General features: G+C 42.5%; 3 protein-coding genes and 1 pseudogene across 9 annotated transcripts; 2 read left to right on the plus strand and 2 right to left on the minus strand.

The window, feature by feature from the left end:
• Nucleotides 1-22,086: 22,086 nt before the first annotated feature.
• ATP8A1 (ATPase phospholipid transporting 8A1) lies at nt 22,087-581,489 on the plus strand. 4 transcript variants are annotated; one of them, XM_029588616.1, is made up of 37 exons: nt 22,087-22,420; nt 55,763-55,877; nt 90,473-90,572; nt 110,295-110,393; nt 114,696-114,741; nt 119,179-119,219; nt 131,995-132,068; nt 137,101-137,170; nt 141,608-141,735; nt 161,780-161,891; nt 175,638-175,803; nt 183,735-183,862; nt 191,512-191,589; nt 203,438-203,526; nt 223,812-223,856; nt 255,290-255,362; nt 270,282-270,387; nt 272,875-272,957; nt 278,804-278,853; nt 301,694-301,763; nt 308,945-309,029; nt 324,980-325,119; nt 347,584-347,722; nt 361,356-361,420; nt 396,410-396,582; nt 442,808-442,991; nt 450,115-450,225; nt 455,813-455,887; nt 455,983-456,105; nt 459,276-459,354; nt 493,332-493,393; nt 508,325-508,381; nt 510,281-510,388; nt 566,206-566,294; nt 566,708-566,800; nt 576,581-576,672; nt 578,040-581,489. In XM_029588616.1, exons 1-37 carry the CDS (start codon nt 22,372-22,374, stop codon nt 578,135-578,137), a joined length of 3,495 nt encoding a protein of 1,164 aa, XP_029444476.1. In that variant the 5' UTR covers nt 22,087-22,371; the 3' UTR covers nt 578,138-581,489. The 4 variants fall into 4 exon arrangements, with proteins under 4 accessions (XP_029444476.1, XP_029444465.1, XP_029444486.1 ...); XM_029588605.1 differs by lacking the exon at nt 22,087-22,420 and adding an exon at nt 31,513-31,853; XM_029588626.1 differs by lacking the exons at nt 22,087-22,420; nt 131,995-132,068 and adding exons at nt 31,513-31,853; nt 135,421-135,494.
• Nucleotides 581,490-582,958: 1,469 nt separating this feature from the next.
• On the minus strand, nt 582,959-618,792 carry SHISA3 (shisa family member 3). Of its 3 annotated transcripts, none has more exons than XR_003854487.1 (3): nt 617,375-618,792; nt 586,180-586,886; nt 582,959-583,096 (listed from the first exon to the last, which is right to left on the minus strand). XR_003854487.1 is itself a non-coding variant. In XM_029588644.1 (2 exons), exons 1-2 carry the CDS (start codon nt 617,640-617,642, stop codon nt 586,435-586,437), a joined length of 720 nt encoding a protein of 239 aa, XP_029444504.1. In that variant the 5' UTR covers nt 617,643-618,792; the 3' UTR covers nt 585,594-586,434. The 3 variants fall into 3 exon arrangements, 1 of the variants encoding a protein (XP_029444504.1); XR_003854486.1 differs by having other exon boundaries at nt 582,960-583,096; nt 585,748-586,886; XM_029588644.1 differs by lacking the exon at nt 582,959-583,096 and having other exon boundaries at nt 585,594-586,886.
• Nucleotides 618,793-745,490: 126,698 nt separating this feature from the next.
• On the minus strand, nt 745,491-746,230 carry LOC115093396 (annotated as a pseudogene).
• Nucleotides 746,231-803,693: 57,463 nt separating this feature from the next.
• On the plus strand, nt 803,694-911,645 carry BEND4 (BEN domain containing 4). Of its 2 annotated transcripts, none has more exons than XM_029588666.1 (5): nt 803,694-804,114; nt 810,575-811,141; nt 820,957-821,048; nt 874,567-874,807; nt 910,923-911,645. In XM_029588666.1, exons 1-5 carry the CDS (start codon nt 803,778-803,780, stop codon nt 911,135-911,137), a joined length of 1,452 nt encoding a protein of 483 aa, XP_029444526.1. In that variant the 5' UTR covers nt 803,694-803,777; the 3' UTR covers nt 911,138-911,645. The 2 variants fall into 2 exon arrangements, with proteins under 2 accessions (XP_029444526.1, XP_029444534.1); XM_029588674.1 differs by having other exon boundaries at nt 803,695-804,114; nt 874,567-874,736; nt 910,923-911,061.
• The last annotated feature ends 87,880 nt before the right edge of the window (nt 911,646-999,525 follow it).

A 999,525-nucleotide genomic window follows, 5' to 3' on the forward strand; every position in this document is an offset into this window, starting at 1 on the left:
ACTTGTAATGCCACCCTACCTCTTTCTATAATCTGTCCATTTGCCAGTGATGCCACACAAACCTTTGAAGAATAGGTATTAAAACATGCTTGACCCATAGCCCCCCAAAGCGTCTTTGCTTTCTGATATTTTAAAGGTAATATGCCAATTTATTGAACTTTCTTCCAGCTTTTCTGGGAGTAACATAGCCCAATGGCTATAACAATGATCAGAATAGGACCTGCTTGGGTGGTTATAATCCTTATGTATAGCCAAAAAACTAAAATGTTCTCCTAGTCTTCCTAGCAGCCGTTCCATAAACTGATGGCTTTACTCCATCAGCATACTGAGATCCTCATGGTTCACCCCTTTGCCTCAGTAACCAGCAATAAGACAACTGGAAATGTCATCACAAGAATATTTTTCTGTAAAATGCAATGATTTAAAACATGCCCATGCCATTTCTCAGAGTAGGTGTAGTGCCATGTTGGAATGTGGGGAAGGGAATATTTGTACCTTTTGTCTCTCTCACAGTCACAATTAAAATGCAGCTTACTGTTGTGTACAGTGGTAAAAAGGGTCTCAGCTCAGCTATTGGAGAAATTGCTTACCTGAATTTCATTTTCCTTAGTGTAGACAGATGGACTCAAGACCATTGGTTTATGCTCCCCTTCCAGCAGATGGAGACTGAGCAAGCTGATGTGACAGTATATATACTCCTGCAGTGACCCCAGCCTGCCAGAATTCTCTTCAAAAGCAACTATGGATAGACTAGCAAAAAACTTGATTAAAAACAGGCAACCATAACTGTACTCAACCAATAAGAAAACAGTGAACTCACATAAGAATCTAGGTACCCCAATCTAGGGACTGGATGAACACTTACCACTTACCAGAAATCCCTTGGGATCCAGAGCCCCACAGGAGCAGCAGCTGAGGACAACTGACCCGAGCAGCCTGAGTCCAACTGTCTACACTAAGGAAAATAAAATTATCGGGTAAGTAATTTCCCCATTTCCTAGCGTGTAGACAGATGGACTCAGGACGAGTGAGATGTAACAAAGCTACTTCCCAACAGAATGGGAGGCTGCCAACGGTCCAGTCAACATCGCATGTAGTCTTAAATGTGCTATTTTTCCCAAGCCTGCACATCCAGATGATAAAACCTGGAAAAAGTGTGTAAGGAAGACCACATCACAGCTTGGCACATATCAACAGACTAACCTCCGCCCATGACACTGCCCAAGCCCTGGTGGAATGAGCCCGAACCTAAGTAGGCAACAGGTTTCCAGCATCCACATCCGCAGCTGTGACTACTTTAAGTGAGCGAGCTATGGTAGCCCACGAAGCTGGAGCACCCTTCTTACTCCTGCCACGGAGAACAGGCTTTCAAAAAGACTTAGAGACCTCCAGATACCGCACAACATCTAAGGAGTGCAAAAGGTGAAACTCCTTTGCATCACACCTTCTCCAGGTTCTACCGCCTGGATGTTCAGGCTCGGGAGGACACAGCATTCGCAAGGGCAGTACTAAGTGGGCCATGGGCAGCCTTGTACATTTTGTTGATGCGTGGGCACCGGCGTTATGGCCTTTAAGTTGAGCAATTTGGTCAGTGTGGTTTCCACTGCCGTCCTCTTGGAAGGGTCGGGGCAGGGAGATTTCACAAATTTGTCCGGAGGAATGTTGTGGCAGTCCAGATAATATCCCTTTTGAATGATGGTTAGGACCCACTTGTCCGGCGTTCTCGACCCATCTTTGGTAGAATAGGGCAAGTCTGCCCCCTGTGGCTTCTTCCTGTGGATGGGTCGGCTGATCTTCATTGCGGGGTGTGGCTGGGGCCTAGATCCACGCCGGTTCCCCTTTTGCTGTGTTTGTTCTGAAGGGACTGGCCCCTGCTTGCGGGGCAATTTGCTTCATATGTACTTTTGTACGGTTTGAAGCGCTGTGATCCCCTGCCCTTAGATATTTAGGGGGAGGGGCACTGGCTTCTCTTGTTCTTGTCCTCCTATAGCCACAGTACTGGGGATTCATTCCAGTTCGCTTACAAACAGGAGGGTTCCCTTAAAAGCCATTCTCGTGAGTCTAGTCTTGGATGTTACATCGGCTGACCAGCTTCGGAGCCAGAGTTACCTACTGGCTGCCACAACTGACGAAACGCCTCTGGCTGCGGTGCGCACCAGGTCAGAGGTTGCATCTGTGAGGAATGATACTGCTGGTTCTAGTGCTTCGGGTGTGGTGGTGTTCCTGGTCTTAGATAAGCAGGCGCGTGTCACCATGACACAGCAGGCCGTGATCTGTAGTGACATAGCTGATACGTTGAATGACTGTTTGAGGATGGATTCTAGACATCTGTCCTGGGCATCCTTGAGTGCCGCTCCTCCCTCAACTGGGATGGTAGTGTGCTTTGAGACCGCAGAGACCATGGCAACCACTTTGGGGAATGCCAGAAGATCTTTGGCAGTGGGGTCCAGGGGGTATAGGGCTGCCAGGATCCATCCCCCCTTGAACGTGGCCTCCCATTCCAGGTCAATCAGCTGTTGAATGGCTTGCAGCAAAGGGAAATGGCAGGAGGCCTGACGGAGTCCCTCGAGGAGGGGGTTAGTCTTCGGTTCCTCTGTGGCACTCATGCCTGGGATAGCGAGCTCTTTCAAGCTGTGAGCCACGAGGTCTCATAGTTCATCTTTGGCGAAGAACCGCCTCATGGTTCGGTAAGGTTCCGTTCCTGGAGGATTTCCCCTTCCTCCAGGGAGTCTTGATCCTTGTCCGAGGTATCTGTGTCCCCTATGTTGGGGCTTTGAGGTGGGAGGGGCACTTCTCTGGGTTTAGAGGGTCCCGGGATGTTAGGGTCCTCTGGGGGAGGCTGTGGTTGTGTCATCGGGGGCGCCGATTGCATGTGGACAAAGGTATGTAGGCATTTGAAGAATTCTACCCAGGAGAAAGATGCTGGGTCTAAATTGAGAGGCGCTGCGTCCTCGGGGAGCCCCGTTTGAGGGAGGCTCCCGCTGGGGGTAGCCAGATCCAGTGTACTGTCGGTGGTTCCGGATCCCAGTGCCGGCTGGAGACGACCTTGGCCTGGTTCACCCAGAACCTCCTCGCACTGTAGACACAGGGCTGTGGCCTCTTCATGTTGCACAGCTCTAATGTGGCAAGCTGGGCAGAGGCCCTGAGCCTTGAGCTTCTTCTCCGGTGGTGCCATGGTTTGGGCGCGTAGGCTTGCAGAAAACTCTGGTTTGTGTGTTCAAGCGTATGCTGGGAGGCTGAGTTATGCGCTCCGGGTGCGCTGAAGTTGTGTATGTAGGTCGGATGCGCGCGCCGCTGTGCACCCAGGGTTTACTTATGCGCCCGGCACCGTTGAGCGTGTGGCTGTGCGACTGGCAAACATCGCTGTGAGCATGGCACTTATGCACGCACAAGTGATTTTGTGCGCATGGCTTGCCTCTGTGCGCATGGCTCGAATCTGTGGACAGGGCGGCGATCAAGTGGAAATGGTGATGGCGACCATCTCGGAGGGTCTCCACGTGGGAGGACCCTCTTATCAGACCGGAGTCTAGCCCGGATAGGGCTGATCAACCTGGTAGCACTGACGCCTGCTGGCAATCTGTGTGGCTATTTGAGCCTCGGAGACTTTTAAGAAGTTTTCTACCTTATCTTGTCTTGGTGTTTCCCGGGTTCGTTCCGGGCAGTCTCCGGCTGCGGGGGGAGAGGGAAAAGTACCTTCACTGCTGCGCTTGAAGTTGTACCCACTGCCTCTCAGCTGCACCCATTGCCAGGGGCTAAGTCCACGCCGGGAACTGGCTGCCAGACCGAGGCCTACCTCTGAGGGATTGCGTAAATCACCTCAGGAATTCTCAACTGGGGGAGGGACCCGTAGGTATCACCGCAGGAGAGCGGTGCTCTTCTATAGAGGTAAGATTTCTTCTTTTCGATTTAACGCTGTGCAAGCGTGGATAGAGTCCCGAACTGCTATGGAGATGGAGAAATACTGAAGAGCAGAGCTTCCTGCAGGGGTTTATGTACTAGGGCTGACGTTAGATTGAAATCTGACTCAGTCTCCAACTGCTATCAGAACCACACTAAACCATTGGTCCTGAGTCCATCTGCTACACGCTAGGAAAATATATAATAAGTGATCTTGGCTTTCTCTAACAAAGAGAGGGCTACAGCTTTCATAATATATGAGAATACACATATCTTCTAAAGAAGTATGTTCTGTCCAATTGAACTGATTTAGGAGAACCAGAGAGTCTGTCACAGGAGAAAGTCTAGTTTACTGTAGGGGTGTGCTGCAGTGAGAGACAGATTGGCTATATGAAACTGTAAGCTTGCTTATAGCAAAGTTTATAACAGAACCAACTGAGAAATTTATAAAAAAAGAGGGGTGACAAACAGAACTGCTTCTAAAGTGAGAGGAACTTTTTTTTTTTTTTTTTTTTTAATTTATCTTAGGTGGAAACAGTCTGCCACTATGAGTCTTTACTTTGCACCAGGGTGAGAATATAGGCAGAGTACACAGAAGTACAGATAATAATGCTAATGGTAGCTTCTCAAATTACATATATATACAGCCACTGGTGGTGACTCCCTATTGATGAGCACCTGAACCTTTACTCAGTGCACTGTGGAAATATGTGAGAGGAGAGTGAAAAAGTATGAAAATAATCCTCACCATACATTAACGAGCATCTGACTTTAATTCCTTTGTACTAGGCAGAATAAGGATATTTAATTATCTTTTGTTTTCCATAGTCAGATAGCCCAATTCCTGTTAATTGCCTCGAATAAACGACGAGGGAACACTCCGGAAAATAAACATGGTTTGTGTAGTGGAAGAACAGGCTATTTTGTTTAAAGAGTATAGCTAGGTTTCTGACTGCTTCAGAGACAACGTACCCAATACAGCAGGAGGATCACAGTTGGAGAGCGACATCTGGGATCCTCTGGCACTCAAGCCATGCCCACAAGCAGCGTTTCAGCAAACCACGCCCCCTGTCAGCAGCAGAGTGTACAAGAAAGCTAAGTGTATACTTGCCACAAAATCTAGCAAGACTGAAACCTTTTTTTCCCCCCTCCCCACATCCAGAGTACAGAATCACTGCAGCAGCTGTCACAAGTAATTGTGCTAGAGACACATACGTGAACACGCAGTACAAAAGCCTCAAAATTCACAGGGACTGGGGAGTTCACTGTAAAGATACAGAGAAAGAAAGGTTAAATAGACAAACAGTCAAACACAAAACACTCGTTTACTTACCTGCAATTAGAGTGATTGTTGCCTTGCTGCACCTGCAAGACAGAATTGGGACACAAAGATTCACTTTCTTCATAGTAGCATTAATTACTAAATTCTTGATATAGAAAGTATAGAAGTTAATACTCAAACCATACTTATCTGATTGTTTTATGGTTCTTTTCATTTAAAATACTTGTCAACTAGGAACTGAAAGAAAACCAAGTTGTGTTAATTGTTGAAAACTTACAATACGTTTATAATATTTTCATTACTTGTTTCTCACTGTTTAAACTTGTGATAATAAATCTGAGTCATAGCTCAGAATTTGTAAAACTTATCTGCTTGCATTCAAGGTTTTGTTTTTTTTTTTCTAGTTGGGTTCTGCCTTCTCTCTCCTCCCTTGGGAGACTCGCTGGGTGGGTTCCAGACCCCTATTCCTAATATTGGGAGACCCGGTAAGAAGGAGAATTCCTTTTCTAGCTGTTTCCCCCTCTGGGCAATTAAAATTGGTGACTTCTCTGATACCTCCTGAAACCCCATTGCTGTGCCAACGCTGTCTCTGCCCTCGCAGCAGGAGGGTCACTATGACTACACCCCAGAGAGGTGGGAGGGAGGGTTAGAGAAGGTATGCTACACATGTGCTGAGTTTTTGTTTTGTTCTTTTTCCCCAGGTTTTGTAATTTACAATGCGCCTGGTGGTAAGGGAGTTAGCAGCAGAATCAGAATATCTTTTGTATATAGCGAGTTGTATTTGAAATAGCCAAGCTCTGCTCTGCATCCATTGTTTGGGGATGGGGTGTGGGGGCAGAGGCAGGCTCCTGTGGATGCAGAGTATGTGTTTACAATTTAGTCCCGTGATGGTCAAGTGTTCAGTGTCATGCCTGTAAGCATTATCTGCCAAGTTTGACCCAACAGAAAAAAAGGTTGAGAACCACTGGTATGGAGTAAATGCTTGTAATGTCCACTAGCTGCAATTCTTCCAGTAATCTTGTGAGGGTTCCTTACTCATGGAGGAAAAGCTCTGTTCACCAACTGGGGAATCCACCTCTTTAAATCTGCCTGGGCTCTAGATCTGCAAAGTCTTCTACTGTTTAACTTTTATATTCTGAATGTGCCCCAATTCTTTGCCTGAATAATGATTAGCAATCCAGAGAATTTGGATCCTCAAAGTAGCTGATCACAATGGACTGATCTCCCCCAAAAGCTTTAAAAGGTATAGATATTTATCTTGCGATATCCTTGCAAATGCCTCGTTAGACATCTAAATGTAAACTATGTATTTTTTTTTTTTTTTTAACCTTCAACTCCGGGTGTTCCTAGATTTGCATGCCTAGAAGTCACTCTCTTGTAGGATCGGCCATTTAGGAATAAGTCTTATTCTTTTCCTCCTATTTTCATGGTACTTAATCACTCTTTTTCTTGATCTCCCCCTTTTTCCTTTATACAGTTAAATGTTTAGATGTTTCTAATTTACTTTTTACATCAGTGTTATATTTGTTTGCACACCTCACAGTTCTTATGTTTATGTGAAAATGCATGAAAGAAAATTAAAGGTATAGATATTTGAGCTAGATAGGTCAGGGATGTGCCAACAAGAGAAAGTTATGGAGTTTATCCATTTAATGGGTGTGGGTCAGAAAGTGGTGTCTGCAGTCAGCTGATGAACAAAAAGCAATTAACAGCTACTTGTGAGATGAAACAGCTGGAGCCATCAGGCCCAAATTCTAGCAAACAATCCATTCACAGTGTCCTAATGAATTTTGGAAACAAAGGAGCAGATAATATGTGCAGCCAGGACTTATGGCTCCTCTCCCTGGGCTCCTTACAATAACACTGTCACCAAAATAATGTTCAGACACAGCAAATTGGAAGTCAAAGAAGGCCACAGCTTTATTAAACATACAATCACCAGAGTCAACAAAATCAACACAAATACCCACCCCAATGAATCATCCGCCTCGCCCCAAGATGATCCCTTCACAGGCCACCAAACCTGTATAACCAGCGGCATCCCGCCGCTGACAGGGACCCCCACCACAGCCCAGCAAGGGGTCCCAACCATGTGCTGAACCCAGTTACATGGAACTCAAACCAGAACCAAGAAAACCCGCCACCTAGCAGATTCCTTGCTCTCAGCCCCACCCCAAAAGCACCATGGCTCTGGTAACTCCGCCAAAGGGAGGGGGCCGGATGGCCAAAATCCACTCTGCCCACTAACACCCCCACAAAGATGTGGCCTAAGCAAGATGAAAGACATATTGCAAGGCCTCCTGAATAACATTGATGAATAAATCGTTACCCACACCAGAAAGGTGAACCCCGTCCCTGCCGTAAAGACCGGAACAGGCATCCCAAGACCAATTATGTGTAACATGAACCCCACCATGCGCAATCAACCAGGAACCTATCTGCTTATTTAATTTGGCTCTACTATGACCCCAAATCCTCAAATCTAAGCAGACAGGCCTCGGAAGAATGACCAAAGCAAGGTTGTTTCAGGCAGCCATGACGATAACACGGCCAGATCCTTCCACACAGCATCCAATAGTTGGCGACCGGACCAATCAGCCAAGTCGTTGGTGCCCAGGTGAACCAGCAGAACCTCTGGAGGGGCCCATTTGGATAACGAGGACTGCATGAGAGGGAGTAACTGGTTCCATTGCATCCCGCGAAACCCAATCCATGTCATGTGCACACCATGCCAAACCAAGATGAGGGTCATTTTGCTGCCCATCGATGGCCATTCTTATGTGGTTTGGGCTCAATCAGCCACACTCTTCGCTCGCATGGTTGTGAATCTGGAAAACAGAAAAAAAATGAATGCAGCAAGCATGCCGAATAGCATGTAAGCTACTCTGTCAGACCGCATATACGTGGCGATCGCCCTGGAATTCCAACGGCCAATACAGTGAATAATGCCACTGGGCAAGCCAGAATCGGCCACTGAAGTAGCTGCACCAATGCAGAAAGAATGAGTACCATAACGTCCACCGCCCAAACCTAGAGCCATCAAAACTTTATGCAAAACCATGCCAAACTGGTAACGGGGAGCAATCAGCATGAACGAAGAAGGGGATGCTACCTGTCTGTGTGTCCTACAAGTATGCACGTGGGAAAGGTTGCTAGCCCAAAAATGCCAGACAGGACCATCCAGGCACCAGTCCCAGACTGATCTATCTTGAAGAGGTGGATTTTTAAACGCAGTCCATCACCCTCCAAGAAAACAATTGCCACGCTCAAACCAGTATGATCGCTACAGGACCCAGAATGATCGACCAGTTCACCCACCCGTAATGCCCCAAAAAAGGTTAACACAAAAGCAGTCCGGAACAAGCAAAGCTCGAGAGGGGAAAAACAAATATCTGGGAGGCACTCCCACATCTGCAATAAAATGTCATGTGTAAGGGGTATCCTACCATCAATGGACTGTGGCAAACCACGTAACCACCCCGTCAACAAACATCTGACCAAACAGCTATCAGAAGGACTTCCCCCAACCATGAGCCTTAAAGGAAAATTCTGTAACGTGAGTGGCAACAGAAGACTTTGACAAACCCACCTCTTTAGAGGTCGTAATGTAGTCTGAGAACAGCTCATCCAAAACCAGGCCCCAGGACCAACCATGAGCAGTCAAGAATCTCAAAACCTTAACACCCACTCAGATATGAAGTCCATGTTGACGCTGCCACAGATTACCTCAACATATTCCACGCTCTGGGACTCCATAACTCCAGAGGAAATCTGGGACGACAGCACATTCCAAGTCTGAGCTCGGTGCCAGCCTCCAAAACTGCTCCCACTTAAAAACAAGAGAGAGTGTCAGGAACATGCCATGCAGAAGCCATTGCATTCAACTGTAAGCAAAGACAACCACTAGAACACACTTGGCTGACAAATTGTTGATAACCTGGACTACTCCCAAGTTATCGCACCAAAATACCACTTTCTTGTCTCGTAACCAATCACCCCAAATGACAAGAGCAACCACAATGGGAAAGAGCTCCAAAAAAGTAATATTCCTTGTTGAACCCACTAAAACCCAAGCATCCAGCCATGCAGCAGCACACCATGCCCCTTGTCAGATGCCAAAACCGTTGCTGCCCGCCACATTCGAGAGCAAATCAGACTGCCAAATGGAAACACTGTTAAAACCACCCAAAAAGGCATCCCAAACCTTAAGATCTTCGCGAATTCACCATGTAATCTGAATACGGTGGTGACGGCAAGCGAAATTTAAACTGCCCACTAGGGATTGCATCTAAAGAAGTGTGATTTTCTTAGCCCAGAGCGCATCGGCCACAAGAGCTCTAAACTGCTGCACTTTAACAATAAGTAAGCGAGATACTATAGCCACAGAATCTAATTCAATGCCTAAAAACACCAAACAAGTGGTAGGGCCCTCAGTCTTATTCAAGGCAATCAGGATTCCAAAATGACTGGCTATTGTGAAAAAGGTATCCATAAGGTGAGCACAGACAATGGAGGCAGCCAGACCCACAAAAAGAAAATCTTCCAAATAGTGAACAATGCTGCCCACGCCTGCAGACTGCTCAGTAACCCAATGCACAAAGGAACTAAAACAACTCAAAGTAAGTAGTCCCCACTGTAGGCGGCGCATATGTAGTCTTGTGTAGGGAACCACATGGATAGCTGCCGCCATATGACCCAGTAGCTGGAGGATTTGACGTGCCGAGGTATGTGATCGGTTGCACAGACGTCGAGCTAGTGAGGATAGAGTTTGAATTCTGTCCTGTGGGAGGTATGCTCTCTGTGTTGAATCGAGGAGCGCTCCAATGAACTGTAGCGTTTGGGTCGGTTGCAGGTTGGACTCTTCGTAATTGATCATGAAGCCCAATGTCTGCAGACAGTTGATTGTTTGTTTGGAACATGTGAGTGCGTAGAGTAGGCCGATCCGAGGCTACTAAAAGCCAATCGTCCAGATAGGGAAAAATCTGGATCGACAGTTGTCTGAAGTGAGCCACCACCACTGCTAAACATTTTGTGAACACTCTTGGGGCTGAGGACAGGCCAAAGGGTAGAACCTTGTATTGATAGTGATTGCTCTGAGCTTGAAAGCAAAGGTATTGTCAGGAAGAAGGGTGCATGGGAGTATGCATCCTTCAAGTCTATGGAACATAGCCAGTTGTTGGGTTGTAGGAGAGAGAGAATAGTCTTGAGAGACGTCATCTTGAATTTTTCTTTTTGAATGAGTTTTTTTGAGATTGGTTGAGGATCTCCGGACTTTTTTTGGAATGAGAAAATAATGTGAGTAGAACCCCCTGATTTTCCTGTGCCTTTGTAATTCTTTGAATGGATTTCTGGCTTTGTAGATTTTGTAACTGTTCTTGAAGGTACAGTGAGTGGGTTGATGTATTTTTGGGAACGGGAATATGAGGGAGACCCAAGAGTGTAACAAAATTTGTTCGATAGCCCTCCCTTATGATGTTCAGCACCCAAACATCCAAAGTAATCGCCTCCCAATTGGTATAAAAAAAGGTGAAGGCGACTTCCTATGTAAGGTGGTGGAGGTGGCTCAGGATAGCTCAAAAAGATGAAGCCTGTTTTTGAGGAGGTGCTGGTGTTTGCTTTTGTGGCCTTTGACGATGAGCCTGAGGTTGGTATCTTTGGTGGGAATAATTCTGTGATCGATAGTTATTGTATGGTTTGAAGGGTACCCTTGAGTAGGGCTTCTTCCTGAAATGGGGGTCCGTTGGAAATGTGAGTGATAGCACAGCAGTACTGTCTGTTGGTTCCCGATGCCCTCTCTCCGCCCTCTTTACCTCTTTGGCACCTCCCTCTTTGGCTGCCGCGGCGTTCTTCTGTCTAAGTCCTCCGGCGTCCCCAGACCGGCTGGACGCTGTAAACCGCCATGTTTCTTGGAGGCCTAGGGGTGGGCGCGCGGCACGGCCCCAACTGAAGTACCGGCGATGGCGCGAACATCGGGGGCGTCCCCTGAAGATGATGTCACCAGCGACGGATATATAAGATCTTAGAATTTGCTAACACGGCGAGTTAGCAAGGGATAGGGCTACTCTGCCTCCTTGGACTTACCAGGTGTACCCGTTCCTTGATGGCCTCTCTCTCTCTCCTTTGTTTTTCAGGTGACAGTCTGGAACTAGTACTCGCTCCTCAAGGGCCCTCGTTTCCAGACTTACTCGGTACTCTCTTCTGCCTGGAAGTCATCACTGCCAACTATATCAGTGAGTTACCATTGCTCTCTCAGAGCTTTCCCTGGAACCAGGTACTCGCTCCTCGAGGGCCTATACATTCCAGCTTCTGGGCTTCTATGAGACATTGTGTGAGTGTTACCATCTGGTTCAGTACATGAACTCTGCATACCCTGCCTACTCACTATATTTCAGTTTCTCTACAGCTCAGCCTCCAGGGATTGCTGTTCCAGTATCTGAGGGACTACAGCCCAGCCGGGCATTCCAGCTCACTACTGCCACCTCTGGTGGTTCAGTATACTGTCCAATAAAAGAACTAGTGTGTGTCTGTCTCCATACTCTGAGCCTGACCAGTGGTCCCTCTCGGGATCTTCCCCCGGGGGCGTAGTCATCTGCTACAGGTCCAAGGATCCACCCACAACTCTCCTAAACAACACACTGTTCTTTATGAAGAGTAACGTTTTCCCCAAATTTTTCACCAAAAAGATTGTCACCCAGGCACGGTATGTCCTCTCTAATTGCACTTGCTCTCAACCATGCCATCCGTCTTGCCGCTATAGCCATAGCCGAGGATCTTGCGGAAGACTCAAAGGACTCATAGACAGACTGAATTTGATGGCAAAACCCTTCTTCCATCAGTAAAAGGTTGTGGTAGAGTATTTTCAGAGGTTAAACATGAGGGACGTAACCTCTGAAGACATTCAAATAAATACTGGATTACGTAAAACTGATGAATTTTTGTTGCTAACATGGAAGAATGGTATATCTTACGGCCAAAGTCGTCCATAGACTTATGGTCTTTCCCTGGTGGTGAATTTGAATGTAGTGTTGACCTTTTTGCCTTTGATAGAGCAGATTCCATTACTATTGAATTGTGTGGTAGCTGTGTGGAATCATAAACTGTGGAATTACGCATAGGGTACTTTAAGTCCGTTTTCCTTGAGGCTGCGGTAGTAAAGGGTTTGTCCCACATTTCACAAAGCACTGTATGTAGTGGTAGAGCTGTTGGTTCTGGAGGCATTTCAAATATTTTCAGTATTCTAACACCTCTGACCTAGGATCAGGGATCTTTCTCATCTTGATATTTAATAGAGAGCCCACTTTCTCGATGAACTTTGCATAGGAGGGGAACAAGGTTACGGAAGACCTTCTAGAGGATCAGATGGGAACCCTGTAGATGAACCAGGCGACTATGTCCATGGTGAGTCTGGAGTATCTGGTCGATCTGGAATTGGAGATGGTTCCGACAGCTGAGATGGAAGTAATGGAGTTGAAGGTTGAGAAGGCACAAGCGGAGGCTGAGGATGTGCCATGTTTAGATCTTGGAAAAAAGTATTCAATGCCTGCGAAATTTGCAACATCGCCTTAGATGCGATAGGTTGTGAAGGTCCTGGAAATTGACCTGTTCCTGAAGGCATTGCTAATATGAGCTCGTCTTGAGGAGGCAGGCCTGAGTTATGGAGAAGCTGAGGGGATTGTGGTCTACTAAAAAGATCCATCAGAATCAAAACCTTGCTAGATATGGCAGTGTCATGGACGGAGACTAGTTCCACCTGTTGGTCAGAATCTGTCTCACAAGGTTTTGAAGATGTTACATGCTTAGTTTTTTGTGACTTTTTAAGATGTTCCTGACTTAGTAGTGAAGACTGCATTGAGTGGTGTCAAATGCGTCGGACTTCGAGGTTGAATCGATAGTTTCATCCGTTTTGAGTCGTGTTGCTTCGATGCGTCATGTGGTATCGGCACTGTGCGCTTAGATGCGCCTTTGTGCGCCAACCCGTGCGCAGATGTTTTGTGTGTGTCGTTGCGTGCACCGTTGTGCGCCGATGTGATGTGCGCACCATTGTGCGCCGATGCGTCATCTGAGCTGTGTGCTGATGTTTTGTGCGCGTAGCTGTGCGCCGAGGCCTCGGGCGCCGATCTGTGCGCTGATGCTCCGAACGCACATCTCTGCTCCAATGCACCGTTCTGCTTCGGCCGATTTAATTTTTTGGTTCCCGACTTTTTTGGTGTTGAGGAGCGAGAGCGAATGGGTTTAGTAAACTGAAACCAGAGTGACTCATGAGGGGATTTTTGTGAAAGAGGAGTTGCGGCCTCAACTCCCTTCAATGGCTCTGATGGTATAACCGACCTGGCTGAGGTACCCTCTAGCGAAGCAGGCCTTTTAGACAGCATCTTTTTTGGTCCCGGCGAAGACTATGTGGAGGATGTCGTTAGCCGGGCAATTTTTTCTGCGCGCTTCCTCTGGGCTCGGGGGGACATACGACCACAGTCCCGGCATGAGACTTGGTCATGTTCCGGTCCCAAACATATGTAGCAGTAATTATGTCCATCTGTAATGGACATAATTTTACCGCATTGGCAGTACTTAAATCCAGATGGCTTAGGAGCCATCACTGCCCAGAAGAAATGAAGAAAAAACAATTTTAAGAAAAAATCTCTTCAGAGACTAGGAGAAAAACCCCACGTGCAGACTGCTTGTGGAAAAAAAGAGACTGAGGAAACAAGGCAATCGGGCAGGAAGCTCACCGTGCAGCCGTACAGAGTTCAAAACTCTGTACTAACTGAGAACTCCGCCTACTGACCAGTCGCGAGACACTCCCAGACAGCATGGCTAATTCAGCCCTGCTATCGACGGGAAAAGGGGGTTCCAGAAAAGGTTCAACAATCCTGCCTAAGGCAATCTCTTCCAACAACTTCTGAAAGACCACTGACTCTAACCTACTGACCGAAACTGAATTGAAACTCGTACCTTCAATTTTATACCAACATTAAGGAATATGAAAACTGAAAGTAAAGCTGTCACGGACGCTTAGGATATGCATCTAGCCAAGGAACCATACCAGCAACTAAAATAAGGGTGGGAGCCTTATCCAAAGCAAAATTACTTGGGAGCAGCAGAAGGACTAGAACCTGCTTTCCAGGGGCATTTTACGGCAGGGTGATTGGAGGCGCAGATAGAACAGAGGTGTTTAAATTTACAGTCTGGGAAAAAGGCATCCTGATCTGTTAAAGTGCCAACAGACATCAGACAACCCAATTGGAGGCTTCCCTTGACCAGCACCGTCACCTTGCCCACGAAAGGGCCGGCTCTGCTGTAAGGGAACCCCAGACGCAGAACGTCCACGTGGCCCCAAAGTAGGAAGGCCAGAGGGGTGTGCTTTATTAGTCATCTGCTTTAGCCAGAAACTAACATCCTGGGTACCCCAACAAATAGACCTATTACCCACCATCCTATCATGGAAGCGCTCATCGTAGTTGAGCCAAACCCAACCTTCATAATCCTTGTGAGCTCCGATGATGGTGTCGGCATAAGTTAACAAGGCACCGTACTGTGATGGGTCATAATGACCCACTACACTAGCCAGTCTAAGGAAACACCGAATCCAATTAAGAATAGTCCTAGGGACCTTGACCTCGACGCCAGGGAAGCAATCCGATTTTATTCCTCTTTTTACTAGGACGCTTACCCCGTCTATCCTCTAACAAACGGAAGATATCAATATATTTGCATTTCTTAATTTTTCCTGTGTGAAACCTCCTCCCAAAGCTCAGTAAGAGCCACTAGTGCCAGAGCCCCCTTGTCCCCCACATGGGCAGACTGACTAACAGAACCCCCTCGATACCAGGCAAGGAGGAGGAAGAGAAACTGGAGTCGGATGAACTAGACTTTGCGTTTCTTCTTGCCACCTCCTACCTTGACCTCAACCTTGTCACCAGCCTGAATGGACTCCTTAGTGCCACTGCCTCCCGCTAAGCTAGATGCACTAGTAACCACCTCACCAGAACCCACCACCCCACCCAACTCAGCAAGGGCCGGGCCACAAAGCCCCCCAGAAACAATACCCTGACCATCACCACCTACCACTAACCCAGAGAACAAAGGCACATTAGAAGGCTGGGACACGTCAGTAACTGGAAGGGTATTAAGAGAAAATGGAACAGCACCAGCTGAGAGACAGGATCACGCACTACCAAAAACTCACCAGGAGCAACGGTGCCATGCGGAACTTGAGGCTCAGCAGGACATGCAGGAACAGCAGGGCCCAAAGCAGAGACCAGCGACTGAAGACATCAGACCTTGATCCTCTCAAGGTGGAAGGACTGGGATAATCGGAGACTCCCTGCACTCCAGGCTGAAAAGCAGAATCAGAACAACCCAAGAGACCCCACAATATGCCCTGCTGGGAGCACCACAACCTGGGCCTAATTGGCTCCAGTACCTCCAAATGAACCAAAAACCGGAGTAACAGAAGCAGCACTCCACTCCCCAGAGGGAATGGGCAAAACACTCATTCCCAAAGGTAGAACTGGAGCAGATGAAGCAACACGAGCTTCAGAATCCCCAGCATTCAGCAAAGGATTTGGGGTTAACAAAGGAATGAGACCCCAAGGAAATGTCACTTGATAAAACCCCACTATGCACAGGAGGAGAGAAACCAGCGAATGGTTGTGGGGCAGAGCTCATAGAAATTGTGACATTAGGAAGAACCTGCGGAACACGCAGCAACTCAGACATTGGTAAGGACCGCCCTGGAAGGACCCCAGCCTGGCTGACTAGGCTAAATCTGTGGCCAGCAATGGAACCTAAGTGTGGAGAGAAAAGAATCCTGCTTGCTGCGGTAGACTGCACACTAGTGCAGGGAAGGAAAGAAGGAACCCCGGGTCCCACACCAGCACTAAAACTAGCTTGAGACAAAAAGGATCATGTGGCTTGCCTTGCACGTGACTGTCTATCAATGTGTCGACAAGCAGGAGAGACCCTGGAGTGCGAGGAATCGCCGACAAGGGAAGGAACACCTGCTCTGTGGAAGCTGAATCACCCCCTTCTGCAGAAGCGGAAACTCTGACCACCGCGCTTACAGACTCACCCCCCGACCGGCTCACTGCCCCTCGAGAAGAAAATGAGTCATGTACTGCCGCAGGAGCCTGCGCCGCAGCTCCTGGGCACATCCTACTGCGAGCAGGCATGCCTAGGCCCAACACCAAAGGATCAAGAGACTGAGCAAGACGGCCGCTCTAGGAAAAAAAGGAGGTGACATGAAGGTAATGTCCCCATTTATACCACCCCCCCTCGCCGTTCAAGGGAATTGATGCACACGGGTTGATCAACCAGGACCCGACAGGATCCTGCGAGGTCGCCCTAGTATATCAATTCAAATTTAAATCTCCTAATCCCCCCACCACCACCACCACCCGAACTGACTACCCAGCCTGCGAGGAGCCAGCCTGGCACCCATAGTATCATGGGCTTACCGAGACTGGGCTCCTTCAGCCCTTCCATAAGGTACAATGATAAAAGATGGGAAACGATTTCTCATGCATTAGGAAATCTAGTCAGCTTGTGATGCAAAGCAACAGGTGATATCTTTACACTGTTGTTGATTTCTGACTTGCATTCATGGACATGCAATTTTCAAGCCAGTTTAGCAAAAATTAGTAAAAGGTCTGCATGTACTACCCTGCTTCATTACTCTGGCATGACTATTGTATGACAGAATGATTTCCAATCTCATGTGTTTACTCCCAACATTCCTGCATCATACAAAACTAAGAAATGCTTAATCGCAACCTTTTATTTTTACAAGTGCTGACTTCCTGCCTATCCAGTGTTAGCAGTGGCTATCTCTGTAAATGAAACGCCCTACTTCTAATCTATAATTCTTAGAAGTGCAGGATACCAGCCTTGAATTAAGATATTAACTCCGGGAAAGACTATAAATTAAATCAATCTCCTCCAGAAACTTTAGAACTCTGTGTTTTCTTACATTCGCTTTTAAATCATAATTTAACATAAAAGCAACTTTCTCTGTAAGTTTTTAGCAAACTTTAATTGCATTATTTTCTTGTACCTCTATGATCTTGCTATTAAAGTTAACTTATGGGGAATTCCCTTAAAATGGCTGAAGCTGGCCCAAGATGGTGGCGTGAATAGATTTCCTCCAACGATGCGTCATAGAAACATAGAAGTGACGGCAGAATAAGACCAAACGGCCCATCCAGTCTGCCCAGCAAGCTTTCACACCTATTTGTTTTCATACTCTGTTACTCTGACTGCCGAGGTCAGGGCCCTTATTGGTAACTTTTTGGTTCCAATTCCCTTCCACCCCCACCATCGATGCAGACAGCAGTGCTGGAGCTGCATCTAAGTGAAGTATCTAGCTAATTGGTTTGGGGTAGTAACCGCCGTAATAAGCAAGCTACTCCCATTTGTTTACCCTGCATGTGCAATTCAGCCACTGTTGGTTGTCTGAATAAAAATCCTCTTTACTTAATTCCCTCTGATGCTGAAGCAGTGAGCTGCGATGGATACTTATTCCAAGTCAAATATCATGCTTAATTGATTCGGGGTAGTAGCCACCGTAACAAGCAAGCTACACCCATGCTTATTTGTTTACCCAGACTATGTAATTCATTCCTTGTTGGTTGATGCTGATATAAATCATCTTTTCTTCATTCTCTCTGCCACTGAAGCAGAGAGCTATGCTGGATGTGCATTGCAAGTGAAGTATCAGGCTTATTTGATTTGGGGTAGTAACCGCCGTAACAAGCAAGCTACTCCCCTGCTTTTTTCTGGATGCAAATCCTGTTTTTCCACATTTCCTCTTGCCGTTGAGGCATAGAGCAATATTGGAGTCGCATTAACTGTGTGTATGTTTATTGAATAAGGATATTAATCTCCAGGTAGTAGCCGTCATTCCCGCAAGCAAGCCACCCCTTGCCTCTTCTCTTCATTCACATCCTCTAGACTTTATGGCTCCACAGTGTTTATCCCATGCCCCTTTAAAATCCTCCTAAGGGAAAGGTTTGTGCTTTTCCCCCAGAGCCAACCCTACTTACTGGGCAGAGATAGATAACTTCCTTTGCGGCACATGGGGTGAAATTGTCTCTGCTTCAGCACTTGTAGAGGGAGCTCCGGCGCTGTATGGGGAACCCACCCTGAGTCCCCGATTGTCTGCTTCCACCGCTACCAGCGTCACTACTACTGACACAAGGAGCAGCGCAGAAAGATGACATCATCTCCGCGGCAGGTGGGGGAAACCGAAGCGGAGGAACCACAGCTCTGCTCAAGTATGCTGGCTGCAGCAACGCTGAAGGAGCCTGAAACACCAATATCACCGGTGGACCTTATAGATGAAGAAAGATAGATCTTGGCCGTGCAAGCGATGGACTCTTCTGAAGTAGCTGCAGTCGGAATAGGGGGTGAGTTTTACCAGCTTCCCCCAAAACCGGCTGTGGTAACTCTAGAAGCGCTCTGGGATCTGGCGGCTAGCCTTGGTGGGCTAGTAAAGGACGGCCAATATAAAAATGCTAATTTGGTTAAAGATATACAAGCCCTAAACTTGAATTTGGGAGGCCAGATTAAGGATTTGAATAAGAGTTGATTTGGTGGAGAAAACAACATTTCAAGCTCAGGTTTGCAATATCAAGCTGATAAAGGATTATGGAATCCAGTCTAGAAGACTGGAATACCTGGAAAATCATGTCAGGCATTTAAACCTGAGGTTTTTACGTTTTCCTTGTGTGTTGGGAAAGGACACCTACAGTACTCTTAAATTCTTTTTGGAAAATTTAAAATTTGTGGTTGAAAAAATCCCAATGGTGAATAAAGCGTATTTCGTATCTAGAGCTATTTCGTATCTAGTGCTAAAGATAAATCAGTTAGCTTACTAATCTGATTCAATTCTTGGAAAACTCAACAGCAGAGATCATTAATCGTGGAATGTTACTTGTGTCCTTTGTCGTAGAAAATGTGAGTGAAGTAATGAAAAGGTACTTCCAAAATATTTCCCTTACTTTCTATGATCAAGCTGTTAGAATATTTCCTGATTTTTCTAGGACAACCCAAATAAAGAGGGGGGAATTTCTTATCATGAGACCACAAGTATTACTGTTGGGTTATACGTTTATATTAAAATACCTTGTAGATGTGTGGTTTGAGGGAAAGAAGAATGTTTTGTTTTTACCCTGCCGGAACAGTTGAAATAATTAAATGCCAGGAGTTTGAATATCAACCCGGGGGTAACAGATCCCTAAGACAATCATGTAATTTAAATACCCACTGTACCCGTTAAGCCTGTTTTCTGGTTTTTGTTTTTTTTTCAATTCTCTCCCTTTGTATTACTGGGCCTTCAGTGTTTTTATTTTTTCCTCTTGGAAAAAAAGTGATGTAACTTTCAGTGTTTTCTTGTGAATGGGAAACTATATTAATGAGTTTGTTAGTGATATTACATCTCTTTTGCATTTTTTCTGTATGGAGTAAGATGTATGCTTTATGAAAAATTAATAAAATGTGAATTATAAAAGTAGTAATAAAGTTAACATATGGAAGCATACAAGATATAGGCAAGCTTAGTAAAAAGTTAATTAAGCATATGTCTCATCCTAGTTATATCAATTCAGTTTCCAGCACATTAGATATCTGCCTATACCCACATCCATACACCAACAACCTCTCTCCCTCCTCACCATCCCCCTAACTATCAACACCAGTGTGCTTAGTGTTAGATTCTTTCAACATTCCCTGACTGGTGACTCTTTTACAAAAAGGTGCAGTTTGTGATTACTGGTGAGGCTATCAGCCTGCCCTCATATGTAAAACAGCTTCTTATACAATGCACTATTACCAATAGCAAATTTAATATTAAGAACATGCCATACTGGGTCAGACCAAGGGTCCATCAAGCCCAGCATCCTGTTTCCAACAGTGGCCAATCCAGGCCATAAGAACCTGGCAAGTACCCCAAAACTATCCCATGCTACTGATGCTAGTAATAGCAATTTTTTTTGCATTGTTAATATATGCTTGTCCAAATGACTCTCTTATACTTTGTTACTTAACTAGTACCCCAGGCTTCTCATATAACTAAGTCTCTTTTTTTGGCCCCTTAGTTTTGTGTTTAACGACAACCTCCAGCATTTTCATCTTATGGATTCATATTGCAATGCTAAAGGTCAGCAGCTTCTCTGACAAATTCCTAAACATTTTCTTTGCTCATGTACACCTTACCTAGCTCCTGCAGATTTGAATTGTCTGCTCTGTTGCTACTGGCTAGTTGCAACTGTCCATTCCAAGCTGCAGTTCACTACCAATATCTCCATCTCCTTGTTTATACCTTAAACAAATTAATACAAATTATAAAACTTAGCTGTTAACATTCTACAGCATTATTTTTGAAGAGATGTGAATCATTTTAGAAATATCCTTCTCTTCCTCCCAGGGTATGTGTGCATGTGGACTATACTGATATTGCTGTTCCTGCCTCTGCACAGCACTCTCTGGTCCCCCCTGTTCTGTGCTACCTGCATCTCTAGACCCAAATCGTTCCAATCTGTCTGCATTTCTCTCAGGTCCCTTGCCCTTCATCTGTCTGCATCTTTTTGGTCCATCACAGTTTTGCATCTGTGTGAAACTTCTATAGGGTCCCTCATTGTCCTCTTCTGTCTTAATCTCTATCTGGTCCTATTTCATTTCTGATCTCTCTCTTCCTCTGGTCCCTTACTGTCTTCAGACTCTTGACTTTTATCTGTTTCTTCTTTATTTCATTGCAGATTTTACCATTCTACTGGCTCTATTGCCAGGTGCCAAAATTGTAAGTTCATGCGGTAACTGAAAAACATACTCTGTCCAGTCTATACAGCGCTTCTCTAGTTCCGTACATGCACGTGCCACATATAAAAATGTAACTTCGTACAGGTCATGTTAGAAAGTTTCTTAATGAGGAGGCTTACCTGATATCCAGCTGCTGCGCTACGGACCAGTCTCCGCGTTTGTTTCCTTTTTTCCAGGACCAGCTTGAACCCTGTCCTTTGGATCTCTTTGGTATTGGGATGGGAATCCTACATTCCTTGTTTTGTTCCTTAAAAACAATGCCTGGCTTTGCCATTATTCTAAATGAAACAACCAGTTGTATCTCTGGCAAATGTAAAACCTCTATTGCTTCTTTAAGCTATCCTATGCCCAAATGGTTCTGCCCCCCCCCCGCCCCCCTTTTCTTTTTTCCTGGCTTTATCTGTCTCCAAGGTTCCTCTGTTGTTTATTAGAGGATTGACCAGTTCAGACTTCCACAATGGCCAGGATACTTGCTAGCCCTGACAGTCTCCTGCCTCCCTCCTCCACCTCTCTCGGCTCATTTCTGGCCATGTCTGCACTCCCAGACAGCAGCCCTGGTTACGAGGCCTATATCCCTTACGAAGGCCGGATCTTCTACAGTGCAAATGTATCGGGGCTGGTACAGCTGGACTCTTTCATCCGCAACAGGTCTGACTTCCTGTTCGGCAAATATCTCACGTGAGAGGCATGAGACCCTCTGCCTAAGCCTACCAACCACCCCATGTACATGTATTAAACAACCCTCTGATCTCCCTGCCACCCGGCTGGCAAAGCGCCCGACAACTGCCGGTCCCAGTCAACTAGGAAACACTGAGGGGTGGAAGGGGGTGAGGGTAGAGCCGCAGGAATAAAAATGAGATTTCAATTTTAAAGAAGACGTTCTTTTTTGCCCCCCATCTCAGTCCAATTTATGTCAGTCGTCACCTAGTGGAAGACTGTGACTGGGTGAGGGTAATTTTTTTTTAAACTAGCAGTGTGCGTTCGGATTGCCCCTCTCCTCTGGCTAAAATGGTAGGTTCCAGTTGCTGGGGGCGGAGCATCTCTGCGAGCTGCTGCTGTGGTTTGAATCTTGTGCTGGATGAGCTCGGGTAGTGAGTGGCCGGGCTTGCACTTTGTCGCCTCCTATATGCTTTCGTTTGGTTGGCGGCGGAGGAGCCAGCCGTAGCGTTTTATTTTCTGGTAGAGCTGGGGGAGGGGGCGCTGAACTCGTCGGTACCTAATCGTGCATACTCATCCTCCGGGGCCCGTTAATGGAGCAGGCTGGCCGTGCCAGGACTGCAGAGGCGCCACTCGCCTGCAGCTCTTAAAGGCGGATCGCACCTCCTCTGCCGCCTCTCCCTATCCCGGCCCCGGCTTATCCACCTGCTGCAGTCTCTGCTGCCATGCCGACTGTCCGGAGGACAGTGTCTGACCTGCGCTCCCGGGCTGGTGGTGAGTACAGAGCTCAGCACACAGTCAGAGACGGTCTCTGGGGTTAAAGGAAAATGCTTGAGTATTAACAATAGGATATGGCCAACAGGGGAGCAGGGCTTTGATGCCCCGGGAGCTGGGCATGTGATTGTGTGTTTTTTTTTGTTGTTTTTTTTACCGCTGCAGGATACTGTTGTTTGGGAGGGGGCTCCGGTGCAGTCACACTGCAAAACCCGGGCTACCAAGTGGATCTCTGGTGGAAAAGCAACACATGTGATACGCGGTGGTTCTGAGAGAGGAGCGAGTGCACAATGTGGACAGTTGAAATGCTTCGACCCTTACACCCTCCCTCCCAGCCCCCCTCCCCACCAACCCCCCTCCCTTACCTGATTACAAAGGATCACTCAGCTTAACATTCGATAAGTTTATTGGTTGGAATGAATAATGGCCGCAGCCCTTTAAATACAATAACAGCATATAATATATATATAATATATCAACAAGCTAACATAGCCTAAATAATGCAACTTGTATAACTTTCCATAACTTAAATATTGAATTGCCTCTTGGTGACCAGCGCTACCCCTTGCAAGGAAGTGTTAAGCTTGGAACCGGGCAGCTACCTCAGACACCTGGCCGTCGAAGCCACAGTGTCATGTGCCTAAGACCCGACCGTAAAAGTCAGCTGCTCGTTCTAAATGCCTCGGTTCCCTCCTCCTCTAGGCCGTCAAAGCGTCGAGGATCTGTGCGAGACCTGTTGGGCCGCTGGCCCCAGCCAGGGCCGCCTGCTTCAGCCCTCCAGGTGCCGCAGGCCCCCGGGCTGTGCCCTACTGAACCTTATGTGGGGGTGTGACTAGGCTGGTCACCGCGCCAAGGATCCCGGTAGCGGTACCGCTTACCGGGAGACCCCCAAGCCACGCACTAGGCTGCTGCGGCCAAAAAGTGGTAGGATAGCCTCAATCGCATCTTGGATATCAGAATTGAAAATATCCCACCCAATATCAGAGAGGTGTGTGCCATCTGGCCTGAATAAACCCGGGCTCTCGTCTAAGAGCTCGTGTTTAATACAGAAAGCATTGATAGTAGGTAAGAATTTAATGATCCATTTATTAATTTTTCGTCTAGCTCTATCAACAGCCAGATGCGATTGCTCACCCCTCCAAAACCTTCGGGGGGTAATAAGGGACCACAGAAGGACAGAGTGTGGGAGGAAAGAGCGAAGAGTTACTAAATCACTTTGCATTTTTCGCGTTAGCTCAACACTCTTAGAGATGGTAATGTCATTACCCCCGAGTTGTATGATGAGAGCATCTGGGGGGGGGATAAACCTTTAGCAGCTCTGCAACCATCGGCAACAACTGGACCCACCGCATCCCTGGTATACTTTTCCATAGCAGCGATACCCGCCGAGTAGCAAAGCCCAGGTGCTCTCCTTGTGGGCGCTGGAGGGCCCTCTTATGCGCCCAATGCACAAAAGAGTGGCCTACAATCCAGATGACACACATGCGTGAACTGTGATCTGTCGACAGAGGAAAAAGGAGTGTGTTATGAAATACAGTTAGAATACGTGAGCGGCCGAACATAGCGAGAAAACCGTCCTGATCGCCATCTGCCTATGGCCATGATCTCCCTGTCAGACAAACCCAAGCTAGCTGCCGTGGTTGCGGCCCCTATCCGAAAGGAGTGGGAAGAATAGCCCCGTACAGAGACTCCTGCAGACTGCAGAGCCTTGTGAAGGACGCGAGTGAATTGGTAACGGGTTAGTGGCTCCCGCCCAGCGTGTATCAGCAGTTGGCCGGCACCCAAAGGGCGCAGACGCAAGTATAAGCTGGTACAGAGCACTGGACAAGTAGCTTCGCCCGGCCATACATTGAGTGTAATGTCAGAACCGGTACCAAGTTGATCTGTCTTCGACCAACGGATACAGATGTGAAGTTGTTTTCCGTCGAGCGTGGTGTGTTCTCTCAGCAAGCAAGCGGGGGAAGGCCTATGTGCCGAATGGGCCGTAAGCTCATTGACACGTAAAGCCGCATAAAAGGAGAGGGAAAAGGCACATCTAAATAAATTGGCTTCAAAGGTATCAGCACAAACGACATCTAATGATTTGAATATCTGCCTCAGGATGTCTAATGATATGGGCCTACTAATGTCTTTTGTTATAGCCTCCCCCCTCCGCCAACCCAGCATAGCTCTTTTGATTTGGAATAGCGAGGCGCAGCTGGGAAAACCCAATATTTTTGAAAAGAAGGAAAGGCCTGCTAGTCTGCTAGCTACTGCTGCTCTGGATTTACCCTCCCTCTTGCAATGTAATATGTAATGCAATAGGGAGGACACCGATATAGGCCACATGTCACTGTTAACAGATTCAATGTCCATGAAGCTGCAGAAGTGTAACAAGGCATTTCTATAAGTCCGACGCGTGTTCTCAGATAATGATCCCAAGATTAAGTTCCAAAATTCGGGGGGCCAAGATGCCACACCTCCTCGGGTACGGGGGTAGGTAGGAGATCTGCTGTCGGGGCGTGGCATCGGAAAGCTGTCAGCTGTAAACGGGAGAGAGAATCAGCAATATGATTATGTACGCCGGGAATGTGCTTAGCATGGCAGGTAATATTAAAGCGCAAGCAGATGAGAACAAGCCGCCTTACGAGGGCATTGGACTCAAAGGTGCGAGCAGACAAGGCATTAATAATTTGTACCACAGCTAAATTGTCAGATCTGAAAACAATGTGCGATCTACTTAGTGAAGGACCCCAAATTACGAGAGCCACAATGATTGGGAACAATTCAAGAAAGGTAAGATCTTTAGCAATCTTGTGTTGTAACCAATGATGGGGCCAGCGTTCAGCGCACCATGCTCCCTGGAAATAAATGCCGAATCCCACACCTCCTGCCGCATCGGTGAATAGCTGAAGGTCATCGTTAAGCCTGGGGGGGTCCTGCCAAAATGAGACACCATTAAAATCACTCAGGAATGTTTCCCAAATGAGTAAGTCCTGCTTAATTGCACTGGTGACTCGTATACGGTGGTGTTTTTTGCGTACATCGGAGGTTGCCAAGGAGAGCCTACGTAGGAAGGCCCTGCCCATTGGAATGACTCTGGATGCAAAACAGAGTAGACCTATCAGGGATTGAAATTGATGTAAGGTTGCTTTCTTTACGCTGCGCATTTCACTAATAGCATCGCGGAGTCTGGCAATTTTATCCGCTGGGAGACGAGAAAACTGAGTATCAGCATCTAACTGTATACCTAGGAAGGTAATTGCCCTGGCTGGGCCTTCGGTTTTTTCTCCTGCTAATGGGACACCAAATTGAGAAGCGACCGCTTTAGTTGACAAAAGCAAGTTTTCACAACTGCGCCCAATCAGCAGGAAATCATCTAAGTAGTGAACAATCAGCTGGGATCCCGATTGCTGCTCAATAACCCAGTGCAAAAATGAACTAAATAGTTCGAAGAAAGCACAGGAAATGGAGCAGCCCATGGGAATGCATCTGACATAAAAGAATTGCCCTTTGAAATGGAAACCTAGTAGATGGAAGGAGTCTGGGTGCACCGGTAGCAGGCGAAAGGCAGATTCTATGTCAACTTTTGCCATATGCCCAAGGGGACCCGCATTCCTGATGAGGCGGATGGCAGAGTCCACCGAGGTGTAAGACACAGAGCATAGATGTGGATCAATGTGATCATTGACTGAATTGCCAGGGGGGAATGAAAGGTTATGGATGAGGCGGTAGCGACCTGTCTCTTTTTTGGGGACCATGCCAAGAGGGGAAACCACCATATTGGAAAAGGGTGGGTAGAGGAATGGACCTGCAATTCTACCTAAAAGTAATTCCGAGCGGATTTTCTTGGTCGCCTCCTCTTCGTGCTTAGCTAGAGAATGTGAGTTACTAGGAGGGGCTTGGGAGTTGGGGGCACCAAAATGACAAGGTATTCTAAAGCCGTACGAGAAGCCATTAGATATCTCCTCGGCTTTGTCATGGAAAGGATATATTTGAAGCCAGGGGCGCATTGCATCAACGCTGACTGGAGTTGGGGCTAGTGAATTCAGCTGGTCGGTTGTTGGAAGGCATATGGGGTGGACGGCGATCCTTTGAGCTCCGGCATTGGGCCGTGGGGTGAGACCCGAGGCCACAGGAGGAGCACGGGTGCTTGAACTTGCAGTGTGCCCATGTGCAGAGGCCAGCGTTAAACTGCCTGCACACTTCACGTCTGCCGGTGCCGTGGAAGGAATACCTGTTGCGGGGAGAGGCAGGAAAGGGTTTTTCCTGCCAGGTGGACTTATGTAACGTCATCTCGTCCAGCCATAAGTCCAACAACCTGTGTTTCCAGGTAAGAGAGCGGTTATAAGCCATAGCCTTCCTGAACCGGATATCATAGTTTAACCAAGCCCAGCCGCCTCTCCGCTGGGCTTTCATGATGGTGTCCAAATACCTGATTAGGAACGGGGATTGCTCAGGCTCCCGCTCAACAATGACACTGATAAGGATGTGGAATGCTTTAACCCAATTGTGTATAGTTTTTGCAATTTTTGGGCGTCTATCTTTTACAAAAGTCGGACCCTCTTTGTCAGGCTCAGTGTCCAAATCCGTGATCAGCAAAGAAAAAATGTCAATGAATTCCCTGTTCCATATCTTGTTTTTTGTCGTGAGAGGGACGCTGTGAGCTAGAGAGGTCACTCCGCACAATACCTCTTCCGTCAGCTCAGAGGCCTGGGGTCCCTGAGGGACCGAATTCGGTGGTGTAGTAGGTGAAGGGGACGCAATTGGATTGGAGATGGGGGGAATCGTGAGGACTGATGGAACATCAACATGGGGGACTGGGACCACCGTTGGAAGACTGAGTAAGGAAGCCGGGCTGGACGGTGCAGCGTCGCTGTTAGGGACCACGTCCCAGACCAAAGCGGGTGAGCCAGAACTTTTACGTCCAGCTGACCGTTTTCTTTTAAAGGATTTAAAAACATTGCAAATAGCTCTAGCTAGAGCTGTGTCGTCGTCGCTGCAGTCAGATGAAGAAACAACGTCCAAATGAGCATTGGGCTTACCTCTAATCCTAGTAGGAAAGGAGTCAGCGGTAGGTAATGCATGTTCGAGGCAAGATGCCGCCGGTTGAGCTGCCGGCAGCGACCTGGCAGGGCCACGCCGGGCGCTTGTTGACTCCCGGGTGCTTGTTGACTGTCTGCGGCTTGAAGCGGATGCAGAGTCTGGACCTGGAGAGCTTCGACGTTCCGAGATGGGTCTAGGTCGTGCTGGACGCACATGGCGTGACGTCTTCTTTGCGGTTTTGGGCGGGCTAGGTGGTTGCATCACCGGGATGGGAACTTGAATAGCAGGAATAGGTGCTGGAGCCGCTGGAATTGGATTTTTTGCCGCAGCGGCCATGCACTCCTTGACCCATTCAGTCCCATGGGCAGTTGCCTGTTCTCGAATCTCCGCTAACAGCAGATCCATATCTGTCAAGCCCCCTGTTCCTGGCAGCGATCCCTGGGCTTGAGGTTGTATGACTTGAGGTCGTATGGATGTCGGAGCAGAATTCTTCTGGCTCGGTTGAGCTCCCGGTCGTTTAGACTTCTGGGTTCTGGACCTTTTGAGAGCCCTAGAGTGAGGTAATGTGACATCTGATGCAGGCTCCGGTAGCGAGGCATCAGCAGGTGTACAAGATGTTGTATGTGCCTGATCTTGCATGATGGAAGCCATGTGTAGAGAGCTGGAAAAGTAATAATAAATGACAGCAGGAAGGCAAGCAAAGCGAAGCACAAGGAGTAAACAGCAAATAATTTTGTAAATTTACTAGCAATGTACAATGTGCCCCTAAACATGGCTGTCTGCCATGTGCTCTGGGCCCCCCCAAACATGGCCGCCTGCCATGTGCTCTGGGGCCCCCCCAAACATGGCCGCCTGCCATGTCCTCTGGGCCCCCCCCCAAACATGGCCGCCTGCCATGTGCTCTGGGCCCCCCCCCCAGACATGGCCGCCTGCCATGTGCTCTGGGCCCCCCCCAAACATGGCCGCCTGCCATGTGCTCTGGGCCCCCCCCCCAGACATGGCCGCCTGCCATGTGCTCTGGGCCCCCCCCCCAGACATGGCCGCCTGCCATGTGCTCTGGGCCCCCCCCCCAGACATGGCCGCCTGCCATGTGCTCTGGGCCCCCCCCCCAGACATGGCCGCCTGCCATGTGCTCTGGGCCCCCCCCCCAGACATGGCCGCCTGCCATGTGCTCTGGGCCCCCCCCCCCAGACATGGCCGCCTGCCATGTGCTCTGGGCCCTCCCCCCCAGACATGGCCGCCTGCCATGTGCTCTGGGCCCCCCCCCCCCAGACATGGCCGCCTGCCATGTGCTCTGGGCCCCCCCCCCAGACATGGCCGCCTGCCATGTGCTCTGGGCCCCCCCCCCAGACATGGCCGCCTGCCATGTGCTCTGGGCCCCCCCCCAGACATGGCCACCTGCCATGTGCTCTGGGCCCCCCCCCCCCAGACATGGCCGCCTGCCATGTGCTCTGGGCCCCCCCCCCCAGACATGGCCGCCTGCCATGTGCTCTGGGCCCCCCCCCCAGACATGGCCGCCTGCCATGTGCTCTGGGCCCCCCCCCCCAGACATGGCCGCCTGCCATGTGCTCTGGGCCCCCCCCCCCCCAGACATGGCCGCCTGCCATGTGCTCTGGGCCCCCCCCCCCCCAGACATGGCCGCCTGCCATGTGCTCTGGGCCCCCCCCCCAGACCTGGCCGCCTGCCATTTGCTCTGGGCCCCCCCCCCCAGACATGGCCGCCTGCCATGTGCTCTGGGCCCCCCCCCCCCAGACATGGCCGCCTGCCATGTGCTCTGGGCCCCCCCCCAGACATGGCCGCCTGCCATGTGCTCTGGGCCCCCCCCCCCAGACATGGCCGCCTGCCATGTGCTCTAGCCCTGCTATGTGCTCTTTTCGCCCCTCACCCCATAATTTTATTTTATTATTATTATTATTATTTTTTTTTTTTTTTAATCCCAGGGCAGCCGTTAGAACCATAACCTGCCAGAACGGGAGAGAAATTGTTGGCTGCTGGCTTTTATAATACAGCGATATTGTAAGTGCAGTAACGTACTGTAAATGCACTTTCTGCTATAAAAACAGTTTTAGTGAGAGCAAAGGCTAAAACCCATCAGAAAACAGGAATGGCACCAGAAGCATTCAAAACATTTACAAATGAGTAAATACAACCACGGTGCACAGTAGAATGGAAATAATAAAATCAGAGAAAATGTGAAACTTTACAATCTATAGCATATTATATTGAGGCGTGGGCCACTGGCCCTGAAAGGAAAAGCTGTACTGCTGTTCTTAAATGCAATATATGAGATTAAATAAACCAAAAGCGAAGGACTGCTGTCCCTACTCCGGGTGCCGTAGAAGGTACGCAAAGGACTGCTGCCCCAAGTATATGAACAATGTATAGGAGTGCTGTGCGCAGGCAGGTATGAGGAAAAGGACCGCTGTCCCAGCAAAAGTATAGGAGTGCTGTGTGCAGGGAGGCATGAGGAAAAAAGGGGACCGCTGTCCACAGATCCTTATAAGGGGTCACTGGCCCTTTAAAACAAAGTGAAAGCAAGTAAGGCACGGCACAGTTAATGGGATTGCTTTTCCCTGTAGCAGCTTATGAAGTAAAGCAAGCATAGGTAAAAGCAAGCATAGCTAACGGCTGGGAAGGTTCCAAGACCATGGGGGAAGGGTAGGAATCTGTAATAAAACAGGGTTGGGTTTGTTTTTGGTTTTTTTTTACAATACCTTGTGATGAATTGAGGAGTTGATCAGTTCAGCCTCAGCGACACCCTTTCCCTGCAGCAACGAGGTCTCTGGAACCAGCGGGGGAGGAAAGCAAGGAAGCAGTGCAGAGCAGCGTGTGGGGCTCACTGAAACGATTGAGCCAGCAACAAAAAGCAGCCTGGGAATCCCCGCAGGAGATTCACAGAAATCAGCAGCTCACAAGGTAAAGCTAGCAGCGTTTTGGGGCTCGATGAAAAGATTGAGCCAGTAAGGAAAGGCAATCAGGGAATCCCCGCAGGAGATTCACAGCATCAGCAGCACACAAGGCAGAGCCAGTGCCGGCCGTTCCTCAGGCGAAAAGGGGGTCGCCCAAGCCGTGTGCCCCCTTTTCAACCCGGGAAACGCCTTCCCCACCCACATTGTGCTCGCTTCCCCAAAGAGTCGCGAGTTCTTTATTGTTGGGTCGGATTTCATTATGTATTTTTATTCTCCTGGCAAGGGTGATGGACCGAACAAGTCTGTCTTCTTCCTCCTTTCTACCTATTTATTTTGTTCAGAGTGTTTGTCTGCTAATCTAACTTGTAGGTTCCTATTGGATTACAAAACAAAAACAATTAAAATATCAAGATTACAATAGTAGCAAAAGACTAACTCGGACAAACCATGATACTTTTGTAGTACAGCTTGATCACAACCATCCACCTGCATAAAGCAGCATCACTGGATTGACCAGTTCAGACTTCCACAATGGCCAGGATACTTGCTAGCCCTGACAGTCTCCTGCCTCCCTCCTCCACCTCTCTCGGCTCATTTCTGGCCATGTCTGCACTCCCAGACAGCAGCCCTGGTTACGAGGCCTATATCCCTTACGAAGGCCGGATCTTCTACAGTGCAAATGTATCGGCGCTGGTACAGCTGGACTCTTTCATCCGCAACAGGTCTGACTTCCTGTTCGGCAAATATCTCAGGTGAGAGGCAAGTGACCCTCTGCCTAAGCCTACCAACCACCCCATGTACATGTATTAAACAACCCTCTGATCTCCCTGCCACCCGGCTGGCAAAGCGCCCGACAACTGCCGGTCCCAGTCAACTAGGACACTGAGGGGTGGAAGGGGGTGAGGGTAGAGCCACAGGAATAAAAATGAGATTTCAATTTTAAAGAAGACGTGCTTTTCTGCCCCCCATCTCGGTCCAATTTATGTCAGTCGTCACCTAGTGGAAGACTGTGACTGGGTGAGGGTATTTTTTTTTTTTAAACTAGCAGTGTGCGTTCGGATTGCCCCTCTCCTCTGGCTAAAATGGTAGGTTCCAGTTGCTGGGGGCGGAGCATCTCTGCGAGCTGCTGCTGTGGTTTGAATCTTGTGCTGGATGAGCTCGGGTAGTGAGTGGCCGGGCTTGCACTTTGTCGCCTCCTATATGCTTTCGTTTGGTTGGCGGCGGAGGAGCCAGCCGTAGCGCTTTATTTTCTGGTAGAGCTGGGGGAGGGGGCGCTGAACTTGTCGGTACCTAATCGTGCATACTCATCCTCCGGGGCCCGTTAATGGAGCAGGCTGGCCGTGCCAGGACTGCAGAGGCACCACTCGCCTGCAGCTTTTGAAGGCGGATCGCACCTCCTCTGCCGCCTCTCCCTGCCCCGGCTTATCCACCTGCTGCAGTCTCTGCTGCCATGCCGACTGTCCGGAAGACAGTGTCTGACCTGCGCTCCCGGGCTGGTGGTGAGTACAGAGCTCGGCACACAGTCGGAGACCGTCTCTGGGGTTAAAGGAAAATGCTTGAGTGTTAACAATAGGATATGGCCAACGGGGGAGCAGGGCTTTGATGCCCCGGGAGCTGGGCATGTGATTGTGTGGGTTTTTTTTTGTTTTGTTTTTTACCGCTGCAGGATACTGCTGTTTGGGAGGGGGCTCCGGTGCAGTCACACTGCAAAACCCGGGCTACCAAGTGGATCTCTGGTGGAAAAGCAACGCATGTGATACGCGGTGGTTCTGAGAGAGGAGCGAGTGCATTATTGTTGGGTCGGATTTCATTATGTATTTTTATTCTCCTGGCAAGGGTGATGGACCGAACAAGTCTAGTCTTCTTTCTACCTATTTATTTTGTTCAGAGTATTTATTGTCTGCTAATCTAACTTGTAGGTTCCTATTGGATTACAAAACAAAAACAATTAAAATATCAAGATTACAATAGTAGCAAAAGACTAACTCGGACAAACCATGATACTTTTGTAGTATAGCTTGATCACAACCATCCACTGGCATAAAGCAGCATCATTATATGACTGAAGTCTTTTGTTAGTTGTGATAGTATGCGTTCGCTCAAACATACAGGGCTTGTATTTATTCAAATAAAGCATGCTGGGAATCAACCAGTTTATTGTAAAAATTTTTCAATGTAGCAGACTATGCCGCCGAGAGCAATGTATAAGAATTAGTTTAGGTTACAGGCTTTTTGATTTGTTCCACAAAGAATTGTTAGGCAGGGATTTGTTATATAGGGATACCACTATCTCAGCTCTCAATGTTTATGGCAAAAGTGAAACGTACAGAGTATAGATTGATTTTCCTTGAGTCATGCCTTTCATTTAGATGGACTTTTTTTTTTTTTTTAATGCATCTGACAGAGCCTGATAAAAAGAAATCACTTTTGATAAGTGTTATCCTTGGTATATAACTTGAGATCTTTTGTTCAGTGAGTAGGCAATTTCTGAGATGGACCATTTTCTTTCTCAGCTCAATGCCAAAATTGTTATACCTAGGCTATTTGTTCATAGTAGTTGTCAACTCTAAGCAACAGGCAAGAACGGCTTCCCTTCCTTCCAAGAAAAGGTTGGGCGTTGCTCTGTTGCATGACTTTAGTGGCCTGCCTGCCTGCCAGGGAGAATGTTCTGTATTTCTTATCAATTAATCTGAGTTATGGGAAATATTCATTATAGTAAAATGGAAAAACAAAGCATAAATTAGTTTGTTAAAAAACATTTTTAGCCAGTCTACCATTAAAGAAGAAAATAAATACTTCCATTTCTCTAGTCTGTGCTGGCTTGTAACAATCAATTTGTAACCTCCAATTGCAAGATAGACAAATAGTCAAACATACAAGAACAAGGCAATATTACATATAGAATAAAAGGTGCTATCATTTAGCCCCAGACTGAAACATATCTTCCCCTTTCTTCTTTACCAGTGTGCATTAATCTCAGGAGAGCTATTGGATTGAATGGTGAAGTTTTTAGCCTTCACTGCTGAAGAGCGAACTACTTGGATTTTATTGGGTTAATTTTGCTATTGGTGAGGGGGGAACAGCTATTTTATGTAGTCCAGCTATGTGTTGTGCTGACATAGTAACATTTTGATGTTATGTGACTCTGATATCAGAACTTGACCAAAGGTAAATGAGGAGGTGTTATGTTTGCTGTTGAAAGCAGGAAGTAAATTATGCAGATAGTTTAGGAAATAATATTGAATTGATATTTGAAACTAGTTATGTGCACAGCTTCTGGGCTGTGATCATATTTCATTGCCAACAGCAAATAGCCTGAAGTTTGACATGCAAGTAAAATTGGAAGAAGGTATTTGTGAAAAAGCAGTGAATTCCTTTGTTTTGAGCACACATCACATTTTCAGTTGCACAAAGGAAATTTAGTAATCTTGTTACAGTGCAGGTTGCAGTTGGCTCATAGGAAGTTCATTAGCTGCTATAAAAATGACATGTGATGTGATGAGCATTGTAATTTTATTTTTAAATATGAGGTCAAATATGTAATTTTATGATTTTCTGACCTATTAAGAATGTATATCTGAGCTTTCAATTAATAGCTCACTTATAAGAAAAATTATAAAAATTAGTTATCTCAAGATGGCTATGTTTTCAAAATGTTTATTTAAATTACAGCATAAATCATACAAGTCAATCAGAATATTATCAAATACATTAATCAAGCAACATGTTTCAGTGAGATCCATAATAGTTCAAAAACTCATGGCCATTTATACAGAGTAGGTATTGTTTCTAGGTAGTTATGCACAGGATAATATTTTTTCCCTTTTCTCCCCTAAATTACAGCACAATGACCTATTCTCCTGCCCACCTTCCCCACCTTTCAAGTTTTCCTCCATCCACACTTCCCAAACACAGATCATTCATACCCATTTGCTTTGGGTTACAGTGTTAATTGGGGAGGTGTTTTAGATGTAGATGAGTTACCAGCTGAGGTCTAAATGGAACATGCAAGGTCTCTGTCTTTACATAAATAGGGTGATAAATGTGAAGACCAGACAAGGATCTATAGCTTTGCTTATCCTGTTATTACTATTACCTTAGAAGTTCCTTGGCAGAAGAATGAGTGTGGAAGGACGGACTGGAAAGTATTCTTGGGAGTTATTTTACCATTACTGTGCTTTCATCATCGTTTAACCAACTTTAGCCTCTTTGTATGTGAAATGAAAGTAAAAATCTTTACTCTGAAGTCACATTTTTCCAACTAGATAATACTACTGGCCTTATGTACATATTTTAGCCAGTGTGAAGAAGTGCTATCATGCAATTCTGTTTTCTTCTTTACTTGAATTGATCTTCTACTTACTTTAGTATCAGTCTAACAGATGTGCAGATTGTCATGCCAGTAGCCATTTTTGATTTGAGTTGTACAGCCTGCAGTCTCAGCTGCCATGTGGAGGAGGGAATGTATTCAGATTAGGCTTTCATCTTTATGCCAAAGTATCATTTCCATTAATTAGATGTTCTGGTTTAGTCAGCTTGAATCAGGAAAACTTTGAGCAGCTTGCTGCTTCAACGGCAGGGGGATGAAGAAAAGAGGATTTATATTAAGACAAACAAGAAGGACTAAATTCTGCATTGTTTAATCTCTCCCCTCTTCCAGTTCCAAGTTAATTTTCCCTGTTTTATTGTAACTTTCTCACACCCTTTAATTGTTTCACTGTATTTAAAGTTCACAGTTTTATTGGGAATATTTATTACGTTACGCTATACTTTACACACATGGTTATTTGTAAACCCGGTTTAATGTGATGCCTGTCATGAAACTCGGTGAACAAAAATAATAAATAAATAAATAAATAAATTGCACAGGCTGGGAAAACAAATAAGCGTGGGAGTAGCTTGCTTATTGCAGCGGTTACTACCCCTAACCAATTAGGCTTGATACTTCACTTTTATGCAGCTCCAGCACTGCTCTCTGCATCAATGGCAGGGGTGGAAGAAAATTAGAACCAAAAAGTTACCAATAAGGGCCCTGACCTCAGCGGTCAGAGTAACAGATAAGTATGAGAAAAATAACTGTGAAAGCTTGCTGGACAGACTGGATGGACTGTTTGGTCTTCTTCTGCTGTCATTTCTATGTTTCTGTAAGTGAGTTAATTTTCTATTACAGGATTCTGATAATGTCCAATGTCTCGGGGTATCTGGCTTGTTGGCAGGATGCAACTAATTTTACCACTATAGCAGTTGCTATGCTTTTGTCCCATGCAAGACAGGGTTTGTTTGTGGGTTTTTTTGTACATTCTTAAGAAGGAAGTGTTTTCTCTGTCAGCTTTAAGAAGCATGTATCTGTTATCTTTCTATTTTTCCCAATAAAAGACAAAATAAGTCGATTTCTCTAGTGTCACAATATGTGGAGTCAGTTTCTTGAGGTTTCCATTTACATTTTTCTGCATGTTTCCATTTCTAGTCAGCTAAACTGTAAGTTGTGAAATTCTGTCTTGCATGTGAAAAAGGTTGGGGCATTGAGCAAGAGTAGTTGAAATCTATATCAAGCTGTCCCATCATTCTGTAACACCACAAAAATTGCTATACATCAGGATTAATTGTAATATGTTTTCGTTGAACCAGTTGTATTTTTCAAGGGTGTCAATACAGTCAGGTGATAAAAAGACAATGTATAGAATCTAAAAATTCTCTGTTTCCAGGCTAACATCTTTAACCTGTTTTTTTAGTTCCTCGTTTTTATGTCTTGTCTTGTGTTCCCTTATGGGGTTTTACATCATTCTTTGCTCAATAATAATCATTTTTCCCAATGCTGCTCAAGGTAGCTTATGGCATTATTAGATTTTAGGTACAGTAAGCTTTTTTTTTTCTCTCCCAAAGAGCTTATAATCTAAGCGGGTACCTGAGACGATGAGAGAAATTGAGTTGCCCAAGGTCACAAGGAGTGTGGAAAGTGGGACATGAATGCTGGCTACCTTGGCAACTATCTCAGCCCCATTGCTTTAACCATTGGGCCACTCTTTTATATATTGACCTCATGCTTAAAGTGCAGAAATTGTATAATCAAATTGTACAGCAGTCATTCTTTTGAAGATGACAGTGGACTAAAAGCTTTATTATCAAGCTTGTATGGAAATGCTATAGATAGTTAAGAATGCATACATCCAAACAAACAAACAATCTTTGTCTAAGTACTAGATTCAAAATAAAATACTTTATCCACCATGCATTCTGTGACACACACAAAATTGCTTCCCAGCGAAGCTAGTGATGGTCAAAACAGTCAAAATTCAAGAAAGCATGAAACAAGCAGAGAGGATCCTAGATTCAAGTTTGTGAGAATAAAGCCTAAGGCTATGCAGACTTAATAAAGCCTTAGGCCATGGCCAAGGAACAGACAAATTGGCTGGCCCTTGCAGTTCTTCTTCCCTGCTGTCTGTTTCTAGGTTTATCAATAAATAGATCAACAAGATTACTGCGCATAATTACAATCTTGAAGAGATGTGTAAGTACTAGCATGATACAAGTGTAACTTACAAATACCATTTTCACCTCATCTCCATGGCACCACTTACGGTACGTTTCTATATGAGATGGAAACAAAGCTTGTTAAATAGTACTGCTGATTAATAAACTAATACCATATTTCAGATTTACAACTATATTTAATTCATAAACTCCATTAACTAGAAATTTTGACTTTTCTTTTCTTCCTGCTAGACTAGTCCTTACTCATGAGAATTTCCTGTCCTCAGCTGTTGGAGACAGGAAACGCCTTCTTTTCTTTTCCATTGTGACCTTGTGTCCAGCTATAAAGAGGGTGTGGCCTTAGGCAGCTGTCAGTATTCGCTATCTCTAGCAGTTGCAGATTAGTGAAGACAGCCTCTCAATCTGTTCACAGGGGCCTGGTAGAGCCTACTGGCTCTCCTAGGGCAATGGTCCTTAGGGACTACTTCTCACAGTTGAAATCTGTTCCCAGATTTCCTTTTTGGTTGAGCCTCCTTTAGGCTTTGCTCCCTGTCAGGCCGATTCAGTAAAGTCTGCGGGAGAGTGGACGAACGCCTGCTCTCCCGGCTCGCGCACAGGCGAGTGGCCTGTGCACGCGCTTCTCTATTTAAATGAGGCCCGGCGGTAGAAACGGGCAAAAGGAGGCGGCTGTCAGCGGGTTTGACAGCCGACGCTCAATTTTGCCGGCGTCGGTTCTTGAGCCCGCTGACAGCCACAGGCTCGGAAACCAAATGCCGGCAAAATTGAGCGTCTGGTTTTCGACCCAACAGCCGCCGGCCCATTTTAAATTTTTAGGCGCTAATTTCTGAAAGTATCCCGCGCGCATACCTAATAGGGCCATCAACATGTATTTACATGTTGAGGGCGCTGTTAGATTCCACGGGTTGGACGCGCGTTTTCCACCCCTTACTGAATAAGGGGTAAGGGAAAACACGCCTGTATCGGCCTGTGTATCGTTAGAGGTCTAACGGAGCCTTCCTTAGGCTTGCCCTTACTACTCTCAGGGGTCTGGTTAAGCAGCCCTGGTAACTGTTTCCATCCCTTGGGGGGGGGGGGGGGAAAGAAGGGGTAAGTCAGGAGTTGGAATCCTCTCCCATCCCCTCACTTTGCCTCTCCCTCTTTGCTCTTTACCATAAAACTGCCAAAAAAAAAGGAAGGGTGGAGGAGTAAGAGAAAAAGAGAGGCCTTGCATTGTCTGGGGGTAAGCACAAATAGTCTGGCTTCCTGGCGTTGGTGAGTACTGTTTCTTTTATTCCAAGCAGAGTACATTTAAGGGAGCAGACTGTGCTGGGGTTTTCTGTAATTGCGGCATCAGCTGTGGTAGCAGTTAGAAAGGCGTGGCCAGCAGGTCCCACTCTGTGGTGTATTGTATGAAAAAAGGAGGGAGGAGGGGGGCAAACAAAGGAAACCATCCCAGCTATAAATAGAGGCTGGGATGCTCAGCTTGAGGCATCCAAGTAACGGGCTTGTTGTGCCCCGTGTGTGATCGGGATGTGCAGCCAGGATTGCAGGAAGTGTCTGCTACTGATTCTTCCTCACTCCTTGGAGGAACAAGGGGATTTTATTCAATGTCTTATATTCTGTAACTTCCAATCAAAACATGACCAGTGAGGTGTACAAAAAACATCCACAATAGTAACACAAACCACCATCAATAAACATAAAACAAAACAGCCCTTGGATGCTTCCCTAAATAAAACTGCCTTTAGCCATTTCCTAAACTCCTTTACATCAGGTTGTGCTCAAAACTGACCTGGAATAAAGTTCTGCATTTGTTGCTGAAACATAGGAAAAAGCTCTGGATCTGGTTTTTTGTTTGTTTTTTTTTTGCAATTGATAATTACGAAGCCCTGGAACCCGCAACATCATTTTATCTACTGATCTTAACTGTCTGCTTGGTTTATACAATTCAGGTTTTTTCTGCACTAAGCAAATAGAATTTGTGTGGAGAAGTTTATGAATAATAGTAATTGGCTTAAATTTAGGAAGGCCGACCCTGGCAGCAATTTCAGATGCAGGCTTAGGAGTAGCCCCAGGATCAGATGTGGCTACACAAGAAAAACCTTTCATTCCGTGGGGGCTTATCCCCTCAGCCCCTTCCTTGTGATTGGCAGGGAAGCAGGGCCCCCTTTGGATTTGATGATGTCATTTTCTCCAGAATTTGTTCTCATGCATCAGGCCTTTTTTATTTATTTATTAATTTTTATATACCGGTGTTCAATTTTACATATCACATCGGTTTACATTTAAACAAAATTTGCAGGAACTCATGCGTTACCTTTGTTGAATACATTAAACATTTAAATATGGGGATTATTAACAGGGGATATAAAAGAACATGGGTAATGGCTAACACTGTGGGATGCACAAAGGGGAGTACCCTTTGTGGCGCCCCTTCAGCGAGCGACGCCTGGTGTTCTGGTGCCGTTTAACGTCCGTCACATTCCTCAGTGATGTCAGAGGGGGCGGGTCTCCCAATCGAGAATCACACACCGCCCCTCCCCTCTCAGTTCCAGATGGATTCTTTTGTGCGATGCAAAGGGTCTGGTTGGAGCTACCCGCCCCCATCCTGGGTCTTCTCCTGCTGCTGACTGTGGAGTGAAGAAACAGCAAGGTTCTAGATGGCCTTTTTAGCCAACACTATGTATGATCTTATCAGGATAGCATCCCATGCAGCGCTAGGAGGCTCCAGTGGCTCGTTAAGTGGGTGACGGATGCCGTATCCAAAGCCAGTCTTTGCAAGCTGTCCTTCAAAGGGTGGGCCTACCTTTTGGGAAGGAATTGGAAAACACAGTTTAAGTATTGAGGGGAAACCAAACCCTCAGAGGCTTCAGGAAGATAAGCCACAATTTAGGTGCACAGGGTCTGAGATGTCGGGGCTTCAGAGTACTGAAATTTAAAATCGTCAGATACCCATCCCAGCAGGCTAGTGAATCTAAGACCCATTCCTTTTCGGGCACAAAAAAAATCAAAGGGCAACTCCTCCACAGCCGTAGGCTCTGCTCATTCACACCAGTGATAGTGAGTCTGCAGGTCCATCCTGTAATAGTTCTAGTAGGCAGATGCCTTCAGCTATTTTACATTGAATGGACCCACATTACTTCAGAAGAGTGGATATTAGATACCGTTCAAAGAGGGTACCCAATAGAATTGGCCCTGGTCCCACAAGCCTTTATGGCCTCTGTAATGTATTCGGACTGGCTGCAGTCACAAGAACAGTTTCAGAAATACCACAAGATTTGACTAACTAATTTTGGGTGCAATTATTTATTTACAGTGCCTCACAAGTGCATAAATCAAAATAGCTCACTTTGCATCAGGCACACATATTAGGTAGGCATGCAGCATACGGTTATGTGAGGTCCTACCACTTCCTCCTGAGGCCGCCTCTAGCTCTCTAGGCCTGGGTTCTTTATGGTAGGGGGAAGGGAACATCCCTTCACCCAGAATCCCTTGTGGTGGAAGACTGGGTTAGATACCTGAACCGGGCTCCTTAAGGTAGAATCAGGGAGTTGTTGGCATACTCCGTCACATGCCCTCTCCCTCAGCTCAGCCTTGTCAGGTAGAGCGTCCAGATGCGCCTGGGGTACACCCTGGCTCGGCTTCCAGTACTGTCCCCACTATCCATGAGTTGTCTCCATACGGTTGCAAAATGGGGATAATCTTGACCCAGGATTACTGAGTTCGGGGAGGACATCCGCTTCTAGGACAGCTTGTTCTGTGGACATGGGAGGTTGAACACTTCTATTCATCTTCATGTATACATGTTAATGTCTCTTTCCTCTTATAGCTGATGGGTACTTGACACAGCAAGTCCTGGTGAATGAGTGTTTTTGCTACAGCTGGGATCCACCAAGGCCTGGGTAGAAGTTCCCTCCATTTCTACCTGGATTATAAAATCTTTAAGTCATGCATGCAGGACATCCACAAAATTGTAGCTTTGGAGTTTTGACAACATGATCCGAAGCGTGTTTCCACGTGTATTTATCATTCTGGGGCTCTGTTCCCATTCTTTGCTTTTTCTTGTGTTGCTCTGCTAACTTGCGATCACACTCCAGATCATCAAGCCAAGGACATTCTTCTTTTGCATGACCTTCTGTTTTACAGAAGCACACTCCAGTAGGGCCGATCTGTTTTCTGCTCTATCAGGTTCATTTGAAGTCTCTTCGGTTTCTGGCTGCCTATATGGACAATGGTCGTCTTGCCCCTTCTCCGCACAAAAGGCTACAAACCCCCATTTGTTCCCTTCTCTCTGGATTCCCCTTTTTCTTTCAGGTTGCAGGTCGCTGCTTCATAGCATTATTTTTAAGTATGCGTACTCCTTCTTCTGGCACTGGCTGTGTCACCAGGCGAATATCGATTTGGTTTGCTTTGGCCATATCGATATGGCCCTTGCCATAAAAAAATAGGACAAAATGGTGACAACACCAGAATGGGGCTCACAGGAGGCCTTTGCTGTCCTCATCAGGGTACGGTGAGGCTGCATAGAGCTGAAATCGTAACAAACTCCATGCAAACTTCCAAAAAAGCAAAGTACAAGTTGAATAGTAAAGGAGAGAGAATAGATCCTTGGAGTACCCAAAATGGCAAATTGGAAAAGTCATTTTTCCAAAGATTAATACATTGAAATTCCCAGGGAAAAAACCAAGCAAACTGAAAACAAAGGTCCCAACCAATAAGTCAAAGATCCTATATACTCTTAAGGATGTGACTTGTAGTCAGAAATGTCTGCTCTATGGTGTTTATAACTAAAATATTTGTCTTTTGGTTAAGTATATTACTCCATTAAATTTACATGGTCACTTTTGTGATGGCTTTTTTTTTTTTTTAATTTCTTTTGCATTTGAGTGGCTTGAGCAACTCCTTACTTCTGTAGCCTACCCAGCTTATTGCCTTTCTCTGGGACTGAAGTAATAAGCTGAGCATTAAAACTACGTTCTGAAATTCAGCACACAATTTCTTAATGCATACGCTAATTTTTTTTTTTAACTCCTTATACAGTAATGGCATGCTAATGCATTTAGATATAAAAAGAAAATGCACACAAACCGGAAAATGTTTGAAGAAAATGCTTAGCGCATATAAAACCATGATTTGTGCACATAGATCATGTTTTCTGTGCAGAAAATCCTGACTACATATCCCGGCACTGGAACTCTAGCTCCTGCCCAGAGACTGAGTTAAGTTTACAGTGTTAAACACGAGGTAAGTTAGCACACCTCTCTGCATTGGGGGTAATAGCTAATGCCATCATTATCATGGGATTGGTGTGAGAGGGCTCCAACCTGTACGCATATTGAGGATAACTCGAAGTGCACGCTGCCTCATATGCATGCATATATGGTACGGGCGGCCAACCTGTGGCTCTGGAGGGACATGTGTCTCTTTCGTGTGCAAAATGTGGCTCTAGCCCTCCTGGCCACATGGCAACTGAGCAGCATTGCAGAGGACAGGAGGGGAGGGATGTAGCAGGAAGCACACACAATAGAATAAAGCAGAAAAGAGCCATACTGTTCCTGCCCCCTTACCTGTCCTGATCTCTAAATGCTGTTTGTTGCAGAGACAGAAGAGAGGAGCTGCAGCAAGGATCGGAAGGTTCTCTTGGCTTATCCTGCTCTACTCCTCGCCTCTCGCTATCAGCATACCTGGGAACTTCTGAGTTCTGCTCACCCAAAGATGGGTGGGGGTTAGGCGGGCTGTACAGACTCTCTTCCTCCACCCAATCTTCCCTCTCCCTCCCCCAAACTACTTTCTTCTTAATTTGTTCTCTATCAGATGATCATACCTGGGAACTGAGATTGCTGTTGATTAGCAGAGGGTGGGGGTGGGGGTGGGGGGGGGTGAGGGAGGGGGAAGGAATGGAATAATGTTTCAGCTTTGTCTTCCACCCATCACCCTCAGCACACCCTTTGCTCCCACACCCTGTAATTCACTGCTCCTTAATTTATGCATTCTGAACCTACTCTTAGCTGATTGATTCCCAAATCCTGGAATCACAGCTGCAGACCGAGGGACAGATACAAAAAAACCCAAAACAAAATGTGTCGAAAGCAGGTGCTGAGTGTTCCCTGGGGCACCATGCAATATGTAAATTAGGGGTTGCGTTTTCAAGGAGGCGCTAGGGTCAATTGCACGCTCCTAGTGCCTCCTTGACAGCTGTCTGCTGTTAAGAAAACGGATGCTGAATTTATCGGCATCCGTTTTTCCTAATCGGGCACAGCCATGGGTTCGGGAAATGGACGCTTGTTAACTGAGTGTCCATTTCCCGAAACTGTCGGCCGCCACTATATTTTAAACTTTTTTTTTTTAACTTTTTTTAACTTTCGGGACCTCCGACTTAATATCGCCATGATATTAAGTTGTAGGGTGCACAGAAAAGCAGTTTTTACTGCTTTTCTGTGCACTTTCTCAGGCGCTAATTTCTGACATTAAAATGTGCAGCCTGGCTGCACATTTTACTTTCTGAATCGCACGGGAATAACTAATAGGGCTATCAACATGCATTTGCATGTTGCGGGCGCTATTAGTTTCGGGGGGGGGGGGGGTTGGACGCGCGTTTTCGATGTGATAGCTTTACCCCTTACTGAATATTGGTCTGATATTTAGGTAAGGGTCAATCTGTTTTGCCTGTATGTGACTGAGGTGCAGTATTTTTGCTAGTGTATAGTTTCTCTGTAGAAATTTTAGCTATTTGGCGCTTGTGCTGTCTGGCTTGTTCTGTTTTCGATGTGCTATTACCCCTTACTGACAGGCCGATACAGTACAGTGTGCTCCGAAGGAAAACGCGCATCCAACCCGCGGCAACTAATAGCGCCCTCAACATGCAAATGCATGTTGATGGCCTTATTAGGTATTCCCCGTTATACAGAAAGTAAAATGTGCAGCCAAGCCGCACATTTTACTTTCAGAAATTAGCGCCGACCCGAAGGTTGGCGCTAATTTCTTCCGGCACTGGGAAAGTGCACAGAAAAGCAGAAAAAACTGGTTTTCTGTGCACCCTCCGACTTAAAATCATGGCGATAGTAAGTCGGTGGTCCTGAAGAGTAAAAAAAAAAAAGTAATAAATAAATTTGAATTCGGCCCGCTGCTGTCGGGCCAAAAACCGGACGCTCAATTTTGCCGGCGTCCGGTTTCCGAGCCTGTAGCTATCAGCGGGCTCGAGAACAGGCGTCTGCTGTCAAACCCGCTGACAGCCACCGCTCCTTTTCCCCGTTTCTACCGCGCCACCTAATTTGCATACAGCATCGCACGCACCGGCAAGGGGCCGGTGTGCGCGCTGGGAGAGCGGGCGTTCGTCCGCTCTCCCGCGGACTTTACTGTATCGGCCCGTGAATAAGGGGTAAAGCTAGTGCATCGAAAACGCATGTCCAAACGCGGGTTAACAGTGCGCTCTGCCGGAGCGCACTGTACTGTATCGGCCTGTATAGAAATAAAGGACTACAAATTAGAAACAGGAACATGCAGAGAAAACTATAATAAAAAGATTGAGAAACCAGATACTGAACAGTGGAATACTAAGAGCAAATTACAAAAATATAAGAAATGCACATTCCCAAAGATGGCATATTCCAATTGCTAAATTCTCAATATATATATATATTTTTTACCTTTGTCTTATCTCTGTATTTTTCTAATCAGTTGGGCCTGGTCTCTTTTTTTCCCCAGTTTTCCCTTGTCAGTCATTTCCTAATTTCTTTTAAGGGTCTCTTCTCGTTCTGTTTTCTTCTCCTTCCGTCTTCTTCCCATCCTCCCTCACACACACAGAGGCTCATGCTTTCTCACATACTCCCTTACTTACACAAGCTCTCATTCTCATATGCTCTCCCCCGCCTCAAGCGCGTGCGAACACACATGCTCAATCTCACACCCCCTCCCAGTCTTCCATTCTCACACACACACACACACACACACACATATTGAGGCTCCTGTTCTCACCCCCCCCCTACACACACGCACACACATTGAGGCTCCTGTTCTCACCCCCCCCACACACACACACACACACAGGGCCTTTTCATTAAGCACAGCCAAACTTCTACTTTCGCCACCATGGGGTTGGGATCCCGCAATGGCCTTGCTTCTGAGGCCCTCCTCTTCGCCGTCATGGGGATGAGATCCCGCGATGGCATTACTCCAACAGGCAGCCCTGACAGAGCGATTCAGGTCTTGAGGAAATTTCCCTTTTGCTACTTTTGAGATGCCTGGAGCAATCATCTAGGAAGTAGATGTCTTTTTTTCCAGACCAAGCTAAGGTGGATATATAGCAGTAACAAAAATAGTTGTAAATTAATCCATGCTTGCTGGAGGAGGAAAGGAAATTGGAACTGTAATGCAAATGATGACATTTTGTAGTTCTACAATAAAGTTGTAACTTAGAATTTGCAACCAATACGTTCCTGAGGAAATCATTCAAGCCAGGATGGTTGTCTGAGAGAGAATGTACTGTTCTGCTCTGGAGCCAGTGAAGTTGTATGGAGATTACAGACTATTGTGTATTTGAAGCCCTATGGGAGAATAGCCAATTCTGGTTTATTTAAAGTAGGATCATTTGGATTAGTATATCCAAAAGATCTTGTCCTTTGTCTGGATTAGACTGAAAGCTCTACTGAGCAGGTACTACCTTGTGTTTTTTCTGCAGCGCCGTGTATATTGAGTTGTGCTATACAAGTGATTAGTAATTCCAGCAATTTTCTATCACTAATAGAATTATTCCAAAAGTAGAGTTTCAGCAGTATATATCTCGCTTATCAAGTTTCTTCCCGGCCTCACACTGTTCTAAACTGCTGCCTAAGAAACTAGCTTGCTCTTTGCAGTTTCCAGTCTGTCAGTCTTGTGATTTTTAGGTAAGGCAAGATGTTTCACAGAAGAGAGAGCCAAGCTCATAATTATTAGACTATTATCTTCAATGTTTCCCCCTAAGAATTCCAGTTTTGCATCTAATTTCTCCCTTCTAACCCTTTTCAGTGGGTGCATTCTCAGCAACCTCTTATTGTGATTATGGAAGCAGTTCTCTTCAGTCTGGTTCCCAGCTGCCACTGCATCATTAATGGGTTGTTCCACCCATCTTATGCCCTTTACAAGATGTGTGAGCACTGAACACCTTGTCTTGTCAAAAGCTTGAGCCAAGGATTCCTCTCCATTTGCTTCTTTCCTTCACAAAAGTGTGCATGATTTATTCAAGCAGCAGTAACTAGGTTACGATAATGATTAAATGACTAAGCCTATTTTTGTCAGTGTTTTGCAAAATGTGCATTAAGAGAGCCACTGCTAACTCTTTTTTTTGGTGACATGGATATATAACTGTATAGCATAAATAAAGCTATTTCAAGGTAATGTAGACTCACTAATCATTAAATAAAACCTGTGTTTTTCCTCTGGGGGAGGCAAGTTTCCCAAATGAAATAAAAGAAGAGTGAAGTCGAGCTAAAGGAGAGATGCGATAGAGATCAAACTGATTTTATCAATGAGCAATGACATGCCTCACAGCACTTGCAGACCATTAGGAAGATCACTTTCTGTTTAAAAACAATCGTGACTTAGAGTGATTTTGCATTTTAGTTGTGATCAAAATACAGGCCTGAGCTGTTTAAATTGTAGCATTGTGCTTTGCTATACTGTAGTTGGTATGCAGTATGCAATCAAGCACGAAAACCCGGCACACTGTTCAAGGAAGAAAAAGCAAGGTTGAGACAGGTCAAAGTAATTTGTGGCTTTTATGCTTTAGAATTGCAACAACAGTTCACCCAATGCATGATCACTAAACCCAAAAAAAAACCCCTTTTATGTAATGAGTGATATTTATTCTCTTAATTTTTGGTTCACATTCATTTAGTTATAGTAAATGCATGGCAAAAATCTCTGCTCTCTGAATTCTCAGCACCTTATCTTTCATAGTCCTTCAACAAATAAGAGTAGTTCATGCTTAGTGTACTTAAAATCCTTTGTTTTCAGGCGTTTTTCAAAACAAGTGCAACCACTTACATGGGCTCATTAATTAATAATAGATGAAAACCCCCGTAATTTTACTGCAGTATTATAGAGCCTAGACAGGAAATCACCCGATCAAATTCATGGTTTAATGATTTCCCGTAAGGTGAAAGCACCGCCTGAATGAAAAATAGCCTGTACACCCAAGTGAGTCTTGAGCTAGCTTAGTTCGAAGAGGACTCCTTGCTTCTGCTGGGAGCTTCCATTTTTTTGGCAGGAAGTAGTGCAGCAGTCTGCGATATTAGCATATTGTAGACTTGTTTATATGCAGCTTTGCTGATGGAAAAATAAGATGGGTGCTACTTACAGGATCTACCTCTGCATTCTCTGATAGATAAAGAGCTACTTGAGTATATAATCTGTTGCTTAGATGAGAGTGAAAACAAACAGGAGGTATACATGTTAGCCTTAGTGGCTTATGAGTTGAAAACTGCATAAATCATAGTATCAAATATTGCTTAGTTTCTATAACTTTTTTTTTTTTTCAAGGCTTCCAAACACCTTGCGGCCGATGTAATAACATTCGCTCAGGCTAGCGCACAGGTTAGCCCGTGATTGGACGCGCTAGGCTAACACCCGATGCAAAAAGGATTAGAGCGTCCAAAACGTGCATCCAAATCACTCGTAGCTAATAGGGCTCATCACATGTAAATGCCGGGTGCAGAAAAAGTCACTATGCGCCGTATACGCACATTTTTACACTCAAGAGTTAGTGCTGGCCCAGAGCTGGCGTTAAGTCTTGATGTGCGTCAAGGGCTCAAAAAAAAAAAGAGAAATTACTGCTTTTCTGTGGTTCCTCTTACTTAGTATCCATTTTCCTAACCTGTGGCTGTGCATCGGTTAGGAAAATTGATGCTCGTTAATTGAGCGTCCGTTTTCCTAATCCACGCACAGTCGCATCTCCTGGGCGCCCGATGCCATGGACAAGCTAAGGATGCACAATTTATCTCTAGCACGTCCTTTTTAATGCGGCAGCTCATTTGCCTGTTGCATCGAGTGCCCAGGAGAGGGGGATGGGCGTGCACTGAAAAAACTTGCGCCCAGTTTGGATGCACGTTTTTTCACGCTTGATATTGTATCGGCCCCACTTGACTGGTATAATTTAACTTTGGTTATAGTATTACCTTGTAAATAACACACATTTGAGTTATTGAATAAACAGGCACCTGTTGAAGAAAAAATTCCCGACGCGGTCCTGTGAAGGTGAAGTGATTAAGTCCCCACAGGCTTGATTAAACAGAAAAGCAGAGATTAAAAAAAACCTCTTTGCTGTTAACTTACATTTGTGCCTTACTTCTGTGTTAGCTTTTCTGCCAGCAAAGACAATTATACTGTTTGTTAGGGCATGTTTAGAATTTATCAGCATCCTATAATTTCAAATTTCATTTGCTACTCTAAATGGGATGCTTCTTCTTTAGTAAGGATGTGCAGAGGGGAAAAATTCAGTTTGGGTTATTAGTTTGTTTGGGGTGCACCTCAGTTTCTCAGTTTAAAAGCCACAAAAATTGTTCATTCATTACTTTTGCTTTTGTTTTACAATGAAATCAATGGGGGAAGGCCTTATTGACGTCACTGAAAAAGAAAAATTGGGCTGAGACCTTTCCCCTCTATAATCTAAGCAGGAAATACTAATCCAGCAAACTGAAAACAATGTAAAAATATATTTTTTGTCAAAATTAAGTTACAGTACTTTAATCAATAGCCAGAAAACATATCTCTGTTTGTAGTTGAGTCCCTGCTACAAGAATGGCAGAGGATTCTTGACTTGGCTGAGTTATAAACAGCATTTAGGCCTGATCCCTAGAAAATATAGTTAACTGTAACACAGCTACTGAGCTGCTTTAAATGGTTAAACTTCAAACCATCTTTCCCATTGAGCTTCTAAAGCTAAAAGGGCAGAACCCTCCGCCCACAAAGGATATCTCTCAACAGCAGCGCACCCTTTTACCTTTATACACTGAGCAGTTAATACTAACCCAGCAAACTAAAACGCAATGTAAAAAAAATCCCTTTTTCAAAAACAACTGAAAAGCAAAAACAGAAGACACCAAGATTGTCCCACCTCTGGAACGTAAGCAAGGATTTTATTCTTGGTACTCCTAATACTGAAGTTAGGAGGATTAAGGTCTATCCTGGATGTATGAAATCTGAACAGATTGTTGGGCTAACAGAGGTTTTAAGATGAACTCCTTCCAGATGATCCTACTTTTCATTCAGCCAAGGGGTTGGATGGGCACTCTGGATCTTAAAGACAATTCCCTTTCTCTCTGCCCATCAAAAGATTGTCTCTCCTGTTGGATGATATCACAGATGTGTTATAGCTGTTTGATCTACCGGTAGCTGTCTATGGTGAATCCTATTTATTGTTTCTCTAACTATACCAACGCTCTTACATATATGGTAAATTAAAACGCTGACTCTCTAATACTATTGCATTCATCGCGGTATAACCATCATACTAGGCATCATCGTATGAGCTTACGCTTTTCTTAGACTCAGCCTTATGCATAATCATAGGTTATTTGATGGAAAGTCCCACAACAGTCTTTTTTTTTTTTTTTTTTTTTTTTTTTTAAGCAAACTTTTCTTATGCTATCAAATCTCCAAGTGATAAAGTACTTAGCTTGATTATAACAATCTTTCAGTCAATTCATGACGGTCCTTCATCTCCTGACAGAACTAATGACTAAAAATGACACATCTTTTAGGCAAAGGATACCATTTTTAGTCACTGGATTACGAAAGATGCCAGAAGGCCTGCTTCTGGGCCTAGGCAACGGGCCCAGGCCTAGGTGTGGGCCTCTGTGATAGGACCTAGTTTTGGGCCTGGGTCTTGATGGGCTCGGGCCTAGGCCTCAGTGAATGGGATCTGCACATGGGTCAAGCCCCAGCATTGCACCTTAGCATGGGGTCTCAACTTTGCTGGGCACCAGTGTCAGGTATACTTCTAGGGCTTGGCAACTGGGAACTAGTGTCAGGACCTGGCCATGGCAACCAGGCCTCTGTGTTGAGCCTAGATTTCAATGACGACTGGGACCTGGCCAAAGCCCAGGCTTTGTCCTCAACAGCAGGACATGGCTTTGGCTGTGCCCTGGCATTTGACCTGGGCCTAGGCTTGGGCTTTGGCTTCTGGACTCTGCCTCAGCTGAGAGCTAATGGTAAGGTCTGGGCCTAGGTCTCGATGACTGGGACCTCATTTCAGGACCTGACCTTGGCTGGGCCCTGGCATTGGACCCAGTCTTGGCTTTGGGCCTATGCCTAAGTGACCAGGATCTGATATCAGGACTGGGCCTTGGCCCCTGGCGCTGGGCCTTCGCGCCTCAGACTGGGCCTTAGTGGTGGGCCTAGGCCCAGGCTTGTGCTTCAGTGATGGGACACTGTATTGACCTGGGCCTCAGCAATCTAGATTTGGCCTCTGGTGAGGGCTAGGACTAAACCAAGGCCTGGTGCTGCCAGAGACCTTATGCTTTTTGTTTGTTTTTTGTTTTAAATACAAATATACACTAAAATTTTGTTTATTCATCTGGGATTATTTTTGGTTCGTATTATTCGTACAAATCAAAAATTCCTCCTGCTACATTTCTGAAATTAATTCAAAACGAATGCATATCGGTATTTAGTTTTGGGTGTCATGAGCAGTTATTCTTATGAGCAACTTTCATTTCATCCTCTGATTCTTGATGCATTCTGAAAAATCTGTTACTGCATCCCTATTTACACCTCACCTATAGTCAGCTTTCCCTGCAATCAAGGTATTTCACTTTAAAAAAAATAAATAATCATTATGGTAAAATGCTTGCAACTTTTCACACTTAGTTCCTGTATGAAAAGAATGTAAACAAGTTGAAATTTAGTGATACATTTTAGTTTTGCAGATAGAAGGTAAAATACCCATTTTCAGACCCTGAAACTAATCCTTTCAGAAGTGATCTGTGTAACAAAATGGATATCGGTAATCCAGAAGCAGTTTCACCATTTTCTAGAAAAATGAAAACTAAGGATGGCTTTTGTATTGATACAGCCAGAGATTCTAGATTCAGTATCTGTCATTTGTGCTGCATCCAGCTATTCGGGGAATCTTGCATAGCTTCAACACCCCAATTCAATCAGAAAGTTATGATATGCCAACTTTTTATTTCACTTCCATCCCGTAGAGCCCTGTATTGAACTCGCTGAAAAACTGACTGCTTATTCCCACTGGCCCTGGCGTCTCTTCCTCAGTTTATAGTGTGAATAAACAAGACAAAGAAAGAGAGGATCAAATCAATATATGCAGCTTCTGACTTCTCAATTCAAAATTATAGCAGGCCAAGCAAACACTTGAAGCTTCTAAATTCTCAATTCAAAGTTACAGCAGGTCAAACAAACACTTTGTAGCATTTTACCTTCTTTATCTCCTGAACCACATTTCATTACTGGCGACTTTGATCTGCTTCCTTCTGCCCTCTGTGGCTTTCACTTTTTAATATCTTCATCTGCAAAGGTGAGGATGGACCTTCTGCCCTCCCACTCGCCTACCTCCATAACCCCATTCACTTTCATGCTCTCTTCAGATCCTGGGATTTGTAGTCCCTTTCAACCTCCGTTTTATCTTGTCTGGGGGTTTTTTGTTCTTCATACTTGGCTTTACAATTTTTCATGGACAAGCAAGACGACAACAGCCCCACAGCTGAAGTGATGTCATCTGACGGAAGGAAATATATCTGAGCCTGTGCGTGAATTCCCGTGCATCGGCCCTGCGTAAGTCTCCTTGATCTTCTTTTCTTCCACTGCCACAGCAAGATGGGCTTTCATGCTCTTCGCACTGGCCCAAGTTTTTATGCTTCAGTCGGTTAGTTCATTTTGCTCAGCGTTTTAATTATTTTTCACCATCTAGTCTCCTAAAAAAATAAAATAAAATTGTTTTAGACAGACATGTCAGGGAAAGCACAGTTTTTAAATTATGTAAAAAGAAATGTTGACACAAAATGCTTCTGAGCTACACATCTGAGATGGCTAGGATTGTCACATAAAACATAGTTGTGAAGCATGTGCCAAAATGTCACCAGTATTGGTAATTCAAGATATTTTCTGAGGCTTGCTCCCCAGAAGGGGTTAAACTTTCAACCCAAGGGACAAGTGCCTAAAATAAAAAAGAAGGCCCGAGTCACTTAGACTAAAGGAAATGTTCTTCCACTTCCTTTTACTCCCATAGGGGAAAAAGGAAGTCTTCATTGACTCATCAGTCTGATCGTAAGAGACACACTGCATCACATGCTATGTCAGCACAGGAAAAGATGCCAGTCTCATTGGTGTTGAAGGCTACACCATCGGTATCTCCGGTTCTGGTACCTGAATTAGACAACTCTACATAGACATTTCCACCTAATAAGGACAGCGTAGCATTTGTGCAAAAGATGTGGCATGACTTTATTAAACATTATATCAAGGAAATGCCTTCTCCTTCTGAAGAATACTCTCCAGTTTTAGAAAAACTGTCAAAACTACTACAGACTCCACCCTGAATTGAATCTTTTCAAAGATCTGATGAGGTCTAGACTTCAGTCTTCCTCTTTCTCCAATTCACATAAAGGATTCGTATTCAGAATCTTATGAATCAATATCTGTGCAATCCCTGAAGATCCATACCTAGAAACGGAGAAGAGCAATACTCCTCTGAAGGATATTTCTTATCTAGCATTTATTCATACAGAGGATGGCACTGAGCATTTGGAAGAATACTCAGAAATTCTAAAATGTATAAATCCTCCAAAACAACCCTCAGTGGTGCCAGTACACAAGGCTGTAAGGAATTTATAATTAGAATATTCCAGTTTTTTTTATCCATTCCTCCAGAAGCCAGAAGAATATAAGGGCAAGAAATGAGATAGTAACTCAATAATATACCTGGACTTGACCAACATTACTCAAATAATGATTTTATTTATGAAATTGTAACCGAACTTTGTTGGCACCTGTTAGAATGTAAGATATCCTACATTTACTTACCTTAGTCTATGTGCCTATTTGTAAACCGTTGCGATGGTATATAACTTAGCGACGGTATATTAAAGTTTTTAAATAAATACATCTTGGCCCGATGACAGAGCTTGGTTTCTAGGCTCTTGGTGTCTAGCTTCTCATACTATCGGCACCTCCAGTAAGTGCTGACCTCATCTGACCCTCCCCCCCCCCCCCGCCCCCATGGCCTTGTCCATTCTGTTTTCTTAGCTTTTCCCATGCATTCTTTTCTGTAAATGAGGTTGTATTTACCCCATTTCCATCCATGGTCTTTGAGAAATGAATCCTATGTTAATTTTACATTTCTGGTGCACTATATATGGGGGGGGGGGTTCTTTTTTTCGGTTGGTGCACATCAATATCCTTGCACCCCCCACCCCACCTCGGTGTGTACTGCTCCCTCGCCTTTTTGGACTAGCTTTTGTGAGATCACCTACAACTTGTTGGCCTTTTATTTCTACATATCCAGGTGGAATAAAATACGGCAACCACAATACCAAACTGTACGCTAACCCTGTTGAAAACCTGATTTAGCATTGCTGAATGTCTGTTGAACTTCATCTTCAAGCTAACAAACGATAATATCTGTAATGCTATGTCAGCATTTTTTGGAACTGAAGACTACATGCCAATGAAGTGAACATGCTTATTAGTATCAAATACTACACAGGGCTTCCAGTTAGGCATTTATAATTCTAATCCTTCCACCATCCAAAAAATGACCACCAAAATAGGAGCAGAACAAACAAACAAAAATAATTGTAGTGTTTGTGCTTTATTTCTTTCTTGTCTTCTGTCTCCTTTGGGGAGCACAAGTAGTTTCTAGTTATAGAGGTGCTGTGCTATAGGCAGCTTTGACTGGTCAAAGGATGCATCCCAGCTGTGCTGCTCCTAATGAAAACTGTTGGCTAAATCAGTTTTTGTGGTTGCTCTAGTCTTGAAAATTGAGGCAATGGATTTCTGCCACATTTCTACACCACTTTCTTATTTATTGAATGTTTTCAAAGTATGGTTTGATTTTTTTTTTTTTTCCCCTCCCTCCAGTGGCCTTGCTTAAGTGTCTGTCTGATCTTGGTTTTTATTTTTAATCTTCTTCAAAGATTAAAGCCATCTTGGTTAGCACTATGCACATCTACTGATTGAATTTGACAGCTGAAAATGTTTCCTGTAAACATTGACTGCTGATTGAAAGGGGAGGTTTTACACAAACAGGGATACACATTCTGTATTCCTAAACCCTGAATTGCCCTTCGGGGGCTAAGCAAAGGTTGTTTCTGTGCTTATTCGGCTCGTGGAGGGACCAAGGGACTTAGTTGGTGCTGGTTTAAAGAGGAAAGCTTGCATATTTTGTCCATTTTTCATATATTGGTAATATCTTAAAAAAAAAAATAAAAATTATATTTTCTTTACAGCTGAATCCCACATTTAATTTCATGCGCGCATGATTTTATATTGATGCGCGCAAATGCCGTTTTGAGCGTGTAACTGGGGGCAATTTTAGTAGGTGCGTGCGGCGACCCAATAGGCCTATTTCCCAGTTCGCCCCAGTAAAGGCGAGGACTTCCTAAACCCCCTAGCTAACTTGCCTCCCTTTCACCTATTAACCCCCCTAACTAGCATATTTTGTTTTGTTACGTGACTTATACGCCCTCCTTAGAGATAGTTACGCGGCAGGGGGCACCGGTGCACGCTTGTGTACGTAAATACTTGCGCGCGGGATTCATGCTATAGAGCCGTCCCACCCAGATCACGACCGCAAACCTCCTCTTTTGGTGAGATACATTTTTATGCGCTTACCTGTGCTGGTTTTAAAATCTGTGCGATGCGCGCGCCGCGTGGAGTCACGCACTTATCTCCCAGCTTTGGCACGTGTAGGGCTTTTAAAATCGACCAGTTAGTGTGTAAGGGCAGGCAGTAAGCCTTTTTTTTATCAGGCAGCACATACAGGAAACTTATACTGTGTCAGTTTTGAAGCTTTATTCCTTTCTCAGCAGACACAATTTCAACTTTTTCTATCTCAATTACTGGACCAGAATAATTCAAGCCCTTTAAAACAAAACAAAACAAAAAAAAAAAAACCCAACTAATTTTTTGTGGTAGCTTTTCTGCAGTGGGCACATTTTAGAAAATGCCAAACAAGGATAAAATGTACATGGTAGTTATAAGGCGAATATGAAAAAGATGCTTTTAGGCAGCAGGCAAGGTTCCCACCGTCTAATCTGAAGAATATTTTGAAAACTGTGCTAGTACTGGAAGGCAACTAGTATATGATTGTAAAAATAAAGCAAACTAACACACCAGCGTTAAGTCTCGCTGCCTTACTTTATAGGGCTTTTTGCAGAGGAATACCGGTCTATTTAACCAATCTGTTAATACCTTACAGACCTGTCAGAAGCTTTAGATGGTCCCAGCTGGCATTACTGAAATTACCTTCACTGCCTGAAATTAGATTGGAAAATACTAGACTCGCTACTTTTTCAGTACCAGGCCCCATTTCTGTGTAACTCTTCCTTTGGCTTTAAAGATTGGAAAAGAACTACTTCAGATTCAGGAAAATGACTAAAGCCTGGCTCTTTGCTCACGTTTTGTCCTGAATATTTTATTGATGCTAATTAATTTATTGCTTCAAGGCTATATATATATATTTTTTTTTATAATTCCATTAATTAAAGTAGAGATTTTTAGTTGTATTGTTTTTAGGATATATGCTGTGTTTTGTAAGACTTCTATTTGATTTGTGTTTTTTGTACACCATTTTGATTATGCAGAAAATCGGCATATTAAATATATTTAAATTTCCAGGGAGAATGAGAATATCTGATAGTTTGTACAAATGGTTAAACTACCCAGTTTTCTATTGACCTGAGTTCACCCCAGTGTCAAACTGGTGATTTTGTGTTCCTTTTTAAAGGGTATGAAAAAACAGAAGATGTTTCAGAGAAAACCTCATTAGCAGATCAGGAAGAAGTGAGAACTATATTCATCTGCCAGCCCCAGTTTACAAAATTCTGCAACAATCATGTCAGGTAGAGTATTGATATTTAAGGTTAACTGCGTTCTTTGATGAAACATGATAGATATATTTGTTTTCTGGTTTCATGTTCGAGAAAACACAAAACCCAATCTCAATGCAAATGTTTCAGGGTCTGTAAATTTTCTCTGTCACATGGAAGCATTTAAAGAATTATCAGGGAGAGGGTGTTTGAAAGGTTTTGTTCTTTTTTTAGTATAGTTTTGTTTTGTTTAGTTGAAAAGCTTCCATCTTTTCCATTTGTGCAAAATAAAAATAAAAAAACACAGTCCCTCTAGCGAGCTGTCAATAAATTTGCCACTTTTTTTTTTTTTGTTCTGATGCAGGGTTTATTTTTCCTTTTAGACTTATTGACTCGAGCCAGCTCAAAAGCTTTGCATTGCCTTTTGGCCCATAGCAGCGTATTCATCTTGATTCGCGTCTATTCATTTGGCAGGTGGATAGCCTAATTCATACTCCACTGCCCTTGCTTTCCTGCAGGGCAGTGCAGTCTTGCGCTCTGCAATTTTCTTTCTAGCACTTTTCTCATAAAGTTTACTCCGTGAATGCCACAGTCTGCAAAATCATATAGAAGCTGTGCACCATTGCTTTTTCTTATTATTAGAATTATACATTACAGTGCAGATTGCTAAACAGCTGCATAAATCGGTGAGGATCTGCACACATCTGCATGTAAAACGGTGATATTGCCCATAGGAGTCAATTTTAATTGTTTAACCTTGCAATAACTTATTGACAAACAAATATGTGCTTGGAACTTGTGGGTTGTTGCCTGACACCTAATATTCAAGATAGGAGGTATGTGGGTTGTTTTTTTTTTAATGTCAACTTAGCTTTCTGGAACAAAATGAGTAAGTCCATAAATCACAGCTAAAATCTTTTCTTTGCAAAGTGTTTTTCTATTTTATGCACTGGAGGCTATATAGCTACTACTTGTACTCTGAATCAGAGTAGCATAAAGCTTCTCTCCTTTTTTTTTTTTTTCCTGCCAAAGGGATGCCGTGAAACTGGAGAATAAGGTTTTCTTTGGGTATGGGAGGAGCTTATTATACTAAAGGGCTTCTTTTCCTTCATAGTAATCTCCTTGATACTGTAGTGCACATTTAAAGCAAAATAGTAGTCTGTATGCCGCCTTATGTTTTGGTGTATATAACAATTTTCTGGAGCTATTTGGGCTTCGTTCATTGACATTCAAGCCAGAGGGTTCGCCTAATGTGAAGACTATAAAGGTTTTCTTTGTGTAGGAAAACAAGATGACTATAACCAAATTTGGACCCATTCATTATTGCTGCCTTAAGATTTTTAAATCTGTTTGGAATAAAATACACAAACGGCCTTAATTATAGGCTGCAGGTGCAACATGGGACAAAACCATTACTGAGTGGTGTAACTTCCACCATTGGTTATTGACAGCCTTTTACTATGCTGTCTGTGTATACGTGTGACATGGTGTGCCGCAGGCTTCTGTTCTCTTTAACTTGAATTTGGCAGCATTAGCTATCGTAGTACAGAAACAAGGGTTTAGTTGCCATATGTTTGCCAAAGATTTCCAGTTTATAGCTTTTGTTGCCCTTGTAGGTTAGACTGACTTGAATTGTTGTCTAGCTCTTATTGCTAAATAGCCAGATGATTATAAATTAAAACTTAATCTGTTACGCACTGAAGCGTTATGGTTGGGCAGAACATTGAACAGATTTCCCACTTTATTAGGAATTGTAACTTACCCTGAAAATGTTATCACTGTCTTAGAGATGAAGCTTGATTCTAGTCTGGACATGAGTGACCAGGTGTCAGTAGTTCCGTGCACTGTTCACGATTCCTGCATCAAATAAAAGCTTTGTTACATAGGAAACATTTAGAATTATTGATACGTGCCTCAATCCGTTCGCGACTTGATTACTGTAATGCTCTATATCAGGGCAGTACTGTGAAACTTTTGGAACACCTGCAGTTGGTTCACAATGAGGCTGCTAAGTTATTTGAGGCTAAGAAATATTGAGTTATGCCACTATTCTGGCTGCCTGTTATTGTAAGGAGTACTTTTAAGATTTTTACTTTAATGTATAAGATCTTGGGTAGAGGTGTGCCTTAATATTTGGCCAATCTTTTAATTCATTAAAACAGCTTGAACCCTTCTTTCCTCTGAGTTGTACGTTCAGGTTTGAGCAGACATGAAAATAGCTATTAGCTTTATTGCTCCTTCTCTCTGCAATAATCCCTCACAATATATTAAGACAGAAAATTGCTATTTAAAATTTTGTAAGAATCTTAACTTGTTGGGGTATCTTACTTTTTCTTTTTTCTTAGGCTTAGAGTGGATAACATTTTTGATATGTTTATTTCTGACCTTTATTTTTTGTTTTTCTTTGCGTTTTACTGGCATTTTATTTTTATTAGCTCTTATTTTATTTGAAGAAAAGATTATGTATTGCTTTATTATGTTTATGCAAAATATAATTTTCACTTTTGTGTGCACGGATACATACGTAAAAAAATGGTGGTCAGGGGTGTTCCAGGGCTGACTATTTTAAGACACACTCATCGAGTTGCCCACTTATATAATTTTACACTTGCTAATTATCTGGTGTAAGTGATATTAAATGTGTTTATTATGTACTGTTGGCCAGGTGGGAAGTCTGGGTAAACTGAAGGGAGTTCAGGCAAAAGAACCAAAAGAGTCTCAATGACTTGGAGAAGGACTAGGTGAACTAACTAGTAAAACTGGTAATTTCGTTAATGCACGCATGTTTTAAAATATACAGACTTGCGTGTGTAAATCATGATATATGCGAGTAAGTCCAGCTTTATTTTTGTGCAAAGGGGACGATAATTTTGAAATGGGCGTGCAAGCACACATACATGTGAGCATCAGCATTCACCCATAGACACGTGCATATGTTATAAACTTGCCTAGGCACAAATATGTGTGCACCCAGTTTTGCAAGTGGGCTCTCCCAGCCGCGTAAAGTCAAGTTTGAGCTACGCAAGTGGGGGAAAATATAACAGGTGCACGTCCATGCCATGACCAGTTTCACCAGTTCTTCCACCAGGTCGCCCAGTCTAAGGCCTTCCAAACCCGCTGGTTCTTTAGCCTGCACTCCCCCCAGTTACCTCAGACCTTTGTGCTTTTTTTTTTTTTATTTAAACTTTCACGTCCTACATAGCAGAAGTAAAGTTATGTGGCACTGGACCTGGGCTCATGCACATTTCGTGACCATGCCCCACCTACACCACGCCCCTTTTTTCTCTGATGTGAGATGTCCACACATCGGCACATGCGAGCATCCGCCCGCTATATAGAAACAGGTGGAACGCACATATATATATGTAGGTGTGTGTGTGTGTGTGTATATATAATATATATATATGTATATATAATATATATATATATATATATATATTTAAAATAGGGAAAGTTATGCATTGCATGTATTTGCATGTAAGCCTACATACATGCATATGTTGTGGGGTGGAAATGCATATTTTATAAAAAGTGCATATATCATAAGCGCAGGTTATAAAATACTAGCATAGCGGGAGGAGTCAAGATGGCGGCATGAGTGGTAACCTCTCGGTTTTTTGCCTCTGCCATTTTTTTGGGTTTCTTTTTACCTGCCATCTGTTTCAATGCCATTTAAACGGAGCGGTCGAGTTCAGGTCTCCCCTTGAGGCAATTACCAATCATGGAATGTGTTCCTCCCAGCTCTGATGCTGTGCGGGCATTTGCCCCTGTTGCTGAGGCAGGAGCAGGATATCCTTCCTTAGCCAGGGAAAGAGGCATCGCTGAGCCCGCTGGATTGTTGTCAGAGCGCGTTCGTGGCAGCACGGATGTCTCAGACACGCTAGATGATGACATCGGGAGCGACTCTGTGGAGGGAGCTATCGGTGCTCGAAGTTTTGCCGGGACTGGAGAGAGCTGCAAAGGGGAAGCTCAGGCTTAGAGTTCATTGGAGCAAGCAGTCTCCCATTTTAATCTTCCTCCGGGGTGAATCGTTTTGACACCGAGACTGTAGCTGGAGTTCCTGCGGTTGTTGGTGAGTCAGCTCAGGGAAAGAGGTTTTCCCTATCACCTAAGCTAGCTGTTGTGACTCTGGAAGAGCTGTGGGACTTAATTGCCAGTCTTATTTCATTTTCCTCTGAATGTTACGTCAAGGTGGACTCCCTATCTCAGGAATTGAGGTTTCTTGCGCAGGTTCAACAGAGAACGGCGTCTGAACATTCAGAGAAAATGTGTGTGTATTGGAAGGCGCTGTTTCTAAAATGGAGTCAGTGAAGGCCATCATGATTCAAGAATGCAGGGTTTTAACTCGTAGAATGGAATTGTTTGAAAATCGCTTGCGATCTCCTAATCTGCAGTTAACTAACTTTCCCGGGGTAATGGGTGAATTACCCCAAACGACTCTTAGGAAGTTCTTTCTGGACAATTTACATCTCCCTGTAGAGTCTATCCCCGTTATTAATAAAATGTATTTCCTTCCTTTTAAGAAAAAAGCTAGCCAGTGTGACACCCCACAGGTTTCTTTGGACTTGCTAATTTAACCCAGTTTCTTGAGTCTACTTCTATTGAAATAATTGAGCATGATGTTTCGTTTATCATGAAAAGTTACTTTAAAAACGTTCAATTTCCTAGGCCACCTGGTCGGGGTATACCCTGACCTGGCTAGGGTAACTCAAGAAAGGCGCAGGAATTGTTTTTGGCCCTGCGTTCAGAAGTTTATGGTTTGGGGTCGTCTTTTTTTTTTTTTTTAAACTCAGATACCCCTGTAAGTGTGTAATAAAATTTGGGAGAGAGTATTATATATTTTATGCTCCAGAACAGCTTAACTCCTTTATTGATGGTAAGAAGATGGCTGTTTCCCCAGTGTATCCCTGATATAAATTGTGACTCTCCTATGTATAAAATAGGGTTGGGTTCATGCTAAGTTAATTTCCACTGTTTTTTTATTTCCTTTCATTTTTGTATTTCCTGTGTTTCTCTCCTCCCCCCCCCCCCTTCTCATAGTTGGAAGGCCTAAATTAAGAGATCCTTGCTGGATAATGTTGTATGATGCATTTCTTTATGTAATTTTTCTTTTTTTGCTAACTTTCTAAGTTTCTGTGCAAAGCATTGTTTTTTGTCATTTTTGAAAATTATAAATAAACAAAACCTAGCATAGCTCTGCTTGCTATATATGCTGCTGCTTGCATTTGTTTGAAAGTACACAAAAGCTTTTAGGAGCTCCTGGTTAAATTGTTTTAGTGAATCACTGAGGGGTTAATTTTCAAAAGGATTTACTGGCATAAAACTGGGTTTAATCACAAATACAGAAGCAAACACCTCTCAAATAATCACTCTGATCAAAGCGAACTTAGAGAGGGAAATAATATCTAAACTATTGCCACAAATACTACTAAAAGACTAGAGACAATATCATCAGCACATGCTCAAAGAAAATTTAATCTGCTGTCTCTCACCCGCAATGGGCCGCAGGCAGTTTTCAGCCTTATGAGCAATATTTATTTAATCATGTATTGTCTCATGTCTCATCATATACCCAATACCCAACATCCACTTAACTCATTATTTATTAAACCACTAAAGTTTCTATTATTCAAGCATCTATTAAGCCACTGTGTATCAGCCTAATGTCAAACATTAGCAAAACGAATACTTGGCCAAATTGAAGATCACTCAACACCCAAACCTGACATGGGCCAAGTTTCGACTGTAAAAATCTTCTTCAGGGAGAACAAGTCTTTATCCTTTTCTTAGTAATGGCAAAATATTCATAGATCCGGGACAAGATCAAATGTCTCTCAAGATCTCGACATCGTGTGCATGTTTGCTGGCTCGTGCCCAGGGACACAGCTATTTTATAACATATGCTTTTTTATGTGGGCATGTTATAAAATAGGCTGAATGAGTACACATGTATGCACAATTTTAAGTGGATGTGCACCTATGCGCAATAATGCCACTTCTGCATAAGGGGGTGGGGGGGGAGGTATTTTAATAGATGTGCGCCTAAGCAATTACCAGTTTTCCCAGTTTGGTCCCAGTTCACCAAGGCAAGGGATAGGACTTTAAATTCCCTAGTTTATTATTATTATTTTTATTTTGCAATTTTTGAGAATACATTTCAAGAAAAACATACATACTTGAAGTTGCAATCATGTGAAAAACAAAATAGTATTCATAGGAAAATAATACAACAATTATAAGAAATGATTGAAATTCTCACAATTCTCAGTCCTCTATATAGTGAGGTTCCAATACATATCTTTAGGTATTATCCCTTTTCAAGAGCTACTAAGGTAACTAGCATAGAAGACTACTACTATTTGAACGACCAACTCAGACTAATGCGCCCTAACTAGGCATAGGAGATGAGGAGGAAACAGAGGTAACTTTACTTATAAAGGCGGTCAGTTGGGAAGGTTGAAAGAAAATATAGGACACGTTCAAGAATTTGATTATACATTTTACATGGGAACTTTAAGATAAATAAAGCCCCCATTTCTAACACCTTAGGCCTTAATAATAAGAATTGCTGTCTCCTCTTCTGCGCCTGCTGTGCTAGATCAGGATAGGCATAAACTTTAAGTTTAAGGAAAAGTTCTGTTCTATGGCGGAAAAGTAACCTCAGAATCTAATCTCTGTCGCAGTCCAGAAGAAATGAAATGATCAAAGTACATGGTTTTACTAAGTCCTTCTGGGAAGCTTCCAATACAGCTGATAAATCTAAAGATAACTTCTCAACCGGTGAGAGAGTTTGCAACCCTTCTTTATCTGCTTTAACCTTCCTGAAAGATGGAATATAATATACCTTAGATATTAATAGAAAGGTTTGTTCAGGAAGTTTCAGGATCTTAGACAAATATTGTTTCCCCATTTCTTTTGGTGCCATAAGTGGGTCTTTAGGAAAGTTAATAGAACGTAAATTTCTCCCCCTCACTTGGTTTTCCGTATATTCTAGCCTTGCTGGAAGCCATCTATTCTCTTTGACATTATGCTGCATATCAACATTTGTATCAAAATCTTTCCTCAGGGATTCAAAACTCTTTTTATTTGGTGAAATCTGTTTCCAATATTCTTATTAGACCATCTAGGTCAGCCATATAACTGAAAACAGGTTTTATCTGTTTAGAAATGTTAATATTCAAAGTTGTATCGCGTCCCATATAGCTTCCAAGGTAAATTCAGCTGGTCTTACCAGCTGCAGCGTACAGGCCTCAGGGAACCAAACTTTCTCCGCTCCCCCCATGTCTTACAGCGGCGCCGTCCTCAAAGCTCCCGACATCCAACAGAGGCTAGATGTAATGTTCCTAGCATCCCTTCAGGGGCTCCAACGTTCCCCGCCTCCAACATCGATGTTTCGGTCCGAGCTAGTTTCAGTGCTTGAGTCTCCGCTGGGTTAACGGGAGAAAGTTGTTCCTCGGGGGATAATGAGATCGAAAGCTCAGGGAGGGGGCTGGGTACTACCTCTTCCCGGCCTTCCTCCATCGAGTGTAGTCCCGAAATCGAGCCTCCTCGATGAACATGAGTGTCCATTGGGAGAAAAGTTATATTAGCTGGAAGGGCAGAGTTGCTCACGTTCTCTAGCCCTTCTCTTCCTACCTGAATGAGGCATAACAAAATTTAAGGAAAACTCCCACGGAGCAGCTTCAGGCACATCTTGCTAGGTCGGCCATCTTGGAACTGCCCTAAATTCCCCTAGTTTAATAGCTTCCCATTTCCCCTGTCAGTCCTGACATTTAAAAGCCCACTGATCTGTTTGTTTTTGTTTTATGACTTACATACCATACATGGCAGAAGACCCCAGTGGGCGCATGTAAGTATTTGTGTACTGCTTTCAATGTGAAATCAAGGAATGCCTCTTTTTTTTTTTTTTTTTTATTTGACAAAATATTTTTGTGTGCGTAGTGGGAGATATGCACGTACATGGGTACCTTTTTAAAATTTGCTCGGTATGCACACCGGGCTTTTAAAATTCACCTGTAAGTGAACAGAAGCTGACCCAACTTCTCTACATGAATCTGTTGCCTGGAGTGTTTGACTGCATCTTGATTAAAGAGCCACTGTCTTCCCATATTCTGTATGGTCTTTCTCATGTGGCTCTGACTGAGCCTCCTTGACACAACTACATGGCAAGCCATGTTAGAGGAAACAAGATTAGGTTGTAGTTGATTAAGTAGAAAGCGTAGACAGTAACTTTCATAATGGCATGCGGGCACACACGTGCGCACGTTCATCAGCCTGCGCCCAGGGATATGGCCATTTTATAACGTACACGTGTATATGTGTGCAAGTTATAAAATAGCCTGCCTGTGCAATTTTAAGTGCATGCATGCCTGTGCGTGCAAACTTTATGCCTACTGCATAAGTGGGGGGGATGTTAAAAGGGACACAGTTATTCAAATTTGTTACATCATAAGAGGATTGTGAAATTGCAAGAGGACATTACAAAACTGGGAGACTAGGAATGCAAATGACAAACGAAATTTAATGTGTACAAGTGCAAAGTGATGCACTTAGGGAAGAGTAACCCAAATTAAAGCTACATAATGCAAGATTTCATATTAGGAGTCATCACTCAAGAAAATGATCTAGGTGTCATCACTGAAAACACGTTGAAACCTTTTATTCAGTGTGCAGCAGCAGCCAAGGAAGCAAATAGAATGCTAGGGATTATTAGGAAAGGAATGGAGAATAAAACTGAGAATATCATAATGCGTCTGTATCGCTTCATGGTGTGACCTCATCTTGAGTAATGATGTGGTTCTGGTCATTGCATCTGGAAAAAAGATAAAGCAGAATTAGAAAAGGTTCAGAGAAGGGGGGGGGGACGACAAAAATGAGAGAGGGGATGGGAACGATTCCTGTATGAAAGGCTAAAGAGGTTAGGACTCTTCAGCTTGGAGAAGAGATGGCTGAGGGGTTCACTTTCCCTGTTAACATGTATTTTCAAGCCTTTTGTTCAAATGTAAACCGGTATGATGTCCCCACTAATACCGGTATATAAAAGTTTCTAAATAAATAAATATAATAGAGGTCTATAAGATGATGATTGGAGTGGAACAAATAAATGTTAGTTGTTTACTTTTTCAAAGAGTACAAAGTCCAAGGGCTCACAATGAAGTTACTGGGTAATACATTTTAAACTAATAAGAGAAAATGTTTTTATTCAATCCATAATTAAGCTCTGGAATTTGTTGCCAGAGGATGTGGTGAAAGCTGTTAGTGTAGCTGTGTTTAAAAAAGGTTTGGACAAGTTCCTGGAGAAAAAATCCATTAACCATTATTAAGGTACAGTTGAAGAAATCCACTGCTGATTTTTCAGATAAGCAGCTTGGAATCTATTTATGCATAGGATCCTGTCAGGTACTTGTGACATGGCTTGGCCACTGTTGGAAACAGGATACTGGGCTTGATGGACCTTTGGTCTGACCCAGTATAGCAAGTCTTACATTCTTATGACACGTGCCAACACCATTGTCACAAAAAAAAGTTTGTTCCCAGTTCACTCAGTTAAGGGATAGGACATTAGAACAAAAAATGTCATACTGGGTCAGACCAAGGGTCCATCAAGCCCAGTATTCTGTGGCCAACTAAGTCACAGGTTCCTGGCAAGGACCCAAATATTAAATGAATAGATCCCAAGCTACTAATCCTTGTTGATTAATAGCATTTTATGGACTTCTGCTCTAGGAACTTATGCAAACCTTTTTTAAACCCAGCTACACTAACTGCCATATCCACATCCTCTGGCAATGAATTCCAGGGTTTAATTATGTGATGAGTGAAAGAATTTTCTCTGACTTGTTTTAAATGAGCTACTTGTTAACTTGATGGCGTGCCCCCCACCCCCCTAGTCCTTGTATTATCCATAAGAGTAAATAACTGATTCACATTTATCCATTCCAGTCTTTTCAAGATTTTGTAGACCTCTATCTCAGCTGTCGCTTCTTCAAGCTGAGCAGCCCTAACCTCTTTAATCTTTCGTCATAGGGGAGCCATTCCATCCCCTTTATCATTTTGGTCGCCCTTCTCTGTATTTTCTCCAGTGCAATTATATCTTTTTGGGGAAGCAGCGACCAGAACTGCACACAGTATTCAATGTACGGTCTCACCATGGAGCGATTATAGAGGCATTATGTCATCCATTGTCTTATTTGCAATTGCCTTCCTAATAATTCCTAACATTCTGTTTTGCTTTTTTGACCACCACAACACACTGAGCCGACGAGCTCTTTCCTGTGTGGTAACTCCTAAGGTGGAACCTAACCTTGTGTAACAGCAAGGGTTATTTTTCCCTATATGCATTACCTTGCACTTGTCCACATTAAGTTTCATCTGCCATTTGGATGCCCAATCTTCCAGTCTCGCAAGGTCTAACAAGATTTAACTACTCTGCATAATTTTTGTATCATCCGCAAATTTAAGCACCTCACTCGTCATGCCCCTTGCTTAGAACATTTATAAATATATTAAAAAGCACTGTTCCTAGTACAGATCCCTGAGGTATTCCACTGTTTACCTTTTTCCACTTTGAAAACAGACCATTTAATCCTACTCTGTTTTCTGTCTATTAACCAATTTGCAGTCCACAAAAGGATATCGCCTCCTATCCCATGACTTTTTAGTTTTCTTAGAAGCCTCTCATGAGGGACTTTGTCAAACGTCTTCTGAAAATCCAAATACCCCACATCTACTGGTTCATCTTTGTCCACTTGGTTGTTTACCCCTTCATAAAAATATAGGAGGTTTGTGAGGCAAAACCTCCCTTGGGTAAATCCATGCTGGCTGTGTCCCATTAAACCATGTCTATATCTAAATGTTCTGTGAAACAGTTTCCATGATTTTTTCCAGCACTGAAATCATGCTCACCGGTCTATAGTTTCCTGGATCTCTCCTGGAGCCCTTTTTAAATATCAGGGTTACATTGGCCACCCTCTAATCTTCAGGTACAATGGACGATTTTAATGATATGTTAGAAATTTTTACTAATAGGTCTGAAAGTTTATTTATTTAGCTCTTTCAGAACCCTGGGGTGTATAACCATCCTATCCAGGTGATTTACTACTCTTCAGTTTCTCAGTCTGGCCTACTAAATCTTCCAGGTTTACCATAATTTGGTTCAGTTCATCTGAACCAGTCTCCAGAATGGGTATCTCCTCAACATTATTTCCAGTAAACAGCAAAGCAAAGAATTTGTTTAGTCTTTCCGCAATGGCCGTATCTTTCCTAAGTGCCCCTTTAACCTCTCGATCATCTAACGGTCCAACTGAATCCCTCACAAGCTTTCTGGTTCAGATGTATTTAAAAAAGTTTTTATGAGCTTTTGCCTCTACGGCCAACTTCTTTACAAATTCTCTCTTAGCCTGTCTCATCAATGTCTTACATTTAACTTGCTAATGCTTATGTTTTATACTATTTTCCTCTTACGGATCCTTCTTCCAATTTTTGAATGAAGTTCTTTTGGCTAAAATAGCCTCTTTCACCTCACTTTTTAACCATGCCAGCAATCGTTTGGCCTTCTTTCCACCTTTCTTAATGCGTGAAATACATCTGGATTGCACTTCTAAGATTGTTTAAAAAAAATCTATGTCCGTGCCTGTTGCACACTCTTTATCTTGTTCGCTGCAGCTTTTAGTTAGTTTTTTTTTTTTAAACTATTCCTCATTTTGTCAAAGTTTCCCTTTTTGAAAGTTTAGTGCTAGAGCCATGGATTTACTTACTGTCCCCCTTCCTGTCATTAATTCAAATTTGATCATGTTATGATCACTATTGCCAAGTGGCCCTACCACTGTTAACTCTCTCGGCAGGTCTGGTCTCCCCTGAGAATTAGATCTAAACTTGTTCCATCTCTCGTCGGTTCCTGAACCAATTGCTCCATAAAACTGTCATTATTCCATCCAGGAGCTTTCTCTCTAGCATGTTCTGATATTTATTTAAAAGTATTTTTATACCGTCTTTACAAACAGTGTTTAGTCAAAACGGTTTACATATATCAAAAATAATAAAATGCAAAATAAAAACAAATTAAAATTAAAGTAAAAGTTAAAAGTAAGAATAGTAATGATTGAAAGTGGGTTGACATATAAAAATATAAATTACAAAAATTTATATACAATAAATTACAAAAATTATATAAATTACAAAAATTACAAATTACATTTACCCAGTCAATATTGGGATAATTGAAATTTCCCATTATTAATGCACTACCGATTTGGTTAGCTTCCTTACTTCTGTTAGCATTTCACTGTCCGTTTCATCATTTGAGCCAGGTGGACAGTAGAATACTCCTATTGCTATACTCTTCCCCAACACACAAGAAATTTCTATCCATAAAGATTTGATTGTGCATTTAAAGGTAGATTTTTCATATCTTCGCGTGGGCATCCATGTTTGGGTAAATGGGGGGGGGGGGGGGAGGATTTGTTAGATGTGCACGGTGACGGAATAGGCCTTTTCTTTTCTTTTATTGGAGTGGACTGGGAGGGACCTTCCTAAATCTTTTACCTAAGCTGCCTCCCTTTTTCCCTACTAACTCTGACCCCTAAAATCCCACTAACTACCCTAGATTTTGTTTTTGTTTTTGTACTTACCCGCAGTGCGGAGCAGCAGCAACTTGCGTGGTCCAGTCAGCTCCCAGCACATGGTTCAGCAGAACAGTGCCTAATAGCGCTGTCCAGGCCTGCCCCTTTTTCAGAAACCCTTTCTTCTGTGTGTACTGGGAGATACGCGCGTGGCTGTGAGAGTTTGAAAATCCGCATGGTGCGCGTCCTGGACACATGTGTATCTCCCAGTGTAGGCGCGCGTAGGCCTTTGAAAATTCGGCCTTAAGTTTCTTGTAGGATCTTTATCCTGTCGGACTCCTGGACATAAAGCACCACCCTGCCAACAAGCTGCTCCTTTCTATCATTGCGATATAATTTGGACCCTGGTATAGCACTATCCCATTGGTTACCCTCCTTCCACCATGTCTCTGAGATGCCAATTAAGTCTGTCATCATTCACTGCTATACATTCTAACTCTCCCATCTTCTTAGACTTCTGGCATTAGCATGCAAACATTTTAAAATGTGTTTTTTGTTTGTGTTAACATTCTGCTTTTCAGTGATAATTTGGAATCTTTTAGCTCAGGTTGTTCTTTACTTATTGGTACATGGACTACTTTTTTCTTCTTATTGGAACCTCACTGTCGGGATGCCCTAACTCTAATGCTTCATTAGTATCCTTTGCAGATAACTCCCTTCAAACCTTACGCTGCTGAGCGACTGTCGACTTTCCCCTTTGTTCTAGTTTAAAAGCTACTCTACCTCCTTTTTAAAGGTTAGCGCCAGCAGCCTGGTTCCACCCTGGCTAAGGTGGAGCCCATCCCTTTGGAAAAGACTCTCCCTTCCCCAAAAGTTCCTTACAAAACTGAATCCCGTTTCCTTGCACCATCGTTTCATCCACGCATTGAGACTCCAGAGCTCTGCCTGCCTCTGGGGACCCGTGTGTGGTACAAGGAGCATTTCAGAGAATGCTACCCTGGAGGTTCTGATTTTCAACTTTCTAACTAAGAGACTAAATTTGGCTTCCAGAACCTCCCTCCTGCACCAGGGCTGCCAGACTGGAGTTGGGACTTGGCTATTATGTCCCTGAAGGTCTCATCTGTATACCTCTCTATCTACCATTCTAGCCTCCAGAAATTGGACTCATTCTCTGAGAGACAGGAGCTCTTTGCATCGCATGCACATGTACAACCTCTCACCAGCGGGTAAAAAATCATACATGTGACACTCGATGCAAAAGACTGGAAGGCCCCTCTCTCTTGCTGCTGGACTGCTGCCTTCATCTTAATTTTGTTCAGTTCCTACTTAGTTTAGGTTGCTATGAGAGTAGGGATGGGTACAATTTGAGTCCTTTAAATTTATTAGTATATTCACTATGTATCTGGGAATGATTAAATTCTTGATAAGGCCTGGGGCAATCCTGTGTTTAAGTTAAAAGGCTGATCAATTAATTAAATAATGTTTATTTATATGAAAGTGTCTCCTACCTATAAATCAAAGGATGAGCTAGGGGTGGGTGGGATGGAGAGAAATCAAAACACCCAAATTCCTGGCTTCTGCCTGCCTTCTGACTAACTATTTAATACAGGCATTTAGACACTAAATAATATGCCCCAATAGTTTACTTCTCCCCAAAACGTTTTAAGTTCTAAAATTTCCCAAAGCAGTACTTTCCAGTTTTTTTTCAGCCACCACTAAGGTGATCCTCTCTTCTCATTGTTCCAACAAGATCTAATATAATGCTACCAAATAGCTTACAAGAAGTGAATTTAAATTGTTCTATTTCCAGAAAATATAAAATGAGCTAATTCAATTGCTTTCACTCCTTTTTCTGGTACCAACCAATATTTTTCTCTTATCCTGAAAATTAATTACCTGATATATCTACTGTGGTATTACTAATTAATCTCCTCCTGAAACTTTACTTGATTCCACAGCAATTAAATTTATCTAAATTACTTCCTTGTGCTACTCTGCCTACCACTGTCCACCCCCCCCCTAACTAGTGGATTAGTCTATAAAGTTAGAAGTGAAGGTAAGGGTGGGAGGGAAGGTGCTACTTCCCTTCTACCTTTCTAAAACTAAGAAGAAAGAATGCCTAAGAAACAAAAAAAAAAAGCAATGCAAAAAATCCCTTTTTCAAAAATTAAAAACAAAAAGTTGTTGTTAAAATTTTTCCCCCTTCAAAATAAGGTCTCTGCAGTTGAATTTAGCCAGAAAAACGTACCTGTTGTAGTTTTAGCTCCTCCAATAGAGGTCTTCCAAACCCCCCTTGTTTAATGGCTTTCCCTTCCCCGTGTTAGCCCCAACCTTTAAAACCCTGCTGATCTTCCTAAATTTTTTTTTATTACTTACATATCATCCATAGCAGAAGTAAAGTTTTATGCGGCAGGGGACCCTAGTGTGCACCAGTATGCGTAAATTTCAGGTTAAAATCCTGGAAGTCCGATGCTCTGCCCACAGCATGCTCATACCTCACCCCTTTTTGAAATCTTTTCATTGTGCACGTAGCGACACGTACGTGCATATCCAGGTGGCTTTTATGTTTCAAAACTTTTTATTGAATTTTTACAAAAACAATTTACATTCAGAGATAGATGTAAGGGGGGGGGGGCGGTTACTCTGCACACCCTCACTCACAGACAGAACAAACAAACAAACCATAATACAGAACAACCCCAATGGCACAAATTATCCCCCCCTCCCACAACCCAAGCACAGGTATAATTGTGGTTGCTAGTCATAAGAGGGAGTTAAAGTATAAGCTGTACACATGGGCAGAATAAATTATCCATCATGAAAGAGTTCAGATAGAAGCTGCGAGTTCTATGAGGCAACGTTTGTAGATATGACTGCCATACTACAAGAAATGATTTGCGCTTAAATCGTCTGGTCTACTTTTTCAATATAAAATTCCATAGTTGAGAAGAGTGATTTCCAATTGTTTAAGGGTGGGAGCTTCCGGCAAAAGCCAGTGCTGCAGAATGGCTTTTTAAACTAAAAGCAGAGCTTTGCGTACCCATAATCAAAGGTGTGGATTGGGAAACCGGACACTCCTCAGATCATCAAAAAGCATAGTCCTTACTTCTAAGGAGAGATGGACTTTTGTGATGTCCTGTATATTTTGTTGAACAAGGCTCAAGAGCTTTTGATTACTTGGACAAGTACAAAATAGGTGCCCCAAGGTTCCTCTAGGATCATTACATTTGAGACATTGGTCTGTATTCGAAATTTTCATTTTAGCAGCTTGCTCTGGGGAGATATAGGCGCGCATGAGAAACTTATATTGGATCTCAGGAAGGCCTATATTGGTAGTGATCGAGCGAATCCTGAAAATAAATTTAGTATCAAGATCAGTGGCAAAGGTAACTCCCAGCTCCTGAAACCAACCTGTCAGATTGTTTTCCAAGCTTATAGGCGGGGATTTCAGTAGTATTTTCTGATTTTAAAAAAAGAAAACAAGAAACAGAATGCCTACTGGGGTCATCCCACTCAAAGATCTCAGCTACCTCAGAGTGAAATATTCATGTTAATTCCTGTGAGTCTAAAGATTTCATGTAGTGTCTGGCCTGAAGATATGCATAAAAACATTTGTGGTCTATCTCATGGAAGTCTCGTAATTGTTGAAAGGATAGAATCATACCTTCATCACTAAATAGGTGCGCAAGGATCTGGATTCCCTTTCTAGCCTAAGACCTATAAATTGGGTTTTGGATCCCTGGGGTAAATGCCTTATTTCCCAGTAAGGGAAGATAAGGTGTGATCTTCCAGTTAAGCCCAAATCTGGAACAAAACCATTTCCACGTCTGCCAAATTGGCACAATGATCACACTTTCTTTTGTTTGTGGGGGAAAGAAGCCTTTGGTAACATGCAGTATATATATCCAAGGTCATAGGGGGTTACCAATTACTTTTCAATATTGAAAGGGATATAGAAAGACCAGGGGCAGACTGGCCTATCGGGGGATCAGGCATCCCCCGGTGGGCCTGTCGCTCTGGTCGCATGATCTGCCGAGCTTGGCCGCCACAGAGCCACGCTCAGCAGATCACGGGATATTTCCTGGGCCGGCCAATCCCCGGGCCGATCTTTACCCGGAATCCGTCTCCTGAGAAAGACGTCCCCATCACCCAATCTCCCATATTGTTATAACAATGATTGGCGAGACCAAGACCTTCCTGTTTCCCCTTCCTTATCAATTTAGTCAAGGCAATTCTTGGCTTTTTCCCTCGCCAGATGAATAAGCTTATCAATCTTTCTACTTTGACAATGTCTTGTTTAGTGAGATAAATAGGTAAGGTTTGAAAAAGGTAAAGCCACTTAGGCATTAATATAATTTGGAAGAGCACATTTCTACTGGATAGAGAAAGTGGAAAATCCTTCCATTTCTGCAGACTACGCCTAGTATGCTGAAGAAGCAGTCTATAACTGATAAAGTTCAATTTAGTCGGGTCTCGGTGTAATTGGATCCCCAAATATTTGAATGAATCTCCTGCCCAGTGCATTGGAAAATGGGTCCGCATTTCTGGATCTCAGATCCTGCATGGGCAGGGCGTCTGACTTGTCCAGATTTAGTTTTAAACCTACTAATAAGCCATAGTCTGCAAACTCTCGAAGAAGTGAGGGTAGGGAAGACTCTAGTTCACTAATATGCACGAGTATGTCATCAGCAAAAGCGACCACCTTAAATACCAGGTCTTTTGTGATGCTGGAAGGGATCCATGGAAAGATGTATTACTTCTTATCTTTTGCAGCAATGGCTCCAGGGAAATTAAAAGAGGAAGGGGTGATCCAGGTGGCTTTTAAAATGCGCTCGATGTGTTAGGTCCCTACATATTCACACATCCCCCCCCCCCCCCAACTGATGCGTGTGTCGGGCTTTTAAATTTCACCTGATAATGTCATGATACATCTGGGAAAGTGAATGAGGATTGCACAATACAAAATGGACCTACTGCATGCATAGAGCTCCTGTTCACAAACATTTTTTTGAAAGTATTAATTGATGAACACATGAAACATTTGTTTTTTGTTCCATTATCACAACCTTTTCCAACTAAACATAATTGCTTTTTGAAGCCCTATGATTATAACTGTTCCCTGGTTGTTATGAAGATTGAATGAATGCACCTTTTTCACTTGAGATTAGTGATTTTGCTATTTTGACTTATATTTTATAAATGGATAAATAGGGAGCCACTAAAAAGACCATTACCAGTGCACTCCCCCGCCCCTTTTTTTTTTTTTTTTTGCTAGATTTTTCAAGTATGGTGAAACAGGATTTTTTTCTTTTCTTAGAAAGTTAAGCATGATATCTTTCTGCAATGTTTAGTGCAGAATAACTATTTATTTGCTGATTTTTAACAGATTGTTTTATTATTTTCAATGTATGTGGCTTGTGCAGAAGTTTGGACAGCCTTGCATTTGATTCATTTCTACGTATTATAAAAAAAAAAAAAAAAAAGTTAATAGGGCCCAAAACATTGACTCGTTAGGCCTTGTCTTTGACAGATGAAGATAAGTTCCATGGTTGAACAAATGTTCTGACCCTTCTGACTTCTTAGGTTGTGATTGATTGTTCTGTCTAATTTCACGACTCATGCGTTTGAGCATTGGAAAAATGAAGATAATTCACTTTTTTACAAAACAAGGGAAAACTTTAAAAAAAAAATAAAAAATCAGTTAATGCATTCACATGCTTATGCACCCTTAAACTCACACTTTGTGCAGGTAAACATCACTTCTGATGCTGGATGGGGTTTTACCTGCAGAAAATGTGCATTTAAAAGTGTGCACTCAGCTTCGTGCCCTCACATGGAAATTCCGTGAAAATGAGGGCATTAAGCATTCCCTCGCAATGCAGAGAAGCGTGTTGACTGATCGCACATTTTCTTTACACTAAAAACTTTACTCTTGGTCAGAGGTGAAGTTTCTAACGTTGGATCCGCCACTGGGACTCCCTCCCCCCCCCCCCCCCCCCAACCACAAGGACAAGCTGCAGAGAGGCTCAACAGTTCGTTTATTTTTTTAAGTCTAACTATGGTGAGATAGCAGACTAGGAGCACAACAAATGTTATCCTCCTAATTTAGCAGTACAGCAAAAGATATATGCCTATACGTTCTCTCCTGTAATTCAGCACACAGGTTATTGCATCCGCCTCTCTACTAGCAATTTTAGCTGTAAGAAATGAACATTGAATGAAATGAGATCAAAGCAAAATGTGGAAGACCAAGAAAATCTAGGTAACCTCTCCCAAACAGATCATTTCTGGGTATGCAGCACTGGACTGTGGACCCGTAGACTACTACATCAGTGTCAGCGAAACTTTTCAGGTCATTGGCAGTGATCTGTCTGTTCTTTTCTGGAGATCTGACCAGTTTTCAATCAGCTCTATTACCTAGATTTTTCTTGTTCTGCAGAGCTGTGACATGAGGTTCTCTGCATATGTTCATGGCTCGTTATTGCTTGGACAAGGATGGTCAGCATGACAGTAGCTTCAACCAATCCATCCTTCGCAACCTCTTCCAGACTTAAACCCAACTCTGCTACTTAAGACCCATTGGTGGGGATCAGGCTATCTCCTGGTCTAGCCAACAGCACTGCAGTTATTGTTGTGCCCGTTGGCACCTGGTTTGGAGATTGTTGGACATGGGTGTTACTGGGAGAAGCCTGTAGTTTGGTATTCACCCACAGTTGCTTACCTGTAATTGGCGTTCTCCTAGGACAGCAGGATGTTAGTCCTCAGGAAACCCGCCCACCACCCTGAATTCTGTGTTACGAGACTGAAAGGGAACCCCATGTGGACACATGGATAGTGGCATGCTGGGCATGCGCAGTGTGCTAGTCATAGTTCTAGAAATAAAAGTTTTGGTTTGCATACTTTGAATAACATGTGATGAGGTCCTGGGGGATTTCTGTGCTATTGCGGAGCGCAGAATTTGCACAGAATTCCCCCCTGTGCAGAATTGCTAAATTCTGTGCAGAAAATAGCAAAGGAGACCCCAGCAATCCACGAACAGAGCACGCAAAGATGAAGGCCTGTGTGTGCCATGGGACGTGCACCGCTCATGGCGAAGATGAAGGCCCCAGTATGCTGTTTGCGGCGAAGATGGAAGGCACCTGTGTGCCGTGAACGGAGTGTGCTCTGCTCGGGGCGAAGATGAAGACCCAATGAGAGAGAGCAAGAGAGTGTGTGTGTGTGGTGTAGGGGTAAAAGAGCAGGGGGCTGAGAGGGGGAGAATATGGAGTGTGGGTGCCAGAGATAGGGAGTCTATATGAGGAGATTGTGAAGGAGTGTGTATGTGTGTAAGAGATTGGGAGCTCGTGTGTATGAAAAAGGGATCGTGTGTGTATGTGAGGGTGCTAGTCTGTGTGAAGGGCTTGTGTATGTGTGAGTCAGCCTGTATGAAGGGCTGCATGAGAGAGAGTCATAGGTATGCTGTGAGAGGATGTATGTATGTGGGTACTTGCCAGGTTCTTATGGCCTGGATTGGCCACTTGGAAACAGGATGCTGGGCTTGATGGACCCTTGGTCTGACCCAGTATGGCATGTTCTTATGGAGCTTGTGTGGGTATGTATGCAAGAGAGACCCTGAATGAGGGGATGTGTGTGTAAGAGTGAGGGAGCCTGTATGAGGGTGTGTGTATGTGTGTGAGAGAGGGAGGGACAAAGGGAGCCTGTGTGAGGGGCAGTACTGGGAACGGGGTCAAACTCTGGGACTGGCAATAGAGTGGAAGGGGTTGAGCCTAGAGCTGGAGGGGAGAGATACTGGCAGGTGGAGTAGTTGGAGCCTGAGAGGGTAAAGTGTCCATGGGAGTAGGGAGAGTGAGTGGAAGGGACACTCTTACAATGAATTTCTAGGGAAATTCTGCTCAAAATATTTAAAATTCTGCATCTCTAACTTTCTGTATTTAAAATGTAGTTACTTAAAGACTGTCATGCAAATTGTGTAATTTTGACCAATATAAAGTTTGCAGAATTTTAAGGTTTTTTTTGTGCAGACTTTTAAAATTTTTTGCGCAGAATTCCCCCAGGAATAGAGGTTGTACAAAAGGTTTTCCTACAGACAGTTCTCCCAATACAGATCATTGCTGGGTAAGCAACACTATTCTGTGGACTCATGCACTACAACACCAGTGTTGGCAAACTTGTCAGGTCATTGGCAGTGGTCTGTGCGTTTTTCTGCAGATCTGACTGGTTTTCAATCAGCTCTGTTATCCAAAGAATGCAAACCAAAACCTTGCTAAGCCTGAAATGTTTTGGAACAAAGTGCATTGGACTGATGCAATGAAAGTTGAACAGTTCTGCCGCAACCACACAAGATAAGGTAGTAACTTTCATTTCTAAGTGTTTCTAAAAGTTGAAATTGCCATCTAGTAGCATTTAGAGATTTCTTTTATATCCTTCCCCCTTCTTTGTAAGAGTGAATTATATTCATTTCCAAATGCTCAGACTGCTACTTTTCAGGAGCCCATGGTTCTTGAAAGCAGTCAGAACGAAAATCACAACATGAGGTTCAAAGATTCAGGGTATTCAGCCGGGGAACTGATTCAGAGTATTCAGCTGTGGAATTTTAGTCACCTGACTAACTGAAGGCATAATAATATGGGCATCCGGGACCACACTCACTCGCCACCATCCTTTCACATAACAATAATAACAGTAAACATTAATTGGATGAAATAAGGCCGCAGCTTTATTGACATACAGGCCCGAGCCCAGAATTAAACAATACAAACACCGTTTCAGCTTCCAACCCCCAACCATCCGCCGCTCCCCGGCAGGATAGTCAATGCCAGCCATCCGGCTCGATGTTCCAGCCTCTCACACCGGGTTCAGACTCCCGCCACCTGCCTGCAAGGAGCCAACCCGGGTGGACTCCCGCCGCCAACCTGCAAGGAGTCTGGCCCAGAGTCTCCTGCCGCTTTCCAGCAAGGAGCCCCCATCGCTGACAACAGCCCCAGTTGTCAACCTCCGTCCACTTCCAGCTGAAACCCCCTTTTAATCTAACAATAACATTACGGCTCGGGCCATCCGCCCTCAACCGCTGCGACAGCCCATGACATTGCACAACCATATTAACAGAAAGGGAGGGTGGGAGAGAACGAAAAAACCCGCCGCTCGCCGCTGCACTGACCGCGCGAATCCCCCTGGCTGGCACGCACGTTCCAGGATCAAGACCCCTGGTCCACACGTGCCAGCCCTAAACCAATCAGGGCCGACCGTTGCATTAGCAACGCGCCCCAGCAACCAATTGCCTGCCCTAAACCAGCGTCCGCTCCTTCCTCTCCCCTCCCTTCGCCCGCTGTCCGCGCGCTGACCTCCCTAACTGCTCCCCTTCCTCCCCCCCCCCCCCCCCCCCGCGATCTGGCCCTAACTCGCGGTGGGCCCGGGCCCACATTATACTGCCCGACCGGATATGGGATCTGGTCGAGCTTCCCTGAGCCAATCTTTTCGGGTCTTAACAATTTTAATTAAAAAAAAAAAGGTTGAAATGAATCAGCTGGAAGTGTGTCCAAACGTTTGCACATGTTCATATTCACTGTTTTATTACTTTTGATGTATTAAAATCAGCAAATAATAATTTTGCATTAAAAATTGTAGAAAGATATTGTGTCTAACTTTGTACCATGTAGCGGTTGTGTCAGCTTCTTTTGCTCACTTAAAGGTGAATTTTAAAAGCCTGGTGCATGCCAAAAACTGGAAGATACGTAAATATGTTGGGCCAGCACTCGCGGAGTGGATTTGAAAAGGTGCCGAAGTTCATGCGTATCTCCCGCTACACGCACCAATAAGTTCTGGAAAAGGGTGGGGAATGGGCATGGTCTGGGGGGAGCATGGGTATTCCTGGATTTCAACTTCTAATTTGTGTGTATATACAATGCTGGGGACCCTTGCTGTGTAACTTTACTTCTGCTGTGGAGGACATGTATGTAATAAAATTAAAGAAAGTAAAGAAAAAAAAAAAAAGACCCCTACCTTTAAAACCCCACCAAGCTAATAGGGGAAATGGGAGGCTATTAAATTAGAGGGGTTTAGAAGTCCTATCCCTTCCCTGGGCAAACTGGGAATGAACTTGGGAAAATGGGCAATGGCGTCAGTGCGTATTTCTATTAAAGTCCCCCCACTTAAGCGATAGAAACGGCATTTGCGCACACAGGCGTGCACCCACTTGAAATTGTGGGCACATGTTCACGCGGCCAGTCATTTATAACATGCATGTTATAAAATGGCCGCATCCCTGGACGAGGCTGATGAACACACGCACGTGTACCTGTGCACCTGTTTAAAAGTTACCGTCTTAGAGACTCATTGGAACATACAATTTGACCACTGGTGCCGAAACATTTGATTACGTGTGTGTGTGTGGATAAAAGAAACAATATACATATAATATGCGAGGTACAAAGTTGAAAAACTAGGATAGTAATATTGAGGGTTTTTGTTGCAATTTTACAGGGTCATTTATCATTTTGCGTTAGTGGCCGAAAAGGTTTTTATTGCACATGCTGTGAGAGACTCTGTAGAGACCAATATGTAAGTTTACTATCGATACCAGTGTAAGAGGGGGCACTTTTAACTCAGGGTGGGGTTTGGGGGGGTGGGGCAGCTTTCAGAGGAACAGCAAAGTTGACATCAGTGAAGATTTTCTGTCATTTGAAGCGATGAAGGGTAAAAGAGGAGTTGATTTGTACAATGCACGCTCTACCTAGCTTCAATCGCACTAGGTAGAGAGTGCATCAAGCTAGGTAGAGAGTACATTGTACAAAACAACTCCTCTTTATAACTTTCATCGCTTCAAATGACAGAAAATCTTCAGTGATGTCAATTTTGCTGTTCGTACCTCTGACTGTGTATGTAAAGGTGCCCCTTCTTACAGTGGTATAAATAGTAAAGTTACGTATTGGTCTCTCCCTCTCCCTCTCTTCCCCCCCCCCCCCCTTCCCGAATGGCGTATGCAATAAAATCCTTTTAGTAACGCACATGCAGTAGATTAATCAGCATGCAATGTGAAAATTAGTACTAGTGCGATAAATTTATTGCAGCTTGCGGAAATTACCTATGCGATGCAGGAGCAGAGAAATTAACCTAAACGCCCCCTGTTTTTATTGTGAGCGCTATTTCCACTATAATTATAGCATTTTGATAAATCTAGGCCTTAGGTGGTATTATGAGTGTGAGTTTTTATTTGTATTGTGTGTTATGTATGAAGTATGAGTGAGTTATATAGTATGGATAGTAACATATGGGGGGTGGGCACCAATGAGATAAATTCTAAAATACTTTCTAGTATCTGTGTGAGCATAAAAATAAATATATAAAGAGTTTTGCATTAAGATTGTTTTAATATGTAAAATGTTGGGTGTCTGTTTTGATTTATTTATTTAGACTTTTTTTATATACCGAAGTATAGCAGTCAGCCTTCACTCCGGTTTACATTTCAACAACTTAATACATATAACACATTGGTATAACATATATTAAACTGAGTGCAAACAACTAGTTACATTTAGGCATGGAGCGATAGTGTGTAAATGTGTACGAAGGAGTACGACCTGAATCGGCTTTATGATGTGTGAAACATAAAGCTAAGCATATAAAGACATAATTTAAATGTAACATCGCGCAGGTGGTGTGTTAATGAGGGTATTTCAAAGGTGAGGTGAGGAAGAGGGAAGGAAGGGTTCTCGAGACGCAGGGGGGGACGGGACAAAATAAAATAGGACACAGTTAAAGTAAGAGGGTTAATGAGAAAAGAAAAAGGGGTGGAAAGATGTTAGTTAATGCAGGGCCTGGAGGGATTTCACAATTTGTATATGACCCAACTCTAGGATAGTGCCAAAAATGTGTTTTGTGCTGGATATATACATATATACGCACATCTTTTTATTCCTACTGGATTGAAGGCATTTAGAAATAAAACATGATTTTTTTTAAAGTTCTTTTCTTACTGCTACACAATAACTGAATTGTATTAAATATCCTAATCTAATTTATTCCTTTCTCTGTGACTTACTGTCTCACAAATAAATGGTATCAGCTTGGTTATCGTGAAACTAGATACTAGCCCTGAAGCATAGATAATCTGTTTTATTTATGTCAGTTACTTATCTTGTAAAATGAGATGTTATTGTCAAAACACTATTTGTTGTGTGCCAGATGGATTACTTGGAAGGTACTGTATTTTCTCTGACAAGCCACTACAATGAGCTAGACTGTCATGTGACCTGCATTGCTTGTAGAGTTTGAGGACTTTTCTAGGCCATTCCTAGAAAGCTGTGCGATTGAGGGGAAGATGCTCTTGGTTGCTTTCCCATGTGCTGCCAGACTTGCTACTTTTCCATTCTTCTGATCCTTTAGAGGGTGCAGAATGTTCTGCTGCAGCACTGCCACTTAAATTTTATACCTTCGACTGGTTTTGTTTTATTCTGCCTTTTCAGCACGCTGTTGATTTTTTTTTTTTTCATTCTGCAATTTCTTCTTTTTTCTAATTATTGTATCACTAATTAAGTGTTGGAAATTTGTTTCACATTTTTCTTTTTTTTTTTTTTGCTGTCTCCACTTCAGCTCGATACCTGACTTTGGCTGAAGCTCTGCTGAACCAGTTTCTGTCCTTGTGACAGGGTTACATTTTTTTTTCCCCTTTGCATGTTTTTTATCCCTCCACTGAACCCTTGAAAAATTGTCCTTTAGTTTTGCTTCCTTATCTTTCCCCAGATCAGTCCAGATGATTGGGTTTTTCTTCCCTGTTAGCAGATGCAGACAGAGAAGAAAAACTTTACTGCATTGCTGATACTTAAAGTTCCATGCCACCTGCAATCAATCAATATTACTCTGTCTCCAGCAGATAGCAGAGGTACAAAACCTGCAGTTAGACTTGGAGACCAAATTGCTCCCAAGGGTTTTAGGTCCTGGGTTGAGGGATTTGTGGAACTTATTTTAGTTGGTGCCCTCTCCTGGAGAGGGTTGACAGCAAATTGTTCTGGCTTTCTTGTCCTTAGCCTTCCCTTCTTTCATTTCCCCACTGGCTGACTCAGGGAAGTGGGTAGGGGTCTTTGTTTTTGGGCTACCATCCCTTTAAGATTTAAAAAATTAAAAAGGCAAGACAAAGGACCCGAGACACCATCAGAGGAAGTGGGCAGGAGTCTTCTGAGCCTGCATCGAAGGGGTGGTTGACTGAGGGTTCTATCTGCGCTGCGGACGGGCGGAGAAATGTGGTGAACTGCCAAAGGGACAAGACTGAAAGCTTGCTGATGTTAGTGGACTTTTGCTGCAATTTACTGCAGGGAAAATGGCTGTTCCCACTGAGCACAGGAAACTTACTGAGACAACGGGGACCGCAGATCTAGGTTGCATGCATCAGGGCTGAGTTCCATCTGCATGGGTGGTGGGGAAGGCTGCTGAGAAGCCCCTAGTACTATTGTGAAGTAAAATTGGCAAGCAGGAAGCAGCAGCCCCAGAGTTCTGACGCGGTCTATACTGAGGATCATGGCCATGTGGGCAACCATATTCATGGGGGGAGGATCTGCTGATTCCCCACAGTTATTGTCTATGGTGGAAGCTTCACATTCTACCTGAGGCAATTCTGGGAAGCTTCTGGAAGTTCATGATGTGGACACAGACTTGGAGGCTCAGAAGAGGAAGCAAGAGCCCATACTAGATCTGGATTTTGATTTCGGTGCGTCAGGGGGGGGTATGGAGGAAATTCCTTTAGATGACCTCCCTGGAGATGAGGATGGGGAAATCCTAATGGCAGAAGGGGTTGACCTGAAGTGTTCTGTCTCTTTTTAGAAGAAAGGAGTTTCAAGTATGATTTCCCAAGTCCTAACAGTTCTTGGGATAAAGGAGTCTGTGGGAGAAATGGACCATGAGGGTGAGGATCCCATTATGTAGGGGCTTAGGTGTCCCACTAAGGCTTTTCCCTTCCATTGGACAGTTAAGGCCTTGGTTTTTAAAGGGTGGGATTCTCTAAAAGCCAGTCTGCAGGTGGGCAGGGCCATGGCTAAACTATTTCTGCTGCTGGAGGATGCTTTGGAGCTTTTAAAGCTACCCAATGTGGATGCTTTAATATGGCTGTTACTAAGAAGACTACTATCCCGGTAGATGGTTGTGCAGCCCTGAGGGATTCTCAGGACTGGAAGATGGAACTTTACCTCAAGAAAATGTTTGTTTCAGCATTGGAGAACCGGGCAGCAGTTTTATAGTAGTTTCATGTCCCATGCATACTTATGTTGGGTTCAACAGATTCTGGTTGGGAATTCTGAAGAGACATTGTCAGAGAAGGAGGCTGAGTACTGGAGTCTGGGTTGGCCTTGATAGCAGATGCCTGTAGGAATATTTCGGGTGGATATCTTACATTTGATTATCAGATTTAATCAATAACCTTATGATACAAATTCATTAGCTTTAGGGAGTAAATACAGAGATTTTTTATGAGGTGGTAATTTATTAGCAGCATAAAGTAAAATAAGAGTAATATGGTACAATTCTTTTTCTTTGGTTTTGTTAGTTTCATTTTTAGTTTTACAGTGCACGTACTATCATATAAGATAAGCAGAACTTATAAGTGTTATCTAAGCTCAACTACATATTTAGAAATCACGCAATTGCCAAAATAGATTAGCCCAGCTGTAAGGTAATTTTAGCCAGTGTCTCATCCTCTGCAGTTTTGCATCAGTCCAGGGATCTGCATTGACACCAAAGGGATAATCCACACAAAATCCCTTTTAGTGGATGATAGGTAAAACCCCAAAAATCTCAGACATCTCCATGAGAACCATTGAGATAGGTGTCTCTGAAGGACCTCTTCCTGAAGATCGTCTTTTTGGTAGCTGTTTGCTCACTGAGGTAGAGCTAGAGGGTTTATCATGAGGGATCCCTTCCTTTGATTTTTGGAGGTCGGAGTTTCCATTAGAATAGAAACATTTTTTTTGTGCTTTCTTCATTCCAATTGAATCAATCCATGGAATTGCCTGCTTTTGGGAAGTTGAACACTTCTTCTCATGACAGAGAGCTTCATGTTTTGGATATGCACAGGGCTCTCCTGAAATATTTAAAGGTAACAAATGGTTCTCGCAAGTCAAATCATCTGTTTGTTCAACCACTGAATAACAAAACACAACGGGGAGAAGGCATTGAAGGCAACTATTTCCAGATGGATTAGGGAGGCAATAGCTTATTTCTACATTTACAAGGTGCTACAGGTTCCAATAGGAATTAGGGGACAAGCTGTGTCTTGAGCTAAATGTCAATGGGTGTTGCCGCAGGAGATCTGCAAGGTGACAACTTGGTCTTTTGCACACTTTTACCAAGCATTATAGGCTTGATGTGCATGCTCCCGACACAGCAGTGTTTGAAAGTGTGCTGTGAGTGGGTCTTTCAGATTCCTGCCCAATTTAGGGAAGCGTTGGTACATCCAAATCATTTGAACTAATCTCAGGGACGATAAGGAAGGAAAAATTGGTTCTTACCTGCTGATTTTCTTTTTTTAAATGTATCTTTGTCCCACAGAAAAGTCCAGAATCCTGCCTTGAATGTTTTGAAGACCACTCTTGTCTGTGTATATATAGGGCAGATTATTTTGTTTTGGTGTTCAAATTTTTCTTGCTAGAGGGGGGCCATACAGTTGGAATTGAATTTACCAATAGTTTTAGGGAGATAATTTGTTTGTTCTTAGCTTTTTTATAATGTTATACTGAGTGACTGCAGGTGGTACAGTAACTTAAGTGCCAGCAGTACAGTAAAGAGTTTCTTCTCTGTCTCCATCTGCTGGTAGGGGAGAAAAACCCAATCATTTGGACTGATATGTAGATCTTGAGGAAAGAAATATTAGCAGGTAAGAACCAATTTTTGCTTTCATTGTCTTCTGGACCATGGCTGAGAAACAAGCCATCAGTTTTAAGAAGTCACCAAAGAGCTCCCAGACTTCCCCTAACGACTGTCATGAAACATGCTGGAAGTGAAGGCTATGTTATGACTTCTTCAGAAAAAATGCCACCTTAAGCTTTTCTTAAGCTTGGCTGGAAAGGCTCAAAGACTGAATGTCACAAAGCTGACCTCAAAGTTTGCAAAAAACAAAACAAAACTCAAGGAGCCAACTGCAGTCATGGTGGGGGATGCCTTAAGGAAATTATCCACAGCTGTTTTGATCCAAGGATTTGCCTTTTGCTTAAATCAGAGGATCAAAGAACTTTACTTGTGAATCAGAGCAGGCAAATCCTTGAGTAGGCGCTTCAGCATTTCAATATTCCTTGTCCTCACAGCTCCATGGCTCATTTGTGATTGAGATGGCCCATGCTCCAAAGAGGCTGCTTCTTAGAGGGCCAATCTATGCTTGTTTTTCTATTGCCATTTCCCTTTCAAGGATTTCCTTTTCTTTACTTTATAGTCTTATGTTCTCTTATGAGGCCTATCTCTATATTGCCACTTCAGACATATATATCTGAATTGAACAAATTAGTCAGACATGTAAATGAAAGATACAAGACACTTGTGATGGGCACCTCAATATCTGGTGGCCTCAACTGGCATTGACTCCTCCTTTGATCCATTTCCTGGCATAGGCAGCATCTTTCCTAAATACTGAGCAAGTTTATTAAACCTAAACAAGGTTCCTCTTTGATGCCAGTGTTCTCGCTCCCTATCAGAATTGTCCTTTACAGGTTGATGAGGATGAAGAATTCATGATCTCTATTGGTTCTGAAGAGGATTTATTCTCTGAACTTCCCCTGTGAAGCCTCTCTGCAACCTTTGAGAAATTGTTGCCTACACCTTAGCTACCTTCATAAAAACTAAGTCATATAGAAGGTCACAGGCAAGCAGTGCACTTGTTTTCCTTCTAAGAAGCTGGATGCATCCATGACTGAGACACTAAGATTTATTTTTTGATAAACTATTGGCCCTATATCACCTCAAACAGTGCGGTCATCTGGATTGTAACCAGTGGGACAGACTAAGACCTAGAAGGTGAATAAATTAGCTTTGTTTTTAAATTTTAGGTGTTTTTCAGTGACACCACAATTGAAAATACCAAGTCTCATTTAATTACCACAAATGGTTTCGGCCTTTGCACTTGAGAAACTAGAGGAGTCTTAACTATACCTTTACTTGAATGGATTTTCCCATAATGAGTTAACTTGCATAACATTTAGTATACCAGTCAAATGTATACTTCTGGTTCCAGCAAATTTTTTCTGGATGACACACAGGTCAGGGTGTGTTCAAAATTCACACTAACTCCAGTTTTGTTAGGCAGTGCTTAGAAGCAAAGTGCATTTTTGTAGGAAACAAATTTTGCTTTTCTACCTCTAATCAGCTGCTGCTACTACTACTACTACTACTACTAATTGCATTTGAATCCTGTGTCACTTCTGCTTTCAGAAACTTTTATAATCACCTCTCATTAAGTGTTTGAACATCTTGAACCAAATGCTCATTATGAACTTCCTAATTCCAGGAAGCCAAGTCATCACCTCTTTGACCTTTAAAAACAAAAGGTCATGTGTATTCTTTCCTTTTGCATGTAAATATCAACTTTGCCCCATTAGTACATGCAAGGAAGGATAAGAAAGAAAGAAAAAGGAATATAAGAAACAGGACTGATTTTAGACACAATGGACTCTGCTTCAACATTAACAGGTCGATACAGAAAAAGTAGCGGGAGAGCGCACAGGCCACTCTCCTGGGCGTGCAATTCAGGAGGGTGGCCTATGCAAATTAAGGCCTGCGGTAAAAAGAGACACTAGGGACACTAGCACGTCCCTAGCGCCTCTTTTTGGACAGGTGGCTGTCAGCGGATTTGACAGCAGATGCTGAATTTTGCCGGCATCGGTTCTCAAACCCGCTGACAGCCACGGGTTAGGAAACCGGGCGCCGGCAAAATTGAGCGTCTGGTTTTCAAGCCGCGGGCCCATTTTACATTTTTTATTTTTTTGACTTTTTAACTTTTGCCGGTGCCGGCAGAAATTAGCGCCTACCTTTGGGCAGATTGGCTGCACATTTTACTTTCTGTATCGCGTGGGGAATGACTAATAGGGCCATCAACATGCATTTGCATGTTGTGGGCGCTATTAGTCTCGGGGGGGGGGGGGGGTTTGGATGCGCGTTCTCGACGCGCTATTACCCCTTACTGAATAAGGGATAAAGCTAGCGCGTCAAACATGCGTCCAAATGCGGAGCGCACTGTACTGTATCGGCCTGTAAGTACCAGTATATCTGATTACTTCTCTGCCTAGGGTTGAAGGGAATAATGTTGCAGTCTGTTCCTGCTTGCCCTTTCCAGGGGTGGATGAGAATCCTTCCCTGTTGATGGCTTTGCAAAGCTGTGCCATACCTGGAGTTTTTCTTTTTTTGAGGTGGGTGGGAAAAGGGTGCTGGACAATGGTTCAAAATCCTTACAGTCGGATAATGTCTTTTTTTTTCTTTTTTGATTTTACTGCATTATTGGATCAGGTAGCTGCACTGAAGACGGTTAAACTAAAATTGAAATATTTTGCCCCTTGATTCTGTCATGATCTTAAATTGCTGAAGAAAGAATAAAGGAAGCCTTAACGTTGCAACGCCCACTGGCTCCTTCTACCCTCGTCCCGGCATTTACCGCTCAACCTCAGAATTTCTCGTTACCCGCGGTCCTCCCATTATTAACTCAGTCTGACGCATTCTTTGGTAGATAAATGGCCACAGCTTTATTTTAAACATACAAAATAATTCTCCTGGTTAACCCGGGCCGGTGGCTTGTAAATCTCGCTGCCCGCCTCCGTAACCTAGCAAGGCAGCCTGTCTCAGTCCGCCCCCCGCCGTGCTCCTAGCAAGGGGGCCATCATTTTACGCCTTCTGGCGCCACCGTTTACGTGCCCTTACGTGGTGACACCAGCACCCTTTTCCGATTCTTGCCCAACCGGCCCGGGTACCCGCCTCGCCCAAAGCTGTGACAAACATGTTATTATTGAACAACAATTCAACACTCTAACAACGTACTCTGACTGATATGCATTTTTTTTTTTGAGTGACTATTGCTTGTACCCTTGCCTGTACCACTCTAGGGTGGGTGGGTGGGTCTCGGTCGGGTGAGCGATCGAAAAGGCCGCGAGCCCGGCGTCGTGTCCCTTTAAAGTGAGACTGACGTCACGGGTGCGCCGCCGTCGCTCCTGTTGACGTCTCACCTTCGGCCTCCAGGCCGTGCTCCTGTGCGGCGCCCCGTGTGGGGGCAGCAAGGTAAGTGGGGGCTGGATGGGGCAGTGCTGGTTCCCTGCCCTGGGCTGTGTGGGCGCCCTGTCACCCCTTATTTTCCGGGACTGCGTCCCGAGCCGCCGGGGGTGCTGCCGTTAAGGGTGGGCAACGGGCATCCGCGCCGGGCCCGCCTATGAACATAAGTGGAGGAAAGCTAAACGAGCTGATAACAGAGGCTTACTAAAACATGCTAAGGAAATGCTGGCATGGTATCTCCCAATGTTTAAAAAAAAAAAAAAAAAAGCTTTCTTATCCATCCCTGAATCAGTGGAGTAGCCAGAACTGATTTTTTGGGTGGGCTGTAGGCATGCAGGTCTGAGACCTACTAGATGTATTCTTATTGATAAATAGCATATACTGCACCCTACAGTAGCTTTGAGTAACTTGCAACAGCTATTGTGCATCATGTGTGAAACTAACATTTAACCTAAATTATTTCAAGCACTTGCCAGAATTAAAAATTCCTTATTCATCTGTATTACATTTATTTTATATTTATTGCAGTTTGCCTTTTACATGATATACTTGTGCATTTACAAAGAAAACAAACAGATCCAGTCAATCATGAAATAAAACAAAAACTTATCTTTTGATTTTTTTCATGAATTCTCTTTGCAGAAAGCTGGATATCTTCATAACTACAATAAAATAAGCCTTAATCATCAGAACAGGAGCAGAGCTAGGACAATACAAGCTACAACCAACATGAAAAAAAAATCAAATTCTGGTGTTTCCTCAGCAAAAACATATCTCTCCACTGCTATTTTTTGAATTAACACAAACTGCTGCAAAGAAAGTGGCATCTAGAACCTTGCTATACCATAGTCAAGCACCGACTCTCAGGACTCAAACAGCAGCAACCTTATGAAAAAGCAGTAATGTAAATACTACACCAGGCCTTAGAATATTAATACATCACCTTCTGGAGTAACAGAACAAGCTGGTCTGCTACAGAGAAACTACACGCTAGCAGAAATACTACACTTCAGGTAAAACAGAGACCAGCTACAAATTAGAAACAGAAACACGCAGACAAAACTGAAATAGACTGAGAAACTAGACTCTGAACAGTGGAATACTGAAGAAAGAGAGCAAAATACAAATATATAAGAAATGCACATTCTCAAAAATCACATGTTCAAAGTGCTAAAATCTCAAAATTCTTTTTAACCTATGATTAGAAAAATGCAAAGATAAGTTGGTCCTGGTCTTATTTTTCTCCACTTTTCCCTTTTCAGTCATTTCTTAAATAATTTTCAGGATCTCTCTGTCTTCTTATCTCTCTTGCTCTCTCTCACACTCACGTATTCACACACTTTCTCGCTCGTGTTCTCAAACTCCCACACACACTCTCACTCATGCTCTCACACTCACCCACCCTCACACACACACTTTCGCGCTCTCATATGCTTTCCCCCCTTCACACAAGCTCATATTCTTTACACACACAGAAGCACACTCAGGCTCCCATTATCACCCACACCGGCTCCCATTCTCACTCACATGCACACTCACCCAGGCTCCTATTTTCATCCACATTCAAGCTCCCATTCTCACCTATACACATGCAGGGCCTTTCCACTAAGCACAAACTCCTGCTTTCGCTGCTGCAGGGATGGGAATCCCATGACTGCATTGACGTTCCGGCCCTCCTCTTTGTCATCGCAGGGAGGGATCCCGTGACAGCATTATCCCAACAGGCCTGGTTGGGTGGGTCTGAGTCCTCTGCCCTGAATAAACCTCAAGAATTATTTTTCATTGGGAATAAGCTTCTCCAGGGCCATGGAAATAGTCCATTTTCTCCATCTCTTGATTGCAATATTATGGATAATTTCTTTGAGGATAAATTCTTAGATGTTACTCAAGCCTTAGATATAATTTCTGTAGTTACCAATAATGAACTTTTCACTTGAAATCGATGAGCTAGAACCAATAAAAGGGATAGCTACTTTAGATCTAGTTCTTAGTGGTATGCATGACCTGGTGTGGTGGGACTGGAGGTATTTCAGATTTGTGGTTGGGGCATAGAACTTCTAGTACCTTGTCTTGCCTTTTGGTATGGAATATACACGTTCATATTTACAAAGTGCCTAGCAATAATTGTAGCATATCTGTGCAGGCTGGCAGTGCATTTGTTCTCTTAATAGAATAATTGGTTTATCTAAGAGCAGGAGGAGGAAAGTCATTACAGACCACCATTCAGATGCAAAAATCACTAGGATTTGTGAAAAACTTCCCCAAATGACATCGCTGCCTGTTACCCCAATTATAAATTAATTGTAGCCTTACTAGAAATGACTAAAGGCATGGTCCCAAACAGAAAACCCATGACATGGCCTGAGGAAGAGAGAATTCAGTCTGTGGACATCAGCTTGGTCCATATTGATAATGCTAGTGCACACTCAAGCTTTAAAGAATACGTTTTAGATGAAATATCACATTTTGTTTTTATTTTGTTAATTTGAATGACAGGCTAGAATAATATATTTGATCTTTTTAAAAACTAACACGTGGATTATTAATGTGCAAAGTAATTTTCTTACTTAAATGTAGCCACGCCAACTAGCCCAAAAGCTAACACATTTCTGTCTGCTCTGGTGCTTTGCATCCATTGATAGGAGAGAATGATAGAGACTGCCCCATAGTACTTCCTTTCATTTTTTATCAGGATGAAGATGTGCTTTTCAGCTGAGGCAAAGTATTCTATGAAAAGTAAAATGTCATTGTAGCCTTCAGAGATTTGAGAAATAAGAGACTGGCTTGTTATAAAAGAAATTGTCATTTGAAGTACATAGTAATATTATTCTGCTTGTTTTCTAGCACTGCAAAATATAATGTTATCACGTTCCTGCCAAGGTTCCTCTATTCCCAGTTCAGAAGAGCAGCTAATGCATTTTTTCTCTTTATTACATTACTTCAGGTAAGCATGGTTAATATAGCTTAAAAACAATACAATCAATTCTAAAAAAGCATAATAGAAACAAATATACATTTATTGAATGCTTTATATATTTTGGGTACTCTGTTTACTTTATAGATTGGAACATCTTGTAATTTATAAGAAATAATTGCATTTTGTTGTATTAGTATATTTTGTTTGGCGAACATACATGATGCATGAAGAGGTTATATAAAAGCTGAAGATTCCCTACTGATATCAAATGATTTAGCATGTAACCACAGGGATAGACATGAAAATATCAACTGTCTGTGTTGTAGGAGATAATTTGCAGTGAGACTCTGAATGCTATGTAAGGGAAATACATTCTTTTGGGGATTCTTTTTTCTCTTTTTTTTTTTTTTTTCCTGTTCTGTTTATTTGCCTAATGGACTGTGGCAGGCTTGTCCATCAAGTAAGCTTTCTTTTTGGAGCACCCTACTCTCTTAAAGTAGGGCATATCGCTTGATAAGAACCCTACCGCTTTTGGCTTTTGTTTAAACTTAGCAGACATGAACTTCTTGGAAAGAACAGACTCTAGCTTGTCTCTGTGCACTCTGTGGATGACACAATATGAGGAATATGAAATATTTCTTGAGTTGGACTCATTAAGCCTGTAGTCAACATGTTTCTTAGACTGACTTCATATTCTAGTTGGTTCTAATCTTCTGGTAGTTGGTGTTAAATCATGCTTTTCTTTGAGATTGATACAGATAATGCTTCTTAGGATTATAGTTGACTACAGTCCCTTCTCAGGGACAATGTAAACTGCAGGCCCCTTCCAGACTGGCTAACGACCAACTCCACTCTAAATGCCTGGATGCCATGCACCTGACACGAGTGTCATTTTGCAGATATCTGAGAAGCATGATGTTCAGTGAAAGTCCACTTATCCATGCTACCTCTAAGTAGGTAAGGTCTGTGTGCTCTGCTTTCACCTATCAGGGCTGTGAAGTCCTGTGCTCTTGCCTTTTAGGACTGCCAGTGCCACCTCAAGGGCATAATACAGTGGCTTTGCCTCCCCTGGACCCTACAATGAGCACAATTCCTCAGTGGGGCTGCACTGACTCCCCTTGAAGCTACATGTAAAGGTCTTGCCAGGAGACTATACATAGCAACATAGTAATGATGACATCAGGAAAAGGATCAAATGGTCCCTCCAGTCTGCCCATCAATTTTCTCATGGTAGCATCATGTCCCTGGAAGCTGTGCAGTGGCTGCTACACCTCTTGAAGCCACACCATGATTGTGTGCCTCAGTTGTCCCAGAGCTTCTGTGCCTTTCATTTACAACATTGCTATTCTCTTAAAATAATATTTTGACTATAATTAACTTTGGAGCTACACCGTATTGTCATGCCCATGAAGTCCTCTTAGGCACTTTATGCCTTGGGACCGAAAGTTGCATCATGGCTACTATGCCCATCCAGCCTTCAGCTGCCATTCTTTGCATGCCAGGGGCTAAAACACCTTTACCCATTTAATCTGTCACCATGGACTTTGTGCATCCTTGTCTGATTTCCCTGGAGCTTGACAACCAATCCATGTGAGTGGCAGCCATATCACTTAGCCACTTTATATAGACCAGACATTTTCAACTACATTTTGGTAGCTTTAATCCTATCAGATAGCTCATAGCAAATGTACCCTTGTGGTGTTTCATAACTTGAGACATCTTGGAACAGCATATTTATGATTTCATGTTGCACTGTAACTGTATCCTAAAGGACAAGCATGCTTTGTGCCTTTTAGGCCTTTATTTCAGGACAAGATCATAAATCTGTCATACTTAACCATGTTATGATGACTTCTTGAGAGGCTTTATCATCAGAGCATTGGTGTTAATAAATTTTCTCCTTCTGGGATCAAGTGATTATAAGCTACACCTCTAGTGGTAACTTCTTAGAGAACACTCTCCTTCTGGACTGTCCATGGTTCCCATGCTTTAGACATATATCATGGATACTGCGCGCCTTCAATTCTGAAGCATTGTCAGAGAGGCCATACAATCCTGATAGCAAAATTCCTAACATATCTGCGATGAGTTTTCAGACTAGAGATATCAATTTTCCTTGGGACTTCAGAGTTGTCAGAGCCAGATACTTTGGAGTCAAACTTCCTTGCTGTTACATACTCAGAGACTTAACTTAAGTGATAATATGACTCATTCAGTGAACATAGCCCTTTTCTGCCACCTGGCAAAGAGCTTCAGTGACTGTGGTGGATCCCAGTCCAAACTGCAGAATAAATAGTCAGATCTTAGGTTACTTTGGATACCAAAGTTTTTTCTACAGATGTGCACAGAAAGATTTGATATCCACACGTGTAGAGACTGGGACGCTGAATAGCTGAGTAGGTAGAAACTGCAAGGATTATCTAATATGTTTTATATATGCAGAATTAAGTGAGAGGTTATGCTTGGGAACCTCTGCATTATTACATTTTCTTCTAGATACTTTTGAAGGGCCTAGCAAATAGTGCCTGAGATGTAGTCTAGGAAGCATTGACAGAACTTCTACTAGTGACTATCTCTGGAATTCATCCATTTGGGCCTACCCAGTAGTTACATTGGAGTCTATCTTGACCCTGTCTGAGTTCAGTGGTGAAACATTTCTGATAGGTTCTGAATCTCACATTCCTCCTGATACTGTTCTTGCTTCTGAATTGCTTTCTTGTCTGACATCTGGATTCTGTTGCCCTGCTTTTCCAGTTTTGCAGACCCTGTTGCAGTGCTTTTCCAGTTTAGCTGCTATGCAATATATTTTTTAGTGTTCCGTACTGACTACGTACTTTTGTTTCAGAAATGTATTAGCAATTTTTTTCTTGGTATGTCCTAAGTCCTAGAGAATGCTTGTGACTGACTCTTAAACATTCAGAGTGTTTACATTTCAATGTTTATACACTTTGTGATTTCTTTGTCTTGAACAAAGATTTTCTAGAACTCCCTTTTAATTAATACTTCTAATGGTTCACTGTATTTGGATCTAAACATCTAGACAACATATTTATTGTGGTGTTTTGTTTTTTTTGTTTTTTTTTACCTGACAGTTTTTTCATGCACCTTTGTATTTATACCTCAAGTTCAGGTCAGGACTGGGATCTGACATAAAGAGCCTTCAATCGCTAATACCTGGGGATTTCCCCCCCCCCCCTCCCATTTTATATCTCCTTCCAACTAATATTTAGTCCAGTCATTGTAGGGATGATCCTGGGCTGGGGCCATTCACCAGGCTTCACCTTTGAACCCTGCAATCATGGACTCTAAATCTGGCCATCAGATGTCACCCTTATTCAATAATCATGACTCCGTCCCCCTGGGGCTGTGAACACTCCCTCTACAGTATTCCTAGCTCCAGAACAGTATTTTTTTAAGCCTTACTTCTACGCTGAACTCAGTCTGGCATGTGTTATTACAGACTTCTTAAACCTGCCCTGGAGAGCCCACAGCCAGTCAAATTTTCAGGATATCCACAATGAATATACATGAGATAAATTTGCATATCATGGAGACTCAGTATATGTAAATTTACCTCATGCAAATTCATTGTGGATATCCAGAAAACATGACTGACTATGGGGTCCCCAGTACAGGTTTGGGTTATTAGGTTAGCAGATGCTTTCTGTGGAGGAATACCCTTATAACAGCACTATAACTTTGTAAATATTCCTAAACCTTAGTTTTGCTTAAAAAAAAATACACAAAATAAAAAAGTGTCTTCTAATTCATGTTTGTTTTTCATTATGAATATCCTGGAAACTAGACTGGTTAGCCATGTATCCCAGATAAGACTAAGAACCACTGCTGTCATCTGTTTTACTGAATGAATGACTCCTTCCCATTCTTTATCATGGAATGCTCTTTGGAAAGGGAAATTATGAAAAAGAGAAAAATAGTTAGAAACTAAAAGAAGCAGTTAAGTCTGCAAGAGACATCGAGTCTGTTTAAGAATACCATATTAGAAGCCCAGATAAAATATATTCCACAGGTTAAAGGTGAAAAAAGTGTCTGCCAGCATGATGATTTTGTGAAAGACACTATTAAAGCCACAATATAAAAATAGGACCTAATGAGGAAAATAGGAAGGTGTATAAGCAATGCCAAAGTAGATGTACATCACTAATAAAGCAGCTAAGAAAATTTGTGGAGATGCTTGCGAAAAAGACACCAGCTAACAATAACAGCTTTTTCAAGTTCATTAAAAACAAGAAACCTGCAAGGGAATGGGTTGGATCATTAGACGACTAGGGGATACAAGGTGAGCAAGGGAAGATGAGGCCATAGCAGGAAAGCTAAATGAATTCTTTGTGTCTATATTTACTGAGGGAGGATATTGGGGGTATCACCACACCTGAACCACTCTTCATAGGCAATCATTCAGAGGAACTGAAACAAATGAATGTGGCTCTTGAACTGGTGCTAGAGGAAATTGATAAACTAAATAGGAACAAATCACTGGTACCTGATGATATTCACTTCAAGGTTCTAAAGAGTCTGAAATATGAAATTGTAGACCTGCCCCTGCTAATCTGTAGTAAGAAATGAGAAAATAGACTTACCAAAGTTCCTACCTTTTCCTCAGATGGTTTCCTTTCTGTAAAATTTAGCAACTATTCATTGATTCCCTTAAGGGAGCCCTGTTTGCTTGCTCTCGTGTAATTCTGGAGTAATGTATCTTAACTTTTAAGAATATAATTTCCTAGTGTGTAGTCAGATGGACTCAGGACCAATGGGTTATGTGTTCACATGCTAGCAGTTAGAGACGGAGTCAAGTTTCAAAGCTGTCGTTACTTTAGATATACCCCTGCAGTGACCTCAGCCATTCAGTATCTCTGTCTCCTAGCAGATGTGGATGTGCTACCCCCAGGATGTTTTATCCCCACACCAGCATTGGTGTTTAGTGGGATTGCAGTACTAGTTCAAAGAAGAAAATTTTACTTTTACCTTTTAATTGGAGAAAGATCGATCCCCGCTCTCCTGCGGTGATACCTAAAGGTCCCTCCCTAAGTTGAACATTCCTGAGGTGATTTCTGAGATCCCTCAGAGGTGTGCCTTGGTCTGGTAGCCGGATCCCGGTGTGGACTTTGCTGCTGAAGCAGCTGAAAGGTGGTGGTGACAGCCTAAGCCCTCTCCCCCTGCAGCCGGATACTGTCTCTCTCAGCCGGTAAGCGCTGAACCCAGGTAAGTAAAGAAGAACTCTCCGATTCAGTGACATGGAAGGGCTTTGATAAGTCTTTCCTCTGGTCTCCTTGCTCAGCGTGCCGTACCGACGAAATTCCCGAACCCGTTAGGGCAAGGGAATCAGTTGGGTTGAGTGGCCCTCCAATGGACCAACCCTGCTTCAGATTTGGTGGGCTCTCCACGGGGCGCTATCTTGCGCACAGTTTGTGGCATTTTCCCCCGTTGACCCATCAGTATGCACAGTGCAGGCCGGCCTTGTTGTGCGCCTAGCATGTTCACAGGAGTGCACGCATAAGTACACGTATACATTCATGCACAACCAGACGCTTATACTTATGCATGTCCAGGCGGATTTGTGCACGCTCAACTCCAAGTGCTAGCCGGCTGAACATACAAGCTACAGTGAACTATGGCTCCAGCAACAAAGAAGCACAAACGACACTCTTTGTGATGCCTCCCATATTAGGGCTACACAGTCTGACCTAGATTCCTTCCTGTGTCAGCACTGTGAGGAAGCCCAGGGAGGGCTGGACTCTCAGAACCTCTCCAAGCCTGGCCCCTTCCAGTCAGAGGACTGGTCAGCCACGACCTTATCTGGTAGCACCCTGGATTTGAGCAATCCCGTGGCTGCAACCTCCTAGGCTAGGTAAGGACCCAGCGACCTTTTTCTTGGGTGGAATTCTTTCAGGGCCTTCGAGCCTTTGTCAAGGCGAAGTCAGCTGCTGCTCCTGCCCGGTCTGAGCCCCATTTGGGAAGGCCTTGTCCACTATGCCTCCCCCCTTCATGAGAACCCAACTCTGTTTTGTCTCACAGTCTGGCCCTTGAGAGGGCTCGCCTGACGAAGCGGGGATGTTCGGTGGCAGTAATTGCCACCTTGCTCTGCGTGCAGAAGTTCTTGACTTTTCTTAGTGTACATGCGGATCTGGAGAATATTTGAGGCCTGGTGCGAGGAATGTGGGCTGCCTCTTGGACATCCAAGATCCCCATGATCCTGGAAATTTTACAGGCCGGCCTGAACAAAGGGTTGTCCCTCAACTCTTTGAAGATCCAGGTGGTGGTGCTCTCCAGTTTCAGGGGTGAGGTGAACGGAGCCTGCCTCTCTACGCATCCAACTTGGCCCATTTCCTAAAAGGGCCAAGCTAAATACCTCCGACCACCCTTAAAGTGGCTGGTCCCCCTATAGAACATCAATCTAGTATTGGACTTTTTAGCAGGGCCTTCCTTTCGGCCGCTGCGCAGTCTGTCTCTATGCCTGTTAATGCTGAAGACTGTATTGTTGGTGGCGATATACTCAGTTTGTCGCGTTCTGAACTACAGGTGCTGTCGTGGCAGGAGCCGTTCCTCCGGTTTACGGCAGGAACGTTACAGCTTCCATACCATTCCTTCTTACCAAAGGTAGTCTCTGAGTTTCACCTGAACCAGTCCATTTCCTTATTGTCCCTAGATAGGCGCAAGGACACGGAAGGCTACCACCTCCTACGCACCTTAAATGTCAGTAGGCTTTTAGTACGGTATCTTGAACGTTCAGAACCAGTGCGTAAGACGGACCGCTTGTTTGTTCTTCACAGTGGAAGGAAACAAGGCGAAGCAGCTTTGCGAGTTACCATAGCTTGCTGGATCAAGGAAGTGATCACGGGAGCTTATGTAGAGGCAGGGAAGCCTTTACCCCTTCAGGTTAAAGCTCATTCAACTAGGGGCCCAGGCAGTATCCTGGGCAGAAGCTAAGCTACTATCTCCCGTTGACATCTGCCGAGCAGCAACTTGGTCCTCTTTGCATACCTTCTATCGCCTAGATGTCCAGGCCCGAGAGGATGCAGCCTTTGCGAGGGCGGTGCTAACCGGACCACGGGCAGTGTCCTGTTAGGAAGTAGGTTTTGTGCATCACATTGTTCCTGAGTCCATCTGGCTACACTCTAGGAAATGGAGAAATTACTTACCTGATAATTTCATTTTCCTTAGTGTAGACAGATGGACTCAGCATCTCACCCATGGCTGCCCATGAATGGTACCAAGGAATCACCCATGAGATGAATCTCGATTCCAGGAGGTCACAGGTAAGCCATTGCCCCATCCCTAGATCAGCGCATCTATAATTTTGCTGGGATTCAGTGCTTATATTTGGTTGAGTACAGCTACAGTAAGGTTTTGTTTTTTTAATTTTTTTTTTATTGAATTTTAAATGTATACACACAAAACAGAAGGAAAACAAGTATTTCAGTATAAGAAACCAAGAAGTCATAATTATACAAAGGAAAAAGCATACACTGAATACTTAAAGACAATGAGAATTGGACGATCAGAAGAAGCCCTTTATTTCAATGCCCGACTCTGGCCGAGTTTCGCTCATAGAGCTGCCTCAGGGGCAATTCAATTAGCAGGACTTAAAATATGCCTGCAGGGCTGCTGTCACACTGTCACAATATCATTAGTGTCTGCAAAACACTCTGACACTGCTACTAGCAGAAGGAATGTCAGAGTGTTTTGCAGACACTAATGATATTGTGACAGTGTGACAGCAGCCCTGCAGGCATATTTTAAGTCCTGCTAATTGAATTGCCCCTGAGGCAGCTCTATGAGCGAAACTCGGCCAGAGTCGGGCATTGAAATAAAGGGCTTCTTCTGATCGTCCAATTCTCATTGTATTTACTGTATCACAGCCAACTGGATCGGCTTCCGATTTGTTTTTTGGGTACACTGAATACTTGACACAATCTTTGGGGAGAAAGGAAAATCATGTTTATACACACACAAATTAAATCTTTTAATATATGCATGCAAACATATTACTTAGGGGCAACTAATAAACTAGGAGAGAGGAGCTGAATCAAAATTCACTTGGTCTTAATTCTTAAAGAACTAAACCAGAGTCACATTTATATTGGTCTTATCCATTAAAAATGTCTCCAAGTGTAATGGGTTAGAAAATATAAATTTCTTAGCCTGAAAAGTAAGAAAACAATGGCAAGGAACTTTTAGGAAAAAGGTGGCTCCAATAGCCAAAGTTTTACTCTTCAGGGATGGTCATCAGTTTTTAATCAAGTTAAGTTTTATCCATATTTTATTCAAGTTTTCCTGTAGTATGTCCACAATGGCTTTTGAAGAGAATACTGAATGGCTGAGGTCACTGCAGGGGTATATCTAAGGTGCCATCAGCTTTGAAACCTGACTCAGTCTCCATCTGCTAGCAGAGGAGCACATAACTCATTGGTCCTGAGTCCATCTGTCTACACTAAGGAAAACAAAATTATCAGGTAAGTAATTTCTCTATTTTGCTTTTTTTTTTTTGTATTTCTGTGTATTCTATATAAAGAGTATTGTTGCCTTGGATACAAATGTCAGACAAACCTATATTGGATGGATCTAATATAATAATTAAGATCCCCCCGAGTCTGTCTCTGTCTTCACATATGACTATCAAATTAAATTACCGTATTTTTTGCTCCATAAGACGCACCTAGGATTCAGAGGGGGAAAATTAAAAAAAAAAAAAATTGTGCTAAACCGGCTCTGCGTCTGGGCGTCTTATGGAGCAAATTAGGGGAGTACATAGCTTTTTTTTTTTTCTCCCCATTTTGTTTTCGGGTCTGGGGAGGGCCATTTCGGTCCACTCCCCAGATCAGAAAACTTTTCTTTCTCTGGGAACCCCATCCCAACCCTTTAACAACCCCCACCCTCCTGACCCACCTCCAAGACCTGCTGACTTAATTTACTACAACCCCCCACCTTCCTGACCCCCCAAGACCTGCCAAACGTCCCTGGTGGTCCAGCGGGGGTCCAGGAGCGGTCTCCTGGGCTTGGGCCGTCGGCTGCCAGTAATCAAAATGGCACAGACGGCCCTTTGCCCTCACTATGTCACTGGGGTCAACCAATGGCAGCGGTAGTCCCTGTGACATAGTAAGGGCAAAGGGCCGTCGGCTGCCAGTAATCAAAATGGTGCCGATGGCCCTTTGCCCTCACTATGTCACTGGGACCGACCGCTGCTCTTGGTCGGTCTCAGTGACATGGAGAGGGCAAAGGGCCGTCGGCGCCATTTTGTTTACTGGCAGCCGACGGCCGAAGCCGAGGAGATCGCTCCCGGACGGCTCCTGGACCACCAGGGACTTTTGGCAGGTCTTAGGGGAGTGTGGGGGGGGGGTGCGTTTGTTAGATTTTTAGTTTTTTTTTTATATTCGCTCCATAAGACACACATACATTTCCCCCTCACTTTTGGGGGAAAAAAAGTGCGTCTTATGGAGCGAAAAATACATTACTTCCTTATGTTTTTTTCTTACAACCAATGTCAAGTTATTGGGTGTAATCCTACCCCCTGATTTGTGATTATGGTAAGAATGGAAGGTAGGGTGGAGTGGGAAGGAGGGACCTAAGCAGGGATACAAATTCTTCTAACACAAAACCCCTTTCCTCTAAAATTCCTCATAATGGAAATAAAAGTATCATTTAAAAAAAAAAAAATCCCTTTTTCAAAATTAAATGCACTGGAATCAAAAGCTTTTAGTAATTGAGCTCCTACAGGAATGACAAATCTTTCCTGGCTTGGCTGACTTTATAAACAGTACACAGACCCTGGATCCCAGGAAATACAATTAACAGAACCAACCTAGCTTACAAGCTCCTTTCAACTACAAAGAGTTGAAGCAACTTTTCCCTTTGAACTTGTAATCCTAAAGTTAGAAGAACAATTTGTTATCTGCTTGCTTTCTCTTGGTTTTTGCCTTGACTCACTATTTTCAGGTTTCCTCAAACGAGAAAACATTCCTTCACTTTCTCTAACTATTGGGGTGTTGTACTTTGCTCTCTTCCATTTTCCCTATGTATCTAGGGCCTCTATTCGTTAGATGTTTATAGATTGTAAATTTAGTTGTTTGTTTTTCAACTGACTATGGATTCTTTGGGAGTACAAAAGATCAGTGTTTATCGGTATTTTGATGGTGCAGATATTACTGGGTACCTTTTTTTTTAATTGAATTAAACATACATTTGTGCACCTGAGATGTTGGCAGCATAGAGAAGGCACATAAACAGAGAGGAGGACCAAGATAGGCAAAGAGAAGGGTAAGAGAGAGTACTTGAGGAAAACGATACTTTTCTGGTATTTATCCAATAAAACATCTATTTTAATTTTTGCATTGAGGGTATTTTATCAGTGTTTAGATTTTAATTAATAAACTCATAAGCCCTATGTATATTCTATCTAGACTACAGTCATCTCATAATTTGGTTTTTGAGAATTCTCTGTATGTCATTCCCCCTTATCTTTTTAATCTGTGTTTGATCAAGGCTCTCTTTCTGCAGTTCCATCTTGGATCTCTAGTTAGCTGAAAACCAGTATGTTCATTGAGTCATGAGCATGTGTCTGAGTTTCCTTATTGGAAGAAAATGGTATAGGCACAACAAAATGAATCATTTTAAAATAAGTTTAATCAAACAAAATGTTATTGCAAATCAGTAGTTTTTGGATCTATATCCCAACTAAATCTAAAATAATGTGCTGGATGCCATAGAAAATGGTGCATTAATTAGGACTTTATACTGTTGAAGCTTTATATTATAACATTTTACAAATAACACTTGTCAACCTTTTTATTATTAGTCACTTTTTTCATCCACATATTTTCAGCAAAGAATTGTCTTGAAAACCCTGCTTGTTGTACTCTCCAGTTTCACACTAGTATTAAAGCTGCTATCATGATTTCTCCCCAGTATAGCCCCACTGTTTTTGAATGTGGTGCCTCCCAAAGCATGTTGTGCTCCTTATCTTCTAGTTTTTAAAACCAAACTCAAAGCTTACCGCTTTGACCTATTCCCCATTTTTTTTTGTTCATTCTCTTCCAGTTTTATCAAATGTCTTCTTACAGATTTTGGTTAGTAGTTAGGCTTCATTATTTGCCTTTCGGATTCAGCATTGTGTATTTGATCTTATTTCATGTTAGATGCTTTGAAGAAAAGTATTCTGAGAAATATAGCATGAACAACTAGAAAGCGGGGTCTGGGCAGGAGATTTTTTAAAGCACTGAGAATACAAAAGTACTTAACTTTTATTCAACGTACACCAGTAAGGTAAGAAATGTAGTTTGACAATAGAAAGGAAACCTGGAGATCAGAACAAAAGATAAAGCCACGATACATACAAGTAAGCTGATAGTTGGAGCATCCTGGCTAGATCTATTGGTTTAATAGTGTCTAATACCTTTACTACGTGGATTTGGACAAGGAATTCTTCCATCTCCGGTCTTTAAATCATCAGTAACAAGGTAACACAGAAAAGAATATGATGGCAGATAAGATCTCTAATGTTCCTCTAGTCTGCCCAGCTCCCTCCACCCCCCCCCCCCCCCCCCCCAAATGCCTTGAACCTTAGTGGATCTCCAGACTCTGTTCACTTTTTTGCAGCTGACTCTTCTGTATTTACCTCTGCTTTGTTAAATTCTCTTATTGTTTTGCACTCTTGCCACCATAACCGGAAGGCAGTTCCACACATCTACCACTCTTTCTGAGAAGAACTATTTTGAAATGTTGCTGCTGAGTCTGCCACCTTTAAGCATTATATTGTGACCTCTTTTCTACAACTTCCTTTTCATTGAAAGATTTCTTCTGCATGATTTATACCAGGGGTGGCCAACTCCGGGCCACAAACAGGCCTGGTTTTCAGGATATCCACAATGAATATGCATGACAAGGATTTGCATACAGTGGAGGCAATGCATGCAAATCTATTTCATGCATATTCATTGTGGATATCCTGAAAAACAGGCCTGTTTGTGGCCTGGAGTTGGCCATCCCTGATTTATACCTTTTGAGGTATTTTAATTTCTCACAGGACAAGCAGGATGGTAGTCCTCACAAATGGGTGACATCGAGGATGGAGCCCACCACGGAAAACTTCTGTCAAAGTTTAAACAGAACTTTGACTGGCCCCTACTGGGCATGCCCAGCAAGGCACTGACCCTGCAGCCAGCAGGGGTCTCCCTTCAGTCTTCTTTTTTCCGCGCAGCAGTTGCCACGCGGTGAAAGGAGCTCTCTAACCACGTTCCTGACAGGAATTTGGAAATTAGTTTCCTAAGAAAATTTGCCCCTCAGGGGTCTCCCTTCGACAAATTTTTAGACATTTTACGGAACCCGGTAAGTTTTTTGCCTTTTTTCCATCGACTACCGTCGATTTTGGCCCTTGAGGCCTGTTGGCACTTACCGATCCCCAGCCTAAATTTTGGCTTCAAGCCATGGCAACGGGGTTCCGCCGTTGTCCGGATTGTACCCGGACTATGTCTATCACAGACCCCCACAGGGTTTGTGTAATGTGTTTGGGTAGTGAGCATGATGTCCTGACTTGCACCAAATGTGCCCTAATGACACCCAAGGGTCGCAAAGCCAGGATGGAGAAGATGGGGCTCCTCTTCCATGCACCCACCCCAACGCCATCGATAGCATCGACGTCATCGGAACCGGCACCGTCGAAGTTGTACCATCATCGTCAACCCTCCGGTGACCGTCCGCCATCGATCGCTTCTCGGCCGTCGACTCCCGTTCCTTCCCCGGATGGGCGAGGGGACCGGACAGAAAAGCATCGCCATCGACGGCACAAGTCTCGGCCTGTCGAGGATCCACAGCCATCGACCTCTGTTCAAGCCGAGCCACCGACAAAGAAGCCGCGAACAGACCGGACATCCTCCACGTCTCGTTCGCTGGCATCGAGGAAACCCTCACCCTCCCGGGGTGAGGGGGCCGTGATCCCACCGGTTACGGTGGTCCCTCCGGCCCTGCCTCAGCCTCCCTCTCCCGTCGAGCCGGGTATGATTACCCCTGGTCTCCGGGCAGAACTGGACCGCCTGGTCCAGGAGGCCATCGAGAAAGCGATGAAGAAACTGCAACCTCCATCGGCACCGTCTCCGGCACCGGTTCCAATGCCGCCCCCGGCACCAACACCGGCACCAGCTTCGCCACAGAGGAGAGAACCGGCCACCGAGCCGTTGATACAAGCGCTAGCACCGCTACTGAGCCGCATGGAGGCGCTCATGACGGCCCTTCCATCGGTGATTCCAGTGCCATCGACACCACCGTCTCCGACTGGATTCTCATCGGCAGGAGAAACACCGTTCCGGATTCCCCCTTCCGGGGTGGTTCCATCGGTGCCTTCTGGTATATCTCCACCGATATATCCTTCGATTCCATCCATTCCACGCCAGGCACCGATTCCATCGGCAGCACCGAAGCCATCGATGCCATTTCTGGTTCCACCTACGGCACCGATTCCACCTCGGTTTCCATCGATGCCTTCAGAGCCTCAGCCAGGTCCATCAGGGCTACAAGCCCCACTTGATCCCTACGATACCTGGGGTGATGATGATGATACATCTTCTGACACAGATTTGCCTTCGCCACCATCTCCTACAGAGAGTAGAAAGAGATCTCCTCCAGAGGATTTATCTTTCATTAATTTTGTGAAAGAGATGTCAGAAGTTGTACCTTTTCAACTACAATCTGAAGCTGATGACAGACACCAGATGATGGAACTCCTTCAATTTCTGGATGCTCCAAAGATCATCGCTTCCATCCCTATACACCAGGTGTTTGTGGATCTGCTCAAGAAAAACTGGGAATCTCCTTCATCAGTTTCACCAGTTAACAAAAAAGCTGACTCCACCTACCTTGTCCAGTCAGCGCCAGGTTTCCAAAAACCTCAACTGGATCATCGCTCTGTTGTGGTTGAGTCCGCGCAGAAGAAGGCCAAGCGTCTTAAGCCACACTCTTCTACCCCACCTACCAGGGACAACAAGTTCCTAGATAGTGTTGGACGGAAAGTCTATCATGGAGCTATGTTGATTTCACGCATAGCTTCATATCAACTTTACATGACTCAGTACAACAGAGCCATCCTTAAGCAGATGCAAGACTATGCTGACACGTTGCCGGACCAATACCAACCGCAGCTTCAAGCCCTTCTTCACAAGGGATTTGAGGCAGGGAAGCACGAGATCAGGACTGCCTACGACATATTCGATGCTTCCACAAAAGTTTCAGCCACAGCCATTTCAGCCAGACGTTGGGCTTGGTTAAAGTCATCCAACCTTCGCCCAGAGGTCCAAGATCGTCTTGCTGATTTACCCTGCTTAGGCGACAATTTGTTTGGAGAGCAAATTCAGCAGATCGTGGCAGAGTTAAAAGACCACCATGAGACGTTGAAACAACTCTCGTCTGTCCCACCTGAGCTGACTTCCAAGCAACCGCAAAAGAAGGACTCTAAGAAGTCATTCTTTCGACCGCGCCGTTACTACCCTCCATCGGCCAGGCCTCGTCCAGCTCGATCCTCTACTAGGCCTCAGCCGCGTCAGCCTAGGAAACAAAGGCCTACTGTAGCCCCTCCTCCTGGGCCTGCGGCGGGCCTTTGACTCCCCTGTAGGGAACACATGCCAAACCCCTCTTCCGGACATCCCTGTAGGAGGTCGACTGTACCATTTTCTACAACCTTGGTTGCAGATCACCTCAGATCAGTGGGTGCTAACAATTATCGCACAGGGTTACCACCTCAACTTCATAACTCTTCCGGCAGACTCCCCGCCTCTTCAAGCGTGGAGTCTATCCACCCATTTGGCTCAATTACAACAGGAAGTATCTCTTCTTCTGCAATCAAATGCTATAGAACCCGTTCCTCCCTCTCAACGAGGCAAGGGATTCTATTCCAGATACTTCCTCATACCAAAGAAATCAGGGGGACTACGTCCCATTTTGGACCTTCGAGCCCTCAACAAATACCTTCAAAAAGAGAAGTTCAAAATGGTAACCCTAGGCGCGCTGCTCCCTCTGTTACAAAGAGGGGATTGGCTGTGCTCTCTCGACCTCAAGGACGCTTATACCCACATTGCGATCACACAATCCCATCGCAAATATCTGCGGTTTCTAGTAGGCCACGACCATTATCAATACCGTGTCCTACCTTTCGGTCTAGCTTCTGCCCCACGAGTCTTTACCAAATGTCTCGTAGTGGTAGCAGCATTCCTAAGGAAGGAAGGTGTCCACGTCTACCCCTACCTGGACGATTGGCTAATCAGGGCCTCCACCCATCAAATAGCTCAATCCTCCCTAAAATTGACTATTCAAACACTCCTTTCCTTAGGGTTTCTTGTCAATTACGAGAAATCTTGCTTGGTCCCGTCTCAGACCTTATCCTTCATTGGGGCAGACTTGGACACCTTACAGGCAAAGGCTTACCTTCCTTTTCCGAGGGTCCACACCCTAATGTCCCTGGCTCACCAGCTCCAGTCTCAAAACACTGCCACGGCTCGCCAGTTCCTCATTCTCCTAGGACACATGGCATCCTCGGTTCAAGTCACTCCCATGACCCAACTAGCCATGAGAGTAACACAATGGACTCTACGACACCAATGGATTCAAGCTTTTCAGCCTCTGTCCTCCATAGTCACAGTCACACAAGCGCTGCGCCTATCCTTAACCTGGTGGACGACTCAGGTCAACCTCCTTCAGGGCTTACCTTTTCTTCCACCGCATCCACAAATAATCCTAACCACCGACGCTTCTCACATCGGTTGGGGAGCCCATGTGGACGACTTTCAAACCCAAGGGTTATGGTCCAAAGAGGAAGCCGAACACCAGATCAATTTCCTGGAACTTCGAGCAATCCGCTATGCGCTCCGAACTTTCAAAAATCATCTCTCTCATCAGATAATCTTAATCCAGACGGACAACCAAGTGTCCATGTGGTACATAAACAAGCAGGGAGGCACAGGCTCCTTCCTTCTGTGTCAGGAAGCTGCGCAGATCTGGACGGAAGCCCTCTCCCACTCCATGTACCTCAGGGCCACTTACCTGCCGGGAGTGGACAATGTATTGGCAGACCGGCTGAGCCGTGTCTTCCGACCGCACGAGTGGTCACTCGATCCTCTGATAGCGGCCTCTCTGTTTCACAAGTGGGGTTCTCCCCGCATAGACCTCTTTGCGTCCCCTCAGAACCACAAAGTGGACGATTACTGCTCTCTCATTTGGAGCCAGCACTCTCGGCCGAGGGATGCATTCTCCCTCAAGTGGACAACCGGTCTGCTCTATGCATTCCCTCCACTCCCTCTTGTGTCAAAGACTCTCGTGAAGCTACGCCAGGACGGAGGAACCATGATCCTGATAGCACCTTACTGGCCACGCCAGGTATGGTTTCCAATACTCCAGGATCTCTCCATCCGCAGGCACATTCCTCTGGGAAAGGACCCGCAACTGCTCACTCAAAACGACGGATGCCTCCTCCATCCCAACCTCCAAGCCTTGTCCCTGACGGCATGGATGTTGAAAGGTTAGTCCTTCAACCTTTCAACCTTTCAGATTCCGTTTCTCGGGTCCTGATAGCTTCACGAAAGCCTTCCACAAGAAAGTCTTACTCATACAAATGGAAAAGGTACACATCATGGTGCACTTCTCAGTCCCTTGATCCCCTTTCCTGTCCAATCTCCAAATTCTTGGACTATTTATGGCATCTCTCTGAATCAGGTCTTAAAACCTCTTCTATCAGGATGCATGTCAGTGCGGTAGCCGCCTTCCATAAGGGTATTGGGGGTACTCCTATTTCAGTACAACCCCTAGTAACACGCTTCCTTAAGGGCTTGCTCCATCTAAAGCCGCCCTTGCGTCCTCCGGCCCCATCCTGGGACCTTAACCTGGTTCTTGGTCGTCTTATGAAACCTCCTTTCGAACCTCTGCACTCCTGTGACTTAAGGTATCTCACATGGAAAGTGTTATTCCTTTTGGCTATCACTTCAGCTCGCAGGGTTAGTGAATTGCAGGCCCTAGTTACCTATCCGCCTTACACTAAGCTCCTGCAGGACCGGGCGGTACTCCGCACTCACCCTAAATTTTTGCCTAAGGTAGTTTCTGAGTTTCATATCAATCAATCCATCATACTACCTATCTTTTTTCCCAGGCCCCACTCCAACCCTGGAGAGCAGACCCTGCATACCCTAGACTGTAAACGGGCTCTAGCTTTTTACCTAGACCGTACAGTTTCCCACAGGAGGAGCACTCAATTATTCGTCTCTTTCCATCCTAATAGGTTGGGACAACCTGTGGGTAAGCAGGCTCTTTCTTCCTGGTTGGCGGACTGCATTTCTTTTTGCTATGAGCAAGCTGGCATTCCTTTTCAAGACCGTGTTAAAGCACACTCTGTGAGGGCCATGGCGACGTCAGTGGCACACCTTCGATCGGTGCCGCTTCCTGACATCTGCAAAGCTGCAACCTGGAGTTCTCTCCATACCTTTGCAGCCCATTATTGTTTGGACAAGGCTGGAAGACAGGACTCCATCTTCGGCCAGTCTGTCTTCCGTAACCTTTTTTCAACCTGATGTACCAACACCCTTCCACCTACCCGGTACGGTGCGGATGCCCTTTCCCAAATTTCTCCTCACTTGTTGTGCCTCCTGCACACCGTTGGGTACATTTGGTGCAAGTCGGGACATCCTCAGCTCGGTACTCACCCATTTGTGAGGACTACCATCCTGCTTGTCCTGTGAGAAAGCAAATGTTGCTTACCTGATGTAACAGGTGTTCTCACAGGACAGCAGGATGTTAGTCCTCACGAAACCCGCCCGCCTCCCCGCGGTGTTGGGTTCGTTTTATTTCTACTTTCTAGGCACTGCCTGTAGCTTTGAAAATCAGACTGAAGGGAGACCCCTGCTGGCTGCAGGGTCAGTGCCTTGCTGGGCATGCCCAGTAGGGGCCAGTCAAAGTTCTGTTTAAACTTTGACAGAAGTTTTCCGTGGTGGGCTCCATCCTCGATGTCACCCATTTGTGAGGACTAACATCCTGCTGTCCTGTGAGAACACCTGTTACATCAGGTAAGCAACATTTGCTATCTCTATCCTACCCCCATCCTCTTCTCCTACGGTAAACATATTTAGGTCTTTGTCTTGTCTAATAAGGCAATGATTCCCAAACTCTTAGCCAGTGTGACTCCATTTTAGTGTTTGAAAAGTCACACATCTTCCGAGGAACAACAAAATAAATTAGCAGAGGTGTGGTCCCCCCTCCAGCAGTCACTCTACTCCCACCCTCCCTGCGCTCGAACTGATCCCTTGTCTCGGCTTCCACCATCTCCTGTCTGTCCTTTTCTCATATCCTCCACCTTCGCAAGTAGATTCCCCCCTCCCCATCTCCTGCTCCCTCCAGCTGATGCCACATTATATCACCCATCCCATCTGTTAGCCTTCTCCAGCCCTTTCTGCATCCCTGTAGCTGATTTTCTCTTACCTTCAAGCCTTTTTGTCCCCTCAGCCTTTCCTTCTCACCCATTCCCCATCCTCACTGCCTCCCCTCCAGTCCTTCTTCTCTCACATTCCCCCACCAGCTAATCCCTTCTCATTCTCAACTCCTCTCTTATATCTGAGTCAATTTCTGTCATTTCGCTTCTCACCCTCCACAGCGAATCCCTCTCCAACTGATCCATCCTTCAAAACCCTCCTACATCTGATCCTTCCCTTCAAACAGCTCCTCCTTCAAACATCCCTCCTGGCCAGTGTCATCAGCAACATATTTTTCAGTTCTGGGCTACAGGCGGATGATGACTGGTGGGGAGAGAGCAGGCTGATGACAGGCACAACATTTTTCTCTTGGGTGGGTTCAATGGTGGGTGAAGAGAGAGGAGAAGTGACAGTCTTCATCACTCTTAGCCCTCCCCTCTCTTTATAGTTAGTCTCAAGCCCGACAGTGATCTGCAAGTGGCAGCAGCATCAGTAATGGCAGTCAGAATGGGACCTGGCCCCGATCCCTCCTCATGCAGGGATTCTTGTTACCATAGGAACTCTTGCAAGGGCAGTACCACTGCAGGGCCTATGAGTGTGTGCTGGCTCACAGGCTGACGTCTACTACTACAATACTAACGCTGCTGCTGGTGCCTGAAGAGCACTGCCATGTGAGGCACTTGTGACCCTCAGCTGATTTGGGATCCTGACCTACAGTTTGGGAAGCCCTGTCCTAGGGATTTTGGTCAGGGAGACTACACCATTTTGGTAGCTCTTTTCTGGGCTGCCTTTTTTCTGTGTGTATCCTTTAGGAGGTACAGCCTCCAGAAATGAACGGCTTGCAGCTATAATCATGATTTCCAGGCCTTAAAGAAATGTCTTGTTACCATTTGACTGTTCTTCACACTGTGTAAGAATCATTTTCCAGAAGCTATACCTGAAATCCCTTAGCAGAAAGTTGAAACAGAACTTTATACTTACATTTTTTTCACTCAACTCTTTTTGAGCCAAAGATTTTTTTTTAATAGTTACTATTTTGCTTGATACCAGAGGGTGGTGGTAAGGGCAAGGAAGGAAGAGTTTTTTGGGGTAAAGAAATGGAATTGACCTCTATCTTGGTTTATATTTCTTCATTTATTGTCCCTCTTTGCATATTTTGGGGAGTCTTACTGTTTTCCTTTTTTAATGAGAGCCTGTAGTGTGCAGTTCGCTGCAGTCGGTGAATACTTTTGTGGTATAAGGTTGCATTGTCTGCTACATATATAAAACAATGTCATGCTTTTTTGTTTTTATACAGCAAATTCCAGATGTGTCGCCCACAGGTCGTTATACAACATTGGTTCCGCTTTTATTTATTTTAACAGTAGCAGCCATTAAGGAAATCATAGAAGATCTTGTGAGTATTATGCATGTTTACTAGAACAGTTTCAGGGATATTTCAGGTGCCTTTGGATATATACAAATCTGTATTGTGCTGCCAATCTCCCATCTAGAAACTTTTATCAGCTGTACCTGGTGAGACTTTGTTTTCAGAAAATAATGTAATTTAGGGGCTCTTGGGAGCCACCTTTATCACTTTGCTGCTATAAATGAAGTTGGTTTAAGTTTTTTTTTTGCCATCACCACTTCCTTTTAATTTTGTTGCACTGCAAGCCGTCTGTTAGAAGCTTTTTCAATATCCGCAGTATGAAAAGTGCAAAAACTCTGCACTGCAATGTTGAGCATTTTATTCTCTTCTGGCAGCGGTATCTCAGTCTAATTATAGAAACTATAGCTTGGAAAAATAAGGGAGTGATTTTTCTTTCAATAATAAACCTGCAACCTTTTTGAGAGGTTTAGTGGTGAGAACTTCTTTTAATGACCCCTGATTAGTCATGAAGGCAACTTGTAAATTAAAATCATTCATGAGGGAACCCCCCCCCCATATATTTATTTATGTATTTAGAATTCTTATATACCGACATGCTCTGTAAAATTAACAAATCATATCGGATTTACAATATAACAGAACAATAGCGGCCAAGGCGTTACATTAAAACAAAGCTTCTAATAGAGGATATAGAACAAACATAACAATAGCAGCTAAGGCGAATGAATATTTGGTCAGTTTATTGAGCTCTGATGCATGTTGTACTTGTAGTGGTACTCATGGCTTTAAATTTGCAGGCAGTCAGGCACTGCTGCTCATTGCCTACATAAGATGGCACTATGACAGGAGGGAGCAGGGCCAGCTCTGCCCGATCACCCCCCATTTAACAAGTTGGCTTTCCGAGCAAAATAATGGAACGCATACTACAAAGAGAGGCAGTACAGTATCTTTAAAGCATCCAGAAACCGCACTGTCTTATGTTATTCCAATGGAATATGATGAAGTAAAAACAAACCAAAATGGCTTGGCCTGGCTGCCTTGATTTGTTTCTTATGGGAGGAAAAGAAAATACCATTTTTTTCCCCTCCCTTAAGAGATCAAAGGAGCTACCCTGCAGCAAAAAGGGATGCCCAAAAAAGTTACTTCTGCCTTTGTTGCAATACATTTATTTAGAATATTGGATTTTTGGGAGGTGAATAAATACATTAGTGTATATATATATATAATTATTTCTTGAAAGGATGGGTTGGGGAGCAAAGGGCATTAGCGAACAGTTTATGGTGAATCCCTGCATACTTTAAATTTATTTGTTTTTCTTTGTTTTCCCATTTCAAATATTTTTTTTTTTTTTGTCCACCATGAATTTTCCCGGAATGAAATTTTTATTTTTTTTTTACAGTTTTGTGGCAAAACCCAATATTGCTGATTGGAGACCTAAGTATCCCGAAGTGAATTGAACCCGTTGTTTAAACTGAGGCACAAGGAAATAATGGACTTTCTTAATGTCATACAAAGTTACCTGTAGAGGCTGACTTGAACTCATATTCTGAGATGTTTCCCTGACAAAGTTCAGTATTTTCATCACTAGGCTACATCTTTTTATCTTGGGGCCCAATTTGCTAAGCTTTCCCACCATAGATATAGCACGAGAGAAGAGCCTTAGTAAATCAAACCTTACGTTTCCATGCTCCCTTTGTTGGCTGCGGATATCCTATCATCTATGCTTTATGTAGTACTTTTCTGTTTATTTCAATATTCCCATCTACTATTTTGACTGAATTTTTTTTTTTTTCTAAACCTTCTTGTCCCCTCTTGGCATATCTTATTTGTTTGTCTAATCTGTCTTCTTGGCCTTTAAAAACAGACTGCCCATAATGATGTACAAAACAGTCAGAAAATACAAAACATCAAATGCATAGCTAAACTCAACAGACACAGACCAGAAACAAAAAACATAGGAAATGTTTGCCAATAACTTGGCTCTTAATTGCAACTTGCCCTGCATTATTGTTTATAATGCCTTTCTTTAAAAGGAAAACACTGTACAAAAATTTTTGCAAATACAGTAGTAATTAGTGTCTCTTGTATGTCTAAATATTTCTGGGGCAGAGTTTTCAAACCAAATGTCTTATGTTGTAAAGCTAATGTGGTGTTTTAAAGGAGTTGCATAAGCAGACTACAAAGTGTGATACATTGATTGTATTGCTGCATATGCTGCAATACATCTGAACAGGATCAGAAGAATTTGTCTCTTTAAGGAGTTGAGTCCTTCCAATTCGGCCAAAATCCAGACCGTTTCTTGTTCCCAGGGATGGATTAGTGGACATTAACCCCAGTGCTCTCATATAATACAGAAGGGCCTGTCTCAGCTTACTACTTGTACCTTAAGTTTCATCTTAGCCAAAAAGACTGAAATGTGATTTATTTGTCTATAGATTGCAGTAGAAGCAGCAGCTGCTTAGATGGATTCATCTCCCCCCTCCCCCTCTTTTTTTTTTTTTTTTTAAAGACTTATTGCTTTAAAAGGCCTGAAGCACAAATTCCTAAAGTCATAATTGATAGAGATTTTGTTTTCTGGTTTTTTTTTTCAACAGGTTCACCTTACACCCAAGATTTATTAATAGAGTTCATAACATCCTTATCCTAACATTCTGATTCAGTATGTGCAAGGCTACCTTTACCACTGATGTTCCCACATCTTTAATTATTATCCAGAAGAGATGCTCCATTATTTGGTCTAGGGCAGTGGTGCTCAGTCTGGTTCTTGGTCCCCCTCTTAGCCCTCTCCATTGGGTTTTCAGGGCATCCCTAATGAATGTGGAGTGGAGGAGTAGCCTAGTGGTTAGAGCAGTGAGCTATGAACTAGGAGACCAGGGTTCGAGTCCTGCTGTCACTCCTTGCGACCTTGGGCAAGTCACTTTACCATGACTTGCCCAAGTGACCGTGACCTTAGATTGTAAGTTCTCTGGGGATAGGGAAATTCCTACAGTACCTGAATGTAATCCACTTTGAAGCGCTGAAAAAGTGCAAAAAGTGGAATCAAAATAAATGTGTGTGGTATATGCAGACTACATGCCGTTATTTTATGCCTGTTCAGTGGGGATATCTTGAAAACCTGACTGGGTTAGGTGGGGGTGGATGCTTGAGGACCAGTTTGAGCACCACTGGTCTAGAGATGCAAAATATATAAACTAGTTTTTTTCTTACCTGTTTAAAGTGACCTCTGGATTCACTGAAAGTCATTATCTAAACTGTCTTTGGTAGCTTTTTTGAATGAGTTGTGGTCTCTGCCTGAATTCCTTTCTTTACCTTTAAAGGTGATCTAGGTCTGTGGTTTTTGAAACCTTTCCTTGGCAGACACCCAGCCAGTCGGATTTTCAGGATATCCTCAATGAATATGCATGAGATTGAACCCCTGTTCTAGCCAGAGCAGGCTTGAGACTCCCTGGCATGACAATGAGGGAGAACTTGTAGTATCTACCTGTGCTATGCTTGCTATATAGATACATGGAGGCATTTGGTTTCCAGTAGGGGCAATTTAATACCTTTTGCAAGTACTAAATTCATTAAGTTATTTAGAGTAAAGGCATCAGTAGCCCAAAATTTACCTATGTGATTTATAGCAAGCCTGACCAAGATATCTGATCTCTGTTGGAAACCTGCTGTGGTACTTTCAGGTTGAATTTCATGTTATGCCTAAGTATACCTCCTTTTTTTTTATCGCTCTGGGTGGAAAATTCAGAAAGGGTCTGGCAAGTACCATTTTACATGAATTTGGAGGGCCAAGCACAAAATAAATAGAAGAAGAAATGAGAATCCAGTTAATATAAAAATAAAATAGGGATCTATTTGAGGGTGCCAAATGCATATTTTTTTTTAACTTTGCTCTTATGGTTTAAGCTATCACCTGAAAATGTTCAAGTTTTGTATATGTTGGTTGATAAATATACAAATAATTTTAGAGAAGATAATAGGCAGAATATATTCTCTCTCCTTTGGTCAGGAAGGATTAACTTTATTCTTTGAGATCTTTCTATATCAAATTCACTTTTATCATATTGGCTGAGAGAGCATTTTGGTATATTTATTTAAAGCATAAGACAGAGTGATATATATGCTATTTATCCATAAGGAAAATGTTTATCCTTTTTGCAAAAAGAGTGAAATCTAAATATAAAGTTTGTACTTTCATCGAGCAGTTGCCGCATTTTCAATAAATTTGCTGTCACTCAGTACGGTAAAAAATGTTATGCTTTCAAGAAGATATTTGTTGTGATAGATGAACAGAGAAATGAATGGACAGTAACAATTTTGTATTTTTTACTTTAGAAAAGGCATAAAGCTGACAGTGTAGTGAACAAGAAACAGACACAAGGTAGGAGCCACTTTTTTTCGTTTTAAAAACAATTTGTCTAACTTGATTATATCGCATTTCAAAGTGTATTGTGCTCTGCATATTACTGCTGTATGTTCCACATTGCTACCTGGTACTGAATTTCAGTGCGTTTGACACGACATCTATTATCAGCCCTCGTAGTAAAAACTGACAGCAAATTTATGCCCGTGCAGTATTGTAAATTCAGAAATTTGTTGCAGTCACGTGGGAGAGATCAGTTTGTGACTGATGTAAATGAATGGAGATGTCTTGTATGATTGCTGTGAGCAAGAGTGCATTGAACGTACTGAGTACAGTAGTGTGGATGCTGTGGTGGTCCACCTGGGTACATAGAAATAAGGGTACACTGACATGTTATCGGTAATAAGCTGGACCAGAAAAAAAGTATTCCTTACAGTCTTTTTCAGTTGTCCTTTATTTTTGTGGTTTAAGTTGGAATCTTTGTATGGACCATTTAAAAAAGATGTCATGGTGGCTGAGGCGGATGTGCTGGAATGAGCGCGGAGTTCAAACATTTTTTATTTTATTTTGCGGCATCTGTTGGTGTGCTTTTTTTTTTATTGTATATTTAGTTATTGCTTTTCTTTCTGTTCTTTCCCCAAATGTTGCTTTCTGTGACTGGGGGATGTGTCTGAATCTGGGCAGTTCAAAGCTGGTCCCCATGGCAAAGGAAGCTCTATGCTGAAGCTGTTAGCTGTACAGATTGCAGGAGCCTAGAGAAAACCATGGAGTTGTTTGAAAAACTGTTATACTCCCGATGGCAGAAAGTTCAACATTGGGGTAGATTTTAAAAGGAGCACGCGCGGCAGACATGTGCGCGTGCATATCTACGCCCGATTTTATAACTTGCGCGAGCGGAGCGCAAGTTATAAAATCAGGGGTCGGCGCGGGCAAGGGGGGGTGCACAATTGTGCACCAAGCTGCGCTGCCTTCCCCCGTTTCCTCCCAGGTCGCTCCGAAATCAGAGCGGCCTAGAAGGGAGCTTCCCTTCCCCCCTAACCTGATCTCTTCCCCCCCCCCCCAAAAAAAAAAAATTTGTTCTTACCTTTTGCGTCTGCCTCCGGGCAGGTACAAGTTGTGCGCGATCCTTCAACACAGTGTCAGAGGCCTCTGGCCCTGCCCCAGCCCCGCCCCATTAGTAAGGCCCCAGGACTTACACGCGTCCCGGGGCTTTACGCGCATCGCCGGGCCTTTTTAAAATAGGCCCGGCGCGTGTAACCCTCCCTACGCGCGTAAGGCTTTTAAAATCCGGCCCATTGAGTTTAGTGGTAGAAGGCAACCTGCCCAGCTAAAGTTTGGGGGAGAGTGTGCTTGAGCCCGGTGTTTTTGAAGTAGAGAGTCCTCAGGGAGCTGATAATTTCTGTAGTGAGGGTAAGGGTGTATATAGTACATCTATGAGAAATCATGTGGTGAGAACAAGTAAGTCCAGTACACAGGGAGGATAACTTTCAAACTTCTGTACGCTGCAGCATATATGTGTATATGTGGCCGTGTGTAATTTTATCACGATATTTTATAACAAGGGTGTCTTACATAGGCTCATATTATAAAATGTACCTGTAGGCCAACATACGAAGACATACAATGCATTTAAACCACGCATTGAACCTGAATACTTTACACACCTAGTTTAAAAATATATACTGTGTATATTATGTGTGAAAATAAATTAGGGCTTGCTTGCGTAAGTCCCAATTTACACGAGTTAAATCGGCCAATTTTAAAATATGCGCACATCAAGGAAAGTCACCAGTGAACCATTTAGTTCAGCAGTTCACCCAGTCCTTCTGCAGTTTATCAAGACCTTCCTGGTTCTTTAGCCTGAACTCCCCTTCCCCCCGCCCCCCCCCCCCAGTTCAGCTAAACCTCCCACCCAGTTAATACTATATTTTAAACATGTTAAATATAAATTTCCTAGCGAGTAGACAGATGGACTCAGAACCAGTGGGTTATGCTTCCCTACCAGCAGATGGAGACGGAGCAAAGTGACATCACAGTATATATACTCCTGCAGTTACCCTAGCCTTGCCTGTATTCTCCAGCAGATGGTGGATGTTTATCTCCCTATGGGGATTGCTGTGATTTTTGAAAGGAGAATTTTATATTGAGAAACGAAATTCCTACTCTCCTGTGGTGATACCTAAAGGTCCCTCCCCCAGTTGAGAATTCCTGCAGTGATTTCTGTGGTTCCTCAGAGGTGTGCCTTGGTTTGGTAGCCAGTTCCCGGCATGGAATTAGCTGCTTGTACAGCTGAAAGGCAGTGGGTGGAAAAGGCTGAGCCTGGCTCAGTCTCCATCTGCTGGTAGGGGAGCATAACCCACTGGTCTTGAGTTCATCTGTCTACACTAAGGGGTAGATTTTTAAAAACGGCGCGTTCACGTACTTTTGTTCACACTCCAGGCGCAAACAAAAGTACGCTGGATTTTAGTAGATACGCGCGTAGCCGCTAAAATCCAGGATTGGCGCGCGCAAGGCTGCCGATTTGGGGCAGCTGGCGCGCGCCGAGCAGCGCAGCCTGCCTCCATTCCCTCCGAGGCCGCTCCGAAATCGGAGCGGCCTCGGAGGGAACTCTCTTTCGCCCTCCCCTCACCTTCCCCTCCCTTCCTCTACCTAACCCACCCCCCCTACCTTTGTCCGGGGATTTACGCCTCCCGGAGGGAGAAGTAAATCCCCGCGGGCCGCTGGCGCGCCGAGACGCAACCCGGGGGCGGTTCCGGAGGGCGTGGCCACGCCCCCGGACCGCCCCGGGCCGAAACTACGCCCCCGGGCCTGCCCCCGAAACGCCGCGTCCCGCCCCCAAAACGCCGTGTTGATCGGCCCCGCCCCCGACACGCCCCAACAAAAACCCCGGGACTTACGCGAGTCCCGGGGCTCTGCGCGCGCCGGCAGGCCTATGGAAAATAGGTGCGCCGGCGCGCAAGGCCCTGCTCGCGTAAATCCGGGCGGATTTACGCGAGCAGGGCTTTTAAAATCCACCCCACTGGAAAACAAAATTATCAGATAAGTAATTTCTCCATTATACCAGATAATTGGCAAGTGCAAAAATATGCGAGGAAGTTGGAAAATGTACATGTGTCTTTTAAAATAGCAACTTATGTGTTTGTGTTGGCCCCGCCCTGGCATGTTCCTAGACCACCCTTTATTTGCACGTGTATATATACATGTGAAAGTGAAAATACACTCGTATTTTCAACGTTTATAAAGTATGGGATTCATGAGTAGAAGCTACTTATGTGCATATATGCTAATTTTTACACATGTAACATTTTGAAAATTCACCTTTTATATAAGAGATTATAGTTGGTTTTTTTTGTTTTTTTTTTTAGTTTTTACTGCTCCTATCAGACACCCCCTTGTTTTGACTTTCAAAAGGCCTAACAATTATAATTCTCCTTTTTTTTTTTCCTTTGGTTATCTTCAGCAAAGGAAAACATTTTTTATTATTTTATGGTGTTGATTTTTATGGCAAGAGGAAAAGGCTAGTGACTTTTGGCTTTGCCAAGCCTGTGGGTAGAAGATGTCCATTACTGATCCTCATAGGACCTGTTATAAGCGTCATGTGTCCCACTGCAGCATCTGCGCCTCAAAATCCACAAATTAAGGCTATTTACTTAAAGATGAATTTTAAAACCGGCACACAGGCACAAATATGCATGCATGTGTGGCCCATGCCCAGGGATGTGGCCATTTTTTTTAACATGTGCATGAATGTTATAAAATAGGCTGGCCACCCGCACGCATGCTCCCAGTTTTAAGTGGGTGCGCGCCTGTGCGCTCAAATGCTGCTTCTATCACATAAGTAGGGAGACTTTAAAAGGGTTGTACGCAGACGCCATTGCAACTAAATCCAGTTCGTTCCCAGTTCGTCCAGTTAGGAGAGAGGTCTCCCAAACCTCCCTAGTTTAATAGCCTTCTTAATGCTGGGATCTTTAAATGTTTTTCCTAAATTTTATTTCTTATTTTCTTTTGAGGAATCTTGACTTTTCTGTAAGCAAGTATCTCTTGTGGAATTATTTTGAAATTGAATAAATATAAAGTTCAGTAATAAAAAAAAAAAAAAAAAAAAAAAGCGTGAACAAAATTTGATTTTGTTTTTATAGTAGTGCGTTCAAATAGATAAATCAAGATCATGCATTTATGTTTGTAATGAGATTGTCTAATAGGAGAATAGCTTGCTTAACTGATAATGTCCCTTAGTCCCCTGAAGTCTTACTTCCTGAATCTTTTGCAGTTACTCTCTTCTTTCTCAGTCTTATACTCTCATATGAAATGAAACTTGTTCTCAGTTTTAAACCCAAATAACCCAATGTTGGAAGTCTTGCTCAGCCTGAGACCATGTGACTGTTTGGATTAAGTAATAGTTGTATTCGCTGTCTCAAATGTATACTGAATTTGCTTGTGTTAAATTTCTTTCAGTGCTGAGGAATAGAGCTTGGGAGATTGTTCACTGGGAAAAGGTAAATTGTTTGGTTTTCTTTCTAAAGACTATTAGGCATAGGAGTAGATAATCAAACTGCCCTCATTTCTGGGGAAAACCCCATGGGTAGTTTTATATATGGGGTTTAGCAAAGTTTATAAAAAAAAACAAAACAAAAACAAAACAAAAAAATACATGGGTAGTTTTGCTTTAATTATTTCCCTGCAGAAAGTTGTGATTGCTGTTTATACAGGTACTTTTTAAAGGCAAACTTTCACGTGTGCTTTTGATTATCTAAACTACCTGGGTCTCTCTTCCCTGGTCAAACCCTGTGCTAGGATCACCTCTGAAGATATGCCGGTTAAAGGAGCCATGTTGGTACCATCCATGGATACTTTCTACCTCTGTTTAGGGTGGGCAATAATGGAAAATCTTTTTGCGTGTGTCACACCACCTTTTTTACTTAAGGAAATGAATTTGATTATTGCCCTCCTAGCTTGCTAGGTTGCCTCCGTGAACTTGTTCTTTGGATCGAGACAGTCTATATGTACTGATAAGATGCAGGCACTCGGAAGAGGAGTTCTTGATCAGTACTTCTCCAGTAGATCAAAAGTTGTTACATTTCTCAACAAAATACACCCTAAAAGACGGCTAAACATGGAAAATAGAATAAAGTAGAAAGAATGAGCTTTATTATTTCATATTACTTTTACGGCACCCAAACACGATGATCAACAAAACTGTTGAAGGAATGCAAACTACAAAATGTTTTGGGGGCCTTTGTCATCTTTAATCTGTCTGACATGTGACCCTGTAGTTTAAACTAAGCTAGTTAGAATTACGTAAAATAAGTATTTCCCTTGATTAGCAATCCTCTTTAATGATTGCATCATCATGGAGTTTAATATGCATATGGAAATTGAGATCCAATATTTGGATTGTGAACCATGATAAATCTACTTCGTGATGTGTTTTGAGAAAGTACAGTATTTTTGAATTACCTTTTTTGTGAATTTTGCATTGTTATGAAATGCGAAGATTTAGATTTTCTTTATGAAATACAAGCTTAGAAACTTATTTTAGTTTTCAACATGCATACTTTGTGTTGTATTAAATATCCTAATACAAAAATATTTGGTAAACACTGTGCAAGCTATAGGTGCAAACTTAAACAATTGGTGGTAAATGCTTCAAATATATCTCGAGTTGAACAGTGATTGTTCTGTTTTAGGTAGTATGATCATGTGGAGCCTGATGTTGAAATGCTACTTAGCTGGATAAGTCCGACTTATACGGCTAAATGGTGGTCACTGAATATCTGGCTATGATTAGTGGTCACCACTTAGCCGGATAAGTCACTTATTCAGCTAAATGGCGGCTGCTAATCCTAGCTAAATAGAAAGCTGGATAAGTTAAAGGCAGGCAGTGAGCAGATTGGAGCAGTACTACTTATCCAGTTAACTTACCTCTTGATTCATCAAAATGCTGTAAATAGAGCAGAAATGGTGCCCGCAAAAAAAAAAAAAAAAGGCAAGGTTAGGCAAATTGTAGCGTTAACGTGTCATATTTGTTTTTAATGCACACTGTATATTATCCTTGGTCATAACGGGGGGGGAGGGGGAGAGACTATGTATAGTGTCAATGAAATGCTATATATATAATACACACCACTGTAAGGGGAACGCTTTCAACTCTGGGTGGGTTTGGGGGGTTGGTTTTACATACACAGTCAGAGGAATTAACTTCAGGTTTGATATGACTAATGAATTTCTATCCTTTGGATCAATGAAAGGTACCAACAAGGGGAGATGATTACTACAGAGCAGTAGACTACATACACAGACTGCTTTGTAGTAATCAGCTCCTCTTGTAGGTACTTTTCATTGATGTATTTCTATCATTTGAATCAGTCGTATCAAATTTGCAGTTAATCCCTCTGGCTGTGTAAAACTACCCTCAAACCCACCCCACATGTCTTATCGCAGGAGGGTATTGCCGTGATAGTGGGGTCCATTTCCCAGAAAAGCATCGAGGCTGTATGGCATGTTTGGTTTCACGGGCAAACGCCCTGGGACAAAAGAATGCTGCATGCGGTCCTTTAACGCAATGGGGGTCCCAACCTCACGGGTCCACCATCGCCTTAAAGGGCCGCTGGCCCAAACAAAAAAAAAGTTGCGGCTAACAGGGAGGTGGAATGGAGGGGTCAGTGCTAGACCCCTGTCTCAACCCGGGGCTGCCAGTCGAGGCAACTCCAGCACCCCCAACATTTAAAATAATTAAACATGCAGGTGTGCGGTGATGGCTCCCCCACCCCCACAAAGTGTAAACATGAAAAATAGGGTCTGGGCTCCTTCTCATCCCCTCCCCCCTCAAATCAACAATAGGGATCTAGCCCCTCCCCACCTCCAAGTCAACAATAGGGTCCCGATTCCCCTTTTCATCCCTTCAAGTCAAAAGATAGTGTCGTGGCACCTCCTGTCCATACTCAACCCTCTCCCTCTCCCTGGAAGCCAGAAAAAAAAAAAAAATTAAGATTCAGGCCTTTACCCCCTCACCCTCACCCATGAGACTCGGGTGAGGACCAGAAATTGGACCTTGTACGCATGGCCTGGGTCTGATCCCTAGACCTTACCCCAGTCACATGACTGGTGCAAGATCAGGTTGATGCTATTTTGGAAAACAGCACAGACCAGGCTAGGTGCAAGAGTGCACCCGAACCCCAATGCAGGATACAATTGAAGGTTTGGAGATGTGGGAGGAGGGTCTTGGGGGTGAGGGGATGGAGTTGGGGGCCTGCACACTAATGTTTGTATTTTCTTGCTTCCCGGGAGAGGGGGTGGGTGTGGGCAGGTAGGGCCGGGACGCTATCTTTTTGACTTGGAGGGTGGGAAGGGGTGCTGGTGCCCTTTTGTTGACTTTGGGTGGGATGTGGTAAGGGGGGAGGGCAGGACCCTATTGACTTGGAGGAGTGGGGTACAGAAGGAGCCAAGATCCTATTTTTTAATATTTTAAGCTTTGGGGACTTAGGGGCCGGAGTCATGATAGTCTTTGGGGGAGAAAGGGTGGCAGGCAATTGCCGCGCACATATATATTTAATTTTTTACATTCTGGGGATGTCTGGGCCACCTCGACGGATGGCCCTGGGTTGAGATGGGTAAGCACAGACTCCCGTTCAACCCCCCCCCCCCCAATTTGACCATACAACATTTTATTTTTTAACTGGCTCTTTAAATGAGCTAACGCAGGTCTTTAAATGAGCTAACGCAGGTCTTTAAATGACGCTAGCTCTTTAAATGACCTAACGCAGGTCTTGAGGTGGAAGCCTCAAGACCTGCGTTAGGGTCCTGGGCCTCCTGCCTCACATTTACTGCTTTTTAAAAAAAAGCTGTAGGTCTTTGTAATAGGGGAGAGAACTTTGGGCGGGAGATGCAAAATATTACGTATATCGAGCAAGAGCCCTACCGCGGCTTGATGCATCTCTCTGTTAGCCGGATATAACTTGTCTGGCTAAGTAGTGCCAAATATGGGTATAAGTTAGCCAGATTAGTCAGTATCCTTTGAATACTGAGGACATTATTTTAAAGAAAAATTGGCATCCCTCATCCAGATGGTTGGGGAAAGCTGTTAGCCGGAAAGGAATGACAGTGGCAGTCTCTGAGCATGAGGCCTGTGCGCGGCATGTGCTCATAGGCCCTGTACTGGTTCCCTTTTTAACAGGGAGTTCACACTTGGAACTTGCAGACCATGCACTCTTAGATTGCCTCTGTTATATGAAGGGCAATTGCTTCCCCCATTTCTTTGACAAAAGGTGAGAGTGGGGTGGGGGGGGGGGGGGGGGGTAGCGGTTCATACTTCTTGACTATCATTTCTGTTGCTGTTCGAAGACTTTTTTAGTTTCTCACTTAACTAGTCAGGATGCTGGGGCGTTGTCCAATACTTGGGACTGTCCTGACCAAACTGGGATATGTAGCCAATGTAAATGCTCAACTGTTTGTTTAATCCCAAAATCTTGCATCTTTAAATATTTATTAATCCAGTTGAGCAGAGTTTCACTTTTTATAATGTGGCTGTCCAACATTGTACTTTCTATTTAAAAAGAGATTTAATTAGATGAGTCAACATGGAGATGAAAATCTTATAGTATTATAATTTTATTGAAATGTTTTATACTATATAATTTTGTTTTATGCTGTCTTCTATTGTTTTAAGGTTTTATTCTTAATTGCTATTTGTTTTAACTTATTTTAAGATGTGTTTGATTTATTTTTTGTACATTGCTTTGATTTACATCTATAAAATATTGATTAAGCCAATAAATTATAAAAATGAAATTTAATTACTTATGTAAACAGTAAATTTAGTTGTTATATTACTTTTTGAATTAGGATAGTAGATTGTTTTGCGATGTATAATAATATGAAGATAACTATCAAACAACCCAATGCAGCAGGATATATGCATTTCCCTGTACGTACCAGGATCAGTCCAGACGGTGTTTTGTTCCCCGTCCAGCAGATGGGAGTCCGACAAGAACTTTAGAGGGTGCTGCCACATAAGCCAGCACAACCAGTCTCCCTCTTCAGTATCTTTCTGACTCCAGCAGATAGCTGGGGAACGCTTGTTCCTCACTACATTGTATTGGTTGTACTTTTACTTAATTTCTTGTCACTTTGCTAATAGAGCTGTGAGGGATCAAGCTTCTTCATTGTTAATTGGGGAAAAAAAAAGTATCGCTGCAACCTGTTAGTCTTGCAAGCAGACCTGCTTCTACCAGACGGTGGAACTCCCTTCCTTTTCATCCACCGACCCTAGGATCCTTCGTATGCTTGATGTCAAGCGAGTGCTTATGCGTTACCTAGAGGTTACTAACTAGTTTCATTTGTCGAACCATCTTTTCGTGCTTTGGTCCGGTCCCAAGAAGGGGTCCAGGGCGTCGAAGACTACAATTGTTCGCTGGCTGAAGGAAGCTATTGCGGCGGCGTATATAGGCACGGGGAAGCAACCTCCGTTGAATGTCCGGGCCCACTCCGTTGAATGTCCGGGCCCACTCCCTTCGTTCCCAGGCGGCTTCTTGGGTGGAGAGTCAGTCCGTCTCTCCCCAAGAGATCTGCGGAGCGGCCACCTGGAAGTCTTTGCATACTTTTGCCAGGCATTATCGCCTGGATATCCATGATCGGATCGTTCGGCGACAGGGTAATTCGAGCAGGGTCATCTAGGGTACATCCCACAGTCTGGACTGATCCTGGTAGTACCATGGATCAGTCCAGACACCCTCCCTCAGATTTTTTGGACATTGGGGTTGTTTGCTGGGATTTGCTGCTCAATTTCCCTCCTTGTATCTCTGGATCTCTAGACCAGTCTGTTCTGTGTCTGTGACTTCAATTTTCACTGTTCTCTTTGCAAGATTGCAGTTGAGTAAGTTTCGGTTCTGGTTATAGTTCAAGGTTGTCATTTATCATACTTAGCTTGATCCCTCCTTCTCCTTCTCTCTTTCTATGGCTTTGATAGTCTAGTTACTGAAGAGGGAGACTGGTTGTGTTGGCTTATGTGGCAGCACCCTCTAAAGTTCTTGTCTGACTCCATCTGCTGGACGGGGGACATAACCCATCGTCTGGACTGATCCATGGTACTACAGGAACGAAAATTAGCAGGTAAGGAATAATTTTCTTATATATGGCAGCATGGAGATTTATGATATATGTGCAAATTTATGATATATGTGCAAATTATAAAATACACATATCTCAATCCTGCAACATATATGTGTGTGTATGCATACATGTGAATACATACAATGCATTGAAATACTTTCAATGCATTGAACACACACTTTTCCTACCAGTTTTAAAAATATACATGCATCTATTTTACATGTGAAAATAAAGTAGGAAATGCCTGCGGAAACCAGATTTATATGCTGAGTTGGTATATTTTAAATCATGTGTGCATAATTGAAATTACTGGTTTATTAGGTACTCCACCATTTCACCAGTTCTTCTCCAGGTCATTGAAACCCTCCTGGTTCCTGGACTTGATCTGCCCACAGTTCACTTGAGCCTCCCACACACAATAAGTCTGTTATCAATTACACAAGCTAATTAGATGTAAAATTACGCAAGTGCCAAATGTATATTTGTGTCTTTAAAATAGCAACATGCATGCATAACGTTTGGCGCCATCCATGATCGACCCTAGGCAGCCTTTTTTTTTATGCATGTATTTGTGTGTATGAAACACATGCTGGTACTTTTGATGTGTTTTGTATTTAATAACTTCTATTGAACTTTTTGTAGTAATACATTAACTCAGAACTGATATGTAACAAACATAAAAAGAACTAAATTGCTGAACAAGCTGTAAAAAGCATAAAAACGTATACTAAAATAAACTAAATCAAATATTTTAATATTTTAAAGATTAGCAATAATACAAATAAACCACAACCCCTTAATATAACAGTAGCATATGCAGAAGGAAAAATAAACAAGAGGTAAAGAAAATGTCAGACCAACCTTCATAGTAAACTAAACCCACCCATAAAACCACTAGCAACATTCAATCCAAAAACAATAAGCGTGGAACAAATGAGCAGAGTCTGAACAAACATCTGCCAGCAAAATAATGAGCTGAACAGCAGTAAAAAAAAATTCATATTTTCCCTCTGTATGTATTCAAATCTCCTGTATATGCAAAATCTAAAAATGGTCTCCAAATGTTCAAGACATCGGGGTAGAAATCTCTAAGCTGATGAGTCATTAGTTCCATAGAGAAAATATGCCAGAGATTTTGAAACCACAAAGAGATGAGGCTTGGAGGAGGAATTCTAATGTAAAACAAGATACCTTATGTCACCAATATAAACAATTGGGGGTAGATTTTAAAAGGTTGCGAGCGGGCGTACATGTGTGCGCGCTACCCGGCACACACACATGTACACCCGATTTTATAACTTGCACGCACAAGTTATAAAATTAGGGGTCGGTGTGCACAAGGGGGTGCACAATTGTGCACCTTGCACGCGCCGAACCGCGCTGCCTTCCCCCTAACCTGACCTCCCCCCTCCCCAGCCCTATTCTAACTCCCCTCAAAAATTGTTTTACCTTTTGCGCCAGCCGACTGCTGGCTGGCAATCCCTGGCACAGCGGCAAATATATCCACTGTTCCGGGAGCCTGACCCCGCCCCCTCCCTGCCCTGGGACTTACACGCGTCCTGGGGCTTTCCGCGTGCTGCCGAGCTTTTTTAAAATAGGCCCGGTGCGCGTAAGGCCGGTTACTTGTGTAAATCCTTTCAAAATCCGGCCCTTAGTGTAAGGTGTCTAATACAGTCAGAGCAATGAGCTTATAAATTATGTCCAAGGTGTACAGTTTCAGGATCCTGAGGGAGTCTCACCTTGGTAATATAATCCATCCACAAAATTACTTCTGACCAAAATATTGGGGTGATGGGACTGAAAAAAGTGCCTCTACCCCCTCACCAGTAAGAGGGGAACCTTTATAAAACCCATTTTATGTAACTTCATGGGGTAAAATACCAGTGGTAGGAAATTTTATATCCAGACTCCTGAATAGAAGTACTAATAGTTTCCTTTATCAAACCTGAGGAAATCTCCCATGCCTTATCTCGGCTAATCGCAAAATCCTTTCCCCTCCCCCCATCAAGAGCCTAGACAGTGATAGAGCCCAGTGCCATTAATAATTTACAGGTAATAGAGATTAAACCTCTATTTTTAAGAGTTTAAAATTAGCTTTTCAAAAGCAGTTAATCCGCTCTCACAATTCAATTTTATAGGAGCCTGGAGGGCCTACCCTTTAAGTTGTAAAAATTGAATTACCAAGGCATTAGGGAGGTGATGTTTTTCACCCAGCAAAGAACTTTCACAACAAATTTGCTGCTCAAGGACCACAATGAGAAATTGGACTTAAAAAAAAAAAAAGGAAAATCCAGGTTGTTCCATAGAGAGGAGAAAATTTAATAGAATACCACACATTGAGAACCGAAGAAATAGGATGAGATGTATGGAAAAGTTTCCTCAGTTTGCAAGAGATCCAAAGAGGCATATCAAATGACTTGTGTGGGCAATTTCCCTTTCCATCAGAGTCTAGTGTTTCACTGTTTATGTGAAGTCATTCATCTAAAACGTGGCACTCTGCAAAACCATGGCCCGATATTAGAACCTGAAATCAAGAAATGAGGCCACCCATCATCCTATGGAGCCCAGCATGGAAAACTTTTTTTATATCAAAGTTTCTAGAACTATGATTTAGCCTCTCTGAGCATGCCATGAGGGGTCCCCTCAGTCTCTTCTTTTCCACAGAGCCTCGTGTCTCACTTTTGGTCTATTACTCTCTATTCTTCTTGTTAAAGTTCTTGATTGTGTGCTTTTGCACATTTTTTTCTTGTGTTCACCACGGGGAATCCTCTCTGTCGTCTCCTGTCATCTTAAGATAGGTTTTTCAGCGGTTTGGGTAAATTTTCTTTTCATATTCTGCTCCCCAGGGTGGCAGTGCACTCTGCCTGCCGGCCATCGACAGCCACTGCCATTGATTTTGGTTTGGCCTCCCTTTTTTTTTGTGACGCCATGTCATTGATGGGTTATAAGCCATGTCCAAGTGTTCAAGGACCAGAATGATATGGGGCATGGAATGGCTGTCCTATGAGGAAAGGCTAAAGAAGTTAGGGCTGTTCAGTTCTGAGAAGAGACTGAGGGGGGGATATGATAGAAGACTACAAAATCATGAAAGGACTTTAACAAGTTAATGTAAATCAGTTATTTACTCTCAGACAATAGAAGGACAAGTGGGCACTCCAGGAAGTTAGCAAGTAGCTTATTTAAAACAAATCATAGAAAATTCTTTTTCATCAGCACATAGTTAAACTCTGGAATTCATTGTCAGGGGATGTGGTTTCAGCACTTAGTGTTACTGGGTTTAAAAAAAAAGGTTTGGATAAGTTCCTGGAAGTTAAATCCATAAACTATGACGGTAATTAATAAGCAATAGTAGCTTGTGATCTGTCTAATGTTTGGGTACTTGCCAGATACATGTGCCTTAGTTTGGCCACTGTTGGAAACAGGATACTGGGCTTGATGGACACTTGGTCTGACCCAGTTTGACATTTCTTATGTTCTTATGGTAGATGTATCCTCTGCCTGGTGGCATCGCATAATGTCCTGGATTGCTGCAGGTTTACCCAGCTGACCCCCCGCAAGGATGTCATGCCTGACTTGAGAAGATGACGTGACTCTTCATGTCAGGCAAGTTGGAGCCATCTGCATCGGGAGCATCAACATCGAAGGACATTGGAGCCACACAGATGGCCACCAAGCCCTCAGCATTGATGGGGCCAATGGTTCCATAGGCGTGGAACACTGATAGGAGTTCCGGAGACAGGCACTCGCCAGCCTCCTCCAGGTCGAAAACATCAGATTCATTGTTAATGGCCTCTGCACTGGAGAGAGACTGAGCCAAGTATTGATGCACGGTGCTAGGAGCTGTGATGCCCTGAAGCAATCCCATGGGAATGATGGCCAATACAATGCCCAGGTATATGGCTCAGCCTCCACCAGTTCAGATGTTAGCCACCGATCCTCCTCTTAATTCCAGAGGATGTGGTAATTCCTCTTGGTTCCCATTTGGTCTTGGCATTGGCAATCTTCGCAAAGGAGCTCGAAAAGCATGTGCAAGTGGCTGTGGAATGGGCGGTGCAAGACTCAGTGTCTGGTTACCAATGACACTTGGACTGGCACAGACCTTCCTGAAGCTGTTGCTTAAATCTCTGCATGTACTCATTGTGGTGCTATTGACACAGCCTGTGTCGGTACCTGGTGCTGCGTTGATGCCCAGTGGGGCATCAAAGGCTCTACTGGCCTGTCATGACAGTGATGACGAAGCCCTTGTCATCCCCCAAGGGATCATAACTTGGATGCTTCAGACATAAATGCATCAGATAGTCTCCCTGTGGACCCATCTCCTCCAACCAATAGAAGGAAGTCCATCCTGCCAACATTCTTTCCTAGGCCCCATTCACACCAAGGCAAACAAGTTCTGCACAGTTTGGACTGCAAGAGATCATTGGCCCTTTGTCTAGAGCAGACAGAAGCCCATAGACAGTCCACCCTGTTTTTTGTTTCTTTTGGTCAGAAAAAGCTGGAGCTCGCTGTTGCAAGCAGACACTTTCTATTTAGCTAGAGGACTGCATCTCCTGTTATGCCCAGGCGTGATTGCTTCTTGGGGGTCATGCCAAGACTCACTCTGTCTGAGCCATGGCAGCACTGGTGGCCCATTTGCACAAGCCCCCATGGAGGAGATCTGTAGAACTACAAAGTGGAGTTCTTGCTACACATCACATTGCATTACTGTCTGGATAAGGATGGTTGAGGTGACAGTAGGTTTGGCCAGTCTGACCTTTGGAACTTGTTTGAGGTTTACAACCCAGCACTGTTCCTGCCTAGGGCCCATTGTTTTTGTTCAGGCTGGCTCCTCTCTGTTACCAACAACATCCATTTTTATTTTGTGCCCCTTGGCACTTGGTTGTTGGTCCCCTTATTTTGTTGGGGGGGGTCATCTGTAGCTAGGGAGTCATCCATGTGTGAGAACTTCCATCCTGCTTGTCCTCGGAGAAAGCAGAGTTGCTTACCTGTAACAGGTGTTCTCTGAGGACAGCAGGATACCATTTTTTATGAAACACGCCCACTTCCCGTGGAATTGGGTTTCCACTAAATGGGTATTTTCTTGAATTCTATTATGAGACTGCTTGGATGCGTGGTATAATGGCATGCTGTGCAAGTTCAGAGAGGCTAAAAGAAAGTTCTAGAAGCTCTGACATAAGTTTTCTGTGCCGGGCTCCATTGGATGATGTCAACCATGTATGAGGACTGCCATTATGCTGTCCTTGGAGAACACCTGCCACAGGTAAGCAACTCTACTTTCTTTTGTCATGGTATGTGAGCCATGTCAGTTTATGAAATCAAAATGCCAAGGAATATTTAGAAGAGGAATTAATATATATTACACAAATACGAAAATAATGATTTCAAATTGTTGGAGAGTAAACAAAAGTATTGGTTTAAAGACAGAAACAATGATTTTTGGGCACACAAATGGGAGCAAAAATGTTGGGAGACTATTTTGACCTAGTGCTGTTATGAAAATAAGTAGATACTGAGCAAAATATCCCATATCTTTATGTAGATCAACTTTTTTTTTTTTTTTTAATTACTCCCTTCTGCGCCCTGCCTCTCCACTTTCTACCCATGTGCAAACTCAGTGACTCGTACCCCTTCCAGGACACACGCACACAAAAAGAAAACCAATTCGTAAACAGCAAAGATGAAATTTGGTGTAAATGTCTCCCCTACTCCTTACCTCACATAAGAACATAAGACTTGCCAAGTCAAACATTTTATTTGGGTACTTGCCAGGTACATATGGCCTGGATTGGCCACTGTTGGAATCAGGATACTGGGCTTGATGGACCCTTGGTCTGATCCAGTATGGTAAGTTTTACATTCTTATGTGTTTATGCTGTTTACGAATTGGTTTTCTCTTTTGTGTGTGTCCTGGAAGGGGTTTTCTGGGTCTGGAGTGAGCGTACGAGTCATTGAGATTGAACATGGGTAGAAGTGGGGGATACGGGAGGGAGTAATTTAAAAAATAAAATAAAAAAACTTAAACAGGGAAGATGGGAGGGGGGGACCCCAGAAATATATATTTTACATCTTTGCTGGGGACTTGGGGGTGGGAATGCTCAGCCTGGTGGGGCAAATTATAACTTACTTGGGGTGAGTGTGAGAATTTAGATTGCAGGGCCCACTAAGCACTTTAAAAAAAATTAATTTTGTTATGAAGTGCAATTTAACCAGATATCTAAAGCAGGTCTAAAGTTATCTGGCTAAGTTACTGGTGAGAGCTGAAAATTGGCAAACTTTTTTGGATAACCTTACACTTCCAGAACGCCTGTTTTATCTGGCTAGATTTTAGCCATATAGTGATGTATCTGGTTAAAATCAGGCCGACTATTTGGTTTAGTATTGAAATATTTGCCATTTAGCCGGATAACTTCTGACAGCTTTGAACGTGACCCCTTTGTGCCTCAGTGTGGTAACCTGAGGCTTGCATAAGAAAGTCTGTATGAGTTGATTTTATCTCAGATCAAGATTCAGTGGGCGCAGATACTAAGGGCTAAAATTTAAGAATTGAGCAAAGCTAGAGCAAAAGTGCAAATAGTCTGCAAGACAGTTTGCTTTTCATAACTTTAAAACATTGGATCTTTTGCCCAAGGCTTTTGCTTTTGCTGCAGCATCTGAATTGACAGCATTTCCCTCCCAAACATCCTACCAGCCAAAACATGTGCAAAAATAGCTATTAAATTGGAGAATAATTATAAACCTTGCTAGTGGGACAAAATTCCTATTTGCACGTTTTGCATTAAGCTATTTTTTGCTCTGTTTTGTCTGTGGAATTTTTCTTCTTTCATAAGCTGTGGGCAAAAGATGTACAATTTCAAAATTGTGCAGGCTGGCCAATTTGCAAAGCTTTGGGTACTTTCCTCTACTTTTACCCAGTCCCCAAGAGCCTGCCATAGATGGAAGACAACCAGAAGAGATAGACTTTGAGGAACTCAAAAATGTTGTCTAGAGAGAAAAAAAACCCCCCAAACCTCAAGTGTACAAAAAGCTTAGCTGTAGGATTTTTCTAGTCTTTGGACTACATAATGGTATAGTGTGCTATAGTATGATATCGCATGTAAAAAACTGTACTGAATATTTAGAAACTGTTTTATTTAGAGCAGTAACCAATGCTTAGTTTTCTTTCAGGTAGAGGTTGGCGATATAATTAAAATAAATGGCAAAGACTATGTACCCGCCGACACTGTACTTCTCTCATCAAGGTAGAGACGCCTACTGAGGCAGATGGCTTAGAGGCGGGATTCTCTACCCTTCGCAGAGTTTGTTTGCTCCAAGGAAATAAGGATTAAGTAACAGGACTGGTTGCCTCTACCTTATTGATAAAATCATGTCTGTGCTTGAAAAATCCTTTTGGGCCATGGGTCCTGACAAAACTAGATATTTAAGGGGGTGACTTTTTTTTTTTTAAATATCCTGCACACAAGTCCACTTTGTAAATTATCCTACCAGATCTTCCGCACATATTCACATCTGCAAGCCTAAACTCTACTGCCGACCCCAAGAATGTTTCTACTCTGTTCAATGCACAGAAATGGCATACACGTGTATGTTAATCAAACCCTGTTTTACCCACAGAAGTCTCTTTGAAAATTAGCTGTTAAATGTATTGTGACTATATGGTCCCTGTCCCCTATAGAAGGGGAAGAATTGTCAAATAATTATTGGACTGATTCATCATAATTATATGACTGCGTTTGAGCCACGTTCTCAGTGAAATCGCAGAAGTACAAACTGAGAAAATTGATGGCCAAGTCTGTTCTCCTGAGTTTCATATGAGAAATTCATGAACCATCCTATTGAAACCCTCTTTAGCTCAGTAGAGCATGTCTTGATGTTGAATGAATATTGTTTCAAAGCTGTTGATTCTTATTTCCTTGGAAATGTACTATGTAAAATACACATATAGGAGACTTATCATTTATCAAAACTCGTTTTATCATCAGGTCTACAATATTTATATTGCTTGGATCTGTGGTTTGTCTCTTGCAATCATCAATTATAGTCTATTAATTATATAGGCAGACTTTTAGGTAAGAGCACTTTTGTGTAATCAGAATAAAAACATGACATTTGTTTACCATGGTTTGCATGCTAAATGTTTTGATAATTTCATAGCTTTTTGTTATATTTGGTCAATTTTAATACCTCAAATGTTGACTTTTTTTTGCTGAATTTCACATCTATGCCACTGATCCAGTATTTGAGTGAAATGTCTGCAAATGAATTAGAGCAACAAATTAAGCAGACAAATTTATTTTAAGCTAATAGAACAATTAGAAAGCAACAACGGAAGCCACTCACCATAGATCAAAATCTTAAAAATATTGAGGGCATTTAACACCTAATATCACATCAATCAAAATTGCCTGAGGTTCACTGAAAATGGCCTCATAAGTGTTGCTAGTCAAAGAGCTGTAAAATTTGCAGGGTGTCACAAACCAAATAACAGGCACTGGTTTTAATCGTATACCAATTAATAATGTCTTTTTTTATATTGTATAGAAACAGCTTGGTCTCCACCAGAAAGTCTTAGGTCCCTTTCTTAATTAACAGAGAGGAGGAACATACCATTCCCTAAGATACCTCCTCTTTGAGGATTGCCTAGGTAATAGATTCCTTTTCTGGTAAGGGAGAGTGAGCCTAGGAGTATTGAGGGCAGTGTTTTTTTATTTCAACGAGAGAGAAAGTGTTTCTGTGTACTTTCTGAGTTAGGCCCCAACCTAGCACAGCAAGTGAGAGACACAGCTCTGCCAGTGCTTTATGCTAAAGACTGGCGGGAAGAAGGACCTGAAGAGGTTTTTTTTTTTTTTTTTTTTTGTCTGTTTTTCCTACTTTTGTGATATTTTGGGGATTGACCAGACCTGCTCCTTCTAGGAGGCAGAAATTCCCCTTTCTAGGAGTGCAGGAGGGATCTGTCTGTCTCTGCCATGCAGCTAAGAGGGGTTTGCAGAGACCACCACAAGAGGCCTGTTTTGATGTAACTTCTACCATCTTTGGGAGGGGGGGGGAAGTGTTTTCCCTGCCCCCTTCCTTGCCCAGGACTGTTAGTTAAGATCTGCTTCCAGAATTGATCTTTCCCCCATGATTGAATTTGGGAGAAGAAAGAGGAACATCTGGAGACCCCCAGTTGGAGTCCCCACCCTGGGATGCAGGACCACAGACAGGTTCGACTTCGGGACATGTGACATGGGCCTCAGGGACCCTATACTCAGCTAGGGTAACCAGTCCTCGTTGGGCTATTTGCTTTTCTCCAATGGAGGAAACAAATATCTCTATTTCCCACAATGAAGGACTTTTACACAAGAGAAGACCTGTAAACATCCTGTACTCTAAAGTTTACACCAAACCTGGATGTAAATGGACTTTGATGTTTCTATTCATCTTGATTGCATTATTACAATTCCCAAGACAATATTATTTAAAAACTCAGCCTGTGAGTTGCAATTTGTCTGGTAACATACATGTTACCCTTGCTCTTTGGCAAGGGTAACATGTATGTTACCCTTGCCAAAGAGCAAGGGTAACATACATGCATACAAGGTATCCTTTGCCAGGGCAAGAAGGTTAGCCTCTACCCCCACAGAAAAGACCCACTCCTTGGGAGGAGAAGAGCTGGGGAAAAAAGCAGAGCAGTTAGCTGTGTTGTATGAATTCTTTTATGTGCCCTGGGAACTAGACATTCCTGGAAAAAGGGTTACATTTGCATTTAAAAACACCAGTCCAAGTCTATAGAAGAACAAATGTGGCCTAATGAGCATCAAATGTAAAGGCATTTAGCTAAGGAGAGCAAATTCTTAGCCCTTGTAATCCAGGCACAGAAAGGACACCTATCGGTGCTGTGAGACACAATGTAATGCATCATATACCAGTCCTGCTTCAGGGGCCACACAAAAGTAATAGTATAACGGGCTAAGGTTTCAGAACTGTCCTGCAAGTTTTACAGTTCTTTGACTAGCAGCACTTTTTTATGATGCCATTCTCGGTGGATATTGGGCCAGTTTGATTGTAGTAACATGTCAGATATTAAATGCCCTCGCTCTTCTGTTGGATACATTTTAAGTACATTCATTTTGCTTGCAAAGTAATGTAAAATATTAACAGAAATGTTCTTGATGTTTAAGGCTAAAAGCCTCCCATGATTTTACTTCACCATCAATGCCTCTTTTTTTTTTCTCTTGTTTTCAAATTAAAACTTGTTTAATAGTCCTGGCTTCATTATAACCTTAACATTTGAACAATTTGTACGGCAGCCACAAATTCTGAGAATGGTATGTTTGAAGACGCAATATCTTACAGTTTGCATTTTAATCGTTGCTACCAAATTTTACTGATGGCTAGACCTGGAAGCATTTTTTTTTTTAAAATCTGGAAGCAGCTAAACATGTCTATTATGCCATATTGTCTGACCTGAATAAAATGAGTTTTGAAAATGTGGCATTAATAATTTATATTAACATGTTTTGTACAATTATTTAAAACTGTCTTATCTGTTTTTCTTTTTCTCTCTGTTACTTGTGTTCTCTGTTTGATCATTTTCATATTGGGTATGTGTAGGTGGCTATAGGGGAAATAGTGAAAGTGACCAATGGGGAACATCTCCCAGCTGATCTGATCAGTCTCTCAACAAGGTTAGGATAAAATGGTTCTGTGGGAAATGTGTATGTGGGTCCTCAGACGCTAAATCACAGTGATCTGCTTACGTTTCTGGGAACACAGCAAATGAATTCTCCACTTGCTGGCATGTTTGTTCAATACATTAAGACAAAGGGCATTTCATATTTGAATTGAAAGGTACAATATATTTGGGGGAGGGGAGCAGATATGCAGTTGTCCCAGCTATTGAAGCTTTTCTTGCTTTGTTTAATAAGGCATGAACGAATAATAGTGGAACACTTTTAAATATGTAACTCTTAAAAATGAATAGCATCTCTCTGAAACTATTAGAATCTGGTGGTTTGTGAAAGATACGCTGAGGACCCCCCCACACTGAGTTGGATGTGGCACACACTTTTGCATGTTGTGGAGCTGATCTAGTCACACTGTGTTGCAAATGGCAACCATGTACTGTACTTCTTGCACTTTGAAGCTTTTTAACAGTGTTTGTGGTGTTGACTAAACTTTTCTTTCTGCTTACTAATCAGAAAGCTATCCTTAATCTGCATTTTCAATGTTATTACAACTTGTAGGTCTGTTTGTAAAATTGCATGTTATGCCATCTGCAAGGTCGTTGCATCTTGAAAAGCTTTTAGGATGGGCTTGCTAAAACTGAAATTCTTGTTTGTGCCCATTTTTTATTTTTTTTTAAGAATGGTTGAGTTTAACTTCTATTGTGTATCTTTACTTTCGTTGAGTTTGCAGTAGTTTTACAAATGTAAGAAATATCCTTATTAAGTGACTCTTGGGCCCAGTGCATCCCTTAAGGTATTTTATAATTTGAATGTACTATGTATACATCAGAGTATTTTGTGATGTCTACCATTCCTAAATATTATCTTATACAAATCTCCTTCATTCTTGGTTAGATCCTTATTTTTAAAAGCTGCAGAATGATGCATCACACAGTTACTGACATGTGTGAGATGTATGTTGGTGGCTTTTCTTCCAAATATGACTGCCACCAAAAGCATGAGGACATGGTAAAAAAGCAAATTAGCATCTGCATTTTAAATTGAGACAAAGCATTGCTGCTTACCATGTTTACTTCTGACATATATAGCAGTGTACGGTGGTATAATGCTTTGTAAGATTGATAGTCTGCTATTACACGTGCACTAATTTTATTTATTATATTTGTGTTCCACTTTTGCAGAAAATTCAAATCAGATAAATTAAAACATACACCAATTAAAGACATAAACATAACTTGATACCCAACAAACTCAAAACAGCACTAATAAAACAACTGAATGTAAAAAGAAATACTGATCAATCTTCAAGTTTCTTGTGACAGAAAATTATGGATGTTATAAGAGCTGCACAGGGTCTCTTTTGAGTCTCAAAAAGCAACATCTCAACTAGTTGCACACTTTATCCATTTGTGTTTTGAATTGGCTTTCCAAAATCTGAATAACCTTACTCTTTGGAAAAAAAAATATACTGCTTATTAAAAAACAAAATAAGAGTTTCAGTTTTACCTTTTATAATGGTTTAGTAGCCAGAGGCCGTTCAGAGCTCATAGAAGTGATCCGTGCATTTGGTTGTTCCTTTTAATAAATCTTTGACTTCTTGTAATAGTGAGCCACAATCCATGTGCTACATCGAAACATCAAATTTAGACGGTGAAACAAACCTTAAAATCCGTCAGGTAAGCCAATTTGTTCCTTGCATTGCTGCAGCTGTCAAAATCACAAACGTGTATTATCTTTAACCTTATTGTATTGGTGTTCTGCTGCTGATCACTGCAGAAAAACTAAAAATGTTTAAAGGAGGAGGTCAGAACATTTCTGCAAGAGATTATAAATCTATTGGTGCCATTACTGAACTGTTTAGAGGGCAATTGTGCTATTTTGCTTTCCTAGAGTTTCTGCAGCAGGGTAAAAACTGGCATGACTGCAGCATCAGAGCAAGTGTATATCTTACCCCCCAGATTGCACACACAAAGGTGCTAGAGAGGACCTCAATTTTATATTGCTAGCACAGTAGCAATTTTAGAACAGATATCTCCATTGTGTATTATCAGCCTTGGCTTTCCTTCAGGGACATTTGAAAGAGATTATAAATCTATTGGTGCTATTACTGGACTGTTTAGAGGGCAATTGTGCTATTTTGCTTTCCTAGAAGAGATCCAGAGGGTGAACTCAGATAAAATGAAAGAAAATTTGTTTCTCAAATATATAATTTAAAATTTAAAGAATAATCAAAGGAGGTTTAACCTGAGATTTAGAAATGTTCCCAAAAGCGGAGCAATTTTTCCTAAAGAGATGTTTAAGAAGTAGCCCGAAATCTTGGAATACTCTCCAGAAGCCCTGCCACCTATGGAAAAGATTTTTTATTTGCCATAGAAGATCAAAAAGAGAAGAAGGGGAACAGCCTGAATCAATAACAGTTTGTAAGTGGGATTCTGCAAACACCATTAGAGTTCAAAGTAGTTCCAGCAACATTTTTGTCTTACAGCTTGAAACCTTTGAAGTTGAAATGATCAGACACTTTGAAACTGACAAAAGAGGACATAGGTTTCTTAATTTATTATGAGCCATAATATTCTACTACGGGTCACCTTCTGATCATCCATCAACTCCCTTCTCCTTTATACTATCTATCATTAGAATACTTTTTATGACATAATTTCCAGCAATGTCATCTTTTGCTTATTTTGTTTTGACCTGAGAAAGGGAGTACTAGCTCTTGAGAAGTCAAGAAATGTATTAATCTAATAAAAAGATATAACCTTGTGTGGTGGGTATTTTTTTTTTAACCTTTAATTTTGGGATATTTTTTCAAAACATATTACATGCAAAAATCCTGGGCTTACATGTGCCTGGCCAATTTTCTAAGGCACAGCCACATTCTTAAATCCCTGGGACGTGTGTAAGTCCCGGGGCTAGAGGTGGCCGGCACAGCGGCCATTTGCCGCTGTGCCGGGGAATTGCGTGCTGGCGCCCGCAACTTGTGCCTACTTGAAGCAGGCACAAAAGGTAAGGCAAAGATTTGGGTGGGGGTGTTAGAATAGGGCTAGGGTGTGGGAAGGTTAGGGGAAGGGTTAGGAAGGTTTAGTAAAGGGGTAGGGAAGTTCCCTCCCAGGCTGTTCCTAAATTGGAGCGGACTGGGAGGAACTGCGGAAGGCAGCGGGCATCTGCGCACACAGGTTGCACAAACGTGCACCCCCTTTGCGCGCCAACCCCCGATTTTATAACATGCGCGCACATGTTGTAAAATCGCATGTCCATGTGTGCGTAAGTTTTGAAAATCTACCCATTTGTGTATCTTGAAACTAGATAGAGAATACCTTAAAACTGATTTTTCATTATGAAGAAAAGTATTTTTATGGTTCTCAAGACACGACTCTGACGACTGTACAGCAGAATTGTAAACCATTTATTTTGCACTGACAGGAAGCTTTGGCTATAGGTGTGCATTTTTAATTTTGGATGCACTTGCAAATGCCTTAAGTTTTAAGCTATAAAATGCATGTTCTTTTTTTTTTTTTTAACCAGTTTATTGGAGATTATTTTTACAAGATGAAACCTTAATGGTAACTACTGGCATTTCTTTTCCTTCATTTTATTTTGTTTGCAATCTGTGGATTGATATTAGCCACATTGTAAGTTGTATTGGTGCTTCCTATACCGTTACTTGTTTTAGAGGAATATACTGTTTATTCTTTTTCTTAGAAATGTTCTGCTATTCTTCTGTACTTAGAGGGCTACAAGAAAGATTAACAAGACATTATACTCCATTGAGGAAACAAATTACTCATTGCATTTAGTCCACAAAATGGAGAGAGAACCAATACACCATTGTCCACAAAAGGCAAAGAGAAAAATTCCATGTTAGCATAGGTTCGTTCTTCCTTTGATCTGCCCGACTACAACCCTAAAATGTATCTTTGCTTCTCTTTTCCCAAAACCTACAGACTCCACTCCCACCGCTGTGAAACATCTTTATCCCCAATGATTCAGATCTTCTCCAAACCCAGCATCGCAATGATCTTCACGAAGATTGTTCCTCTTCAGCATGATCCCTTTTCCCTTTAGCCACTGCCAGCAGGATGAGGGTGGCACATGTGTGCTGCTGGGGCTGGAGGTAGCCTTTCCATCCTTCCTGCACTAGGCCTTAGCAAAACAAAAAGTGAGACATGAAGCTTTGACCTAAGCAGTGGCTTCCCCTTGTGCCAAGGGATAAGGTCACGGAGAACTGAACCTGGGCAACACCTCTTGGCTCCTGCCATCAGGAGGCGTTCTAAGGCATTTTCCCACTGCTTGGGGGAGAGCAGAAGTTGAATACAGCAGGTCCTTCTGCTTGCATCGGCTTCTGGAAACTGTTAAACACTGCATACATAGCTATTTAAATCACTAAAATTTAGGACGAAAATTGATTTAAACAAATTTTCATCCTTGGGAAAAATCTGGGAATTTTGGGTTGAAAATCAGTGTGTGCTGAAAAATGAAGGATCCTAGGTATCTTGAAGACTCCAGCAGCAGTGTCTCACTAGTCTGAAACAATCTTGGATCTCTTTCTGAAATTTTGATGCTAATATTTTTTTTGTTTTGTTTTCCCTGTGAGAAAGGATGTTTCCTATGAAATATGCTGGATCATAGCATTTCCTTTAATGCGTTTTTGATTGTATATTTGAAATTTTCATAAATATAAAATAATTGTATTTAGCTGCCCCTGCTAACTTGAGTGTTGAAAAGCATGTTGGGATATTACTGTCTTGGATCTGCATAAAATAGAAGTTGTCCCAGCTCCTTTGTTTCAGCAGTCTGTTGGGTAAGACATGATGATTATATCTTCCTTAGTACTCTCTGCTCTAGTTCAAGGCATGTACATTTTTACCCTGCTGGCCTTTATGCTAACAAACTAAATTTAATGTGTTGAAATTGCTGTAAATGTTTTGACTTTAATACCATTACTGCTCATTTTCCCCTGTCCCCCATTCTAGCCATTCGCTATTTCTCTTCTTGCATAGATCCTAATGGTAGGGAATTGCAATGAAGAGGTCTCTGGTTTTGAAAAGAGGACCATCTAACCTTTCAGGGAGAGGGAAGCTTCAATAACTGAGAGGAACTTGGTGTTCTACTTGATTTATAGGGAGCTATTAAATTCTTCAAATACAACGGTTGTCTTTGGTTTAATGCCCTATACATCAAACAAAGGAGTTTAAAAATGATCCAGGCTTATGCTAAGAATCAGTGAAGTTCTTTGAGTAGTAGTATAATATGCTCCATATTTCTATGCCCCAAAAATAACTCGAGCTGCAGTATGTTTTTAAATAATTGCAGTTTCCTCAGATTAACCTCCATAATTCCCATATACAGGGAATTGTAATAATCCAGGAAAAGATTAAAGCGCAAGAAATAGTTGTAAGTTCTGGTTTTCCTAAAACATTTTTTAATATACAAATCATATGTATGGCAAAAAAGAAATGCTGACAAACTCAAGATCTGATTTGACATAAAGAAAAACCTAGTGCTGTACCTAGAACTTTGGTAACCCCCACTAGTGTGCAAGCCATGTGTGAGATGCACATTGCAAAATGCAAGCAAAGTTTTAAAATATGCTAACAGAGCAAAAATATCAAAACATCTGAAATTGATAAGGCACACGTTGAAAGAAAAAAATTGAAGGAGAGAAGCCTTGAAAGGATGTCCAATAACAAAATAGTATAAATAAAACAAATGCCTCCTGAATAAATAATAAACTGTTGGTTTCCCTTGGCTTTAGACAATAAATCTTCCTGTTTTTTCATTTCAAGACACAAAATGCATACGTTTCCCAATGATACAGTGTGAAAGATTAATTTGAATGATTGATGACATTGTTTTTTTTAAAGGTAATGCTTTCTAATAGCTATATCAAACATTGTAGATGATTATAGCATTACATTACAAGAGCTGCAATACCAAATTAAAGTATTGAGGCCTGTTCATCTGGAACATTGAATAAATTACAGGTTGTGGTAAACAGTTTAGAAATAATTTAGAGAAGTGTTAACCTGCTTTATAAATGTTACACTGGATAATAAATTCTGACTAGATGTTTATTGAATAAGTAGTTAGCATTTCAAACAATGTGTTGACAGGGTTTACCACTGACCTCGGATATGAAGGACATTGATAGTCTGATGAGATTGTCGGGTAAAATTGAATGTGAAAGCCCTAACAGACATCTTTATGATTTTGTTGGGAACATCAGACTTGATGGACATGGGTAAGTAAAGGTCTTTTTAACTAAGATATTCAATAGTTTGATGAAAACTACAATTTGTCATAGCTTAAAGAGATTTCTAGTGAATACAGTTTTGGCTTGCTGCATGTATTTAGTAGTGATTTATTTTTCTAAACAACAAAACCTACAATTAGTAATTATTGGGCCTTATTTTAAATTATATATCTTCTTCTTGAGTGAGTGTTATGCTTAAGAAGTAATACTCTTTCAACCCAGGGGAAAGAATCAGCCAAGTGTTTTGCTTACATTTGGTGATTAGCTGAAAAGAAACACTGGTGTAACCTGGGATGTCACTTTTGCACTTGGTTATGTATTGGAAGGGAAGTGAGAGAAAACTAGGGAGATATTGACAGTCATCCTGCCCCCCCCCCCCCATACACACATCAACCCCCATGACTCTTCAAATTTTACTGCTTTCTTCATGTCATTTAGCTGGTATGGGCTTACCCTGGGATGCTTGCCTTCAGCTGGTGGTGTGCAGACGCAATGAGAGAATCAGCATGGGCCCTGTGAGCCAGCATATGCTCACACCCTCTTCTTGTATGGACGTCCTTTTACCAAGGAAAACCTATGTAAATGATAGGGTTGCTGCAGGACCCCTTGGTGATGCTATTATTCCAGTTTCAAATTCCTGTTCAGCAAATTGTTCTGATTACAGATGCAGCCAACCTGGGCTGGAGGGTTTCACCTACATACCCAGTGCCAGTTGTCTCCGGAACAAAAAGTTCACATCAACCTGCTAATGCTTTGGACAGTTCTAAATGCTCTAAGGGCTTTCAGAAATCAGATGGCCAACAAAATTGTCCTTGTACTAAGAACTAGGCAGTAATGTTCTACCTGTATAATCAGGAAGAAACGAGTGCCATCTTCCCATACCAGGAAATAGTTAACTTGTTGAACTCAGCTCCCTCTCACAAGACTAACTTAAGAGCCATGTCCGTAGCAGGAAAAAAAGAACATTATGGTAGACAGTCATCACCAGGACCCCTACAAATGTTCCTTGGGTCAGGATGTAGCAAACAGAATCTTTGTTTAATGTGGTGCAAATAAGAGATTTGTTTTGCAACAACCCAATACAGGAAGGTGTGAGTTTTCTGCTCCAATAGGACATTAGATGACAGGTTAGGGGCAGACACTCTCTTCATTCATTGGGAGCAAGTCTTCTGTATGCATTTTTTTCTGATAACTTTGGCAATAACCATAAAACACTTCAGAAGAGACAGGTCCCTTTTGGCCAAGACAAATCTGTTTTCTGTTCTTGTGGGACCTGTCCCAGAAGAATCCAATCAAATTGTGAATGCAAACAATCCTGATCATGCAGGACAAGGAAACACTGCTCCACCCCAATATCCATGTTGAGGGAGCTATAGTAAGATCCCTTGGCTTGTCTGAACAGGTATCTGAAATCAGGCTTTCTTCTAGAAAGAAATCCTCCAGAAGGTCTTATGATTTTAAATGAAAGGCCTTACGTCACTTTTCCATAACAAAAATGGCTTGAATACCTTTTATCTTTCAGAGTCTGGCCTTAAAGCCATCTCTGTCAGAGTACACTTTGATGTAATGGTTGTGTATCACCAGCATATAGAAGGAAATTCCATCACTGTATAACCTTTGCCAGGACTTGCCTCATAACGCCTCCCACAGTATAATGGAACATGAACATAGTTGATATTGAAAGCTCTCTTTGAGCCTCTGGATAATTGTGGGCTTTAAGTATCTGCCCCAGATGATTGCACGTTTAGTGGCAGTCACGCCTGCAGAATCTGTGAGGTTCAGACCTTTATCCACCTTGTGCCAGATTTCATCATAATGTGGTGCTCTGTGTACATTACATACCAAATTCTTACCTAGGGTTTTGTCAGACTTCATCTTAAATCACTCAGTCATCCTTCCAACATTTTTCTCTAGACCACATTTTTACAAAAGTAAAAGGGCCCTTCATTCTCTGGATATGCAGAGAACTGTTACCTTTCACCTAGAGTGGACTAAAGGTAATTGAAAGTATATTGAACTTTTTAATTCTTTTTACCCTAATACGTCTGGAAATAAGGTGACAAATTGTACCATTTTTAATTGGATAGCAACTAGCATCTACTTTTATTATGCCCAGTAGGCTATAAAGGACCATAATATTAGGGTTTTGGTGATTTTGATTACACACCAAACATTTACCTTCATTGAGAAAATTTGCAAGGCTGTAATTTAGTTCATGACCTCTCATGAGGGGTAGAGCCCTACTCCATCACCCATATTATTTTGGGCTGGCTTTCATTTTTGGAAAAAAAAAATAAAAATCTTTGCAAAAAACAAAACAAAGCATATATTTTCCTAATAAAAACATGTCTCCTATGTGTTGTGAATCAAGCAAATAAAGTCCAACATGACCCATCCAGTCTGCCCAGTTGAAATTCATCTTCTTTTAGTAGGTTAGCCCCCCCCCCCCCCCCCGGTTTGGACTATGAATAACCTCCGTGCTTGGGGTGAGGAGTACCACATGAGAAACTTCTTTACTAATATTTATTTATTTATCTAAACATTTTATATACCGTTGTTCCATGTAAAGATCACAATGTGTGTGTGTGTGTGTGGGGGGGGGGGGGAATCAAGAAAATGAAGAAGGCCCTCTTGATGGTGGAGCTGGCTAGATAACAAACCAAATAGATGAGCACTGCAGTGTCTCCCGGAGAGCTTCCCCAAATGGTTTACTTGATACTGAATAGATAGCTGGCCTGATTTCAGTCTCTTACAGAAAGACCATGGTTCACCAGTTTCTCTTTCCCAGCCAGGGTTTATGCTTGACTTTGGCTGAAAGGTTGAAGCATTTAAGATGAGATACTGAATTTGTGACAAAAGGCAAGGAAATAAACCTTCTCCCTTCTCTGCTAAAATACTCTGTGCTTAACTCAGTCTCTTAGGAGGGCAATCTGACCATGTGTTTTTGGGCCTGGATATCTCTGGAAAGAAAGTCTCAGTATCTTTGCTCCTGGTTCCTCTGACCCTTGTTGGGATTTTACATATAGCTTGTCTGAAGAACAGCTGTTTCTCTTTTTCCTCAGATGCAGACTTCTGTCTCTCCCTCAATAATTAGCACTTTAGGAGAAGAACTGATTGTAGGGCTGCCAGATGCATTTCTCACTTCCTGGCTTCTGGCTCCTATATTTGGCTGTCCCCACCCTGCTACACACAGTCAGATCTGTCCAAATTGTGCCTTTTCTACTTTAAATGGTCTCCCAGCATTCTCTTGGCTTCTTCCTTTGCTGGCTATGTAGTGCTGTTCTTTGGGTAGGCTAAACAGTACAGCTCTTTTCCCAAATCGCTAACACTGTGAGTGCTGGATGCTGGTTGTTGCATAATATTTATCATTCACAGGAGTTCATACAGGAGTTTAGAAGTATTTTTATATTCCTTCACCTTGGCTGTGGTGGCTTGCAGTATCTTCTTTTTTAAATGTTAGCGCCAGCAGCCTGGTTAGGGTGGAGCCCATCCTGTCTGAATAACCTCACACTTCCCCAGAATATTCCCCAATTCCTAACAAATCTAAAATCCTCTTCCCTATACCATCATTTCATCCACACTTTCAGGCTGATACAGTAAGGACGCGGTAGAAAAAGTGCGGCGTTTGCCGCGCGCACAGTTCGGATCACATACCGCTCGATACAGTATTTAAATGGCATGCAAATGCAAGCCGCGTCCATGAAGCGCAACCCATTTTACTGTATAGAGCGCTATACAGCGCCTATACAGTATCCTGGGTGCGCTGGTACCTGTCGTTTCAAATGACATTTGAAACGACAGGTACCAGGAAGTGGATCCCAACTTTAAGCAAAAGAAAAGGATCAGAGAAGTATCAGCTGGCCTTTAACAGCAAGGGTCATGATTTAGCAAGACAATTCCCCTAGGGGAAAAAAATACAACCAAATCAGACCAAAAGAAAAACGTATTAGGAAGGACCTGTTTCCAAGCATAACTTAAACTCTTGCCTGCCCAACCTAAAATCCAACGCACCGGGAAAGCCACTCTTCAGATCGTGACTAATCCCATCACTGGAAGGACGAAAGATTTTTTTAAGCGTCCCAGTTCCTCTCTCCACTATATCAATGTATTCTTCTTTCCACTGCAATGTGAACAGTATTCTGAAAAATAACTTTCAAACCCAGGGTGGTGGAGCATTGTTGTGCTTGATAAAACCTGTACTCAACAGGATCGGGCAAACTTCCCCCAGCCCCCGCTCACCTGCCCTGGCCGCGTCCATGGGTGCCGGTCTCCGGAGCAGCCCCAGTCCTCTCTCCCCTCCTCCCGGGGGCAGCCGGCAGCGAGAGCGGCTTCAGCAGCCCGGGGCGGATCGGGCACTCCCCATGCGAGGCGGCTTCCAGCAGCCCCACCGGCGAGGGTGCATGAACGCACGCCGTGACCTGAGCGCCCGGCTGGATGTCAGAGGTCACGGTGTGCGCTCATGGCAGCGAAGGTGCATGAATGCACGCCGTGACCTGAGCGCCTGTAGAAGGGAGTTCACTATAGCGTCATGGTCAATCGCTGGAGACCCATCACTGTGATGGATGCAAGCATCCTATGCCCTAGAACTCTATCACCCTAAGTGCTGTATTGTGACCTTTGGGGAGGCCTGCAATGGCTGTGTAAGATGTGGTGCCTATGCGGAAAGTGTTCTTTAGCATTCACTCTGTAAACTCATTGCCCCAGTGACCTCTTAAAAATCTGCCACAAACTGGTAAAGACTTAGCGGTGATGTGTCCTGCTATAACAGCCAACCAGCCAGCCTTCCGGCCACTCTAGTGCGTATAAGCAAATAATCCATCTCTTTTGACTGGGCATGTTACCAATAATCTGACCCATGCAGCTTGGTCTGTTTTGGACTGCCTGATACCCAACACTAACTTGTCTGCTGTCACTTTACATCAGAGCCTAGTAGGCCTCTTAATCTCTCCTTGTATGCCTACCATTGAAATAGTGTAGTATCCCCATGCTGACGTGGATGCTATCCTCACTAGAAAGTGATATAACCTCCCTAATGAACAACATGCCTGGCTGACGGACTATCGCATTATAAACATCTACCAGCCATTAACCCAAGTCCAACATGGAAAGAAATCCATCAAACATAAAACAAAGGAATGGAAGGGGGCAGACACACAATAACTCATCATAATGGACCCTCTGTCTACTAATGCAGGAGAGGTGTGTGTGTGTGTGTGGGGGGGGGGGGGGGGAGTCATTGTGGTGCAGGCAACTGGTTCAATTAGTAACCGTAACTGGTGCAGATGTTTGTCACTGCTTCTCCATTGTTGCCCAAAACCCAGCTCGCTGCAACCTGGGGTCTGTGCACCCAGATACTGTCGCACTCCGCTTGGGGATAAGACATTTGCTGAAAGGGATAAAGTCATAAATGTACTCAGGAGTGATGTACTGCACAATGCAGGGCCTAGATATCTGTTCCCTGCAAGCAGCCCATTAATTACTACTCTAGGATCATGCTGTAGTTAGGAAAAGAGGCATTCGATAGTTATACCTGTTCTCAGTAAGGAGATCCTATGCATTTAAGGGGCACACTGGTGGCTCTTGTAGCATTGCGGTATCGATGGGAAAAACTGTACTGGCCTGGATATGCATATCTATCTATCTAAATACAATGTAGGCAACTGAGCATGCAGATTCAAAAAGGGCCTCGCTACATCCAGGCCTTAGTTGCAGCATGGCTGCCTCTCTACTATTTTGCATGTCCGCCAGATGCCAGCCATTCTGCACCTCCCTTGGTGGTGAGAATCCACTTGACCCTCCAACATACTACCCATTCTACACCCTTGCCTGCCCCCAGTCACTGGTAGAACCAGAAGGGGTCCTCTGCTCCACGACTGGGCAGGAATCGCCACCGGGCTGCCCTGATTCTGATGCGCTGGCGCCCTTCCAGGAGGAAGCTGGAGGCAAAGATAAGGAAACATCCCTGTCACCATTGCTCATGGACACACCGCATGGGGCCACAAGCAGCTGCTCTCAAGGTGCCCCAGATTGTTGGAGTCTGCCGTGGAAGAGGTGATGATGGGCCCTACTGTGGAGATGGGGGCAGCCATAATGTGCTTGAGCCATCACGCTGGACCAAGAGCCCTCACACGATCCTGACATAACCTCCTCATCTCCTTATTTTTTGTTTTAATAATAATGCATGACCACAATGGAGAAGCTGAGCAGGAGTGCCACCCAAAATGTCCCATATGTGCCACTGGCCAGATGCCATCTGCCCCACCTCTAAGACTAAAGGGCCATAGGAAGCTGTGCCAGCAAGATGCCAACAGCAAGACCAGGCGACAGCAGGGCAGCTTGAATCAGGAGGCCCCTACTCAGCATTCCCTGCATGGATGCCATACCAAAGCTGCTCCACAAAATGAACACTAATGTAAAAGCAGCTCAGCGATTTTCCTCCCTCCCCCCCCCCCCCCCCTCCAAAGACCCAACTCCTGGCTAACCTCTGCTGGTACGACTGGCATAGCCAAGCATGTCCGCTACCTGGGGAAAGAAGGGGAGCACAAAGAGGATATCTGTAATAAAATGCCACGGAGCCATGGTGGAGAACTGCCAAAAAGAGAGAGGCAAATGCCAGCAGGACTTTAAATCTCCCACCAGTGACACCCCCTGAGACTGTGCCATCATGCCCTTCCCCCCTAGCCAGTCAATGCGGCACTGGTGTTTTGGGCCAATAATCTCGGCATGCCTGGCACTGAGCCAGTCTTGGCAAGGGGTGGCTGCTCAGTCGGGTGCCCATTATTCGCACTGGGAGGCCGCCCATAAAGTAAAATTAGTAGCAGATAGTTTAGTGGGAATGAGAGCACACTTCCATGCATGCTGAAATTCTTTAATAAAAAAAAAAATGCTGGATGATTCTTTCACTGTGTCAGTGAACACAGTACAGTCAGATGATATATATATATATATATTATTCCATTGTACTGATATTTGAGAACAAAAAGTGCAGGAAAATAAAATCGTTTTATTGTATTTGGCTTGTAAAACTATAGACAGTTTTTATTCTGCTGTATTGCTTGGATTTTTTTTTTTTTTACATTTGGTATTTCAAAACTACACAGGGATGGAAGAAAATATCTTTATTAAAGATTTAGTATATGGAATATTTTATGTTTTACTTCTAGGAAATGGTAATATATTTTTCATACTGTACCAAATGTAATAGATGTGCTTTTTCCCTTTACCAATATTGAAAAAGAGTGTATCAAAATCCCTAACCATATTGTTGAAAATGTATTCTTTATGACTTGGAATGCCTCTAGTTTCTTTTATTTAACATATTATATTTTGCTTTAATAATACTTTGACAAAAAATATTGTTGCATATATACTACTATAGTCTTATTTTCTGTAGCCTTAAAGTAATTCAGCTTAGTTGTGTTGTCAAAATAGAGATAGACCACTGCTTGATTAGAAAGGTTCTGTACTTCAGTAAGAAACATTATTTCTGAAACAGATTACATCTCCTTTTTGTTATGCCCAAGTAGGCTTGACCAGAAACTAGAGGAAATGACGACAAGTTTTATGCAAATTGAGGCCTGCCTCCTGATTTAGCTACAGTATATGTTGACTTTTATTATATTGTAGTAGTCAGAGTATAGATCAGGGGCCCCCAAACTTTCTACACAGGGGGCCAGTTCACTGTCCCTCAGACTGTTGGAGGGCCGGACTATAAAAAAAAACTATGAACAAATCCCTATGCACACTGCAAATATCTTATTTTAAAGTAAAAAAAACAAAACGGGAACAAATACAATATTTAAAATAAAGAACAAGTACATTTAAATCAACAAACTGACCAGTATTTCAATGGGAACTATGGGCCTGCTTTTGGCTAATGAGATGGTCAGTGTCCGGTTTCATATTTGTCACTGCTAGCCGTAACAAGTGATGCAAGTGTGCATCAGTTAGTCATAGATCTGGTTGGAGATTTCAGATGTTTCATTCTGGAAAAAGTCTGTTCACAGACATAAGTGCTGCCAAAGATGGTTGCCATTTTGAGTGCATGGTTCCTGAGATTAGGCTATGTCTCAGAGGGGCGAGATGCATAGAAATTAGGCAAGCTGCTTGACTTGAATGCATCTTTTAGAGAGTCACAATTCTGCAGTTCAGCCAGTTCCATTTGGTAAATTGTATCCACATTTTCACTGTCAATAGAAAATGGGTTACGGAAAAGCTGTATGGTCCTGTTCATGGAGATGAAGCTCTTTAAATCTGAATTGGAACTCCTTTTGCAACTTTTCCAGTGAACCCACACATGTTTCTTTTGGGAATGCAATCAAGGGTTTTTCCGCTAACAGATTTTGAGTTAAGGGGAGATGGCAGAAATGTTCCTCCTTCACTTGTTTGATAAGGAGGCCTAATTTTACTTCAAATGCTTTCACATGTGATTGCAAATCACAGATGAGCTTCCCTTTTCCTTGCAGTTGCACATTGAATCTGTTGAGTAGCTCTGTTACATCTGTCAGAACGGTGAGGTGCCATTTCCATTCTGCATCATTGAGCTCTGGTACTTTGTTTTTTTGAAAGCATAAAAGCTGTAATCTGTGGAAGTAAGTCATAGAAATGTCTCAAAACTCTCCCTCGACTCAGCCAACGGACTTCTGTGTGGTACAGAACATCTTCATAGGCAACATTTAGCTCAGACAGAAATTCCTGAAATTGTCTGTTTAGTGCATTAGTTCTAATGAAGTTAACACAAGATACCACAATTTTTTCATAAGAGTCCCACTTCAGTGATTTACTACATAGCGCTTGTTGGTGGATGAGGCAGTGTATGGCTATTGGATGAGAATGGTTACGTTTGTCCATCTCTTGGTTAATGCGAGCAATTACTCCTTTCTTGGACCCCACCATGCTAGGAGCACCAACAGTTGTCACACTGGCTAGTTTAGCCCAGTCCAGCTCCAAATCCTTCATAGTTTGGGAAACCTTTTCATAGATATCCTCTCCTGTAGTTGTTCCTTTGATGCTTTGCAGTGCAGCAAGCTCTTCTGTGACTTCGAAATTGTCATTCGTCCCACGAATAAAAATTAGAAGTTGTGCAGAATCACGAACATCATTGCTCTCGTCGAGTGCCAAGGAAAAATAGGAAAGTTTCTTGCGGAGTTTTGCAAATGCTGATGCAAATTGTCTCCCATTTCTTCAATCCTTTGTGTAATTGTAGATCCTGAAAGACTAACTGTACTAAAGTCTGCCTTTTCTGGACACATCTTTGGCAACAGAAAGAAGGCACTCTTTAACAAATTCTCCCTCCACGAATGGTCTGCCAGTGCACGCTATTAGCTTGGCAACTTGAAAACTTGCTCGCAGTGATGAAATATTTAGCTGCTTCTGCTTCACAAAAGTATTTTGCTGAGTTGTCAATGTATTTTTCAGTTTTAATATTTTATCTTTTCTCACATCTCCGACCAAACAATCATATTTATCTTTATGTTGAGTTTGATAGTGTCGACGCAAATTGTATTCTTTGAACTCAGACACTATATTCTGGCATATCAAACACACAGCTCTTTCCTTGTACTGCATGAAAAAGTAATCATAAGTCCACTGTTCTTTGAATATCCTACATTCCGAGTCAATTTTTCTCTTTCTTGACGTCATTGTTTCCTAGGGATTCAAAATTGCTATTAGTAAAATACCAATAGATATATATATACAGCCCTACAAAAACAATATACCAACAATAATTTTGCCCACACAGAGGCATACAGACTGCACTGCCCATCAATGCAGTCTGATCTGTGTCCATCAATGCAGCCTTCCCAGTCCACATCATTTCAGCCTCACCAGTGGCCATATTGGTGGAACTCCACTTTTACTTCAGGCTCACACTGGTGCGGTGATGTGGGGCGCCGCAGTCGCAGACCGGATGTGCGTCATGACGCGCTTCCGGAGCCGTGATGCGTGCGTCCTGCATCACTGAAAGTAGTACTGTACGTGAGCGATGCCACGCTTTGCGGCGCCGCCACATACAGTACTCCAGGAGCACAGGATGCATCTCCTCACTGACCACCAATGAAAGAGGTGCCCCTTCCGGAAGTGTGATGGGGGCCGGATAAATGGCCTCAGGGGGCCGCAGTTTGGGGACCCCTGGTATAGATATTTAAATTTGATGACTCCCATACATTGCTTTATTTTCTTAAGTCAAGCCTATTATAGGCACATAAATGCTCTTTTCTGGTATTGTGTACATCAGTGGCGTTTAAAAAAAAAAAAAAAAAAAAAAAAAAAAAAAAGGTTAAAATGTGTGTACATCTATATAAATAAAAATGTAAATGTTCGTTTGTTCAAAATCTTAAATCTCCGAAAGTTCTTCACCGATGGCTTTGAAATTTTGACACAAGTTTGCATTTGAATACGCGCATGTTTTTATATACCTGTATTATATAGATGTCACACCTGTGACAGGTAAAACATGCTTTTTGGAAAAACAGCGCCATCTGTTGGACGTACAAGCAACACACGCTATCTACAATATAAATGGGCTCTGACCCACGGCCCGCAAATGCACAGTAGAGAGCAGCTCTACCGCGTTGGGATGGCTGGAGCAGAGCAAATGCAGTAGAAAGCAGCTGTGAAGAGATCACAAGCAGCTGCAGCCTGCAGCAGCCAAAGTGCAAAGAGCTGAACAGAGAACAGCTCGCCCTCCTCCCCCGCCCCCTGAGTCCCGCAGATAAGGAGAAGCCAAGTAAAATTCCCGCAACTGCGGGGGGAGGGGGAAGGCAGTGCTGTCAGCCCGCCTGTGGGTCTCAGCCGCCACGGGAAGAGTTTACATGGGCATTGCTCCACCTCCACTCCCAGCAAAGCACCATGACGAAAGTGAAAGCCAGAGCCCTGCTCCCTCCTCCCTCTCAAGCCCCCGATCAGATTTCTTAAAGGCACAGGTCTGCCAGAAAGAGCAAAGTAAGCTAGGCAACGTGTCCCAAATCTGTTGCAGTGCCTGCCACCTGCCCTTTGCAAGGGGGGGGGGGACGGGACGGAGTGTTTTCCTCTCTCTCCCAGACACAACTGGTATGGGAACTTTGCAAGCTCTTGTGAGTGCAGAGCAAAGACTTAGGTGGGGAGGGGTCAAAAATCCTGCCCGTTTTAACTGTGTGAGAGAGAAGTGTGGTAATGTGCGCTGAAGGCGCAGAGAGAGGGAGACTACATGAGGGATTGTGTATGTGTGTGAGAGGGATTGGGCATGCGTGTATGAGGGACAGAGGGAGAGTGTATGTGCAAGAGAGAGAGCGAAAGGAAGCCTATGTAGGGGGATGTATGAGAGAGAGATTCTCAAACCCCCCCCCCCCCCCAGCTCTCCACTTATAGGTTACAGTGGAAGGGGTTCAGAGTAGAGGGGAATGGGAGAACAAAGGAGTTGGGGCCTGTAAGGATAGAGTGAAAGGGGTCTGAGCCTGTCCCTCCACCACCAGGGAAGGGAGTTGGGATGGCAGGACCATTACGCCTCGTGAGATCCCCCTCGGCCACCATGGCAGCTACCTACCGCCGCCTCTGGCCCTTCATGGTGCTTGGGGGGGGGGGGGGGGGAGCGAAGCAGAGCAAAGACTTAGGAGGAGAGGGGAAAAATCTCCCCCGTTTTAACAGGCTTAACGGCTTGGACTAAATATTTTACGATTCCATTTCAGTGTTTCCGATTGCATTGTTAAATTGAATTTTCATAGATTTAGATTTATTTTCATTTTGATTTAATTATTTCGTGTGACATTGCGTTGGAATTGAGCTGTGTCGTTTACCATACTGTTCATTTAGTGAGTATAGTTTGTTTTTTCTTTTTTCATTCTTTTTAATTTCTAGAATTATGTGGTTTACATCTAGACATGGATTGCTTCTCACATGGACAATTATATGTTGCGTGTTCTAGAGTCTGCAAACCAGACAATCTCTATATCTGCACAGACAATGGAACAACAAAAAATATTGTATACCCACAAGCATTGTGAAATTAACCATATTCAAAACATGCACTTTCTCTTTTCTTTCTTTTCCATTTAACCAGACTGAGCCCCAGCAACGCGTGGCCGGGTACAGCTAGTATATATATAGAGATATGTCTTGTGTTGGTCAGTCTGTCTGTTGTCTGTCTGAAACTGAAAAAGTATAGAAACAAACATGAAAAATGAATGTGACACAAATTCTGTATTGCTCCATAGTGAGACTGCGCCTTGTGTTCTGTGTTTAATTCTGGTTTTCATATCTCAAAAAAGATACGGTTGCTCTGGAGAAATTACAGAAAAGGGTGACCAAAATGATGAAAGGGATGGAACAGTTTGCCTATGAGGAAAGGCTAAAGAGGTTAGGATTGTTCAGCTTGGAGAAAAAATGGCTGAGAGGGGAAATGATGAAGGTGTACAAAATCAAGAGCGGACTAGAAGGGGTAAATGTGAATTGGTTGTTTACTCTTTCAGATAATAGGACGATTAGGGGGCACTCTATGAAGTGAGCAAGTACCACATTTAAAACAAATCAGAGAAAATTATTTTTCACTCAACACACAATTAAGCTCTGGAATTCATTGCCAGAGGATGTGGTTAAGACAGTTAATTAGATGGGTTTAAAAAAGGTTTGGACAAATTCCTGGATGGGAAGTCCATAAACTGCTATTAGTCAAGTTGACTTAGGGAATAGCCACTGCTTTAGTAGCATGGGATCTGTTTAATGTTTGGGTACTTGCCAAGTACTTGTGTCTTGGATTGGCCACTGTTGGAAACAGGTCGCTGAGCTTGATAGACCCTCACTCTGACCCAGGATGTCGCTTTAGCTGTGCATAAGCTTGATATTGAGACATAATAAATAACTCTATATGAAAATTTGGAACAAATCAGATTGTTCAGCTTGTATAGCTGAACAATTGTTCAGGTGTATAGCTGCTCCCAATAAGAGAATACTTCTCTTATTGGGAGCAGCTATACACCTGACCCTGCAGTAGAAACTTAGAAACATGTTGGTAAGATAGGCCACATGGTCTTTTTATCTAACTACAACTACTGATCATCTATACAATCCTTTCCACTCCCTCAGAGATCTCGTCTGTGTATCACATGCTTTCTAGACTTAAGATAATGTTCTTGTCTTTATCACATCTACTGAGAGGTTATTCCATGCATCCACAATCCTTTCTGTAAATAAATATTTCCTTAGAAGTTTTCCTGAGTCTACCCCCTTTCATATTGATCCCATAGCCTCTCAATTCTAGAACCTCCTATTTGTTGGAAGAGGCCCACCTCTTGTGCATTAATATCTTGGAGCTATTTAAGGTCTTTCATATTGCTCCTGTTCTTCATTTCCTCTAGGTTAGATCTTTGTCTGTTACCATATGTTTTATAATAAAGACCATTTTAATAGTCACCGTCTAGACTGAGACTATCCGGTTTATATCCTTTTGAAGATGTGGTCTCCAGAACCATACACAGTTTTCCAAATGAGATCTCAGCAGGAATTTATACAAGGACAATATCACCTTTTTTTCTGCTGACAATTCACTCCCTATCAAGAATCTTTTTGGCTTTTGCTGTTTCTATGTAATACTATGTTTCTATGTAATAATATACATACTATGTTTCTATGTAATAATAATAAGGCACCGTTGCCCATGAGTTAATCTGTAAACCGATGCTGGTATATAAAAAAACAAATAAATCACCTTAACCACCTGTTTGGTCACCTTTAAGATTCAGATTTGATCACATCCAGATCCCACTTTTGTTATGCTTAGAAGAATTTCACTGTCTCTTCTGTACTGCTTCCTTGAGTTTTGTAGCCCGAATTATGACTCTGCATTTTTTAATCTTAGCTGCCAGACTCTGGACCATTCCTCAAGCTTTACTATATCCTTCATGTTTCCCCTATCTTTCTGGCTGTCTACCCTGTTGCAAAGTTTGGTATTAGCCACAAAAAGATGAACCTTTCCCAATTTTTCTTCTGCAATGTCTCTTTCAAAATTTCTGTGAAGAACCGGTGCAAGGACTGATCCCTGTGGCACACTAATAGTAACACTCTTCTCAAAGTGAACTCCATTTTACCATTACCCTTTGTCTCCTGCGCAATTCCTTTCTAACAGTTATTTTAGGCCCATACTAAAAGTGTTCAATTTACAAGTCGCCTATGTAGAACTGTGTCAAAGGCTTTAAAGAAATCCAGGTTCACATATTTATTCGAAAAATTTGTAGCTCACCTATCTTAAATTCTAACAGGTGAAGTTTCAAAAGTTACCCAAGTAAATACAGTATACTATCATAGCAATTTTCAAAAGCCATTTATGTTCATAAAGTACACTTACACAGGTAAATCCTGTGGAATACTCAATGGCATATATTGTAGCAATTTTCATAAGCTCACTTACACGGGTAGCGTGCATTTATACCTGAAAAACCCACTTTTACACGTGTAAATGCTTTTGAAAATCAGGTTCTTTGTGGATAACTACATGCATAGTATAATATATAAAACTCCATCAGGGATAGGCAATTCAGTCCTAGAGTGACACAAACAGGTCTGGTTTTCAGTATATTCACAATAAATATGCAAGAGGTACCATATATTTGCATACACTGCCTCCATTGTATACAAATATATATCATGAGATGTCTAGAACGGGTAAATGTGAATCTGTTATTTACTCTGTCGGATAATAGGCTAGGGGGCACTCCATGAAGTTAGCATGTGGCACATTTAAAACTAATCGTAGAAAGTTCTTTTTCACTCAACGCACAATTAAACTCTGGAATTTGTTGCCAGAGGATGTGGTTAGTGCAGTTAGTGTAGCTGTGTTTAAAAAAAAAAAAGGATTGGATAAGTTCTTGGAGGAGAAGTCCATTACCTGCTATTAATTAAGTTGACTTAAAAAATAGCCACTGCTATTACTAACAGTAACATGGAATAGTCTTAGTTTTTGGGTACTTGCCAGGTTCTTGTGGTCTGGATTAGCCACTGTTGGAAACAGGATGCTGGGCTTGATGGACCCTTGGTCTGACCCAGTATGGCATTTCTTATGTTCTTATGCACTATCTTCTGTTTTAACAGTACTTCCTTTTATTCACCACTGAGGTCTGACTAGATGGCCTGTGGTTACCCGCCACCTCTTTACTTCCATTTTTATGAAGTGGAACCACATCTGCCTGGCTCCAGTTCTCCAGAGCTACTTCTGTCTCTAAAGAAGCATTGAATAAGTCAGCCAGTGGATCTGCCAGAACTTCTCTAAGTTCCCTTAATACCCATCGCTTTACCTGCCTGAGGTAGGTAGCTCAACTAAAAGGAGATAGAGAACACAGTCAATTCCAATATAGCTTCCACCACCTTTTCTCTTAAGCCCCTACAAGCATCGTTGTCTTCCTCCTTGGTTCTTAAAGTTCTCATTCTTATTCTTATGCCCACACCCCCCTTCCATGTTCTGGAACCAAGTGTTGTAATAATCCAAACAGCTACCAAAATTAATGTCTCTTGCACAAACATCCCAGCAGCTTTGTGATTATTTGAGAAGGCTATAACCATGACTGAGCATACTGTTAGCTTTTCTAGATGCTTTATCACATCGATTTGGCTACCTTAAGATCTGAGATGATTACTCTCTAGAGCTCTTTCATGTTTGACAGCTTGCAGTTCGTGTCATTTTATTGGATATGTGGCTAATGATTCTTGCATCCCAAATGCATAGTTTTACATTTCTTAGCACTGAAGCTCATTTTCCAAACCATTGAGTATTCTTCCAGTTTTTTCATGTCCCATTTCATTTTTAACACCTTCCTGTATGTCTACTCAGAGATTTTTGTATAAGCTGCAAGTTATCATATTCTGCCTCAAAATCCTCAGGAAAATTAATAAAGATAGAAAAAAGAATCTGTCCTAGTACCAAGCCCTATTTACTATACTGGTAACTTTACCTTCACTGGCTTTGACTCCATTCATCACCATTCTCAGAATCCTACTTCTCAACCAGTTTCTTACCCAGTTTAAATTTTCTGTCCTAATCCCATTACTGTTCAGTTTGCTTACCAGTCTTCTGGGTGCAACAGTATCCAAAGCCTTAGTGATGTTCATGTAGATATTGTCTACTGCACTTGCCCACATATGTCACCACACAGCCTCATTTGAATCTCTTTAAAAGAAGTGAGAATAAAATCCTTTACTTATAAGCACTGAGTGATTTTTCTCTTTGTGTGTATGTGTGTGTGTATATAAAAACCATGCTTCTTTAGAAACTTTAATCTGCTGAATTCAAGGTTGTTGTGACCATCGGCTTCGGGCTGTCGCAACCGACCCAACTCACGTCATGTATTGCCCTGCTCTCCTCTGGGTGAATTTGCGGCTGTGGCTAGCCGCTACCACCGCGTACCTCTGGGCTCTCGAAACTCCTCATGGCAGCTGGGACGCCGCTGACCCACACGCTGACTCTGGGCCTTCCTAGGCTCGCATGCGCACGCTACCGGGCCTCCCTTTAAAGGCCCAATGGTGGGAACCTCGGGGGCATCCCCAACTGATGACATCATAAGTTTGGGATTTATAAGCACCTCCCTTGGCCTACGCTAACCAACTTGGCAATGAGTTCCTGTTGCGACTGTCGGTGCTAGACAGCTTTGCCCCGTTTGCCTCGCCTTATTCACGGCTCCTCCTGCTTACCTAGGAAAGATGGCTACCGCCACTTCTACAAGCCGACCTCTCCGGCGTCCCCGGAATGGCTATGGTGCAGCCTCCCGCCATGCTCCTCCCAGGTACCTACTAGGATGTGCGCCACCCATGTCTTTATTCCAACTTTGGCGCAAACCTCGGGGGCGTTCCCCCTTGCTGACGTCATGCTATCCGGGTATATACTATTCTAATTTGCTAGCTCATTGAGTTAGCAAGGACTCTAATCTGTTCCTGTCTACGCTACTCTGCTGCTTCCGTGCTGCCGCTGGAAGCTCTCTCTCTGCCCTTCGGGGAACTGCTAACCTGGATACCCGCTCCTCGGGGGCCTTCTGCTTTATTTCAGGTGTCTTACAGGGAACAGGTACTCGCTCCTTGAGGGCCTGCTCTCCCTGCCTTGGTGCCTGCACCTCCTCCTACAACCTGATGGAATCGCATATCTACAGCAAACACCTAGTGTGTACAATAACTGTGTCTATCTCATCCACAGTACTTCCTTGCTGGGAAACCTGCTTCGGAACCTCCTAAGACCAACGGCGTGAGAAGGGCTCCCTCTGCCGAGGCCCCTGAGACTGCAACTACCAGACTACCTCACTACTGCCACCTCTGGTGGTACTCTTCAAGCTGTATAATAAAGAACTAACTGTGTTTGTGTGTTTTGAGTCTAGTCTAGTACTGTGGCTCCTCACGGGGTTCCTCCCTGTGGGCGTGGTCATCTGCCACAGTATACAAGGATCCACCCAAACACCACTCAACCATAACAGTTCCTTCGCCTCACTAGTGCTTGTTCCTGTTTCTCCGGATCCATGGTTCCTGCCTTGGATCTCCATCTGCTGATCTGGACTCTGGCTCTGGTACCCGCTCCTCAGGGGCCTGCTTGTGCTTTCTATGAGAGACCTGGTCTCCAGGCTTCCCCGCTCCTCAGGGTAGCTCCTGCACTCCTCACCAGAGGTCCTGCCTGCTCGCTTCTCCGCTCCTCGGGGTTGCCTCAAGCACTGCCTATCAGAGATACCATCTCTACGCTTTCCCGCTCCTTGGAGCAGAGTCTACGTTACCACACCGGAGACTTTGACTCTATGCTTCCCTGCTCTTCGGGGCAGCCCCTATGTCATCACACCAGAGACTCTTGCTATGCTGTCCCACCCCTCGGGACAGTCTCTACATCACTCCTCCAGAAAATCATGTCTTCGCAGCTCCTCTGGGCCTGCCTAGCGCTCCTCTGACTTGGAGGTTCCTGCTTTAGTACACTGTCTCTTCACTCCTGGCTAAGTACTGTGACTCCTCTGAGCTGTGCCCTTCGCCCCGCTCCTCGGGATGCCTCACAGTATATCTCCGTGCAGGTACCTGCTATGACGTGGCCGTGATGCAGGATGTTCTCACTCTGCTGAACTACAGTCATGTCCCCTGCTGCAGCTGACCTCGCCTCCTGACAGTGAGGACCTGTGGAGCTCCACCCCTCAGGTAGTATCAACCTCCACCTCAGGCCAAGGGTCCACGAATCCTAACAAAGGTAATTCTATGAATGTAACACACACACACAATATCTTTTAGTTCTATGTTTGATGCTTCAAAATACTGGTTTTTGGAATGCAGACCATTAGTGAAGCACATCATTGGATCCACTCACAGGATACAAATTAAAAAGGTCCTAATGACTCCGTTGACCATTTTGTTCATTCTTTGAAGATTGTAGTTGTTCCAGAGGAGATTGGAGGTGTGCAGATGTCCCACTTCACAAAAGTGGATGTACAGAGGAGGCTGGAAGCCCTAGTTCAGTTAGTGTGAGCTTGGTGGTGCATATATTCGTGGAAATGCTACTAAAGAAAAGAATAGTGGAATACCTTGAATTTAGCTGATTAAGGGATCTAAAGAAGCATGGTTTTGCAAGGAGATGTATGACATTTATCAATGGAGAGAACTGGTAATGCTGTACTTAAGTTTCACTAATGCCTTTGAAACATTTTGACACAGAATGTTCATAAAGAAACTCAGCAGCTTAGGGGTGGGTCCTAAATTGGTAAACTGGGTTAGAATCTGGTTTTGATAAGAGGTACCACTAATACTAGAGAGAGGAAATTATAATAACCTCTGTACAGGTATCTGGTGAGACTCTACCTTGAATACTTTATACAATCCTGGAGATCACATCAACAGAAAACTTTGATAAGCTGGAGGTAAGTTAATCAAAATGATGCACGGCCTGCATGGTAAACCATACATAGAGGTACTGAAGGAACTATAGATTACTCTATAGAAAAAACAAACATTCAAATATCTAACAGGCTTCACTAATGTACCAGAAGATAGCATTTTCCATAGAAAGAATCTCCATGATAAAGGGTCATTGTATGAAGGATAGGAAGCTCAAAAGGAATACAGGAAAGTACTTATTTACTGAGTTGTAGGCAGTGTTTCCTGCACACACAGGGAAACAGCACGCCTGAGAAAAGGAAAATAGAATGGTATTTCAAAGAACACTGTGCACACATTTATTCCCTGCTTCTAAAATGTTGCACACAAGAACTCTTTTGCACATATAGCCCACAGAAAAGTAGATGGAACATTGGTGGTTGGAGTTAGTACAGTGGAAGAATTGAAACATACTTTGTACAGAGTGCCTTCATGATGGGGAGTAAGGGAAAAGCCCACAGATCAAGCTGGACTTGTGACCACATATTAGGCAGACACAAGTGGACAGACTGGATGGGATGGACCAAGTAATCCTTGGCTGCTGGCATCTGTTTTTAACACTTCTATTTCCTCCTCCTCTTCCCCAAATAACCAGAACTGAGTTTTTGTTTTTAAATCAAGAATTATATATGTTTATCCTTGAAATAAAACTGCATTGTCCAGCACCAGTCTAGTAACAGAATGCACTCATGTAGCAGATGACTTGTCTCTTCGTATTTTGTATTTTTAAATGGTCAAACTGATGTCATTTACCTCTATGTAGGTATTTTGGCATGGAGTTTCCCCACTTCATTTTTATTATCTTTCTGGGGTAGTTCAGAAGAAATTTTATGTCTTATATTGTCTGGTCTGTAATATGGTTATACTTAGAATTATCATGTTGATTATGGCAGAATATACAAAAATTAAAAAAAAAGATAAAATATTTTTCAACTATATGGGTGTGTGTAGAAAACACATAATTGGATATAAAGTATGGTGGCCCTCTTAGAAAGTATAATTCATGGAAAGCAAGCCATGCTTCCCTTAACTTTAACTTATGTCCCCTGTTTCCACCTTTCCAAATTTCTTTATGCCTAAACTTATCTCAACTTATAACTGCAGGAGTGTCTATGTAAGATGTTTTGTATATGCGTTTGTAGCTTTTTATATGGTTCTCTAACATACTATTGCTTTATTCCAGTACTGTTCCCCTAGGCCCCGATCAAATTCTTCTACGAGGAGCACAGCTGAGAAATACACAGTGGGTTCATGGAATTGTTGTCTACACAGGTCATGATACAAAACTCATGCAGGTAAAGTATATCTTTATTTTAAGTGAATATTCTAGCTCTGTGCTGTAGATTAGCTAATAGCGTTGTAGTTAGATTTTTTAAAATTCTGTTGAGGAATATTGAAATATATATTACAGTACAAATGTGAAAAATTAAGATACCAAAATTACCAGTATTCATAGTAAAGATTGCAAAGGCAGATAAAGACAAAAATGGTCCATCAAGTCTGCCTACCAAGATGTTTAGGGCTGTAACTGCTGCTCTGTGCAGTCAGGTGGCTCCATCCAAGCCGTAAAAGCAGGTGATGGCCAGACCTTCTCCTCCTCTCAACTTATTCGTTGTTTCTTGTGGTGCACAGAATGCCTGCCTAATCATTGAAGCACAAGAGATGACTGTCCCTGTCCTATCATCATCATGAGTGAATTTGATCAAACTTTGGTGCAGTAAGGTAAACAGCCAAATAGCTAAACCATACGTAAACTGTAAGATATGCCCAGATGGATCCTTTGAATGCACCATTGACTGGTTGTAGCTGCTGTTCCATGCAGAAATGTTACTGCAGGTTACCATGCTTTTTCATTTCCATCTTCTAGTCACTGAAGCTATTGTAAGTAGTAACAAGGATGCCACAGCATAAGTCTATATTCAAATTACAGCTCATGATTCCAAGCCACTGTTATACGTGTGACGGTACCTAATTTAAATCTCTTAGCCAATTCACCATGATACATGGAGGAAATTGTTTTTGTTTGAAATAGAGGATGATACAAGACTGGCTTTGTCTGGTCTTTATAGAGACCATTCCAGTATAGTCTGCTGTTCTAGAGAATATTTTAATAGAGTTTAATATAATACAATAAGTATTAAGGAAACACATTAGTTATAACTTGTAAGGAAATGAAATAAGTAAACAAGGTGAAAAAAAACAAGAAGCAGAAAAAAAAAGGGAGAGAATTAACAGCCAAACATTCTTTCATTCCACTCAACCCCTCATAAAAAGGGAAAAAGAATATATAATAAAGTTATATTCCTAATGCCTCTTATCTCACAAAAAAGGGTGAAAATCCATATAACAAGGAGAAAGAAGGAAATTAAAACAAATAACTAAATAGGCCAACGCTGTAGCAGCATACCACCATATTGAACGATTGCAGGTTATTACAACAATCCCATTTTAAGATTCCAAGGGAAGACCTGCAGGAGACCTAACATATTTCTCAGAAATAATTTCAAATGAGAGGGATCACAAATGATGAATCAAATACCTTGAGACATTTGCTGTACAGGAATATCTAAGTATAAATTACATTTCAAGAATCAAAACATGTTGGCATAGCTGCAGAAATTGTTTGATATCTGGCAAGATCCAAATTTTATTGTCCTATAAAGTGTTTTCTTTGATGAAAATACCTCTTCTGGTTGCAGTATGAAAGAGACCAGCAATGTGGCCAAAGAAATATTTGCTTCAGTAGGTGTCTCTAATAATTTACTCACATCCAGGTTTTCTTCAGTTATTTGTCCCAAGTGAATCCTTCCTCCTGTCATATCCTTTTTAGGCTTCCTCTATGAAATGTACTGTATCTTTTAAGTTGGCAAAAATAACTCCATCCAGCCATAAATTGAGACTCAGAGTAAAATTCTTAAAGTAAAATTCTTAAGGCAAAATGGTAATAAATCAGATGAATTTGCAGCTTGTAGGTCAGGAGCCCAAGATTCCTGAGCAGATTTTATTGCTTCTTAATCTCAGACAAATATATCCTAAGAGGATGATTTTATTTATAAATCTGTAATAGACCCAGAGATATCCACTAAACATTTATAATACAGTTTCATCGAACAAAATGAAGTCCTTAAAGTTATTGTGTGTGGTGTTAACCAGGAACTGCTCTGAGTCACTTGTGGAGTTAGTATAGCAGGGAAGAATCATCTTAACTTGCTGCTTACCAACAATCTTATTCTGGGGCTCTCTGCTTGTCATTCCAGCTACCTGCTCCATGATGCCTGAACACATAGTATTTTTCTGTTTTTCATCCATTTGTTCCAGCAAGTCCTCCTCACCACTGGCTAATGCTAGGCCCTTCTTGGGGACTACATCTGGAGCCAATTCACTCCCACCTGTCTGCTTTTCACAACCGATCATACGTCATCCAACAGGGCTACTGTACTAGAGGAGTTAATGCTGTATCCCAGACGGCACAGGATGGAAGCTGCTCCCTGAAGCTTGACATTGACAGCAGGGATGAATTGGTTGGAAAGGAGCCCAGAGAATGAGTCCTCAATCTCCCTTTTCTTTTACCCATATTCAATCAAGAAACCGATTGACCAGGCTGGAATAAAAACCCACCAGTCCAAACTGGTATTTAGCTGCCTCCACCATTTTGGAATCCTTCTTGTAGAGATTATCTATAATTATTCTCTAAAGATGGTATTACAATGAGTCATTGGATTCATCTGCCTCCCCCTTTTTGAGTTGTTTTTACTTCAGTTGAACCATTCAGTTATAAAGTAAAGCATGGTTTATCCAAAGAGCAATTAGACTCTCATAGCATTCTACCTGTCCTGTCTAGCTTAGCAGATTAATTTCAAGATAATGGCAATGGTATATAAAGTTCTTAGATAGGATGCCCAACATTATCTGGCTGTTTTACTACAATCTTATGTTCTGTCTCGAATGTTTCGTTCAGCAGATAAACATTTGCTGATGCTTCTCTCCCACGAAAATGCTCACCTGCAAGAAACATGTACTCAAGCATTTTCTGTGATAGGTCCTACTCTGTGAATTTCTCTTCCTTTAGAAGTTCAGGAAGAAGTGAATTGCAAATTCATCAGAGAGAAGCTGGAGTTCTTCTTTTCTCAGGCCTATCCTACTTGTTCAAAAGTCTTTTTTCCTATCCCTTTTCTTTGTTCATAAACATGTACGTTTTTTAAATATTTGATTTGTCTTCTGGTATTGTATATTTTTCTACTGCTTGTAACATTTTTTATTCTGTCGCATATCTTTTCAGTTATATGTCTTATTTTTGTGGTCCTCAGGCTGTAATCTTTTATATAGGAATAAGCTTAATTCTCTGGAATTTCCATGCTGAGCAAATGTCATAAGCCATTGCATCCATGGCAGAACAACAACACATTATGTCTCCTTTCCTGATACCAGCATTTCTGGCAGTGGTGAAACCAGCAGAAAAGGAGCCAAACAAGCCTTACTCTCTGAGTTTGGAAAGTGACATATCAGTCCAGGAAGCAGTATGTGCCATTTGTTCAGCAAAAAAATGGAGCTGCTCATAAAACTGGATCATGGGGCAAGCATTGATAAATTCCAGCTAGAATGTGATGTTGGGCAAATGGCAATCTATTATTTAAGAGCAGAGTAAGCATCCTGAAGTTTTGATGAATGAATGAAAAGCAGCTACTCGCAAAACATTCCAAAGACCTTACAATTTAGGTTTGGACCGCATTGCTATATGAGTAGATTCTTCCAGCATCACAATGAAGGTGTTAATGGGGAAGGCCAAGTTTCCCCATACACAAGGAAGATTCAGAATGAAAGGTGTTAATGGGGATTCAGAATGAAGGTGTTAATGGGGAAAGCCAAGTTTCCCCATACACAAGGAAGATTCAGAATGAAAGGAAGATTCAGAATGAAAATGACTATACCATTAGTTCATCAACTGTATGCCCTTTCTTTGGCCAGTGGATCAAGGAATAAAGACGCAAATGCTGCCTTTTCTTATGCACTCTACTTTCTCTCTTCACCCAGTGGATCAAAGAGCAAGGATTCAAGCTCTGCCATCTTCAGTAGGGGCTCACAGAATGGCTAACTTGATGTGCTGCAACACAGCTGCTATGGTTTAGAGGCTGTGACCTGCGTACTTCTCTGGAAAGTACACTGCTTCGTGCTCCTGAAGAAGGCTTACTGCCTTTCAAATCGCTTCATCCGCCTTCTCTAACTGTATGCCGGATGCCTTGAAGTCCTCACACATACACTAGTCTTTAGTTTCAGATAAATATAAACATTTAGGAGCAGCAGATTTTTTTAAAAACTATTTTATTAGGATATACTTTTTGAGCTTTCTCTTTTTTTTAAAAAAAAACCAAACAAACATATGGTGTTCTTATGTTTTAGCAAGTGCAACCAGTCTGGTAGAGATCATCCTAGCTTAGAGACCCAGTGGGAGCTTGATGGGTGTGAAATCAATACAGTCATAACTGCTAAATTGGAGACTTGAGAAGAGCCTGAGGAGAGTAGTGTCACACTGATAGAAGGCATTTTAGCTTGAACATGATAGACACACAGTAGTTAAAGGAGCCAGTCTAGCATTGTTTGACTATACGAAGATAAGTAAAATATCTGTATTAGTTTTTTGTTTTTGTAAAATTTTTCTCCTTCTCCAGAACAGTTTGGTTATCTTCCTTAACATTGGCAGCTTGCACATACACCAGGTTTTGGGTGAAAATCAGGCCGCAGCTTTTATTAATTATTAACATAAAACATGACGTCATTGCACATCGACGCACCGATCCGGATGACGTCGCCTCGTCAGGTCGGGCCGCCCCGGAGATCCCCGGACCCCTCCCGAGATAAGGCGAAGCCGGGGAAGGGGGTACTCGCTCCGGCAAGAGCCTGTTAAGGGGGACCTCCCTGCAGGCGCTTGTCGGTCTTTTATAATTGTACTCTCTCTCAGGCAAATAAGCAAAACCATTTCTCACTTAATTCACACCCCTCTCTTCCCATGTCTAATCACATAACTTCAAAACTGTTCTGGATAAGGAGAGAGATTTTACAAGTGGTCAGTCATTTATTTTATTAATTTTAAATTACTTTTAACCCACACCCTCCAAGGTTCAGGGTGGGTTACTTAAGAACATACATAATGGGGACGACAGGACGAGACATCATGTAACATACAATTGTATACAATTACAGATAGCAGTTAAAAATGTCTTTTAAAATGCAAGCAGTAAAAAATTGAACATAGGAACAATGAGTTTCCTTGCATATCTCAAGGATGACACTCTTGTTCAAAAAGATCTTTAAATGCAAGCTTAAACAAGAAGGCCTTGAGAGATTTTTTTTAAATATTCCTTATCTACAGTACTACATGCTCTGTGACTGACAGCTAAGAGATATTCTTGCAGTGTGGTTAGGCTAGAGGAGCCATTGGTCTTTTTCTGCTAACATATACTATGTTCATATGTTGCTTCTACACCTGATTGGTTCTTTGACTTTGGATGAAGTGCACTGTGTGGCTTCACATTTTGCCTATCAAGCACTTCATATAATATATTTCCTTTTGGGCAGATTAGATAAGTGATACGGTCTTTTTCTGCTGTCATGGTTCTGTATTTTGAGAACCACAGTTGTGTTCAATGTCTCATTTGACTTATTAGCTGGAGTTACCTTTTGTCAGTAGAGGATCTTGGAGATCAACTTCTACCCCTCCTACATAGACACATGACTCCCCGTATCTTTTGTTTTGTAGTAAGTGGAACTGGGGTTACAGATATATCTCTGCATATCTGCAAGATTTCCATAAAGAACTGGATCACTGCTAAGTAGTCTCTGTATGCCCATTCATTTCATAGGAAATATCCAGAAGATTTTTCACATTGCATAAAGCATAAAAACACTGCAGGACTTAATTTGATTTATATGGTGAATTATTTTACATAATCAAATTTCACAGTAATAAATCTCCCTATAGAGCTAGAAACTCTCAAACTATACAAACTTTAAATGAATCAGCTCAGATTAATTATTTGGAAGTATCTCAGGCATTTACTCTGGTTATAAAAACTGTGCAAATAAAAATAAAAATAAATCAGCACTGCTTCACCCTGTTTGTTGCTTTCTTTTGCACATATACGGCCAAATTTTAAATGCCCGGCGTGCGTAAATATCGGTACTTACGCGTGTACCTGGGCCCTGCGCGCACCGCACGCATTTTCAAAAGGGCCCGGTCACGCGCACAAGTGCCGGGCCTTGAAAAGGGCGGGATGGGGGCGTGGTCTGGGTGGAACGGAGGTCGGCCAGGACAGTGGCCATTAGCCACTGTCCCGGGGAAATGCGTGCCTGCAGCCGGCCAGCACGCAAAAATTACTTCTGCTCTTGAGGAGCAGTAAGTAATAAAATGAAAAAATGTAGGAAAAGTAGGTTAGGTTTTGGGGGCTGGGGAAGAGAGGGGAAGGGGAAGGAAAGTTAGGCAGGTTAGGTGCCGGCACACGCATGTTATAAAATTGATGTGTTCATGTGCGCTCGCGCATCTTTTAAAACCTACCCCATACTGTACATCCCCAAATTACTGTTTTCTCAAAAACAATCAATATAACCTTGTGATTCTTCAAGATCCTCAGATGTTTGAGTCTTGTTATAGTGGCTTTCATCCTCACTGGATATAGCAATATTTTGCTTTCAATTTTCTTATTTGCTCTAGCATTGCTGGAACTCCTTTTTCTGTGTTGGGACTTTAGATCCTCAAGAATCAAAATTTGTTGTCCTCACAATACTTTTTTTGTATTTATTTACATTATTTTGTACCCCAACATATCCAATTTAATTGAGTGCAGGTCAAAGCAATATAATCCTAAAATCAAACACAAGCATAATATATAATGCACATTAAAATATCTCAAGATGTAAATCACCAGTTGTCTTGGCATTTTTCATTGTTATGGGAACCTATTCCTTGTACTCTTTAATCTTAAAATCCTTCATAAACTGAATTTTCAGTGTTGGCAAACATATATCTCTATATATTTCACTAGATCATCAACTTTGCTCTAGCATTGCTGAATGGTACTTCCAAAAGATCATCAACTTCCAGAACCTCTGGACTCTGCAATATTATCACATTGTTTCTCTTACTGACATTTGCCTCTTTTGAAGGCCCATTTCATTTTAACAATGATTTTGAATTTGTCCTGTGAGTGTCATGGTGTCTTCCAGCAAGAAAGTCCTTTCCTCCATCCTGTCTTTTGTGCTGCTGTTGGGGGAAACTAAATTCCAATTTAAATGTCTGAAGGAAGAAATTGCCCCTTTTTATCACAATTAGTGAATTTTTCCCTAAATGAATGAAACATCCCTGCCATCCTAAAAATGGCATATGTTAAGCCAATTCTAAAGAAACTTTTAACAACTATAGACCCATCTCAAATCGACCTTTTATAACTAAGGCCCTTGAAAATATTGTCTTAAAACAACTGTTAGATTTTTTAGATTTACACGTGTGTTTAGATTCTCAACAGTTTGGCTTCAGAGTAGGCTATAGCACAGAAACATTATTGTCATAGTTCAATGTCTTCAGATGTGGATTTTACTCAGGTAGTGAATTTTTTCTAGTCCTCCTTGATTTATCAGCAGCATTTGACACAATTGATCATATAATTATGCTACAGCATTTAAGAAAAATTGGAGTAGGTGATGTAGTTTTAAAATGGTTTATATCTTGTCTTGAAGATCATGGCTATAGGGTGGTATCTTCAGGTGAAATCTCTAGTTCCTTCAAATTGAAATCAGGTGTTCCTCGAGGATCCTCTCTATCGGCAATTTTATTTAATAATCTATTTTGCCCCTATTGGTCACGCCCTCGCTGATCTGGAGGTTGGATATTGAATTTTCACTGACATACAGTTCTTTTTTACCCATGAGTGGGACCAAAGATGAAGTCCTGCAGAAAATATCTGTTTGCTTAAAGTATTTGAATCAGTGGTTGACAAAGAACAGACTTGTCTTGAATTTGTCAAAAACAGAAATTTTGTAACTTGCAAGGTATCCCACATGGGGTTTTCCAAGGAATTTAGACATTGATTGGGGCATCAATTACTATAAGTGATAAAGTGAAAAATCTGGGTTTTATAATGGATATGAAGGGTTAGATTTTATAATGTGCATGCATGCTTCCTGGCGAGCGCACTTGGATGTGCCGATTTTATAACATGTGCGCGCATGTTATAAAATCGGGTGGTTGCTCGCACATGCATGCCGCATGTGCCTGGGGGGGGACGACGACTTTCGCAGTTTCCGCACGGCAAAGCAATCGGGCCTTCCCCAATTCCCCACCCCACGTACCTAAACTCCCTGCCTCTTCCCCTCTCCTCTCCTCCCCACACCCTAAACCCTACCAATCTACCCTTGTTTTTTGTTTTCATACTTCAAGGCCCAACCTGAAGCAAGTTGCGGGCGCTGGCCGGCTGCCAGGGCGTGAGTCTTTGGGACAGCATTCACCCACGTGCCTTTACTAAATGAACCAGCCGAAATGATGGTACTTCCAAAAGATAACAAAATGTAAAGCAAAGGAAGGAACAGACTGATCATACCAGGTTATCCTTTTGATGGTCAATTGGAAGGCTTCAGGCTGCCTTAGGGAAAACTGGTGCAGAGCAGGCTTGGCGTGGGAGAGCGAGTTAACCTGAAGGCATATCTCCTTTGGAATGTGAGCTCCTGCAGCTCTGAATTGAAAAGCTGCACGGATGCATTGGATTTTTCACTTGATGCTTAGCATTTGCTAACATTCAGAGACACACTAAGCATACATTTCACAGCCCCACTCTCCATGCCACCTTTTGTCAGTCACAATCTGTGGGCTGTATATCACACGTCTGCCTCAATTCCTGTATCATTACTGTCCTAGCATAATTGATTCTGAGGAGAAAAATATGCCCATAATGTAATTTCCAAGTAGAACCTCCATTCTGTTTCTCAGTCTTCAGTTTCATTGTACAGTTCGAGATGTAGCAACCAGAATAACCCCAGATCTTTCAAATCAAGCTTTATTTTAAACCTATCATGGAAAGAAATATTTATGAGCCAGGACATTCTGTACGTCTAATAGCATTATTAGTGCTGTGGGGAAGAAGGTAGATTAGTACTGTTGTCCCTGGTGGAAATGTGAACGAGGAATAAAATAATTCCCAGAAGAATATATTAACTTGAGTCCTGGTTAATTATTGCTTCTGAAAAGCTGTTTCCATCCAATTAGGATGCTCCTTTGATAATGGATGAATCATAAAAAATACTCCACAATATGTAATGCTCTATATGAGGGGGAAATATATCTTTTGAAAATATCCTGATATCCTGTGTGCATAATACTTGCTTGGGTTTAAATAAAATCTTAAATATGCAGTTTTGGTGCTTGCATTCATATTACTCTCCTTTGGGAAGCCAGCCATTTGAATAAGCCTCTGTGTGTGCTGAGCTGCATAAAATTCGTTGATATGCTTGTAAAATGCTGCGTAAAATCTTCAGTATTATTTTGTTATCCACCTTGGGCCTTCCTTTTGAAAAAGGCAGAATATCAAATACTTATAGATGTCTGAATGTAGAATTACTGCTAATAAAAACAATGAAAGATGGTGGTTTAATTTCTTCTTTCAAAAATATCTTCCTTTAAGGCAGATACAAAGTGAGTGTAAAATTGAAGTGTTTTAATATAAATGTTATATACCTGAAATGTGTTTGTTTTTTGCATTCAAAAATGGATTTATTGTGATTGCACTCTAACGGATTAGATTAGTAAACCTGCTCTGCTTTAAAAGCATGCGGATTGTGAACAGGGGAACGTTTATGTATTGTTAGAAATAGGTACTGGTATTTAATATATCAGTAACTGGTCAATTTTCCAGTTTTTTGTTCCTGACTCTTTTCTGAAAGCCAGCAAACTTGTCTGTGGCAATATCAGGTAGTGATAATATTTTTAGGTTTTAAAAATAAAAAAAGCAGTGTCCATAAACAATTTGTTTCAGCTTGTTACTTCCTGGTCCATTGCTTCCGTGACTGTCACCTAGCCTGCAGTTGCAGGGAAAATGCAGGGCAATAACGAGTGGTGGTGGTGGAGGGGACATGCTGCTGTGTGGTTGGTTTCTGCGTGCAGGTTAGCGAGCAGTCACAAAATGCATCATAAGGCATAGAAAGCATTATTTGTTTCAGTAATTATCTTCAATGTTAAAGCTCTGTGGGCCTAATTTTAGACCACTTTTTCCATTTTAAATTGAAAAAAAAATACAAATGTAAGGAACTATGCACGTTCATGACTTTTACTGTATTTCTTTCCATTTTAATCAATTACTTCATGCGTTTTAATTTTTTATTTTTTTCCTGTATTCTTCCCATACTTATATATTGCATTGCCTTCCCTTAACATTCATAACTTTCTACAGTTTCAAATCTTACTTGTTCTAGCATGTTATCATGATATATTGTCTTACTAAATTGCACTGATTGTAATATGTTCCTTACTTTCCTTTCAGTATTATATTCACAACCATAGAATACAGTAGCTTTCTGCTTCAGTACTGCCGACACTACTTCATATTTGACTTTTGCTATCAATTCCCACAGCTTAGGTTACGTATTTATCCCCTGCTTTCTTGAATTACTTTACCTTTTTTTGCACCAATAGTTCATTGAGAATCTGTTTTTTATGAAATGACCCTTTGTGCTACTTCTGAATCTATCCTTTTTTTTTCGGTCTCATATCATTAGCCATTGATCTTCTAGGACAGTGGTTCTCAACCCTGTCCTGGGGACCCCCCAGCCAGTCGGGTTTTCATGATATCCACAATGAATATGCATTAGAGAAAATGTGCATGCACTGCCTCCATAACATGCATATTTTCTCTCATGCATATTCATTGTGGATATCATGAAAACCCGACTGGCTGGGGGGTCCCCAGGACAGGGTTGAGAACCTCTGTTCTAGAACTTCCTTTCAGCCAAAATATGTCTTGCCTCACAGGGCTTTTGGTTAAGACTTTGCACCTTTTTGGTTAGACCTCCTCTGGGTTGCCCTTACCTACTAAATCATTTTGGAGATATGGACTCCAGATTGGAACATAATATTGCATATTGCAAATGAGATCCCACTAGTAGCTGTATAAATGTATTTTACTTTTATTTTTATTTTCTGCTGGTGAGACCTCTTGATATATACTTAGCATTCTGTTAACTGTTCACTGACTTGCTACACTGTTAGTGTTTAGGATATTTGATCTTATCACCCCTTTTCTCCTCCTCTGTTTGAGGGTCATCATTACTTCATCTCCCAATCTTCATGCTATGCTTCCTTAAGTTTTTGCACTCAGGAAAAAATTTAAAAACAAACATGGCTCTTTAAGTGTGCGTATACAGACATAACTAATAAATTATTTCTTTTAATTTTTAGTTTTTTTAGAAACTTTTATCCAGAAGGATTATTTTCTCTTTTAGTATTTGTGACTTATAATGTAAATCCCATTGTTCTTTTGTCTTTTATGATGTTAACCTTGCATTACCTTTTATGAAAGTTTAAAAAAAAAAATAAAAAAAAAATTTTTTGAAATAGGCTCGCGGGTCGAAAACTGGACACTCAATTTTGCCGGCGTCCGGTTTCCAAACCTGTGGCTGTCAGCGGACTCGAGAACAGACGCCAGCAAAATTGAGCGTCGGCTGTCAAACCCGCTAACAGCCGCCGTTCCTATCCGAAAAGAGGCGCTAAGGACGCGTTAGTGTCCCTAGCGCCTCTTTTTACTGCCGGCCTTAATTTTAATAAATTAAAATACTGTATCGTGCTCACAGGAGAGTGGCCTGTGCGCGCGCCGGGAGAGCAGGCGCTCGCCCACTCTCCCGTGATTTTACTGTATCGACCCCATAGCGGGGGTTGAAAAAATGGTTGACAAGTTCTTCAAGGAAAAGTCCATAAACATTTATTTGCCTTGTAGTCTGAAAAAGCTAGCGCTTATCCCTGGGAGTGAGATACAAGAAATAGATAACTCTTGGGGGTCTGCTGGGTACTTGTAACCAGAACTGGCCACTGTCTGAGATAGGATGCTGGGCTCGATGGATTTTGATCTGACCCAGCATGGCACTTCTTATGTTATGTTAAACCTAGTCTCTGTGTGTGGTGGCTGTAGGTGAGAGGCATATCATCACATGTTATCTTTGAATTTAGATGTGTGGGGTCTTTTTCCATGCTCATAGTATTTCAGTCTCTTGTGGGTTGAGTTTTGCTGATGCCAGGTAGAGATTATTATTATGTTGATTGTTTGTTGGGGTCTGGACAGAGTAAGACTACTAGTTGAATGTCATTTGCATAGTGGATGATCCAGTGGACTCTGAGTTTGCCATTTATTTATACCAGTGGCCCCCTAAGCAGAGTGTCATATATAAATAAAGCAAGGGATACCGAAAATATTCGAACATTCTTTATATGGGTGTTAGAATATTTTCGGCATCCTTGGCTTAGTGGGAGCCATATAGATATTGACAAGAGTAAGTAATAGCATGGATCCTTGTTGTGGTACTCCATAAGAGAGAGGGTGGGAACACAGTAGTTCAGATCCAAGATAAAGAGAGATTCTGAGAGCATTTTGGAAGTTAGTGCTAGGCCTGCTAATCCTAGGCCCTCAGGTGAGAAATTAAGACTTCATAGTCTCCAGATCAAAAGCCACTGAGAGGTTAAAGAGTACCAGTAGTTCATTTTGTTCACAATCCAAAGAGTTGTAGTTCATCCACTAGGTTTATTGGTATAATTTATTTGCTGTGGTGGGGTCTGAAGCCAGATTGGCATGTCTATGACATTCCAGTCAATTATACCAACTAGATCCACAAATCCACTAAAGTATAATGGCACATGAAACATAGATTGCCAAAAATAGAACATTAACTATATGACCATCATAATAGGCTTCATCGTGTAGTGAACCACTTTAAGACTCTGCCTTATATTTAATCATTGGTCAGACAAGCTCTGCCTCTTTTTTTTTTTTTTTTAATTTCTTTGAAAACTATAGTGAGTAACTTCAGTGCACATTTAAATTTTACTTTTTTTTCTTAAAACCAATGGAACCACTTATCTTCTATTATGAACTCATGAAATGTTGCAAAGTTCCATCTTGTTTTTTCCGAAACCTGCGATGGTGACTCAAACAATGTTTATAAGTCTTATCCGATACCCGACACGGGACCGTGTTTCGGACTGCTATCCTTTTTCAAGGGTTTCTCAATATTAGTGACTCTCTTCCATAATCGCGGTACGGCATTTTTTTGTGACACACATGCGACATTATACTTTAGTGGATTTGTGGATCTAGTTGGTATAATTGACTGGGCTTTGATAATCCAACGATCCTGACACATTTTGAGTTCACCTGTCGACTAATTTTCAGTGAATGAGTCTATGACAGAGGTCTGTAGGAACTCAGCTGTAGGAAGACAGCTTTTTCAATGATTTTGCATTGAAATGGAATGTTGGAGACTGGTAGTAATAACTTAGGTCAGCAGAGTCTAGAATGGGTTTCTTTAGGATTAGTCTGCATTTTTCTGTATTTGGAGGAGCTTGGTGCTGCAGTGAATGGTGTATTACATTTTCTGGTGAATCCTTGTTTATAAAATGTCACCTGCATTGAACATGATTTTCCTTAAATCCTTTATTCTACATATTTTAGTATTTCTACGCATCAGCTTCATATTAAAATCATTGGTTGCCATGTGCCGGTAGATCAATTGGTCGGAGTTTGTTTTTGCCCTGAGTTGAGAGGTTTATAGTTCCGACGCAGGGTTTTCAAATCTGCAGTGTTTACTGAACTGCCTTAGAGACCAACCTTGTTTTGTCAGTCATTTTGGGGAACTGTCTCAAAGTTACAGTAAACTGCAGAACATTCTCTTGTACCTCCTTTTTAATTTTTGAAGAAAAAAAAAAACAGAGAACCTTCCATTCATGTTTATACTGCAGACCTACATATTTAAAGATTTCTTTACGTTCTAAATTTATATCATTTTACTTTCTCTTGCAGAACTCAACAAGACCTCCCCTCAAACTATCAAATGTGGAGCACATTACGAACATTCAGATTTTGATCTTGTTCTGCATTCTGCTTGCTGTTTCCCTGGTCTGTTCTATTGGTTCATTTATATGGAATAAAAAGCATGAGCAAGGAGACTGGTATCTCAGCTTGAACTGTAAGAACTATTGTCATGATCAAATGTGCTAATTAATTTGCTCAGATGATCTAACATTTTTACACCATTAAATGTGTCCTTATTTACTATATTTGTTGACTTTTGAGAGGCTACACTTAGGGGAACGTATTTTACAGAAATGAGGATGTTGAAAATATGCTACCAGAATGTGGAACTTTGGAAGTAGTTCTATAACTTATTTTATATTTTAATAGTTTAGTCATAGTTGATGCATATGACTGAGCTAATTTTTTGTTGCTGCTAATAAACTATATCATATTTCCTTTCCAAACCTATTTTGCTCATTATAAGCCATTTCTATACCATATTTTCTAAATCTGGTAGTACTTTGCTTTTACTATTTTCATTCTGCAAGAGTTTGAAAATTCTCTTTCCGTGGAAAATATTGATGACTCACATTGTTCTGTTCTTTAAGGGGAAAAATCTTACATTTTTAATAAATGCAGTAGTAAAAAGCAAAGGTAATTGAAATGGAAGAATGATTATTTATTTTTTATTTATTTAACAGCTTTTTTTATACCGACATTAAAATACACATCATATCGGTTTACATCATAATGAAAGGTTGAAATTACATTGAACGGGGAGGGGGGAAACATGAGAACAATAAACAGAATAGGGGCTATGAGGAGGAGCCAGAAATCAAGCGAGGAAAAAAAAAAGGGGGGGGGGAGGAGAGGGATATGAACATATTTACAAAAATTGAAAATGATAATACATAACATTTACAAAAATTCAGGGTGGGTATGAGAATGAACATATTAACATCGAAGAAGGGGGGGGGGGGTCGGGGTGAATAGTGGGGGGGAGAGGGGGGGCTAGTCCGGGAAGTCCTGGTGGAAAAGCCATGTTTTGAGCATTTTTTATTACTCTAAGATAAGATCAAACTTGGTTTTCTAGATATATTTGGAAGTTTTTTCAAATTTTAGTCCTCGTTTAACAGGCAGGACTGAACTAGATATGACTCATGGGTGATGTCATCTGTTGGAATCAAATGGACTTGTCTCTCATAGCACAGTAAAATCTTTACTGAGAATGTGTTGTGGTTCCCATGCACTCGCTGCCTTGTGAAACCCTCAGTCTTTTTTTTTTTTTTTTTACCTTCTCTATCTTTTATATTTAAATGTTTGTCTACTTTTTCTGCCTCTTTGCAGACTCTGGCTTTTTACCACTGCCTTGGGAGCCCCTCAACAGCACTTTTAAGTGATATTAAAAAAAAAATATATATATATTTTTTTTTAATAGGATAATGAAGTAAAAATAGAAGTCCAAAAAGCATTTCATTAAGCAGCTTCAAGATAGTCATTTGTGGCACTGGATGTCCATCACCAGTGCCCATGAGGTTACAAATTCTGGGCCTGGATCATGATATGGAGAACAGTTACAATTGTGGCTACATGTCTCCCAGAGCACAGAAATCCTGGGCTTGGAAGACATGTGACCTTAAAAAGATGTTGAAGGGTAAGCACTGACATGAATCCAGGCATTCTCCCAGAGTGATATTTCAGGCTCACAGCATATGGAGCTGAGTTGGGGTTTCTCACCTTGTATTTCCTGCTCAGTCAGGAGATTCATCCCACCCTGGTGTGGTGGTGGTTCCCAGATCCATCTGGCCAGATGGATCTGGCCAGATGGAGCAAAACTAAAAGGCCTATGGTTCTGGAAGAGGTGCAGAGCAAGGCACCTTAATGAGGCCCATCCCTGGGGAAGCCCTCGTTAGAACTGAAGAGGCATAAGTTGGCGCCCAGGCAGGTCCCAGAGCTGGACTGGTTGTCTTTGGACAGTTGCAGTCAATCACCACAGTGATTCTGGTTCACAAATGGTTTCAGGATCTTCAGACAAGGATGTGGCAGTTTCCAAGCTTGTCTACTGGTGGCCTGTATGCTTGACCTGAAGTATAGGGTAAAATATGCCCATTGCTTTGGAATAGTCCAGCTTCCTCATCACTTAGTGGTGGTAGATTCGGCTCTCACATGATACAAGAAAACTCAAAAGTACTGTGATTCATCTTCCAGGGAAGGACCAAAACCTTTGAATACTTTTGGCAAGAAGGTGTTCCAAATTTCATCTCCAGGTCCACCTAATTGTAAGAAGTAAATAGCCTTGAGTTCTATGTTAAGCTCTCATATTGCCAGTTATATATGGTTCAATATCTGCATGGAATTTTTAAGATGCTAAAACCCTTGGAGTCATCAGTCCTAGAGCAGGCTGATATTTGTAGGTCAGCAGAGGACACGGAAGAGTATAAGAAACTCCTGTTTTACTCAGTTTATGAAGTGTTTTACACAGCGGCCAGAACTTTGACTTCAGCCATTGGGGTGCAAAGAATGGCATGGTTATGTGCTAGTGGTCTACATGAAGATGTTAATGTTCACCTGGCAGATGCTTTCTGTACTGGTGATAATATTTGGGAACAAACTCATAGTGGCCCAAATTAAGGAGCATCAAGTCATGATACAGTCGCTATCTTATGGAGGAGGAGATCAGCCACATCTACCCTGACATCTTTATTTTTAAGTGTTCTTTCTTTCAGAGATGATTGTGCCACTTACCAATGTCATTTGGCCCTTCCTGCTCTGCAGCAACTTCCTGCTAGGGGGGTATCAGCAGGAAAGGCATTATGCGAAGTCTCTGCAGCAGGTGCAGTTTAAACCAGGTCCACATTTTTTACAAAACTGAAATTTCACTCCCGACTTCTACTAGTGGGGGTGAGGAACCAGCCTTCCTGATGGAGTTGTGGAAGATTACCAAAAACTGGTGGGTTTTAAGTATTGTGGAGTATGGCTACTGCTTACAATTTTTCTTGTGTACCCCTCAACCCAGCATTTTTTGGTCTTCAATTCACATTCATCTCAGTGTGCCTAGGTATACCTGGGAGTTCAGTTGCTCCTTTGTCAGGAGGCAGTTGAGCTGGTGCTTTTTCAGGAGTGTGTTCAGGAATTCTACTCCAGATATTTCCTCATTCCCAATATGAGAATATTGAGATCTATTCCGGATTTACAAAGCTGAACAAGAGAAATTCAAACAAACTCTCTTCACACAATCCTCACCTTAATTCAACTAAGAGATTAGATGTGTGCCCAGGATCTGAAGTCTGCATATGTGCACATTCTCATTCATCCATTTTACAAGAAGTGCCTCTGATTTGTGGTCTAGGATTGCATTAGCAGTACAATGTGCTTCTTTGGCCTTTTTGTGGCTCAAAGGTGTTCGCAAAATGCTTAATGGTGGTTGCGGCAAAGCTTCAATGACTGGGTATCTACATATTTCCTTATCTAGATGATGGGCTAGTGATGTGCCCAACCCCAATGGGAGTTTGAGTCCCTTGGAAAGTCCATATGGCTTTTCCAGACCTTGGGGATGCTGATCATCTTCACCAAGTCAAGCTTTTCTCCAGTTCAGAAGATTCAATTCATAGGTGCTTGGATAGACTCTATACAGGAGCAAGCGCTTCTCCCAAAGGAGAGATCCCCAGTACTAAATGGTGTGGTGAAGACCAAACTCCAGCAAGAGCAGTCTTGATCCTCCTTGCTAGCTGAAGATTCTTCAATAAGGGAGCAAATAATTATACTTTGGAACCCCCAAAATCATCCTGGCCATGTGATTTTGTAAGAGTTGTAAATATCTGACCAAGGTCAAGGTTATCCCTACATATAAAACTATTTTATTGATGTTTTATTTTATTGTTTTTTATATTTGTTGTAAATCACTTTGGGTTGAACTTTGTTTAAAGAAGGCGGTATATAAATGTAACATAGCATGTAGTTCCCATAACTCAATTAAACATGAGGCAACTTTGGTGAATGCTTCAAATCTGTGGGACCAACTGGGTCATGCATTGTTCCATCTGATATCCATAACTGCCAGAATGAATATAAGAATATAAGAAATTGCCATACTGGGTCAGACCAAGGGTCCATCAAGCCCAGTATCCTGTTTCCAACAGTGGCCGAACACCAAGTGGAACCCATGCTACTGATGCCAGTAATAGCAGAGGCTATTTCCTAAAGGCCTGATTTTTAATCCTCTGCGCGGGAAAAACGCTCTTACAGTGGTAGTTGAGACAACAGTCCTGAGTGTGGATCTCTCTGTGGATTCTGACTTGAGATGATTCTGTCTTCCGATGCCTCCACTAGGAGGTGGAAGGATCATATCAGTGTGGCATAGACACAACGAGTTGAGGTACTTGTTGATGTACCTTCAGATCAAATTATTAGGGCTGCTTGCCATTCACTGCCTCTTGGAAGCTTTTCCCAACCTACTGTTTGGAAAGATAATCTTAATCCAGACAGTCAATTTATACAAACAAGGCCCACCTGCAGGAGATCTGTCTTTCAGGAATTCAGAACATACTAGTAGACCATCGCAGTGGAGTTTTTCTACTGCATGAATGGTCCTTGGATCAAGGAGTGGCAACCAGTGATCAACCTATTTGCTTCAGAAATCATCAGCAAGGTGAAAGTGTTCTGCTCCGTAGTTCCAAGCAGGTACACTTCAACTCAGGATGCGTTTCTGCTAGGTTGGAATGTCAACCTATGGTATGCTTATCCTCTGATTCCATTAATTGCAAAGATAGTCCAAGACCTGGACATGGATAATCCTCATTGCCATGGTTTGGCCATGACAGATGTGGAGTCCAAGTTTTGTCCGATTGTCAGTTCAGTCTATGATTCTTCTGGGACCTTTGTCGACTGTCATCAAGAAGATGCAGGGCAGGCTTTGCCACCCAAATGTATCCTTCCTGGTCCTCACAGCATGGATGTTGAGCATGCAGTAGTCTCTTATTTGCTCCTGCCAAAAAAGGTGGAAGGTATACTAGTATCAGCCATAAAGCCTTCAAGTAGAAAATCCTGCAATTTCAAGTGGAAGAGGTGGTTCTCCTGGTGTCAGTCCAACTTTCTAGTCTTTTTCCTATAGCCCAAGTGATTTGCTCCAGTACTGGCTCATCCTGCCTTAAGTTCATAGCGCCGAATTGAACTTTCACTGAAGAGGTACTGTCGCAGTGTATCACCAACAGGTGGAAAGAGTTCTAATCCATCCATCCTTTGGTCTCCAAGTTTATGAAAAGACACTGGTAATCAAAGTCTCCAGTCAGTAAACCTCCAGTGCCTTGGAACTTTAATGTAGTACTAGCACAACTCATGAAGTCTTCTTTTGGATCTCTGGAGTCAGTGAGTTTGAAGTTTCTCATTTAGAAAGTCTTATTCATCATAGCAGTTACCTCTACCCAAACAGTAAGTGAATTACAAGTACTGGTCTTATATTTACTATGCCTTCAATTCTTCCACAACAGGGTAGTTCTCATACTCAACTTATATTTCTGCCAAAAGTGCTGTCAACTTTTCACATTAAACATGCTATTGTGCTGCCAATGTTCTTTCCGAGACCACTTGCACATAGAAGAGGAAAAAGCTCTTCATTCATTGGATTGCAAGAGTTCTTGAATCATTGTCAAGTTTCTCAGTTACTTGTGTCCTTTTGATCCCAACAGACTAGGAGCAGCAGTAGCCGAAAGAACTTTATCCAGTTGATCTGCGGATCATATTGTGCACTGGTTTGTGCTAGCTGGCATACAGATTACAGAATCTGTCAAGACTCATCAAGTGAGAAGCATAGGGGCTTCACTGGCTCACCTCAGAGCCGCTTCCATTGAAGACATCTGTGTATACGTTCACATTCCACTGCTGTCTGGATACCATATCAAGAAATGACAGTAGTTTGGGCAAGCAGTTTACACAGCCTTTTCACTTCATTGGTGGGGTCCAGATTGGTTTTTTTTTTCAGTAAATACTCGGCTGTGTAACCCTTAGCTCATGACTCCCCTTGAGTCATGGCTACTCCAGCCCTGCTTGTCGATGGAAAAAGCAAGTTTGCATACTTGTAAATAGGGATTTCTGTAGACAGGATGAATTAGCCATACATATTACCCATCTGCCTCCCTGGAGAGTCATCTACCTTGCTAAAGCTTAAGTTCTGTAAACAATGGGATGGGTTCACAAGGCAGTACGTGTGCAGGAACCACCTTGCAAGCTCAGTAACATTTTTACTGAACTGTGAGAGAGGGGTCCATTCGGTGTTGAACAGATCCATCACCCATGAGTCCTGGTTTATTCATCCTGCTGTCTATAGGTGAGCAAACAATTGAGCAAAATATCAGATAACTAACATGACTTGTCTGTATCTTGACTAGATAGTCCTTTCTTCAGGAAGCTTACAGTCTTTTGTATCTGTTCAGCACTGCATATATCTAGTAGTGTGTTAGAAATGAGTGATAGTAGTAATTCTGTCTGTCAATGGGACAATTTAATTTAATTATGGCTAGAAAGACTAGAAAATGTATGACAAGATATAGATACTATTGTAAATGGTTAAACAGAGCAATAACATTCAAGCTTGCATTATATAAAGTAGTTATAGTTATTTAAAATGTTTTGAAAATGCAGCATTTTAAAGATTACAGGAACAAAATGTAAAAATATTACAATAAAGATGAATCTTACTATGTGGGAGAGGGGTATGTATGACAGCATGCAAGTAAATCACAAGGGAGTCTATATTCAATTGCTATCCGGCTAAGTAAGTTAGCTGAATAGATTTATCCAGCAAATTTGGTCGTTATATTTGGCAGTGCAGTCGTGCCACTGAAGATACTCAGATTGAAAAGTTGTGTTGATAAGTTGCAGGAAGTTCTGCATAGCAAAGTGTAGGGGCATGCTTTAAGATTGATCCTTATTGTGTAATTTCCTCTTAATTGTGTGGTCATGCTTTTTTAATATAATATTTATTTTCTTTCATGGATATTGTATTTACTTTATAGCTTATAAACTTTTGTTATCTGCAATGTAGATAATGCAGTATGTAAAAACTTTTCAGTATTTTCTAATCTCCAGCATTCATTCCATTCATTTGTGGGGAGAACTTTTCACTTATTTGACATTTTGCTTAATGGAGGTATTCTACTTTATGTGAAGGGAGAAAATAGAAGAGGCAAGCACAAGAGCAGCGAAGGAAAAAAAACTCCTTATTCACAGTGCTAGGAGTTAATGTTAAGATACAATTCATTCCTGTTTTCTAACTGATTAGTATTTCTAGCCTTGAACTGGTATCTGCTTCCTCATATATATGTCTAGAAAATTGATTTTGACCTTTAACTATTTAGATTAGTCAATTTTTCTTTTTGAATCTCTGCACTGTTTGTTGTAGCCTTTGGCAAAAATGGTGACTCTCATAGGTGTTGTGTTATCCATTTCTTCCCGTGAAGGATATTTTTCAGACTTTCCTAATAAAAATAGTAAAGCCAAATTTAGCAACAGTAATCCATGGGACAGTTCCTATAAACAGCTGGAATGTCGGCTGTCCTAGGTTATAATGTTAGTAAATACATGGAGCTCTCATTCTCTGCAAAGAGTTCTTTTGTTGCTCACAGCCTTTTCATTCTAGAATAAAGAGCAACCATTTCATGCAGAAATGCTTAGTCCTCTTCCGCACTGTGAATTGAGGACCTCGGCTTCTTTTTCTGGACATGCTGGAGTTAGGACTGCTGCTAAAGTAGGACTTGTAGCCCTTGAGAGGGGGAGAGCAAATATTTATTTTAATAGCTTTTAAGCAGTCAGCCAAAGAAGAACATTCAGTCCTCTCACATGACGACATTGCAGTAGTGCTTGGCCCATAGGCCAAAACTGGGAAATAACTACAAAGTCAAGCACAATGGCTTCCTGATAAGAACTGGATGAGAATAGTTCAGTGAATCACCATATAAACTTGAATAAAGTAAACCTAATCAACAACTAAAGCAAGCCAGCATCTACTGAAATATTAGTATTCCTGCATTTTATAAGGAAAATATGTATTGAAAAAATATATTGATTTGTCTTATTTCTATATTTACAATTGACTTTTTTTTTTAATAGATGCTGGAGCGAATAACTTTGGACTTAATTTTTTGACATTCATCATTCTCTTCAACAACCTCATTCCCATTAGCTTATTGGTTACTCTAGAGGTTATTAAATTTATCCAGGCATATTTCATCAATTGGGTAAGTATTAAAGATTACTGGAATTAGTCTCATCTTCTTTAAGAAAGAAGGTATAACATATACTATATAAACATTACATACTGGTATTTTCCTTGACCTTTTTTTTTTTTTGTGTAGAGTGGGGTTTGGAATCCGCACTCAGCTGGATTCAAATATATAAAATAGTATTTAAAGCCTATTATTTCCCATAGATAATACAGAGAAAGACATATCCATCTTCCTTGAAATACTTTAGGTATTAATAGCCGACCCTGTAGCAAGGAAGGTAAAACAGCATCAGAAAAGAATGCTATTATATATAATATGATGGCAGATATTCACCTGCCTTGGGTGAATGTTGTATTCAAAAAGGCGTGTAATAAATCCAAATAAATCCATAAATAAATTATCATTAAGATCTTTTAGTTTGCTTCATTTGCTGCCTTTTGCAGTGTTTTAGATTCCAGCTGAATATGCTGACTTTCTCTTCACTTCTTGGCAGATAGGGTCCTCTTTGCTTATTCCATGCCTTCTTGAATTCTGTAGCTGTTCTGGCATCCACCACCTTCCTTGTGAAGCCATGCCATACATCAATCTTTCTATAAAGAAACATTTTCTAATGTTAATTCTGAATCTACCATTTTTTTTGAGCCTCATATCAATAACCCTTTGTTTCAGAATTTACTTTTCACAGAGAATGATAACTTTTAATAGTGATTGCTACACCTTGTCTGCAAACCTTGTCACTATTCATTTGGCACGAGAAGGATTTTGCAGTCAGTAATTTGTTTAGTTTAATTTGTCGCTAGTCATTTTGCAATATGAGTTTATAGTTTGAAGTAGTAGCAAAGATTATAAATTGGAGGGAGCAAGGGCAGCCTAGTAAAAATGGGAGGATTGGTACAATTCCTTGGAAGGAACAGGTAAGGAACTAGAGAGGTAGAAAAACAACTTGGATAGTCATGTGCTCATAGTCTATCCAACAAACTCATTGACCTAAAAAAAAAAAAGCCACCGGAATGGAAGAGGACACAGTTGTGGTTCAAGTAACAAGTCAGTGATCAGATCGGTGAAGTGAATATACCATGGTAAACTCTTTTCAGAATTGACAGATTAGGGAATGAGATGTTCCACCCAGAACCAAAGGAGCCTACTTTTTTTCAGTTCAATATTGATTTTTAGAAACAAAGAAATTGTACTTAAAACATAAGGAAAAAATATTACAATTAAATAATCATAATAGCCAAGATTCGGTATACATACTCCCAAATTCACCATAGACAAGCAGGATTACATCGGTCATAACCAAAGGGTGACAACATCTGATGGTGATGACATGGACCTTAGCTGTCAGACAGAGATTACAATGTTTTTGAGCATGTACAAGAGTTCTCTTGCACAACCACTGCCTCATAAGCCCCTCAGTCTTTCCTCATTCATATTACCACATGGATGGATTCCTTCTTTCTCTCATTGCTGAAGATGTTGTTTTTCTATTTTTTGAACTCACAATTCTTTTTTCTTGCCGCTACCTCAGCAGCCCCTCCAACAATGTGCTGCTGAAGTAGTGGCAATGAGTTTGGAAGAATATAAAAAGACTAAATAAATAATTTTTTAAGTCCTACTTTCATCTCACCGGGAGTCAGCCTCTTCCTCATCCTACAGGTCTGTTGAGAAATCTCCCTTCATGTTGGTACATCTCACGGATCCTCTACAGATAAGGTTTCAAGCTTAGTGTGAAAATCTAAGGTGCATAAGAGGCACCAAGAAGAGCACCTAAATGGTGTGAGGGATCCACTCCAGGGTTGTCTTCCTTTGTGCCAAAAATGACATCATCTTCGGTACAGGGCTGAGAAGAGTGCTTTTTTTTTATGGTGTTCTCCATAACACAGAGGTTCCATTATGCCAGGTGGTTCTTTCTAGATATTTCAGACTCTTCGCTGTCTGGGCAACTTCAGTTGCTTCCAATTGGAGTATGCTTGCCAAGGTACAGTCAGCTTCCTTGCATGGAATGCAAGGTTTGGCCAGTTTCAGCCAGCGGAGAATATTGTTGCAGCCATCACAGAGCACATTGGCACCTAGTGTGTCACCCAGCCCAAATGCCCATCCACTGAGTTCCTCTTCAGTACCCCTAAATACTGTGGATCTGAGTGAAGATAAGCCCATCTCAGAGTCAGAAAAGGATGTTTCCTTGCCTACTCCAGCTCAGAGGGCCTCTCCACAAATGGCAGCTGAGCTATCCAATATGGTGAGGAACTTCTTTGCCTCATTACTTCCCAAGGATCAGAAAAGAAGGATGGAACTTCTCCTCTCCAAGGAGTATTTCCAAAAAAGCCGGGTTCCTGGGAGTCACGGAGATATCTAAGTGTCTCCTTGAAGTGTTTCACCAGCCAGTGTATATCCATTCAACATTATGGCTAATTTTACCCCCTCCACGGCATCCTTCCCTAGTGATTCAGATGAAGAGGGATGGGACAAATGGATTCAATTAGACTTCCTGTAGATTCTCTTTCCGTTAGAACATCAGAGATTCTCTCCTTGACTGCCTTCCTCTTTGAATCACGGATCAGTATCTTATAATAGTCAGATGATGAAGGGTCCATAAGAATGCTTTCCAACGTTTCTTCAACTTTATCAAGGCATACTTCATCAAGGACCTGAATTACACTCTGGGGTAGATTTTCAAAGGGTTATGCGCGTAACCCCCAAAAACCTACCTCTGCGTGCGCCGAGCCTATTTTGCATAGACTCGGCGGCACGAGCAAGCCCCGGGACACGCGTTTGTCCCGGGGCTTTCCAAAATGGGTGGTGCAGGGGCGGGGCTAGGGGCGTGGTTGTGGTCCGGGGGCGGTCCCGAGTGCTCCGGCAGCCAGCCGGCGCGCACAAGTTACGCCTGCCTTGGGCAGGCATAACTCCTGAAAAAAAGGTAGGGGGGATTTAGTTAGGGCTGGGAGGTGGGTTAGATAGGGGAAGGGAGGGAAAGGTGGGGGGATTGAAAAAAAAGTTCCCTCCAAGGCCGCTTCTATTTCGGAGTGGCCTTGGATGGAACGGGAAAAGCCATCGGGGCTCCCCTTGAGCTCGGCGCGCGCAAGGGGCACAAGTGTGCACCCTCTTGCGCGCGCCGACCCCGGATTTTATAACATGCGTGCGGCTGCGCACGCATGTTATAAAATCGGGCGTAGATTTGTTTGCGCCGGGTTGCGCGAACAAATCTATGCCCGTGCGCAGGTTTTAAGATCTGCCCCTCTGTTTCTGGTGAAGATGGCAAGCATGTTGTCCATTGATCTTAAGAAGGAAATAGGATCCAAGAGCTGGTGTTTTATCAGGCTGCTGCAGGTCTTCCAGTGTCAGACGGAATCTGCTTCTATCCCAGTCCATGGCCTTTTAAGGGATATCCAGCTGAGGATGTGGCAGACCTACCTGTCTTGCATACCCATGATGCACAAAATTAACTTGAAGTACAGTGTCTAAGTCTGTCCTGGTTTTGGAGTAGTTCAGCTTCTACAGTACTCCAGCATAATAGTTTTAAAATATGCAAAATGCTCCAGGGTGCACTCTAACATGTCTCCTGGGAAGGCCCAGAAATTCCTGGATTCATTTTAGTAAAAGGTTTTCAAGGGACAGAGCTCTGCGTGAGTATTGTGAACCACCAAGTTTTCATCATACAGTACCCACACAAGTGTGTGCAGAAACTTAAACCTCTGGTGAACACAAAGTGAGTTCCAGTATACTATGGCAGATACAGAGGAATGCAATAAAAACCTAATCTGATCCACTTATGAGGCCTTTGACACTGTGACCAGAAGTTCAGCAGTATCTTTTGGAGCCTGGATGCTCACCTGGCTTCGGGCGAGCGGGCTCTGGGAGGACATCCACAATTACCTGGCTAATCAAGGAATATAAATCCAATCTGCAGTCACTGCCAATTATGTGTGAACAGCCTTTTACCAAAGGAGACCCTTCCACCATTTCCAGTGGCAACATATCCCACCTTCTTATATGCAGCATCTCCCTGCTCGAAGCCCAAGCCTGGAAGCAAACTTTTTATGCCCCTAATACCCACTTTCCAGCTTCCTCCAGTGGGGGAAAGAGTCCTATCTTTCTTGCCAAAATGGGGTGCTTCATAAATGACAAGTGGGTCCTCAGAATTGTAGATATGGCTACTGTTTGCAATTCTCATGCCCTTCCCATAACCAACAGGCATTGGGCTCCCGTTATGATCCTACATAATCAGCTCAGCTACTGCTAGAGGTGACATCCTTTCTACATCAGAAGACCATAGTATCTGTCCCTCATCACGAGTGAGACATAGGTTCTACTTTTGGTAGAATTCCCCCCACCCCCCCAAAAAAAGGTATGGATTAAGGCATATCTGGGATTTGTGGAACATGAACAAATTATTAGTTCGGGAAGAATTCAAGATAAATTTGTTACAGATGATTTTGCAGTTCATTCAGTCAAATTGGCAGTGCTCTGGACCTGAAAGATGCAAATGCTTGCATTCCCATTCATCCTATCCTTTGACGATTCCTTAGGTTTGTGGTGGAGGGCATGCAGTATCAGTACAAGTTGCTCCAGCTTGGCCTCTTGGATGTCTCAAGTGTGTTCATGACGTGCTTGGTGTTGTAGTGGAATAGCTTTGAAAACAGGAGTCTGTGTCCCCATACCTGGATGATTGATTCATGACAGGTTCCTTCTGAGGAGATGTTCTTGAGTCCCTTTGCACAATAATTCAGCTTCTTCAGTCACTAATTTAGCCTTCCAAAGTCCAACTTGATAATACCATATCAGAGGATCCAGTTCATAGGGACATGTATCGAATCACTTCAGAAGAAAGCCTTCCTGTTGACAGGGTGATGACTATGATGGGCCTTGCGAGGTATATGCTACGAAGGGACAATAATTTAGCAAGGGGTCGCCCTTACTGTCAAGCATCTCTGCTTACAAGCTCTGTCAAGTCATGGTGACCTCAGTGGTCCATTCATAGTGCCACTTCTATTGAACACATTTGCAAAGCTGCTACTTTCTTGTCTATTCATGCCTTCACATCCCGCTGTTGTTTGCACAACAGTATATCTCGAGGAGAGAGTACCTTTGGACAAGCAATGTTGTGCTACCTATTCATTCAGTTGCCCACTCTCCATAGGGTAATGTTTAGGTTGTCAGTTAATTGCTCAACAAGATGACCCTCAGTTTGAGACTCCCCTCTGGTTATGACTGATTTAATTCTGCTTGTCTGAGAGAGGAAGTATGGATGTAAATAAAAAGGAGTATTGATATGTTAAATCATTGTCTGATATGTTAGCAATGGGAGGAGAATGAAGACACCGCTATAATTCAGTAAAAAAAAAAAAGAGCGAGCAGAAGGGACAGGATATACTCTAAAAGAATGAAGGGAATGGGGAAGTATGATACAAACATTCACTTATGTAGCAGGTTTTGATAAAAGTTCCAGAAGGAAGCATTTTTCTTAGAATGAAAAGTTGAAGGACAAAGGGCCATCATATGAAATTGAAAGAAAGGAAACATAAAGATAATGTGAGAGAAGACTTTTTCACTGAGAGGATGACGGACACCCAGATCAGACCTCCAATGACCAAAGCAATGGCAGTATTCATGGCATGGATGTGAAGGGATCTTAGGGAGAAAAATAACTGATCAAATAAGATCTGTAACAGCACAGTAGGCAGGCACAAAGGGCAGATTGGTCCTGACATCTGTTTATTTTAAAGACAGATTGTTTTCTTGGACATAGGTTCATAGCATATATAAGGATCATTTATTTTACCAATGCAAATTACAGAAAAGTGACAAAGTAAACAGAAAAATTAAAATGTGGATAAAGTATGAAGAAAGAAGTGAAGTTTTAAAAGAAAATGAAATTATGCATTTGCCATTTTCATCACCCCTTTGTTGTATTAACTTTCTTACAACTGTGCAGGTGTGAAATCTCATTGTTTCCCTTATTTACATAATTAGCATGTGCTTCATTTGGTTTTGAGTTACAGGTTTTCTGGCAAGAGCTTGTAGATGAGAAAGAGTCTTAAGTGTCACATAGGAGTCCATAAAACTGAGTATGGGAGAATGGTGGTGCCGTATACTGTCGTGTGAAGGGGAGAGGGAAGCTGAGCAGCTCATTTGTCATTTTTATACCTTTTTGTGTTCGAGATGACTGAGGGGAAAGTTCTAAAGAAAAAGCAATACAATTTGTCTTAAAAGCAGAACAGGCAGATAGAGAGCCATCAAAAAAGATATAATTGCGATGGAGAAGGTACAGAGAAGGGCTACCAAAATGATAAGGGGAATGGAACAACTCTCCTATGAGGAAAGACTAAAGAGGTTAGGACTTTCAGCTTGGAGAAGAGACGACTGAGGGGGGATATGATAGAGGTGTTTAAAATCATGAGAGGTCTAGAACAGGTAGATGTGAATCGGTTATTTACTCTTTCGGATAGTAGAAAGACTAGGGGGCACTCCATGAAGTTAGCATGGGGCACATTTAAAACTAATCGGAGAAAGTTCTTTTTTACTCAACGCACAATTAGACTCTGGAATTTGTTGCCGGAGGATGTGGTTAGTGCAGTTAATATAGCTGTGTTTAAAAAAGGATTGGATAAGTTCTTGGAGGAGAAGTCCATTACCTGCTATTAAGTTCACTTAGAGAATAGCCACTGCCATTAGCAATGGTTACATGGAATAGACTTAGTGTTTGGGTACTTGCCAGGTAAATGTAGCCTGGATTGGCCACTGTTGGAAACAGGATGCTGGGCTTGATGGACCCTTGGTCTGACCCAGTATGGCATTTTCTTATGTTCTTATGTTAACTTTCTGAAGAAAGAGCATATCTCTTTATACGTCTGTCATGTTACAAGCTCATAAAAGCTGAGGGATCGGGTTTTGATAGCATGCATGACTAAGAGTTGCACACATTTTAAGTGTGCACAGAACCTGCCTGATTTCAAACATACATGCACAAGATCAGGTTGCTGTGTGACTAATTATACATGCAGAGCCACCCAGATATGTCACGTATGTACGTAACAGTTTGAAAATGTAGGCTGTTTGCGTAAACCTTTAAAATACCCCTCTTCTTCTCTTGTAATGCTCCCTATATGTGTGGATAATTTTGTAATTCAATGATGCACATATTTTTAGGCTGCTCAAAATTTACACGGACTCAAGCTGTTTGTTTAACTCCTTATTTTTTGTGCCTAAGCTCTGGCTAAGCTTTTGAAGACTTTACCCCTGAGAGACTTGGCACGTTGATCTGGTGATTCAGTGGGTGATGAAGGCTGAGGACAAATGACCTTAAGCTTCTAGATGATAATTAGCATAAATTCTCTATTCTTAGCAAAAACATTTCTCATAAAACTGATGCTAACCCTTACTTTAATTCAGTACCTAATTGACTAGATCCTTTATTTTTCCCTATTGACTGTTATCCTATTTTACTTTGATAAATAAAAATTTTGATATGACTTAAGTATTGATGTGTTTCATGTTTTTCCTCACAAGCAAAATACCCTGTGTCAGTGTCATGTTAAAGTCTTTAACTGAAGAATTAAGTTGGGTTCAATATTTATATAAATTGAACATTTATCACAAATATATAAACTTGAATTGACAGTTTCTTTCAGTGTCAAAAGTTAAGGAAGCTTTCTTTTCTTTAGGACACAGACATGCACTATGAACAAACGGATACATCTGCCATGGCTCGAACATCAAATCTTAATGAAGAACTTGGTCAGGTAGATAACCTTTCTTGTTTCTATTAATAGTGAAAGAAAGGTAAGCAGTATAGTGTTAGTACTGGCATTGACATTAGCTTTATCAGAACAAAAGAGATGTAAAATTGTTTAGTTTTAAGGGCTCCCCTCCCCAACATTCATACAGGGTAATTCTGAAAAGAAAATGTAAATGTAACATACTGGCACAATTTCAAAAGCCCATTTATCCATATTAAGTGCACTTAATGGTAAAATAAATAGTACGTATTGTAGTTATGTTACATACATATCTTTTTCCTGCTGACCATTCCTCTCCCTGTGCATTTGATCATCTTTCTGACTCTTGCCATCACCTTATCCATCTATTTGACCTCCTCGAGAACATCAGATATGGTCACCCCCAGATCCCACTCTGGATTGGCTCCATCTGGTTTATATCTACTTAAAAGTGTGGTTTCTTGAATATATAAATTTCATCCCCAAATATACTGTACCACTCCCTTGTAATTTTGTAGTCCAAATGCCTGAACCCAAAATATTTTAGCATTAAATCTGAAATGACAGAACGTACACTGTTCCTCAAGCTTTGCTAGATCTCTCCTCATGTTTTCCACATCTTCCTGGATTTCTTCCCTGTTACAAGTTTTGATATCGACAAACTTTTCCTGATGGGCCTTCTGTAATATCACTTACCAAAATATTGAAAGAATTAGTCTGAGGACTGATTCCTATGGCATACTACTAGTAACACCCCTCTCATCAGAATGACTGCCATTTACCATTATCCTTTGCTGCCTCCCAGTCAACCAATTTCTAACCCAGATAGTCAATCTAGGATCCATACCAAGGGCACTCAGTTTAAGTATAAATCACTTATGTGGATCCCATGTCAAAGGCCTCACTGAAATCCAAATACATTACATCTAACAGTCTCCTCTGATCCAACTTTGTGGTTACCTGGTTGAAGAAATTGATCAGATTCATCTGATAAGACCTACCTCTGGTAAAACCATTCTGCCTTGGATCTTGTAATCCATTGGATTCCAGAAGCTGCACTATTTGTTTTTTCAGTGATTCCATGGATTTCCCTGCCACTGAGGTCAGACTAACTGGCCTGTATTTCCCAGCCTCCTCTTTACTTCCATGTTTGTGCAGAGGAACCAAAATCACCCAACTGCAGTCCTCCAGAACTACTCCTGATTCTAAAGTAACACTTTATCTACTTCTAATTTAGCTAGCATTTCATGAACACAGTCTTCTGAAAATTGTTTGCCACATTTGTAATCTGAACTCAGACTACGCTGGCAAGGGTATCCCTTACAATCCCTGCCCTCCCTGTCAAGAACTTTCCTACAATCTAAGATGATACATTTTAAATGGGTGCGCATGTGCACACATTCGTCAGCCCGCACCCAAGGATGCAGCCGTTTTATAAAATAGCCTGACCACGTGCACATGTGCACATGTGCATGCAATTTTAAGTGGACGAGTGCCTATGCATGCAAATGCTGCTTCTACCACATAAGTGGGGGGATTTTAATAGATATGTGCACAGACATCATTATCAGTTTTCCCAGTTCGTTACCAGTTAGCCCAGGTAAGGGATAGGACTTCCAAACCCCCCCCCCCCCCCCCCCCCGAGTTTAATAGCCTCCCATCTACCCTGTTAGCCCTGACCTTTATAATCCCGCGGATTTATCTAGAGGTTTTTTTTTTGGTTTTTTTTTTACAACTTACATATCATCCATAGCAGAAGTAAAGTTACGTGGCAGGGGACGCTGGCGTGCGCCCGTGCGCGGAAGTACTTACATACTGATCTCAATGTGAAATCCTGGAATGCCCATGTCCTACCCAGACCATACCCACGCCCCAACCCTTTTTCTGGTACTTTTCATTTGTGCACATAGCGGCTGTACTCGGGTGGCTTTTAAAATGCACTCAACGCAAGCCAGCCCGACTTGCACCCAGTTTCGGTACTTTCCAGTCTTTTAAAATTCACTTTTAAGGATTCAATGTGAAGTTTTGGAGTTCACCTTGATCACATCTTACAATGGAATCTCCCATCACAAAAGTAGTATTGGTCTCCTTTACAGAATATATCTGCACCACATTCACCAGCATCTCAACTACTTTGCCAAATTCAATCTTGCCACCATGATCTCTGCACTAATAATTAGCGGCATAGAATATTGTAACCCCCTTTTCCACGTCATCTCACAATATAATCTCAAATGCTTCCAACTGTTACAAAGTACAGTTGCAAGAATTCTAATAGGGGCCAAAGCAACTGAACACATAACACTAATCCTAAGACAATTGCACAGGTTCCCTGGTGAATACTGGGTACACTTCAAAACTCTGTTTTGTCTTCAGATTTATAAACAACTCAGCCATGGATTATCTAACCCAACTTCTGCTATCATACATTGGGCCTGGAGCTAGAGCATGCTCAGGGTCACCCCTAGACACCAGGGATTCTTTCTTTAGGTAAGGGGGGAGTCTGGGCCCCCCCCCCCCAGACCATCGGTGTATATTTCCTATTAAGGGGGAGGAGGCACCACTAGATGCCAGGGATTATGTTGTATTTTTTTGGGTGAGGGGAGTTTGAATAAGAGAGGAGACTTTAGTTAGAGTGGGGGTAAATATGAACAAAAGGGGAGGTTTAGGAAGAGGGTGGGGTATTGTCATGTGACTCTAAAGTATGTTTAAAAAAAAAAAAAAGTTACCTATGGGCCACCTGGACAGGCTGTGGGGGGAGGGGATACCTAGGGTTTTGCAAGACTCTCAAGGGGATTTCAGAGCATTGCACGGTGGATTTTTAGGCCTTTGGACCCTTTATAACAAAGGTGTCCGTGTGCAAAATGGGCCATGTTCATTTTTCTCATGGGATTTCCTCAATAAAAAATAATGCATCTATAATGCTGTGATCATTTTTCCAGGGAGGGGCAAAATATTGCAGAAACACCCCTGCCATGATATTTCACCCCTCCCATGGTAAAATATGATAGCTTTAGAAATCTCCCTTTAAATTTGTTAAAATGGGGTAGTACCCCAAGGAGTCGTCAGCTGGATTGGAAAAACTAGTGACAGTAGAAGAGCAATGGGCAAAACTAAAAGCAGATATTGTAAAAGCGTGGGCCTGAATTGCACAAATGTAAAGGGCCCGTGGCAGGAAATCCCTCACAGTGCCCTCAGATAACATCAAAAGCCCTGGCCTTAAGGCTCGTTCTCCCTCCAATGCTGTAGGCAAGTTTAGGGGTGCAGGGATCTGTCTGCTACAGAACACTTTCCAGTTGCTCTCCCACCTTACTCCACAACCCTAAGTCAGGAAAAGACAGCATGTATTCTCCTCAGAAGCAAACTTTTATTTGTCAGATTTGGAATGGTTTAGCATTTACAAAATAACAATTCTTGTCTCTAACTTCCTGGCCACTAAGCACCAGTTTTCCCCCAAAGAAAGTTTGGTATCATAGGTGGTAACATGCCTGCTTAATATAATAATACTTGTGGCTAACTTACTTACCCCTGATCCCAACTTCAGGTGATATCTCTCTATTTTATCTCTGAAGGCAGACTCTGAAGGTCTGGAGAAGGTGAGCAGGAGAGAGGCTTGCTTCCTGGGCTTGGTACTGGCAGAGCAGATAGATAGTCCTGGAAAGAGACTTGATTCTGGCTCTGGTACTTGCTGGGCTGTCTGGGTTTGCTTTCGCCCCTCAGCGTCCCAGACTCCGTGTCACTCTCTGTACCTGAACAGGGTATCTCCTCTTTCTGGTCTCCTGCCCCGGTCTCTTGGCCACACCTAGTCTTCTCCCTCCTCGATAGCAGGACTGCTGGTATGCTTCAGGTTCTCCTTTCTTTCAGGGGTCCCTTCTCTGGTTTCAGGGTTTTTTTTCAGGATTCCCCGTCAGGGTTCGCTTCCCCAGGGGGTCATTCACTTTTTTGGGTCTCACTCCCTTCTTCTTTGCCCCTCTGCCTTATACTTTCCATCTGATAAATATGCATAAGCTCATGCATAATCACATGGTGGGTGAAGGGTCTTTTGCTGCATTGCAGGTCATTTTCCCCTTCCCTATTCCCTCAGGGGGTTCTGCCATGTTGCAGGTCTTTTTCCCTCTCCCCATTTCTTCGGGGGGAGAACTGCCACATCTGTATGCCAAGCTGTGTGTCAGAGTGTTTCCATCTGCCTCAGACTGCCCCCTCTCTTCCAAGGGTGGGGGTCTTTGTGACCTCTGGACTCTGCTTTGGCTCATCCATGACTCCTGCTTATGAGCTTAAGTTGTTGCATTGTTTCTGTCTTCTTTATATTTGCCCAGGAACTGACAAACAGGCACATCTTGATAAAGTATCTTTTAGTGTATTATGGCAAAGTCTCTTTTTCCACTGAGACAGTGCTGTTTTGCTAGGGGCATAGGTTCTTTCTCTTGCTGTAACAGTGACTGGAGCCTGTCAGCAACTGTCCTGTACATTTCTTGGCTATTATGATTCATATATGGTGATTCAGTGGTAAAATATGAGATATCTCCCTACAGTCCTCGCCTCGGCAACAGGTCTCCTACAGCCTTGTAGTGTGAGTTGGCTCAGCGTTCCCTGCCAGAATTCCCAAGTTCCTGTCTTCAGTTCCTGGTCATCATATTTATCTTCAGTTCCAGTGGTCTTTGTCTTCAGGTCCTTTTCTGTTCTTGTGGTCAGCCCTTCAGTGCTCCATGTCTCCTTGCCTGCCTGCCTGTGCTGCTCCATGTCTCCCTGCCCTGCCTATCCATTCTGCCTTTCCTCAGACGGATACTAGGTTCTGTTCTCGGCTCATCCTCTGGACACCCTTGAGTGCCACCTGCTACTGACCACTGCCTGTTACTGAACATCCTTGAACGCCTCCTTCCTTGACAGAGTCTGCTTTTGATTTCTCCTACATTTCTCAACCTCTATGGATCTTCTGTTTGTTGGCAGAGGTCCCCAACTAAGACCTGTTGACCCGGGCACCCAAGGGCTCAACCTAAGCGGAATGTCGGCTGATTTCAGCGAAGTTCCAGTTAGGCCTCTGCCTCATCCAACTCTGCCAGTTGACAATGGGGACCTGTAGGGCACCACCTTGCAGGTTCCGTCAACTCACCTTCTGTCCAAGGGTCCACGCCCACAACATGGGCTAAATTTAAAGTAGATAAAGCAATGGGGCTGGATAGGTACATCTAAGGGTTTTAAGGAAACTTGGAGAAGTTCTGGGAGCTCTGCTGGATGACTTTTTCAGTGCTTCTTTAGAGTCGAGAATAAGAATGGCAGGGACTCCGGCTCTTGGCTCCAGAGCTCAGAGCCAGCTCTAAAATCTAGAGCTGGAGTGGAGCTGAAATCAGACTGAGCAGGGCTCTGGATAAGTTGGAGCTGAGGTTCTGAAGCTTCTACACTCTGTGATACCTTAAAATAGTGAAAGTTTACTGAAAGTAGCAAATTGCAGAATATAATTCATTTCATAAGAATAAAAATGTCAAACCTCATTTCTACTATTTGGAAAAGAACATCTTTACTAACGTAATATTATAGTTTCCTTCTTTTTCTTGGTTCTAGAGTTGCTTATATAATCTCACTCTGAATCCCTAAGCATGTGTGGAGATTGGGAGGAAATTAGGTGATGAGTGACAAAAAAAAAAATGGAGGTGAATCTTTGTTTAGGAACTTTGTTTTAGTTGTTTTAGTGTGCAAGTAATGTCATTGAGATGTACTTTCTGTGCCAGTTAAATGTTTAAAAGATAAATATTTCACTTTCCCAACCCTATTCATTATGCCATAGTTGTTGACTTGTTATGCAAATAAAACAATTCAGTTTTAATAAACAGCTTTTAAGTATCTTTTTTTCACTCAAATGCATAATTGCCTTGGGATATTTATTATCCAGTAGCATCAGGTAAAAAAATGTTAAGTTTATTACAGTACCATAATTGTATTTATTTTTACATTTTTCACTGTCTCTCCAGAGCTGGAGCCTGGTAAAAAGCAATTAGTGCTGGTGTAGCAGTTTGGAGCTGGAGCAGGGGGTTGTAGAGCAGTCTGGAGCTGGAGCTTAGGGTCACTCTCGACTCAGCCTGGAGCTGGAGCTTAGACTGTTGGAGCCACTCTGGTGCTGGAGCTGGCAACCCTGGAGCATTGCCAGGAGTAGTTCCAGGAGACTGGAGACAGATAGATGTGCTTCCTTTTCACAAAAGTAGAAGTAAGGAGGAAGCTGGGACCTATAGGCTGGTTAGCCTTTGAAATGCTTCCATATAGGCGACTTATTAAAAAAAACAAAAACAAAAAAAAACTTGAGTGCCTGTGATGTGGGCCTTAAAGTGACTGACTGGATTAGATACTGATTAAGTGGAAAGTGACAGAGTAGTGTTCAATGGAGCTCCCTCCGAGGAAAGGGGTGTAACTAGTGGTGTGTCATAGGGATCAGTTCTTTTTAATATTTTCATAAGCCTTAATGTGGAAGCAAGGTCAGGTTAGGTTTGTCTTTTTGTGAATTATACCAAAATCTGCAACAGGGTAGATAGCCAAGAAGGTGGAAAACATGAGGAAGGATCTAATAAAGCTTGAGGAATGATCTAGATTCTGGCAGCTAAGATTTAATGCTAAAAAAAAAAAAAGCGTAGCCATGCATTTCAGCTTCAAACTTCCAAAGGAGTGGGGGCAAAGTTTTAATAAGCGTGAAACAAGAGCAAGATCTGAGCATGATTGTATCTGATAATCTCAAGGGCGCCAAACAGGCGATGGCCAAGGCCAGAAAGTTGCTTGGCTGCATACGGAGAGGATTGGTCAGCAGAAAAAAAGGAGGCTTTGTTGTCCTTGTATAAGTCCCTGATGAGATCTCATTTGGAATACTCTGCACAGTTCTGGAGACCGCATCATCAAAAGGATATAAACTGGATGAAGTTGGTTCAGAGGGTGGGTATTTAAATGAGCAGTGAGTTCCGCTTTTGAAAGATCTATACATATATACCCTAGATGAAAGTCAAGATAGGGGAGATATGATAGATACATGTAAATATCTCAGAGATATCCATGTAGGGGATTTTTTGAGTATTGGAGTGTTGAGCACTTTTTTTTTTTTTTAGGACCTATTTCTTTATAGAAAGGGTGGTGAATGCATGGAATAGCCTCCCAGTGGAGGTGTTAGAGATAAGGACCGTATTTGAATTCAAGAGATTATAGGGAACCATTGAGGGAGTGGTAGAAATTGTGGAACTGAACACTTGTGTAGATGGGCAGACTCTCTGGTTTTGTTTTGTTTTTTTGCCATCATATTTTTGTTTTTATGTAGCTGTTTATCTGTAGCCGCCAGGAAACTGAAAAATATGATGAAAGAGTTAGTGGATGGCATTAGATGAAGATATTGACATAACAGACAACTCAGAGATCTGGTAGAAAAAGGATAACTACTGGAACATGGTGATACCAGGGTATAAAATATATCTAATGACAGAGCAGATAGAAGCCGTGGTGGTGTGGCACTGTATATCAAGGATTCCATGGAAACTGCACTCGAGAATCTTTATTTATAGAAATGCCATGCATAATGGGGAGGAGAATAGTACTGGGATTTACTAACATGCACCCAACCAGAATGGTGAAGCAGTTTGTGAAATGTTAACAGATTAAACTACTAAGCATGAAAATGCAATAATAATGGGAGATTTCAGTTACCTCAATGTTGATGGGTGATTGACTCATCAGGACATGTTACGGAGTTTAAGTTTCTAAATACTATAAAAAAAAAAATGCTTCATGGAACAAGTGATCCCAGAACAAACAAAAGGAGGGACTATTTTATATCTAATTCTCACTGAAATGCAGAATCTACTACTACTACCACTACCACTTATTTTTAAAACACTGGCAGATATACATACGAAGTGCTATACAGATAAGATCTGGTGCAAGAGGTAACAGTGATAGAGCCACTTGGCAACAGTGATTATAGTGCTATCAAATTTGAGAGTCTATGGAGGAAAAATAAAATGTAACTAATGCACTAACATATAGCTTTAAAAAGGGAGACTATGATAAGATGAGGAAAATAGATAGAAGACTAAAAGAACCAGTTACAAGTCTGCATGGGAACTGTTTAAAAAACACCATTTTGGAATCCCAGATAAAATGTATTTCCACATATTAAGAAAGGTCAAACTAAGAATAAGCATCTGCCTGCATTGCTAAATGGTACTATGAAAGTGGTTGTCAAAGCCAAAAAGGCATCTTTTAAACAATGGAAAGCAGGGCCTAATGGAGAAAAATAGGAAGGCACATAAGCACTGCCAAATTAGATGTAAAATATTAATAAAGCAGGCCTAATGAGAATTTGAGGAGGTACTTGCCAAAGAGGCAGAAGTTAATAATAAAAATCTTTTTAAGTACGTTAAAAACAAGAAACCTGCAAGGGAGTCATTTCCATTAGATGATTGGGGAATGAAAGAAGCACTTAGAGAAGATAAGGCCTTAGCATAAAAACCAAATAGATTCTTCATTTCATTCTTTAATGTGGAGGCTATTGGGGAGATATCAGCAGAGATGTGATTCGGCCAAACCTTTCGGTTCAGCCTTCGTTATGTCCGCCGCGGGAAATTTAGTTTCCCGCGGTTCAGGCTGATTTTCTTTTTCAATTGTCCTGAACCGAAAACCCCACCCCCCCACCCCAACCCTTCAAATTTAATTAATTGCAACCCCCCACCCTAAAGAACCCCGCCCAAGATTTATCGAAAGTCCCTGGTGGCCCAGCGGGGTCCCGGGAGTGATCTCTCGGGCCGTCAGCTGCCAGTAAACAAAATGGCGTTGGTGACCCTTTGCCCTTACCATGTGACAGGGGCTATCGGTGCCATTGGCCAGCCTCTGTCACATGGTAGAATCAATGGTTGGCTGGCACCATCTTAAAAAAATGGCGTGGATGCAAAATGGCCCACATTTGGGCTATCCATTGCTCCTACCATGTGACAGAGGCTGGCCAATGGCACCGATAGCCCGTCACATGGTAAGGGCAAAGGGTCACGACACCATTTTGTTTACTGGCAGCCAACAGCCCGAGAGGGGGAGATAGCTCTCAAGACCCCGCTGAACCACCAGGGACTTTCGGTAAATCTTGGGGGGGGGGTTCAGGAGGGTGGGGGTTGCAATTAATTAAATTTGAAGGGTGGGTTTGGGGGGTTTTTTTCATGTGCGCTTTCTCCCCCCCAAAAAATAAGAAAACCACACAAAATTTTGTGGGTTTCCCTATCATTTCGGCCCTCGAAAACGCAACGAAATAGGAAATATCGTCTATAGTTCCTATTTCGTCGCAATCAAATGCACATCCCTAAATATCAGTGCCTGAACTGCTTTTTTTTGTTGATGACTCTAGGAACTAAATCAAATCGGTGTGAATCTAGAAGAGGTGCTAGAGCAAATTGACAAACTAAACAGTAGCAAATCACCAGCACGTGATAGTGTAGACCCCAGAGTTGTAAAAGAACTCAAATATGAAATTGCAGATCTGCTACTGATAATCTATAACTTATCATTCAAATCTGCCTCTGTACCTCAGGACTGGAGGGTAGCAAATGTATCACTAGTTTTCAAAATGGACTCTAGAAGGGGACTTGAATGATTACAGACCAGTGAGCCTGACATCTGCACTCGGTTAAATGGTGGAATCTACTAAGAGTACAATTGCTGGTCATATAGATAAAGATGGCTTAATGTGGAATGGCTAGCATGGATTAGCAGAGAATATCATAATGCTTCAGTATAGATGTATAGTGCAATTGCACCTTGAGTATTGTGAGCAGTTTTGGTCACCCCAGATCAAAAAAGACATAGCAGAATTAGAAAAGGTACAGAGAAGGGCAACAAAAAAAACCAAACAAAAACTGGATGGATCAGCTCCCTTATGCAGAAAGCCTCAATAAATTAGTGCTCTTCAGTTTGGAGAAGAGACAGTTGAGAGGTGATAGAGCATTATATAATTCTGAGCGGGATGCAACAGTTAAATAGGGAATAGTTATTTATCCCTTCAAATAGTACTTTAACCTAACAGCAGATTTAAATCAAATTTGAGAGAGTATTTTTTTTCACTCAACGCATAAACAAGCTGTGGAATTTGTTGCCTAAGGGTGCAGCATAATGGAGTTAAGTAAAGGTTAAATAAAGCCAGAGAGAAAGAGCAAAACCTTGGGGCTCAGGTGCGTCAGTGAAGTCAAAAAGATAAATCTGATCTTCTTTTTTTATCTCTTGTTTGTAAAGTTAGTTGTTTTAAAATTTTGTTTTATAACTTTTAATCTTTATTATAATTCATGATTGTATTTTTTCTATTTTTTTTTATTTTTGTTTATGAACATTGCACACAGTTTTGATCAATATTTTATTGTTAAACGGTATGCAAATAATTTTAAATAAATAAATAAAGAGTTGATTTGGACTTGAGTCCTTTTGCTGAGGTTTGAGGAGAACCAGGCGAACACAGAGCCAGTTCTACCAATGGAACACTGTCTCGAGAGTAGAATAGCATGATTAACAGTGTCAAATGCAGTGGAAGTTTACATACCCTTGGCAGAATTTTGTGAGTTGTGTAGTATTTTAAGCGAAATATGAGTGATCAGACAAAACGAGTATGTTATTTTTAATGTGTTTGTTTCAAAGTAAACGATTATCACAGAATAGCACAGTCATTAAACAAACCAAAGCAATAAGGCAAATAAAAATAAATAAATAAAGGGGCGCGCACCGACGCCTTTCCCAGTTAAGAGAGAGAGGGCCTCCAAACCCCCTTGGTTTGGTAGCCTTCACTCCTCCCCCCCCCCCCCCCCCTCCCAGTTAGCCCCTTAAAACTCTGCCAATCTGCCTAGTTTTCTTTACATTTTAACTTACATGGCATCCCTATCAGAATTAAAGTTATACGGCAGGGAGCCTCAGCACGAGCGGCTCATGTCAGCATTTACGCGCATATCTTAGGTGCATGGTCCTTTATGAAAACTTGCTGTGGCCTTTAAAATCCACTCATGCGCACGAGCCTGTCTTCACACATCCCCTAATTAATGTGCGTGTCAAGCTTTTAAAATTCTCCTCTGAAACCACTTCCAACTTTCTGCAATTTGACTTCAGTTTTAAAAGGAAAAATTTCTCCTGATCTTTTCAGTTAATAAAAACTTTTTTTCTTTACTACAAAATTGAAAGTTTGTTTTCAACTTGTATTTTTTTGCTACTTCATCAGCTTAGATATATGCATACGTACTTCAGAGTGCAGATTGTGACGCCATCTCTGAACAATCAATTAAAATAGTTATCTGTAAATGCATTTGTTTTATTCAAACAAGTTATAAATAATTGTTTGAGTAATTTGCAACTGAGTAAAATTAAGGCATTTATAGTTCTAAATTTCATAAATACACCAAATATTTTAATGTTTTGCTAAATAATGTATAATTTATTCTTACAGTAGAAAACTAAATAATAACCTGATAAGAAAAGAAATATTGCACATATGTCACTTTTTCCCCTAAGTACTTTCTGTAAAACATAGTTCGTATTGCTTCAACATTTCTGTAGGCTTTTTTTTTTTTACACTGTAGTTCCAGAAGCCACCTGCTTTCTGATCAGTTTAAAGTAAAACCTGAACTGTGAGCTTTACCTTCTAACTGACCTGAGCTTTTGCTTTGATCAATACTTTTCTGATTGGCTTTCCTACATTTCATTGAGCATACATTAGAGATAATATAGTCTAGGGATTTAAACTCTATTAACTTTATTAGCGTGACTGCAAACTTGGATAGCAATCTTTCTTAATGGAATCTGATGAGAATACCTATATATCACCTACTGTACATTCATATGATTTCTCTGCAAAATGTTAATGTAAACTTTAATATTGCTTCTGTAGGTCAAGTACATATTTTCTGACAAAACGGGTACCTTGACTTGCAATGTCATGCAGTTTAAGAAGTGTACAATAGCAGGAATTGCTTATGGGTAAGTAACTTCTTATGTTCAAAAACCCTGGTTTTGCAATTATTTACTGAAATTTGACTTATTTATTTTAAAAGATTTATAATCTCACGCTCTACAATATTCGAGGCAGGTTACAAAACCAGCATGTATAATATTTCGATGCACTTACCAAATATGAAGGAATGGTTGGAATATTTCTGCTCTTTATGAAGCATTAGTGCAAGTAGTTTAGTCACTTTTGTCCAGCCTGCACAGTGTTTGCTTGGCTTTCCTCTCTAGCCTTTCACATTATCTAAATTTTCATCATTCTGTACCAATTAAGAAAATATTTAATGAGAAGAATTTTTCATCAATGTGTGAAGGGATACAGCAGAGTTGATCAACATTTATTTATACATGGTCACTTCAGTAATTTTTGCTTGCACCAGAAGCTGTCATGTAGAGAGCCTATCAAGGAAGTCCAGGGAGATCTTGAAGCTCCGGTCGGAGGGCTGTCAGAGAGAACAAATAAAAAAAAAGAATACCTTCTTAAGCTAGCAAGTTGTGCATTACTTAAAAATATCTGGGACTCCTCACTTTTTATATTTTTTTTCTGTTTTAAGTAATTCTTGAGGTATTTTTTTAATGCAAATAAAAAATAACTAAAACCCATATCTTTTTTCTCCAGATTGCTGGATAAGCAACAGAATAAAGAAAAAACTGGTTTGCATAGGATAGCTGCAATTTTTTTTTATTTTTAAGAAACAAAACACCACTCTGCCTCACCCTTCACCACCACCCTCACTTCTGCTGCATCGGCAGCCATATGCTGTGGCTACCATTCCCTCCCCACCCCCCCCCCCCCCCCGGAACAGCTGATTTGACTGGAGGTGAATATCACCATCATTTTAGCCCAAAGAACTGATTTGGACTCAGGTGCTAGGGCCTTATATGTGACCCTGCTACACGAACTGGCTTGAAATCAGAGCCTATCCCCTTCCTGCTTATGCCAGCATGACTCACTGCTAAAAGCTGGTCCGGGCCTTCAAACAGATGCAAGAAATGGTCTTGGGCAGTGTTTGACAATGGCAACAGGATGAGATAGTGGAGAGCCCAGAGAAATGAGGGACACTGTATCTCTGTGGTTATCCTTGATGACATAATCAGAAAGGGCTTGAACGGTCTGCAGAGGTGCATGCAACCTCAAGTCGTTACTGATAACAGGGAGAACTACAGTTGTAGTGTTTCAGTATTGTGGAAAAATGGAATAAAAATGATTTAAATGTAATTTTGATTTAAATGTAATTTTGATGTGATTAAAACTCGTGTGTGGGAGATCTGGAGAAGCAAGGTGGGATCATAGCAGTTGTGTCATAGGTTTCCCAGGCCTTCATGGGGGTATCAAAGTTGGTCTCCAGCAGATCTTGTTGCCCTGCCTTCAAGGATGCAGTTGTGCTACCACATAGTTTTAACATGACCTAGTGTTTTTGCTTATGGGAGTTCTATTCTGGCATCTGACATAGGCAATGCTCCCTCATTTCAGATTGTATGCTACTGATGCGGCCTGTCTTCATCTGTTTTTCTTCAGTCTTTGAGTGCATTCAGTTTTGGCTAGAGTTTGCTTCGGGTCCTTGGGTGCAGTGTGTGCTATTCACGTGCAAGTAGATAGGTGCTTATTGGACCCCCTGTGGGTCAGGCAATTCAGAGTTACCATACTTCCCTCCAATTATTACTGCATGTGACCTTGACTGCATCACTCAAGCGAACAAGTACGGTTTCAGCAATACACAGTGGGGTACATATTCAGTGGGCAGCCAGCTAAGAAATTTAGGGCCTGATTAATCAAGGTATTTTCCCATAGACACAGAATGGGAGAAAAGCCTTAATGAATCAAGCAGTTAGCCAGATAACTCTTATCCGGCTAAGTTACAAGGATATTCGACAGCATGGCTATACCGCTGAATATCTGCACACAAAATGCTACTTAGCTGAATAAGTGTTATCTGACTAAGTCTAGACGTGCTCAATAGCAAGTCTAGACTTAGCTGGTTAAATTATCCGGCAAAGTATCAATATTGCTACTTAGCCGGAAATGTTATCTGGCTAAGTAGCACCACCTCCAATCCGTACATTGTCCACCCACTTTTTCTACAGCTAAAAGATAGCTGGATAAGTGACTTTTCCATCTAACTAGCAGCCGCTGAGATTACCCAGATATACAGCCATCTGGCAACCGCTGAATAAGTAGTACTTATCTGGCTATATGTCATTTCAATATTGGACTCAGTATGTCGATAGCCATGTACCACAGTTCTTGGCTGAGGCTAAATTACACTGAACACTCTTACCGGTTCCAATCTGTATTTGATTTTAAGCACCCAGCACATCCTTCAGATCACCTTGCTAAGACTGACCCCTTATTCTCCTCTCCTTTATTTACAGGAGCATCTTATATATAAGCAGCTAAGGAGATGGTGATGGTAGTCAGTTGATTTGACTTCCATATGTTTGTATTGCAGTGTGTCAGATATGGGCAGCTATGGGTGCAGAGAACCCCAGGAGGAGGGGCTTCGTTCTACTCTGTCTCTACATAAAGGAGTAAATGACATAAAATAATTTGAGGGGATGGTGGTGATAGTCATTTGATGTGGCCTCTGGGTTGGTGCATATTTATAGTTTGCATTTCAGTGTGTCAGATGGATATTGTTAAGTGTATTGTTATGAGATCACAAAAGGTCTCTGCTATACACATCACCACATTTCAAAACATGGCTGTAGCTAGGTTAGTGGAGAGACCTCAGCAAGCGAGGTTCACTGCCATGTGCTGTGGCAGGGTTGACTATGGCCATAGGCTCACAGCAAGTATGAATTATAAGGTAGTTAAAGAAGGAATACCAAAATAACCAACCTTTGTGTCTACATTTCTTGGGAGTGGGAGAGTTGTGATGAGTTGCCTTTTAGTCTTCGACTTTGATGGCCAGAACTGGCCTGCTCACTACCCTAAAGTATTATGTTCTATACTGTTAAGTGAAACCTGCTATTTTACAGACCAGTATATCATTGCAATGCAGACATTTACCCAATAGCCAACAAACCAATTGCAGGACAATGAGAGGAGCAAGGCTTTGATAGCCCTGCATCTCACTACTGCAAAATGCGTAGAGGAGTTGGCTTCTATGGCCAACCCTGCAGCGGCATGATGCTTTATGGAGGGCTTGTCATGATGCTTCTTGAGTATTTATGAACTGAGATGCAGTAGATGAGGGTGTGGTCGCTCTACAGGTATTTTGGGAAGTTAGAGTGTGTATATTGTTGTATCATAGTTGACTTATGCTGCGCCCATGTACATCCAATAAATAGCTTCTTCCTTGAGCAACAGGCCGATGAATTTCCTTTTGCAGGGGCAGTTTAAAAAGATGGGGTAAGGGGTGGGGAGTGGTAAATTGCCTCCTCCCCCCAAATAACAAGCAGCCTCAATGGATTCACACAAATAGGTCACATAATTCTGTTTCCCAAACTAATAGTTTGGAAACTTAAAAATTTGACAGCTTGCTGACCCACTAGGCAACCCTACTGCTAGCTCCCTGCTCGAATTCCCAACTTATTTTTCTTTTATAATTGCTAAAAGGAGCCTTCCTATTTCATGTTGTAAAATCATCTGATGTCTATAAAGAAGAGACAGTAAGGCAGAAAACATCTCAAGCATCCATGTGTTTTCAGATTTTGAATTTCATTTGTCCTAATTTTCAAATGTATCATCAGATATTTCCAAACTTCATGAAAAAGCTACACGGTCCCCCAACACGGACTGTGCTTCGTATAGAAAACTGCATTGGGAGCAACCCCAAATCACAGCTTTGCAAGGTATTAACTGCTTAGAAAAACAGTATGATTCTAGGTAACCTCATTGCTTTGATTGGATCCCTTAAGTATTTTTAAATTCCTTAATGCATCCATATTGCATATCTTGAATCCAATGTTCATGCAGTTACCTCTTTGAGCTCATGGTCAAAATCTGCACTGTTGCCCTTCAGCTACCAGAGCCAGCACGTGTCACCCCTTGAGTCCATACCCCAGAGGACACATGCACTTGCTCCTCTGTGCCCATGGTAAAGGCCCACCATCTTGTCCTCCAGAGGTCCCATGTTCTTGACCTATACATTCATCCCTTTCAGCCTGACCGATTTCAGTGCACTAAGCATCTTAAAACTGCTAGGAGACCCAAACTGATTTGTAATGTCAATGTGGGTATCATGTCCTTGAAACCATACCTTAGTTACAATCCTCTTTGAAAATGCATCAGAGTTCATGTGTCACTAAAAAAATAAAAAAAATAAAATAAAAAATCCGCTTTGGCCAGCATGCACTTTGAAGCCGCACAGTACATCCATGTTTGAAACCTGTCTTGGCATTCACAGCCCCGTGTATGTAACATGGCTTTGGACTTCACCTTCTAGACTCATTCTGGTACTTCTGTCTTCCAGGTACATTTCTGCACCTGTGGCCCTTGTTAGGTATTGTGATGGCTATAATACTGGCTGTAATACTTCAGTCGTATCTTGTCTCCATTGCTTTCAAGGTTTGTTATGGAATTTTTGGATATTGTGGTGCATTTAGACTATTATGATCCTTGATACATATTGTGGATTTTGGACTTTCGGTCACTTTGAGACCAGAGTTCATCATTTTCAGATGATTCCAAGCAATTTGATGATTTGCTTCCAGGCACTAAAATGTGACTAGGGATTTCTAGGCACATGTCTGAGTACTTTTGCTACCATAATGTGATATTCTGAGTTTCTTGGTGATAGAAATATTGGAACTATTTGCATGCATATCTCTGAAAATGAAATTCACTTCAGAGACCACAGTTTCTGAATTACCAGAGTTAAACACTTTAAATCTCAGTACTTTTATTTACTGAAGGACATCCTAATAATGTGTTTTTTCATTAGTAGAGGGTTTTTGTTATGATGGTTCTTATTAAGGAAATCCCTGGGTGGGCCCTTAGCTTGTGTGGCCTGTGTTCACAATGGACCTAGTTGCTCAGTGCTTTCACAACCAGTAGGTAGTTTTAATGCTGCAGCACCAAATGAAGTTGTTTGCATGCTCTGGTGCCCTGTATTCATTTATCAGAAGTAAGTCTTATCTTTACTCCAAGGGAAATATTTCTGACCTGAAAAGAGACTGAAAAGAGACTGATGATGATCTTCAAGACTTTTCAGTTGGCACAAGTCATTTTTGGGATCTATATTCATCTTATGCAGAGTAAATCTTCAGATACCAGGTCTGTTCCAGAACCAACATTCTTTACAAAGATCTGCATATACAACTTTGATGTACATATATGTAGCATTAGGATACTGAATGGGACTGAGGCCTTGTGATTTCCTTCTATCTGATTTGTTCCTAAAAACAAGGTTAGCAGAGGGGCCATTCCTAGAAAACTCTTCCAGTTTGGTAGTCTACTGCTTTTGTCATGGTACTGTACTCGTAGACCCCTGAGATTAGGGTGCAATCTATTGAGCATTGTCAAGTCTTCTACTATCGGTTGTTTATGGAATAGGGATGAATTTTAAAACCGCAAGGAATAAGGGAAATTTGTTTCATTCGGGAGGCCCCTAACCAAATTGGAGACCCCTGAATGAAATGAACCTTACTCATTGCATTTGTTTTGAAATTAATACATCTGGCCTAAGTCTAGGCCCAAAACTGGGGCTTCACCTAAGGGGTAGGCTGAGGCCCAAAGTAGGGGCCACAGCCTACACCCTGGTGAGACACCGGTGCCTTGGCCTAGGCCCGAGCGCAATGCCAGGGTCTCTTACCTGATCCATTGGGGGTATCCGAAAGCAAGGCTGGGCCTTGGGTCCCGAAGTCTGGGCGGCCGATTCCATTTTGATGTATGGCAATTGTATGGTAATGCCATATATCAAAATGGCGCTGTCCATTGGGCTGAATGAGCTGGAGTTAATTAACTCCAGTGCAAACCCAGCAGACGGCGTCAGAAAAAAGAAGAGGATGATGAGGGAGCAGTAGTGAGACCTGGGCTTCTTGACTTGGATGTGACTCGAGGCTGAGACCCAGGCATTATGACCCGGTCTCCAGGCCAGGCCCAGAGTTCGGCCTAGGTACGAGCCTAGGCCCTGACATCAGGACCTGGTCCTCCGGGCCAGATCAGGTGTTGGTACTAGGTCTGGGCTCTGGCTTAGGCTGAGACCCATATATCGGGATTGGGACCCTGCCTCTGGGCCAGGTCACAGTGTCTGGTCTGGATCAGAGCTTTGGCCCAGGCATTGGGACCTGGCCTCCAGGTCGGGTTGTGATATCTGGCCTGGATTCGGGTCGAGGCCCCATCTTCGGGACCCAAACTCCGGGCCAGGTTGCAGTATTTGGCCTGGATGGGTTCTGGCCTATGCTGAGGCCCAGGCATCTGCATCTAGCTTCTGGGCCTGGCCCTAGCATCGGGCCTGGGTTCAGCCAAGGCGTCGGCCTTGAGTAAGCTGAGAGTGTGCAAAGTCTTTAGACCTCAGCCTACACAAGGCCAAGGCCTCGCTGGTGAATCCCCTCCGGACTGGGTAAGTGGGGGACCAGGGAGGATCCTGGCCCTAACATTTTTTCTGTGCCGGCAGGAAAACCCAGGAGCCCCCGATTTCGATTTTTGGTCGTCCTTTTTTTCTCATGAATTAAACAAATCAATCCACAAACCGAAATTTGTAGGGAAAAAAATCTCCTGAAAATGAATTGAAAAAGAAAATGAATATTTTTCCCCTACACATCCTTATTATGGAATTCATGCATATGAGCAAATTCCCCCAGAACTTAGTTTTCCTCTGACCAGGGTTTCCCCAACATTTGTTATCAGAGTTCAAGGTTAAAACTTGCACTGGATCTCAATATTCACTTTTTTCTAAGACTGCCCATGCTTCTGAATCGCTTTATACTTGGATTAATTTTCCAGTGCTCTAGGCAAGGCACCTTTACCTTGGAGTTCTGTATGGACAAAATGCTTTGCATCAGAAATCTGACAATTTTTATATCAATATATCCAGAATTATGGTACCCTGATTTCAGTTTATTTTCAGTCCAAAAGATCCCTCTCTGCCGATTCTTGATGTTTCAAAGTGTTTGCCTATATTTCTAGACTCAGTGATTTTCTTTAATTCTCCTGGCATTAAGTAATAGGTTTTTACTTAAATCCCTTTTCACATAACCTTTCCAGTGGTCCTTTGTATTAGCATCTAAGGTGAGGACAGTGTAAGTTTTTAAATCCTAACTTAAACCCTAACTTCATAATCTGGCAAAGGTTACTCAGGTATCACAACTCTTCTGTAGGAAGGAATACCCTTTTCCTTTGATTAAAGAAAAGTCAGGTCCCCTAACCCTTAATTTAAAAAAGGAAGAAGAGAAAGATGGCAATTCATGTTTTATTCATGCTCTGCCTCTTGGGTACTTGTGCACTAAAACTATTCAGCTTTGTTGTGCCAGCATGGCCTTGGACCTGGGGCTTCTGGGAACAGTGGTCTACCCTGGACCCAGGAGACCTGGGTCCAGGATTCTTCCTACCTCCCCATCCCCACCCCTACCCAGGAGCTCCAGGTCTGGGTTCATGCTCACAGCTCCATTGACTAACACTAGCCCCAGAAAAGTGAGTTTAATTTTTCACCTCTGACCCAGGACTTACATTCCCGGCATTAAAAAGAAACCATGAGTTTAACGCTCCTCCCTGTGTTAATGAAGTAATTAGCTATTATTCCCTAACATGGGATTTACATGGAAATATGCTAATATGTGTACATTTTTATGCATATTTGTGTATGTTTGATCATCCATTGTACCTGAAGACTGGAGGATAGCAAATGTAACCACAATATTTAAAAAGGGCTCCAGGGGCGATCCGGGAAACTACAGACCGGTTAGCCTGACTTCAGTGCCAGGAAAAATAGTGGAAAGTATTCTAAACATCAAAATCACAGAACATATAGAAAGACATGGTTTAATGGAACAAAGTCAGCATGGCTTTACCCAGGGCAAGTCTTGCCTCACAAATCTGCTTCACTTTTTTGAAGGAGTTAATAAACATGTGGATAAAGGTGAACCGGTAGATATAGTATACTTGGATTTTCAGAAGGCATTTGACAAAGTTCCTCATGAGAGGCTTCTAGGAAAAGTAAAAAGTCATGGGATAGGTGGCGATGTCCTTTCGTGGATTGCAAACTGGCTAAAAGACAGGAAACAGAGAGTAGGATTAAATGGACAGTTTTCTCAGTGGAAGGGAGTGGACAGTGGAGTGCCTCAGGGATCTGTATTAGGACCCTTACTTTTCAATATATTTATAAATGATCTGGAAAGAAATACGATGAGTGAGATAATCAAATTTGCAGATGACACAAAATTGTTCAGAGTAGTTAAATCACAAGCAGATTGTGATAAATTGCAGGAAGACCTTGTGAGACTGGAAAATTGGGCATCCAAATGGCAGATGAAATTTAATGTGGATAAGTGAAGGTGATGCATATAGGGAAAAATAACCCATGCTATAGTTATACAATATTGGGTTCCATATTAGGTGCTACAACCCAAGAAAGAGATCTAGGTGTCATAGTGTATAACACATTGAAATCGTCTGTTCAGTGTGCTGCGGCAGTCAAAAAAGCAAACAGAATGTTGGGAATTATTAGAAAGGGAATGGTGAATAAAACGGAAAATGTCATAATACCTCTGTATCACTCCATGGTGAGACTGCACCTTGAATACTGTGTACAATTCTGGTCACCGCATCTCAAAAAATATATAATTGCGATGGAGAAGGTACAGAGAAGGGCGACCAAAATGATAAAGGGAATGGAACAGCTCCCCTATGAGGAAAGACTAAAGAGGTTAGGACTTTTCAGCTTGGAGAAGAGACGGCTGAGGGGGGATATGATAGAGATGTTTAAAATCATGAGAGGTCTAGAACGGGTAGATGTGGATCGGTTATTTACTCTTTCGGATAATAGAAAGACTAGGGGGCCCTCCATGTAGTTAGCATGGGGCACATTTAAAACTAATCGGAGAAAGTTCTTTTTCACTCAACGCACAATTAAACTCTGGAATTTGTTGCCAGAGAATGTGGTTAGTGCAGTTAGTATAGCTGTGTTTAAAAAAGGATTGGACAAGTTCTTGGAGAAGTCCATTACCTGCTATTAAGTTCACTTAGAGAATAGCCACCGCCATTAGTAATGATAACATGGAATAGACTTAGGTTTTGGGTACTTGCCAGGTTCTTATGGCCTGGATTGGCCACTGTTGGAAACAGGATGCTGGGCTTGATTGACCCTTGGTCTGACCCAGTATGGCATTTTCTTATGTTCTTATTGTGTGAGTGTTACCATCAGGTTCTGTCCATGAACTCTGCATGCCCTGCCTACTCACTATATTTCAGTTTCTCTACAGCTCAGCCCCCAGGGATCGCTGTTCCAGTATCTGAGGGACTACAGCCCAACCGAGCATTCCAGCTCACTACTGCCACCTCTGGTGGTTCAGTATACTGTCTAATAAAAGAACTAGTGTGTGTCTGTCTCCTAACTCTGAGCCTGACCGGTGGTCCCTCTCGGGGTCTTCCCCCGGGGGCGTGGTCATCTGCCACTGGCCCAAGGATCCATCCACAACTCTCCTAAATAATAACATTAACATTTCCTAAATAGTTGCATGCCGTTAAGAGACACGAATAATCAACTCTTTCACAGGCACATACCTAATCTGCTGCTCTATAGTTAGTACTAACTACTATAGCTGCTACAATTTATTACTTCTGTAGTGCTACTCAACATAGGTAGCACAGTACACAATTGCACAAGAGACAATCCCTGCTCTATAGAGCTTATAGTCTAATCAAGACAAATATTCAGAGCAAAACAAACATTTTGGGCAATGGTTACATTCACTTTAAATGGTAACAGTAATTAACAGATTTTAGATAACTAACACACTTTAACCAAGTTTTTATGAGTTCTACATCTTGCATTATTATCCTGACCCTGGTATCATTTTATGTTGGTCCAAGAAAACAAAGAGGTAGGCGATCTATGATAGCCGTCAGGAAAACAAAAACACAATAGATGCCTCAGTCTTATTTCAGTATTTATTAGAACAGAGATGTGCTCAATAATTGGGCAATTATTGAGCACATCTCTGTTCTAATAAATACTGAAATAAGACTGAGGCATCTATTGTGTTATCATTTTATGTTGTACAGTGCTGCAGAAATTAAGCAGACTTGTGCCTCTGCCATTGTGATTCCTCTAAGTATAAGAATTATGGTTGATGGAGCTTTGTGTAAATAGCCTATTATATAACACATACCAAGCTCCCTCTTTGCCACATTGACTCAGTTGAATTAATGAAGTATAGCTACCACAATCCTCTGAAATGCTGCATTTGTAAAGCTTATGTGAATTCTGATAGCTTAAGGAGGATTGATTGGACCCCTTAGAAAAACTTGCTTCCAAGAAATATCTTTTGTTTCTCTAATGGTTTTTAAAAATACAGGTAAAAAATATTCCCTATTTTTAGCTTTTGATAATTGAGTAGGGTAAGAAACGTCCTCAGTGTCCAGCTTATTTTCTAATAATGCAAACATCAAGTTCTCTGCTTGCTGGGTTATATAGTATGACTTTGGACATTGAGGCTTAAAAATGGTAGTTGGCTGAGGCTATTCTGTGATGCTAGACATGTAATGTGATTAAATTATGTATGCGACATCTCAAATTCTTTAAAGTAGAAAATAATGATCTTATTATAATAATATTAAAGCACTACGACTACTATTCCTTATCACTTCTGAAATGCTACTAGATGTACGCAGCGCTATAAAAAAAATCACTCTTCTCAGTAGAGCTTACCGTCTAATCAAGACAGACATATAGGGATACAGGGCAAAAGAGGTTTCGTGAATATCATGTATTAAGAAAATTATTGATATCAATAAGACTGTGGGATAATTAGAGATTAAGGTTTAAATGAAGCCTCAGAAAGGTGGGTTTTTAGACCGGGTTTCAATAAGACTAGAGGGGGAGCATGACGCACCAATTTAGGAAGTCTTTTCCAAGTGTTCGATGCAACCAGATGGAAAGCACGGAGTCAGAAACTGGCAGTGGAAGAAGGGAATAAATAAGAGAGACTTGACCAGTGAGCAGAGTTTAGAGGTGGGGTATATAGAGAGAGGAGAGTTAGTCAGGAGCTGCAGAGTGAAGGCTGTTATAGGTGAGTAAACAGAGCTTGAACTTTATCCAGAAATGGATAGGAAACCAATGTAGTGATTTGAGAAGAGGAGTTATATGAGTGTAGCAACTTTGTAGAAAGATAAGTCATGCAACTGAATTTTGGACAGATTGTATTGGAGATACATATTTCACTTCCAAGCCTGTGAGGGGCAAGTTGTAGTAGTCTAAATGGGAGGTAATGAGAGAAGATAACCTCTATGACAGAGCAGCAGTACTAAATCGGTTTGTAAAAATACATGTCCCTGCTTGGTGACTTCAGGTCAGATCCACTCTGATATCTTCATTTTCACTCTTAGTGAGAGTGAATGTGCAGTTCAAGCTTTGTTCTTGCTCAACTACAGGCAGATAATAGCTTACCGGTGTCATGATTACAGGAAACATAATCTGAAACCAGGCCAGGTAACTGAGAAGAGTAAAAACTGATCCTGTCTTGAAAACTGAGCATATCTAAACTTGAAATTATAGAGCAGGGGGTACATGCAAAACTCATGTTATCTTAATACTATAATACAACCCAAGCTATTACAAGAATTCTAGTATGCTCTTGTTTTATATTCTGCTTCACATTAATGTTTTGAAAGGCCCTGTGTGTTTTGTAAAAATCCTTTCAATCTTAGAGAATATAAAATGGTTTTTGTTTTTTTTAACAATTGTACTGGGTGTTTCATAACCTTAGCTTCCCTGATTGCAGCAGCAAACAGAAATCTGATAGAAACATGCAATATACCATTTTAATCAGCATTTGAAATGTAATTAAACAGCATATAATTAATGGTTGATATGCAAACAGTCAACTTGCAAATCGGCTTTAAACAAGCAGTGTATGAACACAACAAATTTTGAAATAAATTGATATCGTTTTTCAAATTTAAAAAGACCAATTCCAAATTTTGACACAGTTTTGGTGGAATAATGTCCCTGACCATTTTCCTTCAACATAAAACTCTTTACCTCATACATAAAAATGGCAACTATGTTTTTGGCAGTGTTCGAATCTGGAGAGTTCCCCAGCCAAACATCGTTACCCCAAAAATCAATGCCATTTTCTTTAAACAGCTGTTTTGAGGCATTAGCTCATATGCTTGGTGCCGCCTTATGGACAAAAGTAGCTTTGCCTACTATCAAAATGTTTTCTGGACCACTCAAAAATGGGATAACACTTTTGGCTAAAATTTTATTCCAAAAATAGGTGCCATCCCAAGATTCCCCATGTTCTTTGATTACCCACCTCATTTTCTTCACTGTGAACATGACAAAAAGACCCATGCAAGCAGGGTTTCTGACAATTTGCTGATATTGTAGCTCTTTGATAATTTAATTCAAAGTTTTTCTCCAAACTCAATCATTTTGAAAATTTGGTTTTTGAAGTGACCAAATGAAAAATTTGTCGGAAGGTGCTAAATGAAGAAAATCCTCTTCATCCCAATTTCATAACCAATTTGCCAGCCAGAACCTGTCTTGGATAAGGGTTTTGGGTTTCAATGGGTTCAAAATAACATAAAACCCCTGGATACCAGCCCTGACTTGATAACAATAACTGTTTATCAACTTTTTCCCTCCTCTCATCCAAAATCATTTGTGCCACTTTCAACAGCTTTTTTTCTGCTTGTCGCTGGAATTTTCAATGAATTTTGGCTTTCATGCGACAATTATAGTGGTCAACAGTCATCAAATTCTGTAAAACAATCATTGGCAGTCTTGGTTTATGTCCTCTGAACCCAGCTTTTTCCTTGCCCTAATTTTTCGGCAATCCAGTTTTTCATAATAAAGGTTGCTCTAGATCATGTGCCTCACAAAATACAATACACTTAATATGGCCAATCTGACACTGTTTTTTGCTATTGTACGTTCTGGCCATAAATAATTAATGCGAAAGATACTGTTAAATTCTAAATTGAATGATCTACAAAATGGTACAAAAATTATATTAGGATAATCCAGTGGGGTGTTATGGGGGAGGCAAAGGTTATGCAACACTCTATTGAAGGGGGGTGACTTTCAGTAATCTGCGCAAGTCAGCGCCTACAAGTTCAAGTTGGTGTGTCTAAAGCTGTATTTTGTAAACTGTGTGTTGCGAGCCACACTGTCTATAAAATAACACTTATTTCTGACCTGAGAGCTTGGGTCTGTGTTGGCTAAAATCGAATTATGTCACTCACCAATTGTGACCAATTCATCCTGCTCTCTGTGGAGAACCCTTTTTTCAGGTAAGAAAATTTGCTTTCTTGATATTGTTCTTGTCTTCCCCTCAAAGCCTCATACCATGACCTCGTATAATAGAGCAATGGTCCTCAACCCAGTCCTCTGGACACATCCAGTCAGTCTGTTTTTCAGGATAGCCACAACAAATATGCATGAGAAATTTGCATCCATTGCTTCAATGTTATGCAAATCTATTTCATTCATATTCATTGTGGATATCCTGAAAATTCAACTGGCCAGGTATGTCCCAAAAACTTGGTTGAGGACCTCTGTTCTAGAGCATTTTTTTTTCTCTGAAAAAGATTTGCTTCTTCTCAACTATTGATACCTTTCAGGTATTTGAATATCTCAATCATATCTTCCTTTCTCTTTCTTCTTGGGTATATATGTTGATCCTTGAGTCTCATTTCATAGGACTTCAGTGTGGACTCTGAAGGATTTTGGTAGGTTTTTCTCTGCCACACCTTCACTCTATTTGTAGCCATTTGGAGGTGCAGCCTCCAGAACGGGATGCAATATGCTAAGTGAGGTCTTACCATTAATCTGAACAGTCATTATCATCTCCCTCCTTTTGCTAGTTATGCCTTGCCCTATGTACCCTAGTATCCTTCTTGCTCTGACCAGCACCTTATCACATTGTTTCAGTACATAAAAACATAATTTCCATACTGGGTCAGACTGAGGGTCCATCAAGCCCAGTTTCTGTTTCCAACAGTAGCCAATCCAAATCACAAGTACCTGGGAAGATCCCAAACAGTAGACAGATCCCATGATGTGTTTTCAGACTGTCTATATGGCACTTGAAACCACTGTTAGACCCCTTGACGTCTGAACAGTCCTTCAATCTCTTCTTTTCTCTAGCCTCGACTATTATATATATATATATCTGGAAAGGAATACGACGAGTGAGATTATCAAATTTGCGGATGATACAAAATTATTCAGAGTAGTTAAATCACAAGCAGACTGTGATACATTACAGGAGGACCTGGCAAGGTTGGAAGATTGGGCATCCAAATGGCAGATGAAATTTAATGTGGACAAGTGCAAGGTGTTGCATATAGGGAAAAGTAAACCTTGCTGTAGTTAAACAATGTTAGATTCCATATTAGGAGCTACCACCCAGGAAAAAGATCTAGGCATCATAGTGGATAATACTTTAAAATCGTCAGCTCAGTGTGCTGCAGCAGTCAAAAAAGCAAACAATGTTAGGAATTATTAGGAAGGGAATGGTTAATAAAATGGAAAATGTCATAATGCATCTATATTGCTCCATGGTGAGACCACACCTTGAATACTGTGTACAATTCTGGTCGCCGCATTTCAAAAAAGATATAGTTGCAATGGAGAAGGTACAGAGAAGGGCAACCAAAATGATAAAGGGGATGGAACAACTCCCCTATGAGGAAAGGCTGAAGAGGTTAGGGCTGTTCAGCTTGGAGAAGAGACGGCTGAGGTGGGATATGATAGAGATCTTTAAGATCATGAGAGGTCTTGAATGAATAGATGTGACTCAGTTATTTACACTTTCGAATAATAGGACTAGGGGGCATTCCATGAAGTTAGCAAATAGCACATTTAAGACTATTCGGAGAAAATTCTTTTTCACTCAACGCACAATAAAGCTCTGGAATTTGTTGCCAGAGGATGTGGTTAGTGCAGTTAGTGTGGCTGGGTTCAAGGAAGGTTTGGATGAGTTCTTGGAGGAGAAGTCCATTAATGGTTGTTAGTCAGGTTTACTTGGGGAACAGCCACTGCTATTAATTGCATCAGTAGCATGAGATCTTCTTAGTGTTTGGATAATTGCCAGGTTCTTGTGGCCTGGTTTGGCCTCTGTTGGAAACAGGATGCTGGGCTTGATGGACCCTTGGTCTGACCCAGCATGGCAATTTCTTATGTTTTTATGTAATTCCTTTTTCACTGGTCTCCCTGCCTATACAATTTGTCCATTACAAATTATACAAAATTATTCAGCCTGTCTGTTAACTGGGACCAAGAGATGAGAAGGACCAGTGAACACCAGGAATTCTTTATTCTGCACAAACCATCATAAAAAGCCAGACTCAGGCCTAGTTTCACTCAATTGAGCTGCTTCAGGGGCTACTACTCAAACCACAATAGATGCCGGTAGTTGCCTGCATGCAGCAGTTCATATATTGTCCTTAAGCACAGGTTTCTTGAGTGTACACCACAAGTTAAACGCGTCGACGCGATCACTTCTTACCAACCGTCCTTCTCATCTCTTGGTCGCTACTTGCAATATTGAATCGGTTTCCAGTTTGTTTCTTTGTTAACTGGGACCTCCACGCATGAACATATGAAACTGTGTAAGGGCACACAGAGTTCATTCAAATCTCAATGCCTGCACTTCCTCCCTGCTAATTTTGTGCATTAGAAGAACAAGTTTTAAATGTGCTTACTGAGTACCAGTACTCAAGTTTCACAGTGGGTGGCAGCAGGTAAATGCACTTGTGTGAACTGAATATTGGAGAAAGTGAGGGATAGAGGAGCCAGATGCTAGGAAAAGGGAGGGGAAGGTAAAACCTAGATGCTGGGGAAGGGAGAGGAGAAGCCATATGCAAGGAAGGGGGAAGCAGGTTCCAGATACTGGGGAAGGGGAGGGGACTTAGGAGCCAGATGCTGGAGAATGGGGGAGGCAAGAACCAGATTTTGGGGAAGAGGGCATGCAGGAGCCAGATGGTAAACAAGGAGTGGGAGATTAAGAAGCTGGATGCTGGGGAGGGTTGAGTATAGAAGGTGGAAATGCAGGACTAAGAAATGATTGAAAGACAGAAAGATAACAGTAGTAAGGGGAGAATGGGAGGGCTGGAGAGGGGGTGAAAGTTAGAGCAGATAGGTGAAAAGTGGAGAATGAAGACTGGAGGGCATAAAGAGGAGAAGCAGGGGTGAAATCTAATAATGAGTAGCTGGAAAGGCAGAGTAGCAAGAAGATATGAAAGGGAAAGATCAGTGGTAATCAGAGATAGGGAAGAAAGGGATGGAAAGAGGAGAGAGAAGAAACGCAAAATGGACTGAGACCTTGGAAAAGAGGTTACGAGAAGACGAACAAGAGAAAAGCATAAAAGAGAGACTGGAACCAATATGATTTGAAAATTAAAATTTATAGACAACAAGGGAAGAAAAATATTTTATTTTCAATTTTATAGGAATATATCAGTTTTCAGAATGTGCACTTCTTATCTCTGTATTTTGCCTATTTTGAAATGGTCTATATCCATTCATTTTTCTCTTCATTTAAATTATTAGATTTTTACTTTAATTTTCCCCAAATAATTCTTTCACCATTATATGACCCTTGGTATCGGCTGAAAAAACACCTAGCTTTCTTTGGACTCTCTCTCCCCATTCATGGGCTCAGTGGAGGCCCCATAAATCCCTGCTGGGGGTCCAGTTATGGTCTATGGGAAAAGTTGGCAACCCTATGACCAGCATGCCAACGGTACTACAAAAATCATTTGAGTGCTGGCATTAGCAAGGAACAAGATAGGCAGTGGTTAAAGGAATAGAGAAAGGAGAAGATAATGAGAAGACAGATTAATAATGGGGGAGGTAAAATAGACTACAATAAACAAATAGGTATGGATGATTATCTTCTTTCAAGTGATTAGACATCTCAGCGTGACACAAGCTGATCCATACCCCTAATGCAGAATTGGCTTTCAAAACATGTGTGTCAGGACTTTGGATTAATATTAAGATAAGTAAATGAAACTAGTTTGAAACTTTTATTTGCAAAAAAAAAAGACAACCAATGATTAAATATAACTTAAAGAAGGTGTAAAACTGGTAGTGCTTATTATGATGGTCCACTTATGATTGATAACCTATTTGTTTATTGTAGTTAGCATTTCTTGTGGTATAACCCAATCTCTTGGAGGTAAGATAGAGATATGACATAAGAAGAAAAGGAAGGAAGAGAAATGAGAAACTGAACACTGAAGAAAGTGTTTTGGAGAAAACTACAGACTAACACAGTACTCCCCTTGAACAAAATTAAATAGTGAAGCAAAGGTTGGGAAAACATGGACTGCAATGTAATTGTACAGTATTAGTCTTCCTTTCTATATGTCCTTTTTATATTTGATTGCCTACCATTTGATCTCATTAGGACATTGTCATGAAATGTTTTCAGAGGGAAATTCTGTATTCTTGTGAGCTTGTGTTAAATTAAGATTCCAGAACGCTTGTCTTAGAGAAATATAAATTTTATTTGCATTGAATTACATTATACTGTAGCAACACAATTTTTCAGAGTTGTGAGAAGTTTGCATTTAACTTGTATTCCTACTTTTTACTTCAATGGTTGAATACTTTAAAGTGAAAATAATTTTTTTTTCTGGTCATTTGGATAGGAAGGCAAAAAATAGTGGCCTCCAGGATAAAATGATAGACCACATTAAAAAAAATCTGCTCTCATACCATAAATATATAGATGAATAACTTATCCAGCTTAAATTAGCTGGATAACTTATTCTAGATATTCAGTGGGATAAAAGTCAGAAAGGAGATAACAGTAGTAAGGGGTGAATGGGAGGGCTGGCGAGGGGGTGAAAGTTAGAGCAGATAGATGAAAAGTGGAGAATGAAGACTGGAGGGCATAAAGAGGAGAAGCAGGGGAGAAATCTAGTAATGAGTAGCTGGAAAGGCAGAGTAGCAAGAAAAGAAATGAAAGGGAAAGATCAATGGTAAACCGAGGTAGGGAAGAAAGGGATGGAAAGAGGAGAAAGAAGAAACGCAAAATGGACTGAGACCTTGGAAAAGAGCTTAAGGTGAACAAGAGAAAAGCAGAAAAGAGTTTGGAACCAATATGATTAGATGAATAACTGTAACTTTAACCGGCTATATTCAAAAGAATATAGCGTATTTTTTGCTCCATAAGACGCATTTTTCCCCCCAAAAGTGGGGGAAAAATGTCTGTGCGTCTTATGGAGCGAATGTAGCGTCTCTTCCTCTCGCGCGCCGTCCCCCCCCCCCCCCCCCCCACCTTCCTCCTTCCAACTCAGCCCAATGAGTATGGCGCAGGTCAAACATCAGCTGTTTGAACCACGTGCACTACGGAGGCCCCTCCAGTTCAAACAGCTCCCTGCCGGTCTGCTGTTCCCAGGGTGCCATGGGGTGTATCTTACTATGAAGGTCGGCAGTACCCCAGGAACAGCAGACCAGCTGGGAGCTGGTTGAACTGGAGGGGCCTCCGTAGCACATGTGGTTCAAACAGCTTATGATTGACCTCACTACGCTGAGCTACGCAGAAAGATGCACCCCGGGAACAATAGACCGGTAGGGAGCTCAAACTCTGCTGGCAGAAGACGATACATGGCATCAAAGTTAGTACAGGCCATTTCCTTCTCATTTGTTTAGATATATTAGATGTTTCATGCATTTGACCTGTGCCACCATACTGATTGGGCTGAGTGGGGAGGAGGTGGTGGAGGGGGGACAGCGCACGAGAGGGAGAGACGCTACATTCGCTCCAGGGGGAGCTCTGTTCAGAGCCCGTCATGGGGACAGAATTTCTTTTTTCTTATTTTCCTCCTCTAAATCCTAGGTGCGTCTTATGGTCAGGGGAGTCTTATGGAGTGCAAAGTACGGTAAATGGTTTAGTGCTGAGCTGACTTAAAAATATAAACCCCAAAACACTCAAGCGGGTCTTGCGGTCCAATTTCCCCCCATAGCTATATTATAAATATAGGGTCTGTGACCCGATCCTCTCTTCAGCCCCAAAATGACAAAAATAATCTTATAAGAACCTGATCAGCACAGCAATCCCCTCTCCCGGTTCTGCCATAGTTACCTCTGGTCTGCTCCTCTTTCCCCCCAGTAACTCAAGCCTAATGTTCCCACTTCACCTATCACCATCAAATGTCCTCAGTGTACCGGTGATCCTGGGCAGACTGAAAGTTTTCAGAGGTGCTGGGTGTGGTGAGAGGGTTGGGGGTGCTAGGTGGGAGAATGGAGAAGAGGAGTTGGCCAGAGGTAAGTATGACCAAACCTCGGGAGGGGGATCTGCAGTGATCAGATCCTTTTAAGAATATTTTTGTCGTGTTTGGGGGGGGGGAGAGAGGGAGGACCAGGTGAGCAGGCCCTGTGTTTACAAAACTTGGTTTGGGTGGGGAATTGGGTTGCTAGGCCTGCTTGAGTGGGTGTGGTTTCTTTATTTTTTTTACACGCAGCTCGGCACATAGCTAGCTATATTGTGAAGAATATAGCCAATTAAGGTTAAAGTTATCTGGCTACCTGTAGCCAGATAACTTTAAACCTGGTCTCAGCCATACCTTGTTAGCCAAATAAATTATTTAGCTAACTCCAGATATCGTATTTAACCAGATAAATTATTTGGCTAACTCAACCCCACCTGAAAACACTTATCCAGCTAAAATTTAGTCCCGTAGAAATTCAGAACTTGACATTTAGCTGGATAGTTTACATGTTATCTGGCTAAATGCCTCTGAATATTGGCCTCATATTTTTTTCAGACTATTAATATCCCTACTTGATCTACCATAGACCATTGCTTGCTCAGTTTTCATCTTAAATGAGGAAAAGCTCAAGAACATATCAGCAATCCATATATGCAAAACTAGTTGAATAACCATATTGCCTAAAGGAAAGCAAACCTGGATAAGTGTTTGTAATTTGAGTACATCTATGTGAGTAAAGTTCTTTGACATATTAGTACAGAACTAATAAAATGCAATAATGTAATTTTTTTACTTCTCTCTCACTTTTAATGTTATGAAGATTTCTGTTGAATTAATGGTCTTGTTTGAGTATCTTCTTTCTCACTTTGTCTTCTTTTTTCTGTGGTTATATCTCCCTTTTATTTCAAACTTTTTTCTTGTCCAGCCATTGCCCTGTGCCTGATGACTATAGCTATTCTGAAGATGATTGGTAAGCATTAATTGTCTTCTCTTAAATATTTCTCCTAACTCCTGATTTCATGTATGCTTTATTGTATTTGATAGAGTTTCAGGAATTGTGTACAACAGCCAAATATATTGTGAATTGCAGAATACTGTTAGTCATATACTGTATTTGGTAGGCTGTGATTTCAGTATTTCATTTAGTGATGACATGGTAAGCTGCTAGAATGGAACTTGGAAACTTTTTTAATCATTCATATTTATTGGTTTTTAAATTTAAATAGAATACATGAAAACTATAATACAAAAATGTAATTACTGCATGTGAGTAGGCATAGGCATACTGTAGCTGTCAAACTAGTCGTTTATCATTTCATGATAGGGCCTTAACGTGCGCGATAAATACCCCAACGCAATTACATGTGCAAATATACAATTGAGTATGCATGAGGGAAGAGTAAATGCAAAAGAGGGTCTTCTACTGCTTCACGTGGTCAATTCACAATAACGCAGGATTTAATGTCAGAAATAATTATACCTATTTTTTGGCGTTACGGGGGAAAAAAGGTTTTATCGCATGTGTTCGGCCAATACCGCGATTCGCAGCTATTACCGTGCGTGAAAATTTGGGGCCTTATTGCAAACACACCTACCAGGCCCTCCTGGGCCAATAAAAGCAGCTGTTCCCACCTGGCCTGCCTTCCTAAATCCATTATGTTTGTGGCAAGTGTACTTGTGAGGGGATACTGGATGCTTGAGGGGGATCGCCACAGACAACAAAAAGAGGAGGAAGAAGTCCCAGCACACAAGTATGAGCCACTGGCCCTGCAGAGAGAGCGTCAGGGCCCTCGACAGCGTTTTCCTTGCAGACGGCCGCAGCACAGGGGGTGCATATTCCTTCCACAAACTACTTTGCTGGGCATGCTAGCAGATTATGTGGTAAGCAGGTATCACCTCATCTCTTGGACTTTCATGGAATTATATGATGAAATTGGAGGAGATCTGGATCCAGTCACGGAATTATCTCATGCTATACCTGGCCTACCAAACTATTGGCCATCCTGCATTTCCTGGCATCTGGCTCCTTCTAAATGACAGTAGGAATAGTTGGGGGAATGTCCCAAAGCACTTTTTTCCTGCTGTCTGGGCTAGCTCATAACAGTTGTATCCGACTGCCTTGATCGCTGCATAGTATTCCCTTGGGACAGACAGCACTTGATGGATATCAAGAGAGCCTTTTATGCCATAGCACAATTTCCAAATGTTATAGGAGCTATTGACTGCACTCATATAGTCATCATCCCACCACGTAACAGGAGATCTACTGCAACAGAAAGCTCCTCCACTCCATCAACATGCAAGTGGTCTGTGATGCATGACTATATCCTTGATGTTGTGGCCAGGTACTCGGGATCTGCCCATGATTCCTTTGTACTTAGGCAATTGGGCCTCTTTGAAGATTTTGAGGATGGCCTCTATGGTAACGGTTGGCTTGTAGGTAAGACACATGCTTCTTTTGCTAATTACTGTCTGGCTCTATTTCCATCAGCCCATTAGGACAGAGGTTGGGGGGCTGTGGGGGAGGTAACAGCCTTGATTACCTGCCAAATGGCTTGTACTGTTAGGTGTAGATGCCAGAGTGCCAGGGTGTGCCTTTCTACATGCTGGAGATGCCTGCTAATGTATGGTCATACAATGTACTTTGCCACCAAACATGTGGGCAGCCACTACACACTTTCACAGGCTTCACTTAAAACATTTGTCCTTTCCAAGCTTCACATTTCCAGCAGTAGAAATGTTTGTTTACTCACATTCTTTTAGTATCCACACTACTGGTACCCCCAGATCCTGTGTGGCCGGTTAGTCATTGGTCAGCGAGGATCTCAGCCGCAGTTTGTCTTGAGTAAGACATATGTAAAATAAAAGTTGCGGCATGCGCATTATTTGGACTAGCAAACTCACTGTATCAGGTCAGAACAATGTGTATCTGGGGAGGACATACAGCAAGCATCCTGAGACTTGCATTATCATCCCAGGGGCCTGAAGCTTTGGACATATGTGACAGCTGTGAGGCACAGCTCCATGGTTTGACTGCTACAAAGTGGTACTGTTTGTTTCTTTATAAGTGACAGGTACACAGTTGGAAGGAAACCCACATGCAATTACCCATCGGGAAGAGCTGACACAGAAATCACAAGTCCCTATACTGTTCATATATTGTCAACAAATAAAGTAGCATGGACTTGGGGTAGGGAATCAGTATTTGAAAAGCCCAACTAACAGAGATAACCTTACACTGTCTTATGACATATTTTGGCTTGCCATTCATATGTCCAACTAAAGATGGTGTGAATGATATAGCCATTTTGTGTTTGCCGCAGGAAATTTGGGATATGGTTTCTGGACCTGGCTTCTCATCCCCATTGTTATTCCTAACATGCCGGCTGAGATGAGGTACAACGAGGCATTATGTTCAACACACCTTGTGATAGAACGTATTTTCAGTGTCCTCAAAAGTAGGTTTTGCTGTTTGGACAAAACAGGTGGAGCTTTAATGTATATGCCTCCCAGAGTAGCAGATAGAGTGCTGCTATGCTGTGTACGTCATAATGTCGCCCTATGTCATGGTCTACCAATAGAGATACTTCAGGACCTACCCCAGGACCACCGTATCCATCCACAGAAGGCCCAGGACACCACGCTGAGTGGCAGCCAGCTTTACCAAAACCTGATACATGCCACTTTGCCTATTATCAATCAACTACTCCTCCTCCTTCTATATAATAGAACCAAGCAGAATGTTTGCATCAGTTCTCCTCTTGACAATCTTTCTTTTACTCAAGCTTTCTCTGTCTGGCACAGTGTGTTAAGAAACCATGTTGGCCTAGTTGGGATTCATCTTGACAATGCTGAAATTGACTATGCCAAGTAAAGAGAACAACAGATGTGTCTGGCCAAAGGTTTTCAGAATGATTGTGACTGTAAAAGAGCCAGAACTATACATAGTGTTCATGTAGGCATGCCAACACAGTGTACATAGCTTGCCCTAGCTTACTGCGTTTGGCTGGCTGGGCCTAGTCTTTGGACACAGTCCTAGACCTCGCATGTTGTAGACATAGTTGCATAGGTATCAGTGCTAGTGCAAGGATGCTCAGCTGCCCTAGGTGGTGTCAGTCTACCACATGATCTCTCTCTCTCTCAATCTCGTGGGGAGAGAAAGATTGCACTGGTGCCATGCAATGCCCTCACATCAACTGTGGCGCCCTGCCCACTTCCGGTGCCCTAGGTGGCCACCTAGTTTGCCTAATACCTCCTACTGTCCCTGATAGCTATGCTCATCTATCAGGTGTGCAGTAACAGGCTTTCCTAAAGAGCATGTCAAGGATAGTGTTATTTCCACAATGCTCACAGGTGTTTGCAAGCCAGCATACCTGTGAGGGTTTGGGTGCAACCATACACATGCACTGGCCTCTAGCTACCTAGGCTAAATGTCAGCTATCATGTCCAGATGGTGAGGGCCTTGTCTGTTGAGATGTCATGTTGATAATGTTCACTTCTCAGAGAGCCTAGGCAAGGATGCTGTTCGAACCTGGTGAAGGCAGAACAGGGAATCAGAGGGTTGGCATGGTTATAAAGTCATGTCCCAATTGTCAAGGTCACAGTATGGTTTTGAAAGACTGTAATATCACTCACATGTCTACTTACCAAAGCTTCACCTAATTGAACCCATCGCAAAAGTGTGTTTGAAGCTATTTGCCTAGCATGAGAGGAGTCTGGAAGCCTTTGCCCACTAAAGAGATGTCTGTTCTGCAAGGCCCTAAGGCCATACAGCTGAGGGCTAGTCATCTTGTGCTGCTGTATGTATGTACCTATAATTAATGCCGACTTGTGTGTTAGTAGCGATAGCTATTATCTGTTATTCTTCTTTTGCTTTCTGTGGCTACCTTTAAAGCACATAGGCGTAAGATTCCTGGGATGAGCTGCATGCAGAAAGGTCAGAGGCGAGGGTGATGAAGGCACAATCAAGTGGTTTGGGGTTAGAGGCCCTTGCTGATCCACATGACAGCCCTGACTTGTGGCTCCCTTGGAGGAGTAGCTGTCCTATAGGCTATGTCTTATGTGGTGTTTGTCATTACAACTGTGCTGAGCAAGGCAGGTGTGCTGAGAGGCTGTCAATCATCGGCTCGGTGTATAGCATCCTGACTTAAAAAGGTGTCTGCTGAGGCCCCAGGAAACTGCAAGCTGCCTGTATGTTAAACCAGCCACAGTGTAGAACGTATAGGCCTACTGCTCCCAGAGGTCTCATGTGGTTGCCCTGTTGGCTTATGCATGTTCTGTGTTGGTCTCTTGCAAGACATACATTTAGTGCCACCTGAGGCCTTGAAGGGCTCATGTTAGTACCTGAGACAAAGTATATACCATATATGCCTCGGACAGATTTGTGTCTGGCGTGCCAGTGTAGTGTTATTGTTTGGGTGGACCCTTGGACACTGTGGCTGCTGACCACGCCCATGGGGGGAAGTCCCGTGAGGGGCCACAGGTAAGGCTCAGCTTTAGGGCACACAACACAGATCTTTTATTAACAGTATTGAGGAGCCACCAGAGGTGGCAGTAGTGAGCAGAGATGAAGCCCGGCTGGGCTTGTAGTCCCTCAGGGCTCTGGAACAGTGATCCCACAATGGCTGTGCTGTAGTGAAGAGAAACTGAGATAGTGAGTACAATGAAGTATATGCAGGGTTCTGGAATAGAGCCTTGTTGGTTGAGTACTCACACAGCGGTTTCTCTTGGTAGGAATCACAGGACCTGGAGTAGAGGCAGGCCCTCAAGGAGCAAGTACCTGGTTCCAGGGAACAGTTCTGAGAGAAGTAGATGGTAACTCACTGATGGTGTAGGCAGCGGTATCTTCCAGGCAGAAGTGAAGTCCAGGCAGTGAGTCTGGGAACATGGGCCCTTAAGGAGCAAGTACCAGTTCCAGACAGCGACCTGAAAGAGAAGAGAGAGGCCCCTGAGGAGCTGGTACCCCAAATAGAGTAAGTCCAATAATGGAGAGGCAGAGTAGCTAGGTACGGGGAGCGAATCCCATCCGTAATGAGTTCCTGAACGAATATCTTTGCTAACTCGATTAGCTAGCAGTATTGTAGGCTTTTGTATCTGGGATGCGTGATGTCATCACAGGGGAACGCCCCTGAGGTTCACGCCAAAGAAAGTAATTGAAGCAGGGCTGCATGTCGCGCGTGCCCTAAGGCAGCTGGACAGCATGGCAGGAGGCAGCACCCAAGCTGGATTGGGGACGCCGGAAAGGATGGCAGGCAGACGCCGTGGCAGCCAAACATCCATCAACCACGGGAGGAGTCGCCAGAGAGGTAAGGAGGGCGGAGTGGAGACGTCGGGCAACGACTGTCGTAACATGTAGATAAGGGTCTATGCCGAGTAATAGCTCTGACTATCTCATTAGCAGTTAGGGACCAGGCCTCCACAGACATCATAGATGCTTGATTACAAAGTGTTCAGGAACATACACATTGCTCATGTGTAGGTACATGAAATTGTGCTGGTAGTCAATACACCACAGATATGTATGAGGGTGTGTTTGCGGCTAAGTGATGTGCGGTATTAGCCTCTGTCAATATCTGTGTGGAGGGTGATTTAAGCCTGGTAATCACCTCCCTTACCTTTGCAGTGCATACCCCGCAGCAGGCAGTGTGTGTGTGCATTCATTTTGGACACTGTCCTAGGCCAGCAGTGATCCTGTGCTTCCACTCGTGACAAGGGTTTCCTCATTAATCTGATAGTATGGGCTGTTGTTAGAATGACCTCAAGCATTTGTACTCTGACCTGTAGGCCTATTACTGGTAAAGCTTTGTGTTGAGAGGGGGGGTGGGAAGGGGAGTGACAATTGGCGGCATCAGAACTCCATTATGCAGTCTAACAATTTGGTATGCCTTGATATCTGCCTGTATTGCACACCTTCTCCCCCCCCCCCCCCCCCCCACCAGGGAAAAATAATCTATGCAGTAGTTACACAATGTTAGGTTCCATATTAGGAGCTACCACCCAGGAAAAAGATCTAGGCATCATAGTAGACAATACATTGAAATCTGCTCAGTGTGCTGCATCAGTCAAAAAAGCAAACAATGATAAAAATTATTAGGAGGGGAATGGTTAATAAAACAGAAAATGTCATCATGCCTTTGTATCACTCCATGGTGAGACAGCACCTTGGGTACTGAATACAATTCTGGTCACTGCATCTCAAAAGGGATATAGTTGCGATGGAGAAGGTACAGAGAAGGGCAGCCAATATGATAAAGGTGATGGAACAGCTCCCTTATGAGGAAAGACTAAAGATGTTAGGACTGTTCAGCTTGGAGAAGAGATGGCAGAGGGGGAGATATGATAGAGAGGTCTAGAATGGGTAAATGTGAATTGGTTATTTACTCCTGCGGATAATAGAAGGACTAATAGGCACTCCGTGAAGTTAGCAAGTAGCACATTTAAAACCATCCAGGCGACCTCGTGGTGCTAAATAACACTATCCAGGCACCCTCACGATGCAAAGCCCACCATCGGGGCTTCCGGAGAGAAGAGGACCACCCACCGGGTGACCTCATCCAGAGGTGCCCGCACCAAGAAGAGGACAGCACCATCTAGGTGTTGCGCGCCAAAGGGGCATGCCCCTTTGTGCACCCCTTCATGCAAACCTGAGTGACACAATTCGCATGAAAGGAAGAATACCAACATGGCAGTCACCTCCTCAAGCTATACAAAATGACTGCAACATGGACAACTCTCAGATCGTATCAAGAAAAAAATCAATGAAGAAATGTGAATACAAACACACAAATATCATGCTCATTAATACTAAAACATACATTAGTCACTTAGCACTATCATTCCTTCTGTTTAATGCTCATTCTATAATAAAGAAACTATCCATTATCTCTGACCTACTCGACAACCACAAGCCTGACTTCATAGCCATCACTGAAACATGGTTAAAAAGAAACTGACCATGTTTTGATCAACCAAATTAACAACCCTAACTACAAAACATTTTCAGTCCCTAGACCAAAAAAGAAAGGTGGAGGTTTATTGCTAATCATCAAAAAAGAACTAAAGATGAAACTTCTTCCTACCAAAATCCTAACACCACTGGAAATTGCACTATTCGCCTCACCAAAACTACAAATCTGTCTCGTATACTGCCCCCCTAATTCACTGGATCGGAACTGTTTACCTCTTATAGAATTCTGCTTGACCAAACTATCACTCAACAAAACCCATCATCATACTAGGAGACTTCAATATTCATATTGACACCATCCCCCACTCTCACACATGCAAATTAATTACTGACGCTCTATCATCCCTTGGGCTCAACCAAATCTTCAATGGCTCAACCCACAAAGCAGGTCATACCCTAGACCTCATCTTCATCAATACCGACACTTGGACTACCCACCAAACAAAGATCACGAACATTCCATGGTCAGACCACTCGATAATTCACACCAATCTGACTTCTAACAGTAAATTTACTACAATAAATAACCCACCCAAAACTTTCTCCTACTGACCACCTTTTTGCAACGAGACACTCCAAGAAAATCTAAAAATAGCACTAACAAACATAGATCTATCTAATGTTGAAACCGCCACAGCTTCTTGGCTCAGCATCACAAAAACACTATCGGACATGATAAACCCCGTGGTAACGAAAACTATCAAAAATCCAAAACACCTAAACCATTGATATAATAGAAACAGAACAGCCAAACGCAAACTTAGAAAGATAGAAAAAACATGGAGAAACAACAAAACAATCTCACTAGTTAACACTTACCGCTCACACCTAGCGGAATACAAAAAACTTATATACAAAACAAAAAAAGACTACTACTCGAACAAAATAAACAAATACCAGCATAACCCAAGAATGCTCTTCATTATCGTCAAAAACCTAACAAAAGCTTCCAATGACCAAACACCACCACCATCCAAGATCACAAGCAACGATTTTGCCGATTTCTTCCACAAAAAAAAAAAATAACCTAAATAACCTAAAACAACAACCTCAATGACAACTCTCAAGACCCAAAAATGAAAAGCAAGACTCATCCTAGCTGGCCCAACTTGGACACAGCATCTTCAATGGAAATCCAAAATATCATAAAAAAAAATGAACCCAGCTAAACACCCTATTGATTGCATACCCATAACAACCATCAAGAATATCGAAACAACAATAACAAAAACAATAACTAAGATCATTAACCTATCCCTCTCAGAAGGAATCTATCCTGACTGCCTAAAATCAGCAATTGTCAAACCCATACTAAAAAAGAACAACCTTGATCCTGAAAACCCACTGAACTACCGACCCATTTCAAACCTACCCTTCATTGCTAAAATCATCGAGAAAATCGTACACTCCCAACTCAGTGACCACCTTGAAGATAACATTTACTCCTACCCAATTTGGCTTCAGGAAACACATGAACATGGAATCACTACTTATTTCATTAAACGGCACCGTACTCAAAGGCTTTGAAAATGGCAGCAGCTACCTTCTAGTCCTACTCGACCTCTCTGCCGCATTTGACACAGTAAACCACTCAATCTTGATCGACTGTCTTACAGAAATAGGAGCTAAAGAAAAAACACTAAAATGGTTCTCATCCTATCTTTCACAAAGAACATTCCAAGTGTCAATCAATGACACCCTATCCAAGAAATTAAACCTTGAAACAGGTGTTCCACAAGGTTCCGCTCTGTCCGCAACACTCTTCAACGGTGATTTGCTCCCAGTATGCCACCTCCTCGCAAACCTGAAATTAATCCCCTTTCTTTATGCGGATGATATACAAATATTAATCCCAATACACAACACTCTTGAAGACACATATGTAAAAACAGCCACATACCTAACCAAAATAAAGCAACTATTAAACAACTTGAAACTCATCTTAAACTTTGGGAAGAATGAAATAATTGTTCTGAACAGAAAAAACAACGCCCCCCCCAATTGCCACCTTTCAAACTAATGAACCAACAAACTATAATCTCCCCTGTCAAGCATGCCCGCAACCTAGGAGTCATAGACAATGAACTATCCTTCAAGGAGCACATTGCTTCAAAAATCAAAGAAGAATATCACAAGCTCCTAACACTTCGACATCTAAAACCATTCCTTTCCCCCAGCGACTTCAGAACGGTCCTTCAACTACTCATCTTCTCTAACCTGGACTATTGCAACTCTCTGATGTTCAACCTTCCTACTACCACCATAAGACCACTACAGATTCTCCAAAACGCAGCTGCAAGAATACTCACAGGATCCAGAAAACACGACCACATCACTCCCACTCTTATATCTCTATACTGGCTCCCAATAAAATCCAGGATAGAATACAAAATACTATCCATTATACACAAAATAATATATGAAAATCAAACACATTGGCTAAGAGCATCCATAAAACTACACTCACCAAAGAGAAACCTACGCTCAGCCAACCAAAGAGCTTTTAAAAACCCCACCTGTTCGATCCAAACAACTTACAGCAACTCGAAAGAGCCATAACCCTAGGTAGTCCCAAACTCTGGAATGAACTCCCAATTGAAATTAGAACACAGCTAAACTCAAATACATTCAAAAAAGAACTTAAAACCTTACTATTCACCAAGCATACCTTAATAATCTTTGATCTGGCAGACAAATCTACCCCTGACTGCAATTAAGTTGTATAGTGGACTTCCGATTCATGTTTATAAAACCATCCACAGACTGCAATTAAGATGGAATAGTTGGACTTCCGTTTCATGTTTAAAAAATCATCATCATACTGTTACTTAAAAGGCAATCCAGATAAACAACCACAGGAACCTTTTTGGAAATTTTGTTAAATATCATTCGATATTATCTAAACTAACTACAATGTATTAAAAAACCAAATATTATTACTTAAATTTACCTACGTTATGCCTTTAAGACTAAAGATCCGTTAGCAAATTTGTTACATCAAATCTTTGTAAACCGTTGTGATGGCGAAACCTAACGATGGTATATAAAACTCGATAAATAAATAATTGGAGAAAATTATTTTTCACTCAATGCACAATTAAGCTGTGGAGGATGTGGTTAGTGCAGTTAGTGTAGCTGGGTTTAAAAATGTTTTGGATAAGTTCTTGGAGAAGAAGTCCATTAACTGCTATTAATCAAGTTTTCTTAGGGAATTACCACTGCTATTACTGGCATCAGTAGCATGGGATAAATTTTAGTTTTTGGGAACTTGCCAGGTACTTGTAGCCTGGCTTGGTCACTGTTGGAAACAGGATGCTGGGCTTGATGGACCCTTGGTCTGACCCAGTATGGCAATTTCTTATATTCTTTTGACTCTTCCGCCTAGTACCAGGAGTGGTCCTCATAGTCCCATATATGGGGGTGTGCAGGGTTCTCAGACATTCTGCTGACAGGGAGGCCTAGCAGGTTTGGGAGGGGTATGGTGGTTAAGAAGCTGCCCCCTGAATGTGGGGATGCAGGGATAGCTGGAACGCAGAGTCGCAATTGCCCCCTCATGCAAGCAATGTTAGGCTTATCCAGAGAACTGGGCTGGTGGATGAGACCTGTGGATGTGGGATGGGGGTTTGCAGGTGCATGAGGTCTGCCAGCACTCAGATTTGAGGGTCTGTTTTTCCGGACAGTGGGCTCTTTAGCCTCCTCTCTGTAGATCATAACATGTACAGTCGACCTAGAGGATGCCACAGCATTTGACACATACTAACCATCTGTATATGCTGCCAGGGTATGCCTACCTGGAATCAGGCATATGTAGCTCAATATTTTTACTGTGCAGACATAGGTGGCATCTATCTGCTGTCTACTGTAAGGGACAGGTTTGCCTTTAAACCTTTGGCATTTAATTTGGCCAATAAGCAACCTTGGCATTATGCACCGTGGTTTTGTTGCAGAAACAACTGCTGGAACATGTTGTCATCTGCCATGTGACAACTGAGGAGGAGTGAAGGAGTTATGTCGTGTAGAGAATGGCCACAGGCCAAGAGCAGATGGTCTAGAGGGCTGTAGCTGCTGCTGTTTGGGACCAGGCAGACTGGCACAGGCCAGCTGCCATCCCTGTACTGGCCTGTCTTGTGGATCTGTCTAATCCCGGTTATCTCATCCTTAGCTATCAGGTATTGGATTCATAGGTGAGGGCAGTACAGGGGTGGCAGCTGTTAACAGTATGCTGGGTGAAGAAGGCAACAGGAGCCAAGAGTGAAGGTTTACAGTAAGGAACTTCAGGTTTAGCTCTTGCTGTCTTTCTTGGGAGCACACACTGAGCTTTCAGTTATATGGTCTAGGCCATATGGTATTCCCTGCCAGATAAGTGCCTAGTTGTAATGTGTAAGGGCACACTAGCATGCAAAGTCATGTGGAGGGCACACCTTTGACCACCTCAACCCTTAAGTCAAAAACACACACCAGAAAATATATATTTCTATCCTGTGACCAGTTTATTATTGAACAGATATAGTCAATAGAATCAAAGCAGTTCAACGTCTTTGATAATCACATTCTGCAAGGGCAAAATAGTAAATAGCACATGACATTGTAAATGAAGTGAGCAGCACATTGCGTGCAGACCTGTACATACATTGTTAAATATGGCATCAATATATATATATACAAGCTTTGCATCTTATTCTTTTTGCATAATCATGATTACAGCAAAGAACATAGAAAGCGGATGTGGCACCCCAATAGCTACAGTCCAGCTCTAATGTTAGAGCTAATAGCAGGCCCCAGACAGACCATGTTGAAAGAGTGCACTCAAGGGGACAGCCTAAGGAAGAAGGCAGCAGAGCACAGCATGGAGGCAGCAGGACCAGGACCAAAGAGAACAGCATGGAGGCAGACATCCAGGACCAAACAGCTCAGCATGGAGGCAGGGGTTCCAGGAGAAGACACAGCAGCATGGAGGTGGTAGCAGGCTGAGATGAGATGAGACACCAGCATCAGGAGCAGCAGATAAGATGATACAGCAGCTGAACCATGATTGGAGTCAGCCTCAAGGAGGCTGGAGTATGGGCAGAGGATAGAGGAGGGCATTAGAAGTAGACTGGAGACTACAGTGACATGCATTAGACCATTATCATCATCAAGTGGGTACAGGAACTCAAGTCAGGATGGGCCCAGCAGGCTTCTTCCATCTAGCTGGCACTGGAATTCTGCACAGAGACCTGTCTAGGCTTGTCCTACAAGTCTTGTTCTTTGGCCTTAGAGGCCAAGTGTCTTGGGGGGGGGGGGGGGCTTCACGGGCCTTTGCCACGCCATGGTTTGCCACTTGGGAATGTCCTTGGGGGGGCCTCCCTCTCAGTCATTTCTCAGAACGGGGTCTGCTGCAAGGCATTGAGTCCTGTGATGCTGGGGAAGGTACAGGTGCTGGCTCTGGCATTATTTGGAGAATCTGTGTCATGACAGAGGAGAGATTTATTGATGTTGCCACTGTAGTGAAACCCTGTGCCTACACTGCCATCTGGACACGCAGGGCCTGGGTTTGCATATTGACAGCCCTCCTCACGCGCAGTAGCTCTGCCCATATTTGGTGTAGCTGCATATGATGGCTCATTTCCAGCAAATTCAGCTGCTTCTGTATGGAGGCCAGTGTGGTGGACAGTGCTGTTGGGAGTGCTGGTGGCAGAGCTAGTGCTAAGTGTACAGCTGTTGCTGGGGACGAAGCTGATGCTGTGCTCATGTTGCGAGATGAGGTTTTGGCCTCCAGAAGGGGCATGAGGGGGCTGGTGATCTGGTCCGCCCTCAGTGCCTGCTGACTCATGCTGGCAATGTGGTGTGCTGGAACGAGGTTGCGCTGCTTGCACTGTGTCCCATTGCAAGCTGGGTTCATTCGTTAAGCTAGAGAGATTTAAACTGACATTTAGCAGGCTTGCTGAGCTCAGGACATCCAGGAGTGGGCTGTGACGCTGCTGCTGTTGCTCCTCCTCCTCTTCACTGGACTGGGTCTGTGTGTCCATAAGCAAGGGTGCAGTTAACAATACAGCTGTGCTGCTAGTCCCTGGAGCTTGACTGCTGGTCCCTGGGGCTTGATGGCTGGGACTGGCAGAGTTCTGGGTGGGATCTGTGGAAACAAAGGAGAAAACATAAAGTACCAAAGTTAAGAGGTACACACATGGAACACTTGGCATGACTTGTGCAATTAGCATCTCAAACAATGTGAGCATGTTATGCCAAATGATGTGCACAACTGTAGCTGCCTTGCCTTTAACAGTTGAGGTGAACTTACCAGCTCTGGCTCGCGTGGTATCTAGCCGCTCAGCCATGCCCTCGAACATATCTGTTCCCAGCCGCTGGATGAGGTGCTCCTCCATGTCCGTGAACACTATTGGGCACGGGGCTCCTCTGCTGGTCTGCTGGAAGCACTTGTTGCGGCTGCAGAACTTAATCTTTAATTGTGCGCTGGACACCGCTCCTCCTGGGTATTACCTGCATGCGCCAGATCTGGCCCTTCGATGCCTTGGAGGTCCTGGATGCGCGGTTTCCAAAAAGGAAGGGGTAATGCTCGAGGACACCAGCAATAATCATCTCATTGTCCTTGAAGCTGAACTTGAGAGCCCTTAGCCGAGGGTGCCCTGCTGCCTGGGTGCCAGAATGGGATGCCACTTCCCCTTCTGGAGAGGTGTCCTCCCTTTCCTCACTCTCATAGCCATTCCCTCTCACTGTTCCTGCCCTGCAAACTTCCTTCCCCCTGCCCTCTCTATCCCCAGCCTGCCGTCCTCTGTCCTTGCCTGCCTAACCCCTACCCCTCCTGCCGCCACCTATCCCTTCCATCCTGCCTATCTCTACTTCTGGCCCTGTCCTTACTCCTACTCCTCCTTCCCCCTAGCACTCCTGCCCTCATTCTCCCTCCTCCTTTCCTCCCTCCTCCCCTTCCTCTCCTCCCCTACCTCTCCTCTCTCCCCACACCTCTCATGTTCCATCCTGTCCGTAACTACCACTTTTCCACACTCTTCCATTCCTCCTCCATATGCCTCCTCATTCCTCCACAGAAAAAAGACCAACAAACAAACTACTTTCACACCACAAAATGACAAATTAGACCAAGGGAAAGGCAAACAGATTATAATACTAAACAGGACAACTTACTCAGTAATCGTGTGAAAAGCTCCAATTATCTGCAACAACTCCTGACCTCCTCTCTCCTACTCCCGACACACCCTCAACGACGCTGAGGGTGTGTCGGAAGTAGGAGAGAGGAGGTCAGGAGACGATGTCCAGATCGTGATTCCCCCTTAAAGAATCCATTACTAAAACACTTGAATTTTGGGAAAACTGCCTTCAAGAAATCAACTGCCTCCTTGCTAGCTTAAACCTAATATTAAATGCTTCTAAGAGTGAACTCCATCTCATTTCCCCGGAAAACAGTAACATCACCTCGAATCCACCAGCCAACCTACACATCTCCCAAGCAAGAGACCTAGGAGTTATAATTGATAATCATCTGAATCTAAAATCATTTATCAACCAAACAACTAAGGACTGTTTTCATAAACTACAGGTCCTGAAAAGAATAAAACCACTCCTTCACTTTCAAGATTACAGAACAGTTCTGCAAGCAATAATCTTCTCTAAGATAGACCACTGTAATTCCATCTTATTAGGTCTCCCCTCATCTCACACTAAACCTCTTCAGATGTTCCAAAACGCGGCAGCCAGAATACTGACAAACTCGAGGAGAAGAGACCACATATCTCCCATCCTTAAAGACCTACACTGGCTGCCAATACACTACAGAATTATTCATAAGTCCATTACCATTATCTATAAAGCCATCCATCACCATGCTCCACTCAACTTACAAATTCCGTTCAGAATACATACCTCGTCCAGACCCATTAGAGAAGCCTACAGAGGATCACTACATGCACCCCATACCAAAACCTCTCAACATATAACATTTAGAGACCGGGCCTTCTCTACAGCAGGACCATCGCTATGGAACACCATTCCTCCTGATCTTCGACAGGAACCTTGCCTTCTAACATTCAGAAAAAGGCTTAAGACTTGGTTGTTTAAACATGCCTTTCCAGACCCTAACTGAATCTCAATTCAACAATAACCATAGTCAGACATCCTTAGAACACTGTAAATAATTGCTCTTTATGTTAAATTCCTCTAGCCTTTTCCTTCTTCACCCAGTTTTGAACCTCCTTGTTTTATTGTAACTTCAGCGTTTCTCTTCACTTGTTTCAGTTTTAATTTTTCTTTACACCCCCTGTTAACTGTAAACCAGCATGATGTGATTTTTTTCTATACCGGCATTCATGATAACACTCTCTCTAAATAAATAAATAAATAAATATATATAAAACAAAATTGCATAATGTGCATAAAACATAAAACACAGCTAATGGCGTGCCCTATGGCTAATAACACGTGATGTGCTGATGCACTGTGGAATACGTTGACATAGCGCGTGACATGATAATGTTGCTTGTGACGCAAAAATTACCTACTCGATTCGGGAGCTAGGAAATTAGCTTAACCATGCCCCCTTTTTTATCACGGGCACTATTTCTGCTATAAATATAGCATTTTGATAAATCTAGGGGAAAGTTAGCATCATGTCTCAATAGTCTCCTTTTAATATTCTGTGAAATATCTGCACATACTTTGGACACATGGTAACAGACCCAAAAAGGGGTTCAGATGGCACAGCATTGAAACTTGTGAGCAGTAGTGGCAATAGTCACGAATTCAATCAAGAAATGGAAAGGTGCACATGTTCGCGCGGCCATTGGATTTTATAACATGCGTGCGCATCGGGAACCGCGAGCACATGGACTGCCGCATGCAGTCCATGTGCAAGCCTACAGAAACAACCTCCAAACCCATCCAATGAAATCAGCGTTAAGCAAAAGAGCATTCTCCACAGCTGGCCCCAAACTCTGGAATACTCTCCCACCTGAACTCAAATCAGTGCAATGCCCCATTGTCTTCAAAAAAAGACTTAAGACTTGGCTCTTCCACCAAGCTTTTCCATAATTTCAGCTGGCTGAATTCATCTCTGCCAAGGTCCCCTTTAGGTCTTTTTCAATCAATCTATAAGAGAACTACTTAAAAACTCAGGTTTTCAAACAACCGACAAGAGATCTATATAAGAAAGAAACAAGTTCAACTCTAAACATTCCTCGAACCCCAAAGAATACCCCAATGAACAACACAAATAATACCCCAAAGAACTCATCAATTCAATTCAAATCCTTGGCAGTCCTTGTGCCTATGTTTTTATGCCTTTGCCTACATTAGGCTATATATTGTATCTATGTTATTATCCCCATATATTTATTTCCAAGTTATTTCTTCCTGTTCATTGTAAGACAATTACTTGTCACTGTTAAAGTTTAAAATGTAAACCGAATTGATCAGTAATTCTGTTATTGGAAAGTCGGTATAGAAAAGCTATAAATAAATAAATAAATAAATGCTGCTTTTAAAATCGACCCCTTAATTCTCAGCCTACTATTTGCTACCTCTATTTTACTAATCTGGCTAGAGAAGACAAAGCTGGAATCTTCTTCCCCTGTTATTGCTGTGCATTTAAACACCAACACAAGGGCCATTCATAACATCGTGAGTAGTATGCCAATTATGTTGTCATAGTCAAACCTCAAAAAATCAGTCCTCCTTTGTTATCTTCAAGTTTTTCTTTAGTATATTTGCCAGTTCCTGCTTTACTAAGAACCAAAAAGCTGAGACCTTGGGCAACACCATAGTAAATTGATGGAAAGTACCTCTTGTGACTCTGGATTTACTGCTTTCCAGTTTCAAACAATCGTGAAGGTGTATAGTACAATCACTTTTATAACTTCTCAATGACAAAGTGCAATTGGATACCTGAGAAACTTTCAAGCACCCTCATATTTATAACCATCCAGTCACAAAGTTGCTACCATTGATGTTGTCATGTAAATAAAGTTAATATTGGAAGTATTTCCTGTCTCTTCCATGACTAAGAATAGCTACATGATAAGTTCATCTTTTTTTTTTTTTGTTTACCTTTTTCTGGGAATTTTATTGGCACAATTTGATTGTAATCTGATAAACTCAGTACGCAGGAAAATCTGCAAAAGTGTCTTGTTTTAAAATTGCAATCCTAGATTGCTGGGTTTTTTTGTTTTTTTTTCAGCTCATAACTAGTTTTCAGTATCATTCATAAGGACTTACGAAATGCCGTGTTCTTCATGTCTCTGGATCTACAAGTACTGAATGCTTTTGCAAGTGTCAGATTCCCATCAGGACTCTGAGCTACTAATATCACAGATTTCCTTCAGCTGCTGGTTGCTGTGGCAGCAGAGCATGGATTCTATTTGGAAATTGCTGTGCTGCCGAGGCTACCAGCAAACAAATGCTGTCTGCACTGTCGGCAACTCGGATCATAAATTACAAGTCATTACCATCGTGAAATAATAGCTCAAATTATATAATGTTACAAACAATTGTACAGTATGCTAAAAAAACATAAATTATAAAATTAATATAACATTTATGCCATACTTCTGCTTAATACTAAGGTAGCTCACAATAAATCTCTGGTGATTAAATCAGCAACATGTCAACTCTCCAATCTATTTTTCCAGTAATATTCCACGAGACAAATGTGAATGTTATTGATTTTGCATCGTATAATAGATCATTGAAAGTTATTCTAGTGGCCGTGTTTTTGTTATATCAGGGCAAGCTCTGAGATAGTCCTAGCCAATACTAATTTTAATTAAATCAGTTGTCAGTTAAAACAAAATATGAGCCTGCTTTTATTTTTCACTGATTTTTATTTTATTCCTGAGTAGGTATTAGTATTTAAAGTGTCCCTACATTTACGAACCTTAGTACTGTAATTTAGGGTGCTGCTAAGCTAACCCTATGAAAAACCCAGATAGACATCTTGATATATTTGAAGTTTTACTTTATAAGGATAACTTCCAAATATGTTGCGATGAAAAAGGGAGACCTATTACATTATTTAAATTGATTTTTTTATTTTAACATAAACCGTTAGAATCTGTTAATTGAAAGAAATGTTGACATAAAGGCTCATAAATCAAAACGGTCTATGGAGACGGGATGCAAAGTGGATAGGAATGAGGGAATGAAAACAAATATCGGCTACAGAACTATAAAATGTTTCTGCAAAGAAAAATGTAACTGCCTACGTAGCAGCTATAAAAATATTTCACATGGGAAACATGATAGGTTAAATTTAAGCTCTAATTTAATCGCTTAGTATAGCAGAGGAAATCATGGTTTATCACTTGATGATAACCCATTGGAAAGGGGCAAGAAGTATTGTGACTATTCATAATGTTTTGTGCTAGTATGGTGGACATCTAATATGATTAAGACTATTTTTGTCTATTTTTTTTTTTTTAAGTAAGTCACTGACATGTTATGTTTCTGGGTTTACTAAATAAATTAGTCATCTGCATATAAGGATGTTATATTGTACAAAGGCGACAGTGAGAATCCTATCTCCTTCACACTTAGTCCTCAGCTACACAGCAAAACGTTCATTTTGTTCCTGCATCCAAGAACTGAAATGAGGTATCCCTTACTATGAATTTTTTTAGGATTACCATACACAACAATATGACCGCTCCAAATACTGCAAAACTCTGCCGCAAGAATACTCACTGGCAAAAGAAAAAGGGATCACATTACTGAAACTCTAGCAGAACTACACTGGCTACCCATAGAACATAGAGCACAGTACAAAACACTTTGCACAGTACATAAATTAATTCATGACGAGAAAGGAGACTGGCTGAACACAGCACTACGTGTTCATGTCCCACATAGGAACCTGAGATCTGCTAACAAAGCCCTCCTAACCATCCCTTCTGTTAAAACAGCAAGACTGACCCAAGTTAGAGAACGGGCTCTGTCCTTAGCCGGACCAATACCATGGAAATTAGACTACAGAGAGATTTCAAACTTTTTAAAAAGAGTTTAAAAACCTGGCTTTTCAAACAAGCATTTTACAAAGAGAATGGAGAATAGTGGAATAATGAATTCTGGCAGCAGAATATCAGCACGCAGCACCTAACTCAATATGTGTGATTTTATCATGTTATTTCACCTTTAACATCTAATATACAATCCAATAGAGTTATACATTTAATTAATACTGTTAAATTCAGGAAAAGGACAAAATTTGCAACATTCAGCAAATAGTCTTTATTTTGAAACTGTTACCGGACTTTAATGGCACTTCCTATAGATAGTATTAACATATACAATTACCAAATTTCTATATGTGCCTTTCTGTGAACCATTGTGATGGTATATAACTTATCGACGGTATAGAAAAGATTTTAAATAAATAAAATAAATAAAAAGGACTGCTTTAGTGTGTCAATGATTTTTTCCTATGTCACTTGAGAAAATTCCCTTCATCAGCTATATATTCTGAACTGTAATATAGGACCTGAACAAGTCATTAAAGTGGCTTTTATTCAACTCAGTATAAAATGTGTTTTATCCAGATGTATCAGATCATTCATGCAAGCTTCCAGTCTAACATCCACATTAAGATATGCAATAGGTCTATAAGGATTTATTATCCATATTGGATTTTCCAGGCTTACAAAAATCCTGAAATAACTACCTGTAGCATTATGTCCAATGATGTTATAAAATTCTTGCTTTTGTTATTTTTAATAAGTCCTTTTTCTTTTAAAAACAGTGAAATTCATAAAATCCATGGCAAAAATTGAGCTGCACTCCTGGCAGGTCTTATTTTCTGGGTGTAGTGTTGCAGAATCCTGCTGGCAGATGTACTTTCTGCAGCTTATTATATAGCAAGGTATGCAGTTTGCCACCTTGCTCCTTGTGCTCTACTGTAATAACTACTTTTGCTTAATAGAACTGTTTTGCTTAATTCAGTGTTAAGTTGTTATAGAGAAAAGATGTATGGCTATTTGATTAACTTAATGAACTGGAATCCAGGAATTCTGGGTTCATCTTCTGCTTCTGTGATGCTGTGACTTTGGGCAAGTCGCTTTATCTTCCATTTACTTTAGGTACCTACAGGGAAGGCAACTTTCAAAGGGGTGCGTTGTTGACATTGATGCATGTGTCAGCTCACGCCCAGGGATGCAGTGCTTATCTAACATACGTGTTTGTTATAAAATAGCCTTGGTGGATGTTTTGTACACCTAATTTGGCAAGTAGGTGCGCCCAACTGCGCAAATCTGGTTTTGGCCGCATAAGTCAGGGAATTTTATAACTGATATGCATAGACACGAATTTTATCAGTTCATCCAGTATAGAGCTAGGTCCTCCAAACTCCCCTGATCTAGTAGCCTGCACGTCCCTCAGTTAGGGAATGGCTTTTAGTTTTGTTTTTTATGCTTACAGTTCCTCCATAGCAGAAGTAGTTATGCGGCACTAGACCCGAGTGCACATCCAGGCGTGTAAGGATTTGCACGCATATTTCTTCATCCTGCTCCGGAACGATCATACCCTGCCCCCTCCGTACACCTTTTTTATTCTAATTGGAGATGTGTGTGCAGTAGGAGATGGTGTGCATGTAGACGGCTTTTAAAATTCGGTGGGCGTGTGTAAGCCCTACATGTGCACTCATCTCCTGATTTTGGTGCATGCCGGGCTTTTAAAATTCATCGTTAAGATTGTAAGCTTTTTAGAGCAAGGACTCATTGTACTTGTATATAATTTCTTGTAAAGTGCCTTGGTTAAGAGTGCTATGTAAATCCTGAAATGTCAGTATTCTTTTTGAAAATGTTCTTTATTTTCATTGGCTACAGATGAATTTTTATTTTCTGTGTTTAATAAACGTGGGAAAATGTTTTCATTTTTGGGGGGCTTTTCCCCACTAATTTTGTTTTGTGTAATGTTTTTACTTTCTTTAGTTTAAAAAACCGAAATAAACATTGAACCTCCCCAAAAAAACTGAAAAAAACCCAAACAGGGCCGCGAGTGCCTTCCACCTATCCCTCCCACCTGGAAAAATGCTGGAACCAGGATCTTCCCCATCCCCCATTTACCTGGTCCACGGGGGCTTCATAGACAAGGCTTAGGCCTCAGCCTAATTAACTCCAGCGCACCCTGGCACCGTTTCCATATACAGCAGTGAATTCAACTGGCAATGAGCCTGGGTCTGGGCTGAGGCCCTGGCATTGGGACACAGCTTCCAGGCTGGGCTGTGGTATCAGACATGGGCTCGGGCCCTAGCTTAGGCTGAGACCCTAGTGTTGGGCCTACATCCAGCCCAAGGCCCCGGAGTCTAGACTTAGCCACCAAGCTGGGTCAAAGTGTCAACTCTGTGTCCGGGCTGAAGCCCCTGCTTCTGGACCTGGCCTTCATGCTGGGCCATGGTGAGGGCCTGTGTCTAGGCTGAGGCCCAGGTGTTGGGACCAAGCCAGGATGTGGGGTCAGATTTGTTAAATATTGGGGGGGGGGGGGGGGGTCTGGAAATTTCCTGGGTCAGCCTAAGTCCCAGCATTGGGCCCCAGCCTATAGCTAGGCGAGGCCCAGGCTTAGGACAAAGCAGAGGCCACCAGCATTGAGCTTGGGTGAAGGCCGGGATCCCTGCTTTGGGTCTCAGTCTACACCCTAGCCAAGGTCACACTTTCGGGCCTGGGCTAGGCCTGACCTGCGACTTTTTTAAAAATAGGTTTTCAAAACAAAACTAGATCCTGACAAAATGTAATCAGAATTTAACTTGTTCCATTTTGAAAATGATGTAAAACAAAATAGAAAATGTCATCTCATTTCCTATTTGTTTTTCCTGAATAACCAACCCTAGTGATTTAGAAATGTGCTGTGTGTGTGCATAGTTACCTACTGCATCCTCATTATAGGTTCAAAGAGATTAAAGAGAAATTACAAGAAAACCTTCTAACTCCAGTTCTAAAATTTTATTGGCAAATCATATCTTCATTTGTCATTAATTTTTATAAAGAACTTCAGATCCTAATTTAGAAATATTGGAAATGGTAGTGTATAAATCCAATAATTGCAATTATGCAATACAAAGGACCCTCTGAAATCAGTAGTGTGACAAATTCCTTATTGCTAATGCCCAAAGTATCAGTCCAGTAGGAAAAATTAGTCCTCTTTCTAACTGAACAGGGAAATTAACATTAGTATGTATTCAATCATATACATTTTTACAAGAGTAAAGGCAGAAAATTTTGATTAACTGGACAAAGATGTTGAACTATATATAATGTATAGGTCACCAATAAACTGGAAAAATATTATTATTATTATATACAGCTTTTTATGAATATTTTGCATAATATAACCTGCAAGAGGGGTGGAAAATAAAGTTAAGGAAAGTAAACATGTCCGCATTTGTATCTGGCACATATTAAATATTGAGAAATAAGGGTCAACAAACGTATTATAGCTGAGAACTTTTTTGTTGGATTGGCTTAATGCATCTTTGACTGACTTTTGAGAGAGGCAGCCATGTGATGGTGACTGCCTCTACCATTTGCCCTCTGCTGCCTCAACAGCTTCCCATCGATCTCTAAACTTTTTATTGTGTATTATATTTTTTGTAACCGCCTCCCCTCCACCCATCCCCAACCCGTTGGTGTGCTGAATGAAAGGTGAATAATCATCAAGTTTAAATAAAGAAAATAAATGAAATGAAACAGCTTGAAAGAGACTAGTGCCAGGACATAACTTAGTTGGAAATCCTTTGCTCAGTGTGCAGCAGCAGCCAAGAAAGCAAATAGAATGCTACAGATTTTTAGAAAAAGAATGGAGAATATCATAATGCATCTCTTGCTCCCTGGTGCAACCACACCTTGAGCATTGTGTGCAATTGTTGTCACTGCAAATATACAGTAGAAGGGGCCCAAGATAGCATCTTGTTAAGAATTGTTATTAGGGACTTTTCTTGCTAATTTTTGTTTCCTCTGGTATGATCAAACAGAAGGAAAGCTCTGGTGGGATCCCCCTACTCACCCGCAGTCTACCCCAATGTGGCAGAGGGTGATTCCGGTGTGCCTCCAACTTTCTCAGTCTTTTTCAAGGTGGTGGCTGTTCCCATCCATTACATTTTTAAGGATTTGGGAACACCCCACCTCAGAGCCTTCCATAAACCAGAAGGCAGATGCAGACTACTTAGTGCAACAGGCATTGTGTTCTGAGAGGCGTCAGTTCCCACATCAGTGATGATGGAATCTTCCCTCAAGAAGGCCAAGCAGTCCTGTACCTATGCTTCTGAGCCTCCAGGTATAGGATGCCTTAGGTAGGAAGGTGTAACAGGGCGCTATGCGATAGCCTGGATTGCTTCCTACCAGCTGTACATGACCCAATACACTCAAAACCTCTGGAAGGGCAGGTTCAGGAGTTGTCTGAGTGCCTCCCCCAACAGCAGCAGGAAGCCTTCTTGGCAGTCACCCAGCAAGCCTTGGAATGTGTCAAATGATGTGCATTCGAACTATGATGTATTTGAGAAAGCAGCTAGGATGGTGGTGGGCATTGGAGCCCGTAGAATGGCATGGCTCTGAGCCTTGGATCTCTGTCTGGAGGTCCAAGAGAAACTCACAGACCTGTCCTGTCCTGTACTGGTGAGAATCTGTTTGAAGATAAAGTGAGGGGATGCTGTATCTCAGTTGAAGGATCACCACGAGACCCTCCAGCATTTCTCAGCCAGTACGTCAGACCCACCATCTTCTGCCAGGAAATCCTTACTTCAGGGTACCAGGAGGTCTTTTTATCACCAAAGGAAATATAATCCTCTGGCCTTGCATGCCTGTATGCCATGAGTGGGTTCTAGGGGCTGCTCTAGGCAGCAGCGGACCCCCAGGCGTCAGCTAGCACCCCAGCAGAGCCCCACTATGAGGTTTTGACTGGCTGCGAGGGAGCATAAGCCCTGCGACCATAGCCTTGATGTCGGGGCCTCTGCTCATAGGTCGGCTACAGTCCTTTGTGGACTGCTGGCCACAGTTACTTCAGACCAGTGGGTCCTGCCATCATTCGTCGTGAGTACAGGTTGAACTTCCTAGGTATCCCCGCGGACTCTCCCCCCTGCTCGTTGTGGGGCTAGTCCCCACATCAGGAAATTCTCTGGATGGAGTTCTCCACCCTTGTAATGGCCAGAGCAGTAGAACCCATACTGCTACATCAGCAAGGGTGGGGGTTTCCTGATTCCAAAGAGAACAGGTGAGCTCCACACCATCTTCGATCTAAGGGCCTTGAAATTTATGCGAAGAGAAAAGTTCAAGATGGTCTCGCAGGGCACTCTGATTCCCTTCCTGCAAAGAAGGATCTGGCTATGCTCCCTCGACCTAAAAGACGCATACGCCCAAATTGAGATCTTCCCCAGTTACAGGATGTATCTGTGGTCCTCATAGGTGACAGCCACTTCCAGTGCAGGGTGTTGCCGTTCGGCCTTGCTTTGGCCCCACAGGTCTTCACCAACTGCCTGACTGTAGTGGGTGCGCACCTCCGCCTGCTGGGAGTGCACGTGTTCCCCTACTTAAACAATTGGCTGGTCAAGAGCGCCTCCCAGGAGGGAGCGCTTTGCTCCCTATGCTTGACCATTCGGGTGCTGGAATCCCTCAGGTTTGTCATCAACTACCTGAAGTCCTATTTCACCCCATCGCCTCAGTTGGACTTTATCAGTGCTGCCTGGACATGTCACAGGCCCGGGCTTTTATTCCTTGCGATCAGGCACTGGCTTTGGCATCTCTGGCGAGACTAGTCCACCAAAACCGACAGGTGTCAGCCCGGCTTCTGCTTCACTTGCTGGATTGCTGGATCACATGGCCGCGTCTCTCCATGTTACTCCCTGGGCTCGCCTGTTTATGCGGATAGCTCAGTGGATCCTGTGGTCTCAGGGGCAGCAGGCCACCCAGGACCTCTGTATACACATTCGCGTCACGCTGCCTCTTCAGAGCTCTTTATGTTGGTGGGAGAGTCTGCCCAATCTGGAGCAGGGGGTTCCCTTTCAACCCCTCCCCCCCAACCCAGGTTGTGCTTACCACAGATGCTTCCACCCTGGGTTTGGGCGCGCATGTGGATGGCCTCCTCATGTAAGGTCTTTGATCTGCCCAGGAAGCTCAATGCCAGATCAACTTCCTGGAGCTCTGAGTGAACAGGTACGCACTCTGGGTGTCCAGGATCACTTGTCCAGCCAGGCGGTCCTGGTACAGACAGACAACCAAGTGGCAATGTGGTACATCAACAAGCAGAGAGGTATGGGATCATTCCTCCTGTATCAGGAGGCCGTCCACATTTGGTCATGGGCTCAGTCTCAGGGCATGCTGCTCCATGCCATGTACTTGGTGGGACAGAGAATGAGGTGGTGGACTGGCTGAATCGAGCATTCGACCCCATGAGTGGTCCCTGGATCAAGCAATGGTGGATCACATCTTACACCTTTGGGGGATCCCGGACATGGACCTCTTTGCCTCCCCCTGTAACAACAAGGTGAGCCATTTCTGCTCCCTGTACAGGAAAGATGGAAGGCCAGCCTTGGACTCCTTTGCCCGCCATTGGGGCTAGGGCCTTCTGTATGCATATCCTCTGCTTCCTCTGGTGATGAAGACTCTCCTGAAACTCTGGCAAGACAGAGGGGCCATGATTCTCATGGCCCCTTATTGGCCAATCAGGTCTGGTTCCCACTCCTGCAGGATCTCTCTCTGAGAACCGATTGGTCTGGGGACTCCCCTGACCTGATCTCGCAGGATCAGGGCAGGCTGCACCATCCCAACCTCAGGGCATTGTCTCTAACGGCCTGGATTTTTAAAGGCTAGTTTTTCAGCCCCTTGACCTCTCTGACAGCGTGTCTCGGGTCCTGGTAGCTTCCAGGAAGCCTTCCATCAGTAAGTCTTATAAACTGAATTGGAAGAGATTTTCCATCTGGTATGAGAGTCACGGCTTGGATCCATTCTCTTGTCCCACTCCGAGGTTGCTTGTCTACTCGCTGCACCTTTTGGACACTGATCTGAAGACCAACTCAGTCAGAGTACACCTGAGTGCCATAGGGGCCTACCAGCAAGGTGTTGACTGTTCCCCTGTCTCCGTGCAGCCAATAGTGGGCTAGTTCATTTGGGGCCTACTTCAGCTGAAGCTTCCCTTGCGGTCTCCTGTTGTGTCCTGGGACCTCAACGGGGTGTTGGCTTGGCTTATGCAAGATCCTTTCGAGCCATTGCACTCCTGCGTCTGAAGTACCTGATCTGGTAGGTTGGTTGCGGTCAGTTGGGCATGTAGGGTCAGCGAGTTTCAGGCGTTGGTGACATATCTACCCTACACGAAGTTCTTTCATGATAGGGTGAGTACGGAGGACCACCCTAAGTTCCTGCCTGAAGTGGTGACTGATTTCCATTTTAACTAGTCAGTTGTTTTGCCCACCTTTTTTCCAAGTCCTAATTCACACCAGGTTGTACGGGCTCTGCAAAGCTTAGATTGCAAGAGAGCTTTGGCCTTCTACTTTGAGCGGACGGCAGGCCACAGGTAGTCCTAGCAGCTTTTCATCTTTTTTGACAAGAACAGATTGGGAGTTGCGGTTACCAAGCAAACACTGTCAAGCTGGCTGGCGAATTGTATTTCCTTCTGCTATGCGCAGGCAGGCCTTTAGCTTGGAGACCACGTCAAGGCTCACTCTGTCAGAGCTATGGAAGCTTTGGTGGCCCACTTGTAAGCGGTCCCTGTGGCCAAGATCTGCAAGGCTGTAATGTGGAGTTCTCTCCACACATTTGCTGCCCATTACTGTTTGGACAGGGATGGCCAACACGACAGCTATTTTGGCCAATCTGACCTTCAGAATCTTTTTCAGCTACAGAACCAAACTCTTTCGGGATAGGGCCCCTTTTTTGGGTTCAGGCTGTCTCCCTCTGTTCTCCACAGCACCACAGTTGTGTCCATTGGCACTAGATTAGGTACCTGTGGGTTTAGTAAAGTTCATGAGCATCCTGTAGCTACACATTCACCCCTGTACCTGAATCAATTAAGCCTGATACTTCACTTTCAATACATATCCAGAGAAGTTATCTGCTTCAATGACAGGGGGAATGAAGAAAAGTGGATTTATATTCATATAACAACCAACAAGAACTGAATTGCACAGGCTGGGTAAACAAATAAGCATGGGAGTAGCTTGCTTATTGCAGCGGTTACTACCCCTAACCAATTAAGCTATATACTTTGCTTAGAAGTAGTCAAGCACTGCTCTCTACATTGATGGCGGGGTGGAAGGGAAATAGAACCAAAAGGTTACATTAAGGGCGGGGGTGGAAGGGAAATAGAACCAAAAGGTTACATTAATGGTGGGGGTGGAAGGAAAATAGAACCAAAAGGTTACATTAATGGTGGGGGTGGAAGAGAAATAGAACCAAAAGGTTACATTAATGGTGGGGTGGAAGGGAAATAGAACCAAAAGGTTACTCAAGACCAAGAGTAACAGATAAGTATGAGAGAGGAAAAAAAAGTGTGGAAGCTTACTGGGCAGACTGGATGGGTCATTTGGTCGTCTTCTGCCGTCATTTCTATGTTTCTATGTGAGAGGACTACCATCCTGCTTGACCTAAGAGAATACCTGTAACTGATGTTCTCCTAGGACAACAGGATGTAAGTCCTCAAAAACCTGCCCACCACCCCACGGAATTAGGTTTATCTTGTGGTTATTTTATTTTTTCCTAATTCTATGTTACGAGATTGTGGGCAAGGATAGACATATGTGATAATTCCTGGACTATTGATTATCTGAGAATATCGTCTTTAGGAATACATTTCCTTTTTCTGTTTCCTTTTTTTTTTTTTTTTTAATTCCCTGGGGTCTGGGCCCTTTCAATTGATAGTGGTCTCTGTATTAGCAGTTATGTTATTTTACTACTTTGAATTTTTCTGTTATTTTCTTATTGATTGTTATTTCTTGGAGCATGATATGTTTGTATAATTACATTTAAGTTATTAATTAAAAAAATATAAATATGTATAGCAGAATTAGAAAAAGTATCGAAGAGCAACCAAAGTGATAAAGGGGATGGAACAATTCATCTATGAGGAAAGGCTAAAGAAGTTAGGGCTCTTCAGCTTGGAGAAAAGACTGCTGAGGGGAGATATGATAAAGGTCTATAAAATGAGTGGAGTGAAATGGGTAAGCGCGAATCATTTTTTATTCTTTCAAAAAGTACAAAGACTAAGGAGCACACACTGAAGTTACTAATTAATGGATTTAAGACAAATAGAAAATATTTCTTTCTGAATGCATAATTAACTCTGGAATTAATTGTCAGAGCTATTTGTGTACCTGCTTTTAAAAAAGGTTTGGACAAGTTCCTGGAAGAAAAGTCCATAAACCATTATTAGGGTAGACTTGGGGAAATCTGCTGTTTATCTCTGGGATAATCTGCATGGAATCTATCAATCTATGAGGATCCTGCCAGGTATTTGTGACCTGGATTGACCACTGTTGGAAACAGGAAACTAGGCTTCATTGATCTTTGGACTGACTCATTATAGCAAATTTTATGTTCTTAAATATATCAAGGATTTATAATACCCTGGCTTTAATCTTTATGTGGATGTGTCATCTTGTAGCATGGCATGTTATCTCAGGGTGACTGGGGCTGATTTTTGGAATTAGTGTGAGCAATTTCATGGGCTGGGTCTTAAGATTTTCAAGAGGTGGAGCACCCTCTACGCATAAGGGGGTTTTCTATGACACAAATCTCCCCTGCACATAAATCTTATACCTCTTACCATAAGGCAAAGAGAGTCCTTATCCCTAGCCTGTGGCGAATCTTGGGTGTGCTGAGTTTAATGTTAGTGTCAATCATTCTATGCAGAAGACTGGATTCTCATATTTTCTGCTTCGTTATGTCTTTGGCAACCATGAGGAATCCCCCTTTTAACTCCAAACAAAACCTGGAACTGGACTTTCATTTCCTCATGGCACTTCTGGCGATGTCCTACTTCTGTCTCCCAGAACCCTTTTGTACCATTCTAGCCCTTAGTAATGACTCCACAACAAGCCACAATTCAATTTCCAAAATTCTGTTTATTCAGTAGCAGCTAACACTCAAGCATAGCAGCAACAATTTGGAACCGGATTTTAGCAAGGCTTTTAAGCTTTCAAGCAGACACAAACATAAGGAGAAAAGTCCTGCTCATATTCCTACTACTCTTGGGCTGGCTCACACAGATTAAAAGGATTATTTGCCAGAGTTTCCAAGTGATTGACTAGTTTAGCTCTTATAGCCTAGAGTTCTAATTGATATAGTTTGCAGCACAAGTTACAGACAATTAATGGGAGTACCTTTCAAACTCAAATGTTCAGGGTTTCTACACACCACAGTTTCCCCACAAGCATACAGGAACAGAATTTATCAAGCACCACTCAGAATTGCTCAACTTTCACTACATAGCTTCAGCATTTCTGGCATTAGTGTTTCAGATCACACACATGTAAACTGCCCCAGCACCAATTAAGCTAACTTCAGCCTAATCTGCCTGGGTATATACAACTCAGCCTTTCTGCTGCCTCTAATATTGGGCTTATCTCTCTCTGTCTCTCAAACCAGGTTCTAGCCAATAGCCTTAAACTTTAAAAAAAAAAAAAAAAAAAGCTTCTCTCCCTGAAATTGGTCACCCATTTGCTTAGTGTTCCCTGGGGTTTGAAATAAGTTCCTTTCCTCTCCTTGTTTTTGTCATTTTATTTCTTTTAAACTCTCTCTCTCTCTAGGTTTCTCATGAGTTGTGCTCTAATAGGCCTAAACTTCTGCAGTAGTTTCTAATATATTACTTCAAAAGTTTAACCTTCTGTTGCTTTCAAAACATAGTCCTCCCCAAATCCCCATGGGAATGGCCACCATTTCCCTGCTATTTCTAGACAAAAAAATAGCTTAGAAATGGAAATGTCCATCTGGATCTGGGTCATTGTCATCATCCTCTTCCTCAGCACTGCCTTCCATTGTTTGCCAGGTGCCCTTTTCTCCACCTCCTTCAGTCCGCTCTGCCCTCCTATTCCCCTCCAGTTTCTTTTATGGGAACTAGCAGCCTATTGGAAAGCTGAGGGCACCTCCCTCTGACTCAGTCCCTTTTCTTGCACCATCTCTCTTTAACTAGGTGACTGGAATCCTGGGATTTGTAGTCCTGCTAGTGTAAACATTTATCACTCCAGCTTCAAGCTGTTGATGCCTTCTGCTTAAAGGCTATCCTTTGCACAGAGACCACTACACACACACCTAAGTCATCACACATCTCTTATTTGCACTAACGTTAGGAAATGGTGTCGGCTCAACTGAAAGTGTGACCTGAAAGCATCTATGCAAGGGCTAAATCACTGAGAGATATTAAGAGTGTGATAGGATTGACTACCTCACTTATTAGACCCTGTAGTGCTGCTATGAAATGAGAGCTAAACTGGTTATATAATGACAGGCCCTGGCATTAGAAAGCAGTTCAGTGTCAAAACTGGCCTGCCATTTCTCAGATTTTATTTAGAATACATTTCCTGTTGTGCAGTTATGGTCTTCTCCTGATTAAAAGTCTGCTAGAGTAGTACAGAGCTCCACAGATCATGTAGATCTAGTGCTAGGGTGGCTGTAAAAACAAGCTGTTGCATCATTGCAGATCCATCCTGTTTAATTGCAACTTTTGAAAAGAAAATGTATTTATTTAAAAAGTGGTGAAGACAGTAATAGCAGTGATGTGCAGAACTCACCATGAATCTTAAATTGTTGTGGGCTGTAAATAAATGCTTAACATGGGCTGCTGAAAGAAACAGATATTTACTGAGTTATCTCAGGAGAGTAGAATTATCAGCAAGGCAATTCAGGCGCAGTCTCAGAAACGTTAGTGATGCAGTAGGTTAGATAGGTCACTTCCTCTAATTTGCATACCAAGGTTAGCTACTTAGTTAATATTTTCCTAATTGGTTGGCATTATTTTATTTCATATATGCTAATGAGATTGAATTCTTGTAAATCATGTGATTTCTTGTAAATTGAGCTAGAAGGCAAAAACAAAACTCAGTGCTGATCCTTAACATACTTTTTGACCTTTTTCATACTTTTTAGCATTTCAGCAGTTCAGCTAATTTTTACAAGTCTGATCAGTGCGATCTCATTGCAGTAATTATTTTATTTTTTTACCACCACCAGACTAGTCTGACTTCATAGGGTAATCTTTTCAAAGTACCTTTTACAATAGGAGCTAATATTAGGCAGAGGAATTGATATTGACTAATCTCAGCTTTAGGAAATTTTGATCTAGTTTTTGGGGGAAGTAACTGAATGTGTAGAAACCTGACTTTTAAAACATTAGACTAAGCAAATATGACCTATAAATTGCAGGAGACTCATGAAGGCAATAAGTTCTCATTTTTATAAGATGACTTTTATTGCCAATGAATAAAGGCAAATATCAATAAATTAATTTTCCTGTTCTTTACTTTTTATTTTCAGGCATGGTTCACAGGCTGGAGAAGACCAGGCCTTTAATGATTCATCATTGCTGGAAAATCTTCAAAGCAATCATGTAAGTAATACTGTAATAATTTCTATATTATTTTCAAAAAAGGTAATACAAATTTTAGCATTTTTAATGTAAAAATTAGTACATTTTTCTATCTACTCAAATTTTAGATAACATAGAAAGCATCATTATGAGTCAGACCAATGGTCCATCAAGCCACCTACCCATCAAGTCTGACAGTGACCAATCAAAGTCATTTAGAACTTCATAGCTCATTCCTAGAAGTAAGGGGCGACAATCCCTAAACCTATATAGCAAATATTTTTCCTCCTGAAATTTGCCCAACCTTCTTTTGTTTTTGTGTTTTGTTTTTTTTTACCTACCTATACTATGAGCTTTGGTCATATTCTACTGTAGCAAATTCCTTAGCTTAATAGTGCATCGACTGAAAAATAATTCTTAAAATTTGTTTTAAATCTGCTACCAGCTGGTACTGGTATTAGGGGACACTCCATGAAACCACTTGAAATGGTAAATAAACATTAACTTGCACCATACCACTCATGATTTTATAAATCTCTTATCATATCTGTCGTCAGTCATTGCTTCTCTAAGCTGAAGAACCCATTACTTGTTAAGCCTTTGTTCATGAGGGAGCTTTTCAATACACATTATCACTTTTATTGTCTCTCTCTTTACCTTTTCAAGTCCAGCTATATCTTTTTTGAGATGGGGTGACCAGAATGGTGCCCAGTAGTCAAGGTGTGGTCATACCATGGATCCATATGGAGGCATTATGATAGTCATAATTTTGTTTCTATTACTTCCCAAATAATTTGACCAGAGCTAGGCATCTATACTGTGATACCTTGGAAACTCCAGCTTTAACCAACTACTAATCAACAATAATGTATTGCCTCTTATCCCATGAATTTGTAATTTCCTCAGGAGTCTCTTATGAAGTACTTTCAAATGCCTTCTGAAAATCCAGATATATCAGTTGATTGGCTCCCTCTTAGTCATATGCCTATTTACCCCTTCAAAGAATTCTAATTCATTAGTAAACATGACTTCCTTTTGATAAATCTATGCTGGCTCTTCCCTAGTAAGCCATGTATTTGTATGTTCAGCATTTTAGTTATTTTACTTATTTTCATCATTTATTTTCTGCTTATAATTGACCTGCCATATTTAGCAGCATAGAATAAAATAGTAACATAAAATAACACGCAAAAGCAATAAATAGCATGCTTAAGCATTAAAACTTATAACCATCATTCATTGCAAATCTATTGCAAATTTATACCTACGTAAATGCCTCCTGAAACAGGAAGCACGTAAGTCCCGGGGCTTTCTTGGGGTGGGCGTGTTGGAGGGCGTGACGCGGTTGGAGCATCATCCGGGGGTGTGTCGGGGGGCATGACGCGGTCGGCGTGTCATCTGGGGTGGTGCCGCGGGCGTGGTTTCGGCCCGGGGACATTCCGGGGGCGTGGCCGCAGCCTCTGGACCAGCCCCCGTACCGGAACATGGTGCGCGGCAGCCGGCCCGGCGCCAGAGGTGGGGGGGGGTTTAGATAGGGCCGGGGGGGTGAGTTAGGTAGGGGAAGGGAGGGGAAGGTGGGGGGGAGGCGGGAGGGAACAGGCAGCGCGCGCAAGTTGCACAAATGTGCACCCCCTTGCGCACGCCGACCCCGGATTTTATAAGATACGCACGGCTATGCACGTATCTTATAAAATCCGGCGTACTTTTGTTCGCGCGCGCTGTGTTTTAAAATGTACCCCTAAATAAAGATGCAGACAAGGCAGACCCTTGGGGCATTCCAGTTTCTACTTCAAAAAGAGCAGACTCAGCATTATTAATCACTACTTTCTGTTGGTGTCCTTTTAAAAAGGAAATAAACCAGCTAAGGACTATGTTGGCTATTCCCTTTTCTCTGAGGCTATAAAGCAAAATGTCGTCATCAACAGCATCAAATGCTGCTGTTAAATCAAGGAGCACCAGAAAGTATTCAGATCCATTGTCAAAGCCTTTACGAAATATATCAAAAAGGGAAAGTAGAAGGACTTCTGTGTTGTGGTCAGAATGGAAACTATATTGATGTAAATCAAGAACCTCTTGATTTTTAAGGAAAATCTGGAATTGTTTCAGTACTGTTGTTTCCAAATTTTTGTAAATAAATGCTAAATTGGAAATAGGTCTATAGTTATTCAAATCTGCAGCGTCAAGATTGGCTTTTGGAACATAACCTTGACATAGTGACAAATTCACTAACGCCCGGATTTTAAAAGGCATGCGCGTGTAAATCCCGGGGTTTACACGTGCGGCTGGGCCTTGCGCGTAAACACTGGTACGTGCACAGGGGCCGGGCGTCTTCAAAGGGGTGGGCCAAGGGGATGGGCAGGGCAGGACAGCGGCCATTAGCCACTAGCCACTGTCCTAGGGAAGCGCAAGCCGGCAGCTGGCCAGCGCGCTTAAATTACTTTTGCTTCCGAGGAGCAACAAGTAATAAAACAAAAAATTGAGACAAGGTAGGTTAGCTTTAGGGGGTGGGGAGGAGAGGGGGAAGGGGAAGGAAGGTTAGGCAGGGGGTTAGGGAACTTCCCTCCCAGTCAGGACCAATTGTATCTCCACCCGAACTTTGCATAAATTTGCGCCGTCCGCACATGCGTGTGTGGATTATAAAAATCCGGAGCGCATGTGTACACAGCCACCTGATTTTATAACATGCGAATGCCAGCGGGTGCATCCATGTGCGTGCATCGGGAACTGCGCGTGCGCATATTATAAAATCTACCCCTAATTTAGCAATAAAAATTGCATAATCATCCTTGATACATTTCAGAGCAGTGTTAGAACATCTTAACATTGGACAGAAATGAGTGTTAAGTTTAGCAATAATTTCCTTAATTTCATAACTTAAACTTCATCATATAACTCCCAATTAATGGGATGATCAATGAATGTATCAATGCTCGCTATATTAGAAAATTACAGATTTAATCTTTCAGTTTTATTGATGAAAAAATTCATTTTTGTTAGCATTAAAGCAAATATTAAAACATATTGAGATCTCAAGAAGTTAAGGATTTGACAGCGTGAAATAGTACTTTAGACCTATTCAAAGATGATTCAATTAGATTAGAATAATATCTTTTCTTCTCTATATCAACGCATGCTTTATATTCATCAAGTTTCATCATATATTGTTTATGATCTGAAGACGATTTAGATTTCCTCCATCGTAGCTCAGATTGTCTCATCAACCTCTTTTTTTTTTTTTTTTAACTAATTCAATATTATACCAAACAGCTCTAGAAGACTGGTTTTAAATTGACATAATGCATTAATTTGATCAAGTGCTTTTTGTAAGGTATTTTTCCAACCATCAATTACTTTATTGATACTTGAAACCTCGATATCATGTAGCATCGGAAGCCAGGAGTTGTTAGTAGGGATACGCAATCGTTTTTCCCGAATTAGGCAATGTCAACGAAGTTGCTTAATTCGGAATGGTTCAGGAGGACCGAAAAACGATTGTATTTTTTACGAAATTTTGGAAAAAATTCATTTTTGAGTTAGCGCACACTAACTCTGCCAGGTTAGTGCGCACTAACTCCCGATAATGCGCACTAACCCAAAAATTGGGGCCCCCGAAAAAAAATGCCCTGAACCACAGGAAAAATGAAATTCCGGGGGGTGGGGCCCCGAAACAAAGCCCGACACAAAATTTTTTCTCGAAGCACATCTCTAGTTGTTAGTGCTTCTACTTCAATAGGACATTGTCGACAGATTGAAATAGATTCAGTTTTTTTTCCCCTTTTCTCCAATCTGATATCACAGAAGCACTGAGTTTGATCAAAATGTGGTCAGACCATGGTACTATGGTAATTTCAGATTGGCAATCTTTGATTTTTGACATGGTTTTAAGAAAGACAAGGTCTAAGGCATGCCCCCCCACCGTGGGGGGACTCGGCAATTAGTTGTGACCATTCCCTCGCACTCCAGATTGAGGAGTGTAATCTTCAGACAGGCCAATTTACTTAGGTAAATGGCTTTGAAAATTGCCATCTTGTAGTTAATGGAAAGATAAGATGAGAACAAAAATTATAGAACTGCAAAGCATCTTGGAGAATCATTTATGCAAATATCCTAAGTCAATTATCAGAATCATAGAGCTAGAGGCCAATGTAGTAAAGGCAGATTTGGATTTGGTTGCAGTCATAGAAACATGATGGCAGGAAATGACCATATGGCCCATCCAGTCTGTCCATCTATCCAATTAATTTAGCATTATAATTCTCATCACTTCCTTAGAGATCCCCTCTATCCCATGCTTTCTTGAATTCAGATACTGTTTTTGTCTCAACCACCTCCACTGGGAGGCTGTTCCTTGCATCCATCACCATCTCTATAAATAAATATTTCTTAAGATTACTCCTGAATCCTACCCCCTTTCACCCTCATCTCATGGCCCCTTGTTCTAGAGCCTCCTTTCTATTGAAAAAGGCTCACCTCCTGTGCATGGAAACCTTGAGATATTTGACTCTCTCTTTCATATCTCCCCTATCTCACCTTTCCTCTGAGGTACATGTTTAAATCTTTGTCTGTCCCCATGTGCTTTACATTGAAGCCAACTGACCATTTTAGTAGCCACACTCTGGACCAATTCCATCCTGTTTATATCCTTTCGAAGGTGCAGTCTCCAGAATTTTCATAGTATTCTAAATGAGATCTCCTCATGGATCTATACAGGGGCAATATCACTAGGGATGTGCATCGTTTTTTATTGGCGGGTCTGGCTGTTGCTATTACTTCAGCTAGACAATTTCGGAATTACAAGCAACTTCCTGTAGAGATCCATTTTTAAAGATTAATTCAGATTCAGTCATAACAGTACCTTCCTTTTTACCAAAGGTTGCGTCTCCTTTCCATATAAATCAATTCATAAATCTTTTAGCCTTTATTTAAAAAAAGTGTTGGGGAAAAGGAAAATATTTAAATATTTCTATGTGCAGTGCACAGTATTAATATGTTTGGAAGTTATACATTCTTTTAGGAAAAAGATAAGTTATTCATGCTGATTAGAGGTCAGCACAAAGGGGTAGTAGCATCAAAGGCAATGGTAGCAAGATGGTTAGAAGAAGCAATATCTTCTGCACACCTGTTAAAGGGTAAGCCTGTTCCAGAATTAATTAAAGCCCATTCAGTAAGGGCACCTTCTCGTTCATGGGCAGAATTAAGTACAGTAAGCCTAGAAGAAATTTGTAAAGTGGCGAGATAGTCATCAGTTCATACCTTCACAAGTTATTACTGATTAGATGCTTTCACGAAAGAAAATGCTGCTTCTGGTGCTAGTGTCTTAAAAGCGGGCTTAATATCCACCCTTTCTGAATGACTGAGCTTTGGAGTGTCTCAATTATTTTAAACTGGTGTAGCAGAAAGACTAGGAGGAAAAGAATTAAACTTACCTGACAATTTTCTTTCTTTTGTCTCTGCTACACCAATCCAGAAACCAGCCCGAAAAAGAAAAGGGAAAGCTCTAGAAAATCTTTTTAAAGTAAAAAAAAAAAAAAAAATTGAATTTAGTAAGAAGAATTTTAGCAGTTGACTTTATCAGAAAGATATTGACCACTTAGGATTCCACTGGAAAGAAAATAGTAGAACTAGGGGGTCACAATATGAAATTCTAAAGGGGATGACTCAGAACCAATATTAGGAAATATTTCTTCATGGAGAATACCCTCCCAGAAGAGGTGGTGAAGCTGAGAACAGTTAATGAGTTCAAAAGGGCATGGGACAAACACTGTGTATCCCTAAAGGCTTGAGGTTGGAAATGACGAAAAGGGGTGATGTTACGTTTCTGCATGGGGGTAACCTGCACGGAATGGCAGTTACTACCCTTATCAGAAAGCATGGGGGTAACCTGTATGGAAGGGCAGTTACTACCCTTATCAGAATGCATGGGGGTAACTTGCGCGGAATGGCAGTTACTACCCTTATCAGAATGCATGGGGGTAACTTGCACGGAATGGCAGTTACTACCCTTATCAGAATGCATGGGGGTAACCTGTATGGAAGGGCAGTTACTTCCATACAGGTTACCCTGTATGGAAGTAACTGCCCTTCCATACAGGTTACCCTGTATGGAAGTAACTGCCCTTCCATACATAGTGTTATTGATGGCTTTCTTAAGAAAGCCATCAATAACACTACCAAGGACTGCTTTTATAAATTACAAGTCATGAAAAGGCTCAAACCCCTACTCCACTTCCAAGATTTCAGGACAGTGCTCCAAGTCACACTCTTTTCCAAAACAGATTACTGTAACTCTCTTCTACTCGGGCTCCCAACTTCATCCATCAAACCATTACAGATGCTCCAAAATGCTGCGGCAAGAATCCTGACTAATACCAACAGAGGAACACACATCACTCCCATACTACAGAACCTTCACTGGCTGCCAATCAAATATAGAATATTACACAAGGCTCTGACTATAATCCACAAAGTCATTCACAACCAACAACAACTAGACCTCCAGATTCCCCTCAAATTATACTCATCAGACAGACCGATTCGAGAAGCATACAAAGGCACCCTGCAACCCCCTACAACGAAATCCTCTCGCCTATCATCTACCAAAGAACGAACCTTCTCTACAGCTGGCCCAACCATCTGGAACAAGATGCCCACAGAACTCAGATTAGAACCATGCCCGTTTACCTTCCGCAAAAAACTTAAGACATGGCTCTTCATCCAGGCCTTCACTTAATCTACAGTTCCAGCAATTCCTTACTAATTCAGACAATGACTTTTACCTAAAACTCTCTGACAAGTGTAGCCTATACACTTATGCCTCTTCTCATCATATTATTGTATTATCTAATTTGTTCAGTTATTCTTTCTATCGCTCCGGCTATCCTAGCCCTCCAGGTTAATACCCCTTGTTATATGTAACTTTCATTTCTTGTTATATGGTTGACTTTGTTATTCCCCTCATGTTATCTGTAAACCGATCTGATATGAATTCTCTTTCATGAAGGTCGGTATATAAAAATGTTAAATAAATAAATAAATAAATAAATAAACAAATTGCTGGGGAGATGGATGGACCATTTGGTTTCTATCTGCTGTCGTGACTATGTTAGTAGTAAATAAATAAGTAGTGATGTCGCATATGAAAAAAAATAGATACTCTGCCTCCAACAGCTGAGGGATAGGGATGAATTCTAATCATTCTGGACTAGTTTAGTAGAAATAAAGGAAAGAAAATTATCAGGTAACTTTTTTCTTTGGTTTCCAGAGTGATGATCTGTAAAATAAATACCGGTAACTATCACGCCTGGGTTTATGAGCCATTAAATAAGGCACAGAAATTGCACATTTTACATGTTATTTCCTTGGTAACATTTTTAACATGCTGTAAATGCTATTTACTACACTTTAACGCATTAATGCAGCGGACAAATGGAAACCAGGAATCCACCGATCTGTAAACCTGTTTCTTTCCATTGGAAATACACAAATCTATGGGGCTGAGTGCATATTTTCCTTCTTTACTCTATCCCTTTTCCTCCGCTATGATTGCTTTATTTATCGCATTGTATTAAGCTGAAAAATGTTTCAAAAATGGCTAATGATTATGAACTCAAGAGTTTGATAATCTTTCTTATTTTTGCATGGGCCACATGTACCAAGCTTTTTTTCCCCATAGATACAAAATGGGGAAAAAAACCTATGAGATTCCCCCTAAATAGTTTCTGTTGATATGTTGTTTATTTCAAGCATTTGAAAATATTTTACCTCCGTTTATTGTATTTATTTTTATGCTTTTCACATTGGCCTTTCCTTTAGTATCTTGAAATAGAAACAGAGAAGATGCCAACAGAAAAGGACCACATGATCTATTCAATCTGCGCATTTGTATCTGCCTACTGTGGTATTGCAGGTCTTCCTAAATCTTCCTCCCTCCGCCGCTATGTTCCCTTTGTGTCTGTCCCAAGTGTGCTTGAATTTTGCCTCTGTTTTGACTCCTGTAACCTCTGATGGAAGTCTGTTCAGATGTCCACCACTCTTAGTGGACAAGTAATGTTTCATATTTCTTTTGAGCTTCCCTCTGATCAGATTCATATCATGGCTCCTGTTCATTGAACTGTGTATGCTATGAACAATGGTACATTCTGGTACTTTATTGAAATTTGTTATATATTTAGATGTTTGCATCCCTTTCTTTTTCTTCAGCTCCTTCAGTTATAGCTTATAATGCAGACCATGCAAAATTTTGGTGGTCTCTCTTTGAATTGCTTCTACCCTATCAAGAGCCTTTTGTAGATGTGGTATCCAGAACTAAACATAATTCTCAAGATGAGGTCTCTCCAGTGACCTGTAGAGATGTAATATTACTTTCCTTTTTCTATTAGTGATGATTCTCTTTATCCATCCAAGTATACTCTTAGCTTTCCCAGCTGCTTTGTCACACTGACTGGCTACACTGAAGTCATCATCATGGATCCAAAGCGCTCTCTTGTTTGGTGTTTGATAGTTCTTTATCTCCAAAAAGGTAGTTGGTCCTTGTATTTTTACATCCCACATTCATAATTGTACTATTTTTTGATGATGTCATTGGTGGGGGGGGCAGGGCCAGCTTTGTTCTTTTTCTTTCCTAATCTCATTTGTTTGACATCAATAACCTGATTCACTCAGCTTCTGACCATCACCCCCTTTCATCTAGTTGAAATTCCTATCAATATTTCATCTGAATTTTTAAAAAATCTATCTTGGTTCCCCTCTCAGATTGAAGTAGGCCATCTGTGTTTATTTATTTAGATTTATAGTCCACTTCTTATATAGTACAGTCTTTTTATTTGCCAAGTATGCCAATCACTACCATATCTCAAACGCCCTTCTTTTTAACCAGTTCTACAGCCATACTTTGAAGATTTTTGGTATTACCTAGCCTGTCTTTACCCTTATCCACGCCCCTTGCTTAAGATCCTCCTGTAATTCCTTGAGCGCCTTCCATACTGCACTGACTTGTTTTCTAGCCAGGTCTTTCATCTCAAAGTGTGCAGTGACATAAATCTTACCTTCACTTTTTCTATTCCAGCAGTACTAAGATCCAGCCAAGGATTTTGGTCATTTGAGCATCTTGCCCCTTCTAGTCATGCTCTTACTTCAGTTCCTCTTATCATTCAGTCTCCCAGCTGAAGGAATGTCATCCCCTTTTGAGGTCTTCTGACATTATACTAGAGGTTTTTTTTATGCCTGGACTCCTCCTTCAACACTGTCCATATCAGATATCTTTGTGGGACTATCTTCAGTTACCAATGTCGGGAAAGTTTTTTGTAGCAGTATCACATTGGGTAAATGTCTTTGACTTTCAGGTCTTATCTTGCCTGAACTCATCATAACCCATTTACTACTTTTCATTTTGATCCTTTTGTAGGAGTGAGGGCAGATTTTTAGGGCTGGGAATATGAAGGGGAGGCAACCTTAGTTTAGAAAATTAAACTTTTAAACTATAGCAAATTAGGTTTCAAATTTTGCATACTATTTTTACTATTCTTTCCAGGCCACAAACTGAAAAATGGTTTGCAGCTGTAAAGAACAAAGCAATAACTGACTCACTGCTCAGTCTGAGGAAGATGTTCATAAATTATGAAAGACCATGTTAACAGCTGTAAAACCAGGGCAAACAATTATAAAGCCTTCAGAGCAGCAGGTTTAATATTAAATTATAAATTTTAAAGCTCTCTAAGCAGCAGTTTGTGCAGAACCTTGTTACAGGAAAAATGTAGGCAACTAAACTGATCATTCAGGTCCCTGGGAGATGGTCTGAGTATCTGCTGTGGTTTAGGACCACAAAGAAGTTCTTTTCTTGTTAGTTTAACTATTCTTAAAATAGTAGCAGCAATACTAGCAACATCATTTTTAGATAACTTGGTTGTTAAATAGATATGAAGATCCCTTTTTTCTGTATTCTTAGGGATAAAATAGACCATATTTTTCGCTCTATAAGTCGCACTTTTTTTCCCCCAAAAGTGGGGGGAAAATGTCTGTGTGTCTTATGGAGCGAATGTAGCGTCTCTCCCTCTCGCACGCCGTCCCCCTCCTCCTCCTCCTCCCAACTCAGCCCAATCAGTATGGTGGCGCAGGTCAAATGCATGAAACTTTTATCATAATATATAGTATATTACCCTCATTATTTTCTAATATATCTAAACAAATGAGAACGAAATGGCCTGTACTAAACACAAACTTTGATGCCATGTATCGTCTTCTGCCGGCAGAGCTTGAGCTCCCTACCGGTCTGCTGTTCCCGGGGTGCATCTTACTGCGTAGCCCTGCGTGGCACAGGTCAAACATCAGCTGTTTGAACTGCGTGTGCTACGGAGGCCCCTCCAGTTCAAACAGCTCCCTGCTGGTCTGCTATTCCCGGGGTGCTGCCGACCTTCGCAGTAAGATGCACCCCGAGAATAGCAGACCAGCAGGGAGCTCAAGCTCTGCTGGCAGCAGAAGACGATACATGGCATCAAAGTTTATGGTTAGTACAAGCCATTTCCTTCTCATTTGTTTGGATATATTAGAAAATCATGAGGGTAATATACTGCCTGGGATAGAGAGCACATGATACAAACCTTTACTTTTTTAGTTCATGGTATAGTTCAGTGATTTATGATAAAATGTTTCTTGTATATGAAGCAATGTGGATTTTCAGAACTGATTAGCAGTTTTTGACAGCTGAAATTAATGAAAAGCAATTATAATTACTGCCTGTGCTGATTAAGTGGCTACCTGTTGAAATATTAGGAGCAAATTGCTCTCCTGATCAATGTAATATAGCCCTGACTATTTATTATTGAACTTTGGAGCAGTCATGAAAGTTTAAAATAACTGGTGTGAGAGAGCTGTGTGTATGAGGGAGAGAGTCTGAGTGTGTGATTGTCTGTGGGTATGTGTATATGTGAGGGAGAGAAAACCAGTGAGTGTGAGTAACTGTGTGGATGTTCTCTGCCTTACTATAAAAAACAAAACCGAAAAAATATCTCACGGATGTCCACCAGGGGGGAGCTCCGTGGGGACAGAATTTTTTTTCTTATTTTCCTCTAAATCCTAGGATCGTTTTATGGCCAGGTGCATCTTATAGTGCGAAAAATACGGTAATTGCTTATTGTCTAGAGTTTTGAGAGCTTCCCTTAATCAGCTACCCCCTCTGTTACGAATCTCAGTAAATCAAGATATTACTGTACTAATTATTTCAGAACCTCAGGCAGTACACAAGTAGGTTGAGTGAATTTAAGAAAGGAGATATTTGAAAATCAAAGGGTATAACTGTAATAAAAGATAAATAGTAACATAGTAAATGAAAAAAAGGTAAAGACCAAAATGGTCCATCCAATCTTCCCAGTAAGTTGCTTAGGGTGGTGACTGTCGCTCTGTACAGGTTACTCACACTCACTTCTGTTAAGAGTAGTAACTGCATGGGGTTAACCCCATGCAGAAATGCTATGCTGAATGTTAACACAAGTTAACCCCATTTCTTCATTTCCATTCTCTAGACTCTTGGGATCCAATACTCTTTTGAATTCCATTACCATTCTTCATATTTCTTCTGGGAGGGCATTGCATTCATCCATCACCCTTTTCATGAAGAAATATTTCCTGACATTGGTCCTGAGTAGTCCCCTTTGGAGTTTCATATTATGACCTCTACAGCTTCCTTTCTATCAAAAAATGTTTGATTTTTGTGTATCATTAATACCTTTTGGGTACTTAAGTCTGTAGAATATCCCTGCCCCTTCTCTGCTCCAGGTTATACATATTTAGGTCGCCAATCTCTTCTCATAGGTCTTCTGGTGCAGACCCCACACAATTATGGTTGCTTTTCTCTGGACTGCTTCCATGTGTTCCCAGAATGCAGGAAGTAAAACAGTGCAGCAGTTGCACAATAGGACCTTGTGCTCTATAGTATTGGGATAACACTCAGAGGTAGATCTTCAAAACATACTCGCGCGCGTACTTTTGTTTGTGCCACCGGCGCGAACAAAAGTACACCAGATTTTATAAGATACGCGCATCTTACAAATCTGGGGTCGGCGCGTGCAAGGCTGCGCAAAATCGGCAGCCTGCGCACACCGAGCCACACATCCTGCCTCCGTTCCCTCCGAGGCCGCTTCGAAATCGGAGCGGCCTCGGAGGGAACTTTCCTTCCACGTCCCCCCACCTTCCCCTCCCTTCCTTTATCTACCCCAGCCCCCCCAGTTCTACCTAAATCCCCCCCCCCCACCTTTGTTGGGCAAGTTTCGCCTGCTTAAAGCAGGCGTAACTTGCGCACGCCGCCCTGGCATCCCCCGGCACAGGCCGCAGTGCCGGGGGACTCGGGACCATGCCCTCGAACCCGCCCCCTCCCGCCCCTTTTTTCGAAGCCCCGGGACTCACGCGCGCCGGCGGCCTATGCAATATAGGTGCGCCGGCGCGCGTAAATCCAGGAGGATTTACGCGCGCAGGGGTTTTAAAATCTACTCAATGTGTATAACGTAGTGAGCAGTCTCATTTGTATCTGCCTCTCTGAACTGCATCTTGAGATCCCATAGCTCTGAATGTGTATGTGTTTTCAGACCCCTAGTTATATCTCAGGAACTAGGAGCTGCAGTCACAGTTATGCAGGAAGCTACTGAAGGAAGAGTATCTTATCAGATTATTTCTGCATCTGCCATGGAAGACTCCATTTAGTAAACACAATCCTAGACTGTGCTTGTTTAATGCCCCTCTAGAGGAAGATGCAGTACATCCTGCACCTCTTCCCAATCACATTAGGAGTCATCATCTGGTGATGGAGAGTAATTATCCTTTACAAACTAGTTACTGAGAGGAAGTCAGAACCCCTTCAATTGGAGTTTCTGGGGCATGTAATTAGACCTGCGGCAAAACAGGCACTAGTTATGAGCGTGGGTTTTGATCACCTCACGTGGCTGAAGCTGCCTCTTCTGCGGGATGTAAAAAAAAAAAATTATGCAAATGATTTGCGCACAGAAATCCGTGTACATACGGGAAAATGCTTGTACCTAAGCGCGTTAAGGCCCTATATAATAAGCGGCCGCATCCTCGCTCAAAACCCCCGCCGATAATCCACGCATAAAAGCGAGCGAGCGAATGGGTCTCCCTATTAAGTGAAAGTATGACCCTGGAAAGTATTTTTAATATTTCAAATAACTGTGCTGCAGAAAACATGGCAAATATTTTCATGGATGCTAATTCTCACTGGCATCACAGCAAGATAGGTGCTCAGTTGGGCACCAATCTGGATGCTTGGGTGCTGACATAGGCACTCAGCTGGGAGCGAATATGGACACTCTGGCGTCCAGAAAGGCACCTAGCAAATGTTGCCTCTCAGGCACTGAGCTAAGTGCTTAGTTGGTCATGAATCTATACGATCGGGCACCTAGAAAGGTGCCTAGCTAAACTGGCCACTCTGACGCCAAGATAGGCATTCAGCTAGGTGGTTTTCAGGATGCTCGGTCGCCGACATAGGCCCCCTGAGTGGGAGCTGACACTTAAATTGTGCCCTGACCATGGCGGTAAAAAACCTGCATTAAAAAACCCGCACTTAGCATTAGTGCGGCTCCCTGCATTCCCTATGATTAGGTTATCGCCTCCTTTGCATGCCGTTAGCATGCATTCGCGCAGGAAAGACCGTGGATCTGTAAGCACGTTCGTACGTGCTTTTTTTCCCGCGCACAAAACACTTATTACATCCCCGTGTAGGGCTTTGCACGGGAAAACGCGTGTACAAACCCGTGGCAGCTTCAGTGCACCTTATGACATCGACCCCTCTGTGCCTTTCTGGAGTTAATAAACTCTAATGCTACCAGAAAGGACTCTGAACAGCTAGAGATGCCTGTGAAGAGCTTGTGACTCTGCTTTTAAACTGGTTAAGCCCTATCCAGAAAGTGTGCCTCAAGGTTTGTAATTCATTTTGACTGTTAGAACTATGTACATTTAGAAGACTTAATGCATTTACTGTGAAGTTTTCCTGTGGATTGAATTGCAAATTTTGTTTTCCTCCCTAAATAAAGACAGGTCTGTTTTTGGAACCACAGCTGACGTTGTGCTTTACTGGTTTGGGCTTATTTCACAGGCAAGTGCTCATCAGTGGGCTTAAAGCAAGTGCTTTTCAGCTTTTGCAAGAAGTCTGTACTCTCAGAGTGAAAACCCCAACCGCAGAGAGGTCTGGTCAACCTTGAAGCAGTAAATTTTCACCCCCCAGGTCCACTACAAAACCTGATTGGCCCACTAGCTATCAGGAGGCATCCCATTGCCCTTGTGTGCTTGATATCCCAACATGAGGTTAGAATTGATTAAGGTAAAAAAGGAGTAGGACCTGAATAAAACAGAGAGAGGAAGCACAAGAGTCAATTAACAAGTTGACATTTTGAGGAATCTAGCTACTACCACTGGCTGTTGTTTAAGGGTCAGGCAAAAGTGTCATCCTGAAAGTCAGTTTGCTTGTAGTTTTGAGAGAACTCCTTTTGCCAAAGGCTTCAATTTCCTGCATCTTCTTAAAGGCATAACAATTCCCCAGGAAAAATGACTACAAGCAAAAAAGCATTGTTGAGGCTTGTGCCCGATCCTTAACGTTAGCCCTTACAGGCCGAAATTCTGCAGCGCTTTTTATAGAAGGTTATTTATACGTGCCCTACATTTTCTACAGACTATTTTTGGCTTGCAAAAGTTACAAGAAATAAGCTCCTTGGGCTAAATATGTATCTTTTCTGAACTGTAGAAGCCAACTGATTTTTACAAACTCTTTGGACATTAATTTTGCTCAGTCTTTAAATCTAATCTACTATTTTTAAACATAGCCAGAAGGAAAGAAATGGTCCTTTATTAGAAGCAAAGTGCCATTCTCTGCATGTGATGTATATTTTGTTCATGATATTTCTTTATTCATGAAAGCCCTACACTATTTGTTTGTTATTTCAGCCGACTGCTCCTGTAATTTGTGAATTTCTAACCATGATGGCAATCTGTCATACTGCCGTGCCAGAGCGTGATGGTGATAGGATCATTTATCAGGCTGCATCTCCAGGTGAGATGGACAGGAGTCTAAATCACATTCTTTTTATCTTTCTTTCTTTCTTTCTTTGCTTCCTTATTTATTTAACACATTTTTATTCCTCTGATCCTCAAATCTCAGTGGATTACAATAGAACATCATAAAATCAACACTCAAACAGAACCAACTAACAAACAATACACACCATCTTAATGCTTACATTATAAAAATATAAAATGACAGAATTCAAACACAGACCATAGGCAAGGCAAGGTCATTCAGGTAAGGCCAAAGTAAAGAGTATAAGAACACAAGAAGTTGCCATACTGGGTCAGACCGAGGGGCCATCAAGCCAGCATCCTGTTTCTAACAGTGGCCAATCCGGGTTGCAAATTCCTGGCAAGTACCCAAACATTCAATAGATCCCATGCTGCTAATGCCAGTAATCAGCAGTGGCTCTTCCCTAAGTCAACCTGATTAATAGCAGTTTATGGGAGGGTGGGGGAGGGTAACTCTGGAGGTCGCGAACTGGAAATTTTGGATTAATAAGGGAAAGTAGGAGCAGGGGAGGGGCCTGGGGACTCCCGGCACCAAAAATTTCAGTTTGTACATTAAACGGCCTGTTTTGGGCGGGTGAGGAGTTCGGCCCCGTAGAGCCTTGGCAACTCAGGTGGTGGGAGGGAGGCGAGGAACAGGCTGTGGTTTTGTTTTGTTTTTTTAAGGGAGCACAACATAACCGGATATATTCTTTTTTTTTTTTTTAATATATCCAGTTAAATCCAAAGTTATCCGGCCCCACGAAGCCAGATAACTTCCAGCAGGTCTAAAGTTATGCGGCTAACTTAGCCGGATGTATCCACTATTCAGCTACATTAGCCAGATAACAGGACCCCTCTCTGGAATGCCCCCAAAACGCCCCTTTTATATCCAGCTAAATTATAGCCGGGTAACAACATGTCTGGCCATAATTTTGCTGGATAAGAGGCTCAATATGCCCCATTTAGATGGATAACTTGTGAGTTATCCGTCTAAATGGCTTTTGAATATGTACCCCCTTATGTATAACTTGATAACGTGAGTATTCTCATGTCAATAAAATAATCTTGAATCTCAGTTCTAATTTTTTATTCAGCCACTTGGTGGAGCTCTTCCTTTGAGCAAAGGGTCTCTCTGTGGCTGAATACAAAACTTGCATGTGCTTCTTTTTGACACAAGGTAAATGACCACTTTTTGGACTCCTTTATATTCTAACAAATTCAAGCAGATAGGAACTGCATTTTGCATGTAATACAACTTCTCCCGTCTTAATAAATGTCTTTTGTACATCTAATGAACAGCAGGATTAAGGCCAGGTGGCCTCTATTTTACCTGCATTTCTCCTGTGATTTCATATATGAAGAAAGCTTTTTTTCTTTTCCTCTCATGGAATATCCTGGGCCAGTACATAGCCCTCAATTTCCTTTTACTCCATCTGAATCCGTAAGAATGGAATTATCAAAATAGTTTAGGAAAAAGCTGGGAAATAGCCCTGTTTCAGATGTGTTTATTAAAGAGACAGTGCCATGATTGCTGCAGCACATCCTGGCACTTGTCCTCTGATTCGTAGCTTTGTGGTCCTTCCATGGTGTGGTGTTGGCACTCTGACAATGCTCCGTCTGCCTGGCATCCCAGGACTCACTAGTGCACTATCCTCCCAGCCTTCATACATCAGTCTGGTCAATTGGCACTACTGCTCATAAGTTTGACTTGTGCTAATTCAACCCCTTTTTGTGTCTTTTACCATGTGTCCAAGAAGTGCATATTTTTCAGTGGAATACACCATCCTCACATTCACACTCATGCAACTGCACTGCACACAGACACACAGGATTTATATTCAGACAGCAACCAACAAGGACTAAATTGCACAGGCTGGGTAAACAAATAGGCGTGGGAGTAGCTTACTTATTGCGGCGGTTACTACCCCAACCATTTAGGCTTGATACTTCACATTGATGCAGCTCCAGCACTGTTCTCTGCATCAATAGCAAGTGTGGAAGGAAATTAGAACCAAAAAGTTACCAATAAGGGCCCTGACCTCAGCGGTCAGAGTAACAGATAAGTATGAGAAAAATAACTGTGAAAGCTTGCTGGGCAGACTGGATGGGCCGTATGGTCGTCTTCTGCCGTCATTTCTATGTTTCTATGTTATAAGCCAACATATCACTAAATCCATTTATTAATATGCATAAAACTCACAAGTAATCAAGATGAAACAATACTTTTTTTTTTTTTTTTTACAAAAATTTAACTTTTAGTATTTTTTTTAAATATCCTCTGCCTCCTTCCTCAGTGGTGAAGAGGTTTTCAGGTTCTCTCCTTGCCTCTGTGGGGCCGTCACCTCCTCACCACCATAACAGAAGGGAGTGCTGCTGTTTACTGTGGTCATGTGTTAATGCAGTGCAACATTTTTCATTGCTTCTGTACAATCTTCCTTGAAAATATTCTGTCTGATTGTCAATAGAGAATGGTTTATTACAGATGAAGGTGCTTTGGTAAGAGCAGCTAAGCAGTTACAATTTGTCTTCACTGGAAGAACACCAGACTCTGTAATCATAGAATCTGTAAGTACATTTCAAATATTTCATTTATTTCATTTTTTAGAGCAAATTCAATAACTTGTTGGTTTGACTTTAAATTATACAAATCAATATGAAATTGGCTTTGCCACTTATTCATACCCCTGAAGTTACTGATTACAGTGGGGAACAAAAGCGAGAGGAAAGAGTGCAGTCAGTGCCCTTAGACTCCCAGGATTCTGCAGCCATGGGTAACAAACTGCATAATTAGCCTGTTGCCACATCATTTACAACCTACTGCACAAGCAAGAAACCTGAAGCTCCCTCACTTCCTAATTCACGGGCTAATACAGTACAGTGCGCTCCAGTGGAGCGCACTGTTACCCCGCGTTTGGACGCGCGTTTTCGACACGCTAGCTCTACCCCTTATTCAGTAAGGGGTAATAGCGCGTTGAAAACATGCGTCCAACCCCCCCGAAACTAATAGTGCCCGCAACATGCAAATGCATGTTGATGGCGCGCGATACAGAAAGTAAAATGTGCACAGAAAAGCAGTAAAAACTGCTTTTCTGTGCACCCTCTGACTTAATATCATGGCGATATTAAGTCGGAGGTCCTAAAAGTTCAAAATAGTTTAAAAAAAAAAAATTTTAAATCGTCCCGCGGGTTGAAAACCGGACACTCAATATTGCCGGTGTCCGGTTTCCGAACCCATGGCTGTCAGCAGGTTTGAGAAACGACGCCAGCAAAATTGAGCGTCGGCTGTCAAAATCGCTGACAGCTCCCGCTTCCGTCAAAAAAGAGGTGCTAGGGACGCGCTAGGGTCCGTAGCGCCTCTTTTTACCGCGGGCCCTCATTTGCATAGGCCACCCTCCTGAATCATCGCGCACCCAGGAGAGTGGCCTGTGCGCGCGCCGGGAGAGGGGCGTTCGCCAGCTCTCCCGCGCGTTTTTCAGTGGTTCACAACCTTGTCCTCTGGACACACCTAGCCAAACAGGTTTTTAGGATATTTGCAATGAATATGCACGAGATAGATTGCCTCCAGTTGTTTGCAAATTTATTTCATACATATTTTTATTTTTTTTTTGTTATCCTAAATGTGTGACTGGCTGGGTGTCTTAAGGACCTGGATTGAGAACCCCTGTCCTAATTCAGTCATCTGAGAAAGCTACATAGTGCCTGCCTTCAATCTCAGTTCTATCTCTGCTTTCTGGTCCAGCCTTGCCCCTCATAAGCAGCCTGCATTGAACAGAGAGGGAGGGGGTGAGTCCAAGGCTGGAACAGACAGAGCAGAGGAAACAAAGAGCAGCTGCTCCCTAATCCAGTCCCTCTGATCCTCCTGTCCCTCCTTCTTTTGTCCTGAAGGGAATAGTAGGGGAGAGGTAAGTTTGGTTGGACAGAGAAAGCTGTCAGAATAATTGATGCCTCAAAAATGATTTTGATATTCCTATATGGGGTGACCTATTTCTTCTAAAGGGATATCTTTATACAAAGGCTCTTGCAGCTGCATATTTACCAACATGGGGAAGTCTACAACTGCTGGTGTTCCACAGCTTGTAGAAACGTTAATATCAAGTCACAGAAACCTTTGACGACTGGCACTACTCACAAGTTTCAAATTGTGCTAATTCAGCCCCTTTTTATGTCTGTGTCTATGTAGGCAATACATATATCTTTTTGTTTAATAATCATGACATGTATGCTAATACTCTCAGTATCAGCAGTCTAAGTTCTCATAATCAGACAAGGAATCTCTAGAGAAAATGTAAAAAGTATGGTTCACTGTATTTCAATTCAAAACAAAAGTGACATTTCACAGTTAAAAATTTGAAATGTATATGTCTACTTGATAAATAGTTGATTTTTGAGCTTGTTACATTTTATATTTCTATATAGTTTCACATAAACAATATTTGGGTTTTCAGTAAAAAGAAATGGAATTTTTCACATAGTAAGATATGGGAATCTTTATGCAAAATTATGCACATTTGACACAGAATTGCAGCAGAATTTTAAAAATTTGGAACAGAATTTGCTAGTTCTTGTTGCTGAATCTTGAAACCTCTTTCACAGGAAATGAGGGGCTATGGGTGCAACCCATCCTGGCGAATAGGCTTCTGTGTTAACATTGTGTTCTACAGGGAAATGTAAATAAGATTAAGAATAGACATTTTTCCTCAATAAACAAATATGTCATACCAAGAAAATAGCACTCTGCATGAAACAATGCTGCAGTAGGAAGTTTATCTGAATTGAGTACTAGGAATGTTTAGAATGAATAGATAAATACTTCACATCCTAGCATTGGAGTTGCAGCTGGATTGTATGGGGGTTCCCAACTCTGCTCTTTTATTGTTGCATAAAATGCATTGTCTTTTAAAAGTCTTCACACCTTTTGTATATTTTTCACATTTTGCTGTCCAAAAGAGAAAACTCAAAATGCATTAAAGTAGGAGTTTGCTTTCCTGATCTGCACATCATACTCTACACATGAAATAACAATTATAAAAATATTTCAAAAGAAATTACTATAAGTCTTGATTGCAAACACAAATTATCTCTGGTTCAAAAATTACCTTAACAAAGCCCATAAGTTAAATAGAGTCCAGTCACAGTAATTTAGCGGATTAAAATACTTGTGAATGAAGAATCAAGCTGTTCCTGTTGTATGAAGTGAGTTTGCAGCAAAAGTTAGAACATGTTGAATAAGGAGCTGGCAAAAGAACTTTGGGAGAACGTTGTGCAAAGGTAGAGATTACAGGAAGGCTATGAGAAAATTAGTATGTGTTTCAATATCTTGTGGAGCACTGTCATGACCATCATTGTAAAGTGTAAAAGGTTTGGCACCACCAAGACACTTTTGTGATCAGGGTATCCACAATGAATATGACCAGAAGTCAGTAGTTATAAGTTAAGGAAACTGCTGTGAAAAGTCACTGACGCTAATATTACTTTAAATGAACTACAGCGGTCTCAGGCTGAGACTGGGGAAACTGTTGATCAGCAATTTCAAGATTGCTTTACAAAAGTGGTTTGTGAGGGAAGGTGGCAAGAAGGAAGCACCTGCTGAAGAAAAGCCATGTCATGCATAGATTTGGAAATAAATATTTAGGGAGTACTGCACGCATATGGGAGAAAGCTTTGTAGTCTGAGACCAAAGTGGAATGTTCTGGTCTCCAATGGTAAGCAATATGTGTAATTATAAAATAAATACAGTAATAAGAACATAAGTTGCCATACCTGGTCAGACTAAGGGTCCATCAAGCCCAGCATCCTGTTTCCAACAGTGGCAATCTAGGATACAAGTACCTGGCAAGCACGCAAATATTAAATAGATCCCATGGTACTGATGCTGTTAATAAGCAGTGGCTATCTCCTAAGTCAACTTGACTAATAGCAATTTATGGATTTCTCCAGAAACTTGCCCAAATCTTTTTTTAAACCAGCTAAGCTAACTTTCTTAATCTCATCCTCTGGCAATGAATTCCAGAGTTTAATTGTGCATTGAGTGAAAAAGAATTCTCAGATTTGTTTTCAATGTGCTACTTGCTAACTTCATGGAGTGCCCCCTACTCTTTTTATCTGAAAGAGTAAACCGATTCACATTTAGTTATTTTAGTCCTCTCATGATTCTGTAAACCTTCATCGTATCCCCCGTCAGCCATCTCTTTTCCAAGCTGATCAGCCCTAACCTTTTTAGTTTTTCCTCATAGGGGATCCATTTCATACCCCTTTATCATTTTGGTTACCCAAATGTAGGGACCAGAACTGAACACAGTATGCAAGATGTGGTTTAACCATAGAACGATAAAGAGGCATAACTCTAACTATCTCTACAGTAAGGCATGGTGTTAGCAGCATTATGTAAAGGCCGGCTTGTGAAGATCGAGGGAAAGATGGATGGTGCAAAGTACAGCAGATCCTGGAGGAAAACTGTTCCCATCTGCCATCAATCTGGGACTGGGGAGAAGCTTCACCTTTCAGCAGGACAATGATCCTAAGCACAAAGCAATAGCAGCAATAGAGTAGCTCAATAAGAAAAAAAAAAAGTGAATATCCTAGAGTGACTTACTCAAAGCCCAGACCTGAACCCAACAGAAAATCTGTGGCAAGACTTGAACACTGCAGTACACAGACTATTTCCAACCAACTTGAAAGAGCATAAGCTCTTCTGCCGAGAAGAATGGACAAAGACTGCTCCATCCCACTGTGCAAAGTTGATAGATACTTATCCTAAATGATTCATGGCTGTTATTGCTGCAAACATTGCTTCCCCCAAGTACTGAGTCAAGAGGTTTGAGGACTTGTGAAATAAACCCTTTTCATTTTGTTATTCTTAATTACATTTGGAATCTTTGAAGTGTAGAGTACACTTTAATGCATTTTGATTTGTATTGTTTAGACAGCAGAATGTGAAAAATGTATAAGTATGTGAAGACTTAAGTAATTCGAGAACTTTGTGCTAAGTGTCATTTCCTCATCTAACATTTGTTTTACCTAGCCTTTTTGAACTTTTCTAAAGTTTTCATTGTTTCAATAATGGAAGAATCCGTGCTTACCAGTCACATTTTGTAATGTCATTATCTGACATTTTTTGAGCATCCGCCCTCCTCCAAAATTATATAGTTTCATAATCATTTAGAGTACAGTTTGGCAATAGCACTTGGGCCTACACCATGGGTCGGGCTGAAGCATTTTGGCGCAGGAGGTTCATGTTTGGATTCCCATCCAGGTGGACCTGAGCATGCTTGTGGGTATGTTGCTGTTATGCCTGGGGAGAGAGAGAGAGAAGGAAGAAAGTTGTCATTACTGTAACAATCCTTGAGCAGTACTAAAAATGTCCCTCAGAGTTGCTCCGTATGCAAACTTGAATGGTAGGGTTTGAAGATGGGGAGGAGGGGTAGAGAGAATTAAAATGGTGAAAAAGTAAAATAAGTAAATATGGGAGTGTGTTTTCTAGCACTCATATTATGAGATCTTTGCTTGCGCTGATAGATATCCTGTGCCAAAGCAGAGTCACTGAACAATTGAGTGAGGTTTTCATTGGATAACACCTGCTACCAAAGGCACTGTAGCAGTTATAAAATGGAATTCTAAAAAATAACTAAAAAAACCAACCCCCCGACTTTCTCAGCAACAAGATTCAGTGGACTTTTACAGACCTATGTACCAAAATTTAACATGCATGTTAAGTAGCTTGTCGAGGAAGGCCCTAGTGTGCATGCTGAACTGGTCTTGGAAGGCATTAGCTCATACGTGCTAAAATGAGCACATACGTGTATGTAAGTAAAGTAATTAGGATTTAGCTAGGCATGCTCTATTTAACACATGCTTGCTGAGACCTAACATTTAACACCCATCTTGGAGGAGGTATTAACTTTTTAGCTTACACACTATTTCAAAGACTCTGTTAACATCATGCATTGTGGATTGCTTATGGAGGAGATGGGACTGTTAGAGCAAAAAATGTGTAGAAGGTGTGGCATAGAGAGGGAGAGAATGTGCAATTTGGAGATCTTTGATTAGGATCACCAGTCGAATGAAATAAGAATATTCCTGCTCAGCTGATAAATATTGCATTTAGGGACTCTGGAATGCATGGAAGCATATTTTATTTGTAACCTTGTTTAGGCTTTGTAAATATTTTATGGTATAGGCTGTTTTAAAAATTAAGCAATATATTTTCTTACACATTATGCTTTTTTATAATTGCAGTAAAATGGTTCATGCCATATGCCGCTACTTTGTGTTTAGTGTGCTTAGATTTGTTTATATTCAGCACGAGACAGCTTGCTCTGTGCTTATTACTTGTAATTACAGTGTAGAAAAATGTTTGAGTTTACTGTCGCATTATTTTTAGATAGCAACAATCACTTTTTTTCTTTTTGCAGCTTGGGCAGGAAGAAAAGTATGAATTGCTAAATGTGCTTGAATTTACAAGGTAAACAGAAACATGAAAGTTGATGAGATTATGAATAATTTCACATTGCTGTTCATGACTTTCCCTTTACTATCCATATTAGTGTGCCTCTGAATAAGTCATTGTGCTCTTTGGATTTCCTGTGTATGACAGCTTGTAACTCCCAACTGCCCCTGTTTTACATACTGGGTTGCTTCGTAAAGTAAATGGAGTATGAAACTCAGAAGGTGTACTTGTAGCTGATGCTATCAAATGATAGGCAAGTCATTGCCTGGTGATATCATCAGATTGCTTTAGAATATCATTTACAGAAGGAATACATACCGGACTTTGTATTCTGTTTTTACCAGTGTGGGGAAAGAAAACAAAAAGGGGCAATTTCGCCACTCTTCTAAACAGCTAGAAGCTAAAAATTACATAGCAGTCTTTCATCCACATGAAAAGAACTTTTATTATGAAAAAGTAAGACTACAAAAAAAAGTTCAAGAATTACAGAATTCATAACACGTCCTGGAAGTTCATTTAATAGCTGCTCATATTAACAGGTAGATTTACTAAGCTGTGCTAAGGGTAAAATTTCCATAAAACAGTGTTTATAACACAACATTCATGCTATAGTCTGTTTTTTAAACTAAATATCCATCCCTATAGAAATTTGCTACTTTGCATGCATAGAATTGCCTAATACATGCAAAGCAGTTAATGCATAGGGAATACAATGCTTATAAAATAATGTGGCAGGCTTAAAAAAATCCATAGCACAAAGCCAGCACTCAAAGCCCTTGATATTGCTTCTTACATTCACCAGAACTCACAAAAATGCAGTACGGAAGACACTGATAACAGCCGTGCATAGGAAACTTTGAGTTTTACTTCCATGCAACTGTCACATGTTTGAGGAAGCAGTTTCCTAGCGTTTAACAGATTCAGGACCAGCGGGTTTATGCTCCCCTGCCAGCGGATGGAAACAGAGCAAGCTGACGTCACAGTATATATAGCCCAGCAGTGACCCCAGCTTGCCAGTATTCTCTGTCTCCAGTAGATGGTGGACATGCATCTCCCTATGGGGATTGCTTCAAGCTTTTTGAAAGGAGAAAATTTGAAATTCTAAACTTAGGACAAGAAAGCTCCGTTCTCCTGCGATGATACCTAAAGGTCCCTTCCCCAGTTGAGAATTCCTGAGGTGATTTCCATGGTCCCTCAGAAGTGTGCCTTGGTCTGGTAACTGGGTTTCCCAGTGTGGACTTAGCTGCTAGTTCAGCTGAAAGGCGGCGGGTGCAGGAGGCCGAGCACGACAATAACGGCAGATGCCCCCTTCCCTGCAGCCAGAAACAGTCTCTTTATTTAGCTGGTAGGAGAAACCGGCCAGTAAGTGGAACGAATCTCCGGTTCCTCTGTTGCTGGAGGATAAGAAGCAGTTATAGCGCCTCTTTGGTATAAGGGGTCGTCTCCGGGGGTTCCAGGTGGTTTCGTCCCTACAGAGGGGGTCGACCTTTTAGCAGACTCGGCCTTTTTGTCCTAAACAGCCCATGAGAGGAGCAGGCTCGGGTGCCGGACCTTCCCGAGCTTCTCTTCCAGAACAAGAGATAGGGGGACATCTTTCTCTTTTGTCGGTGGTGGGTTGAAATCACTTTGGACCAGTGGGTCCTGGAGCTGATATGAGAAGGATATGTGCTGGAATTTCGCAATATTCCTTGGCATGTGTTAATGGTGTCCCCTTGCCATTTCCCGCAGAAGAGGCAGGCAGTGAAGATCACACTTCAAAAGCTCCCCAGGCTGAGGGCTGTGGTTCCGGTGCCCACGTCTCAAAGTATGGGGTGCTATTCCATTTATTTTGTTGTGCCCAAGAGGGAAGGCTCCTTTTGTTCCATCCTGGATCTCAAGAAGGTCAACAGTCATTTGAAGGTGACTCATTTTCGCATGAAAACCTTACACTCTGTGATAATGGTGGTGCAGTCAGGGGTATTTTTGACCTCCTTGGATCTGTTAGAGGCTTACCTTCATATTCCCATCCGATTGGAACACAAGCACTTTCTACACTTTGCGGTGTAGGGGCGCCATTATCAATTTTGGACTCTGCCCTTTGGTCTCGCCACCACTCCCAGAACATTTTCTAAGGTTATGGAGGTAGCAGCGGCGGCCTTGCGAAAAGAAGGGATCCTGGTGCACCCATATTTGGACGACTAGCTGATTCGAGCCAAGTCTCAGGAAGAGAGCCATCTGGTGATCTCCTTATTGCAGGAGCTCAGTTGGGTGGTAAACCTGACCAAAAGAAATCTTCAGCCATCCCAGTCGTTGGCATAGCTGGGGGTCTGGTTCGACACAGAACAGGACAGAGTTTTCCTACCGGAAGTTTGGATCCAGAAATTGGTGTCTCAAGTGAGTCAGTTGGTGAACATAATATGCCTGACAGTGTGGTCCTACCTACAGGTGCTTGGATTGTTGGTGGTTACCTTAGAAGTGGTGCCGTGGGCAAGGGCGTAAATGCGTTCTCTTCAGCACTCTCTGCTATCTCGTTGGAACCCACAGTCTCAGGACTATGCAGTTCGGCTCTACTTGCCGATGGAAATCTGCTCCTGCTTCCAGTGGTAGTTGTTGGAGATCATCTGAGGAATGGAGTTCCCTTGTCCTTTCCGACCTGGTTGGAAATCTTGATGTGTATCTGGGTTGCTATCTTTCACTAGCAAATTATCAAAAAAAAATTTTTGAGTGTTTAAATTCTATACCGCATACCTTATGCCAAAAAGAGCTCAATTTGGAACATTCTATGAACATGTGGCAAAAATCCCCTCTAAGATGCAAACATTTTAGACATTTGTCAGATTCCCAAAGCCGCATATGCACCCCTTTATCTCCGATATGTGTGATGTAAAATTTTAAACTGTATTTCTTGGAGTTTGACTGGTACCATACATCTGTAAATCATTTCAAATGCTCTCCAAATATCAGACACCTCAAACTTGAGTCTCAAATCCTTACTCCATAGTTTGGCCAACAGAGCCATACGAGAGGAAGGCAGATATTCAGAGAGGAAACAAACCCAGATACCCACTTTATTAAAATGCAGAGTTGTTTCCAAAAATGTCTCCCCTGCTTCTGAAAAAGAAAGGAGTGCCACATTACCATTCGAAACCGTCAAAGCATAGTGGCAACTCTGCAAATAGGCAAAACGTTTTCCTTGGGAAGATCCCAGGACTACTGAAGCTGCTTAAATGATCATAGATTACACTCGTCAGAATCTTCTAAAAGTCCAAGGCAAAACGTACCCCTCCAAGCATAAAAACAGAGTGATCAAAACTGGCAGGGCAGGCTGAATTGCCGGAGAGAGGTACAAAGGGAATGACTCAGGTGGATTTATGTGCAAGAGACCTCCACCACTGCCACGCCTTGTGTAAAGTCCCCATCCAAAAAGTGTTAAGAATGAGACCCTGAAGGGAGCATTTTGGGATATGGAGCAAATACATCCCCTGATATGGGCTTGCCCATTCCGCCAATATCCCTTCCTCATCAAACTTATTATGACGCGAAGCCCAACCCTATGGTAGCAAGGTTATTTTCGGGGGCCATGTGGCCCATAGACACAGCCTCTGAAAAGAATGCCCACAAAGGTTCAAAGACCCTTACCCCTAAAAGTTTTAAAAATTTGGGGCTTAGACCATCGGGTCCTGGAGACTTACCCAAAGAGAGCTGTGCACTACCGCTCTGATTTCCCCCACAGAAATTGGCTCTTCCAGCTTATCCTCATGTGAGAGTTGAGGAAAAAGCCGACCTGAGAATAAGTGATGTCTATGAGAGAAATTCTGAGGTTCACTCTTATAAAGATCTTAAAAACTCTGAGCACTGCCTTGATACCCCCATGCTCCTGTTTGCCAAAATGAAGCCTAGGGACAAAAGTTTTGGGTGTTGAATGTTTGAGCAAGCGAGCTAGTAGCTTACCCGATTTGTTCCCCCATTGAAAAAGTTTGGATTTATAATACAAAAGATTCTGTCTTGCGTTGGACTCCAGCAGCATGTCTAATTCCTTGTGGGCCTCCCGTGACTGTTGTACATCAGATGACATGGAATTGAGATGCACACGCCTGAGCTGAGCCACCCACTTAAATCTTTTTGAGGAAATTGCTACCTCTTCCACTTGATAGGCCAAAATATACCCTCAAAGTATGGCCTTAGCGGCATTCCAAAAAGTAACAGCCGACACATCAGGCGAGGAATTAAGCTACATAATCATCCCTAGGGATGTGAATCGTTTTTTGACGATTTAAAACAATCGTCAGATATATTTTAAATCGTCAAAAATCGTTAGAGCCGCAATACAAAAACAATTCCCCTGATTTATCATCAAAAAATCGTAAATCGGGGGAGGGCGGGAAAACCGGCACCCTAAAACCCACCCCGACCCTTTAAAATAAATCCCCCACCCTCCTGAAGCCCCACAAAATGTTTTAAATTACCTGGGGTCCAGTGGGGGGGTCCCGGCGCGATCTCCTGCTCTCGGGCCACGGCTGCGTTAAAAGAAATGGCGCCGGTGGCCCTTTGCCCTTACCATATGACAGGGCAAAGGTAGCGCCGGCGCCATTTTGGTTCCTGTCACCCAATGTCACGAGTGCAGGAGATTGCTCCCGGACCACCGGCGCTACTTTTGCCTTCACTATGTCGACATAGTGAGGGCAAAAGTAGCGCCAGCGCCATTTTGAATATTGGCAATACGGCCCACGTGCAGGAGGTCGCTCCCGGACCCCCGCTGGACTTTTGGCAAGTCTTGTGGGGGTCAGGAGGCCCCCCCAAGCTGGCCAAAAGTCCCTGGGGGTCCAGCGGGGGTCCGGGAGCGATCTCCTGCACTCGTGACATCGGTTGACAGGAACCAAAATGGCGCCGGCGCTACCTTTGCCCTGTCATATGGTAAGGGCAAAGGGCCACCGGTGCCATTTCTTTTAACGCAGCCGTGGCCCGAGAGCGGGAGATCGCGCCGGGACCCCCCCACTGGACCCCAGGTAATTTAAAACATTTTGGGGGGCTTCGGGAGGGTGGGGGATTTATTTTAAAGGATCGGGGTGGGTTTTAGGGTGCCGGTTTTCCCGCCCTCCCCCGATTTACGATTTTTTACGATTTAAAAAAAAACAAAAACCATGACGATCAGATTTCCCTCCCCCCCAGCCAAAATCGATCGTTAAGACGATCGATCACCCGATTCACATCCCTAATCATCCCATTGCAATCCAACATATTGAAGAAACTCCTTGTCATAATAAAGCAAAGGAGACATTCTATACCTTGAAGTATGACTCCCTGTATCAACAAAAGCTAATTTACAAGCAATAAGAGAGTGATCAGAGAAAGGCACATCATACTTTTCACACAATTGTAACCGAGAAAAACAGGACTCTGATAATAGTATGTAATTGATTCTGGAATAGACTTGATCATGGGGAAAAAAAGAATACTGTCTATCCTGCAGGTGCTACATGCGCCAACTGTCTGACTCCCAGGTCTTGGCAAAGAAAGCCAATGCCAATATCTGCTTGTATCTGTTTTAGGAGGAGAGCAGTCCATAAAAGGATTGTTTGTCACATTAAAGTCACCACCTACCACATACAGTCTTCCCAGTGAAGAATTTTGGCAACCAGAGAAGAGAAGTGGTGGGAATATTTATTGGGAGCATAAACATTAACGAAGACCACTTTGGTACCATAGAACATCCCAGCTAAGAGAAGAAACTTGCCCTCAGGATCAGGGATCAGAGACCTGTTTTTCAAGGTTAAAAGGAAAATTTTACTGACAAGAATAGCTACCCTCCCCCCCCCCCCCCCCCCACTGCCTGGAGGAATAAGAGGAAGAGTAACATTGCCCAACCCAAGAAGCCTTTATGCTGTTGATGCTGGGAAACTGATAATTATAATGGTGGTTTGTATGGCCAATAGTTACTACCATAAGCTTGCTGGGCAGACTGGATGGACCATTTTTCTTCTCTGCCTAGGCCTTTTTTTGTTAGGCAGGTTATAAATCCAAGTAAATGTAAATTTGATCATTTTTGGCCATCATTTCTATGTTTCTATGTTCCCTGCGCAGTTAGGCATGCTCAAGATCATCCAGATGCTTTTTCAGGAGGAAAGCTATGGACGTTCTGTGCTTTTTAAGGTCATTTAGTATTTTTTTCTTTTGATCGGTGAATGGAGCCCATCAACATTGAGTGAACATATTAAGATATCAGACATTAGAGATAATCTCCAGATCCTAACACTGATCAGAGAAAACCCAGAGCTGAGCCCCGTAGCCTAGGCCCCCCTCTATCAAAATCAGGTGTAACAAAACCCCATTGCAGCAACTAAGAGGTATAGTATTCAAATGCCGAAAGAAGCAGAATTAGATGCACAACTCCAATCCAAACACACAAATTCCACAACCACACCCATGCATACACACAGCCATAACACACACACACTCTTCCAAGCAAACACAAAATGAAACAAACCCAAAAGAAACACAGACTCGTGTATCCAACCATTACCCTCTTAGAAATTCCCATATAACCTTGAGTCTGTAGCAAGAAAGTTGTCACGCAGTCCATCAATGCCGAGGTGACTCTTCTCTCCACATCGAATTTCAGCAGCCTTCCTGCAGGTCTCCCAGGATCGCCAAGATCTTGTCAGTGCGGCCAAAGCCTGACTGGATTTCCTCACCTACTCAAATGAGCTCACCTTGATCAGTACTAGGACAGGATAACATAATATGCAACGTAACTATAATAGCTCCACATAAGGAAGAGCTGGAGCCCCACAAAACTTGGTGCTCAAAGGGAATAAAAAACTAGCACAGCATCTCACATCCACGCCAGGGAGAGCGATAAGGGGGAAAACAGACAGCTGCCTCCATGGCCAGAAAAATGAAAAAGGGTCGAGCCAAAAATAAAGTCAAGGCACTGTAAATGCAACCAGAGTCTTGACATGACAGTCGCAATGCGGGGGGGGGAGGGCAAAGATAAAAATTATCCTCCAAAAAGATAGCTCTGGTAAAAGACAATAGGCTCAAATAACCCAAAAGCGGGCAAAGCAGAAAGGACCCCATCAGGCACAAAGACCTGGCTGTATGAACATGTGTGCTAAAATTTAAGTGGCTGCATGCCAGTGTGCCTAAATGCTGCTTTTACTGTATAAATCGAAGGATTTTAAAAGGGGTGAGCACCGACATTTTCAGTTTTATCAGTTCTCCCAGTTAAGCGAGAGGTCTTCCGAACCCCCCTTGGTTTAATAGCCTTCCCCTCAGTTATCCCTGACCCTTAAACACACACAGATCTGCCTATTTATCTTATTTTATAAGTTATATGGCAGCCATATCAGAAGTAAAGTTTCGCGGCGGTGGGCATCGGCAAGCAACATAGCACGTAAGTTTTTATGCGTACATCTCAGCTTCACACCCCGAAACGCCCATGCCCAGACCACGCCCATGCCATGCCCTTTTTTTGAAAACTTTTGAGATGTGCATGCTCCATTTTTAAAAATCCATTTGTCACACATGAGCTTGATGTATTCGCGCATCTCCTAATTAAGGCCTGATATTAAAAGGGCTGTGAGCATAAAACCAGGGGTTATTCGCGTGGCCGGGCCTTGCGCGCATTTTAGAACAAGCCCAGCCTCGCACGTAACCTGCGTTACGCGCAGAAGTGCCGTGCCCTCCAAAAGGAGCCGGGACGGGGGGGCCGTGGGCAGGGAGGGGAGGGGCAGAGCTGGGGGGCAGACTGGGAGGGAACTGGGAAAAAGGCCAATCGCTTCGTTGTGTGTAATTTGCAAAACTCTCCCCCCCCCCCCAACGCATGGATGTTAAAATCCGGCGCGCATGTGCGTGTACAGATACCATATTTTATAATATGCGCATGCCAACTATATAAAATAGACATGTTCATGTGCTTGCGCCAGGAACCGCGCACATGGACCTGTGGGTGCAAGTCTTAAAATTGACCCTTTAATGCACACTTCAGGATTTTAAAATTCACCTTTGTACTGGGAGCTGTCCAGATAGTGGTGCTGAACAGCAGTGAGACTCCCTGTTGAGTTCTGGATAGATATCCACATGCATGAATACTAGAGATGTGAATCATGTGATCGATCATCTTAACGATCGATTTCGGCTGGGAGGGGGAGGGAATCGGATCGTCGCAGTTTGGGTTTTTTAAATATCGTGTAAATCGTGTAAATCGAAAACCGGCACACTAAAACATCCCTAAAACCCACCCCGACCATTTAAAATAAATCCCCCCACCCTCCCGAACCCCCCCAAAATGCCTTAAATTACCTGGGGTCCAGTGGGGGGGGGAGGGCGGGAAAACCGGCACACTAAAACAACCCTAAAACCCACCCCGACCCTTTAAAATAAATCCCCCACCCTCCAGAACCCCCCCAAAATGCCTTAAATTACCTGGGGTCCAGAGGAAGGGTCCCGGTATGATCTTTTACTCTCGGACCTCGGACCTCCGTGCGTTGTAGAAACAAAATGGCGCCAGCGCTATGTTTGACCTGTCAACACGATTCGACTGCAGGAGGTCATTCCGGACCCCCGCTGGACTTTTGGCAAGTCTTGTGGGGGTCAGGAGGCCCCCCAAGCTGGCCAAAAGTCCCTGGGTGTCCAGCGGGGGTCCGGGAGCGATCTCCTACGCTCCTGACGTCGGGGGACAAAAAAACAAAATGGTGCCGGCCTGTCATATGACAGGTCAAAGGTAGCGCCGGCACCATTTTGTTTCTACAACGCACGGAGGTCCGAGGTCCGAGAGTAAAAGATCACACCGGGACCCTTCCTCTGGACCCCAGGTAATTTAAGGCATTTTGGGGGGTTCGGGAGGGTGGGGGATTTATTTTAAAGGGTCGGGGTGGGTTTTAGGGTTGTTTTAGTGTGCCAGTTTTCCCGCCCTCCCCCTTCCCCTCCCCCTTCCCCCGATTTACGATTTTTTGACGATAAATCGGGGGAATTGTTATTGTATCGCGGCTCTAACGATTTTTGACAATTTAAAATATATCGGACGATATTTTAAATCGTCAAAAAACGATTCACATCCCTAATGAATACAGGCATTTATTATAAAGAAAACCTTCCAAACATCTCTAACCACCTTTCACTGCCCAAGAAACACACTTTAATAAACTAATAGGTGTATTGGTCATGTTGCATTCAACATTTAAAGGTGAATTTTTAAACCGGCAGGTGGGCGTCCATGTGTGCGCGATTCCCGGCACGCACACATAGACACGCTGATTTTATATTGGTGCGCGCATGTGCACATGGGTACCGATTTGCACGCGCAAAGGGGGTGGGAATTTTCTAAGAAGCATACAGCGACACGATAGGGCCTTTCCCCAGTTCCCTCCCAGTCCGTTCCAATAAAGGAGCAAACTGGGAGGGAACTTCCTAAATCCCCTTTCTACCCTGCCTGCCTTTTCCCCTATCCTCCCCGATCCCTAAAACCCCCTAACTACCCTTTTTTTTTTTTTTCTAACTTACCTGCTCTCCAGAGCAGCAGTAAGTTGCGCAGGCCGGCCAGCCTAATGGCGCTATCCTGGCCCGCCCATGCCCCACCCCTGGCCCTCTCCCGGCCCGTCCCTTTTTTTAAAGCCAGTTCTTCCACGTGTACCAGGAGATATGCCCATGGTTGCGACACTTTGAAAATGTGTACATCTCCTGTTGTTGGTGCGCGCCAGCCTTTTAAAATTAGGCCGATAGTTTCACTAGAAATATATAGAATTTAATGGCAGTATGCTATGTTTAACAAATTTAATTACTGTATCCATTCATACCAATAAAACTGTCTAAAAGGTTTAAAATTCTACATGAATTAGAAAAATTAGATTTTCAGCCCCTCTTCCAGGAGAAATGTTTTTATTTGTATTTAGCTCACGTCTTGTGACTGATAGTCCAAAACGAGTTAAATTCAGATATTGTGGGCATTTCACTGTCCCCAGAGGGGTTTACTCTCTAGGGTCCTATTTACTAAGTATTTTTTCCATAGACACAAAGGCCCTGACTTACTAAGGCTTTTCTTCCACTCTGTGTCTATGGGAAAATTGCTTAGTGAATTGGGCCCAAATTGGAAGAAAACCTTTAGTAAATAGGCCCCTAAGTTTGTTCCTGGGGCAACAAAGGATGAAGTAATTTGCCCAAGATCACAAGGAGTGTCAGCGAGCCATGAACACAGTTTCTTAGCCTACTGCTCTAACCACTAGGCTAATACTCCTCTTGCTGCTTGCCACGAGTTATTTCTCAGCAGCAGTAAAGGGTATCCTTGGAATCTGCCATTTAATAAGTTAACCTGTTTCTCTCCAGTTAAATTCTCTAGTTGTTTTCTCCTTTTCTTTCCCTTGACTTCTAGTTTAATTGTAGTCCCCCTCCCCTTCCGTGTTCTATGTACTTTCTACCTGCAGTTTGATGTAAACCAATTTCATGTAACCACTAATATTGGTATAAAAAAGTATCTAAATAAATAATTATTGATCTCAGATACTGTCCATGAATAATTGTTGCACACACAGAGGGCATATTAATTGAAAGCTATGAGTTCGATTTTAAAAGCATTGCTCACCCAAAAATACTCACCAACGCTTGTCTGTGGGCCATGCATGAGCAATGTGGATTTTAAAAAGCCGCAAAGTATGTGCGTATATACCCGTGTACATGTCATAAATAAAAGGGTGAGAAAGGGGATTGGGCAGAGCATGGGTGTTCTGGGTGGGGCCAACAGTTACACGTGTAACTCCATATTTTAAAACTGGAGACTGCGGCGCACGTTGGATTATCCGTGTAACCTTACTGCTGCTCCAGATGAAGAACAAGTCTGTAGATCTCGGGTTTTAGGGCTTACAGGATAGGGTGAAGGGTCTGGGTCAGCTGGGAGGCAGCAGGATGAAGAACCAGAGAGATCTTAAGGATCTCGATATTAACTGGATAAACTGGTGGACTAATTGGAAAAACTGGGTTGTCTCTTGCCCAAGCATGTTTTGAAATCCCCCTACATAAGCACATAAATCCAGCAAAGTCCTAGGAAAAGATATGCGAAGTAAGTTTTCTTGAGCAATCTCTTAAGATTTGGCACACACTTATGCGCAGGAGGTGTATTTTAAAGCAAATGTGTGCAAGTGTACGCACAATTTAAATCGCAGCACATCGCCACTCATGCACTGATATGCACATGTATGAGTACATGTGCGCTCATTTTAAAATTAGCTCGTATAAGTCTAATTTCCTGCTTTATAAACTAGTCCCATGAAGGTGGTATTTCCAAGTGCCATTTGCTTCACTGAAAGATGAATTTTAAAAGCCCGGTGCACAACAAAATCGGGAGATGTGCACACAAGTCGGGCTGATGCGCGCTCACCAGATTTTAAAAGACACCCAGATGCATGCATGTTTCCTGCTGTGTGTATATCTCACTTGATTTAAAAAAGGGGCATGATCTGGGCAGGGTGTGCGTTTAAATACTTATGTGCCCTGGCACGTGCTCAGGTCCACTGTACGTAACTTTACTTCTGCTAAGGAGAGGTGTAACTTAACAAATAAAAACAATTTGCCATATCTGCTGGGTTAAAGGGTCTGGGGGAACTGGAAGAACTGGGAGAAGTGCAGGCTACCGAGCCAGGTTTGGGGGGGAGGGTTGGAGGATCTAGCTCTTAAGTGAGTGAACTGGTAGACAAACTTGTGAATCTGGGAATGGCATGGATGTGCACCCATTATAAAATAACCTGACTTACGCAGTAGAATCAGGATTTGTGTCCCCACATAAATTTGGGTGCACATGTGCGCGCAGCCAGCAATTTATTTAACTTGCACGCAAGTTATAAAATGGTCACGTATCTGGGCACATGCACCAAAGTGCGCCCATGCGCCGGTTTGAAAGTTACCATCCCTGTGTTTCTGTTTACCTGTAGTGTTACTTCCAGCAATTAAAAATCTAAGAAGCTTGTAGTACTAAGAAATAGGAAAATGCTATTGCACAGGTGAATGCAGTTACCATTTAACACATGGCGTATGTTATGGTTTTATTTTTTGTTGGACTGATGGGGCCCGTATGAAACAACCAAATATAATTTGTCTTAGGAAGCCTCATGGATGTACAGAGCATTTTTGTATTATTACTTTGACATCTAGGAGGAGATGTTAGTAACGTTGAGAACTAGGGTACATCTGAAATAGATTATATTAGCCCCTGTTTAGGACTAAAGTGATAGTATACATTCCTTTGGGGGGTACAGTATTCATTTTGCATGTTCTATTTATTAAATAAGTACCGTATATAGTTCTAAATTGTTTGAAATTTGACATCTCTGCTTTTGAAGCAAACCTCTGATGAATTTCCATTTAGAAGAGGCATGCTAGATATTCATCAGGTTTCACTCTGACCATATCATTGCATTTTGGTGACCAGGAATAGTGGATAGTATAGCAGGTTCACATCTAGTACAGGTCATTAGTTCTTATCTGTTGACAACGCTTTTTAGGACTTGCTTCAAAGCACTTCTGGAGCAGCCTGGTAACCTTCTATCAAATAGCACTGAAGAAAATGGAGTGATAATGTCCAGTATCTCCTGCAGCAAGATTGAAGGAGGAATTCACTTCAGAAGGAATTTTAATGTAGCAAATGACAGAACATAAAACATTGTACTAATGTTAATACTGTTTTATGCCAGCAGAGGCAGAGGTGTGGTTAAAGATTAGCGCACTGGAATATGATTCAGGAAAACATCTGTAACATAGGTTCAAGAATCTTCTGCATGAATTCTTTGGGCAAGTTCAGTGTACTCTCTAGGATCCAGTTAAAAACAAAGTATTTGTTTTAATCAACTTTCTGTTGGGAATCCCGGCCGCGGGTCGCTGCAGCCAGATCCCCCTACCTGTGTCGGCAGATACCGGCTTCAGCTTCTCTCCACAGTGCTCCAAGGCTGGTCTCGCTGGGGCCTTGCCACAGCATCCTCCCCACGAGGGAGACACCACCGACTTCCTTCTGGGATCCGCCCCCTTAGGTGCGAGCGCACGTGGCCAGGACAGACTTATAAAGGGGCCGCATTGGGAAACTTCAGCCCGGCCCCCAACGAGGACGTCATCAACTGGGGCTATTTAAGCCCACTCCTGGCACCCATTCCTTGCCTTGGCAACAGGTCAGCTCTTTGGAGAATCTAGTTGCTGCGTTCCTGCTTGCTCCAACTCCTGTCCTGTGTTCCTGCTTGTTCCAGCTCCTGTTCCTGTGTTCCTGTGTTCCTGCTGTTCCTGTTCTCATGTTTCTACTCCCATGGTACCGCTTCCTTCTCCTGGTTCCAATCCTCGGATTGTCTTCTCAGTTCTGACTTCGGCCTGTCTTCCTGATTCTTCTGTCTGCTGTTCGTTCTGACCTTTGGCATGTTCCCGGCTCCTGCTTGTCTTCTGCTTGCCCCGACTTCTGGCCTGGTTCCTCGTGCTGCACCGTCGCTGCCTGCCCTGACTCCTGGACCGTCTTCGTTCATCTGGACCTCCACCAGCCTCGAACCGGACCGTCTTCTCTGCTTCCCTCCGTGGATATCTCTCTGCTGCAAATTCTAACCCGCTACTACTAGTGATCTCGCGTGGACCGTGACATCCGGGCGTACATCAATTCTTATCCTACCCATGCCTGACAGAAGCCACTGCCTGGTCGCCCTTGGGGACTCCTACAGCCGCTTCCTATTCCTGAGGAACCTTGGACCCACATCTTCACGGATTTCGTGGTAGATTTACCAATGTCCGAAGGGAAGCAAGTCATCTGGGTAACCATTGATAGGTTCTTGAAGATGGCCCACTTCGTGGCACTTCCAAAATGTCCCACCGCACTGGAGCTCACCCAGTCGTTTACCCAACATATCTTCTGCCTGCACGGCCTACAGCGACATATAGCCTCTAACCATGGGTCTCAATTCACGGCCAAATATTGGCGGGCACTATGCAAGAAATTTGGGATCCAACTGGATTTCACATCCGCAAAGAAATGACCAGGCGGAGCGAACCAACCGTGCCTTAAAGCAGTGTTTCCCAACCCTCTCCTGGAGGCACACCTAACCAGTCGGGTTTTCAGGTTTGCCACAATGAATATGCATGATATAGATTTGCATATGTTGGAGACCCAGGGTATGCAAATCTATTTCATGCATATTCATTGTGGCAAACCTGAAAACCCGACTGGTTAGGTGTGCCTCCAGGAGAGGGTTGGGAAACACTGCCTTAAAGGGATTCCTTTGCTCTTTTGTTGGAGACAGACAGGATGACTGGGTAGCTCTATTGCCTTGGGCAGAATTCTCCCATAACCAGCATGTCCAATCCACGATGGGTGCATCTCCCTTCCAAATAGTCTTTGGGAAGCAATTGGCACCACTACTGCCTCTACCCTTGACTGTACCCTCGCCGGAGGCTCAGCTCACGGCCAACCCTTAAAACCCTAATGAATAGCCTTTTTTTTTTTTGTTTCATGACTTACATGCTGTCTAGAGCAGAAGTAAAGTTACGCGGATAGAGATCTTGGCATGTACTGATGTGCATAAATATGCGCAGGTTTAATTCATATTTCCTGGAACGCCCATGCCCCACCACTATTATGAAAAAATATTTACTCGCATACCGGGAGATACACGGGTACCCAGGTGCCTCTTAAAATCCATGTGGCGTGCACTGGGCTGATGTGTGTGCATATCTCCCGGCTTTGCCGCACGTAGGGCTTTTAAAATTCACTGGAAAGATTTTTAGAAACTCAGGTTATCCTGCATGCCAGTTATTTCTTACCATTGCAGGATTGTTGTTGAATATAAATTAGTTGTGAGGCAAACGATTACTAAGATATTGTAATATAAATGGCTAGGCACTATACAAAAGTACTTTATTATTTATTTTTAAATTTCTCTTAAACATTTGACTTTTCAAAGTGGCTGAGTGTTAAAAATTTCAATGATGAATTGTTTTGATTGACAATTGTTTTGACAATGATTTTTTTTCAGTGTGTGTATGTGTCTGTATCTCTTTATCTGTATCTTGCATACATACAGAAAAAGGAGAGCAATGGATCAGTTAGATCTAAAATGTATTGCTGCAAATAAATCAATGTTTTGTTAGGAAGCATGCTAGTTAAGTAGTAAAATAAAAAGAACTAAGTAAAGAAAAGTTGTTTTATTAATCTAGCATTCCTTGTCTTTATGTTGCACAGTCCAGAATGCTGGGTTTTGTCCCTTTCCCAACTGATGAATGCAGAGTTCCCTTTTTCTTCTTCTTTTTTTTTTTTTTTAAATAACATTACTACTACTACTATTACTACTACTACTACTACTACTACTACTACTACATCTATGTGCGGAACCTAGTGAACCAGTATTTTCTGCCTCTAGCTGATGAGAGGACTTTCCGATGGTATAACAGAAATTCTGATTAATATTGATAGATGTTTGATTTTAATAAAAAAATAAATAAAACCCCATGATCCAACCTAAGGGTTAGTGAAATAAGCCTTTCCCATTACTACTCCCTTCTTCATAGCAGAAGTTTCAGTACAGCAGCTACAAAAATATAATGCTGATCTTGCCATTACAGTATATGCTGTGTGTGCATACTTAACTCTCATCTGAATCTTGCCATTGCTTTGTCTGAAGACAGTTTAAAAAAAACAACAAAACTTAGCCTCATTGAAACCTCCAGTAAGCTAAGGAACCAAGAAACTTTTCTGTTGAGGTCAGTTTACACACGTACAGCAGTACAGAGCACTTAAAGCAGGAAGGAAGCAGACTGTTGGCAAACTGCAATGTCTGATAAGAATCATCGCTGTGGGGCTTGTGGCAGAAAACGTAAAGCGTCAGCAGCACAGTCTGATCCAGATATATGCAAGGTAAAATTAGGTTAAGTGAAAAGACCAACTTGTCACACAATTCAAAGAAAGGTGAGATGGAAGCACATTCTGCAACTAAAGAGCTTGTTAATATCTTTTTCAAGCCTGGAGGAAGGAATGAGTTTGGCACATGAAACACCCACGGCTGCAATTTTGAAATCCATCTATTTCAACCTCGCCACAGAGAAAATATATTTAAATTTAAAAACATTATCTTACACTTGCACTAACAGGTCCTAGTACTTATGTAGCAGCTTTCTCTGCATTTTAAAGGCATAGAGAATTGGAGGAAGATTCTTGTTTAAAGACACGTCAGTCTCAGCCCATGCCCTTCCTTTCAGCTATGCATACAAAAAAGGCAAGGTGTAGACCTGATTTACAAATTCCTTTTCATCCTGTAGATTCTCCATATGACTATGAATCCCTTGAGGAAGGGGAAGTGTTTTCTGATGGAGTTGAGGATTCTGTAATGTATCTGTTTCATAATTTCACAGGTCAGTTCAGAACATTAAATCAGAGGAAACTCCAGATTGGGACTCCATAATTAAAGGTGTAAGAAAGCAATGCTTGGATTTTCCCCTCCATTCAGAACTTGAGAAAATGGTAGTGGGAGACCCTGGATTTTGGCTTGAAGTGCATAAAATATTTCTCCAAGTTATATCCACTCCTATTAGATGTTCAAGGGCGTTTGTTTCAGATTCCAAGAGTGGACGCTATGGTTTTGGTAGTAACCAGAAGAACAACCATCCCAGTAGAAAGGGGGTGCTTCATTAAAGAATTCATAGGGCAAGAAAGTTGAGCATATTTTAAAACATTGTTTTATCGGTAATCTCCATTGTACAAGGGGCTGTGTGTTTAAGTTTTGTATCTAGAGCCCTTTGCTGGATACAGCTGCCGTCAGAAGGGGATGAGACTACAAGGCTGGAATCAGCCACAGCTTATCTAGCAGATGATCTGTATGATCTAATAAGGCTTTCATCAAGGTCTCTTACCTTATCACTAAGTGCAAGGAGACATCTCTGGCTCAGATATTAGGTAGTGGATTCGTGGTCCAAAATTCATCTTTGTAAGTTACCTTAGCAACAGACCCAAGAACCTTCACCAAGGTTAAGCTTATAGTGGCAGCTTACATAAGGAAAGAAGGAATTTTGGTTCATCCGTACCTGGATGATTGATTGATCAGAGCAAGCTCTCATCAGGTTGATATCAGGGTAATGGCCAGAGTGATGGAGGTATTAGAGAAACCAGGTTGGATAATTATACAAAGAGCAATCTTCAGCCATCTCAAATGGTAGAATTCTTAGGAGCACATTTCAGTACCTTAGAAGGAAAGGTGGACTTTACTGAGAAGGGAATATAAAAGTTATTGCTCAAGTGAAAAGTTCATAGATTTAAATGTCCCAAGTGTATGGAACTATCTGTAACCATTGGACACAATGGAAACAGCTATAGATTTGGCACCCTAAGAAAGGGCCCACATGAGATCTCTTCAAAGTGCTTTAGTAACATGTTGGAGGCCTCAGCAACAAGATTACAAATTTCAGCTTCCCCTTCCAGATTCAATTAGACAGAATCTCCATTGATGGTCTGACAAAATAAATCTTTTGAGGAGAAAAATCTTCAGAGGGATAGTCATGTTAGTCTGGTGTAGCAAAAAATGGCAGGAGTCTGATGGCACCTTATAGACTAACCAATTTATTGAAGGATGAGCTTTTGAGGGCAGTGTCTACTTCATCAGATGCATGAAGTGATGTACAGAAAGTGGGCAAAATATATGCAGAACAAAGAGAAGACATTGGATTGGGCAAGACATGGGGTGGAGAGAGTATCATTAGCATTATAGTATAGCCTACTAACAACTGAGGTAAGTGTGAAGAGACAGAATGATCAGATAACAGTTAAGTTCATAGATAGTTGTAGTGAGTCATGAAACCATTGTCTCTGTTCAGACCTAGAGTGATGGTGTTAAGTTTTTTCATAAATTCCAATTCAGCAGTTTGACGCTGGAGTGTTCCTTTGAAGTTCTTATGTAGGAGCATGGCAACCTTAAGTTCAGATAGAGAATGTCCTGGAAGGTTGAAATGTTCTCCTATTGGTTTCTGGATGTTGTTATTTCTAATGTCAGACTTCTGTCCATGTATTCTTTTCCTTAGAGATTGATTTGTTTGTCCTATGTAGACAGCAGAGGGACATTGCTGACAGGTTTTAATGTTTCAATGCTGAAATGGTTAGTGGCTCTTTTGCATAATTTTCTGTCCTAAGCTTTGAGTAATTCTAATTATGTTTAATTTATAATTGCTTCATACATTTTACAAATATTATATATTTAAATCTATATGATTTTGTATGTAGGTTATCTCCTTTTGTTAATTTTCCATTATTCATTATTTATGGCTTGCTGTAGATACTGCAGAGTTCTTTTGGCTAGATGTGGCTTCATATGTTCTGTCTTTGAGACTATGTATTATTAAGAGATTCTAATTTTATCTACTGTCTCTTTGATTGTTGTAGTTTCAATTGTCCCTACCGATGCTGCCTTCGGGCAAAACATGGACCGTGTCTGGGGACTGATTGCTATGTTTCATTACTGCTTGCATACTTGGAATAAAGGATTTGATATTTGCTAAAAACCTTCCAGTGTTTCTAAAGGAGTTTTTTGAGAAGTTAGTTTAAAGATAGACCTAAAAAGTATCTGCTGCACGCTTATTTGATTTTTGCATTTCCTTTATACCATTAGTTTTTACTTTTGGCACAGTCTTCATAGCGATGCCTCTCACATTTGATTTATAATGGCTTATGATTTTCTATTTATCAAACATAGTTACACTGGCCCATTTTTAGGTGTCCTAGTATGACGTATAGCAAAGAATGCCTTATGGGGAGTTCATTACTGTCGTCTGTCTTTGACCTAGTATAAACAGACAAAACCAGCAAATGGATTGAGGTAATATTTGAAATTAGGGACTTGGTTGAATCTAATAGTTTAAAACTTTTATAGAAAGGCTATTTACTCCTGTTTTGTTTCCTAATATTGTGGTCGGCTTTGGTGCGTACTGTGTTATGTGCTCTGAAAATTTAGGCTGTGTGTTAAAAGGAATTACCGTGCATTAATCCACTATAGCATGCACTAACAGATTTTCATATGCAATACAATGGTATATGTACACATTAAAACCTGTTAGTGTATGGAAAAGTGATTTAGTGTGTACTAACTCCAAAAAAGAAAAAGTCTGTACTCTAGATCAGATGCAATATATATAACCGCTATAAAAAAACAAACAAACCACTCTCACATCTGTGTACTGCCAGTGGGGGTACACAATTTTATTTTTTTTTAACTCTATCGCACTATGATTCACCTGGTACAGGCCCCTACGTTTTCAAAAGTTTGTCATCCTCAGTGGCAGAATATGAACCTCAGTGGCAGAATATGAACCATATCCGTGCTGGTTTTATTTGGGAAGTGCCCAATCTACATATGAATGAACATTCATAGATATTTGTTTTCTCTGGCCGTTTTCCTATCTCCCCCCCCCCCCCCCCGAACTAGATGCATCACTAAAACATGGCAGTGTTGGGATCTTTTAAAGTTTACTTATTTACTTAGCATTTTTTATTTTACAATTTATTTCTAGCATTCGTTTTACGGTGTTATACTCTGCTTAAGTAAAGATTGTTTATTGTTGCTTTTGCTACCTTTATTTGGCTCTTTATCCTTCTGTTCTGATTTGTTCTGGCTCTTTCCATTCTCTTTAGCATGCTTGTTATGCCATAGCCCTGGCTAATGTCTTTATCTGGGTAGGTAGTGTCCTATTTATTTGTTTGTGTGTGTTGCAACAAACAAAAACCTTTATATGAGCAGCCATTAAATAAATGTATTCTTGTCATGAAATATTATATGAAATGCTATTTTGTTTTGCATCTAGAATTTTAGGTGCTGTAGAATGAGAATCTAAAGGTGAAACCTGCGATTGATCAGTTAGATGTGTATTCCTTATCGTGGAGTCCACTGCCCTCTCAGTGGCTGTTGACTTCAGAGGCAAGCTAAGGGCGGCCAAATCAAAACCATTTGAAGCACATATGTTAACAATTCTTTGTGGCTAAATGTCCTACACGGCAGGTTTGCCATTACCAGGGCAACTTTCAGAATGGCTGCAAGTCTAGGGATACACATTGTACCCCGCGAGATTGCAAGCTAAGTTTTAAAGGTGATCGCTCTAAGATTTCCCTTCGAAAACTGGGCCTGCAATGCACAGCAGGCAGAACCTGCAGAGAAACTAGGTGTGCAGGGCTTTGAGATTGAAAACCCTGCATGTACTTTTCCTTCCCTTAACCTAACTGGGTTGGTTTTGTTTTTTTTGGGGGGGGGAGGTTGTCACAAGTGAAAGTGCCCATGCTTTGAACAGCACGGCTAGTTTTACCCATAGTGAGGGCAGGGGGGACAGCAATTTCCAGCGCCCTTTTTAAGGTCAATTTCTAACATCACACATTAGTTAGCCGACATATAGTATATGAGCGTAATTTAAATCTTTTTTTTTTTTTAAACAGATGTAACCCTTTGTTGGGGTGGATGCTGTTTCCCAAGGGCACACAAACTAATTTTCTATTTCTGGGGCTTCTCCGTCTAGCACTTCTCCCCTCTCTCTTGTCCCAAAGGGTGGGTCCTTTTTGAGGGGAAAAGCTTAAGCTTATGGCCCAGGTTGTGGTTTGTTTCTAGCTCCTTCTTCCTTAGTAACTGTAATGCTGTTCCTGGGACACACGGTACTGGGTGTTCAAAACAAAAGTTTACTGATTCTTTAAACTTAAATCATGGTCCAGTTGTATCCAAATGTATGGGATTACACCTGTCTGACTTACAGCTGTTAATCTTCCCCTGGATATGTGTCCTTTCTCTCAGGTTTGTGGGGTGAGTTTAGCACTTTTGCTTTAAGTGGATAAAGCTGTCCCAGGGGCCAGGGAAACCTTACTTGTGGGGGAATCCCAGAACCAGAAAAATCCTGCCTGAGTCCCATTGTTCAATCGCGGTCGCCCAGCCTGTGTCCTGGTCATGTGGGTGGAGATCCTGTGGAGGGTCTCCATGATCTTGGTCCTTCTTCCTGAATTTCAGTGGTCTGTGACTTCTCTGAAGGAATGGGAAACTGGCTGTCCCAGCCCTGTTTTTCCCAGTAAGGAGGGAGTGCATCAAAAAACCTCCCCACCAACAAAATGGGAATACCTTCTTACTTTTTCCAAAAATCTCTGTGACTGATGTTATGCTGTCACTGGTGCTTGCCTCTTCTAGGGAGTAGGAAAAAGCTCACAGGTTTCCAGCCCTTAACCTTTGGATCTAAGGCATTGCCTTCTCCAAAAGGATTCAAGGTTTAAATAACAGCCTCAATCTCAAAAACAGGATAAATTCTAGCCATCAAAAATCTCATGCTGAGTAGTGCTGTCACTGGTACTTGCCTCCCCTAGGGAGTAAAGGGATGGCTCACAGGTCTTCAGCCCTTGATCCCAGGATTGGGTGTGCCCCAAGGTTTTCCCCAGATTGAAGGTCCAAAAGGAATCTGGCAAAAATCTCTCTCATATCCAAAAAAGAGGCAGGACCTCTCAGGCAGGGAATGTACTGAGGGGGAACCTCCTCTTAAAAAAAAGAAAAATCCTTACATTAGACTAGGGGGCCCAACATAGCAGGGGAACAGAAAGGAGCTACTTGTCTCTCCAAGGGCTAAATGAAGATGACCACCCTAAACTTACTGATCACATCACTAAGTACCCTGAGACAACCAATCACATCCCTCCAGGTTGGGAAAGGCTAAAAAGGAATGGAAGTCTCACAGAGCTGTTATTTCTTGTAAAAGAATCAAGGGCCATCTGATGGCGGACCAGGGATCTGCCACAATGAGTTACATAAATCTGCTTTGAAAATCCCAACAAAGCTACGTGCACACAATTACACCTGATGTTTGGCACCTGTACTTTTGCCAAGAGAATCTACGTGCATATCTTTTTTTTTTTTGCATTTACATCCCAAGCCATCCAGACTCTGCTCTCTTGAAATGCCTCTCCTGTACGTGCCCATGCAATTTTAAGCAGTTTTTTAAAAGGCTGTTTCTGCGGGTAAAGCGCTGCTTTGCCTGCAGAAGTCTTTTGAAAATTACTTTCCCTGTGTAGGTGAATAGCTCTTTTCTCATGTAAAATAGGTTTGAGAATTACCCTGTAAATGTAGGGTTTATTCTCATCACTCAGTTGTGAGATGAGGGCTATGTCATTTCATGCTTGACTTCCCAAATTGTAAGTCACATAAATACCTCCCCTCACTCATAGTCAGCACAAATAAAACTTTCATCTAATAGGCCACTATAATGCATTCTCTCTATAAAGAAACTTAACATTTATTTTACTTATAGCACACAGGTGAATATTAGTTTACCCAGTAATGCTTGTTTCTTTCTGTGAATATCAAGTTGTCATAAGTGCAGTAGTAATAAGCCCACTCCTTTTCTTAATGAATACCCTTTGCAGCCTAGTTCCACATCTTCTAACCTATTTGGACTAAAGAATGATTAACTGGGAAAGTGATCAATCAGCAGAGCCATTTATATTCTGAAAACCTTCACCTTATTTTTCTGCTTTCATCCTTCCTCTTCAGTTTATCTAAGAATTTGCATATTTCCCACCTTTCATCAAAAACAGCATACAGGTCTGGAAAGTAGGGACAGTTTCTATTATTTTACAAACTTTACAGGTTAATACAAACATTTTTGTGCTACGCTACAGCTGATTATTCTCCTGCTACCTGACTGAAACTCGGTTTAAAAAAAATAATTTAATGTCTTTAAAAATTTGAAAAATTATATAAATTTTAAAATGCCTGCGTGTATTCATTCCTCGTTGTGAGCACTAGAACTTGAAAGATTTCATTAAATCATTGTAGAAACTTTGAAATTTGTATGTAAGTTATCTTTGAAAGAAGAGTCAGCCAGTATTGGCTGAATCTAAGCAAAATGCTGCATTTCTTTTTTTCTCTTTCAGCAATAGGAAAAGAATGTCTGTGATTGTCCGTGATGCTGCGGGAAAATTGAGATTGTACTGCAAAGGAGCTGTAAGCATTCTTCTTGTTACAAACTGTCTTGTTGGTCTATTAAAGATTTATTGTGCAAGTTCTCGCTCTCTGGCAAAAGGACTGCTGCTGCTCGTGGCTCACTCCTTACAACTGGTCTCAGCCAAAAGATGTTTCTAGCTTGCAAGAAACATTGCTAAATGAATTGCTGACTGTGGAGGTGCTGCTTGCCAGCCACAGACATTTCTACCTCTGAAGGATCCCTGATGAGAGATTCATATCATACAGGGGTGTTTAAACTAGATGAGCTGGTGGCAGATGGAAGCCAATTGAATCACGTTCTCCCTCCTCCATGATGCAACATCTCTAAATACCCCGGCACGTCCAATCCTCTCGTCCTCCCCCCCTCCCCTACCCCCCCTTTCCCTTTACTTTAAGTTTTTGCCGTTTAAATTACTTAGCTATTCTCACTGTTAGTTATTTATGTATTAGTTCATAATTATTAACTTGTTATATGTTCAACGTTACTTCTTCCCTTAGTTATCTATATACTAGTTCATAATTATTACTACCTTGTTCTATGTACAACGCTCTGACGTTTTGTTTTGTTTTCCTGTAAACCGACGCGATATCCTAGGATGAACGGCGGTATATAAAAACCAATAAATAAATAAATAAATAAATTACCACCCTGACAAACAAATGAACTTAGTGGAGAAAAAAAACAAACAAACTGAGGATTGGTTAAGACTATCTAAGCAGGTAAAACGAGACAAGAGGAAATATCTGAAAGGCCTTGCATACAAATACTTATAGTTTTGGTAATAAACTTCCACACTTGCCAGCCCTAGGGGTTAAAACAGACTTAGATATTGTTGCCATCATCGAGACAGGACTCTTCTGGCCTTATGACAGGGAGATAGGCATACCAGGCTATGATCTGTCCAGAAAGATTAGAAAAGACAGAAATTGGGAGAACTAGCACTTTAAAAGAGATTAGCGCTGTTAAAATGCTGAGGATATGGGGAAATGAGGCACTGTGGGCAAGTTATTTCATTTTTTTACACTTATTAAGCACCTTCATGCAATCTTTAAAACGATTGATAGAATAAAAAATCATCACATAAAACAAAAAAACATAATAAATTTAAAAAATATATAACATTATGATCCCATATAATTCCTCTCAATTCCCTGACCGTTATAACATAAATATTACATGCAGATCCCCTCCCTAGCCATTATAAGATTTACGAGTGTTCGCATGCACAGATCATGAAATAAGCACAGGGGAAAACTGCACACACATTTGTATACTACGTGTCTACACAGTCCACAAAAAATTAGAGGGAACATTGGCTGCAGGCCATCTTGTAAAGAGAGATGACACTTATATTTACATGGGTTTAATCTACAGCCCTCCAGCACAGATGGAAGAGCTGACACACATAAGACTGCAATGAAAGGAGAGATATTACTGCTGGAAAAATGAAATCTATTGTTTGGAACATTTCATTTGCAGAATAGGATGTAGAGAGATTTTGGACTCCCTTCAAGGGGCTAAATTTGGACAAATGATAATGGAAGACGGGGCAGTAATAGAGCTTGTACTTACAGTTGGGGAAAGTATTTGTTATCTCAGTAGGTAGTTATGTGCGTGCTAGTGTCCATTAGACAGTATGATTTAATATAGGAGCAAAGGCAGAGAAGGCCACACAAAGGTCAGTGTCTTGAATTTCAAGTGTATCGAATTTGTCAAACTGGAGGAGTAACTTAATGCGACATTGGCCTGGATTTTCCAATGTCGCACAGCTTAGTGAATCCCACGGTAACAAGGAGCGAAGAGGGGGCGGGCCTGCGAAAGCCAGCAGCGATCGCACCACTGCAGTGTTATCACTGCTGGCTTTCGCACCCAATAGCGCCACCGTAAAAGGTGGTGCTATTGGGCGCGCTACTGACGGCAATAACGGGTCTTACCTTATCGCCGCCAGCAAAGTTACTGCTGCGTCGCCTCCTCGCCGCCCCGACTCCTCCCCTTCTGGCCCTGATGCTGCCCAGACTCCTTCCCTTCCGGCCCTAACTCCGGCAACCTATCGCACGCAAAAAGGGACTTTTCGCGTGCGATAGACTCACAAAATAACCCCCATTGTCAAGGTGGGAACATTTTTGTGATGTAGAGGAACAATAGGTTATACCAAGGGCTAGAAATCTTTGTTTGGAAAAAGGAAAAGGAGGCCAGTATGGTTTTCAAAGGAGGTGGCTGGAAAAGTTAAGTGCAAACCAGATTAGTATTCAAAAGATACAAGGGATCTCAGCAAAAGAAGAGTAGAAAAAATATCCTGAATAGCCAAAAGAAGCAGGGAAGATAGGATGGCAAAGGCATGAGTGGGAAAAAAAGGTAACTAAGGTGTTAAAGCAAAGTTAGACTTTAAGGTATGTCCCTGAAAAGGGGACATGCAGAGCTTGGATTTGTAGGACTGAGAAAAGAAAAGAGGAATGTGTGGAGGGCAACAAGGGAAAAGCAGGAATGTTAAATAATTTTGGTCAGTGTTTGCTGAAGAAAAGGCTGGAGAAAGACCACAGATAATTGGAAATGGGTCCATATGATACATACGAGGTTGAAATACTGATGTGCACCAGTCCAGAGAGCAACCTTATTGAGCTCATGTCTGGTCATCTCAAGGAAGTGAAACTGTGATAAGTCACTGGCCAAAACTTAGAGGGATGCTAGGGTGCATGGAAAGAGGCATAACCAGTAGAAAAAGAAGGGAATAATGTCAATGTGTAGGTGGTTGGTGAAGCCTCACCTCAAATATTTATTTCCAGTTCTGGAGGACATATCTCCAAAAGGATATGGAAAGAGTGAAGGTGGTCCAGAAAGAGGCTACCAAAATGGTACTAGGTTTGCACAAAACCCATATGACAAACTGAAGAATGTATAGTATAGAGAAGAGGTAAGATGGTGGGGGAGGGGATATTCATAGATGCATTCAGAATCTTGAAAGATATTTATAAATAATGCACCAGAAGCAAGTAGCTGCAAGGAGGGTAAACTCAGGAGCAAAATCAGAAAATATTTCTTCACAGAAAGGATGGAATGGCCTTCCAGAAGTGGTGGCCATAATAAAAATATTAATGGAATTCAAGAAAGATTGAGATAAGCACAGTGGATCCCTAGGTACGAAGAAGTGAGAAGAAAGCCAGAAAACAGTGAGCATCTATGATATTGCACCAGGTATGAAATTAGGCAGACTAGATGGGCTTTATGATCCTTATCTGCCATCATATTTTATGTTTTATGTTTCTGTGTAAATGAACTTGGGGAGAATGTGCATAAGTGAAGAGGGAGGAAGAGGAATCTAGATATTTTTTTTCCAGACTCCAACTTCCTGGAAGCCATAGCATTTTTTAAAACACTTACTGTCCTGTGAACTAGAGTGAATAGGTTGAAATTAATTGCCTGTTCTTGTATAATAAAATAATTGTTTTCTGATTACAACGATCATTTCTGAGCATGTTTCTTGTTTTTTCCTGACCTTTTGGTCAGTAATTATACAGTTCTAACATAACATAGTAATATAGTAATGATGGCAGAAAAGAAACAAATGGTCCATCCAGACTGTGCAGCAAGCTTCTTATAGTAGTATCTGCCATGCAGGTTAACTCCATGTTTCTTTTAAGGGTAGCAACTGCTACTCCATGCAGTTATCCCTAGTTCTAATTCTCTTGTCACAGTCTTTAATCTCATATTAAGCCAAAAGAGATATGACACCCTGCCCTTTTAGATAGTCTTAGTTCAGTTCTATGTGATTAGTTGTTGGTGAGGTCTCCCCTAGAATTCTGTGTTCTTTTCTGGAGGCTATATCTCATAAAGGATATACAGTGGGCTGGAGGTAGTCCAGAGAGGCAACGAAAAGGGTGTATGGGGTCTGTATCAAAAGCATAACTTCAAACATCTAATAAACCAACCAGAAATCCATACCTCGCCACCTTACAGACCCCCTCGCCCAAACTATATAACCATGCATCCACCAAAGCACGAGTGTTTTCCTTTGCTGGCCCTTTGTTATGGAATACTATGCCCACTGAACTACGCCTTGAGTTGTCTCCCAAGATTTTCAAGCAAAAACTCAAGACATGGTTATTCACTTATGCTTATACATGATATTCATATGCGTTTCTACTCCCTATATATGCCCTTCCTTTATCTACCCAATACATCTTCGTTATGCACCAATTCTGTTTTGCTCCTTATAACTGCTTAATACATTCAATACCCTCTATTTAACCGCTCCTACATGGACTTGCCATCTCTCCCCCTATTTGCCATCTCTAACTTATAATTCCATTCTTTTTTATCCTTCCCGAAATTCATACCTAGTATTCCTAGGCTCCCTATATTATTCTTTAAACTATGTTTAACTCAGTTAAGTTGCATCTAATTGATATGTTTCGATTTACTTATTTTTACTTGTTTCATGTTTAAGAATTCATATATTAACCTATGTTAAATGTATAACGCTCTGGCGTATGTTCCTGTTCTCTGTACACCGACGCGATATCTCTGATGAGTGGCGGTATATAAAAAAACCCTTTAAATAAATAAATAAATAAATATGAAATGAGACTGAATGATCTAAATACTGTATGTATACCCTAGAGGAGAGACAGGGGATATGATAGAGATGTTTAAATACCTGAAAGGTATTAATAATGTACAAGAAGGAAACCTTTTTTCTTGTACATTGTACTGTCATAAAATATTTTTATAAGGAAAGGGCAGATGGCTGAAATACCCTCCTGGAGGAGGTGAAGGAGTCAAATATGGTAATGCAATTTTAAAAAAGTGTGGGATAAACAGAGAGGATCCCTAGTGAAGCACTGAAGTAACCAGCATAGAGCGGCAATTACAACTCATGGAGCAACAGTGATACGATTACATAAAACCTTCAAGAAAGCACTTGGGTAAGCCATCACTGTAACACATCCTAGGCATGTTTGGGATAGAATAATTGGAAGAAGGTTGCAAGGTTAGGTAGAAGATATGGACGAGGGTGAAGTTGGTATTGAGGTGCATTTGGAAATTTATATAGGCATCTACTCAAAAGTGGACGAATGTCAATCAGCAGACTAGATGAGCCAGTTTGGTCTTTATGATAATGAGTGACGCACTAAAAAAACCCACTTTTTTACTCTATGGGCCTGATTCACTAAGGCATTTTTTTCTCTTGTGTCTATGGGAAAATCCTTGACAAATCAGGCTCTAAATGTTATTATTCAATTATCTTGAATAATAACATTTAATAACAATAAATTAAACAAATAATAATAAATAATAACAATAAATTAAAAACCTGGTTATTTAAATGTGCTTTCCCAGAATAGTTCCTCCTCTCACAATGACCGCCCATACACTGCTACTGTATGATACTTCCCACCCATGTTAAGATTTCTCAAAGTTGTACTCTTGTTGTTTACCTCTCATTCTATGCTGCTCTTAAGTTATCTCCCCCCCAGTTCCTTTTCCCTGTTATTATGTAATTTCAGACCTTCTGTTCTTATGTAAGCCGGTATGATGTCCCTATGAATACCGGTATATAAAAACCGTTAAATAAATAAATCTTAAATCATAAAAAAACCAGCAAAAGCAAAAAAATCAAAGACACAATTTTAAGCTAATTCATATTACTCTTAGAACCGTGATGGGTGTAATATGCTGATATCAGAAGGCCTGTATACAGAAAGGCACAATAAGGTGATACAGCTCATCCATTGGAAACTGTGTAAATGCAATAACATCATTATATCAGAAAAGCACTGGGATCATGGCCCTGAAAGAATTGTAGAGAATGAAGAATTTTGATCACCTGGGATATTCTAATTCCAACTAATAAAAAGCTTGATGCAAGAAAACTAGACACTGTGGTACAGCACAAAAATGGCATTGCTGATAGAAGTATCAGTTACTATTCTGTGGATTGTATGAAGAGGCAGAAGATTCTCAAGACATACAAGAAAATATGGCAGAAAGATACAAAAATAGTCCCAATTGTATTGAGTATGAGTGGCCTGATTAAAAAGAACTTCCCAAGTGATATATTGCCTGTATATATTTCATCCTATGAGCTCCAGAAGGAGGCTTTCTTTGGCGAAATGCAAATATTTAAGATTGAGTTGTAGTCATGGCTTTTATTCAGAGGTTAGATTCAACATCGTTATAACTAATTGGATATGAAGGGTTAAGGACCACCAACTTAGAGACTGACTCAGTTAAGAAATTCCATGCTGGGTCAGACCAGTGTTTCATTGAACCTGACATCTGGTCTCTTGGCAGTACCCATTCTGGTTTGTTTGGAAGTACTCAACAGATCCCAATGTGGGATCCTTTCTATACTGTGTGCACTCAGCAACAAAATGTGGCAATCTCCAAGTCAACCTGTCTAATAAGTGATAAGGAACCTGCCCTCCAGAAAATTATTCATTTTTTTTTAAATCCAACTATACTAATAGCCTCAACTATATTCTCCAGTAACAAATTCCATAGTTTGTGTATTGACTGAAAAATAAATCTGCTGCCAGTTACGGTAGTTTCATAGCAGGCCCCATAATCCTAGTACTAAGGGTAAATAACCATTCCCTAATACCTTGTTTCTCACCACTCATGATTTTATAACCATCTGTTGTATCCCAGTTGCTGTTATATTATCAGGCAAGACGTATAGTCACTAGCATCATCGGAGACAGTTACTCTGTGCTTGCAAATAACTTATTTACATTGACTGTTTTGGTTGCTGTATACAATGTAAAGCACTTAAGCATATGGAGTAATGAAGTGGGTTAACAAAGAGGAGTGGCCATACAGTAAAATAAACTGCAATGAAATGTAAAGCTGTGAAATATTTTCAGGAATGGACCTGGTCAGACATAGAGAAATGCCATTGTCTAATGATATCTGCTTCTGAAATAATCATTCTGAACTGAGCATGTAAAATAGAAAAAGTGAACTTTAACTGGTATACCAAGTAGATTTGAGCTTTAAGTCAGAGTAGTCTCATATAGGCTTCATGAAAGTCTCATCACCAAGGGGTTTTATTAACGCTCATTCTGTCTTTGTAGCAAAAAGCTATGTAAATCAGAACCCCAAATGACTTGATTCACCAGAAACCCTTTTTGTGTCTAATTGCCTACTTAGACTATAATTTAATTTTACATTTCTGTTCTAGGACACAGTAATTTGTGAACGTCTAGCTGAAAGTTCGAAATATAAAGAAATTACTTTAAAACATCTAGAGCAGTTTGCCACTGAAGGTAAGTTTAAAATACATTGACATCAATATCTGATATACCAACAAAATGCTGAGATGTAAAAGCAAAAAATTAACCTCAGTGAGTTCTAGTACACAAATCACTTTAATTTTACCAGACCAGGGGCACTGGAGTAATTCAAATCCAGAAGAAACTAAAGATCAAAATTCATCTTAATTTAAAAGGAGCCTAAATGGTAAATGTGAATCCTTCAGATTATGATTTGCTCCAGCTTACATTTTGCCAGTGCTTCTTGAGGATATGCATGTCATGTAACTGCATACTGAACTTTCTCATGAATAATAAAAGCACACAATTGCAAGCCATTTTAGTTGTGCTAAATAGAAGTACTGGAAATTTATGGGGCTCTGTTATATGATATGAAATATATGGGGCTCTGTTATATGATATGATACTTCCCATGATTGTTTTAAATTTATATAGCAAGTAAGACCACATTTGAGTATTGACTGATTTTGGAGGCCATACTTCCAAAAGGTTATGGATACAGTAGAGATAATCCAGAGAAAAGGCTATCAAAATGGTGCAAAGTTCTTACCAAAGGTTCTATAAAATGAGAGTTAAAGACCTGAATTTGTAGATATAGAAACATAGTACAAGATGGCAGAAAAAAATATATTAGCCCATCTAGTCTGCCCAGTTGAGATTTTTCCACTTTAGGTAGATAAACATATACATTCCCATACTGAATCCAGCATTTTCTATCCCCACCCCATGTGTTTTACCTAAATTTTCAACCACTGCTCTCCATATCTGTCCCATCAAGCATGCCCAGAATCTCTGAAAGTACTGTCATCTACCACCTCCACTGTTAGGCCATTTCGGGCCTTGTCATCTTCTTAAGACCATAAGAACAGCCATGCTGAGTCAGACCAATGGTCCATCTAGTCCAGCATCCTGTCTCTGACAGTGGTCCCAGAGCCACCAGATGAAAAACAGCTTCTCCCTGTAGATCTGTATATGCCCTAGAAGGAAATATTTTCCTCTATGATTCTTTAAAGACCAACACTAAATCCATCACCTAGGTCCCCTCAGTGTCTTGTTAGCAAATTTTCTAATCAACACAGCTCCCAAAATTTGCATTGTCCACACCATGATTCTTTTTAAGTTTTGGTTTTAACTAGGGTCATGCCATACAGGTTTCTTCAGTGCCTTCTTGGAAATGCAATGTGCCCATACCAATGCTGTTAAGGTTGTAACCACCGCTTCATGTAGACTACTCCAGTGACTTCTCATCAGTTTTTCACTGCTGTTTTGGTCATAACTGCCGCTGTGTGCAGGTTACTCCAATGATTCTTGGAAACCCATTCCAATTATACAATACTGTTAGGGTCATAACTACCACGCCATGCAGTTTACCCCTTAGCTAATACTATGAACTGTTATGCCACTAGGTCATGCTTCTGCTATTTCGAATGTATTAATGTCAGTGTTTTATATATTTTTGGCTTGTCTGAATTGCCAGCCAATGTAGGGATATTAAGACAGGAGTTATATTATCATAAACTCAATGCCTGGTTAATAACTAAGCAGCAGAATTCTGATAGAATTAATAAAGAAAAAGGCAAATTAGAAAGTCCACATAATTATAGCAATTAAGCATGTCAAGAAAAGCTAAACATACAAATAAACCAGAGTTAGATGAACATAACATAAGGCTTGCCATACTGGATCAAATCAAGGATCCATGAAGTCTAGTATCCTGTTTCCAACAGTGGCTAAGCCATGTCACAAGTACCTGGCAGGATCCCAAGGAGCAGATAGATTCCAAGCTACTTATCCCAAGAATAAGAAGTGGATTTCTGCAACTCTGCCTGAATAATTGTTAATGGACTTTTCCTCTAGGAACTTATCCAAACTTTTTTTTTTAACTGCAGATATACTAATAGCTTTCACCTCATTCTTTGGCAACGAATTCCAGAGTGTAATTGTGTTGAGTTAAAAAAAAAAAAAAAAAAAGTATGTTCTCTTATTAGTTTTAAATGTATTACCAGTAACTTCAAGCCGCCTCTATTTTCACTAGTCACAGGACAGCAGAATGTTAGCCCTCACGAAACCCACCCGCCACTCCGTGGAGTTGGGTCTGTATACATTTTTACTTTTATTTTAGTTTCGCTTGTGCTTTTAGCTATAAAACGAGACTGAGGGAGACACCTGTGTCTCACAAGGATAATTGCAGGCTGAGCATGCTCAGTGCACTCAGTGTGCCAGTGTCAGTCAAAGCTTTGTAGAAACTTTCAGGCCGATACAGTAAAGCGCGGCCGCGGTTACCCTGCTTCTAACCCGCTTTGTACACCGTGACCTGAGCTCCCGGATGGACGTCCGAGGTCACGGCGTGCGCGCTTGCACTTTCGCTGCTTGAGCGCCCAAATTGGATGTGCGCTCATGCACCTTCGCCGGCGGGGCTGCTGGAAGCCACTTTTGCCGCCGGCTGCCCCCGGGAGGCAGGGGAGCCGTGGTGGGCGCCTACGGAGGAGGGGAGAGAGGACTGGGCTGCTGGAAGCATGCAGTAAGTTTACTTTTGTTAAAATTTCGATTTGCTTTAATAACATGTCGAGTCTATTTTCACCCTGAGCCTTGCTTCGGGAGGGGGGGAGAGAGGACTGGCAATCCCCGATGCCCGAGCGTAGGAGAACCATCCACTTCCTGGTACCTGTCATTTCAAATGACAGGTACCAGCGCACCAGGATACTGTATAGGTGCTGTATAGCGCTCTATACAGTAAAATGGATTGCGCTTCATGGACGCTTCTTGGACGCGCTTTGGACGCGGTTTGCATTTGCATGCCATTTAAATACTGTATCGAGCGGTATGTGATCCGAACTCTGCGTGCGGCAAACGAGCGGGTGCCCGGCACTGCCGCACTTTTTCTACCGCGTCCTTACTGTATCGGCCTGACAGACAGAAACGTTTTCTATACAGGGCTCCATCCTGTGATGTCACCCATATGTGAGGACTAACATCCTGCTGTTCTGTGAGAACACCTGTTACAGGTAAGCAACACTTGCTTTCTCTATAAAGGTGAATTTCTTGTCACACATGTACAAATGTTAGAAGTCAGATCTCTAATCTAATTTTAGTTGTTAACCAGTTTCTCTCACAACTTTGTGTGATATATATTAACTTCTTGTCCCTGAATTATTTGTGATTTAATATTTGGGGATGCACACTCAAATATAATATAAAAGAGATGCAAAATAGCTTGAGACAAGAAAGGAAAAATAAAACAGTATGAAGCAGGAAAGGGATTATTGTAAGAACAATATGAAGAACAGCTGCTTTAATGCTGGTTCTTGTTTGATTTCTTTCCCTGTTGTGGTATTAAGAGCATCTGTAGCTAGTTGTTAAATTCCTTTTATTGTTCCATGAATCTCTTATATGCTTTTAGTGCTGTATGTGAGCATATTTTGTTTTCCTTTGATATTATATACAAGAGACATTAAAAGGCACATTGATATTTTGCAAATGAAAAGTTAGAGAACAAAACCAAAAGATACCCTGTAATAAAAACAAAACTTCTTACGAAAAAGTTAGTGTTACTACTAAAACTCATGCATTTGTTCAATAATTGCTGTTTCTCGCAAACCTGATGCAAAACAATTTTGAAAAATATGTCAAATCCTCAACAATTGTCAGTGTAAGGGATAGACATCTGCACTTGGAGTGGTAAGATGGAGTCGGAGGGCCAGTCTGTATTCTGGGTAGCAGGTTTGATACTCTGGTTCCTATGGCTTTAAGAGCTTAGAGTGCTTCTAAGATTAGCATGCTTTTGGTTCTGCCTGATTCCCCCTAGAATAGGTATCATGGAAACTTGTGGACTGTGAGAGGTTAATGTTGGCCTGCAGTGAACTAGAGACCCCTTTGTGTCAGAAGGCAGGGTTCTGAAAGATAGACATACCTGAGGCTTTCCCCTGGGTCTGACCCTGGCTCATTTCTTTTCTTGCTTCCCCTCAGCCCTAGTATGTTTCACTGACTCACCACTTAGAGTTTAAACACTTTATTGCGCAACTGTAGACTGATTTCCAGGAACTTCAAAATTACCAATTTCCCAAAACATAAATCAAACCCCAGCCACCTTTGTACAATTCTATTTCATAACTTTTTCCTTGACCCCTAGCTGTTAACTAGCTCTTAGGACCAGCTTCAGTCTTACTTGCCAGCAGTGACATATTGACATTTAAATGCACAGGGCCGTATTTTAAGAATTACGCCCGATTTTATAACATGCACGAGCAGCCGGGTGCACCACCTTGTGCGCACCGAGCCCTAGGGGAGCCCCGAAGGCTTTCCCCCGTTCCCTCCGCACACCCCCCCACCTTCCCCTCCCTTCCCCTATCTAACCCACCCCCCAGCCCTACCTAAATCCCCCCCACCTTTATTTTTTTATTTACGCCTGCCTCCGGGCCGAGTGCCGGCACGCGATCCCCCAGCATGGCCGCTGTGCTGGAGGCCTCGGTCCCGCCCCGCCCCTTTTTTCAAGCCCCGGGACATACGTGCGTCCCGGGGCTTGCGCGCGTCGCCGGGCCTATGCAAAATAGGCTCAGCGCGCGCAGGAGCGGGTTTTCGGGGTTACGCGCGTAACCCTTTGAAAATCCGCCCCACGGTTTCTGTTTCTTATATGCACATCCTTAGTCCTAAGTATCTCTGCACAGGCCTCTAGGCTTTTAGTCAGTGATCTTCTCTAAATACAACGCTCTGGTTCTCACAGTACAAATTAAACACCACCATAGCATTTTTTTTTAAACTTAGCAGTTTTGGTTCTACATCAAACTTAATTGGGAATCAAACACTGGGATATGAAATGCCTAGCTTCCTCAGTAATACTGCTGCAGTTGCACAGCCCAGCTTGACCTTAATTAACAAGCACACTAGGTTTAAGGTATTCGGAGGGATAACCGTGTTCTTCTGGTGTAGCAAAAATGCGTATCCCCTGCAGAATGTGTCCCAAGACGTGGATCACAACAAAGAGGCTGGCTCCGGGCTGGGTTGCGCCCTTTAAGCGGGCGCTGACATAAAGAGTAGCCGGGCAGCTGGCCTGTCTTGACGATGTCGCCTACCGAGATGGCCGCGCAGCAGTACCCCATGGCTCGGCCCCAGGTCTCTTGTGGGCTCCAAGCATTCGGTGCAAGCTCATTCTTGTTTCTACAGTAGCACTGCTACATTTACACAGCTAAACTTAACCTTGATTATCAAACACACTGGGCTTAATTGTTTAGTTTTTACAGGAGCATTGCTGCATTTTCTTCTTACTGGAGTCTCCTTGTTTTGAGTCTTCTCTTTATGTATTTATTTATACTGATTTATGTTCCACGCTAGGCAGTTTACATTTTAAAACATACACAGTCTGTGATAGATGAATACACATTCTGCAAAAGACCAAATAAATAACAAATAGTCTAACTGAAGTAAAGTAAAATTTGCTATTAAAATAAACAACTTACTTTATAAATGCTTGTCTAAACAAAAATGTCTTAAGAAGCCTCTTCAAGATTTTTGTACAGCTTAGTCTCAATTCTTGAGTCAATAAATTCCAAAGAAGTGGTGCTGCGATTGAAAACGCCCGCTCTCACGACTCAGCAAGTATAGCCTGATAGATTGAAGGCATGTCCAGAATGCTCACTCTTGCTGGATTATATATCCTTAACATTGCGTTTATCCATGGGAAGGAGTCAATTGCCAGAAGTTTGTCAACTAAGGTGGAAACTTTATATTTTATCCGCCATTAAATAGGGAGCCAGTGCAGATCGTAGAGTACCGGGAAAATATGGTCTCTCTTCTTTTCTCAAGGAATCAACCAAGCCGCAGAATTTTGGAGCAATTGGAAGTGGCTTCAAAGATGAGGCAGGCAGACCCGGAAAGATGGAATTACAATAATCAAGTAATGTTAAAATAAAGATTTGAAAGACCCTCTGAAAGTCATTCAGCTATAACACTATTTTTTGTATGTGGAATGAATGATAAGTTGGTGTCAACAGTTACTCCCAGACTTCGAGCCTGTGCAAGGATGGGTAGATAGTGGAATGGGAATGGTTTAACTTTGAAGTACCAGGATTTCCGTCTTTCCTAAGTTTAATGTAAGTTTCTTATGCATTAGCAATCGTTTTATTGTATTTTAACAAAGGGCTATCATGGATGTAGTGTCAGCCCAAGATGATGCAAGAGCAGGGCCGGCGGAAGCACTAGGCGAACTAGGCGATCGCCTAGGGCGCTGAGCATTAGGGGGCGCCGAGCCGCTGATGGCCAATGGCCGCCGGTGGACGTCATCCCAATAGCGGCTGAGCGGTGAACTACTGCTATGCTGTGTGCCGAATACACACAGCAAGAAGATCGGCGGGGCCGTGGTGGAGCTCAAGTCACCACGGCCGGAAGAAAACAATCGCGTCTAAACATGCTGGTGCTCCAGCTCCTTCCTGCCCGCGCGGCTCCGGCAACATTTTTCTTCCGGGGCCGCGCGGGCAGGAAGGAGGAGAAGCTCCTGCATTGGCTGATGATCCTCCTCCTTCCTGCCCGCGCGGCCCCGGAAGAAAAATGTTGCCGGAGCCGCGCGGGCAGGAAAGAGGAGGAGCATCAGCCGCGTACAGAAGAGGAGCAGCGCGGCTCGAGAAGTCCGGGGCCGCTGCAGAGCCCATCCTGCAGCGGCCGTGAAGAGGAGGCCCAGAGGTGAGAGAGAGACTGAGGGTTTGTACAGTGTGTATGTGTGCGTGTATGAGATGAGTTGAGAGACTGTGTGTGGGAGTGAGGACCTGAATGTTTGCAGAGACAGCATGTGAGAGCCTCTGTGTGTGTGTGAGAGAGACAGCATGTGACAGTGAGAGCCTGTGCTTGAGCAAGACAGCATGTGGGAATGAAAGAGAGCCTGTGTGCCAGAGTCAGACAGCATGTGCCAGTGAGAGACTGTGTGTATGAATGATTGTATGAGAGAGAGCATGTGACAATGAGAGCCTGTGCTTGAGCAAGACAGCATGTGGGAGTGAGAGAGAGCCTGTGTGCCAGAGTCAGACAGCATGTGCAAGAGAGAGACGGTGTATACATGATTGTATGAGAGAGAGCATGTGAGAGTGAGTGCCTGTGTATGTGTGTGTGTGAGAGAGAGAGAAAGCATGTGAGAATGAGAACCTGACTGTGTGTTTGAGGGAAGAAGACAGATGGAGAGAAAAGAAATATGTTATAAAAGGAATTGGCAAAAAAATAAGAAAGGGAAGGTGGAAAAAAAAAAAGCCTCTGACCAACTGATTAGAAAACTAAGATCAGACAGCAAATGTAAAAAAAAATAAATTATTTTTTACTGATTGGAACATGTAATCTTTGGGAATGTGCAAGAGTAGCACTTTCTCTATGCAGATCTCACAATGTACCATGAGGCCTGCACAGAGGAGGCAGCAGAATGGGCTTCAGTGCCAATAGTGGCAATCAGCACCTCCGCAATAGCCATACAGCAACAGTGACAGTGGCAGCAGAGGAATGAGAGAGGCTCTGAGGTTGCTGGCAAAAGAAAGAGAGGGGGGTTTCTGCCTTTAGTGTGTGCATGTGTATGAATGGGAGTTTGCCTGGCGGTGTATGTGTGTGAATGCATGGGTGCCTGCCTGAGGGTGTGTCTGTGTATGAGAATGAATGGGTGTCTTCCTGGGGTTTGTATGTGTGAGAATAGATGCCTGCCTGTTTGTGCTGTATGTGTGTGTGTGTGTGTGAGAATAAATTGGTGCCTGCCTGGGGGTCTGGGTGTGAGAATGAATGTGTGCATGCCTGGGGGATGGGGAGGGAGTGGTGTGAAAATGAATGGGAGCCCGCCTGGGGGTCAGTGTGAGAATGACTGGGAGCTTGCCTGTGTGTGTGTGTGTGTGTGTTTGTGTGAGAACGATTGGAAGCTTGCCTGGGAGTGTGTGTTTGTGTGTATGTGAGGGAGCCAGTGAGAGCATGAGTGTGTATGAGAAAATCCAGGGGAGTAAGAGTTTGTGGGGGGGGGGGGGGGGTGTGGAGGGGGAGAGAGTGCCTTAGAGCCTGAGTGTGTCAGTGTCTGTGAGAGCGAGAGGTTATGGTTGGGTATAAGAGCATGAATGTGTATGTATGTGACAGTGTATGTGTGAGAGAGAATGGACATGTGAGTATGTGTGAGAGAGAGAGGATAACCTCAATCAAGAGCTCCCATGTATGGACAGCAGGGGCTTTTTAAAATCCTTATTAGTTTTAATTATTGTGTGTTATTTGATATATGTGCTGTTTTGAAATATTTTATTGGTTTTAGGAAATTGTAAAAAATGTATATGATTTTAATTAATAGAAATTCTATTTATCAGTAGTTTTAAAATATTATTTTATTAGTATGGTTTTGCTATTATAACTGATGCTTTATGTTTCTTGATTTTATTTGTTTTATGAAGAATGGTGGTTCTGTTTTTCCATTGTTAATACACAGAGTCTGGCTTCTTGGGGTTTCCATTTCAGTTTTTTCTAATTTGTGCTCCTTTATTTTGTATTCTGTATTTGGTGAGGGTCTGTCTCTGCTCTGTGTGTGTGACCATGATGAGAGATTCTGCTAGCATAGGGATCTATAGCAATCGGGTTTGTTTTGTTTCCTCAGTAGGTGATTGGTATTCTAGGACCCAGTGTAATATTTACCCTTGCTTATTCACAGGTAGGGTTATTGTTGTTTGAGTCCTTGGTGTTATTACTGTTATGTTATGATGGGATTGCAGTATAGATTTTGAGTGTCTTTTTTGTGGTGTTTTGTGTTAGTTCACAATGTGCCTGGCAGTGGAAGCTGTTTGTGCTGCTGTTACTGTGAAGTGACACCAGAATTTGAAAATATCTTTCAGTATGATGAGCTGTAAGGGAAACATCCAAGCTCCATTGTTTGGGGGAATTTCAGTGGATGCACAGAGTTACAGAACTGGAGGTACAGGATTTATATTGACATTCTGTTCCTTCCTATATATTCCTGACTTCACTCTCATAGCCACATAGAATCAGTTGACTGAGGCTATCAACATAATTTTATAGTGTGAAACTGGCCAGCTTTTTAAAATAACGCAGAGGACCCTTTGGACTTTTTTATTAACACTTTTTTTTAATAACCAATTTTAAAGCAGGATCCATAGAGGTGGGTGAGATGAAGAAATGTCATTTTGGCGCCCCCCCCCCCCCCCCCCCCCCCAATTCTTCTGTCTGGAGACACCACTGATTTTCTGTGACCTTAAGCATTAGTACAAGAAGGATTAAGGGGGGATGCTGGAGAGGCACACATGCATTGGCCCCCGGGCACCGGAGACCCTTGGTGCGTCACTGGGTGCGAGCCATATGGAGCCGCAAGTGGTGGCAAAGAGGAGTGGAGTTTGGCAGGCCGCAAGCAGTGCCCAACCTGCTTGCGACCCAGAAAACCCCAGTCAGCGGGCGTGATCGAGAATGAGGTAAGGGTCGGGACTGAGACCGGGGGGGGGGGGGCGCAAGGGAGAAGGCTCTCCTAGGGCGCCAAATCCCCTTGCACCGGCCCTGTGCAAGAGGAAAGTAAAACTGAATATCTTCTGCATAGAGATTAAAACCCTCGCAGATGGTAGTCAGTAATTTACAAATAGGTGCCACATAGATGTTAAACAATTGGGTTGATAAAGCAGATCCATGAAGCACCCCAGTGGACATTGAGAACCAGTCGGAATCAGATTGTACATTTCTGACCTGTTGTTTTCTTCCTTGGAGAGCATGGGAGGAGGACAGCATAGCCTGCCATGGAACAAGTCTTAGTAGTTTCTCCCTAATTTTAGGATGTATACTTTGTGTATTCAGACCTCCCTCTACTAATTGTGTCTTATAATGCTCTTATCTTTAAATGGGATCAGTTCAGTTTTACAATCCCTTTATTTCTTCCAGAACTTGTCTAAGCATTTAAACTCTACAGCCTGCTGAAATATAGACAGATTGCTTCTTAGCATCCTATCAGATGAATCCAAAACAGGTGGATTATGCACCTCTACCAGCAGATAGAGACGGAGCAAGGTGACATCAGCCCGCCAGTATTCTCTGTCTCCTGAAGATGGTGGATGTGCATCTCCCCACTGGGGATTTCTTCATTTTAAAGAACAGGAGAATTCAGGAAATAAATTTGCCCCACTCTTCTGGGGCGATACCAATTGGTCCTTCCCACAGTTGAGAATTCCTGAGGTGATTTCTGTGGTCCCTCAGATGAGTGCCTTGGTCCGGTGGCTGATATCAGTTGGTGTGGACTTGGCTGCTTGAGCAGCTGAAAGGCAGTGGGTGCAGGAAGCCAGGCATGGTGGTGACAGTACTTGCTCTCTCCCCTCACAGCTGGAGACCATCTCTGTACTCAGCCAGGTAGGGCTGAGCTCAGGTAAGTTTAAAAAAAAAAATTATACAGAGACAAGGATTTAAAAGGAAGGGCTTCCTCCTCCCCTGGTCTCCGTGCTCAGCATGCCGGTCTGACGTTCGTGCCGCTCCGAGGGTCATGGGCAGCCTGGCGGGTTGAGCAGCCTCCTTAGGCTTGGCCCCACTCTGAGGCTTTTTGCTGCGCATCATGTAGTAGGCTGCAATGGCTTTTTGCGCGCTTACTAAGGCTACCCTCTACAAGATTGTTGGTATGGCCTTTGAGAGGGCTCGCTTGTTGAAACATGGATACTCTGTGGCAGTTATTTACACCTTGCTAACATCTAGAAAGTTCTCCACTTCCTTGGCCTATGTGCAGGTTTGGAGAGTGTTTGAGGCCTGGTGTGAGGATCAAGGTACTCTCCCTTCCTTGGTCAAGATTCCGCTCATTTTGGAATTTTTGCAGGATGGCTTGAATAAAGGCTTGGCTCTTAATTCCTTAAAGGTACAGGTAACGGTTCTTGCCTGTTTCAGAGGTCAGATAAATGGTAGATCATTGTCAGCTCACCTGATGTGGCCCGTTTTCTGAAAGGAGTGAAACAGCTTCAACCTCCTTTGTGGTTTCTGGGTGCCCCTATGGAGTCTTCATTTGGTTTTGGAGTTTTGGGCAGGCCCTACGTTTAGACCACTACGTACTGTGTCCTTGCAGTTGCTGACCTTGAAAATGGTTTTCCTTGTGGCAATTTGTTCTGCACATAGGTTTTCCGAACTGCAGGCCTTGTCTTGCCGGGTGCCATTTCACCAGGTGACTCCAGGGGTGATACAGCTATGTACTGTTCCTTCCTTTTTACCGAAAGTGGTCACTGAGTTGCACTTGAATCAGACCATCTCCTTGCCATCTCTGGACAGAGAGAGAGATGCAGAGGTTTATTGTCTGTTGCGAGCCTTGGAGGTCAAGAGACATATCATCAGGTATCTAGAGGTTACTGAGCCCTTGCGGAAGTTGGATCATCTGTTTTTCCTTCACAGATGTACTAGACAGGGAGAGATAGCCTTGCGGGCTACGATAGCTCACTGGATTAAGGAGGTAGTCACAGATGCATATGTGGATTCTGGGAAGCCTTTAACTAGTCAGGTTAGGACTCATTCCACTCAGGCAGTGTCATGGACAGAAGTTAAATTGTTGTCTCCCGTCGACATTTGCCGAGCTGCGACATGGTTCTCCTTACACACCTTTTCCAGGGATTATCGTCTGGATGTGCAGGCCAGGGAGAGGACGTAGCCTTTGCACATGCGGTTTTGACTGGACCATGGACAGCCTCCTGCCCTATACGGGAGTAGCTTGGGTACATCCCACTTGTTCTGGATTCATCTGACTGGATGCTAAGAAATGAGAAATTACTATTTACCTGATAATTTCCTTTTCTTTAGGATAGTCAGATGAATCCAGCTTCCCTCCCTCGGCTGCTGGATGAATGTCCTGTGTGCTGACATTTTACAAGGCTTACTGGTAAGTGTTACACACCAGTCCCTAGCCCAGTGTTATTACTTTCTTATCTGAGCTCATTGTTGCCTGATGACTGAGTATTGGCATGGTTATCTGTTTTTAATCAAGTTTTTTGTTAGTGTGTCCATAGTTGCTTTTGAAGAGAATACTGGTAGGCTGATGTCACTGCAGGGGTATATGTACTGTGCATCAGCTTGCTCCGTCTCCATCTGCAGGTAGAGGTGCAAAACCCACTTGTTCTGGATTCATCTGACTGTCCTAAAGAAAAGGAAATTATCAGATAAGTAGTAATTTCTCATTCCTTTAGTAACTCCAGACATAAACTTAGCTTAACAGCCAAAGACTCCATCTGGCTCAGGCTTCTCATCCTCTAAGTTTTGCTCCATGCCGGGCTGTGTTGTTCTCCCTTGGCCCTCCTGTACTATTTCTTTGCTGTCCTTTTATGGAGCCTGGTAGCTGCAAGGAGTTGATTCCTACCTGATCAGCTTTTCTCTGGTGACATCATCCTGAAAGCTGATACTGGGAAAACTGGGAAATGTAGTTAACTGGAGTGGCCATCTTAAGTTCAGACTGACTTGCTCCAAAACAAATCCTGACTCAGTTTTAAATTCTCTCTTGCGCAGAGACTCATATAGGAATCACTACAGTCTCGCATCATAAAACACATTTATATTAACATCTGGAGACTATCTCTCTGTTTTACAGAAAAATAATTATTAACAGTACTTAATAAAACACAGGCCGGTTCTTTCATGACTGGTTATCTTAAAACAGAGAATCATGTCAATGCAAAAATGCCCCATTATTTTTTGTTGGTAATTTTGGTTTTTGAGAGCACATAGATTTTAGACTTTATTCAGAGGGAATACATTGTTACTATTACATGGTTACTTGGGTTCTTATGGCCTGGATTGACCACTGTTGGAAACAGGATGCTGGGCTTGATGGACCCTTGGTCTGATCCAGTATGGCATGTTCTTATGTTCTTAAGGCATTTTCCCCATTTTGTGTGTAGGGGAGAAATGCTCAGTGGATCTTGTTCTTAGATTTTAGATTGAATAAATGCATTTTTTCATGAGCATAAGATTTTTGGATTAGTGGGCTATACATTTTATAAATAAATAATCCATCTTGGTAAGCTTGAGTCTATTGTTTTGTGGTTTTAGTACGTACCTGTATCCAGTAGTGATCTTGACGTTGAATGCCGTCTTTATTTCTAATTACTGTGAGGTCTATAATGAGCAACACAATGTGCACCACATTATCTGGTGTATTAAGCAGGAGTTAACTGGTAAGTCTCTTACTGAGTATACTCCACTAAAGTTAGCCAGAAACGTTTACTCAGCTAACTTTAGGACTGTGTTTTATGCAGGCTGACATAGCTGGCTAAAGCTAGCAGGATCTTACCTTGCTAAGTTTAAGCTTCATTTCTGGAACACCTCCGCTCTCCCTCAAAGATTTCCATCTGTATTTTAACCGGGTATTGACTTATCCAGTTAAAATATTGCTGAAAGGCAGGCCTGAAATTAGAAAGCTCAGGGTTTGTGGGGGGACAAGATGGCTACCGCCTAATAGATCTGCGAAGACTGCGAGAGAAGAGGCTGATACTTTTTCGATTTCTTCTAGTTTAATTATGCCCCATACCAAAAGAAAGGGGAGACTGAGAGGGGTGAGTGATAACTTACCCTTGCAGGAGTCCTCCCAGCCTCGAATCGACTGTTTCTTCGTAGGAGCAACAGCTTCTACACCGGAGAGCCAGGTTGCTGGGAGAGAGACACTGGAGTGCACGTCCTCATCCCTGACCCTTGACATCTCTTTGAGCCCTGGGGAACCGAGACTGCCCACACCTCCAAGCAACATTGACGCTGTTTCAGGCAGTCCGGCAATGGTGGAGGCTCCTCAGACGATGTACCTGAGTGGAGCGGGGGCCACTGCCCGAGGGGAAGGCCCCAGTGGAATGCAAGAAGGAAATGCTCACCCGGGAAGAGCTTTGGAGGAGGTGAGCTCGGGTTCCCTGGAAGGGAAACATGGCATAGAAACATCTACCCTGCAAGGTACTGTGTTGTGCGGAAACGGTAATATGGAGGAGGGAGAAAACCGTTTAAGAGCCATGACTGCAGGAATTGGAATGCCAGTATCTAATACTTGTACTTTAGAAGGTATTTGGTCATCTCTGAAGTCAATAGAGCAATCCATTAAAACTCTATCTCAAATAACTCTAGAAACCAGAGAGCAAATGATAGCCAGTAATAATCTTGTATTATCATTTAATAAAAAAGTGAATGATCTTGAAAAAAGAACTGTTTCATCAGAGAAAATACAACAGAACTTAATAGTTTCTGAAAAAATTACCAGCAAAAGACTAGAAGGTGTTGAGAATGCATTGAGGGCTCACAATCTTAGAGTCCTCAATTTTCCTGTAGAGCAATTAACATCTCCTCTAGATATGTTTAAAATTTAAGATCCCAGAGACTGTGACTCCCGCTATTGTAAAAGCTTACTACCTGCAGCAGAAAGAACAAGCTACAGAGCAAGTCCCAGTAGGTCCTCAATCAATAAATTTGGATCTAACAAATTTCTTGGAAACATCAATGGACTCAGAGATTTCCCAAAGAAAACCTGTGCTTATTTCATTTGCATTTCTTTCCGAACGGAATCATATATTGAGATTATTCTTAAGAAATAGGCAGGTACCTTTCTTTGGGCATCTAATATGGATATATCCGGACGTAATAAAAGTAACTCAGATGAGACATAAGGAGTTCCTTACAATGAGATTTGAGGTCCTACAGCTAGGGGCTAGCCATGAATTAAAATATCCATGAAAATGCTGTATTAAATATCGAAATGTCCAATATGTCTATCAAGAACCAGACCAGCTCTCAGGGCTTTTTTACGGTCATGCTCCCAGGAAGCCCCTGTTACTCCCTCGGTAAATGTAATTGATATATAGCTGTAGCACTATAAGGCAGGCGCCCTTATTCTTATTATTTGTAGAATTTTGCCTATATTTTGCCTTCTATTTTTCTTATAATTTTGATGCTGGTAATCATTGAAAAAGAATGTAATGATGTTACCTAATTTTATTATTGTTTTGCTTTGATATCAGCACCTAATTTTCTGAACAAGTTGTACATCTTCGAAAAATTTCAAAAAATTTGAAAAGAGAGAATTAAAAAAAAAAAAAGCTCAGGGTTTATCCTGCTAAGTCCCAAACTTATCAGAACAAACCCCTTCGAACATTGACCTCCGTATAGACAATTTTACCATTTCATCTGATGAAAGACTGCACCAAAGCTTTATTTTATAACATTATAAAAAAAAGTTTCTCTTGCTTTTAGTATACATTTATCCTGTGCCCTCTTTCTACCAGTTTCATTCTGTCCTGAACAGCCCTTGACAGGAAATCTATTCATGATTTTCTCAGATAACTGTTGTTTTGGAATCATATCCCACATCAATATCAGGGTTGCTTCTGATATTTATGATTTACTCATTTATATAGTGTCCTAAAAATGAGGATGTTCATCCACAGATTACATACACAGAATTCCTTCTTTAAAGAGATTATAATGTTAAGTGGGTACATGAGACAATGTGAGATAAAATGGCTTGCATAATGTCACAACATGTCAATGGCAGAAGCAGGATTTGAACTCAGTCCCCTGATTCTCAGATCATTATTCTATTTCACTGTATCTTGAATCTGTGAAATTTTGCTTATTTCACCAAATCTGCCTCCAAATACTTCTTCAGTACTCTATTTCTCTGGTTGCAGCATTCCAGTCAAGCAACATGTGAGAAATCTCGGCATAATTATTGATACTAATTTATCCATGAAGAAACATATTCAGTCTGTGGTTACAATTTCTCCTTATTTGTTTAATATTTCATTCCACTTATAATTTTCTTTCTCTTTTAACTTATTTGATATTTTTCCTTCCACTATAGGGGACAGTAAAGCCCTACAAATCCTTACCAACATCATAATTATTTGTATAATCTCATTTTTCCCTTCTCCCAATCATCCTTTTAAGTTCCTCAAGATCTTTGATATTATGCTTATTTAAGAAACGGCCACTAAATATTTATTGCTCTGTATGTTGACTCGTAGGTTTAAGAACGCTGTGTTTTGCTGTTGCTGAAATTTCAGAAAACATATATCAAGACTGGCTGGATGTTTATCATCGAGCCTCAACCTCTGTCCAAAACAGAGCACTCAAACTTGAAGAGTGCTATGAATTAATAGAAAAGGTAAGTCAACTTTTCTGTTGATTGGAGCTGGTATGACTAACATCAACAAGAAATCTTATGGTTTCTGCTTTTTTTTAAATTGGAAATACTGATTTTTAATCCTCTGTCAGTTTGTGTTGTGAGGTGGATCTATCTCCTGTAATATGAAATATGCTTAGTCTAGCCATGGTGACCACTTTCTGAACGGGAAATCTGGAGAAAATGGTGCATCTTTTCTTTTGAACAAAATTAATCACACATGCACAATTTTGTAGAGACACAACAGGTTTCTGTGGGTGGATGAGGAAGATGTCAACTAGAAGAATGAAATAGCTGTGCCAGTCTTTGGCAAACTGCAGTAATTGCAATTAGTAAATCAAGAGTTAGATGAATTCCTTCTCAATGAGTCTGGGCTGATATTGGATCTTATGGTCCTGGCTTGTGGAGATTACGATACATAGTTATGTTTTGACTAAGATTAACTCTGCTGCTGGTCAAGAATAACATGGTATAACTAACACCATATGTAAAGCTAAGGGCCTGATTTTCAAAAGTATTTGCGTGCTTAAAATTGGGTTTTGTATGTATAAATGCACTTTACCCATTTGTGTGGGCTTTTGAAAATTGCTACAATATGTACCATTGAATTATCAATAGGTTTTACCCATGTTAAGTGCACTTAGGGGCAGGTTTTTAGTAGATACGCGCGGAGCCGCGCGTATCTGCTAAAAACCTGGATCGGCGCGCGCAAGGCTATGGATTTTGTATAGCCGGCGCGCGCCGAGCCGCGCAGCCTACCCCCGTTCCCTCCAAGGCCGCTCCGAAATCGGAGCGGCCTCGGAGGGAATCCTCTAACGCCCTCCCCTCACCTTCCCCTCCCTTCCTCTACCTAACCCACCCGCCCGGCCCTGTCTACACCCCCCCTTACCTTTGTTGGGGGATTTACGCCTCCCAGAGGGAGGCGTAAATCCCCGCGCGCCAGCGGGCCTCCTGCGTGCCGGGCCGCGACCTGGGGGCGGGTACGGAGGGCGCGGCCACGCCCCCGGACCGCCCCGGGCCATAGCCACGCCCCCGTACCCGCCCCCAAAACGCTGCCGACACGCCCCGAAAACGCCGCGATGACCGGGACCGCCCCCGACACGCCCCCCTCGGAGAACCCCGGGACTTACGCAAGTCCCGGGGCTCTGCGCACGCCGGTAGGCCTATGTAAAATAGGCTTCCCGGCGCGCAGGGCCCTGCACGCCTAAATCCGCCCGGTTTTGGGCGGATTTAGGCGAGCAGGGCTCTTAAAATCCGCCCCTTAATGCGGGTAAATTGCTTTTTAAAATTGCTACAATAGTATGACACATTTACATACCTGTTTTGAAAATTTACCTGAAAGCCTTTACAAGCTTAAATGTAAATGTTAAATAATAAATAGTCACACACAGAAATATTGGAGTAATAGGATCACACATGTAATCATAGAAGTCAGTAGGAGATGTGTGATAACAAGTAAAGCTGTTCAATGTTCCAAAAACTCTTTGAAGTCTCTTTAAATAGCCTTTATTTTGTCAGGCTTCAATTAAAGACAGTTTATAAACAGTACAGTCCTCCGACGTGGCCGTGTTTTGCCGGAGGGTCTGTGTCGGAAGGGACCCACAGGAAAAATCTTGCATCAGTTCAGAGATTTAAGATGTAACATGCAGTCACATACCAAAGCTGCGTCCAGTATAAAGGAACTTTTAAGATCAACATATTACATGCAGTCACCGAAAGTCTGCGTGTTGTAAAGTAGCTATGGAGTTTGCACCAATGTCAGCAGTTTTGATTAATGCCCCCTAAATTCTCCTAACAATTTAATTAGTGTACACTATAACTGCTGTTTGATTTTTTTTTTTTTTTTTGTACAGGCCTTTTAGAAGACATAGTCTTTTGGTGACTGCATGTAATATTTTGATCTTAAGTTCCTTTATACTGGACGCAGATTTGGTATGTAACTGCATGTTACATCTTAAATCTCTTTAAACTGATGTGCTCCCACTGATCGGGCTCCCACGCCGGCCACCAGCCAGTCTTCGACCCGATCGGACTTACCTCACGGTCCTGAGACCACGCTTCGCTCCGGCCTGCCTCCACCCGCGATCCGGCCTGCCTCACCCGCCGGGCCCCGAGCCCCCACCCCCACCGGACCCGCCGCGCCGAGATCCGCCCCGCTGGGCGCAGGGGTGACGTCATTGCCACGAGACGAGCAGGATTAAAGCCTCCTGCAGTCCCCGGCATCCTCCTCTTCTCATCGGGATCGGCGGTGAACTGGGCCCGCGCAGCCGGCGCTGAAAGCCCGTCGGGGTAAGGCCTCTTTGTTCCGCCTTCCCCAATCGGGCTCCCACGCCGGCCACCAGCCAGTCTTCGACCCGATCGGACTTACCTCACGGTCCTGAGACCACGCTTCGCTCCGGCCTGCCTCCACCCGCGATCCGGCCTGCCTCACCCGCCGGGCCCCGAGCCCCCACCCCCACCGGACCCGCCGCGCCGAGATCCGCCCCGCTGGGCGCAGGGGTGACGTCATCGCCACGAGACCAGCAGGATTAAAGCCTCCTGCACTCCCTGGCGTCGCGCGCCGAAGGAGCGCGACAAAGGGGCTTGCCCCTTTGTGCGCCCCTTCGGGCCGCACCTTAGTGCCGCGCCTAACCCACCGCCACCGACATCTCGGCATCCCCACACGCAGTGTCCTGAAGCATCTCTACCCTCTGCTTCATGTCTGCGGCTTCTCCTCTCCACCTCCTGCTGCGACACATAGCCTGGGGATGAACTAGACGGAGTGAGAGAGAGAAAGACACACAACCTGAGAGAGAACGCTAGAGTTGCTAACCGGGGGAATCTAAGAAACGCTATCCTGCTAATTTGCTCCCCTCAGCCACAAACAGAAACACATGCAACTGGACCTACATCCTCACAAGCTCCCTTCTGCGACCACTTCTTCCAGTACCACTCCACACGGACACTCGCCTGCGGTGAGCAACTTAAAGTGCTGTCTACTCTGTGCCTCTATCCTGTTTAACATTTTGTACCATGTTGTTACATTGTGTACCATATTGCTACTAACCGTAATCTGCTGATATTCACACAGCCGAAACTTGCTGACCTACTCTTCTACCAGGCCCCCCCCTTTTCCCCCTGTACCTCCCTTGCCACCTGACTTTTAAGGTACCTTTTAAGGTACCTACCATCCTCCTACGCCTACCACTCCTACCTGACTACCAAGGGCCCCTACCAAGGGCACCAACATGGCTGCTTACCCAATCCCTCGCATCCATTACCCTCACTCTAGACTACCTCCCCCTCCCCTCCTTCCCCGCCACCCAGCCTCCCGCCGAAAATCCCTTATCCCCATCCTCACCTCACCCCTGACTCAGCTCCTTGGTCTCACCACCGTCTCCATCATACTCATGAATGCCCAATCCATATCTAAAAAGACACTAATCCTCAATGACATGCTTACAGACTGCACCCCAGACATCTGTGCAGTTACAGAAACATGGCTCAAAGAATCAGATACCGTCCTCATAAACCAACTCCCATCCTCCCTCTATGACATCTTCCCCATCCACCGACCTAAAAAAAGAGGTGGAGGAATTCTCCTAGCAGCCAAGAAACATCTTAACCTTAAACTCATCAGTATAGCAGCCCCACCCAAACTTGAAATCGGCCTCTTTAAAGCAGATACCCTCCAATTATGTCTAGTTTATGCCCCCCCTACCATCCTCGAGTCCAATCCCTCCCCCCTAATTGAATTTTTTATAGAATGGATAAATACAGATACACCTTCCATCATTCTTGGAGATTTTAATCTCCACATTAACTCACACCCTCCTACTGCATCCTGCGAAAATTTCATTCAATCCCTCCTTGCCTTAGGCTTCCGACAAATTATAGCATCGCCAACTCATAAAGCTGGTCACACGTTGGACCTAATGTTTATTAACTCCAATTTCCAAACCGCCAACCCACCCACCTGCACCCCAGTGCCCTGGTCTGACCACTACCTCATTGAAAGCCGTCTCACTCTGAAGAAACCCCTCCCAACTAACCATTCTGCTCAAACCACCATCATTTCCAGAAAAACCTGCCCCTAGCGACGAACTAACCGATGCACTAGCCTCATCCCTACCAAGGCTTATCTGCTCAGACCCAGACACAGCCCTAGCATCCTGGCATAGCCTCACAGAAGACATTGCCAACAAGTTATGCCCAATCACCGAACGTATCATAAACACCGCAGCAAAACCCTCTAAGCCATGGTACACCCAGGAACTAAAAACCCTAAAAGCCAATCTCAGACAAAAAGAAAGAAAATGGCGTAAGGACCCAACCCCGCAACATTCCTCCATCTACAAAACAGCCTTACACACATATAGGCAGTCTACTCTCAAACACAAGCGAGACTTTTATGGTAAAAAAATTCATGACTATAATTTCAACCCCAAAGTTCTTTTCTCCTACGTCGCCAGCCTCACCACCCCTGTCCTCCCCACTATCCCAGATTCCGAGGCCGTGGCCAAATGTGAAGAACTGGCCAATTATTTCAAAAACAAAATCTCCAACCTTCTCTCCAGATTTTCCCCCACCAACCCATCCCCCCCCTACTAACCCACCCTTGATCCCCTCCCTGTCCCAACCTTCAATGGCCACAATGGATCTTACCTCCTCTAAAGAATTTACAGGCCTCCTCCGAAAACTTAAACCTGCCTCTCATCCCAACGACACCATTCCCACCAAAGCGCTAATAGCCATTCCCAACAGCATATCCAGCACCATAGCTGAGATTATCAACTGCTCCATCACCCACGGGATAGTCCCAGATTCCCTCAAACACGCTGTTGTCAAACCCCTCCTCAAGAAACCCTCTCTAGACCCCAAAGACCCTTCCAACTTCCGCCCCATTTCCAATCTCCCTTTTATCTCCAAACTTATGGAAAAGGTGGTAAATTCACAACTCATGGACTACCTAGAAAACCATGATATTCTCCATGTCTCCCAATTTGGATTCAGGAAGCACTTCAACACCGAATCCTTACTGCTCTCCCTCACTGACTATCTCCTCAGAGGTCTGGGACAAGGTCACAGTTACCTCCTCGCCCTTCTTGACATCTCAGCGGCCTTTGACACCATCAGCCACCACCACCTCCTGACACGGCTAGAAAGCATCGGCATCTCAGGAATAGCTCTTGCTTGGTTCAAATCCTATCTCTCTAACAGAAAGTTCTCTGTGAAAATTGGAAACAACCTATCTGCCTCATACCCCCTACAACAAGGAGTCCCGCAAGGCTCATCACTCTCATCTACCCTATTCAACATTTACCTCACTCCCCTCTGCCACCTCCTCACTGACCTTAAACTCAAATTCTACCTTTATGCTGATGATGTACAGATCATCATTCCCATTCACAACTCCATATCTGACGCCCTCGAGCACTGGGAAAAGTGCCTTGCAGCCATCAACGCCCTCCTCACCAACCTTCAGCTTGCTCTCAACACCAACAAAACGGAACTCCTTCACATCTCCTCGCACCCCCCTGACCTCCTACCTAACGACCCTAAACTTAACCTCCTCACAGCTCAACCCTCCGTTAGAGACCTCGGAGTCCTTCTTGATCCCAACCTAAGTATGAAACCTCACATCAACTCCATCCTCAAAACTGGCTTCTTCAAGCTAAATGTACTAAAGAAACTCAGACCCCTGCTCTACGCCCATGACCTCCGCACAGTGATCCAAGCTACCCTCACCTCCAAACTAGATTACTGTAATGCCCTCCTCTTAGGGCTCCCATTGTCTTCTATCAAACCCCTTCAACTTCTGCAAAATGCTACTGCAAGACTCATTACAAACACACGCAAACATGACCATATTACCCCCATCCTCAAGGATTTACATTGGCTCCCCATAATGTCCCGTATACACTACAAAACTCTGACCATAATTCACAAGTCCATTTACACCCACAACTCCAACTGGCTCGACCTCCCTTTCACTGCCCCCCTGTCCATCCGAGCCACCAGATCTACCAACAAAGGCACCCTACACGTTCAATCCTTGAAACAGGCACATCTCTCCTCCACCCGAGACCGTGCCATCTCTATTGCCGGGCCCGTTCTCTGGAATACACTACCTGTCCACATGCGACTTGAACCCTGTGCATTTAAATTCAAAAAGAAATTAAAAACTCTCCTGTTCAACCATGCTTACACAGAATAACTCCCTCCACTCCCCCTCGCAGTCCCCTTTCAGGTAACCTCCTTATTAAGGAGACTTTCATTGTAAATTGTTTTGGTTATTACCTTCTTGTTCTCCTATCCTTCCTACTGCCTTTCTGTTCTTCCCCCCGCCCAGTTACATTCCCCTGTTGCAATGTATTTTCCAATCTTTCAGTTACTATGTGAACCGGTATGATGTCCCCACAAATACCGGTATATAAAAGTTTCTAAATAAATAAATAAAATGTGAGATTTTTCCTGCGGATCCCTACCAACTCAGCCCCTCCAGCGAAACACGGCTGTGTTGAGGATCTGTACTGTTTATAAACTGTCTTTAATTGAAGCCTGATAAATTGACTATTTAAAGAGATTTCAAAGTGTTTTTGGAACATTTAACAAATAATAAATAGTTTTATTAACCATGTAATGAGTCTACAGCATGTCCAATTAGAATGCAGCTCTTAATGTGCATTGATACTAGTATAATACGTCTTAACAAGATAAAGAACTGCTGGAGTTTTTTTTTATATAAGAACATATTTCTGTAATCTAAAATTAAGTTGATCTTTCATTAATAGAAATATTTTAGTGAATGAAGCTGACTAGAGGTGTTAAAAGGCATTCCCTTCTTGGTTCTAGAGATTTTGGAGTCCTGTTCTTAAAAATATGATCAGAGTCAGCATGTTGCATCTCCAAGTATGCATCTCTTGACCAGTAGAGGGCGATAACACATTACATTTGATGGGTTAAAATCTTCACAAAGCAAGTCAGAGTATTTCATGCAATTTTCTTTCCAGATTTGATGTCTGATGTAGCGCACTACTCATGGCATTTAGATTTACTTGTAAAAATCCCATCAACTTGAACTAGTTGAGGCAAATTTTAAAAGCCCTGTACGTGCCAAAAGCGGAAGATACACGCACAAGTTGGGCTGATGCACACCGAACGGATTTTAAAGGCCGCCCGAGTATAAGTGTATCTCCTGCGATGCTCACAAGTCAGAAGTTTCAGAAAAGGGGCGGGGCATGGTTGGAGTGTGGATGTGTCGGGTGATGGCAAAGATGTGCATGTAAATACTTATGCGCGGAGGCGTGCCCCGGGGTCCCCTGCCACGTAATTTTACTACTGCTATGGATGGCATGTAAGTAATAAAAATAAAATATTCTAGGCCAGCCAGTGGGGTATTAAGGCTTGGGGCTAACAGAGTAAAAGGGAGGCTACTTAACTAGGGTTTTAGAAAGTCCTATCCCTTCCCTGTGTGATCTGGAAATGAACTGGGAAAACTGATAATTGCATCGGCGTGCATGTCTACTAAAATCCCCCACTCATGCAGTAGAAGCGGCATTTGCACATAGGAATGCACCTACTTAAAATTGCACACACGTGCATGCATTCAGCATATTTTATACCATGCACGCATATACGCGCGAATGTTATAACATGGCTACATTTCTTTGAGTGAGCCGGCAAATGTGCATATATGTGCACCCGCGCAGCTGTTTCAAAGTTACCATGTTTATGAGAACAATATTCAAAGCCCTTTTCACAGTTAAAAAAACCATTTAACTAATGGAAGTCGGGGTTTTTAATATTACCTAACTTGGTGGGTAAAAGAGTGCACAGTGTTCAACAATTGCATACTTTTACCAATGGAGTGAAGAGGCAGCCCAGGAGGAGGGGATGAAAGAAAAACTACGTGCATAGGTTTGATTATTCAAGCTTAACACACCTAATTTCCGACAGAAAATGTATACTCAAAGAAAGCAATTGTGATCTCTATGGGTAATTTTCCCAGAGGAAATAATGGAAGCTAAAACCTTTGGAAGTAATTTTCAAAATGAACAAATAAATAAGTGATTTATGTACTTAAATGTAGTATATCATAGCAATTTTCAAAAGCCCACTTATGCGTGTAAAATGAATTTACACATTTAAAACACAGTTTTAAGCACATAAATCCTTTTGAAAATTACTCCCTTAGTGGATTTTTGCTTTGATTATTGATACAAACTCCTATAGAGTTTGCACCAATATCAGCAGTTTTGATTAATGCTCCCTAAATTCTTGTAACAACTTAATTAGTATACGCTATAACTGCTGTTTGATTTTTTTTTTTGTACATGCCTTTAAGTTTAACAGATATAGTCATGGAAGAAGGGACCCAAAATTCAGATCTTGGTGTCTTTTTTTTGACTGGGTGAGATTAATTAGTTAGAATCTGTCTAAATTTTAGTAGAGCAGTTAATCTTTAAAGTAGTATGTGTTTTAATTGCTCTGAACTTATGTTTGTTTTTGTACATTTTTTGTTGTATTTGTTGCTGATTGAAATTATATTGTAATTCACTTCGAGATTACATGAATATTGAGAAAATAAATCCAGTTTGAATGAATAAAAAAATAACATTGCACTTGCACAATAAGTTTTTGTTCTGCTTAAAGAAAGCTATGTCCCCTGGAGAAGGTACAGAGAAGGGCGACCAAAATAAGGGGATTGGAACAGCTCTCCTATGAGGAAAGACTAAAGAGGTTAGGACTTTTCAGCTTGGAGAAGAGACGGCTGAGGGGGGGATATGATAGAGGTGTTTAAAATCATGAGAGGTCTAGAACGGGTAGATGTGAATCGGTTATTTACTCTTTCGGATAATAGAAAGACTAGGGGGCACTCCATGAAGTTAGCATGTGGCACATTTAAAACTAATCGGAGAAAGTTCTTTTGCACTCAACGCACAATTAAACTCTGGAATTTGTTGCCAGAGGTTGTGGTTAGTGCAGTTAGTATAGCTGTGTTTAAAAAAGGATTGGATAAGTTCTTGGAGGAGAAGTCCATTACCTGCTATTAATTAAGTTGACTTAGAAAATAGCCACTGCTATTACTAGCAACAGTAACATGAAATAGACTTAGTTTTTGGGTACTTGCCAGGTTCTTATGGCCTGGATTGGCTACTGTTAGAAACAGGATGCTGGGCTTGATGGACCCTTGGTCTGACCCAGTATGTTATGTTCTTATGTTCTATTGACACATTCCAGACGAGAACCATCTGTGAGAGGCCCTGAAAGAGATTCACTGTACTTATCTCCCTCCGTCTCAAGATCCTTATGTCCATCTTATCTCCTTGTAGAAGAGCTTTGCCTGGAGACCCCAGATCTGATATGTTCTTTGCCGCTGGTCCCCCTGCATCCACCAGTTTAGTTGACCCACCGGAGCTATTGGGAGCTTCCCCAAAAGATCAACCTATATTGTCTAAAAAGAGGATATCTCTCCACCAACTGTTAGAGGACAATACAGCCCATAGACCAGTTAATGGAGTTAGTGAAGACTTTCTTTGCCTTGCTGACAGCTGGTGATGGAGGAGGGAACCCTTCGGCCTCTCCTGTACAGAGTGTTGGATCTGTTCCCTGTAAGGGAGAGTTCCACCTCCTTGCTGTAGGAGCTTCCATCAGAAGACCCAGAGGTGGGATCTCATCCCCAGCCATCCCTCTCTGCAGAGGAATTTAGCGAGTCTGAGCAGATAGCTCATGGACCACCATCTGGAGCATACAGCAAGAATTCTCCTCTCTGAGACAACTGAGGTCCCAATCACCTTTATAATTGGGTTCTTAGGTTAGTGTTCCAGTAGCCAGGAAACTGAATCTCAAATATAGAGTTCAGCAAACCCCAGGATTTGGGTGTAGTCCAGCTACCACACCAGATAGTGGTAGTGGAATCTGTGCTGCAACAGGCAAAGACCAGAATTTCCTCCAACATTCCACCAGGCAAGGATGGTAGACTGTTGGATAATTTTGTAAAGAATGTTTTTCAGAGCTAAATGCTTAATGCCTGCATCACAACCCACCAATTCTGCATAATGAAATACTAACACAATTTCATTGTGAAGCTGAAACCCTTGTCAGAATTACTGGATGGAGACCTGGCAGACTATTAGTGGGTTCTTCTGGACAAAAAGGAGTGTGAATGTCATCATTTTCATTCTATGCATAATTCATTTGACGCCACAGCAAGATTTTCTGCAGCAGCCATCAGGACATGCTGGATGGCTTGGTTGAGAGGCAGCAATCTGTGGAGAAAATGTGAATAACAATTTGGCTGATGTACCCTGTTCTGGGGACAATATCTTCGTAGACCAATTCTGAGAAAGTGTCTCCAAAATTAAGGAACAGCATGCTGTCATCCAGCCTCTCTCAGCAGGATCTGAGCAATCATCTAAGCATCTTTCACTTTTAAGTGCTTCGTCATCTAGAGTTGCCCCTTCCACAAATTCCAGCAATATTGTGCACCACCTGTGCTTCCTCAATAACAGCTTCTCGCTGGCTGATTCATCTCAAGAGATGTCAGCCAAAGATGCCGTAACAAACCCAGCCCAAGTCTGAACCTGCAAGCCTTAACCCTTCTGGAAGTGGGGAGGGTTCTCCTTTACTTGGAGGAGTAGTAGAAGATCTCCAAGGACCATTAGGTCCTCAAAATTGTGGAGTCTAGTTACCGTTTGTTCTTCTCCCACCCTCCAATGCTGCACCATTGTTTGGCCTTCAATTTGGATCCGACTCACTCGACCCAGGGACTTCTCAAGATGGAGTAGCTTCTCAGCCAGCAGATGATAGAACCTCTCCCTCCCAATGACCATGGCAAGGGGTTCTACTCCTCCTATTTCCCCTGGATCTATAAAGTGTAAGCAAGAACCTGTTGCAGGAGAAATTCAAAATGAACCCCTTCCACACCATACTCACCTTCATCCAAGTGGATGTGTGCCCGAGATCTGAAAGATGCATTGCTCACATACCTATACATCACTCCCATTGGAAATACCTCCATTGTGTAGTTGATTCCTCTCACTGCCATTACAGGGTTCTTCCTTTTGGGACGTCCCTGGCCCCAAGGGTCTTCATGAAATGCCTAATGGTACTAGCAGACTACCTTCGTAGTCAGGGGATTTGTTTTTCCCTAGCTGGACGAATCATTAAGTGAGGAGCCTGGACTCACTGCAGAAGACATTCCAGATTCTTCAGTCACTGGGGTTTGTCAGCTTCGCCAAGTTTAACCATGTTTCTAACAAAAGAATCAAGTTCATCTGTCCATGAATAGACTTGAGAGAGCATTTCTGCCGTCAAAAAGCGTGTTCTGCCTTCAAACCTTGATCCTACTATAGTAAGATCAAATGTCAGCCAGGGAAATGATTATCTTGAGTCACATGGTGGAAGTGGCACATGTAGTCCCCATGATCCGCCTCAACACATTGGGGCGGATTTTCAGAGCCCTGCTCGCGTAAATCCGCCCAAAACCGGGCGGATTTACGCGAGCAGGGCCCTGCGCGCCGGGAAGCCTATTTTACATAGGCCTCCCGGCGCGCGCAGAGCCCCGGGACTCGCGTAAGTCCCGGGGTTCTCGGAGGGGGCGTGTCGGGGGCGTGTCGGGGGCAGGCCCGGTCGTCGCGGCGTTTCGGGGGCGTGTCGGCAGCGTTTTGGGGGCGGGTACGGGGGCGTGGCTACGGCCCGGGGGCGTGGCCGCGCCCTCCGTACCCGCCCCCAGGTCGCGGCCCGGCGCGCAGGAGGCCCGCTGGCGCGCGGGGATTTACGCCTCCCTCCGGGAGGCGTAAATCCCCCGACAAAGGTAAGGGGGGGGTTTAGACAGGGCCGGGCGGGTGGGTTAGGTAGGGGAAGGGAGGGGAAGGTGAGGGGAGGGCAAAGGAAAGTTCCCTCCGAGGCCGCTCTGATTTCGGAGCGGCCTTGGAGGGAACGGGGTAGGCTGCGCGGCTCGGCGCACGCCGGCTATACAAAATTCATAGCCTTGCGCGCGCCAATCCAGGATTTTAGTGGATACGCGCGGCTCTGCGCGTATCTACTAAAATCCAGCGTACTTTTGTTTGCGCCTGGAGCGCAAACAAAAGTAGGCTGTTCGCGCTCGTTTTAAAATCCGCCCCATAGATTCTAAAGTGGGACCTCTGCACTCAGTGGGACCAATTACTTCAGCTCTTATCTCTTGTGAGAATTACAACATAGATTGAAGAGTCCCTCCATTGTTAACTGGGCCGAGATGTCTTAGAGATGGGAGATCTCCTTCAGCCTCTAATTCGTCAAGTAATGCTGGCAACAGATGTATTCACCAAGGGAAGAGGCATGCACACAAGTCCATTCCTATTGCAGGGCATCTGGTTGTCAACAGAGTGTTTATTTCAGAGCTACAAGCAATGAGATATGCATTGAGCTACAAGCAATCAGATATGCATTGAGAGCTTTGACACATCTCCTTCAGAGTAAGAGAATTATAATACAAATCAATAATCAAGCAGCAGTGTTCTACATAAGCAAGAGGAAGTGCTGAGTCATGGACCTTCTGCCAGGAATCCCTAAGAATTTGCTAGTAGGTTTGCAGCCACAAAGCCTTTTTTCAAGCAACCTACCTTCCAGGGATATCCAACACATTGGCAGATTGCCTCAGCAAAGTATTTCATCCTCACGAGTGGTCTCTAGATCAAACATTCACTAACAGGTTGTTCAATGTCTGGAGTCACCCTTCAATCAATTTGCATTAGAGAACAACAGGAAAGTGGAAAGATTCTGCTTCATTCTTTGAAGTGTAACCCCATCCCAGGGTGCGGACTGCTACCCAATGAGGATATAAAAGTATTTGTTTTATTCTTCGGGGTTGGACCCTTCCCAGGCTAGCTTGAACACTGACACTTCTTTTTAGGGCTTGGATCCTTTGTCAAGCAGGGGGAAGATTACTCCCAAGGCCCCGAGTGTTAAGGGTCCTTGTCCTGATCCCTATGGAAAGGGGTACTTGTCTGTCCCAGTGGGTGCTGTAGGAGTCGGATAAAATCACTGGAGTCACTGTGTTAGTGTCCAAAATAAATCTTTACTGCTGAAAATATATGAAAGATGGAGCACACTGGCCACAGCACAACAAAACCTTTCCTTTTGCAGTCTCCTCCTCAGTCTGTGCAGGAAGGTCTAATGCTAGCGTCAGGGGAACTTCTACTCTCCAGGTCTTGGAAAAATAGAATCCCCAGGTGGGTAGGGTGTGCTTTGAACGGACAGGGCACCTCTTCCAACTGACCAAGATTACAAAGTTACCGTCTACACAAAGAGAAAATCTCTCTCCCCAGGGGTTTAGATGCACCAGGTGGGTGTCTTCAATGATATTAGGCTTTGTCTTTTCTCACAGTTAGTTAATTTTCTGATCTTTGTTTTGATGCAGTCCTTTTTCTGTTTGTGCTGTTATCACTGATGGGAAGGATTCCCTGAAGCAGGACTCTCTGTGCTTCAATCAGAAAGGAAGTGTATTCAGAACTTCCTCCTGGATCTTGGAAACCAAATCTTCCCAAAAACTGAAGATAACACCAGAGTATAGTATCCTTATAGCAGGTCACTGGCACTCCTTTCCTCATGGAGGTATGGACAGTAGGCCTTCCCTAACCTGCTCAACTTCAGACCCAGGATTCCCCATTCCCTGGGCTCAGAAAGTGAACAGGCTCCAGTAAGGCTCCTACCACTTAAAAGGTTAAATCCAGAAAATGTACCCAGAGGGAGTGGACTGGAAAGGAAAACCCCTCCCAACCCTGGTCAGGACCACCAAATATGGCTTGTATGGCTCCTCTGACTGGGCCTTTAAAACAACAAAAACCAAGCTCCTAACTACCTCCTATACTTGTGCAAACCAAAAGGCACTGCCTTCCAAGGTCTAGCCAGAGCACTATTATAAAGCATCTCCAAGGGGATGGCCATTCCAGACCATGCAGGAGGAGGAGGGGTTGTTTTGAATGGAACCTCCCCCCTACAGCCATCCTACATTAACTAGCTAATACTTAACACCCAGGACTTACTGGTAGCATAACCATAGGGTCCACTGCAGAAGCAAGTTCTAATCCGCTCTGGATGCTTTTCTACTTAAATGGGATGCAGATCTACTGTACACTTTTCCACCACTTTTGTTGGTATTTGGAATAGTGCAAAAAGCACTCTAAGGTTGAACATGCTTGATCCTCCTTGCTCCAACATGACCCAGGGATGTGTAGATCTCATACCTCATCCAGTTGTCCATAAATCCTTTGATCCATTTGTGATCCGATCTGAGTTTTACTCAAGAGGGTCACCTATGTATCAGTCAACTTGACAGCATGGATGTCGAGGGCTCGCTAATCTCATCGGGTCATTTTTCAAGGGAGTTGAGGATATTGTAATCTCCACCAGGAAGCTTTCAAACAGAAGAATTATATTTTAAATGGAAAAGAGTTTCATCTTGTTGTCAAGCATGTTCACTGGATCCATTTGCTTGTGAGCAAAAGGAATTGCTTGAATAATTATTCTCCCTCTGCTCCTTGGGTCTCAGTACATCATTGGTAAAAGTACATCTCAATGCCATTTTCAAGTGACTGGCAAACCAATATCCATAAATTCTTTCTTGTCAAAATTCCTGAAAGACGTATGGCATATGAGACCTCCAGTCGCCAAATCACAGGTGCCGTGGGATCTCAACGTATTAACACAACTCATGAAGCCACCTTACAAACAATTGGAGTCTGCTTCCTTGAAGTTCCTTACCTGGAAAGTTTTGATCCTAGTAGCAATTGCATCATCTAGAAGAGTCAGTGAATTTCAAGCATTGGTTCAGTACTCACCATATATGTAGTTTTTCCACAATAGAGTGGCACTCCACACTCATTCCAAGTTTCAACCAAATGTAGTTTTGGCTTTTCATCTAAATCAAGCCATCATGATGTACATGTTCTTACTAAGATGAAGTGCACATGAATGTATTATGAACGCGGCCGAGCACTCGAGAGCATGAGCCCCTGTGCCGCGATGCGACCGGCACAATCCTGGGGCTGGTCGTGGTCCATGCAACTGGCGGGTGAACACATTCTGCATGGGCTGGCTGAAACTGGAAACTCCGAAGACCAGGGACAAGACTAGGGAACTCTAATCTCACTCAGGAACTCAGACTAGGAACTTAGACTTTAAAACTAAGGAAGGACTTCCGAAGACTTGAACCAGTAATGAAGACTCTGAAGACTCTCGCAGGATGAAGGCTTAGATTCAGGAATGAAGCAAGGACTTGAGTTCAAGAACAAGGCAAGGACTTGGATTCAGGAACACAACGAAGAGACCACAAGAACCAGGAGACCAGGAACACGAAATAGGAAACATGGAGGACCTTGAAAGCACTAGCAGACCTTTGCAAAAGCCTCGAAGAACTAACTGAAGAGCCCTTTTTTTAGGTCTGAAGGAAGGAAGGATGTCATCAGGGGGTCCACGGGGCTTTTCCCACTGCGATCCCTTTACATTTTTTGCTAAGGCCCGCACATGAACTTAGAGAGACAGTGGCGGGCAGGATCGGAAACTGGCGGCAGTATAGCAGTGTTGGCGGCGTCTGCACCTCATGGAACAGATGGTGTCGAGACTGCACAGAAAGGCAGAGGAGGCGTTTCCAAGCCACGCAGTAGCGAAGCAACGTAGCAGAGTCGGCGCACAGGCTAAAAAAAAGATGGCAATGGAGGTGGCTCACAGCTGCATGGCAGACTGACAGCTTCTCTCCAGCCGCATGGCTCACAGAGGCAAGGGCTCACAGCAATGGTGTAGCCAGAACTGATTTTTTGGGTGGGCACAAGGTTAACAAGGGTGGGCTATAGGCATGCAGGTCTGAGACCTACTAGTTGTATTCTTACTGTTAAAAAAAAAAAAAAATGCCATATATTGCACCCTACAATGGCTTTCTAAGTAGTTTTTAACAGCCATTGTACATCATGCATGAAACTTTAAATCATTTCAAGCACTTACCAGCATTAAAAATTCCTTATTAATCTGTATTAATTTATTTTATATTTATTGCAGTTTATAAATGCACAAGTATATCATGTAAAAAGCAAAGAAAATAGATCCAATCAATCATGTAATAAAACAAGTCTATGTATTCTTTCATGAATCCTCTTTGCAGAAAGCCAGAAATAATCATAACTACAATAAAATAGCATTAATCATCAGAACAGGTGCAGAACAAAGCTAGGACAATTCACATTACAACCAACATGAAAAAAAATATTCAAATTCTGGTGTCACCTCAGCAAAATATAGCCCTCCACTGCTAAACATTTTGTGACTTAACTCAAACTCTTAAAAAAAAAAAAAAAAAAAGAGGCTCAGAACCAACCAACCAGAGCTGTCTGACCCGGAAAAGGGATGGAGTCCAAAGCAGCAAAGGCCGATGCGGGATCCCATACCCCTCAATGGTGAAAAGGAGGGATGGAGTAGGAAGTAGCCTAAAGTGGGTGAGCCATGGCCCACCCATGGCTACGCCACTGGTTCACAGGAGAACAGAACCAGCGGAGACCGGCATTGGTAAGTGAGGCTGCTCGTGGAACCTCCCGCAAGTGGTATCATAACAGAATGGGAGACAGTCCTATACGCATTGGACTGCAAAAAGCTCTTGGCTCCTTATCTTGAAAGAACCACATTATTGGGCTTCCCAATTTTTTGTCTCTTAACAATCCTAATAAACTGAGTATAGCAGTTGCCAAGCACACGTTATCAACTGGCTACATGGCTGACCTCCAGATCATAGAATCTGTCAAAGCTCATCATGTGAGAGCCATTTCTACCTCAGTGGTCATGCCCATTGAAGACATTTTCAAAGATGCAATTTAATCATCAATTCACATCTTCATGCCACATTACTGTCTAGGCAATCTCTAAAGAAGTGACAGTAACCCTGGGTAAGCAGTTCTGCACAATCTGTTCACCCCGTAGACCACTTCCCACATGGGGGTCCAGATTGCTTTTTCAGTAAGTGCTCTGCTGCAACCCTCAGTTTAAGATTCCCCATGTATCATGGCTAATTCAGCCCTTCTTGTCAACAGATTAAGCAAATTTGTTTACCATAAATTGGGTACTCTATAGGCAGCAGGATGAATTAGCCATGCTTTATACCCACCCACTTCCCTAAAGAATTGACTACCTACCTAAAGCTAAGCACTACAGTCAACTGAGGAACTCATGACGCAGTGCCCATGTGGGAACTCCTGGGCATGCTCAGTAGAGCAAAACATCTATGAGCTAGGAGAGAAGGGTTTGTTCAGTGCTGTTGGATGATGTCGCCGCTCCCCCCCCCCCCCCCCCCCCCACACACACACGTCATGGCTAATTAATCCTGCTATCTACCAAAAAACCCATTTACGGTAAACAAACTTGCTCTGCTTCCTTGATTAGTTTCCTTCTTGCTCAGTCATTCAGTTTGGAGGGTTGGCCTGGTCTAGTTAGGGTCTTCATGGTTTTATTTTTTAATTGCTTTGATTGTGCTCTGAGGGTATTCAAGAACTTTGCAATTCTTAAATATCCATCTCCAGATCTGTATCTATCCACAACTTTGTCCCAGAGTTCTTTTGACAGCACTTTGATGCTTGTTTTTTGGCCTTTGCTTTGAAATACACTACCCAGCAAAGAGAACCAAAAGGGATTATTGAAATTTTTTTTTAATTAATCTTATATTCCACCTCATCCAACAAAGTTGTTCTGGGCAGATTACAATCAATCATACACAGCATCATTTTACATACATACAGGGCCAGTGTAAGAGTATTTGGTAGTCCAGGCAAATCTTCGGTCTTGTACCCCCTCCCACTACTTACATATAGGCAGCAGCTCCAGCATAGTGCACCCTTCTACCAGCTCTGGTACAGCACCCCCCAGGGCCATGTAATGGCAGGATTTCATTGCCCCCCAAAATGTTGGCGCTCTAGGTGATCGCCTAGTTTGCCTATTGGAATCACCAGCCCCGCATACATATATTTAAAATAATAAAAGGACATAAAAGTAATCAAATGATCAACTTAAAAAGTCAAATAATAAGCTTCTTTAAAAAAACAAACAATGTTTTGAAACTCTTCCTAATATTATGGCATCAATGTATCTCATACCATTCCAAAGATATAGGACTGCCAAAGAAAAAGCTCTAGCTCGGGTTTGCTGTAGCAGTACTTGCAAGGGGTGCAAGAGGAAGGACTTGCTAACAAATGTGTACCCACTAAACAACCGAATCGAACCGGTTCATACCAGTGCAGTTTCTCTGCCACTGACCAAGAATGTTCTCCATGCAACAGCTTGGGGTAAGAATCATCAATTTAAACTTCGCTGTCCACTGGATTGGGAGCCAGGGTAGATTTTTCAACTCTGGAGTAACATGTTCCTTTAATTGGACCCCACTTAACTGTCTTGCAGTGGCATATTTATTTATTTATTTAGTGATTTTTTTTTTTATATACCGCGGCACGTTAATAACATCACCTCGGTTTACAATAAACAATAAATTAGCAACGAGCTTTACAGTCAATATGAACTAAGGTGGACATAATATATATCAATTAATAACAAATTAAGAACAAATACAATGAACCAATGATAAATACATTCCATAATTAGTTGCAAGTCTAATAATAAACGGGAGATCAGAGACCGATAAAGTCAATTTTAGCAGCGAGAGAAATCAAAATAGGCGAGTGGTAGAGGATCGTAGAAACAGGAACGATTAATCGGAATTTCAGAAGCAGAAATGGTCATTGTGTGTAAGCTTGTTCGAACAGCCAGGTTTTGAGGTTCTGCTTAAATTTCTTATGGCAGGGTTCTAGGCGCAGGTCTGTGGGCATTTTGTTCCAGATGTTAGTTCCAGCTATAGTGAATGAGCGTTCTCTAGTAGCCGCATGTTTGATGTGTTTAAGTGAAGGGGAAGTGAGTTTGGCTTGGTGCATTTTTCTTATTGGTCTCTTGGATGTGTGGAATGTAAAGTGGTCGGGGAACCATTGCATATCCTGGTTATAGATCGACTTATGAATGAGGGTAAGAACTTTGAATAATATCCTCGATGCTACAGGAAGCCAGTGAAGGAACATGAGAGCTGGTGTAATGTGTTCATGGCGGTGAGTGTTAGTGAGTAGGCGTGCAGCAGCATTTTGTAGCATCTGTAATGGTTGTAATGGTTTTTTAGGGAGACCTAGTAGAATGGCATTGCAGTAGTCCAGTTTTGACAGTATTGTAGCTTGTAGCACTGTCCAGAAGTCATGAGGATGTAGAAGAGGTTTAATTCTTTTTAGAGTATGTAGCTTGAAGAATCCGTTTTTAATTGTAGCCGTGATGAATTTCTTTAAGGAGAAATGATTGTCGATGATAACGCCAAGGCTGTGGACTTGCTGTAAATTGAGAGATTCCGATGGTGAATGTAGCATAGGGTTAAAGGAGATGTTATTGTGTGGTGTGATGATGAGGAGTTCTGTCTTGGTAGTGTTTATTGCTAGGAAGTTTTCAGTAAGGAGTTTTTTTATTTCTATCAGAGCCATATCCAAGTTTTTAGAGCATTAGATAATGAATCATTGATGGGGATGAGGATCTGTACATCATCTGCGTATATGAAATGTGCATATATGTGCATATTGGATGAGCTGTAAAATTCACATTAAATTGATAAACTTACCCACAAGCTGTTACAGTAATCGAGTTGCCCTAATACTAAGGATAGTAAAGCAGTTCAAAAAAGGTCAATAGGAAGTAAAAATTTGAGGAGGGCCTTAATTTTAATCTATAAAAAGACAATTTATCCACCTGCTGAATGTGTGGTTGCATCAACAGAGGAGAGTCTAGTAGTAATCCCAGAACTTTTCAATTCATGTTGCAATGGAAGTTCAATACCATCATAAAATATGGGAGACATATTCTGTACATAATCTTGCTTTCCAGTCCAAAGCTGTTTAGTTGTATGCACATTTAGCATCAAACCATAGTCATCAAATCAGTTTTTGTCCTTGCATCATACAAGTCAGAACAGTCTAACACAGATGGGGTTAATTCACTTCAAAGACTTACATGGTTAAAAATTAACAAATGCGTGCATAAGAAGCATCTACTCGCACACATGCTATTTTATAAACTTTAAACATAAGCATGTATTTTTGCTTTCATGCACAATACACATGTGTAAAAAGGAGGGCAGTCTAGGGGCATTCCGGGACAGGGCCAACATTTACATGCATAAATTGCTGTTTTAGAAGGCACGCATGTATTTTTGCCAACCTATTTGTGTAATTTTACACTTGCTAATTATCCTGCGTAAGTGCACTATTGACCAGGTGGGAGGTCTGAGTGAACTGTGTGTGGGGGGGGGGGGGGGGGGGGAGTTCAGGCTGAAGAACCAGGTGGGTCTCAATGACCTGGAGAAAGACTGGGCGAACTATTGAAGAATTGGTAAAACTGATAATTTCTCTTATGCATGCATGTTTTAAAATATACCGACTCGCACACATAAATCCTGGTTAATGCAAGTAAGTCTCACTTTATTTTCACGCATACATTTTAAAAATAGGTGTAAAAAAATACACACGCTCAGTGTTTTGAAACATTCACTTTCAATTCTTTGCATCTATTTGCACATAAGCATACATATGTACATATGCAGGGAAAAGATGTGAATATTTTATAATATGCATGTATGTGATACGCACGGGTTATAAAATACTGTTGCAAGTCTACGCACAGCCATAGATGTGATTATATACCACCGCACACAGTTGTTTGAAAGTTATCCCTCCTGTGTGTGCTTTTGAAGGTCCTTGATTGTACCAGAATTGCTTCAGAAGTACTTAGGGGGAGGACACTTACCCATCCAAGCTATTCCATGTGTTTATTTCTGCTTCATTTTTTAAGACATTCTGAAATATATCTTTCACATGGCAGTGGTGAGGTAGAATATGTGGAAACTTGGAACAAACACTGTTTCAGTACATTTTACTTCCAAGGTATAAGGCAACAAAAGGTGAACATTTTGTGAAAGGGGTCCTTAGGCTTTTTATAGCCGCTGTAGGTCAAGGCTGACATATATTGGCTGAGTTGTGTGAAGAGATCTGCAGCACATCACTTGCACTTATTTGAAGAAAATAATACTATGGAGCCTTCATTTACCTGAAGACTTAAAATAATGCTCAAGAAAAACAACTGCAGAAAAAACAGGTTATGTATGCCTCCACCACCATAGAAGTTGGAGGGTGCAGCAGTTATATGTTATAGTGCGATTAGTTTGCAAGCACGTGTGGTGTGTACTGATTTGGCAACACTACATACACAATTAAAAGAATGCAAGTTAGGCAAAATAGCACCAGTTAGGCTGACAGATATAGAAGAGATTAATATGTGTAATGAATATATAGACAGTTTGATACCTAATGTAAATAAATACTTTAAGTAACAAAGCATGTTATTTTTGTAAGCCTATAATGCATGTTTGAAATCTTCTTAAAATGAGCTGTTTGATAGGTAAGAGAAAGCTTTATGTCCAGGGTGTCTTTTAATGACCAACTGTAATCTAAAAATCTTACTTTGAGTCACTGGATTGTGTGTCTCATGTTTTCCCTTACCTTATAAAATACAAATTATTTTAAAACATAATAGTAAGTGTTTTCTTTTAATTATTCCAATTTTGCAAAATTTTACCCCTGATTTAATGAAAACCCCAAACTAATACTAATTGTTATGGTCGGCTAGCTCAATGGGATTTTATCAAGAGTCTCTAAAATGTACAAGTCCTTTTTATTTATGAACAGCCATCTATCTAAGGGCAGTACATAGAATAAAAATTGTCTGAAACAACAGCTAAAACTCCTTCTCCAATCGCATTTACAGCACTAAATTAAAAATCCTGTTTCTACTGGGGCACAGAAAACAATAGAACCTGGGCTGGTTTTCCTAACTCTGGAAAGAGAATGTAAAATTTGTATGTGAATAAGAAGCAGCAGCAGGAGGTGTGAAGACTGTCAGCAGTGCGTGTAAGCCTTGTACACCTGCAATCCAAAGGCAACATCACCCAGTCACTTCTTCTGCTCTTACTGTGCACAGTAAATATATCCAAGGTTATTCAGGGGCAGTGTTGTAGGAGCTAAAGTACTTTTTATATACTTTGTTAAAGCAGAAAATTATACAAGTTTGCATATGCCTTTGGTATAATAGAATTTAGCTCCTTATTTAGAGGGATTTGGTCTCTGGGGATTTTTATTTATAATCATTGCAACCTGGCAGAAGCTTCCTGCTGTTGGCAGTGCCGACTTCCTGCAGTTTTGGGGCGTTTCAGATGAAAATCTCTGACACTGCTGTGCTACTAACAGCAGTAGGAAGTTAGTGCTGCTGTCAGGTTACAAAGATCACAAAATAAAAATCCATGAAAATCAAAAAGCCCTACTTCTTTATGAAAATAATCTGTTCTAATAAAATCATTTAATATTCTTTTTCCAGAATCTCCAGCTACTTGGAGCAACCGCCATAGAAGATAAGCTGCAAGACAAAGTGCCTGAAACTATAGAAACTCTGATGAAGGCAGACATTAGAATTTGGATCCTAACTGGGGATAAACAGGAAACTGCTATAAATATTGGTATTGTAGTCAATTATCCTTTTTTTTTTTTCCCCCAAAATGTTACAGTTCACGGACATGCCATTTAAGAGAAGGTCATATATGGCTTATACTTTGTATACTTAAAAAAAAAAAAGTTGCAAACACATTTTAATTAATTAAGATTCAGAGATGAGAAAAGTTATTTCCAAAAAACACTTAAATATTTGTAATTTGGACTCTCATACCACCCCACGGATGCTGAATATGGTTTTTACCAAAGTGGACTCTTTACCAGAGTCTGGACTCTGGTAAAGGGGAAGTACCTCTATTTTATTCTTACTAAAAAATTTAAAAATTACCAAAATTTAAAAGAATTTATTGAACATGGACCGATGACTAAAGGAGACCCCGAGCAGTGAAAATACTGCGTAAAAATCATATGCAGCATCCATGGGGTGGTATGAGGGTCCAAATTACAAATATTTAAGTGTTTTTTGGAAATAACTCTTCTCATCTCTGAATTTTAATTAATTAAAATTTGTTTGCAATGTTTTTTTGAAGTATACAATTGGTCTCGTTGACAAGAAGACAATTTTTGATTATTACTAGTTTATACCTTTTCCAACTGTATGTTTATCTTTTGATTCTCCTATCTGCAGGTTATGTGCAGGAATGTTTAACTCTTCCCTTTGTTATATTAAATCCCTTTGAGCCCACTGTACTATTTGCCCCCTCTCTCCTATGTGGCTCCCCACTCACTCTTTGCATGTACAAGCACTGTATATACAGAGCAGGCAGCAGGGAGTCAGGTCTTTCTCACTCATGGCTGGTAGTCCCTTTTTGAACTGGGGTGTATAGAAGAGGTCTTGTTCTTGAGGGAGCTGCATGGTATTAAAAATGTGTATTGTGTGCATGCAATGATGCATAACACGCTATAGGGTGCTGAAGAAAATCACACTGCGTTCTATATTGTGCTTAATTAGAATTTCATTTGCTGTTCAGTTTCTGGCAGTGCATGCAGGAAAAATGAGTGATAGAGCTGCACTTGCTGGTAGATGAGTTCTTGTCAAAGTAATTTATGGCCCAAGGGATCAAATTATAACACAACAGGCTAACTTAGTGGCAGTGCTATCTGCTGCCATCGGAGAACCTGGGTTAGATTCCTCGGTCAGCTCTTCCGTCCCTCAGGCAGATCAAGGCTGGGGATGCTGTGCAAGCAATGCTGATAGTCCCTGTTGCTGTTGCCTGACAGATATTGGTTCTGGTTGAACTGGAAGCTTAAAAGAATGAGTGAAAACTGCTGGGCTAAAATCTGATGTCAATATTCATAAGCCATTTGGACAGATATCTGAACATGTATCCATCTAAATAGCAAAACCGGCATATTAAGAGACTCATCTGGCTAGAATTTAGCTGTATATAGTAAGAAGGGAGTGTTCTTGGGGACAGACAGGAAACAGAGTAGGATTAAATGATCAATTTTCTTAGTGGAAAAGGGTAAACCATGGAGTGCCTCAGTGATCTGTACTTGGACCAATGCTTTTTAATATATTTATAAATGATCTGGAAAGGAATACAACAAGTGAGGTAATCAAATTTGCAGATGATACAAAATTATTCAGAGAAGTTAAATCACAAGCAAATTGTGATAAATTGCAGGAAGACCTTGCGAGACTGGAAGATTGGGCATCCAGATGGCAGATGAAATTTAATGTGGATAAGTGCAAAGTCAAGCATATAGGGAAAATAACCCATGCTGTAGTTACACGATGTTAGGTTCCATATTAGGAGCTACCACCCAGGAAAAAGATGTAGGCATCATAGTTGATAATACATTGAAATCGTTGGCTCATTGTGCTGCGGCAGTCAAAAGGAAAATAGAATATTAGGAATTATTAGGAAGGAATGGTGAATAAAATAGAAAATGACTTAATGCCTCTGTATTGCTCCATGTTGAGACTGTACCTTGAGTGCTGTGTACAGTTCTGGTTGCCGCATCTCAAATAAGATATAGTTGCACTAGAGAAGGTACAGAGAAGGGCGACCAAAATGATAAAGGGGATTGAATGGCTCCCCTATGAAAAAAGGCTAAAGAGGTTAGGGCTATTAAGCTTGGAGAAGAGACTGCTGGGGGGGGGGAAATAAGATAGAGGTCTCTAAAATCATGAGACATCTAGAATGGATAAATGTGAATTGTTTATTTCCTCTTTCAGATAATAGAAGAATTAAGGGGCACTCCATGAAGTTAGCAAGTTTATTTATTTATTTAGATTTTTATATTTTGCTTTTTGCACTTCAAAGCAGATTACATTCAGGTATTTCCCTATCCCTGTACCTGAGGCAATGGAGGGTAAAGTGACTTGCCCTTAGTCATAAGGAATGACAGTGGGACTTGAATCCTGGCCTCCTGGTTTATAGCTCACTGCTCTAACCACTAGGCTACTCCTCCACTCCTAGCACATCTAAAACAATTGGAAAAAAATATTTTTCATTCAACACACAATTAAGCTCTGGAATTTGATGCCAGATGATATGGTTAGTGCAATTAGTGTAGATGGATTTAAAAAATGTTTGGATAAGGTCTTGGAGGAGAAGTCCATTGACTATTAATCAAGTTGACTTAGGGAATAGCCACTGCTATTACTGGCATTAAAATCATGGGATCTACTTAATGTTTTCGGTACTTGCCAGATACTTGTAACCTGGCTTAGCCACTGTTAGAAATAGCATGCTGGGCTTGATGGACCCTTGGTCTGTCCCAGTATGGCAACTTCTTATGTTATTATGTTCTTAATACCTGCACTGATTCAGTTTCTTGGCCTGTTGGCTGAGACTGCCAACAAGGATGCCAGTTAGTGACAATTATTGTAGATTTAGTAGCACAGGCATCTATCCACTAGGAAAAGGATCTAGATCACCAATGCTTCTTAAAGGTTGCTGAACAGCTTTTGTTAATTGTCCACTAGTCCAGATTTAAACTGGTGTTTTTTGGATAGCAACTGTTTATCCTATCTCATTGCCATGCTAGATATTTCCGCCGCCTTCGATACTGTAAATCATAACATCCTTATCAACACTCTCACCAGTATAGGAATCTCAGGTACTGCCCTCTCCTGGATAAAGTCCTTCCTCCAAAACCGCACCCACACAGTCCTCATTGATAATTTCACATCCCCCCCTGTTAATCTCGACTGTGGCGTCCCCCAAGGATCCTCCCTCTCTTCCACGCTATTCAACATTTACATGCTCCCCCTCACAAACCTCCTTTCTAACCTTGGTATTACACACTTCATCTATGCAGATGATGTGCAAATACTCATTCCTTTCACAGATACTGTACTCACTGCTCTACATAGATGGGACACCATTCTCACTTCCATTAACCAACTTCTCACCGACATGCACTTAGCCCTCAACCCTCAAAAAACTGAACTCCTCCTCATCTCCTCCAAACATGCACCCATACCCTGTCCCTCCACGCTTCAGACTCCTAACTTTATCTCCGACACAAGAAACTTGGGTGTTATACTTGACAACCAACTAACCTTCAAACCATATATCAAATCTATCGTTAGCAGTTGCTATTTCAAACTCCAAACCCTCAAAAACTCAAACCCCTCCTCTACTTCCATGACTTCCGCACAGTACTCCAATCACTAATTTTTTCAAAAATCGATTACTGTAACGCACTCTTACTTGGACTCCCTGCCACCCACCTCAGACCTCTCCAACTCCTTCAAAACGCTACTGCACGCATCCTCTCTAATGTCAAGAAGAAAGACCACATTACCCCCACCCTCATCAATCTCCATTGGCTGCCCATCCATTCACGCATCCTATACAAGACCCTTACCCTCATCCACAAAAGTATTACTAATGAACACTACAACTGGTTAAGCCCACCCTTCCTCCCTCGTACCTCCACAAGACCTACCCTACCCGCTCCTCCCTTCGTGGAACTCTTATCCCCCCATCTATAAATCCACAAGACTCATCTCCACCACCAATAGGGCCCTTTCCCTCGCAGGCCCTTCCCTGTGGAACTCCATGCCACTTGACCTTCGCACCGAAACCTCCACACCCACCTTTAAAAAGAAACTCAAAACCTGGCTCTTCCTCCAAGCATACCCCCAATCACCTTCACCACCTATAAACACCTTAACCCAACCTCTATCTAGTACTAGTACTGACACCCCCACCACAGGACCTACACCCATCCCCTCAAGACAACCACAAACCCCTCACTTATCATGCACACAATAATTTATCTCTTATTAGCACCGTACATATCTTCTTACCCCTTTCACTGTTGCCTTTGCGCATTTTCAAATATTGCACACAACCTATGTACATACCACTTGTTCATTGTTTCCCTGTACATATTTTCTCCTCACGTTTCCGTCTTCACCCCCCTGCCCCCCCCTTTGTCTCGACCACCCCCTCCCCTCCCTCCCCTATTTATTTAGTTATTGATCTGTTACTATGTTCTAGGTTACACAATGTTCCTTGTAAAGGCTTTGCCTATATATATCCTTGTTTTAAGTTATCTGTAAACCGGCACGATGTGCAAACGGTTGCCGGTATATAAAATTAAATAAATAAAAAATAAAAATAAATAAATCCCTGTACCAATTAACTGAACAATTAATCTATCTGAATAAAAAATGGGGAGTTGGGATACTGCTGGTGTCCCCTGAAGCAGAATATTCAAAACAGTCCATGTTGTGGAATAACACCAGCTATCCTCAGGTTAAGCTGTTAAGGATTTTATATGCATGGTAAAAACTAAAATTTAAAGTGTAATGTAAAAAAAAATTTAGGACGTGATTATAAGGGTAAACCAATTCCATGTATAGGTGATAGCTTCTAAAATATGATGTGTGTATATTTGATTTATATGTATGTGACAGGCTTATATCTGATAGAAAAAAAAGATAATTCAGGATGGGATTGCAAGACAGAGGAATAAGAAGAATATATGGAAGATTACTGGGAAAAAGTATATATTGAGCAAATACTTTTTGTGTAGTATTCACACACAAATTGATAGTAGGTAAATGTCAGGTGTACAAATGGAAGGGAGGGAAATGCCAGTCTATTTAAAGGGCAAGGTCTGAATAGTTGTAGCAAAACTGAAAGTAGAGAAGGCAATTGGGGCAAATATGTGTATCCTAGGTTACTAAGTGAACATGGAAATGTGTTGGCAGTAGTACTAACAATCTTGTTTCATCGCTCATTGGAGATGGGGATAGATTAGAGCAACTAAGGTGGTAAGGATTCAGCAGAGAGGTATTATGTCAAGTACATTTTATTAGTTTCTTTGAGTGACCAGGAAATTAAAAGAGGAACAGAACTGGATGTAGTCTCCTTAAATTTCAGTAACGCCTTTGAAATTGTTTCACACAGGCTGCTCATATGATAGAAACTGGTGAAACCATAGGCCCCAAAGGATGTCAAAGGAAGGGGGAAGGGAATTGGATTCAGACGACAGCCAGTGCTGGGCCCTGACTTTTATGGTCGGTGGTACTAATATGCAGACATTAGGGAAAAAGCACAGGACTGCTTCTACAGCCAAGTCCAAAAGCAAAGCATGTTCTACCAACATTGTCTGAATCATCAGGAAGGCTGCTCACCCTGTAAAAAGGTTGCTAGCAGTAACTTTGTATGGGTTTGACAGTCACTTGGTTTTGATTGTTTATATTACTACCCTTAACATAAGTCTTGGGGGTAACCTACAACAAGCAGCAGCAGTTACTACCCTAAGAAACTTGCTGGGTAGATTGGATGGATCAGATGCTCTTCTTCTGCCATCATTGCTATGTTACTATGTAATAAATGGAATTCACTAGAAGAGAGGAGGATTTCCAGTGGCATGCTACAGGTATAGGTCCTGAAGCTAATTATATTTATGTGAAAACAAGGCTTGGATAAAAGAACCACAAATTAGCGACACAGCAGAACACAAGGTAGCTGGTGGGAACCAGAAAGCTGCAACTTCCCAGAAAAGAACCAGGTCAGTGCCAGCATATTGGTGATGGCTAGGTTCCATCCAGCAAAGCCACAGAGACATAAGCAGCCAGATATTAGGGCAACAGCTTCATAAATTTTCATAACTTTTTAGATTAGGATAAGAGCGCCTGGGTATTAAGTATGGGAACACTTATGCTTACCTACCCAGAGCCCAAAAAGAAAGATGATAAAAATGGACTTGGGTAAAGGGTGATATAGTATATGCAGTTTCTATACCTGGTAGCTGGGATATATCCTTTGCAGTGTAGACCAGAGACATATTGGGCATACTGCATGTGCCACTTTGCCTTCATCTGTTGTCCTCTACTGTGTTATTGTTTATATGCAGTATAGTGGAGGGACTAGAAGAGAAGATACATGTTTTTGTACCTGATTTAAGGTCTGCAACTGGATTAACACTTTAGTAGGGGTGTAAAAGCGAGGAAAGAATTACATAACTTGATGTGGTTAAGAAAGTGGCAGCTAAGATTTACTAGAATAATCACAGCCATGCATTTGAGTGCAGAAATATGGAGGATCACTATTTGAAGGAAAAATTATACTGATGACCAAAACAATAGAGGAGGAATTGGAAGGTAATAATATTTAAAGACATTAAGGTTACCGACCTCTGTAATATGTTCAGTTGGGCAAGCTAGGAAAATTCTAGGCTGTATAGGAAGAGGTATAACCAGTAAGGACTCTATACATATTATTAGTAAGACAACATATGAAGTTTTATGTTCAGGTCTAGAGGCAACATCTCCAGAAGAATGTAGATAGAATAGATGTAAGTCATAGTAAGGTTACTAAAATGGTACATATTCTATATCCTAAATTCTGTGAGTACTTAAGTCTTTGTACTCTGAATGAGAGGAGAGATATAATTAAGAAATATAAATAATGAGGAGTAACAAATTATGATGGGGTTAGATAGGATCAGGACATTGAGCAGAGATATATTCTCCAAACAATATCATTACCCAATTCCATCATGTCATTGGCAGTGATGTTTAGTCCATCAGAAGCATCTGTGATAGAGAGATGAGGGTGGAGATGCACTGTAAAAAAAAAAAAAAAAGAAAAACGTACAAGAGAGACAGAGCATCCCAGAACAGAAGGCAGTTCTTATCATCACTGGAATACATTTAAGGGCAGGAATGGGGAGAGAGAAAATGAAATGCCTACCAGGATCCAGGACTAGCAGAGATACAAAGTACATATTTCGATTTGCTGAAGAAGAAAGAATGGAAGGAAAGCGAACATTTGTTTAGGTATGCAAGAGGTGGCTAGAAATGCTATATAAAAAGAACTGAGGAAATTAGGAAATGGTTTTAAGCACCTGTTGAAAACAACCTTTCTAAGGAGTTACTTTTGAGAGTGAAAGGGAGGAAGGTGTTGGTTGTCACACAAGGAACTTCAAAGTATAACTAAAGAGTTGGTCTAAGAAACAGGGTTTTGGAGAACTGAGGAGAGATAAGACTTGATAGTAGGTGATTCCCTGCATCTTTCTGAGAGGCAGAATCATGATCTTAAGTGAACAGATGGGATCAAAAGTTTAACTATATGAAGGGATAACGGATGTCAACTGGCTGTCACGCCCACAAACAAGGTAATTGGAGAACCATACAAAGGTGGGAATACTACAAAGCTGCTTTTAAAGTACAGGAAATTTAAGATAAGTAGGTATGAAGATATAAAGCGGGAAATATCTGGAATGCTATATGGCGCTAATGCTCAAAGTTGAGATAATAAAATCCCAGTCTACGGAGGCATAATTGCAGAAGCAGTTTTAAATATTATTGCTATCTCAGAGATGTGCTGATATCAGTCAGACTATAGTCTGTTCAGGAAAGAAGGGATAGATAGAAAAGTAAGAGGAGTACTATTTGTGGGTGGAAAAAATCATTAAAACAATTGAAATTCAGGCAATATGGGAAAGATAGGAGGGATTGTAAATTATTTTAGACAGGAAAACTAGTACTTCACTGGTGTGACCTACAGATCTCCAGTAGTTTTACTAAAATAAAATCTTGTCAGATTTAATCAATTTCCTTGACTTGGGGACCAAAGAATTAGATCAAGTATGAAAACTAGATGCGGGATACTTAAGGGTAGATTTTCAAATATGCGCGCGCACGTGGATGCCCGATTTTATAACATGTGCACGCATGTTATAAAATCGGGGGTCGGTCACGCAAGGGGGTGCACATTAGTGCAACTTGCGTGCACCGACGCCCACGGCCTTCCCCAGTTCTCTACCCCCTAGCCTGACCTTCTTTCCCCTTATCCTAACTCCCCCAAACCCTTCTCCTACCTTTTACACCTGCTGGCACCCTGCCAGCACGCAATCCCCTGGCACAGCGGCAGGTACAGCCACATGAGTTAGTGTTAGGAAAGAGAAGCTGATGGACCGTGGTCTTTCTATAAGAGACTGAAACCAGGCCAGCTTTCTGTTTAATACCAAGTAAATTATTTGGGGAAGCTCCCCAGGGGAGAGAGATCTTTCACATACTGCAGAGTGTATCTATTTGGTTTGTCATCTAGCCAGTTTGACCATCAAGAGGGACTTCAATTTCTTGATTGTTTTGTTTTTTTTTGTTTGTTTTTCACAAAATTTTGTGTTTGGGACAGGGTGCACCTTTTACAAACTGGTGACATTGTAGTCGATCTGTCCCTCCCCCCCCCCTTTTTTTTATTTCATGGTCTCCCCCCCCCCCCCCCCCAATCTTTCCTTATTAGCATTCCCTACCATTTTACTTTCCAAATGAGTATGTTGATTGCCCTGGTTAACAGGCCATATCCAGTGTTATTTTTATATTGCTTGATATAAAATAAGAAAACTGCAATTTTATATTACACTTCAGAACTGTACTTTTCCCATTTAATGTCTGGTTGGATTTACTATCTACTTACACAATACTAATTACTATTTTATTCTGGTGTGCTGATTTTATCTGGTCTATGGTGCAACAAGTGAGAGGTTGCATGGGAATGGCACAAAAGTGTGGTATTGGGGTGACCGGGACATTGTCTCATCCCCCACTAAGCTACGAACCTAAAGATAAAGGGGCGGATTTTAAAACGAGCGCGAATAGCCTACTTTTGTTTGCGCTCCAGGCGCAAACAAAAGTACGCTGGATTTTAGTAGATACGCGCGGAGCCGCGCGTATCCGCTAAAATCCTGGATCGGCGCGCGCAAGGCTATCGATTTCGTATAGCCGGCGCGCGCCGAGCCGCGCAGCCTACCCCCGTTCCCTCCAAGGCCGCTCCGAAATCGGAGCGGCCTCGGAGGGAACTTTCCTTTGCCCTCCCCTCACCTTCCCCTCCCTTCCCCTACCTAACCCACCCGCCCGGCCCTGTCTAAACCCCCCCTTACCTTTGTCGGGGGATTTACGCCTCCCAGAGGGAGGCGTAAATCCCCGCGCGTCAGCGGGCCTCCTGCGCGCCGGGACGCGACCTGGGGGCGGGTCCGGAGGGCGCGGCCACGCCCCCTGGCCGCCCCGGGCCATAGCCACGCCCCGGAACGCTCCCGACATGCCCCGAAAATGCTGCGCGGTTCGGGCCCGCCCCCCGACATGCCCCCTCCGAAAACCCCGGGACTTACGCGAGTCCCGGGGCTCTGCGCGCGCCGGTAGGCCTATGTAAAATAGGCTTCCCGGCGCGCAGGGCCCTGCTCGCGTAAATCCGCCCGGTTTTGGGCGGATTTACGCGAGCAGGGCTCTGAAAATCTGCCCCAAATCATATTAGTAAATATAATGCTGATGTGCACGGAGCAGGAGAGAGACCTTGGGGTGATAGTGTCTAATGATCTGAAGTCAGCGAAACAATGTGACAAGGTGATAGCTAAAGCCAGAAGAATGCTGGGCTGCATAGAGACAGGGATATCGAGTAAGAAAAGGGAAGTGATTATCCCCTTGTACAGGTCCTTGGTGAGGCCTCACCTGGAGTACTGTGTTCAGTTCTGGAGACCGTATCTCCGAAGAGACAGAGACAAGATGGAGGCGGTCCAGAGAAGGGCGACCAGAAAGGTGGAGGGTCTTCATCGAATGACTTATGAGGAGAGATTGAAGAATCTAAATATGTACACCCTGGAGGAAAGGAGGAGCAGAGGTGACATGATACAGACTTTCAGATACTTGAAAGGTTTTAATGATCCAAAGACAACGACAAACCTTTTCCATCAGAAAAAAATCAGCAGAACCAGGGGGTCACGATTTGAAGCTCCAGGGAGGAAGACTCAGAACCAATGTCAGGAAGTATTTCTTCACAGAGAGGGTGATGGATGCCTGGAATGCCCTTCCGGAAGAAGTGGTGAAGACCAGATCTGTGAAGGACTTCAAAGGGGCGTGGGATAAACACTGTGGATCCATAAGTCTAGAGGACGTGAATGAAGAGTGGGTGGCTCGTGGGAATGACGGCTACTGCCTGGAGATAATACCCTTATTCAATAAACATACACACGGTTAATGTGACTCCAACATTGCTCTAAGCTTCAACGGCAAGAGGAAACGTGGAAAAAGATTTGCATTCACAAAAAAAGCGGGGAGTAGCTTGCTTGTTACGGCGGTTACTACCCCAAACCAAATAAGCCTGGTACTTCACTTTCAATGCATATCCAGCATAGCTCTCTGCTTCTTCGGCAGGGGAGAAAGCCTCATAGTTAACTTTCAATGCATATCCAGCATAACTCTCTGCTTCTACGGCAGGGGAGAAAGACTGATACTTCACACATATCTAGCATAGCTCTCTGCTTCAATGGCAGGGGAGAAAGTCAGATACTTCACTTTCAATGCATATCCAGCATAACCCTCTGCTTCAACGGCAGGGGGAATGAAGAAAAGTAGATCTATATACATACAACAACCAACAAGGTCTGAATTATTTAGTCTGGGTAAACAAATAAGCATGGGTATAGCTTGCTTATTGCGGCAGTTACCACCCCTAACTAATTAAGCTAGATATTTCACTTAGAGGCAGTTCCAACACTGCTTTCTACATTAATGGTGGGGGTGGAAGGGAAGTAGAATCAAAAGGTTAATAAGAGCCAGGAGTAACAGATAAGTATGAGAAAAAAAAAAGTGCAAAACTTGCTGGGCAGACTGGATGGGCCGTTTGGTCTTCTTCTGCCGTCATTTCTATGTTTCTATAATTTCTCATGTGGTGCTCCCCACCCCAAGCATAGGGATAATTTATAGGGGGGGGGGAGGGGCCACAGACCTAAATATATATACCCTAAAACAGAGACAGCAGAGGGAGCAAATGATAAATATTCAAATACCCCTACAAGTATATTAATGCACTCGAAGCAAGTATTTTCTAGAGAAAATGAAGCTCTAGAACAAGAGGTCATGATTTGAGACTGAAAAGGGGTAGATTAAGGAGTTGCATACAGAATTACATGATATAATGTAGCTCAATAATAACGCAAGATCACTTTATGATTCTCCCAGTTTCACGTCTTATCCAGCTAAGTTGCATTGAATATCGCCTTTTAGCTGAATAAGTATGACTTATCCGGCTAAGTGGCACTGAATATCCCTAATTTCAAGGAGATAAGGTAAAGCCTGAAATTGTGTAGGCTCTGTGGTATTACATCAGGAATAGGTATATTAAATGGGCCTTGCAGTTCTTATATGCCCTTTTATTGTTTCCTTATTCATATATATGTGGTGTTAATTTTTCAGTAGAAAGGATGTTTTTAAATCCAAAATATCATATAAAAGTAAAGAGGTTGACTCCAAAGTAACATAGAACTATTTCTTTATAGAAGGGATAGAGAATGCATAGAACAGTCTCTCAATGGAGATGGCAGGGATTAAAATGATACCAGAATTTAAAAAAAAAAAAAAAAAAACCTTGGGACAAATGCAGATGCTCCTTAGCAGTGAGGAAAAAATGGTAACTGTGCAACTGTGCTCTTTAGCAGTGAGGAAAAAATGGTAACTGTGCAATTCCTTAGCAGTGAGGAAAAAATGGTAACTGTGCAACTGCACAGGGCAGCATACCCGGGGGGGGGGGGGGCAGAGAATAGCATCAGGAACAAGGAGAGGCCCATGCCATCACCGGTGGACCCAATCCTACCGGCGGTGGAAGAAGCAGGAGGCCCGTGGGACTGCCAGTGGACCCCATCCCACTGGCAGCAGAAGATTCAGAAAGCCCTTGTGGCCACCAGTGGGCTCCATTCCACTGGCACCGGAAGACGCCCATCCTGCAACTCCTCAAGTGCTGGCCCCACGGTAATTCAACACTTGCGGTGCTAGAGATGAGAATACAGGAAGTGCTAGCACCGCAAGTGTTGAATTACTGCAAGGCCAGCATGCAGGCAGAGGAGCAGAATGGCTGCTCTCCCCAACAGGCTGGTGGCAGCAGTAGCAGAAGAGGAATGACCCATGGACCCTGCCTGCCTGGTTTGCATGTGTGCATGAGTGAATGGGAGCTGCCTGAGATGGGTTTGTGTGTGAATGGGAGCTTACCTAGGATGTGTGGGTGTGAATGGGAGCTTTTCTGGGTTGTTTGTGAGAGAGAGAGAGAGAATGGGGCTGCAGGTGAATGCCAACCTGCTAGCAGCCGAAATAGAGGAAGGCCTGAGGCTGCTGGCAGATCCCAACCAAAGAAGAGCTGGAGATGCCTGTGGTTTTGTCTGAGAGGACGTGTGTGTGTGTATAAGAAAGTGTGGGCATCCCACTCACTAATCCACGACAATCTCAGAGTGACTAGCAATCAAAAGTTCCCAGGTATGGGAAGCTTGAATTTTTAAAAACTTTTTTTTTTCCAAGTGTTATTTAATGTATCTGCTGTTTTGAATATTTTATTGGTGTTTGGGAAATTTAAAAAAAAAATTATGTGAGTTCTTAAATATTCAATCTTTTATTTGTCATCTGTTTTTGGAATATTATTATTAGCATGTCTTTACTTTTATGATTATGTATTTATTTTATTTCTTGATTTTGTTGTTTGATGTTTGAGGAATGGTGCGATTCTGGTTTTTATTGTTCTACTGCATAGAGAGTCTGGCTTCTTGTGGCTTCCAGATCAGGTTTTGTCATGTTTATAGTTCCTCTTTATGGTTGCTCTATTCTGTATTTGGTGAGGGTCTATTTATGTTCTGCATGTGTGACTGAGGTGAGGCATTCTCCTGATAGGAAGTGTTTTAGGGCTTTTGGAGGGTTAAGTTCACACACAACACACGTTACAATAGGCCTAAGACCATATGGGTTCCAATTGTGTGTTTACAGGATTTCTGGTTAGCATCCCAGCAGTGCATGTAAATATGGTACTTTGATATTTTTCATGTAAATGTTATTATAAATGCATAACTCTTAACTGTGTGTGTGGAGAGAGCTGGGGGGGGGGGGCATTGTGCAAGGCTATAAGGTTCTCCCAGGGCTCCTAATACCCGGGGAGGGGAGAGGGGGTGCGGATGGTATCATTTTCAAAGTTTCTATCACTGAAGGGAGCTGGGATTTTTTTTGGTGGGTCCAGGACAATAAATGAATGGAGGGGGAGGGGGCAGCCCAGTAATTGTTCATACAGGGCAGCAATAAAGCTTGCATCAACCCTTGAAAGCAATCGCACTGTATAGGCCTTGACGTCTTTAGTTGCTATTGTAATTTAGTTATATGCGTTTCAATAAACGTTTTTAATGTTTTTCTTTTAATAGGACATTCCTGCAAACTCTTGACAAAGAACATGGGGTTGATAGTAATTAATGAAGGATCTCTAGATGTGAGTAAAATATAAATCTTTTATGGTAACTGAATAAATCAATTGTATTGCTAGAATTGTCTAATATATAAAAAAACAACTGAAGTAATCTAAGATTGAATTAATTCTGTTTTTCTGACAAGAAAGCATGAATTAGGTATAATGCATAGGGTGATATCACCCAGCTCTTTACTGAACATGCAGGTTATTACCCTGTGTGCATTGCCTCATTTACATTTATTAAAATTTCTTAAATCGCTTAACACTACAATAGGTCTAAGTGATGTACAATAAAACATACATAAAAGCAAACAAAAAATAACTATAAAATAAAATATATCTCCATTAAATAATTTGTAACTTAAAGAAAAATAAAATTAATACATACAAGTAAAAAAAAAAAATCAAGTGTATGCCAACTTAAATAGAAATGTTTTTAAAAGGCCTATGAATGTTTTTAAAGGCTCATATAATTGGAGCTCAATGGCAAGGGAGTTCCAAAGGGCGGGGCCTGCACCTGAAAAAGTACATTTAATAGTGATGTGAACTGAAGGCGTGCTACTTTTGGTGATGAGCCACCTCAGTTTTTCTTTATTTGAACTACTATATGGACATGTCCCAGTCACACACTCTCAGATTTTTTCAGCTTTTATGCCTGGTAAATGCCTTGTTGAAGCTCCTCGGACAGAACTCTTCAGTATTTAAAAAAAAAAAAAAAAAAGATGAGCATGATGAAGCCCAAGGGCAAGAAACCCACACTCAGTTGTTTCAGGCTCTGTATCTGAGGTCACCAGACGTACATTGTAGGTAAGCACGCTGTCTATCACTTCCTAGGCCCAGGGATCATTAGAACTTGCCACTGCCACAGTGCAAAGTTCTTCCACAGCTATAGAGACTGCCCTTAGTAATGATGAACTGGTCTGAGTTTTTGAAGAGAGTGTTTCTTCTCCAGTCAGCACAGAGGGTCTCCCAGCCTCTGTTAGAGCTAGTGAAGAATTTCTTTGCCTTCTTAAGCCCTAGAGACCAGAGAAGGAAAATGAACGACTCTTGTCCAAGATAGAGGAATTTTTCTCATATAATGGGACCACCTAAAGTTGTACACCAATGCGTGCCACTCCTCAAGAGCTTCTGAAGTTAGGAATAAGTCATCCATGAGGTAGTGGATTCTTCTAAACTAGAGAAGTCCTCTCCTGAGTCAGGAAAGGATGAAGCAGACTCTATCCACTCTTTCTTGCTAGATATTCTGCCCTCAGAAGAGTGGAAGTCCTCTCCTCTATTGACCTCATTTCCATCAGCATCATGGCTTAGTCTTTCTCCATGGTCAAGAGAGAGGTAAATTCTATGGGCACTACTTCAGATCCCCTACCTGACTTGCCTCTGCATACTTTTCTTTGGAAGGATCTCTGCTACTCCTAGTTCTTGGATAAGCTGGCAAAGATACTGTCCATCAGTGTCAGGAAAGAAAAGGAACCCAACAAGAGGTAACAGGGAATTCAACTCAGATAGCAACCAACAAGGGCCCTGAATTTGATGGTTTGGGAAATAAAGTAAGGAGGGTGACTTGGATGGCGCAGCAGATGCTACCATAAGCTTGCTGGGCAGACTGGATGGACCATTTGGTCCTTTTCTGCTGTCTTTTTCTGTTTGTTTCGTTTCCTTCATCTTCCAGTAGATTCTGCAGCTATCCCAGTTCACAAGCTTCTGCAAATGACCACATGAGAATGTGGTAACACCAGCAATATCATTTCTGGCAGTGGCTGTTAAGTTGGATTAAAACTAGAGTTCAAGCTTTCCCTGTTTTTAAGGTCATCCAACGTCCCCCACCAATTCATAGTGTTGGAGTTAGTGCTGAAATATGCTAAGCACACTTACAAGCATTCTATCATGCCTCCTGGAAAGAACCCAAAGGTGCTGGACAAGTTTTCAGAAAAAGATTTTCCAGGTTGTCTGTGTTGAGTGCGCAGATCGCAGCTCACCAGCTGTTGATGGTGCAGTATCTGCATGAATGAAACATAGAAATATGACGGCAATAAAAAATAATAAAGTGGCCCATCTAGTCTGCCCATCCATCCAACAAATGCATGCAAAAATGAAATCCTCTAACCCAGAGAATGCAGATTTCCACCAAGCAATGGTAGAATGTGAGGAAAACTTCATCCATTCTACTTACAAAGCTTCTGATAGTAAAGCCAGGACGTCGACTGCTTCTATAGGAACCCGACAAGCAAGCAAATGGTCTCGGAGAAGATGTACATGATCATTTTGCAGATGTGCCTTACACAGGGGACAGGTTATTGGGCAATAAAATTCAAGAGATGGTCGCTTCAATTAAAGAGCTTCAAGGTACCTTGCAATCACAGCTGTGGTAGGAGACCAACTGGCCATGGCTCAGCACCAATATTTTCTCTACAAGCATGCATTCTTCCAGTCAACTCTCTCTTGAGTTGACTGCCTTGCTAGAGCTTAAACCCTGAGAGGGTTTGAGGCAACATGCATGCACAAGAAATCCTGCGCAAACTCAGTAAAGGTTTACTGGGCTCTGAGAGCTAGGTCTGTTAGCACTGCTGGATGATGTCACCCATACATTATGGCTGTCTACAGAGAACCCTGTTTACAGGTAAGCAGACTTGCTTTTTGTGCCAGCCCAGTGGCTCAAGTGCTGTGCATTACCATGCAGAAGGTCCCTAGTTCAATCTCTGAGTCGGGTCTTCCACTCTCTGAGATGGCTAGGGAGGAGGTCCCGGTAGGAAAGAAGATATCATAGTAATTTTTTAAGTTCAAGACCTAGAAGTTAAATTCCGGGCCCATGATTGCAGGGTTCTGAAAGGAGCTCTAGTGCAAGGAGCTGTCATTGTAATGACCAGATTAGATATGAGGTGGGTGGAGGAGAGAGAGATAAATTAGGGGAAAAATCCCCAGGTTGCAAATGAACACCCATGGTGCCAGATTCCAGCCTTAGTTCTGGTCGAGCTAAAGGTAAAAGAAGAAAGAGAAGGCTTCTGTGTTCAAAAGAAACAATAATAACCCCCCTTTCACCTCCTCCCCCCCCCCCCAAAAAAAATCCTGTATTCAGTTTAATGTTAATCCTTGAATCGGGAAGTACCATCAACATAAAGTATAAAAATCCTTACTCTTTGTTTTAGGTCTCTTGGGTATTTCAGTTTCTTTTTGTATACCTCATTTTAAAGAGAAATAAAATGCTTTCAGGAGGGGGCCGTCACAGCTTTTAACAAATCAAACTCCAGTGATGTGTTGCAGGTAATGGCTTCACACTTAGACGCATACATACATGTCAGACAGAGGGAGTGAAAGCCCTGCTTGTACTAAATGTTTTGGTGTAGTAACTGAAGTACCAAAGTATGAAATCATGAAAATGGGCGACTCTACTGCCTACTGAAGAGGGAAATCATCTTCAAAACTGAGAAATATGGAGACATTTTTACAATGTTCTGCGCATGTTGGCAAATTCCACATCATGAGATGTTACTCCTGTCTAACTCCTATCACAGTGTAATCTATTGTTTTATATCCTACTGTATTCAAAATTCAGGAGGAGCCTCTGCAGCCTGAGGCAGCCCCTTGCTTGATCGGGAGAGAGGAAGGGGGGAAGAGGCTAAAGGGGGAAAGAGAAAAATGAGCAAAAAATACAAATAGACAAAATATAAAGCAAAACCTGACAAAAAGCAAGCAAAAGAAAAAAAAAAGTAAAAAATCAAAAGTAAAAAAGGAATAAGCAATACATACAGTAAATACATTTTGTCCTGAATTCTAAAAGATTTGTCTGGCGCTCAAGTTTTCTAAATAATTTTTCACCGCTGTTTGCAACTGATCTAACTAACTGGATGATCACTTGTTTGGTGTTATAATGAACCAATAGTTCATGAAAAGCCCCACCTTTACTCCTATAGTGAGATCTTCCAGCATTTGGACTTGGAGGACAGGCTGTCTCCTCTAGACCCAGTCAAAATCCCAGCCCCAGCTTTGACTGCGCTGTGAACTCTCTTGGTCAAGCAGATAAGCCATGAACCCATGATATGGGACAAGAGGTCCCTTGGGAAGTGACTCATGACAACAAAAGCTGCTTCCTCTGAAATTCACTCTAGATCTTATGGGGTGTGGAAGGCAGTTCAGAGGTGGAAATGAGAAGGTGTAGAGAGTGGTCATTTACTTAGTCATAATTTTTCAAATCTCCTTTAAGCTTTATGCACATGGGAGATTCTTGATCTCAACAGATTTAACTTCTTCCCACTCTGGCCTGACCCAAGCTGCTACTTTATATGTGGGCTACTAGTTGATTGCTCATAATATCCAATAATAATCTTGAAAATTTAGTTGACTTGTGCTTTTTTATATTTGGAAGTTTTAAAACTTCCAATATAATTCTGGCTACTATCCTGTACCATAAATATAATGTGATTGCTGAAGTTGATATGAGGATACTTAAGGAAATTATAAAGATACAAGAATCTAGGCAATGTATTAATTTTGATTACATTAGCTCTGTTTAATGAATTAGGTATGCCTGCCCACCTTTTCATGTCTATTTTAATTTTTTGGAGCAAAAGCTCAACATTTGCTTCACAAATTATTCTATTGCCAAGTTTATTTGAACTCTGAGATATTTTCACCCTATAAGGGTCCAATATAATGGAATGTTATGCTTAAAGTCTGATTAATTTTGTTCATTAGCATCACAGCTAACTTATTTTCATTCATTTTAAATCCCAAAAAGAATGTAATCCCCTCCAATACACTTGTGTCAGGATCTCTATTTCTGCTTTTCTAAAATAGATCAATCTTCTGCATATACTGAAATGGCATGTGGTATCCTGATGCTACCCTTTTAGGTTTCTCCATTTCTTGAATTGTAGGTATAAAGACTTGAAGATTGTTCTGTCCTTGAATTTTTATTTATTTATTATTTTTACTGATTCTGTGTGTGCGCTCCCCAAAGTAATTTACTTGCATGACAAAAACATCTGTGTCCCTCGCTGTGGTCAAATAAAGCATATTTGTATGAGCCATCATAACTAAAGTGGGTGAAATCTTTGCTGTTTTTGTAAACTAGCCAGAAGAAATTGCTGGATGATTTGCTTGATGCTGTCTGACAGTAAAGCCACATAATACAAATATTATGCTGCCTGTGAGCTGCTAAGTGAAAAGACCTAGTCAGTATTTATTTTTATCTAGAATATTTTAGACTTTACAGTGTGATATACAGTATATATATATATATATATATATATATATATATATATATATATCGTGTGTGTACATATAATAAATATATATACATATAGGCTTCTGAACAAAAATTTCAGTAAATATATTAGAGCTATCAGGATATGCTTTCATATTGTTTTACTATCAAAATGTCACCTGTCTTAACTTTTTGTTCAATGTTTCCTATGGTTGCTGAATATTAAAATATAATTCTAAATATATTTTCTGACTTAATGCAAGCACATTTTCTCCTTCCTCCCCAGGTCTGGCCTGTGTTTTATTTCTCTCCTCTCCTTCATCTCCATGTCTGTCCTCATTGCACGACTCTTCCTAGGTTCTCTCTGCTTCTTTCCCCTTGGCTCTCTTAACTCCTGATTTCCTTCCACTCTCCTTCCACTCTCTCATTCCCCTACCTCCGAATCTGCCCATCTCTTGCCTTATGTCCACATCTGTCTCGCTGTTCCTTGGCTTTTGATGTTCCAGGATAACTTGCTTAAAAAGCAATCAAAACTTGCTCTTTAAGGCCCCAGACATTGTTCATTATATAAAATGTGAAGCAGCTTATTGCTCTCTTAAAGAACATTTAAGAGAATATTCTGGAAAGATACTCATGTAGTTCATTTCATACAAATAGATAAATGTTTTGAAGATATTTATTAATATAGTAGGATTTCCCCGGTGGCTGTATTTTCTATTGAAAGATTAAGTGAGGATGCCTTTCTGCAAAAAAATAAATAAATAAATAATAATCTTTTGCCAGATTTCAGATTTTTCTAGGCAATTAATATTGAAATTGTAATACCTAGCCAACAAATGCAGGGATCTGAAGTGGAAGAATGCACAAGGGCCCAGTGAGTCAGCAGATTACCTCTGTAATCTGTTAAACTCTGTCCTGCTGTTTGGGTAGGGACTTTGTTCCATGGCGTTAAGTGGTGATTTACAAATCTCACTGTCTGGGGTCAGCCTCATGGCGGTAAACTCATTTCTTTCTCCGCAGGAGAGGAAACATTGGTTTACTTAGTTCCCTTTAGATCTTGTATCATGAAACTATGGCTGAAATTTCCAACAGCTGTTTGAGCAAGTACGTGCTTCAACTAAGATAAAGTGGTGTGGCCACCTTATATGTATATTTATGAAGTATATTTAATAACATAAATGTGACATTGATGGAGATACTCCTGTACACATTTATAACGATTTATTGAGTAGCCATATATTAGACATTAATTCAAAGCAAGGGTTCATATTATTATATATAAATAAATGGATATGTGTATGTATAGGCACTACAGGAAGAGCAAGAATAAGATCCTCTTACGTTGCATTCGTCCCCATGTGGGCAACTGTGGCGTTCTGTGATGTATGCTGGCATAGCTTGCAGCATGGTATATTGAAGACATTTGTCCCATTCTCTTACTGGTTTGTTTGTTTTTTACTTCACATTAAGTGGTTGCTGGAAATGTAGTACTATGAGAATAGGGAATATTTCTTCAAGCGATTCATCGTTTAGGAATAGTGGCTGTCGGTCTTTTATGATTTTTCTCATTTTTTCTTTCTCTGGGTTGTATGTTACTGCACTCTGTGGCTTTTCTTTCTTTGTGTTGCAGAAGATTTGCCCTAGATGTTTTAAGTGAAGGTGTAGTTTTCCTGGAGATGGTTTTAGGGATGTAGACTTGTTTGAAATATTCAGTTAGGACTTTGAGGTGTTTTGAGTCAGAGCATATCATGTGGCTTGACTCTGTATAATGGATTTTTTTGTATGCAAAGGCTAGATGCTGGAACAGTGAAGATACTGCATCTGTCAGCTGGCTTTCTATATACTGAAGTTGCAGATGGCCAGTTAGATAAAGCCTGCGTTGTTCAAAAAGTTAATTCTTTCCTGGGAGTAGTCTATTTTGAATCAGATTGGAAAGAATTGTAAAATTGTTTGGGTCTTTGTTAGACCAAATCATAAAAATATCATCAGTGTACTGGTAATATATGAAAACACTGGTCTGGCATCCATTCAAAAATGTTTCTTCTGTGTCTGCCATAAAACTGTTGCTATCCTGATACCCGTAGCAGTACCCATATTATTGCAGCTAAAGTACAGTAGTTGGTCAGGATGCATTTAATTTTGTAATAGCTTTTTGGTGTATACTGGTGGTCTATGATGGATTATCAAACACAAGGAGCTAAAACAAACCCACACTTACACTACAACAAAAGAAAAGGTAGGTATGTAACTATATCACTGAGCTAACAAATCAATTACAACTTGATTGCAATAAAGGCACCAAACATGGAGCTACACCATAAATTTCCACAGTGAAGATCTTCACACCTTGTCATCATCGGCCACATCAAAGTTCTAAAGTCTCTTTAATTTGCAAAAAATAAAAAATTTTTGTATGTGCTGCCAAATATGTCAGTCATATATCATATTCCATTTAAACACCAGAAATACTGAACTTCCTCAAAACTCAGTGTTTTCTCCAGGTTAGAATCATTATCATGAGTTTCACAAAATGAACAAAGTTATAACCCAAGCAGATCCTGATATCTATGTTTTGTGAATCCTCCTTCAGGAGATCTGCAAAAGGCTAATAATAAAGAATGCTCAGCCCAAACTTAAAGGTAGCGACAGCATGGTAAAAGTAATGTGATTATAGATCTTCCAGTGAAAAAAGACTTTTTTTTATTTAAAGAAACACTGACCAGTCTACATTATGTTATGATTCATGTCACAAAGAACAATATTAAGCCAGTATATCTACCTTTGTTCCAGTCGCAGTAGCAAAAGATCTAAATTGCACCTGCCCCCCCAACCCCAAATGGAAGGCGCAATCATGTCCAAAATACCTCAGCATGAAGAATCACTGGCATGATATTCTATACAATAGTACACCATGGGAGCTTCGTTTTATTGGTTGTTTACAAAACTGCTATGCTCTATCATTCTATGATGAAATATCCTCAATATTTTACCTATGTATAGAAGCAGGCAAGGGCAGTGTACAAAATAAATCACACTTTGAGTGACTGTGAAACTCATGATGTAAGTAAACAGACCATCAGTCTTTACAAAGTAAAACACAGCCAGTAACTGCACATTACATAGTGTTTCTCTCAGAGAATAAATCCCTCACCCGTCGGTAAATATTGTTCATAAATTCACCAAGAATAAATAGATCCAATAGTCAAACAAGATCGCACCAAATAATCGCTTACATTACTGGCCCTTTTCCCTTGCCAAATAACCAGAGAAAATTCTCTATCACTCGTAAATCTTTTTTTGAAAGCCATATTGGAGCCATTTGAAGCAAATAGAGCCATTTTGGAAGTTCTATCATTTTTAGAAGGTATATTCTACCAAATAAGGAGAGCAGGAGTTTCAACCATTTTTGAATATTTTTGCAGAGGGCTTGATATATTGGTTGAACATTAACCTGGTAAAAGTGAGAGATTTGTTGAGAAATGTGGATGCCTAAGTACTTCATACCAGAAGAAACTCATTTAAGAGGGAAAGGGTCTGGCCAAGATTGGCAGAGATGACCTGATACATCTAGAGCCTCAGATTTGTCCTGGTTTATTTTTAGTCCCGCAAACTTGCCAAATCAGGTTTGATGTATAGTATTTTCTGAAGAGAATGGATGGGGTTTATTAAGTAAATAAGGTCGTCATCCGCAAATGCGGCCACTTTAAGGAAGTATCCAGGTATCCATGAAAGTGTCGTCCGCAATCTTACAGACTAATGGATCAATGGACAGAAGGTAGAGAAGAGGAGAGAGTGGGCAACCTTGTCAAACATGTCGGCCGACCTGAAAGGGATCTGATCTAGCGTCATTGGCTATAATATAAGATTTGGGAGAGTGGTATAGAAGCGCTATATTTTTCACAAAATCACCCGAAAGTCCAAATCGTCTGAGAACAGAGAACATGTAAGGCCACGAGACATGGTCAAAAGCTTTTTCAGAGTCAAAGCTTACCACCATAACCTGTGTCCCTGACTTAATTGAGAATTGCATTGCTGTAAGAAGTTTGATAATATGGGAGCCTGCCGACCTGCCTTTGACGAAACCCACTTGATGGGAGGAAATAAGAGTTGGGAGAATAAGATTAAGCCTGTTTGCTAAAATTTTAGCAAATATTTTAACATCACAATTTAATAGTGAGATTGGTCTATAAGAGGATGGAAGAACGGGGTCTTTACCCAGTTTGGGCAAAACCGTTATATACGCATCAGTGGTATTCTCAGGAAATTTACCTAAAGTCAGGGCCTGGTGGTAAAAGGATTGGAGAGGGACTGTGACCTTATCCTTCAATATTTTATAGTAATCGAAGGAGAAACTGTCAGGTCCCGGGGCTTTGCTTAACTTGCTAGTGGAGATAGCAATCGAAATCTCTTGGGACTTAATTGGGCTATTTAGGAATTCAGATTGCTACATTGTGATACACGGAATGGTTAAATTATGAAAGAAAGATTCCTCCTCAACAGATGATCCAGTCCTATCAACAGTATATAAGCTTGTATAAAAATCTTTGAGAGTATTACAAATTGTTTGAGGGTTTGTGGCCCTTTGGTGAAGATATGTATTTAGGATGGTTAAAATAGTAAAATAGGCCAGTCATGTTTCTGAGGTTTCTAATCACCTTTAGCTTGGCCTCCTTCAGTTTGGCTTCCAGGTCTAGAATGGACTTATTCAATTTTGTATTTCGGGCCTTGACAAACGCTATGAATTCGCTTCTGATAACTGCTTTGCTGGCTGCCCAAAATAATGATGGGTTAGACCCATGTTCTTTATTGTGAAGTTCATACTCGGTCCACTTATCTGTCAAAAATGTTTGGAAAGGTTTATCCCTATAAAGAGAGGCAGGGAATCTCTAATGTTTGAAATGATTGGAGTTATCAGCTACATGGAGGTCCACCCAAATTAGTCCATGATCTGTAATAGCTGTTGGGCTGATTTCCGCCTTAATTTCGTGTGGGGAAAAAACACCTGGATCCTAAAATATAATCTATGCATGATAACGTACCGTGGGCCCAGGACATAAAGGTAAAATCCTGGGAGATGGGGTGAAGATTACTCCAATAGTCTAGAATCTGTAACTGTTCACATAAGTAAGGGATACTGGCAGAACTCTGAGAGTGTGATGACTTTTGTGCTGGTAGCCTATCCTGAGTCGGGTCTGCAACACAATTTAGATCCCTAACAGAAGCAACCAACCTTGCTGATGGGCAAACACAGTTTGAGTGAGGGACTGAAAAAAAAAATCATGAGAATAATTGTTTAGTCCATAGACATTGTAAAGTGTTTCCATTCAGCCCTTAATGGATCAAATTAGAATTATGAATCTTCCCAGCGGACCTATAATTTCTTTAATGAAAGTGAACGGAAGGAATTTATGCACTAAGATGGCTACTCCAGCCTTTTTGCCATGCGCATTAGAAAAGAAGCATGATCCCACCCACTCGCGTGTCAATTTTTTATGCTCCACCTCAGAGAGGTGTGTCTCTTGGAGACAAGCAATTTGTATCTTATACCTGTATATAAATTGTAAAATTTTCACCCTTTTTATAGGTAACCCCAATCCATTGAAAATTAGGGAAGCTACTCTTAGGGAGTCACCCATGGTCAAGGAACAATCTCAATGGACCAGTTTGAAAATCCAAACATTCCATTCCCCAAGTTCCCCAGCCTGAACTCAAGGAGAAGCATTGAATAGAATGAAAAGATAAACATGAGGCCTCTGGCCATTGAGACCGGCAAGTAGTGGGTAACCTTTTGTATAGATTAACCATGTGCAACAATACAAGAGCAAAACTAAGTACCAGGATTCCTGACCCTCTCATTCCCTTGTCCCAACCCCCCCCCAATTGTCAAAGCTCTCTCCATGGGTAACAAATAGCCCACAGAGAGTTGAGGTATGTTCCCAATATGGGAATCCTAGCACACCTGAAAATTGCAGGAAATCACCTTAACATTGAGATCTGGTTTGTTTGGGGTTTTTTTCATTCCTGTATCTCCCCCTATCAAACGGCAAGGTCAAGGCAAGGTGACCCTAGTATCCTGAACGAGCCTTAATAATGGACTTAGCTAAGCTCCATGCAAAGACCATGCCAGGAGTAAATGCTACAACTGGAAATGAGAATCAAGTCAATCACTTCATGCTATGTGGGAAACCTTACACAAAGTTGGTTATCCAAATCTTCAGAAGTAAGCTCGATTCTAGAGTTGCGATGAAGGTTTTTATCAACGTTTCCAATGTCCACCGATAACGATGCAGTTTTCCCCTGCTAAGTCTGCAGTAGCAGTTTTGGTGCCCGAGGACAGATCGACGCAGCTGTTGAATAATGTGGCCCTGCTCCCCAACATCTGATACGTCTTTGCATAGAGAGGTATCCCTGCAGGTCGAAGGAGCACATCTTCTTCCAAGCTGACATGCGTCATGTGAGGTACTTCACCCTTGACGTCCATAAACGAGCGGGGGATGCCGGATATCAAAGAAGGTTTGAAAAACTTTATTTACTCCTTCCAGGCACACACAAAACCGCAGTGCGAACGACCGAGGGGTTTAAATAAAAGTTCATATTTTAACAAGTTGGGGTAAGAACACATATTCCAATCCAGGGAAAGAACATACCTGATGCGCCTGAACAATCAAGCTTATTTCACCGCCGTTTCAGCACTTGTTTAGAGAATGTTGGCCAAGCAATCCTATCCCTGCCGACATAATTAATTTCATGCGTCAGCGTGGCCAACTAACATCGGGCAGAAGCTGAACTTTATTAAGGTCATGTCCAGGAACAATTAACAAAACTTACCGAACAAATTCTTGCAACGGAGTCCATAAACATTTTCTATTGAAGAACTTTTGGGAATTAATCATTTTTATTTTGTGTATGCTTCCAGTTTTGTCCGCTGATCATTTTGTTTGTTCCTTCATTTTAAGTTATCCAGGAAGGTTTTCGCTGTTGCCGGCTCCTCAAAAAAAGTAATTCTTATTTGCATGCCAAATTCTAAGCTTTGCTGGAAATTGCAGCGAGAATTTAATTTGTTTGGAAACCAATTCTGAGCAAATCAGGGAAAATAATTTGCGGCGCTGAGACAACGTGGCCAAGTAATCTTGAAAGATTCTCACTGCGTTCCCTTGAAAACAAAGTTTCCAGCGCTGGCGGTAAGCTTTAAAAACTTCTTGTTTTTGAGCCCCGTTTAAAAAAAAAACCAGGCGATTATGAGCCTAGGTCTGGTATCCTCTGATCGTCTTGTGCCTAACTGGTGGGTTCTTTCAATCTGGAGTGATGTGCTTAGCTCTCCCAGCTCTAAAGCCTCTGGTAGCCATTTCTCCAGCTCCGTAGCAAATTGGGCTTCAGATATTGCTTCAGGGATGCCTGGTTATTTCAGCGCGATCTGTTTTCTAAATCATCTAATTTTTCACTCTGTGCTTTTATTTGGGATTCAAGCACAGCTATCTGTCTCACCACTGTGTTCAAGTCATCCTCGAGGAGGGAGACCCCTTCCTTCTGTGGCTTCCATGCGGGGCTGAATTTCATCCAGCGAGTTCTGTAAGTTGGTTATTTGGGATGAAAGATTATCAAATTTTGTGTTTAATGCCGCCACTACAGCAGCTCTAACTTTTTCCGTGAGAGATTCCAAGGTTGCTGCAGGGGGGCCTACCTCACCTGGCTCGGCTGGCTCCAGCGCTGGTTTGTGTGGTGCAGGCCTCAATTTTTCTTTATCTTTTTACCACTTTTGAGGGCCATGGCCTTCGAAGATTTTTGCATATATTTGTCTATTGACATATGCAGAAGAGGATCTCAAAGAGAATGGAATTATAAAGACCAGGATGGTGTTTAAAAGTTAAGATTGGAGGTGCGAAGGGCTCAGAGCTGAAGAAAGCACGTCCTCTCAGCTCACCACATCACATGACACTTCCCCCCCCCCCCCCCCCCAGTTTTTATCCATTTTTTGAATATGCAGATTCTCAGCTTTCAGCTATGAAGCTGCCTTCACTGGCTTCCTTTGATCCAATTCAGTTGATTCTCTTCATTTTCTCCTTCTTTTGTCTTCTCCAGTATTTTTCTTTTCCTCTCTTATTCCAAGTAACTGTTGTTTCATGAATACAAACTGTTTCTCATTTGAGGCTACTGCTGTGTTTCTATGATGTAAAGATGATGGTGTGAATTTTCAAAATGTTATGAGTGTAAAAATTAACATATATGCGCTTAAGCAACATCTACTCACGTATTCCTTACTGTACAAAACTAAAAAATACACACACACTTTCATTTTTAATGCATCTATATGCGCATAAAAAAGCAGTGGTCTAGGGGATTCCAGGGTGGAGCCAACATGAGTGTAAGTTGCTATTTTAATAGACACACGTTCATTTGCCAATTTGTATATTTTTACACCTGCTAGTTATCTGGTGTAAGTGATATTAAATGTGTTCATTGCATAGTACTGACTGGGTAAGAATTCCGGGTGAACTGGGAGTAGTTCAGGCTGAAGATCTAGGAAAGTCTGGATGACCTGGGAAAGGACTGGGCGAACTGGTGGACTAATTGGTAAACTGGCTAATTTCATTTACCTTGGCATGTTTTGAAATTGGCCAACTTCCATGCGTAAATGGAGACTTACCCAAGTATGTCCTACTTTTCTTTCACATATAAAATATACGCATGTACATTTTTTTTAAATAGGTAGGAAAAGTATGCATGTTCAATGCATAGATATACATGGTTTCAGGGTATTGCATGTATTCACGTGTAAGCCTACATACACGTATATGCTGTGGGGTAGAAATAAATCAATAACACACATAGAGAAAATATTACTTTTACAAATGCAATATATATATTTATTCAAACCAAATGTACAAAAACATCTATCTAGACAATTAAAATCTAGCTAGCTCATCCATCTCTCACACATACTTCATTCATACCAATTAAAAAAACAGATAACAAATATCAATGCTTGTAAATATTGTTACTCCAAAACTTTTACATTCAATTTCTATAAAGCATTTATTGATTTATCCTCTTTCTTGCTGCTTGCTTCTCACGCTTTTATATTTTTCACATCTAATATTTCTAGTCCAACAAAGATGTATTCATTTCACCCTTTCACAAGGGCTTCCTCAGGGACTAACCCCAAAATATAATATCAATAATCTTTCTTCAACGCTTATCCTATAATTGAAATAATTTATTAAATTATTGAATTACTCTCAAAGTCCAAAAAACCTTTACTCTATTTTAGCAATTTCCCTTAAAAAAAACTTCCCAGGCTCACCTCAGATAGAAACCATGACCTTACAAACGTCAATCCTTCACTCCAAGATTCTCATATATGATTCTTAACTACAGCAATCCGCAAATTTTCAAAACATCCCATTCTTCAAGAATTAAATCCATTGCCTATGAACAAATGAAACTACTCCATCAGAAAACAGAGAAACTCTTACCTTCATCTCACGCCCGACCCATGCTATCATACTTCCTGCTCACTTTTATCGGAACTGACGTCTTCGTCGTCATTCACCAAATGTCACTGCGTCCAAGCTCTTACCCCCTCTTTATAAAGCCAACCTCTTTATAAAGCCAACCTCATCAAACGTCCTCCATTAATCACTTACATCTGAACCACATTATCTTAATTTAATGAAACATACCAATCTAATCCACATGCTATGCCCTATTAGCTCTTCTGATGATCCAGCACTCTGTTTATCCACCATCTTCATTAACCTCAGAAGAAAGCATTCCATTCAATAGGTCTGTTAAGGCCATTTGGTGCAACAGTACCCCAATTAAAAATAAAACATTGATCTGTTCTCCTTAACATAGCGGACAAATCCCCACCATTCTTAAGACACAATTTTTTAATAACAAAGAATTTTATATCATCCACAGTGGGCCGGATTTTAAAAGCCCTGCGTGCCGGCGAGCCTATTTTGCATAGGCCGCCGGTGCGCGCACAGCCCCGGGACGTGCGTAAGTCCCGGGCTTCGTAAAAGGGGCGGGGAGGGGGCGTGTCCGAGGTCAGGGGGTGGTTCGGGGCGGGACCGGGGGCGTGGTCGAGGCCTCAGGACCACGCCACCGCAGCCAATGACTTGGGAGCAGCCAAGAAGGACTGCAGCCATGTGGGACTCAAAAACAGAGTTCACACGGCGGCAAATTAAAAAAAAAAAATAATAATTTTTAATATATTAAAAAAAAAAGACCTGTGGAAAGACTAAAGAGGTTAGGACTTTTCAGCTTGGAGAAGAGACGACTGAGGGGGGATATGATAGAGGTGTTTAAAATCATGAGAGGTCTAGAACGGGTAGATGTGAATCTGTTATTTACTCTTTCGGATAGTAGAAAGACTAGGGGGCACTCCATGAAGTTAGCATGGGGCACATTTAAAACTAATCGGAGAAAGTTCTTTTTTACTCAACGCACAATTAAACTCTGGAATTTGTTGCCAGAGGATGTGGTTAGTGCAGTTAGTATAGCTGTGTTTAAAAAAGGAATTGATAAGTTCTTGGAGGAGAAGTCCATTACCTGCTATTAAGTTCACTTAGAGAATAGCCACTAACATTAGCAATGGTAACATGGAATAGACTTAGTTTTTGGGAACTTGCCAGGTTCTTATGGCCTGGATTGGCCACTGTTGGAAACAGGATGCTGGGCTTAATGGACCCTTGGTCTGACCCAGTATGGCATTTTCTTATGTTCTTATGTTCTTAAGACAGAGAAGAAAAGGAAGGCACCAGGGTGTAGGATAGCCTTCCGTGCCAGGCAGCCGCCCCCACCCAGGACCGAAGGGAAGAAGGCATCAAGCACAAGAGAACAAGATTAGCGGAATAGTGAGTACCAAATGGGAAAGGGACAGAGAACCCGCTACATGGGGTGGAGAGGCGCCTCTACTCAGGGCACGCAGAGCCAAAGGGTAATGAGGACAGCGGAGGGGAGAGGTCGTGGAATGACCCCCCGCAACACAGTACCAAGCGGACGTACAGGCGGAATGTGGATCGTGGCGCGATGAGGACACGAATTCCACAACGAAACAGGAGGCAGCATACGATGGCACCAAACCGCAAGAATAGCACTGCAGGCATGAACACAGGCACGGGGGACCAGACACAGACTATGGGTTTCCCTTATTTACCGAGGTTCCCTCCACCTTCGGCCTGTGGACCTTGGATGCCGCCAGCCAGCACCAATGGCAGTAGCAGCAGCCCAGGACCTAACACATGGTCGCAAACTGCTTACGCTGGAGGGATGCCATACCCAGTATATCCGTGGGGATATTGGTCAGGACAGCAGGGCATGCGGAACAACCCAGAAGCCCAAGGGGGAGACGATGAGAATTCACCGGCAGCAGGGCGCAGCAGACGTGCTGGACACACGGCAAGAAGAAGGAATAGTAGTAACACTGAGGGCAAGAGTCAGACCGAAGGAGAGACCCAACGCCCTGAGACAACCGGTGCAACGACCGATAACAACGGAGAGGACATGATACTACTGGAGGTGCATGCGGGGGATGCAGTCGCAGCAGAAACTGGGCTCAAGCAACAACAGCTGGGTGAGTTATCCAAACCTAATGTTTCAATTCCACAACCCCTCATCGACACGGCAGTAGCGCATGCGTCAAAAAAGAAAGGAAGCGGAAAGCGGAGGAGAAGGTACAGTTCAAGTTCCAGCAACAGTAGCTCATCTTCGAACTCCGATAGCGCAGACGAGGACAGCTTAACCCGGGCGCAGTTGGCACATGGAGAGGTGGCAGCAACCTCAACGCTGGCAAACAGCGTAGCCCCCCTATGGTTAAGCGTGCCGAGAAAGCTGCAAAAAAGGATTAAAAAGAGAAAATACATAGACATCTTCCGACTTATGGAAGGAAGGAGAAGCTCAAGAGACCAAAAAAAGAAAAAAGGCAGAGATGCACTGTCGGAGGACAGCAAGACTACACCGCGCAACATATGGCCCTGAACCAAAGCATATCTCAGACTGATGAGTGACATAATGAAATACAATCCATCGCAATGCAGACCAATGCTCAGGTACGCAGACACAATTTTGGAGGCGCAAAGAGCATATGACGGCTGGGCATGGATAAATTACGACTAGCACTTCCGGGACAAGATGGAGGACTCCGAAATGATGTCATGGGGGACCCACGATGTCGACTTATGGTTAAAACAAATGACAAACAAGGCCTCCGATGTGGGGGGATGCAGAAGAGCAGCGACAAGGACATCATACATGGGAGCAGCCTATGGCGGATCGGCAAACAATCAAAATAATGCGTGCTGGAGATTTATCAAATCTTGTACGTTCAAAGATTGCAGGTTCAAGCACGTTTGCTTGATTTGCGCGGCACCTCATCCAGCAAACAAGCAAACAAAGAAAATGGCTACGGGGAGTTCTTCCCCAAGAAAATGAAACGAGGCAATAGCAAAAGCAGCCTCGCCAATTCAACTGGACAGAATGTTAGAATGGTTTGAAAAATACCCAAAGAAAGAGGATGCTGGGAGGATTACCAGTGGTTTTAGTGAAGGATTCCGAATTCCTTACCAAGGAAAGATCAGGGAATTTACAGCCAATAATGCAGCATCAACGAGACATCCTGAAATAATACAAGCCAAGTTAAACATTGAGCTGTCGTTGGGCAGAATGGCAGGCCCTTTTGTGGCACCCCCATTCAAAAATATGGCATGATCTCCCCTGGCGGTAGTACCAAAGAAGGAGCCAGGCAAATACAGACTAATCCAAAACCTATTGTTCCCACCGGGGCTTTTGGTCAACAACCACTTGCCACAGGAAGAATGTTCCGTACAATATGCATTATTTGACAGTGCGATCACTCTTCGGAGGTGCGGAGAGTCTTCACTCATGGCAAAAACTGACATCGAATCTGCATTTCGGCTACTGCCAGTCCACCCATGTAGTCTTCCTTTGCTGGGCTTCATGTTTCGTGGGATGTTTTACTTGGACAAGTGCATGCTCATGGGTTGCTTCGTGTCCTGCGCCTATTTCGAGGCCTTCAGTTCATTTTTACACTGGGTGACGGCAAAAAGGGCCCAGTCAGGCAATATAATTCACTACTTAGACAACTTCCTGTTCGTCGGCCCGGCTGGAACAGAGAAGGTGGCTCGCCTGTTACGGACCTTTCAGGAGGTAGCGGAGGATTTTGGAGTTCCGCTTACACAAGAGAAGACAGAGGGGCCAACTACCACCATGTACCTCCTCGGTATTGAATTGGATTCTAAGAGGATGATATCCAGACTGCCAACGGACAAACTCCAAAAATTGCGTGACCTTCTGGACAGGGCATCCAAGGCAAAGAAAATGACACTCCGGGAGGTGCAGGCAATATTGGGAGCATTTAACTTCGCCTGCCGAGTAATTCCTATGAGCAGAGCCTTCCTGCGCAGACTAGCCGTGGCGACAGCAGGAGTGCGACATCCGCACCATTTCATCAGGATATCACAACCTATACGAGAGGACATGGCAATATGGGCCTTGTTCCTGAGCAGTTACAAAGGCATATCGGTCTGGCAGGAGCCCCTGGTCTCAAGCTGTGACTTGGACATTCATTCAGATGCTTCTGGGGGATGGGGATTTGGAGTGTACTGTCAGGGTGCGTGGGCCACCGCGCAGTGGTTGGCCGCATGGGTGAATGAAGTAATAACAGCAAATATAACATTCCTAGAGCTTTTCCCCATATAGGTGGTGTTGGTAATCTGGGGGGAGCGCTTGCAGAACAAACACATCATATTCTGGTGTGACAACCAAGCCGTGGTTTCAGTCATTAACAGTCAGCCAAATGTCCACGGGTGGCGGACCTGTTTCGGCAGGTAGTCCTAAGTAGTTTGCGCATTAATACCACTGTAATGGCGCGACATGTTCCAGGGGCTTGTAATGGTGTGGCGGATTCGTTATCTCATGCTAAATGCCCTTTGTTCTGCAAACAGGTACCTGACACCGACGAACTGGCAACTCCAGTATCAGAACATGTATGGGCAATTGGTCACCAACCACGTTAGAACTGTTGCGGCGATCTGTGGCTCCTACCACATGGGATGCTTATTGCAGGGGATACGGGAGAGTGTGCTCCTTCCTGAGACAACATATCGTTGGCCAAGGATGTGGGAGTGTCCAGGGGCATGGTAGTGAAGCAGTTAGCTGGTCTGGCATTTTTCATAGGAGCCCAAGGTTGGGGGACCCAACCAAAGGATTTCTGACTCGAAAAATGTTGAAGGGTTGGGGAAGGAGATTAGGGGCCTGGAGGGACGGGTGGCATCCCATAACCCACGATTTATTAATATTAATGTGGCATAGGTTGGGCGTCGTTTGCCATTCAACATTCGAGACACAGTTATTTAGATTAGCTTTTACACTAGCCTTCTTCAGCGCACTACGTGTTGGCGAGCTGGTGGCGACATTTAAGAAGGATGCCTGTCACACGGGAATGCTGGTGCGGAATGTCACAAAGCAGGGGGACATGATGAGGATGTTTATACCAAGATCAAAAACAGATCAATTGGGGAGGGGAGCTAACGTGACACTAAGACGATTGCACAATCAGTTCACTTGCCCATTGGCCTATTTAGAGAAATATCAAGCCTTGCGACCTATGAAAGGGGATCACTTACTTATACATGCAGACCGGGGCCCTCTTAACACGATACCAGTTTTCAGCGATACTCAAGTAAACCTTAAATGAGATAAGAGAGAATGCAGATTACTTTGGGACACACTCTTTCAGAATAGGAGCGGCCACTAGGGCGGCGTAGGCAGGGTTCACAATGGAGGCCATACAACAGATAGGGAGATGGTGCTCTGCTGCGGTAAATTCCTACGTCAGGCTGGATCGAGCCGGCGCATTACAACAGGTTGACTAATTTGCTTATTTCAGGTGTGAATCGTGGGGCACTCATTCGTGCATTGGGCGGAACAGAGGGCACACCAGTGCAAATATGGCCGCATCTGGGCTTGGCATGTCGGGGGGTGCGCATCACTTGGATGGGAAAACGTGGGATGCGCTGGGAACAGTTACTGCCCATACTACAGGTCAAGAGGGATTCGTTGGCCAGACCGGCCATCATAATAATACACCTGGGTGGTAACGAGTTAGGGGCAAATGTCATGAAGACAGTTGTTACAGCGGGTTAAGAGGGACCTAAGGGAAATACAATCAGTGTTCCCGGGAGTGCTTATTTGCTGATCAGACATAATATCACGCATTAAATTTGCAAAACAAAATTTATGGGGGAGAGCCCGGAAGAAGTTAAACAGACAGGTCGGAGGATGGTTAGTGCGCATGGGAGGCTGGGAGGCTGTCAGATATGGCACACATGGGCCGATGAACAATGCGATATAGGGTATGACCTTTTCAATAACGAAATACCGGAGGCACTTGAAAGGAACTACACATGGGTATAAAGGGGCCGCAGCTAAGGTTTGGTTTGGGGGAGGCACTAGGCAAGTGTAAACACTACCTGGTGCTAGTGGCGGGTACCCGGGCCAATAGAGAATTATTAGGCATAGGTCAGCCACGGGTCTGACAAAAGCCAGGTTATAAAAGGGGTGGGGACCACGCCCGGAGTCAGGGCCCCCTTGCTTGTAAATGCGGCAGGGGGGCGGAAGTGATGTCACCTTGCTAGAATCGTGGCAGGCGGCAAAAAGGGGAGCGTGGTCCCAGTAGTGGTGAGACCGTAAGATTGGCCTGGGTGGGGAACTGTTATAATGTTGAGTTCATATTAACTGTTATGTCAATAAAAGCTGCGGCCAATTCATACCAAGATTAATGTGTAACCTGCAATTATTTCGGGGATGGTAAGGGGGCAGGATGCCGAAAGGAGCCCGAGAGGCGTCACGGCTCCCAGAGTCAATTTATCCGACTCCTATGTTCAATAATACGCAACTGAATCATTCTAAGTGTCAGTCCACATAAATCAAGCCACGGAGGCTTATGATGGCATATATCACCCCACTTGTCTTACAAGTAAACAAACCTGGCAATCGATATAGTTTACCTAAATTTGGATGTTTAAACTCCTTGCTTTTCAAATCATGTTGGCACACAGAACAAGATCCACAAGAGATCTGTCCATGGTCCTGATTTTCATCAACAATCTCTCTGATGTTTTAACTTGTCCCTTAAGGACTGACATTTTTTAATGGCAAAAATAGGATTTTTTGAAAAGCCTTTTAATGAAGACAGAATGTTCCAGTATTTCAATACAAACTGTCACTTCTGCTACTTTTGAGGAATGGTACAAATCATCCTCGAAGGGGTTTCCCTCTGATTTTTTAACAAAAGATTATCTTTGTTGGCATATGCCCGCTTATAGGCTTTCTTGATAGAGGACTTAGTATATCCTCTGGCTCTAAATCTATTGCTCAATTGTTGAGCCTGGATTTTGAATTCAGTCGTAGAAGGGCACAAATGTCTATAATGTAAAAATTGGCCTATGGGTATGTTCTCCCTCGGTTGTCTAGGGTGAAAGCTCTGATAATGTAATAATGTGTTCCTATCCGTAGTTTTTCTGTACACAGTTGTAACCAACCTCTCGTTATGAATGTATACCCGAGTGTCCAGATATTTGTTTTTTAATTGGTATGAATGAAGTATATGTGAAAGATGTATGAGCTAGCTAGATTTTAATTGTCTAGATAGATATTTTTGTACATTTGGTTTGAATAAATATATATATTGCATTTGTAAAAGTAATATTTTCTTTGTGTGTTATTGATTAATAGATAGAGAAATTCTTGATTGAATCCCTTTGTTCTGTAATAGCTTGTGGGGTAGAAATAAGCATGTTTTCATAAAATGTGCATATCATACATGCGGGTTATAAAATATTCGCATGTTACATGCCCTTGAACAGATCATGACATTATGCCACTGCATGCATTTATTTGAACGTTATCTTTCCAGTTGTATTTGTGCTTCAAAATAAACAGAATTTCTTTGCATGAAATCCAGGATTGGACTGAATTTCAGCCTTTCTTCTGTCAGTTAGTGCACTATGATATTTAGTTTTGGGGTATTTCCTAGGTACTTGTAGCCTGGATTGGCCACAGTTGGAAACAGGATGCTGGGTCTGATGGACCCTTGGTCTGACCCAGTATGGCATGTTCTTATGTTCTTATGTTCTTACATTATTACTGATATTCATATGTACTCCAAATTGTAGTGATATTGTCATATTTGGACTGTTAGAAATGTGTCCACTTTACTCCATTTGATTCTACTTTAAATGTTGGATATTTTAGTAAGTTTCAGATGTGTAGTTTGACATAAAATTAGAGAAATAGAAAAAGAGAGGATTGTTACTTCTTTTTTCTAGAAGTGAATAAATAGCAAAAACTCCAGTTTCAGAGAGTAAATCCGCGGAAATGCCCCAGAAGGGGTTTTCAGCCTGCGTCCCAAAGGACAAGCACTTTAATCTCATCTAGAATGTCAAGATAGACTGAGTTCCCTGTATTTGTTGATTTTACTATATGATATGACAACAGAGTTTTACTACAAGTTCTCTCTGATTTTAAGTGCAGTTGGAATATTTAACTGAGCAGCACACTATAAGTTGTCTGATGCAGAAGGATGGTGATAGTCATTTTTAGGCTACTTATTTTAGTATACTTTTGTGGTTTCTGAAACTTCTCTATTTCTGTTCTTCTTGCAAACAACTTTCAGGTACATCTCATTAAGAGAGCACTATGGTTGTTCTGTGATCTAGAATCTGTTCCAGAAAAGTATAGAGCCCATATTGCACATCCTCTGTCCACCCTCTTTCTCACACATACTACATATGCTTTTTCTTTCTCAACATAGTAACAACAGTATATTAATTTTATAGTGTTGCAAAATAAAAGAAAACCATTTTTACCTAAATTTGGCATTTTATGCTTTTTTAATTCTATAACAAGGGTCTTCAGAAAATGCAGGATATCGAAGTTACATAGATAAAGGGTTAGACCTCATATGAACAGTTATTTGGTTGACCAAGAGTGTGTTGAATATAGGCCTTAGCAGAGTTCCCAGTCTGAATGATAAACAAAAATTCACCAAGTAGCCATGGACTCTTCATGAGTTTTAATATTTTGTTTGCAGTTGTGTGCCCTGACTTACAGACTCTCTCATTTTAGTGCTTTTTAACTCATGTAAAAAAAGGACTAGCTCAATCCACCCATCAGGAGGCACATTAACTTCCACAGAAATTTACTGACAGAGTCCAAACTTAGTGGTGGGGTTAGGGGCTGTAGGAAAAGAGGGAAGGTAGAGAATGAGCCTGGCACCTACCCTATTGAAAATACTCTCAATCTGATAAGGACATAGTTGAAAAGTGCTTTAATAAATAAATAAAAATCCATTCATAAGCGCATTTTTTGCTTCTTTTCTTGTGTCAATAATTATATTGGTTAATCATATAATTCCAGATCATCCAAGGACAGGCTGGCAACTCTTGGTTTTCAACCATTGCATATATATGGACTTATATTCCTATTTTACTTAAACCGAAGTATCTATTTATTTATTTATTTATTTATTTGTTGAGTTTTATATACCGTCGTTCGGTAAAGCCATCACAACAGTTTACAAGATTCAAAAGGTAGTATCTTAACATATGCGAGTTCCAGTCTATCTTCCTTCTGAAGTGCAGCCTCAGCTGCCTCTCTGGGTTGGAGGCTTGCACAGCAACTCATCCAGAACTCCTCCATCTTGCTCAGGGCAAAGATTGCGGGGTCAAAGTCAGCTGACTGCTCTACGTCGAAATAGAAGTGGCTTCGTTCCCTGGGTCCAGCCCTTCCTGCAGCAAAGATGCATAAGTGTTCATGCTGCGATGCACTGGTGCTAGCGCCTTTAGACTGTTTCCCTTCAGTGGCCAGCACAGCTAGTTTGAAGCACGGAGCACTGCACCCGATGCACTATGAAGCACGGTGCATCTGCACCCGATGCACAGCGCACCGATGTGCCCATCGGAAAAAGAGAAATTATTCAGACATGTAACAGGGTTGGGAAAACTGCTTCATTATATGCTAAAATATGCAAATTGTATGTTATTTTCATGAATATCTTTCTGAAAATTTCTCAGTGGTCTCCATGAGTGAGAACAATTGCAGTGTGGTCTTTTGGACAGAAAGGCTAGATAACCCAGAGCTAAATGGTTAAACTATGCTGCAATTTAGTTGGGGTTATAAGTAAATTATTACATATAATTACTACTAATGGATTCCTAGTTAAAGGTTATGCATTCTGCTTATGACTGCCTGGGAAGTTTCCAGCAAGTTTAGAATTTAGAATAATTTTGAACATATGGTAATTTCATAAAGGCCCATCTAAATTAAGCAGCAAATATATGCACAAATTACATCAACTTTCAAAGCAAATTTATCCGAACACAATTTCGCCTGCTATTATGTGTGACAATGCAAAAATATGTACATAAGTCTCAACTCCACTCGCAGGACTGCTTTTACTCAGTCCAGGTAAACGTAGACATGAGCAGGCAGTGCCCAAATAGGTTTACCTGCATATTGGGGAGGCAGTTTTGTAAAAGGCCACTTCTGTACGTAAAGCACTGTTTTATTCCTCAGAAATGCCTTTGAAAATTTCCCTCATTATTGCTAAATGGGCACTTAACCACATCACAGCACCCCCCCCAACAAACTGAATTCCATTTTTTCACAGTAGAGTTGGTAGAAATCACCTCAATAAGGCTCTTAAGTTGTCTCCTGTTTTTGTCTATTGAGGATTTCTGTCATCATAGTTGTTTATACATGTGTCTTTCCCAGGAGTCGGGTTTAATTTGAGTCTGTGTTTTGGTTCCCTTATCGTATTTTCATTCTTGGACACTTTATCCTCTTTACTGGGCCTCTGGGTCTGTGTGTGTTGAAATCCATCCAGTCATCCTTTGCTGCACCCCTCATCTCTTGTAGCTCACATATTTAGCTTCCGTATTGCCTCCTGCTATGCTGTGCATTGTAGCTAGCCTACAAGAACTGCGAACAAATCCCAAGATGTATTATTTTCTAAACATATCAGAAGATGGTTGTATACCTTTATAGTACTTGTCTAATATTGATACTCATATGCTATAGGCACAGAAATCTGATTTTCCTTTTTTCTTCATACCTTACTTTAGTCTTCTGCTGTATCTCCATGAATTTTCCACAGCCATTTTAGCCTTAATAGTAAAACAAAGCTTTATTTTTCATCTTCCTGTTTGCATGATCTATGAATTTTTTCATCTCTTGCCTTCCGTTCAGAACATACAGAGTTAAGAAGAATGAAACAGTATTTCATTCTTTACTCTGCACAAGTCCACTTTCTCTAATATAGGCTACTAGCTTTCAGCATGCCAGGTGACTTGTTGTTTTCTTGCCAATCTATTGCTAAACTCTTGATAAATGTTCTTTTTTTTTTCTTGTATTGATTGATACAACGTATAAATATGTAAATAAATAAATAAACATTTATTTGTTGGTAATCTGCATCCACCCCCTCCAGTTGATTCTTCTAGCCTTTTCAGCTCCATCCATATGATAGTTCTGTTCCTTTTGTCCATGTTCTATGAGTCTTCATATTTTCAAATTCAGATCAAAATCTTACTTCCTTATCCTGCTACACTAGCCCAGACAAGTTGGTTTATTCCCTGTACTAGCAGATAGAGACAGATGAATGCCTTTATCTGTGACATCACTGGTAGTTACCATGGTGCAGCTCCAGCTAAAAGCTAGTATTCTCTGTCTCCAGTGGAGGGCAGGATGTACTGGTTTGGTGCAATAGAATTTGGTTCTCCTAGGTCTTTCCCTTTCTTGGCCTGGTTAAGTTTTTGGTGTGGTTCCTCATTTTCTGTGGCAGCTTTAAAAAAAACCAAACATAAATAAATCCTGCCAGACTGCTGTTTCTGTTAGTAAGTGAGCCCTATCTCAAAATCTCCCAGCCCCTGAGGGAGCATGGTAGAGTTAGGGGGTGAAAGCCTCTGGGAGCTTTGAAGGAATCTGTAAGAGATTTGTCTCCTTTCTCTCATCTCCTCATTTCTTTAAAAAAGAAGAACATGAAAAAACTAAGGAGGGAGACCTCTTTGGGGATATCGGCACAGGTTGGGAACAAAGTCAGCATGGCTTTACCCAGGGCAAGTCTTGCCTTACAAATCTGCTTCACTTTTTTGAAGGAGTTAACAAACACATGGATAAAGGTGAACCGGTAGATGTATTATACTTGGATTTTCAGAAGGCGTTTGACAAAGTTCCTCATGAGAGGCTTCTAGGAAAATAAAAAGTCATGGGATAGGTGGCGATGTCCTTTTGTGGATTGCAAACTGGCTACAAGACAGGAAACAGAGAGTAGGATTAAATGGGCAATTTTCTCAGTGGAAGGGAGTGGACAGTGGAGTGCCTCAGGGATCTGTATTTGGGACCCTTACTTTTCAATATATTTATAAATGATCTGGAAAAAAATACGACGAGTGAGATAATCAAATTTGCAGATGACACAAAATTGTTCAGAGTAGTTAAATCACAAGCAGATTGTGATAAATTGCAGGAAGACCTTGTGAGACTGGAAAATTGGGCATCCAAATGGCAGATGAAATGTAATGTGGATAAGTGCAAGGTGATGCATATAGGGAAAAATAACCCATGCTATAATTACACAATGTTGGGTTCCATATTAGGTGCTACAACCCAAGAAAGAGATCTAGGCGTCATAGTGGATAACATATTGAAATCGTCGGTTCAGTGTGCTGCAGCAGTCAAAAAAGCAAACAGAATGTTGGGAATTATTAGAAAGGGAATGGTGAATAAAATGGAAAATGTCATAATGCCTCTGTATCGCTCCATGGTGAGACTGCACCTTGAATACTGTGTACAATTCTGGTCGCTGCATCTCAAAAAAGATATAATTGCGATGGAGAAGGTACAGAGAAGGGCTACCAAAATGATAAGGGGAATGGAACAACTCCCCTATGAGGAAAGACTAAAGAGGTTAGGACTTTTCAGCTTGGAGAAGAGACGGCTGAGGGGGGATATGATAGAGATGTTTAAAATTATGAGAGGTCTAGAACGGGTAGATGTGAATCGGTTATTTACTCTTTCGGATAGTAGAAAGGCTAGGGGGCACTCCATGAAGTTAGCATGGGGCACATTTAAAACTAATCGGAGAACGTTCTTTTTTACTCAACACACAATTAAACTCTGGAATTTGTTGCCACAGGATGTGGTTAGTGCAGTTAGTATAGCAGTGTTTAAAAAAGGATTGGATGAGTTCTTGGAGGAGAAGTCCATTACCTGCTATTAAGTTCACTTAGAGAATGAATGGCATGTTACCACTGCCATTAGCAATGGTAACATGGAATAGACTTAGTTTTTGGATACTTGCCAGGTTCTTATGGCCTGGATTGGCCACTGTTGGAAACAGGATGCTGGGCTTGATGGACCCTTGGTCTGACCCAGTATGGCATTTTCTTATGTTATATTCTTATGTTGATATTGAAGGCTCTGTAAGGTTGGAATGAGTAACCCAAGCTCAACATTACAGCTCCTTGCTGGTTGATCAGTGGCCCTCAGTAGCATGCAGGTCTTCAGTTTCTCTCCTATCCTGCTTACTTTGGGGCAAATTTTCAAAGCCCTACGCGCGCCAGGCATATTTTCAAATGGCCCGGCAGTGTGCGTAAAACCCCGGGATGCATGTAAGTCCCGGGGCTTGGAAAAAGGGGCGGGGTGGGGCGTGCTGGAGCCTCCAGGCACAGCAGCAATTTGCCGCTGTGTCCAGGATCACGGGCTGGCCGTCGGCCGGTGCGCACAACGTATGCCTGCCCAGAGGCAGGCGCAAATTATAAAATAAAGGTATGGAGGGTTTTTAGGTAGGGCTGGGGGCGGGTTAGGAAGGGGAAGGTTGGGGGGGACGGAAGGAAAGTTCCCTCCGAGGCCGCTCTAATTTCGGAGCATCCTTGAAGGAATGGGGAAAGCCAACAGGGCTCCTCAAGGGCTCGGCGCGCACAAGGTGCACCCCCTTGCGTGCGCAGACCCTGGATTTTATAACATGCGCACGGCTGTGCGCGCATGTTATAAAATCGAGCTTACCTTTGTGCACGCCGGGTTGCCCTGTGCAGATTGTGGGAGCTAGTGCTCCAATGGTGCTGTCAACTCTCGCTGTCCTGGTTACTTAAAGGCAGGTGAGCCTTTTGTGGGAGCTGATGAAGACCCCCAAATCCAAAGGAGCAATTGAGTTTCAGGAAGCCTTGAGCATGCCAGCAGAAAGTGAGTGCTTTCTCTGAGGCATTAATTTTACCGAGCATGGCAGACATGTTAAATCCTAACTGCATTGTTTCCTCAGCATTGCTTCCTCAGTCATGTAAAATTCTAACTCCGTTGCTTCCTGCAGCTCTCCCTGGTCAGTCTGGAGAGCCCCATGTGTGTTCCTTTTTGGAGGATTCTACATTTGATTCAGTGGCTTTTGAGGTAGAATACCTCAAGCTACTGGCTTTGAAGAAAACATGGAATTAGCTCCAAATGCTTAGAAGAGGGGAAGTTGTCTGCAGAAGGTGAGGATACTTTGATTATCTGCGTGTTTTATAATGATGAGATCACCTTGTAAATCAGGTAGTTGCTTCCCTCAAGATGTTAGATTCTGAGGTAGGGGAGTTCCCAGCCTAGGACCCTATTCTCCAAAGAGTCGACAGGACTTCAAAACCATTCCTCTATATTTGGAAGTGGAGGGTATATTTTTATCAGAATGGAAATATCCTGAAGCTAGATTTAAGGAGGTCAAAACTTTATGTAAACTGTATCTTTTACCACCTGAGACCACTCAGTGCCTCTTTCCAAATGCCATGAGGCAATATCCTGGTTTCTGCAGTTATGCTCAAAACAGATATCCCGGTAGAGAGAAGCACAGCCCTTAAAGATCCTCAGGATAGGAAAATTGAGGTACTATTGAAAATATTTTCATATCCTTGGCACCCACAGCTTAGATCACATTTGTGGCAGCTACGTAGCCTGAGCACTGTTGTGCTGGGTACAGCATCTCCTTGAAGGTCAGGAGGTGATTTGGTCAGTGTTAGGAGCTATTTTCATAGTAGATACATTGTATGACCTCATTAGGTTTTCTTCTAGATCAGTAGCCTCTTCAGTGGCTTCACAAAGACTTTTATATCTCCATCAGTGGGTTGTGGATGAATATTCCAAAACTACTAGAGAAACTCCCTTTCAGGGGGAAGTGGTTGTTTGGTGAGGATTTTGAAAAGTTGTTAAGACTTGGAGGAAGCAAAATCGCAAAAGCTCCCAGAAGATAAGGTTTGTTCTTACTATTGGACATACAGAGGCCAGGATCAATCCAGGGACTCCAGGAAGTATAGACTAGGGAAACAGTAGAAATCTGTTCTGAGCACAGTGCACAGTGGCATTCTGCTCGAGGGCTTTAACCTGGGGGCAAATTTTACTGGAGTATACACTGGGAATTACCTGGGAGGCTTGTCATCTCCATACACACGACTGCCTTGGGGACTTTCCCAATGTAAACACACACACAATTACTAGGATTATACCTAGGGGCTTGAACCCATGAGCTTATTCCACACACACACACACACACACACACACACACACACACACACTCACTCACTCACTCACTCACACACACACTCACACACTACTTTGGGTAGGTTTATTTGAGCAATTAGAGGATAGAACAGAGAATAAATAAAATCATATAATACAAAAGAATTATATAAAACTTACATTTTCAAGGGACCAGTCTGCTCTATCATGTCTGGAAGCAATCTCTCTCCTCTAGTTATTCAGTTCATTTCTTATACACTAAAACACTGGCAGTTTGCCGGGATAGAAGCAATGTGCCTTCCCTCTCTGTTTCTTATCAGTTCCAAGCATAGCTGTGTGGCCTTTACTCTCTCTCACTTTAGTATTAGTTAATTACTTACTTTCCTATTTGGGAACTGCTGGCTCTCTAGTTCTCAGATTCTTGCCTGTTTGTAAACATTTTTTAGCATTTCATAGTGCGAAACAGTAAATATGAATTCACTTAGAGGTTGGCCTGTGACCTTCAAACTAGTCTGTGTGTGAGGGCCTAACCACTAAATACATCCTTAGCCAGAGTAGTCACAAGTAATTCCATTACAACCTCACAATCATTCAGATTCAGAAGTAGAAATCAATTCTTTTGAGGCTCCAGAAAAACAAGAGAGAACTCAACTGGTCTTACTGGAACCACCCATTCTAACCAATGAAGGTCAGTGGGTCCTCTTCCTGGGAATGCCTGTAGGTCATTGCTTATAGGAATTTTACCAGCTATGGATCCACATAATTTCATGCCAGAAGGTTAAAAAGTAGTTCAAAACAGATACATTTTAGAGCTGTTGTTAAGATTTCCATTGCTTTTATGATCTCTCCATGCATGTCTCCTGCCAAGAAGAAGGTGGTTCATCTTACACACAAAAAAAGTCTTCTGCACTTATGAGCAGTGGTTCTTGTACTACCCGAAGAGCAGGAGCACAGTCAGTGTTCCATTTACTTTGTGGTTCCAAAGAAGTACTGCTCCAAAGACCTATTGTTTATCTGAAAATGTGAACAGCAGTCTTTGTATTTCTCATTTCTGTATGGAAACCCTTAGGTCTCTGTTAGTGGTTGCATAATAGGGAGAGTTGCTTTTGGCTCTAGATCTTTTGGCTACTTATTTCCATATCCCAATCACTTAGGAGAATCAAAATGTCTATGCTTCTGCATCTTGGGGGGGAGCACTTTTGGTTCAAAACACTGCTATTTTGTCATGGCCCCAAGGACTTTCACAAAGGTGATGGTGGTGATAGAGGCTTTCTTGCAAAAAAAAAAAAAATTATGGTTCAACTTTATTCAAGACTTGACTGTTATCAATCAATCTTCATCAGGATGGTTTCATGGTATCCAACGGGTTTGTGCAGGTCTTAGTATTCTTGGGCTGGGTGATCAACATTTTCAAGAGCAAGCCCTTTCTTTCCAGTCTCTGGAACACCTTTCTAATATAAAGGCTGGCAAGTTCTATCTGACTTGGGAAAGAGTTGTCAAAATTGTGAGTCAGCTTGAGAAGATTCTTGCTCAGGGGGCCTTTAGGGCTTAGGATTATTTACAGCTCTTGAAGTCAATGGCATCCACTTGAATCTAGTCTTAATCAGGGCCCACATGTGTCATCTGCAGACTTCCTTTCTCTCACAATGGTCCCCCAAAAACTCAAGATTACAAAGTTCTTATGCCACTTCTGAGATCAGTGAGGTGGACTTTTTTGTAGTGGTCATCACCACTGAACTTGCTAAAGGGAACAAGTCTGGAAACTTCTATATTGTTGCTCCTCACAACGGATGAAATCTTGAAGGGATGGGGAGATGACTGCCAGGGTCAGTTTGCTCAGGGACTCTGGGCACAGGAGGAGACCTCTCGAGCCACAGAGCCAACAGATTAGCATTGCTTAGTTGTCTTTCTTCCTTTTATAGAGGGAACAGCAGTTTGGGTCTTCTCTGACAATGCCATAGCAGTGGTATACATAAATTGACAAGGAGGCACCTGAAGGGAAGTATCCAGAGAGTGGGAATTTAGCTTAGAGGCCTTTATGAAAATATTGGATAGATGAAGACCACCTCACATGGATCTTATGGTGGCTCACAAGAATGTCAGGAACCTCCAGTTCTTCAACCAATACAAAGAATATGGCTCCAAAGGGAATATCACCCTAGTCCAGTCTTGGCCAAAGGAAAAACTGTTATATGCATTTTTTCCTTGGCCTCTAATAGGTAGAACTCTGAGGAGGATAGATAGGTATCCTTCACTAGTAATTCTACTAGTTCTGGATTGCCCAGCAAGACCATCGTATGTGGATCTTGTAAAGTTACAGGTCAATTCTCTGATCTAATTTCTTGGGGGTCAAGGACTTTTAAGTCAGGGTCCAAATTCATGGAAAAGCTGGGTCCATTTTTTTATTTTGGCTTGACCCTTGAGAGGTTATGGTTACACAGAAAAGGATATTCCTCCTCAGTAATATCTACTCTATTGAAGGCCTGTAAGAACTCCTCTTCTGTAGCTTATATTCACCTCTGGCATCTGTCTGAGGCATGCTGTGAGAAGTGGTCCTTATTGCCTTGGTGTTAGGATATTTCTAACATCCTGACCTTCCTCCAGAGAGGACTTGATAAAGGTCTGGCCTTAAACTATGTGAAGGTACAAGTAGCAGGTGCAGCTAATTCATGCTACGGGGCAGAGTCCATGGGGTTTCAGTTGCTTCCCTTCTAGAGGTGTCTTGTTTCATCCGAGAGGTAAAATGTATTCAGACTCTTTTTAGGCCTTTGGTTCCTCAGTGGGACCTTAATCTGGTTCTCAGAGCTTTAGTTGGTCCACCATTGAACCCCCTTTAAGAGTGGTTCTCTGAAAGGTCTGCATGGAAAACTATTTCTAGTATCCATTTGTTCAACCAGGCATATCTCTGAACTACAAGTTTTGTAGTGTAAGTATTCCTTTGTTTTTTTCCACTTTCTCTTCTTCTAGTCCCATCGCTTTTTACTTAAAAGCAGTCTCTACAGTCTACTTAAATCAGTCAATTTCTCTTCCAGATTTCTTGAGAGAAAGGCGTGCCAAGATAAGAGGTCTTCACGCAGATTATTAGATATACATTAGGTTTTTGTAAGGTATTTGAAAGTTACTTATCCATTCTGGAAGTCTGACAGGTTGTATATCCTTTTTGGAGAATCACATAAAAGTGAGGCAGCTTCCAAAGCTTTTTTGGAGAGATGAATTAAAGAAATTGTCTCAGTTTATATACTGAAAGGCTGTCAGGCTGCAGAAGTCCTCCATACCTACTCAACAAGAGCTCAAGTTTCTTCTTGGGCAGATACGTTAGCTCTTACCCCAGAGAATATTTGCAAAGTAGCCTCTTGATCTTCTTTGCATATGTTCACTAAGCATTACAGATTGGATGTTTGTACAAAGGAGGATACAGCCTTTGGGACTGACATTTTGAAGGTGGCCCTAACTACTTCCCTCCCACATTAATTAGGCTTGGATACTTCCCACGCATCTGGATTTGTATAGCAAGATGCTAAGGAAAGCAAAATTAAGTCTTAAGTGATTATTTCCTTTCCTCAAATCCTGCTACACTACTTCAGAAGCCTCTCGGGCCTGTGCTGTCTTTGAAACACTGTACCTCAGTTTACAGAGAATATTTTTGTCTTATAGGAAACAACCCACAGTTTACTTTTTTTTGCTTCCATTCATCAGTTTCTTCCTCATTAAACAAGAAAAGGTTGGTCAGAAAAATTTTTTGATGGATCTTTGTGTTTTGTTTTTTTTATTATTGTTTACTTGTTATCTAAGTGTTTGAATTAGTTGTTAGTTTAGTTTACACTTTCTGTGTAACCATGACCTCTCAAGGGTCAAGCCAAAATAAAAAAACGAACCCAGCTTTTCCATGAATTTGGACCCTGAATTAAAAGTCCTTGACCCCCAAGAAATTAGATCAGAGAATTGACCTGTAACTTTACATAAGAATACTGGCTTGTTGCTGGAGCTGTACTGTGGTTACTACCAGTGTTGATGTCACGGAAAAAGGCACATCCTCTGTCTCCATCTGCTAGTAGAGGGGGTAACTCCATGCATTTAGACTGGTATAACAAGCTTCAAGGAAAAGAAATTATCAGAAAAGACTTAGTTTCGTCTTTTGTATCGCTCTGCCTCTTTACCCATGGACTTAATATCTTCCATCTTTTACAACAACTTTTGGTACGTCTTTGATGTGATATTCCACCTTTCTCTTTATGAACCACAAAGCTGATTATCAGTGTTCTCTTCTGTTTTTTATTTTCTTGCTTTGCTTTCTTTGTTTTGTTTTTAATCAACTATCTGGTTTTCTCCTCTTCCTTATTTTTGAAAATATAAACTTTCTTCACAATTTCATTTTTCTGTCCCATAAATGATATATATAAAGTTTCCATACTTGTGCGTCACGTTTACTGAAAATTCTTTATAAATATTGAATGGAAATAATGTCTATTAATTACAAGTTGGGTGTTCCTATAAGTCAATTGGGATGGAGACTACAATCTTTAATATGCATATAGTTAGGTAATTTCTTAATTACTGAATATAGTACAGAAACATGATTCATAAGTCTTTTCATTCATGGTTCCCTTACATTAGCAAATAAAATGACTGGATGTGACATCAAAATCTTTTTTACAGCTTTGACTAAATCTGTGATACTATATAGCACTACTCATTTAAAAGGCTTTGAAATCATTTGTTTTGCAAGAGGTTGTTGCAATTTGTGCAAGCAGCCTACTGTGCTTTCAGAAGCTGTATGTTTTAAAGTAATTTTAAAAAGTGCTATCCTTTTATCCTCTTTTCTTCGTTTTTCCCTGGCTGAGTGACTACAGCTCTAATTGTATCTTTTCACTCACATGCTGGGCTTAAATTTTCAGAACTCCTGGTCTAGTATAAGTCATGGAGAAGACTAATTAGGCTTGTTTACATATAGAATTAGATTTTCTGAGAGTTGAGTAAAAAAAAAAAATCTACAAATTAGTTATGTCTTTTTAAAATATGTTTGCATTCTCTCCTTAATCTTTTGGCAAAACAATAAGGTACCTTTTCCAAGAAAAAGAAACAGTTTTTTCATGTATTCCTCATCTAGTAATTTTGAGGGTGTACTTGTAATGCAGCTGTTCCCTCCATACTCTGCATTTTATGGAGGGGAACAGCTTTCATTAAACAAAGAATATCTGTTGTCAACTAAAATATTTTTACATTTATTTTTACTTATTGTGTTTCAGACCACACGAGAGATCCTAAGTCATCACTGCACTACTCTTGGCGATGCTTTGAGGAAGGAAAATGACTTTGCTCTCATTATTGACGGTAAATCACTGAAGTATGCACTGACATTTGGGATTAGACAATATTTCTTGGACCTGGCTTTATCGTGTAAGGCAGTTATTTGTTGCAGGTAAGATTTACTGCTCTGATATTTCTCATCCAATGTAAGTTTGCTAGTTTTGTACATTCTCTGCTTGATAATGTTTGTTGGGGGTGTGGGGACACCAACTATGGCTGTATATGTACACAAAAGCTAATTCTAGTTCTAACACTCTTAGGGGTAGATTTTATAAAACAGCGCGAGCGCAAACAAAAGTACGCTGGATTTTAGTAGATACGCGCATATCTGCTAAAATCCTGGATCGGCGCACGCAAGGCTGCCGATTTTGGGCAGCCGGCGCGCGTCAAGCCGCGCAGCCTGTCTCCGTTCCCTCCGAGGCCGCTCCGAAATCGGAGCGGCCTCGGAGGGAACTCCCTTTCGCCCTCCCCTCACCTTCCCCTCCCTTCCTCTACCTAACCCACCCCCCTGGCCCTATCTAAATCCCCCCCCTACCTTTATCCCTGGATTTACGCCTCCCGGAGGGAGACGTAAATCCACGCTGGCGCGCGGAGACGCGATCCGAGGGCGGTTCCGGAGGGCGCGGCCACGCCCCTGGACCGCCCCGGCCCGAAACCATGCCCCCGGGCCCGCCCCCGAAACGCCACGTCCCGCCCCCGACACGCCCCCCCTCGAAAAACCCCGGGACTTACGCGAGTCCCGGGGCTCTGCACGCGCCGGCAGGCCTATGGAAAATAGGCCTGCCGGCGAGCAGGGCTTTTAAAATCCGCCCCTGTGGTTTTGAACAATTAAAAAGCAAATGTAAACATCAACAGTGTTTTCAAATATATTACTATCAACATATGGGTGGTTTCTAATTGTCCCATCAGTGCCAGAATTTTGCAGGCTTGCTATGTATATGAGAACTTATCAATGACCCATCATTGTAATGTAACGCTGTTTTTCATTATTTTCAAGATAGTATTTAATGGATTGCAATTTTTATGATCAAGGAAAAAAGGGGAGAAAGCAGTGAAACATTTTTCACTCAGTGGGAGGGGGAGAAAAGTATTGAGGAAAATTAAAAAGAAAAAAGTGAGAATAGGCACGTCATGAATACCTGTAAATAAAATTAAGCATTAAGGCATAGTGGGGTATATGTTGTTGCTTTATAATTATATAAAATTTCTTTGAAAGTGTGAATCAATCATACAATAGAATATTCTCAAAACAATAAAAGGGGTGAGTGTGAAAAACAATGTTCCCAATTTACGCAGCCAAAAACTGGTTATCCATATGTCAAAACATCTAAAGTCAATTGAGTGGTGTCATATAGAAGCATGCTAAAGCACTACTGTAACATAGCACCCACTTCCATATGATACAAAATCAACATTAGTTGACTATTGGAATGTAAATGTCAATGGAATTTCTATGGGTAAAACAGTAACCATGCCTTATGTACAAAAATGATCTTTTACAAAATTGTCCATCAGAATTGCGGGTAAACTTGTGCATGTATGTCATGTTCACATGTAAGTTTACCCAGACTAAATGGAGGCGTTCCATTGGGGCAGAGCTGGGGAAGGGTTTGCACTTATGCACATGCTTTTCTAAAGTATGAGCTCCATTTCATCAGGCAAACACGGGCATACAGAGCTCCAGATCACTGGGAACATCAAAGGAAATGCCTCACTCGTTGGTGGCTAGTACAAGCTAAGTAGCCTGAGCACATTATATTAGACAATCGGCTGAATTAACTTTCTCTCAGGAGTAAATTTTGTCCTACTGAGATAGTCTTTTACATGCAAAAAGAGATTTGCTATGGCAATTCGGAGTAAAGTCTGCATGTAAAAAGCACAGTTATAAAATTACCCTCCCTGTGTACACATTCATAGCAAACCAGTATATATAGCAAATACAAAGATTTTCATTTCATTTTCATTTAATGTTTATATACCGGACATACCAAACTTACAAAGCAGATCAAGGCAGTTCACAACAAATAAAAACATATAGTTTCAAAAGTAAAACTTTAAAACCCATAACTTTAACCCAGCCTAAAAATATATATGTATTTCCTCCCTCTCACTATTCCCGCTTACCCTTATATAGAAAATATAACTGACCAATTACTGACATACCTCTGCTGCCAGCCATCTTTCAACTACTTCCCACTGCTTTCCTACATTTCTAATCAACACCTAGAGACTAGTTACTGCCTGAAATCAAATCAACCCTTACCACCTGGGAGCTGACATCCGGAGTCGTCATCAGTTTTGAACAGCTTGCAAAGAGATTCTTCTGGGGAGCCTTGAAATCAATGATTTGGCTACCAAAATATGGGCTGGCACACATCACTTTGTATGAAAAATGGGAAACACCTATCTACAGAATCTGAATCTTGGTAGTTAGGCTCATTAAACATCAGAAAGGATCATGAAAGAGTTAAGAATTCTAGCATATGATATTAGATATTAGATATTTCTTTAGCATCATGTGCTGTAAAACCACTCCCATTTCAGTCCTGAAACAACTTGTGTTTTTTGTCAGCAAAGAAATGGAAGACCCTAAAATAGCTGTTCTCTGCTGCACTGGAATCGATGAAAGAGTTCTGAGTATAACTGCTTAAGTTATAGAAACTGTAACAGAATTAAATGCTAGATTTTGAAAAACCTGTTTTGGATCTGATGGAACAAGAAAGAACAGTGATGTTGCTGGATTGCTGAAAGATAAGACAAACTGATTGATTGCTAGTTAACTGTCATTGTTTGATTTTAGTAAGTGCACAAGCAGCCCATGTCTTTAAAATCTTGATAAAATTCTGTGATCTAGTTAGGATGGCTGTTTTTCGTTTTCCAAACCTTTTCTATTGGAATGGCCGCATGACAGGAAATTTCAAACCTTGTGAGCGAGTCCACAAATAAAACTAAAGAGGGCAAGCCTTATGACTCTGCTGTTCGATCACTGCACTGCAGCCTTATCAGTGTGGTAACCGCACTGGAGGAGAGAGAAGCTGTTGAGAGAGATGTCACAGCTGAATGCTTAAGTAAAGCCATTAGAACTTATGAGTTTGCTGCTAAGTGATATGTTGCCCATCTTGACAGCTCTCTCAAAACTGTGAATGGCAAAGTGGTGCAGATTTTAGTCATAGAATCTCCTTAAAGATATTAAGCAATCTATAACATCCCTCAAATCAAGCCCAAGGCCCTGCTTCAAGATCTGTCCGTGTTTTTAGCGATTGAGTGATCAGATCTTTGAATAAAAGTAAATGAAACGCTCACAACCTTTACATCAAATATACCAGTACTGTACTGGAAGCTCATTCAACAGCAAGATTTCCAGCTATGCCAATTCTGAACTCTTTTGAAACAGTCTTTAACCCCTTGATACCTGAGTGAAAGAAAACCAGATGATAACGAAACATCTTGTGACTCCAGCAGCATGGAGACTCTCTTGTTATTAATTATGAAACAACCATGGAAGAATGGTTTGCAGCCTTGAACATGCTAAAGGGGGAGTATTCTGTCATATGGCATTGAGGCGATGGTTGTTAAAATTAGCAACTGTAAATTAATTTCAAGAACAAGTCGCCAAAATCGCTAAACTATTGTTAGGCCAAAATGGTAGGTGGCTAGCCTTGAACCAGGATTTGCTTGGTCTGGGGGCTGGAGTCACAAAATGGCTCTGGGAAAACCAATTTCAGTCCAGAAATCCTGGTGTATAGCCCTACCCCTAAGGATCCATGTTGGTCCTCAGGGAGTTCAAAAGGAATGCCTCATCACCTGAAAGATATCCCCAGCATTTAGATGGCTAGGAGGCCAAGCGGCTGTTTGGGATCCCAGAGAAAGACCCAGGAGCCCTTCTCACAATGTATAATGTGGTGAGATGTGATCTTGAAACCCTGTATCAAAATCTGTAAGAAGAAGCCATGTCTCAAGAAATTATTGTGAACTGACCTGGACTGGATAAGTGGACTGGGCTTAAGCTTTACCCTAACTGTGAGTGTGATCTCTTTCATTTGTACCTGCAGTGCATCATAAGTCAGGGAATGTTATGTGGTTGCCTGAATTAATAAACTAGCATTGAGACAGCAGTCCCAGTATGACTGTGCTGCAGGCACTTCCAACCTGACAGTTATCTTCCATAGTGCTCATATATTCAGTACATGCAGCTAAGTGTGAAAGAGGTTTTTCATCTGTCAAAAGGATTAATGTATTTGCGGAATAGAATGAAACAAAGATTAACGAACACTCTTAGTAGATGAAAATAACAGGATTTTACAGTTCAACATGAGAGAAGATTCCACACTTTGTGAGTGGAGGAGTTGACTAGTGGTTAAGACAGCAGGCTAAGAACCAGGGAAGCCAGTGTTTTGAAGCCTGCTTCTCCCAATGAGGCTTCTTGTGATCCTGAGCAAGTTGCTTCACTCTCCATTGCCTCGCATGTAATCTTATGGGGTGATACATCAAGCTGCAGTAGTTCTCTAACATGTATACTCTACATGATATTTGCATCTCCCTACCCAGGTTCCCACCCCTACTACAATGACCACCTTTGCATGTGATTTGCATGCATGAATAATGCAAATGCACACAAAAGGTTATTACTAGTCAATTTGATGTAAATATTTTATCATTACCGACCGAGAAGGTGGCCAGCCACGATAAAAATAACTAAACCTGTTTGAAATGCGTTAAATGTGTGGCAGGGGGCCTGGGATCCTAGCACAGTTCCCAAGGCTCTCGCCACAAATTTAAAGCGGGACAGTAAAAAAATTGTGGCAAACCGAGAGATTGAGCAGTGGTCAGTGCTGACCCCCCCCCCCCCCCATCTCAACCTGGGGCTGCCAGTTCAGCCAGCCTGGACTCCCCCAAAATGTTAAAAATACAAAAAAGCCCTGTTCAGTGATGGCCCGGCCCCACTTCCCCCTCCCCAAAGCACAAACGTCAAATGTGGCCCTGGGCCCCAATCCCAGTCCCCCACTCTCCCAAGTGACATCCTGATCCCCACGCCCCAAGTGACAGCCCCTTCTCCCTCCCTCCATGTGACAGCAAAGGCACCCACCCTCAATTGGCAAGGATAGCCCCTCCCATACCTAAACACAGTTCCTGCATCAGGGCCAAGAGCACCCTTGCACTTGGCCCAGTCGGTGCCATTTTCCAAAATGTCACTGACCCTGACCTGGCCCCAGCCATGTGACTGGGGTAAGGTCCAGGAATCTTACCCCTGCTCAACCTCTCTATATAGCCATGACAGTAAAGGCCGCCAAGTGCATTCTTTTGTCCCGCGGTGTTTGGCTGTGAGACTAAAGAACGCAACATAGAGCCATGATACTTTTTCAGGGGAGGGGTCCCACTATCTCAGCTTGATGCATTTAGGGGTTAAATTGTAAGCCCTCTCGAGCAGGCGCCTACCCAACTATACCTGAATTTATAATTTACCTTGACCTCAAATTTGGAAAGACAATTAATTAAACCAAAAATCCAATGGCGCCTCTCCCTTTTCTCTCCATTTCTTTCTCTACCCCTTACATCAGCCTCTCATACCAGTTTTCTTTTGCCACCAGTCTTTCCCATCCCAGTATCTCCCGCTGTTCTCTCCCCTTAACGCTGGATGCACCAGGAGCCAGAGGCTAGTTCCGAGCTCCCAATTGTGATAAGGGGATTAGGGAAGATAGGGTAGGGCAGGGAGGATTAGAGTGGAGTTGATAGGTGGGGGGGGGGGGGGGGGGGGAAGGGGGACAGTGTCCTTATGCTGGACAATCTTCAATTTAATTGTGTTTTGACTTTTTGGGAGGAGGGGGGGGGAGGCTTTTTGGGCCTATAGGCCCACAACATTTGATACAGTTTGTGGGTTGGAGAATCAGTTGGCAGGCCCAACTTTGATTTCACAGTGATAGATGTGGGGGATTGGCTGGCAAGAGCTTTTTTTTTATTATTTAGGTGCCTCTTAATCACTATATTCTTTTGAGTTAGCCAGATAAATGTCTTTGAATATCGACTTTGAAAAGAGTTAATGTACTATTATGTAGCTATAAGCACCTCACATTTATTTATTTATTTGACACCTTCTTGAAAAAAATCTTTCACCCAAGGCAGTGTACAGTGAGATTAGTCATGGGTAGGCAAGATACATAGGTCCCCTCCTGCTTCTATAAGCTATTGGTGTATCTATATAGACATTCGCTTGATGACAAATGGATAATACATGGTATACTAGAAATAGATAACATCGAAACAGCTAAAATGCTCAGTTATACAGGATGAATAAGGAATGACATACAGGAAATAAATAATGCAGGTACAGCTAAAAGGAAATAGTTTATATGTGATGAAAAACACAAAGATATAAAGACATTGGCATTTGTAAATAGTAACAAAGTAAGGACAGCAGAAAAAGACCAAATGGTCCATCCATTCTGCCCAGCAACTTTTTTATGGTGATAACTGCTGCTTCTTGATATTATCTCCATGTTTGTGCAGGGTAGCTACTGCCACTCTGTGCAGGTTACCCCAAGCCTTATGTTAAGGGTAGTAATATTTACACTCAGAACACATAAAAAAAATTACTGCTAGCAAGATTTGTATGGAGTGAGCAGCCTTGAAAATCCAGACAATGCTGCTTGAACATACTTTGCTTTTAGATTTGGCCATAGAAGCAGTCCTTGCTTTTTCCCTAATGTTTACATATTAATACCCCAGACTGTAAAAGTCAGAGCCGATCTTTGACTGTCATCTGAATCCAATTCCCCTTTTTGCCCCTGCTGTTGAAGCGGAGGGTGATGTTGCAGTTGCGCCAAAAGCATCGAGGTTAATTGTTTAAGGGTAGTAATCCCCATGCCTTCTATTAAGAGTAGTAACAAGTTGCCTCCATGTACACTTTTCTCATTTCTATCCTCTAGTCTTTAGGGATATGCAGTGTATTGCCCTTTTGAGTTCATTTACTGTTTTCATTCTCACCACTTCTTCCGGCAGGGCTTTCCAAGCATTCACCAACTTTTCCATGAAGAAATATTTCCTGATGTTGGTTCTGAGTCATTCCCCCTGATGTTTCATTTTGTGACCCCTAGTTCTACAGTTTCTTTTCCAATGGAAAACGTTCAAAGTTCATGCATCATTAAAACCTTTCAGGTGTCTGAAAGTCTGTATCAAGTCTCCACTGCACTTCTTCTCTTCCAGGGTATACATATTTAGATCCTTCAGTCTCTCCTCATAACTATTCCAGTATAGATCCCACACCATTTTGGTCACCTTTCTCTGGATTATCTCCATCCTTTTTGAGATACAGTCTCTAGAACTGAACACAGTACTCCAGGTGAGACCTTACGAAGGACCTGTACAATGGCATTATCACCTCCTTTTTCTTACTGGTAGTCATCTCTTTATGCAGCTCAGCATTTTTCTGGCTTTAGCTATTACCTTGTCACATTGCTTTGCTGCCTTTAGATCACCAGATAATATTATCCCAAAGTCCCTCTCCCGATCCATGCAGATTGGTCTTTCACCCCCCCCCCCCCCCCCCAATCATATAAAACTTTTTTGGATTACCGCACCCCAGATGCATAACTCTGTACTTCTTAGCATTAAATCCCAGCTGCCATATCTTCAACCACTTTTCAAGCTTTCTTAAATCCATTTTTAATTCTCTCTACTCCTTCAGGCAGATCTTAATATCATCTGCAAACACACAAGCTTTACCTTCTATACCTTCCAGAATGTCACTCTCAAAGATATTAAACAAAATCAGTCCCAAACCCAGTCCTTGTGGCACTCCCCTTATTACTGTCCTCTTTTCAGAATAGGTTCCATTTACCATTACATACTGTCTCCTGGTAGTCAACCAGTTTGTAAACCACTCCACCACTTTGGTGCCCACTCCTGGCTTTTCTCATTTTATTCGTGAGCTTCCTATGCAGGACCGTATCAAAAGCTTTGCTGAAATCCAAGTAAATCACATTGAGCACTCTTCCTTGATCCAATTCTCTAGTCACCCTATCAAAAAAAATCAATCAGATTGAATGGATGTAAGGGAAGAAAATGTTTTTCTCAGTTATTGGTGGATCCATGTGATAGGGGAAAAGGCCAGTCAGCACCATTTTAGAATTTATCGCTTGTACTCAAATCTATTTCTTGTACATAAGTTAAAGAAGATTGTGTATATATATATATATATATGTTCTAAAGAAGAATATTGTATTTTATAACTTCCATCCCTAATTATAGCTTCCCCCCCCCCCCAGTTCACCCCTCGTAGTAGTTCCTTGTTAATGTTCTTCCCACTCCCCAGTTTCATAATCAGTTCTACTGTAAAGCCTCTGTGGCTGCATTTCTGTTTAATGGTAACCGATGTGATGTTATTAACGAATGTCGGTATATAAAAACATTGAATGAATAAATAAATAAAAATAAATAAATATGGTGTCAGTTGGCCCAAAGCTAGAGGCACTCCTGGCCTCCCTTATACCACAGAGTGTTCTTTTAGGTAAGGGGGTTCCAGAGACCACCCTAACCACCAGGGCTTTTTTTTTTTTTTTTTTTAGGTAAGTGGGAGAGGGCTTCCCTATACCACCAGGGCTGAATTTCTTAGGAAGGGGGATCCAGAAGGAAGGGTGGGGTTTGGGGGTCTACTACCAGAAGGGTCTTTAGTTGGGATGGGGCATCATCGCGTGTTGAAATCTGATTTTTCTTTACTTTTGGACTCTTCGCTGTCTCAGTAGGCAGCGGGGGTGGGGTGGGTGGGTGGGGGTCTCACAAGACATAATGTAAAATGGCTTTACATATAAGATTAGGAGGGGTGTATATATATGCAGTTTATATTAAAACACTTCAACCATGGACAACTTTCTTTATGGAGTGCAGCAGAGCCAATTCAGTCCCTGGGCTTATTAATAGTCTATTGATTTTTAGGCACTCCATAAGTGCACTATTTATTTAATTATTTTTATTTTACCAGTTTGTATTCAGTTTTGCTATGAGCAGCCCTTGCTTCTGTTTATTTTTAATCAAGGCGAACTCATGTTACTCAGAAAAATATATTATCTGGAATGGTATGTCTCTCAGCCATTCTAGATAAGTTGTGCTCTACTGTATTCATTATTCTACCTGTGTTAGTTGTTCAGAGCCAGCAATAGAAGCACATGATTCTGTTCAAGGCCAGCAAAGAAAGTGTTCTGAGAGGATCTAGCTTGCTAAATACATAATGCAAATAACTGGCTGGACCAATCAAACTGCTCTTCCAATCCCATTTTCTGACCTGCTTTATAATGGTATGTACTGACAAGTGATTTTTCTACTCAGATTTAATTTTATATTGTATCCCTGTGAAGGCATGAACGTGGGTTGTCCTTAATAGCCAAGTATATTGATGTATAGTCTTAAGTACCAGTTTCACTGTAATAAAACAGCTTAATTATGTATTTAGAAACTTTTATATACCACCTTATCGAAGATGAAAATTGCCCTGATAATCTTTCTTCTAGAGAACTACTTTCATGATTTGTTAATGCGGTATCATTTTCACTAGTTATTTGATTATGGCATTTCTATTACTGATCTAGAACATCAGTAGAATAACTGGGTTAAAAGAGAAGTACTATACTATCCTTGCATATTTTACATATTTTGCTCTTTATATTAGTATTTATTTATTTATTTATCGATTCTTATATACCGCGGTACATATAATCATACATCACCTCGGTTCACAGTGAAACAATAAATTAGCAATAGGCTTTACATATAACAGGTTAAACAGTAGAACATAAAACGGCTACAGGCTTTACAAATATAACGGGTTTCCAGTGTATGGCTGTGGTTTTTTTCTACTGAGCAGGCTAGAACATAAGAAATGCAATGATGAGTCAGACCAGTGATCCATTGAGCCCAACATCCTGTCTTCAACAGTGGCTATTCTGAGGAGCCTGGAAGTACCTGACAAATACCATTATGAAAGTCTATTTAATGTTGATCTCCCCAAGAATTAAGAGGTGGAGAAACCAAAGTCTTTCTGGCCTCCAAAAACTTGTCTAAACCTTTCATAAACTCAGTTATACCACTAGCATTAACCATAGTAACATAGTAATGACAGAAAAGGACCCAAGTGCCCATCCAGACTGCCCAACTAGTGTCTTAGGGTAGTATCTGCTGCTCTCTATGCAGGTTAACCCCATGCTTATCAGTTTCCCAGACCATAAAAGTCAGGGCCCTCATTGGTTGCTATTTGAATCCAATTCCCTGAGGAAGCAGAGAGCAATGTATCAGGCTTACTGGTTAAGGGTAGTGATCACCACATCAGCAAGTTACCCCCATACTTATTTGTTTCCCCAGACCGTAAAAGTCGGGGCCCTCGGTTGCTCTTTGAATTCAATTCCCCTTTTCCCCCTGCCATTGAAGCAGAGAGCCATGATGGAGTTGCATTAAGAGTATGAAGGCTTATTGGTTAAGGGTAGTAACAGCTGCACCAGCAAGTTACCCCTCTGCATTTTTCTTCATTTTCATCCTCTAGCCTTTAGGGATCTACAGTGTTTATTCCATGCCCCTTTGAATTCTTTCACCGTTTTCGTTTTTACCTTCTCCGGAAGGGCATTCTAGGCATCCACCACCTTCTCCGTGAAGAAATATTTCCTGATGTTGGTTCTGAGTCATCCTAACTGGAGTTTCATTTCGTGATCCCTAGTTCTACTCATTTCTTTCCAACAGAAAAGGTTTGTCTAATGTGCATCATTAAAACCTTTCAGGTATCACCCCGTTCCTCCTTTCTTCCAGGGTATACAGATCCTTCAGCCTCTCCTCATAGGTCTTCTCATACAGATCCCACACCATTTTGGTTGCTCTTCTCTGGACTGTCTTCATCCTTTCTCTGTCCCTCTTGAGATATGGATTCCAGAACTGAACACAGTACACCAGGTGAGGCCTCACCAAGGACCTGTACAAGGACATTATCATCTCTTTTTTCTTACTGGTTATTCCTCTCTCTCTGCAGCCCAGCATTCTTCTGGCTTTAGATATTGCCTTTTTGCATTGCTTTGCCATCTTCAGATCTCCAGACACTATTAAGCCAAGATCCCTCTCTTAGTCCATGTACATCAGTTTTTCACCTCATCACATACTGCTGTTTTGGATTGCCGCACTTCTTGGCATTGAATTCCACCTGCCAAATCTTCAACCACTCTTCCAGCTTTCTTAAATCCCTTTTCATTCTCTCTACTCCTTCAGGCATGTCCACTTTATTGCAAATCTTAGTACCATCCACAAATAAATACATTTTACCTTCAGTCCTTTCCACAATGTCTGGTGCAAAGATATTGAACAAAACCGGTCCCAAAACTGAACCTAGTAGCACTCCACTTAACACAGTTTTCTCTTCAGAATAGGTTCCATTTACCATTACACTCTGTCTCTTATCAGTCAACCAGTTTGCAATCAACACCACCACTTTGGCACTCGCTCCCAAGCTTCTCATTTTATTCACAAGCCTCCTATGCGGGACTGTATCAAAAGCTCTGCTGAAATCCAATTGATCGCTCTTCCTCAATTAAATTCTCTAGTTACCCAATCAAAAAGGTCAATCAGATTTGTCTGACAGGACCTTCCCCTGGTGAAGCCATGCCGCTTTCAATCCAGCAACCCACCATACTGTAGATAGTTCATTATCCTTTCCTTCCGCAGAGTCTCCATTAATTTTCCCACCAATGAGGTGAGGCTAACCAGTCTGTAGTTTCCGGCCTTCTCTCTTCTACCGCTCTTGTGAAGTGGGACCACCACCACCACCACCACTCTTCTTTAGTGAATACCAAACTGAAATATTTGTTTAATATTTCTGCCATTTCTTTGTCACTCTACACATTGCTCCTTGTCACCTTTCAGTTTCACTATACCACTTCTGACCTCCCTTCTATCACTGATATAGCTGAAAAATGTTTTCTCTTTAGTCATCCTTTCTTCCGCTTGACCTTTTGCTTTCCTTATTTCTTTCTTTGTCTCCCTCAGTTTTAAGAGATATTCTTCCCTGGGATCCTTTATACTTTTTGAATAGCAGAGATAAAGCAAATAATATTGGGAATATATACACAATAAAGTTAGATTAAATTAGATTTAGCCAAAGCAGGAAACCAGGAGGCAGTGTGGAACAGGTGAGCTGTCCAAGAATTTTATGTGTAACTGAACTTTAGAAGAGTTTGATTTAATTACCGCTCACTGTGCAACTGATTAAACCACACCCAGAACGTTCATTAGATTAATTGTGGGTTAGCAAATAAAACCTTTTTGTTTTAGGGAGTGCGTCTTAACCCTAGTACTATTTGCCCTCTTGACCTTTTTATAATCCTCTTTGAATTGTCTTATCCAGGCTGAAGAGCCTTACCCATTTAATCTTTCTTCATAAGGGAGCCAAGCCATCCCTATAACGGTTTTTTGTTGCGCTTCTCTGTACTTTCTGTTTCTGCTATAATTTGTTTGAGGTGCGGTGACCAGAATTACATACAATTTTCAAGATGTGGCTATACCATGGATCATTACAGAAGTATTATTATATTCCCAGTTTTTTATATTCCTTTCTGAGTAGTTCCTAACATTTTATTTTATTTTTTTTTTTTTTGGCTGTCACAGCACACTAAGCTAAAGATTTCAATGTGTTGTCCACAATGACTGCAAGGTCAATTTCCTGGGAGATAACTACTAATATGGAATCCAGCATTGTGTATACATAGTTAGGATTATTTTCCCTATATGTATCACTGGGAACTTGTCCACATTAAATTTAATCTGCCATTTAGATATCTAGTTTTGCAGCATCCTCCTGCAATTCATCACAATCACCTTGTGTTTTAACTACTTTGAATAATTTTGTAACATCTTCATATTTGATCACCTTGCTCATTGCTCTTTTTCTAGAATATTTATAAATATCTTAAACAATACTGGGCCCTGTACAGATTTCTGTGGCACTCCCGTCCATTGTGAAAATTGACCATTTAGACGTATGACCTGTTTCCTATTTTTTTAACCAGTTACCAATCCACAATAGGTCATTGTCTCCTATTCTATGACTTTGTAATTTTCTGAGGAGTCTGTCGTGATGCTTTATCAAACGCCTTCTGAAAATCCAAGTATGCTTTATCAACCTGCTCACCCATAAGGCCCGGCTACGAGTGTAAAGGTCAGGATGGGCTCAAGTGCCTGGCCTCTTAGCAGGGGCGGGCCGGAGGGTGTGTTTTGGGCAGGGCAGGGGGTCGGTCTGGAACAGCACCATAGTTAACCTTAATCATTCACAATTTATACCAGCAGGCCAATCTATTCTGCTTTTTTTCCATAAATCGAAGGGTTTTAGACAAAGACTCAAAATGAAATAAATCTTTACACTTTTTATTAGCGAGATGGGTCTATATGAACCCAGGTCCCTAGAATCCTTCCCCGGTTTGAGAAACCATGTAATAAGAGAATGATTAGCTCTTGATGGTAATTCACCCTACTGCAAACTATCAGGGTCATTTATCAAATCGCATTAGGACCCTAGTGCCCGTGGTAATGCCATAATGCCCATGATAACTCATCATGAGATGTGTATGCAAATTTTAAAACTTTCCTGAATGGGAGACGTTTGGGCAAAGTTAAGGCAGTGTAAATTAAAATGAGGGGTGCTTAGCATTGCATGCGATAGCGTAACGCATGTTATCGCGAGTTTAATGCTGGAAATAACTAAACCTTTTTTCCTGGCTTTATGCTGTGCAATATGTCTGAAACAGGATTTGTGCGAAAAATCGCAAATCCTGTATCAGGCAGAAGAGGGGGAGAGGGGAGAAGAACATAAGAACATGCCGTGCTGGGTCAGACCAAGGGTCCATCAAGCCCAGCATCCTGTTTCCAACAGTGGCCAATCCAGGCCATAAGAACCTGGCAAGTACCCAAAAACTAAATCTATTCCATGTTACCATTGCTAGTAAGAGCAGTGGCTATTTTCTAAGTCTACTTAATTAATAGCAGGTAATGGACTCCTCCAAGAACTTATCCAATCCTTTTTTAAACACAGCTATACTAACTGCACTAAGCACATCCTCTGGCAACAAATTCCAGAGTTTAATTGTGCGTTGAGTGAAAAAGAACTTTCTCAGATTAATTTTAAATGTGCCACATTCTAACTTCATGGAATGCCCCTTAGTCTTTCTATTATCTGAAAGAGTAAATAACCGATTCACATCTGCCCATTCTAGACCTCTCATGATTTTAAACACCTCTGTCATATCCCCCCTCAGCCGTCTCTTCTCCAAGCTGAAAAGTCCTAACCTCTTTAATCTTTTCTCACAGGGGAGCTGTTCCATTTCCTTATTGGTTGCCCTTCTCTGTACCTTCTCCATCGCAATTATATCTTTTTTGAGATGCGGCGACCAGAATTGTACATAGTATTCAAGGTGCGGTCTCACCATGGAGCGATACAGAGGCATTATGACATTTTCCATTTTATTCACCATTCCCTTTCTAATAATTCCCAACATTCTGTTTGCTTTTTTGACTGCCGCAGCACACTGAACCGATGATTTCAATGTGTTATCCACTATGACGCCTAGATCTCTTTCTTGGGTGGTAACACCTAATATGGAACCTAACATTGTGTAACTATAGAGAGCCTCTTGGGAGGCACACATATTAGTCAACTTTTTATACTACTTTAGGAGGGGCAACCAATAACTCGGGGTGAGTTTTTGGTGGTGGCCTAGGTTTTGGGGGGGGGGGCAGTTTTACATGCACAGTCAGAGGTATGAACAGCACAGTACATATCAGTGAAGATTTGATGTGATTTGAAGTGAAGAAATGTACACAAATATGAGAGGTTTATACAATGTACTCTCGACCTAGTTTGATACACTCTCTACCTAGCTGCTATCAAGCTAGGTCAATAGTACAAGGTACAAATCTCATCTTTGTGTACCTTTCATCACTCCAAATCACATCAAATCTTCACTGGTGTGTACTGTGCTGTTCATACCTTTGACTGTGCATATAAAACTGCCCCCCAAAACCTAAGCCACCACTAAAACCTCACCCCGAGTTACTAGTTTTCCCTCTTACAGTAGTATAAATAGTTTACTTATATGAGAGCCTTATAAAGAGTCTCACTCTTGCCAGCAACAGCCCAAAACCTGGAAAAGCTTGTCTGGGCACTTCTCAGATTGTGATGTGAAAATATCGCGGGTGCGATAAATTTAACATGTGATGCAGTAAAATAGCGTGCATTGTGATATCTCAAAAATTACCCTAACCACGCCTCTCTTTTTTTATCACAGGTGCTATTCTTGCAAAATTTATAGCAAAATGATAAATCTAGGTCTATGATTGTATATATATCCAATAGGGGATTTATCACTAAAGGGGATAAAATCTTAAAAATCTCAGATCCATACCAATCTAAACTGAATGCCTTTGTCAGCTTCAAGATTTTAATAGTAGATTCAACCTCCAAATATGTAAAGGGGCATTTAAAAATTGAGACTGCAGATTGGATATCTAAGTCCCTGAAAAAAATGCGAAGATATTTCCATAGCTTCGGGTTGAGCTGAATAGAGCTTAGAATAATAACCTATCAATACTTCTGTTAGTTGTTGTGCGTCAGATACAGTTTGCAGCAATTTATTCTTTAAAGTACAGATAAATTGCTGTGGCTTCATACCATGTATCAGCCTAGCTAATAATTTACCACGTTTGTTACCAGGCCTAAATAATTTACTCAGAAATCTATAATGGATTCTTATCGCTCGTTGGTGCAATAATTGTCAAACTGCAAGCATTCCCAGAGAGCTAAGAACTAACTGATATAACAACCCATAATTACCCTGATCCATTGGTTCTAATGTATTTTTTTTTTTCTCTGCACTACTTAGCTAAGACTAAATTGCCTTACCTATATGTTTAAAGTTTGAAACTAGTTAGTTGGTTTGCTTATTCTTCTCATATCAAGTTCTGATTTGTTCCAATGATTTGTTCCAATGAAAAAATTTGTTCCATGTAAACTGCCACACGGCAGTAGTTAGTACCGTTTAACTGTGAACCGGAGTGATATGTATTGTATACAGGAACTCCCGGTATATAAATCCATAAATAAAATTGTTTTAAAGTATTTCTGACATTCAACTGTGTGTCTGTCTCAGGAGTCATGTGCTTTATATGTAAAAATTTAAGTGAGACCAGTTGTTTAGTCAGACGTAAAACCTCTGCATCGTTATTTTGTATGTGGCCAGAGTTAATAAGGCTATCACCTTGTAAAACGGCTTTCCCAGCCTCCCAGACCTCTATAGTGGAAATAGAATCAGAAGTATTAAACTTTAAATATTCTTCCCATTTACTAATCAAAATTTCTTTAAAAGCATGGTCATAATATAAATGTGGATTAATACACCACTTGAATACTCAAGTTACAGGGGGCTCCAGTTGCAGTTGAAAGGATACAGGTGCATGATCTGAAATAGAGAATACTCCAATATCAGCACTCTGAACCCAGGGGAATAAACAATCCAAAATCAAAAAATAATCCAGACAAGAATAGCTCTCATGAGGAGTTGAATAAAAAGAAAAATCAAACTCCCCTGGGTGTAAGACCCTCAAAATATCCAATAATTGCAATTCTTTCAGTAGGAAAGGTATCCCCTTTGCAATTGAATTACCTTTAGATAACCTTGGAGGCTTAGCATCAAGCATTGTATCTGCAATGAAATTAAAATCACCATCCAAACCCACAAAATGTTCAGGAAATTGACTCAGCATGTATGTGCGTATATATTAGGGGCGTAAATATTACAAAAACAAAATTTCTGCTGAAATAATTCCCCACTAACAAGAATAAACCGCCCTTCTGCATCTGCTATCTGGCACTCCATATGAAAAGGAAGGTCCTTATGGAAAAAGAAGAAAAATAAACCTGTCCAACCAAAGTGGCTTTCAACATTTTGTGCTCTATTGCATTTAAGTGGGATTCTTGAAAATGAACAATTTGAGCTAGAAGTCTAGAAATATAGGTCAATAACCTTTTTTCTCTTAAGTGGTGAATGTATGCCATCTACATTCAAAGACAAAACTTTGAAATCAGCCATTGAAAAGAAATATAATGGAATCCCATGAACAATATCTTATAGACATGCTTAGGCATCCCCCAGCATGAATGCTCCAGCGAGGCTACTGAACTAGCCTGAAGACCATCAGATCAGTATTACAATGGAAATGTTATACCTACTACATCTGAAAACCTATCAATTTTCTTCACACCAGTCACATCACATGCACACCTCACCAACAGACAACACAAAAGAAACATTTCTTGTGCTCCAAAGAAACCACATCTTCTCTTCATTTCTTCTGCTATGGAAGATGCGTCCTGGAGGGCCCAAATGGGCTGGGCCATCCATTGCTCCTACCATGTGACAGGGGCCAACCAATGGCACCAGTAGACCCTGTCACATGGTAAGGGCAAAGGACCACCGGTTAGGGTCAGTACCAGGAGTCAGTCCAAGGAGAAGGCAGGAGCCATGGGGTAAGAAGGACTGATGAAGCAGGGAAGACTGGGCGAGACATGGCAAGCTGAGCCTGGAAAAAGACAGGGCATGGGTGGACCGGAGAAGTGAGAAAAGGCTGGAGAAATGAGGCAGACATCAGTCCTTCTTGCCCCGCGGCTCCTGCCTTCTCCTTGGACTGACTCCTGGTACAAGGTTGGGATGTGGCAAGGCTGGGACAAGGCAAGGCTGAAGAGATGATCAGGAATGCTGAGGCAACATTACTGCAATGACCCATTGTTGAGGCAAGATAGGGGAGTACAGCTGGGGCTTAAGTATCCAGCCATGTGATGTTATAGAGATGCACCAGCTAATCTGTTTCCCACTGCAGGGACTTGAAAAAGCACTGCGCACACGTACCTAGGAGGACCTGGATTCCGACATTATGGCGGCATCCTTACCATTGAAGGCAGGACCAGCGACATTTGAGCTGCTGAATGAGGCTGGTTGCGGTGCTAGTCTGCAGCTGGCCAAATGTAACACAGAGCCAGACTTGTCCACAAGATAGTCCATCTTTATGTTCTTCCTCTTGAACCTCAGTATGCTGTCTTGCTGATAGGGGGTATAGCCTCTGCTATGACCTTAAGAATCTCCAAAGATATTTTATATACACATTTGCAGCAGCTACATTTGCTGGCATGGGGAAACAAATGAAGCATAAATGAAACAATCAAGTCAGATTATCCAGCATTTCCAGTTTCCTTTGAACTATTCCTTTAGTCTGCACCAAAAGCTAAGTTGGAAGCATACAAAGTCTCACTTCGGTATTCCAGGTTAACTAGCCTATCTCTGAGTTTCCAAGGTTCCTTCTAAGTCATAGATTTTAGCATAAAAATTAGCTGATAATGCAAGAATTTCAGAGGAACATTTCAACCTCAGATGTTCCAGAGACAGTAAGACTGAACAGATAGGGTTGAAAGTTAGTCTGCAGGTCATGCTTCCAAATGGGCTTTCAAAGGAGAGAAAGGAGATGAAATTAGTGGGCTTACATGTGACTCTGGGGGGCATAATATCCAGTTGTACTGCAATTGATGGGCTCCACCTTTCCATTTTTGTCACTGGTTGGGCCAACAGGGGAGCTTACAGCTGACAAAAGTCATTTCCTCTTCCCCCTGTGCACAAGAGAACACAGGCAGTCCAACATGCCGTCAGCTATGTCCTGCATTGGTATGGAGGGGGGCTCAAAAACATTGGGTCTAAGATGTTTCTTGCTACAATCACATGGCAACAGAGGTTTCCAACTGTGAGCCTGCAGTCCAGTGCAAAAATGTAATTTTAATTTAATACAGAACTTATATTCCATGGTTGCACATCATAAGCCTGTTCAATGTGGATTACCCAACAGGGTTAAAATAACCTAGACTGCTTTACAGAAATGAAAATAGCACAGTAATAAAATGTGGACACACACACACACACACCCACATTTGTGGGAGCCATACTACAAATATATATATATATGTATACACACACACACACACACAATGTATGCCAAAGAAATCATAAAACTGGTTAATTCATTGGCATTATCTATTAAAAATAGAAATCTAGGTATTGCATCTTTTAATTATTTTAATGCAGTGATACAGAAAGAGACTGAAGATTGCAGAATATACAGAGCACTCTGTGTAAAGTAACAGACACTTCACTGTTTCAAATTGTGCAACTCTACACTACTTCATTTCCTGGTTTATTTTTCTGTTTTAAATCAGTTTTATGTTATGGTAAATGAAACTTGTCTGTGACAGAGTGACCCTGTTTCCCACTTTAAACTTGTGCAGGACGAGGCACGGGGTCTGGTCTACTTTAAATCCCACAGAGGGAGAGAGCTCTGTGGACGGGACCCTGCTGAGGCAGGGAGAATATTGAGAGTGGGACCAGCTGGGGAAGAATAAGAGTGTAAGCCCAGCTGGGTTCAGGAGGCCCCTGTGTCTCCAGGAGAGGCAGCTCCTGCAAAACTATCTTGACTAAACCAGAGGGAGTGAGTGTACATTGTCCAGAGGGAAGGTAGTCTACAACCCTGTATGTGTAATTGAATACTGCTGAGGTAAGGCGATCTGCATTCCGTTAATGTACTGTGTTGAAATACAGTGAAAACTGCATTAGAAAAGGTAGGGTTGTTTAGAGAGATTAGCATAAAATGTAGTTATTTGGGGTTAGAACAATAAATAAAAAAAATGTAGATGTAGTGGAGCGGAGCATGATGATTAGCCAAAGAACATCTTAAAAAATCATGGGTGATTCCTTTCTGTTTGATAAGCAACACACATTGCAGATTTCCATATCATGTTAATGATGCACTTTTGTTAGGAACACACAATTTAGACATCCGTGTGCCTGATGCAATACACTTGAATGCTAGAGATAACTCATTTCTCCTTAGTGTGCCCTTTTAGTAGCCTGCTCCACTTTCTTTCTCATTTAAATATTGCATCGGGTTCATAGAGGATGTATGTGGATGTGCGCACATTCAGAAAACAGGAGTTCAATACGAGGGCCCATTTTTTTGTGCATCTTTTTGCATCGGCCTGAGAGAGAGGGAGGTGGAGTCCAGAAATGAGGAGGTCTGTTCATGGCAAGGAACTGAACAGACAGGATAGACAGAAAAGGAGTCCTTATGTGGTGAGAGGCTTGAAGATAGGGGAAGAGCAGAGGGAGAAGGAGCATCTGCATGGTGAGGAGCTGGTGCAGGTGGATGATGTGCCATGTTGATGACTGAAAGAAAAGAGTGAAACAGAGCAGCAGAAGAAAAGAGATGGTTGCCTCCAAGGCAAGACTCCTCTTTGTATAATAGTGAGGATACAGTATACAAACATCCACATGTGCTTAAAGCTGGTGATATGGGAGAGCTGCCAGAGCCTCCTCCCATGACACAGGCAAGTTAATTTCAAGTTAATTTGGAAGAGAGACTGGTAGAGCTTTCAATGCCTCCCTAATTCTTCTTTTGGCCATGTGATCCCTCCCCATGTCTGCACTGCCTGCCTGCTTCACAGAAGCTGATGTAGCAGACAACATTTTTATTGATGTAGTTATGCCTTGGAGATTGAAAAAGCTGGAAAGTGCTATACTAGGGCACTAGGATCAAGTAGACCCTACCATGACACCTATTTCCGCCTTTCCAGATTTTAGCAAGGAGGTGCAGAAGCAACAAATGGGTCAAATGGGTGTTAATGAAGCAAAGCGGCTGCTGCGCTTGAAAAACAAAGTATGCAGGAGGGAAGAGTTATTCACAGTTCTGGGAGAAGTAATAAGGTTCGTTGAAACCAACATGAAATGTCTTTGTTTTTAAAGAAACCCCAGAAGCATTAAGAAGGAATGCCTGTGTTAGGGTGAGAGAAGTAGATCGCTTCCGCACCCCTCGTTCACCACCATCCTGCCTTTTCTTACAGTAATGTATCTGCATTGCTAAGTGCTTACATATTTTTTTTAATTTCTGAGGAGGAAAAAATGGTTTTGACTTGGTTTAATGCTTTTAGGTAAATATGATCATTTTGCATATAAGTGACCTCTACTTTTCCTCTAAACTCTAGAAGTTTGCAGTTTTGCTTTGTTTATTGTGACTCATCAGTAACCCATCATTGTAATTATAAAGCTGGGGAGGGGTAATTGTGAAGGGCGATCTTATGGTTTCTAGAAAACCTTGTGTTCTCAAAAGGGATTGATTAGTTTGTTGTGTTTGTCCTAAGTGTAGAGCAGAGCTAGTTGTTGTGCTGAGATTGTACAGAGAAAGGGTTGCCTAAAGCAATAAAGGAAAAAAGGATGCAGCATGCTGCTTTTATTGGATGGATCTGTAAAAGGGAAGGATATACAGTAAATAAAAATTATTATAAGCCTGATAGAAAATGGTGTTACTTAATTGACATTTTATGACATGGAACATTATGGGACTTAACTGTCATAGGGTAATATCTCCAAAGAGGTACTTTTGTACATATGACAGGAATGAATCTCACTCTTTAATCTAGGTATGTTGGGTACAGTCTCAATTTTTCTAATTTATTGCCAATAACGCTTTCATTATGCCAAACAGAGCTTTCCTCTGGAGCTCCTAAGATGTAATATATAGATAGATTGATACAGCATATCCAGTATACTAAGATGCAATTAGAAGTTTAGGCCTCTTAAAAGGAGAATTAAGAAAGTATTGACAAATTTAGGAAAGCTTAAGTTAGACATTGCTATATTGCAAGAATTCCATCTGCTTAATTCTGAGCTGCATAACGTCAAGAGAATGTTGGTAAGGGAATGTTTAGGGCATCATATGATTCATATGTTAGTACAGTTCTCTTTTCTCATCCATAAATCTGTGAATTTTCAATTACAAAATCTATATAAAGACCTTGACAGAGGATTAATAATTGTTTGGAAAAGTATTTTTCACTGCTGAATCTGTCACCATTGCTTGCCCAGTTTACTGTAATAGTCAAAGATTTTGACTATATACTAAACACAAAAAGAGTACTGTGATAAGATGCAAAAAGTAGTCCACTAAAGCAGCAATTCTCAACCGGTGTGTCGCCGAGCACAGGCAGGTGTGTCGGGGTTCCCAGAGTCCCACTGCCCCGGTGGAAGCTTCTGTCCAGTGGCATACTAAGGGAGAGCGAGGGGGATGGTCCGCCCCGGGTGACAACAGGGGGCGGGGTGCCATTGCCGCCAGCAGGAAGGTCCCATGGCAGCATGGAGAAGTGACGTGCTTATGGGGGTTCCCACTCCCCAGCAGCAAAAAAGAGGTCATGTGTAGGAAGAGGCCAGTGACAGATGAAGATGAAGCCCCGTAGTGCTGCCGGCGTTTCCCGGGAGCCAGCAGCAGAAGAGGCCCCTGCAGTGCCACCGACATTTCCTGGAGCCAGCAGCAGAAGACGAGGTCCTGCGGTGCTGCCGGCATTTCCCAGAACAGCTGACAGAAGAGGCCCTGCTGTGCAGCCAGCAGCCGAAGAAAAGCTCCAGAATGTACATCACAGAGCGAGAGACTGGCCCTGTGAGAGAAGGTGCCTGTGTGTGTATATGAGAGGCTGAGTGTATATAAGAGTGAGTGCGTGTGTGCCTGTACATATATGAGGGTGCCTGTGGGTGCATATGTGTGAGAAGGGTGCCTGTGGATGTGTAGGGAGGGTAAGAGAGAGGGAAGCGTGTGTGAGATAGGAATCATGTATGAGAGATACAGAGTAAGTGTCTGTGTGTGTGTGTGTGAGAGAGACAGAGGAAACATATGTTTCTGTCTCACACACACACTCAAGTTCCCTCTGTCTCTCACCAAGTGTCTGTGTATGTGAGAGACCACAGACTGGTCATAGAGGGGACTGGTGTGTGTGAGAGACGGGGACTGGTGTGTTTGTGTGTGTGAGAGAATGGACAGGGAGGTGACTGGTGTGTATGAGGAAGAGAGACTGGTTGTGGGGTCTAATTGGTGTGTATGTGTGTGAGTGGTTGTGGGCCCTAAGGAAGAGGACAGTGAGGACAGAGCTTCAGGAGCCACTACTGTTTCTGGTATGTGTTTTTGGCCTGCAAGTGAAAGGAGTAGAGAATTGCTGGAGAGGGTAAGTAAAGGTGACTTCATAAGTTAATTTTTCTTGATTTACTGCCATTTTAATTATTGGCTATTATATGATGTCTGCTGTTTTGAAATATTTTATTGGTATTTGGACAATTTTAATCATTTTTATGAGTTTTTAATTGTTGGATGTTCTGTTAATCAGCTGTTTTGTAACATTTATTCATATAATTTTACAATTATTTCTGTGTGGGGATCTATAGCAGCTTGGCCTATTCTGTTTTCCTAATAGGAGGTGTATTAGTGTTTAGGGCCTGGTTTAATATTTGTAGAACTGCCATTTTATAAGTTTGGATGTTATTGAGTGTGTGCCATAATACAGGTGTAGCTTTGTGCGGGTTAGTTTGTGTTCATTATTGCATCCTGGGACTTTGTTAGGTGCTATATTTCTCTTTCCATTTCTCCAGGTTTGCACTGCATGCAGAGTGCATTTTTTGGGGTTTTCATTCCAGTTTCTATCTCTATATTCATAATTTGTGGTCTTTCTGTACTTGGTAAAGGTCGGTTTTGTGTGTGTGACCGAGGTGAGGTATTTTACTAGCATGTAGGCATTTGTATCAATATTATTTGTTGTGTTTTCTCAATAGGACATGCATTAGTAGTAAATTACTGTCTCTTCATAAGAAGGGCTATTGCGCCTGGTAGTAGTAGGAGTTTGGCTTTTACTTTAATGTCATCAGAACCAGAATATAGTTATTCGAATGGTGAGTTGTGCGATAATGCCCTAGTTCTGCTCTGCACCCATTGTTAGGGATTGAGGGGGATGCAGAGTGCATGTTTACATTTAGCCCCATGATGGTCACATGTTCAGTGTGCCACGCATGTGAGAACCATCTGTCAGGTGTGTCCGGCCAAAAAAAGGTTGAGAACCACTGCCCTAAAGTCCTGGATCTCATGGTAAAAGAGCCAGGATTAGCTGAGATATAAAAGGTACAAAATAAACAATAGTCTGCTTACTAATTCTATTCAGATGTTCTTAAAACATATATCAGAGTAGACTATTTGTTCCCCAAGCAGTTTTTATGTATGATGGGTGAAGAGCTTATAAACAGATTATGATATTGAATCATGTAGTTAAACTAGAATCATTTCCAAAGATAGGAAAGACTGTGGGTACTTTATCTGGAGATTTTCCAGACAGTTTAAAAGCAAAAGTAAACATATAGGGGCAGATTTTAAAACTTATGCGCGGGCGTAGATTTGTTCGCGCAAACAAATCTATGCCCGATTTTATAACATGCGAGCGCTGCCGCACGCATGTTATAAAATCCGGGCTCGGCGCACGCAAGGGGGTGCACATATGTGCACCTTGCACGCGCCGAGCCCGAAGGGAGCCCCAATGGCTGTTCCCGTTCCCTCCAAGGCCGCTCCGAAATCGGAGCGGCCTTGGAGGGAACTTTTTTTCTGGCCCACCCCCCAGCCCTACCTAAATCCCCAGCCCTACCTTATTTTATTTCTTATGCCTGCCAGAGGCAGGCGTATCTTGCGTGCGCCAGCAGGCTGCCGGCATGCAAACCCCGGACACAGTCGGAACGGAGGAGGGCTCCGGACACACCCCTGGACCGCCCCCGGACCCGCCATCACGCCCCCGGACCCGCCTCCGGACCGCCCCCTTTTGAAAGCCCCGGGACTTACGCACATCGCCGAGCCTACACATAATAGGCTCAGCGCGCACAGGGGCATATTTTCTCAGTTTACACGCGTATGTTACACGCGTAGCCTTTGAAAATCTGCCCCATACTTTAGCTTTGAAAATTTTCAAAACGTGCATACAAACTCCCCAGCATAAAGTTTCACTATCTCCTGGCATGGCATAACTTATACATGTAGATTTTACACATAAAGGGGTGAATTTCAAAATATTTATGCATGTAAGTAGCTTGTACTTGCATACATGCCATTTTAAAAACTTCAAAAGTCCTCATGTATTTTCTGTCTCATGCATATATTTCCGCGCGAAAAAAGGGGCGATCTAGTGGTATTCGGTAGGGCTGCCTGCTACTCACGGAAGTTGCCATTTTATAAGAGACTTGTGTGCGTACATTTGTCAACTTACATATTTTTACACCTGCTAATTATCTTGCACAAATGATTTCAGACCCATCTGTTTAGTTTTGATTAGGTAGAAGGTCTGGGTGAACTGGGGGGAGATCAGAGTGAAGAACTAGGAGATTCTCAGTGACCTGGAGAAGGGCTGGCTGTACTGGTGGAGATTTTGGCAAATGGTGATTTCAATTATGCGTGCATGTTTTAAAATATACCATAAACATTTTTATGTGAGCAAGTCACAATTTTTATGCTTAAATATGCACATGATGTTTTTAAAATAGAAAATGTATGCGCTTTCAGTGAATTACAGGTATTCATGCGTAACCATACATACACGCTTATGTTTGGGGATAGACATATGTGTATTTTTATAATCTACTCATACCTCCTATGCACAGGTTATAAATTCTGTCGTGGATCACATAGCCATAAACGCACATATATGGGGCTGCATGGAGTTCTTTGAAAATTACTGGAAAAGTGTGCATATGATTCCAAACTCTGCCCCACCTGTCACCTACCTTGTCACTGTGATGGCTGGGCTGAGTAAGGGAAGGGATATGAAATAGGAGAGAAAAAAAATCCTCAAGTAGTTTTGAATGATTGCCCATGGTCTCATAGCCCACCAGGGTCTAGTTCTGATTCAGCTTAAAGCCCTAAGGAGCAGGAAGAAATTACCAGGCCAAAAAAAATAATGGTAAACCAAAGTGCAGAATAATACAGTTCTCCTAGCAGGATGGTAGTCCTCACATGAGGGTGACATCATCCGATGGAGCCCAGCACAGAAAACTTTTGTCAAAGTTTCTAGAAGCTTTGACCAGCAGACTGAGCATACCCAGCCTGCTACTATCTGTGCATCCAGACAGCAAATCAAACATTTTCTTTTACTCCAAACGAAGGATCAATAAACAATATAGGCCTGATTTTTCAAAAGCATTTACATGCTTAAAGTGTGTAAATGCACTTTACCCATGCAAGTGGGCTTTTGAAAATTGGTACAATATATTTCATTTAATTCTCCATAGGATATTTATGTTAAGTGCACTTTACACACATAAATGGCTTTTGAAAATTGCTACATTTATACGTGTAAAGCCTTTTGAAAATTACCTCCTCAGAGAACAACATGGCAAGCTATCATGGTAATTCTTGAGTGGACGTTTCATATAAGATCAGATGTAAATATTTTTCCTATAGGCACAAAATGGAAAAAAAAAAAATTCACTGTTTAGTAGATCTGGCAAGACCACAAAGGATTATGAGGTAGAAATTTAGTAATGAATCTGTTGCAATATGAGCATAGGATAACCAAGAATACATAACTGGAGGAACAGCTAAAACTAGCTAGAGATACTGTAGATTAAATTATTGTGACACCAAAAAATGTAGAAAAGATTCTAGCAAAGCCAAGGAGTAATTTGTATGAACAAGGGGATAAGAGTGGGAGTGTAATGTAATGGCTCATTTGACAAGGAGATTTGTCTACATGCATAGTGCAAGTAAAAGATGATAAAGGGTGATGTTTTCACTGTCCCTAATGATATTCTCGGTTTAGACATCTTTACAGCAAAATACAGACAAAACTGTTGGCTATTTCTCATATCAGTGAGAAGAATTACAAAATGATGGGCACATATGTAGCACAAGTTGAGATATTAGCAGCAATAAAAGATATTAATGGTTCTAAATATCCCAGTGAGAATTTCCTTCCAGGATTTTTTGGGGGGTATGTAAGTTTTTTGCTGAATAGTTATGATCCATTGCAAAGACTTTATAATATCGTGAAAAAGAAAATGACTGAGGGCTGCTATTAACATAATTATGAAACTGGAGAAGGACCCAGACAGCTGTACATCATATAGGCCTATTGTCAGAGAAACAGAAATGGGGAATATGATAAAATGTCTAGTCTGCCCAACTTGCTTCCAGTTGCAGTGCTGTTAGATCCTAGTTGATCTCAGACTTTCCTTCACTTGTTTATGGCTAGGGATCTCTTATGCTTATCTCATGTTTTCTTAAATTCTCTTTTTGCCACCTGCACTTCCACCGGAAGGCTCTTCGATACATCCACCACGCTCTCTGTGAAGTCATATTTTCTTAAGTGTACCCCATTTGGCCTCCATATCACGGTCTCTTGTTCTAGAGCATCCTTGTCAATCGAAAAGGTTTGCTTCTTGTGAGTTTATACATTTAGATATTGAATCTTCATGAATACTGTGACGGAGACCTGGGGTGTTAGGACACTGTCTGCTCTCTAGGAGGAGTTGTCCAGGATCTTGGCTGGTTTGGAGGACAATCCTAGGCTGGCACAAGTAAGTAATCAGAGCTGTCATAAGCATTGGCGTCTAGGCTTATCGTCGTCTTCCTTTCACTGAGCCTCTAGTATAGTATTTTATAATACCCTTTGCATTCCTACACGCAAGTTCTTTCCTTATGTAAGCACCCCCTAGTGTTTATACTTCCTTTCTGCCTACTCTCTGGGTGGGCTCCGTCTCCTGAACCTGAATTATCCTGCTTCCCGCAGTATCGTCCTTTAACAATTTCACCCTGGGTTTGTTCTATTTTTCTTTGCTTTAAAAAAAAAAACTTTAACATCACTTCAATCCATATACTTGTTAAATTATTTAGAATCTCTTATTCAACAACAAAATCTTCTCACCATTAGAATTCTCAACAGGATTTAAATAAACCATACAGTCTCAGGAGTTTTATCAATTCACATAACAGAGAAAGGGAGAAAAGGAAAAAGAAAAACAATTGCTACTTGCTTATAATAGTTCTCGTTCTTTGAAGCTTTCTTCAATCTCTTACTCCTAACTACCTCTTAGGCAGAAGTATGGTTTTCTACTGCTTATTACAATTCAGTATCCACTAGTGTAAGAAACAATCTCTTAAAGACAACTTTTGCTGTATTAGAGCTCAATGCAAAAACCATTCCATTTAAGTTGAACGTCTAGCAATGCTTCACTTAAGATAGGCTCATTTCTGTGGGTTCTCCCTACATAGTTGACAACCTCTAGTTTCAGCTAATTGACTTTCATTTTCCAGTGCAGCAGGAACACAGCTCTCATGCAGACCCCAGTGCTTTACTCTTTAACTACAAAATAAATGTCAGCACTAGGGATGTGAATCGTTTTTTGACGATTTAAAATATCGTCCGATATATTTTAAATCGTCAAAAAATCGTTAGGGCCACGATACAATACCAATTCCCCCGATTTATCGTTAAAAAATCGTAAATCGGGGGAAGGGGGAGGGCAGGAAAACCGGCACACTAAAACCCCCTAAAACCCACCCCCGACCCTTTAAATTAAATCCTCCACCCTCCCGAACCCCCCCCCCCCCAATGCTTTAAATTACCTGGGGATCCGGCGGTGGTCCAGAACGGCGGCGGTCCGGAACGGCCCCCTCAATAGAATCGTGTTGTCTTCAGCCGGCGCCATTTTTCAAAATGGCCGCCGCAAAATGGCGGCGGCCATAGACAAAAACGATTCGACGGAGGAGGTCGTTCCGGACCCCCGCTGGACTTTTGGCAAGTCTTGTGGGGGTCAGGAGGCCCCCCCAAGCTGGCCAAAAGTTTCCTGGGAGTCCAGCGGGGTTCCGGGAGCGATTTCTTGCCGCGAATCGTTTTCGTACGGAAAATGGCGCCGGCAGGAGATCGAGTGCAGGAGGTCGTTCAGCGGCGGTCCGGAACCCCCGCTGAACGACCTCCTGCAGTCGATCTCCTGCCGGCGCCATTTTCCGTACGAAAACGATTCGCGGCAAGAAATCGCTCCCGGAACCCCGCTGGACTCCCAAGAAACTTTTGGCCAGCTTGGGGGGGCCTCCTGACCCCCACAAGACTTGCCAAAAGTCCAGCGGGGGTCCGGAACGACCTCCTCCGTCGAATCGTTTTTGTCTATGGCCGCCGCCATTTTGCGGCGGCCATTTTGAAAAATGGCGCCGGCTGAAGACAACACGATTCTATTGAGGGGACCGTTCCGGACTGCCGCCGTTCTGGACCACCGCCGGATCCCCAGGTAATTTAAAGCATTTGGGGGGGGTTCGGGAGGGTGGGGGATTTAATTTAAAGGGTCGGGGTGGGTTTTAGGGGGGTTTAGTGTGCCGGCTCACGATTTTAACGATTTTTCACGATAGTTTACACACCCAAACGGCAACAATACGATTCCCTCCCCCTCCCAGCCGAAATCGATCGTTAAGGCGATCGAGGACACGATTCACATCTCTAGTCAGCACAGCTTAGTTAGAGGATTTTCCTTTACTTTTGCTTTCTTCAATTTCCTTTTTTCCCCACAGAATCTAATCCCCCAATTTATTCTTCCTTCCCATTCCCAATACTGCCTCAATTAGAGGAATATATTTCCTTCATGCTTTCCAAAATAAATTTAGCTTAAATGCTTATAATAATCCCAGTGTAGACTCTGGCTAAGGTATGGGTCCTTAAAAAGCTCCTCCATGATGTGTTTCAAGTAGCTCTGCACAGCTTGTTCTCCTCCTTCCTCTCTTCTGATTCTTAAGGCCATTACTTATTTAAAGCACCTGGCAGCCTATGGCTAGGAGACTGCATAGTCATCCTGACTCAGCTCCTGCTTGCTTATGCTCTCTGAGACTGGATGCAGGGGAAGCTGAACCTTGTAGTCCTACCAGTGGCCATCTTGTTTTCTCTTAGCCCAGTTCTTTCCCATAGGCTGCTGCCACTATATTAATTACAAATATTTTAGCTAACATACTGACCTTTACATTAGAAGTCATAATTGAGCACTAAGGGATCAATATTAAAAAGAATGCTGAGCACCTAATTTAGTCAGTCAAATATTTGGCGCAAAATCAATTTTGATCTAATTAGCTAAAATATGACCACCTGGATTTAGCCCGAACAGATTTAGGCACCCATACTTTAGAAGGTTTGGGTTTTTTTGCAAAATTTTATTAAAGCAGGATAAAAACGTACAATATCCCTTAACGTATCAGATAAATCATCATAGAAACACCTTTTTAACATACCATAATAGAGACAGCAGTACAGGAAACAGAGTTCTCACCCATAGATATATAATATGCCACTAAAAGTTTTAACCAATATGTAGAATGCACACACCCCACACTCCCATTTCAAAAACATCTCAGCCATAACTTGTATACACTCTAAATATTCATACTACTAAAGTATTCACTTCTTCAAAAACTAGCAGTCTATACCCCTTCCCCTCCCCCATTCATACTCCCAACTCACTATTCTCTCAAAATCCCTACAAAAGAAACTTATGTCAGAGAAACATTTTGAGGAACCAAGCAGATTATATTGAAACAAATATTGCCAGATTCATAATTGACAATAGATAAAATAAATTCGAATAAAATAAGTAAAATAAAATAAAGCAAAATAAGCAGAAACGCAAATGCTTTATCTTTCTCTCATTCGGCATGAGCAGATCTTCTGTATCCAAACTCTAACTAGTCATATTAAGAAAATTGTTCTCACTCTCTGACAGCAGCCTAATTCTCCTAGGTCAAGGAAGATGGTAATCCTCACACATGGATGTCATGCCACTATCCATGCGTCCTCACGGGGTCCCCCTTCAGCCTCACGGTTATGGAGCTCTGCTCTCTTCAGAGTGTTTTTCCCGGTTCTTTTTGCAACTTTTCTGCACCGGTCCCCCTTCTTCCCCGTCTGCACAGTAAGTTTTTCCTTCTTTGTGGTCTATTCCAGTCGGTGTCGCTTTTTGGTGGTCGCCGGTCATCGACTGCTCACCGGCTCTGATTCATGGCGTCATCTGGTTTTCAACAATGCATCAATCTGTTCGGGCTAAATCCATGTCCATTATGAATCCCTGCAAGGTCTGTATCCTCTGCCTGGGGGTATCATACAAAATCTGGGGGTGCCATCTTATGATCAAATGATACCCATGGGTTGTCTGGCCCAGCTAGATAGGATGGAGAAGTTCTTTGGATCTAGAAAGTCTGATCCTTCAACTCTGGTATCAGGCGCCTCAACACCCAAGAGCTGGGGGACATAGATCCATCGGTGTCTACTCCCCCACTGGGCCCTCTTGTGAAAGAGGGGCCAGAGAAAGGCCGTCATCAGTGTCATCGCGTTCCAGCACATCAGAATCATCTCCATCCTCTGTGCCAGGGAAAAACCAGGCCAAACACCATGGGAAACCTTGGAAGCATCATCACTGGTCACCATCATCGCATGGTACCAGGCTCGGATCAGCACCAGTGACCACCGTGATGCTCCCGAAGTGACCCCAAGGAGAAGAGGCATCGACCTCTATCGAGCCTGGGAGTCCTAGGCGTTCCCCAGCAATATCAATACTGGGCACCGAGCTTCCTTCAGGGCATCGAACTGCCGGTTCCACCAGTGCCTCCCCTGGTGTCTGAGCCTGCTCCTATGTTAACACTGCTGCTGGAGCGCCTCAACATCCTCTTGGTGGTCTTGGCCACATAGCAGTTACCGGCGCCCGAGGGTCCCTCGATATCCCAATGGCCTCTGGGTCCTCCTCCCTCCATAGTCATCCCTTTGTGGATTAATCAGAGGAAGACTTTTTCATGGACAAGGGCACCATTGGGGGGGGTGTCTGTTGCCATGCCGTTTTGCCCAGTCCGATCCCTGGTTCCTCAGGGAACCTTGGTGCCCTCAATGCCATCGGTGCCCTTGGTGCCACCGTTGCCTTTAGTGCCAAAGCCAAGGGGCTTGGGCAGGGGTCCTCCATGAGGGTCCCCAGGGGACTTCAGCGAGGAGGACACACCATATGATCCGTGGGGGGATGATACCTCTGAGTCTTCTTCAGATGACACAGGAGATCTTCCCTCGGACCCGTCTCCTCCAAGTGAGAGGTGTCAGTCACCACTGGAGGATCTAGCCTTTGAGGGCTTTCTGCAGGCTAAGGCAGAGTCCATTCCCTTCTAGCTCCTTTCGGAGGAGGATGCCCGCTACAAGATGCTGGAAGTTCTCTAGTTTGATGCCCCAAAGGAGGTTGTGGCTACTGATCGATCATATAAAATCTATTCTACATCAACTTCTTTGGCTCCCAAATGAAAGCAGGATAAAATTTAGAACTCTGCATTTTCTTCACATGCTTGAAAGGACAGGCCCCTGAATACATCTCCCATCTTCTCTCCCCTTACACACTCTCAAGGGAACTCTGATCCTCCCAAATGCTCTTCTTTCTTCTCCTCCTCTGACTGCTGCCAAATTGCCCTGCACGAGACTTCCTGCTTTCAGCTGTTACACACCAAAAATTGGAACAAACTGCCACTATCCCTGATCCTGGAGCCATGCTACATTAAGTTCAGGTAAAAAAAAAAAAAAAAAAAAGCAAAAGCATGGCTTTTCTCAGAGGACAAGCAGGATGGCAGTCCTCACGCATGGCAGAGGCCATCATCGAATGGAGCCTGGCACAGAACTTTGATCTCAAAGAAACTATAACTTTCAAACAAGCCCTAGTGAGCATGTGCAGCTGTAGTCATCACCCTGCCCCCTAGGCAGAGTCTCTCAGTCTCTTTTTTTTTTTTTTTTTTTCCCCGCAGAGCCATGTGATCGCGGAAGCCATGTGTCTCACAGCATTCAGTTTTGTTTTCTACCTCACAGTCTTTGTAAGTGATTTTTCTAGAGCTGCAGCTGTTTTCTTTCCTTTACCTTTCAGTAGTTTTATTCCTTTTCGCTTTTTTCTTCTTTCCTCTGTCTGCTGATCGCATGGCGGGCCTTAGTCACTGTGCAGTCTAGCAGAGTCTATTTCTTCCCTTTTTCAAAAGAAAAAAAAATACTGCACCTGCAGTTTAGTATCTGTGTTCTCTCCTTGCTCTGTCTGATTTTGTACCTTTTCTCCGGTGCTAGCAGGACTGACTCACCTGAGTTCAACCCAAGCATGTCATTACACAGATCAGTCGGCATCGATGAAGGTCAGTGAAGAGATTTGAGGACTATACCGTTCCTATGCGGGGGAGAGCTCATCCTCCCCACATTAGAAGGAACTAGTCTCCATGGCCAGGAGCCCTGGATGAGACTCCCTTCATGCTTTCCAGTGATGGCAGTGCAGTCTCCCTGGAAGAGAGGGTGAACAGGAGCCTGGGCAAACAGCTTGCTGCCGCACTTTTGGTGCCATGCCCAGTAACAGTTGCCCATGCACATCTGTGACCAGCGCACCGTTGATCTGACACACTGATGTCAGGATCACATCAGGGGACCAAGATTGCCATTGAGCACCATGGTCACCCTTGACACCATTGAGGTGCCGGGACACCCTCTATGTTATTGAGGTGTGTGACCGCCCTCAATATTGTAAGGGCCTTCTGTGCCATAGGCATCAGTGGACGTGGAGTCTCGATACATCGGAGTTATCAGTGCCTTGGGCCTCGATGTGGTGGAGTTAGCGGTACCAACTTCTAGTGTCAGGAACCAGGTCTGCCATCGAGCGCCATTGCTCCCCTTGATGCCGTTAGGGCTGATCTCGATGTCGACACCCTCGATGCCATTTATGCCCTTGAGGCCTCGGTGCCCCCGATGCCATCAATGCCATTGTGCCTTCAATGCCACAGTGCCATCAGTACCACCAATGCCCGCAGTGCTATCGGTACCACTGATGTCCTCAATTCCATCAAGATGCATGCATGGCCAACTTTGATGCTGTCGAGGTGCATGGCCTCAATGCCATTGCAAGGCGTGGCCTCAATGCTATCACAATGCAGAGCTGCCTGATACCTTCAGCGCATTCAATGCCATCGGGGTGCAGGGCCGTCAAAGAGGCCATCAGGCATGTTGGCCACCGATACCTTTCGTTGCTGCTCTCAACTATATCGAGCACCACCAATGAGGATCTGAGATCGCCACTGAGCAGCCTGGTCATCCTCGAGGAATCGTCCCCCAGGGCTCTTGAAAGCCCTTGAGTGCCACTGAAGCCTTCAGGCGACAGGGGATTTTGGCCTTGGACGGATCAAGCACTGGGGTCACCCTGGTATGCTGAAGCATCCGAGCACAGTGGTCCAGTACCCTCGAGGCTCCTTGCGGTGTCCCAATGGGGTACTGAGGAGTAGGGATGTGAATCGTGTCCTCGATCGTCTTAACGATCGATTTCGGCTGGGAGGGGGAGGGAATCGTATTGTTGCCGTTTGGGGGGGTAAAATATCGTGAAAAATCGTGAAAAATCGTTAAAAAATCGAAAAATCGAAAAACCGGCACATTAAAACCCCCTAAAACCCACCCCCGACCCTTTAAATTAAATCCCCCACCCCCAAATAACTTAAATAACCTGCGGGTCCAGCGGCGGTCCGGAACGGCAGCGGTCCGGAACGGGCTCCTGCTCCTGCATCTTGTCGTCTTCGGCCGGCGCCATTTTCCAAAATGGCGCCGAAAAATGGCGGCGGCCATAGACGAAAAAGATTGGACGGCAGGAGGTCCTTCCGGACCCCCGCTGGACTTTTGGCAAGTCTCGTGGGGGTCAGGAGGCCCCCCACAAGCTGGCCAAAAGTTCCTGGAGGTCCAGCGGGGGTCAGGGAGCGATTTCCCGCCGCGAATCGTTTTCGTACGGAAAATGGCGCCGGCAGGAGATCGACTGCAGGTCGTTCAGCGAGGCGCCGGAACCCTCGCTGAACGACCTCCTGCAGTCGATCTCCTGCCGGCGCCGGAACCCTCGCTGAACGACCTCCTGCAGTCGATCTCCTGCCGGCGCCATTTTCCGTACGGAAAATGGCGCCGGCCATACGTGTATGGCCGGCGCCATTTTCCGTACGAAAACGATTCGCGGCGGGAAATCGCTCCCTGACCCCCGCTGGACCTCCAGGAACTTTTGGCCAGCTTGTGGGGGGCCTCCTGACCCCCACGAGACTTGCCAAAAGTCCAGCGGGGGTCCGGAAGGACCTCCTGCTGTCCAATCTTTTTCGTCTATGGCCGCCGCCATTTTTCGGCGCCATTTTGGAAAATGGCGCCGGCCGAAGACGACAAGATGCAGGAGCAGGAGCCCGTTCCGGACCGCTGCCGTTCCGGACCGCCGCTGGACCCCCAGGTTATTTAAGTTATTTGGGGGGGGTTCGGGAGGGTGGGGGATTTAATTTAAAGGGTCGGGGGTGGGTTTTAGGGGTTTTAGTGTGCCGGCTCACAATTCTAACGATTTATAACGATAAATCGTTAGAATCTGTATTGTATTGTGTTCCATAACGGTTTAAGACGATATTAAAATTATCAGACGATAATTTTAATCGTCCTAAAACGATTCACATCCCTACTGAGGAGCACCATGCTATTCTATCATGGGCTACAGCTGTTGAGCACCATGGATGCCAATGATCTCAAGGACCCTGAGCCATTGGGATCGGGGGGCATTGGAGGCCCCGCCTGGGTTTGTGCACTAGCGAGGCTATCATCAACCATAACCACTGGCAAACGATGCCATCGTGCTTGCAGCATCAATGCCTTCGGACAAATAGGTGAGCCAAGGGGGAACAGTCGATGGCAATGGCAGTCATTGGTTCCTTTGGGCATCGATGAGCCATATTGGGACTGCAGGGCCTCTGCCTGCAGGTCTGTCTCCTTATGTTCTTGCTCCCTCTGACTTCCAGTTGGAATATCGGGGGGAGTGTAGGAAAAGCTAAGGCATTCCTGGTATATCCCAGTGAATACCTGAAGGAAAAAATTCAACACATTGTCCCTAAATTTTTGCCAGGCTCTTGCTGTTTCTGCCTTTAGCTATTCTCCCTTCACTAGGTTGCCAAAAGTACCTTCCTGCTCACCTGACCTATCATATAGACAGGATGGCTAGTCCTGCCCTTGACAGGGTGTAGTGTGTGGTCAGCTTCAGGCCTAGCTTCTCTCCATGCTTGGGAGTTTGGGCTAACATCTATTCAGGGGTTGCCCATTGTGCCTATCAACCACACATGGGCACACTTCTGCAGAGACAATCTGTCCTTCGTATGTCAGTGGACCGCAGTTTCTTTCTGGGGAGTTTTTCAGGCCCCAGTTGGGTTTTCAGTTGTCCTCTGACACCAAAGGAAACTGTGCACTCTTATTTACATCTCTAGGTTTTTCCTGTACCCGGGAGGTTCCAGACATATTATCATTGTTGGAGTTTATTGATATGAAACCCTGCTTGTAATGCTTTCCGTGATATGGAGTATGCTTCTGCTCACACTCACATCACTCCTCTGCTTTATGCACCCCTGCTATACATGAGGGTTTTGTGTCTCAGTCATTTATATGGACTTTCTTTGTAGAACCCAACTCTTCTCCAGCCTGGACCCCTTGTGGGTTGGCTGCCTCGCAGGCAAATGGGAGAGTGGTAGTGCTTTCAGCACTGTGCAGTTTCCCACTTTGCCCTGCTCGGACAGTCTATAGCTAGGGATTCACCAATGTGTGAGTACTACCATTCTACTTGTCCTCGGATGGAGCAGAGTTGCTTACCTGTAACAGGTCCACACAAAACGCACCCGCCTCCCCTGGGAGTTGGTTCTCCAAGTACTAGCTATATCATGTACTGAAGAGACTGCCTAGAAGTCAGGATGATGACTACAGCTGCACATGTTCAGTAGGACATGTTTGAAAGTTCTAGATTCTTTGAGATTAAAATTCCATGCCGGGCTCCATTCTATGATGTCACCCATATGTGAAGACTAATATTCTGCTGTCCTCTGAGAACACCTGTTACTGGTAAGCAACTCTGCTTTCACCCAGACCTTCCCCTAAGACCTACTACTTCTGGCCTATGTACCTGAACTCCCATCATGGGACTGTGTTATACACAACAGGGACTCAACTGGGTTTTAAACTATTCACAAATGGGTTCCCCTGCTGGATCCCATTGCTACTGTAATTGCACATTCTGGTTGACTGTAAGCTACTAAATGCCTCTGTTCATTTAAATTTATTAAGTGAAAAATACCTACACATACTCCTTGACCTATCAACCGCTTTCGACACAGTAAACCACAATATACTGTTAGAGAACGACTGTCAAACATTGGCCTTTCTGGTACTACATTACAATGGTTCTCGTCCTACCTCTCTGATCGTTCATACCAAGTAGTGATCAACAATACCCCATCAAAAATGATTGACCTCAAAACTGGAGTTCCACAAGGTTCAGCCTTATCCGCTACCCTCTTCAACATTTACCTCCTACACATCTGCCAACTACTAAAAGATCATGGAATCTCACATTTCCTCTACGCTGATGACATTCAGCTTCTAATTCCCATTCAAAACTCAATTGAAGACGCATTACACCTGTTCTCAACCAATTACAGTGGCTCCCTATTGAAAAAAGAGCAGAATTCAAAGTCCTCACCATACTCCACAAAGCAATATACAATGCCGACTATTCCGCCTTTGATGACATCATTCACATCCATTGCTCCCAACGTACTACACGAACCGCCAGCAAAATTAATCTAGTGATTCCCTCACTTCCACAGGCTAAATTATCCTCCACCAGAAACAGAGCCTTTTCCATCATCTGCCCAAAGCTCTGGAACTCGCTTCCTCATCGCCTCACCAATCAAGATAACTTAAAATCCTTCAAAAAAGACTTAAAACACTGGCTTCTCAGCCAATCTTTTAAAGATAGCACTCAATGACTTTAAAAATTCTTTATATTCTGCCATTTTTCAATCTCCCTGTTACAATGATACAGATGCCCTTCAATGCTTCATGAGTTATATGTACATCTATTCAGGGTTCTATCCTGTGTTATCTTGTTATACATTCTCCTGTTGTATTTACTTTCGTTAATTTTAAATTGTAATCTTCATACATCGTTCTATGTAACATGTTGTTTCTATATGTAAACCGGAGTGAAGGCAACTCTGCTATACCTCGGTATATAAAAAAAAAAATGCTAAAAATACAAAAAAACATCAGATCTACTTATCTCAATCAAGCACTTACTAAACTCCCTGAAACTCATAATCAACTTCGACAAAACTGAAATCATACTCATGGATAAAAAACCCAATCCAACTCCGCCACCCCTGACAATCCTAGATAAACAAATGACAACGATAATCCCTACCACCCATACCAGGAACCTTGGAGTTACCATCGATGCTGAACTCTCTTTCAAACCCCACATTGTAAATAAAACAAAAGAAGGATACCACAAGCTACTAACCCTAAGACACATAAAACCATTTCTCAACCCTTCTGACTTCAGAACTGTCCTCCAACTGCTTATTTTCTCCACCTTTGATTACTGCAACTCATTACTTATTGGAATCCCTTCATCATCCCTCAAACCACTCCAAATACTGCAGAACTCAGCTGCCAGAATCCTTACCGGGAAAAAAAAAGAAACGAACACATTACACCCATTTTAACCTCTCTTCACTGGCTTCTTATTTCTGCACTAATTACCTACAAATCTATGACCATCATTCATAAAATCTTAAATGATGACCTTCATGGACTAAAAGGCTTAAACATATCCCCCCAAAACCCACAAAGAAACCTACGCTCCAACAACACAGGATTCCTAAACATCCCCACCTTAAGAGACGCTCATCTTTCAACTACGCAAGAGAGAGCATTTTCCATTGCTTCCCCCAAAACATGGAACACCCTACCCATAGAACTGAGGACCCAACACATCCAAAAAACATTTAAGAAAGACCTAAAAACATTTTTATTCCGCAAACTCTATTCTAACTATCTGACACCTGGTCATCCCAGCACTCAACAAAACTCGCAAGCATAATCCTCCTCCTTCATGCTCTCCTGATGTACCCTCCTTTTCTACCCCTCCCTGCTCACTCCCTTGATCCGTTAAGTTCTTTGAAAATGTTCTCCGCAATATTCTGTTATTCAACGACTAAGAAAATATGTTGATTGTTCACAAAACCCTACTGTTCCCAACTATTATGTTAACTCCATTTGATTGTAAGATAATTGCATGTGTTGGATGATAATTGCAGATTTGTAAACCGTTATGATGGCTCTACCGAATAACGGTATATAAAACCCTACAAATAAAATAAATAAAATAAATATTATAATCTGCCTGGAGACCAATGTTGGGAAAAGACAGAATATCAGATGTTCATAAATTAATAAATATAATTCCTGATATGCTATAGAAATAAGTAGTAGAAGCAGCAGTAGCAAATGCACGCTAATAAAAAAGTACCAAAATCTCCAGTTTCCACAAGTGAAAAATATCTGGCAAATGGAACATGAACATTCCACTCAAAAGTGCAGATCAGATTCAGATTTTCTATGAGGGAAAACAAAAGCATTGTACCACATTGTAGCAGGTGGTATAAGAGACATGGGAAAAGGATCTACATTAGCAAATGTGCAGGTTTAGACTGAAATTAACCAAAGAATGAGCTCAGTCTCTCGATGGATAAGGTAATGTGCTGTAATGTCTTGTGCAGAATATGATTGTCAAAAATGTGAAAGCAGGCCACTGAAGAAGATGTAGAGCTGCAGACAGCACTCTCTTTCCTCTATTATGGTGTTGCCCTCCGGTTTCTACTTTTGGTCACAGGTGATGTAAAAACTGGCAAATATCTTTGGGAAAAAACCTGAATATAATGACATGAGAGAGACTTGGAGGTTCAATATATACAAGCTGAGAGCCAGATACATACCTCCTTTCTGCTCTCTGCCTATTCTAGTACCATGCAAAGCCTACCAGTATCATAGCTCATACCTTATAGATTTGGGAACATGCTGCTCATCTATGGAATAAGAATGAGTTGGGGAAAAAAAGTTCTTAGTTTTTTAATTTTGTTATTGAGGTGTTTTACGTTTTTTGTTTTCTTTAGTTTAGAAAAGCAAAATGCACATTTAAAAAAGAATTTTTAAAAAGAAATGGGGCCTCCAGTCCTCTCTTCCCCACCTGGAAATTTGCCGGGGTCAGGAACCTCCCCAGCCCCCACGTACCCTGTCCAGGGGATCCACTAACAAAGCCTAGGCCCTGGTTCAGACCAAAGTCCCAGCCTTGTGTAGGTCTAGGCAAATTGCTGTTACTTTAGCCTAGGCCCTACACAAAGGGCAGGGTTTGAGGCTCAGTCCCAACAACTCTGTCTAGGCCAGATGCTAGGTCCTAGGCCAAGGCCCATTGCTGGGGCTTTGTCCAGAGGCTGGGTCCTAATACTTAGGCCTAGGCCCAGGCCCAACGCAGGGCCTGGACTGAAGACCGAATCCTGAAGCTTGAGCCTCAACATAGTGAAAATTCTAGTTGACTGGTTAACTTTCTGATGACGCTATATACTATTGAAGAGTATAAATGATGCTGCTAATGCTTTTGTGGCTCTGTTTTTTCTCCCTATTGGATTTGTTCTACACATTTTTCAATATTTTAATATTTTGATTTATATAGTTTGTTTTCATACATATATCTTAGCAAATAAAATTGATTAAAAACAATTACTGGCACTTCAATTAACTACTTCATAAAATTGCCAGTTTTATATCTGTCAGGAAGCCTCTAATATAAAAATGAATAATAAAATGTATATAGAATTAGAATTTTAGTTAACCTAACTTACTTTAATATTCATCGAGATGTGCAGGCATAAGAAAAATTATTGTGAAGCATTGGAGTTTGTTGAATACAATTGTGGGGTTGAGGAACTTCCAGTATTTGTGTACACAAAAGGTAGTAATTTAAGATCTTTAGTGACTAATAAGATTGACAGGCAGATACTAGTGGGGGATGTGGAACAAAATAGGTGTCAAGGATGTTCAGTGTGTGGGAATAGGTTGGAGATTGAGAGAGTTGAATATGCTTCTGATCGGGCACCATATAGAATAAGAGGTAATTTCTCATATGTATCAGAAAGAGTGATATATGGAATCCTTTGTCCTTGTCAGTTTCTATATATTGGCCATATGAGACGTAAGATAAGGTTGAGGATCATAGAACATAAAAGTAACTTGAGGATAAAAAAAGATGGCGCACCCTGGTAGAACATTGGATGTAAACCAATCATAAGGTGGTTCAATTAAAATTTTTTGTTATTACGCAATTAAAACAAACAGTACAAGGTGATATCACGCGTACATTATATGATTAGAACAAAAATTTATTTTTTGGTGGAATACGGTGCAACCAGATGGTTTGAACAGTGGAGAGGAGTGAGAAGCCTCCTATAAGTGAGCTGGGAACATGAGGAATAATTGACCCTTATTATATGGGACCTAACAATCATAGATAATAGTGTGGGCATGAGGTTGCCTGAGAGACATAGATATGTAGGATATTCAATTGTGGGATAGGTGAATGTGTATGTTTATGTTGGAATGCATGGGGTATGGAAAATGTTTTTGGAGGAGTGATATTTGGGCGAGGGGGTATGTATTGTGTTATGTATGGAATAGGATGGATTGCTTGTGTGACCTATATGCATATGTAGTAAGAATGGTGTGTATATGTCGTGGTGGGGTTGTTTGAGTGGGGTGGTATTATCGGGGTTATGTATGTGAGGTTAATTGATTATATTTAGTGGGGTTGTGTTCATACGTGGTTATGTGTACAGGATGTTCACGATAAGTTGGGAGAGTATATGGTTGTAAAATTATTCAGAGGTTTTGTGAATGGTGGGTGTTTGAGATATACTTGGTTGGGTGAGTACGGGCTTTGGCGAGAGGGGATATGTGACTGAGTTATGGGGTATGTTTATTGGGTAATGAGGTATGTATGAGTTTGGAGAATAAGTATGGGGTGTGCATGATTTTTGATGTGATGTATTTTTGAGTAGTTCTATATGTGTTTGGGTCTTGAATGTTTATAGGCTGCATGAGTATGGGTCTTTTTGATATGTGTTTTGGGTTTTGGTATATATTTTTTGATTTTGGGATGGATGTGGTGTCATGTCTTATTACATACGGGTTCAAAATGTATGGGTCAAGTGGCTGATTTGTTTACATGTATGAGGTAAATGACGGTCTTCTCGTGAGATGCACAGGAGTTAAGACGTGTTTGTACGTGAAGGGGTGGGGCTGTACTGTGATTGGTTGAAGATGCCATTTTATGGCCTTGTCTAAACGCTGTTCCTTTGATGTTGGGCATCGAAATAACCTCTGTGGTTTACTGGCTAATTCGATATGTAGTGGTCTCGATAAAGTACTGTAACTGTGGATTTTTGACTGGAGGTCATAATAGGTTTGGTGAGATAAACGAATTGAGATGTTGGGTAATGAATACGTTGGTGAAAATTGAAGGTAAGGAATATAGTGTGAGTCGTCAGATAGGTGTTGTGTTAACAAAAGATATTGAACATTGTAGTTTGCTAAATTAAATTATTGTTGTTTGTATTTTGCGCAATTTGAACACACACATGGAATCCTAGTTTTACTAATGAAGAGACTGAGGGATTGTGTGAAGAGTAAACAATTGAAGATTTATAAAGAATAAGGATGGGTACCGAGGAAACTTGTATGAGTAAGATATTAAGCTTTTTTAGTCGGGAAATTGGGTGTTTGATTGGGATACAATAAATTAGTAAGTTGTTTAATACATTTTTATAGGTGATATTTTGAGAATTTGCTGATGGACATGAACAGAGAATGATAGTGCTTCTGTAAGTATTAGATTATTATAATAATTTTAAATGGATGGTTGTAGTGCAATAGTAGTTATATGTATCTATTTTTTATTGAGCTGATACCGGGATAAGAAGTAAACATCTTTTTAGAAGTTGAAAACGGGTGATAAATTGTCCCCTGAGGAAGCCATTGGCGAAACAAGGAACCTTGTAGGAAGTGCTGACAAAATAAAGGATATGGGGAGCACCTGTGAGGAAGAGGAGAACAACAAGTTACTATAGTATTACATAAGAGAGTGTTTTTAGGGTTTTATAGGGGGGTGGGTATATTGAGGGGTATGGGGGAAGGATGTATGTGGAAATAGCATGTAGGATGTTATTTTAAGGAATCAACAGTATCTGGAATGTCCAATAGGTAAGGTACATAAAGATTAATGATATGTATGTATTAATAGAAGATTGTAACAAATGCTGTTGTAATATGTTTAGTACATGAATATGAATAAAAGCTTATTGAAGTAAAATAATGTGAGCAATGTATGTATTAAAGAAAATGTATTGATAATTATAATAATTGTATAAAACATATATTGAGTTGAATATTGGTTACAAGTCTGATTTCAACAATTGTCTGTGACCCCTATATATATGTGGATACTATAAGCAACAGACAGCTAAACTAGCTGCTGGCAGGAGGAAGGTAAAGTGCTCCATTCTTCTATTGCCAGCTGTAGAGAACAGGGGCAATAGGTGAGTTCGTCAGGTATCACAAGGTAATTTCTAGGCAAATTCTGGTCTTGTTTTTGCAAGATGAATCAGTGAACTAAAGGCATAAGTAGGTTGGGAGAAAAACATTTACAAACACCAAAAAGATTAAAATATTTCTTAAAATCCAGAGTATGGGCTTTTAACACTTTGACATGAAAATTCTAGTTGACTGGTTAACTTTCTGATGATACTATATACTATTGAAGAGTATAAATGATGCTGCTAATGCTTTTGTGGCTCTGTTTTTTCTCCCTATTGGATTTGTTCTACACATTTTTCAATATTTTAATATTTTGATTTATATAGTTTGTTTTCATATATATATATATATATATATATATATATATCTTAGGAAATGAAATTGATTAAAAAAATTACTGGCACTTCAATTAATTAACTACTTCATAAAATTGCCAGTTTTACATCTGTCAGAAAGCCTCTAATATAAAAATGAATAATAAAATGTATATAGAATTAGAATTTTAGTAAATCTAACCTACTTTAATAAATTCACAAAAATAACTAACTCATTTGAATAGGCTGTTTTCTGATTCCGTTCAGTATAGAGGTTTTTAATTATACAGGGTGGCCCATGGAAAAGTAGCCTGCCTGCATGGCACTGGTGTTGGAGGCGGGCTACTTTTCCATGGGGCCACCCTGTAGTAGAAAGAGTGAATACCTTTGTACTGCAAAGGTGGTTTCAGAATGGTTTTACTCTGGTTCTCTCTGTTTTGTTAGCATGTAAGTCCTGATTCATCAAGGCCTTTTCCCATAGAGCCAGAATAGGGGGGGGGGGGGAGTAAGTCTTAGTTAATCTGCCCCTTCGCATAGCACTAATAATGTCAGTGGAAAGATAGGTTTTGGTAGGATGGCCTCACGTCTTTAACCATTTTGTTAAATCTGCTGCCTGGAAAGTGGCAAAGGTTGAAAGCACTTCCTTTGAAGAGGGTTCACTCTTCAGTTTAGCTTGGCCCCATTAGCGTGCTAGGAATTCCTTGGAAGTACTCCAGCACGTCACAAAAGAAAAAAAAAAACACTGGCCTAGTATGCAGTCAGTTTCTGCAGACTATTTAGGTCCTGGACACTGAAATAGTTAAAAACGTATTCTTATCCTGCCTTCCATGATCTTGATCAGGAGAGCATCAGCCTGGGTACTAAACAAGCCTTCTCATTTGGAAAATAGATTCAAGATAATAGATTCTCTTACACCCAATATCCTCCTTCACCCACACCTAATATCTATCCTCCTACCTCCTACCTTCACTCTTCACATCTCCTCTCTTTTGTCCAGCTGCCATCACTTCTTCTCCCTCTCTCCAATTTCTACTCCCCCTACCCCTGTCTGTCCCTTCTCAACACTTAAATAGATAAATTACCTGCCACTAGTAAATATCAAGATTTTCTCTGCCTAGATTCTTGTTCCTACACATACGAATTCTCTCAGAATATGATGCAATTCAGATGATTTCTTTTTTAACAAGCTCCTTTACCTTCACGTTTATATAATGTTCTTGTATTTATGATATACCTTATTATATTCTACCTAGCCATACTTTTTTCATACTCTTCAAATGTTACTTAAAAATTACCTTGCCATTCTTTATCCACACCTTCCAAATGTTACTTAAATTTGGCGTAAGTTTACACATGTTAACTTCCTTATTTTGCATGTTATTTTGTTACTTACATATGTTCTAAATTGTTTAATGTCTAACGCCCTGGCGAATGTTCTTGTTCCTTGTACACCGACATGATATCTTTGAGTGGCGGTATATAAAAACCAATAAATAAATAAATAAAGATCAAATCAGTGTAGCCTAAAGTGCACATGAAGATGACTGGCTGCCTGCATTTTTTTTCATTTTGTATCCATAAGAAAGAGTTCCCTGTACCGCTTCACACTGATGGCCTTATGTGTCGCTACTGTATCTGGTTATTAAGATTATGTAACTTGCAGCTCTCATGGCTGTGACTCTTAAGATGGATATCCTTTCCTGGATGCCTCATTTTTGGTCTCTCTGAAGGAAGGATGGACTGGACAACACAGGCTTCAGAGCCAAAAAGGGCTCTGTCTAGAGTAACCACCAGCACAGGTTCTACTGTGAGTAATGCTTTAGTCTGTCAAACATTGGGGTATGTCCATAAAGAAAAGGCAGCATGTCTCATTTCCAGTTTTATTAATTATTACCTTTATAGAGCGACTACAGAAAACTGATTAACCTTGCTGTTCAGGTGATTAGAAATTCAAACCAGATGGTAGACAGCCCTAGAGTTCTCAGGTGACTATTCTCTAAAGAAATGGCAAGATGCACCAAATTAAGGGACACATTGTAAAATTTCATATTCAGTCATATTGTATTGTCCCAGCTCTTTACTTCATTTAAATTGTTATAAACCTACATTAAATCATTTGAAATCTAATGGACCTTTTGTATTGTGGGCACTTTGAGAAGCATCTCTACAGCTGAATGACTGTGCTTACTTTGTGGTTATAGATGTGCAATAACTGGATAAAATGCTAGTGTTATTGTCTTTTAATGCATTTTATGAGCTGTCTTCTTTCTGATTTGTTGGGGTGCTATAATAAAACTTTTTACTAGCATATAGAAGTTAGTAAGTTTAGCAATCCTATTGGCAACACATTTTATATGAACTAATAAAGGTGTTGGATACAAGGGACAGCTTCCTAGTGAAACAATAACATAATTCAATAAAGTGTGGGATAAGCACAGAGAATCCTTGGTTGTGAAGACAAGATATAAAGAATGAGATCAAGTAGGCTCTGAAGTATTATAACAGGAAATGTGTAGACTAGTAGATGTTCATTGCTGTCTATATCAGCCATCAAGGTCTATCACTATGTAACAAATCTATTGTTCAATAGAGATCATTTTGAGAACTGCTCAGAATTTTACTGTGGATTTATTTCCTTAAAGGGTTTCTCCTCTGCAGAAGTCTGAAGTTGTGGAGATGGTGAAAAAACAAGTGAAAGTTATCACATTAGCAATAGGTGATGGCGCCAATGATGTGAGCATGATACAGACTGCACATGTTGGTGTCGGTATTAGTGGCAATGAAGGACTGCAAGCAGCAAATTCATCAGACTACTCAATAGCACAGGTAAATATTCATAAACCAAGGGCACTAGCTGCTGAGTCCTCAAACATCTTCTTGTCTGTTTCATGGCTCTGTTGCTTCCTTTTTGGGCATTATTCCTGGGTCTCCTGGCCTCTTTTCCTCTCATATTTTATTCTATATAATTCTATGTTTTGGGAGCAAAGGGTATGTATCTTGTAATATAACCATATAACCTTGTTCAAAAATGTCCATTTCCAAATCCACCCTTTACAAGTTCAAGCTGTATTCAATAAATGATATAGTTGTGTGAGGCTGTGTGAGGGTCTAGTAAGAATTGGCACAGCAGCATCCCGTTTACTTGGGTTCATAATGGTGGGCATGACTAAAGAGGGAGGGGCCTTCAGGAACATTATGAGTATATATTATGTGTTGTAGGAGTTTAAATGGGAGGAAGTAGTGGGTAGAAAGTTGGTGGAGGGGGTCTATAGTTGGTAATTGGAACTATTTGTGTTATGATGGTAGGGGGTTGATAGGAATTATATGGGAATGATAGTGTTATCTGATTATTTTATTTATTATGTTTTAGTTATGTGCTGAATTTTTAATTCTGTAAATAACTTTGTGATACATAGAGGTGAATAATAAGTACCAAATACAATAAATACAAAATGTTAATGTTGGAGTATACTTATTTTTAGCTAATTAGGGTTTTTGAAGAACCTCAAAATTGGTGTATTTTGGTGGTTTTCTATTGCTGTTACATTTATTGAATTATTTTCTTGATCATTGCAAATTAGCAATACATTTTGTAAACACTTACTATCAAAAAGTTCAACTTAAACTGTTCCCCCCTCCCCCCCCCCACAGCCTCTGCACTTTTTCTTCTCCCCCAACCCACCCAGCAGAATCCCAGCATCCTCCTGTCACAGATAAGAGCTCCAACACTCCCTTAGCCTCCACAACTCCAAAACTGCCTTCCACAGGCCAAGCACCCCCTCTTTCCCCTCCACAGTCCCAGCACTCTTTCACTCCATGTCTTAACAGAACATTTCTTTTCAGGCTTAGGGGGTCAGTCCAAAGCCCGATTGCAACAGCACACTCTGAAAGTGCGTGGAGTGTGAACTGAGCCAGCGCATGCTTTGCTCACAAGCCCCACAATTGCCTTGCTCCCTACTGGCTTTCATATGGGAGGCAGGGCCACAAAATACACACAGGCTCAGTTTGCAGCCCACATGCTTTCAGAGCATGTTTCTGCTGCTGCCACCACAATTGGGCCAAAGACTGTCCTCATTTTCACTAGAAAAAGTCTGCAGTACAGGGGAAGGTGGGGTTAGGGGGTTATAGAAGAGAGGGAAAAGGAAGGGGCAGATTGGCAACCCTATGTGTTTTTTCAGTAAAGCTGATAGCCCCAATTTTTACATCAAGGGTTTTCTGACAGGTTTATTGGTTTTAACCAAAAATCAGAAACCCTATCTATAGTCAAAAGTGAAAAAGGGGATCTTAATGATTTTGTTTATTCTCACTGTCAACTGAATTATCTAAAAATTATTTGGTTAGCACTGCTGTTTTAACATATACAACATAGCTTAAAAGGTGTGCACTATGGGGCGGATTTTCAGAGCCCTGCGCGCCGGTGAGCCTATTTTACATAGGCCTACCGGCGCGCGCAGAGCCCCGGGACTCGCGTAAGTCCCGGGGTTCTCCGAGGGGGGCGTGTCGGGGGCGGGCCCGGTCGTCGCGGCGTTTAGGGGGCGTGTTGGCAGCGTTTTGGGGGCGGGTACGGGGGCGTGACTACGGCCCGGGGCGGTCCGGGGCGGTCCGGGGGCGTGGCCGCGCCCTCCGTACCCGCCCCCAGGTCGTGTCCCGGCGCGCAACAGGCCCGCTGGCGCGCGGGGATTTACTTCTCCCTCCGGGAGGCGTAAATCCCCGGAGAAAGGTAAGGGGGGGTGTAGACAGGGCCGGGCAGGTGGGTTAGGTAGAGGAAGGGAGGGGAAGGTGAGGGGAGGGCATTAGAGGATTTCCTCCAAGGCCGCTCCGATTTCGGAGCGGCCTTGGAGGGAATGGGGGTAGGCTGCGCGGCTCGGCGCGCGCCGACTATACAGAATTCATAGCCTTGCGCGCGCCGATCCAGGATTTTAGTGGATACGCGCAGCTCCGCGCGTATCTACTAAAATCCAGCGTACTTTTGCTGGCGCCTGATGCGCCAGCAAAAGTACGCCTATTCGCGTTTTTTGAAAATCTACCCCTAAATTCCTTGTGACATTTTGTAATATTGATTCATCTGCATGTTTATTTATTCAGGGCATTTATTAGCCGGATATATTTTAAAATTGGGATTATTATTATTATTATTATTTCGGATTTTTATATACCGACATTCTCAATACAAGTATCGAATCAGGATTAGTGGAGATCTTTTAAAATTGGGGAGGCATGATCATTATAGCTGTAACCGAATACAATACAAAACAAACTGGAAGACGGTCTGTCAAAGCCAGGAGGCAAAACAAACACAAGACAGACCAATCGCCTTAGGTTAAGAAAATGTATTTCACAGATATTGATTTCAAAGGCAGAGAATTATGGTGGAGACAACTGCTGTTTTGCTTAATAATTCTTGACTACAGGACACCGTTGAAATCAGTAACTACCGAGAAGATACAATCTCATCAATAAATCATATTTACATCTTGCACAATCAAATAAAAATATAAACTTTGAGAAAGCCCCTTACGCAGTCTTGTGCGAAACTTATCAAGATACATGTGCAAATAAATGTTCTTAACCTAAGGCAATTGGTCTGTCTTGCATTTGTTTTACTGAATATTATATATGCAGCATTCTGTATGAAGTGTAATGCATGAGTCAAAGAGCTAGGAAAATCTAAGAAAACCAGGTTAAAATCCCTGATGAAACTAATGCTTGCATAAGCATTCTGAGCTCAGTGTATCAGTCTTAATTAGCCAGAAATCTTATATGGTGTTTCATTGATAATTTGGAATGTAATATCAAACCCCAAGATTTTTACCTTTTTAAGGATTGGGGCTGGTAATCATCTAGAGACACCTGAAACAAAAACATTTCTTACTTAAATTCAAATTTAACTTATTTGAATTCATCTAGTTCCTTACTGTAGGCTGTTTGGGTACAATAAAACAGAAAGTTGGGATGTTATTTGTATAAATTCTATATCATTTACCAAACTGATGGATCACTTACCCTAGCAGCTGAAGATATATATTAAATAGTATAGATGAGAGACCCCATACATAAGTACCCTACAGGTAGATGACGTAGCTCCTAGATTTATTTTGCTGAGTGTGCCCAGTCAAGAAGGAGGCAAACCAATTAAAACTGGCTGTACTCATCCTCGTTGCCTTTAAATGAGCAAGTAGGATAGAATGAATGAACTTGTCAAATTCTAATCAAATTTCAGTGAGTGAGTAATTCCACAAAAAAGGGGCCTGATATGAAAAGGATGCAAATTTGTTTTATGTTTTTAACTTTATGAATGCTTATTTGGAAACCACAAAAAAATTTAGATTTGTGGTATATGCATTCCAAATAAATAAACAAATAGATGTGTGTTTGAAACCTTCTAGACTAATTTCTGAAGGTGATGGAATCCAAAACATAGCCTGGTCACTGCATCGCAATAATCTTATCAGTTAATAAGGCACCAACAGCCTATTAGGATATTCAGATTCAGATCTAACTAAAGTTTCGAATACAGAAACATAGGACTTCAACTACGTCTGGCTCACTATAGGGAGCCAATATTGCATCACCAAAAGTGGTGAGACATGATAAAACATTTTTCTTCCAAATATTAGCTTAAAGGTAGATTTTAAAAGCCCTGAACGCGTAAATCCAGAAGTTTACTAGTGTGGCCGGGCCTTGCGCGCACCGGGCGAATTTTCAAAAGGGCCCGGCCACAAGCGTAAACCCCGGTATGCGCACAAGTGACGGGCCTCTTCGAAGGGACAGGCCAGGACAGTGCTATTGTATACTGTCCCGGGGAAGCACGAGCCAGCAGCTGCCTGGCACACGTTCATTGCTTCTGCTCCCAAGGAGCAGTAAGTAAAAAAAAAAAAATTAGGGGTAGCTAGTTAGGAATTAGGGGTTGGGTGGAGAGGCAAAAGGGAAGGAAGGTTAGATAGGGGGGGTAGGGAACTTGGGGAGGCCTGATTGCGTTGCCGCATGTACTCTTTCAAAATTCAGCCCCCCTGTGCACCGCCCGCACATGCATGCACGGATTATAAAATCCGGTGCGCATGTGTACACGGCCCATGGATTTTATAACATGCACGTGCATGTTATAAAATTGGCGCGGCCTTGTGTGTGCACCAGGAAGCACGCGCACATGGACGCGCGCATGTTTTTAAATCTATCCATTAGCATATATATTTTGAAAAAATTTTTAAGTACTTCACTAACCCTTATAGCAGTCCTAAAAATAGGATATTACAATGCTCTAATCTCAATAAAACAAGCACATGTTTTAGTGTTAGCATATAATGTATTTAAAGATAAGGCTTTAGTCTTCTTACACATACCATAGAAAGTAAAATGACAGTTGTACCAAAGCAGAGATGTGACTCAGGAATATTAAGTTAGAATTAATTTGAACACCAGGCGTACTAACAATATTATTCATTGTTTTTTTCTAAACTTGCCACAATGGGAGTGATTTTTCAATTCATACTTTTTCCTGCCTATCAGTGTTGCTCAGACTCTGATGGATTTTCACCTTGAGTTTGTGCTTGGTAAGCCACAAAGCAATTTGGTCGTCAGATCTTCAGATTCCCCAAGTCTGCTTGACAATATGAGATCAAATATACAATTACCTGTATATCAGCAGCATACAAATAGCAACTCAAGCCTTGATCCTGAATCAATATTACAAGAGGAGCCACATGTTGAATACAAAAATGAAATAAAATTGGGGACAACACTGAACCCTATGGAGTACCACATGCAAACATTTTAGGTTCAAATATCTTTGAGCATCAGTTCACTTGAAAAGTGTGACCTGTCAGGAAAGTCTCAAGCCAGGCTAATACAACTCCCTCTTTTCCCAGATCAGCCAGGTTGATTTAGCAGTAGTTTATGATCTATCTTACAAAGGCCAAAGCATGACCTTTCCTGAATCTGCTTTTACCCTGATCTCATTAACAAAAGAAACTAGAATCATTTCTGTGCTGTGACCAACATGAAAGCCCAACTGACGTGGGTGAAAGACATTAGTGTTCTCTAAAAATAAATTCAGTAACTGAGCTGCCACTATCTCATCTATCATCTTGAGACAGGTGCGTAACTATTAATATCCTTAATTTCCAGTAACGCTTTCCTCACTAGCTGACATAACATGGTCTGATTCAATTTAAGAGGAAGGTAATGTTAAAACTGAATTAGACTACTTTTTAACAATAGATAAAAGAAATTTAGAAAGGCCCAAAGCTTGCGTTCTAGCCAATTTAGAGGGCATAGGGTGAAACATTGACATGCTATTAGCCATAATACCCAGGGTTTCATCTAGCATCACAACAGAGGTAGATTAAAGATAGAAAAGGTACTCTTAGGGACTTTACCCTCTAGAACAACAACCATTCCAACTATTACTTCCTACCCAATGGAGCTCATGAGAACTCTTTCAGGGATTTGCATTTGTTTAAAACAAAACTGGGGCCTATGCTGGGGCCTAGACCTAGGCCCAACGCCACAACCCAACCTTCAGGCTGGGTCCGGACACAGGGGCCTCTGCCCAGACCCAGGCCCATCGTGCGACCTGACAATCGGGTCCCAACACTAGAGCCTTGGCCAGGAGTCCAGGTCTTGAAGCCTGGGCCTCAGCCCGGGGTCAGACCCAGGCCTCAAAGCCCAAGCCTCAGAGCCTCTTCTTGTCCTCTTCGTTCTTCAGCACTCGCAAGCCAAATTATGCTGTCTGCTGCAGTCACGCCAGAATTAATTAACTTCGCTTTATTCACCCCAGAGGTTGGTGCCATTTTGATATACGGGTCTTCAGTGCTGGGTCTTGGCATCAAGCCTGGGTCCAGCCCTAGTCCCCAGCATCAGGATCCGGCCTCTGGGTCCGGTCGCAGCATTGGGCCTGGGTTTGGGCCTAGGCCCCAGCGTTGGGACCCAGTCTCTGGGCTGGGTAATGACATTGTGCCTGGGTCCAAGCCCCGACCTACGCCGAGGCCCCAGCATCAGGACCTAGCCTCCACATCTGGTCACAGCATAAGGCCTGAGTCTGGGCCCTGGCATTGGCCAAGGCCCTGGCATCGGGACTCGTCTTCAGACTGGGTGATGATGTCAGGCCTACGTCTGGGCCCCAGCCTACGCCGGGTCCCAGCCTCCAGGCCGGGTTATGGTATTGGGCCTGGGTCTGTGCTTTGACCAAGGCCCTCAGATCAGGACCTGGCCTCCGGGCCAGGTCGCAGCTTAGATCTGGGCCACTGCCTTGGCTGAGGCCCCAGCATCAGGACCTGGCCTTCTGTCTGGATCACGGTTTTGAGTCTGGGTCTGTGGCTCCGGCCTAGGCCGAGGCCCAGGTGTCAGGACCCAGCCTCCAGGTTAGGCTGAAGCCTCGTCCTTGAATAGGCCGAGGTTGTGGCGATATACTGTGCCCTCTGCCTACACAAGGCCATTGCTTCGACCTGGACCTAGGCCAAAGCCTAGCTCCAGGAGGGATCCTGCTCCCAGGAGGCCTTGTTTTGTTTTTTAGCCATTTTTTTAATTGTTTGATTTATTTTTTTCTCACGAATGAAAACGAATCAAAAATTCACAAATGTAGTAAAAGATGTGCAGATTAAAATTACCCATTATTAACAAATTATTTCTAATTTGAAAGATACAATCTCATGAATAAGCTATGACATATTTGCACTCAGCGCTAGAGGTGAATAAATGAAGAATATTCCCCAAGATTTTGCTTTTAAGCAAACACCTTTATAGCTTGCTGACTCTCAGGGGGAGGGGGTGGCAATTTAGTTAAAGCCAATATTTATAAATCATCAGCACTTCCCACCCCCCCCCCCCCCAACTCACCTCCCATTTCTTATCATATCTTGGTTGATGCTCTCAGAGATATCCTCTGGGGCAAAATTGGTTTATTTCTACTAGATGTATTTGTTTAACTAATTTTTTCAACTATTATTTGTAGTTTAAATACCTGAAGAACTTATTGTTGGTTCATGGGGCCTGGAACTACAACCGAGTAGCGAAATGTATCTTGTACTGCTTCTACAAGAACATCGTCCTGTACATTATTGAGGTAATTATATATGAAATATCTAACAATGCCTACAAATTCTTTCTCAGAGCTTTGAGTGGTGCTTATTCGAGTGACATGATGAGCTCACTTTTCAAAATACATGTTTAAAAAATGCCCAAGCACTCGGTGGAGCAGCATCGGGGATCATCATCACTTTTTTAGCCATAGCAGCAAGTGGTACTGATGTGTGAGGTAAAATGTCACCTTCCTTATCCTCAACATCCTCATCCACAGCTAGAAGTTTTGGAAGAGGTGTTGGCACTGATGGTCTTTCTGTACATTTGCCATGGGGATTCTTGTGTGTATAATCTGCTCTGACTATAAAGATATACCACAGTGACTGCTGGGTATGCCCTTGCACACATGCTCTTTACAAAGGCAGTATATGGCAGGGCCTTTTTTTTTCCCCCCACTCTGCTGATTTCTGGACTTACGGCTTGCTTGTTTCTAGTTTACAGGACCCACCTGCAGCACCTTCATCCCCCACTGTAAGTGCAGTTGCCCCCATCTTTGTCCCAGTTTTTTGTTTAAGATTTGGTTGTGGAGCCAATGAGTGTCACAATAGTGATAGCAGTGGCAGCACTGATTTTGTGATCGAGACAGCAAAGATTTAGAAACATAGAAATGTGACAGAAAAGAAAGACTGTATGGCCTATATAGTCTGCCCATCCGCCCAAACTAATATAGCTTTACAATTCCCATCAGTTCTTCAGAGATTCCCTGTATTTATCCCATGCTTTCTTGAATTCAGATACTGTGTTTCTTTTTACCGCCTCCAGTGGGAGGCAGTTCCGTGCATCCACTAACCTACCCTCTCTGTAAAGAAATATTTCCTAAGAATACTCCTGAGTCTACCCCCTTTCACTCTCATCCTCTGACCCTTCGTTCTAGAAAGCCTCTTTTCTATTGAAAGAGGCTCGACTCCTGTGCATGGAAACCTTGGAGGTATTTAAATGTCTCTATCATATCTCCTCTAGGATATGCATGTCTAGATCTTTTAGTCTCTTTCCATATGCTTTAGTACAAAGGCCACGGATCATTTTAGTAGCCACCCTCTGGACCAACTCCAACTGGTTTATATCCTTTTAAAGGTACAGCTTTTGTAGCAAGCTAACCCATTAAATGAGAGAGAGATCTGTTTACAAAAGCAAAACAAATCATTAACAACTGACCAAATTGAACACTTTTTACCACTATTTTTTAAACTTCATTTTTGCTGAATGTGCGGTTTAGCAACTCTGATATATACCTAATACAAGACATACAAACATACTGTAACTTAGTTCAAATTCATTAAAGTAGACCAATTTTGCTCAGATCTGCCAGATTTTTTTTTTTTTTACGAGTTATGCAAAGATCTATGCAAATATAACAGAAGCTGACAGCTCTTTAGGTTTCTATGGAATTTGGAAACATTCTTTTTGACAGTTTTCCCTCTGAAATTCACTTTTTAGCCATCCACAAATTGTTAGTGTTTGGAACTGCTGCTGTTATCTTAGCTGCTGTTGATCGGTGTTTCTCAGGCATGGGCTATAGTGCTGTTCCTATCCATGGGTGATAGTAAAAGTTCTCACTATTAGCATCAGCCAACTGAACAAGTATATCACCCTCGACATCCTCTTCCCTTTTCACCACCTCTGTGTCTGCTGCCTCTTTGAGCTCCTTCGACTCTTCAGTAATGACTCTGGACTGGTGGTGGTATTCTTTAACTATATCTGCTATAGAGGAAGATTAACATTCACTTGTGACCTTGAGCAAGTCACTTCACCATCCGTTACCTCAGGAACTAACTTATATTATTATTATTTATTCAATTTATGGATCTGACTTACAGAATAGTCCATTGTGATTTATAGAAATGGTTTTCTATTCCAGTTTCTGTCTCCAAATTTATATTTTGTGGTCTTTCTGTCCTTGGTGAAGGTTGGCTTCACCGAGGTGAAGTATTTTACTAGCATGTAGGCATTTGTATCAATCTTATTTGTTGTGTTTTCTCAATGGGATATGCATTAGTGGTAAATTACTGCCTTTTCATAAGGAAGGCTATTGTACCTAGTAGTAAAGGGAGTTTGTTTTGCTTTTAACTAAGATGTCACCAGAACCAGAATATCTTTTTTTCTATGGTGAGTGTATGGGTAATGACCTAGTTCTGTTCTGACCCATTGTTGAGGGGGTTCCTGTGGATGCAGAGTGTATGTTTACATATAGCCCCGTGATGATCACATGCTCAGTGTGTCACGCATATGAAAACCATCTATCAGGTGTCCCAACCGAAAAAAGGTTGAGAACCACTGTCTTAGAGAATATCCACTGCTATTAGTGGCACAAGTAGCATGGGATCTACTTAGTGTTTTGGTACTTGCCAAGTACTTGTAGACTGGATTGGGCACTGTTGGAAACAGGATGCTGGGCTTGATGGACCTTTGGTCTGAACCAGTATGGCAATTTTTTATGTTCTTAGCTGCAGAAACTAAATGCACTATTAGCTTATACTTAAGCTAGTGGACTGGATGACTCGATGGAATGGTTACAGCATTGCAGATTCTTTCCCCTGTAGGCCACTGGTTCAGATCCAGCTCAGATGGCCTTTGTGAAATGAGCCAACAGTTCATTCCAGTTCCAGAAGCCAAGGCAGATGTGTTCACATTGTGGCTTCTGTTAGACATCTGTGAATTCTGCTGTACCCCTCATCACCAACAATGTGACAAGTGTACAATAGGAGCGAGAGCATTATAGTTGATGGAAGTGCATGCTTGTGTCTATGTATGTATAGGTCACCTTCAAAATCAGAGAAATTTAGTTTTGATATTTAAATGAAAACAAGATAACAGTTGATTTCTATTTTTCGATGTGTTTTATTGTTTAAAAACAACAACTTTCACATGGAATTAACAGATCACATCTACAGTTAATGTTCCCTTACTAATTAATGTTTAAAGGATTCCATATGTTTCCTTTAGCATCATCTGAAATGGCTCTGTGAAGGACAAATCTCTGCTCCCTGCAAATCAAGTAGTCAGTTTCTCTTAAAATCTGTATGCATCAAAAGCAATATATTTTCTTTAAAAATAATAGATATTTGAACTTTAAAATGGTACATTTTTTTTTATTTCTGTTTGACCAAGTTGTTTCAGCACTGGGGCTACAAAGAAAATAGTTAAATGCAAGTCAAAAAAAAAAAAGCTTAGAGAGCAGCTGACCTTTAGATGGTTTCCCAGATTCTCCAACTTTCGCCAGCTAAAACAAGTACTGCAGATGTTAATGGCTCATGTCAATAATGTGAATGAAAAGACAGAAAATACATCATTGAATGTCTCTCATAAGGACAACTGCCAGCCTTGAATCTCGCCTTTCAGTTTTTGTGCTGATCAGGCGTGGGAGCAGGGAGCGTATTGACTATTTGTAAGCTGCTGCTGCTTAAGATGCAGAAATGCTACATCAGGACAGTGTCTGTGAACCTTTCCCTGCCACGCCTCTGCTATGCCTCGCAACTTCACAAATAATACTGTGAGAGACAGGTCTGGAGTTTCTCTGCTCAGAAGGGGGGGTGGGGGTAGAGGGGGACGTTCGTAACCACGACTGCTTTACTTTTCTCGGATAGCCTTCAGACGTTTTCTTTTGTTACAGCATGCAAATGTCTAATTCTCCAAACTTTTTTTTATTATTAGTTTATCTTTTATGAGCATGCCTCCAAAAATTGAAAATATTTCAGTAAACAAGCACACACACACACAAGTTGGATGTTTAATTTATATTTACCTCCTTTTAATCTTACCACTAGCATCTTTGAATTCTTTTTATTTATTTTTTTTATTTATTTAACAGTTTTTTTTTATACCGACCTTCATAGTAAATTACCATATCGGATTGGTTTACAGTTTAACAAAGGGAAAACAACAAGAGTAACAAATTCACGTAAATGAAAGATAACAATAAGTAGGAATAAGTCAAAAATTACAATCAACAAGGGGAGAGAACTTGGAAGCTTGCAACAAGCTGGAAGGAAGATAGGCCGGTAAAAGAAATTTTACCATAGAAAGTACAAGTTAAAAACTTAAAGACGGTGTTTTAACCTTAATATCTCAGAGTCCATTTATCTGAGTCCATTTATCTGAGTCCATTTTAGCACTCAGACATACAGAGGCATCTGCCAAAAAAAAAAAAAAAAAAAAAAAAATCAATATATTTCAACCTCACTATGCAAAAGCAATTCCAGTGTGGCTTTTAGTGAAGTTTAAACTATAACATTGCTGCTTTGTTGTCTTTTCCGTCTCATGAAGCAAGCATTTGTTTTTCTACATGTTCACACATTCCCTCACATGATAAAAGAAGACCAGTTTTAGCACAGGAACTGTTCATCTGGAGGCCAGCCTGGGTACATATTGATAAATGGTGAATTTGTAGCAATTCATGCTTCCATAATGAGGTTAAATGAAGCATGCAGTGTGGCCAAGCCTATGGAACACTGATTATAAAATTCACTTGTTCAGCATGTCATGGCTTCTTACCATAATGAAGTAGCCATTTTGTTGTATTCTCATTACTTGATCATAATCTTTGCTGCCTGTGCTAGTTTCAGGGTTATTTATAATTAAAAAGAAATAAAATGGGATTATTACTTGTCTCTGCATAATGATTTGTTAGATAATTTTTCATAAATTATCTAACAATATGTTTAAAATGTTCATAGCAAGTTTCATTTTTACTCTGAACCAATATCCATAGTTACAGTAAAATTGTACAAATATTTCTAGCATTAAACAGCAGTCAAATAACACGCGTTCAGTTTACAGCATGATTCTTCTGGCTGAGTGTAATGTGTAAAATTCTCATGTAAATATTTTGAGAAAATGCACATTTTTCACTAAAATATGAAAATGTACTTTGTCTTATAGTTTTAGTCTTTTTTGTGATTTGAGGTTATTGAAAAGGTCCAATGACAGTGTAAATGCAAAAGAAAAATGTCATTAATGCTAAGAAAACTAAAATGTTATAGCTGAAGTTAACATAGACCAGTGTGAAATATGTAAAGCATTAACCTTCAAAGTTTGATATGTTTCAGAAACTGTTTTGCTTTAAGTAACAGGTTCAAATTTAGTCAAAGATCAGTAGATGTGGAATTGCAAACACATGTAGCTTCTCATTATCTATCCATCTGCTCTTTGTAGAGGATCCATTGAGCTTTTAACTATTGATCCTGAAGTAGGCAACTGTAAAAACTTTCATTCCTGAATGTTCAAAAACTCCTAAAGCATATAGAGCACCCACGTAGGCATAGAGCAAAAAGAAAACCAAGATTATAGTTAATCCAAAATAGTGGGACTCTTATTTAGAACCATTTTAAATTAACAAACAGATTTAAGTAGTTTTAAGCCACATATAACATTTGTTACTTGTATTTCCAGTTCTTGCCTCTTTGGTTCAGCAGTGGTTCTCGTGAGTTGCGTGTGCTTGATATAATGCAGAATTCGGAGTATTTTCTGTTACAGTTTGCATGGGTTGTTTTTTAGTGCATATTTATGCAAAATATTTTAAATGCATTTATGAATTTTCCCCCATGAACACTGTTTATTTATTTCCTTTTCAGATCTGGTTTGCTTTTGTTAATGGTTTTTCCGGCCAAATTCTCTTTGAAAGGTGGTGCATAGGTCTTTACAATGTGGTAGGTCCCTTGCTCTTTTTTGTGTACAGTTTCTTTTAAATTACCCTGCACTAAAAGGTGTCTGTCCAGTAACATCTCAAATGTATACATTTCAGATGTTTACAGCTATGCCTCCACTGACTCTCGGAATATTTGAAAGATCCTGTCGAAAGGAAAACATGCTTAAGTATCCTGAATTATATAAGACATCTCAGAATGCACTAGACTTCAATACAAAGGTTGGACATAATAGTTAAATGAATTAATATTTGCTTGGTAATTTTTCATATTTGTTTAGCTTTAAGTTAAGCTTTAATCTAATATTAACAAAACTATCTCTGGCAAAAAATTTTAGGAAAGGTGTAAGAAAGTCATTCTATTATTTCTTCTTACTTAAATCTTTTTTTTATACTGCAGTAGAGTCCAATCAGAGACTGCAAGCTGACTTCTGATTGGACCCTACAGCCCAGTCCCAAGTGCTATGTATTTGAAGGGAGAGTAGAGAAAGGTATTTGAACATTTATGAGAAAATGTCTTCTAGCTCTTCTAAAATAATATTTTACCAAAATGGTTACAATTTCTAAGTAGTATGATTTAAAAAACTGAGTCTTTTGATTGCCCGTGATGAGCTGGTACATTAATAGGCGTAATTTAAGCTTACAGTGACAGCAGATACCTTGCTAATGATCTCCTTTATCCCTGCTTTATAAAGTTATTTGGGGAGCCTTTTTAAACTTAGGGTCAACTAGCACCACCTACTGTATAATAAGTAAGGCATATAATATTTGGCCACTTATAATATGTTAGCAGCTGTTCTGGAAATGCTATTTACTTTTTGCCTGCTGGTAATAAAGCTGTCTCCTGTAGTCAGAAGTGATTTGTCCTCTTGGACCTCAAGTCTTATGTACTTGCAATGTTGTGTGGAAATGGATTACTGACCCCTGCAGAGACGTGGAGCAAAGGACAATAAGAACTGTCATTGAGTTTGTAGGGGGTGGATCTTTACACCATTTGTCATTAATTTTGATCTGTGTAGAAATACACTGAATTATGTAACACAATATGTATCTCTTTTTGTACCATTTACAAAGAGGACAACCGAAAAAAATTGATGACACCCAAAATGTTTAGAATGTATCCGATTCCATGAAGTGAACATGATCAAGTATAACACAGAAAGTAACGCTGTGGCTATTAATTTTAACGTCAACCTACACATGAGACCGTTTTAACGTACAAAAAGATGCATGATAATTCAGCCTGGCACTGTAGCACTAGAATAGAAACATGATTTATAGAATCCCTACCTAAAATAAATATCTTTCAGCATTTTCTGTCTTGTTAGCAGTGCTGAAATATTGCCTGGTAGAAGATCATGAAGATTAACTGTTTTTTGTAGCTCATTTTATCTGGAGAGTAAGTTGCAAAACGTGCAAGCATTTCGTTCTGGCAGCTTCTATCCTATGTTAATGGAAAAAAAAAAAGTTAATATGATACAGTGTTGGAACAGGACAGTGTAATATTGTCTAATTGTAGAAATGTTCCTCTTGCTTGTCTTGGCTCCATTTCCACTATGCACAGGAACATTATCAAGTGATAGTTCTATCCCTGCTGGAAAGAAAGCCCTGGTGTGGTTAGAAACCAGATACTAAACTCCCCCCCCCCCCCCCCCCCCCCCCAAATTTCAATCAGCCGTACAAGCAGGGTAAAACACACACTGTGGATATGCCTTCTGGGTTTCTACTAAAGGAATGTAAAAAAGAAAAAAAATTAAGTATTTCTGATATGCCTTGCTTAACTGAAAACCTCTGTATTTCCTATGCTTAATAGAAGCAAGTTTGAGAAATAAAATAAGCTACCACAATATTCAGCATGTTTAATGGAGAAGTGTTGAGTGTTTGAAAATAGAGGCATAACAAAAAAATACATGGCTGTGCTACACCGAGCTGTCTGCTGTTTTGTTGTGCTGAATGATGATGCATAGGTTTGTTATGGAAAGCGGGTGAAAGATTATGAGGTCATGGCAAAGGTTAAAGGATTAGCATGTGACAATAAGTATCAGTCAGGAAAATGGAAAAGTAGAACTAATTTTTCTTGCACCCACCTGTGCTTTCTGTCAAATAAAAACTTGCAGTCCTGACATAGTGAGGAGGAGAGACAAAGGTTAATGAGTAACACAAGTTCAGATGTGCCATGCATTGGAGCATAAATTGGATCATGCAATCCAATATAGTTGGCTGGGCTAACAAAGCACATTCAGACCACAGTAGAGCCTTTCCGAATTCAGGTCACTTATTTTCTGATGTTTGAATAGCTTAGAACTATTAACGCAAGCTGTGCACAGTAAAGTCTATGTATTTAAAGATATGCTTTTACAGAATGGTGCATGCCTGTTCTTTGTTTCTAAGAGCTAGACCACATTTTCTAATCTAAAATGCATTGTTTATTCTTTAACTTGCATGCTTAAATAGGAACTGTTAATACAATAGTGTTTTTGTTAAGTTTTAATTAATTGATTAAACATTTAATAACAGAGAACAGGCTTGAAAATGCTACATTCGTGCTCAAATGTTGCTTGTGCTAAATTGTACAGACTTTGAATTCCTATGCATTTACACTGTCGCTTCTTTCATCAACCTGCACTTTGGGGTTTCTCCTTTTGAAATGCTTAAATGCGCCACATCTGCTTTTTAAGGGCCTTCACTCACTATGCACTTGATTGTGTTTAATTGTACTTCACTGAAGTAACTGATATTAAAGAGTAGTGCAATTTAGGGTGGGTGGCAGTAGAATATTTAAAGTATATCAAATTCAAAACTTCTGTATGGAGCTTTTTCATAAATTGCCAGACAGTTCTGTTTAGGAAAAGTATAAAATTGTGGCTCTTTTCATTTTCATTTTTTTAACTGTTGCTTTGCATTTTATCTGTAAAGTTTGCAGTGTTTCATGGTGTATTTGTATAACAGTTTGACATTTTAATTATTCCTAGTGAAGTAATTTTTAATTTATACAGGAAAGTGAATGTAAATGCCAAATGGTAAAGTACTATATTTATACTTTATTACAACAGAAATGCAAGTCTAGGTTCTCCCCTTGAAAATCAGAATAAAACTCGTGTTAGATTTTATTTTCCTTTAGAATCAGGATAATGAGTTTACATAATCTTTAGCAAGATACTGGCAAAAGACCCCAAGTAAGACTGTGCCTGCATCCTTTTGCAAAAAGTAAAAATAAATAAATGACCCATGAAGGGTTCTGAAGCAGAAAGTGCCTGTCAGTTATATTAGTTCACAGCGGTGGGCTGACAGGAACACGTTTTGTGAATCTTATACACAGATAAAAAGAAGGGTCAGAGTTCATGGAGCTAGTGTATCGCAAATGGTTCTCATGGATTTTTGTTTTCCCTTAGGTTTTCTGGGTTCATTGTTTAAATGGCCTCTTCCACTCAGTTATTCTGTTTTGGTTTCCACTGAAAGCCTACCAGCATGGTAAGTAATGAGAGGACAAACTATAGGGAAAAAGCCCCTGCCCTGTTGCCTTATTTAAAAAAAAAAAATAATAAGAATTAGCCACCCAAGACTATGCTTTTTCAATGAATGTTCCCATTATCACAGAATGCTATTTAAGGAGTAACGAAGAAGAGTCACAATTTACATATAATTGTTTTCACATGGATACGATCTAATTCACTCATTGTTTTGGCTGGTGGTAACTGTGGTGGTGATTCCTGTTACTTGTTCACAAATTTAATTGGTACAACTTGATTATTTCGAACAGCATTGCCTACCTGGCTCTTTTGTTCTTGCTTTCAGTTCCTGTAATTCTTTTTCTATGTCCACCAATTTTTATTTATTGTTCTCCCTCTTCTTAATAAACAGACTGAAAGCTAACATATTGATATGTTAGATAAATGGTTATTTTAGGAGAATTTGATTGCTGTAACAAATATAATTCTATAGAAGAGGTCAAAATGCTGGAAGGAAAATTGGCATCCAGCCTTCTAATTTCCCAGTAAATAAATAATTTAGAACAAGGGTGCTATACTCCAGTCCTTGAGACTCCCTAAACATTTGGGTTTTTCAGGATATCTATTATCATTGTGAATGCACATTGCCTCAATTGCAAATCTGTTTCATGCATTTTCATTAGGGTTATCCTGAAAACCTGACTGTTGGGGGCTTTTGAGAACTGAAGTTGTCCACCCGCATTTTTGAAGTTCCTAAGTAATAAATAAAACATTCACAGTGACAGTTTTAAAGTAACTATTTATTAGTATGTTTTTTAGCTTTGCTTTATTTTAAAATATCTTTGATTATGGTTTCTCTAAGCACTACAGAATGGTTGGCAAATTAAGTATTATGGTTTTTAAGTATCATATGACTGCAGCAAAATGGTTTGATGCAGAATCAACACCCTATAAGGTACTAATCAATGAGAAAACAGATTTCTCAGAAGATAAGCAGGATGGTAATCTTCGCATATTGATGGAATCCGGCCCAGAACTTTTACTTCAAAGTTTCTAGAACTTTGAGCATGCCCTATTGAACATGTGTAGCATTCCATATTACCACAGGTCCATGCAGGGGCAATTTGTCTCATCTTTTCCATGGAGTCCATAAGTCACAGTTTCTTCTTTCTTCTGCTGTTAAGGATTCTTCAGACTCCTGTGTGTGTGTGCAGGATTCGTTATTCACAGGGCCCTGTGGTCTTTATCTGTTCCCTCTTAGTCTCCTAGGTAGGTGTTTTGGTTAATTTCTGAGTTTCCTTTCATCTTTTGATAGCTGTGTGGTGCACATGTGCATTGAGGTGGCATCAGTCACAGTTTTGTCATTTAGTTGTTTAATTTCATCACACTTGTTTTTCCACTCAATTTCCATATTGATAACAGCACCAGCGGCTTTGAGAGGTCCTCCCTATCCAAGAGAAACATGTCTATCACAGATTCCTATGACGGATGTATCCTCTGCCAAGGGTTCAGTCATAACATCTGGGAATGTTCCCTTTATGGAACCATATGTCCTAGGGGGCATCGATCCTGGCTGAACTTTATGGAGAAGCACTTCAGAATCCTTTAGTCTGGCCAATCATCATCAGAGGCATTGACAATGATGGACAGCAGCTGCACTGACAGCTGTAGGGTCATCAGTATCCAGGAAGCATTGATCGCCCTTAACATCAAATGTCAGGAAGGACCAGGGGAACAGACTTTTGACTTTTTTTCATCCAAAGAAGGTGATGTGTTCAGCATTTTCAGTTCCAGCATCAAGGAGTGCTAATGACATGCATCAGGTAAAGGCTATGAAGAATTGGCTACAGTCTGTCGATGCAGGAGTGTTGGCATTCTGGCAGCTATCTTAAATCATCCCAAGCATTCCCATGGTGAGGAGAGTTCATCCTCAGTTTGATCCCAGGAATTGCAACAATCTCCAAGACTACAGATGTTATAACCAATACATCTCCGGTATCCCAAGAAGATAAGGCCACTCCTCCTGCCTCCCAAACCATGATGGCATTGACCATCTTTGAGGAGAAGCTGGACAGGAAGATTCAGCAGTCATTAGATGGAGCAATACATAGCATCTATGTTCCAACATTGAAGGCATCAGTGTATATACAGACTGACATTCAGCCAATATTGGGAGTCCCTCAAGCTGCCCACAGGATCAGCATTGATGCTGCTTCCTGGAGGGGAATTGATATTGATAGAGATTTCTAGTTCACTAAGAGGAGGGAAGTTCACCAAGACACAGAAGTTTATCGGAATGAAGGCCATCACTGACATGTGCTTCCCTCTCTGAAGCCTTGTTTGCTAGCTGGGCAAGAATTGGTTCCGCTCTCTCAGATTCCAGTCAGGATTGGACTCTGAATATTCCTGGGGGTATGGCTATGGATCTGGAAATTTCTCTAATTAGGAGGAATCGGTAGTTTTTCCCTCTGACCCCCCCCCCCCCCCCCCACCTCCACAGGAGATAGTCTCCATTGGAAGATTGCCTGTTGCCGCCTTGATCTATTTGGAACTAGAGGTTCAACATCCTATAGTTCATGAAGCTACCTAAGGAAATTATGGAAGTCTCAGCAAGAGATTCTTCAGGAAGTACAGATGTGGGAAAACCCTCCTTTCTATGCCTCCCATGAACAAAAAGGCAAACACTATATATCATGTCCAAAAGGCTCCTGAATTTGAAGAAAAAGCAGTTGCTGAATTGACCTATGGTGGTCAAATATTTTCTTAAGTTCAAGACCCATTTCTTGGTGCCCCTGGGGAAGGATTCTCACACCTTAGACACTCTTGGGAGAAAGGTCTTTCAGAGAGCTAAGCTTCTACCCACATAGCATCCTAACAGCTCTTCATGGGCCAGCATATTCTGTTGCAGCTAAGGAAAGAGGCAGAGAGCTTCCTCAAAAGCAGCGTGATAACTTCCATGCACTGGTGGACAGGGGTGTGAAGTGCAAAAAACATCAGATTGACATTTGATATTTTAAAGACAACATTGAGTGTCTCTGCAGTAGAGATAGGAGCCCATATACCTGCCTGGTTGTGGGACTCTGACCTCCAACCAGATGTCCAGGCAAGACTTGTTGACGTGCCATGCAATGGAAAGAATGTCTTCAGAGATAAGCCTAAGGAAGCAGTGGACCATATAAAAGAGTGCTGTGTGATGCACCTGCAGCTCTATGTACCCATTCCAGATCTACTCTCCTCATCTAGGAGGTACCAGAGTAGGCCGTTAGGTGACATTTATATCAACCAAGGAGACATTTTCCTCCACCCCCTTGGTTCTGTCAGCAGCAGAATGCAACAAGCTACAATCAGCATCCCAGCCAAAACAGGAGATGAGGTTTTGACTGTATTGTAGAAAGCATAACCCAGATCCTAATACCCATGCTAGAGGACCTTCCTGTCGAAGGCAAGCTGAGGTGTTACATAAACTATTGGTGCTGTGTAACTATGAATACTTGGGTCTTCAGCATAATATAAAAAGGATACAAATATATGTATTGGACATCCCTCAAAATTATCCATCAAAACCTACTTGGGGAATATCTCAGCATTAGAAACTGCTGCAAAAGGAGCTCTCCTCACTCTTGGAGACCAATATAGTCGAGCCTGGCCCACAAGGGAAAGAGGGATGGGATTTTACACCAAGTATTTACTGATTCCAGAGAAAACTGGGAGGACTTAGATTAGACAAACATCTGAGAGCCTTGAACAAATTCCTGAAGAGAGAAAAGCTCAAGATGGATTACCAGGACACCTTAATTCCCTTTCTCAATAAAAGAAATTGGCTATGCTCTCTGGATCTAAAGGATGCTTACACCCACACAGAGTTCCAGCTTCCAAAAAAATCTCAGATTCGTAGTAGAAAATCATAGTTCAGGATCACATGTTGCTCTTTGGCCTAATATCAGCCTCATGTGTCTTCACAAAATGTCTCGCATTGGTGGCAGTGCATCTACACAGGCTGGTGATGGATGTGTTCTCCTAACTAGATGATTGGTTAATCAAGAGCACATCTCAGATGGATGCCACAGAATCAATGTGCAGATCCATCTAGATGTTAGAGTTACTTGGGCTTATCAACTATTCCAAGTTCCACATAAGCCTGTCATCTCAGCTGGAGTCTATAGGAGCGCTATTAGACACAACTCAGACAAAAACCTTCTATCCAACAGCAGAGAACGATCACATTGATATCCACAGTGGAGAGGATTCAAACAAGTCAGCAGATGTCAGAATGGGATATGTTTAGGTTGTTGGGCCTTATGGCATCAACATACCAAAGAGTAACATGTACTGTCTTCATATGACAAAAGTCCAGTGGGCCTTCAGATCACAATGGGTACAAGCCATTCAGTATCTTTGAGACAGCGTCTGCATTATTCAGCTGCTCAAAAACTCCCTGTCCTGGTGATGGATCCATTCCAATTGACCAGGGGGTATAACCTTCCAAATTTTCCTGACCACAGATGCCTCCAACTCAGAAAGGAGAACCCATGTAGATGACTCTTCACACAAGGTATTTGGTCGGCTCAAAATAAGTTTCATCAGATAAATTTCCTAGAGCTAATGGCAGTTTGGTACATTCTGAAGGCTTTCAGAGATCGATTGTTTATCTGGACAAGGATTACTTTGATGGACAATCAAGTAATGATGTTTTACATTAACAAGCAGGGAGGAATGGGATTATACCTCCTGTGTCACTGTCCAGATGTGGGGATACTAACAAAGAGAGATAGATCCAGAAGTTCTTAAAACCTTTTATTGTATCTTGATGAAGATGTTATAAAATTGCCCATCTCTGGCCTGCGTTTTGCCTTCTTACATAGGGCTGCTTCAGGGGCTATAAACAAAATAAAATTTCATACATATATAAAACATTAATAAACATAAAAATAGCACACATTCAGATAAACAAAAGTAATAAATAAATATCAATCCCACAAAAATAAACAATAAAGAAATAAAAAAATATAAAGAACAATAATAAATTGTAAATAGTCACATAAAATATACAATAAAACCATTAAAGTGGTATGAATCGCATAGTCAATAAGATTTGTTTTAATAGAACACTGTTTTTTTTATTATCTGAATTAAAAACCGTGGCACACTTCATAAAAAACGTTGAATAATGTATATTAAAAGATCAAAAACTATAGGACTCTATTCTCAACCTTCATATTTATTGAGATAAATAATACAATAGAAATAGTGAAAAAACAAATGGCTTAAAGAGTCTAAAAAGTATGCTGTGCAACCAAAGTAATATGTGAGGAAAAGTAAAACGATATCTGATTAAACTGTGAATAAAGAATTTAAAAAATATATAAAAAATGAGAAAACATTTTTTTAATCGCTGATAAATTAGATGTTTACTTACATTAGTTAAATCAATACCTGGTAATGCATTGGTAATGGTGCTCAGAACTTTATGAAAGCATGATGTCAGTGCTCTAACAATGAAAGTAAAAACAGAAAAAAATGATTATATAAAAAAATATATAAAGATATAAAATAAAATGGAATAAAAGATGTTCTTCATTGAATCTTTCTTTTTTGAGCTTTGTGTACACAATATCACCAAATGGCTGCCGAGAGTTCTTATACTGCTGCTAAAAAGTATTAGCTAGAGAGCATATTTGATGTCCAATAATAAATAAGCATAGGGAGAAAATGAGATAGTTATAAATTATAAATGGTTCAAAAAGCGACAAAAATAAACAGGCTTAAAGAGCGCAGATACGAACAAATTATCTGGTATGTTGTGGGAAATGAAGCAAATGATCGTAAAAATTTCAACCATTTAAACAAAAACCTTTTTATGAAGGAATATGGAATGAGTGATTTCCAACCAACTTAAATATGAACAAAAAACTAATGAAAAGAACTACTCCAGTAGTGATTAAATCAGCACCCTATTCTACATTAATAATGTATGAGGGCAGCGCTACTAATAACAAAAGTTTAAAACAAAAAATGATTATCAAAATATGACAAAATGAATACCTTGTATCTTGATAGACACCAAATGCCTGCACAAGAGTCATATCGGTGCTTTAATAAATACCTGTTGGGTACTGGGTAGACATAAAGGAGGAGTGAAGCTAATAGTGGCAGTGGTAATATATAAACAGACCGACTTAACACAATATCTAATATACTACGGTGCTACATGGTTGGAAACAATTAGAGAAGAGAATACCGTACGTGTTTACCTTATTGTGTCGATAAAGCGTCTCACACAGTCAAAGAAATTGAAAGCGGTATTACATACCGTTAGAGATGGGCGTGTCTATAATGTAGTTATCGGCAAGTGAGCGAAAAGGGTACTTTAAAATAATCAGTGCTGGTATAAAAAATAAAGTATTTATATGTAAGAAAAATTGAGAAAATATGTAAAAAATGAAAAGCAAAAATAAAGAAATGAAATGAAACTAATGGGGGAATGTATGGTGGGATGTGAAGGAAGCAGAGAGGAGGGGAGAGAAAGAAGAGAAAAGAAAAGGGAAGGTGAGGAAAAAGGTAGGCAGGGAAAAGGGAGAGGGAAGGGATGGGATGAGGAGTAGGACAAAAAGGAAAGAACATCAGGGATCAGGGAAAAGGGAGGTGGGGGGTTGGGGCAGTGGAAGGAAAACAGGAAATGGAAAGGGAAAAGAGAAAAAAGGGAAAAAGAGAAAAAAAAAAGAAATGGGATAAGTTAGGAAAAAAGGGGGGAGCAGGGTGGGGTGAGATGGTATAAGGGGTGGGTGATGGAACGTAAAATTGAGCAGCAGGAGAACAAGGATGTGAAAAAGTCTCAACAATGGAGGATTGAGAAGGGAATATTACAAAAAAACAGAAAAATCTAGGTCTTGTTAAGACCATGTGGTGCCATAGTTTTAAAATCAAAAATATATTTTTGTTCCAAATGTAACAGTAGGTTATCTAAATAAGCTCCTCTCCATTTAGTCGTTGGTTGCTGTACAATACAAAATTTATAATCATTAAAGCTTTGATGTGCCTTAATTTAATGGTCCACTAGTGGCTTACATTCTACCTTTCTATTGATATTACTTCTATGTTCTATTATTCTTTTATTACATTTTCTAATTCTTTTGCCAATATACATTTTGTTACATGGGCACACTACAGCGTATATGACACCTTTTACTTTTACAGTTAGTGACATTTTTTAAATGGAAGGCTTTGCAGGTACCAGGGATGTTCAAAGTATCTGTTTTCAAATTCACATTTCACACTGAACAGTGTCCTCATGGGTGAGGTCCCGGTAGTCTAATATCTTTAATTGGTTTTTGAGGTACAGCTGATGGTGAAACAAAGTCTTTAATATTTTTATCACGTTTGTTGGCATCATTAAATCTTTGTTCTTAAACTTATTAAGTACTTGTATCACTGGCCAATGTTTCCTCATGATTTTGACAATGCTGTGTGTCGTGTGTATATTGCATAACACATACGATCTTATCCTCACGTTGCTTTGTTTTTGTAGTGAAGAGGTCTTTTCTGTTTTGTAAAAATGCTTTTTTCAGTCCTTGTGATACATATTTCTCTGGATATTATCTATCAATAAATCTGTTTCATTTCTATTGATCTCATTTTAAATGTTTCGTCATTTGCACAGAGCCTCCTTAGTCTCAAGAATTGAGAGTAAGGTAGATACTTTAGTAGAGATCTATTATGACAGCTGCCAAAATGTAATAGTTTATTACAATTGGTCTGTTTTCTATAAATGTCAGTGTGAAATGTACCATCTTTTATACTAATTTGAATATCTAAGAAAGGAATTGTGTCCCTGTTCGCATTTAATGTAAATTTCAGATTAGTATCTAATGTATTCAGCCAGACGTGAAACCTCTTCAAGGTTGCTGTGTCACCCTTCCAAAGTAAAAAGATGTTATCAATGTATGTCTTCCAAAATACAATGTTATCCGCGTATTCATTATGTATTAAAAAATTATTTTCAAATTTGGCCACATAGAGATTAGCTATTGATGGAGCCAAGGCTGAACCCATCACCACTCCTTTGATTTGCAAGAAAAATAGTTTGATAATAATTTTGTGTTTTAATTTTTGTTATTAGTAGCGCTGCCCTCATACATTATTAATGTAGAATAGGGCGCTGATTTAATCACTACTGGAGTAGTTCTTTTCATTGGTTTTTTTGTTCATATTTAAGTTGGTTGGAAATCACTCACTCCATATTCCTTCATAAAAAGGTTTTTGTTTAAATGGTTGAAATTTTTACGATCATTTGCTTCACTTCCCACAGCATACCAGACAATTTGTTCGTATCGGCGCTCTTTAAGCCTGTTTATTTTCGTCGCTTTTTGAACTATTTATAATTTATCACTATCTCATTTTCTCCCTATGCTTATTTATTACTGGACATCAAATATGCTCTCTAGCTAATACTTTTTAGCAGCAGTATAAGAACTCTCGGCAGCCATTTGGTGATATCGTGTACACAAAGCTCAAATATTTGCAAAAAGAAAGATTCAACGAAGCACATCTTTTATTCCATTTTTTTTATATCGTTATATATATTTTTTATATAATCTTTTTCTGTTTTTACTTTCATTGTTAGAGCACTGACATTGCGCTTTCATAAAGTTCTGAGCGCCATTACCAATGCACTTCACTTTCGATGCACATCCAGCATGGCTCTCTGCTTCAACAGCATGGGAGAAGACTGATACTTCACGCGTATCCAGCATAGCTCCCTGCTTCAACGGCAGGGGAGAAGAAAAACAACCAATAAGGGCTGTATAACATAGGCTGGGTAAAACAAATAAGCATGGGTGTAGCTTGCTTATTGCGGCGGCTACTACCCCGAACTAATCAAGCTAGATATTTCACTTGGATGCAGCTCCATCACTGCTCTCTACATTAAAACTGGGGGTGGAAGGGAAATAGAACCAAGAGCTAAGAGAAACAGATAAGTATGAGAGAAAAAATGTGTGAAGCTTGCTGGGCAGACTGGATGGGCCATTTGGTCTTCTTCTGCCGTCATTTCTATGTTTCTATGTTTCTATGAGTGTTGATTTAACTAATGTAAGAGGTAAGTAATCATCTAATTTATTACACAACTAGAGAACGCAGCATGGAGGCCAAGAACCAGGCAAAGACTCAGCAGCATGGAGGCAACTTCAGCATGAGCTGAGTTGAAATGAGATGAGACACACCAACTTCAGGAGCAGGCGATGAGATATGACGAGAAGAGGCAGCAGCTGGACCCTGACTGGAGACAGTATCAAGGAAGCTGGAGTATGGGCAGAGCATCAAGTGAAGGCTTTAGAGCTAGGCAGCAAGACCACAGTGGCAGACAGGACCATCCCTCTGTAGTAAGGACGGGCCCAGCAGGCTTCTTCCATCTAGCCGGCACAGGAACTCTGTAGTGAGGACGGGCCCAGCAGGCTTCTTTCATCTAGCCGGCACAGGAACTCTGTAGAGAGGCCCAGCCAGGTTTGTTGGTACAACTCTTATTTGGATTTCGATGCCATCACCTATGCTGCCTCATGACCCCTTACCATGGCATGGCTTTGCCACTTGGGGGGGGGGGGGCAGATCTTTGGGGGGCCTACCCCTCGGGCGTCTATCAGACCGGGGACTGCTGCAGGGAATGGAGTCCTGTGATGCTGGGGAAGACACCAGTGGAGGCTCGGGCATCCTTTTAAGGATTTGCGTGAGGACATTAGTCATAGTGTTGATTGATGTGACCAGCATTGTCACACCCTAAGTATGTGCAGCAGTCTGATCCCACAGGGACTGGCTGTGCCTGTTCACAGCCCTCCTAAGGTGCACTAGCTCAGCCCATATCTTAAGGAGGTGTACCCCATTCCTCCTTTCCAGCTGGTCCAACTGCTCTTGCATCAAAACCTCTGTTGGTGGCAGGAATGTTGGTGCTGGTGCTGCTGGCAGTGCTGCTATTGGTGCTCTGCTGGTGGTGTGGAGTATTGAAATTTGGGCCTCCAAATGTGGCATGAGGGGGCTGCTCTTGCCGAGGTCCTGGTGCTGTGACGTGCTGGCTTGAGGTTGTGCTGCATTAACTGGCTTCCAGTCCAGGCTGGGTTCCTCCATGAAGCCAGAGATATTCAGTGACACATTTTGCATAGCCTTTTGAGGCTGTTGCTGCTGCTGCTCTTCCTCCTCGCCTACCTGAGTCTGGGCATCCATCAGCAAGGCCCTCTGCAAAAGAGCTGGTGCGCTGCTGGTGCCTGGCACTTGCTGGCTGAGACCAGCAGCTTCATGGGCGAGCACTGTGGAAACAAAGAAGAAGACTTAAGTACCAGTTGCAGGAAGTATCCATTTTTCATTTGGCATTAGAGGTGCACTTTGCATCTAAAGTATTGTGAGCATCTTATACCAAATGATGTGTACAGCTGTTGCAACCTGGCCAGTTACAGGAGAGATGAACTTACTGGCTGCGGCTTGCATGGTGTTCAGCCACTCAGCCATACCCATGAACACATCTAGTCCCAGCTGTTGCATGAGGTGCCCCTCCAATGGGTATGAGGATGATGGGTCAAGGGGCTCCTTCTCTGGTCTGGCGTATGTATTTATTTCGGCTCCCCTCCATTGCCTTCAACTGCGCCTTGATGTCCCAGTACCTGCTTCACCCTGCATCAGATACCACTGCACTGGAGATCACCTGGGCTATGGTGCACTAGATCTGGCCCTTGGCTGCCGTCGAGGTCTTGGCCGCACTGTTGCCAAAGAGCATGGCATAATGCTCAAGGACCCTTGCAATCACCATCTCATTGTCCTGCACACTGAACTTGAGAGCCTTGAGACGAGGACGTTCTGCTGCCTGACTTCCAGAAGAGGGTACCACTTCTGCTTCCAGAAAGGTGTCCTCCCTTTCCTCACTCTCCCTCCTACTTCTCTCTCCTCTCCCTTCGTCCCTCCTCCTGCCCCTGCCTTCCAAGCTCTCTTCCCCTCTGCCCTCTCTCTTTCGCTATCCCTAGCCTGCCATCCTCCTCCATCTGTCCTCTCCTGCCTATCCCCTTCCCGCCTTTTCCTATCCCTTCCCTCCTGCCTATCTCTATTCCTGTCCCTGTCCCTACTCCTCCTCCTCCTCCTAGCACTCCTGTCCTCCCACCTCCTCTTGTCCCTCTTCTCCCCACGCCTCTCTTCTCTCTTCTCCCCACGTGTCTCCTCTTCACTCTCCCCATGCCTCTCCTCTCCATTCTCTCCTCCACTCTCCCTACGCCTCTCATGCTCCATACTCCTCACCATCACAACCACCACTTCTCCTCACTTCTCCATTCTTCTTCAGTCCTGTGCACATAAAGACAGGTAGACAAACATGAGAAACAAAACTTTCACACACAGGAAAAGACTAACAGGTGAGAACACCAAACAGGACAATTCACACTCAGTAATTGCAAAAACCTCCAACTATCCACTAACCAACACCTACATCCTCTCTCTCTCCAACTCCCGACACACCCTCAAAGAGGCAGCTGCAGGAAGCCGGTATATATAAACAAACAAAATAGCGCACCACACATAAATGTACACACGATGTGGCTAATGACGTCCCACGTGGCTAATTATGTGCGACACGCTGACAAGTCGTGCAGCATGCTAAGGTATCGCACTTCGTGAAAATAGCCTATGTGATGCAGTAAGAAATTAGCCTAACCACACCTATTTTTTTATCGCAGGCATTATTTCTCCTATATTTATAGCATTTTGATGAATCTAGGCCTTAGAGGTCTATTTACTAAACCATGATATTTTATTGTAAATGAAGTAATATATCACAGGAGAACATTCCCATGATATTTTACCCCTCCCATGAGAAAATATTGTGGCGAGTTCCCAGTGATATTTTTCTTGTGGAAAACTCTGAGAGAAAATATTGTGGAAAACATATGATGGCAGCTGTCTTTGCACTGGTCCATCATCGTCTTAAAGGGTTTGCACTGGCCCAAAATACCCCCCTCTTGAACTGACAAAATCCCCTCCAGGGGCCTTAGGAGATCCTCACCCTCCCAGCTGCCTGTCAAGGTAGGCTACAGTAAAAAAAAAAAAAGTAAAAAATAAATGATTGTATTGTCATGTGGTGATATCCCGCCTCCTACCCAAACCCCTCTTCTTTAAAAGAAACCCCTCGACTCGCTTGACAGCCCTCCCCCCATAAAGAACTCCTAAAACCTTGTGGCCTAGTAGCCTCCTAACTCCCCTTTCCATGAAATAAATCCCTAGTGGTCTAGGGTGGGCACATCTCCCAAAACTGCCCATACTTTAACTTGAAATCCCTAGTGGTCCAGTGGCAGCATGGGGGCACTCCCTAGGTCCTGGGTTGGTCAACGCGATTCTCCCAAATGGCATCATCGCATGATGGGGCAAAGGCCAGTTGGCACCATTTTGAAATATGTCGTCAACCGACCCAGGACCTGGGGGTTACCCCAGCCACATTATTTTATTTGCATAGGATTACCTATGTATTTCCTGCTATGCATGCATTTGCAAAATTTATGCATACAAAGCAGTTCATTGTAATAGGGACATGTTTAGGCTGAAAAACATTTGTGATATCACCATGATAAACCCATATCACAGCTTAGTGGATGATTTCCTTAGCCAGTTAGTATTAAAAAAAAAAAAAAAAATTAAAAACATTTGCTAAGCAGTTCTAAAAAAAAAAAAACCCAAACAAACAAAAAAAAAACCCCCAACCTGAAACTCTCCAAGCTGAAAACCACGCCTCCCAGACATTAAAAAAAAAAAAAGTGGGAGGAGGGATCAGGGGAGCCTGCCACTTTTTTTTTTTTAAGTGCTGGGCTGCCCATTTAACTCCTGACTCCCCTCCCCCTCCCCCCCCCAATCACCAAAGTCTCCTCTAAGCTGAGCCAGGAAGAGGACACAGGCTTACCTCTATCCAGCATTGCTCAACGACATTTGTATAGCATCATTATCAGAACAATGCTGGAAGCCGAGCAAAAAGCAGGTAAGACCTTGTCCTCTTTCCAGCTCAGCTTAGCAGGGACCTTGGGAGGTGTTGGGAGGGGGAGAGAAAGAGAAATGGGGGGGAGCACTTGGGATTTATTATTGTCCACAGGTAGTATTAAGATGACTGGCACTTTTTAGAAAATTTCAGGTGAGTGGAAGGGAGGGCAGATTAGATCTGTTTGGCCCGCTCTCTTTTTTATTTCCCTAAAGGGAAGAGCATGGATAGCCCAGCACATACAGGTAACAAAATCTCAAAATCCAATAACACATACATATAACTTGTTCTCAACTGCATACTTCCAGGAAATAAAATTAAGCATTAAAAAAAAAGGCCTCATACATTGGAGACCCAGTGTATACAAATGTATCTCATGCATGCTCATTATGGCAATCCTGAAAACTCGATTGATTAGGCATGCTTCCAGGAGAAGGTTGGGAAACACTGCTCTTTATGATGGTCATCACGTAACCCTAAAATTATGCACAAACATCTGAGTCACCCTCAGAAACATTATCTTGCAGAAAGGTCTTCAGTTTATCCAGAGCATAAAAGATGACTTGTTTCCCTCATATTTAACCAAACATTTAAATGGAAATTGTATAAACCAATCAGTTTCCAGATTTAAAGCCTGTTGCCTCTTGTAGAAACATTTTACTACTAAACTGCATTACACAAACAAAATTGGGGAGCATTGTAATCTTTTTGTCCCAGAAAAAGCAATTCTCAATTTCTAGAAAGATTTTCAGCCCCAAATCCTTATTTCCCAAGCCAAGGTTGCCAAAAGGATGGCTTGAGTGGTGATTTCATTATTAGATGATTCTAAGAAGGTAGCTAGCTCAAGGCTAACTGTAGTGAAGATGCTACCCATCCCCCATCTTCCAAGTTCTCATTCCTTGAACTCATAGGGATATAAAACATCCTGGATGCTGTTAGTAGCAAATTGGGGTGGGTAGGGCCTTCGAATTTTCCAGTAGTAGCTTCTTGAAAAGCTTCTGAGGAAATAATAGTCTTGGTTTGGAGAAGTTAAGCAGCCTCAAATTCTTATTCCTTGTAGCATTCTCCAGCTGTTCAGTTTTGTTATGGAGCGCTAAATTGTCTTTGATAATATAGCACTGTTATCTAACTGCTAACTGTTCCCATTTTATCTTCAGCCTCTGGTCTTGTCTGTGAAACTTATTGTGTGTACTGACTCTTCAGTAAACACACAACACTGGGGGATGAAACATGAAAGCATACCTTCTACTGTTATAACAACATATCATATCTGTTCCAGAGTGTGATGTTGGCATTATCACCAAACTCTTGCCAGTATCAACTGTAAATCCAGGCAGGGAAGAAATTAATCACTGACACCCAATCTCCCCTACTTCCGCAAACCATAATCATATTACATCTCAGAGTTTCCTTTGGAAATTCTAGTCACTGAACCTCTTTCTTACATGTTCTTACAAGTTCTTCTGGGCTGCAAGACTGACATTTCAACTTTTTCTTGCTATATTACTTATGGCACCTACCTCCTCGACACTAGGGCCTCATGCTATAAAGGGGGGGGGGGGTTTGACCTGCCCCAGAGCTAAGAGTGATTTCATGCTTATTAGCAATCACGCATGGATGCTCTTATTGAATACTCATATTGACTCCTGGCTGCAAATCTACCGAAGGGTGAAAAGAACTACTGATGGGTCCATGCACCAACATCAGAGGCTGCACCAGTTGCATTGCAGATTTCCCTTCCTCTTACTCTTTTTTTTTAAATGTCTGGAGGGAAGGGGAGTAGTGTGGCCAGGCAGTTTTGAAAATCCATCTCATAGTGACAAGGAACAGTGAATAGATGAACAATGAAATAGAAAATCAAAGAAACAAGACAACAAAAATTAGACAAAATATTATAGCCTGAAATGCAATAGTAGTACAGTGATAGTGAAACTCATCTTACATATCTCAGCAGCAGTCCCTCACAGTTAAGGGTGATCAATTTATATTAATCATTTATAGTCTGCCTTTACATCATACCTGACCAATGCTAGTATACAAAACCTTAATAAACAAATTATAAAAACTCTTCAATAATAAAAAATATACATTCGCAACAAAATAATACAATAAAACAATAAATATTGTCTAGGTCCGCCCTTCATTAAGGCCACAGAAGTAGTTTCTTCCAAAAGATTCACTCTGCAGGAAAGCTTATTTGGCCCTTTTTAAATCCTAATACCTGCAGGGCTTCTTATCAATAAAGTTTAATAGGCAACTGCTGTGGCACAGCTGTTCTCTTCCTTAGTAATAAAGTTTGATAGGTTAGATTGCTCCTTCTCACCCCTCCTCCCCCACTGGGATAAGCACAAGGTATAAACAAAGTCTGTGGCAGAATTGGGCTGTCTCAGTCCAATAAACAAATGTAGCATAAAAGCCGAGTCTCTCCTTCTCCCACAATTAAATATACATAGGGTTTAATTATTTACTGCAGAGCTTTGTAGCAGTAAGTTCCCAGATAAATACTGCAGCAAGGCTTCCCTCTGTCTGAGGGAAAAATCTGCTCTCTGTTCCATTTTACAGGGAATATAAACCTAAAATCTCCCAAGCGCAGTCCTTTTCTTATACAGGACCTGTCCTGTGAACAGCCTCCTGCAGAACTTCATGGGGAAACTCTTATTATGATTTTTAGAAAGAAGTTTAAGACTTTGTACTTTGCTGAAGCATTTGCTAATGTATCAGCCATATTGTATTTTTTTGATATGTTATAAGCTATGTAATTTATGTTTTTTATATGTTTTAGTTGTATGATTTTATGAGTGTTACTATTGTAATATGATCTGTACATTTTTGGAAGTGGCAGAATATAAATAAATAAAGTTCAATAAGAAAATTTATCAGACCTACTTTCTCACCCTTCCTCCCATAGTGAAACAACACAGGATTTTAACAGAGCTGCAGAGCTTCTTAGCAATATCATTCAAAACAAATGCAGCAGGCCCATGTTTTCTCAGAAATAAATTTCCATAAGCAAGTGTTGTAGCAGACCTGCTTTCTCATCCTTTCTCCAAAAGTGAAACAAACATAATAGAAATGGCGTTAATCTATTTCTGTTTGCATACCCTCTGGTAGTTCTGCTGTCCCAATGAACATTTCCTCTGACTCTGCCTCGCTCTGCTCTGGTGGGAGCTGATTAAGCAGTTCTTTGTTCACCTTCCCTTTGCAACTCTTCTTCCCAATTTATCTCACCTGCAGCTCTCACCCATCCTATTTTGAGAGACATCACCTTTAGAGCCCCATAGCTCCAGATTATCGCCAGGAAACCTAGGAAATGTAATCCACTGCATTTCTCTTTTTGTTGCGGTGTACCTTGGCTTATACCATGCCTTGTCAGCCTGCTTCATGGGGGTTTTGGCTGGTGCAGTTAGCTGGAGTGGACTTAACTCCATCACTACAACATACAGTATAAAAAAATGCAATATTTTAAAACCCTGAAAATTGTATACAGGGAGTACAGTAAAAAATCTCCCAAAGACATGTATATTAATCATTACCCTGCACAAATATTAAAAGCCATGAAAATTACACCTCGTAGATGTTGTACAAATCCTCCATAGGCCTGCATATCACTCCCTAGCCTATACAAATATTAAAAGTCATCAAACATTAATATCCTGAAAATGGCATATAATGAAACTGTTCTAATCCCACGTAATCCTACCTACTACTCTTTACTGCATTAATTATTAAAACATGCATATTTTTCATGAGTCCAAAGATGACTGATAAAGCCAATCAAAGTTGTTTGCTTTGTTTTTAATAATGTTTTAGTTATTTTAAATTGTTTTATGGATGTTATTTATTTTATTAATTTTATATTTGAATGATTTTTATAATATTTTATTTGCTGTACACCATGCTGGTCAGTCTTGTATGTAACAGACTATAACAGTCTATAAAAATCTGGAAATAAATAAATTAAAGATTGACAGACTCTATTTCAACTTGGGCATGTTTCCAAGCAGTATGGGGTAGTCCTGGATTGTTGCTTCAGTTCACAGCATGCTGTTTCTGTAGAGTTGTTGCAAGAAGGGCTTCCATTCTGGACACCAAGCCTGAGCTATGACACCCTTTTAAGTCAGTTTGAGCATGCAAAGCCGAAAGGGAAGGGAACACCAAAAATAAACCTTGACTGGAGTGCCATTTCGCCCAAGAACTGCTCTGTGTTTCTGTTGCTACCACTTTTCCAGACACACTTGTAGGGTTTCAATGTGCTGAGATCCTCATCTCATCTCAATGCTTTACAGTATCGTATGGATGATAAACATTGCTGTGTGAGTATAAGACTCCAAAATTGCCTCTTTTTGACTGCCTCATGACTTCCAGCTCCATTCCTTGAATTCACTGGTTAAAAATAATGTTTTTATGTGCTTTACAGAAAAAAATAAATAAAATTAAAAATCTGTACTTTAACAGCCAGTGCCATCAGATAATAGTAGAGCAACTTTCTAATGGTGATAGCTGATTGGCTACTTTTATTGTTAAAAAAAACACTTTAAAAAATTGCCAGTGTGAGTTGAAAGTTCACAAAGCAAGTATAGGCATTACCCTAGTGTCTTATTTTTATAGTATGACCTTTAATCACAAAAAGAAATAGATCCAAAAATGTTCTTGATCTTAAGAATGTCATAAAATTATTCATATAGCACAAAAAATGTGAAACTGGCCTGCTCTCATACCTTCTCTTCTATAGTATTTGTCTCTTTAAATACAAAATGTAGAATTGTTATGAAAGAGAAGCTCTTGAAGTGTTTGACATTATAAAACTAGACCTTATTTGTCTGTGAGCCTTCAAAAAGTGAAACTAGAAATTAGGTCTAAGTATCTGAAAAGTACAAAATGATTCACATTCAACCCTCTATTCCATAATTTGTTTTTGCTGACTTCTGACTTCCATTCACCATTTCAACAAATAAATAGCCCCCGAGATGCCCCAAATATATTTTTTGAGTAAAAAATACTACTGAATGTAGAGAGCTACAATAACAAGAAAGACAAGAGATACTGATTGAAGCATGAGGAATAAATTCAACAAGAGAATGTAAGAATCTCAACACAATGTACTAATATGTGAAATTTGTTATATAATTTTATTTGATGTCCTAGTTCTTTAGTTAATGTTTTAGAACATTTTGTTTGATAGATGTTAATGCCTGTTTATGAATACTACCGCTGTAACCCGTCGTCATTTGCTGATTTATAGCTATGAATGTTACTTTGTAAACAGTTGTGATCTTTACATGGAACGATGGTATATAAAATGTCAAAATAAATACTCATCAAATAACTCCACATAGTTGAGCATTTCAACAGCTCAAGAATTTGTACAATTAAGAAATGAGTGATGTTATGATAGAGCTTGGGGTGGAGAAATATAATTAAATTTAATAGATAAGTTAGGGAAAACCTCTGGAATGATGTCCTATCATATAAGCCTCTCGCATGATACATTTCTATACCGGCCTTTAATATAAGCTTCTCAGATGGACATTAAATGTAAAGAAAAAATAAACATTGAAAACCTCAGAGAAATATGCAGAGAAATAATCTGTAGTCTTAGACTGTTTTAGCTGCAGAGTGAGGACTTTCCATTAAAAAACTAAACATGCTTTTGTGGACAATGGTTGTCCATTCATGACATAATTGGAAATGAGCCTGGAGCTTAAGCATTGCAAAATATTGATCAGCTGAAAACTGCACATATAAACTATATTCTAACAGAGGTGGAGAAGCAGTCTCTGTAGGAACACCAATCATGAAAGGCCTTGTGACCAAAAGCCCCTCTACCAGGTAATAGGGGAGCAGCATGTGATGCGGGTTCCACCCTGATTTGAATAGTATGACCTGAACATCCTGACCTCTTGTATCCAAGGATAGACAAATCATCATAACCAGGTCCAACTAATAAACTGAGAGATATATGCTATTTTAACGGGCTATAGCATTCTAAAAAATACTGAGTTTGAAACTAGAACTCTGGCACGCAACTAGTCCCAACACAGACTAGACTAGAAGGAAGAGAGCAGACTATGCAGAGATGAACCCCATCCTTTAGAGATGCATCCAGGGCCTGACCCCCATCCCTCTTGGCCATGGTACAGGACACTTCACTTTGGGAGTGGGTAAGAGAGAAGAAACTGTGGGCATTTAGAAAGGTACTAGTTTGCACATTATATGGTGTGGGGAACCAAACACTGACAATATATACATATGTAAATTATTAATTAAGAAATGTAGTCTTTACATTTGTGCCAAAGTGTACAAAGTGCCAGAATGTGTATACTGTCCAATAGTAGATGAACACTGCTTTCCAAGTGGGCTTCACCACATAGAACATGATTTATACATTGATCACACAACAGATTGGTGCCCAACCTTTCCCGTAACAGTGGGTCAGCAATCTGGAAAGGTTAAAAGTATGAAGGTCAATTCACCATGTTTTGGCCAGAAAGAATATCAAGGCAAATAGATTTTAAGCTATGATAGCAATGTTTGCTGTGTTAAGTTAAAACCAAACGTGTGCTTGATGAGTCATTTCAGATCCACTCTGCTTCGAGTAATGGCATACATTAGCTGAATCATTTTTGGATGAGGAGCTTTACGACGTCTCTTGGATATCATCAGTCCCCTATAGAAAAAGTAGGAAAACCGCAATGAGCATATCAAGCCATAATAACGCGAGCTAAGGTCAAGAAGCCCAGAACACCTGCCCTTACTTATATCTCCACAACGTCTTATTTCCTAGCATGTAGTAGATGGACTCAGGACCAATGGGTATAGTGTGCTCCTGATAGCAGCTGGAGACTGAATCAGCACCAGTACATATATCAATGCAGGAAGCTCTGCTCTTCAGTATTTTCCGTCTCCATAGCAGTTCAGGACTCTATACACGCTTGCACAGTGTTAGAGTATTCAAACCAAAGAAGAAAGAAAATTCCAAACAAAGAAGAAATCTTACCTCTCCAGACGAGCCCCTCTCTCCTGCACTGATACCTAAGGGTCCCTCCCCCAGTTGAGAATTCATGAGGTGATTTCCGAGATCCCTCAGCGGTAGGCCTCGGTCCGGTAGCCGGTTCCTGGCATGGACTTAGCCCCCGGCAATGGGAGCGGCTGAGAGGCAGCGGGTGAAATACCGAGCGCAGAGGTGAAGTTACTTTTCCCTCTCCTCTCACAGCCGGAGACCGCCCGGAACGAAACTGGGAAATGCCTAGACAAGGTAAGGTAAAAAACTTTTTCTAAGTCTCCGGTCTCCGAGGCTTGGATAGCTGCATAGATCGCCAGCCGGCATCTGTACCATTGGGTTGATCAGCCCAATCCGGGCTAGACCCCGATCGGATACGAGGGCCCTCCCACGTGAAGACCTTCCGGGGTGGTCGCCATCTTGCTCGCGAGGTCAGTGACACCATTTCTCCTTGATCGCTGCTCTGTCCGCCTAACTGAACCGTGCGCACAGAGATGAGCCGGGCGCACGCATAGATGCCGTATGCAGAACTATGCGCACAACTGTGCCGGGCGCACAAGTTAAGGCTGTGTGCACAGAGGCACGCATCTCAATGAGCGCGCATCCCGGCCTACACGCACATCTTGGGCGCACCCGGAGCGCATAGCTAAGCCTTCCGGTGCGAACATTAAATACACAGACCGGGGTTTCAACGACCTACGTGCACAAAACCATGGCACCACCAGCCAAGAAAACCAAGGCACAAGCCCTCTGCCCAGCCTGCCACATAAGAGCTGCGCAGCATGAGGAGGCCACGGCCCTGTGTGTACAGTGCGAGGAGGCTCTGGGAGAACCTGGACACAAAGCCCTCCCCAGCCAGTACAGGAATCCAGATCCACCGATAGTATTCCGGACCTCTCTATCCCTAGCACGACCCTCCCTCAAACGGGGTCCCTAGGGAACGCAGCGGTTTTCAATCTAGACCCAGGATCCTTCTCCTGGGTAGAATTCTTTAAGGGTCTACACACTTTTGTCCACATGCAACCGCCACCGATGACACAGACACATCCTCCACCAGAGGACCCTAGACACATAGGGGACACGGACACCTCGGACAAGGATCAAGACTCCCTGGAGGAAGGGGAAATACATCCAGGAACTGAACCTTACCGAACCATGAGGCGTTTCTTCTCCAAAGAGGAGCTACCAGATCTCGTGTCTCTCAGCTTGAAGGAGCTCACCATCCCAGGCACGAGCCAAAGGGGAACCAAAGACAAACCCTCTCCTAGAAGGGCTCAGTCAGGCCTCCCACCATTTCCCTTTGCTGCAAGCCATACAACAGCTGATCGACTTGGAATGGGATGCTCCGGAGGCCAGTTTCAAAGGGGGGTGGGTCCTGGAAGCCCTATATCCACTGGAACCCTCAGCCAAAGATCTCCTGGTGTTCCCCAAAGTGGTCACAAAGTGCACTACTATTCCAGTTGAGGGGAGGGGTGGCATTCAAGGATGCCCAGGCAGACATCAGGAATCCATCCTTAAACAGTCATTCGATGTATCAGCCATGTCACTGCAGATTGCGGCCTGCTTATCAATGACAAGGAACACTACCACGCCCATCAAAGCACTAGAACCAGCAATATCCTTCCTCACAGACGCAACCTCTGACCTGGTGTGCACCTCATCCAGGGGCGTCTCATCCATAGTGGCAGCCAGAAGGCAACTCTGGCTCCGAAGCTGGTCAGCCAACGCAACTTCTAAGATGAAACTCACAAGAATTCCCTTTAAAGGAGCCCTCCTGTTCGGAAGCGATCTGGAGAAGTTAGCCAACAAATGGGGTAAATTTCCAGTACCTCGGCTACTGGAGGACAAGAACAAAAGAAGCCAATGCCCCTCTCCCCGAGTACCTAAGGGCAGAGGATCACAGCGCTTTAGACCCTACAAGAGTACATATCAAGCACCTCGCCCCACAGGCAGGGGCCAGTCCTTTCGGAACAAACACAACAAGAAGGGAGCCGGCTCTGGCCTAGGTCCCAGCTGCACCCCACAATGAGAATCAGCCAACCCATCGACAGGAAGAAGCCATAGGAGGCAGGCTTGCCCTATTCTACCAAAGATGGGTCGAGATAACAGCGGACAAGTGGGCCCTAACCATCATTTGAGAGGGATACTATCTGGCCTTCCACAACATCCCTCCGGACAAGTTCGTGAAATCTCCTTGCCACGCACCCTCCAAGAGGATGGCAGTGGAAACCACACTGGCCAAATTACTGTCCCTAAAGGCCATAATGCTCATGCAACAACAAAATGCTGGGCACTATTCCATCTATTTTATCGTCCCCAAGAAAGAGGGAACGTTCCGGCCCATTCTGGACCTCAAGTCGGTCAACCGCTACCTGAGGGTACCACATTTCCGCATGGAAACCCTGCCCTCGGTCATAAGGGCAATACAGCCAGGAGAATTCCTTACATCCCTGGACCTGTCAGAAGCCTATCTGCACATCCCAGTCCATCACGAGCATCAGTGCTTCCTACGCTTCACGATCCTGGACCACCACTACCCGTTCCGGGCGCTACCCTTCGGGCTAGCCACAGCCCCCCTGGACGTTCACCAAAATCATGGTGGTAGTGCCGGTGACACTGGGGAAAGAAGGAATCCTCGTACATTCATATCTGGATGATTGGATGATCAGGGCAAAATCTCCAGAGGAAAGTCATCAGGCGACCACCAGAGTCAAGACTCTACTGGAGAACCTTGGGTGGGTCGTCAACACAAACAAGAGTTGTCTGCAGCCCTCCCAAGCTCTAGAATACCTGGGAGCCCGGTTCAACACCAAACAAGACAAGGTCGTTCTTCCCCCTACAAGAAGAAAACTGATGAACCAATTGCAAAACCTGCTAGGAGGTCTCCGCCCCAAAGAATGGGACTACCTCCAAGTCCTCTGCCTCATGACATCAACCCTGGAAGTGGTCCCATGGGCAAGAGCTCACATGCGACCCCTACAGCGCCCCCTACTGTCACGATGGAACCCGATGTCCCAGGACAACTCCGTTCGCCTCCAGCTCCCAGAGGAAGTGCGGAACCACTTCCTATGGTGGCTATAAGAAGACCATCTAAGCAAGGGAGTAAGGCTATCTCCACCAACCTGGATCTTGCTCGCCACGAATGCAAGCCTAAGAGGGTAGGGTGCCAACTGACAGCCCAGGGGCAATGGGACAAGGAAGAGTCGGGGGTGGAACATGAACTGACTGGAAGCCCGGGCGGTCAGACTAGCCTGCCTACGGTTCAGTCACAGACTCCAGGGCAAATCTGTCAGTCGTGTTGGACAATACCACAACAGTTGCCTACATCAACCGCCAGGGAGAAACCAGAAGCCAACAGATGTCCCTGGAAATAGATCCCCTAATGGCGTGGGCGGAAGCAAACCTACAAGGGATCTCAGCCGCCCACAATGCGGGAAAAGATAACATCACTGTGGAATACCTCAGCAGAGAGAGTCTAGACACAGGGGAATGGATGCTGTCGTCCACAGCCTTCCAGTTGATAGTAAGCCGCTGGGGAACCCCAGCCATGGATCTCCTGGCAGCCCAGTCCAACCCCAGAGTCCCCAACCTCTTCAGTCACAGACAAGAACCACAATCCCAAGGGCTTGATGCCCTCGTCCAGACCTGGCCACAGGAAGACCTGCTATATGCCTCCCCCCCCCCCCCCCCCCGGTGGCCTCTACTGGGCGGGATCGTCCGCAAGATAGAACACCACAGGGGACTAGTACTTCTAGTGGCCCCGGACTGGCCAAGAAGGCTGTGGTATGCAGACATGCAAAGACTCTTGACGGGGAGCCCTCTCCCCCTACCCCCACACAGGCATCTGCTCCAGCAAGGCCCGATCCTCCACGAAGACTCAACTCTATTCTCTTACTGTCTGGCCATTGAGAGGGCATGCCTGAAGAAGAGCGGATACTCGAGGGCGATGATTGACACCTTGCTCCAAGCACGCAAGTTCTCCACATCGCTAACCTACATACGAATATGGAGCATATTCGAAGCCTGGTGCGAAGATTATGACATCCTTCAGACAGCCAAAATTCCCACGATCCTGGAATTCCTGCAGAACGGCTTACAGAAGGGGTTGTCCCTCAACTCCATCAAGGTTCAGGTGGCCGTGTTGGCCTGCTTCAGAACCAAAGTGGAAGGCATTAGCCTAGCATCTCATCCAGACGTTTCCCGCTTCCTGAGAGGGGTCAAGCAGAACCGACCACCCTTAAAGTGGCCGGTACCCCTTTGGAACCTCAATCTAGTACTAGACTTCCTAGTGGGAGCCTCCTTCAGACCTATCCGCAGTCTGTCCCTACGACTCCTAACCTTGAAGACTGCATTTCCAGTCACATCTCCAAACTTCAAGCACTGTCCTGTCGGGAACCTTTTCTCAGATTCACACCGGGAATGTTCAACTGGTGTTCCCAGGTAGACTTTCCTCCAGAGGACCTTTTCACCCTGTGATTATATCCCAAGGGCTATTCCTCTTGGGTTGTATGACTGATAACCAAAGAAATTTCTCAGTCTTGTAACTAAGCAATTATCTTTATTAAGTAAAAGTAGGAAATAAGAGGCAGTTAAGAATGCGAGAAATATAGTCAGTTCTTGGGAGTAGATTGAGACAGTTCTAATAATGATGTGCCCCAGAGTCTACTCAAATTATACGTGACATATAGCTTTGTTATATAGCAAAGTGTTTTACTTTTTTTTCTTTCTCTGGGACTTACCATATTAGGCATGGAAGAATACAGAAACTTCCTAATACTAAGGCTAGAACTGAGGGCTGCCAAATACCTTTATCTGAGATACTTTTTCTGTTCACTGGTTTCTGACCTTGGGCTAGAGGGGTGAATTTGTAAAGCCACTATTTCAGTTTCTTGCTCAAGGTCATGCCAGTTTTTCACTTGTGCTGCATTCTTGCTGAAGTAGTCTTTATACATTTTTATTTTATTAATCCAGTCTATCTTCAGGGTCCATACAGCTATGCACTGTCCCCTACTTCCTTCCAAAGGTGGTTTCTCACTTCCATCTAAACCAAACCATCTCGCTGCCTTCTCCAGACGAGCATAAGGGCTCGGAAGAATCTTACTGTCTTCGCCACCTTAACATCGGCAGACTCCTAGTCCGATACCTGGAAAGGTCGGAATCTGTACGAAAGACGGACCACCTATTCGTCCTTCACAGCGGGAAGAAACAAGGGGAAGCAGCCTCATGGGCAACCATAGCCCCCTGGATCAAAGAAGTAATCAAGGCAGCCTACGCAGAGGCAGGCAAGCCTCCACCGCTACAAGTCAAGGCCCATTCCACTAGAGCCCAGGCAGTGTCCTGGGCAGAAACTAAGATGCTGTCATCCACCGAGATCTGTCAGGCAGTGACATGGTCCTCCATTCACACCTTCTCCAGGTTCTACCACCTGGATGTTCAAGCTCGGGAGGACATAGCATTCGCAAGGGCAGTACTAAGTGGGCCACAGGCAGCCTCCCACCTGTTTCGGGAGTAGCTTTTGTACATCCCATTGGTCCTGAGTCCATCTGCTACACGCTTGGAAATGGAGAAATTACTTACCTGATAATTTTGTTTTCCTTAGTGTAGACAGATTGACTCAGTATCCCGTCAACGGCTGCCGTAATACACGAAAACCTCTGGTGACAATTCCCGAGAGCAAGACAAGCACGGGTAAGCCACGCTTCCCTTCAGCTAGGGCACCGAAAGTTACCGGGTGTCGGCGTTTCTCGGTTGAGGGCACTGGCGGTGTCCAGCTATAGTCCACGTCAACCAGAACAAGTTGATCACGTTATTCAAGTTAAACAAAGTTAATCAAATTATCCAGACACACATATATCCACAATTGCTTTGCGAGGAGAATACTGAAGAGCAGAGCTTCCTGCACGGGTATATGTACTGGTGCTGACGTCAGATTGAAATCTGACTTCGTCTCCAACTGCTTTCAGGAGCACACTATACCCATTGGTCCTGAGTCCATCTTTCTACACTAAGGAAAACGAAATTATCAGGTAAGTAATTTCTCCATTTGTCCAAGCTCCATAGGAGTCAATAAGGGAAACCCCAGCATTCCCACACATGAAAAAAAAAAAGCTTTTTGCAGTCAGAAAACAAGCCAATAATGCCTTTGCAAGTTACAGGACATGAGGAAGCTTCTGGTGTACAAGGCCAACATATAGCCAATTGAAAAGAGAAAACTTACTTGTTTCCATCTTTACAAACTTTAGTTTGTATCCTTCACTCACAGCTTCCCTTCTCCTGAAGGCACAGCATTCACAAGACACTAACCGCACACTTTCCCTAACACACTAACATACCTTTTCCTACTACAGTCCTTGACTGTTAAGTCCTCATAATATTCCAATCCTCTTCTACATAGGCCAGTAGGCTAGGTCAACTTACTATTGGAGCCTCATCTGTCATAATTCCATCAGTTATCTTGGATCCTCAAGGAGTCATGCCATAATAGAAGGGATTCTTCCTTAATCCATCCAACTCCTACAAGTATCCTGCTGCAAAACAGCCATCTCATATATTAACTGGCATAGTGCCTTCTAAATCAGAATGCCCAGCACACCTCCTGCTGTCACTACTCTAAACAGAAATCTGCATGAAGGAACCCAGCCATGTACAAACAAACGGACACATCTGGAAGCCAAAGAGTAACTGTTGCCACTCACTCTTCTTACTCTTTCTCTAAAGCCTGCTGTTTAAAATCATCAAAGAGGACAGGAAGCATCTCAGCTGTGCCTAGTCAGCACAAAAATACATGGGACCTTTAAATGCTAATAATGTGGCATCCTTGTGTCTCTACATTTCATACTCATTTCTTGACTAAGAGTCAGCATGGCAGCCTGGACTATTATTTATTTATTTATTTATTTATTTATTAACTTTTATTTACCGACATTCGTGAAACACATCATGCCGGTTTACAAAGAACTCAGGCGGGAAATACAATAAAACAATATAACAATCTAACAATATAACATTAATAACAGAAACAAAATTCAGAGTACAAAATGAACCAAAAAAGGAGCAATAAGAGGAATAATAAAAGGGGGAAGGGAGGGGGAGGTAGGGGAGGGTGGGTGGGGTGGGTCAAGGGGAGGGAGGGAGGGTAGGGGTAGGGGGGTGTGGGATGGGGGTGTGGGAGGGGAAAAGGCATATCTAGATGAAGTATAGAACAAAAGGCAAAGGATAACATAGAATAGAGGGAGACTATGTACAGTAGAAATATGTACAGGTGCTATTAACTTAAGTAGTACTATGGTGGAGTTGGAAAACCGGCCATGTTAGTTGAGCGACGGTGTTCACTGGGATATAGATTATTTAACGGGAGGCTAGGGGTGAAAGGGAGAGAGGAGTACCGGGAGAGAAGGTGGCGGCCGGGTGGTCCAGGAATCTAAGGAAGGTTAGGTGGATGGGAGAGGGGGAAGGGGAAGTGTTGGGCGAAGGGGAGTAAGGGTAGATGAATGGGCAGGGGGAGCTGAGAGGAGTGGGAGTGGGGTGAAAGGTCGGGCGGGTGGAGCTGGAGGGAGAAATTAAGTTTGGTTAGTGTCGGGGTAGGCCTGTCGGAAGAGCCATGTCTTGACTCCTTTCTTGAAGATGAGGAGGGATGTTTCTTGGCGTAGGAAAGTGGGGAGGGAGTTCCAGAGGGTAGGACTATGTCTGGATCTGCCAGCCCTCCAGCCTCTGCTTGCCCATTTTGCTGCAGCTGGTCTACCAAGATTAATATAAGAATGAAGAGAACTGCTCCTGGTAAGTCATCCTTCCAACTCTAGTAAATTTGGCATGTCTCTTCTAACTTCCAGTGTGAGAAGGCTAGGGTTAAACATATTTTTCATAGGTCCATTCTGTGGTGCTAAAAAGTGAATCTTTTCTATTACTACTACGTATTTCTAAAACACTAGTAGATGTATGCAGCGCTGTACAAATACAAATATGAGACAGTCTCTGCTCCATGGAGCTTACAGTCGTCAAGACAGATACTGGACAAACGAGTGTAAAGGAAATGTATTTACTATACAGAAGTGGTTAAGATTTAAAAACAGCCTCAAAAAGCTGAGAGTTAAGCCAGATAACTAAATAATCTGGCTAAATGAAAATCATCCATTGTACCTGAAGACTAGAGGATAGTTAATGTAACCCCAATATTTAAAAAGGGCTTCAGGGGCGATCCGGGAAACTACAGACCGGTTAGCCTGACTTCAGTGCCAGGAAAAATAGTGGAAAGTGTTCTAAACATCAAAATCACAGAACATATAGAAAGACATGGTTTAATGGAACAAAGTCAGCTTGGCTTTACCCACGGCAAGTCTTGCCTCACAAATCTGCTTCACTTTTTTGAAGGCGTTAATAAACATGTGGATAAGGGTGAACCGGTAGATGTAGTGTATTTGGATTTTCAGAAGGCGTTTAGAGTTCCTCATGAGAGGCTTCTAGGAAAAGTAAAAAGTCATGGCGATGTCCTTTCATGGATTACAAACTGGCTAAAAGACAGGAAACAGAGAGTAGGATTAAATGGACAATTTTCTCAGTGGAAGGGAGTGGGCAGTGGAGTGCCTCAAGGATCTGTATTGGGACCCTTACTTTTCAATATATTTATAAATGATCTGGAAAGAAATACGACGAGTGAGGTAATCAAATTTGCAGATGACACAAAATTGTTCAGAGTAGTTAAATCACAAGCAGATTGTGATAAATTGCAGGAAGTCCTTGTGAGACTGGAAAATTGGGCATCGAAATGGCAGATGAAATTTAATGTGGATAAGTGCAAGGTGATGCACATAGGGAAAATAACCCATGCTATAGTTTCACAATGTTAGGTTCCATATTAGGTGCTACCACCCAAGAAAAAGATCTAGGCATCATAGTGGATAACACATTGAAAGCATCGGTTCAGTGTGCTGTGGCAGTCAAAAAAGCAAACAGAATGCTGGGAATTATTAGGAAGAGAATGGTGAATAAAATGGAAAATGTCATAATGCCTCTGTATCGCTCCATGGTGAGACCCCACATGGAATACTGTGTACAATTCTGGCCTCCGCATCTCAAAAAAGTTATAATTGCGATGGAGAAGGTACAGAGAAGGGCGACAAATGATAAGGGGAATGGAACAGCTCCCCTATGAGGAAAGACTAAAGAGGTTAGAACTTTTCAGCTTGGAGAAGAGATGGCTGAGGGGGGATATGACAGAGATGTTTAAAATCATGAGAGGTCTAGAATGGGTAGATGTGAATCGGTTATTTACTCTTTCGGATAGTAGAAAGTCTAGGGGGCACTCCCTGAAGTTAGCATGGGGCACATTTAAAACTAATCGGAGAAAGTTCTTTTTTATTCAACGCACAATTAAACTCTGGAATTTGTTGCCAGAGGATGTGGTTAGTGCAATTAGTATAGCTGTGTTTAAAAAAGGATTGGATAAGTTCTTGGAGGAGAAGTCCATTACCTCTATTAATTAAGTTGACTTAGAAAATAGCCACTGCTATTACTAGCAATGGTAACATGAAATAGACTTAGTTTTTGGGTACTTGCCAGGTTCTTATGGCCTGAATTGGCCACTGTTGGAAACAGGATGCTGGGCTTGATGGACCTTGGTCTGACCCAGTATGGCATGTTCTTATGAAAGGGACAACACTGTTCAATCACTGTAATGATCTTATCAAAATGAATTTCTCATGCTCCTATAATGTATTTATAAAATACTTCTTTGATACCACAAACTCTGTGATAATAATTTATAATAAAGAATTTTTGGGGGGTAGGTTGAAGATTTCATAGATTTACATAGTTGTCCCCACACCTCTCTTTGTGAGTGTAATCATTAACTTCCAACCACCTCCATTTTCATAGTTTTTTGCAAAATATTCAATTATGTGAAAGTCCTTACAACAAATTATCTGCTTCTAAAATCTTTAAATTTTAAATCTTGAATGATGAATGCCAACTTTGAAATTCAGTGGGAAACATGCGATTCAGACTGGCTAAAAAGCCTTATATAAATCACCATTGAACGTAGTAAAATTAGCTTATACTGTTAGCATCTCAAAACATAGTTATTACTTCCCTTCTGTTGAAGATAATTCATTCTGAATGTCCCGACATGTACATGTTTCAAACTGGTAGTCGTACTTCGGGGGGTGTTGTCATTATTCAACCAGCTCCAGAAGAATTTTTGAAGAGATTCCACTAGTTCAACTCTTAGTTGTGCCGGTATCCTGTCCCATGGTTGAAATGGCTAATTCAGCCCTGCTTGTTGACAGAGAAAGCAGGTTTGCTTACTGTAAATGAGGTTTTCCGTAGACAGTAGAATGAATTAGCCATACTCAATACCCACCCACTTCCCTGAAGAGTCAACTATCTAGCTAAAGCTAAACTTTATAAAAACAACTGAGGGGCTCATGAGGCAGTGTGCACTTGGGAAGCTTTCACGCATGCTCAGTAGAGCAAAAGCTGTGTTAGCTAGGAGAGAAGGGTCTGTTCACCGCAATCAGATGACATCATTCACGTATCATGACTAATTCATCCTGCTGTCTATGGAGAACTCGATTTATGATGAGCAACTTGCTTAGTGGCAGCCATGTTGCTGGTCTTTGTCTTTCTTGGTTGCATTGTTTGTCTTCTCTCTTCTGGACATCCTGCTTTTGCATTCTTTGTGCTTTTTAGTGGAATTGTAACCCTTTATACCTGAGTTTCCTTTCACTTTTTCTTTTTTTCCCCTCTTTAAAGGGCCAGTATCTTGCAGACCAAGCATGCCTCTTGTAAATTGCATGTAGGCATTCCGTGCTGTTTGGTCTGGTGGTGAAGCGATTCCCTGTATTGGAGAAGTACTTATATGTACTGCCTTTTTTCCTGCTTTACATTTGCTGCTTTCAGATTTCTCTGGGAGGCATCATAAGTGAGTATTATTTTATTCTTTCTTTTAGTCTTGTCCAGACATGCTCATGCTTTGCCTATGAGAGGAGGAGGAGGAGGACCTTCAACCCACCCAAACATTCCAAAATCTCACATTTTCTTCCCTGCCCATCTCTGGGAAAGCAGAAAAGCAATTTATTTTTGATAATAAATATATTTTTTTTGTTTGACATGGCATGTCTTGTATTTTTTCCTACACTTAGTGATGTGTTTGCCTGAATGATGAATCTGAGTGTAGGAGCATGAGTGAATGTATACTGGGTAGGTCTCAAGGGTATACTTGTGAGATTGATTGTGAGAAAGAGATTTGAATGGGGGGGGAGCAGGATAGAGGGTGAGCTGTATATAGTGTTGTGATACTTGTGCAGAAGGTGGAGTCTGCCAGTGCCATTTTTTAACCTTCAAAGTACCATCGTGTTACTATCTCTTTAAAAACAACAAGAAACTACTCCAAATGGGACTTTTTCCAATGGAATTGAATAAAGTAAAAGGAAATAATGTGATACAGGCCAGCTTCTATGATTTTCCATGGGAGGAAAAGAAAATTAAAAGATTGCCTCTTATAGGAAGTAATGACAGCTACATGAGCAAACTGGAGGCTGCCCAGACATATGTCTGCTGTAAACTAGAGTAAATGTATTCAGGGAGGGGTCCTTAGAAAGTGAATAAAATCTGTGTCTCTAGGTGAGTCACTCACAATTTGTGAGTGGCAGCAGTATCAAGGCATTAACTCTCCAAATACTTTTATTTGGCCCATTCAAAATTTCATTTTGAGAATTTGAAAATACATAAAATAATCAAATATATCCTTTTACTGCAGTATACATTTAGGACAAAACATTATTTGGCCACTATTTACCTCCTGGAAACTAGAACTACGGGGTGAATCTGCACCATAGTAAACTCAGTAAACCATTTCTGGTACAAATCCATCATTCATGTCTATACTATCAAATGGTACAAAATGGATCTTTGTATTATAAATGTCACCCTGTCAAACTGTAAGGAGGCATACTGACACTAGCAAAGCTAGCAGGAAACTTCTTGTTGGATTCTATGCTAAAGATATTTCTGAAATCCCAGCCATGACTATCTCTGTTGTTGCTCTCATACTGATACACAGGCACAAGAAATGTGATGGACTACTGTATCAAAGATGTGGAAAACTGAAATGTTTCAATATTCTTCTGATTTCTAATGCAGAAAGCACATTGTTCCCTCTTGGAAAAGTAACGTTAGGGCATTCAAGCTGGATACCCATTTACTTGCATGGAAAAAAAAAGATATGCAACCGATGTCTCAAATGATCTCATTGCCAAAGCGAAAGGACTTTACCTCATCCTCATTCCCCTTGACTTGTCTGCTGCTTTTGACACCGTTGACCACCATCTGCTCCTTGAAAACGTGTTCTCACTTGGGCTTTGAGACTCAGTTCTGTCTGGTTTTCATCTTACCTTTCCCAGTGCATCTTCTGATGGGTCTTTTTCCACTACTATCTCGTTATTGGTTGATGTGCCTTAGGGCTCAATCCTGGGCCCTCCTCTTCCTCTGCACTCTCTCCCATGGTAATCTTATCTCCTCCCATGGACCCAATACCATCTTTATGTGAATGGCTCCCAAAGCTACTTCTCTGTATCAGAACCCTCTCAACGAGCATAAATGCAAATTTCATCCTGCCTGTTTGATGCTAATGCTGGGATGTTCCACCATCGCCTGAAACTCAAGAAGGCCAAAATGGAGCTTCTTTCCCTCACCCTAGAATCTTCCTGCACTCCCCCCTTTTTCAATCACTGTAAAAAATAAATAAATAAATCACTTTCCTCACAGAACCCTTGTTCTCTTTAACTCCTTTCCTTCTCTACAACACTGCCAAGAGCTTTTCCAAACCCTGACCCTTCCTCTCTGAACATATTGCCAAAACCCTTATCCACTCTTAACACTTCCTACTTGGGCTCCTGCTTACCTGCTCCTCATAGATTTACTGCTGAATGATCTCTCTCCATTACAGTGTGTTCAAAATCCAGCAACATGTCTTGCCTATAGATCATACTATTTATTATTAGCATGCAACCCCTCTTTTCAAATTACTACACTGGCTTCCCATCCACTTTTGCATAAAATGTGAATTTGTTATGCTTTGCCTATAAGTGCGTTCACTCCACAGCTCCTCGTTACCTCTCTTCTCTTTTTTTCCCCTTACACACCTCTTCCTAAATTTCATTTGTCAGGAAAGTGCTCCTTTCTGTGTCCTTCTCCCCATCACTAAATCTGTGTCATGCTTTCCACTTTGCTGTACCAAATGTCAGGCCAAATTAAAATCCAGCTTGGAAAATCATCTCTTCAATGCCACTTTTACTACTTCCTACTCATGCAAACGATTTATAAATCTGGGCTTGAAAATGCATTTCATAAATTATTCAGAAAGTACTGGGGTTGGCATTCTCTGCCTATTTATACTAACTAAGAAGAGGTAGATCAGCAAGAACATGCAAAACCCAAGCTTTCCTTTAAATGCTTATGGGTCCCAGCATCATATCTGATCCTCAGGTAATCTTAATCCCTACCTATAACTTCATACTTTATTCTAGTTCTCAGTAATGCCTTTGCTGCCTAACTCAAAGCCTCTTATTTGTTGTTTGTTGTATGTTTTATCTGTTAGTCTTGACTAGCTTGGAGTGGAGGAGTTAGCTAATGGTTAGAACTGTGGGCTCAAAACCAGGGTTCAAATCCCACTGACACTTCTTGTGACCTTGGACAAGTCACTTCATCCTCCATTGCCTCAGATACAAATTTAGACTGTAAGCCCTCTAGGGATATGGAAATTACATACTGTATCTGAATGTAACTTGCTTTGCACTACTAATGAAAACGTGAGAGCTAAACAAAAAAAATAGAGTAGGGACTGTCCATTGTGTGTCTGCTTTCACGTGGTATGTATTATGCAAATGATTAATAATACTGTAAAAATAATGATGTATCGCTCCACTGATTCATTTTATACATGCAGGTGTTGTATGACATTTAAAAAAAAATTGCAAATCCAAAACATTTTCTTTTTTTTTTTTTTTTCCCCCTGCAGACACTGTGTTTGGAAATGGTAAAACTTCAGATTATCTGGTGCTGGGAAACATTGTTTACACTGTAAGTGTCTGCACAATATTTTCTTACTTTGACACCTTATTTCATATTATAAAGCAGCAGTTATGGTTGAAGTGAGAGAATTTGTTTGCTTTTGTTGTTTCAGAGGTTTCCTCATAGAGTTTGAAAGGCTTGCCTTTTTACTTTTCTCCATTGTTCCAAATTTGAATTGTGTTAAATGTATGCATGTATAATACAAAACAATCCCCCTTCCACTGCACCCAGTTTTGGTTTTTGCTTTACATCTAAACTTGCCTCTGCCTGCAATTACTGTAACAGCTACACAGCTGAGAACTGCCAGATTTATGATTTTTGGCCAGGACACACCTGACAGATGAGTCTCACGTGCATGACACACTGAACATGTGACCATCACGGGGCTAAATGTAAACATACACTCTGCATCCCCCTCGATCCCCAACAGTGGGTGCAGAACAGAACTAGGGCATTACCCATACAACTCACCGTACAGTAAAAGCAAAACAAACTCCCTTTACTACCAGGCACAATAGCCCTTCTTATGAAAAGACAGTAATTTACCGCTAATGCATGTCCTATTGAGAAAACACAACAAATAAGATTGATACAAATGCCTACATACTAGTAAAATACCTCACCTCGGTCACACACACAGAATTGACTTTCACCAAATACAAAAAGACCACAAATTATAAATATGGAGAAAGAAACTGGAAAGAAAAAACAAAAAAGCCACTCTGTATGCAGTGAAAACCAGGAGAAATGGAAAGAGAAATATAGCACCTAACTTACGGGATCATTTTTCAAATTGCGATGGGCTGTTATCATGTCGCCAGTGGGAAATTGAAATTACGGAAAGGGGGAGGAGTTTGGGTGGGGTTTAGGCAGGGTTAAGGAAAGTTAGGGGCTTTTATAGCACTGTGGGCGTTAATGTATCACACATTAGCACCGGAAATAGCTACAGCTATTTCATTGGCACTATGCGGGCGATAGTTTGCAACACAGCTACAACCGCTCAATGGGGGCGATACAGCCGCTTGCTCACAATCATCCCCCACCCTTTTTTTTTTCCACGGGCAGTCATTATAGCAAAAGGATAAATTCTCCAGATAGTTACAGTTTGAGTGTGTATTATGGAACACACTCAAACAGTAAGAACCCTATCTATGAAAAGGCAGCACTACAAATATTAAACCAGGCCCTTAACACTAATACACTTCCTATTAGGAAAGCATAATAAGCCAAGCTGCTATAGATCCCCACACAGAAATAATTGTAAAGCTATACTAATAAATGTTACAAAACAGCTGATGAACAGAATAACATCCAACAATTAAAAACTCATAAAAATGATTAACAATTGTCCAAATATCAATAAATTATTTCAAAACAGCAGACATATCACATAAAACCCAATAATTAAAATGGCAGTCAATCAAAAAAATAGTCACCTTTACTTACCCTCTCCAGCAGCTCTCCTACTCCTTTCCCTTGCAGGCCAAAAGCACTCACCAGAAGCAGCAGTGGCTGCTGAAGCTCTACCCTCATGGTCCTCTTCCTTAGGACCCACAACCAGTCATTCTCACACACACCCCAATTAGACCCACAACCAGTCTCTATCTTACACACACCAGTCACCTCACTGACCAATCTCTGTCTCTCTCTCACACACACACACACACACACACACACACACACACCCAGTACCTCTCTGACCAGTCTCTCTCTCTCTCACAGAAACAAATCACCTCCGACCATTGTCTTAATCACACAAATGTTCTCTCACTTATATACAACTCTCAATCACACACAAATGCTCTCGCTCCCATTCTACCACACATACAAGCTTTAACGTACCCAGGCACCCATTCTACCACACACACAAGATCTCACTTATGCAGCCAGGCACCCATTCTGCCACACACACAAGATCTCACTCATGCAGCCAGGCACCCATTTTCAGGCACAAGCACCTACACTGGCTCCCATTCTCACATGCATGCACCAGTCGTAACCGCCAAACCTCTTCCTTCACCAGGGGGGTGGGCTCCAGTTCCACCACGGCTTTACTCTGGCAATCCTTTTTTGCCGCGACAGGGATGAGCTCCCATGGCGGCCTTGCTTCGGTGGGGTCGGGGTTTTTTGCCACCACGGAGATGAGCTCCTGTGACGACCTTGCTTTGGCAGGGTTGAGCTTCCTCTTCACTGCAGTGGGAATGAGCTCCCTTGGTGGCTTTTGGAGGGGTCTGGCTTCTTTACCACCACCACTGGCCTGGACAATGCCACTCCTCCCAGCCCCCCTATCCCACCAGCAAATCAAAGGCTTCTTCCCTTCTTCCTCCTCCCACTGGCAGGAAGAAGGGAGGAGACTTCCAATTGGCCCACAGGGGCAGAAAGAAGGGAGGAGGCTTCCCATTGGCTAGTGGGGGCAGGAAAAAGGGAGAAGGGAAGCACAACCAGGGCAGTGGCACACCGTGAGCCGCAACACATTAGTTGAGAATCACTGTAATAGAGCACTAAAGAATAAACATGCATTTTAGATTAAATGATTGACTAAATATGCCAAATACGTTTTCTACAGTCTCATGAAGAGGAATAGCAACAGAGTGATTCATAATACAAGAGTAAAGGCGTTACCTTCTTCCACCCATCACCAAAGTAAACTCTTCTTATTAGGAAAAGTAAACTAAAAAAAAGACTGAGAGTTTCCTCTAATAATTAAGTACTGCAGACATTTAGGAAATGCATTTAGATTGTTCCTCTTAGGTCAGCAGTGGTATTTAAAGTATCCTGTTACTAGTGTTCAACATACATATCTTTCCTGTTTTTACATTGGGATAGGTATCAGTTAACTACCAACAAATACTTCAACCTGCTTTGTATTGATTAGATTTACTTTTTCTTTTATAATATATAATACATGGGATATATATATAATACATGGGATCGCATATTTTACATAATATAGGGCTCTGTATACCATTTCAGGAGAAAACAATTTGATAATAAGTGATAGATCTGAAAGTTTATTTATTTATTTATTTATTTAAAAACTTTTATATACCGGTATTAGTGGGGGATATCATACCGTTTTACATTCGAACATTTAAGTTTGGAAAGTACATATTAACAGTAAGATGTTACATATTAGCAGTACATATTAACAGATACATATTAACATATTAACAGGGAGTTTAAAAGAACATTTTATTAAAATATAATCAATTGTGTTCTCTGAGGGGTGAGTATATGCCTAACCTAACCCCCAGCTTGATCTTTCAGGGCACACCCAACTCCTAAAACTGCTCCTTTGATAGGTTTATCAAGGAGCTTAATAAAAAAAAAATCAGCCTGCATTATCAACATGGTAGCCATCACAAATTATTGCAAAAAGACTATCAGTGTAGCAGTGCCTCCAACTCACAAGTTCACAAAAGAAATTGTTGAAATGGTTTCTTGTCCCTCTAAAAGATGCTTTCAGTTTTAATTATATGCAATTTTCTTTTTCTTTTCTTGGTCCGTCTGTGTTAAGGCCTGCTCCTTTCTCTGTTTCTGCTCAGTGTATCTTCAGTAGTCTTAGAACACTCTCCTTATCCTTGTTGTTTAGTTGGTAGAAATTAACATTCCATAAGGCAGGGATGACACAAAATGAAAAAATATGGATTGTGTATTGGTAGTCATATTTAAATTGGATCATCTAGATTCCTTTTTAAAATATTTTATATTAATACTATAAGAAGGCAAATAGCATATGTTGAACACATGCCAACAAATGGAAAGATGGTTGAATTTGCAAAAGATTGAAACTTGTGAGCATCAATACTATTGTCATATATTACTCTCCTTCTGTTCACCTCTCATAAGCATTTAGTTTCTGTATCCAGCTCATAACCACAAATGTTAAAACCAAGAAAGAGCAATTTTATACTTATGAGTAGTCAATGAATTGTACAATAGCAAGAGTTGATGGCTCACAGAGTTCAGTCTTATGCTATTTTAACCATGTAGCCACTTTTTACAGAAAAGTAGGTGGGGCTAAATTGTTGAGCCACTGCTATGTATACACCATCTAAAAGCATAGTTTTGAAGAGATTTATCCTCTATGTATAAGCTGAATTCTGACTTTTCCAATCTCTACATGAACTTATAACTCTTGATCATAAGAAACAAATTTGGTTTCACATTTAATTACTCACCTTTTCCAAATCTGAGGTCAAGGTAAATTACAATCAGGTACTGTAGTTATTTCCCTGCCCAAGAGAATTTACAATCTAGTTGTACTTTTTCTTAAGGACCTCCATGACTTCAAGAACTCTGTACCATGGTATTCTGGAAATTATTGAACATGAAGAGTTTATAAACAGTACTGACTCACCTATGACTTGGGGCAATTTTGCAAATTTTCATTTTTTGTCTGTGGGTATTAGTCTCTAGTCGTTTCCCCGCTTACCCTGACATGGCCTATTCAACAACCTCATTCACCCCCTTTTTTGCTATTATACACCAAATATTGGATGGAGGCGCCAAGGCATAAGTATCATTCTCCATTAATACTTGTAGCTGAGATCAGGAGGAGAGCTGTAGTTGCTTTGCCCACTCCCAATGCCAATACCCAGAGGTGAGCTCAGCATCTCAGTGACCAAATCACAGCAGTCTCCAAGGGTCCATACCACAGCCTTGGCAACCCAGGAAGATGTCTCCTCCCCTAATGTGCCTCCTCCAGTTTTCTTGTCAGCAGCATTCAAGCAGGAGTTGGACAGAAGAATCATTGAGACCATTTCTCAAACCCTCAATTGTTTCAATGTGTCAACATAAAGCATATTATCTTTGACTGTGGTGCTGATAGAACTGGTACTTGAAACTTTTTGTCAGGGCATTGAGAAGTTCAATGCTGACATCAAAGGTATAACATTGATTCAATTTTGATGCCATCTCTGCCTAGCCATAGCTGATCAGCTTCTGAGAGGGAAAATTCCAGCAACTTGATGCCCATTGGCCCCAAAACCACAACGGTCTTTAAGTGTACTCTTGAGGTTAAGACTATAGAGTGATTGTCATCTCAGACTTTTGAGACACTTCCTAGGATCTGCTATATCCTAGGATCTGCTATATGGATCTCCTGCGGTGAAAGCAAAGGGTCCCTCCCCCAGTTGAGAATTCCTGAGGTGATTTCCGATATCCCTCAGAGGTGTGCCTTGGTCAAGTAGCCGGTTCCCGGCGTGGACTTAGCCCCACAATGGCTGAAAGGCAGCAGATGCACAACTGAGCGCGGCAGTGAAAGTAAAGCCCTCTCCCCGCAGCTGGAGACCGTCCCGGCACTCGATTGGTAAGCGCTGAGACCAGGTATGCAGAAAACTTTAAATTCAGGTCTCCGGTTTCTGAGGCTCGGATTGCCGTACCGATTCAATTTCTTTTCCGTTGAGGTAAAAGGGAGCACCGATTGGGTTGAGCAGCCCTGGTTGGGCTAGGCCCCGATCCGGTGCAGGGGTCCATGTGGAGACCCTTGAGGACACCAGCGCCATCTTCCCTTCTCGACCGGTGGTACGTGCAGGTCAGGCCGGGCGGCCGATGCACCTAACTTGTGCACATCCAGTACAGCTGTGTGCACAGCGGCGCGCATAACAGCATGCACAGCTGAGCCACGTGCACAACTACACACACAGCCACGTTTACAATTACACGCGTGCATTGAAGCTAGAGGCAATGGCACCGGCACCCAAGAAGGTCAGAAGGTACTCTCTTTGCACAGCCTGCCACATAAGAGCCGTGCACCCTGAACTAGAGTCCTGCCTGTTCCAGCATTGTGAGGAAGCCCAGGGGGAACCAAAGCCTGGTCCCTCACTGTCCAGGGATGGGTCTGGAACTACTTCAGACGATAGTTCCCCAGATCTATGCATTTCTGAGATGTTTTCTCCACAAGAGGGCACCTCAGGAGCTCCTACGCCAACTCCCCCTGAATTAACATGGACCCAGGGACCTTCTCCTGGTTATAATTTTTCCAAGGGCTGCAAGCCTTCGTTCAGGCGCAATCAGCCCCGGCTGCACCCCGGGCTCAACCCCTGCCAGAAGCACAAGATCCTCCTGGCCCTTCTCGGATGCCTAAAGACATGCCTTGCCTAACCAAGAATTTCCATGACAGAGACCCAGATACCTCAGATGATGATGGCGACTCCCTGGAAGAAGGAGAAATTCTTCCAGGCCTGGAACCATATCGAACCATGCTTTGCTTCTTCCACAAGGATCAATTATCAGCCCTTGTTTCCCAGACTCTGAAGACTCTAGATATTCCAGGCACGGTCTCGATTGCAGAACCAAAGAAGAACCCCATCCTGGTGTCCCTTCGTAAAGTCTCATGTTACTTCCCAATGATGGAAGCCATCCAGGAACTCATTGACCCGGAGTGGGATGCCCTGGAGGCCAGCTTCAAAGGGGGTTGGGACTTGAAAGCCCTATACCCTCTAGAACCAGCAACCAAGGAACACCTGCGTTTCCCGAAAGTGGAGCTATGGTCTGTGCTGTCTCAAAACGAACAACAATTCCCGTTGAGGGAGGGGCTGCGTTGAAGGATACTCGGAATAGACAATTGGAATCCATCCTTAAGCAGGCCTTCGATGCAACAGCAATGACACTGCAGATTGCTTCCTGCTGTGCACTGGTGGTACGTTCCTGCTTGCTTCTCTCTCTCTCTCGAGGCAAATAACTCCAGAACACATAACGATGAGACAATGGAACCTGCAGCAGCCTTCCTGATGGACCAAGTTCAGACCTGGTGCGCACCTCAGCCAGAGGAGTAGCCTCGGTAGTGGCAGCCAGAAGACAACAATGGCTACGGAATTGGTCTGCTGACGCGACATCTAAAGCGAATCTCACAAGAATGCCCTTTAAAAGATCTCTCTTGTTCGGAAGCAAATTGGAGAAGTTAGCCAGCAAGTGGGGCGAATCCCCTGTACCTCTGCTACTGGAAGACAGGAATAAAAGATCTCATCGTCCCTCTCCCAGAAGAACCAAGGGCAGAGGCTCGCAATGCTTTAGACCCTACAGGAACTCATAGTTCCAGGCACCTCGTCCCTCCAGAAGGTCCCACCCTTTTGGAACTGTCAGACCAAGAGAGGAGCAGGCCCGGGGGCAGGCTCCAGCCATGCTCCACAATGAGAATGGGCTGACCCGTCCACAGGAAGAGGAGATAGGAGGTCGACTTGCTCTCTTCTACCAAAGATGGGTCAAGATAACGTTGGACAATGGGTACTAAACATCATTCGAGAAGGTTACTCTCTGGAGTTCTGCAGCATCCCTCGAGACAAATTTATGATGTCACCCTGCCACTCCCACACCAAGAGACTGGCAGTGGAAACCACTCTGACAAGACTACTCAGTCTGAAGGCAATAACTCCAGTTCCCATGCCCCAACAAAATACAGGGCGCTATTCTATCTATTTTATCGTTCCCAAGAAGGAAGGATCATTCCGACCCATCTTGGATCTCAAGAATGTCAACCATCATCTGCGCATGGAAACTCTTCACTCCGTCATAATGGCAGTACAACCAGGAGAGTTTCTAACCTCCCTGGACCTCTCCGAAGCCTACCTTCACATTCCAGTCCATCAAGATCACCAGCGTGTTCTACGCTTTGCGATACTGGGTCACCATTCCAGTTCCGAGTGCTACCTTTCGGCCTAGCAACAGACCCCAGAACATTCTCCAAAATTATGGTGATTGTGGTGGCAACACTGAGAAAGGAAGGGTTCTTGGTACACCTTTACCTGGATACCTGGCTGATCAGGGCAAAGTCTTTGGAAGAGAGCCAGCAGGTGACCAGCAGAGTCAAGAGCCTATTGCAGGAACTCGGTTGGGTCGTAAACACAGGCAAGATCATTCTGTAGCCCTCTCAATCTATAGAGTACCTGGTGTCCTGTTTTGACGCCAAACAGAACAAAGTCTTCCTCCTTCCCCCGAAGAGAAGGAAACTGATGGAACAATTACTATGATTGATGACCAATGCACTCCTCAAGGTATGGGACTATCTTAAAGTACTCAGTCTTATGGCATCAACCCTGGAGGTCATCCCTTGGGCAAGGGCCCATATGCGACCGCTCCAGCGCTCCTTACTGTCACGATGGAACCCTCTGTCCCAGGACTACTCAATTCGCCTCCAACTACCAGCAGAGGTATGTTCTCAGCTCCAGTGGTGGCTACAGGAAGACCACCTAAGCAGAGGAGTAAGCCTATAGCCAACGAACTGGACCTTGCTCACCACAGATGCGAGCCTGCGAGGGTAGGGAGCCCACTGTCAGGAACTGACCGCCCAGGGACAATGGAACAAGGAAGAGGCAGAATGGAACATAAACTGCCTGGAAGCTCGAGCAGTCAGACTAGTGTGCCTATGATTCAGCCACAGACTCCGAGGCAAAGCAATTCGAGTAATGTCAGACAACACTACAACGGTTGCTTACATCAACCGCCAGGGAGGAACCAGGAGCCAGCAGGTGTCTCTGGAGATAGATCCTGTCATGGCATGGGCGGAGAAAAACCTACAAAGGATCTTGGCCTCCCACATCGCAGGAAAAGACAACATCTCAGCAGACTTCCTCAGCAGAGAGAGCCTGGACACAGGAGAATGGACGCTATCGACCACAGCCTTCCATCTGATAGTAAATTGCTGGGGCAGCCTACATAGAGACAGGAAAGCCCTTACCACTACAGGTTAAGGCTCATTCTACGAGGGCCTAGGCAGTCTCTTGGGCAGAAACCAAGCTGCTGTTGCCCGCTGAGATCTGACGGGCGACGACATGGTCATCCATACACACCTTCTCCAGGTTCAACTGCCCGGATATTCAGGCCCAATAAGACACAGCCTTCGCAAGGGCAGTATTAAGTGGGCCATGGGCAGCCTCCTCCCACCCTGTCTGGGAGTAGCAGAAAAGAGCAACCAAAATGGTGTGGGGTCTGCATGAGAAGATTTATGAGGAGAGGCTGAAGGATCTGAATATGTATACCCTGGAAGAGAGGAGGTGCAGGGGAGATTTGATACAGACCCTCAGATACCTGAAAGGTTTTAGTGATGCACATTCGACAAACCTTTTCCATTAGAAAGAAATCTGTAGAACTAGGGGTCAAGAAATAAAACTCCAGGGAGGATGACTGAGAACCAACTTCAGGAAATATTTCTTCATGGAGAGGGTGCTGGATGCCTGGAATGCCCTTCTGGAGGAGGTGGTGAAGACTAAAACTGTGAAAGAATTCAAAGGGGCATGGGATGAACACTGTTGATCCCTAAATGCTAGAGGATGGAAATGAAGAAAAGAATGCATGAGGGTAACTTGCTGATGCAGTGGTTACTAACCTTAACCAATAAGCCTGATACTTTGATTCAACTCCAGCGTTGCTCTCTGCTTCAACACAAGGCATAACGGGGAATTGGATTCAAACAGCAATGAGAGGGCCCTGACATTTATGGTGTGCGAAACTAATAAGCATGGGGATAATTTACATGGTGCAGCAGATACTACCATAAGCTTGCTGGGCAGACTGGATGGACCATTTGGTCCTTTTCAGCTGTCATTTCTATGTTTCTATGCCATGCTAAGTCAGACCAATGTCCATTGAGTCCCAGCATCCTGTCTCCAGGAGGGGCCAGTTATTTGCAGTACTGTATCTGGCGGATCCCAAAACATAGATCTGTTTCTTGTTACTCCCAGGGATAGTAATAGCTTTCCCTAGTCTACCTGGCTAAGAATGTTCTGAGAACTTTTCCTTCAGGAGTTTGTTTGTCCATATTTCTTTTAAACCCTGCTATAATAGTTACGTTGACACAAATTCCACAACTTGATTGTTGCTGGTGAAAAAGTACTTTATTTTAAATCTGATGGTTGTTAGTTTCACGAAGTGTCCCCTTATTTTAGTATTATTTGAAAGGGTAAATAGGCATTATTTATTTATCCTTTTCACCTGATTTATGATTTTGTAAACTTCTATCATAACCTCCTAAGCCATCTCTATTCCAACCTGAAGAGCCCTAACGTATATCCTCTCATCATAGGAAATCCGTTCCATCCCCTTTATCATTATTGTTGTCCTTCTCTCACTTATTCCAGTTCTGTTATGTCTTTTTTGAGGTTGGGCACAATACTTGAGGTGCAGTTGCACCATGCCTCAAAACAAAGAAAATATGATATTCTTTGTTTTATTTATTCCTTTTTGGATTTCTTCTAATCATTCGTTTTGCTTTTTTGACCACTGCTGCACACTGAGGTGAGGATTTCAATGTATTGTCCACTAGGACTCCAAAGTTCTTTTCCCTACTGGCGACTCCTAATACAAAACCTAACATTGTATACCCCTAGTTGGGATTATTTTTTCCTTATGTACATCACTTGCACTTTTCCACATTACATTTCATCTGCCATTCAGATGCCCTGTTTTACAAGGTCCTTTCTCATTTCTTCTCATTGCTCTTTTAAAAACTTTGAGTAGTTTTGTGTCATCTGCAAATTTGATCACCTCACTCATTTTTCCCTTTTCCAGATAATTTATGACTTATGTTGAACAGCACATGCCTCAATACTGATCCTGGAACTTTCCTCTATTGATCTTTCTCCATTTTGAAAACTGGCCATTTAGTCCTACTCTATTTTTCCTGTCTTCCAACCACTTACTGATCCATAATAGGACATTGCATCCTATTTCGTGACTTTTTAATTCCATGAGGATTCTCATGACAGACTTTGTCAAATGCCATCTGAAAATCTAAACACACTAGATTAACTGGTTCACCTTTATCAGATGTTTACACCTTTAAAAAATCTAATAGTTTTATAACTTCTCTATGCTAAAACCATGTTGAGTCTTCCTCATTAAGCCATGTCTATCTACTTGACTAATAATTTTGTTTTTAAAAACAGCTTCTACCATTTTACCTGGCACCATCGTCAGGCCCATTGATCTATATTTTCCTGAATGACCTCTGAAACCCTTTCAAAAATTGATGTTTCATGACTACCCTCCAGTTTACAAGAATTGTGATTGTTTTAAATAGGTGACAGATCACTAATAATAGGTATACAATCTCAAATTTGAGTTCTTTCAGAATGCTGTGTTGAATACCATCTGGTCCTGGTGATTTGTTACTTATTAGTTTGTCAAGTTAATCTATTACATCTTCTGTTATCATAGAGATTTGCTTTGATTGCTCAGAATCATCACCATCAAAACATTTTTTGGTGTGAGTATGTCCCCAATATCCTCCACAGAAAAGACTAAGGGAAAGAATTCATTCAGTTTTTCTTCTATTTCTTTGTCCTCCTTGAGCATCCCTTTTGCCCCTTGATCATCTAGGGTAGTGGTTCTCAACAGGTGTGTCAGGACACACTGCTGTGTCACAAGGTCCTGGAAGCCCAGGTGGGAGTTGGTTGGCTTCTCTTACATTGGGCCTGATGAGAGGCTACTCTCACTTCCTTCTCTTCTTTCTGGCCCAGTGGGAGGCTGTTTCCTCCTTTACCCAGATTAGAGCGAGACATTGCCAGCTCCTGCGGTTCTGGGCCTGATGGGACGCAAACGTTATCTTCCCCTGCTGAGTCTGGGAGTGATGCTGCTGATGATCTCGTCACCCTGTAGACGGTGGAGGAAAGGTGGTTGGGGATGCTGGGAAGATGAAGGTGGAACGGAGAGGGAGTGTGGGAGCTACTGAGCAAGAAGGGGTGGAAAACAGGGAGTCAGGGTAGCTGGGCAGGCAGGGAGATTGGATGAAGGTGGTAGGGAGAGTCAAGCAAGGAAGAGAGGGAGCACAGGGAAGAGGAGGTGGGGGGTCAGGAATGCTGGGCAGGGATATGAGTGTGAGCGGATGACTGAAAGGGAGTAATTGGGAAAAGTGAAGGATGATGGAGGCATGGAAGGGGAGTGACGGGGTGCAAGAACCATAATATGTCGGTTTTGGGAATGTGCATTTCTTCTATCTTTGTACTTTGCTTAGTGTAGAAGGATATGTAGTTCTGTTTCTAGCTCTCCAGTTTTGCACTGCATGCAGAGTGGCTTTTTGAGGTTTCTATTCCAGTTTTTGTCTCCATGTTTGTAATTTGTGGTCTTTTGTTTTGTATTTGGTGAAGGTCAGATCTGTATGTGTAACTGAGGTGAGGTATTTTATTAGTATGTAGGGATTTGTATCAATATTATTTGTTGTTTTCTTATTCTCAATAGGACATGCATTGGTACTGAACTGCTGCCTTTTCATAGGAAGGGCTATTGCTGTTTGAGTTCTTGGAATTAGTGCTGCTCTGTATCCATTGTTTGGGGATGGGGAAGCAGGTGTGGGTTCCTGTGGATGCAGAGTATATGTTTACCTTTAGCCCCGTGATGATCAAGTGTTCAGTGTGTCACGCCTGTAAGCATTATCTGCCAGGTGTGTCCCAATAGAAAAAAGGTAGAGAACCACTGATCTAGGGAGTAATATTCAGTAAGCTAGTTAGTGAACAAGTTATCTGGCTAAAGTTCGTTGGATAACCTGCCTCATATATTTAGAGGGATAAACATCCCATTGAATATACTTGCCTAAAGTTATCAGATAACTATAAAACCTAACTGATTATGTTGGTTAGGGTTTTTAGTTATCCAGCCTTGTGAGGTCGGATAACACTGCTTATTCAGATATCTTCAAAAGATATCCGGGTAAGTAGCGCTTTGAAATTAAAAAAAAAAGTGAAGGGGCCTGTGGTATGCTTTCTTCCCTCCCCACCATGAAATTTCATCCATGGCCCTGTAAGTCCCTGCACTCCTGGATAAGTGGCTGAATATGGAAACATTTGTCATTTAGCCTGATGACTTGTGAGTTATCCATCTAAATGACTTTTCAATATTGACTGCCTAGTGGCTAAAATGACTAACTCTCAGACTTTTTGCTTCAAATAGAAACATGACAGCAGAAAAGACAATACAGCCTATCTAGTCTGCCCATCCACACAACGGCTCAGTTCTACAACCCTACAATTCCCTCAGGAAGTCCCCTGTGCTTGTCCCATGTTTTCTTAAATTCAGATATCTGTCCTTGTCTTTTCCACTTCTACCTGGAGCTATTCCTTGCATCCACCAGACATTCTGGATACTTGCCAGGTACTTGAAACCTGGATTGGCCACTGTTGGGAACAGGATGCTGGGTTTGATGGACACTCGGTCTGACCCAGTATGGCAGCTTATGTTCTGAAAATAAATACTTCCTTAGGTTACTCCTCAGATTTCTCCCTTTCACCATCATCCCATGACCTCTCGTTCCAGAGTCTTCTTTCCATTTGAATATCTCACCTGTATTTCACCTTTCCTTTAGGGGATACATGTTTAGATCTTTAAGTCTGTCCTCATATACTTACAATGGAGATCACTGACCATTTTAGTAGCCATCCTCTGGGCTGACTCCATTCTGTTTGTATCTTTTTTTGAAGATGCGGGGCTCAGAACAGTACACAGTATTCCAAACCAAAGACTTTTACAGGGAAAATATTGCCGCCTTTTCTCTGCTGATAATTCCTCTCCCTATGCACCTAAGCATCTTTCTGGCTTTTGCCATTATCTTATCCACATGTTTGGCCACCTTGAGTTCATCAGATATATTCACCCCAGGTCCCGCTCTTGATTCGTGCATAGAAGAATTTCACCCCTAGACTCAACCATTCATTTGGGTTTATGCAGCCCAAATGTACTTGAAAAAGGACATTCCAGAGAGCTCTGGAAGATTCTGTTCAATACCCAACACAGTTGTTTGACTGATGAACTGCTGTCTTTATAATACACCTGTTACAGGTAAACAACTTTACTTCCTCTCTAGATTACAAATCGTACTGCTTTCAAATGTATTGTTTCTTTAGATCTTTTCTTTTTTCAGTCCTGGTTTACTTGTGCTTTTTTAATTTACCATAATTTGTTTTTCAAATCCCTCTCACACTCCTTATGACCTTGGGCAAGTCACTTCACTCATCCATTGCCTGAGGTACAAACTTAGGGTCCTATTTACTAAGCATTTCTCCCATGGACACAGAATGGGAGAAAACCTTAGTAAATAAGAGACTTAGATTTAAGCCCTCTGGGAACAGGGAAAACCTAAAATACCTAAATATAACTTGCTTTGAACTACCAATGAAAAGGTATTCAATTGATTTAGTATTTGCTTATGTTCTTGGGAATGTTTTCACTGTTGTGTTTTGAAATTCACATTGCAATATTCTTTGAGGGTTAGGCACTGGTTATTCACAGTTTGATATGATGGGACCCAGGTGGCTAAATAGAATATGGTAATATATATTGTATAGATAAACATTCATGAATATGCCATATTCTAAAAGAAATATAAGGCTGGATTTTTAATACTCCTTCTGCATAAAAAATGGGGGTTACTTGTGTGGCCGGGCCTTGCGCGCACTGCGCACATTTTAGAAGAGGCCCAGCCATGCGCATAATTCCCGTTATGCGCACAAGAGCCAGGCTACTGTGAAGGAGCGGTCTGGGGGAGCAGGGCAGTTACTTCAGGTCGGACCCTGAAGTAACTTGCAAAATAAAAGGTAAAAAAAAAATGTAAAATGGGTTTTAGAGGGTGGGGAGGAGAGAGGAAGAGGAAGGGAGGTTAGCGTAGGGGGTCAGAAAGTTCTCTCCCACTCCGCTTCTAAATTGGAGCAGACTGGAAGGGAACTGGGTAAGGCCCCGATGAGTCACCGCGTGAATCTTGCCAAAATTGATTCCCCCCCCCTTGCACGCCGCCCCTGATTTTATAACATGCACACACCGGCGTACGCATGTTATCAAATCGCGCATATTTTTTTTAAATCTAGCCCATAGTGAATAACAAAGCAAGAAAGTGCTGAATAAAGAGAACGGGGAAATGGGAAAATTGAAAATTATAAAATTTCCAGTGCTTTATTACTGTGCAGACATTCAGTAATGATATCTATTATAATGGAACATTATTTTTTTTCTTTACAGTTTGTGGTAATAACTGTATGTTTGAAAGCTGGCTTAGAGACTTCATCTTGGACTTTGGTAAGGAAAATCTTTGGATTATCCTAAAGTAGTATTTGAGCATCAGATTGAGGCTTCCCTCACCAAAGGAGTTAAGATTACAGGTGATAAGTGTGCTTTTCCATGTAGTGCTCTCACACTTTGGAATCAGATTCTAAGAGAGCCAGTTTTACAACTAACGTGCTGGATTTCCAAAGAAGAATCATGAGGTTGCTGCTTTCCCTATCTTTAGGCTCTGGATTGAGCTAATGTTAATAGAATCATTTGAATATATAGTTTCTCTTATATCCTAGATTTTAATGTTAGGCTTTAGGATATATTGGCCCTAGTAATGGATATTATGAGTCACAATAGCTATTGTTTGTTTTTAATGTATTGTGAGTAAGCTACCACTTAGTTTTAGTGTGTTTTATAGTGGCGAAATGCAGTCAGTCTGGAGGGACTGTTGTATTTATTTTATTGTATCAGCTTTATTATGTAATTTATTTTGTGATGTACAAATGATATATGTATATACTGTTTCCATGTTGATTACTATACACCTGTTTTAATTTGTAAATTGTTGAAGATATTCATGAGAAATTGGTATAAAACAGATAAAATGCACAGAGTACTGTGTAAATATGAGGAGTGTAAAAAGGTGAATTATTAAAAATATAATAGACCAGGTACACAGTGCATCAAACCATGTCACAGCCAGACGCTAGTATGTAAAACATAATTGGCAATAAGAAAATTAATTTAGTTTCCAATTAATTTGATGTTAACAAAATCCTTCGCCATTTGTCTCGTCCCCCAAAGCAAAATTTTGTGTGTGTGATGGGAGAGGGGGTATTTATACCAGTGTACAATATACTATAATATAAAGTTCCTTTCTGGGTCACTCACTACTATCCAGATATTGGCAATATAGAAGGGGATGATTTAAATTTCCATTAGTGTCTATGATCATTCCCTATTAAATTCAAGAATTCAGAGATTAGCTGTGCTATTGAGCAAGAATGTAGCTTGCTTTAAAATACTACCATTGAGATGCTGAAAGCAAACAGACATTTCAGCCATAACAATCTGGTATATATTACAGGGTTAATTTCTATTCTGGGACCAAAATTTGTATGCATAAGTATAACGTAAATAGCCATTTGATCTGTATGTACAGAGCAATTATAATTTCTGTTATGTATAAAAAGCAGTAATTGCTCCTCTGCTGTGTACCTTAGCACAAATCCTTTTTTTTTTTTTTACCAGATTTACTTCACATACAATTCTTAGGTAGATCTGTAGTATAAAAATATTTTAGTTGAGATGAACATCATATACCAAATAAATTTACTTTGATTAGATGTCTTCAGGGGAATTTATATTTATAGTACATGTACTATAAACATATACTATGTTTATAGTATTCTGTCATATGTATTTTACAAATATTGTGCATATCAGTCTGAAATAACTTTATTCTTAGAGGTTCAAGTAAGATTTTATTTTCTGGAAATAAAAATGTTCTGTGTATGAGGATTATGAGATACTCATCTCATATTCCACCTCATACTTTTGGAAGTTTTTATATGTTACACAGAAAAAATGAACTCCAGATTGGGATTATGGTGTGCATTTTTATAAAGTCACAAATGTGTACAAAAGATACAACTCAAAATAAGGGAGTGCCAAATATAAAACAGGAATGCATGAGCAATAAAACTCAGTCTGCAGGAACTTTGACCTTAAATTCATAGGAGGATCAAGACTTAAACATAAGGGACCAATTACTAAATACTAAATACTTTAGTACAGCAAAAACTTAAATTGGCCTTGATAAGATACCAAAATTAAAACATGTTTTACAATAAGTTTTAATGTAACCATGTTTTTTAATGTATATATATTGCTGTTTGTCTCCTACCTTTTTTGTTTCCACAGTTTAGTCACATAGCTATCTGGGGCAGCATTGCACTATGGGTGGTATTCTTTGGCATTTACTCTTCTTTATGGCCTGTTATTCCTCTAGCACCGGATATGTCTGGAGAGGTACTGTGTCCTTTTGCATATTTTTGAATCTCTACATTTTAAAATATGGTTTTAACATTAATTTTCATCTTTGTCAAACTGTTACTATACTAAGTGATTTGTAGAAAAATGGATTAGCACAAGTTTGAAATTTGCCATCAGTTGATTTATGTCAATGCTTCAGCTTTTTCCTCCATGAACAATTAGAAATAATCAGCCACACAAGTGGGTGACATCCTTCGAAGGTGCTAAGACAGAAAAGCTCTCAGATAAACAAGAAGGTTTTCTGAGCATGTGCAGGTGTTCCTGTGCAGCTGCTGCCACACAAGTCTCCTCAGTCTTTTTTTCTTCCACTCATGCTCTCTCTCCTTAAGCTGCTTGTTCAATTTTTTTTTGTTTTCCTTTCAGAAGTCTCCACAAAAAAAAAGTTACGTTCAATTTCTCCAAGATTGTGTTTGATATAGCCTAAACTCTCTTCACAATGGAAGACAGCAAACAGGGCTTCAAAAGATGTCCCTTCTGTTCATATGAGATGATTTTATTGGATCAGCACGGCTACTGTATTTGGTGCTTAAGACCATCCCTTGATGATCCTAACTGTGCCATCTGTGCTCAAATATCTCCCAGGGCCAGAAGATCCAGACGTTACACACTCCCCACAGAATTTTTGAGTTCATCTCAGCCCTTCAAGTTACTAGCTTGAGGGATCATCGCCTAAATCAAAAAGGCATAATTTGGAGAAGTCTCATTGCATGCACCATTCCTCCTCTCTAAAAAGGGAGAGAAAATGTACTCTTTAGCACCAAAGTATTCAGGTGCCAAAACAGATTCTAGAGGCACCAACAACACATTGGCACATAGAAAAGCATCTTTGGTACAGAATTTTCACTGGCACCATTGACAAGCAAAGGTACCATACCTATGTTGTTGCCAAAATACAAAGGACTATGCTGACCACCAAAAAAAAGTCAGTTTATTCCAAATCCACTTTTACTAAACAGTTCTTTACCCATTCAAGTTTCAGAATCAGATAGTTCTTCTACTGGGATTCTTCCTTCCAAACAGGACCATCCTTCCTTTATCAGGAAAATGTGGCTTGGCTTCATTTAAACTATTTTACTATTATACCAAACTCTTCACCTCCTCCATTAGAGCTAATGTCACCCACTTTGGAGTTCATGGCTTTATTCTGTCATATCAAGCCAGACAAATCCTGCAAACCAGGTTTCAAAATTCACCTTCATCCAAAGATAGAACAACTTCAGAAGAACCACCTATGGTATTGTCTGACTAATCAAGAAGAATCATAATCATCAACCAATTCTGTTATACCATTCTAATAATGAAGATTCCACTGGTCTTTCATTGGACCTTCTCCACAGCCTCACAGAAGTACTTCACCAGAGGATACATCACATCTTGCTTTTGTCCAAAAAATAACAAAAACAATTTACTTTACTTTTTAAAAGGAGACAAAATCAAGAGAAGATATATTTTGTATATTAAACTATATTTAGTATGTTCTGTGTTGCGTGGCAGAGCCGCACGGCCAGCCCCACTTACCGGTACGGCCAAGTCCTCAGCCGCAACTCCTTGGCGGGGCATCCAGGATGCCTTCCGACGTCTAGGGATGCAGGTGCAGGCGGGCCTCCAGGCGCTCGCCCCGCCTCTTAAAGGAGCCCGGGTCGCCTGGGACCGGGAAGTGATGTCTGAGGCAGCCTCTTTTTAAGCCTAGGCCCTGCCTGCCGGCTTTGCCTTGCAACAAGTCTTCTCCAAGTACAGCTGCCTTGGTGCCTCCCTGTCTCTTGTTATCTGACCCAGATTGCCCTTGGACTTTGCCTGCCGCCTGTGTCTGACCCGGATTGCCCTTGGACTCTGCCTGCCGCCTGTCTCTGACCCGGATAGCCCTTGGACTCTGCCTGCCTGCCACCTGTCACTGAGCCAGATTGCCTTTGGACTCTGCCTGCCTGCCGCCTGCCCCGACCTTGGATTACCTTTGGACCCAGCCTGCCTACCGCCTGCCTCCGACCACGGATCATGCCTGGACTCCATCCTACCAGGTGAGGGTCTTTCTGGTTTCCACACCTTTGATTCTGCCTACCGACAGTGAGGACCTGCGGGTCACCTCTCTGGTAGTTCCACCTCACCTTGGCCTAGGGTCCACACTCCGGCTGGCAACAGCCAACATTCTGGTTCATAGACTACTACAAGAATTCTAAGCCAGAATGTGGCAAATGCTCTGGTCTACATTACCAGAAGCAAGAAAGATGGATCTCAGATGCAAAGTTCAGCCTTGTTCTGATCATCAAAAGGTACAACTCCCCCATGGATCTGTAGCAGTGGAAACAGCCTTAAAAAGAGAAAATAGGTTGAAAGTACAGCATAATACCCCTCCAAGGAAGTTTCTGGACATCATGGCAAAAAATGATTTTACAGTCAGCTATTTTAACTTCTTGAATAGCTGCCCATCAATTATACATGGTAAAATACATATATCACTCTTTGCAAATGCTACAAAATATGATCTAACAACTTCCTTCAGATACAATGGATTGTTTTACTTCAGTGCTGCAAGAAGCAGAGAAAAGTAGATAGTATCTAGTTTGATCACTTTATAATGCATATTATTCTTATGCTAGAATGCCTGCAGTTGCCATTGAAGCCAAAAGGCTAATATGGCTGCAGACTTTGGATCTTCATGAAGATTTTCATGAGAAACTGATATTCCATGCCCAGAATATAATCTTTTTGGAGACAGTAAAAGAAATAATAGATCTTATTAAAGATCACTGCTTCACTCTCCTTACTCTAGGAGCAGCTACAGCTAAACAGCCATCTACAAACAGGAAAAGTCAACCTCTGCATTACAGAAAGTAGTAGTAGTAGCAACCAAGAACAATGTACCAAGCCTACTCTGTTGAAAGTCCTCTCCCACAGCGGCAACAAACAAGCAGACCTTTTGCTAGGGAAGGAGCACAGCCCAAAGCACTCCAGCAAACAGCCAAAATCTAACCCTACTTTTTGACTACAATATCCAGAAGGCTTCCCAGCTAGTTTTAAACTTTCATCCAATGAAGGCTTCAGTACCTCAGCTCACTATGGTCTTTGATAACCACACACTGTTGGGTATTAAATATCATACAACAAGAGTGCCATTTTAATTTAAAGTCCATTCCCCCATAGAAACTAACAGTCACTCCATGCCAGCCCTCATCTCTGCAAGTATGGTAGAAACAGTTCCTGTACTACAAAGGAACGTAGGATTCTACTCCAAATATTTCCTCATTCTGAAAACAGGTGGTCTTTACCCCATCTTGTAGCTCAGAGATCTCAATAAACACCTGAAAAAAGAAAAGTTCAAAATGAACTGTTTAGGAACAATTCTACCTCAGTTGGAGCTGGATGACTAGCTATCTACTCTAGACCTCAAAGATGCCTACATATGTATCTTGATTCACAAAAATCTTATGTTTTCAATTACCAATATTGAGTTTCCCTTTTGGCTTCTCTTCAGCACCTAGGTTGTTTACAAAATATCTTGTAGTATTTCCTGCTTATTGTAGTCCCCTTACCTCCACACTCCTGGCATAGCTTCCTGCAGCATGCTGCTCCTTTGACCTGATTGAAACCACCTGCACTTCCTGTAGCCCTCTTATACACCATGCAGCCAGCATTTCCTGTGGGTGCTGACTGATAATGTCATCCTAGCACCTTAATAACAGGTCCTTCTACTTTGTCTGCAGTTCAAGTTGCTTCTCTTTATTGTTCCTGCATGTTTCTTGTCCTGTTGTTCATCATCCTACTGTGATTCCTATCCAGCTTCTTGTCTTCCTGACTCATCCAGCCCCTGGTCCTCCTGTCCTGACCCTGCCTTGTTGGTCTAGGCTGGCCTCCTGTCTGTCTGTTCCAGTCCGTGTCTTGTGTGCCATGGTCCTTATCTCTCTTGTTTCATGCTCTCTGGCTGATTCTTGGTTCTGACCCCAGCTTAGTTCTGACTATATTTGATCTCCGCTTGTCCTGACCACTGCCTGCATCTCGACCATGCCTGTCTGCCACCTGCCCTGACCTCAGCCTGCTCCTTGGCTCTGTCTGTTTTCTACTGGACCTTTGCCTATGTCCTGCTGACCCTTGAATTTAAGAGCTCAAACTGTGGAGGAAGGGGCAGGTAAAGGTGAAGCTCAGATCTGGCCCCAGTTCCTGCGAGTCTGCCCTCTGTCGGTAGGAGGTCCCCAGATCACCAATAAGGTGGCCTCAACCTCACTACAGTGCAAGGGCTCAAACACCATGACTCTTATCTAAGGAAGAGCAATGCATTTGTTTTTCCATATTAAGATGATTGCCTCATATCAAGCTGTGGTCTTCAGGAAGTTTGTTCTTTTGCACTTCATACGATGAATACCCTCCAAACCCCTGATTCAGCATCAGTTTCCCAAAATCCAATTTGGAGCCAACTCATATAATAGACTTCATAGGAGCCTGCCATGTTTTCATACAAGGATACGAGTTTCTCCCTCAGTAGAGGGCACTCAAACTGATCAAAATAATTTTAACTTTCTTCCCATTTCTTCATAAAAAGATTAGGACACATGGCAACAGCCCATTAGCTCTTTTTCATATCTCAGCATGAGACAGATGCATTGATATCTGAAGTCTCAATGGAATTAGCATCTACAATCACTTTCTCATAAGGTGACTATATCCAACACACTCATCCATTCTCTGGCATGGTGGCTGGAACCTTCAAGTTTGCTAGAGGATAGTCTTTTTGCCAACCTCAGTTTCAAATTACAGTAATCACAGATGCCTCCAATCATGGATGAGCAGCTCATCTGAACAGCCTTTGTTCTCAAGGAACTTGTCTCCACAAGAAAGATTGCTCTCAACTCTAAGTAATTTATATGGTACAATCTTCAGTGCTTTTAAAAATAATCCTTGGCTATGGGAAAAACAATCAACCAAGTAGCAATGTTAGATATCAACAAATAAGGAGGAACAGGCTATTTCATTCTCTATCAAGAAGCACGCAAGATATAAAAATAGGCAATTTCCTAAAGAATGTACCCGATAGCGGTTTGTCTCCCTGAAATCCAAAACCAAATAGCAGACATGCTAAGTCTCTGCCACTGCGCAAATGGTCATTAGACTGTCAGGCATTCTGCAGATAGACCTTTTTTACATCACCAATTAAACAACAAAGTTCCTACCTATGGCACCAAAAGACCAGCAAAGGGCAGTCGAGCAATGGATGCTATTTCAATCCCATCAGATGAAATCATTCTTTATGTATTCCTTTCTATTCCACTTTTAGCCAAAACCATTCAAATTTAAGAAGAGAAAAAGGTCTGATTTTAATAGCCCCTTTTTTGGTCTTGTCAATTTGGTGTCTGTGGCTTCAACAACTGGGTTCTTCAACAGCCAATAAATTGAGAATATTCCTGTCCTTGATCACACAATATGATGGGAATTTTTGGCTCTGACTGCAGTTATGTTGAAAGTCACCTAGTGTCTTCTGTTCGATTGCCTACTGACATAAGTAAAGTTATTCTAGCATCAAAAAAATGGTCTTCTAGAATATCTTACAACTTTAAATGGAAAAGATTTTCTATCTGGTCGTCACAGGTCAATCAGGAAATTTGTAAATGCCTTCTTCCCTTCACACCTCAATACCCCTTAAGCCTAGTTGACTCAGGTTTGAAAACTAACTCAGTCAGGTTACAGCTTCATGAAAGGCCTAATTCATCTAAAACCTCTGATTAAAGATCCACCTACTCTTGGGATGTAAACATAGTTCTTGCTCTGTTCATGAAATCTCCTTGTGAGCTTTTAACAAAAACATATCCAAAAATTTCTCTTAGAAGGTTTTGTTTTTGATCGCTGTCACTTCAACATGAAGAATAGGTGGATTGCAAGCACTTGTCTTATATTCTCCATACACCCAATTTTTCCACAACAGGGTAGTTTTGAAAACCCATCCTAAATTTTTCTAGGAAACGTTGTCTCTCAGTTGACCTAAATCAATCCATAGTGTTCACAATCTTTTTCCCAAGATCACACAACTAAAGGTGAACAGGCTCTTCATACACTGGATTGTAGAAGAGCTTTGCTATTGAGTTTGGAAAGAACACAAGTCCTTAGGAAGTCCCTGCAGCTGTTCATCTCCTTCATCCCAGTCAAACAAGGGTTTTCAGTTACAAGAACTCTTTCCACTTGGATTTCTCATTGCCTCTCTTATAGCTGTTCTCTGTAACAAACGTTTTCCATAGAGAGCAGGTCAAAGAGTTGAAGGTTAGTTCGTTTAAAGATGAAGGAGGCTCATGAAACAGCAGCTGCATGGGAACATCTTGCATGCTCAGAAAAAAATAAGGTTTTTCTGAGCTCTGTCTCAGGCATTTCATTTTCATCCAAAAATGGCCATATAAGGGAAGGATAGAAGATACTGGGCCCAAGAAAGTGTTTAAAAATACTCCTTTATTCCAGAGGTTCAAAGTGAATATTCCAAAGTATTGGTTAGGATGCTCAGTTACTTTTAAAGTAACTGAGTATCCTAACCAATTTCTTAGGGTGACTACCTCATTCATCTCCCTTGTGCTTTTAACTAGTAGTGTCTGTGTGACTGATTTTGGCGGACTCGGACTATAATATCTACTGCCTCTGCATTTTTCACTTCTGGACTGTTAATATAATGTATGTGATGTCACTCATTTTAACTTTAAACCAATTCCATAGCAATAAGCAAAAATTAGAGGATTTAACAGTAAATTTAGTTTTAACCAGTACTTGAGGTAGTAAGTCAATGCCATGATATAGACACTTGCTTGAGGAAAAAAGGTTCATGGTCCTGAAAGCAGACATCTTAAATCAATAAAGGTAACATTTATACCCAATTTTGTTGAGAATTTTTAAATGTTTTTTGTATCTAGCTGTGGCTAACATGGTGTACTTTTCTGCTTTCTGATTTGTTCAATCATATTGAGAACAAGGAAGATGACTAGCACCATAGTAAGAATATTTTACTTATAAAATAATCATTTTAAATTCCCTGGTTATTTCCTCCCATGGGCAAAATTTGTGTTATAGGAACAACTAGGTCATTTTTTTCCTAATTCTCAAGGGTGTTCTTATAAATGGAATGAGCTATATTTTGATTTAATATAGGAAAATAAGTCAGAAGTTTCAGTGTGTTATTTCATAAGTTATTACCAGACATAAAAAAGGAACCACAAGTGAGTAATTTGGTTATTAACAAGTATAATAAAAGCATGAGAGTGCAAGCATGTTGGATACTCCAGACAACATTTATGTTTGACATGTAATGCAAACAAATGAAAGATTTTAGCTTTCAGTTGTATCAGACTTACTGATCATAAGTACTAATTAAGTAATTATGAGGAATGCAAGCATGTTAGTTTTAGCATCCACGGACTGCTTCCGCTCCATTTTCAGCATTGCAGTAAACAGCCTCAGCGAAGATACACACGTGGTTAAAACGGCATGATTGCAAGAAGCATCTGAGAGCTTGAGTTTTCTAGAAAAAACATTGTGTATGTATGACATAAGATCAGCTACCCCTCTATTTCAATTTTGTCCTTCATATGAAGAAGAGAATCTCTCTGAACTTCTGTCAGATTTTTTTGCACTTTTTGAATCAAAATAATCAATATTTGTGCATTTTTTTGTCCTGATAGAGAAATAAGCTTCACTAAGACAGGTAAAAAGGATAAAACCATTTATTTCCACATAAACAAAACCAGGTTTGGGTATTTGATGAGTCCAGGGGACTTGGACACATTGTCCAGTTGTGACTAGAAAGAACATCCCTGTAAGGTGGAGGCTAAGGATTTTCTATGGATCCCCTTATATTGCCTCACATCAACACTGCTTGACTACCTTCAGCATATTTCCGAGTCTGATATAAGAAAAGAGAATAAAAAGCCATAATCATGGATTTTTTTTTTAGTGCTTTTCTATGTAAACACCTAAGTTGGACCTCCAGGGAGCTTACAATCTAATTAGAATTTGTGAAGGCAATGAATAGAAAACCACCTTTAACACCCGTGATGGACACTATGGGGCAGATTTTAAAAGCGCTACGGGCGCTGAGCCTATTTTGCATAGGCCCGATGATGCGCGCATGTCCCAGGGCTTTGTGAAAGGGGCGGGGCAGGTGCGGGACCGAGGCCTCTGGCATAGCAGCTGTGCCCGAGGGATTGCGCACCGGCACTCAGCCAGCATGTGCAGTGCAACCTACGCCTGCCCAGAGGCAGGCGCAACTTATTGAATAAAGGTTGGGGGGGGGGGGTTAGATATTGCTGGGGGGCGGGTTAGGTAGGGGAAGGTGGGGGGGCAGAAGGGAACAGGGAAAGCCATCGGGGCTCCCCTATGGCTCGGTGCGCGCAAGGTGCACAAATGTGCACCCCATTGCGCGTGCCGACCCTGGATTTTATAACATGCGCGCGGCTGCACGCCCATGCTATAAAATCAGGCATAGATTTGTGCACGCCGGGTTGCGCACACAAAGCTACGCCCGGGCGTAGGTATTTAAATCCTGCCCTATGAATATTTACTGATGCTTTTGGATTATGTAATATTCCCACAGTATTTCAATTCATGGTTAGTGACATCTTCAGGGATGTTCTCTACTCCCATGTAATTAATCTGGATGACATCCTGGTTTTCTCCAAGTCATTGACAGAACATTGGGATCATGTGCGGCAGATCCTGCAAAGATTCCATGAACATCACATCTATGCCAAGCTAGAAAAGTGTGCCTTTGAACAGGAAGCACTTCCCTTTTTGGGATACATCATCGATCATCAAGACCTCAATATGGATCCAGGCAAGTTAAAAGCCATCTTGGTGTGGCCTCTACCCATGGGACTCAAAGCACTGCAATACTTCCTGGGCTTTGCCAATTACTATAGACAATTTATCCCTAACTACTTCTGCTTGGCAGCTCCTCTTACCACCCTGACTAAGAAAGGATCAGATATCAAAAACTGGTCTGCAGCTGCCATTCAAGCCTTCAAGCAACTCAGAGGAATTTACCCAGGGTCCATGTTTACACCATCCAGATCTAGCCAAGCCCTTTGTCCTTGAGATAGATGCATCCACCCTAGGGGTAGGTGCTGCTGTCCTCCTGCAGCATAATTCCAATGGTACACTCGTAACCTGCTCCTATTTCTCAAGGAAATTCTCCCTAGCAGAGAAAAAAAACTACATCATAGAAGACCGGGAGCTGCTAGAAGTCAAGCTGGCCTTGGAAGAATGGCAGCATCTTCCATTCTTCTGGTGGAAGAAGCTAAGCACGCCATGACCATTTATATGAACCATAAACATCTCAAACATTTAGTGCAAGCCCAGAGATTAAACCCCAGGCAAGCCTGCTGGTCCTTGTTTTTTTATTTGGTTTGATTTTGAGCTGCGGCACTTGTCCGCTGACAAGAACCACTGAGCTAATGCTCTCCCGGTCATTCAAAACTGAGGGATCCTTGGAACCCCCACAGACCCATCCAAGATCATGATTGCAGCAACTTTCACAATTCCTCCTGACAAGACAGTGGTGCCCCAGTGCCTACAACAAAAGATTCTTGAATGGGTATATGACTCCTGTCTATCTAGTCATCCTGGTGTCACCCAGACCTTGTAATTAATCATGCAATGCTACTGGTAGCCTCAGATGAAAGCAGACATTTAGCATTACATGGGGGTTCTGCACTATGTGCACCATGCAGAAAAGTGTCAGAGCACGGCCATGAAGGAGGTTACAGCTGTTGCCGACTTCCACAGAACCCTGGACCCATGTGGCCATAAATTTCATTTGTGGCCTTCCCCTCTGGTGGCAACATCACCACCTGAGTAATCGTGGATAGATTCTCAAAAATGGTGCATGTCATTCCTCTCTGAGCCTTCCATCCACATCTGAATTGGCTAAACTCTTCATGCAGTGCATCTTTCGTCCTCATGGCCTACCCCGCCACATCCTTTCGGACCGAGGGGTTCAGTTCACCACCCATTATTGGAGAAGCTTATGCCAAAAGTTTGGCATCACACTAGGCTTCACCTCCGCCTACCATCTCCAGAGCAATGGTCAAATCGAGTGGGTGAATAAAGGGCTCAAGTTGTTCCTATGCGCCTATGTGAATTAAAGACGGGACAATTGAGCCTTTCTGCTCCCATAGGCGGAGTTTTCCCACAACGATCATGATAGTAGCTCTACAAACTCGTCCCTTTCTTTCATCATCTTTGGTCACCACCTCGAGATACCTAGGCCTGTTGCTCCTTCGGACAGTTGCCCAGCAGTCACCTTGAGTTAAAGACCCACCATCTTCTATACCAAGCAGCCAAGTGCTTTAAGAAGCAAGCAAACAAAAGACGACACTGTGCATATCCTTTGCATCCAGGCAACCTAGTCTGGTTGAGCACCAAGAATCTACATTTGAAAATGCCCTCCATGAAGTTCATCCCATGCTTTATTGGACCTTTTCCTGTGATATGACAACTAAGCCCTGTAGCCTATAAACTCCGGTTACCAGTGTCTCTCAGAGTACATGACATATTTCATGTCTTGTTACTCAAGCCAGTGACATTGTCTTTCCTGGGTAGGCTGCCGCTTCAGACCCCTCAGTTAGCCCTAGAAGAGGACACCCAGTACAAGGGAAATTATAGATGCCCATAGAGTTCGGAATCACTTACAATATCTCATTGCTTGGAAAGGCTATGGTCCAGAAGAGTACTTTTTGGGAACTGACCACCAATCTCCAAGCCCCCCAACTAGTACACTAGTTTCACCAGAAAGTTCGTTCCCCAAGAAACCTAAGCCCAGAACACTGGAGAAAGGGGCCTTTGGAGGGGGGGGGGGTACTGTTACGATTGTCAGCTGCAGTCGCAGAAGCCCGCAGCATGGTGATCCTGGAATCTTAAAGGGGCCACAACAGGAAAGATCCCCACAGTGCAATCTGATATTGTCACTGCCTATTGTTGTTTAAGGCTCCTTGGAATTTAGCCTTGATGCCTCAAAAACATGTCTCCTGTTGCCTTTGTGGGTTCCAGTGTGTGTTAGTTTGTCTTGCCTCTTGTCTTTCTGTATCCTGTTCCTCGCCTAGTCCATGCCTTGTCTCTCCCTCCTCAGCCTGACTTCCTGGATCCTGACCCTGGTTTGGACTCTGACCCTCCTTGACTGATGCCCAAATCTGACCCTCTGCTTTGGACCTGGCTGTGCCTCATCTGTTGCCTGCCATGACTTCAGGCCTTGTACCCATATCTGCTGTCTGCCACCTGCCTCGACCTCCATCTGAACTCGGACTCTCTTTTTCTGGATAGTCCTAGGGACCCACCTAAGATCTACCAGCTGCCAGACCCCAAGAGCTCAACCTGTGAGTGGTGGTTGGTATAGGTGAACCTCCAGCCAGTCCCACCCAAGGGCTTCTCTGCCAGCTGTCTGTGTGGGCCTAGAGGGCTTGATCACTAGGCAGCACCAATCATACCACAGCACTTTAAGGGTCCACTATCTGACAACATTATGCAGTTCTTATGAAAATTACCTAAACATCATCCGTTTCTGGTTACTTTGAATAGAGTAATTTGCTCCTCACTCAGTCCTGCATCAAGCCAATCAGTTTAGTAGACGTTGTCCTACCTTGAGACAGACCAGTTGAATCACTGCTATAGCATTTTTGCAATACGTGTTGAAAAGCATTACAAACCAACTATGCTCTTCTCGGCTATAAATAACAATTACCACTAATTTATGGAAGGGAACTCTGCTTCTGTTCAGCCTCCCCTAAAGGATCCAGCAGTGTCACTGGACATCAGCATCAAAGGATGAAAGCACTTCTTGAACCTCCCAATTCTTATAAGCTCAAGCACCTTATCTGCAAGGTCATATTTTTAGTGGCAGTCAATGAGCTACAGCCCTTAGTGACTTACCCCCTTTTAATAAATTACTCAAGTAAGAAGATAGAAACTTGGTTTGACTTCTGGGCCTATACTCAAAACTAGGTGCCAAAGAAGCTGAGAACTCCTTTGGCAAGACCAGACCACCAACACAATTTTGGCTAATCAGGCAATACATTGAGCTTTTGAATTCACCAAGCAGCTGGGCTCAGTACCTTTCTTTCAAAACTGAACCACTTTGGTTGCTATCCTAGAGCAGATTAACAGCTGTCAGAACTGTCTTCCTTCTTAAAGAAGACGTAGCGCACTTTGGGAAGGTCATCTTTCATGCACACAGAGAACAGAATGTTGAAGCCACTGGACTGCTGATATGGTGAGAATAACTGTTGATGCAAAATCAAAAGAAGAGAAAATGTTTCTTTTGAGAGAAAAATGTCTGCAAGAGGAATGACGACCATAAGCCTTCCCAATATCCCCTTGCCTGCTGAAAGATTGGAGGAAAAAGGGGTCTTTTAGACACTTCAAAGCAGATTACATTCCGTGAAGTGTGAGGAGTAGAGAACTAAGAGGAGAAAATAAAAGGTTTTGGCAAAGGCCAGGAGGAAGAATTAGTACAAAGCCTGCTAGAAACTACAAGGCCTGCTAAAAACATGTACAACTGGGCAAGCAGAAAAAGGAAATGAGGAGGAAGAGGCTGAGAGTGACTGGGTGAGAAGATCGGGGAAAGGCATAGGGATGGGAGAGGAGAGGAAAAAATGGGGAAAGCATATGAAAGGGTGAGAAGAGGGGGAGGAAAGAGCCTCTAGAGGAAGAGAGAGGAGGAAAAGGGAAAAAACTGTGAAAAGGAGGAGAGAAGGGGAAAAAGTTGAAATAGTGACTCACTAGGATGAGAATAGGGAGAAGAATCTTCGAGGGACAGGGGTGGGGGAAAAACTAAAATAGTGTAAGAAGGGGGGCATTTCTAGAGGGAGGGAGGAAGGAAAAAGTCTCTGGAGGGAGAGAAGGGGTTGAAAAGTGGGCAAAAGAGCAAGATAGGGAAAGGGGAGGAAGAGCTGAGGTATGAGAGAAGGGGATGAGAAATGAGGAAAAGAACCGAGATAGTAAGGCCATGGGCCATCTGGTGCACCTCATCCTGTCTGTTGGTGATCTAAGTAGAGAAGAGACTGTGGGTTGCCGACAGACCTTATCCTGCTAGAAGCCGAAGTGTAGTGGAAGCCACTTTGTGATCCCAACCCAATGGAAGCCAAAGTGAAGAAGCGAGCCCAGGGCTATCAAGGGAGCAAATGGGAGAAGGTGAGTGTGAGATAGTGTGTGTGATTGTATACATATGAGAGAAGGACTGCTTGCATGTGTATATGTATGAGAGAATGAATGCTTCTGTGTGTGTGTGTGTGAGAGAGAGACAGGAGTATGAAAAAGAGGTAGTATGAATGGGTGGGAGTGTATGAGCATGTGCGTGAGGGAGCACGTGTGTGTGGGATGTGGGAGAGGGGAAGCATGAGTGTGTGAGCCTGAGTATATATGAGAAAAAGAAAGTGTGTGTGCATATATGAGAGAAAGAGAGAAGAAAGTTTGTGTGCCCTCCTATACTCATTAATCCACAACAATCTCAGGTTAACTGGAAACCAAAAGTTCCCAGGTATGAAGTGGAAAATTTTATTTTAATCCTTATTATTTTTAATTATTGGCTGTTATTTGATGTGTTTGCTGTTGTGAAATATTTTATTGGTGTTTGGGAAATTTAAAAAACAATTTATATGAGTTTCAATTATTATTGGGTGTTTATTCTTCAGCTGACCTGAAATGCTTTTCATTATTAGTACTTTTTACTATTATGATTGATGTTTTATATTTTTTGATTTTATTGTTTTATGATGAGTGGTGATGTTTCTATTGTTGCACTGTACACAGAGTCTGCCTTGTTGCGGTTTCCAGTTCAGTTTTGTCTGCGCATTTCTATATATACTTGATGGTTTCTCTTTATTCTGTATTTGGTGATGGACTGTCTGTATTCTGTAAGTGTGACCAAGATGAGATATTCTGCTAGCATGTAGCTTCTGTGTAGGGATGTGTAGCAGCCTGACTTGATCTTTGTTCCTAATAGGAGGTATATTGGAATTTTAGGAGTTGGTGGTATATTTGCAGTGTTACCTTTTCATAAGTAAGATTATTATCGTTTGAGTGCTGGCAGTTAGTTTTGATGGGAGTTTTCTGGGAGTTAGCTTTGATGGGAGTTTTGCTATAATGTAATTATTTACTCATGGCTTTCTGCATTACAATAGCCATAATACAATATGGGTATTTTTGCAGGGCTTACTAGTTGGCTCCAGAAATATAATACATGGGGGGCCCAATACTGAAAGTGTGTTCAGCACTATTTAGCCAGATAACTGGGACTTATGTAGCTAAACATGCATAAAAAGTGGGCGTGTACTGGGCATATCAAGGGTGGAGCAAGTTAGCCATATAACTTATTCAGCTAAGTACCGATATTCAGAATTAGCTGGATAAATTTACATCTGAGTTTAGACGCCCATGGAGCAGGTCTAAACTTAGCTGGAGAAGTGTTCACATATACGCGTATGTTCAGCAGCTATGCCATGCCACTGCATATGCATCGTAACGTAGCCAGATTAGTGGAGCGCACTGTTAACCCGCATTTAGACGCGCATTTTCGACACACTAGCTTTACCCCTTATTCAGTAAGGGGTAATAGCGCGTCGAGAACGCGCGTCCAACCCCCCCCGAAACTAATAGCACCCGCAACATGCAAATGCATGTTGATGGCCCTATTAGTTATTCCCACGCGATACAGAAAGTAACGCCTGCCGGCGCCAGGGAAATGCGCAGAAAAGCAGTAAAAACTGCTTTTCTGTGCACCCTCCGACTTAATATCATGGCTCAATTATGGCTTAATTATACCGGCGTCCATTTTCCGAACCCGTGGCTGTCAGCGGGTTTGAGAACCAATGCCGGCAAAATTGAGCGTCGGCTGTCAAACCCGCTGACAGCCGCCGCTCCTGTCCAAAAAGGAGGCGCTAGGAACGCGCTAGTGTCCCTAGTGTTCTTTTACCGTGGGCCCTAATTTGCATAGGCCACCCTCCTGAATCGTGCACGCAGGAGAGTGGCCTGTGCACTCGCCCGCTCTCCCACGTGTTTTTCTGAATCGGCCTGTAAGTTACTTAACCAGCCAGTTTTGAATATTGACCCCAGGTTGTTGTAAGTGATATTTTTACCTAAGAAGACAGTACTCTGCATGTTCTTTTTAATATACAATCTATTTGTATAAATGCATAATTGTTAATTGTGTGTGGAAAGGCCAGGTGGGGGAGCATTTAAAGTTTGCCTAGGACATCTAATAACGTGCATTGGTCATGAGTTCCAGAGAAGAGGGGGTGGACCTGGATAGGGAGGAATGTCAAATTTTAAAGTTTAGATTACTAGAGGGAGATGAATGAACCATGTTGGGAGGGAGGCACAGCATAGTTATTGTTTGCACAGAGCAACAAATAAGCCCTGGGGCCAATTTATCTTGACCTGCCATCACTTACTGTGTAAATCTGCCAGCACTGGGTGCACAGATTATGACAGACAGATTGATTGCTTAAGTGTGTTTACCAAGCCTAAATTCTCAGATATTTGCACACATCAGTCCAGTAGTGTTCAATTCATTTCTCAGTTAGAAAAAAAGATGTGTGGTGGAAGTCATCATTCAGTATTAATTCAACATGTATTGACTGTGCTAATAATTTACACAATTAAATGCCTTTAAACATATGAACCTTGAAATAACATGGCATTGACATTACAGTAGTGAATTGTTCCTAAAATGCTCAAGACTTTTGACACCACTTCAGTTCATGCCAGTTTGTAAGTTTTAGAAAAATTTGTTCTAATTCAGTTGTACGGAATTATACATTTTTCTGTTTCTGCCTTTTTTAAAATATATAAACTGAGGAGGATATTTTAAACAGATATGAGAGCTAAGGTACTAGCAAAATCGGACACCTGGTTACAAGGCCCCAAAGCCTTGACGTTGGGCTCATAAAAGAAAAAAAAAATTACTTCAGAAAAGTGAAGGCTAGTTTGGTTTGAGGTGAATGCGTAAATGACTGAAAATTTGCCTTGTTTCAGTTCTGGCCATCCCTCAATACATCTAGTACTCTGTCCATGTAATCTGCAGCACACATTTAGATATGAAAATTACTTCAACATCTAAGTAGTGAATTTTGCCCTCATGTTAGTCAGCAATGCCCGTGAGGTTCAAAATTAATTTGTGTTAAGCTCTGGCTATTTTTGGACTTTCATACTACATGGCAGTAAGAGTTGGGAACTCATAACCTCCATCTTCCAAACAGTTAACCAAAATGATGTACAACATATTTGAAATAATGTATCCCTAAGTATATCAGTTATCCACTAGTGATAGTTTTGGAAATGTGCAGGAGCGAAAGCTTGAAGAGGGCATAGGAAAGTTTGGCAATTCGCGCATAAGAATGATAAATGCAAACTAAAGTGTGGTGCATTTTAAATGGGCGTTAATTGATTTTAGTTTAAGTTCTGTTTTCATGAGCCCTACTTTTAGTCCTGAAGTTACACCATAGCAGAGTTCTGTAGATTTGAAGCTGCTACTTTTCTACTTTCTGTGCAAGTCTGCTAGTTGCCTATGATGCCAAGGTCATTGCCAAAGAATTTCATGCTTGCCGCAGAATCTCAGAACATGGACTGCTGTCCTCACCTCCTCCCCCCCCAGCCATGTATTTATTTAAAATCTTTTGTATACCGCCTAGCCCCTTCTGCTACCAGTGACAGCTGCCATCTGTTTACACATCCTAAGAGCCTGCCTCCCTCTCTTCTTTTCCCTCCAAACTGTCTTTTTGCTACCACATGTCAGTTGCTAGCAGTCCTGTCTTTGAAGGGCCCCACACCCACACACACTCCAGCTGAAAGAGGACTCCTTAGCAATGTCAACATGCTTCCGGTGCTGATGTAGCGACAGCATGAACTGTATATTTGCAGGCGATGAGAAACAGGAAGGCATCAGAGGCTGTGTGTAGAGCAGTATGACATGGTTCTGAAAGTGGCATTTGTGAACTGGAGAAGGGATGGTGATCCTGTCAGTGTCATCAGTCCTGCTGTGGAGCACAAGACACAGGAAGTACTGAATGAGGGCTAAATGAGTGCCTGGGGTTGGGCTGGTGTGTTGTGGTGGGAAGTGAAAGGGGGAGAATGCTGTCTTGGGGATGAGGGTGAGGGAAGGGGGAGAGTGCTGGCTCAGGTCTGTGGGCAAGGGAAGATGGAGAATGCTTGAGGGTTAATAGAGGAAAAGAAAGGAGGGAATGGGGAGTGTGTTGGATAGAGTCTTGGAGAATAGTAGAAGGAGAGACTTGTCTCATCTTGGAAGCGAAGCATGGTTGGGCCTGATTAGTACTTGGATGAGAGTCCACCTGGGTATAAGGAGAGTGATGGCTAGGGTTTGGAGGGAGTGTGAGTGCTGGCTGAGAAGGGGCCAGTGTCAGAATCCACACAGCAAGCCATCACCCCTTCATTCTCAGGGGAGCCCCTCACTCCCCTAAAGTCCCCTGATAGAGCCCTCTCTGTTGACAGCACCCACCACCATTGCTCTGAATCTACTGGTGTCTCCCAATACCATGTCACTTCATTTATTGTGAGGTCTATGAGGCACCACACATCTGTCATTTTGTACACAACCACTCAGCCTCCTCATGTACTATTATATGCCCTATATGCTCTTGCTTTTAAACATGTATAAAATTTGTATATAGTTTTATAAAATATGTATATAGTTTTTTATCCTTACTTGTCAAACCTTCATGCTACCAACCGCACTATGTAAACACTTAAACTCCGTCTCTATGCTCTTGCTTTGTTAATTTGTCTATAGTTTTATTTTTATAATCCTACATATGTTAACCCTATGTGCTACCAATTTGTTCTATGTAAATGGTTTAATTTTGTATCAGTTATGCTATACCTTATAATCACAATCAGGCCAATACAGTACAGTGCGCTCCAGCGGAGCGCACTGTTAACCCGCGATTGGACGCGCATTTTCAACGCGCTAGCTTTACCCCTTTTTATTCAGTAAGGGGTAATAGCGCATCGAAAACGTGCATCCAACCCCCCCGAACCTAATAGCGCCCGCAACATGCAAATGCATGTTGATGGCCCTATTAGGTATTCCCGCACGATTCAGTAAGTAAAATGTGCAGCCAAGCCACACATTTTACTTTAAGAAATTAGCGCCTACCCAAAGGTAGGCGTTAATTTCTGCCAGCGCCGGGGAAGTGCACAGAAAAGCAGTAAAAACTGCTTTTCTGTGCACCCTCTGACTTAATATCATGGCGATATTAAGTCAGAGGTCCCGAAAGTTAAAAAAAAGAAAAGAAAAATTTGAAATAGGCCTGTGGATTGAAAACTGGATGCTCAATTTTGCCGGCGTCTGGTTTCCGAACCTGTGGCTGTCAGAGGGCTTGAGAACTGACGCCAGCAAAATTCAGCGTCGGCTGTCAAACCCGCTGACAGCCGCCGCTCCTGTCCAAAAAGAGGCGCTAGGGACGCGCTAGTGTCCCTAGCGCCTCTTTTTACCGCCGGCCCTAATTTAAATAAATTAAATTACTGTATCGCGCGCACAGGAGAGTAAGCACTTGCCCGCTCTCCTGCGAATTTTACTGTATCGGCCCGAATGTTCCCTGTAATGTTCCTTGTAAACCGATACGATGTGGAAACGGTTATCAGTATATAAAAACCACTAAATAAATAAACCAAATTATTCAACTTCTTACCAGTTAATGGCCCCTTAACAACAGACTGGATTGTAATTTTTTTTTTAATTTAATTTTTACTATGGTTTAACAACAAAGGAATGCAATAATCTGCCTCAAAGTACAATCACTCACATTGTCACAAAAGAGTTTGTATCATAGACTCAGATAATAGACCTCCTATAACCTGCCATAATTCTATAACAAAATTAAGTTTCTTACCCGATCCAACAGTTTGCCACATTCAGTTATCACCCATAAAGACAACCAAAACTATATGTGGATCTGAATTTCAAATTAAATGAATACCACAACCAAATATAGCCCCCCCCCCCCCCCAATACCCCCTCCCAATCCACTTCTGCAGCTCGAAATACCCATGAGGTGCTAATAATAACACTCAGCTCCCCATAAACATATTGCTTTGCTTGCCATTGAAGATAACCCTGCCACATTTTCTCAAATTTACCCACTTCTTTATACTTAACAGAGGTTAATTTACTAAAATAGCACACCTTTGCCAATCTCTGAATAACTTTTTGTAAAGGTAGGGAATCCTTTATTTTCCAAAAGTATGCAATTTCCCCCCTTGCAGCTAATATTATTTGGAGAGTCAAAGACACCACAAAAGTAACAGGTTCTGTGTATGGAACATTTAAAAGAAAGAACATGGGATCTTTAGGTATTCTTTCTCCCACAATATCAGACACCAGTTGAACAACAGAGTCCCAAAAATGGACAATCTTAGGGCAGTACCATCATAAATGTAAAAAAGTACCAGACAATCTGCACCCCCTCCAACGCAAATCTCCCACATTAGGATATAATGTGTGTGTAACTTAGCTGGAGTAAGATACCAGAGGTAGAGCATCTTATAACTTTGTTCAACTATTGATGCTGAAATTGAACTCCATTTTCTGAAAGCAAAACAAAGTGCCTATTTTTTTATATCAATATGCACTGTAGATCCCTCTCCCAGCTCGCAATGTGTGTAGGAGTAAATTCCAAATCCCCATTTCACAGATTATAGATTCTAGAGATTCCCTTTGGACGATCCATGCTTTATCACAAAAGACTTCAAAAAGAGACTTCCCCCAACTTAAAGCTGCCCTTTCTTCCTTTTGAGAAACAGTGTCACACCTGTATATAAAAAGAATGATCGCAGGATGCCAATCCAAACTACTCACTGCTTCCGAAAACTCCCTAAACTTCCCACTGTCATATATGTGTTTCAACTGATGACAACCTCTTTTCCTTCCATCTTCTTGTAAGTACCCTGGAATTCCCTGGGGGAAAGGCAGTATTGAAAAAAATAGGCGATCGGTAGAAATAGTCCCTGTCTTCTACCAAACCACCTTTGCATCTATCTCACACCTTAAGGGTGAGAGCTGTGGGTGGTGAAATGGAACTTGGCACCACCCAAGCATTATGTGGCAGCCACACTAAAGGGTCCAATAGTACTCCCTGTAATAAAGCAGTTTCCCCAACCCTCCTTTGTGCCAATTAAAGACTGGGCACAGCTGCGATGCCACATAATACCAAACAGGCCGATACAGTACAATGCACTCCGGAGCGCACTGAAAACGCGCGTGCAATCTGCCGAACCTAAGAGCACCCGCAACATGCAAACGCATGTTGATGGCCCTGTTAGGTATTCCCGCGCATTACAGAAAGTAAAATGTGCAGCCAAGCCGCATATTTTACTTTCATAAATTAGCGCCTACCCAAAGGTAGGCGCTAATTTCTTCGGGTACCGGGAAAGTGTACAGAAAAGCAGTAAAAACTGCTTTTCTGTGCACCCTCCGACTTAATATCATGGCGATATTAAGTCAGAGGTCCCGAAACTTTCCAAAAGTAAAAAAAAATAAAATAAAAAAAAATGTGGTCGGCTGGCGGATGTCTGGTCGAAAACTGAACGCTCAATTTTGCCGGTGTCCGGTTTCCGAGCCCATGGCTGTCAGCGGGCTCGAGAACCGACACCGGCAAAATTGAGCATCGGCTGTCAAATCCGCTGACAGCCGCCGCTCCAGTCCAAAAGGAGGCGCTAGGGACGCGGACTTTACTGAATCGGCCTGAAAGTAAACAAGGAATGCCCAACCCACCCCTGTATTTAGACAAATATAATACCTTACTACTAACCCTGGGGTTCATTGTTTCCAGATAAAATGGAGTTTACGCTGCCAGACAAAGATACAGGCATCAGGAACAAGAATAGGCAGGGTCTGGAATAGATAGCTAAGCAAGGGAAAGACATACATCTTAATAGCCAAAATCCTACCCAGCCAAGATAAATCCCCCCCCCATTCCCAGTGCTGTAAATCTTCTAAAATCTTCTTTCAAACCACTTTATAATTCATACTAAAAAGATCTAGTTTGGCTCCAACCTTCACCCCCAGGCACAATTTTGAAAGGAAATCTCCTCATTATCTCCATAAGCCGCCCCACTACTGGGAGAGAAATATTCAGCAACTCAGACTTGTCTGCATTTAACTGATATCCAGATACCTTACTAACTCTGGCCAGTTCATCTACTAAAGAACACAGGGAGATTTCAGGATATGCTACTGTAAAAAGAATGTCATCTGCAAACATAGAAAGCTTATATTCCTGATCCCTCACTTGAATTCCTTACTCTGCCATGGAATACTGAATGGAGACTGCCAAGGGTTCCAAATATAGTGCAAAGAGAAGCGGAGAGAGCGGGCACCCTTGCTCATGCTCCAACCTATTGGAAAGGCTTTCGAGTAACCCCAATTAACCTGGGATTGCTATATAGTTTCCTTATCCAGAGTGAGGAATTGCTGCCAACCCCAATTTATCCAAAACAAAAAATAAATAATCCCAACGAACCAAATCAAATGCCTTTTTGCATCAAATGTAAGCAGAGCTAACAGAATCTTAGATTTCTGCACCCACCAGATTAAATTTTCACCCTCCTCACATTATCTGCAGCTAACCTACCGGAACAAACCCGGTTTGGTCAGGATGAATCAATTCGCACGCTACCTTACTTAAACGCTTAGCTAGAATTTTGGCCAGAATTTTCAGATCCAAATTAAGGAGAGAAATGGGTCTATATGATCTGCACAAAGTGGCATCCCTACCCAGCTTTGCCAGCATCATAATTCCCACCCTGTTTGCATCATCAGCTATACAGCCACCACCTAATAAGTCATTAAAAGCGGTTGTCAGAGGTCATGCCACCATGGATCTCACCTGTTTATAGAAACCCGCTGAAAACCCATCTATACCTGGGGATTTCCCTATTTTCAATTCTTTTATGGCCTGGGTAACCTCTAGTTCTGAAATATCCTTATTTAGCCCGTCTTGTTGAATTTGATCTATCTTGAGCATAGTAATTCCTGCTAAGTAAGCATCTATACCATTCTGAGAAATATCCTCACATTTGGAATATAATTCTTGATAAAACTGTGTAAATCTAGTCCGAATAATATCACTGTCAGACAGCATCGTGCTGGATCTATCTTTAATTTTAAGAATCTGGTTATGAACTGCCCTAGCCTTAAGTCTCCTGGCCAAAAATCCCCCAACCTTGTTTCCTCCTTCAAAAAACTCTTGTTTGGCCCTATCTAACTGAAAAACGATCTCTCCCACTGCTAAGTCCAGCAATTCCATCTGTAAGTTATCCAGTTGCACCCCAATCAGGGGATCAGCTCTCTGCTTGTGACTAATTTCCAATTTGCCCAGCCTCTCCAAAAGATCCACTCTCTTCCTCTCCCTAACCTTCTTTAGATAAGATGCTCTGGCATTCAGTTTACCTCTAGTTTCTGCTTTAAAGCAATCCGAAAGAGTACTAGCAGACACCTCACCATTCTCATTGTCCTCTATACTGCCCCATTTCCCAAATGTTCGCAATACACACTGTCATCCAGCAGACTTTCATTCAGCCTCCAAAATCTCTCCCCAATTTGTCCCCCCAATCCCTTGAAAGAAAGCCATTTGGCCACATGATCTGACCCTGTTATGGCCTGTATCTCTGTGGTCCTCACCTTATTAACCAAAGCTTTGTCCACCAGAAAAAAATCAATCCTAGAATAAACCTTTTGTGCCTTCGAATAAAAAGTATAATTTTTCTCCAAGGGATGAAAGAAGCGCCAAACTTCCACCAGGTCCCACTCCGCTGTGAGCAATTTCAGACCTTTCCTGTTTACCCTTGAGGGATCCCCACCCCCTCCACTCATATCCAAGAAACGAGTACCTGGTTAGATTAAAATCCTCCCCAATAACAAGAGATCCTTCCGCCCACTGCTGTAGAGTTTTAGAAAGCTCTTCCAGGAATTGCCCTTGCCCCGTATTAGGTGCATACACATTCACCAAAGTGTATATATCCTTACCCATCCTAAATTTAACTATAATGTATCTACCCTCCAAATCCCTCAAAACAGAGATTGCATCTACCACTACATTTTTGGAAAAAAGAATGCCCACCCCACAATACTTGTTAGTTACTGTAGCAGCTGCAAAAAAACTGTAGAGGAAATTGATGAGAAGCAAGCAACCTTTCGTATTTTTTATGTAGAGCAACACATTTACCTGCTTGCTTAGCGCGTCGTGCATCAATTTTTCTCTTAGTATATGTATTCAGCCCTTCAACATTCCAAGACATAATTTTTAATTCCCCCATTGTGCTAATTCCAACCTAACACTGCATGAAATCCACCCAATCAAAAACCAGAAATAATTAATACCACTCATCCTCAGAGATGGCATAGAAATCTGAAACTCCAGTATTCCCCCCCCCCTCCCCCCACAGGTGTTCACGCCAAAAGGAAATACCCCTTAATTTCTCCTATGTATGCCCCCCTTCTCCTCCCAAAACACACAAACTCCCACCTGAAGGAATGACGACACTCATCACAGTCCAACAGTCCTCGAACCTCCCTCCTCCCCTCTGCTCACAAAAACCTCAATCACCTCCCCTTATAAAGCTTAATCAGAGCAGTTTACCAGTACTCAAATATGACAAAAGAAATTCTCTATAACTTTTTTTTTTAACCTAGAAAAACCAATAAGGTCCAGTTCCAAGAAAAACAGTCCCCTTGACTGGAAATACTTGTCTTCTCAATGTAGCTTAAACCCTCCTAGCCAAGAAAGCCTCTCAGGTTGTCACATCTCTGGATGAGGAAGAACCTTCCAGACTGTCTCCGTAGGTGCTTCCCACCAGATTGCACTCGCTGCCATCGAAAGCTGCTCTCCTGAGAGAAGGCTGCAATGGATAGTCTCTCAATAGGACCCGCAGACTTTACTAGTCCAGCGAACTGAAGGATTTTCATCACCACCTCCACAGATTTAACCCGAGAAGTTACTCCATTAATTGTAAACTGTAATCTAAATGGGAACAACCACTTATACCAGTGATTACCATGCCTCAGTGCCTGAAGAACCTCACGAAAATCACGCCATTTCTTGATTGTGACTGGGAAAAGATCTTGAAAAACTTCCATCTTATGCCGGTGCCACTGCTCAAGGATCTTCCTCACCTGCATCATTACCTTTTTTTTTTGACTACATATTCATGGAAGCAGACCACAATATCTCTGGGAGTATTATCTCTTAGGCGAGCTAAAGATCTATGTGCTCTATCCAAGAGAATTTTAGGAGCCACTTCCTTTCCATTCGGTGTACTCAAAATCAGGGAGCAAATATCTTTGACCACCCTCCCACAGTCAGTATAAGCCTCTCCCTCAAGGACTCCTCTAAATCACAGATTCCCCCTCCTGGACCTGTCTTCCAGGTCCTTCAGCCATTCCTGGTATACTCCATTTTCAGCTTTCAGTTTCTCAATCTCTTGCTGCATGCTGTCCTAGGTGGCCTCCTCACCAAGCCTGTGTTCCACAACCTCCACCCGATCTTCGAGCGCAGCATATTCTCGCTGCAGCTCTACCGCAATCATTTGTAGCTCTTGCTTAAGGACCCCATGCCTTCCCGCAGCTCACTAAATCACTGCTGGAGGTCCTCACAGGATAAAGACGAATTGAACGGTGCAGTCGCTACTTCCGGTGGTGCCACTCCTGCTGAGCAATGCATAACCATGCCACCATTCTCCCTGGCTTCCTCCTTCATCAGGCCTCTAGATTTTTCGTCGCTATGCCCTCAAATCAAAACTGCTTCAGCTCCACAATCTTCTTGCGCACTGACATTAGGTTAGCACTCCTGAAAGGCTTGTTTGAATAGCCATGTTTAATACCCTTTTTAAATATTTTAATGTCTGATTCCATCCTTAGTTCCTGTGGTAGAAAGTTCCACAGTTGGGGCCCAGCAATGGGAATAGCCCTTTCTCTTTCATTATTTAGATGAGCAATTTTAGGCGAAGGTATGGGCTGTAACCCTGTACCAGCTGATCTTGTAATTCTTGATGGGAAATGAAAAGGTAATGTTGAGGGTTAACCATTCTATCTTTTCATTGTAGAGGTACCCTAGGCAAATCTTCAACCTTTTATCTTCCCCACTCTTTCCTTGGATGCCTACTGGCAGAAGCTCCAGCATAGCACTCCATCTTGCTAGTGGCAGTTGTGGTACAGCACTGTCTCCTTTGGCAGCAGTGGCTTCAGCATAACATCTTCCCTCGTACTCCCCTGCTCTTATCCCTAGAATGTGCCCTCCTACCTCCTCCCCCCTTCCTCGGTATCTGCTGCCTCATTCCCCCATCTGCTCCTTTCCCCAGCATCCATCCCCTCTTTCTCCATCCATAAGAACTTAAGAACATGCCATACTGGGTCAGACCAAGGGTCCATCAAGCCCAGCATCCTGTTTCCAACAGTGGCCAATCCAGGTTACAAGTACCTGGCAAGTACCCAAACATTAAGTAGATCCCATGCTACTGATGCAATTAATAGCAGTGGCTATTCCCAAAGTCAACTTTAATGGACTCCACCAGGAACTTATCCAAACCTTTTTAACCCAGCTACACTAACTGCCTTAACCACATTCTCTGGCAACAAATTCCAGAGCTTAAATGTGTATTGAGTGAAAAAGAATTTTCTCCAATTTATTTTAAATGTGCTACTTGCTAACTTCATGGAATACCCCCTAGTCTTTCTATTATCTGAAAGTGTAAATAACTGATTCACATTTACCCATTCTAGACCTCTCAAGATTTTAAAGACCTCTATCATATTCCCCCTCAGTCATCTTTTCTCCAGGCTGAAAAGCCCTAACCTCTAGTCTTTCCTCATAGGGGAGATGTTCCATCCTGTTTATCATTTTGGTCGCTCTTCACTGTACCTTCTCCAGTGCAAGTATATTTTTTTGAGATGCGGTGACCAGAATTGTACACAGTATTCAAGTACTCACCATTCCCTTCCTAATACTTCCTAAAATTCTGTTTGCTCTTTTGGCTGCCACAGCACACTGAGCTGACAGTTTCAATGTATTATCCACTATGACACCTAGATCTTTTTCCTGGGTGGTAGCGCCTAATATGGAACCTAACATCATGTAACTACAGCATGGGTTATTTTTCTATATATGCAACACCTTGTACTTGTCCACATTAAATTTCATCTGCCATTTGGATGCCCAATCTTCCAGTCTCGCAAGGTCCTCTGTAGCATCCATCCTCCCTGCCTCTCTTCCCCTTCTCTAACATCTTCCCCCTTTCTCCCTCCTCCCCCCCCCCATCTACTTTCTACCTCTCTTTTCCTCAGCATCTGCCCCAGTGCCTCGTCTCTCCTCCCTCTCTCCCCCAGCATCTGCCCTCAGTTCCTCTCTTCCCTCCTTCCTTTCCTTAGGTCAGCTCCCTTCTGCTGCTTCTTTCACTCTGTGCGAGCATTGCAAGAATGTTTGTGTGAAATGTATATGAGAAAAAGAGCTATATAGTTGATGTCATCAGTTCAGGTATGAGTCATCTTAAGTGTCATCTTCTGCTTGATTTGTGTGTAGTAGAGAATTAATATGGAGTTCAGTTTCTGTTCTTTCTTCAGGCACTTGAAAAAAATATATTTTGATAGTGTAGTTTAGTTGTCATTTTTTATTCATTTATGTACAAATATAACTGCTTCTCCATTAGGTTACAAAGTAGTGTAAACAGAAATACATATAAACAGAAATCACGAAATACATAAATAAAACAATCCAAATTGTACCAAGCATACAATACATAATTTTAAAAAATGACATGCAACATAAACAGATTAGTAAACATAAAATATTAAATTACATACACACTTTTGTCAGATACAATTTATGTAGCAGTTGCTGAAATCTCTGATATTAGCTTTCAAGTGTGATCCAAACAGTGCATCAAGTAATTGAGAGAATAGTGCAGGGACAGAGGGGAAAAGGAAAGGGGTTGAAGAAGAAGCTGTATTTCTTGACACTATTACTTTGTCTAGAATCCTTCTGCAGCTCATTTCAGCTGGCAGCTCACACTTACAGTTACATTCTATCATAAATAAAATGGTAATTGAAAACCAGCAATAGCTTGCATTTAAAATGTGAAATCTTGAAATGTCAAAACAAGAAATATAACCAAATCAGTAAAGCATTAATGAAGCTTACCATACAAAGGTCAGCCTTGTTTCTAACTAGTGCTAACAAAATGTGGCTATTAAGTGCTGTATAGAGATTTTGACCGCAGTGGGGTTTGATGGATTTCATTAAAAAGCAGAAAAGGAAAAAAATAGTATACCTGTTATAGACTGTACAAGTAATGAGTTGAAACGTTTTACTAACCAGTTTAGAATAACACAAACAGGAAGTTATTACTTTGTAGTTATTTAGACTCTAATATATACAAGCTTGAACCATAATAGCGCAGATGCACTTGCTATTCAAAACCAGTTTTATAGTATACACAGGCATTCACTGCATACTTGCATTCCTGAATCAAACTGGAAATGAAAATGCTTTGATAGGCAGAGGGTACCCTCTGTCCTAAAATCCTAAAAGGAAAAAAATGTCCTTTATAGCCATTATTTTCCCTCTATTGTGCTCCTCCCTCATCATACCTCTCCACTTCTTATAATTAAATAGTACAATTGAGCATCTCAAGCCATTTGAAGCACATTGCATTAAAAAATGTAAGCTTTAATATGAAATCCCAGCATCAGTTAAAAAAAACTTGATGGTGTCCTTCATGGACAAGATTCCTGCCCCCAGCTAGGCAGCATCCTACGAGCAGATTAAAAACTGCTCTTGATTCATTCAAAAATCAAAATAAAATACATTTGCATTAATGGTTGGATTGTCCGGATCGCCTCTAAAAAGTCTTATTGTGCAGCAAACCCTGCATGTGAACAGGCAGCACAGAACCTTTCTGAGAACTTTTGTTTCCCTGCTATAGCAGTCAGGCCTTTTCCCACTAAAAGTATCCATTGTCCTGAGCACTTCTGAACATTCCACAGGAACCCTCTGTTTATCAATGACAGATAAATCAGTCATTAGGCAGTAGTGCCTGAGTACAGAATGACAGATTTATAAGTCGTCAGGAACCATAAGGCTAATTATAATTCCTTGTGAGAGCACCTTTTCACTTTTTAACACATTTCTTTCTCAGATCTTTTGTAAGCTCTGTATTAAGACTATTTCACAAATATATAATTGGCTATTCAAACAGGTCTAGTAATTTCTTAGTCATGAAGCTCCCTCAGAACACTTTATTTAAGCTGCTAGTTCCCCTTTCGTTTTGTGTCTTCCTTCTGTAGAGGAGCATTAAGTCAGAATGACCAGCTCTCCAGTGTTTCTCACACTGCTTTTTTAGTCATATTTTCCACAGAACTCCAGCAGTACATGACAGGTGTGAATAGAAAGCAATTACCTTAAAAGAAGCATTGAAACCTGGCACAAAACCTTGTGATATGTTTCCACACAAAAAAAAGGGTTCATCACTTGCTTAGCATTGCATTAACTTTGTACCATAAATGGCTTCATTCTTAACCACCCCTCATTTGTCCCCACATCATCCCATGGCACTTTAGTTGCACTGATGAAATTTTACATTCACATATTTTGTTTGACTCCCTTAACAATATTAGTTAAAAAGTGTAAATTAAATTAAATAACCTGTCCTGGATAAGGAGAGAGATCTTATAAGCAGCCTTGCTGTATGTCTGGTAGTTAGGATATATCCTTAGCATTGTGGACAGTGATAACTTGGATGAGTTGGGTCTGCTGTCATCTACTCTTACTATATTGTAAGTTCTTTTCAGCTGAAATATTCTCTTCCTCCTGCCACCTGTACAGCCCAGTGAGTCTGGGCATTTCATAGTTACATACAGAATTTCATGTTATCACATTTAATTCTTACTGAATAACAGAGCAGGACTCAACAATTTAGTTGAAAAAGTATTGGGAATGAAATACTATGTTAAATAACCCAGTACTAATCAAAGAATCTTATACATTATCAACGCTGCACAAATATATAAATGTGTTTTAAATTGTGATGACCATCATAATAGGCTTCATTGTATGGGCTTTCGCATGATTAGACTCGGCCTTATATATAATCATAGGTCATAACTGTTCAAGTCTCTTGATTATGCATACCGTTGTCATAGAGAAAATTTTTTAAAGATTTTTTTGTTGCAATTAAAATAGTTAACCATTAACTCTCCATAGCATCAGAAGTTCCGCACTTATCTTTTAGTGCTTCAGTCAAGGACTTTTGCGATATTCACAGTGCTGGTGACCCGACACGGAGCCGTGTTTCGGACTGCTGCTGCATTCTGCCAGTCCTTCTTCAAGGGTAAATCATTCTGCGTCGGAACAATTATTTATACACTAATTATAGTAGATTCATAAAATATAAAAGATTTAAAGTGGACAACAATTATATCGAGCCTAGCCATATGACGAGACATACTCACAGATATTGCAGAAGGTTTTTAACAATGGCACCCCAGCGTTTTTTTGAATGATTTCCGGAACCCTCCCGGAACCCGCTTAAATAATGACTTACTGACGTAGTAAAGCTCCTCCTATCGGCATAAAGATTAGCATGAATCAACCCCTCCCCCTTGATTCATATCAGTGTGTACCATTCAATGGAGGCGTTAAGACCTGCTGGAGTGACGGTATTCAATCTAAATATCCACTGTTGTTCTTTAGTATTAAGCACTTTATTGATATCCCCACCGCGTGGATGTGGTTGGATTTTTTCTAAAATTCTCCAACGTAATACATCAAATGTGTGATGGGATTCTTTGCAATGCATTACCAGGGGAGCTGTCAATTTCTCTGTGGTTATACAGCTTCTGTGCTCAATTAGACGTGTACGGACCATCCTTTTTGTTCTGCCTACATAGCAAAGTCTACAAGGGCATTCAATAAGATAGATCACATGTGTGGACCGACAATCTGTATGTTGATATGCAGTATGCTTAAACCCTTTAACATCAGTCCAAGTTTCACCGGTAATGGCCTGATTGCACACCGAGCATCCGGTGCACGGCCAATTACCGTGTGGCGAATCTGAAATGTCCTCTGATGGTTCATGTAAAAAGGAATGCAATAGAATTACAAAAACGAGTAGTACGATCAGAGTTACAGTCAGCTACTTTGTTACAATATATCAAGACTGAAAGAATCCCTCGGGGTCTTAGAATTAACTTAGAACCCTCAATATATCCAGGCAATGAAGAGTTCGTGCAGAGATGGATAGCCATCTTAAATAAATGTGCATTAGATTTAATGCTCTTATTGATTGAGTCCACCAATAAGCTAGCTGACACTATAAGACCTGAATGTGAACTGATTAAAACGAGCCTACAACAACAATCTTCTTTAGAAGAATATGACCAGAAGCTGCATGAATTTAATTCTACCATTGACAAATTCAAGAACGAGTTAAAAAACAGTAAAATCAGTAAATTTAAGCGAGATGAGAGAGACTATGCGACAGGAGGCATTTATCCGTGGCAGAGGCGGACTACCACCAACCAACCTAGAAAAGTAGCTTTCGCCGGCTCTTCAGAAGACTCGTCTGGTTCAGAAGAGGAGGTACCCCAAGGTGGAAATACAGTGCAAAATTATCGGGCAGAGGCAATTATCGGTCGTTTCGTTCTCAACAGAGACGGTTTTTTCATTATCCACGACAACCGATGGCACCAGATTTAGAACAGAGACCGTTCACCAGATCACAGAATCGGAACGTAACGTCATAAATCTGTCCGGAATGCAGTTGACTTCAGGTCAGCTTGAAGTATTACACAAAGGTTTATCTTTCATTCCCTTCCATCGTCATGATTCATTTTACTGTAGACTAGCCCTCTATAGGTTTTTTCGCAAATTACAACTAATATTGTACTTTTCACAAAATGTCCCCAAATTGGACTGTTCTATTGTCCATCCAAGATCAAACTGGATGCCTATAGGTCCAGTGGATCCATTTATTAAAACCTATATGGAACTGGTTCTGCTAGATTTAGTTGAAATAGAAACAGCATATATTAGACCTAAGTTCAACTTGACAAAAGGAGAATTTCAAGCATTGTTATCTTTAAAAAGAGATCAATCCATTATAATAAAAAAAGCAGACAAACGGGGCTCAGTGGTTGTACAAAATAAAACCACTTATGTTGCAAAAGTTTTACAACACATACAGGATCCGGGCAAATACGAAGTATTGAATAGTGATCCCACCATAGAATTAAAACAACAAATCACCACACTGGTTAATGAGCAGCTAACTTTGGGCTGTTTAACCTCGAGAGAAGCGCGCTATTTGTGCGTTGAAAACCCTATGGCACCCACAATTTATATGGTTCCAAAAGTCCATAAAGATGCAGTAGACCCACCCGGACGTCCCATAGTGACTACTATTGGATCCCTACTGGAGCCTCTATCCACATTCGTCGATGTTGTTTTACAGCCTTTTGTGTCTCAATCGAGATCCTTCTGCAAAGATACTAAGCACATGTTAACAAAATTGGATGAGATGGATAATGTGCAAGATGCAATACTAGTAACGATGGATATCCAGGCATTATACACAAGTATTCCTCAGCGCGAGGCTCTCAATATTATAGAAACAACATTAGACAAACGTGTCCGGCCACATAGGATTCCTACAGAATTCCTTATGCAATTGACAGAAAAAGCTTTGTGTCACAATTTTTTTATGTTCCAGCAAACGTGGTATAAGCAGATACACGGTACTGCAATGGGGACCACTATGGCCCCCAGCTTAGCAAATCTGTACGTGGCGACGTTCGAAGAAACTTTTTTATATAATGCTGTTGAATTTCAAAATATAACACATTGGACTAGATACATTGATGATGTTTTCTTCTTATGGCATAGTAATCAAGAAGCATTAATTGAGTTTCATCGGTGGATTAATACATTAGATAGCAACTTACAGTTTACGATGACTTATCACAAATTTCATATAGATTTTTTAGATATTCATATTCAAAAGGAAGAAAATAAGATAGCCACCACGATTTATCGTAAACCTTGTGAAAAAAACACCCTTCTATATTTTTCCAGCTTCCACCCTTATCATTTGCTCAAAAATTTACCTATTGGACAATTTTTACGGCTCAAACGGCTATGTAGCAGTAAAGATCAATTCCATATACAAGCGGAGATTCTGGCAAAGAGACTTTTACAACCTGGTTACCCTAGTCACTACATCAAGAAAGCATGGAAAAGAGCTTCTAACGTAGAACGTTGTTGGTTATTATTGGATAAAAATAGTGACAAGGCCCCTTTAGTTTGCACAATTCCATTTTCTGACAGAGCGGGAGCCATAGCACAATCATTAATTCGCCATTGGGCCGTTTTGAGACCCCATAATAATCTTTTTGAGACTCGTCCAATAATTGCTTACAGCTGTGGGCGAAATGTTGGGGATACAGTTATGCATTCCTTTTTACATGAACCATCAGAGGACACTTCAGATTCGCCACACGGTAATTGGCCGTGCACCGGATGCTCGGTGTGCAATCAGGCCATTACCGGTGAAACTTGGACTGATATTAAAGGGTTTAAGCATACTGCATATCAACATACAGATTGTCGGTCCACACATGTGATCTATCTTATTGAATGCTCTTGTAGACTTTGCTATGTAGGCAGAACAAAAAGGATGGTCCGTACACGTCTAATTGAGCACAGAAGCTGTATAACCACAGAGAAATTGACAGCTCCCCTGGTAATGCATTGCAAAGAATCCCATCACACATTTGATGTATTACGTTGGAGAATTTTAGAAAAAATCCAACCACATCCACGCGGTGGGGATATCAATAAAGTGCTTAATACTAAAGAACAACAGTGGATATTTAGATTGAATACCGTCACTCCAGCAGGTCTTAACGCCTCCATTGAATGGTACACACTGATATGAATCAAGGGGGAGGGGTTGATTCATGCTAATCTTTATGCCAATAGGAGGAGCTTTACTACATCAGTAAGTCATTATTTAAGCGGGTTCCGGAAATCATTTAAAAAAACGCTGGGGCACCATTGTTAAAAACCTTCTGCAATATCTGTGAGTATGTCTCGTCATATGGCTAGGCTCGATATAATTGTTGTCCACTTTAAATCTTTTAAATTTTATGAATCTACTATAATTAGTGTATAAATAATTGTTCCAACGCAGAATGATTTACCCTTGAAGAAGGTCTGGCAGAATGCAGCAGCAGTCCGAAACACGGCTCCGTGTTGGGTCACCAGCACTGTGAATATCGCAAAAGCCCTTGACTGAAGCACTAAAAGATAAGTGCGGAACTTCTGATGCTATGGAGAGTTAATGGTTAACTATTTTAATTGCAACAAAAAAATCTTTAAAAAATTTTCTCTATGACAACGGTATGCATAATCAAGAGACTTGAACAGTTATGACCTATGATTATATATAAGGCCGAGTCTAATCATGCGAAAGCCCATACGATGAAGCCTATTATGATGGTCATCACAATTTAAAACACATTTATATATTTGTGCAGCGTTGATAATGTATAAGATTCTTTGATCACATTTAATTCACCATATTATATTGTCTCTAAAGATGAGCAGTTCACCATCTCACAACTGGCTGACAATCATCGACCACTGAGTTATAGGATCTGAACCCTTAAGCAAGGATACCAGAGATGTTGCATTGAAGAGTTTATCGAAGGAGAATACTCATCAACATCGATCCCTAACATCTGCCTCAGAAAGGAGAAGAATCCTTGATTATGGTGACAGGCTCCTTCTCCTTCAGGAGGCAATGCATGGAAGAAGGCTCTACCTCCCTAGTATTGTAGATGCCACATTGATCTTCTGAACATCCTGCCATCAATCCTCATCCCTTGCCAATCCTGCAATTTAGAAAGCCAACCTGCTTAGTCTCACCATATTTTGGGTGGGTGGCTCACTGCCTATGGGCAAATCAAGCGACCCTTCTCTTATCTCTCCTGATGTGCCCAGCATTGAGCGTTGCTGTCTACACCAAGGGCACCAAGTTGAAGTACATGACACCAGAGAGAGAAACTTCTCTAGCTCAGCATTGAAGTTCAGTGTCCATATCCAAAAAGTTGACCTTTGGCACCAAAGCATGGTTTAAAGCAGGAGAAGGCATGGCTGAGAGTACTCAGCATCCTTGGGAGTCCTGTGTTTAGATCTGAGGAATTAATTTGTGAAGAATAGGAACTCCCCTGATATCCCTTTAGACCCCTCTCCTGAACAGGGCAAGAATAAGTCTCCTGCAGAAGACCTTTTTGATTTTAAGGAAATGGTTAAATCCTTCCCTTTTAATTTGAAGGTTGAGGGAGAGCCCATGGCAGAATTGTTTGTCCTTCTCACATTCCTCCATACCCCTAAAATGTTGGTGGCAGTGCCCATCCACCTTCTTTACCGGGAGTTAGTTAAGTCAGTTACTTAACACAATGTGTAAGACCTCACTCTCTGTTTTCCCTGTTGGAAAGAATGTGGACATGAAGTAGCATGTCCAGGCAGCTGAGAGGTTCAGCCACATTAGGCAATGTTAGTCAGATCTGCTCTGAAAAAGGCAAAGAGGTTCTAGTAAATATGTCTCTGTTCTGCCGGGGCACAGTAATCTTGACTGTTTTGTGTTGGAGGACCAATAGCAAAAGGCCATCCTGCAGACCAAACAGCAAGGGATTAACTTTCCCTGGCTATGTCACCTGAACCTGCATGGGAAGGAGTAGAACTGTAAGGATGTAACTTGTATAAGTGAGTCTGAGTCTCCATCTTTTTTCCTTGCCTATTGTGTCTGATCACACCAGCACAATCCCTATGCACAGAACCATGTAACTATATACATATAATCTTTATTATTTTTTTTTATCCCAATCTCCCAACTAAAGTATCTTTGCATGCTGCCACAGAAGATTGGTGAGTTATTTCTATTTCGGTGTTTCTTCTGGAGGTGTGGGAGTCTCTGCTGCACACAAACGGTTTTGACCATGAATTAGGCCGGACCTGTGCGACCTGAAAAATTACAATTTGGAAGGTGTCATTATCAGACTGCTGTGATATAGTCCTGCATAGCAGGCCTACGTGGTCTAGCATTTATATTCCATTTGGAAAAGGCAAAATAATTCATTAATCCCCTCCTTCCAGAATAGGGGTTCTCAACCCAGTCCTCGGGACACATCTAACCAAACAGGTCTGCAGGATATTTATAATGAATATGCATGAGATAGATTTGCATACAATGGAGGCAGTATATGCAGATTTCTCATATGCATATTTATTTAGGAAATCCTGAAAACCTGACTGGCTACATATCTTGAAACCCACTGCTCCAGAGGGTCAAAATGGATTTAGTTCACAAATGGCATGGGATGAGAAGTGTGAAAAGTATCTTATTCATGTGACATATAATGCTTTTGAAATGAAATTGAGAGCTTCTTCAGTGGCTATTGATAAACACAGAGTCTAATGGCTGTGTGCATCAAACCTTTATGAAGATGTGTAGTACAGACTTGCAGATATGGAAGAAATGGAGAGCATTGCTATGCTTGAAAACCTTTCCAGTACTGCCTCCGAACCACCCTCATCCTAGAGGGGGAGGTATGACAATCAAGAGTCAAGGAAACACTTTTTTTTTTTAACCCATAGAGGTGTTTCCAAGTCTCAGCTCGCCCCAAGCAGCAACAGAGTCTCAGGCCCTTAGTTGGAGCAACAGAAACTTAAAACTCTATATAGCTTCCCACTCAAAACCAGAGATGGGTTTTTGACTGATCCCAGAAATTATAGCCGGCATATCAATATCCATACCAAAGAATCTCCCTATAGGGTGGAGGGAGGGGTGCTCACATATTCTGTGGGTCCTTTGATTTCAAAAAGGTACATTTTCTGGAACTCCCACCAAAGGGTCTTCAGTGAAAAATAAAATTTGCAGCAAAATTATCAGGAAATGCTGAAACTGGAGATTCACTCCCTCTTTCAGGCCTGAGTATTCAAATCTGTCCTGCTGCAGGAAGCAGGGGGAGAAGGGAACTATGCCAAGTATTTCCAGATTCCATGGAAGGTAACTTTAAAACTACCGTGCAGGCATATATGGGGGCGAGCACACATAGGACTGAATTCTATATAGTCCACGCAAGTGCGCATGCATTATTTAAAAGATGCCTAGTTACGTGTATGTGTGCTCCTAATTTTAAACGGTTACACAAGGAAATGTTATTTGCATATTTTCCCTAAGACTTGTTGACTTTTACAAGGACACGTGAGCATAATTTGAAAACATGTGAGCATGAAGGACATTATCAGTTTTACCAATTTGTCCACCTATTTGCCCAGTCGATCTCTAGGTCATTCAGATCCCTCTGGTTCTTCAGCCTGCATTCCCCCCAGTTTACCTAGAACCTCACACAGTCATTTTTTTTTTTTCACTTTTATGATGTTTACGATCTCTTATACCTGCTATTGAGCACTTTAACAGGTTTTAAAATTGCAACTTATGTGTGTACATGTTGGCTTTTCCCTGGAAAACCCCTTTTTTCTATGCCCAAATTTACTCATGGTCCCTGTGTTATGCGTGTAAGTAGCGGGTTTTAAAATACGATTTACTTGCGCACGTGCTCTTTTACGCGTGCAGCTTTTTAAAATCTAGCCCAAAGAGAAAGGGTGAATACAGTCCTAGCCTAGACCTGGCTATGTTCTCTAGACATGAAGCAAGCATTCACCCACATAGAAGTACATCCACTTCACTGTAGATAGCTTTGTAATAGGGAAACTCCATTGCCTTTTGGATTCCAGTTGGTTCCATGAGTTCTCCCAAAATGTATGATTGTAGTAACAGCCTGCTGAGTCAGACTGGTAATGGATGTGTTGGCCTATATGGATGATTAACTGATCAGTGACTCTCCTTGATGGAACCAGACAAATTCATGTGTAACACTATTCAGATGCTAGAGTTACTAGGATTCCTTATTTCTCCTTCCAAAGAGAATCATAGACTTAATATCTGCAGTGGAACAAGTCATGGGAAATCAGCAGACTTTCAGCTGGGACCATATTAAGGATGCTGGTCCTTATGTCCTCAACTAATCATGTTACATAGAAATGATGGCAGAAAAAGACCAAAATGGTCCATCTAGTCTGCCCAGCAAGCTTCCCAACGTAGTAACTGCTGCTCCGTGCAGGTTATCCCTATGTTTCTCTTAGATTTAGCTTTTTATTTATTCCCATCCTCTAGCCTTTTAGGGATCCACAGTGTTTATCCCATGCCCCTTTGAAATCCTTCACAGTTTTAGTCTTCACCACTTCCTCCAGAAGGGCATTCCAGGCATCCACCAACCTCTCCGTGATGAAATATTTTCTGACACCGGTTCTAAGTCTTCCTCCCTGGAGTTTCAAATCGTGACCTCTAGTTTTACTAAATTGTTTGCAATGGAATAGGTTTGTTGACGACCATGGATCATTAAACCTTTCAAGTATCTGAAGATCTGTATCATATCACCCCTGCTCCTCCTCTCCTCCAGGGTATACATATTCAGGTTCTTCAGCCTTTCCTCATAAGTCATTCCATGGAGACCTCCCACCATTTTAGTCACCCTTCTCTGAACCACTTCCATCCTATCTCTGTCTCCTTTGAGATACTGTCTCCAGAACTGAACACAGTACTCCAGGTGAGGCCTCACCAAGGACCTGTACAAGGGGATTATCACTTCCCTTTTCTTACTGGTTATTCCTCTCTCTATGCAGCCCAGCATTCTTCTGGCTTTGGCTATAGCGGTATCATACTGCTATATGTTGTTAGTATGATATGGCTTAACATGAGGCACTCCCCGAGGGGTCTTAAAACTCCAGTAGAATCAAAGCCTCTCAGAATTTACAGGAATGCATCTGCATCACAAAAGATCTCAAGGACTTCTTTTTTTGTGGTTTATTCTCTCCAATTTGGAGAGAGATTATGCTTTCCAAATATATCCTTCCTTACTCAGTAATATTAACCTGGGTTGGTCTTTGCACTCAAGATTACAGGTCCATTTAGGAGAAAAAACTTTAAATTAGTCTCTTTCAATTAAGGAAAGTTTGATATACTGTAAAAGGTGAATTTAAAACCCAGCATGCACCAAAACTGGGAGATACATGCACAAGGTGGGTCGGCAGGCACCGAACGGATTTTAAAAGCCGCCCGAGTATACACATGTCTGCCGCAGCACGCATAAATTAAAAGTTCCAAAAAGAAGCGGAGCATGGTCGTGGCATGGGCAGTCCCAAATTTTAAGTTCAAATTAGCATGTAAATACTTACGCGCACTGGTGTGACAGGGTCCCCTACCATATAACTTTACTTCTGCTCTGGAAAACATGTAAGTAATACAATAAAGATAAATAGATTGATTGGAGAGGTTTTAAAGGTCGGAAGGGAGGCTATTAAACTGGGAGGGGGGTTTGGAAGTCCTATCCCTTACCTGGGTGAACTGGGAAAACTGGTAATGATGTCAGTGCACGTGTTTTAAAATCCCCCCCCACTTACAGGTTAGAAGCATTTGCATGCACAGGCACATGTCCACTTTAAATTGTGTGCGTATTCAGGCTATTTTATAACGTGTGCGTATATGCGCATATGTTATAAAATGGCCACATCCCCGGACGCAGACCGATGAAAGTACGCACATGGGTGCCCATGTTTAAAAGTTATTGTCTAAGAGTTCTCAGGATTTAGGTAACCAACCATTTGTTTTGATGTTGTCATAACTCTTAGGGGCAGATTTTTAAAGGGGTACGCGCGTAAGATATGCGCGTAACCCCCGAAAAGCTGCCCCTTCCACCCCTTGCGCGAGCCCCGGGACGCGCGTAAGTCCCGGGGCTTTCCTGAGGGGGGCGTGTCGCGGCGGTGCATCATCGGGGGCATTCCGGGGGCAGGGCCGCAGGCGTGGTTCCAGCCCAGGCGCTTTCCGGGGGCGAGCGTTCCAGATGCGCGCAAGTTAGGCAGGCGTAACTTTTGAAATAAAGGTAGGGGGGAATTAGTTAGGGCCGGGGGGAGCGGGTTAGTTAGGGGAAGGAAAGCGAAGGTGGGGGGCACCGGAAAGAAAGTTCCCACCAAGGCCGCTCCGATTTTGGAGCGGCCTCGGAGGGAATGGAGGCAGGTTGCGCCGGTGGGAGGCAGGCTATGCCGGTTGCGCGAACAAAAGTACGCACACGCGTACTTTTTTAAAATCTGCCCGTTATTGTTTCGGTTTATTTTAACTGTAATCCACTGAGAACATTACCCTGTATTAGTAGAATATAATGGCCTGAAATAAAATAACTATTCATTCAAACAGACAATCAGGTAGCAATTTTTTTACCTGAGCAAACAGGGAGGATTAAGACCTTTTCTTCTATGTCAGTAGGCTATTAGACTACTTTGGGTATGGCCATCTCCTCAAAGATAACTTTAAGAGCAACATATCTGGTAGGCAAGGAGAACATCCTGACAGACAGGAGCACTCATTAGTTAGATCCTCACAGGTGGTTTCTGGATTAGAGAGTAGTGAATGCTGACTTCTCATGGTGGGGAAACCCCTCTGTTAGATTTGTTTTCAACATTTCAGAACAGGAAAGTCCCAGCCTTCTATTTCAAGAGGAGGTCAAAAGATAGACCAGTGGCAGATGCCTTCAGCCTTCATTGCAGGAAGGATCTTCTGTATATATAACCTCTAAAATCTGCATTGAATTTTATCCAGATGAGACTCATAATTCCTTTTTTGACCCAGACAGAACAAGGGAGCCTCTCATCATGCTGTCCACTGTGTCATGGGACCTTAATGTTCCTTTGACCCTTTGAGACTCTGAACTCTTGTGAGCTTAAGTACCTAACCTGGAAGGTCATATGTTAAGTGGCTGTCACATCTGCTGCCAAACTTACTTTAGTAACTTATCCACCTTTTACTAAGTTTTATCATAACAGAGTGATGTTATGTTGGAATTCCACCTTGGTCGGATGTTCTGCCAACATTTTTACAAGGCCTCATGCCAATAAAAGTGAAGAAGCCCTACACACTTTAAATTGTAAGAGAGTCATGATCTTCTATCTGGAGCAGCCTAATAGCCACCAAGCATTTGTTTGTTTTTGTCCAAACAAGCTTGGGATTGCTGTGTCAACAAGAACACTATCAAATTGGATAGCAGATTGTATATTCTTCATGTATGCCCAGCATGCCAAGGCTAATAATGTCAGGGCCATGGACTGTGGTAGCCCACTTAAGGTCAACCTCTTTAGAAGAGATATGCAAGGCCACGATATGCAGTTCAGTTTATACATTTACATTCCATTACTGTTTACATATTGACGCCCAATGCAACAGAAGGTTTGGACAGTTGTTCCCCAGGTTCTTTTCAAGGGTTAGAGCCTAACTCCTGGCCCCCTCGGGTGTCCTTTTGTTAAAAGAAAAAGAGGGTTTGTTATGCCCTGTAGCTAGAATATTCAAATTTTTAAAACTATACATTTGTCGATTTTTAATCACTTAAATCATGAGACCTTTTTTTTTTTTTTAATTGCTGTGAGACCTATTTTTCATGATTTCATTGATATTCTAATGTTTTACATAGGCTGCATGGTCCACTTCTGCTGTCATGTTTCTATCTAGTCTGCCCATCCACACCAACTGCTCAGTTCTAACATTTTTACCACTCCTTCAGAGATGCTCTGAGCTTGTCTTATGTTTCCTTGAATTTGGATACTGTCCTTGTGTCCATCGCCTCCATTGGGGGGGCTATTTCACGTATCTACCACATTTTCTATTAATAAATATTCTCTTAAGATTATTCTTTTCACCCATGTCCTATGAGCCCTAATTCCATTGATATAGTCCCATCTCCAGAGCATTGATACTTTTGGGGCATTTAAATGTCTCTCTTGTATTTATTTATTTATTTATTTATTGAAAATACTTCTGTTCCGCCTATAATAACTTTGTTAATCTAAGCAGATTACAAAATCAATATAAAACAATGTTAAGACAAACAGCAACTAAAGATAAAATATTAAAATTAGTCAGAAAACACCAGTAAATAAGACTGCTTTAACATAATTTTAGAATATTTTAAAGTCTGATAAATCCCACAATTCATCAGACAAATCATTCTAAAGGGTAGCACCCCATGACAAATTTCCCTCACAGGAGGCAGCTCTAACAGTTTCCTAGAAGCTGAAACATAACAAATCTATAGAAGGAACATATTCATTAAATAAATGGATTAAAATATTTTGGGGCCAAACCATGAATCCATTTAACCATGAGGGTCAGGATTTTAAACCTGACCCTCTGTTCCACAGGCAGCCAATGAAGCTGGAATAATAACGGTGTAACATGCTCTCGTCAAGAGGCGTTCAAAGCCAACTTGGCTGCAGAGTTCTGCAAAGCTCTTAACCTATTCCTAGGAATCCCCAAATATAATGAATTGCCATAGTACAGAGTAGTCAGAATAAAGCCTGGACTAATGTACGAAAATCTATTTGCCTTTCCTCTAGAAGTATGCATGTTCAGATATTAAGTCTGTCCCAATACACTTTACAAGACCGATGACTATTTTAGTAGCCACCCTCTGGACAGACCCCATCCAGTTTATATACTTTTGAAGGTGCAATCTCCAAATGTTTTCTCTTTTTTTTTTTTTGAAGATAGCCCTTAGCAAGGAAGTCCCAGTTGCGTGATGGTGAGCTGCTTGTCTTTAGAGAAATCAGAGTTGCTTACCTGTAACGAGAGTTCTCTGAAGACAGCATTTTGCCACTTTCTCAAGCTCTCTGCCACCCCCTTCTCGAGTTGACTGTATTAGCCTACTAGCAGCATGGCCACAAAGACACAAGATCTACCACGCATGTGCAGAAAGGATCTGTATTTCTGAAAAGAAAACTCTTGAAACTACATGTTCTGTATTTCAGAATCCAGTTATTTGAGAGGTAAACTATAGTCTTCAGAGAAAACCTCTTATTATAGCAGGGCTTCCCAAACCTGTCCTGGGGGACCCTACAGCCAGTCGGGCTTTCAGGATATCCACAATGACTATGCATGAGATAAATTTGCATATACTGAGTCTCTGTGATATGCAAATGTATCTCATGCATATTCATTGTGGATATCCTGAGAACCCAACTGGCTGTGGGGTCCCCCGGACAGGTTTGGGAAGCCCTGTCTTATAGGTAAGAAATGTAGTTTTGTCACCAGTCTTCCATCTGTTTTTAACATTACAGGAAGAGGTTCATTTTGATTTTCAATACCGACTAGCAGTTTTTCCTATGAACAACAAAGTGTGCAACATTTCAGCTCAATTTGAGCTAAAGGTTTTAGTAGTGGTTGAAAACTGTACTCTGATAAAGTGAATCATTTTGTGTATAATATACAAGAGATTTTTCTCTTCATATACTAATTTTGTTTTCTGCCAAAGTCTAAAATTTGTTCTACAATTAAAGCCCTTCACAGTTAGGCAAATGGCAGGTTTTACAGTTGCAATCATGAAAATATAAGTAAACGAAAAGTACATTGTCATGGTCAAATTTGTGATGTACTCATGAGCAATATGTTTTTATGCTTGTTTTATTTTTTTTTTCCAAATCTCTTTATTAACATTTTCTAAATGTTCCAATCAAGTACACAGAAACACCAGATACAATATTCTGTATACAAAACATTGTGAAACATAAACTGCTTGTTTTATTAATGTAAGCACAAACAGGCACAGCATGAAACGTTATAATTTAGAATTCTAATATAGAAATAGCTATTGGTAGAGATGTAGCTCATTCACACAGGTGGCATTGTGATCATGCAACCTACATTTTTTCAAGAATCTGTGACTTTTTTTTACACCGTCTCAAATAATTCCTATAAAAATGTAATTGTTGGTGAACAGCCTTAATCATATAATCTGTCTTATAGGAATAAGCAAACCAATTTTGATAAATAGAAGGGGGGTTTCAGCTTGATCCAGTCCAACTAATTTTATTTTGGCTCTGTTCTGCAACATTCATGCACCTGTGACTCAATTTATTTCATAGCTGTGGAGAAGCAAATTTTGAACTTATGCTGGTACGGGTCAATGGACTAAGTCAACTGTGACTATAAGCTGGTATATAAACCATACTGTAGATGTAATAGAAATGGATTTAAAGGAAACCTGTAGTAGCTCAATAATGTGGTAGCACCTTAAAGTTATGCTGATTATCGAGATTAAAATGTCTCTCAAGAAAAGAAAGGTACCTCATATTATAACAGGAAGTGTCGACTGTACTCAGAGCCCCCAGGTACCTGTGGCAGATTTTTCAAAATTCTGCAAGCAGTTATTTGGCAAATGTGCATAATTTTACATAAAGATTCACCCCTCTAACTATGCAAAAAATTAATTTTTATAGAAAACTATTCACCTTGTTTTATTTGTATATCATTTAAATATTGTTTAAAAACAAAACATGTACCAAGTACAGAAATCAACATTTATTAAGTTGACATATAAGTTAGAAACTTTAACTGCAAAATAGCACTTTTGAATTGAAATATTATACCCATCCTTTTTATAATATCTTGATAAAAGTCCTTGTTGTCTTCCCATGTGTATGAGCTTCTTTATGCTAAAAATGCCTCAACATCAACATTTTGTCATGCTGTTATTGCACAGAAAGATATTGGACACATGCTAGCACATACATAAAAGGGCTGAATTACCAGAAGTTTGTCAGCAGTACTGCCAGTCATCAAGACTTTTTGAGTTGAATTTAATGCCCTTTCTAACAGCTTTAAGAAACCAGCAATTGCAGACTTCAAAAAGCACCTAAAAGTCTTTGGTATATGATGTATAATTGGCCATATATGCAGGGGCAAGAACTTTTAAAATAAAGATAAAATTCTTCTAAAGGGCATTATTCAGAACTATATCAAAATAATATTGGTTTAATTTAAGATATCTTTGAGGGATCAAGAATTCCATCCGCTTTCTCCATCTACTCCAACTTCACCTGCCCTCTCCTGTTCCCTTCAGGACAAGAGAAAGAGAGGAACAACAAAAGGAAAGGGTCTGCATTAAGAAGCAGAGTACCTCTTCTTTCATTTTTATTTATTTAGCCGTTTTGTATATCATCGTTCCAAACATGGATCACAATGGTTTACAAGATGCACATACATATTCAGGGTCAATGATCACATATTGTGGGTTAGCATTCACGTTCTAGTTTGACACCACAAAGTAAACATGTTCTCGTTCAAAATCATAGGTATTTTAGGGAATTACAGTAGTTAACTGTATACTCTAGTTCATATTTGTGCATTTTCTCTTCTAGTTCATATTTGTGCATTTTCATGGTCTACTTTCATCTGCCACACCTACTGCCTCAAACCTCCCCCACCTTTCCTGTTTCTGAGATTGTTTACAAGCAGAGAAAGAGGATATTGAAGGCAGACACATTATAGCTTTCTTCAAAAGATTTAATTAAGAGGTAGGAAAGCTTCAGTTTTGTTGATTCTGTAGTAGGTTGTCAATTACGCAACAACCAGCTAATATTATGCAGTTTCTCCCATGGCTGCACAATCGGGGGAGGCTAAGGACACTCACTGTACTCCACTTATAACTCACAACCTAATACTGAATATCATTTTAACAGTTTCTTTAATATAACATTGAAGATGGATTTATATGGCAAATTCATATCCCTTTCAGTGAGATGATATATAAAGCACCACTTTCTGACCTAGGTTAGAAAAGAAGTATAAGATAACTACAACATTTCTGGTTTATGATCGCATACTCCTAAAAAGTGTAAAGTACAGTATTTTGTTCAAACAGTGAGATAAAGGAAATATTCAGAGGACATTTTGTCTGCTTAAGTTCTTTAACATATAGTTGTCTTGTCTCCTCTATCTCCAACAACTATGCTTGTGATATGAAAAGAGACTTTTCCAGTTGACATATTTTTTCACACTAGTACAGTAATTTATGGGGCTAGGTGGACCCTCAGGGAAAAGTAGGAATGCTATGTAAACATTTGCTTGCCAAATTTTTTACACTTGTATGGAGGACACCAAGGGCATTAGTTATTTTTAAAGCTGTTACGAATATGTGCCCTAAGCATTTTTGTTTTCAGCTAATAAAGTAATTAAACATTATAAGACCTAAAGCAACAAACAGTGTTTCATATCTGGATTAATATCAGAAGTTCGGTATCTGCAAGCTTTCTGAATTTATTGTGGTCCTGCAGACAGGCACTGTAAAGTTCTCCAGAGCTCCATCTGTTTCTGCTCTGTCTGGCCTAAGGGATCTATAAAACTACTGAAGGAAATTGAAGTTAAGGAACGAGCATGTGTTTTACAGAATTTCAGATCAGTTGATTGAGGATTGTAGGTCTCCATAAAAAAACCCAATAAAATCCTTTGTTGGAATTTTAGCTGTACCCTATACAGTAAGAAATATTGAGATGTTTGTGTACATTAATATTATTTTTCATTTCTCTTAAATGTTGCTTCTGTTTGTACTATATGTAATAAATGATAACCTTAGATGGCCTTCAGTTATTTCACTACTCATACAATAAATTGGTCCTGTTGAAAATGGAAAAAGAGAAATGTGTTGTTTTTCCCTCAGACTTAGGGGTAGATTTTAAAACATTGAGCGCGTCCATGTGCACGTGCTACCCGGTGCTCACATGGATGACCAATTTTATAACATGCGCGCGCTGGGAACTTCCCAACCCCTGTCCTGCCCTCCCCCTATCCTAAACCTCCCCCAAAATCATTAACTTACCTTTTGCACCTGCTTCTGAGCAGGAGCACGTTGCATGTGCCAGCAAATGGCCGCTTTACCAGGTGCCTCTAGCCCCGCCCCCGGACTGCCCTTTTCGCTAACCCCAGGACTTACACTCGAGGCCCTGTGTTTAGATAAGCACTCTATAGTGAAGAACTTACTTGAGCTTTGTCATTTGTGTATCCAGCAAAAGGGAGAAAAAAGGTAGAATTCAGATCACTTAAATATGCTGGTGGTTTCTGTTCTTGTTGCTTTAAACTTATAAAGACCCCTGAAAGAGTTATTAAAGTAACTTTTCAGACATACATCCTAAATCACATTCAGCTTTGGGCTTTTCAAAGTTTAAATGTTGAACTTTCTTGCTTTAAAGCTGTAATTCTCAAAGAAGCTGCCTTAATAATCAACGAAGCTGCCAGATTGCTAATGACATCATAGTTTGTGCCTTATTTGGTTTCATGCATGCACTAGAAGTGTCAGTTTTGTAATGAACTTTCATTGTTGTTTTCTATATTAAAACAAGAGTTTAAAGTTGCGTGCATAAATAATCAGAAATACATTATCACTATATATTTTCAGTATTTTTGTTCAGTGCTTGTGGCAGGCAAGGAAACACACATACTAATTTCAGAGTACAGTAAATCAGGATTGCACACATTTTTTAAAACATTGGGGCCACTGTATGCAAAGTCCTTGATCTCCAAGTTGTGCTGCAATCATAGAAATATGTTGGGAGAAAAAGACTGTATGGCCTATCTGCCCATCCGCCAAATGGATTTAGCTTTACAATTCCTATCACTCCCTAAGATATCCCCTCTGTCTCATGCTTTCTTGATTTCAGATAGTGTTTTTGTCTCCACCATCTCTACTGAGAGGCTGTTCCATACGTCTACTACCCTCTCTGTAAAGAAATATTTCCTAACATTACTCCTGATTCTATCCCCTTTTACCCTTATCCTAGGCCCATTTCCTGTGCATGAAAATCTTTCAAATATTTAAATGTCTCTGTCATATCTCCCCTAATTCACCTTTCCTCTAGGGCAGTGCTTTCCAAAGTCTGTGTCGTGATACTTTAGTGTGTCGCCTGCAGTGTGCCGGTGTGTCGCGCAAGCCCGGTGCACGTGACGGGGCGGAGCAAGTGGTAAACAGAGGAGAGGTCAGGGGGAGCCAATGTGGCCACCGGTGGACCTCATCCCGACTGAGTAGTGAAGTATTGCTGTGCTGTGCCGGAGACACATAGCAGAAAGATCGTCAGGGCCGTGATGGAGCTCACGTCACCATGGCCCGAAGAACAAGGTCATGTCTAAACGTGCAGGTGCTCCTCCTCCTTCCTGCCCGTGCGGCGCCGGAAGAAAAATGTTGACGGAACTGTGCGGGCAGGAAGGAGGAGGAGCATCAGCTGCGTGCAGAAGAGGAGCAGCGCTGTTGCAGCGGGCTGAGAAGAGGAGGAGGCCTGGTAGCAGGGCCGCCGCCGCCGCAGATCGGCCTGAGAAGATCAGGGCCACTGCAGAGCCCATCCTGCAGCGACCCATGAAGAGGAGGCCCAGAGGTAAGAGAGAGGCTGAGAGCCCATAGAGTGTGTGTATGAGATGAGTTGACAGATTGGTGTATCTGTGTGGTGAGAGTGAGTTTGAATGATTGTGTGTCTGTGTGTGAGAGTGAGTTGAGAGATTGTGTGTCTGTGTGTGAGTGAGTTGAGAGATTATGTGTCTGTGTGTGAGTGAGTTGAGAGATTGTGTGTCTGTGTGTGAGAGTGAGTTGAGAGACTGTGTATGGGAGTGAGGACCTGAATGTTTGCAGAGACAGCATGTGAGAGCCTGTGTGTGTGTGTGTTGAGAGAGAGAGAGACAGCAATGTGACAGTGAGAGCCTGTGCTTGAGCAAGACAGCATGTGGGAGTGAGGGAGAGCCCTGGGTGTGTGAGAGTCAGACAAGCATGTGCAAGAGAGAGACTGTGTATGAATGATTGTATGAGAGAAAGCATGTGAGAATGAGAACCTGACTGTGTGTGTTTGAGGGAAGAAGATAGATGGAGAGAAAAGAAATAGACAAAAAAAGACAATATGAAAGAAACTGGCAAAAAAATAAGAAAGGGAAGGTGGGAACAAAAAAGCCTGTGACCAACTGATTAGAAAACTAAGATCAGCAGCAACGGTAAAAAAAATAAATTACTTTTTACTGATTGGCAACATGTAATCTTTGGTAATGTGCAAGAGTAGCACTTTCTCTATGCGGATCTCACAATGTACGAGATCAACAAGGAGGACTTGGAAACCCACGGGGCCTGCACAGAAGAGGCAGCAGAATGGGCTTCAGTGCCAGTAGCAGCAATCAGTGCTTCCCCAATAGCCATGCGGCATCAGTGATAGTGGCAGCATGAGGAATGAGAGAGGCCTCCGAGGTTGCTGGCAAAAGAGAGGGGGTCTGCCTTTAGTGTGTGCATGTGTATGAATGGGAGTCTGCCTGGGGTGTATGTGTGTGAATGCATGGGTACCTGCCTGAGGGTGTGTCTGTGTATGAGATTGAATGGGTGTCTTCCTGGGGTTTGTATGTGTGAGAATAGGTGCCTGCCTGTGTGTGTTGTATGTGTGTGTGAGAATGAATGTGTGCATGCCTGGGGGATGGTGAGGGAGTGGTGTGTGAAAATGAATGGGAGCCTGCCTGGGGGTCAGTTTTCAGTGTATGAGAATGACTGGGAGCTTGCCTGGGTGTGTGTGTTTGTGTGAGAATGATAGGTACTACTTGCCTGGGTGTGTGTGTTTGTGTGTATGTGAGGGAGCCAGAGAGAGTGAGAGCATGAATGTATGTGAGAAAATGCAGGGGAGTAGAGTTTGTTGGGGGGGGGGGTGTGGAGGGGGAGAAAGTGTCTTAGAGCCCTGAGAGTGTGACAGTGTCTGTAGAGCGAGAGGTTATGGTGGGTATAAGAGCACTGAATGTGTATGTATGGGACAGTGTATGTGTGAGAGAGAATGGACATGTGAGTATGTGTGAGAGAGAGAGGATAACCTCCTAATCCTTGACAATATCAGGGTGACTGGAAATCAAGAGCTCCCACAGTAGGGGATAGCAGGGGGCTTTTTAAGTCCTTATTAGTTTTAACTATTGGGTGTTATTTGATATATGTGCTGTTTTGAAATATTTTATTGGTGTTTGGGAAATTGTAAAAAATGTACCGTATTTTTCGCTCCATAAGACGCACTTTTTTCCCCCAAAAGTGGGGGGAAAATGTCTGTGCGTCTTATGGAGCGAATATAAAAAAAAAATTAAAAATCTAACAAAACCCCCGCCCCCTCCTGACACACACACCCCCCCGCCAGACCTTCCAATTAATTACTACAACCCCCCACCCTCCTGACCCCCCCAAGACTTGCCAAAAGTCCCTGGTGGTCCAGCGGGGGTCCAGGAGCGATCTCCTGGACTTGGGCCGACGGCTGCCAGCAATCAAAATGGCGCCGACGGCCCTTTGCCCTCACTATGTCACTGGGGGTCGACCAATGCCAGCGGTAGCCCCTGTGACATAGTAAGTATGGCTGTCGGTGCCATTTTGATTGCTGGCAGCCGACGGCCCAAGTCCAGGAGATCGCTCCTGGACCCCCGCTGGACCACCAGGGACTTTTGCAGGTCTTGGGGGGGTCAGGAGGGTGGGGGGTTGTTAATTTAAAGTGTTGGGATGGGTTGTTTTTTTTGGGGGGGGGGGCCCACAGAATTAGAAAGACTAAAGTTTTCTGATCTGGGGAATGGACCGAAATGGCCCTCCCCAGACCCGAAAAAAAAAAGGGGAAAAAAAAAAATGTTATGCACTCCCCTAATTTGCTCCATAAGACGCACAGATGCCGGGGACAGAGCCGGTTTAGCACAAATTTTTTTTTTAATTTCCCCCCTCTGAATCCCAGGTGTGTCTTATGGAGCGAAAAATACGGTATATGATTTTAATTAATAGAAATTCTGTTTATCAGTAGTTTTAAAATATTCTTTTATTAGTATGATTTTACTATTATAACTGATGCTTTGTTTCTTGATTTTATTTGTTTTATGAAGAATGGTGGTTCTGTTTTTCCATTGTTAATATACAGAGTCTGGCTTCTTAGGGTTTCCATTTCAGTTTTTGTCTAATTTGTGCTCCTTTATTTTGTATTCTGTATTTGGTGAGGGTCTGTCTCTGCTCTGTGTGACCATGATGAGAGATTCTGCTAGCATAGGGATCTATAGTAATCTGGTTTGTTTTGTTTCCTCAGTAGGTGGTGTATTGGTATTCTAGTACCCAGTGTAATATTTACCCTTGCTTTTTCACAGATAGGGTTATTGTTGTTTGAGTCCTTGGTGTTATTACTGTTATGTTACAATGGGATTGCAGTATAGATTTTGAGTGTCTTTTTTTGTGAGGTTTAGTGTTAGTTCACAATGTGCCTGGCAGTGGAAGGTGTTTGTGCTGCTGTTACTGTGAGGTGACACCAGAATTTGAAAATATCTTTTAGTATGATGAGCTGTAAGGGAAACATCCAAGCTCCATTGTTTGGGGGAATTTCAGTGGATGCACAGAGTTACAGAACTGGAGGTGCAGGATTTATAATTGACATTCTGTCCCTTCCTATAAATTCCAGACTTCACTCTCATAGCCATATAGAATTAGTTGAATGAGGCTATCAAATAATTTTATAGTGTGAAACTGGCCAGCTTTTTAAAATTACGCAGAAGACCCTTTGGACTTTTTTATTAACACCAATATTCAAAAGCTGTGTTCATCCCATCAAGCTCATATATCTCATTAAAGAGGTAAATTGAATACACAATAACTTTGTTTTATTATTGTTACTCATAAATTATAACAATAACATTAATCTTGGAATATTATATATTTTTAATATAAATGAAAGGTTTTCACAAGATAGGTTGTGTCGTGAAACATTTTATTATGTATATATTTAAGGAAACATACATAAATTGTCGAAATACATTTCGTTTGTTTAACCTTTAACCTCTGCTTTGCTAGTAGACTGAATTACTATGTCACAAAATTATGTTTGTCTACAAGTGTGGTCACCAACATGAAAAGTTTGGAAAGCTCTGCTCTAGGGTATGCATGTTTAGATGTTTAAGTCTGGTACTATATGCTTTAGAACAAAGACCATTTTAGTTGCCACCCTCTGGACTGACTCCATCCTGTTTATATCTTTCGAAGGTGCGGTCTCCAGAATTGTACGCAGTATTCCAAGTGAGGTCTCACTAGGGACCTATACAGGAGCAAGATCACCTCCCTTTTTCTGCTGACTATTCCCTCTCCCCATGAGGCCAAGCATCTTTTTGGCTTTTTCCATCACTTTATCCATGGCTGTTTGACTATTTTAAGATCATCAGATACAATTACCCCCAGATCCTGCTTTTCTTACATGCTTAGAAGAATTTCATCCCCAATACTGTACCTTTCCCTTGGGATTTTGTAGCCTAAATGTATTACTCTGTATTTTATAATATTAAATCTTAGTTGCCAGACTTTAGCCCATTCCTCGAGCTTTGCTAGAGCCCTCCTCATGTTTCCACACCTTCCTGGCTGCCTACCATGTTGCAGATTTTGGTATCATCTGCAAAAAGACAATCCTTGCCAACAATTCTTCCACTAGGCTACTCCTGAAAATGTTGAAAAGAACTGGCTCAAGGATTGATCCCTGAGGCACACCACTAGAAAAGCCCCCCCTCCTCAGATTAAATTAATTTACCACTACTTTTTATTGCCTCTTACTCAACCAGTTTCTAATCCAGTCACTCACCCATATCAAGGGTATTCAATTATTTGTAAGTCGCCTATGCAAACCATGTCAAAGGCCTTATTGAAATCCAAGTATACTACATCTGGCGCTCTCCCATGATCCAACTCTCTGTCACCCAATCAAAGAAAGTTTATTCAGGATGTGAACTCCAACCAATGAAAATTAAAAGGGTGGATTTTCCGCTTTGCACAAGCGCGTCCATGGACGTTGCTGATTTTTCTAATATGCTTGCGCCGGTGTGCACATGGTAGAAAATCTGTGGGCCACGCACACATGCCGCGCCAGATTTTATAATCGCACGTGTATGTGCGGGCAGCGCGAGCAGGGGGGAGAAATTATGCAAGCTCCGGCGGCGATGAGATCGGGGCCTTCTCCCCAGTTCCCTCCCAATCTGCTCCAATTAAGGAGTGGACTGGGAGGGAACTTTTCAAACACTTAACTGACCTTCCTCCCTATTCCCAGCTCCTCCTCCTTCCCGCCCCTATCCTATCTAACCCCAAATTTTTTATTTAACCCTTGCTTGCCTCCTCTTCAGGAGCAGTAGCAACATTCCCCGGCACAGCATCAAGTGACCACTGTACCGGCCACCTCCAGACCCGCCCTCCTCTCCCCTCCCCTTTCTTTGGGCCCGGCACTTCTGTGGTGTACCAAGGGTCCCTTGAAAATGCACGCAGCGCACATAAGGTCTAGTCATGCACATAACCCACGTTTTTTACACACGTGGCCATTTTAAAATTGGGCCGAAAAACCTTTTTCAGAACTATAGGTTAATAACAAAGCAAGGAAAGAGCCATCAGGGCAGTTTTAGAGAGGAGATGGTTAGAAAAATGTATTAAGTACCAAGACAGGTTTATATCCTTCTCCCATTGATTTTCATAGTTACATTAGGCAAGTCATTTTATGTCCTATCCATTAAGGTATATTCTTAGACTATAAGCTTTCTGGGTAGGGATTCATTGTACGTGTATGTAATCTGTTTTACATTTTTCTGGTTCATGATTTATACTGAATGTGTATGTACATATAAATATATATAAAGAGAGAGATATAGATGAATATATTTATCTATATATAGATATATATACTGAAATAGAAGTATTGTACCATATCCTATAGGTAAGTGCTACTTTTGTTGGCATATGTATCTCAGTAGGTTGACAGGAACCAAATCAGAGAGAGAAGTCGTTCTGTAAAATGAAAACTAAAATAAATCATCTTTCTATACATTGAGTTACTGTTCAATGATTGGGATCTTCCAGATATTTGCGACCTGGATTGGCCATTATCAGAAAGAGGATGCTGTGCTCAATGGGCCTTGGTCTGACCCAGCATCTCCCGGTTAGGGACACACAATTTATCCCTAGCACATCCTTTTTAGCGAGGCAGCTCATTTGCCTATTGAATTGAGCACCCAAGAGAGGTGATTGCACGCACTTTATTGAATTGGCCTGAATGTAAATAAAGCAGAAGTAGAGCTTTTCAGTATTCTAAAGCTGGCCATAACTATTGTTGACAGTAACATTAAAATTGGTTGTCAGTGTTTTTATTTAGTTTTCACTTGTAATATGTTATTAAATTGGAACTTTATTTTTTAGAGAGAGGCTAAAAAGTCATGATCAAAGATCATGATAATAAACACCACCCTTGATTCATGTATTGTTTATGGGTTGCTTTTATTGGTTTGAGATCTAGTCATAGTAATATAAACTCAAGAAATCAATGACAAAGCCCCTGATATATTCAGGAACTTTCATTTTTCCTCAATTTCTTATTGTGATCTTTGATTGCAAGTCAATAAATCTCCCCCATGGGCTAATACTTGGAACATGTTTGGGGTTTGCTAATTTTTTAAACCATCTCTAGTTTACTTTAGGTAGTGTTTTATTTCAAAGGAGATCAGCATGTCATCAAATAGAAGAAACAGAAAGTAAGAAAACTTTTAAATGAGCATATCAAAAATAATGTACAAAGCCATGTGAGTTGACTTTGAGTAATGGAATTCATGTAAAATATATCTTAGATGTAGTATGAGCAAAGTGTCATTCCACACAGACAGCATGTTTCTTCCCTCTGGGGCCTGTTAGCCCTCCTGACTTGTAATTCTAGACTTTATCTTTTTTTTTTTATTGATGTCCCCTGAGAACTACTCTTGTGGCAGCTTCCATTTGGTTTCACGTGCCCTAAAAGGAGAAAAGAGAACTTGGCATAGACTACAGATCTCACACATTAGAAACAATTTGCAAACCACAAACAGAGGCAGCCAGAGTCCATCCACAGAACAAGCTGCTCCTGTTACTGCCATTGTCTGAGAAGGATTGGTTTTGCCATTTCCCCAGATGACTTGCCTGTATTGTAGAGCGATGTGAAAAGTTAGAGACAAAAAATGGGTTCTACAGAATGAGGGAGCTTTCTTGTACAGAAAGGCAGGAATACCTTCATGGGATTTTTTTTTTTTTCTTTCTTCGTCCAAAAAAAATACAAAGAAGTCCTCTGTCTTTAATGCGAATGTCAGCTTTAAATCTTTTAGGTTTGGATTAAACTCTGCAAAAGAAAAAAAATCTGACAGGCTTTCAAATATGATGCAGAAAAAACTTTCTTTTCCCCCAATTCATGTTGTTCATTGTAAGCTAAAGGCTGATGGATGTGAATAGTCGGCGCCAGTTGTTCCTGGTTCTTGTTAGCATTACAATGGTTAGAATTAACATCCTAAGACCTACATTATCACTTTGCTCGTTTCACCAGCAACATCTCATACAAGATAGCTGAACCAAGGGTGGGTGTTGTTTTTTTTCTGCTACTTCTAAAATATACATTTCATTAAAAGGAATGAAATAAATAAGCTCAAGGAGTGAGAAACGAGCAGTAATTGCTTTCTGCCTCTGTGCTAATTCATTTCTTAGGCAAACCCATTTATCTAAATATTGTATTCCATTGCAGTGTGGTAAAGTTGTATGACACACAGCTGATTTTAAAGCAATTGTGTGGCCAAATCTGTTTCCGTATATGCTTATGCACACCTACATATGTGTATTACAAAAACACATGCTTAGACACTAGTTATTAAAGATACTTGCCTGATAAGCAGACTGTGGCAGATTTATGTTTTAATTCAAAATGATGTTGGATTATTTTTAACTTAAGTTAGCAGCCAAAATATCTCCCTCCCTGTCACTATATTCATGCAGAATAACATCAGCATGCTTGAGGGCTGCTTTATAAAACAGGAAACCTCTGCATATTACAGATTGTAACGCTACTATTTAACATCTTGGTGCATTTGTGGTTTTTCGGAAAGTGCGATGGAAAACGATTTTCCTACCCTCTGTGAAGAGTAACCACACACAATACTATGCAGTATATTATTCCATTTTAACATGATCTACAATAGGAAACCTTGTACCAATCTCCATTTTGTGTTTATTTTCTTATAAATCAAGGAAAATAATAGCTGCAATTGTATCAGCCTACAATTCCCAGCAGTCATTAGGTGTGTCAGATACCAGACATTTCTGATTTCAGTGAGTGAGTTTCTGGAAGGTTATTATTGGAGCTGTAACTTGGCTTTCATACATGAAACAAAAGATGTTTTATGGTGTCACGGAACAACCGTGCTGTTTTGTTTTTTTTTAATCTTTCCGTTTAACCTAATTACATTACAGAGACTTTTTTAGTATTGTAATTATAAATAAGTTCCAGACAGCCATTTATTAATCACACAATTATGACTCTAGCTGATGTACATCTTGGAATATTGTACAAAGGCAGATTATGGTTATTTTAATGGGTTTTATCCTAGTTTAACATTACAGAGTATAATTTGCTTTGGCTCTGAATGGAGCAGGTGTGCTATTGAAGCAGGTTTAGCAAAAGAAACGATGAAATAATCCTGGATTCCTACTACATCTGCAGTAAATAAACATTTTGCTATATACAATAATACATATATGGATTTTCCTTATAAAGCACCAGCAAATAGTTTTCAGTGGTCCATTTTGCCAAAGACTTTATTCAGTTCCCCCCCTCCTCCCCCTTCAGAAAAAGTCTTTTCAAAACAGTGTCCTAATATTTTTTTATTGTAGCCATGGACAAGAAGAGCTTAAGCATTCCTTCAAATTGTTTTCAATGGTTAAGGGTGAACCGAGCAGAGAAGACGTCACATACTGATTGAATATTTTGAGACAAGCAAATGAAGAGAGCGGGGAATTTAAATCTCTTTGTCTATGTATTAAAAAAAAATGTATTTCTGATTTATTGACACAGGCAGATATGATGTTCAGCTCAGGACTCTTCTGGATGGGCCTTTTGTTCATTCCTGTGACATCTTTGCTGTTTGACCTAGTATACAAAGTGTGAGTACCTGACAGTGTGATACAAATTAATAATAATAATATTACAAAGGATAAGAAATGTGACCTTGCCCAAAATATTAGAGGTTTACACCCGAATGTGAACACAAGGGGACTGGTAAACTCTCTCCCACAATAAGAACAAACTGTTCATCGTTTGCACAGATTTCAGTACCATGAACTAACAACATATCATTTGTTCTTAAATCCTCCAAATTATTCTGGGTAAACCCTAATCATGGTTATGAGCCTAGTGAATAATGCAACTTCTTGAAATGCGGCTTTCATTAAATTATTTTGCTATATAAATCTTGTACATTGATATTCAGATCTGAGATAGAGAAACTGATTGCCATGTATAGATTTGTGGTCTTCAATGTTACAGTAAGTAAATCTGGAAACATATTTAACTGCAGGATCAAAAAAACCAGTTTTAAGACGTTGGTGGATGAAGTACAGGAGCTGGAAGCAAAATCTCAAGATCCAGGGGCTGTTGTGCATGGCAAAAGGTAAGATAAGCACATATTTATAAAGATCTTGACTTTGCAGAAATGCAATTTAGAACAAGATAATTTTTTTTAAGAAACTCCTAATAACAAGTAATGCTAAGGTTATCTTGCTGAGAAAGCCATCTCTTTGAGATTGCTTTTATATCTTAAACATTGGCTCTTCCATAATCTTAGTTTTCTCGTTTTTAGCCATGTTTTCTATAATAAATTTCCTGTGTGTCTTAACTAGATGGTAAGCCCCATTGAGCAGTGACTGTTTTTTATGTATAACTGGTAGCGCTGCATATGTGGGAAATACCCACCGTACCTGAATATAATCCAGTTTTGAAAGTAGAATATACAGTAAATCAAATAGTCTAGTAGCACTGTAGAAATAAGTCAATAGTAGTACTGTGTTTTAAACCAGTTAATATTTAATACATAAATAAAAGCTTGACTATAATAGCAGCATTGCTGTTGAGTTAGCACGTGATACCTACAGACTGCACCAGTGTTACTGTGCAAATAATGATATGTGTATTGGATTTTAGTGTTTCGAATTTGCAGCTGGGTAGTATCTTGCCTATATACTTTTCTGCACAACTGATAGCAGAAGTTAAAGTTAAAGTAATCTTATGTGCTGTAGCCTGAAATCCATATTTTTGGTTTCAAACGAAATTGAACTTTGCCACAGCTGAACTATGCAAATAACCTGTCTAAATCATATGCAATGATAGAAGCTCAGAAGAAAAAAAAAAAGCCTCACTGTGACATAAAAGGCCAGCCCTTCCAAATCTTTATCTAACTCATGAGCAGGTCCCTGCTTGATGAATAGACTGTTTTTATAAACCTGCCACTGTGAATTTTTACAGAACCAGAATAACCAAAAGAATACACAACTCCCAGCACTGTGTGTACAAGGGGCACACATGTTCAAGAAATTTACCAATCAGATTGGAGTGAATTTTCAAAGGACTTGTATGCATAAACATGGCATATATCATAGCAATTTTCAAAAGCCCATTTATGTGAATAGAGGTGAATTTTAAAAGCCGGCACATGCATCAATCGGGGGATGTGCGAATAAGTAAGGCTTGTGCACACCGACCATATTTTAAAAAGCACCCAGATTCGCGCTTAAATGCTGCAGTGTGCACATCTTGAAAGTTTTTTTTAAAAGGGGGCGTGGTGTGGGTGGGGCATGGGCCTGAAATGTGCACATAAATTCTTAGGCAACGTGGCATGCGCCAAGTAGCAATTTTCAAAAGCCCATTTACACTCATAAAACCTTTTGAAAATTACCTCCATTGCATTTTTCTTATGAACTCAAGGCAGTAAATCTTCCTTTTCGACAATGAGCGAAGCCTTTCCTCAGACAAAGCGATTTATGTCTGTGATGCAGGCTGTGTTAAGTAACCTAGATTATTGTAGCTCAATTATTGCTGACCTGCCAGAGAAGACCGTGGCTAGGTTTCATATGGTTCAGAACACAGCAGGTAGTTCTAGATGGGATTGAGCCACCTCTCTATTTATTTCTTTGCACAGGCTTTCCATAGATTTGTGATTACATTTAAGTTAATGTGTCTTGTCTTTCGATTCCAATATAATCAACCAGGCGTTTGAGTCAATCTAGGAATTTTTGCATCTCCTCTGCCAAAGCCCTTTTGATTGGAAGATCATGACAATAGCTTTCTCTTTATTGGCCCCCTCAAATTTGGCATGCACTACCCAGAGAATTTTAAAAAATAATGGAAACTATTTCCATTTATGCCTGTTAAAGACCTAGCTATTTGAACAACTACTAGCTAGGAGTATCTCTTTCTCTTGAATGAAATGGTTTGACAAAATATGGTATTCATAACGGGTCTGTGTTTGAGTGATGATTGCCTTGTTTAAGTAGAGTACTGATTTTGGGGGGTTGATTAATTGGATTACTGTGATTTAATTAGAATTATGGTTCATACGGTTTAATATTACTGTTTTTATATCATAACCTTTTATTATTTTATGCATACCATTATATTAACTTTAAGGTGAATTTTCAACTTGTTACATGCATAAAAATTAGCATATTTATTTACTTATCTATTAATTCTTTTGACCCACTAAAACAAAGTCTGGCCAAAGCGGCATACAAACAGTTTAAAACAAAATAAAACCTATAAAATATTGATCAAACATTAAAATACATAAACAATGACTTAGAACTCAAAATAAGCAAAAATCCCCAAGCTCACAAAATCTACTATATCAAAATAAACATGTTTTTATTTTCTTCTTAAAAACTAAGGGCCAGATTTTAAAAAGGTTATGCGCGCTGAGCCTATTTTCAAAAGGCCCGGCGACGCACAGAAGTCTTGGGGCTTTACTAAAGGGGCGGGAAGGGGGGGCGGGGTCAGAGGTTCCAGACACAGGAGCCATTTGCTGCTGTGCTTGGGATCGCACGCCGGCAGTCGGCCAGCGCGCGCAACTTACTTCAGCCCCAGGGCTGAAGTAAGTTTGGAAATAGAATCGGAAAAAAGGAAAAGGTAGGGGGGAAAGGGCGGGGGAGGGAACGGTAGGGGGGAGGAAATGGGGGAAGGCAGCGCGGCTCGGCCCGTGCAAGGTGCACAATTGTGCACCCCCTTGCGCACGCCTGCACACGCAAGTTATAAAATCGGGTGTACATGTGAGCTCGCGATCTAAGAAAACCTGAGCTGTACGTGATGGGTGGCAAACATCTGATATGCCCAGAAGAGAGACCTTGGGCCATAGTGTCTCATAATCTGAAGGTTGCGAAGCAGTGTGACAAGACGGTAGCTAATAGAGACAGGCATAACCAGCAAGAAGAAGGATGTGATAATGCTTCTGTACCAGGGCCAGTGTTTCCATTAGGCAAACTAGTTAGTTGCCTAGAGCACCAAAATTTTAGGAGTGGCAAAATCCCACCAGCATGAGGCCAAGATGGGTGCTGTGCCAGAGCCAATGCCACTAAAGAAGGGAGCAATGTGCTGGATCCACTACTGCTGGTAGGAAGGAGCGCTGTGCTGGAGGTAAGTTGAGGGAGGGGGTGGATGCCCAAAGGTTCACTTAGGGCGTCCAGATACTCTTGCACTGGTTCTGCTTTGCACAGGTCTTTGGTGAGGCCTCATCTGGAGTACTATGTTCAGTTCTGGAGAACATATCTCAAAAAGGATAGCAACAGGATGGAAGCACTCCAGAGAAATGTGACCAAAATGTTGTAGGGTCTGCACCAAAAGAGTTATAAGATGAGCTTGAAGGATCTAAATATATATATACATTGGAGAAGAGGAAAGATAAGGGTGATATGATACCGGTTTTTAAATACCTGAAATGCTTGCCAGATACGAGTCTTCACTGTACTTATGTAGGGCTGCAGATATAAAGATGCATATAGACAATGTCTCGGTGCTGAAAGAAAAATGGGGACTTGAAACGAAGCTAAAATAAACCAGGAAATCAAAAGTATGCAGGAAGGAAAAGGTCACCCTGTCAAAGGACTAAACACAAATGGCGTGTGAAGAACATCAAATGACACTGATATCGAAGGGTTCAAGCGCAAGCCTCAGATCGGCTTAGAATGAGCTGACCGCAGCAAAGAAAGAGAATTTCAACCTGAAATTGGGAAAAAAGGGAAACCAATTGAGATGCTTATTACTAAAAGCTGTAACAAATGTCAAAATTGTTAAACAGCAGCCCGGTACCGGCATTAAGCAAATCAGAACTTGGAAAGCTAGGAAGAAGAAGAAGCCGCGGATCAGCTGAAGACACCGAACCCGGCTAACAATTAAATCTGTTAACAAAAAGGGGTCCAACCAGGAAAAAAAATAATAAAAATAATGATCTAAAATACCGATCCAATAAAAGCCCAACGGGGGGAAAAAACTAAGAGCTGAAAAAAATACCTTAAACAACGAACTTCCAAGGAGAGGCTTAGAGAAATAATTAGAAGAAATGGAAAAATGCCAACCCCCGATTCAAGGAGGAATTCTAAAGTGTCTGGTCCCCCTGACGCAGCCCTGTTGTGAACAAGGCCATGCCGGGGACCTTGTGTTCACGTTACCAAGATACCTTTTATTAATGTATACCACTGACGTCTTTGCACCTACAATAAAAGGTTTCCCTATTAAGATGTATTGACCAATGATTGTTTTCTGCCACGCATTAGCTCTGTCGCATTTGCTCTATATGTGTGGGTGCTCTTTACTCCACCTCTTTTATGTAGTGTTAATAATACACAGGAATCAAACCTTTTTTGATAGAAAACAATAGAACAAGGGGTCCAATGGGGTCGAGTCAGGACCAACGTCAGGAAGTGTTTCTTCATGGAAAGGGTGGATGCATGGAATGTCAGGGCCAGATTTGGGCATAAGCAAGATCGGTACATGCCTTGGATGCCAAATTCTGAAGATGCTCAAAAACTTGGATTCCTCCTGCTGTTATCTGATTTCCAGTGGGGTAAGAGAATGAGGGAACCCCCTTGGCCCAAGTTCTTAGCCTATGGGCATCATGGCCTTAAATCTGACCCTGTGGAATACTCTCCCAGCAATGGTGGTGAAGACAAAGTCGGTAATGAAATTCAAAAGGGCATGGGATAAACACAGAGGCTTCCCAGTGGCTAAATGATAAATACGAAGAAAAGGAAAACCCATGTTGACTGGGGCAACAATGTCTCTAAGAATAAAATTTAAAAAAAAATACAAAACTTGCAGGGCAGACTGGATGAAGTGGATCTTTTTCTGCCAACATTAATATGTTACAATGTTAGGAGCAGAGTGCTGCCTTAGAAGGGGATTTTTCTTGTCTAGGAGTAACTAATGGTACTCTGGCCAGTAAGCAGAGTGCATGCCTAAACTTTTAAAGTGGCAAAATGTTAATCACCTATAGTTAATCCAACTGATGAAAGCATTCTTAGATTACCCAGTGACATGAATATAATGGATAGCTGTAAAACCATAGTTGGTGATGGGCACATTTCCCATTGCAGTCAAAATGACTTAAGTGACTGTTTATAAATGGACTTGTCAGCTTTAAAGAAACTTGCACAGACGGAGGTCAGATTTGTTTTGCTGCGTTCTGTCAGTGTGCAGTCTGTAATTACAAGATTGATTCAAGAAGCTTAATTTGTTTTTGAAAAAGGCTGCCCTTATTAAATATGTGCTTTCTAGAAAGTCTGCTTTTTCTGGATCTACAGTATATTAAATCTCTAAATTGTTTTGACATAGACTCTTATTTTCGAAGACAGAATAAAGTTTTCCATTCTTTCTGTAGTTTTAGTATTCTGACGTTAGAATAACTTTCACAGATGTCTCTACTAGCCAAGCTTAATATCTATCCCAGTTTTTATATCCCACCACCAGTGATCAGATTTAATAGCACTATGTTTATATGACTTTTGAGTTACAGTATTTATAATCTAGGTTTAAATGGATTTATTTTTATTTAACAGGCTTTTGGGTTATGAGGGATTCACTATAGTAGTTAAAGCTTTTGATATTATTTTATTTGACAAACATCCTGAAGAAAATCTCAGTCAATTACACATCTTATTAGTTTTCATGTGAAGATCTTTTTTTTTTCTGCAAGACAGTTTTACATATGCCATCAATACAATGTAGTAAGAAACCATAAACTCTGCCAATGTGTTCACAGATTTTTCTCTTTGTAACGTCTCCTGCCTCTGTTATTTTTCTAAGAGGGTTCTCGCATACCTGCCTTTGATTTGATTTGCAGTCCTGCATGAAAAACAAGTATGAGGCTACTGTTCAATGAGAAAAAGTCACATGGGGCTCACTTTCCATGGACAAAACAGCACTGTTACCAACATTCGGGCCGATTCAGTAAAATGCGTGGGAGAGCCGGCGCTACGAGACGAGCGCCCAGGTCACTCTCCTGGAATCACGATTCTGTATGCAAATGAGGGCCTGCGCTAATAAGGAGGCATTAGGGACACTAGCGCATACCTAGTACCTCCTTATTTTGCAGAAGCGGCGGCTGTCAGCGGGTTTGGCAGCCGACGCTCAATTTTACCGGCGTCTGTTGTCGAACCTGCTGACAGCCACGGGTTCGGAAAACGGACGCCGGCAAAATTGAGCGTCTGTTTTCCAACCTGCGGGCAGATTTTTTTTTTCTAAGATTTTTTATTTTTTTTTTGGGGGGGGGGACCTCAGACTTAATATCGCTATGATATTAAGTCGGAGGGTGTACAGAAAAGCATTTTTTTCTGCTTTTCTGTACACTTTGCCAGTGCTGGCCGAAAATAACGCCTGCCTTTGGGCAGGCGTTAATTTCTGAGAGTAAAATATGCGACTTGGCTGCACATTTTACTTTCTGTATCGCGTGGAACTAATAGGCTCATCGACATGCATTTGCATGTTGAGGGCGCTATTAGTTTTGGGGGGGGTTGGGGCCGCGTTTTTCCACGCGCTGTTATTACCCCTTACTGTATAAGGGGTAATAATAGCGCGTTGAAAACGGAGCTAACTGTGCGCTCGGCCTGAGCGCACCGTACTGAATCGGCCTGATAAAAAGTTAGCAAAGAAACACTTGCAAAAGTCTGTCTCACAACAAGTGTTTGAAACTGACAGTGCTCATCCAATTGGGAAGTCACAGCAGGGTGGTCTTAAAGAAAATAAGACCTTGCCCTCAGGATTTAAGTTTCTATGCATCATATAATCCAGATAAGCCAATATATGGCACACAAGACATCAGCACAATAAAAAAGTTATCTATATAACTGAAATATTGATTCTGTAATAAAATATTCTGTTTTGTGCTATTTGGTCTTCCTGTTTTGACACTTCAGATTAAGATGTTTGTGCCCGCCCCCCCCCCCCCCCCCCCCCCCCCCCCCCCCCCCCCCCCCCCCCCCGCTCCCTTGAATTCTTTTTCTACCAAGCATGGCCCAAAGCAGAAACGCCCTTCACCAAGCCCATGGGTTTTTCTTAATTATTTGTTTCTAATGAACATGGTAGTGGTACAAAGTCATTACTGACAAGTTCTTGAGTCTGAGCATAACTTTCCACTGCCCAAACAGTGCAACTGGATGTACTGTGTGGCACAACTGGTTCACATCAGAAACTTTCTGTCAAAGGATTGTGTCGACTAGCAGCATCCGGGCCTTCACCGCGTGCAGTGGATGTGGATCACTATTTACTTATTTATATTATTATCCACTTTTTCAGACAATTCAAGGCAGATTATATTCAGGTACTGTAGGTATCTTCTATCACCAGAGGGTTTACAATCCAAGGACCAGAATTCATTAAGGGGTAGATTTTTTTTTTAAAACGCACTGGCATCCATATGCACGGTTCCCGGTGCACGCACATGGGCACACTGATTTTACAACGTGCGCGCGCTGATACGTGCATGTTCTAAAATCCGATTCCCACGCGCACATGCAGCCTGATTTTATATCTGTGCACGCAGGTTCCAACTTGCATGAGGAGCCGGGGGGGATTTTATTAAGGGGCGGATTTTAAATGCCCTGCGCGCGTAAATCCGGCCGGATTTACGCGTGCAGGGCCCTCGCGCGCCGGCGGCCTATTTTGCATAGGCCGCCGGCGTGCGCAGAGCCCCCGGGACGCGCGAAAGTCCCGGGGTTTTTTAAAAGGGCGGGAGGGGGCGTGTCGGGGGCGTGACAGAATGACGCGGCGTTTTGGGGGCGGCGACGCGGGGCGTGGTTTCGGCCCGGGGGCGTGGCCGTGGCCTCCGGACCAGCCCCCGGGACAGGAACACGGAGCGGGGCAGCCGGCCGGCGCGCGCAGATTTACGTCTGCTTTTTGCAGGCGTAAATCATGAAACAAAGGTAAGGGGGGGTTAGGTAGGGGAAGGGAGGGGAAGGTGGGGGGAGGGCGAAGGAAAGTTCCCTCCGAGGCCGCTCCAAAATCGGAGCGGCCTCGGAGGGAACAGGCAGCGCACGCAGGTTGCACAAATGTGCACCCCCTTGCGCGCGCCGACCCCGGATTTTATAAGATACGCGCGGCTACGCGCGTATCTTATAAAATCCAGCGTACTTTTGTTCACGCCTGGTGCGCGAACAAAAGTACACGATCGCGCAATTTTAGAAAATCTACCCCTAGATGCGCAGTGACGTAATAGGGCCTTCCCCAGTTTTCTCCCAGTCCACTCCAGTAAAGGAGCGGACTGGGAGGGAACTTCCTTAACTCCCTACATATCCTACCTCCTGTTTTCCCTCTCCACCCTGACCCCTAAAACCCTTCTACCGAGGTCTTTTTTTTTTGTTGTTGTTTTTATGCTTATCTGTTCCCCCGACCAGTAGTAAGTAGCGCACACCGGCCGGCTGCCGGCACATGCTTCCCTGGGTACTAGGCCTAATGGCTGCTTCCCCAGCCCACCCCTTTCACATAGCCTGGCACTTTGGTGCGTATCAGGGGATACGCGTGTGGCCATGCCATTTGTAAAATGTGCTCAGTGCGCACAAGGCCTGGCCACGCACATATCCCCCTGGATTTTGCGCACGCGAGCTTCTGAAAATTCGGGCTGAAGGCTTTTTTCCCATTTTGTGTCTATGGGAAAAACCCTTAGACAATAACTTTTAAACAGCCATGTGGGTGCATGTGTGCACGTTTGCTGGCTTGTGCCCAGGGACATGACATTTTATAACATGCACGTGTCTAGGCACGCCTGGTATAAAATAGGCTGAACGTGCACAAATATGCACGTCGTTTTAAGTAGGCATGCACCTATGTGTACAAGCGCTGCTTCTACCATGTAAGTGGGGGGAGTTTAGTAGACGCGCCTTGATGCAATTACCAATTTTCCCAGTTCGTTCCCAGTTTTCCCAGGCAAGAGATAAGATTTCCAAAACACCTGATTTAATAGCCTCCCTTTGACCCTGTTATCTCTAACCTGTAAAATCCCTCTCACCTCTTTAGAAAAATGAGTTACACCGCTTGGTGTGCACATACGTATGTATGCACTAATTTCACTGTAAAATCCAGGAACGTCTAGACCATGCCTATGCCCACCCCTTTTTCGAGAAAATGTATTTGTGCACATTGCGGCAAGTATATGCGTGCCTTTTGAAATCTGCTTGGCTTGCATATATCCTGGTTTTGGCACACACAGGACCTTTAAAATTCACCTTTTAGAGAATCAGGTACTAAGTTTGTACCTGAGGCAATGGAAGGTTATAGATGACTTGCCCGAGGTCACAAGAAGCAGTAGCAGGATTTGAACCCTCGCAGAGGGGGAATTTGAAGCCTCGCAGAGGGGGAGTGCCCCAATAATTAAGGTAGCCAGATAATGCCACACTGTTGAAGTTTTATCAAACTGCATCTATGGACTCCCTTGTCTTGCTCTCAAAAGAGAAGTTGGAAGCCCTTGTCCATAGATGCAACAGGGACTGGTTCAGCCTGCCTGTTAGGACATGATGTTATCCAGCCACCTTAGCCTTTGATGCACTAGAGCTGCATTCCCATCTCTGCCCCTCGTTGATAAGCTCCAGCAGAAATGATGATGCATTACTACAAGTGTGTGCAGTGGTGTCAGTTGTGCTGGTGCGCACTGTATCATTATAAATGCTTCATATGTACAGTTCCTATTGATTTAAATCCTGTTTTGCTCAGATCATTGTGAGAGATTATATTTTGTGATTGACTTACACTAATCATGCCAGTTTCTGTGAAAGGGAGATAGCTTGGTAATAAAACATTTCTCTTAGCTGGTAGATTTTGGTTAAATTTAGTAAATCCTGCTAAAGTGCCTCTCGAGTCAGACTACCATCTTGTATTGGTATGATCAATGTATGTCACAAATCTATGCTTTCCTTTGCAGTTTAACTGAAAGAGCTCAACTACTGAAGAATGTCTTTAAGAAGAGCACTGTGAATTTGTACCGCTCAGAGTCTGTTCAGCAGAATCTACTACGTAAGTATTCTCAGTTAAAGAAAGGGATCTTAGATAGTAGTGGAAATCATAGTCCCCTTGTTTTTATATACTAACTTTCAAGCAGACTCAGTGCCCTTTAGTCTCCTAACCTGTCAGAAGCTTGTATGTGGCCATCTGCCTACTTAGAAGAGCACTTTCATTTTTACAAAAGTTACTACATAAAAACAAAGGGAGATATAAACTGTGGGATCATTTTCAGATCCAGATGCTGAATCAGTAACTACTGGTCTAACTCAGGAGTTTCAAGCCTTGCAAATCGAGCTTGCATCTTTCACGTCTCATAATTCAGTGTCCTACATTATGTAGATAATTTTCCAAGCCCTCCCAGGGATAAAACATGGAAATTGCCTGGTGGATATACTGATATGCTTAATCCCTGGACGTGCCTCAGTTTACCCGGACGGAGCGGACGCATTCCCGAGAGTGGGTCTGGAAAGGGGCTAGCACTTGCATGTATACTTTTCCATTTTGAAAAGTATGCGAGTAAGCACACACAAATCAACAGGTGTATGTGCATGCCAGCGCTGTTTTGACAGACCTTTTTCTGGTTTTAACTTCAATTTGCTTTTTTCTGTGCACCGCTTTGTGGCCTTGTGGGAGAGTTGGTCAAAAGATTTTGAAGTAAACAAATTAATGATTTTCTTTTCAAAGCAAATTGGCACGTGTAAAATTCACTTTTAAAATTGGTGTAATTTATGTGCAAATTTGGTGACTAACTTACGCAGACTATCATAAAAGTACGCCCTATATGGTTTGTATGGGGGGGTGGGGGAAAGTTGTTAAAAAGAGGAAAGTTTAAACAGTAAATTTCTCTTAACCCACAAAACATTGCAAATAAAATTCAAAACGAGTCATCTTGTTGTACATTCTGCCCAGTTCCAAGCTAGTCCTTTTAATAGCTGGAACAGCAAGCACTGCCTGTCAAAGCTCTGTCTTAGAGGCATTTAATGGTAGAAGGGTTACTGCCTTCTCCTGGTCTTGAATTCCTCTATTCCTTGTCACCTGTTACTTCCATTCACCTTGCACTGTCAAAAAAAAAAAAGATTTATTCAACATATACTGTGAGGCTGTTCTGCCAAGTTTTTTTCCCCTTTTTCTCCCATCAACAAAAGTACTGCTGTGATCAAGAGCTGAGCATTTTCAGTCTGATATGGGAACCTGGCTCTGGAGTATCCGACACCGTATCGAGCATTTCTTGACCTCTCAAATACAGAAACAAGCACGAGAGCTGAAGTTCCTTGCATGTGTAGTCATTTAATGGAAAGCTTGGATTCAGAGTTGAAAGTTCAGTCCTAGTGGTAGTATGAAGGCAGATCATCCGTGATTTTCATGTCTTGCCTCCACAGATGGATATGCATTCTCTCAAGATGAAAACGGAATAGTTTCGCAGTCTGAAGTGATCAGAGCATATGACACCACAAAGCAGAGACAAGACGAATGGTGAAGAGCCATTTCCACAGAGACAAGGCCATAAGACTTCATTTAGACAAACTGTTAGGTCTTTGTTGGTCCCTATAGACAAATTCTCATCTCGGAGGTCCTGCTCGATCACCAGTGGGGCAAAGTACTATCTGATTATTTTAATGACATAAATACTGTGCTACGATACTGTTAACAAACCATTTCATCGTTTTAACAAATATGTCCTTACACTTTATTAAGAGAAGTCAGACATTACCTGGTAAGCCTGCCCAATTGCTAATTGGCAGTGAGGATATTTTAGAATTAGATATAACCCCATGCCATAAATCCCAAAGCAAGAGCAGTAGTATGATTCCTTTTCAGCAAAATAATTTACAAGTGTTGAATACTAAAGGTTTGCCAAGTTATAGCATGTTTGATTGAAAGGTTAGCGAAAGCCTTGGATTTCAGTGGGATTTGAAAAACCAGCAAATTTTAGGAAATGAAGTCATGTTACTGCTCAAGAATTCAAGAAAAGGTATTTTAGGAGTGTTTTGTGTCAAACTAATCTAATAAATATGTTTGCCAAAGAAATTTAACAAATGTATTCTATTTTCCACACTTGTTTGCAAATAGACCTAAACGTGAAGAAGGAAACAAATTTTCAGTCTTGTTATCCGAACCCCATGCTTGATTCTCTGTACTTGGCAAGAGAGAGCAAGAAGACAGTGTATGAACCTAATTCAGGTTGCCTTTATGGCGCTTGTTTTTAATCGGTGACATTCTGCACCTTTGGCCTTATTCATGCTTTTCTTTGTATTTTCTGGATCCTCTGCGTAAAAGATGTGTATGCTCACTGTGTCTGCTTAGAGCTGATGCCTTCCGATATGGTGTGTGCATTTCTTAGTGTGTTTTGGTTTCATTTGCAAACATCTGATTGCTATCTCTTCACTTAGCTGTGTCCTAATTATTTTTTAATTATTATTTACTTCTACTGTGTGTATTATTTGTGATCATGTAGTAGTTTCCCGGAACTGAATTACTAAGCAGTTACACCAAGTGCAAGACACTGGATCAGTAACTAGGCATTTTTAGTAATACTTATTTGCATCAATGAAGCATCTTTTTATCCAAAGAGTAGCTCAAGTTCCTTACAAGAGTAGCCAGCAGCCATTTGAAGAACTCTACTAGGCACTGTCTTGTCCATGTAAGCTGATCATGTATACACACACACTCACACACTCACACATACACACACTCACACTCACACACACACTCACACACACACACACAGTACAACTTTTGCATTCCATTTCTTTCCAGACCCTGCCCTCATTTCCCTTCTTTCCCTGTCAGCTCAACGAATGTCCCAGATCCAGCACTCATGCAACACACAGCCCTGCTACTTTCCTTTCTCTGTAATGTAACTGCAACATGAATGTTTTTCAAACACAACATCCAAAAGAAGTTCTGTTCAAGGACACGTTTGAAGTCTGCTTTTTAATCTGGGATGGTAATTTGTGCTATTTCAAAGAAATTGTATATTCATTGGCCATAGTAGAAAGAGCAATGATTCCTTCTGCTTTCCCCAGTCCGACTATGCAAAAAGAGTCACACTTGTGATTGCATTTTCTTATGCTGTTCTAACTACATGGTGAACATCTTTTTATAATATGAAGGTGTACTCTAAATTTCAGTGTAACTCAAGCCATAAATGTTCATTTTATTTAAGAACCACTGTATATTATTCACCACTTTATGGTCTTGTCCTGAATATTAATTGGTTTAAATTTGTAATTCATGTTCAAGTTGCAGAAAAACAGTTGTAAAATAATCCATTCTTATGATCTTGTGACAGCAAACAACACAACATCCTTAAGTCTATCCAGTTTAACTATTGGCAAGTCAGCATTAACAATGCTTATTTCAAATGCACTGCCGAACTGTACTGTTACGAAACACACATCTATGATATACAGATGAATATATATATATATATGTGTGTGTCTGTATACTTTTTAAAAGTGACTATGTTAAAGGAACAAATAGAGGTTGAGGAGTTGAGAATTGACATCACAACTAGTGTTGATTTGAATTCTCATGTCTCACAGCACACCCCAGTCTTACTACTTAGTTCTACACATCCAGCTAGTGCAAACCATTAGTCCTATCTACTACACACTGTATTTTATAATAACAAATAAAGGAAATGTCATACTGTGCCCAAGTAGGGTTTGGAACCTGCCTGCTGCTCATCTATATTGGATATTGCTAGTGACACAAAATGGCATCCCCACCTCATCTTTCCCCAGAAATTGGTGTCCTAAGACAATATTTCCGTGGGAGCTGAAAAATCTTACAAGCAACACCGTACTTTTATGACTGCATAAAGCATCCATTATTTCTTAATTTTTAATATTGTTGGAAAGCTCATTGCCCCGATCGATGTCAGCCTTCTTATCTGCTAACAGTATGATAAGAATTTAATAGAGTGATCCAGGTTGCTACTTTTGGCCATACCATACGAATATTACCAAATACAAAATAGTAAACTATTAGTTACTCAGGAAACGATACAAACAAGAAATAATTGAAAAATATTAAACCAGTCCATTTTGGCCATTCAAAAATATCACTCCTTGACAAAAAAAAAAAAATGGAAAGGTTGACATTTTCAGAAAGATTAATAAGGAAAACAGTAAACAAATTTCTGAAGGCCAATTAATAATGTGCATGCTGCCTGCTGACATACAAAACTTTATAACTGAAAAATGTTATTTTACGACAAAAAGGTAATTGCGCAGTGTTATTACCCCCACTAGAAGCATGATTTGTATTACTTGGCTACAATGGGCAGATCTTGATTATAACGTAAGTAACTAGTTCAAAAGTTGTGCACTGCACTACTACTCCCAAATGGCATTTAGCCACATGTATCCCTAGCTTTTGTAAGTGTGTACACCTACTTTACTTGTATCCCCAGCCTTTAGAAATAATATTGATTGTACAATAGTTCAGGTACTAGAGAACTTAAAAATTCTTCTGATGATCTGCTTTTGAACAGTGAACAAATAATTGACATTAAGCATAAATCAAGTTTTGTGTGTCAGGGGTTTGGCATGTCTTTTAAGGGAAACCTGGGCTAATGAATTCCATACACACACAATATATGTGCCAATTATGGTTAGCTAAGATTTTTGCCAGAATATTGCTGCTTGTTTTTACCAATCATAGCTGGGATATGGTGGGTGGGATCTAGTGAAGTTTCAATAGTAAAATAAAAGGAAATGTACACATTTTGTGTATATATGGGAATAGTTTATCTTAAAAAAAAAAAAAAAGTATAAACTACCACCTCATAACCATAAACACAAAAAACAAACTGAACAGGTGTTGATATGGAAAAATCAGTTCACAAAAAAAAAAAAATCACCTTTTATAGATGTTTCATAAAACACCTATATGGATTGCAACTTATACAGTGCTGCCATTTTTTTGCAGTCCATATAGCTATTATGTGACATATCCATAAAAGATTATTTTGACCCCTGATGAAGCAGTGTTTCACTGTCGAAATACTGGCCATGTGAGGTGCATGATACCAGGGTATAAGGCACTGGCTATAAGCTAAGTACAATTTAAGGTAGATTTTCATCCAGAAGTTATTTAAAGTGATAAAACGTATGGTTCAGTATATGATGGGACACCTGAGTGCTGGTGTCTGACAACTGTTTGAGGCCCATTGTGGGTGAGAAGCAGTAGATTACACTATTTCAGCACACATTTATTTCTGATACCATTCCTTAAAATAAAAAGATTTTTGTGAAGTAGTTTTCCCCTAGCAACACTTTTGTCAGAAAATGTTATCTTGACCATATAATGTTGCACTAAATCTAATATAATAATAATAATATTAATCTGTAGGTGTGATTAATAATAATATTAATCACACCTACAGACAAATATGTCTTAAGGAAGATAAATGTTGCATTGCAAAAGTCAGGTATAAAAATATATTTGTGCATGTAAAAATACATGCTACCCAAGTATGTATAGACTAAAGATTTTTCTATAGCATTTTTATTTAGTTCTTACTGTTTTTGTTTAAATCACTATATGGATATAATTAAGTATTGTTTTTGTGAGAGCCCTTGTGTGTCAGTACAGCATTTTTTAATTCAAACATTGAATTCTTGTTGATTTGGGGTTTGCATTGCACATGTGAATAGTTACTGTATGACCCACTATTAAACGTGTTTTCTTAAACTGAATTAAACCAGTTCCACTGAAACACAACAATAGGACCTTGGCACAGATAATTCGTTTTCAGAACAGTTTCTTCAAAGCTTAAGCACTTGAAAAGGAATTTCAGTGACATTTCTTCTGCCAGATTCTGGTGATTTTATTTAAAAAAATAAAATAAAAAGGAGATATCACAGCACATCTATGATTTTTATTACCTTTTTACTTCCAAAAAAGAATATGTGTGGATAAAAATGGACCTTTTGGACATCTGAAAACGCCTAGTGCTTGTAAAATCTAGCAGATCACGTTTGCTGGAAAAGAAAAATCCCTTGCACTAATGAAATGATTAGGCTTGCTTGCTTGCTTTACTGCCTTTCAGCTTTGTGTAACTTTTAAGTGGGAGTGTAGATTGCTGAAAGAATGAGCTTTCCGTTTTTTTTGCCACGGAATCACCTGCATTACTGTGTGCTAGCAGTGTGTATCTATCTGTTCAGTCTACATCAGTCAGTATTTTATAGGTAGGGCTATTCTGAGCTTGGGCATGGCTGTTGTAGATCTTGTCCCTCCTTTCAGCCTTCTGTTGTAGACTTGCTTCATAGGCTGTATGCAGACATTAACAGCATTCTTATTGGCAAAAGCATTAGTCGGTCTTTGTAAGCACTGGTTGTATTCACTTGCCATAACCTCCACGGGATCCTCTGCATCATGTTTTCCTTTCTGTTTTGTTGAAACTTGTTTCCATAACATATCGTCCTTTCTAAAAACAAAAAAAATATATATATATAACAAGGACCTATTTCCCCTGTTTGTTTTCCTTAAGTGTTTAGTTGTTTATACACTATTGGGGTTCTATAATTTTCATTGTAAAATTGTGACCACAGTATGGAAATGCTGAGTAATGTTGTTTTTGTTCTAGAAGCCATAACTGCAGTACTACTGTGTTCTATAGTCCTTCAAATTTATTTTTTGATGCTTATCTCTCAGTGTTTATTTGTTTTAAAAAAATAAATAACTCATGCTGGGCAGCTACTGTATTACAGCAAAGTCTGCATTGAAGGTCAAGTAGGATTTTCCAGCCCTGCTGAACATGGCTGCTGAAACTATTGTGGAAATTTGTCACGCTGCATGACTGCAGAGTTTTGAATGTGTTTCTGGTATTTTCCCTCAGGATGTTGTTTTAACTTGACGTTAAATGCACTGTTTCTAAATAGTTCTTAACTTTTAGTAATGCATTCAGTTCCATGCAGTATTATGTATCTGACATTTCTTGAATGTGCATGGTTTGAGCTGCAAATTTTAAATGTTTTGTCTTCTAATTGTTGAAAGAAAATTGAATAAACTTTGACATTAAATAACCCATGTGGCACAGAGGACTTAATTTACTCTTCAGGACACACTCGGGTCAGTGGAGACTTGTTTGACGCTGCAGCTTCAAATAGACTGACTTGGGTGAGGGGGAAGAACAGGGCATGCAGATCAATCACTTAAGCTCACCTGATTCTAGAATACGGACTCTTTTAGATATATTACGGTAAAATCAGGGGTGAATGTTCAAGTGAACGAGCATTTCTCAGAATAACTGAAGAGAGGAAAGAATGTAGCGATTTCGCTCTTACAAAACTACAAGAATCAGAATTTTCAATAAATATTCATAGTATGAAGAAACTGACCCATAGTTGGTTACACTGTTTCTCATCTCAAATTAAATTAGTGAAATGCACTTATACACGGTTTAAACATAGTAGTGTCTAATTCCCATTGGCGCATTTTCTGTATCCAGGGAAAGAGCAAGAGAATCGAACTTGAATTTTGACAAATGTCTTGACCCAAAGAGATCTTGAATAGCTTTTAACTTAGCGTATTTGTTAGGAACATTCAGATTACAAATTCCCTTTTTCAAGATCCAGTCCCACCTGCAGGTGATATTGCATGACTTTATATGGCATATCTGATGTGCTGTCAGTTTTTTTCGTTTCGTTTTGATTTAGTGGGTGCTAATTTTTTAGTGCCCAGTAAGTGGGATTTAATGCGTACTGAAAACAGAAAACGACACAAATTCAAAAACGAAACAAAAAAAAATTTTGTGACTGCAAGTCCCTGCTCTTGCCTTGGTCAGGTGCTCCTCTGAGAGATTTACAGCACTGCCGCACTTTATTATTCCCATTCAAATTATAGTAAAACCTTTTTGAGCAGTTCTCAACTTTAAAGATTGCTATTATTATTTATAAAGAGATTATATTTTACAAAGATTCCATATCGTTTCTAATCCTAAAATCAGTTTCATTCAGATTATAATATGTATACCAGTCTTGCCCTGTTGCTATATCGTTATCAGCTATTATCAAAATGCAGTTTAAGATTAGTTTACCACAGCTTTGTCCTGTGAAGTTAGAAAGTTGTAGGACAACAGATTATTTTTCTTGACTTCAGATTGCGCTTTGATTTTCAGAGATGTTTTGCTCTAGTGCTTGAAGAAGCGTTGAAGATGAATTATTTTCATGTTTTAAATGTTTACATATTTTACTTTTTAAACATGGCAGTTTAGTTGCCAGGTAAAATTAACACACTGCCGTACATCTATTGAGAGCTTGACATTTTCAGACACCTTACTGTAAAATTTTATCCCTATCCCTAGGAGGGTATCAAGATCCAGGAACCATTAACCGAAGCTATAATGTCATTGGATTCGTTGTTACATTTCCTTTTTACTTGTTTGCTCTTCCATTTCAGTTAGTGCCTGTCGCAAAATAAAAGCGAAAGAAAAAACACAAAAACTACATATCCTTTCTCCAACGGAAAGAAGATAACGAAATCTGTTTTCTGATCTTCATTATTTTTAACTCAATAAAAGTGTTTTTTTATTATTATTTAGGGGAGAGGGACATAGATGCATTTGTAACTATTTCTGTTTTCTAGGTGAGTATTTGAGGATAATGCAGCGACATGAAATAGTTATCTAAATGGGACTGAACAACTATTAAATTGTCTTAATATGCTGTAACCCTGATATGAGGAAGACCGATTCCAGCCCCAATCCTACCGGAGGACCTTACTAAGGGAAAGGTGGTTTTCCTAAGAATCGAAAACTCTTTGCAGAGAAAATATTTGATCCCCTCTGTCAAAACAGGAGGTATTCCCAAATATTTACATTGAAAACATAGGCAAGTGATAAGATATAAAAAATAATCTTACTATCAGTTATGGCAGCCAATTTCTATAACCTAAAACAGTCCAATCAAAATTGTATAGTTCAACCACATTATTTTATTAAACATAAATTCAGTGTGATACTAAATCATTAGTATTGTCAAGGTATAGTAAATACGTTTTAAATTACTGACATTTTCTTTACATCTTTTTACAATGCTAATTTTACAAATATAGAACTTTTTAAGACCCTGTTCTCACCTTTCTAGAAATGTTGCGGAACAGAAAGCCCAGAATAAATATACACTTTAGAACCAAAACGTTTGAAAACAGGGTTGTTTTTAGATTTTTAACAAAATGAAAAGCTATTAGTTAAATTATCGCACGTTTTTCCATCCATAGCTACCATACACGTTGTATTTTCATATGCTCTATATAATATAATTAAGCTGGCTGTTGCAAACATTTTCGTTTTCAACGATAACGGCCGTTATGCATAGCGCATTCAGGTCCTCTCAGCTCTGTTTTGCATCCTGAAGAGCGAAGAAAATTCGTACTTAAAAAAAATATACTGTCGGGGGGGCAGCATTTATATTCTCCTTGAAGGAATTTAAAAAAAAAAGTCCATCTGTGCGTTTTAAAGCAGTTCATTTGCAACAGAAACTTTGCCGATCTTTAAAAAGTCATACGCACGGTTTCGGAAATATCCTCCACGTGTTCTCTACGTGACCGCTGGAGATGTTCTCATAATAATAATAATCATCATCATCACATCGCGGCTCCCTCCCTCCCTCCCCGCCAGGCTCGCCACTGTTGGAGGCAGCGAGCAGGTTCCGTCCTGCCAGCCCAGAAACCCCCAGCAGGAAGAGAGGGGAGCTGCCCATGCGCGAGGCGGCGCCATCCCGCGCGCCCGCCTCGGCCTTCCCGGGCTCGTGCCTCCCCGCGGCCTCAGCCCTGGCTAAAGTCCGCGCAGTGCTTGCCGGGCTCCGGCGGCAGCGGGTAGGAGAAGTACTGCGCCGAGAGCAGGAAGGTGGCCGGGGGCTGGTGCAGGCAGCCGGAGGTGTAGGGCGGGGGCGGGGTGGGCACCAGGCCGCCGGACTCGGCGCGGGAGAAGGAGAAGCGGCGGCTGGAGCCCCCCGTGGATGAGCTGCTGGTGGCCGTGCTGGAGGGGCGGGAGGGCGCGCGCAGGCTGCCCGCCGTCAGGATCATGGGCAGGGTCTCGGGCTGATAGCCGCGCAGGGAGAAGCGGATGGGCGGCTGCTGGGGGAGCGGCGGCGGCGGCTGGTGGCAGCTTGGTTTCGGCCTCAGGCAGGTGCAGCAGTAAACGGCCACCAGGGAGCCGACGAGAATGAAGGCGACGAAGATGGACCCCACGATCAGGAAGGGAACGTAGACGGGCTCTGCAGTGAGAGAGAAAAAGAAACAAACAAGAGATGGGTTTCAGTGGCGTCAGCTCTCTCCTTACTGCGTTTTCCAGTGAAATTGGTTTTGGAGAAATGGAACCCTATCCCTAGAAACTCAATGCAAGGTCAACAGCAGATTCGACTTTGCGATCTCTAGGCCATTCCTTGCATGCCCTTAAAACAAGACCGCTGCACATGCATTTTGGTTTCTTGGTCAATGTATTTTATTGTGCACCGCCTTGATCGGCTATATGAGAATCGTATGTGCGGTATATAAATTAAAAAAAAGAAATGAAATATAACCAGTGTTAAGAAATTGCATTCCTATTATTTAGCATGTAGATCTCCTGTGCGCTAAAAACATATAAACAACTCAGTTTCTACAGCTGTATGTACAAGTAATCCCTTTTATGTATTACTTGTTTAGGACCCAAGGATATCCTTGTTTTCTTTGGTTTATTTTGATATTTCTCCTCAGTTTCTTCCTAGTCAATTTTTGTATTTATGTTCATTCTTTTTCTTTTGTTCATTAAACAGTTAAACACAAAAAAATGCATCTGGTAGGAGCACCACATCCTATTGAAACTGTTTTAAATCAAAATGCCAATGATTTATAGTGACACATTTAAGCAATAAAACTTTCAATGTATTATTTTGCTACCATTATAACTTAAGATCCTCACTTGAACACGCATTTGCATAGATAGGCACATTTGTTTTTATCAGACATAAGACATTCTGTACTGGGACAGACGGGGCTAGATTTAAGATTAAGGCTTCCAGAGTCAGAGGAAATTAATTAGCAGTGGGGGTGAATCCCAGTTTTTGGGTGCCTTCAGAATTTAGTGTCATAGGAACATGTCTAAGGGAGGAGGAATAGCCTAGTGGTTAGAGCAGTGGACTATGAACCAGGAGACCAGGGTTTAGTACTTTCAAGTCCCACTGTCACTCCTTGTGACCTTGGGCAAGTCACTTTACCCTCCATTGCCTCAGGTACAAAAACTTAGATTGTAAGCCCTCTGGGGATAGAGAAATACCTACAGTACCTGAATGTAAACTGGTGTGATCTCTCAATTGAGATTGAATGTCAGTATATAAAAAAATAATAAATAAAAAAATAAATAAAATGTCTATGCTGCCTATGCTTAAATCCGGCCCTGGGGACAGATGAATGGTCCATGGAGCTCAACATGCTGTCTGATAGTGGCCAGTCCTTATCACTTGGAAGAACCTGGTAGATCTTAATGGGAAGATCTCTTCCCTGTTGCTCATTCCCAGCAATAAGGAGGCAATCCTACACCTGTCTGGTCAATAATTGTTAATGGACCTGTCCTCCAGAGACATGTTCAAAACATTTTTATACCTAGATATACTATCAACCTTCACCACATCCTCTGGAAACAAATTCCACAGCTTAATTGTGCGTTAATTAAATACACATTTTTTTAAATTTGTTTTCAATCTGTTACCAGTCCTAGTAGTATTTGAAAGAATAAATAACAGCTTCCTATAAACCTGATCCATACCACACATGATCTTATAAATGTCTAGCATATCCTCCAAGCTGAACAATCTTAACTCTTTTATACGTTCTTCATAAGGAAGCCATTCCATCCTCTGTCATTTTTGTTTCTGTTCTCCATATTTATTCTGCTATACTTGTTTGAAATGGACCAACCTGAACTTCATACAATACTCAAGGTGTGGTCACACCAAAGATCTATACAGAGGCATTAGATATTCATAGTTTTATTTTCTATTCTCTTCTGAATTTTCCTTGACATTCTATTTGCTTTATTTGAGGCACTGCTTCTGCTGAGCTAAACATTTTAAAGCAATGTCCCCAATGACTTTTGGGTCTTTTTACTGGATCGTAATTCCTATTTTGAAACCCATCATTGTGTACATAAAGTTAAGATTATTTTTCCTTTTGTGCAACACATTGCACTCTTCCACAATGAATTTCATTTGCTATTTAGATGCCCAGTTCTTGAGTCTGGCAAGGTCCTTCTGCAATTCCTCACAGTCTGCTGGTGCTTTCAGGGCCAGCTGTAGGGCAAATGGCACCTTAGGCAAAAATCAGCTCCCAATCAGCTCTTCATTTTCTTTGCTGCATACTGGGTAATGCTGGCAGCACCTAGGGCACCCCTAAGTTCACAGTGCCCTGAGCGACTGTCCAGCGTGCCCTACCTAAAGGCCAGCACTGGATACTTTAAATACTTGAATCATTTTGTGTATTCTGCAAATTTGTAAACCTCACTCATAGCTCATGACCGCGTATGACACTTCATATTATTCCAAAATTGAAATTATGGTTTTTTTTTCACAAACTTCTGGTTTTCTTATTTTCCATTTAGTGTGCATTATTGCAACTTGAATAATGCAACTCAAATAGGGGAAGATTTTCAAAGGCTACGCACATAACATACGCTCATAACCCGAGAAAATTTGCCCCTGCGTGCGCCGAGCCTATTTTGCATAGGCTTGGTGGTGCATGCAAGCCCTGGGATGCACGTATGTCCTGGGGCATGCAAAAAGGGGTGGCCCGGGGGTGTGACGGCGGATCGGGGGCGTGGCCGGGGCGGGGTCGGGTGCTCCGGCACAGCGGCCTGTGCCTGGGCATGGCGCGCACAACTACTTTTTCAACAAAGGTGGGGGGGGGGATTTAGTTAGGGCTGGGGGAGTGGGTTAGATACGGGAAGGGAGGGGAAGGTGGGGGGGGGGGGGGGGGCCGGAGAAAAAGTTCCCTCCAAGGCCACTCCGAAATCGGAGGGCCTTGGAGGGAACGGGGAAAGCCATTGGGGCTCCCCTCGGGCTCGGCACATGCAAGGTGCACATGTGTGCACCCCCTTGCGCATGCCGACCCTGGATTTTATAACGCGCGCGGCAGCACACACATATTATAAAATCGGGTGTAGATTTGGTTGTGCAGGGTTGCGCGAACAAATCTACGCCCGCGCATAAGTTTTAAAATCTGGCCCATAATGCATACCAAATAGAAATAGTGTGCACTAAATAGAAACAGTGCACTCTACAACAAAAAATGTAAAAAACAAACAAACCCCTCACACATCAAAAAATAAAACACCCCAAAATGGGCACCTAACAAAAGGCGTCAAACCCAAAACAATTTTATCAATGCATAATCCTACTATTTACTGAGCACTTAGTTTTCATTTGTTTTCTATTTTAAACCAGTTTCTTGTCAACAATAGAATATTGCCTTCTATCCCATGACTTTTTAATTCCCTGAAGACTGTCTTATGAGGGACTTTATCAGATATCTTTGGATAATCCCAATATACTATAGGGCAGATTTTCAAAGCCTATGTGCGTAAATCCAGGTGGATTTACGCGAGCCGAGCCTAATTTGCATAGGCCTGGCGATGCGCGTAAGCCCCGGGACACGTGTAAGTCCCAGGGCTCGAAAAAATGGGCGGGGCAGTCCGGGGACAGGCCGTGGGCATGCCCAGAGGCCTCTCCACTGCCGCTGGGCCCGGGGATCGCGCAACCCACGCCTGCCCAGAGGCAGACGCAACTTATAAAATAAAGGTATGGGGGTATTTTAGGTAGGGTTGGGGGGTGGGGAAAGCCATCAGGGCTCCCCTAGGGCTCGGCGTGCACAAGTGTGCACCCCCTTGCGTGCGCCAACCCCGGACTTTATAACATGTGCGTGGCTGCACGCGCATGTTATAAAATCGGGCGTACATTTCTGCGCGCCGGGTTGCACACACAAATGTATGCCCGCACATACGTCTTAAAATCCGGCCCTATATCATCAACTGGTTCATCATTATCCACATGTTTATTTACACTTTCAAATAATTCTAAGATTAAGGCACAACTTCCTATTGCTAAATCCATGCTGGCTTTTCCCCATTAAGTCATGTTTATCCAAATGCCCAGTAATTCTAATCTTAATAGTAGCATTCACCATGTTGCATAGCACAAACATCAGGCTCACTGAAGCCCTTTTAAAAACTTGGCATTATATTGTTTACCTTCCAGTTCCAGTGGCAGATTTGAATAATAGGTTATAGTAGGAGTGAACAAACTCTTTGAACCGCAGCCCCCTTTAATCCATGCAATTGGTTGGGCTCCCCCAAGTTGGGTTTTATCATGATACTTATCTCTCTTCCTCATATATATATATATATATATATATATACGCACGCACACACACACACTGTCTGTCATGTCTGTCAGTGCTCTCCTGATGCCAGCCACCAGGGGGCACTCTGAATAGTGAAAGGGACACTATGCAAAGTCAATATGCTCTGTCTGGAAAGACAAGCCATGGGACCAAATGGGATGGGAAGAAAAGCCGTGGGACAGAGGCAGGTAGCAGGGACAAAGGGGCAGCAAGAAAGAGGACAGATGCAGCAGGAGGACATCTTTATATAGCACTCCCTAGAGTTGGCCAACCAGAGAAGTCAAATATACTTTTGTTGCCAGACAACAATACTGTCAATGTAGTTTATGGAGAGGTCCTCTAAGTTTCAATTTGCTTTCTGTTAATTAGTTAATGAAATGAAACAATATTTACCTTTATCACTTTTCTTTCATTTTAACATTTAAATGAGCTATGCACCAGACAACACGAATAATGTCACACACACACGAAGGGTATCCTGAATTCCTGACCTGGTGTCAAATTCTATTGCCAACCAATCAGCTCTTAAAGCAGTTGTCAAGCCGCCAGGCAGCCACATAGCTAATCAGTGACTCAAAACCCTATTTTGTTTCTCCAAGTTATTGAGAAGAGCGAGGCACAAATATAAATATGGACACAGAGACAGACAGGCAGATACCCCACACTTAGATAGAAAGAGATACAGGCAGACAGACCACAGCACGCCAGACACAGAGACCAGATAACACCGACACAAACACAGGCCACATGCACCACAGACAAATGGTAATGAGTGGAACATTTTTCAAAAAACTCATTTGCTAGCCAAAATGTTTAGGAGCTGGGAAAAAATTCCATCCCACCCTGCCCAACATTTGTTTGTGTGTTTTTACCATTTTCACTAATTGTTCCTATTTTTCTCATTACTTTTGTATTTTTTCTTAGTTTGCACATCTTTTTTGCCATGTTTTATTTTACTTATTTAACATTTTGAGGGGTTTTATTTTATTCTTTTTGCCTTTATTCTCCTTCTCTAAATCCCTTTCCCCATCTCATATTTCTCTCTCCTCTGTCTCCTCCCTCTCCTTGTCCTCTCTGCCCATTTCCTTCCCCTACTTTACCATTTCTTTTCCCCTAGGTGGGCTGCAGCTGTGCTCTATCTCTCTGAGTAGGGACCTGGTGTCATCAGGAACTCCTCCCAGGCTGGGGGCCTGAGGATGGTAGCTCTTCCTGGGTTGTGGAATATCCACAGTGGTTCCTCCAGTGTCCAGGTCCGCTGAGAAAACGAGTGACATGCTTATGACATCACTACGCTCCCTGCTCTCCTAAGTTTGCAGTGCCTCTGTGGCGCCAAGCCTGGACGGCACAGCCATACTTTTTCTCCTTGATCAGCCAGCTGGTGTGGCCCCACTTCAGGATCACTAAGCCCTCCACCCCCACCCCTTTTGAGCACCCCTGGGTTACAGGTTACCCATAGGTCAGCAGTTTTATATTTGAGTTCCTTTAGAACTCTGGGATAAATAGTTTTGCCTGCTTCCAATAAAGTTTGCAGCCATTTGATATTCATTATTCAGAAGGTTGATTCTGCTTCAAAGCTTTAAACATAATCAGCCTGAAGGCTTTCTTACCCCCTTAGAAAGTGAGAGGGAGAAACAATTTGCACCCATATGTATGGGCAAACTGGTTCTAGGTCAGAGCTTCCCAAATGAGGGTCAGGACCCCAAATGGGATCACAAAACCTTCAGTTGTGATCACAAGTGCCTCACATGGCAGTACTCTTCAGGCACCAGCAGCAGCATTAGTAGTGAAGTAGTAGATGGCAGCCTGTGAGCCAGCACACACTCATAGGCCCTGCAGTGGTACTGCCCTTGCATGAGTTTCTATGGTAACAAGAATCCCTGCATGAGGAGGGATCGGGGCCAGGTCCCATTCTGACTACCATTACTGATGCTGCTGCCACTTGCAGATCACTGTAGGGCTTGAGACCAACTGTAAAGGGAGGGAAGGAGAGGGTTGAGTGTGTATGGGTTGGTAGAGATTGCCACTGCTTCTCTCTCTTCACCCACCATTGAACCTACCCAAGAGAAAAATGTTGTGCCTGTCATCAGCTTTTCCTTTCCCCACCAGTTATCATCCAGCTGTAGCCCAGGGCCCAAAGGAAAATGTTGCTGCTGACCCTGGTCAGGAGGATATTTGGAGAAGGGGCTATTTGAAGGGAGGGATCAGATGGTAGGAGGAGTTTGAAGGTTGGATCAGGTGGAGAGGGATTAACCTTGGAGGGTAAGAGAGGGGAAATGACCGAAATTGACTGGGGGATGTAAGAGAGGAGTTGGGAGTGAGAGGGGGCTTAGCTGTGGGGGATGTGAGAAAAGGGTTGGAAGGGAGGCAGTAAGGCTGGGGTTGAGAGAGAGGGGATGGGGATGAAAGGAGGGGATGGGTGAGAAGGAGAAGATGACAGAGATTATAAGAAAGGCTTAGAGTGAAAGAAGATCAGCTACGAGGATGCAGACAAGGCTGGAGGGGTAAAAGAGATGGGATGGATGATGTAAGAAGGCATCAGCTGGAGGGGCAGATAGAGATGGGGGAACTGCTGGAGGGGTGGAGTATGTGATGGAGAGGGTAGATATTGAGACAGGGAATCAATTGGAGTGTAAGAGGGGGTGAGAGTGGATTGATTACTGGACAGGAACCACACCCCTCCTAATTTAGTTTGGTCTTCTTCTAGGGCAGGGGTCGGGAACCCATGGCTCGCGAGCCAGATATGGCTCTTTTGAGGGCTGCATCTGGCTCGCAGACACGTGTCGCCATACTTCGCGGTTCCCCGCTGACCCCCCCCCCCCGCTGACCCAGCTGCTCCCCGGTCCTCCGCCGCCCGGGCTTAAAATGCTGTCAGCCCGGGCGGAACGCGGCAGGACAGCTGGACCACGCTAGTGTGGTCTCTTCTTCCCGCGCAGGCACCCGATGCTCTCCACTTCCTCTTCCGGGCCGCGGGGGGGGGAGGAGAAGAGAGCACGCCGACTGGAGTCATCCGGGTGCCTGCGCGGGAGTCATCGGGTGTCAGCCGGGTGCCAGCGCTGGAGTCATCGGGTGCCTGCGCGGGAAGAAGACTGCAGCGCGGCTCGGAGGAAAATGAAAATCTTCAACCGCGGCCGATGGGACTCCGCCTTCGCCTCCGCGAGGGCTGAAAATGAAGGAGGTTAGCGTTGGGAGGTGGCTGCTGCTGCCGCGAGTTCCCGGGGGGGGGGGACAGAGAGAGTGAATGAGCGAGCAAGCATGTGTGTTTGAGATCCTGTGTGTGTGAGTGAGAGATTGCATGTATGTGAATGATTGAGAGCCTGTATATGTGAAAGAGAGTATGTCTGTGATTGAGATCCTGCCTGTGAGAGAGAGAGCATGAATGTAAGTTTACCATTGGGAACCTGTATGTGTAAGTTTGTAATTGAAAACCTGTTTGTTTGAAAGAGTATGTGTGTATGATTGAGATCCTTTGTGTGTGAGAGAGATCATGTGTATGTATGATTAAGAGCCTGTGTGTATAAGTAAGAGAGAGATCATGTGTGTCTGTGTCTGATTGACAGCTGGTTTAGGTGATGGAGCATGTGAGTATGTGATTGAGAGCCTGTGTTTAAATGAGAGAGAGAGACCATGTGTGTCTGTGTGATTGAGAGCTGATTTAGGTGAGGGAGCATGTGAGTATGTGATTGAGAGCCTGTGTTTAAATGAGAGAGAGAGACCATGTGTGTCTGTGTGATTGAGAGCTGATTTAGGTGAGGGAGCATGTGAGTATGTGATTGAGAGCCTGTGTTTAAATGAGAGAGAGAGACCATGTGTGTCTGTGTGTGATTGAGAGCTGATTTAGGTGAGGGAGCATGTGAGTATGTGATTGAGAGCCTGTGTGTAAATGAGAGAAAGAGAGGACATGTTTGTAAGCATGTGAATGAGAGTCTGTGTGTGAGAGAAAAAGACAGCATGTATTTATATGATTGAAAGCCTGTGTGTGTGTAAGCGTGAAAAGATAGACAGCATGTGTGTAAATGTGTAATTAAGAGCCTATATAAGTGAGAGAGAAAAAAACATTTGTATATGTGAGTGACTGAGAGCATGTGTGTATAGGTGTGTCATTGAGAGCCAGTGTGAGAGAGAGCGCTGGTATGTGACTGAGAGAGGAGAAAGTTCCAAGCAAACCACCCCACCTCCTGCTAATTCAGAACAATCTCAGGACACCTGGATATCAAACGTTCCCAGGTATGCAGAGCAAAAAAAATTTTTGTATCCTTATTATTTTTCATTACTGGATCTTTGTGTCTGCTATTTTGAAATATTTTGTTGGTATCTGGAAATGTTTTATATGAGTTTTTAATTATTGGATATTCCACTCATCAGCTGTTTCGAAATATGTTCTTTTTGTTAGTACAGTTTTACTGCTGATGATTTTATATTTCTTGATTTGTTTTATAAGGATGTGTGATGTTTCTTTTTTCCTTTGTTACACTGCATACAGAGACTCTGGCTTGTTGCAGTTTCCAATTCAGTTTTTGTCTGCATGCTTCTTGTTATGCGTTTTGGTCTCTTTATTCTATGTTAGGTGAGGGACAGCACGTGATTCAGGTGAGGTTTTCTGCTGGCGTGTAGTTTCTGTGTAGGACTCTATAGCAGCCTGACTTGGTCCGTTTTCCTAATAGGAGATGTATTGGTGTCTTAAGGCCTGGTGTAATATTTTCAGAGACTTATTGTACTTTAAAAGTGTGATCTTACATAAAATGCACACATTTACTTGTATTTAGTTTTAAACATATTGTATGGCTCTCATGGAATTACATTTTAAAATATGTGGCGTTTATGGCTCTCTCAGCCAAAAAGGTTCCTGACCCCTGTTCTAGGGTTATGTAAATTTTCAAGTGCTAAAATTGGGTCACACTGGCTAAAAGTTTGGGAAGCTTTAATCTATGTAAATAGATTATATTATTGCTGCAATACAAAAATAATAATAATTTCAACCCCGTGGTTGGGGAAAAGGGAGACAGGAGTCTTAATCATTGTGGGGTAGATTTTCAAAAACGGCGCGTTGGCGTACTTTTGTTGGCGCTCCAGGCGCAAACAAAAGTACGCGGGATTTTAGTAGATACGCGCGTAGCCGCACGTATCCGCTAAAATCCTGGATCGGCGCGCGCAAGGCTACCGATTTCGTGTAGCCGGCGCGCGCTGAGCCGCACAGCCTACCTCCTTTCCCTCCAAGGCCGCTCCGAAATCGGAGCAGCCTCGGAGGGAATTCGCTAACGCCCTCCCCTCACCTTCCCCTCCCTTCCTCTACCTAACCCACCCCCCCGGCCCTGTCTAAACCCCCCCCTACCTTTGTTGGGGGATTTACGCCTCCCAGAGGGAGAAGTAAATCCCCGCGCGCCAGTGGGCCGTTGGCGCGCCTAGATGCAACCCGGGGGCAGTTCCGGAGGGCACGGCCACGCACCCGGGCCACCCCGGGCCGAAACCACGCCCCCGGGCCCGCCCCGAAACGCTGCATCCCGCCCCAAAAACGGCACGCTGCTCGGCCCCGCCCCCGACACGCCCCCCTTGGAAAACCCCGGGACTTAAGCGAGTCCCGGGGCTCTGCGCGCGCCGGTAGGCCTATTGAACATAGGCGCACCGGCGCGCAGGGCTCTTAAAATCCGCCCCTATGTAAAGATGATACCTAATGATCAAATTCAGGGTACACCTACCAGATAACTGGAGGGAGTTGTAATCTTTTGCTCCTGGCCAAAGGATTATCACTACAGTGACCAGGCTAGCGAGATAGAAGAAAAAGGGATATGTGAGGGAAAACTGTGGATAGTTGAATTGTAGGCTTATCCTGTAGGGTCTTATTCCAATAGAGCAAGAAGCCCAAAAGAGCAAAAAGAAACTGCTGGGTCAAAATATAAAACTTTTTTTTATTATTATTTCAGGTCTAGCCTCTGTTATATATCATTTCCAGTTAGTGTGACAATTATTGCCAGGAAGATCAATGTCAGATCCACAGATTGCTGGGAAGCAAGATGTTGGTAGTACCCTGGAAAAGTGGGATGAAATTCTACTTATGCATAATATATTGGGAAGGAGTTCTCCTATTCAAGACATCTCCCATGCAGTGCTCACATTGGACTTGGAATAATTTCCAGCAGAAAGTTATCTATTGACCGTTTCATATCAAATTCATCACATCCTGAGTTTAAGAAATATCCATACCTTGGAGACCCTGCATATTTAAGGAAACATGATTAAACACCCCTGACGTGGGGTTTTAAACCATTCCTGCTCAGAATGTGGGCTCCCAAGTACGCATAATGAAATAAAACTATTTCAGAGACCTTTGTACAATTGTTTTGCCTTCAGTTCCTTATGAAAAGCACAGGTACATCAAGAAAGACCATTCCTGTTGCAAACAGCACATCTCTGAAGCTCAAGTATAAGGCATCCCTCTCCATTAAACCCCTCCTAGGACAGCATGCTCTAAGAGCTCTACATAACATACCACTCATGTAAAATTGTCTTGTCAATAACGTTATCTGAATCTACTCAGCAATCAAACACAAGAAGAGAAGGGGGACATGGAGATAAATGACCAACCAACACCACATCATTTACATGAAAAATTAATTATGCTTATGTAAACTAATGAGTATGGGCATGACATTCTAACATTTGCAGCCCTTTCTTCCAATCAATACCATCTGATGACCAATCAGCACTGACTTATTTTCAGTGTCCATGTTGTATATAAATACAAACATTGTGTGGGTTTTCCCAGTGTCTTAACTGACTGTAGTTGATGCTGCAACACCTGTACCAAATTATTGTTCCCATTTTGTTCAGCCTGTCCATTCAGAGCAGTAATGCTACAATGTCATCTTTCTGCTACATGTCTACTTTTACACAGTTTGCAGACAACTGGTCTGTCAAATCTTTATTTTATTTGTATTTGTTTTTAGATTTTGCTCATGCCCTCTAAGGAAGTCATTTACTAAGCTGCGTTAGGTGTTTACCATGCAGTAAATACCTTAATGCAGCACTAAAAAGCGGTGTTTAAAATATCACATGTTATTTTCCCCCCTGATAATGCAAGAATGGTGATAAGCTGCTTTGTATGAAAAGGAGCTCATCACTAAGTAATTTCATGTAAACAAAATAATGCGGCTTACCTGAAAAACAGCAAGCCACATGACTTTCGGGAAGGTTATCTACAACTCTGGAGCTGTAGATAACATTCCCTGGAAGCAACTAACGTGCATCCCAATGCTCTCAGGGCAGTGATCTAAAGAGCCTGAGCCACTGGAACTCCCTCCCAAAATGTGAAAAAAAATCCCAGTGGAGAAAATCGCAAAAAGCATAAGGACTTGGGAATTGTGGAGCGGGCTCTCCCCTCTCTCCCAAACCCCCACCTTTTATTCAAAATGTCCCACCCCCCCCCCACCCCCCCACCCCTTCAGGCCTTCAATCCCTTCCCCTGGCTGCTTCCTTTGGCCATACCTTGCAAGCCCTGGTGGCCTGGTGGGACCCGGAGCACACCCAGCCTCCAAGCCCAGTGCCATCCACTTGCGCTTCTATCATGATAAGTAGAACACCAGCTTACTAGCAACATTTCTTCACGGATGCACTCAGGGCCCTGCTAGTCCACCAAGAATTGAAAGGTAGAGCCAAGGGGGAGGTCGGGGGTGGGGTTTGGAGGCCTGGGGGGGAACTTTTGAAAAAGAAGCGAGATCTGGGAGGGAAGAGAGGAGCCTGCATCGCGAGTCTTTGTGCTTTTTTGTATTTATCCCACTTGCACTGCTTCTAGGGGTGGTGGGACAGGGTGCTCGCACGAGATCCACGGGATGGGAAGGGTGGGGGACTTCAGGTCGTTTGGGCCCTTTAACATGATGGCAGCCCTGGGATATGGGGGCCACCCTCGTGTGGTTAAGCCATAAGGGAAGAAGCTCAAGATTGCTTCTGCGTCCGTCCTAAAGGAAATGAAGAAAGCGTGCATGGGGAGTAACCTGCTGGTGCGGCAGTTACTACCCTTAGCAGAAAGCATGGGGATTACTACCCTTAACCAATAAGCCTTGATGCTTTAAATGCAACTGAAACATTGCTCCCCGCTTCAACGGCAGGGGGGAAAAGGGGAATAGGATTCAGACAACAACCAAGTGGGCCTTGCCTTCTACGGTCTGGGCTAAGCAGACCTAAGGGGAAAAGCACAGGACTGCTTCTATGGCCAAGTCCTTCAGCAAAGCACGTCAAGAAGCATGGTCTGAATTTTCAAGAAAGCTCATCACCCAGTAAAAAAATGTTGCTAGCTGAAATTTTTATTGACATCAAAAGGTTTGGGGATAACTGAACAGAGTGACAGAGCGACAGTTCCAGTTGGGGATAACTGAACAGAGTGACAGTTAAGAGAAATATGGGAGTGACCTGCACGGGGTGGCAGTTCCTACCTTAAGCTTGCTGGGCAGACTGGATGGACCATTTGGTCCTTTTCTGCCATCATTTCGGTGTTTCTATGGTATTTTTACCCTCTGTATTTTATCACCAGGGAAAATACCACAGGGTTTACTAAGCTGCGGTACTCCAGGAAAAAAAACTGCAATTGTGGAAACAGTCCTGAGGCAATGGAGGATGAAGTGACTTGCTTAGGTCATAAGAAGCAACAGCTTCCCTGGAGCACAGCCTATTGCTCTAACCATTAGGCAAACCCTCTGTGGTTCATGGGTTGTTCATAGTTTATTATGTAGCTATTTCATAAATATAGCGATATAATATTCAGCTTCTTTCTTTTTTCTCACCATGTTTTTAAAACAGACACAGATAAAGTTAACACATGTTTGTTGTCGGCACTGGTAAAGCCTTCTTCCCTCTTCCTTAAAGGGACTTTCAAATAGAGGATGAGAGGGTGCTTTGACAGCTGCATGAGTAATTCGGGGAGATGATATCCTAGGTAGACATACGGTATGTAGTGGGTCCTTTGCTCTCTTCCTGTCAGCACTTTTCCTGCATCCTTTCTCGTCTGCTTGCACAGCTGTATGTATGTATGCATGGATTATATTTGGTTTTCAAGCTGTAGGTCAGGGGTGGCCAACTCCTGGCTTCGAAAGCCAGAAACAGGCCTGGTTTTCAGAATAGCCATAATAAGTCTTCATGAGATAGAATTTGCATACAATGAATGCAATGCCAGCAAATCTATTTCAAGCATATTTACTGTGGACACCCTGAAAGTCTGGCCCGTCTATGGCTCTCAAGGATCAGAATTGGCCACCTCTGCCTTAGGTATTTTCCGAATTGGTCATGTGAAGGCATGAGTGTTGTGATCACTTTCAGTGCCTAAATCCGTGCTGCTTTTGAGGCAAGAATGCTTTGTGGTGTTGTGTGTACTACAGTCTTAGAATCCTTTCTAAATCCTTAATTCAGTTATTTGTCATAGAGATTGATTTTAAAAGTGTTGCTCGAGCAATAACGTCCATATACACGCATATGGGGGCCACATGTGAGCAACGCAAATTTTAAAAAGTCACAAATTACGCACGAATGTACCCATGTGCATGCGAAAATTGCCGAGAAAAAAAAAACGACCCGATGGAAAACAAAGTTTTCCACGGGTTGGCCGACCCATAGCCCGATCCGAGATAAAAAAAAAATGAAGCACATCTCTAGTAACTATCCCTTTGATCTTTATTTCAGAGTGTGTTTGATGTTTCAATGTAAACAGTATTTTTATATTTTCAACTACTCATGCTATCCCAATGATATCGCTTGCCATTCTCTGCCTCTTCCTCTACCCTTCTCTGATTATGATACAGGACTTGATGTAAGCAAAGTCCATAACTGCAAGTATTGTAGGCTGTTTTATGCAGTCTCATTGTTCTTCTGCTGTAATTCATTTTTGCCTTTCTCGTCTACAGAATGTCATACTCATGCTCAGGAAGGAAGAAGTGAGAGAGGACAGAATTCCATCACACAATCTAGGAGTAAATGAACAAGTAACTCAATTATTGTCCGGTATGTTAGGGGGAACTGAGGCCAATGTAGCTCCCCCCTGGATAAAAGTAGTTGCTGCTCCCTCTTCCTGGAGAACACTGTGGGAGCTCCCTAGTTATCCTGTCTTCTAGGAAGCTCTCAATCGATGCTCTTTCAGAGCAAAAGACAGGCACCACTTTTCTTTTCCTGGCTGTTTTTTTTTTTTAAACATATGTGTGTGTATAAATATATACATATATATATAGAGAGAGAGAGAGAGAGAGAACAAATTAGGGACAAATTAGGGACTTTTGGAATTTTATATATATATATATATATATAAAATTCCAAGAGTCCCTAATTTGTTCTCTCTCTCTCTCTATATATATATATATATGTATATATATATACATATATATATATATATATACATACACACAAAAAAACATTTCTTTAAAAAATGTTTTAAAGAAAGCTTATGTTTGTGTTATTTGGGTAATCAAGGGACAGATTGAGGTTAGAGGTAGTATAGAGTTGAGGGTAAATATCAGTTGGGTTTAAGATTGTAAGTTTGTGGAAACTGATATTAGGGTTAAAATTGAGCAGTAAACAATATATTTTCATCAGATGTTTGTTTTGAACAAAAATGTAAAATTGATAATATGTTATATTTTCAATAAAGTATTACAATTTTAATTAAACAATGGAGTTTTTTGGATTAGTTAAATAAGAAGCAGTAGTGCTTTCCTTTTTTCCCTAAAAATTTTGGTTTTTTGGGGGGGGTTTGTGTATATGATATTGAAAGCACAAATAAAATACAATACGTTGCCTTATTTTTATATATATATATATATATATATATATATATATATATATATATATATATATATATATATACATACAGTGTACCTAAAACATTTCTTTTTTCAAAAGTTTTGAATTCTATCTGGGTAAGGAATATATCTTAAACTAGCAACAAAATTAAATATGTTGTTGTCTTTGTCTGTCTTCCAGTCCCTTAGTCCCTTACTTCAGTGGATTTTTTTCAGGGAGATAAAGGTATTGCCTTCTTTTCTTAATTCCCTCCTGCCACAGTCTCCCTCTTTAAAGCTTTCAACCATTGCTGTGTGTGTGCTTTTCCATAGCAATCCTACAGGCTGAGCCAAGAGGAGCATAATCTAAAAAAGAGCAAACACACATTCTGTTTGGTATTCAGTTCAAAGTCTGCTGAGGTGATCTAATATATTCCATAGCCATGCCTCATAAATCTACACATGCAGCATTCCCATTCAGTTCAAAGCATGTATTCATGAAAAATACTGGGGAATATGACCTGCCTAAAGATTTGGGTTTCTACCAGGCACATGTATACATCTCCAAACTCCTTCTCCACTTTGGACAATGACCTCAGTTCAAGTCCTTTACCCTTTTCTCCCACACTGTTGAGCTCTATGAATTTTATTGGCATTACCTAGTGAACAAAACTTCTGAGATTTCATCTTTGTGGTTAAGGAGGAAAATTCACGTGCGTACGCTGGACATGTAGAAACATTAACATAAAAAAGGTAGAAACAGTACAAGTTTCAAAGTTTAAGAAATGTAATTAGGAAGAGGAGGTGAGTTGGAGTAGTATTAGTGGCAATGTATGATTCTTCCTATATTATCTTCCTAATTACTAAAAAGTGAGATTTTTTTCTCAAACCTCCATTCCCTCCCTATTGATATTTATTCCTAGAGCAGTTCTAAAACCTTAGAGCTAGCATGCTTCACTTGCCATAGCATGAGAAATGTAAACTAAAGATTTTATTTTTATTTTTTAGAGCAATTGAATAATGAATATTGATGAAAAAAGTGTAACTGATCAGTAGGTAAGACTGAAGCTTTAATAACTGGTGTTACTGCTAAGAAGTTTCAAAGTTACATTTTTGCATATGGGCTCTTTGGATAGCCTCACTGTAAGCTGTCATACACTGAATACAAATATAGAAGTCCGCTCATAGTACTGTATTAATGTGCATATCTCTTTCTCTTTTTGGCTAAGATCCAACTATAGGATCTGACCTATGAGACTGAGAACCTGTTCAATATGTGGGGTTATCACCTTTCCACCCAACCACATTGCTTTAAAAATCAGTCATTTTGAAAGGCTGATTCAGCACTTTCCTAGCACTACAGCTGAAATGTGTGGTCATATTTCAAATATACAAATAGTATGAATGTGCCCCATTTAGAACTATCAAATGACCTATGTTCTGGAGGGAGACTTTTATAGGAGGTTCTGGCTTTTTGACATACTTTCCTGAGGTATTTTGGTATCTGCAGTGTTGATTTCAAATGAAAGGAGAGGACTACAAATATCACAGAGCACTAAAATGTAAGTAGAGTGTCATGTGGTGGGATCTTGGTTCAATTTCTGGTTCAAGGCTTCCACTTTTTGGGTTGGTTGCGGCTGGGAATGCCATGGAAGCAGTGTTCACAGGCCCTGGGAAGAACCAATGGGGTAGATTTTAATAAAGTACACCCGCGTGTACTTTTGTTCACGCACCAGGAGTGAACAAGAGTACGCTGGATTTTAATAGATACGCGCGTAGCCGCACATATCCTTTAAAATCCGGGGTCGGCGCGCGCAAGGTTGTGCAAAATCGGCAGCCTGCGCGTGCCGAGCCGCACAGCCTGCCTCCGTTCCCTCCCCCCCCAACACCTTCCCCTCCCTTCCCCTACCTAACCAACCCCCCCAGTCCTATCTAAACCCCCCCTACCTTTGTTGGACAAGTTACGCCTGCCGGCCCTGCGATTCCCCGGCCCGGGAGCAGATTCGGAGGCCTCGGCCACGCCCCTGTAACACCCCTGGGCTGGAACCACGCCCGTGGCTCCGCCCTTGAGTGAAGCGCTGCCGCAACATGCCCCCCAACATGCCCCCCAGGAAAGCCCCAGGACTTTGAAAATCTGCCCCATAGTCAATACACAATGGAGACACCTAGTGGCCAGATTTAGGAACCATGCTTGTAGAGCTCTGGAAGGAGCCATGGTGCATGACCTTGACTGAGGACTGTTGCTGGAATGACTAAGTACTACTACTTAACATTTCTATAGTGCTACATGACATATGCAGTACTGTACAAACACCCAACAAAAGACAGTCCCTGATGAATATAGCTTATAATCTAATAAGACAAATATATAGGACAAGAGACTTGGGGCAGTTCATAAAGCAAGACAATTTTTTAAAAAGAAAAGAAAGTTAGTTAATCAGGCTAAAAGCAGAACTTCAGGCCTAAGATTTAAAAGAAGTTTCAAAAAAGTGGGTCTTTAGATGGGATTTAAACGTGGCAAGAGAGGGAGCATGATGCACCAGTTCAGGAAGACTATTCCAAACACACAGCACAGCCAGGTGGCAAGCACGGAGTTGAGGATTGGCCATAGAGGAGAAGGGCACAGATAGGAGTGACTTGTCCAATGAGCAGAGTGCACAAGAAGAGGTGTAGAGAGAGATAAGAGAGGAGAGGTTGGAGTTGCTGTAGAGTAAAGGCATTTGTAGTTGAAAAGAGGAGCTTGTGGGGGCAGATAGGAAGCCAATGCAGTGACTTCAGAAGAGGGATTAGGTAAGTGAAATGATTTTGGCAAAAGACAAGTCGAGCAGCTGAATTTAGGACAGATTGCAGTGGAAAGAGATGGCTTGCTGAGAGACCTGTGAAGAGCAGGTTGCAATAGTCTAAGCAGGAAGAGATGAGAGAGTGCATAAGGTTTCTGGTAGTGTGTTTAGAAAGGAAAGGACAGATTTTGGCAATGTTATAGAGAAAGAACCAGCACATTCTGGCAGAGTTTTCGATATGCATAGAGAAGGAGAGTGAGGAGTCCAAGATGACTCCTACATTACAGACTGAGGGGACCGGGAGGATGACTGTGTTATCCACAAAAATAGAGAAAGGAGGAAGAGGGGAGAGGGACTTGGGGGAAAAGATAAGGAGCACAGTCTTGGCCATGTTGAGTTTAAGGTTGTGGCAGGACATTCAGGCAGCAATGTCAGACAAGCAGGTTGAGTTCCGGGTCTGGATTTCTGGTGAAATTTCTGGTGTAGAAAAGTAGATCTGGGAGTCATCAGCATAAAAGTGATATTGAAAGCTATGAAAGGAAATCAGAGTACCAACGGAATTAGTATATAGTGAGAAGAGAAGAGGGCCCAGGACAGAACCCTGAGCCACACCAATTGATAGTGCAATAGCAGTAGAGGAGGAACTATCACAGGAAACATTAAAAGTGAGATGGGAGAGGTAAGAACAGAACCAAGACAGGACAGATTCCTCAAATCCAAGTGAGGACAGAATATCAAGAAGTAGGTAGTGATCAACAGTATCAAAAGCATCAGACAGGTCAAGGAGGATACAGACACAGTAAAGTCCTTTGGCACTAGCCATAAACAGATAATTGGAAACTTTGGCAAGGGGTTTCAGTTGAATGTAGAGGGTGAAAACCAGACTGGAGTGGATTAAGAATGGCTTGGGAAGTAAGAAAATCAAGACAGCAGTGGTGAACAGCATATTCAAGTAGTTTGGAGGCAAAAGGGAGAAGTGAGATGGACAACAGTTGGCAGGACAGGTAGGATCCAGTGAGACTTAGTTTTTGGGTACTTGCCAGGTTCTTATGGCCTGGATTGGCCACTGTTGGAAACAGGATGCTGGGCTTGATGGACCCTTGGTCTGACCCAGTATGGCAATTTCTTATGTTCTTAGGACTTTTTAAGGAGTGGTATGATTACAGCACATTTGAAGGCAGCAGGAAAGTAGCAGTGGACGATGATAGATTGAGGATGTGACAGACAGAAGGTATGACTGCAATGGAGATGGAGCTGAGAAATTGGATGGAGACAGGGTCAGAGTAACAAATAGTGAGTTTGGAAGAAGAGAGAAGATGAGCAGTTTCCTCCACTGTGACTTCAGGAAAGGAGGAGAGAGTGGCAGAAGCTAGTGGAATGGCAGAGGAAAGAACTGGGGGAGAGACAGGTAAAGGTGACTTGGTTGAGAACTCAAGAGTAATTTTGTGAATCTTATCATGGAAGTATTTAGCCATAGTCTGGGAAGAGAGTGAACAGGAGGAGGGAGGTGAGTGTGGCAAAGAGACGGCGAAGGTTGGATGTAAGATAGTTTGTATGATGGACATAGTCTTGTTTGGCAAGTGCAATAACAGACTGGAAAGTGGTCAGCATGAATTCATTTATTTCAGATTTACAGATCACCCATCTAAAATTCTGGACAGTTTACAAGCATTCATTCACAGTTAGGCAAAATACATAAAACACAAATCGTATAAATAAAGATGACTTTGAAATTAATTTGAAATGTATGAGATCTGCATGGGCATGGGATTTTAGCCAGAGCATTCTGCAGAGCAGACGCAAGAACATAGGTAGTGAAATTCTAGGGTGAGCCAAGGTTTGGGTTTAGTGTGCCTTACAGGACAGGTAAGAGGAGGGACAAGTGTATCTAAGGCTGAAGAGAGTATAGTGTTGTAAGAAGAAACTGCTTCATCAACAGATTCAAACAATGTTGTGGAGGAAAGGAGAAATGAAACTGCAGTGGAGAAGATACAAGGGTCAACAGCTTGGAGATTCCTAAAGGTGGAGGTGGTGACAGGACAAGTCTGTGGGGTAAGGTGGTTTAATGTGAAAGTTATCAGGTGATGGTCTAAGTCTGGAAGAATTGAGGTGGAGAAGTCTTGAGAGACATCAATTGGAAGCAAAGACCAGATCAAGGCAGCAGCCATGCTAGTGAGTAAGGTGGTAATGCAGAGTCAGAGATCAAATGAAAAGGTTAAAGAAAGGAGTTTTGAGGCATATGAAATAGAAGGGTCATCAACAAGGAGGTTAAAGTCACAAAGAATAAGGAAAGGGGAAGATGGGTGAATGAAGAAGAAAGCCAGTAATCAAAGTCAGTGTGAGAAAGGAGGAGGGAGGTTTATCAGGGGATCGATAGATGTCAGGTACCCGGAGAAGTAGTGGAGTGAATAGGCAGATGGAATGAGCTTCAAAGGAAGAAAAAGAATGGGATTGAGGTGGGCGAAGAGGTTGAAATCTACAGGAGGGGGAGAGCAGCAGCCCAACACCACCACCATCATCATAGCCTATTGAGCGAGGTGTATGGGAGAAGAGATAACCATAATCACAGAAAGCAGCAACTGAAGCAGTGTCCTCAGGGGAAGCCAGGTGTTATGGTTTTGAGATGATTGGTGGATTCTTAGGTACTGCAGTGATGGCCACTCCCACAGGGAGGAGCCCCATGGGGAATTGTAGTACCAGGCTAGACTCAGATGCAAAAACACAGAGATAATCTTTATTGTACAGCTTGTAGTGTTCACCAGAGGTGTCAGTAGTGAGTAGATTCCTGCAGCAGCAGTCTGGGGTCCTCGGCTGAGGAGACCCATCCTACAAGGGTGGTATAGGGAGCTCCAATGCAGATTTCAATGAGGAACTGTAGGTGAGACAGACTGGTAGATGTTAATTACTCACACTCCTGTAGCTGTAATGGTGGAGTTCCCAGCAGGTAGAAGAAATAGTAGCAGGCACCAAGGTAGACAGCTCAGGCCCTTGAGGCGTGAGTACATGGATATTGGATAGGCACCTGGAAAGAAGCATAGGGCCCCCGAGGAGCAGGTACCCAAGTTAGTAAAACCCCGGAGGGTAGAGAGAGCTTCCAGAAGCACGAGAAGCAGCAGAGCAGCTTAGACCGGACGAATCCAATCCTTGCTAACTCAAAGTCAGTCAGCAAATGGGCAACCTAAATACCCAGATGTTGTGATGTCACTCGAGGGGGACACCCCCGAGGTTCGCGCCAATGTTGGAATAAAGACATGGGTAGTGCGCGCACGCATCCTAGGAGGCCCTCAGGTGAATCATGGCGGAAAGGCTTGCCATAGCCATTCCAGGGACGCCGGAGAATGTGGCAAGCAGACGCGGCAGTCGCCATTTTCCCGAGGCTGGTGGAAAAAGCGAATATTGAGGTGAGGCATGTGGGACGAAACCATCTGAGTCCGATGGATGCAACACCAGGTTTCCGTTAAGGCAAGGAAATGAAGAGAACAAGAGGTAAAAAGACTATGAATAAGGGCAAGCTTCTTGGAAATAGCATTCGCATTCCACAGGGAGCACGAGAAAGGAAGAGAAGAGAAAGGGAGAAGGGGAATAGTGATAAGATTGGAGGGGTTACAGCTTGAAATGGGATGATGTGGTGAAAGTTGCCTTGAAGGGCCAGGATTGGGATTTATATCCCTGGCTGAAAGTAGAAGAAGGAGCAAGAGAATATGGAGAAGATAGGCAGAGATGTGCCGATAGTGACAACAATGAGATGGTGTCAGGGACAGTGAAAATGGCAAGATAAGGGAAAGAAAAATTTGAAGTTCAAGAGCAGTGGACAGTGCAAATGACAGAATGGCAGGTGAGACAGAGAATGTAGGGATAGGGGAGGGTGAACTTGATAGCAGTTGTGGTTTGCAGCAGGGAATAATATTAGGGAGGATAAGCATTGGGAAAAGAAAAATATACTGGAGATACGGGGAATAAGCAGAGGCCTGCAATCACATCAGAAACTGAGGGTGGCGTTCTAAATAGAAAATCTCAGTTATACTTGATGACTCTAATTTAGTTTAATTGTATGATTATTACATGTGTTAGCCATTAAAGAAAGATAGATCCCGGGGTGGGGAGGTAAGGGGAGAGTGAGAGGGACTAAAGTGCCAGAGAGAGCAGGAGTAAAAGATAAAAAACAAGGGCTGGATTGCCTCTTTTTCTTTGCCCACTCCTGTTAAGGGACAGAATACACAGCTGCTCTCCAACTCCCACGGTTTAGCTGCCTAAAGTAAGTTAGGAGAAAATACAAAATGGTGGGAAAAAATCCCTAGGCAGTTGCAAATGAAGGTCCATGGTGCCAGATCCCAATCATGTTTCCAACTGAGCTGGAAGCCAAAAGAAGCAGAAAGAAAGTGCTAGGTCAAAAAATATATAAATACAATAAAGCCAGGATTGGTCAAACATCTCTCTTTAGATACTTGGTAGTTCTGACCCATATACTTTTGAACTTTATTTGTGCAAATGATTCTTTGGCAATAGTACATTATACCTGCTTTAATTTTCATAGGGCAACCCCCCAACAAACCCTTCGGTGTCCAAGAGTAGCTGTTGATCATGTGTCAATTGCCAATATTTGAAAGCCATTTCAGACATTTTAAGAGAAAATTAGATTCACAGTATTTATGTTGAAATGCATTGGGGAGGAGAAATTCAATGAATGTTAATTTTACCCCCAAATAAGCGATGGGCACACACAATAAGGAAAAATCAGCTGCTCTAATAGATACAAAACGTGTTGGTGCTCTAAAGAAATTAGTCTAAGCAAACTGATTTTTAATCCTTCAAAACTGATGTTTTCTCAGGGCCGGAGCAACCCACTGTTCAAGCCGTGCACTTGCACAGGGCAGCAGCCTAGACGGGGCGGCGGCCTCAGGGCCGTGACCAAGTTGAGTTAGCAGCTGGCACCACCGCCCTGCAAAGAAAAGGAGGAGCCACATGCCGTAGCAGCGAAGAGGAGGAACTTGCAGGGCCCCCATGGTGGTTCCCAATCCGCCATGCAATAAAGATGAGGCAGTGGCAGAGGACCACGCAGTGCTACAGCTGCTCCTCTGTTTCGCCGTTTGGTAAAGAAGAGCATGTAGGAATCTATAGTAGCTTGGTTTTTTCTATTTTCCTAGAAGGAGGTGTATAGCTGTTTTAGAGCCTGGTGTAGGGTTGTTACTTTTTTAAGCGCTGGCAGTTAGTGCTGTTTTGGAGTGGGAGGTTTATTATATTGTGATTGTAATTTACTCATGGTTTTCTGAGGGTCAAGCTCACACCTAACATGCATTACAGTAGCACAAATGCCATATGGTTCCAAGTGGGGGATTTTTGTAGAATTTTCTGGTTGGCACCAAAGAAGTGCATGCAAATACTTATGATATTTTTTTTTTACCTCAGAAGATTGCCCTTTGAATATTCTTTTTTATGTATAATCTATTATAAATGCATGATTTTTAACTGTGTACTTGGAGAGAGCAGGTGGGGGTGCAAGGGTATAAGATTTGCTTAGGGCACCTAATACTTTTGCACCAGCAATGGGTTCCGGGGGAGGGGGGTGACAGTTTTTAAAGTTTAGGCTGATGGAAGGAGCTGGGCTTTTTTTTGGCAGGCCTGAGACAAAGAATGAATGAAGTGTGGTGGTGGGGGGGGGGGGGGGGAGAGCACAATAATTGTTCACACAGGGCAGAAAAAAAAGCTAGCACCGGCCCTGTGTTTTCTGTCTGAGGACAGGTAATATTTCAAGACCATTGAATATGAACGGAATGGACCAGGTCCCTAAGGAAGACGTTAAAACTTTAGGGATTGTGAAAGATTCTGAGTTGAGCATGCACATTGTGCCTTTGGCATGGAATACTTTCCTTAAGGTGAAAAATGGTTAGACAAGACCCTATTTAGAGTTTTCTGGGCTAAAATTGGTTGCCTGTGCTCTTGTGCTTTCTTAAATATTTCCGGGGCTTTCTGTGAAATTGACCCAAAAGATGCAACTAATTCAAAACATCAGAGCATGTATTATTGCAGGCTGCTCCAGACGGTCCTCTGAGGTCCCGTTGTTACAGGGATTACATTGACTGCCTGTGAATGCTCAGTGTAAATTTAAAAATCTGTTGATGTTTAAAATGCTATGAGGCATGGGCCCACCTCATTTAAAAGGGAGACTGAAGTGGTATGAGGCGGGCAGGAATTTGCATTCAGCCAAGAAACATCTTTTACGGTTTCCGAAGACGAAAGCATTCAGTCATCTGCGGTTGCAAAGCAGGTCCATTTCTATAATAATTCCTAGTATGTGGAATAGTCTCCCTCTGGAGTCATGGGAGGAAAAGGATCTTCAGAGATATTGGAAACAACTAAAAATTGGTTAATGTCATTAGCTTTTGGTATCTAATCTAGTTTATATAGAAGTGGCTATTTGGCACTTTGAAAAGAGGAGTTGTGCTATATTTTGTTGTCCCTGATGTTCAGAAGTGTACTGTTCGTATTATTTTAATGTTGTGCATCACTCAGGGAGATTGTTATGAGTAAAACTATGAATAAATGCTCTCAAATAAATAAATAAATAGTCCATATTTCAGAATGCAAGAAGCGTTATTTCAGTAATTTTTAAGAAATGGTATAAATGATTGCCATATAAAAGCTATGATGTGAATCATGTAGGACCCCCAATATTCAAAGCTGGCCATTTAAGTAACTTAGCCAGCTATAACTAATCCAGCGAAGTTACGATGTATATTCAGCTGCACAGCTGAATATAAACATATAGGCATAAAAAAGTTAATAAATAAATAAAAATAAATAAATAGTCCAGATAAGTATACCCAGCTAAACTTAGACCTGCTCTATGGGGGCGGCTAAACTTAGACATACACTTATATACCTAACTCAGAATATCAGTTATATTTATTTTTATTTATTTTATTTATTTTTAATTTTTATATACCGGAATTCCTGTATGCAATACAAATCAATCCGGTTTACAAGTAACGAAAAGGTTGCCCTGGTCTGGGAGGTTAGACCGGGGTTTTTTTACATAGAACATTGAACAATAACAATCAACCATTGAACATTATTACAAGGAACATTGAAAGTAACAATAATATTTAACCAAATAACAAATAACCTTATTCGTGTATTGAATAGTATGTGTGTGTTCACCTTTTTTCAAGCAACTTTAGTAGCGTATATGGTCTGCAGTATATGCCGTATATGGTCTGCAGTATATGCCTAACTCACTCCGCCCCGATCCACCCAATGCATGCCCAGTTTTTTTGTGCATACATTTTAGGCCCATAAGGGTCTCGTATGGCTACGTGGCAACCACTAAACATGTGTGCATATTCAGCGGCCACTACCTGGCCACATAAGTCCTGCTTATCCAGCTAAATAGCGCTGAACATGCTTTGAATACTGGGCCCATAGTGTTTATTTTACAAATGAAATGTGATTTTCAGGAACTTTTGGAAACAGGCTCCCACTGTGGTAATAGTTAGAGATATTCCAGTTTTCACTTTGAGCATAATTAGGCACCCTGAGAATTTTTTTTCTTACCTGCAGAGATATACTGAAGGACTTCGTACTTTCTCAGATGTGGGTAGTTTAGCTCAAGGTAAAAGCTGGCGTGGTTCAAACAGCTATGCAAAGGGAATATTAAAATATATTTTTTATCTGAACTATGTTGCAGGGCACTGGAACAATGGTGACCTTACAGCATCCTGAGAGTAAATGTAGAGACAAGTTGCATCTCTCCTTCACAAACTCCCATAGCTGCCCAGATCTATAGCAAGTGAATCACATTACATGTTGGGGAGAAGGTACTTGACAGCAGCCCTCAGCTAATTCGGGGCCAGATGGAGACAGCATTTTTCCCATAGACCCAAAATGGGAGAAACTCTTTAGTGCATCACATGTTAAAGCCAGATTGTTAATCTAAGATCTATCAAGTATACCTTTTCTGCATTTTTCTTATATTATTTTTGTGAACATTATTCAATGGCATTAGTATTTTAGAATATTTTAAATATTTAGAAGGCACTTAATATGTGATCAAGTTAATTAATCTTTCAGCCTGAAACCATAAAGTCTCTCTTGGACCATGTGCCATTCAGCTAAGTTATCTACCATTAAATCATCTACCATGGTGTTCCTGTTATTTTTTTAGACATCACTATCTTTTATAACAATTTAGATTTTAAAACTATTGCTTGTTGGCTTTTAGCTAAGATCCAAGAGCTGAGGACAGTCTCTTTTTGGACTTTTGGTTGAGAATGAGAACCTATACATTATGATGGGGAGAGAGGAATAACAACTTACCACCTGACCCTATTGGGGACAGGATAATGTTATGACCATTGTCAAAGCAGGAGGATTAAACCTCCTGCTTTAAAAAAAAAATAATCAAAAACACTTCAATGACACTGACACTAAATTTACAATTAGCTGGCAATAGATGGGATGAGATGAATATTTACTGGTATCTGAAATATTAATCATCAGAGTACAACCAGCCCTAATTCAAATTAAAAGGTGTGTAATTTAAGACCTGGTTTTAATATATTGGAGATTCTTCATAAATTTGCTTCTCTATAAACTTCAGATAAAATGTTCTAAAATAATTATATGTTTTAAAACCTATATGGAGTATATGCCTAATCTGAGTGTAATCTGATTCTGTTTATTTTGGAAAACCCATTTTTTCTAGCTAACTGTGAAGGGAATCGCTAATGGTAAGTCATAGGTCAGGAGAAAAACACTTGTACCAACACTATTATAAACTGTCTGGGTCCTAATTGATAAGACATGCAGAACTGAAAGTGACTTTTTATTGTGAATGCCTTAATTTATGGGAAACCCATTCCCATGCTCCCCATGCAAGAAAGAAGACGTAGGTGAAGTCATGCATTTCACTAATATCTTCCCCTGCCTTTTCCCTCACAATGCGCACAAGCTTGGTCACCCTTAAAGAATGTGTTTAAGAAACTGTGCACATTAAATTATTAAAACAGAATCCTAATTTGGGTACTCTAGCGCTCTGGGAAAGCAAATTTTCAATTTCTTGCCCTTTCTCCCTATAGTAAACAAGAACATGGAAAGGAAAATACTGTGCTGCCTGCCCGGCTGTTTTCCCATGTGCGAAGGTAACCATGATTAATTGTCTGTAGGGTAAGGGTCCCCAGTCAATCATTCAAACCCACTAAACTTCTGCAGCATGTAAAAAAGGAAGAGAAAACTATCTTCATGCAAAAAGACATAAAGGTACATGCATTTGTTTTGCTCCCTTTCTCTCTCTCTCTCTCTCTCTCACTTTCTCTGACAAAGTAAAAGAGAGTGGAGAAAAAAACGATGACTATATAACAGAAAAATCTCATAACTACTAAACAACTGACTGCCTTTAGGCCAACACAACGAATATGTTGGTGGCCTCGGAGTGCAGCCACAGGATCTTTCACTGACAATTTCTTTACTAAAATACTCCATTAACTTTAGCCAACTCCTACATCCGCAGGGGCCATCAAATGGAAGGAGATCTGTCAGTGGTCTGGTCACATTTGAGAAATGTTGCTTAAGATTATCGATTTTCAAAACATTTTGGAGGGGGTGGGAGGGGGAGTGAAACAAAACCTGTTTATGTCTTCATGGCACCAAAGGTTCAGAGCCTCTCCAATAACCCTCTTCTAAAGAGCACAAGCCTCATTTTAGGGCTAATTATCCTATTTCACACTGATTATTTACTTGCCAGAGTTTAATGGCACAAACCCTTCCCCATCCCCATTAGCTTTAGAAATAGTGCACTTTAACAGCGCTCACCTCTTGTGGCCAAATTCTCCATTCAGGGGTCAATTCTCGGTACGGCGCCTAACTGCACACGTTACATACATACTTGAAAGTTTGTACAAAACAAAGCTGTTTTCAAACATAGGGTAACTGAGTCTGGAAATCTGGTTGTTATGTGGTTAAATGCAGGTGCATACATTTAGTCAAAGTAAAAAAAACCCTGCAAAGCTAGATATGTTAGTGACATGCTGCCTATGCACATACCTTTTAAAAATATACGGCGTGTGTACATCTAAAACAAGCCAACAAAACACCCCTTGCTATGCCTCTTCTTTTATGCCGACAACTTTCTGCATGCAATGAAAGTATGCCTTTCCTTCACAGCAGCTGAAAATCCACTTACCCACACACAGCTGACTTACACGGGTTAACTCTATTTTTAACTGCCTAACAGGTGATCCAGTCTTTGAAACTGTACTACTCCTCTGCATCTACAGGCCAAATTGTTTAAAAAAAATGATAAATCACTCTCTTTTAGTTACTTAGCATGCTGAATGGTCTGGATATTACATTATATTTCCCTAATTGTCAGGCAGATGCAATAAGGTGCATTCAGCAGGGCGCACAGTTTAACTCTCAGTTGTGTACATTTTTTTTTTTACACAAACTGTACAGGAAATTTTGCACACAAAAAATGTGCATTTAAGTTTGCACCCTCAGATGGAAATTCCATACTAATGATGGCATTAGGTATTACTCCCCAATGCAGAGATGTGTGCTGGATTACCTCATGTTTTCTTAGTGCTGGAAATTTTACTCCTTGTCCAAGGTGGAGTAGTTTCCAGGGCTAATATTAATCTATGGACAGAAGCTGGAATTCTGGTGCCATGACCTGTACTACTACTTGGTATTTTATGTACAGAAAATATGTTTTTGTACACAAGTTTTTCACACATAAAATGAAATTTTTGCACAAAAAATGCTTACTGTGCAGAAAACATTTTTTGTGTGCATAAATCATACTTTATACATGGAAAAGTCAATTTGTGCACATAAATCATATTTTCTGTGCAAACAATATGAGTTATGCACATATATCATGTTTTGCTGTGTGCCAAGTCTTTTGTATGTGCACATTTTCTGATTTGTGGACATTTTAAACTTTTGATGCATTAACTTACTGCATCAAGAGGTTTTGTTTGTTTTTTTTTTTTTTTTTAAATGAGCATGTGCATTAGGAAACAGTATGCTCAATTTGAGCGCATTTTGCATCGGCCAATTTGTAACGAGTACACTCTAGCGGAGTGCAATTATACACTTTTTCAATTCTACTCTCACTCGTTCACTAATCCAGCATTTTGTGGTTTCAGCACTCTGTATTTCTTTTACTCCACTTAATTTAAATAGGGATTAGATAATGCCAAAGCAGGGTGGGGGGAGGGGCATTTTAAACACTGATTCTGAACAATGCTTAGATATTACAGATAAACACTGATTCTGAATAATGCTTAAATACTACAGATATTTTTATTTTTCATTTTCACCCATGCCTTCCTTTGACTAAAAAGTGATTGACAGATGCAGAGCGAGAAATGCTATATTTATCCATTTACAGTACATCTTAGCTAAAAGTGAGCAGTGCAGACCTACATACAGCAAAAACACCAATAACTCAAGCAGAGATGACAAGATAAAAAAAAAACCATAAATTTGATAAGCAAAATCCTGCATCAGTGAAGCAAACTAGCATATTTTGGTATAGTATACCTGTTGGTGTTTGATATATTCATAAACTATGTCCATCTTTACTTTGTAAAATGACTGGCAGTTTCAGGTGATGCATAATCACTTGTCCAACTGAAAATTGTGGATTTTATATGGAATAAAATAACCATGACTGTGTGGTACTATCCATGGTGCTTTCTTTACCTTCCGCTGTGCACGTTCAGAATAGTCACTAACTTCCACCTTACACTGGGCTGGACCGACATGATGTGTCCTACGAATGCCGGTATAAAAAAGTTTTTAAATAAATAAATAAATAAGATTTTAGTTGCCCATTAGCAGAGTGCCCCAGTGGCACTCCTTTAAAGCTGTACCAGCTCACTGCCCTAAAGCAAGTGGAAGCAAGCTCTCCTTTGGTCTGGATATTTGTCTCTTTCAATATTTGGTGCCCTAGGCAGTTACCTATGCCTAAATCCGGACATGATGTTACATAGTCCCTATGCAAGTCCACAAGGTATCCAAAGCTGAGCCTTCCACAACCTTTTCAAAATACATTGCATTACATTTGTCAAGGGTATCTATGTTACACTAGTTCTTGCAAGCTTTCATGAGCAACAGCTGAATACCAGAATCAGCTTTGAAAGTTGCCTTATAGAAATAGCCATTTACAGTTGCTAGCTGTTATTTTATTTAATATATTTTTCTTTTTTCAGCCTAGGTGAAACCAAGATATACCTGGATTTATCCAGGGTGCAAACAAATCGAACAAAACTGAGATATTTTGCACAAATAAAATTATTTAGAAACCTTGGAAACCAGTGCTCACAAATTCTGATTGGGCCATACTCGTTTTTTCTAAGGTTAAAATGCTGTTTTTTCACTTTAACACATCTATATTATTGCATTGCTATATTTTTACAGAGTGACTGAAATGCTCTCTCTCTACAAATTAACTGAAATCTCACTTCCTAGAGAATGTAGCTAGTGATATTTCAAGTTATCTACACAGACTGTATCCAAGTTATTAGGGGCAGGCTGCCTCAGTTATGGTTTTTGCCCCATTATACGCATGGACTTACAGTTCTGAATTTCTCATTAATTTCCCAAGAAAATCAGAGCGGCAAGTTAATGGGGGCAGAACGAGGACCCCCAACCGTGTAGTAACCCCCTTGACAAGCACAGACTCCCGTCAGTAAGCAGCTGCAGCCTCGCGCCCTCCCTCTCCCTTCCCGCGCGAGGCGCGCGCGGTCACGTGCCAGCGGCACCTATGGAACTCTTCCCCGGAGAGAGCGAGACACTCACGCGCCGTGACGCGGGGCAGCTCCGGCTCGCGATGGTTGGTGCAGCCGCCTTGCTCCAGTCTGGCGTCCGCAGCCGCGCAGCAGTAGCGGAGGGCACAAGAGCCGCAGCAGATGGTGGCATCCAGCGTATCAAAATCCTCCGGGCACTGGAAGCCCTCGTGGTAATTGCCATGCCCGTCCACCCAGCCGTGGCAGTACTCGCCCTGGGCGTCAGAAACTCCCCAGCTGGAAGTGAAAAAGCCCAGCAGCAAGCAATGGAACAGCTCCATGGCTCCCAACCACCGCCTACGATTTCTTATGATTTTTAGCGCGTTGCAAAAATAATAATAATAAAGTAAAAAGGATTCGGTCTACTTCAGACGATGGCACCTGATGTTTGTGCTGGAGGTGACATCTCCTGTCCGGTCCTAGCTTCCGACAGCATGATTCCTCCAATGAAAGTGGAAAACCAATAGAAACAAATAAACTAAAGAGAGAGAAAGACAGCTCCAACGAATTCAGTGTTAAAAGTCAAGGGGTTCACGGCAGCCGCTGCGGGCCAGCTCCATCGCAGACCCCGGACCTCACCAGGAAAGAAAACCCACATGCATGTCGGCGAAGACTACCGATCCTATGGTGGTTTCGTAGCTCTTAGTCCCAGTCTTCTGTGCGCCGGGTGATAGTTTGCTTTTCTTCCAGAAAAGATGCAACAGCGAAGACAACATCAGTAGTAATAAAATGCTGAACTACAAAACGCAACTTCTAGGACGCATCGGCACGAAGCGCAAAAAGCCCTCTCGCGGTGTTCGCATTTTTCCCCTCGAGGCGCCGGAGGTGCTGCGGGTTAGGGCGGCTACGGCAGGACCTTCATTTGCCTGCAGCCGAGCTCGGTCAGTGGCAGCAGGCGCCCAGCTCGGCCCCTATGTCAGCCTCTGCGGCTCCACTCGAACACCCCCCCCCCCCTCCTCAGCGCGCGGCAGCGCCAGCCCCCCTCATTGTCCCCCAGCTGCTTGGGGGCCCCGGCAGGATCGCTGACCTGACAGGAGGGCGGGCGCCCCCGCCTCATTCCCCCGCTACCTGCCCCTCTCCCGACGCCGCCTCGCTCCCCGCTGCCCCTGGGCGCGGCGATTGCACGAAAGCGCCGCCGCTGTCGTTTGCAATTTAGGATGAAGGGTCGAGGAGCCGCTTTAACGTTTTCTCCTAACCCACCTCCCCCCCCCCCCCCCCTATTCTGGGAGATTTACTGCCTCCTACAAATCGGGGTAGGGGAGCTGTCACTTTCATTCTCGGACTGGGAGGGGAAGGGCCTGGAGGAGGTAGCCCGAGAAGAGGAGGACGTTTGTTCCAAGGCGCCTTCTGAACCCTTCGCTGCAGGCAGAATAACAATTCCAGGCAAAAGACGTGACTTACGGTAGTGACTTCGCACAGCAGCGCTTATTCTTTGGTGTTTACGAAAAAAATATTTTGAATTGGAAAAGAAAATAATGAAAGCTAAACTGGTTCCGTTGCTGTATAGGCAGAGATATGCATATTTATCAAAAAGATGTGACCCCAGTGCATCATCTAAGGTGCTTTACTTTTGATAATCTTAAGTGGTTGCTTCATATTTTGGCCACTTAAGGTAAAGCTAAGCTGAGCAATTTATTTTAACAGCATTTTAAACTTCCTTCGTTCATGTGAATGTGTATATCTGAGACTGGCTGTGTCAGGGTATTTTGAAGGACAGTTTTTCACTGATTTGGAGGCGGGGAGTTTGGGAGAGACAAAAGGAACAAAGTGTTCTGTGTACCAGCAATAAGATTCAGTGTGCTGAGAAGTATTTATTGAAACTAAAGACTTCTCTTGACCCTCAAACAAATTTGAAGCACAGAGATAAAGAGGTCAATTCAAACCCCTATAATAGAGGCAAATAGGGCTGAATAAAGAAGTGCAATACCAGTTTTCACCGACAACTTCCCTGTCTCACCACTCACTATCCCTTTTGTAGCTGGATGCAAAATGCAAAGAGACAATCAATGCTCACTCTTCAAAAACCATATCCTTCCTCCTCTTTTCAAATATATGAGAATCAGGATTAGAAATCTCCCATGGCAGTCTCTAAGTGAAGGCTCAGATACTGGATTTTAGCAGCCCAAGGTCATGGTTTCCAGGGAATGTAAATCAGAAAAATAAGACAGCGCGGACTGCAACCCTGTCAAACAAATCAAGATGATGGCTTTGTGCTGGTTTCTTATCCTATACAATAAAAGTTTATTTAATGCAATATGTAATATCAGGTATGATTTATTTGAGTGCAGGAACACTACTGAGGAGGCATGTGGAAAAGTTTTCTGTGTGTAAGTGATTCTTTGGAAGGTTATCTGATCTGCAATAAGGAGGCTATCCATGAGAGAACAGGCAAAATGAGGTGGGTTTTAAGAAAGCTCAAGGAGTGTCTGAGTGCTTGTAGTTAAATTTCAATGCAAAATAGTGCAGTCATGCATTTTGAGTGCAGAAGTCTAAGGGAGTAGTATGTGATGTGGGTGGACGATAGATACTGATGTACAGCAAGCAAGAGAGAAATCTCAGGGTGATGATATCTGATGATCTGAAGCTAGTGAGACAAGGCTAGTGGAATGCTGGTATGCATAAGGAGAGGCAATAGTCAGTACAAAAAGGTGATGAGTCTTCAGAGTTTATTTATGAGACTTCATCTGGCACATTGTATGCAGTTCTGATTCTGAAGGCCATTCCCTCTGAAATAATATAGACAGAACAGAGGAGATAGTCAAATGCTGCAGAATCTTCACCAAAAGCCCTATGAGATGAAATTAAAGGACCTAAATATATATACCCTACAGGAGAGGTAAACAAAATAACAAAATTCAAGAAGGCATGGGATAAGCACAGAGCATTTTTAGCTGCAAAGAAGTGAAGGTAAAGGCCAGAGATCAATTGTGGTCTATGGCATTGCAAAAGAAAACAAATCAGGCAGCCTAGATCGGGCCTTATGGTCCTTATGTGCTATCATATTATCTGTTTCTATGTGAGGAAATACTGCTTGTGGGCTTTCAGTATTACAGATCACTTCTCTGCCTTCTGGCTAAGATCGAATGCAAGTTCTGAGCTATGAGCTGAGACAGTCCTTAGAAACAGAGGAAAAAAGTATATGTAATGCTATACTATTTTGGCACAAACAATAATAAAAGTATAAATGCATGATTACTATATGACATTCTGATTTAATGAGTTTTAATTCTGATGTTAAATATAAACTAAGATTATGGGAGGCAGTTTTAAATAGTCCACATTGTTTGCAGTGTACACATTTTTAGTTTACTAAGCGAAACTGCCAATGTTATTTCGCTTTGAAAGTTAGCAGTGTGCATGTTAACAGCGCCTGCATGCTTTGCACCTGTCCACATATTGCTTTACTCTCCCAACCAGGATACACTCACAGGAACATCTCTCCTTAACCCGGCTAAAAGGATGTATACCATAGAAGCTTACCTTTATTTTTAGCTGAGCGGAGGAGTGCAGCTTTCAGGCAAATCAGCTTTGAAGATTACCCTCATAATGGTCATGTATGTATTCCATATTGATTGGGGCTCCTGCTTTATGATAATTCCGTGGCCACAACAACCAGCAAAATCAGTCTCCTGCTGCAGAATTTGTCATTCACTGTGGAATCTTGCAAGAAGCCAGGGGTTCTTCCTCTGCCTCCTGCCACTGATGCTGGCACTAGTAATCTCCTGCTATCTACTATACCCTGCCCCATCTGCTACACTGTCTTCCCCCTGCAAGGCCACCATGAAATGTGGTTAACACACTTGTCTATTTGATTATGTAGAAACAAGGGTCATCAAACAAGTTGTAATGACAATGTGTGATGATAAATGGAACTTACTCTGAAGAGAGAACGGTGTTAAGCGGAGTGCCGCAAGGATCGGTGTTGGGACTAGTCCTGTTCAATATCTATGTGAGCGACATAGCGGACGAGTTAGAAGGTAAGGTTTGTCTGTTTGCGGATGACACTAAGATCTGCAACAGAGTGGACACGCCGGAAGGAGTGGAGAGAATGAGAAGGGATTTAAGGAAGTTGGAAGAGTGGTCGAAGATATGGCAGCTGAGATTCAATGCCAAGAAGTGCAAAGTCATGCATATGGGGTATGAAAATCCGAAAGAACTGTATTCTATGGGGGGTGAAGGGCTGATGTGCAAGGAGCAGGAGAGAGACCTTAGGGTGATAGTGTCTAACGATCTGAAGTCGGCGAAACAATGTGTCAAGGCGATAGCTAAAGCCAGAAGAATGCTGGGCTGCATAGAGAGAGGAATATCAAGTAAGAAAAGGGAAGTGATTATCCCCTTGCACAGGTCTTTGGTGAGGCCTCACCTGGAGTACTGTGCTCAGTTCTGGAGACCGTATCTCCGAAGGGACAGAGACAGGATGGAGGCGGTCCAGAGAAGGGCGACCAAAAAGGTGGATGGTCTTCATTGAATGTCTTATGAGGAGAGATTGAAGAATCTAAATATGTACACCCTGGAGGAAAGAAGGAGCAGGGGAGATATGATACAGACTTTCAGTTACTTGAAAGGTTTTAATGATCCAAAGTTAACGACAAACCTTTTCCGTCGGAAAAATATCAGCAGAACCAGGGGTCACGATTTAAAACTCCAGGGAGGAAGATTCGGAACCAGTGTCAGGAAGTATTTCTTCACGGAGAGGGTGATGGATTTTATTTATTTATTTATTTATACGCTTTTATATACCAACGTTCATGAAAACATATCACATCGGTTTACATATAACTCAAGATTGGAAAATACATCGAACAAGGTGATTTTAACAGGGTGAACGTATAAAATGAATCACGAAAAAATAACGTGATGGGAGAACGGGGAGAAAGCCAGGTAACCATATGTAAAGCATAAAGATTGGGTAAAGAGCCTCTAAATTATATTAATGAATGATTATGAGGAATAAAGTCTGAGAGCGAGCTTCGGATCTTCAGGGAAACGCTTGACCGAAGAGCCAAGTCTTAAGGTTTTTCCTGAACGTCCGTTGGCAGGATTCTTGGCGAAGATCCGGTGGTAAAGCGTTCCATTGATTGATGGATGCCTGGAATGCCCTTCCGGAGGAAGTGGTGAAGACCAGAACTGTGAAGGACTTCAAGGGGGTGTGGAATAAACACTGTGGATCCATAAAGTCTAGAGGATGTGAATGAAGAGTGGGTGGCTCGCGGGAATGACGGCTACTACCTGGAGATAATATCTTAATAAACATGTGGATAAAGGTGAACCGGTAGATGTAGTGTATTTGGATTTTCAGAAGGCGTTTGATAAAGTCCCTTATGAGAGGCTTCTAAGAAAACTAAAAAGTCATGGGATAGGAGGCGATGTCCTTTCATGGATTACAGACTGGTTAAAAGACAGGAAACAGAGAGTAGGATTAAATGGTCAATTTTCTCAGTGGAAAAGGGTAGGGATGTGCAGCAGGGACAGATTCGTCCCATTCGGTATTCGTATTCGTGGGGAGCCAAATCTGTTGCATCCATTCTCAGGGGACCCCGATCCGTTCATTAGTTACGTATGTATTGGTTTCCCCCCCCAAAACCCATCCCAAAACTTTAAATTTAATTAACTACAACCTCCCACTCTCCTGATCCCTCCAAGACTTACCAAAAGTCCCTGGTGGTCCAGCGGGGGTCCTGGCACGATCTCCTGCACTCGGGCTGTCAGCTGCCAGTATTCAAAATGGCACCGATAGCCTTTGCCCTCACTATGTCACAGGGGCTACCGGTGCCATTGGTCGGCCCCTGTCACATGGTAGGAGCAATGGACGGCCGGCGCCATCTTGTGTTCCTACCATGTGAATCCCCCCCAAGACTTGCCAAAAGTCCCTGGTGGTCTAGCAGGAGTCCTGGAGCCATATCCTGCACTCGGGCCGTCGGCTGCCAGTATTCAAAGTGGCGCCGATAGCCTTTGCCCTTACTATGTCACAGGGGCTACTGGTGCCATTGGTCAACCCCTGTCACATGGTAGGAGCACAAGATGGTACCAGCCGTCCATTGCTCCTACCATGTGACAGGGGCCGACCAATGGCACCGGTAGCCCCTGTGACATAGTAGGGGCAAAGGCAATCGGTGCCATTTTGAATACCGGCAGCCGACAGCCTGAGTACAGGAGATCACTCCAGGCCCCCTGCTGGACTACCAGGGACTTTTGGTAAGTCTTGGGGGGGTCAGGAGGGGTTTATTCGTTAGATACGTTGTATTCATGGATGTTCGCCATACGTTGCATGACCCCATGAATACAAAGAATAGGAACATATATGTTGCGGATTGCCAATACGTCAAAAACGAATGCACACGCCTAGAAAAGGGTAAACGGTGGAGTGCCTCAGGGATCTGAACTTGGACTGGTGCTTTTCAATATATATATAAATGATCTGGAAAGGCATAGAAGAGTGAGGTTATCAAATTATTCAGAGTAGTTAAATCACAAGCGAATTGTGATACATTACAGAAGGACCTTGCAAGACTGGAAGATTGGGCATCCAAATGGCAGATGAAATTTACTGTGGACAAGTGCAAGATGTTGCATATAGGGAAAAATAGCCCTTGCTGTAGTTACATGATGTTAGGTTCCATATTAGGAGCTACCATCCAGGAAAAAGATCTAGGCATATTAGTGGATAGTACTTTAAAATCATCGGCTCAGTGTGCTGCAGCAGTCAAAAAAGCAAACAGAATGTTAGGAATTATTAGGAAGGGAATGGTTAATAAAATGGAAAATGTCATAATGCCTCTATATCACTCCATGGTGAGCCTGAACTTTGAATTCTATGTACAATTCTGGTCACTGCATCTCAAAAAAGATAGACTTGCGATCACGTGACGCCTTGAGGGGAAGCAGATGTAGCTTGTCCTCGGGAGCCCTTAACCGCCGTATCTAGCCCCATCAAACCGGTTAAATCGACTCGGGCCTGTCCCTTCTGATAAGTTCGGGTGATACACTATCTTAGACATCATCACCCGAAACGATGTCGACACGGGTTACAAGAAAAGACAAAGAGATCTCAAAAGAGCGATCGCGGCCTGCTGAGAGCGGCACGGAGGAAGACGGAGGAGCAATGGAGTCGCAGGTGCCGGCAAAATGGGTGGAGGTGAGAGCTGCAGTGGTAGCAGTGCTTCAACCAGAATTTCAGAAACTCTCAGCCCAATTAGCAGATTTGACCTCCTCCGTTGTGGGCTACGAGGCCTGATTCACAGAAATAGAACATCGTGTGTCAGACACCGAAGATGGCCTCCAGACCACGTGGTCTGCGCTGGAAACGCTCAAAGCGGAGATCGTGCGGCACACAGATAGGTTGGAGGACCTCGAGAACAGGTTGCGCCGTTCGAATCTGAGATTTATTGGCATCCCCGAATCCCTGGCAGACAAGGACTTACCGCGGCTTTTGGAAGGGTGGCTCACCAAAGAACTTTCCTTGTCCTCAGAGCAAGGGCCCCTACACATCGAAAGGGCACACAGGCTAGGGCAAAAGAGAACGCCAGGTGAAAAACCGCGCATCGTGATTGCAAAAATTTTGAACTTCATGCATAAGACTGCAATTCTTCAAGCGCTACGACGGGGAACGAATCTTAACTTCGAAGGGCAGAAAGTATTAGTTTTTCAAGATTTCTCGGTGGCCTTATCGGCGAAACGTCGCATCATGGTGCCTCTTTGCACCCAACTACATAATCTAGGACAGAAAGCAGTCATTGTGTACCCAGCAAAGGTTAGGGTGGCGGCACCGGAGGGACCGCGTTGGTTTGATGAAGCTGGGGAGCTCCGGGAATACATTACCATACTTCACAAGTCGCCCTCTCGACCACGAGAAGTTCCGTGATTGTAATTGCTGCGAGTTTGTTCAGGGGTCTCCGTTAGGCCGGGAATCAAGGACTCTGAACACCGCATCTGCAAGTACTTGAAAAATGGATTTTACAGGGCCTTAACACAGATCTCTCCTGACGGAGGCTTATCGGGAAGGCCCTGCTACTTAAGGCATGCGCCCATATCATGGGGAACACACTTTGTTTGTTCTGATACGAAGTTCAGTTTCTTTTAGGATGCACTATTTTCAGCATTGTTTATTTTGTGCCTGCCCCGGGGTACTACACTGTTATAAGGCGACACTTTAGGCACCGTTTCCAGGTTATTGAACGGGCTTTCAAGGGGCACAGTTTTACCTCTGGTTCTTGTTATGGACATTCTGCTTATGCGCTGTGTCTACTGATTATGATCATGGCGGGGTGGGTGGAATCAAGAACCCTGGGACTGGTTATGAGAGTAATTTGTATATAAAGATGGGGCTGGGGGGCGGTGGGGGAATTCTAGCGTCATAAGTGATCTTAGGGAGGGGGGTAAGGTAAAAGGAAGATGGGGAAAGGGGTAGAACGTAGAGGGGGGGGGGGAAGGAGGGGTGGAGGAGTTCAGCTGGGGAAAGGAGGGGGGGAAGGGGGGAGGGACAATTGGTTTCGAAGTGGTCCTGCTCACTTTTCTGGGATGGATGGGGTCCTGGATAAATCTGGCTCTGAGGGCACGGGTATGTGAGCTCTCGTGGGAAAGGGGTTGGTCCTTGCTGGCACGGCCGACCCTCATTTCAACTGTAGTAAACTTTGTTGTCATTAAATTTTTTGTCTTAGAGAATGGCTAGTATGGGCCCAGTCCTAACTTCTTGGAATCTATGTGGTATCCATACACCTGTGAAGAGGTATAAAATTTTACAGGCCTTGAAACGCAGATCTACTGATCTCGCGTTTCTACAAGAAACCTATCTCACCAATGCAGAGCATGTTAAATTGTGCCAAAGTTGGGTAGGCGAAGTTTATTCTGCATCTGCGACCACTAGATCTGCCGGGGTGGCGATTCTAGTTCGGAAAAATTTCCCCTTGCAGGTGCTTAATGAGATCAAAGACCCTAATGGGAGATATTTGCTCTTGGAAGCTGAACTCTATCAGAAACCACTTACATTATGCTGTGTATATGCTCCTAATTCTCAACAAACCGCTTTTTACCATAATCTGCAGCAGGTACTTCTCTCTTACATAGACAAGAACTTGGTGGTGGGAGGGGGGGACTTTAATGCTCTAAGGGACCCTAAATGGGACAGAATCTCCACGGTGCCATATACTGGTCAGCCCAGTAAACACTTTAACGAGTTGGTACAATCTTTACATTTAGTAGATTCGTGGAGAACGCTTCATCCTTTTGAAAAAGGATTCTCTCATGTAGCAAGGGTGCATGATACTCAGTCCCGCATTGACTATTTTCTTGTGAGTGCTGCCTATTTTTCCCACATTTCCTCTGCAGGGATTGGGGATGTTATAATATCTGACCATGCACTCATAGGGCTAGAACTTAAGGCTGATCCCCTTCAGGTCCAGGGGCGATATTGGAGATATCCGTACTTTTTAGCTGAGGACGTCTCCTTCAAAACCTATATACGAGAGAGGTGGGAGGACTTTGCTATGCTTAATGCCCAACATAAAGAAGATCCGGTTCTGTTTTGGCATATGGCTAAACCTGTGTTACGGGGCGATATCATTTCATATGTAGCCCATTGGAGGAAGTCTATAGATAAAAGGCTTTTGATTCTTACTGCCCAACTTCAAAAAGCAAAAAGAGTCCTGACAGCCAATCCTTCGCCGCAAGGGCGTTCGACTTACCTCTCATTACAAACCGGAAACCGAAATAAACTCTCTATTGCACCAGAGGGCAACAAAAAGTGTCACCTATTACCGATTCAAACTGTATCAATTTGGGAATAAACCAGGGAAAATGCTTGCGAACTTGGTAAAATCAGTTGGGGGGGGGGGGCCCGACATGTCGTGGCGTTGCGAACCCCGAATGGCCGGATAGTTAACAGTACCCCAGATATTTTAGCCACCTTTCAGGAATACTATACCAAGCTCTATACCTCGGGAGGGTGGTCCCGAGACAAGTGGGATGAGTTCTCATCTAGAATTAAGTTACCCTCGATTACTGTAGCCCAGCAGCGCTGGTTAAACGAGCCTATCCAGGTGGAGGAAGTTCAGCAAGTTATTAAGAAGGCGAAAAAACTAAAGTCCCCGGGACCAGACGGGTTTAGTTCTGAATTTTATCACTGTTTACTAGAACCACTGGCACAATTGTTGCCAATGGTATTTCAAAAGTTGATCCAGGGGGGTTCATTCCCCATACATGGCAATGTCGCTCACGTAACTTTAATCCCAAAGCCGGGAAAAGACCCATTGGAACCGACAGCGTACAGGCCTATTTCCCTATTGAACGTCGACCATAAGTTGTTGGCCAAAATATTAGCAGACCGTTTAGGGACCCTCATCCCTACGTTAATCCAACCTGGTCAAGTGCGGTTTGTTCAAAAACGTTACGCTCTGACTAATATCAGGCGGGTGGCTGCAGCAATGGCGCTTTGTAAGCGGACGGACCTCCCCTTTTTGGTGGTGAGTCTGGACGCCGAAAAGGCGTTTGATCATGTTGAGTGGGGCTTTTTGTTTCAACTGCTAACTGAAATGGGGTTTCAAGGTTTTTTTCTTAGGGCGATCCAATTACTTTACAGTTCCCCCCATGCCAGAATACTAGCTAATGGGTCGCTTTCCCAACCTTTTTCAGTGTTGAGGGGTACGAGACAGGGTTGTCCATTGTCTCCCCTCTTGTTTATACTTACTTTAGAGCCGCTGCTCCTGGCGTTGCAGGCATCCCCGGTTATTCGAGGAGTGCAGTTTTATTCCCAGACGAAAAAAGAGATTTTTAAATATTCCGCCTTTGCGGACAATATCCTTGTTTTCCTAACAGCTCCTGAGAGCTCCTTATCGGCTCTTTTAAGATTGGTTCAGGACTTTGGTGAGTTCTCGGGGTTGGCTATAAACTGGGACAAGTCTGAGGCGCTGGGATTCCCAGCTGCATTACGAGCAGGCTGGACGGGAACCTTTCCATTACAGTGGGCAGGGGACGCACTTAGGTATTTGGGAATATTTATTTCGTCGGATTTGAATATGATATACTCCCAAAATATTACCCGCCTAATTAGATTATCGCAGGATAAATTGGCTCAGTGGCGCGAGCTCCCTCATTCTCTGGGTGGGAGGATTAACTTATTCAAACAAATCATCTTGCCCAAGTGGTTATATGTCCTGCAGAATTTTCCCTTTATTATTACCCGCCAGGATCTGGGGACTTTGGAGACAATGCTGCGCCAATTCTTATGGAGGGGTAGAAAGGCTCGAATCCCACTGCGCTGGCTTAAATTGAAATGGGGAGTGGGGGGGACGGGGGTCCCGGATTAGCAGCGATATGCTGTGGCTGCTAATTTGCACCTGGTCCGAGACTGGATTACAGGGGAGTCCACAGTTGTGGCCATATTGGCAGAACAGACAATACTGGATCCGCTTGATCTACACTTTGTTCTCATGTGCCCTGGCAAGGATCTCGCTCCCACAGTGAGGTGCGATCCACTGATAGCACCTCTACGCCATGCTTGGCGTTATCTGATGCGGCGGCTGGGAAGGCCTGATTATAGTGTATTTCTGGCACCTATCATGGGCAACCCTGACTTTACCCCGGGATCTACTTCCCGAGTATTTCGGGAATGGCAGATAGCAGGCATTACCATGTTGGGAATCGTAACGGATACATCTGGTAACCCTTTTTCTTTTGCAGAGCTTCAATCTATGTACGGGATAGTAGGAACTCATTTTTTTGGGTACATGCAGCTTCATCACTATCTCACCTCGATTCCTGCATCCCAAAAGGATCCAGCACACCTCCATGCTATAGAGACTTTTTTCAAGCTGGGAAGTCCCAGTGGGCCCTCGCTATCTGGTTACTACCAAAGCCTTCTCCAAGGGGGGACTCCCGATGACGTTCAATGTGTAGTAGAAAGGTGGAATTGAGATGGGATATTTCAGTTACCAATTGGAGTATTGAAAGCAAGTCTGAACTCTCTAACGCACACTACCAGTAATATGTACTACAAAGAAATGCAACTTAAGTTGTTATACCGGGCATACATAACCCTGCAACTGGCCTTTCATGCAAAATTAACGCACTCTGGGATGTGTCCCCGCTGTCATAAATCTATTGGGAATTTATCCCATGTGTTTTGGGGATGTCCGAGGATCCAGCTGTTTTGGGGGAAGATTGTTAAATATCTGCGGAGTTTATCCGGGATTGCTCTCCCTCTTTCTCCTTACATGATTTTATTTGATTGTATTCCCAAACCGCTGGCGGGGGGCCCCGGGTTCCCCTGGTTTTTGCGAAAGGCCTTTGCAGTGGGGAAAAAGGTTGTTTTGCTTACTTGGTAAGAGTTGGATGGTCCCTCCTTTTGGTTGTGGCGTAATAATCTTCACCACATGATACAAATGGACAATTTTGTTTCAAAGACATGTCCTCAACGACGTCGAAGGTTTCTTCAGATTTGGGATGGATACCTACAGGCTTTACCGCACCGGGCGCGTAGCCTTATTCTCAACTGTTGAGCTGAGTGTGGTATTGAGAGTTTCGACCCGTGGACTTAACCAGATATGGTTATATTGGAGTCAGGGCCTAAGCGGAGGACTTTTTGGGGGTGGGGGTGGGGGATAGTATGCATATAAGAATGTTGTGGATGTTATTATGGTTATTCATGGATTTGGAGATATAGAAGGAACTGTATATCTCTAATTCCTCTGTACTGTTCTTTAATCCATTAATAAAAATTGTTTATACAAAAAAAAAAGATATAGTTGCGATGGAGAAGGTACAGAGAAGGGCAACCAAAATGATAAAGGGGATGGAATAGCTCCCCTTTGAGGAAAGGCTAAAGAGGTTAGGCTGTTCAGCTTGGAGAAGAGACGGCTGAGGGGGGATATGATACAGGTCTTTAAGATCATGAGAGGTCTTGAATGAGTAGATGTGAATCAGTTATTTACACTTTCGAATAATAGAAGGACTAGGGCACATTCCATGAAGTTAGCAAGAAGCACATTTAAGACTAATCAGAGAAAAAGATTTTTCATTCAGCGCACAATGAAGCTCTGGAATTTGTTGCCAGAGGAGGTGGTTAGCGCAGTTAGTGTAGCTGGGTTCAAAAAAGGTTTGGATAAGTTCTTGGAGGAGAAGTCCATTAACTGCTATTAATCAAGTTTACTTAGGGAATAGCCACTGCTATTACTGGCATCAGTAGCATGGGATCTTCTTAGTGTTTGGGTAATTGCCAGATTCTTGTGGCCTGGTTTGGCCTCTGATGGAAACAGGATGCTGGGCTTGATGGACCCTTGGTTTGACCCAGCATGGCAATTTCTTATGTTCTTATGTAAAAAACCCCATATAAATTTAAAAAAAAACCCTGCCAAATGGGAAGGAGAAGAGAGAGCAAGATTTGTTCTTGTCAGGTCTCATATATCTTTACCTGTCTTTCTCAGGGTGTAGTCTTGCAGAGATACTCCTATTACATAACTGCTTTCATGCCTGTATTCAGGGTTTCTAAAGTAAGTCCTACCACTACCACCATATGTGAAAGATTCCTTATGTTCAGACATTTGCTAGTATCTTGTGCTCTCTTTGACTGGTCATGTTTGAAGCTCTCCAGGGTCACTAATACTTGCTGAGCATTTAGGCCATTGAGTTCTCAGTTCCCTCTTTCCTCTTTCTGGCTTCCTGTCCATTCTACTATGTGGGTGTGGCCCCTATTCCTGACAAGCAATAAGCCAGGGGTGGCCAACTCCTGTCCTCAAGATCACAAACAGGCCTGATTCTCAAGATATATGTAATGAATATGCATGAGATAAATGTGTATACCATGAATGCAGTGTATGCAAATATATCTCTTGCATATTCATTATGAATAATCTGAAAACCAGGTCTATTTGTGGCTCTTGAGGACCAGATTTGACCACCTCTGCAATAAGCAATAAAACCCCTGGCTCAGCAGCGGTGATTTTCTGCCAGGCTGCCAAGTGGGAAACTTTTGGCATTAATCTAGAATCTTTTTGAACTTGATTCCATTTTATTGCAGCTGGAATGGAAGGTGGAAGCCTGATCTGGTACCTTTCTCTTAGAAAATTACCACTGTGATACACCAAGATTTTCTAATTAACTTATCAATAATTCTCAGGTAATCTTCTAATGCTCTTCTCAGGACCTGTCAAAAGCATTCAACAATCTTCCCTACCTTAAGCCTTCCTTTTCGGCTCTCTCTATGCTGCCAGTGTTATTTTCACCTTCCCTTCTTGCTCTAAGGTTCAGATATTTCCTCCTTCATCTGTGAGAGGCCCCCTTTTGCATCTCATCTCCAAAGGTATGGCTCCTACAGGGGGACTGCAGGGCCTTCAGCCTTATGTTCCTCCCCCCACCACCACACACCCATACAATTAACTTTCAAAATTTAATACTGTGCATTAGTATGAATAACACTTCTGATAATATTTAAAGACAGCACACAAATAAAAAGAGACATTCAAAATACATTCTTCTGAGGTAAAACCTATCACTTATTGTGACATGCATATTATATTTACATGCAAAATAATGACTGAAAATTCTGCAAAAACACTTACAAACCTATGTGGCAAACCTGCCATACCAAAACTGTATTAATTCCATGAATTCATACAGCAACAACCCTGCTAAGGAAATAGCAGCACTGCAATTATTATACAATTATTATACAATATACCTCCTATTGGAAATACAGAACAGGTTGGACTGCTACGGATCCCTACATAGAAATTACATGCTAACAGAATACCTCATCTTGATCACATGCAAAACACGAAAAGACTCTCACCAATGTTAGAATCCATGGTCCCCAGATGCTCTCCCCCAGCCGCCTGACTCACTGGTGTCCAGCTCCATCTTTGCGGCAGAATGTTGCCATTGAACACCTACAGCAAGGCTCCATTGATGGATGCATGATATACACGCCTAGGCGGGAAATTGTAGGAGTCGCTCTGGGCTGACATTACCCGCTTCTGGCATTGAAACCCACTCTGCTGTGCACTCATTGCCTTGTCAACAGGTCTCCTGAGTGATCTGCTCCTCAGTGCATTTTGCTTCTCCTTGCGTTGTTCCTGTGTTCCAGCCTCCTGCTGTGCTAGTGTGATTCGGTTCGTCTCCCGTGCCCAGTTCTGTCTTCCCTGTTGTGGTCTGTCCCTGTCCTTGTCCTTGTCTTACCCTGTCTTCCTTGGCTTGAAATTCTGGACTGACGTCGGCTTGTCTTCTGACCTTCCTGATTGCCTCCAAGACTTGACCTTCTGCTTTGGACCTGATCATCACTCTTCTGCTGTCTGCCCTGACCTCTGGCCTGTCTTCTGGTTCTCGATGTTCGCTGCCTGCCCTGACCTTCATCTGGAATTGGACTCTCATGCTTGCTATTACCCCAGGGACCCTCCTAAGAACTGAAAGCCATCAGAACCCAAGGGCTCAATCTGAGGGGGAGACGGATGGTATAAGCGAAGATCCTGTCAGTCCTGCTCTGGGGTACATCTGCAAGCTGTTGGTGTGAGCCGTACGGGCTTGCCCATCTGGTCACGCCAACCACATCATAGCACAAGGGTCCACTTCCCTTTGTCAATAATTTCTGGACTCAAAGCTAGGGCAACAAGAACACTTCGACTCAGCAAGAGGTTTTTTAATTTAGTTTATTTTGGCTTTTTTAAAGAAGAGTCTCGGTAGTGCTGTATTTTGATTATATAAGTCAGGGCATGTCATATATTCATTGAGATGCTAGTTATTACAGATAGAGGGCATATAGCAACTCCCAGGAACACTTGTCTTTGACTCTTCTTTAAAAAAGCCAAAATAAACTAAATTTAAAAACCTCTTGCTGAGTCGAAGTGTTCTTGTTGCCCTAGCTTTGAGTCCAGAAATTATTGACATTTTGGCACCCCAGATGGGACTCTAATAGCTGTTGTTATTATAAATATTATTAGCTGTAGTATTACTTTTGGTGGACAAAAGTATACTAGGTTCTTGAACGTTTAATCTGGCTTTCCGTTCAAAGATAGTGAGTTGCCCATGTGACTGGAGGTTATCCCGGAGTATTATGAGTTCAGAGCAGATGTGGAATGAAGTTTTAAGCTGCAGGATCCATTTTGTGAGTATGTAACGAGAAAAAAAAAAAAAAAAAGGAAAAATCTGTAAGTATCAATGTTTTTATTTTATTTGTTGTACAGGGTACCTCGGGTTCAGAATATTTTAAGTCACAGATAGGGTTTCTAGTAAAAGGGCCAAGATAAGAAGAAAAGAACAATAAACAATTAGTATACCAAAAGATATAGTAATAGAATGTTGCAGATCCCCATGACAGAGCTCCTCATATGTAAGGTATGTATTTCCTTCAAGGAGAACAATCTCATAATAAGCAAACCTCATGAAACCAGAGTCTGTTTGCAATGAAACAAAAAAGAAAGAAATAGAAATGCATTTTCTCCTTTACTGTGCAAAATACAAATACATCAGAAATGCACATTCTCAAAACTGGCATATTCTAAATAAACACTAAATTAAATTATTTTGTTGTACCTTTGTCTGGATATTTATTTTTCAAATCACATTGGTCCTGGTCTTTTTTTTCTGCTTTCCTCATGTTAGTCTTCTAACTCCTTTTCCGAGGTCTCGTACCATTTTCAGTTTCACCTTTCTCCTTCTGTCTTCATTTCTTCCTCTACATTTGGCTTTGACATTGCTCATTCCCTTTTATCTCATTTTTCTCTTTTTTAGCACTCTTAACTAGATTTCACCCCTCATTTTCCCCATCTCGCCCTCCAGTTCTTCTTGTCTCATTCATTCATTTCCCCTTCTCTTCCCTCCATTTGTCTCTTACTAGTCTCAAGTCAAGTCATGTCATCGTTTATTTTTGGCACTTCTTTCCAACGAGTTCAATGTATGTTATAGGATGAATTATAAAATTTCAGAATACAGTATGCTGGTGTGGCAGTATTTATTTATTTAATTTATTTATACAAGCACTTTTAGACCACAAAGTCACAAGGTATCAGTGAGGTTTACAAATGTAAAATACAAGCATAAAATTTTAACTAAAACCAAAAAGACAAACATCTCGAGGTACCATTCCGAATTCCTCTGTATAATCAGAATTTAATAACAGTTCCACCTCACACTCCTTGCCTATGATGTTATACTTCCAAAGTATCTCCAAAACAATCAGGTCTTTAAGCATTTCTTAAACATGGAAGTAGATATTTCACTTCTCAGTGACTCTGGCATATTGTTTCATAATAGAGGCCCACCAATTGAAAGAGTATAGCAGATAGTACCAATATTTCATATAACAAAATGTTAGAATGATAAAAACAAATAGTGGATGTATTTTAGGTGTTATATGCAAAAGGAACAAATGTAATAAATGTGGCATTTTGTAACTACAGTATATCTGAAGGTAAACATGCAAATACCGTGATTTAATATAGTAGGAGTAAATAGGATGAGGGAATGTACAGAGTATATCAAGGCTCATATTACTAGTTAGGGCTCAAAGCTGCTTTGAGAAGCCAGGTTTTAATCAGTCTTTTGAAGGATGGGTGATCTGGAGTGAATCAGATGCTGGGTGGTAACGAGCGCCACAGGGCTGGGGCAGATCCTGTGCGGGTCTTCTTTCTGGTGGCTTGTGAGGTGCATTGCTTTAAGGGAGGGAATTTCTAGGTAGGCCTGGGATAACAGTCTCCCTTGTTCTTCCTCCCAATGGCCACCTTCTTTCTGGTTCTTTCAAACCACCCCTTCAAATAATTCCCACTGGTTCTCTCCAACTATCTACTTTCACTTCTCCCTACTATTCTCTTTACACATCACCCCTTCCAAGCTCTCCTATCCTCTTTAATCATCCCTTCTCATGTTCTTTCATCACACCCGTGCTCAGGGAGGCCACCCACCACCACCATCAGGCACCCTGCAGCACCCACAGCCATGAGAATAAAAGAAAAGCAAAGTAAGAATTCACCTGGAACTGAAAAGGGAAGGGCCATGTAAGATCCCCGATCGGGAGATCCACCCCCCTGACATCACTGATGACAGTGCTGGACCGTTAAATGGTGCCGGAACACCAGGCACCCCCCTTTGTGCACCCCTTCGTGCAATCCGTACTGCTAGTTCTAGTTAATATCTTTGTAATTCCAGGACTTATATTGGGGCCATTCTTGATTCCTTTGAACCTACAACACCACTGGAAATCGAATCTATACTTAAGAAACTAAAACCATCAAACCACCCAACAGATCACATTCCAACTAAACTACTGCTTCTCATCCCGAATACTATTTCCAGAGCATTGGCCAACATTATAAATTGCTCACTCGCCCAAGGAATCTACCCGGACAGGCTGAAAACCACATCCCTCAAACCTCTCCTGAAGAAACCTAACCTCGACACAAATGAACCCTCCAATTTCCGCCCCATATCCAACCTCCCTTTTTTAGCAAAAATCATGGAGAAAGTTGTTAATACACAACTTTCTGTATACCTGGAAGAGCACAATATCTTTCACCCATCCCAATATGGCTTTCGTAAAGCAGTTAGTACAGAAACCCTACTTATCTCCCTTGCCAATCACATCCTCATGGGCCTAGACAAAGGTCAATCTTTTATCCTAGTCCTTCTGGACATTTCATCCGCATTTGACACCGTGAACCACTCCATCCTACTAAATCGCCTAGCAGAAATCGGATTAACAGGATCTGCACACAGCTGGTTTAACTCCTTTCTAAGTAACAGAAGCTTCAAAGTAAAAATCAATAACAACGAATCCCCAGATGTCAAATCAACATTAGGAGTACCACAAGGCTCTTCCTTGTCACCCACACTATTCATATATACCTCCTGCCCCTCTGTCAACTGCTTACGGACCTAAAATTAAAATTCTATCTCTATGCAGATGACGTACAGATTCTGATTCCCATTACAGAATCTCTCCCTAAATCTCTCGCCTTTTGGGAAATCTGCCTCAAATCTATAAACAGTCTGCTCACCAACTTGAATCTAGTTCTGAATGCAAATAAGACTGAACTCCTAATCATCTCCTCGGACCACTCGGCCTTAATCAATCCACCAGCAGGCAACACCCAGATCACGCAAGTAAGGGACCTTGGAGTAATCATTGATAACCGTCTGAATCTTAAGAAAGCCATCAATAACACTACCAAGGACTGCTTTTATAAATTACAAGTCATGAAAAGGCTCAAACCCCTCCTCCACTTCCAAGATTTCAGGACAGTGCTCCAAGTCACACTCTTTTCCAAAACAGATTACTGTAACTCTCTTCTCCTCGGGCTCCCTACTTCATCTATCAAACCATTACAGATGCTCCAAAATGCTGCGGCAAGAATCCTGACTAATACCAACAGAGGAACACACATCACTCCCATACTACAGAACCTGCACTGGCTACCAATCAAATATAGAATATTACACAAGGCTCTCACTATAATCCACAAAGTCATTCACAACCAACAACAACTAGACCTCCAGATTCCCCTCAAATTATACTCATCAGACAGACCGATTCGAGAAGCATATAAAGGCACCCTGCAACCCCCTACAACGAAATCTACTCGCCTATCATCAACCAAAGAACGAACCTTCTCTACAGCTGGCCCAGCCATCTGGAACAAGATGCCCACAGAACTCAGATTAGAACCATGCCCGCTTACCTTCCGTAAAAAACTTAAGACATGGCTCTTCATCCAGGCCTTCACTTAACCTACAGATCCAGCAATTCCTCACTAATTCAGACACTGACTCCTACCTAAACTCTCAGACAAGTGTAGCCTATACACTTATGCCTCTTCTCATCATATTATTGTATTATCTAATTTGTTCAGTTATGCCTTCTATCGCTCCGGCTATCCTAGCCCTCCAGGTTAATACCCCTTGTTATATGTAACTTTCATTTCTTGTTATATGGTTGACTTTGTTATTCCCCTCATGTTATTTGTAAACCGATCTGATATGAATTTCTTTCATGAAGGTCGGTATATAAAAATGTTAAATAAAATAAATAAAATAATCGGAAGTCTCTCATGTGTATTTAATATGCATCCTGTTATACTTTTTGCTTAATTGTTAAATCTTTTGCAAGTTGAACCTTGTAAACCATTATGATGGCTTTCCCGAATGACGGTATATAAAACTCAACAAATAAATAAATAAATAAACAATCTCTTTACCTCTCCTTCCTCATCGATTTTCTACATGTCTGATTATCTTGCACACACACATACCATTTATGGTCTTACTCCTCTGTCTCCCCATTCCACCTCTGTCTCTTATTCCCATTGTCTTTCTCTGTCCTCAGTCTCCCTCTTTTCCTTTTGTTCTACTTAACCAGCTTTCCAACCTCCACTCTCGCATTCTCCCTAGCTTTCCAATTCCCCTCTTTGTCTTACTCCTTCACCAGCCCCTTCTCACCCTCCATCTCTTACCCTCATCTCACATCCCTAGCTCTACTCATACTTCCCACCCAATCGCTGAGTTATTTAATTTCCATTTGTTGCATCTCACAAAATGGACTCTGTCCTCAAAAGCTCATACTTCAATAAATTGGTTAGTCTATAAGGTGCCACTGGACTCCTGACATTTTTGCTACACCAGACTAACACGGCTATCCCTCTGAAGAGTAGTTTGTACTGTTTCCCTTCCATCAGTTCTTGAGTTCCTACTCTCTTGTTCCCACTGTCACTTCATCCCTGTTCCCACTCTCCAAAGTCCTTAGTCTCCCAGTTTCTGCTCATAGACCCAATCCAATCACCAGGTCCCCATTGTCCCCCATCATTTGCAAATCTATGCTTTCCCAAGTTCCCATTTAATCTCCCAGTCCTCGCTTTTCCTCACCCAATCCCTGAGTGTTCACTCTCCCCTAATTCCTGCTCCACACTTACTCTTTCTCTCCTCCCATGAGTCTTTACTCTCCCAAGTCCCTGCTTGTATCCCCAAAATCCCCAGCCCAATCTGAGTTCCTGATATCCCAAGTGTCCACTCTCCCAACCCAAGTCCCCACTCAATCACCCAGTCCCAGCTCCCCTGCAACCAAATCCCTGAGTCCCTACATTGGTGTCCCCCCCCCCCCCCCCCAAATCCCTTAGTCCTCACATTCCTCCTACCCAACATCTGAGTCTCCACTCCTCAACCCCTCTCCCACACACACACATAACTCAAAATCATTTTGGGGCTTTGGATTGCCTGCTAGCTTAGTGAGGCATTTTTCCAGCTTTCTGCCTTTCTCCACGGCATGGAATGATCTTGACTCCGGCCACTTTCTGACATCAACAGGAATGGGGTCACAACACCAGAGGCGTCACAAGCCTTTAGAATGTGCACAAAGGAGCATGACAAATGAGTACCCTAGCTTGTGTGCTTCTTCATGTGCACTGTGTTGCGTCCGTCGGTGCTAGACGGCTTCGCCCCGTTTGCCTCACCTTGTTTACGGCTCCTCCCGCTTACCTAGGAAAGATGGCTACCACCACGTCTACAAGCCGACCTCTCCGGGTCCCCAGAATGGCTATGGTGCAGCCTCCCGCCATGCTCCTCCCAGGTACCTACTAGGGTGCGCGCGTGCACGCGCCATCCACGTCTTTATTCCTACCTTGGCGCGAACCTCGGGGGGGCTTTCCCCTTTGCTGACGTCACGCCATCCGGGTATTTAACCTATTCTATTTTGCTAGCTCATGAGTTAGCAAGGACTCGAATCCGTTCCTGTCTACGCTACTCTGCCACTTCCGTGCTGCCGCTGGAAGCTCTCTCTCTGCCCTTCGGGGTAACTGCTAACCTGGATACCCGCTCCTCAGGGGGCCCTCTGCTTTATTTCAGCTGCCTTACAGGGAACAGGTACTCGCTCCTCGAGGGCCTGCTTTCCCTGCCTCGGTGCCTGCACTTTCTTCTTCAGCCTGGTGGAATGGCATTCCTATACCAAACACCTAGTGAGTACTCTAACTCTCAGTCTATCTCATCCACAGTACTACCTTGCTGGGAAACCTGCTTCGGAACTTCCCTATACCAATGGGGTGAGGAGGGCTCCCTCTACCGAGGTCCCTGAGACTGCTACTACCAGACTGCCTCACTACTGCTACCTCTGGTGGTACTCTTCAAGTTGTATAATAAAGAACTAACTGAGATGGTTCGTTCTGAGTCTAGCCCAGTACTGTGGCTCCTCACGGGGCTCCTCCCCATGGGCGTGGTCATCTGCCACAGTACCCAAGGATCCACCCAAACACCACTTAACCATAACACACTAGAGATGTGAATCGTGTGATCGATCGTCTTAACGATCGATTTTGGCTGGGAGGGGGAGGGAATCGGATCGTCGCAGTTTGGGTTTTTTAAATATCGTGTAAATCGTGTAAATCGAAAACCGGCACACTAAACATCCCTAAAACCCACCCCGACCCTTTAAAATAAATCCCCCACCCTCCCGAACCCCCCCCAAAATGCCTTAAATTACCTGGGGTCCAGTGGGGGGGGAGGGCGGGAAAACCGGCACACTAAAACAACCCTAAAACCCACCCCGACCCTTTAAAATAAATCCCCCACCCTCCCGAACCCCCCAAAATGCCTTAAATTACCTGGGGTCCAGAGGAAGGGTCCCGGTGTGATCTTTTACTCTCGGACCTCCGTGCATTGTAGAAATGGCGCCGGCGCTACCTTTGACCTGTCATATGACAGGGCAAAGGTAGCGCAGGCGCCATTTTGTTTTTTTGTCCCCCGATGGCAGGAGCGTAGGAGATCGCTCCCGGACCCCCAGGGACTTTTGGCCAGCTTGGGGGGGCCTCCTGACCCCCACAAGACTTGCCAAAAGTCCAGCGGGGGTCCGGGAACGACTTCCTGCACGCGAATCGTTTTTCCGTACGGCCGGCGCCATTTTGCGCAAAATGGCGCCAGCCGTACGTTGTATTTATATGACTTGATTTTACAATTAGAATTTTTTATTTTTATCTGAGACACGTGAGGTGGCCATTACTCAAATGAGTCCACTGGGTTAGTCATTCTTTTCTGTAATTGGGAAGAAAGACAAGATGGTGGAGTGGGCTGTTTGTTTAAAAATATTTGGCCACTGTTACAATTATCGTGCGTGAATATAACAGTTGTGTCTGTTTATTACTATAACTTAATGTAAAGCCTTCTGCTGGTATTCTAGCAATTTATTGCTTGCCAGCTTTAGGAGCTATAGCAGTTCATGAAAATCATGAGCTGATAGTGGTAGGAGGTTTAAATATCTGCTATAAGGATGTTGGTTGTACAAAAACTCAGGATTTTAGAAATTTGATTTATTATTGTGGTCTTACACAAGCAGTAGAGGAGCCCATGCATAAAGCAGATCACTTATTGGATCTAGTTTTGGGGTCAGAACACTTATTACAGTTGCATAAGTGAAGTTGTAAGGGTGTGGATTTAGTACCTTATTCAGATCATGGGGGCTATATTTTTCTCTTTGGTAGGGAGGAGAAAAAGTGATTTGGCTAAGGGTAGGGAAAAGGGATATTGGGGCCAAGGGAAGGTTGATAGGGAATTCTTGAATGGGAGAAAATATGCTGAATAGGTCAGAGGAGAATCTGAAGAACAATTGGAAGACTGGAATAGAACTGTGACTGCTGTTTAGATGAGATTGCCTGTAAAAATGGTTAACTACCTATATATAACCAACCAGTTAAGTGGTTCAGTGATAATTTGCATAAATTGTGTGCTATTGTGAGATGTTTGAAGTGAAGGTGGAAGGAACTGAGATCTATTACAGCATTTGTGGCCTGGAGGAAAAAGGCTAATTATTATAGAGTGGAAGTGATAGCCCGTAAAAGAGAGATTTCTTCAGATTGTATAAGATCAGCTGATAACTCCGCTAGAGAGCTTTATAGGATTGTAAATAGACTTTTGGGATGTTATTAAGAAAAATGTTTGGATTTTTTCACTTTTTTTCTTAATAAAGTTGGTAGCTTAGAAATGGAAGTAAACCGAGAGCCACCTATTCATTTGATTTGGGCAATAGCTCTCACTTAGGAAGGATGTTAGAATTTTCTGCAGTTTCCATTGTCACCATACCTGATTAAGTCTCCGAATGGAAACGGATTGGAATGTTTGGGAGAAATGATGAATGTTTCTTTGTGTGCTGGTTTTTTCTCCTTCAACTTTAAATGTATTATCATCTCGCCTTTATTAAATAAGTCTTTGCGTGAGCATGTTTTAAAATCCGCTTATATATGCGCGTTAAAGCTGGTAAAGTCCTATGGGAGATATGCGAAGTAGGTTTGCTTGAGTAACCTCTTAAAATTAGGAGCACAAATATGTGCGGTAGGTGTATTTTAAATCACATGTGTGCAAGATTTAGAATTCCAGCGTATCTCCACTCATGTGGCAATATGCAAATGTACGAGTGTAGGTGCACTGGTTTTAAAATTGGCCTATTTTTCTACATTATAATTCATCCTTAAAACTGAGAGTTTTTCTGTCGGTAACTGTAGGACTGTTGTTGTTCTTTTCTGCACCTCAACCATTATTGTTATTTTTGTTTTGTTTTCTTTGCTCCAGAGCAGAAATAGTTAAAATTGCAATGAATCATGTTACTATTTCTATAAAAGTGACAGCATTGTAACTATTATATGGGTGTTTTCAGATGAGTAATTACAGAGTCAAAATTGGTTCTCAACACCTTGACTCAGTATATAGATTGTTTTTATCTCTGGAGACCAAGAAGGAAGTTCTGCAAAGCTTCACAAGTAAAGTAATTTGACAGACTTGACTTAACCCTGGGGGAAATTGATGTACATTGTGAAAGCCCCACACACTTGCAATGTCACACTTCAGAAGGACTGACAGACTTTTTGTTGTTGCTGTTTTAATGAAGGCTTACATTTCAAAGGGCATGAAAGTCAAAATGAATTTTTACCTTTGGAAATTCAATTTGGCTTAATCAAAGATTGTTTGTTTGTTTTTTTTAAACTGCGCATTTTGCACAATTATTCCAATTATTCCTGATCTTTGGCTGAAAGTTAAATGTATCCTCCACATCACCATAAAGTTCTCAATGTTTTAAAAGCTTATTTTATGAACTAGATTCATGCTCTGATAATTATGCTTCAATAATATATTTAAAAGAAAGCTCTCTATCCTCTTTATATTGGCAAAACCAAAAGCATACACAAGTATTATTTACCCTTTTTCAACTAAAAATGCTAAATCTAACACTAAGTCATTAGTTTTTAAATTGGTGAATCTGCTTTCCTGCATCCCAGAGAGCAGCTGTACTCTGATCAGTGCCATAAATGCCTCTCAGCTGGAGTGGGATCTGAATTGTTCATATAGGGCTTGCAAACATATATGTGCCAACATGGAGCGCAAGGACATCCACCAAGCGTGAGAATATTTGGCATTCCTTTTTTGAAATATGGCTGCTTCCAGGGTGATAGGGAAAATTGCAAGGGAATGAATTAAAGAATGCTAGAAATAATGACTTGACAAAAAAAAAACAACATTTCATTGACACTGGGTGAGTTTGACTATTTGTCGTGCACAGAGGGCATTGCTTTCTTCTAATTAGTGGAGGGTGCACTAAATAAACAGATTGAGGTCAATATTCCAAGGGTCTGTCTGACTAACTTTTGGAGTGAACTGAACAAACCCTGGTGTTTTAAATTCCACAGTCACACCCCCACCCCCACCTCACTTGCTAAAACTTTTCCCGATTGAATTGCTGACCAGACAAAGGGAGACAGCAGTGGGGGCATTCCCAGGGCACAGTTTTACTTTGTCCGGGCAATGCTGATATACAGTGCTGGCTGGCTGAGGGGGGATATGATAGAGATGTTTAAAATCATGAGAGGTCTAGAACGGGTAGATGTGAATCGGTTATTTACTCTTTCGGATAGTAGAAGGACTAGGGGGCACTCCATGAAGTTAGCGCGGGGCACATTTAAAACTAATCGGAGAAAGTTCTTTTTTACTCAACGCACAATTAAACTCTGGAATTTGTTGCCAGAGGATGTGGTTAGTGCAATTAGTATAGCTGTGTTTAAAAAAGGATTGGATAAGTTCTTGGAGGAGAAGTCCATTACCTGCTATTAAGTTCACTAAGGGGTAGATATTAAAAAAATACACGATCGCGTACTTTTGTTCGCGCACCAGGCGCGAACAAAAGTACGCTGGATTTTATAAGATACGCACGTAGCCGCGCGTATCTTATAAAATCCGGGGTCGGCACACGCAAGGGGGTGCACATTTGTGCAACCTGCGCGCGCCGAGCCCAGCGCGCGCTGCCTGTTCCCTCCAAGGCCGTTCCGATTTCGGAGCGGCCTCGGAGGGAACTTTCCTTTGCCCTCCCCCCACCTTCCCCTCCCTTCCCCTACCTAGCCCACCCCCCCGGCCTATCTAACCCCCCCCCCTACCTTTGTTGGCAAAGTTACGCCTGCTGAAAGCAGGCGTAACTTTGCGTGCACTGGCCGGCAGCCCCGCTCCGGGTTCCGGTCCCGGGGGCTGGTCTGGAGGCCTTGACCACGCCCCCGGGCCAGCGCCATGCCCTCGGGCCCACCCCCGAAACGCCGCGGCACGCCCCTGAAACACCGCATCGTTTCTGGAACGCCCCCGACACGCCCCATCCCCGCCCCTTTTCCAAAGCCCCGGGACTTACGCGCGCCAGTGGCCTATGCAAAATAGGCGCGCCGGCACACGAGGGCCCTGTGCGCGTAAATCCGGAAGGATTTATGCGCGCAAGCCTTTTAAAATCCGTCCCTTAGAGAATAGCCACTGCCATTAGCAATGGTAACATGGAATAGACTTAGTTTTTGGGTACTTGCCAAGTTCTTATGGCCTGGATTGGCCACTGTTGGAAACAGGATGCTGGGCTTGATGGACCCTTGGTCTGACCCAGTATGGCATGTTCTTATGTTCTTATGACAACATTGACTGAATATTTGTAGACTGAATATTCAGCCGGCATGGATTTGAACTGAAAATCTGGATACAGTTAACCAAAGCTGCCTGGTTAACTTTATCTGGCAACTGCCGGCTGAATACAGACCTCAGTGCATTTTCCCCCAATTCTCAAGTATTAGCATAGGTAAAGAAATAAATGCAGCATGCATTACTTAGGGTGAAGTGTAAATGCCAGTTTAAATGCAACATGATTTAACAAGAATCACTGAAACTAGACAGTCTCCATAAAATCAAGAGAGAATCCCCCAAGTCCCCTGCCCTCTCACTATCTCCATCACCTGTTTCCTTCCTGGAGAGTTTGTGTCCCTGCCACAGTGCAGATACAGAGGAACAAAACTTGCTCCAAATTCTGATGGCTGAGGAATAGGGTATGATGTAAGAGATATTTTTTGGTTTGTTCAATGAAGGGATTTTCCAGGCCTAGAGAATATGAGCATGTGGTTGGGTGTACTGGCTGAAAGTTATGGATGTGTAAGAGTCTTATTTTGATAGCTAGCTATGGCAACTCTTTGTGTCATAAGGCATGTATGTGCTGTGACATTTGAAGACACTGGAATTTAAAGAAACTTTTTTCCTTAAGCTTGTACCCTAACATTTTCTTCACAGTCGGTATATATTGGATGAGCAAAAGGCTAGGCATTCAGGCTCACAATGGAAAACTGTAGAGGGCTGATAGGGACAATGGTGTTGTCTACCTCCAACCCCCTCCTTCTCTTTGCTCTGGTGATGAAGAACCAACATCCCTAGCCCACTCCTTAATTACAATGTATGTACTCTGTTTCCCCCTTCACCCTCTGTTATTAAGGCTCCTTATGTGTAATCGCCCTACCCCCGGTGAGTCTGGAGTCGTTCCTCTCTAAGCCACATAATAGAACATTTTGGGGACCCAACCCAGAGTGGCTCTCAGGGTCCCTGGCGTATGCAGAAATCAGTTAATGAAGACTGCAGTGCTAATGTATGTAACGTTTCTTTCTATTTCTGGTGCATGTCGATGTTGTCGCTCATCGCTGCTGTATGTGGGGATGGTGATAGCGCTCCAGAACTTCCTTCCAACGCTGGTGCTTCTGACGCCTACACACCTCTTCTCTTAGCAGATGGCTCTCCTCCTTGACCGTTGCAACATTTATTTGTTGAAGGTGAAATAAAATACCTGAACTCATAATACGTTTTTCTCACTAGGTACTTCCTTCCTCCCTCCTCTCCTCTCCCTTCCTGCTCCTCCCCCTCCCCCTCTCCCCTTCCTCCGCCGTCACTATATACTCAATAAACAGGTGAATGTGAATACAATTTTTTTTTACTTTAACAAAATATCTACTATATACAAACTTACTTAAAAAAAAAACTGAGTAGGGGATTCCCTAGGGACTGAAAATACAAAAACAATTAAACTCCCATGGAGTTAGGGAGGAAGGTAGGAATGTGATCAGGATGGTGCTGTGCTACACAGGACCTTTACAATTGTCCCCAGCAGCTGTAGGGCCCTGAGCTGCACATCCATGGTCCTGATCATCCTCCCTTGGAAGGCATGCATAACTCTCAACGCCTCTGCCATCCCCCTCAGGAAAGCCTGAAATTCTCCCCTTGAAAGAGGCTGATCATTGGGAGCACGTGTTCCCAATGATGAGCCTCTTGGCTGCTGAGGAAGTAGAGGGCCATGCATGTCCCTAACGTCCTGGCAAAAAACAGGGAGGAGGCCCTTCAGGACGAGGAATGGGATGTGGCCCAGCTGGAAGCCTGGGGTGTGCCTCTTGCGCAGGGGGGGTGGCTCGATCACCGCCACTTCCTCAATTGGTGGTGATGGGGGTGGGGGAGGAGCATTCTGCTCCTCCCCCAGCAGCGGCTGCTGCAGGTGCAGGGACTGGGGCTGGTGCTTCCTCCACTTCTTCCTCTTCAGCAGCACCTTAAAACAAAAGCATGGGTCAGAATGATATCTACTTAAACGCTGAAATACATGTTATCTATATGTGGACATTGGCCAGTAGGCTGGAAGATTCACTTTCACCAGCCCCATCCTGCTCGGCACCAACACCGCCTCTTCTTCAGGCATAGTCACCGGGCCTTCTTCTTCAGGTCCTCTATCTACAGGAAGACATCAATGAGTATGTTCTATAGCTGGTAACTGGACCTCCATACTGGTATGTGACAACGAATGCTACTACTTGATTTAGCCTCTGTGAAGGACCATGATACCCCACTTCACTAGTCTTGTAGCTGTGGGAATATCCTTTTGGAGTTACAAGAGTCCTGCAACTGGTCCTCATCTATGCCTTATCAATTTGCTTTCCTAAGATCAGGGCTTCTCAAATCAGACTTTGGGCCACACATAGGCATGCGGGTTTTCTAGTTATCCTCCTGGAGCATGCATGCTAATGAGTAAGGGATAATGTCAGCTGGGCATGTCAGAGTGTCTCATGCACAGTAATTGTGACTACGCTGAAAACCTGACTGCCTAGGTGTACCCTGAGGACTGGCTCGCAAGGTATTGCTAGACATATCAGCAGGAAACCATTTTATATTCCATAGGTAAGTTAGTACCATCTCTTTCTTATAGCATTTAGTATACTTGTGCCTGAAAGGCTTCAAGCATTCCATGTAAATCTGGCCTTCTATCTTTATTACCTAGTATGACCTAATAAGGCTGTGAACATCCATGCAAATATTCCAAGGTGTAACCATTACAGTCTCCATAGGTACACATTTAATATAACACTATATGGTGGCCACTAGCAGCCCCCCCCCAGGCAAAACCTGACCTTGACACCCACCAGGGCCCCCTTATTCAGTAGCTTAGATAATAACAGTAAACACAGTCAATTTACACCCCGACAGTAGGAGGCCCACTCGAATGCGAGCTGCAGCTCCCTCCATGCCCTTCTCATTTGGCGGAAGTTACTGTGCCAGCCTGGGGAGGGGGCCAACATTTACGTGCATAAGTTACAATTTTATAACCTGCGAACTCAGTGCACATATGCTGTTACCCGCACATATTTACTTCTGCTATTTATCAGGTGTAAGTCAGAATAAAACTCTTTATAACCAAATACTGACTGGTTGAAGGGTCAGGGTAAACTAGCGGAAGTACAGACTAAATAACCAGAGGGGTCTTGATGATTAGAGATAGACTGGACAAACTGGTGGACTAATTGGTAAAACTAGTCATTTCTTTCATGCGCAAGTGTTATAAAAAGTGCTAACTTGCATGTGTAGAAGTCAAAAAGTCCTAAAGAAAATATGTGAATAACATTTCCTCATGCAAATGCTTAAAATTAGGAGCACACATATAGGGGCGGATTTTCAGAGCCCTGCTCGCGTAAATCCGCCCAAAACCGGGCGGATTTACGCGAGCAGGGCCCTGCGCGCCGGGAAGCCTATTTTACATAGGCCTCCCGGCGCGCGCAGAGCCCCGGGACTCGCGTAAGTCCCGGGGTTCTCGGAGGGGGGGCGTGTCGGGGGGCGTGTCGGGGCGTGTCGGGGGGCGGGCCCGGTCGTCGCGGCGTTCCGGGGGCGTGTCGGCAGCGTTTTGGGGGCGGGTACGGGGGCGTGGCTACGGCCCGGGGGCGTGGCCATGCCCTCCGTACCCGCCCCAGGTCGCGGCCCGGTGCGCAGCAGGCCCGCTGGCGCGCGGGGATTTACGTCTCCCTCCGGGAGGCGTAAATCCCCCGACAAAGGTAAGGGGGGGGTGTAGACAGGGCCGGGTGGGTGGGTTAGGTAGGGGAAGGGAGGGTAAGGAGAGGGGAGGGCAAAGGAAAGTTCCCTCCGAGGCCGCTCCGATTTCGGAGCGGCCTTGGAGGGAACGGGGGGAGGCAGCGCGGCTCGGCGCGCGCAGGCTATACAAAATCGATAGCCTTGCGCGCGCCGATCCAGGATTTTAGTGGATACGCGCGGCTCCGCGCGTATCTACTAAAATCCAGCGTACTTTTGCTTGAGTCTGATGCGCAAGCAAAAGTAGGCTGATCGCGCTTCTTTTAAAATCTACCCCATAGCGTACATGCAATTGCACGGGTGATATAAAATTCATGTACAAGTGTGCTCACGCCCACATATCCACGTATATGGGTTTTAAAATTACCATTCTTATGTCTAATTCGATGATTACTGAGCAGCGTGAATTCTTATCTTACTTTCAGACTAGCTTATATAATCAAAATAGGATTCTAATAGTTAACACAACAAGCAAGTAAGCATGCATATTTTTTTATACATGCACATAACACACATACACAGTTGCAATGATCTGCCTCAATTATTATACTTATTAAGCTAAAACTCTAGTTATTTCACATATACACAGACATGCATTATTTTAATGAACTAACAGAAACCTAATATTTTTTAATACTTTTTTTTAATTTAAAAAAAATTATAGGCTGTTCTGTCCCATGACCTAGGTGGCTTACAAGAATACATTCCTAAAAAATTGTTAAACATAATGACTTAAAATAAATACGTAAAAACAGTAAAATAAAAGTTGGTCAAAAGCACTAGCCATTAAGAAATATACAAAATGATCTAAAACCTGGTCTAACCAAACCTTGGGTAAGGAATGAGGCTTACATGTCAGTGTACCCATACCAAAATTTACATCCAAAAGGAACCCAACGCAACTCACGTTTAAATAAGCTACTCACACTTCCATGGCCTTCAACCTTTCTTTAAAGATAACCACAGCACCTTTCCCAGATTCCTGGACCATGGAACTCCAAGGGACATTCTGGGGGACCCCATCGTCTGTGATTTTCCCCACACTGGAACACCTGGCCCTTTTCCACTGGGGGGGGGGGGGGGGGGATTGCCCCCTCCTTTCCTTCACCTTCTAGTCCATTCCTGGGGCGCACGAAAAAAAAACACTCACACCACTCCATGGTCATAGGCCTCTCCCCTTGGGGTAGAGAGCCCCTGCAGGGTCCCCTTCTCATTTGGAAGGACCTACCAGCCCTTAAGCTGGCCACTTCACCAGATCCCTTATCTAAAGGTCCCTGTTCCCCTCCTTAGCTTGTAAAAGGTAGGAGTCATAAGGGCAAAAACTAACCAAAAGTTCCCATCTTCATAGATCCCACTAAACATTTATCACCCAGTCATAAAAGCCCAAACCTTTAAGGGAACATGCACACTATTTTCCCCAAACCGTATTATCATATTGTGGCACAGTGCTCACACATTTAAACTGCCATCCAGTGGTCTTTTAGTAGTACTGCAGTATAAAGCTACCAAACATTTCTCAAACATTTCCGATATGATAAAGGCAGGGTTTCCCCTACCGAAACCATCTTGGGCACTATAACCACAAAAAGGTAAGTATTGGGAGGTTTCTTGCATATGCCTATGGAAAAAAATTCTCTATTGAATAGGTCTATCTTTTGAATACTTTGGGGGATGTTTTGCAACAGTATAGTCCTAATGAAAATGAGTCTTCATCCCTGAAAAAAAGGCCATGCAAGCAGTGCTGAAGGATCACAAACATCTTTAAGCAATTTCAACTTACCCCATAGCTATCAAGGCATTGTGGAAATATATTTTGTCAGTATAGTCATTCTGGAAGAGCTGGATATTGGACTGGAGCTACATTCTAGAGCTTTAATACAATGAGAAAGAAAGATATAATCTATACCATGCACTGATAAAATAATACCAAACAGAACACTGTACTATGTCTAGAAAATCTGTATTACTTTACAGTATTGCATGACCATCAGACAGTTGACTATTCTTAATTTGAAAATTCTTAATTCATTAGACCTATATTGCATACTGATATTTCTTCAGAGTTTTACATTACGAAAGACAGCACCAGCTGGTATTGATTGGGTAAATGTCTCTTCAGGACATGCTAGGAGATAAAGTTTCTGAATGCCATTAATGATTGCTTCAGGGAGCAGCTGGTCTATTTTAGAGTTAGTCTTCAGTGGAATGCAGGATCGGGTGCAAGGAAATACAGTGATGGGGCCACTTAGCAATAGTGATTATAATGCAATCCAATTTGATAAAATTACTGGAAGGAGCACATTAATAAAACTACTGCAGAAGCAAGCATTTGAATTATAAGCCATCCACTAAGTAAAATCTTTATGCAATATTTTGCGATTATGGAGAGATACAGGTTTGATCATATTTATTTTGTGTATGTCATTTGTTTTGATTTAAATTATGGATGTTTTTATGTTCCCTGTTGCAAACTGTAGAGTGTGTGGATAATAATTGTTTTAATAATAATACTAATAACATTTAATTTTAAAAAGGGAGACTACAATAAAAAAAGGAAATTAGAAAAAAAAACCTAAGAGGAATAGTAGCAAAGGTTAAAAGTTTGCATGAGGCATGGATATTGTTTAAAAATATCATATTGGATGCCAAGATAAAATGTATAAAGGCAAAAAAACAGAAGGGACTACCTTACACCGTGGAAAGACTTTTATTAGAATTGTCTTTCCACGGTGTAAGGTAGTCCCTTCTGTTTTTTTGCCTTGGCTACGTGGGACCACCTTCCGGTTTGTTTCATAAGATAAAATGTATTCCATGCATTTAAAAAGGTCAGAGGAAGATCAAGTGATTGCCACCATGGTTACATGGTGAGGGATACAGATGAAATCTTTCAGAAAATGGAAAGCAGACCAAAACAAGGAAAATAGGAAAGCATAAACACTGGCAAGTTAGATGTAATTCATTTAAGATGCAAATAGTGACTATTGGTTATGACTTTCTTGTTTTATCTATCAAATAGTGACTATTATCTAGCAAATAGTGACTATTGGTTATGACTTTCTTGTTTTATCTATCCTTCCTACTGCCTATTTATTTTACCCCCACGCCCAGTTACATTCTCCTTGTTGAAATGTATTTTCCAAGCTTTAAGTTATTATGTGAACCGGTATGATGTACCCACTAATGCCGGTATATAAAAGTTTCTAAATAAATAAATAAAATAATTCCAACTACCACTGAAAGCTCTTTCTAATGATCATAACCATAATACTATAAAAATAATTTGAGTGAAAATAGGTATGTTCATACATGCAAGTAATGAGTGAATCATAGTCCATTCATGTTTGCAACAAAGACTTCCTTGTAATCATGTCATACCCTTAAAAAACACTTAAAAATGTGATCCAAAAGTGCCTATTCAAATGTGCAATGTAAGTGTTCTTTCACACTTTTTCTACAGTGCATTACAATCTCTTCTTCCTTACTATCATCTTCACCATTAATCATTTCTAAAAAACCACCCTGCTTTCAGGTTACATCATTTAAAAATTTTTTTCGATATCCCCCTTTATTTTTTTTTTTTACAAAGGACCTCGTTTTACCCAACCTGGGCTTCCTCGAGGAATGTATTGATAAGACTCGGATTGTACAGTGACATACAGCATTAAATAAACAATTTCATTATTGCTTCATATGTATTTCACTGTTGTTTTATACGTAGTTTGTGTATAAAGCAACAATGAAAGTCATATGAATCAATAGAGAAAAGTATTCATTTAATATATCACTGAATAGGACTTGTTTATTTAAGGAAGTAGAGTCTAAGCTGCAACCGCTCTTACTCACTTCATGTGCTGCCGTCCTCTCTTCCTTGGGTGAACTCGTGGCTGTGGCTAGCCGCTTCCGATGCATGTTGCCCTGTCCCGGGACCCCACATAGCGACATGGACGCCGCTGACCGCCATGTCTCCTCCGGTCCTTCCTAGGCGCACGCGCGTGCTACTCGGCCCTCCTTTAAGGACACCAGGGCGGGAACCTCAGGGGTGTCTCCTCCTGATGACATCACTAGTCCTGGACTCAAGCACGATCGGGGCCTGGCTCTAATTGACTTGGCAATGTGTTCCATCCTTGCTGATTCCTGCTGCTGTCTCCTCGGACAGTGGTTCCTGTATCCTGCACTTCCTGGCGTGAGATACTCTTCGGGTAACTGCTCCTTGGGAGCTCTCTCCTATCTCTGGCTATCCGCTCATTGGAAGGCCCTGCACCTCGGAAGCCTTGCCTGCCAGCTTCCACGCTCCTCGGAGTTGCACCTGGAACTACTCTGCTTCTTGGAGACTCAGCGTTGGTGTACCCTGCTCTGCGGGCCATTGCCTTTCTACTTCAGCGATTGTGCCACGCTCCCCTGCTCCTCGGGGCAGCGTCTTCTGCTCTTCAGTGACTGTGCCACGCTCCCCCGCTCCTCGGGGCAACGCCTTCTGTACTTCAGTGACTGTGCTGTGCTTCCCCACTCCTCGGGGCAGTGCCTTGTGTATGTCAGTGACTGCGCCATGCTTCCCACTCCTCGGGGTAGCGCCTTGTGTACTTCAGTGACTGCGCCTCGCTTCCCCGCTCCTCGGGACAGCGCCTTATGTACTTCAGTGACTGTGCTGTGCTTCCCCACTCCTCGGGGCAGTGCCTTGTGTATTTCAGTGACTGCGCTGCCCTTCCCTGCTTCTCAGGGCAGTGCCCTGATTCACTGCAGAGACTGTGCTCACATTTCCCCGCTCCTCGGGGTAGTGCTCACGTGCATTGCCAGAGACTCCACTGGGCTTCCCCGCTCCTCGGGAAAGCCTACGTCATTTCTCCTGTACTGACTCACCACGTGGCTCCGCCCCTCGGGAATGTCCCCTCGGCACTCTTCCAATACTCTGCCTCGTATTCCCCGCTCCTCAGGGCCTGCTCGGCACTCGACCACAGTGAATTCCTACTCTGGCACTTGCACCCACATCCTAGTCTCTCTCTCTGTACTCTCTGGGCTGTGTCATCTGCTGCTACAGACCTCGCCTCCCGACGGTGAGGCCCAGTGGGGCTCCTCCCCGTGGGTGATACCAACTCTCACCTCGGGCCAAGGGCCCACTAACACATGGACCCCAACATAAGCCTTATCAATATATCCAATATATAAGCTCATAAGAACCTAAGAACAAGCCATACTGGGTCAGACCAAGGGTCCATCAAGCCCAGCATCCTGTTTCCAACATTGGCCAATCCAGGCAACAAATACCTGGCAAGAACCCAAAAACTAAGTCTATCCCATGCTACTGATGCCAGTAATAGCAGTGGCTATTTTCTAAGTCAATTTGATTAATAGCAGGTAATGGACTTCTCCTTCAAGAGCCTATCCAAACCTTTTTTAAACCCAGCTATTCTAACTGCACTAACCACATCCTCTGGCAACAAATTCCAGAGTTTAATTGTGCATTGAGTGAAAAAGAACTTTCTCCGATTTGTTTTAAATGTTCTACATGCTAACTTCATGGAGTGCTCCCTAGTCCTTCTATTATCCAAAAGAGTAAATAACCGATTCACATTTACCCGTTCTAGACCTCTCATGATTTTAAACACCTCTATCATATCCCCCCTCAGTCGTCTCTTCTCCATGCTGAACAGTCCTAACCTCTTTAGTCTTTCCTCATAGGGGAGCTGTTCTATTCCCTTTATCATTTTGGTTGCCCTTCTCTGTCCTTCTCCATTGCAACTATATCTTTTTTGAGATGCGGCGACCAGAATTGTACACAGTATTCAAGGTGCGGTCTCACCATGGAGAGTTAGAGAGGCATTATGACATTTTCAATTTTATTCACTATTCCCTTCCTAATAATTCCCAACATTCTGTTTGCCTTTTTGACTGCTGCAGCACACTGAGCCAACGATTTCAATGTATTATCCACTGTGTCGCCTAGATCTCTTTCCTGGGTGATGGCTCCTAATATGGAACCTAACATTGTGTAACTATAGCAAGGGTTATTTTTCCCTATATGCATCACCTTGCACTTATCCACATTAAATTTCATCTGCCATTTGGATGCCTAATTTTCCAGTCTTGCAAGGTCCTCCTGCAATTTATTACAATCTGCTTGTGATTTAACTACTCTGAATAATTTTGTATCATCTGCAAATTTAATTACCTCACTCATCATATTTCTTTCCAGATCATTTATAAATATATTGAAAAGCACGGGTCCCAATGCAGATCCCTGAGGCACTCCACTGTTTACCCCCTTCCACTGAGAAAATTGTCCAATTAATCCTACTCTCTGTTTCCTGTCTTTTAGCCAGTTTGTAATCCATGAAAGGACATCTCCACCTATCCCATGACTTTTTACTTTTCCTAGAAGGTTAAGTTAAACCAGGGTCCCTTGTAAAGAAAAAAAAAGGGAGGGTTCTAATTTTTTTTTTTTAATGATGCAATCTGAAAGTAGGGTAGTTTGTTAGAAATAATTAATGGTGAAGATGTTAATAAGCAAAGTGAAATTTTAAAGCACTGAATAAAAAGTGTGAAAGAACACTTACATGGCTCATTTTCATGGACACTTTTAGAATCACATTTTTTGAGTGTTTCTTTAAGGATATGTCATGATTACAAGGAAATCTTTGTTGAAAGCATGAATGGACTGCGATTCGCTCATTATTTGCAGGTATCAACATACCTATTTTTCACTCAAATTATTCTTATAGTATTATGGTTATGATCATTAGAAAGATTTTTCAGTGGTAGTTGTCATCATTTGCATATTAAATGAATTATTTTAGAATGGTGAACATATTTATTTATTTATTTATTAAAGGCTTTTATATACCGACTTTCTTGATACAAATCAAATCAACTCGGTTTACAATGAACTAAGCAGAAAATGTAATTAACCAATCAACAAGAGATAAGGAGCATACAGTTACATTATAACAAGGATACCTTAACTTGGAGTAAGAAATAAAGAAGGGGGTGAACAAAAAGTAAATAAATAAATACTTAAATAAATACTATATACAAAAGAGGGAGGCAAGGAGCCAACCTCTTTAATAGGTACTATGCATGAGAAATATGGAAAATTTGTTTACATAGGTGGGTGGTGGACAGTTCTAGATCAGGCAATGGGGTTTGTAGTGGGGAAGGCTTGGCTGAACAGCCATGTCTTTAGTTTCTTTTTAAAGGTTGTTAGACAGGTCTCCAGTCTGAGGTCCGGAGGCATGGCGTTCCAAATGGAAGGGCCTGCGGTAGAGAATGACCGGTCTCTGATGTTTGCGTGGTGCACTAATTTGATTGGAGGAACGTGTAAAGATCCCTTGTAGGCATCCCTTAAAGGCCTGGCCGTCGAGTGCAGTCTGAGAGGATGAAGCAGATCAAGAGGGGTCTGATGGTGGATGTTTTTATGAATGATTGTGAGAGATTTATGAAGGATCCGGAAGTTTACTGGGAGCCAGTGGAGATCTTTTAGAATGGGAGAGATATGCTCTCTCCGATTGGTATTTGTCAAAATTCTTGCCGCTGCATTTTGTAGCAACTGGAGAGGTTTAATGGTAGAGGCTGGAAGACCATGCAGAATGGAATTGCAATAGTCGATCTTGGAGAACAGAATGGCTTGGAGGACGGATCTGAAATCGTAATGGAATAGGAGCGGTTTGAGTTTTTTGAGTACTTGTAGCTTGTAGAAGCACTCCTTAGTAGTGTGTTTTATAAAATGTTTTAGGTTCAGGTGACTGTCGATTAAGACTCCAAGATCTCTGGCATGTGATATAAGTGGAATATTTTGTGATTGGAGTAGTATGGGACTGCCTTCTGGGGTAATTAGCAAGAGTTCGGTTTTAGAAGAGTTGAGCACGAGGTTGAGGCTGGATAAGTAATGGTTTATAGTTTGTAGATGAGAGTTCCATAGCCTGAGTGTTGAGTCCAGTGAGTTGGATATAGGGATTAAAATTTGAATGTCATCTGTGTAAACATAAAATTTGAGTTTGAGGTTTGAGAGTAGGTGACAGAGGGGGAGTATGTAGATATTAAACAGGGTAGGTGATAAGGAGGAGCCCTGGGGAACGCCAAAAGGAGCATTGGTATGAGGTGATTCCTTGTTTTTAATTTTTACCTTATAGCCTCTATTGCTAAGGAAGGATTCGAACCATCTGAGGGCTGAACCTGTAATTCCTATGTCTGAAAGCCGGTTTAGAAGCATATTGTGATTTACCGTATCAAAAGCCGCGGAGATGTCGAGGAGAGCTAAGAGGAATGACTGTCCTTTATCAAAGCCAATATATAGTTGATCCAGGAGAGAGGTGAGGAGGGTTTCAGTATTGTGTTCTTTTCGGAAACCATATTGAAACATGTGTAGTATGTTGAGGTCTCCTAGGTAATTTGAAAGTTGCTTATTTACAATTTTCTCCATGATCTTAGCTACAAATGGGAGATTTGATATGGGGCGGTAATTGTTGAGGTCTTCCGGGTCCAGGTTCGGTTTTTTGAGTATGGGTTTGAGCGTGGCCAATTTGAGAGCGTCCGGGAATGTTCCTTGTGAAAGGGAACAATTGATGATATCGGCCAGATATTTGGATATGTATTCTGGTATGAGAATCAGTATCTTCGAAGGTATTTGGTCCAGTGGGTGGGTCGAAAGTTTCATTCTTTTTATCAGGGATTCTACCTCTAAAGTGTGGGTAGGATCAAAGGAGTCCAATCTTATGTCTGTGTTTGGTAGGAGAACTGTGTCCAGAAGAAGAGGATTTGGGCTGGTAGGTAATCTGGCCAGGGTATTGGTGATTTTGTTTTGAAAGAATAAGGCCAGGTCATTGGCCTTCGATTGGGCTGTATCGTCAGGGATAGTAGGAGGAACCGTTTTGGTAAGTTCCGAAACATAAGAGAAGAGGGCCTTCGCATCATACAGCATATCATGGATACGGTGAGCATAGAAATCTCTTTTTGTTCGAAGTGTTGCTGATCTGTAATGGTGGAGAGTTGTTTTGTATATGGAAAGAGAGAGGGGATTAGGATTCTTCCTCCATTCTTTTTCTTTCCGTCTTAGATTTTGCTTCTGAGTGCGGAGTTCGTTTGAGAACCACGGTTGCTTAGTTTTTTGAGAAGGATTTATATATTTTTTTGACAGTGGGCATAATTCGTTGGCTGTCATTTTGGTAATGTTTTGCCATGAGGTGATAGCTGAATTGGGATTGGAAAGATCCAAGTTAGGAAGTTTTCTGATCAGGCATTTGCCAAGATCTTCTGAAGGGCATGTTTTCCTGTAGTATAGAGTGGTAGGATGATGAGGTGTGGTCAATCCTGTCAATGACCTGAAGGTGGAGTTGATCATAAAATGATCTGACCATGGGACTGGGAGGCATAAGGGAGGTGAGAGTGGAGTGAGATTAGAATTTGTGAAGATAAAGTCAAGAGTGTGACCTGCTTTATGTGTTGGTTGGTTAATGTGCTGTTTGAAGCCCAAGTCCGAGAGGGCTGATAGGAAAGCATCACAATTGGACGATCGAGGATTGGCATCAATGTGGAGGTTAAAATCTCCCATGATTATGACAGGAGAATCTGGTTTTAAGTATTTGGCTATAACTTCTACCATAGGAGAGGCATCTTGATCTAAAAGTCCGGGAGGAGCGTAGGTGAGGAGGATTTGAAGCGACTTAGATTTGAATAAGCCTACCTCAAGTTTGGGTATAGTATAGATAGGTTGTTGCGTGAGGTTAAAAAGTTTTTTTGCAGCTATTAGGAGACCTCCTCCTTTTTTTTTCTTTCTGGGTAAGGAGAAGACATCATATGTCTGTGTGGGTAATTGATTTATTAAGACTGTATCTGGGGGTTTTAACCAGGTCTCTGTGATAGCACAGATGTCTGGTCCGGTATCTAGCAAATGGTCATTAAGGATGTGGGTTTTTTTAGTGATTGACTGGGCATTGAAGAGTGATAAGGTGAATAGAGCCAGTCCAAGTAGTTGTGTAATGGGTGAGATCATTACAGGGGTTAGATTTCTACGAGTTATAGGTTGATATCTTAGCGTAGGCTTCATCTTGAAGCAGGTGTTATGATGTATTATATGTATTGGGTGTCTTATATGTATTGGGTGTATATTACCTTCAGTTGAATTGCACCTGACAACTTAGATGTAAAAGATTAAAAGGTGAATTTTAAAAGCTTGGCATGCACCAAATTTAGGAGTTGCACGCATATGTTGGATTGGTGAGCGTCAAACAAATTTTAAAAGCTGCCCAGATGCATGCATATCTCCTGCTGCAGGCACATCTTGCTTGTTTTGAAAAAGGGGTGTGGTCTGGGCAGAGTATGGGTGGGGAATGGACATTCTGGGGTATGGCCAAGAGATGTATGCGCAAATACTTATATGTCTGGGTGAATGCCCAGGTCTAGTGCTGTGTAAGTTTACTGCTGCTATGGAGTAGGTGTAAGTTAAAAAAAAGAGCCATATCTGCGGGGTTTGAAGGGGGAATGTAGGCTATTAAACTAGGGGTGTTTCAGAGACCTACTCTTAACTTGGCAAACTGGTGGATGAACTGGTGAAACTGGCAATAGTGTGGGCACGTGCCCCTTTTAAAATTCCCCGACTTACGTGGTAGAAGCGGGATTTATGCGGTTAGGTACATGCCCACTTAAAATTATGTGCACATATGCATGCCCCCAGGCTATTTTAGAACATACTCACAAGCTATAAAATCGTTGCATCCCTGAGCGCATGCAGGTGATCACGTGCTAATGTATGCCCGCAAGCCAGTTTGAGTTACTGTGCCTCCATACAAGCCAAGAGAATCTGAAAAGAAGCTTAACTGAAAGGCAAAAACTAATAATTAAACCTTTTTCAAGTATATATGATGCAAGAAGTCTGTGAGGGAGTCAACTGGACAGCTAGATGTGCAAGGGCTAAAAGGCATTTCTAGATGACAAGGCAATAGCACTAAAACTAAATTAATTCTTTGCTTTGGTCTTTACTGAGGAGGATGTTATGGAGATACCTACACAGGAAACATTCTTTGTTAGTGATGATTCAGAGGAACTGAAATAAATCACTGTTCTTCCTCTATTTTGCAGCAGGTGCATAAGTGCTGTCTTCTGTGAGTGCCTGCCAGCACACAACACCATTTACCAGAGCTGATGTGGCCCTTGAAAAGGGCTTAGCTGTAAGTGGGCTCATTGTTGGCAGACTGTCGGCAAAGAGCCATGACAGCGGCTCATGCCCCTTTACACAGTGTTGCGCCTGTCGCTGCCCGACATCTCCACCCCGCCCACCTTACCTCTGTGGCAACTCTCTCATTGCTTGTTGGATGTTTGGCTGCCGTGGCGTCATTTTGCCGCCCTCCTCCGGCATCCCCGGACCAGCAAGAAGCTGCACTACGCCATGGTTCCCAGAAGCCTAAGGGCGTGCGCATGGCACGGCCCCGACTCAAGTACCAGCAGTGGCGTGAACCTCAGGGGCATCCCCCTGAGATAACGTCATCTGCACTGGATATTTAAGGTCTCTGAATTCGCTAACTAATCGAGTTAGCAAGGAAAGGTTTTCTTACGCTCCTAGCTACTCTGCCTCCTTGGACTTACCAGGGGTACCCGCTCCTCGGGGGCCTCTTTTCTCTTTTGCCTTTCAGGTCGCAGACTGGAACCGGTACTCGCTCCTCGAAGGCCCACGTTCTCGGACCTGCTTCTGAATACCACTTCTGCCAGGAAGTCATCGCTGCCTACAATATCAGTGAGTTACCATCTTTCTCCCAGAGCTTTCCCTGGAATCAGGTCCTCGCTCCTCGAGGGCCTAATCCATTCCAGCTCCTGGGCTGCTTCAAGAGACTATTGTGTGAGTGTTACCATCAAGGTTCTATTCCTGAACCCTGCATACCCTGCCTACTCACTATACTTAGTTTCTCTACAGCTCTGCCATCCTGGGATCGCTGTTCCAGTATCTGAGGTTCTACAGCCCAGCTGGATACTTCCAGATCACTACTGCCATCTCTGGTGGTTCAATATACTGTTTAATAAAAGAACTAGTGTGTGTCTTTCTCCAAACTCTGAGCCTGACCGGTGGTCCCTCTCGGGATCTTCTCCCAGGGACGTGGTCATCTGCCACCGGCCCAAGGATCCACCCACAACTATCCCAAACAATAGCACACAGCTCCTGAGTCAAAAAATTATAAGGACCACAACTTTGGTGTGGGGTGGGTGTCGTGGACAAATTTGTGGGTGAATATATTTTATACATATTGGGTTTCGTTGATAATGTGTCCAATAATATGTGCTCTATCTTAATAACAGTGTTAGGGGCACATGCAGTTTCCACCATCTTGGATAAGGGCAGATCTAGTATTTACCCAAAGAAGCAGAGCTGGGGTGTGTTTAAATTTATCTTGTTCTCCTTGGCAAGTTTTTTATGAGAGGCAATGGCCAGCAAATGTTTCTTCTCCTGTGTTTTATATCGATTATATGAATGACATCATTGTTAGTCTGCTAGCAGAGGCTCAATTAGATTTATTATGTGTTACAGCATCATGGCATTCCAACGCAAATATAGTCTTATTGCATCAATTATGACCCACAGGATATTTTTTCCATCATGCAAGAAGTGGGAGGTGGGATGGAAGGGTTTTGATATTTTGTAATACTAGTTTGCATATTGCACATCACCCATTTTATATTGGGCAGGGCTATAAGAGTCTAGATAAGAACATAAGAACATAAGAACATGCCATACTGGGTCAGACCAAGGGTCCATCAAGCCCAGCATCCTGTTTCCAACAGTGGCCAATCCAGGTCATAAGAACCTAGCAAGTACCCAAAAACTAAGTCTATTCCATGTTACCGTTGCTAGTAATAGCAGTGGCTATTTTCTAAGTCAACTTAATTAATAGCAGGTAATGGACTTCTCCTCCAAGAACTTATCCAATCCTTTTTTAAACACAGCTATACTAACTGCACTAACCACATCATCTGGCAACAAATTCCAGAGTTTAATTGTGCATTGAGTAAAAAACAACTTTCTCCGATTAGTTTTAAATGTGCCACATGCTAACTTCATGGAGTGACCCCTAGTCTTTCTATTATCCAAAAGAGTAAATAACCGATTCACATTTACCCGTTCTAGACCTCTCATGATTTTAAACACCTCTATCATATCCCCCCTCAGCCGTATCTTCTCCAAGCTGAAAAGTCCTAACCTCTTTAGATTTTCCTTATAGGGGAGCTGTTCCATTCCCCTTATCATTTTTGTAGCCCTTCTCTGTACCTTCTCCATCGCAATTCTATCTTTTTTGAGATGCGGCGACCAGAATTGTACACAGAATTCAAGGTGCGGTCTTACCATGGAGCGATACAGAGACATTATGACATTTTCCATTTTATTCACCAATCCCTTTCTAATAATTCCCAACATTGTGTTTGCTTTTTTGACTGCCTCAGCACACTGTACTGACGATTTCAATGTGTTATCCACTATGACACCTAGATCTCTTTCTTGGGTTGTAAAACCTAATATGGAACCTAACATTGAGTAACTATAGCATGGGTTATTTTTCCCTATATGTATCACCTTGCACTTATCCACATTAAATTTCATCTGCCATTTTGATGCCCAATTTTCCAGTCTCACAAGGTCTTCCTGCAATTTATCACAATCTGCTTTTGATTTAAATACTCTGAACTATTTTGTATCATCTGCAAATTTGATTTTCTCACTCGTCGTATTTCTTTCCAGATCATTTATAAAAATATTGAAAAGTAAGGGTCTCAATACAGATCCCTGAGGCACTCCACTGCCCACTCCCTTCCACTGAGAAAATTGTCCATTTAATCCTACTCTCTGTTTCCTGTCTTTTAGCCAGTTTGCAATCCACGAAAGGACATCGCCACCTATCCCATTACTTTTTACTTTTCCTAGAAGCCTCTTATGAGGAACTTTGTCAAACGCCTTCTGAAAATCCAAGAATACTACATCTACTGGTTCACCTTTATCCACATGTTTATTAACTCCTTCAAAAAGGTGAAGCAGATTTGTGAGGCAAGACTTGCCTTGGGGAAAGCCATGCTGACTTTGTTCCATTAAACCAAGTCTTTCTATATGTTCTATGATTTTGATGTTTAGAACACTTTCCACTATTTTTCCTGGCACTGAAGTCAGGCTAACCGGTCTGTAGTTTCCCGGATTGCCCCTGGAGCCCTTTTTAAATATTGGGGTTACATTAGCTATTCTCCAGTCTTCAGGTACAATGGATGATTTTAATGATAGGTTACAAATTTTTACTAATAGGTCTGAAATTTCATTTTTTAGTTCCTTCAGAACTCTGGGGTGTATACCATCTGGTCCAGGTGATTTACTACTCTTCAGTTTGTCAATCAGATCTACCACATCTTCTAGGTTCACCATGATTTGATTCAGTCCATCTGAATCATTACCCATGAAAACCTTCTCTAGTACAGATACCTCCCCAACATTCTCTTTATTAAACACCGAAGCAAAGAAATCATTTAATCTTTCCACGATGGCCTTATCTTCTCTAAGTGCCCCTTTTACCCCTCGATCATCTAACGGTCCAAATGACTCCCTCACAAGCTTTCTGCTTTGGATATATTTTAAAAAGTTTTTACTGTGAGTTTTTGCCTATACGGCCAACTTCTTTTCAAATTCTCTCTTAGCCTGTCTTATCAATGTCTTACATTTAACTTGCCAACGTTTATGCATTATCCTATTTTCTTCTGTTGGATCCTTCTTCCAATTTTTGAATGAAGATCTTTTGGCTAAAATAGCTTCTTTCACCTCCCCTTTTAACCATGATGGTAATCATTTTGCCTTCTTTCCACCTTTCTTAATGTGTGGAATACATCTGGATTGTGCTTCTAGAATGGTATTTTTTAACAATGACCACGCCTCTTGCACACTTTTTACTTTTGTAGCTGCTCCTTTCAGTTTTTTTCTAACAATTTTTCTCATTTTATCAAAGTTTCCCTTTTGAAAGTTTAGCACGAGAGCCGTGGATTTGCATACTGTTCCTCTTCCAGTCATTAATTCAAATTTGATCATATTATGATCACTATTGCCAAGCGGCCCCACCACCGTTACCTCTCTCACCAAATCCTGTGCTCCACTGAGAATTAGATCTAAAATTGCTCCCAGTCTCATCGGTTCCTGAACCAATTGCTCCATAAAGCTATCATTTATTCCATCCAGGAACGTTATCTCTCTAGCGTGTCCCAATGATACATTTATCCAGTCAATATTGGGGTAATTGAGGTCTCACAACTCAAAACAGAAGAGTCAATAGGTTAACCACAATGACCAAATCCAAACACAAAAATGTGGAACCAAAAACAATATTGAAATATTAGCCTAAGAAGGTGTCAGCAAGCCTGATGTTGTGTGACTTCAAAACAAGACACCAACCGGTCTTCTAATCATTCACCTTCATCATTCTTTAATGCTTCAAAAAAGGATTTTTTCTAATTTTTATGTTTTCCTTAAAATAGTCCTCCATCCTAAAAAGGTATTAGAGAATAAACTCTTTAAATATAAGCATAATATAGCCCAACACGGCCAGTGTTTCACTTAATAGCTTCTTCAGGGGCATGAGAAAATTGTGGACACAGAGTCTTCAACCATTTAAAGAGGAAAATATAAAAATTATTAAAAAATACTTTTTAAAGCATTAAAGAATGATGAAGGTGAATGATTAGAAGACCGGTTGGTGTCTTGTTTTGAAGTCACACAACGTCAGGCTTGCTGACACCTTCTTAGGCTAATATTTCAATATTGTTTTGGGTTCCACATTTTTGTGTTTGGTAATTGAAGTCTCCCATTATTACCGCACTACCAATTTGGTTAGCTTCCCTAATTTCTCTTAGCATTTCACTGTCCGTCTCACCATCTTGATCAGGTGGACGGTAGTATACTCCTATCACTATAGTCTTCCCCGACACACAAGGGATTTCTACCCATAAAGATTCAATTTTGCATTTAGTCTCATGCAGGATGTTTATCCTGTTGGACTCTATGCCATCCTGGACATAAAGCGCCACACCGCCTCCTGGGTGCTCCTCTCTGTCATTGCGATATAATGTGTACCCCGGTATATCACTGTCCCATTGGTTGTCCTCCTTCCACCATGTCTCTGAGATGCCAATTAAGTCTATGCCATCATTCACTACTATACATTCTAATTCTCCCATCTTACGTCTTAGAATTCTGGCATTAGCATACAAACATTTCAAAGTTTGTTTTTTGTTTGTATTTTCATTCTGCTTTTTAATTGATAGGGATATGTTCGAATTTTTTAGCTCAGGTGAGTTTTTAGTTACAGGCACTTGGACTACTTTTCTTATTATTGGAAACTCACTGTCGGGATACTCTAATTCTAATGCATCATTAGTATCCTTTGAAGGTATCTCTCTCCGAACCATGCGCTGCTGAGCAACTGTCGGCTTTCCCCTTTGTTCTAGTTTAAAAGCTGCTCTATCTCCTTTTTAAAGGTTAGCGCCAGCAGTCTGGTTCCACTCTGGTTAAGGTGGAGCCCATCCCTTCGGAAGACACTCCCCCTTCCCCAAAAGGTTCCCCAGTTCCTAACAAAACTGAATCCCTCTTCCTTGCACCATCGTCTCATCCACGCATTGAGACTCCGGAGCTCTGCCTGCCTCTGGTGACCTGCGCGTGGAACAGGGAGCATTTCAGAGAATGCTATCCTGGAGGTTCTGGATTTAAGCTTTCTACATAAGAGCCTAAATTTGGCTTCCAGAACCTCCCTCCCACATTTTCCTATGTCGTTGGTGCCCACATGTACCACGATAGCCGGCTCCTCCCCAGCACTGTCTAAAATCCTATCTAGGTGACGCGTGAGGTCCGCCACCTTCGCACCAGGTAGGCATGTTACCAGGTGATCCTCATGCCCACCAGCCACCCAGATGTCTACATTCCTAATAATCGAATCACCAACTATGACGGCCGACCTAACCCTTCCCTCCTGGGCAGTAGGCCTTGGGGAGATATCCTCGGTGCGAAAGGATGTTAGATTGCAGGGTGGATCTCTGTTTAATTTGTAATTTTCTGTTTTTCATTTTTCCTGGGAATTTATCACAGTTAATTTTGACAAGAATAAAAACAGGAGAAAATCAGTGGGAATTTTTTTTTTTTATCAGAATTTATTTTGGTGGACAGAAACATCCCTGTGTCCAAGTCCATCTCAATCCAACTATAAAATCTCCCCTCCATTGATTCTTCAGGTGATTCTGGTCTCTTTATCCTTCTCCCCAGCACTTCCCCTTTTTTCTCCCACTCTCTTTCCTCTCTTTCATTGTCTCCCTTCTTTCCAAAAATCTCCTTCCCCCTCCTCCCAAGAATCCTCCCCCAAAAAACCCTCTCTCACTCTTCACAGAATCGCCCTCTCCTCCTCCTAAAATCTCCCACCCTGCAAACATTATTCATTCTTACCAAATGTGGTGAGTCTAGGCTCCTGCTTCCTCCATTTTCGGCGTCAGGTTCATCTTCCCGCACCCTACAGTGCAGCCCTGCACTGCACGTCTGAGTCTGCGCTGAGCCAGAGAGGCAGGGATCTTGCAAAAATGTTTTCTGGTGGGGGAGGGGGGGGCTACTGCTCATCTGTGCTTGGGTGGGTGAATGTAAAGCCATTCTCTGGCCTATGCTTTGGTTCCAGCCCTTTCCCGGAGCTAAACCAGCAGCCCACCCCCTCTTCCCAATGGCAGCCATGCATGCATGACCTCATCTCCATGTGCCAGGAAAACGTTCACCTAGCAATGACTTCCCGGTTCTGTTTAACATCCAACTGCAACCTTCTAGGGTAGCTTTAAAATGAGCCCGCATGCTCACATATGCTGGAACTTTAAATCATCCGGGCAAGTACGTGCGTACAACATAAAATACAAAGGGCCGGTAACTTTCAAACCAACACGTAGGCAAACTTTGGCATGTGTACATCGGGGAGCACCCAGATACATGGCCATTTTATAATGTACGTGCACATATGCGTGCATGTTATAAAATAGCCTGGCCACGTGGACATGTGCACCCAGTTTTAAGTGGGCGCACCTAGGCGAACAAATCCCAATTGTACCACGTAAGTCAGGGTATTTTATAATGGGCATGTATCCATGTCATTGCCAGTTTCACCAGTTCGTCCACCAGTTGCCCAGTTAACAGCTATGTCCTCCAAATCCCCCTGGTTTGATAGCCTGCACTCCCCCCAGTTACACCAGACCTGTTAAACCCGGCAGAAATGGCCAGTTGTAATATTTTGTAAACTTATACCTCCTCCGTAGCAGAAGTAAACTTACACAGCAGTGTACATTTATTTGGACAGAAGAGACATCATAAATCTAAGGACTTGAATTTGTGATATCAACTGTTTAAACAACTAAAGCTGTAAAGAACATTCATCAATTTCACCATTCACCAGTAAAAGTTATGTTGGAAACCAATCAATGCTTCCAGCGTGATTATTGCTGCTGTGACCATTAGTGCTGTTTACATGAACTTTACAATTGGGATTTGACTGAACACAATACACGCGGCCTAGAAAGAAATATTCTCCTTACTCAGGGAATCATGGACACTCAGATAACTTAACGGCTTGGGAAGAAAGGACTTAAGAGATAGTGTTTGACGTGTGGTTCCTGGGGCCTTTTTCTGGGAATATCAGCCCATTGGTCCCATGTGGAAAATGTGCAAAACCCCACAAACGAATTGAAAATCGATAATATTAAAAATGTTTTCATAAAGTACAATGCATTTAGGAAATATTCTTTGTCTGTATCATTTCTTTTGCTCTTCTTCCATTTAAACTATCTTCCTTTCAAGGTTTTAGTTTTTTATTCCTTCTTTTCCTTTTATTCTTTTCCCCTCTCTTCTCTGTCTCTCCTCTTCCCTGGTTCTTGATACAACCCATTTCTACTTTCTCAGAACTATCTTCCTCTCTCCTTTCTGACTCCCTTTTCGCCCTCCTCTCCAATTTTCTACCCTCGCTTGATTCTTACCTACCCATTTCATCCTCTCATCCATCTCATCCACTCTCACCCCCTCCCCACTCTGTCATCACATCCCTACTCACTCTTTCTTACTCTCATCCCTCCATTCTTCATCTTCCTCCCCCTTCCTTGGTCATCCCTGTTTTCTACCTCTTCCCCACCCTCATCCCTGCAGCCATCACTTCCTCCCAATGCTCACCCCTTCAATCCTTCCATCACTCTTCCATCTCTCCTCGTTTTTCTGCTCTCACTTCTGTATCTGTTTCCTGCTCGTACCCTAGTGCTCCACCTGCTGTGCACCCCAAGGTGCCAAAAGTCACGTTCAGCACCCACTGGGCTGGGGGCAGTTGTGGGGAGAGAATTCCAAGGCCCAGATGCATCAGCAGGAAGAACAAAGAGCACCGCAGTCAGGCCTGGATTTTCCAATAAGAACACTAGGCCTGTGCCTAGAGTGGCAAAATCTGGGGGGCAGAGCTGAAGATTTGCTCCTGCCTAGCTGCAGTATGCTGAATCTCACTTAGCAGAGAACAGCCTTCTGTTTCCTGCTCCATTCCCTCCCCTCTCAGTGCAGAGAATAGGAGGGGGGTAGTGATACTGGAAGGGACAGAGCAAAGAAACCGCTCTACTCTCTCTATTCCAGCCCTTCTCTTTTTGTTCAGAGCAGGGGAAGAGAAGGAAGGCCTGAGCACAGAGCAGGGAAGCATAAATAGACCCTCTGCTCCCTAATCCAGCCCCTCTCCTCCTGTCATTCAGGGACATGAAGGGAAGAAGTGAGCTTGGAGCAGACAGAGTACAGCAAAAAAGGCTTCGCCTTAGACCTTTTGCTCTGTTGTCCCTTGTCTGAGAGGAGGAGCGGGGCAACAGTATCAACTGTGCCTAGCGGGCGGCAAAACCCTAAATCCATCACTGGCTGCAGTCCTGCAACTCAGAAGTAAGTGAGGAAGAGTGTGGCAGAAAGTAAAAGGTAAGGAAGAAAAGTCTGAAGGCCCTGCAGGTCACAGGGAAGGAAAGACAATACAGAAGCTGGTGTGGGATATTGGGCAGTGGCAGTCAGATATCCAAAGCTACGAGCAACTTGGAGGTATTTTCCAGCAGTAGTGGCAGGGCTCGTGGTTTCCTGTGATTCATGGCAAGAGACAAATTCACTGGCAGTTGCTGCAGCCTTGGAAATAACATAATAGTCTACCAGTATATTTAAAAGAACGTTGCAGATCAACCATTATTACTATCATTGTGTACACCCTATCCCAATCTGGTCCTGGGCCACAGGGGTTATGGCCATGAGCAGGCCAGGTCCCATGACCTTCTGGGGTTCTGGCACAGTGGGGAAAAAGATTTAATTCTTCAAGGTCCCTAGGAGTTTTCCTTGCTAGGGGTCTTCTGCTCCTCAGCCCAGCCCCAGGTACAAGAAACCACCACTCGGACACCGAAACTGTTATTTAAAAATAAAAAGTCTTTACTGGCACTAATGGCAGGTTAAACAAAGTCCAAAAATAGTGATACACCGATTGCTAGTGCAACAAACAGCAACATAAAGTTGAAAACAGCACAAAACATAAATCTCAGTCACTTTCAGCAGCAATGCACTGCTCTCCCAGAAAAAGGCTGGCTCTATGCACCTGCTATGAACGCAGTTCTGTTTCCTTTCAGCACTTCTCCAGTCTGGGGAGCCTCTAGCTGACTCCTCTGCAACCAGGAATTCCTTAGGCGTCCATCTCCAGAAGGGTGTGCTTCCTTTTTCCAAAAATTCCCACTACGGACAAAATGCCTCCTCAGTAAGAACTTCTCCAAACTTTTCCCAAGACAGATGAGGAATTTCAGTCACCTCTGCTTCCTGGTAATTTTTTCTTTCCGGCCCCTTAGGCTTCTCCCTGCTGAATCCTAGGACCCTTTTTCCTTTCTGGTCGTACTGGGTGTCCTGACCTTGGACCCAATCCCCTTCACGACACCGAAATTCTTCTTCCTTCAGATCTCCTCAGTTTTTGGGAAGGTCCCACTCCTCAGTTTTGGGGAGGGTCCTTTCACCCCCACATGTGAAAGGAAAGCCCTCAGTAGCACCACTTTGTGGGGAGGTGGCACCCTCAGATTATGATGGGCACTTGGCATATATTTGTAATGCAGAACATGCATACTTTCTCTGCCCATTTTATAAACATACTTGTGTATATTTTACACATGTATGTTTCGTTGCAGAAGGAGCTCCGGGGATCGCTGAGGGCCTGCGCATTCGGCGCCGAGACCTGCCGGGGTAAGGCCTTTAAAAATTCTCAGCTTACCCACGGCAGACCCAGCGCCGACCACGAGGCTGTCCCGATAAAAACCGCGCCTCCTCTCCGCCTCCTCCGTCGCCGGAACCAATCGCCAGCTCAGCCGCACAGCCAATCGGGGGACAGCCCCTTTGGCTTAAATCGACGAGCGGCAGGCTGAAAAAATCCTTTTCGTTGCAGAAGGAGCTCCGGGGATCGCTGAGGGCCTGCGCATTCGGCGCCGAGACCTGCCGGGGGTAAGGCCTTTAAAAATTCTCAGCTTACCCACGGCAGACCCAGCGCCGACCACGAGGCTGTCCCGATAAAAACTGCGCCTCCTCTCCGCCTCCCTCCGTCGCCGGAACCAATCGCCAGCTCAGCCGCACAGCCAATCGGGGGACAGCCCCTTTGGCTTAAATCGACGAGCGGGCAGGCTGAAAAAATCCTTTTCGTTGCAGAAGGAGCTCCGGGGATCGCTGAGGGCCTGCGCATTCGGCGCCGAGACCTGCCGGGGTAAGGCCTTTAAAAATTCTCAGCTTACCCACGGCAGACCCAGCGCCGACCACGAGGCTGTCCCGATAAAAACCGCGCCTCCTCTCCGCCTCCTCCGTCGCCGGAACCAATCGCCAGCTCAGCCGCACAGCCAATCGGGGGACAGCCCCTTTGGCTTAAATCGACGAACGGCAGCTAGGCGTTGCGCGCCGGGCGTCGCGCGCACGAAGGAGCGCGACAAAGGGGCCTGCCCCTTTGTGCGCCCCTTCGTGCGGCCCCTAAGAGCGGAGTAGACCTCCACAGCGCTAAGCAAAAGTACTCCAGCCCGTCCTCTAGCTCCCACCAGCGAGTTTCAACGTTCAACCTCAAATTGGCACACACAGTACAGCCACCCCAAACATTAATCATATACATGACCAGTACAGCACAAATAGACAACTAAACTAACCAAACGAAACGTCCAGACCCCTCAACTCAGACATCAACTCAAACAACAACCTCCAGACAACAACTTCCAGACGCCACAACTCAGACAACAACTCAGACAACAACTTCCAGACGCCACAACTCAGACAACAACTTCCAGACGCCACAACTCAGACAACAACTCAGACAACAACTTCCAGACGCCACAACTCAGACAACAACTCCCAGACACCACAACTCAGACAACAACTTCCAGACGCCACAACTCAGACAACAACTCAGACAACAACTTCCAGACGCCACAACTCAGACAACAACTCCCAGACACCACAACTCAGACAACAACTTCCAGACGCCACAACTCAGACAACAACTCAGACAACAACTTCCAGACGCCACAACTCAGACAACAACTCCCAGACGCCACAACTCAGACAACAACTTCCAGACGCCACAACTCAGACAACAACTCCCAGACACCACAACTCAGACAACAACTTCCAGACGCCACAACTCAGACAACAACTCAGACAACAACTTCCAGACGCCACAACTCAGACAACAACTCCCAGACACCACAACTCAGACAACAACTTCCAGACGCCACAACTCAGACAACAACTCAGACAACAACTTCCAGACGCCACAACTCAGACAACAACTTCCAGATGCCACAACTTCCAGACGCCACAACTCAGACAACAACTTCCAGACGCCACAACTTCCAGACGCCACAACTTCCAGACGCCACAACTCAGACAACAACTCAGACAACAACTTCCAGACGCCACAACTCAGACAACAACTCAGACAACAACTTCCAGACGCCACAAGTCAGACAACAACTCAGACAACAACTTCCAGACGCCACAACTCAGACAACCCAACGTCTACTTACAAACACCACCAACACTTCGAACAATGCAAACAATCTGCCACGGTCTCCCAATACCGATTCTCCATCATCGAACGCTACTCACAGATAAATCATCAACAATACTCTACAATCAACGCTCCTACAAATCCCTTATACCTATCATGATTACCCCAATCACCCAACTTCTAGGATGTGCTCTTTTCTCACTGATGCTATTTAATGCACAATCACTTTCCAAGAAATCACTGATCTTAAATGACCTTCTCCTAGATTCAAATCCAGACCTCTGTGCTATAACAGAAACATGGCTTAAATCTACAGATATAGCTTTGATTAACCAGCTACCAACTGAAACATACGACTTTTTCTCCATTCCCCGACAGAAGAAAAGGGGTGGGGGCATTCTCCTAGCAGCTAAAAAAGATTTTAGACTCACACACCACCCAATTAAATCGGACTCAAAACTAGAAACAGGCCTGTTCACATCAGACACTCTCCAAATCCTTCTAGTATACGCCCCTCCAGGCCTCCTAGAAGCAGACGCTTCGCCTATCCTAGAAATTATAGCATCTTATCTCAAACCAGACTCCCCAACGATAATCCTAGGAGACTTTAACTTACACGTAGACAACCCCACACTCTCAACCAGCTGCGAAACATTCCTTACCGCTATGTCCGCAATGGGATTCAGACAAATAATCAATGAACCTACACACAAGGCAGGTCACACACTGGACCTTATCTTTCTGAACTCAGGTATAACAAATTCAGCACACCACACATGTAAACCAGTTCCCTGGTCGGACCATTCACTAATCTCCACAACCTTGTCGATGACCCAAACGAGCAACAAACAACCACCTCAACACTCATTTATCTACAGAAAAGTATGCTCATCTGACGAACTCAGCAATCATCTAATCACAGATCTCTTACGCATAGACTATACGACACCTAATTCAGCGATAAATTCCTGGTCAACCATAACGGAAACAGTGGCAAACAAACTATGTCCACTGATAACAAAAAAAGTCAAACAAGGTGCGACAAAAAGACAGCCTTGGTTTACAAACGAACTAAAAACCCTTAAACTTAATTTACGTCAGAAAGAAAGTAAATGGCGTAAAGCCCCTTCCGCTGCTACACTATCTATCTACAAACTCGCCCTCCACTCATACAAGAGTTCCACCTTAAAAACAAAAAGAGACTATTACGCACACAAGATTCATGACATCATCTACGACCCCAAAGCGCTTTTCACTCTCGTCTCCAATTTAACTCAGGCAAATACACCGGACATACCATCTAACCTAGCTCAATCAAGAGCGGATGAGCTAGCACTCTTTTTTAGTAATAAAATCACGAACCTTCTAACACAACTTAAGCCCAGTACAAGCACAACAGCCAGCACATACGTACTCCACAACAAGGAAATAACCCTCCAATCTTTTGAACTCACCACATCCGCAGAGATCCAAACACTTCTGAAGAAAATGAAACCCTCTTCCCATCCCTTCGACCAAATCCCATCTAAACTACTACTTCTAATCCCGGACACCATAAACAAAACTCTTGCAGACATCATAAATTGCTCATTCTCCCAGGGTCACTACCCCGATGACCTTAAACTAGCTTCAATCAAACCGCTTCTCAAGAAACCAAACTTGGACCCCAAAGATCCTAATAGTTACCGTCCAATTTCCAATCTTCCTTTCATTGCCAAGGTGATGGAGAAACTAGCAAATACGCAACTATCGGATTACATAGAAGAACACAAAATTCTATTCCCTACTCAATTCGGTTTCAGAAAAGCCTCAAATACCGAATCACTACTCATATCACTGACGGACTACCTGACTTTGGGCCTTGACAAAGGACAGGCCTTCCTTTTGATTTTATTAGATCTATCTGCAGCTTTTGACACTGTAAACCACGCCATATTACTAAACCAACTGGCTAACATCGGTATTGCAGGATCAGCGCTGACTTGGTTTAAGACTTTTCTAGAAAACAGAGGTTTCAAAGTCAAAATCCTGAACAAAGAATCCCATAGATACCCATCATCACAAGGAGTTCCTCAGGGCTCCTCTCTCTCACCTACACTCTTCAATCTATACCTTCTCCCACTTTGCCAACTTCTAAACAAATTGAATCTAAAACACTTTATTTATGCCGACGACGTCCAGATTGTGATCCCCCTCCAAGAATCCATTAATAAAACCCTAAAACTGTGGGAAAACTGTTTCAAAGAAATTAATGACCTCCTATCCAGCTTAAACCTAATTCTAAACCAATCAAAAAGTGAATTCCTGCTAATCTCACCGGATAACTGCAAAATCACTACGAACCCACCAGCCAACTTACAAATATCAAAAGTAAGAGATCTAGGAGTATCCATAGACAACAGACTAAACCTAAAAGCATTTATTAAGCAAACAACTAAAGACTGCTTCCACAAACTACACACATTAAAAAGAATAAAACCCCTATTTCATTTCCATGATTATAGAACAGTGCTCCAAGCAATAATCTTTGCGAAAATAGATTATTGCAACGCTATACTACTAGGCCTCCCATCATCCCATACCAAACCTCTCCAAATGATTCAAAACACGGCAGCAAGAATCCTAACTAACAAGAAAAGAAGAGATCACATCACGCCGGTCCTTAAAGACCTTCACTGGCTGCCAATCCACTTCAGGATAATCCATAAATCCCTAACCACAATCTTCAAAAATATCCATGGACTAGCTCCACTCCATCTACAAATAGCACTTAAAAAACACTCCTCCAACAGACCCACTAGAGAAGTGTACAGAGAACTTCTACAGGTACCACACGCCAATACCACCCAACACATAACCCTGAGAGACAGGGCCTTCTCTACAGCAGGCCCCCCACTATGGAACTCAATCCCCTTAGAATTACGACAGGAACCATGTCTTCCAACCTTCAGAAAGAGACTTAAGACATGGCTGTTCAAGAAAGCCTTTCCGGACTCTGACTGATGATCTCACCAAATACAGAAAGACGGTCTATCTCCCACTAAACTGATACGGACATACCAAACACTACACGTTCTTATTCTTGTTAAATTTCTATCGTCTTATTCTTCTTCTTTTCCCAGTTAGAATCATCCTTGTTTTATTGTAACTGATTTTTTTCTGCGCACTGTTATAACTTGTTATAATTTGTAAATATATAAAATGTATACTCATGTTATATTTATACACGTTTGTAATGTATTGATCACCCCTGTTTTATGTAAACCGACATGATACGATTCTCCGTGAATGCCGGTATAGAAAAACTCAAATAAATAAAATAAAATAAAAATGTAATAATTGTAACAATTAGCATGTAATAGCTCAGAATTAAATGCAGAGGCATTTATTTTATAAATTATGTGTATTCTCCCCATGTGAAAATACTTACTCGCCCATGTACTTGAAATCACCAGTTCACCGATACCACTACCAATTCACCCAGATAGTTACTAGTTCAGCTAGACCCTTCAGCAATTCATCCTGCACCCCCGCCAGTTCGCTCAGACCTTCCACCCAAAAACCACAGACGAAAGACAAGTGTGATTTCAATTTTGCAAGTCAATTAGCAGGTATACACATATACGGACAAGTTCAGAAATGTTTGCTCATATACCGCTTACAAAATATTAACTTGTGCGCATACTTCAGAACCCCGCTCCAGAACACCCCTAAACCACCCCATTTTCCTCTGTTCACATTTGTGCATGACATTGCAAATATGTGTATGCTCTTGAGTTTTACAAAATAGCATATATGCACATACATTTTATTTGCATGTTGATATTCCAATTTTTAGGGATGTGCTGCTGTTTTTAATAATATAGCCAGCGTCAATAACATTGCCTTTTTCATTCCATATCATTTCTAAACTGAAACCATAAAAAAATTCAAGAAATTTCATTACAAAAAATAATTTTGTTTAGTGCACGCTATTACAGTTCAAATAGGGGTAGATTTTAAAACCCCTGCGCGCGTAAATCCTCCTGGATTTATGCGCAGGGAACTTGCGAGCCGGCGCGCCTATTTTGCATAGGCCGCTGGCGCACAAAGCCCCAGGACGTGCATAAGTCCCAGGGCTTCGTAAAAGGGGTGGGAGGGGGCGGGTCCGGGGGCAGAACCGGGTCCGGGGGCGGTCCGGGGCGGGTCCAGGGTGTGGCAACGGTTCGGGGGCAGGCCGGGAGGGTGGTCCCAAGTCCCCCGGCACTGTGGCCTGTGCAGGGGGATGCCGGGGCGGCGCGCGCAAGTTACGCCTGCTTCAAGCAGGCGTAACTTGCCCAACAAAGGTAGCGGGGGGGATTTAGGTAGGGCTGCGGGGTGGGGTAGATAGGGGAAGTGAGGGGAAGGTGGGGGGCCTTGGAAGGAAAGTTCCCTCCGAGGACGCTCCGATTTCGGAGCGGCCTTGGAAGGAACGGAGGCAGGCTGTGTGGCTCAGCGAGCACAGGCTGCCGATTTTGCGCAGCCTTGTGTGTGCCGACCCCGGATTTTATAAGATACGCGCGGCTACGCGCGTATCTTATAAAATCTGGTGTACTTTTGTTCGCGCCAGTGGCGCGAAGAAAAGTACACGAGCGCGTATGTTTTTAAAATCTACCTCATAGTGCGCACTATATTGAACATAGTGCACACTAAATCAAAATAGTAGGCATGACACAAAACATTTTTAAAAATGAAAGAAAATCTAACAAAACAAAAATGGGAGGGAAACAAACATTTTTATCAATGCACACCACTACTACTAATTTTATATGTGCAATCCTTGCGTAACTCTTTGAAAACGAATTCCTTAATGAATGGATCCTATACTAACTTATTCAATACCATTAACCTTGTGTTCTTGATGAGCTATAGAGAATCACATCATTTTTTTCCAACAATCCACAACAGTAGCTCTCAAGCTGGGGTATATGAGCCTTGGGGGAGGGGAGTGAGGCAGCCAACACTGCCCTGGTATCAGCAGCACTGTGAGATACAGCCTCCTCCTTTCCACCAAACTGCCAGAGCATAGAGAAGTCAGGGGCAGGGCTGCCAAAGGAGAGGAAAGCCATAAAGAAGAAAAGTGAGACAAACTGAACAAATTTATATTCTGTATGTTTTATTCCTTTCAGAGGGTGAGATTCGTTAAGGGAGCTGTAATAATTCACTTATTAAAAACTGTAAAATAAACCATGGGGTGGGACTCAGATTCCAAGTGAAGCCATTACGGCTGGATGGGAGGGGGGGACAATACATGTAGCGGCTCCAGCCTCTCTGCACATTTGCACTGAAATCAATCACCACAGCTTGTATGCTCTGAAGTCTTTTTTGATATATATAAATTAGAAACACGCCACAAACTTTCTTTCAATTTATGGAGGAGCTTATTCTTTGAAGACTTGCTATGTGTGTCATCTGTTTCTCTGGAGATAGAGGAACTAGTGAGAGCACATAGCCATACAGCTGCTTAAGATTAATATTCTTGGTACTGGGTACCACCAGTAAATCCTTGGGAAATTCCCTTCCTGCATGTTTGGTAACTGTTGATGATGACTTTTTTTTGTTTTTACTAAGAATATTTTTTAGCTTGTAACAGCACTGGAAGATAAGCCATCCTATTCAAGCCCATGGCATTCCTAATTTGGGAGGAAAGCTGGCAGAGAAGAATAAAAGATTGATGATAACACCCACAGGACCCAAAATGGTACATATTTACATTTAGTGTCCTGTCTGGATTGGTTGGTTTTTCTTTTGACGATATTCCTTAAAAGTTGATTTCTGTTCCCAGGCCATGTCTGAAGCAAACTAAAACCATCCACAAAACGGTCAACATTTTGGTAGGTACGTAGGTAAAAAGTCAGGACTAAGGGGCATGATCTCTCGTTTTAAAAATCCTTTTTGTAATAGTTTCCCAGTGAAAATCCTGGAAGAAGAAGTTAGTTGGTTACACTCTATGGTTGGCAGCTGGGGATGTATGTTGGGGATGTGGAGAGGAAACTCTGGGCAGACTGGAGGGGCCAGTTGTTCATTTTCTATCTTCATCTACTGTGTGTTAATAATATCAGTGTGACATGAAGTAAGTCTGTCCTAATCAGATGCTTATTGACGTCAGTGAGATCAAGCCATTCTATATTCTCTGAACTGCCTGTGTAGCTTTTCAATAAAGGAGGGTTCTTTTGGATACCATCAAGGTATTCCTCACTATAAAACTGATGGTTTTGTGCCAGGATTTAAATACTGTATTGCAGATATAAATCATCACAAAGCCTTAGGAAAATGCAAAAGGAACAATCACAGAGAGGACAAGCTAGAAAAATGGTGGAGAATATTTTGATAAACAATAGCACAAAGGAGAAGAAAGGGCTCTTGTATTAACTTGGGTAGAAAAAATTGCCTTCCCCCTGCAAAGGAATTTACAAAAACAAATCCATTTTGGGCATAACACACAGCTTTTGCAGGTTACTACACCTAGGAAAAAGGGTGTAGTTATTGCCCACAATAGCATGTATAACAATCTCATTTTCATAAACTCCTCCCGAAATCCACCCACCTGAATAAATTTTGAAAATTTGCATTCGCAGTGCGCACTGCGATAAATAATGCATGTGTTATAGCTTTATTGTGGGCATTAGGGCCCTAACATGATGTGATGAATGACCCTGCTAACTGGTTAGGTGCCAGTGAAGACTTGCCACAGGGCTAGAACCAGGATTAGCAGAAGTTCAGGACAAGAATCCTAACTAGGGATGTGCCTCATTTCATTCATTTCATTTGCTATATGCACATAACGTTTTTATATATATCAAATTGTACTTATGAGCTTAAAGGACGACTCTATGCAAATGAAGTAAGTATGACTTCATGAATGTACAACCATAGTTATGTATGTAAAGAAGCAAAACAAATGGAAATGAAATTTTAAAAATGCTATGAAAAGAAAAAGAATGAAGCAAATGAAATAAACCAAATAACATTTTGCCCATGAGCACCCCTAGTCCTAACCACTAGACCAGTCAGTGACCTGGAGTGAGCCAAAGCAGAAGTGGTGGGCCTTGTTAGGTGATTGCAAAAGACCTGCCTAAACTGAACACCAGTTCTAAAAGAGCTTAATCTTCATTTTCACAGACTGTTTACATTTGGGAGTAATAGATTTATACAATTGGTGTGAAAAGTATCACAGAAGTGAATGTCATCTAACATCTGGTTTTTTTAAATCATCTTAGGGAACACTTTTGCCTAAGAGACTAACAAAAACATAAATGTCATGCTGGGTCAGACCCAAAGGTCCATCAAGCCCAGCATGTTATGATTTAAAAAAAAAAAATGCCAGAATTACTTTTCACTGCTAACAGCACAGTGAAAAGAGAAGGGGAAAGTTCTGCCAAGTGTCCTCGTAGAGTTTATGGTTATTTACAGTGTTTATCCATAGAAAATATATGGTTTGGAGTTAAGATCCTCCCATTTATCACCAAAATCTAGAATAAATATCAGTTTTTGTAAAATCTTAACAGATATGGAATAGGGCTAAATGGTAAACTTTCCCGGTGGAGAAAGGTGAATCGGGCAATTCACTAGGGTCTGTTCTGGAACCACTGCTTTTTAATATATTTATAAATGACCTGGAAATGGGGTGATCAAATTTGCCGATGACACCAAATTCTTCAGTTGTTAAATCACAAAAGGATTATGAGAAATTGTAAGAGGCCACTGCAAAACTGGGAGAATGGGCGTGCAAATGGGAAATGAAATTTAATGAGGACAAGTGGTAAGTGATGCACTTAGGGGGTAGATTTTATAAATCTACGTGCGCGCATACTTTTGTTCGCGCACCAGGTGCAAACAAAAGTACGCTGGATTTTATATAAAATCCGGGGTCGGCGCGTGCAAGGGGGTGCACATTTGGACAACTTGTGCGCGCCGAGCCCTGCGCATGCTGCCCATTCCCTCTGAGGCCACTCCAAAATCAGAGCGGCCTCAGAGGGAACTTTCCTTCCACCTCCCCCCACCTTCCCCTCCCTTCCCCTACCTAACCCCCCCCCTCCGGCCCTATCTAAACCCCCCCCCACCTCTGTCACGAAAGTTACGCCTGCTTGAAGCAGGCGTAATTTTGCGTGCGCCGGGCCGGCTGCCGCGCGCCATGTTCCGGTCTGGGGGCTGGTCTGGAGGCCACAGCCACGCCCCCGGAACGCCCCTGGGCCGAAACCACATCCGCGGCACCGCCCACGGATGACGCGCCGGCCGCGTCACGCCCCCCAACATGCCCTCCGATGATGCGTGGATCACAACACGCCCCCGACACACCCTCCCCCAGGAAAGCCCCGGGACTTACGCACGTCCTGGGGCTTTGCACGTGCCGGAAGCCTATGCAAAATAGGCTCAGCGCGCGCAGGGGCATTTTTAAAGGGTTACGCACATACCTTATGTGCGTAACCCTTTTAAAATCCGGCCCTTAGGGAAGAGTAACCCAAATTATAGCTACACAATGCAAGATTCCACATTGGGAGTCACCATTCAGTAAAAGGTTCTAGGCGTCATCGTTGATAATACATTGAAACTTTCTGCTCAATATGCAGCAGCAGCAGCCAAGAAAGCAAATAGAATGCTAGGAATTATTAGGAAAGGAATAGAGAATAAAACAGAGAATATCATAATGCCTCTATAATCATTCCTTGGTGTAACTTCATCTTGAATTTTGTATGCAGTTCTGGTCACCACATCTCAAAAAAGAAATAGAAAAATTAGAAAATGTACAAAGAAGGGCAACCACAATGATAAAAGGGATGGAACGATTCCCTTGTGAGGAAAGGCTAAAGAGATTAGAGCTCTTCAGCTTGGAGAAGAGATGACTGAGGTGATATGATAGAGGTCTATAAAATGATGAGTGGATTGAAACAAGTAAACGTTAATCAGTTGTTTACTCTTTCAAAAAGTACAAAGCTAGGTGACACACATTGAAGTTACTAGGCATTACTTTTAAAATTAATAGGAGAAAATATTTTTTCCCAATGTATAATTAAGCTATGGAATTTGTTGCCAGAAGATGTGGTGAAAACTATTAGTATACTTGCATTTAAAAAAGATTTGAATTAAGTTTCTGGAGGAAAAGTCCATAAACATTTATTAAGGTGGACTTGGGGAAATCCACAGCTTAACCCTGGGATACGCAGCATGGAATGTATCTACTGTTTAGGATCCTGCCAGATACTTGTGACCTGGATTGGCCATTGTTGGAAACAGAACACTGGGCTTGATGGTCTATTGGTCTAACCAGTATGGAAAGGACAATACATCAACTGGAGAGCTAGTCCTTGCTACAGGATCCCTTCCTGCTACACCAGGGTGATACTCTTCAACCAGCTGACCTCCCTTCTCCAAGGCAGACTGGAGTTGGGACTTTCTACCATGTGCCTGAAGGTCTCCTCTATATATCTCTCTATTTGCCTCAATTCCTCCAGGTCTGCCTTGCTAGCCTCCAGAGATCAAATTCGTTCTCTGAGAGCCCGGAGTTATTTGCACCATGCACACATACAACTTCTCTCCAATAGGTAAAAAATCATACATGTGCACTAGATGCAAAAGAAAGGAAGGTCCCTCTTTTGCCGCTGGACTGCTCCCTTCATCTTAATTTCATTAAGTTCTTAATGAAGTTAAGGTTGCTAAGGGAGTAGGAATGCATAAATTAGAGTCCTTTAAATTTATTGGTGTATTCCCTATTCATTTTGTAGTGACCTGCAAGGGGATAATTAAACTCTTAATAAGGGCTGGGGAAATCCTGTGTTTTAGATAAAAGTCTAATTGATTTTAATCTGAAAGTTTCTCTTGCCTATAAATTAATGGTTGGGCACGAAGGAAGCAGCAAGGTGCTGGCACCATAGAAGGCTGGTTGTAATGGGCAAGGAGCAGGGAGGTAAGGGGGATAAAAAGATGAGGGCAGCCACTTTAAAATGTTTAAAAGTGCTCCAGAAAACTTGGGAGAAAATGGAATCTGGGGATATTCAGGTTTGGTGGGGGGAGGAGGGTGGGGGACACCCAGATTGGGGGGAAGGGAAAAATGGAGACACAGGGCTGAGAGGTGTGTGGAACTTCCAGATTTGGTGAAAGTAGAGAGAGCATAGGGACACCTAGTTTGGGAGGAGGAGAATAGTGGAGATTAGAGGATGAAAGGACATCCAGATTTGTTGTGTAAGAAGGACATGAGAGTAGGGACTTCCAGAGTGTGGGAAAGGAGTAGAGACTTGGGATGAGGGCAAGAAAGCAACAGGGATTGCCAGATTGAGTGGAGAGGAGGGAATGAAGGCTGGATGTGGGGATTAGAATGGAGACTCACATGTGTGGGCAGAGTGAGCACTCAGAGGCTAGGTGGGCAAAAAGAAGGGACTTGGAAATGGATGAGGAGAATGGGGCAGCAATTGGGTAGGAGCATGAGAAAGACGTAACTAAATGAGTTGGTAATTATGAGATGGGGCTGTGGTTGTGAGATGTGGGATAGAAGAAGAAGTCTGAAGGGGATGGGGAAAGGTTGAGATATGGTGTGAAGGATCTGGAGAGCTGGGGTGAGGGTGAGAGAGAGTGGAAAGGGTTGGATCCTTGAAGGGGGTGAGGGAGGGTCGAAATGGCGCTAGGAGAGGAGATCGTTGTATAGGGGGTTAGAAACAGAGGCAGAGGAGAGGGGATGAGTGAGAAGGGACTGGGGCTAGTGAAAAGATGAAACTGAGTCAGAGGAAAGTATTTGAGGGCTGGAGAGGGATGAGTAAAGAGGGTGGAAATGGAGGATTAAGGAGATGGGCCATGAAGAGGATGAAAGGTGAAAAGAGGGAGATTGAAGACTGATGAATGACAGGAAGAGAGAGGACTGATGAATTCTAGCTAGGAGTGAATAAGAAGCAAAGAAATCAAGAAAAGAAATCAAAGGGAAAGATCAATGTCAGACAGATGTAAGAGAGGAGTTGAAGAAGACAAGAGAGAGAAAAACTACAAATGGACACTGGAAAAATAGTTAGAAAAAGATAGTCAGAGGAAATGAGACTGGGACCAACAAGATTAGAAAATTAAAATGTCCAGACAAGAAAGGTATAAAAAAATGCATTTCATTTTCATTTTAGGGATTGGAATATATCAGCTTTTGCCATCTGGTTTGAGTGGGAGAGTGTATGAAGTGTGCATGATGGTGATTTGCTGTGGTTAGGTAAAGTAAAGAAATCAAATTTATAAACCAATCAAGTTACAAGGGATTACTATTTTTATTGTTATTTGTTTATTTTGAGTATATCTTTCTATTTGATGATCTCATGTATATCGCTGTTTATTGTCCTCTTGTGAATTGAGTAAAAAGGATTTTGAAAAAAAAAAGGACTATATCAGCTTTTGGAATGTGAATTTCTGATATATTTTCATTTTTCTCAGTACAGGAGGAAATGCATTTCTGTGTCTCTTTTTCCAGAGTGTCACTGCATGCAGAGTCTGGCTTTGAGAGGTTTCCATTTCAATTTTTGTCTGTACATTTCTAATTTGTGGACACTTGTTCTGTATTTGGTGAGGGTCTGTCTGACACAGATGAGATATTCTGGTAGGTGTGTAGTTTTCTAGGAGGAATTTATAAGATTCCAGCTTGTTTTGTTTTTCCAGTATGAGGTGTATTGCTGACCAAGAGCCTGTTGTAGTATTTGCAGTGCTATCTTTTTTAGTGTTTAAGTCTGGCAGTTGGTGTGCTATGGTATGGCAGATTTTCTCTCTAGGTTCTGTGTGCAATTTTTGCAAAGTTTTGTATAACTTCACAATGTTCTTGGCAGCAGAGGGCGTTTGTGTTGCAGTTACTGAGATAACACCAGAATGTTTTTGTATGGTGAGTAGTAAGGGAAAATGTCCCAGTTCTCTGCATCCATAATTGGAGCTGTCTGGATGCAGGGTATGTTTACAGAACTCAAGATGCAGGGTGTATTTGTGAATACTATCCCACCTGTTCAAACCCCGCACTTCACTCACACATGGAGGAATAGATTGAATGATGCTACTGAATTATTTTATTGAATGGTTGAAACTGGTTTGGGGGTTGTTTGTTGGACAGAAGACCCTTGTGGCTGGAGACACCACTGACATGCCAAGTTTAGCACCTCCCGACAATGGTGCAAAACATTTGCTGCAGTGCCTCCTGCTTTATGAATGGGGGGTGTTCTCTCTCTGCATGGCCAGAGCTTGGTAACAGGCAGGGGTGGAGGAACCCATGGCATCCTCGCTGGGACCAAACTAACAAAGCGGTTCACCCATCACACATCATATAGGATTACTCCTTGAATGTAAGATAGAAATCATTTAGAATTTAATATTTAAAAGCATGATGTCCAACTATGTGTTTTTACAGGATTGTTCTCAGTGGGGGAAAGCTGCTGCTTGTGATTGTTGAGTTGTTTAATTATCAAAATCTTGGGGGCAAGAGGCTTATGGACCCATGCCCCGGCCAGATCTTTTACCTAGCAATGCCTCTGCTAAAACTGATACCCTGAACAGGTGGTTCAAAGGCCTGCTTGAATAAAAAAGTTTTCAACGCTTTCTTGAACGCTTGAGTGTCTGTTGCTTTGTGTAAACCACTGGATAAGGAGTTCCAGAAAATAGGCCCAGCAATTGAAAACACCTCTCACCTGTCTTTGTTAAGCGAGCCATTCATGGAGATGGAACATCTGATGTGAGGAACACAAGACTCACATGGGTCTATAAATCTGGAGAAATGAATTAATACAGAATAAATGAGACATTCAGTAATTTGTGAATAATCATTGCAATTTTGTATCTAACACTCCACTGAATGGGGAGCCAATGAGGAATAGAGTACTAGGGTGATATGATCTGTTGAGTGCAATCCAGTTAACATGCAGGGCACTGAATTCTGAACAATTTTTAATGCTTCTAGGGGTAGATTTTAAAAAAGTGCGCCTTCGCGTACTTTTGTTGGCGCACCAGGTGCCAACAAAAGTACGCTGGATTTTAGTAGATACGCGCATAGCCACGCGTATCTGCTAAAATCCAGGATCGGCGTGCACAAGGCTGCCGATTTTGTGCAGCCGGCGCGCGCCGAACCGCTCAGCCTGCCTCCGTTCCCTCCAAGGCCGCTCCGAAATCGGAGCGGCCTCGGAGGGAACTCGCTTTCGCCCTCCCCTCACCTTCCCCTCCCTTCCTCTATCTAACCCACCCCCTGGCCCTATCTAAACCCCCCCCCACCTTTGTCGGGGGATTTACGCCTCCCGGAGGGAGAAGTAAATCCCCGCGCGCCAGCGGGCCGCTAGCGCGCCGAGACGTGACCTGGGGTGGTTCCGGAGGGCGCGGCCACGCCCCCGGACCGCCCCGGGCTGAAACCATGCCCCCGGGCCCGCCCCCAAAATGCTGCGTCCCGCCCCCAAAATGCCGTGCCAATCGGCCACGCCCCGACACGCCCCGACACGCCCCCCTCGAAAAACCCCGGGACTTACGCGAGTCCCGGGGCTCTGCGCGCGCCGGCAGGCCTATGGAAAATAGGCGCGCCGGCGCGCAAGGCCCTGCTCGCGTAAATCCAGGCAGATTTACGCGAGCAGGGCTCTTAAAATCCGCCCCATAGCGAATTGGCTGGGAGTCCAGAATATAAGGAATTACAGTATTCCAAGCTACAAAGGACTAGAGATTGCAATACTGTTCAGAAGTCATCGTGGTCTAAAAGAGTCAGGTAAAAAGGTATATTTCTTGGTCTTAAACAGGGGTCTGCAGCTGGTGTGCTGTGCACAGAGCCACAGGATGGCTCAAAGCAAGCCAACTTCAACCTAAATATAGCCTCTTATATGTTCCTCCATCACTGAGAATCTGGATTGCCTCAACATTCCTACTCCACTAGAACTTGTCACAGTGGATTCCCCACTCAGGGCCTGCTTCAGGATACTATTATACAGGCCTATGCTCCTGCACTTCCTTTCCCCGGGATCTGCCCAGGGAGTCCTGCTCTACTGCCTTTGGAACTGCTGTAGCATCTCATCCCTTGAAGCCTTCTCTCTCTCTCTCCTCAACCTGTGGGGAATGAGGGCTGGTACTGGCAAAGTTCCTATTTGCCTCTGCTCCCAGCCAGTCTCACCTCCCGACGGTGGGGACCTGCGGGGCTCAACCCTGCAGGTAGCGCCAACCCCACCTCGAGGCAAGGGTCCACAATTCCTAACAATAAGGAGCTTCTGGCTATCAAGCTAGCCTTCAAGGAGTGGTGTCCCTGGCTTGAGGGAGCTCAGCATCAAATCACCGTGTACACAAACCATAAAATCCTCAAGTATTTGCACTGGGCCCAATGCCTGAACCATCGTCAGGCCTGTTGGTCTCTCTTTTTTACCCAATTTAATTTCCTGCTGGCTACCGGCCCACCAACAAGAACTGCCAGGCTGATGCCCTCTCGAGATCATTTGATCCTAAAGATATTCCGGATCCTCCACAGCACATCATCGATCCTAAGGTCATGCTGGCTGCCACGTACCTGGTCCCACCTGGGAAGACGGTGGTTCTGTGCTGGCTACGCCAAAGGGTTCTATGCTGGGCCCATGATTCCCTCATCACAGGGCACCCCAGGCAGTACAGGACCCTGGCCACCCTCCAGCGCTTTTATTGGTGGCCGACCATGAGAAAGGATGCCCAGGCCTATTTGGAATCGTGTCCTACATGCACTTGCCACAAACCCCTGTTGGGACATTCTTGGGGTCTATTACAACCTCTGCCTATTCCTAGTGAGCCATGACCCACATAGCGATTGATTTCATCATCGACCTTCCACCCTCCGGTGGCAACAACACCATCTGGGTCATTGTGGACCGATTTTCTAAAATGGCCCACTTTGTTGCCCCGCTTGGCCTCCCATCGGCTCCACAACTTGCCCAGCTCTTTATCCGCCACGTGTTCCGGCTTCATGGACTTCCTAAGCACATTCTATCTGACTGGGAGTTCAGTTCACTGCCCATTACTGGAGATCTCTTTGCAAGAAATTCATCATCACCTTGGATTTTACCTCCGCATATCACTCCCAAGCCAATGGGCAGGCAGAGAGAACCAACAGGACACTCAACCAATTCCTTCGTGCTTATGTTAATCTCCGGCAAAATGACTGGGCAGACCTGCTTCCATGGGCAGAATTCGCTCAAAATTCACACCTATCTTCAGCCACCAGTTCCTCACCTTTTCAGGTAGTCTATGGACATCAGTCACTTCCTCCACCACCTCTACCTTTGTCTGTTCCTTCACCAGCAGCTTAGTCGACCACCCAGGAACTGCATTGGCTCTGGATCAGTATGAAGCAATTACTGCTTAAAGCAGCCCAAAGGGCCAAGAAGTTTTTCGATGTCCATCCCCGAGCGAGCTCTCAGTTCGAACCGGGCGACAAGGTAGGGCTCAGCACCCAGTATATCCAACTCAAGCTCCCGTCTACACACTTCGCACCTCAGTACATCGGCCCCTTCCTGGTGCTCCGCCATTTGGGCTCAGTTATCTACAAGCTCCGTCTTCCACCCTCGCTTAAGATCCATAACTCCTTCCATGCATCCTTGCTAAAGCCCCTGGTACTGTCCTGACCCTCCAGGAAGCCGCCTGAGCCACAACCACTTTCATCTGAAGCAGATGTGGTACACCAAGTACAAGATGTTCTAGATGTGTAGAAGTGTGGGAAAAAATGGAAGTACTTACTCTCATGGGAAGGCGTCAGGACAGAGGAGAATAGTTGAGAACCAGCAATCAACATTTTAGATAAGGACCTCATCAAGCAATTCCATGCCACCCATCCTCAGAAACTGAAAGCCCCAGGGTGAGGGCCTAGGAGAGGGGGTACTGTTACATCCACTGGCCACAGTCACCCGCAGCCGGCTCAACTCACCTCATGTCATGCTTGGCCCTTTACTCCCGGTGCTCTCGTGGCTGTAGCCAGTCACTGCTGCCGCATTTCTCCTGGCTTCCTGTGCTCCATGTGGCGGCTGGGATGCCGCTGACCAGTGTTCTGACCCTGGGCCTCCCTAGGCGCGTGCACGCGCCATCTGTCTTCCCTTTAAAGGGCCAATGGTGGGAACTTCAGGCTCGTCTCTGGCTGATGACATCACTGGCCTGGGATATTTAAGGACTACCTCTCTCCACCACTAGCTGACTTGGCAACGAGTTCCCTGGTTCCTAGATGGTGCTTGCTCCAGTACTCTGAACCTGTTGTTCTTGTTCTACGGATCCCTGCTCTGCTCGTCAGAATCCTGTCTTTGCGCTCCCGCTCCTTGGGGCCAACCTCAGCGCTTCTACATCTGGGACCCTGCCTCGGCATCCCACTCCTCAGGGCCTGGCTCAGCGCTTATATATCTGGGACCCTGCCTCTGCGCTCCTGCTCCACGCGCCGGCATGCACTTCCCTGGGACAGCGGCTAATGGCACCGCCCCAGCCCGCCCCTGTCTCATACCTCTCCGCCCAGACCACGCCCCTCAGGGCCAGCCCCTTTCCCCTCAGCCGGCACTTCTGCGCGTACTGGGGTTTTCGCTCGTGGCTGGGCTCATTGTAAAATGCATGCAAGGCCCTGCCATGCGTGTAAACCCCAAAATTTATGCGCGTAGCCCTTTTAAAATCTGGGCTTAAGTATCTAGTAAATCCCATAAAGTACATCTATTTCCTGTTACCACTTTTAGGAATAGCAATAGCTTTCCCAGTCTACTTAGCTAATAATGTTTTATGGATTTTTCCTCTAGGAACTTGATCAAACCTCTTTTAAACCCTGCTATGCTAGTCACCTTGACCACGTTCTCTGGCAGGGTGAAAATGTACTTTCTATTATATGTTTTAAATCTGCTGGTTGTTAGTTTCATGGCATGTCTCCTTGTTTTAGTTATTTTTTGAAAGTTTAAATAACCATCCTTTATACATCCAGTCCACCCCACTCATGATTTTATAAACTTCTATCATCACTCTTTTTCAAGATGTCGAGCCATAGTCTACATAGCCTGTCATTATAAAAGACCTGTTCCATCAAAATTATCATTTTTGTCACCCTACTCTGTACCTTTTCTAGTTCCACTATGTCTTTTTTAGATTTATTTATTTATTTTTTTATAAAATATTTTTTACCTGCCCTTCCTATGTTCAAGGCGGGGTACAACAAACATACTCAATAAAATGTTAAAAACAATGTTAAATAAAATTGGACAATAATAATAAACAATAACAACACAATTATGCTCTCAGATGGAACTAGGGAATAGAGCTGGGAAAATGAAAAATTATGGCAGATTAAATAGAACAGGCCTTTTGGAATAGATAGGTTTTCAGGGCTTTCTTGAAAAATTTGGGCTCTTTGATTAATCTACTTTCCTTTGGAAGAGCATGCCAGAGGAGGACGCCGGCAGAGGAAATGATGCATTCCTTGGTCTCATTGAGGTGAACTACCTTTGGTGAAGGAACATCTAATAATCCCTGACTCAAAGATCTTAATGTTCTGGTTGGAGTGTGAATTTTCAAAGATGCTGCGATCCATGGAGAGTGAATGTTATGGAGAAGAGTATGAACAATGACAGGCAATTTGTATTGGATAGGGCGACCAAAACTGCACACAATACAAAGAGTGTCTGTTTATTTTTTATTTACCTACATAAACTTGTATATATTATTTTATACTTATTTTTATTTCAAAGCCTGCTATCATTCATTTTCTTCAAGTCTTCACATCCCTCTAATCACAGTCAAAACCATTTTAGCAGTAATGGGGATAAGGATTAACCCATGTTTGTAATCATCTAGTGAAGAATCAAATGTCTTTTTTTTTACTTTTTTTCTATAAATACTACTTAGGTAGACATCTTCTCTCCCAATAATTCACATTGGTTTGTCCTGGCTTTTTTCTCCAGGGAAATGGAAAAAAGAAACCCTCTTTATAATCTCCCAGAAGTTTCACTCTATTTGTAAATTAAAAATCTGTCTTATCAAATAGTATTTCAACTAACTGACCCAAAGATAGCCATATTGATATTTATTTTTTTTAACTATTTATTTAACAAAACAGCAGACTATATAACATTGCCAGCTGTGTACATCCATAAGAGCAATATAGTGAAAAAGAGAGCATAACAGATACGGACCCTATTCAATAAAGTACAAGAAGCTAAACACTCAAATTGTGCATCATATATCACAACATACCACAGAATTATGCATTATCACCGCCCTTTCGAATCCCAAGGAAATCTAGGTTGTACGAAAGGTCCAATAAATTCCTCAGATCCAGTTATATTCTTGAGATCTGTGTTTTAGCATATATATTACATTTTCAAGTAATAGCTATATCATCACATAGTTGTTTAAGCCAATGGGTAAGGAAAGGAAGTGATTTCCATAAAGAATAATAGTAAATCTGGCAGCATGTATCATCTAGTCACACGGATATATTTTTGTGAGATTACTTGGATAATAGTATTATTATATATGTGGATGGAATACAGTAACCTTTCTAGAGGAAACAAAATCCGTTTGTTAATGTTGGAGCTAGGGTGGACAATTGCCTGAATTTAGAGGCATAGCTCCATGTTTTGGTTGAAAAATTGGCCAAATTGTTTTGCTTTGTCTAGCAAAAGATCCTTAATCCCATCAATGTATGTCTTTGGGTGTTTCCCTCAGTCTCACCTCATGCGTTTTAAAATGATCTTCAAAATAACATTTGAACGTTGGCTGCCCTATATCCCATCGGGCCCTGCTGGAGGCCTGAGGTTTTCAAGCTGTTCCTTGATAGAACCCAGGAGTTGTCAGAGGACTGAAAGGGGTACAAAAGCCAGAACTGGATCTGCAATCGCAGAAGAACATTACTTTTTGCAAATATTTTACTCACGCCGGCATACAGTGCAACAAAAGGATTATACCTCCATGCAAAGCATTTCAACACAGATACCCTGCAGCAGCAGCACTGGGCAACCTTTGTGTGTTTGAGTGTGTTTGGGATGGAAGGGGTGAGGCAACTTTAAAAGAGCTACTTCTCTGAATCTCATAAATTACTCTGGGTTTTCTAATACCTGATGACATTTAACCCCAAGTGCATCTTGTCAGAAGGCAGCTTGCATGGTCCTGGTACTCTGATTTGACTGAGCAATGTTTAAAAAGATTCCAGGAATGGGTACAAAATAAAAGTTCTGGCTCATCAAGATGAAAAACGTCTTATTTTACTTCTAAGTAACTTAATATAGCTTGATTTTTTGTTGATACTTGTAAATATATTCCATTGTCCATCTGGACTACTGGCTACCCAAACTACATCGGAAGAGTGGAAGCGTACTTTCTGGCCCGTTGTATTCAAAGTCTAATTTTCAGTCTCTGTTGCAAAGTCACACTTCTGAATCTGTGCTTTCTTTGATTTCATACAGTTAACAACAATCTCTCTCTATTCTACCAACCGGAAGCTAATTTGGGAGTTCTTTTGTAGCATCGTGCATAGGTTAGTAAATATGCACATAAATTACACCAAGTTAGCTTGCAAAATTATTTCACTAAATCTACGTCCATACACTTATACTTTCTATTTAGTGGGCAGAAATGTATCGGGAAAATGTACGTGCATCCATTTATATTTTCTAAAGTATGCATGCAACTGCAAACTCCCCAAGAACGCCTCTATTCAGTCTGGATAAACAGGAAATATGTGTGTGCATAAGTTGATCCATATATTGCGGGAGCAATTTAAACAAATGTCTTTATGTAAAATACTTTTTGACTGTAGAAATGCTTTTAAAAATTACCCTTTGGGTGATTAACTGAATATTTTCAAAATATGTTGCCCTTCATTACTTGGAAATAACAAACTATTTTATCTCTTTTACTAGCAGCAAATCCCCAGGTGCTCAAATTAATAGTTTGAATAGTTTGCCACTGGCAATCACTATAGTTTATAGATTTTACCTTAAACTTTCACTATAAATCTTACTAAGAGCGTAAGCAGTGCTGAAGAAAAACTGAAGTGAGATTAGTCCATAATCTCACATTCATACCATCTGATCCAACATGGGATATGTCTTCCTTAAAATGCAGAATTTATGACTTTACCACAGTTTTTGCTACATTTGTATTGGCATCATACTAAAATAAATACCATTAGATGTACCTGAAAAGAAGAAACTGTTCGTTTGTGCTGTTCAGTGTAAGTAAAGGCATGTGGGATAGAATGATTGACAAATGGTCAGCAGATTATAGGTTCAAAGTCTGCTAAAAAAAAAAAATACAAGACACTTCATCTATAACACCATTGGTTTGATTTAAATGATGCCAATGATAGATGAAGTAATGTCTTTTGGATAAGATGCACAAACTACATTTTATCTGCTTTATGTCTGTTAAAGATCGCAAGTCACTTGCAGAAAATCAGGCATGGTGTTAACCCCAATGCCCTGTGCAAATCCTTTAAGGATACTTTCTGTGGTATTTTCAGGTGCAACACAGGAGCTACTCAGAGCCTACTAGCCTTCTTGGAATGCAGATTCTTTGTCACTCACAATGATTATTTATTGATTTAGAAAAACTACTAAAATGCCAAAACTTACTGCATTCGTGATCAATGCAGATAAAAAGATGACAGGAAATAGACTGATTTATTGATAAGACAGCCAATGCTCATCAGATAAAGCCCATGGAAAAAAAAAAAAAGAGAACTCCTAATACCTGCAGTACCAGAACGTCATCTGCTTTGAAGTGGCTGAAAAGCGTAATATAAATCAAATTAAATACATACATAAATAAAATAAAAATAGACTGAACTAGAGGGGAGTACCGGACTATCAACTTGCAAATACATGGCATATTAGAGTTTTACATAGAAAGAGGCTGAATTCTGAAGGAGAGATTATTCCCTAGTGCTTTGAATCCAGAAAAATGGTTGGGCGAGTGGTTATTTAAACAACAGGGTTTTTAATATGTAGCCATTGTTTTGCATGCAAGAATAAAAGGAGGGATTTGAATCATAAAGTAACAAAATACCTCTTGGAAACTGAAGGAGAGAATAGGTTAAAAATTGGATAGTGTCAGATATGACAGATTATACCTGATGGTTAGATATTTCAGTGGTCTGTATGGGTGGTTATTTGTGTGATTTTTAGATTTATGGGTATTGAACAGATAAAGATCATAGATAGGGGAGGAAGTAGATTGCAGTGGTTATATTACAGAAGGAAACATATTGAATAAACAAATTAACTAGATTGACACCAAAGGATTCAAAGAAGAAATATGTATGTTTCTAATTAAATGTATTCATGTTCTTAACATGAATTACAGAGAAAAATTCATGAACTATATAAATCTGAGATTCGTAATAAGAGAATTAAATGGATAAATCACATTCCTTATTGCTAATCTTTCTAGTGATTACATTAATCTTTAACATATATACATAATTAATTTTAGCTATTAAAGGCAAACTGAAATGATTAATGAAGTGGCAAATGGAATTCCATTTGTTATTGGAAGCTCATACTAATTGTGCATTAACAATTTAAGGGCCAGCCTGGTGGCTCAAGGCAGTATTGCTCACTGGGCCAACTGGGTGCGAGGATGCTGTAGAGTTGATAGCCTTTGGAGGGAATCTCAGTCATTGTACAAGAGTGAAATGTAATGACATGGCTTAGGGTACATGTTATGGGCTAACATGAGCTGCAGCCAAGGTTTGTGGCCCATAACCAAGGACTATCTCTGCAATTGTTGGGCAGAGTTGGGGAGGGAGGGATGCAAAATAAAATAGAGGAAAAATTCTGGATAGCTGAAAATGAAAGCTTCGGTTGGCATTGCCCAACAGAGACCAGGAGGAAACTACCACCCCTCTCCCCCCCAACAATTTAAAATTGTAATGAATTTGACATGGTGCATAAAAGAATACTTTGGATAATATGACTGGATTTAATTATCTTTTGGTGAATATGGTGAATATCTTTTGGTGAATATGTTAATTGGTGTTATGTTTGGCAGCTCACAGGACGGTCCTGTAAGCTGCCGTACTCAACCCTGCCACTGTCCGATGCAGACAGAGGCCTCCCATTGCAGCGGCAACCCATGCTGAATGCCACCGACCATCGCTGACGCCACCATCCCAACCAGTCCGCTGCCATCCCATAAGCACTCACACGTGTATGTACACACGTACTAATGCGCACTGTGGTGGGAAACTCTGAGCGACACCTCCAGATGACATCAGCCTCCTGGCCCCGCAGCAGTTCCTCACCTCAGCAATGGATCTTCTACTCCTGAAGTAGTGAGTATTAGAGATGTGCATTTGTTTTTCACGAATTAGACAATTTTAATAAAATTGTCTAATTCGTCATGGTTCGGGGGCACCGAAAAACAAGCAGAATTTTTCTGAAATTTCGGAAAAATTCATAGTTTGTGTTAGTGCACGCTAACTCCCATTAGCGCGCACTAACACGAAAATCAGGACCCATGAAAAAAAAAAACCGAAGCGCGGGAAAAACAAAATTTCCCGCAGGGGCCCGAAAACGAAGCCCGAACTGATAGAAGTAAACAAGGCACATCTCTATTGCTCCTGTGTGTTGGTTCCTGATGCCTGACTGTGTTCCTGGTTCCAGTGCCTTGTCTTCCAACCTTGCCTTGTCCTGCCTTGTCTTCCAGCCTTTCCTTCCAGGCTTGCCTCATCCAGCCTTGCCTTGAATTATTTGTCTTATCCAGTGTTTCAATGTGTCTTCGTCCATCCTTGGCCTGACTCTCCAGATCTTGACCTTTTGCTTGTACCTGACCACAATTACCTGCCAACCTAGACCTGACCACAATTGTCTGCCACCTGGACCTGACCCTGGCCTGTATCTGATCATTCTTGCTAGCTGCCTGCCCCGACTTTGGCCTGTCTTTGACTCCATTAGTCTGCTGTCAGTCCTGACTCCAATGTGCTTCTAGACTTTAGTTCTTTATTACCTTAGGGACCCGCCTAAGTCTTACTAGCTGCCATAACCCAAGGGCTCAATCTGCGGTGGAGGTGGCAGGTAAAAGTGAAGCTCCAGACTGTCCCGCTACAGGTCGCGTTCACTAGCTGCTGGCATAGGTCTTGTGGATTCATTTTTGAGGCTGCGTCAACTATGCGGCAGCACAAGGGGCTTATATACTTGCTAACTTCACATTTGGTTTATTAGTGCTCAGTAATCACACATCAAGGTTATTATCATCATGTGGTCAACAACCACCTGAGGAAGCGTTATACATAAAACACACTTGGGTGATTTTTTTTTGTTTTCTTGTCTCTTGAATCCAAGTTTTATAGGGATGTGCAGGGAATAAAATGTTGTTTTTTTTCCCATTTTTGTAATTTTTTCCCCAGGGTATCTTTTCATTTCATGTTTATTTCATTTCTGTTGTTTGCAGAAATGAAATAAAAGTTAAAACAAAACTCTCAGAAACAAATAAAAACAAATGAAATGGGGCCACCCCCCCAAAATTGCCAGGGCCAGGAACCTCCTCAGCTTTCACTTAGCACATCCAAGGGTGGTATCATCACACAGATGCCCTGAAGCCTAGGCCAGGCACATGGGCCTGGCTTGAGGCCTGACCCCAAGATCCAACACCAGGGATGGCTAGGAGGCCAGGTGCTGTCACCAAGGCCATGCCCCAGGCCAGGTCTAATTCAGGAACTCGACCCATGCTGGAGCATGGCCTGAAAGCGTAATCCCACCACCAAAGTCTCAGCCTAGGTCTAGGCCTAGATACCAGGGACAAGGCCTCCAGATGTCCTCTTCCGTTTGGCGTCCTCTTGGAATGATGCCCTCTGCTTGGAAGAGGCACAGGTGTGATATCACTCCAGTGCCTTTCTCCAGAGCGGAGGGCACAATTTTAATGGATGGCCATACATCAACATGGTGCTCATCACTCAGGAGGAAGGTACCAGGGTGATGTCACGCCAGCATGTCTCCAAGCGGAGGGCGTCATTTCAAGAGGATGTCGGATGGAAAAGGACATCTGGAGGCCTGGTCCCCATCCTCCAGGCCCGGGCCAAGGCTGAGGCCTCAGTGATGAAACCAAGCTTCTGAGCTGGGCAAACGTATTGGGCCTAGGCCTGGGCCTGGGCCTGAGTGTCAGCCTCTGCCTCATTGATAGGACCCGGCTTCTGAGTTATGCCCTGGTGTCAGGCCTGAACCAGGGCTGGGCTTCAGCATTGGGTATGAGCCTGGACCTTACCTCTGTATGCTAATCAGCTGTTTACCATACTTGCAGTACTAGGGTGGAATAACACACAGTATTTGAAAAGCTGCACATTATCACTGCATTAAGACATTTACCACATGGTAAACACCTTACACAGCCTAGGAAATGAGGCCCTTAGTTTGTACTTGAAGCAATGGAAGGTAAAGTGACTTGCTCAAAGTCTCAAGAAGCATCAGTAGGATCTGAGCCCTGGCTTCTTTGGTTGTCAGCCTGCTGCTCTAACCAAATAGGATACTCCTCCACTCTAGTGTAATATAATTTCTGAATAATCTATGCTTTTATGTACTTTCTGATACACATTTCTGTTTCTTTGTTTCTTGAAAGGACTGTGACATGGCTCTTCACTAAAGCTTTTATGTGTTTAGGTTAGACTATGGCAAAATGGTTTATGGGAGGTTATGTCCTAGGAGGTTATGGGAAGCTATCTAATTTTTGGCTAGAATTATTGATCATGTTTTATTTTATAGTTTGTTTTAGGCTATTTTATTTTTGACTTTGTATTTTGGAAATTATGTTTACTTTATGTTTTGCAAGTTGCTTGGGGCTATGATATAGACAGACATCTAAAAAATGGAATAAATAAGTAAATAAAGAAGAAGGTGCAGATTTCATTCAAGGCCTTAATCAAGTTGTAAGTTTCCTCCCGAGAAGAAAGTATTGCAAGCAGATTTTTCTGTGGCTGATAGTGGTGCAGTGATGAGAGCACATAGGCGAGAGACCCTGATGCAGTTCCCTACATTCAGTATCACATACTGTACTGAATAATAAGTCACTTACACTGCTGCGTTCGTCGGTCGCAGACGGCTGCGACCACTCTGCCTCACCTCTTTTTTACCTTTCTCCTCCTCCATGGGTAAGATGGCTGCCTTTGGTGCCGAATGCCGAAACACTCAGCATCTCCAACTCAGCATGGGCATCCCCGTCCGCCATGCTCCTTCCAGTGGCTTCCTAGGGTGCGCGTGCGCATGCTGCCTATGCTTATCTACATGTCATGGTGGGAACCTCGGGGGCGTCCCCACCTCATGATGTCAATACCTCCGGGTATTTTAGTCTCCGCTCCGCTCCTAATGAACGAGTTAGCAAGGACTTCAGTTTAAGCTACTCTAACCGCTTCTAAGCTGCATGCTTAGACTCCTCGCTACCCTCCGGGGTATCTTGCTCCAGAAGAAGCTCTGGGCACCCGCTCCTCGAGGGCCTTTCACTTCCAACTCTCTTCGGGGTTTCTACTACTAACTCAATAACCGCTCCTCGGGGGGGCTCTCTTTTATTTCAGGATTATCTGCACTTTCAGGTACTCACTCCTCGAGGGCCTACCAGCTCAGAGTATCCTGCACCACGGACCTCAGATCCCACCTTCATCATCTACCAGGAGGATTCCTGCACTACTCTTCAGTGAATACCTCTATAATCCAGTTCTCCATTCCCACCCATCAGGTTCGACTTATCCCGCTCTGCGGAACACTACCAACCTTGAACATCTGGGTGAGTCTTCTTCATCTGAGATTGTTGAACGTATTGGCACCTTGCTGGACTTCAGTGCCATTTGCTTGCTGCACAAGTACCATCTATGTACAGCAGTACAATAAAGCTTTTCCATCTCCAGTGTCTGCTCTCTGAGTCTAGCCTATCGCTGTGGTTCCCCACGGGGCCCCTCCCCATGGGAGGAGTCATTGCCACAGCGACTAAGAGTCCACACCATGCCACAAACCCAACATACACAAGCAAGACATTTATTGTCTCTCTGCTCCAATAAGCACTTTGAACCAGAAAAATTGTACTAGTCATCGCACAGTACTATGTATATTTTTTGCATTATATAAATACTATTAGTGAAGTTTAATCACAGTTTTCATCCACAGATCATCTAATTAGCCTTAATTTGTGTTGGAAGCACGGCCTTCAGGCTCTGTTAGGAACGCAGAGGCACGGTCCCATCTCAAGGGACGATATGAGCCCTTGGATCACGGCGCGGCTCAGGGAGGAGCCCCAAGCCACACCGCGAGAGGTAAGCAAGTATGAGCACGGGCGGAGCAGGAGCAAGGCTAGACTGAAGACAAGGCAAGGAATATCTGGAACAGGAACAAGGCAGGCTTAGCCCTCCACTGGACCTACATGCACCAATGAGACCCAGCAACGCAATGCTGGTCTCGAGAGTAGCCCTTCGGCCACTCGATAGCCTTTCCGGACCCGCCGCTTGGGAATGACGAGTGCATGAGGCCAGACAGAGGCTGAGGGCAGGAACAAGAAGACTCAGACGAAGACTTAAGATTACTTGGAGGATTCAGACGTAGATTTGGATACTCAGGAGACTCAGATGAAAACTTGGATACTCAGAAGACTTGGAGGACTCAGACAAGGACTCAGGATACTCAGAGGACTCAGACAAGGATTCAAGTTGCTCGGAAGACTCAGGATATTCAGAAGACTCGGACAAGGATTCAGGTTACTCAGAAGACTTGGACAAGGATTCAGGTTATTTGTAGGTCTCAGGCAAGGATTCAGGACTCAGGTGAAAGTACTGGGTGAGAACTGCATCGCAGCGCGCCCTATACAGCCGCCCATGTCTGGTCGCAGACCACGCTGACCGCAAAGCAGACTCCAGGTGAAGAAGTGGAACTTGAGACTGGAACATGACGAAGATTCAGTAGAGGCCTGCACCGGGGCACGCCCTACACAACCGCCTGTGCTTGGTCGTGGACCACGCTGAAGCAGAGCAGGCTCTGGCAGAGTTTTGGGCATGGACGGAAGTAGGCACAAGGAACTCCGAAGACCGGGACAGGTTTCAAGACTCAGGTTTCAAGACTCAGGATTCAAGACTCAGGATTCTCAGAAGCAAGGCATTAAAAACAGGAGCCTTCCAGAGGCTTGTGCTGCATTCGAGATAAAGGCCTTGTACCATGATGCGCCCTACACAGACCCCTATGGGCTGGTCACAGACCATGACAGTGGCACACCAGGAAGGATGAAGAGACAAGGGACCTGGGAACTGGACAAAGAGCTGAAGATGAGATGGACGGAGTCAGGACAGGAATATCAGACATCAGGAATATGGAACATGGCACCTCAGGACATGGGACATCAGGACATCTGGACACGGAACATCTGGACATCAGGACATCAAGAGAACTGGATATCTGGAACATCAGGAACATGGAACAGGTGACAAAGGAGCTCCGACGAGGGACGAGACCAGGAACATCAGGATGATGAAGTTCAGGAACATGAAGATCTATCAAGGCACAGGAAGACCATGGAGGACCTGGATCAGGAAGAAGACCACAGACGCTGTGTAGACCAGATCCGAAGGCCCTGAGGGAAAGAAGCAGAGCCCTTTTATAGGGCAGATCCAGGCAAAGGCTGATGATGTCATTGCAGAGGGCCGTGGGTCTTTTCCCGCCACTGGCTCTTTAAAAGGGCAGCTGAGGCATGCGCCCACACCTAAGGAGAGCTGGGAGGCTGAAGACATCAGCGGCGTCTCTACCGCATGGAAGGCCAGGCAGGCCGCGGCATCAGTGGTGGCACCCCTGCCGCGAGAAGATGAAGACAGGCAGGGGCAGCGATGGCTTCAGCCGTTAAGGAGAACTCCCGACGGCGGCACCAGGACCGCAGGGGAGCCAGGACTTTGCAGCTCGGCCTGCCGCGAGGGACAGCATCGGCATCGCTCGAAGGTAGGGATTGCTTGTGGCTAGGCCTGCAAGCAGGATCCTAACAATTTGGAAGTATTTTATTTCCAGAAGTATTTATATGCCTCTAAAATCAGAGGAGGGAAACATTTGACTTCCAGATATTTTTTTTTTTATATACATCTTTCAAGCTGGTAGACTTATTACATGTGAGAAGAAACTGAAGCAGAAGGATAGCTTTCTTTATTGTTAAGAAAATATGAGAAGAGAGAACAGAGCAGCACAGCTTGTATTCCAACAATGGACAGAATCAGAAGTTGAAATATTTATGTATTAGGAAGCAATGTCTTCAGTTTGTTTTAGAGCCTTGGTATCTGTTCATTTGCAAAGAAGAAGAGATTGCAGCATTTTAGAGATGGAGACTATAAACTGGAGGGCAGACCCTATTCAGAGGGAAATGATATACATGTTGGAAGACCTTTAAGGGTGTCACAAATGCCAACAGATTCACTCAGCTAAAAGAAGCAGATCCACAGATACACTTAAAGAAAAAAATATATCTATGTATGGGCCTGGAGTTCCTCCTTTCTCATTTTTAATTCCATCTTAGTCATAACCAGTGCTAGGATTCTGGCACCATGATCCTTCGTTCACAACTACCTGGGAAATAGTTTCATTATTTTAATAGACCTTCCCTCCCATTGTTCCTAGTCTGGTCATTGCAGTATCGGTACTGTAACTGGGAGCCATGCACCATGGCTCCTTTTGGAATCTTGTATAATAGGTCAGAGGTGGACAACTCTGGTCCTTGAGAGCCACGAACAGGAGCCAGGTTTTCAGGATATCCACAATGAATATGCATGAGATAGATTTATACGCCCTGCTTCCATTGTATGCAAATCTATCTCATGCATATTCATTGTAGATATCCTGAAAACTAGGTCTGTTTATAGCTCTTGAGGACTAGAGTTGGTCACCTCTGGCCTAGGCTCTAAATCCAGCCACCAGATGTCACCATTAATGATCATGACTCCCTCCCCCACCCTCCAGGGGATATGAACTCTGCCTCAGGCAGCAGAGCCAGCCCTAGCCAACCTGGGGTGCAGAAGACCTGACTTGAGGATCAAACCAGGGATCTTCCACATGACCACTGGGCTGGCCCTAAAAAGTGATTCTAAAGTCAATGTGTTGCTTTATTGACAAACAACCTACAGATCACAAACAGAGTAATCTGATCTGACAATAACCATGTTGCTGTGCTTGTAGAAATGTTTTCTCACTCTTTCTTTTTATTTTTTTATTTTCAGATATGATGGACTGGAAAGACTTGCTTCGTAGGGCATAGTTTGAACACCCTTGCTCTATGGCATCCACTCCAAACCATTATCCCATGTCAGCATCATCCTATTTTGGCTCCACAATTATGTAGTACAGATGACTGGACAGACACCATTATTTTTTATATAGGAAAAGGTAAAAAACTATCCATTCCGTTGCACAAAATAGGTTTTTTTGGCTATTTTATATTTCACACTGATGGTATTTTGCTTTTAAAGATGTTCACTTTATAATTATTTGATACATCTGAAAATAAATTCTACATATAGGATATCAAATTTCATAAAATATTTCAATTATTTATATTCTACTTTTTAGCACTTCAAAGCAGATTAGATTCAGCTTTTTCCCAATCCCCAGAGGGTTTACAATCTAAGGCCAGGATTCATCAAACTATCACATGTGATAGGAAGAGATGAATGTTTTATAGTAATAGTCTATTTATTGCAAAGTGCACTATCTTAGTGCTTTGCACAGGTATTACTGGAGAGAGAGAGAGAGAGAGAGAGAGAGAGAGAGAGAGAGAGAGAGAGAGAGAGAGAACCTAGCTAAAAGGTCCTTATAGTAGTTAGGTATTTATACCTCTATATGAAGCCCACCTAGGTACTCGAGGTGAGGTTTAGGTAGTAGTGTAGGCGTTAGGGGCCACTTTGACATTCAGAGTGAGACGTACAAACAGAACAGTACACTCTTGTGAAGATTTGATGTCCTTCAGAGTGAGGAAACTCACACAAAGATGAGATTTGTACAATCTTCTCTCAATCTAGCTTGATGTTACCCAGGTAGAGAGTCCAACAAGCTAGGTTGAGAGAAGATTGTACAAATCTCATCTTCGCAGCCACCCATTCCATTGCCAACAGCCCCAGAAGATGCAGGCAGTAGGCCTCACATGCAGCCTTCCTCCAATGCAGCTCCCTGGGCCTCCCATAGGCCCACACATGCCTGATTGAGCTCTCTTTAAAGGGTCTGCAGCGGGAAAAGCCCAAGGTGCCTGATGATGACATCACTGGACAGGAACTACTTTAGGCCACTTCTCCTGCCTCTTCTTGCCTCGACAATAGGTTGACTCCATTGGAGAAATGCTTTGCCTATGCATTCCTGGTTTCTGGTTCCTGATTCTGATGTGTGTTGTTCCTGAGTTCCTGTGTCCTGTTCCTGGTTCCTGGCTATCTTGTTTGTCTTCTGAGTTTGTGTCTTTGTGGTCAGTTTTCCCTTCATCACAACAAGAAAAAGCAGTCCCATCAAAAACTTAACTTCTCTGTTTGATACTAGTGACTTTAAATATCAAGGGGCAGGTTTACATTTTTGGCCAACAAGGGCCCAAAGCTTACACAGATTGGGAGTAAATGCATTTTTCATCCAATGTTTTAATTTCTTGCAGCTTCTGGAAGAGAGAAAATTTGCAGAAGTAAAATCTTATGCAAGAAGGTATTGCAGGACTTTTACACGAGTCTGAAAATTTAGCAATTTCAGGCACAGATCCCACAGCATCTTTTGAAAAGTTTGAAGTTGCACTCATTGTTTCTGTGAATTTCCCCCCACCACCACCACCACCACCACCACCAATGGAAGATGCTCAAAAATTAAATCCTTGACCCAAAGATGCACCATTTTAAAACTGTGAAAGCTAATTGACTTGCAGACTTTTTGCACTTTTATTGCCCAAAATATAAATTTGGCCCAACGCATCATAGACTTTCTGAAAGACGTTCCCTTTTAGCCACTTTGTCATCCTATATTATGCTCTGCTGCCACCTAGTGGTCTTACATATTGTTACAGTATCATTCTGTTACGGATGTTCACAGAGCTGCAAAGGGAAAATAATTTTTAAAAGGCATTTTTCTTCATGACATAGAATAACACAGTAAGGCGTGGTGCTGTGGCCCACCCCAGTGCCTTCCAGAAAAAAAATTTACACTGGTGAAAACAGTGATGAATAGGTTGAATGAGAAGGACAGATAATTGCTATGTCTCCTACCTCTGGGAGCCCCTTGCCCTGGCCTAGAATAGCTATCCAGTATCCAGTACAGGGGAATAAAGGCAGGAAATCCTTGCAAAAATTAAAATAAGCAATTTTCTACCCTGAATGTCTACAGTTTGATTTCTGTCCTCGTATCTCTGCTTGTTCACCATCTTCTCTTAGTTTTATCTCTGCCTCCTTATTCTTTGATGTCCTTCTCCTTTTTACTTTTCTTTTTCAGTTTCCTCACTCTCTTTCTTCTTTATCTCTTTGAGTGACTATTTTAACACTCCCTTGTCTTTTTTATTTTTTCTTCCACTTCTCTCTTACATTTATCTCTTCATGCATGCCCTCCTATCTCCATTCCTCTTCCCCTTTCTCTTCTAATTTTCATTGTCTTCTTCCTCCATTATTTCCTTTCTCCTACTTCTCCCCCAAGCTATCATCAAATCCAAGGTCCTCTTTCTCACTTCCCCTCCCCGATCCTCTTTCCTCCCTACTATTTCCTATCCTCTCTCTCTCTCCATCATGGATTCTGTCTCTCTCCCCCTCCATTGTAAGTCTGATCCCCAGTCTTCTCTGCCCTCCCTTCCCATATTATCTCATCTTCCATCTCTCTTCCCTTCATTGCCATCTTTTCTATTCTCACTTGTTAGCGTTTTTTACATTTTTCATCTCTCTAACCTACCTATTTTCTCCATTTTACTCTCTCCTAAACTTCCATTCCTTTCCTATCTCCCATCTCCTTCACCTCCTCCTCCTCCTGTTCCTCTACATCAATATCGCACCTTATCCCTATAATTCCTCCTTTCAAATCCCCATGTTTGTTACACCTTGCCTGCACTAACCTTCCAATTCTCATCCCCCCTTCCCTATCTTACCCTTGATTCTTACTCCCAGTATCTGCCCATTTCCTCTTTCCCAATATCCTCTTTCTCAGCATCTTCTTCTCCCTTCCCCACCTACCCCTTCATTTCATTTTTCTTACTCATATCCTTCAAAATCACAGAACATATAGAAAGACATGGTTTAATGGAACAAAGTCAGCATGGCTTTACCCAGGGCAAGTCTTGCCTCACAAATCTGCTTCACTTTTTTGAAGGAGTTAATAAACATGTGGATAAAGGTGAACCGGTAGATATAGTATACTTGGATTTTCAGAAGGCGTTTGACAAAGTTCCTCATGAGAGGCTTCTAGGAAAAGTAAAAAGTCATGGGATAGGTGGCGATGTCCTTTCGTGGATTGCAAACTGGCTAAAAGACAGGAAACAGAGAGTAGGATTAAATGGGCAATTTTCTCAGTGGAAGGGAGTGGACAGTGGAGTACCTCAGGGTTCTGTGTTGGGACCCTTACTGTTCAATATATTTATAAATGATCTGGAAAGAAATACGACGAGTGAGATAATCAAATTTGCAGATGACACAAAATTGTGCAGAGTAGTTAAATCACAAGCAGATTGTGATAAATTGCAGGAAGACCTTGTGAGACTGGAAAATTGGGCATCCAAATGGCAGATGAAATTTAATGTGGATAAGTGCAAGGTGATGCATATAGGGAAAAATAACCCATGCTATAATTACACGATGTTGGGTTCCATATTAGGTGCTACAACCCAAGAAAGAGATCTAGGTGTCATAGTGGATAACACATTGAAATCGTCGGTTCAGTGTGCTGCGGCAGTCAAAAAAGCAAACAGAATGTTGGGAATTATTAGAAAAGGAATGATGAATAAAACGGAAAATGTCATAATGCCTCTGTATCGCTCCATGGTGAGACCGCACCTTGAATACTGTGTACAATTCTGGTCGCCGCATCTCAAAAAAGATATAATTGCGATGGAGAAGGTACAGAGAAGGGCTACCAAAATGATAAGGGGAATGGAACAACTCCCCTATGAGGAAAGACTAAAGAGGTTAGGACTTTTCAGCTTGGAGAAGAGACGACTGAGGGGGGATATGATAGAGGTGTTTAAAATCGTGAGAGGTCTAGAACGGGTAGATGTGAATCGGTTATTTATTCTTTCGGATAGTAGAAGGACTAGGGGACACTCCATGAAGTTAGCATGGGGCACATTTAAAACTAATCGGAGAAAGTTCTTTTTTACTCAACGCACAATTAAACTCTGGAATTTGTTGCCAGAGAATGTGGTTCGTGCAGTTAGTATAGCTGTGTTTAAAAAAGGATTGGATAAGTTCTTGGAGGAGAAGTCCATTACCTGCTATTAAGTTCACTGAGGGGTAGATTTTAAAAGAAGCGCGATCAGCCTACTTTTGCTTGCGCATCAGACTCAAGCAAAAGTACGCTGGATTTTAGTAGATACGCGCGGAGCCGCGCGTATCCACTAAGGGGCGGATTTTCAGAGCCCTGCTCGCGTAAATCCGCCCAAAACCGGGCGGATTTACGCGAGCAGGGCCCTGCGCGCCGGGAAGCCTATTTTACATAGGCCTCCCGGCGCGCGCAGAGCCCCGGGACTCGCGTAAGTCCCGGGGTTTTCGGAGTGGGCGTGTCGGGAGGCGTGTCGGGGGGCGGGGCCGGAGCGTGCGGCGTTGCGGGGGCGTGTCGGCAGCGTTTTGGGGGCGGGTACGGGGCGTGGCTACGGCCCGGGGGCGTGGCCGCGCCCTCCGTACCCGCCCCCAGGTCGCGGCCCGGCGCGCAGGAGGCCCGCTGGCGCGCGGGGATTTACGCCTCCCTCCGGGAGGCGTAAATCCCCCGACAAAGGTAGGATGGGGGTTTAGACAGGGCCGGGCGGGTGGGTTAGGTAGGGGAAGGGAGGGGAAGGTGAGGGGAGGGCAAAGGAAAGTTCCCTTCTAGGCCGCTCCGATTTCGGAGCGGCCTAGGAGGGAACAGGGGTAGGCTGCGCGGCTCGGCGCGCGCAGGCTATACGAAATCGATAGCCTTGCGCGCGCCGATCCAGGATTTTAGCCGATACGCGCGACTACGCGCGTATCTACTAAAATCCAGCGTACTTTTGTTTGCGCCTGGAGCGCAAACAAAAGTAGGCTGTTCGCGCTCGTCTGAAAATCTACCCCTAAAATCCTGGATCGGCGCGCGCAAGGCTATCAATTTTGTATAGCCTGCGCGCGCCGAGCCGCGCTGCCTCCCCCCGTTCCCTCCAAGGCCGCTCCGAAATCGGAGCGGCCTCGGAGGGAACTTTCCTTTGCCCTCCCCTCACCTTACCCTCCCTTCCCCTACCTAACCCACCCACCCGGCCCTGTCTACACCCCCCCCTTACCTTTGTCGGGGGATTTACGCCTCCCGGAGGGAGACGTAAATCCCCGCGCGCCAGCGGGCCTGCTGCGCGCCGGGCCGCGACCTGGGGGCGGGTACGGAGGGCGCGGCCACGCCCCCGGGCCGTAGCCACGCCCCCGTACCCGCCCCCAAAACGCTGCCGACACGCCCCCGGAACGCCGCGACGACCGGTCCCGCCCCCCGACACGCCCCCGACACGCCCCCCTCCGAGAACCCCGGGACTTACGCGAGTCCCGGGGCTCTGCGCGCGCCGGGAGGCCTATGTAAAATAGGCTTCCCGGCGCGCAGGGCCCTGCTCGCGTAAATCCGCCCAAAACCGGGCGGATTTACGCGAGCAGGGCTCTGAAAATCCGCCCCTGAGAGAATAGCCACTGCCATTAGCAATGGTTACATGGAATAGACTTAGTTTTTGGGTACTTGCCAGGTTCTTATGGCCTGGATTGGCCACTGTTGGAAACAGGATGCTGGGCTTGATGGACCCTTGGTCTGACCCAGTATGGCATTTTCTTATGTTCTTATGTTCTTATGTTCTTCCAGACCTTTATCTTCCATCCCTTTAACTTATAATGTATTATTTTCCATTCTTATCTCTTGCCTCCACCAATCCTGCATTTCTTTCTTCCCTGGCACCCACCCACCTGTCTCTCTCCCACTTTTCCCAACATCCATCCCCTTCCCTCCGTATCTGCCCCCTGCCTCATGACCTATTTTCCCAGTATTTGTCCCATGCCTCTTACTCCCTTCTCCTAGCATGTCTTCTATCACTTCCCTCCTTCCCCTAGCATCTGGCCCCCCACCTATCTTTTTCCACTCTTCTTCCCCACCATCTAGTCCCAGTCTCTATCTCCTTCCTCTTGTACCCCTCCCCCGTTTCCAGCATCAATACCCTTCTTCTGCAGTCCTTGTTATGCTACTGCCTCTGCTGCAATGCCAGCAGTGGGGGAGGAAAATCAGGAGCAATAAGAAACAATGACCTTCCAGGAAAGTGCTCACCTTTCAAAGGAAGTGGCAACAAATAGAAGAAATAATTTCCGGGGAATCTGATTGCACCTGAAACTGTGTGCTGCCATCTTTCCTACTGCAGGAATCATTACAAATCTGCCACTGGAACCCACATATCCCTTTCCCCAGGGAAGAACAGCTTTTCTTTCCATCAGAGTCTCATGGAGGAGCTCTGCTATTGCTCTACTGTGGCAATTAACAGTGGTAGAAGCCTATCCTGAGCAGATTCTAATACTATGAGCAATTTCATATCTCATAGGTGGCATTTCCTCCTGTTGATCTCATGAGAATTGAAGTTGCTCAGAGAGCCAGTGGCTGTTGCAAGACTGGCTCATGCTGCTTCTCCTCTGCTCTGATCCAGCTCCTGGGTGCATTTTAGGAAGCAGTAGCTGCCACCTGACTGAGCCCCAAATGGTGGGAGTTTCCTGCTGTCGCGCAGGACAGCAAGGGGTGGGATCCTGAAGTGGTTGTCCGGATTGACAGGGTTTGAAACTGCACCTGGAAGTTTCAGGTGGTGAAGCTGCTAACTTACCAGGGAATCCTTGTATTTTACCCTCTATACTATGGAAAGCTAGATACACCTCTGCATCAGAAAATCAGCATTAACGTTCTTCTTCCCAGTCCTATGCTGAATTTTATAACTGAAGGGCTGCAGAACTAGGAACCACTTCATCACCCTGGAGTTGGTCTCTTTGTTCCGGTTTATCCATATGAGCAGTTGGTGGTCCAACACCAGGGTAAACTGCCACCCCAGAGGGTAATACTGTAAGGCTTCAAGACCCATTTTACCACTAAGATCTCTTTTTCCACTGCAGAGTACTTTTTCTCCTGGGGCAGGAGCTTCCAACTTATAATGGCCACCAAATGCTCTTGGCCATCCTTCATTTGGCTGAGAACCACCTCCAATCCTATCTATGAGGTGTCCATCAGAACAATGAAGGATTCCATAAAGTCTGGACTAATTAGGACTGGGTTGGAGCAGGTCACTTTCTTAAGCTGCTGGAAAGCTTTCTCTGTCTCAACCGATTATTGGACTTTTTCTGGTAATTTCTTCAGTAAGAGCCTTGTGAGTGGTCCTGCCTTCTCAAAGCAATTAGGTATAAACCTTCTATAGTATCCTGTCAAGCCTAAGAACACTATAACCTTCCCTTTGGTTTGTAGGACCAATACCTTGGTAATTGCCTCAGTCTTCCTGGGTGGATTTGACCCTTCCCCAAAGCATAGCCCAGATATTGGACTTCTTGTCCTTTCAACAAGCACTTCATGGTTGCCATCAGTCCTGTCTTTCTCAGAGTGGATAGTAGAACTTGGAATTGGCTCAGATGTGTCTTCCAATCATAGCAGAAGACCACTATTTCATCCAAGTATGCAGCAGCATAGCTCTGGTACGGGCGGAGCATACAGTCGACCAAGTGCTGGAATGTTGCTGGGGTCCCAAGGAGGCCAAATGGAAGGACTGTAAACTAGAAGAGCCCTGCCAGTATCAAGAAGGCCATCTTCTCCTTTGCCGTTGGCATGAGGGGTTCTTGCCAGTATCCTTTGGTGAGATCCAGGATCGAGATGAACTGAGCCATCTCAGGCATTAGGTATGCATCCAGGTTGGAGACTCCATTGACTTTTTAAAAGTCTATACAAAAACTTATGCTTTCATCCAGTTTCAGTACCATAACTAAAGGTGAAGACCAGTCGCTATTAGATTCTTCTATAACACCAAGATGTACATTTCCTTCACTTCTGTTTCAATACTGCAATGCCTGGCTTCTGGAATCCATTACGGTTGCTGATTTACGATCACCCCAGGCGGTGTAATAATATCGTGCTGGACCAAGTGGGTACATCCTGGCATCTGGAGAAGATTTACCTATTCCACTCGAGCAGCTGCTTTAAATCCACTAACTGGGAAGTTGACAGCTCCTCTCTAAATGGCACTTGGGTCTGGTTTGCCTCAGGTCCAAGCTCTGGGCCAAATTCCCCTTATACCATGCCACATTCCTGTAAAACTCATTTCTTTAGTAGGTTGACATGGTAAATTTGAGATTTCTTCCTTTTATTTGGCTGAGTTATTTTTTAATCAACTGGCTCCAAGGCCTTGTAGGGCCCTTGACAACGGGCAAGCAAATTGCTTTCTGAAGAAGGCAAGAGAACCAGAACCCGGCCTCCAGGCTGAAATCTCCTCTGAACTGTAGGACGATTGTAAGCCCAGGTCTGAGCAGTCCGAGTCTTCTCTAAGAACAAGCTGACTGCCTGCCTGGCTTTCTTCAGATGCTCTTACATTCATATAACATAGTCCACGAGATTCTGTATGGGGTTTCCTTCAACCTCTTATGTCTCTTGAGCCACATCTAACATGCCTCTTGGTCTTCTACCATATAATAACTGAAAAAGTGAGAAGCCTGTCGAATTGTGGGGTATCCTTGCAGACTGCGAATAACACATAGGGTAGTAGCAAGTCCCAATTTTTGCCATCTTCATCTACAAACCTCCACAATATTTGTTTAAGTGTTCTCCATGAGGCCATCAGTCTGTGGATGATACACTGATGTACAAAGAGTTTTCACCTTAAGCAGGTTGCAGAGTTGCTTCATTACTTTAGAGGCAAACGGGGGTCCCTTGATCTGTCAGGATCTCTTTGGATTGCCCTACCCAAGAGAAAACTTCCATTAAGGTAATCACCATTGTTTAGGTTTTCATATTTTTCAGTGATAGGACCTCAGGGTATCTCGTGGCATAGTCCAGGATCACAAGAATACACTTGTTACCTCAAGTTTTTCTCTCTAGTAGCCCCATGAGGTCCATGGCCACCCTTTCAAAAGGGGTTTCAATTATGGGCATGGAAATTATTGAAACCGCCTGGACACTGGCAGGTTTAGTGAGTTGTCAGGTATGGCAGGACTGGCAATATCACTGGTCCTGTTATATATCTCCGGCAATAGAATTGGGCCAATATTTTCTCTCTGGTTTTTTCCTTGCCCAGACGACCCCTGAGTAGGTGACTATATGCTAGCCGCATGACTTTCTGGTGATAGGTCTTGGGGACTAGGAGTTGCTCTATCAGTTTGCCCTCCACACTCCCCTTTATGATCCAGTATTGCAAGTCTCTATTCGTTATGAAATATGGAGGATCAAGCGTGATCACTGGAACACCTGGAACTACCTTACTGTCTATCTATCCTCTGTAGGTGCTCCCTTGCCCACTTAAAGGACTCATCCTTCCTCTGGGCCCATTTAAAGTCCGATGGTTTACCCTCCTTTTCCTAATTAAAGGGGTCAAGCCTGAGATTGGAGTTGGCTAGAGATTCATACCCAAAGTCAGAGGCAGTCTCCCCCTCTGTCTTTTCCTCAGCTGTATAACTATACTTATTCTGTCATTGTTGTCTCCTGGATTTAGGAATTTTAATACCTTAGGAAACAAGTCTATATCCTCTATGGAGAAGAGTTCTTGGAATAGCATCTCCTCAGTAGGGGGGGGTTGGGTGTCCCCATCGTGAGCAGGATCTAAAGACTATTGAAGTTTGGCCAGTCCTGCCCAATCAGGACAGGAGAGGGAAGCCAGGGAAGAACCCCGATCTCTATTTTGTCTTGACTGACGGGCGTCTTCAACTGCAGTCGACACATTGGATATTGCCTGTGGTTGCCATGTATGCAGGTCAACATTACCACTTGGTCATAAATGATTTGGACCCATTTCACCAGCTTCCATCGAATGAGGGTGTGAGGGAGTGTATAGAAAACTCCCTCAGACTACCTTAAAGAACCGGGCACAGCAGTCTCGCCTGGTCCTCCTTAAGCTTGAGACCCACAGGGAATCCTGAGTATAAGAGCTGAGAGGCTAGAAGGGTTAGACGGGCCCCTGGGAGCTGATGGAGTCCCTGCACATGCAAAGGTGTTCTATGTTTAAGGTTGGTTAAGACTCTCTGCTTAAAGAACTCTATGTTTAAGACTTTACTGTTTAAAGACTGTGCATTGCTTGAGGTGAAGTTGAAGTGTTTGTTTTCTGTTTGCACTGCCTGTTTTAAATACCTGAAGTGAAGGTCTGCTGCCATTTTGTTTTTCCACTGTAAATAAAAGTGCACTTAAGCCCAGCCAAAGTCTACTTGTTGTTTCCTCTGGCTGTTACCAAGTCACGCACCACTTGAGTTACCACATATGGTGGCAGAAGTAGGATCCCTTGCCTAAGTGGGAAGCACAGCTGAGGACCTACAGCTGTAACAAGAGAGAGAGAAAAAAAGAAATAAAACAGGAAAAAACCCATTGTACTATTTTTTTCCCTTTCCTGGGGCATCCCAGTGGAAGTGGCTGCATATGGAAAGGAAAACTGGAGTAGAGAAAGCCAATGCGGTGCTGCTGGAACAATTCCAGAACAGTCTCGAACCACCAATGAGGCAGTGGGTTTGCCAGCACCCAGGCCTTATGGTTGAAAAGGCCATTTCACAACAGACTGTTCCCACTGGGAAGAGGAAGTGATGGACATTAATGCGGTGACTCCAAACTATTGTAACTTCGTAGATGTCTCCAGTAGAGATGTGAATCGTGTGCCAGATCGTCTTAACGATTAGATTCGGCTGGGGGGGGGGGGGGGGAAATCTGATCGTTAAGATATGTGAATTGGAATTGTTTCCAATTCACATATCTTAACACCCTATTATACTATACTCTATAATAGGGGCTGATGAGTAAAGATGGCCGGCGCCATCTTTAAAGATGGTGCCGGCCATCCAGTGCTCCTACCATGTGACAGGGGCCGGCCAATGGCACGGATACCCTGTCACATGGTAAGGGCAAAGGGGCATCGGCGCCATTTTTTTTAGAACAGCTGATGCCTGGGAACGGGAAATCTCTCCCCAAGGCCCCCCTGGATCTCTCCCCGAGGCCCCCCTGGACCACCAGGTAATTTTAAAAGGTTTTGGGGGGGGTCGGGAGGGTGGGGTCGATTTAAAAGGTCGGGTGGTTTTTGTTTTTTTTATCGGGCCATCGGCGCCATTTTAATTAGTGGCAGCCAAAATGGCGCCGATGGCCCGAGAGCGGGAGATCACGCCGGGACCCCTCCCCCCCACTGGACCACCAGGTAATTTAACATTTTGGGGGGGGTCGGGAGGGTGGGGGAGGGTAAGGAATTGGTTTTAAAGGGTCGGGGTGGGTTTAGGGGTTGTTTTGGTGTACCGGTTTTCCCGCCCTCCCCCAAATAATTCCCGTGCCCTATTTAACGATACAATACAGATGCCCCTGATGATAAATCGGGGGCATTTGTATTGTATCGTGCACTCTAACGATTTAGGACGATTTTAAAATTATCTGACGATAATTTTAATCGTTCAAAAACGATTCACATCCCTAGTCTCCAGCCAGGGAGCGTCCAAGCTTGTAATTCCAGTTGAGTTCAATGAGGTTCTTACACAAGCACTAGTCAACTCCGGGAGTGTGAAAATGCGTGTTCAGAGAGACTTGCTGAAGCAAATCCAAATTAACTATAATAGGGTAGTGACCTTGACATGTATTCACAGGGATCATCAACAATATCCAACCAGCCAGGTACATATGAAGACCCCAGCCAGTCAAGAAATGATGGAGATGGGGGTACTCCTTTGGCTACTGTACCCCATGTATTTTTATGATATTTTGAATGTTTTATTGTATTTTATATTTACTGTGATTACTTTTATTGAATCATATATTTCATTTATTGTAAACCAATGTGATGTATCCTATGAACATCACTATATAAAAACAAATAAATAAAGTAAGTAAATAAATAATGATCATTGAACAGGACTGTTCAACTTTCAAGTTCCTTTGGAATCAGCCTATGACAAGTTTGTCCAGTCACAACCCTGAAGATTTGGAGTTTCCAGAACTCTTTCTATTGGAGGATCCTGATCTCTTCCATAAAGACTCTAGTAATCATATGTCCTGGAGGTAATATCAACAGGACAAATATACCTATGCTGCTAACTTAGAGATAGCCTTACCTGAGTCCTTGGAGTGGGAACGAGGTGATCCTTGGAATTTTAGGCAAGCTCAGAGACAGGATGAATCCTTTAAGTGTGCCCACGAGTATATACAAAGGGTGGATGGGAAGGTAGCCCCTGGGGCACAGAGTGTAGATCCTGTATCTATTTTGTGATGAAAGGGAATTTATTGTAAAGAGTCTCAAAAAGAAATGTGGAAAGGAAAGTGCTAAAACATCTCCTGGTTTCCAAACTCTGTAGTCAACAGATCAGGCAGTTAGCTCACAGTCATTTTCTGGGGGGTCACCTGGGGGAGGAAAAGACCCGAGAAAAGATACTTGCACAATTTTATTGGCCAGCCCTTCATAAGCAGGTCCAATGGTATTGCCAGTCTTGTCCTACCTGCCGACTCACAAAGCCTGCTAGGGTATGGGTGGCATCTCTCATACCATTGACCATAATCAAGACCCCACTTTGAAAGTGTGAGCAGGGATCTTGTGGGGTCACTAGAGAGAATGACCTGAGGAAATAAATAAATTCTCATCATACTGGACTATGCCACCAGGTATCCGGAGGTGTTATCCCTATGAAATATGAAGACCCAGATAGTAGCGACTGACCTAATAGAGGTTTTCTCACAACTTGGATTACCCAAGGAGATCCTGATGGATCAAGGTACCTCTTTCATCTCCAAACTCATGAAACACCTTTGCACCTCGCTTAAAGTAAAAACTCTGCGGACCTCGATGTATCACCCGCAGATGAATGGCCAGGTCGAGCGCTTCAATCAGACGCTCAAACAGATGTTAAGGAAGTTTGAATGAAGATGGTAAGAACTGGGAAGTACTACTACTCTATGTGCTGTTCGCAATCCACGAAGTACCACAAAGCTCAATGGGTTTTCCCTGTTTGAGTTACTACACAGAAGAAGACCAAGAGGAATTCTGGATATAGCTTACAAGACCTGGGAAAAGAAAGCAAACCCTGGGCAGAACCTAGTGGACTACATGCTCAGAGTACAAGATTGCCTAAAAAAGGCTGATGAAGCAGCTCACCTGTGTCTGGAAATGGCTCAAAAGTTTCTTGCACGAGCTTAAAATCGTCCAGCAATCCAGTGAGTATTCCAGCCAGGCCCCTTGTCCATGGTAGAAGCAATGGATGGCGCTGGCCGTCCATTGCTCCTACCATGTGACAGGGGCCGGCCAATGGCACAGATACCCTGTCACATGCTAAGGGCAAAGGGCCATCGGCGCCATTTTCTTTACTGGCACCCGACGGCCCGAGAGTGGGAGAATGCTCCCGGGACCCCCACTGGACCACCAGGTACTTAAAAAAAATTTTTTTGGGGGGGGGGTTTGGAGGGGTCCAGAGGGTGGGGGGATACTAAAGAACTAATTTTAAAGGGTCAGGCTGTGTTTTGGGGTTATCGGCTTGGCGCAGCCGATAAAAAAAAAACAACGATTGGACCACAGGAAAAATAATTTCCCGATAGTCCACGAAGCCAAAACCGGAACCGATTCAGGTTCCGATTTACATCTCTAGTGTAAACCAATGCCTCAGAGGCTGGATTGGGTGCCATCTTAATCCACAAGAAGAATGGACATCCTGTGGCATACATCAGCCAGAAGCTTATGCCACTTGAGAGATGTTATTCAACTGTTGAGAAAGAGGCCTTGTCAGGCAAGTGGGCCTTAGAGGCCCTATGCTACTACATGCTGGGGCAGCAGTTTATGCTCATAACAGAACATCAACCACTCCAATGGATCAATAGGAACAAGGAGTTGAATGCAAGAATGATGAGATGATTCCTGGCCCTGAAGCCTTTCAACTATAAGATCCGGCACAGGGCAGGAAAGGAGAATGCGAAGGCAGATTTCCTGTCAAGAGAGGTGTCCCTTGTACAGGCAGATGCTCATCCTGGCAAGGGTGAGCTTAGAGGGAGGGTATATGAGGGAGTGTATAGATAACTCCCTCAGACTACCTTAAAGGATGGAGCACAGTAGTCTCTCCTGGTCCTCCTTAAGCTTGAGACCCGCAGGGAATCCTGGGTGAAGGGAGGAGCACTTTACCAGAGTATAAGCAGAAGAAAAAAACGTGCTACGTCTAAGGTTAGTTAAGACTCTCTGCTTAAATAAGTCTCTGTTTAAAGACTTTCCTGTTTAAAGACTGCGTTGCCTGAGATAAAGGTGAACTGCCTGAAGTATTTGTTTTCAGTTTGCACTGCCTGTTTGAAGTTGACCTGTTGCCATTTTGTTTTTTCACTGTAAATAAAAGTGCACTTAAGCCACAGCCAGAGTCTACTTGTTTCCTCTGGCTGTTACCAAGCCACACACCGCTCGACTTACCACAGAGGATCTTCCCACTGACTGAATCCACAAAAGCCTGTGTTGGCACGCCATCTATTTCCACTGACATTAGGAAGGTGCTGGCCACCTCAGGTTGAATGTCCGCAAAATGACAATAGTGCAGTGTCACAGCGTTAATGTCCATGGCTTCTTCTTTGTGCTGAGGCAGTCCTGGACAAAATGGCCACTCTCCTCGCAACTGAAACACGGGGGAGGGTCTTCCGGAGTTGGGCACTTGAGTTGCAAATCTCGTTTGGGTTGGTTCCTCCGGCAATTGGAGCTTCTGATATTTAGGGCTCCATTGTCCTCTAAGCACATCATGCAACTTCTCAAGAGAATGTGGTGTCTCTGATACTGACTGAGCCTGGTAGTAGGCCTTCACCATTTCTAAGGCCTTCTCTAATGTTAGATTCAGATGCTGACAAACCCACTGCCATATGGGTGGTCTGAGGCTATGTATAATTGCTCCAGAAGAATGATCTTGGCGACTTCTTCGCCAGTCTTCCCCTCTGGCTTAGCCAGATGACATCGTGAATCCTATGGAAAAGGTTCCTTGGATTCTCCCCTGCTTGCATGAGCCCCCACTGAAAGCATTGTTGATAGGCCTCTGGTGTAAGGCCAGCTCTCTGAAGAATGGAGATCTTAACTTCCTGGTAGGTGGCAGTGCCCTCTGGATTTGTGGTCTGGAAAGCATCCTGACAGTCTCCAACTAGTAAGTTATCTAGATAGGCTGCATAGATGTTCTCTGACCAGCCGGTCAGTCTAGCAGTTTTCTCAAAATTCTTTAAGAAGCTGTCGGAATCCTCTCCAGGGATCATCTTCAATAAGGTTGAGGCCAGTGGGGTTGCCTAGTCACTGCAGTTTGCATTGCCTGTGCCATTTGAGTCAGCAGTGTTTTGCTGAGCCACCTGCTCCTGTAGTGCCTTCTACTGGTTAATCTGGGTCTACAAGGCATTCTGCAACTGCTGCTGCCCAATTAGGTTCTGTATTACTTATTGCCTGCATTCTGGATGGATCTCACTTGTACAGTAATTCTCTGGGGAAAGGAGAATCAGGGGAGGGGAGAGAGGAGAAAAAAACCCCAAACCTGCTGGCCTGCTGGGCCCTGCCTCACTTTTTGAGCCCTACTTATTCCCAGCAGGGCTAATCCCCTTAACCAGTTTGTAGTGCCATTGGGTGAGGAAACTGTGAGGGTCCCGGAAACAGAAACACTGGTTTTTTTCTTCTAGCTGTGGGTTGGTGCTTCCCATGGTAAGCCACCAAATCCCACTGCTTCCACCATGTGTAGCTTATTCGAGCTAGCAACAACATCAGGAACAGCCAAAGAACACAATGAGACTTGACTGATCTATTCTGGTGTGAGTTTTTATTTACAGTGCTTCAAAGAAGCCAAACAGTAACTCACCTTGCTTCATGTAACCAATATCAGTTAAAAATATTCAGTATGGGCATTCAATGAAATCTTAGCAGCTTCTTGGGGCCTCCCTTAGCCTCCTGGGCTCTGATCATTTATACTACTATGAAAGGACTGTCCGGGGGCCCAGAATCCTTAAGGTGGACCAGGGCAGATGCCTGTGGGATGTACGTTAAAGTGGTTTGAGGGAGTCTCTTGTATACTCTCTCACACCGTTAATGATTTTCATTCTATTGTGCAGTGGCTGCTTTTCTCAAAGGTAGATTAGTGCAACTCTCTTTATGTAGATATGCCACATGTTGTGTTAAAATATCTACAGGCTCTTCAAACTTCAGCTGCCAAGATAATTATCGGGACAAGACTTTTTGATCATATAACTCCAGTCCTGCAGTCTTTACACTGGCTCCCTTTTTATTGAAAGGTTCAAATCAAAATTGTAAGTTTGATCCATTGTGCATTAAATAATTAAACTTCTGTAGTGGTCGGCTTGCTGTTAAAGATTTATAAGCAAGGTAGAGTTTTAAGATTGCCAGGTCATAATTCGATAGATGTACCGTCAGTTAAGCAGGGATGCCTGGACGAAACAAGAGAAAGAACTTTTTTGTCACAACTTATGGGATGAAATACAATCAATCCATTATTGACATTTAGAAAGCAAGTTAAAGCTTTTTTTTTAAGCAAGCATTTGGCCCCAGCAGCAACAGAGTGAGTTTATTTGTTTTGATTAGCGAGGGGAAAAATTCATCTTTCTTTTGCATTTTTATGTTCATTTTTAATTTGACATTGTGCTTTTATGCTGTTTTACTCTATGGTTTTGTTATGATGTCCATTTTGAGCGGACTAAAAATTGTTTTAAATAAAATCAGTCGTGGGACCAGTCCTGTTCAATGTCTTTGTGAATGATATAGCAGAGGGGTTAGTAGGTACGGTTTGTCTTTTTGTGGATGACATTTAACATCTGGACCCACCTGAAGGAATAGAGAAAATGAGAAGCAGCTAGGATTCAATGCCAAGAAGTGCAGTGGGGTGCAGTAATCCAAAGGAATTGTACATGTTTGAGAGTGAAAGATTGATGTGTACGGGCCGAGAGAGAGACCTTGAGTGACGGTGTCTGATATCTAAAGGTAGCGAAGCAATATAAAAAGGCAGTGGCTAAGGCCAGAGGGCTGCTGGGTTGCATAGATTGAGCATAAGCAGCAGGAAAAAGGAAGTGATAATGCCTTTGTATAGGTCTTTTGGTGAGGCCTCACCTGAAGTACTGTGTTCAGTTCTGGAAACCATAAAACAAAAAGGACAGAGGCAGGAAGGAAGCAGTCCAGAGAGAGGCAAACAAAATGGTATGTATTAGGGATGTGCATTCATTTAAAACAAAATAGGAAATGTCAACATTTATTATTTTATCTCATAACTTCTTCAAGATGAAATGGAAGAAAGAAACAACGAAATTTTGTTGGTTTCTTCCATTTTGTTAAGAAAGTTGAAATTAAAAAAACTTAGGCCTCCCATGCCTCCAGTCCCCCCTCTGTGCCCTCTCTCCCTCCCCCAAATAGGTCTTGGTGCCAGGAACCCCCGAACCCCCACTTACCCCATCCGCAGCAGTGCATCGTTGAAGGAGGGCAGGAAGGATGCTCCATCGCTTCCTGACCCTAGCTCTTCTGTAATTCAGTGGCACCAGTCAGTCCTGAGACTTGCACCGCATTGTGACATAAGATGAGGACGTCTAAGGGCTGGCCGGCACCGTTTCCTTGTACGGCCATACAAACATGCAGCCGTACAAGAAAATGGCACTGGCCAGCCTTTAGATCAGTGGTTCTCAACCCTGTCCTGGGGACCCCCCAGCCAGTCGGGTTTTCATGATATCCACAATGAATATGCATGAGAGAAAATTTGCATGTTATGGAGGCATTGTATGCAAATTTTCTCTCATGCATATTCATTGTGGATATCATGAAAACCCGACTGGCTGGGGGGTCCCCAGGACAGGGTTGAGAACCACTGCTTTAGATGTTGCCACTTTACGTCACAATATAGCACCGGTCTCAGGGCCAACCAACACCATTAAATTACAGAAATGCTTAGGTGCAAGAGGTGATTGGGCATCCCTCCTGCCCTCCTACAACGAGGCACTGCTGCGGACAGGGGTAAGTGGGGGCCGAAGTGGTTCCCAGCCTTGAGGCCTTTTTTTTTGAGGAGAGGGAGGGGGGGGGGGATGCATGGGGGCCTGCGGAGGCCTTATTTTGTTTTGATTTTTTTTGGAGATTTTTTTAACCTTTAATGTTTATTTTGTTTTGTATGGGACAGAAATGAATTAAAAATTAAATGAAACAATTATGGCCCCACCCCCTCCTGACAACAGAAAATAAAACGGAACAACATTTTTTATGCAGCACATCCCTAGAAAGGAAAAAGAGAGAAAAGAAAGATATGCAAACTTTTAAATACCTGAAAGGTATAAATAATGCACAAGAATCAAGCTTTTACTGATAGAAAGCTGTATGTAGAATTTGGGGTTATGGCATGAAACTCCAAGCAGGGAGATTCAGGAACAAGGACTCTGGCTGCTCCTTAAGTGCAGTTTATTTACAGAAACAGAGGGAAGTGCACAACAAAACAAACAAATCAGGCGGCTCACCTTGAAGTTCAGGTCTCTCGCAAATAGCAAAAGGGCAGCACCACTCAAGGCAGCTCACCTTGACTTCAGGCAAGTCCCAAACTTAAACAAAGCAGTTCTTAACTTAATGTCACTCTCAAACCTTAAACATAGCAGGTCCTTTCATACGGAGGGTCTCTGTCTGTTCCCTGGGGCCTGCCTAACTATTCTAGGCCCTGAGGTCTTATATTCTTGTAACCCAGACCTCTTTTGGATTACTAATAGGTCTTGCACAGTAGAGAAATAATTAGGGGAGGATACATTCATGGACAGCCCTCTCACTGGCGGAGGGGTAATGGATACCGTTGGTCCTGAGGTTTTATAGCAGAGCCCTGCAATAGGCTCTGGGGGCAGTATTATTTGGAAGTCAGGGAGACAGGTTGTATTTTCCTAAGTTGGAGTTTGGGCCTACCTGGAGGCTCAGAAACCCTCCGAGGCCCCTCCAGGATAAGCCAAAGGGGCTCCATTGTTGTATTCTCCCCACGAGGTGCAGAATGGCTGCGCTGGGACTATTTTGGGATTTTTGAGCCTTATTTGAGAGAAGTCTTCTGGAGGCCTGGGCAGGGGTGGATTGGCCTATCGGGGGATTGGGCATCCCCCGGTGGGCCGGTCGCTCTAGTCACGTGTTCTGCCGAGCGCGGCTATGACAGAGCCGCGCTCGGCAGACCATGTGGTAGCTCCGGGGCCAGCCGGGGAGGCGAATCCCCGGGCCGGTCATCAGCGCGAAACCATCCCTGGGCCTGGGCTCTTCCAAACCCTAGGGAATGGGGAACCTGGGCTGAAGATGCCTGTTGTTTAAGGAAGATCTGCCCAACAAAGGTGGTGACCCGTTGCCGAGGATTTCCTAATTATCTGAGTTGGGGAAAGAAGATTATCCTGTTTCCAACATCTGGGAGGAAGTGTTTTCTACTCCTCTTCCTGCCCATCAAGGGGACTGGCAAGAGCTGCAGGCCACAAGGATTCCTACCACCAGGGATCCCACAGAAGATTAATCTACTAACTGTGAGTAAACGATCTACATTCAAGGGAGGACACCCATCTGGCATCCACAAGGAGCCCTGAGGGATAGAGACATTAACTCTGTGAAAAGATAGATTTTTGTGCCATTAGGAGGGTTTTTCTGACCATCCAAGGGGGCCTAGCCCAGAGGGACTACTGCACAATCTAATTCAGAAGTGTGGATGGATTCCTGGCTTAATAAAGATTATAGCACAAATAAAGGAGAAAAGATCTGTAATTCTGAGAGAAACTACAGAGAGTGCGGTGTGTGATTTACCGTACCATATTTAATTGTGCCATTCAATGAAACTGTATCTGTACAGCATTATTTTGGACGCTGCCTATGTGGTCTGAGTATGGTTTGTTTGGTGCCCAACGCACAGCTCAGAGCAGAATGAGGGAGCTCCATCACAGCTCACTAGTCACCCCGTACTATGACTGGAGAGGCCTGCTTTCCAGCCCTAGTCCGAAGGACCTATACCTTAGGATGGGAAGAGAAATAAAAGCTAGCCAGGGTCTCTGCCCCAAAGAACTTACAAATAACTTTATGTCCCCCTCCATACTCGATTTGTACCTTAAGGAGGGGTAATGTTCTGGTGAAGGGCTCTTCCCTTCACCCAGGATTCCCTGTGGGTCTCAGTCTTAAGGAGGTATGGGCGATACTGCTGTGCCTGGTCCCTTAAGGTGGTCTGAGGGAGTTTTCTGTATACTTCCCTCACAGGATGCAAATGAAGAAACAAGGTAACCTATATTAACTTTAGGTGTAACACTTCTGCATGGGGGTAACCTGCACTGAGCGATAGTTACTACCCTTAACAAAAGGTATGGGGTAACCTGCATAGAGCAGCTCATACTACTCTAAACAATTTGCTAGGCAGACTGGATGGATCATTTGGGTCTTTATCTGCCGTCATTTGCTGTGTTACTACGTAAATCTTCACGGAGTCCCCTTTCTTCCTCCGGCCCAATGACTGATAGGAAACCTCTTCTTCTTTGCCCAAAACACTTGCAGAATGATTTTCCCAGATAAAGGAATGCTGCTCCTGGAGTAGGGAACTGTGTCCCCCAGCTGATCTGTGCATTGTGCCAGAGGGATATCCAGTCTCTCTAGAGGAGCAGCAAACATAGTAACATAGTAATGACGGCAGAAAAAGACCAAAATGGTCCATCTAGTCTGCCCTGCAAGCTTCCCAAGGTAACTGCCACTCCGTGCAGGTTACCCCCATGTTTCTGTTAAGGGTAGTAACTGTCGCTCCGTGCAGGTTACCCCCAAACATTTTTATTTATTCCCATCCTCTAGCCTTTAGGGGTCCACAGTTATTATCCCATGCCCCTTTGAAATCCTTCACAGTTTTAGTCTTCACCACCTCCTCCGGAAGGGCATTCCAGGCATCCACCACCCTCTCAGTGAAGAAATATTTCCTGACAATACGGTAACAATACACTGAGGATGCCCTCCCTGAACGCCACACAAGATGTCTTACTTTCACAAAACTTCTCACAGAATCCAAAAAGCTCCTCCTAGACCCTCTTAACATTTTCTTTGTGGAAAGGAACCTTGTATCCATTACTCCTTTACTCACACCTCCCTGTTACTCTCATTGCTGAAAAGTTCTTGATTGTATAAATCACACATATTCTAGTGGCCTAATAGGGATCAAACTAAGAAAGGCTATTGAGCTGTTTGGGCATTCAGCCAGTATGCACTGTAGTACAATAAGTGGTGTGGAGCTTATCAGGGGAAATTTAAGTCAGAAAACAGCTCAATACCTGGAGAAAGATCAGAGCAAGTCCTTCCATTAGGAAAACTAGGTGGTTGCCTAGCGTGCCGAAATTTGGGAGGGCAGCAAAATCCTGCCAGTGGGAGGCATAGAGGGGTGTCGTGCCGGATCTAATACTGCCAAAGAAGGGAGCACCATGCTGGAGCCACTGCTGCTGGTAGGAGGGAGCACTATGTGTGTGTGTGTGGGGTGCATGACCAGAGGTTCGCCTAGTGTGCCAAGTACTCTTGTTCTGGCCCTGAGAAAGATGTTAAGTGCAGATCAAATAGAGTAAAAAATCCCACATCTGACAGGGTGACTTGTTTCACTTATGTGGGCCTCTTTTTGTGCCCTGGCTGCAGCAGTAGTAGTAAAGGGAGGAAAGAGATAGAGAAGAAAGAGGGGAGGGATCCTAAGAACATCAAGGGAGATGGGAAGAGAGGCCTCAGCGCACACCAATGCAGAACTGACATTTGAGTGATGAGATAAGGGGCTTCATGGTTCAAAAGCTTCAAGTCTTTTCACAAACCCTGGTTTTGGTTTTTCTCTTTTCTGGTTCTGGAGGGGCCAGGAGGCAACATTTTGGGATTCTGGAGGAGGTGATGGGGGGGAGGCTTCCAAAGAAGTGAGAGGAGTGGATGGGAAGGCTCCTCTTCCTCCTCCTCCTCTTCTCCTCTGCCTTCACATTCACACTTCTTTTACACTCACTGTCACACACTTAGGGGTAGATTTTAAAAGGTTGTGCGCACACATGTACGCCCGATTTTATAACTTGCATATGCAGGCGTGTGCAAGTTATAAAATTGGGGGTCGGCACGTGCAAGGGGATGCACAATTGTGCACCTTGCATGCGCCAAGCCGCTCTGCCTTCCTGCGTTCCCTTACCCCCCAACCCACCTTCCCTTCCCTTCCCTCCCCCGCCCTTTCCCCCCCTACCTTTTCCTTTTTTTCGATTCTATTTCAAAACTTACTCTGGGGCTGAAGTAAGTTGTGCGCGCCAGCCGACTGCCAGCACGCGATCCCAAGCATAGCAGCAAATGGCCGCTGTTCCTGGAGCCTCTGGCCCCGCCCCCAGACCGCCCCAGACTGCCCACCCCCTCCCCCTCCCTTTTTGCAAGCCCCAGGACTTACACTCGTCCAGGGGCTTTACGTGCGTCGCCGGGCCTTTTAAAAATAGGCCCAGCGCGCGTAACCCTTTTAATATCTGGCCCTTAGCTTCTTTCCTGTTTCATCTTCATACCCAGCCACACATACTCAATCCAGTTTAGCACCCCAAAGACAAATAAGACCAACCAGACAGATGAAGACAAGATAACAGAGATTCACATACTCAAGCAAAGACAAATAAACAGGAAGGGAAACAGTAAAGGATTAGGCAAACTAGATATTGATAGTGAGTTTGCTATCTTGAGTCTTGTCTATGTCCAAACCAATACTCCATACTGGCTCCAGTAGCTCCCCACACCATTCTCACAGCACTGACAGCAAACGACTGGCTCAATATTTGGTTTATTTTTGTTTTTATAGACTTTTAGAAGTTGTGGTCTCCCTGTGGTTTTTATAGACTTTTAGAAGTTGTGGTCCGGCCATCCAGTGCTCCTACCATGTGACAGGGTCCGGCCAATGGCACGGATACCCTGTCACATGGTAAGGGCAAAGGGCCATCGGCGCCATTTTGATTAGTGGCAGCCGACGGCCCGGGAGCGGGAGGATGGCCCGGAGCGGGAGATCGCTCCCGGGACCCCCACTGTACCACCAGGTACCTGTAAAAAGTTTTTTGGGGGGATCGGGAGGGTGGGGGAAGCTAAGGGGTTAGTTTTAAAGGGTCGGGGTGGGTTTTTTGTTTATCGGCTCGGGCGCAGCCGATAAACAAAACCATGATCGGGCCCGATGCAAAAAAACCCACATGTGAATCGGAACCGGAATCCGAACTGATTCCGGTTCCGATTCACATCTCTAGTATGCACCATTAAAAATCTATCTTGCTTAGTTATTTTGACCAGTAGATTGTTGCCACACATTATTCCTTTGTTGTATATTTAATACATGTGTGTGCTGTTGACACTGCCTACTTTACGTGCTTTTGTCCATCATGGTTTACATGTTCGCCACCTTGAGGGGAAGGGTTCACCACTAGGATGGGGTGGATCAAATAATGAGTGGGAGGGGGATTTGGGGCGCAGAGATCCTTGTATTGTCTTTTTTCCCCAAGATGTCCCTATTGCTCACATCCAATTCTCTACGCTTGATTTTTTTGGGTTAACTGAGTCTTTCTCATTAGCAATTGCAGTTGCAATTTTCTTCTCATACCTATGACAATCCATATATTATCCCTTAATGTCAAGGGTATTAACTCCTATAAGAAATGCCACTTGCTTTTATGAAAATTATTATCCTAGAGGGCAACTATTGCCTTACTACAGGAAACTCATCTCTGCACCTACTATGAATACTTATTGGCATATAAGGAATATCCATATACATTTTTGGCGGCCAGTTCTAAGAGTGTGAAATACTTAGGTGTGGGAATATTACTCTCCTCTCAATTAGTACATGGGGTTTTATTTCAGTTCCTAGATCCCTTGGGAAGGTTTGTGCTACTAAAAATCCAGATGGGGACAAGCCCTTCACCAGAACATAACCTCTCCTTAAGGTATCCATTTATGCTCCTAATCAAGACCAAGAATTATTCTTTCTGTCTATCAAAACTTTTCTGGATTCCTTTGGGGAGGGATTTCTAATAATAGGTGGGGATTTCAACTTTACTTTTTTCCCCAGTCTAGACAACTCCCACACTCCCAGTGCCTCATTGAAAGGGACGAGGAAATTAATGTCATCTCTCCTGTGTATTGGAGCCTTGTTGATGTTTGGAGGCAAAGGTATCTGTCCTCACATATCTATACTTTTTACTCTGCCCCACATACAACTTACTCCTGCATAGATTATTTTTTAGTTGACAAAACTTTACTTCCTTGGATGTCCAATATAGGAATTGGCCCTGTCTCCTGGTCAGATCACGCTCCTGTGTGGTTGGATCTTGACTCTTCGGGATATGGATGGTGGGCAGCAATTCTGGCACCTGAATGAACATCTACTTAAAGATGATTTATTGTTGCAAACTTTTGGGAGCCATTTACAGGAGTATTTTCAGTTAAATTCTCATTCCTCCATCTCTCCAAGCACAGTGTGGGAGTGCTCTAATGTTGTAGCACGAGGCTATCTTATGTCTAAGGCAGTTTCCTGTAAGAAAGCAAAAGAAAGGAAGAGGCTGCTTTTACTAAATAAGTTAGAGGATCTTTCCCAACAATATATGCAAACACAATCTATTGTTGTTTATTATCGGCTACTTGGAGTTAAATGTTGAGCGCCCCGTCCGCGCCCGGCCTGCACACGGGCCTGCTTACCTCGTTAGCTCCTCTGCAGGTCATGGGTCGGCCTCCCCAGTGGCAGCCGCGAGCTTCTCCAGGCCTCGGCGTCCTGCGGCGGCAGTCGCTGGGCCTTCCACTGCGCACCAGGCCTCACGCCGGAGTTCGGTGCCCTCAGTGGCATTGACCACGCCCCTATGTGCACGCACGCGGACCACCCGGCCTCTTGTAGGGCCAGGGGCGGGTCCTAGTTCCACGGCGCGCCCTGATTGAACGTACGATATAAGGAAGTCCCTGCCTGCACTTCCTTGCCTTGGCAATCGGGTCGGCACTGTAAGTGTACTAGTTTGTCTCCGCGTTCACAGTCTTATTCCAGCCTTGTTCCAGCCTTGTTCCAGCGTCCTACTGTTCCAGCCTTGTCCAGCTTCCTTCTCTTCCAGCGTCTGTCCATTCTGTCTCCCCAGGTAGTACCCTCGGACTGTCTCTCTGGTACTGACCTCGGCCTGCTCCTTGACCATTCTGTTCACTGCCTGGATCCTGACCTCTGCCTGCCTTGTGACCTTGTCTGACCTCTGGAACCTGACCCCTGCTTCATTGACTACTCCTCGGACTGATCCTCGGATTCTGACCCCTGCTGCCATTGACCACTTCTCCTGATTCTGGCTTTGTCCCTTGCCATGTCATCGCCTATGCTGTACTGGCCTTCTTTGCTTCTCCAGACCTGCAGCCTAGTGACCGACTGCGCTCCCTTGCTGCTCGTGGGCACGCCTCTCTACTACCTCTCCAGGAGACGCTGTGAGGCCCACCTAAGTCCAAGCGGCCCGGGTCCCTACTGGCTCCACCCGGGGGGACCGCGGGCTTCCAGTGGTGAAGCTCATCCTAGACTCTGTCTCCTCCTGAGCTCCGCCCCCTGGGGGCAGGTGCTTCCTGGTCCCTACCAGGGAGCATTTCTCCACTGCTCCAGGACAAGGGTCCACCTCCAAGCACAACATTAAATCTGCATTACAGCGGCTTGATGATGATTAGCTAGGATACCGATTAGATATGGTTAAGCAGACTTACTATGAAGGAGGCAATAAAGCTGGAAGGCTACTAGCTCTCCAGTTAAAAGCACGATTAGCTCCAAATCAATCACTAAAATTAAAGACGCATGAGGAAATATACGTACCAGTATAGCTGAGATCCGGGATTGCTTCACGGAGTTTTATAGCAAGAATGCTTCCATTAGTGATTCAGATATTGACCTTAATTTACAGACCATCTTCTTGCTGTCTCTTTCTCTCTAGAACAGCAGCAACGTTTAGATAAGCCTATTATTACGGCAGAAATCTTGCAGGTTATAAAGCAGCTCAAGAATGGTAAATCCCCTTCTTTAGTGGGTATATTGTCATCTATCTCATATCCTAGTGGCCCCTGAATAGACATGTTTAATTCTATAAGAGATGGTCGCTCTTTACCAACACACTCTAATGTAGCTGGGATATCAGTAATAGCCAAGCTGGGGAAGGATTCTACCATCTGCAAGTCTTATAGACCTATATCATTGATCAATCTAGATTTGAAAATTTATGCTAGAGTGCTAGCTTTTCAGCTGAATAATTTTTTTGCCAGAGCTTGTCCACTCAGATCAGGTGGGTTTTATCCCATAGCGAATGGCTGCAAACAATGCCCGTAAGATTATAGATTTACTGTGGTGGGTTGATTGGGAACGTGTTCCATCCATTTTATTGTCCATTGATGCTGAAAAGGTGTTCACCCTTGTCCACTGGTCATTTTTATTTAAAATTTTACAGCAAATTAATTTTGGCCCTTTCTTCCTTCAATGGATAATGAAATTATATGATTCACCTAAGGCAAGAGTGAAGGTAAATGGAGGATATGGGCATAGTTTCAACATTGGTCGTGGCACCAGACAGGGATGTCCACTCTCCCTACTGGTATTCGCACTGTTCCTGGAACCTTTCGCCTCTAGAGTCCGAGTATCCTCGATCATTAGAGGGGTTTGCTTGGGTTTTTCTCACTTTAAATTATCTTTACTTGCAGATGACATTATGTTTACTCTGACTGATCCCCGTTTCTCCTTGAGAGGAGCAGAAAGTGAATTGGCTCTGTTTAGCAAGGTTTCAGGCTTTAACGTAAATCTTGATAAGTCTGAACTTCTGAATATTAATTTAACGGATCCTGATGTAATTACTATAAAGCAACAATTCCCGTTTCGCTGGCTTAAAATATCACTTAAGTATTTGGGAGTATATCTGAGCACTCAGACCTCAGAGTTATTTAATCTTAATTATATCCCACTGCTAAAAACTATAGGTAAAGGCTTGGAGAATTGGTGGAGGGGCAGTTTCTCCTGGCTTGGTCATATTGTTATAGTTAAAATGAATATTTTACCGCAATTATCATACTTGTTTATTACTCTCCCTATTTTCATCTCCACCACTCTTCTCCATCTTGGCAGAAGAAAATGTTTTATTTTATTTGGCAGCGTCACCCTCTGAGGGTATCCCGACTAATTCTTTACTAGTCTAAATTGAGAGAGAGTCTTGGGGTCCTTAACTTATCTTGGTACTTTACTGCCTCTCAGCTTAGAGTGCTCATAGATCTCTATAGACTTAGCTATGTAAAACAATGGGTAGTTATTGAGCAGGTGATGCTAGGAGTGACGTCAATATTAACTTTACCATGGCAGTGCTTTTTCCTGACTTTACACACCACCTGTGGGTTTGGAGACAATGTAAGACTAAATTGGTGGGCTCCTAGTTTTCATAATATGCATTTCCCAGCAGGTTTCCAATCAGCTCTTTTTAACACCTGGAAAAAGGCAGGGATTGCTACTATTGGACATCTACTGGGGCAAGGAAATGTATTAACTATGGACGTGTTTATGCAGATGTACCAACTGAGTTCTTCTGACTTTTTGGCCTATGTTCAGGTTAGCACAAAAAGAATAGATGCCTTAATCTTTTTCAATACTTTATTGATGCAGAGACGTTTCAAATCAAATGCCGAACTCAGGCCGAGTTTCGCAGCTTGTAGCCGCTGCCTCAGGGGCTCCAAACTTCAAATCACTGATACTGTATAATCCACTCTGATTAAACAATATGCCATCGATGAATAAACAACTTGAAAGCAAAAGGTCCAAATCAGATCTCTGTGGCAAACCGCAGTCTCTGCTTCTAGCGATCACTAGATAAAGCATTTGTAAGTACAATGTCATGTGGTAACACAATAAAAATACTGCAAAGTATGTTTCTATCTCACTAGCGTAGTATATAGGGCATTATCGGCCATTTTTTTTTGTTTGATAATTTTGGTAAATTACTCACAGTAACTGACTAAAATGATAACAATTTGGTACATCAGCTCTATAAAACTTTATTCAAAAGGAACTTTTTCTCATTTTATGCCTATAGAAAAATCTTTATTGAATAAGGCCATAATGTTTTTTAATATTAACCTTTTTTGTTTTTTCAATTACTGAATAAATATTCAGGTAAGTAAAACCTTAATATATACATAATCTTCAGGAACAGAAACAGTAGAGTTTCGCTTGCCTGGAAGGTTCTAGCAATTATGAGCAATTTAAAAGAGTATTCTTACATAATAAAATCATAAAGGAGCCCTGTTCAGTTAAGATTAAGGCTTTAGAATAATTAAGCCCACTGGGCCCTCATCATAACTATATGCAGCACTGTACACGATCATTCATTTGCTTGTGATGTCCTTATTCCAGAGAGATATTCTTACAGGCTGAGCATGGGCAAGGTTAAACGACTTGCTTAATCATGCAGCTTTTGATTCTGTGAGATTCAGAGGTGCATGAAAAAAGATGAAGAGAAATAAATCTCCAGGAGACAAAACCAAATATCCCCCAAGCTGGCACAATTACCGTTCTTGGAGCATGAAAAAACTGACTAGCAAAAGCTGGACGGCTCCAGAAATTTGGCTATTTATGTAGCCCAGGTATTTTTCGGACTTAAAGCCATGCAGCAGGTATTGGATAAGGGAACGGGAAATCACTTTCCTCAGGCACACATCTGTGGGTTCTGCCAGTACATTGCCAGCCAGTGGCCACACTCTGCAATTGACACAGCTTTTAGAAGCAATTCGAAATCTGACAGCAAGTCTCCCCCCTAACGAGGCTTTTTGTAACTTGAAGGCGCAGGGGAGACTGTAGGAGCCTCTCCCCTCCCCCACCAAAAGATACATGTATGTATGTGTTTATCTATTTATTTGGTGCTTTCCTTGCTGCACTGGTCCTCAGCAGTAGCATCAGTCCTGGAGGTTCTGGCGCATGAGAAGAGCTGATCCTAATACCCTACGAAGCGGTCTCCCAGAGAACTCCTGGTTACAAGCCAGAGGTGGCAGCAAGCATGCCCTTGAAACATTAGGATTATATAATCTGTTTGGGTTGAGGCTTAGATAAAATTCTCTAAATATATTTTATTAAATTAGAAGTTTGGCAAAAAAAGTTGCTAGAGTGCCACTTTATAGTTTTTCATTACAGCACATCACAAGATAGCTTGTCTCGTTTTTGCCATAGGTTAAGGTCACCAAAAAGAAGGAAAAGGGATAAATACACAATTATTCAAGACATTTCCTTTCTAAAGCAGTAGTGGTGCATCGCAGACATAAAAATGTCATTAATTTCTCTTATCACTGACACCAGAGTAAAATACAAGAATTTCTAAACACCACACACTCCATCTATTTAACCGACTGACTTAATGAATTTTTCCGCTTGCTTTTGCCTGAGTGTGGAAACAAAGAGAAAACATACTTCAGTTGCACAGTATTAATAGCATTAGTCCGGTTCTTTCAGAGAGAAATGTACTCAATAATAAATCAAATCAGTAGGGAGAAACAATAGAAATCCTTGTGGCGTCATCCCTGTCTGTGCCTCTGATTTAGCTCCAAGCAAAGCTGCTAGTTGGTTGGAAATCTCCTCCAAACTGACTCTGCATTAACAGGGGTACAGGGGGTTAAATTCCTAGTTTTTATTTCTTCATGAACATTCAAGATTATTTTTATTCTGGATGAGAAAAACATCACCTTGAACAAATTGAGTGTTAGCCCACACCCACACCCACATACATACACCCACACCCACATACACTCACACACACATACACCCACACACACATACACCCACACACACATACATACACACTCACACACACACACATACATACACCCACACACATACACCCACACACACATACACACACACACACACATACACTCACACACACATACATACACACACACATACATACACCCACCACACACACACACATACATACACCCACACACACATACATACACACACACACATACATACACACACACACACATACACCCACACACACATACATACACACACACACATACACCCACACACACATACACCCCCACCCACACATACATACACACACACACATACACACACACACATACACCCACACATACACACACACACACATACACCCACACACACATACACACACACACATACATACACACACACATACATACATACACGCACACACATACACCCACACACACATACACCCACACACGCATACACCCACACACCCCCACCCACACATACATACACACACACACACATACATACACCCCACACATACATACACACACACACACACATACACACACACATACACCCACACACACATACATACACACACACACACCCACATACACACACACACACACACACACACACACACACATACATACACGCATTCCTAGCCAATTGCGCACATTCCCTTTCTTCCATAGACACATATCCCATATCCCATGGTTAGTCAGAAGCGTACAGCACCATCCATTGCTCCTACAGCACATTTAATCTCCACACCCATCCCGACCCTGCGCCAACATGCACATTCAGCCTCCTCCTTCCTGCTTCTCTCCTCACCTTTTTGCTTGCAGTTCTCTCCTCCTTTCTTCCTAATTGCATTGCCCAGTTCTCCTTAAGGAAGCTATTGCTTCTCTGGTCCTCCCATCTAATATAGATGCCAAATGAAAAACAACAATCAAATTACTTCAAACACTCTGCAAACAATCGAGAACAAAAAAAAACAACAAGATATTGAGATTCATTATAACACTGCCCATATTGACTCTTTGACTTTCTGTTAGCATTCCCAGATCAGTCCTATGAGTCTCCTGCTTACAATTTAATTAAACTAAACAATAATGAAGCCTAGAACCTAGCATCAGAAAATAAATCTTAATTGCTGGTATTTACTAACCGCAGTCCATAATGGAGCAGGGGAGATCCTCAGTCATTCCTGCCCCGCTGGTGCTGTAATTCAAAATATGCCATTTGACTCTAGGCTCCTCTTCGCCCCAGCCAACGCCATTTTGAATTATGGCATTCATGGGGCAGGAGTGATTGAGGATCACTTCTGCCTTGTTATGGACCTGAATGCACCTTGAAATAAGGGACGTGAGAAGGATGGGCCTACAAGAGGAAAAGTCCATAAAATGGAAGGACAATTGTAATGCAAACTACACAAAGGAGTCTTCCCTGAAATTTATACAAACATCAAAATCACAACAATACTGTAAAACTTGAGTTTAGAAAAGAAGGACCATTCTACATGAAACCTCCAGCTAATACACAACGGTGGTTCCAGATATAATCATCAGTCCTAAGTGAGTACTAACTTAGTTGAATTCAATGTTGTTTTTTTATTTAAAAAAATGTATGCAAATAAAAATGTACTTAGCTTGAAGACAGCCAGATATGTGGATTTTTAATTACAGTCCAGTTGATCCAGTTGGGTGATGAGTGCAGTTGCAAGATACTGGGGAATCTGTGATCACTTACAGCACTCCACTTGGACCAGGCGATCCTCTCTAAAATAAAATAAAAATTCCCTCTCCATTCTGTATAATATTGTGACAAATTTTTATAATATTCCCTAAAACAAATGTAACTCTGCCACCCCACCCCCACCAGAAGGGGCACATAAAATGTGAGCGGTGTCTGATGGCTGTTTAGGAGCTGAGCATTAGTCTCTCGGTAGGGTTCAATAAAGAATAAATGGTCAAGCAAATGGTGTAGTTTACTAGGCCCAGAGGCAGAAGCTGTTTTTGCCAAGCTGGAAAGCAAAATCTTCAAAACGAAGTGCAGAATCTTGGAGTTGTATCTGATTCTGGGTTATCTTTTAAGGCTCATGTGAAAGCTGTCATATGGAGCTCTTTATTCAAGCTTTGGATGCTCTAGAAGCTTAAGCCACATGTGATTCAAAACACATTTTGCACAGTTCTTCAGGCTCTAGTTTTAACAGGCCTGGACTACTACAATGAAATTTATTTAGGTCGCCCTACATCCACTCTAAGAGTCTTACAAGTAATCCAGAATTTGGCTGCTTGAGTCCTTACAGGATACAATTGTTACAATCATATTGCACCTCTCACGTCTCTGTCCACCGATTGAATGGAGAATAACATTTAAAATTTGGACAATTCATAGAGCCATGAACAGCAAGGCCCCACAGTGCCTTGCTGTTCATGGCTCTTATTGCTTAAGATTTATAGGCCAGAAAGCTCTTATTGCTTAAGATTTATAGGCCAGAAAGCAATGGTGCTTGCATGATGTACCTTTGCTGCATTCAGTGAGATTGGTAGAATCATGGGGAAGAATGTTTGCTGTAGAAGGCCCTATGAACTGATTACTGGACACGCTTCAGAAAAAGCCCTGTTTTAAGACTTTCAAAAGGGCATTGAAAACACATTTACTTAATGAAGCATTCAATTAGATCTAGTAAATACAGTAAAGTGAATTTCTTTAGTCTCTAATTTGGCAGGATATTGACAAGGTCATAGGCCTGTAAGCCTTATTTGCAGGAATGACAGAACTTGGTTATCTTAGAAGTATGTGATTTTACTAATGCTTTATTTTTGAATGTTATTGTTGTAAGCCACTTAGAATACCAGATAATGCAGCATAACTTTTTAAAAATAAATAACACATTTATTTCCCTTCTGTGATCCTCTTCTGAATGCTTACCCCCTCTTCTTCCTGGATATCAGCCTATGGACATAAAATTCCCACCTAGAAATAAAATAGGATCACACACTAGAAAGCATCTTTATCAACGAGCAAGACTTTTTTTTCTGAGGTTTCCAGCAATAAAGTTTACAATTGTTGAAGAGTATTAAAAGACACCAATTTAATTAGGGTTCACAGGCATCCCATAACAAGGCTGCAGTATTAGCAATAATACTTAAGACATTAACAAAATACTTTCCTTTTGACTATATTGCCTTTCATTTTTTATGAGAAATACCCAGAAGTACTCCTAACTCTCCACCTCTACAGAATGTCACTCACATTTCTTTCAAGCTCACATTGCTTCCATTACATCCTATTCACTCTTTGGACACAATGTAATTCGTCTCATCACAGCAGGAAAATTCTGTATCCTTCCCCTAACAGCTCCAGACTTCTTCTTCAGGCAGTAGTAAAGGATTCCACATCTCCCAAGCTCACTCCCCTCTGATGAGCCTCACCTCCAAGGTCTTCCACTAATGGTGGGACCACCAACAACTCTTCAACCTTTGGGATCCAGGTCAAATCCCCTGGTTGTTGTTGCGTCCATCAGTCTCAGACTACTTTGACCTCTGTGCCTCACCTTTCTTACTTCTCTCTCCTCAAGCCTTGGGAAAGTGGCTGCTGCTGCGTCTTCATGCCACTCTCTCTGGTGTTCCCGGATTTGACGATGGTGTTCGTCATGATTTTCCTGAGGGCCTCCCGCGCGCACGCCACCCACGTCTTTATCCAAGTCATGGCAGGAACCTCGGGGGCATCCCCTCCGAGTGACATCATCCCATCCCTTCGTTTGCTAACAAACTGAGTTAGCAAGGATTGGATTGCCTCCAGTCTAAGCTGTTCTGCCGCTTCCCAGCTGCCGCAGGAAGCTCTCTCTGCCCTTCAGCCCTCGGGGGCCCTTCTGCTCTATTTCAAGTACCTATCCTGGGATACTGGGTACTCGTTCCTCGAGGGCCTGCTCTCCCTAATCTGGTGCCTGCCACTGAACAACTTCTGCCTGCCAGGACCTTCAACAATAGAGCTTTCTGCTTCAGTGAGTACTAACCCTTTCAGTCTGCCTAACCTTCAGCTTCAGCGCTTTGTGTCTACATCCGGGACCTGTCCCTGCTACGCCACACTGCCTATCACCTACTCGAGTGTGAGACTGGTCTCCTCTGCTGAGGACCCCTGGAATACTTCACTGGGTTACCTTCACTGCTGCCCGCTTCCTGGGCAGTACCATTGAGCTGTACAATAAATACAACTTCTCTATGTCTGCATGTATAGAGTCTAGCCTAGTACTGCGGTTCCTCACGGGGCTCCTCCCCTGTGGGAGTGGCCATCACCGCAGTACCCAAGAATCCACTCCAACACCTTATAACCATAACAGTTGTTTCCCTTTTTGTAGAAACACATCTCCAGCCTCAGTCATCTCCCCTTGAAAGAGAAAGCCCTGCAGACCCCTCTCTTTGAGAAGAAGCACCATGAGCACCCCACTCATCTGGTGAGCCCTTCAAAGTCTTCCTGCCATTTTGGACATAGCATTATATACTCTGAAGAATACACCTTCTAGAGGATCCTCTTCCCCAACCCTTTAAAAGATTTACACAACAGAAATCCAATAACCATTCCATCTAGAACTTCTCAGGAGTTAACATACATTGGATTCTTTTACCATTCACTATGCCATCTAGAGGTTGTTCAGAGCAACTGTTAACTCTGAGCGAATGTTGTAGTTACATTGTAAACCAATGTGATTTGTATCTTTTTACAGGAACGTCGGTATAAAAAAGTTATAAATAAATAAATAAAATATTTTTCTCATCAAAACATTTTAAAAAACATTATCAGATTTGCATATGACACAAAATTATTCAGAGTAGTTAAATCACAAGCATGTTGGCTTTGTCCCATTAAACTATGCCTATCTAAATGTTCAGTAATTTTGTTCTTTATGAAAGTTTCTACCATTTTACCTGGCACAGACATCAGACTCACTGATCTGTAGATTCATGGTTCATCTCTGGATCCCTTTTTAAAAATTGGCATTACATTGGCAACCCTCCAGTCTTCAAGTACCATAGATGATTTTAGTGATAGTTTACATATTTCTAATACAAGGTTTGCAATTTCATTTTTCAGTTCTTTTAGCACTCTGGGTTGTGTTCCATCTGGTCCAGATGACTTTCTACTCTTATTTTGTTAATTTGCGCTATTACATCTTCCAGGTACACTGAGATTTGTTTCACTTTTGCTGAATCATCACCTTTGAATATCATTTCTGGCATAGGTATCTCTTTTACATTTTCCTCAATGAAGACTGAAGCAAAGAATTCATTTGGAATTTTAAGTTACAATCTAATTTTAATAACTAATTTTATTTAAAAGCTATTTAGTTATGTTTACTTTGCACTTATTTTATTAATTTATTATATTTTTTGTTTAATTTTTATCTATATTGTATTTTATGATTTTGTTTATATGATTTATTCTTTTAACTGATTGTAAACTGCTCATGATATACTAATTGAATGACGGTTTATAAATAAGTTTATAAATAAATAAATAAATCGATTTAGTCTTTCTCCTATGGCCTTGTCATCCCTAAATGCTCTTTTTACTCCTTGATCATCTAAGGTCCAACTATGACATGAGGCGGGTAGCACCTTATAGACTAATCAATTTATTGAGGCATGAGCTTTCGAAGACAGAGTCCACTTTGTCAGATGCAGGAAGTGAAGTACAGATGTGGGTAAAATATATGAGAATGGTGTGTATGGGCGGGGGAGAAAGATACAGAAAAAAGAGTAGGTATTGAATAGGCAGGCAGGGTGTGGAAACAAATTGAAAATAGCATTTTAGTCCAGACTACTGACAGCTGAGGAAATTTAGAAATGACAGAATGATCTGAGAACAGTTACGTTCATAGATAGTTGCAATATGCAATGATGCCATTAGCTCTTTTCTGACCAAGGGTGATGGTGTTAAGTTTTTTGATGTGTTCCAATTAAGCAGTTTCATACTGGAGTGTCCTTTGAAATTCCTTTTTAGAAGTATGGCAACTTTAAGTTCAGATAGATAATGTCTTGGAAGTTTGAAATATTCACCTACTGGTTTCTGATTGCTGCCATTTCTAATGTGAGATTTATGTCCATGTATTCTTTTCTTTAGGAATTACCTGTTTGTCCTATGTAGACAGAAGAGGGACATTGCTGGCAGGTGATGGCATATATTACATTGGGGGAAGAGCAGGTGAATGAGCCCCGGATGTTGTAGCTGATGTTGTTGGGTCCTGTGATGGTGTTGCCTAGGTTACTATGTGGATAAAGTTGGCATCTGGGTTTCTGGCAGGGTCTGGATCCTGAGTTGGTGTCATTGCTGTATAATTTGTAGTTGTTGGTGAGTATCCGTTTGAGATTGGGGGTTGTTGGTAGACCAGGATAGGCTTGCTACTCATGGGCTGTGAGAGGGTGGCATCATTGACCAGGATGGGTTGTTGTAGATCCTTGATGATATGTTTCAGTGGTTTCAACTGAGAGCTATAGGTCGTAATCAGAGGTGTTTTGTTATTTTCTTTTTTTTTTTAGATGATCCTATAGCAGAGTGTTCCTGGGCGTTTCTCTGGATCTGTTGATCTCTTTCCTTACCTCATTGGGTGGGTTTGGTAATTCCGAAAATGTCCGTTGTAATTTCTCTAGGTGGGAATCCCTCTCTGAGGGGTCAGAATAAATGCAATTGTACCAGAGGGCTTGACTGTAGACATTGGGTCTGGTTGGTTCTTGTTCCAGCTGCTCTATGAAGCAGTCATTTATTTCATCTAGGAACATTACCTCTTGCATGTCCTGATGTGACATTCACCTAGTCGATACTGGGGTAATTGAAATCACCAATTATTACCGTGCTGCTGATTTTGTTAGCTTCCATAATTTCTTTTAGCATTTCATTATCTGTTTGTTCAGTCTGGCCAGGTGGATGGTAATACACCCCCACTGTTATTTAAATCCCCATTTCACCTGGAATTTCTTACCATTAACATAGTAACATAGTAATGACAGCAGAAAAAGACCAAATGGTCCATCCAGTCTGCCAAGCAAGTTTCTATTTATTTATTTATTTATTTATTTATTTAGCTTTTTTTTTTTTTTTTTTTATATACCGAGGTATAGCATAGTTGCCTTCACTCCGGTTTACATATAGAACAACTTGTTACATTGAAAGATTTTTTAAACTTTAAATTTTAACAATAGTGAGAAATGGCATAAAAAAGAAGAAGTATGAACAGAAACATGGTGTACACAGGGTAGGTACACTGAATAGATAGACAGAGATAACTGAGTTCTTCATAAAAGGAGGCATCAGTAGCTTGAATCAGGAGAGATTGTCCAAGGGGAATAGTGAAAGTTGGCAGTCTATGGGATTATAATTTAAAGTCATTGAGAGCTGTCCTTAAGCGTATGGTTGAGAAGCCAGGATTTTAGGTCTTTTTTGAAGGATTTTAAGTTTTCTTGCGCGGTGAGGAAGTGGGGTAGCGAATTCCATAACTTTGGTCCAATGATGGAGAAGGCTCTGTTTCTGGTGGAGGATAGTTTGGCGTGTGGAAGTGAGGGAATCACAAGTTGAAGTTTACTAGATGTTCTTGTTGTGCGTTGAGAGCGATGTATGTGTGTAATGTCATCAAAGGCAGTGCAGTCGGCTTTGTAGATTGCTTTGTGGATTATTGATAGAACTTTGAATTCTACTTATGGTAGTAACTACCGCTCCTTGAAGGTTACTTGCATGCCTTATATTATGGATAGTAATAATTATAATCAAAATCAAGCAACTGTAAAATCCAAAACAAAATTACTGCTTGTGAAGGGTAGCGGGTGTGTGAGCCCTTTGTGCTGCAGCATTTTTGATGCAGCCTCGAGGGCAAACCCATGAGGCCTATGCTGGCAGCAGATGAATGTACCCTGTAGCAGGATAGTCTGTAACTTCACCTATACCAGCCGCCTCCCCGCGCAGGCTGGGCCCTTGGATTCTGGTGGCTGGCATGATTTAGGCAGGTCCCTAGGGCGGTGAAGAAAACATGAGTCCAAAGGCGCAACGGGGTCAGGGCAGGCAGCAGACTAACAGGGTCAGAGACAGACCAGGGTCAGGGCAGGCAGCTAGCAAGAATGGTCAGGTCCAAACAAGGGGTCAAGTCCAGGTGGCAGGCAATCGTGGTTAGGTCCAGGCAAGAAGTCAATATACAGAGAGTCAAGCCACACTGGAGAAGGCCGATAAGTCAAGGCAAGGCTGGATAGGACAAGGCTGGAAGGCAAGGTTGGACAAGGCAAGGCTGGAGAAGACAAGGCTGGATTCAGGAATGCAGAAGAACAGGAACCAGGAACATGCAAGCAACACAAACTGCATTACTGAGACAAGGTAATGCTGCAGGGTCCTTGTTTAAATAGCCCGATAAGGCTGACATCATCAGGAGGTACAGCTCAGTGTTTCCTGCTAGGGGTCCTATATAATATGTGTGCACACTCGCCTAAGGGAAGGTGGCTTGGTGGCATCAGTGGCGGTCAACAGCATGCGGCAATAGCGGTACTCTGACATGACAGGAGGCCTCCATCCCTGTTGGTCAGTGGTGAGAGTGAGTGTGGCGGCTCGCAGGGCAGTTCTGGGAGCTGCCAAACATAACACTCCTAGCAATATTTTTATGTGGTAAGCGCAGCCTTCCTGATAATTCAGAAAATGCTACTTGAAAGTGCTTTGCTTATGGACGTGGCCATAGAGGAGGTCCTGTGCTTTATCCCTAATGTCAGCATATCCATACGTTCCTGCAGAACTTTTATCCTGTTTGACTCCATGCCCTCTTTAATGTACATAGTACCGCCCCTCTACCAATGTGATCCATCCTATCATTTCGATAATTTGTACCCTGGTATCACAGTGTCCCATTGGTTATTCTCCTTCCCCCGGGTCTCTGAGATGCCAGTTATATTTACCTTTTCATTCAGTGCTATGCACTCTAACCCTCCCACCTAATTGTTTTGACCTCTAACATTTGTATACAGACATTTCAAAGAATGCTTTTTGTTTGTATTAACAACCTGCTCATCAGTTGATTGGGGTATTTTGGAATCTTTCTGCTCTTTACTTAAAGGTACCTGGTCAACTTTGGCATTTATTGCAAACTCCTTACTGGGATGCCCTATTTCCCTGTTCTGTTAGTACCCTTCAAAGATACATCATTTGCATCATGTGCTTCTGAGTGACTGTTGGCTTTCCCCCATCATCTAGTTTAAAAGCTGTGCTATCTCCATTTTAAAGGATAGTGCCAACTGCCTGGTTTCACTCTGATTAAGCTGGATCCCATCCTGTCTGAAAAGGCCCTCCCTTCCCCAAAACAATGCCAAACCTAAAATACTCTTCCCTTCACCATCGTCTCATCCACACATCGAGACTCTAAAGTAATGCCTGTCTCTGGGGTCCTGCACATGGAATGCAGAACATTTCTAAGAATGCTATCCTGAAGATTCTGGGTTTCAACTTTCTACCTAAAATCCTAAATTTGTCTTCCAGACCCTCTATCCTGCACTTTCCTATGTCATTGGTACCCACATATAAGCAAGGAGAGAATTTGAAAAAAAGCTTGACGTGGAAACAAAAACTCATAATAAAAAATTTCCAAGTACATTATAGGTAAAAAGTCTGTGAAGGAGCATTTGGACCATTAGATGATCAAGGGGTAAAGGGGGCACTTAGGGACAACAAAGCCATAGCAGAAAGACTAAATTAATTATTTGCTTTGTTATTCACTGAGGAAGATGTAAGAGAGACACCCATGCTAGAAATGATATTCAAAGATGATGATTCAGAGGAAATGAAACAAATCTCAGTGAACCTCGAAAACGTACTAGGGCAAATTGACAAACTAAACAGTAGCAAATCACCTGGACCAGATGGTATACATCCACAGTGCTGAAAGAACTGAGAAATGAAATCGTGGACCTGCTATTGAAAATTTGTAAATTATCATTAACATCGTCTATGGTACCTGAAGACTGGAGGGTTGCCAATGGAATAACAATTTTTAAAAGACGATCAAAGGATGATCAAGGAAATTACAGACCAGTGAGTCTGACATCCGTGCCAAGCAAAATGGTAGAAACTATCTTAAAGAATAAAATTGCTGAACATATAGGTAAGCATAGTTTAATGGGACAAAGCCAACATGGATTTAGCCAAGGGAAGTCTTGCCTTACCAATTTGCTATATTCTTTTGAGGGCATAAATAAACATGTGGTTAAAGGTGAGACAGTTGATATAGTGTATCTGGATTTTCAAAAAGCATTTGACAAAGTCCCTCATGTGAGACTTCTTAGCAAATTAAAATTTCATGGAATAGGGGGCAGTGTCCTTTTGAGGACTGCCAACTGGTTAAAAGATAGAAAACAGAGAGTGGGACTAAATTGTAAATTGCAACCTCAGCTTGAGTATTGTGTGCAGTTCTGTTCACCACATCTCAAAAAAGAGATAGCAGAATTAGAAAAGCTATAGAGAAGGGTGACCAAAATGATAAAGCGGATGGAACAACTCTCCTAAGAGGAAAGGCTAAATAGGTTTGAACTCTTCAGCATGGAGAAGAGCTGCCTAAGGAGAGATATGATAGAGGTTTGTAAATGAAATTACTAGGCAATACATTTCAAACTAATAAGAGAAAATATTGTTTTACCCAAAGCATACTTAAGTTCTGGAATTTGTTGCCAGAAGATGTGGTGAAAGCTATTAGTGTAGCTGGATTTAAAAAGGGTTTGGACAAGTTCCTAGAGGAAATGTCCATAAACTATTAATAAGGTGAAGTTGCAGATATCCACTGCTTATTCTTGGGATAAGCAACTTGAAATCTATCTACCCCTTGGGATACTGCCAGGTACTTGTGACCAGGATTGGCCATTGTTGGAAACAGACTACTGGGCTCAGTACTGAGCCAGTAAGGCAAGTCTTATGCTCTTATGTAAGGACGTTTCCATAAAACAGGAACTACAGATGAAAATGCTCTTGTCCTACAATTTTAAAGGGCTGGAACCTGCAATAGGCACTTGCCCATTGAATGCAGGGGTGTGGAGGGCTCATACCACTCGAGTAAGTTTCTAGTATCAAAATTAATCAGAATATAATAGCTCATGTGCCAGAACTAACAACTTGATATTTCATTGACAACCAGTGAACTTTTTGAACACTGGAGTAACATGATCAAATTTGCTAAGTCCTGTTAATACCTGTGCTGCAGTAACCCAATTGAGTTAATATGAGCGACTGAAGCACCATCCTAAATATATCTAGGGAAAGTATAAACCTTAAGGGCTTCAACAATTTTAACTTATAAAATGCAGTCTGGGCTGTATGACTTATTTGAGGACACATATTATTGAGAGTACAGAAGTATAGCCAGACTTCAAGCATCCAACACTATAGGCAACAAATATCCCTCTGCTAATACAGAGGACAGCATAGTATTAGGGGGATTTCTTCCACCCCAAAGCAGCACGGTTTTTAATCTGTCTATGTGATATGTGAGGTCTGCCACCTTTGTAACAGGCAGGCAAGTTACCAAACAATCCTTGTGTACACCAGCCTCCTAGATATCTACATTCCTAATAATTGAATCACCAACTACAATGGCCAACCTAATCTTCCCTCCTGGGCACATACTCCTGGATGCATATCCTCAGTGCGAGAGGATACTACTTCACTTTGAGGGCAGGTCCTAGCTATAGAATTGCTGCCTGCCTCACCAAGGTTATGCTCTCTTTCCAGGTGGCCTCCCTCCTCCAAGACAGCACAGGGGCTGACAGATTGAAGGTGAGACTGCTCTAAATATCTCTCTGTCTCCTTTTTGCTCCTTCAGGTCTATCCTCCAGAGATCAGACTCATTCTCTGAGGGCTAGGATTTCTTGGCACCTAGTGCACCCATACAATCTCTTGCCAGCTGGGAGATAATCATATATGTGACATTCAGTGCAAAAACTGGAAAGCTGACTTCACTGCTGGGGAAAATAGTGGAAACTATTCTAAAGATCAAAATTGTAGAGTATATACAAATACATGGTTTAATGGAACACAGTCAACATGGATTTACCCAAGGGAAGTCTTGAAAACAAATCTGATTCATTTTTTGAAGGGGTTAATAAACATGTGGATAAAGGTGAACCGGTAGATGTAGTGTATTTGAATTTTCAGAAGGCGTTTGACAAAGTCCTTCATGAGAGGCTTATTAGAAAACTAAAAAGTCATGGGATAGGAGGCGATGTCCTTTCATGGATTACAAACTTGTTAAAAGATAGGAAACAGAGAGTAGGATTAAATGGTCAATTTTCTCAGTGGAAAAGGGTAAACAGTGGAGTGCCTCATGGATCTGTACTTGGACGGGTGCTTTTCAATATATTTATAAATGATCTGGAAAGGAATACGACGAGTGAGGTTATCAAGTTTGCGGATGATACAAAATTATTCAGAGTAGTTAAATCACAAGCAGATTATGATACATTACAGGAGGACCTTGCGAGACTGGAAGATTGGGCATCCAAATAGCAGATGAAATTTAATGTGAACAAGTGCAACGTATTGCATGTAAGGAAAAATAACCCTTGCTGTAGTTACACGATGTTAGGCTCCATATTAGGAGCTATCACCCAGGAAAAAGATCTAGCCATCATAATGGATAATACTATGAAATCGTCAGCTCAGTGTGCCGCAGCAGTCAAAAAAGCAAACGGAATGCTAGGAATTATTAGGAAGGGAATGATTAATAAAACGGAAAATGTCATAATGCCTCTGTATCGCTCCATGGTGAGACCGCACCTTGAATACTGTGTACAATTCTGGTCGCCACATCTCAAAAAAGATATAGTTGTGAAGGAGAAGGTTCAAAGAAGGGCAACCAAAATGATAAAAGGGATGGAACAGCTCCCCTATGAGGAAAGGCTGAAGAGATTAGGGCTGTTCAGCTTGGAGAAGAGACGGCTGAGGGGGGATATGATAGATGTCTTTAAAATCATGAGAGATCTTGAACGTGTAGATGTGAATCGGTTATTTATACTTTCGGATAATAGAAGGACTAGGGGGCACTCCATGAAGTTAGAAAGTAGCACATTTAAGACTAATCAGAGAAAATTCTTTTTCACTCAACGCAGAATTAAGCTCTGGAATTTGTTGCCAGAGGATGTGGTTAGTGCAGTTAGTATAGCTGTGTTTAAAGAAGGATTGTATAAGTTCTTGGAGGAGAAGTCCATTAACTGCTGTTAGTCAAGTTGACTTAGGGAATGGCCTCTGCTATTACTGGCATCAGTAGTATGGGATCTTCTTGGTGTTTGGGTACTTGCCAGGTACTTGTGGCCTGGTTTGACCTCTGCTGGAAACAGGATGCTGGGCTTAATGGCCCCTTGGTCTGACCCAGCATGGGAATTTCTTATGTTAGACTGTTTTCTACATTTTAAATTTGTTGATTTGTTATTGAGTTAAAATTTCCAAGGGAATAGAGATGTAAAGCTAATCTAAAGTATTTTTAGATTATTGATTTATTTTATATTTGTCTGTCAATGTCTCTCAAAATACAACAATTAATCTACTTATAAATAACTAGTTACCCACTACCTTGACTCTTGGTTTGAATTAAATTCCTCTGTATCAAATCTGTAGTAAATGTATAGTATTGGGTACATGAGGTGTGTGCGCCTAACAGCACCGTGTTCCAGTCCTCTTCTGCTGCAAGAAGTGCGGGACTTCTGGAAGCTGGGGCTGTGGAGACTTCAGCCTGGATAGCTCACAGTGATCGTTGGAGTCTTTTCCCAGGGCTGCTGGGTAAGGTATGCAGATGTGCCTTCTGGTCCTCTCCTGCTACCAAAACAATGTGCCTAGAAAACAAACTCCACCTGAGCTGGGACTCAAACTCCCAATTCCCAGCTTAGTAGGTCAGTATCTTATCCACTGGGCCACTTTTTTTTCTGAACAACTTAACTTAGGGGCGGATTTAGGCAAGCAGGGCCCTGCGCGCCGGTGAGCCTATTTTACATAGGTCTACCGGCGCGCGCAGAGCCCCGGGACTCGCGTAAGTCCCGGGGTTCTCCGAGGGGGGCGTGTCGGGGGCGGGCCCGGTCGTCGCGGCGTTTAGGGGGCGTGTCGGCAGCGTTTTGGAGGCGGGTACGGGGGCGTGGCTACGGCCCGGGGCGGTCCGGGGGCGTGGCCGCGCCCTCTGTACCCGCCCCCAGGTCGCGTCCCGGCGCGCAATAGGCCCGCTGGCGTGCGGGGATTTACTTCTCCCTCCGGGAGGCGTAAATCCCCGGAGAAAGGTAAGGGGGGGTGTAGACAGGGCCGGGCGGGTGGGTTAGGTAGAGGAAGGGAGGGGAAGGTGAGGGGAGGGCGTTAGAGGATTCCCTCCAAGGCCGCTCCGATTTCGGAGCGGCCTTGGAGGGAACGGGGGTAGGCTGCGCGGCTCGGCGCACGCCGGCTATACAGAATTCATAGCCTTTCGCGCGCTGATCCAGGATTTTAGTGCATACGCGCGGCTCCGCGCGTATCTACTAAAATCCAGCAAAAGTACGCGAATAGGCGTACTTTTGCTGGCGCCTGATGCGCCAGCAAAAGTACGCCTATTCGCGTTTTTTGAAAATCTACCCCTTAATGTTTTATTACAAAGGTGGACAAATAAGCTACAGAACAGTGTGTTTTCAACTTCTCTCCCCCCCCCCCCTTGCAGGAGATCCCTACCACCACCCTTCAAAAACGTCTAAAACCTCAGCGAGCGCTACAACCAACCAAAGTGATTACAACTCTGCCAGTCGAGCAAAGCCCATTCCCCTTCCACCCCTACATAAACCCATTCATTGCACCTCACAAAAGAATCAAAAGCGCCCATGAATGCAACACTCTCCACTATGAGCACCAAACCAGCCCTAAATATGAAAAATGAAAACTACATGCTGTTCCTTTCGAATAGTAAGAATACCAATTAACTAAAAACAATTAACATGTCCTCAAACTATAATTATTCTGTAAGAAAGAAGAAAGATGGGTTTTTGTTACTTTTAAAAATGTTTTTTTTTCTCACACTCTTTAGTTTGTTTTAATTCTTCACCCACCTAATTATTTCATTTGTGACTTAAAAAAAATAGTGTGTTTGTGTATGTTCTTCCCAGTAACAATTCAATGGCGCACGCCGGTAACACAACATTCACGCATGCAGGCTTTGTTTTCCTGTTACAACCAATTTTCCAATAATTCAGACTTTTCTTTTTTTGTTTTGTTTCATTTTTGTTTCTCCTTTTCTTCCTCTTCCTCATCTTTCCCCAGGATGTGGAGGCTGAAAGGGATCTGTATTACATTATCAAAGATGTCACAGAAATGAATTCTCCCCAAAACTCCCTCGGCAGAGGCCTCCCAGGCCCAGATTTTCAGTCTCAGTTATAGTCCTCCTCATGCCAATACCCATTTTAAGACTATTCAAAGGGAGAAGCGCTATGGCAACTCATTCTGTACGTCACTAATTAGTGGGTGAGAGATTTACATAGGTTTGCATCAATCTATTCTGGTCTTGTTCAGTTTGGCCAGGAGCAGATGCCCATGTGTTTTTGCCAATGGTGGCCAGCTTGCTCCCCCCCCCCCCCCCCCCCCGAGTCATTTAATGGGCTATCTTCTGGCTGCCTGTTATTCTGTGGAGAAGCGAAAAGGCGAAAGGTTTGAAGTCTCCTTCCACTTTGCAGTGCAGCTGCTTGTTGAACTCTGTCTTGAAGGATGACAACTGCTGCAATACTCCTTAACTTCAATACTGAGGATCACCCACATAACATCTCCAAAATAGAGTCTTCTGGCAGTGCACTGATACATTCCAGCTGAGCTTAGGCTGCACATCTGGACACTGACATCGGTCATCTCCTGGGGCTCTAGTGACCGAACCAGCACCATGTTGACATAGCCAAACTGGGCTTCCCCGATGTATTTCAGACAGACTCCTGGAGGCTTTGCCTCTGCCCCTGTGTTTTGTATCTTCCACATTTTGGTAAAGTAAGTGTTGAGACGGATGAACTTCCCTTCTCCTATGGTGATGTCTTTCACACAAAGGACATGAAGGGCAAATTGATGTTTGGGCTCTCAAAGTTGTAATAAGCTCCCATGGCTGCTTGCAGGTTCCAGTTGGTCATGTCCAGGAAAAAGGTGCAGCAGGCCAGGTTGAGCTGGAAGCCAAGTAGACGCTGGAAATCAGAGATGAATACAGTCTTGTACGTGGTGCCCATGCAGCTGAACTTCAGTATCAGCTCGGCCCTAGATCCATGTCCATGCCGCCCCCGCTGCTCTCCCCACCCTCACCTCCTGCTGTCGCCAGTCCAAGCCCTGGCCTGTGCTCGAGGCCTTCCCCGTCTTACTGCATTATCAAATGACTCAGCTATATTACACCGGGCATGCCCAGCCCCCAGCATTTCCCTCACACCAAGCCCTGGCTTTTGCTGAACTTGTGATAAATTTTCAAACTTTTGAGAGCTTAGCTATTAATTCCTCTGTCTGAGAACTTTGGAAGGGGACATGTCCATTTAAATGAGCTGAACAGGAAATAAAATATTAGGAATTAGGATTCCAGCTATATGGCAAGATTTATATAAATTAAATGCAATTTCAATGCTGGAGAAAATATATGATCAATATATATATATCAATATATATATGATCAAAATATATGATTCAAACAACCCACGTAAGAGACTTAGGAGCCATCCTAGACAATCGTCTCAACCTCAAAACATTCATTAACCAAACCACCAAAGATTGCTTCTACAAATTACATATCCTGAAAAGAATAAAACCGCTGTTTCACACTCAGGACTTCAGAACAATCTTGCAAGCAATAATCTTTTCCAAACTAGATTATTGCAACTCATTACTATTAGGCCTCCCAGCTTCTTACACCAAACCTTTACAAATGGTTCAGAACTCTGCAGCCAGAGTCCTTACAAATTCCAGGAAAATTGACCACATTTCACCTATTCTCAAAAACCTCCATTGGCTTCCGATCCACTATAGAATCATGTACAAAACCATTAACATCATTTACAAAACTATCAACCAACACACGCAACTCGACCTACAAATACCACTTAAAAAATTCACCTCCGCCAGGCCTATCAGGGAACACTACAAAGAGTCACTCCAAATTCCAAAGGCCAAAACCTACCAACATAAATCCTTGAGTCTCAGAGCCTTCTCATCAGCAGGTCCAGCTCTCTGGAACTCGATCCCACCTGATTTGAGACAAGAGCCATGCTCTTTAACATTTAGGAAAAGACTAAAAACTTGGCTTTTCAAAAAAGCATTTCCAAGTCTTGAATAAAACCTCCTCTCACTAGCACTAACTCGTATGCAATAATGGAATGTAAACACGAATCAACCAACCTCAAACCCTCTCTCACTAATTCCTGCTGAATATTTATCATACTATTACCATTCACAACTGTGTCATATTTATTCATTTGATTACCTATGTACCGTTTCATAGTCTTATTTTTTCACTTGCTATTCTAATGTATCAATAGGCTGAAATGTAAATATTGTGCTGTTCAATTTCTCCCCTTCCATCCCAAGTTTATTTTCCTTGTTTTTTGTAACTTTCCCTCTCCCTTTTTCTGATTCACTGTATTTAAAGTTCAAGGTTCTTATTGAAAATATTGTTTTTTACGTTACGTTATGCTTTACACTCCTTGTTATTTGTAAACCGGGTTGATGTGATGCCTATCATGAAACTCGGTATAACAAAAACAATAAATAAATAAATAAATAAATAAATAAATAAATGATCAGTTAGATCTTTGGAAGCATCTACCTTTATCTATGGTAAGTATAGATGTTTGCATGAGTGTGAAGTGGGGGGTGGGAAGAAGGCACAGAGGCACACATTACCATAGATTTACAATGTCTTTGTTCAATTTCATCTGCCATGCAGCCTCATCGTGCCATTGGTGAGTGTGTCGGTGATAGGGATAAGGATCTGAATGTCGTCGGCATATATGAAATGTGGAAGACCAAGGTCTGAGAGAAGGCGGCAAAGGGGGAGGAGGTATATATTAAATAAGGTGGAAGAAAGCGAAGATCCTTGGGGAACGCCTTGTGCTAGAGTGTAAGATTTAGATTTGTGATTCCCCATTTGAACACATTGGGGTAGATTTTCAAAGGGATACACACGTACCCCCCGAAAACCCGGAGGCAGTAGTAACTTCTCCGATAAAGGTAGGGGGGGTCTAGATAGGGCCGGGGGGGGGTGGGTTAGGTAGGGGAAGGGAAGGGCTCGGCGCATGCAAGTTGCACAAATGTGCACCCCCTTGCGCGCGCCGACCCCGGATTTTATAAGATACACGCGGCTACGCGTATCTTATAAAATCCAGCGTACTTTTGTTCGCGCCTGGTGCGCGAACAAAAGTACGCGCGCGTATGTTTTTAAAATCTACCTCTATATTGACGATGATTGAGAAAGGATTGAAACCAGTGAAGGGCAGATCCTGTGATGCTGATTTCATGGAGGCGTTGGATTAATATATTATGGTTGACAGTATCAAAGGCGGAAGAGATATCGAGAAGGGCAAGGATGTAGGATTGACCATTGTCTAGGGCTTTTAGGATGTGGTTAGCTAGTGAGATGAGGAGGGTTTCTGTGCTGTGGTGTTTCCAAAAGCCATATTGTGAAGGGAAAAGTATGTGGTTATCATTCAAGTAGTCTGTCAATTGGCGATTTATGATTTTTTCAAGGATTTTAGCTAGGAATGGAAGGTTGGAAATGGGGCCAAAGTTGGCAGGTTCAGTTGGGTCCAGGGATGGTTTTTTGAGGATGGGTTTTATTATTGCTTGTTTAAGTTGGTTTGGGACTGAGCCAAGAGATATGGATCTGTTGAGTATGTTGGAGATAGGTTTGGCGATTGTGTTCGAGATGATGAGGAGGGTTTTTGTGGGGATGTTTTCAGATGGGTGTAATGCTGGTTTGATTTTCTTAAGGAGGGTCGCGACTTCCATTGCAGTGGTGTTCATGAATGTTGTGAATTTTGGGGGTAGTTTGGCTTGTTGGGGGTTAGTAGTGGTGTTGGGGGAGACCTCGGACGAAATTGTAGGGTTGATGTTATTAGGGGGTAGTGGGGAGTGGGTGTTTGTCGGGAGTAGTGAAATCTGGGTGTTTGATGGAGATGGGGGTGGGGGGAAACGGGACATAATGTTGAGGATTTTGTCATTAAAGTAGTGAGCGAGTTTTTCACAGTTGGCAAGGGTATCCTTATCAGGATCAGAATGTGGGTGTGATTTGGTTAGGCTGGCTGCAAATTCAAATAGGGCGTGTGCATTGAATTGGTATTGGTGAATTCTTTGCGCATAGAAGTCTCTTTTAGATTTGTTGGTGGCTTCTCTGTATATACTGAGCTGTGTTCGGTATTTTGAGAGTAGGGCGGTGGAGGGGTCTTGGCCAGTTTTTTTCACTTTTGCGAAGGGCGAGCTTTAGATTCTTTAGTTCAGGGGTATACCAGGGTTTCTTATTGTGGTTTGCTGTGTTGATGACATGGGTCAGTATCGGGCAGTGTTGATCAGCTATTGTATTTGTTATATTGTACCAGGAGGAGAGGGCGGTGTCAGCATTGGTGAGATCTATTTTGGGGAGTTCCTTTGAGAAGGCTGGTATCAGATCGTCACTTTTGCATGGTTTGCAAAAATTTTATGTGAGGAGGTCTCCCTTCTACGTCTAGGAGCATTCATTGTGTCTTATAGCAGCAACAAAGTAATGATGTCAGTATGACCTACCCCACTATGAAAAACATAGCACATGTTGATATGTTATGCTTTGTTGCAGCTCCTCTGGGTGCAAATGGATGCACTCAACTGCATCTGGGTCTGTTCTTCAATCAACTAATGCATGATAGGGATGTGAATCGTTTTTCAACGATTAAAATTATCGTCCGATAATGTTAATATCGTCTTAAATCGTTATAGAACACGATACAATAGAAATTCTAACGATTTATCGTTAAAAATCGTTAAATCGTGTTAGTGCGCACTAACTCGATTTAGTGCGCACTAACTGAAAATGATACAAATAAACACTTTCCAGGTCACTGAAGGTCAGTTAGGAATGAATATGTGTTCCTATTGGCTGGCTGCCCTCTTATCTATTGATGTTACCAAGGTTACCACTGAGGTGATGGTTGGGGGGATGGGAAATGGAACTGGAAACTAACGAACACCAACAGAAAATGAAACAAAGTGTTCACACTTCCCAGGTCAGTAAAGGTCACTTAGGAATGAATATGTATTCCTATTGGCTGGCTGTGCTCTTATCTATTGATGTTACCAAGGCTAACACTGAGGTAATGGTTGGGGGGATGTGAAATGGAAACAGTTGGAAGCTTGACAAAAAAGTAATGTAATGATCAGCACTCACGTGACTAGAACTTGTTTGTTTATTATTTTTGTTAGCAGGCACCTGAAATGCTAGTGCATGTTGAATTTGCCAATCACTGTGCATTTTAGAAAGGTGGTCCTGGCTGGAACTGTACACAGTTCAAATATATGTAATTGATTGTTGGTAAGTGTAGATTTTAAGTGATTTTCCTGCACACAGTGCCCTAACCCTGGCACCAGGGGTGTTGTGATCTTCCTGCACACAGTGCCCTAACCCTGATACCAGTCTGAGACAGCTCCCTCCCTGCATTACTAGTGAGAGGCTGGCTTCACAGACAGGGGGGAGCTGCCTGACCCTCACTCCTGACTTCCCCCATGTCCCAGCTAGTGAATGGTGTGTGGGTGAGGGGGGGGGGGAGGATGGTGAAGTCTGAGACAGCTCCCTCCCTGCATTACTAGTGAGAGGCTGGCTTCACAGACAGGGGGGAGCTGCCTGACCCTCACTCCTGACTTCCCCCATGTCCCAGCTAGTGAATGGTGTGTGGGTGAGGGGGGGGAGGATGGTGAAGTCTGAGACAGCTCCCTCCCTGCATTACTAGTGAGAGGCTGGCTTCACAGACAGGGGGGAGCTGCCGGACCCTCACTCCTGACTTCTCCCATGTCCCAGCTAGTGAATGGTGTGTGGGTGAGGGGGGGGGGGAGGAGGATGGTGAAGTCTGAGACAGCTCCCTCCCTGCATTACTAGTGAGAGGCTGGCTTCACAGACAGGGGGGAGCTGCCTGACCCTCACTCCTGACTTCCCCCATGTCCCAGCTAGTGAATGGTGTGTGGGTGAGGGGGGGGGGGGAGGATGGTGAAGTCTGAGACAGCTCCCTCCCTGCATTACTAGTGAGAGGCTGGCTTCACAGACAGGGGGGAGCTGCCTGACCCTCACTCCTGACTTCCCCCATGTCCCAGCTAGTGAATGGTGTGTGGGTGAGGGGGGGGGGGAGGAGGATGGTGAAGTCTGAGACAGCTCCCTCCCTGCATTACTAGTGAGAGGCTGGCTTCACAGACAGGGGGGAGCTGCCTGACCCTCACTCCTCCGGGGTGATCTTCCTGCACACAGTGCCCTATCCCTGATACCAGGGGTGTTGTGATCTTCCTGCATGGAGTGCCCTATCCCTATTAATACCAGGAGTGTTGTGATCTTCCTGCACGCAGTGCCCTATCCCTAATACCAGGGGTGTTGTGATCTTCCTGCATGCAGTGCCCTATCCCTGATACCGGGATGTGTGCAAGAAGATCCCAACACCCCCGGTATCAGGAATAGGGCACTGTGTGCAGGAAGATCACAATACCCCTGGTATCAGGGTTAGGGCACAAGTTCTAGTCACATTGACTGATCACATTACTTGTTTTGTCAAGCTACCAACTGTTTCCATTTCCCATCCCCCATATACTGTCAGTGGGAAGCTTGGTAACATGAATAAATAAGAGGGCAGCCAATAGGAATACATATTCATTCCTAAACTGACCTTAACTGACCTGAAAAGTGTCAAATTGTATCATTTTCAGTTAGTGCGCACTAACTCTCCGTTAGTGCGCACTAATCGGAAAAAACGATTTTTAACGATTTTTTAACTAAAAAATCGTGCCTAACACGATTTTCTTGCCCTGCCACACGATTTCTATCGTTAAGACGATATGGAAAACGATTCACATCCCTAATGCATGACCTACTTCGTCTAAAACTATTGTCCAGTCATTTGGGGTACTTTGACCTGGGTAGGCAGTGAGCCACCTGAGTTTCAGTTCCCTTTAAGTCATGCTTTTCAATGTCTACTTCATTTCATTCCTCTAAATATTAATATTTTATCTGCCCTTGGCATCAAACCGACTGATCTATTACTTTTTCTTCATGTCCTGAGATCCTTTTTAAATAATTTATTCACCTACTTACAAGTCTTTAGGGATCTTTTTTTTTTTTTTTACTTTTGTGAATAATCACCTTTGCCATAATTCTACTGTTTTTCCTTGTATTATCCTTTTTATGTGGATGTTAGCAAAGGCATTGAAACACAATTTGTTTTCATTTTATTAAGCTGCAAAGAGAGTACACATGTATTTTTTAAACTAATCAGTTAAGAAATTGTCATAATTATTTAACATTTTTAAAAGGCTTCATAGTGGCCTGGTTTCTGCCCATATTACTATACAAACCTGTAGAATTCCATAATTTAAAAAGAGGTGCTAGTCTGCTGGTTTGACTACATTTAATTTTAGCAAACTGGTTATGCTGGCCAATTCTTTTGATGCTCCTTACCACTATCAACAATAGAATAAAATTGCAAGTTTATTGGTGTTGCTTTCATTCATGGCAGCTGTATTATATTGAATAATGTCTCTTCAAAGATTATTGTGCATGCAGGCATTTCAGAATAGGATGTATTTAATTTTAGTTTTTACTGTTTACCTGGAAGGAGCTGTAGAGCTGCTATTTGCAACATCATGTTGATTCTGTAGTAAAAGAAGACAGAAGATGTCTTTGACATTTCTCTTCCCTACTGAAGCTGCTGGAGAATATCTTAAAATCATCGCACTCATTTAAATATATATATACAAGCCGTTAAGCCCGTTAAAACGGGCTACATTAACATTTTTTTTTTGGATCATTTCCTTCCCCCTCATGCTCCCTCCCACCTCCCCCACTCTCTCCCCTCAGTCACTCCTCTCTCTCCCCCCCTCCCTCACTCCCCCCTCCTCCCTCCCTCAGTCACTCCCATCTCCCCCTCCCCTCAGTCACTCCCCTCAGTCACTCCCCCCTCCCCCCAGTTACTCCTCCCTCTTCCCCTCAGTCACTCCTCCCTCCCCTCAGTCACTCCTCCCTCCCTCCTCCCCCTGAGTCACTCCTCTCTCCCCCCTCCCCTGAGTCACTCTTCTCTCCTCCCTCCCTCCCCCCCCTCAGTCACTCTTCTCTCCCCCCTCCCTCCTCCCCTCAGTCGATCTCCGCCGAAGACCGGGAGCGGCGGCCCGAAGACCCGGAGCGGCGGCCCGAAGACCCGGGCTGGAGCGGCAGCGGCGGCCCGAAGACCCGGAGCGGCAGGAGCGGCGGCGGCATGCGCGCGAGGGAGGGTGTCCCTCCCTCGCGCGCATGCCGCCGCCGCTCCGGGTCTTCGGGCCGCCGCTCCTGCCGCTCCGGGTCTTCGGGCCGCGTCTTCGGGCCGCCGCTCCAGCCCGGGTCTTCGGGCCGGTGCTGCCGCCGCTCCGGGTCTTCGCGCCGCCGCCGCTCCGGGTCTTCGGGCCGGTGCCGCCGCTCCCGCCGCTCCGGGTCTTCGGGCCGCCGCTCCTGCCGCTCCTACAGCGCCATTTTTATTTTTAAGAGGCACACTATGACCGACGTGCTCGCATGCGCGGTAGAGCTGCTCTCTACTGCGCATTTGCGGCACGTCGGTCAAGCTTCATTTATTAGGTAGGATAATTTTTAGTTTCAAGCTATACATTAGAAATCTGTAACAATGTACTGATTCAACCAAACAGAATATGATGCATGTGGAGCACAAATTGACTTCATGAAATATAAATGGTATAGCATTAGCATATCATCCTTAATTATAAACCAGAGGAAATTATGGGACTCGTGAGTTCTGATCTTAGTGTTTCAAAATCTAAACCCCATCTATTTAATGGGGGGGAGGTTCAGTTTTTTGTAGACTGAAATGGTATTCTTTGCATGTTTTGTTTTATTGATTCAGCATCAGAACTGGCAAAGGTTCATGCTGCATATGCTATACATATATGCTGTACTTGCAAGTTATATTTTAGAAAGAGTGGATTACTAGAAATTTAATCCGTGAATCACAATCCAGATTTGGTTTTCATGAAACACCATGAAAATAATAGCCCTGTGGTATTTTGGGCACCCTAAGAAGTCTCAGCTCAGACTTCACTGACATTTTAAAGGGCTCTCAGCAAGGAAGATTTGGCTGAGCAGCCATCTATGTACTGGGAAGCAGAGGAAACTGGGGACTGGGAAAGAGCTAGAGACAAGCAGGAAAAGGAAAAAATCTGTAAGAAAAAGCGGTGGAGATAAAACAATATTAAGAAAAGTAATAGACATATTAATGTGCCTGCACTGAGAGGACCTCACTGCCAGGTAGACTTTTTACGTTTCTTTTTACTTACTGCTGGGAAATGCTAGGGTGCTTAGAATATTGCGTGTCCAGTAGCAGAATAGAGGGAGTCATATTAATCAGTACAAAGTGTGCTAACAGCACAACAATATACTTAGAAAGTGGCACTAATATATTTGCAGTAAGAATGTCACAAATCACATACAATCATTTTGATATTTTTTTCTTACATCTGTTGTGGTTGGAAGGGAAAGGCATGGCATGCCTGTGGTTATTATTCCTTATGTAAAACAACAGTAACAGTAAATATATTGGGAACTGGCAAAATGAATAGAAAAAGCAGCAAAAAGAAACATAAGGGAAAATAGCTCTAAGGATGAAGAAATGAGCAAAACTGGAATTTGAGCATCAACAGCTGATTCAGCCAGTAGCATTAATGGTAGCACTGGCAAAAAAATATTCTTAGTACCTTTGCAACCAAGATTAACACCACTGCCTTTTCCAAAAAGTAGATCTTCCCCCATCACTTCATTCTGCTGAGAAGTCTGGTGAACGGATGCTATTAGAGTCAAAAGAGTAATACGTTGCTATTATAGTTACATTAGGTGATAACCAAGGAGTGGCCATAGTGTTTCTCCAGGGAGGTTTAAAATAGAAAATATTTAGAGGAACAGATAACAAAGTGAAAGTGACAAGCTGGCCTCTTCTAGAACTATAAATCTTCATCATAGTAAGGATAATGATGACAATGGTGATGACAAAGCTAATCCATATGGAAGCTAAACTAGACCAGATCCAGCAGGGAGGAAGAAGAGGTAGAGCAAGGAAGCCCAATAGTAGTAATGGAAAGGGAAAAAATAAAAAGCTTTCATCTGACTGTTGGTGATCTCTTAACAATTGACCTAAAAAAACACCTGTCAACCATTATATTGAACTCCCTTTGCACCTCCCTGATCTCACAGTCACTAGAGAGGAACTGAATGATGTAAAAAAATAGAAGGCTAGCATGACATCAATGAAAGAAGTGGCAACCCTATAAATAGAGGACAAATGCCAGTTGTGCCCCTAGCCACTGTCCTCTGAAATGAGGTAATAGGAAGTGAAGGACAGAAAACATAGTAGAATGTAATGTCAGTAAAAAAGTATTTTTCATACCTCAATTAAATGTCATCCTATTATTTAGGGTCATCATAAAAGCTAGCATATTGACTATGACATACAATCTGGGGAAATGAATTATCAGCCTCTAACACTTAGGGGTAGATTTTCAGACGAGCGCGAACAGCCAACTTTTGTTTGCGCTCCAGGCGCAAACAAAAGTACGCTGGATTTTAGTAGATACGCGCGTAGTCGCGCGTATCGGCTAAAATCCTGGATCGGCGCGCGCAAGGCTATCAATTTCGTATAGCCTGCGCGCGCCGAGCCGCGCAGCCTACCCCCGTTCCCTCCTAGGCCGCTCCGAAATCGGAGCGGCCTAGAAGGGAACTTTCCTTTGCCCTCCCCTCACCTTCCCCTCCCTTCCCCTACCTAACCCACCCGCCCGGCCCTGTCTAAACCCCCATCCTACCTTTGTCGGGGGATTTACGCCTCCCAGAGGGAGGCGTAAATCCCCGCGCGCGAGCGGGACTCCTGCGCGCCGGGCCGCGACCTGGGGGCGGGTACGGAGGGCGCGGCCACGCCCCGGGCCGTAGCCACGCCCCCGTACCTGCCCCCAAAACGCTGCCGACACGCCCCCGAAACGCCGCGACGACCGGGCCCGCCCCCCGACACGCCCCCGACACGCCCCCCTCCGAGAACCCCAGGACTTACGCGAGTCCCGGGGCTCTGCGCGCGCCGGGAGGCCTATGTAAAATAGGCTTCCCGGCGCGCAGGGCCCTGCTCGCGTAAATCCGCCCGGTTTTGGGCGGATTTACGCGAGCAGGGCTCTGAAAATCCGCCCCTATGTGTCTATAAAGCAGTGAAAGATCCATTTACTCAGAAGGAACTGATATAAAAGGACATACTGGCTAAAATATGCTTTATCTACTGGGTTCAATTATTTTTATTTATTTTATTTTATTTATTTCTTTTGTATACCGACATTCGATCGAGATATCACATCGGTTTCCAGAAAACAGGTTGAATAGAGCCGGAACTGCCCTATTTTACATTGTAACAAGAGAACAGTTGATTAAACAATAAATATAAGGAACATTGTAACATATGAATAAAATTAAAATTAAATATTAGATGTGGGTATATAGAAATGGCATATAGCCTATATACAATATGTACAATATGACTTGGTTATGAGTAGGGTGGGGGACAGGGAAAAGGGAGGTTACGAGAAGGGTGGGGGACAGGGAAAAGGGAGGATAGAGAAGGGGGGAGGGGTTATGCGTTCATGCAGAGTAGAAGTTATGCGGTAAGGCTTTCAAGAGTGTTTATTATAGGATGTTGGGGTTCAGGAGGGAATGCTTTCAAGAACAGCCATGTTTTGAGCTGTTTTTTAAAGACTTGCGGTGAGGGTTCGTTTCTGAGCTGTGGGGGGAGGGAGTTCCAGAGGGTAGGGCCAGCTATTGTAATGGCTCGTTTGCGTGTTGTATTGAGGTGAGCATTTTTAAGAGTTGGGATGGTCATTCATGGGCAAATGTAAAGTTGGGATGTAAAGTTGGGATGTAAAGTTGGGATGCTCATTCATGGGCAAATGTAAAGTTTTGACTTAATTGGGCATGGGTGCTTTAGGGAAATCTAAACCTTCCATGCCTGTGTGACCCATGCTGTGGCCTTGGTCATGTGGCAGTCCTACTTCTCTGACCAACCATGGTATCCAGCATCACGGCAAAAGCAGAATCATGAGGATCTCTCGTTTTTCCAGTAGTAAGGTTTACAGGATCAATACTGAGAGGTCCTCTATCAATCACTGAGAAGTTTGTTCCCCAAAAATGTAAGTATGAGTGAGGTCATTGGTGTTAATAGTGTGATAATTATTACAACAGGCAATAGGGGTTAGTTAATATTGTTTGGGAGAGGAGAAATAAGGGAAATGGACTACAGTGATGTATGGGTAGAAAAGGAGTGAGGGAATAAAATGGGAAAAGGAAAGGAGGGACTTAATAATAATGTAGGGGTAGAGAAATTGAAAGAGGGGAGTAAAGGATGGTGAATGGGGAAGCGCGGAAGAAGATTCGGTTCTAGGAGAAAGGCTCCCCTAGAGTCTTCTGGAGCCACAGCGTCCCAGATGCTATATAAATTAAATTATTCTTGTCTCATGCAAAACTTAATTTATTTGGGCTGGAGCATTTATATGCTATTAAAGTATCTATGTACTTTTTCCACGCATGTACTTTGGGATGGAGATACGTGCATTTTAAAATACTTGCCGAAATCTCCACAGGCTCACTTGCACGCGCCGTTGGGTGCCTCCCATGCACTTTTGAAAATGAGGCTCCCTATGTTCTAAAAGGTTTAAAAGAAAAGAAGTAATCCTAATCTTTTTTTTTTTTAGTTTTTCTCTTTGCAAGATTCTCAGGACTGTCCTTTTTCTTGGAGGAGCTATTTATAACATGCCTTCATCTCTGAGGCTGGATAATCCATTTACTTCCATGGCATAATTATCCTGACTACTTCTTTTGGTTTGTTTGTTTGGGTGGTTTTGGCATTAAAGATTCAGTTGAGACTTTGAACATCCAGTTAATATTATCAAAAGACAAAAAAAATCTGAAATCAAGGTTTATCTGATTGCAATGATGACAATGAGAATATTTTAAAAGCAAATAACATTTATATGTTTATATTTATATTGTTATCACAAATGGAAGACCAAAACACCTCTATTTCCTCCATAAAATTCAAAGGATGACACGGTCCGTGTTTCGGTTTTCACCTTCTTCATAGGGCCATCTGCAAAATACATACGTCCATCTGTAAAAATGTATCTTAGTGTATCAAAGTGCATTACCTTTTTCCCAGTGGTACTAACGGTATATGTTGTTCAGGGATGGTTTCCGTGCTCCGGTAGTATGTTTCTTCAACCGGAGGAGGAACTAACAGGACGCCATTTTTAAAGGGTATAAGTGGCCAATGGATGGTCGCCACGTCAGAAAATCAAAACCGTGGGAGTCAGCTGTGAATTTGAAAATGAAATTGGATTATATTAAATTAGAGAGTACCAGTCTATCTCGACATTCAATCCCTCTGGAACTATACACCTTAACTTGTAAATCCACCGTTGTTCATGTAAATTTAATAAAAATTGTGGATCACCCCCCCCTACTTGTCATCATTATTTTGTCGATGACCCTCCACTTTAGATCCACAAATAGATGATTAAATTCCACGCAATGTGCGACAATAGGAGCCTGCAGTTTTTTTGTAGCCAGGCAACTCCGATGTTCAATTAATCTGGTTCGTATGGCTCTCTTTGTCCTGCCCACGTAATATTTGTTACACGGACAGACTATCAAGTAAACAACATGAGTTGATGTACAATCGGTGTTCATTTTTGCACTATGAATGATACCCTCATTATCAGTCCATGATGGTCCACTTATGGTTTGTGCACATAAGGAACAATTATTACAAGTTGAATGTCCTCCAATTTGTGAAACAGTTTGACCGCTTTCTGGATGCAAAAAGGAATGAGTCAGTAAATCTCTCAAATTCTTTCCCCAACTATATGTAATCATGGGTAACTCCTTAAAAACAGAATGAGATTGTAATATATGCCAATATTTTCGAATAATGGCAGCAATCAAAGTAGCCTTTATTGAATATCTTAATGTACATACAAGTGTCAGATCTTGAGTGGTGTCATCTCTCTCCAAAAGTAACCATGTACATTGGGCATTGTAACCTCTTTTAAACGCAGATTGAATTGTCTTGGATGGATAACCCCTGTTAAGCAATCGCGTGGCTAATGCTTGTGCTTGTACATTGTACTCTTCTCTACTATGACATAAGCGACGCAGCCGCAGAAATTGACCAATCGGTAAATTATTCTTTAAATGGTATGGATGAAAACTAGAAAAGTGAAGTAAAACATTTTTGTCTGTAGATTTTTTATACAACGTAGTGACAAATTGATTGTCAGAAATTTGTATAGAAATATCCCAAATTATTTTATCAGTGACAAGCGTCTGAAAAGTAAATTGAGTCCACCGGGGACAAAATAATAATATAGAGTCCCAAATAAAATAATTTGGGACTCTATATATGAAGGTAAACTTGCTGCCTGTGCAATTTCATAAGATATTGGAAGGTTTTGCAAACACTAGTGATACTTTAATGCTCCGGTGCCTATTCTTTATTTTTAGTATCTGACATTTAGAGATCCTCGTTGCAAATCAGAGCTTCACCCTTATTTCATTGAAGGTACTATACAGAAATTTTCGCGCTTGTTCTAACCACTTTCTTGATCAGTCTTTGTTCTTTTCTTTCCTTTTCTCGTTTCTTGTGGTCTCCTTTTTCAGCCTGCTTTTCTTTCCCCTTCTCTTCTTTCTTCGAGCCCTCTCCCCACTCTCTTTTTTCATGATTCCGTTCCCTTCCCCCCTGTGTCCCTCAAACAGGTTCCCCCGGTTCCGCACACCTCACTTCCCCCTCCCCTTCCCCGAATCCCGTCCCTTCCTTTCCTTCGCCCTTCCCCCCCCCCCCCCTCTCTCTCCCTTCCCCTTCCCCATCCACATAGGTTCACTTACATGTTATCAAGATATTTCTGTGCCTCAGACTGCTTTATTGTTAGTTTGTTTGTTGCTTTTTACAGTGCCTTGTTTAACCTTTTACTAATGTTACCATTGTGCCTGCCACACTGTACAATATCTGTATGGATTTTGTCTTCATAGAACTTTGGAATTCATCCCCCTGACGCAGCCTGACGCGAAACCCGGCCGTGTCGGGGCTTTGTATAACTACGTTTTTACGCTTAGTATTCGAATTTTGTGCACTATTGGTGTGTGCACTCATTAAATTGTTTATGCTTCATTTATAGTGCTATTGTCCAGTTTAATTGATTGCCGCACATTCTTCTGCTGTGAAAAGTCTAAGTATGTCAGAACTGTTGGAAACATGGACATACTTTAACATATTTACAAATATATCAGATATAAACAAGGGTAAGTAAAAACTCATATCCCTGGCTATCTTAAAGTTAGATGGACAAGGTTATCCAGCTAACTTTAGGATGGGCTCTTTGGCTCTTGTAAAGTTATCCAGCTATGCTAGCCAGATAATGCTGAAAATCGCTCAGATGTGAGACCAGGGAATGGAGGAGAATGGCACAAGAAGCTCAGCATGAACAGTTCTGGTGTTTCCACTAAGGACCACCACAGAGATGTCCTGAAGAAGACAAGTCTTGAGGATTAACTGTTCAGCCCTTGCGAAAGGGGGTTGGAGGACCAATAGCAAAAGGCCATCCTCTAGAGCAGACAGCCAAAAGTTAACATTCCCTAGCTGTGTCATCTGACCATGCTTAGGAACAGTGGGCCTGTAAGGATTACTGTGATAGCTGGAGCGGCAAGAGGCTTTGGTACCACCAGAGGAAACCACATTTGGACCTTGGCTGTGCTTCAGTGCTCTTTATTTACAGTGAGATTAAACAAAATGATGGCACCTTTACTTCAGGTATTTCAAAACATCAGTGCAAACAAAAAACAAAACCCTATAGTAATTCACCTTAGTCTCAGGCAAAACAGTCTCTCAAGCAGTAAAATCTTTATGCAAGGGAAAATCTTTAACCAACCTTGAGATGTATCTGATCTCTAAACGTGCTGAGACACCGACAGCTACCCAGGGCCCATCCAACCTTTCTAGAGCCTCCGGTCTTATGCTTTGGGCAAGGGCTCCTCTCTGTACCCAGGATTCCCTGCGGATCTCTATCTTAAGGAAGACCGGGCAGGATATCTGTGCTGGTCCTTTAAGACAGACTGAGGGAGTTTCCTATATACTCCCTCACAGTTACCTAGATAGGATGTAATCCATACTAGTGAGTCTCACGTCTCCATCTTCCTCCCTGCCTATTATGATGGTCACACCAGCACAATCACCTTTACAGAACCACAAAACTGTGTATATAATGTTTATTGTTTTTCTATCCCAGTCTCCCAAGATAAGAATAATTCCATGCAACCACAGAAGAGTTCTGAGTTATTTCTGCTTTGCAGTAAGTGTTTCTTCTGGAGGCATGGAGGTCCCTGTTGTACATACCTGGTTCTGGGGATGGGAGTGGTGAGACTTGAGACGTAGGAACATAAGAACTTGCCATACTGGGTCAGACCAAGGGTCCATCAAGCCCAGCATCCTGTTTCCAACAGAGGCCAAACCAGGCCACAAGAACCTGACAAGTACCCAAAAACTAAGTCTATTCCATGTTACCATTGCTAATGGCAATGGCTATTATCTAAGTGAACTTAATAGCAGGTAATGGATTTTTCCTCCAAGAACTTATCCAATCCTTTTTTAAACACAGCTATACTAACTGCACTAACCACATCCTCTGGCAACAAATTCCAGAGTTTAATTGTGCGTTGAGTAAAAAAGAACTTTCTCCGATTAGTTTTAAATGTGCCCCATGCTAACTTCATGGAGTGCCCCCTATTCTTTCTATTATCCGAAAGAGTAAATAACCGATTCACATCTACCCGTTCTAGACCTCTCATGATTTTAAACACCTCTATCATATCCACCCCTCAGCCGTCTCTTCTCCAAGCTGAAAAGTCCTAACCTCTTTAGTCTTTCCTCATAGGGGAGCTGTTCCATTCCCCTTATCATTTTGGTCGCCCTTCTCTGTACCTTTTCCATCGCAATTATATCTTTTTTGAGATGCGGTGACCAGAATTGTACATAGTATTCAAGGTGCGGTCTCACCATGGAGCGATACAGAGGCATTATGATATTGTCTGTTTTATTCACCATGCCCTTTCTAATAATTCCCAACATTCTGTTTGCTTTTTTGACTGCCGCAGCACACTGAACCGACGATTTCAATGTGTTATCCACTATGATGCCTAGATCTCTTTCTTGGGTTGTAGCACCTAATATGGAACCCAACATTGTGTAATTATAGCATGGGTTATTTTTCCTTATATGCATTACCTTGCATTTATCCACATTAAATTTCATCTGCCATTTGGATGCCCAATTTTCCAGTCTCACAAGGTCTTCCTGCAATTTATCACAATCTGCTTGTGTTTTAACTACTCTGAACAATTTTGTGTCATCTGCAAATTTGATTATCTCACTCGTCGTATTTCTTTCCAGATCATTTATAAATATATTGAAAAGTAAGGGTCCCAATACAGATCCCTGAGGCACTCCACTGTCCACTCCCTTCTTACTCTCTGTTTCCTGTCTTTTAGCCAGTTTGCAATCCACGAAAGGACATCGCTACCTATTCCATGACTTTTTACTTTTCCTAGAAGCCTCTCATGAGAAACTTTGTCAAACGCCCTCTGAAAATCCAAGTATACTACATCTACCGGTTCACCTTTATCCACATATTTATTAACTCCTTCAAAAAAGTGAAGCAGATTTGTGAGGCAAGACTTGCCTTGGGTAAAGCCATGCTGACTTTGTTCCATTAAACCATGTCTTTCTATATGTTCTGTGATTTTGATGTTTAGAACACTTTCCACTATTTTTCCTGGCACCGAAGTCAGGCTAACTGGTCTGTAGTTTCCCGGATCGCCCCTGGAGCCCTTTTTAAATATTGGGGTTACATTTGCTATCCTCCAGTCTTCAGGTACAATGGATGATTTTAATGACAGGAGAAGAGCACTTTGGGGTTGAATCTGTAGTCATGGATTTTTTTAGCATAGAAGTCTCATTTGTGTTTTAGGGTAGAGAGTCTGTAGCTGTGTAGTGCTGTTTTGTAGATGGAGGAATTTTGCGAGGTCGGGTTTTACTGGCAGCCTTCTATTCAGAGATGATTAGGGGTCTGCAACTACATATTGGGGCGGATTTTCAGAGCCCTGCTCGCGTAAATCCGCCCAAAACCGGGCGGATTTACGCGAGCAGGGCCCTGCGCGCCGGTGAGCCTATTTTACATAGGCTCACCGGCGCGCGCAGAACCCCGGGACTCGCGTAAGTCCCGGGGTTTTCGGAGTGGGCGTGTCGGGAGGCGTGTCGGGGGCGGGGCCGGAGCACGCGGCGTTGCGGGGGCGTGTCGGCAGCGTTTTGGGGCGGGTACGGGGGCGTGGCTACGGCCCGGGGGCGTGGCCGCGCCCTCCGTACCCGCCCCCAGGTCGCGGCCCGGCGCGCAGGAGGCCCGCTGGCGCGCGGGGATTTACGCCTCCCTCTGGGAGGCGTAAATCCCCCGACAAAGGTAGGATGGGGGTTTAGACAGGGCCGGGCGGGTGGGTTAGGTAGGGGAAGGGAGGGGAAGGTGAGGGGAGGGCAAAGGAAAGTTCCCTTCTAGGCCGCTCCGATTTCGGAGCGGCCTAGGAGGGAACGGGGGTAGGCTGCGCGGCTCGGCGCGCGCAGGCTATACGAAATCGATAGCCTTGCGCGCGCCGATCCAGGATTTTAGCCGATACGCGCGACTACGCGCGTATCTACTAAAATCCAGCGTACTTTTGTTTGCGCCTGGAGCGCAAACAAAAGTAGGCTGTTTGCGCTCGTCTGAAAATCTACCCCATTTTGCATTGTTTTTTTTAATTCCTTTTTCATTTGGTTTGATATTCATTCCACTTTGCTTTGTTTATTTGAACCAAAATAAACACCAAAGCATTAAAAAACAAAAGGAAAGGAAGAGGTCAGGTTCACAACTCTCTCCACCAAATGCTTGCTCCCCTGCCACACTGAAATCAAACAATTAGCCGCACTGGGATTTCCTCCTTCCCCTTACTTTCATCACAGCTTATCCCATCCGTGAGGTTTTAGGAGTCCAAAAGGGACAGAAGTGATCCCCAGTCATTCCTGCCCTACCGGATCCTGATTTGAATAGAATGCCAGTCGGCCCAGAGACCAGCACCATTCTGCTGCATGGGCCCGTACAACACAATGGCATCAGTCTCAGAGCCAGCTGATGCCAGGGGAGTGCCTGGGGATCTCTCCGGCCCCATTTGGACTACTGGAACCACATGGATGGTGTATGCTGCATCAGGAGTTGGAGGGTTGGAGAGCATAGACACTCAGGACAGGATAATTGATTTATTTTGGTGGCATTTGGGGGTTGGGAGGAAATTGACAACAATGGTAGGAGACCAATCCAGAAGTCTGCTTTGTGAAACATAATGAAAAACGCAATGAGGATAACTTTCAAACAAATGCACGCATAGGCGCAGATATAGCCATAAGCAGATATACACAAATAATTTAAAACCTGCATGTATAGTATTTGAGTGTTTTATAAAATATGTGTTTCTTTACCCTGCAACATACACGCAATGTAAGCTTACGTGTGAATACAAGTAATGCCTTTAATCCACGCATTTTATGAATCAACAAAACATCATCTTTGACAGCTGATAGGTAAAGTGCCTCCTTTGTGTTTAAAGTGCCTCCTTTGCTTAAAAATGGTATTCTAAAGTGGGTGGTCACCAATGATTAAAAATACAATTTACAGTCTTATGTTCAACTTTTGACTGTACGGTGAGTTTAACCGCGATTAGCTGTAACACCAGGTAGCTATTCGCACAACGGAGAAAGCTCTTAAAAAATGTATGAGGTTTCCACTCATCTACAACAAAAATTATAAAAAATATATAAAAATCAAAAATTACATTAGACATTTGTGCACAAATATCTATCATCCGTCAAAGATGATGATTTGTTGATTCATAAGACTGGGTATTACATCATCATATACAGTTTATTTTTTTGTGTTGTTTGTGTTGTTGAATCCACGTATATCAAACCATTGAAAGCACATATTTTTCCTACCTATTTTTTAAAATATACAAGCATAGATTTTACGCTTGAAAGTAAATTAGGGCTTATTTGTGTAAGTCGACCAGTTTTAAAGCATGCACGATAAATGAAATTAACCAATTTACCAATTAGTCCACCAGTTCACCCAGTCCTTCCCCGGTCATTGAGACCTTCCTGGTTTTTCAACCTGACCTCCCACCCAAATAGTACTATGCAGTAAACACGATTAATGCCACGAACACCGGGTAATTAGCAAGTGTAAAAATAGGTGAGTAGGCTGGCAGATGTACACACGTAAGTGTCTTTTAAAATGGCAACTTACACGTGTAAGTGTTGGCCTCGCCGCAGAATGCCCCTGTTTTACAAGCATATGTGTGGATGTGAAAGTAAAAATGTGCACTTATTTTCTACTTTTATAAAATATAGAACACGCAAGTAGAGGCTACTTATGCATGTATATGCTAATTTTTACATGCGTAACGTTTTGAAAATTCACCCTGGTTAATTTAATTGGGCTTTTCTTTTCATTTCTTTTTCAAACAGCAGATAATGAAAATGAAGGTGCAACCCTAGAGATGTTTATTTCATCCTGAGGCCCTTCTCTTCTTTGTAGATATCAGTTCTTGTCCTCAAATCGATAAGTACTAAATTGGTTTTTGTGCCTCGGATGCTTGACTTTCTACTTCTGTAGATTAGTTGGACAAATAAATTGTTAATTACAAACTATAAGATAATGAGAGAGATGAAATCCACATATGATTATAGCCTATGAGAATTCAAGGATCCATCTAGTTTGTCCTTCCCTAGCAAATAGTACATGTGAACATAAGATTTTTTATATTGTCCCACCAACAGTTCATCCAGCCCAGTGTCACGGTTCAGAGAGGTGAGCCTTTGGCCACTGTCAGAATGATGCGGCCCAGGCTCCAACAGGCAGCAGCTAAGGTGTTATAGGCTGCCCTCCTACCCTTATTCCCCACTCACACACACAGATAGAGACAAGAAGTGGGCCAAGGTCCGGGCTGGCAGTATTCGGACAGAGCTGACAGAGTTCAGACAGAGCAACATCAAAGGTGAAACCGAATCAGCAGCGAGAGGACAATCTGAAGGCAAGGATAAGCAGTGCAGGGCAGGTAAAGACAGGATTGGAGCAGAGGCAGGAACTAGAAAACACAGGTAAGAAGACCAACAGGGACAGGAGTCAAGATCAGGACCAGGAGTAAAGACCACACCCAGGCAGAGGTATCCAGAAGGACCTGTTGCTGAAAATACTGGCTCACTGCACTGAACTCCCTTATATCCAGGGAGAGTGGTGATATCATCAGCTGGCGCCTACAGAAAGTCCTGAATGCAGGGCCTAGATGAAAGCTCAGGAGCTGAAGTCTACTTCCTAGTCAGAGCTACTGGATGCAGCACGGTGCCAGGAGCTATGATGGAGGAGCCTGCGCTCAGGAGGTGCCACTGGAGAGGAAAGGGGCTTACGCCCAGCATCCAGCCTCAATCAATGGTGAGCAGGAGGTGCTTATAGGAAGTGTACAAAACTAGTAGCATTATTCATCTACTGTCCAAACCTTTAATTTTCTAGCAGCCAAGGATTAGACGTGCATTGAACGCAAACTGTGACGGATTTAGGATTTTGGTACCCCTAGGCACTGTCGGTGCTGTCGTTCTCCTGTTACTACCTCTCCCACTTCCCTCCCTCCCCCCACCCACCCACCAAAGTTGGACAAGAGAGGTCAGAAGGTCTAAGTCCTCTAGATTCTTGTCGCAGCTCAGGAGTAGATCCTGAGGCAATAATTTAAAAATAATTGTCCATCTTTTATATTACATTATAAAAGTCATTTTGCACTATAATTACTAGTATAATTTAATTTATTATTATTGGGTGAAGAAAAGTGATCTTAGCTATCAGTAGAGGGAGGAGACCTCAGGGATGGGGAGAGGAAGGGAGGAGGATCAGGAATGGTGTGAGGAGAAAGGGGGAGGAGCATGAGAAGGAGAGAGAACAAAGGATGGAGAGGATTGAGAAGATTAGGAATCTGGGATGGAAAAGAGGAGGGAGAGAGAGGGATGTTCTTGGAATGAGGAAGGGGAGGAGGGAGTAGGAAGGGTTGGAGAGTGGATTCCAGATTCTGGGAAGAAGGGAGAGGTAGGATGGAAGGAAGGGAGGTTTGAGGATGTGGGTGATAGAATCCAAGATCAAGGGAGGGAAGATTTCAATTGCAATGGGTGGAGAGAAGAGGTGTCCCTACCATGCTCATGTCCGGCTTTTCCTTGCCTCCCCTTTCTTACATCCCTCCCAATATGGCATACACATACATTTGGCACCAGTCCCTTCTCTCTTACACTTACAAACACTGCCCTCCTACCCTTATTCTCCTCTCACACACACAGACATATGCCCCTCACTCCCAGCTGATACCCCTCTCATCCCACCCTCCAATGATCTCTACTCAGCTCCTCCTAATTTCCCCAGAATGATCCCCTTTCTCTGTCTGCTGCAGGCATGCTCCCTTTCCTCTCCTGTTCCCTGAATGCTGTCTGGAGGAGAGGAGCTGGATCAGGAAACAGAGGGCTGTTCTCTGCTGAGTGAGATTCAGCACATCCGAAAGGCAGCACATCTTCAGCCAGTCTGCTGTCGTCCCCCCCCCCCCCCCCCCCCAAGATTTTTGCTGCCCTAGGCACAGGCCTAGTGTGCCTGTTAACAAATCCAGGCCCGAACACAGAGTGACATCCCTGCTTTTCATATTAAGTAGTTTATTATTGATCGATTTTCCATACATTTTTCTAATCCTTTCATAAATCCAATTGTGCTCTTTGCCTCCACAACATCCTGTGGCAATCAGCTCCACCAGGTAACAGTGTGTGGTCTAACAAAGTATTTCCGTGATATTGAGCCCCTCAGCAAGAAAATATTGTGGCTGTATCGTGGCATCATTTTTTATCACGGGACAAGCGCACGACAAAAACTTGTACCGCAGTAGCCTACTCGCATTATGGCAGCCCGCCTCGGTTGGGGGTCACCATAATGTTAAAGTGCCAAGCCGCCCAAATCTCTCCAACCCTAACCTCACAATTCCCCCTAGCAGTCTTTGGAAAACTCCCATCCGCCCCCACCACCTTCCGAGGCAGCTCTGGCCCCACCAAGGAAATTATATTTTTCAAACCCCATAGCTACTTCACAAATACCTCCCCTTTTTCTTAAAAACTGGCCCATCCACTATAAAAAAATCCCCTCCTGGGTCCATGTTCGAAAAACATCTCTGGGATGTAGTGGCCCCCAAAGCCCCTCTCCCAATTACCTACCAGAAAAAAAAGACCCTAGTGTTCTAGGCAAGGGGGGGTCACACTGATCCCCACCCCATCCCCCCTACCTCTCCAAAGTATCTGTGGTGTATAATGGGGGTCCATGGGCCCGGTCAATGCCATTTTCAAAAGTGGCATCAACTTGTCTTTGCCCCTATCATGTGAAAGGGGTGAAGACCAGGAATCGGACCTCGGCCACGTGGGCAGGTCCAATTATCAAGCTAAGTTACTGAATAAAAGCTGATTTTCAGCGTAATCTGGCTAACATTGCATGCAGGATAACTTTAGGACTCAAGGACAGCAGTCCTAAAGTTAGTCGGATGAACTTATCTGGCATTGGACATAGTTGGATACATGAATAACCCAGCAAAGTTAGCCAGATAAGTTTATCTGGCAAGTTTGCTAACCAGCTGGTGGCTGAAAATGGCCCCCTCATTTGTTCACTTGAAAATTCACCTAAATTTAGCAGCCTAAAGCCTAGGCCCTAAATTAGGACAGCTATTATTTTCCTACGTTTAGGAGCATAAGTTGGGTGCCTGGTGCTGAAAATCAGTGTTAAGCACCTAACTTTTCTCATCCCCCTCCACCCTAAATCCTCTCAGCCACTCACGCATTAGGGTAGTAAATTTAGGGACTCAACCCCAGTACATTTTCAAAAGGGCCGTTAGGAGCCTAACTCCCAGAGACAGTAACTTTTAAACAGGCGGGCAGGCGACATGTGAGTGCGTTTATTGGCCCACGCCCTGGGCGGCGGACATTTTATAACATGCTCACGTATATGCCCGCATGTTATAAAATAGCTTGGACGCGCGTACGTGTCTGCTCGATTTTAAATGGACGCATGCCCGTGCATGCAAATCAGACTTCTACTGCGCAAGTGGGGACATTTTACAAGGAACGCGCGCCGCCATTGCTTGTTTTCCCAGTTTGTTCCCAGTTCACCCAGTTAAGGGTTAAGACTTCCAAACCCCCCCCCCCTTCTCCCCTGTTAGCCCTGACCCTTAAAACCCTGCTGATCTGTCAATGTTTTTGTTTTATTATTTACGCATCAGCCATAGCAGAAGTAAAGTTACGTGGCAGGGGCCTCCCGTTGCTTGTCAGTGCGCAGACGTGTGTATGCACAATTTCCAAGTTTGAATCCCGGAACATCATGTCCCACGCCCCTTTCTGGATACTTTTTCTTTGTGCACGCAGTGGTATCCCGGCGGCTTATAAAATCTGCCTGGCGCGCACAGTATCTCCCAGTATTGCTGCGCACCGGGCTTTTAAAATTCACCTTAAAGTTAGGTATGCAAAGCCTTTGAAAATCGGTCTCTTAGGATACATTCCCATTGAACTGAACAGCTCTGAAATCCCTTAACTACCATTTCTAATGCATGTCTAGACTGTTACAAATTCATGATCGAAAAGGATTATGCATTCAATAAAACAACTAGGCTTTCATCCTGGACAATAAGCAGTAGAGTCAATATTTTGTGTTTAATTTCAGCCCTATTAACTTTTAAAATGAAATGCCTACTAGCTCCTTTAGATTTAGGAGTCTTCTGAGTTGGAGCACTAAGCTTCTAGATGTGCAAGCAAAGAAGGTGAAAATTAAATCTACAATTTGATTTTGTTTCTAATCCTGCTCTCCCTTTTTAATTTTCTCAGGGCAGAAAGGTATTATCATTATGATTGCAAAAATAAATAACCAAAAATGAATAACAGGTTATTTCATAATAAAATTTGTCACACACTATTTCACAAGACCACATATGAATGCTTTCCATACCACTGAAATGTAATCAATAAATACCTTGCACATTGCTCTTTTACCTATATTGAAGAGCTTGCGGTACTTGATTCTAAATAATGTGTAGTAAAAAAAAAACAGGTGGAAGCCTGGAAGGCATTATTACAGCAATAAAGATGATTTACTCTATTCCAGAGAATTAAAATCTTACATGAATTAAAGCTTTATTTAATGCTAGGAGATGACAGAAATGTTGCATTAGAGCTGAATCACTAAAGTCCACTATCATATAACTTGGATGTTAAAAGGTTTTAGTGTGTACACTATAGATAGAGGACCGGTCACTTTTTCAGCCACTTATCCAGCTAATTTTGGCAGGATATTCAGTGGCGCAGCCTATCTTTGAATATGCCTGACTGTCTTAAAGATAGCCAGATACGTTTATTCGGCTAACTTTAGGACTACTTTACTGCATAAATAGGTTCAGTTGGATAACCTATCTGATTACCTTAACTCTGCCTGGCAATGCCTCCAGAATACCCCTCATTATCTGGCTAAATTTTAGCTGGTTAATGAGATATCTAAGCTAAAATTTAGCTGGATAAGTCCTCAAAATATTTAAAAGTCTGCATTTAGCTAGAAAACTTACAAGTTATCTGGCAAAATGCCGCTGAATATAGACCCTAGGGAGCCTAACTTTCAAATCTATCAGCGGCATAGCATTTGTGAGCATAAGTGAATGCATGGAAATTAATGTTAGCATTTTATAAACTGCGCAGCAGAAGCTGCACAGTTTAAAAAATACGATGTATTTCTGGTCTGAAAGTACACACTTGTGTTTCAGTACGTGTATTTCCAATGCAAGAAAACGCAAATTTTCTCTTCCCATTTTATAAACATATGCATGTATATTTTATGTGCAATATAATCATGACATTTGGAAAATAAACACCCAGAATAAAATGCAGAGGCATGTATTTTATAAAGTATGGGGTAGATTTTATAAAGTTGCATGCATGTGTCCATGTGCGTGCGCTACCCGGCCCACACACATGGATACGTGATTTTATAACATGCGCGCGCAGGTGTGCGCATGTTATAAAATCAGGGGTCAGTGTGCGCAAGGGGGTGCACAATTGTGCAACTTGCGTGCGCCGAAATCCACGGCCTTTCCCCATTCCCTACCCCCTAGCCTGACCTTCCTACTCCTTCCCCTAGCCTTCCCGCCCCTTAATCCTAACCTAACCCTCCCAAATTTTTATTTTACCTGTTGCGCCTGCCGGGAGGCAGGCACAAGTAGCCCGAGCTGGCACCCTGCCCGCACGTGATCCCCCGGCACAGCAGCAAATGGCCCTGCCCCACCCCCAGACCCGCCCACTCCCCGCCCACTTCCCAATGCCCCGGGACATATGTGCATCCCGGGGATTTACGCACGTGATCGGGCCTTTTAAAATAGGCCTGGTGCGTGTAAAGCTAGTCACGCATGCAAAGCCCTGGGATTTATGTGCGTAACCTTTTTAAAATCCGGCCTATGTGTGTATACCATTTTGTAAATACTTACTTGTGTGTGTATACTTGGAATTACCCGTTTGCCAGTACTGTCACTAGTTCACACAGTCCTTCTCCAGTTCATCTAGACCATCTAGCATTCCACCCTGATCTTCCACTAGTTCACTCAGACCTACCACTCAAAGACTGCAGACACCAGACAAGTCCAATTTCACTTGCATGAGTCAATTAGCAGGTGTAAAAGTGTACAAATAAGTTCATATATCTCTTCCAAATAGCAACTTCTTCCCCAGTAAAGTAAACACGCAAAACCGAAAATACACACATACTCTCAAGGGTTATGTGCATTATGTGCTATTTTAATGAATAGAACCCCTTGGAAAATTCACCTTGAAGAGTTACATTTTCTACAGGGGGCCTAACTGCAAGGTTATGCACACTTTTCTTTTAAACTGTAGCCAGTTGTACATATAAATGTTCTCATAGCCATAATTCTTTCATTTTTTTTTAACAAATACTGAACCTAAACCATATAATATCCAACAACTAAAAGAGGAGATAGGTATCCCATACATATATGCTTTGTGATTCCAATCTGTAAATTACTTGGCCTAATAATATACCCTCTGTACATTCATAATTGATAAACAGCAAGTTTTGTGAAATGCTTTAATCCTATTATTTTTAAAGTGCTATAAGATTCTTCATACCCCATGAAGCAAATCAACCATTAATGGAGAAAACTTTTTTTTATTTTTCAGAAAGCAGCTGTACAACATTTAGCTGCTGTCAGCAGATGTGCAGTCAACCCCTGAAAGAGGATAGGAAAAACAGCATCCATTTTTTCATAAAAGATTCAGTAAAATGGTGAAAAGGTCATACTGCATTTGGAGTTGTGTAATAGTTGGTTTCCTTATTTATTTATTTATTTATTTACTTACTTACTTATATGTAATTTTCAACAAAATATATAAGAGAAAAATTGTATACAAAGGAAAAGTAAAATGAAGGAAAGCAGGGAGAAAACATAATAACGAGACCTATCAAAGAACAGCTGCATCCTGCCAAATCAAGTCCTCATTTGGGAAGGGTGAGGGACTGAAATCCATCCCAAAATCAATATTTATTTATTTATTTATTTATTTATTTTGTTGTTTTTGTATACCAATATTCATTGGAGTGCATCACATCGGTTCACATTATAACTATTGGTATGATATGACTGGGGGGGGGTGTCTTATTATTGATACAATAAACATTAGAACATAAAAATTAAACAATGAACATTCAACATTAGAACTTGGGCTAAGGAGCCTTATAACTAGTACATTAAGGCATATAATCATTATAACGAGATTAAGGTGTCTTATTGTTGAAATATGGTAAACATTAGAACACTAAAAATTAAACAATAAAAAGACAGCAAAAATAAACCTCAGTCCAAACAATTATTACATATCATGGCTCAAGATAAATCAGCGTTTAATACAGCACCCCTCACTAAACCCACAAAATGAGATCAACTAAGAGAAAATAGAAAAGTGTCTAGTATAGTTATACCCTTCAGGAAATTCTCTAACTGTTGAGGTTCTGAAAATATATATCTACTCCCTTAATTTATTATACGTCTGCTAGTATATTAAAGAAAATAATCAGCTCCAAGGCATGGGGAAAGACTTTTTTTTTAATCTAATCTGTGATATTGTAAAGCAAGCTCCAAACTGATACCTACCAATCCTGAACTCTTCTACTGGGTCTGAAACTATGAGAAAACAATAAGGATTCACCAAAGTTTATTGTACAAGGCTTTCACCCCTCTTTGCTCTTACCCTAGTGTGATTAGCTAAGCACCCTTAAACAAGGATTCTGGCTCCTTGTAAGCAAACTCAGCTGCTGGTTGGCAGTGACTGGTCGACTCTCAGCAGGGCAGTTTTCTGGAATTCATCTGGTCCCTCGACTCTCAACATCTCTATGATCATAAGAACATAAGAATTGCCATACTGGGTCAGACCAAGGGTCTGTCAAGCCCAACATCCTGTTTCCAACCGTGGCCAATCCAGGTTACAAGTACCTGGCAAGATCTGGTATTGTCCTGTTGCGATCTGATTTTTACTGTTCTGACATCTTCATCTTAAACCCTCAGGCAGTATCTTCCCATTTAGCATTGTTAGGTGTGGTACTTGTTACCAAGCACTCAAGATTGGTCACTGTCGCTTATTGCTTGGGCACTTTTGGTTGGTTTACATCAGTGAGTCTATTCACACCTGCTTCTGAGAGGTTAATGTTGTTTACTTCTTGGCTGCTTTTTGTAGCTCCAACAGTCTCCCCCAAGTTCCTTGTGACAATTACTCATATCCCTTGTGCCAGACAGACAAACCTTGCAGCTGGACTTTGCTACTCTGGCTAACCTGAAAAGAAAAAGGTCTCCCCTTCCTTTTGCCCCTAGCTTGCCTGCAAAATAATATATGTGCAAGAACAAAAAACAGATGGTTTGTCTTGTGTTAAAAAAAATATTAAAAAGAAAATATCTTAGAAAGCTCCATACCCTCCCTTAAAGTTGCACTGTGTCCTTATACATTTTCTCTGCAGATGTCAGGGAATATGTGTATTTTCAGACATAAAAAAGGAACATCTCTAGTTCTAGAATAACATTTCAAAATGTCATCTTTATTGGTCTCAGGGACAAAAGTGACTATCAGAATAATCCTACCAACCCCTTCTTCTCTAGATGATTCAAGTAATTGGCTATCAATGACCTTCTTTGCCAATCTCAAGTTTACCCCCTACATTTGCCCAATGACAAATAAAAGAGTTTTGTAGTTGGTGATACTGCTTCTTCAAATCTTTTGCAGGCCCGCCACCTGCCAGGTTACAAAAGAGTCCTGTTTCCCCCCAGAAAGCAAAGAAGATGTGGAGAGAAAGATCCTCAGTCTATCTTTCCACTTCCCCATTTCACAGGCAAGGAGACAAAAGCTGCACAAAATAAATAAAAAGCAAATAAGCATTGGGGAATTGGGAATCACTAGAGTTCCGGCTATCCTTATTTAATTAATTAATTAATTAATTAATTAATTACTTTTTTTTAAAGTTGATTCTGCACGTATTCACGGTTCAAGGCTGAACACAAAATAAACGTAAATCTAAAAAGTAAAACACCAAACAAAAAACACACAATGACAGAGCTCCTAATGAACTAAACAGAAAAAAAATAAGACTTGAGAAGTTAAAAAGGGCCAACTAAAATCCGATACCCTATCGTTGAGGGAGCATCATGATTGAGACCAGTAGTAATGAGTTACTTTCATAGCCGAGGGTGCTACCAAAAGTTGTTAAAAAGTGAAGGACTCGGGGGTCTATTTACTAAATTGCAGTACTCTGAATCGAAAGGTTTCCTAAGCTGTGGTATTCTGTACCACAGTTTAGGGAACTGCACAGTATTTTCTTCAGTTGTAAAATACTGCCAATAAAAAGTTGCAGGTTAACTAGCCTCCATAAATTGCATGTGATGAGGAGCTGCCATCTTCTTAAAGAGCCAGAGTGGACAGAACATTCCCCTCCAAAGTGTGAAAACCTCACCCAGGAATCTTGTGAGAGCTCCCATCCCACCCTCCCATTGCCCCTAGAGGTGGCCCCAATGCCTGTTTTAAAACAAAATGTTAAAAGGTGTCTGTTGTAGCCCCCTCCCTTCCCAACTCTGTCCCTTTGAGAAAATTTCCCACCCTCCAGTCTTCGGACACCCCCTTCCCCTACTCCATTCCTCCCCCAAACCCCTCTTTGAAACCCTGGTGGCCTAGTGAATTATCTGGCTGAATGGCTTTGGATATTGACCTCACCATGCCACTGAGGGAAAAAAAGGAGAATACAGAGATGTTGAAATTAATTTGAGTTCTTCTGAGTGAAAAGAAAAAAATATATAGCTCAGGTGACAAGAGAATAACAGAAAGTTTTAGAATATGCACGATCAGTATTTAATACATCAGAAAACTATACAGTTTGTGAGTTTTAACAGGCAAGGTGAGGTTCATATTTAGTACCTGGCAAATGTTCAGGTTATCCGGCTAAAGTTAGCTGATAACTTTATAAAGATATTCAGCAGGTCAAGTCTCCTCAGAAAAAAATGTTCAGATAACTTTGGCCTTCCTACTGAATATACATGTCTAAAGTCATCCTGGTAAGTTTATCCGAATTACTTTAAACTTAATGGCTATATGATGAATATGGCAAATTATATTGAAAAAAGAAAAATGTCTGGACATAGCAAGCAAATTTCCCCTCCCCCCCCCCCCCCCCCCCCAAACAAATGTCCCATCATAAAAATTTTAAAAGCTGCTGGCTTTCCCAGCCGAAGGTTTCCCTCTCACCATGAAGAAAAGTGACTGCCTCTGGCTTCTTCCTGCCCACTACTTCACCTTCCCATCAGACTGGTAGGTAACCCCTATCTCCACCCTTGCAACCCACCCCTCTCCAAAATCTATTTGGGAGCACAGTAGACAAAAAAAAGAGCATAAGACTTATCATACTACGTTAGACCAAAGGTTCATCAAGCACTGTTTCCAACAGTGGCCCATACCTGGCAGGATCCCAAAAGGCTGATTGATTCCATGCTGCTTATCCCAGGGATAAGCAGTGAATTTTCACTTAATAATGGTTTGTTGTACATCGCCGAGTCCCATGTGTGTTAGGCAATTCATAAATCAATAAAATCTAAAATCTAAATCAAACCTTTTTTAAACCCAGCTACATTAATAGCTTTTACCACATACTATAGCAATGAATTTCAGAGTTTAATTATGCTTTGAGTATACAAATATTTTCTCCTATTTGTCTTAAATGTAATGTATTACCTAATGACATCACTGCGTGCCCCCTTTTTGAAAGAGTAAACTGATTCGTGTTTACCCATTCCACTTCACTCATTATTGTATGGCCCTCTATCATATCTCCCCTCAGCTATCTATTCTCTAAGCTGAGGAGGCCTAACCTCTTTAGCCTTTCCTCATAGGGAAATTGTTCCATACTCTTTACCATTTTGGTTGCTCTTCTCTGTACCTTTTCTAAATCCACTATATCTTTTTTGAGATGTGGTGACAAGAATCGCATACAAAACTCAAGGTGCAGACTCATCATGGAGAGATACAGAGGCATTATGGCACTCTCTGTTTTATTCTCCATTCCTTTCCTAATAATTCTTAGCATTCTATTTGCTTTCTTGGCTGCCACCACACACTGAGCAGAGGATTTCAACATATTATTCACAATGATGCCTAGATACTTTTCTTGGGTGATGATTCCCAATGTGCAACCTTGCATTGTTTAGCTATAATTTGGGTTCCTCTTCCCTGCATGCATCACTTTGCACTTGTCCACATTAAATGTCATCTGCCGTTTTGATACCCAGTCCCTGAGTCTCGCAAGGTCCTCTTGCAATTTCTCACAGTCCTCTTGTGATTTAACAACTTTGAATAATTTTGTATCATTAGCTAATTTGATCAACTCACTTGTTGCTCCCATGTCTAGGTAATTTATAAATATATTAAAAAGCAGTGGCCCCAGTACAGAACCCAGGGCACTCCACTATTTACCTTTCTCCATTGACCTTATTCTCTGTTTTATATCTTTTAACCAGTTTTCAATCCACAATAGAACATTGCCTCTTATCCCATGACTTTTTAATTTCCTTGAGTCTCTCATCAGGTACTTTGTTAAATTTTTCTAAAAATCCAGATACACTTATCAACTGGATCACCTTTATTCACAAGTTTATTCATGCCTTTAAGAACAAAGTAACAGATTGATGAGGTAAGACTTCCCTTGGCTAAATCCATGTTGGTTTTGTTTCTTTAAACTATGACTACCTATATATTCAGTAATTTTGATCTTTATAATAGTTTTAACCATTTTTCCAGGCATTAACATCAGGCTAACCAATCTGTAGTTTCCTGGATCACTTCTGGATCCCTTTTTAAAAACTGAAGCTACATTGGCCACCCTCCAATCTTCAAGTACCATAGCTTATTTTAATGATAGTTTATAGATTGCTAATAGTAGGTTTACAATTTAATTTTTCAGTTCTTTCAGCATTCTGGGATATATACCATCTGGTCCAGGTGATTTGCTACTTTTTAATTTGTTAATTTGCATTATTTCATCTTTCAGGTTCACTGAGATTTATTTTAGTTCCTCTGAATCATCACCTTTAAATATCACTTCTGTCATGGGTATCTGCCTTACATCTTCCTCAATAAAGAGTCTAATCATGCTCCTGGCAGCATCCTGCATTGCTCTGATAGTAATGTCATTTATATACAAAACTACACAAACACCATAATGAAATATTTTAGTATGGGTTTAGTTTCATTTCAGATATACTTCTTAAAAAAAACACTTTGTTGGATCAGGTCGGTTATACCACCACCATACAACTTGCAAAAACCAATCATGGCTCGAGGATTCTGGCCAGCCCCATACCACCCTTGATCCTCCTCTTTGATTTCTAGGAACATCCCCAAATCTTCCCAAACCAAGCTAGCAGAATGATTCCCTCTAAACTGTGTTTAGAAGCAGTTAATTTTTGGGCATGTTATAATAAATATATGTTTAATCCTAAGAAGTCTGAAGTCTTATGGTTAGGAAAGCTGACTATGGAGACTGCTTTTCTTTAACCTAAGCTTGATGAGATAGCTCTCCTAATGTGGCGGTAATTCTGTAACAGCCTGCATAAATTAGATGGAAAATATGGGCCTGATTTTAAAAAGTATTTACATAAATAAAACTGGGTTTTACTCAAGTAAATGCACTTTACTCAAGTAAGTGGCCTTTTGAAAATTGCTACAATATTTGCCATTGAATTGTCCATAGGATTTACTGGCATAAGTGCATTTTACACGAGTCAATGGCTTTTGAAATTTGCTACGATAGTGTGTTACATTTATGCGCATAACTCCTTTGAAAATAACCTCCTTAGCTCATAAGTTACCCCAATTTTCAAAGGAAAAGTATGCACATACAGGTATGCTTTCCCTATTGGAAATTATCCCACCAAAACTACCTGCACACCGTTGCACCTGCTAAAGTGTGTGCAGAACGTTTTCAGGAAATGTTATGTACATACGTATGAAAATGAAAAAGGATGTGCATAAGTGCAAACCCCTTCCCAAACCTTTCCCTGGGAACACCTCCGCTCAGTCCTCGTAAACTTACATAGCAGCATGACATATGTGCATACATTTACCTGCACATTGCGTGAGCAATTTTGGAAGATGACATTTTTTGAGAATAAAAACCTGTTTTACCCACAAAAGTATTTTTGAAGATTACCCTCTAAAAACACAGGTACATAGATTCAACACTTACTGTGGAAGCACAAATTTCAGCTGCTTCAGAATGCTTTTTTCAGACTTAGACAAATATGTAAATTATCCCCATTACTTGCTGCCACTATTTAGCAATTATAATATCCGTAGCAATTGCCCTCAGGCTGGACTACTACAGTTCCCTGTATATCAGTCTGCCCTTTGAAAGCTCTTGGAAGATGCAATTGTACAAAACAATATGGCCTATTTGTTTTGCATACACAATACTGGGAATGCAGCCCCATTTTCAAAGGATTGCTCTGGTTACCAGTGCATTTTATAACCTAATTTAAAATATTGATCTTAACCTTCAAGGCTTTAAAAAGAGTGGGTCTTTTATATTTACAGAAATGGCCAATCTTTATATGCTTCCTCAAGGGCTCTAAGATCAGTACAGGAGGGTCTGTTAATTCTCCCATAGAGGAAGGAGATTAAATTAATTGGAACCCATCAGCTCACTTTTTGGGAGCAGCTCCACATCTATGGAACCTGCTCCCAAGGGAAGCATGGCTGATGGGAAACTATTTGTCCTTCAGACACATAGTAAAGTCTTGGTTTTTATCCTAAGAGCACCCTGTCTTCATATACTTTTTATATGGCTTGCCAGCAGCTTTGTAGCTAGCTTTTTCATACCTGTACACTCATTGATATTTATATTTTTAGTGAATTAGGATGTGGTTTTAGGCATGTTTTTATGCTGGTGAAATGTTAAATTTTCTATTTTATCTCATACCTCTATTTTGGTCTTTATGCTTAGTTTTGGTTTATTTGTATTTTATTTTTATCTTTTAATTTCAGTACTTGATTTTTGTTATGTTTGTGATTTTATCATTGCATTTTGCTGTTTAAGTTATGTTAATTCTTTCTGTATGTTGTTGTATGTTTAATTTGTTGTATCTCGACTAGAGCATTTGGAAAGGTGTATTATAAATTTGATAAATGAAAACAATAAATGGAAGAACTGAACACCAGAGCTCATGCCTGAGAAGCTGATACTGGACCTTACTTTAGAATAGAGGTGGAAGGAAAAGGGAGATGACAAACCAGCAAATTGTACATTCCACATAAGGGGAGGAGGGGGGAGCTCACTAGACCCAAACAATGGTTATTTGGTTTATTTCTTGGTTCATTAGAACATAAGAAAATGAGATATGCCATACTGGGTCAGACCAAGGGTCCGTCAAGCCCAGCATCCTGTTTCCAACAGTGGTCAATCCAAGTCACAAGTGCCTGGCAAGTACCCAAATATTAACTAATGGCAACAAGCAGTGGTTATTCCCTATTGATTAATAGCAGTTTATGGACTTCTCCTCCACGAACTTATCCAAACCTTTTTTAAAACCAGCTACACCATCTAATCTCCACAACTGTTTATAACTATCACTGTTTGCCATGTTGGAACAGCAGAAAAAACTAAATCTGGACCTTAAAAGGACAACCCCCCCCCCCCCCCCCGTCCCCTGAACTTCATACGTCTTATTTTACACATGTATGTGCTATTTTTTATGCATGTAACTTTTGAAAATTCACGCTAAAGTCAGCACTACATTTATTTAGGAGATAAGTAGGTATAAGTCCTCAGGTATTCAACAGTTGATGAAGTTTTATGGGAAAGTAAAGGGTTCTTGTCATGTCTCTACATGATTCTTGAGGTGATGGTGGATGTACGGCAGAAAGATCTGAATATTTCTCTGATGGAGACAAATGACATGCATGCAATGCTTTACTATATCAATCTAGAGAATGTGCTCTTGCATGAAATGCAATTAAGAGTGCTTCACAGAATGATTTTTTTCTCTTTTGAATCTCACAAAGCTGGAATAGTAGACTCAGGTCACTGAAATATCAGGAGAATAATTTTACATTGCTATATTGCATTTGGAATTGTGCTAAAATATTACAACATTGGTCTAAATTGACAAGAGAATTAGCAGTAATAACTGGTAAAAAAAAAAAAATGCCTGTCTTTTCCATTTTGGGTCATCTAGCTGAATGCGTGTTTATGGGTAAAGTTAAATCCTCTGGCTGGATCCGTACAAGATTGTATGCCCCTTGGAGATCTAGCTTTGTAAAGATCTGGGCTCCTTGTAGGCGATCAAATAGTTCACTAATGAGTGGCAGAGGGTGGTGATCCTTGTGAGTCATGGCGTTTAGCCCACGGTAGTCAATGCAAGGACGTAAACTGCCATCTTTCTTCTTCACAAAGAAGAATCCGACTCCTGCCGGGGAATCAAAGGGTCTTATGAATCCTTTATTCAGATTCTCTTTAATGTACTCAGACATTGCTTGGGTTTCCAGTAGTGAGAGAGGCTCCCAAGGTTCTGCCCTTGGGAGGCATATTACCTGGTTGGAGCTCAATGGGACAATTGAACTCTCGGAGTGGAGGCAGGATGTCAGCATTTTGTTTGGAGAACACGTCTTTGAAATCAGAATACGGAGCAGGTAACCCGGTACGGGTTGTAGAGTTCAGAACGGTGACCACTGGAGACACCTGTCGCAGGCAGTGGTTTGGCACTGGGGGCCCCACTGGATTAATTGTAGGGATTGCCAGTCGAAGTGAGGTCCGTGTACCTGGAGCCAAGGAAGACCTAGGATTACTGGATGCGTAGAACGCTTCAGAACGTATAGAGATATCTCTTCTTCATGGAGGGTTCCCACCAAGAGGAGTAAGGCTATGGTACAATAAGTAATGCATCCAGGAAGGTGCTCTCCCTGGATAGATGCAATGCAGAGAGGTACTTCTAGAGGTTGAAGAGGGATGTGACGATGTCGTCCAGAATTAAGTTGCCACTTGCCCCAGTGTCCACAAGTGCGGTAGTGGCAAAGGAGCGTGATTCCCTGAAGAGGGACACAGGGAGTAATAATTGGGGGCCAGTAGTAGTAGCACCCAAGCTCGGGACCCCTGCCGGGCTCAGGGTCTGCAGTTTCCCGGACATACTGGGCAGGATTGCAGGAGCTAAACGGAACTGCCACAATATAGACAAAGACCTTCCTTCTTACGTCTAAGACGCTTTCAGGAGACAAGCGCCCGCGGTTGATCTGCATTGGCTCCTCTGGTGATGGAAGAGGTGCTGGTAAGGCCTTCAACTGGAGACTCATAGCACGAGCTGGGCGTAAGGCAGGAGGCCGGGAGACCTTTACCTCCTGGTGTCTCTGACGTAGGCGATGATCAATCTTGCCAACCAGGGAAATCAGGTCATCCAGAGATGTGGGAATCTCATAAGCAGCCAGCTCATCCTTGAGGGCAGGAGACAAGCCGTCCAGATAGATTGCCCATAGGCAGTCCTCTTGCCACCCCAGTTCTGTGGCTAGTGTCCTGAATTCTACTGTGAATTCGGTGAGCGAATGCGAACCTTGACGAAGGTGGAGAAGCTGGTGACCTGCAACCACCTGTCGGCCGGGGTCCTCGAAGGTCCGGTTGAAGAAGGAAATGAAGTGGGAGAGGTGACAGAGGATGTCATCAGAACGCTCCCAAAGTAGGAAAGCCCATGCCAGGGTTTTCCCGTCAAGACGTGAGAGGAAGAAGGTGATCTTGATAGTTTCACTTGGAAACAACGCAGGCTGTAGTGCAAATTGCATAAAACAATGGTTGAGGAAGCCTCGGCCGAGGAGCGGATCCCCATTAAAATGGGGTAGAGCTGGACGGGCCAGTGATGCCCATGGAGGCGGGGTTTGAGCCCAACCCCCTGACTTGGCCATAACAGAATCCTCTAGTTGAGACCGTAGTCTTTCCAAGATGAAGCCAATGCTTCCAGAGTTCACTCTTGTTCTCGGACATGAGCGGCTAGGCCAGGGATGGCCTGCAAGGCGGGAGACTCTGCCGAATCCATGGTCTTGGCAACCTGTTGCGCTGGAGGTGGACCCTTTGCCTGGTGCAGGATTGGTATGGCCCTCCGGTTGGAGAGTACCTGCTACCAGGAGATGGAGCACAGGAGAAGACAGAGACTAGCTGGAGCTTCGACAATAGCAACCCGGGGATCCCTGAGGTTGAGCCCTTGGTTATCCAGGCCGCCTGGTTTTAGGTGGGCCTCGCAGGGTCTCCTGGAGAGGAAGTTCAAAGAAGTGCCCACCATGAACAAGGGTGCATGGTCAATGTCCAAGTAGGAATGTCCAGAGGTCACAGGAGGCCAAAGAGAGTGTCCGAGTGGATAGCGAGGATTAAGGCCAGAGTATCAGTCCAGAATGGTCAGCCGAAGCAGGGGTCAGTATCTGTAGTCAATCCAGAAGTAGTCAGGTCAGACAGAGATCAAGTTCCAGGCAGCGATCAATGTAGTCAGGTCACGCAGAGGTCAAGTTCCAGGCAGCGATCAAGAGTAGTCAGATCAGGCAGAGGTCAAGTTTCAGACAGCGATCAAGAGTAGTCAGGTCAGGCAGAGGTCAGGTCCGGGCAGCAATCAGGAGTAGTCAGAAGCAAGCAAAGGTCAGTACTGTGAGATCAGTCCAAAGGGTACTACCAGGGATGGAGAAAAGAAGGAACAGGAGACGCTGGAACAGGAGACGCTGGAACAGGCAAACTAGATTACACCGGAGTGTACGACCTGATTGTCAAAGCAAGGAAGTGGTGTCTGAGCACTTCCTTTAGTATTGCCTTCAATCAGGGCGCGCCACAGAGCTGGGATCTGCCCCTGGCCCTTTAAGAGGCTGGACAGTCCACGTGTTAGTGCCTAGGGGCAGGGCCGATGCCATGGAGGACGCCGAGCCCCGCCGTGAGGCATGGATGGGGGACTGAGAGCGGGGGAGCCGGGGATGCCGCGATCTGGCTGCAGAGGAGGAGAGCCCGGTGCTCGTGGATGGATGAGAAAGGTGAGCAAGCCCGGCCGCGGAGCGGACACAGCCGGGAAGCACAACAAGTGTGATCTTGAACCTGGAGTTCCTGGGTACAGTGGTCAGAACCTAGGAGACCCAAATCCAGGAGCCCTGCATCCAGGAACCCAATGTGGGATCATGCTAGCACAGCACAGTAGACTAACACTAACCCCAAAAATGTGAATTAAATTTACTCCACTTCTCACCCAGGAGTAAAATTTCCAGCATTAAAAAAAACCAATTGAGCTAAGCATTCAGGGCTTCATCAACTGTCTGCAACACAAGGAGGTCCTGGCCCAGTGTTCAACCAACAAGTCCTCAGTTTGTTTCAGTTGTGGTAGGCGAGGCCATTTCATCAAAGTGTGGGTTCACAGGCAGCGAGCCCATGGATGTTGGCCTGGTAGTACAGCCTGCCCAAAAGGCAGTAACATATGCTAACAAGAAAGAACCCGTAAAGGAGAGATTAATTCAAAATCGAAGATGGAAAGGAACCCAAAAAAATGCCTGCCCACCTGGGTGGTGATAATCCACAACCTTTTTCTTTTTGCACCCTCTGTGTGGGGAACCGGTATGAAAAAGACTCTTGCCCCTATGATAAGGACAGAGGGGGAAAAATCCAGGAGAAAAGCCATGAGGGTAACATAAGAGAAGCCCCACAGGAGTACTCCTATTGCAAAACTACAGATCATATAGACGAATGGAACCCTTTCTTAGTGGATGCCACCATATCTGGAGGGTCCATAAAAACATTTAGTTCAGGGGCTACTTCTTTTATCACTTCCCCATATCCCAGTATCCCAAGGGGTAGGTCCTTTCTATAAGAGGGAGGGAGGCTAACTTTCTAGGCCCAGACGGTGGGACAATTTTCTTTCCTCTGTATGTTGGTACTATACTCTGTGATGGTACTGGTGCTGCAGGAACAGGCAGGACACAGTGTGGGTGTTCAAAATAAATTTTACTTGGATTTGTCAGAATTAAATAAATACCCAGTCACATAGATAATGGCTCCAATTAACATCTGTGTTCCAACTGGATATTTGCAAGATGGATTTTCCCACTTGCTTTTGTGCATATGTCCTTGGTACCTCATTCTGGGATGCTGCTCACCCCTCCTTGTTTTGAGCGTGCAATGTCCCAGCCTAGCACAGAAATGCTAGTTGTGAGGATCCCCATAGTCCCAAAAAGTCATACCGGGGTTTCAACAGAGCCCTGGGTTTTCCTGATCCTGTGCCCTATGTTTCCAAGTGTAGAAATCCAGCTGTGGGCCTCCAAAATGATTCTGCTTCTTTTACTCAAACTCCTTCAATCATGACCTCTCTTGAGGAGAGGTCCTGATGCTGCACAGGAACCTGGAAATTGCAGTCCAGTTCCAAACATAAGGAGGGGTGGTACAAAAGCCACCTCACAACAAAAATGGGAAAAAAAAACACTCTCACAATCCCAGACTCATCCACTGATGGTGAAAGCAGATGCTGTAACCCCTCCACTGGACTGGCGAGGGTCTCTCAGATCTTCTGCTCCCTGGCCTCTGGATCCAGGGAATGTCCCTCTCCAGGGATGAACCAGGATTTCACCCTCAGATAAAAATCTACAAAAATATCCAAAATCCTACAAAAGTCTCTTTTCACAGTTTGAGGCAGATCTTCACATGCAGGGAGTGCCCTGCAAAGAATTTTCCTTTTGTCAAAACTCCAAGCTAGGTGGGTGGACCATAACTTGGAGAGGATAACAAAAAAAGCTCCTCACTCTTGGGAAGTCAAATCAAAAGACCACTCAGCTATCTAACCTGATCCTCCCTTCTAGGCAGGGATCCAACCATCTCAGACAAAGCTCAGGGGGAGATGCTGATGGGATGGAATCTTCCTCACTGCTGTCTTTCTAAAGACAGGAATCTAAGGCCATCAGCGGAGACCTGGGGGTCTCCACACGAAGAACACCCATGGCTAGAAGATCTGCACTGGATTGCAGAGCAGAGCAAAAAGGTTCATGATCAAGCAAGGGAACAGAAAGATGAGCCCTTGATGGGAACAGTTGGGTTTAGAGCAAATAAGCATGTTGACAAGGACAATTTCCAACGAAGTTGAAGAGTGGGAACAGGAGTGGGCCATTACCTTTGCAAAGCTGCAGGAGTGGAAATCAAACAAGCATATTGAGAAGGATGACTCCTGCCTGGAAAATGAAGAGTGGGAACAGGAAGAAGCCCGCACCTTTACAAAGCTGCCAAGCTGCAACCTGGTAGAAGGCCCATCTCTAAGCCTGGCAGACTTAGTGGTCCCATTCGAGTTAAATTAAGTCTCCACCCAAGCTTAAATAGATTTGGGGTGTGGCAAGACACTTGTAAGCATGGAATTAAGTAGATGAATAGGAATTAGCCATAAGAGAAAGGTAATTCTTGCATGTGTACACAGAGATCAACAACAATATCCCACTGGTCAGGTGGTACTGACAGCAATTGCAGGACAGGCCTGTATGGAGGTCAGAATACTGCCTCAACTTCCATATCCAGTGCTAATAGGAAGGGACTACCCACAATGTGAGGCACTTTGGGACCACTTAAGGACTAGCCCGAACAGAATAGATTATAAGGGATACCTCATCCAAACTAAGGGACTGATTTATTAAGGTTTTTCTCCCATTCTATGTCTATGGGAAAAATGCTTAATAAATGAGGCCCTGAGGTGGATGAGGTGGTTGATCCATGAAAGAACAAAGAAAGGAGATGCCCCAACCTAGTCCAGGATTCAAGTACTGTGGGGAATGGGATTCCCTCGAGGAGAGGCAAAGAGCCTCGTTTGGCAATGTACAAGGGTCTGTAACAGTCAAGCTTACTTCTAAGTCCACAGGGAGAGAAAGAGGGATTTCTCATCCCAGGGAGGTAGCCCTGGCACAGGCAAATGCTCAACCAGGTATGGTTCAACTGAGGGGGAGGGTATGTAACAGAATATACTCAAGGATCATGTGTACAATTCTGGTCGCCGCATCTCAAAAAAGATATAGTTGCAATGGAGAAGGAACAGAGAAGGGCAACCAAAATGATAAAGGGGATGGAACAGCTTCCCTATGAGGAAAGACTAAAGAGGTTAGCACTTTTCAGCTTGGAGAAGAGACGGCTGAGGGGGGATATGATAGAGGTCTTTAAATCATGAGAGGTCTAGAACGGGTAGATCTGAATCGGTTATTTACTCTTTTGGATATTAGAAAGACTAGGGGGCACTCCATGAAGTTAGTGTGTGGAACATTTAAAACTAATCTGAGAAAGTTCTTTTTTACTCAATGCACAATTAAACTCTGAAATTTGTTGCTAGAGGAATGTGGTTAGTGCAGTTAGTATAGCTGTGTTTAAAAAAGGATTGGATAAGTTCTTGGAAGAGAAGTCCATTACCTGCTATTAAGTTCACTTAGAGAATAGCCACTGCCATTAGCAATGGTAACATGGAATAGACTTAGTTTTTGTGTACTTACCAGGTTCTTATGGCCTGGATTGGCCACTGTTGGAAACAGGATGCTGGGCTTGATGGTCCCTTGGTCTGACCCAGTATGGCATGTTCTTATGTTCTTATGTTCTTATTTACTCTTTCAGATAATAGAAAGACTAGGGGGGCACTCCATGAAGTTAGCATGGGGTACATTTAAAACTAATCGGAGAAATTTCTTCTTCATTCAATACACAATTAAACTCTGGAATTTGTTGCCAGAGGACGTGGTTAGTACAGTTAGTGTAGCTGTGTTTAAAAATGGATTGGATAAGTTCTTGCAGGAGAAGTCCATTACCTGCTATTAATTAAGTTGACTTAGAAAATAACCATTGCTATTACTTGCAACAGTAACATGAAATAGACTTAGTTTTTGGGTACTTGCCAGGTTCTTATGGCTTGGATTGGCCACTGTTAGAAACAAGATGCTGGGCTTGATGGTCCTTTGGTCTGACCCAGTATGGCATGTTCTTATGTTCTTATGAGCACCTTAAGAACAGGGAATGCTGTGTAGAGTCTGTCTCTTTTGGGCCTGGGATATAATTTGTGCTGAGACAAGAGCAGAGGAGGCCCCAGCATCTAGGATAGAACAGCTTGTGGATTGACTGTGAGTAAAAAAGGAAAGGCAGCCCTGTCAAGGTAGCCGACATGTGTGAGTTTGAATTACTGAGCTGGAATTGCGAATGTGGAATTCTGTTGGTTTATTTGCACTGTAAATAAAGGGCACAAAGAGAAAAGCCTTAACCACTCATTTCTGTGCCACAATTAAGTTAATGGCTACTTTAAGATGCAAGGATTTGTGGCTAATGATGTGCCTTGAAACACATTCAAAATCTGTACTCTTACCCTTACATGTGCCAGCTAAATATAGGCGTTGCTTTTTAAAAATAACATTTTATAAGGAAATGCACACTTATCCAGGGCTTCAGTTAATTTCAATGTAAAGAAATTTACAGCCCATAAATGGTAAAACAAAAATCTTCAAACACAAGAGAGACATTAACTTGTAAAAATGTATTTTTTTCCCTATACAATTTGAGATCTTATTTTAAATTGGATTCCAAAGAAGCATGAAAAGCTTTTAAATGTGGTTGCACTGACATATTTCTATTCCAAAGCTTACAACTTGATGGACGTTCTGCCCTCGTCTACCCTATTTAGCATTTAAAATATTTAATATTTCAAATTTCTGTAAATGCAACAATTATAAAAATAAAAAAACCAATATATAGAACATATAGGCAGTAAGACTAGGACTCCAGGTTCCCCATGACATTTTCTTAGTAATTCAAGAGACAATGCTGCTAGCTTATAGAAATTTTTCTGATTTTATATCCAAAACCTGTTACAAGTGTCATGTTGTGCTACCCAAGGTCTATGCTTCTGAACAGTCACCTTGACATTTCCATATTCAGGAAAGTTTATTCTGATGTTTTCCATAAGTGTTGGCAAGCATGCCCCTCATAAACATGTGTATACAGTTTTATAAATGAAAGGGTACAAAGGCAAACTCCACTCTTTTTGGTAAGGCACATGAAGTAGGAAACTGACACTGCTGGAACTATCTACCCCTGCAGTCTGTCTGGAAAATTAAAGAGCTTTATTCTGCACTATTATTTTCTCAATGATCTAATAAGTTATGAAAACAGCATTAAAGGCTCTGTTTAAAAAGTGCCAGTCCTCGTTAATGTGCTTTTATCTTCTGCCAGATGCCCACCCACTGATTTTCAGATTGCTGTAAAGGAATAACTGATGGAAAAACATTGCATGAATTGCAATCCAGTCTATATACATCTATAAGAGGTGCAAAGTATGTAGCCGCTTTTGTGCCCCTTTACCTCATAGACAATTTTCAAAGGGAAGGTGCTGGTGTTGTTTCTCTTTCACAGCTGACTACCAGGACTGCAGGTGTAAAAGTGCAATAATGCAGGCTATTGAAAAACTGCCCATGTAAAGATGCTCTTTTTTTTTTTTTTTATCGAGCCCGTTCTTCCTCAAAAAGTATATCCTATGTTCATCTGCTAATCCTGATTATTGCTGAACAATGAGTCAGTCACCACAATCACAGCAATGTCTTCTCCCAATGTGGTGGCTTCTGTGTGACAATGAGTTTGTTACTAGAGGCTGTGCAGAGGAAACATTTTTGTTATGGTTTGTTCATTCGTTGTGTAAGGCAGTGGTTCTCAATCTTTTTTCTGTCGGGACACACCTGACAGATGGTTCTCACATGCATGACACACTGACCCATGATCGTCACGGGGCTAGATGTAAAAGTACAGTTTGCATCCACGGGAACCCCCCTGACCCACAATAATGGATGTAAAGCAGAATTATGACATACCCCGTACAACTCAACCTACAAAAAAGATATTCTGGTTCTGGTGTCATCACAGTAACAGCAACTCAAACTCCTTCTACTTCCAGGCTCAATAGCCCTACTTATGAAAAGACAGCAGTTTACCACCAATGCATGTCCTCTTGAGAAAGCACAACAAATAAGACTGATACAAACGCTTACATGCTAGTAAAATATCTCATCTCGGTAACAGACACAGAACCGACCTAACATACTCCCAGGATCTGTAGTAATGCACATAAACTAATCCACACACAGTTACACCTGTATTATGGAATACACTCAAACAGGAGCAACCCTATCTATGAAAAGGCAACATTACAAATATTAAATCAGGTCCTAAAAACCAATATACCTCTTATTAGGAACGAGCAAGCAGCTATACATCCCCACACAGAAATATTTGTAAAACTATACTAATAAGCAGAATAAATGTTTCAAAACAGCTATGAACAGAATAACATCCAACAATTAAAAACTCATAAAAACTATTAAACATTCTCCAAACACCAATAAAATATTTCAAAAAAGCATACATCACATAATATTAAATAATTAAAATGGCAGTCAATCAAGAAAAATAAACTTAAAAAGCCACCTTTACTTACCCCCTCCAGCAGCTTTCCTACTCCCCTTCCATGCAGGCCATGGCACACACCAGAAGCAGCAGTAGAAGCTAAGCTCTATACTCATGGTCCTCTTCCTTAGTGCCCATGTCTCTCACACACACACCATACCAGTCATGCCCCCATGACCAGTTTCTGTCTCTCACACACCAATTATCTCCCAAACAGTCTTTGACACACACACACACACACACCAGTCACCTTCCTGAACAGTTTCTCTCGTGCCATACACACACACACAGGCTTCCCACTCCCGTGTTCTACTTACATATATGGGCTTCTCACTCTCATAATCACTTTCTCTGTCTCACACACACACACACACACACACACACACTCACCAGTCTTTCACTCCCATGCTTGTTCTCTCCACATGCACAGGCTTCTCATTCCCATAATCACTTTCTTTCTCTCTCACACACACATAGGCTTCCCACTCCATGTTCTCTTTCAGATATTCAGGCTTCTCACTCCCATGCTGTGTCACATACACACAGGTTTCTCACTCCCATGCTCACTCTTCACATGCACAGGCTTCTCATTCCCATAATCACTTTCTTTCTCTCTCTCTCTCACACACACACACACACACACACACACTCACCAGTCTTTCACTCCCATGCTTGTTCTCTCCACATGCACAGGCTTCTCATTCCCATAATCACTTTCTTTCTCTCTCACACACACATAGGCTTCCCACTCCATGTTCTCTTTCAGATATACAGGCTTCTCACTCCCATGCTGTGTCACATACACACAGGTTTCTCACTCCCATGCTCACTCTTCACATGCACAGGCTTCTCATTCCCATAATCACTTTCTTTCTCTCTCTCTCTCTCTCTCACACACACACACACACACACACACACACACATCAGTCACCTCCCTGACTAATGTCTCACATACACACCAGTCATCTCCCTGAGCAGTCACTTTCATTGTCTCTCACATATACACACACATCAGCTCTCTGACCAGTTTCTCTCAATCACACACATGCTCTCAATCACACATAGGCTGGCTGGCTGGCTGCTTCTCTCTCTCTCACACTTCCTCTCCATCCCCCCCATCCCCCCCCCCCGAGCACAAATGGAAGCTGCAGCAGCCTCCTCCTCCAGCCCCCGCAGGCCAAGAAAGTAGAATCCCATTGGCCGCAGGAGGCTCATGCTGCTGTCTCCTTTCCCAATTACTGGCTGCTTTGATTGCTTGGGGGCCGGTGCTGCTGCCACCGATGCTACTTGTCCACGCGGCACGGCTCTTTCTCCTTCCCGTGTACCGCGTATCACTTCCTGTTCTGGGTCACAGGGGGGGGGGGGGCGCGGGAAGGAGAAAAGGCCAGCCGCAGGCGCCACTGCTTCTTCTAGCACCGCTGCTGTTCCCACTGGGCTTCAACGTGCTGATAGCCCGGTGGCAACGGCAACAGGGAAGGAAGAGCAGCGGGAGAGACCGGGAGCACGTGACACACTTGCCGGTGCTTGGCGACACACTGGTGTGTTGTGACACACCGGTTGAGAAGTGCTGGTGTAAGGCACCTCCATTTGGTTCATTAGGTTAACATGAAAAAAATGTATTCCTTTATTTGTTTTATTCATCCATTTCTTTACCATTAAAGTCTCTGGGGGGGGGGGGGGGGAGGGAGAAGGGACACTGCAGCCTATTTTGGGCTTCAAATTTGGGGTTTTCTCATCAATTCTAATAAAACTAGTGGGTATTTTAAATTATTTATTTAAAATTGATTTCTTGTCCGCATACTTCCAGTAGTTTGTAGTGGATTACAAAGGGACATGAAGTTAGCAAGTAGCACATTTAAGACTAATAGAAAATTCTTTTTCACTCATTGCACAATTAAGCTCTGGAATTTGTTGCCAGAGGATGTGATTAGTGCAGTTAGTGTAGCTGGGTTCAAAAAAGGTTTGGATAAGTTCTTGGAGGAGAAGTTCATTAATGGCTATTAATCAAGTTTACTTAGGTGCGGATTTTAAAACCCCTGCGCAGGGCCCTCGCGCGCTGGCGCGCCTATTTTGCATAGGCCGCCGGCGCACGTAAAGCCCCGGGATGCACATAAGTCCCGGGGCTTTCGAAACGGGGAGGGAGGGGGCGTGTCCGGGGGCATTCCCGAAACGACGCAGCGTTTCAGGGGCGGGCCCGGGGGCGTGGCGCCGGCCCGGGGGCGTGGTCGAGGCCTCCGGACCACGCCCCTAGGACCGGAGGACAGAGCGGGGCTGCCGACGATGCGCGCAAAGTTAAGGGGGGTTTAGATAGGGCCGGGGGGGGTGGGTTAGGTAGGGGAAGGGAGGGGAAGGTGGGGGGAAGGTGGGGGGAGGGCGAAGAAAAGTTCCCTCCGAGGCCGCTCCGAAATTGGAGCGGCCTCGGAGGGAACAGGCAGGCCGCGCTGGGCTCGGCGCGCGCAGGTTGCACAAATGTGCATCCCTTGTGCGCGCCGACCCCGTATTTTATAAGATACGCGCGGCTACGCGCGTATCTTATAAAATCTGATGTACTTTTGTTCGCGCCAGTGGCGCAAACAAAAGTACCCGCGCGCATAGTGTTTGAAAATCCGCCCCTTAGGGAATAGCCACTGCTATTAATTGCATCAGTAGCATGGGATCTTCTTGGTGTTTGGGTAATTGCCAGGTTCTTGTGGCCTGGTTTGGCCTCTGTTCTTAAGTTCTAATTATCCATATATGTTAAAAATACAGCACACAAAGCATAATGTGGACAATCAAAATATACTAGCCTGTCAGAAAAAACAAGGAACTCTCTGCTTTTAGATGCCTTCAAAAGCTGATTTAAATAAGTAGATCTTTAAAGCTTTTTTGAAAGTTCTGCTGCATGATACTAAACAAAAATGCTCAGGAAGTGAGTTTCAAAATGCCGCTGCTGTTTCTGAAGGGTGAAGGCATGGCAATGCATAAAGACTATTATCAACATGATACCAAAACTGGAAAGAATACCCTGAGCAAGACTCCTAAGGTGGTACATCTGGGCATGGCAGGGTAGACAGGTGGCAGCAAGACCCTTTAGGTGGAACATTTGGGGCTTGGCAGGTAGGCAGAATGGTAGGCAACAAGCCCGCTAAGGTGATATATCAGGGGTATGGCAGGCAGGCACGTGACAGCAAAAGCCCATACGTGGTATAGAAGGGGCATGGCAGGTAAGCATATGGCAGCCAGACCCCTAATTGTGTTATCACGGATTTGAACAACTGAACTTCTATTTGCTTGACCCAAAAAGGAATCATTTTTAATGGATATAAATTACCAGATCAGGCTGGTACAAACCACTGTGCAAACTGTGCACTTGCACAGGGCAGCGGCTCCAAGGGGGCGATATCACATGACTGAGCTAGCCTGTAGAATCTAAGCAGTATAGAACCTGGCTTATCCTCTCCACTTTCTGATACAACAGCTGCCCCTCCCCTATCCTTGTTTGTCATTAGGAGTGGTGCTTACACAGCATCAGCTCCTGTGCTGTGAGGAGCCAGTTTCATGGTATGTGGCACAAGATCTATAGGAGGGGTAGGCAACTCCGGTACTGGAGTGCCATAAACAGGACTGTGAGTACTTGGATTAATGGTGGTGACCCTGGAAGTGGTACCGTGGGCGAGGGCGCATATGCATCCTCTTCAGCGCTCCCTGCTGTCTCAGTGGAACCCACAGTCTCAGGACTATTCGATCCAGCTACACCTGCCGATGGAGGCCTCCTCCCAACTGCAGTGGTGGCTGCAGGCAGACCATCTAAGGAAGGGAGTTTCCCCTAACACCACCAGACTGGCTAGTACTGACAACAGATATGAGCCTCCTTGGTTGGGGAGCTCACTGTCAGGAGCTGACAGCACAATAGTGCTGGAATGCAGAAGAGTCTCTCTGGAACATCAATCGGCTGGAAGCCAGGACGATTCGGTTGGCATGTTTTCAGTTCAGCAACAGGCTGCACAGTCAATCGGTCCATATAATGTCGGACAATGCAATGACTGTGGTGTACATCAATCAGCAGGGAGGAACAAAGAGCCAACAAGTGTCACAGGAAATAGATCCCCTGATAGAATGGGCAGAAGTGCATCTCCAGATTATCTCAGCCTCGTACATAGCAGGAAAAAAAAATTTTAAAGCAGACATTTTCAGCAGAGAGAGTCTGGACCCAGAATAAAGGGCATTGTCAGATTTATTTATTTATTTAAATTATTTCTATGCCGTTTTTGCAATTATATAATTGATCAAAGCGGTTTACATAGCCAACAATAAAATAATAGCAACTAAAAAGATACAAATGAATTACAAAAATAAAATGAACTGATTAATTTCAATCTTTCGGGCCGATACAGTAAAGTCCGCGGGAGAGTGGACGAACGCCCGCTCTCCCGGCGCATGCACCGGCAAAGGGCCGGTGCGTGCGATTCTCTATTTAAATTAGGTGACACGGTAGATCTGGGTAAAAGGAGGCGCTAGGGACGCGCTAGCGTCCCTAGCGCCTCCTTTTTGACAGGAGTGGCAGCTGTCAGCGGGTTTGGCAGCCAACGCGCAATTTTGCTGGCGTCGGTTCTCGAGCCCGCTGACAGCCACGGGCTTGGAAACCAGATGCCGGCAAAATTGAGCGTCCGGTTTTCGGCCCGACAGCCGCAGGCCGAATTCAAATTTTATTTTATTTTTTTAACTTTTTTTACTTTTCGGGACTCCGACTTAATATCGCCATGATATTAAGTCGGAGGGTGCACAGAAAAGCAGTTTTTACTGCTTTTCTGTGCACTTTCCCGGCGCCGGAAGAAATTAGCGCCGACCTTTGGGTTGGCGCTAATTTCTGAAAGTAAAATGTGCGGCTTGGCTGCACATTTTACTTTCTGTATCCCACGCGCATACCTAATAGGGCCATCAACATGCATTTGCATGTTGAGGGCGCTATTAGGTGCCGCGGGTTGGATGCGCGTTTTCCTCCCCTTACTGAATAAGGGGTAAGGGAAAACGCGCGTCCAACAGCAGGCGCTGTTGGACTGTATCGGCCTGTTTGTTAGAACAAAAAATAAATATCTAAAAAATCAGGCAAAATAAAAGAAAAGAAAAGAAACAAAAATAATAAAGTTGGAGAGAAATAAAATTCATTTCAAATCCCTATGCTAAACTTACTGGTTCTTTATAAACTAGAAAAAAAACCTAATATAATTTACTTAACTCAAGAACAGAGAGAAAGTGAAGAGTATGAAAAACCTAAAAGAATTTATAATGTGAGATGCCTGCTCCAATCTGGTATGGATAAATGTCCTATTGACCTGTAGATCCAAATGCCTCTATAAAAAGATGTGTTTTTAATGATTTTTTAAATTCTTTATGGTTTGATATTTGTCTTAAGACATTTGGTAGCGAGTTTCATAAAATGGGACCCACTACTGAAAAAGCCCTCTGTCTTGTTATATGTAGTCTAGCTAACCTGATTGAAGGAACCTCTAAAAGGTTCATGTAGGTGGATCTTAATTATCTTGCTGGTTTATAAAGACACAGAGATGTACAGAGCCAAATGTTGTCTTGATTATTTAACAGAGCATGTATTAAAGATAACATTTTTATATACTGACATATCACATTGGTTTACATTCAGATACTGTAGGTATTTCCCTGTCTCCAGAGGGCTTACAATCTTATGTGAGGCAATGGAGAGTAAAGTGACTTGCCCAAGGTCACAAGGAGCAACTGTGGGACTTGATCCTTGGTCTTCTGGTTTGTAGCCCACTGCTCTAACCACTAGGCTATTCCTCTTCCCTTGTTCAATTCTAAATTTGATTGGTAACCAATGTAGTTTGTGTAAAACGGGAGCAATGTGTTCTTTCATTAAAGTACCAGTGAGCATTTGGGCTACTGTATTTTGAATTAGTTGCAGTGGCTTGATTGTAGACTCTGGTAATCCTAAGTAAAGACCATTACAATAGTCGTCTGGAAAAGATCAGAGATTGAAGCACTGTCTGAAAATCCTTTATAGTAGAGGTTGTAGTCGTTTAAGAAAATGTAATTTAAAAAAAGAATTTTTAACTGTTTTGGCAATGTGTTGAACTAAAGACAAATTTGTATCAAGTAGCATTGCTAAATTTTGAACTACTTTATTTATTTTTATGTTCTCATTTCCTATGTTGATATGTGAAGGTGGGGCGTTACTGGGGTCTTCAACCTCACTTAGGAACAGAAGCTCATTTTTTTTGTATTTAATTTGAGTCTGCTATGAGCAAGCCATTGTTCAATTGTTTTAATATAGATCTGAATTAAAGCAAGGGTTTCTGCCCAGGTGGATTTGTACGGGACAAATAGCTGAATATCGTCTGCGTAAATTTTAAATTGGACATCATCAGGGCGGCACTAGGCGGAGCTGTCTCATAAAGCTAAAGCTTTTTGCTCTACTGGGCATGCGCAGCAATTCCCATGTGAATGAACATTCTAGAAGTCTCCTCAGTATTTTTTCATCCGCGCTTCTCATGGATGTGGAATCTGCCTCTCTAATTCCTCCTTGGATTTAATCCATATTTCTCACTTACGTGACCCCACATCAGCACTTTTCAGTGCTACTATGGTGCAAAAGAATACTCGGGGCTTTAAGTATTCTAGTTGTGGCCACATTATGCCCATCATGGGTGGCCACAACTACTGCTATTTGTGCCTAGGCCTGGATTATGACCAGGCAAATTTTGTGATTACGGCAGAATGTTGCCTTGGGCACAGAGGCAGCAAGCAGAAAAAATAGCTTGACTCCATCCTGAAGAAACCTCAGCCCAATTGTCAGCCTCCTCATCATCCCCAGAAGAGGTAGGAGAGCTCCTCTGCTCAGCTCAATCCTCCCCAGGCCAGATAGGATGCCCTCATGTGCTGGAGCGCCAGCTGGCCTCCACATGTGCATTTCCTGCTCCCACTAAGGTGAAAAGCACATGACTCAGCTCGAGGGAACTCTGACAGCCCTGCTTCTTCTGACTCTAGTACCAATGTGCAAAGTGTCGAAAAACACCTCATGCACTGAAGACCGTGCACACGGCGCATATGATGGCACATCTTGCACCAAGCATGGCACACATGGTGCTGAAGACAGCGTATTTAACGCCACAGGCGAAGCACGTGGCACATATGACGCAAGAGTCGTCACATTCAACGACTCACACGGCGCACACGCCAACTCATATGGAACATGCTATGGCAAAAAAAACCATGAACAGCAGTGCATGGAGCGTACGGACCTCTTACAGCGCCAAAAGCAATTACAAGAGTGACACAACATCCTTCACACCGGGTGCATCTGGCACACAACACTGAGCATAAGAAAAAAGCATCATTAGAACACTGGAAAAGAACAGGCAATCATACTTCTTCCTCATCTGGTGTTCCGCTCTTAAAGAAACACAAAAATCATGGGGATGAGCCACATTTCTTGGTCAAAGAAAGAACTGAGGCAGCTCAGGTTCATCCTCATTCCCTTCCCATTGCAAGCTCATCTGAAGCAGTTTTTTCACCCCTGCTTCTCCAGAAGGTAGTCAAAAGTAGTGGAAGGAACCTGACCAACCTGGTCAGACTTCATTGGATATTCTAGCAGCAGCAACAATTCCACTGCCTAGGATACCAAAAACTCTGAATCAACCTGTGACAGTATCGCCTCAGCTCCTGCCAAGTACTCAGGTCACCTTGCTTCCTTCCACTCTATGGCAAAAGGGCTTCAGGATGCCTACAACCCAGCCCATTTGCTGTCTCTTGCCTCTAATTCCCACTGCAGCACTGGAAAAGCAACAGGACGTGGAGCAGTAAACCTCTGCACTCCAATCTCGAAGCTCCCAGAAGCGGTAGAGCAATTATGGACATTGTTCATAACTTTTTTTCATCACTGCTTCCTCAAACAATGTTTCCTTCTTTCCCTCAAGTTTACCCAGTTCAACCACTGGAATCCACTGCCCCCCAGTTGTCTAGTCTAGACATTCCTGATGTCTCTAAGGAAGATCCAACTTTATCATTGTCACCCTCTGGAGACCGTTTGCTGCCACTATCCCTGAGGACAAGTAGTCCTATGCCACCTTCCCCTGAGGAGTCTTGTCATAGTTCAATGGGCATCCCTTCTGACCCACTGGAAGATGTACCAGACCACTCCTCTCCATCAGAGGACCTGACATACTCTCGTTTTGTGGAGAAAGTTGGTTCTCTGCTGAAAGTGGACATCTGTAAGGAGCCTGACCCCTGCAAGCAAGTAATGAGTTTGCTATGAATCCTGGAGCTTCCAAGCAAGCCCAGAGCGTTTTCATCCCATCCAGTACTACAGAAATCTCTAATAAAATTCTGGGAAACCTCTTTGTCAGGGACAATAGTAGCATGGAAACTAGACAAAGATTTGCATGCAAAGATCACCGGGGTATGAGATAGTACCCCCCCCCCCCCCCGTCTTAGGACCCCTCCCTGGGGGTTTCGGCTTCCTAGGATGTGTCCTGTGGAACTATTGGATCAAATCCTTGTCGAGGATGTTACATGCAGGCTCCCAACTATTTTCCTCAGGACCAAATCCTTCCCAGGAAATAAGATAGCCCATCGTCTGCCGTGTTTTATTACACCAAGGATGTCTTCCACTTGATATGTGATGTCTTCTTCGGCAGAGAGAGGTTGGGGCTCTGGTGTTTTCCTGGAGAATTTTGACAGGATGAGTGGCTTCAGAAGGGAGATATGAAATGCATTATGTATTCTGAGTGCCGGTGGTAGCTTCAAACTGTACGTGACTGCACCCAAGCGGTGGAGAACTGAAAAGGGTCCTATGTACCTTGGCACAAATTGAACCGATGGCAGTTTAAGGCAGATGAAGCGGGTACTAAGCCATACCTTGTCGCCGGGTTGTAACTGTGGTGCAGCTCTGTGATGGGAATCATAGAACTTCTTGGCCTGTTGACCAGCCTTCTGGAGAAGTTCTTTTGTGTGTTCCCACAACTGATGTAATTCTTGCGCCGATGCCTGGGCTGCAGGAGAGGCTTTGGATAATGGCATTGGTAGTGGAGGTAACGGCTGACGTCCGTAAACTAGTTGAAAAGGAGATGACCCATTGAAGCGGACTGATGGGAATTCAGCCCAGGAGAGCAATTCAGACCAGTCACTTTGTCTAGAGTTGACATAAGCACGGAGGAATTGTTTTAGTGTGCGGTTCGTTCTCTCCGTCTGTCTGTTGGCTTGCGGGTGGTAAGCTGATGTAAGATCCAATGGGATGTCAAATTTCTTGCACAGGGATCTCCAGAGCTTAGCTGTAAACTGAACCTTCTCTGTCCGAGAGGATATGCTTAGGCATGCCATGAGATGGAAGATGTGTTGGATGAATAGCCTTGCTAGCTCCAGAGCAGACGGTAAGCCGGGCAGTGCCACAAAATGTGCCATTTTAAAAAAGCGGTTAATGGTGACCCAGATGGTATAATTACCGTTGGACAAGGGAAAATCTACGATAAAGTCCGTGGCAATGTGTGTCCATGGTTCACTAGGAGCGGGCAGTGGTTGGAGGAGTCCCCAGGGATGGCCGACTGGAGGTTTCTGTCTAGCACAGGTAGGACATGACTCTACGTAGGCCCATACGTCTTCCTTCATAGAAGGCCACCAATAATATCTCTGTAAAGTGATGAGTATTCTGTATTGTCCAGGGTGACCTGGGAGCAGAGAGTCATGGGCCCATCTGAGGATCTTCTTCCTAAGAGAGGGAGGTACCACTGTCTTTTCGGCGGGAACCGTGTGTGTGGCTACAAGAAGTAACTTGGTAGGGTCAATGATATGTCGTGGTATGTCTGGGACATCTTCTGGAACGAAGGAATGGGAGATTGCGTCTGCCCGGGTATTCTTATCTGCTGGACGATACTTCAGTAAGAAATCAAATCAATTAAAAAATAGGGACCAGCACGCTTGTCTATGGTTCAAACATTGCGCATGACGAAGGTATTCAAGATTTTTATGGTCGTTGTAAACCGTTATCTGGTGTTGTGCACCTTTGAGCTATGGGCGCCATTCTTCGAACGCCAATTTGATGGCAAGTAGCTCCTTGTCTCCTATCCCATAATTCCGCTCGGCAGAAGAGAACCGCCGAGAGAAGAAGAAGCAGGGTTGTAACGTGAGGGTGTCACTATGTGTTGACTAAGGACAGCACCAACTCTAACATCCGAAGCATCTACCTCGACAATGAATGGTCGTCGGGGATTGGGATGGCGTAGACATGGTTCCTGAATAAACGCTTCTTTAAGTTTCTGAAAGCATCAATGGCTTCTGCAGACCAATAAGAGGGATTGGTTCCCTTCCGCATCATGGCTGTAAGAGGTGCGGTCAAGGTGGAGTAGTGATGAATGAAGGTCCTGTAGTAGTTCGTGAATCCGAGAAAACTCCGCAAAGCCTTAAGACCAGTAGGTTGGGACCAGTCCCGGATACTTTTGGCCTTTTGTGGGTCCATTTGGAACCCCCAACTGGATACCACATAGCCAAGATATGGAACGGATTCCTGATGGAAAGAACATTTCTCTAATTTGGCGTATAGGTGATTATCCCTGAGACTTTGGAGGACATTAGCAATATCTACTTGATGGTTCTGTAGATTTTGGAAGAAGACCAGTAGGACTCCAGGGTCTTGCTCGGGGGAGAGGTAAAGAAGTACAAGCACTTTATTTTACTTGCTTCTTTTCAAGAGGTTTCTGGGTATCTTAAAAGCCAATCCCCGACCCGCCCTCAGCTGCCGATTTTGCCTTTGGTTCACTCTTTAGGTGTGGACGTTGCAGAGTTGTGTTCCTGCTATTTGTTGAAGGACTGGTAACCAGTCCCTCAGTTTAGCAAATGTTAATTCTTTTGTCTGCACTCGGTGTTCCCTATGGTTGGAATGGTTAATTGTTAATAGTCATGTTCAATTATACTCAGTTTGCCCACAGTTTGGCTTTTCCAGAGAATCCTAGAGGGCTGATGTTGGGACAAGGATATATGCCCATGATGTCAGCTTTTACTCCTTCTCTATCTGCTGGTAGATGTGCACAGCCCACTTGTGGGAATTGGCCTGCCTTCATTAGAGGGAAGAAAATTATCTGGTAGGTAGTAATTTCTCCTTTATGTACACAAATATGTACACAAATATGCTTTTACCCGCATTGTAGAGGCAACAATCCCCGGGAGGAGAAAGTGTAGAGGAGGAAACTAGTGTGTAGTGTGTAGTTTTGGTTGGAAAAGTGTGCACAGATGAAGCAGATACAAATCTGTGCAAGGTACCTTTTCCTTGGGCAATTTTCAAAGTAAAAGTACACATGTAATTTTACTTTGAAAACTGGAGCACAGATTATGGGTAAAAAGTACCTGTGGACATTTCAGCTATGCAGGTAGTATAAAACTTGTCCCCTTTTTGGACAAATGGTAACAGACACAAAAATGAGTTGAATTAGTACAAGCTTGAAACGTCTTAGCAGTAAAGCTTGTGGCACCCTGTGGGATGAATTGTAAAAGCCCAGAGCACGCCAAACCTGGAGATATGCGAGTATGTCTGGCTGGCATGCACCCAGCGGATTTTAAAAGCCGTCTGTGTACGTGCGTATCTCCTGGTACGCGCACAAATAAGAGGTTGCAAAAAGGGAGGGGGGGGGGGAGTGGATGTGATCTGGGCAAGGCATGGGTGGGACATGGGCATTCCAGGACTTTAGCATGAAATGTGCGCATACATTTTTACATGCACAAGTGCGCGCCAGGGTCCCCTGCCAAGTAACTTTACTACTGCCTTGGATGGCGTATTAAGTAATAAAATAAAATAAAAAAATCTAGGCTAGTCAGCGGGGTTTTAAGAGTTGGTGCCAACAGGGTAAAAAGGAGGCTATTTAACTAGAGAGGTTAGGAAATCCTATCCCTTACCTGGGCAAACTGGGGAAACTGGTAATTGTGTTGGCGCACGTCAACTAAAATCCCCCCACTTACGCCACAGGCAGCATTTGTGCGCATATGCGTGCATCCATATAAAATTGTGCGCACATGTACGTGCGTACAGCTATTTTATACCACGAGTGCAAATACGTGCATATGTTTTTTGTTGCGAGGTGGCATATGCAGGTACATGTGCCCCCACATGCCAGTATCAAAGTTACCGTCCTTGTCAATGAGGAGAATTGCATCCCATGGGGCCTGGGTCCAATGGGATGTCCCCTCCAAAGATTCAGAGGGGGGAGAGGGTTCCCCCAGTGTAGTATGCCTGTAGTACCCCACCACAGAGACACCCTGTGTGACCGCACTGTTTGCCTAAGGCTGGCCCTGAGAGGTCGCATCTGGCTCTGAAGACCATACCTCCAAAAAAAATATGGACAGAGTGCAGATGCAGTTTAGAGAAGGGCTATCAAAATGGTGCAGGGTCTACACCATCAACCATGTGAGATGACATTTAAGGCCCTAAATATGTATTCTTTAGAAGGGGCTTGGGGGGCAGATGGGAGGGATAGGATAGAGGCATTTGAATACCTCAAAAGTAGCATAAATAATGCAAAAGAAGCAAATCTTTCTCCAGTGAAAAGGAAATTCTAGAACAAGATGTCATGGTATGAAGCTCAAAGAGGGTAGACTTAGAAATAACTCTAGAAAGTATTTCTTCATGAAAATAGTGGTGGACAGAGCTAGATTTTCTATTACGCACAATAGGCACATGCCTGGCGCCACCTGGGCTATGCCGCATGTCATGGGCACTCTACATAATAATCCTCTTTGCCGAAGATCCAGCACTATGGGGCACATGAAATATAAATCTGGCCCTGATGGTGGATGAATGGATCAATCGTCCATTGGAAGTGGAGACAAAAACTGTGACAGAATTCAAAACTGGCTGGGATAAGCTGAGGCCCTTTAGGTATGAAGGCTTGAAGGGGAAAGTCAGAGATCAAGTGGGACCTAAGTTACTGCAACAGGTATGAAACTGGACAGAAAGGATGGGCCTCATCTGCCGTCCTAGTCTCTCTGTTTATAAGGATGTTTCCCCCATATATAAACAAATACCAGGTTGCATGCCAGTGCTGGAGGTGGTGTGTTTTCAAAGCTGAAACGTGCTGAGCCCACTCTCCACGCGTGAATGCCCTCTCCACCCTCCCACCCTTCCCTGGGGAGCTCCTACTCCCAGGCATGTGGAGGAGGGGGGGGGGGGGGGCCCTGTACGTGCGGTGCTGGAGCCGGGGAGGAAAGGTGTCACCCGCACCCCGGCTATCCGCCGGCGCCAGAGCCCGCCCCCCAGCCCCGATTACCCTAAACACCTGCGCCTTCCCCGGCTTCTCCCTGCAGGCATTGGCGCGCCGGCCTGTCAATCACGGCGGCTCCCCCCTAGCGCCGCCGCCGCTGCCGCCACAAGAAGACAAGGGAGCCGAGGTCGGCGAGGCAGAGCCGCGATGGAGGAGGAGATGCAACAAGCGGAGGAGGGGCCCTGCGCGCCGCACATCTACCGGCACCGGAGCCCCTACAGCCTGCTCAAGACCTTCCCGGGCAAGAGGCCGCTGGGCAAGAGGTACGAGCGACCCACCATGGTGGCGATCCCTCCGCTCGGGGGGGCGGCGGCGGCGGGGCAGCACTTCCAGCAGCAGCAGCAGCAACCCGCCTCCAGCAGCAGCGAGCAGCAGTACCAGAACGGGCCCGGCAGATCCGCCGCCACCTCTTCCCAGCAGCAGCGGCGGAGCGGCGCCGGCGCCTCCGGCAGGTACAGCCAGGGCACCCTGGAGCTCAGTGCAGGTAGCCACCGCGTGCATGTGCCGGCTGCGATGGGGTGGGGTGTGCATGACAGGGAAGGGAGGCAGACGGGGCTTTTAGCAGCAGAAAGTTGAAGTTCCGTTCTTCTCGGATTCTTTTTTTTGGAGTGGGGGTAGCAAATGCTAGCCATTGGCTCGGAAGGCATCCGGTAGCCCGGGCTGTCTCGCCTGGTAGTGAAGGAGACGGGAAACGGTGCTGCGTGCTGCTCGTCTTCTGGAGGAAATGTTGCCTCTTGTTCGGCTCTGATAAAGTTTTCCCAGAAGAGAGGATGCCATTAAGGTTGTCGGCTTTTTTTTTTTATATATATATATATTTTTGGAAGAGCTGTGCTAGACACACTGGCAATCCTAGAGTAAGGACAAAAGCTGGTCTAATGAGTTATTAATTCCTAGCCTTCCTTCTGCTCAGCCTTCCGGAGATGTTCCCGCGCTGCCCTGACAGCTCGACTGTGGAGCTGAGAAATGAAAGTTCGTGGAAATGCTTTGTGGTGGCTTCATCTCATACTGTCTTTCTCTCCCTCCAATAAACAATCCGTTTAAAACGACAAAGCCCCTCCTTCGCTGCTTATAAAAGACATTTTCTTTGTAATTGGGTAGATGAAAGGGGTTTTTTTTTCCTGCAGATATTTTTGCTACTTTAATGACTTTTTGACTTGATATAGATTGAAATGATCCAAATAGCAATATCTCTTGAACGCGAGCTAATATTTCTATGCATGTCAGAAAATTGTTTTTTGTTTTTCTTGAAGTATGTATGGGACTAAGGAAGAAAAATCAGGAAATCATAGCATTGTCCTCTTGGGTTAGTTACAACAGCAAAAGGACCAAAATGAGATATTATATTATATAGAGGAGACATTATTTTGGTATTACTTTCCTGTTCTGATTTTACTAAGGTTCATAGAGGAGCCAAACATTGGAATTATTTAACTTTAAACTTGTAAAATGCTAACTGAAGCTCTTCTCTCCATGGATGTCCTAGTGTTAACACACATACTGTAGATCTTACTATGCAGCCTAAATTTGGCATCAGGAAATGGGAAATTGCATCTTTAAGCAGAGTACAATCAAAAATGAATTACAATAAATCCTATATAATTGCATAGGTCATTCTCTTTAATGAGATTTTATTAACCTGACTGTCAAGCTTTTGAGTCAGGCAGATATTTTATCTTCTTCAGCTGATAAAAGTGTCAGCTATAAACCACCATATAAATATTCATAAATCTACACATCTGTGGCAGCCTATCGGCATCATTCTTCTGGACATTAAAAGCATTCTAATTACTTTCTGTCTAGCAGAGCTGAAATGCTGCTCACTATAGTATGTGCTTGGAAGGCATGATTGCTTTTGTTTGCCATCACAAATCGCAGTGTCCCATTTTATATACTGATGAGCCAGAAAATATTCGGGGTTTGACTGAACAGGATGAATATTAGGATGTGCCATCTGGCTCTGATAGCAACAACAATATCGACACATCTGTTAATTTTTGACAGGTCACCCGTTTTATTTATATATATATATATATATATATATATATATATATATATATATTTTTTTTTTAGCATGTTTTTATGAGGGAAAAAAAAGACAATTATTTACTCTGATCAATGGCAGTACTTGTTTATTTAAGACACTGACTGTCTAGAGGCTTGTATTTGTACATTTCTCAACTTCATGTATATGTGTGGATGCTTTCATTGGACCTATCCTTTTTATAAGTAGTGACTATTTTATGAGAGTGGTTTTAATATGTTTAATTCTTGTGCTCAGTCTGATAGTGAATGACTTTTTTAGGTAGATATAACACAATTGTTTTATTTTATATAATAGTGAAATCCATATTTATTTTTCAAGATAAATATTATGTTCTAAATTCCTATGGCAGCGTTTTGTTGCTTTTTAAAGCTTGCCATCCAGAAAATGGCTACTAGCCCTGAAATTGGTGGTGATACATAGGGCTCCTGGGAATTTTTTTTTTTTAATCTTTTTGGCATATATTGTGCTTGTTTTTATTAACCTGGGTTTTTATAACTGGCACAAAACAGAGAAAATATTTGGAATAGGCCCTTCTCTAATTAAATCCCAATAAGCACATGGCAGAAGATCATCAAAATTATCAACTGTATTTCCCAATGCCTAGTGGGAGTTATAAATTATATATCTATTTTTATATATATATTTAATATTTTTGGCTTCTTAAAGAGCAAGGGAAAACCATGGTAGATGAGAGAATTTTTCATTTTAGGGAAGGAGTTGGCATGGTATGCATTACTAATTTTGGAAGTACAACCATGTAAACATTTAGTGAAGGATAGCTCAATAGTTTTGGAATCTTGGACAGATTTGGGGAAAACTATCTTCTGACACCCAGCATGTTCTGAGAAGTTTGCACATGAAGGTGCTCTTGGTGTTTTTCTTCTACTTGTTCAGCAATAGTATCACTCTCCTGAGGTATCTCTTGATGGGGGCCCTTCTCCTTTTGGATGAAATCTTTCAGAGCTTTAAGCACCTCTAGCAAGATTCTTATCCAATTTCAGCCACATTCGTTTACAGAGAGGGTTGCCGTAGGCACTGATGCAGTATGCCTAATAATATAACTTGTGATATAATATGAAACTTTTAATATGTGTGAGAGCTGATTTTATTTATTTATTTTTTTAAATGATCACAAATATATATATGTGTAGCATGATGTGAGTCAGAGCAACAGAGAAAATTATGGCAATGAGATAAGGTTAGTCTAGTTCATTCCTGGTGCAATATTGCATAGCTGACCCCATTTTAGGCTTGCCTCTCCCTTCCTCTGTGCTTATCGCAGGCTTTCTTAAATTCTGATACTGTTTTTGGCCTCCACTTAGAGATTATGGCATATATACTCCACCCCTTTTTCTGTGAAAACAGTCTTATCTAAAATTTAAAGTGTGTTTTACAGCAAAGAAACAAAATAGGGAAATCCTGTTTGAGATATGATTTTAAACTCGTGTATTCAGGCCTAATTGGTTTTTCATCTGTATTTCTAGTTTTTTGGCTACAGCAAATCCACATAACTACATAAGTATAGACATCTTAGAAAACTGAAATGGTTTACTTTGAGGAGCAAATTGCATGTGTGTTTCTGGGAAATGTTTGGCCTGGTTGACAGGATTAAATTATCCATCATTGTGTTATGTTGCCAGGTAGCAAAGCAAGTGAAAGGATTAGATCAAAATGTTTGTTGCCTTTTTCAGATTCCATCCATGATGTACTGGACATCATCCATGCATTATCTTAAGATTCCCATTGCTGAGCATTTTAAGGCATTCCAGCTTATACTTTGAATTTAACTGTGCATGGCAGAAGGTATTGTTGGTTGGTTTTGCCTGCAAAGAGTTTCTTAGCTGTCCAGGAATGGTTAATTTAAGCTCCTAGAAACTTGAATGGCAAGCTTGCTTCATGCTACAGGCAGTAGTGCTGTGCTCCACAGCATGGGCAACGCAAGTGTGGATCCCCCTGTCTCAGGCCTGCGCTCAGTCCCGGGGAGGTAGGGAAGACGAGTGCCACTACTGTGAGGGCCTCTGCCAGTTAATGAGCCGTGCTGAGGGTGTGCCCTGGAGGAGGCACCTCAGGCCAGTGAGTTCTGGGGGGGGGGGGGGGGGCACACAGGCATGCCCTCTTGGGAGGAGTGTCAAGGTCAGAGGGATGAAAATGGCAAAAACTTTAAAACTTGGAATGGCTCTAATTGCAATGCGGTGGAAGTCTGAAATGTAATTATCCAGGATTTTATATGGGTTGTCTTTAATGTTCCTTCAACAATTATGCATCAAAAGTGTGTTTTTAATAAGATATTGAATTCTTGAAATGGAAAAATCAAAATTTGTTCTGTACAATTTAATCAGCTGAAAGACTTGGGTCAGTGGTGACTGCAGTGATACGGATACTAATAAGAATGTGGCATAATGACATGCTGCCTAGTGTTGAAATTTCGTTGTAAATTCTGGCCATGAAACTGATTTTTTTGCTGCAGTTCATCTTGAACAGACATTGTAGTGAAGCATAAGATGTAGAGGCTGTTTCCTACAAGCATGATATTTTTTTGTCCCTCCTGCTATAGCAGGAATATGCCTTTTAGTATAAGAAATTGTCCCAGAATGGTAAACTCGTGTATTCACGAAACAATAACTTAAGCCAAACTTTCGTTAGATATTTCACCATTATTGGCAAATAGTCAAGAAATATAGTTTGTAGCTTGAGTGTAAAAGCATTGACTGACATGATTTCATTCCATGGCTTTTTTTTTTTTTTTAATGATTGGATAACAGATATTTCTCTTTTGTTTAACGCACATTGGGGCAAATATCTTTCATTTGTTCTTTTGCATGGATTGAAGCAGCAGTCACCGATAAAGTAAACTTGTAAATCCTTGAGGTTTGACCCTTTTTTAAAATTTCAATTTATAGTTCGTCTTTCAGAATGTTCAGGCTCTATAAGAAGCCAACTCAATTTGATTTGTTTCAAATATTGGCTTACTGCCATGTACAGTTTAAAATACTGCCACAGTTATGAGGAAATGCAAGTCACGTTAGTGCTAAAACACTTTTATTTTCCTTGATGGAGATGCAAACTGAGTGCCTTTACTTTCTCAACAAGTATAATAATCTTGGAAAGTCGCCTTGCTCTCACAGAATGGTTGAATATGAGTATCTTAACATTGATTCTGATGGGTAGATATTGTTAATATAATAGTTTTCCATAGTAATGCTAAAACATTATAGATATTTTTATGGTTAGAGGAGCAAACTAGTTCTATGGGGGTAATTTTTCAAAAGCATTTACATATGTAAAAGTAGCATTTATCTAGCAGTTTTCAAAAGCCCACTTGTGTGTGTAAATAATACTTTTTACATTCCTAAGTTCTCAAACTGTAAGCCTATACCTGCAAGCTTGACCCTGTTGACTCACTGGATCTTAAGATAAAGCTCAATTTTTCTTTTGAAGGCTTGTCACATTTTAACTAAGGAACGCACGAGGCTTCTATAAGGACCTCAAGCTTGTACAGCATTAAAACTGTGAAAAGTACAATATCCTTTGTTGGGGGTTGTTTTTTATTTCCATGTTGCACTCATTTTTATTATGATGGGGGGGGCCTTGATTTTTGTCAGCTCAAAAATGGGTTCCGAGAGAGAGCGTGCAAACCATTGATACAGGATAATAGGACCCAGATAGACTGGGGCAGCCTCCACCACTACCTTTCCAACACGCTGACCCTCATGTATGTAGCAGGCATAGGAAGACAAACCTCAATGGAACTTGTCCTCTGTCTCCTTGGGCTCTGGGTTTGTCTGGAAGGATGGTGTGTGTTGTGTGCTTGTTGCTGATGAATGTTAACTTGTTAGCTAAACAGGACTTCCTCTGGAATGCTTGCATTTTTAAAACGAGCCAAAAACCCTGCCCCATTGTTAGTTTTGTTTGGGCTAGGGAAAGAGGTTATTGTTTAAATGGTTTTTTTCTTAAATTAGATTTTTTTATGTCAGTGGGCATCTCCTTGAATTTCTTTCTCCAACATATCAGTGAGATAGATATAGATATCTATCTAGTCCCATTTCTGTGGTGGTGAGGATACACTTAACGTAGATAAAATCATCATCAGTGGCATCTAGAGCATTAATATGGTCAGACACGAACTCAAGGTGCCTTATTTGTGTCTTGCATATTGTAGCCAGTGTGATGCATGTTAAAATGTATAAGGAAAAAAAAAACAAGTTTGGTCTAATAGCTAATACTCTTGGTTTGCAGCAAAAGCATTGCAGTTGTACAATTTAATATCTAGATGCCACTGATGATGGTCTTATCTACTTTAAGTGTTATATCATCACCATAGAAATAGGACTAGATAGTTTGTGCGCACTGTTCCACTTAAGGGTTGATAATAGTGGGATTTATTGTTCAGTGTTCGTGAGATTCTGCACATTAGCAGAGAGGATTGAAATATTACGTTGGGACTTGTCCCCAAAGCAGAGTGTGTTTACGGAGGTTTGCTCTTTAAAAAAAAAAAAAAATAAATAAATTTGATGCATATGTATAATCAAGTCATATACTTTCAGGAGGTTAACTCATCATAGACACCCCCAGGTAAAGAAACAAACTTCATGCAGGTGACATCAACACATCCTAGAAAGTCTCCAGATGACAAGAATAGGAAGGCAATTGCAAGGCTTGTATGCTGAAAAACAGGAGCAATTAGCCTGGGTTTTACTATCCCTTTGTGGACAGAGGGAAGGCTTGGTCCTTCATTGCAGCCTGATGTGCTGTGGAAGCAGCATTGTAACGTATACAAAACCCAAAAGCGAATCCCTCTAAATAGTTTTATCAGGCTTATCCTAGCTGGCCCTGAATTTAATGAGCTAATCTCTTTTGCTTTTGTTCCGCTGTTTGTTTTATTTTTCCCTTTTTCTTTCAGAGAGTCGTATGATCCTGGATGCTTTTGCCCAGCAATGCAGCAGAGTCCTTGGCCTTTTAAACTGCGGTGGAAAGCTGCTGGACTCCAAGCATTCTCGGTCGCTTTCCTGCATAAAGCAAGAGGTCTCCGGCCACAGCGAAGGGCAAGAGCCGTGCCAGGCTGGCAAAGGAGCCCTTCATAGTCGCACCCCGGACAGTTTAGACCTAGAGATGCAGTATGTGCAAAAGAAGCAGCAAACCTCAGCCTTCCTGAGGGTCTTCACAGATTCACTGCAAAACTATCTGCTGGCTGGGAGCTTCCCTCCCCACAGCACCTCGTCAGTGGGTGAATTTGGCCATCTGGCAGACATGGATCAGCTTTCAGCGTCTCCAGTGCACACACTGGGTGGCTGGACATCCCCAGCCACCTCCGAGTCCCACGGGCACCCGTCTTCTACGCTTCCGGAGGAGGAGGAGGAGGACGACGAAGAGGAAGGATACTGCCCGCGGTGCCAAGAGCTGGAGCAGGAGGTGATCTCGCTCCAGCAAGAAAACGAGGAACTCAGAAGAAAGCTGGAGAGCATTCCAGGTAATTCTGGTCTCTCTCTACCGCCATCTTATCGCAGTCTCCTCCTTACCTGATCACATCCACGCACGTGTTTGAATTATTTTCATTGCTGTTGGTGTTCGGTGCTTATGGCCTCACAGGTCACGTGCCTGGGAATTTTTGTTTTGTTATGCCGCGCCTGCTGTACTGTGAAGGCGCTGCAGGAACCAAACAAAGAGCTAACGAAAGCAAGAGTGTCTTGTTTTTGTCTTCTAAACCTTGGTTTCAAACTTGGGGCCTGATTGATTTATTTATTTATTTGCGTTTTTTCTATACCGGCATTCATGGTTAGAAACCACATCATGCCGGTTTACATGTAACAAGGGGTGAGAACAGAGAACGGAACATAAACAAGTACAAGGATATCAACAGTTACATTACAACAAGGGTCTTAAACTTGGGGGAGAGATAAGAATAAGAGAGCCGAACTGTAAGGATTACATTATTTACATTATATACATTATACTGTGAAGTCTCTTGTATAATTTACTATCTCTTATAAAATTGCTATCATTTAGTTCGGGTCTGGGAAGGCTTGTTTAAATAGCCAAGTTTTAAGTCGTTTTCTAAATGTTGGAAGGCAGGGTTCCTGTCTCAGATCTGGTGGGATGGAGTTCCACAAAGTAGGTCCTGCTGTGGAGAATGCCCTGTCTCTGAGAGTCTTATGGTGAAAGGTTTTGGCAGGAGGAGCCTGTAGTGAATCTCTGTAGGACTCTCTGATTGGTCTGTCGGAGGTATGTTTTTTAAATGGGATTTGGAGGTTAAGTGGAGAGAGTTGATGGAAAGCTTTGTAGATGGTGGTAATGGACTTATATAAGATTCTATAGTGAACTGGTAGCCAATGTAAGTCTTTGAGAATCGGGGATATTTACCAAGGCTTTTCTCCCATTCTGTGTCTGTGGGGAAAAATACTTAGTAAATGAGGCCTTTGAACACAAAAGCAGCCATACCAGTGTTGAAATAACACCTTTTTGTATGCAGTAACAGAATATTGATGCCGACTAGTAATTTGTCTTCAGAGTGATCTACAGCAGAGGGGTAACTATTTTAGTTGCTTGGCGAGATCCTCTTGCCCTTGGAGTGGCTAAATCTAGCTGTTGAAGTTTGCTAAGCGGCTAGAATTTACCCTGTGACATAAATGGGCCACCCCAGGGATGGAGATGGGTTGGGGGAGGGAGAATACACACTTAGACTTTTGATTTTCAAATCTACACACATGTTAAAGCATGCAGCCATCCCACAGAAATGGCAGAAGCAAGGTCCACGAGCACACGTATAGTTTCCCTTTTGAAAATGTAGTTACAAGATACATGGGTAGAAAAGTACCGCTCAGCTTTTTGCCTGTTGCAGATTCTTCAGTTGCCCCCCCAAAAGTAGTGACTTTTGTTTTATTTCTATATATATATATATATACATTATGCAAAGAAGCCCCAATCCCCTTGCTGCACAAATATTGTATAGACAAGTATAAACACCAAAATTTGAAGATATAAGAAAACAACAAATTTAAATTATTAAAATGTTGTGATCCCAATTACCAACCCCCCCACCCCCCAGAAGCACTCACACACTAAAACATATTTAAAAACTGAACTCTGCAAAAAAGGAACAAAATGTCCCTTATAATGATGAAACACAATATCCTAAAGTCTATCCCTAAAACTTAAACTCAGTCTCTGTCTCTCTCTTTCCCTCTCAAAAATTAGAGATGCAAAACTTTTCGTCCACAGAGAACAAAAGATTCAAACAAATCCTTCCTTTAAATCATGTCAAACAACGCTTTTGGGTTTTGTTTTGGTTTTTTTTTTTTTTGCTATGTCATCTGTCCAGTGAAGGAGGCATTGGAAATTTCCATTTACTGGCACCTTCTTTCATTTCTAATCAGTTGTTTGATAACCTCTGCTTTCTTATAGAGGTCCCTCTTAAGCCCTTTCTCACACATATATAGATTGGAATGCTCCATGATATCTTAAATCCCCTAGAAGATGATTTTGAACCTGTCGTTAGTATGATCTAGTTGGTAAAAGTCCCCCATTACCTTTTGTAATGGAACACATCCTGTATCTGTGTTCATCTGTATTAGTACTCCTGTTAATCATTTATATAGTGCTACACCAGATTGCAGTTCTGCCATGAGTACTGGATTAGGATTAGGGAGGGGACCCCAGCGGGTGACCAGTTGCATGTACGATGCAGCAGCAGCTGTACTGGGCTATCCTATGCTGCAGTAATGGCAGGCGAGAATGGATTACGTATTGGTCTCTTACTTGAGAAGAACTTGGCAGCAAAGGTGGTGTGTGGTTTTTTTTTTTTTTTTGTTTGTTTTTTTTTTCTTCTTCGTATCTGTGGATGGGGGGGGGAAAGTGAATCTTACCCTATATGCATCCGAAGAAGAGGTTTTCTGGTGCGACACGACTTTTAAAAAGCAGAAACAGAGACGCTGTCCACAAATAAAGATCTGTTGGTTTCCCCCCCCCCCCCCCCCCCCCAAGTTTGCCCATAAAGGGGGCAATAATTAAAGCAGGAGTGCACACAAGCTTTTTGCTTTTAATTATAGCCCCCCCCCCAGGAAACATTGCATGTGGAGATATTGCACCTGCTTTCTCTGCATGCAGTTTTCCCCTCAAAACGTGTGCAGTTCCGTGATCGTACAAAACTCTGTGAGGCATGCCCTGGCCTCCCCAAGCTAAGTGTCTGCGGTCTGCAAGTAAAAGCAGCCACACCTGATCGTGGACGGGTTGGGCGGTGATGAAAGCCAAACGTTTTACCTTCAACACAAGGGCCCAGGAAGAATGAAAGGGGCAGCAGCTAAAGCCAGTCGTTCCCCACAAGAAGAGCTGGATAGATACCTTAGCCAGGGTTGCTGCTTTTAATGTCCGTTTTAAGTCGCTGTTCATGAGAAGACCTATTTGAAGCAGAATGTCAGGGAGAGGAGCTGGTTTCTTTGCTATTACTGTTGCCTGTTGTGTAGCTGTTGGACTTTATTTATTTTTTATACAAAAGCAGGGCTTAATGCTGGTTAATAATTTAGACACAGGAGAGATCCCCCACCCTCTACATCTCAAAAAATTGCTGCAATTAATCAGGAGTCTGTCAGGATCAGTTTTCCAGAGACACGTAGGTTAATTAGGTCTGATTCAATTATCTTCGCATGAAGAAAGGGGAGAGGACTAAAGTATAGTTGTCAAAGATCGGGGAAGGGATGTTCGCTAAGGAGAGAAGTTTGGCTGTTACTGCACATATTCCGTTTTTTCTGATGCAATTTAAGCTTTATCTGTAAGGTGCCTTACAAACTCTAACCCAGCAAAAAGCAGGGGTAAACAGCATTTCCAGGCCCGCTCTTACCTTTTTACCATTGCATGTATGATTTCAGCCTGATAAAGGGTGTATTGTGTTGTGGTTTGCAGTCTGCATAGAAAGCAAATGCATTTTTTTTTCTCTGTAGGTTTAGGCAGCTGCTTTAATTCAGATTTTTAAGCATGCTCTTCTTGTCTTGTGTTTGTCTTTCTTTTAAAAAAAAACAAAACAAAAGCTAAAGCAACCTGCAAAACCTTGAGGAGGACTCTTTCGAAAATGCCTGCTTTGCAATATTCATTGGTGATGTCTTCTTCCTCCTTGTAAACCCAATAAAGCTTTTAGCATGAATCCAGATTCCCTACCGAGTTGCTGGCAGGACTCCCTTGTGTAGTGCCAGTTCTGACTCTTCTCACCAATGGTCTCTCTCTCAGGATGGCTTCAGTTTACACCCACCAGATCCTCCGGAGAGGCCATGTAGATAAAGGCGATAGAGTGAATCTGGATTTTCACAAATCATTTGAAAAAGTCCCCCCCATGAGAGACTTTCTCAAGAAATAAAAAAGTGATGAGATAGACGGTGTCCTTTTTTGTGGATAGGTAACTGTTAAGATAGGAAATGAAGGGTAGGACTAAATGGTTACCTTTCCAAATGGAGAGAGGTCTTAATGGAGTGCCCCAGGGACAGAAAACGGGGCCTGTTCCGGTTAATATTCATAAACTATTTGGAAAAGAGGACAAATGAGGTGATCACATTTTGCAGATGACAAGAAATTATTCAAAGTTGTTTAATGCAGAAGGGACCACGAGGTCAATATTCAAAGCACATTCAGCACTAGTTAGCCAGATAGGCGGGACTTATGCGGCTAAGTAGGGGCTACTGAATATGCACCTATGTTCAGTGGCTATCACTTAGCCATATAAGGGACTTATACAGCTGAAAAGTTAACCACGTAAGTTGTGTGCGGATTGGAGCGAGTTAGCCGTACAACTTATGTGACTAACTGCCAATAGTTGGATGTAGCCATATAAACTGTACAGCTAAGCTTAGCCATGCCATAGCACAAGTCTAAGCTTAGATAAGTTTAATCGGCTAAGCACTTAAGCCCGGATTTTAAAAGGGCGATGCACATACGTTTCAGGGTCTACGCACGTGGCCAGGCCTCGCGAGCACATTTTACAGTGGGGCCGGCCACGCACTAAACCCCACTAGGTACAGAAGTGTCTGCCCAGGGGGCGAGGTCTGGATGGGGGGGAGAGGCAGGCCAGGACAGCGCCATTAGCTGCTGTCCTGGGGAAGCACGCACCGGCAACTGGCCGGCATGCGCAGATTGCTTCTGCGCCAAAGGAGCAGTAAGTAAAAAAAATAAATAAATAAAAAAAATTGGGGGATAGTTAGGGTAGGTTTAGGAGGTGGGAAAGAGGGAGGAAGGATAAAGTTTGGGGTAGGAAAGTTCCCTCCCAGTCCGCTCCTTAATTGGAACTGGGGGCAGCCCGATAGTGTCACTGTGCATACTTTGCAAAAATTCCCTCCCCGCACACGCAGAGCTGGCCACTCGCCTGCACATGCTTGCACGGACTCGAAAATCTGGTGCGCATGGGACCCGTATTTTATAACATGCACATGGCGACATGCGCATGTTATAAAATCGGCACATGCACGCGCCGGGAACCGCGCACGGGTCTTAAAATCAACCCCATGTTCAACAGTATAGCCATACCACTGAATATACATCATAACTTAGCCAGATAAGTTCTAACTTAAGTTATTTAACCGGCCAGTTTTGAATATTGATCCTTAGGAATCTGGGCATCTGAACGGCAGGTGAAATTTAATGTGGGAAAAGTGCAAAGTGATGTGCACCAGGAAAAATAATCCCGACTACAGCTATAAAACGTTGGGTTCTTTGTTCCTTCTAGGGAATTGACGCCCAGGAAAAAGATCTTAAGACTCCTTGTGGACAATACAATGAAATCCTCAGCTCAATGTCTGGTGGCAGTCAAAAAAAAAAAAGCAAATAGTGTTAGGAATGACCCAAAAGGAAGGGAGAATAAAATGGAAAATATCATTATTTCTGTATTGATACAGGGTATGACTGCATCGTGTACCGTTCTGGTTGCCCCACTTCAAAAAAATTAATAGTGAAACTAGAAGCTCCCCTGTGATGAGCAGCTGCACAAGTTAGAGCTATTCAGCTTGGAAAAGAGGGGCATGAGAGATCCTTATAAAATCATAAGTGGGGCGGAATGTGTTAAAACAATTTACCTCTTCAAATAATAAAACAAAGGAGGACACCATGAAACTGACGACTTACAGATTTAAAACAAATCCACAGAAAGTACACTTTCACTCTGTGCACAATTGAGCTGTGGTCAAGGTGGCTGGCACAGTGGGGTTTAAAAGCAGTTAGGACTAATTTCAAGAGAGAGTCAATAACATGATTAGCTAGGCAGACTAAAGAAAGCTATTGCTATCCAAGGGGGAGTGAATAACAAATCTACATTTTGGGGATCTGCTAGGTTCTTGCAACCCAGACAGGATGCTGAACTCCATGAACCTTGGCCAGACCCAGCAAGGCATTTATGCTCTTATTATCCTTGTTCACGTGGCTGATGTCCCTGTCTAAATGTAGAGAAACAAACCATGTGGTCTCACACATTCCTTGGTTTGTTCCTTTTTATGCAAGCATAAGACTTTGATTTTAGGCATCTTAGGAAATGGTTCTTCAGTTTCTCTCTCAAATCATTGCTGCTATAGTAAATTTAAAACCAGCAAAATCTGGCAGCAGCGCAGAGACCACATCCTAACTATTAATCTGTTTGTTTAAAGGGTGTAGATAGGATGACTCCCAGACTAGTGTCATGCAGGCCTTCCTGAGTGAGTGGCCCCATACCTCATGGGACTGGCCATACATGGTGTGAAGGATGAGGCAGGAGGGTTGCACAGTCCTCCCATCCTTGGTGAGGAGTGTGCGATAGGTTAATCATATGGTCCTCCTGAACTTTAGAATAGATGTTGCATCTGTTTTCTCTTCCTCTTCCATGGCACCCACTTGGGACCCAGTTCTTTGAGCACCCAATGTTTGTTTCATGTGTCTTTTTTTTTTTGTTTTTGCACCACTTGTTCATGTGTATACCTCAGAATGTTTGTTTTTTTAATCAACCTTTTTAGTTTCCTCAAAATAGGACACTACTTGGCAGCTAATTTCTATCAGGCACAAAATTTCATATAAAATTTTCAAGATAGGGAGGAAATATGATGTTAGGCCTAGCTATTTAACTGCTGAATCAGAGACCTTTTTTTATTCCCCTTGTTTTTCAGAACTGTAGCAGTTCTTTAAATTATACTGCCTGAACCACAAGCAATAAAAGATTGGTACTTCCTGCTAAAACTTCCATTTGTTGAAAGTTGTTGGGGTTTTTTTTGTTGTTTTTGTAAGCATTTTAAACTGAACTTAAGTTTCCAGTGGGGAATACAAAATCATAATGCAGGGAGGGCAGATAAATGAGCAAAGGCCCAACCAGAAGGATAAACTACCTAGTGGAGTTTATAAGGGGGAATAGTTGAGATTAAGTGGATTAGTGAGGATGAGCGGCAGAAGGCAGGAATCTTACATTAGTTCTTGTGCTTCTTATTTAAACTAAGAAGGGAAAGGCAGAAAGGGGGGCATACATGGTTATGAAATGATCAGATCCATTTACAAAGGAGGAAATGCTTTCACAAAGGAGGAGTAGATAAGACTATGGGCAGAGCTATCCTTAGAAGAAGGAGGGGTGAAATCGGGTGACCACCCCAGGTCCTGTGCTTTGGTGGGCCCCATCCTTAACATCACTTCCTGTTCTCCGCGCTGGCAAGCCAGGAGTTGCAGCAGCCTGTGCAGGGAGGGAGTGTTCCTCTTCCTGCAGGGGGAAGGAGTGCCTATCATTGCTTAGCAGCAGTATCTGGTAGCCAGGCTCTGAAGGGAGTTGCAACCTGTGACCTCCGAAGCCCACTGCTGCAGGGGCTAGGTTAGGGAGGTGGGGGGGGGGGGGGGGCGGGGGAGGTAAAAATACAGGGACAGTCCTCCAGGTAGCTGTGAGTGAAGGCTTATGAGAGAGAATAGTTCCAATTGAGCTAGAAGCCCAAAAGACACTTTTTTTTTTTTTTTTTTTATTCCCCTTGTTTTTCAAAACTGTAGCAGTTCTTTAAATTATACTGCCTGAACCACAAGCAATAAAATAATTTTTGGGCTTCTAGCTCAATTGTTTTTTGGCCTGGCTCAAAACAGCCAGCCCAAAAATCTCAATGGTTGGTAAAAGTACATTTGGATTAAGATCATGCGACCATTTGGGTACCTGAGTTCTCTTCTCTTCTCGGTAGTGTGGATGCTGCATCCTCTGCCCCGGTTGTCCTCGGGGGGGGGGGGGGGAGATGTTGGTAAGGGTGCACAAGACCTGACTCAGGAATTGAATCCAGGGGCCACCAAGCCAGCCCATACAATATAGGCTTTACGAATTCGAGACAAAGGTAGAGGGCAACCTTGGGAAAAGAGTTGAGATTTGGAGTAAAATATATGGTAGGAGTTACTGAAGAGGTGGGTGGGGGAGGACAGCTTTGTATTGTTTGACTTAAGCATAAAAACACATTTGATTTACACATAATGACCCAAAGTAGTAAGATGAAAAACCTTAACTGACTGAGAGAGGGTAAAAAATTCTGTAGCCATCCAAGATTGTACGGAGGGTGGCTCGGTGGCAACGCCATGCAGTGCCGCACGGAGCACCTGGAATCAATTCCTGGGTGAAGCCTTGTGCCCCCACCCCGGGGTCAGCTGTGGCTGGGGATGCTGCAGGAGGCAGCATTCGCACTCCTGGAAGAGAAGGGAGAAATTTGTCTTGCAATGATGACACCCTAGTGGCTGGGTTTAGGATCTGCAGCGGCTAAGCTGAAAGGGGATATAAAATGGGGCAGGCTTGTGGTGCCAGATCCCAACTCTGGTTCTGACAGAGCTGGAAGCCTGCAGGAGGCAATTACCAAGTTTAAAACAAACTTTTTTTTTTTTAACTTTTTGTATAGCCGGCAGTGGATTTATATCCTTAACTAATTGCATAGATTGAAATAACCCGGCAGACTGAATGGGCCAATTGGGCCTTATCTGCCATCATCTACTAACTTACAGTATTTCATTCTTGCCTTGCAAAGGTTGAATTAATGGTATTTTGTTCACAGAACACTTTGCCTTCTATAAGTAACGCCTACACTATTGGAACATTAACAGATGACAGGATCTGCAAATGAGGCAATCTTTTGTGGTTTGGGTTGCCTTAAACATGTTTTGGCTTTGTTAAAACCTCTTTTGTGATTCTGGGTTAAACCATTTTCATTTTGCACTTGTCCTGTGGTGGCTGGAAGGGGGAGGGGCAGTTTTGAAATGGTTCGTGTTGGGACAGAGTCCGCGGGTGCATCTTTCCCACAGATGTACCACGTTTCAGAGGGAGAGTGCACATGGACTTTAGCTTTCAAACTTGCTGTGCATGCAGAGTGCTCATGAACGCTTGGTACCATTTGCCCGCAAAGTAATATGCGTGGAGCTGGAAGTGTGACTTGTGTGGATGGTCTGCCCCCGACCGTGCAGACTTTTAGCCATGTTACGCGAAGGTGTTTTTCAGATTGCCAGTATACCCCTATAAATGGCACCGAAACTGCCCTCCTTAATCTACTGTGCCAAGGTACTTCCTCGTACAGGAGGGAGGGCAGTAGTCTGAGAGGTGCATATACTGGCAGAGTTGTACAAAAGTAGTGGGATGCACGGGGGTCTGTATCTCTCATCTTGTCCTGGATTCACAACTCTGGCTCAAATAAGGCTGTGGAGAAATTCAGGTGTCCAGGTCAGTGGGCATGGCATAATGTGATCTACCCATGTCTAATACAAACCAGAACGATAGATGCTTAACACGTTCTCAGTAAGGTGCCTGGTCACAAGGTTATGTACACGCATGAGAGCCCAAATAGAAGGAGCCCACACATCCTAAGTTTGAAAATCAGTCTTTGTGGGTAAATGTATAAAATGGGAGAGGGGTGTAATGCTAGGCACACTTTTAATGTCATGCTGTCTACATATATCCTTTTGGAAACATAAGGGCCATGCAATAGATCTAATACACATCCAGGAAACCCCACCTCTATGTAGGCACATGTTATAAAAGTATCTGCTTACTTTCATGTGACTCCGTACCCACATAAGCCAGCTAAATGTGGGTTTACTCTAGTGATCTGCACAACAGAAGGCAGTCTTTTTGGAAATGTACTCCATAAAGTGGCTGAGGTTTCCAGGCCACCAGCAATGGGGGATGTTGGGTTAATACCCTCTGACCACAGAATAGCTCAACCATCCTTCAGTTTAAATTGACAATGTGCCCTCATTCTGAGGATTCAGCAGGAAATCCTAAAACACAAAACTTGTTGTTTTGATGTAAGGTAAAGCTTATGTAATAACTCCATTCTTTTTTTTTTTTTCCTGCAGTTCCTTGTCAGACTGTTTTAGATTATCTGAAGACTGTGCTTCAACACCACAATCAGCTTGTGATACCACAGCCCGCAGACCAGCCAACAGAGGTACAGCATGCAGAAAAGATATCTTGAGCCATCGTTATAAGAAACAAGAGTGTAGCAAACTGAAAAACTGTGGTAGTCTACCTCATGTTCTGCCTTCCATTTCCAGATGCTTGCATATAAGAATCAAAGTTTGAGAGAAAAATTGTATCTCCCATTTCTTGGTCTGCCTAGGACTGGGAGTGTTCTAGTCATGACCACACTAGGAAAAAAAAGATCAGAGTTGTGGCCATTACAGGGTGTCTTGCTCAGTTGGGAAGGATGGATGGAGGGGGAGAGTCAATTTGACTGTAGATGAGACCAACATGAAACTTTAGCTCCTCTCCGCTTACATGTAAACACCCCCATGCACCTTATTCCTCCTCATAAGTCCCTGTTTTAATGGCACATCCCAGATGTTTGGTTAAATGCAGATGTGAAGCTGTTAACTGTGCCTAAGGAAGGAGTGAGGTAGAAGTCGCAGGAGTTGAATGAAATATCTTTTTACTGCTCCCTGTTTTGCACTGTATAGTAAGCACATTTTCCTGGGATCTCCTACAGTTGGGCCTGACTAACTCTCTCCTTAACGTCTTTGAGAGTGAGTGGTTTTTAGAGTAAACATCTATACATGGTGCTTTCTCTTGGGCATTTAAAACTACTCGAGGAAGAAACAAAGGTCAAGAATCCACTGATTGATAAATACTGGTAGATGCATATCAAATCCAAAAGTGTGCAGTCAGGCCAGCATGCACCAAGATATTGAATTTACGTTATGACTAAGAATGATAATAATGGAACAGTTTGTCCACTAATTAAATCAGATGTCTTCGCCCAATGAGATGTGCAGCTCGGCATGTACACCTACAACATGATGGATCACTCTCCTGCTGACTCCTCGGGCACTCGCATATCCGGTAATAGCTGCCTTTAATAAATTAAATTACAGCCTGGTTACAGACTGTACCCACATACGAGATGCATCTTCCCGGCAGAGACTCTGCTCTCCAGAGTACCTGCACTGTTTGCAGGGGGTTTTTTTCAGGGTGTGCAGTTACTCTTTCTGAGTAGCTTCAAACATGCAGTCTGCTGCTTGAGATTGGTAACGTTTTTCATTAGATCAGATTGCCTCCTCATTTAGTTTGAGTGCTCGTCAAGCTTTTGGTTCCTTCTGTGTACCTTTACCGTAAAATAACAATATGGGTACGGACAGCACTTCAAAGTAAGCCAATAGAAACATGCAAAGTGGGAAAAGCACAAACTTGCGTCTGATAAACCTGATATAAATATTTATATATGAATTTCAATAGGAAACTTAACAGTTTTGAGTTGAATTTAAAGATAGGGCAAATTACCTACAGTACTGCAAGCACAGGTATGATTGTAGGGTGTTTAAAAAAAATTATTTTACTTAGCATCAAAACTTAAGCATTAGATGAAACTCAAGCTATTTAATTTCACAAGATAAATATTTTGTGCAGTTTATAGAAACTGTAGGCATTTTTGTACAAACTCTACTTTGATACAAATGTAGCATCTTGGTGCATACAAAATACTTGCAACTATTTATTTTTTGTGGTGGGTTTTTTTTTTTTTTGTTCAGTTCTTAAATCTGGCCTTTTTTGTGTTTTCACAAGAGCTAAGCTTTTTTTTAGTACACTCAGATTTCTAGATACAGCAGCAAGCCACAGTTGAAAAACTACTGGCACTGTATTTGGAGCTGGGAAAAGAGCAGACTTGTCACCATGTCAAGGTAAAAAGGTACTTTCTGGTCGTCTTCAAACCCCCGGTTAGAGACTGGAGTTTACTCTGAGCTATCTGATAGCTCTATGAAAGGGAAGCTGAACAAGTAGAAGACTTGCCTGCTCGCCCAAAACACCTTCGCATGCCTTCATAAGCATATAACAGCTGGTTCTCAGTTCTCCGTAATAAGTCCAGTGACCTCAAGCAAATGAGAACCACAGTATTCAGCCTTTATATTGAACACTATTGACTGTTGTAATTTGTTGTATATTGGCCTCCCAAAATATCTGATTCAGGCCTTACAACCATTAGAGTTCAGCTCTCCTAGAGAGCATATAACAACTTTTGCTATTTCAGCTGCATTGGTTGACTGTTGAGCAGTGTTTAAAATTTAAGGTTCTTGTTTTTAAATGTGTTTGAAGTCTGGTCCAGTGTACCTGAATGACTTTTTTTGTTTTTCAGCCTAAATTCTGGGAAGAGTATTACATTCTTTAAATGATGATCTTTTACAAGTGTCAACCTTTAGGGACTTTCATATTCAAGATATCAAAGTGAGCCTTTTCAATTATAGGCCCTACTTTTTGGAATACAGTGCCCTCTGTGATCAGGAAACAGCTTAAGGCCTATTTATTTAAGGGTTGGGCTTGCTGGCATGTGATATTTGTTTTTAACTGTTTATATATGATTTGTTTCTTAAGTTTTTATAGCAAATCTGTGATACTATAGGTGGTTTATAAATATTTTTAATAAAATTTTGGTCCTCTGGTATTCATAAGGATTTGCTGGGACTTACCTAGTGCTTTTGGCAACTTGAGGGCTGTAAGCCATGCTGAGGATCCTGGATGTGAAGATCTATAACTGTTGAACCTGTATATGTGTATAAAAGTTGAGGATCTGTGGACAGTTCTTGTCTCCTACCAGTAGGGGCCTTCAGTGGGACTTGCATACCAGATCCTTAGTCCTCCAAGCTCTAGTTGCTTGGTCTTGCTTGTAAGTATACTATTCTTAACATAAGGTATGGGGGTAAGTTGCAAGCAGTGGCACTTGCTACCATGGGAAACTTGTTGGGCAGACTGGACGGACCATTTTGTCTTTTTCTGCCAACAATACTATGTTACTGTATGGCGTGGAGGTCCTGCTGGTAGCCATGTTTAGTGTTGCCTTAGTTAAAAGCCAGTCTCCTAATTGATGCCTTGCTTTAACTTGGACTAAGTTCTGATCCTAGTCTTAGTTCTTGTGGTCCTGATCTGTGGCCGCCTTGCTAGTCTGTTCTTGTTTGTGGCCCTATCTGAGGTCCTCTAGTTTTTGTTTGTTTGGTTCTGGTCTTGTGTATTTTAGAGAACACCTTTAATTTCATCGCTTTTATATATTTATTGAAATGTTAACTGCTGTGAAGGCTATGCTGAGACAACGGTATATAAATGACAAACCTTAAACCTTAGGTATCTTGATTTGGTTCTGCAGCTTAGTCCTGTTCTTGTAGGTGGACTTAGTCTCTCTCCCAAGTGTGCATATGTATCTGTTCCTGAGAGCTTAACCTGAGAGGAATGTGGCCAATACAGGCAGAAGACACCAGATTACAATCCAACTCCAGCCAGTCTTGCCAGCATCTAGCCCTGCTCTGGTTCCATGGGTCAGGGACCTTCATTTTCTGTTTAAACTGACTTTCTCCTAATTTTGTGTCTCAAACAGCTGTGGTGGCAGTGTTCCCAAACCTCCCTAAAGCCAGTACAGGCAGAACAGCCTGCTGTATTCAAGGTCCTCCTCCCAACCTCAACCACACTCTTAAAGGAGCCAAGAGGAGCCTTGTAGGCTTAGTGTTGCTAACCTCATCTCCATGCGCTTGCAGGCTCAATTCTGATGACCCTAACTCCATGGCCTAGGAAGCCATTGCTTAAGTGAGAGCTTTCCTGGCAGATGGAGATGAGAATACACAGAACTGAGGCTGAATAGCTCCTCTCTGCTCTTGTAGGAGAGTGTGACTGCCATTGGGAGAAGGGCCTAGGCCACTGGTTTAGTTCCAGGAAAAAGGTTGGAATTGAAGCATTGGCCAGAGCATGCCTTCAAGTCACCTGCCCAAGCACAGATGAGCAGCAGGCCCCCAGAAGCTTCTGGTAGGATCCCTGCCTCTAGCGCAGTGCAGAGTTAGGCTGCACTGCAGAGCGTGGAAATATGAGCATGCTGCCGAAAATGGAGGGAGGAGGAGTCTGGAATCACCACAGCTGGTAAGAATATTTGGGGCAGGGGGATGGAGACTTTTGAGAAGAAAGGGGACAATGAAAGTGGATGGAAAGTGGGAGAAATATTGGGTAGAGTAGTAAAGGGATCAGAATCACCTGAAGAATCATTTGAAGGGAGGCTATATAAGTGGGCTGAGAGGGAATGGGACAGTGGGAACTTTTTGTCCACCAAAATTCTTCCAGAAAAATGAATCTTCTGTTCTTGTCAAAATAAACCCTGCAGCAAGATGGTGTCCTGAGAGGAACCATGAAAGCTTGCTGCACTTGCCTGGTTTAACTTGATTGATTTCTTCATTGTGTTTCAAAAAAAAAAAAAAAAGGCAAGGTGAGGGTTTTTCCCTTTTTTATTTCTACTCACCCTGTAGAGCAGCACTGATTACCACCTTCATGTCTCCCATAACTGCTGTTTCGGAGGGGTTGATCACTTGTGGGTTCCGACGGAGGAGTCTCTCTCACCAGGGGATGAAGCTTCCCTCAGGCCCCTTGATTTTTAACTGCCACAGACTCAGAGATTGGTGTTTCGTAGGGGCAGCTGGCATCGCAGTGGAGGGGGCCTGTGGAACTGAGTAAGGAAGCCATGCTTGTGACATCATGCCAGAGAGAGATGGAGATGAGATTGAATGCTGAACCGACATCCGTGGAGATTTCAGGGACTGTGACTTGGGCTCAGGAGGAGTTTTCCCCTGTGTCTTCCCCCTTCTACGGAAGTAGATGCCAAAGAAGTCTTTTCCAAATTCTTTTAATGGGTGGAGATGTATAAAATCAACAAAAATGCCCGACTCAGGCTGAGTTTTGCCATTTCCCAGTGGCTGCCTCAGGGGCTATAAGTAAACAAACTTATATTCAAAATAAATCATAAATACTTGAAAATAATATAGAAAATAAAACATATATAAAAACATCAACAATGAGTAAAATCATAAATATAATAAATAAATGAACAATTTTAAGAACCTCACATAAAAATGAAAGTCAAAAAAGAACAAAAGATGTAACATTGAAACCATGTAAAGTGAATAAAGGAGCATATAAACAACATCAAACTAAAATTATACTTAAAAGCGGGCAAAAGACCTATGTATATTTAAAAGTAAAAACAATAAATAATTATAAAAGAATCAACTTTAAAAATCATCGGAAACATATCTTGAAATTTTTTTTTTTATATATAAATAGACCATAAATGTTATTGTGTGAAACTGTACCTCAAAAGTGACTTCTCAAATTTGGAACAAATTTGAAATTATTCACATATGAAGTAAATAATCAAAGGCCATCCACAGTATAGACATATCTGTAGAAATGATATGATTAATGAAAAAATAGTGAAAAACAGAAAAACAAACAAAATGACAAAAATAATAAAATAACAAAAAAACCCCCAAAAAAATAAATAAATAAAATAAAAAACACACCTTGATGTGAAGCAGATTGTTCCTATGCACTTGATGGCTCCATACACTTAATGGCACCGCATACTAAAAAGGATGGGAACAGAGTGGAAAATATTCAACGGACTTGTTCATGTGCAAAGGGAATTATGTAATTGTCTTGTTCAAGCCAAATGAAAGGAAATGCACAAATGTCAATATTGTTCATTGTAATATGATAGAGCAACTTACTTGTAAAAAGACTGAACCTAGCCAAGCGATTAACCGGGCAAAAAAATGAAAATGTACTGTATCTTAATTCAAATGGCGAACACTTAGTGCTCTACAAATAGAGATTATACTTATTGACTATTGCAGAATTGTTGACGCTCAAAATTGTCGGGGTTATGGTGAACTGCAGCATGTGAGATGTAACATTAAAACAATAGGTGTGACAAATTTATGCTTAATAGGACTGACAAAGGGGCTAGGTCAGTCATAGGTGGCAAGGATAATCTTTAAAAAAAAAAAAAAAAAAAAAAAAAAAAAAAAGGAACGATCTTGGCAAAGCAAGTAAAAATGCACTCTGAAAGTGATTCGAACAGAGATTATTTGAGCATATGAATCGTGAAAAATACATGAAACAAGTGAATATTTTACCCTGTAAATTGCAGGTCGGCGTGTGTCGTCTCCACTCGTAGTAATACATAGAGGGAGCAGTTTGGATGCTGGGTATTTAAATGAAATTTAGGCACCAAAAGGATTGTCAATCAGCACAAGGGGTGTGGCTTACTCCGCAGAGCAGGCAGTAATCGTGATTCTTTAATGTAGATGAAATGTTAACTCTGTTATGATATTAGCAACAGTAGAAACTTTTTTTTATTAATAGTAGATTATTCTGAAACCAGGAACAATGAAATTGTGACTCTCAACCATGTGTCTGTGGGAGAAAATAAAGGATCTGCCAACTAAGTATTTGAAAAGTCAATATGGGTGCTATGACAAAATGTGGAAACCATGTGAATAGTTGTGAGGACAAAAGTACAAAACTGGATAGCTTGCCATGTTAATTGCGGGCAGACATTCTACTTATTGACTATCACAGAATTATTAATGCTAAAATTAGTCGGGGTAGTGGTGAACTACGGCATATAAGATATGTAAAAATTATTAAACATTGGATCTGACAAGAAAATATTGACATTAAAATGTGCCGAATAGGACTGACAAGAGGGATAGGTTAGTCATAGGTGACGATATTTAAATTTTTAAAAAAACAGGACGGTCTTGATTAAAGCAAGTAAAAGTGCGCCCTAGAAAAGTGATGCGAACAAAGATTATTTGAGCGGATGAATCGTGAAAATTGCAAGAAACAAAAGTGAATATTTAACCTGTAAATGTGGAAATTATGGGGTAGATTTTACAAAATTACGCACGCGTGGCGCAAACAAGTAGGCAGGATTTTAATAGATACGCACGTAGCCGTGAGTATCTGTTAAAATCCGGGATTGGGGTGCGCAAGGCTGTGCAAAATCGGCAGCCTGTGCGCGTCGAGCCGTGCAGCCGGCCTCCGTTCCCTCCGAGGCCGCTCCGAAATTGGAGCAGCCTCGGAGGGAACTTTCCTTCCGCCACCCCCCCTACCTTTATTCCAGAAGTTACGCCTGCTCGAGGCAGGCGTAACTTGCGTGGGCCGGTTGTCGGCGCGCCATGTTCTGGTCCGGAGGCCGTGGCCTTGCCCCTGGATGATGCGCCACCGTGTCACACCCCCGACAAGCCCCCCGGGACTTGCGCGCGCCACCGAGCCTATGCAATATAGGCTCGGCGCGCGCGGGGGGTTTGGGGTAGGTTTTCGGGGGTTATGCGCGTAACCCTTTGAAAATCTACCCCATGTGCATAATTTTTGTCCTTTCAATTATGAACTGGATGGCATGCCGTGTTAAAGGCAGGCATGTATGGTCTGCCCTCGTGCTGAAGCGTAAAAAAGGGCTGGTTTCAATCAATTCTGAGAGGATGTGAATAAGATTAAATAAACTAGTGTTGTGTGTCAGTTGAGAGATGGCGCATTGCTGCATAAACTCTAAAAACGGTGTGGTGTGTTGTGCAACAAATGTGGGTGAAAAATAGAAAAAGGTTATAGAATGGAAAACTGGGAGAAATTATAAAAATTGGAATTACAGAATTTTAAAAATTAAAGATGAATACAGTGTGTCGCGGATGGTAAAGAATAAAATTAATGTGGAAAATTACCAATAAAATATACATAGGTCGAAATGGCATGAGAACATTCTAGTCATAAAAAATCAGATTATTCATTAAAAAAACGGTAGTCAATATTGTTGTTTAAACCAAATGGAGCCAAAGTGTTATATCTATCTATATAGTCCCGGGGGCTGGTCCGGAGGCCTCGACCACGCCCCCTCCCCGCCCCTTTTCCAAAGCCCCGGGACTTAGGCGCGCGAGGGCTCTGCTGGGTATTCTCTATTAATGAACCTTTATTTCATTTCTATTGCTCTTGTATGGAAAGTAGATTAATCAGCACAGAGCCTACGTAACCGTAAAAATTGTGAATAAGGTAGATTCTTTAATAGTGATTTCTTATGACAACTCTTGTAATGTAACAATTTATTTGTATCCATAGGCTTTCTGTAAATGTCTGTGCTGAATTGACCGTTATTGTAATTGATTTGGATATCTTAAAAGAGTTTTTATTGTAAATCATGGTAAATTTAAGATTGTGGTCCAAAGTGTTCAGCCAAGGGAAGAATTGTTGTAATGATTCAGTGCTACCCTTCCAAAGGAGGAAGGCATCTCTATCTCTTCCATATTACGTTACCCTTGAAGGCGTAATTGCTTAGAAAAACACTTTCAAACTTGGCCACATAAAGATTGGCTATTGATGGGGCCATTGTCGAGCCCATGGCTACGCCTTTGATCTGTTGGTAAATCTTTTTATCAAAACAGAAAAAATTCTTTGAGTGCAATCTCAGTTATTTTTAACAAAAATTCATTCGGAATACGTTTGTGTATGGTGCGTTCAATCATTACTTGTAAAACAATGTCTGATGCTGCCAATTGTGGGATATTCGTATTCAATGCTTCTATGTCTAATGTTACTAGGATTGTTTCTTCTTTAGGAATCTTTGTTCTAAAATTGTAATGGAATGTGAGGAATCTTTTATGTAAGATGGCATCTCAGAAACTTTGGGCTAGATTTTAAAAGCCCTGCGCACGTAAATCCTGCCGTATTTACGCGTGCAGGGCACTCGCGCGCCTATTTTGCATAGGCCGGCGCACGCAAAGCCCCGGGACGTGCGTAAGTCCCGGGGCTTCGTAAAAGGGGCGGGAGGGGGCATGTCCGGGGGCGGGCCGGGAGGGCGGTCCCGAGTCCCCCGGCACTGCTGCCTGTGCCGGGGGATGCCAAGGCAGCGCGCGCAAGTTACGCCTGCTTCAACTTGCACAACGAAGGTGGGGGGGGGGGGATTTAGGTAGGGCTGGGGAGTGGGGTAGATAGGGGAAGGTGGGGGGACGCAGAAGGAAAGTTCCCTTAGAGGCTGCTCCGATTTCAGAGCGGCCTCGGAGGGAACGGAGGCAGTCTGCGCAGCTCGGCGTGCGCAGGCTGCAGACTTTGCGCAAGCTTGCGCGCGCCGATCCCGGATTTTATAAGATACGCGCGGCTACACTCATAATGTGGAGAGGGGTTCGAGTAAGGAGCCTATTGCTGCTACTATTGGTCTACCTGGTGGGTCAGTGAGAGATTTGTGGATCTTAGGTAATGTATATAAAGTTGGTATAATTTGATGTCTTACTTTCAGGAAGTTAATTTCCTTATTTCAAAAAAAAACAAAACCCGCTGCCTTCAGCTATATTTAATAAATCATCGTTTTTGGGTTTTGTTTTTTTTTTGTTAATCTCAGTGGTCGGATTGTGATCCAATTTGAGGTAAAAGGATTTATCTGATAGCTGTCATTCTGCTTTGCCTACATATTTACTAACATCCATTATCACAATGCATCCCCCTTTATCTGCGGCTTTAATGACTATGTTGGAGTCTTTTCTCAAACTATCTACTGCCTCTTTCTCTTTTTTTTTGTTATGTTGTAAAATTTGTTTCGAGAGCCCTTACAAAAATTAGAAAGTATTTCCTGTAGGACAAGGTGTGAATCACAGGGTTCACTGCGCCTGGCGGAATCCATTTGCTGGGTCTTTTTATTATGGAGTTGTCTAGATATGGGCAAGGATTTGATCTAGAAAAGAATTAAACTATTTTTAATTTCCTGGTGAATTTAAATAATTCAACTCTGGTGCAGAATGCATTATAACCGGGCGTCGGAACGAAAGACCTTTATTCAATGTACTTGTTTCATGTTCGTTTTCAACTTTAGATAAGAATTCCCTATCCCTATCCAGAAGGATTGAACTCCTAGAAAATTGGAACAATCATTTGAATCTCAAGCTGGTTAATTTACCTAAAATAATGGGGGAACTGCCTTTTATTACCTTGAAAAGATACTTTCAGGAGGCTTTGCTTAGTCCTGAGGATCAGACCCCTTCAATCAAAGTATTTTGTCTTCTAACTTCAGCTTGTAATAAGTCCACTACCCGTTCACCCTGGGGTCTCTAACTTGCTTAATTTTACCAATTTGGTGAAACAGTCTGGACTGGAATTGATAGGAAACTAACAATCTGCTCTGTTCTTTGTCGTTTAACAAGATATCAGTAGAACCATGTCTTTATTTTAGGCATTTGAATTCCCTTTGCATGGTCAATGTATTAGAATGTTTTCTGATATTTCCAAAATAACACAGGAAAGGAGAAGGTGTTTCCTTTCTATGAGACAGGAAACTATTTCTCAGGGTGCCTCTCTTCTGAGGTACCTCTGTAAATCAATTGTTCTGGATTCATCTGACTGGACGGTAAAACAAGTGGCTATGCACCTCTGACAGCAGATGGAGACTGAGTAAACTGACACTGCAGTACATATACTCCTGCAGTGACATCAGCCTCCCAGTATTCTCCGTCTCCAGCAGATAGATGGATGTCAATCTCCCTACTGGGGATTGCTTTATTTTGAAAGGAGAACTAAGGATATTACATTTGCCCCACTCTCCCTCTGATTCCAAAAGGTCCCTCCCACAGTTGAGAATTCCTGAGGTAGTTTCTGTGGTCTCTCAAATGAGTGCCTTGGCACGCTGGCTGATTTTTCAGCCGGCGAGGACTTAACTGCTTAAGCGGCTGAAAGGTAGTCCTCTCTCTCTTTCCTCACAACCAGAGACCATCTCTGTAATCAGCTAAGTAAGGCTGAGCTCAGGTAAGATTTAAAAACAAACATTCAAGGAAGCTTTTGTAGTGTAGGGCTTCCTCCTTTTTTTCCCAGTTTCTGTGCTTGGCACACCAGTCCAACCTTTGTCTCGCTCCATTGGAGGTTGAGGGACATGGGCAGCCTGGCAGGTTGAGCAGCCTCTGTAGACTAGGATTCACTCTGAAGCTTTTTCGCTGCACACAACATGGTAGGCCGCAACGACATTTTGCATGCTTTCTTTGGCTGCCCTCTACAGGATTGTCAGTTCGGCGTGTAGCTTGGGTACATCCCATTTGTTCTGGAGTCAAATAACTGGATACTAAGAAATGAGAAATTACTGTTTACCTGATAATTTCCTTTACTCTAGCACAGTCAGATGAATCCAGCTTCCCTCCCTTGGTTGCCAAATGATTTGTACTATGATCATCTTGTGTGACTGTTACTGGTAAGTGTTAGTCCAGTCCTTAGACTAGTGTTAAATCATTTGTCTGAGCTCAGTGCTTCCTCTTGGCTGAGTGACATGGTTATCTGTTTTTAATCAAGGTTTTGCTAGTCTGGCCACAGTTTATTTAGAAGAAAATACTGGCAGGCTGATGTCACGGCAGGAGTATATGTACTGTGATATCAGTTTGCTCCATCTCCATCTGCTGGTAGAGGTGCATAACCACTAGTTCTGGATTCATTAGACTATTCTAAAGAAAATGAAATTAACAGGTAAGTAGTATTTCTCAGGACTGAGAGTTTTGGATGCTAGAGCTCAGAACAGGCTACACATTCTTCTAGTTCAGGGCTTCCCAAACTTGTAGCCAATGTGACCCTATTTTACCACTTGAAAATTCACATGACCCCAGAGGATGACTAAACCAGAGGAGCAGGGCTGTGGTTCATCTGCAACAACCACCATCCCCTCATTCAAACTGATTTTCCACCTCTCCAGCCAATGCTTTCTCTTAACCTCCATTCCCCTCCAGAGAACATCCTCTCACAACTTCTGCTACTCCAGCTGATTATTTCTTACATCTTCCAGCTCTTCTCACCTTCCCAGCCCATCCTCTCTTTCACCCTCTCCAGCCCTTTTCACATCCTCCTAGCTGAACCTCTCACCTCCAAGTCATTTGTATAACCCAATTATTCCTTTGCCCCCTCCAACTCTTTGCTCTCATCCCTCCTAATTGATACCCACAGGTCCTCTCTTGCATGCCCTAGAATCTTGTCATTCCTCCCCCTCACCTTCCACAGCCAATCCATCTCCCACTGATCCAACCCTTAAACTTTTCTTGCATCTGATCCCTCCTTTCCAACAGCTCCTTCTCCAAAAATCCCTTTGGTCAGGGTCAGTAGAAACATTTCCCTGTGGGCCCCAGGCCAAAAGTGAATGAGTAGGGCAACATTTTTCTCTTGGATAAGGTCAGTGGTGAGTGGGTGAGAAGCAGTGACATTCTTCTCTGGCCTTTGCACACTCAGCTGACCCTTCCTCTCATGGCTGCTCCAAAGCCTGATCTGCAAGTGGCAGCAGAAATAGTAATGAACGTCAGCCAGGGCCTGCAGCAGCCCTAATCCATTTTCGTGCAGGTTTCCTGTGACTGCATAAACTCATGCGAGTGTGAGACCACTGCTGGACCTCTGAGTGCATGCTGACTTCCACTAATAGTGCTGCTGGCAGTATCTGAAGAGCACTTGTGACCCCAGCTGGAGGTTTTCTGACCCCATTTAGGGAGCCCTGTTCTAGTTAGTTTAGTTGTGATATAAATGTATAGCAGTTACTATCAGGTTAAGCTTTTTCCTGTGATATTTCCTTTATTCTTCTTGATTTACTTGCTTCCAGCTCTTTTTTGATATATTGTGATGTTTTAGGTTGCCAATTATTTTAACTTTCTAATTTCCTTTTGTATTTAATTTCTTGACACCGATGTTTCTTGTACAAATGTTGATTACACTTTGTAATGATTAAAAATAAATACATTACAAAAATAAATTCCCAGGAAAAAAAAAAAAAAATATATATATATATATATATATATATATATAAAAAAAGTAAAAACAGAAAATGAAGGTCCCTAATTGTGACACAAGTGGCCTGGACTGATTTAAGTACTGTGTATCTGAGCCACATGAAGTGACTGCATTTATTACTGAGAGCTATAAACCAGCTGTTATATGATTATGTTTAAGTTAATGAAGATGAAGAGAACCTGTTACCCTTTTATTAATTAACCGTGCATGGGTGTCTATGTAAAAGGCCAAGTAAACTCTCCACTCTTTAGAAGCTTAGGGCTTTAATCGAAGCAAATTTGATGGTTTTTTTACACCCAGAGAGGCTTCCATTGTATATGAGAGATTATATGATTAACATAAAAAAATAATTTGAGTAGTTCAATCATTTTGAAGAATTATGTAATTCAGTCTTCTGTACATGATACAAGGAGTTTAAATATCACCACTGAGCAAAGCAGAGCTGTTAAAAATAAAGAACAGGAGAACCAGTTTACAGTCTGTCCAGGAAAATATTATACAATTCTGTCTATAGAAAAACTTTTTTTTTTTTTTTAATCTAGGGAGCTGTTGGTTGCCAGCTAGTTGGTATTAATGGAGAGCCCGGTAGCTGGCAGTATCATTCTTAAACCAACCGAATAAATGATAGTATTCTGCAAAGCACTGGTCTCCACAGCCGCTCCTCTCCTCTCCTTTCAGGGCCTGTTCTCGAGGCAGGTGCTAATTCAAGGCAACCTTCAGTGGCAGAGATACGTGAAAGTATGTGGGCTGGGGACTGAGCCAGTGCCTCTTCCATTTAACCTTTCAGGCCATAAAGTGCCCCTCCTCCCCTTCCTCCTGGCACTTGGGAACAGAATGCACACTAGCGCTGTCCCTGGTCTGAGTGCCTTCATACTGTGTTCTTGCCACCATCATAGGTGGACTTTTTTTTTTTTTTAATGTTGAAAAAAAAAAATTTGGCAACCCTATAGGGAGTTATTCTTAGATCATAAGAACATTAGATATAACATACCTGGTCAGACCAAGGGTCTATCAGGCCCAGCATCCTGTTTGCAACAGTGGCCAATCCAGGTCACAAGTACACAAACATTAAAAAGATTTTGAGCTATTACTTATTAATGAATAGCAGTTTATGGATTTTTCCTCTAGGAACTTATCCAAACCTATTTTAAACCCAGTTACACTAACTGCCGTAACCACATCCTCTGGTAACGAATTCCAGAGCTTAACTATCTGCTGAATGAAAGACTTTTTTCTTACATTTGTTTTAAATGAGCAATTTGCTAACTTCATGGCGTGCACCCTAGACTTTATCTCAGAGTAAATAACCGATTTACACTAACCTGTTCAAGTCCTCTCATGATTTTTTAGACCTCTACCATATCCCCTCACCTCAGTCGTCTCTTCTCCAAACTTATCAGCCCTAACTTCTTTAGCCTTTCCTCAAACAGCCATTCCAATTTTGGTTGCCCTTCTCTGCATTTTCTCCAATGCAACTATATCTTTGAGATGCAGCAAGCAGAATTGCACACAGTGTTCAAGGTGCAGTCTCGTCATTTTATTTGCTGTTCTCTTCTTAATTCCTAACATTCTGTTAGCTTTTTTTGACCGTCATAACACACTGAGCTGACTATTTCAATGTATTATCCATGATGATGCTTGGATCTATTTCCTGGTAGGTTCTAACTTAGGAGTTACCAAACATTATGTAACTACAGCAAGGATTATTTTTCCCTGTATGCTGCATCTTGTACTTGTCCTCATTAAATTTCATCTGCCATTTGGAAGCCCAATCTTCCAGCCTCACAAGATCCTCCTGCAATTTATCACAGTCTGCTTGAGACTTAACTACTCTGCATAATCTTGTCATCCTCAAATTTGATGACTTCACTTGTCATACCCTTTTCTAGATCATTTATAAATATATTAAAAAGCATCAGTCCACTGAGGCACTCCACTGTTTACCTTTTTGCACTGTGAAAACAGACCATTAATCCTACTGTTTCCTGACTTTTAACCAGTTTGCAGTCCTCAAAAGGACATAGCCTCCTATCCCATGACTTTTAATTTTCTTAGAAGCCTCTCATGCGGGACTTTGTCAAACGACTTCTGAAAATCCAAATACACTACATCTACCAGTTCATCTTTGTTCATATGTATATTCACTCTTTAAAAAAAAAAAAAAAAAAAAGTAGATTTGTGAGGCAAGAATTCCCTTGGGTAAATCCATGCTGGCTATGTCCCATTAAATCATGTTTTATCTGTATGTTCTGTGATTTTATTCTTTTATAATAGTTTCCATGATTTTTCCTCGCACTGAAGTCAGGCTCACTGGTCTACAGTTTCCCAGATCACCACCTCTAAAACCCTTTTTAAATGTCTGAGTTACATTGACCACCTTCCAGTCTTCAGGTACAATGGATGATTTTAATGATAGGTTACAAATGAATTGAAATAGGTATGAAAGTTCATGTTTTAGTTCCTTCAGAACTCTGGGGTGTATACCATCTGGTCCAGATGATTTACTAGTCTTCAATTTGTCAATCTGGCCTACCACATAGTTCAGGTTCATCTGACCTGACACCTTTGAAAACAGTCTTCGGAACGGGTATTTCCCCAACATCATCTTCAGTAAACACTGAAGCAAAGAATTTTACTCTTTCTGCAATGGCCTTATCTTTCCTAAGTGCCCCTTTAACCACTGCAACTCCCTCACAGGCTTTCTGCTTTGGATATATTTTATTTTTTTTTTGAGTTTTTGCCTCTACAATCAACTTCTTTTCAAATTTTCAGCCTGTCTTATCAATATCTTATTTAACTTGCCAATGCTTATACTTTATCCTATTTTCTTCTGATTGATTCTTCTTCCAATTTTTGAATGAAGATATTTTGGCTAAAATAGCCTCTTTCACCTCACTTTTTAGCCATGCCAACAATAGTTTGGCCTTCCTTCCACCTATCTTAATGTGTGGAATACATCTGGACTGCACTTCTAAGATGGTATTTTTTAACAATGTCCATGCCTGTTGCACACTTTTTTTTTTTTTTTTCCTTTTTCTCTACAGCTTTCAGTTTTGTTTAGTTTTTTAAACTATTTTCCTCATTTTGTCAAAGTTTCTATTTGAAAGTTTAGTGCTAGAGCTATGGATTTACTTACTGTCCCCCTTCCTGTCATTAATTCAAATTTGATCATGTTATGATCACCATTTCCAAGCGGCCATACCACCTTTAACTCTCTCTCTCAGCAGGCCCTGGTCTCCCCTGAGAATTAGATATAAACTTGTTCCCTCTCTCATCGGTTCCTGAACCAATTGCTCCATAAAACTATCATTATTCCATCCAGGAGCTTTCTCTCTAGAATGCCCCGGTATTACATTTTCCCAGTCAATATTGGGATAATTGAAATCTCCCATTATTAATGCACTACCAATTTAGTTAGCTTCCTTATTTCTCTTAGCATTTCACTGTCCATTTCATCATTTGAGCCAGGTGGACAGTAGTATACTCCTATCGCTACACTCTTCCCCCCAACTCACAAGGGATTTCTACACATAAAGATTCAATTGTGCATTTAGTCTCTTGCAGTATCTTTATCCTGTTGGACTCTATGCCATCCTGAACATAGCGCCATACAATTTGTACCCTGGTACAGCACTATCCCATTGGTTTTCCTCTTTCAACCATGTCTCTGAAATTCTAATTAAGTCTGTCATCATTCACTGCTATACACTAACTCTCCCATCTTACTACTTAGACTTCTGGCATTAGCTTCCAAAAACTTCAAAGTGTATTTTTTGTTTGTTTTAACATTCTGATTTCAGTTGACAGGGATAAATTGGAATCTTTTTTTAGCTCAGATGAGTCTTTAATTATAAGCACTTGGACTACTTTTCTTATTATTGGAACCTCTCTGTTGGGATGCCCTCACTCTAATGCTTCATTAATATCCTTCAAAGATACTAATCACATGCTGCAAAATACCTGAATAGCACCAGTGACACAAAAGGTGACCAACTGTCCTGCAGAGAGTCCTCATTCAAGTTTGAAAATGACCATTACATTTTTGCTCTGTGTATAAAAAAAAAAAAAAAAAATCCATTTCAGTGCAGCAGGATTTTTTTCTCTCCTAATGCTTGGGCTTACAGCTCAGTTGGAAGCAGGGCTAGGATCTGGCACGAAGCCTTCATTCTCAGCTACCCAAGGGATTCTCCCCCCCCCCCCCCCCCCATATTTTATATATCCCTCCTAGCTTGGTTTCATGGTTGGGAGCCATGTGCCAGGGATCCTTTCCAAACCTTGATATGGGCTCTAACTCTGACAGCTAGGGGTTGCTGCTGCACTATGACTACCTCTCTCCAGGGGCTATTTCCACTGCATCCCCATCCTTGGCTGATCTAGGGAGTGAGAAGACCTGCCCTGGGAATCTGATCCTGGCAGTCTGCGCAAGATCAGTTGGGGAGCAACTGGATCAGCTCCAGTGTGCAATAGAGCAGGCCATTTCTTAAAGCTCAACTAACATATACTCCAATCCCTGGCTAAATATATAGACATGGCTTAACAATTTGAAGGTATAAATAAACATTTTGGATAAGGGGCGAGCCAGTCTATTTAAACTATATCTCTATTTCCAGAAGGCATTTAACAAGGTCCTTCATGAAAGACTCCTCGGGAAATTAAAAAGTCTGTGTCCCTGCTGTAGATTGGTAATTGGTTAAGAGTAGAAAACAGTAGGACTAAATGGCTAGTTTTCCAAAGGGAGAAAGCTAAATAGTGGAGTGCCCCAAGGATCTGTATTGGGTACACTGCTGTTTTAACATAAGTGACCTGGAAAAAGGAGCAATAAGCAGCGTGGCTGACAAAATTAAAGCTAAAAGAATAGCATTCAAGAAATATAAAAGATCCCAAAGGAAGGAGCACAAAGAAGAATATTTGTATCAACTGAGGGAGACAAAGAAATTAATCAAGCTGGCAAAAAGTCAAGCAGAAGAGAGGATTGCCAAGGAGATAAAAAATGGTGACAAAACATTTTTCAGATACATCAGCGAAAAGAGAAAGGTCCAAAGAGGTATAGTGAAATTGAAAGGTGGTAATGATCAATGTGTGGAGAGAGACGAAGAAATGGCAGAAATATTAAACGAATACTTCAGCTCTGTGTTCACTAAAGAAGACCCTGGAGAAGGACCATCTCTACACAACAAGAAACTGGAGGGAAGTGGAATGGATGAACATCCTTTTACAGTAGAAAATGTGTGGGAAGAGCTAAAGAACCTGAAAGTGGACAAAGCCATGGGGCCTGATGGGATTCATCCAAGGATATTGAGGGAGCTCAGAGATGTTCTGGCAGCTCCGCTGTGTGACCTGTTCAATAGATCCCTAGAAACGGGAGTGGTGCCGAGTGATTGGAGAAGAGCGGTGGTGGTCCCGCTTCACAAGAGTGGGAACAGGGAGGAGGCTGGCAACTACAGACCGGTTAGCCTCACTTCGGTGGTGGGAAAAGTAATGGAGTCACTGCTGAAAGAGAGAATAGTGAACTATCTACAGTCCAGAGAATTGATGGACCAGAGGCAACATGGATTCACCAGGGGAAGATCCTGTCAGACAAATCTGATTAACTTTTTTGACTGGGTAACCAAGGAATTGGATCGAGGAAGAGCGCTTGATATCATATACTTGGATTTCAGCAAAGCTTTTGATACGGTTCCGCACAGGAGACTGGTGAATAAAACGAGAAGCTTAGGAGTGAGGGCCGAGGTGGTGACCTGGATTGCAAATTGGCTGACAGACAGAAGACAATGTGTGATGGTAAATGGAACTTTCTCTGAAGAGAGAGCGGTTTTAAGTGGTGTACCGCAAGGATCGGGGTTGGGACCGGTCCTGTTCAATATCTTTGTGAGCGACATTGCGGACGGGATAGAAGGTAAGGTCTGTCTTTTTGCGGATGACACGAAGATCAGCAACAGAGTGGACACGCCGGAAGGAGTGGAGAGAATGAGACGGGATCTAAGGAAACTGGAAGAGTGGTCGAAGATATGGCAGCTCAGATTCAATGCCAAGAAGTGCAAAGTCATGCATATGGGGAGTGGTAATCCGAATGAACTGTATTCGATGGGGGGGGAAAAGCTGATGTGCACGGAGCAGGAGAGGGACCTTGGGGTGATAGTGTCTAATGATATGAAGTCTGCGAAACAATGCGACAAGGCGATAGCAAAAGCCAGAAGAATGCTGGGCTGCATAGAGAGAGGAATATCGAGTAAGAAAAGGGAAGTGATTATTCCCTTGTACAGGTCCTTGGTGAGGCCTCACCTGGAGTACTGTGTTCAGTTCTGGAGACCGTATCTACAAAAAGACAAAGACAAGATGGAAGCGGTACAGAGAAGGGCGACCAGGAAGGTGGAGGATCTTCATCGCATGACGTACGAGGAGAGATTGAAGAATCTAAATATGTACACCCTGGAGGAAAGGAGGAGCAGAGGTGATATGATACAGACTTTCAGATACTTGAAAGGTTTTAATGATCCAAAGACAACGACAAACCTGTTCCGTAGGAAAAAAATCAGCAGAACCAGGGGTCACGATTTGAAGCTCCAGGGAGGAAGATTCAGAACCAATGTCAGGAAGTATTTCTTCACGGAGAGGGTGGTGGACGCCTGGAATGCCCTTCCGGAGGATGTGGTGAAGACCAGAACTGTGAAGGACTTCAAAGGGGCGTGGGATAAACACTGTGGATCCATAAAGTCAAGAGGCCGCCAATGAAGAGTGTGTGACTCGCCAGAATGACGGCTACTACCTGGAGACAATACCCTTATTCAATAAACATACACATGCTTACTGTGACTCCAACATCGCTCTAAGCTTCAACAGCAAGAGGAAATGTGGAAAAATGGATTTACACTCACAAAGAGGGGAGTAGCTGGCTTGTTACGGCGGTTACTACCCCAAACCAAATAAGCCTGATGCTTCACCTTCAATGCATATACAGCATAGTTCTCTGCTTCAACGGCAGGGGAGAAGAAAAAAGGGTTCGCACTCACAAAGCGGGGAGTAGCTGGCTTGTTACGGCGGTTACTACCCCAAACCAAATGTGTCTAATACTTCACTTTCGATGCATATCCAGCATGGCTCTCTGCTTCAACGGCATGGGAGAAGACTGATACATCACGCATTTCCAGCATAGCTCCCTGCTTCAACAGCAGGGGAGAAGAAAAACAACCAATAAGGACTGTATAACATAGTCTGGGTAAAACAAATAAGCATGGGTGTAGCTTGCTTATTGCGGCGGTTACTACCCCTACTACCCCTAACTAATCAAGCTAGATATTTCAATGGTGGGGGTGGAAGGGAAATAGAACCAAGAGCTAAGAGAAACAGATAAGTATGAGAGAAAAAAATGTGTGAAGCTTGCTGGGCAGACTGGATGGGCCGTTTGGTCTTCTTCTGCCGTCATTTCTATGTTTCTATGATCCAATTTGCAGATGATACAATGCATTCAGAATTGTTTAAAAACAAAAAAAACCCACATAAGCAGATTGTGAGGAATTGCAGGAGGACCTTGAGACCCAGGAACCAGGCATCTAAATGGCAGACGAAACTTAATGTGGATAAGTGCATAGTACACACAGGGACAGATTTTAAAAGCCTATGTGCATAAATCCAGCTGGATTTACGCGGGCCGAGCCTATTTTGCATATGCCCGGCGACGCTTGCATGTCCCGGGGCTTGAAAAACGGGGCGGGGCGTGGGCGATCCGGGGCAGGGGCGTGGCTAGAGGCCTTCGTAGGGCTGCTAGGCCAGGGCATCGGGCACCGGCACTCAGCCGGCGCGCGCAACCTACGCCAACCCGGAGGCAGGCGCAACTTGTAAAACAAAGGTGAGGGGGGGTTTAGGTAGGGCTGGGGGGGTAGGTTAGGTAAGGGAGGGGAAGGTAGTGTGCACCCCCCTTGTGCGTGGCTGAGTGCGCATGTTATAAAATCGGGCGTACACTTGTGCGCGCTGGGTTGCGCGCACAAATGTATGCCCATGCGTACCTCTTAAAATCCAGTCCATAGGGAAAAATAATCTAAACTATAAGCACAGCCCCTGGTTTTCTGTGGCAAACATATAATTTTGCATAAAGATTCACACCTCTGCCTAAGCAAAAGTGTCACTTACATTCATTTTTTAAACAATATTTAAAGTATATGAAAATACATGGTTTATATTTGGGTGCATTTTGTGCCAAGTTAAGACATAAGTTACAAACTTTAACTTTGAAATGTCATTTTTGTTTTGAATTGAAATAGTTTAACTACCCTTTTATATTTTCTTGAGAAAATCCTTATGTATGCTGAAATCCTTATGTATGCTGAAAATGCCCTCATCAGCAGTTTGTCATGATAGCTTAATTACACAGAAATATGGGCACATGGTAATATACAAAAAAAGGAGTTGAATTAACACAAGCTTTACATTTTGTAGCACTAGTGCCAGGCGTCAGGACTTCTATGAATTGAAATAAATGCCCTTGTTAACTGTGGGACACCAGCAGTTGCAGACTTCCAAATATACATCCATGTTTTTGTAGTTGGTATAGGTTGCCTACATATGAAGATACAAAAACCTTTTTATAAAAATGAAAGCCTTCTAAAGGGACATCACTCTCTATTCAGGAATTACCGGTATATCAAAATCATCTTTGGCTTGATTTAAGAGATCTTTGAGAGATCAAACATTTTGATGACTAAATGTACAATCAAATCTTTATGGGTAGAAATCTCTTGTATGTTGGGGAACAGAATAGTGCTAGGTGTATACTACCATTCACCTGGCCAAAATGGTGAGACTGACAGAGAAATGCTAAGAGAAATTAAGGAAACTAACCAAACTGGCAGTGCAATCATAATGGGAGTATAAATTAACATGTGGATAAGGGCAAGTCTTTAATTATAGGCACTTGGACTACTTTTCTTATTGGAACCTTTCTCTTGGGAAGCCCTAACTCTAATGCGTCATTAGTATCCTTTGAAGATGCCTCTCTCTGAAACATGTGCTGCTGAGCAACTATTGGCTTTCCCCTTTGTTCTAGTTTTAAAAGCTGCTCCATCTCCTTTTTAAAGGTTGGCACCAGCAGCCTGGTGGAGTCCATCCCTCCGGAAAAGACCCCCCCCCCCCCTTCCCCAAAAGGTTCCCCAGTTCCTTATACAACTGAATCCCTCTTCCTTGCACCATTGTCTCATCCATGCATTGAGACTCCAGAGCTCTGGCTGCCTCTGGGGACCTGCGTGTGGAACAGGAAGCATTTCTGAAAATGCTACCCCAGAGGGTCTGGATTTAAGCTTTCTACCTAAGCCTAAATTTGGATTCCAGAACTTCCCTCCCACATTTTCCTATGTCATTGGTGCCCACATGTACCACGACAACCAGCTCCTCTCCAGCACTGTCTAAAATCCAATCTAGGTGATGCGTGAGGTCTGCCACCTTTGCAGCAGGTAGGTGTGTTGCCAGGCAAGCAGCTATCTAGATTCCTAATAATCAAATCACTAACTATGATAGCCAATCTGTCCCTTCCGTCTTTGGCAGAAGCCCTGGGAGACACATCCTCTGTGCGAGAGGACAGTGTACCACCTGGAGAGGAGGTCCTTGCTTCAGGATCATTTCCTGCTGCAGCAGGTTGATGCCCTCCGATCATGAGACCTTGGATAAAGCATAAGCATGGCAAGTTAAATATAAGACATTGATAAGACAGACTAAGAGAAAATTTGATAAGAAGTTGGCCATAGAGGCAAAAACTCAGAATAAAAACTTTTTAAAATATAGCAGACAGCCTGCAAGGGAATCAGTTGGACCATTGGATAATCAAGGGGTTAAAGGGGCACTTAGAGAAGATAAGGCCATCACAGAAAGATTAAATGATTTCTTTGCTTGAGTATTTACTGAAGAGGATATTGGAGAAATACCCTTTCTGGAGAAGGTTTTCATGGGTGATTCAGATCAACTGAACCAAATCACAGTGGACCTGGAAGATGTGGTAGACCTGATTGACAAACTGATGAGTAGTAAATCACCTGGACTGGATGGTATACACCCTGGGGTTCTGAAAGAACTGAAAAATGAAATTTCAGACCTATTAGTAAAAATTTGTAACCTATCATTAAAATCATCCAGTGTGCCTGAAGATTGGAAGATGGCCAATATAACCCCTATATTTAAAGGGATCCAGGGGTGATCCAGGAAACACTAGACTGGGGAAACCTGATTTCAGTGCCGGGAAAAATCGTGGAAGCTTTTATAAAATCACAAAACATTTAGATAGATATGGTTTGGAAATCAGCCAGCATGGATTTACCCAAGGGAAATCTTGCCTCACAAATCTCCTACATTTTTTTGAAGGGGGTAAATAAACATGTGGACAAAGGTGAACCAGTAGATGTGGTGATTTTGGATTTTCAGAAGGCATTCGTCAAAGTTCCCGCATGAGAGGCTTCTAAGAAAACTAAAAAATCATGGGATAGCAGGTGATGTCCTTTTGTGGTTTGCAAGTCTGGTAAAAGACAGGAAACAGAGTAGGATTAAATGGTCAGTTTTTACAGTGGAGTGCCTCAAGGATCTGTACTTGGACCTTTTCTTTTTATTATATTTATAAATGATCTGGAAATGGTTACGAGTGAGATGATCACATTTGTGGATGACAAAAGTATGCAGAGTAGTTAAATCTCAAGTAGATTGTGAGGAATTGCAGGAGGTTCTTACGAGACTGGAAGATTCGGCTTCCAAATGGCAGACTAAATTTAACAGACATGTGCAGAGTATTGCATATAGGGAAAAATAACCCTTGCTGTAGTTACACAATGTTAGGTTCTATCTTAGGAGTTACCACCCAGGAAAGAGATCTAGGCATCATAGTGAATAATACATTGAAATCATCAACCCCATTTTCTGTGGCAATCAAAAAAGCAAACAATTTTAGAAATTAAGAAGGGAATGGAGGATGTCAATGCCTCTATCACTCCATAGTGAGACCTCACCTTGAATACTGTTTGCAGTTCTGGTCATCGCATCTCAAAAAGGATATAGCTGCACTGGAGAACGTGCAGAGAAGGTCGACCAAAACGATATGGGGCATGGAACGGCTGCCCTATGAGGGAAGGCTAAAGAAGTTAGGGCTGTTCAGTTTGGAGAAGAGACAACTGAGGGAGGATAGGATAGTCTACAAAATCATGACAAGAATTTAACAAGTTAATGTAAATAGGTTATTTACTCTCATAGAAAAGGACCAGGGGGCACTCCATTAAGTTAACAAGTAGCTCATTTAAAACAAATCAAAGAAAATTCTTTTTCACTCAGCACACAGTTAAGCTCTGGAATTCATTGCCAGAGGATGTGGTTACAGCAGTTAGTGCAACTGGGTTGAAAACAAGTTTGGATAAGTTCCTAGAGGATAAATCCATAAACTGCTATGATGGTAATCAATAAGCAATAGTAGATTGTGATCTATCTAATGTTTGGGTACTTGCCAGGTTACTGGGCTTGATGGACCCTTGGTCTGACCCAGTATGGCATATCTTATGTTCTTATGTACCCTGTGGCTTTCTTCAAATGATTGAATTAAGAGATGGAGAAGCGACAGGAATGTTGAGTGCTCAGCAAATCTTAAATTGTGGCAGAAGGCTAACTATGTGGTTTCTTCTACAGCTCCACAATTTTGGGAGCCTAGGGGCAGTGACTATAAGTGCACAATGATGGACTCCATATTAGGCGTTACCACTTGGCAAAAAGATTTTGAGTCCTTGTGGGAAATGCACTGAAATCCTTAGCTCAATATTTGGCAGCCAAGAAAGAAAATAGAATGTTAGGAATTATTTGGAAAGGAATAAAAAACAAAAAATGAGCATGGTAAGGCGTCTTATTCGGTTTGTTTCAAAGTTTTTCTTGATGTTAAATAGAAATTATATAGCTTATCTCCTGGCTTTGTGTGTAGGGCTTTTAAAATTCACCTGTTAGCCCAAATCTTATAAACTTCCAACAGCATGGCTCTGGAAGTAGACTTGAAGAAAAGCTGTGAGATTTAAACTGTTCAGATCTTCCAGAGGCGTTTACTTCTTAGGGTCTTCCAGGATCTGTAGCAGATAAGTCTGGCATTGGTGGTATTAAGGTTCATATTCAGACACAGTCCGCCTAACTTTGGAGGTATATTCAATAGTGAAACCGTACTATTGAATATAGCCAGCTACCTTATAGGGTCATCTATCAAATCGCATTATAGCGTTTTCACATGTGTTAAGGTGTTTTTCTCTCTCTCTTTCTCTCTAGTGGTGAAATGAGCACTTTGCAGCTAGGAAAATGCAATTATGTAGCTTTTACCACAAAGTGCAAAAAGTTAATGCACTTTGCGGTAATACCTATGCGAAGTGCTAACATAGCGCACATTGTGATAATTAGGGATTTTAAAATACACACCCCTTTTTCTACCGCATGCGATATTTACAACAATTTCATAAATCTATCTTATTAGTTAGCTACCTAACTTTAGGACAGCTCCTTGGCTTGATCAGACTTGGCTAAGTTATCCAGCTAACTCTGAATATTGGAGTTAGTTGGTTAATGTAACTGGCTATCTCAACTCCTCCCAGTTATTCCTAATTTATTAGGGGTCTAGAATTTATCTGGATACATGCCCAAATATTCATATAGCTGGCTAGCTTCTGAGTTAGTCGGCTAAATGCTTTTGGATATAAGCCTTATGGAGTCTAGAGGGACTTTGAATATTTCTTGGTAAAAGTTCTTCAACATATCTAAAATCGTAATGAGGTGATCATAGAAAATGTAATAGCCAAAGATGAACTTTTTACACTTTTTTTTTTTTTTTAACTCAAGCTTACGAGGCAATATGTTTAATAAACACAGTTTCACATTCCTGTATCTCCTTTTGCTGAGTTTCTATATAACTCAATGTCGGTTCTCGTTTGTTTGTTTGTTTTTATATACCGAAGTATTAGTGTTGGCCTTCACTCCAGTTTACATTTGAACAACATTATACATGAGAACTCATGTATAATGTTCTCAACCACCTATGCCTGAATATTAACTTGACTATGAAATTCATTAAATAAGATATCATTTCTTGCAGTTGGGGCCTTCCCATACCAATGATAGTTGTCCATAGAGTGTCCAGGTCACTACAGTCATTTTAGTAGGAAGGGTCTTAAACTCCAAGCCTTGAGGTTGATGCTGGTCAGGCAAAAATGCCCCCACTTGTAATAAAAGTGCCAGCCCTTTACGTAGGGTCTTGCTGTCGCACAACTTAGGTATGGTAATAATTTCAGATAGTGCTTCAATTGTCTGGAACCCTCCCCTTTCTTGACCTAGAGTCAAATGGCTATTGGGACTCAATGAGACTCTGTTACAGTAAGAACAGATATCCTCAACTCAAGCTCTTAGCCTCCCAACTATAAACCTTAAACAGGAGTCGGGAAAACCATCCAAGATTTGTCTATGCTAGTTGAAGGGATGAAACACTCTGATAGAACAGTCCAAATGCATCCTTTCCTCATACTCATAGGGTAGTATAGGCAACAAAAAAACCCCAAAAACTTGGAGAATAGATTCCCAGTTTAGTAGAAGCAAATCCAAAGCCCCAAAGTACTCTCAATTAAAGGTTCTTGGCTGCTCCCACCACACTCTTCGGAGCTCCCCAAGAAATAGCATTTGTATTGTATCATGGTTGGGGTTAGTTATAGATTGTTTTAATGGGGGAGGAAGGGTTGTTCGGTGGGATGGATGGTTATTGACTATTAACTTGTTTGTGTATGAGAAGCTTTAATGTCTATGAGAGGTGGGATATTAAATTTTTATAAATAACATGAAATATAATAATGCTTCTGTATGGTGCGACTGCACCTTGAGTATGGTGGGGATAGTTTGGCTCCTTTTATGTACATAAATATCCTGTAATGCACGTAAATGGCCGTAGTAAAATAATTCAGGACTCTGCATAAAAATATGGATGTAACCCTGTTACAGGAGGGGGTTGCAGAGTTGGACATTATGCACACTTTTTTTAATTTAAAAAGAATGCATGCAAGTTATGCCTTCCAAAAAGGAGATGTAACTTTTTGTGAGGTTATTTGTGCGTGTACCTTTCTGAAGCCAGGTTCTAGGTCTTTGTAAAATGTGTGGAGGTTTTTTCTTTCTTTTTATGGTTTCTATAGTACTTTTATGTACAACATTTAGATTTTATGAATGTTTTTTATATTTTATGTCGCTTAGGTCTTTTTGTGTTAGGCAACTAATAAATCTTAAATGTAAATGCAATAACCAAAGGATTTTCAAAGTTAACTTGTTTGAGTAGAAAATCCTTGGTAAAGTCTGCATATACAGTGTACATAGACTTTTCTGCTCTGCTGGCTGATCTTGAAAATTACCCTCTGTGCAGCTCTGGTCTCCACATATCAAAAAAGATATATAGTAGTACTAAAAAGTGCGGAGAAGGGCAAAAAAAAAAAAAAAAAAAAAAGGTAAAGGAGATGGAGACTCCCTTCCAAGCAAAGTTCTGTATGAATTGGGGTTTTTCAGCTAAGAGAAGACTCTGAGAGGATATGATAAAGGTTTGAAAAATTGAATGGTATAGAACTGTTATAGGGAATAACAATAAAAGAAGCCATTTGTAACTTTGTGTATACAAATTTTGATTTATTCTGATTATGAAAATTTTAAAAAAAGTCATTGTTTTGGACATCAGATAATACATTGTTAAACTTGATAACATAAGTAGTATACACCTTAATAAGTTTGCATAAACAAAATATATATATATATATATAAAAGCCAGAAGAATGCTGGGCTGCATAGAGAGAGGAATGTCTAGTAAGAAAAGGGAAGTGATTATTCCCTTGTACAGGTCCTTGGTGAGGCCTCACCTGGAGTACTGTGTTCAGTTCTGGAGACCGTATCTACAAAAAGACAAAGACAAGATGGAAGCGGTACAGAGAAGGGCGACCAGGAAGGTGGAGGATCTTCATCGCATGACGTACGAGGAGAGATTGAAGAATCTAAATATGTACACCCTGGAGGAAAGGAGGAGCAGAGGTGATATGATACAGACTTTCAGATACTTGAAAGGTTTTAATGATCCAAAGACAACGACAAACCTGTTCCGTAGGAAAAAAATCAGCAGAACCAGGGGTCATGATTTGAAGCTCCAGGGAGGAAGATTCAGAACTAATGTCAGGAAGTATTTCTTCACGGAGAGGGTGGTGGACGCCTGGAATGCCCTTCCGGAGGATGTGGTGAAGACCAGAACTGTGAAGGACTTCAAAGGGGCGTGGGATAAACACTGTGGATCCATAAAGTCAAGAGGCCGCCAATGAAGAGTGGGTGACTCGCCAGAATGACAGCTACTGCCTGGAGACAATACCCTTATTCAATAAACATACACATGCTTACTGTGACTCCAACATCGCTCTAAGCTTCAACAGCAAGAGGAAATGTGGAAAAATGGATTTACACTCACAAGGAGGGGAGTAGCTGGCTTGTTACGGCGGTTACTACCCCAAACCAAATAAGCCTGATACTTCACCTTCAATGCATATACAGCATAGTTCTCTGCTTCAACGGCAGGGGAGAAGAAAAAAGGGTTCGCACTCACAAAGCGGGGAGTAGCTGGCTTGTTACGGCGGTTACTACCCCAAACCAAATGTGTCTGATACTTCACTTTCGATGCATGGCTCTCTGCTTCAACGGCATGGGAGAAGACTGATACATCACGCATTTCCAGCATAGCTCCCTGCTTCAACAGCAGGGGAGAAGAAAAACAACCATTAAGGACTGTATAACATAGTCTGGGTAAAACAAATAAGCATGGGTGTAGCTTGCTTATTGCGGCGGTTACTACCCCTACTACCCCTAACTAATCAAGCTAGATATTTCAATGGTGGGGGTGGAAGGGAAATAGAACCAAGAGCTAAGAGAAACAGATAAGTATGAGAGAAAAAATGTGTGAAGCTTGCTGGGCAGACTGGATGGGCCGTTTGGTCTTCTTCTGCCGTCATTTCTATGTTTCTATGTTTCTATATATAAAATAGCTTCTCTCATAATGTATTGTCTAGGGCAGTCGTTCTCAACCAGTCTGTCGCCAAGCACACTCACATGTGTTGCTACACTTCCCGGTCCCCCACTGACCCAGCTGCTCCCCCTACCCGAGCAAAATAGGTCCTCCACCCGGGCTTAAAACGCTGATAGCCCAGGCGGAACGTGGCAGGACAGCTGGAGTCAGCTACACTGGCATGCTCTCTTCTTCCCGCCCTTCCCCCCCTCCACGGCCTGGAAGAGGAAGTGGTGAGCAGCAGGTGTGTGCATGGGAAGAAGAGACCCTGCTAGTGCGGGCAGCGTTGACCTGAAGAAGAGAGGCGCAGCCTAAGGAATGAGCAGCGCGGCTCGGAGAAAAACGAAGAACGTCAACCCCCGCAGCCGATGGGACTCCTTTCTCCGCGAGGGCTGAAAGTGAAGGAGGTTGCTGCTGCCTTTAGGGTTGGAAGTGGAGGAAGTTGCTGCTGTTGCTAGTTCAGGGGGGAGGGAGAGTGAGTGAATTATGTTATTTATTTGTTTTTATATACCAGTGTTTGACTTGCATATCACATCGGTTTACAAACAATTTGAGAGGTGCGGGAAGGGAGTCCCTTCCTTTAGAAAGGTGCAGTGAATGATTAGAGAAATGTCCTAATATAGTAGCATTGTGGGTAAAAACAGTGCTAACAGCATAAATAATAGTATAATACAAGGGAATAGATGGTATAAATAGTGGTATAGTAGCAGTAATGAGCAAGCATATGTGTTTGAGGTTCTGTGTATGTTTGAGCATTATGTGAATGATTGAGGCCTGTGAGAATATGTGTGTGAGAGAGAGCATGAATGGAAGTTTGTGTGAAAGAGTATGCGTGTGTGATTGAGATCCTTTGTGTGTGAGAGAGATCATGTGTATGTTTGATTAAGAGCCTGTGTGTATAAGTAAGAGACCATGTGTGTCTGTGTGTGATTGAGAGCTGGTTTAGGTGAAGGAGCATGTCAGTATGTGAGAGCCTGTATGTAAATGAGAGAAAGAGAGCGCATGTGAATGTGAGTCTGTGTGTGAGAGAGACACAGCGTGTATGTGTGCAATTGAAAGCTTGTATGTGTAAGCTTGAAAAGATAGACACCATGTGTGTAAATCTATAATTAAGAGCCTATATAAGTGAAACAAAGAGCATGTGTATATGTGAGTGATTGAGAGCCAGTGTGAGAGAGAGAGGAGAAAGTTGCAAGCAAACATCCCTCCTGCTAATTCAAAACAATCTCAGGGCACCTGGATATCAAACATTCCCAGGTATGCAGAGCAAAACATTTTTTTGTGTCCTTATTTTTCGTTATTGGACCTTTGGGTCTGCTAATTTGAAATACTTTATTGGTACCTAGAAATATTTGATATGAGTTTTGAATTATTGGATATTCCATTCAGCTGTTTCGAAATCTGTTCTTTTTGTTAGTATGGTTTTGCTGCTATTGACTTTATATTTCTTGATTTGTTTTATAAGGACTGGTGATGTTTCTCGCTTTCCTTTGATACACTGCATACAGAGACCCTGGCTTGTTGCAGTTTCCAATTCAGTTTTTGTCTGTTTGCTTCTAGTTATGCATTTTGGTCTCTTTATTCTTTGTTAGGTGAGGGTCAGCACATGTGATTCAGGTGAGGTTTTCTGCTGGTGTGTAGTTCCTGTGTAGGGCTCTATAGTAGCCTGGCTTGTTCTGTTTTCCTTAAGGCCTGGTGTAATATTTTCAGTGTTGCCGTTTCTTAAGTAAGGTATTTACTGTTTGAATACTGGAAATTGGTGCTGTTTTGGTGTCAGATGTTTACTATTTATGACATTTCTGTTCAGACAGTATATGTATCTTTCCCTTGTGTCATTCTTAACAAAAATAATACTGGGCCTTTTTATTTTTTATTTCCAACGTGAATTGTAATGAGCAGTGTGTCACACGTGAGAGCGTGGTCTGTCAGGTGTGTTATGATGGGAAAAAGGTTGAGAACCACAGGTCTAGGGAACTTTAAGGGTAAAATAGTAGTAATGTGGTGCAATTCTAAATTCCTGTCTTTCGATCACATGATTGGCATCTCAGAGACATGGTGGAAGGAGATTAGCCAATGGACAATGCTATACTGGGGTACAAATTATATCGCAATGACAGGAGCACCCAGGAGGTGGTGTAGCTCTTTATGTCCAGGAAGGCATAGAGTCCAACAGGATAAACATCCTGCATGAGACTAAATGCACAGTCAAATCTTTATGGGTAGAAATCCCTTGTGTGATGGGGAAGACTATAGTGATAGGAGTATCCTACCGTCTACCTGGCAAAGATGGTGAGACAGTGAAATGCTAAGAGAAATTAGGGAAGCTAACCAAATTGGTAGTGCAGTAATAGGAGATTTCAGTTACCCCAATATTGACTGGGTAAATGTATCATCAGGACATGCTAGAGAGAGAGAGAGAGTTTCTGGATGGAATAAATGACAGTTTTATGGAGCAATTGGTTCAGGAACCCCAGGAAATGGAGCGTTTTTTTTTTTGTTTTTTTTTTAGATCTAATTCTCAGTGGAGCACAAGATTTGGTGAGAGGTAACTGTGGTAGGGCCGCTTGGCAACAGTGATCATAATGGGCCAGATTTTAAAGTTACGCATTTGCCGCTGTGCCGAGCATCGCGTGCTGGCAGTCAAAGGCAGGCACAAAAGGTAAAATAAAAGGGGTTTTTTTTTGGGGGGGGGGGGGAAGGTTAGGGGAAGGGTGGGAAGTGAAATTCCTTTCCAGGCCGCTCTGATTTCGGAGCGGCCTGGGAGGGAACGGGGGAAGACAACGCAGCTCGGCGCAAGTTATAAAATGAGGTGTACATGTGTGCACGCATGTTATAAAATCTACCCGAATGTGATCAAATTTAAATTAATGACTGGAAGGGGGACACTAAGCAAATCCATGGCTCTCATGCTAAACTTTTCAATAGGGAAACTTTGATAACGTGAGAAAAATAGAAAAAAACTGAAAGGAGCAGCTACAAAGGTAAAAAGTGTGCAAGATGTGTGGTCATTGTTTAAAAAAAAAAAAAAAATATATCCTAGCAGCACCGTCCAGATGTATTCCACACTTTAAGAAAGGTGGAAGGAAGCCAAAACGATTACCAGCATGGTTAAAAAGTGAGGTGAAAAAAGCTATTTTAGCCAAAAGATATTCATTCAAAAATTGGAAGAAGGATCCAGCAGAAGAAAATAAGAATGCATAAGCGTTGGCAAGTTAAATGTAAGACATTGATAAGACAGGCTAAGAAAGAATTTGAAAATAATTTGGCTGTAGAGGCAAAAACTCACAGTAAAAACTTTTTAAAATATATCTAAAGCATAAAGCCTGTGAAGGAGTCAGTTGGACTGTTAGATGATCGAGGGGTTAAAGGGGCAATTAAGATAAGGCCATTGCAGAAAGATTAAACAATTTCTTTGCTTATGTATTTACTGAAGAGGATGTTGGGGAAATACCCACCGGAGAAAGTTTTCATGTGTAATGATTCAGATGGACTGAACCAAATCACGGTAAACTTTGAAGGTGTGGTAGGCCTGATTGACAAACTGAAGAGTAGTATATCACTTGGACCGGATGGTATACACCCCAGGGTTCTGAAGGAACTCAAAAATGAAATTTTAGACCTATTAGTAAAAATTTGTAACCTATCATTAAAATCATCCATTGTTCCTGAGGACTGGAGGGTGGCTATAACCCCAATATTTCAAAAAAGGGCTCCAGGGCAATCAGGGAAACTACAGACCAGTAAGCCTGTCTTCAGTGCCAGGAAAAATAGTGGAAAGGTATTCTAAATATCAAAATCACAGAACATATAGAAAGACATGTTTTAATGGAACAAAGTCAGCATGGCTTTACCCAAGGCAAGTCTTGCCACACAAATCTGCTTCACTTTTTTGAAGGCGTTAATAAACATGTAGATAAAGGTGAACCAGTAGATGTAGTGCATTTGGATTTTCAGAAGGCTTTTGACAAAGTTCCTCATGAGAGGCTTCTAGGAAAAGTAAAAAGTCATGGGATAAGTGGCGATGTCCTTTTGTGGATTAAAAAATGGCTAAAAGACAGACAGGAAACGGAGTAGGATTAAATGGACAATTTTCTCAGTGGAAGGGAGTGGGCAGTAGAGTGCCTCAGGGATCTGTATTGGAACCCGTACTTTTCAATATATTTATAAATGATCTGGGAAGAAATACTATGAGAGAGGCAATCAAATTTGCAGATGATAGAAAATTATTCAGAGTAGTTAAATCACAAGCAGATTGTGATACATTCAGGAAGATAATGTGAGACTGGAAAATTGGGCATCCAAATGGCAGATGAAATGTAATGTGGTTAAGTGCAAGGTGATGCATATAGGGAAAATTAACCCATGCTATAGTTACATAATGTTAAGTTCCATATTAGGAGCTACCACCCAAGAAAGATCTAGGCATCATAGTGGATAACACATTGAAATCGTCAGTTCCGTGTGCTGCGGCAGTCAAAAAAGCAAACAGAATGTTGGGAATTGTTAGAAAGGAAGTGCTGAATAAAACTGAATGTCATAATGCCTCTGTATCGCTCCATGGTGAGACCGCACTTTGAATACTGTGTACAGTTCTGGTCACCACATCTCAAAAAAGATATAGTTGCGATGAACAAGGTACAGAAAAGGGTGATCAAAATGATAAAAGATGGAACATCTCCCCTATGAGGAAAGACTAAAGAAGTTAAGACTGTTCAGCTTGGAGAAGAGACGGCTGAGGGGGGAATATGATAGAGGTATCATGAGAGGTCTAGAATGGGTAAATGTGAATCTGTTATTTGCTCTTTTGGATAATAGGACTAGAGGGCACTCCATGAAGTTAGCATGTGGCACATTTAAAACTAATCGGAGAAAGTTCTTTTTCACTCAATGCACAATTAGTCTGGAATTTGTTGCCAGGATATGTGGTTAGTGTAGCTGGGTTTAAAAAAGGATTGGATAAGTTCTTGGACTAGAAATCCATTACCTGCTATTAAGTGGACTAAGAAAATAGCCACTGCTATTACTAGCAACAGTAACATGGAATAGACTTGTTTTTTGGGAACTTGCCAGGTTCTTATGGCTTGGATTGGCCACTGTTGGAGACAGGATGCTGGGCTTGATGCACCCTTGGTCTGACCCAGTATGGCATGTTATTATGTGGTGAACACGGAGGATGTCCCTCACTGAGCTCCGGGTGCCATACTCCAAAAATACCTACTTTTGACCGCCTGCAACCTCCAATTGCTGCAAAACATCAGTGCCCTCGAAATTTATGTCTATCACATTATACATGCAACAATCGCCATCTGGTATGCCGCTAAAAACCAGCAGGAAAGAGGGAGAAATCCAAGATGTCTGACAACAAAATGGTGTCCACGGCTGACATAGCCAACAGCCAAGGTCAGCTCGAAAGCATGGCTGAGGAACTTAAAGCGGCTGTGCTTAGAAGCCTTGGATGTTAAACTTTCCATTTCAGCGCAAATCACTGAGGTAATATCCGTGCTGTTGGAACTGAACCCTCCCACTTTGATCAAATAGAAGGCAGGGTGTCTGTGCTAGAGGATGATTCCTTGGCAGCAACTTCTAAATTGATTGCCTTGGAAAAAAGAATAGCGGCACAAGCTATCAAAATAGAGGATCTAGAAAACAGATTGCGCCGCTCAAATTTTCAGTTTCTTGGCCTCCTTGAATCCATAGCAGACAAGCCTAGGCTTGTTCCTAGAAACACAGCTGCTGGACTCCCTACACCTTCTGGATTTACATTCGGCTCTCAAGATCGAAAAGGCCCACCAGATAGGAACATGGAAGGAAAAGGATCAAAGGCCAAGGATAGTAATAGCGAAAATCTTAAACTTTTGCCCATAAAGAAGCTATCCTATAGGCATACTGTAAGACTTCGGAGCTTGTCTATAACTCCATGAGGGTGAGGATTTTGCAAGACTACTCTGCATGAGTTTCAGTGCTGCGGCGAGGATTCTCCCTTGTATGCGCCGCGTTGGTCTCAAAACAGATTAAATTTTTGCTGCAATTTCCGGTGCGACTAAAGGTTTGGCATGGAGACACCATCAAATTCTTTGACTCGACAGAGGTGAAGAAGTTTTCTGGGCTCATTGGGCGGCTAATCAGTCAGATAATCTGAGGCCCAAAGTGCTCTGGAAGTTTTTTTTTTCAGCCCTTCTTTTTAGATGGACACTGATCTACCAGTCGTTTTTATTTGCTGACAGGTCCGAGGTCCACTAGGCTTGCCATATGGATAATGGCTTCCTGATCATCTGCTGTAAAGATAATCCATGTTATCTCATATTGGAAATCTGCTTCCCTTCTTCCTGGGATGGCTTCGTTACTTTGAGAATATCTGTCCTCATAACTCCATGGATGGAACTCGGGGCTTTTGGATTTCTATCATGGACTCTTTGTTCGATCTCCATGTTACCCTGTGCAAGATAAGTTTGAGTTTATTTTCTTTTCTTTTTGAGACCGTTCTGTATGTTTCAGGGCGATATGCCCCTACAAATGCAGCAAGAGGACTCTAATTTGATTCTGCAAGGAACCCTTAAGGGTGCCATGCAGACAGTTGGTTTTTTTTTTTTATATTTCTGTTGCAATATTTGGGGTGTGACACCCGCTTGCATAGTTTACGTGATCTTCTATCCCAGCTTTATGGGGAATCAAGCTTCTATAGTTGGTTATTGGGATGGGGGAGGGGTGGGAAGGCAGGAGGGGATTTTATTATCTAAGCTCTGGTATGGGATTGTGGAGACTCTCTCGGGAGTTTTACCAGAGTGGATGGTGGAGGGAATGTAGAGATGGTTGGGTGGAATGGGAAATACTTTGGATTAGAAAGGGGATTCATTTAGGAAGGGGTATCTGGTTTCCCCTCCCTCCCCCCCCAGGCTATTGGGTACGGTATAAGAATTTTTGGAGTGGGCCCGGCGGGCCTTCTCTGTTTCTAACTATCCTCTCTAGCATGCACAATGGGTGACCCAGTGAGAATTATCTCTTGGAATGGTAACTGGCTAGGGTCCTGCATCAACTGAGGAAATGCAAGCCCATGGTTGTCTGCTTACAAGAAATTCCTCTGTCCCATACAAAGAGCCAGAAGCTGGCGAGGGGTTGTATTGATGCCTGTCTCTTCACATCGGCTAAAGGGAAGAAAGCGGGAGTAGCTATACTGATTCACAACTCTGCCAACTTTCAAGTATCTAAAACAATACACAATTAAGAGGGCAGATTAGTGTTGATAGGTCAAGTTGAATGGCAAGGAAATCACCATATGCAGCATATATGCTCCAAATAGTTACTCACAGGGCCAGATTTTCAAAAGGTTGCACGCACCGGGCCTATTTTAAAAAGGCCCAGCGGTGCGCATAAAGTCCAGGGGGGGCTTTACAAAAGGGGTGGGGCCAGAGGCCTGCAACACAGCAGCCTCTGGCCCTGCCATTGCCGCTGTATCGAGGGATCGCGTGCTGGCAGCCTGCCGGCGTGCGCAAAAGGTAGGATAAAACCTTTGGGGGGGGGGGTTAGAGTAGGTCTGGGGGGGAAGGGGTGGGAAGATCAGGCTAGAGGGGAGGGAACGGAGGAAGGTGGCTCGGCGCACGCAAGCTGCACAATTGTGCACTCCCTTGCGTGCGCCGACCCCGGATTTTATAACCTGCGCATGTTCTAAAATGTGTTAAAATCTACCCCACAGTTTCTTTGTGTACATCCTTTCCCAACTATCATCCCATGCCCGAAGTTTACTCATGGTGGCTGGTGATTTTAATATCACACACGACCCCCTATTGGATAAGTGCCCCCTCTGGGCCATGCTCTCTTACAAACACAGATAAAGGGGTGGCGTTTCTTTGCGAGGAGTGCACTCTTGTAGATTCATGGCAGGTACTCCACCCGGCTGAGAGATTACACACCATTTCTCGAGCCCATGCATCCATATCACGCATTGATTACATCTTGCTCTTTCTTTAGAGGTGATTTCTCCTCAGTAAGCACTACCATTGGGACCATGGGTAATATCAGATCATGCAATCATCTGGATAGATTTACAGTTCTCCGTTTTGGAACCTGGAGAACTATTTTGGAAGCGACCCAGCCTTCCAGGGCTTCCTACAGAGGAAATGGATGATTTTTCTGTACACAACCAACACCACACAAATAACCCCCAGCTATTCTGGGAGACAGGGAAAGCTGTGATAAGAGGAGAGATCATCTCTTATGTGGCATCTCATAAGAGGAAGACCATTGCTGCCATTTTACAGTTGGAAGCCCAACTGAAAACAGCCAAGTATAAACTCACATCCCAAGCATCAACAGCGCACTTCTGTTTTCAATTTTAAGAGACTTAAATTCTTTATTACAACAAAGAGCCCATAGAGCCTTACAAGTTTCTGAACATAATTTCTTCCAATTTGGAAATAATGCTGGTAAGCACCTGGCTAACATGGTCCGAGCCCACAGAGGGAGAACCTTCATTTCCCACATGAGTACATTACAGGGACAAATAGTAAGAAGTCGGAAAGCGATGTGAGATCTACTGAATATTTTACGAAAACCTATATACAGACTAGGAGGTTTTTTGTGTTTTGTTTTTTTTTAACAGCTTCCCTTACCTAAACTTTCAGAGACACAACTCTCATTTCTAAATAGACCAATTCAGCCTATTGAGGTGCTGAATGTAGTATCAGCAAGTAAATCCGGGAAAGCACCCGGGCCAGATGGATTTTCCTTCGATTTTTACAAAATATTGAAAACAACTATCTGGTCCTCTCTCTGCTTTTTACTCGACACCCTAAAAATAAACAAACCACATTTCAATCTCATTTTAACACAGCTTTTATCACCGTGCTACCCAAACCCAGAAAAGACCCCTTAGCGCCGGCATCTTACAGGCCTATCTCTCTCCTTAACTGCAAGTTAAAAATCTTGGCTAAAGTGTTAGCTGACCATTTGGGTATCATCCTCCCATAACTCATCTCAGAACACCAGGTGGACTTTTGTGAAGGGCCGTACGGCCTGTTACCACATAATTAAACTTTTAACAGCATTTTCAGCATTTGTTTCCCAGGGCACCCCAGTGCTTGCGATTGGGTTCAACTTGGAAAAAGCGTTTGACAGGGTGTTGTGGCCATACCTTTCATGCAGGGTATATATGTTTAGATCTTTGTCCTTGTATGCATTAGAACGAAGACCACTGACCCTTTTAGTTGCCATCCTCTGGATGAACTACAACCAGTTTATATCCCTTTAAAGGAGCAGACTCCACAATTTTACACAGTATTTCAAATGAGGTCTCGCCAGGGATCTGTTCAGGGGCAATATTGCCACTCTTTCTGCTGACCATTCCTCTCACTATGCAGACAAGCATCTTCCTGGCTTTTGTGATAGTTGTATCCATGGGTTTGGCCACTTAAGAACTGAACCAATCACCCTCTGATCCCACTTTTCTGTCATGCTTAGAATTATTTCACCCCAATACTGTACCTCTCCCTTTTGGGTTTTTGCACTGAGGGAGGATAACTTTAAAACAAGTGCACGGGTGCCCATACACGCACATAAGGGCACAGAAGCAAACGTATGCTGGAATTTTAAATCATGCGTGCATTTACATGCATATGTTTTACCATATTCCTAGCATATGTGTGTGTACTCCTAATTTTATGTTGCGACTGTCACTGCCCGACGTCTCCACTCCGCCCACCTTACCTCTTTGGCGACTCCCTCTTTGCTTGATGGAAGTTTGGCTGCCGCGGCGTCATCTTGCCAACCTTCTCCAGCGTCCCTGGGCCAGCTCGACGCTGCCTTTCCGCCATGTTCTCCTGAGGGCTAAGGGCACGGCGCGGCCCCGACTCAAGTACCAGCTGTGGCGTGAACCTCAGGGGCGTCCCCCTGAGATGTCATCTTCGCCAGATATTTAAGGTCTCTTGTTTTGCTGGCTAATCGAACTAGCAAAGGGTTTACTACCTAGCTGCCTCCAGGTATCGTTGCGGATGGGATTCGCTCTCCGCTTACCTTGCTACTCTGCCTCCTCGGACTTTACCAGGGGTACCCGCTCCTCGGGGGACTCGCTCTCTCTTGCTTTTCAGGTCGCAGTCTGGACCGGGTACTCTCTCCTCGAGGCCCACATTCCCGGGCCTGCTACCGAATATAACTTCTGCCAGGAAGTCACCACTGCCTACAAATTTTTGAAAAGAATTTAAGGAAGTGGAAGAAGAAATTCACATTATTAAAGGAGTGCAGGCTTCTGTCATTCAATATTGTGGCTCCTTAAACAGAAAAGTGGAATTCATGGAGAATAGACTGAGACATTTAAATTTACAGTTATTGAATTTTCCAAGAGTAGTGGGAGAGAGTCCTCGTGTGACTTTGAAAAGATATTTTCTTGATGTTTTAGAGTTTTCTTCAGATTTTGCTCCCTCCCTGGATAAAATATATTTTTTGCCATCATGTCCAGCTATTCAACCTCAATTTTCTGCTGTAGATATGGCTACTTTGACAGACTTTCTGGAATCTTCTAGCTATGAGATATCAGGGCTACACTGTTGGTGTCCTTCTCCCCCCCCTCCCCCCCCCCAGAAAGTGATTTAGGTTTTAGTTATGAAAAACAATTTTAGAAAATCTAGTGGCTACTTATGGGTCAAAAAGTAAGGATATTTCCAGATTTGGCGAAATCTACCCAAGAAAGAAGGAAAGGGTTTCTGGCTTTATGCCAGGATACCGGTGCTATATGAGCAACTAAAAGCTTTTCTAGATTCAAAAAAAGATGTTACTCCCTGTAAGTTCAAATTTGTCATCCATATAAAATAAGGCAAGCTGTTTTTAAGCTATGTCATTTCCTTTTATTTTGTATTCTTCAGTTTCTCCTATAGCTGCCTGACCTCCCTCATATTTGTGGTCTAATGGGTACAAAGATGATTTTCAAGGGAAAAAAAATTGCTTTCGTTTTTTCTTGTAATGTACCAAGTTGCTGACACAAAGTGGATGCTTTGTTAGAATTCTAATAAATTCAATAAAGAGAAGATTTTTTAAAAAGTGCTCGCTTGAAGGATACTCCCAATTTTACCCATTGGTCCACCAATGTGCCCAGTCCCTCTTGAGATTGAAGAGCAGGAGGGAAGAGGGGCATTGTACCTTTTGACCTGCTGCTCCAGCCCCGCCAACGCTCTTGAGGAATCAGATGCGATGTTAAATGTTGGGGGACAGGGCAGCACAAGGGGGGGTAATCTCCTCCAAATCTCTGGCCTCAACTGTCTTGGTATTTTTGTTTTTGCTTTGAAAAGAAGAAATGTTCATGAAAATTGCTTTGCAATTGTCTTGTCTTGTTTCCATCTTGGAGTTGCCTTGTAACCCCCCCAGGTTACAAAGAGAGGTTCTATGTAAATTTTACACGAGGGTCTCTCTCTGTTTGTGATTAGAGAATTCTCTCACCTTTTTGTCTTCATTTTTATATTCCTTATCAGACTAGGCTACTTTTAGATGGATTTTTATTTAGAGTATTGTTCCTGATTTTGTAGTTAGCAATTCTCTTACTACTCAGCGTAAAATTGTTATGCATTTAAATCTAGAATATAAGAAATTGCAATGCTGGGTCAGACCATATTAGTTTAATGTCCTCAGGGCCAGTTATAGCTCTAGTGTGGTGGGGGAAATAGGGGACTGTGCTGCAGGATTTTCAAAGTGTAAGGGGGAACCCCACATTTGCTCGTTACTAGTGGGGTTGCCCTTGAAACCCATGAGGCCATAAAAGTTTAACAGACCCTGCCCCTGATATTGAGGTCTGTGTGGGTGAGTGTGCTAGCTTGGACATTCCCCAGGGGGGAGAGGGGGGGTCATGGTTTGCAACCATGTGATACAGTGGGATGTTGGCATTGGAAGCCAGAGAAGCCAGCCTGCCCACCGCGCTCTGAGGGTGCTAGAGGAATCTCCCTTTCACGAGGAAAGTACCCGGAGTGGGACCTTCTCACAGCTGAAGAGAGAATCCCTGGCCAGTGAAGGGGACCGCCACCCAGGAGAGGGACAACTAGTGCTTCCAGGAAGGAAAGGGCTGCTAGAGTTCTGGAGTTGTATCTTTTGTACAAAATATATAGCACTGAAACAGTTTTGATCCTGGGACTGCTCCCAAGATAATCATATTATATAATTTCCTTATTCCCTTTTCATCTTAATTGCTCAAGCTCCGTTTTATTGTTCTCTAGTCTTTATCCACAGCCTGTAATATATATTTTTTTAATTCTGTTAGGCACCGCTATACCTCATAGATGGGAATGTAGATGGCTTTAGTCATGGAATTTTATATAATTTATTTATGTTTTGGTAGTTTGTCCCACTGCCCTGTTTTTAATCCTCAACTTATATTTTATTTGGACTAGAAATTTACTTCTTAGACATCATCATTTCTCTATTTAATTTACCTTTTAATTCCACCCTCCCCCCTTTTTTTAATGTAACCTTGGATTACATTTATTATGTTTTACTTTAAGATGTTTTTAACAATGACTTGTTTTAAGTGACCTCTTCATTTATACTTTATTGTTAGCTACATACAACTGTGTTTTCTATATGGGGGCTTCTGCCCCATTCAGATAGCAACATCTGATGGTGTTCTTGATCCCTTGCACAGTTGATAAGGTTTGACTCATTAAAAAATAAAAAAAATCAAGAATACTCATTTTAACAGCTTTGTTATTTTTAACTCAATGTTTCTTGTAGTTTTCTGTTAATGTGCCACTTGTATATTTTTATATAGGGATCTGAAGGGTTTCAAATATAGCATTAAATTGACACCCTCAGCTCCTTTTTTTTTTTTTTCTTTTTTTTAAGGTACTTCCCATAGATGGTTTCTCTGTTTTTCTAAGAATTGATTTTTATGTCATGACTGTGTGTGTGTTTGAGAATTTTTATTGCTATTAATATTAGGGTTTTCATTTTTGTTCGATGGTGTTATGTAAATACTGACTAGCTTTATTTATAGTTTTTACAGGCACTGTTCAAAGGATCTGTATTCATAGTTGGAGTGTTTGTACACTGAAGTAGGTGTTAAACTGAAACATGACCATGTCAGTTTAATGCATATATGAGCAATCCTGTTAGATTCTACCTCTGTATAATAGATGGTGTTTTATAGTTTTTTTTAAATACAATGTTGGTGCTGATTTGTTTGCTTTGTTTTTATTTTTATTAAAATGTTTATATTTTAAGAGGCCTGTATGTAGCTGCTGTGCAGTTCAGCTTAGCTAGCTTGTTAAACTTAAACAGCTAACTTAGCCCATTTATTCAGAGGCATGGGTGCACTGCTGAATATATCCAGCTATCTTAAGCCAGATTCATTAAGGCTTTTCTCCCATTTTGTGTCTGGGAAAAACCCTTAGGGGTCAGTTTTCAAAACCACGTGTCCATGTGCACATGGACGTGTATTTTATAACATGCATGCGCCGGTGCGTGCATGTTATAAAATCCGATGTGCGTGTGCACCGGATTTTAACATCCACGCCTATAAGATGCCTATAAGGGATCCCTTCATGTTCCCCCAATCAAATTGGTACAAAGATTATCTATCAGGGACCGGGCCTTTTCAACAGCAGGCCCCACTATTTGGAATACACTACCCCCAGACCTCCGACAGGAAACCTGCCTCATAAATTTTAAAAAGAAACTGAAGACTTGGCTTTTCGGTAGAGCCTTTCCTGTCTCCTAGACTATATCCTACTAAGATATTTTTCAATCAGCTGTACTTCAATAACTAGCAAAATGTCATATAATCATGTTATAATGCTAGAGTTATTCTCCTGAGGTTGGCGTCAAGCCCTTTCTCTCTGTTATATCTCTCTACTTTGATTATCTGTCTCTTCATTTCCAATTCCTAGTTACTCACCCTTGTTATAATGTAACTTTTTACCTTCTGCTCACAATCTGTCTCCTCTTCGGAGGTTTGACTAGTTACTGTTAATGTACTATCGTTCTATGTAAACCGAGTTGATTTGATCTGTATCAAGAAAATCGGTATATAAAATCCCTAAATAAATAAATAAATAAATAAATAAATAAATCCACGCACGCATATGCAGCGGGTGAATGTTCAAATTATGTGCAGCAACATGATCAGCCTTTTTTTTCCCCCAATTCCCTTTCAGTCCGTTTCAATTAAGGAGCGGACTGGGAGGGAACTTCCCATCCCCCCGACCCCTAACCCCTACCTAGCTACCCGAAGTTTTTTGTTTTACTATTTAATGCTCCTCCAGAGCAGAAGTATTTTTTCTATGCACCAGCCAGCTGCCAGCACGTGCTTCCGTGGCTAATGGCCACTGTTCCGGCCAACCTCTGTCCCATCCCTTTTCAGGGCCTGGGGGTTACGTACATGGCCGAGCCCATTCTAAAATGTGCGCGGATATAGATATGTCTACAGGATGACTAGAGTTAGCTGGTTAAGTTACCCGGCTATCTCTGAATATCTGAGTCCGCCGGATAATTTATCCATCTAATGTCACTTCTCCCAGTTACGCTCCGGAACGACCAAAACTTATTTGGCTAAATTCTAACCGGCTAACTTATTGGGCTAGAATTTAGTTGGATAAGACCCTAAATCTTTATTTAGCCAGATAACTTCTAATTTATCCAGCTAAATGCTTCTGAATATGGGCCTCTACACTTGTTAAATAATTAAGAACATAAGAATTGCTATACTGGGTCAGACTTGAAGGTATAGCAAGCCCAGTATCCCATTTCCAACTGTGGCCAATCTAGATCACAGGTACCTGACAGGATCCTGAACAGTAAATCCCATTCTACCGTGTAAATGGGGGGGGGATTTGAAAAGGGACTCATACAGACATATTTGCAAGTTTTACCAGTTTGTTTCCAGTTCGCCCAGTTAACAGGTCCTACAATCCCGCCTGGTTTGATAGCCTGTACACCCCCCAGTTACCCCAAACCCTTTTAAACCTCTCCAAAATGGCTCCTAGTGTTCTGGCTGCAGATTCACACAGCACCAATTGTCTTTGTTTCTCTTGGCCTCACTGGCTCCACCTTAGCTGGAAGGGCCTGTAAATCTTCAAGCTGGTTATGTACACAGTAACTGCAAAGTTTTTCTCATAGCCAAAGTCTGTCTGCATATAGCCAAACAAGCCAATGTCCATTTTTACTGACAGAGTCTACCTCAGCTGCTTGTCCTGTTGACAAGAATTGGGATATTCCATGCATCCACCACCCTTTCCTTGAAGAAATATTTCCTGATGTTATGAGTCATTCCCCTTGGAATTTCATTTCATGACCTAGTTCTACAGTTTTTCCTTTCCTTTTCTTTTTTTGTATACCATTAATACCTTTCAGTTATCTGAAATTCTGTATCATATCGCCCTATACCTCCTGTCCTCCAGGGTATACATATTTAAGTTTTCTAGTCTCTTTTCTCATAGGTCTTTTGATGCAGACCCCACACCATTTTGGCTGCCTTGCTCTGGACTGCTTCCCTACTGTATAATTAAGGTACGGTCTCCAGAACTGAACCCAGTACTCCAGGCAAGGCCTCACCAAAAACCTGTACAGGGACATTATTTCCTCCCTTTTTCCTGCTGGTTGTCTCGGCTTATGCAACCTAGCATCCTTCTGGCCTTAGTCCCACCTTATTTCACTTTGCTACTTTCAAATTATCAGCTCCTGTCACACCAAAAGTGTCTGTCTTGGTCTGTGCACTTCATTCTTTTGCCCTCCACCCCCATCATATACAGCTCCTTTTGGATTACTGCACCCCAAATCCATGACTCTGCAATTCTTGGCATTGAATCCCAGCTGCCAAATCTTTGTTCACACTTTGAGCTTTCTTAAACTGCTTCTCATTCTCTCTACTCCATGTGTCCCACTGTGTGGTAGATCGTAGTGCCATCTGTTAAAATACAAACTTTTCTTTCTAACTCCTCTGCAATATCACTCATGAAGGTATTGAACAGAACCGATCCTTGAGGCATTTCTCTTATCACTCTTCTTTTTTTTTTTTTTTTACCTGCTATCATCTTAATCAACCAATTTGTAGTCTATTCCACCACCTTGTCAGCACTCCCAGACTTCTCATTTTATTCATAAGCTGCCTATGTGGGACCATATCAGCTTTGCTGAAATCCCAGTAAATCACATAAAGTGCTCTTTGCTCTAATTCTCTAGTCACCCAATCAAAAAAAAAAAAAAATCAGTCATTCATTTGATGTAACCTTCCCCTGGTTAAACTTGTTCCTTCAGGTCCAGAAACCCACCAGATTAAAGTTCACGGTCCTTTCCTTCAGAAGTGTCCTCCATTATTTTCCCACCATTGAGGTAAGGCTATCCAGCCTGTTGGTTTCCAGCCTCCACTCTGCTGCTACCACCACTGCTTTTCTCCAGCCTCGCGGCACCACTCCAGTCTCCCGGAATCTGTTGAACGGGTCCCTTCAGTGGACCCACCAGTACTTCTTCTTTGAGCTCCCTTAGTATCCTGAAATGCACCTCATCTGGCCCCTTTTAGTTTTGCTAGTTCCTCCCAAACACTGTTATGTGAATGGGCCTGTCTTTACTCCAATGCCATGTGTGCTTGCCAACCAGCAACAGTCCTCCACAGTCTTCTGTAGTGAACACCAAACTGAAGTATTTCTTAAATATTTCTGCTGTTTCTTAATCTTTCTCCACATGTTGCTCCCTGTCTCCTTTCAGTTTTGCAGTACTACCTCCGGCTTTCTTCCTTTCTCTGCTCTATCTGAAAAATGTTTTGTCACCTCACTTTACCTCTTTGGTGATCCTTTTCTTTTTGCTTTGCATTTTTCTTTTTGTTTTGTCCCTCTATTCCTTCAGCTTCACCAGATATTCTTCCCTGTGTTCCTCTTTTTGAGAGTCTTTGTAGTGTTTGAATGCTGATCTTTTAGCCTTTAATTTTTTGGCCACCTCCTTGGGAGTGGGAAGGTGTCCAATACCAGATTCTCCTTTCTAAATCCATTTTCCTGCTCTTATCACCCCTCGTCCCCTGCTGCAGGCTACAAGGTGAGTAACTCTCCCAACCATCTTGTCTTGTTCCTTAGGTGACTCCATCACACCTAACTGCTTGACTTCTACTAGAAAAATATATCTTACAGGATTCTAGGGGGGAGGGAACATGTACCACTGAGATCCATGCTGCTTCAGCAAAGGGGAGGGCTCAACGGCTATGTGGTGAGGAAGCAGGACTCACCCCCACAGTCTGCTGCTCTGGTTCCCATATCAAGAGGCAAAAACTCATAACTTTTTAAAATATATCCAAAGCAAGAAACCTGTGAGGGAGTCGCTTGGACTTTTAAATGACCAAGGGGTTAAAGGGGCTCTTAGGGAAGATAAGGCCATTGCAGAAAGTCTAAATGAATTCTTTGCTTCCATGTTTACTAATGAGGATGTTGCGGAGATACCAGTTCCGGAGATGGTGTTTAAGGGTGATGAGTCAGATGAACTGAACCAAATTACTCTGAACCTGGAAGATGTAGTAGGCCAGATTGACAAACTAAAGAGTCGCAAATCACCTGGACCGGATGGTATGCATCCTAGGATACTGAAGAAACTTGTAACCTATCATTAAAATCATCCATTGTACCTGAAGACTGGAGGGTGGCCAATGTAACCCCAATATTTAAAAAGGGCTCCAGGGGCGATCTGGGAAACCATAGACCAGTGAGCCTGACTTCAGTGCCGGGAAAAATAGTGGAAACTATTCTAAAGATCAAAATCATAGAATATATCGAAAGACATGGTTTAATGGAACACAGTCAGCATGGATTTACCCAAGGGAAGTCTTGCCTAACAAATCTTCATTTTTTTTGAAGGGGTTAATAAACTTGGATAAAAGTGAACCGGTAGATGTAGTGTATTTGGATTTTCAGAAGGCGTTTGACAAAGTCCCTCATGAGAGGCTTCTAAGAAAACTAAAAAGTCATGGGATAGGAGGCAATGTACTTTCGTGGATTACAAACTGGTTAAAAGACAGGAAACAGAGTAGGATTAAATGGTCAATTTTCTCAGTGGAAAAGGATATACAGTGGAGTGCCTCAGGGATCTGTACTTGGACTGGTGCTTTTCAATATAGGAATAAGAGTGAGGTTATCAAATTTGCGATAATACAAAATTATTCAAAGTAGTTAAATCACAAGCGGATTGTGATACATTACAGGAGGACCTTGCAAGACTGGAAGATTGGGCATCCAAATGGCAGATGAAATTTTAATGTGGACAAGTGCAAGGTGTTGCATATAGGGAAAAATAACACTTGCTGTAGTTACCCGATGTTAGGTTCCATATTAGGAGCTACCACCCAGGAAAAAGATCTAGGCATCAGTGGATAATACTTTAAAATCGTCAGCTCAGTGTGCTGCAGCAGTCAAAAAAGCAAACAATGTTAGGAATTATTTGGAAGGGATGCTTAAGAAAATGGAAAATTTCATAATGCCTCTGTATCCCTCCATGGTGAGACCGTACCTTCAATACTGTGTACAATTCTGGTTACCGCATCTCAAAAAAGATATAGTTGCGATGGAGAAGGTAAAGAGAAGTGCAGCCAAAATGATAAAGGGGATGGAACAACTCCCCTATGAGGAAAGGCTGAAGCGTTTAGGGTTGTTCAGCTTGGAGAAGAGACAGCTGAGGGGATAGAGGTCTTTAAAATCATGAGAGGTCTTGAACGAGTAGATATGAATCTGTTTACACTTTCAGAAAATAGAAGGACCGGGGGCATTCCATGAAGTTAGCAAGTAGCACATTTTAGACTAATTGGAGAAATTTCTTTTTCACTCAGTGTACAATTAAGCTCTGGAATTTGTTGCCAGAGGATGTGGTTAGTGTAGCTGGGTTCAAAAAAGGTTTGGTTACATTCTTAGAGAAGAAGTCCATTAACTGCTTTTTAATAAAGTTGACTTAGGGAATGGCCTCTGCTATTAATTGCATCAGTAGCATGGGATCTTCTTGGTGTTTGGGTACTTGCCAGGTTCTTGTGGCCTGGTTTGGCCTCTGACTCAGCATGGCAAGTTATGTTCTTATGACAATCCTGCGGCCTGCTCAAGTCTTCAGGATGGGCATGGTGTCAAGCAGCTTAGACTTCACAAAGAAATAATCCAGTTCCTGATGCAGGAGAGAGGGAGTGGTTTCTTCTCTGCTTCCCATGCTCCACCCCCACTTCAGGAAGGGTTTTGGGCTCCCTGGTCATGTGGAAAGGGAGAAGGAGGTAGGGCTCACCCATCATGTGGACAAGAAGGTAGTGAGCAGGACTCACTTCCAGCATCACTTATTCTTCCTACCATGTGGACAGGACTGACCTGATTCATCGCCAGTTGGGGGGCTGCACAGGGGGCCTGCGGGATGTGCCATTTGGCTCGTAGGCCTTACCTGGAAGACCAGACATCTTTCTTCTATTTCCTCTCTGCCAGTCTAAATGATATCCTGGAGTTCTACTTTTGTATGACCCATCACAAATGGCATTATTTTTGAGTGGCAGGCACCAAAGATAAATCCCTTCACCCCATCTGAGTCTTTAGATATTTTCTAATCTGCCTGATAGTAGTGAACTGCATTGTTATGACTTTGTTCTATCTTCTTATTTTCTAACAGTAGCCAATTCAAGTCGCAAGGACCCAAACATTAGATCACAAGCTACTATTGCTTATTAATTATTTATTAGTTATTAATTAGTATGAGCAGTTTATGGATTTTTCCCCTAGGAACTTATCCAAACCTTTTTTTTTATACCCAGTTACACTAACTACTGAAACCACATCCTCTGGCAATGAATTTCAGAGCTTAACTATGTGCTGAGTGAAAGAATTTTTTGATTTGTTTTAAATGAGCTACTTACTAACTTCATGGAGTGCCCCTGGTCCTTCTATTATCTGGGAAAGTAAATAACCGATTTACATTAACTTGTTCAAGTCCTTTCATGATTTTGTAGGCTTCTGTCATATCCCCCCTGAGTCGTCCCTTCTCCAAACTGAACAGCCCTAACTTCTTTAGCTTTTCCTCATATTCAGCCGTTCCATGCCCCTTATTTTGTTCGCCCTTTTCCAGTGCAGCTATATCCTTTTTGAGATGCAGTGACCAGAACTGCACACAGTATTCAAGGTGCGATCTCGCCATGGAGCGATTATGGAGGCATTATGACATCCTCCATTTTATTTTCCATTTCCTTCTTAATTCCTAACATTGTTTGCTTTTTTGATCGCCAGAGCACACTAGGCTGACAATTTCAATGTATCTTTGTGTGACTTGGATACCTTCTCCCCCTCACAATTGTGAAATGGTCATTTTGTTCTATTTGTCAGTGGTTTTGAAACATTTTTATTAATATGGTTTTAGTATTATGATTTGTTTATATTTCTTGACTTTATTTGATGTTTATGAGGAACTGTGATGTTTCTGCTTTTCCATTATTCCACTGCATACAGAGTCTGGCTTCTTGCAGTTTCCAGTTCAGTTTGTGTGCATATTTCTATTCATGTATCTCTATATTTTGTATTTGGGGAGGGTCTTTGTGTGTTCTACATGTGTGACCAAGATGAGGTTTCTATATTCTGTACTGCAGTAAGTTTCTGTGTAGGGATCTATAGCAGCCTGGCTTGTTTTTTCATAATAGGTGGTGTTTTTTTAGAATCCAGTTTTTAAGTTTGCAGTATTGCCTTTTCATAGGTAGGATTGTTACTGTTTGAGTGCAAGCAGTTAGTACTTGTTTGGTGTAGGAGGTTTACTATGTTGTAGTTCAGTTTATTCATGGCTTTCTGAAGACCAAGCCCACACCCAACACACGTTATAGGCCTAGTACCATATAGGTTCCAAGTGACTTTGTTGCAGGGTTTTCTAGTTGGCATCACAACAGTGCATGTAAAAATATACATCTTTTATAAGTGATGTTTGTACTTTAAATGGTATTTTGAATGTCCTTTTTCATGTAAAATCGATTGTAAAGCTATAATTAAGTGTGTGGTGAGGAAAGGGGAAGCACAAGCCTATATAGTTCACCTAGGGTGCCTAATACCCTTGCACTGGCCTGGAGGGAGTCTGCCAGACACAGAACCCCCCCACCATTCACCCATCTCCCACTTCCCCTGGGAGAACAAATGCGATAGAAGGCAAGTGGTCAGGTTCCAGGAAGTGTGGCAGGGTTGCCAGCTTCCTAGAAATATCACCCACACTCTGTAATCTGCCGCTCCTCTGGGAAACCTGACCCCTCCCCAGCATTTCAAATCACCAAAAGGGCCAGAGTCTAAGAGGACTACCTCTCCTCCTTGGCCTGCACCATGCCTTGGGGAGAGGAAGAGCCATCTCATTCCTCACCTCAGGCAGCAGATTGCCTTGAGCTGCCACTGCATAAAGCATGTATGGGAGTCTGACCCAGTACCTACTGACGAGTGTAAGAAAAATCCTTGCCACGTGGCTAAAAATCTCAATGAAACTACCTTTAAAGCAAACACTAGAATCCTGCAGCTCAGTAGTAGAAACACTTTCCCTGCTAGGTCAAATGTAAATGGTGCTAGATTAAGCAAATTTTGTTAAATTGGACGTATTTCATTTGGGCCTTCAGGGTACAGCACTGAGGTAATGGCACACTGGTGTAACTGTTCTTGAACATTTTTTCTAATGCCACAAGTTACAATTCCTGGGTCACAGTGACTCCAGCAACAGCATTTGGAATATAAGGCAGTGTTCTGAGATACCACTACTACGTCTAATGGTGTCATGTTATACATTTTAATAGAATCGGGTGCACTGCGGGACGCCTCTTTTCAGTTATTTAAAATACAGTCCCTAAAAATGATCAATAGCAATCTTAACAGAGAAATGGAAAGCAGGTAATATAGAAAAAGTGATGACGAGTAATAACGTTCAAAAAAAAAAGTGGATCACGAGAGAGAGAGCACACAGAAGTAGGGGGGAAAAGTGAGTGTGAGAGAAGCAAAGTGCACTCCTGTGTGGGAGACATGGGTTTGATTGCTAGACTGTGTGCATCAGGCAGGCGCCAGCTCTGCCACAGAGGCGCAATCATAGGCACCCCAGTCATTGTGAAACGTTACCTACAGTCCAGGCTCAGGGTGCCTGCGTAATGGGCTGCAGAGTGAACTGCAGTCTGCCACCCCTAGCCAAAAGGACTGCTGCTGCTGTTATGGCTGCTATACGCAAATAGGAAAAAAATCCTAAGATGAAAAAACATGTAAAATAAAATCTGTTATACAAATTACTTAAGTCGTTGCCTTTGTCTTTGCACTTCATTTGGAGAATGTTGTGAGGCTGGGGAACTGGGCATCCTAATATGGACAACTGAGATGATGCACATAGGGAAAAGTAATCCTAATGACAAGTACGTACTGCTGGGTTCCATACTAGGAGCTGGAACCTTGGCATCACTGTGGACAATTTATATTGAAATCGTCAGCTCATTGTGCAGCAGCGGTCAAAGCAAACAAAGATAGAAATGTATTTGCAAAGGCATAAAAATGAAATCTGCAAATACCCTATTGCCCCTTGCTTAAGTTCACAAAATATTTCTCCACCATTGCCTCTGTATGTATTCATGGTATGACCACACTTTGAGTATTGCCTACAATCCTGGTTGCCCAATCTCATAAAAAAAAAAAATTATATATACTGGAAGTAGAAAAGCTTCAGAGAGGTATGACATGGCTCCTTTATATAACTTATATTTCTGAGATTCCAGCAGACTGCTTATAAGTAACAGCGGTGATGAGACTCCTGCTGGGACTGAGAGTTTTTGATATTTTTATTATAATTTGGATTTAGCACTCCGGTTACCAAGGAAGTGAAGTGTATTCTTCAATGGATTGGGGAAGATGATTCAGACCAAAGAAATGTTAAACAGAGGTTGCAGATACTAAAATTAGAGAAACTGAATGTATGGGGGGGGGAGTGGACACAAAGCTTTAAAACCTTTTTTTGTAAAGATTTGGAAGCCATTTAGAGACACTTTGCCAATGGATCAGCGTAATAAGTTGATCTTTTTCAGTGCTATTGTTGTTGATGGGTAGAATTTTCTTTCATTTATATTCCGCTTTTCGGCACAGTTGTTGCTGTACTGTAATACCCAGCAGGATCACAAGCTAATATAGATACAGTACGATAAGTGGACAAGAGTTAGGAAGAATATTGTGGGGGGTAGGGGAAAAGACAGGAATGAAAACATTTCTTTAGCCAAATTTTTGTTCTATCTTGTTCTACGAGTAATACATAACTATTTGACATGATATTTTGACATATATATATGTGTGTGTGTGTGTGTGTAAGCTGTGGGATACAGTTGCTAATGATGCTGGCAAGCTTTGCCATGTTACTGTCTCAGTAAACAGTTGAAAAGCAACGGCAGCAGTGCATTTGCATAGCTGTAAAAAGAAAAAAAAAATAACAATCTTGGAACATCAGTTTAATTATTTTGAGGGCAATTTTCAGTGGCATTTCCACAGGTAACACAGGTAGAAATAGGCTCTTTTTAAAATTGCCAGCCCTCTCTGCATGTAAAAGTGCACCTGTAGTGCCAGTACGGGCAGAGAGGAGACTGAGTCAGGGAGGGGTTAACCCTTGCATACCCACCTAAATAGGTGTAGGTCTGCGTGTGCACTTTTTCAGACACCGGTTTTCTAAGAGATTGGTTTTCCCTTTGAAAACTGATGTAAAACGTCACTGCAGACTTTGCACTTCTGTGCACAGTTTGAAGCTGCCCTCTTTATGTACAATTATGTAAGAAAGCACATGAGTAGTGTGGTTGCTGTGTTAATCCACTTAAACTAACAAAAGGTATCATTTGCAACCACATTTTTTTTTTTTTTTGGTTGACATTTATTTTCTGTGTATCCTAGTGGACTGTCTGCGACAGCTGGTTGACATTTTATTTCTACATACATTCGAGGAAATTTGTGGGTTAATGAATTTGTCCTAGACTATAGCTTTGTCCAAGTGGCAGGACCTGATTTGATATTCCATGGTTGCTTCTGAATGTTATGCGGGTTAGTAGAATTCATGTGATTAGTCCCACTGCACCCATTTAGCTCTGGAATTTTATCGAGCTCATAAATCATGAGGTTTATAAACGAAGAAGGATTTCCACTTGACACAGTGGTATTTGTATAATGATATAATTTGAGCTAATGTGTTTTGCATTACCATTAAGGACCTTTTTAGTGATTTAAGAGTTTGGCTTTTATTTGCTTTCTTTCTTTCCCCTTCCCCCATGGTAACAGATGTTTCAAGTTATAGTGATGATCAATATAAAAAAAAAAAAGCAATAAAGGTATTAAAATAGACCATAAAGTCTGTCTGAAGTTTTTTAGCTGCCACTATCATGAAGGAACTTGTTTGATCATGCACTCTTCAAAGATTTATAACACTTTTTTTTTTTCATGGATAAAAAGGAAGGCTACGGGTTATATTTAAACAGTGTTTTCAGTGACGGGATCTTGACACGTTAACCTACCTGCTAAAGTGCAAGTTATAAATAGGCATTCTCGTTCAAAGGTGTTCATCATACCTCATTGGTTCTTGTTATAGCAAATGCAATTTAAAAGTACCACTTCTCAGAACAAGCAATTACTTCTCTGCATGTTTCATTGTCACATTTAACAGGAAGCAAGAGCAGATATTAGACTTTTAACTCCCGATTCATAATTTTAGATTGGGGGGGGGGGGGAGTATTTTTTGGTTAGCATGTCTGTCCATTTCAAGCTAAACCAATTGGCGCCGGTTTGGAGGAAGGTAGTAAATAGCAACCCCATGTTTCTTGGTTAGTGAGTGGAGACATTTTTGCCAACTTCTAATATATAAAAATATCAAACTAAAACAAAAAAAAAATTGTTCACTTTTACAGGGAAGCAAACTGTTGCTGAACAACTATCCTGTGTACATCACTAGCAAACAGTGGGACGAGGCAGTCAATTCCTCAAAGAAAGACGGAAGGCGACTCCTGCGATATCTCATCAGATTTGTTTTCACAACAGATGAGCTTAAGTACTCGTGCGGCCTTGGGAAAAGGAAAAGGTCAGTGCAGTCAGGAGACACAGGGCCTGAAAGACGTCCTCTGGATCCAGTAAAAGTAACATGTCTCAGAGGTACTGCATCTTTTCGCTCAGTGTGCTCCATGTGTGATCTCATTTCATTGCATTGCCAGTGACTTCATAATAAGTATTCTACTTACTGCAGCTTAATTTCTGAGACTTGAAGACTCGTGGCTCTATGCCTTAGCCTTGTCAACAATCTCCTCGCTTTTGTTTCAGTGTTCCACATTTTTAAATGTAAGTTTCTTTTTTTGGTTTTTTTTCTTTTTCTTTTGATTCTATAGTTTGGGCTGTATTGGCTTTCTCCAGAGAATTTAAAAAAAAATATTTTTATACATAGCCCATGATTACCCACTAGATCAGTGGTTCCCAACCCTGTCCTGGGGGCCCCCCAGTATGCAAATTTTCTCTCATGCATATTCATTGTGGATATCCTGAAAACCCGACTGGCTGGGGGTCCCCAGGACAGGTTTGGGAACCACTCCACTAGATAAAGGACTTAGCCTCATTTCTGGTGGGTGAACGGAATTTATTTCTTCTATTCTGTGTCTCTCTGATGCCTTTTATTTCATGCACCAAGATAAGAATTTATTTCAGGCCAGTGGATGTACATGAGCTTCGGAGACAACACTCCCATTTTTTTTTTCTTCACAATTGCTCATGTACATCATCTTTGGCTGATTTTTACATTGATCTAATTAAAAGGTATTAGAAACTGCAGTTAGCCAAGCTTTCTTCAGCACCTGTACGGCTACCATACAGCCTAAGCTACTAAAACCTTGCACTACAGAAGGGAAATGATTTCCATAAATCACAAGTGAACAATAGGAATAAACCCATGAGCTGATGACAAGCTACCATATATCCTGTGTGTGCCATTTTGTTTGCAAATGTTTTTCAGCTCTCCTGGCAAGTATTTCAGGCTGTTTTAGTTGTACCTGAACTAGCAGAAGTACATTTGCAATGTCATCTCATTCTGAGGCGGCACTACCTATGATCTACTGGCTTATCTTATTTCAGTTAGAGAGCAGCATCCAAACGTTCCAGGAGAAAAGAAAGCAATATACTTAATGCTTCTGGAAATTGTATGCCGTTGTTACCCAAGTAAAGGTTTTATGGCAGTGGCTACTACAGAGCCCGCTTATTTGGTAGAAATTATTTATATTGCCCTGTAGCCACCTATCCCCTCCCATCTTATATGTAAAGTGAAAGGAAAACATGTTGAGTAACCACTCTTATCTTATGACGTATCACAAAGAACTTGATTGAATTATTTGCATGAAGTAGAAGAAATAATCTTCGATGTGACTTCCCCCTCTATTTTACACATGAAATTTTGAAAGAGAAAGTTGCTTGCCGTCTCAGTGAAGTAAAGATGTACCTTTATTTCCGGATGGCTTTAAGAGGGTAAATGTGTTTCAGAGGTGGTACATACATGAAGCTGTGTACTGGCAATATGCTCTGCATGTGAAACGGAGCTATATGTTGGGTAGGACTGAGAACAGTATGATCATGAGGGAGAAGTTTCAAGTGGTGGCTAGATGTCTTTGACACTAGATCTAGATATGAATCTTAATTGCACTGACCAATACTACCTATTCCTAGCTGTACAGATGCAGTGAACAAAGTTCTACTGCAGAACTTTAAAGCTTTCATTCAGCAGTCACATTGTAAAATAAACCTCTTTTTCACCCGGCAGTTTTAAGCCAGTGTTTTTCTTTTGGCCTTTCCACTATTTTTCCCACTCCTTTTGAAGGGTTTATTACATTTTGAGGGACTGCTGGAAACTTCTGGGCTCCTCAACTCCTGTACGACCTAAAGGCATCCCTAGTCACATGCAGGCCAGCGTTTTAACCGGATAACTTAAGTTATCCAGCTAAATAGTGCGTTATGAATATTTCCCATACTCTTTTGGCTAGCTTTTGGCTGGATAAGTCATTATCTGGCTAAGATTTAGCAGAATAAGTAAGAGGTGTGTTGGAGGTAGTCCAGGGCAGGGACGAGTTATCCAAATAACTTATTCAGCTAATTCCAAATATTGGAGTTAGCCAGATCTGTTATTCAGCTCTGTCTAGACTTGGCAGAGAGCAGTTCATTTATCCAGGATCATGTTTTTTATGTAGCTGGTTAAGTAGCTATGGTCAGCTTTTTTTTCTTAAGTTGGTGCCTACCAGCCAAGACCTCCCTCCCAATCCCCAGCCCTTAGACCCCTCCAGGTATGAAAAAAAGTCTTAGCTGTTGGTGCCACCTCTGTTTCTTTCCGATTCCAAACGTTTTCTCTGGAAGGTGATCCCATCCTCTCCCTAAACCTTTCACCCTTCTGGTACCTTGAGATCTTTAACCCAGATCATGATAAACCGCTACTGCGACCTGGGCCCAGCGCTTCTAGGGTTGCTTGGTGAGCTAGCTTTATGCTCCTGAGCAATGCTAGAAGGGCCGGGTGGTGATGGTGGCAGGAAGGGATAGGATGGGGCCACCTTTTAGAGAACTTGGAACCTGGAAAGAGGTGGTGGTGCCAATAGTTAAGCCACATTTTTTTTTTAATATCTAGAGGGGTGGGGGAGGTCTTGAGCTGGTTGGCAACATTGTGGGGGGGACATAGATTCGAGTCGCTAGGCCTATGTTCCAGCTTTGGGTAGTAAAAAAAAAAAAAAAAACCCAGGCTGGACAACTTTACACTTAATCAGTAATATTCCAAAGCCGGTCAGGTGTAAAATTATTTGGATAAAGGTAGCTGGATAAGTTGAGGATAATTCAGTGGGGCAAACATCCCACTGAATATTCCCGATTAAAGTTATCTGTTCTATTGTGTTTGAATATTGGCCTTGTGATCTTTTTTGGTATTGTCGTCAAACAGTTATATCATTGAGCAATTTTTCCGGTTACCTAAGTTCACATGTTCATGTGACAATTGAGCCTGAAGAAATTGTCACTATAAAAGCTCTGCCAGAATCATAAATACTAACTATTGAATTGACACATACAGGGGTGGTCCCACATACCTTTGTACATTTCCTGGTCCCTGAGATAGCTGGCTGTCTCCTGCTAGGAAGGAAGGTTTGAAACACAAAATGAGGTTTACAAATTCAAAGATTTTAAAATGTAGTGTTAGCAGTAAAATGAATGACGTATAAATTACATTTGTTTGGATGCACTGTTAGCATTTTTACTGGTCTTATCGTACATGAATACTTATCCCCGCTGTATAAGTACTGCATAAGTCCAGTAGTGTTTATAACAAGTATTGGTGAGGTCCATAGTCAGCTGCTAAAGTTAGTCTGATAAACTTGTCTGACTAGCTAAGCCTGGATATTCAGCGGTGCCCCACGCCATTGAACATACCTAACTGATAGCCATGTTTATCTGGCTAACATTAGGTTTGCTGTTTCTGTCCTAAAGTTATTAGCATATGTTGGCCGGAAACCATTGCTCCACCTTGGGAACACCCCTGGACCACTCCTACCATGGCTGGATAAGTTTTCAGCTGACTAAACACGTATCCAGCCATGTCAGGGGTGATTAGACCAGTGGAATTTCATATCACAGCATTTGTCCGGACAAACACACCAAGTGTGGACCTCCTTGTATTTTTAGAGCTACATTTCTGGACAGCGCTAAACCCTCCTTAAAGTAAAGACTTTCTAAGTGAAATATACGCAAGTCCTGCAGCGATGCAGTTAAGATGTATTTTTGAGTGCTAGAATTTGCCCTTGAGGTGTGTGTGTGTGTATGTTTTTATTACTTCACACCCTGGCATTTTCACATCATATGAAAAATTCCACTGTTTCAAGAAAGTTGCTTGTTTTTCCCAAACTTTCACAAAGACGTTTCTTGTGTTTTGTGCCTGTGACTTTAGAAAAACAAAAGTTACTGAACTAGGCTATATAGCAGCATCTTAAACTGTTGCTTCTGCTTTGAGAGAGAGATTCTATTTGTAAAGGAGGATTTTTGACCAGACTTTTAAGAAGAACATAGGAGTGTAAGTTGGTGTTAGGTATCTTTGTTTGCATAAACCCAGTTGAAGTTAACCTCTTTCACTTCTGCTTAAAGCCTTTCCCAATGTTTGATTTTTTTTATTTTTTTATTTTTTAAATAAGTACAAAATAAAAATGGAACACTTATTATATTCAGTCATTCCAGACTATTCCATCTACCATCAGACTGATTTTAGACGTTTTCAGTTGTTTCTGGTACCTTAATCCTTTTTTCCCCTCAACTGCAGTTAAACTATTCCACAGAGCTGGGCATGTAGCTGAGAAGGACCTAATCTGTAGGTGTTTTGAAAGAAAAACCTTCACCCTTGGGAGCTGTAAAAGATGTTTATTAACCAAATGCAGGCTCCTACCCACTTCATACTACTTTAATCTCCCCTTCAAATGGGAGACGGGGGGGAAACGTATTCCTCTCGGCATCTTAAATGCCATCACCAGGTTTTTAAATGTATTTATTGGCAGCCACTGTGAGCTCCGTATCCATGAACCAGCAGATGTTAAAGCTGCCCACAGCAAATCAGCTGTGATTTACACAGTAGTAGACTGCACTGGTGGGCATAGCCAAGCTTGCAGTTTCAGAGCCAGGTATCAACCTGGTGATCCACTAACAAGGGTGACCTTGTGATTTGCATTATTGCATGGAAATAAGGAAGGAGCATCAGTAGTCCTTTAAGCTGGCATCTAGCAACATTTTATTTGCCTGGTGACGGCATCACTTCCTACCAAGCTCTCTTGGTTTTCCTTTTAACATATTTTAGTGATTATAGTAAATAATGCATCAAGGTCCATTCACTCTGACTGCTTGATTAGCTGATATGCTCACCACTTCTTGCTGCTCAACGCTGGTGTTATTGCATTTTGGGGAAACAGCAAACTGTCCCATTGCACACAGCTGGGAGAAAACATTCCTCCTCTGCAAAGGGCATTAAATAAAACTATATAATCGCCTACACATATGAAATTCATTGGCTCTTTCTAAAAAGTTGCCTCCACTTGAGTAAGTTTTCAAACGTTATGCATGGAAAATTAGTCTCTGCACATAAGTAGCCTGTATTCTTGTATTTGCTAGTTTGTAAACATCGAAAGCGCGCACACATTTTCCAGCATAAAAGAGGGTGCTCTAGAGATGTTGCAGGGCGGAGTTAAGAGGCAGAAATGGAAGTTGTGGTTTAATGTGTATAAATGATTTAGGTGAATACATTAGCCATCTTATTCATGCACTTTTACACCTGCTAATTGAGTAGCGCAAGTGATATCAGGCTAGTCCGTCTCTCTTTTTGGGTGGGAGAACTAGGGGGAAGTAATCTGTGGTCTGAGTGACCTGGAGATGGACTGCATGAACTGGTAGAAGTATTGGCAAAGTGGTGATTTCAAATACATGTCTATATTTCAGTATATACTTGTCTGACCCAGCATGACAATTTATGTTTTTATGCATATAAATCGGGGTTTTCATGCATACATATCTTTCATGCATAAAATGTGTATACATTTATAAAATAGGTAGAGAAAGTAAGCACTTTCAAAGTATTGCAAATGTTTGTGCATATATGATTGTTTTAAATAAAAAAAAAACAAAAACCAAAATAATTATACACACTTCCAAGTGGTGTCCTAGTCCCCAACAAAGCTGAATCTATTTTTCTTGCACTGACTTTCAGCCATTCATTGAAACTTCTTATGTAGGGTTTCTTTTCCTCCTTATATAAATAGATAACATGCAGGGGTAATATCTTCAAATGGTTTTATCTTTTACACATACCATGGCATGAATGAACCTCACTTGTAAGCCAGAGTATATTGAATATGATCTCAGTCTCTCAAATTTACTGTTAACGCCTGTCTTAATAGTTGCATTGTGCTAAAGACAACTTCATTCTGGAGTTCATAGGATGTAATAAGTAAGGCAACACAGCAAGGTGCACTGAGGTCTCTTAATCAGGCTGTGGCATCCAATAGGGAGGTGCAGAAGGGACAGATTCGTCTGATTCGGTATTCGTATTCGTTGGGTCCCAAATACGTTGCATTCGTTCAAGGGGGGACCCAATCTGTTATGTTTTATTCGTTTTCCAGTTCCCATTAAAGTCAATGGGGGAAGTATTTGCAGCCTATTTTTGGCTTCAGAATTGGGGCTTTCTTATCAATTCTGATGAAACTTCTGGGGATCAATCAGAACAAGAAAAGAGCACCAAGTGGCAAAGTGGCACCAAAGTGGCATGAATAGCCTAAGGCACTGTAAAGGGGGAAAGGGGTACCAGGAGTGGCAAGAGTGCTTTAACAGAGGCACAAAGCACAGTAGTGAGAGTCAAAAACACACCATAGCTTCAAATGAGAGCACCGATAACAGATGCATGAACCCTCGAAGGCAGCACGACAGGCAAAGCAGCAAGACGAGTGGTATCAACATCCTACAGCACAATGAAGGGGGAACATAGCAAGCAGAAAGACTAGCACCAACACACTGAGGAACCATGATAGTGGCAAGAACACCACAAGGAGTAGAGTGAGTCATCTGGTGTATGGTAGCAAGGCAGAATGACGAAAGCTGATAGGCTGGCAGAGCGGAGGTAGTCAGGTCCCTGTGGTTTTGATAGGGGCAAGACAGGCTGGCCCCAGGGAGAGTTCCCTTTCCTTTGCACAGGAAAGAGCTCCCTGGAATGGGTTTGCCCCTAGAGTGTAGCACGAGCCTTCAAAGCGTGGTGACATGGAAGAAGTCTCACTGTGAACAGCGGTTCAACATTGGTCAACAGGTACTAAGAGAGGCTGGCTACCCCGGGGAGAGTTACCTTTCCTTTGAGCAGGGAAAGGCCCCCCAGAATGGGTTGTCCCCTAGAGTGTATAATGGTACAGATTGTTAGAATTTAAGCATGTGCAAACAGATCATGACTTCATGAGCAAGATGGAGGAGGTTCTCTGCTCTACCCTGAAACTAAAAGAAAATTGTTTTATTTAAGGATCCATGCTGTGAAGGATTAGTATTTTGAATTGGCAGAGACTGAGGTTTCCCTTTGCAATGAGGGTTCAGCCGTTAGAACCAAAAGAAGTGTTGACATCATCTCCCACCCAAATCTACAATATCGACCTATGTTGACTTTGTACCCTACAGTGCCTCTGTAAACTATGGGACAGAGGTTGAACTAGAGTACGACTACCACCTTTTCTATAGTACTAGAAGAAACATTAATGTTGGCACCTAAGAAAGATTTAGGGAACATGGCCCCCATATTATGAAGGTCTTGAAAAAACTATTGAGCATATGAAATACACAAGCTCCAAACATCTTAAGTCAGCTTTTTATGTTCATACATTCCAAATGTGGACTAACAGGCACAGCATTAGAGGATAAAGTTCAAGCCCTTGGGCCGCGTGAGAGGTATGGGAAGGCAGCTCTGATCTTTTTTCTTCTAAAAAGTTTTTCTTGCCTGGAGAACAGCACTAAAATGCCCCATACCAAGCGGAAAGCACGGCTTCGTGAAAGTCTGTCGATACCTGGGTCAGGAGATCCAGCCCAGGCTACAATACCTGCTTTCTTTACCTCGACACCCCAGCCGCGGTGGACAGGGACGCGGAGCGTACGTCTCAGGCCGATGAGATCTCGTTAAGTCCCGGAGCGCCCGAGACTCCCTCCCCACCACAGCATACGGAGAGCCGCGAGATGACACAGGCAACCTTGCAGGGGAACCTCGCGGGGCCTTGTGCCCAGGAAGAGAGAGACCCGGAGGGAACACCATCCCTGGGTACATTGTTGCCCGGCCCGTTGTTGTCAGAGGGAAGGGACACTGTCACTGGAGCCGCTAGTGCTGGTGAGTCTCGACAATTAACCTCCTTCCTTGTAAGGCCTGAGGTAGTAACAATGGATTCTATATGGGATGCTTTAGCCGCTGTTGAGAATGCTGTTAACCTTTCCAAAATGTGTGTGGATTCAAACAAATGCAGTAGTGAAAATGAAAGGAGAGCTGAGAAGCAAGAACAGAAAATCCAGGATATTGAAGAGAAAGTTAAAAAGTTGGAAAGTTTTCAATACCATGCAATACAAAGAGAGACCGTGATTGATAAAAAAAAATAGAAAATATGGAGAACACGATTAGAAGTACTAACATCAGTCTTAAATTTTCCTGTGATTTCTCATATAATGCCGATGGAATTGTTTAAAAAATATTTAAACGTTATATTGAAAGTTCCTACAGAGGCTGTTCCTTTAATTACTAAGGCATATTATATGCCATCAAAGAGAGATGAACAGCAAAATCAAGTGCAGCAGGCTTCATTGAATATTACGGATATATTGGAACTCTCACACGAGGACATGGTTCAAGAGAGAGGAACCTTATTTGTATCCTTTGCGTTCTTGTCTGAGAAGAACAATATATTTAAGGTTATTCTTCCGCAACAGATCTATAGAATTCTATGGCCAAAAGGTTTGGCTTTTTCCTGATATCACGAGGTCAACTCAGGAAAGGAGGAAAAAATTTCTGCAAATGAAAGAAGAAGTGATGGCTATTTGTTCCAAGTTTTTGCTTCGTTACCCTTGTAAATGCGTAGTCAAGTATATGGAATCCGTATATGTTTTTTTTTTGAACCATCACAACTTTGTTTCTTTATTGATTCTCACCAATTATCTGCGACATAGCCAGTAACAGTGGGCGCTAAGTAGAAATGTATCGGTTTGGAATTGGCCTCCTTAATATTTCTTTTTTCTTGTTACATGAAAATTTGCGCTCCTTAGAGTTTCCACTACTCCCCCACATATTGCTTAATTATTTTGTTGGTTATTGTTATATTATATTTTGGGATAAATTTCCTATAAGAGTGAATACTATGTAACCACTTTTTCAATCACAATGGTTCATTTGTGTATTTATGTAAAATCCAATAAATAAAAAATTAAAAAAAAAAAAAAAAGGTCAAGCCCTTGTAGGGACATAAGGCCTGGCCGGACAGGCACAGCATTCGAGGATTTTCTTTGTGCAGGTATGTTGTGGTTTGATCTGTCACTTCTTCTTGAACTGGTTCACTGCCAGAATAACATGGCATTTTTTTCATTTCTGAAAGATAATTCAACAGAGGATGCTTTTAGAGCAATAGAGACTGCCATTTGTGAAGCAAGAACTGAGCTGGAGATTATTTGTGAATACCCAGAAGCTATTAACTGTACTTCAGCACTGAAATTAGAAATACCAGAACAAAACTCAGACCGGCACAGTGTTTGAGGTCAGGCCCTTGTAGGGACGTGGACAGTGGATGGACAGGCTCAGCATTTTATTCATCTTGCCATTCACAGGGAAAATTTGGAAAACCAAGCAAAGGCAGGTTTATTTTCAAAAACACTAGCATTTCCATCAACTCTGGTGCCAGCCTTGAGCGGTGAGGGCTCATGATATCCCCTGTCATTGAAAATACATGTTCACTGGGCACACTGGTTGGTGGACATGACAGATATCGCTGAGCCACTTTGGCTAGATGTGGCCAGACAGTGGACGTGTGTGCCCAATATGCCAGCAGATCTGTCTGCATGTCCTCTGAAGGCTCTGAGAGATACCGTGTCACTGACAGTTGTGCTGGTGTCTCCTTTGCTTGGGTGGCCTCAGAGTCACTCATGCCAGCTGCTTTCTCTCTAGCCCATAGCACAAAAGAAGAATCTTTATGGGCAACATGCCTTTGGCATACTGAAGTGGAGGAGGAGGAGGTACTGGCTGTCGCTGACAGTGCTGCTCCTGCTTGGGCTAGCACAACTCTCTGAAGTGCCCGCTGTTTCCTCCTCTGCTTCACGCCTAATCTGTCTCTGCCTATGGTGCTCCTGTTCATGGACTTTTGCTAACAGCAGGACCTTCACCAATAGGAGACAATCGTACTGTAGGGCATTTCCCTTTCACACTGGGATCACAGACTGTGGTGAGCATGTATGTGTGGTATTCTGTTAAAAGCCTTAATCTCTCTTGCACTTGCTGCTGCAAAATGTCCAGACAATTCAGCACCTCAGCTGTCATTCCCTCTTCCTGTTTAAAGCCCTCCAAATTTTCATCCAGGAAATTAACAATAGCGATGATGTCAGCTAAGGTGACACTTCTGGAACTCAGCTCCTCTGTGGCATCCTTGAAGGGCTGCAGGATTTTTACCAGCTGACTCATGACTAACCAATCATGATGCCCTAGGGGATTCTGCACACCTATGTCCATTGAACCAGAAAGTTCATGAAGGGGTGTCTGCAGCATCATATGGGTGGAATTCCACCAGGTGGCAATGTCTTGAATGAGACGCTTGTGAGGCATCTCCAAATCAGTCTGCTTTTGTCGGAGAACCTGCCCTGCCTTCACACTTCTGTGGAAGTGTGCTGCTATGTTCCTGCACTTGTGTATTAAGTCCTGCAGGTATCCATTCTCTTGGTGCTTGGACTCCAACCCCAAAGCTGACTTCACTACTAGGTGCAGAGTGTGTGCAAAACATTGGATGCTCTTAAAGTGTCCCTCGGTTTATTGCCTTAACCATGTTTGCACCATTGTCTGTGACACAGAACCCTGCCTGAGGATGCCTGTCTTGCTGGTGTAGTTGCCAGCCCTCCAGCATCTGTCTGATGCATGCTAGAATATTGGCTGCAGTATGGGCCTGGTCCATCAGGTGGGTGTGCAGTAAAGTCCAACTCCACCCTGATACTTGTTCACTAATAGAGCTGCTGCTTGCCCCTGCCTCAGCCAGGACCCATCAGTGTGCTGTCAGGGAGAGGTAAGAGTGTGCAGCATTCATGGCGGTCCAGATATCACAGGTGAAATGCACACTCCCCTCTGCCTTAGCTAGCAGCGCTTGGATGAGACTGCGACACTGCTTGTACCGGGGATGACCTTTCTGCTAAATGTGGTTCTGGAGGGGACTTTGTAATTTGGAAGTACGACCTTCAGAAAATGCTTGAAACCCACATTCTCCACTATCTGCTAGGGCTGGTCATCAAGGGCAATCATTTCCCCAATGCTCCTGGTTACAACTTTGGAGGCTGCTTGTCTCCTACCCCGGGATAGCATTACCTCACTCCACTCCATTTCCTCCATGGTGGGTTGTCGCTTCTGCCACATGTGGCAGGCCAGCAACCCCCTGACCTGACTGCTAGAAGGGGCTGAGGGTGTGGGGTAACTCTGCTCCTTTTCAACCACTTTATGCTGCTTGGAAGGGGTCCCCTGATTGGTACTGCCACCATCCCCAGATGGCAGTACTGTTGTTGGGTGTTGCCTCTTCATATGATGCATCATGCCAAAATTAGATAATGTCCCATTTGCTTGCCTCTGCTAATAGCCCTGCCACAGTAATTACACGGAGCAAAATTCGGGTCCTCCGTCACATTAAAGTGGCTCCAGATTGCAGATGTCTTTCGTGATCCTCCCTTCTGTATAGCCTTGGGGGTGCATGCTGGCACTGGAGCTGAAGTAGTGGGTGCACCCTCAGAAGCAATGCCAGGGGCATCAGTCACACTCTGTGCCTGCACTGATTGCTCTTCCTCCTCCTCCTCCTCCTCATCAGTTTCATCTCTCCCCTGCTGCACTGAAATGGAGGCTAAGATAGGACTAACGAATCCTCCTTAAACTTTGTCAGCTATTACTACTTCCGTTTCTGATGAGAATCCCACACAAGATGATTCTTCATCCGAATCAGAAGCAAACAGTGCCTGTGCTGCATTGTCAATGCTAAGTCGAGACTGCTGTCCCACTGCTGCTTTTGGGTGTCTACATTTTGTCTGGCATGACTCAGCCTCCTCTTCCCTCACCTCCAAAACTGTAGGGTCAGAAACAGGTGGTGGCGATTACATTATGTTTAGATTTCATTTTTTTCCCGGATGGAACTGCCTCCCCCGCCAAAGAGTTTAGATTGCAACAGGTCCATTTTTAACTTTAATGGGGGACTGGCACTAGTGCCTTTTGAAGTGCCTCCTCTGCCAGTCCCAATCACTCGACCACATCTAGCTTTCCCTGACATTTTGGATTTAATGTCACTGCCTAGTACCTACTAGGGATTTCAATTAAAAGAGGCCCAGTGGGGGATTGGCTTCATAGACCACTGCTGTCCCAATATACTTGAGTCTGCAAAACTGTTTGCCCACGGGCACAGTGCTTGATGTGCACTAATGGAATGTGTGTGCACACACAGAGCTTGTAACTACAAAAGAGGCCCACTGGGGATTTGGCTTCACAGACACCCACTGTCCCAATATTCTTGAGTCTGCAAAACTACCCAGTGCCCACTGGCACTGATGCCCAGTGCTCAGAGAGACTGAGTGAGTTCAATTTAAAAAAAAATGCAGTTAACAAAAAAGCTGGAATTGTTGGCACAGCAAGAAAATCGATGAAATATATTTTAATGGAAATTCTAGCAAACTAGCTAGAAATTGAATATATCTCTCCCACCCATAACACCCAAATGGTGCTTGCAACCTACCCCAGGGGGTGAATTAAGCAGCAAAATGCCACTGCTAGCAGCTTCTCTCCGTGGCACAGAGAAGACTTTCTCAGATCAACTAAAAAAAAAAAAAGTGCTTTAAAAAAACAGGGCTAGCTTTCACTGCAGCCAAATGCAGAACAAATATATTTTTCTATCTAAGTAGCTAGCCTAGCTAGCAATTGAATACAGATTTGAGAACTCAGACTACCTTTTGAGTACAGCCACTTTCCGCAGACCAGACCACCTCCCCAGATCACCCCTGCAAAGAGAGTGCATGGCACGCCGCGTGCTTAAGTATATATTGCTGGGACATCAGCAAAAGCGTCACCGACCACTGAGTGAGAGCGCGATTGGCTGCATTGCAAAAATTCTTATCGCTGATATGTTGCATTCTGGTCTCCTTGCCAACCTGTCCGACCTACTCTGACAGGGCTGTGAGGTCACTGATGACTCACAGGAAAGGACTGGTTTTTGGCTATGGATACATCCAAATGGCGTTCTCCTATTTCAAATGGCTGCTAAGAAATCACTGCGAGCACGCGGCGCCAAATGTATGGAACGGATGATATGTTATATTCGTGGGAAATCCTGAGTTTCACGACCCCACGAATACAACGAATATGGACATATATGTTGCAAACGAATGCACACCGCTAGTATCCAATGTAATTAGGACTATTTCTGTATCTGTCTGCCATACTTTTCTTGACCTCCGCATGCATCTCTGGATATTTGACTATCTTCTGTCTCTCCATGTAACCTATAGCTTACTCACTTGGTCCTGACACTTCTGTTAGCAGTGCTGTTAGTGTTCCTTCTCTTTTACCACATTGTCCAGTTTGTTGCATCAAGACTTTTTATTAGTTGGAATGGAAATGTCCTAAAGTGATCACAATTCTTCATTCTCTACAGTTCAAGGGTCATGACAGCAGACATTTCAGGTACAGTGATATATTTACACAGTTTTCAGTTGATGAACCATGCCACCTTATTGGGCCTTTGTGCATAGGCCTTCTGACATTGACATGTAACACCTAATGATGAGATGTGTAGCTTGGCAGTTCTGTTTTACAAAATCTACATTTATCTATTTTACTTCTTTTCTTTAAATCTGATTAATAAAGATATTACATGTTGTTCACTTTTTTTCTTAGATATTATTGTATGTGAGATTAGGGGTGTGGGAACCTGTCTGCTCCTGTGCACTTAATGTCCCCTCTCCCACACCTATCGGGGCAGCAGTGCTACAGACAGTTCTCTCCTATTACTTTCTATACACACACACAATCTGAATCTTTCAGGAATGACTACATGTTTTATCCACAGAATTACTTTTATTTGTCAAACTTTGCAGACTTAGCATCTAGAAAAATATAAACAGTATATATCTCCAACATCCTTGCTACTAAGCACCAGTTTATGCTGAAGAAAGATCTGCATCATTAGTAGTTTTAAACATGCCAGAAACCTTAACCTGCATAATATACATTAAGACCAATAGTTAACTTTTATTATCCCTACTAACTTCAGGAAATTCCCTCTTTCTCTAGAGCCATCTCTAGCTGGAGATCTCAGGGATCGTCTCGAGCAACAAGCTTGCTTCTTGGGTTTCGGTACTGGATGGCTGAAAAGACATCTCTCTGCTCTGGACTGTCCTGGACGTTGGGGCGGGGTTTCCGGTTCCAAGTTAGGGTTTCCCTCTCGTCTGTCTCCTGGACACTTTACTGGCTGTCAGATAGCAGACAGGGCTTTCCTCTCTCTTCTGTTTCTTGGCCACACCCAGTCCTCTCCCCTCCACACAGGGAGTTGCAAGGGCTCCTTTGTGTCGTCTCCCCCTTCAGGTAGTCAGCTCTCCTTCTTCCTCCCTGTTTGCTCCTTCTTATACCAGCGAGCCTATGCCTAAGGATCATGCAGTGAGTGGAGGGCGTCTTCTCCGCATTGCAGGTCTTTGCCAACCCCCTTTAAGCTCTCGGTGAGTCCTGCCATGTCCATAAATTCTTCTTTTGTCCCTGGATGGGGGTACAACCCTATCCTATGGACTCTCCTTGGGCGACTCTGCTCTTAGGGAGAACATTTTTTTTCTCCTCTCTTACACAGTGACTTATAGTCAACAGGCAAACAAGCAGATCTTGATTGGTTAGTTAAAGTTCCCATCTGTTTTTTTCTTTCTCTGCTGAGACAGTCTTGGTGGGAAGATACCTGTCAGTATGCACCTTTTGCAATCTCTGTCCCTCTGTGGCTGAGATTCATCTTTAGGGCCTCCAGTGGCAAAATATCAGGTATCACCCTACGTTTCCCCCACATAATTTAAATCCTTCAAAAAAAAAATGTAGTTTAGTGAAGCAAGACTTCCTTGGTGTAAATCCATGCTGGCTGTGTCTCATTACGCCATGTAGCATAGTAATGACAGCAGATCAATCCATTCTGCTTTGCAATTTGCTTATGGTAGTAACTGCCACTCCATGCAAGTTACCCCCATGCATTCTATTAAGGGTAGTAACTGCTGCTCCGTGCAGGTTACCCCCATGCATCTATTAAGGGTAATAACTGCTGCTCTGTGCAGGTTACCGCCATGCAAGTTACCCCCATGCATTCTATTAAGGGTAATAACTGCTGCTCCGTGCAGATTACCTCCATGGAGAAATGTAACACGGCCCCTTTTCTTCATTTCCAACCTCAGGTCTTTAGGGATCCACAATGTTTGTACCATGCCCTTTTTGAATTCATTTACTGTTCTCATCTTCATCACCTTTTCTAGGAGGGCATTCCAGGAATCCACCTCCCTCTCCATGAAGAAATATTTCCTAATATTGGTTCTGAGTTGTCCCCCTTGGAGTTTCAAATCTTGATTCCTAGTTCTACCAGTTGGAAGTTTGTGCATCATTAATACCTGTCTGGTATCTAAACGTCTGTATCATATCTCCTCAGTTTCTCCTCATAGGTCTTCTGAAACAGACATAAGAACATAAGACCACACACTATTGTGGTTGCCTTTCTCTGGACTATTTACATCCTGTCTCTATTCTTTTTCAGATAGACTATCTCTAGAACTGAACACAGTTCTCCAGGTGAGGCCTCACCAAGGACCTGTACAAGAGCATTATCGCCTCCCTTTGATTACTCTTTTCTCTATGCACCCAGCATACTTCTGGCGTTAGCTACCACCTTGTCACATTGCTTTGTTGCCTTTAAATTACCAGACACAATCACCCCAAGATCCCTCTCTTGGTCTGTGCACAATAGTTTTTCACCCCCATCACATACAGCTGTTTTGGATTACTATACCCCAGTTGCATGGCTCTTCACTTCTTGGCATTGAATTGTAGCTGCCAAAACTTTGACTAATCTGAGTTTTCTTAAATTTCTTTTCATTCTCTCTTCTCCTTCAGGCATGTCTACTCTATTGCATATCTTATCTGTAAAAAGGCAAACTTTTCATTCTAACCCCTCCGCAGTGTCGCTAATGAAGATATTAAGCAGAACTGGTCCTAAAACTGAGGCACTCTAACATTGTTTTCTCATCAGAACAGATTTCATTTACCATTCATTACACATTGTTTCCTGTCCATCAACCAGTTTGTAATCCACTCAAGAATCTTGGTGCCCACAACCAAGCTTCTCATTTTGTTCACAAGCCTCCTAATTGAAATACAAGGGACATGGGCTAGGGAAGAAGCATTATAGGTTGCCCTAAAAAAATGGTGCTTCCATTTACATCTGTGTTGTCTACAGGCCTCTGATAAAGATAGAGCTGGACAGAGATCTGGTTGGAGACATCCAAAAAGTGGGAAAAAAGAGAGAAGTATTGCTCCTTGGAGATTTTAATTTGCCGGATGTGGATTGGAGTATCCCTTCTGCTGAATCTGCAGAAAGTAGAGATAGTGGATGCTCTTCAAGGAGCTCTGCTCAAACAAATGGTAATGGAGCCCACAAGGGAGTGTATGATACTTGACTTGGTGCTCACAAATTGGGATGTTTCTAATGTCCGAGTAGGTGCCTATCTGAGCACCAGTGATCATTAGACTGTTTGCTTTGATATCGCAATAAGATATGAGAGAGTCTCATGAAGACCCGAGTTTTGGATTTCAGAAACACAGACTATGCCAAAATGGGGATGTTTGTGGAGGAAGAACTAGAAGACTGGGAAACAATGTGTGAGGTGGAACAGTGGGCCAAATTAAAAAGCTATTTGGGGGTGCTCTAATGCAGTTAATTGCGATGGACACATAGGAGGTGAGCTCCTTCCACCCAATTGCTTTTGGCTTTCTGCTGTCTTCTATGGCCTTGAAATGTAAAACTGCGGATTTAAAGCACTTTTTCTTATAATAAACAGACTCCTGAGCTCATGGCAGATGAGGGCAGGCAGGCCGCAGCTGCTATGGAGGAGCTAGATTTTGATGATGCCACTCCTGCACACTCCTGGTCCCAGCAATCTTGACTTACCTTCGAGGGACGAGATTCAGAGGTGGTTCCTGGAACTGCATGTCGATTTATGAAGCAACACAAGTTGGATTTATTGGCTTCAATAACTCTTCTCGTGTAGACGATCTAGACATGCAGGTGAACAGTCAGGCAGTTACTATTATAGCCTTAACTGCGCAGCAAACCGATGTAGGCTGAGTGTGCTTTTCTAGCTGAAAAGCTAGAAGATATAGAAAATTGTAATCTACATTGCAACCTGAAGATTAGAGGAGTGCCGGAAATTGAAGTCTATGGTGACACTGGGGCAGCTACAGAAAAGATCTGTTCTTTTATCCTCACAGATCCTGCTTCGGAGGACTCTGTTGCATGATTTTTCTTGTCCTATTAAGCTAGAGCCCTGGACCCCAAAACTGATAATAGAGCCAGACACATTATAATGTCTTCACAGCTTCACCCAAAAAATACTCATGAGGTGGCAAGAATGCGGGCTGACTGGCGCTGGAAAGGTCATAATATCGCCATCTTTAATTATCTTGCCCCATCAATGCTTCGCAAGCATTTTGAAATGAGAGGTGACACTGTCCTTATGAGATGAACATGTTTGATATCGCTGGATCTTCCATTTTGGGCTCCAGTTTGCACTCAACGGGATATCATACTGGGTAAAAACAGTGTCGGAGGCTATGGTAGCCTTCAAACAAGTGGATCTCCATATCAGCTTCTCTATTCCTAAAGCAGATGCACTTCCAAGATGGCAGTGTGCCAGTCAAAGGAATCTTGCTTGGTGCTGTTGGATCAAGGCTGAAGACTTATATGGATTTTGGGGGTCAATATACAGAGGACTTGGATGTTCTTTCCTTGTGACCATATGGCTGGGTTTAACTTTTCTAAAGTTAGTCTCACATGAAGTGATATATAATGTATTTAATGTATATTTTCTGTGCACTAGCAATACAAATGTTTCTATTGCAATATTTCAGCTTTGAATTTTGTTTACCATTTCAAGGTCAATCGGGGGGGGGGGGGTTTTGCTGTGTTTCCTTCATAGTCTCACTGCGATGCCCCCCCTCCCCCCCCCCCCCCCCAGGAGTGGTGGAATCCGCCCAAGAGGTTCAGCAGATTATCAGTTGGGGAGGGGGGATTCATTGGGGAGGGAATCTCTTCTGCTTTCTAATCTGACTTTTATGCACATGGAGAAGTTATTTTGACTTATGCATGATGTTACGTGCAGTTCCTAACGTGATAGTTTGTAGATTCATCTTTATCCATGACAACTAGGATACTTTCTATTAACGTTAAAGGCCTTACTATGTTTGGTAAGTGCCAGTTTGTAGCTCAGGAGGTTGCATATCATAAGGCTTCCATTGTGTTTTGGCAGGAAACTCATCTGAGGAAGCGGCATGAATGTCTTCTCTCTATCGGAAATTTTTCTCATATGTTTCTAGCTTCTTGCACCAAAGGTACCAGATATGCTAGAGTGGGTATCCTATTTTCGAATCTTCTCACTTTTGAACTACTCCTTCAGGTATCTGACCCACATGGCCAGTATATTTTAGTTAAGATTCGGGTGTGCAGGGATATCTACACTTAACGTTTATGCACCAAATGTGGATCAAGGTACCTTTTTACATTCATTGGCTCGCCTTTTGGTTACTCATGCTAATGGATTTTTAGTATTAGGAGGAGATTTTAATTTTTTCATAAACCCTACTCTAGATAGGTCAATCCGCCCCTGCTGATGTGAGTTATCGGGGGATCGGGCTTCCCCCGGTGGGCCGGTCACTCCTGTCCCCTTTTTTTTGTATTAAAAAATTTCCAACCAAAGTATTAGGGGGCGCCGCGAGCAGTGGTATCCCAAGGGGAGCCAATGCCCCCGGGCGCAAGGAGGTTCATGTGGCCGCTGAGCAGCAACACGTATATAGGAGGCAGATCGGCAGGGCCGTGGTGAGGCTCACGTCACCACGGCCCGGTGCCGCGTGGGCAGGAAGGAGGAGGGGTATTAGTGCGTGCAGAAGAGGAGCAGCGCTTACGGGCCGCCGCGATGATTCGCGGCGGCCCGAGAAGAGGAAGAGGCCTGAGAAGATCAGGGCTACTGCAGAGCCCATCCTGCGGCGACCCGCGAAGAGGAGGCCCAGAGGTGAGAGAGAGACTGAGGGCCTGTAGAGTGTGTGTGCATGTATGAGATGAGTTGAGAAATTGTGTGTGGGAGTGAGGATCTGAATGTTTGCAGAGACAGCATGTGAGAGCCTCTGTGTGTGTGTGACAGCATGTGAGAGTGAGAGCCTGTGAGTGTGTATATGAATGATTGATTGTATGAGAGAGAGCATGTGACAGTGAGAGCCTGTGCTTGAGTAAGACAGCATATGGGAGAGAGAGCGCCTGTGTGTGTGAGAGTCAGACAGCATGTGCAAGAGAGCCTGTGTGTATGAATGATTGTATGAGAGAGAGCATGTGAGAATGAGAACCTGAGTGTGTGTTTGAGGGAAGAAGATGGAGAGAAAAAAAATAGAAAAAAAGACAATATAAAAGGAATTGGCAAAAAAATATGAAAGGGAAAGTGGAAAAAAAAAAGCCTGTGACCAACTGATTAGAAAACTAAGATCAGCCAGCAAAGGTAAAAAAAAAAAATTACTTTTTAGTGATTGGCACATGTAATCTTTGGGAATGTGCAAGAATAGCACTTTCTCTATGCGGATCTCACAATGTACGAGATCAGCATGGAGAAAGTGGAAGCCCACGGGGCCTGCACAGAGGAGGTAGCAGAATGGGCTTCAGTGTCAGTAGCAGCAATCGGCGCCTCCCCAATAGCCATGCGGCAGCAGTGACAGTGGCAGCAGAGGAATGAGAGAGGTTCCAAGGTTGTTGGCAAAAGAAAGAGAGGGGGGTCTGCCTTTAGTGTGTGCATGTGTATGAATGGGATTCTGCCTGGGGGTGTATGTGTGTGAATGCACAATTGCCTGCCTTGGGGGTCTGTGTGTGTGAGAATGAATGTGTGCATGCCTGGGGGATGGGGAGGGATTGGTGTGAAAATGAATGGGAGCCTGCCTGGGGGTCAGTGTGTGTGAGAAAATCCAAGGGGGTGGGAGTTTGTGTGTGTGGGGGGGGTGTGTGTGTGTGGAGGGAGAGTATCTTAGAGCCTGAGAGTGTGTCAGTGAGAGCGAGAGGTTATGGTGGGTATAAGAGCATGAATGTGGTATATGACAGTGTATGTGTGAGAGAGAGAGGATAACCTCCTAATCCTCGACAATATCAGGGTGACTGGAAATAAAGAGCTCCCACAGAAGGGGACAGCAGGGGCTTTTTAAAATCCTTATTAGTTTTAATTATTGAATGTTATTTGATATATGTGCTGTTTTGAAATATTTTATTAGTGTTTGGGACATTGTAAAAAATGTATATGATTTTAATTAATAGAAATTCTATTTATCAATAGTTTTAAAATATTCTTTTATTATGGTTTTACTATTATAACTGATGCTTTGTTTCTTGATTTTTATTTGTTTTATGAGGAATGGTGGTTCTATTTTTCTATTGTTAATACATGGAGTCTGGCTTCTTGGAGTTTCCATTTCAGTTTTTGTCATTTGTGCTCCTTCATTTTGTATTCTGTATTTGGTGAGAGTTTGTGTTCTGCATGCAAAGACTGAGATGAAGCATTCTTGTAGCATGTGGTTTCTCTGTAGGGATCTGTAGTAGCTTGGCCTGTTCTGTTTTCCTGATAGGAGGTGTATTGATATTTTAGATTCTGGTGTAGTATTTGTGCTATTCTTTTTCATAGGTGGGGTTGTTATTCTTTGAGTGTTGGCAAATAGTACTATGTTGATTTGGGAGGACCATACCGAAATATAATTTATATATATATATGTACACACCCCTATATGTAAATTATATATGTAAATTATATTGTATATGTAATTGGTTACCCATGGGCCAGTATGGAGAAAAATCCCCTGGGCCACTATTTTCCCACAATCCGCCCCTGCACATCAAGCCTTGACTTCTGCTCAAGGGACACAGAAATTTCTTATTAGCTAATGTCCCAATGGAGCCTCGTAGATTGCTGAAGGCAGAGGTATCCTAAATCTCATACTTACACCTTTTATTCTGCATCGCATGGGACCTATTCCTGTATAGATTATTTTTTGATTGACAAATTGTTGCAAAATTGGATCATGGGGGCTTCTATTGGTAATATGTGGTCTGACCATGCACCTGCCTGGTTGGATATTCTTTTTCAGGATTCAGATAGTGGTCAACACTTTTGGTGACTAAATGAAATCCTTTTAAAGAATGAACAATTTTCTAAATCCATAGAAGACAAGCTGAAAGAGTTCTTCTCACAGCATGATTCTTCCTCTACTCCCCAAGGAGTTATTTGGGATTGCTCTAAGGCTGTTATGAGGTATGCTGACTTCTTACACTTCTCATAATAAGAGGGAAAGGGAGAATAAGTGGTCCCAATTGATGGCCACAATCAGTCAATTGTCCCGTACTCACATGCAGACGCAGTCAAAGTCTATTTTTAGATAATTATCCATGCTAGTTTGGAATTGCAGTCATTGGATGATGAACATTTGAACCATCAGCTTGATTTTACTAAAAAAAAAAGCATTTTTTCTGGGAGGGAATAAGGCTGGCCGTTACCTGGCTAGGAGATTGAAGGTGTTCCAAGCTCAGAGTTGCATAGCCAAAATTAAAACTGTCAGTGGAGACATGGTAACCAAGACTGCAGAGGTTAGGGATTGTTTTTCCAAATTTTATGCTTCACTATACAGTTCCGCAAAAAGTATCCTGGATAGCGATGTGATATTCATTATCTTAATTCGTTTTCCTTGCTGTTCAGGAGAGAGGCAGAACAACAGTATCTGGATAGGCCGATTAGTACTTTTGAGGTTTTACAAGTTATTAAAATATTAAAGACTGGCAAGACATCGGGCTTAGATGGATTTTCTAATGGATACCTTAAACAGTTTTCTCATGGCTTAGTGTCCTCTCTTACTGCCATGTTTAATTTTATACGAAAAGGGGGTTCTTTTGCGGCTCACTCCACTGTAGCCAGGATTTCAGTTTTGGCAAAGCCAGCAGAGACCAAACTATCTGTGGGTCTTATAGGCCGATTTCTTTAATAAACCTAGATTTGAAGATATTGGCTAGAGTCCTGGCTGTGCAATTGGCCACTACTTTTCCTAAATTGTTGCATAATGATCAGGTGGGCTTTATTCCACAACAATTAGCTCACTATCCCTACTATTTTGCTTTCTGTCTATGCTAAGAAAGCATTTGACATGGTTCATTGGCTTTTTTTAATTTCAGACATTAGAACACATGTGCTTTGGTCCTTATTTTCTCCAGTAGATTCGGAAATTACACGACTCCCCTAAGCCAGAATTAAAGTTAATGGGGATACGGGGATTGTTTTGAAATAGAATGGGGTTCCAGACATTATATGTCCCCTTTATTATTTGCTTTGTTTTTGGAGCCTTCACTACCAAGATCTGCTCATCAGCACAGATTACAGGAGTTGTTTTAAAAGGACAGTTCCTAAACTGTTTTTGCTTTTTGTGGATGATATTCTATTTACTCGGACCCTTATTCAGTCATTAGCGGGTGTCATGGCCGAATTGGGGAAATTTAGTGCAGTGTCCGGATTCAAGGTTAATTTAGATAAGTCTGAAATTTTAAATGTCAGTTTATTGGAGCCATCTCTTTCTATCTTGCAACAATAATTCCCTTTCAGATAGGCAAAACGATCTTTTAAATATTTGGGGGTTCATTTGGGTACTGATAATTTAAATGGAATAAACTTGAAGTATGCCCCATTAGTACAAGCTATTGAAAAAGATTTGGACAGATGGGTTAGAGAAAGCTTCTCTTGGTTGGGGCGCATAGTGATTGTTAAAAATGAATGTTTTACCTTCTTTCTTTATTTGTTTTTAACCCTTCCGATTTATATATCTGTAGCTATTCTGTGTTCTTGGCAGAAGAAAGTCTTTGATTTTATTTGGAGGAGGCAACCCCCAAGGGTTGCTAGGAAGGTTGTTTCAACCTAAAGTGAGGGGTGGTTTGGAGGTACCAAACTTATTATGGTATTATGCATCATCTCAGTTGCGAGCTTTGTTGGATTTTCATAGTTTATGTTCTTTAAAGCAATGGGTGTCATTGGAACAAGAGATAATCAGGGTGATGCCGTTTATCTGCTTTACCCTGGCAACCATGTACTACTTAGCGGTTGTTAAATTATTGTCCTTATGCTTTGCAAACTTCTTTGAGTGTGGTTTCAATAGAAATCCAAATTGATTGGCAATTATGCCTATTTCTCATGCACACACTTTCATAATAAGACTTTTCCAGCATGGTTAGCTGTTTTGCCATTTGAGATTTGTAAGAATCATGGTATTCATAGAATAGGGCATTTACTGGTTAATGGTAATCTAATGCTTCCAGGTGCTGTCTCTCAAACTTATAAAATGGAAAAGGTGAACTTTTTGTAATATGCCCAGCTTAGACACTTTATAAGAGTACAACAGAGACTGGTCCATATTTGATTGGGTAAATCTGTTTGAGGGATACTTTGATCAGGTTGATAAACTAAAAGATTTAATTTCTAAGATATACTGCCTTCTTAATGGGAGCTTAACTGATATATTTCCATGTATCAGAAATTGGGAATGGGATTTAGGAGGCAATTGGAGTCTGGAGGACTGGGATATCTATATGCTCATAAGTATCCTATATCTACAAGAGAACAGTTATAAATGTTTTGCTGGTATATGATTCCTAGTCATCTCATCATATGTTTTCTAATGTTAGTCCCAGTTGGAGAAATTGTGAGCATGCATATTTGATGGTATTGCGAGACTGTGGTGACTTATTGACGTCAGATTATCAACTGACTATCCACCTTGTTAGGAGTGCAGAATCTCTTGATGCATGCTATATTTTGCTTAATATGACAGTTTTGGATGTTGATAAATCAAAATAGTGACTTTGCCAACATGTGTTAATCACCGCTAGGTGTGAATTAGCCAGGTTTTGGAAAAAAATTGATGTACCCTCCTTCTCCATGGTAATACATTGCCTGTATACTCGTTACCGACTGGGTCATTTAACTGCCTTACGACACAATCGCTTGACCTCTTTTGAGAGGACATGGGGCCCTTTTATGCGATGGAGGGATTTAAAGGGTCTAGAGATCTAACTATCTTCCTTTGTTATGTTTTCTCACCACTTACTCTCTCATCTCTTGGTCTTTCTTTTCCAATGCAAGCCTTTGCATTTTACTTTACTCTGTAATAATTCCTGGTAGCTATGAGCTGTCTTGCCTGTTGTGTATTGTTTTATATATGGAGCTACACACATTAAGCATTTATGCCAGTACTAATGTAATTAGCTTATTTTTTTCTATTTCCTGGAGAATAGTGCGTCTTCCATGTGCTTACATTGTCCATGTACTTGTGGATGAGTTGGGGTATTTCGCATTTAAAATATTATGGATGTTTGCTTTAGACTGACTCTGTACAGGTTTTTAATCATCCAATAAAAACTTTCAAATTAAAAAAAAAAAATCTATTAAAAGGCAACAAATCTTTGTTAGAAACTGATGTGGTTCTCAAAGGAGGTGGCTGAAAAAATGAAGGCAAAAAGAACAGCATTTAGGAAGTATAAAGGATCCCGAAAAGAGGAACACAAGAATACCTGGTGAAACTGAGGGAGAAGAGAAATCGGGAAAGCAAAAGGTCAAGCGGAAGAAAGGATTGTCTGAGGTAAATCATGGTGACAATACATTTCTCTGAGATCCGAGAAAGAAGGAAGACCTGAAGTGATATAGTGAAGTTGAAAGGTGATAAGGAGCGATGTCTGGAGAATGATGAAGAAATGGTAGAAATATTTAAACATACTTCAGTTTGGTGTTCACTAAAGAAGACCATGGACGAGGACTATTGCTGTTTGACAAGACCATGGATGGGAGTAGAGTAGATGCAGCCCCCTTTATAGAAGAGAATGTATGGAAAGAGAAGAAACCTTAAAGTGGAAAAGGCCATGGGGCCAGATGAGGTACATCCCAGGATTCTGAGGGAGCTCAGATGTGCTGGCGGGTCCACAGAAAGATCTGTTCAATAGATCCCTGGAAACGGGAGTGGTGCCATGTAATTGGTGAAGCAAAGTGGTGGTCCTGCTTCACAAGAGTGGTAGCAGAGAGGAGGCTGGAAACTACAGGCTGGTTAGCTCACCTCAGTGGTAGGAAAATTTAATGGGGAAACTGCTGAAGGAAAGGATAGTGAACTATTTAAAAACTGGTGGGTTGTTGGACCCAAGTAGCATGAATTAACCAGGGGAAGGTTTCAGAATCATCTATGGAGGTTGGAGGTGATAATCTGGATTCTGTGAGGAGGACTTCAAAGTTTAGACAATTCCTTTTCCAGATGAATCCGTTTCTTTTTCATTGCAGACAACCAGAAGCAACTGGGCAACCGTTAAGTTAAAATTAGTATGCCTAGGGACATAAGCACCACAGTTGTTACATTAAATTAAAAACATTCTGAAGATTAGTCAGTGAGGAGATTTATACTGTTTAAATATACAAGTTTTGGATTGATTACTTAAATCACTATTATTCCCTTAACCTAAATCGTTGGAAGAACTATCTAAGAAGAAAACGTAGGGTGGGTGGAAGGGTAAAAATAGCTCATAGGTAAAAGTCCTTATTTTCTCCATTTAAAACAAGGAATGTGATATAAAGACTAGTCAAAAAACAAGCATTTTACAGCTATATAAAAAGTCAGTTAGCAAAGTCTATTCCAAACAAGGTAGCACAGAGAGCTATTAATAAAAATAAATAAATTAAAAGCAAATAAGATCAGCTGGAGAATTTTGGTCTATAAGCAAATTCACTGTGAAACTAGAGTGATAGGATATTCTAGCTTATATTTAGTAGAAAGAAACTATTATGCAGGAGGAAAGGATTTAATAGCAGAAATTAAAAAAAAAAACCTTCTAAAGTGCACACTAAAAGCAAAATATAAATATGCTAAAATATTAAAGACTTATGTCTTCTATATGTTCTGTGATTTTGTTCTTAGAATAGCTTCCATGATTTTTCCCAATACTGGTCATGCTCACCAATTTTATAGTTTCCTGGATCACCCCTGGAGCTCTTTTTAAAAGTTTGGGGTTATATTGGCCAACCTCCAATCTTCAGGTACAATCGACTATTTTAAAGAGGGATTACAAATATAAATTAAATTGATCTATTATAGTTTTTTCAGAACTCTGGGATATATACCATCTGGTCTGGGTGCTTTGCTACTCTTTAGTTTATCTGCCCAGTTATATTTTCCAGGTTCACCATGATTTGTTTCAGTTCTTCTGAATTATCACCATTGAATACCATTTCCAGTATGGGTATCTCACCAACATCCTCATTAGTAAACACTGAAGCAAAAAATTAATGTAGTCTTTCCTTGATGGCCTTATCTTACCTAAGTTCCTCTTTTAACTTCTCAAACATCTAAAGGTCCATTTGACTCCCTCACAGGCTTCCTGCTTCTCATACATAACATTTCTATAGCACTATACAAAATACGCAGCGAATATATTTAAAAACTTTTATTAGCATTTTTGCCTCTATGGCCAACTTCTTTTCAAATTCTCTTAGTCTGTCTTATCAAAGTTTTACATCTAACTTTCCAATACTTATGCTTTTTCCTATTTTCTTCAAATTAATCCTTTTTCAGTTTTTGAAAACTTCTTTTCGCTAACAGCCTCTATCACCTTGCCTTTTAGCCATTGCGAAAACATTCACGGGACATTGTTTACATCTGTCATTTATGAATAATACAATTTTAAGGCTTAATTGCTATTATAAACTACCAACAGGCTTCACGGCCGGGTAAGAGCCGCAGATGAAGAACAGACTGGACGGTCTGACCGGGTGAGGTTAGACACGTCGTCAGGCTTGCAGATGCGGCTCCTACCTTTATAAAACATTTTTTTGCTTTATATACTTATATCTGCATGCCTGAGTTGGTTTACAATCATTAAAAGAGGTGCCTTTTGTGTTTTTGATTTGAGTTTGAGGACCTACTATACGCTCTTTGTTGGGATTTGGCAGCTGAAAGATCAACATGATACTCTTCAGCAACTTTCAGCCAGCCCCCTCTGAAGGGCCCTCTGCCATGAGGAAGTCCTCCAGGCCGGGCTCTCGCAAGCCCTTCTTCCGGCCGAAGACATACTTTCCTCCAGCTGCCGGTGCCCGCTCATCTCTGTCCTCCCCTAGAGGTTGTGGCCGGTAGCAGCAAGTTCTGAGGGCCCAACCAGCCCCCTGACTGGCGGCAAAAGGGCATGAGCCAAACACCAATTCCTCTGGCAGTCGATCCCCCAGTCAGTGGCAAGCTTCTTTGCTTCGCCCGCCGTTGGGAAGCGATCACTTTGTACCATTGGGTCCTCTCCATTGTCCATCAGGACTACCGCCTGAACTTCAGCAGGTTCTCAGAGACCGCTCCCCCATGTCCATCATGGGGCACGCCCGCCCATCAGGTTGTCCTTCAATCGGAACTGTCTGCCCTTCTAGCGGCGGAGGTAGTAGAACTGGTCCCCATGAGCAGTGGGGCCATGGTTTCTACTCAAGGTACTTCCTCATTCCAAAGAGAAATGGTGGCTTACGCCCCATCATCTACCTCAGGACATTAAATCAATGTCTCGTAAGAGAAAAATTCAAAATGGTCTCTGGGCACACTGATTTCACTCCTCCAAAGAGGGAGACTGGATCTGCTCCCTCGACTTAAAGGAGGCTTATGCCCATATTGCAATTGTCCTCAACCACAGGAAGTATCTCTGCTTTCTGGTGGGGACGGCACATTTTCAGAACAAAGTGGTGTCCTTTGGCTGGCTTCAGCCCCACACATCTTCACGAAATGCTTGGCGTCCTCGGGCATCGCTCGGTCCATGTCTTTCCATACCTGGACAATTGGCTGATCTGGAGCAATTCCCACTCCGGGGCCCTGAGTGCACTAGCCTTGACGGTTCAGACCTTACAGACATTGGGATTCGTTATCAACTTCCCCAAGACACATCTCGATCTGTCTCCATAGCTGGATTTTATCGGCGCCAGATTGGATAAGGCACAAGCAAAGGCTTTTCTGCCCAAGGATCGAGCGGCTGGCCACTCTTCGCAACAGAAAAAGGGTGCCAGCCAGTCTGCTGCTCCAACACAAGGTGGCCTCTGTCCATGTGACCCCCTTGTCTCGCCTCCGCATGAGGGACCCTCAGTGGGCCTTGCAGTCCCAGTGATGGCAGGCATCCCAGAATCTGTAGGTGCCAATGACAGTCACAGACCCTCTTCGCCTCTCCCTGACCTGGAGGGAAACCCTGCTTAATTTGGAAACCAGGCTCTCATTTCAGCCCACGCCACCCCAGATGACCCTCACTACCGATGCCTTGCCTCAGGGGCTCATACGAACGGCCTGCATACCCAGTGCCTTTGGACTGCAGCTGAGGCCCGCTGCCAGATAAATTTCCTGGAGCTGCGGGCAATCCGGTACACCTTGTTGGCCTTCCAGGACAAGCTGTCCTCCAAGGTAGTCGTCATCAAAACGGACAACCAAGTGGCGATGTGGTACATCAACAAACAGGGCAGCACGGGCTCCTTCTTTCTCTTCAGGAAGCGATACAGGTCTGAGATTGGGCCCTTTCCAGAGGGATGTATCTGCGGGCCCACCTATCTGCCGGGTCACCTGAACATGTTGTCGGACCGCCTCAGCCGGTCCTTTCAGCCATACGAGTGGTCCCTGAACCCAGTGGTGGCAGCCGACTTTTATTCCATTGGGGCACGCCGGACATGGACCTGTTCGCCTCTCCCCACAATGACAAGGTGAGCATGATCTGCTCCCTGGTTCTGTGGAGGACCATCCAGCCTGTAACGCGTTCTCCCTTCACTGAGGATGAGGTCTCATGTAGGCATACCCACCTATCCCGCTCCTCTCTAGGACTGTGATGAAACTGCAAGAGGACAGGGGGGGGGGGGGGACCATGATCCTGGTGGCACTCTCCTGGCCAAGGCAGGTGTGGTTTCCTCTGCTCCAGGACCTGTCCATGAGCGCACCGGTTCCGCTGGGGGCAGCTCCCGATCTCCTCTCACAGAACCAGGGCACATTGTGCCACCCAAATCTCCGGGCCCTGGCCCTCACAGCGTGGACGTTGAGCACATGATCCTCCAGCCCTTGCAGCTCTCGGATGGTGTCTGCAGGGTCCTTATTGAATCCCGGAAATCTTCCATCTGAAAATCTTACAGCTTGAAGTGGAAACTTTTTTTTTCTCCATCTGGTGCAGCAACCATAGCCTCGACCCTTTCTCCTATCTGCTCCCCGCCTCCTAGATTACCTTTGGCACCTGTCCGAGTCTGGCCTCCAAACCAGTGTGGTCCGAGTAGACCTCAGCATCTACCACCAGGGGGTCGATGGGATGCCCATTTTAATCCAGCCACTGGTTGGGTGTTTCTTGCGGGGCTTGGTTCAACTGAAGCCCCCGCTTTGCCCGCCAGCAACCCCATGGGATCTGAACACTGTCCTGGCGAGACTCATGCGGCATCTGTTCGAACCTCTCAAATCCTGTGACCTGAAGTTTCTCATCTGGAAAGTTATGTTCCTGGTGGCGATCACTTCCGCTCGCAGGGTCAGTGAAAGCCAGGCCCTGGTCACATACTCGCCCTACACGAAATTCTTCCATGATCGTGCGGTGCTGCTCACACATCCAAAATTTCTGCCGAAGGTGGTGACTGCTTTCCACATCAGTCAGTCAATCATTCTTCCCATGGCCTCATTCTCACCAAGGAGAACCTGCTCTCCACACCCTGGACTGCAAGTGAGTGCTCACTTTCTACTTGGATTGTACAGCGACATATACGCAGTCCACCCAGTTCTATGTATCTTTTGACCCCAATAGGCTGGGAGCAACACTGGTGAAGCAAACCTTATCAAACTGGCTAGCAGATTGCATTGTCTTCTGCTACAAGCAGGCAGGCCTTCAGCTGGCTGGCAGGGTGAAAGCTCACTCTGTGCGGGCTATGGTGGCATCAGTGGCCCATCTGCATGCGGTCCCTGTCGCTGAAATCTGCAGGGCCGCAACCTGGAGTTCTCTCCACGCTTTCACGGCTCACTACTGTCTTGACAGGGATAGTTGCCAGGACAGTGCCTTTGGCCAGTCTGTCCTGTGCAATCTATTCCAGTCCTGAACCCAACTATATTTCATCATGCTGTCTGTGGGACCAGACTGCCCCGTTCCCCACAATGCTGCAGTTATGATGTGCCCATTGGCACCTTGTTCAGCTATTGTGGGTCTCTGATTTGAATGAAGCAGTCTGGAACTCTAATCACCCACATGTGAGGACTACCATCCTGCTTGTCCTAGGAGAAAGTACAGTTGCTTACCTGTAACAGGTGTTCTCCTAGGACAGCAGGATGTTAGTCCTCAGGAATCCTGTCCGCCTCCCCACGATGTTGAGTTCACCTTCGGTTTATGTTATTGCTCGTATTTTGCTATATTAAGAGACTGAAGGGGGACCTCGTGTGGACGCACAGATAGCAGCAGGCTGATCATGCTCAGTCTGCCAGACAAAAGTTTTCTGTGCCATATGTGAGGACTAACATCCTGCTGTCCTCGGAGAACCCCTGTTACACACAAAGTGCAGTTGCTTACCTGTAACTTTGTAAATTGCTCAAAGCCTTGCGCACACACCGTAGTTCACAAATTTTAATAAACTAAATCTAATTTGATCGCATTATGATAACTGTTGCCAACTGGCCCAACTACAAAATCATGTGTTCCACTAAGAGTTAGATCGAAATGGCGCTCTTTCTCTCATTGGCTCCTGAACCAACTGCTCTATGAAACAGTCATTTATTCCATTTAGAAATTTTACCTCCCTAGCATGTTACCATCTACCCAGTCAGTATTCAGGTAAATCAGCCTCCCATTATTACTGTGCTAGCAAATTTGTTAGCGTCCCTGATTTCTCTTAGCATTTCATCATCCATCTTTTCATTTTGGCCAAGTGGATGGTAGAATATCTGTACTGCTATACTCTTCCCCATCACACATGGAATTTCTACTCATAAAGATTCTGTGGTTCATTTAGTCTCCTGCAGGATCTTTATCCTGTTGGACTCTGCCATCCGTAACATAAAGCGCCACCCCCATCCTTCTCCACAGAGTTGATCCACCCTATCATTAAAATATAATTTGTACCCTGGTATAGCACTGTCCCATTAGTTATCCTCCTTCCACCAAGTCTCTGAAATGCCAATTATGTTTACTTCTTCATTCAGTGCTATACATTCCAATCTCCCATCTTATTTTTTAGACTTCTGGCATTAGCATACAGACATTTTAAAGCACTTATTTTTTGTTTGAATTAAGATTCCAAATTTCCATCAACTGATAAGAGATAAATAATACAATCTCTTCTTTGCTTATAGACAGATGAACTGCTTTTTGTTTTTATTGGAAATTTTCCATCAGAATGCTCTTATTTCATTAGTATCTTTTGAAGATACCTCCCTCTGAACCATGCACTGCTGAGCAATTGTCAGCTTTTCCCCATGTTTTAGTTTAAAAGTCACTCTGTCTCCTTCTTTTTAAAGGTTAGTGCCAGCAGCCTGATTCTAGTCTGGTTAAAGAGGAACCCATCTTTTTGGAAAAGGCTCCATTCCTTAAACTAAATCCCTCTTCCCTCCACCATTGTTTTATCCGTGCAATGAGACTTCAGAGTTCTGCCTGCCTCTAGGGTCCTGTACAAGGAATAGGGAGCATTTCAAAGAATACTCCCCTAGAGGTTCTGGATTTCAACTTTCTTCCTAAAAGCCTAAATTTTGGCTTCCAGAACCTCCCTCCCACACCACCCTATGTAGTTGGTGCTCACATGTACAACAGCCAGCTCCTCCCAAATCTGTCTAAAAGCCTATCTGGGTGATGCATGAGATCCGCCACCTTCACACTAGGCAGGCGTTAGCAAGGGATATTCGCATCCACCAGCCACCTAGCTATCTGTATTCCTATCAACTATGACCGACCTAAGCCTTCCCTCCTGGACACTTGCCCTTGGGGACTTGTCCTCTGTGCAAGAGAATAATGCATCAGCTGGAGAGCAGGTCCTTGCTACAGGATCACTTCCTGCTACACCAAGGTGATGCTGTTCGACCAGGTGAATTTCCTTCTCCAAGGCAGCACAGGGGCTGCCAGACTGAAGTTAGGATTTGGCTACAATATCCCTGAATGTCTCCCTCTATGTACTTCTTTGTCTGCCTCATCTTCTCCATGATTGCTGCTCTAGTCTCCAGAGATTGGACTCGTTCTTTGCACCAGGCGCACACATTCAACCTCTCACCAATGGGTAGATAATATACTTGTGGCACTCTGTGCAAAAGGCTGGAAGGCCCTCCATCTTGCTGCTGGACTGCTGTCTTCATCTTAACATTGTTGAGTTCTTAATTTAGGTTGCTAAGGGAGTAGGGATGCGTTAATTAAAAGCCCTTTAAATTTATGTGGTGTATTCAATGATGCTGCATCATTCTTCAAAATGCGTTATGGCGTTAATGCGTGTGTTAACCTCACAACTCATGCGAAAAATGCTGTAGCGCATGTCATGAATGCAAATTTGTTTTTTTGGGGGGGGCAGGATTGGGGAGGAATTAGTTAAATTAGGGAACATATCGCACCGTGCGATAGCATAACGCATGCTATCGCACGGTCTTCACCAGGGAAAAAGGTGTAGTTATTTCTGGCGTTAAGCTGTACGATATGCCTGAAATGCCCTTAACGCAATTCGCAATACATTTTTGAAATTGCATTTTGGCTATTTCTGGGCTGGAGGGGGAGACAGAGAAAGAGAGAGCCTCTGGGGAGGGCCTCACTAGGTGCACCTATTTAAATCTCTATAGGAGGGCTGCCTAATAGGTTGAGGTGAGGTATTAGAGTCCAAGCTAGGGTCAGAGAACATATTACAAAATTTCATCTTTGTTAGACTTTCCTCACTCAAATGATGTCAAATCTTTACCCCAAGGTGTACTGTGCAGTTCGCACGTCTCAAGCTACATGCGAAACTGGCCCCTAAACCCTAAACTACCACTAACACCTCACCTCGACCTATTAGGCAGCCCTCCTATAGAGATTTAAATAGTTACCTACTAAGTGGGCCTTGCAGATAGGCAGGCTCTCTCTCTCTCTGCTCCCCCCCCCCCCCCCCCAAGTGCAGGATGTGAAAAGTAGGGTTTATCACACTGTGTGGAAATACAGATGTGAAGTGGTAAGTTACCGTGTGGTGCAGTAACTCCAAAATTTCCCTAAACACCCCTTTTTGTTTCCGTGGGCGTTATCACTGCCTTATTAAGACTTTTTGATGACTCTAGGGGTTAATTTGGCGATGACCTGCAAGGGGACAATTCATCTGTTGATAAAGTCTGGTCAATCCCTTGTTTTAAACAAATCCCTGATTGATTTTTGATGTGAAAGTGTCTGCTGTCCTCTTATATGGAAAAGTATGTAAATCAAAAAATGAGTTAGAGGTGAGTGGGAGAGAAAGACACTTGGTGGTCAATATTCAGAGCCAAGCCATTCATCTAAGTTAGAATCAACAGTGCCTAGGAGCAGCAAAAACAGACCTGTTGCTGGTGTAAAATATGACACCTGGCTCCATGGGACTATTGGTTGGTTCCTGGATTCTTCCCCCTTTTAATCCTTCCATAGTAACATAATAGATGACGGCAGATAAGACCCAGTTGACTCATCCAGTCTGCCCAGTTGAGATTCTTCTACTTTGGGTAGGTGAGCCTACAAATTACCATCTGCAGTCCAATATCTCTTAATTGACCTCAACTCTTTTCCTGCCCTCCACATCTGTCCTAAGCCTTTCCAAAATCTGTTAAGTGCTGGCAGACCATTTTTTTTAATCCATGATATGTAAGATGTGACATAATTCTGAACACAAATGAGGTGCACTCTCCTTACTGTGCTCACTCGGGGTCTATTAAGCAGATATTTGGGGGAGTCCGAGTTGGTAATCAAAACTGCCAACATTCGTGCAAACCTTGCTGATACTTTTACCTGTAGGATTTGCACCCATAATTGAGGCACGTCTGCACAGGTTTTTGCTTTTGATTATTGTACCTGGAAACATTACCCACAGAGATTGTGGCTGCTTTCTCTCTGTACATGGGGATAGAAAAAGATAGGGAGGTAAACTTAAGGGGACACATTCCATTTTCTTAACTTCGCATTATCCATTAAATACCCTATTCCCTCCTGTAAATGCCATTCAGTGATCATTTATCTAAACATTTTCTCAACATGGTTAACAGTAAACATTGGGTGGTCTTGGCCATCTAGAACTTCTTGAATGGGTACCAAGTTCACGGTGCACCAAACTTGGGGAGGGTCTCCCTACCAAGTATATTCCACATTAACTAATTTTCTATAAGTTCTTTACCCATTTTAGGAATTTCCATAAGTAATGTGAAAGACTGAAGTCAAAATGTAGAATGAATTATGGCTTTCTAAATTAACTTTATGCTTATTGTGACTATTGTGCAAAATTAAGCTTGTAATTAAGACAAGTAAATGCTAGTGGAATAACAAACTGATATTCCTGTATCTTGAATAAGATTATTAATCTGTACTGTCAGAATATGCAATGCGAGACTCACTTTTGAATTTTTTACTACATTTTTTAATTATATATTGAAAAAGTGTTAAATGCATTGCTCATCTTTTTTTATATAACACATTTTGGCTATGACAATCATTCATACCCTACAAAAAAATTATTTTTACAGTATTTTCTGTGACTGTCACATTGTGCAGTAAGTTATTGACTTTAAACCTGCTTATTTATAGAATTATGTATCTCGAATGTTAATCTCACCCTCCTGTACCCAACAATTTTTTATATATCAATTTTTTTGTTTTAAGTAAAAAATAATAATATGGAATGGAAAAAGGTAAGTTTCATACATATGAATGCATGCCTCCTCGGCCTTGCTTCAATTTTGTAGTGTAATCATAAGCTTACCAACCTTCCAATCCTTTTGTTATTTATGTTTCTTCTTTATTTTAATCAATGTGTGAATAAATAATGAAATTATTCTCTATATGACACCAGTACTGGCTTTTAGCTTATTTGCTTTGTATAAAATATTTATAGTCAAAACGCCATTAACGTGAACCTTTGTAAGGTAAGATTTTATACTAGGAAAATGTCCATGATGAACGCCATGATAGTAAGGTATAGAAAACGTATCACTTATCTCCCAACACAGCTGTGTTTCGAAAAAGTATCCTTTCTTCCTCAGGGGAGTTTGTATCCTTTTAATGGAACGCGCTCTCAAGTTCCGCCAGTTCTGCAGACTCTTCTCCTGGCCCAAATTTGAATATCTCCTGCCTCAAAATGGCAAACGCTAATTCAATGGCGTGCTGGTGTCCTCGGCATTATCCTTGTGCTAACTAGCACTGATACATGGCTTTAGTTATTCCTTTCTCTCAGGCTTAATCAGCTCTGAATGGCCGCCATTCAGAGCTGATTAAGCCTGAGAGAAAGGAATAACTAAAGCCATGTATCAGTGCTAGTTAGCACAAGGATAATGCAGAGGACACCAGCACGCCATTGAATTAGCGTTTGCCATTTTGAGGCAGGAGATATTCAAATTTGGGCCAGGAGAAGAGTCTGCAGAACTGGCGGAACTTTAGAGCGCGTTCCATTAAAAGGATACAAACTCCCCTGAGGAAGAAAGGATACTTTTTCGAAACACAGCTGTGTTGGGAGATAAGTGATACGTTTTCTATACCTTACTATCATGGCGTTCATCATGGACATTTTCCTAGTATAAAATCTTACCTTACAAAGGTTCACGTTAATGGCGTTTTGACTATAAATATTTTATACAAAGCAAATAAGCTAAAAGCCAGTACTGGCGTCATATAGAGAATAATTTCATTATTTATTCACACATTGATTAAAATAAAGAAGAAACATAAATAACAAAAGGATTGGAAGGTTGGTAAGCTTATGATTACACTACAAAATTGAAGCAAGGCCGAGGAGGCATGCATTCATATGTATGAAACTTACCTTTTTCCATTCCATATTATTTTTTACTTAAAACAAAAAAATTGATATATAAAAAATTGTTGGGTACAGGAGGGTGAGATTAACATTCGAGATACATATATATTTGCTAGGTCTCACTTTTAGCGGAGATTGGGAACGTTATTTATAGAATTAAGCATGTCTGCATGTTTGACAAATGGTTACCCTCTTATAATCCTCCTGTCATTTTGTTGCCCTACAGAGTTCATTAGGATGCACTGTACCTCAAACCCCGACTGGTGGATGCCTTCTGAAGAACAGATAAACAAGGTATTCAGTGATGCAGTAGGACATGCTCGGCAAGGGCGTGCAGTAGGGACTTTCCTTCATAATGGTAACTCTTATGATGGGACCGACCATCAAGTCTGTCAAGATGAAGTCTTCAATAGGAGTTCCCAAGTTGGATCTGGAGATTGATAGAAATGGAAAAGAAATCTGTACAGTAGTACAATGGGGAAAAAAAATAAAAACTATTAAAATGATCTTTCCCTCAACAATTATTTTAAGAGCCCAAAGCATGTCCATGTTTCAGAGTCCTACTCAACCACCACAGCATCATCATGACTTAACATACGGCTATCGTTGGCTGTCCGTCTGTGGATTTCTGGTGCGACTGTTACAAAATATTCATAAAAATGATGGAATAATTATTCAGTCAAGAACTTATTACACAATATGCTTTTTCATGTCAACATATGCAGTATGTATCTTACAAATGCATTTTTTATTTTATTTCAGCACTGTACACTTCCTTTTTTTTAAACTGTTGCCAATTTTGTCATTGTCATTGGATGTCATAATATTGAGACCATAATTCTGCTATGTATGCTTTAGGCCCTTAAAGTACTGAATACCTCTTATTCATGTTTTATTTTTTTAATAAATACTTCAAATGTTCTCCTTGCTTTTTTTTTTTTTTTTTCATTTGACCTAAAAATATTTTCAAAGTATTTTTATTTAATTTTTTTAAAAAAGTGATTTGATATCACAATAAATAAAATAAATATGTATCATTTACAGTACAAATATTCTGTCATTTGATTGTTAAATCTAATTTTTCTAGAAAGTTAATCGAAAGTATTAGATCAGATATGTGGTGCAAGTCTTGCTGGTATATGTCTATTGTGGTTATAGTTGTCAGAACTAACTGGCACAATGTCTTAACGAATAGAATGTGTAATGCAACAATTATACTGTAACCTCTATGTACCTCTAATTTATTTTTGTAAACACTGTAATAATGTTACTTTTAAAACATTCCAAAATGTCTGATGAAAGAATACCAGGTCTTATAACTATGAATCAGAAGGGGGGAAATATTAATCAGTTTAACACAAGTTATTTTTAAGATGTTACTAATTGTAAAACTTGTAGTCAAGGTCTTCTGTGTGTGTGTATGTCTAATACTGATATGATTCGGTAAACCTATCAGTATTCTGACTCTGCTCAATAGGACTCAGTACAGAACACTGTTTGGTAATGGATGAAGAGAAAATAAAGTATGTACCCATGCTTAATTCTAACAGTATTTTAAAATGTCACATCTGTGTTTATGATATGAGCAATATACAAATTGATTCAAATGCCACATGAAAACTAAATGCTGGATAGTGACTCATTCCCTTTCCTGTATAATGTATGTACTAACCTGTATTTAATGTTCACATTAAGTAATGCAGATGTACTAATGTGACAATAGCATTATGTTTTAAAAGCAACTGCATAGGAGGTACTATCTCAATTTATTAACACAGCCACATATTTTTAAATATGCAAAAATCACGGTAATGAGCTTGCTACTCATTCTCATGGTATTTACTAAAGAGTGAATTTGATCTTGGCCATGATAAGATTGGTGAGATAGTATCAGGAGGGGGAGCTGAGGAGGCAGCTTATTTCTGTCCCCATCCCAAAACTGGGGAAGCAGTCAGAAGAGGAGAGTACCAAAATAACCAGTTGCTTCCTCTGATTTTGTACTCTATGTGCGAAACAGGAGGATTTGGGAAGGGTCAGGAGGGCTGTGCGGCCCCACTATGGTGGTCCCCTGTAGCCTGCACTAATAGCCAGTTAATGCAGGCTGAAAGGGGATGCGTACCGTAGAGCATGGCCTAGTTTAAAATGACCATGTTCAGTTTAATGCAGCCATGTTAAGATTATAATTTATGTCCCTAAATCCCTTGTTACCTACCAGTTTTAACACACTTTAGAAATGTGCTCACTAGGGGGATCCATGTCCCAAATTTAGAATATAGACAGTTAATTCTGATTTAGAAACCCTGAAAGTGAAGAAAAATTGTTAAAGATCATGTCGCTGATAAGCTTGGAAGCTTTCTGAAGATTCTTGCCTCTTATTCCTCTTTGTCATCTTACCTTGCTGTTATTTGTGTATCTACCTTGTCTGAAACTTCTTCTTGTAGCAGTACTGTACATTAGTACCAACATGCCTTTGCTCTATTTTCTATGATGGATGACTACTTGTGGAGAAACTGTGATACAGATAGAAACCCATTTATTATATTTTTATTGTTAAGGTGTAGTTTCTTCTATCTGAATACTTTCTATTGATGACTGTGCTATGTGAAGTAAAGACAAATTAGGATAGATTAATACCAGATGTTATACCAACCTTTGGAAAAGTGAATACAGTAGGGTAGTGTGTATTTTGGGGGTAGGGGAGGGACTTTTGTTTTTGGATTTTTTTTTATACAAATTATGTAGCCATGTGAATGTTTTTCTGTCTAGAAACACTTTGTTTAGGTTCTTAACTTTTTTTTTTTAAAGCAAGTGATATTTTTAACTCTCAAAATGTTTGTTATTGAAGTCTATTTTGGATGTTTTATCTCCTAATTTAAATGTTACCATCCATTTCCTGGCATTCCATCTGATCTGTTGCATAAAGATGTACAATAAAAATCTCTCTCTAGTTTGTTTTACATTGTTTGGGAAGATTGACTGAAATAGAACTAAGCCCACTTGTACTATTTATAGGCACAAACATCATAAGGTACTTGTAGCTTTTATGATTTTGTGTATACTGTATCCCCTTTCCTAGAGTCCTTTCATAGATTATGGTCTTAGTGAGATCAACCTCTAAATAATACCTTTTTATAACTGGTTATTTTGAGATCTGGATGCAATTCCCTATGGCTGGGGGTAAGGTATGGAGTGGCATAAAGAGTAATTCTAAGCAGTAGACCATCCGTATCCTCTTTCTTTTCCTCATGTCCCTCTAGTAGGGATGCAGGTGCTCCTTATCCAGCAATTTTAGCTTCAGCATAAGGCATAGGAGTCAGAAATCAATTAGTCTGATGTTCATTAATACACCACACTACTTGGCAGTTTTGTATCTGCATTACCTGTATGACTGTGGGAGCTAGTCTGTTTACTAGCCAAGGAAACCTCATACTTAGAACATAGAAAGGGCCTGTTACATCTCTTAATTTGAAACAAACAGAATGGGAAAGGTAGGCTAGTTGTGGCAGAGCATGATGCACACTGAGATGGTAACTTTAAGACTGGTGCATGGGTGCACATGTGCACACATTTGCTGACTTGCATCCAGAGAGGTGTCCATTTATAATGTATATGCGTGCACGTTATAAAATAGCCTGGATGTGCACGTGTGTGTGTGCGCGCAAATGCTGCAGCTACTGCGTAAGTGGGGGAGTTTTATAAGGGATGTGCATTGATACTATTTGCCATTTTCCTAGGGCCCAGTTCCAAGAGAGGACTTGCAAACCCCCCTAATGTTATCGCCTCACTTTCCTCTGTTAGCTCTAATCCTTAAAACCCTGATTAGCCTAGATTTATTTATTTTTACTTACATGCCATCTTTAGCAGTACTAAAGTTACACGGCAGGGTACGCTGGTGCGTGCAAGGACACGTAAGTATTTACGCACACGTTTCTTGGCAAGGCCTGACCCGTCCAGGCGCTGCCCAGACGATACTCATGTTCTGTCCCTTTTTAGAAACATTACTTGTGCACACAGTGGGGGATACAGGTGCCTTTTAACATCTGCTTGGTGCACACACTGTCCCAATGTGTGCATGTATTTCCTGGTTTTGGCGCACCCAGGACTTTTAAAAGTCGCCTTTAAAACCAGTATGCTATGCCCACTGATGGTTCTTCTCCATCACTTGTGGGAAACCGGAGTGGTTCTATAGGATTGGAGAAAGGCAGATATCATACCTCTTCATAAAACTGGAAATAAGGAAGAGGCTTCTAACTACAAGTCAGTTAATCTGACACAAGAACATGCCATCCTGGATGAGGGTGAGGTCCATTAAATCCAGCATCCTGACTAACAGTGGCCAATCCAGCTCATAAGTACAAGGCAGATCTTGTAAATTAGATCTAATGCCTGTCATGCACTCCCAAGAATTGCAATAGCTTTCTTTAGTCTGTTATGGATTATTCTCCAGGAACTTGTCTAGCATAGTCAGGTTTAAAAGAGTTTGTCACCTTAAGCACATCCTCTGGCAACACGGCTTGACCCTGTGCAGAGTAAAAAGTTCTATGATTTGTTTTGAAGCTGCTGCTTGTTAATTTCATGGAGTGTCCTCTTGTATTAGTATTTAAAAGGGTACATAACTGTCCTTTATTTACCCTTTCCACCTACTCTTGATTTAATAAACTTCTATCATGTCCCCTCTCAACTGTCTCTTTTCTGAGCTGAAGACCTCTAGCCAATTGTAGCTTTTCATCATAGGAGAGATGTTTCATCCCATTTAACATTTTTGTTGCTTTCCTCTGCACCTTTTCTAGTTCCACTATGATGTCTTGAGATTGGGTATTGTTTACAGCTTGATACAGAAGCAATATGATATTCTGTGTTATTCTCCATTTCTTTTTGGACATTCCCAAGATTCTATTTTCTTTTTTGACAGCTGCCACATTCTGAGCTGAGGATTTCAATGTATCAGCCAGATGTTACTGGTTAAATAGATGGTCAGCTAAGCCCACATCTGCAAATGGCACCGACTATATAAATGACAATCACCTACCTCTTAATTCTTGTCCTGAAGGGCACATTGTAATTCAAGGCTAGGATGTGCAGCAATACCTTAAAATCTGCATTCACAATCACCTTAGGGAGGGGTTGGGCAGCCAGGAAACCCATTTTTCTCCCAGGACAAGCAGGATGGTAGTCCTCTCAGAGGGGTGACATCACCAGACAGAGCCCGGCACAGAATACTTTCTAGAAACTTTGACTGGCACACTGAGCATGCCCATCATGCCACTATCCCTGCAGCCACACGGGGTCCCCATTCGGTCTCCTTTTTTCCGTAGTGCTGTTGCCTCGTGGTTGTTAGAGCGCTTCAGCTTTTTCCTCACGGAAGAATACTTCCCGCTCCGGGGTCCCCCTTCTTTGAATCGGTTCCTCCAGTGTTCGGTAGGTACTTTTCTTCACGTTGTTGCAGTCTGTTCCTGGCTTTCGGAAGTGCCCCCATTGTCCAAGGACTATGTCCATTATGGACCCGCACTAAGTCTGTGTCCTCTGCCTGGGGCCTTCCCATAATGTCTGCCGGTGCCCCAGTTGTGCTCAGATAACCCCCCCCCCCCCCAAGGCCAGTAAGCTGGACTGGAAAAGATGGAGCACTTGTTTGGTTCCCGGCAATTGCCTCCATCGACTACAGTCCCGGGGAGGTCGAGTCAAGGGGATCAGTCTGACTCCAGATGCTCACCTTCGGTTCCCCACCGTGACGAAAAAGGCATGGGGGAATCTCTTCTCACTGGCATCGGGCCATTCTAAGGCCTCAGGATAGTCTTCCTTGGCACCAGAGAAGAATCGGGCCAAGCACCGAGGGAAGCACAGACACCGGCACCGAAGGTCATCACCGCAGGGTGCCAGCACCGATACCTGAGGGGTATGGACTCCAGCTGAGCCCCCTCCAAAGCAGCCCCCAGGCAAGGAGGCCTGTCCTCCTCCAGACCCAGGAGGTTCCCCACCGATCTCGGTCTTGGGTACCGAACCTCCAGAGACCCCCGTGGAGGCCCTGGTTACGCCCCGCCTGCCTACTATGCCCACAGTACGGAAGGAGCTAAACCGAGTGGTCCAACAGGCAGTGCTCAATGCCCTCCAGCAGCCACCAGCCCCCTTGATGTTGGTGCCCCTGCTGGAAAGGTTGGACATGCTGCTCAGTGCCTTACCGATGCAGCCAGTGCCCGAAGGTCCTCCATCTCCCCATCTGCCACCGGCTCCTCCCATTGATACTATCCCATTTCCAGGTTCCTCGGAGGAGGAGGATGTGACTCCACACCTGCCACCATGGGAGACACCATCGGGTGCCCCAGCACCCCAGATTACATTGGTGCCCTCGCGGCCCTCTGACTAGCCATTAATGCCGGTGCCCAGAGACGTAGGGTTCGACCTCCCTCCTCGACACAGGCAGCACGGTGGTGAAGGAGGAGGCCCCTTATAACCCATGGGGCAATGCTTCCTCCAAATTCTCCTCTGATGCTTCTGATGATCTTCCATCGGAGCCTTCGCCTCCAGCTGAGAGGCACCGCTCGCCCCCAGGTTCCGTTGCTCCAGTGAACTATAAGACAGACACCATTTATTTGGTGTAACAGGCCCTGGGCTTCCAGAAGAGCCAGCTCCCCCACCAGTCTGTGGTAGAAGAGTTGGCTCAGAAGAAAGCCAAGAGGTCTTACACCCATTCCTCTGCCCCTCCAGGAAAAGATCAAAGAGCCTTGGAAGGTCTGGGCCGCAAGATCTTTCAGGGAGCTATGCTCATTGCCCGCATAGCGGCATATCAGTTGTACAACAATCAGTCCAACCGCAACTTCTGAAAGCAGGTCCAGGAGCTTGCTGAAAGTCTCCCACAGCCATTCCAAGAAGGCTTGGAGTCTATTGTGCAAAAGGGATTCGAGGCAGGCAAGCATGAAGTGCGTACAGCCTATGATATATTTGAGACAGCAGCTAGGGTATCGGCAGCTGGCATTAGTGCCCGGTGCTGGGTCTGACTTAAAGCCTCAGACCTCGGCCTTGAGTTCCAGGAGAAGCTGGCCGACCTTCCCTGTACAGGGGAAAACCTGTTTGGGGATAAGGTCCATAACGCAGTGGCCCAGCTGAAGGATCACCAGGAGACCCTGCTTCAATTGTCTGCCAGCACCTTGGGCCCTTCCTCAGTGGCCCACAGTGTGCCGCGTCGAGACCCCAGGAAACCTTTCTACAGGCAGCGGAGATACTATCCTCTGGCCTCATGAGCTCATGCGACTCAAACTGCTGCGAAGGGCCATCCAATCCAATGAGCTCAGCCCGGCCCTGTGCTGGCCTTTTGACTGGCACAGAGAGAACAGCAGCCTAACCCCAGTGCCCTTGGGTCCTGGCCCACTGGTGGGGGACCAGCTAACCTTGTTTGCAAACTGCTGGACCCCCATTACTACCGATTGATGGGTCTTAACCATCTTAAAATGGGGCTACCACCTAAATCTTCTCCAGATCCTGCCGGACTCCCCTCCCTTACCAGAGTGGAGCCTCTTGGAGCATGCAGCAGCCCTCGAGTTATAACTCTCAGCCCTGTTGCAATCCAGAGCCGTCAAACTGGTTCCCCACGCCCAAGAGGGCCAGGGCTTCTACTCCAAGTACTTTCTCATTCCAAACAGAACAGGTGGCCTCCGTCCCATCCTCGACCTCCAAGTCTTGAACAGGTTCCTGAGGTGGGAGCGGTTCAAAATGGTCTCATAGGGCACCTTAATCCCACTTGTTCCTCAGGGAGGTTGGCTCTTCTCTCTTGATCTGCAGGACACCTACACGTACCTCGCCATATTTCCACCTCATCGGAAATTCCTGCGCTTTGTGGTAGGCCAGAGGCATCTTCAATACAGGGTTCTGCCCTTTGGCCTTGCCTCTGCCCTTCGAGTCTTCACCAAGTGCTTGGCAGTGGTGGGAGCACACCTGCGCCACAAGGGAATGCATGTGTTCTCATATCTAGATGACTGGCTCAGCAGGAGTTCCTTGAGGGAGGGAGCCCTCTGGTCCCTGCATGTGATGGGCAAAGTCCTCCAGTTGCTGGGGTTCCTTATCAGTTACCCAAAATCCCATCTGATGCCATCCCAGTGGCTCAGCTTCATCGGAGCAGACCTGGACACCACGGTAGCCAGAGCATTCCTCCCCACCGATTGGATAACTACCCTGCAGGCTTGGTTAGATCCATTCGTCGCTGACAGATGGCCTCGGCCCACTTGCTGTTGTGACTGCTGGGCCACATGGTGGCATCGGTGCATGTCACCACAATGGCCCGACATGCCATGGGAGTGACACAGTGGACCCTGCGTTCCCAGTGACACCAAGCCTCTCAGGAACTCTGCAAGGATCCAGATAACTGAGCCACTGCAGTGCTCCCTCGCCTGGTGGGCACAGGAAGTCAACCTGCCCAAGGGACTACCATTTCAGCCAGCTCCGGCTCAGGTGATCCTCACCACAGATGCCTCCACTGTTGGCTGGGGTGCCCATGTTGACGGCCTCCGCACACAGGAGGTGTGGTCAAAGCCTGAAGCGAGATGCCAGATAAATTTCCCAGAACTTCGGGCGATGCAATATGCCCTCTATGTGTTCCAAGATCGCCTGTCCCACAAGGTCGTCTTGATACAGTCAGACATCACAGTGGCCATGTAGTACGTGTACAAACAGGGGGGCACAGGCTCCTATCTCCTCTGCCAGGAAGCAGCACAGATTTGGGCCTGGGCCCTGTTACAAGTCATGCTCCAGTGAACAGTGTACCTGGCAGGGATGGAGAATGTGGTGGCAGACCACCTCAGTTGTACATTCCACCCCCACGAGTGGTCTCTCAACCCCCTCCGTGGCAGACAAGATTTTCCACAAGTGGGGTCTACCGGATGTGGATCTCTTTGCGTCCCCCACAACCGCAAAGTGAGTTGCTTCTATTCCCTGTACAGGGAGAAGAGGGAATGAGCTGTGGACACCTCCACCTAATCCTGGAGTGCGGGCCTTCTATATATGTATCCTTTGATTCTGCGCATAGGAAAGACTCTTATGAAGCTACAACTGGACAGAGGCTCCATGATACTCATAGCCCCACATTGGCCACAACAGGTCTGGTTTCCGATCCTCCGCAACCTGTCGATCCAGGAGCCCATCCACCTGGGCACCTCGCCCAACCTCATCACACAGGATCAGGGTGGGCTGCACCACCCGAAACTTTAGTCATTGGCCCTCACAGCCTGTATGTTGAAAGGCTAGTGCTGCAGTCCCTTGACCTTTCGGACAACATCTCACAAGTCTTGGTAGCTTCTCATAAGCCTTGTACGTGGAAGTCCAACCAAGCAAAGTAGAAGAGGTTCTCAGCCTGGTGTGCGGAACAGGGTCTTGACCCTTTCACTTGTTCCACACCTCGGCTTTTGGACTATCTCTGGCATCTCTGGGAGTCTGGGTTGCAGACTACCTCAATCCAAGTACATCTGAGTGCTATCAGCATCTACCACAGTGGAGTGGGTGACACTCCAATCTCAGTGCAGCCCTTAGTGGGGCGTTTCATGAGAGGCTTACTTCAATTGACGCCTCCACTGTGTTCTCCTGTTGTGGCCTGGGACCTCAAGGAGCTGCTGACGCAGCTCCTGCGGTCTCCATTTGAGTCTCTATGCTCCTGTGAGTTTAAGCACCTCACCTGGAAGGTGATCTTCCTGGTGGCAATTTCTTTCACTCACAGGGTCAGTAAGCTGCAAGTCCTGGTTACCTATCTGCCTTAATCAAGGTTCTTCCACAACAGGGTGGTGTTGCGCACCCACCCTAAGTTCCTGCCTAAGGTGGTGACAGACTGATTCAGGTGGAAGTCAATCATGTTGCCCACCTTTTACCTGAGGCCACACTCTCACCAAGGTGAGCAGGCTCTGCACACCTTAGACTGCAAGCATGCTCTCGCTTTTTATCTGGAGCCCACTGCAGTCCACCCAACTCTTCATCTCCTTTGACAAGAATAGACTTGGGGTTGCAGTGGGCAAGCAGCAAGTTTGGTTGCCCACTGCAACCAAACTTGCTGCTTTCCACCAACCAATCCAATTGGTTGGTGGAAAGCACACTCAGTGAGGGCCATGGCAGCGTCAGTGACTCACTTCCGTACAGTCCCTGTTGCTGATATCTGCAAGGCTGCAACATGGCGCCGGCTGTCCATTGCTCCTACCATGACCAATGGCACCGGTAGCCCCTGACACATGGTAAGGGCAAAGGGCCACCGGCGCCATTTTGTTTACTGGCAGCCAACGGCCTGAGAGCGGGAGATCGCTCCCGGGACCCTCGCTGGACCACCAAGGACTTCAGGCAAGTTTTTTATTTTGGGGGGGGGGGGTTGAGAGGGTGGGAGAGTTGTAATTAACTAAATTTGAAGGGTTGGAGTGGGTTTGGTTTCTGTTTTTTGTTGTTTTTTTAATAAATGTACCCCTCCCCCCCTGTGCTAACCCAAACAACTAATTTTTCCCGAAGTTCGGGGAAAATCCGTCCCGGGATTCGGGTCCTCCTACCCATGCCGAACTGGACTATTTCTTTGAAATTTTCCAATTTGGCAAAAATGATTGCACATCCCCAGTCCTTGCATCCATAGAAAATCATCATATCTTTGCATTCCTGCAAATTTTGCTAGACTGGATCAAGAAGATTTCGGCTTCAGAAATCAGCTTATAAATTTTCACTTCACTCAATATGAATGTGGCACAGAAATGAGTGGTCAAGGCTTTTTTTTTTTTTTCTTTTAAGTGCTTTATTGTGGATTACAAACTGGTTAAAAGACAGGAAACAGAGATTAGGATTAAATGGTCAATTTTCACAGTGGAAAAGGGTAAAAAGAGGAGTGCCTCAGGGATCTGTTCTTGGACTGGTGCTTTTCCATATATATATATATAAATGATCTGGAAAGGAATACGACAAGTGAGGTCATCAAATTTGCAGATGATACAAAATTATTCAGAGTAGTTAAATCACAAGCGAATTGTGAAAAATTACAGGAGGACCTTGTAAGACTGGAAAATTGGGCATCCAAATGGCAGATAAAATTTAATGTGGACAAGTGCAAGGTGTTGCATATAGGGAAAAATAACCCTTGCTGGAGTTACACAATGTTAGGTTCCATATTAGGAGCTACCACCTAGGAAAAAGATCTAGGCATCAGTGGATAATACTTTAAAATCGTCGGCTCAGTGTGCTGCAGCAGTTAAAAAAGCAAACAGAATGTTAGGAATTATTAGAAAGGGAATGGTTAATAAAACGGAAAATGTCATAATGCCTCTATTTTGCTCCATGGTGAAACCGCAGCTTGAATACTGTGTACAATTCTGGTCGCCGCATCTCAAAAAAATATATAAGTTGCAATGGAGAAGGTACAGAAAAGAGCAATCAAAATGATAAAGGGGATGGAACAGCTCCCTTATGAGGAAAGGCTGAAGAGGTTAGGGCTGTTCAGCTTGGAGAAGAGATGGCTGAGGACGGATATGATAGAGGTCTTTAAGATCATGAGAGGTCTTGAACGAGTAGATGTGAATTGGTTATTTACACTTTCGAATAATAGAAGGACTAGGGGGCATTCCATGAAGTTAGCAAGTAGCACATTTAAGACTAATCAGAAAACATTCTTTTTCACTCAATGTACAATAAAGCTCTGGAATTTGTTGCCAGAGGATGTGGTTAGTGCAGTTAGTGTAGATGGATTCAAAAAAAGGTTTGGATAAGTTCTTGGAGGAGAAGTCCATTAACTGCTATTAATCAAGTTTACTTAGGGAATAGCCACTGCTATTAATTACATCAGTAGCATGGGATCTTCTTAGTGTTTGGGTAATTGCCAGGTTCTTGTGGCCTGGTTTGGCCTCTGTTGGAAGCAGGATGCTGGGCTTGATGGACCCTTGGTCTGACCCAGCATAGCAATTTCTTATGTTCTTATGTTATGTTCTTATTTTTACAGTGCAACAAAGCATTCACAGTTCACACAACACAAATTCTGGCAGCTATGCAAAAGAACTGCCTTCTCCCATTTTACACAATAACACAAAGATCACCACTGTGGAGAGGGGAAGAAAACATATAAAATAAACTCCTGCCTGTTCGGCTCTAACTCACTCACTGTTCTCCTGGATGCTTCAGATGGGGCTAGCCCCCTTGGCCTGTTATACTGGGCTCCTGGGTGCTCTCCGTAGCCAGGACAAGGAAGAAAAAAAGAAAAAAATTCTCTTTCTTCTGTTTTTTTTTTCTGGCTGCAGCACTAGTCTGCGCAGCAATCAGCTCACCAGTTTCTGGCCTGTGCAATTGTTTATAGCCAACAGAGTTCCAAACAAACTTTTCAATTCTGAGACCTAGATTTCTAGCTGTGCCTTGCTTAGCGCAGAAATGCCCACTGCTGCAACCATATGTGGCTCAGAAATGAGCAAGACATTTTTCTTCTGTTAAGTGTTTTATTTTTACAGTGCAACAAAAGCACCAGCATTCACAGTTTACACAACACAAATTCAAGCAAAAAAACACGATAACACAAACAGATCAGCTATTCTTAAGGGGCTGCCTATTACCTTCTTACTCATGTCCCTAGAGTCCTGGACTTCTCTTTGCTCTCCTCTCAGCCTACATTATATCCCCAGGCCAGAGGAGACAGCCTGTACCCAGAATTCCCTGTCTTAAGATGGACAGAGTCCAGATAGCTAAGCCCTATTCTTAAGGTGTTCCAGGCTTCCTGGCTACATACCCTGTCATAATGAAGTACAGAAAATAAAAAAGCAAAAGAGAGGGAAAAGGATACAAATCCAATCAAATAAATCTAACAATCAAAAAAATTTTTTACAACGCAACAACTTATATGTCAGCAGGTGACAATATCATAAATGATTGCTTCAGAATCTCACTCTGCAGCTTCTCGCCGCTCAATGGGCCGCAAGCTGTAATCGGTCAATGAAGCAGTATATTAAATGTAATCATTTATTGTCATCATGCTGCAAAATAATCACTAAATTTTATTTAAACAAAAACATTTTTTAATTTATAAACTACTAATATGAACCACCAGAAAAATCTTGCAATTGTTCTTCAAAAAATACTATAGTTCCCACATTTAGACTACCCGAAGATAATATAAAAGCTTAATATCCAAAATGTTGAAAAAATGAATACTTAGCCGCTTAATCTGATGTAGCCAACAAAGGCTCATGAAGTATGAAGCGAAATAATCCCACTTAAAGTTGTCCCGACATGTTTCGATTGATACACAATCTTCTTCAGGGGATTCTGTTAAATTTTAATCGCGAGCAAATATTCTTCAACCCCGGCTGTCCGGGGTTGAAGAATATTCTTCAACCCCGGCTGTCCGCGCATGTTATAAAATCCGGGGTTGGTGCGTGCAAGGGGGTGCACACTTGTGCACCTTGCGCACGCCGAGCCCTAGGGGAGCCCTGATGGCTTTCCCCGGTCCCCTGTTCCCTCCGAAATCGGAGCGGCCTTGGAGGGAACTTTTTTTCAGTCCCTCCCACCTTCCCCTATCTAACCCACCCCTCAGCCCTACCTAAATCCCTCCCCCTACCTTATTTTATTTTATTTCTTTCGCAACATATGCCTGAGGCAGGTGTATCTTGCGCATGCCGGCCAGCTGCCGGTGCACGAACCTCCGGCACAGCCGCAACGAAGGAGGCCTCGGAACTGCCCGCGGACTGCTGCCATGCCCTGGACCCGCCCCCGGACCCACCCCTTCCCGCCCCTTTTTTGTAGCCCCGGGACATTCGCCCGTCCCAAGGCTTAGGCTCGGCGTGCTCAGGAGCAGATTTTCTCGGGTTATGCGCATATGTTACGCGCATAGCCTTTGAAAATCTGCCCCATTGTTCTTATCTCTAATCTGATAATTGACTATGATGCTTTTATATGACATCACTGATTGTTCACAAACTTACAGTGAGCATCCCAGCCTCTCAAGCTTGCATCGGTTGTTAAAAATATCCATGATCATGGTTCAAGCATAACCCCCCTTTTTTTTTTTGCCAATTATAAGACTTGTCTTTACTGAAAAACTAAGGGTGAGCTGGAACTCGTGATTTTGAGAATGAAGGTTCCAGAGTAAGAGGAGAGAATGCTGGAGGTGACGTGAGATTTGAACCTAAGCACCACTTATATAGATACTGCTTTTGTGCTCAGTAATTGCATATAGTCCATGCACTTGGAAATTCTATAGATCTTTTAATTTAATTTTTGGTTTGGCAATCTCTGTCAGCCATTCTGTAGATACATAAACGTTTTCCTTCTTTGGTTTCACATTGAGCTACCAAGTATTCTACTGTCTAAGAAGGTTGAACTTTACTTTCAGCAAATTGATTATCCTTTTTAATTTTGGTATAAAGAAGCTACACATTTTGAAACTAGGATTCCTTATTGAAGTGATGTTGCTCTGATCAATCAGTTATCTAGATATAGTGAACCATCATCAATTTTTATCTTGGACATGCAACTCAAAACCACAATTACTTTGATGAATGATTTTTGTGTGATCTGAACTGGAATTGTTTACAAATTATACATTAATGAAAAAATCTGATTGCTTTCCCTTATTGTAATATGGAAATATATCTGTTAGATCCAGCTATATTCAAAATTCATCTTTCTGCTCTGTTAGCATTACTGTATGGAGAGTTTCAATTAAATATGGAAAAGCAATCTTTCTTTACCCCCTTTTTAAATCCAGAATTGGATCTGCATGTTCCATTCTCTTTTGGAGTCACAAAGCAGAGTGAATAAATTATGTCATTATTCCTTTCATAGAACTTGACATGTTCCTCTCAAAATAGCAAGGGATGTGCAATCGTTTAGGACAAATTAGGCAATTTCAATGAAATTGTGTACTTCGTTCTGGTTCGGGGAACCGGAAAACAGAACCAAATTTTCATGAAATTTCAGGAAAATTCGATTTTCAGGTTAGTGTGCATTAATGTTAAAATGTTAGTGCGCACTAACAAGGAGTTAACGTACACTAACTCCCGTTAGTGCGCACTGACCTGAAATTCAGGTTCCCTGAATTACAAAAGGCCTGAATTGTGGGAAATACGAAATTTCCCGTGGCGGGCCGAAAACTCTAGAGTTAGCACTGCTGCTTTCTTTGTTACTGAACCTGCTGATATCCTGTAAATCTGACGTACTGAACGTGCTGATAAGGGGAATGGAACAGCTCCCCTATGAGGAAAGGCTGAAGAGGTTAGGACTTTTCAGCTTGGAGAAGAGATGGCTGAGGGGGGATATGATAGAGGTGTTTAAAATCATGAGAGATCTAGAACAAGTAGATGTGAATCAGTTATTTACTCTTTCGGATAATAGAAAGACTAGGGGGCACTCCATGAAGTTAGCATGTGGCACATTTAAAACTAATCGGAGAAAGTTCTTTTTTACTCAACGCACAATTAAACTCTGGAATTTGTTGCCAGAGGATGTGGTTAGTGCAGTTAGTATAGCTGTGTTTAAAAAAGGATTGGATAAGTTCTTGGAGGAGAAGTCCATTACCTGCTATTAAGTTGACTCAGAAAATAGCCACTGCTATTACTAACAACGGTAACATGGAATAGACTTAGTGTTTGAGTACTTGCCAGATTCTTATGGCCTGGATTGGCCACTGTTGGAAACAGGATGCTGGGCTTGATGGACCTTTGGTCTGACCCAGTATGGCATGTTCTTATGTTCTTATAAGACTTGCAATGCTAGGTTAGACCAAGGTCCAACAAGCCCAGTATCCTGTTTCCACAGTGGCCAATCTAAGTCACAAGTAACTGGCAGGATCCCAAAGGGTAAATAGATTTCATGCTACTTATCCCAGGGATAAGCAATGGATTCCTGCAATTCCATCTTAATAATGGTTTATGGACTTTTTCTCCAGGAACTTGTCCAATCCTTTTCTAAATACAGCTACACTAATAGCTTTCACCGCATCCTCTGGCAAATTCCAGAGCTTAATTATGCATTAAGTAAAAAATGATTTTCTCTTATTAGTTTTAAATATACAACTTAGTAACTTCATTGTGTCCCCCTAGTCTTTGTACTTTTTGAAAGAGTAAACAACCGATTCACATTTACTCAATCTACACCACTCATTTTATAAACCTCTGTCATATCTGCCCTCAGCCATTTCTTCTCCATGCTGAAGAGTCCTAACCTTTTTAGCCTTTCCTCATAAGTGAATCATTCTATCCCCTTTGTCTGACCTGCCCATTTTTGAAAAATAAACTGTTGTGCGTATACTAGGAGATACACGCGTAGCTGTGAGCATTTGGAAATGTGCGCATATCTCCCCATTTCAGTGCACACCAGGCTTTAAAAATCAGCTTGTAAATGCAATACTTTGCACTTGTCTACATTAAATTTCATTTTCTATTTGCATGCATTTTCCAAGGTTAGCTTGCAATTTCTCACAATCCTCTTGTGATTTAACAACTTTGAATAATTTTGTGTCATCAGCAAATTTGATAACTTCACTTGTTCCCATTTCTAGGTTGTTTATAAATATACTCAAAAACTGGTGGTTCCAGAACAGATCCCTGGGGCACTCCGCTATTCACCCTTCTTCATTGGGAAAATTTACCATTTAGCTCTACTTTCTGTCCTTTAACTGGTTCACAATCCACAATAAACAGTAACCACATCCCATCCATTTTTAATTTCCTAAGAAATCTCTCATGAGAGACTTCATCAAATGCTTTTTGGAAATCCAAATAAACTATATCAACTGGCTCACTTTTATCCACGTTTATTTAGGCCCTCAAAAAATATAACAAATGTGTGAGGCAAGATTCACTTGCCTAAATCCATGTTGGCTTTGTCCCATTAAACTATGCTTATCTATATATTCAGCAATAAGGTTCTTTATGATAGTTTCTACCATTTTGCCTGGCACAGACAGACTCACTGGTCTATAGTTTCCTGGATCACCCCTAGATCACTTTTTAAAATTTGGCATTACATTGGCAACCTTCCAGTCTTCAGGTATCATAGATGATTTTAATAGTTTACTAATTTCCAATAGAAAGTCTGCAATTTAATTTTTCAGTTCTTTCAGCATTCTGGGATGTATACCATCTGATGCAGGTGATTTGCTACTCTTTAATTTGTCAATTTTCCCTACTACATCTTCTAGATTAACTGAGATTTGTTTCAGTTTTGCTGAGCCATCACCTTTGAATATCATTTCTGGCATGAGTATATCAGTGAAGACTGAAGGAAAGAATTAATTTAGTCTCTCTGCTATGGCTTTGTCATCGCTAAGTGCCTCTTTAACCTTGCAGGCTTTTTACTTTGAATGTACCTGTAAAAGTCTTTATTATTTAGTTTTTGCTTCCTTGGCAAGCTTCTTTTCAAATCTTTTCTTTGTCATCCTTATCAATGCTTTGCATCTAAATTGCCAATGCTAATGCTATTTCCTGTTTTCTTCATTCAGATCCCTTTTCCATGTCTTGAAAAGTGTGCTTTTAGCTATTATAGCCTCTCTCACCTAACTTTAACCATGCCAGTAGTTTTCTAATGCATGGAATATATATGTTCTGGGCTTCCAAGAAGGTATTTTTAAAAATCCATGCCTGATCTAAACTCTTAACCTTTGCGGTTGCTCCTTTCAGTTTATTCCTAACCATTTTCCTCAGTCACAATTTTGAAAGTTAAATGCTGTCACAGTATATTTCTTTAGTGTTCTCCATCTAGTTGAGTCAAATTTGATCATGTTGTGATCACTATTGTCAAGTGGCTCCAACACTATTATAGAAACATAGAAACATAGAAACATAGAAATGACGGCAGAAGAAGACCAAATGGCCCATCCAGTCTGCCCAGCAAGCCTCCCTCATTTCTTCTCCCATACTTATCTGTTTCTCTTAGCTCTTGGTTCTAATTCCCTTCCACCCCCGCCATTAATGTAGAGAGTGGTGGAGGAGCTGCATCCAAGTGAAATATCTAGCTTGATTAGTTAGAGGTAGTAGGAGTAGTAACCGCCGCAATAAGCAAGCTACACCCATGCTTATTTGTTTTTACCCAGATTATGTTATACAGCCCTTATTGGTTGTTTTTCTTCTCCCCTGCTGTTGAAGCAGGGAGCTATGCTGGATATGCGTGAGGTATCAGTTTTTTTTCTTCTCCCCTGCCGTTGAAGCAGAGAGCTATGCTGGATATGCATCGAAAGTGAAGTATCAGGCACATTTGGTTTGGGGTAGTAACCGCCGTGACAAGCCAGCTACTCCCCGCTTTGTGAGTGTGAATCCTTTTTTCTTCTCCCCTGCCGTTGAAGTTATGCTGGATATGCGTGAAGTATCAGTTTTTCTTTTCCCCTGCCGTTGAAGCAGAGAGCTATGCTGGAAATTCGTGATGTATCAGTCTTTCTCCCATGCCGTTGAAGTAGAGAGCCATGCTGGATATGCGTCGAGAGTGAAGTATCAGGCACATTTGGTTTGGGGTAGTAACCGCCGTAACAAGCCAGCTACTCCCCGCTTTGTGAGTGTGAACCCTTTTTTCTTCTCCCCTGCCGTTTAAGCAGAGAGCTCTGCTGGATGTGTGAAGTAACAGTTTTTCTTTTCCCCTGCCGTTGAAGCAGAGAACTATGCACCAAATCCTGCGTTCCACTAAGGACTATAGGGTTGATTTTAAAAGCCCTGCACACCGGCACGCCTATTTTGCATAGGCCGCCGGCACGTGCAAAGCCCCGGGACGCATGTAAGTCCCAGGGCTTGCTAAAATGGGCAGTCCGGGGGGCATGTCTGCGGCGGGTCCAGGGGCATGGCCAGGCCCCGACACAGCGGCCTGTGTCGGGGCCTGGCCAGCCGGTGCATTGAACAAGGTGGGGGGATTTAGGTAGGGCCAGGAGGGTGGGTTAGATAGGGGAAGGGAGGGAAAGGTGGGGGGGGAGGACAAAAAAAAAAGTTCCCTCTGAGGTCTCTCCGATTTTGGACCAGCCTCAGAGGGAACGGAGGCAGGCTGTGCGGCTTGGCGTGCGCAGGCTGCCGATTTTGCGCTCAGGCTGCCGATTTTGCGCGCGCTGTTTTTTAAAACGTATTCCTATGTCTAAAATAGTTTCCCTCTTGGTTCTTGTACCAGGTGCTCCATGAAGCAGTTATTTATTTCATCTACAAACTTTACCACTCTAGAATATCCTGATGTGACATTCTCCCAGTCAGTACCGGGGTAATTGAAATCACCCATTATTATTGTGCTGCTGATTTTGTTAGTTTCCTGAATTTCTTTTTGCATTTCATTGTCCTATTTGTAGAGATGTGCAAAGCCCGAACCGAAAGGGCTTCGTTTTCAGCCTGCCGCAGGAAATTTCGTATTTCCTGCAGTTCGGGCCTTTGTAATTCAGGGAACATGAATTTCAAGTTAGTGCACGCTAACCTAGGTTAGTGCACACTAATCCGAAAACCAAATTTTTCTGAAATTTTGGGAAAATTTGGTTCAGTTTTTGGGTTCCCTGAACCAGGACGAATTAGGCAATTTCGATGAAATTGCCTAATTTGTCCTAAACGATTGCACATCCCTATCTATTTGTTTATTCAGACCAGGTGAATGGTAACATTCCTCCACTGCTATTTTATTTCCCTTTATACATGGAATTTCTATCTAAAGGTGATTTTGTTTCCTGCAAAACTTTATCCTGCTTGACTCAATGCCCTCTTTAATATATAGTGCCACTCCTCCACCAATTTGATCTATCCTATCATTTCAATAAAATGTATACCCTAATATTACAGTGTCCCATTGATAATCCTCTTTCGACCACATCTCTGAGATGCCAATTATATCTACGTATTCATCCAGTGCTATGTACTTTAACTCTTTATTAGACTCTGACATTGAAAAGTAAAATTAATTTTCTTCATAACAGGAATGTACTTTTCTATGGACAGAAGTTATGGCTATATCCAGATATTACAAGATCTACCCAAGATCTAAGCAGAAAATGTCTATGTCTGCACCAGGAAGCCCTGAATTTAGGGGCTCAGTTCACCTCGCATTACTTATGCAAATGTATTTTTAAGGTTAATAATGTTCATTATTTCTATTTTGAGTCATCTCAGTTGAGATTTTTTTTTATTCCCTTAAATCACCTGTGGACAATGCTAACTCTGGAAGTCGCATATAATGTTTAGATACTTTATCTTTTCTCTATTTCTTTTTTATCGCTCTGGTTGAGCCTTGGGTTCTCCCCAACTTCTTTACACTATAGGCTACTTCTTTTTTTTTTTTTTTTGCTTACTCACAAATTTGTTATGTGTTATATTTGTTGAAAATTGCATTTAAAAAAAAAAAAGTAAAAATACCTGGACGGCAACTTCTACAGTCACATTATTGACCATGACTTCTATATAAGTGAAAATTGAATGTAGCACTAACCTCTGGTGATCTTATTTTTTATTTTAGTCCTTTTTGAAAAATTTGCCTTCCTTTAAAAAACAGTATTATAAAGAATCACTACAGACTAAACATCAGCCCAATGTCACAGATATAAAAGACCTCTAGCTCTTCGTGAAAGAGCTATTAATCTTGTTGAAATCCTTATATATTCATTTAGGCTGTCCAATAGGCAAGCAGCTGCAGATTCCAGATAGATCAGCTCCTCTCTGTGAGAAAGCTTAATTTTAACGCAGAAGTGCTCTTAAAGCTCAATCAGATTGACACTTGTATTGATAAAATATATGTAGAAAATCATGCTTTAATAATAGCTCTTTATTCAGTCGAGAGAAATGCCTTGTCCAAGAAGAATAGTTGGTATACTGGCCATTGCTGAGACCACTGTATCAAATTGTGGTATCTGAAATTAATATTATTTGACCTCTGAAGGAAGCAAGCTTAGAAAGCTCTCTCTTTTGTTTGAAACAAGTTTCTAGAGAGTGCCTTTAAGATATACCAATATTCACTGGAAAGGCTGTTGATGCTTTCGTCTGAATTTTTAAATGGCCATGCGCGTAAATAATGGGGGTTATGTACGTGGCCGGGCCTTGCGCGCCACATGCATTTTCAAAGGGGCCTGGCCATACACGTCACCTCCGTTATGCGCAGAAGTACTGGGTCCAAGGAAACGGGCGGGCTGATAGTCAGCCGGTGTGCGCAAGTTGCTTCTGCTCCAACGGAGCAGTAAACAAAAAAATTAACCCTTTTTCCTACCTTTTCTTTTTTTTAAGTGGTGGGAAGGAGAGGGGAAGGGGAAGGGAGGTTAGGTACGGGGTAGGGAAGTTCCCTCCTAGTCAACTCCTTATTTGGAGCGGCCTGGAAGGGAATTGGGGAAGGCTGGGATGCGTCGCTGCGCAGAAATTGCATAAGTCCACCCCCACCCCCGTTTGCACGTGCCACCCACACATGCGTGCAAAGGTGGGTGGGACTTATGTAACTTCCGGCACATCCATGAGTGCGTGCCAGGAAGCGCACTCATATGGTCGCACACACACACACACACACACCCCTTTAATATCCTACCCCTTTAATGTATACTTTTAATAATTGTATCACAGATAGAGTTTTATTCAAATTGATATTCTGCCATCTTTAAGGAAGAACTAACCTGTGAAATTAATGCTGTAATCACTTCTTTATGGAACAGGAAGATTACAGAAAACGTCTTTCCTCTTCATAGTCCTCCCTCCATGCCTGCACTAGAAGCATCTTTTGCTTGAGGGGCAGCTTTTTCATATAAGTTCCTTTTGAGACTTTAAAACTCCTAGGAGGTTTACATAGATAAAATGCTAAATGCTCCTGAGGATTCTGCATGGTAGGAGCTAAAGCGTCTAATCCTTCATTCTGTTTGCAAAGCACAGAATGCTTAATTAAGGAATCTGAAAACTCTTGAGTAAACACACGTGGAAAGAATGCTGTCTGATAAGTGATCCTATTTTGACATATGGTTCAGAATTGAAAACTGGCAGGTCATGAATTTTTTTTTCTTTTTTTTAATTTGTAGCTGTGCAGTGCCTTGCTTTATTTATTTATTTATTTTTTAGCACGGCCACTGTTCTAAAGACAATGGACAAAATTGTCATTTCAAACATCTCATGATAAATATATAACTGTTTTTACTTTCGAGCTTGTTCAAGGCCTTAGTTTTTGAAACATCCTCCATGTTATATTCAATGCGATTTCATGCAGTACAGGCTGCTACATCTTCTGTACCTGTTCTGTTGCTGATGCAGGATCACAACAGCATTCATAATCTGACATTAGGGGGGCTTAAAATGGCTTTACAATCTCTGAGATGTAAGATAAAATCATTTTTAAGTGATTAGAAACTCGCTGGTTGAATGCCCTTATGTCTTACCTTTTGGCATTTGTGGGGTTTTTTGTTTTTATAACCAATGAATAAAGACAAGTAATGAATACGTAAGAGTTTTCAAATGATCCTCTTCCTCCTTTTCTTAATATATATATGTCTAAAATGACTCAAACAAGAACTCTCTGAACAGAATGGGAGCATAATCAAATGTTGGTTCGCTTCTCTGTAAAAATTACAGGTGCATGGCCCAAACAAATTGAATGCCTTAGATAACATAGTCCTTCCCATGTTTTGTTTTGTTTTTTTAAATAACATTCAAATCATAGGCCAGGCCATAAAGATAAATGCTGCTGCTGGTTCATCAGTAGTTCTTCCATCAGCTGGTGCTAGAGAATAATGGCTTAATCCGGTCTGCACTCAATGAATGTAATAGTGTTATAAATGGAAAAAAAATGTTCTTTCCCTCCGTCAGCTGGATTAGGGACTAAACCCAATTGTTCTGGACTGGTGCAACAGAAAGAAAAGTATTTATTGCCGGAATTTGACTATAACTGATATACATATCTTTTTATCATAAGCAGTTTTACTGTATGCAGTTTTGTATGTAACCCTTTTTGGCATACAGCTTAAATTAGAATATTCTCAGTTTGCAAGCATAGACATGAGTTAACTAATGTATTATCAATCATGTATATACAAAACTTTACTTTTATATACATTTTATGATCATTATTCATTTTTATGGTGTTTATGCATTTTGTGCAATTTTATTTATGCATATTTTAGATTGCATGATCCTTGGACCTTCAGTACTTTTTCTAGTTACATGAATCTTCCATTATCAGAGACATTTCATCATCACTCTGTTATAATCCTTAGAGCATCTTTGGGTAGTATTTCAATTACCACAAGGATCAGAATCCAGCGTAATTTGTAATTGAGGACAACTCATTTTAAGGTTTTCCCCAATGCAGGCTTTCATTGAAGCAACCTGTTCACATACATCTGCTGTAAGCTTCAAAAGCATACCAAATGAAAATAGTTCGTATAATAAGTCATTCCAAATGTAGAAGATAGGAACTAGAGAAATAATACCTGAAGAAATGTAAACAGCCTTCACATATATATCCCAGCTTCACAACTCTGAGCTCTTTCTGATTTTAGTTTCTAAAGCAGCAGTTCGAATTCTGTCTTTCTTTTCAGATGAGGTTAGCAATCAATCCCAAAATTATCAGTTGTTTCCATCTCCTGAAAGCCTTCTTTGATACCTCCTAAAGAAATGTTTTTATCACAATAGCCATACAAACTTGTCTCTTCATAGTATTCTGCATAGCAACAGATGATCATAGAAAATTACCAACCAGCCATTTCAATCCTCTCAGTTATTCCTCTCCACATTGCCATGGACATATCCCAGCTATCTACCATATAGCATGACCACCTGGTGCATTCATTTATTCATTTCATAGGTCACCTCCATTTGTTTCATTAGTTTCAAATGAAAAAAAATGTTCATTTGTTTCCCATTGACGTCGGTGGGGGAAAAATGTAGCCTATTTTGAGCTTCAAAATTGGGGTTTTAAATCAATTATAATGAAACCTGTAGGTAGAAAACATCAGAAGGGGAAGAGAATGCCAAGGCACCAGTGGCAACAAAAGTGCTATGAATAGCTGAAGGGGTACCAGCAAAAGAACATAAGAATGTAAGATTTGCCATACTGGGTCAGACCAAAGGTTAATCAAGCCCAGTCATCTTATTTCCAAAAGTTGCCAATCCAGGTCACAAGTACCTGGCAGGATCCCAGAAGTTTGATAGATTCCATGCTGCTTATCCCAAGGATAAACAGTGGATTTCCCCAAGTCCATCTTACTCATGATTTATGGACTTTTCTTCTAGGAACTTGTCCAAACCTTTTTTAAAATCTATCTACAATAAAAGCTTTCACCTCATCCTCCAGCAATTAATTCAAAAAATTATGCATTGAGCAAAAAAATATTTTCTCCTATTTGTTTTAAATGTTTCACCTAGTAACTTCATTGAATGTCCCAAGTCTTTGTACTTTTTGAAAGACTAAGCAACAGATTCATGTTTACCCTTTCCACTCCACTCATTATTTTATAAACCTCTATCATATCTCCTCTCAGCCATGGCTTCTCCATGCTGAAGAGCCCTAACCTCTTTAACCTTTTCTCATCGGGGAATTGTTTCATCCCCTTTGTTATTTTGATCACCCTTCTCTGTACTGTGGAGATTTTTATCTTTTCTGTCTAATTTATGTCACAAAAACAGACAAATATGTTGCAGTACAATGCTACCAAATCTATATTCAATGTAACATTTCATGGTGAAGGTCACACTTTGAGCAGACTCTCAGGGGTAGATTTTAAAAGGTGCACGCAGGCATACACGTACGCGTGCTACCTGGTGCACACACATACACACCCAATTTTATAACTTGTGCACGCACACAGCACCAAATGGCCACTATACCAGGAGCCTCTGACCCCGCCTCGCCCCCTTCCCACCCCTTTAGTAAAGCCCCAGGACTTACACTTGTCCCGGGGCTTTAGGCCCAGCGCGAGTAAATCCTCTATTTACGCACATGGGGCTTTTAAAATCCGGCCCTCAGTGGGCATTCCCAAATTCATTACATATAGCAAGGCTTATATATTGTTTCTGCATACAAAGTCATGATTCACAAAACATTTCAGATTGACCAATCACAGTCTCATTCCTGCATTTTATTCCAGCAACATATGTCTTAGTCAAAGGATCAGCATGGCCTAAGTTCAAATTATAATTATCTACAATTATCTATAAGCATAGCACATATTGTTACTGATAAAGGATCATGCATTATTTTCTATCTCATCCATGAAGCCAATGTCTTAACAGTACAGCCTTGAGCAAGTTTTGCAACAGCTATTATACTACTTTATTTTTTATTCTAATCTAAAAATGGTTAGTGTCTGAATCGGAAGTCTTGACTTTGGCTCCATAGTTCTGGCAAATATAGCAAGAACTAAGAAAGACTTTAAAGTATATTATGCTGATAATATAAGCTAAATTGAGCAAAGAAGTATAATAAATATTTTTAATTTCCTCAGTTCCCCATTTTGCAGTATCTGTACAAGCTAAATTTCCTCAGTTTCCCCATTTTGTAGTACTCGTACAGGTTAGATCAAAATCTACATACTGTAAGTCATCATATATGTATGTCACACTTAGAAGTCTCTTTTTTCTTTTCAATTATTTTTGGGAAGTGAATTTTAGATTTTAAACAAGTTTGACTTAGGAATGATTCTTGTTTTCAAAATTAGACTGAATTGGGATTAGTAATTATAATTAGTACAGTGGCTTTAATTATTAGCACAATCTAATTTTATTGCTACAATTTATCCTTTAGTCTTTTTTCCCAGAAAAATCCTTCCCAATCTAGTTTTGATTTCTTTTAACAATATTTTCAATATTAAGGAAAATTGAGATAAAATTATTATAAATTCCTTGCTACCCTGTGACAAAGCACAAAATCAGAAAAATCAAAATAATTGCAATAATTAAATGTGATTTGCAAAAAGTAACATCTATAAAGATAGTTTGAGAATAATTTCCACTTATAATTCCTAAACTATCTTTTAGCCTGGTTACCAAAAATCTAAAATATGTCAGTATTTGAAATAAAATAGTTTACGAAGATTATAATTAAATAAAAATATTTGGTCACTTTCCAAGATTCTATGCATATACAAATATGTAAGCCAATTTGTATTTATGACACTTCTAAGCAGATGTGTACATCAATAATTATTCTTTATCAATAGATTAGTAATTTTAAATTTATTTTTAATATTGGAAAGAGTCCTGCATGTCTACCATAAGAGGGAAACCTTTTCAAAATAGTTATCAAGTAAATTTTCAAAGGCTCCTGCACGCAAATACAGGGTGTTACGCATGTGGCCAGGCCCGACCATGCATGCAAACCCCGGTACGCATGTTATAAAATCTGAACAGGTATGCGCTGCTTTAAAAATTGAGCCCTATATGCATAAATATACCGTATAATGTACATTTACACTGTGATCAATGTTGATGTAATATTTATAAATCTGCTGAATTGCTAGTATCTAAAATATAATTTCAACTTTGTGACCAAATTATACATTTATCCATTTTTCAGCATAACGTAACTTATCTTAATAAGAGCAAATTTAAAATGAAGGAAGCAACTCAAAGGTTTTACATAAACAATTCTCAGGCATAAACAAGAGCGGGGCCGAGGTGTTTTGAACCCAGCTGTAACTTAATTTTAGAACTTTTTTTTGCTAAGCTTAAATCTGACATTTCTATATTGCATTCAGTATATGAGAACATAAATTATTATTTAACCAGTTTGTTAAGTAAACTTCTAAATTTTTCTGCAACACTGTTACTTAATTCAAGAACAAGACAAACTGTGCAATTCAATCTTTGTTCCCCTTTTTCATTCCTGTTTATCTCCAAACAGAATTTAACATGGCTAATAAGAGTTTAAAACTGAATCATAAGCAAGTAAGGGAATGGATAATGCAGGGGGCAGGGCAGGCACATCCCAATAGGCAAACTAGGTGGTTGTCTAGGGTGCCAGCCATTAGGGGCGGCAAAGAGCTGCCATATGGGGCCGCAAGCAGAGCCCATCCCACTCAAGGCCGAGAGGAGTAGAGACTTGGGCCATGAGCGAAGCCTATCCTGCTCACAGCTGAGAAGAGTAGAGAATCAGCGGGCCTTGAGTGGTAGAGACTTGGTGGGCCACAAGCAGCACCCATCCTGTTCGCGGCCAAGAGAAGCAGAGTCTCGGTGGGCCATGAGTGGAGTCTGTGTGTGTGTGAGTGAGAGGGATTGTGTGTGTGTGTGAGAGCAGGGAGGGAGCCTGAGTAAAGGTAAGTGTGTGAACGAGACAAGGAACTTAAGTATGCGTAAGAGAGGGGACCTGTCTGAGTGCATGAGGTCAGGGCTGGAGTCAGGGCCTGGACTTGGGGAGAGGTGGGCACAAGGCGGAAGGTTCACCTAGTGTGCCTCATACTCTTGCACCAGCCTTGGTAGTGGGCAAACTGTGTTTTATTTTTCTTTCTGCAGCAAGGAGAAAGAATAAATTCTTAAGGGAAGGCCACTTTCTGTTTGGGTACCATCCTGACTCTTATAGTCTATATACACTTTTCATAAGAGAGAAGGGAAAGAAAAACACTTTTTGATGAAACAGATTAATCCTTATTATTTTATAAAGGCAATGGTTCAGAATTCATCAATATATTAACTATTAGACAGGAGACCCTGACTTCTGTGCTGGGAAAAATCGTAGAAACTATTATAAAGAATAAAATTAAGGAACATATAGATAGAATTGGTTTAAATGGTACACAGCCAACATGGATTTACCCACGAGAAGTCTTGCCTCACATATCTGCTACATTTTTTTTTCAAGGGGTAAGTAATCATGTGGATAAAGTTGAACTAGTAGATATACGGGCGGATTTTAAAAGCCCTGCTCGCGTAAATCCGCCCGGATTTACGTGAGCAGGGCTATTTTCCATAGGTCGCCAGCGCGCACAGAACCCTGGGACGCGCGTAGGTCCCGGGGTTTTCGGAAGGGGGCGTGTTGGGGGCGTGGCCGAACGACGCCGCGTTTCGGGGGCGGGACGTGGCGTTTCGGGGGCATGGTTTCGGCCCGGGGCATTCCGGGGGCGTGGCCGCACCCTCTGGAACTGCCCCCTGGTCGGGTCTCGGCACGCCAGCAGCCCGCTGGCGCGCGTGGATTTAAGTCTCCCTCCGGGAGGCGTAAATCCATGGATAAAGGTAGGGGGGGGTTTAGATAGGGCCAGGGGGGTGGGTTAGGTAGAGGAAGGGAGGGGAAGGCGAAAGAGAGTTCCCTCCGAGGCCGCTCCGATTTCGGAGCGGCCTCGGAGGGAACGGAGGCAGGCTGCGCGGCTCGGCGCGCGCCGACTGCCCAAAATCGGCAGCCTTGCGCGCGCCGATACGGGATTTTAGAGGATACGCGCGGCTACGCCCATATCTTATAAAATCCAGCGTACTTTTGTTTGCGCCTGCTGCACAAACAAAAGTACGCGATCGCGCAGTTTTTAAAAATCTACCCCATAGTGTATTTGGATTTTCAGAAGGTGTTTAACAAAGTCCCTCATGAGAGCCTTCTAAGAAAATTTAAAAGTCTCGGGATAGGAAACGATGTCCTTTGTTGGATTGCAAACTGGTTTAAAGATAGGAAAGAGTAGGATTAAATGGTCTGCTTTCACAGTAGAGAAAGGTAAACACTGGAGTGCCTCAGGGATCTATACTTGGACCAGTGCTTTTTAATATATTTATAATTGACCTGGAGCAATTAATGATGAGTGAGCTGATCAAATTTGCAGATGACACAAAATTATTCAGTGTTTTTAAATCACAGGCATATTGTGATAAATTGCAGAAGAATCTTGCAAAACTGAAAGATTGGATGTCCATATGGCAGATGAAATATAATGTGGACAAGTAGAAAGTGATGTATATAAGGAATGATAACCCATGCTGAAGTTCCATATTAGGTTCTATATTAAACATTATCAACCAGGTTAAAACTTTTATTCTCTGGGAATTGTAAATTTAGAAACAACATTTTTTTCAAACATTTTTTTATTCAATTCTTGATAGTGACTCCCACATATAAAAAGCAGATCCCACATATAAAAAGCAGACAATGAAAAGGGATGAAAAATGCTTCCTTCCATCTTTAAAATAAAAAAAAATCACACTTGTGTCTTTCTCATTTCACAAACTCTCCAATAAAAGAATACACTCACACAATACACTTTTGGCTGAATTTTAAAACAGCCACGCGTGCAAATATCAGCACTTACACGCGTGGCCAGGCCTGCGCATGCTGCATGCATTTCCAAAAGGGCCTGGCCACGCGCGTAAGTGCCGATACGCACACAATTGCTGGGCCCTGAAAAAGGGGTGGGCCGGGGGGCATTATCTGGGTGGGAAGGAGACTGGCTAGGACAGTGGCCATTAGCTGCTGTCCCAGGGAAGCGCGCTCTGGCAGTCAGCCAGCACGAGCAAGTTGCTTCTGCTCCAATGGAGCAGTAAGTAAAAAATATTTTTTAAATTCTTTTACTTAGGTAGGAGTCGGGGTAGAGAGGGGAAAGGGTAGGAAAATTAGGCAGGGGGGACAGGGAACTGGGGAAGGCCCGATTGCATCGCCGTGCATTATTTGGTAAAATTTTTCCCTGCGCATGACGCCCGCACATGTGCACGCGGATTATCAAATCCAGCGCGCATGCGGCCCACAGATTTTATAACATGCGCACGCCGGCATGCGCATGTTATAAAATCCACGCACCTTTTAAAATCTACCCCTTTATGGGCTTTGCCCAACCAAAGTGAATATCTCTCATATTCTCTGTCACTTGAATCCTCTCCTTAAACTAAGATTTTTCTTTGCTGGTTTGTTTTTTTTTTTCTAATTCTTGTATTTTTTGTCTTTATTTTAAGAATGTTTTCCCCATATATATCAAAAGGAGAATTCAACCCCAATCTAAAACTTTATGTCTAGGAGCCAGACTTCAGATAGGCTCCTAGTCATAAGGGTAGCTTTAAGCTTCTAAAACCCTACTCCTAGGAACTGAACTTCAAATGGCTCCTTAGTCATAAGGGAAAGGAGCTGAACTTCAAATAGTTCTTTAAGGGAAGCTTTAAGCTTGCCCAAAAACTGGACTTCCAACCAATTATTGGACTTTAACTAGTAAAAACCAGACTCCAACTGGCTATTGTTGTGTACCACTTCAAGATCAAGATTATATAATGCTCACAGGACCTGGGTGCAAACCAAGTCACAAGATAATAGTCACTGTGTAGTAACCACTGATCTACAGCTGACTCCCTTTGTATGGAATCCAAGAAACAAGATAAACTAATTAAAAACAAAAAAAAACATAAAACCTATAACCCACACAACATCCGTGTGGAAGGGTAGAGACCAAAAAAGGATCATCCAGACCACATGAATAATTGCAAGAAGAGAGGTGAGAAGAGAGAGAATTAAATCACATTGGTCCCACCTGCACAAAACAGTAAAACTTCAATGAAAAGGAAATGCTTATTCCAAACCTACCAGAAAACATGACTCCAACCTAAATGGAATAAGCATGGCAAAAAGCACACATAAAACAATCATAAAAACATGAGCAAGAGAAACTACTTACTATACTTCCCCCCTTTTCCCCTAAGCTACATTGTACTGTGGAGGAAAATCACTTACAAGTTCCAAGCAAGCACAGTAAGCTGGTCACAAAAATATTAAAATAGACTGACCTTAACTGTAACATTGGACTGGGGTTTTGGCACCATAATTGTGGAGAACTGTATCTTTTCCCTTTAATTTGCTCCACAAAAATAGACAAATCTGTTGCAGTACAATGGTACTACATTTATTTTCAATGTAATATTACACAGAGAAGACCACACTTTGAAGAGACTCTCAGTGGGTGTTCCCAAATTCATTACATACAAGGCTTATATATTTTTACATACAAAGTCATGATTCAGCAAAACATTTCAGATTGTCCAATCACAACCTCAATTCTGCATTTTATTTTAGCAACATGTGTCTTACATGTCTTACATCATTATTAGTCAACAGGTCAGCATGGCCTAAATTATAAATCTACAAGCACAGCACATTTTGTTACTAATGAGAAAGGACCATGCATTATTTTTTTTTATCTGGTCCATGGAGCCAATATGTCTGACAGTACAGCCTTGAGCAAGTTCTGCAATAGCTATTACATATCTTTATTTTCATTATAATCTAAAAATGGTTAGTGTCTAATAAGGAAACCTTGAATTTGGCTCCATAGTTCTTGCAAACAGCAAGAACTAAGAATGACGTCAAAGATTATTATTCTCTCAGTAACGTCAAAGATTATTATTCTCCTAGTATTTATTTAAAGCATTTCTAGCCCACACCCTCCAAAGTTACAAAAGAGAACATACATAATTAAAATCAAACAAACTGATAACAAGTTAAAGTAACACAAAACTATAACCTAGCCATTTAGAAAAGTTATGCTGATAGTGTCTGACTAAAGGAAACAGAAGCCATAAATTACAGTTAATTCTTTGTCCAATTTAGTTTCCCACCTTCTCATTAATACAAAACACCATGATCACATATTTCCTGCTTTCTATTCTCTTCACTGGTTACCTGTACATTGGTGCATAATATATAAGATACCATCTGTTGTTCACAATCTCCTATACAATGTCATCAGTCCATGGATTAGCTCCATTTTATATTTTTATGTTCTATCGCAAAACTTGAGATCTGCAAACCAATTCCTTCTTACTGTCCCCTCCACTAGATAGGCAAGACAATCCATGACTTGTGAAAGAGCTTTTTGATTGTTTTCCCCCACTATCTGAAACTCACATCCACTAGAGATCAGAACTCAGAACACTAAGAAGTTCAAGAAAGCATTAAAAACTTTCTTGTTTAAACAGGCATTCCAAGACATGAGCCTATTGATTTATCCTTCCATCCTTATAATATTTTTTAATTTCCTCAGTAGCTTTTCTAATTCTGCTGTATCTTTTTTGAGATGCAGTGACCAGAACTGCACACAGTACTCAAGGTGTGGTTGCCCCATGGAGAGATACAGAAGCATAATGATTATTCCCCTTTTTATTACCCATTACTTTCCTAATAATACCTAGCATTCTATTTGCTTTCTTGGCTGCCACTGTACCCAGAACAAAGGATTTCAACATATTATCCACAATAACACCTAAATCCTTTTCCTGGGTGGTGACTCTCAATGTGAAACCTTACATTGTGTAACTATAATTTGGGTTGCCATTTCCTACATGCACTTATCCACGTGAAATGTTATCTGCAATTTGGATGCCAGTCTCCCAATGTCCTCTTGCAATTTCTCATAATCTTCTTGTGGTTTAACAACTTTGAATAATTAATTTTATCATCAGCAAATGTCATCACCTCACTCATTATTCCCATCTCTGGGTCATTTATAAATATATTAAAAAGTGGTTGCAGTATAGATTCCTGGGGGGTTTCTCTATTCACCTTTCTCCATTGAGAAAATTGACTATTTAGCCCTATTTTCTGTTTTCTGTGTTTTAACCAGTTCATAATCCACAATAGAACATTGTCTCCTATCCTGTGACTTTTTTTATTTCTTCAAGAGCTTCTCATGAGGTACCTTTCAATAATTTCTGAAATCCCAGATCGACTACATCAGCTGGTTTACAATTATCCATGTTTATTCACACTTTAAAAAAAAAATGTAGCAGATTGGTGAGGCAAGACTTTCCTTGTCTAAATCCATATTGGCTTTGTCCCATTAACATTTTTCTATCTTTATATTCAGTAATTTTGTTTTCTAGAATAGGTTCAACCATTTTTCCTGGCACTGACATCAGGCTCGCTGATCTGTAGTTTCCTGGATCACGCCAGAAAGCCGTGTTAAAAAACAGCGTTATATTAGCCACCATCAAATCTTCAGATCCCATATCTGATTTTAATGATAGTTTACAGATTACTAACTGTAGGTCTGCAATTTATCAGTTCTTTCAGTACTGGCAGAACCCGAAAGGTGGGATTAGGAAAAATAGTATGAATGGTGCCCAACATAAAGTTGATACAAACAGAATAGTTCTAGCAACCATTTTTTTTCCAAATTAGTACCTCGGTTCATTTATAATGTGGAACAACAGAAAAGATCAACAAGTCACACAATGGTAACTTTCTTGGCCAGGTAAAACTACTAGCAATCTTTCATGCAATAATGTTTGCATATCTTTCCTGAATTCAGCAAATGGAAACAATTGATCACTACATCATTAAAACAATACAAAACGAAATTATTGCACTTTCTGGAAACAATGAGGAGGTGCAAGTGCTAATCAAGAAAATCCACTCTGCCATTTACTTTGCTGCGCTAATAGTCCACACTCCGGATATTACTCATCTGGAGTAGATACTGATTGCAGCATTTCTGACTATGCTTGTGGTTCAGGGCACTTCAACAGGTCCATCACCAGCGGTCAAGGAATACTTGAAGCTTTGCTGGCTCATCTGCAGAATTTTCACATTGATGAGAACAGCTATTGAGGCTAGATACATGAGAAAATCCATAAATGGGGTCAGAAGAGGAGGCTTCTGGAGATGAAGAAAACAATATATATGGCCCTATGCATGCCAAACATTATGTTTGCTCATCATAGAAAACAATAAGTCAACTGTACTTGCAGTTAGTTATTCAGTGATTTTGAAAAATTATATGTGATTTTTAGCAGTATTGGTGCAGTATTTGGTGCAATATTGGGCAGTCCTGGAAAAACATAGCCAACATGTGAAAAGGTTTGCTGATGCACGATCAGATGTCTTGAATTGAGAGTGTAAAGGTTGGGTGATACCAGCTGAAGGAAGTGTTTACTGCTTTGAATGCACAGTGCAAATACACCAGCAAAGAGAGAGAGAGACAAGGCTTCAAATGTGTTAAGCTTGTACAATGAATTTGCTTCCTGAAAGTTGATCAACTCTGTAGTTATTTGGTATGACATGCTCTACCAAGTAAATAGGGAAAGCAAGCTCCTCCAGCATCCCAATGTGACCATTTATGATCCAAAAAGAAAGTGAAGTTGACCTTAGATTTCTGCAGAAATACAGCAGCAATGGCTTTGAATTAGCTCAAGCAGATGGAAGAGAGATTGGAATGGAAACAGTGGAAATGAACAGGACATTTTCTAAGGAAAGAAAGATGGAAACAGTGGATGTTTAGCTATAAAGGTAAAGATCAACCAAATAACAGCCCACCAGAACTCCAGTTCTTGCACGGCTTAGTCTTGTCATTTGTTGATTATGCCCCAAGTAGCTTAATTGAGGGATTTTTACAGCTGCAATCCTTCTATGATCTCTTTGTTTTTTTTCCTACTCCATGAAAATGGCTATTGATCAAAACAGTCTGGCAGCTAATTGTCTATGTCTAGCACACAAAATAGTTGATATTGACTTTGATGACTGGTTGGTTGGAACACAGCATGTCCAGATAGCATCTTTCAACTCTTCAGATTGTGGACTATATTTTCAAGAATTTGGTGGACTTGAATCTGAATGTAACTGTTGTATTGCTTTTGTTGTTCATCATCCTAGTAAAAGATACATCAGCAGAACTATCTTATAACTAAAACCAATCAAGAACTATTTGTGATCTATGTATCAAATCACTGAAATATTCTTGCTTAGATTGCAATTGACCATGAGATATCAAGATTAATTATACTATCAAATGAAATCAATGATTCTACAGCTGTTAAAGCCTGCAAAGTCCCTCTGACTGTAGTATACTGCAACATAATGATAATGTTATTGATGCATAAATATTGCTTTATCTATTCCCTTCCTGGAATAAATCACAACCCTGGAATTCATATTGTTGTACACCTTTATTTATACCCTCAAAATAAAAGTTACTTCAACTAGAGCTATAATTTAATACACAACAAACTTATCAATAAAAAGTTGATGTTTAATTGGAGTCAGGAAGGGACTTGGATGTAAGAACTGTACTGGGGCCACATGAGTTCAAAGCTTATCAATGCAGATAATTCCAGATTCAATGCATCCTGATGTGATATGGAAAGAATAACACATGTGCTTAACAGAAAAGTGTACCTTTATGCTTTCTAGATATAGAAACTATTAAAGGGCCATTCTGAATAATGAGGTTACCTATCTCCCAAACAGAATAGTCATTGTTAAAAAAATAAAATGAAGTTGCTTACCTACAACAGGTGATCTCCATAGACAGCAGGACAAATCAACCTCACAAGTGGATGACATCTTCTAGTGGTGCCAAGAGAGAACAAGGTCTTCTTGAGTATGCATGTTTGCTTCTATGTAGCTGCCATCATGCAAGTCTCCTCAGTCTCTATCACAAACTAACCTTCAACGCTATGTGGAAAAGGGTGGGTTGTTCATTTATGTATTTATCAAACATATAGGGGTAGATTTTAAAAGAAGCGCGATCAGCCTACTTTTGCTTGCGCATCAGACTCAAGCAAAAGTACGCTGGATTTTAGTAGATACGCGCGGAGCCGCGCGTATCCACTAAAATCCTGGATCGGCGCGCGCAAGGCTATCGATTTTGTATAGCCTGCGCGCGCCGAGCCGCGCTGCCTCCCCCCGTTCCCTCCAAGGCCGCTCCGAAATCGGAGCGGCCTCGGAGGGAACTTTCCTTTGCCCTCCCCTCACCTTACCCTCCCTTCCCCTACCTAACCCACCCACCCGGCCCTGTCTACACCCCCCCCTTACCTTTGTCGGGGGATTTACGCCTCCCGGAGGGAGACGTAAATCCCCGCGCGCCAGCGGGCCTGCTGCGCGCCGGGCCGCGACCTGGGGGCGGGTACGGAGGGCGCGGCCACGCCCCCGGGCCATAGCCACGCCCCGTACCCGCCCCCAAAACGCTGCCGACACGCCCCCGCAACGCCGCGCGCTCCGGCCCCACCCCCCGACACGCCCCCCTCCGAGAACCCCGGGACGTACGCGAGTCCCGGGGCTCTGCGCGCGCCGGGAGGCCTATGTAAAATAGGCTTCCCGGCGCGCAGGGCCCTGCTCGCGTAAATCCGCCCGGTTTTGGGCGGATTTACGCGAGCAGGGCTCTGAAAATCCGCCCCATATTGCATAATCAATAAAAATAAAAGCAATTAAAAAAATCCCCTAATCAGGACAACAAAACAAAATTTAAAAAAACAAACAAAAAACCCACTACTACATCAATATATAAAACTGAACCAGCTACCAACCCACCAAAAATCACACCTCATTAGGAAATAAGCATGCCTTAACCTGCTCTAACCAACATTCACAAACAGTTCCATGCCTGAGGGGCTACCACTGAAATAGCCCTGGTTACATGCCATTTTAAACATAACTTTTTGGCTGAGGCTGCTACTAATGGATGACATTGTGAAGATCTCAGTGGCTGTCTGGATCTACACTAATCCCGTTTAGCCCATAAATTCTTGGAACCATTGTTCCTCATAAAGCAGGAAAACTATAGTCAGTAATTTAAATGTTGCCCTTTCAACAACCGGTAACCAACGAAGTGTGCGAAGCACAGAAGCAGCCCTTACAAATCTAGACTTTCCAAAAATCAATTGTGCTGTTTCATTTTGAAATAGCTACAGTTTATAAGTAAGTTTAACTAATAGACACACATAATACACTGCAATAATCAAGGCCTGAAATGATTAAAGCAATCACCACAGATTTTAAAGTCTGGGAATTTAAAACAGGCTGAAGTTGTTGTACAGTCTTAAGCGGCAAATAGGACGTTTATATGAGCCTACACAGAAAAAAAACACAATTCCAAAAGGACCCTAAGCTTTTAACTTTTGATGAAATTTGGATGACACAGTTATCTGACACTGGCTGGACAGTCAAAGGTGAAAGCCTCTCAGTAGCAGAGCCTACAAAAAAAAAAAAAATAAATCGCTGTTTTACTTGTATTCAGAATCACCTTACAACTCTGAAACCAAAGCATAAATTCCATTAAACAGGAATTTAAGAAATCATCAGCCTCATGTGTGTCATTCTTAAAAGATATCAAGAATTGGATGACATCAGCAGAAATATTGGCAATGACACCCAGCTCCTGAAAAATCCCAGTGAATGGTCCCATAAAGATATTAAATAATAATAAGACACAGGAATCCTGAGGGACTCCAATTCTCTCTGCCAGCAGTTGACCATGAAAATCACCCACTTGTACTACACTGTTTCAGATCCTTCAAAAGAAAAAAAAAATCAGAGATCCAGGCACAGGCTGTACCAACAATCACGACTTCCTGGCATCTTTCAATTAAAAGCCAATTATCTATCAAATCCAAAGCACTGGAAAGGTCAAACAGGACCAAAAGCACAGACTGTCCTGTACCCAAAATGCTCATAGCATTAATCAGACACAACAAAACTGGCTTATATTATATCTGGTCTGAAAACCCAATTGGCAGTCCACAAGTGGACTCTATTAAAAAAAAAAAAATATATATATATATATATATATATACGCAAAAAAAAACAACCCCAAAAATCTTGGGGAAAAAAGAAAAAAAAGCACTATTACTTATACAATAATCATACAGAAATTGTTGTTTATCCTAAAATAATCATATTTTATTGAAAATACTATGAAATATTAATTTTCCAATTTGCACATAAAACCAATATCTCTCCTTACATAGTTACTTAGTTTCAACATAGTAACAATTAGTACTAAACATATTTAAACCCAATTAGTGATAACCCTCAACTCTGTTCTATTTCTTACCTCACTCTTTCCCTTGATTCCCTTTACATCCCAAACATGTTAATATTATAGTTGGTCTTCTATGAAGGAAAACACAACTCTGTTCTTATAATCTTAATTATTAAATCTCCATAGACATGATTCTCAATCCCTTAGTTGTGGTGTCTTCCATTTATATGGTCTTATCTTCTATCCCAACAAGGGCCTTGTTTCGCAGACCTGGCTTCTTCAGGGGATTTTATTTCAAGAGACCAAACATCAGAGGGAAAAATATTTTTTTCTCCACCTCACGATTCTATTAGTACAAAGGAAAATTGTTGAGTTTAAAATTAAGGTGAAATCACCTCTCATATAACAAACCTACATATTAGGCATATATGCTGTACCCTTATTTTGTCAGGGATTCGTCTCTTTGATGCTCCTACAGCAGCTCAATTTGTTCCCCCAGATTGGAAGGCAGTTATAAAAACAAAGAAATGCTTAACGCGAACAGAATTACATTCGGCTTTACTTAATGAATACTGCAGGGTGAAATGTATACTTCGAGGTTTAAGGATATATAAGGAACCATTTTTACACGCTCAAAATGAGAAGTTTATTGGTCGATGGAACGCTATACTCAATAAATGTTCTTATGATCTAATATTATTGATTATAGAGACATCGAATGAATCGGTGGTAGAGTTACAAACACAAGTAGAATCTCAGATAGATGACATTAAGGCAGTGGTTGCATTGGATGTTTTCACTAATCAGTTGGCTGAATTTAAGGAGAATATGGATAAATATTGGGAGGATTTAAAAACAGCCAAGATTAAGAAATTTCAGAGGGATGAATCTGATTATACACTGGGTTATGTATACCCATGGATGAATAAGAATAGAATATATAGAAGAACAAAAACTTTTGATTCATCATCTAGTGGGTCGTCCGATGAGGATATCACTGCCGATAACCAGCAGAAAAATAATGGCAAAAAAGTGATGTTTCAGACCTCCCGTCAAGGTGGGGGGCCTCAGATACAGGCATCTTCCGATTTTTTGTCACAACAAACCATCAATACCAGGAAGAAACCAGGGATTCTGCAGGGAACAAAAACTTACAATGCACCGTTGGACAAACGAACAACGCGGTCTCAACAGTAAATACTTCATTAGTGTTTAATTTATCATCTAGAATTCTTTCACCGATTGAGTTGTCTGTTTTACAGAGGGGATTGTCATTTGTTCCATGCACTAAATATGATTCTTTCTCAGTACGAATATCTTTACAAAAATTTTTTAGAAAATTAAAGATTATTCGCCATTTCAACAATCAATTTCAACCAGCAGATAGGGGATTGTCGAGATCCACGAAGTGGACCCCTCCGGGACCAGTAGATCCAGCTATAGCTGTTTTTTAAAAACTGGTAATTTGTGATTTGGAGTCATTGGAACAGACATCATTACAGATGACCCATAACATCACTAGGGAAGAGCGGGAGGCATGTATTGCTCTACAGAATGATATTATAATCACTATACGCCCAGCTGACAAAGGGGGCAGTATTGTGATTTTAAACATTGATGAGTATGATAGTGAAGTCATGCGCCAACTTTCGGACTCCAGATGTTATATTCCTTTAGAACAAGATCCGACACTTGCATTGCAAGAAGTTATAGTGGATTTACTGGAGGAGGGAGAAAGCCAAAAATTGATAACAAAAAAAAGAAAAACATTTCTTATTTGAGCCAAATCCAAACACACCAATTTTCTACGTGGTCCCCAAGATTCATAAATCTTTAGCCTCCCCACCGGGACGTCCTATAGTCTCAGGTATTCATTCTATATTGGAACCACTTTCCAAATATGTTGACTCCTATTTGAATCCATTGGTGAAACAAAGCCACTCATATATACGGGATTCTTCAGATTTTATTTTACGAACACAATCTATGGAGACTGTTGAAGATGCATGGTTGCTAGTTACGGCAGATATTATATCGCTTTACACTAGTATTCTGCAGGAGGATTCATTAAACATGATTCAAGAAGTTTTGAAGGGTAATGCTTTTTCAGACAAAAAGGCCACTTTTATAACTCAACTGGCAAGAATACCATTGACCAAGAATTTTTTCAGGTATAAGGATACATATTACCAACAAATACAGGGGACGGCTATGGGAGCCACAATGGCGCCCTCAGTAGCCTGCTTATACGTGGCTAAGTTTGAGGAGCAGCATATATACCCTTCAACTTATTGGTCTAGTATTCCTTTTTGGGTTCGGTTTATAGATGATATTTTTTTTTATTTGGACAGATACATTACAAGCATTTACTGAGTTTGAATTGTGGATGAACACATTGGATTCAAATTTGCAGTTCACTTTTTCTTTTCATGAAAGATCCATTTCTTTCTTGGACCTTCAGGTGTTTAAATGGGATCATCAATTGGTAACAACCATGTTTGTCAAACCAACTGATTGTAATAACCTATTACATTTTCATAGTTTCCACCCACAGAATCTTCGAGCCAATATTCCGGTAGGCCAATTCCTTAGATTGCGACGCTTATGCGTTAATATAGAAGAGTATAAAAGACAAGCAGGAACAATGAGGGACAAATTTTTGGCGAGGGGGTATCCTTCTAAAATAGTAAGGAAAGCGTATAAACGAGGGTTATAAGCGGATCATACATTACTACTTCATACCCGTCATCGGGATGAAAATGATCAAATAGTATGTGTATTACCTTTCACTCAAAGAACCCAGAAGATCCAAGATATAATTCTGCAACATTGGCATGTTTTAACTTTTCATGAATGCTTACAAAATAGACCACTCTTTGCCCGGACTAGGGGACGGAATTTGCGTGATCTACTAGTGCAGTGGTTCTCAACCTTTCTAATGCCGTGACCCCGCAATACAGTTCCTCATGTTGCGGTGACCCCTCGCCCCGCCCTCACCCCGTGAGGGTGGGGTGAGGGCGGGGCGAGGGCGGGGCTTTGGTCATATGGGGGCGGGGTTATGGATGGGGTTGGATTTTAGTGCATACTTATTTATTATGACATTTATAAACAGAACCACCATTCCTCATAAAACAATAAAATTAAACATAAAGCATCAGTTATAATAGTAAAACCATACTAATAAAAGAATATTTTAAAATTACTGATAAATAGAATTTCTATTAATTAAAATCATATACATTTTATAATTTCCCAAACACCAATAAAATATTTCAAAACAACACATATATCAAATAACACACAATAATTAAAACTAATAAGGATTTTAAAAAGCCCCTGCTGTCCATACATGGGAGCTCTTGATTTCCAGTCACCCTGATATTGTCGAGGATTAGGAGGTTATCCTCTCTCTCTCACACATACACTCACATGTCCATTCTGTCTCACACATACACTGTCACATACATACACATTCATGCTCTTATACCCACCATAACCTCTCACTCTCACAGACACTGATACACTCTCAGGGTGTAAGACACTCTCCCCCCCCCCCCACTCACACACACTCTTACTCCCCTGGATTTTCTCATACACACTCATGCTCTCACTCTTACTGGCTCCCTCACAACCTCAGAGCCTCTCAGATAAAACTCTATGCAGCAGAAATAATGCTGAATGTTGAGAATTGTGTTATGCAGACTAATCTGGAAAATGCACTAATTTCTATATGAGTCATAATGAATCAGTCCTCAGCTGCAGGCTTCAATTGATTATCCTGGCTCCCTTAATGTTTGCCAAATACAGTTCATGTGTAACAGCAATCCTAATTCTCCACCAGATCAAGCTGATTTCACATCCCACTTCATACTTTGTCACCTCCAGCTGAGTCAAACAATTAATCTAATTACTGCCACGTGGCTATTGAGGAGGCGCTGATTGCTGCTATTGGCACTGAAGCCCATTCTGCTGCCTCCTTTGTGCAGGCCCCATGGGTTTCCACTTCCTCCATGTTGATCTCGTACATTGTGAGATCCGCCATAGAGAAAGTGCTACTCTTGACATTAACAAAGATTACATGTACCAATCAGTAAAAAGTAATTTTTTTTTTTTTTACATCTGCTTCCCTTTATTTTTTTGCCATTTCCTTTTATATTGCCTTTTTTTCTATTTCTTTTCTCTCCACCTGTCTTCTTCCCTCAAACACACAGTCAGGTTCTCATTCTCAAGTGCATTTCTCTCTCACACACACATACACACACAGGCTCTCACTGTCACATTCTCTCTCTCTCATGCAATCATTCATACACACAGTCTCTCACTGGCACAGGCTGTCTGAGTCTCACACACAAGCTCTCTCACACCCCCTCATGCTGCCTTGCTCAAGCACAGGCTCTCACTCTAACATGCTGTCTCTTTCACACACACAGAGGCTCTCACATGCTGTCTCTGCAAACACACACAGTCTCTCAACCTACTCTCACACACAATCTCTCAACTCATCTCATACTCGCACACACCTCTCTCTCACCTCTGGGCCTCTTCTTTACAGGTTGCCACAGGATGGGCTCTGCAGCGGCCCTAGTCTTCCCGGCCCCGCTGCTCCTCTTCTGCACGCGGCTGAAGCACCTCTTCTACCCACGCGGCTGACGCGCCTCCTCCTTCCTGCCCGTGTGGCTCCAGCAACATTTGTCTTCCGGGGCAGGGTGGGCAGGAAGGAAGTAGGAGGAGCACCTGCAGTGGCTGATACACCTCCTTCCTGCCTGCGCGGCTCCAGCCATATACTTTACTGCGACGTGCTAGCTTTTTGGGCCATGTCTCTTCCAGTGGCGTAGCCAGAATTGATTTTTTGGGTGGGCACAAGGTTAACATGGGTGGGCTGTAGGCATGCAGGTCTACTAGTTGTTTTTTTTACTGATAAATAATGCCAAATTATGCAGCATAGCATTCACATCTACGCCTAAGTATGAGGTTTACTTAATGATACAAACATAATTCACGGTGATTTGTGGTACTTTAGCCTTCTTATTATTACGATTTTATTCACGGCTCCTACCTGTCCATAAATTTTGAGAGAGAGGTTGTGTTGCTTATATTTAAATTGCTAACATCTCAAAATATAGATATATATTTTTACCTTTGTTGTCTGATCTTTGTATTTTTCTTATCAGTTGGTCCTGGTCTCTTTTTCCCATTTTTTCCCTTATAGCTCATTTCCTAATTCCTTTTCAGTGTCTTTCTTCTATTACTGTCTTCTTCCCTTCCACACACACACACACACACACACACACACACACACACATACACGCTTTCTCTCACAGACTCCCTCTCACACACTCAAGCTGTCACTCTCATATGCTCTCCCCCCCCCCCCCACAAGCTCACATTCTCTGCAGACACACATACAAGTTCTCACTTTCTCACCCCTCCCCAGGCTTATATTCTTATGCACACACAGACGCACATCCAGGCACCCATTCTCACACACACACATAAACCCAGACTCCCATTCTCACCCACAAACCCATGCTCCCAGTCTCACCCACACATAGAAACATAGAAACATAGAAACATAGAAATGTCGGCAGAAGAAGACCAAACGGCCCATCCAGTCTGCCCAGCAAGCTTCACATTTTTTTTTCTCATACTTATCTGTTTCTCTTAGCTCTTTGGTTCTATTTCCCTTCCACCCCCACCATTAATGTAGAGAGCAGTGATGGAGCTGCAACCAAGTGAAATATCAAGCTTGATTAGTTATGGGTAGTAGGGGAAGTAACCGCCGCAATAAGCAAGCTACACCCATGCTTATTTGTTTTACCCAGACTGTGTTATTCAGCCCTTATTGGTTGTTTTTCTTCTCCCCTGCCGTTGAAGCAGGGAGCTATGCTGGATATGCGTGTAGTATCAGTTTTTCTTCTCCCCTGCCGTTGAAGCAGAGAGCTATGCTGGATATGCGTGAAGTATCAGTTTTTCTTCTCCCCTGCCGTTGAAGCAGGATATGCATTGAAAGTGAAGTATCAGGCTTATTTGGTTTGGGGTAGTAACCGCCGTAACAAGCCAGCTACTCCCCGCTTTGTGAGTGCGAATCCTTTTTTCTTCTCCCCTGCTGTTGAAGCAGAGAGCTATGCTGGATATGCGTGAAGTATCAGTTTTTCTTCTCCCCTGCCTTTGAAGTAGAGAGCTATGCTGGATATGCGTGAAGTATCAGTTTTTCTTCTCCCCTGCTGTTGAAGCAGAGAGCTATGCTGGATATGCGTGAAGTATCAGTTTTTCTTCTCCCCTGCCGTTGAAGCAGAGAGCTATGCTGGATATGCATTGAAAGTGAAGTATCAGGCTTATTTGGTTTGGGGTAGTAACTGCCGTAACAAGCCAGCTACTCCCCACTTTGTGAGTGCAAATCCTTTTTTCCACATTTCCTCTTGCTGTTGTAGCTTAGAGCGATGTGGGAGTCACAGTAACCATGTGTATGTTTATTGAATAAGGGTATTATATCTCCAGGCAGTAGCCGTCATTCTGGCGAGCCACCCACTCTTTATTGACGGCCTCTTGATTTTCTTGACATATTCAAGCTCCCATTCTCATCCATACATATACACATTTAAGGTCCTATTCTCACCCACACATACACACATTCAAGCACCCATTCTTATCCACATATTCAAGCTTCCATTCTCACCCACCCACACAAACCCAGGCTCTCATTCTCACCCATATATACACACATTCAAGCTCCCATTCTCACCCACCCACAAACCCAGGCTCCCATTCTCAACCACACATACACACATTCGAGCTCCCATTCACCCACATATTCAAGCTTCCATTCTCACCCACATACACACCCAGGCTCCAGTTTTCACCCACACACACTCCCATTCTCATCCACACATACACATTCAAGCACGTGCACAGCTTCCGCTTTCTCCCCCAGAGCAGGAAGATCAGCTGCCTCTCCTGCTGCCTCCGGCCTCCTGCTACCTTCGGGCGTCGGGCCGTACTGCCCGCCGAACTTCCTGTCGGGGAGGGGAGCGGAAGTGCAGCGCACAACGTACGCTTCCTCCCTCCCGCCCCCCCAAGCAGGAAGATCGGCGGGCAATACTGCCCGACGCCCAAAGATAGCAGGAGGCCGGTGGCAGCAGGAGAGGCAGCTGATCTTCCTGCTTTGGGGGAGAAAGCAGAAGCTGTGCGCGGCGCTTCCGCTCCCCCATCCCCAAACAGGAAAATCGGCAGGCCGTTTGGCCTGAAGATAGCAGGAGAACGGGTGGCAGCAGGAGAGGCAGCTGATCTTCCTGCATTGGGGGGAGGAAGCGGAAGCTGCGCGTGGCTCTTCCACTCCCCCCCCCCGAACAGGAAGACCGGTTGGCCATACGGCCGCAGCAGCGCTTCCCCATGTGTGCCATGATGGCGCGCGAGGCGTAGGTTCTCTTGTTCGCTGTCGCGGGGATGGGATCCCGCGACAGCCTTGCAGTTCCGGTGCCAGTTGGGTGGGCACCTGCCCACCCGTGGCTACGCCACTGGTCTCTTCCCTTTTGGGGTTGGAGGAGGCAGGTCTCCAGCTTCGCCCCGCCTCCCCGCAGCAGCCGCGGCGCCACGGACCGGCAAAAAACCCCAACGGCCCGGTACTGGTCCGTGGACCGGTGGTTGAGGACCTGCTTTAGGCGATCCCTGTGTTTTGGTCGTTCGACCCCCGCCGGGGTCGCGACCCACAGGTTGAGAACCGCTGTACTAGTGCATTCAGATATACAAGAGAGGGACACGGTACGAACACCTGGACAATATACTTGCCAGGGATGTTCAGTGTGTAAACATGTTTTAATAACACAAATCTTTCAACACCCTACATTGCCTAAAAGGACATTTTGATTGTAGTACAGCCAGGGTCATTTATGTTATTATATGTCCCTGTAATAAGCTGTATATAGGTCATACCAAACTGCCTATACGCACCCGGATCATACAACACAGAAGCTGTATTCATACTGGTAAGACAGAATCACCACTGGTTAAACACTGGCAAGATTATGGACATACAGAGGAACAATTGAAATTGTGTATTCTCCAGCAGCGACAAAATCGCAGGGGTGGTAATATTTCCCAGGATTTGAGACAAACTGAACAAAGATTAATTTATTATTGGCAAACAACAGCGCCGAAGGGATTAAATGCCATGATTGAATGGGAAGCGTTCATATAAATGGAATGATCGCTATAGTTGAATTTCAAAAAATTTTTTTGTTTGGGAGTAAGCATCTTTGTTTGGTGAATTTGGATTCTGTGGAACCAGGAGCTACAATATGCTTTTTTGGTTATAGTTAGGGGGAGAGGAGCATTCTGTACAAGGTGCACAATATAGAAAAACTTTGGGCCGACAACAGTGGTCTTTGGCGACACTGATTGATATTGTATTGAAAGCAGGGCTAAGAGTATGTATGGATTGGATGTTGCAGGAAAGATGATTGGATGTCTCAGTAGAGATGGGTAGTGATTGCAGGTTTAAGTGGTAATGTTGAGGGATTGGATGTGGTCGGAAGGAGGGGAGGAGTATAAATGGTTCAGGTTTGAGAAGACAACCTCGTTATGAACCATTGTTGGGAGACGCTGAGTCGCCATAAGGACGGTAAAGGTGAGTGCTGTTTTTCATGAGAAACAAAGATGGAGAAGAGAGGTGCATTGGTTTGCAGTTCTTTCTTTTTCTTTTTTTTAGTATTCATATAAACCTTTATACGGCAAAGGACAGCCGGGATATTTTTTGAATTAGACACGAACAAAAATGTTCATCCCGAGCTGTTCGTGACAGCATGAAGAGAGAAGCGATAGCTGTCATTTTGGACTCTGTTACTAATTTGAAGATTGAGGATTTCAACTTTGAAATAAGGTGTGTAGAAGGTTCATTCAAATAAATGAGAAGGAAGAGGGGTTTGTTTGTCTAATTTTGGATTTGGATTTTGTGGTTTGTTATGTTTACAGGCAACATTTCAGGGGCCTCGGCAGCTCCGGAGAGAAAATACACAGTGATATATGTGAAGGGCGGTTTCTGGCGATACAGAGAGGTAAAGAGTCGTTATATTAATAGGTAGCACTGTAGGAGTACTAAGAGACTATACCTGACGAATAATATGTTCGTTTAGAAATTATTAAAGTTAGGTTCGTTGAAATAGTTGGGGGAAGGTGGTTTTGAAAGTCTATGTTTGTTAAAATTATTTCATAGGTGTACACTTGAATTGGGAATTGTGTGTTTACATACAATAATGGGAGCCGCATGGCCACAGTGAATCGAGTGCGCTTTTTCTGATCCACTCCTTTTTGTTCAGGTAGGAGTGTGTTCAGTATAAAGGTTTATTCTAAATAGACACATTTTTTTTTAATGTGAATACATATATTGAATAATCTGATATGTCTTATTAAAATGTTGTATTAATTTCATTATTCAACATGTTTTTAAGACAAAGAAAGATTTGAATAAGCAATGCAAAATAAGGGTACAGCATATATGCCTAATATGTAGGTTTGTTATATGAGAGGTGATTTCACCTTAATTTTAAACTCAACAATTTTCCTTTGTACTAATAGAATCGTGAGGTGGAGAAAAAAATATTTTTCCCTCTGATGTTTGGTCTCTTGAAATAAAATCCCCTGAAGAAGCCAGGTCGGCGAAACAAGGCCCTTGTTGGGATAGAAGATAAGACCATATAAATGGAAGACACCACAACTAAGGGATTGAGAATCATGTCTATGGAGATTTAATAATTAAGATTATAAGAACAGAGTTGTGTTTTCCTTCATAGAAGACCAACTATAATATTAACATGTTTGGGATGTAAAGGGAATCAAGGGAAAGAGTGAGGTAAGAAATAGAACAGAGTTGAGGGTTATCACTAGTTGGGTTTAAATATGTTTAGTACTAATTGTTACTATGTTGAAACTAAGTAACTATCAGGTCTATCCAGTACCGAGCGGTAGGAAGAGCTGCGTTAGTGCCTACGGCACCCGCGGTTACCGCCCGCACAGTGCAGCTCACCTACCGCTCGATCCTGAACACTAATTTTATTTAAATGTAAACCGCGTCCGAAAAGCCTTAGACCCGCGCAACCCATTTTACTGGATAGAGCGCCTATACAGTATCCTGGGTGCGCGGGCCTAAGGCTTCACGCCACGCTGGTATCTGTCATTTCAAATGTCATTTGAAATGACAGATACCAGGAAGCGAAAAAACCAAAAGCAAAAAGTAAGTCGCTTCGCCGCTTCACTCTTCCCTCCTCCCGGAGCAGGGCGCGAAAAGCTGCCTTGCTCCGGGAGGAGGGAAGCGGCGAAGCGACTTACTTCTTGCTTTTGGTTTTTTTGCTTCGCCGCTGTCAGTGTCTTCCCTTCCTCTTGGAGCAGGGCGCGAAAAGCAGCCTTGCTCCGGGAGGAGGGGAGAAGAGACACTGACAGTGAAGCAACTTACTTTTAGCTTTTTGAAAAAAAACCAAAATTGCTGTCCGTGTCTCTTCTCCCCTCCTCCCGGAGCAAGGCTGCTTTTCGCGCCCTGTTCCGGGAGGAGGGGAGAAGAGATGACAGCGGCGAAGCGAAAAAACCAAAAGGGGACCCGACCCGACCCACTTTTGCAGCCGTCCGGCATCGCTGCTCCCCCGCCTCGTCCGGCATTGTTGCTCCCCTGCCTCATCCGGGAAGATGGCTGCCAGCACGGGGGGAAAGCGGCCCCTGTGCATTCAATTGGCTGCCGTGACGCCAAACGTCGTGACGTCACGTCTTGAGCAGCCAATTGAATGCACAGGGGCCGCTTTCCCCCGTGCTGGCAGCCATCTTCCCGGATGAGGCAGGGGAGCAACAATGCCGGACGAGGCGGGGGAGCAACGATGCCGGACGGCTGCAAACGTAAGTCGGGTCGGGTTGGGTCCCCTTTTGGTTTTTTCGCTTCGCCGCTGTCATCTCTTCTCCCCTCCTCCCGGAGCAGGGCGCGAAAAGCAGCCTTGCTCCGGGAGGAGGAGGGGGGACACTGACAGCAAAGCAACTTGCTTTTGGTTTTTTTTCGCTTCGTCGATAAGTGTCTATTCTTCCCTCCTCCCGGAGCAAGGCTGAAAAAGCAGCTCCGGGAGGAGGGAAGAACTGAAGCGGCGAAGCAACTTACTTGCATGGGGGAAAGCGGTCTCCGTGGCAGCCCCAGTCCTCTCCCCTCCTCCCGAAGCCAAAAAAAAAGCGAAAAAAAACGTTGCAGCCCCCCTCTGGACATCGGAGGGGGGCTGCAACGTTTTTTTCACTTTTTTTTTTTTTTTTTTGGCTTCGAGGCAGGTGAGCGGGGGCTGGGGGAAAGCTTGCCATCTACCCTTACCCATGCCTCTACCGCCTGGGTCAGGGTAGGCGGTAAGTTTGCAGGTTAAACGCGCGACAAAACAGCAGGGAAAACCAGCGATAGTCGGGGCGCGGGTTACGGGATGCTAGGGAATAGCTAATTCGCTCGTTTGCATGCAATATACATGCCGCGGGCGGAAGGGGTTGCCCGGGGAATTTAGGACGCGGTAGGAGGAGGTTAAAGGGGATTCGGGATCGCAGGAAGGGCTAACGCGGCCGGAACGTGAGTAAAAAGCGGCTTAGGAGCAGGGTAAACGCAGCCGCACTTTACAGGATAGGCCTGTATGTAAGGAGAGATATTGGTTTTATGTGCAAATTGGAAAATTAATATTTCATAGTATTTTCAATAAAATATGATTATTTTAGGATAAACAACAATTTCTGTATGATTATTGTATAAGTAATAGTGCTTTTTTTCTTTTTTCCCCAAGATTTTTGGGGTTGGGTTTTTTTGCGTGTTATAGCAAAAGCACAGATTAAATTTAATACATCGCCAGCATTTTTGATATCTATATATATATATATATAGAGAGAGAGAGAGAGAGAAACCCAATTATTAGGCAATATTGTACTTCTTATTGTGCCTGTTAAATCCTAACATCGACAAACACTCCCTTTGGAGTGGAGTAAAAGCACAATTATTATTATTTTTGTTATTTTTCAAATACCTCTTTTATTCAATCTTTGTGAAAAATTACATACAAGTAGCATAGATTTTGAAACTCTTATAAAATCCACATATTACATCAATACATCATTAAAATCTGCACTCATTCATACTCATCCATACCACTCTAGTGGGGAGAGTACCTGACTGTGGAGTCCGGTGGGGATGAGGGACCAATAGGTTTTCCTCAAAATGAAGTTTAATACGGAAAGTGAGGTTAATAATATTTTTGATCCATGTATATTCAGTCTAGGACAAGGAATATGAGATATCATTAGAGTGACGGATATTGGGAGCAGAACAGACAGCGGTCTATAGAAGCAGTTCACAGGTAATATCTTGCGGAGGTACATCAATCACAATTAACAAATTTTGTGAATACATTTAAAATAGTAGTTCAAATAAAAAACATTTATTATGCAATATAAATTATAAGATATTTTAATATGATTTGGTTTGGGTTTTTTTAACACAGATAATTAAGATGCAGAAATTGGTTAAGCACAATACATAGTTGGAGATTTAATGAAGATCACCAGTACCTTTTGTAAACCGGCAAAGAATTTATGATTGTTGTGTGAAAAAGATCATTTGCGATTTAATGGTTAAAGATTCCCCTGAAGAAGCCGGAAGGCGAAACTAGGGCCCGGTTGGGTACCATTACCATGTAATTTGTGCTGAGAGTGTAATTACATTAATTGGTAAATTTGTACAACTGTGAAAAAAACAAAAGAAGGTATGGATAATATCATATAAATTCTGCTTGAAGGGTTTAAAATCAATTTTTGCACAGAGTGTGAGTATGTATGGAGAAGAGTGGTATGGATGAGATGAATGCGTGCAGATTTTAATGATGTATTGATGTAATATGTGGATTTTATAAGAGTTTCAAAATTTATGCTACTTGTATGTAATTTTTCAAAAGATTGAATAAAAGAGGTATTTGAAAAATAACGAAAATAAGAATAATTGTGCTTTTACTCCATTCCAAAGGGCGTGTTTGTCGATGTTAGTATATATCAACCTAATAAATGAAGGTTGACCGACGTGCCGCAAATGCGCAGGAGAGCAGCTCTACTGCGCATGTGCGGGCGAGCACGTCGGTCTTAGCCAGCGTCAGAAAAAAAAACACATGGCGGCGGCGGTGGCGGGGTGGCAGCAGCGGCGGCCAGTAGCGAGGGAGGGAGGAGAGAGAGAGAAGGAGGGAGGAGAGAGAGAGAGGGAGGGACGGACTGAGTGAGAGGGAGGGAGGGAGTGAGGGAGTGGGAGGTAGTGACTGAGTGAGAGGGAGGGACTGAGTGGGAGGGAGGGAGGGACTGAGTGGGAGGGAGGGATTGAGGGAGTGGGAGGGGGAGGGACTGAGTGAGAGGGAGGGAGGAGTGGGTGAGTGTGTGGGAGGGAGGTAGGGGGTGGGGAAGAGTGAGGGGAGAGGGAGAATGAGGGAGAGGTGAGAGACAGGGATGTGAGTAGTGGAAGGGTGAGAGGGAAAATGAGGGAAATGTGAGAGACAGGTGATGTGAGTAAGTGGAAGGGTAAGACGTTGTGGAGCAGAGAAAAAGGGGAGTGGAGGAGGGCTGAGGGGAGGGGATGGGATTGAGAGAGGGTGGGGAGTGACTGAGGGAAGGGTGAGGAGAGGTGGGAGTGACTGAGGGAAGGGGGAGGGAGGTGAGAGTGAGGGGAAGAAAGGCAGTGGGAGACAGAGGGTGAGTAAGACTGAGTGGAGGAAAAGGGAGGAGTGAAACGAGGGGAAGGGGGAGAGAGGGAGAAAAAGTGTAGAAGGGTGCTGTGTTAGAAAATGGACTGAAAAAAAAAATGTAATGTAGCCCGTTTTAACGGGCTTAACGGCTTGTATATATATAATTGATTTCTAACCACCTTCTCAATTAATTTAGACAGAAAAGGCAGATAAGAAATGAACCTATAATTTTCACATAGTGAAGGGCCTAACCAACTTTTACAAATATAGATTTGACCACTGATCTATTAAGACAGGTTGGTAGCAGTCCTTCTGTAAAAGATAAATTTACAGTCTTACATATCCACCTCATATCAGCACCTGAAAACATCTTAATCAGTCATGAAGAACAGGGGTTTAAAAGACTGCCTCATAGTAGGTCTCAATTTATGTATGATTTGTTTCAAAAAAAAAAAAAAAGAAGTTACTTTGCACAGTCAGCCAACATTTGAGAACTGTCCCGGGTAAAACTAACAAATCTTAGGTACCAGAGCTAATTGTCAAACCTAGCTGGCTCCTAATCAAAGGCCTATTTAATTGCTTCAACAGAATAGAAATCTTCCCATCAAAAAAAGATGTTTATTTAAAACAATCAGGAGTAGGTGTATTTATTTATGTATTTAACGATTATTATATACCGACATTCACTGTTCAGTCTTATTAGCCTGACTTATAACGAGGCCCGGTGCTACTAAGTGTGCAATTGCAAGGGGCATCACACCTGGGAGGGCGACGGCCGCGGTGGAAAGGGCTCACAAAACGGAGCAGTAAGAGGCCCAGGTGGCCAATGGTGGACCTCATCGCGATGACGGCAGAAGAATAGAAAGACCTGTACCACATTCTGCATCTCCTTTTGTGCCGGTCAGCCCTGTGGTACTCAAGACTTAAGGTGTTAGCATTTCCTGTATGCTCATCTCATGCATTGCAAGATGAGCATGCAGGAAGTGCTAACACCGCGAGTATTAAATACCATGGGGCTGGCCGGCACAAGGAGAAACTGCTGTGAGGACTCCTACAGCCTGCAACTCAAGCTGTTCTATGGGTCACAGCAGCAGCAGCAGTAGAAGAGAAGGAAGAGAGACCCATGGACCCAGCCTGCCTGAGCGAATGTCGCTTGTGAATGAAAACCCTACGTGTGTGTGTGTGTGTGTGTGTGTGTGTGAGAGAGAGAGAGAGAGAATGGGAGCCTTTCTAGAGGGGATAGGATGGTGTGTGTGTGAATGGACCCCTGGGGATATGTGAATGTATGTGTGAGTGTGTGTGTATGAACGGGAGCCTGCCTGGGGGGAATGAGCATGTGTTTGAATGGGAGTCTGACTTGAGGGAGTGAAACATTTGGGGAAGTTTTCAGGTATGGGAAGAAGGTGATTTTTCCCTTCTTGATTTAAATATTGGATGTTTGATGTGTCTGCTATTTTGAAATATTTTATTGTTGTTTGGAAATTTTTTAAATGTATTATATGAGTTCTTAATTATTGGATGTTATTAATTTGTCATCTGTTTGGCAATATTCTTATTAGTATAGTTTATTATGATCAATTTATATTTCTTGATTTTGTTTAATAATTTATGAGGCTTGATGATCGGGAAGGTTCTAAAATGAGGCAGGGTGAGGCGGCCGCTTCAGGCGGCAATATTTGGAGGTGGCAAAAACTGACACCCCCCCCCGAACTCCTCTAGTGGCCACCTCACCTTGCTGCCAAAACAACAAAGGACCCAAGGGTTGCCAGCAGATTCCAGCCTACCGGGCAGCAAATTAACGAAGAGACTCAGTAGCTGTGAGCGAAATTCAACCTGCCAGCGGCTGAAGAATAAGCAAAGGCAGGGACGGATTGGCCTATTGGGGCTTCTGGCATGCCCCAGTGGCCCAGTTTAAAATGGTCACATGATGAAAGACGGCAGTGTGATTTTTATATTTGCTTGGTATATTATATCCCCGTACACTGGTGAGCATGTAATAAAGGGCTTACAAGGAGCTGCTGCCAGAGGCCAGGCCAGTAAGGCTAAACAAGAAGAAAGGCTGCAGCCGTTGGGCCACCATTGGAGCTGGGACCGAAATAGAAAGTGAAGAGCCCATGGCCACAGCTGCCACCACCGAAAAAAAAACATGAAGTGAGGCTGCGGCCACTACCAGAGACCAAGCTGGAGGGGCCAAAAACAAAATGAAATAAAGCTCTGGCCGCCACTGGAGACCAGGCCAGTGAGGCCGTAAAAGAAATTGAAGTCGGGCTGTGGGCTGGAGACCAGGCCAGAAGGCTGAAAAAGAAATTGAAGTCGGGCTGTGGGCCACCACTGGAGCACAGGCTGATGGGGCCGAAAAAGAAACCGAAGCGAGGCTGGCAGAGGCTGAAAAATGAACAGAAACACAACTGAGAGAGCAAGAGGATGCCTGCCTATGTGTGTGTGTGAAAGGGTGCCTGCTTTCGTATGTTTGTGTGAAAGGATGCCTGCCCCTGTTAATCTGTGTATGAGAGAGGGAGAAAGGAGAAAGCTTGTGCACCCATTTTTCTCCTGCTAATCCATGACAGGATGGCTGGAAATCCAACTTTCCCAGATATGGAGAAAAAGGGATTTTCCTTTTTTTTTTTTTTATCCTTACTAGTTTTCATTATTAGGTGTTATTTGATGTCTCCCACATTAAAAAAAAATTTCAAAACAATTCCTTTCTAAAACATTTAGGAGTTTTTAATTATTAGACATTCTATTCATCAGCAGTTTATAAATATTTGTTCTTTAAGTATGGTTTTGCTGTTGTGTTTTTTGTTTTACTTGTATGATGATTTATGACACAGGCAAATCTGATTGATTTTTTTGATTGAGTGACTAAAGAATTGTATTGAGGAAGAGCGCATGATGTGATCTACTTGGATTTCAGCAAAGCTTTTGATATGGTCCTGCACAGGAAGCTTGGGAGTGAGCATCAAGGTGGTAGCTGGTAGGGGTGTGCATTCGGATTGACCGCATTAGTAAAACGCAACTCATATTTTTTTTTTACTTAAAAAATTGATTCGACATAAACGATCGGATTTCCCACATATCGAACATAGATATGTTCGATATGTGGGAAATCGCGATTGTTGAGCCAAAATAAAAATATAAACCCCCTCACCCTCCTTAATCCCCCCCCCCCCCCCGACTTACCACAACTCCCTGGTGATGGAGCGAGGAGTGAGGACGCCATTTCTGCAATCCTTGGCGAGAAGCATGTGACGTCGGCGGCACGTCGAGTGACGCCGGCGTCACGTGATTCCCGGCTCGTTCGCGCCGGACGGCTCGTTCGGCCCAAAAAGAACTTTTGGCCAGCTTGGGGGGGCCTCCTGACCCCCCCAAGCTGGCCAAAAGTTCTTTTTGGGCCGAACGAGCCGTCCGGCGCGAACGAGCCGGGAATCACGTGGCGCCGCGTCACTCAGACGCGACGTCACGTGATTCCCGGCAAGTTCGCGCCGGACGGCTCGTTCGGCGCGAACAAGCCGGGAATCACGTGACGCCGACGTCACGTGATTCCCGGCAAGTTCGCGCCGGACGGCTCGTTCGGCCCAAAAAGAACTTTTGGCCAGCTTGAGGGGGTCAGGAGGCCCCCCCAAGCTGGCCAAAAGTTCTTTTTGGGCCGAACGAGCCGTCCGGCGCGAACTTGCCGGGAATCACGTGACGTCGCGTCTGAGTGACGCGGCGCCACGTGATTCCCGGCTCGTTCGCGCCGGACGGCTCGTTCGGCCCAAAAAGAACTTTTGGCCAGCTTGGGGGGGTCAGGAGGCCCCCCCCAAGCTGGCCAAAAGTTCTTTTTGGGCCGAACGAGCCGTCCGGCGCGAACGAGCCGGGAATCACGTGACGCCGCGTCACTCGACGTGCCACCGACGTCACATGCTTCTCGCCAAGGATTGCAGAAATGACGTCCTCACTCCTCGCTCGATCACCAGGGAGTTGTGGTAAGTCTGGGGGGGGGATTAAGGAGGGTGAGGGGGTTTAATTTTTTTTTTGCACATATGTACATATACCCAACTCATTGGATTTTTTTTATGTCCATATTGGCCGCAAGTGGGACCCCCTTTCGGACATAAAAAATATGAACATAAAATTTTGCTCTGCACATCCCTAGTAGCTGGATTACAAACTGGTTGACACGTAGAAAAGTGTTACGCTTGGGCTGAGTTCAGGGGTAGTGAACACCACCCAAAAGGGTGGCTCCAGGTGGAGAGAGACAGGGATGGCTGGAAACCGTGTCTGGGTCCCAGCTGGGTCAGGGCAGACAGCAAGTAGCAGTGTCTGGGTCTAGGCTGGGTCAGGGCAGGCGGCAGTTAGCAGGGTCTGGGTCCAGGCTGGGTCAGGGCAGGCGGCAGATAGCAGTGTCTAGGTTCAGGCTGGGTCAGGGCAGGAGGCAGAGCAAGGCAGGTCAGAAGGCCCATAGGCCACACACACACAGAAGGCCCGTAGGCCAGACACCGTAAGCGGGGCAAGGCAGGTCAGAAGGCCCGTAGGCCTCACACCGTAAGCGGGGCAAGGCAGGTCAAAAGGCCCTTAGGCCACACACACACAGAAGGCCCGTAGGCCACACACCGTAAGCGGGGCAAGGCAGGTCAGAAGGCCCGTAGGCCACACACACACAGAAGGCCCGTAGGGCACACACCGTAAGCGGGGCAAGGCAGGTCAGAAAGCCCGTAGGCCACACACACACAGAAGGCCCGTAGGCCACACACCGTAAGCGGGGCAAGGCAGGTCAGAAGGCCCGTAGGCCACACACGCACAGAAGGCCCGTAGGCCACACACCGTAAGCGGGGCAAGGCAGGTCAGAAGGCCCGTAGGCCACACCCACACAGAAGGCCCGTAGGCCACACACAGTAAGCAGGGCAGAGGGCCCGTAGGCCAAACACACACAGACAGTAGAGCAGAGGGCCCGTAGGACTGCACGCACAGTAAGCAAGGCAGGGCAGGGCAGAAGGTCCGAAGACCATACACAGCACCAGGTAGAAGGCCCGAAGGCCGCGCAAGGCAAGGCAAGGCAAGACAAGACAGAAGGCCCGAAGGCCACGCAAGGCAAGGCAAGACAAGGTAGAAGGCCCGAAGGCCACGCAAGGCAAGGCAAGGCAAGACAAGGTAGAAGGCCCGAAGGCCACGCAAGGCAAGGCAAGGCAAGACAAGGTAGAAGGCCCGAAGGCCACGCAAGGCAAGGCAAGGCAAGACAAGGTAGAAGGCCCGAAGGCCACGCAAGGCAAGGCAAGACAAGGTAGAAGGCCCGAAGGCCACGCAAGGCAAGGCAAGGCAAGACAAGGTAGAAGGCCCGAAGGCCACGCAAGGCAAGGCAAGGCAAGACAAGGTAGAAGGCCCGAAGGCCACGCAAGGCAAGGCAAGGCAAGACAAGGTAGAAGGCCCGAAGGCCAGACAAGGTAGAAGGCCCGAAGGCCACGCAAGGCAAGGCAAGGCAAGACAAGGTAGAAGGCCCGAAGGCCACGCAAGGCAAGGCAAGGCAAGACAAGGTAGAAGGCCCGAAGGCCATGCAAGGCAAGGCAAGACAAGGTAGAAGGCCCAAAGGCCACGCAAGGCAAGGCAAGGCAGACAAGGTCAAAGGACCACACGCACAGCAAGCAAGGAAGGCTAGAGCAGGGAGCCCAGGCGAGCTCGATGCCGAAGCACTGAGGGAACTGTCAGGCAGGGTTATAAGGGAAAGCCCAGAACATAGAGAGGAGAAGGGAGATAGACTGGGCCTGTCAGGAGAGCCAGCTCTAGAGGGACCCCTGGTGGTGAGGCGGTTGCACAGCAGCCATAGCCGTAACAAAAAGAGCATGTGATGGTAAATGGAACCTACTCTGAAGAGAGAATGGTGTTAAGTGGAGTGATGCAAGGACTGGTGTTGGGACTGGTTTTGTTCAATAACTTTGTGAGTGACCTTGCAGAAGGGATACAAGGTAAAGTTGTCTTTTTGCAGATGATACTAAGATCTGCCACAGAGTGGACATGCCAGAAGGAGTAGAAAGAATAAGACATGATTTAAGGAAGCTTGAACGGTGGTCGAAGATATGGCAGCTGGGATTCAATGCCAGGCAGAGTTATGCATCTGGGGTTTGGTAATCCAAAGGAGTTGTATGTGATTGGGGGTGAAGCGCTGTTGTACATGGAGCAAGAGAGGGACCTTGGAGTGATAGTGTCTAATGATATGAAGACGGCGAAACAATGCGACAAGGTGATAGCTAAAGCTAGAAGAATGCTGGGCTGCAGAGAGGAATAACCAATAAGAAAAAGGAGGTGATAATCTCCTTATATAGGTCCTTGGAGAGGCCTCACCTGGAGTACTGTATTCAGTTCTGGAGACCGCATCTCAAAAGGGACAGAGACAGGATGGAGTCGGTCCAGAGAAGGACGACAAAAATGGTGGGGGTCTCCATCAAATGACTTATGAGGAGAGGTTGAAGGACCTGAATATGTACACCCTGGAGGAGAGGAGGAGCAGGGGTGATATGATACAGACCTTCAGATATCTGAAAGATTTTAATGATGCACAATTGACAAACCTTCTCCACTGGAAAGAAATCAGTAGACTTAGGGGTCACAAAATTAAACTCCAGGGAGGACGACTCAGAACAAACATAAGTAAATATTTCTTCATGGAGAGGGTGATGGATGCCTGGAATACCCTTCAGGAGGAGATAGTGAAGACAAAAATGGTGAAAGATTTGAAAGGGGCATGGGATAAATATTGTAGATCCCTAAAGGCTAGTGGATGGAGAAAAGGAAAAGAGTGCATGGGGTAACTTGCTGCTGTGGGGGTTACTACACTTAACCAATAAGCCTTCATACTGTTGATGCAACTCATTATTGCTCTCTGCTTTAACAGCAGTGGGAAAACTGGAAAAGGGGAATTCATTTCAGACAGCAACCAACAAGGACACTGAATTTTATGGTTTGGGAAAACAAATAAACATGGGGGTAACTTGCTGATGCAGCTGTTACTATCCTTAACCAATAAGCCTTATACTTGTGATGTCACTCCAACATTACTCTCTGCTACAACAGCAAGAGATAATGGGGAATTGGACTCAGACAGCAACGAACAAGGGCCTTCACTTTGATGGTTTGGGAAACAAAGTATGGGGATAATTTGCATGGCAATGCCACTCCTGATGCTTCCATTATGGGAAAGTCCTGTATGGGGAGGCTGATGCTACCATAAGCTTGCTGGGCAGACTGGATGGACCATTGGTCCTTTTCTGCCATCACATCTATGTTTCTATGTTTTTCATACACAGTGTCTGGCTTGGTGCGGTTCCAGTTTAGATTTTGTTTGCATGTTTCCATTTATACTTTATGGTCTCTTTATTCTGTATCTGGTGAGAGCCTGTTTGTGTTCTGCCTGTGTCAGATTGAGATGAGGTATACTACTAGGGTGCAGTTTCTGTGTAGGGATCTATAGCAGCTTGTTTTGTGCTGTTTTCCTAATAGGAATTGCATTGATGTTTTAGGGCTTGGTTCAATATTTGCAGTGTTGCCGTTTCATAAGCAGGGTTGATACTTTTTGATTGCTGGTAGTTAATGCTGTTATGGTATGGGAGGTTTACTATATTGTAGGGATGTGAATCGTTTTTTGACGATTTAAAATATTGTCCGATATATTTTAAATCGTCAAAAATCGTTAGAGCCGCGATACAATAACAATTCCCCCGATTTATCGTCAAAAAATCGTAAATCGGGGGAAGGGGGAGGGGAAGGGGGAGGGCGGGAAAACCAGCACACTAAAACAACCCTAAAACCCACCCCGACCCTTTAAAATAAATCCCCCACCCTCCCAAACCCCCCCAAAATGCCTTAAATTACCTGGGGTCCAGAGGAAGGGTCCCGGTGTGATCTTTTACTCTCGGACCTCCGGTGCTTGTAGAAATGGCGCCGGCACTATCTTTGGTTTTTCCGTACGGAAAAACGATTCATGGCAGGAGATCGCTCCCGGACCCCCGCTGGACCCCCAGGGACTTTTGGCCAGCTTGGGGGGGCCTCCTGACCCCCACAAGACTTGCCAAAAGTCCAGCGGGTGTCCGGAACGAACTCCTGCAGTCGAATCGTGTTGTCTACGGCCGGCGCCATTTTGTGCAATCCTGAAAAATTTGGACCAATGGACGCACATGTTAGACGAGGAGGAGCTGAATCGGGTGTGCAGTTGCTAGTGCAGGAAGCTTTAGATTCTTCTCAAGCTTCTCTGCCTGACTCTGACATCTCTTTATCCCCAATTATAAGAGTGGCGTCAGCAAAACTTGCCACACTTAGGGCCCCAGAGTCGGCAGTTTTGAAGGACCAGGGTCTCCTAAATAGGGAGAACCAAGTGAGGACGTCGGGAAATTGGGACCCAGCAAGTTTTCTGACAATTCAGGGGAGGTGGACCTGAGGCAGGGAAGGCGGCCACCTTTTGCCAGAACGCCCCGAACCTGATCCAGACAGAATCAAAGAAAACATAGAAAATCAGCGCGGTAAGCTCGCCCACCCAGCCCGACGTCAGCCAGGCTCCCAGAGCCAACATCAGCTAGGCGCCCCGGAGCCCTTTACAGGGCTCGACGCTGATAGACGTGCTCTTTTCGTTCCCTGCTCGCTGCCACCCAAGGTTGGCCCTTCCCGCGCTCTCGGCGCTGACCCGTCGGGGTCAGGGGAGGTGGACCTGAGGCAGGGAAGGCGGCCACCTCGCACCAGAACGCCCCGAACCTGATCCAGACAGAATCAAAGAAAACATAGAAAATCAGCGCGGTAAGCCCACCCACCCTGCCCGACGTCAGCCAGGCGCCCAGAGCCGACGTCAGCCAGGCACCCCGGAGCCCTTTAAAGGGCTCAACGGCACTAGGCGTCGCGCACCTAAGGAGCGCAACAATGGGGCCTGCCCCTTTGTGCGCCCCTTCGTGCGCACCGGAACAACACATAGCAAAGCTCCCATCCTTCCAATCCATCAGCACATTCTAGCATGCTCAGACCCAGCTACTCCATATCTCTTCATCAAACACCCTTCATTCTTCCATCCTCCTCACTCAGCAGACTAACACTCAGCGGACTCAGTGGGTCAGCGGACTCACTCAGCAGACGGACACTCAGCGGACTCACTCAGCAGACGGACACTCAGCAGACTCTCCCAGCAGACGGACACCCAGCGGACTCACTCAGCAGACGGACACCCAGCGGACTCACTCAGCAGACAGATACTCAGCAGACGGACACTCAGCAGACTCACTCAGCAGACTCACTGACCTCCACCAGCCAAGATACGTACCTTCCCAATCCCCATCATCTGCAACCACTTCAGAAACAACAACAAACCCACTACCTTCTCTAACACTCAACTCAAGAGGCTGATCCCCATCATGATCTCCCCCCTCACTCAACTACTGGGCCTCTCTTTGTTCTCACTAACCCTTTTAAATGCCCAATCTCTCACGAAAAAAACCCACATTATCAACAACTATCTATTAGATGCCAAACCCGACATATGCACAATTACAGAAACATGGATGAAACCCACTGACACAGTGCTAACCAACCAAATTCCCACTCAGAAGTACAACATTTTTTCAATCCCTAGACTCAAAAAAAAGAGGTGGCGGCCTACTCCTAATGGCAAAAAAAATCTAAGATTTACACTCCAACTCACAGAATCAGGAGCAAATTTTGAATTTGCAGTCTTCAAATCCACCCAGCTTCAAATATGCCTAATTTATGCCCCCCAGGGCTCCTAGAATCAGACCCCTCCCCTCTAATTGAACGCATCGCCAAACACATTAACTACGATGCCCCAGCTATAATATTGGGAGACTTCAACCTACACTTTGACGCGTCTCCTCAATCCCCCAACTGCGAAACTTTACTCTCTTCACTTAAATACTTGGGTTTCAAACAAATCATAGACAGTCCCACTCATAAAGCTGGACACACTCTGGACCTAATATTCCTAAACGAAGGCCTTACCCTAGCTTCTAAACCTATTTGCACACCCATCCCTTGGTCAGATATTACTATGACCCTAGATATCACCAAAACCACACCCCAACCATCTCCTAAGTCCACAATCCAATTCAGGAAACCGTACACCTTAGACAACCTCAGCTCCCACCTCTCCAAAGAATTAGATCATCTTGATCTCTCAGATGCGGCCACCACCTCATGGTTCAAGATAACCAATAAAGTAGCAGATCTTACCTGCCCTACAAATACTAAAGTATTACACCCGAACACTGATAACAGAAAACCTTGGTTCACATCAGAATTGAAATCCCTCAAACAAGAACTAAGAAGCAAAGAACTCAGATGGCAGAAAAACCCTTCCACAACAACGCAGGCTGCCTACAAAGATACCATGCACCGTTACAGGAACACAATCCTCCGAACAAAGAGAGATTTCTTCGCCCAAAAAATTCATCACTTCATCTTTGACTCGAAAGTCCTGTTCTCGTCGTCTCATCTCTTACAAAAACTTCCCCACCAACTATTCCCGATGACCAAGTTCTAACCAAAGCTACAGAATTAGCTACATACTTTGAAAAAAAAATCTCCAACTTGGTAGCGCCGCTTATTTCCAACAATAACCAACCACTTCTCCCTTATAACATGACAATTCAGCAAAATTCCAGACTCGAAACATTCGAGCCCACGTTTTCATTGGAAATTGAAATCTTGCTCAAGAAGCTCAAGCCATCCTCTCATCCATCGGACCCAATTCCGTCAAATCTCCTTATCTCCATCCCAAAAATCGTTGTTAAGCCTATTTCAGAAATCATTAATTGCTCTCTTGCACAAGGTCTAGTACCAAACGCTCTAAAGATCGCGATTCTCAAACCACTGCTAAGAAAAACAAACTTGTCACCAGCTGATCCCGCCAACTTCCGTCCGATAGCTAATTTACCGTTTATTGCCAAACTACTAGAAAAAATCATCAACAAGCAACTCTCAGGATACCTGGACTTTCACAAGATACTAGCCCCAGCACAGTTCGGTTTCCGCAAATCGCTAAATACGGAATCCCTATTAATCTTACTCTCAGACTCTATCATCCTTAGGCTAGAAAAAAGACAACCGTACCTTCTCACTCTTCTAGATTTATCCGCGGCCTTCGACACAGTGAACCACTCAATACTATTAGATCGTCTCACGGACATTGGTATTACTGGTACGGCTCACAGATGGTTCAAGTCATTCCTTAGTAATAGATGCTTTAAGATCAAAATTAACAACAAAGAATCCCACCCCGTCAGCTCCTCCCTGGGAGTCCCCCAAGGTTCTTCTCTCTCTCCAACTCTCTTCAACATTTACCTCCTTCTGCTCTGCCAGCTTCTTGCAAATCTTAGCTAACCCACTACATCTACGCTGACGACGTGCAGGTACTCATCCCTATCAAGGACTCCCTTTCCAAAACCCTCAGCCTCTGGAACAATTGCCTTCAATCAATCAACCACCTTCTCACCAGCCTTAACCTAGTCCTTAACACCAATAAGACGGAGATCCTTATCTCCCAAGACGACAATAATGGACTAACCAACATACCTATCACTTCTCAATTAAATATCTCCCCGCATGTCAGAGACCTTGGCGTTATTCTTGATAACCAGTTCAACCTAAAAAATTTGTCAATACAACCACAAAAGATTGTTTCTTCAAATTACAAGTCCTGAAAAAGCTGAGACCCCTCCTCCACTTCCATGACTAATGCATGGTGCTTCAATCCATCATTTTTTCAAAATTAGACTACTGCAATTCACTCCTTCTAGGTCTCCCAGCAAACACAATCAGACCCCTGCAGATGGTACAGAACTCCGCCGCTAGGATCCTGACCAACACCAACAGAAGAGAGCACATTACGCCCATACTTCGTAACCTACATTGGCTACCCATCAAATTCAGAATTCTCTACAAAGTCCTTACGATAATTCACAAAGCCACGGACAATCTAACACCTTTTGATCTTAACTTACCTCTTCGTCTCCACGAATCCTCCAGACCTATTAGATATGCCTACAAAGGCACTCTCTACGCCCCCCCAGTAAAGACCGCCTTAAGGAATCGTGCCCTATCCACCGCTGGTCCCTCACAATGGAATGCTCTTCCCCCAGATCTCCGGCAAGAACCATGCCCACTAACTTTCAAAAAAAAACCTCAAAACCTGGCTATTCAAACAAGCTTTTCCATAACTGGACAAACCCTCCTCGAACTCAGGAATGATCTATCCCGGCTCTCTAAACGAATCTGTTTACACACTAAGGAAGTACGATCTCCCTCACTACAGATCAAACGTTCCTCTATCTTGTCCGGACTGGACATACTATCTTACTATCTTATATAGGCTTATTATTGTATATATATTTATTCTCATTTGTTATATTGTGTTGGATTTTGTCTAATTGACATTCCACTCCCCACATGTCTCACATTTTCACAGCTTCTAATATTTTACTAGTTTTATCCCCTGGTTCCCAGTTCTGTGTAACCCCTGTTCTATGTAATGCTTTTTGCAATATTGTGTTTCACTGTAAACCGATATGATATTTAATTTTCCACATGAATGTCGGTATATAAAAGTTCAAAATAAATAAATAACTAGTTCAGTGAGGGGTGATCAAGGATTAATTGTTGGACTTGATTCCTCAACTCCATCTTATTCATTACAGAAACCTGCTGAATTCACTTTAGAATCCTTATGGACTGCTTTTGAGAGTTTAGGAAATTTTATAGCTAATAAATCTCTCCTATAAATGATATCGTACAAAACCATGAAGTAAGATTATTATCAATAGAGAAGGTAATGAAAAATGTTTCGGTTCAGAATACAGAGATTAAAAATCTTATGGATACAAATAAAGAGTCTCAACAATCTATAATGAGGGATAATAAAAAAATGTTAAATAAACTGGAAAGTATGGAAAATGTGCTAAGAGCAAGGAATTTAAGATTTGTTAATTTTCCCAGATTAGCTCATATATCTCCAAAAGAGATGTAAAGAAATTATCTAGTTGAGATCTTGAAAGTACCAGAAGGAGATATACCATCTGTAGTGAGAGCTTTTTATCTCCCACAAGGGAAAAAAAGTTACAGAAGGGAAAAAGAAAGGAGGGAATGGAGGAGAAACCCTTGTAAATAATATAGAAAATCCATTGTTAAATCTGACAGAAATGTTTGAAATTTCAGATTCCATTCTAGCTGAACCTAGTACTAATATAATTACATTCGCATTAGAAATGGACAGGGAATGGGTATTTAGACTAGTTTTTAAATAAAGATTGATTAAATTCTTGAACATGCAGGTGAGAATCTATCCTGATGTGTCAAAAATGACACAAAAGAAGAGACAACAATTTATGCTTTTAAGACCTCAGGAGCAAATAGGAGCAACTTTCCTTTGAAATTTCCCTGCAGATATCAAATTAGATACAATGGGTCAACCTCTCTCTTCTTCCTTCCAGAACAGTTAGTTAATTTTCTGTCTGATAAAGATAGAGTAAAAGTGGGGGCAAGGAAATAGAATTCCAACTAGATCTAAGAACCCCCCCAAATACACTGATACTATCTCTCACATAGATTTTTTCTCCTCTCAGCTGTTTGAAAGAATGTTTATTAACTATAATGTTATTACTAGAATTTGGTTCCTTTAATAAGTTCTTAGCATAGGGGACCTCTTTATTCTGAAGTATTGGATTCTGACTGGTGATTCAATAGGATTTTATTTTTCTCTTCTTTTTCTTCTTCTTTAATCCCTACACTAATATCTAAACCTCACCTCGGGTTACTAGATGGGCCTCCCATAGAGATATAAATACCTATCTAGTGTTAGGGCATTATGGCTAGTCTCTCTCTCTTCTCCCTCAGTGGCCCTGATAGTAAACATGGTCCCCCTAGTGGTTGTATGTAGGAAATACCACAATTAATCCGATGATGTAATAATTTTGTAAGATTGATGTTGATTACTTCATATTTTCTATGTCAAGGTTGTTTTCTTGGTATGTATGATTATTAAAACCTTGATAAAAATAAAAAAAAAAAGAAGAAGAAAAGGTCATGCATGCTGCTGAAATTGCATCTCAAGGCTTTCCCGGCCTCACTACACTCAGCAGTTTGCCTGTGCTGCAATCATCGCGGCACAGAGCAGTCAACTGAGAATGTGGCCGCCGGGAATTCCTGCCGAGCAGCTGTTGGGGAAAGCCATCCATCAGTTGCCCGGATCCGGAGCTGAAGATTGATGCTAGCTGGTCACTTTGCCAGGGGCTGCAGGAGTATGCTGCTGCTGCTCCCTCCCCCCCCGGCCTGACTCTGACCTCCCCTTCTCTCACCAGTGCAACACTAGCAAGAAAACATAAAAATAATAATAATCAAATTGCAAAAAAATAAAAGGCTGGGGTGGAGAGAAGAAAAAGCATAGAATTACATTCTAGGCTGACTGCTCTGCGTCGTGATAGCAGCACAAGCAATCAGCCGAGTGCTGCCTTCTTACCACTGCGGGGTGGAGAGGTCATTTCTGCTGCAGTTTCTAGCCTGTCAGGACTCTGCTTTTAATAGCAGCATACCGGCTACCTTGTGCGCTGTGGGTGGGGGTGAGTGAGTGAGACAGAATGAGCCAGCATGTGGGTATGTGTATGAGAGAAGATGTATGAGAGCAAGATACTACACAGGAATGTCACTGATGTGTGTGAGAGAAAGACTGGTCAGGGACGTGACTGTTGTGAGAGAGAAAGATTGGTCAGGGACGTGACTGTTGTGAGAGAGAAAGGGATTGTTCAGGGAGATGACTGGTATGTGAGTGTGAGAGAAAGACATTGGTCAGGGAAGTGACGTGTGTGTGTGTGTGAGAGAGAGAGAAAGACATTGGTCAGGGAGGTGACATGTGTATGCGTGTGTGAGAGAGAAAGACATTGGTCAGGGAGGTGACGTGTGTGAGAGAGAAATAGATTAGGCAGGGAGGTGATGTGGTGAGACAAAGATTGGTCAGGAAGGTGACTGGTGTGTGTGAGAGAGAAAGAGATTGGTCAGGGAGGTGACTGGTGTGTGAGAGAGAAAAAGAGTGTGTGTGTGTGTAATAGACTAGTCATGGGCCCCAAGGAAGAAGAACGTGAGGACAGAGCTTCAGCAGCCCTTGCTGCTTCTGGTATGTGCTATTGGCCTACAAGGGAAAGAAGTAGGAGAGTTACTGGAGAGGGTAAGTAAAGGTGTTTTTTTTAAGTTTATCTTTCTTGATTGACTGCCATTTTAATTATTGGGTATTATGTGATGTGTCTGCTGTTAGAAATATTTTATTGGTGTTTAGAGAATTTTTAATAATTTTGACAAATTTTAATGATTGGATGTTATTCCATTTATCAGTTGTTTTGAAACATTTATTATATTCTAGTTTTAGAGTTATTTTATATTTCTTGAGGAATGTATAAATAGAAATGTGGAGACAAAAACTGAACTGGAAACAGCAAGAAGCCAAACTCTGTATGCAGTGCAACAAAGCAAAAACAAAAACATTAGCATTATGGTCACTTTATTCTGTTTTTGGTGAGGGTCTGTCTGTATTCTGCGTGTGTGACCTAGCTAAGGGTGTTCTGCAAACTTAGCAGCTTGGCTTGTTCTGTTTTCCTAATAGGAGGTGTATTGGTGTTTAGGGCCTGGTGTAATTTTTGCAGTACTGCCTTTTCATAGGTAGGGTTATTACTGTTTGAGTTCCACAATGCAGGTGTAACTGTGCGCATTAGTTTATGTACATTATTGCAGATCCTGGAAGTCTGTTAGGTGCTATATTTCTGTTTTGCACAGAAGGCAGAGTGGCTTTTTTTGAGTTTCCATTCCAGTTTCTGTTTCCATATTTGTAATTTGTGGTCTTTCTGTACTTGGTGAAGGTCGATTCTATGTGTGTGACCGAGGTGAAGTATTTTACTAGCATGTAGGCATTTGTATCAATATTATTTGTGTGTTTTCTCAATAGAACATGCATTGGTGGTAAATTACTGTTTTTTCATAAGGAGGGGTATTGTACCTGGTAGGAGAGAGTGTTTATGTTGCTGTTACTGAGACAACACCAGAAATATCTCTTTTGTATGGTAAATTGAACAGGGAATGTCATAGTTCTGTAGCCATTGTTGGGGTGACAGGATGGATCCTGTAGATACAGAGTATATGGTTACATTTAGCCCCGTGATGATCATGTGTTCAGTGTGTCACACATGTGAGAACCATCTATCAGGTGTGACCCGACAGCAAAAAGGTTGAGAACCATTGGTCTAGGGAACCATAAATGCAGCAGACTATGTAGCACACAGTCACTGAGAATGTACTGGAGTTGGGGAGACAAGCTACTGTCATAGAAAGGGAGGGGGTGAGACAGGAGGTAGTCCCTTTCCCAGTGCTAGTGAGGCTTCTATCTGAAGTGGCTGGGCTGAGCTTTGAGAGAGGCAGCTAGGTATGGAACCAATGAATCTTCTGGAGCATGAGGGTAGCTGTAGGCTAAGGATGGCAACAAGCATCAACTTTTATATAATTTAGATTTTTTTTTATTCTGCTTTTTGGCACTTCAAAGTGGATTACATTCAGGTACTGTAGATATTTCCCTATCTCCAGAGGGCTTACCATCTATGTTTGTACCTGAGGCAATGGAGGGTAAAGTTCGTAGCCCACTACTCTAACCACTAGGCTACTCCTCCACATAATGATGCTGCAGTGCTGGGGCTCTCACTGAGGGGCTGATGTAATAAGACCCGCAGCAAAACAGGCGCTAGTTAGGCGCATGGGGTTTTGATCACCGTGCGCGGCTGAAGATGCTGCTTCTATGGGATGTAAAAAAACAAATTATGCAAATGAGTTACGTGCAGAAATCCATACACATATGGAAAAACGTGTGTACCTAAACGCAGTAAGAGCCTATGTAATAAGCGACCACATCCATGCTCAAAACTTGCACTGATAACCCGTGCATAAATGCGAGCAAGCGAACAGGTATCCCTATTAAGTAAAGCATGACCCTGGAAAGTATTTTTAAAATTTAAAATAACTGTGCTCAGAAAACATGGCAAATATTTTCACAGGATGCTAATTCACACTGGCATAGCAGCGAAATAGAAGCTCAGTGAATATGGATGCTCTGGTGCCCAGAAAGATGCCTAGCTAATATTGCCGCTCAGGCGCTGAGCTAGGCACTTACTTGGTCATGAATCTATACAATCGGGCGCCCAGAAAAGTGCCTAGATAAGCTGGCCACTCAGATGCCGAGATAGGTTCTCAGCTCGATGGTTTTCAGGATGCTGACATAGGTCCCCCGAGTCGGCGCTGACACTTAATTCAAGCCCTGACCATGGCGGTAAAAAAACCCGCATTAAAAAACCCAAGCTAGCATTAGCACGGCTCCCTGCATTGCATATAATTAGCTAATCACCTCCTTTGCATGCCATTAGCATGCATTCGCGCAGGAAAATCTGCAGGTCTGAAAGTAGGTTTGTGCGCACATTTTTCCCATGCACAAAACCCTTATTACATCCCCGTATAGGGCTGTGCCTGGGAAAATGCGGGTACAAACACACGTACGGGTGTGCACAAACCCGCTGCAGCTTCAGTGCTTCTTATTACATCGGCCCCTGAATGAGCACAAGAGAAGCAGCATGACAGCAAGCATCTTTGTCTGTGTCTGAGCCATAGGCTGGCAGTGTGGTTGTCTCATTACTTGGCAACTGGTTCAAGAGCTTATTGGTTGGCAAACAATTTTTACACCAGACCAGGAATCCAGAAAATATGATAGAAACAAATTTGTAGGGGGACCAACCAAATGCATGGATCGAAGGGACACCGCAGCTCAGTTTGGTCACCCCTGGACTAGGATGTGCTCTACTTAGCTTGTTGGGAAAAATGTGAAATTTATGTTTAAAATGTTTGTCTCAGTTTTTCCAGGCACTAGGTTCCATGATATACCTTTTAACAATTAGTTTGGGGCACTTTTGGGGGCTGTTGAAACACATGCACAGAGAGAGCATGAGTGAGTCACAGATACCCCGTGGGTTGGTTTTGAAGAAAATCCCCCGGGCTGACATTTGCCTGCAATCTGCCCCTGAGCAAAGCCCTGGCAGACCACTGGCAGAGCCCAACTTGACCGGCGGCAAAGAAAAGGCCCAGCAGCAGCCAAAGAACAAGCAAAGGCCTCATGTGCCTCAAGCAGAGCCCAATCTGCTGGCGGCTGAAAAACAAGTGAAAAATGACCCGCGGGCATCTGGTGGAGCTCAACTAGCTGGTAGCAGAGAAACAATGAAGGACCCGCCCTTCAGCGAAGTAGGAAAGGTGGCCGAAAGACAGGCTAGGCTTAACAGTGGCAGAAGAAAATAGGCCACGGCTGACCGTTGAGCTCATCTGCAGACAGCCTGACAGCGTGTGAGGTAGAGGGAGTGGGTATGCATTTGAAGAGCATGTGTGTATACGAATGTATGTGAAAGCATTGGTGTGTTTATGAGCAAGTGAGAGCATCTGTGTTTGTGAACATGCATGGAGCGTGTGAAAGCATCCACGTGAATAAACGTGTGTGAGAGAGAGAGGGAAAAGAAAGCTCCCCCTCTCCCACTAATTCACAGAAATCCCAGGATGACTGGAAATCAAAAGTTCCCAGGTATGGATTTTTTTTTATTCTTACTAGGTTTAATTATTGGGTATTATTTCATGTGTATTGAGAATGTCGGTATATAAAAATCCTAAATAAATAAATAAAATAAATGTGTCTGCTATTTGGAAATATTTTATTAATGTTTGGGAAATATTTTATAATTTTTATATGAGATTTTAATTATTGCTTGTTACACTATTCATCAGCTGTTTTGAAATATTTTCTCTTTTTATTAGTACAGTTTTACTATTATGATTGTTTCATATTTCTTGATTTTATTGTTTTGAGGAATGGAATTTCTGTTTTTCCATTGTTGCACTGCATATAGTGAGGATTGTGGTTTTCAGTTCCGTTTTTGTCTACATGTTTCTGTTTATTCTATGTGGTCTCTTTATTCTGTATTTGGTGAGGGTCTGTATGTGGTCTGCATTTGTAACTGAGGTGAAGTATCCTGCTAATATGACGTTTCTATTTTAGGATCTATAGCAGGCTGGCTTTTTCTATTTTCCTAATAGGAGGTGTCTTGGTTTTTAGGACCTGGAGTAATATCTGCAGTGTTGCCTTTTCATACTTAAGGTTTTTACTGTTTCAGTGATGGCAGCTAGTGTTCTTTCTTAGTAAAGGAGGTATACTACTGTAATTGTAATTCAGTTTACTTATGGCTGTCTAGAGGTAAAGCCCACACCCAACATGCCTAATACCGTATGCATGTCAAGTATTTATTTTGCTTTTTTGTAGAGCTTTCTGGATGGTACCACAGTAGTGAATGTAAAAACAACATACATGCTATGATATTTTTCTCTCTGAAAACTATACTTTGAATGCCTTTTCATGCAAATGGGTTATTGTGAATGCAAACGTTTTTATTGTGCGTCGTAACGGGCTTTGAATGAAGGGGGCACAAGGCTCTAAGGTTCACCTAGAACACCTGATACCCTTGCACTTGGCCAGTAGAGAATTTGCTACACACAGACCTCTATCATTCACCCATCCCAACTTCTCCAGGGGCAAATGCTGGGGAAGCATGGTAGGGTTCCTGGAAGTGTGGCAGGGTTGCCAGCTTCCTAGAAATACTGCATCATCACAGAGACTCTGCTACTCCTCTGGGAACTCTATCCCCTGCTTTCCTCCTTCTGCAGCGTTTCAAATCCCCGAAGGGACCAGACTATAAACAGACCCTACCCCGTTGCTCCTCTTGATGATTTGACCTGTACCGGGCTTTGGGTGGTGGTTATGGTGGAGGCGGGTGCCATCTCATCCCTCACCTCAGGTAGCAGATAACCTTGAGCCGCCCCTCCTGGTGATGATTCTGTGTTTCCAATGCTTCATTACATATAGAGTCTAGGTTGCTGCAGTTTCCAGTTCAGTTTGTCTACACATTTTTGTTTGTATTTTATGGTCTCTATTTTATATTTGGTGATAGTCTGTCCTTCTGTGTTCTGCATGTGTAAGCGAGGTGAGGTATTCTGCTAGCATGTAGTTTCTATGTAGGAATTTAGAGCAGACTGGTTTGTTCCGCTTTCCTAATAGGAAGTGTTTTAGGGCCTCGTATATTTGCCTTTTCATAGATTGGGTTGCTCCTGTTTGACTGCTTGCTGTTGTGGTATGGGAATTTTACTATATTGCTGTTATTCAGTTTACTTAAGGCTGTCCAAGGGCTAAACCCACACCTAATACTTGTTACAATAAGCCTAATGCTATATGGGTTCCAAGTGTCTTTTTTTTTTTGCAGGGTTTTACCACAGCAGAACATGTTTTTCTCTACAACAGCCTGGTGCTGGCTACAAGGCCCAGCCAGCACCAATTTTATGTACTGGTAGGTAAGTAGCGAGTACCTTGAAATCATTCCTATACAATTTAGAAATTTTGGATCTGTGGAAGGGATAAAATAAGTTGGGTGGGGGGGGGGGGCAATTTTGGCAGTTTGGATTGCCAGAGGGAGCAGGGATTTTTTTTCATCGATGAAAGGGGGATAGAGTGTGAGACTGAAAGTTTCAAATGTGTTTTGGTTATTAGGAAAACAATATAAATTTTGTGTTACAAAAAAAAACCCAGAATGGGAGGGGGGACGACACAGCAATTTTTCATAAAGGGCCACGTTCTGGGACATCACAGATTAAGGTTTCCATTTGTGGATTGGGTCCTGGCTGCATTGGAGATAACTGATTGGAGAAGCTGACCTGTAGATTACGGAGCCTGAGAAGGAACATGATTAGAGGACTGTATAAAAATGGAAGAGGGGGCAGAACCAAGATGGCCGCACGAGAGGATGCTTCTCCCCACTGCTCCGCTTGTTCTCCTGAGATTTTTTTCTTTTTTGCCACTTTGCCGCAGGTTTCTCTCTCAATCCTGCTGTACAAGAGGAAGGGGAAGGTTAGGGTCTTTCTGTCTGTGATCAATCTGTGAGTACGCGATCCCCGCCCCGGACCTGAGGGCCTCTAGCCCCACTGGCGAGTCAGAGAGAGGAGCTCTGTTCTCGCCTGGGGAGATTTCATTGAGCCCACATGACCCACGACTACTGCTGCTGGCTTCTCCCTCAAGCACCGCTGACAACGCTGCAGCGTTAAGAGGAGATCCTGCTGAAAAGCCACAGCCAGATGGAGATGCTGGCGTTTTGCTTGATAGGGCGCCGACTTCCCCTCCCACTCAGCAGCTAAGAATCTCTGTGGAGGGTATCCTGTCTGGCGGAGATGTTCCCCCAGTTCCATCTAACAGGACTGCTTGCACTGCTGGAAGCGGAGAAGGTACTGTTTGGCTTCCCCAGGAGATTTCGAGACCAGCTGTGGTCACTCTTGAGTCCCTTTGGGATTTAATAGCAGGTATGGCTTCCACCTTCAAAGAGCAAACCCGGCATTTAGAGGCTGTTTCATCTAAATTAGATACAGTGGCTCAGGATCATCAAAGAATCCTCCAGGATCATTTTACTTCTATTCAGAAGTTGGAAACATGTTAAAAACGTACAGGCCTCTAAATATTGTTATCGTCCGGGAAAATTTGTTTTCTACAAGAAGGCTGGAATTTTTGGAAAATTCCTTGCGACACCTGAATTTGCAGCTGCTTAATTTTCCTAAGGTTCCTGGCGAACTACCTTTGAGTGCTTTCAAAAAATATTTGGTTGAGATTATAAAGATTCTCTCAGATTTGATTCCCTCCATTAAGAAGATTGTTTCTTTCTCAGAGGCAGAGTTTACCTCCGTTTAATAATAATTTATTTAAAAACTTTTCTATACCGTCGTTTAGTAGTATACCATCACAACGGTTTACAGATAGGCACATAAATATGTTTGGTTAGGATTATAAATTAGCTAGTAGGTGCCAATACAGTTTCGGTTACATGATTCAGATAATATACGCTATTTGGATTGTGGATTGGAAATTCCATTTATATGAATAATAGGATACCCATATATGAAAATACTGTACTCTTAAATTAATCTTTAGGTATGAGAAAAAATAATAAAGGAGGGATAACTGCTATTTGTTGACTTTTAACAGTGTGTCGGAGTTCTCTTTCTTGTCCGCTAGTATTCCTTACTCCCCACTCTCATTGTGAAAAGCTTTTTTGAAGAGCCATGTTTTTAAACTTTTTTTTTAAAGAGTTTTAGATCTTAACTCCCTTATACAGCAGAGGGCGAAGAAAAGCTATCTCTACTATCAATATTAACTTTATCAGTATAGTAATAAAACGAGAAGCTTGATGACTAACTTGATTCGGTCTGCTAGGGCGAATAGATTTATCCCAGTGCTGCGAACTTCCCCTGCCAAAGTGGTATTCCAACTTGTCTGAATACTTGGAGAACTCAACTGTTGAAGTAACTGGAAGGTTCATTTTGTTAGTTTATTTTTTTTTTCTGAGCAAGAATTAAGTTTTGTTATGCGATATTACTTCAAAAGTTTAAATATTTCTTTTCTGGGTGGTGTAGTCCGAGTTTATCCAGACTTGGCTAGAGCCACTCAGATACGTTGGAAAGCTTTTCTGAATATGCAATCTGAAGTTATTGCTTTGGGTGCAAGTTTTCTTTTGTGTTACCCTTGTAAATGTATAATTAAGCTACAGGATAATACCTATATCTTTAGTCCTGAACAGCAGTGGGAGTTTTTGAATGCTAGAGTGCCAGTCTCTGCTGTTAATCTATAGGTTTAGTGGGTTATAATGTGACTTGTGGGGAGTCTCACACTGCAATTTCTTGGTTTTTTATGTTTCCTTTGATCTCCTCTTTAGTTTTTTCTCTCCCCCCCTTTCATATTCCATGATGGAAGAGAGATTGTATGGTTTTCTTTGTATATTTATAATTAATTAATTATATGTTTTGTTATGTACTCTCTATTTTTTTTAACAAAGTATTATTGTATATTTTGATAGATAAAAAATGGTTAAAGGATTTTGTTCAGCATTTCAAACTATTGAGGTATCAAAATGTTTAATAGAAATTATGCATTACATATTAATGACTTCAAGTAAACACATATTTGTATGCCTTCCTTTCTCCTCTCTCAAATATGGACATTTGTTCCTAGATGCCACATACTATTTAGTTGTAGCTGGTTTTCACTCAGTATAATAATTGGATCATGTGCACTCTGATCCCTTTTTGTAACAACAAAAATAAGTAATTTAATTTATTTTTAATTTAACTTTGATTTATATCCTGCCTTTCATGACTGGTCTGCCACATTAAAGCAAATTGCATTTAGGTAATTTAGGTATTTCCCAGTCCCCAGAGGCCTTACAATCTAAAAGCTTGATTTATGAAATCTTTTTCCCACAGACACAAAATGGGAGAAAAGATTTAATAAATAGACCCCTAAGATTGTACCTGAAGAAATGGAAGGTGAAGTGACTTGCCCAATATCACAATGTGTGTCAGCAGGATTTGAATACTGGCTTACCAGGTTCTCAGTCTGCTACTATAAGCATTTAATGATGTCATTGTAAACTTGGTTTCAGAATTGACTTAAATCAATTTTCATCTGAAAAGTTACTTCAGCTGCAGTATTGGTATTTAGTTATTATATTAAACAATATATTTTGAACTGTAGAAAATTGTCAGCATAATACCAAATGCATAGTCTTGTAATACACTTGAGATGGAAATACTTACGGGTAGATTTTTAAAAATTGCTCGATCGCGTACTTTTGTTTGTGCACCAGGCGCAAACAAAAGTACGTTGGATTTTATAAGATATGCGCGTAGCCGTGCGTATCTTATAAAATCCGGGGTCGGCGCGTGCAAAGGGCTGCACATTTGTGCAACCTGCGTGCGCCGAGCCCAGCGCGCGCTGCCTGTTCCCTCCGAGGCCGCTCCAATTTCGGAGCGGCCTCGGAGGGAACTTTCCTTCGCCCTCCCCCCACCTTCCCCTCCCTTCCCCTACCTAACCCACCCCCCCGGCCCTATCTAACCCCCCCTTACCTTTATCGCACGATTTACACCTGCGAAAAGCAGACGTAAATCTGCGCGCATTGGCCGGCTGCCTGGTCCGTGTTCCGGTCCCGGGGGCTGGTCCGGAGGCCGCGGCCACGCCCCCGGAACACCCCCGGGCCGAAACCATGCCCGCATCGCCGCCCCCAAAACGCCGCATCACGCCCCCGAAACGCCGTGTCGTTCGGCCACGCCCCTCCCGCCCCTTTTAAAAAACCCCAGGACTTACGCGCATCCCGGGGCTCTGCGCGCGCCGGTGGCCTATGCAAAATAGGCGCGCGGGGGCCCCGCTCGCGTAAATCCGGGCGGATTTACGCGAGCAGGGCATTAAAAATCCGCCCCTTAATGTGTGCCTTTGCAACATGTACACGCTAGCTTCCTTTGTCAATACCTTGTTCTTTAGAGACACAATTGCTATTACTAACTATACTGCCAATCCTTTAAGCTTTCTAGGAACTGACCAAAGCTTCCAAATATTTGCCCTAAGCTGCAAATTTCATCATTGAAATTATTTGTGAATTTTACAAACATCCAAAAATTGAAGTTCTTACCCATGCCATGAATGCTAATGGCTGACAAGGTATTATGAAAGCATTATAAGAACATGCCATGCTGGGTCAGACCAAGGGTCCATCAAGCCCAGCATCCTGTTTCCAACTGTTGCGACCGGTCTGTGACAGCTTCGCCCTGCCTACCTTACTCTTCTTGCAGCTCCTCCCGCTCACCTCGGACTACTGGCTGCCACAGCGTCTGTCTGCCGACCTTTCCGGCATCTCCAGACCGGCTTTGGTGCTGCTTCCCGCCATGCTCCTCTAAGGTACCATAGGGCGTGCACGCGCACGCCGCCCTCATCTTTATTTCATTGGCGGTAGATATAGTATACTTGGATTTTCAGAAGGCGTTTGACAAAGTTCCTCATGAGAGGCTTCAAGGAAAAGTAAAAAGTGTTGGGATAGGTGGATTGCAAACTGGCTAAAAGACAGGAAACAGAGAGTAGGATTAAATGGACAATTTTCTCAGTGGAAGGGAGTGGACAGTGGAGTGCCTCAGGGATCTGTATTGGGACCCTTACTTTTCAATATATTTATAAATGATCTGGAAAGAAATACGACGAGTGAGATAATCAAATTTGCAGATGACACAAAATTGTTCAGAGTAGTTAAATCACAAGCAGATTGTGATAAATTGCAGGAAGACCTTGTGAGACTGGAAAATTGGGCATCCAAATGGCAGATAGAATTTAATGTGGATAAGTGCAAGGTGATGCATATAGGGAAAAATAACCCATGCTATAATTACACAATGTTGGGTTCCATATTAGGTGCTACAACCCAAGAAAGAGATCTAGATGTCATAGTGGATAACACATTGAAATCATCGGTTCAGTGTGCTACAGCAGTCAAAAAAGCAAACAGAATGTTGGGATTATTAGAAAGGGAATGGTGAATAAAACGGAAATGTCATAATGCCTCTGTATCGCTCCATGGTGAGACCGCACCTTGAATACTGTGTACAATTCTGGTCGCCGCATCTCAAAAAAGATATAGTTGCGATGGAGAAGGTACAGAGAAGGGCTACCAAAATGATAAGGGGAATGGAACAGCTCCCCTATGAGGAAAGACTAAAGAGGTTAGGACTTTTCAGCTTGGAGAAGAGATGACTGAGGGGGGATAATGATAGAGATGTTTAAAATCATAAGAGGTCTAGAACGGGTAGATGTGAATCGGTTATTTACTCTTTCGGATAGTAGAAAGACTAGGGGGCACTCCATGAAGTTAGCATGGGGCACATTTAAAACTAATCGGAGAAAGTTCAATTTTACTCAGCGCACAATTAAACTCTGGAATTTGTTGCCAAAGGATGTGGTTAGTGCACTTAGTATAACTGTGTTTAAAAAAGGATTGGATAAGTTCTTGGAGGAGAAGTCCATTACCTGCAATTAAGTTCACTTAGAGAATAGCCACTGCCATTAGCAATGGTAACATGGAATAGACTTAGTTTTTGGGTACTTGCCAGGTTCTTATGGCCTGGATTGGCCACTGTTGGAAACAGGATGCTGGGCTTGATGGACCCTTGGTCTGACCCAGCATGGCAATTTCTTATGTTCTTATGAACCTCAGGGGCATCCCCCTGAGATGACGTCACACTGCCCGGATATTTATTTAAGCCTACCTCTTTTGCTAGCTAATCGAGTTAGCAACAACTCGGATTACTACGGATGGGATTCACTCTCCGTACCGAAGCTACTCTGCCACTACAGCGTTTTCTGGAACTCTTACTGCTAACGGGGGTACCTGCTCCTCGGGGGCCTCCTCTGCTTCTTTCAGGTGCTATCAGGTAACTGGTACTTGTTCCTTTTTGCCGGCAGGCGCAAATGGTGAGATAAAAATTTTTTTTGGGGGGGGGGGTTTAGGATGGGGTGGGGGGATAGGTTAGGGGAAGGGTTGGGAAGGTCAGATTAGGTGGAAGGGAACGGGGGAAGGCCGCGGGCGTCAGTGCACGCAAGATGCACTAGTGTGCACCCCCTTGCGTGCGCCGACCCCCTGATTTTATAACATGCGTGCCCATGTTATAAAATCGGGCGTATGTATGAAAATCTACCCCATCGTGTATTACATCCTTTTGCATCAATGACGGCTTGCAGTCTTTTGTGGTCTTTGTGAATGAGGCCCATTATTTTCTCATTTGATAAAGCTGCCCATTCCTCTTGACAAAATCCTCCATATCCTATAAATTCTCTGGTTCTCCACAAGTGGCTAAATGATGTTGAGATCAGGAGACTATGATGACCACTCCAAAACCTTCACTTTCTTCTGCTGCAGTAGCTGAAGGGTTGACTTGGCCTTATGTTTTGGATCATTGTCATGTTGGAAAGTTCAAGTGCACCCCATGCACAGCTTTCTGGCTGATGAATGCAAATTCTCCTCCAATATTTTCTGATAAGACTCTGAATTCATCCTGCCATCAATTTTGACGAAATTCCCTGTGCTGCTGTAGCTCACACAACCCCAAAACAGCAGGGATCCGTCTCCATGCTTCACGGTAGGGATGGTGTTAATTCTTCTCCAAACATTTTTATGGTTGTGACCATAAAGTTCAAATTTGGTCTCATCATGCCAAATTATTTTGTTTGAGAAGTTTTGAGTCTTTTCTAGTGTATTGTAAGCAAGTTGTTTTGTGGCATTAGTGCAGCAATGTTTTTTTTTCTGGCAACTCTATCATGCAGCCTATTTTTGTTAAAAAAAATCTCCTTATTGTGCTTGCTAAAACACCCACACCACTTAGTTTCAGAGAAGTCTTTAGTTTAGTATTAATTGCTTGAGGGTTTTTCTTTGCATTCCAACAAATTTTCCTGGCAGTTGTGTCTGAAATCTTTCTTGGTCTGGCTTGATCAGATTTTGAACAGTACTATTTGTCATTTTCAAATCTTTGGATATCTTTTTATATCCTTCTCCTGATTTATAAAGTTGAACTACTTTTGCTTGCAGAACCTTTGACAGTTCTTTTGCTTTTCCCATGCTTTACTAATCACCAAAGGTAGTGCAGTGGTGGGTGAAATGCACAAGGGTTTCTCAAGAGCTATGAAACTCATTGATTATTTATTCATAGACACTAATTACAATCAAATAAGGCACAGGTGTGGATACCTACCCTTCATTGACATCTCAACCTGTGTGTGTTGAGTTTATATTATCAGCCCAAACGTTCATGGATTGTAAACTTTTGAACAGGACCATTTAATTATTTTTTTTATTGCTATGGTTTGTGTAATGATTGTGCTATTCTGTGATGCATAAAATAATTTTGCCAGGGTATGTAAACTTGAGCATAACTGTACAAATATTTTTTAAACAAAAAATAATTAGAAATCAACACCACTGATGTGACCCTCATGTTTTATGTTAGAACACGTGAAAAGCAAGTGGAAAAGATGTGTCATACTTAATCTCCCACCATACGACAAAAAAGGTGTATGTAAGGTGTATTTTAAACAAGCACACTTTTAATCATTAAACACCAAAAAACCTTTACCAAAACAAAAATGAATATCTCATTTTGAAGCCGTGTCTTCAAAAATGCAGTGAACATATGTTGCAAACATTTCTTTAAAAAACAGAGATTAATACTTCCCTCAAAGCATCACATAAGTTCTTCCTCCAACATGGCCATATTTCACCATCAGCCAAATTTTAAAAGACCTGTGCGCATAAAACCTGGAGTTTACGCATATGGCCGGGCCTTGCGTGCACCGCATGCATTTTCAAACGGGCCTGGTCACGTGCCTAAACCCTGGTAAATGCACAAAGTGCCAGGCCTCTTCAAAGGAGACGGCGGGACAGCACTATTGTACCCTGTCCCGATGACTCGCACACAAGCAGCTAGCCGGCGCACGCAACTTACTTCAGCTCTGGCCCTGAAGTAAGTAGAAAAACAAACAAAAAAAAGAATAGGTAGGGTTTAGGGGGTGGAGAGGAGAGTGGAAGAGGGAGGGAGTTTAGGTAGGGGGGTAGGAAAGTTCCCTCCCAGTCCGCACTTTAAATGGAGTGGACTGGGAGGGAACTAGGAAAGGCCCGATTGCGTCGCTGCGAGTAATTTGCAAAGTTCACCCCCTGCACATGCGCGCGCGGATTGTAAAATCCAGCGCACATGTGCATGCAGCCACCCGATTTTATAAAATGTGCAAGTCGGTGTGCGCATGTTATAAAATTGGCGCGTCTGTGTGCCGGGAACCGTGCACATCTTTTAAAATCTACCCCTATAGCTTTACCAAGGAGATACAATCAAAAAAGAGTCCTCTACATTGAAATACAAAGTACCAAAGCGTGCCTATAATTACAGAATTATACATATATGTGAATCCTCTTCTCATAAGAACACCACAGTACTTAAGGAAAAATTTAAATCAGCAAATAATGTATATTAATGCCAGGAACTCACCCATGGAACAAAGCAGCACAGCTCTTTAAATGTCTCCAAAAGCTGTTTTAATGGCAATCACACATGATCTGCTCAAGCGGCTATGGCTGGTATTATCAACAGTTTGCGTATCCTAGTTTGAGGTAAAACTCTTTAGGACTGCATTTTTTTTGGCATTCTTGATGGTGCTGCGCATCAGCGAGCTGGTGGCCACATCCAAACGGGATGTGGGTTCTGGAGGCATACATTTACAGAACACTACAATATCTGACCAATCTGTCCAAATAACCATACAGAGGTCAAAAACAGACCAAGTCGCCAGAGGCGCTTAACTATGTTTGAAAAGGACGAGTATGTTGATAACATGCCCGGTTCAAAATTTAAGACATACATGTCCATGCGCTCCCAAGGTAGTAGATTGTTATTGGTTCATGCTGACTATACACCCCTCACTAAAATTGGACATAACCCTAAGGAATCTGGTATCCACTCGTTCAGAATAGGAGCTGCCACCAGTGCAGCGCAAGCAGGTTTGAACGTAGACACCATCCAAAAAAAAATCGGAAGATGGAAATTCAGGTACTGTCTAACTTAAATCAGAATGAGTAATGTTTGAAGGCATAATCTTTCTTATTGACCTCTTTTCACAGAGCTACCGCAATGGCAAAGGTTTGTCTGGATTATCGGACTCTCCTTTGTTCACTGGGCACGGGTTAATTCTTATGGGTCACACTTGGGTTTGGCTATGCAGAGCGTTCACATCATATGGATGGGTCAAAGAGGAATTACCTGGGACCAGCTTCTACCGATCATGCAGCATAGGAAAGACACACTGGCCGAAACTGAGGCTGTCATTATTCACCTTGGTGGTAACTACTTGAGAGCATCATCCTGTGTTCAATTAATAAGGTGCATAAAGAGTGATTGGAGGGAATTAGTTTCCTGGTTTCCCAACTCATATATTATGTAGTCAGACATTATACAGCGATTAAAATAGCATGAGAGTAAGCTATGGAAAAGAGGTCATAAGAAAGTGAATCGACAAGTGGTGCAGTGAGCGATAAGGTTAGGCTGGCGGCATATACTTCATGACTGGGCCAACGATGTTTGCGAAGGGTTGTACAGATGCAACTGAATCTACCTTTCAGAGATCGGTTATGACCTATTCAATAATACCATACAGGAAGCCATCGAATCCTTATTAAATTGAAGAGGCTGCAGCTTGGGGGAGCATGAGGCAAGAGATACTGCCTCACGCTGGTGGTGGGTGCATGTGCCTTGCAGGGCTGAATTGGTAGGCCTTGGGTGGGCATCCTTGCTAGGAAGGTAATGGCGGGGGGATGGACAAAGGGGCTGACTTGTTAGGAGACATGGCGAGAGGCACCCTGGACTCTTTGTGTCATAAGCAAAAACGGCTCATGCTTGTTATGGTAGTTCAGTTACAATTGTTATTGTTATACTAAAGCTGTGGCTTCTTCAACCATTGAAAGGCTTTTGTGTCAAGTTTGTGAAAGGGAACTGACTCAGAGGGCGGGGCGGACTTGAGTGCCATCCATCAGTGGATCTAAACATTAGTGAATCCTCTTCTCATGAGAACACCACAGTTCTTAAGGAAAAATTAAAATTAGAAAATAATGTATATTAATGCCAGCAACTCACCCATGGAACAGAGCAGCACAGCTCTCTAAACATCTCCAAAAGATGTTTTAATGGCTGATGGGGCATGCCACACACTTAGGGGTCGATTTTAAAAAGATCTTGTGCACGTGGAAGTGCCAATTTTATAACATCGGCACGCACATGTTATAAAATCTGTTGTCCACGTGCACATATGCACTGGATTTTTAAATCCGCATGCGCATGTGCGACAATCGGGCCTCCACCAGTTGCCCCCAGTCTGCTCCAACATTCCTTCCCTTTCCCCTTCTCCACCCCGACCCCCAAACCCTACCTAGCTACCCCAAATTTTTTTTTATCTTACCACTTACTGCTCCTCCGGAGCAGAAGTAGTTTCCGTGCGCTGGCTGACTGCCAGTACACGCTTCCCCAGGACAGCAGCTAATGGCCGCAGTCCTGGCCTGCCTCCGTCCCGCCCAGACCCCACCTTCCTGGAGAGGCCCGGCACTTGTGCACATAGCGGGGATTACGTGCATAGATGCGCCCGGCCACATGCGTAAACCCCATATTTTACGTACGCAAGCCTTTGAAAATTTGGACAATATTCTCTTTAAATATCAGGGTTGCCAATAAAAACGTACCACATCATTCATTAGATCTTTTTTTTTTTTAAATAGGTTAAGCAATACAAATTTGCCACCTCATTAGATTGACATTACTCTCAAAAAATGTGATTCAAAAGCTGACAACAGCTCAAAAGAAAAAAAATGTTATAAGAAAATTTGCTATTCTACTTTCAGTTTAATCCAATTGAACTCCAGTTTGCCAATGGAAAATCCAAGCTGCCCCCTACAAGTTAGTATATGAACTATATTACTCCCCAGCAGACAAGCTACTATATCTAAGACAGAAAATGTTAAGTCCTCTTCCTTATGTTGAAACTGCAGCCAATGAGTAATCAATGTAGCCTCTCGATGAGAGTTTTGTATACAACTCAGATGTTCACCAATTCTAATTTTGATCTTGCATTTAGTGCTTCCATCTTTGCCTTCCTCCTACAGCCCCATATCTTTGATAAATCAAGATAGTAAATTATTAACTAAAATATTAGCAGAATGGTTAAAAGTAATATTGCCCAGACTAGTACACCCAGACCAAGAGGGTTTTGGGCAGGAAAGCAAGCTAATAGTAACGTTAGAAAGGTTTTAGCAGCTATGCATAAACAGGCCAATGCAATATTTGTGCATAGAAAATGGGCACTCAGTGTTGAGTGCCCAGCCACCTCTCCTGGGCACAGAATGCAATATTTAAATGGGGGGTTGCACTAAAAAGGAGGTGCTAGGGTAAAATGTATGTCCCTAACACCTCCTCGGCATCGGGCACAAAAGAGAGGTGGCTGTCAGTGTGGGCTGGGAAAAAGGATGTGCAATATGAGCGTCCGTTTTCTCCCGCTACTGGCACAATATACATTTATTTATTTATTTATTTAATGAGTTTTATATACCTTTATTCGGAAACGTCAAAATAACGCCATCATAACGGTTTACAAAATAAGGTTATAGGGATAAAGGGGTTAACAAGGGGTGTAAAAACATAACATATTATTAGGCTTAGTAGTAAACAAATTCATGCTTAAGATCAAAACGAGTTCATTCTTATTTTACAAAAGTATAGTTGTGCTGATATTCATTTAATCATGAGGTTGTAATGGAGGGCAGTGATGATTAGTTGATTCTTTGGGTGGTTTGATATGCTTTGTTGAACAACCAAGTTTTTAATTCTTTTTTGAATGTTTTTAGGTTTTCTTGAATTCTGAGTTTAGTTGGGAGGGAGTTCCAATGTTTTGGGCTACCAAGGGATATCGCTCTATTTTGAGTAGAGGTGAGTTGATTTGCGTGCGTTGGTGGTGTTTTTAGAAGTCCTTTATTTGCTGACCTCAGGTTTCTACTTGGGGTATGGAGTTGAATGTAGGGGCTTAGCCAATTTTTCTGTTCTTCATATATAATTTTATGTAGGACGGAAAGGACTTTATATTCGATCCTGTATTTTATTGGCAGCCAACGAAGTGATATGAGGGTTGGGGTGATGTGGTCGTGCTTTTTGGCACCTGAAAGGATTCTTGCAGCTGCATTCTGCAGGATTTGGAGAGGTTGAATGGTGTTTAGAGGTAAGTTGAGGAGTGCACAAAATGGCCTGGACCATCTTTTGCATGTATATTGACCCCCCAGAATAATTTTTTTTCTCAAGACTCCCACTTAGTATAACGATGATACTAATAGGAGGAATCACAGAAAGCAGAATTTTTTGTTTTTATCAATGAGCCCTTGAACGCAGCATACCTTTTTACCAGCCCCAAGCTGGTGTAAAATTTGCCACATTGCAATGGGTGCATTGACCATGTGGGAAATTTTTGGAATTGGGGGTATTAGCTAACAGCCTTAACTACATGGAATTTACATGTGATGAGCACTATTAGCTATGCGATGGTTTGGAAGTGCATTTTGGACGTGCTAATCCTCATATTGCATCGGGAATTATGGACGCCCATTCAAAAAACACACGTCCAATCACTTGTTAGCCATAGCGCACGGTATTGCATCGGCCTGAAAGTTAGACAGCTTTCATTACAAGACTTTTTAATTAGTATTGATGCAGAAAATCCTTTTGGATGTTAATTGGAAATATGTTTTGGTTCTTGGCAAAGTTTGGATTCTAATGACTTTCCATTGACTTTTTGTGCAGTGCATTCAATGATTATATGAAAAACTGGTGATTTAAAGTTCTCAGTTTTCTTTTATACTTCTGGTTGGTGATTTTAATCATTTGAATTGTGCTAACACACAATGTTTTAGGTCCACTATTCAACTTTGTGGTATAAAGGGGCACATTCTTGTTTTAGTTATAGTGTGCAAACAATTAAGAAACTCTAGCCACCTTCAACGGCTAGGTGCAGACCTTGTGCCCTGATCAGATCATGATGCTGTAAAATTTATCTTTGAAGTGAGATTAAGTAGGTCGAAGAAGGGAAAGGATGAAGGGAGTTACTGCAAGCATGGATTTCCCATTAGGCACAGAAGGTCTGTGCCTAGGGTGGAAAAAGTCTGGGGGGCAGCAGGCCAACTAAACATTTGCTTCCTCCCAGCTAGGCGTAATTTCATTCATCAGAGAACAGCCCATTACTTCCTGATCCAGCACCTCCCCTCCTATTGCAGAGAAATGGAGAAGAAGGGGAGGCTGGAAGGGACAAAGAAATCTGCTCTATTCCATATTCTAGCCCCTTCTTTTCTGGTCTGTACAGAGAACAGGAGAGCCACTCTTCTCTCTAATCCTGCCCCTCACATCCTGTCATTTAGGGACATGAGGGGAGGAGATGAGCCTGGAGAAGATAGAGCAGAGCAAAGAAGGCTCTGCCTTAGATCTTCTGTTCTATTATCCCATTTCTGGATAGCAAGAAGGAGTGTCAGCACCAATAGTGCCTAGGGGTGGCAAAATCCTACATCTGTCCCTGGGGTAGAGGGAAGGAAGATGGGGAGGAGTTTAGTAGCCATTTGGATAACTCTATCCCTTTGGACTTGGATATTGAGATTGTTGGGGCTGCTAGACCAAAAGAATGAGTCTATTATTTTCACTCTGGATGAGATTTCCATTTTGAAATGGCTCCCTAGATGTAAGCAGCCTTTGCTTTGGTATTACTTCATGCAATAAGAAATGTTCAGCATCTAGAAAGCCAATGGACTAAATCTGATCTTCCTTCTGTCCATATCTGTTGGAGGAAAATTGGCCAATAGTTATAGAAAGCTTAAGAAAAGGGAAGTCTTTTCTAATTATAAGGTCAGTTAATTGTGCTTATTTAAAAAAAATATTTAAGATAATTAGAATGCTTTTAGGCAGGGCCGGAGCTAACATTTTTGCTGCCCTGTGCATAAAATTGCAGAGTTGCTTACCTATAACAGGTGTTCTCCTAGGACAGCAGGATGTTAGTTCTCACACATGGGTGACATCATGAGATAGAGCCCCGATGAGGAAAACCTATGTCCAAGTTTCTAGAACTTTGACTATGCACATTGAGCATGCCCAGCATGCTCGATACCATGCATCCATGCGGGATCCCTCTCCAGTCTTGTAATATAGAATTATGATTAAAATAAAATTTAGGAGAAGCCCAACTCCGTGGGTGGCAGGTGGATTTTGTGAGGACTAACATCCTGCTGTCCTCAGAGAACACTTATTACAGGTAACTAACTCTGTTTTCTCTGAGGAAAAGTAGAATTGTAATCCTAACACATGGGTGAATCCCTAGCTACGGGCTGCTCCCCAACATAAAAGGGGGCCAGATACCCAGCTAGCTGCCAACAGGCACAACAACAGTGTTTTTGGTAATAAGAGGGGGAAACAGCTTGAACCTTAATAAGGGGCCCTAGATAGGGAAGAGTTGGGTTCTTCACTTCAAACAGGTTCATAAGAATAGACTGGCCGAACCTACTGTCACGTTGGCCATTCCCATCAAGACAATAGTGTGATGTGAATGTGTGGAAAGAACTGCACATCACAGTCTTGCAGATCTCTTCCATGTGAAGTGCTCACAAGTGGGCCACCGACACTGCCATGACTGACAGAATGAGCCTTGACAAGACCCCCAAGCAGTCCCTCCTGGGCATAACAGGAGGAGATGCAATCTACTAGTTAATTGGATAGTGTCTGTTTGGCAATGGCAATGCCCAACCTATTCCTATCAAAAGAAATAAAAAGTTGGGTGGACTGTCTATGGGCTTCTGTCTGCTCCAGATTGAAGGCCAAGGCTTGCTTGCAGTCCAAACCGTGAAGTGCTCATTCACCTTGATGTGAATGGGGCCTGGAAAAGAATGTTGGCAGGGCGATGGACTGGTTAAGATGGAAGTCCGTCACCACCTTAGGCAGGAAATTAAGGTGTGTATGCAAGACCACCCTTTCATGATAAAATTTAGTGTATGGTGGATAAGTCATTAAGGCCTGGAGCTCACTGACCCTGTGCGATGAGGTGACTGCCACCAAAAATGTGACCTTCCAGGTCAGGTACTTCAGGTCACAGGCGTGCAGCTGCTCAAAAAGAGCTTTCATAAGATGAGATAACACCACGTTGAGGTCCCAAGACACAGGAGGCCTTACAGGAGGCTTCAATTGAAGCAGGTCCCGGGTGAATTGCACAACTATAGGCTGTACAGAGATGGGCGTACCAACTACACCTTGGTAATATGTGCCAGTTGTATTGAGATGAACTCTAATGGAGTTGGTTTTTAAGCCAGCTTTCGATAGGTGCAGAAGGTAATCAATAAGTTTTTTTTTGTGGGGCAGGAGAACAGATCTAGGGCCTTCTGCTCATACCACACGGAAAACCTCCTTCACTTCAGTCCATAGGACTTTCTAGTGGAAGGCTGTCTAGAAGCCACCAGGATCCGAGCACACCCTCTGAGAGATCGAAAGGTTGAAGAATTAACCTCTCAACCTCCAGGATGTGAGCGACAGGGCCTGAAGGTTGGGATGCTGCAACCTGCCTCAATCTTATGTGATGAGATCTGGGGAAGTCCCCAAACTAATCAGTCTCCGGATGGACAACTCCTGTAGGAGTGGAAACCAGACCTGTCTCAGCCAATAAGGACTATGAGGCTCATAGTCTCCTTGTCCTTATGAAGCTTTAAGAGAGTCTTCGCTACTAAGGGAATCAGAGGATGCACATACAAAAGACCCTTGCCCCAATGACAGGCAAGGGTGTCCGAGGTTGGTTTGCCATTTCACCTGTACAGGGAGCAGAACTGAGGCACCTTCCTGTTGCAGGGGGATACGAGCATATCTACGAGTGTGGGCTCCTGCAGTGGTGGAATATCTGATTTGCTACTTCCTGGTCCATGGTCTACTCATTGGGTTTTGTAGGCTCGACTCAGCCTGTTCACTACCATATTTCTCTGTCCTGGTCAGGTACATGGCCCTGAGAACCGCTTCCTGATACTGAAGGTACGAGTCTGTGCTCCCTGCTTGTCGACATACCACTCTAGTTGCTGGTTTGGATCAGGACAACTTTGTTGGACAGCCAATTTCTGAAAGCCCATAGCATGCACCTGATCGCCCAAAGCTCCAGGAAAATGATCTGACAAGAGCATTTCTGATCGGATCAGAGACCCTGGATGCTGAGCCCATCTACATGAGCTCCCCACCCCAGGATGGATGCATCTGTGGTTAGGACAATTTGGGTAGGGGGACTTCGAAAAGAGATCCAATTCCAGATTTGAAAGTACCTGCCACCATGACAAAGAGTCCCAGAGAGATGGGGTGTCCCAGATGCAATCCTGGAAGCTTTGAGTAGCCTGATGCCACTGCAACCTCAGGGTCCATTGAGTTCTGCGCATTTATAAATGTGCCAAGGGAGTGACATGGACTGCTGAGGCCATGTGGCCCAATAGCCTCAACATGTGCCAGGATGATACCTGCTGCCTCTGCTGAATCTCTGCTGCGATGGTCATCAAGGTGACGAGGCAGGAAGGACTTGGCCTGAGTTGTATCTGGCAGGACTCCTATGAAGTCCAACTGAAGTGACAGGCTGAGATGGGACTTCAGGTGTTTGATGATGAACCATAGTGACTCCAAAACCCAGATGGTCAAACGCAGGGGTCGGGAACCCATGGCTCGCGAGCCAGATATGGCTCTTTTGAGGGCTGCATCTGGCTCGCAGACAAGTGTCGCCACACTTCGCGGTTCCCCGCTGACCCAGCTGCTCCCTGGTCCTCCACCGCCCGGGCTTAAAATGCTGTCAGCCCGGGCGGAACGCGGCGGGACAGCTGGAGTCAGTGGCACCGGCGTGCTCTCTTCTCCTCCTCCCCCCCCCCCCCCCCCCCCGCGGCCCGGATGAGGAAGTGGTGAGCATCGGGTGCCTGCGCGGAAGAAGAGACCACGCTAGTGTGGTCTCTTCTTCCCGCGCAGGCACCCGATGCTCTCCACTTCCTCTTCCGGGCCGCGGGGGGGGGGGGGGGGGGAGGAGGAGAAGAGAGCACGCCGGCAGCGGC

The sequence above is a fragment of the Rhinatrema bivittatum genome, chromosome 1 (genome assembly GCF_901001135.1).
Source record: "Rhinatrema bivittatum chromosome 1, aRhiBiv1.1, whole genome shotgun sequence".
NCBI lineage: Eukaryota > Metazoa > Chordata > Amphibia > Gymnophiona > Rhinatrematidae > Rhinatrema > Rhinatrema bivittatum.

Coding starts and splice junctions, on each gene's coding strand:
- ATP8A1 (XM_029588616.1), top strand. CDS start 22,372: ATGCCGACTGTCCGGAGGACAGTGTCTGACCTGCGCTCCCGGGCTGGT. Junction 278,854..301,693: donor AATGTGCTTGAATTTACAAG/GTAAACAGAAAC, acceptor TTTCTCTTTCAG/CAATAGGAAAAGAATGTCTG. Junction 396,583..442,807: donor AAGGCAGTTATTTGTTGCAG/GTAAGATTTACT, acceptor ATTTCCTTAAAG/GGTTTCTCCTCTGCAGAAGT.
- SHISA3 (XM_029588644.1), bottom strand. CDS start 617,642: ATGGAGCTGTTCCATTGCTTGCTGCTGGGCTTTTTCACTTCCAGCTGG. Junction 586,887..617,374: donor GCTGCCCCGCGTCACGGCGC/GTGAGTGTCTCG, acceptor CTCTCACTGCAG/AGCCCGTCTACGTTCCCTTC.
- BEND4 (XM_029588666.1), top strand. CDS start 803,778: ATGGAGGAGGAGATGCAACAAGCGGAGGAGGGGCCCTGCGCGCCGCAC. Junction 811,142..820,956: donor AAAGCTGGAGAGCATTCCAG/GTAATTCTGGTC, acceptor TTTTTCCTGCAG/TTCCTTGTCAGACTGTTTTA. Junction 821,049..874,566: donor CCGCAGACCAGCCAACAGAG/GTACAGCATGCA, acceptor TCACTTTTACAG/GGAAGCAAACTGTTGCTGAA.